Source organism: Anabrus simplex, chromosome X, assembly GCF_040414725.1.
Source record: "Anabrus simplex isolate iqAnaSimp1 chromosome X, ASM4041472v1, whole genome shotgun sequence".
Taxonomy (NCBI): Eukaryota; Metazoa; Arthropoda; class Insecta; order Orthoptera; family Tettigoniidae; genus Anabrus; species Anabrus simplex.
Genome location: NC_090279.1, coordinates 144,722,358 through 145,875,790, shown reverse-complemented (window position 1 = coordinate 145,875,790; position 1,153,433 = coordinate 144,722,358). Strand labels below are relative to the sequence as shown.

Genomic DNA, 1,153,433 nt, shown 5'->3' with positions numbered 1-1,153,433 from the left:
TAGCGTTCAGTCTACACGCCTCTGTGAATTTAATGAACACCTTCACAGTCCTCTATTTTTTATTTAAAAAATACAATTGGATTTACGTCGCACCTACACAGATAGGTCTTATGGCAACGATGGAGTAGGAAAGGACTAGGAGTGGGAAGGAAACTGCAGAGGCCTTAATTAAGGTATAACCCCAGCATTATCCTGGTGTGAAAATGAAAAACCTCTGGTTTAGATATACCAGCAATTCTTAACTGGGCCTAATAGCTTAACACTCGTATGTGATGCGGATTGCCATATTGGAATATATATACGATTTTCCACGATTTTACGCTAAGCTTTTAACATTCAAAGACCGAACATTACTGCCTACTGGCCATGGGTACGTATTTGCAGGGCGCAAGTATACCGTAGGTCGGTAATGTCTTTGAGGTTGAGCCAGAGGTACTCCTGAAGCCTGTGGTAATATGATGGGGAGGGCCCACGTAAAATAAACGGTGGTTGGTTCGCGTGGATGTTGACGGGGTGGAAGGAGTACCTTTGGTTGTAGGGCTGTTTTGTCTTATGTTATGTAAAAAAAAAAAAAAAAACAAGGCATCACTGGGGTATGTGTTTAATTGACTGTACAGTTGAAGGTGTGCCGTAAAACTACCTCTGTCTATAATATTTATCCATTTACACTATAATATTTATCCATTTACACAGGTGAAAAGTTATTTGTTGCCTAATGGCAACAGTATGCAGTAGAGGTTAAGGCCACGGCCGATTCCTTCCCACTCCTAGATCTTCCCTGTGACATCGTTGTTAAAAAATAACTCGAATGTGGGCACTAGGAAATAAAAGTTTAAAGACGCTTTTATTGTTTGGTTAGAAGCGTGTATCACCGAGAAGATTTAACAGCTAAATGAGGAGACTACCTGTTAGAAGATGGCGCTGTGTTGACTCGCGTGCTCAGTTGGAGGTTAGTTGTCGTTTTATTATTTATTTAAATTATAATCGACATATTTGCTTTTTATTTCTAATAACTGAGACTACAAAACCCTCAAAACTTTGCATCCGTTACAATAGTGACATTCTACCGTCAATTAATTGTTTTTCAATACAAACCCTTGCCTGCAGTGCCGCTCCATGTGCACATATTAGGAGACACTCTCGACCACAGCACCACTGTGCATTAACAGGTTGTTTCATACTGAAACCTGACTTTTCAAATTCCCTTGTAATAGCACGGAGTAGTGATGCAGTGAAGGTCACTTGGATCACTACAACGAGCCGCTCACATGTGAGAAGAGAACTGGAGACATGTGTACGTGCCTACGAACCAGGTGGAAGGTACAAATTGCCTGCCGCTTTTATCAGCACATCTGTGACTTTGCCTCTATCTCTCTCATACCTTAGCGCACGCTGGCGTTACAGTCCACAGCCTTCTCGATCATCTCCACTACCTACTGCTCCTGCAAAAGCAGTCCCAGAAACAGTACACTATCGTTCCAGGGGAACATTGTATAAGTGTAACAATTTAAGCCTATATCTCGTCCGCCACACAGCCCTGAAAATTTTTGAGATACCCTCATTTAGTCTGACATTATTTAATGATGATAAGCCATAACACCCATAAATTTATGTGACTACGTACCCTATCGAGATCATAGTCACATGACCTCCGGTTTTATGTGACTGATGATATCGTGATCATAGTCACAGGACTGCCAGTTTTATGTGACTGTTGATATCGTGATCATAGTCACAGGACTGCCAGTTTTATGTGACTGTTGATATCGTGATCATAGTCACAGGACTTCCAGTTTTATGTGACTCTTGATATCGTGATCATAGTCACAGGACTTCCAGTTTTATGTGACTCTTGATATCGTGATCATAGTCACAGGACTTCCAGTTTTATGTGACTCTTGATATCGTGATCATAGTCACAGGACTTCCAGTTTTATGTGACTGTTGATATCGTGATCATAGTCACAGGACTTCCAGTTTTATGTGACTGTTGATATCGTGATCATAGTCACAGGACTGCCAGTTTTATGTGACTGTTGATATCGTGATCATAGTCACAGGACTTCCAGTTTTATGTGACTCTTGATATCGTGATCATAGTCACAAGATCTCCAGTTTTATGTGACTGTTGATATCGTGATCATAGTCACACGACTTCCAGTTTTACGTGACTGTTGATATCGTGATCATAGTCACAATACTACCAGTTTTATGTGGCTGTTGATATCGTGATCATAGTCACATGACTTCCAGTTTTATGTGACTCTTGATATCGTGATCATAGTCACAGGACTTCCAGTTTTATGTGACTCTTGATATCGTGATCATAGTCACAGGACTTCCAGTTTTATGTGACACTTGATATCGTGATCATAGTCACAGGACCTCCAGTTTTATGTGACTCTTGATATCGTGATCATAGTCACAGGACTTCCAGTTTTATGTGACTCTTGATATCGTGATCATAGCCACAGGACTTCCAGTTTTATGTGACTCTTGATATCGTGATCATAGTCACAGCACTTCCAGTTTTATGTGACTGTTGATATCGTGATCATAGTCACAGGACTGCCAGTTTTATGTGACTGTTGATATCGTGATCATAGTCACAGGACTTCCAGTTTCATGTGACTCTTGATATCGTGATCATAGTCACAAGACCTCCAGTTTTATGTGACTGTTGATATCGTGATCATAGTCACAGGACTTCCAGTTTTATGTGACTGTTGATATCGTTATCATAGTCACAAGGCTACCAGTTTTATGTGGCTGTTGATATCGTGATCATAGTCACATGACTTCCAGTTTTATGTGACTCTTGATATCGTGATCATAGTCACAGGACTTCCAGTTTTATGTGACTCTTGATATCGTGATCATAGTCACAGGACTTCCAGTTTTATGTGACTGTTGATATCGTGATCATAGTCACAGGACTTCCAGTTTTATGTGACTGTTGATATCGTGATCATAGTCACAGGACTGCCAGTTTTATGTGACTGTTGATATCGTGATCATAGTCACATGACTTCCAGTTTTATGTGACTCTTGATATCGTGATCATAGTCACAGGACTTCCAGTTTTATGTGACTCTTGATATCGTGATCATAGTCACAGGACTTCCAGTTTTATGTGACTGTTGATATCGTGATCATAGTCACATGACTTCCAGTTTTATGTGACCTTTGATATCGTGATCATAGTCACAGGACTTCCAGTTTTATGTGACTCTTGATATCGTGATCATAGTCACAGGACTTCCAGTTTTATGTGACTGTTGATATCGTGATCATAGTCACAGGACCTCCAGGTTTATGTGACTCTTGATATCGTGATCATAGTCACGGAACTTCCAGTTTTATGTGACTGTTGATATCGTGATCATAGCCACAGGACTTCCAGTTTTATGTGACTCTTCATATCGTGATCATAGTCACAGCACTTCCAGTTTTATGTGACTGTTGATATCGTGATCATAGTCACAGGACCTCAAGTTTCATGTGAATTGATATCGTGATCATAGTCACAGGACCTCAAGTTTCATGTGAATTGATATCGTGATCATAGTCACATGACTTCCAGTTTTATGTGCCTGTTGATATCGTGATCATAGTCACGGGACTTCCAGTTTTATGTGACTCTTGATATCGTGATCATAGTCACGGGACTTCCAGTTTTATGTGACTTTTGATATCGTGATCATAGTCACAGGACCTCCAGTTTTATGTGACTCTTGATATCGTGATCAAAGTCACAGGACTTCCAGTTTTATGTGACTGTTGATATCATGATCAATGCAGCGAGACTTTCTGTTCAAATGAAATCCGAATCATTATTTTTTTTAAAAATTAACATGGATATTTTTTTGAAGTGAAGTGTGTCTAGAATAAAAGTGTCGTCAATTTCCCCTCACCATTATAACCATGACCACCACTGTTGGTCTATGTACACTAGGGCAGTAGTGTCAACTTCTCACTGTGGGCTTTCTTCCTGTAACTAAGGGCTTGAGAAAATCTCGCATCAAGTGAATCCCAGGACTAAAATTCTTGAACTGGCGGAAAAACGAACCCAGTGTCCGGGCGCGCTATCTCTACCCCACAGGGCTGGCTAATACTAATAATAATAATAATAATAATAATAATAATAATAATAATAATAATAATAATAATAATAATAATAATAATAATATAATAATAATAATAATAATAATAATAATAATAATAATAATAATAATAATAATAATAGGAGTATTATATTTAGGAGGCCTAGAATGTCTTTCGTTTCTCACAATTCATGAACTTTACCATTTTTTTTTTTGTAAATATGCTCTTCTTTCTTTCGATTTTTGGTACTCTTTATCTCGCCTATGGGTGGAGTCGAAGCATGTTGCATGTCATAAAATCCTACTAAGACGAAAACAGCCAAAGAAGCTCTACTTGTTCTCTCGTCTTCCAAGTCCAAAGAGAAATACGTGATTGTATAATTTTAGGTGTAATGGAAAAAATGCACGAAGTTTTTCTAAAATATTCCTGATGCATTGGGACAAATTCGATGGAATTATGGTCGCCAAAGTCTATGTCACTCGGCTGCCATGCTTTCCATTTAAAACCGTACATCTTTTATTCACAATAACGTTCGTACATTAACTAAACGAGAAATATTTACGTCCGGCTCCAAGGCTAAATGGTTAGCGTGCTGGCCTTTGGTCACAGGAGTCCCGGGTTCGATTCCCGGCAGGGTCAGCACTGGGGCTGGGTGTATGTGTTGTCCTCATCATCATTTCATCCTCATCACGACGCGCAGGTCGCCTACGGGTGCCAAATCGAAAGACCTGCACCTGGCGAGCCGAAAATGTCCTCGGACACTCCCGGCACTCAAAGCCATGCGCAATTTCATTTCAGTTTTACCTTGCACTCTTTCTCCAAGACTGTGCCCATATCTTCAGCAATTTCTTCAGAACTATTCAGCTCTGTTAATAGCTAACGCCTGAAAATCCTTACATCTGATATGTTTTTGACAAGCTCTATTGGTGAAAAATATCTAATTCCCTCCATGGGAACTTAGAATTTCCCATTCGGAATTGCAAGGCGGGCAATAATTCCATTGTGGAGATTTATCTCCCGCATGCAGTTATCAGACTGTGCCTCTTATAATGGGCTTCTGATATGTTCACCTGCATACACCCCAGCGTCAGTGGGTAGCGTCTGACACATTCCACTCTGATGAGTCTAGTGTCAGACGTAAGACGAAACGCTGGTTAATAGAGCTAACGCCTGAAAAGCCTTACATCTGATCTATAATAAATAGGTAAAAAATCTAGCAAAACAACATATTTTAACATTACACCTTAATAAAGAAGAATGTCACAATTAATTCTGTCCCACTCACTGGCTGAATGGTCAGCGTTGAGCTCTTCGGTTCAGAGGGTCCCGGGTTCGCTTCCCCGCCGGGTCGGTGATTTTAATCGCCCCTGATTGATTCTTCTGGCCCGGGACTGGGTGTTTGTGTTTCCTCTTCATATTCACACAACACACTACACTGCCAACCACTATAGAAACACGCAATAGTGATTACATCCCTCCATATAGGGTTGGTGTTACGAAGGGCATCCGGCCGTAAAACAGGTCCAAATCCACATGTGCTGCACATTTCGCACCCGCGACCAAACAGGTGTGGGAAAAGTGGTAGAAAAAGAAGAATAATAATGTCACAATCAATTCTATGGACATATACTTTACAACTTTCATTAGGTTGAAGTAAAAATATGAAATGAAACCTACAACCTGTTTTCCAGTCAGTGACCGCGGCAGGGATGCAATGAATGAAGCTGCCATCTTGTGGCGAGGATAGGAATTGTGCCGGCTGCCGAGGCCTGTCGCACTCTTCTGGGGCAATGATGAATGACTGACAGATGAAATGAAATGATATTGGAGAGTGTTGCTGGAATGAAAGATGACAGGGAAAATCGGAGTACCTGCCCCGCCTCCGCTTTGTCCAGCACAAATCTCACATGGAGTGACTGGGATTCGAACCACGGAAACCAGTACTGAGAGACCGACGCGCTGTCACCTGAGCCATGGAGGGTTTCTAGGTTAGAGCAAAAATATATATTATTTTGAAAATATATCTTTTTTTTCAAATGTTTGTAAAAATAGTCATGAAATATTCAGACGAATGTATTTATATGTCATGCAATCTATACCTAATGAAGTCAAATAATGTGTTTCATGTTCATTTTAAAGGAAATTAACCGATATCGTACTAGGCAGTAAAAAGTAATAAGACTATAATTGACACACTAGTCGGAAAAGGTTTGCAGTTCCTGTGGAGCAATCAACAGTAAGAATGTTTCACTACATCGCTAGATAACTTTTCCTTCTATAACGTTTAGGATTTTTTAGTAAACTTACGAAAAAAGAGGACACATATGCAAAGTTTCAGCTGTTAGCTAAGCAGGAAGTTAATAAAAATTCTAAGAAAAAGAAATAGGCGGACACCGCTGGGATTATGCTAACCCCAATATTATGCTATATATTCATAAGCAAGTGACAGGAAACAGGAAATGACACATTACCTCGCACTAACTGCAATTACACCCACATGGAGGCACTGCAGTTCTTTCACGCTATAGTCTAGTGTGAAAATTAGGTTTCGATTGAAACTCCTTAACGGAACGCCGCAGGTAAGTATCCACTACCATACAATTTTTTGTTTCTGTAATGAATAAGTATGACACTTTACTGCAGTGGCAAGTAATTTTCAGAGGGTTGAAGATAATTACCTTTAGAAATGACAGCCATCCTTGTGACGATACCAATAATAATAATAATAATAATAATAATAATAATAATAATAATAATAATAATCATCATCATCATCATCATCTGTTTACCCTCCAGGTTCGGCTTTTCCCTCGGACTCAGCGAGGGATCCCACCTCTACCGCCTCAAGGGCAGTGTCCTAGAGCTTCAGACTCGTGGTCGGGGATACAACTAGGCAGAATGACCAGTACCTCGCCCAGGCGGCCTCACCTGCTATGCTGAACAGGAGCCTTGTGAAGGGATGGGAAGATTGGAAGGGATAGGCAAGGAAGAGGGAAGGAAGCGGCCGTGGCCTTAAGTTAAGTACCATCCCGGCATTCGCCTGGAGGAGAAGTGGGAAACCACGGAAAACCACTTCCAGGATGGCTGAGGTGGGAATCGAACCCACCTCTACTCAGTTGACCTCCCGAGGCTGAGTGGACCCCGTTCCAGCCCTCGTACCACTTTTCAAATTTCGTGGCAGAGCCGGGAATCGAACCCGGACCTCCGGGGGTGGCAGCTAATCACACTAACCACTACACCACAGAGGCGGACATAATAATAATAATAATAATAATAATAATAATAATAATAATAATAATAATAGTCAAACCAGAGGCATTTTATGCATCTGAAACACTGATCATTGGCGGCAGGTCACAAATGAAAAACATTGAGAAACAAGAGAGGAAAATTCTCAAAAAATTCCTAGGACCAAAGTTGGAAAATGGAATTTGGATGAAAAAGAAAGCACACGCAATTTTTCAACTCACACAAAAAAAATCTCAGATACCATCAGCAAGAGACGACTCAAATTCGACGGACACCTACACAGAGTGGATAACAACAGGCTGACAAAAAAAATTCTAAATCTAGCTCTAACCCTGAAAATCCGCAACAATTGTTTAGCAGAAATTCATGAAGATCTACAAGAAATGGGTATTGAGGACGAAACCATTCAAAATAGAATGACATTTAGAAATTTAGTAAACAAACATAAATTTGCAGAGAAACCAACAAGAAAAAATAAAGGCTGGACAGAAACACACAGAAAGGAACACAGTGAAAAAATGAAGAGATATTGGGAAGAAAAGAAGAAGAAACATTGTGCAAAATAAGTTCAAACGCGCTCCACAGTTGGGCACAACGAATCAAATAATAATAATAATAATAATAATAATAATAATAATAATAATAATAATAATAATAGCCACAAAGATATCTAAATACACAGAACTGGGAATAGAAATACAACGCCTGTGGAAACTAGAATCAGCGAGCACAGTTCCAGTACTAATATCCTGTACTGGTGTTGTTCCAAAAAGCTCGTACAGCCCTCTGGCCGCATTAAAGCTGCATCATCACAGTACAGAAACCCACCCTCCTGAGCACCTTCCACATTGTGAGGAAATTTCTAGGAATGACTTTGCATCTGAGTTACACCAAACAGCAAGAAGATCCAGGCCGCAGTACCGATGATAATGAAGGGCAATTGCCATAAAAGGTAGATAAAAAAGGGTTTAGGGGCCCCATTTGTGCATATTTGTTGTATATATGTATGTTGAAATTATTTATGTTGTAGATTTCTGTATAACTTCATAATCAAAAGGGTGACTCCTTACTTAGGCCGAGTCAGCCCATTATGTTACCGGGACAAGCAGAGACTTCCTAAATAATAATAATTAATAATAATAATAATAATAATAATAATAATAATAATAATAATAATAATAATAATAATAATAATAATAATCTGTTTACCCTCCAGGTTCGGTTTTTCCCTCGGACTCAGCGAGGGATCCCACCTCTACCGCTTCAAGGGCAGGGTCCTGGAGCTTCAGACCCTAGGTCGGGGATACAACTGGGGAGTATGACCAGTACCTCGCCCAGGCGGCCTCACTTGCTATGCTGAACAGGGACATTGTGGAGGGATAGGCAAGGAAGAGGGAAGGAAGCGGCCGTGGCCTTAAGTTAGGTACCATCCCGGCATTCGCCTGGAGGAGAAGTGGGAAACCACGGAAAACCACTTCCAGGATGGCTGAGGTGAGAATCGAACCCACCTCTACTCAATTGATCACCCGAGGCTGAGTGGACCCCGTTCCAGCCCTCGTACCTCTTTTCAAATTTCGTGGCAGAGCCGGGAATCGAGCCTGGGCCTCCGGGGGTGGCAGCTAATCACACTAACCACTACACCACAGAGGCGGACAATAATAATAATAATAATAATAATAATAATAATAATAATAATAATAATAATAATAATAATAATAATAATAATAATAATAATAATAATAATACTTAATCGATTTACGTTCCACTAACTTCTTAAGGTGGCCAGTATCCGGTATTCGGGAGATCGTGTGTTCGAACCCCACTGTCGGCAGCCCTGAAGATGAATATTGAATTTTCACGACCGCATTGTAATCGAAACCAACGATTTACGTACATTTAGTACGTGTTGAATTGATGTTAAATACAGAACAAAAATGTCCAACCAGACACCAGTGGGATCCGAACCCACAACCTGTCGATTTCGCGTCGGTTGCTCTACCAATTCAGCTATGGTGGCCTAGGCCATCTCTGTTCTGTTGGAAAGGATCTAAGCTACAGGTCTGGCACTACTACCATCACAGTGTAGAGTGCGGTTAAGTTGCCCGTTGAGGGCCAAGTCAATGAATATTGAATTTTCACGACCGCATTGTAATCGAAACCGAATTTCAACCTATTAGGTCGTGTTACGTACATTTAGTACGTGTTGAAATGACGTTAAGTACAGAACAAAAATGGCCAACCAGACACCAGTGGGATGTATGTATGTATGTATGTATGTATGTATGTATGTATGTATGTTTGTTGGGTATTCAAACCGAAGGCTGGTTTGATCCTCCACAGCTCCATCAACAGCTGTCATAGATCGCCTAGGTGGCACCGAAGAGGCATACTAGGGAAATGAGGAGTGAGATAGCTTCCCGTTGCTTTCCTCACCCGGTCTGTAGTCGCTATTACATATCAGTCTGCAAAGCCCACTGAAATGCATGCACCAATCGAACCAAACCGAACCCCACGGCACTTAACGCCGTTGAAAGGACCTTGGCCTGCTCAGCCCGAAGGCCGGCAGGTTACGAGGGGTCGTGTGGTCAGCATGACAAATCCTCTCGGCCGTTATTCTGGGCTTTCGAGACCGGGCCTCCATCTCACCTCAATTCTAATCACGTAGGCTGAGTGGACCTCGAACCAGCCCTCAGGTCGAGAGAAAAATCCATGACCCGGCCGGGAATCGAACCCGGGGCCACCGGGTGACAGACGACCGCGTTGCCCCCTACACCGCGGGGCAGGACCGGTGCGACGTAAAGCCAATTGTCAAAGAAGAAAACTTACCGTGATCACCTTTAGGTACTTTCACCCCATCAACACAGTAATTAAAACTGAGAGGAACGTTAGTGCTGACCTAAGGTAACTGGGGGAAAGGTCAGGCAAGAAGAAGAAGGTCCTCCTCCGTGGTGTAGTGGTTAGTGTGATTAGCTGTCACCCTCGGAGGCCCGAGTTCGATTCCCGGCTCTGCCACGAAATTGGAAAAGCGTTACGAGGGCTGGAACGGGGTCCACTCAGCCTCGGGAGGTCAAATGAGTAGAGGTGGGTTCGATTCCCACCTCAGCCATTCTAGAAGTGGTTTTCTGTGGTTTCCCACTTCTCCTCCAGGCAAATGCCGGGATGGTACCTAACTTAAGGCTACGGCCGCTTCCTTCCCTCTTCCTTGTCTATCCCTTCCAATCTTCCCATCCCCCACAAGGCCCCTGTTCAGCATAGCAGGTGTGGCCGCCTGGGCGAGGTACTGGCCATCCTCCCCAGTTGTATCCCCGACCTAGGGTCTGAAGCTGCATGACACTGCCCTTGAGGAGGTAGAGATGGGATCCCTCGTTGAGTCCGATGGAAAAACCGTCCCTGGAGGATAAAGAGATAACGAACGAACGAAGAGGAAGAAGGTATTTTTACAAGCGAATAGGTCCACTCCACCGAAACGAGGCTGTCGTATTTGAGCACTGAGGAGGCATCGAACCCGTGAACGTGAGCTGAGAAAGACAACACTGCGGTGTCTGGCCGGCGGTTAATGAACCAGCATTAAGACAGAGTCTTCTCAGTCTGGTTTGTGCAAGCGATCTGCAGTATGCTAAATGCGGTGGAGGACAAAGCGATGTCGCGCGGCTTTGGAACATTGACGTATCGCTGTTGGTGTGTTTCAGCCGGCCATGACGGAGACGCAATCAAATTACTATCTTGATCCTTTACGAAGGGAAGAGGGTGACGACGGGGTGAAAAGGATTAATCTGCTGTCTACCCGATGGGATAAGACGCACGTCATTTAGCGCCTCTCAGCAAACACACGGAGCGGTAAACACCAGCGTTACTGCGGAGAATCAAAACATCTAAAAATATTAATTTAATTATTATTTAGGTTAATTATTGCAGAATACAATAGAATAGAATAGCATAATCCCATCCCCCCACCTAATAAGCCTCCGTGGCTCAGGCGGCAGCTCATCGGCCTCTCACCGCTAGGTCCCGTGGTTCAAATCCTGTCACTCCATGTGAGATTTGTGCTGGACAAAGCGGAGGCGGGACAGGTTTTTCTCCGGGTAGTCCGGTTTTCCCTGTCACTTTTAATTCCAGCAACACTCTCCAATATAATTTCATTTCATCTGTCAGTCATTCATCATTGCCCCAGAAGAGTGCGACAGGCCTCGGCAGCCGGCACAATTTCTATCCTCGCCGCAAGATGGGGGCTTCATTCATTCCATCCCTGACCCGCTCACTGACTGGAAAACAAGTTGTAGGTTTCCATTCGTTTTCCATCCCATCCCCTAGTTCCGTATCGCCAGAAACTTGGGAGAGAGGATTTATTTATTGTTATACATTTGCTCTATCTCTCTCATCGTTCCCTCAATTCTGAGGATCGTGGTCTCCGAAGAGGCTATTGGCCAGTTCGTCGCTGTTTGGGCTCTTCCTATTCATTATTGTCCTTGAGACTGGTCACGCCTCCCAGGCACATATTGACATGCAGTCCAGTAGAACAATATTCATTTTCATGTACTTAACGAGTAAATGAAAATGAACCTTATCGTACCGCACTCTAGGAATGTATGTTTGCAAGACTTATTTACGCACTCCTATAGTATAATATACTTAAGGTTTATTTTCCTTTACACGTAACCGAACGAAAATGAGCGCAACGAAAATTGTTCTGATGGACTGTATATGTGGCTGAGAGGCGTGACCGGTCTTAAGGTCAGGTAGAGCATTGTCACGTTCGTGGTTTTGGCATACAGCGCACATGTTTGAAAGGCTTTCTCCCTTGAGACTGTTCTTAATCGCCTGCCAGAGCATTCCAAATTATCATCCATTTGTTTCTTTCCTTTTAACTTCCTTTGTTGTCCTAGGTGTAGTACAATGCTACATTTTCCAGGACAAACATTCTTTTATTTAGTGCTTTTATTTTTTCATTTCCTTTTGCTATATATATTTTTAAAATACAAAGAAGTTTGCTTTTCTTCTCAATGTAAAGGTCGATTCACACATCTCCGGAAAGTGACGCAGCTCCCCGTATCCGTTCTTTTCGACATGAATATTTCAAGTCTGTTCTCACACTTCTTTACCGTGCAGTACCGTGCAAAATTCGGCAATCAAGTGTTCCATGAAGTGTTTTTTTAGTGATGATGAACTGTTAATGATAGCTTGGATGAAGGGGAGAAAGAGAGGTAGAAACAATGGGTTCATCCTATATGGAAACGCAGGGGTAAGGAAAGAGAATTTTCTACTCTATATAAGAGCTTGAAGGACGACGAAGTAAAATTTCACAGATACACTATATTTGCTTTTAATTACTTGAAAAATTAAATAAATGAAATTGTTGATTAATTTTTAATACACCTGACTTTGTAGGTGGGGGCAGAAAGTGCCTTGTCGCGCCAAAGTCGGTGCCTTTGTACAGACAGACCAATTTTCTTAATCATAAAAGCAAAAAATATATGTTACCTTCCTTCAGCTTCCATTTTCTTGCCAATTTCGTCCCATACACTCTTCTTCAAACCACTATCCATATATTTATAATAATCTGCTAAATTATATAGAAAAGAGTGTGCCTTCACTAATTCAATCAGCACTTCGGCCTTCATTTTGTCAGGTAAAGAACAGTTCAAACGTACACGGATAACCTCAGTACTCGAAGAAAGCCGAGAAGCAGGGAGGCGGGAAGAGAGAAATTACGTCTGTGAAAACAAGAAAATATCATTGGCGAGCGAATACTTATTGCCGGCACGGATCACGGAGAAGCACGGAAGGTCACGGTGAATGACGTGAACGGAAGTGTTGGAACTCATACGTTCGTTTACATGGCGACGATATTTTATTTTCACGGAAGATGCCATCACGTCCCGGAGATGTGTGAATCGACCTTAAACCTCTCCTTTTCTTTCTAATTTAACAATTAAATAGAACTATTTCTCTCTTTCTATGTTTGTTTTATATTCACCACCCAAATAAAATCTAATTGCGTCATATTTTCAATAGATGTGTCTATTCCATAATTTCTCCACAAAACAAACAAATGATTTTCGTTATGTTTCTCTCTCTGACCCTTACTTTTATATTTCCCTGTTAGTTACAACAGCCTACCTCTTATTTCTAGGTTTGAAAGCCTTTCCTTCATTATTGACATATGTTGTATAATTTAACATAATTCCGATAATGTTCTTTTAGTCTCACATTCTGTCATAATCATCTGCTTCCCAATATCCTTCACTCTAATCGTTAGTTCCTTGCTGAATTTCTTGCCTTTGCTCGGAATCTCTTTGCCGCAGTAGTCTCCCATTCCTATCCTGTCAAGCATCCATTCTACTTTCATTAGCCAATAATCTTCATTTAAACCAGGGCCTCTCAGAGTGCATGCGCCTGGTGCAAGCACTGTGCACGGTGTAAAAGACGACTTGGCTTGGTTGACCAGAGTGCAGACCCCCCATTCCTCGATTTGGAGCAATAGCACTTACTCTCTCTTTCTTCACGCCTATCTCGCTCGCACCCCCTGTCTCCCTCTTCCACACTTGCTACGTCGCGCTCCAAATCCGAGCTGAGTTGCGCCGAGTAGAGCCGAGTAGCCCAGAGACGAAGCGTTGGTCGAGTCCAGCCGAGCGGGAACGATGCACAGTGCACGGAGCTCTTGCGCCTCGATTTGCACGCGTGAGATTTTGGGCGTTTGAGAGGCCCTCATTTAAACGTTTCATCTGGTGTTGGTATGCTAAATTCAATATTTCTCTCCCATCTCCGCTTCTTAATCTCAACAATTAAATTATTACTTTTCTAGTTATATCTGCTTGAATGCTTATATCTTCACATAATTTTCCAACTCCACTATTGGCTGTTCATCCTGGAAGATCCATTATTATTTTTGCAGAATTTATTACTTCTTCTTTTCTAGCCTATTTCAATCCACTGCTGGATATAGGCCTCTTCCATATGCTTCCATCGTCTTCGGTCTTGAGCCACTTGGAACCAGCGTGTTCCAGCCAACAGCTTTATGTCGTCGAGCGATCTCTTCTGGGGTCTTCCAATGCCTCTCGTATGTTCCCATGGTCTCCAGTGAACAATCCTAGAGGTCCACCTGTTGTAATCTTGTCGAGCTACGTGTCCTACCCATTGCCATTCTAGTCTTGCTACTCTTTCTAGGATGTTTGTTACATTAGTTCTTCTCCTGATGACCTCTGAACGGATCTTATCCCTAAGGCTGATCCCTAGCATCTGTCGCTCCATGGAACCCTATTTTTATCAAAGGTATATTACAATCATAGTTTAAAATCAAGACAAAGAGATGTTTTTATAAATTTAGTTTACAAAAGTTTTGTTTATGAATGTGAGAAACTGCATATAACAACATCTCTTGAGTACATGATACAGTGGTTTAGAGAGTTCCAGGTTACAACCATTCAGGTGGCATTGCAAAAAATATCTTCTCATTTTGTAACGTTCCAGACGTTACAGTGTAATTATGTTAATTTTATTATGTGTAATTAATTCAGGAATTTAACGTCATGATATTTATTTTGGTATGTAATTGTATTATAATTCATGTTTAATCATTTGCTCACTATCATTTCATTACTTTGTAACTACGACTTGTAAACGAGGGCTGAATATCCTAATATTCACTTAGATTCTTGCGACATTCGTTTAAAATTAACTTGCAGTAGATTTCCTCTATCTTGCCACATCACCGAGGAAGAAGGAAGGACAAATTTAGACACCAAGTTCTGGGAAAAGCGAGCACGTGTTCAAGCGTTCTAACGTAAGCTACCGTATTTCGACCAGAATTATTCAAACTGATCACCGCCTATATTTTCAAAGGAGCGTCATGTTGCCATGGATACTGAGTGAAAGGACTAATAGAAGAACAGTTGATATCAGGGTTAAGACCCGTCAACTCTAATATCTGGAGCGGGGAGAGACGTGTCATCTGATTGGACCACGTGTAGCGACCTGTAATTAGCGCCAGAGAAGGTTATAAAAGGGCGTGTTGGAGCTCTTGGCTTCATCTTCTACGTGATTCTTATTGAGTTTCTACAATCTTCTACTTGACTCTACTTGATTCTTCTACTTGATTCTTCGGATTCTTCGTTTGATTCTGCATTAGTATTCTACATTAATTACTTCATTACCACGACGTGGTACTTAGAAATTCTGAATGAGGGGTGTATAGCCACTCTCATCAGGAAGTACGTACAGCTCGGCTACAAGACCGGTTTGAACCAGTCTAAGTCAATAGGTAGTATTAATCTAGATAGAAATGAAACTTCAGAGCACATTTTCAGTAAAGTTGGAAGGATTCTTAATTGAGTATCCTCTCCATAAAACCCAAGGTGGTTCTTCTAACTATGACTTAGGGCTTATCTCCAATATATGGGATAGAGCATAATAGGGAGTGTTAGTTTTGAAGTCATCTTCCAATTAGTGGGAGGTGCAATTTGCAAGGTAGGAATGGTACTTAGCTGCAGATGAAGAGATCTCAAAGACGACCGGTGATGTTCCAGCTACAAGGATGGAAGCTTTCCAAGGACCAGCAGAACAAGACTACATGGTGAGCAAGCGAGTTAAAGATATTGCAAGTTTTCGCGAAGTAGAGTCATTCAATTTTTTGTTAAATTCATTTTCTATTTTAAATTCAGTTCTCGTTAAACCGTCGTCATTTATATTAAATATAATAAATAGTATTTTTCTAGTTCACTTTAATCAATCTGCCTTAATTAGCCTTTTGATTTCTAATTCTCCTGCTTAATGATTAGTGCACTATCACCCCACCCCTGTGATAAGAGTCCGTCCAAGCTTGATTATAAATTTTTATCTTTAAGTCCTCAACTTAAAGATTGGCGCCCTTAGCTTGAATGGTTGCATTTCTCGTTCGATGATTGTTCTCCGAGAGGGGAAGTCACAATTTCAAACACTGGACACTCAAATAACAAACGATGCTCTGTCTGAACTGATCCACAAAAGCATAAGTAGCCATCTGTAACAGTCAGTTTAAAGTGTTCTAAATACGATTTAAATTTTCTATGACCAGTTAGAAATTGAGTTAAAACAAACTTCGCCACTAATGCTTTACACAGCCGATTTTGAACTTCCTGAAAATCTATTTCTCGCTTAACACATCCTTTCAAACTACATGACCATAAAATACTCCAGTGATGTAAAATGTGTTGCCTGATTTGTGTGAATATAACATATTGGAGATTTATGGTATACAATATCCAAAAGAGACGTAGCAGCTGATTTAGGTACGGAGTCTGATTTTTCATTACCAGTAAACCCAGTGTGACCTATAATCCAAGAAGAACAGATGTGAGAACACTCCTGAGCTATTTCTCTGATATTGACAGCTATATTGATTATAATACATACATATTCATTATAGACTGTTACGCCTTTCAGCGTTCAGTCTGCAAGACACTGAGAATTTAATAACAGCCGCCACAATCCTCTCTACTTGTAACTAGTTCTGTGGCATCTTTTAGTTCTTTACCTCTTATCTTTAAATCATTATATACTGAGTCTAAACATCGTCGAAACAAACAGACAGACGCCGTATAATTTTTATTAATAGTACACATCACCGTCATACAATAAAGGCTCTCAATCCTGTTGTTCTTTTCACATTCTTGTAGTTTTTATATCTCATCAAGTATGTCTTCCTAAGTAGCTGCCTCTGTGGATCAGTGGTAGAGTGTCGGCCTCCGGATCCCAAGATAGCGGGCTCAAACCCGGCAGAGGTAGTCGGATTTTTTGAAGGGCGGAAAAAAGTCCATTCGACACTCCATGTCGTACGATGTCGGCATGTAAAAGATCTCTGGTGACACATTTGGTGTTTACCCGACAAAATTCATTAAATCTCAGCCATAGACGCCCAAGAGAATTTCGGTTTACTCGGTCTGCCATTTAGTGGGCCTAGAGTGAAACGGAACGTCGAAATTGACGAGCGGACAGCCAGATGGCGTCAAATTGAAATGTCTGCACACGGTGGCTGAGGCCATACGATTATTATTATTATTATTATTATTATTATTATTATTATTATTATCATCATCATCATCATCATCATCAACATCATCATCTGTTTACCCTCCAGGTTCGGCTTTTCCCTCGGACTCAGCGAGGGATCTCACCTCTACCGCCTCAAGGGCAGTGTCCTGGTGCTTCAGACTCTTGGCCGGGGGATACAACTGGGGAGTATGACCAGTACCTCGCCCAGGCGGCCTCACCTGCTATGGTGAACAGGAGCCTTGTAGGGGGATGGGAAGATTGGAAGGGATAGACAAGGAAGAGGGAAGGAAGCGGCCGTGGCCTTAAGTTAGGTACCATCCCGGCATTCGCCTGGAGGAGAAGTGGGAAACCACGGAAAACCACTTCGAGGATGGCTGAGGTGGGAATCGAACCCACCTCTACTCAGTTGACCTCCCGAGGCTGAGTGGACCCCGTTCCAGCCCTCGTACCACTTTTCAAATTTCGTGGCAGAGCCGGGAATCGAACCCGGACCTCCGGGGGTGGCAGCTAATCACGCTAACCACTACACCACAGAGGCGGACATCATTATTATTATTATTATTATTATTATTATTATTATTATTATTATTGTCTTTTTAGGTCTTCCTCTTCATTTATTTCCTAGAATTTTCCCTTCAAGGACGTGTACTAGGAAGTCATTATGTCTCAGGATATGACCTATAAACTTTATATTCCTTCTTTCCATATTCTTTAACAGTCTCCGTTGTTCATTGATTTCCTTTAGAACATCTCGATTCGTCCTTTTTTCTGTCCAGCATGTCGTCGTCATTTTGCTCCAAAAATACATTTCAGTTGCTTCCAATGAAACTCCTTTCTCTTTTTCAATAGTCCAGCTCACACAACCATAAAGTTGTACACTCTAGACAAAGGATTTTACAAAAGCCTTTCTTGTTTCTAAATTTATACGGGTATTTCTTAAAAGACTCCTTTTATTACGAAAGGCCTGTTTAGCAAGAGCTATTCTTCTTCCATGGTGCATCTATTGTCTTCACTTATAATGCTTCCTTAGTAACAAAAACGATGCACTTGTTCTATTTTGCAATTTCCTACTCTTATATTTGTATTAACTTCCCTGTCATCTTTGCTCACAACTAAAATGTTGGTTTTATTACTATTGATTTTAAGTTTGCAATGTTTCGATGTATCACACAGAACAGTCAACTTTCTGTGTAATTCCTTCTCGAAGTTTGCTACTATGGAAATATCATCAGCAAATCTAATACAGTGGATTCTTTCCCCATTTATCTTTATTCCTTTAATACTTTCCTTTAAAACACATATTTATTCCTCAATAAACAAATTGAAAAGTTATGGCATGAGTGTAGATGTTCTGCTAAAATCGATTATACCAACAAAAAATTATAATTTTAAATTATACAAAGAAATGTTTATGTTACTATTTATAGTAAAATTATCCCTGTGATTGGTAACCTTAGTAGATTGAGATATTAATTCTCTCGTGGGTTGTTGGGGGGTATTTACTATGCTCTTATTGAAAACCACATCTCTTATATGATATATACGTATATCTGGGGATGCTGTAATAAAGGTAGAGGTCCTTAGGAAGAAAGTACTAAAAATAATTTTCAAACTGCCCATTCTGACACCGTAACGATTTGTATATGCATTGTAATATATTATCACTTCAACAGAATTGAATGTCACATTGGTGATACAAAGCTAGAACAGGTCGATAATTTCAAGTATTTAGGTTGTGTGTTCTCCCAGGATGGTAATATAGTAACTGAGATTGAATCAAGTTGTAGTAAAGCTAATGCAGTGAGCTCGCAGTTGCGATCAGATGTATTCTGTAAGAAGGAAGTCAGCTCTCAGACGAAACTATCTTTACATCGGTCTGTTTTCAGACCAACTTTGCTTTACGGGAGCGAAAGTTGGGTGGACCCAGGATATCTTATTCATAAGTTAGAAGTAACAGACATGAATGTAGCAAGAACGATTGCTGGTAGAAATAGGTGGGAACAATGGCAAGAGGGTACTCGGAATGAGGAGATAAAGGCTAATTTAGGAACGAACTCCATGGATGAAGCTGTAGGCATAAACCGGCTTCGTTGGTGGGGTCATGTTTGTCGCATGGAGGAGGGTAGGTTACCTAGGAGAATAATGGACTCTGCTATGGAGGGTAAGAGAAGTAGCGGAAGACCAAGACGACGATGGTTAGACTCGGTTTCTAACGATTTAGAGATAAGAGGTATCGAACTAAATGAGGCCACAACACTAGTTGCAAATCGAGGATTGTGGCGACGTTTAGTAAATTCTCAGAGGCTTGCAGACTGAACGCTGAAAGGCATAACAGTCTATAATGATAATGTACGCATGTATGTTCCAAATCTCCGCATTAAGGCTTTTATAACTATGATCGTTAAAATTCAAAATAATTTAGTCCACTCAAACACATCAATAATTACCAATTCACAGATTCATAATTATGAAACAAGAATTATTTTTTAAACATTCACTACAGTCAGATTCATTCAACTAGTTATGGTCAAAATTCACCTTGGCATTTTTCTATAACTATGTACAACTCATTTCCAAAAAATATAAAAATTCGACCAACTTTATCTATTTTTCAAGAGCAATGTAACTAAATACTTAAAATGGGGTATTGTATTTATGAAGCTTTGTCCTATCTTATCTAATACATCATGTAACATTAATGATTTTCTCTATTTTATTTTGTAATTACATTGTGAATATAGCCGCCATTGTAATTGTAATTGATCTACAATGCCCCAAGACTCAGGTGCCTATATTGAAATGGATTTTTTTTTAAGTAACCAGGCTCGCTGATATGGTCCATTTTCAACAGAACTATGGATATTGTATGAATTGAAATGGCGCGTAACACCATCGAGCAGGGCGCATTGCATATAACGTCATTAAATCACGGCCTCCTGAAGCAGGCGAGTGTGAGATGGCTTTGGCAATAATTCATCAGTCGCGCTGGCGTGAGTTTCGAAGGGGGATGTGCAAATTTCACTTCCTTGCTAATAGATACGACCAATTTCCAGTTGTAATCAATAGATATTTAAGAAAAATCTAACGTATTCATCGTAGCCCATTCCGTGGCTCGTTCATAATACAGCTAATGATGGAGTGGAGTTCGCCTAACAACAGGCACGTGTGATTATCATTAGAATAACAGAGCGCCATAAACTAGCTTTTCGCATTATTTCCTGCGTGTCTGTTTATTTATGCGACAGATCTTCCTCTGCTGGAAATAGTACAGACCTTCCCCCTCACTCCATTCTTTTCCGAGCGGCAAAGTGAACTATTGTTGGAATTATTGTCCATTGTTTTAACCAGGAAAGTGAGGGGAGCTTCGCATTGTGACATGAAATACTGTGACAGTCATTTAAGCACACAAAATATGGAACCGTAATTGATGATATCCTGGTAGCGAGAAAGCTGCAATTTCGTCGCAGTTCAAAATTAGAAACCGGATTTCCAAGAATGTGAACCTTTCTTTTTTCTGACAATGGTAATACACTACCGTGTGTCATTCCTAGGAAGCGGGAAATTTTAAGTAATTTAGGCCCGGTTTCATTAACGTGGGTTAAATCTTAACCCCGTGTTACCCAATTTCGACTATTCATTCTGTGTCATCAAGAAAAGTTCGTTTTAATTGAGTTGCCCATTTGCAAAAGGGGCCAAGTCCATTTTGACAGAATGATTTCTGCTATCACAGTTAATCTAAAATCATAATTTCCTTTTGCACCATAACTAACAAATAGGCGGTTTAGTTTGTAGATGTTGTGAAATCTATGGATAAAGGTTAGCTGAATATTCTTATCTGAAATTTGCATTTACCCGTTTTGCAGGTGAAGAATGGAGGTAGTCCATTTTGCAAACGCCTAGGTGGTCTGAGAATCGATCTGCTTTAAAAAATAATTAAAGTGTTTACAAAAGGAAGTAGCCTCAAACAACATTGTGTGTATCGTTATGATTCATAAGTTCAAAATCGTCGTATTCTTCATTTGGTGCTGCGTCTAACTGCAAGCTTTCTTGCTGCAGAAACACTTCATCATTGAAGAAATCCAACTTCTCCAGTTAAGGCCATGATTCCCCAAAATGAAAAGAGCTTCTTGATGACTTTTATTTTGGCTGGCTTCAGTTTGAACCCCTACGGAATCAGATGTGGAATGGCATCTATTTGGAAACGTTTTCCTATTTCGGTAAGAGTTTTTGGCCCTCCACAATTAAAACTGTAGAATGGCTCTCCCTGCACAACGCATTCCTTCTTGTTTCCTGTTTTGGTGTTGATGAATTTCTTAGCGCTTTGAAATTGAAAATGCCAGCTTACCGGACTCTTGGCGACGACGTTGGAGAGTTACTTCCAATGTCTTACTACACAATCTTCCAGGCCCAACGAAACTACTGTACCTTCGGATATTTTTCATCGTGTTGATGTAGACCTTTGTGTTTTCAGTCACGTTTATGTTCTTAAAATTCCTCTCCACATTTCCGAAGGTTCTATAGTGGGAGATGAAAATGAATGGGCGACGATCGGAAATCACATTTGTATCCTTTGGATGCATCAGCATTCCAACCATAGACATATATTTTTCCGACCGCCACATCCATCTGAAAACAATCGTATTTTGATAATACCTTCAAAATACACATGCACTGCTTGGTGATGATGTACAGCAGACACAATTTCGTTGGAGCTTTTAGCGAACCCATTCCATAGCCAAACGTAGGACGTGACGTTTTCTGGGTCCTGAGTGCTTGTGGAAGAGCCCTGGCAAACGCTAAAGTTGTACAAGTAATAGTAAGAGGCTTGGTCGGGAACCTTTTGAAGCACTAAAATATTTTGACTGTCGTAGCTGAGCGTAAGTTCTTCAAAAATTTCTTCCTTGTGATTTACTGCGCCGGCGTGGCGGGAGAAACAAATGCAGACCTCTGGTTCCGCCAACTTAAACATCTATAATCACAGCATTCACATTTACATCTTATTCCTGTAAAGAGGACCTTGACTACATGATGGAAAGGTAGCCTGTTTTGTACACGCATCCCTTTCCTGTGGCCATGTTTTCGTACGAACACAGCCCGTATTGTAACCGCTGTGCAGTTGTCCCCTTTTGCACCCTGAGCCAGTAGTCACTTGTCCCACTTTGCAGACGCATACTTCTTTTAAAACGCACTTTAGAGAGGTTTAAGACGAATTTTCTGCCTGACAAATAACCCCCTTCACAGGCAATAAGAAACTCTGCCTAATAGTGCCAACAACCCTTTGTTTTGGGCATTTGGGCCGCTTTGCAAACGGACTACTTAATTCTACGTTAAGGTCGGAGTTAACTTACCCCTCCTTTCACCTGGGTTAAACTGTTAACTGGAGGCTTAAGGCAAAATGGCCACTGTAAATTATGCGTTTAATGAAGAGCTGCTTTATTTAGATACGTTAAATGGTGTTCCTAAAAGAAATTGACCTACTGGGGGAAATTATCTTTAAAATCTATCCGAGGAACAATTTCTGAAAACCGTGTCAGTACGGTCGTCGATGAAATTCGCGAGAAGTTTGAGTACATAGTGGACAGAAACAGCCTCCCTTTTCTTTACTACAGGTAACGATTGCATTAAGATTTTACACCACAGGGTCGTTTCTTACATGATAATGGTCGGTGACAACGTTGGAGTATCAAAAGCTACAGTCAGCAGAATGGTCTCTAAAGTGTCTGCAGGTATAGCATTAATACAACCTGTGTCTGAAAAGTTCGATGACTGGTCGCCTAGGTTGTACACCGTGCTAGTTCGGACGATGCGCCCGCGCTTACGCATTGCGAGACATGACACCAAGTGCCCCCTATCGGTCAACTAAACACAGTGAAACGGAGTTGAACGCTGCAACACATCGCACGGAGTCCGTGTGAGGACTCGTGTCATTGCACAATGGAGTGCAAAACGAAGCAACACGTTAACATGAAGTTTTGCTTCCACCTAGACAAAACGGCAACGGAAACACACGCAATGCTAGTGCCAGTTTACCACGCTCAAGCAGTGAGTAAAAATTGCGTTTTGACTGGTTTAAACTCTTTCGAGATGGAAAGGAAGGTATTGAGGACGAGGCACTTTCGGGTCGACCAACCACAAGCACATCTCCAGACAACATCGAACGAGTGCGGCAGATGCTTGCGAATGATCGGCGACTCTCTTTAGGAATGATAGCAGGTGAAGTGGGTGAAGGCAAGGACAGTGTAAGGACCATTGTTCACGAACATTTGAAAAAGCGGAAGATTTGTGCCCGGTTTGTATCGCACAACCTGACAGACGAGCAGAAGCAAACTCGGATGGAATCGTCGGGAGATTTCATTGTCGTTTGTGACCAAAATCCAGAGGTGTTGAAAACCATCATTACAGGAGACGAGTCGTGGTGCTACCAGTTTGATTCGGAGACCAAGAGACAGTCAATGGCGTGGTGTTCAGCGTCTCCTCCACCTCCCAAGAAAAGTCGTCGCACAAAGTCCAAGATTAAGACAATGCTGATCCCCTTTTTCGACAGCAATGTTGTCATTCATCATGATTTTGTACCCTAGGGTACAACTGTCAACGCGTAATTCTACGAGGGAGTTTTAAAACGGCTACTGCAACGCATCAGATGGGTTCGACCTGAACTGTACCGGAGTGGACAGTGGAAGCTACTGCACGACAATGCCCGTCCGCACATCGCAATCCGCGTGACCCACTTTCTCCCTGAACGCCAGGTGACTGTTCTACCACACCCTCCGTATTCTGCGGATTTGGCGCCGGCAGATTTTTTTTTTGTTCCCCTGTCTTAAATTAGCCCTGAAAGGCCACCGGTTCGACAGTGTAGCAGGTATCTAACAAGGCGTGACAAGGGTTCTCCGGGAGATTCCAAACGAAGCGTTTGCTGCCAGCTTTCAGCAGTTTTACAATCGATGTCAAAAGTGTGTTGTAGCTAACGGAGATTACTTTGAAGGCCAGTAAAGGAGTTGTGTGTGTAACTTACGTTGTCTTTATTTCACGAGACCATTCACTGAACTTTTCAGACACAGGTTGTATTTTTGAAGAAATGTTTAAGAGGAGAGTCGTAATGCTGTATCCCGTTAATGTTAAAATAGCTTAATAAATGAACCCATTTTCTCAGTAGCCACTGAATGTAGAAAGATGATTATTAACATCAAGTTAACGTATGTCTTTTGCATATACTGATGTAGAACAGCTCTAAAATATGTGCTAGGAAAAACGTTACGATTTTTAAAAATATTGCCTAATTATTAATTTTGCTGCAGATATTTTATCATAAAAAGTAAACTATTCAAGTAATTATTACAAGATATTAGAATCATTCCGTATTGACGGTTTTCACTTTACAAAGGTGAAAAATGAGATTATCCTCCTAATTCAATACAATAAATATTCCGTCATTGGACGGAGTAAACAAATTCAAACATGTTTCGGCTCGTTTGAGCCATCTTCAGTGAAAAATGAGGGGAGTTTGAAATAATTTACATAATATAAGTTGTAAAAATGCTAAAAAACATAATGAAGGAGCAAACGAAAAAACAAACAAAAAAGCCTAGACGGAAACAAAATTAGCACAAATATACAATATTTACATCATATGCGGAGCAAAAAACAACTCACTGCGACAAAATTCAGCGAAAAGGTGTTAATTTAAAATAATAACTGAAACTAAAAACCGTGTTAAATATTGTATATTTGTGCTAATTTTGTTTCCGTCTATGCTCTTTTTTGTTTGTTTTTTCATTTGCTCCTTCATTATGTTTTTCAGCATTTTTACAACTTATATTATGTAAATTATTTCAAACTCCCCTCATTTTTCACTGAAGATGGCTCAAACGAGCCGAAACATGTTTGAATTTGTTTACTCCGTCTAATGACGGAATATTTATTGTATTGAATTAGGAGGATAATCTCATTTTTCACCTTTGTAAAGTATTCAAGTAGTGTCAAGCAAAGTATATCCATACTACTACAACAGTATCACAAACGTTTGGTAAACGTTTCTTGGAAATGCACTCAGTAGTTTCTGAGAATTTGTTTTGGTAAAGTGATTTTGCATTTAAATGTTTCAGTAAAGCTCACCCACTGCAGAATATCAGCTATAAAACCCTCACGACTTTTAGTCTTCATCTCCTTCTACACCCAGCTCCTCCAGTACTGACCTCTTTCTCCGTGTCCTTGTTTCCTTGGCCACTTTTGCAACGGCTATCTCAGCCTTCATAACTCGTAATTTGTCTAACACTCTCATATTTCTCATAGTATTTATTCCAATTTGATTTCCCAGGTCCCTCAAAACTTTTATTCTTGCTGAATAACCACCGTTAAATGTCAGAACACCGTCAAGAATACCAGATTCTAAGGTTGGGAAGCCAACGAACACATTCCTAGGTACCTTAGACCACACAATATTGTTGAATGATTCTTCTGAATTTTGTGTTTTGCCTTTGGGACATCTTTTCAGAAAGTCTGAGTGGGCGAGATCTTGAAAGATTGGTTTTATAGAACTCAAAACAGCCTATGGTATGGTATTCTAATGTGTAAAACAATCTAGAGTACTTCTTCTTTTTCTTCCAAATACTTACACCATTCATTACAACAGAAAAAATGACATGGCTCTGCATTGGTTGAAACGTTAAAAAAATAAATGGCCCAGACTGCTTTACTCATGCCCTCTAAATTACCTGTGTTACTTCGAACAATCATACCATAGTACTGTGTTATGTGGTCTATAAACTTGTTTATCAGTTGACGCTTTTTTGTCAGATCAGCCGATAATTTGGTGCTAGCGAGAGTCACTCTCATTCCCCTAAGTCTCCTAATTCTCCTGGCCAAAACAACTTTGCATCTTGCGATTGCAGCTCAAGCAGGGTGAGCTACTGATAAGATAAATATATTTATCTTCAAAATACGCCAAACTACAGCTTTCTAGAGTGAATAGTTCCTAAGATATATGTAAATCAAGTGGGAAATACTATGAAATTACCCTGCAATTTCTTTCCGTGTAGCTGTCTTTTTCTTTTAATCTCACACCATCAGTCTTCTTGCATTCTACGAACAATGATTTGATACTTAGTGACTAACTCCAGGAGTAATGTTTTATTTGTGCTTCATTTCCTCTTCCCAATCTCTTCCACTCTTTGATCATTGTTCTCAGCCCTATTACGAAAGAATAATTCAGGCTACCACGGAACTGTGGAACAAAACAAAATCAATTACTGCGCAAAAAATAAACAAAAGAATAGCACAAGGAGTGTGTTCATAACCTCTAATTCTCCGTCACAGCCTCCTTGATTGATACGATAGCTGTTTCGGGCGAAGGTTACTACGGTGTTAGTTAACCCTCTGCCACTGCCTTCGTGATATACAGGCCGTACTGTAGCTCTGATGACGTCACGCTTTGGGTGGGACTTGGAAGCGATACGCATCCGCTCCGCTTGAATAACACACTCATTTAAATTAGTTAAGAAACTGTTAACACCTTATAAAATCAAAAACTATTCAGAAATATTTGTTAGTTCTATTTCCAGCGTATATCCGTTCCTTTCGGTGAGTACGGGCTAACACTTTGAGACATATTCTTATGATTTCTATTCGTTTTCTAGTCAACTGGAACGTTCACATCATAGACACTGATAGAAAACAAGCAATCAATTACCAATACTATATACTACAAATGTAAATTCTTTCAGTACCACCATTCAGTACCTACAGGAGAGATTACGAGTAAGCTAACCTCCAACAATAACAAAATATTTACGGTACTGTTACTGTCATGAAACTCAGTTATTGTTAGAAAAATGTAGATTTTTAAACAGCAAATAATGCCTATAAAATTATTTTCATTGAACAACCCTGTTCCATTGCCTATGATATGAAATTTGATAGGAAAAAAATCACAATACATTTCTACCTAAATTGGTAAAATGCATACATTGGACCTGAATTTTCAAATACACCGAATTCAAATAAGTCGTAAGTCTGATTACATAAAAGTATATCTAATGTTACCCATGTTTTTCTACATAATAAGAAAATTTAACTCACTATCTGGACAAGACACTCACTTCCCTCAGAATTTCGTCTTCAGGAAAGTGGTTGCTAAACACAACTGTGTGGTGATTAACTATTAATTTCTCCCTAGGAATGGCCTTCTTCCATAACCTAACTCTTTCTTCATCAGAAGGAAACACAAATACTGGAGATACTGGAGTGTCCTCTCCCCGTTTAACTTTGGCTTTGCAGCCAGGCACACAGGATGGTGATTTCTCTCACTGATGACCTTAATTCAATTATATACACACCGTGGTTGATAATGAAACGCAGAATGTATTAAATGAATTCATTTTACACAATGGATATAACAATACACAAATAAACTAGAAAATTAAAACACTGCAGAGCGAAATTCTTAACCCACAGCTTCTCATGAATACATGCTAACACTAACTTTCCTTCACTAATTGAGGACTCTACACTTAATAATGCAGTCGATAACGACTCAGTCTGAATCTGAGTAAGTATGCGTCCAACGTTAAAAATTTAATTAGAACAGCGAAGAATTCACATGTAACTCAACTAACTCACGGGCTGAAGTTCCCCCCTAACGATCAGCTGATTGCTTCCCTGCGCTTGCTACAGTACGGCCTGTACTTCAAGAAGGCAGTGCCTCCGCTACAGTACGGCCTGCACTTCACGAAGGCAGTGTCTCTGCTACAGTACAGCCTGCACTTCACGAAGGCAGTGCCTCCACTGCAGTACGGCCCGTACTTCAAGAAGGCAGTGCCTCCGCTACAGTACGGCCCGTACTTCAAGAAGGCAGTGCCTCCGCTGCAGTACGGCCCGTACTTCAAGAAGGCAGTGTCTCTGCTACAGTACGGCCCGTACTTCAAGAAGGCAGTGCCTCCGCTACAGTACGGCCGGTACATCAAGAAGGCAGTGTCTCTGCTACAGTACGGCCTGCACTTCACGAAGGCAGTGTCTCTGCTACAGTACGGCCTGCACCTCACGAAGGCAGTGCCTCTGCTACAGTACGGCCTGCACCTCACGAAGGCAGTGCCTCTGCTACAGTACGGCCTGTACTTCACGAAGGCAGTGCCTCTGCTACAGTACGGCCTGCACCTCACGAAGGCAGTGTCTCTGCTACAGTACGGCCCGTACTTCAAGAAGGCAGTGTCTCTGCTACAGTACGGCCTGCACTTCACGAAGGCAGTGTCTCTGCTACAGTACGGCCTGCACTTCACGAAGGCAGTGTCTCCGCTACAGGACGGCCTGTACTTCACGAAGGCAGTGTCTCCGCTACAGTACGGCCTGCACTTCACGAAGGCAGTGTCTCTGCTACAGTACGGCCTGCATTTCACGAAGGCAGTGTCTCTGCTACAGTACGGCCTGCACTTCACAAAGGCAGTGTCTCCGCTACAGGACGGCCTGTACTTCACGAAGGCAGTGTCTCCGCTTCAGGACGGTCTGTACTTCACGCCGGCAGTGTCTCCGCTACAGTACGGCCTGCACTTCAAGAAGGCAGTGTCTCTGCTACAGTACGGCCTGCACTTCACGAAGGCAGTGTCTCTGCTGCAGTACGGCCTGCACTTCACGAAGGCAGTGTCTCCGCTACAGTACGGCCTGCACTTCACGAAGGCAGTGTCTCTGCTACAGTACGGTCTACACTTCACGAAGGCAGTGTCTCCGCTACAGTACGGCCTGCACTTCAAGAAGGCAGTGTCTCTGCTACAGTACGGCCTGCACTTCACGAAGGCAGTGTCTCTGCTACAGTACGGCCTGCACTTCACGAAGGCAGTGTCTCCGCTACAGGACGGCCTGTACTTCACGAAGGCAGTGTCTCTGCTACAGTACAGCCTGCACTTCACGAAGGCAGTGCCTCCGCTGCAGTACGGCCCGTACTTCAAGAAGGCAGTGCCTCCGCTACAGTACGGCCCGTACTTCAAGAAGGCAGTGCCTCCGCTGCAGTACGGCCCGTACTTCAAGAAGGCAGTGTCTCTGCTACAGTACGGCCCGTACTTCAAGAAGGCAGTGCCTCCGCTACAGTACGGCCGGTACATCAAGAAGGCAGTGTCTCTGCTACAGTACGGCCTGCACCTCACGAAGGCAGTGTCTCTGCTACAGTACGGCCCGTACTTCAAGAAGGCAGTGTCTCTGCTACAGTACGGCCTGCACTTCACGAAGGCAGTGTCTCCGCTACAGTACGGCCTGCACTTCAAGAAGGCAGTGTCTCTGCTACAGTACGGCTCGGTGAAACACGTGATTCCGGGAATGAATTAAAATTTTAACCTGGAGTTAATAAACTCTCCTTGATGAAACTATTGTTGTTTGGGCCATTAGTCTATGGACGGATATAATGCAGTCCTCCATGCTACACTATCCTTTTCATAACTACTGCATAGGTTATCACAGGTATGGTTCTCTTTCGCAAGGTCCACTATGCGAAAATGTCCACCGATGGAATTCGTCCACATTCTTAACCTTCGTCCGCCCGCTCAGCCTGGCGTCACTTTCGCACTCGCACGGACAGCAACTTGGCTGTCCATCATGTTTGATCATTTTCATAGAATTTTATCCACTTCAGCCGCACCGCTTCAAAATAATCAGGACTGCAATTCTGACAAGCACACTTTTACTGCAATTCTGACAAGAATTCTCAAGCACACTTTTACCAAAAATATTTATTTCACAGAAACATTTATTACGTACATCACAAATCTTCGAAGTGAATGTCTTTCGTCGTATCTTTTGCTTAGTAAAATGATAACACATTTTCAGTCCTTAAATTTTATTTTTTTCCTTACTCTTTCACCCAAACATAGGTTTTTATAGAAAAACATAAATTAAAAAAAAAAGAAGTTTAAGTCTATATATTTACATTTTGTGCATTTTTCTTTTAATAACACAAATCTAGAACTGTTACTTCCCCTTCTTTCTTCCCCAAACTAAACCCCATTGCAAATCAGCCCCGAAGAGCCATGACCTACCAAGCGACTGCTGCTCAGCCCGAAGGCCTGCAGATTACGACGTGTCGTGTAGTCATTTCGACGGATCTTCTCGGCCGTTATTCTTGGCTTTCTAGAGCGTGGCCGCTATCTTACCGTCAGATATCTCCTCAATTGTAGATACGTAGGCTGAGTTGACCTAGAACCAGCCCTCAGGCGCAGGTAAGAATCCCTGACATGGCCGAGAATGGAACCCGGGGCCTCCGGATAACAGGCAGGCACGCTACCCCTACCGAACACTGCGTTCTTCCTTCCTCACTCCCTACAAAATTGGAATATTATCTTCAGAATCACTGTATCGTTGAGCCCTGAACGAAAGAGTACGTAATCAGGTCGGTAAACTCATCGTTAGTAGTTTCTGAAAGAAAAAAAAGCAGGTATATTTCAACGCAAAAAATAACAGGGAAAACTTTATGCCACAGTAGTTTACCGAAAGATAAATATAATTTCGGAGTACTAGCAAAAATAAGTAAATATTTACTTGCATCTTCTATTGAGGGATGGAAAAACTAATTGTTGCTTCCTCTTGCCAGACGGTAGCTCGGCCATCACCGTCAGCTTTCGAACTGTACTGAGATGGTAGTAAGTAGTGAACGGGCTGAAGTCGAACTCCGGCTAGCGACGAGATGTCTGAATGATGAATACCTGGCCCTCCCTGGCCTCTCCCAACTCTCTGGCGAGAAATGTGTGACAATATAAAAATGTGATCAATCTGCCGTCTGCGCAAGCGGATGAAGGTTAACCCTGGAACCGTACACCTATGTTTCAGGGACGCAAACCATATACCGGGGCAGTGGGTACTTCATAAAAGAAAGACGTATTTTACACATTCCGACTTAAGATTTATTTTAAAATCCTATGAAATCAGTAAAATTGATTTTCAATACGTGAATATAGTAGCATTATTTGATGGTTCGGGCGCCACCGCCACCGCAGGCTCCCAGAGGCCACCTCCACCACCACCACAGCCAGAGGCCTCCTAGAGGCCTCCTCCACCACCACCACAGCCAGAGGCCTCCCAGAGGTCTCCTCCACCACCCGCGGGAAATTTGAATTTGTAAACAAAGCCACGTGCTTTTTGACAGCTATCATCGACAACAACGCATCGCTAACCTCAGTACTGCCATCTTGACGGGCCTAAACCTCAGTGGTACCAACTTAACCTAACTAGCGCGAGATAAACAAATCCACGAGTTTTTTGACAGCCACGTGCTTTTTGACAGACAACAACGCATCGCTAACCTCAGTACTGCCATCTTGACGGGCCTAAACCTCAGTAGTACCAACTTAACCTAACTAGCGTGAGATAAACAAATCCACGTGCTTTTTTGACAGCTGTCATCCGCCATCTTTAAACTACAGAGCACCGTGCTGCCCTCTTTATCGCAGTAGCTGCAAATTCGTCACCTGTCATCGGCAGTGCTGCCATCTTGGCGGGCCTAAACCTTAGTGCTACCAACTTAACCTCACTAGCGTGAGATAAACAAATCCACGTGCTTTTTGACAGCTGTCATCCGCCATCTTTAATCTATAGAGCACAGTGCTGCCCTCTTTAGCTACTTACCTTTGAAATGTGGTGGCGGATAATTTGAAAAAAGCTTTTTGACAGCAGCCATCTTTAATCTAGAGAGCACCGTGCTGCCCTCTTTAGCTAGATACCTTTGAAATGTGGTGGCAGGCAATTCTACATGACAGCAGCCATCTTTAATCAAGAGAGCACCGTGCTGCCCTCTATGTGGTGGCGGCAATTTGAAAAATTCTACATGCTCTTGTTTGGAAACAAACTCACGCGCTTTTTTGACAGCCGTCATCCGCCATCTTTAATCAACAGAGCACAGTGCTGCCCTCTTTAGCTAGATACCTTTGAAATGCGGTGGCGGCAAATTCCACGTGCTCTTGTTTGGAAACAAAGCCATGTGCTTTTTTGACAGTTGTCATCCGCCATCTTTAATCAACAGAGCACCGTGCTACTATCATGCCGGCAATTTCGTCAGCTGTCATCCGCCATCTTTAATCCACAGAACACCGTGCTGCCCTCTGTAGTAGCGGACAATTTGAAGAGTTCTGTTAGCTATCATCCGCCATCTTTAATCAAGAGAGCACCGTACTGCCATCTTTAGCTAGATACCTTCTTTGAAATGTGATGGCGGCAAATTGAAAAATTCCACGTGCTCTTGTTTGGAAACAAACTCACGTGCTTTTTTGACAGCTACCATCCGCCATCTTTAATCAACAGAGCACAGTGCTGCCCTCTTTAGTTAGATACCTTTGAAATGAGGTGGCGGCAAATTCCACGTGCTCTTGTTTGGAAACAAAGCCATGTGCTTTTTTGACAGTTGTCATCCGCCATCTTTAATCAGCAGAGCACCGTGCTGCTATCATGCGGGTAATTTCGTCAGCTGTCAACCGCCATCTTTAATCTACAGAGCACCGTGCTGCCCTCTGTAGTAGCGGGCAATTTGAAAAGTTCTGTTAGCTGTCATCCGCCATCTTTAATCAAGAGAGCACATGCCGCCATCTTTAGCTAGATACCTTTGAAATGTGGTGGTGGATAATTTAAAAAGAAAAATTCTACAGCAGCCATCTCTCGACGCTAATTGCATAAGATGGTGGCTATACATGACTCCTTAAGGGTGCTTACGCAAGATGGCTGCTATACATATGTTCTTATGAGACGCCCTTGGGATGCTTGCGCAAGATGGCGGTTATACATGACTCCTTATGAGATGCCCTAGGGATGCTTGCTCAAGATAGCGGCTGCTCGTATAGGACGGCTTAAGGGTCCTTGCACAAGATGGCTTGAGACGCCCTAAGGATGCTTGCGCAAGATGGCGGACACAAGATGGCGGCTATACACAACTCCTTATGAGACGCTTTAAGGGTGCTTGCGCAAGATGGCTGCCACTCTTATGAAGAAAGCTAGCTTAGAGGCTAACTTGTCGTGGTAGTTCGATTCATTAAATTTAGTACTTAAATGCAAAATGTTAAATATCTCGCAAACGGTGCACCGTAGAGCAAAACGGACAAAATTTTTCTGCCTAATACCCAGGTTCGCAGAATGAGGAACAAGAAAACCATAGTCTAATGATGGGATCAACGGTTCGGTTCCTACTTAGGCCCTTCGGCATTTGCTCTGTTTTAGCTTGTATTGAAGTGAGTCTTCGTAACATGATCAGGTCTAGCTATGGTAGAGAGTATAACGTACCGTGCTGGTTCGATATATTAAATTTGGGGGTTTAAATGCAAAATGTTAAATATCTCGAAAACGGTGCATCGTAGAGCATAACGGACAAATTCTTTCCGCCTAATATGTAGGTTCGTAGGATCAGGAACAAGAAAAAACATAGTCTAATGATGAGATCAACGGTTCGATTCCTACTTAAGACCTTTGGCATTGGCAGCTATCTATTTCTACAAGATGGTGGCTTGAGACGTCCTAGGGATGCTTACGCAAGATGGCGGACACAAAATGGTGACTATACATAGCCCCTTATGAGACAGCCTAGGGGTGCTCGCACAAGATGGCGGCTACTCTTATGAAGAAAGCTAGCTTAGAGGCTACTGCGCAAGATAACAGCTGCTGTTATGCATGCGGTGGAGGGCAATTTGAAATTCTATGTGCTTAATCAACAGAGCACCCTGCTGCCCTCTTTAGCTGAAATGTGGTGGCGGATAATTTGAAAAATTCTTTTAACAGCTGTCATCTTTAAACAATGGCGACTATACATAGGCTGTTAAGGCCTTATCATTCTCCTCCTCCTCCTCCTTCTCTACCTCCTCCTCCTCCTCCTCCTCCGCCTCTTATGTCAAGGCATAGTTTTATATCGAACAAGTTTAAACCTGCATCGCGAAGGCAAGCGTGTGCAGCGATAACATTATTGTGCATGTTTAGACTTTCGAAACATAAGAAGAGTAGAATCAAACGCTGTACTCGATACAACATGAGATCAGAACATTGATTGATGTGTTCAGAAAACAAAATAAGTGATCAAGACTAGAATCGAACACTGTACTCAATACATCATGTGTTTAGAATATGTCAGGGGATACCCTTGTTCTAAGAAGATCAGATTGAAACATAACAAGACTAGAATAGAACACTGTAATCGATGTTGTTAACTTCAACATGTGATCAGAACATTGATTGATGTGTTCAGAACACAAAATAAGTGATCATGACTAGAATCGAACACTGTACTCGATACATGTGATCAGAATACTGATCGATGTGTTCAGAACACAAAATAAGTGATCGAGACTAGAATCGAACACTGTACTCAATACAACATGTGTTTAGAACATGTTAGGGGGTACCCTTGTTCTAAGAAGATCAGAATGAAACATAACAAGACTAGAATCGACAACTGTAATCGATGTTGTTAACTTCAACATATGATCAGAACATTGTTTGATGTGTTCAGAGCAAAAGTACAATTTTGATGATTTGCTTAGTGTAAAATCAAAAACTATGGAAACACACTGTGCACATATCGCGTAGCTAACTCGCTCAGTAAGCAATATTGCAAAACTACAACTTCAATGATTTGCCTAGTGTAGAAATGAAAAACACACTGTACCCATACTGCGCAGCTAACTCGCTCGGTAAACGATATAGCAAAAGTACAACTTCAAATTATTTACCTTCCATCATTCGTCTTGTGTGAAAATCAGTCGAACAAGTTATCGCATAAACATGTAACATGAAATATCAGTCAATCTGTTAGCATGGGTTACAAGCATGTAGCTTATGCGGGAAGTAAAATTAAACAGAACGCTAGTGCTATAAGAAATACTCTGCTTACATGTAAGTCCCTAGCTGTTGAACAAGTTATTACATAAATATGTAACATGAAATATCGGTTCGGAAACATATTGTTTCAATCTGTTGACATGGATTACAAGCATGTAGCTTGTGCAGACGAGGGCTACTATGCAAAATGCTGAGCCGAAAAAAAAATCGTGATAGGGTATGGAACCCAGGGGTTACATCTTATCAGAAGGGTAAAAAGGATGAAAGGACCCTTCCTCCTCCTTACCGCACATTCCTTGTAGGGCTAATTAGCTAAAGGGCTAATGAGCTAAAGGGCTAATGGGCTAAAGTGCTAATGGGCAAAAGGGTTAATGGGCTAAAGGGCTAATGGGCTAAAGGGCTAAAGGGCTAAAGGGGCAACAACCTCATCGATCGCTATCAGCAAGAACGCTTGTACTTTGTTAAGTGTAGAAAATTAATCTTTATTGGTAAATGGTTTTATGTTCAGAACAAGGAATGGAACCTAGGGGTTACGTCTTACCTAATAAAATCCCCGAGGTGCGATGAGTTACGTTTTTCTAACTAGTGTTTGGAACACTGAACTTTTCAAGATGATAGCAGAGAGGTTAGCAATGTTCTGTTGTTGGATTTTAAATTCTACGCTATAACATGCATAAGGTGGCAGCCTTGAGGTTTACCGCCATAAAGATGGCAAGAGTGAGGTTAGCAATGTTCTGTTGTTGGATTTTAAATTCCGCGCTATAACATGCATAGGGTGGTATCCTTGAGGTTTACCGCCGTAAAGATGGCAGCAGTGAGGTTAGCGACGCTCTATTGTCCTCCAAAGTGAGGTTAGGGTTCGTCAAGGAGACAGCTGTCAAAAAAGCACGTGGCTATGTTTACCAAACAAGAGCACGTGGCTGTGACGTCACGGTCACGTAGTATGCTGCTTCAGCATGCAAAGTTCAATGTCTACACCTTCGTAGTTAACACTCTGCTATGTTCACAAGATTTTTACACATAACTATTCTTTATGTTTTAAGTTCGTGCACATAGGTTATGTTAAGATAGCAGCACACGTGCAAGCGATGGTCGCACGCTCGCGTAGAAGTTGTTTAGTACGATAGTTGATGTATGCATGTTCGAAAGGTGATATGTACACGCTTTTAAACCTTGCTATTCTTACTGCTACTATGTTCGCAAGATTTTTAAACATCGCTATTCTTTGTGCTTTAGTTCGTGCGCATAGGTCATGCTAAAGTAGCAGCGCAAACACATGTGAACGTTGTACATTCTAGCGGAATGTGTTTGGTATAATAGCTGATGCATGCAAAATCGATAGGTGATGTGTACACGCTTTGAAACTCAACTATTCTTCGTGCTTTATGTTCGTGCACATAGGTTATGCTATGATAGCAGCACACTCTAGCGGGAGAAGTTTAGTACTCTAGTTGATGCATGTATAATCGATAGGCAATGCGGACACGCTTTTAAAACATTGCTATTCCTACTACTGCTGCTATGTTCACAAGATTTTTATACATCGCTATTATTTATGCTTTAAGTTCATGCGTATAAGTTATACTAAGTGAGCAGCATAGTTATAAGGTTGTCGCACGCTCTTGTGGAACAAGTTTAATACGAAAGTCGATGCATGCATAATCGATAGGTGATGTGTACACGCTTTGAACTTGGCTATTCTTTGTGCTTTAAGTTCGTGCACATAGGTTATGTTAAGATTGCAGCACACACAAGCGATGATCGCACGCTGTTGTAGAAGAAGTTTAGTACGATAGTCGATGCATACATCATCGATAGGTGATGTGTACACGCTTTAGAACATAGCTCTTCCTTGTGCTTCAAGTTCGTGCACATAGTTTAGGGATACACAAAAGCAATTGCTACATGCTCTAGCGGAAGAAGCCTAGTACGATAGTCGGCGCATGCATCATCGATACGTGATGTGTACACGCTATTCTTTATGCTTTAAATTCACGCACATAGGTAGTAGCACACAATTGTGATCGTTGTACACTCTAGCGGGAGAAGTTTAACTTTATACACATACGTTAGCAATACACATATGCGATCGTTGTACGAAAGTCGATGCATGCAAAATCGATAGGTGATGTGTACACGCTTTGAAACATGGCTATTCTTTGTCGTTTAAGTTCATGCGTATAAAATTATGCTAAGATAGCAGCACAATCTAGCAGAAAAAGTTTAGTACGACAGTCGATGCATGCAAAATCGATGGGTAATGTGTACACGCTTTGAAACATGGCTATTCCTTGTACTTTAAGTTCATACGTATCGGTTATGCTAAGATAGCAGCACAATCTAGTGGAAGAAGTTTAGTATGATATTCGATGCATGCAAAATCGATAGGTAATGTGTACACGCTGTGAAACATGACTATTCTTTGTACTTTAAGTTCATGCGTATAGGTTATGCTAAGATAGCAGTACAATCTAGTGAAAAAAGTTTACTATGATAGTCGATTCGTGTAAAATCAATAGGTAATGTGTGCACGCTTTGAAACATGGTTATTCTCTGTACCTTAAGTACATACGTATAGGTTATGCTAAGATAGCAGTACAATCTAGTGAAAAAAGTTTAGTATGACATTCGATCCTTGCGAAATCAATAGATAATACGTACACGCTTTGAAACATGGCTATTCTTTGTACTTTAAGTTCATGCGTATAGGTTATGCAAAGATAGCGGTACAATCTAGCGGAAGAAGTTTGGTACGAGAGTCGGTGTATGCAAAATCGATAGGTAATGTGTACACGCTTTGAAACATGGCTATTCTTTGTACTTTAAGTTTATGGGTATAGGTTATGCTAAGATAGCAGCACAATCTAGCGGAAGAATATTAGTACGATAGTCGATGCATGTAAAATCGATAGGTGATGTATACACGCTTTAAAACATGGCTATTCATACTGCTGCTCTGTTCCCAAGTTTTATAAACATAGCTAATGCTAATGCTGCTCTTAACGACGTAGAGCTAAGGATTGATTACGAGACCGTGACGTCACAGCCACGTGCTCTTGTTTGGTAAACATAGCCACGTACTTTTTTGACAGCTGTCTCCTTGACGAACCCTAACCTCACTTTGGAGGACAATAGAGCGTCGCTAACCTCACTGCTGCAATCTTTACGGCGGTAAACCTCAAGGATACCACCCTATGCATGTTATAGCACGGAATTTAAAATCCAACAACAGAACATTGCTAACCTCACTCTTGCCATCTTTACGGCGGTAAACCTCAAGGCTGCCACCTTATGCATGTTATAGCGTAGAATTTAAAATCCAACAACAGAACATTGCTAACCTCTCTGCTATCATCTTGAAAAGTTCAGTGTTCCAAACACTAGTTAGAAAAACGTAACTCATCGCACCTCGGGGATTTTATTAGGTAAGACGTAACCCCTAGGTTCCATTCCTTGTTCTGAACATAAAACCATTTACCAATAAAGATTAATTTTCTACACTTAACAAAGTACAAGCGTTCTTGCTGATAGCGATCGATGAGGTTGTTGCCCCTTTAGCCCTTTAGCCCTTTAGCCCTTTAGCCCATTAGCCCATTAGCCCTTTAGCCCATTAGCCCTTTTGCCCATTAGCCCTTTAGCCCATTAGCCCTTTAGCCAATTAGCCCTACAAGGAATGTGCGGTAAGGAGGAAGAAGGGTCCTTTCATCCGCTATTAAAGATGGCTGCTGTCATGTAGAATTGCCTGCCACCACATTTCAAAAGTATCTAGCTAAAGAGGGCAGCACGGTGCTCTCTAGATTAAAGATGGCTGCTGTCAAAAAGCTTTTTTCAAATTATCCGCCACCACATTTCAAAGGTAAGTAGCTAAAGAGGGCAGCACTGTGCTCTATAGATTAAAGATGGCGGATGACAGCTGTCAAAAAGCACGTGGATTTGTTTATCTCACGCTAGTGAGGTTAAGTTGGTAGCACTAAGGTTTAGGCCCGCCAAGATGGCAGCACTGCCGATGACAGGTGACGAATTTGCAGCTACTGCGATAAAGAGGGCAGCACGGTGCTGTGTAGTTTAAAGATGGCGGATGACAGCTGTCAAAAAAGCACGTGGATTTGTTTATCTCACGCTAGTTAGGTTAAGTTGGTACTACTGAGGTTTAGGCCCGTCAAGATGGCAGTACTGAGGTTAGCGATGCGTTGTTGTCTGTCAAAAAGCACGTGGCTGTCAAAAAACTCGTGGATTTGTTTATCTCGCGCTAGTTAGGTTAAGTTGGTACCACTGAGGTTTAGGCCCGTCAAGATGGCAGTACTGAGGTTAGCGATGCGTTGTTGTCGATGATAGCTGTCAAAAAGCACGTGGCTTTGTTTACAAATTCAAATTTCCCGCGGGTGGTGGAGGAGGCCTCTGGGAGGCCTCTGGCTGTGGTGGTGGTGGAGGAGGCCTCTGGGAGGCCTCTGGCTGTGGTGGTGGTGGAGGTGGTGGTGGCCTCTGGGAGCCTGCGGTGGCGGTGGCGCCCGAACCATCCAAATATACTACTGAATATATACTTGCAAATTGAAACAGCACTCTAATCGCGGAGAAAAGTCGAAAGGAAGAACTCAGGTAACTGATGTCCTGGAGGGAATAACTAAACTGAAATGGGAATAGGAATGGGTAAGACATGTTGTAGACATGATCGCAGCAGGTGGCTTCTAACATTGTCCATTTGAGCCCGTGGGAACAGAGAAGGCGTGAAGGGAGACGAGGCTGGAAAATAATGGAAGAGGCTTACATTCAGCAGTAGACGGATAAAAGCTAAGGAGGAAGAGGAGGAGAAGAATAAGAAGCAAAAGAAGAAGAGATTAAATATGAAAACATATTCGTTAAAAACAGGAGGAAGTTGAAAATAGCCATCTTTAATCCATAAAGGTTAATAAATAATCTTACTGGCCAGGTTATTTATTTATTTATTTATTTATTTATTTATTTATTTATTTATTTATTTATTTATTTATTTATTTATTTATTTATTTATTTACGCAAGTAATCCCCGCACCCTAACTTTAGGAAAGCTCATTTTGAAAAAAATTAAATGCCAACATTGACGCAAATAAAACCCGTAACCCCAATTTCGTGCTTCAAATTTTTAAAAAATCTATGCGGGGATTATTCGCGTAAATGCGGTATTTATTTATTTGCTAATCGGTCAACTAGACAACACGATAGGTTTCATTATACATTCTTGTGTTTACTAAGTAGGTTTTCATTAGCTCGCTCTGTCCAGCACGGCGTTCAACCGACTACTTTGCACCAGTTGTCTGTTTCACATCCCGGAAGGTCCTAAAAGTCACGTTTGTGTGCGTCATCTGGTTGTAGGCCCATCCTCCACAGTCCTTCGTGACGTTAATGTAGCAGGGAATTGTTGTTTTTGGTTTTGAGTCGAAATGGTTAAAAATGTGTATTGTCCATCGAGTAACGTCCATGCGTCGTAGGTGACCGTTGAAGTGAGCCCTGCGTTTGCGCATTGTGTCCGTGATCTCTTCTTACAGTAGATTTCTTGTCTGCATTTTCTTATGTACATACTGTTTTTCTGGTTTGGACTAAGAATGATGTGGAGAATCTTTCTCTCCTTGCTCTAACTTAGCGAGTGTCCATTTCTCAGAGAGGATAACACATTCTGACGCCTAGGCAGATACCGGCTTGACGACAGTGTTGTAATGATGAATTTTGGTATTTAAAGAAAAGCATCTTTTGTTATATTATGTTCCGAGTGGTTCATTATTGTCATTAATATCATATTAAAGAATTTGGCAAATTATAGATAGCGTAGATCCTAAGACTGTAGTACAGTACTTTTATTTTTCTTCGCAGAACTTCATACCTCAGCTGATCACCTGCCGCTATTCCTCCGATAAAACTCGCCGAGGTTGATGTCAAAATTGCAAAAGCGAAAAATCCCCAGAAGTGATCTGTTGCCGGAAAGTCGCCCTGTTATAGTTCAGTCCTTATGAGTTTCCACTTGACATTTGAGTGCTGCTTTTTGACGGAGGCTAAGTGAATTACTAAACAGCTGATCGCCCTGATAGAGCGCGTTAGACTCTAGTTCCGCTCACCAGTGTTGTCGATCTGTTGTTTTCTGTAACCGCGTGCTATCAGCTGTGCATTGTATTGTGCTCAGTTCTTCCCGCGGTGTTTGTCAGTTCACTCGGTCATTCTTGACAAAACACCAACACTAGCGGCCAGAAATAGTGAGTTAATTGAGCGGTTGAAGGAGTACAATATTTGGGTTCGCGATAACATAAAGAAAGGGGGAACTCGTGCACCTTGTGAAACAAAACGCCCTAGTACCCAGTTTACGTGGTGGATGAAACAGCCAGGAGAGTGAAACCTCAACAGACGATGACAATACCGATAGTGACTCAAACATGAGTGGTGTATTCCCCTTGTAGGATTTTCTTCCTTCCTTAGGAGAAATTGAATCTAACAGCAACGCGAGATCTTCTAGATGGTGAGTAGAAATTTCACTTCATTTTCTCACGTTTTATCTGTTCGAGCATTGATCTATTTTTATCTTACAGCCTTATCCTGAATATGTGATGTGTTATTGTTCACCTTATGTGAGTTATGCATGTTACTACCGAGAATAATTGATTCTGGAATTATTTTCGAGTATATACATTTCCGTTCGTGTAGAGTGTTGCGAATCAGCTGTTTGCACTCGTAACAATTTGGCGCCAATATCTGACTTCCGGTAAACTGTCAAGTCGAAACTCATAGAAACGGAACTAGATGTCATCTCTGATCTTTTGTCTTTGTAGATACCATCGTCTCTCACCCAGCCAACCGGTGGTGTGTTTTAATTTGGAGATGTATTCAAAAATATTCTTCGTTAGCCTGTCGTTGTTCATTCTCTGAAGGTGACTATAAAATGTTTTTATGTCCCGCTAACTAATTTTACAGTTTTCGAGACGCCGAGGTGTCGGAATTTAGCCCCGCATAAGTTGTTTTACGTGTCAGTAAATCTACCGACACGAGGCTGACGTATTTGAGCCCCTTCAAATACCACCAGAATGAGCCAGGACCGAACCTGTCAAGTGGGGAGTCAGAAGGCCAGGGCCTCAACCGTCTGAGCCACTTAGCCCGGGTATTTGTCTTTTAATTGCACCTGCAATTGTTTCTTCATTTTTTCTCCTTAACCATCTTTATTCCGTTGAGGTCCCAACAATTTTCAAATTATTTTCCTTTCTTTTTCTTCCCAGTTCCTCTTGTTCACCTCTTTTTTTTCAACGTGAAACATTCTGGTACATATAATAAATACCTCTGGTTTATTATAGTTTTGTAGTGCCAGATTTTTTCCTGGAACGATGTCGATCGTTTGTTGTAATGGTGTTGAATTTATTATTATTATTACTATTATTAACAATAAATGACTTGAAAATAGAGCAATTTAAGTAATAATATCTTATATGTATTTTCGATGGCACCTTTCTTTCACTAGCTTCATTTAACCGTACAGCTCGCGTGCTTTCAGTTGGATGCTCAACATTTTTTTTTACACCCTCAGGAAAACGAAACGACTTTCCATATTTAAAAACAACATATCCCACTCCTATAAATCATCGATAGTCCATATTTGTGATGCGATCTCCGATATCAGCTGTCATTTCTCGCAATCTGTATGACTCCAGGGAATGACCATTGTGACATCACATCTTTTTACTCTCTTTTTTATCAGGAAATAAATGTATATATATATATATAACCATGCTGATAGATAATAAACAAAGCTTCCTACGTTATGCAGCACTTCGTCGGAAACGGATTCAGCAGCAGCAGCAGCAACAACAATGAAACAAAACACAAATGATGCGCGCACAGGGAACCTGCCATATGTGAGTGTTGAGTTATTTATTCATTTAGCAGAATCTCTATCTCTGTCTGGTTTATAGAGATATGAAGAGTCAACGTATGTATGTAAATTGATTCAGGACGGGATGAGAGAGAGAGCGAGAGAGACAGATACAGGAAGGATGGTGGAAGAGAGGAAAAGCCCCCTGTTATATGCACGTTAGTTTATAATACACGACGTAGCCTATCGGAAACAAAGCAGTCAGGAGGCCATGCAATATTGATGAGACATCTTTATTAGACACGTTTTAACAAATCGGATGTTTTAAATTATTCGTTGCTAAAAGGCATTGGTGCAGTATTTGAGGTTCAGTTTCAGGAAAAACGTCAGAACGATCATAGTGGGTGTGATTTTGTCGTAATATACATGCGCTCAGCGTTTCCAAGATGGAAATGAGCATATTCTTCTTCTCCTTCTTTGGTTACGGCCTCTGCAGGACAACGGGCAGCTTTGTCACGGTTTTGGGTTTTCTTCTTCTCCTCCCAGAACCTCTTCATCTTCTCTCTCCCGCTCTTCAGCTGATTTTTTCAGCATCATCTTCTCTTGCCTACCCCACTGGTACTTCTCTATTCTTCTCCTGTAGCTTTCTCTGCCATTGAGCTCTGGCATATTGGTTGGTGTATATTTATTTCTCCAGCTCTCTGTCCCTTCCACCTTGTTCGCCATCTAAGTCTAGTCCTTCGGAAGTTCCACAACCCACTTGGTTCTCGTCTTTCCCCTCATCCGCAGGAGGTCAGAGGGATATCAAACCACGGAAGATTTAAAAGTAGGTGCTCAACATATCTCTCTGAAATGAGCTCGTAGGGCGACAGTTTTCTTCTTCTTCTTCTTCTTCTTCTTCTTCTTCTTTTTCTTCTTCTTTTTCTTCTTCTTCTTCTTCTCTTCTTCTTCTTTTCTTCTTCTTCTTCTTCTTCTTCTTCTTCTTCTTCTATCATTCATCAATAGTGTTAGAGATTACCCAGCTGTGGTTCCCTGCATAGTTATCCATATCCCGATGCCCATTATGTAATATTTTTCGCCCACAGTAATAACACGACAAACGTAACATTCGTCTTTATGATCTATTTCTGGAATTCAACAAATTAATTGCAAATATTAGTAGGTTTATCTATACTATTACTATGATTATTATTCTTTGTTTCAGTATCTTTTTCATTTATTCAGCATTTTAATATATTTATTTTATGTTGTTTATGTATTTCACTGATTAAGTGTAAAGCAGGGACACGTGCCAGTTAAAATAAACCATATCTATCTATCTATCTGTCCTACCTGTTGTCTCCCGTTCTATCCATGTCCATCCTTATCACATGCCCAGCAAATCTTACTCTTTAGAGTCTTCTTTCTTCGGAGATCGTCTTCGTGTTGCGATATATTTCGTCCCATGATCTTCGTTCCCACCATTCTCCTCCTCGTTTTGGTCCCAGTAACTTTCTCAGGAAAGAAGAACTTGAAGAAGAGGAGGAAGAGGAAGGACAATTTTAAGACCATCCTGTACATTTTCTCTTCTTGTTCTCCAATATTCCTCAAGTAGAATAAGATGAAGAAGAAGAAGATAACATTAATAATAAGGAAATGTTAACGAAAAAGACAAGGAGGAAGGACAATTTTTGGACCCTCCTCTATATTATCTCTTCATGTTCTTCAAACTTCTTTAAGAAGAAGGTAACGAAGGAGGAGAAAAAGACAAGGAGGAAACAGAATTTTAAGACCGACCTGTATATTTTTCTCCAATCTTTCTTAAGAAGAATACGTTAACAAGAAAGTAAAAGAAGAAGAAGGTAAAATACAAGGAGGAAGGAAAATTTTAAGACCCACATGTATATTTGCTCCACTCGTTCAATATTCCTTAAGAAGACGAAGAAGAATAAAATAAGCACACGCGTCTACCCTCAGTCCTGTTTCCTGACACGAATTCAGGAGGAAAATGAGCATATAATATGGATTTTTTAAAATAATTTCTGAACCTAAATATTATCCTTTTACTGTGCATTCTGCCTTTTCTTTCTTTCTTTCCTTCTTAATCTGTTTACCCTCCAGGGTTGGCTTTTTCCCTCGGACTAAGCGAGGGATCTCACCTCTACCGCCTCAAGGGCAGTGTCTTGGAGCTTCAGACTCTGGGTTGGGGGATACAACTGGGGAGAATGACCAGTACCTCGCCCAGGCGGCCTCACCTGCTATGCTGAACAGGGGCCTTGGTGGGGGATGGGAAGATTGGAAGGGATAGGCAAGAATGAGGGAAGGAAGCGGCCGTGGCCTTAAGTTAGGTACCATCCCAGCATTTGCCTGGAGGAGAAGTGGGGAACCACGGAAAACCACTTCCAGGATGGCTGAGGTGAGAATCGAACCCACCTCTACTCAGTTGACCTCCCGAGGCTGAGTGGACGCCGTTCCAGCCCTCGTACCACTTTTCAAATTTCGTGGCAGAGCCGGGAATCGAACCCGGGCCTCCGGGGGTGGCAACTAATCACACTAACCCATACACCACAGAGGCGGACTTATGCCTTTTCACCTGTTAAAATACAATTTCAGAGAATGCACTGAAGACGAATGGAGCTGTCATCCACGGTTGATGTACCTCCAGGATTTTCCGTTGAAATAATAAATACATTTCTCGTGTTTTCCTGGAAAGCACATTTTCTCCATTTTTTAAAACATTCATATGGGTTTGAGCTGGGTATCTGTTTGGAATTACCATCATCAAATTCCGACACCAGTGTAACCATGGAAAACAGTGTTCGTCATCCACAGGGTGTATCAGATCTATAACGAGAAAAAAAAATTAAAACTTAAAAATACAGGGATGCTGCAATCGGATTGGTGGAGAAAACTTTTCTCTTCCAGAAAATGAGGTTATTTTGTTCCTTCATTGGGGGGGGGGGGGGATTCAAATTGACGAAATCGCCGTATTTGCTCATAATTTGTTATATTTTGAATGAAAATCCACAGCCTGTTTCCAGTCATTCGGCCGGGTCAGGAACGGAATGAATGAAGTTCCCATCTAGCGGCGAGGATAGGAATTGTGCCGGCTGCCGAAGCCTGTCGCACTCCTCTGGAGCAATGATCGCAAATGAAATGAAATGATATTGGAGAGTGTTACTGGAATGGAATATGACAGGGAAAACCGGAGTACCCGCAGAAAAACCTGTCCCGCCTCCGCTTTGTCCAGCACAAACCTCACATGCATTGACCGGGATTTGAAGAACGGAATCCAGCGGTGAGAGGCTGGCGTACTACCGCCTGAGCCACGGAGGCTCTACACTTTATCATATTTTGTTTATCTAAAATTCGTAGTCCATATCCCTAGGAAGTTTTCAAAACTGAGTTGAAGGTTTAGAACTGTGATTTTTTTAATTTAGACGTTTTCTCGCCCGTAAAATTAACGGCAATGCCATCTTCCGTCGTTTTGTTTTGTGTTTGGTAAAAGTTTTTAAAAGTATATGTACACAACAGAATAGTCTTGTACACTGCCGGGCTGAGTGGCTCAGTCGGTTGAGGTGCTGGCATTCTGACCCTCACTTAGCAGGTTCGATCCTGGTATCTGAAAGTGCTCGAATACGTCAGCCTCTGTCGATAGATTTACTGCCACATAAAAAAACTTCTGAGGGAATAAATTCCGGTACCTCGGCGTCTCTGAAAACCATAAAAGTAGTTAGTGGGACGTAAACCTAATAACATTATTATATTAACTTGTGCAACTGCCATACGAAATAATGCCATCTTCCTTCTTGAATGAAAATATACAACCTGTTTTCCAGTCAGTGACCGGTTCAGGAATGAAGCCCCATCTTGCGGCGAGGATAGGAATTGTGCCGGCCGCTGGAGCCTGTCGCACTCCTCTGGGGCGATGATTAATGACTGACAGATGAAATTGGAGAATGTTGCTGGAAAAGAAGATAGAGAAAACCGGAGTACCCGGAGAAAAACCTGCCCCACCTCCGCTTGGTCCAGCACAAATTTCACATGGAGTGACCTCAGTTTTAATTACTGCGTTGATGGGGGTGAAAGTTTCTTTTGGGGATCATTGTAAGTACCTAGGTCTTAATAAAAGGAAAGATCTTCATTGGGGTAATCTCATAAATATGATTATAAATGAAGGGTACAGATCTCCTCACATGGTTATGAGGGTATTTAGGGGTTGTAGTAAGGAAGCAAAGAAGAGGGCATATAAGTCTCTGGTAAGACCCCAACTAGAGTATGGTTCCAATGTTGGGGACCCTTACTTTATTCAATAACTGGGAAAAAATCCAAAGAAAAGCAACTTGATTTGTTCTGGGTGATTTCCGACAAAAGAGTAGCGTTACAAAAATGTTGCAAAGTTTGGGCTGGGAAGACTTGGGAGAAAGGAGACGAGCTGCTCGACTAAGTGGTATGTTCTATGCTGTCAGTGGAGAAATGGCATGGAATGGCATCCGTTGACGAAAAAGTTTGAGTTGTGTCTTTAAAAGTAGGAAAGATCACAATATGAAGATGGAATTCAAGAGGACAAATTGGGGCAAATATTCGTTTATAGGAACGGAAATTAGGGATTGGAATAACTTACCAAGGGAAATGTTCTATAAATTTCCAATTTCTTTGCAGTCATTTAATAAAAGGATAGGAAGACTCAGATAGAGAATCTGCCACCTGGGCGACTGCCCTAAATGCAGATCAGTAGTGATTGATTGACACTGATCGGGATTTGAACCAAAAAACCCAGCGGTGAGAAGCCGACGCGCTGCCACCTGACCTTCGGAGGCTTCTCTTACGTTATACTCAAAACCTACAACCTGTTTTCCAGTCTTAGACCGGGTCAGGGATGTAATGAAGGAATCAGATATAGGCTGTTATTACGATGGGGTCGCCACTCCCAAAGTTATTTATATTAATGAGTGATAGATGCTATGAAATGAGTACGGAGAGTGTTGCTGGAATGAAAGATTTCAGGGAAAACCGGAGTACCCGGAGAAAAACCTGCCCCGCCTCCGCTTTGTCCAGCACAAATCTCACATGGAGTGACCGGGATTTGAACCACGGTATCCAGGGGTGAGAGGCCGACGCGCTGCCGTCTGAGCCACGGAGGCCCTTACGTCATACTATTGATCGTAATTAATTTGCATTAGATTTGCAGCCCCTTGATTCGTTTTCGTTTACTATAGTACCATCCTGGGAGCCGCCTCCGTGGTGTAGTGGTTAGCGTGATTAGCTGCCACCCCCGGAGGCCCGGGTTCGATTCCCGGCTCTGCCACGAAATTTGAAAAGTGGTATGAGGGCTGGAACGGGGTCTACTCACCCTCGGGAGGTCAACTGAGTAGAGGTGGGTTCGATTCCCACCTCAGCCATCCTGGAAGTGGTTTTCCGTGGTTTCCCACTTCTCCTCCAGGCGAATGCCGGGATGGTACCTAACTTAAGGCCACGGCCGCTTCCTTCCCTCTTCCTTGCCTATCCCTTCCAATCTTCCCATCCCTTCATTCCATCTTCCTTGTGTATCACCTCCAATCTTCCCATCCCTCGCAAGTCCCCTGTTCAGCATAGCAGGTGAGGCCGCCTGGGCGAGGTACTGGTCATACTCCCCAGTTGTATCCCCCGACCAAGAGTCTGAAGCTCCAGGACACTGCCCTTGAGGCGGTAGAGGTGGGATCCCTCGCTAGGTCCGAGGGAAAAACCGAACCTGGAGGGTAAACAGATGATGATGATGATGACCATCCTGGGAAATGCTGAACATGATAATGTGTTAGGGAAACTAATTTTTCTTCGTGCCGGGGGCCCAACGGTTCGGTCTTCTAAATGCACTAAATCCACAGAACTGGTGTTCTCTTGTAATAAGCCGTATATGCGCTAGTATAATCAGATCATCATTTCTAGATCGACAGCTGTGGCCTGTAACAGAGAATGTACCGAAGTCCAATTATACGCGGAGCAGTAGGAGTTATGTTTACTCCGTTGACAGTTGGTGTTTCTCAAGCGAGCGCGGCGACACATCTGAGAGGAAACTGGTGTCCTTCAAGCGATCACATGAACCTACACTAAAATATCATCGCAGGTGTGAGTGACACCGCCTGCCTAGGCTGACTTTCCGGATTCCTAACGCGCTATTCGTGTTTGTGGTGGCAGCTGGTCATGACCACGCTATCGGGTCCAGTTCTAATAGCAGAAGGCCATGTTTAATACGAACAATCATTAGTCGTTGCTTTGTACTGCGATTTCAGGAGGGTTTGGTAAACGTTCAGGCCTTGACTCGAAGATTGTATGAAGATATGACTATTAGTTATGGTTGAACGTTTTTACCGTAATTCATCTTCGATACTAAGTGATTTTAACGTAACTTACGCTCCTCGACAACGGGTACATGGAATTTTTTTTTTTTTGCTAGTTGCTTTACGTCGCACCGACACAGATAGGTCTTATGACGACGATAGGACAGGGAAGGGCTAGGAGTGGGAAGGAAGCGACCGTGGCCTTAATTAAGGAACAGCCCCAACATTTACCTGGTGTGAAAATGGAAAACCACGGAAAACCATCCTGAGGGCTGCCGAGAGTGGGGTTCGAACCTATTATCTCCCGAATACTGGATACTGACCGCACTTAAGCGACTGCAGCTATCGAGCTCGGTGGGAAACATTTTAAGACGCTTTTAGTGTTTGGGTAGAGCGCGTATATCACTGAGAGTATTCAACTTACTATTATGTTTAATGTCTCTATTGACGTCCGCCTCTGTGGTCTAGTGGTTAGCGTGATTAGCTGCCACCCCCGGTGGTTCGGGTTCGATTCCCCGCTCTGCCACGAAATTTGAAAAGTGGTACGAGGGCTGGAACGGGGCCCACTCAGCCTCGGGAGGTCAACTGAGTAGAGGTTGGTTCGATTCCCACCTCAGCCATCCTGGAAGTGGTTTTCCGTTGTTTCCCACTTCTCCTCCAGGCAAATGCCGGGATGGTACCTAACTTAATGGCACGGCCGCTTCCTTCCCCCTTCCTTGCCTGTCCCATCCAATCTTCCCTTCCCTCCACAAGGCCCCTGTTCAGCATAGCGGGTGAGGTCGCCTGGGCGAGGTACTGGTCGTTCTTCCCAGTTGTATCCCCCGACCCGAAGTCTGAAGCTCCAGGACACTGCCCTTGAGGCGGTAGAGGTGTGATCCCTCGCTGAGTCCGAGGGAAAACCGAACCTGGAGGGTAAACAAATTAAGAAGAATAAGAAGAAGTGTCTTGACAGATGAAGGTAAGATAAGGGTGTATTCTGCCCGAAGGCAGGTCCGAACCTCCCCAGAAGTGTTCCTGAGCCGGAGTTTACGTACGGTAGGGTGGCCAGTTCCTTTCCGCTCCTCCATTCTCTTACCCCCCTCCGAATCAGCGCGTGGCAACCCATCCAACTCCTGACCACGCCCGATGTTGCTAACTTCGGAGATTTCACGGGATCCGGTGTTTCAACACGGCTACGGCCGTTGGCGACAGATAAAAGTGACGGCATAAAAAATGAAAATGTATTAATAATAATAATAATAATAATAATAATAATAATAATAATGTTATTTGTTTTACGTCCCACTAACTTCTTTGACGGTTTTCGGAGACGCCGAGGTGCCGGAATGTAGTCCAGCAGGAGTTCTTTTACGTGCTAGTAAATTTACCGACACGAGGCTGACGTATTTGAGTACCTTCAAATACCACCGGACTGAGCCAGGGTCGAACCTGCCAAGTTGGGGTCAGAAGGCCAGCGCCTCAACCGTCTGAGCCACTCAGCCTGGCAAATGAAAATGTGAAACGTAGTTTTCATAAAATAGCGCTTCAAATTACGGCAAAATATGTGCTAAATATGTGACGTCACACGCACACACTGTTACAAGATGGCGCTGTGTTGACTCGCGCGCTAGTTGGAGGTTAGCTGTCATTGTGAATACATCGTGATCAGTTGTATACTGTAGAATAATAAATTTAATAATGGAAAAGAAAGACTTGATTAGGATTCGGCAAAAACGTGCAGAAGAAAGAGTTGAAATATCACTTTAATTTGAGTGTTGTGCCGGGGAACTATCCCCGCACATTAGGCAATTCATTTATTGAGCTTACTTTTACTCGTAATATTACCCTCGAACTCTTAAATTATGTCTCTCATTACTCACATCACAGACCCATACCACACCGAGTTATTACCCACATTCTATTGAATACAGTTTGTTATTCACATAATATTTATCTTTTATTTCTAATAAGTAAGTCGTCCGGCTCCATGGCTAAGTGGTTTGCGTGCTGGCCTTTGGTCACAGGGGTCCCGGGTTTGATCACCAGCAGGGTCGGGAATTTTAACCATAATTGGTTCATTCCCCTGACACGGAGACTGGGTGTATGTGCCGTTTTCATCATAATTCCATCCTTATTACGACGCGCAGGTGTCCTACGGGAGTCAAATAAAAATACCTGCACCAGGCCTCTCTGGAGGCCATACGACATTTCATTTCAATAAACTGAGCTCGATAGCTGCAGTCGCTTAAGAACGGCCAGTATCCGGTATTCGGGAGATAGTGGATTCGAACCCCACTGTCGGCAGCCCTGAAGATGGTTTTCCATGGTTTCCCATTTTCACACCAGGAAAATGCTGGGGCTGTACCTTAATTAAGGCCGCGGACACTTCCTTCCCACTCCTAGCCCTTACCTGTCCCATCGTCGCCATAATACCTATCTGTGTCGGTGCAACGTAAAGCAACTTGCAATCATTTCAATAAGTAGGCCTAAGTCTTGGAAACCCCCGGAACCCTGCGGTCCTTACAATAGTGACCGCCTGTGGGTGGAGGCGGTAGAAAAACACCCACGGTATCCCCTGCCTGTCGTAAGAGGCGACTAAAAGGAGCCTCAGGGGCTCTGGTCTTTGGAGTGTGGGTTGGCGACCAAGGGGCCCTCAGCTGCGTCCTGGCATTGCTTCCACTTACTTGTTCCAGGCTCCTCACTTTCATCTATCCTAATCGACCTTCCTTGGTCAACTCTTATTCTTTTCAGACCCCGACGGTATTACGTATGGAGTCCTAGGGAGTCTTCCATTTTCATGCCCTTCGTGGCCCTTGTCTTCCGTTGGCCGATATCTTCATTTTTCGAAGTGTCAGATCCCTTTCATTTTCCCCTCTGATTAGTGTTATATAGAGAATGGTTGCCCAGTTGTGCTTCCTCTTAAAACAATAATCACCACCACCTTACAATAGTGATTATTTTAGCTACTGCCAATTTTTTTATAAGTAGGCTACCTGGGCACAATGCAAATGTCGATCTGAGCACAATGGACTCATAATGTTATTATTATTATTATTATTATTATTATTATTATTATTATTATTATTATTATTATTATTATTATTATTATTATTATTATTATTATTATTATTATTATTATTATTATTGTACCGGGCGGTACACCTCCACACCGCTAATTTAAAATTTTGCGCCAGTTGAAACTCCTCTGCTGGAGAAAGTCTGAACTTTATTAAAGGTGTTAATTTTCAAGTTTCTCAGAAGATGTCACTACTTGGAAATTTTGAAGTTTCCGAACTGTGTTGTTTTCGATGTATTTTTGTTTTGCTTGTAGTAAGAAGTGTGAACATTCTCTTCTAGAGGACACTACTGAAGAACTACAACGGTGCACCCTAGTGCGAAGTGAAAGAACTGTTTTTGTTGAGAAAATTTAATTTCAAAAGTTTGTTCTTTGCTAAATTTCTTTCAGTCATTGTTTAAGTTGGCAATATTAACCCTTTCTTTCCCCTTGTTTTGAATTTAGCCAATCCCGAATTTCTCGAATTAATTTTCAACCAATAATATGTTTCTTCTTCGTATTGTGTAGGGGGTTTCTTGGTGAACCAATAAAATCCTTGTGGGAGGGTGTTCTCATTCCAAAAACGCCTCGAACTTTCCGCGAGAGTATATAAACTGCTGATTTTCGGGTCTCGGTGCCACTTCAGTACCATCTTTCAGTGTGTAAAGTACATAGCAGGGGGCGGGAAGCGCCTCTTTCTTCGGGGAGCAGTTCAACACCAAGGTAATGGCCTTTTAATAACTCCTTTTCTTGCTAGCTCAGCAGTTTAACTCTCGGGGCAGGTCCGAAGCGTCTCTACCATGTAACTTTCCCTAAAATGTAAAGACTCTTAGCCTCTATTCTCTTTCAAAACTACATATTGGGATAGAGAGTGCTTAACCCTCTCGAGCTCCCACTCATATTGTTCTGAGGTGAACTTATTTTTCTCAACCGATTCTTCCGTAACAGTAATGTAAATTGTTTCTTTCTTAAGTCACCGCTTTAGTATGGGATTAGCCCTTGCATTTGCGGCCTAGTGCTAGATTAGGGTTTTAAACAAGTGTATTAGGAGTGCAGATCGCCTCCTCTCAATTGTTATTTTAGAGGTCAGGTAATTAACCTTTTTCTCCCTTAATAGACCTCAGTAGGTTGGGTATGTTACCCCTGTGCATATGTCCTTAGAGGACAACTTGAAGGTGGAGTTTGGTGTGGCCTGTGAGAGGCTTAAAGTTGAGAGCGAGTGGCTCTTTTTCGAAAATTGAGTGTTGTATGCCTCGAGGAGGCTTTACTGTGTAATTTGGAGCAAGTACTCCTGGGCTTGATTGGGGTCTTCTGCCCCTTTGTTGAATTCTGTATATCGTAAAGTTGGGCTAATTGCTCAGAATTGTGTGTCTGGCTCTCGGAGCCCAAATCCTGTAATTGTACATTCTCGATTAGTGGTTTTGCTACTCTGTACCTGCCATTATTGTTATTTCTTGTTTTTTGCTAAGAAAATATAACCTTGTTAAATTTTAAATTCACTTTAATTTCGTAGTTTGAGACCCGTTCACACCCCGCACCTTCTTTTACCTCTAACTACCACGGAAAACTCCGTAACAATTATTATTGTCATTATTCACAAATACATCTCAATTGGAATATATCCCGGTGGCAATGGTCACTTAAACAGTAGTGTGATAATAAGGTAAAGTTAAAACATAATTACACAACAACAACAACATCAAGAACAACAGCAGCAGCAAGAGTACAATAAGCAATTCCATGGAAAGAAAATATTGCAAGAAATACTACGTGTTTAACATTGTAAATCCAGCATCATCATCATATACAAATTCACACCCAACTGAAATATTACTGTTTCAAAGTAGAATCTGTGAAAAGCCTCTTAATGGTTCAGTAATCTAATCTGCCTGCTGCCATTTCTTGATGGATACAGTACTTTTGCATCCATCTCTTGGCACAGGCCAGAGTAAAGTGTAGCTTCCACCGAAGTCCCAGTCAGCATCCATGGCTGTGACAATATGGAAGTTGCTGGGGTATGGGTAGTGCCGAGTAATGACATTCAGAGCACGACTAGTGCATCTGAGTGTTATGAAAGGTGCTGCTCATAGGGTCAGTCGTGCTGCAATAGTACTTTCTGACCCAGTGAGGAAAGCAATGGCAAACTACCTCACTCCTCATCTTGCCTAGTACGCCTCATTTTGGTGCTGCCATTGGTTTTTGGGATTTCCTTATTACCGCATAACCTTTGGTGGTGCTATTTGAGGATCCAACCAGCCTCTGGGCTGATGACCTAACAGACAGACATAATCTAACATCTTTTTATGCTCGACGATGCCGAAATATAAGCATTATATGCCAGAATACTGAATCTTCATGATGCTCATTATAGTTCAAGTTTCAGTATGATACAGGTTCTCCACCAATCAGAGTTCATATTTTCACTGTGATACAACTGTTCGACCAATTAGGTAAGGATAGTAAAATCAAATATGTCGGACACACATATTAATATCAGTGCACTTCCAATATTCCACAACCACACGGCACATTCCCGAAAATTCACTTCATCAACTGTACAGTAAACAATTTGTATTCGAAATAAAGCTAGGATATGATAAACTTGTATCAAAGCTTTGAAAACATATGACATTGTCAAGGTCTCTGATTTGCCGAATACTGCCCTTCAACTTGGCTGAACAGTGCTCATACTGCGAAGATTGATACTCAACTAAATCAAGCAATGCGCATTATAACTGGTTGTATTCGCTCTACAAACGTGGCCTGGCTGCCTACACTCAGTAATATTCCACCGCGTTGCATAAGAAGGTCTGAAGCTCTTCTAAAACTGTGGAAGAAGACCAACCTGGACTCCAACCTCCCCGTTCACCAGGATATTACTCTACCTGCCCCTCCACGACTTAAGTCTAGATCTCCACCCTGGCGCACTGCACTTACACTGGAAGAATCTGGGTTCTCCATCACAAACGCCTGGTTACACCAATGGCAGCAGTCTTCTGTTCCCAATCAACATCTTGTGACTCTACCTCATGTTCAACCTCCCGGATTGCATCTACCCAGACGTCAATGGAGGACTCTAAACAGGATAAGAGTCAATCAAGGAAGATGCGGCTATACTCTTTATAAATGGGGCTGGCAGAAGTCTTCTGGGTGTGATTGTGGAGCTACCGCACAGACCATCCACCACGTAATTGCCGAGTGTCCACAGAAAGCATTTCAAGGTCCTTTGGAGAACATACACAACGCAACTGAGGAGGCCTTGAAATGGATCAATGGACTTGATTTGGAACTATAGGCTTCTGCTTGTATATATTGTGTATATATTGTATACTTATTTATATAATCTATCTGTGCACATCATACGGTAAATAAATAAATAAGGTCTCTGATCCACTTATGGAAAATCTATAACCCAGCGCATGGGCTCTGCGCTCTGTTCAGTAAATTGAACTGTAAAGCGACATCTTCGCTCGTTTTATAAACATACTGGTGTCTTCATTATTGCCATTATAGGCTTGTTACATAATGTACTATTATATGTTAGACAATCTCCTAAAGGCAACTGAATCTTCAGAAAAGTAGCAGCAAGGAGTGTAAATTAGCTTCAATGTTGAAATTTTGTGAGAATTTACTATATAATATGGAAATGGATAAATTTTGTTATGTATGTGACAGTTATATAAGTCTAAATTCAGACTCTCACGATGTGAATAACGACATAAGATCAAGGAAAATAAGGCAAATCAGCGGTGTCATGCAGGGTGATCCTATCAGTCCTGCTATGTTTTACATACTAACGACAGATGTCAAACCAGTTTATTATAAACGATAATTCGAAGGCTACTTTGATCATGTATGCAGATAACATGATGATTGGATCATCAAACAAATAAGAAGTGCAAACAGCAACAGCTGCACTAGAGAAATTGTCTGAGGTGAATCATCTTAATATAAATAAGTAGAGAACTGTCCAATTGGTATTCATAAAAGGAGGGAAACAAGCAGCAAAAGACAACATAATGTTAGATGGTGTACTGCTTCAACTTGTTAAGAAGGACGAGTACTTAGGAAACACCATGCAATCTACAGGAAGTTCCTTCAGGATACATATTCAGGAAAACTCCGCAGCACCCATCAGAGCCACTTATAAAATAAAATAAGAAATATAACTCAGTTGTCAACTGATACGGCGACGAAACTCTTTCACAGTGTAATAGAGCCAATGGTCACCTGTGGTATTGAAATAATATGGGATAAGCTGTCATTTAGCTACTTAACAGAAATTGAAAAGGTGAAGGCGTATTTCATGAAGAGAGTTATGGGTGTGAGCAAGGCATCCCCTTCAAGGCTAGGTTATGTTCTTATGAAGGAAACCTTCTTCATAGAAGGCATACGATTAAAATACTCTTTGCCAGATCAAGCCAGAAGCTTCAACGACTGAGAGAGGTGAAGAGAGAAGAGATAGAAGATGAGTTGTACAGCACAAGTGCTATATGTGACAGAAACTGGTCTAAAGGATGTCAAGAACAAAGGCATGTTGTTACCAGGTAAGCCATACATGGCTTTCACCACTATGTTTGCAGGAATTCCATCTTCCATAAACCAAACAATGAGTGCGTTTGCTCCAGCTGTGATCAAAAGTGCAGTCTATATCATATAACGGAATGTCCAAAAAGAGTGAAATAAATTAGCGAATATAGTGGGGAATACTCGAAAGTTATGAACTGAAAACATAAAAAATTGCAAATTTGTACAACTTTTTGCCGGCCCCGTGGTGTAGGGGTAGCGTGCCTGCCTCTTACTCGGAGGCCCCGGGTTCGATTCCCGGCCAGGTCAGGGATTTTTACCTGAACCTGAGGGCTGGTTCGAGGTCCACTCAGCCTACGTGATTAGAATTGAGGAGCTCTCTGACAGTGAGATAGCGGCCCCGGTCTAGGAAACCAAGAATAACGGCCGAGAGGATTCGTCGTGCTGACCACACGACACCTCGTAATCTGCAGGCCTTCGGGCTGAGCAGCAGTCGCTTGGTAGGCCAAGGCCCTTCAAGGGCTGTAGTGCCATGGGGTTTGGTTTGGTTTGGTACAACTTTTTCCTAGGTTAATAAATTATTAAAATCAGACTCTCAATGGAGTAGTTTTGTGTCCCCTTGTTTTCGTCAATGTCCTCCTTTTCAAATAGTTTTGTCCTATTTTATATTTATTTGCATCTGGTCAGCCTATACCTACCTAGTTTGTATGTTGGAGCCAATAATGTGATCGCGTTCATCTTACTGAACTTTTCACTCACCACCTGTCCCTCCTAGGGATGGAATGCTGGACTTCCTAACAGGGGAACGCCCTTCACAACGCAGTAGTACTGTCTCTATACCAGTGTAAGCATGCTTGCTCTGTAGCGCGAGTGTTGTTTAGCTGTAATTGTTATTCTTCAGTTTGGTTGTGAATACGGTAGAGAAGAAACATAAAACTCTATCCCTTGATGGAAAAGTTTAGCTCAGAGAAGGAAATGAAAATCAGAAGCATTCAGGGAAGTATCCTCCAAGTGTTATTTCAATGAGGGAAAACACTGGTCTATGATACACTTAAAAGAAAGGAAGAAGGTGGAGAAAGATATCAAAATAGAACTTAACAGTAGTACAGTACTTGCATGCAGTCTAACACTTGTTCCTTTCAAAGAAAGTTCTTCAAATTCTCTTTTCCGGTACATTAACTGATATAGGAACACAGTAATCATCAAATGTTGGTTGACCTTGTAAAAAACGGGAACCTCCCTAAAGCGGAATATTTTCTGGTCCTAGTGATTCACACTTAGACATGTTTACTGTAATTTGACGGAACCTCCATAAAAAGGAATTTTGTCTGGCCTATAACATTCCGGTTGAGACAGGTTTCACTGCATTTTGGACAGATTTTGATGTAACTTGACGGAAACCTCCCTAGAACGGTATATTTTCTAGTCCCAAGCAATTCCGGTTTAGACAAGTTTTGCTGTAATTTGATGGAAACCTCCCTAGAACGGTATATTTTCTAGTCCCAAGCAATTCCGGTTTAGACAGGTTTTGCTGCAATTTGATGGAAGCCTCCCTAGGAAGATATATTTTCTAGTCCCAATCAATTCCGGGTTAGACAGGTTTTTGCTGTACATAATTTGATGGAATCCTCCCTAGAAAGGTTTATTTTCTAAATCCATAGCATTTCCGGTTTAGACAGGTTTTGCTGTAATTTGTTGAAAACCTCCCTAGGACGGTGTATTTTCTAGTCCCAAGCAATTCCGGGTTAGACAGGTTTTTGCTGTACATAATTTGATGGAAACCTCCCTAGAACGGTATATTTTCTAGTCCCAAGCAATTCCGTTTTAGACAGGTTTTGCTGTAATTTGATGGAAACCTCCCTAGAACGGTATATTTTCTAGTCCCGTGCAATTCCGGTTTAGACAGGTTCTACTGTAATTTGCTTGCAATATGTAAGCAATTTGAACGATAATTTTGTACCATTTATCTGGAATGCTTAGTCTTATTTTCCTAAACCTAATTTTTCCAACATTAATATTTTAAATTATTAGGCCGATGGCGAGAGGGCACCGAGGACGCCCCTGACCTTCACCCTAACATGGCTAAGTGCGGCCTTGTTGAAACTGTAGCTATCCAGGAAGCAAATTTATTATTAAATCACGAGGACATAATTGAATATTAGAGAATGGGCTCTGTGATATTCTGAATGGAGAACATCAGTTAGGAATTCAAAGAAAGACCATGAAGATTTTGACATTTTTTTCTTCCAAAAGTTAAATAGTTCACGATTCTGAATATATAGCCTTTCTCAGTAGAACAGAATACTTCCATTCCTTAGTTTCGGATCGCCTGGAACTGTAGAGAGAGAGATAGCATTCATTTACTGCAATCCATTTGTTCGATAAATGCACAGCATTGCATATGTGCAAAAAGGAGGATGTATTTGCTTCTTATATAGGCTATCTGCTTTACGATTTTACAATTGTGCATTTACTTGTACCTTGCAGACGAACTCGCTAGGGGTAGGTAGTTTATTAAACAATGAATAATCTCCTATTTTATTATTTTTCTTGCTTATCAGCTGGAGTGAAGTGTAAACTTGTAACAGTTGAGGCAAAGCAAATAAAATGTTGTTTACTACAGAGAATGAGTGAGCAAGGACATCCCTAAGACTGAAGTGTGGCAGTGTAGCTTTGCATGTACCGATATGTAAAACACTCAAAACTCTTAATATATTGACTGATTTAAATAAATAAAATATATTTATTTTGAAAAAATAGTTTTTCTGATAATAATATTACTTCTGGAATGAAAAACCATCATATTTAAAAGAAATAACAAACTGCGCATTTAAGGGTTAAACTATCCTTCTTAGAATTATTTAGCTATCAGTACGTTAAATATTATACTTAAAGCTAATAACAATCAAATGATCACTTTTCTTTTAACTTCCTTTTTGTCCTAGATGTGGTACAATGGTACAAATATGTACTGTATCTTCTCTTTGTACCATATCCTCATAGGATGTCAGCAACTCGGAAAGGAGTGGGGGTAAGGAGCCCACAGCATTCTCGTACATTCCATAGCCAATATATTCTTCTTATTTCCCTACTTCTCCTTCCTTTAGTTTTACGTTTAACACTCAAACACACGCGTATGGGGTGGAATCCACCCCAGGTCATTTTATTTCCTAGTGAAATGTACAAATAACTTATCTCTGCTCTCCCCACTATGGTACCTTTCTGGCTGGATCGCCGCAGAAAGAGTCATTCTTACATAATCTATCTTAAAATCTACAATTAATACAGTAATTCATATTTTTCAGTACAATGATACGTGGGGTGGAAAGCACCCCCACGCGTGTGTCTGCGTCCTAAGATCTGGCGCGTGTGCTTGAGGGTTAAGATAACCTGAAAGAGCCTATATTTATCATTTCGGATGATATGGCCAAAGTACTCATGTTTCTTCTTTTTTTTTGTCCGACTCCTTGGCTGAGTGGTCAGCGTACTGGTCTTCGGTTCAGAGGATCCCGGGCTAGATTCCCGGCCGGGTCGGGAGTTTTAATCGCTTCTGATTAATTCTTCTGGCTCGGGGACTTGGTATTTGTGTCCGTCCCAACACTTTCCTCTTTATATTCAGACAACATACCACCACAGAAACACGCAATAGAGATTAATCCCTCCATATTTGGTTGGCGTCAGGAAGGGCAGCCGGCCTTAAAATAGGGTCAAATCCACATGTGCGTAAAAATTGTAGGAGAAGAAGAAGATAACTATTCTTCTTTTTGATGTTGTGCATGACCTCTAGGTCTTCGTTCAGGCGTTGGACTTCTTCGGTGTTACTCTACGTTTTCTGTGTAGCCCATGATATTCTGAGCAGGCGTCGGTAGCACCACATCTCAAAGGATCGAAGTTTTTTATTGGTGTTCTTTGTTAGAGTCCAAGTCTCGGCACCATAAAGCAGGGCCTCTCAGGGTGCATGCGCGTGGTGCATGCACTGTGCACGGTGCAAGAGACGACTTGGCTTGGTTCACCAGAGTGCAGACCCCCCACTCCTCGATTTGGAGCAATAGCGCTTACTCTCTCTTTCCTCACGCCTGTCTCGCTCGCTCCGCCTGTCTCCCTCTGCCCCACCTGCGCCGTAGCGCTCCAAATCCAAGCTGACTTGAGCCGAGCATCGGCGAGTTGAGCCGAGCTTAGCCGAGTAGCCCAGAGACGAAGCGTTGATCCGAGCCATGCCGAGCGGCAGCGATGCACAGTGCACGGAGCTCTTCCGCCTCTATCTGCACGCGTGAGATTTTGGGCGTTTGAGAGGCCCTGCCATAAAGTAAGGCATAAAATACATAACACCGAAGTAAACTGAGACGGAGATTGAACTGTTACAGAGAAGTTTGCTCATTCTCGTGAATGCAGTCCTTGCCTGTTCAATCCGGAACCTAATTTTAACAGCGTTGTTTCGGCTGTGATCAAGTCCGCTGCCTAGATACTTACAGCGTTGGGCTACTGTCAACTTAACAGGTTCAATGACATGTTTACATATGAGCATTACATACAGGATTTCAGGAGGACTGGTGAAGATATATTTCTAAATAAACAAGCACAAGGAAGAAAGATGCTGGAAATTACCTCATCTAAAGAAATGAAAAACTGAGGATCCAAAAGTCCTGACTTTACTTTACTCAGAAATCACCGGCAGAACTCAACACTTGAAGGTGAGTCTGGACGCTTTAACACATCCACAAAAGTGAATTTGTAACGATATCTGAGAGAGAAAGGAAGATCAGAAGTCAAAGGATGAAGAGGTTCTGGGAGGAGGAGAAGAAGAAGAAAACCTTAAGTTCAATGCGGTCCATAGGCGGCCAAATTCGGAAACAATAGGAAGATACAGATGCTGGTCCTTTTTGATAATATTCCGACACGACGATCTCCTAACTCCCACTTGCACAGATAAATGGCGCTGAGATGCCGTCGGACTTCGTTCCAGGCTTCTGGTGTTGGAACTCCCTTTCGGATAGTTGAGGCAAGAAACCCTTTCTTGTCTCTTATAAATACCTACATGTTACCTATTGACTGATAACCTTCACAATTCCTTAATATGGTGATCCCAATAGATGTCAGTGATATCGTTCTTGTGATCTCCGTCGTCCCTTTTATGTGCACCTTTGACCTCTTGTATGACTGAACTACTCTGTTCCGTGATATTTTTGTAACCGGATTTTTTTGTCAACGCTTTGAAATCTCGCCTGGGGATCCTTTACTGAACATTAAGCATGAAGTTACTTACCTTTATTATGACGAACGCACTAAAGAATTCTGCATTGGAGGAGTATGTAATCAATCGCTGTTGATGGTGATTCGTTTTGGACAGCTGTATGTAGCTTTCTCAAGCGTACGCAGATCCATGGACGTCAAAGTCAAAGAGGATATAATAGGATAGAGATGAACGTCAATAATTAATTTCGGTTACAAAATAGATGGCCCGTTATAGTTTCAGTCCGCAATCTGAGATTTCGCCGCAATGTCAAATAGCTTAATATGCAATGTTCATTGTGTACAATAGCTTACTATAATTATCAACAGATAGCGCAGAGAAGTGACTTCCGCCTTAGTGACGCACATCCGGTTATGCTCACCAGAACCCCTCCCTCCCTCCTCCATCTATCCTATCCACCCCCACCCCCTCGTTCACCACACCCCCTCACCTACTATGACGATTATAACGCAATTCTACTATTTCCATACCCAATTAATTATAATTAATGTATTTTTATTTTCAAGTACTTGCTACGTCCTATGTCGTGAACGGCGGCTCACGACGTGCCTTCCGCGTATTAACGAGAGAGCGAACGGGTTCGAATGGGATTCGAATCCGCGAACTCCAGGGTGGAAAGCCTGTGATTTAAAAGTAGCAGGCATATGAACGCATGTATATATGAAGGGAAATGATAGGAGAGTTTGTGTATATTCATAACTCATAATTCATAAATGACAGTAATAATAATAAGAGAAATAACAGAATATTTCAAAGAAGGATTTAGAATATTCGATGTTGCTTTGGGAGCTCGTAAGCCAAGAGCTTTGTGTCTCAATATTGTGAAACATTGTGTAAGTCAAATGCGCACTTCCTTTGGGTTAGAAATATACAGAGTCACGTGTAAGAGACGTAGAAACAGCTTCCAAATGTTCTAGAACAATGTGTGTAATACAACGTGACAGGGTGGTTTCGTGCGCAACAACCAATCGGAGAACAGTGCAGTTGTGACGTGAACTAGTGACTTGTGGTGGTGGTATATGAATCAGTAGGATTATTCGAGAAAGAATAAAAGAAACTATATAACTGGGTAACTTGAAAACAACAGGGCTTTCTTGACTCACGACACTCGAAGAAGGCTTTTTGACTGTGATCCCTCGAAGAAGACTTTTGGACTAGTAGACCTCAAAGGAGGCTTTTCGACGGTAGGCAGTATCGCGCAGAAGAGTGAATAGTTAATTAGGGAGAACTGTTGGAGTACCCGTAGACTTAGCATTCAGTCGCAGACGCAGTAAAGTGATAGTAAGGTAGAGGGGTATCAGGCTCTTGAACTGAGTGTGACTTGTTGCTGAACAATCACAAAGATTCTCCACACCGATTGTCAAAGTAGGTGTTGGAATATAAGCTTATAGACTAGCAGCTCAATTGTAATTGGGAGAATTCACGTAGCCGTGAAGATTAACGAGTTCCAGGGATACCTACGCAGAAGAGGAGAAGACAAGAAGAGAAGAGTGAAGACGTCGGCTGTACAAGAATCAGCTATACTCCGTAGTTAAGTATTCAACAATAAATATATGCATTATAAGTATTCTTGTGTGTACTAGGAGCAAGACTTAAAGACATTCTCATAGATCTGAAATTGAGAAGGGATTGAGAGTAAATGGTGTCAGAGATTTTATATTGTATGTATTATTGTATAAATTGATGTGTGAATATCCTGGGTGTAAAATATAATTAGTGTTTAAACTTTGCCAATCTGACTATACGCTCCCAGAACTCCGAACCCAAGTCCTCAGCCTGTTGTACATCCCTTAGGGTCACGACACCTAAATAATGATAATGATCTGATACCCCTAGTTCGTACGGCATACTATGTTATTGAGAGCAGAACCTCACACAAAAAAGTAGCTTTACCTTGAAATGATTGATTGAAACATTACCACAAAGCTGATGTTATGATAAATAATAAATTCCTTCAAAAGCAAGACAGCAGTGCGTAGCATACGCAAGATATGGGTATCACTTCAGTATCCAATTACCACAAGAAAATAAAAATAACATAATTATTTGCACTAAGACAGGAAATATATATAAATGCATTAATAGAACCATTCAGCTTTCAGCCCCTGAGGTGTACTCAAACAGGAAATACAGGATTTCAGAAGAACTGGCGAAGATATATTTCTAAATAAACAAGCACAAGGGACAAAGATTTACAACACAGGCATATGGGCACTTGGAATTCAAACAACACAAATACTGTAGCATCATGGGAACTATCGCTTAAAATCGATATTACCGGTAGTTCAAACAAGGTTAATCGATTGGGTAAAGTCGGATTCAATGCAATCCAGCAATATTATCCCCATAATAATTGACGTTATACGACTGATTCTTTGTCAGAAGGGCTCACTGATTGACGTTAGACTTGAAATACTTCACTTCGAGACAAACGACCTTTAATTACAAAAGTCGCTCTTTTCATGCCCACTTGCCTGCCATCTACAGAACCTTCCTACAGCTATCTACACGTTGTGAATAACCTCCAGCACCATCTAAAAATTAGGACTGGAACTATCTGAAGCTACCTACAGTTTGGAACCATAAGCCCCTTTAGACTTTCACAGGGGTGGTCAAAGTACAATTCTTAGCTATAACTGCACTCAATATGGTTTGTAAGGAAATGTTACAATACCTGTTTTGCTATTTGCTTTACGTCGCACCGACACAGATAGGTCTTATGGCGACGATGGGATATGAAAGGCCTAGGAATTGGAAGGAAGCGTCCGTGGCCTTAATTTAGGTACAGCCCCGGCATTTGCCTGGTGTGAAAATGGGAAACCACGGAAAACCATCTTCAGGGCTGCCGACAGTGGGGCTCGAACCCACTATCTCCCGATTACTGGATACTGGCCGCACGTAAGCGACTGCAGCTATCGAGCTCGGTAATACCTGTTTTGATTCCATTCGTATGCCATATTAAACATGGAACGTGAAACTTGTATTAATATATAATAGTCAATTTCCAATATCCAATTAATTTATAGATAGTAATTTCGACTGTCGGAGGCTATTATTGTATACTAGCTGATGTACCCGTGCTTCGCTACGGGATTCTCCGAAAGACTGTCTTTGTAGTTTTCCTAACTGAAGTCAACTTAGGCCATTACAAAAACGTCGGTAGGAATGTAGCAATTAAAAGCAATGTTACCATATAAAATACTCGATCAAATGAAAGAAAAACCGCACATTTTCTCACTTTTAACGAAAAGTACTATGGTGCCGATCTAACAGTCCAAAGTTGCGTGCTGGAATGACCAGACCTCAGACAGCCGTGAACACTCCTCTGCCATTATTCCGTTAAATATGCACACTGCTCATTCCAGTCAGTGCCTCAGAGTAGGGACTGAATAGCTCGAATGCTATGATGAACCAGTTTGTTACGTACCACTAGTATCAGAAAATTTATGAACGAGAGGAACAGCATTCTAAAGAAGAAAGTTATCTAACTCCCCTGCTACTTCCCGCCAATATTCAGGAAGGCTGTTATACTCTGTACAACAGGGCGATTTGGCCGTGCAGTTAGGGGCGCGGAGCTGTGAGCTTGCATCCGGGAGGTAGTGGGTTCGAACCCCACTGTCGACAGCCCTGGAGATGGTTTTTTGCGTGGTCCTATCTGTGCCGGTGCGACGTAAAGCAAATTCAAACAAAAAAACACTCGGTATACAGCAGTAATTCCATCTATCGGAGATGAGTGGCAACAGAGACACAAAGCACATCACAACAAATAATGGTCAATGTAATGTTATTGTTGATCAATGTTATGAGCTTTTTGTACTGTAGGCCTTCACGTTTAGTTTTCTTCCGACTCTGTAATATTCGGGCGTCTTACAAAATTAATTATAGCGTAAACTGTAGTTACTTATTCCCCGACTTTACATAGCGATTTTCATTCAATTCTGTTTACCCATTTTCTCGTGACTCGGCCATGATATGGACTTAGCAACAAAAATCCAAATTCATGAATATCTCTGTTATCATAGCCGGTGAGGTAAAAATGTATAAATGATCGGAAATTTAATACTATATCACTTCAGTTATGTAGTATTTGTCGATAGGACCACTAATAACACAAATATTTGAGAATAGAATGTTAGGCCTTCCCCTAAACTACCATTTAACTTAGCGTGAATAAAATTATTTAATGCCTAGATTGTAGCACTTATTTCTCGACTTTGCATACCAATTTTCTTTAAGATAGGAAAACTAATAACGTAAATATTTGAGAATTAAACTTTAGGCCTTCCCCTAAACTACCATTTCTCGCAGCGTGAATAAGATTATTTGTGGCCTAGATTATAGCAACTTATTCCAGGAATTTACATAGGCTACCGATTTTCAATACGATAGGACCACTAATAACGTAAATATTTGAGAATTAAATGTTAAGCCTTCCCCCAAATTGCCATTTCTCTCAGCGTGAATAAGTTGATTTACAGCCTAGATTGTAGCGACTTATTCCCGGAATTTATATACCGATTTTTATTAAATTCTCTTCAGCCGTTTTATCGTGATGCGTGTACATACATACATACATACATACAGACAGACAGACAGACAGACAGACAGAAATTACGGAAAATTAAAAAGTGCATTTCCTTGTTACTATGGACACGCCCGATACAGAAATATCATCTTTTTTTAAAAATATTCTGAGCAATGTACAGACAAAACTGTTATTTTATATATATAGATTTATGAACAGTGGAGTTAGTTGGTCCGGTATGGTTATATGATACATCGGTAAGGTTTTCTGTATGTTTGTAAATAATAGCCTTTTATACCAAGTAAGTTACAATAATTCCTTAATTTTTGTATATTACTACGATACCTTAGATTTGAATGTAAATTTGTATGTGACATTTAGTTATTATTTTTTTTTTTTGCTAGGGGTTTTACGTCGCGCCGACACAGATAGGTCTTATGGCGACGATGGGATAGGAAAGGCCTAGGAGTTGGAAGGAAGCGGCCGTGGCCTTAATTAAGGTACAGCCCCAGCATTTGCCTGGTGCGAAAATGGGAAACCACGGAAAACCATTTTCAGGGCTGCCGATAGTGGGATTCGAACCTACTATCTCCCGGATGCAAGCTCACAGCCGCGCGCCTCTACGCGCACGGCCAACTCGCCCGGTGACATTTAGTTAATACAGTAGTTAACGAAACCGGTGCCTTCACATAAACTTGAAGACAGACATAGTAAAAGGAACACTATTTTATTTTTTGTTAATTTCTTCTATTCCTCATTGTTTTCAAATCATTTGTCGTGTATTTCCTGTATTTTCTAATTCACACCGTTTTGTTTTTCTTATTGTCCTTGAAATTAAAGAAATAGGGTTTGGGAATTAGTCTGGCTAGTTATCTATAAGCAGGGTCTTAGGTAAGGGAATTCATTTTGATGGCGGTGGGTTGTAAGAGAATGTGTGTGAGTGTGTAGCGGGGAGAGGAAGATGAACAACGCCTGCGCAGTTGTCACTCTGAGTGACAGTTGAAAGGCGTGCAGCGCAAAGCGGCCGGAGAGAAAACCGGACTGGACCGCGAGCTGGTCGAGAATGTGGGAGAAGTGTGTGGCGGGCGGACTAAGTGCAGAGCAGGCAGGATGAGCCGGCTGGGTAATTCAGGGGAACAAGTTTTCTGCTGTGTTTTAGCGTTTAGCCTGATTATTATCATCATCATCATCATCATCATCATCTGTTTACCCTCTAGGTTCGGTTTTTCCCTCGGACTGAGCGAGGGATCCCACCTCTACCGCCTCAAGGGCAGTGTCCTGGAGCTTCAGACTCTTGGTCGGGGGATACAACTGGGGAGTATGACCAGTACCTCGCCCAGGCGGCCTCACCTGCTATGCTGAACAGGGGCCTTGTGGAGGGATGGGAAGAATGGAAGGGATAGGCAAGGAAGAGGGAAGGAAGCGGCCGTGGCCTTAAGTTAGGTACCATCCCGGCATTCGCCTGGAGGAGAAGTGGGAAACCACGGAAAACCACTTCCAGGATGGCTGAGGTGGGAATCGAACCCACCTCTACTCAGTTGACCTCCCGAGGCTGAGTGGACCCCGTTCCAGCCCTCGGACCACTTTTCAAATTTCGTGGCAGAGCCGGGAATCGAACCCGGGCCTCCGGGGGTGGCAGCTAATCACGCTAACCACTACACCACAGAGGCGGACCTGATTATTATTATTATTATTATTATTATTATTATTATTATTATTATTATTATTATTATTATTATTATTATTATCTTTGCCCAGTGCTCCTTAATTCGCTGCCGGTGCTGCTATTTTCTTTCCTCCCTCGACGTCTTTGGCCTTTCTTGAAAACTCTGGTGGTCATTTAGTTTCCTCCTGAATAGGTTACGTTCTACAGGGCGAGTTGGCCGTGCGCGTAGAAGCGTGCGGCTGTGAGCTTGCATCCGGGAGATAGTAGGTTCGAATCCCACTATCGGCAGCACTGAAGATGGTTTTCCGTGGTTTCCCATTTTCACACCAGGAAAATGCTGGGGCTGTGCCTTAATTAAGGCCACGGCCGCTTCCTTCCAACTCCTAGGCCTTTCCCATCCCATCGTCGCCATAAGACCTATCTGTGTCGGTGCGACGTAAAGCCCCTAGCAAAAAAAAAAGGGGGGTTACGTTCTTATATATCTTCATTAGTGATTCCCATCCCCTGTAGGTCCTTTCCACCTACTTGAACCAACTTGGTTGGGTCTTCTTATCTTGAAAATAGGTAAAGATCTGGTTCGATAATCGTGTGGGTTCCATTCTCAGCAAGTGGCCATAAAATGTAATTCTCCTTCTCCGCATGACATCAGAAATCTTCTGGACATGAGTACACAGCTCATGGTAATTCCGATGTCTATATTCATCTTTGTCTTTATTTGGGCCAAGAATTTTCCATAAGGTCTTTCTTTCTTTCTTACTTTCTTTCTTTCTTTCTTTCTTTCTTTCTTTCTTTTTTTTTAATTTCAAGTTTTTCTATCAGGCCTTTCTTGTTCATAGCAAGGCATTCCGCTGCATACAAAACCTCTCGTCTTATGCCAGTGCAATAATGTCTGAGTTTTGCGTTCAAGGATATGTTTTTGTTGTAAACGCCCTTGCTTAGTTGATAAACCATTTCCATTTTATTCATGTGCGAAGCGAAAGATTTTCAGGGCAGTTTGGTCTCCCATCTACTTACCAAGATATTTATTATTATTATTATTATTATTATTATTATTATTATTATTAGTAGTAGTAGTAGTAGTAGTAGTAGTAGTAGCAGTAGTAGCATCTGGGTCAGTCGACAGAGTGCAACCGTTTTATTTCTAATTACTACATCCTATGTCTACTCTGTGCCTTTGCTGGCAGGACCTAGTGTTTACAGTACACTATGTCTTCTGGTATGGGCTAGAGCAATTTTGTTACTTTCATTGATCTGTCTCTGTCTTATCCTTGGCTTTGACAATATGAAAGTGACTGAGGTATGAGGGATGCTAGTAATGCCATTCCTTCTGCAGCCTGTCCCTGCTATGAATGGTGTGAAAATGTTGCTCATAGGGTCGGTTGGTGCATGCATTTCAGTGGGCTTGGCAGACTGATATGTAATAGCAACTTCTGGCTCGATGAGGAAAGCAACGAGAAACTACCTCACTCCTCATTTCCCTAGTACGCCTCTTCAGTGATGCCTAGGCGATCTATGGCAGCTGATGGCAGAGCTGTTGAGGATCCAACCAGCCTTAGGGCTGAAGACTGAACATACATACATACATACATACATACATACATACATACATACATACATACATACATACATACATACATACATACATACATACATACATGTCTACTCTAAACTCTTTGTCATCTCTTTGTAAATCTCTTGGTCTAACTCCACCGTTCTTACCACCTACACTTCCTTCAAAAACTATGTGAACAAGTCCTGAGTGTATTGTCCTATCATACTATCTCTTCATCTGGTCAAATTAACATGGATGTGTTTCTTAGTGTAACTGGAATTTCCCGCTGTGTGTCAGGTCTGCAAAATAACACACACGGTATCGCTTGCCTATCGTAAGAGGCGACTAAAAGGGGCCCAAGGGGCACTCGACCTGGGAGTGTGGGCTGTCAACCACATGGCCTTAGATGAGTCGTGTTATTGCTTTCACTTAGTTGTGTCAGGCTCCTCACTTTCACCTATCCCATCCGACCTTTCTTGGTCAATTCTTGTTCTTTTCCGACTCCGACTGTATTAGAGCACTCGAGGCCTAAGGAGTCGTTCATTTTCACGCCCTTCGTAGCCCTTGTCTTTCTTTGGCCGATAACTTCATTTTTCGAAGTGTCGGTCGCCTTCGAGTTCTTCCCTCTGATTAGTGTTAATATAGAATGACTGACCAGTTATACTTTCTCTTAAGACAATAATACTGAGCAAGTGGTCACGCAGTTTGGGTCACGTAGCTATTAGTTTGCATTCGGAAGACAGTGGGTTTGAACCTCATTGTCGGCAGGTGGTTTTCCGTGGTTTCCCTTTTTCACACCGCTTCCTTCCCACTCCTAGCCCTTTCAACTCCCACCGTAGTTATAAAACCTGTCTGCGTCGGTGTGATGTAAAGTCAGTTGTAAAAAAACAAAACAAACAAACACCAGTAATCTCTATCTAACTTGGAAAATGCTAGGAAGACGAATTTCGTACTTGTACACTTTGTGCGCAGCACGGAAAATAATAGAATCATGAGTATGTGTTTGGGCTTAGAAGATGAGACTGCGAGTACAGATTATTTAATTGTTTCCCTCTTAGTAGCCTCTTACGACATACAGGGGGAGATAAAAGTTTCGATAAATCGAAAGAAAAATTATTGTATCCATAAAAGAATGGTAAGGCTCATGAATTATGAGAAAATGAAGGACAATCTAGACCTCGTCAATATAATACCCTTTTATTATTATTATTATTGTTATTATTATTATTATTATTATTATTATTATTATTATTATTATTATTATTATTATTATTATTATTATTATTATTATTATTATTATTGACTGTCTAGCATTCACAGATGATATGGCAATTGTGGCAGAAGACGCAGAAGCTGCTAAGGTACAGATTGAAACGTTTGAAGAGATTGCTGTAAAGACAAGACTTCAGATATCGTTTGAAAAAACAGAACTAATGATTCAGAACAAAATTGGCCCGACAAAGACTAGTGTCACTAAGTATGGAACAGTTACAAGAGTGCAGAAGTTTAAATAACTTAGGAGAGTGGATAACCCCAACAGGACTACCGGGAACAGCGTTACAGAACAGGGCAAGAAAGATGGAAACAACATACCATTTGTGTCGAAATGTCTACTTTTAAAAAAATTCTCATTCACTGCGAAACACAGACATGACAACACTGTGATAAAGACAGAAAGTTTGTGTGCAATCGAATGCATTCTAGTGAACAGGAATGGATTACTAGAGAACATTGAGGAAGAAGAGTATGATACTAGGGCGTAGAAAAGTGAGACAACTGCGACCAAATGAGGAACTATACAAAAGGACCGAGAAAATCACAACATCCTTTAAAAAGAGAAGAATTTGCTTTATGGACACATTAAAAGAATACCAACAGAGAGAACAGCCAAGAGAATTCTGAAGTACATGGAAAGCATGAAGACGCAAACTAACTGGCTTAAAGGAGTCAAGGAGGACCTGGAAGAAAAGAACATAACACAGGAGGCAGTATACAATAGACAAGAACACAGAATGGTCATCAACAAAATTAAGGGATTCCAAGATCGAATGTGCAGAAAACGGACCGGCAACACCTGGTCATTAGAACGCAAAGTAGTCCATTCCGAAAGGATGGAAAAGTACTGGACTGATCGGAGGAAGAAGAACCGGAAATGAAGAAGAATTATTATCAGTCAGCCCTTTGGTGTATAGGTGGCGTGCCTGTCTGGGCTCCTGGGCTCGTTTTTCGGTCAGTTTAAGTGTTTTAATTCTTGACTGTGGAGTAGAACGAGGTTCACTTGATACGAGATGTTCTCAAGCTCTTAGTTACATGAAGAAAGCGCACAGTGAGAAGATGGCGCTACTGACCTAGTGTACATAGACAACACTGGTAGCAGAACGTGGTTCACTTGATACGATATTTTCTCAAGCTCTTAGTTACATGAAGAAAGCGCACAGTGAGAAGATGGCGCTACTGACCTAATGTTTATAGACAACACTAGTAGCAGAACGTGGTTAACTTGATACGAGATATTCTCAAGCTCTTAGTTACATGAAGAAAGCGCACAATGAGAAGATGGCGCTACTGACCTAGTGTACATAGACAACACTGGTAGCAGAACGTGGTTAACTTGATACGAGATATTCTCAAGCTCTTAGTTACAGGAAGAAAGCGCACAATGAGAAGATGACGCTACTGACCTAGTTTACATAGACAACACTGGCAGCAGAACGTGGTTAACTTGATACGAGATATTCTCAAGCTCTTAGTTACATGAAGAAAGCGCACAGTGAGAAGATGGCGCTACTGACCTAGTGTACATAGACAACACTGGTAGCAGAACGTGGTTCATTTGATACGATATTTTCTCAAGCTCTTAGTTACAGGAAGAAAGCGCACAGTGAGAAGATGGCGCTACTGACCTAGTGTACATAGACAACACTGGTAGCAGAACGTAGTTAACTTGATACGAGATTTTCTCAAGCTCTTAGTTAGAGGAAGAAAACGCACAGTGAGAAGATGTCGCTACTGGACATATTGTACACTGGTTGCTATGGTTACGATGGTGTCGGGAAATTGATGACGATAATTCCAGTTAGACGCCGGCACAAAAGCATATCCATGTTTTAAAGGGAACTTCCAGGATTTCGCTATAGTCACCTGAATCCAATGCAGAACTGTTATCTAATTTATTGCCTTACCTATAAATTGACGGAGGACAACACCGTTCACTTTTAAGGAGAGAAAAGTTCTGAAATAATATATTTTTGATTTCGTAATACCTTTTATTCCTTATTTCACCATACATTAATATTTTACTTATTTCTATATACATTTATTTACGTATTAACTTACATTATTTTGTGCCAACGGCCGTAGCCGTGTTGAAACACCAGATCCCGTGAGATCTCCGAAGTTAAGCAACATTGGGCGTGGTCAGAAGTTGGATGGGTTGCCACGCGCTGTTGGTGGGGGGTAAGGGAATGGAGGAGCGGAAAGGAACTGGCCACCCTACCGCACGTAAACTCCGGCTCAGGAACACCTCTGCGGAGGTTCCGACCTGCCTTCGGGCAGAACAACCCTTCCCTTTACATTATTTTAACGAACATTTTATTAAAGACGGGGTAATAGGGAATGATGTGAGAAGTATAAGATATAAGGTTTTTAGTGATTACATGAATGTTTCTATCAAGTGTTAAATATATACTTCTTCAGAACGCTGCGCATTCGATTTCGATCCTGGACAGTTGTTTCTAGTCTCATTTTTTCGGAATTTAGTGTTCTTATCAATGGTGGATTAATCAGATGTTTACCTTTTCTTGGACAATGTTATGAGATGGACAGTACGCAAAGGTATAATGATAAACGGGGTTAAAAGTCAGTTTGTGAGTTTCATTAATAGGAATAGTCCTCTCCATTTTAATTACTACGTTGATGGGGTGAAAGTTTCTGATGGGGATCATTGTAAGTACCTAGATATTAAGATAATGAAAGATCTTCCTTGGGGCAATAACATAAATGGGATTGTAAATCAAAACAGATCACTTCATATGGTTATGAGGGTATTGAGGGGTTGTATTAATAATGTAAAGGAGACGGCGTATACGTCTCTAGTAAGACCCCAGTCATGGTATGGTTCCAGTGTATGGGACCTTCACTAGGATTATTTGGGGTTCGAGAACTGGAAAAGCCCAAAGAAAAGCAACTCGATTTGTTCTGGGTGATTACCGACATAATAGTAGCGTTAAGAAAACGTTGAAAAATTTGGGCTCGGAATACGTAGAAGTAAGGAGACCATCTGCTTGACTACGCGGTAGGTTCCGAGCTGTCAGTGGGTGATGGGATGGAATGATATTAGCAGACAAATAAGCTTGGGTGGTGTTTTTAAACATAGGAAAGGTCACAGTATGAAGATAAAGTTGGAAATTAAGAGGGAAAATGCGGACAAATATTCGTTTGTAGAAAGAGGAGTTAGGGATGGGAATAATTTACCAAAGGAGATGTTCAATAAAATTTTCAAATTGTTTGCTGTCATTTAAGAAAAGGCTAAGAAAACAGTAGATACGGAATATGCCACCTGAGCGACTGCCCTAAATGCAGATCAGTCGTGATTGATTGATTGATTGATTGATTGATTGATTGGATGATTGATTGATTGATTGATTGATTGATTGATTGATTGATTGATTGATTGATTGATTGATTGATTGATTGATTGATTGATTGATTGATTGATTGATTGATTGATTGATTGATTGATTGATTGATTGATTGATTGATTGATTGATTGCGTACATGTAAAAGTATTACAACCTTAAATATAACTTTAAGTATAAATTGTATGTCAAAATACAATTCAAGACAATGTACACCGGTTAATGCTTTGCCTTCACCCAATCATATTTATCAGATGGTCAATTTTACCGAACAATGTGTGCATTCGTTTTAAATATTGATAAAACTGTTTACAAGTTGTACTAAAGAATTACTGTAAAATGTTCTTGCCAGAATCAAGTGTTACCTAATTTCTTTCTTTGGACCGGTGTGCCTGTATTAAAGAAACTACCATTTCAAAGTTGGGTATTATCAGCTGGAACGGCAAAACAAAATCAAGTAAATTTTAGTAAATCAGGGTGATTGTCATCTGTTGTTGTAATCTTAGAGAGTCCGGAATTTTCAATCCGAAAATCTGAAAAGAAAATCTGGATTGACGTCCTTTTTATTAAAGAAAAATCGAGATTTCAGAATACCAGAATGATTGTCAATCATCAGAATAATAATAATAATAATAATAATAATAATAATAATAATAATAATAATAATAATAATACGGACAAGAAGAAAAAGAAACAATTAACAGATGCATTTAAATGTCCTCTAACCAAGCCCTGAGATGACGTATAAATGTTGACATAAATATGTCTTTATGGCTGAGGGGCATGTGTGACACGATGTTACCTAGCAACCGTGCAGGCTGTCACGTGAAGTATCGATGGATGTCCAGAGAGACATATTGTCAAAGAGGGGCGTTAGAGTACAGATGGTTGATGTGATCTTGCAGGTTGTGATGTGAGGTATTGATGGATGTCCAGAGAAACATATTGTCAAAAAGAGGCGTTAGAGTACAGATGGTTGAAGTGATCTTGCAGGTTGTGATGTGAAGTATTGATGGATGTCCAGAGAGACATATTGTCAAAGAGAGGCGTTAGAGTACAGATGGTTGATATGATCTTGCAGGTTGTGATCTGAGTATTGATGTATGTCCAGAGAGACATATTGTCAAAGCGAGGCGTTAGAGTACAGATGATTGATGTGATCTTGCAGGTTGTGATGTGAAGTATTGATGGATGGCCATGACAGAGACATATTGTCAAATAGGGACGTTAGAGTACAGATGGTTGGTGTGATCTTGCAGGTTGTGATGTGAAGTATTGATGGATGGCCATGACTGAGATACATATTATCAAAGAGGGATGTTAGAGTACAGATGGTCGATGTGATCTTGCAGGTTGTGATGTGAAGTATTGATGGATGGCCATGACTGAGAAATATATTATCAGAGAGGGGCGTTAGAGTACAGAAGGTAGATGTGATCTTGCAGGTTGTGATGTGAAGTATTGATGGATGGCCATGACTGAGAGACATATTATCAAAGAGGGTCGTTAGAGTATAGAAGGTAGATGTGATCTTGCAGGTTGTGATGTGAAGTATTGATGGATGGCCACGACAGAGACTTATAAAAGGCCTCACGTCACCATAATTCGTGGTAGTTTCATTGGCCGCCAAACAGTTTTCCCCTTTCGATACACTGAATAATATACGTACTTCTGGACTCTAGATTCCGTACAGCTCTGGGAAATGATTCGTTAAATGGAAATGAATTAATCGTTATCAATTTGAATTTAATTTATTGAAAGATATGTTGATGATCATTTGATTTTCCGTAAATAACTATGGACACAATTAACATTTGTCTTACCGAGCTCGAGAGCTGCAGTCGCTTAAGTGCGGCCAATATCCAGTATTCAGGAGATAGTAGGATCGAACCCCACTGTCGGCAGCCCTGAAAATGGTTTTCCGTGGTTTCCCATTTTCACACCACGCAAATGCTGGGGCTGTACCTTAATTAAGGCCACGGCCGCTTCCTTCGCACACCTAGCCCTTCCCTGTCCCATCGTCACCGTAAGACCTATCTGTGTCGGTGCGACGTAATACAACTAGCAAAAAAATAGCAACTTTTGTCTTGTCATCTTCCCTCTCTTTTACTCTCTATAGATGCCTAGAATAGGCAGTGCCCCCTTGAGACCAAGCGTGGTCACTAGGGCTCGGAAGTTTAGGAAAAAAAAAAATTTTCTCGAGTGTCCGAACACGAAAGCAAAGCAAAGTCACCTCCGTACTGGCCTTGAAGACCCTTGGAGGAGTGGAAGGTAAAGGCTTCCACAATTGTTAACCTCGGCACGTGATGGGGGTAGAGTGGTTAGCTCTACGCCCGGCCGCCTTTGCCCCCAGGAATTAACCTGGTACTCATTTTTGGTGTAGGCTGAGTGAACCTCAGGGCCATATGCACCTCCGGAAGTGGAAATCTCATTTCTTAAATTTTACGACTTCCTGACGGGGATTCGATCCGACGTACTTCCGGGCGAACCGAGCACGCCTTTACCGCCTCGGCCAGGCAGCCCCTGTCCGAACACGAGTTCAACATAATATATGTTCATTCTGTGACATTGTAGGCCAGAAAATCATGGGTTTTACTTGTCCCTTTTTGCTTTTTTCGGCGTGTTTTGGCTTATTAGTCCCTTTTAGATCTTTTTAGCGTCTAAACGGCCTTTTTTTTTCTTGCAACTTGACCTTTTTCGACTACATTTTCCCTACCGATTCTCAATTCGAATCATCATTATTCATCCACCGCCTCTTAAAACATCTTTCCTCTAGAAAATACATATTTTTGAACCATATCTGAAAACAGAGGAAATGAAATAAGATGAAAACTGAACCTGGTGCTTGAAAAACCACAACGGTTTCAAATTATGTGCAAGATAAGTGAAACATTGTTGAAAGGAGACAATTTTTATGCGAGTGATTTTGAAGAGGAAAATCTCACTTGCTTGACATCTGTTGATGTGGAGAGAATTTTCTCGATGTTTCTCAAGGTGCTGTCTGAAAACCGAGGATCCTTTACACCTAACAACCTGGAGCTTAAACCAAATATGATTCCAGTTATACAAATTCCAATTTCTCTCTCCACGATGTCCATTACGCGTTGGCTGAATTCATTCTAGGTGGTAAAAATATTTCATTCTAAATTCTGCAAGTACTTTTTTTAACAAACACGGAATTCCCTTTTCTTAAATCATGTTAATCTAATATATATATGAATCGTTTCTTTTTGAAACAGCACATGTCAATAAATTTAGTTTGGAGATATCCAATTAAAACGTGCAGTGTCAGTGACAAGTGCTGTTTCTCCAACAAACTATTATTACCAGGCAGAGCTACCGGATAAAGCAATGCAGTGACGTGTGTAGTTTCTGCAGAAAACGATAGATCTATACTTAAAGACTGTATTACTTGCCTTAACTCAACTGTGACAAAATCTTGACATGTGTCGTTTCAAAAAAATACGATTCATATATATATATACTGTCTGAAAGAAGCAGTAGTTCACTCATATATCTTTTGCGCTCTATGTTGCATACCACCAGAATTTTGCATTTTTAGGTATATATTATAGAGGACTCGTCCTGCTTCACAGCATTCGCTATAAATAGGTCTTGATATGCCTGTCATAGTCATATTCATATTGTTTATGAACATTTAATAAGAAGCGCCTAACAGTATGCCGCTGTTCGTAGTCAGAATTCATCCATTCTGACGTCATCATTTCGTCTGTTTTGGTAAAAATCAATCCATATATTCGCTTTTTTATTCTGCAGTTATTGATGTAAAGGTTGACATTGTGTCGAAGAAGGCAATGGTACAGGTAGACCTCGTTATACGCGATAGTTACGTTCCGCGGAATAGCCGCGGATACCGAATTCGCGTAAATCGAGAGTAATTTTATATGTAAAATATAGGGTTAGGTTTCCGTTACTCACATATTAAGTTTAAAATAGCAGAGATTTTTTGTAATTTTACAAAATATAACCATTATCATGTTTCTGAAACGCATTAGTTTAACACTGAAAAACACAGGCTTTAGCTTGAAAAGCAGCTCCAGTGAGAGGCATGTGTTGTTGGTTGTGATGTTCAATCCAATCCATTCTTTCCATCGCTTTCGAGCGAGATTTGGTCACTCTAGTCACACTTAAGTTAGTAGATGATTGAGCAGTTTTTCGAATTAATTCCGCATTGTCGCGAATAGTTCTCACAGTGGACTCACCAAGTTCCAAAACATGCTAAATGTCAACAATACGCTCACCTTTCTCCCAGCGATCCAAAACTTCTAACTTTGTTTCTAACGAATGCGACTTTGGTACACGCTTCTTTCCTTCTCCCATACTGTTAAAAGATGGCAGCACTAGACTTAAAACCAACATCGCGTATATGCGAAATCGCGGATAACGATTCCGCGTATAACGGGGTTTACCTGTATTTTTAATCATAGTTCTTCTACATAGAACGGTTGTTTTGTGTGCTCATAGGTTAGTCCCGAAGGAACGTTTTTATCGAGGTAGAGAACTTTTTTATGGTACATGTGCTTCACTCTTTCCAGTGTAGCTAGTTTATCCTTCGATAGGTGTTCCCAGATAATGTCTGAGGTGTATGTCATGATGGCGTCTGTTTGTACGTAGACTTTTTTTCTTTTGGCAATATGAAAGTCATTAGCAACGCTCTGCCATCTGTTGAATATATTAGGAAGCTGGGAAAAGTTAGAGAATCAAAGAGTGTCTAACAGGGAATAGTATTCTTCCGTGTTCAGAGGACGTGTATACTCTCTGGCTTGACAGGTAGTAATCAACCATGGCTGAATGCAATGACGTTACTAAGGATGAAAAAACCGAGCGCAACAGCTGCACTCGCTTAAGCGCGGCCAGTATCCAGTATTCGGGAGATAGTGGGTTTGAACCCCACTGTCAGCAGCCCTGAAGATGGTTATCCGTGGTTTCCCATTTTCACATTAGGCAAATGCTGGGGCTGTACCTTAATTAAGGCCACGGCTGCTTCCTTCCCACTCCGAGCCCATTCCTGTCTCGTCGTCGCCATAAGACCTATCTGTGTCGGTGCGACGTAAAGCAACTTGTGAAAAAAAAAGAAAAAAAAAAAGGCTGAAAAATCATTTAATGTACATCAGAATTTTTTAATATTCTTTTATACTGCCCGAAGGAGGTCCGAACCTCCGCAGAGGTGCTCCTGAGCCGGCGTTTACGTACGGTAGGGTGGCCAGTTCCTTTCCGCTCCTCCATTCCCTTACCCCCACCAACAGCGCGTTGCAACCCATCCAACTCCTGACCACGCCCAATGTTGCTTAACTTCGGAGATCTCACGGGATCCGTGGTTTCCCATTTTCACATCAGGCAAATGCTGGGGCTGTACCTTAATTAAGGCGACGGCTGCTTCCTTCCCACTCCGAGCCCATTCCTGTCTCGTCGTCGCCATAAGACCTATCTGTGTCGGTGCGACGTAAAGCAACTTGAAATAAAAAAAAGGATAAAAAATCATTTATTGTACATCAGAATTTTTTAATATTTTTTTATACTGCCCTAAGGCAGGTCCGAACCTCCGCAGAGGCTACGCCTACGGCCGTTGGCATCAGAATATTAATGATCATTGATAATTTGTTTTTACGATTACTAAAAGTTGGCCGAAAATGAAAATCCACAGCCTGTTTCCAGTTATTCGACCAGGTCAGGAATGGAATGAATGAAGCCCCTATCGAGCGACGAGGATAGGAATTGTGCCGGCTGCCGAAACCTGTCGCACTCCTCTGGGACAATGATTAATGAATGACAGATGAAATGAAATGATACAGAAGAGTGTCGCTGGACTGAAATATGACATGCAAAACCGGAGTACCCGGAAAAAACATGTCTCGCTTCCGCTTTTTCCAGCACAAATCTCACAGGGAGTGACCGGGATTTGAAGCACGGAACCCAGTGGTGAGAGGCCGGCACACTGCCGCCTGACTCAAAGTTGGCTGAACTTAATTTCCGTTGAATTTATAAAAATGCGAGAATTCTCCTATACTATTGACACGATTTAGAAGATTTTGGTACAAACCACACTGTTAAACTCCCTCTGCTTTAAGAGCTGGAGTTTTATTAAACATACACGTTAGCGTTTTATGTGTATAGGAAGATATTCCTTCATGAAATATGTAATTAAATCTAAAATTATGAATGAATTTGGATCATATTTTTACGTCCTTTTTGGATATTTTTGGGAAGTTTTATATGTCATTTTTAGGGAATTTTTACGTCTTCAACTTCCTAGCCGTAGTGATGACAATAAGAAGTGGAATCAATTTGAATCAAGGCCTCCTGCTGCCGGGAAAACAACGGAAGGGCCAGCACGTTAAAACAAGTGACGGTGCTGGCCGATGAAACAATTGCCGCGTGAAAGCACTTCTGTGTTTCGTTCGCAGCAGAGTCAACAGCGCAGCGCCTTGCCGTAAGGCGGTACATCCCTACACACGGACTGTTTGTTTACACTCCAAATACGAGATTCCAAGAATTGATCGAGTGTGAGAAAATGGAGGTGGCGCGAAGGATATTAGGAATAAGAAAAAGAAATTTATTTAAACGATAGCAGCGAAGTAATATAAGGACAGGAAGAGGCAGACAAGTAGTCAATATGAGAAAAGTCAACAGACTTAATTACTTTGAATACAGAAGACATAGACATGTTTTCCCCTTCAAGTCCTTTTCCACGCATCATTTACAACAAAGATGTCGGTTCTTCAGAAGTTTTCAAGAGCAGTCAAGTGCAGATTCTCACGCGAATTTTAGCTGTGTTTTGAGAGAAACTGCTCTTACATTTGCTCCCACGATGGCTTTCAATAGGTATCATTGAGGACAACCTGTTCACTAGTGTACAATAATCATAACAAAATACCACTTACATGTCCTCCTTAAGAGGATTAGTCACTCCCTACGCTTACGAGAGTCTGTTCACGATCTGCAACGAAACCGTATCACTGATGTTATTGTTGGAAGTTCCACGACTGCAGTAAGTACAGGATGAAAAACATTTATTGCCTGCAAATTTCAAGTCCTGTGTACAGACACGACTGGTGAGGAGGGGATTGGAGGAGGGGGCGGGAGGAGGAGGGCGTAAATCCAAATGAATAGCTAATTGCAGAAACCACCGAAGTGCTCTTTTTCAAACTGTTGGGAAAATGAAAAAAAAAAACTGTGTGGGGTATAAGTTGAAGTCAGATTTCCTCCTAATTTTTGTTTTAAATTACACTTTAATATGCTACAAAAGTGTAGTAAGCATGAAATAAGTTTAAAAAACCAAACCAAACCCCATGGCACTACAGCCCTTGAAGGGCCTTGGCCTACCAAGCGACCGCTGCTCAGCCCGAAGGCCTGCAGATTACGAAGTGTCGTGTGGTCAGCACGACGAATCCTCTCGGCCGTTCTTCTTGGCTTTATAGACCGGGGCCGCCATCTCACCGTCAGATAGCTACTCAATTCTAATCACGTAGGCTGAGTGGACCTCAAACCAGCCCTTAGGTCCAGGTAAAAATCCCTGACCTAGCCGGGAATCGAACCCCTGGTAAGAGGCAGGCACGCTACCCCTACACCACGGTGAAATAAGTTTAAACAAGTTTTAAATGCCATAAACAATATTTTTTTTAAACATTGTACTTAGGTTGTTTCAGAAATAAACAATTTTTCCTGTTAATTTTTGTAGCAATTATTTAAAAAACCAGCTACTTGATTAATCTATGCAAGTTTTAAGATGAAAGATTACGTAAATAACACCGTTGTATTCGTCCAGATTTAATATACATCAGTTAATGAACCACAAAATACAAATTAGGGCAGTAAAACCCTTTCTGGATTTATTCTGCCTCTGGCATATCCTCAGCAGATTCTCTCTCGATTGTTGGCCATTTAATGATGCTGTCATAAAAGTCTTCATAACCAACGGTGTAGTCCATTAAATTTTTCAATTCTTCTACTTTCATTTTGTTGATTGGAACCTAAAATCAAAAATTGCGTTGTGCTGAACCCAGTAAAAGTTTATAAAGTTATTATCGGCTACAAAATGTTTTTATTTGCTCAATAATTTGATATCCCTTTAATAATATTATTGTAATCAACATACCTTTACCAAAGGATAGGTCTTCTTAGAAGGTACCTCAGGTGGGATGTCAGTTTTCAGTAGTGCGAAAGTAGATGAAAATCCTCCAATAAACGCCTTTGCCACAACTTGCCCTGGAGTATCTTTATAGTACAGAAACTGTTTGTAACTAGAAACCTTGAATATCTCCTTACGTTCTCTTGGTACTTCCCTGCCTGATGTTTCATTAGAGTTTGTTATTCTCCTGTACGATATAGGCCACCAATGTTTAAGACATCGTCCGAGGTAAGATGATAAACGGTAAAACGTCCAGACGCACTTGCCTTTTTAACATAAGCTCAGCATACTCTTCTACAGTATAAATTCTGACTACCTTCCTCAAGAGCCGTTTAATACTTCCAAAATCTCTTTCACAAGGCGAAAAAGAGTGCCCACGGACAGGGAAGTTATGCGTAATCGTCTCAAACCGACTTCTGCCACAGAGATTCAATAAGAAACGCAAAACTGTATGATTCTGTGTAAGTCACAAAACAGGTTATCCTAACAGGGCCACCCATCGTCATGAGTGGAGGAATGAATTTACCGACGGCGCTTAGGCTCTTTCTGAAATAAACACATTATTTACACGGTTGCCTAACAGCATTGCTTATATGGAACATGGATTGTTTCTGCTAAAATCAATGTATTTATCTCCGAATAGTACAATCCCGTCAAAAACTCAATTTTGATAAAAGTGTCACTTACGTGGTTTCTGAAATAAACTATTCAATTGGCCTTGTCACTGGTTCTTCATCCAGGTAGCCTCGGTTTAAATATGAGCACGCGCAAATATTATTGTATTTTTACGTACATATTTAGAGTTGAACCTCCATTACTAGAATTTTCAGTATCTGGAAGTAACTTGAATTTCCCGACCGCTTGTCCTATTCTTCAGTTGCATTTATTTCTCCATTACTCAAAATTTGGTTACACGAATTTCTCGATTCCTCGAAGCAAACATTTCCTCTTTTGAAGTAAAAGAAATGAATTCCGTAACTCGAATTTTGTGCAAAATTAACTGTGCAATACGGCATTTGTGGTTTGTGAGGAACAGTTAACAAGTAAAGAAAGGGTTACAATGATGCTGGGAGCTAATATGACGGGAACTAAAACTTTTAGTGATCGAAAAATCGGCGAAGTCTCTCTGTTTCTCGGGTGTGAATTAATTACCGATCACTTACGAAAGCAAGCCCCGAAGTCGCGGTTGATAAGCTCCATTTACGAAACTCGGTTGTGTGGTATTGACGAGAAGTTTCAACGTGAAGGGAGGAAAGGTTAACAGTAACAAACAGAAGAGACTAATGCCTAGTGCTCACGGTAAAATGTTTAGTAAAATTTGTTGTACAATTAATTTTATAAAAATTTGGTGAAAACAAGTTGTGTTTCTCACGGCAAAATTATTTTATAAAATCTGTGGGAGCATCAGGATGGCCATCTATGAATCACTTCTGAACTAAGATGTGTATGTGCTGCCATCTATCGATAAACTTTTAAACCAAGAATCAGTTGTTCAACGTACAGTGTGCTTGAGAGTATTGCTACAACAAACAAAGAAAAACTTGCTGTTTTAGCTGCAATTTTATGTTGTGCAGTGCTAAAAATGAAGGAAAGAAATGCCAGGAAATGCTGGACCCGGGATTAGATCAAAAGTGGAGAAAAGGTAGAGGATTACTGTCCTTGGTCGAAAATTAGCTGAGGTTAAAAGACCAGCATTCATAAAGGAATTCAGCGATTGTGTTTTCTGCCTCTCTTCTTGCATTTCTGTTGTGGTAAAGTGGTGTTTTAATTTCGTACAAACAAATACCCTCGCTGAGTCCGAGGGGAAAACCAGTCCTGGAGGGTAAGCAGATTAAGAAGAAGAAGATACATATGATTCAATTATGTGCTATACATGCTCAAAAACGGCATTCAATATATCTCGAAATTTCGATAACTCGATAACTCACCCGAGGTGGTTCGAGATATCGAGGTTCCACTGTATTTGTTTATTCATTTATGTATTTAATTTAACGATGTAATTGTACAGTAGTTATAGGACAAAGGAGGTGTGAATGGAATTTCTTTTCTTTAATTTTAAGTGATAGATCACCTGTGATTATTAGAATATATATATATATATATATACTAGTAAATAAGCCTGTCTTAGACAGTCGAAATTGCTGTCTATAAAGTAATTAATTGGAAACTGACTATTAATACAGTCGGAAACAAATGTCTCCATACGACCACTTATTCCATAAATGTTTTGGACGACCCTTCCTGCATGTTGATGGTTTTGACTTGCGCTTGCGACGTTCTTCCAAACAGGAAATATTTCTGTTCCTTATTTCAGTGTGATTAGAAAGCATAAAATATGGAGGAAACCTAATTAAAGCCTCCAAAAGGAAAATTTTGTTCCATTACTGGGATCATTCTTGTTTGGGCTTGCGAGTCTGGTGTTGGGCTACGCAATTTAGTGATTGTTGAAAATAAAATGGATAAATGGAAGTATGTTTATATTAGAGGAAAATCTTTGTTGAAAAACTGGGTCTGAGAAATGACAGTGTCAAGCGGCAACACAACGATCCTAAACATACCCTTGCAATAGTGAAGAAATGGCTGTTTTAAAATGTTTCCAAGCAACTTCATTCATCCTGCCGACCCCAACATTAACCCTATTGAACACCTTTGAGAAGAAATCCATAGGTAGATTAGGAAATATCCCATTAAGACGAAGGACGATGTGAAACTTGCCATAAGAACAGATTAGAACAAAATTTCACCAGAATTCAACAAAAACCTAGTAGAATCGATGATTATTCGGTCATTAGGAATTTAAAACAATCAGTGGATCTAATTCATAATGCTTTATTTTATTATTTAAAATAATAATGTCGTGTGGCTATTTCTAGCCGGGTGCAGCCCTTGTAAGGCAGACCCTCCGATGAGGGTGGGTGGCATCTGCCATGTATATATAACTGCGTGTTGTTGTGGTGGAGCATAGTGTTATGTGTGGTGTGTGAGTTGCAGGCGTGTTGGGGGACAACACAAACACCCAGCCCCTGAGCTATTGGAATTAAGCAATGAAGGTTAAAATCCCCGACCCGGCCGGGAACCGAACCCGGGACCCTCTGAAACGAAGACCAGTACGCTGACCATTCAGCCAACGAGTCGGACATTTAAAATATAGGTAAGGTAAGGGTTATTCTGCCCGAAGGCAGGTCCGAACCTCCGCAGAGGTGTTCCTGAGCCGGAGTTTACGTGCGGTAGGGTGGCCAGTTCCTTTCTGCTCCTCCATTCCCTCACCCCCACCAACAGCACGTGGCAACCCATCCAACTCCTGACCACGCCCAGTGTTGCTTAACTTCGGAGATCTCACGGGATCCGGTGTTTCAACACGGCTATGGCCATTGGCATTTAAAATATAAAATAGATTAAAATAGAATAGGGCATAGCCTTTGAAGTGAAATGAGGTAAATCCTTCAAATAAAAAGGGGAGGGGGAACGGACCGCCCCTCCTTCTTCCCTTCATTTTGTGGAGAAAACATTAACAATCAAATTGAAAAAAAAGACCGCGCGAGCTGGTCGTGCGGTTAGGGACGCGCAGGTGTGAGTTTGCATCTAAGATATAGTGGGTTCGAACCCCACTGTTGGCAGCCTTGAAGATGGTTTTCCGTGCTTTCCTATTTTCACACCAGGCAAATGCTGGGGCTGTACCTTAATTAGGGCCACGGTCACTTCCTTCCCACTCCTAGGCTTTTCCTATCTCATCGTCGCCATAACATCTAACTGTGTCAGCGCTACGTAAAGAATTGTAAAAAGGAAATTAAAAAAATCACTTTTATGCACGACAAAACAGGCCGCTATCCCTCATAAAACGGATGACGAGTTCTGCCGACCGCTCGTTATCTCGTAGGATGAGGGAGATGGTACTAGGAAGTTTTAGACTACGGTGCAGATCGGCCAAGTCCACGCATTTCGTAAGGATGTACAACGGGAAGGAGAGGGGGGCTTCATTTGGTTTTTAAATCCCTTTCACTCCCGACATATATGCTATGAGAATACGGGTGCGAAATTTCTGTTTCCTAAGTTATTAAGGTCTACATAATATCGAAAATGAAATTTTTCGAATTTACAAACGGCACTACGGGTATTTTTTGACCCCTCACAATTGTGGGGGTCAGTAGTAAACCATAACCCTCACAATTGTGAGTATCAGATTCATTAAGGCGATGAGGGTAGTTGAAATCTGGCATTTGTCATTCTAAAAAGTGTTTCACTAATGATAAACCAATTCTTGCCATCATATCCATAATTGAAGTAAATGTTTATTAGCTTGTAACCAGAAATTAAACAAATTATAACAACATAAATACTGATTACAGCAGGCTAAATATCACTTTACGATCTGTCTTCATCACGGAATTTCTACATTGCATTAGTGTCTCTTTTTTACTGTGAGGAACAAATAGATACAATTATTGCATTTATTAAAACAGTGGTAAACATTGCATTTCATGCATCGTGTACCAGATCTCCGTTAGCAGCCGTGAAGTCTGCAACATAGTGGCATTTTCAAATTATCTACAACTGGATAATGTTCTAAACCATCAAGTCGTTTGGCTTGTCTGGGCATACCTGCTGGTTTTTTGTGAGATATGTTCCCATTCTCCTCACTGAAATCGTCATTCCTTTTTTTCTTGGGTCCACCTAGAAAGTACTCTCCACTGGTCAACCGGAAAGCTAGTAGGTCCATCAAATCTCTTGGTGCCCTCCCATTCAACTTGAAATCCGTAAATTTGACTCACCGAAACTGGATTTTCTTCTTTTACAGAAATAACTTCAGGACCAGGTTTACACTTAAATGCTTTGTTAGACCATGAGACACTTGTCGAAACAAGTGGGTTCACTGGCACTTCTATTCCAGATTCTGAAATAGAACCATCTGCACAAGGTTCCGGTTCCCATGCTGACTAATCATTACCGTCATGAATTTGATGTGTCTAATAACTCATGAATTGCCTCTGGAACATCTAGGAGGTTTTCTATTGCCCGTAGTTTATCTGAAAAGTTATAGAAACCTAGGACTACAATTTTCTCAAAATTTGGCACAGATAATACAGAGTGTAATGCACATTTAAAAAAATTACATCTGTGTGAAAATATACTGCCAGTAAGTAAATATACGATTCGACACTCTAATTAGTAATATGAACAATAGATAAGTAACTAAAGCTATTTTAATAGAAACAAATCCATGCCTGACGAACTTAACCTCAAACCTGAGAGGTATACGTACACTCCCAACACTCACAAAGGTGAGTGCATAATTCACAGGTGAATTGAATACCCCAAATACTTTTAGATTGGAAATAAACATATATAATTTAAATGTAGAGGATATTATGTTAATAATTTATTGCTATATAATAGTTAAAAGTACAAATTGACTAAAACAGAAACATAATTACCTCTTTTGCCATCTTCTCACGGGGCATGCTATGAGACTCTTTTGTTTTCAACTTTGATACTGAGGTATACCGCCAGACTTCACTGGTTTCGCATAAGCCAGAACCCCCACTTTCATGTTATAGCGGAGTGAACGAAGTCAACAATAATAATTCGTATCTAGGCCATGTTAAATCTACACTCGCTATTGTGAGTGCAGGGAGCGAAAGGGGTATTATAGAGATATTTTGCGTATTGTCTTGCATTCTAACCCTCGGCTTCTCGTTGAGAAGCCAGTGGCGATGTACTCTGCAATCACACCCTACTCACTCCTCCTTAAGAAGCTATCTGATCGTGTGAAATAGTAGTTTGTCTCCGACTCTGAAGTATTTGTGGCTTTCTCTATACCCAATATGACAAATTTCTACCCCGCACATGGCTGTGAGACTGGGAGACCAATGTATTCTGTCCAGCCAATAGCAGGTGAAATCAAAGGCAGCCGCGTGACATGACCGCAATTCCTCTTACTGTCCTCTGGCCAACACGCAGTCGGTTTACGTTTCAATACCAGCTCCAGCGAGGTCATGGGATCGTATCCCAGGGACATGTTTCTCTCAGACGGTTGCGAAGTGTGAATTGCCACACTAGTCGCTGGACACAGTTCAACAAACAGCGTGACGAAGTGAGTCCCAGCTGCTGTGCTTCTAGTTCGCGGAAGAATAATTTAACATGTGTATGATTACAGTCGTGGTGAATTGGGGGGGGGGGGGGAGGGGATAGTCCTCCTCTCCCACACGTTGTGGAGAAAAAATTAAATTTGTGTTTGTTTTAAAAATCAATTTGTACAAGCCCTGTTGCCTTATCAGCTAGCCGGTCTGAGTGGCTTAGATGGTTGAGACGCTGGCCTACTGACCCGAACTTGGCACATTCTATTCTGGCTCAGTCCAGTGGTATTTGAAGGTGCTTAAGTATGTCAGCCTCATGTCGGCACCTCCGCGTCTCCAAAAACCGCAAACGTAGTTAGTGGGACGTAGAACCAATAACAATCTTATTATCTTACCGGCTAATTCTTTCCTTTATGTTCTTTAATTATTGTTCTTTCTTTCTTAATCCTTTTACCTTCCAGGATTGCTTTTTCCCTTGAATTCAACGAAGGATCCCACCTCTACCGCCTCAAGGGCAGTGTCCTGGAGAGTCTTTGGGTATGGATATACAACTGGGAAGGAGAAGCAGTACCTCGCCCAGGCATCTTCACCCGCTATGCTGAACAGGGGCCTTGTGGGGAGAGGGGATTGGAAGGGATAGGCAAGGAAGTGGGAGGGAAGTAGCCGTGACATTAAATCAGGTACCATCCTGTCATTTACCTGGATGAGAAGTAGGAAACCACGGAAAACCACTTCGAGGATGACTGAGGTGGGAATCGAATCCCTCTACTCAGTTGACCTCCCGAGGCTGAGTGGACCCCGTTCCAGCCCTCGTACCACTTTTCAAATTTCGTGGCAGAGCCGAGAATCGAAGCAAGGCCTCCTGGGGTTGCAGCTAATCTCACTAACCACTACACCACATAGGTGGACTATATCGGTACTACAACACCTAAATACCCTCACAATCGTATGAAAAGATGTATAACATTTAAAAAAAATTTATTGATGTGATTTCCTCAATGAAAATGGACCTAATCTTATTGTGGACGAATATAACATGGGATAAAATATTCTGTGGATGTAAAAAGGAGGACGAAATTTCAGTGAACGAGGAAGTGTAGACAAAGAGTCCTGGAAACATGATGTTTTCATGAAAACAGTTTTTATTTATTTACGAGGAAATGGGCACATCCAGTGACAGATGACAATACTCAAGGTGCATATATCTGTCGCAATGTGCAGGTTTCTTTACACAAATACCTTTACCGAGACGTGTGCGTGATGTATGAAGAAATACGTCACATGACATTACTACGTGACATTATCCACACATCATTTAAGGACATCAGGTAGATTGAACGTCTGTCTGACTCATGCTAAGTCGCCTGTAGTACAGAATAATAATAAACTCATATTTGCGTAAGTTACATTGTACTGTGAGTCATGATGTAGAACTACACGCTATGGCGTTGTCATTTCTACGTGATGACCTGGGTGTGTGTATCGAATCCAGACATCGACTGTTTGAGGTTGTTGTTGTTCTTCAAGTGTCATATTGTGTCCCCCATGCGTCGGCGATCATCCTAGAGAAAGCACCGCTTCCTTTAGCTAACTTGAAGAGTTGTTCAGTATTGTTGATGCCAGTCCAGTCTTTTATGTTCTGGAGCCATGGCATCGGTGGTCTACCAGTCCTCTTTCCTTGTAATATTAGTTGCAGAAGCCCGCACCGTGGCCTAAATAAGCTTATTTCCTGGATTTGACGATATGTGAAGCTTACGTTCAGCTCCAGCTCTACTTAACAGTTCATTATTGGTAACAAAATCTGTCCAGGCTCTTCTGAGCATTCTCCTATGTAACCACATTTCAAAGGTCTCCATTCTGTTCATGGAAGAAGCTTTGACTGTCCAGGTTTTTTTGATCAGACGTAACAACTCAGGTTTAGTTTATCATCAGAAAAGAATGATCTCATCTTTTGGAAAGATGGACTTCTCTTATGGTGCTCCCGAGGTATGTGAACTGATTTACTCGTTCAATGTTTAGATTAATAATGAAATGGAGTTAACGTCATGGTTGCTTCTGCTAAATACCGTGAATTTGGTTTTGGGATTATTGATGTTTAGACCATATCCTAACCTATTGAGATGAATTCTACCGAGCAGTTCGTGAAGACCTTCAGTGATGTCGCATATAATTAGAGTGTCATCTACATATCTAATACTGTTAATGCTCGTCGATGTCGAAATATAAATATTATATGCCAGAAAACTGAATCTTAATGAGGCTCATTATAGTTCAAGTTACAGGTTCTCCACCAATCAGAGGTCAGATTTTTGTTATGATACAGGTTCTCCGCCAATCAGAGTTCAGATTTTCATTATTATACAACTGTTTGACCAATTAGGTAATGATAGCATCGCTCCTACGCTCAACTCACTACCTTCGCACTTGTTTCCAAAATCGAACATGTCGGACACACATATTAACATCAATGCACCTTCTACTTCCAATATTCCACTACCACACGGCACATTCCCACAAATTCACTTGACCAACTGTACAATAAACGATTTGTATTTGAATTAAAGCTAGGTTATGATAACCTTCTATCAAAGCTTTGAAAACATATGACATTATCAAGGTCTCTGATCCACTCACACAAAATCAATAACCCAGCGAATGCGCTCTGCGCTTTGTTCAGTAAACTCAACTGTCAAGCGACATCTCGACAGAAATGTATGAATATTTAAAGAATAGAGTTATAATTATCGTCGAGCATAAACAGTCGTATGCAACTCGCCTATAATTGTAATTAAGACACCCGTATGGAAATTATAAAACTCGCTTCGTTCGTTTTATAAACATAATCGTGTCTTAATTACTGCCATTATAGGCTTTTTACGTAATGTACTATTATGACGACTCCAATCATTTTTCAAACCCAGCTCAGTATCATGCAAGACTTCTTTCAATATTGCACCCATAAGCGAATTTGGCCTAATTTAGTTCACAATTAAATTGAATATTTCACATATGAGATACCACAGTGAGGCTGTGAAACTAGCAGTCACAAAGGAACTTTCTGGCGCCAGTCAGGCGGCGAGAGAATCCATGAAACTCTTCTCTAGGCACGACCAAAATTGTAAACCATCCTTGGGGTCCCTTCCAATAAATTTTATGACACCGCCTGGGAGCGGCGACTTGCTGGTCGTTCTCACGAGGAAAGCACGCGTTGAAGCCTGACCTACTTTGCTAGGACAATAGGGAACCAACGACTATAACCGCCAATTCTTGGGAGGAAGCGGATGCACCCACGTTTGGAAGGGCGCGAAAGTCTCAGCCAATCAGAATATTCTAAATTTGAATGAGCTGTCAGACCAGGAAATCTACAGTCAGTTTCTCGCGATCTGAAGCCCGATGTGGTAGTGAAAAACAGTGTCCTGACTTCTTTATAATATTTGGTGAATTATCAGTGCCAATCTGTGGATAATTAGTGCCTAATTATTAAAATTCAACTGCACACGGAGGAGTAATTGGATTTAGAAGAAGGAGCTGTCATGGCAGGATGAGGCCATCCACCGGAAGAAAATAACACCAGTGACGCGCACAGTCGTGTGGATTATCCTATGATCATTTCCCGCGGCGCAATATCACATGTGAGTCGGACAAAATTTAGGAAGTTTTGCATATAAATTTTGAAAACCATAACCTACGGATGTACGAGAAAGCGCTCCTGAGGACCAGATTATTACGCCACATCCCTTCCACGGAACTATTTTCCAGGTGGTGGGAGGAATTTCTACAAAACCCAGCGACCACAGGGTCGAACTCTCAGTGTTTTTGAGTTGTCAACTCAATCGTTGTGAATTCTCAGTCAAGTCAGTCGTTGTGAACTCTCAGTCAGTCTCAGTGTTTGAGTCAACTCTCAGTCGTTCTGAATTTTCAGTGTTTTGAGTCTTTCTCAGTTATTGTCTTGAGTACTTTTAGTGTTACTTCAGTATTCTCAGTGAATTTACGTTCGACAGAGTGACAGAGTGTATCAGCAAATGCATTTAGCCAGCTGTATTTTGACTGGTAAGAGAGCGGTCAGACACTTGTAGGCATTTTAGAAAGCCTTGTATTATTTACTTGGGAGAATCGCATGTCAGAAAATGAACATTTTCACAGACTTTTACTGTAAATTCAGGGAGAGTAGGCAAGAATTACACTTTCAACCCAAATGAACTCACATTACTAGTCGAGGGAAACAAGTCCATGTTTTTCAGCATATTCACATAAAAACATTTCTAACCAGCGGGGAGTGTTACATGTGAGATCAGTATAAAATTTTCTCCACAACATAAATTGTATTTAGCTTGTTTCTACCATTCTACAAACTGTTTGGCAAGCGAGATGTTTACGGGGAGAAACCAGTAAAGACAGACAGGAAGGTGATTGACTTTCTTCAATGGAGACCGCAATAGTCAACCTTGAGGAGACAGTAGGGTTAATGTACTGTAAGCTGTAGTGTAAACAGAGCTGAGGGATCGACGAGCAGGCCACCAGGTGTTGTTTTTGCAGGTAGATAGCGAGGCGATCATCCTTCTACAACAGGCAGGAGTCTGCAGTGGCATGTTCTAACTTTCACTGGAGTGAGAGAAATACGAGTGTTTTATGCTAATATAAACGTGTGTCACGGCATGGCAAGAATGTGTCAAATTTGCGTGTGTAAAAATCTGGAATACCACATCAGCTTGAAGATGGAATTCTAATTTCAACCATGACAGGGACCGGTGGGTGAACCGACCTGCCTCCACCATCAAAGGTAATGAGCATCATTTTATAATGTAAATAAATATGTAGGACCGTGGCAAAAATCGATGATCAATGTAGTTTAGAGTACTAGGTAGGGTTGTAAATAATTCACAGTTTTATAATACTGCATATAATAATAATAATAATAATAATAATAATAATAATAATAATAATAATAATAATAATAATAATAATAATAATAATAATAATAATAATAATAATAATAATTATGTTTATGTTGCACTTTCAGATAGGCTTATTTTGTGCACTTTGTTTAGGAGATGTTTGTTTGCGTGTTTTATGGTTGATTTTTGTGGTATGTCATTTTGACAGTTAGACAGTTTTGATATTTTGATCTACGGGTGTTATGTCAGTTTATTATTATTATTCATCATGATTTTAGATCGTTGTGTTTTGAGTCGATTTTGTTGGAGTTTTGATCTTATACACGCCGTCGCGATGTTTTCAATGTTTATTTTTGCTATTTTTGCGCATTTCAGTTTGTTTTATGTTGCGGAATCATCCTTCTGATGTCCGGTTTTGATTGTACTTAGCCCGCGTATTGTGCGACGATTTTGGTAGACGCGAATATTTTATTTCAACATTTGTGTTTTGAGAGGCAATCTCGTCATTCTTTGTTTTGATAGAAACGGTGAGCGCCATTGATGAGTCAGCTCTGCGATTTTTGTGATTGTTAACAGTGAATGATCGAGAGATCGAGCTAGATGATTAATATCCCTGATGATCTACGTTGATGATGGAAATATGATATTGGGACCATGTCTTGAATTTTTGTAAGAAGCCGTTATGTGCACGACGGATATTTGCCCGCCGGATACGAGCGAGGCTGTATTGTGAGAATAATGAATAATAATGACGTCGAGAATTAATGAGAAAATAAGAATTGTGAAATGAAGAGTTCAACCACGTGTGTTAAATGTGTTACGACATGGGTTATGATATTACAGGCAGGAGCCTGTATTTGTTTAATTAATTCCAGGGAAAGTAGATGCTCGATAATTATGCTAGCTATTGTACAATGTGAACAGAGTGACAAGTCAATGTGTTTTGAATATTTATGTAGAGTCACGGATGACGTGAAGTAACAGTAATTTGTCCATCAAGGTTAAATAATATCATGTCCAGACATTGATCGTCTGAAATTTGAGATTGCCGTCAAATTCGCAATATTTCATTTTTCTACTCGCAGCGGGGCATATTTATTTTTTTTCTGGAGACTCCGAGTTTGTTTTGCGCATTTTCTATCCTTTTAATTTCCAGTAGGCCGCGATGGTGGGATATAGTTTGCTTATTTGTTTTCCTTTCTGTTTGGATCTTTGACCGTTTATTTGTAGGACGCATGCGTATGTGAATTATTTATATTTGTTTTGTTGTAAATAGATAAGTGTAGCTAGGCTAGTTTTTTTATCTCTGTATTTTTTTGTGTCGGAGCAGTGTTTCTCCGTTAATTAACGTAATGATGTAAATACCATTCCAGATGTTAGGTTTATTGGATCATCGATTAATGTCACAGTCGAAATGTTAGTGGTATGCTCATACCAGGCATCTAAGTAATTACCAAACTTTCTTTTAAAATCCACTACATTTTTATTTTGAAATGAAGCGATCTTTAAATAAACCAATTGTATAAAACTGCCGCAATGAATGGTAAATAAGAGGGTATCTGCCTCCATCTAGTGGTGATACCACAAATATGAATTTATAATAAAATGCAGTTAGCGGCAAAGTCAATAGAAATTTTAATGTACAAGGATCGCTATCATTTGATAATGTTAACATCAGGCGTTTGGCCTAAATTTCTGTTTTATTTTAACAAGTCCAGTCTATCACAGACATGCAAATGAAGTTAAAATTTAGATGAGTGGTTGGATACACTCAGAGTGATGTTTGAATAATTTATTTAGTTTAATCATGAGGTTTTGTATAAGACAACAGTTATGTAGGAATGAAGTGTGAGGTTCATGGTTGTTCTGTTTTCTTCGATTTATTCCTTAAGTGATACACTTGCTTAGTGCAGTCCATGATTATTTAAATTTTGGGTATTTTCCCAAATGAGCAACAGGTGTTGAACATTTAATAACTCCTATACGTCAGTGGTTTGGTGGCATAACAGAATTTAATTTACTTTATTATGAGTCAACTATTTTAAAAGTATATTTGAGAGATATTGTTTCTCCGTAATATAATTTGTGTATTTCAAGAAGGTGGTCTTCCTGACCAGAGAATTAAAGTGAGTCATTTTATTAACTTGAAGACAGTGTCAAGATAGTCTGGTAATTTTTTTAATTAAGGTGTTTGACCTTCACTCAGTTTATTTAGGCAGTTTATCTTTTGCTTTGTAAGATAGATCCTTACTCTTTAATATTTTATTAGTCACTGTTATTTCATTTGTTTACATTTTTCACTAGTTCAGTTTACGTTCAATTTTCGCACTTTGCATTTTATTTAATAAATTAGTCTTTTATTTAAAATTTAATTCAGTCTTGGGTACCGTCATTTTAGTTAGTTTACCCCTTCTTTTCATTCCCTCACTCCTCAATCAGCGGGTGGCCTCTCCGGGGATAACGGACGGGCACGTCTGAGAAAGAAGAGTCTACATGCAGCGGTGAGTATGATGTATATGTCACTTATTACAGGAGCAGCCGGCGCACAGAAGATAGAAGAGATCACCGCAGTTGTTGCCTGTAAAAGGGCACAGGGGCCGGAGTGAGGAGTGAAAAGCGTGCCGCCCAACTTTAGGGGCTAGATTTGCTTATCCCCGGGACTTGGTACTTTACGTTTAATTTATTTTGTACCCAGACTAACAGCCATGAACATAGATTTACTGAGTGTTAGTAAATATGAATGCTGTGATAGTACTGTTTGACAAGTAGTGGTATTAATTATAAATGATATGTTTTGTATAATTTTATCCAAGTTTAGGATAAAATTGTTTTGTATTGGTGATTACTATGTCTTGCATGTGTTGGAAGTAGGTTGGGGAGCCTGATGGTCTCAGTCGTATTCTCTCAGCACATAAAATGTCGATTAGCCAGGAGCAGTGGGACAGGTTGATTAAAACCATTAACGATTTAAGTGTAACAACCAGTGAGTTGAAATAGAGTCAGGCCGAACTATCGAATAAGATCGAAAGTAGCCAAACAGAATTAGCTGACGAACTGAAATCCAGTCAGGCTGAACTTGTAAACAAAGTAGAAAGTAGCCAAGCCGAATTAGCTAACGAATTTAAAACCACACAAGGCGAATTAAAATCCAGCCAGGTAGAATTAGCTAACGAGTTAAAAACCACACAAGGCGAATTAAAATCCAGCCAGGTAGAGTTAGCCAATGAGTTAAAAGCCACACAAAGTGAATTGAAATCTAGTCAAGCTGAGCTTGCAAATAAGATTGAAAGTAGCCAAGCCGAGCTTGCGAATAAAGTAGAGGCAGTACACGGACAGGTCTTAGAAGAATTCAAGCAGTGTGAGATAAAGCTCGAGGAGAAATTCATAAAGAGCCAGGTTGAACTGAAGAAAGAGTTACGGGAAAACCAGGATAAACTAATGCAGGCGTGCAATGCAAACAAGCAGGAGACGATGGAAGAAATTAAAAAGTTAGCCGATGCACAAGCACAAATACAAGAGCAGTTAGACAGCCACAGCGCGACTGTTGAGGAAAGCATGAGGGAAACTAGGGTAATGGTGCAAGATCAAGGCACGGATTTAGCTCGAGGTATCATACTCTTGGAAGAGCGTATAGATAAAATTGAGGATGAGACTAGAAAAGAGGTGAATAAAGTATGCGTACAGATTGGAGAGACTCAGGAGAAAACGAGCCACGAAATCATGACCTTAAAGTCGGAAACCCAGGATATTACAAAGAGGTTAACCGAACTGTCAGAAAAGATCGCGGAAACTGAGGGTGCGATTACACTCAGTGAGCAGTCAGTAAGACAGGAAGTTAACGAGGTCATAGAGGGAAAAATCCAGGCAATTAAGACCCAGGGTGAAAACCTCTCGACCTTGGTCAAGATGCTAGTAGATAAACAAGCTGAGTCCCAGGTAGCCAGAGAAATTAGGATACAGCCGCAGCATGAGCCGACACAGACCGAGCCGATAACACAAATATTTAACATGGAAAGGACAATGCCGGAAAGTACGCAGAGAACTGAAGCTTCCACGCAGATCATAAACATCGTACGTACGAGTGACGATCAGCCGAAGAAATTTAGTGGAACGTCACAAATAACCCCAAAAGTATATCTTAGGGAATTGAAACAATATTTCCAAGATATTAAAGCCCCAGAAGACAAGAAACTACGCATAGTAGAAAAATATCTGGAAGGACAGGCGAAGACCTGGTACTACGGTTTCGTAGATACTTTTAAGACGTTCGCAGATTTCGAGAAGGCTTTCCTCGAAAGGTACTGGTCCTTATCCACGCAACAAGCACTCAGGATGGACTTGTACACTCGCAAGTACATGTCGACACAGCCCACACGATACTTAGATTTCTTCTTAACACAGCTCGTCAAACTTAGACAGTTAGATTCTCCGGTGTCTGACGAAGAGATCGTGCAGACAATAATCAAACAATTTCCGTCGGACGTGCAGAGAATGCTCATTACAGCGAGGGTAGATCATCCAGCTCAAGTTGAGGCTATTTTAAGGGAGCTAGACGCTACATCCACTAATAATGTACCGCAGAGAGTGACCAGGCAAACGCAGGAACATAGGGCTTACCTAGCTAATGCCACCAGTGACAATGCACGAGGCAATGCGCAGGCAAATGGCCCGAATTCAGGCGCTGTATCGCGGCGAGATACGAACACGAGACGCCAGGAGGAAGAAATCCAACGTCCGTGGTTTAGGAAACCTAACTACACAGACAGGCGACCGCGCTACCACGACAGGCAGCCGTACCAAAGGAGGTACCTCTCACGTGACAGAAGGCGATGGGAAGATCGAGGGAGAGACAGGCCTTACTATCGCGACCCTGAAAGGAGATGGAACGAGAGAAGGAATTACCAGCGAGATAGGAACTCGGACCCGAGGTATCAAGAGGGGCGCCGATACATCAATGAACTGAGTAACAAACAGCAGCGCGATCCGTGGAAACAGGCGATCGAATCCCAAGACATGAACCCGGATATCACAGGAGCCGAAAGCCTCGAGTTCCAGCAAACAAGAAGGAGAGGAAGCGAGGACCGCAGACCGCTCAATCCGAATGCACCGACGTACGAGGGGACCGGTGCTAGGAAAAAAAAACTTCAATTTCGAATTAATAGCTCCATTGGACACTGACTCAGCCACACATTTAACCATTGAGAATGAAGAGTGGGAAGTAGCAAAAGTAGATTCATGGATAGCGCAGCCTGAGGACTTGTTAAATGATGAATTCAAGCAGGAGAGCCCACAAATTTTACCTCTACCTGTGATTAAAATCAAAATTTACGGAACAAGCATTTTAGGACTATTAGATACTGGTGCGAGTATCAGCATTATTTCGAGGACTCTGTTTAATGATTTGAAAGAGAGAATGAGCCTACCTGAGATCCCGGTCTCGACAGTAAAAATAAAAGGGATTGTGCCAGACAAGGTGACTACCTGTAAGTCCCAGACATACCTGGAGATGACAATAGGGAGCTCAACCTACAGTCATACATTCATCATAATGGCCAGGGTTAACTACAACGTAATTCTTGGAGCTGATTTTCTAAGGGAAACACATGCCGTCATTGACCTTGCAGGGGGCGTTGTGAGATTCCGAAGGAATGGAGGTCACGACAAGGTGGCAATAAATCCGGAAACTGATGAGGACGAAGCAGATAACAGTACTGACGGAGACTTCCAAGATATCGTAGGAGCCGAGCATGCGGACGAACAGTTAAATATTTTGGACCATGAGGGGATTTTTACAGACATTTTTATGGTTGATACTGCAGAAGATATTGAAAATCTAATCAATGACAAGGTTGCAGAGTTTAAAGGGACGAAAGAACACAAAGATCAATTAAGAGCCTTCTTAATTGAACATCAGGCCGTATTCGATTCCAAAGTAGGCCTCATCCCTAATTTTACATACGTTTTTAATGTTTTGGACTGGGAACCATACAAACGTAAGCCGTATCCAGTGCCAGAGAAATACCAAGGAGCTCAAACGCAGGAGAAGACGCAAGTTCCGACACGGAAGAAGAAGATGATGATGATGACCCGTGTACCGAAGCAGAAGAAGAAGATGATGATGATAACCCGTGTACCGTAGCAGAAGAAGAAGATGACCAGGAAACCCTATCAACGAACCCAGGAGACGACAGTCAGTTCGAGATTGAGAAAGGTCAACAGGCAGAAGAGAATTGTCCGGAATGCGAACAGAACTCAGCCGAGATACTAGCAGTCATGAAACAGATTGCAGATGACCTCGAGAAAGAGAACAAACTTTTAGAGAGAGAAATCAGAGAAAAAACTCAGACATAAGCAGAGGTATACTTCATAGTCAGGAGTATACATTCGCTTATGGCTGCAAGTATGTCTAGAATATCAGTGGTTGAATTGAGAAATCTTCCACTATCGCGTAAGATTTCTAACGGCGTAAGGGGGCATTGCACCCATAAGCGAATTTGGCCTAATTTAGTTCACAATTAAATTGAATATTTCACATATGAGATACCACAGTGAGGCTGTGAAACTAGCAGTCACAAAGGAACTTTCTGGCGCCAGTCAGGCGGCGAGAGAATCCATGAAACTCTTCTCTAGGCACGACCAAAATTGTAAACCATCCTTGGGGTCCCTTCCAATAAATTTTATGACACCGCCTGGGAGCGGCGACTTGCTGGTCGTTCTCACGAGGAAAGCACGCGTTGAAGCCTGACCTACTTTGCTAGGACAATAGGGAACCAACGACTATAACCGCCAATTCTTGGGAGGAAGCGGATGCACCCACGTTTGGAAGGGCGCGAAAGTCTCAGCCAATCAGAATATTCTAAATTTGAATGAGCTGTCAGACCAGGAAATCTACAGTCAGTTTCTCGCGATCTGAAGCCCGATGTGGTAGTGAAAAACAGTGTCCTGACTTCTTTATAATATTTGGTGAATTATCAGTGCCAATCTGTGGATAATTAGTGCCTAATTATTAAAATTCAACTGCACACGGAGGAGTAATTGGATTTAGAAGAAGGAGCTGTCATGGCAGGATGAGGCCATCCACCGGAAGAAAATAACACCAGTGACGCGCACAGTCGTGTGGATTATCCTATGATCATTTCCCGCGGCGCAATATCACATGTGAGTCGGACAAAATTTAGGAAGTTTTGCATATAAATTTTGAAAACCATAACCTACGGATGTACGAGAAAGCGCTCCTGAGGACCAGATTATTACGCCACATCCCTTCCACGGAACTATTTTCCAGGTGGTGGGAGGAATTTCTACAAAACCCAGCGACCACAGGGTCGAACTCTCAGTGTTTTTGAGTTGTCAACTCAATCGTTGTGAATTCTCAGTCAAGTCAGTCGTTGTGAACTCTCAGTCAGTCTCAGTGTTTGAGTCAACTCTCAGTCGTTCTGAATTTTCAGTGTTTTGAGTCTTTCTCAGTTATTGTCTTGAGTACTTTTAGTGTTACTTCAGTATTCTCAGTGAATTTACGTTCGACAGAGTGACAGAGTGTATCAGCAAATGCATTTAGCCAGCTGTATTTTGACTGGTAAGAGAGCGGTCAGACACTTGTAGGCATTTTAGAAAGCCTTGTATTATTTACTTGGGAGAATCGCATGTCAGAAAATGAACATTTTCACAGACTTTTACTGTAAATTCAGGGAGAGTAGGCAAGAATTACACTTTCAACCCAAATGAACTCACATTACTAGTCGAGGGAAACAAGTCCATGTTTTTCAGCATATTCACATAAAAACATTTCTAACCAGCGGGGAGTGTTACATGTGAGATCAGTATAAAATTTTCTCCACAACATAAATTGTATTTAGCTTGTTTCTACCATTCTACAAACTGTTTGGCAAGCGAGATGTTTACGGGGAGAAACCAGTAAAGACAGACAGGAAGGTGATTGACTTTCTTCAATGGAGACCGCAATAGTCAACCTTGAGGAGACAGTAGGGTTAATGTACTGTAAGCTGTAGTGTAAACAGAGCTGAGGGATCGACGAGCAGGCCACCAGGTGTTGTTTTTGCAGGTAGATAGCGAGGCGATCATCCTTCTACAACAGGCAGGAGTCTGCAGTGGCATGTTCTAACTTTCACTGGAGTGAGAGAAATACGAGTGTTTTATGCTAATATAAACGTGTGTCACGGCATGGCAAGAATGTGTCAAATTTGCGTGTGTAAAAATCTGGAATACCACATCAGCTTGAAGATGGAATTCTAATTTCAACCATGACAGGGACCGGTGGGTGAACCGACCTGCCTCCACCATCAAAGGTAATGAGCATCATTTTATAATGTAAATAAATATGTAGGACCGTGGCAAAAATCGATGATCAATGTAGTTTAGAGTACTAGGTAGGGTTGTAAATAATTCACAGTTTTATAATACTGCATATAATAATAATAATAATAATAATAATAATAATAATAATAATAATAATAATAATAATAATAATAATTATGTTTATGTTGCACTTTCAGATAGGCTTATTTTGTGCACTTTGTTTAGGAGATGTTTGTTTGCGTGTTTTATGGTTGATTTTTGTGGTATGTCATTTTGACAGTTAGACAGTTTTGATATTTTGATCTACGGGTGTTATGTCAGTTTATTATTATTATTCATCATGATTTTAGATCGTTGTGTTTTGAGTCGATTTTGTTGGAGTTTTGATCTTATACACGCCGTCGCGATGTTTTCAATGTTTATTTTTGCTATTTTTGCGCATTTCAGTTTGTTTTATGTTGCGGAATCATCCTTCTGATGTCCGGTTTTGATTGTACTTAGCCCGCGTATTGTGCGACGATTTTGGTAGACGCGAATATTTTATTTCAACATTTGTGTTTTGAGAGGCAATCTCGTCATTCTTTGTTTTGATAGAAACGGTGAGCGCCATTGATGAGTCAGCTCTGCGATTTTTGTGATTGTTAACAGTGAATGATCGAGAGATCGAGCTAGATGATTAATATCCCTGATGATCTACGTTGATGATGGAAATATGATATTGGGACCATGTCTTGAATTTTTGTAAGAAGCCGTTATGTGCACGACGGATATTTGCCCGCCGGATACGAGCGAGGCTGTATTGTGAGAATAATGAATAATAATGACGTCGAGAATTAATGAGAAAATAAGAATTGTGAAATGAAGAGTTTAACCACGTGTGTTAAATGTGTTACGACATGGGTTATGATATTACAGGCAGGAGCCTGTATTTGTTTAATTAATTCCAGGGAAAGTAGATGCTCGATAATTATGCTAGCTATTGTACAATGTGAACAGAGTGACAAGTCAATGTGTTTTGAATATTTATGTAGAGTCACGGATGACGTGAAGTAACAGTAATTTGTCCATCAAGGTTAAATAATATCATGTCCAGACATTGATCGTCTGAAATTTGAGATTGCCGTCAAATTCGCAATATTTCATTTTTCTACTCGCAGCGGGGCATATTTATTTTTTTTCTGGAGACTCCGAGTTTGTTTTGCGCATTTTCTATCCTTTTAATTTCCAGTAGGCCGCGATGGTGGGATATAGTTTGCTTATTTGTTTTCCTTTCTGTTTGGATCTTTGACCGTTTATTTGTAGGACGCATGCGTATGTGAATTATTTATATTTGTTTTGTTGTAAATAGATAAGTGTAGCTAGGCTAGTTTTTTTTATCTCTGTATTTTTTTGTGTCGGAGCAGTGTTTCTCCGTTAATTAACGTAATGATGTAAATACCATTCCAGATGTTAGGTTTATTGGATCATCGATTAATGTCACAGTCGAAATGTTAGTGGTATGCTCATACCAGGCATCTAAGTAATTACCAAACTTTCTTTTAAAATCCACTACATTTTTATTTTGAAATGAAGCGATCTTTAAATAAACCAATTGTATAAAACTGCCGCAATGAATGGTAAATAAGAGGGTATCTGCCTCCATCTAGTGGTGATACCACAAATATGAATTTATAATAAAATGCAGTTAGCGGCAAAGTCAATAGAAATTTTAATGTACAAGGATCGCTATCATTTGATAATGTTAACATCAGGCGTTTGGCCTAAATTTCTGTTTTATTTTAACAAGTCCAGTCTATCACAGACATGCAAATGAAGTTAAAATTTAGATGAGTGGTTGGATACACTCAGAGTGATGTTTGAATAATTTATTTGGTTTAATCATGAGGTTTTGTATAAGACAACAGTTATGTAGGAATGAAGTGTGAGGTTCATGGTTGTTCTGTTTTCTTCGATTTATTCCTTAAGTGATACACTTGCTTAGTGCAGTCCATGATTATTTAAATTTTGGGTATTTTCCCAAATGAGCAACAGGTGTTGAACATTTAATAACTCCTATAAGTCAGTGGTTTGGTGGCATAACAGAATTTAATTTACTTTATTATGAGTCAACTATTTTAAAAGTATATTTGAGAGATATTGTTTCTCCGTAATATAATTTGTGTATTTCAAGAAGGTGGTCTTCCTGACCAGAGAATTAAAGTGAGTCATTTTATTAACTTGAAGACAGTGTCAAGATAGTCTGGTAATTTTTTTAATTAAGGTGTTTGACCTTCACTCAGTTTATTTAGGCAGTTTATCTTTTGCTTTGTAAGATAGATCCTTACTCTTTAATATTTTATTAGTCACTGTTATTTCATTTGTTTACATTTTTCACTAGTTCAGTTTACGTTCAATTTTCGCACTTTGCATTTTATTTAATAAATTAGTCTTTTATTTAAAATTTAATTCAGTCTTGGGTACCGTCATTTTAGTTAGTTTACCCCTTCTTTTCATTCCCTCACTCCTCAATCAGCGGGTGGCCTCTCCGGGGATAACGGACGGGCACGTCTGAGAAAGAAGAGTCTACATGCAGCGGTGAGTATGATGTATATGTCACTTATTACAGGAGCAGCCGGCGCACAGAAGATAGAAGAGATCACCGCAGTTGTTGCCTGTAAAAGGGCACAATATATGATCGACATAGAGGTTGAATAGGAGCGATGAAAGTATGCAGCCTTGGTGTACTCTTCTTTTGATACTTACCTCTGAAGTTTTTGTTCGTCCAGTGTGGACTGGGGCTTGCTGCTTCCGGTAAGAGATTTTGTATGATGCGGTTATATTTTAGAGAGGAATCGGGTAATATGGAATACCACAATATCTTGCCTGTAAGGTACTCCTCTCAGGTGAAAACTCGTCGAATTACGGTAAATGTTCTCATGATGCTTTGTATTCAGTTTCGACATGCTCGTGAGTGAGGTTAGTGCGTGGAGCAAGAATATTTGTTTTTCACATTTGAAAAGCTTTTGCAGGTAATTCTTTTAAAGCTTGTATTAATTACCAACACTGAGTTTAGTCCTGGGAAATCCAATGTTACATATTGTACAAGAGTTGCTTATATTGCTACACCAGTGTAACTTCCTTGTTGTGCAAAGTTTATGGCATGACGAATCCTTTAATTCAAACATGGTATGTCGGGATATATGGAATACTGTTTTAGTTTCAAAGTAAAATGACCTTTAAAATTAACTAAAGTTAATTGCATTAATCCTGGTATATTATAACATTTAATTACCTATAGATCTCAGTTTCTGCATCTGTGACTTTTGTCACTGAATGAACAAGTGACTGTAAAAAAGAAAACTCTAAATAAGTGTATACAGATTATTATTTAAGTTAATTACCAATTTTATTCTTTCGATATTTCAAAATTTCTGTACGTCCACCTGTAAGAACGTTCCTTAAATATAACTAAAAGAATTTATTGAAGCTGTATTTTAATTTACATATTATTTACCCTACTATTCCATATTAGCCGACTATTCCGTATTACCCACCAAGTGCAACATTTTGAAAGAAATAATTTTGACTTGAAGACATTAAAAATTTACAATTTAAAAATATAGAGAATCATGGCTAATTATTTGAATTTTCAAACCATATTTATTTATATTTCATAACTGATTTCGGTAAGAAGTTATACTGCCAAAAGTAAATGGTATTCCATATTATACGACCCTCCTCTATGTCTAACTGTTTCTGCTGAAAAATCTCGATCACATGTTTGATTGTGTCGAATGTCTCCTCATGGTCAATGCAATATGCAAATACATCTTTGCGTTATTTTCTGCGTCTTTGAAAGAGAACATTGACATGGCTGTGGACGTAGGACGACGTCATTTCAAATGTAATAATTAGTAGAAGATAATTAATAATAATTAATTTAAAATCCATTTTGTCCAGCTATGGGTTATGTCCGGAAATTTTTACCAACCTTCCGATGAGCTAGGAAGTTAAAAGTTTAAAAACACATTAAAAGTGGTTTACAGCTTTTGAAAGATTACAGTAAAAAAGTACAACCCCTTATAAGCAATTCGCGCAATATTGTCATTGTGAAAAATCAAAACCTCTAGTTATGAGCAATAAAAACAGAAAACTTCCCTTTGAACTCAAATTTTAAACATAAACTCTGAAATTACTTATTTATATACTCAAACATTATTCTGATAATTTCTTCAAAAAACGTTAGTTTCAGAGAAACATTAGCTAAAAAATCACACTGATACATTTTCTTCGCTAGATAGTAAGGCATAGGATAATCGATATGTGTTTGAGATTAGAAGATGAGACAGTGAATACAGGTTCTTTGTAGATTCCCCTCTTAGTAGCCTCTTTAAGACATGCAGGGATACACAAAATGCATAATTTCATTCCACTCACAGGGGAGATAAAGAGTTCCGATAAACTGAAAGAAAATGAGCTTATCCATAAATGAACTGTGAGTAAATAAAACACATTCTAGACCTCGAAAATATATTATTATTATTATTATTATTATTATTATTATTATTATTATTATTATTATTATTATTATTATTATTATTATTATTATTATTATTATTAGCTTGCCCTGTGGTCTAGAGGTGGCACGCCGGTCTCTTATTCCAAGGCCCTGGGTTAGTTTTCCGACCACTTCAAGGATTTTAATTCTGGGCTGAGAAGTAGAACAGGGTTCACTTGATACGAAATTTTCTCAGGCTCTTAGTTACAGGAAGAAGGCGCACAGTGAGAAGATGACGCTACTGACCGAGTGTACTTAGAGCAACAGTGGTTGTTATGGTTACAATAGTGTGGGGAAATAGATGACGCACATTCTAGAGAGAACACAGCCCAAAAACATATCCATCTTAAAAAAACGTAAATAACCAGAAGTAAAACATATTTCACTTCATCCACTGCAAAATTCAAAAATACTCAAGTGACCATTAGCTAATTATTAAAATCCCATTAAAATCGCTTTAGAGACCTAATGCCACATTAAAATCATGTCCCTCTGTAACTTGTCCTCTTAACGAACTGAGCGCGGCGATGGGAAGGCTGTGATATCGGCGCGCTAACGAAGCCATAATTCCCGATTGGTCGGCACGTCCTTGGCCGTCTAGGCTCTTGATAATTAGCAGGACCAGCTAATCGTTATTAGTGTTAGTACGATCTACCGCTAGATGGCCAAGACCAGACCCCATAATGTCTTATTTCTAGACACTCGCTTGTTTTTAAAATATAAATAAGGCTCTGTAAAGAGATGCCTTCGTAATTTACCCACTGCTAAGACTTCCATGGTTTAAACAATTAATTATGTCCTTTACCATAATATGAGAGTGTGATATTTAGTTAACATACCACTAAGTGAGATGGAGTGGTCAGCTCTATGTCATGGAGTAGTGGAAGGTAAAGACTTCTACTGTACTTAACGCAGCACTAAGTGAGATAAGTCAGCTCTATGTCCTCATGGAGTAGTGGAAGGTAAAGACTTCTACTGTACTTAACGCAGCACTAAGTGAGATAAGTCAGCTCTATGTCCTCATGGAGTAGTGGAAGGTAAAGACTTCTACTGTACTTAACGCAGCACTAAGTGAGATAAGTCAGCTCTATGTCCTCATGGAGTAGTGGAAGGTAAAGACTTCTACTGTACTTAACGCAGCACTAAGTGAGATAAGTCAGCTCTATGTCCTCATGGAGTAGTGGAAGGTAAAGACTTCCACTGTACTTAACGCAGCACTAAGTGAGATAAGTCAGCTCTATGTCCTCATGGAGTAGTGGAAGGCAAAGACTTCTACTGTACTTAACGCAGCACTAAGTGAGATAAGTCAGCTCTATGTCCTCATGGAGTAGTGGAAGGTAAAGACTTCTACTGTACTTAACGCAGCACTAAGTGAGATAAGTCAGCTCTATGTCCTCATGGAGTAGTGGAAGGTAAAGACTTCTACTGTACTTAACGCAGCACTAAGTGAGATAAGTCAGCTCTATGTCCTCATGGAGTAGTGGAAGGTAAAGACTTCTACTGTACTTAACGTAGCACTAAGTGAGATAAGTCAGCTCTATGTCCTCATGGAGTAGTGGAAGGTAAAGACTTCTACTGTACTTAACGCAGCACTAAGTGAGATAAGTCAGCTCTATGTCATCATGGAGTAGTGGAAGGTAAAGACTTCTACTGTACTTAACGTAGCACTAAGTGAGATAAGTCAGCTCTATGTCCTCATGGAGTAGTGGAAGGTAAAGACTTCTACTGTACTTAACGCAGTATTAAGTGAGATAGAGTGGTCAGCTCTATGTCCTCATGGAGTAGTGGAAGGTAAAGACTTCTACTGGACTTAACGCAGCACTAAGTGAGATAAGTCAGCTCTATGTCCTCGTGGAGTAGTGGAAGGTAAAGTCTTATACTGTACTTAACCTAGCACTGAATGAGATAGAGTGATTAGTTCTGTGCTCATTTGTCTTTTGCAGCTAGGAATTAACTTCCGTTGAGATGGTGAAATCTATATGAGATGAATGGAGCAGGATAGTTTACCTACGAGAATAATGAACTATGATGTGGAGGACTAGAGAAGTAACGAAAATCTCCAAACACAGTTTGCAATCATTTATAGAGAAGGAATGTAAAACTAAAAAAAAAAAAAAAAAAACAAGGAGGTAGTAGCAAGTATAGGGATGTGGTGGCGAGTTGTTTATTCACAGAACTTACAAACTGAATGCTGAAAGGCATAACAGTCTTATGACGAAGAAAGTTCAACATGTTGTTACTTTGTGTGAATTGTTCAGAAATTTTAGTTTTAAGGGCCTTAATTGTCATGTTGATGACGGTCTTGTCATTATACTAATGTGTAAAAGAAGTGCGTGTATCGTGTATGCTTACAGAGCCACCTTTCAGTAAAACGAAGAACGTGTTGAAGGGGATCATAATAGAAGGCTGGTTTCCATGGCAATGCGGGCGATAGCATTTCCTTATCCCTTGGAGCTCACGCTAAAAGCATGGCCTCCTTAGACAAGTCTTCACACCTGTGTCCAAAACGAATGAAAGACGTGGCGAGTGAACCCGCTCATGTCCACTGCCTTATCGACCTTCATTTAATGACATCCGTTTTGTGTTACACTCGTTTACTGGTCGGTTCTTCAGCCCTCTCTTGCTTTTTCCGACCGCTATTATTCCTTTAGTACAATAATTAATTACATCAAACCATGTAGACTTTAAATACATATATGCCTTTAATACTAATGAAGATTAATTGGTTTTCGTATGTATGTAGTTTTCTTTGTACTCTATCTTGTCGGACAAGTTTCATTTTAGCGCATCTTATTAATATTTTAAATTGGAAGGCTGCAACTGTTTAAGATAAAGACTTTCCGCTAGCTGTTCTGTTCATGTGTGAAGTGTTCGTGTGACACTAGACACCAGGTGCATTTCAACGTTGACATCACCGGCTGAATTAATGAACGTTTTAATAGGATATTACAAGTTCAGGGTTAACCAAACTGCGGATGCCGTATCCACAGTGTTTCAAACTTCGCAAGTTTTCTCGTCGGTGGTTTAGGCCGGCGGTATTCAAACTTTTTGTTTCGCGTACCCCCAAAATCCAGTTATTTTACCTTCGTATCTCGGAAGTACCAGTATATGTCAGAAAATGCTGTATGTCAAATAATATTGACTACATTCATCATCATTATCATCACTAGGTCCCGGATGTTTATGACCTAAAAATGTTAGAAGTATGAAAGCATTTATGACCAAAAAAGTATTAAAATATGACAATAAATATGACTTTAAAATTTTTTGGTCACATTTTCGAAATCCTCAAAACTTGCCGTTGTTTAAATTCGCATGATACTGAAATTATAATTTTAAAATCTAGAACATTCAATAATAAATAAGAAATAAAAATATTAATACTATTATTATATTTTGAATGTATTTAATTGTTCATTCCGGAAGTAACTCTCGACCCTGCACAGAATGAAAAATGTGTCACATTTCAATGGGCGATCAGAAAGAATTACAATAGCAAATTACATATATTATAAATTTCTCAAATAGGAACGATCTTCTATTTTTACACAACATTGACTTCTAATGTCCGCCTATGTGGTGTAGTGGTTAGAGTGATTAGCTGCCATCCCCGGAGGCCCGGGTTCGATTCCCGGCTCTGCCACGAAATTTGAAAAGTGGTACGAGGGCTGGAACGGGGTCCACTCAGCCTCGGGAGGTCAACTGAGTAGAGGTGGGTTCGATTCCCACCTCAGCTATCCTGGAAGTGGTTTTCCGTGGTTTCCCACTTCTCCTCCAGGCGAACGCCGGGATGGTACCTAACTCAAGGCCACGGCCGCTTCCTTCCCTCTTCCTTGTCTATCCCTTCCAATCTTCCCATCCCTCCACAAGGCCCCTGTTCAGCATAGCAGGTGAGGGCGCCTGGGCGAGGTACTTATCATACGCCCCAGTTGTATCCCCCGGCCAAGAGTCTGAAGCTCCAGGGCACTGCCCTTGAGGCGGTAGAGGTGGGATCCCTCGCTAAGTCCGAGGGAAAAACCGAACCTGGAGGGTAAACAGATGATGATGATGATGATGATGAAGATTGACTTCTAACGGGAAAAAGACCGCACAACATCGCAGGATGTTATTGGGCCATATTTCAAACACGTCAAGTCATTAGAGTTCAATTGACGCTTACTATTCTGTCGTTTTATACGTCGTTCTATACAGCTTACCCTCCTAATTCATATAAACGTATATTTCTAAGAAGGATAATGTAAGAAATTACAGCCAACAATTAGAAGATGTAAAAAACCCGCCTTTGAGACGACAGAAAACAGGTATGCGAATATGGAATTAAAAATATAAAAATATGGCAAAAACACGAAAATTCGCTGGGGAATATGACGATAATATGAAAAATTTACGGAAAATTACAAAAATGTCAGAAGAGCCAAAATATGACTTCATATTATTATTATTATTATTATTATTATTATTATTATTATTATTATTATTATTATTATTATTATTATTATTATTATTATTATTATTGATTTAAGCCTCTCAGTAGCGCTGATGACTAGTTCTTCCTCGATGCTATTATTCGTTCCCAATATCTCTTGAGCCCTGCTGATAATTTCTCCTTTCTCTCCTTTGAAAGGGGCTTCCGACTTCTAGGGACTCTAGGTGGTGGGACCCAAGACTGTACCATAGCACAAAATTTGGAACGATCTTCTACATCAATGTCTGAAATCCCAGCCGAATCCAAGTCCTTCTGTACTTCATTAAGCCACAAGCTTCCAGTCTTGTACAAGAGAAGATCTTCTTGGCAAGCCTGTTGCTGTCCATTCGTTGTAGGTGTCCGTAGAAGTTAAGCCTCCTACGTCGCATGCTGGTATTGGCAGATTCTAACTGTCGATACAGCTCAGAGTTCGATTTAACCCTGTAAGCTCCATCTGGGAGCAATCTCGGTCCATGAATTTTCCTGAGGATTCGTCTTTCGGCTTTCTATAAATCATCCATGGTGCCTTTTTTGTTCATCAGGAGGGTCACTGAGGCGTACAAAATCTGTGGTCTGATAACAGTGTTTTAATGACAGATCTTAACATTTTTCGAAATGCACCTCTTATTATAATGGTTGTGGGATAGTTGGTACGCTGCATTGAGTTTGTTACATATTTCTAAGATGGATGTACCGTCTCTACCATTGGGGTGAACTCATTCACCAATATAGCGGAAGCGATTGACTCTCCCAATCGTTCCATGTATGGTCGTCAAAGGGGGGTTTCCGGGATGCCGAGTCTCAAAGTACTTGGTTTTGTCGTACGACATCTGTAATCCTGCCTTCACCGCTATCTCGTGTAGAGCTTCGATAGCAATGACAGCACCCTTACAGTTGTCGGTTAGGATTCCAATGTCCTCTGCGAATGCTAGGCACCTGATCTCAATCTTTCGGGCCCCGGCTCCAATGGCAACTGGTTTGATTTCTAGACTCCTCAGTGTACATTCCCAGGTTTTTATGACTTTATCAAGCACTAGATTAAATAGAATCGGTCAGAGGCCATCACCCTGTCGTACTCCAATTTTATCTTGAAGCTCCGAGATAGTTCTTCCCTGAACTTCACCTTAGATGTTGTATCCGTAAGAGTCTATTGGGTGAGGGTGCGTGTGTTGTAATCGACACCTCGTTCTTGCAATACGGAGAATAGTGTCTGGCGGTCGATGGAATCAGAAGCTTTTTTAAAGTCCACGAAAACCACAGCGATGTTCAAGTTCCTTAATTGTTTTAGTTGGAGAATGGTTTTAGGTTGAAGATCTGCTCGGTACAGGACCGTCCCCGCCGAAATCCTCCTTGATATTCACCAATCGTTCGATCACATTGGCTTTCTACATTGTCCAGTAAAATCCTTGACAGCACTTTGTATGCTACTGACAGCAGAGATATCCCTCGGTAGTTGTTGACATCACTGCGGTCACCTTTCTTATGTAAAGGGTGTATGATAGCTGATTTCTAGTCATCAGGGATCCTGCCAGTCTCCTAGCAGTCGACCATGATCTGGTGTATGGCCTCTGTGATCTTATTTCCACCTGCTTTTAGAGCTTCCGCAATGATGCCATCTTCCCCGGGTGCCTTGCAGTTCTTATGATGTCTGATGGCATTAGCAACTTGCTGCATTATTGGTGGGTTAGATGGGAGGTGTATCTCTGGATGATCTTCAACAGGTAATCTTTCCGTGGGCAATTCGCAATTGAGCAACTGCTCAAAGTCGTTTGCCAAAAGTTCCACGTTCCTGCGTTTACAGGTGATCAACTTCCCGTCCGTATTCTTAAAGCGAAGGCATTGTGGTTTATACCCCGGGAGGTCCTCTTTGAAGGCCCGATAAAAGTTTCTGGTGTTGTACATTTTGAATTCTTCATCTAACTTCTCCAGTCTTGACCGATCGTAAGATCTTTTCACACGTCTGATGGTCTTACTCGACTTTTTCCGCATCATTCTGAAATTCTCCCAGTCTTCCTTTCGTTTAGTCGAATACCACTTCGTCCAGGCTGCGGCGCGCTCATCAACTGCAAGATCGCATTCAGTATTCCACAATCTATGTCATCTCTCCCTTCGAGGTTGTCCGAGGTTATGTCGCTTCGCATATGGTGGCCTTCAATTGGTTCCAGTCTTTCATATATTTTTGCAAGATGTCAGTTTCAAAACGTTCTTTATTCTTCTACAGGAATTGGGGATCAATCCTTGGTGGAATTGTGGTAGAAGGTATCTTTCGTTTGGCAGTAATATGGTCTTTATTTGTGTGAAAAAATGGTCAGAATCAACATTGCAACTTTTACGAACTCTGACATTCATGATCTCTTTCCTGCATTTTACATTCATGACTTTATATGTCCCGTGAAATTTGCATCATTTTAGTCACCGTAGATAAAATCATGTTTAACTTGTATTTTCCATGAAAATAATATAAAGAAATAAATTATGACATGTCATGAACATCCCGGCCCTAGTCATCATCATCCACAGATTATCCCATTCTTTCAGGGTCGCTGCTCGCACTGAGGCATGCTAGTGTTGTGACCGGGGATTTAAGGTCGCATGCCGTTCTTGATACTACGAGATTATCAACTAAACATCCCACCCCATTAATATCAGGTATCAAACCACTGTCTCCAGGATGACAGACATCAACTAAGCCACTACACCACTTTATTCCCCAATAATAACAATAATGCATCGTATATGTTATAACGGAAGTTTCAGTTATGGTGCACCTTCACTGAAACCTTTAGTGAAAGTGGATTATTGATACCAGTTTTGCCAAGCAATACACATTCACTAGAGTTAGTGCACCATCGCCTAGTGAAGGTACACCTTCACTGCCAAGAGGTAAGGAATGTGAACCATGGTGCTTCAATGACCGAACAGAGTCATATTTCGAAAGTTGAGCTGCAATTTGAAAACATAGTCATGGTATATAAAATGGAATGAATAGTATAAATTATGAACAGAAAAATTAATTTGCTGCCTTGGAAGTTGCATTTTAGTTTATGAAAAAAAGAACAGAACTGAACATTTATTTATTACAGCAATTAATCTTGCCTTCTTCAGTAAGAGGTTGTATTAATTTCGTTATTCCATTCGCCTCGAGCACTTCATATCTCTTAGTCGTTACCGCCCCTCTTTCCTCCAGATTTCAATGATTTAGCCTTCCTGATACGTTTTCCCGTTCCACTCTAAGATGTTCGTAGTACATCACTAATTCGACCACAGCAGCACTGCTGTACAACATAACAATAACCAACTGCTCGTAACTCCTCCGGAGTAAAATTTACAGAAGAAGCCCAACAATGAGCGATCAGCAATGGCCGAAGAACTGTTCCTGGCATTTTCATTGCTTAATAATAGCCCATTGGAGTCGTCTGCTCCCTTCTCAGGCAACGTGGCAAGCCTTCAAAAGACAGATGGAGAAATGTGGCTTTTGGGGAATGGAATTACGAGGTTTTCATTGCCTAACAACGATATACTATATATATTATTAATGCAACAATTACTATATACACTGTTAGTAAAAACTGGTTACTCAAAATGAGCAGGCTAGACTCTTTTCTGAAGTGCTCACCGAAAAACAGTAAGAAGCTACGATAAATTTGCGTACCACTTGACACTACCCTGCGTACCCCTAGTGGTAACACACTTTGAATACCAGTGGTTTAGACAGACTGGGGAGGTGAAAATAGATTGATTTCCCCCAAAACGATTTTCAACCTACCTTATGCGATACTTAGAGGATGATTCCCTTGAACTGACTTCTTCACTTCCCAGCCCCAGTTTTACGACTCAATGTCTTCCCTGATGTCAACCCTATGTGCAGGAATGTACAGAGTGTAAAGATAAGGTAAGCCAAATTTTCAAGACACATGCCTCACACGAAGAAGAAGTGGGAAATTTACAAAGAACCGGTGTACAAATGTAGTGGTGAATGGATATACAAGAATGGCAAGAATTAAGGAAGGAGTGAGGCAGGATTGTTTACTGAAGGAGAAATATCTGTTTTAAAAGAAAAGACTAAAAGGAATAAAGATAAAAGGGAAAAGAATCAACAGCATTAAATTTGCTGATGATATTTCCATAGTAGCAGACTTTGAGAATGAATTAAATAGAATATTGACTGTTTTCTGTGATACATTGAACATTACAAACTTAAAATCAATAGCAAGGAAACCAAAATGTTAGTTATGAGCAAAGGTGACAGAGAATTTAATACCAATATAAGAGTAGGAAATTCCAAAATAGAACAAGTGCAACATTTCAGTTACTTAGGGAGCTGTATATTTGAAGACAATAGACGCATCCAGGAAATCAAAAGAAGAATAGTTCTTGCTAAACAGATCTTTCAAAATAAAAGAAATCTTTTTTCAAATACCCATACAAATTTAGAAACAAGAAAGACTTTTGTAAAATCCTTTGTCTGGAGCCCACTACTTTATGGTTCTGAAAGCTGGACTATTGGAAAAAGGAAAGAGAATTCTAGTAAACGTCTTTGAAGGAAAAATACTAGGAAAGATAGGAAGAGGAAGACCAAAGAAGACATACTTGAGAGGTTGTAAAAACTACAAGGAAGTGAAGAGAAAAGCAAAACTGAGAGGAGAATGTTTGAAGCCTTTAGTGTATGATGATGATGATGATGATGATGATGATGATGGACATATAATGGTGGCGGGAGTGTGTTGCGTACCTTGTGAAGAAACCTCCACAAGTGCAACAAGAGTATCGCATCGCGCATTGAATTACAAACGTGTTTCGAATTGTCGACCTCCAACTTGATTACAGAGCCTACATCGGTGATTCAGACATTGGCGCCCATGGCCAGAGAGGTTATTGTTTGTGGTACTATGATGGGTATGGGGTATAAAACTCCTGTGTCATCAACACACAGTGACTGAAATGATGATGATGGTGGTGGTGCTTCTTGCTTAAAGGGGTGTAACATCTAGGTCATGGGCTTCCGTAACTGAAATTCTGGGGACAACTGTTTCCTTGCGTACTGTCAATGTGTTGAATGTAGAGGTTCTATAGTAGCCTCAGTGTACAAAGGTAAGTGTGATAAGCATAAAGCGGATAATTACAGGCCAATCAGCTTGACAAGTGTTACACGTAAACTGTGGGAAAGCATACTTTCCGTTCATTTATTTATTTCATACCATCAACAAAGATATTTCTCCAATTACGGGTGGCTTAGTCACTATAAATGAATTATTAATTATTTATCTAAAAATATAGTTAAGGTGTTAAGGAACAATCTCAATTTACAGTGGGTACTTATATTAATACTTTTTCAAATTTCGAAGTGGATATATTATGACGTACCCACTCTTGCCCACAGATGTGCGACAATATGTGACGTGCCGTTTCACCTTAATCTATATATATATAAAATAACTTGTCCTGACTGACTGACTGACTGACTGACTGACTGACTGACTGACTGACTGACTGACTGACTGACTGACTGACTGACTGACTGACTGACTGATTCATCATCGCAGAGCCAAAACTACTGGACGTAACGAAATGAAATTTTGGGGATATATTCATATTAAGATGTAGGTGCTCGCTAAGAGAGGATTTTTGGATATTCCTTCGCTAAGGGGGTGAAAAGAGGGGTGAAATTTTAAAATGAGTGTGTCTATATCTCGAAAGTTTAAAAGTTTACAGATGTAAAAATTGGTATTTAAAATCTTCTTTAAAAATAAGGAAACACGTATTTTTTTTGTTTTCAGAAAATCCCAATAGGAGGGGTGAAAAGGGGTAAAAATGGGGAAAATGGGTTGAATGCCCTTAATCAGTATACCAGTACTTATATCTCAGAAACTGAAGATATTACAGACCTGAAAATTGGTACTTTTGATCTCTTTTAAAAATAAAGAAACACGTATTTTTTTGTTTTTGAAAAATCCAATTAATGGGAGGGTGAAAATGGGGTGAAATTTTAAAATGAGTGAATCTATATCTCCAAACTTTTAAAGTTTGCAGATGTAAAAATTGGTATTTAGAATCTTCATTAAACATAAAGAAACACGTATTTTTTTGTTTTCGGAAAATCGCAATAGGAGGGGTGAAAAGGGGTGAAAAAGGGGTCGAAAGCCTTTGATGAGGCTACATATATTTCAGAAACTGAAGATATTACAGACCTGAAAATTGGTGTTTGGGATCTCCTTTAAAAATAAAGAAACACGTATTTTTTTGTTTTTGGAAAATCCAATTAATGGGGGGGGGGTGAAAAGGGGGTGATTTTTTAAAGTGAGTGTATCTATATCTCAAAACTGTTACAGTTTATAGATGTAAAAATTGGTATTTAGAATCTCCTTTAAAAATAAAGAAACACGTATTCTTTTGTTTTCGGAAAATCCCAATAGGAAGGGTGTAAAAGGGTGAATAATGGGTTGAATGCCTTTAATGAGGCTACTTATATTTCAGAAACCGAAGATATTACAGACCTGAAAATTGGTATTTGGGATCTACTTTAAATGTAAAGAAACACGTATTTTTTCGTTTTTGGAAAATCCAAATATTGAGGGGTGAAAAGGGGGGTGAATTTTTTAAAATGAATGTGTCTACATCTTAAAACTTTAAAATTTACAGATATAAAAATTGGTAGTTAGAATCTCCTCTAAAAATAAAGGAACACGTATTTTTTTGTTTCCTGTAAATCCCAATAGGAGGGGTGTAAAAGGGTAAAAAATGGGTTGAATTCCTTTAATGAGGATACATATATCTCAGAAACGGAAGATATTACAGAACTGAAAATTTGTATATGGAATCTCCTTTAAAAATAAAGAAACACGTATTTTTTTTATTAATCCTATTAATGGCGGTTAAACAGAAGTGACAAATTGGGGTGAATTTTTTGAAAGATTATCTTGGGAACGTAAAATGTTACAGACGTAAAAAGTGGGTGTTTGGAATCTCCTGTAAATGTAAAGAAACATAGGTGATTTGTTTTTGGAAACTCCACTTAAGGGGAACCCAAAAGGGGTGAAATTTTAAAATGAGAATTTTTACAGTATATCTAAAAAACTTAACATGTTACAGAAGTCAAAAATGGTATTTTTATCTCTATTAAACATAAAGAAACGTGTATTTTTAATTTTCGGAAATACCACTTGGGTGGAGGGGGGGGGTGAAAGTTACTGAAAATGGTGTTGAATTCTTTTAATTAGGCTACTGATATCTTAAAAATGAAGATGTTACAGACGTGAAATTTGATATTTGCAATCTGCTTTAAAAGTAAAGAAACACGTATTCTCGGAAAATCCAATGAAGCGGGGGGAGGGGGTTGAAAGAATTTAAAAATTAATTGACTTTAATTGTATGAGAATATATACATCGAATAAAAACTAAAGTTGTTACAGACGTGAAAATTCGTATTTGGATCTCCTTTAAAAACAAAGAAAAACGCGTTTTGGGGCGGAAGGCATCTTGGGGGGCGGGAGTGTAAAGGAGTTGAATTCCTTTCATGAGGACACATAAATCAAAAACTGAAGAAGTTAGAGTCGTGATAATTGGTATTTAGAAGATCCTTCACTATTAAAGAAACAAGTATTTTTTGCGGGAAAATTCACTTAGGGGGGGGGGGAGTAGTTTGAAATGAAGTGACAAAAGTAAATTATATTTATGGGGATACTTATATCTCAAAACTGAAGGTAATAGACGTGAACATTGGTGTTTGTAATCTCCCTTAAACATAAAGAAACACGCCTTCTTTTAATTTTTTTTGGGGGGGGGGTGGCAGTAAAAACTAACGGCGGTGGGGTGTAAAAGGAGGTGAGGCCAATTGATTTTACTGTTCTTAATGTACTTATAAGGATCCTCCGTTGCTCAGGCGGCAGCGCACCGGCCTCTCACAGCTGGGTTCCGTGGTTCAAATCCCGGTCACTCCATGTGACATTCGTGCTGGACAAAACGGAGGCGGAACAGGTTTTTCTCCGGATACTCCGGTTTTCCCTGTCATCATTCATCCCAGCAACACATAATACTAATAATAATAATAATAAAAATAATAATAATAAGAAGAAGAAGAAGAACATTAATAATAATAATAATAATAATAATAATAATAATAATAATAATAATAATGTTCCGGACCGTCGTCAAATGTGCGGACCGCGCTGGAAACGGCTCCTGGACGGGTAATGACTAAGAATGCAGCCGGCCGCGGGTTCAGTGCAGCCAAGGCTCCCAATAAGACACCACGCCGGATCTCCTGAAGGATTTTATCCAGATTAAAAATGATTATAGGAATATACGGTATGTCAAAGATTTACGGACCCAACTGACCGGGAAGAATACCTGAGCCTAGTCCGGGAAGTACGAAATCGATTGCTGGAAAGGAAGATTGAAAAATGGGAGGAAACGTGCCGTAATCTAATAGAAAACGAGTCAGATCGGGAATTTTGGTGGATTCTCGCTGAAAACGTGTCAGATCGCGAATTTCGGCGGATTATATATCTAAAACAATAAGCATTCAATTATAAATTTCAGTATAATACCGTAGCGAAGCACGGGTACCATGCTAGTTTTAATATAAATACGTACTTGCTCATATATTCCTCCATAAGCAATATCCAATGGGCGCCAGCCTTCAAACTTATGACTTGAAGACGATAGTTGACAATTAATAATAGGACTAATAATAAAAGGTAATGAGACTCTAAATACTCCCAGAGGGGGTGACGGAACATTAATCATTAAGTACACATTAACTCGGAAATTAAGGGTCGTTAATAAGAATTTCTGCATTAACTTATTAAATAACTACTTATTAGGATGAAAAACGTGACGGCCTATTTACGAACTCTGAACTCACGGAATCAAAAGAAAAACTCAATGAAATAAAATGTAATAAACTGAAGTGTTGCGCGGAGACTTGCAGTAATTTATGGCATTAGCTCACCATTTGTGGACTCTGTTATGTGGACAAAGTAGCAGCTGATGTTTGATGGACCTCTCGTACTGATGTCGTCATCTCTCATTGTAGATACCAGTCCTATTCCTGATTCGTGCATAGCTCACTAATTGAACCATGACTTTCCTGACTTTAACACTTTCTACAGTATTCTTTACATAAAGTTTTAATGAGTCCTAATTTCAATATCAAAACCACCTTGGGTTACGTTTATGGAGAGAATACACGTGTATTCTTCCGTATTACAGAACTATAGCGTAACTAAATACATAACAAAATTTCTCCTGTCCTATTCCAGTCTCTTCAATGAGATAATCAGGTCTCATTGAGAGTAATTTTGAGTAGTGCCCTACTCAGATGCGAGGTGAACTAAGTTCAGATCTTCAGCAGTTAAGACCTTCTCCGATGTCAAAACGTACAGCCCTCCTCCGATGTGATGATAGAATAGATTTGAATTGCCCGATAGAATTGGCCTATCCAGCTCTTGTCATGGATGCATATAGGCTCCAAAATCTCCCTCCATATACCATATCACATGGTCCAGTAAGATCTGATGTACTATACCTTCTCCTACCCATCGTTTCATACCCACCATCTTGTTCGATAACGCCCATTCACATAGGTTGAACTTTCCCGGGCAATCAAAGCGTCATGTAGCGAACTTCGAAAAGTAGGCGTTAACAAGGCTTTAACGGTTTCTTCAGAATATAGAAGGGGTAAGGACTCTTGCAAGCTTGATGACGTCTTTTTCCTGGTAATGGGCTAAAATTAGCACGGTGAGTCCGGTCACCTGACCTCAGCTACTGGAAATTTACTCCAAGCTGTTTATACGAGTGATGTTGTATTAGCTAACTCCAGAAGTCGTTCGTTGAGAATGCGTTATAACCGTGATACGAAGAAATGAAAAGATGATGTGAAATGGATGACTAAAAACCCTATACATAAACATAGTAATTTGGGGCTGATGACCTAGATGTTATTCCCCTTTAAACAACAAGCATCATTATCAAACATAATAATTAAAAATGACCTACCACTAATTAAATATATACATCTTTCCAATTAATTACACAGTTCGATAACCTTGTACATGCTGTGATGTTCCAAACATCACATTATCACCTGAAATACTTAATATCTAAAACGAAAGTATAAAAACGAAAGGAGAAATACAGAAGCATCAAAGGAATTAAGAATTAGTATTTGCAGCACAAAAGAAATATATCTAGTCTTAAACTGACACCACTTACAAAAGCAATGGACATATAAAAATAAAATCCACAGTTCTAGTCCTTCAGGCAAGCAACTCAATGTTGAAAACATCCTACTGATATGAGCTACGAATTTTCGGCAAAGAAAATATAATAAATTATGATAATATATTCTATATTTATTCTTTAAAAGTACACACCTTCTCTTAATCATCGTTATCCGGTCGATTATGTTAATAGTTTGCCTTTTTCTACCACTACGAGTGCTAATGTCAGTCAATGTATTGTTTCAGTTAAGCACCACTACGAGAGCTTATGTGATTCAATGCAGAGTTTCACTCACGCGTTTATAACAACGATCGTTGTGGACATTTTTCAAAAAAATAAAAAGCCCCTGAGGGTACTGAACCAAAGGAACACATTATATAAAAAGTTATGTAAATAAGTTTATTTGGCTAGGATTAGAATAAAAGGAATAGGAGTAGAGAAACAAGTCATTTTAGGCTGCTTTTCCGGAACTACATTTAGACCGGAAGTGATTTTTCGAAATTTGTTCTTTTAGTTTGATAGAACTATCCAAGACTCGAAACTTGAAACATTTCCTGGCTCTTTAGATCTTGTTCGGAAAACTGAAGAAATTGCTTAATTTTCGTTTTTAGTAGTACGGGGACCCCTATTGTATCTGCTTAGAAACGTAAAGTAGGAAATACATATGCTTGATAACAGATTAAGTATGACAATCAGTATCGACAGGAAATTAAATCTTAACTACAAATAGACTCTAATGATGAATTGCTTGCACTTTTCCTTATATTTTGTTTATAGTATCTAAGTAAAAGTTCTGGCTTTACATTTTTAAGTGTATAAAGTTTACATTAAAATGCGTTACAGAAACGTGATAATCAGTCAATCAATCAATACTGATATGCATTTAGGGCAGTCGCCCAGGTGGCATATACCCTATCTGTTGTTTTCCTAGCCTTTTCTTAAATGATTTCAAAGAAATTGGAAATTTATTGAACATCTCACTTGGTAAGTTATTCCAATCCCTAACTCCCATTCCAACTTTATCTTCATATTGTGATCTTTCCTACTTTTATAAACGCCACTCAAACTTATTCGTCTAATAATGTCATCCCATGCCATCCCTCCGCTAACAGCTCCGAACATACCACTCAGTCGTGCAGCTCGTCTCCTTTCTCCCAGTTCTTCCCAGCCCAAACTTTCAACATTTTTGTAACGCTACTTTTTTGTAGCAAATGAACCAGAACAAATCGAGCTGCTTTTCTTTATGGATTTTTTCCAGTTCTTGAATCAGGTAATCCTGGTGAGGGTCCCATACACTGGAACCATACTCTAGTTGAGGGTCTTACCAGAGACTTATATGACCTCTCCTTTACTTCCTTACTACAACCGCTAAACACCCTCATAACCATGTGCAGAGATCGGTACCCTTTATTTACAATCATATTTATGTGATTACCCCAATGAAGATCTTTCCTTATATTAGCACCTAGATACTTACAAAGATCCCCAAAAGGAACTTTCACCCCATCAACGCAGTAATTAAAAATCAGAGGGCTTTTCCTATTTGTGAAACTCACAACCTGACTTTTAACCCCGTTTATCAACACACCATTGCCTGCTGTCCATCTCACAGCATTTTCGAGGTCACGTTGCAGTTGCTCACAATCTTGTAACTTACTTATTACTCTATACAGAATAACATCATCCGCAAAAATTCTTACCTCTGATTCCACTTCTTTACTCATATCATTTATATATATAAGAAAACATAAAGGTCCGATAATACTGCCTTGAGGAATTCCCCTCTTAATTATTACAGGGTCAGATAAAGCTTCACCTATCTAATTCTCTGAGATCTATTTTCTAGAAATATAGCAACCCATTCAGTCACTCTTTTGTCTAGTCCAATTGCACTCATTTTTGCCAGTAGTCTCCCATGATCCACCCTATCAAATGCTTTAGACAGATCAATCGGGATAAAATCCATTTGACCTCCTGAATCCAAGATATCTGCTATATCTTGCTGGAATCCTACAAGTTGAGCTTCAGTGGAATAACCTTTCCTAAAACTTAACTGGCTTCTATCGAACCAGTTATTGATTTTGCAAACATGTCTAATATAATCAGAAAGAATGCCTTCCCAAAGCTTATATACAATGCACGTCAAACTTACTGGCATGTAATTTTCAGTTTTGTGTCTATCACCCTCTCCTTCATACACAGGGGCTACTATAGCAACTCTCCATTCATCTGGTATCGCTCCTTCGACCAAACAATAATCAAATAAGTACTTCAGATATGGTACTATATCCCAACCCATTGTCTTTAGTATATCCCCAGAAATCTTATCAATTCCAGCTGCTTTTCTAGTTTTCAACTTTGGTATCTTATTGTAAATGTCATTGTTATCATATATAAATGTTAATACTTCTTTAGCATTAGTCTCCTCCTCTATCTGGACATTATCCTTGTAACCAACAATCTTTACATACTGCTGACTGAATACTTCTGCGCCGGGCTGAGTGGCTCAGACGGTTAAGGCGCTGGCCTTCTAACCCCAACTTGGCAGGTTCGATCCTGGCTCAGTCCGGTGGTATTTGAAGGTGCTCAAATACGACAGCCCCGTGTCGGTAGATTTACTGACACGTAAAAGAACTCCTGAGGGACTAAATTCCGGCACCTCGGCGTCTCCGAAGACGTTAAAAAGTAGTTAGTGGGACGTAAAACAAATATTATTATTATTATTATTATTATTATTATTGTTATTATTATTATTATTATTATTATGATTATTATTATTATTATTATTATTATTATTAATACTTCTGCCTTTTGAATACCCTCACATACGCACTCCCCTTGCTCATTAATTATTCCTGGAATGCCCTTCTTGTAACTTGTTTCTGCCTTGAAATACTTATGCATACACTTCCATTTTTCACTAAAACTTGTACGACTGCCAATTATGCTTGCCATCATGTTATCCTTAGCTGTCTTCTTTGCTAGATTCAATTTTCTAGTAAGTTCCTTCAATTTCTCCTTACTTCCACAGCAACTCTATTTCTTTCCAGTCTGCACCTCCTTCTTAGTCTCTTTATTTCTCTATTATAATAAGGTGGGTCTTTACCATTCCTTACCACCCTTAAAGGTAGAAACCTGTTTTCACATTCCTCAACAATTGATTTAAACCCATCCCAGAGTCTGTTTACGTTTCTATTTACCGTTTTCCACCTATCATAGTTACTTTTTAGAAACTGCCTCATGCCTGCTTTATCAGCCATATGGTACTGCCTAATAGTCCTACTTTTAAGACCTTCCTTTCTATCACATTTATTTTTAACTACGACAAAAACAGCTTCACGGTCACTAGTACCATCTATTACTTCGGTTTCCCTATAGAGCTCATCTGGTTTTACCAGCACCACACCCAGGATATTTTTCCCTCTCGTTGGTTCCATCACTTTCTGAATCACCTCTCCTTCTCATATTAACTTATTTGCCATTTGTTGGCCATGCTTCCTGTCTTTCGCATTTCCTTCCCAATTGGCATGTGGTAAATTCAGATTTCCCGCTACAAACACATTCCTTTCATGTCGTTTCCTACATAGCTCATTATCTTATCAAATAATTCCGAATCCGTGTCAGCGCTACCCTTTCCCGGTCTGTACACTCCCAATATATCCAGTTGCCTATTATCTTTAGAAATGAGCCTTACACCTAGAATTTCATGTTTCTCATCTCTTACTTTTTCGTAGCTTACAAATTCGTCTTTCACGAGAATGAATACCCCACTCCCACAATCCCTATCCTATCTCTACGATACACACTCCAGTTCCGTGAGAAAATTTCTGCATCCATTATATCATCTCTCAGCCATGATTCAACTCTATTACAATATCTGGTAAATATATATCTATTAAATTACTTAATTCTATTCCTTTCTTTACAATACTTCTACAGTTCAACACTAACATTTTTATGTCATCCCTACTTGATTTCCAGTTCCCTGTTCCCTTATCACCGCTCCCTAGGCAACCCTGTTTCCCTGAATGTACCTCCCTATTGTGATAGTACATATATCACACCCTCACACTATATGTAGAAGTGAGAGATATTATTGTCAGTATTCGATTTACTATGATTATTATTATTATTATTATTATTATTATTATTATCAGTATTTCATTTGTATATTTTGTCATTTATATTTGTAAGCTGGGAGATATCCACATATGTAGGTATGAGTAATTTGTTTTGAACAACGAGTGGGAAAACATTGCTATATTGGACCCAGGTAATTTGTCTGACTCATGCGGGCATCCCAGCGTTTGTTGAGATGTACTTGTTGTCACGAAGTTCTATGAGTAATGTATATATCCCAGTGTCTGATGAGATGAGCTTGTTGTGGTAGTAGGAAAGTTCTATGACTCATGTGGAACACCAAAGCGTTTGTTTATGTCCTGGCACCAAGGAGAAGTTCAGGGCATGGTCTTGAGAAGAGGATCACTCATGATTGGCTGGCAAGGACCAATCCAGACGTATTATCTGAGAGGAAGGGAGAAGCGAATGTTTATATAAACTTCGACATCACTACGGAAGGGAACCACAACTGACACACTGTACGGGAAGGAAGTGGTGCTGATACACGGTACTGGAGTGACACGACTGCAATGGAATGGACTTCAAACGTTCGTGAAGCGTAGTCTTGTTATGTTCGTGGAAAGGGGAGTGCTTGCGCATTAAGTATTGTAGCACTTGTGGCGGCCTGGCATTATATGTTGGTGAAAGCTATCTCAGACTTTCCATAATTTATGTTCAGGGTCGACAAGCGTGTGTTACTTAAATGTATATATCTTTACAACAAGTGTTAAAGTCTGTGAACACAGTATTACGAGGTACAGTATCTGTGTGATGTTAGAAGTGCTGATTATGAGAATTGGCAAGTAGTATTGATACAGAGACAGTGAAGGGTATTTATCTACATATATGTACATTGTTCATCGGACTATCTACAAATGGTAGTTTAGTTCTCGCTTTCGTTTTCCCACTGTTTTCTTTGTTGTTGTTGTTGTAAATATGGAGTCTTCCAGCAATGATTTTTGTGTGTATTATTTGTATAATTTTGTGTGTTGATGAGGTGCTCATGCACGGATTTTGTTAAGAATATAGTTAGCTATTTTAGAATCAGTGGAGTTATTGATGAACCTGCGTGCAGTTCCTACCTATTTAGTCGTTTTCAGGAGGTTAGGTAAGGCCTGCAGCAGATGTACCAGTACGCAGCATTATGTACACGCCCTGGGATATAAAGTTTATCATGCTCTAGCAAAATTCGAGGGATCCATTCTGGTGAACTCTGGCGCCCATACTACGGACATTTCGATTAACTATTTTTATTAATTTAATTCAATTATTTTATGAAGTTTTTGAGTAATGTTATTTATTTACATATTTTTATTTATCTTTTTTCATGATTTTATTTATCAGTAATCGTGTAATTATTACACTATTACCCTTCCAAACAAATTTCCTAACTTGTACGTACCACTGCCATCTGAACACAGATTCCTGTCTCATACCCACCCATTAGAATCTAGAAATTTCACTCCCAGTATCCCACATATCCACTTCATGGTCTCATTTAAAACCCCAATCACCCTCCAGTCAGTATCCCTCCTACACAGTATTCCGCTGATAACAATCTCCGCTTTCTTAAACTTCAACCTTGCTGCATTTACCAGATCCCACACATCTCCAACCATGTTGGTACTTATATCAGCTTGTCTTACGTTGTTGGTACCAACGTGAAACACTGCCACCTTCTCCTTCTCTCCTCCCTCTCTTTTATTTTCCTCAACATCTGCCTCAACCTAATTCCTGGATAACACTATACCCTGGTTCCCTTTCCTCCACACACTTTCCCCACATGTCTAACGATGGAATCCCCGATGACCAGAGCCTCAACCCTACCCACCTCATTTGATCCCCTCTCCTCCTGGTCAGCCCTATCTTTCCTGATAGCTGGTTATTGTTTAGTAAAAACACTAAGAATCTCTACTATATTAAACTTAATATGTGAGTAAACGGAAACCTAACCCTATAATTTACGTATAAACTGACTCTCGATTTACGCGAATTCGAAATGCGTGGCAATTCGGTGGAACGTAACTATCGCGTATAACGAGGTCTACCTGTAACATATTCAGAGAGACCCCTCAAAGTTGGACAGCTAAAGTTCATTAAAAATGTGTCCAATGCAGTGGGATGTCAAATCTACAGAGTGAGTGTAGACCTATTGTATTTCAAAAGTACACTTACAGTGAAGGGAAGGAAAAACTCTGAGTTATTGTGTGATGTACATACATAATAATAACACTGGTTCTCTGTATTTACCATATTTACGCGAATAATCCCCGCACCCTAATTTTAGGAAGGCTCATTTTGAAAAAAATTAATCCCAATATTGACGCAAATAAAACTCGCACCCCAATTTCGTGCCTCAAATTAAAAAAAAAAACTATGCGGAGATTATTCGCGCCACAGTACACTGAATGTCATGCCTATTAAAACTAGAAAGGAGCACTAGAGTATTGTCTTGTGCATTATTTTACATATTGTACTGCACAGTACTCAACCCTTTACTGCTTAGCGGAAAAAACAATCAAAAGACTGTTTTATTTTTCGACTTTGATACGTCCTCATTCTGATTCAGTTTTACCACGTAATCCAAATAGAGTTTCAATCATTTCTGATTGGTTAACAAAAAACGCATAACGCTTCAACTCATTAATGCATTTGCACAGCTTTTTGATGAGTAGGTGGTTCCTTGGGGGAAGGAAACTATTCCTTTTATCACTTGTACAGTAACAATTCATGAATTATTCAAGGAATATCATCGTTAACTTCGAACACAGTACGGAAATAAACTAAAAACAGCAATGTCTCATAGTTCACTGCGAAGGACTTCACAGAGACATCTCAATTCCTGAGTTAACACATTTCACAATGGTTTCTTTAGACAAGTCTGTTCATGCACCATGGATCTAACAAATTGCATCGAAGACCGTCAAACTCTGTGTAAATTCGATTGCATTGTTACACTTATCAGCCAAATTACAGCAAGACTCTCTGTCCTAACATAATTGTTTTTAAATGATCTTGGACACACAGCATTTCCGATGACAAAGTTAAAATTGCTTTCACTAAACCATTACTAAATAGCAAAACAAAATTATTTTGAACCTGTCCAAACTGCCATTTAATGGCTGTCCAATGCCCGGAGTTGAGGGGAGTGCATTGTATAGAGGATTTACTTACTTACTTACCTACTTACTTACTTAGAAGTAACAGATATGAATGTAGCGAGAATGATTGCAGGAATGATGGAAGGAGGGTACTCGGAATGAGGAGATTAAGGCTAAATTACGATTCATTCAATCAATCAATCAATCAATCAATCAATCAATCAATCAATCAATGATCTGCTTTAGGACTGTCGCTCAGGTGACAGGACCAGGGACTCTCCTGTCGGGGTTACCATACCTTAGCCGAGGGACTCAGTTTTAAGGCGCCAGGTACTCGCCCTCACCCATCCCCATGAGTGGTAGGATTTTCTGGTTACATTTAGAGATGGACTGTCAAAGAAAACATTTCTTGAGTTTTAGTGGCAGCACTTACTCGACATCAGTGCAACCCCCAAGGCTCAACAACCAGCCATTGACCCTCCTCCTTTACCGGGCTTGGGACCGGCATTAGGAAATCCGAGTCATTCCTAGTGGCGGAATTGGGTTTCACTGTAAATATGTAAGAAGACATTGAACTCGATTAATGAAGCTGTACACGTAAACTGGCTTCGGTGGTGGAGTCATGTAAGGCGAATGGAGGAAGAAAGGTTACTTAGGAGAGTAATCGACACGGTCATGGAGGGTAAGAAAAGTAGAGGGAGACAAAGACGACGACGATAAAAGGTATGGAACTGAACGAAGCCTCAGAGCTAGTTACAAATAGAGGATTGTGGAGGTATTAAGCTAATTCACAGAGACTTACAGGCTGCACGCTGAAAGGCATAACAGTCCATAAAGAGTGTATATTTTTATTTTCTAAATTCGAAATGATCCGTCTCTTCTTATCACCGCTAGATGGCATTACAGTTGCACTGGTACAAAATGTATCCAACAATATTGATTATTCCCCAACTCGAAGGGGATGCGTTTTCGTGGACCTATGTTTCCCTGCGAACACAGTATGTTATTCAACCGCGCCTCTTAACATGCTTTGTCAAGCAAGCATTACCAACTCAAAAACTATGACATAGTCGCTTGCTTAATGCCAATCAGGTTTTATGTAACGTTCAGTTAAAACTTATTCTCTTAACTTTGAAGGTGGCTGTAACAACGTCTTTGTCATTTCCTTGATCATTTCTCAAGCTCTATTACAAATCCTGCCGCCACTTTCATCATTCGCAATAAGAAACGATCAATTAAAGGCTTGTGTCAAGTCAATAAATCCATCAGCGGTTTGGAAGACAAACAAGCTTACTCTCTCCAGTATGACGTAAGCACCTTCATTTGTTTAAGGTGAGGACTTCGCCTTATTCGCGCTCACTCTAGCCTTTTTACATCACCATCACATGTTTCTTTATTGTGTCAAAGTAGGATGCTTCCGTGATGACACATTCATTGTCTTCTCTAGACTTCATCTTCCGTACAAATGTATTATCTGTGATCTTATGTAAATGGTCTCCTGGAACAGTGTCTAGATCCACGGCCTTCTAAATAGTACTTACTCCCTCCTGTAACACTGTCTCGAACCACGGCCTTGTAAAAACTACTTACGTTTTTCTATAACAATGTCTAGCTGTACGGCCTTCGAAATAGCACTTACTTCCCTCTGTAATATTGTCTAGCTCCACAGCCTTCTAAATAGCACTTACTCCCGCTTGTAATATTGTCTATATCCGCGGCTTTGTAAATAGTACTTACGTTTTCTATAATAATGTCTAGCTCCACGGCCTTCTAAATAGCACTTACTTCCTCCCGTAACATTGTCTCGATCTACAGCCTTGTAAATAGAACTTACGTTTTCCTATAACAATCTCTAGCTCCACGGCCTTCTAAATAACACTTACGTCCTCCTGTAATACTGTGTAGCTCCACAGCCTTCTAAATACTACTTACTCCCTGCAGTAAAATCGTCTCGATCCACGGCCTTCAAAATAGCACTTACTTCCTCCTGTAATACCGTGCAGGTCCACAGCCTTCTAAATAGCACTTACTTCCTCCTGTAAGTCGTCTAGCTCTACAGCCCTTTAAATAGCACTTACTCCCTCCTGTAACATTGTCTCAATCCACGGCCTTCTAAATAGCACTTACTTCCTCCTGTAATATCGTGCAGGTCCACAGCCTTCTAAATAGCACTTACTTCCTCCTGCAATATCGTCTAGCTCCACAGCCTTCTAAATAGCACTTACTTCCTCCTGTAATATCGTCTAGCTCCACAGCCTTCAAAAAAGCACTTACTCCCGCTTGTAACAGTGTCTAGATCCACGACCTTCTAAATAGCACTTACTCGCTCCTGTAACATTGTCTCCATCCACGGCCTTCTAAATAGCACTTACCTTTTCCTATAACAATATCTCGATCCACAGCCTTGTAAATAGGACTTACTTTTTCCTATAACATTGTCCACCAGGCGAGTTGGCCGTGCGGTTAGGGGCGCGCAGCTATGAGCTTGCATCCGGGTGATAGTGGGTTCGAACCCCGCTGTTGGTAGCCCTTAAGATGGTTTTCCGTGGTTTCCCATTTTTACACCAGGCAAATGCTGGGGCTGTACCTTAATTAAGGCCACGGCCGCTTCCTTCCCATTACTAAACCTTTCCTATCTCATCGTCGCATTAAGACATATCTGTGTCGGTGCAACGTAAAGCAAATAGGAAAAAAACATTGTCTAGATCCACGGCCTTGTAAATAGCACTTACGTTTTCCTATAATAATGCCTAGCTCAACGGCAACCATGTAAAAGAAGATCTTAGGTAGTTCCATGCTTTGCTCCGGGTCTAGAAAGCCAAGAATACCGGCCGTGACAACACGACACTTCGTAACCTGCAGGCCGTCTGGCTCAGCAACGGTCGCTTAGAAGGCTAAGACCCTCGGGACTGTTGCGCCATGGGCTTTTTATTGCTGTTGCTTTTAATTTGAACTACGCATTTGCCAACAATGTGTTGATTTTTCCTTCTTTCTTTCTTAATGTGTTTACCTTCCAGGGTCGGCTTTTCCCTCGGGCTCACCGAGGGATCCCACCTCTACCGCCTCAAGGGCAGTGTCCTGGAGCGCGAGACTTTGGGTCGTGGAATAGAACTGGGAAGGAGGACCAGTACACCACCCAGGCGGCCTCACCTGCTATGCGGAACAGGGGCCTTGTGGAGGGATGGGAAGATTGGAAGGGATAGAGAAGGAAGAGGGAAGGAGGCGGCCGTGGCCTTAAGTCAGGTACCATCCCGGCATTTGCCTGTAGGAGAAGTGGGAAACCATGATGATGACTGAGGTGGGAATCGAACCCACCTCTACTCAGTTGACCTCCCGAGGCTGAGTGGACCCCGTTCCAGCCCTCACACCATTTTTTCAAATTTCGTGGCAGAGCCGGGAATCGAATCCGGGCCTCCGGGGGGGGGGGGCAGCTAATCGCGCAAACCAGTACACCACAGAGCCGGACGTTGAATTTTCCTTTTATAAATATACATAAATATAAGCCCACCATGTGATTCAGCCGCCCCTTCCAATGTAGTTTCCTGCATCCCAACTAACGTGCGACATGGTTATAATGTGGCTATTCCCCTGCAGGTATACTGCACGCTACTAATGTCCAGTGGGCACATTTTGCACACAATTTAAACCCTATCGACTGGTTATACCGTCCGCTCGCAAAACATGACGCCTTGAAATCATGTAGCGACGTCCTTTGACCATGTAACTATGTTAATATATCTTGGCTCATGACCGGGTGTAACGAAGAGGGGAATCAATGCATGAGACTAGGTAAGAGTGCAGTAATTAATGTCTTAAACACCGAACCGGATGGAGTATGTACTCTATTCGTATCGTACTGCCAGTGCGTTCCCAGCAGTGTAGCGTAGTGGACGTGGTGGGGCGTTAGCCTGGGAATCGGCGGAATGTGCCATGGGCGGTTCGAGTCCTGTAACGTTCAGATAATTTTGCATCTGTGTGATGTTTGAATATGTAAACACAACCCCACGCTTTCCATATTCAAACAGTTGACGACACTGTTATTCATCTTGTGCCCTGCGCATACTCTGCTGGTTAGGGCCTGAATGTAATCTCTGCTGTCATTCGACATGTTTTCCACAGAGGAATACGTTGGCATGCTCCTCATTTATTGGGATGCAAGACAAAACCCGTGTGAGGCACTATTTCTGTACCAGGAATGGTATCCCGACAGGCGACAGCCGGCTGCTACGACATAGCGCCGAGTTGAACGATGCCTTAGGACAGCAGGCATCTTTTCGAAGCAACCACCAGCCCGCGGTAGGCCCATTTTATCGGGTGAATCAGAAGACGCCGTTCTGGAGGCAGTTCGTAATAATCCACACACTAGTACAAGGGCGATTGCACAACAGGTGAACACCAGCCAGCCAGCGTCCGTCTGGCGAATACTGCATGAACATAAATTTCACCCATACCATCTTGAGGTACACTAAGAGCTCCATGGCTGGGTGCCCTTGCACGATCGTTTGACGATTTGGTTGCAACAGGATGGAGCTCCACCACATTCGACTTTACCGCTTGTAACCACCTGAACGAGGAACTGCAAGGTAAATGGATAGGACGAGGAGGCCCTGTTTCTTGGCCCGCCAGATCACCGGGTTTCTTCTTGTGAGGGCGTTTGAAGAACGTCGTTTACAATCAAGCGTCGGAACACCCCAACCAGCTCCGACTACTCATCACGGACGCCTGCGCAGCAATTACACCTGGAATGCTTCAGCGCGCAAGACGATCTATTTGACAGGAAAGCCCGAATGTGCATAAACCAAAAGGGTCATCACATCAAGCATTGCCAGGGAAGTTGTGTTCTTATTATTTCCGGTTCGTATGTGTCTGGCCTGCGAACTTATTGGTCCTTCTTAGGGCCAAAAATACATTCATTCACACACAATTTGCATGAAAGCGGACACTGAACTTACATTATGTGCGGTATATATTACATAGTCCGCCTCTGTGGTCTAGTGTTTAGTGTAATTAGCTGCCACCCCCCGGAGGCCCGGGTCCGATTCCCGGCTCTGCCACGAAATTTTTTGAAAAGTGGTACGAGGGCTGGAACGCGGTCCACTCAGCCTCGGGAGGTCAAATGAGTAGAGGTGGGTTCGATTTCCACCTCAGCCATCCTGGAAGTGGTTTTCCGTGGTTTCCCACTTCTCCTCCAGGCAAATGTCGGGATGGTACCTAACTTAAGGACAAGGCCGCTAACTTCCCTCTTCCTTGTCTATCCCTTCCAATCTTCCCTTCCTCCACCAAGGCCCCTGTTCAGCATATGAGGTGAGGACGCCTGGGCGAGGTACTGGTCATCCTCCCCAGTTGTATCCCCAACCCAGAGTCTGAAGCTCCAGGACACTGCCCTTGTGGCGGTAGAGGTGGGATCCCTCGCTGAGTCCGAGGGAAAAACCAACCCTGGAGGGTAAACAGAAAGGAAGAAGAAATATACAAAAGGTTATTTGCAGAATCCCGTGGTGTAGGGGTAGCGTGCCTGCCTCTTACCTGGAGACCCGGGTTCGATTCTCGGCCAGGCCAGGGATTTATACCTGGACCTGAGGGCTCGTTTGAGGTCCACTCAGCCTACGTGATTAGAAACGGTGAGGTAGCGGCCTCGGTCTAGAAAACCAAGAATAACGGCCGAGGGGATTCGTCGTGCTGACCACACGACACCTCATAATCTGAAGGCCTCCGGGCTGAGAAACGGTCGCTAGGTAGGCCCAGACCATTCAAGAGCTGTAGTGCCATAGGTGGGGGGGGGGGGCGCAATTGCAGAATGTGACTGTACAGGAAAGATTTATAAAGAGTTAGCACTTTTGTATAATATACTTTCTTTCTTTCCCCCCTTAAACTGTTTACCCTCCAGCGTTGGTTTCTCCCTCGGACTCAGCGAGGGATCCCGTCTCTACTGCCTCAAGAGCAGTGTTCTGGAGCGTGAGACATTGGATCGGGTGATACAACTGAGGTGGAGGACGAGAACCATGCCCAGGTGGCCTCGCCTGCTATGCTGAACAGATTCCTTGTGGGGGATAGAAAGATCGGAAGGGATAGACAAAGAAGAGCGAAGGAAGCGGCCGTGGCCTTCAGTTAGATACCATCCCACCATTTGCCTGGAGAAGAAGTGGGAAACCACGGAAAACCACTTCCAAGATGGCTGAAGAGGGAACTGAACCCCCACAACTTAGTTGATCTCCCGAGGTTGAGTGAACCCGGTTCCAGCCCTCGAACCATTTTTCAAATTTCGTGGCAGAGCCGGGAATCGAACCCGGATCGTGGCAGCTAATCACACTAACCACTACACCACACAGGAGGACGTTGTATGTAAATAATTATGTTATTTTGAGTGTTTTAATTGAATGTTTCTAATTTCACAATATGCACCCAACACTATTTTACGGTAGTCATAAAATGTTAATATTTAAAATCAAACGAGCCCTCCCCCCGTCCCACTCAAAAATAATTTCTGCGTACGGTCCTGCATTTAGACACGTCACATCTCGTGTAGGCAACTGACTCTTCGGAAGACTACCAGCAAGGCGAATAAATTAGTTTCATTGCTTACATTTTGTAAGAATTTACTGTACAATATGCGAATAGATACATTTTGTTTATGTTGGTGAAAATTAGACTATATGTCTAAATTCAGACTCACGATGGAAGATTTTCGTGTCCTCTTTTTTCCGGCATTGCCCTCCTTTTTAAATAGTTTTGTCCCCTTTTTATCTATTTGCATCTGGTCATGCTACGTGTAGGAACCCGTGTTTGTTTGTCCAACCCTTGTCCCGTTTTTCTACGAGGTCGGGCTTAAGTGAAACTCTGCATTGACTCTCATTAACGCTAGTAATGGTGCTTCAGCGAAACAATGCATTGACTAACATTAGCTCTCGTAGTGGTATAAAAAAAAAAAAAAAAAAAAAAAAGACAAACTGCTAATCTAATCGACCGGATAACGATGATTAAGGAATTGTAATTTTTAGAAATAAATAAAACCTCTCTTAATTTATGATATTTTTTAACCCTAATTTCGTAGCTCATATCCCTAGGATGTTTTCAACATTGAGTTGCTCACCTGAAAGGCTACAACTGTGGATTTTTATATAGGATTTAGACGGAAGCGTTAGATTTCGCCGTTATATCCAAGATGTCGTTATAAGCGATGTGGAAAATTCTAAATTCCCATGAAAGGAATTAGATATTTTTCACCAATAGGGCATGTCAAAAATGTCAAAACAGATCAGATGTAAGGCTTTTTCAGGCGTTTGCTCTATTAACCAGCGTTTCGTCTTAGGTCTGACACTAGACTCATCAGAGTGGGATGTGTCAGACCCTACCCACTGACGCTGGGGTGTATGCAGGTGAACAATCAATCAATCAATCAATCAATCAATCAATCAATCAATCAATCAATCAATCAATCAATCAATCAATCAATCAATGAATCAATCAATCAATCAATCAAAGTGGTAATTTCATTCCCTCCCCTCAGACGAGGAGAGGGCTGGCCGACAGCTGTACTAGTAGCTCTTTGGCCATAGAGAAAAGAAAAGATCGTTGTAGAAAAACCAAAGAAGACAGAGGGGGTATGTCTTTTACATACCGTGAGAGGACGAAAAATAGTGGGCTGGCGCAGAGGTATTGCGACAACAAGCCGGGTCCCAGCGGGGACCCGCAAAGCACCCCGAGCAAGCGGACCCCTACAAAGATCAGAGGAAAAGGGACGAAATTTTATTTACGTATCTCGGGCGCGCAAATCGGAAAAGCATTACAGAAAAGAACGAGTATTTACATATAGTGAACTGGTATTACAGCAAGTGACAAGTATTTACAGATATTAAGCTGGTATTATAGGTGGGTGTGGTGTGAAGTTTGAATAAGGAGTAAGGTAGTGTTGGGACAGGAGGTAATAAAGAGTGGTAGTTATATTGGTGATGGAGGTGGCAAGTATTCGGAGAAGGTCCAATATCGGAAGGGGCGGTAGGAAGAAGTTAGGTTGTGGAGCGGGTTGGTAGATTGCTTGTGGGGGAGGGGTGGGTGGCGGGGCAGGTGGGAGGTTAGGAGGAGAGGAACGGCCAGTACGTGGGGGGGGGGGAGCGAGAGGGCTCCACGCGATAAGTTCTTCTGCAGAGACTGGCGCCAGTGTTGATTAAATGTTCTACATCGGCTTCAGATGAGAGTTGGAGACGGATCATAAATGTTGGGCCGTGAGCGTTGAAAATACGAATCGCCCGACGAGCTGAGATGCCTGCCAGTTGGAGTTCCTTCAGGATTTCCTGATCGGTGATCGTAGGGTCAATCCCACGGATGACACAACTCGGCGGCGGATGCCGCTGTGTAGTTGTGACGGCGGTTGCTGGTCCTTGGTTGACTGTTTGAGGTGTGGAGGTGGCATCCGTGGGGTGAAGAGGGGATTGCTGGTAACTGGGTAGGGTATCGGAGAGGGTGGAAGTGGACATGACAGGAGACGGATGGCTAGTCGTGGGAGTAAGTATAGAAGTGTACGAACAAGTCTGGGCAGAAGTGGTGAGGGTGGTAAGAGTGGTAGTTGTTGTTGTAGACGTAAGGATGGTGAGGGGCAGTGGGGACTGTTGTGGTGTACAAGATGGATGGACATTAACAGTGCGAATAGGGGTAGGATAATGGCGCGTTTGCTGAATGAGAGACTCGGGAGTAGGAATCACTTCATGAGATCTTCCGTTGATGGTCGTGCCGCTGGTTATGAGGTTTATAGCGGTATCAGCATCGTGTAGATAGACGAGGATGTCCGTGAAAGGTTGAGAAGTAGCAGTGGGTCCATCCCGGAGCCGGACAACATCGATAGTTGGAACGCTGGACAGGGCAAGTTCGTAGCGGAGGAAGGATTCTGAGAAAACAGTGCCCACGCCCTTGATGACACAGGTGTACATTATAAGAACGGGGAGGCGACAGCCAAAGAGGCGTCTGCCTACAGGTTTATTCTTGGGCCGACTGAGTATGCGATGAGAAGAGGGAATTAGACTGTGCCTTTTATAAGGGCTTCTGATAAGTTCACCTGCAAACACCCCAGCGTCAGTGGGTAGGGTCTGACACATCCCACTCTGAAGAGTCTAGTGTCAGACCTAAGACGAAACGCTGGTTAATAGAGCAAACGCCTGAAAAAGCCTTACATATGATCTGTTTTGACATAACGGATGTCGCAATAAACGTTTTCGACTGTATACCGGTAACTGAAAAGTGTGCTCAATTTAAAGAAAAATTATTTAGAGTCTAAATAAAGAAGAGGTGTGATTTTAAAATCACTTCACTGAAGCAACGTTTTTGGACTCTTCAAAGGTCATATGTACACAGCTCTGACATTCGGATGACATTGCAATGGTCTTTCGTTTCAAACTAAGAAGATACGAGGGCCATCCGGAAAGTAGTACCCGTTAGCGATGCATGAAGCGCTGACGACTCGGGTAGCCGCTGAGCAAGGTCAGACCGCGTCAGTGGCTTGTCTGTCTGCTCTGTGCGAGGTTGCGTGATGCTAGCATTGCCTGTGTTGTGCCTGTGATCGTTTAAAATGTTTAAACAAATTGAGAACCCCGCCAGTTGTGAAGTGAGGGCCGTGATTAAATTTCTTAATGCACGAAACGTTCGACCTTGTGATATTCATCGCCAATTAACGGAGGTGTATGGAGACAATGTGATGGACGAGTCGTCTGTTCGGCGCTGGTGTCGCAACTTCAACCTGGGGACGGGGAATACACACGACGAGGGCCCTTCAGGGAGACCAACTGCTGAGCGCAGTAGAAGAATGCGCGAGGAACGATCGGCGCGTCACAATTGATGAACTCTGTGAACATTTTCCTAATGTATCTCGAACAATTGTTCATGAAATCGTCAAAGACCATCTGCATTATTAAAAAATCTGTGCAAGGTGGGTCCCTCGCATGCTTACAGAGGAGCACAAAACCAAGCGTATGGCTGCAGCACTGACGTTTCTGGGACGTTATTCCGATGAAGGAGACTCTTTCCTGACTCGCATCATTACTGGGGACGAAACATGGGTTTGTTATGCATCACCTGAGAGTAAACGACAGTCAATGGAGTGGCATCATGTTCATTCACCAACCAAACCAAAAAAAATTCAAGACAGTTCTGTCCTCCAGGAAACTCATGGCAACCGTTTTCTGGGATCGCCGAGGTGGACTGCTCATTGATTTTATGGCCCGTGGAGACACAATTAATGCTAATGCGTATTGTGAAACATGAAAGAAATTACGGCGGGCAATACAAAATCGACGGCGAGGTCTATTGTCTACAGGCGTCATTCTCTTTCATGACCTTGCCAGGCCTCATGCAGCTGCGATAACACAACAATTTTTGCAGCAATTCAAGTGGGAAACCTTCTACCATCCCCCGTATATCCTGGACTTGGCCCCTTTGGATTTTTATCTCTTTACGAAGCTTAAAGACTTTCTGGCGGGGAAAAGATTTGACAGTGATGAAGAACTTAAACGAGCCGTGACTACGTATCTCAATACGCTGGCGGCGGAGGACTATGATGCTGGAATACAAAAAATCGTCCCACGTTATGACAAATGCCTAAATTTGCTTGGAGATTATGTGGAGAAGTAGTGTAAAGTATGTTCTTTCCAATAAAAATGTGTGCAATTAAGAATGCGAATGATTCGGTGCTATGTATTCTCCGTTTTTCTCTTTGGATATGAAAGCTGGACCCTTGACCAAAATCTAGAAAAAAGAATTGATGCTTTTGAAATGTATCTATATCGCCGCCTACTCCGAATACCGTGGGTGCTGAAAATTTCAAATGAGGAAGTCCTTCATCGCATGAAGAAACAAAAAGAACTATTACTTACTGTTAAAAAAAGAAAAAACCCAATATCTAGGGCACATTATGAGAGGCGAGAAGTACCAGCTATTACAACTCATCATTGAAGGTAAAATACAGGGGAAAAGGTCTGTTGGCAGGAGGAAGAATTCATGGCTGAAGGACATCCGAAGATGGCACAACTGCACTTCAGGGGATTTTTTCCATGCTGCAACATCACGTCCAGAGCTGGCTATGTGGACCGCCAACCTCCGCTAGGAGAAGGCGCCTCAAGAAGAAGAATATTTGTTAATATTTACTCCTGTGTCTTTATTGCGGAAACGGGTACCACTTTCCGGATGGCCTTCGTAGAATCCATGATCACCACTTTGTAAAAAAATGTTTAAATTCAAACGCATCCTTTTATTGGTGGAGCGAACTCTTCAAGATCAAGATTGGGAAGTGGAGCAAGAAGTTAAGCAACCGGTTGTATTTACACAAACGGCCACATTTTTACTGCACTTCGCAACTCCTCAAGTTTAGCGAATGCGTATAAATATTGTTTCGTCAGAAGAAACCTCTTCTTATGTGCAATTATCGAGCACAATTCCTTTCCCTCGGTCTGAGTATTTCATTTTGAAATACCTGCTGTTCAAGGTGGTAGAAAACTTGTTCTGTATCAAAATGTTCCTTTGTAAAGTGAGGTTGTCATTCCGAGACAATGTGCTCGTCCGTCTTTATTAAATCAGCCTGGTACATTGTGTTTTGTCATTATACCACAATTGATAATGTAGCCCGCGTGGTGTGTGTCAGCGCGTGGGCTCGAATACTAACAGCGCTCCCACAAAGTAGATTACCAAAGAAATTACAAAGGAGAAGGTGGCTTCATAGCAGTTCCAGGAACACACCAGGGCTGGACAAATAACACTGAACAAACTATGGAAAGCAGAGGAACCACAATGTTTTAATATTATTATGATTATTATTATTATTATTATTATTATTATTATTATTATTATTAATAATAATAATAATAATAATCTTCTTTTTATTCTTCTAAATTTGTTTACCCTCCAGGGTTGGCTTTTCCCTCGGACTCAGCGAGGAATCCCACCTCTACAGCCTCAAGGGCAGTGTCCTGGAGCTTCAGACTCTGGGTCGGGGGATACAAGTGGGGAGGATGACCAATACCTCACCCAGGCGGCCTTATCTGCTATGCTGAACAGGGGCCTTGCGGGGGGATGGGAAGTTTGGAAGGGATAGACAAGGAAGAGGGAAGAAAGCGGCCGTGGTCTTATGTTAGGTACCATCCCGGCATTTGCCTGGAGGAGAAGTGGGAAACCACGGAAAACCACTTCCAGGACGGCTGAGGTGGGAATCGAACCCACCTCTACTAAGTTGACCTCCCGAGGCTGAGTGGACCCCGTTCCAGCCCTCGTTCCACTTTTTCAAATTTCGTTGCAGAGCCGGGAATCAAACCCGGGCCTCCGGAGGTGGCAGCTAACCACACTAACCACGACACCACAGAGGCGGACTCATTATTATTATTATTATTATTATTATTATTATTATTATTATTATTATTATTATTATTATTATTATTATTATTTTACAAGCGAATGGACAACTAAGGATCAACTTCATTTCTTTCTCTTCGTGCGGAGTTTTCTCTGTGTCCAATTCTCCTTCATGCGTTCGCTGGCCTGCTTCCGTTCTTCATCTGTCCAGGCTCTTCCGGTCTTCTTAGTTCTTCCTGCTGCTTGAATACTTTCCAAATTCTTCAGTGTATTCCTAAACGTATTCCTTTCTAACAGGTGGACTTCCGAGATGCTTACCCTTTCCATATCCTTCTTCGTTTCCTTAATCCATGCTGTAATGGTCTTTTTTCTCCGGAAGTAATCAAATATCTGTTTGGTAAGTCTGTTTGCGTTCATTCTGTATAGATGTCCAAGAAACGTCAGCCTCCTTTTCTTCATGGTCTCTGAGATTCTTTCCACCTTCTGGTAAACTTACTTGTTGCTCCGAAATTTCCATCCGCTTTCAGTTTGGACAGCTCCCATAATTTTTCTGAGGATTCTTCCTTCAAGGACCTCTAGCTTCTCCAGCTTGTAGTTCATGGACAGGCATTCTGTTTTGACCACGGTGTTGTAATGTTTTAATTTGGAATTCCAGGATAAGCACTTCTTTTTATAGATTTTTTTTGTCAAGCTATATGCTCTCTCCATTTTTAAGATCCGATCTTCCACTGCAGCTTTTTCTAGTCCATTCTCCTGTATCGTCTCAGCAAGGTAATTGCACTTCTTGACCCTTTCTATCCGTCCTATCTCTGTTTCCATGAATTTTGGTCCGTTTTTTATGTTTTTTATGAATTTGGTCTTTTCTGCTGAGATCCTCAAACCTGTTTCGTTGGCGATTATTTCCAAGAGGTTAATCTGGATGGTTGCGACCTCTGGACTTCATAATAATAATAATAATAATAATAATAATAATAATAATAATAATAATAATAATAATAATAATAATAATAATAATAATAATAATAAAAATTCGTTGCCGTAAGACCTATCTGTGTCGGTGCGACGTAAAGCCCCTAGCAAGAAGAAGAAAATAAAAATTAAAATAATAATAATAATAATAATAATAATAAATTTTGTTTGCCATTCATCGAGAAGTTTGGACATTCTCCCATAGATGACACTACAAATTATAATTTATTATTATTATTATTATTATTATTATTATTGTTGTTGTTGTTGTTGTTTTACCGGGAGGTACACCCCAAAGCCGCGCATTCAAATTCAGCGCCTAAATGAACTCCTCTATTAGTAAAAGAGTGAAACTGAAACTACACCAACTTAGAACTTTACTCAGAAGATGTCACCACGGGAATATGATGTAATTTTATTATTGTACAGTTTCCTAAACTGAGTGAATTTCTCCTTGCTTTGTTTGCCATTCATCAAGAAGTTTGGACATTCTCCCATATATGACACAACAAAAACTTTATGATCATGCCCCCTGGTGCAAAGTGAAAGAACCTGTAATTTAAAGAAGTTTTGTATTTCTAGGTTTTTGTAACTGATTGATGTTCATTTATTTTTGGGTTGGCAATATTTCCTTTTTATTTCCGCCAGTTTTGAGTCTAGCCAATCCCTAATTTCTGCAACAAATTTTCAGCCTATCACAGCCTTCTTGTTCGATTCTGAGTGTTACTATTGAAATCTACCAATAAAATTGAGAGGATGTGGCCTGTTTAGTCTTGAATGATCTCGAACCTTCCCTGAGTGTTTATAAATTGCGGCTTTTCACGTTTCTTGGTCAATTCATTGCACCTTTCTGAGTGTGTGTGTTAAGCAGGAGGCGGGCGGCCTCTTTCATCGGCAGCTAGAACATCTGCAAGGTAATGGTCACATAACTTTATTCTTTCTTGCTACCTCCGCAGTTTAATCCGAGGGATAGGTCCTAATCTTTAACTATGTAACCTACATTTCAAAAATGTAAATCTTCTTCCGGCTAATGTAAAAATTTTATAAAATCTTTAACTGTAAATCGGGGATAGAGAGTGATGTACTCTCTCGAGCTCCCCTTCATCTTGGTTTGAGGTGACTACGTTTGGAAACTGTTTTTCCTTCTGTAATGCGTTAAAGTAAATTCTGTACGAGTCACCTCAGTAGTTTGGGAATAGCCCCTGTTTCATCGGCCTAGAGCCCCTTAGGGATTTTAAGTTCTCACTATCTTGGAGCGCAGCGTATGCCTCCATTCAGTTTGTATTTCGGGCCATTTAATTAACCTGTTCGTTTCCGTATAGGCCCTATAGGTTGGGTACGAGATACCCCTGTTTCAAATTGTAAGTTGGGCCATGGAAGGCCAGAGAGTGTAAGATTTTTGAGGTTGCCTCGAGGAGGCTGAAAGGAACGCAGAGCCGGTTAGCTCTTTTTCAAGTTTTGTAATTGTAAAGAGCTCCTCTGGAAGGCTTGATATTGTATTTTGGAGAGCAAGTGCTCTTGAATTAGGGGATTTCTGCCCTTGAATTTTGAGCTGGGAGTTCAAGAATTGTAAAGTGAGGGGCTTGAAGCCCAGGACCTGGAGAATTCCCTATTATTGTATTTTCCTTGACTAGTTTCAAAATTGTTAATTGTACCTGTTATGTTGTTATTTGTTGATTTTCGAAATTCTAAAGAACTGTAACCTTTGTTAAAGTTTAAATTGATTTTGAGACTGTAGACAGACCCATTCACCCCGGCACCTTCTTTAACCTCTTTCTGCTCCACGGGTATCCCCGGAACAATTATTATTAATGAATTAATGTTATTTTCTTTACGTCCCACTAACTACTTTTACGGTTTTCGGAGACGCCGAGATGCCGGAATTTTGTCCCGCAGGACCAGTAAATCTACTGACACGAGGCTGTCGTATATGAACATCTTCAAATACCACCGGACTGAGCCAGGATCGAACCTGCCAAGTTGGAGTCAGAAGGCTAGCGCCTTAACCGTCTGAGCCACTCAGCCCGGCACAATTATTATTATTATTATTATTATTATTATTATTATTATTATTATTATTATTATTATTATTATTATTATTACCGAGCTCGATAGCTGCAGTCGCTTAAGTGTGGCAGGTATCCAGTATTCGGGAGATAGGTTCGAACCCCACTGTCGGCAGCCCTGAAAATGGTTTTCCGTGGTTTCCCATTTCCACACCAGGTAAATGCTGGGGCTGTACCTTAGTTCCTTCGCACTCCTAGCCCTTCCCTGTCCCATCGTCGCCATAAGACCTATCTGTGTCAACTAGTAATATATATATATATATATATATATATATATATATATTATTATTATTATTATTATTATTATTATTATTATTATTATTATTATTATTATTATTATTATTATTTGATACGTTATGCCCAACTACGGAGCGCGTGTGAATTTATTTAGCACAACGTTTCTTCTTGTCTTCCCAAAATCTCTTCATCCTTTCGCTGTGCTTCATTATTTGTGTTTGTTTATGAGATTTCTGATTTTTTTCTGTCTTGCAAGATTTCATCATTTATACTAATTTCCTGAAGGTCTTTGTTTACTTCTGTAAGCCAGTTGTGATTTTTAGAGATTCTGCAAGGTTTAGTATTTTCTTTGCTAACCTACAATTATCCTTTTTATTTCCGTCAGTTTTGAATCTAGCCAATCCCTAATTTCTGTAACTAATTTTCAGCCTATCACAGCCTTCTTGTTCGATTCTGAATGTTACTATTGAAATCTACGAATAAAATTGAGAGGGTGTGGCTAGCATGCTGGCCTTTGGTCACAGGGGTTCCGGGTTCGATTTCCGGCAGTGTCTGAAGTTTTAACCATCATTGGTTAATTCCGCTGACACGGGGGCTGGGTGTATGTGTTGTCTTCATCATCATTTCATCCTCATCACGACGCGCAGGTCACCTACGGGCGTCACCTGGCGAGCCGAAGTCCTCGGACACATCGCAGCACTAAAAGCCATACGCCATTATTATTAATATTATTATCCATCCTGATCAGGTGACCAGAGACTTTGAATCTTCTTTTTCTAATGGTGTCTGTGAATTTTTTTTTCTGTTACTTGATAGATTTCCTGTGATTTCCTTTTCATCCAAATACCATTTTCGCATTCAGGTCCTAGAATTTTCCTGAGAATTTTACTCTCTTGTTTTTCGGTGTTTTGATTTGTGATCTCTCATCAATTATCAGAGTTTCTGATGCATAAAGGGCTTCTGGTTTGACAACTGTGTTGTAATGTCATAAATTGGCGTTTTCTCATATATATTTTTTGATTGTATTTATTCCAGACAATTTTGTGTGCTTTTTGTAATTTTGTAATTCTTTCTTTGTTTGCTTGCTGGTTTACCCCGTTTGGTTGTATAATTTCGCCCAGGTATTTGAATTTATCTACTTGGGAGATTTTCGATTATTAGAAGATGGTTGTTGAATCCTGATATTTTACCTTCCATATACTATGTCTTTTCATATGAAATTTGCAGACCTGCTCTTGCCGTTATTTCATGAAGTTTTCCTACGGACTGGAGTATTTCTTTCTGAAATTATCATTATTATTACTGTAATTCTTCTTCTTCTTTATCTGTTTACCCTCCAGGGTCGGTTTTTCCTCGGACTCAGCGAGGGATCCCACCTCTACCGCCTCAAGGGCAGTGTCCTGGAACTTCAGACTCTGGATACAACTGGGGAGAATGACCAGTACCTCGCCCAGGCGGCCTCACCTGCTATGCTGAACAGGGGCATTGTGGGGGGATGGGAAGATTGTAAGGCATAGACAAGGGAGAGGGAAGGAAGCGGCCGTGGCCTTAAATTAGGTACCATCCCGGCATTTGCCTGGAGGAGAAGTGGGAAACCACGGAAAACCACTTCCAAGATGGCTGAGGTGGAAATCGAACCCACCTCTACTCAGTTGACCTCCCGAGGCTGAGTGGACCCCGTTCCAGCCCTCGTACCACTTTTGAAATTTCGTGGCAGAGCCGAGAATCGAACCCGGGCCTTCGAGGGTGGCAGATAATCACACTGACTATTACACCACAAAGGCGGACTATTACTGTAATCCGTTCAGTGTTATTGGAGTCCACTTTAAGGAACGTATGCATTTTTGGAAGCCTAATTTGCAGCCTATAATCTCCGCATGTTTTACATAGAAAATCCCATCAGACTTTTATCAAAATTTCCCCCGTGTTAAATATCCCTGCCTTCATAGTAATGCTGGGAGAATGTTAGCTAGGTACTTATATGATCAGCTCTTCTCACTAATGAACAGGGCCCTCGTTCTGATGGCATATCTTTTCATTTGTGCATCGTAAACATTGCTAACTTTTAAATATTGATCGGTTACGTGCCAGATGCGACCGTGCCGGATGCGACCAGCCCATTATCGTGCCAATAGCGACCGAGTGGATAAGCATCGTGCCGCATGCGACCAGGCCATTATCGTGCCAATAGCGACCGAGTGGATAAGCATCATGCCGGATGCGACCAGCCCATTATCGTGCCAATAGCGACCGAGTGGATAAGCATCGTGCCTCATGCGACCCATCAATCACTTACAATTGATCTGCATCACTGTCACCAAGTGGCAGATTGCTTATAAGTAGCTAACTTGGTCTTTTCTAAAATAAAGGTCTGACACCGTGGTTAGCAGGTTCGAAAAATATAACAATGTTGCTGGCTTTACGTCCCAGTAACTACTTTTATTGTTTAAGGAGACGCCGAGGTGCCGGAATTTAGTCCCGCAGGACTTATTTTACGGGCCAGTAAATCCACCGACACAAAGCTGACGTATTCGCGAACGTTCAAATACCACCGGACTGAGCCAGGATCGAACCTGCCAAGTTGGAGTTGGAAGACCAGCATCTCAACCGTCTGAGCCGTCTGAGTCACTTAGCCTGTATGAAAAAGAAATCACCATCAGAATGTTGGCCGGCAGGGTAGGAAAGTTGGTGGTAGACAGTTTCTTATCACTAGATTGCATGCCAAAAGACTGGATTCAAATCCAAAACTTTTCGCAGTGTTCAAATGAGGTGACGGGATTTGATGCTGTTGATGGTGATTCGGCCGTCGGATGGCGACGTAAAGCATTGAGCAGACCCCTTGGTATTATTCGAGAGGAGTAGGCTACGTGCCGAAACCGGGTTTCATCTCTCCCTACTTCATTATCATAATCCCACATCCAGAAGCGCAGGCCGCCCACAGGCGTCAAGTAGAAAGACCTGCACCAGGCAAGCCGAACACGTCCTCGGACACTCCTGGTACTAATAGGACACGGTAAGCAAGTAGGCCTAAGTCGTAAATAATTTCAGAGAATTAGGATCTTTTTTTTTTTTGCTAGTGGCATTACGTCGCACCGACACAGACAGGTCTTAAGGCGACGATGGGATAGGAAAGGGCTAGGAATGGGAAGGAAGCGGCCCTGGTCTTAATTAAAGTACAGCCCCAGCATTTGCCTGGTGTGAAAATGGGAAACCACGGAAAACTATCTTCAGGGCTGCCGACAGTGGGATTCGAACCCACTATCTGCCGGATGCAAGCTCAGGGACGCGCGCCTCTAACCGCATGGCCAACTCGCCCGGTGGGAAAAGACGTAAACGCATCTCCATGTTTCGTGTAGTAAAACTAGTTTCCCCCAGAAGTGTTATGTAAAGTAGGGGCAGTAGCTGCTTACTGAAATGGCATTGCACTTCGTTTAGCTTACCTTATCTGGGTGATAACACAACTTATCAAATCACAATTTGCTTGTCAACGCCGGTCGCATCCGGCACGGTTACAGATTATGCGGTCGCTAGTGGCACGGGTCGCATGCGGCACGGTCGCATCTGGCACGCCACCGATTGATCATGGCCACCTGATTACAGACATTCATTAAGTAGCATTTCATCAATGTCGACTCATTTTCCTTTTGGTTCAATTTTTTCCATATTGCCTCATTATTTTATTATAGTTAACAATTCGTATTATTAAGTGATTTTCTTTGTTCTGCGATATTTTCTAGTCATTTGTATATATTTACGTTGGGTGACCGTAGAAGAATAGTTGGACCAAGTACGTTGGGGAAAATCTTTCTCGCTTTTTTCTAAGTTTTTTTTTAACATCGTTATGCCCTACTCAGGAGCACGGTTGAACTTGCTTAGCTGATGTGTTGGCCTTCTTTTCCTCCTAAAATCTCTTCATCCTCTCGCTGAGCTTCTTCCGTCGTTCTTCTGTCCAGGTTATAGTAGCTCTGGTGTTGGGTTTGTCTTCTAAATTATTATTATTATTATTATTATTATTATTATTATTATTATTATTATTATTATTATTATTATTATTATTATTATTATTTCTTAATCTGTGTACCCTCCAGGGAAGGCTTTTCCCTCAGATTCAGTGAGGGATCCCACTTCTACCGCCTCAAGGGCAGAGTCCTGGAGCGTGATACTTTGGGTCGGGGGATACATCTGGGAAGGAGGACAATTACCTCGCCCAGGTGGCCACACCTGCTATGCTGAACAGGGGCCTTGTTGGGGAATGGGAAGATTGGAAGGGATAGACAAGGAAGAGGGAAGCAAGCCGCCGTGGTCAGGCATTTGCCAGGAGAAGAAGTGGGAAAAACGGAAAGCCACTTCGAGAATGGCTGAGGATGGAATCGAGCAGCCCTCTATTCAGTTGACCTCCCGAGGCTGAGTGGAACCCGTTCCAGCCGTCGTACAAAATTTTCAAATTTCGTGACAGGGCCGGGAAACGAACCAGGTCCTCCAGGGGTGGCAGTTAATCACAATAACCACTACACCACAGAGGCACATTATATTATTATTATTATTATTATTATTATTATTATTATTATTATTATTTGATAGTACTTATTAATTGTGTATCCACTTCATTCCGAGTTTAAGATAATGAGCACATATTTCTTTTATAAATATCATGTTTTCCTTCACATTTTACATTTTTTTTAGCTCACTTCAAGATTATTTCAAGATATATTTAGGTCATTTTGCGGTATTTATTTCGTTCTTGAAATCCGCGCTCTGCCAATGGAAGTCCGTAAGCCTGGCACAGAAGCAGTCTCTCAGATATTGCCAAATATTGTTTTAAAATACATTCAATATTGTTAACTGTTGATTAAGGTGCATCTTACAATAGCGCACTTCATGTAATTAATATGTTTTCCTTTATAAAATTAAACTGATGGAATTAATTCATACGATGGCTATTTATAATAGCAGCAGAATGGTATATTGACCGCGAGAATTCCCGTAGCAGTATGCAGCTCTTTCTTTAACGTCATATTAGCGACAACCCGGTAGTGCTGTGTTGGAATGCATTAAAAGGTAACAGAATTACAGATTTTAATAAACATGTAGCTGATAATCCCGGTGACGGTTTTCATTATGTAATTGAATTAATGTGTGTGCATTACATTAAGCACAAATGGTTCAGCAAAGCTAATGCAGTGATCTCGCATTTGCTATCAACAGAATTTCTCAAGTATATACTAGACTGCATAACAGTGGTGCAATGAGATATTCATAAATATTAGGAGAAGGGTCTCAAGCATACTCTAGCCTGCACAACAGTTCTGCTATGAGATATTCATGAATATTAGGAGTAGGGTCTCAAGTATACTCTAGCCTGCACAACAGTTCTGCTATGAGATATTCATAAATATTAGGAGTAGGGTCTCAAGCATACTCTAGCCTGCACAACAGTTCTGCTATGAGATTTACATAAACATTAGGGATACGGTCTCAGATATACTCTAGCCTGCACAACAGTTCTGCTATGAGATTTACATAAACATTAGGGATACGGTCTCAGGTATACTCTAGCCTGCAGGACAGTTCTGCTCTGAGATTTACATAAACATTAGGGATACGGTCTCAGATATACTCTAGCCTGCACAACAGTTCTGCTATGAGATTTACATAAACATTAGGGATACGGTCTCAGATATACTCTAGCCTGCAGGACAGTTCTGCTCTGAGATTTACATAAACATTAGGGATACGGTCTCAGATATACTCTAGCCTGCACAACAGTTCTGCTATGAGATTTACATAAACATTAGGGATACGGTCTCAGGTATACTCTAGCCTGCACAACAGTTCTGCTATGAGATTTACATAAACATTAGGGATACGGTCTCAGGTATACTCTAGCCTGCACGACAGTTCTGCTATGAGATTTACATAAACATTAGGGATACGGTCTCAGGTATACTCTAGCCTGCACGACAGTTCTGCTATGAGATTTGCGTAAACATTAGGGATACGGTCTCAGGTATACTCTAGCCAGCACGACAGTTCTGCTATGAGATTTGCGTAAACATTAGGGATACGGTCTCAGGTATACTCTAGCCAGCACGACAGTTCTGCTATGAGATTTACATAAACATTAGAGATACGGTCTCAGGTATACTGTCGCCTGCACGACAGTTCTGCTATGAGATTTGCGTAAACATTAGGGATAAAGAATTAAGTATACTATAGCCCACACAACAGTTCTGTCTATGAGATTTGCGTAAACATTAGGGATACGGTCTCAGGTATACTCTAGCCTGCACGACAGTTCTGCTATGAGATTTGCGTAAACATTAGGGATAAAGAATTAAGTATACTCTAGCCCGCACAACAGCTCTGCTATGAGATTTGCGTAGACATTAGGAGCAAAGTCTTAAGAATACTCTAGTCTGCACGACAGTTCTGCTATGAGATTTACATAAACATTAGGGGAAGGTCTCAAATATACCCTAGCCTGCACAACAGTTCTGCTATGAGATTTGCGTAGATATTAGGGGTAGGGTCTCAAGTAAACTCTAGCCTGCACAACAGTTCTGCTATGCTATTTGCTTTACGTCGCACCGACACATATATGTCTCATGGCGACGATGGGATAGGAAAGGCCTAGGAATTGGAAGGAAGCGGCCGTGGCCTTAATTAAGGTACAGCCACGGCATTTGCCTGGTGTGAAAATGGGAAACCACGGAAAACAATCTTCAGGGCTGCCGACAGTGGGGCTCGAACCCACAATCTCCCGATTACTCGATACTGGCCGCACTTAAGTTCTGCTATGAGATTTACACAAACATTAGTGATAGGTCTCAAATATACCCTAGCCTGCGCAACAGTTCTGCTATGAGATTTGCGTGAACATTAGGGGCAAAATCTTAAGTACACTCTAGCCTGGACGACAGTTCTTCTATGTGATTTGCATAAACATTAGGGATATGGTCTCAAATATATTCTAGCCTGCACGACAGTTCTGCTATGAGATTTGCATAAATATTAGGGGTACGGTCTCAAGTATACTGTAGCCTGCACAACAGTTCTGCTATGAGATTTGCGTGAACATTAGGGGCAAAATCTTAAGTACACTCTAGCCTGGATGACAGTTCTTCTATGTGATTTGCATAAACATTAGGGATATGGTCTCAAAGATATTCTAGCCTGCACGACAGTTCTGCAATGAGATATCCATAAAGAATAGGTAAACCGGTAAGGTTGTTATACCATACAAGGAATACACACCAGGCAATCAGTGGCTAAGAAAATCCGAAGGTCTAACCAGCAGCGACTGGAGAAATGCCACAAAACTGACAGAAAATGTAGTTCCAGTTCCTGCATTACCTGGCAGATCCATAGTTGCCATAATGAGATTGAAACACTTGGTCACGTCTTCTGTTCGTGTCTGTTTAATGACAGACTAAGAAATTCACGACATCATCGTAACTTATAAGATCTATGAATTCTGAAGCACTAAGAAGAAAACAGTATACGGTCTACGAGGAGGTACATGGATTATCTCAGGCAGGGTCAATTCGCCGGACTGACATGATTGCTATACCACCAGGCTCAAGTAATGGGTTCATAACAGATCCCACAATTAGAACGTACTCAAGGAGAAATGTGATATACAGCCGAATCTTGCTATATTGAATCTCCATTACTCAAATTTTCAGTATCTCGAAGTAACTCCAGTTTCCCAGCCATTTGTCCTATCCTTCACGTGCATTTATTTCTATATTACTCTAAATTCGAGTGTAGGCCTATTCTAAATTCAGTTAGCCGAATTTCTCGATTTTTAGAAGTAAACCTTTCCTCCATTGAAAATCAATCAATCACTACTGACCTGCATTTAGGGCAGTCGCCCAGGTGGCAGATTCCCTATCTGTTGTTTCCCTAGCCTTTTCTTAAATGACTGCAAAAAATTGGAAATTTATTGAACATCTCGCTTGGTAAGTTATTCCAATCCCTAACTCCCCTTCCTATAAACGAATATTTGTCCCAATTTGTCCTCTTTAATTCCAACTTTATCTTCATATTGTGAATTTTCCTACTTTTAAAGACACCATCCAAACTTATTCGTCTACTGATGTCCTCCCACGCCATCTCTCCACTGACAGCTTGGAACATACCACTTAGTCGAGCACTTAGTCCTTTCTCCCAAGTCTTCCCAACCCAAACTTTGCAACATTTTCGTAACACTACTCTTTTGTCGGAAATCTCCCAGAACAAATCGAGCTGCTTTTCTTTGGATTTTTTCCAGTTCCTGAATCAAGTAATCCTGGTAAGGATCCCATACACTGGAACCATACTCTAGTTGGGGTCTTACCAGAGACTTATATGCCCTCTCCTTTACATCCTTACTACAACCCCTAAATACTCTCATAACCATGTGCAGAGATCTGTACCCTTTATTTACAATCATATTTATGTGATTACCCCAATGAAGATCTTTCCTTATATTAATACCTAGGTATTTACAATCATCCCTAAAGGGAACTTTCACCCCATCAACGCAGTAATTAAAACTGAGAGGACTTTTCCTATTTGTGAAACTCACAACCTGACTTTTATTCCCGTTTATCATCATACCATTGCCTACTGTCCATCTCACAACATTATCGAGGTCATTTTGCAGTTGCTCACAATCTTGTAACTTATTTTTTACTCTGTAGAGAATAACATCATCTGCAAAAAGCTTTATCTCTGATTCCACTCTTTACTCATATCGTTTATATATATATAAGAAAACATAAAGGTCCAATAATACTGCCTTGAGGAATTCCCCTCTTAATTTTTACAGGGACAGATAAAGCATCACCTACTCTAATTCTCTGAGTTCTATTTTCTAGAAACAGAGCCACCCATTGAAGCAAGAAATACACTATAACTCGAATTTTGTACAACATTACCAGCTGACCAATAGAGTTTTTGTGTATTCTACACTGCTTATTCCAAGGTGTTTGGATTTTTTCCGCCAGCGTATTTTGCAATCTAACCTATTACTGTTTAAACATCCCGCTCCTATACATCACAAATTGGACACATGTTTATATGATCATTTTTACTCAAAATAATCCACACTCCTCCGTCCCGAAATATTAACCAACCCTGCCGATAGACTCTATATCGTTGTTTACGTGTTATGTCTCTCAATAACAATAGTAGGCTCCTAATATGATTGAACGAAGATGGCAGATGGATGTAAGGGCAGTAGGCAGAGAAGTGGATATAGGAGAGCTGCGATTAAGGCTATCAAAGGGAAGTGAAGTCTGAGCTGTTACAACCACCAACAGGCTGGTCGACTCGCTTCTGTTGCAGCCTTTCACTCTTTGTAGCAATTAAAACTGCTTCTTTTGCACGAGCGATTGATTAACTAACTTGCCGTACAGCAGTGGACTTGAACATAACATTCTAAAGAGACGTCTTCGATACCGAGTAATCTGATACAAGAAATATACAACTTCCCCAGGGAAGGGATACACTGACTTTCATTCACCGAACATGTCAGTTATATCTCTTCTGTTAACCAACACAGGACTTGGTCATCATTAGGGACTGTAATACTTTTTCCAGAGGTTTAATATCGAAGTAACACATACAGGGATAGGAAAGGGCTAGGAAATGAAAATTAACTTTAATTGAAGTACGATCCAGACATTTGCCTAATGCGAAAATAAAAAAAAACACGGAAAGACATAATCAGGGAAGCTAACGTTGCGGTTCGCACTCGGCCTCGTCCAAATGCAAGTTAACTGCCGGACGACGCGTACCGTGAAGCCAGTTCTTTCGATGGAATAATAATAAAAGTAATAATAATAATAATAAGAAGAATGAAAATCCACAGTCTGTTTCTATTCATTTGACCGGGTGAGGAATAGAATAAATGAAGCCCCATCTAGCGGCGAGGTTAGGAATTTTGCCGGCTGCTGAAGCCTGTAGCACTCTTCTGGGGCAATGATTAATGTTGTTGCTATGGGCTTTACGTCGCACCGACACAGATAGGTCTTATGGCGACGATGGGATAGGAAAGGCCTAGGAGTTGGAAGGAAGCGGCCGTGGCCTTAATTAAGGTACAGCCCCTGAATTTCCCTGGTGTGAAAATGGGAAACCACGGAAAAGCATCTTCAGGGCTGCCGATAGTGGGATTCGAACCTACTATCTCCCGGATGCAAGCTCACGGCCGCGTGCCCCTACGCACACGGCCAACTCGCCCGGTAATGATTAATGAATGACAGGTGAAATAAAATGATATTGGAGAGTGTTGCTGGAATGAAAGATGACAAGGAAAACCGGAGTACCCGTAGAAAAACCTATCCCGTCTCGGCTTTGTCCAGCACAAATCTCACCGGGATTCGAACCACGGAACCCAGCGGTGAGAGGCCGGCGCGCTGCCACCTGAGCCACAAAGGCTTCCAATAACAACAACAACAACAACAACAACAATAATAATAATAATAATAATAATAATAATAATAATAATAATAATAATAAGTCCGCATCTGTGGTGTAGTGCTTAGTGTGATTAACTGCCACCGCTGAAGACCTGGGTTCGAATCCCGGCTCTGCCACGAAATTTGAAAAGCGGTACGCGGACTGGAACGAGATCCAAGCAGCCTCTAGAGTCAACTGAGTAACGGTGGAGGAGGGAGAGGGTGCGGTGTTCGATTTCCACCTCATCCAACCTCGAAGGGGTTTTCCCTGGTTTCACGCTTCTCCTCCAGGTAAATGCCCGGAATGGTACCTAACTTAAGGCCACGGCCGCTTCCTCCCTCTTCCTTGTCAATCCCTTCCGATCTTCCCATCCACCCACAAGGCCCCTGTTCGGCATAGAAGGTGAGGCCGCCTTGGAGAGGTACCGGTCTTCTTTCCCAGTTGTATCCCCAACCAAATGTCTCACGTTCCACGACACAGCCCTTAAAACATAAATTTCATACCGTAACAACTATAATCAACTATTGCAAGATATATATCGAAATGAGAAATTCCATAACACTAATTCAAAATTAGCAGTACATTAAAACAGAAACAAAAATATAAGACATTTAAGAATGACATACGAGTAGTTTAGCATAATCAGTTCAAGCAACAGTATAGAAATTAACACGAAATTTGTAGAAAATAACTTAATAATTCCCTTCTATATAGCGCGACATAATTACAAAGGAGACGCTGATAAATTCACTCATAAATAGAATAAACCATTACAATATTATTACAAGGCAATCACATACTAATAACTTACATATTTATAGTCCTCCATGATCAGAATTACCTTAGAAAATACCGGTTTTGGGTATTAATTAGTAATTATTAATATTTTATACAAGAAAAGAATATTAAAGCATTTTCAACCTTAACAAAATTCGCAGAATCACTTACTTTCCGAATCCAGCCAAGTCAAGTATGCTAATTAATATTTTACACAATTTAATGAACCTTACTGTGCTGTACTGTAGGAATTAGAGATGGCTGAAAAATAACGTAGCAGTTACTTTGTCACAGTTACATGCCTGTCACTGTTACAAATGTAACGAGGACAAAAAAACAGGTTACCGGGTAACGATAACAGAAAAACGTACTAGTGAAAACAGTAACTGGGAACTAGGAACTGTCACTACTAGCAGCTTACAGACAGAATGTGACCTTCCGAGTCCTGATTGTACGCCTGTCTTCCAAGTGAGAGTGCTTTCATAGGAGATTGCTTTAAGTGAAATACACTATAGTGTATAATATACTCTATAGTGTATTTGTTTAAGTTGCTGCTGTCATCTGGTAACTAAAGTGTAAACTGTTATGACATATTCAACTGTTCAGGGGTAATCGTTGACTCAGACCTCGCGCAGAGCTACCTACGTTATAATATTATTATAAGTTTCACCCGTATAATTTTTCTTGTACCATAAATAAATTAGCATGCTAACTTTCCATACTGATACTATAGGAAACATAGCCTATTATAGATAACATAACATTACTTCATTTTACTTAAAATCGACCCTCATATACCGGTTTGTGTCGAGGTTTGGCAGACAGATCATCATGTTTTCTTGTCTTCTATCCTTGATCGGGGCATTGTCAAACTCACTCCTCTAGATTTCAGAAAAGACATTATTGTCTTCTCATTTCATCCGTTGTCTGTCTCTCGTTAACTTTATAGCAAATAGGAATGCGTGTTTTGCTGCACCGACTTTCAACAGTGTAATGATGCGTGCGCGCATGTGCGAGTGAATGAATGGGACTTCGCAACACAGCTGTAAGGAGACAAGCTTGAAGCCGTGACCAGGCTGTGACCAATAAAAGGCGAGTAACGTTGGACGTTATTTTTAACTGTTACTTTTCACAGTTACGTTATTGTAGCAGTGACATCTGTGGCAGTTACAGAAAAATGACCGTTTGTCACACTTGTAGTAGGAATGTATGTTTGCATGACGTATGCACCAACTCCTAGAGTGTTATGTATTTAAGGTTCATTTTCCTTTACAATAAAAGGCTCCGTGGCTCAGGCGGCAGCGCGCCGGCCTCTCATCGCTGGGTTCCGTGGTTCAAATCCCGGTCACTCCATGTGAGATTTGTGCTGGACAAAGCAGAGGCGGGACAGGTTTTTCTCCGGGTACTCCGGTTTTCCCTGTCATATTTCATTCCAGCAATACTCTCCAGTATCATTTCATTTCATCTGTCAGGCAGTAATCATTGCCCCAGAGGAGTGTGACAGGCACAGTTCCTATCCTCCTGCAAGATGGTGACCAAATTCATTACATCCCTGACCTGGTTACTGACTGGAAAACTGGTTTTAGGATTTATTGTTTCCTTTACATGTGCGCATAGGAAAATGAACTCATATTGGACTGCGTGTCAGTATGTGGCTGGGAGACGTGACCATCTTAGGAAAATAATGGGAATGTCACATTCGTGGTTTTGGCATAGGGGCGAATATATAGTTGTGAAGTGCATTTTTCCATCAGACATCCGCCTACACCTGTTATCATTGTCAATTGTTGATAGCTAATCATTTAATTAAAAATCCTTCTTATAGTACATACAAAGGCATATGGATACCTTCGTTAACAAACCTGAATTAATTAAATAAACGCCTCCAAAATGCTCTATTTGTAACTGATTTTACTGTCTCATTTACTTCTGCACCTCTTATCACTAAATCATGAAACACCCGAGTCTAACCATCGTCCTAATCCAGTATTCATTTATTTATTTATTTATTTATTTATTTATTTATTTATTTATTTATTTATTTATTTATTTATTTATTTATTTATTTATTTACGTTAACCTATGATGATGATGATGGTGATGATGATGATAAGTAATAAACTTATAAAATATTTAAAATATAAATATGATTCAGAAACAAAGACTGGAAACAACAGGAATAAGACCACTTAATATTATATTGAAATGTCTTATGTCAATATTTGTATAACTATTAGTTAAGACACATCAGAAATTAAGAAAAGATTTGCCATGGGAAAAGAAGTCTTTAGGAGAAAATCGAAATTACTTTGTGACCCACTAAACAAAGATTTGAGGAAAAGACTTGGTAAGTGTTATATTTGGAGCATGGCGCTTTATGGCACAGAGATTGGACATTGCGAAATGAAGATGAGAGAAGATTGGAGGCACTAGAGATGTGGGTATGGAGGAGAATAGAACAAGTGAAATGGGAAGATCGAGTAGGGAATGAGGAGGTATTACGAAGAGTTGGAGAAGAACGAAGTATGTTGCAAATAATTTTAAGAAAAAATTAACTGGATCGGACATTCTTTGCGCAGGGACTGTTTACTGAAAGAAGGAATAGAAGGAATGATAAAAGGCAAACGAGGAATAGGAAGGAAAATATATCAAGTGTAGGACAATATCAAAGGAAAGAAATATTCGGACATGAAAAACTTGGCGCAGGACAGGCGAAAGTGGAAGAGGTTTATCCCATGACAAGACGTGCCATAAGGCAGAATGCGTGGATGATGACTGGTAAAGGCTTTAGAATGTAATTTCATAAAATGATATGGTAACATGGCAAAAGGGACAAAATGACTTAAAGACACCGGCTATCAATTAAGTAATACCTGGTTACATGCCATTAAGAATTTACGTAAGTAGTTCCCTTCCCTGTCCTTTCACTATTGTTATTTCGTCTCGGTGTTTTCCAAATTCGTACGCTCCTTGTCGTCAGATGTTTCATTCCAGACGTGTGTCTACGTCATACACCTGTCAATGTCATATGTTACGTACACACGTCATGTGAACCGCTTAGACTGATTTTTGATGGTTCGGTCAGCTTCCGCTTCGAACGTTAGCGTTGTGCCACGTCCTGGGAGCCATCTGGTGGCGAATGAACGTACCACTTCCATTTCCATTATAACGTCTAAACTTTAAAGAGTCTTTGTTTAAGAAGCCTTTTTCGTGGACAGTCGAGATTTCTTCTGAGGACGCAGAGCACAGTTTTCTGCGAAACGTAAAGAATTTCACCTCATTTTCTTGACACGGCATAAGCCCAAAAGCCTTGAGTATCATGTCTAAAATTTGTGTATATTGGAGCATTGCACCTGCCCACTCAGTAAAATGATGACATATCAATAACATTCGACCCCTATTTATCAGTATCACCAACCCTCCAACTCTCATACGAGGGGGAATCAAATATAAATAGGATTTTATTTTTTTATTTAAATTCATTTATTGAAAACGCAAGGCAATTACAATTTATTTTCCCCACACAGTTTCCTGCTTTGGAAATGCAGTTGTCCCAGCGCATGGACAGCTTTTTGATGCCCTCATTGTAAAAGGAACAGGGTCGTGTCACCAGCCAGTTGCGCACGAAATCTTCCACACTCCCGTCATCTTCAAATCGTTGCCCTCCTAGAGCTTCTTTAAGCGGTCCGAACAAATGGAAAGGGCAGGGCGATAACTCCGGGCTGTAAGGCTGTAAGTGTAGACCAGTGCATTTCCTACAGCTTAGAGACAGTTAGAGCTGCAGTATGGGGCCGCGCAATGTCGTGGAGGAGGATGACCTGTCGAATTGGTTGGTCTCGTCTTTTGCTGCGATACGAAGTATGCAACCCTCGCCTTGTTCAACAGCTCGCACTAGTAAGCAGCACTAATTGTGTGTCGCTCATGGCCGTCGATCATCGGGAATAAGTCTTTAGCTCCACGAATGTTTTCGTCTGTAATGCTGGCCCGGGGATGGCGATCGTGTTGTTGAATTTCCACATGTTCTCGTCCTTCCTTGAAGGTTTTATGGCAGGTTAACACAAGCTTCCTTGACAATGTTTCATCACCGAACTGTGCAGTCAATTACTGCCGCTGTAACACCTTCACGAGCAGGAAATTTTATAATTATGCGTTGCGCAGTGGAGGGGTGCACCTGTTGCTCCGACATCGTGAGCGTTAGTGACAAAACGACGGGAAATATCTAACAGCACGCTCTCCCCACACCTAACGGTCTCGTCTAAGCATTGCAGAAGCGCGGGGCCAGTCCTACCAACTGCTGATGTTCAGGACCAAAAATACCGTTTATAATTTTTTACTTGATCGACCTTCGTATATCTGGTTCACGTTATTTCCGATCACCCTGTTTACGTTATGTTTTAAAATACAAAAAACGAAACATTTTTCAAGCATCCAGCTATTTCTTCTACAGTAAGACTTAAGAAACAAGATATTGACTCATAATAATGATTTTACGACTTTGCGTTTTCTATTAACCAAACAAGTGCAAGCTTACTGACCACCAGCAGTGGAGTTCCACAGGGATGCGTGCTCGCTCCCCTACTTTGAACAATATACTCAATAGGCTGGGAGTAGCCAGCTCATCAGTCACAAACAACGACCCGTCAGCGAAGTAATCACAACCATTAGATTTAATTTAGTGAGATGAATTAGTGTCGTCCTTAATTATTGCCCGAGCCGACCGCTGAGAAAGGTGCAGCTGTGGAGGTGAGGTGCGTGATAGGAGTGAGGGGAAGTCGCTGGATCGATGACGAAGAACGCACTAATTCACTTACTGATTGAGAAAACCCAGGCTGATGAAAGTATCCAAGTTCAGCCAGATACATGCAACTGACATCAAAATAATACCTACATTTCTTTGCTATAGAACAATGGATATGTTTGTGTGCGAAGAAGACGAGGGAGCGAGTACAGATTTTTTCGTTGTTCCCCTCCTAGTAGCCTCTTACGACATCCAGGAGGTACAGATACATCCTTTCACTCCACCCACAAAGGTGAAAAATTGTTCAGGAGAATCGAAAGGAAAATGAGTGTTTCCACAAATGAATGGTAAGGCTCAAGACTTGCGAGAAAATGAAAGATATTCTAGATTAATAAATATATTATTATTTTAAAAGTTTGTTCAGTCCATCCGTCCGTTCTACTGGACCGATATGCTTCATTTTTGTTTTGTTCTCTCCGGAATTACCTGCGAGTGAATCATGAGACATTGATAGGTCTCTAACTTCAGTTAACTTTGAATAATTCTAAAAACAAATCACTAAATGACCACTAAATAATTGCAGGCGAAGGCATACCCTAGCCCGCAATACATCCTGTACTTGCTGAGCGATAGAAACTTCCATTAATATTCTGATATGTGATTTCTGTCCTTAGTAATGCCACTGCATGCAGTGATGTTCGATTACTACCTGTCAAGCCAGAGGGTATACACTTCCTCTGATCACGGAAGAATACTATTCTCTGCTATACTGAGAGTCACCTCAAGACCTTAGCGGTCCCTTTGATGTTAGTCAGACTTCTGGTCGGTGAAAAGGCTTCCGCAGCGCCAAATAGTTCTCTAGGTTTGTTACTTGTTTCTGAAGTCAGGAGCTTTCTTCAGTTTGGTTAGATATTCTGGTGAACTGACTTGACGAATTAAAATTTTTTGCCCTGTATAAACATGGAAAATATATCACTGGTTGTATGTTATTTGGGTTCGTTACCAACTCTTGTATTTCATACGTAGATGGCTATGAATAGTTATTGTTCTCAGTGGTGTATGTAGCAAAATAATAATTATTTAATATGATATTGATATCTTATTGCACTGTGTACTTAGTAAGCTTTGTTCGAGTTCATTCCATTGCTGATAAGTTCGCATAATATGTGCTACGTTGAAGATGGATCCAAGAAAACTGTTGGCAATACTGGCTGCAACAGCGTGTTCAGTATTCATAAAGGCTACCAGCTGTGAGCAAGCCGTGTGTGATGCTGCGACGCTTGAGTCCCCTGTGAAATACTTTAAAGCTAACAAAAGTGGAGACAAATTAAGTAGGAAATCTAAACCACATTGTTTTAAACTTTAACAGTAGCCTACGAGATGAGAATCCGCTGTGGACTGTGGAAGACGTGATGAAAAACACCGCGCAGCTGACCAGCGTTTCTGTGTACAGTGTTTACGCCGCTCGCGTGGAATTTAAACTCCACGGAAAATCCAAGTCTCCAGCGAAAGGTCGATGTGTCACTCGCCGTAAATGAAAGACGAAGGGCCTTAACACGGTATGGGAATAGGATCCATGGCGTATTCTATAATAATAATAATAATAATAATAATAATAATAATAATAATAGTTTTTACCGCCCTCTACCTGCAGAAATGTTGTCATGAGGGGATCATGGGTTCGTCTTTACCTTCCGAATGACGAGACTACAATATTTACATGCCTGGTGTAACCCCTTTATGGGTGTATATGCATATATATATTTATTCATAAATCCAGCCAAGGGAAATCCAAAGTATCGGTGACACCGAGTGCTTTCAAACGGTAGGGAATAAAGTTACGCAATGAGAAAAATGCCAAGTTGAGGCCGTGGTAAACAGGGTTCTCCAAATAAACATTGCAGAATAAACACAGATAGCGCAGTGGAAACTATGCTAGATAATATTCAAAAAAAAAAACTAAAAGAAAATGGCAGGAGAAATAAGGGACATGACAGGTGAAAATAGATGAGAAACCAAGATAAAATTTGGAAATATACATATATTAGAAGAATTAATCAAGGTCTTACAAAATTAGAAGAATAGAAGTCTGTACAAATACGGAATTTTCCCAACCACAAGTAATACAAATAGTTACATCAAGAGTAAAATATCGAAGAAAATGAAAGCAAATAAGAGAATGGGCCAGGAGAGGAAAGGGATGGACAAGAAAGGGATGAATACAGTTTAAAGAAAAATGTTGAACAACGAGAATAAGAAAAGAATGTTCGCAGTTACCAGATTGAAGTATACCAACATGAAGTCACTAAGCAAAGTCTAATGTCATATGAAAGTTGCCACCTCTTCAATTATCACCCGAATAGACACAAACAAACGTTGTCATACTGGCGTAAGTCACTGTATACTATAATGAAACAGTCTCAAAGTATACCAAAACATAAATGGAGAAGCACTAATTAACCACAAGTGTGTATAGGAGTCGCAGAGTTGCGGATATACCACACGCACATTTGGAAAGCAAATAGTCACTAGATAGTCAATAGAGGCATAGAAATTGAAAATCCAAGCAAAATCTCGGCCTGGAAATGCACTGCTCCCAGTTAGAATTTGCAAAGAAAATAGCTCCAAATGCAACACAGCATTATTTACAATAAGGACATTTTTAGTTTGTCATACCTCATCTTGAACCAAGTAGTTCTGCCCAAAAAATGGAGAGTCCAGGGCACATGTCGCTAAAGACGGAGATGACGTTAAAGGTTCTTCCCTCCACACAGGCCAAAGTCCATCTCAACACATTCAGAGGAAGGCCGGGAATTTATAGTGTGGAATAATGAGAGATATGTCTGGAATATTCCAGAAGTTAGTGGAGCATGCGTGACATAGCGGGCGATGTCACATGACGTCAGGCAGCGAAAAGGAGGTTAGTTTATCGTCGGTCGTAAAGGTGGATAGAGCAAAGTTCGTGCAAGGTATGATGTGTGCAAATCCAGCTAAGTATGCAAGTTCCAGTTGAAGAGAAAATGCGGTGTGTATCCAGATGAAGGTAAGTCCATATTAATTGTAGAAAAAGGTTATGTGCGTGGCGAGGTTGATAACAGTAGTTGCCGGTGAAGTGAAGAGTCCGTTACACTGGAAACGTTGTATTTTGCAATCCCACTCACGGGTGGGGTTTTCAGCTTTTTGAACTGTGAGTAACTGCCACTGACAGTCGTTGCACGAGAGCGGAATCATATACTTATGTTGTAAGTCTCCATGTGCCTCAAACAAATTGCTTTATGAAATAAAAATAAACCTTGCTTCTCTTGCCTCTGTATTCGACAGTAATCTGTAGGTTTTACATGATCAATAGAGGAATAGATAGGTATGGTACGTAATCAAAGTACAGCTTATGTGAAAGGAAGTGATTTCGTTTGATGCTTCACTATTTCAGAATGAAGTACTTGTTAGACAGACGCACGGCGTTAATGATACTCTGGTTGTTGGAAGATGGAGAACGCAGACGGGAAGGGGGAACAGGGGACGTGCGGAAGGATACTTTTCCTAAGCTCTTGAGTTGAATTTCAGACTCTTTGGTTCTCTGACCTTCCCGAGCTTCTGAATATACTCAACAGATGGCAGAGCGCTCCTAATAACTTACATTCTGCTAAGAAAAACGTCCACGTACAAACAGACCCCATCATGACATACGCGTTACACATTATCTGGGAACAACTATCGCAGGATAACCTAGCTACACTAGAAAGAATGAAGGCCATCAACTTCTCTGCCTGGCAAAAACGCTCCTAAGAGAATAACCGTGAGCTCACAAGACAACCGTTCTATATAGAAGAACTGCCTTCTACGACACAATACCAAGCTTTACATCAAGAACTGCAGGATAAAAATAAAGGCTCCATGGCATGTGCTGGCCTTTGGTTACTGGGGTCCCTGGTCGGGATTTTAACTTCGTCTAGTTAATTTCTCCGGCTCGGGGGCTGGGTGTTTGTGTTCGTCTTAAATGCATAAGTTCAGTTCATCAAAATCCATTCATAATTAATAATTAGAAATATACAAAAAATGTATCAATGGTCGTTCAGACCGAAACCAAAATTTATAAAAAGTAAATAAAAAAGATTACTACCTGTCATGCCAGAGAGTATACACTTGCTTTGGTCATAGAAGAGTACTATTATTTGCTAGACACTCTTTGATTCTCGGACCTTCCTTAGTTTTTAAATATACGCAACACATTGCAGAACGTTTCTAGTAACTTACATGTTGCTAAGAGAAACTACTCGACGTACGTACAGACGGGAAGGTAAAGTCGATTAGCCTTGTGCTAAGCGATTGGAACTTCCATTAATATTCTGATACGTGATTTTCATCTTTAATAAAGCGCAGGGACAAACACTTCTTGAAAAAGTGAGTGTCTACTTATCCGAACCAGTATTCGCTTGCAGCTAATTGTACGTTGCACTATCTCGGGCAAGATCGTTTGAAAATGTTAAGATCCAGAGACTCCCGAATGGTCAAAGCACGGTGAATACTGTGTAGACAGAGGTGTTAAAAACTGCATTACGAATGATTCAATTATTATGTACCGGTATTAAATGTACACAAAACTAATTAAAAGGGCACGCAAAGCAATGTGACTACGACAAGAATATCAAGACGAGTTATCTGACCTATTTATAAAGAATGCCGCGGAGCAACACGAGTAGTCTAACTATTATTATTATTATTATTATTATTATTATTATTATTATTATTATTATTATTATTATTATTTGCGAATGAGCTCATTAGGACTACGCAAAGTACTAGAGACAGGCATTTGCCTTTCTTTGTGCCCACACTTCTTTCATTCGTTTGCTGTGTGCTTCTTTTCTCTCTTGAGATCATGTTGTTCCGGTCTTCTTCCTCGGTTCCTCCTCTTGGTCAACTTGCCACTTATGAACTTTGGCTCTGAAGATAACCCGGCTTTGGATGTCTTCAGGTGTAATTCCTGCCAGTTTGAGATCTGTTTTAATTTCGCCAATCCATTTTATTGTGTCCGTTTTGCCTTTACTTCGGTTTTCATAAAATTCAACTATTTGCTTGGTAAGTCTATCTGGGTTCATCCTTTTTATATGTCCAAAGAATCTTTATCTGCGTTTTCTGATGTCGCTGTGAATGTTAGAAAATTGTTTGATTTCCTGTTTCCCTCTAAGGCGGTACTGTTCATCTACGAGTTTTGGGCCTAACATTTTTCTAATGATCTTGCGTTCCTTTTTCTGAATATTTTCTAGATCAGTTTTCCTGTTCAAAATTAGTGTCTCTGATCCATAGAGGCATTCTGGTTTTATTACTGTATTATAGTGTCTTAGTTTTGCATGCTTGGAGAGACACTTTTTGTTATAGATATTTTGGGTGAGTCTATATGCAGTTTCCATTTTTTGGCATCTAACTTCGTTGGCTTTTGTTTCTGTTCCATTCTCCTGAATTATTTCACCGAGATACTTGAATTGCTGGACCCGATTTATTTTGACATATTTTGTCTCCATGAATTTAGGGGCTTCTTTGCTGCAGGCCATGTATTATTATTACTATTATTATTATTATTATTAGTATTATTATTATTATTATTATTATTATTATTATTATTATTATTATTATTATTATTATTATTATTATTATTTTCGTTTCAGCCATCTATGGGCTGCGATTACGCAACTCCCATTGCTTTCTCAAGTTCTTTCTCCTTCCTCTTTCGCCAGTATTCCTTCATCCGTTGCCTTGCTCGTGCTTGTTCTTCTGCCGAGAGTACTCTATTCTTCCTTGTTTTCTCATCAGTTAGGTCCTTCACCTACTCAACTCTCTGCCTGAAGATTTTTCTGTTTGTTATATCTTCTGCCGTGAACCCACATTTTTCTAAATCTACGTGGACTTCTTTTACCCACGGGACTTGTGTCTTCCAGTTCTAATGGAAGGTGAGGATCCTGTTGGCGAGTCCCTGTGATCCCATCCTTTTAATATTCAGTAGAACGTCAATCTCCTCTTTTTCTTTGTCGTGATGTTTTCAAATTGTTGGTATAGTTCTTGGTTTGGTCTCATGCGAATCGTAAACTTGTCTGATGATTTTCTGGGTCCATAAATCTTTCTAAGGAACCTGCTTCCTTTCTTTTCCAAATCTGAGACTCCCTTCGTGGTTATTGTCTCAGCTGCGTATAAACATTCAGGTTTAACTATCATGCTGTACTGCTTGAATTTGGCCTGGTAGGAGAGTGACTTAAATTTGTAGGTGTTTGGAGTGGAAATAGATTGCTTAGCGTTCGCTGATGATATAGCCCTTATGGCAGAAAATTTCGAAAGTGCAACAGAACAGATCAATGTGTTGAAGGAAGTAGCAGAACAAACAGGTTTACAAATTTCCTTTCAAAAGACAGAAGTAATGTCAAATATCAAAGATGATACGGCACAACTAAACACCAAATATGGAATGATAAACCGTGTTAGTAAATTTAAATACCTTGGGGAATGGATTCAGCAAAATGGACTTGACAAAGAGGCCATAGCAGCAAGAATCAAGAAAATGGAAGTCACTTTCCAAACCACCCGCAACATTTACAACAAAAAGTGCTTTTCCGTGAACACAAAAATTCGTCACTACAACACTGTCATCAAACCAGTATCACTGTATGCATCTGAATGCCTTATCCTGTCCGAGAAATGTTTGCTTGCGGATTTAGAGAGGAAAGAAAGAAAGATCTTACACACCATACTTGGTCCAAACTACAAAAATGGCATCTACATTAGAAAATCCAGGCAAGAAATATACTCTAAGATAGAGAAGATCACGGACACAATGCGTAAAGGCAGAGTTCGCTTCTACGGTCATATACGACGGATGATCGACTCTCGATGGACGAAACGTTTCTTCAGTATATTTGACGCAAAACCAAAAACGGCAATGCCATGGTACGTTAATGTCAAGAAAGATCTTAAAGAACTGGGCCTACAAGCAGAAGATGCACAAGACCGAAATCTTTTCAGAGCAGCCATCAAGACTTTTGGGACTTTCCGGGACGAAAAACGGGCAACTGGTGCTAAATGGACAGAAGAACGTCGTGCTAAACACAGTGAGCTAATGAAGACGATGTGGATCAAGCGAAAGACGAACAAATGCCAGAATGTAAAGTGAGGCTTATCGTGGTCCCTAGTTGGCCGATTAGCGAAGTTGAATGAATGAATTATTATTATTATTATTATTATTATTATTATTATTATTATTATTATTATTATTATTATTATTATTATTATTATTCAGTGAATCAATCACCACTGATATGTATTAGGGCAGTCGCCCAGGTGGCAGATTCCCTTTCTGTGATTTACCTTGCCTTTTCTTAAATAACTTCAAAAAGTTTGGGAATTTATTGAACATCTCCCTTGGTAAATTATTCCCATCCTTAACTCCTCTTCCTATAAACGAATATTTACCTTGATTTGTCCTCTTAAGTTCCAACTTTATCTTCATATTGTGAACTTTCCTACTTTTAAAAACACCACTCAAATGTATTCATCTACTAATATCATTCCACGCCATCTCTCCACTGACAGGTTGGAACATACCACTTAGTCGAGCAGCTCGTCACCTTACTCCCAGGTCTTCCCAGCCCAAACTTTGCAACATTTTCGTAACGCAACTCTCTTGTCGGCAATCACCCAGAACAAATCGAGAGGCTTTTCTTTGAATATTTTCCAGTTCCTGAATCAAGTAATCCTGGTGACGGTCTCATACTCATACCAGCGACTTATAGGCCCTCTCCTTTACATCCGTATTAGAACCCCTAAATAACCTCCTAACCATGTGCAGAGATCTGTACCCTTTATCTACAATCCTATTTATACGCTTCCTGCCGAGCGAGATGGCCGTGCGGTTTGAGTCGGGCAGCTGTGAGCTTGCATTCGGGAGATAGTGGGTTCGAACCCCACTTTCGGCAGAGCTGAAACTGGTTTTCCGTAGTTTTCTACTTCCACACTACGCACATGCTTAGAATGTACCTTTATTGAGGTCACTGCCTCCTCCTTCCCTCTCCCAGCCCTTTCCTCTCCCATCGTCGACGTAAGACTTATCTGTGTCGGTGCGACGTAGCCGTTTGAAGAAAAATAGTTTCCTTATATTAACATCTAGGTATTTACAGTGATCCCCCACAAGTAACTTTCACACCATTCTTCTTATTCTTCTGCTTCGAATAACCCTTTGGAGGGTACGATAAATCAACTTTGGTTACTTTTCTTAGTATTTAACTTTCTTCGTTTACAAACTTTCTACCGAGCTCGGTAGCTGCAGTCGCTTAAGTGCGGCCAGTATCCAGTATTCGGGAGATAATAGGATCGAACCCCACTGTCGGCATCCCTGAAAATGGTTTTCCGTGGTTTCCCATTTTCACACCAGGCAAATGCTGGGGCTCTACCTTAATTAAGGCCACGGCCGCTTCCTTCCCACTCCTAGCCCTTCCTTGTCCCATCGTCGCCATAAGACCTATCTGTGTCGGTGCGACGTAAAGCAACTAGCCAAATAATAATAATAATAATAATAATAATAATAATAATAATAATAATAATAATAATAATAATAATAATAATAATAATAATAATAATAATAATAATACAAACTTCCTTCATTTGCTGAGAATGTTGTTCCTTTTCCTCTTGTGTCCATTTTCTTTCAGTTGTTAGTTTCTTTCTCTTCTGAAATCCTGCCTTTCATGTTACTTCTCTGACACGTGTTCTCTTTTATATCGTATCTATTTCAATACTAGAGTTTTTCGTATCTTTTTGAATTTCATTGAACTACGTTGGACTGTATTAGTAAGTGTCCAATAAGTTCAAGATTTGTTTAGTTAGTATATTGTTATTCATTCTATAAATGTGTCCAAAAAATTGCAGTATTCTTTTCCTCATTAAAGTTGTCAGTTTTTTACTTTTAAATATGGCTCTTTGTTCGATCGTAGTCTAAATTCGGCGTTGTTGTCTCTTAAAGGTCCCAGTATTTTTCTCAAAATTCTTCTTTCAACATTTTCTAATTTTTTAAGATCCCCAATTCTTGCAAGTTTGAGAGTTTCTGCTGCATTTAAATTTCTGGCCGGGCCACTGTTTGATATTGTCTTAATTTCAAGTTCCAGGATAGAGATTTCTTATTGTATATATGCTTTGTCATATGAAACATCCTTCCCAATTTGTTTACTCTTATATCAATAGCTACCTTTCCTTTTGTGTTCTTTATTATTATTATTATTATTATTATTATTATTATTATTGTTAATCGATACGGCCACCTGTGGGCCACGTTTACACAATCTTCCTTCTGTCACGCAGACTGATACCCTTCTCTTTACACTCTCGCCAAAGATTCTTGAGTCTTTGACTTCTTCTTGCTCGTTCTTCCACCGAGATGTTCCGTGGCTTCGCATGTTGCTCTTCAGACGCATCCCTCAATCCCGCAACCTTCTTCCTAAATGATGTCCTTTCTTTTATATCCTCCTCCTTGATACCTATTTCTGCCAAGTCATTGTGCACGTGTGTAAGCCATCCCGGTTGTTTTTTCCACCTTTCCTGCAGAAGAAGTATCCTGTTGGTCAATCTCTCAGGGTTCATTCTTGTATCCTCATCCCGAGGTGGTGCAGCTCTTTTCAGGCACACCCCCACTGGAGGTGAGCTGCGTGTACCATTTGAACCGCATACCAGCCCTCCTGCCATTCTTAAATTTCTGGCAGTACCGAGAATCGAACCCGGGCCCCCGAGGACGGCAGCTAATAACACTAACCATTACGCTACGGAGGACATTTTTGTTATTAATCTTCATACATGTCATATCGGTCAACTTCGGACCACGTCATTTCAACTGGCTACTTCTGACTTTGACGACCGCCCAGTACTTCTGAATGAGTTCTCGGTATCGTTCTTTCCTCTCCTGCGTTTATGGCTTTCCAGTTGTACATTCGTATCGCATGCGCATAAAAGTAACTCTTCTTTTTGCGGATGATATCTGTAATCTTCTCTGCGTGGCTATATAGTTCGTCGTTATGCCGTCTTCTGTACTCACCATTGTGTTTGACGGTACCTAAGATCTTTCTCAAAATCTTCCTTTCTTTTGCATCCAGTTCCTTGATCAGGCTCTTTTTGTTCTATTAATAATTTCGTGTGGCTTTTTCTAGCCGGGTGCAGCCCTTGTAAGGCAGACCCTCCGATGAGGGTGGGCGGCATCTGCCATGTAACTGCGTGTTATTGTGGTGCAGGATAGTGTTATGTGTGATGCGTGAGTTGCAGGGATGTTGGGGACAGCAAAAACACCCAGCCCCCGAGTCACTGGAATTAACCAATGAAAGTTAAAGTCCATGACCCAGCCGGGAATCGAACCCGGGACCCTCTGAACCAAAGGTCGGTACGCTGATCATTCAGCTAACAAATTGGGCATATTATTATTATTATTATTATTATTATTATTATTATTATTAATTCGTTTACCATCCAGGGTTGGCTTTTTCCTCGGATTCTGCGAGGAATCCCACCTCTTTCGCCTCAAGGGCAGTGTCCTGGAGCGTGAGGGTTTATAACTGGGGATGAGGACCAGTACCTCGCCCAGGCGTCCTCACTTCCTATGCTGAACACGGACCTTGAGGAGGGATGGAAAGATTGGAAGGGATAGACAAGGGAAGAGTGAAGGAAACGACCGTGGCCTTAAGTTAGGTACCATCCCGGCATTTGCCTGGAAGAGAAGTCCACTTCGAGGATGGCTGAGGTGGGAATCGAACCCCCATCTACTCAGTTGACCTCTTGAGGCCGAGTGGACCCTCATACCACGTTTCAAATTTCTTAACTTTGTTTAACAGGGCCGCGAAATGAACCCGGGCCTCCGGGAGTGGCAGCTAATCATACTAGCTTCTACACTATAGAGGCGAATTATTATTATTATTATTATTATTATTATTATTATTATTATTATTATTATTATTATTATTATTATTATTATTAATTCGTTTACCATCCAGGGTTGGCTTTTTCCTCGGATTCTGCGAGGAATCCCACCTCTTTCGCCTCAAGGGCAGTGTCCTGGAGCGTGAGGGTTTATAACTGGGGATGAGGACCAGTACCTCGCCCAGGCGTCCTCACTTCCTATGCTGAACACGGACCTTGAGGAGGGATGGAAAGATTGGAAGGGATAGACAAGGGAAGAGTGAAGGAAACGACCGTGGCCTTAAGTTAGGTACCATCCCGGCATTTGCCTGGAAGAGAAGTCCACTTCGAGGATGGCTGAGGTGGGAATCGAACCCCCATCTACTCAGTTGACCTCTTGAGGCCGAGTGGACCCTCATACCACGTTTCAAATTTCTTAACTTTGTTTAACAGGGCCGCGAAATGAACCCGGGCCTCCGGGAGTGGCAGCTAATCATACTAGCTTCTACACTATAGAGGCGAATTATTATTATTATTATTATTATTATTATTATTATTATTATTATTATTGTTGTTGTTGTTGTTGTTGTTGTTGTTGTTGTTGTTGTTGTTGTTGTTGTTGTTGTAACATAATATGGTTCGTATATAGTATCAAAACTGACGTCCAGCTTTACAACTTGAGACGAGTCGCAGTAGTCAAATGATGAGCAAACTTCCTGTGGTGGAAGACAGATTTGAAAATTGAATTCCTTGTCGTCTATTTTACTGATAACATCTGACTCGACATCATTACAACTAATCATACCAACAATACAAAAAAAGGAAAGGAGAAGCGAAAAAGAATTTTAAATTATCTGAGTAACTGTTGGTGATTGTTACGGAGTAGGAGAGAGCTTTTGGTGACATTATGTGCTCGGAAGTGGGGGAAGACTTTGACTGCGGCTTGCGTGATCGCATTTCGTTATACTTCACGATCGAGGAGGCTTTGGATAGATGTGTCTCTCTCTGTATATATAGCATTTGGCTCTGCATAACTCAGTTTGAAAATTATAGAGCAAGGGTTGACGAAGTGAGGCACCTGGGGGGTGGGGGGTGGGAAATCGAAGACAAAGAGAGTGGCGGCGTATATCTATTGGAAGTTTATATAGCAAAGGGTTTTTAAACAAAGAATATTTTTCTCATGAACCATAATGAATAACGGAAAGAAGATATACTCAGTGTAATAAAAGGTTAGGTGGGCAAATGAAACGTGATTTGTTATACAACTTAAAAGAGATAAGAAGAAAATGAATGTATGGGCCCAAGCTGTAATGGATATATTTTTAAAGATCTGAAATACACTTTGATTTATTAAAATGACTAAAGCGAAGTCTGCTGGCTCCTGGTCGTACCTAACCAAGGTTAGGCCGCCATTTCGTGTTCCAGATTATACGTCTGTTAAATTTAACGTCCGTGTGCATTTAACATCAAGATAAGAAGACTAATAAAGGTCATTTACGATCGTCAAATGAAATATCGCAATCCGGAGGTCTTAACATTCTCTAACAAAGAACATTACTTTGTGTTGAAAAATAGCAGACTAAAATATTAGCCTGTTCGATATACAATGAAACATAATAAGCTTCCTGACATTCACGACGATATACATTCCCTTGCTCGTAATTTTAATCTCTCTCTCTCTCTCTCTCTCTCTCTCTCTCTCTCTCTCTGCTGTGCTACCGTAAATAGCCAGTAAATGTAGATGTCAATGTAGGTTCAAAATCTGATTCCCATAGACTCGAAATAAGCGGCTTTGGATGCGAATATATGAATATGACAGTGATAAGAGTAGACGAGGATATGGATGTAACAATGGTAGAGTTATGAATATAACAATGGTTGAGGAGACCAAGTTAGCAATATAACAATAGTGGATGAGGTGAAAGACCGCCTCTGTGGTGTAGTGGTTAGTATGATTAGCTGCCACCCCCGGAGGCCCGGGTTCAATTCCCGGCTCTGCCACGAAATTTGAAAAGTGGTACGAGGGCTAGAACGGGGTCCACACAGCCTTGGGAGGTCAGCCGAGTAGAGGTGGTTTAGATTCCCACCTTAGCCATCCTGGAAGTGGCTTTCCGTGGTTTTCCACTTCTCCTCAAGGAAAATGCCGGGATGGTACTTAACTTAAGGCCACGGCCGCTTCTTTCCCTCTTCCTTATCCATCCCTTCCAATCTTTCCATCCACCCGCAAGGCCCTGTTCAGCATGCGCCTCGGCCAGGTACTGGATATCCTCCCCAGTTGTATCTCCCGACCCAGACTCTGAAGCTCCAGGACACTGCACTTGAGACGGTAGAGTTGGGATCCCTCGCTGAGTCCGAGGGAAAAACCAACCCTGGAGGGTAAACAGATTAAGAAAGAAAGAAGGATGAGGTGAAGATATGAATATGATAATAATAATAATAATAATAATAATAATAATAATCATAATAATAATAATAAATATAATATTGTTATTTAATTTATGTCCCACGAACTACTTTTACGGTTTTCGGAGACGCAGATGAACCGAAATTTTGTCTCTCAGGACTTCGTTTACGTGTCAGTAAACCTACCGACACGAGGCTGACGTATTTGAGCACCTTCAAATACCACTGGACTTAGCTAGGATGGAACCTGCCAACTTGGGGTCAGAAGGCCAGAGATCAAGATATGAATATAACAATGGTAGATGAGTTCATGATATGAATATAACAATGGTAGATGAGATCAAGATATGAATATAACAATGGTAGATGAGTTCATGATATGAATATAACAATGGTAGAGGAGATCAAGATATGAATATAACAATGGTAGAGGAGTTCATGATATGAATATAACAATGGTAGATGAGATCAAGATATGAATATAACAATGGTAGATGACTTCAAGATATGAATATAACAGCGGTAGAGGAGATCAAGATATGAATATAACAATGGTAGAGGAGATCAAGATATGAATATAACAATGGTAGATGACTTCAAGATATGAATATAACAATGGTAGATGACTTCAAGATATGAATATAACAATGGTAGATGAGATCAAGATATGAATATAACAATGGTAGATGACTTCAAGATATGAATATAACAATGGTAGAGGAGATCAAGATATGAATATAACAATGGTAGAGGAGATCAAGATATGAATATAACAATGGTAGAGGAGATCAAGATATGAATATAACAATGGTAGAGGAGATCAAGATATGAATATAACAATGGTAGAGGAGATCGAGATATGAATATAACAATGGTAGAGGAGATCAAGGTACGAATATAACAATGGTAGAGAAGATCAAGATATGAATATAACAATGGTAGAGGAGATCAAGATATGAATATAACAGCGGTAGAGGAGATCAAGATATGAATATAACAATGGTAGAGGAGATCAAGATATGAATATAACAATGGTAGATGAGATCAAGATATGAATATAACAATGGTAGATGACTTCAAGATATGAATATAACAGCGGTAGAGGAGATCAAGATATGAATATAACAATGGTAGAGGAGATCAAGATATGAATATAACAATGGTAGAGGAGATCAAGATATGAATATAACAATGGTAGATGACTTCAAGATATGAATATAACAGCGGTAGAGGAGATCAAGATATGAATATAACAATGGTAGAGGAGATCAAGATATGAATATAACAATGGTAGATGACTTCAAGATATGAATATAACAATGGTAGATGACTTCAAGATATGAATATAACAATGGTAGATGAGATCAAGATATGAATATAACAATGGTAGATGACTTCAAGATATGAATATAACAATGGTAGAGGAGATCAAGATATGAATATAACAATGGTAGAGGAGATCAAGATATGAATATAACAATGGTAGAGGAGATCAAGATATGAATATAACAATGGTAGAGGAGATCAAGATATGAATATAACAATGGTAGAGGAGATCGAGATATGAATATAACAATGGTAGAGGAGATCAAGGTACGAATATAACAATGGTAGAGAAGATCAAGATATGAATATAACAATGGTAGAGGAGATCAAGATATGAATATAACAGCGGTAGAGGAGATCAAGATATGAATATAACAATGGTAGAGGAGATCAAGATATGAATATAACAATGGTAGATGAGATCAGGATATGAATATAACAATGGTAGATGACTTCAAGATATGAATATAACAGCGGTAGAGGAGATCAAGATATGAATATAACAATGGTAGAGGAGATCAAGATATGAATATAACAATGGTAGATGAGTTCATGATATGAATATAACAATGGTAGATGAGATCAAGATATGAATATAACAATGGTAGATGACTTCAAGATATGAATATAACAGCGGTAGAGGAGATCAAGATATGAATATAACAATGGTAGAGGAGATCAAGATATGAATATAACAATGGTAGAGGAGATCAAGATATGAATATAACAATGGTAGATGAGTTCAAGATATGAATATAACAATGGTAGAGGAGATCAAGATATGAATATAACAATGGTAGAGGAGATCGAGATATGAATATAACAATGGTAGAGGAGATCAAGGTACGAATATAACAATGGTAGAGAAGATCAAGATATGAATATAACAATGGTAGAGGAGATCAAGATATGAATATAACAATGGTAGAGGAGATCAAGATATGAATATAACAATGGTAGAGGAGATCGAGATATGAATATAACAATGGTAGAGGAGATCAAGGTACGAATATAACAATGGTAGAGAAGATCAAGATATGAATATAACAATGGTAGAGGAGATCAAGATATGAATATAACAGCGGTAGAGGAGATCAAGATATGAATATAACAATGGTAGAGGAGATCAAGATATGAATATAACAATGGTAGAGGAGATCAAGATATGAATATAACAATGGTAGAGGAGATCAAGATATGAATATAACAATGGTAGATGAGATCAAGATATGAATATAACAATGGTAGAGGAGATCAAGATATGAATATAACAATGGTAGAGGAGATCAAGATATGAATATAACAATGGTAGATGACTTCAAGATATGAATATAACAATGGTAGATGACTTCAAGATATGAATATAACAATGGTAGATGAGATCAAGATATGAATATAACAATGGTAGATGACTTCAAGATATGAATATAACAATGGTAGAGGAGATCAAGATATGAATATAACAATGGTAGAGGAGATCAAGATATGAATATAACAATGGTAGAGGAGATCAAGATATGAATATAACAATGGTAGAGGAGATCAAGATATGAATATAACAATGGTAGAGGAGATCGAGATATGAATATAACAATGGTAGAGGAGATCAAGGTACGAATATAACAATGGTAGAGAAGATCAAGATATGAATATAACAATGGTAGAGGAGATCAAGATATGAATATAACAGCGGTAGAGGAGATCAAGATATGAATATAACAATGGTAGAGGAGATCAAGATATGAATATAACAATGGTAGATGAGATCAAGATATGAATATAACAATGGTAGATGACTTCAAGATATGAATATAACAGCGGTAGAGGAGATCAAGATATGAATATAACAATGGTAGAGGAGATCAAGATATGAATATAACAATGGTAGAGGAGATCAAGATATGAATATAACAATGGTAGATGACTTCAAGATATGAATATAACAGCGGTAGAGGAGATCAAGATATGAATATAACAATGGTAGAGGAGATCAAGATATGAATATAACAATGGTAGATGACTTCAAGATATGAATATAACAATGGTAGATGACTTCAAGATATGAATATAACAATGGTAGATGAGATCAAGATATGAATATAACAATGGTAGATGACTTCAAGATATGAATATAACAATGGTAGAGGAGATCAAGATATGAATATAACAATGGTAGAGGAGATCAAGATATGAATATAACAATGGTAGAGGAGATCAAGATATGAATATAACAATGGTAGAGGAGATCAAGATATGAATATAACAATGGTAGAGGAGATCGAGATATGAATATAACAATGGTAGAGGAGATCAAGGTACGAATATAACAATGGTAGAGAAGATCAAGATATGAATATAACAATGGTAGAGGAGATCAAGATATGAATATAACAGCGGTAGAGGAGATCAAGATATGAATATAACAATGGTAGAGGAGATCAAGGTACGAATATAACAAAGGTAAAGGAGATCAAGATATGAATATAACAAAGGTAGAGGAGATCAAGATATGAATATAACAATGGTAGAGGAGATCAAGATATGAATATAACAGCGGTAGAGGAGTTCAAGATATGAATATAACAATGGTAGAGGAGATCAAGATATGAATATAACAGCGGTAGAGGAGATCAAGATATGAATATAACAGCGGTAGAGGAGATCAAGATATGAATATAACAATGATAGATGAGTTCAAGGTACGAATATAACAATGGTAGAGGAGATCAAGATATGAATATAACAAGGGTAGAGGAGATCAAGATATGAATATAACAATGGTAGAGGAGTTCATGATATGAATATAACAATGGTAGATGAGATCAAGATATGAATATAACAATGGTAGATGACTTCAAGATATGAATATAACAGCGGTAGAGGAGATCAAGATATGAATATAACAATGGTAGAGGAGATCAAGATATGAATATAACAATGGTAGATGACTTCAAGATATGAATATAACAATGGTAGATGACTTCAAGATATGAATATAACAATGGTAGATGAGATCAAGATATGAATATAACAATGGTAGATGACTTCAAGATATGAATATAACAATGGTAGAGGAGATCAAGATATGAATATAACAATGGTAGAGGAGATCAAGGTATGAATATCACCGCGGTAGAGGAGATCAAGATATGAATATAACAGCGGTAGAGGAGATCAAGATATGAATATAACAATGGTAGAGGAGATCAAGATATGAATATAACAGCGGTAGAGGAGATCAAGATAGGAATGTAACAGCGGTAGGGAAGACCAAGATATGAATGTGACGATGTTAGAGGAGCCACGGTATGAACTTTTCAATGGTATAGGAGAAAATATATGAATATGACAGTGGTAAATGAGGCCAAGAGGTTTATATGATAGTGTTAAAGGTTGTAAGATTATGAACATGATGATGATGGAGGGGCCAATCTATGAATATTCCTATGCCATTCATTGCGGCTAACCAAGGGAAATGTCTCCAATAATATTTCGCGGGAAGTTATCCCAATGCCTTTCCTTGGCTACCGTGTTACGGCAGCTGTGAAATGTCTCTCTCCTCTTCTTAAGAATGGAGCCAGTGAAGATGTTGAATGGAATTTTAATTCCTTAAACGTTTGGAGAAGTTGTGTTGTCGGCCAGCAGCAAACGCTCCTATTTCTCACTCCTCCATTGTTTGGAGAGAACGGTGGCCTTGGGGGTTGTCAGTGACCGGTGTTCGAGTGGAGGACGCATCAGTTACCATCACACGGCAGATCCACCGCGCAAGTGGCAGACGTGCCTTGAAGACGCGAGCCCCGCTGATGTATTGGTGAGAACAGTGACGATTCGTGGCTCAAAATAAGCATGTACCTACTGCATCTGTAATATGCATTTCTAGTATAGGACTCTATGCAAGTGCAAGGTGAAGAAAAGGAAATATCCCGAGAGTAGTAGCCGAGTTACATAGTCACTCACTTTGCAGTAAGACGGTCATTTTTGGAATTAAGGTTTCGATCTTGGCTCAGTCCGGTGGTATTTGAAGGTTAACCAAATACGTCAGCCTCGTGTAAATGGATTTACTGACACCTAAAAGAACACCTAGGGGACTAAATTCCGGCACCCCGGCGTTTCGGAAAACCGAAATAATACTTAGTGGTACGTAAAACGAATAACGTTTCTATTTTTATTGGAATTAAGGCCACTGCATGTGGAATTTCGTTTCAAAATAAGATCATAAGTCTGTAGAAATGTGCGTGTCACAGCAGCGACAACGAATTCAGCAGCTAGGCCTGTTGGTTTTCCCTAGTTTCTCAATTTCACACCAAGGAAATGCTGGAGCTGTACCTTAATGACGACCACGGACGGTTTCTTCTCACTCCCAGTCCTTTCTTATCCCATCGTCACCGTAAGACCTATCTGTATCGTTGCGACGTAAAGGAAATTGAAGGAAAGAAAATCAGTAACTCCAGATTACTTTTATTAAATTTCCGATAATATTACTTCCATGTAAATATCATTCGTAACAAAATAAGACAGAAGTCATCTGAAAATCTTTATATCTTAGAAAACTGGGAGGCCGCGCTGAGTGGCTCAGATGGTTGAGCCGCTGGCCTTCTGACCCCAACTTGGCAGGTTCGATCCTGACTCAGTCCGATGGTATTTGAAGCTGCTCATATAGGTCAGCCTCGTGTCGGTGGATTTACTGGCACCTAAAAGATCTCATGTGGGAAAAAAATTTCGACACCTCGACGTCTCCGAAACACCTTGAAAAATTGTTAGTGGGACGTTAAAAAGGTAACTCGATTCCGTCACGATTCTTCGACATCATTTATATGGAGTTCATGCCATTTAAGATGGTTAATTACAACCTATATTCTTTCTTAAGATTAATCTGATTTATCAGCTTTCATGAAAATGTTTTCTGTATATTATTCTGTCATTTGCCGAACCTAGAATGTCCTGGATCAGATTGAATAAATAAATAAATAAATAAATAAATAAATAAATAAATAAATAGATAAATAAATAAATAAATAAATAAATAAATAAATAAATAAATAAATAAATAAACCCTCATTGGAGTACGTTGAATCAATCATTTCTCTGTGTGTTGTTCTTTTCTTAGTGGCCGGTATTTCTTCATTCTTTCTGATCTTCGTTTTGTCTCGTCTTCCGAGATAATAGGTTTGGCTTTTAATGGAGATTTCTCTTGGAACTTTAGCTGTTGGAATGAATAGCGAATTTTCTGAATTGTTTAATTCTACTAGGTCTTTTTGAATTTCTTTAAACCAGTTGGGTTTTGTTTTGCGGTTACGGAAGAAGTCAAAGATTTGTTCGGTTTATCTATTAGAGTTCATTCTGAGAACATGACCGTAAAAATGTATCTTTCTTCTTCGCATAGTATCTAAGATTTTTCACTTTTCTTTTAGATCTTTTAATTCTTGATGTATATTATCCTGGAATTTTGGTTCTATGATCTTTCGTAAAAATTTCTTTTTTTAGCTCGAGTTTCTCCATCTGGCCTTTTAAATTAATTATTATTATTATGATATATTATTATATATAATCGCGGTAACCAGTGTTCATCTATATATACAGAGGGTTCCAGAAAATGTATACACTCGTTGATAATACCAATATAGTTGGTCTGTTATTGGACATTATACATTTTCCAGCTAACTCATTCCTGGTTGCCAGCGTTTCGCCCCCGTGTGCTAAGTTAGGCTCATCAGTTGGTACCTAGCACAGCCACCAAGACGCATGGCTAGTACATTACTTGGAGGCCACAGCGTAGGCTACTTGCAGCCACCGGCAGTGATAGTGCACTATGAGAGACTTTGTCTCATTACTAAAAATGGATGCCTGCTTGGCCAAAAGATGATATATCCTGAAACTGGTGAAGTCTCTCTTCATATGCTACGGTTAATCGGCTTTCCTCGATGGTTTCTCGTAGCTCGTTCGGTGTAGCTGGCTTCTGTCGATAAACTTCATTTTTCTAGGTCTCCCATAGGTGGGAGTCAAGAGGTGCAAGGTCTGGAGACTGTGGTGGGTACTCAACCGCTCCTCTTCGACCTATCCATCATCGAGATAGGTTTTCATCCAAGTAGGCTGTGACATCTCTGTGGAAGTGAGGCAGCCTGATTCAAAGATATTTGAGGTGACCTAGTAAAATGTTGCAAGACAGCAGTGCTGGAAGCTGGATTTGTTGTTTTTGGTTAGCCAGACCTTTCCTTATGCACATCCTGATCAGTACCGTCGGCTTCAAATGTATCCCGAATACGACAAATTGTTGTGCCTACGTGTTGGTGGATGAGTTCCGTACACATTACGCCATTACCGTTATACCTCCATCATGTTTTCGTTCCTCCAGTACCACTTCAATACGGGGTTGCGTTGCTCAATGGCAATCTTACTTCATTCATCGCTGCACTATCATCTGCTGGAAAACGCGCCAAGATTGTCGCGCCAACCACGTGGCCTACACCATCTGTTGAGAAAGCAATGCTGTACGCTACCGTGCAAGAATTGCAACGATATGTCATTTTGTTCCAAATATGTTAACTATCAAAGACTGTCTATATTTTTCTGGACCCCTCTGTGTATAGTTGGTCAGTAGCGTCATCTGTAAGTTGCTATAAGAACACATGCTTCGTGAGGAAGAGTACCATGTACTACCTATCTTACTTGGTGGTGATTTGAACATCGATCTGAAGTCGGCACCTGGTCATTCAAGCGTGATACGTTCTCCCTAGAACGACCCAGCCGCTTCCACTACAAGGAGTAATACATGTACCGATGACATGTAAACCACGTAACAACCCAACAGTACGTTTCCTATCACCGTCCTTTACTGGGTGTAACTGATGTACCCAAACCTATGTCTGTACATTAATATGTAAATACATTTCTGTTTCATTTCATCAGTATTGTACTTTTTCTTCGCGAAAAATACTTAATTGAACCTCTACACTCCTGTACTCTATTGCAGATACTCGAACACTTTTTCTTCGCGAAAAATACTTGTTTGAACCTCTACACTCCTGTACTCTATTACAGACACTCGAACACGTTTTCTTCGCGAAAAATACTTAATTGAACCTCTACACTCCTGTACTCTATTACGGACACTCGAACACTTTTTCTTCGCGAAAAATACTTAATTGAACCTCTACACTCCTGTACTCTATTACAGACACTCGAACACTTTTTCTTCGCGAAAAATACTTGTTTGAACCTCTACACTCCTGTACTCTATTACGGACATTCGAACACTTTTTCTTCGCGAAAAATACTTAATTGAACCTCTACACTCCTGTACTCTATTACAGCCACTCGAACACTTTTTCTTCGCGAAAAATACTTAATTGAACCTCTACACTCCTGTACTCTATTACGGACACTCGAACACTTTTTCTTCGCGAAAAATACTTAATTGAACCTCTACACTCCTGTACTCTATTACGGACACTCGAACACTTTTTCTTCGCGAAAAATACTTAATTGAACCTCTACACTCCTGTACTCTATTGCGGACACTCCAACACTTTTTCTTCGCGAAAAATACTTAATTGAACCTCTACACTCCTGTACTCTCTTACAGACACTCGAATATTTTCTCTGCTACACGGAAAACCATAGAATTATGGTTATGAACTCCCTCTCTCATCTTATAATCGCAAAACCCTGTGCATGATTCTATGCTGTCTCGTGTACCGAACAACATGTACCATTCCGAAGTTTTTATTTTAATGTTGAAACCAAGAAACACATTAAAGAAAGAATTATGTAAATAAGTGAATTTGGCTAGGATCTGAATCAAAAAGGAAAGGAGTAAAAGAACAAAGCGATGTTAGACTGTTCTTCCGGAACCTTAATATTTGTTTAATGCGTGTTTAAATACCCTCAAGCGTTTTTTGATTTCTTGAAAAATGTCCATACTACGAAAAACATAAAATGAAGCATTTTTCTCAATTATGCAGTAAGTTGAAGGGATAAAAGGCCCGGGAAGGTTTCAAATTTTGAGTAATGGTTAGCTCCATCAAACTAGAAAAACTAATTTCGAAAATCACTTCCGGCCTAAATGCTTTTCCATAAAAACCGCTTGTTTCTTTACTCGTTTAATTTTGTATTCAAATCCCAGAAAAATTCACTTATTTTCATAATTCTTTCTTTAATGTGTTCCTTGGTTCAATGCCCTCGGGTATTTTTTATTTTTTTAAAAATGGCCACACTGAATGTAGTTATAACGGCTTAAGGGAAACTCTGCACTGACTCACATTAGCGCTCGTTGTTCACGACCAACAGGTCGCCTACGGACGTCAAATCAAAAGACCTGCATATGGCGAGCCGAACTTGTCCTCGGATACTCCCGGCAATAAAAGCCATACGCCGTTTCCATTTAGCGATCGTTGTGTTATAAAAAGGCAAACTGCTAATCTAATTGACCAAATAAAGAAGATTAAGAAAAGGAATGTAACTTTTAGGAATAAATAAAGAATATATTATCATATTTTATTATATTGTATTTACCTAAAATTCGTAGCTCATATCCCTAGGATGTTTTAGATTTTAAAATATGACACTTGAATGTTGACTGATATTAGACATCAGGTCAAATCGCTTTTGATCATCTCCTTTTTGACATAGTTGGGATTAAAAAAACATGAACGAATATTCATAAAAATATAACATGTCAGAATTACGTTCTCTGTTTCGACAAAGGATGTTGAGATTGATGAAACAAATCAGGCTGACATGATGGAGTAACGACAATGACAACGTCATGCTCCTGTAGCGGTACTCCTCATATCGACATGTGTCTCGGCCATGACAGACTAAGCCCCCTGCACTCGTCATGTCCCTAACGACTGTCAACTTGTGACAGTTGACGGATGAAAAGCGACAGATCACCGAATTTCGGACAGTTGTAGCTTACATTTGTTTTCTCGCACTAATACACTTATTTAATTCCATGGCCTTCTGAAAGTACACTTGTTGGTCGAAGGTGAAAGAGTTTTAGAAGCAGCTCAAGAAGAATTAGGGCAAGATACATCCAAAGGCGTTTTAATAAGAGTATCATCAAATGATAGTTGTATATGTACACTTCAAATTATCTAGGAGTATCTTTCAAGCGCGACTCAGCCTACGTCAACCGAGTTTTGCGAATCCAAGCGGTTTTGTCGTTTGATGTTCGTACAGAAACGTCCCTAAATGGAATACAAATACGTGCTATTTTTAATTATTGCAGTGAAATGGATTTGAATAAACTTTGGGTAAAACTTGAATTTGAAACGCGTCCACCTCTCCAATAGTATTAAACGTATTGTCATAAAGGAGAAAAAAAATTACATCCCTAACAGTACTAAAGGACGAAACATGTGTAATGAGGGTTGTAACTTGTATTTTCTCTTATGACAATATACTGATTCTTATGCATTTAAAACACGGCAGAATATTCGTTCATATATGCACTTGAAAAACACTTGTCTTTCCTTCTATGTATAAAGTTGGTTTTCCAAATATCCACTGCTGAAGTAGAATAGTTGTATCTGCTTGTTTTTCTTTTGTCATCGTTTCTAATGCTTCTTGATCTTCATACAACAAAGAAATGAAAGCATATGTTACACATTCAACATAGCGGTGGCTCCCACGAGCTCACAATACAGGCTTGCCAACGTCGATACATTATCCACAGATACTGACCAACATGAAATATGAAAGACACGTTTGAACTACAAACTATTGGTTTATTAATAATAATTCATTAAACACATTGTATACAAGTTATTAATTAATTAAACGAAAATAGCATAATTTGCATAGTGTGACAAAGTCAATCTCCTGTCTTTTCACTCAATGATATGATACGTGTCGCATGGTCTTCCACATATGATGCACTGACATCTGTCGGTGGGGCTGTGGTATCCCTTGGTTGAACATATTCGGTGATGTAGTCCGTGGGCTGCCACTCTCGTATATAAATGGCGCAGTTGGTAGTTGGCATTTTTCCATTCGTTGCTTGTCTTCGCTGGGGTGGTGAGGAGTCCGGGATTGATGTCCCTCGCTTTCTGTCGCCCCTCATCTAGGAATCGGGTGCTTTGTGGTGTTGATATCAGATTATGAGCTTTCATCAGGTCTTCTATTGGTCTGGACGGGTTAGGATCTGCTAGAGACAAGACCATAGGAACAAAGAAAATGGTGGCATTATTTAGTGTCAGACTGTTTCTGTTTTAATTCTACTACATAAGTAAGAATACCTTTTGGGGGCCGATAGGTTGATCCCTGACAAGCACCGTGGAATGATCTCCCCTCTCTGCTACTTCAGGTACAGTAAAACATTTTTCTATGATTCTAACATCCGAACCGAACGCCAAAACACCGGGCGAGTTGGCCGTGCGGTTAAGGGCGCGCAGCTGTGAGCTGGCATCTGGAAGACAGTAGGTTCGAATTTCACTGTCAGCAGCCCTGAAGATGGTTTTCCGTGGTTTCTCATTTTCGCGCCAGACAAATGCTGGGCTGTGTTTTAATTAAGGCTACGGCCGCTTCCTTCCCACTCCTAGGCCTCTGCCATCCCATCGTCATCATAAGACCTGTCTGTGTCGGTGTGACGTAAAACAAATTGTAAAGAATGAACACCAAAACGCGACTGAAAAAATGACCTATTGTCATGCTCTTGTTAATATTATCGACTGTCAACAACAATGCGCAGTAAAGGTTTCCGACGGCGAGTGCGATTTTTTGCCAGGTGTATGCATAAGTTTTTGTTGGTTTTTGCGGTAAAGAATACACGTAACTTTCAAGGGAAATACATGTTGTTTTTTTTGTTTTTTGTTTTTTTCAAAATGTTGGACATAGCTTCTACACACTTTACCCATCTTTCAGGCAAGTTATCAATATCATGCCAGAAAAACTGCTTGTCTTTCGCGGCAAAAGTGGTACGAAGGCTGGAACGGGGTCCACTCAGCCTCGGGAGGTCAACTGAGTAGAGATGGGTTCGATTCCCACCTCAGCTATCCTGGAAGTGATTTTCCGTGGTTTCCCACTTCTCCTCCAGGCAAATTCCGGGCCAATCGTGAACTGAAGGTTCAGTTTGAGAACACTTGTCTTTCCCACAACAGATATCCACAGTATCTAGGTATTACTTTTGACAGAACTCTGTCCTTTAAGAAACATCTTCAGAATATGGCTGCTAAGTTACTATCAAGGAACAACATCGTACAGAAGCTGTGTGGAACCACCTGGGGATCATCAGCACCTACCCTACGGTCTTCAGCTCTTGGTCTTGTGTACTCTGCTGCAGAATAATGCTCATCAGTATGGCTGAATAGCAGTCACACCAAATTAATTGACACTCAGCTGAATCACACTACGCGTATGATATCAGGGACAATTAGATCTACTCCCACTTTCTGGCTACCTATTCTATCCCATATTCCACCACCTCACCTCCGCCGAGAAAATGCTCTCCTACGGGTTTATAAGAAAATAACTAACAACAGTCAGTTGCCAATCCATGGTGACATGAATGATGCTCTTATTAACAGGCTAAAATCTAGATACCCACCTGTTAGAAGAGCCAGAAACCTAGCAGACGCTAACTTTAATCTGCTGCAGGCCTGGAAGCAAGTATGGATATCCAGTGCTTCATCAGAATATCACAATCTACCATGGCTGAAAAACAAACCAGAGGGTTTTGATCTTCCACGGAAGACCTAGACAACTATGAACAGGATTCGAAGATGTGCTGACTCCCTCCATAAATGGGGAATACTGAATTCGGCAGCGTGCAGTTGTGGTGGTGTGAAGTAAACAGTTCGGCGCCTTGTGGAGGAGTGTCCTCTAACTGCCTACCAGGGAAACCCTAGAGACTTTTTTCTGCTGTCACCCTTGTATGTTGACTGTGTAAATAATTTGAACCTGTAAATACTTCATATTGTAAATATTATTACTACTCTATTTATCTGTAATGTGATGTGTTAGCCATAGGCTAAATAAATAAATAAAACAACCATTATTAGTGGTAGTGGTAGTAGTAGTTGTATTTATTTACCATAAGTCATAGAGAATTTATGGATGACCTAGTACACACAGATATTCTCTGACGCTTGGATAAGAAAGTGTGAGTTGTAGGGGCGTAGAAAACCACCTTCAACGCTACCGTCGTCATATTTCTGCCTACCATCTGCTGAATACAAGCTTAGAGCCCTATGGCCGGAACCGTGACGACAACTCGCTGAGTAACAACAACTCAATTTCCAGGAACTACCACGTACAATGCAGGTATCCGGAAGCGAACCGGTTCTAGGACATAACTTTTGGTGTAAGCGAAAGAAAGTAATTAATTTCATCGTAAATCCTGAGCACAATACGTTCAGTACGGGTGTGTGTACCTGCCATTCAGCGATGCATGGGAAACATTTGAAGTTTATAATTGTATTCCTAAGGCGCGTGCAATTGGCTGTTGTTTGATCAAACGGTTTGGCTAAACTGATCATGTTCAAATATGGTAAACATTTCGAACCTAATACGTGATGGTGGGATTGAAAGAGGGGAGGGGGTATCTTCTTCCACCCCGTCATGTTGTTTATTACGAAAAGGCTCTAAACAATACGTCTTCACGATTGTAGATGGTAAGAAATTACGTAAGAAAAACTAATAAAAAGCAATGGGATAAGATTCGATAAAAGAAGCTATTCAGGCTCCTATTCCACATCTGCTGTATTGTAAACAAGCAGGTGATACTTGTGTATAGACAGTGATGCTACACACGTCCTACGACATACCGTGCTTAAGCCCACAATGGCACCAATTTGAACCAAATTTTGTATACTTACCTTTTAGGACCCTACAAGAAATGTTAACGTCCCTCTCCATTCCCTAGATTTAAGCCCTTTGGCACATTAACATAGGCTAACATAGGCGAAATATTCAATTTGCCGTGCAAGGACGAGAGAAAGCTCATTTTGAGCCTCACGACGTGTAGGAAAAAACTCGGTAAGAACCTGCGAGCCCGGAAAACCATGTTTTAAGGGCCTAAAACCAACCGTTTCTGAGATATTGGCATCACACTTCCCCGCTCTAGGAAATGGATGAAGAAATGTCCAGCAGTAATCATGGCAACGTCAGCTGAAGGATTCTGCAGTTGGTGTTTGAAGTAGGCACGTGCGCAAATGTAGGCTAAGCCAAGGAGAGATTCTGCTACACATATGACTGTCTCTGATAAAGCACTGTGGGGTATGCCACCCCTAGGCTTGTGGTTGGGAGGGGTGGCATACATAAAAATAATCGAAAATAGTTCGAAAGGCATGGATTTCGGGATTGTTGAGATGATCAGTTCCAGGTGTCGTTTAAGTCCAAGTTCACCCGCATCGGCATGGGGGTGAAAATGGGTGAAAAAGAAAATATCCAAAATAACCAAGATTATGGGTGAATGTATGTTCCAGCATAGCTTTCAAACAAACAATCAAACAAAAAAAGACTATAGGTACAGGTCTCCTCCAACACCGTGACATTTAAGTCATAGTTCAGGCCCAGTCGGAATGGAGGTTGAGAAGGGTTGAAAAAAAGGTATGTCCAAAATGACCGAGACTATGAATGTATGTGTTATATTCCAGCATAGCTCTCAACTAAAATTGGTGCACACATGACTTACTATACTATCCGGAAAAAAATAAGTGGGGTAAGACACCCCTAACACCACTGGCTGAGGGGAAGATACTAAGAGATAATGTAAAATGGCGAGTGTTACTGCCGAATCCATAGTTTTCGGGGTCGCTTAGATAAATACTGACACTCCGGATGCCGTTAAGCTGAAGATCAAACCGCATCACAGCTCTCAATCAAACTCGGTACGGATGTGAGTTACTATCTCGAAAAGATACCGTAGGGGTTAGACACTCCTGGGGGAGGGGGTCATATGTAAAATAATCGAAAACAGCCGATATTAGTGTCGAATCCATAGTTTCTGGAGTCACTGAGATGAACAGTGGCACTCCGGATGTCGTTTAAGTCCAAGTTCAGCACCCATCAGCATGGTGATTCAGAAAGGGTGATTAAAAAAATCCAAATTTATCGAGATTAAAGTTTTTTACACAATTTTCGGTGTCGATCAGCTGATTCGTGACAGTCACAGTGACAGTTGGAATCGTGTACATAATATTTATAATGCAATGCGTAAATACATTCCATTATAACTTACTTTTATTATTTGTTTGAAAGGATCAACTACTTCCCAGATTACCTGGGCTGCCACAGGGAAATACTTTGAGGCGAAGCAAAATAATCTTAAGCAAGAACGTACAATTATACACATAACAATATTTCTGAAGTTACAAATTTCCAAAAGAGTTTATAAACAATCAATCAACATCACAATTAAGGAGACTTAAAAAAACACACTTGAAACAGGTAATACAAATTCTAAAAGTAAAAGGTGTGAAATAGGAAATTGCCAAAATTGTAGATGTACGTGTGTATAGTACCTCCCAGAATAGTTCTCAACCAAACTTCGTACAAATACGAATTACTATCCTAAAAAGTTATTGGAGGAGTAAAACACCTTTAGCAAATCTAGGGGAGGGAATGACGTACAAGAATAATCGAAAACGACTAATAGTAGCGTCAAATCCGTAGTCTCCGCGGTGCGGTCGCTGAGTTGTATTGTGGCACTCTGGATGCCGTTTAAGTGCCAGTTAAGCTGCGTAGGCATGGCGAAAAGTGGTGATGAAGAAAATGTCCAAGCTTACCGACATTAGTTCAATGAACGAGAAACAAAACAATCTATAAGACTTGAAATTAAACACATAATAACGTCACAATAACGAAAACTATCAAAAATTATCTCCACACTTAATTAACAGGTAATAAAATGCCTAAAAGTAAGCGCCGGGTAATACAGTGCAGCTAGTATTCCAATATCTCTTTTACGTATTCGGTCAAGCTATTTGATATTCTGGGATACCGATAAAGGAGAATTATTTACAATGTGTATAAAATCAGCCTATACTGATAAGAATCGAGGGCTATGAAAATAGAGCAATCCATAAAGGAGTGAGGCAAGGCTGCGGTTTGCCCCCATTTCCTTTTCAATTCTTCTATAGAACAGGCAGTAAGAGGAATTTAGATATGTAGGCCCTAATCATAATCCAAGGAGAGGAAATCAGAACCCTGAGATTTGCCGATGTCATAATTATTTTATCTCGATTTGCAGAAGATCTGGAGAAATTACTGAAGAAGTCTTGAAGAAGCAGTACAAGATGAAAATAAATAAACACAGGTACAGGTTGTTATGCTGAAAGAGCAAGCAGTAAAAATAGGAATTATAATCTAATATGAAATTAGTAAATTCTTGACAGATATCAAAAATGCTCCACCTGAACTTACCACTGAAAGGAATAAACTTGCAAGAGTAAAGGATTTTAAGTAGTTAGGTGAATGGATCTCTGAAAATGGAAAATAAAATAAATCGGTAGCTTCAAGAATTCAGAACTTCGAAATTGCTTATCAACACACAAGGAATGTTTATAATAAAAATCCTTGTTCTGGAACAGTGAAATTTGACATTTCTTAACAGTAATCAAACCTGAAGCTTTTTATGCTTCAGAAACACTCAATTTACATCATAAAAACGTTAAGGAACAATTAAAGATTGAAGGAAGGAAAATCATGAGAAAAATCTTAAGAGGCAGAATTAAAAATTGGAATACATTACCCCAAACCCAACTCGGAAATATATTTCAAAATATCTAAACTTACCGATACAATGAGACTGCAACGAATTCTTAACGGTCCCATTGGTGTCGTTATAATCGATTTGTGTGACTATCGGCCATAAAGACTGTTGATTAACGGTCCCATCGGTGTCATTATAATCGATTTGTGCGACTATAGGCTATAACGACTGTTGATTAATGGTCCCTTCGGTGTCGTTATAATCGATTTGTGCGACTATAGGCTATAACGACTGTTGATTAATGGTCCCTTCGGTGTCGTTATAACCGGCTTGTGTGACTGTTGATTAACGGTCCCATCGGTATCGTTATAATCGATTTGTGCGACTATAGGCTATAACGACTGTTGATTAATGGTCCCTTCGGTGTCGTTATAACCGGCTTGTGTGACTGTTGATTAACGGTCCCTTCGGTGTCATTATAATCGACTTGTGCGACTGTCGACTATAACGAATGTTGATTGGCGGTCCCTTCGGTGTCGTTATAACCGGTTTGTGTGACTGCCGACTATAACGACTGTTGATTGACGGTCCCTTTGGTGTCGTTATAACCAGCTTGTATGACCATCGGATATAACGACTGTTGGTTAACGGTCCCTTCGGTGTCGTTATAACTGGCTTGTGTGACTGTTGATTAACGGTCCCTGCGGTGTCATTATAATCGATTTGTGCAACTGTCGACTGTAACGACTGTTGATTGAGGTCCCTTCAGTGTCGTTATAACCGGTTTGTGCGACTGTTGATTAACGGTCCCATCGGTGTCGTTATAATCGATTTGTGCAACTGTCGACTGTAACGACTTTTGATTGACGGTCCCCTCGGTGTCGTTATAACCGGTTTGTGCGACTGTTGATTAACGGTCCCGTCGGTGTCATTATAATCGATTTGTGCGACTATCGGTTATAACCACTGTTGATTGACGGTCCCTTTGGTGTCATTATGACCGGTTTCGACTGTATTTCCTGCATCATCTGACTTCGTTCGACTGTATTCCATTATTTTTGTTTTAGACTTAGTCATTCATTATGTTTCTAAAACTCAACAATTGAAATGTACTAAATCTACGAGATATTGATGAACATATAATACCCTATATCCATGATTTTTTCTTGAGTACTTTGATCACATGTTGCTCTTAAATGTTTACTTTTAACATTGTGTAATAGAGAACGTTCATTACCTACAGCGTTCCTTTAAGCGGGGGCTGAGAAAGTACAGTATAAACCAGGTGATATCCTGTAGTTTCGAACATGAAGACTTTGACCTGGACACGAACTATGGTAGAGGATTACGGTTGAGTTAACTTCATTCTTACAAGTGCCTCTTTTTCCGATCTCCAGTTGTCTTTATTTGGAGTGATCTTGTGCTTACAGCTCTATGAATGACTTCTAACAGGAAGTAAAAACAGTTCGGCACTTCTTCAAACTGTCTTCCATCTTTAGCTAGTCATGGCGATACCCTTTTGTTAGATAGAAAACCCCTCATAAAGGCGGGCTAGAACATTCGTGTCGAACCGTTAAGTTACCTTCTTCTGTCAAACGTTCACTTGTTTGAGTTGTTGAAAACAATTGCCACTCACCATTACCTAGTGTTGACTTTCATCTCAGATGGCCATGTCAGGAGGCTCTGCCAATTGTTATGTCGGATTGACCGACGTCATCTCTTTGAACAAGCGAGCACAGAGCACACAACTCACACACACCCAAGGATATACAGGCCGGCAATGAAGCCCAGTACAACGCTTCGCTTCCAGAATTAACAGCTACGTGAAATATATATATTTTTTGGTCAATATTCTGCCTATATTCTATTACTATTATTATTATTATTATTATTATTATTATTATTATTATTATTATTCATAATAATAATTCAAAACTTTACAATTGGGTTTAAGTGCTTCATCGGTACAATGTACATATATGGAAGAAGTAGTATTTGGTACATACATACCGGTATATATTTATAATGTTGACAAGTAAATTTGACAGATATTTATAGAATATTTACTATACATAAATTGTCAAAATTATTAGTAGACGATTTACATTAGTCCTCTGTATATGATGGATGGTTCATACCAATAAACTTCCTCAGTAGCCTATATGGCAAGTGGCCAGGATTGCTGCTTTTTGTAATTCTCTGTAAGTGAGAGGGTGGAAATGTAGTGCTTCAGTGCTCCTGTATAGTGTCCTTGGTATAATACCATTAAATCCAAACACTACTGGAGTTATGATAACATTGTTGAGTTTCCATATGGTTTTGTTTCTGTGACCAGATATGTCTACTTGGATATCTTGGAGATTGTCTGGATTAGGGCAGGCTTTTTCAATTATGAAGCAGATTTTCTTGTTTTTATCTAAAAAAAAAGTCATATCTGGTCTATTGCACGTAATAATTTTATAAGTCGTGATATATCTATCCCAGTAAAGTTCGTAATGTTCACTTTCCGAGACTGATTTCGGTTTGTACTTCCAATATGCTAATTTCTGATGAATAATTTTTGCAATTTGGTCATGTCTGTACTTGTAATCTGTATTGGCCATTAATCGACAACCTGGGGTTATGTGCTGGATGGTTTCTGGAGATATTATTATTATTATTATTATTATTATTATTATTATTATTATTATTATTATTATTATTTTCTTTGAGTTTAGACCATCAGATTGTGTTCTTAGCGGCCTCTTGAGCCTTTCTGTTGGCCCAGTATTAATTCATTTTCTCGCTGAATTATTTCCTGCGCTCCTCTGACCAATCCCCGGCTCCTTTGTGGCTAGCTGATGTAAGGGATGTTAGGAAAGGTTTAGTTTTGACCATTAAATGGTATGCATTATTATTATTATTATTATTATTATTATTATTATTATTATTATTATTATTATTATTATTATTATTATTATTATTATTATTATGCATTTCTCCGTTAGGGCCCACGCGACAATTTCTGTGCTGCATCCATCGTTGTTTCGTCTTCTTCCTCCAATATCCCTTCATCTCACTATGTCTCCTTTTCCACACCTCGGACCATTTTGAGCCTGTTTTCTTTCGCTTCCATTTTTAACACTTCATTTTTAAAACTCTCTCTCTCACTCTCTCTCTCTCTCTCTCTCTCTCTCTCTCTCTCTCTCTCTCTCTCTCTCTCTGTGTGTGTGTTGCTTCTTGTTCCCTTATTTGTTTCTTTCCAAATCTTTCTTGACTTCATGAATCCAAGAAGTAGTTGACTTCTTATTCCAAATATATTTGAAGATTTGTTCGGTTAACCTGTTTTCATCTATTCTGTACAAATGTCCAAAAATAATCAATCGCCTCTTCCATATTTTTTAATGTTATGTGTTCTGCGTTCCGGTATTGTTCATCATTACTTCTTGATTTACAGAGTTCTGTAGTTCTTACCGGATCGAGTATTTTCGTATACATTTTCAATGTGACAAATGGAGTAAGGCAAGGTTTTATATTATCATCTCAACTCTACAACATCTATGCAGAGTGTGTCATCAAAAGAGCTCTCAGTGGATGGAATGATGGAATTTCGATTGGTGGCAGAAAAATTAATAACCTGCGCTTTGCAGATGGCACTTCCCTCATCACTGGTAGTGAAGAGGAACTGCACGACCTGCTTACAAGGGTGAAGAACACTAGTCTTCAGTATGGTATAGAGATAAATATCAGAAAGACCAAACTAATGGTAGTTGATCGGCAAGGTCAAATCCAACTTACGGGATATCTAAAGGACCTGGATATAGTTAAGGAATTTGTATACTTGGGGTCTGTCATCAATGACACGGGAAGCTGTGATAGAGAGGTAAAAAGACGTATTGTCTTAGGTCGTGCTGCAATGCTTAAACTGACTAAGATCTGGCAGAACCGGGCAATATCAAAAGCCACGAAGGTGCGCTTGGTAGAATCACTAGTGTTCTCCGTCTTCTTTTTGTACGGCTGTGAGACCTGGACCGTGAATGCTAAAGACAAAAAGCGCATTGATGCCTTTGTGATGTGGTGTTGGCGGAGAATGCTACGTGTACCCTGGACAGAAAGAAGAACTAATGTTTCCATTCTGGACGAACTCTGCATCAAGAAACGCCTATCTTTCCGTGTGAGTTCCAGTTCCTTGGCCATATTTTAAGACGAGATGGAGAGAACTTGGAAAAGGTAATTTTACAAGGCAAAATTGAAGGCAGTAGACCACGAGGAAGAACAGCAAGCAGATGGATAGATCAGGCAAAGACGATCACTGGGCTACCACTTCAGGTCATATTAACGAAATGTGAAAACCGCTCGGGATGGGGACATCTTGTCAAGGTTGCAACACGGAAATGATAGGGTTATGAGGTCACGACGCTCAGTAATGAGCACAACGACTAATGATGATGATGATTTCTTTCCAGTACTTCTAGTTTATTCGGCTTGTCATTCAGTACTATACATTCACTCGCGTATAGGCATTCCGGTTTGACTACTGTGTTGTAGTGTTGTATCTTGGGTTTTTTAGATAAACACATTCTGTTGTAGATATTCCTACTTATACCGTATGCTCTTTCTATCTTGTGTGTCCTTTCTTCTACAGCGGAATTTCCCAAACCATTTTCTGGAATTGTTTCACCCAAATAATCTGAATTTCATTACCTTCCTCATTCCACCAATTTCTGTTATTAGAAATTCTGCAGCATTTTTTTAATATTTGTCATACATTTGGCTTTTTTTCTACAGAAATTCTCGAACCTGTTCTGTTAACTATCTCTTCTAAGAGACTGACTTATGTTGCTCCATTTTTCAGGTATCCTGAAAGTATGGCAAAAGCATCTGCAACTGTTAGACTGTTTATATCAACACCTCTGTTCTTTCTTCACATTATTATTATTATTATTATTATTATTATTATTATTATTATTATTATTATTATTATTATTATTATTATTATTATTTGCCTTCCCTTGTGCCCATATTTTTTTTCATTCATTTACCGTGGGGTTCATTTCTGTCTTCAGATCGGGTTGTTCCAGACTTATTCCTTGGTCTTTCCTCTTGGTCAACGTGACATTTGCGACTTTTGGATCTGAATATCACTCTGTTTTAGACACCTGCTGGTGTAATTCCTGCCTGTTTCTTATCGGTTTTGATTTCAGCAATCGATCCCATTTTGTCCATTTTGGCTTTACTTCTGTTTTCATTGAATTCAACTATTTGTTTTGTAAATTTGTCTGAGTGCATTATTTTAATAATTTTATAATGTCATTGTGAATATTTGTGTATTGTTTGATTTCCTGTCTACCTCTGAGTTGGTATTGTACGTCGCCGAGTTTTGGGCCTGTACTTTTTCTGATGATTTTGCGTTCCATTTTCTCAAAATGTTCAATGTCTCCTTTCCTGTTAAAAAGCAGCTTTTCTGATCCATAAATACATTCCGATTTGATGACTGTATTATAATATCTTAGTTTTGTGTTCTTGGGGATAAATTTTTGTTGTAGATATTTTGGGTTTGTCGATATGCAGTTTCCTTCTTTCGGCTTCTCATTTCGTTAGCTTTGGTTTCGAGTCCATTTTCCTGAATTGTTTCACCAAGATATTTAAATTGTGATACTCGTTTAATTTTTCCATATTTTGTCTCCATGAATTTTAGTGGTCGTTTGTTGCAGGTCGTGTATTCTGTCTTCTCAGAAGATATCTTAAGTCTGAACTTTCTTTCAGGAGTTCGATCTGATTTTGGGCTATTGGAATATCTCGGATTAAGATTGCTAGCTCTTCTTCAAATGCTAGGAAATCCACCGCTAATTTTCCTCTGCCTGATGTGATTCGCTGGTGAATATTGAGGACTAATTTCTGTTTGTACCACATTTTCAAGGACGCAGTTATTATTAATTCGTTATACCCAACGAAGAAGCGCGTTTGAAGTTATTGAGCACAATGTCTCCTTTTATTTTCAATTATTCTTCATTCGTTCACTCAGCCCCTTTCTGAGTTCTTCTGTTCATCCTTTATATTTTTGTTGCTTTTTTTGCTTTACGTCGCACCGACACAGATAGGTCTTATAGCGACGATGGGACAGGAAAGGCATAGGAATGGGAAGGAAGCGGCTGTTGCCTTAATTAAGGTACAGCCCCAGCATTTGTCTGGTGTGAAAATGGGAAACCACGGAAAACCATCTTCAGGGCTGCCGACAGTGGGATTCGAACCCACTATCTCCCGGATGCGAGCTCATAGCTGCGCGCCCCTAACCGCACGTCCAACTCTCCCGGTCCTCTATATTTTAATTTACGTTTCTCTGCAAATGTATGTTTGCTTACTAAGCCTCTAAATTTAGCTCTATCTTGAATGGTTTGCTCGATAACAACCATATTCTTGTAGATGTTTGTTTATTCCCAGGGATTAGGTTTAGAAGTATAGAAGTTTCTTGGTCAGCTTGCTGTTCTCCATACTCTAATTGTATCTGTGTTTTTTTTTCTGTGACTTCATAAAGTCTTTGTGGTTTCTTTTTCATCCGAATTCATTTTTCATATTTTAGTCGTAAGATTTTCTCAGAAATTTCACGTCTTGTTTTTCGATGGATTTTATTTGTGACATGCCGCCAGTTATCAGGCCATTGGTTTGATGACTGCGTTGTAGTGTCGCGAGCTTGCATGGTTTGATATTGATTTTTGTCAGGCCAGATATACGGTGTTTTGCATCCTCTTTCCAATAGTTTCATGAACATTTAATACCGATACATAATAACTGATTCATTCGTAAAGTAGTTTATAGTACTTCTTTCCATTCGTATTCACAGCGCTTCGACCATTGTAGCGTTTCTAAATCATAACATTTTCAAACGATCTTGCCAGAGATAGTACAACATACAATTGGTCGTGACTGATTACTGGTTCGGGTAAGTAAACACCCACTTTTTCAAGATGTTCTCCCTGCGCTTTGTTACTGGCAATGATCATACAGAAGGCTTGACTTATCTTACCATCTGTACGTACGTCCATGTTTACTATTAGCAGCATGTAAATATGTCTTTCAATAAATGAAGCTCAAATGTATAACAATTTATTTATTTGCCACTAAGGAATCGTTCTCAAGAGACCTCTGCATAGAATTCGAGGTCATGCATCGAAAGTGGGGCCTCCGTGGCTCAGGCGGCAGCGCACCGGCCTCTCACCGCTGGGTTCCGTGGTTCAAATCCCGATCACTCCATGTGAGATTTGTGCTGCATAGGGAGGCGGGACAGGTGTTTCTCCGGGTACTCCGGTTTTCCCTGTCATATTTCATTCCTGCAACACTCTCCAATATTATTCCATTTCATCTATCATTCATTAATCATTGCACCAGAGGAGTGCGGAGGCTTCGGCAGCCGGCACAATTCCTCCCCTCGCAACTAGATGGGGCTTCATTCAGTCCATCCCTGACACGGTCGAATGACTGGAAACAAGCTGTGGATTTTTTTTTCATCGAAAGGGGAAAACTTACTCAGACACTTTAAAACTACCACGAATGAGATAATCAGTATTCTAGAGTATTGTAGAGTAGAGTATTCTAGAGTATTTCTAGGGTATTGTTAACTCATTATATCACTCAGTCGTGGCCATCCATCAATACTTCACATCACAGCCTGCACGGTTGCTAGGCAACATCGCGTCACTCACTTTGTATCGCTGATTTCAAATCCCCCTTTCTGCCGTAAGACATCCAAAAAGAAGTGAGTGAATTCCTTACGCCTGGCGTTATGAGAATTGCAATTGTAATTTTATCGACAATTCATTGAAAAAGTAATTCGTAACATGTAAGTGTAATTCAGCCCGATTACTTTCTTCCTTGTACCTTTCCCATCATTGCACATTACTTTCAATTCAATCAATCAATCAATCAATCAATCAATCAATCAATCAATCAATCAATCAATCAATCAATCAATCAATCAATCAATCAATACTGATCTGCATTTAGGGCAGTCGCCCAGGTGGCAGATTACCTATCTGTTGTTTTTCTAGGCTTTTCTTAAATGATTGAAAAGAAATTGGAAATTTATTGAACATCTCCCTTAGTAAATTATTCCAAACCCTAACTCCCCTTCCTATAAACGATATTTGCCCCAATTGGTCCTCTCGAATTCCAACTTTATCTTCATATTGTGATCTTTCCTACTTTTAAAGACACCATCCAAACTTATTCGTCTACTGATTTTCTTCCACGTTATCTCTCCACTGACAGCTCGGAACATACCACTTAGTCGAGCAGCTCGTCTCCTTTCCCCCAAGTCTTTCCAGCCCAAACTTTGCAACATTTTTGTAACGTTACTCTTTTGTCGGAAATCACCCAGAACAAATCGAGCTGCTTTTCTTTGGATTTTTTCCCGTTCCTGAATCAAGTAATCCTGGTAAGGGTCCCATACACTGGAACCATACTCAAGTTGAGGTCTCACGAGAGACAAATATGCTCTCTCCTTTACATCCTTACTACAACCCCTAAATACTCTCATAACCATGTGCATTTACAATCATACTTATGTGATTACCCCAATTGCACAATTATTACTTGGTGTTCTACCATACGATAAATGAAATCCATGTTTTACCACAATTGAAATCTTAAACTCAACCTTTCTTTCTTCGTGTGGTGTCTCAAATGTATCTTACTCCTGAGCTGAAGCTCGGCTCATAAACTTCAGCCCCCGCTGCATAATCCGTACACGCCAAAGCTCTCAGAATCTAGTTTACTTATCTGAACAATTAGACCCCGCTCCGCGGCCGGGATCACAACAAGATGGAATTAAGCACTCAAGAAAACAACTTCAAAAGACTACACGTTAATACGCGTTGATTGTGAGATACGTCTCTCATTACCTGGCTAAAATACGAAACAATCAACAACAAATAGTAAACCGCACAGTACAACTGTATGGAACTAAGAAGCAAACAAGAGTAAAAATAAAAAAATAATAATAATAATAATAATAATAATAATAATAATAATAATAATAATAATAATAATAATAATAATAATAATAATAATAATAATAATAATCGTATGGCCTCAGCTACCGTGTGCAGACATTTCAATTTGACGCCATCTGGCTGTCTGCTCGTCAATTTCGACGTTCCGTTTTACTCTAGGCCCACTAGATGGCAGACCGAGTAAACCGAAACTCTCTTGGGCGTCTATGGCTGAGATTTAATGAATTTTGTCGGGAAAGCACCAAATATGTCACCAGAGATCTTTTACATGCCGACATCGTACAACATGGAGTGTCGAATGGACTTTTTTCCGCCCTTCAAAAATCCGACTACCTCTGCCGGGTTTGAACCCGCTATCTTGGGATCCGGAGGCCGACACTCTACCACTGGTCCACAGAGGCAGCTGTAAAAATAAATTACCAGACCGTAATCACTGAAGTATCATTGTCACATTCTTCGCTCATTATTAATCATTGTCCAAAATTCAAAACTGTCTTAATGACCCGATAAACAACTCATTAAAATTTATGATGTGTAAAAGAAGCAGCATTCGCGATTATAGAAGAGACAAAAGATGATAATACATTACTCAATTACTGTATAAAAGTCAGTCTTCAGTGATAAGAATGGAGGGCTAATAAAAAGGAAGCACTAATACTTTTAAAAAATATATACATATATTTGTTCGTGGCGTCGACTTCTGCAGATCTAAGTGTAATAAGGCGCCGCTCACACTAAGGCGATATAAGATAAGGCGATATAAGATAAGTGATATATAGTAAGGAATATACTGCGACGATATATCGCCAGGAAGGTTCATGACACTGGGCGATAAAAATTTGGTGGAAACACAATTCTCACTACATCAGTTACAAATATGAGTTCAAGTGGGGGAGACGTTGTAATGGCTTATTGTTTCAGGGGTAGGATGTGAAGAAAAAGGAAATACTGGGTACATCCCTACAATCTTACCAACCTGCACCATAGCTCGGCTGTTGTTTCTCGAAAGCTGTCTCAACATGAATCAAAATTCAGGGAGTTTTTTTCGAATGAGGCCTGAAAACTTTCATTTTCCGGAAAGCCTAGTGTCTCGAACTCTTGAAAATATAGGTACACACTTCAGGAAGGTCATTTCTTCAGATAAAAGAACTTCTGATTACTATAAGGTAAGTAGATATGAATATAAAAAGCAGTATTAATAAAATTTAGCAGTTATAATTTGATAATTTTTTACATACTTTGTTTTACAAATTGTACCAATCAGTTCCACTAAATTAATGAAAGATATTACAGAATAGTCTTCTCTTCTTCCCGTCATGTTCAGAGCTCGAAATATCGTACGATACTAATCGCTGAAGAGACTAGCAAGCGGAACTTCGAGAGACATGTCACTTGCGATATGTTGTGCAATCGCGCAGCTGTGAACCTTTTTTTATCGCTTCCTCTTAGATTTCAAGTATCTGTCCGTGCGTGTCGCGTATAGTAAATCGCTTACGATATATCACTTATCTTATATCGCCTTAGTGTGAACGCGGTCTAAGTGTAATTGCGCAAGTGTAGAGTGTTGAATGTGAGGAAAGGAACGTTAAGGAAGACACAAACACCCAGCCCCCAGGCCAGGGATATTAATAATTTACAATTAAATACCCCTGATATGCCCGGCTCCATGGCTGAATGGTTAGCTTGCTGGCCTTTGGTCCAGAGGGTCCTGGGTTCGATTCCCGGCTGGATCGGGGATTTTAACCTTAATTGGTTAATTCCAATGGCTCGAGGGCAGGGTGTATGTGGCATGTTCAGCATTAGAAATTATCCTAGGTAGAGCCCTCATCTTCACAGACATGCACGTCGCCTAATAGGCCGTCTACGAGGAAAAGACCTGCACCAGGCCTCTCCGGAGGCCATACGCCATTATTAGAGCCCGAAGTTTTATGCATTAATAGGTTAGAATGCAAACTTACTGAAGCAAGTAGCAAGTATAGTCTATCTTCACAACGATTATGCTATGGGGTTTGCATAAACATGAGGGGTGCGGCCTATCAGAACCCCTATAATTTATGTTACTCTTGCTACATTATGGAAGAGCGGGTGACCAACATTTCCTACTAACCAAATTAGTTTGCAATCCAACCTGCTACTGCATAAAAATCCGAGCTTTAGCTATTATCATTATACCCCTGGCCTGGCCTAGAATTGAACCCGAGGCCGCCAGATGACAGGCGGACGCGTTGCCCCCTACACCGCGGGGCCGGACAGCACTAATACTACTAAAATATTTTCATTCCTCGCCTGAAGGGGGAGGAGGGCCTCTTAGAGAGAAACGTCGTCTCTCAGGCCGGGAGATTTGTTACGGTGAAGGAGATGCTCGGAGAAGGTGAGGAGGTTGGCGGCCATGGCCTATATTAAGAACTGCCCCGGCATTCGCCTTAGTGCAGGAGAATGGAAAACCAGCGAAAACCATTCTCAGGATAGCCAACGGTTGGGGCCAGTCGTGAGGTCCAGCTCTGTCCCGTCTCCCGAATGTAGAGACGTAGAGCCACGGTAGAGCCGTGGCCACCCCTCCTTTGCTCGGTTGGCCGGTCAGAGTGCAGAGCTGTTGGACCACGGACCAGCCGAGCCACTTAGCCTCCGAGACATACTCTGTATCTACCGATGAAAAGGAGCGGAATCCAGAAAGAAGAGTGGCCAGGCTGCAGTTTGTCCCCTCATTTCTTTTCAATGTGAACTGGTAAATTTGTGGTCTTTTCTACCGCAGGTAGGTAAATGTCGCAAACCTCTTTCACAGGAAATAAAAGAAAAACCAATGGCAGGACTCAAGAGGTACCGGTAACGAAAGCAAGCACCCAAAAAGAACGAGCCATAAGTGCTCCTTAGTGGGCTTAAATCACTAATAAAAGAGAGACGGTAAAGGAAATCAAAGAGGAATTTTGAAAGCTAATCACAAATCAAGGAGAGGAAATCAAAACACCGATATTAGCCTATGACATTCTTTTTCTGAGACTACACGAGATCTGGGTAAATTACTGATTCGTGTGGACAGTGTCTTGGGGAAGGAGTACAAGATGAAAATACAGTGGAATCTCGATAAATCGAATCACCTCGGGAGCTAAATTTGATTTCGAGTTATCGAAATTTCGAGATATAGATAATACCGTTTTTGAGCAAATATAGCCCGTAATTGAATCATACTTATCTACGGTTTTATACTGAATACATTATTTTCAACAGTATTTAATATATTTATTTATTTATTTATTTATTTATTTATTATTAATTAATGTATTTATTTATTTATTTATTTATTTATTTATTTATTTATTTATTTATTTATCGATACGGCCACCTGTTGGCCACGTTTACACAATCTTCCTTCTATCACGCAGACTTTACACTCTCGCCAAAGATTCTTGAGTCTTTGACTTCTTCTTGCTCGCTCTTCCACCGAGATGTTCCGTGGCTTCGCATGTTGCTCTTCAAACGCATCCCTCATTCCCGCAACCTTCTTCCTAAATGGTGTCCTTTCTTTTATATCCTCCTCCCTGATACCTATTTCTGCCAAGTCATTGTGCACCTGTGTAAGCCATCCCGGTTGTTTTTTCCACTTTTCCTGCAGAAGAAGTATCCTGTTGGCCAATCTCTCAGGGTTCATTCTCTTGATATGCCTATAAAACGTCAGTATCCTTTTCCTTATTACAGTCGTGATTCTTTCTACAGTCTTGTAGAGCTCCAAATTCGATCTTAACCGGAATGTGTTTCGGTCACTCGTCGACTTTCTTGGGCCTAAGAATTTTCATAAGAATATTCTTTCTCTTTTTTCAAGGACTGGGTCAGCCATCCTCGTCAAGGTTTCTGCTCCATAAAGGCACTCTGTTCTAACCACTGTGCAGTAATGTTTTAACTTGGCCTGAATTGAGAGAGACTTGGACTTATAGGTGTCATGACATAGTCTGAATGCCAACTCCATCCTTCTCACCCTCTCCTTTAATCTCTCCTTTTCATCTCCATTGGGGGTGAGTATTTCTCCCAGGTATTTAAATTTTTGCACACGCTTGCTATCCCCATACAGTGTAACAAGTCTGTCCGTGTCACTTTTTCTTATAGAATCCATGTATGCTGCTTTTTCGAAAGAGATTCTTAAGCCTGTTTTGACTGCAATAATTTTTAGTTCTTCGACTTGTGTCTTGGCTGTTTGACGGTTGTCTGTAATAAGAACGACGTCGTCTGCGAAGGCAAGGCAGTCCAACGTCATCGCATTTTTTTCACAACCTATCTTTACCCCATTCTTCAATCCAATTTCAGTCATTCTCAACCTCCATTCCCTATTTAAAATTATACAAACAAACTCTATTTTACGGCATCACTTTAATTATAACCCTTATTATAGTAACTTTTTAGACTACAGGATACAGTACATACAGAAGTGAAATAAGAAACATACTTCCGTTAACACCATTGGAAAAAATTGGTTAGCCTCTTCTGTTTGTTACTGTTAAACTTTCCTCCCTTCACGTTGTAACTTCTCGCCAATAACACGCAGCCGAGATTCGTAAATGGAACTTGTCATCCGCGACTTCCGGGGTTACCTTCGTACGTGACCGTTAATTAATTCACACCTGAGAAACAGCGAGGCTTCGCCGATTTTCCGATAATTAGAAGTTTTAGTTTTTCTGTTCCGGTTATATTAGCTCCCATCATCATTGTAAACCTTTCTTTACTTGTTAACTGTTCCTCACAAACCACAAATGCCGTATTACACAGTTAATGTTGCATAAAATTCGAGTTAGAGAGTACTTTTTCCTTCAAGGGAGGAAATATTTGCTTTGAGAAATCGAGAAATTCGTGTAACCGAATTTCGAGTAGGCCTAATAAAGAAATAAATACACATGAAGAATAGGACAAACGGACGGGAAATTTAAGTCATGGCAGTTCGAGATATCGAGGTTCGACTGTAAATGTCCAAAACAAAAGTAATGGAGTGCAGTCGAACGAAGTCAGGTGAAGCAGGAAATATTAGATTAAGAAATGAAGTTTTAAAGGAAGTAGATGAATATTGTTAATAGGGTAGTAAAATAAAAGGACATAAAATTCAGATTAGCACAAGAAAGGAAGGCCTTTTTCTTTCTTTCTTTCTTTCTTTCTTTCTTTCTTTCTTTCTTTCTTTCTTAATCTGTTTACCCTCCAGGGTTGGTTTTCCCACGGACTCAGCCAGAGATCCCACGTCTATCGCCTCAAGGGCAGTATGCCGGAGCATGAGGCTTTGGGTCGGGGATACAACTGGAGAGAAGGATCATTACATCGCCCAGGCGGCCATGTTTGCTATGGTGATTAGATGCCTTGTGGAGGGATGTTAAGAGTGGAAGGGATGAGCAAGGAACAAGAAAGGAAGCGGGCGTGGTCTTAAGGTAGGTAACATCCCGACATTTGCCTGGAGGAGAAGCGGGAAAAAACGGAAAATCACTTCGAGGATGGCTGAGGTAGGAATCGAGGCCTCCGCTACTCAGTCCACCTCCCGAGGCTGAATAGACTGCGTTCCATCCCTCGCACCACTTTTCAAATTCCGTGGCGGAGCCGGGAATCGAACACGGGCCTCCACTCATGGCAGCTAATCACACTAACCACTACACCACAGAGGCGGGCTGAATTCTTTTCTTAAGAAAATAAATTTGCTCACTCCGAATGTTGATTTTCAAGTTACTTTACGTCGCACCGACACAGATAAGTCTTATGGCGACGATGGGATAGGAAAAGGCAAGGAGTGAGAAGGAAGCGGCCGTGGCCTTAATTAAGGTGGAGCCCCAGCATTTGCCTGGTGTGAGAATGGGAAAGCGCGGCAAACCATCTTCAAAGCTGTCGACAGTGGGGTTCGAACTCACTATCTCCAGAATGCAAACGGTCGTTCGCTCTGTCGGCACAGGGCATCACAAAAGACTACCTGCATGCAACACCCGCTCTGCCGTTTCCAAGCAGATTTCCTATGGAAGTTTTAGGTCTCGCTGTATTTCTTTATTCTCTTTGATGTTTTTCGATTAAGTTTCGTTATGTCGACTCCGTCCAGTTTTCTCTCTAATATGTCAGCACGAGATGAATATGATCATTTTTATTATCCATCGTTACATGCATATATTTTTGTCATCTATATATATAAAGTAGCTTGTCCTGACTGACTGACTGACTGACTGACTGATTCATCATCGCCGAGCCAAAACTACTGGACATAAAGAAATGAAATTTTGGAGATATATTCATATTAAGATGTAGGTGCTCGCTAAGAGAGGATTTTTGGATATTCCGTCGCTAAGGGGGTGAAAAGGGGGGTGAAATTTTAAAATGAGTGTGTCTATATCTCAAAACTTTAAAAGTTTACAGATGTAAAAATTGGTATTTAGAATCTTTTTTAAAAATAAGGAAACACGTATTTTTTTGTTTTGAGACAATCCCAATAGGAGGGGCGAAAAAGGGTGAAAAAGTGGTTGAATGCCTTTAATCGGGATACCGGTACTTATATCTCAGAAACTGAAGATATTACAGACATGAAAATTGGTACTTTTGATCTCTTTTAAAAATAAAGAAACACGTATTTTTTTGTTTTGGGGAAATCCAATTAATGGGAGGGTGAAAAGGGGGTGAATTTTTAAAATGGGTGCATCTTTATCTCAAAACTTTTAAAGTTTACAGATGTAAAAATTGGTACTTAGAATCTTCATTAAAAGCAAAGAAACACGTATTTTTTTGTTTTCGGAAAATCCCAATAGGAGGGGTGAAAAGGGGTGAAAACGTGGTTGAATGACTTTAATGAGGATACTTATATCTCAGAAATTGAAGATATTACAGACCTGAAAATTGGTGTTTAGGATCTCCTTTAAAAATAAAGAAATACATATTTTTTGTTTTTGGAAAATCCAATTAATGGGGGGTGTGAAAAGGGGGTGAATTTCTAAAATGAGTCTATCTATATCTCAAAACTTTTAAAGTTTAAAGGTGTAAAAATTGGCATTTAGAATCTCCTTTAAAAATAAAGAAACACGTATTTTTTGTTTTCGGAAAATCCCAATTGGAAGGGTGGAAAAGGGTGAAAAAGCGGTTGAATGCCTTTAATGAGGCTACTTATATTTAAGAACCTGAAGATATTACAGACCTGAAAATTGATATTTGGGATTTACTTCAAAAATAAAGAAACAGGTATTTTTTTGATTTTGGAAAATCCAAATAATGGAGGGTGAAAAGGGGGGTGAATTTTTAAAATGAGTGTGTCTACATCTTAAAACTTTAAAAGTTTACAGATGTAAAAAAATGGTATTTAGAATCTTCTTTAAAAATACAAGAACACGTATTTTTTGCTTTCTTTAAATCCCAATAGGAGGGGTGTAAATGGGTGAATAATGGGATGAATGCCTTTAATGAGGATACATATATCTCAGAAACTGAAAATATTACAGAACTGAAAATTTGTATATGGGAGCTCCTTTAAAAATAAGGAAACACGTATTTTTTTGTTTTTGGAAAATCCAATTAATGGCGGTTAAACACGAGTGACAAACTGGGGTGAATTTTTTGAAAGACTATATCTACAGAATATCTGAGAAACGTAAAATATTACAGACGTAAAAAGTGGGTATTTGGAATCTCCTGTAAATGTAAAGAAAGATAGGTGATTTGTTTTTGGAAACTCCACTTAAGGGGAAATAAAAAGGGGTGAAATTTTAAAAAGCGAATTTCTACAGTATATCTCAAAAACTTAACATGTTACAGAAGTGAAAAATGGTATTTTTATCTCTATTAAAAATAAAGAAACGTGTATTTTCAGCTTTCGGAAATACCACTTGGGTGGAAGGTGGGGGGGGGGGGGTAAAAGTGACTGAAAATGGTGTTGAATTCTTTTAATTAGGCTACTGATATCTCAAAAATGAAGATATTACAGACGTGAAATTAGACATTTGGAATCTGCTTTAAAAGTAAAGAAACATGTATTCTCGGAAAATCCAATGAAGGGGGGGGGGGGGTGAAAGAATTGAAAAATTAATTGAATTAATTGTATGAGAATACATACATCTAATAGAAACTAAAGTTGTTACGGACGTGAAAATTGGTATTTGAATTTCCTTAAACAAAGAAAAACGCGTTTGGGGGGCGGGAGTGAAAAGGAGTTGAATTCCTTTCATGAAGACACATAAATCAAAAACTGAAGAAGTTAGAGTCGTGATAATTACTATTTAGAAGATCCTTTACTATTAAGGAAACAAGTATATTTTGCCGGAAAATTCACTTACGGGGCGTGGGGGGGAGGGGAGTGTGAAAGGAAGTGAAAATAAAGTGAATTATTTTTATGGGGATACTTATATCTCAAAACTGAATGTAACAGATGTGAACATTGGTGTTTGGAATATCCTTTAAACATAAAGAAACACGTCTTCTATTTTTTTGGGGGGGGAGGTGTAAATAAACTTAACGGCGGTGGGGTGTAAAAGGAGGTGAGATCAATTGATTTTACTGTTCATAATGTACTTAAGGAGCCTCCGTTGCTCAGGCGGCAGCGCGCCGGCCTCTCGCAGCTGGGTTCCGTGGTTCAAATCCCGGTCACTCCATGTGACATTCGTGCTGGACAAAACGGAGGCGGGACAGGTTTTTCTCCGGATACTTCGATTTTCTCTCTCATCATTCATTCCAGCAACACTATCCAATATTTCATTTCATTTGTCATTCAACGATCATTGCCCCAGAGGTGTGCTTCGGCAGCCGGCACAATTCCTATTGAGCCGCTAGATGGGTCTTTATTCATTCCATTCCTGACCCTGTCGAATGACTGGAAACAGGCTATATATATAGTTTCGATGTACTTATTCTGATCATAAACCGATCATTTTTAATCTTTCCTGGGTTCGTTTTCAACAGCCATCTTTTCCTTCGGAGAACGTTCTTAGATTACAGTAGATTCTCCTGGCATGTAAATAAAAATTTAAACACATTTGAAATAAACGATAGGAATGAGATGGACCGTCAAATTGTTCACCTCTATAATAAGGTCAACAATGCACGGAAGTATGTCATTGGTATCGCCAGAAATCCCGCACACTTGCCTACGCGCGACGATGGTGCTGGTCACATTGTAACAATGACACTGGCAGCAGATGTAATTTACCGCCAAGTAGCGATCTTGCATCTTGCTGTGGGGTTCAGAACATCTTTTAATAATAATAATAATAATAATAATAATAATAATAATAATAATAATAATAATAATAATAATAATAATAATAATAATAATAATAATAATAATAATAATAATAATAATAATAATGTTCTGGACCGTTGTCAAATGTGCAGACCCCCCTGGAAACGGGTCCTGGACGGGTAATGACTAAGAATGCAGTCCGGCCGCGGGTTCAGTACCGCCAAGGCACCTAAGACGACACCACGCCGGATCTCCTGAAGGATTTGATCCATATTAAAAACGCTTATAGGAAAAGATGGCAAAGATTTAGGGACCCAACTGACGGGGTGGAATATCTGGACCTAGCCCGGGAAGTACGAAATCGATTGCTGGAAAGAAAGATTGAAAATGTGAGGAAACATACCGTAATCTATTAGAAAACGAGTCAGATCGCGAATTTTGGCGGATTCTCGCAGAAAACGAGTCTGATCGCGAATTTCAATTATAAATTTCAGTATAATACCGTAGCGAAGCACGGGTATCTTGCTAGTATATTTATATAGAAGAGGCTGTAAAGGATATCAAAGAAAAATTTGGAAAAGGTTATCACAATCTAAGGAGAAGAAATCAAAACTCTGAGATTTGTCAATGATATTGTTATTTTATCTGAGTTTGCAAATGTTCTGGAGAAATTGCTGAATGGTATGGACAGAGACTTGGGGAAGGAGTACAAGACGAAAATAAACAAATCGAAAACAAGAGTAATGGAGAACAGTCGAACGAAATCACGGGATGCAGGAATTATTAGATTAGGATATAAAGTCTTAAAGGAAGTAGATGAATATTGTTACTTGAGTAGTGAATTAACTAACGATGACAGAAGTAAGGAGGACATAAAATGCAGACTAGTACAAGCAGAGAAGTTCTTTCTAAGAAAAGAAATTTGCTCACCTCGGACATAGGTATAGGAATTAGAAAGATATTTTTGAAGATTTTTATCTGGAGCGTGGCGTGTACGGAAGTGAAACATGGACGGTAGCTATCACAGATTGAAGGTTTTGAAATATGGTGATACAGAAAAATGCTGAAAGTGAGATGTGTAGATAGAATCACGAACAGTTGGTTTTTTAAGGAAGTGTAGGTGTAGGAATGGTAGGGTTAGACCAAGGTATGAATATAACAAACGGATTACAGCAGATGTAGGATGAAGTAGTTATGTACAAATTAAAAGCTTGCACAGGATAGGGTGGAACGGAGAGCTGCATCGAACGATTGTATAGACTAACAACCCAAACAACAACAAAAGTACACTTTGTGATTTTACCAGTCTTCTTTTCTCCTCTGTTCACTTTCCATGTCCAAGCCGTCTTGGCTTCCCCATGGCACAACAGCCCTGGAAGGGCCTTCGCCTACCAAGCTACCGCTGCTCAGCTCGAAGGCCTGCAGTTTACTAGGTGTCGTGTGGTCAGCACGACGAATCCTCTCAAGCGTTATTCTTGGTTCTCGAGACCGGGACCGACATCTCACCGTCAGATAGCTCCTCAATTGTAATCATCTAGGCTGAGTGGACCTCGAACCAGCCCTCAGATCCAGGTAAAAGGTCCCTGGCCTGGCCGGGAATCGAACCCGGGGCCTCCGGGTAAGAGGCAGGCACACTACCCCTACACTACGGAGCCGAGCGTCTTGGCTTACCCCTAGCACTCCTCTCACTTACCTTTTCCATTCCAACCTCCTTTATCACATCTTCGTTTTTCACGCTGTCTTTCCTATCATACTTCTTATGTATTTCATTTCACTGGCTTAAAACGGGAGACTATACCCAAAAAAGTTTCAACCTCAGTTATAGTACTTTCATGCCACAGAAGGATTTGGTCCGATTTTTATTAGAAATGGATCAAATAACACTTTATAATTATGTCTGCAGGGGGCGCGGCCAACAGTCAGCTGTCAGAATGCTTCGTCTTACTTTATATTCAGCTAGGAGAAGGAAATCCTTCTCCCCATCTTGGTAAATGTATGTTTCGTAGTTGGCTATTCTTTTGATGTTCTTCTATTTACATGCAGAGGCACTTAGTGGGAGATTTAGGAACTAAAACCGCAAACAAAATATGTGATACGTGATTCTCCTTTTGTAAAGATGTCTAAAACTAGTGGGAAAATTTACAGGCGAGCAAAAGCTAAATTATTGGCTTCAAGAAGATGGAAGAATTCTGGACATCTCCAAGACAAAGCAGGTGAACAGTGTCTATCCACTAGTTCCACTTAACCTCCAAACTCGTGAGGAAACAGCCGGTGGTTATATTTTTGTACATACGTCTTCACTAAATGTAATATTGTCTAATTTAATCTGCAAGGTGTGCATGAAAGCTACACTTCTAGTCCAGAAGGAAGAACACAATGGATTTGCTGTGAAACTTGTGGTGAAGTGTCAAAACTGTGGAGTCGTTGTAAGTGAGAGTTTTTCTTGTCCAACAGCAACATGTGATAATGTTGGTTCCAGGAGCAAAGGAGCATTTGATGTAAATAAGCGCCTTGTACAGTTATTTGCCAGATTTGGGAAAGGACATGCTGAAATGGAACAATTGTGTTTGGCCATGGATATGAATGTCAAGATCCAACAAAATGGTCGCTGGTTTAGCACACAACATACACATGCCATGTCACAAGATAGCTCCACCTATCAAGATGGACAGCAGACAATGGTATGATGACAAACGGGATTAGAAGTCAGGTTGTGAGATTCGCAAATAGAAAAAGTCCTCTCAGTTTTAATTCCTGCGTTGATGGGATGAAAGTTCCTAATGGGAATCATTTAAATGTTAGTATAAGGAAAGGTCTTCATTGGGGTAATCACAAAAACGGGGTTGTAAATAAAGGGTAAAGATCCCTGCACATGGTTATGAGGGTATTTAGGAGACGGCATATAAAGTCTTTGGTAAGACACCAACTAGAGTATGGTTCCAGTGTATGGGAACCTCACCAGAATTACTTGATTCAAGAACTGGAAAAAATCCAAAGAAAAGCAGCGGGATTTATTCTGGGTGATTTCCGACAAAAGAGTAGCGTTACAAAACTTTTGCAAGGTTTGGGCTGCGAAGACTAGGGAGAAAGGAGACGAGTTGCTCGACTAAGTGGTATGTTCCGAGCTATCAGTGGAGAGATGGCGTGGAATGTCATTAGTAGACGAATACGTTTGAGTGGTGTCTTTAAAAGTAGGAAGGATCACAGTATGAAGATAAAGTTGGAATTCAAGGGGACAAATTGGGGCAAATATTCGTTTATAGGAAGGGGAGTTAGGGATCGATATAACTTACCAAGGGAGATGTTCAATAAATTTCCAATTTCTTTGGAATCATTTAGAAAAGGCTAGGAAAACAACAGATAGAGAATCTGCCACCTGGACAACTGCCTTAAATGCAGATCAAAACTATTAATTTCAACTAATTATATCAGCATAGAACTAGAAACCCTGTGGCTATGATCACGAAATCAACAAACTCGGTTTCCTTGCTCTGGAAATCAATATCAGTTTAGTCATGCTGTGTAAACATGTTGTAAGTGTTCTTATCAAACCACAATTACCTTAGTCGCACTTAGCTTATCCCATCGAGTGACCAGTGTATAATCCTACTTTTGTTCAAACTATAGATTAGATATTTCCTTTGTTTTTATGTTATCAGTAACCAGTTTACCTTTCCTCAGAAGCACGTGTTTCAGGTGTATGTGTGGTGAGGTCTACCATCGAATGGAATTCTAGAATCACTTAAGGTGACCTAAAAAGCCTACGCTGATTATGATGTATTTAAATAAATGCACTGACTGACAGAGCAAATGCAACACCAAGAAGGAGTGGTCAGAACTTTATGCCAATTGCAGGGTAGACTGACGTCACTGAGGTATGCTCATGATGTGAAATGCGCCGCTGTGCTGCGCACGTAGCGAACGATAAATGGGACACGGCGTTGACGAATGGCCCACTTCGTACCGTGATTTCTCAGCCGACAGTCATTGTAGAACGTCTTGTCGTGTGCCACAGGACACGTGTATAGCTAAGAATGCCAGGCCGCCGTCAACGGAGGCATTTCCAGCAGACAGACGACTTTACGAGGGGTATGGTGATCGGGCTAAGAAGGGCAGGTTGGTCGCTTCGTCAAATCGCAGCCGATACCCATAAGGATGTGTCCACGGTGCAGCGCCTGTGGCGAAGATGGTTGGCGCAGGGACATGTGGCACGTGCGAGGGGTCCAGGCGCAGCCCGAGTGACGTCAGCACGCGAGGATCGGCGCATCCGCCGCCAAGCGGTGGCAGCCCCGCACGTCACGTCAACCGCCATTCTTCATCATGTGCAAGACACCCTGGCTGTTCCAATATCGACCAGAACAATTTCCCGTCGATTGGTTGAAGGAGGCCTGCACTCCCGGCGTCCGCTCAGAAGACTACCATTGACTCCACAGCATAGACGTGCACGCCTGGCATGGTGCCGGGCTAGAGCGACTTGGATGAGGGAATGGCGGAACGTCGTGTTCTCCGATGAGTCACGCTTCTGTTCTGTCAGTGATAATCACCGCAGACGAGTGTGGCGTCGGCGTGGAGAAAGGTCAAATCCGGCAGTAACTGTGGAGCGCCCTACCGCTAGACAACGCGGCATCATGGTTTGGGGCGCTATTTCGTATGATTCCACGTCACCTCTAGTGCGTATTCAAGGCACGTTAAATGCCCACCGCTACGTGCAGCATGTGCTGCGGCCGGTGGCACTCCCGTACCTTCAGGGGCTGCCCAATTCTCTGTTTCAGCAGGATAATGCCCGCCCACACACTGCTCGCATCTCCCAACAGGCTCTACGAGGTGTACAGATGCTTCCGTGGCCAGCGTACTCTCCGGATCTCTCACCAATCGAACAGGTGTGGGATCTCATTGGACGCCGTTTGCAAACTCTGCCCCAGCCTCGTACGGACGACCAACTGTGGCAAATGGTTGACAGAGAATGGAGAACCATCCCTCAGGACACCATCCGCACTCTTATTGACTCTGTACCTCGACGTATTTCTGCGTGCATCGCCGCTCGCGGTGGTCCTGCATCCTACTGAGTCGATGCCGTGCGCATTGTGTAACCTGCATATCGGTTTGAAATAAACATCAATTATTCGTCCGTGCCGTCTCTGTTTTTTCCCCAACTTTCATCCCTTTCGAACCACTCCTCCTTGGTGTTGCATTGTCACTGTCAGTCAGTGTATATTTTTCAGTTTCAGCATTTTACCTTAGAGGTGTTCTTTTCGCAGAATCTGACCTAGAGAGCGAGCAACTAACTTCATATTTATGATTTATAGACGTAGATTTACATACTAGGTGACATATTTATTTTATTCATTTCGACCCTTAGGACCTCGAGTGACTTGTTCAGCACTTCTTTGCTCTTCCCAATACCCCTTCAATCTTTCATTCCTCCTCTTTCTCTCCACTTCGTCCTTCAAATATACTTTTTCAATCTTTCACTTCTCCTCTTTCTCTCCGCTTCGTCCTTCCCAATACCTCTTCAATATATCACTTCTCTTTCTCTCCGCTTCGTTCTTCCCAATACCTCTTCATTATTTCATTTCTCCTCTTTCTCTCCGCTTCGTCCTTCCCAATACCTCTTCAATCTTTCACTCCTCCTCTTTCTCTCCGCTTCGTTCTTCCCAATACCTCTTCAGTCTTTCACTCGCCCTCTTTCTCTTCGTTTCGTTCTTCCCAATACCTCTTCATTATTCCATTTCTCCTCTTTCTCTCCACTTCGTCCTTCCCAATACTTTTTCAATCTTTCACTTCTCCTCTTTCTCTCCGCTTCGTCCTTCCCAATACCTCTTCAATATATCACTTCTCTTTCTCTCCGCTTCGTTCTTCCCAATACCTCTTCATGATTTCACTTCTCCTCTTTCTCTCCGCTTCGTTCTTCCCAATACCTCTTCATTATTTCATTTCTCCTCTTTCTCTCCACTTCGTCCTTCCCAATACTCTTTCAATCTTTCACTCCTCCTCTTTCTCTCCACTTCGTCCTTCAAATATACTTTTTCAATCTTTCACTTCTCCTCTTTCTCTCCGCTTCGTCCTTCCCAATACCTCTTCAATATATCACTTCTCTTTCTCTCCGCTTCGTTCTTCCCAATACCTCTTCATGATTTCACTTCTCCTCTTTCTCTCCGCTTCGTTCTTCCCAATACCTCTTCATTATTTCATTTCTCCTCTTTCTCTCCACTTCGTCCTTCCCAATACTCTTTCAATCTTTCACTTCTCCTCTTTCTCTCCGCTTCGTCCTTCCCAATACCTCTTCAATATATCACTTCTCTTTCTCTCCGCTTCGTTCTTCCCAATACCTCTTCATGATTTCACTTCTCCTCTTTCTCTCCGCTTCGTTCTTCCCAATACCTCTTCATTATTCCATTTCTCCTCTTTCTCTCCACTTCGTCCTTCCCAATACTTTTTCAATCTTTCACTTCTCCTCTTTCTCTCCGCTTTGTCCTTCCCAATACCTTTTCATGATTTCACTTCTCCTCTTTCCGATTCGTTCTTTCCAGTCCCTCTTCATACTTTCAATCCTCCTCTTTCTCTCCGCTTCGTCCTTCCCAATACCTCTTCGGTCTTTCACTCTTCCTCTTTCTCTCCGCATCGTTCTTCCCAATACCTCTTCATTCTTTCACTCCTCCTCTTCCTCTCCGCTTCGTTCTTCCCAATACCTCTTCATTCTTTCACTCCTCCTCTTTCTCTCCGCTTCGTTCTTCCCAATACCCCTTCAATCTTTCACTGCTCCTCTTTCTCTCCGCTTCGTCCTTCCCAATACCTCTTCATGATTTCACTTCTCCTCTTTCTCTACGCTTCATCATTCCCAATACCTCTTCATTATTTCACTTCTCCTCTTTCTCTCCGCTTCGTTCTTCCCAATACCTCTTCATTCTTTCACTCCTCCTCTTTCCGCTTCGTTCTTCCTATTACCTCTTCAGTCACTCCTCCTCTTTCTCTCCGCTTCGTTCTTCTCAATACCTCTTCAGTCTTTCACTCCTCCTCTTTCTCTCCGCTTCGTTCTTCCCAATACCTCTTCAGTCTTTCACTCGCCCTCTTTCTCTTCGTTTCGTTCTTCCCAATACCTCTTCATTCTTTCACTCCTCCTCTTTCTCTTCGTTTCGTTCTTCCCAATACCTCTTCAGACTTTCACTCCTCCTCTTTCTCTCCGCTTCGTTCTTCCCAATACCTCTTCAATCTTTCACTTCTCCTCTTTCTCTCCGCTTCGTTCTTCCCAATACCTCTTCATTCTTTCACACCTCCTCTTTCTCTCCGCTTCGTTCTTCCCAATACCTCTTCAGTCTTTCACTCCTCCTCTTTCTCTCCGCTTCGTTCTTCTCAATACCTCTTCATTCTTTCACTCCTCCTCTTTCTCTCCTCTTGTGTGATTTAGACCTTAATACCGGTTCATTTGTGACTCTCGACGAGCTTTCTGTAAACTGCCCTATCCTTTACAGTCGTTAGTGGATATTTATCTACTATGGAAATAGCCTTCCAATCTTCCCTAACTTCCTTCATCCAGTTATTTCCCGTTAAGCATGTCGCATTCCATGTCCTTTTTATTAAAATATTTTCATCCATCCTCATAAAATATTCCACGAAACCCAACCTTCTCTCCCGTAATATCTAGGTGATATATTATATTAAGGCGAAACTCCGGAGATAAAAATATATTTTTACCTCTTACAGGGGTTTTCACGATAACTTGTGGGAATGTCATCTGCATAAATGTAGAGATATCACGAACACTTCTCTCATATACAATTAATAGTTTTTCCAAGAATGCTTATGGAACTTTTAATTCCATTTTTTCATGACATTTAATTAACATGTTAATGTAAATTCGTAATTAGGTTGATAATACTTCTTTTAAAAGCACTACGTACCGATTTTTCTGTACATACTCGTAATTTATATAAGAAGATACTGTATATCATACTAAAGTTCGTGTAATTTTTACGTTCTAAAATTTTGGACTTAAAAATCTCCACTTCTTGAAAGAAATCTGCAATCTAAAATTCCATACGCAGGCTTCTTAATATAGCTGTGATACATATTGAAACCATGACATTTGTGTCATAAGAAGTCAGAGTCCTAAAGTTATCGCATGAGGCCCCATATTAATCGCAATGAGAAGCTCAGATACATTTTCTTTCTCACCGCAACGACACGTGGCATGGGGAAGAATGGCTCTCTTTCTCACGTCAAAGAAAAATGACGTCACTAGCACGTGTAACTGGAGCATGGATACAATGAAAGTGTTGGTTTGATAAATATATTTTTAAAAGGAATTAACAGAGAAACTAATATAATTAGTGTCCTGTAATTATTTGTGAGATAATTGGTCTTTAGTAATACAGATTTTAGATTGCTAAGCAGTTTCCGAGAGAAACTGGTGAAAGACGCGCGTGCCTGTTCAAACTACGTCACGTCGTCGGAATATAGTGCCTATCAAACGAGGACATTTAACCAGTCAGTTTGTTACGAGATATATTTAAATGTTCATGAACAATGTCACTATTAATTTAGCAGGTACTTGGTTACAGTAAAACCTGCCTTCAATACATTTCCACAAGGTCAGAAAAAATATATGTAAATTTTCTTGGTGGCAAAGAAAAATGCCTAAAAGAGGGGGTAGAGGCTATAAAAAGGGATGCGCCATTTTGAAGTCACCCTGCATTGAGTCATTTTTAACACGAGGGAGAACCTCATAGTGTTGGGTAATTTATCGGCGATTGTTAGGCTAAGTCCAACAGAGAACTTAGATTTTAGCCGATGTGGCCGGAGTATCGTCTCCAAGTGGAGATAGTTTTGCCAAGTAAAGTGTATTTAATAAGCATATGAAAGACGGTAGTATAAGTGAAGTTTAAATAACATCGTGTTTCAAAAAGTATTTCGTGTGCGATCGTCAGTACAAACAGTCGTGTTCGCTCCGCGAAAATATCCACCAAAGAGTATTTTTTGTGCCTTTATTTTCAGGGAAAGCTATAATGAATAAAATGATCTGTGAAGCCAGAAGTGTTAAAATGGCTAAATAAAATACTGGGGAGTTGCTGGTGAATTAACGTGATAGAAGCTGGTGTAAATTTAAGGTAGGTGAATTATCACCATCACAACTTATGTATTTGTTTCATGATGTCACAACTTATATTTTGTAATGGGTATTTGTGACGCAGTTTGGTCACCCATTTATTTGGTTAAATGTCAGAAAATATGAAGAAAGGTCATTATTTAACGCTTGGACTGAGAGAAAGAAGGAGAGCTGCTCGACTAAGTGGTATGTTCCGAGCTGTCAGCGGAGAGATGGCGTGGAATGACATTAGTAGACGAATAAGTTTGGGTGGCATTTATAAAAGTAGGAAAGATCACAATATGAAGATAAAGTTGGAATTCAAGAGGACAAACTGGGGCAAATATTAATTTAAAGAAGAGGAGTTAGGGATTGGAATAACTTACCAAGGGGGATGTTCAATAAATTTCTAATTTCTTTGAAATCATTTAGGAAAAGGCTGCAAAAACAACAGATAGGGAATCTGCCACCTCGGCGACTGCCCTAAATGCAGATCAGTATTGATTGATTGATTGATTGATTGATTGATTGATTGATTGATTGATTGATTGATTGATTGATTGATTGATTGATTGATTGATTGATTGATTGATTGATTGATTGATTGATTGATTGATTGATTGATTGATTGATTGAAATTAGGAAATTTTACAACGTACCGTGTGAAGTGTTGTAAAATAGTCAATTTGATGGTTATGAAACGATATAATGTCTGTAGTAGATTGTCATTTCCGTGCGTTTATTTTTACTGTATTTGGTGGTGTCAAGTTAAGATTTTTAATCTGATGCGAAAATTTTTTGTTTGAAATTATGATAAAGTTGTGAAAGAAATCCGCGGTTACTCATTTTTAATCGAATGTAGGCGGGGTGTCGTGTTGAGCAATGTAGATCGGTAGATGTCTGTTACGAATGGATTGCTATTTCTATGTCCGTTTAAACTGTGTATAACTGACAATAAATAACAGTAAATTTTGTCAGTCATTTTGTGAAGTCCAGTTCAGAAACACGAGGTCACGTTATGAGAAGATATTTCATTATCAGAGTATTGGTGTGTGTACAACGTCGTGGATCCTAAGAATTATATTCAATTTTTATGTCGTCAAGATTTTTGTCGTGTTAAGCAAGTGATTAAGTCTTGTTAAATGTGAGTTGAAGGAGGATTTTTGTGAATCAGGTAATTGTAAGCCTATAATATTGATGCCGGAAGATTCTTGTGTTAACCCGAGGAAATTATTTGTATAATGATTAGAGATGGAAATTGTGATGAATTCCACGTAAAAGTGTAGGTTCATGGTGTATGTCATTACTGAATGACATCTTAAAGTAAATCTCTGCGTATAATGTTGGGCCAGGAATGTCGCATTTGTAAATTTATCCACGAGATCGTAGGTATCATTTCGTTATAGACCAGTTTAAACGCGAGTGAAACCTATGTTTCCAATCAAAAGCGATGACAGAGAGGGGTAAGTCGCTCGGCTACACAGCTGACTAGGGGAATCACCAGTTGAGAGTAACGGTCTTTTAGCGTGGTGAAAATCAGATTGTATTCTTTAGAATGGAGTTCGTAACTTTGCAAGAAACTAATTGAAATTCTTATCTTTGAGTAATGTGTATGTTATTAGATCGCATTCTTTAATATTAACTTGTTTAACGGAGATTTGAAGGTATATTGGAAGCGACAGAAATGAGACAATAATGAGCGAATTTAACCATTTCCAGGGTGTCCAAAATGGAGTATTGGTGGTAGTTATTAAATTTATTTTTGAGGGATGCACAAAGCCTTATTTAAAATGTCATGTTGGGATGTGACAAAGTGTTGGCTTATTTTAGGGTGAGTTCACTTGTGCCGATTTGAGTACTTAATAATTAGGGTTATCCAAGCGAGTGTTAATAATTGTTAGTTTTAAATTAAACTTGTGGTGTGACGTCATGAAACAAATAATATTGGAAGTATAATGTATGTTTCCAGCCTCCACGAAGTAACGATTAAACATTATAATAAACGTAAATAAATTTGAGTAGGGTCTTGTTAAAGAAACCATTCGTCCGCGGAGATAGAATTTGTTGTTAATTAGGATTTTAAAAATCATTTCAATTTATTAACTTATTAAACTCAGTGGAAACCGTATTTGAGAAATAACTTAAACCCAAGTGATTAACTTAAAAATGTATTCTGGAAATCTCAGTTTATTTTGCTGGCAAAATTCAATTATTAACGTAACGATTAAGGGGAAGTGTCCGAATGTAAAGGATTTTACTGCCACAACGATTGTGAGCATTGTTGTTGTTGTTGTTGTATTATTTGACTTTGATTGATTGAGCATTAAATGTGCTGGGATTGGTTAAGTGGAAACCTTGGTCATCAACTACTGTAACTGTAACTACTGTAACTGTGTTTAGCGTTCAGCTTAGAAAATTGGATGGCCGTGGGGTCATCAAAATCAGTGATTTAGATTAAGGCCATATGCCATTATAGCATCATTTTCCTTGCGGTCATCATCCACAATGACTTTAAAGTAAATTGCAAAGTTAGATGTCGGGCCATGACATAGTCGCAGGTCACATCGATTCAATGGAGGGCCCACGCCGCACAACCACTGTGTGGCACATACCGATTGGACTGCGTTAATTATACCAATAGTCCAGAGTTCATGTTACGAGGGCTGGGTCATCGCGAATCATTATGATGGTACATGTACATGTAGTCTCACATGGAAGCCGAATTTAAGGATTTCCGTACTTACTTTTCTTCACTCTTAACTTGTGACAATGGTTTCTAGTAAGGATGCCCATCAGCCACTTAAGTTAAAAGTTCTAAAACCGGTATATCTCTCTTCTGCGTTGTAATTATTGTTAATTTTGTTGATCGAACAAGATAAGTTAGAGTTATAATGTTTTTCTTAATTTCCAACTTAAATAATTTCTAAAATAAATCACGATATTTTTATAGATTTCATTTTCATTTCGTAGATAGATAAAATTTACTGAAACTCGCCTCTTACCAAAGCAAGTGATTAAGAACCCGTTAACGACCCAAGAGACAGATCTCATGCAGATTGCTAATAGGTAAGGAAGGTGTTTGTGAATGAGTGTGTATACAGGGGTATGAGTCAGGGTATAAATGACTGGTTCTTCTTACTCTAATATGTATAGCATAAATCAAAGAGTACAGTGTTTTGAATCTAAATATGTAAACATAGCCTACGTGTGGGGATGGAGGCACTTTCGTGTGAGTGGGGCTTGCCATTTCTCCATTTACCGCCGTTAGATTAAACATGTACAATTTAAGGAAAATAAATCAATAATAATAAGAAGAACAACAATAATAATTGCTGTCGTTAAACAAACTTTATAGCCTAATATGTTTCGAAATATATTCTTAGAACATAAGGATTCTTAAAATTAGTCCTATATTTTGCTGGATAGGCCGTTTATGTTACTATAATCAAATAAAATGGAAGCGTAATCATTTATTGTAATCCAAAATGTGTTTTGATACATGCATTATTTTCTCCATTCCTTTCTTTCTTTCTTCGTCTCTTTCTTTCTTAAATCGTTTACCCTCCAGGGTTGGTTTTTCTCTCGGACTCGGCGAGGGATTCCACCTCCACCACCTCAAGGGCAGTGTCCTGGAGTGAGAGACTTTTGGGCCGGGGGAGGACCAGTACCTCGCCCAGGTGGCCTCATCTGCTATACTGAACAGGGGCCTTGTAGGGGATGGGAACATTGGAAGGCATAGACCAGAAAGAGGGAAGGAAGCAACCGTGGCCTTCTCCTGGAGAAGTGAGAAACCTCAGAAAACCACTTCGAGGATGACTTAGGTGGGAATCGAACACCATCTACTCAGTTGACATTCCGAGGCTGAATGGACACCGTTCCAGCCCTCGTACCACTTTTCAAATTTCGTGGCAGAGCCGGGAATGGAACCCTACCCTCCAGGGGTGAGAGCTAATCACACTAACCACAAAGGCGGACCATTTATTTATTTATTTATTTATTTATTTATTTATTTATTTATTTATTTATTTTGTCCTTGACGTTAACTGAGTTGTATAGTCTCGGACAAACATGTATCTTACCCTCCCTATGTTGTATTAGTGCTTTCTTTTGGTCACAAGTCTTAATAGAGTTACCCTACAATTCCAACAGACATTTTGAATGAACTGAATGACTGAGTGCCTATATGAATTGGGAGGGAAAAAATTAATGATTGAATTGTGCGTGTGAATAAATGAATGAGTAAACACTCCTCTCTTCCAGTCACGGATAACCACCGACTTGGGAGGGAGTTTCATGAATGACTGAATGAATTAATTTAATTTAATGAATGAGTGAATGAGTGAATTGAATTGTATGAATGATTTCAATCGTGTTCGTGTATAAATTAATATAACAATTTCGTGTGGCTATTTGTAGCCGAGTGCTACCCTTGTAAGGCAGACCCTCCGATGAGGGCGGACGGCATCTGTCATGTGTAGAACTGTGTGTTATTGTGGCGGAGGATAGTGTTATGTGTGGTGTATGAGTTGCAGGGCTGTTGGGGACAGCACAAGGACCCATCCCCCGAGCCATTGGAATTAACCAATGAAGGTTAAAAACCCAGACTCGGCCGGGAATCGAACCCGGGATCCTCTGGATCAAATGTCAGCACGCTAACCATACTGTCGGTTTAACCGGTCAATTGTCCGGTCCTAAATAGGTACATCCACATTATCCATGTATTACATAACTTACGTCCGGCTCCATGGCCAAATGGTTAGCGTGTTGATATTTAGTTCGATTCTTGACAGGTTCGGGGATTTTAACCTTCATTGCTTAATTCCTATGGTTCGGAGACTGGCTTTGTGTGCCCTCTTCATTATTAGAATTTATCATAGATATGGCCCTACACTCAAAGACGTATTAATATATAATTATAATACATAATAATATATTATTATTATTATTATTATTATTATTATTATTATTATTATTATTACTAGACATTTGGGAAGAAGCCCATTAGGATCACGAAAAGTTCTTAGAGGCGTTCATTTGCCTCCCTCCGTGCCCATATTTCTTTGAGCCATTTGTGAGTTTTGGATCTGAAGATTACCCGTTTTTGGAAAACTGTTGATGTAATTCCTTTCTGTTTAAGATCGGTTTTGATTTTTCCAATCCATTGCATTGTGTCTGTATAGGCTTTACTCCTGTTTTCATAGAATTCGCCTATTCTTTTTGTAAGTCTGAAAGCATTCTTTTAATATGTCCATGGAATATTACCATGAGTTTTCTAACATCACTATGAATATTTGCGTATTGTTTGATTTCCTGTCTGCCACTGAGTCGGTATTGTACGTCGGCAAGTTTTGGGCATAGAATTTTTGATTTTTCGCTGCTTTCTCTTACGGTTTTCTAATATTATTATCGTCATTATTATTATTCACTAATCCGCCGAGTAAGGACCACGATAAGTTTTATCATACATTCTGACGTTTACTCAGTTTTCGCTGTGTCGAACAGGCGTTCCTCCGACTACTTTGCATCACTTGACCATTTGACATCTCGTAAAGTCCCAAAAGTCACCGTACTCGTTCTGGTAGTCATCTGCTCGTAGACCCACTTCTTCGAGGTCTTTCTTGCTGTTAATGTGCCAGGGAATTGTTGATTTGGTTTTGAGTCGAAACTGTCAAAAGTACGTTTTGTTCATCCGTCGTAGGTGACCTTAGAAGCGATCCGTGTGTCCGCGATCTTCTCTGTTCTTGAGCACACTTCTTGTCTCGATTTTCTTGTGTAGATCCCGTTTTTGTAGTTCGGGCCAAGAATGTTGTGGAGAATATTTCACTGTTTTTGCTAGAACATAGCGAGCACACATTCCTGAGAGAGGATAAGGCATTCTGATGCTAGTATTGTTATTATTATTATTATTATTATTATTATTATTATTATTATTATTATTATTATATTTTTTATTTGCGAATTGATCTCTTAGGATCACGCTACAATTTCATTTTTTCTTTGTCTGAAGTTTCCTCCTCCTCTAGTACGCCTTCACATGTTAGCTATGCTGTTTCTTCTGTTCATCCATCCAGGCTCTTCCCGTCTCTGCAGTTCCTCCGACTTGAAACCCTTTCAAATTTTCAATCATAGTTCGAAATGTTTTCTTGTGCAACATCTGAACTTCCTGGATGTTGGACTTCTCTAAATCTTTACGAACTTCCTTAATCCATGCCGGCGTTGAATTCTTGTTCCACAGGTAGGTGAATAACTTTTTGGTTAGTCTGGTTTTGTCCATTTTGTAGAAAAGACCGAGAAATGATAATATCGAAACCGACTTTCAACCTATTAGGTCGTGTTACGTACATTTAGTACGTGTTGAAGAGATGTTAGGTACAGAACAAAAATGGCCAACCAGACACCAGTGGGATCCGAACCCACAACCTCCCAGACCTGTAGCTTAGATCCTTTCCAACAGAACAAACATGGCCTAGGCCACCATAGCTCAATTGGTAGAGCAACCGACGCGAAATCGGGAGGTTGTGGGTTCGGATCCCACTGGTGTCTGGTTGGCCATTTTTGTTCTGTACCTAACATCTCTTCAACACGTACTAAATGTACGTAACACGACCTAATAGGTTGAAAGTCGGTTTCGAATACAATGTGGTCGTGAGAATTCAATATTCAATGATAATGTCCTTTTGCTCATGGTCTCTGAAATGTTCTCCACATTTTTGGCATTGTTGTTCCGACGTTTCCATCTGGTTTCAGTCTGGATTGGGCCCAAGATTTTCCAATAGGATCTCCAGCTTCTCCAACTAGTAAGTCATCGAGAGGCATTCGCTGGCATACAGACATTCTGTTTTCACTACGGTGTTGTAACGTCTTATTTTAGCATTCCATGAAATGCATTTCTTGTTGTATATGTTTTAGTTAGTGTATAAGCTCTCTCCGTTTTTGAGATACGATCATCTACAGCAGCTTTCTCTAGTCCGTTCTCTTGTTTGATTTCACCGAAGTTCCGTATAATCTGTTTCAAGAAATTGTGGTACATGTTTGTCATTCATCATGAACTTAGTCTTCTCCTTCGAGATCCTAAGTCTTGCTAGCGATCTTTTCTAGGAGGTTTGTCGATATTGTCGCTTCCTCTAGGTTTTCTGAAAGTATCGCAAAATCATCAATGAAAGCCAAGCAGTTAGCTTTCATTCCTCACGATTTTCTCCCTAAGCAGATCTGGCTTATCCCTTGATTTTCAAGATCGGAATTCCAAATTCTAATCTTCCCCAGGACACAGTTAAATAGTGGTGATGATAATCCATCACCCTGTCGCACACCTGTTTTAATTTCAAATGGCTTAAACAATTCTCCCATGATTTTCACCTTGGAAGTTGTGCCTCGTAGGTTTCTCTGATTATGTTTGCCGATTTGGTTTTCACCCCCAAATATTATCTACATATTAAAAGAGTTTACTAAGAACAGCTTTGGCAACTCCGTTCTGTTGGACCGATTTGCTTCATTTCTGTTTTATTCTCTCCGGAATTACCTGCCGGTGAATCATGAGACATTGGTAGGTCTCTAAGTTCAACCAGCTTTGAGTAATCATAAAATCAAATCAGTAAATGATCACTCCAACAATTGCAGGCGAAGGCTTACCCTAACCCGCAATACATTCTGTACTTAGCAGGTTGCTAAGCGACTAACACTTTCATTAATATTCTGATAAATATGATTTTCATCCTTAGTAATGTCATTGCATGCAGCCATGATTGATTACTACCTGTCAAGCCAGAGGGTATACACTTCCTCTGATCACGGAAGAATTCTATTTCCTGTCAGATATTCTTTTTTTTCTAACCTTTTCCATCATTTACAATAACTTACATGCTGGTTAGAGGAAAAAGTCTACGTACAAACAGACCTCATCGTGACATACGCCTTGGACATTATCTGGGAACACCTATCGAAGGATTGCTACACTAGAAAGAGTCAAACCCATGTATCTTAAAAATACGTTCTTTGTCTGGTAAAAAATGCTTCTTCGAGTCTAACCTACGAGCTCACAAGACAACCATTCTATATCGAAGAACTGCGATAAAAATACCATCGCTTTCTACGACACAATACCAACCTTTACTTCAAGAACTGCAGGATAAAAAGCGAATATATATGGATAGGTTTTTGCCAAATAGTCGGCACGATGACGTCAGCATGAATGAATTCTGGCTACGAACTGCGCACATCATAACGCGGTTCTCATTAAATGTTCATAAAACCATTGAAAAAGGGAAGGCAAAATAATACGACTACTACAGTGATATTGAGACGAGTTATCTGACCTCTTTATAACGAATGATGCAGAGCAGCGCATAGTTTATTATTATTGTATATTGTTATTTTTATTATTATAGGCTTAATATTCCATGCTTCTGTCTGTCAAAAATTGTGCACATAAGTTTATAATTCATATTCCATTTTGTATCATAAACCACATTAATCGTTGTTCATAAATCTGTACGAAGGATGGGTAGTTTGGATAGTAGCGTATAGGTCTAGTGAAGGCATACAGTATGTGAGTGTATGACAATAACAACATGTAAATGCGTATCTATGAGGAATATCCCCCTGTCTCCTTCAGACCGCAGTGTGTGTGCCGATAAGTGGCGAGTGCAGAAATACACGAAAACATGACCATTACTCAGAGTCAACGATACTGATAGTGCAATATCACAGGCAAATGTCACATTGCATTATGCTGGGCATTCAGTCTTGCATTTGACAAACTGCAGCCCCTCCCTGTATTATAAACTAAGTGTTAAGTGGTTAAGTACGTAATTAAATAAGCTGTTTAATTCAGATGTCATCGCTAGAGGTTTGCCTGTGACGGAGCTTGTGCTTTTATCATTGGTTGTTTATTCCTGTTTCTAACAAACTAACAGTCTGATATAAGTCTTATGGTCTTATGGTGACGATGGAACAGGAAAGGGCTAGGAGTGGGAAGGAAGTGGCCCTGGCCTCAATTAAGGTACATCCGCATCATTTTCCTGGTGTGAAAATAGGAAACCATGGGAAACCATTTTCAGGACTGCCGAGAGTATGGTCTGAATCCTGATTGACTCATAAACGCTCAGCCGAGACAATTAATGCTAGAGATATGAAATGATAATAATGTTATTGGCTTTACGTACTACTAACTTCATTTTCACGGTTTTCGGAGAAACTGAGAGCCGAAATTTTGTAACGCAGTTCTTTTGCGTGCCAGTAAATCTAGAGACAAAATGGTGACGTATTTGAGCACCTTGAAATACCATTGGACTGAACCAGGATCGAACCGGCCAAGTTGAGGCCAGAAGGCCAGAGCCTCAACAGTCTGAACCACAGCCCGGCAGAGAGAGATGTGAAATGTTTAGGATATGTGCATGTAATTGTGTAAGGGAGTCCAAAGAAAGGGTTGTAAAAATGTTTATGTTAAAGGGTTAAAATTTGGATATAATCGAAATTTAACTTTTTTATTTTTGCAGAATAAAATACAAATTTGTCGTTGCACAAAAACATGTCTTACATATATTGAAAAAAAAATAACATAATTTGTGCATTTCTTGAAATTCGACTTACAAGGGGTGCGAAGGGTTGAACAAGGTTTTATCTTTATTATAATTTATTGTTGTCGATAGTAAATTGTGCAATGTTTCAATACAAAAATGACTTTAATTTATACATTAACCTATAAATAATTCTTGGCATTGATTTTTTCTGGGCGATTTCCGACAAACGAGTAGTGTTACGAAAATGTTACAAACTTCGCGCTGAGAAGTCTTGGGAGTAAGGAGACGAGCTGCTGGACTACGTGGTATGTTCCCTGGCTATCAGTGGGGAGATGACGTGGAATGACATTAGTAGACGAATAAGCTTGAGGGGGGGGCGTTAAGAAGTGGGAAAGATCACAGTATGAAGATAAAGCTGAAGTACAGGAGAAAAATTAGAGATAAATAATAGTTTGTAGAAAGAGGAATTAGGGACTGGAATAATTTATCAAGGAATATGTTCAATAAATTTACACCTACTTTGAAATCATTTAAGGGGAGGTATGGCTGAAATTTGAAGGATTTGGCAAAAAAATTATTGTCATTTGCAAAACAAAATAGCCCACTCCTTGCTGTTCCAGAAAATAAAAAATGAGTTAATATCCATCCGACATCGATAATGCTATTAACAGTCACATCAGAACAGTTGTAAGGTTAGGAAATGGTTGGGATTTTTAGTGTTGTTTTCTCAGTTTCACGTTTTAGTAGTTGTTGCTGTGTACAAAATGCTCCTCGTGACAGATTTTACTCCATAACCTGTACACAATTTATTTACAAGCTCTGTTATATGTCAGGATTAACACTTGCTATTGATTTTTTATATCCAGTATGTATAACAGCCTTATTTTTCAAATTAAATGAAGGTCATGCCATTAAAAATAATAAAAATTCTAATCTTAAGAAATAAAAATCTATTAACTGCAATAATCCTTACAGAATTATAAAATGTATAGCAAACTTGATTTTTAAATCCATAAAGTACATTGTTAATAAATTTGGTTTCATTTCTCACAAAATTGTAACACGAGGAGCGTTTTCTATTGCGCGTGAAAAAATTGTATAAACAGATTAATAACTTCAAAACCAAATGACTTAAGTAAATGAAATTTGGCAAACAGCTTTCTAGTCAGGGTCTATGTGTGTGACATAAATTTAATTACAATGGGTTGAAAACTGTAGAAACTTGACATTTCAGCTATACCTCTCCATAAGAAAATAATAGGTAAACAACAGATAGGGAATTCGCCACTTGGGTGACTGCGCAAAATGGAGATCAATAGTGATTTATTGTTTGATTGATTGAAACGGCAATTTTAGTACCTCAAGGTGCCGGCATCGTTGTATCATTCAATAACGTTATACCGATGTCGGACTATGTTTCCTATATACAATGTTACCTCTTCTTTGCCACGAGATTTAGAACACAGTCCTCTCACGTGGGGTATAGAGATTATTTGTAATTTAAGGCTTTCTTGTTTTAGTAACACCCACTTTACAGTTCTAAAACTATAGTCGTGTTCCACGTGAAGAGGATATACTCGGCGGCACTCTTTCAAACATTGAGAATCGATGATATGTAGAACATGAAATTGTGCGATAAACATACCTTAATCACTGTCGGTCCCGGATTTTTGCTAGAATGCAAACTGATTTGATTTGTAAGAAATATTGACTGGCCCGCTCTTCCATAACGTAGCAAGAGTAACATAAATTCTAGGGGTTCTGATAGACCGTATCCCTTAATGTTTATGCAAACCTCATAGCATAACAATTATGCAGGCTAGTGTATACAGTACTGGTTACACGCTTCAGCAAATTTGCATTCTAATCTGGAAGTCCTGGCTCTGTTAATCAGTGACAATTCCTCACTTTCTTAATTTTTGGCCCATCCTTTTTAAAGTAGTGTATGTATAGAAGGATATATATGGACTGATATATAGGTGTCTGTTAGGTTATCAGCCCAGAGGCTGGTTGGATCCTCAGATAGCACCACCAAAGGCTATGCAGTTATAGGAAAACCACAAAAACCAATGGCAGAGCCCAAATGAGGCGTACCAGGCAAGATGAGGAGTGAGGTAGTTTGCCATTGCTTTCCTCACTGGATCAGAAGCTGCCACTGCAGCACGACTGATCCTATGAGCAACACCTTTCATAACACTCGGACCCTATTTGTGCTCCAAATGTCATTACTCAGCACCACTCATACCCCAGCAGCTTCCATATTGTCACAGCCATGGATGAGACTGGGACTTCGGTGGAAGCTACACTTTGCTCTGGCCTATATAGGTAGGCACTTAAATAACAACACAAAACTAAACAGACAGTTATAAAAGTACATAGATATAGATTTGATATCAGTGTTTTAAGATATATGATTTTCACATTCACTCATTTCTATCCCCGAATAAAACAACATTTTGCCAGTGAATTGCAACAGTTATGGCTTGAGCATTGACAGCCATAAGTTCTTCTTTTCAACATTTGTTCTCTCTTGAGATACCGTGGTCACAGAGCTCATCAATGTTGTTGAACATATCCCGCTTCTTCAGATTGGTCTCGCAATATGAAACTCCCCTCCTCAGCCCATACAGTGATTTCCAAATTCTATGGTATGATGTGACCTGGTGCCATTTTCTTGAGAGAGGAATGATTAGACTCTTCGGTTCTGTCTTCCATATCTTCACAGTGGCAGATTTTTGTGAACCTTTGAGGGCTGCTACTCCCATCAAAAAGCTGCTTCAGAATTTCAGTCCCTGTCTAGCTTGTTGGTGCTCGAAACGTGGATGTCTTGAGTCAGTTTCTTGCCGTTTCTCTTCAGATGCCGCATCTTCGGATATGAGAGGGAGACATTCCAATAAGACAGTAGATCTTCTGAAGTGATGTTGGTCTAAGACACCCAGACACAATCCAGGAAGTTTAATTCAGTGCTATGTCCAACTTTTTGGAAGATATGTGTGAAATTGTATATGAATGTGCTGTATTTACAAAGCTAAGATAATTGTTATTAATTGGATCACTCAATCTATTGTAAGTCACACTGTAAAATTTTGAAATACTTAAGGTACGTGTGAATTTGTATATGACAGTGTTGTAATGTTAAGCTAGTAGTAAGCTCAACCTATAGTACTGTAAGCCGTAGGGTTAAGCACTGGAAATACTTAAGTTGTGTGTGAGTTTCTATATGATGATGCTGGATTTAGAATGTTAAACTAGTAGTATTTCTTGTAATACTTTCATTTCCATGGAATTCCTTGTTGTTGCTGGGTAATTATATTTTATCATCATCAACATCATCCTTTCATGTATTAGTCCTATAGAAGAACTGTTACAGTCTATAAAAAAGATTTGCATTTTCATGCCGTCTCTTCCAGGGGCGTCCCAGAGATCTCTTCCCACCGGGACTGTAGTTTATGATTACTTTGTGGATCCTTCTTCTGTCCATCCTGTTTATGTGTTCTAGCCAATTTCTATGGTATTCATAGATGGATTCCAATACTGGTCTGCTTTTAAGATCATTCCGCACTTCTGTATTTCTTTTGTGTTCCCACTTAGTGACACCTGCTGTTCGCCGCATGCATTTCATTTCATCTGTAGTTATTCTTCTCTCATCGCATTTCCTCAGGGTCGACGCTTCACTTACATAGCAAAGTACAGGTCTTGCCATGGCTTTTTAGATTCTTGTACGGGAGTGTTTTTGAACTAATGATGGTCTAAAAAATTTATTGATGATTCCAAAAATCTGTTGAATTTAGAGATTTTCTCAGGTGTGCCCAGTTCTTCAAAGAAAGGCAGTTTGTAGCCGAGATATTTAAAATCATTTACTCTTTCCAAAATGTTGTTATTTAAGCAATCTTGCTTCTTACTGGTTCCTTGCTACAGAAAGCAATTATTATGTTTTATGTTTATTTTTACTTGTGATATTAAGCTAGTAGTAAACTCAACCTACAATATTGTAAGTCGTAGTGTTAATCACTGGAAATACTTAAGCTGCATGTGAATTTGTATATGATGATGGTGGATTTAAAATGTTAAACTACTAGTATTTCCTGTAATATTTTCTTTCCATGGAATTGCTTGTTGTACTCTTGTTGTTTTTGTGCATTTATGTTTTAACTTTACTTTATTATCATACTACTATAAGGGATCATTGCCACCAGAATATTTCCCAGTTGCGATGTATTTCTTGATATATAATATATATTCAAACTGCAGCAGGCCTGAAGCTCTCAGAGTGGTGTGGTGGCACCCTCCAACCCCAACTATGTTCATCCTATTAAAGATCTCAATATATTATTGTGGGAAGAATTTTCCAATAATAGGATAGGTAAAGGTGTCAGTAATAAAACAAATTTACAGTAGTTTCTTTTTTTTCATAGCTTTTATTTCACAATAATATGTATTATCCTAAGAATGTCATTTTATTGCTAAGACTTTCGAAAACTCCTTTAGTATTTACTTAGATTCTTATTTTTTCTTTCGATTTGCAAACTAACAGTTGACAGAATTTCAGTCACATCACGACTCAACAAACATCACTATAAACACACTCGTGCGCTGTCTGAGGAGGGTAAAACATTTGACAAGTAATTCGTTGATAGAAATTAGGACTCCAAGAAAGATATGGAAATTATATTCAATTTCAGTGCACAAATGCAACCATGTCTAAGAAAACGAAAACTTAACACATTTATGCAAAGAATGTTCCCAGTATTGTGGAAAGTAATGAATCAAATGTACACATGAGCGTACGTTATGGCCTGGAATGAAGGGGATAATTTGCATTAATCTTAGAGTCAGAAATTCTGCCTAAAGGTCTCCTATCCTTTAATTTCTCATATCATTTTTAGGATTTCGATGATGTATTTTCTTCCTTCCTGGCCAAAATAACCAAAGATTCCCCTCATCGATAAGGTTATTCACGATCCAGACAAAATAGTCGAAAATACTCTTATTCAGTAGCCGAAAATCTTTCAGAGTTGTGGCATATTTTGAGTACTTGTTATACAGAAATATGGCTACTCAAAGTGGGATGTGCCAGGTAGGACTATTACCAGTCATTCCTGTACAACAACTTGGGAATGTCTGTAACCCGTAAACGATCGACCGTAGGATGAATGTTTATAGGCACATTTTGTGTTGCTTTGCAGTGTAATATCCTCGCCCCTATCAGTTCCCACATTCTTGGGAACATCCTGTATATACAGGGTGATCAGAAACAACGTGAACCGTGTAGAATCTATGAGTTTTAGAGGGATAGGCGTACTGATAAATAAGTTAAAAGAAATAATTCAATGTCTCACGCCATTTTAATTTTATCAGCTGCTGAAGTCAGTCAATCACATTCCTATGTGGGCGAATTCAAATGAGCTTTGCGGGACGAAGTTGCTAAATATGTACGTGGATTAAGATCGGCTTTAGGGCACCAATCGAAAAGAGACTACGTTTCCATGGAAGAGATTCGAATATGCACCTCTGAGCTGATAGGATCGTGCCAAAGCAAGTACGAAGTGTGTGTGTGTGTGTGCTGATTTCACTAATTTAGATTTTTTGCAATGTATATTAACTGCCAGCATCAATGGACATGGAAATAGCTTCTCCTGCTAACCCTACGATTACAAGGGGTAGTATATAAAATAAACATGACTATTTTGGAATGTTATTAGAGTTATATAAAGTGAAAAAATGAAAACCCACAGCCTGTTTCCAGTCATTCGACCGGGTCAGGAAAGGAATGAATAAAGCCCCCATCTAGCGGCGAGGATAAGAAATGTGCCGGCTGCCGAAGACTGTCGCACTCCTCTGGGGCAATGATAAATGACTCACACATGAAATGAAATGTTAATGGAGAGTAGGGAAAACCGGAGTACCCGGAAAAAATCTGCCCCTTCCCTCTGCTTTGTCCAGCACAAATCTCACATGGAATGGCCGGGATTTGAAGCACGGTATCCAGCGGGGAGAGGCCGGTGCGCTGTAAATTTAATTTAAATTTACATTTTATTTAATTTGATGTTTTCGTTGTGAATCTCGTCGTTAATCTTGTTATTTGCAGCCGGTGATAAATTTTTAATATTAGCCCATTAAGCAGATACATTCCAGCGGCAGCAAATTTCGGCTTTTTGTTGTTGTTATTAATATCAACAGTAATGTGTTTAAACAAATTCAGGTTGCTCAGTTTTAGTTTCGTATCCATGTTTCCGATTTCTATATACTGTACTATATAAAACTATTTGTAATTTTATTTGTTAATTTCCATTCCTCATTTTCATAATTAATCCAGCATACTGTTGGTATGGTTCTTGGGCTTCTTTTAAACTTTGAGTTGAGAGTTGTGAACTTATTATATCACACTTATTGTTATGATTTAGTTCGCCAAGTGATTCTTTTCACATATTTTCCAACACACAGTTCTAAACCATGAAATTAGAATTGTATGAAGTGTCTGGTATGGTAAGTCTATATCTTAACATAAAGGCACCTTTGAAAGAAAAATAACACATCGTATTTTGAATGTTAAGAACTGAAGGTCTGAGTTTTAGGCCAGAAATAAGTAATAATTTTAACATTTTGTTTGCACTGCGACGTTATAATCATAGTGAATGTGCACCTTGTACGATCAGTCAGAAAAAAAGAGACCCGTTTTCTTTGCTTTTACTATGGAAATAGAACCAGTGAATTATCAATATTAAGTCCATGTCATAAAATGTGTTGTTCATTTAAACAATAAATTAATTCCGTACATTAATTTATTATTCAATTTTTAAACCTTATTCATCTGATGTTGAAGGATGAAGAAATGGTTATCATTTGTTTATGATGTGTTTGAATGTTACATTTCAGACATATCTTTCTTTGAAGATTAAGACGGTACGGTCTTCCTATAGTCCTAAACTGCATGAAACAAACAAACTCAAAGATCAACTTATATAGCGAAATTATTCTTACAGGAAACAATTTGGGAATAGCATTTTTCAAAGTTATAATATTGTTTTCATTTTGGAGACCTTTATAAGCTGAACAAAATTTAAGATAAATACGGCTGCCCTATATAGATAAAATTCATGAAAATCCATGAATATGAAGAACATATGTTACTTGTAAATTACAAGACAAATTTTGAAATTTAGAGTAAAGCAAAATTTACTAAAGAGATTTTTAAATTATAATTTTAAATATCACCATTGTGGCGACAATGTAAAGCTGTTTATTTAATTTTTAGAATATTATTCAAAAGATACCCTCAAAAATAATATTCAACAAGCTTAAAACAAAAAGAACTCAATGACAAAAATGTCTTTAAACACTTTGTATGAGTAACAACAACAACAACAAATATGTTTTATTGCAAACTGTTCTGTTGATCTGACTTCAAATCTGTCAACTGGTAGCGCTAGTGACAAGGAGAGCGATACAAGAACACACAAAGTCAGGCGGATTGATTTTTTACTTTGTACAACATTCTTGGAAAACTGTAATTATATTTATATATAGCACGTTTTTAATTATAATCATTATCATCATAATAATCATCTATTAGCTCTTTTCGTTATTTATACATTTCATTTTTTTATCATTTAATGTGATAATCCATCTACACAGACAGTTTTTGTATATTCTCCAGTGCAAAGTGATGTAAGAATGGTGGTGTGACCTCGCTTCTGTTTCGTAAAATGTATGCTCTTACATATTTATACCTTATTTACACAATATTGAACTATATAATACAAAAAGAAACGTAAAACTTCCACAGCAATTCGCTTGACAAAATTATTGGGTCATGAGTTGTTGACAAACTTTGTTAAAGGCAGAGGAAATGTATTGTTTCAAATAGAATTAAATCTCTCACAAACGAACATCTTCAGTAACAATGAGATAAATAGAGGAGGCTTGTGTATCCGCAGTACGACTAATTCCACAGTAACTGAAATTTTAGTGCGGTTTTACTCCAGCGTGGGGAGAAGGTGTGATCCGGCTTCTTACGTCCTGTAATTATTTTGTACGCTGATGGTAAAGGTCGTAAATTGTGCTTCGGTGGTAGCATCAACAAACTTCAGTTTGTGTTTAGTGTATTCGGAAGCCAGGCATCTTTATCGTGAGTACTTTTAGAGTCCCGATTAATCGACATTCTTTTGTCTGACATACCGTTTCAACAGACACAGCCTGCAAATGATGTTAAGTGAGGAGTCAGAGAAACATTCTGGCATTGAAGAAGTTAGCACAGAAAACATGGATAGAACATTGCCTTTACTGAAACAAATCCATGGATGTACAAATGGGTCTGATGCAGACTTTAACGAGTCGTTTGCCCTTGATGACCAGTTTGAAGTGAGGGATGAAGCTTTCAGTGAGTCGTTCACTGTTGGTGACCAGTTCGAAGTGACTAATAAACACCTCAATGAGTCGTTCACTCTTGGTGACCAGTTTGAAGTGACTGATAAAGATTTCGAGGAGTCGTTCACTCTTGGTGACCAGTTTGAAGTGACTGATGAAGATCTCAGTGAGTCGTTCACTTTTGATGACCAATTCGAAGTGACTGATAAAGATTTCGAGGAATCGTTCACTCTTGGTGACCAGTTTGAAGTGACTGATGAAGATCTCAATGAGTCGATCACTCTTGGTGACCAGTTGGAAGTGACTGATAAAGATTTCGAGTCGTTTACTTAATGGCTTGACTGATGAAGAATTCAATTAATCAATTAGAGACCAGTTTGAACTGACCGAGGAAGACATCGTCGGCATTGTTACTACGGCGAAAAAACAAACAGAATGGTACGAAAGCGTAGTTGATGATGGTAGTGTCAAACAATACACGCAATGAAAGAAACATAGCTTTTGAACCAGCATTTAAATACGTGGAACAACAAGAAGAAAACTCCAGCACTGATGTGTTACTTCTAAGACAATATGTGACATGACGGAGTGAAAAAAGTAGTCAGCAGGCAAGCAAAAGTTTATTACAAATTTTGTATACAAATTTAAACTGTAGCAAAGTCCTTTCCTGCTCAAGTGTTTAGTTATATTCTTCAACCATGGTAAATATTAATATTAATAATAATACATCTCTAAGCAATCCATGATATTGCAATTTTCTCTCTTCCCTTTTAACCGACATTCCCGCATATCCGTTTACGTCGGATAATCGGGACTCTACTGTACTATTTTCAAGTAATGTTACTTGCAGTATTATTCGCTGAATCCAGACTTTTAGGCAATAATAGGTTAGAATGCAAACTAATTTGATTAGTAGGAAGTGTGGTCCTACCCGCTCTTCTACAATGTAGCAAGAGTAACATAAATTCATATACCGTTCCCCAGATGTTTATGCAAATCTCGTTGCATAATCGTTGTGCAGGCTAGAGTATACTTGTTACCCGTTTCAGTAAGTTTGCTTTCCATCCTGTTGTTGCTAAAGTCCAGGCTCCAGTTACTGTGGAATTAGCCGAAATGTTACAATTAAAAGTAATTAAATTAATTCAAAAAAGTAAATTACAGTATTGTTTTGAGGTATTAAATAAATATAGTGCAAGTAACAGCTGTTCCAGGAAACAAATATTATTTTAAAAATCATTCTCAAAATACGTCACGTTTCCAATTTAGCCTTAATACTGCGGATTTAGACAAGTCTCTCATATCATAATGTAGTTAGAAATTGAAAGATACGAACAAACAGAAGGAACAATGTGCATAAGAAATATTCATGTGAGGGAAAACATGTTTCCGGATGTTCGATTCTTTGTTAAGAGAAAGCAAATTTTAATTCACATTCATCTGCCTAGTAGAGTATGAAAATAATGTCTTCAAGCAGTTAATGAATTGAAAGCAATGCTTAATATTTTTTTGCATGTTATGAATAAGTCACCCAGCTAATTATAAATTTTGATACAAGAAACATTGAAATATTTGAATATTTGTACATGAAGTCACAAAAAATCTGTGTGCAATATTATACCAAAGTTTAGTTACTAAATTCGGGGGCATTTGATCATTATACAACAAAAATTACAGACCGCACAATAAGCTGGAAACTTTCGCTTTTGTATAATTAATTATTGCATTACATATTTATTGTAAACGATAATTATTTGTTAAAAACTTATCATTAATTTGTGACATCTTAAAGAATTCAACGCACTTCTCTATTATGTTTCAGCGAATTACCAGAGCCTGACGTAAGGCAATACTCGGAGAACTTCAAAACAACAATGGTATTACATAATTCTCTATGAGTAACAATGTTAGTAAATGACGACGGGAAGTGATGAGTCTTTTCCCATATGGCACATGTGTTATCACGTTCCAAAACTTACAAATTTCCTCTATTTCGACACACAAACAGAAAAACATTCAAATATTTCAATAACAAAATTTCCATTTCCGATTCGTTTTAAAACGTAAATGTCCTATTTACAGAAGGGTTTTGCATAACTCTGTAAGATTGTAGCTTCGTAAGAGCAATTAGTGACGTAAAGAATTAATGAATACCAGAGTCTCACAACAGGTAATAGGGAGGTGAAAGAAATCTGTATCTCTATGGATTAGAAGGTAATTCCTTCAGATGAAAACTATCTCCATTTTCGTCCTTAAGGAATGAGACGAAGAAGGATCCTAGAATTGAATATACTTCACTGTATATTTGCTAATTTTTTTAATACGTTCGATTTTGTTTGAGTTTTTTTATACAAACGAACTCACATATTTTTTCTCTTTGGTATAAATAAAAAACACTATTTACTCCTTTCTTAAGTGAAATCGAACTTTAAATGTCTATAATATACATAACGCATACTTGTTCGATTTATTTACTCATTTATTTATATATTTACTTGAGGATGCAATATATTTACAAATACTGTACACAGAACTTTCTGCTCTGTCATTATTATTTTTACATAATAATTATTTTATATATAATATTTTCGTAACAGTAAGATTACTTACTTATTACTCAGTTTAAAATTTGTCGTGATTTAAAATATCTGTCAATTTTTCCAATAAGTTTCTTTTACTCTTATTTATCTGTGTATTTCTTTTTGTCTATTCTATGATTGTATAATGACACACTCCTTTTTTGCTTGTTATATAATTATAGTCCAATCAATATTAGTAAATAAAGGTCTGATATTGATGAGTTTACACAACTTATAAATGTCCACAAAGTTTTGAAAAACTAACGAAAACTTAAAAGAAAATATATGGGTTCAGAAAATCATATATAACTTTGCATGATTGTCTAATAAATTTGTCTCTCTGCAGGAGAAAACAGAATCAGATAGATAAGCTATATTTCTAGGCATTAAAACAATTTGTTAAACTTGGAACAAAGTTAAAAACACTTTTATGGAGCAACTGTTGAAATATGTTTTCAAGTAATAAAAAATGTTTATGATTGTCTAACGCTAGACACAAATATAACCCCCAGTAATAAATATTAGGATCCGCCGTGACTATACAATGAGTGTCACGAACGTATATTTACTGTTGTGTGTGTTTGTTTAACTTTCTTTAATGTCCTGCCGTATTTATTTACATTTGCTTCAAAATGAAACAAACCTCAGACGTGGATATCATATCTGAGCCGTAATTCACACTTAATAATAATGCAGATCTATGAAAAGAACTATTGCAAGTAATTGGCAAAAATATTATATGAACGTACCAATACAAATACATTTTGTGGCTGAAATTTTCCTTTTTTATGTTAACAAACAATGACCTAATGCTCTTTGATGATTTTTTTGTATTTCCAAAAAATCAGTGCTGTACTCTATATGTTGTGTTATTAATGTTTGATTTTTTATAGATTTTTATCAGGTGATGTTAATGTTCAAATTTAATTTCGTTATATTTTTATGTACTTAAACTTTGTCCTTGTGGTAATGTGGATAGCTGAATTGTCAGATAAGAAATATCACACTGCTTATTTAGTACTGTGTGTGGGAGTTCACCGATGCTATTTACTGGCTATTATTTCTTTAAAACTTGAAGTGCTTGAAATATATATTAATGTTTCAAAGTTGTAAGTAAAATCTATCAATTTTTGAACAGATTCACTTTACAAAATTCCAACATCAATATTTTGTCCGTCGCCACTTTACGAGGGTCTTTGTCTATTTTAAAATCACATCTGTATTCACAGGAGTACTTTTTATCATCCGTTTATGTCCTAATGACCCAATGTTCTTTAATGACTCTTTGTATTTCCAAACAAATCAGTGCTATACTCTATATGTTGTGTTATTAATGTTTGATTTTTTTGTAGATTTTTACCAGATGTGGAAAGTTGTTGAGTTTCTCAATATAAATACATATATAGTCTAAAATATAGAAGAGAAAGTAATATATCATTTCATATGGCCTAACTGACTTGAAACACTATGAATAAAGGAAAGTATTTAAATAAACACAATGTACTCAAAAATTTACAGATTAAATGGTGTATTTTCGTTTATATTCTAGACTGTCGCTTTGTTTCTTATCGTTGGTCATCTTGCATCTGCTTCCGAATGGATTATAATACAGTTTTTGTGAATATGGTGGATAGCTGAATTGTCAGATAAGAAATTGTCAGATAAGAAATATCACACTGATTACTTAGTACTGTGTGTGAGAGTTCAATGATGATATTTACTGCCTATTATTTCTGCTGAATAGACTTACGCTGTTCATGTTGGTTTTTCCTTTTACTCTTCACAAATCCACGCAATGTGCGTATATATTTTAAATTTCATCCACATATGAATAACGAATGTATGAATAAATTTATTCCATTTCTCCGTACAAAATCTATGCAACAAAATTTAATTTTGTTTAGATTTTCCGCACGAAATATTTATTTGTTTGTTCAGATATTTACGCAAAATTTATGTTCATTTTTGTTATGTTTCCCCTTATAAATCCACACGAAATGTATGTTCATTTTGTTTTGTGTATCTATAAATAAACATAGAATGTAAGCATGTTTACCTTCAGTTCGGTTTTCTTCCCATAAATTTAAATAATTTGTCGCCTAGTTTGAGTATCCAAGCGCCGTGAAGGAAAATTATTCAAGAGGAGGATATGTGTGTGAATGTATTGTGATATATAAGGATTTCAAATTCTTCCTTCGGTCTTTTTAGGCTGTCATATTACCATGCAAATGTTGATTAGGAATTAATCTACTCATTTTCGACATTGAATAATCAAACAAAAAACTAACAATTGATCATTGTTAAGGTCCATATTCATGGTTCCTAAAAGTTGATAATGAGCCCTTTAATGTTCTGATGCAAATGGTAGTGATGAAGGTCTTTGGGTTGTCTAATTGGACGTGATTAATAACCTAGGTGCTTCCATTCATGGTTCACAGCAGCCTAAGTAGCATAGGAAATTTAATACGTTTGAATAATTTAGAAAGAAATGTATTTGATGTCCCACCAATGTTATTTGTGCAGGGAAACTTACATCGACGTAAGCAACAGCATTTAGTACGACCTCACAGTGCAAAGCGAATGTTTTAAATCCTTGTGTGTATCATGTAATTGCAGCAGAAAACTCACAGCCCAAGAAGTTGATATTCAGTGTGTGTGTGTGTGTGTGTGTGTGTATGTGTGTGTGTGTGTGTGTGTGTGTGTGTGTGTGTGTGTGTGTGTGTGTGTGTGTGTGTGTGTGGATGAGTTATATAAAGGTAAGGGTATGCTAATGTAAGTCTTCTTACATGTCGAGGTTCGTAATTAAATTAGTGTAATTGCAGTATAAGTACTTGATGTGTGCGCCTCAACTCTGCCTGTGCACTATTTGATTGTAGAATACATCTCTGGTCTTAAATATAACATAATCGGACACTGACTTTGAATTCTTGAAACCATAAAAAAATTAAAAACTCTGGATGACTTTAACTTGTTAAAGTTTGTAAAATAATGAAATCTAAATCTAGGTTGATGACCTACAGGTTTATGCCCTCCACGTTCAATCGTAATGAATTGAAACGTACGTGTATTTACAATGAATGGAAGTGATATTTTAAAATGTTTAATAAAATTCTTCATTTTTTTGTTTGTTTCATCACAAGATCTCGACCCTTCGAATGGTACATGGATATTTTGTGCTCTTCTGGGTCACATTTTCAAGATTTCGTCACAACGAAAGATATATCTAAATAGTCATTTCTCAATTTTATAGTCGCATTCCGGAAATCGAACCTGGGACCCTCTGAACCGAGGACCGCAGTGGTGATCGTTCAGTAAATGAGATGGACGGAGAAATCACAAAATGATGAAATACAAAATGTTTCAAATGAAAATTAATAATTTTGCACAAATTGTCTGACAATTTTTCGATATTTAATGGAATATGTAATCATTATATGGAAAAGAACTAGTTTCGTTGTCTTTGTTAAAAACGATTATAGAGAGCTTACATGTAATTTTTGTTTAAATTTTGGATGATTTGAAATCCAAACATGAGTATATTTTTCCTGAATGTTATCAGCTGGGAAAGAGATTTTATAAGCTTCTCTTTCGACCTACATGTTCGCTTTGCAAAGCTTTATAATCATCTGAACCCATTATGATTTACTTACTTTTAATTTATTTTCTTATATTCTTTTGTACAGAAACTCATCAATATTTGGCTCACATTTCTTAAACCATATTCCCCCATTAGAATATAAGGTCACCAATTATTTTTACCATTTACGTATTCAATGTGATTTAGTACAATTTGAAAACCTCAGGTTCCTTCTTTGCAGATATAAAACATCTGACTTTACAAAATTATGAACAAAATTATGTCACTGCATTAATGTTATACTGTACATATGGAAATTATAGCTCATTTTGTTTTTCAAAAGCCAAGTGAAAACCAAAACATCCAAGTATGATTTGCACAATCCTTCATCTGAATTATTTCCATGGAAATAAAATTAATGAATAGTCATGGAGAAGAAAATTGAATTTAAAATATGGTACAAATTGTATGACATTGCATGGATATATTTCAAGTTTGGAGTGTATTTTATGACACTAATCATTTTCTACAAAACAATTTCTCTTTGTCTTTATTACAAGACAAATAGAGTGTTATTTATTTACCGCAAACCATACTGATTTTGTAGATGGTCTAGTACATTACCTGCTTCACAGACCCATATTCTTACAAAACAACACTTACATTCTTAGTTTGTGATTCTTAGCAGATTTTTGTTTTGTTTTAAGGACTTTAATGGTAACACAAGGATGAAAGAATGACTATTCTATAATATACACAATGAAAGCGATACTTTATGAATTGTTGCTCTACAGATTGCTTTAAACATTTGTAACCAGCATTCCTGTAAATAAACCGTAACAAATTATATTATCAATTTAGTAGGCCTTTATAATTTATTTTTATTTTCTATGCAAGTCATGTAGAAAGTTCCTTCTGATAAGAAACAAACGTTATTAAACATTATTAAACTATTTATAATGGTTTTTAGATCTAAATAATATATGAGTGAAATAATATTTTCTAGTGTGTTCATTTCACTCATTTGATAGTAATGTTGGTATACTGAATGCTTCAGTGCAAAATTTTTCCAGTTTGAACAATAAACAATTTTTGAAGTTTATCTGCGTCAACTGACATTTGTTTCATTTCTCAGATGTAGACTTTGTGATTATTTTGAAACTGAAAGTACTATTAAGCAATTTGATTTAAATTTCAAGAAAGAATTCCAGGACCTACTATACACCTCTGTATTAATTTTCCTTAAACAGAAACAAACAAACAAACAAACAAAAAAACAAACAAACAAAAATGAGGCTTTAATGCAGTCATTCATCATCCAGTAAAACTTGTTAAACCATGAGGCATAACTTATTTTATTTTATAGTAGTTCACTTTTGATGCTCAATATTGTACAACAAAATGCTCTGAGTCATTCCTTGTTTGTTTGTTTAAATATTTGTTCGTTTACTGTTTAGATATTTTTTAGTTTCTTTGTTTGAACAATTATTTTTTCGTGTGTTTGTTTTAATATTTGTTCGTTTGTTAGGAGACAATCCACTGCAAATTTTATCATCAACAAATTACAGTAACGAATTGTTCTTAATATGATTTATGCAAGTAACGTAAATTTCTACAAATTAAAGAATTATCTGAAGGAACAACATTTCACCGAACTGATGAAGAGACTCTCTTCTCATTGCACAATTTGTTTCGGATGTGTTAGTTTCCACTGCTCTTTGACACATATTCTCACTGCTTTGTGTCCACCTTTAATAACCAATGGTTTTGTTTTTCCAACTGGGGGAAAATGTGTGTTGTATTGTGTTTTATTAGACATTGTTCATGTGAATAAACATACTTTATTTATGGTAATTCCAATAAAATTGACGTTTCGATTCATGCTGATACTGAGAGACAATGTTTTATTGAACAAATGAAATTTGTGTAATCGTTGATGAACGGGAAGGTAGAGACTTGTAACTCATTTCTCGTCACACTTGGGCGAAGTCACACGAATGTCACTGTGCTGTTTCACCTCCAGGCCGTTCACCATCTTCTCAATGTTCTTCAGTTCACTCGCCGTGCTGTTACTACTGCTATTTACACCGCACTGTTCTGTTGCCGTGGTTGTAGACGAAGTTGTCGACGTGGTGGGTGCAGGAGGGGTAACGGAGCGGGACCTCTGTGAGGGAGACACTGATCCGAGTGGCACTTTGCTATTGCTGCACGGACTGTTACTGTGACTACGACTGCTGTTGCTATGGTTGTTGTGCAGGGAACCTGGCATTACAGTCTCGAAAGCTGAACCTAGCGAAGACGCACCGAGCGACGAGTTTGCTGACGACGTCACCGGGAGAGTGTACGGCGTGAACCTATGGGCTGCCGCTGCAGCCTTCAGTTGGTGGTGTAAAGGTCCTGTAGGTGATCCCGACGCCGAAATGTGGTGGTGGTGGTGAGGATGTGTTAAACCCGCAGCGGAGTATGCGGCATGTCCAAAGAGTGCGGGGTGTTGCGCTGCCAATGCGAGTTGTGCGTTGAACAGAAGGCTGGGGTTCATATGACCCCCGGGACCTGCCCCTGTGAACAGAGAGAGTGGCGGTCCAGGAGCTAGGAGGGGGTGGGCACCTGCTGAACCTGGGTACAACCCGTGAGGGTAAAGGTACGGAAGTAAATGTGGGGGAGGGTGAATTGGAGGACCCACTGAGATGTTCGGTGAAGGGTAGTCGGCTGACGAGTGCTGCTGGCCAGAAGGACCCGCCCCCAGTCCGCTGCTCGGTGTGTTGTTGTTGTCCTTTGGAGAGCCAGACGTCGCCGGCCGGAAGGCGGTTGTGCTGCCACCTCCACCTGACTCCGAACAGCTGCTGTCACTGCCATCCCTTTCGCTGTCCTCCTGAGCTGCGTGCAGACGTCTTCTCATCGCATCCTCCGCGGCCAACGAGTCCGCTGCTGCCGACAAAGGAAACCAGCCTAGCGTCAGAAGACGGATCCGTGAGATCCGTCCATGGATGTTACAGAAATATGCTCAGAATAATCAAATTCACAAGAACAACCATTGCCAAAAAATGTAAAAATTCACCAAAAATTTGATTATGTCTTAAGCATAATCATTTCATCATTTGACCACCTGACGATGGAAACTAGTCTCTGAAACGCTTTGTTGAGTAAAACATGAAATAAAAACTGTGACTGCCAACAGTTTTCATCATTCATAAATATTGATAATGTATTTTCGTTTTAAAGCTTTTGAGATACATTTCTGAAAATACAAGCGAAAGTAAAATTTTCTGGATTTCATAGCTCTGAAATTAGCTGTTACTACAGATGTAATACCGAAATATGCATTCTGACAGTTCTTAAAGGGAGGTCCGTTTACTGCCTGCCTGGGTGGGGTGTAGGAGGTATGGTTGCTATGGAAACGTGGGCGGCTCCACTGTGGTTGCCATGGAGATAAGTCTGCTGGTCGGTTCGTGTTGCTTGGAGTTGCCAAACCTCTCACTACTGAGTTACGTACAACAGAACACAGCGGTCTGAACGAACGAACAAGTGAGGCCGAAGCGAAGGGAAGGAGAAAGGAATGTGACAGCACCGTGCCATGCTCCTCCCTCCAGCCCAATCTGTCGAAACGTTCCTTTCAATATTACGGATATAAAGTAATAAATATGGGGCCACTGAAAACTATACAAAAGTGTCACATAATGAACGACGAAAATAGTTTTCATCGGTGCAGAACAAGCAGCATCCCAGTGGTGGAAACTGGAAGAAAACTTCTGCAGGTTCTACATATGATAATTTTGCCGAGTTCAAAACTATCTAACCTTTTCGTGAGGGAAATGAAATTTCATGGCGTATGGCTTTTAGTGCTGGGAGTGTGCGAGGACATATCTGGCTCTCTAGGTGCACATCTTTCGAATTGACGTCCGTAGGCGACCTGCACGTCGTGATGAGGAGGAAATGATGATGAAGACAACACATACACCCAGCCCTCGTGCCAGAGCAATGAACCAATGATGGTTAAAATTCCCGAGCCTGCCGGGAATCGAACTCGGGATCCCTGTAGCCGAAGGCCAGCATGCTAACCATTTAGCCATGAAGCCGGACTTGGACAGGGAAAACTTATTTTATAATTTCAAATGCTCATTGTGAATGTAATATCAAGAAAGCAGCTAAATCTTGACCAACTGCTCTTTGTTGATATATTCTGCTACTGCTGATCAAATATAGACAGAATTATATGAAAACTCCATAGTTCTGAGCATTTTTTGGCTTTCTTAGTTTGCACTTCCTACAATGGAAAGCTAGGAAAGATATTAGATTCTAATTCAGAATGTTACCTAACTAAACACATTTGAAAACTATCATTTTAGCAATTAATTATTTCCAAAATTGACTCATCTAGCCAGGGAGGTAAAAAGCACCAAGGCAAGGCAAGTATACTTCCAGAACAAAACAAAAGAAAGAAATAATGAGAATTTGAGTAGCGGTTTTTTTAAATATTTGCAATTGTTATGTATGCAAAAAAAGTTTACGAAGCTTTTCACTGAGAAAACGACCTAATGGAAGAAACACTGAAAAACATTATTTCAGCTCTGTTGTAAAATTTCATATTTGTGACATAGGGTCCTTTATCTCAAGGAAATAAAATTAGTTCGAGAGCCTGAGATTACAACCCGCCGAACAATCAGGATAAAGGGGTTGCCATCTCAACATGGCCAGACTTTACACGGGCATGCATAATTTCATACAGAATTTCATGAAATTGGGTGCAATAAATAGCCAATAATAACACCACCAATCACCACTACCGATACCATCATCGGATGAAAGTTTATTTTCAGTAGATCATAATATCAGGTGATGTGCTATTCGGAATGAACTTAAACTGCACACAAGTATATTTTAAATCATCATATAGGTTACTTTATTTTGGTGAGATTTGGCAATATTTGTTCTTGTTTTGAATCACATGCAAATACACAGTTTGTCTAAAAATTAGCATACACATGCAAATCCTGGACGAAAATCAAAACAAAGACATGAAAGAACTCTCATATGGGATTTTAGGTTCAGAATGACACACCACTACATTATGGAGGTAATGAAGTTGATTTGTGTCGCTGTTTGTGACATCAGAGCGTAATAAGTTTGAATCTCAGTTAGTTCAATAATTATGCTAGTATGTATTAGATTACATATATTGTAATCATATTTACTTAGTTGAATTTAATTGTATGATTCCTGCCTGTCTTGCTGACTCTAATCATGGTAGTACAGGATGACCCAAAAGTGCGTTAACATTTGACGTGGTGATACTTCATGGAATGTTGGAGGTAGAGAGGTAATAATTGACACACATGATTGGCTCACGTGGGATTTTATTGACACAAATGTAAAGTAAATAAAGCTTCAGTAACAGTGCCTTTTCTAGTAACGTCAACATGGCGCGAGTGCGGGCGCATCTGACGCCCACTCTCACGACAGCTCCTTTTATACCGCACACGAGTCTCATACCGCATCACTGACGTGTTGCTGTCCAGCGCCATCTGTTGGCCTGTTTGTGCACTCTTTACTAGTTCCAATAAAACCCCATGTCATGTCAAGCATGTGTAACCATTTGTACCTGACGTGTTGCTGTCCAGCGCCATCTGTTGGCCTGTTTGTGCACTCTTTGCTGGTGTCAATAAAACCCCATGTCTTGTCAAGCATGTGTGTCCATTTGTATCTGACGTGTTGCTGTCTAGCGCCATCTATTGTCCTGTTTGTGCACTCTTTGTAGATGTCAACAAAACCCCATGTCATGTAAAGCATGTGTGGCCATTTGTACCTGGCGTGTTGCTGTCCAGCGCCATCTGTTGGCCTGTTTGTGCACTCTTTGTTGGTGTCAATAAAACCCCGCGTCAAGTCAAACATTTGTGGCCATTTGTACCTGGCGTATTGCTGTCCACCGCCATCTGTTGATCATTTTGTGTACAAACAACTGAGTCACGGCACCCGCTGACAAGCAAGTCACACACAACTCAACACTAAAATTGTGTTAGGCCTGTTGCTGTGTTTCAGTTACCACATGTGTGTTCTGCACTAAGCTATTTACTTTTGTAACATGCCGTACAGCAATGTAGCAACGATTCTATTTCCTAGCTGTCATAATGTAGAATAGAATTGAACAGAATACTCCCAAGGCGTAGTTCCCGATCAGTTGAAACTGGGGGGAGAGAGCATTCATTTTTTCAATCCCCTTAGTTGATACATACTTTAAATTATTCTTCTTACAACTATTTGTCTAATACTAATATAAATATTATATTTAAGCCTAATAACGTTTGTATGTGTACAAAAAAATATGGGAAGTAAAGAGACAAAGTAATATGGGGAGAAGATTGAATGGACGTTCAAAAACAAGTTACTATATGGAATTAGTATAAAGAGCAATATGGAATGACAATAAGAGTGGAGAAGAATAAGACAATAGTGATGACGAAAGGGAATATTAAAGTAAATGGAAGACCATTAGAAGTTGTGAAAAGCTTAAAACTGGCAGAAGTTGGGAGAGTAAATGAAGATATTGAAAAAAGAGAATCCAACAAGCTAATGGGTTCTACCAGTGTATTAGAGGTATAGTGTGGACCCGGGACGTCCCAGAGAAATGCAAGAAAATTCTGTACTCAATGTATTTACACACCAATGTTTACATACGGAGCGGACACGTGGCCAACAACAAAACGTGATGAAAACAGAATCCAAGCAGCCGAAATTAAATTCCTTAGAGGAATAATTGGGAAGACACGAAGGAAAAGATCAGAAACGTAGGAATCAGACAGAGAATTGGATTCTTTAAACTGCAAGACAAGATAGAGACCAGTAAGCTGTAATGGTATGGACACACGATGAAAATGGAAGAGGACAGAGTTCCAAAATAAGTGTTTACAGAGATAGTTGGAAGAAAAGGGGGAAGGCCCAGAAAGAGTTGAATGGATACGGTGAAGGAAGGTATAGAAAAAAGAGGAGTAAAAGTAGAAGACATACTGGAGGAAGGAGGGGGAGGTGGAGAGATAGAGACAACTGTGGAGGTCACTGATTCGGAACACGGCCCAGAATACTGTAATCGGGAAATGAAGAAAAGAAGAAAAAGAAATGTGCATATCCTAGTATGATGTTCCAAGAGAAAGAATTGTTATTGAATTTGGTGGCAGAAAGTATTAACATCGTGATGAAATAGAAAACAAATTATAGGTTACACACTGTATATTTCGTTGTTTCTTCATTAAAAAATGTTTCAGCCGTGTACCGTACAAGATATAAGCTATAATCGAGAATTCATCTTAGGCCTGTCTATGTGCTGGGAATTCCAGGTTACGTTCAGTCATTGATAACACATTGATTAACCTAAAATCAGTGTCATCGTAGCCCTCAAAGTATGTAGCACGTTCATTTTATCCACCTGGGACGTTTTATTGCATAATCTTGGTCACATTCCTCATCGCTGTGATTTTCTTTTTCAGTGAAATATTCCAGCCGTCTACGGGCTGTCATCTTTTTAAAAGGCTACTTTTACGGGCCAACCTTTCTCCGGTAAGTGTTTAAACCGAGATAATACCCATTACCCGAGATTATGTTGTTGATGAATAAAAATTTAACTCTTATCTCGGCTTTCTTAGCGTTAAACCAAAACAAAAGCTTGCACTTGCTTTGCTGAATACGGGCCTTACATTTAACCTGCCTTAGTTATGATGCTGTTGTGTTTGAGTCATCAGCCCATAGACTGGTTTGATGCAGGCCACCCTATCCTGTGCTAACCTTTTCATTTCGACGTAACTATTACATCCTACATCTGCTCTAATCTGCTTGCCATATTCATACCTTGGTCTACCCCTGCCATTCTTACCGCATACACTTCCTTCAAAAACCAATTGAACAAGGCCTGAGTGTCTTAAGATGTATCCTATCATTCTATCACTCCTTCTCGTCAAATTTAGCGAAATCGATCTCCTCTCACCAATTCCATTTAAGTATCTCTTCATTCGTGATTCGGTCTATCCATCTCACCTTCAGCATTCTTCTGTAACACCACATTTCAAAAGCTTCTATTCTCTTTCTTTCTCAGCTAGCTATCGTCCATGTTTCGCTTCCATAGAATGCCACACTCCAGATGAAAGTCTTCAGAAACATCTAATTCCTATATCAATGATGTTATGATGCTACCGAACGTAAGGAAGTAGGAAGATGTGAAGTATTTGTAGAACTTCATTTAAGATACAAACTTCTACTGAAGAGAGCATTTTCAAATCACTTGATGTAACTTGGCCTAGAATGGGTTAATTCCTAATTGTAATGATCTAAAGAGGTACCTCGCTGTCGAGTGTTTCTCCCACAGCAGTTCTACAACCTCCAGGTAGTGATGGGACAATCGAATACTTTTAATAATCGAATAACTTCAAACCGATTATTTAAATAATCGCATAAATCATCGAATAAATTATCGAATGAGTTTCGAATATCATTGAGTTGCATCGCATAGAATATTCGGATGCGTGATGAATCAATTTTTCGGTTTAAGTGTGTCGGATATTTCGAAAGGATTCACTATTCAAGTGCATATTCATTCGAATAGTGTTCTGAATGAATAATCGAAAAAATAATCGGATGGAAAAATTATTCACTATTCGATTGCCTCATTCATTCAAATGAAAAATCGAGTGGGACATATAATCGATTACTCGAATAAACGATTATTTTGTATTCCATTTTCCCATCACTAACTCCAGGAAGACGCCAATACGCAGCGTCGCTATTTAATACTCTCAAATATCTGTGATCTCAGCCAGGATGGAACTAATGATCTTAAGGATGAGAGATAAATGCCGAGCTGACAGCATCGCTGTGGTTGGGAAGTATGGGAACAAACCAAAGTTTAGGTCTATCTATTGACTAGACTAAGTGAGAAGGGTAGCCTATATTCAGTGTGTTCATAACTAGTTTTATAAACTCACTCGAGTGATGGTGATGGTGAAGGTGCGGGAGCGCTGGGTGAAGAGCCGGCTCTCCAGTGCCCACGACGTCCAGCAGCTTGTCGTCGTCGTCCCTGTCTCCCCTGGTAGTGTCCGGCGCCACTGACGGGTGCCTCGCCGCCTTACTCCCATGATGCTCGGCAAGGCGCTGTTCATCTTGCCTCTGCGCCTGTAGGAGTGCCTGCCTTCTGCAAACAGGATTCGTCTTGCAATACCAGACACAAAAATTTGCATGCCAACATTATCACAGAATTTCCTCTTAGCAATGAAACACAAAAGGAAGGGCATGCAAATGACGGAAACATTTGTCTTCATCAAACTTTATATCTATTAACTCCCTCTTAAAGAATTTTAAAAATTCAGGCAGCCATCAATCGACATCGCTTTACACGAAAGAAGTATTGCACAAACTTTGTGTCAGAGAATGTCAAGCACAAGAAACAAGAGACTGAATATTATATAAACTTAAAGAAAGCGAACAACATTATAGAAACTGTCATGAAATATAACTATATATAACTATCGGGATCTTGAGTTTATCCCCGTTAACTAAAGCTTGTATTTCTACAGGATCGACAGAAGTGATTATGCCCGTAATTATTTCCCAGAATATACGGTTTGTTGTGAGCTTTCTCTTGGAGTAGTGCACGGTAACCAAGGAGAAAAACTCACTCAGCCAAGCAAGCAACATTGTTTTACAGATGAAAGCATGATCAGAGCCATAGGACGTCCATTTTTCTGTGACTGTTGATATCGCTAAAAAAAGCTACAGGACTTCCAGTTTTATATGACTGTTGATATCGTGGTCATAGCCATGCAATATCCAGTTTTCTCTGACTTGATATCGTGATCAAAGCCACAGAATATCCAGTTTTATTATACTGTTGATAACTTGATAAAAGCCATAGAATATCCTGTTTTCTATTACTGCTGATATCATGATCAAAGCCACAGGATATCAATTTTTATGTGACTGTTTATATCATGATCAAAGCCACTGGATATCAATTTCTATGTGACTGTAGATAGCGTGATCAAAGCCACTGGATATCAACTTTTATGTGACTGTTGATAGCGTGATCAAAGCCACTGGATATCAATTTTTATGTGACCGTTGATAGCGTGATCAAAGCCACTGGATATCAATTTCTATGTGACTGTTGAAGGCATGACCAAAGCTACAGGATATCCATTTTAATGTGACTGTTGAAGGCATGATCAAAGCCACTGGATATCCATTTTATGTGACTGTTGAAGGCATGATCAAAGCCACAGGATATTCATTTTTATGTGACTGTTGAAGGCATGATCAAAGCCACTGGATATCCATTTTTATGTGACTGTTGAAGGCATGATCAAAGCCACTGGATATCCATTTTTATATGATTGGTGAAGGTATGATCAAAGCCACTGAATATCCATTTTTATGTGACTGTTGAAGGCATGATCAAAGCCACTGGATATCCATTTTTATGTCACTGCTGAAGGCATGATCAAAGCCACTGGATATCCATTTTTATGTGACTGCTGAAGGGGTGATCAATGCCACTGGATATCCATTCTAATGTGACTGTTGAAGGTATGATCAAAGCCACAGGATATCCAGTTTGATGCGGCTATTATCTCGTTTCTTGAGGATTACTGTTCTATAGTTTTACGGGAACATTTCGTAACTAATGAACCAGGTTGCCAGTGATACGGAAGCAGCGCTCTCTCGAGCACGCCACTACCGCTGGAAGGTGGTTCTCGTGTTATTGGAAGGGAGAAAGACAAACAAATGTTTTTAAAAACTAAACACAGGCGTCACACGGGCCGCGATGCTCAAGTGTCTCTCCGCAGTACCGCAGCTCAAACAGCAGCTTTAAATCTCCGGTGTTGTTTGTTGCCCTAACAGAGGAGTGTCCTCCGACCAAGAACTTTTTGGGAAGTTTGTATTGTCCTACCAACAAGCCTGGCGACAGCAGAGCGTCTCCTGTCAAGAGCCTGACTACTCAGACATGAGAATCTCTTCCTATCCCGTGGAAGTTATCAAAATTAACCGATATAAACCTTCGTAGCGGCTTCACCATAGGTCATACACAAGTAGCACATTTCTTAGCATACAAGGTAGGGGTCCCCATATTACGAAAAACGTAAAATTAAGAAATTTTGTCATCTGCGCCGAACATTGAAAGGCTAAAGTGCAAGGAAAGGTTTCAAATTGTGAGTCTTGGATAGATCTATCAAACTAAGGAAAAAATTCGAAATTCACTTCCGGTCTTAATGCAGTTCCGGTAAAACAGCCTAAAATCGCTTGTTTGTTTAGTAGTCTTCTTTTCTTATTCAGATCATAGCGAACTTAACTTATTTATATTAATTCTTTCTACAATGTGCTTCTTGGTTCAATACCCCCAGAAGTGTCCGACTCGTTGGCTGAATGGTCAGCGTACTGGCCTCCGGTTCAGAGGGTCCCGGGTTCGATTCCCGGCCGGGTCGGGGATTTTAACCTTAATTGGTTAATTCCAGTGGCTCGGGGGCTGGGTGTTTGTGCTGTCCCCAACATCCCTGCAACTCACACACCACACACCACACTATCCTCCACCACAATAACACGCAGTTACCTACACATGGCAGATGCAGCCCACCCTCATCGGAGGGTCTGCCTTGCAAGGGCTGCACTCGGCTAGAAATAGCTACAGGAAATTATATTATACCCTCAGAAGATTTTGATTTTTGAAAAATGACCGCACCGAATGTAATTATAAAGGCTTAAGTGTATGTAAACACTCCACTGGTGGGAATTTTTAAAATGTTCGGAATTAGAGTGTTAATCGTTACTAATATGCACTATATTGCCTTCATGAATAAATAAATCAATAAATAAATAAATAAATAAATAAATAAATAAATAAATAAATAAATAAAAAGGCGCCTGTGGTACCTGTACATACCGTCACTGAATTTAAAGTATCTCTGTTCGGAAGTAGCATCCTGTACGTGTTCGACCCGACAAGTAACAGTCACCGGTCTGAATCTCAGCTGTTGACATGGTGGAACAGTTATCATTACGACACCGTATTTTCGTACGTAAAAATACTGGTTTCATCTTAATGGGCATGTGAACAGTCTGAGTCATAACTCTTGATATTGGCGTGCAGAAAATCCTAATGGTGTTTATGAAGTCCCTCATTATGATGGGAAGATTGATGTTTGGGGTGCTGTTAGTGCAAGACGAATAATTGGGCCTATCTTTTTCGAGACGACAGTAAATGCAGAGAGGTACCAAGATAACATTTTGACTCTGTTCCTCCACCAGTTAACGGAAGAAGAAATATCGCGTGGGTGGTTTCAACAAGATCCAGCCCCTGCTCTTACCGCAGAAGAGTGCCTTCTTAAATTCTCGGAAGTGTTTGTAGAGAGAGTGATCGGTGCTCGTCTCGTTCTCCCGATCTAACATTGTGTGATTTCTACTTGTGGGTTAAGCTGAAAGAAAAAAATGTGTAGAACAACTCCTCGTACATTGGAGAAACTGAAAGAAAATATTACGAATGAAAGGAGAAACATCACAGTGGCAGAACTTACCCGCGTCAGCCAAAATGTGGTTAACCCAGGAAGGAAGCCACTTCCAGCATCTTTTATAAGGTAAGATGTCATATAATATTGTATACACGCTTAAGGCAGGGCGGCCGCGCGCGGCTGAGGCAGCTGCCGTAGCGCAGAGTACCAACACCGTGCGTTCGGTCTGAGTTTATATGAGAGATCCTGTATATATCTCTCAGTCATGGCCATCCATCAGTACTTCACATCACAGCCTGCACGGTTGCTAGGTAATATCGGTCACATATTTTTTATCGCTAATTTCGTGATGAAAATTTTCAGATGCCCCTCAACCATGAGATATAATGAAAATCCTCAGCCTGTTTCCAGTCATTCGACCGGGTCAGGAATGGAATGAATGAAGCCCCCATCTAGCAGCAAGGAGAGGAATTGTGCCGGCTGCCGAAGCCTGTCGCACTCCTCTAGGGCAATGATTAATGAATGACAGATGAAATGAAATGATATTGGAGAGTGTTGCTGGAATGAAATATGACAGGAAAAACCGAAGTACCCGGAGAAAAACCTGTCCCGCCTCCGCTATATCCAGCACAAATCTCACATGGAGTAAACGGGATTGGACCCACGGAACCCTGACTTGAGAGGCCGGCGCGCTGCCGCCTGAGCCACGGAAGCTCAACCATAAGATATAATTGTCAAAATTTTGCTGGCTATTTCCACAGAAAGGTCTAGAAATAAACACCTAGTTTAGGCATATGTGGAATAGGGAATTGTTATTGGTTGTCATCAAAGTTTCAAGGTAGTTAATAATAATAATAATAATAATAATAATAATAATAATAATAATAATAATAATAATATGCCAGTCATTTATCATTGCCCCAGAGGAATGCGACAGACCTCGGCAGCCGGCACATCTCCTATCCTCGCTGCTAGATGGGGGCTTCACTCATTCCATTCCTGACAAATTCCGGTCAAATGACTGGAAACAGGCTGAGGATTTTCAACAATAACAACAACAACAACAGCAATAATAATAATAATAATAATAATAATAATAATAATAATAATAATAATCGTATGGTCTCAGCTACCTTGTGCAGACATTTCAATTTGACGCCATCTGGCTGTCTGCTCGTCAATTTCGACGTTCAGTTTTACTCTAGGCCCACTAGATGGCAGACCGAGTAAACCGAAACTCTCTTGGGCATCTATGGCTGAGATTTAATGAATTTTGTCGGCTAAACACCAAATGTGTCAGCAGAGATATTTTACATGCCGACACCGTACGACATAGAGTATCCAAATGACTTTTTCCCGGCCTTCAAAATCCAACTACCTCTGCCGGGTTTGAACCCGCTATCTTGGGATCCGGGGGCTGACACTCTACGACTGATCCACACAGGCAGCTAATAATAATAATTGTATTCGCTTTATATCGCAATAACTACTTTTACGGTTTTCGGAGACGCCGAGGTGCCGGAATTTAGAAGTTATTTACGTGACAGTAAATCTACCGACGCGAGCCTGTCGTATTTTAGCACCATCAAATACCACCGGACTGAGCCAGGATAGAAACTGCCAAGTTCGGGTCAGAAGGCCAGCGCTTCAACCGTGCGAGTCACTCAGCGCTGCTGTTTCAAGGTAGATTTTGGCATGTAGAGTGTAACACTTCCCTTATGAGCAAGACTAGCAACCTGCTTCATAAGTGACAAACAAAACTGCGTTTAACAGATCCCCCCCACCTACGCTCCGTATGACGTCACAAAAGAGTGAATAAATAGAGTGACAATGACGGTTAATTTGCACACGATGGACCGAGTGACGTCTTGATGCCGGCCGGCATATTTAACATGCTAGGGGAGAGTTGATAGGGAAGACAGATAGAAGACTAATTCCCGAGCCCCAGTCACCCTCCCCCTAGCTTCCACCGAGCTACACTTTCTACTTAACGTTCCAAATTATTACATTTAGACAAGGGCAGGCAGGCAGGCAGGGCAGTGGGGTGCTTTCAAATAGGGTGATGAGGTTAAAAGGTGAACGAGGGATGCTAGAGACAATGAAGACAGAGGTTAGGTTTAAATTCTATTTAGTGAGAACCGGGAGCAATGAATGTGCAAATGTTATTAAATTTTCTTGTTCTTGTTAAGGTGGAGGTTAAAAGACTTAAATTCCCTGCCCTTCCCACCCCTCCTCTTTCCTCCCACCGCAAATGGAACTCACAAATTTACATGGAAACGAAGTCGAGTTCCCGGCTCAGCCTAGCTTTGCGATACATCGCCAGCATACTAAAGTCGGCGGAGGGAGTAGGTGCTGGGTTCGAGTGTGGACCGGGTCCTGGACCAATTATATACCCCTATGACTTTCCGTATTTCCGCCTTCATACCAAGGGTAAATTAATAATAATAATAATAATAATAATAATAATAATAATAATAATAATAATAATAATATTAATAATGATAATAGTAATAATAATGGAATCCAGGAAAAATAACAACTAGTAGCCCCTTCCGTTTGTGTCCCAGGTATATACCATTTTATTCTTCCAGTTCTTTCCGCCACTCTCTGATGACCTTGTCCAATGAACAGTTGAAGAGGGGGGGCAAAGTCTGTCTCCCTGTCTAACTCCTGTTTCTAGTTCAAAACTTTCCGAAAGTGTTCCTCTGAGATGAACCTGTTCATTTAATTAAAGTTTCATTTTGATTTAGTGCTTTTCTCTACCACTACACAACCTCGCCTTTCCAAACTATTCATTCTAAAATATGTGTCAGTTTGTCCCTTTGCCTAGCCATGATATATAGCCTATGCATTATTGTTAATATTGGGGAACAGTATGGTGTACCGGCTAGCTGCTTGCCTGTCATCCCGGAGACCGTGGTTTGAATCCTGGTGTTGCTGGGGTGGGATTTTCAGTTTAAAATTCCGTGGTGTCAGGAAGGGTATGCCACCTTAAATCCCCGCATACAACACTTTTATGTCTCAGTGCGTGTAAAGAGCCCTGAGCAAACGGGATGGTGATGATGATGATTATAGTTAATATTATTTTACATCCAGCAACAATCATTTGTTATTTCTACTATAATCGCAATATACTCACACTTTGGGGGCACGAAGTTAAAACAATTGTATTTGGGGGTACGCCAAGCAGAAATTTTGAATAATCAGCATTAACTAGCATCACTGGTATCTCACTGAAGCTAAGACTACGACAGGTCATTATTGCACTACATATTCCACAGAAGCTGGATCAGGATTTACATCCACGAGTTCGCTCTCTGACCAGACAGGTTGTTCCAGCGCGTGCGCTAACAGATGTTGGCTCGTCAGCCAGCGTCCTGTAGTTGTGTTACTGGAATTACCTCAGTGCGTGAGCTTCTGTATGTGCAACTGATAAACTAACAGCTTCGCCCTGTTAAGTATATCCCTTTTAAGGGCAACGCAACGTGAGGGTTACGTATTATTTATATCTCAAGGATTAAATGGAAATAATGTTTCCTTTCCAACACAAATCCTAAGAACTATGTTTAACAGTCCATCACTTAAAAATCCACAGTTCTAGCCCTTCAGGCAAGCAACTCAATGCAGAAAACATTCTAGAGATATGAGCTACGAATTTTAAGTAAATAAATTCACCGAGCTCGATAGCTGCAGTCGCTTAAGTGCGGCCAGTATCCAGTATTCGGGAGATAGTAGGTTCGAACCCCACTGCCGGCAGCCCTGAAAATGGTTTTCCGTGGTTTCTCATTTTCACACCAGGCAAATGCTGGGGCTGTACCTTAATTAAGGCCACGGCCGCTTCCTTCCCACTCCTAGCCCTTTCCTGTCCCATCGTCGCCATAAGACCTATCTGTGTCGGTGCGACGTAAAGCAACTAGCAAAAAAAAAAAAAAAAAATTATAATCAAGTATGAGAATATATTCTTTATTCATTCCTTAAACTGACAATTATTACCTTATGCGGTCGATTAATATAAGGAGCGCAGCGAGGGATCCAGTCGGCCGTGATTAGTTTAGCATTTTGCCTTTTTCTACCACTACGGGCGTTAATGTGAGTCAATGCATTGTTTCACTTAAGCACCGCTTCAAGCGCTAATGTGTGTCAATTCACTGTTTCACTTAAGCACCACTACGAGGGCTAATGTGAGTCAATGCACAGTTTCACTTAAGCACCACTACAAGCGCTAATGTGAGTCAATGCACAGCCTCACTTGGGCACCATTACGAGCGCTAATGTGAGTCAATGTATTGTTTCACTTAAGCACCACTACGAGCGCTAATGTGAGTCAATGCACAGCTTCACTTGGGCACCACTACGAGCGCTAATGTGAGTCAATGCATTGTTTCACTTAAGCACCACTACGAGCGCCAATGTGAGTCAATGCACAGCTTCACTTAAGCACCACTACGAGCGCTAATGTGAGTCAAACACAGCTTCACTTAAACACCACTACGAGCGCTAATGTGAGTCAATGCACAGCTTCACTTAAACACCACTACGAGCGCTAATGTGAGTCAATGCACAGCTTCACTTAAGCACCACTACGAGCGCTAATGTAAGTCAATGCAGAGTTTGACTTGAAATGGCGTATGGCTTTTATAGTGCCGGGAGTGTCCAAGGACAAGTTCGGCTCGCCAGATGCAGGTCTTTTGAGTTGACTCCCGTAGGCGACCTGCGCGTCGTGTTGAGGATGAAATGATGATGAAGACGACACATACACCCAGCCCCCGTGCCAGCGAAATTAACCAATTATGGTTAAAATTCCAGACCCTGCCGGGAATCGTACCCGGGTCCCCTGTGACCAGAGGCCAGCACGCTAACCATTTAGTCATAGAGCCGGACAGAGTTTCACTTAAGCCCTTATAACTACATTCAGTGTGGACATTTTTCAAAAAATCAAAAATCGCCTGAGGTTACTGAACCAAGGGACACATTACAGAAATAATTATTTAAATAAGTTAATTTGGCTAGGATTTGAATCAAAAAGAAAACGAGTAAGGAAAGAAGCGATATTGGGCTGGTTTTCCACAACTGCATTTATGCCGGTACTGATTTTAGAATTTCTTTTTTAGTTTGAGAGAGCTATGCAAGACTCACAATTTGAAACCTTTTGGGGCCCTCTAACCCTTCACATTTTGGTACAATTGAGGAAATTTCTTAATTTTACGTTTTTCGTGGTATGGGAACCACTACTTTGTCTACTAAGAAATGTTTTCAAGATTAAAACGCAAAGAAACGTATAATAAAGAAGCACATTTAACGTACTCATGAACGCGTATGGCACTACCTTTACAGTATTACATCTTCCTGGTCTGGATTGCTCATGACATTCCATAGTATTCAACTATGCGTGTGGACGAATTCCTAGAAGTGATAACAGCACATTTTGAAAACATACTCCACAAATTTTTCACCCAAGACACTTTAGTTCAGCTTTGCTGTGGAACGTCCATTGCCCACTTTAGGGCAAAAACTTCGGTGATTCCAGTGCTTCAAGGGGCTGAACGACTGCAGCCCGCTTAACTTTAACCAGGAGAGGGCTAGTATCAGGCCGAAGAATGAAAACATAGGAAAGAAGACGAACAGGAAAATTAAAACTTCCCTAAATAGCTCAAGTTCAATTTCCTCCTTTTCGAAGGAGGAAATTTATCAACAGAGGTCGATAAATGAGGAGCCCACAAGTTTCGAGCAACATTTGAATGAAAGCACTTCTCAGGAAGCGAGGAGACCAAGTTTGCGGTTTCCACTACATCAAGACTAAACAGAGCACCTAACACGATCATATTGTGTTATACATTGTCCGGCACTTGAAGAAACTGCCCTCAGGGCCTCGGCAACCCCCCTGCAGATCAATTCTCCGCCCTTACAGGCTGCGGCGACAAAACCGATTTAATGACACAGAATATTTTGAAAATAAACGTCTCCCACACAGCAGGGGGGGTTGAGGGAAGGAATTGATGGCTACAATTCCCCCTTTATCTGGGCGTCTCCCCCACCTCCTTCCCCGTTAACCCTTAAAGTGAAACAGTCGCTAGTAACAATAAAACCCCTTTTAGTGGTCAAATCTGTGGCTTCATCGTGTTACCCCTCAGAATGTCGGGTCCCATATACTGCCCTAAGGGAACACTCTACAATGACGTCACTAGTTCCGTTATGACGTCTTTAAAGTCGAGATAATATGTCACTTTTGTATCAGTTTCCTTCCGTTGACGTCGTTTCTTCCTTCTCATAAAGGGACCACAAGGGAATGTTATGTTGTGACATTTATATCCTCCCTTCAAGACAGATTAAGAAATAACACACAGCTCTCCGTTCAGCGACTGACAATTTTGTGACACTTTATTGCGACAACGGCACCCTAGTTGAATTTGACATTGCATCTACTAATCGTTTCTTCCTTCCTTTCCGACTTCTCTTGATAAACGCTCGTTCTCTTCCTACGTTGATGGAATTAGGTTGTGGACCCCATTTCCCAGACTGTTTTCTATTGTTACTACATAGCAAAGGTCTAATGATGACGATTGAATAGGGCAGCGCTAGGACTGGCCTCAATAAAGGTACAGCCCCAGTATTCGTCCCGTGTGAAAACGGGAAACCACGTAAAACCACTGACTGCTGACAGTGGGTTCGAGTCCACCATCTTCCAAATGCAAGTTTGTAGCTACGCGGACCAAACCACTCGCTCGGTGTTTCCACTCTTCAAAGGTCTTACTCATTATTTACACGATAATGATGATAATAGTGGTTTGTGGGAGTTCAGGAATGTTCGGGTCGCCACAAATATCCAGTCCCCAAGCCAAGGAAATTAAAATTGTACGATCCATCCGGGAATCAAAACCAGGGTACGAAAGCTGAGGCTATTCTTGTAAAATTACTTACAAATAATCTGTTAAAAATGTGAAATAAAGACTACTAAGTAGGATGAACATTAAAAAGGTTTTTTAAAATCTCATTTAAATACTGCTATGAATAACTCCATACTGAGTGCTGGCTGGTCCAAAGAGAGCCGCACTTAACGATTGACACTACAAATACAAAGAGTGAGCATGTACAGTCCAGAAGAAAGCTGTAGTCGCAGCTGGTGTTCCTCAAGGTTCTGTCGTGGGTCCGCCTCTCTCCTAACACCTGCCACCCGGCCGCCCGCTCGTGTTTGTTTCTGTGATATTATCGGCCCGCTTAATAGCAGGGGTATTGGGTCCCATAAACACCTCCTGACCTATATTTCTGCACCGCAGGGCCTCCCAAGTGCACCCTCCTTCAGTACTTCCAATACTACAGGAAGGATAAAATAAATAACAGTGTGACTCCTAAGCACCTTAACATGAAGGTTATTGGCTCCATTAAGTCACAGTAGATTCTAAAGTGAAGGAAAGAACTGTAGTGACGCTGTTTCATTCAGAGGATCTAGGGATACAGAAGTTAATCCTCCCGCACACTTGCTGCGAGTGAATATTTGCAGCTGTGGCGTGAATGCCAGTATTTTAAAGACTGTATTCGGCAATAAGGCGTTAAGACAAATACAATAAAAGGAAGTTATTCGAATTTTCGGTAAGAAGCGAAATGCATAGATTATTAGAAACATTCTGAGGATAGCTATCCCCTCAAAAAATCAAGACTTTTTTTTTACAAGTTGCTTTGCGTCGCACCGAAACAAATACGTCTTATGGCGACGATGGGATAGGAGTGGAAAGGAAGTGCCGCAGCTCCAGCACTTCACTGGTGTAAAAATGGGAAACAACGGAAAACCATCTTCAAGGCTGCCGACAGTGGGGTTCGAACCCACTATCTCCCGGATTCAAGCTCACGGCTGCGTGCCCCAAACCACACGGCAAGATTTTCTAACTAAACGTGGTTTATCTACGATTTGTTTGTAAGGACTTAACTAAAACTATACTAAAAAAAGATTTAGTCCCGCTCTGCTATAGTAACTCTGATTTACTCTGCATGATCTAACATAAAGTTTTTTATTACTTTACTAATTAATAAGACCACGAAGAAGAATATGGTCCACACAACACAAGATTTGGTTCCTCGAGAATCACCCTTAATATTTCGATAATAATAATTAAATGTTTAACTTAGTTAACAAGTTGCTTTGCGTCGCACCGACGTAAATAGGTCATATGGCGACGACGGGATAGAAAAGGCCTAGGAGTGGGAAGGAAGCGGCCGAGGCCTTAAGTAAAGTATGGAAAACCATCTTCAGGGCTGCCGGCAGTGGAGTTCGAACCCACTATCTCCCAGATGCAAGCTCACAGTTGCGCGGCCCTAACCACACGGCCAACTCGCCCGGTTAACTTCGTTCTAGACAAGGTTATAAGAGAATGGGAAGGGGGCGTAAAAGGTGCGATCGTGAAAACTCGGGAAGCAAAGTCAAGGTGAAATATTTAGCCTTTGGTGTTGATCCATTATTATTATTATTATTATTATTATTATTATTATTATTATTGAGGTAAGATCAACGTGTTTTATTTGAAGCTATTTAACATAAAAGGTCAGAGCACATTTAATACCGGAAACTGTTGTGTGTTTCCATGCCCATTAGGACGAGAGGGTTGTCCCGCCAGCTGGCCGCAGCTATTCCTTTCCACAAACAAGTTGAATATTCTCATTATTGGATTGTTCTCTTGTCGATGAGCCTCTAAGATAAGAAAGAAGTTTATTTTGATCACCTTCTGTCTTGTTAGTTAGCTTTCTAATGGTTTATCCATCACCTTTATTGTATCCGTTTCCTTGTTTCTTATAAAATAACATCGTAAAGGTGGTCTGCACAGAGCAGCCGGCCGCGAGACTCACGATCTTCAGATCTGCCTCCAGAAATTTTCTTTTATATCTAGTCATGAAGGACAATTATTTTTTATATTTATGACTATGAAGTCTTTTATATCGGCCAAGGGGAGAAGACTGTGAATACGAGAATGTAACTTTTATTAAGTTTTTCAGGTTGTCGAAACACCAAATAAGTTATATTTTAACTGTAAAACAACACTTGGTCACTGGAAATAACAGAGGTGAGGAATCAGAGCTATATTTTAGTTCAGAATCAATTCTATTCTATTCTGTTAAAGCATGGATTCTTGACCCATTGGTCGCCAGCAAACAACGCCCGAAAAAAATACCATTCAAAACTCCGCAGTTCAATTCAATGTTGAAAACATCCTAGGGATATGAGCTACAAATTTTAGGTCAAGAAAATATATTCATGATAATATATTCATTAGTTATTCCTAAAAATTGCAATCCTTTTCTTAATCATCCTTATCCGGTCAATTAGATTAGCAGTTTGCCTTTTTCTACCATTACGAGCGCTAATGTGAGTCAATGCAGAGTTTCACTTAAGCCCTTATAACTACATTCGGTGTAGACATTTTTCAAAAAAAATAATTAAAAAACCGCCGGAAGGTACTGAACCAAGGAGCGCATTACAGAAGAATTATGTAAATAAGTTAATTTGGCTAGGATTTGAATAAAAAAGAAAATTAGTAAAGAAACAAGCTGTTTTTCCGGAACTGCAATTAGGCCGGAAGTGAAATTTGTTTTTATAGAGTTTGATAGCGTTATTCAAGATTCATAATCTGAAACAATGCCTTTTCAGGCAGGACCTAGTGTTTACAGTGCACTATGTCTTCTGGTATGGGCTAGAGCAATCTTGTTACTTTCATAGATCTCTCTCAGCTTTATCCTTGGCTTTGACAAAATGATAGTGACTGAGGTATGAGCGATGCTAATAATGCCATTTCTTCTGCAGCCAGTCCCTGCTATGAATGGTGTGAAAATATTGCTCATACGGTCGGTTGGTGCCTGCATTTCAGTGGGCTTGGCAGACTGATATGTAATAGCAACTTCTGGCTCGGTGAGGAAAGCAACGGGAAACTACTTCACTCCTCATTTCCCTAGTACGCCTCTTCAGTGATGCCTAGGCCATCTATGACAGCTGATGGCGGATCTGTCGAGGATCCAACCAGCCTTCGGGCTGAGGATTAAACATACATACATACAATCTGAAACATTTCCGAGCCCTTTAGACCTTCAGCTTTCGGCACAAGTGAATAAATTGCTTAATTGTACGTATTTATTAGTACTGGGACCCCTGGGTTTATTTTTTTGCTAAGAATTGTTTTCAACATTAAAAGTTAATTAAATTATTTTTGAAATTATAATATATTTCACAATATTCCCTTCACTTCCCAGTTCTCTAATCAAAAGTGGATGTTGAATTTAGCTTATCTGCGGAATGAAAGAATGCGGATGAACAGTTCAATGCAAAGTGATTATCACATTGTGATTGGCCTAAAAGAAAAATAGATGAATTATTTTCCGAACCTGCTTCTGGAAGACGAAAAGAAGCTTTCAAATGTGGTAATAGGTTAGACTAAAAATGAAAAACCCACAGCCTTGTTCCAGTTTCAACCTGTTCAGGAATGGAATTAATGAAGCCCCCATCGAGCGGCGAGGATAGGAAGCCTGTCGCACTCCTCTAGGACAATGATTAATGACTGACAGATATATTGGAGAATGTTACTGGAAGGAAAGATGACAGGGAAAACGGAAGTACCCCGATAAAAATCTGCCGCACCTCTGCTTTGTCAAACAAAAATCACACGTGGAATGACTGCGATTTGAACCACGGAACCAAGCGGTGAGAGGTTGGCGCATTCCCAACTGAGCCACGAATGCTAATGGGTTGGAACGCAAACTTAATTAAGTATACTTTAACTTACATAACGGTTGTGCTATGAAATTCGCCTAAACATCAGGACCCCCCAAGAATTGCTTATCCCAGGTATTTCTGGGGTCACTGAAGGCTTAAGGTTGCTCTTTCTGACCCCACGTGATTTTAACATGAGTATATTTTTGTACTGGGTCCTATCTGGAATTAGCCACACCTTTATAACCATAGCCACCAGTGTTGTCTATGTACACTAGGTCAGTAGTATCATCTTCTGTGCGCTTTCTTCCTGTAACCAAGAGCTTGAGAAAATCTCGTATTAAGTGAACCCCATTTTGCTCCTCAGTACAGAATTAAAATCCTTGAACTGGTCGGAAAACGAACCCAGGACCTAGGAATAAGAGACAAGCACTCTACCTCTACACCACAGAGCTGGCTATTAAAAAATATATATAGAGTGAGTTGGCCGCGCGGTTAGAGGCCCGCAGCTGTGAACTTGCATTCGGGAGATACTGGTTTCGAACTCCACTGTTGGTATCCCTGAAGATAGTTTTGCGTGGTCTCCCATTTTCACATCAGGCAAATGCTGGGGCTGTGTAAGGCCAATGTCGCTTCCTTTCCTATCCCATCGTCGCCATAAGACCTATTTGTGTCGATGCGGCAATTATTATTATTATTATTATTATTATTATTATTATTATTATTATTATTATTATTATTATTATTATTATTATTATCATCATCATCATCATCTGTTTACCCTCCAGGTTCGGTTTTTCCCTCGGACTTAGCGAGGGATCCCACCTCTACCGCCTCAAGGGCAGTGTCCTGGAGCTTCAGACTCTTGGTCGGGGATACAACTGGGGAGTATGACCAGTACCTCGCCCAGGCGGCCTCACCTGCTAAGCTGAACAGGGGCCTTGTGGAGGGATGGGAAGATTGGAAGGGATAGGCAAGGAAGAGGGAAGGAAGCGGCCGTGGCCTTAAGTGAGGTACCATCCCGGCATTCGCCTGGAGGAGAAGTGGGAAACCACGGAAAACCACTTCCAGGATGGCTGAGATGGGAATCGAACCCACCTCTACTCAGTTGACCTCCCGAGGCTGAGTGGACCCCGTTCCAGCCCTCGTACCACTTTTCAAATTTCGTGGCAGAGCCGGGAATCGAACCCGGACCTCCGGGGGTGGCAGCTAATCACGCTAACCACTACACCACGGAGGCGGACATTATTATTATTATTATTATTATTATTATTATTATTATTATTATTATTATTATTATTATAAGAGCAATATCGCGTAATTCATAATTACGACATTACAAGACAGTTGCTTTGCTGAAAACTTTACACGCCTCAGAAAACATATCCGTTGGAGGTAACTAAAAAATTATACAATTTGAAAAGCAAGAAAGGAAAATTCTCCGGAAAATATATGGGCCCACGAGAAAAAATGGAATGTGGATTAAGAGGAGAACAGCGGACCTCTAGTCATTAACTGACAGGTTCACTGATGCCGTACGCAAGAGACGCCTGAAATTCTATGCCATATCTACAGAATGGACAGCGACAGACTCGCCAAAAGATTATTTAAAATAATCAACTCGAAGAAGGTCAAAATAAACTGGCTAGAACAAACTAAGGCGGACCTCCAAAAAATGATATCACGGAAGACATCGTAAATGATTTTGGAACCTTTAGTGCAATAGTAGCCATGCACAAATTCGTCAAGAAACCTAAAAGGAAAACTGACTGGAAGTGGTCCACAGAACGCAAAATGCAACAGAGTGCTTTCATGAAAAGATTTTGAGAGAATAAGAAGGCGAAAACCTTCAGGCCAACGATCAAGTTCAAACACGGTCTCTGAATGGGCATAACGATATTATTATTATTATTATTATTATTATTATTATTATTATTATTATTATTATTATTATTTAGTTTAGTTTTAGTTCTATACCTCTTACCCTTAAATCGTTAGAAACTGAGTCTAACCATCGTCGTCTTGGTCTACCTCTACTTCTCTTACCCTCCATAACAGAGTCCATTATTCTCCTAGGTAACCTATCCTCCTCCATTCGCCTCACATGACCCCGCCAACGAAGCCGGTTTAGGCGTACAGTTTCATCCATCGAGTTCATTCCTAAATTAGCCTTTATCTCCTCATTCCGAGTACCCTCTTGCCATTGCTCCCACCAGTTTGTACAAGCAATCATTCTTGCTACTTTCATGTCTGTTTCTTCTAACTTATGAACAAGATATCCTGAGTCCACCCAGCTTTCGCTCCCGTAAAGGAAGGTTGGTCTGAAAACAGACCGATGTAAAGATAGTTTCGTCTGGGAGCTGACTTCCTTCTTGCTGAATACTGTTGATCGCAACTGCGAGCTCACTACATTAGCTTTACTGCACCTTGATTCAATCTCACTTACTATATTACCATCCTGGGAGTACACACAACCTAAATACTTGATATTATCGACCTGTTCTAGCTTTGTGCCACCAATCTGACATTCAACTCTGTTGAATTTCTTACCTACTGACATCAATTTAGTCTTCGAGAGACTAATTTTCATACCATACTCATTGCACCTATTTTCAAGTTCCAAGATATTAGACTGCAAGCTTTTGGCACAATCTACCATTAAGACCAAGTCGTCAGCATAGGCCAGACTGCTTACTACATTTCCACCTAACTGAATCCCTCCCTGCCATTTTGTATCTTTCAGCAGATGATCCATGTAAATTACGAACAGCAAAGGTGAACAGTGTATTGTCTAACCCCTGTAAGTACCCTGAACCAAGAACTCATTCTACCATCAATTCTCACTGAAGCCCAATTGTCAACATAAATGCCTTTAATTGATTTTAATAATCTACCTTTAATTCCATAGTCCCCCAGTATAGCGAACATCTTTTCTCTCGATACCCTGTCATATGTTTTCTCTAGATCTACTAAACATAAACACAGCTGCCTATTCCTCTCGTAGCATTTTTCAATTACCTGGCGCATACTGAAAATCTGATACTGACAGCCTCACTGTGGTCTGAAACCACACTGGTTTTCATCCAACTTCCTCTCAACGACTGATCGCACCATCCCTTCCAAGATGCCAGTGAATACTTTGCCTGGTATACTAATCAATGCGGGCCGATGACCTTCGATGTTAGGCCCCTTAAAACAACAAGCAAGCAACTAATCAATGAGATACCTCGATAGTTGTTGCAATCCTTCCCGTTCCCTTTGCTTATAGATAGGTGCACTTACTGCTTCTGTCCAATCTGAAGGTACCTTACCAACACTCCATGCTAATCTTTCTATATTTCTTGCATTGAATCGAGCCCACGTCGTATCGGGTGTACCAAACACGCCCCCACCACATCATCTAGACAGAATTTTGAAACGAAAGTCATATTCCTATGGCTAATAGTTCGAAGACTTACAGCCACGTGAAACTAAAAGCTTGTATTTTTATAATGAAGTATTTTTTCCTGAATCAATGTAGTTACCCTATGCTTATGGGCTGTACGGTATATCTGATATATGATGTGGGTCTATAAAGTTAGGAATATCTATAATCATATGGGGGGAATGATTTTTATCAACGTTGAGTATCCAGCTCACCGCAGGCCATGTGCAGTACTTGTGAACCACACAAATCATCTGGCTTCTTGAATATTAAACGATCTTCATCTCGTCGAATGACTTCATTTGAATTTAATCAGATGATTCTCAATTCTTAAAGACTTTCACCACAGAAGATTTCACGGACGAACGCGTCCAAAGCGTCTCATGGTCTCTGCAGGTGGCCAAGTTCACATCTCACGCTATATTATTGTCGCCATGGTTTAGGGGGCCGTGCTGAGAACAGTTGAATGCCTACATAGCGCACCTCCTTTATCAACAATCGTCTAGTTGACACTTTTGTCAGCAGGGGCGAAGAAATATTGTTAACCCCTTTTCCGTGTTGTATCTTACAACCCCTTTTAGTCGGAGTGTAATATATAGGAAACAGTTTGCTGAGGGCAAATAACTGGTGGTGACATAACCTTAAGTTCACCCTCTAACTCACTTCCAGTTGATGAAACCTAAATCCAATGCAACCCCTCGCCAACCCTTCTGCTACTGCTGTCATACGCAAGGGGTTGCTCTGGAAATGTCATGTTGTATCGCTCCGCTTTCTAAATACAATCATTTTCTGAATTATTTCATTCAGTGTTTCTTGTTATACTGCGAATTTAAATTACTTATTAACGACAAAATTTAATAGCTTTCGAACCTAAAATTAAACCTAATATTGATAGGAATGGTTGGTCTATTCAGACAGTTTTAAGTGTCTAAGTCTACTGAACACTGTGATAAAATTACTGACTCTGTAGATCAGTGGTAGAGTGTCTGCCGCCGGGTCTCCAGATACTGGGCTCAAGGGATCGCGGATGCGAACTGTGTAGCACATGTGGACTTGGCCCTGTTTTACGGCCGCATGCCCCTCCTGACGCCAACCCTATATGGAGGGATGTGATCACTAATGCCTGTTTCTGTGGTGGTTGGCAGTGTAGCGGGTTATGTGAATATGAAGAGGAGAGTATTGGGACAAACAAAATACCCAGTCCCCGAGCCATAAGAATTAATCAGAATCAATTAAAATCCCCGACTAGGCCAGGATTATTATTATTATTATTATTATTATTATTATTATCATCATTATTATTATTATTATTATTATTATTATTATTATTATTATTATTATTATTATTATTTTGCTAGGGGCTTTACGTCGCACCGACACAGATAGGTCTTATGGCGACGATGGGAGAGGAAAGGCCTAGGAGTTGGAAGGAAGCGGCCGTGGTCTTAATTAAGGTACAGCCCCAGCATTTGCCTGGTGTGAAAATGGGAAACCACGGAAAACCATTTTAGGGCTGCCGATAGTGGGATTCGAACCTACTATCTCCCGGATGCAAGCTCACAGCCGCGTGCCTCTACGCGCACGGCCAACTCGCCCGGTTTTATTATTATTATTATTATTATTATTATTATTATTATTATTATTATTATTATTATTATTATTATTATTATTATTATTATTATTAAATTGTATGTGATCACACTCTTTGCCATTTCCTCCGCTGTATGATCAATGTAGTGGTATTGGGTTTGGAGGGACCCGGGTTCGAGTCCTGCCAAGGTTGGCAATTTTGCCGCGTCTGGGTAATTCCGTTTTCGTTCGTCTTAGTACACACCTTTGAAACATTCCTCTTAAGTGTATGCTTCATCTGTAAGTTATAGAAGGCCATGGATAAAAGTATACCATTCCTCGAATGAATGCTTCATCTGCAAGTTATAGAAGGCCATGCTTAAGGGTATTCCATTCCTCAAGTGTATGTTTCACCTGTAAATTATAAAAGGCCATGGATAAGAGTATCCCATTCCTCGAATGTATGCTTCAAATGTAAGTTATGGAAGGCTATGGATAGGAGTATTCCATTTCTCGGATGTATGATTCATCTATAAGTTAGCGAAGGCCGTGGATAAAAGTATAACATTCCTCGAAAGTAGGATTCATCTGTAAGTTATAGAAGGCCGTGGCTGAATCTATAACATTCCTCAAGTGTATGCATCATCTGTAATTTTTAGAAGGTCATGGATAAAAGTATTCCATTCCTCGAATATATGCTTCTTCTGCAAGTTAAAGAAGGCCATGGATAAAAGTATACTATCAATCAAATGTATACTTCTTCTGCAAATTAAAGAAGGCCATGGATAAAAGTATACTATCACTCAAATGTATACTTCTTCTGCAAGTTAAAGAAGGCCATGGATAAAAGTATACTATCACTCAAATGTATACTTCATCTGCAAGTTAAAGATGGTCATTGATAAGAGTATGTATGCTTCATCTGTATGTTTTAGAAGGCAATGGTTAAATGAATAACATTTCTATAGTGTAAGTGTCCCATTGTAGACTCAAAATTTTGATGCCAAGTTCAGAGAATCAAGATTTCAGATTATTTATATGTGACAATACAATATTAAAAATATCTAAAGGAACCCCTTCTCAGGACACTTCGGCACTGAGGCGTCTCTTTAAAACAGACAGCCTAGGAAATCTTTTCAAGTTGCTTTACGTCGCACCGACACAGATAGGTCTTATGGCGACGATGGGACAGGAAAGGGCTAGGAGTGGGAAGGAAGCGGCCGTGGCCTTAATTAAGGTACAGCCCCAGAATTTTCCTGGTGTGAAAATAGGAAACCACGGAAAACCATTTTCAGGGCTGCCGACAGTGGGGTTCGAACTTACTATCTCCCGAATACTGGATACTGGCCGCACTTAAGCGACTGCAGCTATCGAGCCCTAGGAAATCTAGCAGTAGAGATATTTACTCTTATACTCTTTCGTAAAAAGGTGGCAGCTGGAGAAAGGGTACACCTATTTAATCCCTTTTATTGCCGGGGCTCGAAGCTCAGCCCTCTCACTTAAGATGTCCACAAAAGGGCTCGCAAGTCAGCTTTTCTGAAACGCTCACACCTGTGCCAGGCTTTCGGTGCTGAATGCAGTTGCATTCGGCTTACCAGCTTATCGCGTGGTGAAACCTCTAAGTGAGAAAAGTACCTGGCAAATTGCATTAAGTCGAGCAGCCCGGCTGAGTTGAACATGCACTCTCTCTGCATTTCCTGCCCAGAGTTACCACAACACCATGATCGGGCTCCTTGTCTTTAAGGGTGTCTGATCAAATTCCAGCACAAATTGTTGGCTTTATGGTTGAAATATGTGTTTTCGGGGGAGAAGAAATTTAACTAACGTAAACGGCTTCCCCCCCCCCCCCCCCTGTTTGGATTCATTTATTACCACCGACGTGCCCAAGCTTCGCACAGGTGCAATTTCGAATTTATTGTGATAGATCTTATGAGAATTTCTTGTAGACGACATGAACTGTTTTCCTGCTAATATAGCACTGTGCGGTGTTCTTCCAAGGTCCTTCGCTCCTTTCTCCCAATGTGTGATTTTTAGGGCTTGGATATTTATGAAAAGTCATATTTTGTTCCCTAACTTTATTTGTATATCTAACTGTTTTGTTAATGGCTGAATGGTTATAGTGCTGGCCTTTGGTCACAGAGGTCCCGGGTTCGATTCCCGCCAGGGTCGGGAATTTTAACCATCATTGGTTAATTTCGGTGCCATTTCATCCTCATCACGACGCGCAGGTCGCCTACGGGAGTCAAATGAAAAGACCTGCACCTGGCGAGCCGAACATGTCCTCGGACACTCCCGGCACTAAAATCCATACGCCATTTCATTTTTTCATTTTATTACTATTTTTAATACAAGTCTGGTGATTCTCATTAGAAATAAGTCATGGGCCTAATAAAGCATTTTTCGGTCTTGTTTTGATATCAGGTCATATTCTGAGCATTTGCTGTTAAAGTGGCACCACGTAGGGAGCCCATATTTCGCCCGCTTAGCAGATTTGGACTTGTAGAAATTCAGGAATATTAGGGATAAGGCTAGAAATTTGAATATATATTACTGAATATATTCTCCACTTACGGGGAGGTTACAATGAAACTGTTATAACGTAAGGTAGTCTAACACTGCAAAAACCAACCTACCAAAAATGTGTTCGTAATTTCGTCCCCCGTCAAATTTTCATGAAACGTGCAGTTGATTTTAATATATCTTTCCTTTATAACCTTGACAAACACTTTCCCTATAATGAATCACTTGAAGGCTATTTATGAAAAATATTTTCTCGGTATTATTTTTAACAGAGTCTTTCAGCGTTGTACGGGTTACGGAGACGCCGAGGTGTCGGAATTTAGTCCCTCGGGAGATCTTTTATGTTCCAGTAAATCTACCGACACGAGGATGATGTATCTGAGCAACTTCAAGTACCACCGGTCTGAGCCAAAATCTAACCTGCCAATTGGTGATGATGATTATGATGCTTGTTGCTTAAAGGGGTGTAACATCTAGGTCATCGGCCCTAGTGTCAAGTTGGACTCAGAAGGCCAACGTGAGCTTCGTGCCGGTAGATTTACTGGCACGTAAAATAACTCCTGTGGGACAAAATTCCGGCACATCGGAGTCTCCGAAAATTAGTTAGTGGGACACAAAAACAATAACACTTATTAATTACTAAAATCCGCCTATGTTTATGACATTACGTACCTGTCGAATTTAATCTCTCGCTGAAAGTAATTCGCTGTTTTACGATGGCTTAAAAGCTCATGAGGGTATTTTAATACTGGTTATTTCACAACTGAAAAAGAAAAAAACCTGAATTCTTTCAATTTTTACTGATACGATATTCTCAATCAGCGAAATAAAATTATGGTTCTCCACTGAGAACGTTTTATTTTATTTCTTCTCATAATTATGGTTTTAAAATTACAGTGTTTGGGCTATAATTTGAAACCACAATTATACTATAACCGTGAGCAATGTTTTAGAAAAATGACTTTAATATGTTATGATGATTATAGCTTATCTTTAGTATTAGCCCATGAACACTGTTTCTCTCATGAGGCAGTGTTCCTCCAGTGTTAAATTCGTGGTGTTTTCTACCCATAGGCTCCAGCTTGTTTTCCCGGCTCGACCGAGGATTTCAGTTCTAGTGCGAAGGTTGAAGCAGAGTGCACCGTGAGATCATTTGAGGAACTGTCTGCTAAGACAGGCGGTGAATCTGGTTGAGAAACTCATGCAATTTCGTTCAGGTGGTCATCAAACTGACTCAGTTAGTACGTTTTCATGGGGATTGAGATCGATTTGAGTACACTTGCCGTAATGAATACGATCCTCGTTTACATGTAGTATTTGAGTACCGTATCGTATTGAATCCGCCAGGTAACATCGACGTATACAGACGATGCAGAATTGTAGTAAAATCGATATCACCTCTTAGAATTCAAAAACGCCAAATGAAGTAGAAGCCTAGGAGATAACTTTCAGTTTTGAAAGTATGTGTGGTATTCCAAATGTAATTGGTGCAATAGATAGAACGCACATTCCAATTTTACCCCAAAGAGAAGGATATCGTGATTTTCTTAATCGCCAGGGCTGGCCGTCTTATAACCCTTTCTAACCTGAAAGAAAACTGGAGGTGTGAATTTTTGTTTGTACGTCAAGAACGGACTAAAATGCTCCTCAATACACATATTAATAGTTTATTTTACAAAATAAAAACTAACATCCGAAAAACAGGACCCACACAATTGTGCGTATCAAAATTCAAAACCTCGTTGTATCACGTACGATGGTGTAGCTTCAAAATTTACGTTCACTAACCAATGTACACACTTCATTGAATATATTCCGGTATTCAGTAAAGCTTCTAGATTAATATAAACGCAGTAAATAAATACTTACTTTCGGCACTTCTGCTTCCTGCCATCTCGCCGATCAACTGTGCTTTTTAAACTCTTCTTCCTTCGCCCTGGCGGTCAAGCGCATACTAAAATCAATTGAAATACACGCCACGTGTCCTGCACAATCACTGCAGTCCGGTGTAGCGCCGAAAAAACATCAAATACGGTCAGGGATAACTAAAATACGAACCCGCACAATTGTGCGTACTCGATCTGAAAGGGCTAATATGATTGCAGTTGCTGATCATCTATACAGGTAAATATATTTACTGGCTTATTGTGTTTGTTATTTCGACAGAACTTTAATGATGACGATTTTGTGAGAACAAACATGGAGTGTGTGCCCAGTCGTTTTCAATACGATCTCAGTACGATCCGCGTTTACATGGAACTCAATTCGAACTGAGTACGATACGATCGCAGATTTTACCGAACTGAGTCCCCGTTTACATGGCGTTTTCAATACGGAAAGTGTACTCAGATCGATCTGAATCCTGCATGTAAACGTGCTAAGTGACACTCCAATATATACTGAGTGGCCAAAAGTCACGGGAAGGGGTGTCCCATTAGAAAAATGTACCATGTATGTTTCCTGAGCGTTGCGGCTAGCTGCGGCATAGCTGAGGAGTCTGTCACAGAAACCAGTGTTGTGAAGATGGCAACATGTCTCGAGTTAACCGACTTTGAAGATGGGATGATCATGGGTCATAGCATTGCGGAGATTACACTCGAATTCGTGTTTCCGAGGTCGACAGTGCCGAGGGTGGATCTTCAATATCACAGAAAGTGTTACCATCCGCATAATCCGCCGTACGGAAAGACCACTGGTGTTTAACGAACGGACATCGCGTCGCCTCCACAGAACCATACTGGGAGCTCGACGGGCTACTGTGAGTCAGATCACCACCCAGTTGAATGTTGGGAGTCAGGAGCCCATTTCTACCAGGACTGTAAGGAGGCAACTGCGCCGCATAGGCTTGAACAGTCGACTACCGACTCGTGTCCCTTTAATGACACCTTGTCACAGAGCTCAACGAGATGCATGGGCCCACGAACATCGGCGATGGGCCATGGTATGGTCAGATGAATCCCAGTTCCAGTTGTATCGAGCTGATGGGCGCGTGAGAGTGTGGCGTGTGCACCGTGAAGCTACGGATCCTGCGAGTCTACAAAGTTGTGTCCAGGTGGGAGGTGGCTCAGTTCTGGTCTGAGCGGCGTTCTCATTGTTGTATTTAGGCCCCATTGTTCAGCTGCAGGCAGCGCTGACAGATGCACGTTATGTGGACATTCTTTCAGACATCTACATCCCTTCCTGGCCTAAAGTACCCTAATGGAGATGCCGTGTTTCAACGAGACAACGCGCGGTGACACGTAGCTGGTTGGAGGAGCACTCCAGTCAAGTTACGGCCATGGATTGGCCCTCCAGATCGCCCGATCTTAATCCAATCGAACATTTATGGAATGCTGTCAATGCTGGTAGTACGCTCCATGAACCCCGCACCAACTACGCAAGGTAATCTGTTGGTAGCAATGCAAGATGCGTCGGTCAAGATCCCTCCAGAACGATCCCAACACCTTGTACAGTTGATGCCTCGCCGTATTGCTGGAGCATGACTTTTGGCCGCTCAGTGTACATACAACAGTCATGCTAATGGGCTGCCACTCCTCTAGGCAAAACCAAGGCCCTTATGAACTCTTTTTTTTTATGTTTCTCCTTCCCCGCTCTATGGCTGAACGGTCTGCGTGCTGGCCTTTGTTCCATTCACTCGCGCGTTCGATTCCGGGTCTGTATGGAGATGCTAACCTTCATAGGTTAATTCCAAAGGTATGTCATCTTCGGCAGGGCCCCATTCTCACATTGTCCTACTATTCTTTGCGCTGAGTAACTGAATGCTCTATGGATTGCTACACTTGACAGGCAAAGAACAATTAACGAAAAAGAGGATCGAAATTTTCGAACACAAAAATTGTTCGAAGGAAAATAACGTATTTTGTAGCAACCAACAAACAATCTTGTGTTAAAAAGATTATCATGAAAGGCAACGAAAAGAGAACCTATAACAAGTCTCACAATGTTAGCAGTTACTATACCCTGCGCTTGAGGTAATCAACAAGCACACCCAAAAGTACACATTATTTCAAACAAAATAATTAAATATCCAATGGCTTAATGTTAGAATAAAAATGGAATAAAATGAAACAGAAAGCATAGAATCTAGATACACTTTTAGGCTTAGAAGACGAGAGAGCAAGTACAAATTATTTCGTTGTACCCCTCTTAGTAGCCTCTTACGACATGCAAGGGGTTCAGGCAAATGCTTCGTTTGACTCCGAAAGAAAAATGAGTGTAACAACAAAACAGTGGTAAGGCGCATGAATTGTGAGAAAATGAAGGACTTTATAGACCTCGGAAATATATTATTATTTTGTGTGTTTGTTTGTCCAACCTTTTTCATGTTTCTCTACGGGGTCGGGTATGAGGTGAGATGAATCTGTCGTGGCGGGTTTTTATGACCGGATGCCCTTCCTGACGTCAACCTCATCAGAGGAGTTAATGAAATGAAATGAATGATGTGATATCTGATAGTAGGAAGGGAGAGGGCGAAACCCGGTGCCGGCACATAGCCTACTCCTGTCGAATAGCACCAAGGGGTCTGTTCAAGGCTTAACATCTCCATCCGACGGATGAGTCACCATCAACAGCGCCATATGCCCTCACTTCCTATGAGCACTGTGGAAAGAATTGGAATTTAATTCAGCCTTTTGGCACGCAATCTATTGATTAGAAATTATTTATTTATTTATTTATTTATTCATTTATTTATTTATTTATTTATTTATTTATTTATTTATTTATTTATTTACGTCGCACAGCCACAGATAGGTCTTATGGCGACGATGGAATAGTAAAGGGGGCTAGGAGTGGGAAGGAAGCGCCGTGACATTAATTAATGTCCCTGGTGTGGAAGTGGGAAACTACCGAAAACCATTTGCAGCGCTGCGGACACTGGGTTTCGAACCCACTCTCAAACTCGCTCAGTGTATATTATTATTATTATTATTATTATTATTATTATTATTATTATTATTATTATTATTATTATTATTATTATTATTATTATTATTATTATTATTATTATTATCAACCAATCCTGTGGTGTAAAGGTAGCGTGCCTTTCTTTTATTCCAAAGCCCTGGGTTCGTTTCCAGCCAGTTCAAGTGTTTCAATTCTTGACAGGAGTAGAACGAGTTCACTTGATACGAGATTTTCTCAAGCTCTTAGTTACAGGAAGAAAGCGCACAGTGAGAAGATGACTCTACTGACCTAATGTACATAGACAACACTGGTAGCAGAACGTGGTTCACTTGATACGAGATTTTCTCAAGCTCTTAGTTACATGAAGAAAGAACACAGTGAGAAGATGACTCTACTGACCTAATGTACATAGACAACACTGGTAGCAGAACGTGGTTCACTTGATACGAGATTTTCTCAAGCTCTTAGTTACATGAAGAAAGAGCACAGGAGAAGATGACGCTACTGACCTAGTATGCATAGAACAACAATGGTCGTCATGGTTACAATAGTATTGGGTAACTGATGACTAATTTCAGAGTGAACCCAGCCCAAAAACATACCCATGTGATCTCGAACATTTTATACATAGTGTAGGTTCTGAATGTAATTTTCAGAATCTTATAATGAATTTAAGTGTTATAGAATTCTTAATGTCCATAAATTCGACCTTCTTTCTTAAACAGATATATTCCTACATCAATCCAAGGCAGATTTTTAGTTGTAAGTCACACCACGATACTCACTTTTTCTCCCGCTTCCCAGCTCCAGTGTCGCGGAAACCCTTAGCGAACGGGTTATTGTCGATCTTCAGCTGCGTGATCTGTAAAAAAGAACATCGCACTTTACATTCCATTCCATTGATAGTTTACTAAGGTGTCCTGGATCTCGGTTGCATAGCAACGCCACTTGCAGGACAGCCTCTTAGCAACTACACAAAGTAACAAGACAGAGCGTGAAGACATGGGCTCATCTGGTCATCAGTAATCCCCGGATTTTAAGGTACAAATAAGTTGAAATGCAAACTTATTTTGTTATTAAGAAGTGTCGTCTTGTTCGTTCTTGCGCTTTGTAGCGAGAGTAACATAAACTCTAGGGGAACTAGCAGGTCGCACGCCTACAGTTTAAGTAAAATTCATAGCTAGGGCTCGGAGATTGAAGACCTATTAAGTGCCTAAAAATGATCTACAAAAAAATCTAAAATATAAAAAGAGCAAAAGGAACATAAAAAGTGCTATGCAAATTCATTCATAATTTTGGTTCTAATGACTTATTTTATGAAGGGATATAATGTTTGAAAATAAAAATTTCTGGGGGTATGCAACGTACAGTTCAAAAACATATGAGTGAAATACATCTCCCTTCATTTCTGCATTAACATAACTAAAAATCCACAGTTGTAGCCCTTCAAGGTAAGCAACTCAATGTTGAAAACATCCTAGGGATGTGAACTAGGAATTTAAGGTAAATAAAATATAGTCTAATAAAATATGAGAATATCATATGCTTTAATTGTTCCTAAAATTACACAAAATTACATTCCTAAAGAGCTACAAAATGATGGCTGTAGCTGTACATTAACTGTCCAAAATAATTTTCAATATTCTTAAAGAGCTAAAAAATTAACACAATTCCTAAAAATTACAAAACACGCCTGAGGGTATTGAACTAGGGAACAAGTTACAGAAAGAATTATGTAAATAAGTTAATTTGACTGTGATTTGAATTAAAAAGAAAAGGCCATCATTTTGTAGTTCTTTACGAATAATGAAAATTATTTTGCGCACTTAATGTACAGCTACAGCCATCATTCTGTAGATCTCGATTAGATTAGCAGTTTGCTTTTCTCTGCCACTACGAGCGCCAATGTCAGTCAATTCAGAGTTCCACTTAAGCCCTTATAACTACATTCGGTGTAGACATTTTTCAAAAAATCATAACTCGCCTGAGGGTATTGAACTAAGGAACAAGTTACAGAAAGAACTATGTAAATAATTTAATTTGACTGGGATTTGAATCAAAAAGAAACGGAGTAAAGAAACAAGCGATTTTACGATGCATTTACGCCGGAAGTGATTTCCGAAATTAGTTTTCTTAGTTTGATAGAGCTTCAGCCCTTCAAATTTCGGCACAATTGATGAAATCGCTGAATTGTACGTTTTTCGTAGCAGTCTGCTAAGAAATGTGTTCAACATTAAAAAGGAATTCCTTGTTTGTTACAAAAGTACTTGCAGAATTTAGAATGAAATATTTTTTCCACCTAGAATGAATTCAGTGAACCAGCAATGGACATCCTGGAGAAAGATATTGAAATTAGTATAGTTGGAATAAAATTTGGCTTAACCACACTAGGGTTACGGAAATTGGAATTCGGGAACCTCACCTCAGTTGGATTTGCAGTATATCACAATAGTAATCTTCACGTTCTTGGGTGTACAGGATCTTCGATTTTCAAACAGCACATTACAAAACATCAAGAAACTTCTCTCCAGATCAACGGGTGTTAAGCAAGTGACATCTTCTTTTTCAAAAGCACTCGCATCCATATTTCACTTATTTTGTACATAATTTGATACCTCTGGTTTTTTCAAGCAGTAGTTTCATTTTTCATTTCGTTTCAAATCATTTTCTCTCTTGTCAGATATGCTTCAAATGTTATGTATTTACGAGAGGGAAGATGTTTAAGAATTGATGGTTGAAATAATGATGATTCGAATTAAGAAGGGAGTAAAAATTTAGTCGAAAGAAGTTAGAGTGCAAAAAAATCCGTTAAGACCCAAAGAAAGGCTAGGAAAACGACCAATAAGTTATAAATCGCCGGAAAAGAAGAAAAAAGGCAAATATATCCCACCATTTTTTAGCCTAAAATGTCCCAGAATTAACATATGTTGGGACTCGTATTCGGACACTCGAGAAAAAAAAGGATTTTTCCTCAACTTTCGAGCCCCGCTCACAGCAGGATAGACTACCGCTTTGCTTGTTAAACGCTTCAGTAAATTTGCATTCTAGCCTATTACTGCCTTAAAAAGTCTTGATGGAATTATAGAGGAGGTTGATATAATTATATCAAAGACAGGAAGCACTGGTCTATCTCCAAGTTTTCGTAACGTTCAAATGAGGCAACTGATGTTCCCAAGGATTTTCCAGTGCCTAATGACTTTTGACCATGGAACAACACACTTCTGAAACTCGTACATGGATACCACAATAGAGAATAACTAGCTTTTGCTCGTTGAGAGCTCCGCCCCCCAACTCGGGCCACTCTTCTTTGTGAGGGGTTATAAACTACTGTCACTCCAAAGTTGATTTATACCTCTTTAAATAGTGAAAATTATTTTTCACACTTAATATACAGCCACAATCTTCATTTTGTTGCTCTTTACGAATATTGAAAATTATTTTTCACGTTTATGTATAGCTACAGTCTTCATTTTGTAGCTCTTTGCGAATATTGATAAATATTTTTGCACACTTAATGTACAGCTACAGTCTTCATTTTGTAGCTCTTTACGAATATATTAATTATTTTGCACACCTAATGTACAGCTACAGTCTTCATTTTGTAGCTCTTTACGAATATTGATAAATATTTTTGCACACTTAATGTACAGCTACAGTCTTTATTTTGTAGCTCTTTACGAATATATTAATTATTTTGCACACCCAATGTACAGCTACAGTCTTCATTTTGTAGCTCTTTACGAATATTGATAGATATTTTTGCACACTTAATGTCCAGCTACAGTCTTCATTTTGTAGCTCTTTACGAATATTGATAATTATTTTGCACACCTAATGTAGAGCTACAGTCTTCATTTTGTAGCTCTTTACGAATATATTAATTATTTTGCACACCTAATGTACAGCTACAGTCTTCATTTTGTAGCTCTTTACGAATATTGATAAATATTTTTGCACACTTAATGTACAACTATAGTCTTCATTTTATAGCTCTTTACGAATATATTAATTATTTTGCACACCGAATGTACAGCTACAGTCTTTATTTTGTAGCTCTTTACGAATATTGATAGATATTTTTGCACACTTAATGTACTGCTACAGTCTTCATTTTGTAGCTCTTTACGAATATTGAAAATTATTTTGCACATTTATATACAGCTACAGACTTAAAAATTAACAATTGTATCGAGTATAAAGCGATCTGCATTTTTTTTTCCTTCACGTCTTATCGTATCTTTATCGGCTACACCTTACAGTGAGATAGAAACTTGGATAGGCTCAAATATGAGTACAAATTCCACATACTCCTTTCCCTTGACCGTAAATACAGTACGTGGAACTAGAATCATGCAATTTGTATCCTCTTTTCAGCTTCCTCAGTAGATCAGTGGTAGAATTTCAGCCTCAGGTTCCTATGATCGTAGGTTCAAACCTGACAGAGGCAGTTGGATGTTCGGAGGGCGGAAAATAGTCCATTCGACGCTCCATGTCGTAGGATAACGGTGCCTGAGAGATCTCTGCTGATGTATTTCATATTTATTCATTAAAGATTTAATCCGTTTACTCTCCAAGGTTTGTTTTTCCCTCGGATTCAGCGAGAGATCCCACCTCAACCGTCCGGGCTGACTGCCTCAGACGGTTGAGGCGCTGGTCTTCTGACTCCAACTTGGCAGTTTCGATCTGGCTCAGTCCGGTGGTATTTGAAGGTGCTCAAATAAATCAGTCTCGTTTCGGTAGATTTACTGGCACTTAAAAGAACACCTGCGTCTCCGAAAACCGTAAAAGTAGTTATTGGGACGTAAAGCCATTATTATTATTATTATTATTATTATTATTATTATTATTATTATTATTATTATTATCTCTACATCCTCAAGGGCACAGTCCTGAAGCATGAGACATTTGACCGGGGATACAATTGGGCAGGAAGACCAGTACTTCGCCCAATCTGCCTTTATGCTGAACAGGGGCCTTGTTGGGGATGGGAGGATCAGAAGGAAGCGGCCTTGGCCTTAAGTTAGGTCCCATCCCGCCATTTGCCTGGACGAGAAGTGGGATACCACAGAAAAGCACTTCGATGTTGACTCAGGTGGGAATCGAACCCTTCTCCACTCAGCTGACCTCCCAAGGCTGAGTGGACCCGGTCCCAGCCCTCGTACGAATTTTCAAATTTCGTGGCAGAACGGGCAATCGAACCCGGCCCTCTGGGGCTGGCAGGTAATCACACTAACCACTACACCACAGAGTCGGTATTTGGTATTTACCCGACAAAATTCATTAAAAATCTGTCATAGATCGTCCAGCACGGATCCGGTTTAGTGCGCTATCTGGTAGAGTGAAACAGAACGTCGAAATTGAAGAGCAGGCATCCATCAAATCAAAATTCACTACACACGGTAACTGAGATCAAAAGATACTTCTGTCCCACATAAGGACGAACAACTGGCCGAAAACTCGAAATGTAGGTTATAGACTGAAAGGAAATTTAAATACAGATAAATATAAGTATTTTATGTAGAACTTAGAGTAGGCCTATATGATGTTCCTAAGGCACATAAACTTGAAGACTAAAGAAACGATGTTCAGTTCCGATTTCTTTTAGCGATTTCAAGATAAGGATACATAGAAAGCCACAGTGCTAGTTCTAACAGAGGTTTACAGACTAGACGCTTTAAGGAATGACAGTCTAGGACAAAAAGTGCAGTCACTGGATAATGATTAAAATACAGGCAGAAAATATGCATACCTTTTCGTTCTGGTAAGCGGTGACTGCGATGAATTCGGTCTCCTTGAACACGTAAGTACGAAACGTGCTGTAGGGAAGCTTGAGGATGTCGTTCGCTCGGACCAGGTGAAACCTCGGTTGGTACTTGTGCATCGAGTTCAGGATCGTCTGCAAACACAATAAAGAAAAACCCATACATATTAACTAGTTGGTCAAAACTCAACAATTTGAAAGTGTTTGTGGTGGGATACATGTAAAGAAAATGGGGAGGTGATGGGGAGTTACAGGGAAATGTACTGAGGTGTACAAAATAAAGTCCACATTGAAGAGGTCATAAAAGGAGATAAACAGATCTGATTAGCTAATGTATGGATTAATCATGAAGTTTTCTGGAATGTCTTCTAAGAGATAGGAAAGGAGTTCTCAAAACATTTTTGATATACCATTTGAAAGATACCATGGAAAAAATAGTTATAATATAAATTTCAAACTTATTAGAAAATGTGTGTTGAAAATTTACTATGTATTGATTTTGCTGTATATGACTTATATTCAGAAGTATATTGTACTTAAAAGAAAATTATTCTTTTTTTCCAAACTGCCTGAAAATAAAATGATATGATCAAACATTCTATGCATAGTTTTTTAAATATCACTCTTCTCAGGGAATAACAAGATAAGTAAAAATAGTTTGAGTTCTCAAGGGAAACATTTTTATTTTTAAACAACACAAAATCACAAATTCATCAAATGTTGTCAAACCATTCTGCATTATATTAGACAGCTTTTTAAAATAATGGTTTTGTTGGATTTTGTTTAATTCTAAATATTAGTGAAATATCTGTTTGGATCTTCAATGAAAGTGACTTGTCCATTATTTTCTGATATGGACCAGTCAAAAACAAAGTGGTGTAAGTGAGATTTGTGTATTGTTAGCTAGTAACAATTAGTCTTTCTCTTTAACAAAGGCAGCTGTATAAATTCACTGCCAATAATTCATTTACAAGACAATATTTTCCACGTCCACAACAACAACAACAGAAAACATAACTTACTACACACAAGACAAACTGATTTATCTGGTTGAAGACACTGTTGTTAACAATATTAAGAATATTAACAAGATAACTGTCTTGTATATTTTAATATTTTGAAAGTAAATTTTGGCTATCTCTTCAATATTATGACCAAATTACTTATCTTGTTAGTGTCCAAAGATGGAGAGCATTGGCCTTAGTAGGTTACTGCAAAAATTAAAAACTGAAAAAATGTATTATCTGCTTTCTTTACCAGGGTTTTTTTACTGATATAACAATGATACATATATCATAAAAGTCTTGTAAAATTAAACGGAATATTACATGAACAAACTGAAACGCCAGATCATGTAGTAGTTTCCCACAGGGAGGGGGGGTTTGTGTGTGGAGGCTGAATGGAAAGCGTTTTTTTATAATCAGAAGAACTGAACTCAACACTCCACCGCTAGAACGAAGTCAGTAATGACAGGTTCCAATCATCAAACTGAGAGTAACCTATCTGCTATGAATGACGGAAAAATCAAAGCCTCCTATAACCATCACAACTTACACCCTCGATATCAAAAGACAACAAGTATTGAGCAAGAATGTTCGGACATCTAAGAGGCAGAGAAATAGAAGTCCAGTGTAAGTCAACGCAAGACTCAGAGAAGACAGAGAAGTAAGTTTTAAACCTGGGTAGAAAGTCGAGAGAGAACAAAACAACACTGAGTGAAGGAGCCATAGATTACGATGTCATTACAATCAAAATTAGAGAAACGTGAAAGTTTATTTCTCAAAAATGTACACAGCAATATAACATATTCAAATATAGACTGGAATGGGAATAGGTTAACATAGGTTAATGCAAACAAAGGTCAACTGAACCCGCCACTTCAAAACGTTTAGAGAACTGTTACAAAATTTGGTTTAGTGAGTAATATTGGCTTGATTTTGGTAATCTAAGAAATATGTAAATATTATTATCCTTAATCAATCGGACCACCAATTTAATGAAAAATTTAATCCATCAACATACATTCGCTTTCAATTTCGGTTCACAAAAATTTTAATTTTTGTAATTTTTAAATTTAATTACAAATTTATTTCTTTAATGCAAAGGTCTATTTCAATACACCCATGTGTCTTAATTGTCTCGTTTCTAGTTCTATTTAAGGCATGTGATGAAACACAACCCGAAGTCTGTCACTGTACAGTCTCTTCTTCTTTTTATTCTTCTTCTTTTGCCCGAATGGGACCACGCGGAATCAATATTTATTGAGCTTTCCTCCTTCCCCAATTGTTCTTTATTTTTGTTCCTCCGACGAAGTACGTCGTGTTAATTTCTTCACATTCTTCCTGAATTTCCCTGTGTGAACAATTTTCCTGATTACATTTCTATCCTGCAGATATGCCGATCCCAATTCAGTGAGGTCTTTCTCTACTTGCGTATAGCCTCACATTATGCTTTCGTAAGTTTGATTTGCAGGAATGTACCTATTCGATAAGTAAGTCTGGTGTTATTCTTTCCAAGTGGCCTTAAAAATTGAATTCGTCGAAGTCTCATTGTATCAGTTAGTTTAGAAATGTTTTAATATATTTCCGAGTTGGGTTTGGGGTAATGTACAGTACTCCGTTTTTAATTCTTGGCCCTAAGATGTTTCTCGTGATTTTCATTTCTTTAATCTCTAATAGTTCAAAATATTTTTATGATGTAAATTGAGCGTTTCTGAAGCATCTTCAGGTCTAATTTTACTACTCCAGGGCAATAAATTTTGGTTATAAACCTTCTTTATGCGTTGAAATACAATTTACATTTTGTGAATTCTTGTAGCTACGGATTAACTTTCATTGCCATTTTCCAGTGAACCATTCACCTAAGTAATTGAAGTCTTTTACTATTGTAATTTTATTCATATCAATGGTAAGTTCAGGTGGAGTACATTTTTATACTTTTCATAAGGCTATTTCTTCATATGAGATTTTATGTGCAGAGTGTATAAATTAATTCAAAGCAACAATGTATTTCATAATGGGGACACGGTCCCAGTGCAGTAAAATATCAGATTTGTAGGAAAGAAAGCTTCTACTAGAGTGCCGATGACGAGCTTTTAGTATGAATACAACAATTGCCTCATGGCCAATACCATTTACTTTTCCAGTTGTAATTATTTCCTTGTGGATGGTAGATGGTACACTTCATTACTCCAACATTTTGGTTATACTTAATAACTGCTGTTAATAGACGAAGTATCAAAAAATTCGATGATCTGTTGGTCTCGTTAGCAGCAAGAAAAAATAGAGCCGTTTTTGTGCTGTTATAAGCCAAGTGACAAGTGATCTTCGGAATATTCGCAATGCCAAAGTGGCCTAATACCTCAAAATGACTATCGCTTACCAGGGACATTTTCCTTGAGGAAAACTTATTTACATGACGGATTCAGTTGGAGAGCACAGTGATTTAAACATAACAGGCAAATAATACTTATGAATTAACAACATTTAAACCACAAATTTAGCACTAAAACAAACAAACAAAAATTGCCTAATACTCACAAAAATTAAGTTTTTAAAGAAGTTCAATTACTCTGTATAAATTGTCTTCAATATTTTGCTAAAAATGTAATTAATTTTTCTACAAACTTCCTATTCTCCAATTCAGTTTTGTTTCCATAAAACGATTACACTAAGGTTAACTCCACAGGAACGTCAGCAGATCTGAATTTGAGGTAACAGGTTACATAAAATGTGCCGGTCCGGCGTTGTAGGGCAACAGTGCCTGCCTCTTACCCGGAGGCACCGGGTTCGATTCCAAGCTCCTGGGTCATCACTGTGGGTCAGTGTTTCAGTGCAAGCCCAGGATCCTTATGATCGCTTGTTCAAAGCAAGGGGAGGTAATCGGATATTTTAGGATGGAAAAAAAAATCCACTGAACACTCCCATGTCGTACAAGTCTGCAAGTAAAATATCTCTGTTGGTGGATTTGGGATAATAATAACTACTTGTACGTATTCCGGAGACACCGAAGTGCCGGAATTTAGCCCCTCATGAGTTATTTTACGGGCCAGTAAATCTACCGACACAAGACTGACGTATTTGAGGAGCTATCTGAAGGTGAGATGGTGGCCCCGGTCTAGAAAGCCAAGAATAACGGCCGAGAGGATCCGTCGTGCTGACCACACGACACCTCGAAGTCTGCAGGCCTTTCGGCTGAGCAGCGGTTGCTTGCTAGGCCATGGCCCATCGGCGCTATTGCGCCATGGGGGGGGGGAGGTATTACATAAAATGGATATAAGTTATGTTGTAATTTCCTTTCCTTTTTCTTAATCCGGTTGGTTTTCGCTCAGATTCAGTGAGGGATCCCATCTCTGCCGCCTCAAGGGCAGTGTTCTGGAGCGAGAGACATTTCATTGGGGATAGAACTGGGAAGGAGGACCTGTACCTCACCCAGGCGGCCTCACCTGCTAAGCTGAACAGGGGCATTGGGAGGGGTGGGAGGAGATTGGGAGCGATAGGTAAGGAAGAGGGAAGAAAACGTCCTTGGCCTTAAGTGAGGTACCAACCTGGCATTTGCCTGGAGAAGAACTGGTAAACCACAGAAAAACACGTCGAGGATGGCTGAGGTGGGAATCGAAGCCCTTCTAATCATCTGACCTCCCGAGGCTCCCGACCTCCCAGCTCTCGTACCACTTTTCGAATTTCGTGGCAGGGCCGGAAATCGAACCCGGGCCTCCGAGGGTTGCAGCTGTGATTGCCTTATCAACGTATATTCCAAAGTGTAAACATAGCACCCAGGCATTGCAAAACTAGTCAATATACCACATCTAATTATTTAAAAGATTTAGCTAAGGCATATTTTTTCATGCTGGTACTCTATAAATTATGATAATGTATAGAATTTTGTTAAAATGTACTTTCGACCATGATTAATCGCTCAAGCTGGTTACTGGCCCTGCAGGTAATATAGTCTGGGCGCCCCTGCTCTAAATCATCTCGTCAATGAAACCAGAACCTTATAAGAACAACATTTTTTCCTGTAGTATGCCTTTTATTTAATTTGATAGTGTGTAGTCTACTGTAGACTCCATTTCCATGGCCTCATACATTCCACGTACACGCAATTCATAGAAGCAAGCGTGCGCGCGGAAACACATACATGCGCCCTTAGAGGGGACCGTGCTTTCTTATCTGAGCGAGCGTCGCGTCACGTTACTCGATTGTCATAATCAACTTCACCCATCTGCTGACAGACAGCGCTGGCTACTCACGGGATAGACCGTTCATTTGTGGACGATGAATTGCTAATGTGGAAAATCGGTCAGCGATTTCTGGTGTGGCTGAGTGGAAGTTCACATGCTTCAAAGGTCTTCCACAAAATAATAATAACAGATTCATACCAAGCTCGTGGGTTCTCGCCGTGGGTCAGTGGTCGAGTGCTAGCCCAGGATCCTTATGATTGTTCAAAGCAAGCAGAGGTAATCGGATTTCTTTTAGGATGGAAAAATGTCCATTGAAGACTCCCTTTCTGTACAATGCCTGCAAGTAAAATATCTCTGTTGGTGCATTTGAAAGTAATAATAACTACTTGTACGTATTCCATAGACGCCGAGGCTCCGGAATTTAGCCCCGCAGGAGTTATTTTACGGGTCAGTAAATCTAGCGTATTTGAGCCCCTTCAAATACACCAGACTGAGACAGGATCGAACCTGGCAACCTACCTCAACCGTCTGAGCCACTCAGCCCGGCACGCACTTGGTGTTTACCCGACAAAATCAATTAAAATTCTATAATAGATTGCCAAAAATATATGCGGTTTACTCTGCGATCACTTGTACCACACAGCATGAGAATTAAACTTATCCAGACTCTAATATTTACTATACTTAATTATTGTGAAGTAATAAAGATCGGTGCCACCATGGAACAAACACTGTAGTTATAGAAGGCAATGAAATCGTGTGTTAGGATTTTATTTTCAAGTCACATCTCGCCCTCTTATGGAATACTCTGCTGGTTGATAATTCGACAAACAACGACGTCTTCACATTTCAACTGACGTATGATTTGAAACCCCAGAATCTTAACTCCTCCTCCTCTTATGAACATAACACGAGATCAGCTTCTACAATGGCAATATCTGTCCATCATTCAGCAAAATAAAACTACTCCTTACAGGTGTCCGGTACAAGGCTAAGGAATTCCTTTCCAGTTAGTGTTAGGAATTTCACCTCTTTAGCATCTTTTAAATGGTCTTGTCGAGATTACCAATAAAATATATAACCAGCTTGTGAGAATGTTAGTATGAATGCAAGAATGAATGTATGTAATATTTTCGGCACCGAGCTCGATAGCTGCAGTCGCTTAAGTGCGGCCAGTATCCAGTATTCGGGAGATAGTAGGTTCGAACCCCACTGTCGGCAGCCCTGAAGATGGTTTTCCGTGGTTTCCCATTTTCACACCAGGCAAATGCTGGGGCTGTACCTTAATTAAGGCCACGGCCGCTTCCTTCCAACTCCTAGCTCTTCCCTGTCCCATCGTCGCCATAAGACCTATCCGTGTCGGTGAGACGTAAAACAACTAGCAAAAAATATATATATATTTTTTCGGCTATTTGCTTAACATGTTTTCTGAATTATATACTCATTATTATGTGGTTAAGTGTAAGAGAATGCCTTGAGCTCTAAGTTCGCCACTAACAAAGACATGAAATAAATAAATAAATAAATAAATAAATAAATAAATAAATAAATAAATAAATAAATAAATAAATAAATACTCTTATTTTTTATTCGTTTAAACAATTTTCTTTACGTCACACCGATAAAGATAGGCTTTATGGTGACGATGGGATATGAGAGGGCTAGGAGTGGTGAGTAAAAGGCCATGGTCTTAATTAAGGTACAGCCTCATGATTTTCGTGGTGTGAAGATGAGAAACCATGAAAACCATCTTCAGGGCTGACGGCAGTGGGGTTCGAACCCACTATCACCAGAAATGCACGGTGATAGCTACGAGATTCAAACTACACAGACACTTTCTCGGTGTAACGAGAGAGTATATAAATCTGGGGTAGGACCCCAAGTAGGGTATGGTTCTCTCACCAGGATTACTTGACTCGAGAACTGGAAAAAAATCTATACAAAAGCAGATCGATTTGTTTTGGGTGATTCCCGGCAAAAGGAGTAGCGTTACGAAAAGGTTGCAAAGTCTGGGCTGGGAAGACTTAGGAGAAAGGAGACTAGATGCTCAATTAACGGTATGTTCCCAGCTGTCAGTAGAGAGATGGCATGGAATGACGTTAATAGACAAATAAATCTGAGTGGTGTTTTTAAAAGTAGGAAAGATTACAATGTGAAGATAAAGTTGAAATTCAAGAGAACAAATTGGGGCAAATATTCGTTTATATGAAGAGGAGTTAGGGTTTGGAGTAATTTTCCAAGGGAGTTGTTCAATAAATTTCCAAATGCTTTGCAATTATTTTAGAAAAATCATGGTAAACAACGGATAGCGTATCTGCCACCTGGGTGGCTGCCCTAAACACAGATCACTGATTGATTGATGGATTGATTGATTGATTAATTGATTGATTGACTGATTGATTGATTGATTGATTGATTGATTGATTGATTGATTGATTGATTGATTGATTGATTGATTTATTTATTTATTTATTTATTTATTTATTTATTTATTTATTTATTTATTTATTTATTTATTTATTTATTTATTTATTTATTTATTTATTTATTTATTTATTTATTTATTTATTTATTGAATTCAGACGTATATTACCAAGATTCAATCCTAATGCTCTAAACACCCGGCCATCTGAGTTACTCCGTCAATCTCACGTCTTACTAGCTATAAAATTTCACACTTTTTCGCAGCGTTGTTTTTCATCTGAGAACTACACTTCCAAGTCCAGTGTGCTCCACTGTGCGGTGTGCTGAGTAGCGTGTCAAGGTGTTGGAGGTCAATGTTTAGTGGCGCCGTGTGTACATTCCCGTGCAGCGGCAGGGTCAATGCGACATGTTATCGGGACGACATCTGAAGGCAAGCCCAGCAGCGGAGCAATTAGCAGATGCCGACACAACCCTTTCAGCAAGTTCGGACAGACCAGTACATCTCAACAGTGAGGGGACAAGGTTCGAACTTCGACCTCGTTAGAAAAGTGCTCCTACTTTCTGACCAGTAACTCCTCAGTAATTAAAATATCCATATAGACATCAGTTTTATAAGTATGTCTCCGTGATTGACTGCAGTTGTAATCATAGGGTCTTGTAGTTATTTGTTGTTGTTGTTTTGTTGTTGTCTGGGTTATCTGTCCATAGACTGGTTTGATGTAGTTGTCCATACCACCCTATACTCTGCTAACTTTTTCATTTCTATGCACCTACTACATCCTACATCTACTCTGATTAACTGAACAATTCCTGCGTGTCTTATTCTGTCATTCTATCTCTTCTTCCGGTCAAATTTCCCCAAATCGATCTCCTCTCACCACTTTGATTAAGTAATCTCTTCATTCGTGATTCGATCTAGTCATCTCACCTTCATGATTTATGTAACACCACATTTCAAAAGCTCCCATTCCATTTCTTTCTGAGCTACTTATTACCCATGTCTCATTTCCATACAGTGCCACGATCCAGACGAATTTCTTCAAAAACAATCTTTCTAATTCCTATATCAATGTTCGAATTGAGCAAATTTCTGTTCTTAAGAAAGGCCTTCATTGCTTGTACTAGTCTGCATTTTATATCCTCCTTATGCCAGGCTGAGTGGCTCAGACAGTTGAGGCGCTGGCCTCCTGACCCCATCTTGGCAGGTTCGATCCTGGCTCAGTCCTGTGTTATCTGAAGATGCTCAAATGTGTAAGGCTCGTGTCAGTAGATATACTGGTACGTAAAAGAATTCCTGCGAGACTAAATTCCGGCATCTCGGCGTCTCCGAAAACCGTAAAAGTAGTTAGTGGGACGTAAAGCCAATAACATTATTATTATTATTAGACTATTATTATTATTATTATTATTATTATTATTATTATTATTATTATTATTATTATTATTATTATTATTATTATTATTATTATTATTATTATCCTTACTTCTGCCACCCTTAGTTACTCCAAAAACGTTGGTCGAAGAATAGGATTATAATAATGTTTGAGGGAGTACATGAAGTTTCCGCTCAGAATTTTTATAACTTCACATAGTTATGAGGGTATTTAAGGGTTGTAGTAAGAATGTAAAGAAGAGGGCATGTAAGTCTCGCGTAAGACCCCAACTAGAGTATGGTTCCAGTGTATAGGACGCTCATCAGGATTACTTCATTCGAGAACTGAAAACATCCAAAGAAAAGCAGCTCGATAAAAGAGTAGAGATACAAAAAAGCTGCAAATTTTAGGCTGGAAAAACTTCGAAGAAGTTCCAAATTCTTTTAAATTATTTAAGAAAAGACTAGGTAAAAAACTGATAGAGAATCTGCCACGTGGATGATTGCCCTAAATTCATTTCAATTGTGATTGATTAAAGGATTTTAAGAATCTCAAATTAGAAAGGAAAAATCAGATAATTTCCCATGACTATGAATGCAATAATAATAATAATAATAATAATAATAATAATAATAATAATAATAATAATAATAATAATAATAATAATAATAATAATGTAGTTCGGATTATCTCAAGGCAAATTTTGAATTTGAGAAAGAAATCTTTTCTGTTTCTTCTGGGAGGAGCTCGTTAAAATTCTTGTAATCACATTTAAGCTTTGCTTGGCTAAGCAGGACTCGAACTCGGAATCACTGGACTGTCCTCGTAGCGGATGTTTGTACTACGAGTGTTACGGCCACTGGACGATAACCAGTGTTTGTCCAGTGACTCACAAGGTGTTGTAACACCTTGATAAGCGAGTGAATCAACTCCTTATTCACTTGTAAGACTCATTCACTACCCACTGGGCGCACCTCAGGAAAACGTTAAGAGTGGAATGTCACTGCACGGCTCAAAATAGGGGCACCCAAAAGTTGGTCCACTAAATTAGCATAAGTGAGAGTTCTTCAGTTGCCGCCTATACTTCAAGGTGGCGGGCTGACAAGAGTAGTCTTTTTAGTGGTACTACACGGCGATTCCATTCAAATTTTGCATGCGAACAGCTGAGTTAATGTACATTTCAAAACTGAAAAACACATGTGTGTCCAGGTTAATGTTTAATACTGTTTACCTAATCCGAGCGAGTTGTTCGTGTGGTTAGGAGCACGCAGCTGTAAACTAGCATTCGGAAAAACCCCGCCTTCTTTGGTTTCCCATTTTCACACCAGGCAAATGCTGGCCCTATATCTTAATTAAGGTCAGGCCACAACCTTCAATGGTGATTGATAAATGGATTTTTAAACTCTCAAATTAGAAAGTTTACATCAGATAATTTCCCATGACTATCAAAGCAATAATAACAATAATAATATCAATAATAATAATAATAATAATAATAATATAGTTCGGATTATTTCAAGGCAAATTTTGAGTTTGAGAAAGAAATCTTTTCTCCAACGCAGTACACACACACAGTACTCCAAAGCAGTACACACACACAGTACTCCAAGGCAGTACACACACAGTACTCCAAGGCAGTACACACACACAGTGCTCCAAGAACTATCTCAAGCGGTGGGACATAAAGCAGATTATAAAATATAAAATCATTAAAATTATTTATTTAACGTTGAAGTTTATACATACTGCGACGTAAAATTTATATTTTTTACTTTTAAAATAAATTTGTGCATTTTATTCTTAACTGTCATATTAAATTAGTCCTCGTGCCAATTCTGTTATCGGATAATTACTGGTAATTAAGTAATAAAATCCATTTGGGTAATGTACAAATTATAAACTACTAGGGTGTAAAAGGAGGAATATCCAAGCTTGGCGTAAAATAATTTCGAGTCCGGGTGGTTAAGTAGTAATAGGTTGGTAGGAACTGTCGTCTACCCGTTCTTCCTTAGTGTACTGAGAGTAACATAAGTTTTAGGGGTTCTAACAGGGTCCCTACTGTTTATGCAAATCTCATAGCCGGACTGTTGTCCGGCTAGATTATACTTGTCATTTACTTTAGAATGTGTTCATTCTAACCTGTTACAGCCTAAATATTCAAGCTCTATAAATAATATTATGCAGTTAAGGCAAGGGAATCCCTATGAGTTGTCGTAGAAACAAAGAAAATCCAATCACTACCAGGCATGTCATCACGTGGTTTGGTGCTATTCCATCAATCCGACACTGACTGTCCCCGCTCATATCCGTGTTGACACAGGGCATTTTCAATGTATGAAATAATATTCAATGACAGATATACAGTAGAACCGATAGACTTACACAAGAAAATCTCAGGACAATTAAGGTTTCCCATATAATAAAAAGATTGTTTATTTGATATTTTTTTGTATACGTGGTGCATTCTACATTTTCTGTGTATATCTGCATACATTATTTTCCTGTTTGATTGTGCAGAGAAGTTTGGGATCCAATTATTACGTACGGATTATGATATTTTTTAAATTAATGCATTTCTTTCTTTCTTTCTTTCTTTCTTTCTTTCTTTCTTTCTTTCTTTCTTTCTTTCTTTCTTTCTTTTTTTCTTTTTTTCTTTCTTAATCCGTTTACCCTCCAGGGTTGGTTTTTCCCTCGGACGCACCTCTACCGCTTCAAGGGCAGCGTCATGGAGCGTGAGACTTTGGGTCGGTGGGATACAAAAGGGAAGGAGTACCAGTACCTCGCCCAGACGTCCTCACCTACTATGCTGAACAGGGGCCTTTTGGGGGATGGGAAGATTGGAAGGGGTAGACAAGGAAGAGGGAAGGAAGCGGCCGTGGCCTTAACTTAGATACCATCCCACCATTTGCCTTGAGAATAAGTGGGAATCCGCGGAAAACCACTTCAAGGATGGCTGAGGTGGGAATTAAATCCTCTTCTACTCATTTGAGCTCCCGAGGCTGAGAGGACCCCGTTCCAGCACTCGTACAACTATTCAAATGAATCGAACTCGGGTCTCCATGGGTGGCAGCTAATCACACTAACCACTACACCTCAGATGCGGATAGATTAGCAGAGTAATTCGGGTAGTATGGATAGCTACATATAACTAGTCTTCGGACTGGCAACTCAAGTAAAACCAACAAAATTTAATTTAATTTAATGGACTGGTGCAGGTCTTTCGGGTTGACGTATTATGGGCGATCTGCACGTCTGTGAGGATGGGATCCTGTCTATGATAAGTTCTAATGATGAAGACGGCACACACACAGCCTTCCAACCATCGGACCAATTATTGTTAAAATCCTCGATCCGGCTATGAATCGAACCCGGGATCTCTTCAACTAAAGGCCAGTACACTGAACATTTAGCCATGGAGCTGGAGATGAAATTAAATGCCTCCCTCCCACGTAACATAAAAACAGCTCCTTCAAGAAATGTCCTAATAAAGCATTCTATTCCTGACACGAGGGAGATGCACCTCTATCAGGGGATATCCTCAGACTTAATTAGTTGAATCTGTCAGGGTCCCTATACGTGATGAAAGGTGCCGGAGACAAGTCCGAAATTCTTAATCACCCTCACGACTTCTACTATTGTTTAGGATCGTGTGCAGTCCTATTGGGGGAGGTCCTATATATAGCGAGCGTATCCGGCGGCCCGCTAGACCTCACACTTGTGACGTGCCGACATAACGCGACAATGTCGCCCTCTGGACGTGGCTTCCGGCCGAGAACACCTGCCGCCGGCCCGCAACTATTCGCAGGTTACCATGGAAATGCACACACCGCCAAATAAGGTGCTGCCGAAAACCTGACCTGCGCTCTTATGGCTCTCCTTATGTGGGGAAAACTATGCCAAAGTAACGAGCAGGATCAATCCTTGGTAACAACAATCTCAGACTAATACTTCCAAAGGATTTCAAAGGATATTATCGCCGTTTCGGTAATGAGTCAATGTACCGGCTTGATGCAGCTTTCTGTGTCACACTGTTCTTTGTACATATTGCATCTTACAATTTCTCTTTTCTCATGTTCACTTCAACGGCCGCGGTCCGAATCTCTACAAAAGCACGTAGGATGTGTTAAGTGAATAGTCGCGCCTCTATGGATCTTCCATGACCAGCCTACCAGGAGTAACGTACACTCCAGCTCATGTGGCCACGAACACTTTATCAACACTCACATAAAACTTGAAATCCTGTGGTTATGATAATGATATCAACAGTCACATAAAACTGGAGGTCTTGTGGCTATGATCATGATATCAACAGTCACATAAAACTGGAGGTCCTGTAGCTATGGTCATGATATCAACAGTCATATACAACTGGAGGTCTTGTGGCTATGAGCATGATATCAACAGTCACATAAAACTGGAGGTCCTGTAGCTATGATCATGATATCAACAGTCACATAAAACTGGAGGTCCTGTAGCTATGATCATGATATCAACAGTCATATACAACTGGAGGTCTTGTGGCAATGATCATGATATCAACAGTCACATAAAACTGGAGGTCCTGTAGCTATGATCATGATATCAACAGTCACATAAAACTGGAGGTCCTGTGGCTATGATCATGATATCAACACTCACATAAAACTGGAAGTCCTGTAGCTATGATCATGATATCAATAGTCACATAAAACTGGAGGTCTTGTAGCTATGATCATGAAATCAACAGTCACATAAAACTAGAGGTCTTGTGGCTATGATCATGATATCAACAGTCATATACAACTGGAGGTCTTGTGGCTATGATCATGATATCAACAGTCACATAAAACTGGAGGTCTTGTGGCTATGATCATAATATCAACAGTCACATAAAACTGGAGGTCCTGTAGCTATGATCATGATATCAACAGTCATATACAACTGGAGGTCTTGTGGCTATGATCATGATATCAACAGTCACATAAAACTGGTAGTCTCCTAGCTATAATCACACTATCAACAGTCACACAAAATTCGAGAACCGCCGGGCTGCGTGGCTCAGACGGTTGAGGCGCTGGCCTTCTGACCCCAGTCTCAAATACGTCAGCCTCGTGTCGGTAGATTTACTGGCACGTAAAAGAACTCCCGCGGGACTAACTTGAGGCACCTCGGGGTTTCCGAAAACCGAAAAAGTAGTTAGTGGGACGTAAAGCAAATAGCATTATTATTATTATTATTATTATTATTATTATTATTATTATTATTATTATTATTATTATTATTATTATTATTATTATTATTAAAATTCGAGAACCCATCGCCATGATCAAGACATCAACCAAACCAAATCCCATGGCACTACAGCCCTTGAAGGGCCTTGGCCTACCAAGCGACCGCTGTTCAGCCCGAAGGCCTGCAGATTACGAGGTGTCGTGTAGTCAGCACGACGAATCCTCCCGGCCGTTATTCTTGGCTTTCTAGACCGGGGCTCCTCAATTCTAATCACATAGGCTGAGTGGTCCTCGAACCAGCCCTCAGGTTCAGGGAAAAATCCCTGACCTGGCCGGGAATCGAACCCGGTGTCACCGGGTAGGAGGAAGGCACGCTACCCATACACCACGGGGCCGGCTAAGACATCAACAGTCACATAAAACTGGAGAATCTGTGGCTAAAGATTACGATATTAACAGTCACATAAGCCTGGAGTTCCTGTGGTTTTGATCACCATACCATTCAATCAGTCACTACTGATCTGCATTTAGGGCAGTCTCCAAGGTGGCAGATTACCTATCTGTTGTTTACTTAGTTTTTCTTAAATAATTGCAAACAATTTGGAAATTTATTGAACATCTTCCTTAGTAAATTACTTCAATCCCTAAATCCTATTCCTATAAACGAATATTTGCCTTAATTTTCCTCTTGAATTCCAACTATTTCTTCATATTGTGATCTCTTCTACTTTTAAAAACACCACTCAGACTTATTCGTCTACACCATCTCACATCTGACAGCTCGGAACATACCACTTAGTCGAGCAGCTCGACTCCTTTCTCCCAAGTCTTCCCAGCCTAAACTTTGCAACATTTTCGTAACGCTATTCTTTTGTCGGAAATCACACAGACCAAATCGAGCTGCTTTTCATTGGAATTTTTCACAAATCAAGTAACCCTGGTGAATGTCCCATATGGGAACCATACCATAAGTCACGTAAAAATGTCAGCTGCCGGGCTGAGTGGCTCAGACGGTTAAGGCGCTGGCCTTCTAACCCCAACTTGGCAGGTTCGATCCTGGCTCAGTCCGGTGGTATTTGAAGGTGCTCAAATACGACAGCCCCGTGTCGGTAGATTTACTGGCACGTAAAAGAACTCCTGCGGGACTAAATTCCGGCACCTCGGCGTCTCCGAAGACCTTAAAAAGTAGTTAGTGGGACGTAAAGCAAATAACATTATTATTAAAATGTCAGCATGCACTTTCTTTATACTTGAATTCGAACCCTGATACATCGTAGCACCAGAAGAAGCCATTTGCCTCTGTAAATGATGGCCCCTCGCTGCGGTGGGCGGGTAGAACAATTAGCAGGCACAAGACAGCAGAACTATGTGATAAGAGCACAACACATGGTGATGTCCCTGTCGGACTTCTAATTGCACTCTCTTCCAGAAATGGACCAACATTCCTTTAGCTTGGCTCGATCTAGGGAGCGCACCTAACAGATAAAGGAACGTGCACAGACGGTTGTCCTTCTGAATAACTGATCACTCGGGGAATGATTCATCAGGACTACAATAATCACAGACTTAACTTATGCAGAAAAAATAGATATGAGTTCTATCATATTCGTGTCAATGGGCAACAGGATTCCTGAATGTCATTACATTTTAGTAGGAGAGATTGCATAACATTCAAGGGCGTTGTGTTTTTAACCGAGTGCTGTTTATGCAGATTTACCTTGCAACGAGTACGTTATAGTTGGTTGTTTTTGTGAATGTTATCGTTAGACTACTTCTATATCCTACCATCAATTTCTGCCGTTTTCGAAGACGCCGAAAAGCCAGGATTTTGCCATGCAGCACTTCTTTATCGATCTGAAAAATCTACATTCTCTAGGCTTGCGTAGGCCTACATCAAAACCTGACAAATGTGTGATCCAACCCGCTAACTAGGACTTTAAAAACCAATGTTCTGCCGTCATTTCGACTAAGGTCCTGCCGTTGTTCCCATCTATTTGTACCAGCTTTCACTCTCGGAGAGAACTTACCGATGTAAAGGTACTTTCATCTCAGAACTCGCTTCTTTCTTATTAGAAAATGCCATTGATCGCTGCTTGTGTCCAATTTAAGATTGAAATAATAATAGCTAATAACAATTAGAAGGAGAAGAAGAAGAATTTGGCTAATCATTTAACGGCGCACTATTTTAAATAGGCTAACGGCCGTAGCCGTATTGAAACACAGAATCCCGTGAGATCTCCGAAGTTAAGCAGCATTGGGCGTGGTCAAGATTGGGATGGGTTACCACGCGCTGTTGGTGGGGATAAGCAAATGGAGGAGCGGAATGGAACTGGCCACCCTATCGTATGTAAACTCCGGCTCAGGCAAACCTCTGCGGAGGTTCGGACCTGCCTTAGGGCAGAATACACCCTTACCTTTTAATTTAAATTTAGGATAAGATAGGAAAGGACAACAATTCGAACGATAACGGCCGTGGTCTTAATCAAGGTACAGTCCCTGCATTTGCTGCTGTGGACACTGAAAACACTCTTCAGGGCAGATCACGCGATGGTGCGATTCAAATACACTGTCGAATGCAGGCTCACAGGTACGCGATACGAAATGAATGCCAAAGTCGCTTCGTGATAATAATAATAATAATAATAATAATAATAATAATAATAATAATAATAATAATAATAATAATAATAATAATAATAATAGTTTACGTTTTCGTCAATTGCTGTTGATTTTAACACACGCGGCATACCAGAATTTACTTCTTCAGGAGTTCTTGAAGGTGCTAGAAGTCACCGACACGGAACTCTAGGATTTATACACCCTGAAATGCCACTGACCTTTAGTGAGGTTCGAATCCACTCTGTTTGATACAGGAAGACGATAAGAAACCGACTCTGCTTCTCTGGTCGGCAGTTTCGTGTTGCTAGAAGGGTTGCTCACCTTATAAGTGTGTTGCTATTGGGCAGGAAGTCTTACAGACCCGCATGACATATCGGTCACGTCTATCTGTCACGAGATGACTCGTGTCATAATTACAGCCCTCGGTGCGAAATGAAGGCTGACGTGCACACGCTTCCTTTCCGGTGTAAACTTGTTACTGCTACTCTCTGGAAAGACCAAAGAGAATAAGTAGGGAAAGACTGGCTACCAGTTCTCAACAAACCACACCGGCCTTCTTTACAGAAAACAGAGCAGCTGGTAAGGACGTCCTGTTCAACTGAACTGCCTGTCTAGTAACCTGTATACAAGAGTGTTTCAAATACATAACATCTAGCGCCGCCTATACCGGTTCTCGTCTGATCACCGCAGTTCAGCAACATTTGTCGTGGTCAATACTTGGATGGGTGGCCGTATGCGAACGCGTGCCGTGGGCTTGATTCCAGCCTGGTGGTCGTGATCGTAAAGTCGTCTGACACCGTGATTGGCAGGTTCGAGCCTAGTTAGAAGACATCATTTTCACCATCGGAATGTTGCCCGGTAGGGTACGGGAGGTGTTGCTTTACAATTTCTAATCACTAGATGGGCGCCAAAACTCTGGGTTTAATTCCAGACCTATGGAGTGAAGGCATACGACGCCGTTAATGGTGATTTGTCCGTCGGATGGGGTCGTTAAGCCTCGAGCGGACACCACGGTGTAATTCGACAGGAGTAGGCTAACTTCCAGCACCTCCCCTACCTCATCATCATAATCATCTCACAACCAGATACGCAGGTCGTCCATGTGCGTCAAACAGAAGGACATGCACCAAACGAATCGAACATGTCCTCGGGCATGCGCTAATTAAATAATGAGTAATCAGACTGCTGAAATAATAATGATTATAATAATGATTATACACGATTTATTAATTCTAATATATCCTCCTATTCAATACAACTATAATTTACTTGTAGTCTATACAAGTTTACGCTCTATATAATAATAACAATAACAATAACAATAATATTAATATTAATTGTATCGGCGGGGGGGGGGGGAGTACACCTCAACTCCGCACATTTAAAAGAAGCGCCTTAAGGAACGTTATCTCTAATACAAAAAGTGAAACAACTAATGCATAAAGTTGGGACATTGACCAGAAGATGTCACCATTAAATTATTGAGTAATGTGTTATTTTGAAGTTGCCTAAACTGACTGGATTTGTTTGTTTTGTGTTTGTTTACTTCAAGAAGTTTAAACTTTTCTCCATAGATGTCATTACAAACAAAACCAAGGTAATGCACTCTGGTGCAAGGTAAATGAATTAGCGATTTAAGGAAGTTTTGTGTTCTTATGTTTTCTCAACTAAATTAATGTTCATTTATTTTGTTATTTCAAGGTTTGCAAAACTTCTTTCTCATTCAGCCAGTTTTTGAATCTCGCCAATCATGAATTTTCTGTAATTATTTTTCAGCCAATAAAAGGTTTGAATTCGGCCAATAAAAATTAGAGGGTGTGTCCGGATTTAGCCAGAACCTTCTCGAACCGTCCTCTCGGGTATATAAGCTGAGGATTTTCTGACCACCTTGTCATTGATCGTCGTCTTTCTGAGTGTATGTGTTGAGACAGGAGGCGGGGCACCTCATTCTTCGCCAGGCAGTTCAACAGCCAAGGTAATGGCCACCAGTCCTATTTTTCTGTAGCTACCTCAGCAGACAAACACGAGGGGAAGTTTCTAATTTCTAACTATGTAACCTCCTGTTTTCTAAAATGTAAATCTTCTTTCGGCTAATGCAAAAATTTCATACTTTAATTGTAAATCGGGGATAGAGAGTGCTTTACCCTCTCGAGTTCCCCTTCAATTTATTTTGAGGTGACTACGATTTTGAAACTGTTTCTCTTTTCTGTAAAGCGTTCATTCCAGTCACCTCAGTAGTTTGGGATTAGCCTCTGCAACATCGGGCCGCGAGCCCAATTAGGGTTTTATATTTGGTTTTCTAGGAGCGCAAGTGTACGCCTCCATACATTTTGTGTTTGGGCCAGTAATTTAACCTGTTCTTCTTTCCACGAAGACCCAGTAGTTTGGGTAATAGGTACCCCTGTGTACAAATTGTAAATGTTAGGTAGGCTGTAAGAAATTTGGAGCGCAGTCTCCTTGTTTAAAGTTGAAAGGCATGTAAGCTCTTTTTTGAAATTACTAAATTTTCTATAATATTGAGAGGTGCCTCTGGAAGGCTGTAAAGTTTATATCGGTTGGAGCAAGGTGCTCTGTTTTGGGAGATTTCTTTCCTTGTCTATGTAAATACTAATTGGCGATATTGTAAAGTTGGAAATTTGGGGCTTAAAGCCTGAAACTGTTTAATTCCCTATTCTTGGGTTTTCCAATTCTTGTATGAAGATTGTTATTGTACCAGACCTTTCTTTTCTTCACCTAGAGTTGTTGGAATTAAAGATGACAGTGAAAATCGGAGTACGCGGAGAAAAGTCCACAGTTCTATCCCTTGAGGCAAACAACTCAACGTTGAAAACATCCTAGAGATATGAGCTACCAATTGTAAGTAAATAAAACATGACACAGTATGGGAATATATTCTTTATTTGTTCCTAAGATTTACAATCCTTTCCTTTCGAATCATTATCTGGTCGATCAGATTATCATTTTGCCTTTTTCTACCTCTACGAGCGCTAATGTGTGTGAATGCATTCACTTAAGCGCCATTACTAGCGCTAATGTGCGTCAATTTAGAGTTTGACTTAGGTCTAAGTCCTTATAAGTTTATTTGGTGTGGACATTTAAAAAATATAAAAACGTCCGATGGCATTGACACATTACAGGAGGAATTATGTAAATACGTTTATGTAAATAAGTTTATTGGCTATGTTAGGTTATTTTTTCCGCGACTGCATTTAGGCCGGAACTGATTTTCGATTTTTTAGTATGATAGAGATATCCAAGATTCACATTTTCAAATCTTTCCGGGCCCCTTATCCCTTCAACTTTCGGTACAACTGAGGAAATTGCTTTATTTTAAATTTTATCGTAGTATGTCTGTTAAGAAATGCTATCAACATTATAAAACTGTCCTGCCTGCGCTTTGTGCAGCACAAATTTCACACGTAGTGACCGTGGTTTGAATCTTGGAACCCAGCGGTCAGAGACCGGCGTGCTACAGCCTGAGCCACGGGGGCTCCTATGTAAATTCATTCGCAAGTTGATTTTCGGGTACGTAAATCTGATCAGTGGACATTATAATATTTCCGTTCCACTTTTCAGCCATTAGGACGGGGAGATAGAGCGTATCGCAGAAAACAGGGCTACCGGTTGATAAGGTGAACATGGCCCTCTGTGCGGTCCGCTCTGGGAGGCAAAGCCCCCTTCACGCGACACCACATTCACATTAGCAGGACACTCACAGTGCCTAGCAAGTAGCGACTCGCATCCTTCCGGTCACACACTCCCAGTTCGAGTTTCACCTTAGAGGAAAACACAGCCAATAAATTGCAACGTATGTCGGGGCTAATATTATGCCAAGGAAGAGGCAAAACAGATATAAATGTGGTCTGTGAAGAGCCATTTCATCTGTACGTTTTTCTGTATCTATTCCATACAAATAAAATCTGTAAAGTTCACATTGTTCCCCAATACGGTACTTAGCTTTTATCTCAACAGTTAGCTAAACCATACAAATGCCGAGAAGTGTTCAGTTCAATTTTTTTCTGTCCGTCTATCTGTCCGTCCGTTACCGGGTGAGTAACCTGTGCGGTTAGGGGCGCGCATCTGTGAGCTTGCATCCGGGAGATAGTGGGTTCGAATCCCACTGTCGGCAGCTCTGAAGATGGTTTTCCTTGGTTTCCCATTTTCACACCAGGCAAATGCTGGGGCTGTACCTTAATTAAGGTCACGGCCGATTCCTACCAACTCCTAGCCCTTTCCTCCACCATCGTCGCCAGAAGACCTATCTGTCTTCGTGGGACGTAAAGCCCCTAGCAAATAAAAAATGTCTGCCTGTTGCTTGTTACGGTCAGTAATGGGAAAAGCACAAAATAAAAGTTAAATGGACCTGGCTGAGTAGCTCAGACGGTTGAGGCGCTGGCCTTCTGACCCCAATATTTTAGTTTCGATCCTGGCTAAAATACGTTAGCCTCGTGTCGGTAGATTTAATGGTACGTTAAAAGAACTCCTGTGGGACTAAATTCCGGCATCTCAACGTCTCCAAAATCGTAAAATTAGTTAGTGGGACGTTAAAAACAATAATATTAAAACATTATTATTAAAAGTAACAGAAATATTTTAATGAATTACGATTGCAAATTAATTTTTCAACAAGTAAGTTAATAAATAATATGACAACTATAATTACTTCATAAAAGGCTCACATTTTTCCACATGGTGCTGGAATTACACCACAGTTTACAAAGAAAAAAATGGTACTGTATTTTCTGTTGGTTTCTTTTGCCGTAGAAACATTAAGTAACTATTATTACTTAGTCCCTTATTCACTAGCATAAGTTACTTCTACTGTTATCTTAGATTTCCAAAACTCTGATAACGCTCACTTCTGAATTCACCGCAGCATTTATTATCTCGGTTCACCAAAACTAGGTTTCCATTTCAAACTCAATTTGAACCTTCAGTTTTTCATAGACTACTGGCGCACGGTAAACAAATGACTACGTGGTGCCGCCACTATCGAAATATAAACAAGTTTTTAATTACGTTCGGTGTTTGCAAATATTAATTTATGATAAATTATGCCCACTAGTGACTAGAAACAAAGCCTGATAATACATTCCCAGGGAAGGAATTGTTATTGAATTAGGTGGCAGAAAGCATTAACTTCATAGAGAATAAGAAAACAAAGTTTAGCCTACACATTGTGTAGTTCACTCAAAAATGAAGGCAATATTTCTTAGTTCTTCATTTTTAAAAATAATCCAGTCGTCTGCGATACAATATAAACGCTATAGGCCTGATAGAGATTTCATCTTAGGCCTGCCAATGTCTTGGGAATTCCATGTTATGCTCGATCACCGACAGTGTCGAATCTTTCGATGGTATCGTCCTAATTGCGAACAGTGCAGATTGCCGACAAGTGGGTACCTGAAGGGGGTGATTTGGGTTACCACACATTAATGAGTCCAGATTGTGGGCAGGCATAAATATAATATAATAGAATATAATGAGCAAGAATATATCATTGTATATATGTCACGCTACTTACCTAGGTGGACTGTACCGGCAGCAAAAAAGTTAAAAGCTTGAAAGAAAAATCCCACTTGTTACCAAATAAACTGAATCTTTCACTTCGTATGTATTATTTTGAATAATAATAACCTATTAATACTACAACTCTCTCTAATCTACCATAAATAACTACCCCTCTTGTTATGTTATGCAATAAAAAAGATAATCTTCTTAATGGTAAGAATACCTCAAACTAAATTATTAAACATTATCAATAAGAAAAATATTTTTAGAAATATAGTTAGCTTATCAAAAACATCCCAATGTACCATTTAATGTTAATATTGAAAAATGTAAACCTACAACCTGTTTACCATTTATTGACCGGGTCAGGGATGTAATAAATGAAGTAAATATAGGCTATTAGTACGATGGAGTTGCCACTCCCAAAGTGATTCATTAATGACTGATAGATGCTATGAAATGGAGAATGGAGAGTGTTGCTGGAATGAAAGATGACAGGGAAATCCGGAGTGCCCGGAGAAAAACCTGTCCCGCCTCTGCTTTGTCCAGCACAAATCTCACATGGAGTGACCGGGATATGAACAACGGTATCCAGCGGTGAGAGGCCGACGCGCTGCCATCAGAGCCACGAAGGCACCAATGTTAATAATACTAGAACAAAAATTAAATATGAGACTGTTTTGAAAATTAAATCTGTTTTATGTATATCAGGTCAACACTAATCTCTTGTCTGCAATCTGGACAGGGTGTATTTAGTTGTTCGGAATCTGGACGGTTTTTGTCTTGTCCGTAATCTGGACTGTTCTCAATCAGTGTCGTGTAGTCCTCAAAGTACGTAGCGCGTTCTTTTTATCCACCTAGAACGTCATATTCCCGGTCGCTGGGATTTTCTCTGTGTCTTTATCACGCACGGTATTCATGATATTCCCATCACAATGTAACCATGTATGCATAACCTACAAAAAAATGTTAATGCATATAATAATTTGAAAATGAAATGACAACTGGGATACACTTGTACCCCGCTTGGTATAAGGAAGATTATAGGGGTTGTAGTACAGTTGTAAAGGAGAAGAATTGCGACAAGCGGTTCGCACAATGTTGTATACCATACCAGAAGAAGTTTCAAAATCAAAACAATATCTGGCACATCAGGAACTGAAAAAAAAAAAGACTTTTAATTTAAAAAATAATTGTTAACATCAAGAAACAAAGTTTTGTCGTGGTAGAAACGATCTCTCGGAACAGAGCCGTTGACCTTTATCTAATATCCGGCCAGCGAGGGATGCCTCAACATCCAGCTCGTTTCCCATCACGTCCGCCACATCGGTAGTTCCGAGAATCCGTCCCCAGGTAGCAGCACGTCCGGAAGTAAGCCAGAACCAACAAGAGAAGACACTTTTCGCGTGAACTTTAATTAGTAACTACACGGCTTAATGGAATGAGATCGTGTGTTTTATGAAAGTTCAGTCAGAATGGGCTCAGAGGTGGCCAAAGAAATGTGTATAGAATGGGACAGTGGTTTTCAAAATGTGGTTCACATACCAGTAGGAGTACGCGGGCTCGTCTCAAGGGGTACGCAAATTTATCGTAGATTCTGTTTTCAGTGAGAAATTCAGAAAAGGGTCGAGCCCGATTTTCAAATAAACGCTGAAAGGCATAGCAGTTTATATTGAATATGCATGTATACTATGTCTGACAATAATGATGTAGGGGTAGCATGCCTGCCTTTTCACCCGTAGGTGTCTACCTCCGTAGCGTAATGGTTAGTGTTATTAGCTGGCGTCCTCGGGGGTCCGCGTTCGATTACCGGTACTGCCAGAAATTTAAGAATGGCAGGAGGGCTAGTATGTGGTTGAAATGGTACATGTATCTCACCTCCATTGGGGGTGTGCCTGACAAGAGCTGCACCACCTCAGAATTAGGACACCGAGTTTATTTTTAGTGTCCTACTCGTTGGCTGAATGGTCAGCGTACTGGCCTTCGGTTCAGAGGGTCCCGGGTTCGATTCCCGGCCGGATCGGGGATTTTAACCTTAATTGGTTTGTGTTTGTGGGTGTTTGTACGGCCTCAACATCCCTGCAACTCACACACCACACATAACACTATCCTCCACCACAATAACACGCAGTTACCTATACATGGCAAATGCCGCCCACCCTCATCGGAGGGTCTGCCTTACAAGGGCTGTACTCGGCTAGAAATAGCCACAGGAAATTATCAAACGTAAGTTTCTCGAGTAAATCAGGGATTTTTATATAGACGTGACGGCTGGTTCGAAGTTCACTTAACCTACGCGATTAAAGTTTAGGAGTTACCTGACAGTAAGAGGATTCGTCGCACTGACAACGCTTCCTCCAAAATCTGCAGGTACTCAGGCTGAGCGGGCCAGGGGACCTGCAGCATCAGCGGTAGAAGCAGAATTTTGTCCCACGAGAGTTCTTTTGCGTGCCAGGGACCTACCGACACGAAGCTGTCATTGAGCACCATCAAATACCACCGCAGTGAAACGGGATCGAACCCGGTAACTTAAATTTAGTGCTCTATTGCCTGAGCAACTCAACCCAGTGGAAAGAGAAAGAAGAAGCAGATAACTACATCCTAAAGATCCAACAAATCTGCGAGATGATGACACAAAAAGCACGTACATCTGGAAATGACGACTGAAGATGTCCTTAAGAAAAAAACCGAAACATCTAAATCCTCTAGTGAAAAGCCTGCAGCCAATTACATTTTGTAGTACTTAATGTGCTGCTTGTACCGGGAGGCAAAGAGATTTTTGACACTTTTTGTATCAGCTTGTAATCTCGAGTGCAATTTCTTCCCTCTTTTTTTTTGTAGTAGTTTTTTGGACAGAACGGTAAGTGTGTCTTGTGTAACAAGAAGTTTTATTTTTAGACATTGAGTGAGAGAGAAAGAGAGAGGGAGAAGTGTGTAAAATGGTGTCTGGAAGGAGCAAGCTCTTGAGCGCTCAAGGAGACCGTGAGGTGTTGTAAGTTGGCTCTAGTCGGCAATGCTCAGGGCCTGCTCGATCAATACGGCCAGCTTCCCGACACCGCCGGTAGAGGGACAGATGTGAGCTGCACAGCGGAATTTAATAAGGAAACAATCGAATGTGTCTTTATTAGACCGTTAAGAGAAGCCGGAGCATTCGCTGAGGAGGCAGAGAAGAAATCTCCTACCAAATGGAAATAGCAAACACAACATTGCTCATCTGTCCGATCGAGATTAAACCATTGTTGTTCGTTGCATACGATTCTAAACCTCTTTTGAAATAACAATATTACTGCCACTACTGACAAGTATCATTAACACCGGTTTAATCTCCTGCAACGTAAAAATATTTCCTTAGAATAATGTAAAAAAAAAAAGCCTTAACACTTGAAAGTTGACATAAATATGTTTTAAGGCTGGGGATAATCTGCACGAAATTAGCGATACACAATGTGTGAGGCAATATTACCTAGCAAACGTGCAGGCAGTGATGTGGAGTATTGATGGATGGTCAAGACTGAGACACATATTATCTAAGAGGGGCGTTAGAGTACAGATGATAGATGTGATCTTGTAGGCTGTGATGTGAAGTATTGATTGATGACCATGGCTGAGGGACATATTATCAAAGAGGGGCGGTAGAGTACAGATGGTCGATGTAATCTTGTAGGCTGTGATGTGAAGTATTGATTGATGGACATGACTCAGAGACATATTATCAAAAGAGTGGCGTTACAGTACAGATGGTCGATGTGATTTTGTAGGCTGTGATGTGAAGTTTTGATTGATGGCTATGACTGAGAGACATATCAAAGAGGGGCGTAGGAGTACAGATGGTCGATGTGATCTTGTAGGCTGTGATGTGAAGTTTTGATTGATGGCCATGACTGAGAGACTTATCAAAGAGGGGCGTTACCGTACAGATGGTCGATGTGATCTTGTAGACTGTGATGTGAAGTATTGATAGATGGCCATGACTGAGAGACATATTATCAAAGAGGGGCGTTACCGTACAGATGGTCGATGTGATCTTGTAGGCTGTGATGTGAAGTATTGAATGATGGCCATGACTGAGACACATTTTATCAAAGAGGGGCGGTAGAGTACAGATGGTCGATGTTATCTTGTAGGCTGTGATGTGAAGTATTGATAGATGGCCATGGCTGAGAGACATATTATCAAAGAGGGGCGTTAGAGTACAAATGGTCGATGTGATCTTGTAGGCTGTGATGTGAAGTTTTGATTGATGGCCATGACTGAGAGACATATTATCAAAGAGGGGCGTTACCGTACAGATGGTCGATGTGATCTTGTAGGCTGTGATGTGAAGTATTGAATGATGGCCATGACTGAGACACATTTTATCAAAGAGGGGCGGTAGAGTACAGATGGTCGATGTTATCTTGTAGGCTGTGATGTGAAGTATTGATAGATGGCCATGACTGAGAGACTTATCAAAGAGGGGCGTTAGAGTACAGATGGTCGATGTTATCTTGTAGGCTGTGATGTGAAGTTTTGATTGATGACCATGGCTGAGAGACATTTTATCAAAAAGGGGCGGTAGAGTACAGATGGTCGATGTGATCTTGTAGGCTGTGATGTGAAGTTTTGATTGATGACCATGGCTGAGAGACATATTATCAAAGAGGGGCGGTAGAGTACAGATGGTCGATGTTATCTTGTAGGCTGTGATGTGAAGTTTTGATTGATGGCCATGGCTGAGAGACATATTATCAAAGAGGGGCGGTAGAGTACAGATGGTCGATGTTATCTTGCAGGCTGCGATGTGAAGTATTGATAGATGGCCATGGCTGAGAGACATATTATCAAAGAGGGGCGTTAGAGTACAAATGGTCGATGTGATCTTGTAGGCTGTGATGTGAAGTTTTGATTGATGGCCATGGCTGAGAGACATATTATCAAAGAGGGGCGGTAGAGTACAGATGGTCGATGTGATCTTGCAGGCTGTGATGTGAAGTATTGATGGATGGCCATGACTGAGAAACTTTTGTCGTAGAGACCTCATCTCATCACACACTAGAGAACTCATTATTTAAATCGTGACAGTTTCATAGACCCTGACTCAGTTTCCCTCTCTCGAAAACGATTCGTTGGGTGCAAATAAATTAATCGATATCAATGTGAGTTTCAATTATTGAAAGATATATTTATGATCATTTGATTTAGAAGATCGAATTAAGAAAAACAAGCCAATGTCATGGCTTTTGTATATCTAGAAAAGGTATTTCGCAATGCTGATTGGATTAAGCTATTTCGGATTCTGAAGGTGTTCGGAATCGGATACGGAAAAAGAAGAATTATGTGCAATCCGTACAAAAATCAGTCTGCAGTGGTAAGAATCAAAGGCTATGAAAAATAAGCTGCAATTCACAAAGGAGAGAGTTTCCTACTGGACCTACTTCCAGCTATTAATTAAATAAACAATCCAAGGTGTCTCTTTTGATTTGCGATCACACTTTACACTGAAATAAACTCTGCAATTGGTGTATGTTGCAGATCGGGAGTTGTGCAGCTACATCTTCATATATTCCTCAGGCTTAAATCGGTCAACTGGTGAGGCATTTGTATGTATTGTAACTTACCCTTAATTACTAGCTCTGAAATTAAGGTTTTATGACGATATTTCCTGAACACGTTGGGCGCCAATTTTATAACCACGTTCTCTCTGTGCGCTAAACAGGATTAGGAGTAACAGTAAGCATGAGGTCTTGGGGCGTACCGGGCAAGTATCGATAAAAAAGCGACCATAGTACAGGCTAGACTCACACAGAGAAAGTCACAGTTATAACATCTACACACATTTATTCACAAGACAAACACATTATATGTGTAGACATATCATTGAATAATAGTTTTGAGATCATTCAAAGAATGTAATCTGAAACTCTCCAAACACGTGCTCAGGAAATATTGTTATGGAACTTTAATATCAGGGCTAATTAAAGGTACAGTATGAACTTAAGATTGGAGACGTAAGCAACGAACAGTCATGACCTTAAATAAATTTACGTTTACTAGCGTACGGCTGAATACATGAATTAAAAAGAAAAGGAACCAAAGTGGAAGGTATACGTAAGAAATTCGAAGGCATTCTGGAACGAGTGAGGTTTAGCAGATGGCAAATAGTACAGGACACAGAGTATTAATTTATTTTATAAATGTTTGATTCGTTTATAGGTCTAGTGATAAGTATCGGAAGGAAGAAACCAACACTAAACCAAGGCAGGTCAGACGATAATGATGAAAGAAAGGATAAACGGAAACTACCGAAGGCTCAGCCTGGAATCCCGTAATCGCCACACTTCATCTCACGAGTTATTTTCTCAGCTGACTGCTCTACTACAAGATTTCTATTATAACAGATGTGAGCCACAAGCAATATTTTCATTATTATGCATATGTGACATGGTGTCTTTGCGTGAACTGAAAGTGTATTATGTTTCTTGGTGTCTGCCCTATCGTCTTTAAAAGGTAAAATACTGGGGGGTAGAGGGAGGGAAGTCGCTAGGATAGGGTACAAATGTGCTGATATCGACAGTTGATTAGAGAGGCTGACTTCACAGAAGAAAGGTGGGAGTGGGGGGATCCCAATCAGGAACACGCCCACCTTCCCTCTGCGTGGTATCGTCTGTTCCTTGTATGCCTTTCCAGCTATAGTGAGGCTAAGACAATGCGGCAATAGCAAACGTGAATATAACAATGGTAGAGGAGGTCAAGATATGAATATAACAATGGTAGAGGAGGTCAAGATATGAATATAACAATGGTAGAGGAGGTCAAGACATGAATATGACAGCGGTAGAGGAGGTCAAGACACGAATATAACAATGGCGGAGGAGGTCAAGACATGAATATAACAATGGTAGAGGAGGTCAAGATATGAATATAACAACGGTAGAGGAGGTCAAGACACGAATATAACAATGGCGGAGGAGGTCAAGACATGAATATAACAATGGCGGAGGAGGTCAAGACATGAATATAACAATGGTAGAGGAGGTCAAGATATGAATATAACAACGGTAGAGGAGGTCAAGACACGAATATAACAATGGCGGAGGAGGTCAAGACATGAATATAACAATGCAGAGGAGGTTATGAATATAACAATGGCAGAGGAGTTCAAGAAATGAACATGGCAATAGTAGAAGAGATCAAGATATGAATATGACAATAGTAGAAGAGACCAAAATATCAATATCAAATGGTAGAGGAGGTCAAGACATGAATTTAACAATGGTGGAGGAGGTCAACGGATGAATATAAAAATGGAGAGGAGGCCAAGATATGAATATAACAATGGTAGAGGAGATCAAGATACGAATATAACAATGGTAGATGAGGTCAAGATACGAATATAACAATGGTAGAGGAGGTCAAGATACGAATATAACAATGGTAGATGAGGTCAAGATACGAATATAACAATGGTAGAGGAGGCCAAGATACGAATATGACAATGGTAGAGGAGGTCAAGATACGAATATGACAATGGTAGAGGAGGTCAAGATACGAATATGACAATGGTAGAGGAGGTCAAGATATGAATATAACAATGGTAGAGGAGGTCAAGATATGAATATGACAATGGTAGAGGAGGTCAAGATACGAATATAACAATGGTAAAGGAGGTCAAGATATGAATATAACAATGGTAAAGGAGGTCAAGATATGAATATAACAATGGTAGAGGAGGTCAAGATACGAATATGACAATGGTAGAGGAGGTCAAGATACGAATATAACAATGGTAAAGGAGGTCAAGATATGAATATAACAATGGTAGAGGAGGTCAAGATACGAATATGACAATGGTAGAGGAGGTCAAGATACGAATTAAACAATGGTAGAGGAGGTCAGGATATGAATATAACAATGGTAGAGGAGGTCAAGATATGAATATGACAATGGTAGAGGAGGTCAAGATATGAATATAAAAATCGATTAGAAAAGGCGTAAGCCGCCGCTGTGGTTACGTATGACCACTGTTAGGGCTAGCAAAGAGTATTGCATAAATGCAAGGAAAAGGATACTGCATGATTCTTTAAATAATACAAGCTACGTTTCAGATAAAATTAAAGAATCTTCCGCCTACATCGGCACGTGTTAGTATCAGTGAAACAGTGCGATGTGACTGGGGGTGCACCTTGTTTAGTTAATGCCATGTTACACTCTTCTCGTCGTCAGACTGCTCCACAGCCGCTATCCAGAATGAACTCCAATTCCTCGCTCCTCCTCCCCCTCTCACTCTATAAACCGAAAGCTTTTTCTTTCTTTTTTTTCTTGACAGGAAAGATGGAGTGAAGAAAGGAAACACTAGACAGAAGAGATGATCTTTTAAAAGTTTTTGCAAGGCCCCCACCCCCCGAACTGACTATTCTTTAACGGAGGCTATCGATATTCTGCGAGATACAGCTACAAGGATATATCATTCCTTTCGCCTCCTGTGATAGCAAGGTGGGAAAAGTAAGCTGAAATACATAATGTGGCAGTATGGAGTGCTTCTTCTCTTGTGCTCAAGTTTCTGATCTTTTGCTCATTGGGGTTGGCACTAAGTGTGAATAGGGCTAGTTTTACGACCGGATGCCCTTCCCTTTGTGGAGTTATTTTTCTGTGAACTGTATGCAGATGAAGAGGAGAGTATTAAGACGATCCGAAACAATCAGTAGCCAAACCACGACGCTGAGAAACGTTGGCCGGCCTACCAACTCTTTAATTGGGATTCTACCAAAAATTTGGACCAAAATGGCTAATAGACAAAGAGAGAGTTTCTTAGGGGAACGTGGCCGGTTTCTTATTTATTTATTTATTTATTTATTTATTTATTTATTTATTTATTTATTTATTTATTTATTTATTTATTTATTTATTTTATTTATTTCGTTTATTTATTTATTTATTTATTTATTTATTTATTTATTTATTTATTTATTTAATTTAATTATTTTTTCTTTCTGTGTTTCTTTATTTTTTAATTAATTTACCCACCAGGGTTAGTTTTCCCCTCGGATTCTGCGAGGGATCCCACCTCTACCGCCTCAAGGGTAGTGTCCTGGAGCGTGAGACTTTGGGTCAGGGAGTATAACTGGAGAGGAGGACCAGTACCCCGCCCAGGCTGCTTTGTGGGGGATGGGAAGATCGGAAGGGAGAGAAAAGGAAGAGGGAAGGAAGTGGCCGTGCCCTTAAGTTAGATACCGTCCCGAGATTTGCCTGCGGGAGAAGTGCGAAACCATGGAAAATCACTTCAAGGATGGCTGAGCCCTCGTACCGCTTTTCAAATTTTGTGGCAGAGCTGGGGATCGAAGCAGGGGGCTACGGAGCGGCAGCTTATTATACTAACGACTATTTATTTATTTATTTATTTATTTATTTATTTATTTATTTATTTATTTATTTATTTATTTACTTATTTATTGATCTGCCAGTTTGAAAGGTTCTGACGAGACATTTAAATCACAACGCACGCGTTTCAAACTTCGAACTCCTACTCCAGCTAGACTTCAAAATGCTTCGGACAATTCAATTTTAATCTGGTTAGCTTCAAACTTTGTATAATGTGTGCCAATATGTTGTTCATAATTTGTAGATCCGTTTTTAAAAAGAAGGTTGAAATCCTTCAAGAAAATAGTGATACTACTTACCAACAATTAAATTAATTAAGAACAAAGACAAAAAAAATTAAAAATATGATGCACGTGGAAGAGTTTTAACGATCACATTTTTCGAAGGAAGGAGCTATAATTCTATAATTAATTGTTCAATTTTAACAAATTTTTCAATCTTTCTTAAATTAAATTGTGTTAACTGTGTCTCCAAATATATAATAAATCAGGAGGAAATTAAGCGAGACAGACAATTCAGACAATTTAGTAAAGACCCCGCAAAGAAGTTCCATTCAGTACTAGAAGTAGGCCGAGCAGGCCGTACGGTTTGAAGTGCGCTTGTATTTGGTAGATAGTTTGTTCGAACCCCACTTTCGGCAGATCTGCAGGTGGTTTTCCGCGGTTCCCCATTTTCACATCAGGCAAATGCTGGGGCTCTACCACCGCTTCCTTCTCACTCGTAGACCTTTCTTATCCCATCGGTCGTCGTAAAAGCTATCTGTGTCTGTGCGACATTTAAAAAAAATCATGTAAGAATACGAGTATTAGCAGCCCTAGTAGCTAACTATGGACTACATAGAATCCGCAGCTCTCTGGTCAATCCCTTCTTCTCTCCCCAGAACCTTTTAATTCTTTCACTTCTGATCTTTCTCTGCTCCTCGGATATTATCAATTTTTGTCTATTTTGGTGGTTTCTCGTTGAATGTCTTTGTGTAGTCAATTCAGCTTCTGAATTTCTTTCTGTTATTGATCACTTCTGATCTAAGTCCAATTCCCTCTGCACTTCTTCTATTCACTTCGATGTATTATTATTACGGTCGAACCTCGATATCTCGAACCTCCATTTCTCGAATTTTCAGTATCGCGTAGTAACTTAAATTTCCCGGCCGTCTGTTCTATTCTTCACGTGTATTTATTTGTCTATTACACGAAATTATGTTACTCGAATTTTAATTCTTCTGTGGACAATTATTGATAGTGTCTCGAAGTTCGGATCCGAAAATCGTGATGTCATGCCCAGCAGAAGGTAGTAGGATTCTTTAAAAAAAGTGGAAGATTTGTAAATACAGCATTCCATGTATCTGTGACTGATTCTGTCGATGTAACGGTACAGGTGACTGTAGTACCAGTACAGTGACACCATCTTACTATGAATTTGACATCAATGAGTGCCGAAAGCTAGTAATTACTATAATCTATGGATAGCCAAAAGTGCAAAGCCTTCTAGATCTACAAAGCAGGAGTAGGCAATACTAAGCCAACTACATGTAAACTTCAAAGCGGGAGTACGCTGAACAGTAGCTAACAATACCAAGCCTTCTAAGTCTGAACTTCAAAACGGGAGTATGCTGAAACAGTAGTCTCCGTTCTAAATCTGCTAGACCTTATTACAAAGCGGGAGTACGCTTAACAGTTGCTAACAACACCAAGCCTTCTAAGTCTGAACTTCAAAGCGGGAGTACGCTGAACCGTAGCTAAAAATACCAAGCCTTCTAAGTCTGAACTTCAAAGCGGGAGTATGCTGAAACAGTAGTCTCCGTTCTAAATCTCCTAGACCTTATTACAAAGCAGGAGTACGCTGTAACAGTAGCTAATAATACTAAGCCTTCTAGATGTGAACTTCAAACCGGGAGTACGCTGTAACAGTAGTTAACAATACCAAGCCTTCTAAGCCTGAACTTCAAAGCGGGAGTATGCTGAACCAGTAGTCTCCGTTCTAAATCTCGTAGACCTTATTACAAAGCGGGAGTACGCTGTAACAGTAGCTAATAATACGAAGCCTTCTAGATGTGAACATCTACCCGGAAGTACGCTGTAACAGTAGTTAACAATACCAAGCCTTCTAAGCCTGAACTTCAAAGCGGGAGTATGCTGAACCAGTAGTCTCCGTTCTAAATCTCGTAGACCTTATTACAAAGCGGGAGTACGCTGTAACAGTAGCTAATAATACGAAGCCTTCTAGATGTGAACTTCTACCCGGAAGTACGCTGTAACAGCAGCTAACAATACCAAGCCTTCTAAGTCTGAACTTCAAAGCGGGAGTATGCTGAACCAGTAGTCTCCGTTCTAAATCTCCTAGACCGTATTACAAAGCGGGAGTACGCTGTAACAGTAGCTAATAATACGAAGCCTTCTAGATGTGAACTTCTACCCGGAAGTACGCTGTAACAGTAGCTAACAATACCAAGCCTTCTAAGCCTGAACTTCAAAGCGGGAGTATGCTGAACAAGTAGTCTCCGTTCTAAATCTCCTAGACCTTATTACAAAGCAGGAGTACGCTGTAACAGTAGCTTATAATACTAAGCCTTCTAGATGTGAACTTCAAACCGGGAGTACGCTGTAACAGTAGGTAACAATACTAAGCCTTGTAAGTCTGAACTTCAAAACGGGAGTATGCTGAACCAGTAGTCTCCGTTCTAAATCTCCTAGACCTTATTACAAAGCAGGAGTACGCTGTAACAGTAGCTAATAATACTAAGCCTTCTAGATGTGAACTTCAAACCGGGAGTACGCTGTAACAGTAGCTAACAATACTAAGCATTGTAAGTCTGAACTTCAAAGCGGGAGTATGCTGAAACAGTAGCCTCCGTACTAAATCTCCTAGACCTGAACTTCGCTGTAACAGTAGCTAATAATACTAAGCCTTCTAGATGTGAACTTCAAAGTGGCCATAGGCTATAACAGTCGAACAACAGCTAACACTATTTAGCCTTCTAGACCAGAACTTCAAAGTGGCAGTGCGCGGTAACAGTAGAGCGATCATGACGCTAGCGAACAACTAACGGTGTGTTAGGGGTGTTATCAAACGTGCTGAAAAGAATGGACACTATAGCAGACAGTTAAATATCGCCTAGTTCCGCGACATTAATAAAAATAACTGTTCACTTTGTACAGGCCGACTGTGGAGGTAATTAGTGATCCCTATGCGAGGTGTTGGCATCCTTGTGTCGTAATTGGCGCTTCACGGAACATCAAAGTGTACAAGACAGAAGACAAGGGTGGGGGGATGGGTTTTGACGCACAAGTGGAGACGAGAGAAGGAGAAATACTTTTATTCTTTTTTTTTCCTTCTTCGCGCGCCAAAGAGTAAAGTTGTGGAATAACTCCCGAAAATAGTTGGCGAAGAAAGGCGATGCTGATATACATATAAAGACTGAACGAGAAGTGGGGAAGAGCAAAGAAAGTGATATGATTAAAAAATGGAAGGAAAGAAAGAAAGAAGAAGAAAAAGAAAGAAGTCGGGAGTTGAAGGAGTCTGGAGGAGGGAAGTCTTGTATTGATCTACTGAAAACTGAGATCTAAGGGGTGTACAGGAATGTATATAGCACTATCTAATCTAAAGTATCTTCACACCTCAATGATACTATCCTCTTACGTCAATTATGGCAAACTTAAATGTCACCAGAACGTAATAGTAATAATAATTACAACAATAAGAAGTAGAAGTAGTCATTCTAGAATAGGAGATACTGAAAAACAAGAACGTAAAATACTTAGGAAAATTTTTTACCCCACACAAGAAAATGGAATTTGGATCAAAAGTAACACAGATCGTTTGATCAATACTGTACGGAAGAGACGTTTGACATTTTTGGACACACCATATACTCACAAGAAGGTTATTCAATGTAATAAATTCCCAAGTTAGCAGAATAAATTGGATGGAAGAAACTAGAGGGAACCTGAATGATTCGAACATCGGGGAAGACATAATGGGAAATCACGAAGTCTTTACATCCTCAGTAAATAAAAACATTTATGGTGAAAACTAGCAGTAGGACTGGAATACAAAGTGGTCAGAAAGACGGAAGAGGCAACACTGTGAGTTCATGAAGAGATTTTGGAAGAACAGGAAGGTGAAAGTCATCAAGCTAATGAACAAGTTCAAGCATACTCTATGAATAGGCATAACGAAAGAAGGAGGAGAAGTATTTGGAAGGAATTATATGAAGATTCAACAATCAGACATTAATCACGAAATTCGGAAAATATCTTCCAAGTAGATAAACTGAAGTGAAAATGAAAATCCACAGCGTGTTTCCAGTCGTTTGAGCGGGTCAAGAATGGAATGAATGAAACCCCCATCTAGCGGCGAGTATAGGAATTGTGCCTTTTGCCGAAGCGTGTCGCACTCCTCTAGGTCAATGACTAATGACTGACAGATGAAATTATACTGGAGAGTGTTGTTGGAATGAAAGATGACAGGAAAAACGTAGTACCCGGAAAAAACCTGTCTCAACTCCGCTTTGTCCAGCACAAACCTCACATGGATTGGCCGGGATTTGAACCACGGAACCCAGGAGTGAGAGGCCGCCGCTCTGTCGTCAGAGCCACGGAGGCTAGTATCAATTCAAGAAACTATGCGAAATTATTTAATCAGCAAGGATAAATAAGGAAGCAAGGAAAGAAAGAAAGAAAGAAAGAAAGAAAGAAAAGAAAGACCTGCTAAACTACAACAAGCTTACAAACTCGCCAGGATAGATAGGACAAAGAATCTGTATCAAAAAACTTCAAAATTACGACAGTACAAAACAGTCATCAAATCAAGGGACACTTTATGCATCCGAAAGCTTGATAACTGGTAGCAGGTTACACAAACAAGAGAAAAAAATTCTCAGAAAAAATCTAGGAGCAAAATACGAAAATGGGCTCTGCAACTCCCGATTAAAACTCCACCAGTAGACTATGATTCGTACTTATTCTATCACCGTCCCTTACTAAATATATTGTCCGGCTGCGTGGCTAAATGGTTAGAGTGAGTCACAGGTTCGATTCCCGACCCGGTCGGGGATTTCAACCGTTATTAGTTAATTCCGATGGCTTGGGGCTGGGTGTGTGCCTTCATAAGTAGAATTTGTCATAAGTATGGTCCCATCTTCACACGCGCAGGTCGCCCATACGACATGCATCAGGCCTCTTTGTAAGCCACATACATTTGTATATCTGAATATAACTAATGTGCCCAAACCTATGTCTGCACATTAATGTGTAAATACATTTTTCTTCATTCCTTCAGTATTTTTTTTCAAGAAAAGTACTGTACACTCATGTATCCTATTACAAATATCCGTACATTTTCTCTGCTAAACAGTAAAACATACAATTGTAGATATGAACTCGCATTTACCCCCAGTTCCACTTCGTTATAAGTGGTAAATTAGAAAATTATTGTCGCGAAACGGTACGACGTATCGATAAACGCATTGCGCCACCAGACGACTCTTTTAGTTGCCTTGATGTTGATCCTATGAATTTTCCCTTATTTTGGTGATTTATAGTAGAGATAGAGATAAACGTTCCGATCTGGAGCAAATTTCGTACGTTTTTCACTTCTTCTTTATCTGTTTAACCTCCAGGGTCGGTTCTTCCCTCAAACTCAGCGAGGGATGCCACCTCTACCGCCTCAAGGGCAGTGTTCTGGAGCTTCAGACTCTGGGTCGGAGAATACAACTGGGGAGGATGCTCAGTACGCCCAGGTGACCTCACCTGCTATGCTAAACACGGACCTTGCGAGGGATGGGAAGACTGGAAGGGATGGACAAGGAAGAGGGAAGGAAGCGGCCGTGGCCTTAAGTTAGGTACCATCCCGGCATTTGCCTGAAGGAGAAGTAGGAAACCACGGAAAACCACTTCCAGGATGGCTGAGTGGGAATCGAACCCACCTCTACTTGGTTGACCTAGCGAGGCTGAGTGTATCCCGTTCCAGCCTTCGTACCAATTTTCAAATTTCGTGACAGAGCCGGGAATCGAACCCGGGCCTCCGGGGGTGGCAGCTAATCACTCTAACCAGTACACCACAGAGGCGGACTACGTTTTTCACAAGCTGAGAAATTATTTTTCTCGCCTAATGGACAACTACAGTCTTGGATCTTGGGAGGCGTATCGAGGATGAAACGATCTACAATTCTGGTTCGTAGATATTTTCTCGTCTCTCCATCGGCACACCTTCTATTGGTTAAACTCTTAGTTTCCGCATATTCCTTTCGTTTTGTCATACTTGATCGGCAGCTGGTATCGTGCAAATTGCCTTGCATATGGCCCACGGACGTGCCAATGAGCCTGCCGAATTTCATGATACTATCAGTCATATAAGTGTGCCTAACAGTAAAGTCACTTACGATAAGTGTACGAAATTGACGCAAAATCGGAAAATCCAACTCTATCCAAGGCATAAGGGATCGAGATACGACTACAAGTCATAGGACAGAAGTTGTAGATCTTTTCATGACGGGTGGCGAATATGTTGTCCGCTTTGCAATACCACTTACCGTTTAGCCACAAAATACCTCGAAACAATGGTCTGCACCGTCATGAAAATTGCTTCAACATTTCGATATTTTTGATGTGAACTTTTTGGGACTTTTCCACAGGTTCCAGCCTAATATCTATCAGTTTGCCGAATTTCAAGTTTCTAGCTCATCTGGAAGTGGGTAAACATTAATGTCAGTGAGTGAGTGAGTCAGTCAAACAGTTAGCATTCTGGCTTCATATAATAGAGTCTTGCTTTCTCGTCTTCTACGCCCAAAATCATATCCGTGACACTATGCTTTTCCTTGTTATGAAGAATGTTTTTTTAACATCGCGTCCGAGTTTTCCTAAGCTCGTTTGCCCTGAAATTCAAATCACTTCCCACAACTTATAATGGGGCTGAAAAATTGAAGTTGTGAAATTGAGATTTCAGTGCAGATTTCGTGATTTGACAGTCTTCTGGTCTTTACGAAATGGTACATTCATCGTAATATAACCCAGAAAGAAACAGTGTTAGGGGGAGAAACGATATGTATTGTAGAGGGAGTTCCAGTAGGCCATGGAATGGACGGACCCCAAAAAAGCGCAGGGGTGGAGGTAACAGATGATTGTGGTAAGGAAGAACAATTGATCGACAATTGAAAGAAAATAGCCCTGTAATTTTCTTTTAACGTTTACAGAAGGGGAGAGGGAGGGAGTGGATGAGAAAGAAGTGGTGTGAATAAAAAATACAGCACACGAGGGACACTGTGAAGACAGAGGGCTTTGGCGAGGAATGTTTAAGGCAGATAGAGAGGGCCATAACACGGATACGCAACTTCCTGGTCACTTCTGGCACTGCGCGGCGGAAACAAGTGGCACGCGCCTCGCGAAACAAAAGGCAGGCGACAACACTTAATTGTTTACACAGAATGTCTGTGCTTCGAGGAACAGACGCGGAAATTTTTACGGAATAGGATGGTGGTGTGACTTAAGGGAACATTATTTTCTTGAAATAGTACTGTCCTGGCGAAATACCACTGTAGACGAAGAGAAACCAAACCAAACCCCCATGCCGCAACAACCCCAGAAGGGCCATAACCTACCACGTGACCAGTGATCAGCCCGAAGGCCTGCAGATTATGAGGTGTCGTGTGATCAGCACGACGAATCATCTCGGCCGTAATTCTTGGCTTTCTAGACCGTCAGATAGCTCCTCAATTCTAATCACGTAGGCAGAGTGGACCTCGAACCAGCCCTCAGGTCCAGTTAAAAAACCCTGGCCTGGCCGGGAATCGAACCCGGGGCCTCCGGGTAAGAGGCAGACACGCTACCCCTACACCACGGGGCCGGCTTATTTTACTACCCAAGTAACTATATTCATATACTTCCTTTAATCTTATATTTCCTGCACCACCTGCCTTCTTTCCATTGCACTGTATTATTTTTGTTTTGGATGTATTTATTGTCATCTTGTATTCCTTTTCCAGGGTTGTGTTCATACCATTCAGCAATTTCTTTAGATAATTTGCAGACTCAGATAAAATAACAATAGCATCGTTAAATCTCAGAGTTTTGATTTCCTCTTCTTGGATTGTGATTCCTTTATTTCCGAGTTCCTCTTTGATTTCCATCACCGCCTGTTCTATGCAAACATATCCCAAAAACATATCCAATATCGATAATAAAATGATAATATTCATCTCGTGCTGAGAATACAGAGCAATACATTAGAGAGAAAATTGAATGGAATAAACACAACGAAATGTTAATCGATAAACATCAAAGAGAATAAAGAAATACAGCAAGAGCTGAAACTTCCATAGGAAATCTGCTCGGAAACGGCAGAGCGGGTGTTGCATGCAGGTAGTCTTTTGTGATGCCCTCTGCCGACAGAGCGAATGACCGTAAGTCCACACGGCTGGAATAACAAATGAAACGCACATTACGCGCGCGTACCACGCATTCTGTATTCCAGGCGCCCAGACATTTAGAATTAACAAAACAAAAGGGTAGACAGATGCAACGGTGATAACCGTTAAGACACAGGTAGATTTATTATAATATTTGTTTCCCCTGCTCTGTCTGTCCCACTCGCAGACCGATGATGTTATCTAATTTTTTTTAGTCAACAGATTATGATATTTGTATTCCAAGCCGAACAAGTAATAAAATCTCCTAATGACAAGTACGACAGCCGAATGTCACAGTTACGACAGCTATCAAAGACAGCTGCCGAACAATAAAATTAATGTGTCAGTAGCCCTCCTCGGTGATTAACGTAACTAATACAAGAGATACAAAAGTCTACCGCTCCTCAACAATGCATTACCAAACGTCAATAATTGTTCAAAAAGTAGTTCCCGTTTTAAATTGTTGATATCGTGATCATAGCAACAGGATCTGAAATTTTATATCATGATCAGAGCCAGGAGTTTAATGATTTAAAATATTTAAAAATGATCTAAAATGAATGCAAATATCCAGTCAAGTGATCCGAAAAATAAAATTAAAAAGACAAATTGTAAATGCATTTTTTCCGTCTATTTACTAATCGACTTGGTATAGCGTATAGGGGCTGCCTGGTCAAGGCGGTAAACGGCGTGCTCGGTTCGCTCAGAAGGACGTGGGTTCGAATTCCCGTCAGGAGGTCGTAAAATTTAAGAAACGAGACTTCCACTTGCGGAGGTGCACAAGGCCCTGAGGTTCACTTAGCCTACACAAGAAATGAGTACGAGGTTAATTTCTCGGGGCAAAGGCGGCTGGGCGTAGAGCTAACCACTCTACCCCATCAAGTGCCGAGGTTACGGATAGTCGAAGCTTTTACCGTCCACCCCTCCAAGGGCCTTCAAGGCCTGTACGGAGGTGAATTTGCTTTGCTTTTTTTTTTTTTTGGTGCAAACTATATTTACCTTATAGACATTATAATTAGCTTTCTGCCTTTTATGTTGGGTATTCAGCCCAAAGGCTGGTTTGATCCTCCACAGTTCCGCCAAACAGCTGTCACAGATGGCCTAGACATCACTGAAGAGGCGTACAAGGGAAATGAGGAGTGAGGTAGTTTCCCGTTGCTTTCCTCACCAAGCCAGAAGTTGCTGTAACATATCAGTCTGCCAAGCCCGCTGAAATGCATGCACCAACCGACCCTATGAGTGACATTTTCACACCATTCATAACAGGGACTGGCTGCATAAGGAGTGGTATTACTAGCATCACACATACCTCGGTCACTTTCATATTGTCAAAGCCAAGGATGAGACTGAGACAGGTCAATGAAAATAACAAATACAGTGTCAAAGAAAAAGGTGAAATTTTTCACGTAACGCAGAGAACTTTGCCCCTCGTCTTCAGAAGAAATTCTCGACTGTTCTGGAGGAAGACTTCACCAATTGGTGGTGTCTCTCCTGGAATGTGGACATTGCCAAGAAGTAAGTGATGAGCAAACTCTCTTTAGTCCCCAGATTGACGAAACGTTGTGAAGATTCTCAAGTATCCGTACTTCTCCTCACTTAAAATTGCGGAAATATCCAATACAACATGCCAAAATGCTTCAAAATCCTTAAGCGTGTAACAAAATGACTCAAAGAGTATAAAATAGTCTAACAAATGCCACAAAATTACCAAATAATGACGTATAATTTTCTTTTTTTTTTGCTAGGGGCTTTACGTCGCACCGACACAATTAGGTCTTATGGCGACGATGGGATAGGAAAGGCCTAGGAGTTGGAAGGAAGCGGCCGTGGCCTTAATTAAGTTACAGCCCCAGCATTTGCCTGGTGTGAAAATGGGAAACCACGGAAAACCATCTTCAAGGCTGCCGATAGTGGGATTCGAACCTACTATCTCCCTGATGCAAGCTCACAGCCGCGCGCCTCTACGCGCACGGCCAACTCGCCCGGTGTATAATTTTCTAAAATTAACTAAAAATACACAATGACAAAAATGACCTACACAAATTAGCATTTCTAAAATGAGGGAACTATGATTAGGTTTTCTGTACAAGTTAGCAATGTCTGTTTTGAACCAGATACGTCATCAAAATCCTGGGCTTGATCAGGATCATTGCCATACAATGTGACTGTTGATATAGTGAGTATAGTTACGGAAATTACAATGTTACAACGATTCTATTCTCAGCGATGTGATATGTCTTCAAGAATTCGACTGATATTGACTGGGATTCGAATCGCCAACCTGGTGAAACTCAGCCGGGATAAGACGCTGGATCTTCGAACAGGAGGGTATGCGCTCTTCTGTCGCCCATAACTCAAACTGTTTACCTTAAATATTTTTTCCTCTTTATTAACAGACATTGTTTGAGATGTTCTTGGTGAAGGGTAGGTTCTAGTTTCTTGGCGCCACTTAAAAGGAGTAGAGGGGAAAGGGGTGGCGTCCCGTCCCATCCCATCTCCTTCCTTACCCTCATCTTCTTTTCATACCACCCCCATGTGATGTACTCGTGTTACGAGTTCGATTTTGTTCCGCAATCAGCGTGTAACAATGGCGCTCCTTGTGGAGGGGGAAAGCTTTCATAAAGAGAAGTCCACCAGGAGTTATTAAGATAGAAGAACGTGTGTAGGGGAACTTCGTCCACAATCGCTAATATAAAACACGTTACGGGATACCACTGTACTGGATCTTGAGGCGGACCCATCTAGCTGCAGGGGGTTTTATCTCTCCACCACTCTTCAGAGCCTTCCTCAAACTTCATAAGAAACAATAGTAATCAAAGCAAAAACAAAATTGTATTTTCCTTCCTTAAAAACAACAGTGGTTTTGTTTATAGGCAAAAGTAATAATTATATAATAATAATAGTGGAATCAAGACAGGACAGAAAACACTAGACTTAAATTTAAATGTACCGAGCTCAATAGCTGCAGTCGCTTAAGTGCGGCCAGTATCCAGTAATCGGGAGATAGTGGGTTCGAGCCCCACTGTCGGCAGCCCTGAAGATGGTTTTCCGTGGTTTCCCATTTTCACACCAGGCAAATGCTGGGGCTGTACCTTAATTAAGGCCACGGCCGCTTCCTTCCAATTCCTGGGCCTTTCCTATCCCTTCGTCGCCATAAGACCTGCCTGCGTCGGTGCGACGTAAAGCAAATAGAAAAAAAAAAATTAAATGTCTTGCATTTGCAGACGACTTAGTGTTCAAACCAAACCCCATGGCACTACAGCCCTTGAAGGGCCTTGGCCTACCAAGCGACCGCTGCTCATCAGCCCGAAGGCCTGCAGATTACGAGGTGTCGTGTGGTCAGCACGACGAATCCTCCCGGCCGTTATTCTTGGCTTTCTAGACCGGGGCCGCCATCTCACCGTCAGATAGCTCCTCAATTCTAATCACGTAGGCTGAGTGGACCTCGAACCAGCCATCAGGTCCAGGTAAAAATCCCTGACCTGGCCGGGAATCGAACCCGGAGCCTCCGAGAAAGAGGCAGGTACGCTACCCCTACGCCACGGGGCCGGCCGACTTAGTGTTCTTCGCTGAAAATCTAGAGACTGCTACTACACAGATAGAGGTTTTGCAAGAAACAGCAGAAAAGGCAGGACTTCAAATATCCTTTGAAAAACTGAGTACATGAACATAGATCCCAAAGAACTAACATAGGCAATGAAATGAAATGGCGTATGGCTTTTAGTGCCGGGAGTGTCCATGGACAAGTTCGGCTCGCCAGATGCAGGTCTTTGGATTTGACACCCTAGGTGACCTGCGCGTCGTGATGAGGATGAAATGATGATGAAGACGGCACATGAACCCAGCCCCCATGCCAATGAAATTAACCAATCATGGTTAAAATTCCCGACCCTGCCGGGAATTGAACCCGGGACCCCTGTGACTAATGGTCAGCACGCTAACCATTTAGCCATGGCGCCGGACAATGAAGACCAAGTATGGCGACGTAAAGAGAGTCCACAAATACAAATATCTAGGTGAGATTCTGACTCCTAACAACGAGAAGCCAGCTATCGAAGAAAGAGCAAAGAAGATGGAGATTGCATTCAGACTATGCCAGGAAACTTATAAGTCCAAATCCCCCACCTGTCAAGCCAAACTCAGACGCTATAATAGCGTGGTGAAACCTGAATGCCTCCATGCAGCAGAGACAATTGCCAGAAAGGGGATTACCGAAATAGAAAAGAAAGAGCGTAAACTTCTGAGGAAAATTCTGGAACCCAAGAAACCTCCCGTTTAAGATCAAATCAAGAGCTGTATGAAAACTGCGAAAACATTTCAACCTCGATGAGGAAAAGGCGATTAACTTTCTATGGACACCTGAAAAGAATGGGACAGGAACGCATAGCAAATAAAATCCTCATCTTCCGAGAAAGAAGAAAGACCTAGAACTATGGCCGAAAGGAGTTCATCAGGATCTTAAAGAATGTGGCATTGAGGATGAAGATATAACAAACAGAACAGTGTTCAGAAGGAAAATTGCGCAGGTGACGGATCTGTTTCGTAGAGAAACCCAGGAGAACAAGAACGGTATTCTCGGATGAGGAACGAGCAAAAACGAGACAGAGAATGAAGGAGTATTGACGTAAAAAGAAAGAACATCAATAGTCGAGGTATTTGTGTAATCGTAACCCATAGGAGACTGAAATGGTCCTAAATAAATAAATAAATAAATAATCATAGTTTCAACAGTCAACCATTAATTAACAAATATGGAAATGTCGCTCAAAGAGATATATTTAAATATCTAGGTGAAATTATTGAACTAACAGGGTTAAATCAGCAAGCTAACAAAGAAAGAGTTGCAACATTTCAAGGAGCATACAAAATAACTTGGAACAGATACAATAAAATAACAATTCCAAAGAGGCAAAATTACGGCATTATATCACAGAAGTTTAAACACAAGCACCTTATGCATCTGAAACTATGATAGTTGATGGCATATCTCGAATAAAGATAATCGAAAAACAAGAAATATAAATCATCAGGAAAATCTTAGGACCAAAATGCGAAAATGGAATTTGGATGGAAAAGATATCATATGAAATCTATCAAGTTACAGAAAAAATCACAGGTACAATCAGGAAACGGCGATTACAGTGGTATGGTTACTTATATAGAATGGATATGTTATAAAATGCATTGGTAAGATCAAGAACGGCTTTAAATTGGCAGGAAAACAAACAAGAAGGTATACAAACCATCACCAGATTCAGAAATGGTAAGTTGAATAAGATGAGTGTAAAACAGCAGGTGTGTTAGATCCTCTTTATCAACCGTACCCGTCTTATGCCACTGTTTTCTCCTTCATAAACGAGGCAATGGAAATATTTGCCTTCTTCCTACACCATGTTACAGTTAATAGCGTTCACTGATTAGTACGCTTCATGTATTAAAGAGATTAATTTTCGAGCTTGGCAAAACTGTTTCGCTGGAAATGTGTGAATACCGACGCCTGACTATCTTCAGCACTTCCTGTGCAACAAGGACCTTATTGTTTTATAAATAAGGCAGTCCCCATGATAACAACATGAACACTTACAGCCTTCATAATTTCGTACTGTTCTTCAGAGTCATTGGCAGGTTCGCCACTGGAATTAGCCCTTTTGCACCAGTAATATCAAGGCTAAAACCACAACGTATGAAGAGTGCTGTCATTATCTAGCCCTTTATGTCTAAACACGGGTTGCAGTGTTAGAGGAAGGTAAAAGCCAGTTCTTGTTTCTAAGTTGTAACAGGGGTCACGCAAGGCTCTAACCTATCACCTATAATGTTCATAGTTTACAAGGACCATTCAATGAAAGGTATAAAATGACAAGGTAAAATTCAGGTAAGAGGGAGTAGTTTTCTTAATCGTTACAAGTAAACTTTCGGCTGATTAAATCGTGTCATGTACAACCGAACTAAATAATAATAATAATAATAATAATAATAATAATAATAATAATAATAATAATAATAATAAGTACATTTGGGTCATCAGTCCACAGACTGGCTTGATGCAGCTCTCCAGGTCATCCTATCCTGTGCTAATCTTTTCATTTCTACATAATTGCTACATCCTACATCTGTTCTAATCTGCTTGTAATATTCATACCATGGTCTCCCCCTACCATTTATACCGCCTACACTTCCTTCAAAAACTACAGAACAAGTCCTGGGTGACTTAAAAGGTGTCCCACATTCTGTTCCTTCTGTGGGTCAAATTTTACCAAATCGTCCTACTGCTGTGACCAATTCGATTCAGTATCTCTTCATCCTTAATTCTATCTACCCACCTCACCTTAAGCATTCTTTTGTAACACCACATTTCAAAGGCTTCTTTTCTCTTTCTTTCTGAGCTAGTTATCGTCCATGTTTCACTTCCACACAATAGCACGCTCCATACAAAAGTCTTCAAAAACATCTTTCTAATTGCTATATCAATGTTCAAAGAGAGCGATTTTTTTTTCTTTTTTTTTTTTTTTTTTTTCAGAAAGCTCTTCCTTGCTTGTGCCAGTCTGCATTTTACGTCCTCCTTGCTTCTGCCACCGTTAATTATTCTATTACCCAAGTAACAATATTCATCTACTTCATTTTAAGACCTCATTTTGAAATCTAATATTCCCTGCATCACCTTACTTCTTTCTACTTGACTCCATTACTTTTGATTTGGATTTATTTATTTTCATCTTGTACTCCTTCCCCAAGATTCTATCCATACCTTTCAGCAATTCCTCCAGATCTTCTGCAGGCTCAGACAGAATAACAGGATCACTGACAAATATCAGAGTTTTGATTTCGTCTCCTTGGATTTTTATTATCTTTCTAAATTCCTCTTTGATTTCTGTTCTTTGCAAACATTGAAAAGGAGTGAGGACAAACTGCAGCCTTGCCTCACTCCTTTCTGGATAGCTGCTCATTTTTCATAGCCTTCGATTCTTATCATTGCAGACTGATTTTTGTATAGATTATACAATAATTATAAGAAGAAGAAACTCATATTACTGTAGAATTATTAAAGAGAAGAACATAAATAAGGATCCTGAGGAACAAGGGTTCTTAATATCTGGTCTCGCAAACAACTTCATTCCAAAGCGCCCCGATGAGTTTCTCGGACACGTTAGGCTGAAACATGCTGGCGAGGTTAAATTCCTTCCGCTAAGTGATGCACACATTCCAAGAATTATTCAGAGAAGACATCTAAGGCGAGAAGCTTTAAGAATTTTGCGATTAAAAACAAATTCTTCGTATGCTTTTTCCTTTCTTTTTTTAACTTCCAAAGCCTGCTGTATTTACATGAATCGTCTCTCATGAAGTGGTATCTGAAAAGAAAACAGAAGAAGAGCGCGAAAACGGAAGCAAGAAAGGGTAGAAGGGGGCCTTGCTTAATGGAATGTTTTGTATTTGCAAAAGAGACGATAAGAAATGAAGAAAGTTCTTGTTGAAATGTGCTGTGAGGGTTGGCCAAAGATGGGAGAGCCAAAGAGAGTTTACTAACTCATAAAATAGTGATGCATCATGTTAATGTTTCCTTGTTTGTAGGTTGAATTATAAGTGGCTGATCAGACTTTTGTTAAGAGGACACTGAGTTCGATTCTCGGCCGGACGAGAAATATTAAACGCGTCTAGTTTGGGGACTAGATGTTTGTGTTCATCTTCAGTTACACACAATACTACACACTACCAACCAACACAGAAACATACCAGATGTACGCATAAGTTTTTCCCGGTTTTTGTCGTAAAGAAAACACGTAACTGTCAAGATATTTTTTAAAATTCAAATTATTGGCGATCGGCTTCTATACACTTCGCCCATCTTTCAGGTAAGTTATGAATGCCATGCCAGAAAAACTGCTTGTGCTTTGCGGCAAACCATTCATCGAGCCGTTTTCCAACTTCCTCGAAATTGCTGAAGCGCATGCCCCATTGATGCGAAGAGGTGATAGTCAGGTGGCACCAGGTCGGGCAAGTACGGCAGGTGCGGAAGGATGTCCCATCCAAGCGATTTCAAGGTGTCTTTCACTGGTTTTGCTGTGTGAGACGGCCAATTGTCGTGTAACAAAACCACTTTGCCATGTCTTCTGGCCCTTTCTGGTCGTCTTTCGATCAGTACGTGATTTAAATTAATCATTTATTGGCGATAGAGTTGTGCATTAAATGTTTCGCCGGGCTTCAAGAGTTCATAATACACACTACCGCTCTGGACCCACCAGACACAAAGCATGGTTTTCTTGCCAAAATTAAATTCTCGAAACCATGTCTCACATGTTCTAATCGATCGAGCTTGTTCGCCATATGTTTCTACCAGCAAACGATGACTTTTCACAGCCTTTTTCTTTTGATTAAATAAGAACAGCAATGCGTTCTACAAATGTTCTTTTTCAGGCACAAACGTCGACAATATCACTGAACGATACAACACAGACGCTAGTGTTTGGCGGAATAAACTTGTGTGTGTTGGTAGGTTAATGTCAGACGAACAAACTGGCGTATGGGTCAAATTCATACGCTGCGTACTATTCGCTGGCGCCATCTCTTCGTGAAACCGGAAAAGACTTATGCTTACACCTCGTATGATAATGAATACATCTCTCCACATCAGTAAGGGCATCGGACCGTAAAACTGGAATAAGTGTTCTGTCCACATTGTTAGGAAAAGGGCAGGGAGAAGTTATAAGTGAAGGTATTCTCCAAGGATCTGCTCTTAGCTTGCAAACGGTTTCGACTCCTGGTTGAGCTAGGAATAGTTTCAGTAATCAGAATGGTAGTTTTTATTTTTTATTGTTTTATATACAGTCGAAATCAGTTATAACGACACAGAAGGGACCGCCCATCAACGTCGTTATAGCCGATAGTCGCACAAATCAGTTATAACGACACAGAAGGGACCGCCCGCCAACGGTCGTTATAGCCGATAGTCGCAAAAATCGGTTATAACGACATAGAAGGGACCGCCCATCAACGGTCGTTATAGCCGATAGTCGCACAAACCGGTTTTATTTGTTCTGTGGCTAAAAATGTCATGTCTGTAAGTTTTTGGCTGCACACTTTCATGATTAATTAACAAAATTAAGTTAAAACTTAAAAAAAAAAACGTAAATGAAAGAAGTACAGTATTTACAGTACAGTATTCGTTGAGTAGGACTGCGAGGAATTTCATTGACTTTCACTTGAAGAACAGGTCTATTGATAGGCACACTATTTGTTCTTTGCTGCTTAGATCATCTACAGTAAGTTAAGATTCTTCAATATCTTTGTGCTCAGATATTGTGGTACGCTTGATTTTTGAATAATTTTCTTCGAAAAGAGAATGGATTTTCTCTCTGACCGTCGAAATTGTAGAAATCTTTCAGTGTGATTCACTCAAATCCTTCGCGATGATGACGTTTCTTCCTCGGTTTTCTAATCGTAGTATAATGTGTAAATTTTCTACAATATGAAACACTTTCCTTTTACTTGGTGACGTCTTCACAGCGATGCTTTCCTTGACTATTTAACAGCGTTATTTGAAATTTACAATAATAAGCGTTACATTGTTGTCGGCGATCCCTAAATACATATCAAACAAAAATCAAAATTGGACGTTACAGCCGATACAACAAACTACGTCGTTTTATACGATATGTCGTTATAAGCGATATCGTAATAAGCGATTTTTAAATACAGTGTTTATATTAGATTCAGACGGGAGCGTTAGATTTCGCCGTTATATCCAGTACGTCGTTAAAAGCGAGGTCGCTATAAACGGTTTCGCCTGTAAATATTTTGTACTGTAGTAGCCCCTAACAAGTGGCAGACAGCACGAAACACAGCACCGTCCTTTAAGAACGGTAACCACTAGTTACTAGTCCAAAAACAATTTATGAGAACAAACCAAACCAAACCATACCATACCATACCCGATGGCGCAACAGCCCCAAAGGGCCATGGCCTACCAAGCGACCGCTGCTCAGCCCAAAGGCCTGGAGATTATGAGGTGCCATGTGGTCAACACGACGAATCCTCTCGGCTGTTATTCTTGGCTTACCGGGCGAGTTGGCCGTGCGGTCAGGGGCTCACGGCTGTGAGCTTGCACCCGGGAGATAGTGTGTTCGAATCCTACTGTTGGCAGCCCTGAAGATGGTTTCCGTGTTTTCCAATGTTCACGCCAGGAAAATGCTGGGGCTGTACCTTAATTAAGGCCACGGCAGCTTCCTTCCAACTCCTATGCCTTTCCTATCCCATCGTCGCCTAAGACCTTTCTGTCTCAGTGCGACAACTAGCCAAAAAAAAAAAAAAAAAAAAAAAGATCTTGGCTTAAGGTGACTGATAGATTGGACCATGAACGAAGAGATAGTGAATCGAATTGGTGAGTGGAGAACAACTCGTTCGATAGACCCGCTTAAGTATGAATATGAAAAACAGATTAGAGTAGATAGAGGCTGGAGTAATTACGTAGACATGAAAAAGGTTAGCTCAGAATAGGGTGGCATGGACAGCAGCATCAAATGTTGATGATAAATAAACAAATCAAATCAAATCAAATCAATCTATTGACTGCTAATAAAAACAACATTCTTATTATTATTATTATTATTATTATTATTATTATTATTATTATTATTATTATTATTATTATTATTATTATTATTATTATTATTCCGTTATCATTCACAGAATTTTAGAGAAACACGGCTACAGTAACTAGCCAGACAGTAGGAGAAAGGATAACAGTTTACATACAATATGCCAAGGCAGTGATATGCAAAATGAGGTGGAATGTCTGTTTTGTTTGTATCGGCTTGTCTTTGAAGTGCAGCGGCGAGGAGGTCAGTCGTGCAATTAGCTGCGGACCACCACTGATGTCGGCATTTCGCTAAAGAAAACTAAGCGTTTGTTTATGCTCGGAAGGAAAAAAGAAGATGACAATCCTCTGGGAATAATTGTGAAGCATGATCAGTAGGTTCACAAATAAAGTCGATCACTTGCTACTATCAACAGACTTGATAGGAAAGGAGGCACTTTTCTATACTTTATGTCAACTCAAAGAGATCCGCTATTTTTAATTTTTTTTAAACTGGCTTTACGTCACACCGACACAGGTTTTATGGCGACGATGGGATAGGAAAGGACTAGGAATGGGAAGGCAGCGTCCGTGGCCTTGATTAAGGTACAACCCCGGCATTTGCCATCTTCAGGGCTGCCGGCAGTGGGGTTCGAACCCAGTATTCTACCGAATGCAAGCTCACAGCTGTGCGCCCCTAACCGCACGCCTAACTCGTTCGATAGACCCGCTTAAGTTCACTCTTGTAAGGGAAGATGAGTCTGTCTTAGTTACTCCGGCATTTTCATTCGATGACCGTCTTAAGCGTTCCCTTAACGAGCAGGTTGGTTTCGCAGTTCGCCGTCATATAGCTTGAGCTTACATTAGGTTCAAGTTCCACAGTCGGGCGGAGGTGATTATTCTTTTAAGAGGAAGTACAACTATGTAACCATTTGAAAAATTAAGATATTAGCCAAAGAAAGACAAGGGCACGAAGGGTGTGAAAATAAGACTCCCTAGCCCTCGAATGCTCTCATACCATCGGGGTCGGAAAAGAAGACGAGTCTTTCTATTAGACACCCGTAGGCAATCTGCGCGTCGTGATGAGGATGAAATGATGCTGAAGACAATACATACACCCAGCCCCCGTGTCAGTGGAATTAACCAATTAAGGTTAAAATCCCCGGCCCGGCCGGGAATCGAATCCGGGACCCTCTGAACCAAAGGCCAGTTCAGCCAACGAGTCGGACACCTTGTTAATGCGATTACCCTAATGAAGATCATTCCTTATATTAGCACCAAAGTATTTAAATTGTTTCTCATGAGATCACCCCATCCACACAGTGACTTTTCCTCTTGGGTGAAACTTACACAACTGAGGTAGCATCTTTCGTAAAATCCAGACACGCAAATGTCATTTGTCAGCACCACTCAAAACTGAGCAGCCATAAATGAGACGGATTCTTCATTGGAAAATGCAGTTCGTTATTACCTACGCCTAAAGGTAGCCTACATGCAAAAATAATGCATCCACGCAGATAGATCAACAGGCGGCTTAAATCAGAAGCAAGTAAATACATTGGACAACCCTCATTCGTGAGGAATTCTAAGTGAACCAGAAATTAACGGCATTAGCGAAATCGTTCGGCAAGTTAGGCTTCTTTTTTTTTTCTTTCCCAAGAATACACTTAATGGATGATAATAAATTAACAAACTCATGCCATCACTAATTAGAGAAATTTATTGGCAGTTCTGAGATACACACACATAATAACAATAATATAAACTACAGTATATTTTGTTCGGTGTGCGACAGCTCAAAGGCACCGCCTTCTAAACAGTGGCGGTCCTGTTGTCCGCTAAGCTCAGTCTCCCAGGAACACCGGAAATGCTGGCGACGAACAAGAAGACTCCACTGAAAGGAAGGACCACTTTGACCTTTTTCGGGTCTTCTATTCCGCTTAACTAGAACCACTTCTGCATGCTCTCGCCTGACCTTATGAGGAGATGAATGGAAAATCCGAGAAGCGCAAGTCTCAGAATTTAGTCTTGTATATTTCTTTTATTTAAAGAACACCATTCATTCAACTTTGATGTTATAATTCTCTGAAACTGGTCCACAAACTAATTCACAAAGCTTCCCGTTTTGAATGTTCGAAAGCATCATAATTCTAAATTGCCACGTGTATGGTTTATCAATATGTACAGAAACAAAAGAAATATTTTACCCGCATAATTTTAGATTCTGAAGGTGATCGGTATTTGATCATCATCATCAGTTTACCCTCCAGGTTCGGTTTTTCCCTCGGACTGAGCGAGGGATCCCACCTCTACCGCCTCAAGGGCAGTGTCCTGGAGCTTCAGACTCTTGATCGGTGGATACAACTGGGGAGTATGACCAGTACCTCGCCCAGGCGGCCTCACCTGCTATGCTGAACAGGGACCTTGTGGAGGGATGGGAAGATTGGAAGGGATAGACAAGGAAGAGGGAAGGAAGCGGCCGTGGCCTTAAGTTAGGTACCATCCCGGCATTCGCCTGGAGGAGAAGTGGGAAACCACGGAAAACCACTTCCAGGATGGCTGAGGTGCAAATCGAACCCACCTCTACTCAGTTGACCTCGCGAGGTTGAGTGGACCCCGTTCCAGCCCTCGTACCACTTTTCAAATTTCGTGGCAGAGCCGGGAATCGAACCCGGGCCTCCGGGGGTGGCAGCTAATCACGCTAACCACTACACCACAGAGGCGGACATCGGTATTTGATACCGAGAAAGAAGAGATTTGTACAATTTGTGTATATATATATATGTCTGCAGTGATAAGAATCTAGGACTCTGAAAAACGAAGCAGCAATCCAGAAAGGGGTGAGGCAAGGCTTCAGTTTGTCCCCCATACATTTCAATGTTTATATAGAATACGCGGTAAAGGATATCAAAAAAGGGAAGGAAATCACAGTAAGGAGAAGGAATTCAAAATTCTGCGATTTGGCTGTGATATTATTTTATCTGATTCTGCAGAAGATGAGCGTCCGTGGCTCAGGCGGCAGCACGCCGGCCTCTCATTACTGGGTTGCGTGGTTCAAATCCCGGTCACTCCATGTGAGATTTGTGCTGGACAAAGCGGAGGCGGGACAGGTTTTTCTCCGGGTACTGCGGTTTTGCCTGTCATATTTCATTCCAGCAACACTCTCTAATATCATTTAATTTCATCTGTCAGTCATTAATCATTGCCCCAGATGAGTGAGACAGGCTTCGGCAGCCGGCATAATTCCTATCCTCGTCACCAGATGGAGGCTTCGTTCATTCCATTCCTGACCCGGTCAAATGAATGGAAACAGAGTGAATTTTTCAAATAGTCATACTTCTCCTTCTGGTACTTTTACCTGCCATCAGACGTTGCGATCATTTTGGTTGTCTTATGTAGTTTTGTTGGTGGCTCCACGGAATAACGAAAATAGCTGTTTGACCGGACCACTGTCGCAGGTTCTCCAGTTAATACGTGTGGGGTCTCGCAGAACCTCTCTTCGCATGTATAATTATTTAGAAGAGGGTGTAAGTTTTTGGGTGCTTCATGATATGGCCAAAATAGGAGAGCTTCTTGATCTTAACAGCCCCACACAGACTTTTGTTTGGTCAATATCTCCTCATCGCGTATTCTGTCTGCTCAGCTGATACGGAGCATGTGACGGTAAACCCACATTTCAAATGCTTTTAATCTTATCAATGCGGCTTTCGGCATATTCCAGGACTAGTAGCGGCTGGTGGACTCTCAGGTCGCGAGGGCGGCTACAGTACATTTTCCCACAACTCTTTCTTTGCTACTAACCAGTACCACCGCATCATTCAAGTCTTCCGCGCGAAAAAAGGTACAGGAATTCACTACTGCCAACTCTCTCATAATGCGGGATGCAAGCCAGAGACCCAATGTGAATAAAAATTCCTGGTCTCAAATGTTACGTTTCAGAACAATTATTTACTATTTTTTCGAAGTGAAAGCCTCTTCCCGCACCCTTCCTACCCCCAAAGCCGTCCTCGGCGCGCTCCCCCCTTACATCTCAAACCCCTCACCCTCACTATATCCTCGGACGGAAGCTCGCTAGTCCGTGCCTTATCTGGAGGGTAAAAAGTCAGTCACCTAAGTTTGACATTGCTGTACAGATCTGTTGGTTCTACAATTCTTCTTCCTCTTCTTAATCTGTTTACCCTCCAGTGTTGATTTTTCCCTCGGATTCAGCGAGGGATCCCACCTCTACCGCCTCAAGGGCAGTGTCCTGGAGCGTGAGACCTTGGGTCGGGGATACAACTGGGGAGAATGACCAGTACCTCGCCCAGGCGGCCTCAGCTGCTATGTTGAACAGAGGCCTTTGCCATGGGGCGGGGAGAAGATTGGAAGGGATAAGGAAGAGGGAAGGAAGCGACCTTGGCCTTAACTTAGGTACCATCGCGGCATTTGCCTGGAGGAGAGGTGGGAAACCACGAAAAACCACTTTCAAATGGCTGAGGTGGGAATCAAACCCACCGCTACTCATTTGACCTCCCGAGGCAGAGTGGACCCCGTTCCAGCCCTCGTACCACTTTTCAAATTTCGTAGCAGAGCCGGGAATCAAACCGGGCCTCCGGGGATGGCAGCTAATCACACTAACCACTACACCACAGAGGCGGACTGGTTCTACAATTATGTCTCTAAATATTTATTTAGTTTATTGTCAGTTTGTATTCGTATTTGCTACATCACTGTCGTGGACAGAAATGAATTTAGACGATTCGCATTTTCCAGGAGACTGAGAAATTTCTAGTGAGAAAAGGATGGTCCTATACAGAAGAACAGAAGGAAGTCAGAAAAAGAATGAAAAGATACCGGCGGAGAGTGAAGGCAGAGAAGTCTAAAAATACTGCAAAGATTGTCAAACGTGGTCCAAAGACGGCCGAAACGAAATTTTAAAAAATACACGCCATTAAAAGGTATGCTATTACAAACTTGAAAACTATGCAGAACTACTGAACTATAGTTAACAGTAGCTACTGGGGTCCGGGTGTTTATGACAAGTCATATTTTTTCATTTTATTATTTCCATGGAAAATACAAGTTAAACACGATTTTATCTACAGTGACTAAAATTGTCAGGAGTTATATAAAGTAACACTTTTTAATCTTTTTTGTCATTCTTAGGTTCGTTCGTTCGTAATCTGTTTTCCCTCCAGGGTCGGTTTTTCCTTCGGACTCAGCGAGGATCCCACCTCTACCGCCTCAAGGGAAGTGTCCTGGAGCTTCAGACTCTGGGTCTGGGGATACAACTGGGGAGGATGACCAGTACCTCGCCCAGGCGGTCTCACCTGCTATGCCTTGTGGAGGGATGGGAAGTGTGGAAGGGATAGACAAGGAAGAGGGAAGGAAGCGGCCTTGGCCTTAAGTTAGGTACCATCCCGGCATTTGCCTGGAAGAGAAATGGGAAACCACGGAAAACCACTTCCAGGATGGCTGAGGAGGGAATCGAACCCCCTCTACTCAGTTGTCCTCCCGAGGCTGAGTGGACCCCGTTCCAGCCCTCGTACCACTTTTCAAATTTTTCGTGGCAGAGCCGGGAATCGAACCCGGGCCTCTCGGGGTGGCAGCTAATCACACTAATCACTGCACCACAGAGGCGGACTGTCATTCTTAGGTAATTTTTCATATTATGGACGTAATTTCCCTTGAAGTTTTGGTATTTTTACTAATTTATTATTGAACGTGCTAGATTTTAAAAGTATATTTTCTATATAAATGTTAATTTCAACAGTGGCAAGACTTTGAAGATTTCGATAATGTAACCAAAAAAATGTAAGTCATATTTTTTTGGTCATATTTTAATATTTTGTATGTCATAAATACTTGCATATTTCTAATATTTTTAGGTCATAAACATCTAGTAACTACTTGTACATTAAAATTTATAATAAAAGTCAAGGGCAAAGAGCACAATATTACAGAAAAGGAGTAGAGTTTTGAGGATATACATAAAGATATAAAAATCTCTAATGAGACTGAAATGAATTTTTCTTTAAGTCTAACCATAATGTTCTCCAACAATTTCTTAGAAAACAGTAACAAAGACAAAATTGTGGCGTGAACATTTCTGTGTGAGTATCTTCTTTGTTCAAGATTCACGCGGTATACTGTATGTGTTCGTTCTTTTTTTTTTTTTCCGACGTGTATACCACCTCACTCGTCTCAGAATGAGTTGTGTTGCACCCTCTAAAGGGGACGAGAGGGTAGGAAGAAGGATGTAACAGACGTAAAAAAGTGTCGACGGCAGATTAAGTGAGGTTCTGAAGGAAGTTGTGATATAATATGTTGTCTGCATCAGGCCACTAATTAAGGGAAAACCTTATGACCCAGAACACAGACACACTCACACTATCGCCTAGTAGTTCATGACGTCTTTATGGGCCAGAGCCTCCTTGAACAATGGCAGCGAGCGGGAAGATCGTTATAGGATCCAAAAATATCACACGCATTCTCTATTGTCAATTAATTGTGGCATTGGATCAGGGGTAGACTGCCAGCCTGGGGACCCGAAGATCAGCAAGGAAGTCGAATTTTTGAATGGCGAAAAGAAATCCATTCGACACTCTGTTGTGCAAGTAAAATATCTCTGGTGACATATTTGAGAATAACTAATGATGGCAGAAGTAAGGAGGGCATAAAATGCAGACCAGCACAAGCAAGGAAGGCCCTTCTTATGAAAAGAGATTTGTTCACTTGGAACACTGATATAGGAATTCGAGAGATGTTTCTGAATACATTTTTCTGAAGCGTGGAAGTGAAACAGCACGATAACTAGTTCAGAAAGAAAGAGTAGAAATTTTGAAATGTGGCTTTACAGAAGAATGCTGAAAGTAAGATGGGTAGATCGAATCATGAATGATGAGATACTGAATCGAATAGGTGAGAAGAGATCGAGTTGGCTAAATTTGACTAGAAGAAGAGATAGAATGATACGACACATCTTAAGACACCCAGGACTTGTTCAGTTGGTTTTCGAGGGAGGTGTAGGTGGCAAGAACAGTAGGGGTAGACCAAGGTATGAACATGATAAACAGTAGTTACGAAAAATGAAAAGGGTTGTGGCATAGAGAGCTGCATTAAACCAGTCTATGGGCTGAAGGTACATTATTATTATTATTATTATTATTATTATTATTATTATTATTATTATTATTATTATTATTATTATTATGAAAATGACATGGCGTGTGGATTTTAGTGCCGGGAGATCCCAGGACGGGTTCGGCTCGCCATGTGCAGGTATTTTTATCTGACTCCCGTAGGCGACCTGCGCGTCGTGATGAGGATGAAATGATGATGAAGACAATACATACACCCAGCCCCCTTGCCAGGGAAATTAACCAATGATGGTTAAAATTCTCGACCCTGCCAGAAATCGAACCCGAGACCCCTGTACCCAAAGGCCAGTACGCTAACCATTTAGCCATGGAGCCAGACATTATTATTATTATTATTATTATTATTATTATTATTATTATTATTATTATTATTATTATTATTATTATTATTATTATTAACCATCAACTGGTATCTTGGTGTTTGTCACATCTCAGATATTGGCTATGAAATTAAACAATGTTTTCCTAGTTTTTATTGTTATTTATTGAATTCAATTCAATTCCTTTAAAAATTGTTGTCATTAACACAGCAAAACTCTTAAAAAAAGAAAAGATGCCGAGCTGTGTAATTTAGGCGGTGCCGAAATAGTCTTCCCTTATATTTGACTCTCACAGTATTTTATCTCTATGACAGCTAATAAACTTAAAAAGTAAAAGAAAATTTAATAGATGGTTTATGTCCAAGGCAACGCCATTATGAAAAAGACTAGCGCCATGCATCACGTGAAATCAACTCCGTTCCGGGGTTAAGGGAAGCTAATTCACAGGAAACACGCCAACATTTCTCGCATCGTCACCAGAAGAATGTCAACATGTGAAGAAGTTTTTCTTCTTCCATGTCAAATTCCTTGCTATGACGACTAATGAGAACCAAGAGGTGACCTTTGGGAAGACGTGTGCATGGCCCCCTGGCTCACATTAACACTAACGCGTGTGTGTAAAGGGAGCCGTGTCTGATTCTAATTACCTAAGCCTTATAGAAACCACATGTACAGTGCAGTACGTAACCATGGAGAACACAGTGAATGGGGCAAGAAAAACTTGGTAAATAAGTGTAAAATTATGTTACAAGGCTGTTACTAATTAAATATAATGAGGAGAATGTTATATAATATTCATAATAGTAATTATTAAGTCTCTGATGTTTTTTCATAGCAGAATGACATCTCAGATGGGAGAAGATTGGGTTGTCACCTTTACTTAAAAGAGATGCGTACCTAACGATGTTTCTTTTCAGATTCGATACGTCTCAAGGAGAGGCTATGAGAACACAAGGGAATCTGCCGAACTTTGTTGGGAGGTAGCTTCAAAAGAAGCAAGCAAGTACTGTAGTTTACGCGCAAGTGACCGCGCAATCTGACTCATATAGCTGTGAGCTTGCAGTCGGGAGATAGTGCGTTCAAATCCCCACTGTCGCCAGCCCTGAAGATGGTTTTACGTAGTTTTCCATTTTCACACCAGGCAATTACTAGGGGCTGCGCCTTAATTAAGGCCACCACAACCGATCGGCGGGTCCGTGGTCCGACAGCTCTGCACTCCGACCGGCCAACCGAGCAGAGGAGGGGTGGCCACGGCTCTACCGTGACTCTATGCCTCTATATTTGGGAGACACAGAGGAACTAGTCCCCACCGTAGGCTCTCCTGAGAATGGTTTTCCGTGGTTTTGCATTCTCCTGCACTAAGGCTAATGCCGGGACTGTTCCTAATATAGGCCATGGCCATTAACCGGCTCACCTTCTCCGCACATCTCCGATACAAATCTCCCGGCCTGAGAGACGGCGTCACCGTCTAGGAGGCCCGCCTTCCCCTTCAGGGAAGGAAATGACAACACTTTAGTAGCAGTAGTTCTTCCCACTGTTAGCCTTTTCCTGTCCCATCGTCTCCTTAAGACCTATGTGTGTCGGCGCGACGTAAAGAAAATTGAAAAAATATATGTAATTAAACAAATTAAATTTTGTGATCATTAGCAGAACATGAACAACAAGAAAATTACTTTTTATTTTAGCATTCATAGAAGAAACTCGTTCCTATCTTTCTCTAATCTTGCAAAGGCCAAATTGATTTATGCTGGCTACGCTTGCTACTTTTCCTTCTTTTTTCTGTATTTCTTCGTTTGTTAAGTAATAAGCTTGGGAACGCGTCGTATCGGCAAATGATGATGATGATGATACAGCAGTTAGAATTCAAGATGACAGACTGGAGCATATATTCGGTTATATTAAGATGAATTAAGGATTGGAATAACCGAGGATAAATTTCCAATTTCTCTGAAACCATTTAAGAAAAGGCTATAAACAATTTGATAGGAATCTCTCACCGGGCGATACATCTAGATCCTATGTTTTTTTGTTTTTTTGCTATTTGCTTCACGTCACACCGACACAGATAGGTCTTATGGCGACGATGGGACAGGAAAGGTCTAGGAATGGGAAGGAAGCAGTCGTGGCCTTAATTAAGGTACAGCCACAACATTTGCCTGGTGTGAAAATGGGAAACCACGGAAAACCATATTAAGGGCTGCCGACAGTGGGGATCGAACCCACTATCTCCCGATTACTGTATAGTGGTACTAATCTGCACTCTGGTCAACCAAGCGAAGTCCTCTTTTGCACCGTGCACAGTGCATGCACGAGGTTCATGCACTCTGAGAGGCCCTGCATTACGTCAATAAAAGTTAATTTAGCTACGATTTGAATAAAAAAGAAAACAAGTAAAGAAACAAGCGATTTTAGGCTTTTTTTCCGAAACCCCATTTAGGCCAGGAGTGATTTTCGAAATGTATTTTCTTTAGTTTGATAGAGCTATCCAAGACTCACAATTTGAAATTGAGGAAATTGCTTAATATTACGTTTTTCGTAATATGGGGTTTGTTTGCTAAGAAATGATTTCCCCGTCTGTCGAGCAAGACTTGCGCACTATTCCTTTCAGTTGTTTTTAACGAGCGCGCTGCAATGCTCTGGCCTGCCAAAGCCGCCAGTGTGGACAGCACGCCATAAATCAAAGCCCCCCGCAGACGCCACCAGTCAGCTTCCTATAGCCTAATACCAGTCTTCCCTTCCTTGGCCTGTCCGTCAGTCAATTCGATCCGGATACACCATTGCGTCATCTCGAAATGCTCTGACGCATTTCTTAAGACTTTTTAAATGCACAGCCCTCCCTTATCTTTTCCGTCTCTCCCCGCTTGTAAAAGGTCTTGATCTGCCCGCCGCAATAAGAAATAATAAGGAGAGGGTAATTATAATTAGATATATATAGTACATCATTTCACCGAGTATATTCATCTTCAATTTAATTAAGCAAGTAATAAGATAGACTAGCTTGGTAGCTTCTGTGCACTCCGTATGAATGGGGGGTTCTCACTGCAAGGCCATCTGCTTGGCCCTCGACAGCGTGAGCTGACTTTCTTTCCGAATCGAATTCGAATCAAATTAAACAAAAAATCTTCACATACGATGTGCAGGAAGTAATGCAATTTTGCTGTACGGCAGCAGTGTTGCCAACTTATATTTTCAAGATCCGCTACATACTACTAAAAATCCGCTAAAATTCCGCCAAGAAATCCGATCTCAAACAATGAGCAATAAAAATGAGCAATAATCATAAAATCATAATTTATTATTATTATAAAAGTAAATGTCTGCACTCACTTGATCTGTGAGTTTTACTGCCTGCCTGCGAGCCGGCGAGCTAAAACTTGTAGGCGTTTTGGTGCCGGGTGCCGGGTGCCGGGTGCAAACTAGGTTAATCCCTTACCACAAGGGCCACACGCAGAACAGGCCAGTTCATTAAACGGTCGTCCTACATAGCATAAGAATATAAATGCTACTCTTTCTCACAGTTTCATTATCTGTCGTCATTCGTCAACTAAGAGATAAGTAACCTTTCCCCACGCATTACAAATTTATGATACCATGATCTCATAACATCAAATCCAAATAGCACGTTTTACTCATGTGACTGCTAGCTCCTGACAAGAAATATGGAATAGCTCGGAGACAGACTAGAGTACAAATTTTTAAAAAAAACGTAAAATGGATAAAGATGAAACACAAAATTCCGCTATAATAAATCTAGAATTTCGCCAAACATTCCGCTGTCCGCTAAATGATATATTTCTCCGCCGACAGTCTTCTAATTCCGCCAAATTTAGCGGAAAATCCGCTAAGTTGGCAACACTGTACGGCAGTGTCGTAATACTTTTTGCTTATTTCTTCATAAGTACAGTATTTTGTACATCAGTATATCCGCATGTTTCCAAAGTGTCAACGCGTATTATTTACGGCAGAATGGAGAGACAAGTTGAAGTTGAGTTGGGAGAAGTTCAGTTTGTCTTCAGAAGAAATGCAGGAGCACGTGAAACAATCCTGACTTTACCTTTGGTCTTAAGAGGATCGAATTAAGAAGGAGAAGTCCACATACATGGCATTCGTGGAAAAAACATTCGATATTGCTTATAGGAATGGATCCAAGCTACAGTACTTGAGTCTCTGAGGATAATCGGGATCAGAATCCGAGAAAGAAGTATTATCTGTACAAAAATCCGTTTGCAGTGATAAGAAACGATGACTATGGAAAACAGGAGGAAGAGACAGGAGTGAGGCAAGGCTGCAGTTTGTCCCCTCTCCTTTTTAATGTTTGTATAGAATAGGGGGCCGGCCCCGTGATGTAGAGGTAGCGTGCCTGCCTCTTAGCCGGAGGCCCCGGGTTCGATTCCCGGCCAGGTCAGGGATTTTTACCTGGACCTGAGGGCTGGTTCGAGGTCCACTCAGCCTACGTAATTAGAATTGAGGAGCTATCTGACGGTGAGATAGCGGCCCCGCTCTAGAAAGCCAAGAATAACCGCCGAGAGGATTCGTCGTGCTGACCACACCACACCTCGTAATCTGCAGGCCTTCGGCTGAGCAGCAGTCGCTTGGTGGCCCAAGGTCCTTCAAGGGCTGTAGTGCCATGGGGTTTGGTTTGGTTTGGTTTGGTTTTATATATAATAGGAGGTAAAGGAAATCAAACTGGAATTTCGAAAGGGAATCACAATCCCAGGAGAGGAAATCAAAACTACGAGATGACGATTATATAGTTATTTTATCTGAGACTGCAGAAGATCCGGAGAAATTCCTGATTGGTATAGACACAGTCTTGGAGTACAAGATGAAAATAAAGTGCAAAATCAAGGTAATGGAGTCCAGTGAAACGAAGTCTGGTGATGCAGGAAATATTACATTAGGGAAATATTGTTAACCGCCTAGTAAAATAACTAATAATGGTAGAAGTAAGGAGGACATAAAATTCAGACTAGCGCAAGCAAGGAAGAGCTTTCTTAAGAAAAAAAATTCTAATTTCAAACACTGATATAGGAACTAGAAAGATGTTCCTGAAGACTTTCATCTGGAGCGTTTCATTGTATGAAAGTGAAACATGGATGATAACAACCAAAGAAGGAAAAAGTGTAGAAGCTTCTGAAATGTGGTGTTACAGAAGAACGCAGAAGGTGATATGGATAGATGGAATCGCGAATGAAGAGATACTGAACTGAGTTGGTGGGAGGAAAACTTTTTGGATTAATCTGACCAGGAGAAGAGATAAAATGACATGACACATCATAAGACAATCAGGACTTGTTCATTTAGTTTTTGAGAGAAGTGTAGGTGGCAAGAACGGTAGAAGTATGAATATGGCAAATAGATTAGAGTGGATGTAGTAGTTAGGTACAAATAAAACAGATTATTTCAGGATAGAGTAACACAGAGAACTGCATCAGTCTATCAGTTGATGACTCGCAGATATCTTCTTTACTACGGGGTGTAAAAGACGCATGGATGTTGGAATTTTGCCCTGACGAGGGTATTTCTTTAAAAAGGCAGTGATTTTACTGACACACATTTCTGGCATTGTAATACCTCTAAAGGCCAAAGGAATGCGTCGGTATTTTTCGCTATTTTGAGCCCACAAACCTTTCCAAGAAGCCAGCCAAAGATAAGACAAGAGACACAACTGTTGAAATTAAGAAACTCGTCGATATTTTTTGTGAGATTGAAGGGAATCTTCCTCTTCACTCACTTTTCCCTGGAGAGGTCGCGGTGTGAGCTGTGTCGCACATGGGGATTTGGCACCTTTCCATCGCCGGATGCCCTTCCTGACGGCAACCGAATGGCAACTACTGTATCTTTATGTGGTAATCATTAGGTAGGTGTGTTCGATTTACGCGAGGCTATATATATTCAGACATACATGAACATTCAATCTCTGTGTAGGAAGGATTATTTAGATGCAGCTAAAATCCCCGTCCAAGCCTGGAATCGAACCCGATGCCCTCTTAACCGATGAACATGAGGCTGACCACAAACCAAAGAACTGGACAAATGAGTGAATGGAATATATCTGTTAAAGTAGCTTTCTGCTTCTCTGTTTTAACTGTTTTGATTTTACTCAAAATACGAGTTCAATTTGAGGATCACTAAAACTGCACATAACATCATAACGCGAGCAGACGGTCATCAATCCAATAGTGACCACATGCAATATTTCTTGATTCATCAGATCCACCGCAGTGAGCAACATAAGAAAATTTATTTACAAGCCCATCGTGCTGTCTTAATTTTCTAAATCATTTCAGTAAAAATTAATTCGTTTAGACGACTTCGATAAATCTTGGCAGTCTGTTTCTCTTTAATCTCTTTGACAGCTAACCATGGTTATACTTAGCGACGGGAAACAAATGGCCACACAAGACCACGCTGTTCCTTTCTTTCTTTTTTATTTTCTGCCCTTATCAAACTCATTTTTGTCATATAAAACAGACGGAGAGTCTGGCTTCTCTATCTTATTTGATATAAGTACCATTGCATCAGTTTCCTTCTTTGGCAATAATAATTAATACTTACGGAGAAAAAAGGAGAATTGCTACTATTTAATACTTACTGATCAAAGTTTAATGTGCTGACAGAACTTTGAGAAATGAGAAGATGCCATTCGTGACCCGCGGTTTCTAAGATAACATTTTAAATGAGAAGGCCGCGCAGTTCTAAATGATGCTGTTGTTAAAGATGCTTCACTGGTACCACCACTTCATAGACTAACTACTTGGTGCCGGAAAACGGCAGACAGATCGCTGTGAACTTGACCTCCCTCCTCTGATAACCTCGTCTAGTTTTCTTGCCTACCTAAAGGCAGACGAAGCAAGGCCCGCTGGCACTGTCCTAACAAGCGGACTGTCGTATCCATGGATAAGAATGATCACTGCAGAATTATCAAGGTTGCACCGCAAGGCGGCAACATGTAGGGATTTATATGTCTATGGAAGGAGATTTTCGTCATTTTAGTCTCAACATGAATGTTGCAGAACCTGCACGCCGGAATATATTCATGTTGAAAACATTTCTTACCAGATAAAGTAAGGGTCTCCATACTAAGGTAAGGGAAGGGTGTATTCTGCCCGAAGGCAGGTTCGAACCTCCGCAGAGGTGTGTCTGAGCCGGAGTTTACGTACGGTACGGTGGTCAGTTCCTTTCTGCTCCTCATTCTCTTACCCCCCAGCAACAGCGAGTGGCAACCCACCCAAATCTTGACCACGCCCAATGTTGCTTAACTTCGGAGATCTCGCGGGATCCGGTGTTTCAACACGGCTACGGCCATTGGCTTCCTACTAAAAAAACGTAAAATTAAGCAATTACTCAATTGTGCCGAAAGCCGAGGGTCTAAAGGGCCCGGACAAGTATCAAATTTTGAGTCTTAGTTTCCTATATCGTCCGCCTCCGTGGTGTAGTGGTTAGTGTGATAAGCTGCCACCCCCGAAGGCCCGGGTTCGATTCCAGGCTCTGCCTCGAAATTTGAAAAGTGGTACGAGGGCTGGAACGGGGTCCACTCAGCCTCGGGAGGTCAACTGAGTAGGGATGGGTTCGATTCCCATCTCAACCATATTGGAAGTGGTTTTCTGTGGTTTCCCACTTCTCATCCAGACAAATGCCGGGATGGTACCTAACGTAAGGCCACGGCCGCTTCCTTCCCTCTCCCTTGTCTATCCCTTCCAATCTCCCCATCCCCCACTAAGGTCCCTGTTCAGCATAACGGGTGAGGCCGCCTGGGTGAGGTACTGGTCATCCTCCCCAGTTGTATCCCCCGATCCAATGTCTCACTCTTTAGGACACTGCCCTTGAGGCGGTAGAGATGGAATCCCTCGCTGAGTCCGAGGGAGAAACCAACCCTGGAGGGAAAACAGATTAAAAAGAAGAAGAAGTAGTTTGCTAATTTCAAAAATTACTTCCGGTCTAAATGCAGTTCCGGGGAAACAGCCTAAAATCGCTCGTTTTCTTTTCTTTTTTTAAAATGTCCACACCGAATGTAGTTATAAGGACTTAAGTGAAACTCTGAATTGACTCACATTAGCGGTCATGGTGGTAGAAAAAGGCAAACTGCTAATCTAATCGACCAGATGACGATGATTAAGAAAAGGATTGTAATTTTTAGGAATAAATAAGGAATAGCCTATATTCTTAAAATTTATTATATTTTATTATTTACCTAAAATTCGTAGCTCATATCCCTAGGATGTTTTCAACATCGAGTTACTTGCTTGAAAGACTAGAACTGTGGATTTTTTCTCCTTGCTGTTAAAACCAATATTTCTGTCCAGCCGAGCCTAATAGCTCAGACGTTATAGACTAGCATTGGTTATCAGAGCTCAACTTAGCATGTTCGATTCTGGCTCAGTCCGGTGGTATTTGCAGGTGCTCTAATACGTCGGTCTCGTGCCGGTAGATTTAACAGCGCGCAATGGGAACTGGTGCATTCTAAATTCCAGCACCTCGGCATTTCCCAAAATCCATAACGGTAGTTAATAAGGCATGAAAACAATTACATTATGTAAGATAAGGGGTTTATATTTCGTCCCCTTTGCAGATTTGGACGTGTAGAAATTCAGGAATATTATTAACAAGGCTAGAAATTGGTATATACAGTATATTACTGAATATATTCTGCACTTACGGGCACGTTAAAATGAAACTTTTATAACGTAAGGTAGTCAATGTTTGACGTAAACATAAACTCTACAAACACTAAATTACCAAAGATGTGTTCGTAATTTCGTCCCCCACCAAATTTATGAAAAGTACAATTAATTTTAATCTATTCTTTCCTTTCTAACCTTACCAAACAGTTTCTTTCTCTATAATGAATTACTTGAAGGCCATTTATGAAAAAAAAATACCGGGGCTGTACTTCAATTAAGGCCACGGCCACTTCCTCCAGTTCCTAGGCCTTTTCTATCCGTCGTCTCCATAAGGCTCGTGGGATGTTAGACGCTTTACTTCCACGTTTGCAACTCATTATCTTGTCCCTCAGTGCCTTAATAGCCTTTTTCCTAGCCTCCTTAACGCACTGCTTGCGTTCTCCCATCCGAAAATAATAATAAACTTCATAAAAAACAAATGAAATGAAGGGGGACGAAATTACGAACATTCCCTGATTTATTATAGTGGCCGCTACAGTAACTCACGCCGACCACCTCACTGTAGCGATTACACGCCAGGAACTACACTACACGTCTGAAATGCTGTCCAGTATTTCATACACTCACTCTAGGAATAACAGGCTCTTAATTTGAATGCTGCACTAACTCAGCTCAGTATGAAAAATGAATCCTCCTTGTACACGAAAACTATATAGACATGGTTCACACAATCAACTCTAACAAGACAACGGGATGAGGCTACCCGTGTACGCGCAGCTAAACATTAGGTACCAACCATGTAAACTTGAAATCCCTAGGGGGGCAAAATTAGGTGCATGGACAGCATTTGGCCCCTACCTTTCTATTGGCGTACAGGCCACGAAGGCCGTGGGAGGAATACAACGTAAAATCTTCCACTATTCCTAACCTCGGCACTAAGCTCGATAGGGGTTAGCTCTATGCCCGACCATCTTTACCCCCAGAAATTAACGTGGTACTCATTTTTGTAGTAGGCTGAATGAACCTCAGGACTCTCTGTTGTAGGATAAATATTCCTTTTTGCGTGCTAGTGAAAATGAAATGGCGTATGGCTTTTACTGCCGGGAGTGTCCGAGGACAAGTTCGGCTCGCCATATGCAGGTCTTCCGATTTGACTCCCGTAGGCGACCTGCACGTCGTGATGAGGATGAAATGATGATGAAGACAACACATACACCGAGCCCCCCGTGCCAGCGAAATGAACCAATTGTGGTTAAAATTCCCGACACTGCCAGGAATCGAACCCGGGACCCCTGTGACCAGAGGCCAGCCTTGAAACTGGACAGCGTGCTAGTAAATCAATTACATGAGGCTGCCGTATTTTTTAGCACCTTCGATCACGTCCACCAATAATTTTGCTTCACTAACATCCAAGAACCAAAACAAAAGAACCAAGGTTGTTCATGACTTCAGTATGTTTCTCTGCCTTTTGTTTGTAGTTCCTTCTTCTCTTCTTTCTTCAGAATGTCAGGAAGGGAGAAGCCTCCTTGTATTTCACAGCCCCCTGCGGAAGTGTTAAAGTGGCAGTTGCCGTGTGCTTTGGCTGTCCTGTTCCTCGGTTGTTATAGCAACGAGCTATCCATCTGAAGACGAGGAGGGCGTAACGGGGTGGAGACACCTTGCCAGGGCATAAATCTTCACCCCCTCGACACGGAGACACACCCTGCCTTATCCGCCAACTGATTACAGGGGAGGGGATGACTTGTGTCCTTCCAAATGATCCACTTATATAATGATAAGTGTTAACATGTCGTACTCTTAGCTCGTTGGACGTAGTATTTTTAGATTTATTCATGCGTAAATATCTAAGCAAACAACAGTTCTCAAGTATGTATCAATTCTATAATACTGTAGTTTGAAAGTATTCAGTGTCCGTAGATGTTGTGAATGGTGTTACTCATAATATAAGGTCAGTTGTACCGATTAATGATATCCATTGTCTGTGGATGTTGTGAAAAGTATTACTTATAAGCTAAATGATACTAAGGAATGATATTCAGTTCCTGTATGTGTTTTGGAACGTGTTACTGACGATGATGATGATGATGATGATGATGATGATGATGTTTGTTGTTTAAAGGGCCTAACATCTAGGTCATCCACCCTTAATGATACGAAATGTAATTACTATTTAAAAGTCCAAACCTTATCCACTGACCAGAATTCAAAACGTAATGACGAAAAATGAATGGATGAATACGAATTTAAAATAATCAGCGGATCCAATTCATAATATTTAAAGTTAAAAATAATTCCAAAATCAATCCACTGACTAATTTAAAAAGACGATGAACCATCATTATGAACTTAAAACAATCTGTGGATCCGACCCGTAATGCTCTACCTTAACAGAAACTACCTTAAAACAATAGTATAGCCTATATTGACCAACGAGCTGCTTCCAAAGCACAATCCTAAAGGGGTCCTAAATCCAGGTCAACGCTCCCCTCATAATGATACTTATCGCTAGTAAAGTAGAACCATGGTAGTTCTAATCAAAAGTAATGTAGACACATGGTGTTCCACACATTAAGGTACTACTCGCAATTAATGTACGTCGCACATGTAACGCAGACCTATGGTGTTTCTCACATAATGGCGCCACTCATTGGCAACGCAAACCCACTGCGTTCCTCAGATAGGTGTACTAATCACGGGGACCCGTACTATCCCGTGGTGTTCCTCACATATTGGGTACTAATCACAGGCAACGCAGACCCGTGGTGTTTCTCATATAATAGTACTAATCACAGGCAATGCAAGCCCGTAGTGTTCCGCATATAGTGGTACTAATCACGGGTACTATAAACCCGTAATGACCCACTCACTGCTGCTATTAATCACAAACCTATTGCACACCGAACATAGTGGTACTACTCGCAAGTAAGGGCGGCCCATTGTGTTCGCCGCGTGATGGTACCAATCACAAGTAGTATCATGGTTCTAATTCAACCATCCCTTGGTCGCCCCTTTTAGTCGCCCTTTACGACAGGCAAAGGATACCGTGGGTTTATTCTTCGTCTGTGTCCCCCACCCACAGGCGGTAGAGCGTGTTACTCTTAATGTCAATGGTACTGAGTCAACCTGTCATTACACAGGAGTTAAAATTAAATTTGAATTCAGCGAGACGACAAGATCTACTTCCACCGTAGCCGAAGGCAATGCAGCCGAAAATATTCGGACTATGTTCGAACAAGGGAATTAAAAAGAAAATTATTCGCGGCATGCCTAGTCCTGCATTAGTTAATATATTACAGAAGGCCATGAGCTAGGCCTAATGGACCATGCATGTGAAGTTCTTGTTGCTACTGGTAACAAGCTCCAAGTGTTAGCAAGCATTCGTAGATTATTTGTTTTCATTTGATGTAACAATATTCTAAGTCTGTATTTTAACGTAGACTTACGTTCCTCGACAACGCGTGCATGGAAAGAAAAATTTTAAGTCGCTTTTAGTGTTTGGATAGAACGCGTGTATCACCGAGAGTATTTCACTTATGACTTGTTCAAGGCGACACTCCGGAGATAAAAAGATATTTTTAGCTAATGTATGGATTTTCACGAAACTTTGTGGGAATGTCGCCTAGATAGAGATATCACGAACAGTTCTTTCATATACAATTAATAGTTTTTCCAAAATATTTCTTGGGAATTTTTAATTCCATTTTTTCATGAAATTTAATTAACATATTAATGTAAATTCGTAATTAGGTAGATAATACTTCTTTTAAAAGCAATATGTATCGATTTTTCTGTGCATAATTTATATAAGGAGGTATATCGTACTAAAGTTTGTGTAATTTTTACGTTCAAAAATTTTGGACTTAAAAATCCCTACTACTTGAAGAAATTCTGCAATCAAAAATTCCATACGCAGTTTTCTTAATATAAGTTAGCTGTTATACATATAACATACACCGAGCTCGATAGCTGCAGTCGCTTAAGTGCGGCCAGTATCCAGTAATCGGGAGATTGTGGGTTCAAGCCCCACTGTCGGCAGCCCTGAAGATGGCTTTCCGTGGTTTCACATTTTCACACCAGGCAAATGCCGGGGCTGTACCTTACTTAAGGCCACGGCCACTTCCTTCCAATTCCTAGGCCTTTCCTATCCCATCGTCGCCGTAAGACATATCTGGGTCGGTGCGACGTAAAGCAAATAGAAAAAAAAAGAAATAGCATATAACATACAAATTCTGTTACATTTGGCAGAATATTATGGGAGAAAAATGGGATTTAAACGTAAAATTACAATTGGCGAACAAAACATTATTACAGTGATAAATTGTTTGAATTCAGCGGAATAACTCCATGACAAAAAAAAAAAAAAAAAACTCAATCCTTCAATTTCAGTCATAGAAAGAATTTCACCAAAATGACCAACATCTCTATTTTTATTTCAGGAGTGTCGCCTTAATGCCTGCTACCTGTTGCAAGAAAAAAAAAAAAAAAAAAAAAAAAAGAAAATCTGAAACGTAGTTTTCATGACAGCACTAAATATGTGACGTCACACTCATACTCCGTTATAAGATGGCGCTGTGTTGACTCACACTCTTAGTTAGAGGTTAGCTATCTTTGTAATTACATCGTGATCAATTGTATAGAATAAAGTCTTTAATAATGGAAGTGAATAAAATTTAATATCCACATAATACGTGTATTTTATATCTAATAAGTAAGTCTACGGAACCATCGGAACCTTGCGGCCTACCGCCATCTTTTTTTTTTGTTTCCAAATAAAACAGTACTTTTTTTAGAAAGCGCCCAATTTCACGACCTTATTCTTCTTTATGAATTTCTAGGTCGTCCGTCCTCTCTTCCACTTGTGAAACGAAGGTGTCAATAGTTCCACTACCCTCTGGCTATCTGCTTATCCTAACGGTGTTATTTCGCCAAGGTAGATAAACACACACCTTGCTTGTTATATCGAACACCTTCCACACATAGCAGTAATAGGTACTTTGAGATAATGCTACTCTAAAATACATTACATGTAGAACAAGTGCGTCTATGTTTTTATTAACCTACTTCTGACAAATGTAACGTCCCTGTCAACAAGCTGTAAAAACAGGTATTTCGTACACATTAGCTTGTGTGGTATTTTTTAGTCCTTTTTTCCTGGAAAGGAGTAATGATACGTTATTGAAGGTGCTGGTGCAATTTTGAGTCAGTGTTATGTTAGCCAGAAGGATGTGAGGAAGACTTGGTGAGGATTAAGAAACAAAAAAACAGAAGAAAGAACAGGCAGTCGTCGCTGTTTTATCGCGCCTGCTATCAGGGGGCCGTGCTTGCGGGCTTAACGTGGTAATTACTGTTAGGGGGCCTTGGCCAGCGAGGTGTGAGGCCAACCTCTCCACACGACACTTGTGTCTGCCGTGGGCTTTGCTTGTTAAAAACGATACCACGTTTAGTGGCTAACTAGAGAGCAACACACTGTCATTGTCAAGCTTTCGGATTAAAGTCCTTTGTTTCATGTGTGGAGTACTCCAGAAATAAAAATTCTTGCATCAATATGCGTTTCATCAAATTAACTAACTGTGTGTCTCTCTCTCTAAGTGTGCGTCATGTAACAATGTTTTACAGCAGGCTTAGTAGAGCCTGTAGAACTCTGGCCTTCTGAACTTCGATCCCAGCTCAAACGTTGGGATTTGAAAGTCCTCAAATACGCCAGTCTCGCGTCGATGTATTTGTTGCCAAGTAAAAGAACGCCAGAGGGACAACCATTCCCACACCCTGACGTCTCCGTAAAACTTAAAAGTATTTAGCAAAGCAAAGTCATCTTCGAACAGGCCATGAAGGCCCTGGGAGTGGTGGAAGGTAAAGGCTTCCACTATTCGTAACCTCGGCTCTTGATGGGATAGAGTGGTTAGCTCTACGCCCGGCCGTCTCTGCCCCCAGGAATTAACCTGGTACACATTTTTGGTGTAGGCTGAGTGAACCTCAGGGCCATATGCACCTCCGGAAGTGGAAATCTCATTTCTTAAATTGTACGACTTCCTGGCGGGGATCCGAACACACGTCCTTCCGGGCGAATCGAGTACGCCTTTACCGCCTCGGCCAGGCAGCCCCTTGAAAGTATTTAGTGGGACCTAAAACCAATAATAATAACAACAATAATATACGCATCAGAAACCATATCCCTTGGAGGTCACTCTAAAATTATTATAGAAATTTAAAAGCAAGAAAGGAAAATTCTTCGGAAAATTTATGGTCATGAGAGGAAAACAGCGGACTTCTATTCACTAACTGACAGGTTCACTGATACCGTACGCAAGAGACGCATGGAATTCTATGGTCGTGTCTATAGAATAGACAGCGACAGATTCACCAAAAGATGATTTAAATTAATCAACTCAAAGAAGGTCACAATAAACTGGCTATAAGAACCTAAGATGGACTTCCAAGAAATTAATTTCACGGACGACATCATAGAAGATCGTGGAGCCTTAAATATAATAGTAGCCAAAACAAATTAGTGAAGAAACTAAAAAAAAAAAAAAATGGTAGGAAGTGGTCCGCAGAACGCAAGATGCAACACAGTGCTTTCATGAAGAGATTTTGGGAGGACAAGAAGGTGAAAAACTTCAGGCCATCGAACAAATTCAAACGCACCCTTTCAATAGTCATAACGAAAAAAATATTATAATAATAATAATAATAATAATAATAATAATAATAATAATAATAATAATAATAATAATAATCACTATGAACAAGGAGGAAACTAGATATGCTATCGGCACATTGCACAGAACAAGCCGTCAGATATCATTCGAGAAAAACAAGTACATGCACAATTTTCAGCAAAAGAGTAAGGAAAATAAAAAAGAGACGGCACATGGGACAATCTAACTGGTATACTTTTTTAAATACCTTGGAGTAATAATTCTTCCCGCGGGATTAGACAGTTTGGCCAATACAGAAAGGAGCTCAAAACTTTAGAGGGCATTTAGACTGGCATGGGATCACTGCTATAAACGAGTAATGTCACGTAATGCTAAACTGAAACATTACAAAACGGTTATTCTGCCGGAAGGGGGTCATTTAGGGGGTCATTCTAATATTGCAGATATTGAAACACAAGAACGTAAAATTCTTAGGAAAAAGTTCGGCCCCAAGCAAGAAAGTAGAATTTAGATCAGACTTCTGTAATCACACTTATAGTTTCATCAATGCTGTACGGAGGAGACGCTGGAACATTTTTGGTCACATTTTTAGGAGGATAACAACAGACTCACAAGAAGGTTATTCAATGTACTAAATTCCCAAAATAGCATAATAAATTGGGTGAAGTCCGCCTCTGTGGTGTAGTGGTTAGCGTGATTAGCTGCCACCCCCGGAGGCCCGGGTTCGATTCCCGGCTCTGCCACGAAATTTGAAAAGTGGTACGAGGGCTGGAACGGGGTCCACTCAGCCTCGGGAGGTCAACTGAGTAGAGGTGGGTTCGATTCCCCCCTCAGCCATCCTGGAAGTGGTTTTCCGTGGTTTCCCACTTCTCCTCCAGGCGAATGCCGGGATGGTACCTAACTTAAGGCCACGGCCGCTTCCTTCCCTCTTCCTTGCCTATCCCTTCCAACCTTCCTCTCCCTCCACAAGGCCCCTGTTCAGCATAGCAGGTGAGGCCGCCTGGGCGAGGTACTGGTCATACTCCCCAGTTGTATCCCCCGACCGAGAGTCTGAAGCTCCAGGACACTGCCCTTGCGGCGGTAGAGGTGGGATCCCTCGCTTAGTCCGAGGGAAAAACCGAACCTGGAGGGTAAACAGATGATGATGATGATGATGAAATTGGGTGAAGGAAACAAGAGGGGATCTGAATGAATTGAACATCAGGGAAGACATCATGGAAAATTATGAAGTCTTCAGGACCTCAGTAAATAAACACACATTTGTGATGAAAACTAGCGAGAGGACTGGTACAAAGTGGTCAGAAGAACGTAAGAGGCAACACAGAGAGTTCATGAAGAGATTTTGGAAGAACAGGAAGGTGAAAGTCATCAAGCCAATGAACAAAATAATAATAATAATAATAATAATAATAATAACAATAATAAAATCAGACTTAGAGGAAGTGCAGATCCCGTTAGAGACCACAGAGAACCGACCTCAGTACCGACAAGCCATCCTACATGGAGTCTTCCCACTGTCCCTCACAAGCAAAAAGGGTACAGAGACCACCAGACCTAAGTGGACAGATGGGAGAAAGGAGGTACACGGCCAGAAAATGAAAACGTTCTGGGCCAAGAAAAAGCAGAAGACCCTTGCTAAGAATTATGACGAGCCTCAGCCCGTAGTCTCTAGTAGGCGAAAACGAACCGAAAATATAAATATATAAATAAATAAATAAATAAATAAATAAATAAATAAATAAATAAATAAATAAATAAATAAATAAATAAATAATAGTAATAATAATAGGCTACCTGCATGTTTATGAGGATGGGGCTCACCAAAGATGACTTCTTATATTGAAGGTATCACAAACACCCATCCTCCGAGCCAGCTGAATTAACTAAATTAATGTTAAAATCACCGACCTACCGGGAATCGAATCCGGGGCCCGTTAGAGCAAAATCCATCTTGCTAACCATTTAGTCATGAAGCAGGGCAATGTTGGATGAAACGCGGTTACAGATATGAAATACACAAACAAGAGTCTAATCTGTCTACATCGTCATATTTATCAGTGCTAGTTACCCAGCGCGGCTGTCGGATGTTATCGAGCACAGTGGAAATATCACAGAAGGCTTTGTTTTCTCGACTGTCCAGGAAAAGTTGAAGAGAAGACGAACAGTTAGTTAACTGGCAGCGGAAGGTCGGGAAGTGCTGAACTTTGACCTCTCCCAAAGCCCCCTGGATCACAAGAAGAAGGCGTACTCAAGCTGTCAAAACCTGGCCGAGTTAATTTATTGGAGAAGCTACCTGAAGAAGGTGCACCAAAGCACAACTTCTAGTTTTCTTTTTAAAAAATGTGTTTATTATTTCCTGTTAACGTTCGCTTTTACCTGCTTTGATGGTTTTTTCAGCAACGTAGACTTCAAGCGTAAAAAATAAAGGGAACATTCTTCGTCGTTTTGAAGGTAACGAAATTGGAAGAGCCATTTCTACGAGGAGGGGAACTTAAACCAACCAGCAATTTTGAAGAAGAAAATAACATGGTGAGGTGTTGATGAGTCTCATTCATCACAGCGTGCTATAAACAAGCCTACAGTCCTTATGTCATTGTGTTCCTTTCTCAAGACAATAAGAATCCACGTTAGGCAGTCATGGCCTCCGTGTTAATGACGAGAAACCGATCCACCTCGACATAGTACAACTTGTTTTGGAACTATTAAATCATTCTCAGGAGGCCATGATTACTAGTGTGCATGGTATTTCCTTCCAAGCAAATAAGGTTCGTGTGAAAAAGAATGCCACCCAGGTACACTCTGGGAAAGACAAAAAATTGACCAGTACAAAAAGAGTTAGGCTACCTGAAGCTAAGTTTCAAATCGGCCTTCATGAAGTTGATAAAGATCGCCACTCACTGAACTAGTACTATTACTACTACTACTGCTAAAGCCCCTTACGGGGATCACCGCTCATTGTACTACTACTACTACTACTACTACTACTACTACTACTAAAGTCCCTTACGGGGATCATCGCTCACTGTACTACTACTACTAAAGTTCCTCACGGGGATCACTGTAAGTACCTAAGTATTAGTATAAGGAATGATCTTCATTGGGGTAATCACATAAACGGTATTGTAAATAAAGGGTACAGATCTCTGTACATGGTTATGAGGGTATTTAGGGTTGTAGTAAGGAGAGGGCATGTAAGTCTCTGGTAAGTCCTCAACTAGAGTATGGTTCCATTCTATGGGACCCTCACCAGGAATAATTGATCCGAGAACTAGAAAAAATCCAAATAAAAACAGCTCGATTTGTTCTGGGTGATTTCCGACAAAAGAGTAGCGTTGCGAAAATGTTGCAAGGTTTCGTCTGGGAAGACTTGGGAGAAAGGAGACGAGCTGCTCGACTCCGTGGTATGTTCCGAGCTGTCAGTGGAGAGATGGCGTGGAATGACGTTATTCGATGAATAAGTTTGAGTGGTGTTTTTAAAAGTAGGAAAGATTACAACATGAAGATAAAGATGGAATTCAAGAGGACAAATTGGGGCAAATATTCGTTTATAGGAAAGAGAGTTAGAGATTGGAACAGTTTACCAAGGGAGATGTTGAATAAATTTCCAAATTGTTTGCAATTATTTAAGAAAAGTCTAGGTAATCTGCCCTAAAAGCAGAATAAATAAATAAATAAATTAATTAATTAATTAAATAAATAAATGCATTAATAAATGACAGCAAATACCAGAGTGGAAGTTCCTCAAGAACACGGGGATAATAAGAATGAATTACGATGCACGAGTGAAATATCTGCGACGGAATTCGTATTTCATTTGTCTCGCGACGGTTGTAATTTAAACAAATGAAAGGCAACCTTCCGTGTTGTTGGTTAGAGTTTGCTACGGGAAGAGGAAGGAAGGAAAATAGAGGTGGCGGTTCGGGAGAGAATTTAATCTCTCCTACGAGATGTTAACAGAGTGAAGCTGATACTGACAGCCGACATAAGTAGGAAACATCATACTGCCACACAACTTGTGAGACAAACACGGGTGTTTCAGTAAAAGCGTGGAATAATTAAACAGCTAATTTTTATATCTATTTAGTCACCTTTGATGTGATTCGAAACACGCCAGGGTGCGACAGAATCTCGTACGACCATGACATGCTTGTACTAAGGCTAGAGGCCCTGTTGTGAATTACAAAATAGTTTGTCTAAGCGGAATGTTCCGAGCAGTCAGTGAAGAGATGGCTTCCAATGATCTTAGTACACGAATACAGTTGGCTTGAGGGGATTTTTAAAAGTAGGAAAGATAAATATAAAATTCGGGAGGACAAATTGGGGAAAATTGTCGTTTATAGGAAGAGGAGTTAAGGACTGGAATAATTTGTTCAGGAGGGATGTTTGATAAATGCAAACTTCCTTGATACCATTCAAGAAAAGTTAGGTAAACAAAAGATAGGAAATCTGTCTCGTGGGCAACGCTCCTAAATACATATGAGTGGTGATTTATTTATTTATTTATTTATTTATTTATTTATTTATTTATTTATTTATTTATTTATTTATTTATTTATTTATTTATTTATTTATACGGTATTCTACAGTAGGCTAATAACAGAGGCTGTCTGGCCGAAGCGGTAAAGGCGTACTCGGTTCGCCCGGAAGGTTGTGGGTTCGAATCCCCGTCAGGAAGTCGTAAAATTTAAGAAACGAAATTTCCGCTTCCGGAGGTGCATATGGCACTGAGGTTCACTCGGACTACACTAAAAATGAGTACCAGGTTAATTCCTGGGGCAAAGGCGGCCGGGCGTAGAGCTAACCACTCTACCTCATCACGTCGTGCCGAGGTTACGAATAGTTGAAGCCTTTACCTTCCACCCCTCCATGGGCCTTCATGGCTTATACGGAGATGACTTTGCTTTTTTTGTACAGTAATAACTTTGAACAATGTAAAAACTGAATGTAAATAAATACGTGTAAACTTAGCCTGAATGCAGTAATAGTTATAGACATAAAGGCTACATCTCCTTAAGCTGGCTTTCCAGACCTTAATTTTCGTATCTCAAAATGTTTAGTTTTGTAGCCAGTCAACAAGTCCTCACACAACACTGCCTTCTATATACAGTAGGTAGTCTACAAATGGCGCCGTGTTTTAAACGAGTGTCCACTGTCTTTGCCTGGCGCTTCTTCTACGTCACAGCAAAGCCCCTTACACACGGTAATGTCAGTGAAGGGAGCAGAATGTTTCTCATAAAACGTACCTTGAGATAAAAAATAGAAATGGCGTATGCCGGGAGATCCCAGGACGGGTTCGGCTCGCCAGGTGCAGGTCTTTTGATTTGACACTTGTAGGTGACCTGCGCGTCGTGATGAGGATGAAATGATGATGAAGACAACACATACACCCAGCCCTCGAGCGAGGGAAATTAACCAATGATGGTTAAAATTCCCGACCCTCCCGGGAATCGAACCCGGGACCCCTGTGACCAAAGGCCAGCACGCTAACCATTTAGCCATGGAGCCGGACTACCTTGCGATTATTTATGGCCTTATAACTGTGTGCTAAATCAGCGATCATTTTGTTGAACGTAGATCTTGATGCTACACATTTCTTTCGAATTATGGGAACTTTTTATCTCCCCTGTGGGCGCAGTGACAACCAAAGAATCCGTATTCTCTCTCTCGTCTTCTGAGCCCCAAAACGTACATCCATGTTTTTATACATTTCCGTGTAGATCGTTAATTTACAAATATCTTTTTTTTTTCTTTTTTTTTTTTATGAGGAAAAGGAAATTTCTCTCTGATATGTTGCTATATGTTAAACATCATACTAGCACAGGCTTTCAGCTGTGACTGGAACGGAACGAGTTAGGACTCGTACAGCCCTTGTTTGGTGTAATAATAATAATAATAATAATAATAATAATAATAATAATAATAATGGTATTTTATTTACGTCCCACTAACTGCTTTTAAATTTTTGGAGGCGCAGAGGTATCGGAATTTAGTACCGCAGGTGTTTTTCTTTACGTGCCAGAAAATCTACCGACACAAGACTGACGTATTTGAGCACCTTCAAATACCACCGGATTGAGCCAGGCTCGAACTTGCCAAGTTAGGTGCAGAAGGCCAGCGCCTCAACCGCCAGAGCCACTCAGCCCGACTTGTTTTGGAGTGAACATGAGAAACCACAGAAATGCATTTTCAGCAGAGCCGACGGAAAATTTAATCCCACCATCTCCAGATTTTTAAGTTCAAATATTCACGACCCATACCACGTAGATTTATTTATTTATTTATTTATTTATTTATTTATTTATTTATTTATTTATTTATTTATTTATTTATTTATTTACTTTGTTTTTCAAAATATGATTTAGTTCTCGCGAGTAAAGCTTACTTGACTTACGTTAGCGATGTATATGTTCTTACTTCAAGGACTCCGCTAGCTCATCTCATCGGAAATACAAAACAAACAATCGGGAGCCAAATTTCGAGAATTCTCTTTACAAGGCTGTGCCCAGAGTCATAGCCTCCTGAAACAAGGCCACCACGCGGGACCGCAGATATGGAGATTGTCACGCCAGGAAATTCAGTGACCTCCCAATTGTCTCGCCTGCTATTATAACTCGCCAGCTTTTGGTGTTAGCGTTCGTGAAACGTGTGTGTAATAAACAGCGCGGTGGAAAAAAAAATAAAGGAAGAAGATGAGAGAGATTTGACGTCACTGACAATATCATTTAGTCATGAAACTCGCCCATTCATCATGTGGTTAGGAAGTGCTGCACATGCTATGCCCAGAAAGTATTGACATAATGAAATAATAAAAGAACGCATTTAATCCTATGATGGTGTTTCAATTCTGGATATTCATATCTTTTACTTTTCGATACACACTCATCTGCAGGGGCCGATGACCTAGATGTTAGGCCCTTAAAACAACAAGCATCATCATCATCATCACACTTATCTGCCCTCCACAGTCACTGTGAGAGGCTCTAACAAGGATAATGTATGAAGTGCCTGGCGGTTACATATCTTATGTTTTGTAAATAGGCACGAACGATCCATCAGATGGTAGTAACGCCAGTTTTAACTGCCCATACTGACAAGTTAAACAACAAAATATGTTCAAAATTACGGATAAACACAGACGAAATAACGGCTCCGGTCTAGAAAGTCACGAATAACGGTCGAGAGGATTCATTGAGCTGACCACGCCTTATCTCGTAACCTGCAGGCCAACGGGCTGAGCAATGGTCACTTGATGGGGTTAAGGCCATGGGGGCTGTAATGCTATGGGAGGGGGGCGGGGCGGGGAATCTTCTTCTTCTGCGTCTAATACTTCTACTACTACTGCCACTTTTCCCACATGATATGTGGGGACGCAGGTGCGAACTGTGTAGAACATGTAGATCTCGTCCTGTTTTACGGCCGGATGCCCTTCCTGCCCTATATGGAGGGATGTAATCGTTTGTTGTTCCCTCTTCCTCCAATACTCCTTCACCTGCTCACTATGTCTCCTTTACCTCCCCTCGGACCATTTTGAGCCGGTTTTCTTTCCTTTCCGACCTTGGAATCCTTTCATTTTTAACACTTTCTTTTTAAAAATCTCTCTCGGTTGCTGCTTCTTCTCTTATACTGTTTCTTTCTAAATACTTCTTGACTTCATGTATCCATATTAATCTCGACTTCTTGTTCCAAAGATATCTGAAGATCTCTTTGTTAACCTGTTGTCATCCATTCTGTCTGAAGGTCTAAAATATATCAATCGCCCCCTCGGCATTGTTTATCTTATGTTTTCTATGCTCCGTTTTGTTTCATCATTACTTCTTGATTTCCAGAGTTCTGTAGTTCTTAGCGAACCGAGTATTTTCCACATTTTCTTCCCAGTTCTTCTAATCTATTTAGCTTATAATTCAATACTAGACATTCACTCGCGTATATGCATTACGGTTTGACTTCTGTGTTGTAGTGTTGTATTTTGAAGTTTTCAGATAAGCACCATATGCTCTTTCCATCGAGTGTATCCTTTCTTCCATTATTATTAGTGTTATTATTATTATCATTATTATTATAAAAGATTGCGGCCTAACACTGTTGTCTCGACTCATGGTCACCGATGCTAATCTCTTCTGTGGCCCGGAACGAAGTGTCGGTTGAAATTAAAACATAATTTCATCATACCTTTTTATATTTAATACGAGACTGGAACAGTTGACGTCTGCATGTACTCGTTATGTAACTCAGTCAACTGTGTGAATTTATAAAACTGAGCCAGGAGTTAGAAGATCTCCGCATTCCTAAATCGTTGACAATTAGAGTTGTTTTTCATGGGATATATCCGAAAAATGGCTTTTCGATAAGGTCCAATTTGCCATTTTTATGTACAAACTTCCGAAGTATATATTCGTACAGAGCCTCCGTGGTTCAGGTGGCAGTGAGCTGGCCTTTTCCCGCTGGGTTCCGTGGTTCAAATCCCGGTCACTCCATGTGAGATTTGTGCTGGACAAAGCGGAGGCGAGACCGGTGTTTCTCCGGGTACAATCACCAATATCATTTCATCTGTCACTCATTATTCACTGCCCCAGAAGAGTGCGACAAACTTCGGCAGCCGGCACAGTTCCTAGCCTCGCCGCAAAATGGGGGTTTCATTTGTTCCATTCCTGACAGGGTCGAATGACTGGAAACAGGCCGTGGGGACTTCCTGTGTATCCTGGGTACTATGTAACATGGAGTGGTCAGCTGCCAGCTGCAGGCCCGGCCGGTTTTCGCCTCGCAGGAATGGACATAGACCTCAATACTAAACGAACCCTAGGCTTAGTACTCCATCAGAAATTGTTCGTTGGTCAGCTGATGCAGAGTGGGTCTCGGCCCACATTTCGCCACGGCTGGTCCGTGGTCCGACAGTTCTGCTCTCAGATCGACCAACCGAGCAGATAGTCCAGTCAAGATGTACATCCGTGTTTGCAAAAGGTCTGGTCGTTCTGAATTTTTTATATGTTGTTAGGACCTAAACCAATACTAAAAAAAACAGATTTGCAATTTCCAAAGTGCTGTGCGAGTGACGGTGTACCCAGAAAAAAAACCATGAAATTTTCGGACATTTTTCCAGATTTTTTCTCAATATCTCAGTGAAGGAAGGGTCTGACCGGTATAGTCACCCTACATATTTTTTATGTAGACTAAATTCGCTACAATTTGAGACCAGGGCGAGCTCTATATAGCCATTAGTTTCCAGGATACAATTCTTCGAAAACAGGTCATTTTTCCAAAAAGTGAAATCTTTTCGAAGTGGTCACTTATTTTGTGAAATATCTTCTAAACTACTCATCCCACGTCAAATATTGTATGAAATTAAGTTGTAGTAAATTTAATTAGCTTTCGACAAGACTAGTACCTGTGGGCGCAGCAGTTCTCTCAAAAATGGCAGATAACCAAAGTCATAAGTGGATTTTTGGGGGAAATGCAAATGAACTGTTCTCACGTCATTTTATGGTTTTATTTATCAAACAATTCTACGCCTCTGTAATCGGGAGACGGGGAGGGATTGCTCCGTACCGTCGGCTGTATTGGGAATAGTTTTCCGTAGTTTTCCATTCTCCTGCACTAAGGCGAGTGCCGGTACAGTTCCCAGTATAAACCACGGCCACCAACCTCCTCACCTTCTCCGAGAATCTCCTTCTCCGATACAAATCTCCTGGCCTGAGAGATTGCGTCGCCGTCTGAGAGGTCCACCCTCGCCCTTCAAGAGAGGAAGGACATTTAGTATATTTGTAGTTTCACTTCTATATCTTCCTTGACCAGGAATCCAACCCACACTCTTTACAGGAGTCCTCTAGTAGGTCGTCGCTTTTCATTACGAGTCTCTCAATTACTGATTAGTTTCAAAATGTAACAAGCTTACTGGAAAGTTTATAATAGTTCGAATGAAATATTACCCTGACGGAATTCCCTATCGTGTACTGAGTTATTATATCTAATCTATGTATAGTTAAAGTAGCTGTACAGTAGGCCATACCCGTCTTTGGCGGGGCAAGCATACAGAATGTGCTAAGTTATCTAAATCCCCAGCTACTTTCCGCCACTATTCAGGCATGCGTTTTACTCGGGACGCAGCAGTAATCTCATCTATCGGAGATGAGTGGCAGAAGAAGAGAGAAGTCACATCACAGCAGTGGTCAATATAATGTTAATGTTGATCAATTTTATGAGCTTTCGATATTGTAGGCCTTCATATTTAGTTTCCTTCCGACTCTGTGATATTAGGACATGAAATATAAAGGGAGCCCTTCCTTCTTCCATGACTCCCTCTTGACTTACTCTCCAAGCGACCGTTGCTTTATGTTTTTTTTACTCATCTTTTATAAACATCTTCACGATTTTCCTTGTCGTTACGGACCGATGAACACGTGGGGCAAAAACCTTAAATCACTAGCAAAGAAATCTCCCTTGGTAAATTATTCAAATCTCTAATTCCAAAGGAGTATTTGTTCCAATTTTTCAGTTTGAATTCCAACATTACCGAACTCGATAGCTGCAGTCGCTTAAGTGCGGCCAGTATCCAGTATTAGGAAGATAGTGGGTTCGAATCCCACTGTCGGCAGCCCTGAAGATAGTTTTCCGTGGTTTCTCTTTTTCACACCAGGCAAATGCTGAGGCTGTACCTTAATTAAGGTCGCGACTACTTCCTTCCCACTGGTAGCCCTTTCCTTTTCCATCGTCGCGATAAGATCTATCTGTGTCGGTGCGACATAAAGCAACAAAGTAAAAAAAGAATTCTAACATTATCTTCATTTTACGATCCCTAATACTTTTAAAAACACCATTCGAGAGTATTTGTCTCCCTCTATCCGTTACACTCATTCAAGCAAGGTTCATTGGGTTCTGACTGAATTGAGACTACCTTTAAAAAACAGCAATCGTTCATGCTACATAGAACGAGTCCATCTTTCTCAATTCGTCAAGTCTATACTGGTCATATTGGACAATTCCCTCTACGCCATTGTGGAACTCGCTTTTAGAACCTTCCAGAAACATAAGAACTTACATAAGATTTCACTCGAATTTAAGTGTGCAACACAAGTTCAACCGTCAACCTAAGACTTTGTCATCAAGTGATTTTATACAACATCACAATGCTTTTATTAATCTGTTAATTTTAACATATTCTGGTCATATTTATTGTAACATATGTATAAGGTTTTTACTTTTGTATGTCATTCCATCACCATCCCATCCCCTTGTTCATCACATCACTTCATTTTTAGATTATGTCTTTTGCTTGTAATTTTTGGCTAGGCTGATGATGGTCCAAAAAACGGACGGAAACTAGTACCTGTTATTATTATATTGTAATGTTTTGATAAACGTTAAATGATTTTAAGTATTGAGAAGGTGGAACAATAAAATGTTGTACTCATTTTGAAGTTTAAGTCTTAACTCAATACGGAACCCAACCATGAAGTTTATTACTTTAAATCCCTAATCTCTCCAATGACGGCTCGATACATACTGTTTAGTCGAGTAGCTCTTCTCCTCACTCCCAAGTCATCCTAGCTCAAAGACTGCATAATTGTCAATTATTCACCACTGATCTGCATTTAGGGCAGTCGCCCAGGTGGCGGATTACCTATCTGTTGCTTACCTAGTCTTTTCTTAAATGATTGCAAACATTTTGGAAATGTATTGAACAACTTCCTTGGTGTATTATTCCAATCACTAGCTCCTCTTCCTATAAAGGAATATTTCCCCAGTTTGTCCTCTTGAATTCCACCTTTATCTTCATACTGTGATCTTTCTCAATTATAAAAAAACCACTCAAACGAATTGCTCTACTAATATCATTCCACGCCATCTCTCCATTGACAGCTCGGAACATGTCCCTTAGTCGAGCAGCTCGTCTCCTTTCTCCCAAGTCATCCCAGCCCAAACTTCGCAACACTTTCGTAACGCTTCCTTTTTTGTCGGAAACTATCCAGAACAAATCAAGCTGATTTTGTGTGTGGATTTTTTCCAGTTCTTGAATCAAGTAATCCTGGTGAGTGTCCAATATACTGGAACCATACTCACTGGGGTCTTACCAGCAACTTATACGATTTATACCAACACCTTTGGTTTATTGACCCCACGTCCCGACAACGTGCCACAATACTACACAGAATGGTTAGTAAATCTTACTTCTAGATCCGGTAATCTGAAGGAAAGCAGGGACTTATTTTCTTAATGGTTGCCCAAACACTTTACAGATTGATGTAGTCATTTCCCTTATTAGGCTGGTGTTATTTCCACGTCTGCTGTCGAAACATCTGGGACCCGCTGACAGACAGACAGACGGACACAGTGACCTTTTAGCTCCCTATTTCTCCCTCTCTGCGACTCTTTTTATCGCCCTTCCCTGAGGAATACAGTGACACACGAGATGTCGTGTTAAAGGGCGATCACAAATTGTGTGTGAAAGATGTTCGTCCGTCCACATACAGTCGGGACGTAAATCTACCGACAGAAACAACACACAGTGGTGTTCCTTTAATTCTTCAAAACAGTCTCATTCTAGGCCTATATTATGTTCGCATTCTCCATCATCCCAGTACCTTCTGAAGAATTTAGGATAATATTGAAAATGGAATAATTATGACTCGGAAGTTGAAGACCTAAAGAAAACCAAAAAAACATGAAAAGACGACCTAAAAATAGGCAAAGGGGCGTAAAATGTGATCCAAATTCATTCATAATTTCAATTTCAATTACATATTTAATTAAAGATTATAATGTTTTAAAATGCTAAATACCGAGCTCGATAGCTGCAGTCGCTTAAGTGAGGCCAGTATCCAGTATTCGGGAGTTAGTGGGTTCGAACCCCACTGTCGGCAGCCCTGAAAATGGTTTTCCGTGGTTTCCCATTTTCACACCAGGCTGTACCTTAATTAAGGCCACGGACGCTTCCTTCCCACTCCTAGCCCTTCCCTGTCCCATCGTCGCCATAAGACCTGTCTGTGTCGGTGCGACGTAAAGCAACTAGCAAAATAAAATAAAAATGCTAAATTCTGGTGGTATGCAACATGCAGTGCAAAAAAGTATGAGTGAAATATTTCTCCTTTCAGAAATGATATATTTTTATATTAACATAATTTAAATAAGGAATTCCGTGTTTGTTAATAAAAATACTTGCAGAATTTATAATGGAATGTGTTTGCCATCAAGAATGAATTTAGCGGGCCAGCAATGGACATCCTGGAGAAAGGTGATGAAATTAGTATAACTGGAATCATATTTGGCTTAACCCACTAGGGTTACCGAAAATTGGAATTCGGAAATTTTACCTCAGTTGGCTTCGCAGTACATCATAAGAGTCATCATCAGGTTCTTAGGTGTGAATGATCGTCGGTTTTTATACAGCACGTTGTGAAACGTCGAGAAAATTTTCTCGACATCAACGGATATGAAGGGTTCATACTGGAAGCAAGTGAGAACATCCTCTTCAAAAACACTCGCATCAAAATGTTCTCCTATCAGCTTCTCACTTATATTGCACATAATTTGTTGCCGCTGGTTTTTTGAAGCAATCTTCTCATCTTCTCTCTTTTCAGACACGGTTCAAATATATGTATTTACCACAGGAAAGATATTTAAGAGGCAATGTATGAACAAATGATGATTCGAATTGAGAATCGGCAATACAAATGTAGGCCTACTCGAAAGAAGGTGAAGTTGAAAAAAAGCCGACGACTTGAAAAAAAGAACTAGTAAGCCAAAAAACACCGAAAAAGACAAATAAAACCCACCATTTCCTGGTCTGCAATGACCCAGAATGAACATATATTATGTTGGCCTCTTCTTTGGAGACTCGGGAATAAAAGGATTTTTTCTCAGCTTCCCTGGCCTGGTAATATTACTTTACACATTATGTGAAGAATGTAACATTTTTGTGTATAACTACGTAATTATTCAAATAAAAGAGAAAAATGGTGTCGGTTTGTTTAATTTTCAGACCATAGTAAAATATATTGGCGAATTTAATCTCATATAGAATATATTTCACTTGCTAAAATTGGCTTTAAAATTCCTTTAAAATTGAGATTACCAACACTTTTTCTGTGAAATACAGTACTTTATACGATCGAGTGCCTCAACTGCATACAACAGCACTAATCATTCCTGTGGCTTGGTTCTAAAAGGGCCAATGTCAAAAAACCTGTTTTTGAGCTATGAGCATTTGAAGTTTTGCTTATAGTTTTCCAATTATTTTGTTTCAACAACTAAATTTAAATAAATTTATACTTCTTTGTGGAAGTCACCTTATTCTATCGTATTCATTAAAAATTGCCAGGTCTCTAATCTTTATTGGTAATCTAACATTATTGGCAAGGGCTTATTTAATTAAACTTTAACTGTTCGTTTAGTACTTAACAGAGACATTGGCCCTTTTAACATGTTGCAAGCCAGGATAAAACGCGTTCGTATCAGTTAATATCTCAATTTCGATAAAATAAAATGACTTTGGCCCTTTTAGAACCAAACCACAGATTTCTCAGAATCTGGGATGGCAGGTGCCTTTCATTGTTCAGAGTTTATAACAAACTCTATTGTAGGTTATTCAAGCTCTGTATCTGTTTGTAAGATCACTAGTGGCGAACAAGAAGATCCCCGGAAGATATTACACCCAGCTAGTTTTATCTTTTAAAATACGTACCTGCGATGTGGAACGGTCCTTCTCAGCCTACATGAGAATTTTATCGGATCAACGCCTAACACCCTAATGCAAGACATAGAAAAATACTTAGTGACACAGTGCGCATCATGATAAATTCAAGTTACTGTACTCCACCCTCCATCACTCGACGTTTCAGTATCTCGAAGTATCTTAAATTTCCCGGACGGCCTTTGTCCTATTCTTCACGTGTATTTATTTCTCTATTAGTCGAAATACGGTTACACGATTTTCTCGATATCTCGAAGCAAACATTTCCTCCCTTGAAGCAAAAAATACTCTATAACTCGAATTTTGTACAATACGGTATTTGTGGTTTGTAAGGAAGAGTTAACTAGTAAAGAAAGGTTTACAGTGGTGCAGGGAGCTAATAAGACGGGAACCGAAAAATTAAAACTTCTAGTGATCGGAAAATCGACGAATCCTTGCTGTTTATCGGGTGTGAATTAATTACCGGTCACGGACGAAAACAACCCCCGAAGTCGCGGATCATAAGCTCCATTTACGAATCTCGGCTGCGTGGTATTGATGAGAAGTTTCAACTTGAAGGGAGGGAAGGTTAGCCGTAACAAATACACAAGCAGAAGAGACTAACGGATTTATTCCAAAGGTGTAACCAGAATTTTGTTTCTTGTTTCACTGCTCTATGTACTGTATCCTGTCTTCTAAAAAGTTTCTGTAATCATCATCATCATCATCTGTTTACCCTCCAGGTTCGGTTTTTCCCTCGGACTCAGCGAGGGATCCCACCTCTACCGCCCCAAAGGCAGTGTCCTGGAGCTTCAGACTCTTGGTCGGGGGATACAACTGGGGAGAACGACCAGTACCTCGCCCAGGCGGCCTCACCTGCTATGCTGAACAGGGGCTTGCGGGGGATGGGGAAGATTGGAAGGGATAGACGAGGAAGAGGGAAGGAAGCGGCCGTGGCCTTAAGTTAGGTATCATCCCGGCACTTGCCTGGAGAAGAAGTGGGAAACCACAGAAAACCACTTCCAGGATGGCTGAGGTGGGAATCGAACCCACCTCTACGCAGTTGACCTCCCGAGGCTGAGTGGACCCCATTCCAGCCCTCGTACCACTTTTCAAATTTCGTGGCAGAGCCGGGAATCGAACCCGGACCTCCGGGGGTGGCAGCTAATCACGCTAACCACTACACCACAGAGGCGGACAATTACGGGCTATACATGCTCAAAAGCGGTATTCTCTGTATTTCGAAATTTTGATAACTCGAAATAAAATTTAGCTCTCGAGGTGATTCGAGATTCCACTGTATTTATGTTACCTAATTGGGGTTTAAGGACAGATTTTATATTAACTTCATTTAGTAACAAAATATTTCTTTCATTTTCAGGTCATGATGGCAACAGGAAATTATCTACAACAATACACTGTGTGATATACTCCGTCACTTACAGTGAATAACATTATTTTCAAATTGTTTTGATTGTGTGTTTAATTTGATTATTTAATAATGTAAAAATTATTGGCTCATATCACAACCATAATTCATCATACGAACGTTTTCATAAATTTGGCGTATTAATTCTATTACTTTATGAATATTAGACTACTTAATAATGTCCGCCTCTACGGTGTAGTGGTTAGTATGATTAGCTGCTACAGCCGGGAGGCTCGGGTTCGATTCCCGGCTCTGCCACGAAATTTGAAAAGTGGTACGAGGGCTGGAACGGGGTCCACTCAGCCTCGGGAGGTTGACTGAGTAGAGGGGAGGAGGGATTCGATTCCCACCTCAGGGTGCTTTTCCGCGGTTTCCCACTGCTCCTCCAGGCAATTGTCGGGATGGTACCTAACTTAATGCCACGGCCGCTTCCTTCCCTCTTTTTTGTCTATCCCTTCCAATCTCTCCATCCTCCCCAGTTGTATCCCGACCCAGAGTCTGAAGCTCCAGGACACTGCCCTTGAGGCGGTAGAGGTGGGATCTCTCCGTGAGTCCGAGGGAAAAGCCAACCCTGGTCAGTAAACGGAGTAAGAAGAAGCAGAAGAAGAAGAAGAAGAAGAAGAAGATTAATCATTGTTAATACAATTAAATTACAATGTACTCTATTAATAATAAAGACAGCAATTTCATTTTCATTTCTTCTTTCTTTCTTTCTTTCTTTCTTTCTTTCTTTCTTTCTTTCTTTCTTTCTTTCTTTCTTTCTTAAACTGTTTACCCTCCAGGTTTGGATTTTCCCTCAGACTCAGCGAGGGATCCCATCTCTACCGCCTCAAGGGCAGTGTCCTGGAGCGTGAGACCTTAGCTCGGGGAATACAACAGGGAAGGAGGACCAGTCCCTCGCCTAGGCGGCCTCACCTGCTATGCTGAACAGGGGACTTGTGGGGGAATGGGAAAATCGGAAGGGATAGACAAGGAAGAGGGAAGGAAGCGGCCGTGGCCTTACGTTGGGTACCACCCCGGCATTTGCCTGGTGGAGAAGTGGGAAATCACGGAAAACCACTTCGAGGATGGCTGAGGAGGGAATCGAACCTCCCTCTACTCGGATGACCTCCCAAGGCTGAGTTAACCCCGTTTCAGCCCTCGTATCACTTTTCAAATTTCTGGCAGAGCCGGGAATCGAACCCAGGCCTCCGGGGGTGGCAGCTAATCACATAATCACTACACCACAGAGGCGGCTTTCATTTTAATTTAATAGATAAATATTAACATTTATACAAACGATATTTTTCGTATTTCACAAATTTCTACTTAAAATTCCACTCCACAAATGAAATGGTTAGACGGGTTGCCTGCTGTGTAGGATTAAGTTTTAAAATGTGGTTCAGATGTGTATTAAGCAGCTTACATTAAACCATTTCTGTTATTTTAGTGTCGTTTTTAAATGCTAAATTACATGAAGTAGTTTTACTGCCTATTCCCTAAATTTTAAGTGCTTATTTGCCTGGCTATTTTAGCCAAAATAAATGTCTGAATGTTCGCGCTCTTTTTATTAGACATTTATTCATATATTTCAAGCAGGCGTGTACTGAGGCCTGTTCACAACTACATACTGTATAACATAACAACAATAATAACAAACGCTTAACACTAGACAATTATCATGAGGTAGCTGGCCGTCCTAAAAGATTAAAATACTTCTACCTGTTCTTTTGTTTAAAACTTCTGCCTGGAAACAGAGAATACCTCTGACTTTTGTTTCCCCTCCTCTCCTCTTACCCTCCGCCGACACTTCTCGGCCAGGAGATATATTCCGCAGATGGAAAGTGTCACATCCAACAAACTTTTGTGTTAACAGCTTATAAAACTACCTGCTTTTGTTTAGCATGGCCTCATAGAACGTTTCGTAGTTGGCGTGAGTCTACAGACCGTCCTGCTGACATCTACTGTACTCCGTGTCAAACGTACTTAAACCTAATGAACGAATATCGATGATTTCAGAGGCGTAATCACTTGGTCGTTAAAGCAGATTCGATCCTGGGTGAGACTAGTAACATTTAAGGATGTTTAAATTATCATTAGACCCTGGATGTTTAGGAAGTAGGCCTAACAGTTTAGAATGCAAACTAATGTGGTTAACAGCACGTGTTGTCCAACCCTCTTTTTTTTTTTTTTTTTTTTTTGCTAGGGGCTTTACGTCGCACCGACACAGATAGGTCTTATGGTGACGATGGGATAGGAAAGGCCTAGGAGTTGGAAGGAAGCGGCCGTGGCCTTAATTAAGGTACAGCCCCAGCATTTGCCTGGTGTGAAAATGGGAAACCACGGAAAACCATTTTCAGGGCTGCCGATAGTGGGATTCGAACCTACTATCTCCTGGATGCAAGCTCACAGCCGCGCGCCTCTACGCGCACGGCCAACTCGCCCGCCAATCCTCTCTTCCATAATGTACCGGTAGTAAGAAGGGCCCACATATCTATGACATGTCCTATTTTTTTCTTTATAGTATTTCCATTGAAAATACAAGTTAGGCGTGATTTTATCTACGGTGACTAAAATTATTGAAAATGAAAACCTACAACCTGTTTTGAAGTCATTGACCGGGTCAGGGATGTAATAATAATAATAATAATAATAATAATAATAATAATAATAATAATAATCGTATGGCCTCAGCTACCGTTTGCAGACATTTCGATTTGACGCCATCTGGCTGTCTGCTCGTCAATTTCGACGTTCCGGTTTACTCTGTCTGCCATCTAGCGGACCTAGAGTAAACCGGATCTCTCTTGGGCGTCTATGGCTGAGATTTAATTAATTTTGTCGGGTAAATACCAAATGTATCACCAGAGATCTTTTACATGCCGACATCGTACGACATGGAGTGTCGAATGGACTTTTTTCCGCCCTTCAAAAATCCGACTACCTCTGCCGGGTTTGAACCCGCTATCTTGGGATCCGGAGGCCGACACTCTACCACGGACCCACAGAGGCAGCTAGGGATGTAATGAATGAAGCAGATGATGATGATGATGATGATGCTTGTTGTTTTAAGGGGCCTAACATCGAAGGTCATCGGCCCCTAATGAAGCAGATATAGGCTATTAGTACGATGGGGTCGCCACTCCCAAGGTGATTTATTAATGACTGATAGATGCTATGAAATTAGAATGGAGAGTGTTGCTGGAATGAAAGATGACGGGGAAAACCGGAGTACCCGGAGAAAAACCTGTCCCGCCTCCGCTTTGTCTAGCACAAATCTCACATGGAGTGACCGGGATTTGAAGCACGGTATCCAGAGGTGAGAGGCCGACGCGCTGCCGTCTGAGACACGGGGGCTACTGACAAAAATTATTACACGTTATAATTCTCATGTTAGGTCAGTATTGAAATGTACGTAAAGAGCAAGTATGTTACAGGTGTTATTTTTTTAATATCCACCTATTCAATACAAAGAGATCTTTTTAAGAATTAAATATTATTATAAAATGTTAAGGGACATGTTTCGCCCATATTAAGGGCATCATCAGCCTCAAACTCAAACCTGTATGGTGAAAAATCAGGATCCTGATTGTTCTTACAAGTCGTAAAAACAGGATATCAATATAGGTGTTAGTCTAAACATAAAAAAAATTATTACAATGTCCTTCGTTAAAATCGTAGTAACAAGCTGCATGTCACAAGTTCACAAGATTATACTTTCCGGAGCGTTGAATCAATGTGCCCAAAAACCTGTTGAGGGTAGAACAACAAACAGCTCAATCTTTATAATGAAATAGAAATGTGTTTTCTTGATAACTCCTGTTGGAGGATAAGAAAGAGTAAAGCTGTTAAAGATGTTAAATTCGTACGTTAAGATAAGACAATGGTCTTCATAAGTAGCTATATTGATATCCTCTTTTTACGACTTGTAAGAACAATCAGGATGCTGATTTTTCACCATAGAGGTTTGAGTTTGAGGCTGATGATGCCCTTAATATGGGCGAAACATGTCCCTTAACATTTTATAATAATATTTAATTTTTAGAAAAGATATCTTTGTATTAACTAAAATTATGCTATTTTCACGGGTCCTATTTTGGATCTTTTAACATTTTTTGTCATTTTCCGATAATTTTTCATATTACAGTCAAATTTTCCCGTGAATTTTGGTATTTGTGTCATATGTTTATCTCTTTTTCCATTTTCGAATTACTACTTGCAGTCTCAAAGGCAGATTTTTCACATGTTCTAATTTTTGTCCGTAATTTCTTACAATTGTCTTCCTTAGAAGTATATATTTATGTGAATTACGAGAGTAAGCTGTATAGAAAGAGACAGATGGAAGAAAGCGACAGAAAGGTGAGCATCAATTGAACTCGAATAATTTGACGTATTTCAAATATGCCCCAAAATATCCTGCGATGTTGAGCGGTCTTTTCCCCGTTACACGTCAATGTTGTGTGAAAATAGAAGATCGTTCCCATTTGAAAACTTTAAAATATATGTGATTTGCTCTTGTAATTCTTTCTGATCGCCAAACAAATGTGACATTTATTTCTTTCTGTGCAGAGTCGACAGTTACCTCCTGGATTGAGTAATTAAATAAATTCAAAATATAATAAGAAAAAATATTATTAAATCTGATCGAATATAAAATTATTTTTTCAATATAATGTTAATATTTAAACAGCGGCAAGATTTGAAAATGTGACCAAATTTTTAAGTGATATTTTAATACTAATTTAGGTCTAAATGCTTGTATATTTCTTAACATTTTAGGTCATAAACATCCGGGTCCTAGTAGTAGGAGTAACTTAAATTACATAAATTCCAGGGGTTCTAATAGACGGAACCCCTAATGTTTATGCAAAACTCATAACATAAGCGTCGGCGTGCTAACCTACACATTACATTAAATTCGCGTTCTAACCATCATCATAGACGAATTGAGCTTGCTCTGTGGAATAGTGACAGATATCCGAATCGGAGTTCAAATCCTGCAGAAGTAATCGGAATTTTAAGGGTGGGAAGAATTGAGCAGGTGTGCCCAAATCTATATCATTCTTTTTTCTAAAGAGAGGAAAAAGAATGAAATATCATCCGGTTCCTTGGTTGAATTGTTAGAGTACTGGACTTCGGTTCACAAGTCCCCAGGTAACTTTCTTGGCCTCCATGATCACCGGATCTGAACACGCTGGACTTCTTAGTCACGCAGTCTTTGGTGTACTCGGCTACTGCGGAGGATGAAGCAACACTTTATGGCGGAATTCTAAGGTCCTTCCAAACAATACTAGCAAGTTCTAGCATATCCGAGCGTGTTCATAACTCCATGCGACGACGAGCACAAGCCTGCAGTATGGCAGGAGGTGGGCAATTTGAAAACGTCCTGTAAGGTAATAACCGGAATACATCGGTACATGCATTCTGTCCCAGAACACCTGTGGTTCTAGCCCACGACAGGGTCAGATATGTCGGAAAGTAGGCCTTTCCGGACCCTGTTTATATACAAAAAAATCCTTCGCCGTACATGGTGAATCCAACCCTGAAATTACGCCATGTATTTTAAAGGCCCATTTTTACGGCGAGAGGCGTTTCCTGATATCAATCCTATGTGGCAAGTTTATGTGGCGGTGTGCAGTGTGATTTATTGTATGCAAATGAAGATGATAAGACAAACCAAAAACACCCAGCCCCCGAGCTAAAGGAATTAACAAGACAAAGTTAAAATCCTCGACCCGGCCGGGAATCGAACGCGGGTCCCTCTGCACCGACGGCCACTACACTGAGCATTCGGGCAAGGAGCCGAATAGTAATTATTATTATTATTATTATTATTATTATTATTATTATTATTATTATTATTATTATTATTATTATTATTATGTTACCTTCGCTTATCAGTCTTTAGTGACACTATTCCGAAAGAATAACCTAATGAAGATCCACTCTGTGGGTGCATTGCGCACCAGAACCAGGACAGAGGCGAGTGAGTTGTGCGCGAGAGTTTGTGTGTATTCTTTTGTTTTCTCGGAAAGGGGAAGGATCTGGGTCCTGTTGTCATGGTAGCAACACAGACCGTCGGTTTCATGGCCCTCTGAGACGTGCACGAAATATTAAGCGAATTTTAAATTATGGAGCATCCACGGCTCGAGATATGCGTGCTAGAAATGAAACAACCCCCACAACTACCATCCCGGCAAACATGTGAAGTTAGTATTAAGGAAAATAACTTCAGTTTGGTTAACACAGGAAAATATGGGAATTAATCTAACATGTCTTCAATATTGTGGGAGTTGGGGGAAGGGGGAATGTTAGGAGGATTGAACGACAAGTAGGGAATACGAAACAGGATCATTTAAACTCCCAATGAAATCAATTTAAGACATAAATCGGAATGTTCTGGGTTCAGACCCCACTGTTTCCCGGTCCACCATTTTTATTTTGTACTTAACATCTCTTCTCTGGCCTTTGATCAAAGAGGTTCCGGGTTCCTCTCCCGGCAAGAGATTTACAGACCGGGGTAGCAATCTCATCGTCAGATAGCTACCCAATTGTTTTTACGTAGACTTAGTGCGAATCAACCCTCAGATCCAGGTAAAAGAAATACTCCCTGGACTGCCTTAACGGAGCGGGTATCGAACGCTGGACTTCCATCAAATAAGCAGGCTTGCTACCCCTAGACCACTGGAAGAGAACAAGTTAACATGTACCTAAGCTCTACTTTAATAATAATAATAATAATAATAATAATAATAATAATAATAATAATTCTGGTTGAAATCACAGATTCATGGGAAAAACTAAAAAGACCCCTGGAAAATAGTGAGCAGAAGAATAGAAAAAATACCACAGCGGATTCAGAAAGAGATTTTGGGTGGAAGGAGAAGAAAAAGGATAAGCCGTCAGACCAATCCAACAAGGCCAAACGCGGTCGTTAGTCTAAATTGGGCATAACGAAGAAATAATAATAATAATAATAATAATAATAATAATAATAATAATAATAATAATAATAATAATAATAATAATAAAAACAGAAGATGGATATAGACTGAGGTCACGCAAAGTGACAGAAGAGCTTTCCAACATTGCAGCAGACATCCGCAAAAGACGTCTGAAATTTTATGGGCACGTTCGCAGACTGCCGGCAAGTAGACTGACACACAAGATTCTTACCTACATAGAACATCTAAAAAATATTCCATGGGTACTGGAAGTGAAGAAGGATCTGGAAAAAGCCCATATGGACTCAACTGACACCGCGGACAGAAACCTCTACAGGAAAAAAATTAATGGATGGAAAGTGCAACCAGAGAACGAAGTGAAAAAGAAGACTGGAGCAAAGTGGACAGAAGAACGAAAAAGGATCCACGAAGAAAGGATGAGAGCTGTTTGGCTACTCAGAAAACAGAATCGTTATAGCTTTGCGTGATCCATTGGGTCCATACGCACATAATAATAATAATAATAATAATAATAATAATAATAATAATAATAATACCGCCTCTGTGTGTAGTGGTTAGTGTGGTTAGCTGCCACCTCCGGAGGCCCGGATTCGATTCCCGGCTCTGCCATGAAATTTGAAAAGTGGTACGAGCGCTGGAACGGGGTCCACTCAACCTCGTGAGGTCAAAGGAGTAGGAGGGAGGGGGGTTCGATTCCCACCTCAGCCTCAGCCATACTCGAAGTGGTTTTCCGTAGTTTCCCACTTCTCCAGGCAAATCTCGGGATCGTGCCTAACTTAAGGCCACGGCACAGCTTCCTTCCCTTTTCCTTCCGATCTTCCCGCCCCACCATAAGGCCCCTGTTCAGCATAGCAGGTAAGACAGCCTGGGTGAGATACTGGTCCTCCTCTCCAGTTTCATCCCCCTACCCAAAGTTTCAAGCTCCAGGATACTGCCCTTAATGCGTTAGAGGTGGGATCCCTCGCTGAGTCCGAGGGGAAAACGAACCCTGGAGGGTAAAGGGATTAAGAAAGAAATAATCATAATAACTAGATAAGCCACACTATGGAACGGTTCTGAGCCAGTACTTACGTATGGATCCGAAACCCTGTCCCTAAATGTCAATAAAAGACTCCTCGAAGAACTGGAGGGAAAGGAGTGCAGAATAATTAGGGGAATCATGGGATCGAACTACAAGAATGGTATTCACAAAAAAAAATCCAATAAGGAAGTTTGTAATAAAATAAAGAAAATTAGAGACACGAGACCGGCACAATCTTACGAACATCTCAAATGAATGTACGGGAACAGATTGACCAAACAGATCTTTCACCTATTTGATTCAAAACCTAAAACCACGAAGGCGTGGTTGAGAAACACTAAAGATCTTCACGGCGCCTTTGACAGTGGTCTTTTCCGAAAAAAACCCACACGGTGTCCTTTGGACAGCGAAACGCAAGCAGGACCACTCAGAAAAAACGAGGAAATTCTGGGCTCAAAGGAAAGCAAAGTTCACTGCCAAATGTAACAAGTCTTAACGTGGTCCTCGATGGCTCTAGCGAATAAATAAATAAATAAATAAATAAATAAATAAATAAATAAATAAATAAATAAATAAATAAATAAATAAATAAATAAATAAATAAAATAAATAAATAAATAAATAATGGTTTTAAGTCCCAATAACTACTTTTTCGGTTTGCGAAGACGCCGAGGTGCCAGAATTTTGCCCCACAGGAATTCTTTTACGTGCCACTCAGCCCGGCAAGATGTAGTTTCCCCATCCACTCACCAAAAGTGATTTCTGTATTCACCCTTCCTTTCTTTCAGTTTTATTCAGTATATTTTATTGCCTCTCTGTCGTGACGACTGATAACGGCTCGCAGGCGCAGTATTAGAACGTCATCCACAACGAGCTGCTCTGAAGGAATATAGCCATATATCCAGCGACTACTCGCCTTAACCGTTTGTTTTCTCATATAATTAGATGTTTGTTTATTTGAGTGGGGAGGTTTGCCCCTCCGTGCCCCCTGCTGACATCTGGCGGCAGACGAGGGACTCCGTGATTGATGACTTTACCGGGAGACTCCGGCAAGGCCCCCGCACACTCCCGCTTGGACCTCGCTCAGCAGGCTTTGGAACCACTACGAAAGCGAGAAGACGAGCTTTGCAATACTCAGCGTCGAATTTAAATAACAGAGGATGCACACTTGGAGCCTCTATCATCAATTTCAGGAGTAACTTTCACCAACAATTGCTTCCTGCGTGCGACTATATTTTGGTGTGGGTGCGAAATGATGCTTCTGTTCGCATGTTGCATAACCTCTAAAAGCGCCTTCGTTCAGAAGTCAAAATTCATCATCATCATCATCATCATCGAAAGCCTCCGGGGCTCAGGCGGCAGCGCGCCGGCCTCTCATCACTGGGTTCCGTGGTTCAAATCCAGGTCACTCCATGAGAAATTTCTGCTGGACAAAGCGGAGGCGCGGCAGGTTTTTCCGGGTAATCCGGTTTTCTCTGCCACCTTTTATTCCAGTATCACTGTCCAGTATCATTTCATTTCATCTGTCAATCATTAATCATTACCCCAGAGGAGTGAGACAGGCTTTGGCAGCCGGCACACTTCTTATCCTCGCCGCTAGGTGGGGACGTCATTCATTCCATCCCTGACCCGGTCGAATGACTCGAAACAGGCTGCGGATTTTCATTCCATCATCATCATCACTATAATCGGTCCTACACCAAGCCTATTGTCCATGAGGGTAGGGGCGCGTAGCTGTGAGCTTGTATTCGGGTGATAGAGGGTTCGAGCCCCACTGTCGGCAGCCCTGAAGATGGTTTTATGTGGCTCCGCATTTTCACACCAAGCAAAGGCTGGGGCAGTGCTTTAATAAGGTCACGACTGTTTCCTTGCCGCTCATAGCCCTTTCCTATCCCATCGTAGCCTTAAAGAACTATCTATGTCGGTGCGACGTAAAGCAAATTGCAAAAATAATAATTATAAATAGGGCTTAATAATAATAATAATTCTTAATTATTAACTAACGAGCGAGTTTGCAATGCGGTAAGGTCACGTAGCTGTGAGTTTGCATTCGGGAGATGGTGGGTTCGAATTCCATCGTTGTTTCCCATTTTCAGACAATACAAATGCTGGGGCTGTACCTTAATTAAAGCCACGACTGCTACCTTCGCAAATCCTAACCCTTTCCCACCCCTCAGTCGGCTAGAACGTTCGATGTGTTAGTGCGACGTCGAAAAAGCAAGCTTGTTTTTATTTTTGTTTAGCGTACAGTAGTATATTATTGCAGACGCAGTGATCAATGCTTAGGAGTTTTAAAATTACGCTCAATCCTGGTACAGTCCAGTAGCATATGAAGGTGCTCAAATACGTCAGATTCATAAATAAACACCTGAGGAACAAAATACCGGAGTGTCAGCGTCTTCGAAAACCGAACAAGCAGTTCTAGGATGTAAAACCAATAAGATTTTGTAATAATAATAATAATAATAATAATAATAATAATAATAATAATAATAATAATAATAATAATAATAAATAATAATAATAATAATAATAATAATAATAATAATAATAATAATAATAATAATAATGTGATTACACTTGAGGAGCTATTTGACGGTGAGATGGCGGCCCCGGTATAGAAAGCCAAGAATATTGGCCGAGAGGTTTCGTCGTGCTGACCACATGACACCTCATAATCTGCAGGCCTTCGGGCTGAACAGCGGTCGCTTGGTAGGCAATGGCTCTTCGGGGCCATTGAGCTATGAGATTTTTTAACTTTTTTATTTTTGCTAGTTGCTTTAGGTTGCACCGACACAGATAGGTCTCATGGGGACGATTGGAGAGGAAAGGCCTAGGAATGGGAAGGAAGCGGCCATGGCTTAATTAAGGTACAGCCCCAGCATTTGCCTGGTGTGAAAATGGGAAACTACGGAAAACCATCTTCAGGGCTGCCGACAGTGGGGAGCTATGAGATTTGGTATGATTTTAAAATGTAGAGGGAATTTTTAAAAAACAGCGAAGATTTTACATTCACGCTGTCTGTCAAAAGTCTTCTCACTCTGGGACCAAATAACTGTTTTTATTTTGCTATTTTGCTTTACATCACACCGACACAAATAGGTCTTATGGAAACGATGGGATAGGAAAGGGCTAGGAGTGGGAAGGAAGCGGTCGCGACCTTAATTAAGGCACAGCCCCAGCATTTGCTTGGTGTGAAAATGGGGAAACAATGGAAAACCATCTTCAGGGCTGCCGACAGTGGGGTTCAAAACCGTTATATCCCGTATGCAAGCTCACAGCTGCGCGCCCCTAACCGTACGGCCAACTCGCCCGGTCCAAATAGATTTGATTCCTATTCACGTATTTTTCGCAAATTTCCGCTATTGCCTACGTGAATTTGGGCCATCTGATTCTTCCTTTTAGTCAACCCTACCGGTATATAATTTCTTTTATTTTTTTAAGCTACCGACACAGATATGTCTTATGGCGACGATGGGATAGGAAAGGCCTGAGTGGGAAGAAAGCGGCCGCGACCTTAATTAAGGTACATTCCCCAACATTTGCCTCGTAAGAAAATGGGAAATCACGGAAAACAGGCCTGCTGACAGTGGGGTTCGAACTCACTATATCCCGAATGCAAGCTGACAGCTATGTGACTCAAACCACTTGCACTGTATATGCAGAATGTGTTCAACGATTAGGTATTCTTGTGTACAAATAAAGAAGTTACGCATTATAACAAACACGACCACTCATTCCCCAGTCTGCAGAAATTAACTAAATGCGGCTAAAAGTAAAAGACCAAAAACTTATCGAACCTGAACTGAAGGCACCATTCATCCAACGAGCCGAAAAAAGTGGGAATGTAAATACTGTAATGTTTAAACAGTTCCAAGATCTATCAAACGTTGTTCATGTGGTGTTAATATACTAGAGCTTTGGGTGTAAATATAGGAGGCTTAGAAATGTCACTACGGAATTTAAATAAAGGTTACAGGGGGCCAAGTATTGTCATTATGGAATGTAAGTAGGGTTACAGAGGGCCAAGTATTGCTAACAAGGAGCGTAAATAGGAGACAGTATATTGCCACTTAAACCTAAACAAGCCATTGAAGGGTGAGGAGACTGGGATTCCCGTTATATTTATAGGGTTCCTGGAAGGTCTCAGAGTGGCGGACGAAAACAAGCTTATAGCACCTTCTAGGCAAGACATATTTATGACGTCAAAAAGTTTCAGCACATAACAACACAAGGATATCCATTCCAAAATAAGGGTGTAGATTATCGGAGGCTGTTGTAGAAGATATACAGTAACTTGCGACGAAACTCTTGATTATTTCCCATTTTCATGGATTTCTCCTTTGAAACGAATTATTTGAAATTCTAATAATACGGTCCTTTCCAATAATTTCCATTGGCTCTGCATTTTTTCGTTACGAATATTCGTAATATTTTCCAACAGGAAATCCTGTTTTGCTGAAGGAAGTTTTTTCGTAAAACCTTATACAGAAATCAACACTCAACAATTTTAGTTATTACGAATGAACTGTTCCAGAGTCGCACAGGTATTGAAGTCTGTCATGTAAAATATCTCCCGGTGTTTACCCGACACAATAATCTAAAAGCCAGCAATAAGACGCCCGATAATGCGTTTCCGTTTCTCCCATTTGGTAAATTAACATGCCTGGCCATGTGAAGACTATGATGTTGGACGTGATTATTGTTTAAATGGAAATTACGACTTGGTATCCACCCTCTCTTAATACTAATGTTACTTGCTTTACGTCCCACTAACTATTTTGGGGGGGTTTTCGGAGACGACGAAGTGCCGGAATTTTGTCCCGCAGGAGTACTTTTAGGTGCCCGTAAATATACCGAGACGAGGTTGACGTATTTGAGCACCTCCAAATACCACCGGACTGAGCCGTGTTGTTATTATTATTATTATTATTATTATTATTATTATTATTATTAATATTATTATTATTATTATTATTATTATTCCGGAGATGACAAGAAAAATTAATAACCCTAAAGATTTTTTCTGGAGTTGGACTGATTGACTCAGAAGCTAGATTGTGGCTTTCTGAGTCCAAGCTCGCAGGTTCGATTCTGGTTCGTGCCGATGATAAGCTCGCCGGACAAAAAAGCCTGTACAGATGGCGCAGCGAACGAGTCCCGTGCTGAACCGCAGGCGCACTGCCTCTGCGTGAACATAAGACAGTAGCGGCCAGTGAGACATTGATGTTTCAAGCGGAAAGTGTACCTCAACGTGGGTAGATGTAACCTAAGGATATGACAGAATGGCAGAAAGGGGCAATCGAGTTTGGCCGTGCTCATGGCCATACGTAGGGTGAAGTTACTGTATGTATTGGTGTTTCGCAGTGGACTGTTCAACTTGTCTAGAAACAGTGGTGTACAGTACTAAGCGTGGCCACGAAACACAACGTCAGAATTATGGTCAGGAAAAATTCCGACTGAGAGGGACCGGAGACGAGTTTCACGGTTTGTGAATCAAAATCGCTTCCAAGTCCGACAGGAATTGCTGCAGCCAGTGAATGAAGGTCCATCTCAACCTGTTAGCGAGAGAACATTGCGACGTGTATTGTATGCAGTGAACATTTGGAGTAGGTCACCTCTCAAGAGGCCATTAATCACGCAGGCACATCAAGGTACGCGTTTTCAATGTCGAATCACGTGTTTGCCTGTATTCGAATGGCACACGTCGTCGAGTGCATCGAAGGTCATTTCATCCTGGAGGTGTGCAAGGTCAGGTTCAATCCGGAGGTGTGTCTGTGATGTTTTGGAGGGGTGTTTTTCGTACCATGGATTGGGCCCACTCACTGAAGTGTTCTCTAACATGAACCAGCATTTAAACATTCTGGATGATCAGGTGTTGCCTTTCAATCAACATCTGCATGAAGCTACTGAAACCCCGATTTTTCAAGGTGACAACTGCAAAGTACATCGGGCTGGACGCATATGTGACTGGTTTTACCCTTTTACATGTCGATTGGCCTTCAAAATCACCTGACTTGAACCCTATTGAAAATCTGCGGGTCGTCTTGGAACAGCAGGTAAAACGTATCAATAGCCCCGCAATTTGGTGGAATTACGCGATCAAATCCTCAGCGAGAGACTACCCTGGATGCGGCGTACCTGCACAACCTTGTGGACTCACTTCCTAACCGAATCTATGCAGTTATCAAGTCCAGAAGCAGAGTTACTCGGTATTAAATAATGAGTGACTAAATTTTTTGTCGCGTGAGTTTATGCAGAAATGCTCAAATACGTCAGCCTCGTGTCGGGATTTTTACCGGCACATAAGAGAATTCCTGCGGGACAGAATTCAGTGCACCTGAAAGCCGAAAAATTAATGAGTGGGGCGCAAAATCATAATCAATAACGTTAAAATTGTAAACCTGAGGCTCATTGTACCTGGAGCTAATCCATGCGTCTACTTAACTACATATTCTTTTTAAAAATTCGAATGGTCTGTATCGGAGTCACTGTCACAAATTTTGACCTAGAATGGGTGCTACTTTATAAGGTGCCGTTGAAATTGAATGCATAATCAGGAATGGTTTGAAATGTTGCTGTTAAAATTCTACTTCTTAATTCAAGACGTCTAAAATTAGTAACATGCTTTACAAGCCACAACATCAATCTATTAATCTTATAACAACCTAATTTTAGATTTCTCTGTCCATCACAAATTTTCACATTTGATGTTAGTCAAAGCCCCCTTTGGCTGTGTCTATTAATGCCTCCAGGTTCACTGCACTTTGGAGTTCGGAGGGGGCCTTGGCGAGGACGTGGACAGACAGACAGCGTTGCTCATTTGTTTCAAGAGGGAAGTTCTGTCCACGGGAGGTCAGGAAAACGATACAGGGTGAATGCAATAACAATTAAAGCAAAGAGCAGCCCTTATATCAAAGACAAAGAGAAGTGAACTTTATCGTGGTCAATTGTGACAATGAAGAAATTACAATGAACTAAGTAATTATAAGTGTCTTCATACCAATTATCGCAACACTCAAGTGTGACCTTTTTTTTTGTCATGTCCTGCTGTTACACAGATTGAGCTATTATATTAATTAAGCTTCAGAACACTCGCTGGGTGCCGTAATAATAAGACGCAATTAAGTATAGTGGATAATTCCGGTATTGCTTTCATTCTCTTATCATGTTCTCAGATTTTAAGATATATTAGTAGGGGGTGGAGGGGGGAGGGGAGTGACAAGAACACCCTCTCTCTCACTCTATCTATATCGTTCTCTCTTTCACTCTCATTTTTTCAGGTTATAATGATGAAAGGGTCACGCTAGAGTGATACGAGGGGCTTTGAAATACGTTCGCAAGAGCGAAGCAGATGGCTTAGAATAACTGCTGATATCCCACAGAGATATAAGCTGTTATACACGGGCTAAAATGATCGGTACAGCATACGGCTTACAACAGTGTTGTCAACCGTTGTAATATGTTGTTTTCTTGCACATAAATGATATGAGTAGAGGCATGATTTTTTCGCATTAATTTATGTTCGATTTCGCTAAAAGGATACAATTTTTCGTATCCTTTCGGAAATAGGGTTGCCCCCATCGCTTTAATTTAGCATTAATCCTTTCCTAAAGTTATTCATAAAAAGTTTAATTCGTGAGATTTGTGAATTATTTATGTGAAAGATAGATAAATAAAGAAAAGCAATATTGATAATCATTCATTATTCCATATGTGATCTTGATTAGAACTATAATATAGTCTTAATCAAGATTACATAACAAATTACAGTTTTACCCTACATGGCCGTAGCTTTCACCATAGGATGGTCATACCGTTAAGGGATTTTATAGAATATTAATACGAAGAGATACTTCTGTCGAAATGAGAAGTCCTTATTCTGTCTTCTGTTTCCTTTTACACACATGATATTGGAATACAATTTCAAGATCGTTATTTTCCGCGAATTTCGCTGCGTTTTCGCACTTATCGCAAAATAAGTACACTTCGCTTTAAACTGCCCTTGTCGTTTTTTTTTTTTTTTTTGCTAGTTGTTTTACGTCGCACGACACAGATAGGTCTTACGGCGACGATGAGACAGGAAAGGGCTAGGAGTGGAAAGGAAGCGGCCGTGGCCTTAATTAAGGTACAGCCCCGGCATTTGCCTGGTGTGAAAATGGGAAACCACGGAAAACCATTTTCAGGGCTGCCGACAGTGGGGTACGAACCTACTAAATCCCGAATGCTGGATACTGGCCGCACTTAAGCGACTGCAGTTATCGAGTTCGGTCCTTGTCGTTTTAATTCGCTGTAATTCGCGAAAACTAAAATCACTCATATCTTAACCAGAATCATATGATTCGTTAAGATATTTCAAAATCGCTTCAAAATATTTTTTGTCGCGCTTATCGTTAATGCGAAAAAATTATGCCTCTAATATCTAAAGGGCTGGAATCACGGATAAGGTTCTTTGGAGATGATGTTATACTGTATAGAGTAATAAACAAATGATTTGTCAGCAAAAAAGACCTCAACAATGTTGTGAGATGGACAGCAGGCAATGGTATGATGGTGAACAAGATGGAAAGTTAAGCTGTAAGATTCACTAAGAGGAAAAGTGTGCTGATGAGGTGATACTAACTCGTGGGGGATCACTATAAGTACCCAGGTGTTAATATGAAGAATGATCTTCGTTTGCGTAATCATACTAACGAGATTTTAAAGAAAGGTTACAGATATCTTCACATAGTTATGAGAGTATTTAGGGGTTGTAGTAAGGATGTAAAGGAGAGGGCGTATAAGTCTCTGGTAAGACCTATACGAGGACAAGTTGATACAAGAGCTGGAAATTATCCAAAGAAAAGCAGCACGATTTGTTCTGGGTGATTTTCGACAATGTTACAAATTTTGGGTTGGAAAGACTTGGGAGTAAGGAGACGAGCTGCTCGACTAAGTGCTATGTTCCAAGCCGTCATGGCATGGAATGGCATTAGTAGACTAATAAGCTTGAGGGAAACTTTTAAAAGTAGGAAAGATGATAATATGAAGATAAGGTTTGAATTCAAAAGAACAAATTGGGACAAATATTCAGGCGCCGACCTCTCACCGCTGGGTTCCGTGGTTCAAATCCCGGTCATTCTATGTGAGATTTGTGCCGGACAAAGCGGAGGAGTACTCCGGGTACTCCGGTTTTCCCTGCCATATTTCATTCCAGCAACACTCTCCAGTATCATTTCATTTCATCTGTCATCCATTATTCATTGAGCCGGAGGAGTGCGACAGGCTTCGGCAGCCGACAGAATTCCTCTCCTCGCCGCTAGATGGGGCTTCATTCTCCACATTTCTGACCCGGTCGAATGTCTGGAAACAGGCTGTGGATATCGAATCAGTTATAGGACGAGGAGTAAGGGATTGGAATACATTATCAGGGGAAATGTTTGATACATTTCCAAGTTCTTCAAAAATGTTTAAGAAGAAGCTAATAGATAGAAGATCTGCCAACTGGGCGACAGTCCTAAACGCAGATCATTGATTGATTGATTGATTGAGCGATTTATTTATTTATTTTTTTATTTATTTATTTATTTATTTATTTATTTATTTATTTATTTATTGGTTGATTGATTGACTGATTTATTTATTTATTTATTTATTTATTTATTTATTTATTTATTTATTTATTTATTTATTTATTTATTTATTTATTTATTTTTTAGATATTGATTGATTGATTGATTGATTGACTTATTTATTTATTTATTTATTTATTTATTTATTTATTTATTTATTTATTTATTTATTTATTATTTATTTATTTATTTATTTATTTATTTATTTATTTATTTATTTATTTATTTATTTATTTATTTATTTATTTACTGGTTGATTGATTGATTGGTTGGTTGATTTATTTATTTATTTATTGGTTGATTGATTGATGGATTGATTGATTGACTGATTTATGTATTGATTGATTGATTGATTGATTGATTGATTGATTGATTGATTGATTGATTGAAAGCGTGAATTTCGACTTGAAAAATCTGTACCGTCTGAGCAATTCAATACGACAACAATAATAATAATAAACAAAACAAACAAACCCCATGGCACTGCAGCCTTTGAAGGGCCTTGGCCTACCAAGCGACCGCTGCTCAGCCCGAAGGCCTGCAGATTGCGAGGTGTCGTGTGGTCAGCACGACGATTCCTCGGCCGTTATTCTTGGCTTTCGAGACCGGGGCCGCTATCTCACCGTCAGATAGCTCCTCAGTTCTAATCACGTAGGGTGAGTGGACCTCGAACCAGCCCTTTGGTTCAGGTAAAAATACCCGTCCTGGCCGGGAATCGAACCCGGGGACTCCGGGTAAGAGGCAGGCACGCTACCCCTACACCACGGGACCGGCAATAATAATAATAATAATAATAATAATAATAATAATAATAATAATAATAATAATAATAATAATAATAATAATCTCAGTAATGTGCGCTCGCTAATTACAAAAACGGTATGTACACAAAAATATCCAGACAAGAAATCTACTCTAAGATAGAGAAGATCACGGACACAAAGCGGAAACGCAGAGCTCGCTTCTACGGTCACCTACGACGGATGGACGACTCTCGATGGGCAAAACGCATTTTTAACAATTTTGACTCAAAACCAAAAACATCAATTCCCTGGCACGTTAACGCAAGAATGACCTTGAAGAAATGGGCCTACGACCAGATGACGCGCACAAACGAGAACTTTTCAGAATAAGCACTGTGACTTTTTGCAGTTGTGAAGTGGGCAAGTTTTACAACAAAGTAGTCGGATGAACACCCCTTTAAACAACAAGCATCACCATCATTATTAATTAATAATAAAATAATAATATAATAGCGTAATAATAGTAATGTACGCCTCTGTGGTGTAGTGGTTAGCGTGATTAGCTGCCACCCCCGGGGGCCCGGGTTCGATTCCCGGCTCTGCCACGAAATTTGAAAAGTGGTACGAGGGCTGGAACGGGGTCCACTCAGCCTCGGGAGGTCAACTGAGTAGAGGTGGGTTCGATTCCCACCTCAGCCATCCTGGAAGTGGTTTTCCGTGGTTTCCCACTTCTCCTCCAGGCGAATGTCGGGATGGTACCTAACTTAAGGCCACGGCCGCTTCCTTCCCTCTTCCTTGCCTATCCCTTCCAATCTTCCCATCCCTCCACAAGGCCCCTGTTCAGCATAGCAGGTGAGGCCGCGTGGGCGAGGTACTGGTCTTACTCCCCAGTTGTATCCCCGACCAAGAGTCTGAAGCTCCAGGACACTGCCCTTGAGGCGGTAGAGGTGGAATCCCTCGCTAAGTCCGAGGGAAAAACCGAACCTGGAGGGTAAACAGATGATGATGATGATGATAATAATAATAATCACAATATGAAAAGTAAAATTTATGGGTGAAATATCTAAACTATTCAGAATAAATACAGGTAGCCTATAAGGCAAGGTGATGGTTTACCTCCAATCCTATTCAACTGCGTCATGGAGAAATTAGTAAGAATTTGGGATAAAGCACTGAAAGAACACAAGCTGTCGCCAATAATACTAGGAGGTGTTGAAATAAACTATCAAAGGCAGATGATTTCACTGTACTTTCAGAAAACCTGAAAAATGCACCAATACAAGTCAACCTCTTGAAAGAAATATCCAATAGAAGAATTTCGGTAGAGAAAAAAGACCAAATTGATGACAAATTACGACAAAAATGCTCCAGAATTTCGATTAACAAATATTGGCCGAATAAGAAAGGTAAAGACATTCAGATATTTGGTAGAAACAATTCAAGAAAATAGAAGAAAGGATACACAAGATGGAAAATGCATAGTGTACAATTACGAATATCTACAACAAAAAGTGTTTATCTAAAAATCTCAAAATACAACACCACAACACAGTAGTAAAATCGGAAAGTGAATGTCTAGTACTGAATTACAAGCTGAATAAATTAGAGGTAAAGGAATGAAAATGTATATGGAAAATACTCGGTCCGCTAGGAACTACAGTACAGAAATCTGGAAACCAAGAACACATAACTGAAATAATGCGGAAGAGACGACTGATATTTTCTGGACATTTCTACATAATGGATGACAACAAGTTAACCAAACGGATATTCAATTATCCTCGGAACAACAACCTAGATTCATGAAGCCAAGAAAGATTTAGAAAAAAACAATATAAGAGAAGAAGCAGCAACAGAGAAACAGAGATTTTTAGAAATAAAGTGTTAAGAATTGTAGGATTCCAAGGTCGGGAGTGAAAGAAAACAGCTTCAAAATGATCGAGGAGAGGAAAAGGAGACAGTAATCGGGAGATAGTGGGTTCGAACCCTACTGTCGGCAGCCCTAAATATGGTTTTCCGTGGTTTCCCAATTTCACACCAGGCAAATGCTGGGCTGTAGCTTAATTAAGGCCACGGTCGCTTCCTTCCCATTCCTAGGCCTTTCCTATCCCATCGTCGCCATAAGACCTATCTGTGTCGGTGCGACGTAGTTCTAAAGCAAACTAGCAAAAAAAACAGGAAAAGGAGGAATAGTGAGCAGATGTAGGAGTATTGGAGGAAGAAGGAACAACAAAGTATAAAGTGTTGAAATTGTCACGTGTTCCCTGGAAGATCCTAACGGAGAAATAATAATAATAATAATAATAATAATAATAATAATAATAATAATAATAAAGTCACAGCTATAAACAAAGTTGATATTCTCCAAGAATGTGCCAGAAAGGTCGGACTTCATATCTCCTTCCAGAAAACTGAATTTTTCTGTTCAAGACTAGACATCCATAGTCTCAATACAAAATACGCACAAATCTACGCACTTCAAATACCTGGGCAAAATCCTCGAACCAACCAGACAAGAAGAAATAGCCCAAAACAAACGTGTCCAAAAACTCAGAAGAGCATATGGGAGAACAAGAGAAATCTACAACAAAAAATGTATGTCTCTCCACGTTAAGATTAAACATTACAATATTGTAATCAAACCTGAGGCTTTATATGCAGGGGAAACTCTAACGTTTCATAAAAAGGGAGAGCTGGAAAATATCCTAAAAGAAGAGCGAAAAATCATGAGGAAAATTTTAGGACCAAGACACACGGAAGAAGGGTACCGCCTCCAAACCCGGAAATCCACAGAAAATTTATCTAATATTGCGGCAGACCTCAGGAAAAGAAGGCTAAAATTTGATGGACATGTTAGGAGGCTTCCAGAAACCAAACTAACCCACCAAGTTCTTGAAAGAATTGCTAAACTGAAGAATTTCCCTTGGATACAACGAACAAATTTCTTCAACCTGAAGAAATTCTGAATCGCAATATATATACACTAGAAAGAAAATTGACAAGTGGGAAGTTACTCCAGAGAATGTAGTACCAAAAAGAGCAGGTACCAAGTGGACGGAAGAATGGAAGAGGATCTTTAGTCAACAGATCAAAACATCCTGGATCCTCCGCAAACGAAATCATAAATAAAGCTTCGTGTGTTCCGAAAGGGACACTTCACGCATAATAATAATAATAATAATAATAATAATAATAATAATAATAATAATAATAATAATAATAATAATATTTAGTGATGTGGGAGCACTGTGCTAACCAGCACCAAGCCGGACCTGTCCTGTGCCAAGCGGACGAAAGGCAGTCCTAATTGTGGTACCGCGGCCCTAGGGCGGGTTAGGCGCCAGGCTGGGAGGAGCAGGGTGAACCGTCATGGATATTCATGGCGCAGCAGGTAGAGGGAACGCAAGTTATGACAGGCGAGCAACGGAACATTACCACCATTATTGATATTAGATCTTCCACTGTCCATCTTCATCCAAACAAGGTGCATCATTACTTATAGAATTCTACGTCGATTTAACTCAAAATATCTTAATACAAATTATTTTACGAGATGGACAAGTAGGGAATATTAGACGATGACTTCCATTAACCTTCAAATAGTGAGGTGAAACTTTATGTACGTAAATGGTGAGGTAGGGTCAGAACTGGCAACAGCATAAAAAATACTCATACGGGAAAAGTGCGAAATAAAAGTAATTGGGCCCTTGTCTTTCTTTGGCTGATACCTTCTTTTTTCGGAGTGTCGGACCGCTTCCACGTTTTCCTCTGATTAATGTTAATAGAGGATTGACCAGTTGTACTTCCACTTAAAGCATTAATCACCCCTACCTTACCCCCTACACTTCCTTGAAAAACCAACAAACAAGTCCTGCTGTCTTAAGATGTGTTCTATCGGTCTATCTCTTCTTCTGATCAAATTACGCCGAAACGCTCTTGCATAGTCCATGATAATTCAGAACCATCCCAAAACACTTCCAGCCGGGCTGAGTGGCTCAGACGAAGCACTGGCCTTCTGACTGCAATCTGGCAGGTTCAGGAGTATTTGCCTCGTCAGTCTCGTGTTGGTAGATTTACTGACACGTAAAAGAACTCCTGCGGGTCTAAATTCCGGCGCCTCGGCGTCTCCGAAAACCGGAAAAGTAGTTAGTGGGACGTAAAGGGAATAACATTATTATTATTATTATTATTATTATTATTATTATTATTATTATTATTATTATTATTATTATCATAAACATCATCATCATCATCATCATCATCATCATCTGTTTACCCACCAGGGTCGGCTTTTCCCTCGGACACAGCGAGGGATCCCACCTCTACCGCCTCAAGGGCAGTGTCCCGGAGCTTCAGACTCTTGGTCGGGGATACAACTGGGGAGAATGACCAGTACTTCGCTCAGGCGGTCTCACCTGCTATGCTGAACAGGGGCCTTGTGGAGGGATGGGAAGATTGGAAGGGATAGGCAAGGAAGAGGGAAGGAGGCGGCCGTGGCCTTATGTTAGGTACCATCCCGGCATTCGCCTGGAAGAGAAGTGGGAAACCACGGAAAACCACTTCCAGGATGGCTGAGGTGGGAATCGAACCCACCTCTACTCAGTTGACCTCCCGAGGCTGAGTGGACCCCGTTCCAGCCCTCATACCACTTTTCAAATTTCGTGGCAGAGCCGGGAATCGAACCCGGGCCTCCGGGGGTGGCAGCTTATCACGCTAACCACTACACCACAGAGGCGGACATTATTATTATTATTTTGTTATTTGCTTTACGTCGCACCGACACAGATATGTCTTATGGCGACGATGAGGCAGGATGGGGCTAGGAGTGGGAAGGAAGTGACCGTGGCCTTAATTAAGGTACAGCCCCAGCATTTGCCTGGTGTGAAAATAGGAAACCACGGAAAACCATCTTTAGGGCTGCCGAAAGTGGGGCTCGAACCTACGATCTCCCGAATACTGGATACTGGCCGCACTTAAGCGACTGCAGCTATCGAGCTCGGTATTACTATTATTATTATTATTATTATTATTATTATTATTATTATTATTATTATATATTGCGAATGAGCCCATTAGGACTACGCAAAGTACTTAGAGGCAGGCATTTGCCTTTCTTTGTGCCCACACTTCCTTCATTCGTTTGCTGTGTGCTTCTTTTCTCTCTTGAGACCATGTTGTTCCGGTCTTCTTCTTTGGTTTTCCCTCTTGGTCAACTTGCCACTTATGAACTTTGGTTCTGAAGATAACCCGGCTTTGGATGTCTTCAGGTGTAATTCCTGCCAGTTTGAGATCTGTTTTAATTTCGCCAATCCATTTTATTGTGTCCGTTTTAGCTTTACTTCGGTTTTCATAAAATTCAACTATTTGCTTGGTAAGTCTATCTGGGTTCATCCTTTTTATATGTCCAAAGAATCTTAATCTGCGTTTTCTGATGTCGCTGTGAATGTTAGAAAATTGTTTGATTTCCTGTTTCCCTCTAAGGCGGTACTGTTCATCTACGAGTTTTGGGCCTAAAATTTTTCTAATGATCTTGCGTTCCTTTTTCTGAATATTTTCTAGATCAGTTTTCCTGTTCAAAATTAGTATTTCTGATCCATAGAGGCATTCTGGTTTTATAACTGTATTATAGTGTCTTAGTTTAGCATGCTTGGAGAGACACTTTTTGTTATAGATATTTTGGGTGAGTCTATACGCAGTTTCCATTTTTTGGCATCTAACTTCATTGGCTTTTGTTTCCATTCCATTCTCCTGAATTATTTCACCGAGATATTTGAATTGCTGGACCCGTTTTATTTTGCCATATTTTGTCTCCATGAATTTAGGGGCTTCTTTGCTGCAGGTCATGTATTCAGTTTTTTCAAACGATATTCGGAGGCCGACTTTTTCCGCTGTTTCTTTCAGGAGTTCGATCTGGTTTATGGCTGTTGAAACGTCACGAGTTAAGATTGCCAGATCGTCCGCAAATGCCAGGCAGTCTACTGCTAATTTGCCCCTACCAAGAGTGATTGGTTGGTCAATCTTGAGGGCAGACTTCTGTTTGCGCCATTCCTGTATTACCTTTTCAAGGACGCAGTTGAAGAGTAGTGGAGAGAGCCCATCTCCCTGTCTTACTCCTGTTTTGATCGGAAAAGTGTCTGAGATTTCCCCCATGAATTTAACCTTAGATTTTGTGTCTGTCAATGTCTCTTTTACAATTGCGAGTGTTTTCCGGTCTAGACCCTGTTCTTTTAATATCTGAAACAGTGATTGACGATCAACTGAATCATAGGCCTTTTTGAAATCAACAAAAGTACAAACTACATTTTTGCTACAAATTCTCTGATGCCTTAGGATTAACTTTAGGTTCAAAATTTGCTCTGGACATGAACGGCCTGGTCTGAAACCTGCTTGATATTCTCCAATTTTTGGTTCTAGTTGCTGTTGGGCTCTATCGAGAAGGCACTGAGATAAAATTTTGTAGGCAACAGATACCAATGAGATTCCTCTGTAGTTATTTACGTCTGTTCTGTCTCCTTTCTTATGTAAAGGATGAATTAGTGCACTTTTCCAATCTTCTGGAATTTGTTCTGTTTCCCAAATCTCTTGGATGATACCGGTGAATTCTTTTATAGTATTTGGGCCTGCTGATTTGAGAATTTCTGCTATGATCCCATCCTCACCTGCAGCTTTATTCATTTTAAGTCGTTTTATCTGTCTGGTAATTTCTTCTTCATCCGGTGGTACTGAATTTGGGTTTGTGAAGTCAGGTTCCTGCGGTGGAAATCTTTGTGTTGGCTCTGGGCAGTTAAGCAGTTCTTCAAAATACCTTGAATATCTACTGGTGTAATTCCTGCTTGTTTCAAATCGGTTTTAATTTCGCCAATCCATTTCATTGTGTCTGTTTTAGCTTTACCCCTGTTTTCACAGAATTGGACTATTTGTTTGGTAAGTCTGTCTGGATGCAGTCTTTTAATCTGACCATAGAATCCTAGCCTGTGTTTTCTAATGTCGCTGTGAATATTTGTGTATTGTTTGATTTTCTGTCTGTCTCTAAGTTGGTACTGTCCGTTGGTGAGTTTCGGGCCTAGAATTTTTCTTATGATTTTCCGTTCCTTTTTCTCAATATTTTCAATGTCTGCTTTCCAGTTCAAAATTATTATTATTATTATTATTATTATTATTATTATTATTATTATTATTAAAACAATTCAAGTTATTGTCCACAGAAATAACAGAGAGACAGGGGTAAAAAAAGAAATAATACTTAAGGGGGAGACCCAGCTTAACAAAGGAAAAAAGAAGGTTAATATTCATTCGATGTTAAAAATGCTTCAATTGTTGTGACAATTCCTGCACATATCCCAGTGTTGGCATGCTTCCTGGCAACCGGAAGCAACTTCAATTATGTAAGAATTTTAATAATTTTAAATATTTTAAAAGAAAATGTTCAAAATTTCCCGCCTTTTTAACAATATATCACTGTTTCCCTTATAAATTCCAAGTTTATAAGATTTTTCGTACTTTTCCTTTTTTTAAAGTGTGTATCAAACCTCCAGCTACAAAATGAACCTCAATCATTAACATAGACTGTAATTCGGATTTTTGGTTGGGTTTTCATTCCGAGCACCAGAAAATATTAATATTTTTGTAAATAAATATGTTATATAAAATCTAATTTCAATCCCATTGATCTGAATGAGGTACAGACTGTAGTACAACACTATGGGAGGAAATTCTGAAAAATTCATAATTATCCGTGAAACAGTAAGGAAGTTATGAAGGAAACACTTAAAACGGCGGGAAATTTTGAACATTTTATTTTGAAATGTTGTAATTAGAATTTTGACATTATTGAAGTTGCTTCTGATTGCTCTGAAGCATGCCAATGCTGGGTTATGTGCAGCATTTGTCAACTACGTTTGTAGCATATATAACAATCGAATGAATATTGGCCTATTTTTCCTGCGTTAAGCTAGGTCTCCCCATTAACAAATATCCCCCTGTGGGTGGGGGCGGTAGAATAACACCCACGGTATCCCCTGCCTGTCGTAAGAGGCGACTAAAAGGGGCCCCAGCGGCTCTGAACTTTGGAGCGTGGGTTGGCAACCACGGGGCCCTTAGCTGAGTCCTGGCATTGCTTCCACTTACTTGTGCCAGGCTCTTCACTTTCAACTATCCTATCCGACCTCTCTTGGTCAACTCTTGTTCTTTTCCGACCCCGACGCTATTAGGTTTGCGAGGGCTAGGGAGTCTTTCATTTTCACGCCCTTCGTGGCCCTTGTCTTCCTTTGGCCGATATCTTCATTTTTCGAAGTGTCGGACCCCTTCCATTTTTTCTCTCTGATTAGTGTTATATAGAGGATGGTTGCCCAGTTGTACTTCCTCTTAAAACAATAATCACCACCACCACCACCTTAACAAATACAAACAACAGGAAAACAGTGACCAAAAACAGATGATTTTATCAATAGTAAACAAAACGAAAACTCGGTAAAAAAGAATCCTCCGTACGAAATAACATTGAGCGTCAATATATCACACAAATTCTCACCGAATAAACAAACAATTCGATCTGTCTATCATGCATACTATGACGCCAAAATAAGAAAAAAAGGAAAAGCTACAATTGGATCATGACATCACGAGAGGTAAAAAAAAAAATGAGTGTACAATGTGCGGGGTGAAAAGAAAAAAACACACTGAGTTAATAAACCACTTACGTAATGGGGAACTTACTTAAAGGAATGAAGTGTTCGTGGAACGCAAATCCCTTTACACGTCCAAAAGGAAGAAGTAAAAGAGAAGAGAAATTAAAAACAATAAACATATACGTGATAAAAAAGAGAATTCCGTGCAATGTAAACTTTTAAACTGTTGACTCATGGCCTTCTGTTCTTTTTATCTCTCAAGATATCTTTACATAGGAGGGCTTTGATTTCTTCTTCCCTTTTATTTTTTAATGTAAAGAAAACTCTTCTGTTCTTCTTTAATCCATCCTCTCTCCTCTTTTTAACTACAGATTCCCCTTTCTTCGTCTAATATGACCGGAACTGAGAGGATCAACTTCTAGACATTAATCACTTAGAAAGTCACTCGCTGCTTAAAACGAAGGTGCTTGGGAAACATAATCGGCCATAATTACATCCTAATGACTGACGCGCCCTCTAGTGTTTAGAACATGAAACTGTTCGTGCCTCTTTTCTTTTGTTTTTTCTTCTCTTTATTTTTGTTTTTGTATATTATTATTATTTTAAACCAAAGCCTTCCTATGAGTGTACACACACACACACACACACAATATCTTTAAAACAAACACACATACATAGGCGCAACAATGGCCTATAATTTGTAGTGAATATTAAGTAATGGGTGTGGGTAGAGAAAGAGATGGTAGAATAGAGAGGAAAAGGGAGGAAAATAAAAGTATTTGATTATGCTAGTTAATATAATAATAAAAAAGAAGGCCCGTCTATTCTATACGATAAATGATTTATAGCGTAGGACACATTAGACTACAGTGTGTCGTAACGGATTAGCATTAAATCAAGAAAATGAGAAAGGAATTCGAAAGGAAGTAGAAGACAGGTGTAATTATAGAAAATTCTCGGGAATTTTTTTCTTAACAAATATAATCAAGATCGTAGATTTATTGCCTATTGTGCGTAGTTATGAACCTACCAGTGAACAGGACATTAATATGATTATAATAACAATTATTATTATTATTATACTGTTGGTATCCTAATACCAGATCAATATTGTGGCAAACATACTAAATGAGTCCTTTCTAATAATAATAGTAATAATAATACCGGGCGAGTTGGACGTGCGGCTAGAGGCGCGCAGCTGTGAGTTTGCATCCGGAAGATAGTGGGTTCGAACCCCACTGTCGCCAGCACTGAAGATGGTTTTCCGTGGTTTCCCATTTTCACACCAAGAAAATGCTGGGGCTGTACCTTAATAGAGGCCACGGCCGCTTCCTTCCCACTCCTAGCCCTTTCCTAGTCCATCGTCGCGATGAGACCTATCTGTGTCGGTGCGACATAAAGCAGCTTACTAAAAAGATATCGAAAAACCAGACAAACAGCAGTCACATTTATCGACTTCAAAAAGGCGTGCGACTTCGTAGACCGAGAGACCGTGCTTAGCGTGCTAGAGGAATTCCAATTTGACAAGAAAACAACAGAATTGATCAAGCAAACACTGACCGACACAACATCGAAAGTAAACTTTTTGGATAAATTTCTGAACCATTTGAAATCAAAACATAAGTCAGACAAGGAGATGTATTATCTCCCTTACTATTTAATTTAGTTCTGGAAAAAGTGATCAGGGTATGGCAAAATGAAACTAAAGATACAAATATTGGTAGATGTAGGCTATCCAAAATAAAATTCACCTTAATTGCCTAGAATTTGCTGATGACATTGCCATCCTATCTAACAAGAGACAGGAAGTAATTCAATCTGTAGGAAAACTCAATAGCAGTCAAAACAGGACTACAAATTTCTTATGAAAAGACAAAACATATGGAAGGGACTAGATCTGGTTTCAACAGTCAACTATTAATCACCAAACATGGAAATATCGCTAAAGTAGTCCGGCTGCATGGCTAAATGGTTAGCGTGCTAGCCTTTGGTCACAGGGGTCCTGGGTTAGATTCCCGACAGGGTCGGGAATTTTAACCATAATTGGTTAGTTCCCCTGGCACGGGTAGGCTACTGGGTGCATGTGCCGGCTTCATAATCATTTCATCCTCATCACGAAGCGCAGGTCGCCTACGGGAGTCAAATAAAGAGACCTGCACGTGGCCTCTCCGGAGGCCACACGCCATTATTATTATAAGAATTATTATTATTATTATTATTATTATTATTATTATTATTATTATTATTATTATTGAAAAACTCCGAAGTGCATGCAAAATTACTTGGAACAGATACAATAAAAGAACTAGAGAAGCACTGTATTCATCTGAGATATTATAACTGGTGGCAAATCTCGAATAAAGTTGATCGGAAAACAAGAAAGAAAAATTCTCAGGAAAATCTTAAGCCCAAAATATCAAAATGGAATTTGGGTGAAAAAGGAATCACATTAAATTAAGTTACAGAAAAAAAATCACAGATACAATCAGAAACGGCGATTACAATTTTATGGTCACTTATAAAGCACAAGCAAAGTAGAGCTATCTTAAGAAAATAAACTTGCTCACTTCAAACATTGATATAGGTATTAGAAAAATGTTTTCGAAGGCTTTCGTGTGGAGCGTGGCATTGTATGGAACTGAAACATGGACGATAACTAGCTCAGAAAGAGAATAGAAGCTTTTGAAATGTGCTGTTACAGAAGAATGCTGAAGGTGAGATGGATAGATCGAATCACGAATGAAGAGATACTGAATCGAACTGGTGAGAGGAGATCGATTTGGCTAAATATGACTAGAAGAAGAGATAGAATAATAAGACACATCTGAAGACACCCAGGACTTGTTCACTTGGTGTTTGAGGGAAGTGGAGGCGGTAAGAACGGTAAGGCTAGACCAAGGTATGACTATGGCAAGCAGATTAGAGCGGATATAGAATTCAATAGTTACGCAAAAATGAAAAGGTTAGCACAGGATAGGGTAGCATGGATTGCTGCATCAAACTAGTCTATGAACTGATGACTCAAACAACAACATAGAATGGACAATAACAGGCTCATAAGGAAAATATTAAATTTAGCCTAAATAATTGCCTAAATGAAATCAGTGAAGACCTAAATGATATTGGCATTAATGAAGAAGCCATTCAAGATAGAATAAAATTCAGAACTTTAATTCACAAACACAGCGTGAGGATTACGAGATATTGGAAAAAGAAGGAAAAACCTACAAAAAGTGATAATAACTACAAACTCGCTCCTTATTTGACATAAAGATTCAAAATAATAATAATAATAATAACAATAATAATATATTGTGAGGTGAAGAAAAAGAATAGGAAGAAGAACTTCCTCGTGACATGTCCCTCCATGCTTTTTATCCATACAGACTTTCAACTCTCTTCCATTTCACTTCTAAATACATTCTTCAGGTGAGAGATGGAACACGTGGAGAAGCTGAAATCATTATCGTATCGAGCTGAGGATCTTGCTATCATGCCCGCCCTCTCATTTCCAACAGTTCCAGCATGACGATTTACCCAAATAAAACAGATATGCAAGGTGGATAAGATTAAATACGTAATGTATGAGGCCAGTGGGTGTAGGTTAGGCCTATATTGTCTTGTAAAGTCATAATTTTGCATTACGCTATGATTCTCTTGTTGTAGTAATTGCACGTTAGTCTGTACACCTTATGGAGTTTAGTGTGGCTCTTTCTGTGTTGGCCCTACTGTATAATCCTGATGGTAGTATGATTTGACCAAGGTATTTGAAGGAGAACACCTGTGAAATCGGGCCGTTTTCCATCTCTAGCGGTTTATGTTTGTCTATATTGATGTAGATTTTCCATGAACCGGGTTTTTTCGTGCGATATCTGAAGGCCTGCCTCTGATGCTATATTGTGTAATCTCTGTAGGGCGTATCTGATTTAATATTATTATTATTATTATTATTATTATTATTATTATTATTAATATTGTCCGCTTCAGTGGCGTAGTGGTTAGTGTGATTAGCTGCCACCCCGGAGAACCGGGTTCGATTTCCGACTCTGCCAGGAAAATTGAAAAAGTGACACGAGTGCTGGAACGGGGCCCACTCAGCCTCGGGGGTCAACTGAGTAGAGGGGGGTTCGATTTCCACCTCAGTCATTCTTGAAGTGGTTTTCCGTGGTTTCCCACTTCTCCTCCAGGCAAATGCCGGGATGGTACCTAATTTAAGGCCACGGCCGTTTCCTTCCCTCTTCCTTGCCTGTCCTTTCCAGTCTTCCCACCCCCCTACAAGGGCCCTGTTCAGCATAGCAGGTGAGGCCACCTGGGCGAGGTACTTGTCATCCTCCCCAGCTGTATCCCCCCGACCCAAAGTCTCGAGCTCCAGGACACTGCCTTTGAGGCGGTAGAGGTGGGATCCCTCCTGAGACCGAGGGAAAAACCAACCCTAGAGGGTAAACAGACTAAGAAAGAAAGAAAGAAAGAAAGAAAGAAAGAAAGAAAGAAAGAAAGAAAGAAAGATAATAATAATAATGTTATTTGATTTACGTCCCACTAACTACTTTTACGGTCTTCGGAGACGCCGAGGTGCCGGAATTTCGTCCCGCAGGAGTTCTTTTACGTGCCAGTAAATCTACCGACACGAGGCTGTCGTATTTGAGCACCTTCAAATACCACCAGGATCGAACCTGCCAAGTTGGGGTTAGAAGGCCAGCGCCTTAACCGTCTGAGCCACTCAGCCAGGCAAGAAAGAAAGAAAGAAAGAAAGAAAGAAAAAAGAGTTATTATTATTATTATTATTATTATTATTATTATTATTATTATTATTATTATTATTATTAGCCCGCCTAATAGCCATGATCGTTAAGGCGTTTATGTCTAAACAGTCTGACACCGTGGTTAGCCGGTTCGAGTCCCGTTGGTCCAAAAATGTTCACCATCAGAATGTTACCGGCAGGGTAGGTGAAGTGGTGGTATATAATTTCTAATCACTAGATTGTGTGCCATAAGCCTGGATTAAATTCCAAACCTCTCCGCAGTGCTCATATGGAGTGAGGGCATATGACGCTGTTGATTGTGATTCGTCCGTCGGATGGGGACGTTAAGCCTTAAGCAGAGCCCTTGCTGCTATTTGACAGGAGTAGGCTATGTGCCGGCACCGAGTTGCACCCTCTCCCTTCCTTCTATCATATGCCACGCCATTCATTTCATCTCATTAACCCCTCTGATGAGGTAGACGTCAGGAAGGGCATCCGGTCATAAAAACCCGCCACGACAGATTCATCTCACCTCATACCCGACCCCGTAGGGAAATGGGATAAGGGTTGGACAAACATTATTACTATTATTATTATTATTATTATTATTATTATTATTATTATTATTATTATTATTGAAGGCCAGTATATTCGCGGCATAGACAATCAGTAAGAAGAAAGACCGTGCTAGTTCATTATAATGTTGTTATGAATGATAAGAAACTAAACACGGGCCCGTCTTCCCTTCATATCTCCTCATTTGCTTATTGATATCATATTCTGTCCTCCTTTCTCCGTACTTCCTTCCTCCTTCCTCAGCCGGGAGCCACTTTGTCGAGCAAACACCGCCTGTCGTCCTTCTTTTGTTTTAATGCCTCGCCCCGCTTCTTAATGGGTAACGACGGTCGGCGACTCCAGGACAGACAGAGAGACGAAGCGGGTAAAGCCCGACCGCCATGTTTGCTCAAGGAAGTGCGCAGGCCAATGAGCGACCTCTAATGGATGGACGAGCTATTAAGGAGAAAACAAGTGAAGACTGAAGGAACTATACCAGTGGTATTAATTAGCACACTGACGTCAACGTGTGTTATTCCTCAAGGTAACACAGACTGTCGAAATTTTTAGATTTTATTTCGGGTTAATTTATTAAGAAATTAAATTTCCGGTGAGTACGCTCATCGTAAGGTGAACATATTTCCAGAGTCGGAATTCAGGACAGATGAATGGTTCAGATTGGACACTTAACAACACCACAACCACCCCCATCAATCAATTAATCCCCACTGATCTTCATTTAGGGTAGTCGCCCAGGTGGCAGATTTCCTATCGGTTGTTTTCTTAGCCTTTTTCTAAATAATTGCAAAGAATTTGGAAATTTATTGAACACCTCCCTTGGTAAATTATTCCAATCCTTACTCCTCTTCCTATAAATGAATATTTGCCCCATTTTGTCCTCTTGAATTCCAAATTTATCTTCATATTTTGATCTTTCCTACTTTTAAAAACCCACAGTTCCAGTCCTTCAGGTAAGCAACTCATTGTTGAAAACATCCTAGGGATATGAGCTACGAATGTTAGGTAAGTAAAATATAATAAAGTATGATAATATATTCTTTATTTGTCCGACTCATTGGCTGAATGGTCAGCGTTTAGGCCTTCGGTTTAGAGGGTCCCGGGTTCGATTCCCGGCCGGTTCGGGAATTTTAATCGCCTCTGATTAATTCTTCTGGCTCGGGGACTGGGTCTTTGTGTTTGTCCCTACACTTTTCTCTTCATATTCACACAACACACTACACTACGAACCACCACAGAAACACGCAATAGCGATTACATCCCTCGATATAGGGTTGGCGTCAGGAAGGACATCCGGCCGCAGAACAAGGCTAAGTCCACATGTGTGACACAGTTCGCACCCGTGACCCCACAGGTGAAGGAAAAGCGGTATAAAAAGAAGAATAATAATATATTTTTTATTCATTTCTCTAAAAATTACAATCCTTTTCTTAATCACCGTTATCCGATCAATTAGATTAGCAGTTTGGCTTTTTCTACCACTACGAGCGCTAATGTGAGTCAATGCAGAGTTTTACTTAAGCCCTTATAACTACATTCGATATGGACATTTTTCAAAAAAAAAATTAAAAAACGCCTGAGGGTTTTAAAACAAGGAACATATTACAGAAAGAATTATGTAAATAAGTTAATTTGGCTAGGATTTGAATAAAAAACGAATAAAAAACAAGCGATTGTAGATGGTTTTTTCGGAACTGCATTTAGGCAGGAAGGGTTTTTTTTTTTTTTTTTTTTTTTTTTAAGCTATCGAGAACTCACAATTTGAAACCTTTACGGGTTCTTTAGATCTTCAACTTTCGGCACAATTGAGGAACTTGCCTAATTTTACGTTTTTGGCAATATCCCTACTTTTTTTTTCTAAGAAGTGTTTTCAACATTAAACATGTTCGACTCGTTGGCTGAATGGTCAGCGTAATGGCCTTCGGTTCAGAGGATCCCGGGTTCGATTCCCGGCCGGGTCGGGGATTTTAACCTTAATTGGTTAATTCCAATGACCCGGGGGCTGAGTGTTTGTGCTGTCCCCAACATCCCTGCAACTCACGCACCACACATAACACTATCCTCTACCACAATAACACGCAGTTACCTACAAATAGGAGGGTCTGCCGTACAAGGGCTGCACTCGGCTAGAAATAGCCACACGACATATTTTTTTTAACATTAAACATCACTCAAACTTGTTCCTCTACTAATATAATTTTATACTAGCTCTCCATTGACAGCTCGGAACATAACCACTGTGTCGAGCAGCTCGTCTGCTTTCACCCAAGTCTTCCCAGCCCGAACTTTGAAACATTTTCGTAACGCTACTCTTTAGTCGAAAATCACCGGGAACAAATCGAGATGCTTTCCATTGGATTGCTTCCCTCTCCTCAGCTGTTGTCATAAAATGTAGGTACCGATTGATATAAAGCAGACCCTGACTTTGGCTTGTTAACTAGTTTTTTCTAAATATTTAATAATTAAAAATAATTCTAGGTAGAATTAATTAATATTATAAGAAATAAAGCCAACGGCCGTAGCCGTGTTGAAACACCGGATCCCGTGAGATCTCCCGAAGTTAAGCAACATTGGGCGTGGTCAGGAGTTGGATGGCTTGCCACGCGCTGTTGGTGGGGGTAAGGGAATGGAGGAGCGGAAGGGAACTGACCACCCTACCGTACGTAAACTCCGGCTCAAGAACACCTCTGCGGAGGTTCGGACCTGCCTTCGGGCAGAATAACCCTTACCTTACCAAGAAATAAAGAATCATTAATAGAAGATTGTGTAACATTCGTGGACCACTCACTCAAGGTTTGCAAGTGAAGCTGCCGATGGCGCCGACGAGTTCCTTATGAACACTCTGCCTTTTCCATATTCATTTATACATTTCTAAACGAGGTTCCCAATGATTCATTTGGATTATAAACATGGCTTTGACACATTCAGTTGTCTTTGGTGTCTTCTCTGATCCCCAGGATTTATAAACTATTGACAACACTCTTTCTACGGACCAAGGATGCAACTGAAGATGGTTGTGTACGGACCTGTTAGTTCTAGGAAGTGACAAAAAGAATCAACCTGGGAACGGTTATGTCTCGTTTCAGTTCCTTTAGAACGGACATCAATCGCTGTTCTGAAGTTGTGCCGGCCTCGTGACGTAAGGGTAGCGTGTTTGCCTCTTTTCCGAATGTCCTGGCTTCGATTCTCGGCCAAGTCAGTGATTTCTAAGTGAATCTGAGAACTGGATCGAAGTCCACTCAGTCTACGAGATTACAATTATTGAGGAGCTAACTGATTTTGAGATAGTGGCCCCGGTCTAGAAAGCCAAGAATAATAGCCGTGAGGATTTGTTGCACTCACCATACGTCACCTGGTAGTCTGTAGGCCTTCGAGCTGAGCAGCAGTCGCTTGGTAGGCCAAGAGCCATCAGGGCTGTGGTTCCACAAGGATTGGTTTGGTTTAGATTCCTTATTCTGTTTCCAAGGCAGATTTATTGAAAATGAAGATCCACAACCTGTTTCCAGTCATTTAACGGGTTCAGGAATGAAATGAATAACACTCCCGTCTAGCGGCCAATATAGAAATTATGCCGGCTGCCGAAACCTGCCGGACTCCTCTGGGGCAATGATTAATGACTGACAGTTGAAATGAAATGATATTGGAGAGTGTTCCTGCAATGAAAGATGGCAGGGAAAATCGGAGCACCCGAAGAAAAACCTGTCCCGCGTCCGCTTTATCCAGCACATATCTCACATGGAGTGACCGGGATTTGAACCACGGAACCCAGAGGCGAAAGGCCGGCGCGCTTCCGCCTGAGACACGAAGGCTCAGGTACATTTATTACCTATCATATATATTCCTGTAAAGGAGTCATTAGCATTTTTTTTTTGTTTTGTTTTGGCATCACCGCGCTGTCGATGTCAGTATGCGGAGGATGGAGATCTCAACCACATTTTGTTTAAATGTGGCCTTTATGAAGCTACTCGAAACCGCTTTTCATCTGAACTAACTGATCTACCAGTGCCGTTCCCGACCGGCGCTGCATTGGTGTTGCACGGTGAAAACAATTCAGTTCTCAATGTTGTGACGGACATTTTGAGAACCGTGGAAATAAGAATTTGACTTTGTGCTCTTCGCATTGTTACCAGTGTTTTGTGTTGTGTTTTGTTTGTTCTCCCCCTCTTCTTCCTGAGAAGAGATTCAGTGTAGTGTTCTCTACTTGAGGACTGTGGCAATCTGATATTAATTCTTTTATGTCCTTTGCACTGACAATTTTTTTTTGTATGTGTGCTGGGAGTGTTCCTTGTACATGGAGGATGACCAAATGTTGTACGGGTACCAACAAAGGTCGATTAAATAATTTCTTTTAATTACCGGTAGCATTTTTTTTCAACTCGTCATAAGTTGGGGACAGTGCAATCTGTGGTCCACATTTGGGAAGACTGACTCGAGGTCTGTTAAGCTTTCTTTTAACCTTTATCGATAATCAGTGGGAAAGACCAAGTATGTAATCATCCAAGTGTCTAAGTGTATGCCCATTAGTGTTTACAAGGCTTCTTTCCTTTAACTTTCGCGTATTTCACAGATAATCATTGCTAATTGTAGTGTATGCCAGGCTTTGGATAGGGTTCACAAAGGTTTGATATTTTTCCTCTAACTTGTGTGAAATTAACCAAATGTGGGTGAACATGGTTCAGTTATTTTAGGCTATTTTATAAAGGCATCCGGCGAGTTGGTTACGTCCTGCGGATCGTCCAGTTGAGAACTTCGGAACCCCCGCATTCATCCCCAGGCAAATACTGGTGGTGTACCTTTACTAAGGGTACGGCAGGTAACTTCGCTGTCCTAGGTTTACTTACACCAAGCTCAAACCACAGCCTTCTGAGAGCAGTCCGATGATATTTGAAGGTTCCCGATTACGTCAGCCTCGTGTTGGTAAAAATACCGGCTTCTAAATGAAATGGTACAAAATTTTATCAAAATTTATGAAACATACTGTATATAGTGGTTCGTAAAATCTTATTATTATTATTCCGGAGAGAATGCAACAAAAATGAAGCAAGTCGGTTCAGTAGAAAGGACGGACGGATTTGTCAAAGCTGTGTTTAGTAAACTCTTATATAGATGAGAATATATTCTTTATTTCTAAAAATTACAATCCTTTTCTTAATTATCGTTATCCTGTCGATTAGATTACCAGTTTGCCTGCATGTACCACAACGAGTGCTAATGTGAGTCAATGCAGAGTTTCACTTCAGCACCACAACGAGCGTTAATGTGAGTCAGAGTTTCACTTAAGCACTACTACGAACGGTAATGTGAGTCAATGCACTGTTTCACTTAAGCACCACAACGAGCGTTAATATGAGTCAATGCAGAGTTTAACTTCAGCACCACAACGAGCGTTCATGTGAGTCAATGCGGAGTTTAACTTCAGCACAACAACGAGCGTTAATATGAGTCAATGCAGAGTTTAACTTCAGCACCACAACGAGCGTTAATGTGAGTCAATGCACTGTTTCACTTCAGCACCACAACGAGCGTTAATATGAGTCAATGCAGAGTTTAACTTCAGCACCACAACCAGCGTTAATATGAGTCAATGCAGAGTTTAACTTCAGCACCACAACCAGCGTTAATGTGAGTCAATGCACTGTTTCACTTCAGCACCACAACGAGCGTTAATGTGAGTCAATGCAGAGTTTAACTTCAGCACCACAACGAGCGTTAATGTGAGTCAATGCACTGTTTCACTTCAGCACCACAACGAGCGTTAATGTGACTCAATGCAGAGTTTCACTTCAGCACCACTACAAGCGTTAATGTGAGTCAATGCAGAGTTTCACTTCAGCACCACAACGAGCGTTAATGTGAGTCAATGCACTGTTTCACTTCAGCACCACTACAAGCGTTAATGTGAGTCAATGCACTGTTTCACTTCAGCACCACAACGAGCGTTAATGTGAGTCAATGCAGAGCTTCACTTGAGCACCACAACGAGCGTTAATGTGAGTCAATGCAGAGTTTCACTTCAGCACCACTACAAGCGTTAATGTGAGTCAATGCAGAGTTTCACTTCAGCACCACTACGAGCGTTAATGTGAGTCAATGCAGAGTTTCACTTAAGCACCACAACGAGCGTTAATGTGAGTCAGAGTTTCACTTGAGCACCACAACGAGCGTTAATGTGAGTCAATGCACTGTTTCACTTCAGCTCCACAACGAGCGTTAATGTGAGTCAATGCACTGTTTCACTTCAGCACCACAACGAGCGTTAATGTGAGTCAATGCAGAGTTTAACTTCAGCACCACAACGAGCGTTAATGTGAGTCAATGCAGAGCTTCACTTGAGCACCACAACGAGCGTTAATGTGAGTCAATGCAGAGCTTCACTTGAGCACCACTACGAGCGTTAATGTGAGTCAATGCACTGTTTCACTTGAGCACCACAACGAGCGTTAATGTGAGTCAATGCAGAGTTTCACTTCAGCACCACAACGAGCGTTAATGTGAGTCAATGCACTGTTTCACTTCAGCACCACAACGAGCGTTAATGTGAGTCAATGCACTGTTTCACTTCAGCACCACAACGAGCGTTAATGTGAGTCAATGCACTGTTTCACTTAAGCACCACAACGAGCGTTAATGTGAGTCAATGCACTGTTTAACTTCAGCACCACAACGAGCGTTAATGTGAGTCAATGCAGAGTTTCACTTAAGCACCACAACGAGCGTTAATGTGAGTCAGAGTTTCACTTGAGCACCACAACGAGCGTTAATGTGAGTCAATGCACTGTTTCACTTCAGCTCCACAACGAGCGTTAATGTGAGTCAATGCACTGTTTCACTTCAGCACCACAACGAGCGTTAATGTGAGTCAATGCAGAGCTTCACTTCAGCACCACAACGAGCGTTAATGTGAGTCAATGCAGAGTTTAACTTCAGCACCACAACGAGCGTTAATGTGAGTCAATGCAGAGTTTAACTTCAGCACCACAACGAGCGTTAATGTGAGTCAATGCAGAGCTTCACTTCAGCTCCACAACGAGCGTTAATGTGAGTCAATGCACTGTTTCACTTGAGCACCACAACGAGCGTTAATGTGAGTCAATGCACTGTTTAACTTCAGCACCACAACGAGCGTTAATGTGAGTCAATGCAGAGCTTCACTTCAGCACCACAACGAGCGTTAATGTGAGTCAATGCAGAGTTTAACTTCAGCACCACAACGAGCGTTAATGTGAGTCAATGCAGAGTTTAACTTCAGCACCACAACGAGCGTTAATGTGAGTCAATGCAGAGTTTCACTTCAGCACCACAACGAGCGTTAATGTGAGTCAATGCAGAGTTTCACTTAACCACCACAACGAGTGTTAATGTGAGTCAATGCACTGTTTCACTTGAGCACCACAACGAGCGTTAATGTGAGTCAATGCACTGTTTAACTTCAGCACCACAACGAGCGTTAATGTGAGTCAATGCAGAGTTTAACTTCAGCACCACAACGAGCGTTAATGTGAGTCAATGCAGAGTTTCACTTCAGCTCCACAACGAGCGTTAATGTGAGTCAATGCAGAGTTTCACTTCAGCACCACAACGAGTGTTAATGTGAGTCAATGCAGAGTTTCACTTCAGCACCACAACGAGTGTTAATGTGAGTCAATGCACTGTTTCACTGCAGCTCCACAACGAGCGTTAATGTGAGACAATGCAGAGTTTCACTTGAGCACCACAACGAGCGTTAATGTGAGTCAATGCAGAGTTTCACTTCAGCACCACTACGAGCGTTAATGTGAGTCAATGCAGAGTTTCACTTCAGCACCACAACGAGCGTTAATGTGAGTCAATGCACTGTTTCACTTCAGCACCACAACGAGCGTTAATGTGAGTCAATGCACTGTTTCACTTCAGCACCACAACGAGTGTTAATGTGAGTCAATGCAGAGTTTCACTTCAGCACCACAACGAGCGTTAATGTGAGTCAATGCAGAGTTTCACTTCAGCACCACAACGAGCGTTAATGTGAGTCAATGCAGAGTTTCACTTAACCACCACTACGAGCGTTAATGTGAGTCAATGCAGAGTTTCACTTCAGCACCACAACGAGCGTTAATGTGAGTCAATGCACTGTTTCACTTCAGCACCACAACGAGCGTTAATGTGAGTCAATGCAGAGTTTCACTTCAGCTCCACAACGAGCGTTAATGTGAGTCAATGCAGAGTTTCACTTCAGCACCACAACGAGTGTTAATGTGAGTCAATGCAGAGTTTCACTTCAGCACCACAACGAGCGTTAATGTGAGTCAATGCACTGTTTCACTTGAGCACCATAACGAGCGTTAATGTGAGTCAATGCAGAGTTTCACTTCAGCACCACAACGAGTGTTAATGTGAGTCAATGCACTGTTTCACTGCAGCTCCACAACGAGCGTTAATGTGAGACAATGCAGAGTTTCACTTGAGCACCATAACGAGCGTTAATGTGAGTCAATGCAGAGTTTCACTTGAGCACCATAACGAGCGTTAATGTGAGTCAATGCAGAGTTTCACTTCAGCTCCACAACGAGCGTTAATATGAGTCAATGCACTGTTTCACTTCAGCTCCACAACGAGCGTTAATGTGAGTCAATGCAGAGTTTCACTTCAGCTCCACAACGAGCGTTAATGTGAGTCAATGCAGAGTTTCACTGCAGCTCCACAACGAGCGTTAATGTGAGTCAATGCAGAGTTTCACTTCAGCACCACAACGAGCGTTAATGTGAGTCAATGCAGAGTTTAACTTCAGCACCACAACGAGCGTTAATGTGAGTCAATGCAGAGTTTCACTGCAGCTCCACAACGAGCGTTAATGTGAGTCAATGCAGAGTTTCACTGCAGCACCACAACGAGCGTTAATGTGAGTCAATGCAGAGTTTCACTGCAGCTCCACAACGAGCGTTAATGTGAGTCAATGCAGAGTTTCACTGCAGCTCCACAACGAGCGTTAATGTGAGTCAATGCAGAGCTTCACTTAAGCCTTTATAACTACATTCGGTGTGGACATTTACTAAAAATTTAAAGAAACCCTGAGGGTATTGAACCAAGGAACACATTACAGAAAGAATTATGTAAATAAGTTAATTTGGCTAGGATTTGAATAAAAAAGAATACGAGTAAAGAAACATGTGTATTTTTGTTTTGTTTGATAGAGCCATTCAAGACTCACAATTTGAAACCATTCCGGGTCCTTTAGCCCTTCAACTTTCGGCACAATTGAGGAAATTGCTTAATTTTACGCTTTTCGTGCTAGGGAACCCCTACCTTGTCGGCTAAGAAAGGTTTTCAATATTAAAAAAATATTTTATGACCTGCCGACATTCATCCTTACCCTATACAACTGTACACGAAATCAATATAATATTTTATTAGCACAAACTAGGAGACTGCCTTATGAACACATCATTTTATGTAGCAATGGCGGATGTGCAGTGATGTTCTGACCTTAATTAATTACCTGCAATCGGTCTAGTTCAAGACAATCGTTCTGGTATGAAATGGCGTATGGCTTTTAGTGCCGGGAGTGTCCGAGGACAAGTTCGGCTTGCCAGATGGAGGTCTTTTGTTTTGACACCCGTAAGCGACCTGCGCGTCCTGATGAGGATGAAAATGATGATGAAGATGGCACATACAGCCACCCCGTGCCAGCGAAATTAACCAATTAAGGTTAAAATTCCCAACCCTGACGGGAATCGAACCCGGGACCCCTGTGACCAAAGACCAGCACGCTAACCACTTAGCCATAGAGTCGAACAATCGCTATGGTATTAGTGACTTTATCGCGCAGTGACAAAGTCTGAACGGCGAATGAAAATGGTTGAAAAAATTAATAGAAAAGCGTAGATTTCCTACTAAGTGATAATTTCTTATCACAAGTAAAACACACACTCATACGTTATATCAACAGGATGTGTGAGAGTTTCTGAGAAAATAGTTAGCGAAGAAAAAAATTAACAGAAAAGGAACGCTTTCAATACGTGAGTATGATATTGTTCGCCCTTGTATGCCTGAGGAACTCGATAAACCTGTTCCACCTACGGCATGAGATTACAACGTGTCGCAGTTCCGGAAGTTTCGTTTTTTTTTCTTTCTTTCTTTTTTCTTAATAAGTTTCCGCCATGCAGTGTTTGAATCTCTTCCTACGCAAGCAATTTACGATGTGGAATGCTCAAGGTAGGTCTGTACGGATACTGACTGCTCCGTCAGCTTGTTAAAGTTGACAGACGGAAATTTGTGTCAACCTTAATCGTGTCGATTGTGAATTACAAGATGATGATCATTATTATTATTATTATTATTATTATTATTGTCCGCCTCTGTGGTGTAGTGGTTAGCGTGATTAGCTGCCACCCCGGGAGGACCGGGTTCGATTCCCGGCTCTGCCACGAAATTTGAAAAGTGGTATGAGGGCTGGAACGGGGTCCACTCAGCCTCGGGAGGTCAACTGAGTAGAGGTGGGTTCGATTCCCACCTCAGCCATCCTGGAAGTGGTTTTCCGTGGTTTCCCACTTCTCCTCCAGGCGAATGCCGGGATGGTACCTAACATAATGCCACGGTCGCTTCCTTCCCTCTTCCTTGCCTATCCCTTCCAATATTCTCATCCCTCCACAAAGCCCCTGTTCAGCATAGCAGGTGAGGCCGCCTGGGCGAGGTACTGGTCATTCTCCCCAGTTGTATCCCCGACCAAGAGTCTGAAGCTCCAGGACACTGCCCTTGAGGCGGTAGAGGTGGGATCCCTCGCTGTGCCCGAGGGAAAAGCCGACCCTGGAGGGTAAACAGATGATGATGATGATGATGATGATGATGATGATGATTGTTATTACCGGCCAAGTGGCTACGCGGTATGAGTCGCATAGCTTTCAGGTAGCAGGGAGAGTGTGAATTTGAACTCCACTGTCGGAAATCCTGAAGATATTTTTCCGTACTTTCCCATTTTCACACCAGGCAAATGCTGGGGCTGTAATAATAATAATAATAATAATAATAATAATAATAATAATAATAATAATAATAATAATAATAATAGCCGGCCCCGTGGTGTAGGGGTAGCGTGCCTGATTCTTACCCGGGGGCCCCGGGTTCGATTCCCGGCCAGGTCAGGGATTTTTACCTGGACCTGAGGGCTGGTTCGAGGTCCACTCAGCCTACGTGATTAGAATTGAGGAATATCTGACGGTGAGATAGCGGTCCCGGTCTAGAAAGCCAAGAATAACGGCCGAGAGGATTCGTTGTGCTGACCACACAACACCTCGTAATATGCAGGCCTTCGGGCTGAGCAGCGGTCGCTTGGTAGGCCAAGGCCCTTCGAGGGCTGTGCCATGGGGTTTGGTTTGGTTTTAATAATAATAATGATGATGATGATAATAATAATAATAATAATAATAATAATAATAATAATAATAATAATAATAATAATAATAATGTTGGATTCCCGATCGAATCCGGATTAATTTTTTTTGGCTCTGGGAGTGGGTATTTGTGCTGTGCTATCCTCAGCAGTCCTGTAATAGGGTCTATACACAATATGCAGAACACACTCGTCCATCACAACAACACATACGTTCCCATACACGACGGATGCCGACCATCTCGTCTGATTACACGGATTGTTCCAGACTAGCAAGAACAGCTTCGTGAAATTAAAAATTACTATCATCCATGGCCGTTTCCTTCCTTTGATGGGTATCTTCTGTCTTCGAAATATAGAAACTTTTCCTTTTTTTTCTGATTAGCGTGAAAAAGAGATAATCATATAGTTCGTTTCACTATCGATCACGATTGTTTTACAAATTCACACTGCTAATTCTTCTTATCAAGGTATAAAGAATCTGCGTAGTACTGAAAAATTATTTGCGGTAGGTTGTCACTACTGTAACGACTGCAGGGTTCTGAGGATTCCATAGACTTCTTTATCAGAAATAAAAGACAAATATTATGTGGATAATACATTTCATTCAATGTAACGTGGTACATTTGGAATGTGGGTAATAACTCGATGTAGTATGGGTCTGTGATGTGGGAAATATGAAACACAATTTAAGAGTGTGCGAGTAACATTACGACTAAAAGTAAGATCAATAAATTAACTGTCCAATGTGCTGGGACAGTTGCTCGGCACAACATTCAAATAGAGAAATTTACACTCAAGTTTCAGCATTAAATAAATTTCACATTTCAGTCTTTGCTATAGTCTGTAATTGTCCTGCTTCTTTTCGTGCAAGTTATGATGTGGTATCTACTACACTTCTGTCCACACAAAGTGCACTTACAATCTTCGTCTGGTTCATGGAACTTCTGGTTTACGCATATCTTGTGGTGAAACCCATGTTTGGAGAGTCGTGTTATCATGTGGCGCTGTGTGTTGCACTCTCTAGTCCATCTATCGTCCGTCATCGCTGGTGAGGTGTAGAAGTCTAGGTCAATTTCATTTTTCTTCCTTTCCCTGATGTTTATTAGTGCCCTGCTTGCTTCCGTTGATTGTAGGTAGAATTGTGATCGTATGTCTTCTATGAAATACGTCTCCCGCATCATTTCGTATACCATCCGGGATGGCGCTGTCTTTCCGACTCGGGTAATCCTCTTCATGAACAATGCTTTTATTCTTTCTATTCTCATCAGGTCTCCGATCTTCAGCTTTTCCCACACGATCTCAATTCCATATGTTATCACTGGCGCTACTGCCGTCTTGAAAAGTCTCATCGCCGTGCTGATTGATAGGTTTGATAGAATCAACCTCCAACTGAGAGAGCGAGTCAACACAGCGCCATCTTATAACAGAGTATGCGTGTGACGTCACACATTTAGCACAAACCTTGCCTTACAGTGTTCCCAAAAAGTTTAGGGACACCCGCATATTTCAGACTTGAACAGAGTGCCCATATACTTTTAAACTTATGATTTATGTGAAGTACAACTGGTATAAAGTACTCTAATATAAGGTTTGGTTGAAAATTTGAATGAGTTATGGTTTTTTTGTCTTTTATGGCCACCCAAAATTGACCTTGATACTGAAGAAACAAATGATACAATTAAAAACCTATCCAACAATGCATACTGATTGTTACATGGTTAGTAGGCAATAACAACACCTTTAAAATGACCCCTGTTAGAAGGTGTTAAAGGAGTTCTTACTCATTTTGCCATCAATTTAGTAAAGTTTCAAATCGGATATAGCTGAGCGAACAGTTAGGTTCCAATCTTCACAAAGGTACGAACACCTGTGAGCTGATGATTGTGCGCGCAGTGAGCTCCCCCAAGGGCGCCCATACTCGGGGGCAAGGTGGGGCCGCGGCCCCCCTCTAGCTCTCAGGGAAAGGCAAAAATGTAGTGTAGTCACGTGTTTTCCTTTCAAGAAAATGATTTAAAAATCTGTATTAAGTAAAAGCGGTAGTACCGTCCACCACCAACAGGCAGGGGGTACCGTGGGTTATTCTACCGCAGAATATAAATCGCCATATATCTTCCAAAATATTAAAATTACTACGTACCCTCAGATCTGGGCCCCCCTCTAGAAATTGTCATATGGGCGCCCATGACCTCCACCAACCACTCCAACACAAGGAATTCATCCGTGAAAACGTCATCGCGTTAACTGCCTCCGTTCAAAAGTTGCAGCAATTCAAAAGTCAGTGCTTTTAGGCCTAAAATTTACAGGAATTCAAATAAAGGGTACAGATCTCTGCACATGATTATGAGCGTGTTTAGGGGTTGTAGTAAGGATGTAAAGGAGAGGGCATATAAGTCTCTGGTAAGACCCCAACTAGAGTACGGTTCCAGTGTATGGGACCCTCAAGAACTGAAAAAAAAATCCAATGAAAAGCAGCTCGATTTGTTCTGGGTGATTTCCGACAAAAGAGTAGCGTTACAAAAATGTTGCAAAGTTTGGGTTGGGAAGAATTGAGAGAAAGAAGAAAAGCTGCTCGACTCAGTGCTATGTTCCGAGCTGTCAGCGGAGAGATGGCGTACATTAGTAGACGAATAAGTTTGAGTGGCGTTTATAAAAGTAGTAAAGATCACAATATGAAGATAAAGTTGGAATTCAAGAGGACAAACTGGGGCAAATATTCATTTATAGGAAGGGGAGTTAGCGATTGGAATAACTTACCAAGGGAGACGTTCAAAAAATTTCCAATTTCTTTGAAATCATTTAGGAAAAGGCTAGGAAAGCAAGAGATAGGGAATCTGCCACCTGGGCGGCTGCCCTAAATGCAGATCAATATTGATTGATTGATTGATTGATTGACTGATTGATTGATTGATTGATTGATTGATTGATTGATTGATTGATTGATTGATTGATTGATTGATTGATTGATTGATTGATAGTAGGTCCGAACCCCACTGTCGGCAGCCCTGAAAATGGTTTTCCGTGGTTTCCCATTTTCACACCAGGCAAATGCTGGGGCTGTACCTTAATTAAGGCCACGGCCGCTTCCTTCCCACCCCTAGCCCTTTCCTGTACCATCATCGCCATAAGACCTATCTGTACCGGGCGAGTTGGCCGTGCATGTAGAGGCGCGCGGCTGTGAGCTTGGATCCGGGAGATAGTAGGTTCGAATCCCACTATCGGCAGCCCTGAAAATGGTTTTCTGTGGTTTCCCATTTTCACACCAGGCAAATGCTGGGACTGTACCTTAATTAAGGCCACGGCCGCTTCCTTCCCACCCCTAGCCCTTTCCTGTCCCATCATCGCCATAAGACCTATCTGTACCGGGCGAGTTGGCCGTGCATGTAGAGGCGCGCGGCTGTGAGCTTGGATCCGGGAGATAGTAGGTTCGAATCCCACTATCGGCAGCCCTGAAAATGGTTTTCTGTGGTTTCCCATTTTCACACCAGGCAAATGCTGGGACTGTACCTTAATTAAGGCCACGGCCGCTTCCTTCCAACTCCTAGGCCTTTCCTATCCCATCGTCGCCATAAGACCTATCTGTGTCGGTGTGACGTAAAGGTAAGGTAAGGGTTGTTTTGCCCAAAAGCAGGTCCGAACCTCCGCAGAGGTGTGCCTGAGCCGGAGTTTTACGTACGGTAGGGTGGCCAGTTCCTTTCCGCTCCTCCATTCCCTTACCCGCCACCAACAGCGCGTGGCAACCTATCCAACTCCTGACCATGCCCAATGTTGCTTAACTTCGGAGATCTCACGGGATCCGGTGTTTCAACACGGCTACGGCCGTTGGCGTGCGACGTAAAGCAACTAGCAAAAATATACATATGATTCACTTATGCATGCTCAAAAACGATATTCTCTATATCTCGAAATTTCGATAACTCGAAATAAAATTTAGATCCCGACGTGATTCGAGATATCGAGGTTCCACTGTATAATCGACCGGATAATGATGATTAAGAAAACGATTGCAATTTTTATGAATAAATAAGAATAACTTATATTTTTTAACTTAAAATTTTAACTCATATCCCCACGATTTTTTCAACATTGAGTTGCTTGCTTCGCGTTCCACCCAAACAATAAAAGCGTCTTAAATTTTTCTTTCCATGAACCCGTTGTCGACGAATGTAAGTTTACGTTGAAACGGTAGAGAAATAATACTCTCCAGTGAATGTACTCCTGAACCGGCTCAATATCCCACCTATTCCTCGCCCATCCACTTTAGATAACATGCAGCAATTACAATGTATCCGCCACAGCCATCTAAATCCATCCAATCTTCTCGTAAGTGGTCTCAACCCACTGTAAATGCAGCTAGATTATAAAAGGCGCACTCGAAATCCAGCTCTGGTATCGATGCTACTTTGCAAAGCCTCCTCCTGGGGGAATCATATGGCGTGGTATGTTGCTGTTTAGAAGGCCGTGCTCCCGCTCAGCCCTGTAAGCCTATTATAACCCCTCCAAAACCTCTCCACGCCACGCGATTCTGCTTTTGCTGTTACCGCCGGCCTGCACAAAACTCACTTCCCGAGTTCACCCAATATTTGTTAGTAACCTCAATTTCAACGACGAAGCTACAAGTAAATTTTAGACTAAGAAATATTAGAACTCTACACCAAATGCGTGGTACTGATATTGATGGACAACCCCGTTTCGATTCCCGGCCTGGTCGGGGATTTTAATCGCCTCTGATTAAATCTTCTGGCCCGGTGACTGGGTTTTTGTGTTTGTCCCAGCACTTTCCTCTTCATATTCACAAAACACACTTCACTACCAACCAGCACAGAAACGCGCAATAGTGATTACATCCCTCCATATAGGGTTGGCATCACAAAGGGCATCCGACCGTAAAACATGGCCAAATCCACATGTGCGGCACAGTTCGCACCCGCGACCCCACAGAGGTGGGAAAAGTGGTAGAAGAAGAACAAGAATTGATAGACAACCCCGTCACTTGGTTTGTGTGATGTCTATCTATTATAGTACCTGGTCTAATGGGTGTCCATCATCTGCCTGGAGTTGAAGTAAGGGGAAAGGCCAAATCCTGGACGACTTCACAGAGTCAATAACGGTATTCGGGCGAGCGAGTTGGTTATGCGGTTAGAGGCGCGCAGCTGTGAGCTTGCATTCGGGAGACAGTGGGTTCGAACTCCACTGTCGGCAGCCTTGAAGATGGTTCTCCGTGGTTTCACCACTTTTAAAACCAGGCAGATGCTGGGTTTGTACCTTAATTGAGGTAACGGTCACTTCCTTCTCACTCCTAGTTCTATCCTATCCCATCCTACCGTCGCCATAAAATCTCTCTGTGTCGGTGCGACGTAAAGCAAAAAAAAAAAAAAAAAAAAAATCTAATCCACCGTTCCATAGATACCAGCCAGGGACAAAATTACATCCACGACTGGCCGTTATAAATCACTTCCTTCGGAAATATGCAAACAATATTAAATATAAATACATAAGCTGACAATAATAAAAGGTAAGGGTGTTTTCTACTCGAAGACAGGTTTGAACCTCCGCAGATGTGTGCCTGGGCCGGAGTTTACGTGCGATAGGGTGGCCAGTTCCTTTCTGCTCCTCCATTCCCTTACCCCCCACCAACAGCGCGTGGCAACCCATCCAAATCTCGACCACGCCCAATGTTGCTTAACTTCGGAGATCTCCCACGGTACCCGGTGTTTCAATACGACTGCGGCCGTTGGCTGTCAACAATAGATTTACTAAAAACCTATTAGCTGGAATCAATTCAAAGAACGTCAAGGTCAACTGGTTGGAAGAAATTAAGCAGGATTTACAGGAAATAAACGGAACAGACGATAACGTAAACATTTTTAATGTTTTTGGAATTCTGGTTGGAAATCACAATTTTTTGAAAAAAAGCTAAAACAAAGACCACTCATGAACAGCGAACAGAAGGAAACACAGTGGTGAGAGGTCGCGTGAGCCACGGAGACTCAGGATCAAGTATTTATAGGGGTCAGACAAGGCAAGTAGTGGCGACTGGGAATTAAAAGTGGAAGTGGGGGGGGGGGGGGAGGCACAAAAATATATGGACAACAAAAAGACCCAGAAATAAAATGGTTTTTTTTTGCTAGTTGCTTTACGTCGCACCGACACAGATAGGTCTTATGGCGACGATGGGACAGGAAAGGGCTAGAAGTGGGAAGGAAGCGGCCGTGGCCTTAATTAAGGTACACCCCAGCATTTGCCTGGTGTGAAAATGGGAAACCACGGAAAACCACTTTCAGGGCTGCCGACAGTGGGGTTCGAACCTACCATCTCCCGAATACTGGATACTGGCCGCACTTAAGCGACTGCAGCTATCGAGCTCGGTAAAAAATGGTTTTTGATGCTCTCTGAGCGAATTTTGTTAGAGGCGTAAAGGTTGACAGTCTAGCAACTTAAGTGCTGTATTAAAAGTACTATGTCCGCCTCTGTGGTGTAGTGGTTAGTGTGATTAGCTGCCAGCCCCGGAGGCCCGAGTTCGTTTCCCGACCTGAGGGCTGTTTCGAGGTCCACTCAGCCTACGTGATTAGAATTGAGGAGCTATCTGACGGTGAGATAGCGGTCCCGGTCTAGAAAGCCAAGAATAACGGCCGAGAGGATTCGTCGTGCTGACCACACGACAACTCGTAATCTGCAGGCCTTCAGCCTGAGCAGTGGTCGCTTGGTAGGCCAAGGCCCTTTAAGGGCTGTTGTGCCATGAGGTTTGTTTGTTTTGTTTTAGAGACGTTTAGTAAATTCACAGAGCCTTGCAGACTGAAAGGTATACGAGTTTATAATATGTTATATTTATTTAAACCCTCTAGGGCAGGGGTTTCCAATTTATAAGGGCTCGAGGGCCATTTTGGAAACCGTAGTCATGTTCGCGGGCCACACTTGAATAGGCCAATTTTCGTAAAATTCTGCAAATAGTACAAGAGCACCATTATGAAATAATATGCATAGTTCAATTGAAAGGGGGGTTTGATAATTTTAATTGCTTAAAACACTATTTTAAAATTGCATGAAAGAGTGAAATTTGGAGCCGGGCTGAGTGGCTGAGACGGTTCAGGCGCCGGCCTTCTGACCCCAGCTTGGCAGGTTCGATCCTGGCTCAGTTTGGTGGTACTTGAAGGTGCTCAAGTACGTCAGCCTCGTGCCGGCAGATTTATTGGCACGCAAAAGAACTCCTGCGGGACAAAATTTCGACACCTCGGCGTCTCCGAAAACCATAAAAAGTAGTCAGTGGGACGCAAAAATAACAACATTATTACTTTAAATTTGGATTTTAAATGTTTTAAAATTAAAATATTCTGTTGAGAACAAGTGAATACTTGAAAATAGGGGCTAGTATTAAAGAATAATTAGTTTTGACTTGGGTCTATAAGCTGTAGAAAAATTAATACGTTTTTGAACGAGCTATTAAATATTTTGTGACTTTTCTTCACTTTATTTCTTACAGTGCTCTCGCGGGCCGCAAAAATGGCATCGCGGGCCACATGCGGCCCGCGGGCCGCCTTTTGGAAACCCCTGCTCTAGGGAGTGCTTATGACTAAAGTAGTTCTTTCTGGACGCTCGTTTTCATTCCTAATACCTATTGAGCCCTGCTATTAATTTATCCTTCCCACTTGTGACAGGTTTGCGAGATTTGACAACCTTTGGTAGAGGAGTTCACAAGTTACCGTGGTTCGAGACATCAGTATCAGAAATCCCAGGGGAAGCTAAAGAATGTTTTTTTTAAATTATTATTATTATTATTATTATTATTTCATTGAGCACCGGGCGAGTTGGCCATGCGTGTAGAGGCGCGCGGCTGTGAGCTTGCATCCGGGAGATAGTAGGTTCGAATCCCACTATCGGCAGCCCTGAAAATGGTTTTCCGTGGTTTCCCATTTTCACACCAGGCAAATGCTGGGGCTGTACCTTAATTAAGGCCACGGCCGCTTCCTTCCAACTCCTAGGCCTTTCCTATCCCATCGTCGCCATAAGACCTATCTGTGTCGGTGCGACGTAAAGCCCCTAGCAAAAAAAAAAAAAAAATTCATTGAGCCATATTCTTTCTTTCTTGTAGCTTTTGATGAGTGAGAAGATATTCTTCGTAAGCCTGCCGTTTTCCATTCTTAGAAGGTGCCCGTAAAACTCTGCTCATAGTACTACTGAGTGGACTGAATAGCTTAGTAGTGCTGCAGCCGGTCCCAAGCCCGGATAAAGTAGGAGGGCCGGAGCGAATGGCTCTGTAAGAATCACCAACACTCCTGAATAAGATTATTATCTTTTCTTATTATTAAGCCAATAAAGGAAATGTAGTATAGCATTTGCCTCCTTGAGACGCGAAATGGCTGCTCTGAAATAAACAAAAGTTTTAAGTATCCATCATTGCAAGTATGCACAACTTTTGTACAGCCGTAACGAGCGAGAGAGAGGTTCTCTTTGACGGCAGCGCAGGACAGCTAAGTGGTGGTGAAAGGAACGTGGCAGTATATGAAGACAGACGCAGGTAATCTGCTGGCGACAACACACCAGGGGGCCATGGTCACAGCCCACAACAATTACCACCATTTCCAAAGCCCCGTGAAATCATTTACTTTTGTCTTATTAGCAGGTCTGGTGTCTCCTCACCATTCCCAACATTAAAGGCCAGGGAGACCGCACATTGTCCTAACGGAAAACACGGTCAGAATATAACCTAAGTGAAAAGAAAATGTTATCTCCATTTCATTTCCACTTCACGTAACTGCACAAACCACCGTCTTTCACAGTTGACAGACTCAGCACCAAGGTTGGTTTCGCATTCGTTTCTTTGTTTCCAGGAATGGGATCAGTATCACGCGCGCTTGTTTCTTCACTGTGACTTTGTAAAATCGAAAGCTATTGGGATGACGTTTCAATTTTGTGTTTGTTTTAGGAATCAAAAGTCATGGCATATCAGCAGTTAGGCTGGACTGAGCTGTTCCGGCGGTATATTGCAGGCCTTCCAAACTCAAGTTCACGATTTCGATTCTAGCCCAGGTCGTTGGTATTGCAAAGTGGTCAAATACCTCAGCATCGTGTCGGCTGATGTACTGGCACGTACAGAAACTCCTTTCTTTCTTTCTTTCTTTCTTTCTTTCTTTCTTTCTTTCTTAATCCGTTTACCCTCCAGGGTTGGTTTTTCTCTCGGACCCAGCGAAGGATCCCACCTCTACAGGCTCAAGGGCAGTGTCCTGGAGCGTGAGACTTTGACTCGGGGGGTACAACTGGGAAGGAGGGCCAGTAGGCTACCTCGCCCAGACGGCTTCACCTGCTATGTTGAACAGGAGAGTTGTGAGGGGTTGGGAAGTTTGGAAGGGATAGACAAGGAAGAGGGAAGGAGTCCTGCCTGCGGTGTAGGGGGCAACGCGTCCGCCTGTCACTCCGCGGCCCAGCTTCAATTCCCGGCCGGGTCAGGGTTTTTTGATTGTAAATAATTAATATCCCTGGCCTGGGGACTGGGTGTTAGTGTCATCCTTAACGTTCACTTCCTCACATTCAACACTCTACACTTCCTTCATTCCAATTACACGCAGGTTCATATCACATGGTGCAAGTAGGGGCAAAAGAACTCTATAGGCCGACGCCCCAAACAAATAGCATTAATAAAAGAGGGAAGAAAGCGGCGTGGTCTTAAGGTAGGTACCATCCTGGCATTTTCCTGCAGGAGAAGTGGAAAACCATGAAAAACCACTTCGAGTATAGCTGAGGTGGGAATCGAACCTCCCTCTATTCAGCTGACTTCCCGAAGCTTAGTGGATCCCGTTCTAGCCCTCGTAACACGCTTCAAATTTCGTAGCAGAGCCGGGAATCGAACCCGGGCCTCCGTGGGTTGGTACCTAATCACAGTAATCACTACACCACATACGTGGACACAGGAACTCCTGCGGCATAAATTTCCGGTATATCGTTGTCTCTGAGAACCGCAAAATTTGTTACCGATATGTATCATTATTATTAATGGAGGGGGACATGTTACATAGGAAAGTAATGGACTCTGTTATGGAGGGTAAGGAAAGTAGAGGTTGACCAAGACGACAATGGTTAGACTCTGTTTCTAAAGATTTATAGATAAGAGGTATAGAACTAAACGAGGCCATAGAACTAGTTCCAAATTGAGGGCTGTGGTGGCCGTTAGTAAATTCCACGCTGAATGCTGAAAGGCATAACTGTCTGTAATGAAGATGTATGAATATATAATAGTATTATAATTACCGAGCTCGATAGCTGCAGTCGCTTAAAGTGCGGCCAGTATCCAGTAATCGGGAGATAGTGGGTTCGAGCCCCACTGTCGGCAGCCCTGAAGATGGTTTTCCGTGGTTTCCCATTCTCACACCAGGCAAATGCCGGGGCTGAACCTTAATTAAGGCCACGGTCGCTTCCTTCCAATTCCTAGGCCTTTCCTATACCATCGTCGCCATAAGACATATCTGTGTCGGTGCGACGTAAAGCAAAAAAAAAAAAAAAAAAAGTATTATAATTGTTAGTTTCGTTTCAACCACATATGGGTTGCGATTACATAACTTCCATCATTTTCTCAAGTTCTCTCTCTCTTTCCTTTTTTGCCAGTTCTCCATCATCCGTTGACTGACTCGCACTTGTTGTTATCCCCAGAATACCCTGTTCTTTCTCGTCGGACAGATCCTTCACCTCGACAATCTTTCTTCTGAAGACTTCTTTGTTTCGCACCTTTTCTGCTCTGATTCCACACTTTTCTAGACACCGATAGGAATTGCGTTTCCCTGTTCTCCTTGAAAGTGAGAATCCTGTTGGCGAGCAATGGGTTAGAATGTAATTTTACTGAAGGGAGTAACAAGTATACGTTAACCTGCACAGCAGTAATGATGTGAGTTTTGCATAAATATAAAGGCGCGGCTCAGGCCAGGGATACTAATAATGTACAACTAATAACCACTTGACCCGGCCGGGAATCGAACCAGTGGCTGCCGCTTGTCAGGCGGACGCGTTGCCCTCTACACCGCGGGGCCGGACAAGAATGTATGTTACTCTCGCTACGTTTCAAAAGAGCAGGATATACCACACTTCATGAAAACCAAATTAGTTTACATTCTGACCTATTACTGTCTGAAACTCCGGGATCTAAACATGTCCATTGAAAGCCAGTCTCCTTTTCTTCATCGTGCTTGTGATGTTTTCAAATATTTAGTATAGTTCTTTGTTTGATCTTAAGCGGAATGTAAAGCCATCTGTTGGTTTCCTGAATCTAAGAATCTTTCTTTCAGTCCTTACTTATCCAGGTCTGAGAGTCTAACTATTGTCTCAGCTGCATATAATTATGCAAGTGCAAAAAAAAAATAAAAAATAATGAAATGGCGTATGGCTTTTAGTGCCGGGAGTGTCCGAGGACATGTTTGGCTCGCCAGGTGCAGGTCTTTTGATTTGACGCCAGTAGGCGACCTGCACGTCGTGATGAGGATGAAATGATGTTGAATACGACACATACACCCAGTCTCCATGCCAGCGAAATTAATCAATGGTGGTTAAAATTCCCGACCCTGCCGGGAATCGAACCCGGGACTCTTCTGATCAAAGGCCGGCACGCCAACCATTTAGTCAAAGAACCGGACATGATGCAGGTTTGACTAAAGTACTGTAATGTCTGAATTTGGCCTGACAGGAGAGCGATTTCGATTTGTAAGTGTTCTGACACAGTCTGAATTGCGTCTCCAACTGTTTTTCGTCCGTTCTTCAAAGTTTCAGTGTTGTTTGGAGTCAGAATCTCACCTAGGTACTTGAATTTCGTAGCTCTTTTGACTTGAAGTCCGCTTCCGTAGCATAATGGTTAGCAATATCACCTGCCATCCTCGGATTCGATTCGGGTACTGTCAGAAATTTAAGAGTGGCAGAAGGGCTGTTATTTGGGGTAGGCCTGAAAAGAGCTGCACCATCTCAGGAAGAGGACACGAGTTAAGTTCTTTTTAAACCATATTTGGTCTTTATTTTCCAGGATGGATCTGCGGCATACATGTTCATATGCTCCGTCTTTTCAAAAGATATTTGCAATCCTGTTTTAATCTTCTTTCTGCTGTTTCCATCAGGACTTCAATATTTTTAGTTACAGTTTGTACGTTCTCTGCAAGAAGAACTGCATGATCAGCAAATGCGAGGCATTCAGATTTAAGCCCGTTTCTTCTGGGACTTTTCTATTTATTTATTTATTTATTTATTTATTTTGCCATTTGTTTTACGTCGCACCGACATAAATAGGTCTTCAGGGCTGCCGACAGTGGGGCTCGAGCCCACTATCTTCCGATTACTGGATACTGGTCGCACTTACGCGACTGCAGCTATCGAGCTCGGTCTTTTGGGACTTTACTGAATATTCTATATAAGAAGGAGTTTCATGTGATACGCTGGTACGTTCACTTCCTGTGTGTTTGCCATGATTAATGTACTATGTAGAGTTGTAGAAAATAAGTTCAAACACGGAAATAAAGCGTTTCCGGAACCATGTGCATATACCATATTTTATTATTCTATGTGTGAGAAATGTGTCCTGTGAAAGTTTGGCCATATATTATTGTTACACCCTATCTTTATCTAGTATACACTCTGTAATCCTGGAAGGAAATCAGGAAATTCTACGCAGACGGGTTAGAATACGGAGATAATATTGGCAAATGAGGCAGGAAATTCCACAGAACTCGGCAAGGAGGAAGGTCGTTGCGATGTTGTGTGCAAGATGACCCTAGTGAGTAGTTTTCTCTTCTAGGCCTCGCATATGTGAAGCATTAACAGGCTTATTTTTGGGGAAAATAATTTCCTGTTGGGAAATTTGGATGCCTGTCCTCCACAGATTCAGAAAGGACGGTTGTTGAGGTCAGCTTGTCCCACCCCTGGCGCCAGGGTGTCCACCTAATAAAGCTATCAGATGACATGGAAAGCCACTCGGCTCCTGGTATGCTAGTTGTGTCCTGTCTTTGAGCTGCCTACACGCCGCCTGGCTACTGTCGGTCTTATTACAACAGATTCTCTAACTGTCCTCCCTATTGCCAAATGCTCACTTACCAATTTCCTGTAGAACAAGGAACGGACACCTTTTAATTCTCCGTTCCAGACATTTCCAGCGACCTGTCTCGACGTGGGTCTCCACAGGTGATTCCCTGAGCTGATATTATGACTGACAACTGTTTATATACAGTAACTTTACCATGAGCTTCAAATATCAGCCTCATACTGCGTAGCTATCTGTCTGCAGCAAGAAGAACCGAGGGCTATGAAAAGAAATAAGTTTTTTCCCTTTTGGAATAACAGTGATCATAAATATACATCTCGGTCATGCAGTCATGACCAACCATTAACGGCTGCTAAATTCAGATGGCAACCAGCCATAAGACACAGCCTGCACGGTTGCTAGGAAACACTGTCTGACCATCCATCCATACCTTACTTTACAGCCTGCACGGTTGCTAGGTAACACTGTCTGACCATCCATCCATACCTTACATCACAGCCTGGACGGTTGCTAGGTAACATTGTCTGACTATCACCCATACCTCACATCACAGCCTGCACGGTTGGTAGGTAACATTGTCTGACCATCCATCTATACTTTACATCACAGCCTGCACAATTGCTAGATAACATTGTCTGACCATCCATCTATACTTTACATCACAGCCTGCACGGTTGCTAGGTAACATTTTCTGACCATCCATCTATACTTTACATCACAGCCTGCACGGTTGCTAGGTAACATTTTCTGACCATCCATCTATACCTTACATCACAGCCTGCACGGTTGCTAGGTAACATTTTCTGACCATCCATCTATACCTTACATCACAACCTGCACGGTTGCTAGGTAACATTTTCTGACCATCCATCTATACTTTACATCACAGCCTGCACGGTTGCTAGGTAACATTTTCTGACCATCCATCTATACTTTACATCACAGCCTGCACGGTTGCTAGGTAACATTTTCTGACCATCCATCTATACTTTACATCACAGCCTGCACGGTTGCTAGGTAACATTTTCTGACCATCCATTCATAGCTTACATCACAGCCTGCACGGTTGCTAGGTAACAATTTCTGACCATCCATCTATACCTCACATCACAGCCTGCACGGTTGCTAGGTAACATTTTCTGACCATCCATCTATACTTTACATCACAGCCTGCACGGTTGCTAGGTAACATTTTCAGACCATCCATTCATAGCTTACATCACAGCCTGCACGGTTGGTAGGTAACATTTTCTGACCATCCATTCATAGCTTACATCACAGCCTGCACGGTTGCTAGGTAACATTTTCTGACCATCCATCTATACCTTACATCACAGCCTGCACGGTTGCTAGGTAACATTTTCTGACCATCCATCTATACTTTACATCACAGCCTGCACGGTTGCTAGGTAACATTTTCTGACCATCCATCTATACCTTACATCACAGCCTGCACGGTTGCTAGGTAACATTTTCTGACCATCCATTCAAAGCTTACATCACAGCCTGCACGGTTGGTAGGTAACATTGTCTGACCATCCATCTATACCTTACATCACAGCCTGCACGGTTGCTATGGTTACACTTCCGTCACACATTTTGTGACGCTAACTTCCGTAACGCACATTTTTTTTGCTAGTTGCTTTACGTCGCACCGACACAGATAGGTCTTATGGCGACGATAACGCACATTTTCAGTTGGCCCCTAGCCATAAGACATATTTATGTCAAAAGAAGCAGTAATCCAGAAAAGAGTGAGGCAAAGCTGCAATTTGCTCCCTCTCCTTTACAATGTTTATATACAGTAGAACAGGCGGTCAAGAAAATCAAGGAGGAAATGTAAAGGGAATTATAATCCAAGGGGAGAGACTGAAAACTCTGAAATCTGCCGAGTTTGCAAAAGATCTGGAGAATTTCCCAAAATGGTATGGAAACAGTCTTGTAGAAGGAGTGCAAGATGCAAGTAAATAAATCCGAAACGAAAGTAATGGAATGCAGTCGAACGAAGTCATGTGATGCAGGAAATATTAGATTAGGAAATGAAGTTTTAAAGGAAGTAGATGAATATTGTTACTTGGATAGTAAAATAGTTAACGATGGCAGAAGTAAAGAGGACACGAAATGCAGACTAGCACAAGCAAGGGAGGACTTTAGGAACACAAAGTTTGCTTACTTCGAGTGCTGATGTAGGAATCAGAAGGATGTTTCTGAACCCTTTCGTCTGAAGTGTGGCATTTTATGGAAGTGAAACATGGAAATTAACTTGCTCAAAAGGAAATATGATAGAAGATTTTGAAATGTTGTGTTACGGAAGAATGCTGAAAGTGAGATGGATAGAAGGAATCACGAATGAAGAGATACTGAATCGAACTGGTGAGAGGAGATTGATTTGGCGACCTTTGACCGAAAGGAGATTTAAAGTACACTCGTGTCCTCATCCCCAGGTGATGCAGCTCTTTTCAGCCCCCCCCCCCCCCCCCCCCCGCAATGGAGGTGAGCTGCGTGTACAATTTGAACCACATGGTTTTTGAGGGAAATGTAGGTGGTAAAATCGGTAGGGGTAGACCAAGGTATGAATATGACAAGCAGATTAGAGTAGACCACCTCTGTGGTACAGTGGTTAGTGTGATTAGCTGCCACCCCCGGAGGCCCGGGTTCGTTTCCCGACTCTGCCACGAAATTTGAAAAGTGGTACGAGGGCTGGAACGGGGTTCACTCAGTCTCGGGAGGTCAAATGAGTAGAGGTGTGTTCGATTCCCACCTCAGTCATCCTTGAAGTGGTTTTCCGTGGTTTCCCACTTCTCCTTCAGGCAAATGCTGGGTTGGTATCTAACTTAAGGCCACGGCCGCTTCCTTCCCTCTTCCTTGTCTATCCCTTCCAATCTTCCCATCCCCCTACAAGGCCCCTGTTCATATAGCAGGTGAGGCCGCCTGGGCGAGGTACTGGTCATACTCCCCAGTTGTATCCCCCGACCCAGAGTCTGAAGCTCCAGGACACTGCCCTTGAGGCGGTCGAGGTCTGATCCCTCGCTGAGTCCGAGGGAAAAGCCGACCTTGGAGGGTACACTGATAAAGAAGAAGAAGAAAGATTAGAGTAGATGTAAGGCGAACTAATTACGTAGAAATTAAAAGGTTAGCATAGAATAGGGTGGCATGGAGGATGCATCAAACCAGTCTACGGACTGATGACCTTTTATTTCCAGTCTATTTTCCTGAATTGTTTCGCCAAGATATTTAAATTGTGATACTCGTTTAATTTTGCCTTATTTTGTCTCCAGGTGTTTTGGTGATTGTTTGTTGCGTGTCATGTATTCTGTCTTTTGAAAAGATTTCTAGGCATATTATTATTATTATTATTATTATTATTATTATTATTATTATTATTATTATTATTATTATTATTATTATTATTATTATTATTATAAAGGACTCGTTTTGTAATTGGAGTGGATGTGAACGCTGTAATATGGTAGGCGTTTTTAGAACAATGCGCTTCCTTCCCTAGAGCCAGTTAAAGCTCTGTTAATTTCTCTGTCCGCTGTTAGTTCAGGAAATGACGGCTACAAATGATGTTGGTAGCAACACAGATAGACTGAGTCAATTGTGTGTGCGGGGTTCTCTAATATATTAGGTAGGTACCTCGCTAGTTGGTGTATTTAACTCAGATACAATTGTAGAGACGAACCAGCATCACAATGACCTCCACAAACATCCCTCTTCAGCCGGCGAGGGAAAGGGGTGATATAGCAAATCAAATAGCGGTAGTGGGGCGGGTAGGGTGGGGGGAGGTGAGGTTACAAACACAACATAACCGGTCAGCAGCGAATTGGCAACACAGGCTTCGCGTTAAGTAAATAGCAATTAAAGCCCCCAGTTTGTGTGCGTGTTTGGGAAGGCCATGATGTGATAGAAACAGGCGGCTTTGGAAATTAACTTTTAAAAGCCAATGACCAGAGTTGGTGTGATCCGCAAGTTTAAATAAAAAATAACAGAAAAGAAGAACGCTTGTGAGATCCGATTTAAAAACATCTTTCTGTATAGGCAGTAAGTGTTATACCAATACATTGAGAGAAAAGGAGACTGTAATAGAAGTTCCCTACTACAGAAATTGTAATCAGTCACTACTTAGGGCTGTCATCAAGTGGGATATACTCTAGCGTTTACCTTGTCCATCTTAGGGCCGGTATTATAACAGTGGTTTAAACTGTTGGTTCAGTTTAAACTTCGGTTTATCTGTTAGTCGCGTATTATAAAACTTAATCTTAAGTTTAACTAGAGATTAATTTTACTGCCAATCATCTACCGTAGGACACCACGTACTCTTACACGATGAAAAAGTATATTTTTTGGCATCACTTTAATAAGTATTTTCTGGGTTTTGTGCTAAAGGTACAGCTATGATTCTTGTAACATATAAAAAGCAGTATATTCTGAGCTGTTTATATCCATGTAGTACTACTTTGCTTTTATAGGATGTGTTAAATGAATAAAAATTTGGACAGATACGTTTTCCAAAACAATTTGTATAAGTGACTTCAGGCACACATTTCTCAGTTGTTTTTGATTCAAATACTCTCAAATTTTATTCACATACTGGGAATAGACGTTGGCAGATGAGTAACGACTTTGTTTCTTTATTATTGGGACAGAATGCAAGAAAAAAATTCCGAACCCTTTCTTTTCAAATTTATTCAAAAACATGTATCAATTTTTCTCTTCCCAATTCAGGCCTACTATTTTTTGGAAATGAAAATAGGTTAACATTCAAGTACTCCATTAGGAAAGTTAATGTACAAAAAATTAGCCCTCTATCTTAAATGGTTTCCTAGTTATTGGTACCTAAACATGAAAAATGAGTATTAACGGGAAACAGCTGGCAAAGACATTTAAAGTAGGCGTGACGCTTGGGACGCTTATAATAAAACACGAATTTAAGGTACTTTTAGACGTCTAAACCCCAACAAACTATATATATTTGGATTCAGAAAAGAATGAAGAATTTTATGGTGTCAAAATAAAAAAAATCGATTTTTTTTCATCATGCAAGAGTACGTGGTGTCCTTAAACTGAAATTTAAGAATACATAACCTTACAACATAGCAGAACGAATGGATCTCGAAGATATTTGTGAGGTGTTTGAAGAAATACTAAGCGATGATGAAGTGGTTCAAATTATCGAACGACCACGGGAACCATGAGTTTTTCGAGCAAGGCCACGTCACTTTCATACATAGAACAAAATAGAGTTTTTAAATAGTTTTAGGCTTACAAACCAGACTGTCATAACTCTATTTCAGCAAATAGGTGCTAGGATAAAATGTGCAACGAAAAGGTAAGAATGTAAAAATGACTTTTTGAACTGTTTGAATGTCAAAAGTGTAAAAAGTAAAGTAACTTCCTTTATATAGTGAATATTTCTGTACTAATTGCACAAGCAATTCTATTTCCTTACAAGTAAAATTAGGACAACGTTTATTGTTTTTATCCGCCATTTTACCTACAAGAAGTAAACAAAACATTATCGATAGTCATCTTTTCTCGCAAGTCACTGCTACCAAGACGGTATATTTCCTTCTTCACCTCAGTTTAACTTAGGCCGGCCATTATAAAACTGAACATCGGTTTAAACTCAAGTTACAGTTTAACTCAATCTTCAGTTTAAACCCTCATTATAATACCGGCCCTTAAAATGAATTCCAAGGAATTGGAAATTGAACGTCACCCTTGGCCAGTTATTCTATTCCATATTTCCTCTTCTAATAGAATAATATATGCCCCAATGTGTCTTCTTGCTGCCTGCTATCATTTCTTGATGGATACAGTACTTTTGCATCCATCTCTTGGCACAGGCCAGAGTAAAGTGTAACTGCCACCGAAGTCCCAGTCAACATCCATGGCTGTGACAATATGGAAGTTGCTGGGGTATGGGTAGTGCAGAGTAATGACATTCGGAGCATGACTAGTGCATCTGAGTGTTATGACAGGTGCTCCTCATAGGGTCAGTCGTGTTGCAATAGTACTTTCTGACCCAGTGAGGAAAGCAATGGCAAACTACCTCACTCCTCATCTTGCCTAGTACGCCTCATTTTGGTGCTACCATTGGTTTTTGGGGTTTCCTTATAATCGCATAACCTTTTGGTGGTGCTATTTGAGGATCCAACCAGCTTCTGGGCTGATGACCTAACAGACAGACATGTCTTCTTGATGTCCAACTTTATCTTCATATTATGCTCGTTTCTACCTTAAAAACTCCACTCTAGCTTGTCTTTATTTATTCATTTACCCTCCAGGGTTGGTTTTTTCCTCGGACTCAGCGAGGGATCCCACCTCTACCGCCCCAAGGGCAGTGTCATGGAGCATGTGAATTTGGGCCGGGGGATACAACTGGAGAGAAGCATCAGTACCTCACCCAGGCGGCCACACCTGCTATACTGAACAGGGGCCTAGTAGGGGATGGGAAGATTGGAAGGGCTAGGCAAGGAGTAGGGAGGAAGCGGCTGTGGCCTTAAGTTAGGTACCATCCCGGCATTTGCTTGGAGGGGACGTGGGAAACCACGGAAAACCACTTGGAGGATGGCTGAGGAGGGAATCGAAACCCCCTCTACTCAGCTGACCTCCTAGACTGAGTGGACACCGTTCCATTACCACTTTTCAAATTTCGTGGCAGAGCCGGGAAGAGAACCCGGGCTTTCGGGGTTGGCAGCTAATCACACTAACCACTACACCATAGAAGCGGACCACTCTAGCTTATTCTTCTTTCAATCCGTCTCTCCACTGACAACCCGGAACATACCACTTAGTCGAACAGCTCGTCTGTTTCCTCTTCCCAGCCGAATGTTTACAACATTTTCGTAATACAGTAACTTACTACTCGTTTGTCAGAAATCTCTCGTACTCTGGTATTCGGGAGATAGTAGGTTCGAACCCCATTGTCGGCAGCCCTGAAGATGGTTTTTGCGTGGTTTCCCATTTTCACACCAAGCAAATGCTGGGGTTGTACCTTAATTAAGCCTACGGCCGCTTCCTTCCCACTCCCAGCCCTTCCCTGTCCCATCGTCGCCGTAAGACCTATCTGTGTCGGTGAGACGTAAAGCAACTAGAAAAAAAACACAAAAAAAAATCTCTCAGAACAAATCGTGCTCCTTTCCAGTTTTCTAATGAGGTAATCATGGTAAGAGTCCCATACAGTGGAACCGTACTCTTAATTGAAATCTTACGAGCGACCTTTTCATTCGTTTTCTTAACAGTTTGTTTTACGCCGCGCCGACACAGATGGGATAGGGGTGGGTCTAGGCGTGCGAAGGAAGCGGCCGTGGTCTTCATTAATATACAGCCCCAGTATTTGTCTGGTGTGAAAATGGGAAACCACAGAAAACCATTTTCGGGGCTGCCAACAGTGAGTTTCAAAACCACTATCTTCCGAATGCAAGCTCACAGCTGCGCGCCCCTAACCGCACGGCCAACTCGCTCGGTCAATGTTAGATAGCAAACCGTACTCATTCATACTTCATTTCCTAACCTAATATTTTCTGCATCACCTGACTTCGTTCGAGTTGCACACCATTACTTTTCTTTTCGATGTATTTATATTCACCTTGTACTCCTGCCCCAAGACCATTCAGCAATTTTTCCAGAGCTTCTACAGACTCAGATAAAATAATATCATCGGTAAATCTCACAGTTTCAATTTCCTCTCCTTGGATTGTGATTATTTTTCCAAATTCCTCTTTGTTTTTCTTTACCACCTGTTCTATATAAACGTAGAGATGAAGAGGGGATAAACTGCAGCTCTGCCTCGCTCCTTTCCGGATTGCTGGTTCTCGTTTCTTATCACTGGGGACTGATTTTTGTGCAGAATGTATGTACGCCTTCTTTTTCGGTATCTGATCCCGATCCCTCAGAGACTGCGACGATCGTGCACACCAAACCATGACAACTCCCCGTAATAAGGTGAAATTTGAGAATAATATCGCAGCTTAAATATAAATCTAATAGGACAAGGTGTTTGAACTCCGTTCGAACACCTTATTACTGTATTGAGATATGTAAGTACAGTGTCGCAATATTCTAGAACAGGTAAGATTAGAGATTGTACCAGTTCTACTCGTAACGCGAAGCCAATTAAACTTAACTCTTTAACATCCTCCCCATATGGGTCGGCGGATGCAAAGGCCCGCAAGTGGCCATTTTTGGTCCGTGGTCCGACAGCTCTGCACTCCGGTCGACCAACTGAGTAGAAGAGTGATGTCCACGGCTCTACCGTGGCTCTACGCCTCTGTATTCGGGAGCCGGTGAAGACTGATCTTCACAGTCGGCTGTCCTGAGTACGGTTTTCCGTGCTTTTTCATTCTCCTGCGCTAAGGCGAATGCCGGGACAGCTCCTAGTATAGACCAGGACCGCCAACCCTCTCATCTTCTCCGATACAAATCTCCTAGCCTGAGAGACGCCGTCACTTTCTAGGAGGCCTGCCTAGCACTTCAAGGGAGCAATTAAAACATTTTTTTTTTTTTTTTTGCTACTTGCTTTACGTCGCACCGACACAGATGGGTCTTATGGCGACGATGGGACAGGAAAGGCCTAGGAATGGAAAGGAAACGGCCGTGGCCTTAATTAAGGTACAGCCCCAGCATTTGCCTGGTGTGAACGTGGCAAATCATGGAAAACCATCTTCAGAGCTGCCGACAGTGGAGTTCGAACCCACTATCTCCCGGATGCGAGCTCACAGCTGCGCGCTCCCAACCGCACGGCCAACTCACCCGATATTAAAACATTTAGTAGTAGTAGTGGTCCACATATACATTCCGCGAGTTTTTTTCTTTTAATCGTTGCTTCTCTGAGATCTTTGCATGTAATCTCCTAACGACCGTACCTACGGTAATTAGCGCCACACGTTATGTTAGGAGACTTCACTTGTAGCTGTGCACAATTTCGAGGCGCCAGTAATGTCAGGCCGCGGGCAACATGAGCGTTGTGTTGACGGACGTTTCAATGCACGTCAGTGCTAGTGATGACCTACTATCTCATTCTCATGTAACCGTTACCTCTGTCTCAGTTACCAGAAAATAACTATTATAAATAACAGGTTAAAATAACCATTCATTTCACTTCTTACAATGTTATGAGTACCTGAGACGGTAGAGCGCAACTTGGCAGGTTCGATCCTGGCTCAGTTTGGTCGTATTTGAAGGTGCTCAAATACACCAGCCTCGTGTGTCGGTACATTTATTCTCACGTAAAAGAACTCTCGCGGAACAAAATTCCGGCACCTCGGCATCTCCGAAAACCGTAAAATTAGTTAGTGGGACGTAAAATCAATGAAAATGAAAATCCACAGCCTGTTTCCAGTTATTCGAGTGGGTCAGGAATGGAATGAATGAACCTCCATCTAGCGGCGAGGACAGGAACTGTGCCGGCTGCCGAAGCCTGCCGCACTCCTCTGGGTCAATGACGGATGAATGAGAGATGAAATGAAATGATATTGGAGAGTGTTGCTGGAATGAATGATGACAGGGAAAACCGGAGTACCGGAAGAAAAACCTGTCCCTCCTCCGCTTTGTCCAGCACAAATCTCACATGGAGTGACCGGGATTTGAACCACGGCGCGCTGCCGCCTGAGCCCTGGAGGCTACGTAAAATAAATAACAGTATTTAAAGAACTGTTATGAGCTATATAACGAACACGTGTTACAAGCGAGGACAAAGAAGCACGAATACTGTTAAATACCGAATTGCTTTGTATTCTTCTTCCTTCGATTTCGGACCACGGCAAACAATTCACTTGTTGGTTAGTCCTATTTTCTTCTCCTAGAATTTCTTCATCATTCCGCTGTGGTTTCTCTTCCTTTCCTCTGACGAAATGCTCTTTTACTTTTCATTTTGCCTTTCCTGCAACCCCTTGAATTTATCAATTTTAGCTCGAAACATATCTCTATTTAAAGATTTCCTTTGGACTGATACCAACTTCCTCCATGTCCTTTCTTGTTTCTTCTACCCATTTAGTAGCTGCTTTTAATTTCTTGTGAGGTACCCGTAAAACTTCAGTCTCCTCTTGCGTATGGTGTCTGTGATATTCTCTATGCGTTATTATTACTATTACTAGAGTAGAATCCTGCTAACTTGACTCTCTACAACACGACATCAATTCCCTTTCTTCATGTTTTAATCCATACATTATTTTTCTAGGTCAAGATATAAAATCCATGTTTCTCATACCTAACGTCACTTCGGTGTGTCATCCAATCGACCAGAGCATTTTGGAAGCACTGAAGAAGAGATACAGACATACACTTCTTTCTTCTCTTGTCTTAGCCATGAAGGAAGGCAGTGACATGATCGATAAACTAAAGAAAGTAGACATGTTGGACGTAGTAAAGTGGATATCTGAGCCATAGAATGAAATCGATCATATAAGCCTCGTTTGTTCCTGGAGAAATTAGCTGGACTATTCAGGAAACGAGTTTGAAGAAAGCAGGGAAGAGACATAAAATTGTGAAATAGTGGACTTATTGAAGAAAATTCCAGGCTGCGAAGATGTTACTGGTGGTGATTTTGAAGAATGGATAGAGCAGGACAAAAACTGTTAAATAATTAAATAGATTCACTAGTGAAAGAGAACGAAGATAAGAATGAAGATGAATCAGAAGCTGAATAGATGGAAGGAAAGTGAAAAGTAAAAATAGATGACTCACAATGAAGGACTACAGGCCTCTGAAGGTGCATCTGTTATGGACGTTTTGTTTTACCGTCGCCTACCTGACGAGGCTGCGCGAAGACGAAATGAGTGCGAGAGACAATCACGGATCACATTTTTTCCTACAAAGAACTACTCATTTCTTCAATTACGCACGTGAGTTTTCTTTATTTTTTTTATTTTAACAATGTTGTACTTTTCTTTGTCTGTATTGTGCTAGAAGTTTCATTAGATGAATTATTATGAGTTGTGAATAATTCACCCGTTATTCCGTAAAATTCGACATTTCTCTGAGACCGGGATATAGTGCGTAGAACTGGCCATGAATATATATAGATCTCTCCTATTTGGGTTATAACTTTCCCTTTCTAACTAATTCGCAATATAAGGTAAGGCATGACATCAGATTTGAAACTATTAAATACACCTAAAGCAACATTCTTCTGAATAGAAAAAAATATAAAAATATAAATATAAATCAGATGATCATAAATATGTCCCTCGGTCATGGGCATCCATCAACGGCTGCTAATTTCTAATGACCACCAGCCATAAGGCATAGCCTGTACGGTCGCTAGGTAACATTGGCTATCCATCCATTACCTTACCTCACAGCCACCACGGTTGCTATGGTTACGCTTCCGTCACACATGTTGTGACGCTAACCTCTGTAACGCAAATTTTCAGACGACCCGAGCCATGAGACATATTTATGTCAAAAGACGTGTGGCCCCATTCACACTTGCTGTGTGGAATCCGAAGTCATCAGAAGTATCTAATTCTATCAATACAATACAATCAGCCATTTCAATCATTAAAATGATGTGGCCTCTTTAAGTCGTGGGTATAGGTAGGCCTTCAACAGTCTTCTCCAAGTAGAACGGTCTTGGGCAGATCTCATCCAAGTGGTACCAGCGATCTTCTTGATATCTTTGTCCCATCTGTCCGGTGGTCTTCCTCTAGGCCTTCGATGTTCTCTCGGACTCCACTCCAGCACTAGTTTTGTCCATCTATCATCATTTCTTCGTGCAACATGGCCAGCCCACTGCCATTTTAAGGAGCGTACTCTCTCTAAGATGTCTTTAACCTTTGTAACAGACCGGATGTCATCAGCTCTTTTCCTATCTTTCTTTGTATAGCCTAGCATTGACCTTTCCATGGCTCTCTGCGCGGTCCGAAGTTTCCCTTTTGTGAATTCGTTCAGAGTCCAAGTCTCACAGCCATAAGTCAGCACAGGAAGGATGCATTGGTCAAATACTGTTTTCTTCAGATTTGCTGGCATTTTTGATCTTAATACTGAAGAATTCCTTCCAAATGCTTGCCATCCGAGCTTGATGCGCCTATAGATTTCTGGTCTTATATCACCTGTCATATTTATAATCTGGCCAAGGTAGATGTAATCACTGACCTCTTCTAATGGCATGTTCTTAATATTCACATTTCCAGCTTGAACCCATTCACCCGTTATTCCGTACTATATGACCAATCTCACCGATGTTATATGGTTGATTTCATTGGTGTAGGCCTATTTAAATAGTTGACATCTCAACAGTCAACTTCTAACCAGTGGAAAATATAAGTTTATACGTTTTCACTTCCATAAATGACAACGAAGTTAATTTCCATGCGTGCGGGCCAAAGCTAGTTTCCCTACAAATTTACAAAACATGGCATTCCAAGGCCTTCCGATTCACCGCCTTTCCGCGGGAAAACGCGTTTGCGCAGTGTGAAGTAATCATGGTATCAAGACGTCAGATGGGCCCGAGGCCAAGTAACTACCATCATTCGGATTCAACCATGCTCACCTCAACAGGATTGGAGTTCTCCAATCAGCACAATGTCCGCGTAGCGCAAGAAACACGGGAGATGTGAACCACATTATCTTCGAGTGCAGTAGAACTGTATCCTTTCGCAGAGAATTGTTCGCTACCCTTGTGCACCTTCGGGTTCCCTTACCCACACATATTCAGCTATTACTGGCAACTGGATACTTACGTGTGTACAGTTCAATTGCAACATACCTCACAAAAACTGGTGTTAATATCTAAAGAATAAGTGCCTTTATTTCGAGTGTGTTTTGCTTCCTTTTTTGCTCTGTTCTAGGTCATTTCTGTTATTTTGTATGTCTTTTAACTTATTGTCCCTTTTTCTTTCTCTTTTCTGTAACAATTTTTATCATTGCACATTATTGATGGCCAAATGTTCTATGGACGAAGGTCATAATAAGGAAAAAAAGAAGTAATCATGGGCCTCTGTACGTTTTACGACACATTGCAGTTCATTATCTCCTGACTACCGTTTGGAGTTGTGCGAGGATTAGAATAAACTGTTCAAAAAGAACACCACAAGAGTTTGGGACTCACGAAAGTACATCAGTTCGATAATTTGTCAGTCTATAAAGTATTTAATATTCTATTCTCATACCCCTTAACAAGCAGAGTTTCAGGTCCTTTTAATCTATTCGAGCTGCATGTTAAAAAGAACGTCCAATATGTAGAACAAATTGATAGGCTATTAATGAACTTATACCTCCTTTAAAGCCAGCGTTATATTAAAAATTTCCATCTAATCGAGGAGTAAAGAAAGCAGCCAATAACCTATTATCGCAACATGTCAGTCTTTTCTTGATAATTTAAAACCCAAATGCGATTTCGATATTGTGGTTGGTAGTAGCAACGCTGTCACTTTGATGATGCGGATTTCTTTTCGGTGGTAGAGTGTCAGGGGAGAGGAGATCATACAGCGAGAGCGGTTAGATAAGTAGATTTGGGGTGGAGTGAAGTAAAGGGGGTTATAAAACCTCTATATCCATTACCACAAGGAGAGGGGGGTGGACGAGATCGAAATGAGAGGTCAGTGGATGGCTTCTCTTGTGGGAGAGATGATTGTGATAGAGATAAAACTCTGAGGGTGAGAGATACAGAGCGGGTAGTGTAAAATGTATCGGAGATAGATACGCATCTGCCTCAGATGTACATCAAACAGATAACTTCTTACGATAAATTTTCACGAAATATGTTCGTTATATTCACATTCAAAGGTTACATTTGGAGGAATTACTTATTTAATAATAATAATAATAATAATAATAATAATAATAATAATAATAATAATAATAATAGTAATAATAATAATAATAATAATAATAATAATAATAATAATAATAATATAACTTAGGGGGAGGTATGGCTGAAACTTCATACTTCTGCAGTTTTCAAGGCATTGTAATGAAAATTATGCCACACACGTAGACCCTTACTAGTAAGCTGTTTACTAAATTTCATTTACTTAAGTCATTTGCGTTTTGAAGTCCGACTCGTTGGCTGAATGGTCAACGTACTGGCCTTCAGTTCAGAGGTCCCCAGGTTCGATTCCAGGCCGGGACGGGGATTTAACCTTTATTGGTTAATTCCAATGGCCCGGGGGCTGGGTGTTTGTGCTGTCCCCAACATCCCTGAAACTCACACATCACGCATAACACTATCCTCCACCGCATTAACACGCAATTACCTACACATGGCATATGCTGCCCACCCTCATCGGAGGGTCTGCCTTACAAGGGCTGCACTCGGCTAGAAATAGCCACACGAAAAAGTTTTTTTCGAAGTTATTCTTTTTATACAATTTTTGACGCGCAATAAAAAACGCTCCTCGTGTCACAATTTTGTGAGAAATGAAACTAAATTTAGTAAAAATGTACCCTTTGGATGTACAAATAAAGTTTGCTATACATTTCATAATTCTGTAAAGATTATTGCAGCCAATAGATTTTTTAATTGTTAAGATACTTGAATTTTATCATTTTAAAGGGCATGGCTCTAATTAAATGAGAAAAATAAGGTTGTATGCGTACTGGATATAAAAAATCAATAGCAACTGTTAATCATGACAGCTTGTAAATAAACTGTGTACAGCTTATAAGGAAAACTCTGTCATGAGGCGCATTTTGTAAACAGCAACAAGTACTAAAATTTGAAACTTAAAAAAAAAAAAAAAAACACTTAAAAGAAGAGACAACCACGTTCTCACCTCAGAACTCTCCTGTTGTGGCTGGCTTTTTTTTTTACTAGTGGCTTTACATCGCACCAACACAGATAGGTATTATGGCGACGATGGGATAGGAAAGGCTAGGAGTTGGAAGGAAGCGGCCGTGGCTTTAATTAAGGTACAGCCTCAGCATTTGTTTGGTGTGAAAATGGGAAACCACGGAAAACCATCTTCAGGGCTGCCGACAGTGGGATTCGACCCACTGTCTCCTGGATGCAAGCTCACAGCCGTGCGCGCCTAACCGCACGGCCAACTCGCCCGGTATGGCTGTTATTAACATTATCGATGTCAGAATGGGCACTAATTTATAATTATCTTGTACAGTATGGACTGGGCTATTTAATTTTTATTATTGCAAAAACAGAAAAATCATGTTTTGCGGCAAACATCCTTCGAATTTCAGTCACACCTCCTTTCAAGCCATGGATGTATTCCTTAGACTCAATTAAATACCGAGAGCCAGAGCCAGCACTAGTACATTGCAATAACTTACGGAGTCTAAGTGAAGCCCATGTCCATTGCCTTTAAAATCAAACAACAAGCTGAGCTTAGTGGAACTTTCTGTAAACTTTGATAGTGATCAATTGTCAATACGGACCATAATGAAGTTCATAACTTAAGAGCAGAGTTTGTGATGCAGACAAGTTACTGTTCTTCATATTTCACATATTAGCAGTCACTGCCTTCTGGACCAACTGTTAGGCACACAGCGTGAGAGTTTAGTGGGCTCTGACATCTCACGGCGGTATTCACAAATGCTGTAACAATAGACAAATGAATAGCCTAGGAACAGCCACGGCCGACTTGATGCGTCGCTCTAGCTAACTTAAGGAGCGCAGCGAGGGATCCAGTCGGCCGTGGAACAGCATTTTTCACGTCGTATTCTACGCGATAGGTGGCTTCGTAATTCGGTTCGAAGGTTGAGGTACGAAAGCACTTCGTGAAAAGTTTTGTATGCTGTGTTGTTGTAACTTTTGAAACAGAAACATGGACCCTGTGAGAAGCGGAAGTATTGCAAATCAGGACATTCGAGAAGTGGTGCTGGCGTCGAATCTTAAGAATACCTTGGACTCAGATGAGACACGCAAGTTGGTTTAAACCTTAAACAAGAGAAGAAATAGTTTCACCGAGCGATTTGGCCGGGCGTTTAGGGTCGCACAGCTGTGAGCTTGCATTCCGGAGATAGTTGGTTCGAACCCCGCTGTCGGCAGCCCTGAAGATAGTTTTCACCAGGTGAGTTGGCCGTTAGGTTAGGGGCGCGCGGGTGTGAGCTTTCATCCGGGAGATAATGGATTCGAATCCCACTGTCGGTAGCCCTGAAGATGGTTTTCCGTCGTTTCCCATTTTCACACCAGGCAAATGCTGCGGCTGTACCTTAATTAAAGCCACGGTGGCTTCCTGCCAACTCCCGGGCCATTCCTATCCCATCGTCGCCGTAAGACCTATCTGTGCTATGCTTAATGAAACGCCAAATTAATAATAATAATAATAATAATAATAATAATAATAATAATAATAATAATAATAATAATAATAATAGCCTAATAATAATAATAATAATAATAATAATAATAATAATAATAATAATAATAATAATAACTAGCTGAAACCCGCCAAGACATGGCGATGAATGGGGTAAATATTTATTGAAGGATTTCCACATTCCTTGAAGCAGTACTTTATTTCTTTACAATTTGCTTTACATAGCACCGACACAGATAGGTCTTACGGCGACGATGGGATAGGAAATGCCTAGAAGCGGGGGGAAGCGACCGTGGCCTTAATTAAGGTACAATCCCAGCATTTGCCTGGCGTGAAAATGGGGAAACCACGAAAAATCCACCTTCAGAGCTGTCGACAGTGGGGTTCAAACCCACTATCTCCCGAATGCAACGTAAAACAAATAATAATAATAATAATAATAATAATAATAATAATAATAATAATAATAATAATAATAATAATAATAATATATTAACTTATTAATATATTTCGTAACGTTTTAATGCCTCCATCCCAAACACACTGTTTTCCAAGTGCTTGTGTTTCCATGTTGGAGACATTTTTATTTCAAGCCGATGTGTCAATTTTGACGTTACCGGATGGCAGCCAAACCGATCACTGCTGGGTGATGCACAAGTGAGTTTTCACTCAATTTTGTCCGGTATACACCAAATGTGTCACCAAACATAACTTACATGCCGACATCTTACTGCATGGAGTGTCAGATGCGGTTATGAACCCGCGATCATGACATCCGGAGTTCGATCAGATACACACCGAGGAGTATTAGCGGCAATTGAAGTACATTTAGCACGACGTCCTTTAAATATAACGTTACCGACTTCACTTGAGTTGCCCCGGAAACGCTAATTCATTTCACCCTCGTTTTCGTTCTTACGGCTTACACAGGAGGCTTAGAACAGCCCGTTCACACACACACATACGCACTTTAGCGCATGGTCAAGAGGTGCAAAGCAAGAAACAGATCGCATTTCTGATTGGCTGGCCAGGCCGCTATCGAACCAATCCTATCTCACAGTTTCACACCTCCAGATTGCCGAGTCACACGCGCAGGGATTTGGCGAACTCACCGAGGATATTGGTCGTAGGCCGCAAAGGACACTGGGAAATTTTACCACCAGTTACATTTACAGTTAAATGGCGAAAATGAATGAACAGATAGACTAAGGGAGGCTACTATAAATGATAACTACATTTAATCTCTCAGATTTTCTGGTCAAAAAATAAATTAACTAGTGTACCACAAAGGAAAGGGAGCCTCCGTGGTCCAAGCGGCAGCGCGCCGGCTTCTCACCGCTCGATTCCGCGGTTCAAATCCCGGGCATTCCATGAAAGATTTTTGCTGGACAAAGCGGAGACGGGCCAGTTTTTTCTCCGGATACTCCGCTTTTCCCTGTCATCTTTCATTCCAGCAACGCTTTCCAATATCATTTCATCTGTCAGTCATTAATAATTGGGCCAGAGGTGTGCGACTGGCTTCCGCAGCCGGCAAAATTAATTTCCCCGCCGCGAGATGGGGCTTCATTATTCCCATTCCTGACCCGGTCAAATGACCGGAAACAGAAGGATTTTTATTTTCAGCACTGAAGAAAAATCTTTAAAGAACTACGGTAATTATTATGACAAGTCGCTCTTTTCTTTTTGCTTTTAAAACTGAAGACCGACGGAGCTCGATAGCTGCAGTCGCTTAAGGGCGACCAGTATCCACTAATCGGGAGATAGTGGGTTCGAGTCCCACTGTCGGCAGCCCCGAAGATGGTTTTCCGTGGTTTCCCATTTTCACACCAGGCAAATGCCGGGGCTGTACCTTAATTAAGGCCACGGCCAATTCCTTCCACTTCTTAGGCCTTTCCTATCCCATCGTCGCCATAAGACCTATCTGTGTCGGTGCGACGTAAAGCAAATAGCAAATAAAAAAACTGAAGACCTCCCCGGTATACGGATGTAGGCCTAAACAACAAATCAGTAATTTTTCGCGAGAAAAAAAAATATTTTTGGGGTTTATTTGATGGTATACAGTACCCCTATCCTGCGGTGTGGGGGTACCTACCCCGCGGTGTAGGGGTAGAGTGCCTGCCTCTTAGTCGGAGGTCCAAGGATCGATTCCCAGCCAGGTCAGGGATTTTTACCTGCATCTGAGGGCTGGTTCGAGGTCCACTCAGCCTACGGGATTACAAATTGAGGAGCTATCTAGAAAGTCAAGAATAACGGCCGAGAGGATTCGTCGTGCTGACCACACGACACCTCACAATGTGCAGGCCTTCGGGCTGAGCAGCGGTTGCTTGGTAGGCCATAGCCCTTCTGGGCTGTTGCGCCATGGGGTTTGGTTTTTTTATACACTACTTGAATCGATTGCATATGGAAGTATACAAATTAGTTCATCTATTAAAAACAGTATTTTATTGTTATAACTTAAGGTTTAAAAATAATAATGTATGCTGGCAGTGATACATTAGAAAATAATCTGCAAGTATGCCTCACGTTTGTATATAACAGAAAAGAAACTACTACTAAAACGTTTCCATTCTTCCCCTGAAGGGGGGAGGCGGGTCTCTTAGACGGTAACGCCGTCGCTCAGACCGGCAGATTTGTTACGGCGAAGGAGGTGCACTGTGAAGGTGAGGGATTTGGCGACCGTGGCCTATACTAGGAACTGTCCCGGTATTCGTCTTAGTGCAGGAGAATGGAAAACAACGGAAAACCATTCTCAGGACAGCCGACGGTTGGGGCCAGCCGTGGCCACCCCTCCTGTGCTCGGCTGGCCGTTCAGGGTGCAGAGCTGTTGGACGATGGACGAGCAGTGGCCACTTGTGGGCCGAGACCCACTCTGCACCCACCGACGTGAAGAGAAATTCTGTACAAGCACTTGGAACACAAATTGCAGCAAATAGGATAATAATAAAAGCTAGGGGACCCGGGCGAGAAATCTCGCATGTTCATAAAGTATGTGGTGGAGTATCCCCCTAGTGAACTACTGGTGAACTAAGGAATACACAAATCAGTATGATATTAGACAGTCTTACTTACCACTTAATGTAATCTTTAATGTTTAACATTTATGGTATCCACTTGAACGGAAGGAAATGCAAGTGCATTACTATACTGACGAATGTTTGGAAGCAATTTTTGGTTTTACTATCATTATTTTCTTAACTGATAATTACAGCATATTATAATGACATAAAACAGGCGTCCTAGCGGCGAAAATATGAAGTCGACAGCAATGATGGCGCGTATTTTCCTACAGCAAGACTATTTGCAAATCGCACACTTCGTACAATTTTTCTAAACTCATTTTTAAAGAAATTATCGATATTTATGAAATGAGTGTGCAATTCGTTACTGCTGATGTCTATTCTCTTTCTTTTGAATGCTCATTTGTTACGATCGATTACTCGTGAGCGCCGCAAAAGGGATGTAACCTATACTACTCAAATAATATATATGATGATAACAACAGTAACATTGAAAATGTTAAGAAACAGTAGATGGGATTCCGTCTATGGCGTTTATTTAAATGGTCTATTACACCTGGTAATGAACCAACACAAGGACTGACTCATGTTCCATCTTTACACGACCGAGGACCAAGTTCTGCTGGCTGTAAACTAGCTTGAAGTTCAAATGTAAGACATAAGATGACACCACAGCATAGATGTGTGATGATACACACTATGTCCAGTGAAATCTCACTTTTTAAAAATTTGTTGGTTACATCTTAATTCCGTGGAGGTCTTCAATTTGTTTTGCCTCGCACCGGCATGGATAGATCTTATAGCGGCGATGGGATAGGAAAGGGCTAGGAGTGGGAAGGAAGTGACCATGGCATTAATTAAGGTACAGCCCCCAGCATTTACGTGGTGTGAAAATGGGAAACAATGGAAAACCATCCTTAGGTTTGTCGACGGTGTGAATCAAGAGTATCTTGGGCGGAAAAACATGGATAGGGGCTCAACATCCACGATGTAACTCTGATAGCTTACATGATGTCGTTAACATTCTGTGGGAAGAAGGCACCAAAAGAAGAAGAAGGATTCACAGAAGAAAAGTTCTAAATTTCCCTTTCGAAAATCAAATGATCATAAATGTGTCTTTCAATAAATGGAACTCAAATTGATAACGAATAATTCCTTTGCATCTATAAAGAATCCTTTCTGAGAGGTATTCATATGGAATGGGGAGTGGACAAGTGTAGATTCAATGCGTCGAAAGAGGAAACTGACTCATGGCCTATGATACTACCTCGAATGAAATAATCACTTCTCTAGAGTGTGATGAGATGAGGCCTCTTTGATAAAAGAGCCTTCTATATTATGTCTCTCAGTCATGGCCATCCGTCACTACTTTACATCACAGCCTGCACGGTTGCTAGGTAACATCGCGTCACACATTCTGTATAATTAATTTCTTGACGCAATGTTTTAGATGACCGCCAGTCATAAGATGTTACCAGTAGCGGTGATCAGGAGCTAGTTGCTCAACCCCCCGCCCCCTACCTTCCTCTCACACTTTACGCGCAGAAACTACGAATTAAGTTATAGGAATTATTTAAAAAAAAGCTATTTGTACAAGCCCTCTTGTCTTATCAGCTAATTGTTTCTTTCAATTATGAACAAAAATAAAATAAAATATGTCGTTCGTCGCGACGAACTGATTTGTATGGCACCACAGCAAGTAGTGGAGACTTTGCATGTGCTGTGAGGAAGGCTAGCAGGGGTTTAGTTTTTCGCCCGCTTGTCACACGTATTCGCCAGTCTCTTTAGTGTTTGTTAGTGTGTAGTAAAATATCAAATGATATTTACTTGTATAATTACCCCATACTTCTATTTAATTTTATGCATGTGTAAGATGGTTCCTTTGGTGAAAGTTCTATTTTATTTTATTTTTCTTCATCTTTTTCTACCGCTTTTCCCAAACATGTGGGTTCGCGGGTGCGAACTGTGTCGTACATGTGGATTTGGTCCTGTTTTTCGGCCGGATGCCCTTCCTGACGCCAACGCTATATGGAGGGATGTAATCACTATATTGCGTGTTTCTGTGGTGGATGATAGTGTAATGTGTTGTCTGAATATGAAGAGGAAAGTGTTGAGACAAACACAAACACCCAGTCCCCAGGCAAGAAGAATTAATCAGAGGCGATTAAAATCCCCGACCCAGCCGGGGATCGAACCCTCTGAACCGAAGGCCTCAACGCTGACCATTCAGCCAATGAGTCGGACTTCTATTGCAGTACTGAATCAAAATATTAAAAAAAAAAAAAACTATTACCTGTATTACCCCACTTCATCTGGTTACCTGTCAGCCTTTACCACTCTGTCGAAATTCGTTCAGAGAGCATAGAGTAAATACGATATTATAGCTATTTTTTCAGTTTTGATGTTTGTATGTCCCCCTCCCCGGCAATCACAAACGCGGGTACTTTTTGTTGTCTATACATTTTGCCCCCCCCCCCCCACTCGCCAATGGCCTTAGCCGTGTTGAAACACCGGATCCCGTGAGATCTCCGAAGTTAAGCAACATTGTGCGTGGTCAAGATTTGGATGGGTTGCCACGAGCTGTTGGTAGGGGGTAAGGGAATGGAGGAGCGGAAAGGAACTGGCCCCTCTACCGTACGTAAACTCCGGCTCAGGCACACCTCTACGGAGGTTCGGACCTGCCTTCGGTTAGAATACACCCTTACCTTACGCCCCCTCCTCCCCCCCTTCCCTCAATGACTTCGAATTCCTAATCGCCGCTGCTGACAGTTACCACTCCCATTGAGGCCGACATTCAGCAGGTGCTTAAATAACACCTAAACCACCTGATTACGATCATTTCCAAAGCCACCTGTAAGACAATCACTTTCCAATTATATCCAAGACTTTCGACGCCGTTACCAGGCCAACGGGCTCAGCCTGGCCTCCTATATATCGACTTCTGCAGCGCCGTCAAGGAGCAGAGCAGAGAGGGATTGTGGTGGCATAAAGGTAGACTATAGTTTACTGTGCTGGCGTGGGTGGGAAGGCAAGGGAAGGGGGAGTAATTGGCGCCGACCACGCCTATCCACCACAAGGCGTGGCACTTCTCTCCGGCTGTTTCTCGACCGCTAAACAAACAAGATGAAGATAACATGCTACTCGCCTTCCACACGCCACCTAACACTGCATCACATTCACAAAGTTAACTATTTGTTACCACTGCGGATAGATGAGGAGCTCACTTTTAAATGTGCCCCAAATAGACTAGAATCCGATTGCATTGATGTGAAGCTTAAAACATCTAACAATGCAGACGAGTATTTACTCGTACTTGGCAAAGGGGTATGAACTCTGAATATCTTAATTAATTCACTATATTCTAAAAATACAATAGGACAACTGTACAATTTTCCGCCAATCTTCTATTTTCTTCTTGTGATAATACGAACGGGGGGAAATAAATGTTCTGAAGTTCAAAATCTTCCAAAACCAACCAAACCCCATGGCGCAATAGCCCCGAAGGGTCAGGGCCTACTAAGCGGCCGCTGCTCAGCCCGAAGGGCTGCAGATTACGAGGTGTCGTGTGGTCAGCACGACGGATCCTCTCGGCTGTTATTCTTGGCTTTCTAGATCGGGGCCGCTATCTCACCATCAGATAGCTCCTCAATTGTAATCACCTACGCCGAGTGGACCTCAAACCAGCCCTCGGATGCAGGTAAAAATTCGTGACCTGGCCGGGAATCGAACCCGTGGCCTCCGGGTAAGAGGCAAGCACGCTAACCCTACAACGCGGGGCCGGTAAAATCATCTTCCATCATCGTTAAATCGACTCAATGATAAAAATACTCCAACCTTAAGCAAATTATTCCACAGTGTTTTTTTAAATATTCGGGAAGTATAAGAATTTCGATATACAAAGTTTCATATTTCGACCTATCAGACGATCTTTTTATTGTGCACTTGTCAAAGAGGGAGGTCATTAGCTATTAATAAGCAAATAAAATTCATAAAAACCAACAAATAATATTTTTAGTATCTATAAGTTTCTTTTCTTCTTCTTCTTTTAGGCCTACGATGAACCACATGGTTCTTAACGCTGGTGAGCTTTTTTCTACCTCTTAGCTCAGTATTCCTTCATTCTAGCGCTATGGATGTCTTTTTTTTTTGGTTCAATTTCACTCCTACTCCTAGACGCAGTGATTTAGTTGTTAGTGACTGAAGAGAGTCTTGATTAACTTTCTGAACTTATCTCGATTGTATATGTCAATGTGATCAATGTTTAGGTATTGTAAGTCTTTCCGAACTAAATTTGTCCATTTGGCATTTGTTGCTTTCCCTCTAGATACAGTGTTGAAGATCCTTGAAGTGAGTCTCTGGCTGTCCATCCTGACTACGTGACCATAGAACATTAGTCTTCTCTTCCTCATAGCTGTTGTAATGCTCTCTATTTTGCTGTACAGTTCCTTGTTGTGCCTGATTCTGTAATCTCCTTCTTCAATGGGACCTATAATCCTTCTGAGGATCTTTCGCTCTTTCAGTTCCAGTCTTCTGAGTTGTCTTTCCGAGTCATGTTTAGGCATTCTGAGGCGAACAGTACAGATGGTCTTACTACGGTGTTGCAGTGTCTAAGTTTAAGATTCAAGGAGAGGGATTTAGACTTGTTTATGTTCTTACAAAGATGATAGGCTCTTTCTAATTTAGTGCATCTACTCTTCATTGCTAGGTCCTCATTAACATTTATCATTAACAGTTATCCATTCTCCAAGATATTTCAATGAGTTGGCCTTGTGTATTATTTGGTCCCCAAAGAAATGAAGTTGGGTGCTTCTCTGATGTTGGTCAAAAATTCTGTTTTGTTGACAGCGATCTTCAGCCCTACTTTAGCTGCTATGCGTTCGAGGGAGGATAGCTGGTACGTAGCATCTTCCATACTTTTAACTCGAAAAGCGTTCGGGAAAATAAATATTTTCAAGTCTACAAAGACAACAAAGTGGACACATGAAAGTCAAGTCTACAAACGTAGGACTAAATATGTGTTTTTAAGGATTTTCGCCTTGGCTACACCACAGGTACCGTGGTTTTGTGCGAAATATTCTCCTTTTCTAGTTTCGATTACTACATATTTTAGTGAAAGACGTGTATTCGGTGTCTAGCTCATTATCCGAAAACAGTCACTGTCCTCTCTGGGGTCAAATACCGTGATATCCTCGACGACTGTACCATGCCATTTTCATTTTCAGATCTGGAAAGCGATATCCAGACGCTTCACAGCATTGGAACACGTTCCCAAATTCGTCCATTCGTGATATTTGGGCTACGTAAAATGGGGTAGCGATGAGAGGTACAACCGCATTTTACCATAAATATCTTAAATTTTGTGTATTTTAAAATACATTGCACTTATTTTAGTAGTATGTTCCTATTTCTTTCGTTACGACTTGTCATACCTGAATATGCGTAATAAAGAAGCCATTAATTTGTGTTCCTCAAGGTTCGTATGAAGGACCATTTTTATTTTAGATTTCGAACTATTCTTTCCTACATATTCACACTGCTAAGTATAGAGTGTGCTATCCATACCAAAGTAAAGCTATGTAGTTTCTTTATGGCCTTAATTTCCTTTCATGAACATTCCTGCGGAAGAAGCTCTTCGTACAGATGTGTTTCACACACGTGGCTAAGGCAGTAGTTGGAGTCGCGCGTAAGCCGTTTGGAAATAAGAGGGGGAAAACACATCGATCCACTATTACTGCCAGTTATTTCATCCATATTTCAGACGAATACTGTAACACGCAGATACAACGTTTCCTCCATTAAAATTACATTTTCAATTTCGAGAGAATGATACGTATGATATGGCATTTACGGTGAACCCGCGTTTTTATTCCAAACACAAAGTATGGGCAAAATAAAATAATTCCCTATTATTTTTTATTCACCCCATTTCTTCTTTGAAGTGAATACTCAGGTTGGGTTAAGGGCAGTTATTACCACGTCCACTGAGGAAAAAATAATGCATTTTTTCAAAATAGTAATTTCTATGTATAATATACTATAATTCACATGAAGATACACTACAATTCAAAACTTGGGGAATATAATATGGCGAAGAGAGGTTAGACGATTTTCTACGTAGGAGCAATACGCCTACTACTGGATTCGGTTTTTGATTCATTTAAAGGATAACGATTTCTTGGACCTACCCTCAAGTAATTCTGTAGAGATGAACTGCACGATATTGTATCTTCCTGTAGTGACTCAATGACAGTGATTATTTTTGGAACTATGTCAGCATTCGCAAGATAGAACAGAGGAATTGAAGTATTTGAGTGTCCACCAGCTCACTCTCTAACCAGTAATATTACATTTTTCCTTCATGGACACTGCATAGGGAACTACAGGATATTATAGCAGGATCTAGAACATCAAATTATTGCCTGTTTTGTTCTTGTCATAACCACTGTCGTTCCCCGAACCACCTTTGGAACTCTCTTTCACAAACAGGAGCTTCGTATTGCTATTGATGCTTTCACGGCCCGTACTTATAGATATGATACTGTAAAGGCTTTTGAGCTTATGCTGTGTCAAAATTCGTATGTTCTTCATCGCCAGATGTTTCATTCCAGGCTCGTGTCAATGTCATACACCTGTCAATATCATATGTTACGTACACATGTTATGTGACCCTCCTAGACTGAGTCTGATGGTTCGGACAGCTTCCGCTTCGAACGCTACCGCTGTGCCACGTCCGGGGAGCCATCTGGTGGCGAATGAACGTACCATTTCCACTTCTATTATAACGTCTAAATTTCAGAAAATCATTGTTTAAGAAGCCTTTCTCGTATACAGTCGAGAATTTCTTCTGACGACGCAGAGCACAGTTCTCTGAGAAACGTAAAGAATTTGACCATATTTTCTTGACACGGCATAAGCCCAAAAGCCTATACAGTATCATGTCTAGGAGTTTCGTAATTTCTGCTCTTTTGACAACAAAAGAGGTACAGCTATTTCGGGACATATTTTTCTGAATTTCTTAAGATTTATGTAGACGTCTACGATTCACTTTCCTTACACGCACAGGATCTTTGTTTCACCGTATTATGTCGAATCTGCTCAAGGAATTAATTAGGTTTCTTTAGGGGTTACAGTCCAGGACTAGTTTTATGTTATATTTGGAAGTATGCTTCAGGATTTACGCAAAATTACAGAACGGACACTAGTTTTCTAAAACCCTAGAAAATTGGATTTCTGTATACGTCTATGATTGTTTTTTAAACTGGCACGAGACCTTTCTCTTTTTTTTGCATAATTGCAACATAAAATGTATGAATGATATAATTACAAACCTAATTCGTTGCACTTTCAAAGATGACGTGTTTGACTTCAGTAGATTCCAGCTATTGCTCTGCATCTATTTAATAATAATAATCATCATAATAATGGGGTGTGGCCTGTTGAGAGCCCTGGTGCTGGTCTTTCGAGTTGACGCCTGATGGGTGGCCTGCACGTTTGTGAGAATGGGGCCCTGCCTGTGATGAAGATTCTAATGCTGAAGATGGCACACACACCCAGCTCCCGAACCATCGGAATTAACCAATGATGCTTAAAATCCCCGATCCGTCCGGGAATCGAATCCGGGACCCCTTGGACCAAAGACCAGCATGCTAACCATTTAGCCATGGACATTTCTTGAAATTATACACTACTAAAGGAAAGATGCTGAATTTATCAAGACGAATGACAAAATTATAGGGTCTATTCATTTATGAACTGCAGTTACCAGAATTACTTGATTCAAGAACTGGAAAAAATCCAGAGTATAGTAGCTCGATTTGTTCTGGGTGATTTCAGACACAAGAGTAATGTTACGAAAATGTTCCAAAGTTTGGACCGGGAAGACTTGGGAAAAAGGAGACTATGTGATATGTTCCGAGCTGTCAGTGGAGAGATGGCGTGGAATGACATTAGTAGCGAATACGTTTCTGTGGTGTCTTTAAAAGTATGAATGATCACAATATGAAGATAAATTTGGAATCAAGGGGACAAATTAGGGCAAATATTCATTTGTAGGAAGGGGAGTTAGGGATTGGAATAGGCCTATGTTGCCAAGGGAGATGTTCAATAAATTTCCAGTTTCTTTGCAATAATTTAAGAGAAGGCTAAGAAAACAACAGATAGGAAATCTGCCACCTGGGCGACTTCCCTAAATGCAGACCAATAGCGATTGATTGATTGATTGATTGATTGATTGATTGATTGATTGATTGATTGATTGATTGAAAGGAATCTTTAAAATTTGGTCTGTGCTGGACGTACATATTAAGTCGAATCGGATCAAGACATTAATTAGGTTTCCTCAAGGGTCCGGTCTGGGACCAGTTTTATGTTATATTTGGATTTATCCTTCAGTATTTACGTACAACTGAACAACTGTGTGATATGCAATGGAAAGAAGCTCCCTAAAACCGTAGAAAATTGTCGTATGGTAAATAATTCTGCCAGATGTTTTTGGAACTACAATGAAAGCATGGATGAAGACATGTTTGACTCTTTCTGGCGTACACATATAATTGCTTATTTTGGTTTAAAAGACTTATCTGCCTAGTCAAATGCAATATACAACAGAAAAAATTACCTTAAACAGTTGCAGGCTGAATGAATCCTGAAAAATCTCATTCTTATCAACTATTTGGAACTTTAAATAATTATGCGTAGTAGATGTCCGTTGATCGTTGAATTACTATGTCTGTTACGTCTTCAAAGCTGCTACATGTAATTTAGGGATATTTTAAATAAAATCCTCTCTGTGATTTGCTTCCTGCTGAGTGGTGAAACTTAGAGGCTGCAGTCTCGAAGTCTCATATAAGGCCCATATCTTTTTTTTATATACGGTTCTCGGTTAAATCCTCGCTCCAGAGAGTTTGGGGACGATGCAGAGGCCATCTTCAAAAGAACTTGACTCAAGAGAACCAATATCTGGCGTGATTTCCCTTCGGACACGCGACTTCCTCCCTCCTCGAAGCTCGTGATCAAGTGGCGACGCAAGAAAGAGAAATGGAGTGAAGATGAAAGCCTGAAGAAAGGGAAGGGAAAGGAGAGGAGAAAAAAATATGCGTGGAAGAAGAAATGTTATGAGGGTGTTATATCTTTTAGTGAGGGGTGACGTTTTATTCTGGATGAGGGCCGGAAGTAGGAGAACGCAAAATAGTTCGTAAAAGAGAGGGTGACATCACTATCTGCTACTCACCAAGGCGATCACTGTTTAAACTCCGTTCAAGAAAAGTGAATTTCTGAAATAATTTATGAATTACAGTTAGCTTGAAATTTGGGCTATGCTGAACTTATATATTGCGTCAAATAGACTCGAGGAATTAACTAGGTTTCTCCAAGGGTCTACTCTGGGACCCGTTTTATTTTATATTTGTAGTTCTGTAGTTCAAATTTCAATTTAAACCATAAACGTGCATGAATTTTCATTACTTTGGGAAGATACAGGGAAATGTTGATGATTTCTCATTTTTTGTTCCCTTTGTCGAAGAAATGTCAATTTATCTCGGCATCCTCACTAGGACCTTAGCCACACTGTTTAGAGGCAAATAAATCATAAGTAAAAACAGACCAGCTGCGTAACATAATTGATCGTCTGCTAGCCTTTTTTTTTCAATTTGCTTTTCGTCGCGCCGACACAGATTGGAACGTATGACGACGATGGGATAGAAAACGACTAGGAGTGGGAAGGAAGTGGCCACGACCTTAATTAAGGTACAGCCCCAGTATTTGACTGGTGTGAAAATGGGAAACCATCCTCAGGGCTGTCGACAGTGGGGTTCGAACCCACTATCTCTCGAATGTAACCTGATAGCTGAGGCGCAGCCACTTACTCGGTCTGCCAGTCTTCAACGCTCAAATCTGTGAAATGGAATACTCGAGTAATCGATTAATAATAATAATAATAATAATAATAATAATAATAATAATAATAATAATAATAATAATAATAATAATAATAATAATAATAATATAATAATACAGGAAAACCTATCTTCAAGGGAATCGCAAAGGACAGAGAAATGTTTTTGATAAAACAAGTTACCGCTTAATGAAGGTACTAGAAACTGATGTACATTCTCTATTTATTCGCAATACACACTCGAAAGTACGTCAAACATTAATGTAATTATTTCGTTTCTGGATTTTAAGGCTCTAATACAGGGCCTCTCAAACGCCCAAAATCTCACGCGTGCAAGTTGAGGAGCAGAGTTCCTGTGCCCAGTGCATCGGTCCTCACTCGGCTCGGCTCGGACCAGCGCGACGTCACGGGGCGACTCGGCTAAGCTCGACTCAACTCGGCTCGGATTTGGAGCGCTACGGAGCAAGTGAGGAAGAGGGAGACAGCGCTATTGCTCCAAATCGAGGAGTGGGTATCTGCACTCCGGTCAACCAAGAGAAGTCGTCTTTTGCACGTTGCACCGCGCAATGCACTGGTGCGTGCATCCTGAGAAGCCCTGTTCTAATACGTTTGAATAGAAACTTACTGAAGCGCGTAGCAAGTTTTCTCCAACCCACTTTACGGTGTTGTAGGGGGAACTGAATAACATTTAGGGTGACTCCTCATGTTTATGCTAATCTTAAAACACACCCATTGAGCGAGCTAGACGATATTTCCTACTCACTTAAGTGGCACTGCATTCTAACCTATAAAAGCCTAAAACGCGATCTCTAGTAATTATACATTAAACTGTTCATTTTCCCCGCTACAGCAGACACTTGAAAATACATCTAACATTAAACGAAATAATACATTAAATAGATCATTTTCCTTAAACGCTACAGCACTGTACTCTCCATCACTCAAATACGGTATGCGCCATAATATACAGTACTCATTTTCGCGCAGTGCGCATGTGCGTTTGCGTGTTGTTACATCGCCATGATGAATTGTTAGTTGTGTAAAGAACGTTGTGCTCTGTGATTGGAAGTGACAATGGGTCTCGCGACGGAGGAAAACGTGTTTATAGTGGAGTATTATTTTCGCTCGTACGGAAACGGTTATCAAGGTGGGTCGAGTTTAAAGTTAGTGGCGGAACAATATCGTGAACCCTTCAATAAGCCAGCACCTAGCAACACAGTTATGCTATCTATTGTTAAAAAATGTCGTCGTACGGGTAGTGTATTGTGTCAACGCAAGGGAAGGTCTGGTAGGCCAGTAACTGTGTCCACAAATGAAAATCATGGACGTGTCCTCAGTCAGGTGTTGCAGTCTCCAAAGCGAAGTCTTCGGCGAACAGCCCTGAAATTAAACATCAACCCTACGTCAATTCGACGATTGTTTAAAGACATAAGTGGATTTCCGTACCGAATACAGGTTGGGCAACGATTGACCGAGCACGATAGGCATGTCAGGGTGGAATATTGTGCACGATTTTTGGCCATGATGTACGAGGATTCAGATTTCTTGTTCAACGTGTGGTTCTCCAACGAAAGTCACATTCACTTGGGCGGTTTTATCAAACGCCAAACAACTCGCTTTCTTGGTTTTGAGAGGCCAGACACTGTACATTGTTACGAATTACACTGGTCTGACTCATGACTGCTTGACTTTCCACCAAAACTTTAGCCTAAGAAATTAGACCAAATGTATCTGAATCTTTCCACCGTATGATGAATTGCTGTAGATTCTTTAAAATCTGACGTCATCTTGACAAGGTGGTGAATGCCAAATATGTTCGACAGCTTTGTGTACTCTAGATACTGTACGGAAAGTGAAATGTCCAGGAGGTCCAGTCGGTCGAAGGAAATACTTAGCAGTTCATTCTCAAAACAAAGAGACTAGGGTTATAGATGCACTTGCATCACACTCCGTTTAGGATGTAGCCTATTGGACCGTTCCAGAATTTTCCGTTGAAAGGTAGCCTATATTTTGGTGTCCGTTTCCACGTTGGACAGTTTCCGCTCAATCCAGGGTGGTTTGCATTTTACACCCAACTCAAGGAACTGGCACAAAATTTACGTTAACGGTAGGTTTAAAGGTCTCGTTTAAGAGAGGTTTTGCTGTAATAAATAATAATAATGATGATGATCCCACCTCTACCGCCTCAAGGGCAGTGTCCTGAAGCGTGAGACATTGGGTTGAGAGGACAAAACTAGGAAGGAGGACCAGTACCTGGCATAGCCGGCCTCACCTGCTAAGCTGAGCAGGGGCCTTGTGGGAGATGGAAGATTGCAAGGGATATACAAGGAAGAGGGAAGGAAGCGGCCGTGGCCTTAAGTTAGGTACTATCCCGGCATTTGCCTGGAAGAGAAGTGGGAAACCACTTTCAGGATCGCTGAGGTGGGAATCGAACCCCACTGTACTCAGCAGACCCCCCCCCCCGAGGCTGAGTGGTCCCCGTTCCAGTCCTGGTACTACTTTTCAAATTTCGTGGCAGAGCATGGAAGCGAACTCGGGCCTCCTTAGATGGCAGGTAATCCCACTAATCATTACACCACAGAGTAATAATCATAATAATACTAATCATCATCATAATCATTAATGCCATCATGATCCGGTTCTTTGGTTGAATGGTCTGTATCAAGATGGTTACCGGATCGATTCCCGGCCTACTGGGAATTTTAGCCGTGTCCGGATGTTTGTGACTGCCCCAATGCTCACTCCTTCATTATATGCAGAACACATCACACAACGGACAAGCATCACAGAAACACACAGCTGTGTATGCATGCCTCCACACAGGCTTGACGGTGAGCAAGGGCATTCAACAAGACCAAGTGTACTGTATATGTGCGACACAGTTCGAACCACAAGTAGGGTGGGGGAGAAAGCAGCAGAAGAATTTGGTCCTTATGGCAGGGTGTTTTTAAGTATAGTGAGAAGGATATGAAAATCAGAATAGTAACGATTTAAGTTGTGTTAGAATGGAACAAACCTACAAGAACTGAATATTAGACTGTGAATAGAAAATTCGAACATACTGATCATGTCAAATACTGTTGTAAATTCTCAGAGACGTCGTGATGTAATCTAACCCACTATCTAGCCGACTGAGCCCTGGAGATAGGACTAGTGGTGTGTAGTGGCCGGATATGGGACGTTGACAGACCAAAGTGCGTGCACCCCGCTACCGCGTTATCTGAGACGTGCATTCGCGTGCTCCAGTGAAAGTGAGGTTATGTTCGACCACATGAGAACTAATCGATAGTCGTAGCGCAGAGAAAAATAATGACAACAATATATTTGGTAACATGGTATTTCTTTCTCCACGGACGAAAATACATTTTCTAATTATTATTATTATCTTACTGGTAATTTTGAATTAAAGTTCGGCTCTGTGGTGCTGAGGTTAGTGTGATTAGCTGGCACCCCCGGAGGCACGCGTTCGATTCCCGACTCTGCCACGAAATTTGAGAACTGGTACGGGGACTCGAACCGGGGTCCATGCAGCCTCGGGAGGTCAACTAAGTAGATGGGGGTCAGCCATCCTCGAAGTGTTTTTTCGTGGTTTCCCACTTCTTCTCCAGGCAAATGCGGAGATGGTACCTAACTGCAGGCCAGGGCCACTTCTTTTCCTCTTCCTTGTCTATCCCTTCCCATCTTCCCACCCCCCCCCCCTCACAAGGCCACTGTTCGGCATAGCAGGTAAGGCCGCTTAGGCGAGGTACTGGTCCTTCTCCAGAATTGTATCCCCACGATCCACAATCTCACGTTCCAGGACGCTGCCCTTGAGGCGGTAGAGGTGGGATCTATCGCTGAGTCCGAGAGAAAAGCCAACACTGAAGGGTAAACGGATTAAGAAATAAAGAAAGGAAGGAAGGAAGAAATGAAGAAAGAAGCCAATAATATTAATAATGATATTGGTTTTACGTCCCACTAAATCTTTAATGGTTTTCGGAGACGCCGAGGTGCTGGAATTTAATCCCGCACGAGTTCTATTACGTGCTAGTAAATCTACCGACACGAAGATGACGTATTTGAGCACCTTCAAATACCAGCAGGCTCAGCCAGGATCGAACCCGCCAAGCTGGGGTAACATGGCTAGTGCCTCAATCGTCTGAGCACTTCATGTCTCGAAGCGAACTCCGAAACACCAACTTTTCTAGCCAACACCCCTACTGGTAGACCGAATTTATGATGTTATCACTTCAAAATGACGAGGGCATGATAACTTTGAACAGTGTTCCGGGCAGTCCTACCTCAATTTCACCGAGCATACAAATCTCGAAATTGTAATGATCGTACCCCAACGGTAAGTTACTTAGTCTTAAAGCAATTACCACCATCACTGCTGAGACAGAGAGACAGTTTAGGGTGATATCAGGCTTAACGGGGAATGGGGAATGCAAATGTCATAGGCATGAATTGTAATACTAGCAGCAATAACTTAAAGCAATACAGTAGAAGTCCGATAGTCCGGCACGTTCGGGACCGGCCCGGTGCCGGATTACCGAAAATGCCGGACTATCGGGCGGTACTTCTTACTACAATATAGGTTAAGATGTACAGCGAAAACAGCTGTAACAAGGCGTTTTGCAGCAAAATGGTGATCAGCAGAATCATTGGTTCAATAACACACTCCTCTTTCCAAACATGTTTCTTATTGCCATTCCATAATAATGCCGGAGTTCATCGATGTTTTTATCTGTAAGTCTTCCTTTAACATTTAGTCTTTCCATCTACAATTTCTCTTTTCGTTCTTTCCGCTTCAATTTTTGAAGGCATGTTCCCATCCGTTTTTTAACGTGGCCCATACATTCAATTTTTGAAATCTGTTTTTTATCACATGGTAGGCTTTCCAGTACTCAGTATAGCACACAGCCTTCTAGGCTGAATATTTCCAGAGATACTGTAGAGATATTTAAGTAAGTCAATGCATAACAACTGGACTGTATCAGATACATTTGCACTATTAACTTTGAAATAATAAAAAATACACTTCGATTGGTTTCGACAAATAATGCATCAAAGTGTTCACGAGAGATAATTATTAAGAGATAATAACATTTAAAAAATCCTGGAATGGTGCCGGACTATCGGGCGTTCCGGGCTGTTGGATGCCGGACTAATGGAATTCTAATGTACTATTACATTGTTAACAAGATCTGGCCTGCAAGCTAACACAGAACAGGTATAACAAACGGGCCAATATCCTACATTGCAACTCAATAATAAAAGTGCAAGGATTGTACAAGATGGAACTTGGAAGAAAAGGAGAAATGAGGTGCTCTACAAGTACATTGGAAAGATCCCGCCTACAATGTGGAAACGAAGGTTGAAATTCTACGGACACCTGGTAAGAGAAAAGAAGAAAGGCCAAAAAGCGTGAAGTTCTATGGAGTCCATAGTAGGCCAAATTCGAAAAAAAAGAAAGAATTAGAGTCATCAATTTCCCGACGCTATTATAACCGTGGCTTATTTTAAATACAAAAATGGACCTGCAAGAACTCGAGAAAAAGGAAAGGGAGATTCTAAGGTAACTTCTGGGACCGCAAAAGATGGAACTTGGAAGAAAAGGAGAAATGAGGTGCTCTACAAGTACATCGGAAAGATCCCGCCTACAATGTGGAAACGAAGGTTGAAATTCTACGGACACCTGGTAAGAATGGTTGACAAACGACTGATCATAAAGATCTTCAACTAAATCATGGGGTTAAAGGCCACTTCCAAGTGGGTAAAAGAGGGCAAGAAGGATGCAGAAGAAGTTGGAATTACACTGCAGATGATCCAGTTCAGGAGAAGAGAATCGGCAGTCTAAAATCATTTGAAGAATAACTACTAAAACGGAGGCCCAGACGGATCATTCCTAAGAGAAGAAAGATAAGGAGCGAAAGAATGAAGCGGTTTTGGGAAGAGAAAAGAAGAAAGGCCAAAACGCGTTTTAAGTTCTATGGAGTCCATAGTAGGCCAAATTCGAAAAAAAAGAAAGAATTTCCCGACGCTATTTTAACCGTGGAATATAAATCGATGACGAAGCAAGGAAGAAGAAGAAGAAGATCATGATTTGCTATGGGGTACTTTGAAAGCCTCGGGGGGTACACGTACAGAAAATGTTGGGAAATACCAGCCTAATACAGTAGTTGTACAAAGCAGCGGTGACACCCACCTGGACGTTGGAAATCTAAGCCCTCTGTAGCAATAACGCTGTCAGTGACTGACTGTTTAGACAAGTTGCTAGCTCTGACCTTCTGGACACAGATAAACCGGCTGACAAGTTATCACAACACAGACTAGCTCGACACTAAACAGGTTTCTGTTTACGAGATAAGGTAGAATTTGAGTTAATTTTCATCACACCAAAAGTAGGCCCACTGCTATCCAAACCTGATGGGCATTTGCCTACCAAGCCAACTCCGCTCAGCCCGAAGTCCTGAAGATTGCGAGGTGCCGTGTGGTCGTCATGACGAATGCTCTTGGCTTTCTAGATCGGGGCCACTATCCCACCGTCAAATAGCTCCTCCACTGTAATAACGTAGGCTGAGTGGAACTCGAATCAGCCATTAGATCCATATAAAAATAGCTGTTCTGGGTGAGAATCGAACCCGGAGCCTCCGGGTAAGATGCAGGCACTTACCCCAGCACCGCGAGGCCGGTATTAAATATTTATTTATTTATTTATTTAATTATTTTCTTTCTTTCTTAATCTGTTTACCCTCCAGGGTTGGCTTTTCCCTCGGACTCAGCGAGGGATATCACCTTTACCGCCTCAAGGGCAATGTCCAGGAGCTTCAGACTCTGGGTCGGCAGATACAACTGGGGAGGATGACCAGTGCCTCGCCCAGGCGGCCTCACCTGCTATGCTGAACAGGGGCCTTGCGGGGGGATGGGAAGACTGGAAGGGATAGACAAGGAAGAAGGAAGGAAGCGGCTGTGGCTCTACAGCACTGGTGACTACAAGGTGACCTGTAACGGTTGTTCTCTTAATGGTGGAAAGGGAACCTCATTACCATTTCTGTAGACACTAGCTGAAATAATGATTTCTACGCCAAGGAGTATGTTCCTAAACTGAGATAATAATAATAATGATAAGGAGAAGAAGAAGAATGAAATGTGGATTAAGAGGAGAACAGCGGACCTCTACTCATTAACTGAGTTCTGTTCCTGATTCTTTCGATTCTTTGACGAGCAATGGAATCTACACCACCTCGCTTAAGCAGTATCCATTAGAAGCCTAGATAATGAGCGGTTGACAGTATAAATAGGCCTTCATAACGTAGAAACTGACAATCTTATCGTACCTCAGAGCTGGTAAGGAAAAGGCTTTAAAAGTGTTCATAATTTAATCACTCAGCAAGGCCAAAAGAGATAGGGCATAAACAGGTTTTACTCTGTGTATTCACGACACCATTTCCAACACCCTTTCCGTATCAGCGATCTCTACAAAATGTGCAGAATTAAAGATCGTAATCAGCTCCACTCATCTCAAGATGAATACCCCCACCAAGCAATATTTTTTATTTAAAAAGGAGTTTTTTTATCACCCAAGTGCGAACATTGTCGCAGTATTTTAAAATGGTAAGTGATACTTCTATTATCATAACTGTATTCAACACTTTCTCTAGTACAATACAAAGCAGAGCCCAGGGTACATTAGCGGAAGATGACGACACCGTTCGCAGCTTTTAACACCCTCCTGTGTTCAGCAGGCCATGGTTATGTATCTCTCAGCATTCTAAAGAGGAACAAGAAGCGTTAGGGAAGGTTTATAATATTTATCCACTGCCTTCTTCAGAATACGTGGTGGGAAAGCATGGCCTCCCCCAAGCTCACGTCAAGCGAAGCAGATTCTGGCAGGTAGCGAGGAAAGCAGTTTGTGGGTGTTTAAGACCATGATATTCTGGTGAGCCTCTTCTTAAGCAATTTTCGCTTGTTTACCGAGAAGAAAGGAGGGAAGCTAAAGACAGAAAAAAGAAGTTTCTTTCTCTTCCTTCTTCATGTCCACTGAGCGTAAGATGAAAAGGTCTACACCGCCTCTCTGCTACCCTTTCCACTTCCTCTAGGAGGCCAACCATCTCGTGACGTCACCATTGGCGCCTGCACTAATTGCCCAGATAAGAAGAACGGCCACGATTAGGGAAGGGAATTAGTAGGGCGCCATGCGGATATTTCCGGTCTGTAACAACTGAACCTTTTCTTCTACTGCTTCCCCGTATTTTTGTCTTTTAAAAATTTTTGTGAGAAGCTTTCCCTGTCCTTTGTGGAGAGCACAAGACAGTCTCTCACTCTGGGTGGTACAAGTGCGGCTCAACATCAAACAGATCTTTGTCGGGTGGCACTTGAAGCGCGGCTAACACCCATATCATCACCGGATCAAAACTCATCTCCGCCGTTTTCGTGACAACCACACTTGCCACAGAAAGGGTTGCTCTGTTTTTGAAACGCCAACAACAAGCCAATGTGCCCCTTCGCAGATAAAAGTGCGATTTTTACATAAATAATAGTGTCATGTAACAAAATGTGGAATTGAAGTGTAACCTAGCAACCGTGAAAGCTGTGATGTAAGGTATGGGTGGATAGCCAATGTTACCTAGCAACCGTGCAGGCTGTGATTTAAGGTGTGGATGGATAGCCAATGTTACCTAGCAACCGTACAGGCTGTGATGTAAGGTATGGGTGGATGGCCAGACAATGTTACCTACCAACCGTGCAGGCTGTGATGTAAGGTATGGGTGGATGGCCAGACAATGTTACCTAGCAACCGTGTAGGCTGTGATGTAAGGTATGGGTGGATGGCCAGACAATGTTACCTAGCAACCGTGTAGGCTGTGATGTAAGGTATGGGTGGATGGCCAGACAATGTTGCCCAGCAACCGTACAGGCTGTGATTTAAGGTATGGCTGGACGGCCACACAATATTACCTAGCAACCGTGTAGGCTGTCATGTGAAGTATTGATGGATGGCCTCGACTGAGAGAGACATTATGAAACAGGGGGCTTAGAGTAGAGATGGTCGATTTGATCTTTTAGTCTTCGATGTGAAGTACTGATGGATGGCCTTGACTGAGAGACATATCAAAGAGGCCTCATCATATCATACTCTAGAGGATTGATTATTTCATTGGTGGTAATTTCATAGGCTCTAAGCTAATTTCCCCACTTTCGATCCACTGAATCCTACGCTTGTCGACTCCAAATTCCATATAGATGACTCTCGAAAACGATTCGTTAGATGCAAATTCATGAATCATTATCAATTTGTGTTCCAATTATTAAAAGACTTATTTATATTATTTGATTTAACAAAGGGAAATTTGACACTTTGGAGGGGGAAGGCGTTGATTGAAAGAGGAAAAACTGTAGAAAACCTTAATATTTCACGAAGACTTTGCTACACATCCTCAGAGGCGAGACCCATCGATCACAACTACGGCGAACTCGCTCAGTCTTAGGAAAGTAATTTTCGAGATTTAGGTTTAGAATTGTGTGATTCGTTTATTTATAAATATTTTTATGTGTAAAACGACATGCACGTGACAGGTGTTGCCATCCTTCAGATTCTCCTCCTACTCTACTGACTTCTGTGGTGAAGTACAGAGCAAAATAATTTTCCCCAGCAAGATTCCTTTTTCAAACTAACGTCATTACGTATTTTTTTACAATTGGCTTAACGTCGCACCGACACGGATAGGTCTTATGACGACGATGGAATAGGAAAGGCCTAGGAGTGGGAAGGAAGTGGCCGTGGCCTTAATTAAGGTACAGCCCCTGCAATTGCCAGGTGTGAAAATGGGAAACCAAGGAAAGCCATCTTAATAATGTTAATTGCTTTACGTCCCACTAATTACTCTTTTACTGTTTTCGGAGACGCCGAGGTGTCGGAATTTAGTCCCGCAGGAGTTCTTTTACGTGCCAGTAAATCTACCGACACGAGGCTGTCGTATTTGAGCACCTTCAAATACCACCGGACTGAGCCAGGATCGAACCTGCCAAGTTGGGGTCAGAAGGCCAGCGCCTCAACCGTTTGAGCCACTCAGCCCGGCAGAAGCCATGTTCAGGGCTGCCGACAGTGAGGTTGGAACCCACTATCTCCCGGATGCAAGCTCACAGCTGCGCGCCCCTAACCACACGGCCAACTCGCCCGATATAATTAAAATCAACGTTATAAAACCATTTTACTTTTATACATTTTATAAAAAAAATGGTGGTCAGAAAAGGGTAGTATTTAAATAAAAATGGCGTAAATTAATAAATGTGTGGCTGCATGGCTGAATGGTTAGCGTACTGGCCATTGATTCAAGGGGCCTTGGGTTCGATTCCCGGCCGGGTCGGGGATTCTAACTTTCATTAGTTAATTCCTATGGCTCGAGGACTGGGAGTTTATGACGTTTTCAGCATAAGATTTCATCTTAGGTAGGGCCGCATACTTACAGGCAAGCAGGTCCCATATACGGCGTCATTTCGAAAGACCTGCACCAGAACTCTGCGGAGGCCACAAGCCATTATTATTTAATAAAGGATGCTGGCTTGAACTACAGTTGCATGTCTACCCTTTAGCGCCGTTTCATGATATGGGGTCGGTAAAAAATGAAATGCCGAGTGGCATTTAGTGCCGGGATATCACAGGACGGGTTCGGCTCGCCAGGTGCAGGTCTTTCTATTTGACACCTGTAGGCGACCTGCGCGTCGTGATGAGGATGAAATGATGATGAAGACAACACATACACCCAGCCCCCGTGCCACTGGAATTAACCAATTAAGGTTAAAATCCCCGACCTGGCCGGGAATCGAACCCGGGACCCTCTGAACCGAAGGCCAGTAAGCTGACCGTTCAGCCAACGGGGTCGGTGATGAGGTGCGATGATATTTTATGGCATGTTTTCTTCTTCTTCCTTTTTATCTGTTTAGCCGCTAGGGTAGGTTTTTCCCTCGAACTTAGCGAGGGATCCCACCTCTACCGCCTCAAGGGCAGTGTCCTTGAGCTTCAGACTCTGGGTCGGGGATACAACTGGGGAGGATGACCAGTACCTCGCCCAGGCGTGTTCACCTGCTATGCTGAACAGGGTCGTTACGGGGAGATGGGAACATTGGAAGGGATAGACAAGGAAGAGGGAAGGAAGCGGCCGTGGCCTTAAATTAGGTACCATCCGGGCATTTACCTGGAGGAGAAGTAGGAAACCAAGGAAAACCATTTCCACGATGGCTGAGGTCGGAATCGAACCCACCTCTACTCAGTTGACCTCCCGAGGCCGAGTGGACCCCGTCCCAGCCCTCGTACCACTTTTCAAATTTCGTGGCAGAGCCGGGAATCGAACCCGGCTCTCCGGGGGTGGCAGCTAATCACACTAACCACTACACCACAGAGGCGGACTGGCATGTTTTTAAGGCCGGATACCCTTCCTAACGCCAACCTCACTTCAAAAGCTACGGCCTCTACGCTTGGTCTTGAAGAAGCTACAATGTGCTAGTAAATGTTATTCAACCAGTAAACAATTCAGTAGTTAATGTTCTTGTCAACTTCCCACATCGTACTCATGGGGTTAATTTTAACATCAAGCAATATTTAATTATTAATACCTGTTGTTGTTGTTGTTGTGTGAGTCATCAGTCCATTGACTGGTTTGATGCAGCCTTCCATACCACCCTATTCGCTGCTAACCTTTTCATTTCCACGTAACTAATACATCTTACATGTAGTCTCATCTGCTTATCATATTCGTACCTTGGTCTACCCCCAACGCTCTTACCGCCTACTCTTTCTTCAAAAACCAACTGAACAAGTCGTGGGTTTCTTAGGATGTGTTCTATCATTCTATCTCTTCTTCTCGTCAAATTCAGTCAAATCGATCTCCTCTCACCAATTCGATTCAGTATCTCTTCATTCGTGATTCGATCTATCCGTTTCGCCTTCACCATATTTCTGTAACACGATATTTCAAAAGCTTCTATTCTTTCTCTTTCTGAGCTCGTTATCGTCCATGTTTCATATCAATACAATGCCCAGTGTTGCCAATTCAGCGGATTTTCCGCCAAATTTGGCGGATTTTTAAATGGAACAGGAGATAAATTTTCTGTTTAGCGGACAGCGGATTTTTCGACGGATTTTCAAACCTTTTTTTAGCGATTTTCAGCGGTAACAATATCAGCGTTCATCACCAGGAGAAAAAATATATAGAAATTAGTACGGCATAACAGTCTACTTGTTCCCGTTGTATTGAACTTATGCTGCATACTACCACTCGTTTCCTAGACCAGCTCTGGCCCACAGCCTCAGTCAGAATTTGTTACAATCATTACTGTACTCTTGATGAGCCGGGTAGTGTCGTGTTTGATAACGTGTTTTTTTTTTTTTGACATCAGGTTCTTTTTGGTACGTCAATATGTTGAAGGTAAGGTAAGGGTTACTCTGCCCGAAGGCAGGTCCGAACCTCCGCAGATGTGTTCCTGAGCCGGAGTTTACGTGCGGTAGGGTGGCCAGTTACTTTACGCTCCTCCATTCCCTTACCCCCCACCAACAGCGCGTGACAACCCTTCCAACTCCTGACCACGCCCAATGTTGCTTAACGTCGGAGATCTCACGGGATCCGGTGTTTCAACACGGCTACGACCGTTGGCTCAATATGTTGAAAGAATAGGTTAAAAAAGAGGTCAGATATTTCGTAAAGAGTAGTTAAATAATTAAACTTTAAAATACTCGTTGGTTGAGCTTCCAACTGATCCCAAGTACGGACGGTGCGTCAATAGGCAGTGCAATATATATGCAAAATTGTTTGACATTATTTCTTTCCGGACTTATCAAAAACAATGAAAAGAGTAATGAAATTGAAAATAACTTTCGAAATAGATTTGAAAATTTCCGTGTGTGCTTTGCTGCTGTGAACTGGCAGCATATTCTTTGAAAAAGAATGGTACCATGTGGCTTTATGAAACCGCAGGACCTCAACCCTCCACATCTGCTTCAGAGCATATAGTACGGCGAGGAGAAGATGATGAACTCCTGTTCTGTAACTGGTAGAGTGTTGAGTTATAATCTCTTTTATTAAACCAGCTGGTGTATCTTATTTTGCTTCAGTTCGAAATTTAGCGGAATTTAGCTGATTTTCAACTAACATTTGGCGGAGAAAAGATTTATGGGTACCGGGCGAGTTCGCCGTGCGCGTAGAGGCGCGCGGCTGTGAGTTTGCATCCGGGAGATAGTAGGTTCGAATCCCACTATCGGCAGCCCTGAAGATGGTTTTCCGTGGTTTCCCATTTTCACACCTGGCAAATGCTGGGGCTGTACCTTAATTAAGGCCACGGCCGCTTCCTTCCAACTCCTAGGCCTTTCCTATCCCATCGTCGCCATAAGACCTATCTGTGTCGGTGCGACGTGAAGCCCCTAGCAAAAAAAAAAAAAAACAGATTTATGGGTTGGCAACACTGACAATGCCACGCTCCAGACGAAAGTTTTCAAAAGCATATTTCTAATTCCTATACAATGTTCAAAGTGAGCAAATTTCTTTCCTAAAAAAAGTCCTTCCTTGCTTGTGCTAGTGTGCATGGTATGCCCTCCTTACTTCTACCATCGTTAGTTATTTTACTACCTAAGTAACAAGACCATTTCCTAATCTAATATTTCCTGCATCACCGGGCGAGTTGGCCGTGCGCGTAGAGGCGCGCGGCTGTGAAGCTTGCATCCGGGAGATAGTAGGTTCGAATCCCACTATCGGCAGCCCTGAAAATGGTTTTCCGTGGTTTCCCATTTTCACACCAGGCAAATGCTGGGGCTGTACCTTAATTAAGGCCACGGCCGCTTCCTTCCAACTCCTAGGCCTTTCCTATCCCATCGTCGCCATAAGACCTATCTGTGTCGGTGCGACGTAAAGCCCATAGCAAAAAAAAAAAAAATTTCCTGCATCACTTTACTTCGTTGGACCAAACTTTTGTTTTGGATTTATTTATTTTGATCTTGTACTCCTTATGCAAGACAGTGCCCGTGCCATTCATCAAAATCTCCAGATTTTCTGCAGTTATAGATAAAATAATATCATCGGCAAATCTCAGGGTTCCTCTTCTTGGATTGAAATTCCCGTTCCAAATTCCATTTTGATTCACTTTACCATCTGTTCTATATAAACAGTGAAAAGGTGGCGAAGGGGACAAACTGCAGCCTTGTCGCACTCCTTTCCGGATTGCTACTTCTTTTTCATAGCACTAGATGCTTATCATTGCAGAGTGATTTTTATACTTATGTTAGTTAAATGTTACATTAAAGAAATTGAGAATGTATCTGCGAGATAATTGGTTGCGTTCTGACCGTTGACTTATAGAAAAAGGTTTTACAGGGCCGTGTTCTTTGGAACGTTGAGAACTGCTGATGCAATTGATCATGGCTGAAGGAAGTATATTACAGATCCATTTTAAAACGTGAGCTGCATGGATGGTTTCAACAAGGCCTCCTATAAACTGAACTGCCTTCTTTACGGCACGGTACAAATGATCATGGCCTCAGGGAAGGATATTACAGATCCATTTTGAAGCGTGAGGGGGCAGACGAGAGGTCAGCTACCTGGCGCCAAGGACTCCCTCGTCAGGCGGCGAGAAGAAGGGCCAAGGGGATTAGTAAGTTTGAGGCCTGTTAGTGCTGTCCCAGTATCATCCCTCTGTTCCTTTAACCCGGCTTAGCGGGGGCAAACACAGGAGCCGACAGCCAGGCAGCCTTTAACTGGAGCAGGCCGGCCAGGTAGGGAGAGCTGCACACCTACAATATTATTATATATCTTGATAGATGTATTTTAACGTAGTGTGACTCGTTGGCTGAATGGTCAGCGTAATGGACCTCGGTTCAGAGGGTGCCATTTTAATCGCTTCTGATTAATTCTTCTGGCTCGGGGACTGGGGGTGTATGTGTCCGTCCCAACACTCTCCTCATCATATTCATACAACATACCACACTACCAACCCACACAGAAACAGGCAATAGTGATTACATCCCTCCACGTAGGGTTGGCGTCAGGAAGAGCATCCGGCCGTGAACAGGGCCATATCCACTTGTGCGACACAGTTCACACCCGCGACTTCACAGGTGTGAGAAAAAGAGGTAGCAAAAGAAGAATAAGAAGATGTATTTTAACGAAGACTTACGTTCCTCGACAATGGGTACACGGAAAGGAAAAAATTAAGACATTTTTAGTATTTGGGTACAACGCGTATTTCGCCGAGAGCATTTGACTTATGACTTCCTTTAACCTCTCAATTGACAGATAAAAGAGTAGGCTACTTGTTGTAAGAACAAAACTGAAAATATGAAACGTATACTCTGTTATAACATGGCGCTGTGTTGACTCGCGCGTTCAGTACGAGATTAGCCACCGTTGTGAATACATTGTAGTCAGTTGTATAGGTAGGTAAGGGTTTTTCTGCCCGAAGGCAGGTCCGAACCTCCGCAGAGGTGTTCCTGAGCCGGAGTTTACGTGCGATAGGGTGGCCAGTTCCTTTCCGCTCCTCCACTCCCTTGCCCCTCACCAACAGCGCGTGGCAACCCATCCAACTCCTGACCAGGCCCAATGTTGCTTAACTTCGGAGATCTCACGGGATCCGGTGTTTCAACACGGCTACGTCCGTTGGCAGTTGTATAGAATAACAAATTTAAAAATGCGAAAATAAGATTGACGACAAAGGAATTTTATTTTCTCAAACATCACTTTAATATGAATGTTGTGTCGAACAACTATCCCAGCACATTGGGCAATTCATTTATCGATTGTATTTTTACTCGTGTGTTAAATTCGTATCATGTTGTCCTCTATGACTGTCATATCTTGGTTTCGTCAAAACATAACTAAACAACCCCCATGGCGAAACAGCTCCGATGGGCCTTGGCCTACCAAGCGACCGCTTCTCGGTTCGAAAGCCTGCAGATTACGAGGTGTCGTGTGGTCAGCAGGACAAATCCTCACAGTCGTTATTCTTGGCTCTCTAGACCGGGGCCGCAATCTCACCGTCAGATATCTCCTCTATTGTAATCACGTAGGCTTAGTAGACTTCGAGCCTGCCCTTAGATGCAGGTCAAAAACCTGACCTGGCCGGATATCGAACCCGGAGCCTCCGAGTAAGAGGCAGACCCGTTACCCCTACACCACGGGACCGACATTGGTTTCGTCTACCACTGTCATATTCATACCTTGGTCACCTCTACCAGTGTTATGTTGATATCTTTGTGTCCTCTACCATTGTCCCTATCGCTATTTGTTTTACGTCGCACCGACACAGATAGGTCTTATGGCGACGATGGGATAGGAAAGGCCTAGGAAGTAGAAGGAAGCGGCCGTGGCCTTAATTAAGGTACAGCCCCGGCATTTGCCTGGTGTGAAAATGGGAAACCACGGAAAACCATCTTCAGGGCTGCCGACAGTGGGGCTCGAACCCACTATCTCCCGATTACTGGATACTGGCCGCACTTAAGTGACTGCAGCTATCGAGCTCGGTATCTACCATTGTTATATTGTACTGGGGCTGTACTTTAATCAAGACCACGGACGCTTCCTTTCTACTCCTACCCCTTTCCTATCCAGTCATCGCCATAATACCTAAATTATCTGAGTCGGTGCGACGTAAAGCAAATAGTAAAAACAACTCTCTTAACGATAGAAGTACGTAATTCCAGAGAAGCGAACTTCAGGATTCGCTCCAGAAGGCAACACCGGAGTGTGTGTAGAAATTTTCCCACAGACTGTCGCGGCGTGTCAGGAAGGAGATCAAATATGAGGCAGGAGACCTTGTCTTTACCTTGGAATAAAAACATTACCGAGTGGCACCGGGGCCAAGATCTGCAAACAGTACGGGTGCCCCTCGAAAACATCCCACACTGGCTTCTCCACTCACCTCAGCTCAGACCGCCACATTCAACACACTGTACACAGAAACTCCAGAAAGTGTAAAAGAAAACTTGTAAAACCATCCACATTTTTCCGTCCTGCATTACAATCCACAAAACAATAACCCCAATAGGTTGTCGAGTAGAAATGAATGACCCTACAATAATTTGAAAGGATATTCCATAATATATTCATTTTATTTTTCCTAAAGTGAACTTGCGATTTAAACGAGGAAAACTTCTAACTAGTTTCCACTAACTCAACACCACGACATGAATGTAATATTGGTAGAGGAGACAGGAAAGATACGAATATAACAGTGATGGAAGAGGTCAACATATGAATCTAACAATGGTAGCAGAGGTCAAGACATGAATATGACAATGGTACACGAGGACAATGACAATGGTAGAAGAGACAAAAATATGAATATACCAGTGATAGAAGAGGTCAAGATAAGAATATGACAATGGTAGAGGAGATCAAGGGATGAATATAACAATAGTACAGCAGACCAAATTATGAACATAACAGTGGTAGAGGAGACCAAGATATGAATATAACAGTGATAGAAGAGGTCAACATACGAACATGACAATGACAGAGGAGGTCAAAACATGAATATGACAATGCTAGAGGAGACAAAGGTATGGATATAACAGTGATAGAAGAGGTCAATATATGAATATGACAATGGTAGAGGTGGTCAAGATAAGGCCCGACTCACTGGCTGAATGGTCAGCATTGACTTCTTCGGTTCAGAGTGTCCCGGGTTCGATTCCCGGTCGGGTCGGGGTTTTTAATCGCGTGTGGTTGATTCTTCTGTCTCTGGGACTGGATTTTTGTGCTTGTCCCAACACTTTCATCTTCATATTCAGACAACGTACTACACTACCAACCACCACAGAAGCATGCAATAGTGATTACATCCCTCCATATAGGGTGGGTGTCAGGAAGGGCATCCGGTCTTAAAACATGGCCAAATCCACATGTGCGACATAGTTCGTACCCGCGACCCCACAGATGGGGAAAAGCGGTAGAAGGAGAAGAAGAAAACGAAAAAGAAGAGAAGAGCTCAAGATAAGAATATGACAATGGTAGCGGAGGTCAAGATATGAATATGACAATGGTAGATGAGGTCAAGATACGAATGTGTCAATGGTAGAGGAGGTCAATATATGAATATGGCAATGGTAGACGAGGCCAAGCTTTGAATATAACGATGGTAGAGGAGGTCAAGATATGAATATGACAATGTTAGAGGAGGTCATGATATGAATATGGCAATGGCAGAGGAGACCAAGACATGAATAGGGCAATCGCAGAAGAGGTCAAGATGTGAATGTGTTAATGGTAGAGGAGACCAAGATATGAATATGATAACGGTAGAGGCGATCAAAATATGAATATAACAGTGATAGAAGAGGTCAGGAGAAGAATATGATAATGGTAGCGGAAGTCAAGATATGAATATTACAATGGTAGAAGAGGTCAAGATTTCAATATAACAACGGTACAGTAGACCAAGATATGAATATGAGAATGGCAGAAGAGGTCAAGATATGAATATAACAATGGTAGATATGACCAAGATATGAATATGACAATGGCAACGGATGTTATTGTTGAATATGACTATGGTAGAAGAGGCCAAGATATGAATATAACAATGGTATAGTAGACCAAGGTAAGAATATGATAACTGTAGAAGAGGTCAGATATGAATGTAACAATGATAGAGGAGACCAAGATATGGATATGGCAATGGCAACGGATGTTATTATTGAATATGACAATGGTAGAAGAGGCCAAGATATGAATATAACAATGGTAGAGGAGACCAAGATATGAATATGACAATGGTAGAGGAGATCAAATGAGTGTAACAATGGCATGGGAAGTATATGGATCTGATCTAGTGTAATATTCTTAACTATCAGGAGAGCGGTTGAGAAAATGCTGAAGGGCATATCTGCTGTCATTGTCCTCTGCGCTCCCTGTTTATGAACAATGTTCTTTCTACATAAAGCTATAAGAGAATGATGGAGCAAGTTATTTACATCTTTATCACTTGTTACCTCGTAAAGTGTCAAATTTATTGAGCAGTATCAGCTATCGGACTGGACAGCACAAGGTGAACCTTTGTTGTGTCAAGATGAGCGAGTCCAGCATACCAGCACAATATTGCCATAAAACAATGGATTATTTACGTTTCTGCATAAAGAAGAGCTGCTAAACATTATGGCATATGGCTTCATAGAAACAGGTCTACTGACACACAGTGTCGATTCATATCGAATAATTGACGCTAGAACATAATTGTCTCGAGGAATAAATGACACGGCCGTTGTTACATTTAGAGTCTCTAATGATATCCACCTCAGGTAGGTCTATATCAACGATTAACTGGCATTGGCGCAGAGTTTGATGGGTGGACATTCTTCCAGATGCTTTTCCTCTTACATAATGTGGGTAGATGCAGATCGGAGTATTATACTACTGAGCTTCGTAGTTCTTTCAGCGTTTAGATTTTTCAGCTAATTTGATTTTTATTTATTTCATTTTGTATAAGTGTTAGTGTCTTCAGTCTGCCGAAACTAATTCTGAAATAAATACATTTACGAACTATCTGAAAAATAAAAACATTTATGGCAACAGAATTATACCTGGTCCACCTCTGTGGTGTAGTTGTTAGTGTGATTTGTTGCCACCCCCGGAGGCCCGGGTTCGATTCCCGGCTCTGCCATGAAATTCGGAAGGTAGTACGAGGGTTGGAACGGGGTCCACTCAGCCTCGGGAGGTCAACTGAATAGAGGTGGGTTCGATTCCCACCTCAGCCATCCTGGAAGTGGTTTTCCGTGGTGTCCCAATTCTCCTCCAGGCAAATGCCGGGATGGTACCTAATTTCAGGCTACGGCCGCTTCCTTCCCTCTTCCTTGTCTATCCCTTCCAATCTTCCCATCCACTCGCAAGGCCCCTGTTCAACATAGCAAGTGAGGCCGCCTGGGCGAGGTACTGGTCATCCTCCCCAGTTGTATCCCCGACACAGATTCTCACGCTCCAGGACTTTGCCCTTGAGGCGGTAGAGGAGGGATCCCTCGCTGAGTCCGACGGAAAAACCGACCCTGCAGGGTAAAGAGAAGAAGAAGAATACCTGGAAAAAAATGACTTATTTCGTTCTTGAAAGAACATCATCAGATTCTATCAAGTTGTTTCATTTTCAGGCATAATTTTGTTTTTTTGTCCGATGATTTATAAGTGTATTTATCTCAAATGGTTTTCGGTTGATTGAAGAACCTAACAGTTATAAATTAACTGAGTCGGAACTTCAAAAATGGCTTCAGATATTACAAGAAAAAAAATATTTTTTTCTTTTTTTTTTCTTACAATCTACTTTACGCCGCTCCGACACAGATAGGTTTTATGGCGAAGATTGAATAAGAAAGGCCTAGGAGTTGTCATAAACTTTTTTCTTCTCTCTATGTGAGGAATTCTTTCCTAAATTTTTGCCATCGAGTTTTGGTACACCCTTATATATATATCTGGAGAGAGAGAGAATTGAATTGAATTGAATTTATTGATAATGATGATATACATGCCACTGAGGCTGAAAAGCCCCTTTATGTAGCGTCTACTTATAACACAATACAAGTTTATGAATATACTAACTACATTTTATAATATTAAAATATCAAATTAAACATTAAACTTAAAATTAAACTTAAAATTAAAATACAGATACCAATTCCAATAAAGTTAAAACATAAATCATATAAGAAGTAATAAAGCATATCATTCGTTATTTTAATATTTTAGGCTACAAGAATCTCAGGAATATAAAAAACAGAAACAATTTTCTTAGAAATATACATATTTCTTATTATTGGACACAAGAATACCTGATCTCAGCCCCTTGCGTACTCCTCCAGGTAGATAGATGTTAAGGACTGCTTTAGTTGGGTGCAGTTCCTGTCATTTGCGAAACGGTGAAGGTTAAAGACATTGAAGATACGGGATGCAGTGCAAACAAAAGATTTGTTAAATTTAGTGGTACGATGAAGGGGAATTTGAAGGGTAGTTTTTGTAAACCTATTATCTCTGTTATGTACTGACTCCATAGATTTAAATGCATTATATAGGTAGGGTGGGGTCTTCAGTTTGAGTATTTTGTGCGTAGCAACGGCTACTGAGATTTCCCGTCGTTCATGGAGTTTCAACCATTGCAGCTGAATGTAATAGGGTGTTATGTGTTCATCACGCCTGGCATTTGTCACGTAACGAACACATGCGTTTTGCACCCTCTGTAGTTGTATGTTCAAAGTTTCGGACTGATCCATAGTCAATTATGGGGAATATAAGACTTTGAACAAGTAGTTTCCGCATAAAAGGTGGTGTACATGACACGTTACGTTTCAAAATATGCATGGATGACACAACTTTTCTGATCACATTTGACGTATGATCAGACCAGGATAGGGTTCTGTCGAAAATGAGTCCTAGATTGTTAACGGTGTCACTATAATGGATATCTGAATCTAGAATTTTTATTGGTGGGAGGGATTTGAGGTCAACAGTTTTCAGGAGTTTTGAGTAACCTATGCAAATAAGCTGGGTCTTAGCCACATTTAATTGGAGGTTATGATTTGCGCTCCATTCGATCAATCGAGAGATATCATGGTTGAAATGCATTATACAAGAAGGTGCGTTAGTGGGACTGAAGTGGAAGTAAGCTTGTAAGTCATCAGCATACATATGAAAAGTACTACTTTTAAAGACTTCAGAAATGTCATTGATATAAATAGAAAAGCATAAAGGACCGAGGACTGATCCTTGTGGTACGCCACAGTTTACTGATTCCCAGATAGAGGATCGTCCGTCAACAAATGTAACTCTTTGTGATCTACTTGATAGATATGATTCAAACCAAGATAGAGCACTCTGCGAGAAACCAATTGACTTCAACTTTGCAAGAAACAACTCATGATTAACAGAGAGAGAGAGAGAGAGAGAGAGAGAGAGAGAGAGAGAGAGAGAGAGAGAGAGAGAGAGAGACTATATGCGAATAAGCGCTTTAAGACTATGCAAAATACTTAGAGGCATACATATATTTATGGATATATCTTTATTCATAGCCGGGCCGAGTGGCTCAGACGGTTAAGGCGCTGGCCTTCTAACCCCAACTTGGCAGGTTCGATCCTGGCTCAGTCCGGTGGTATTTGAAGGTGCTCAAATACGACAGCCCCGTGTCGGTAGATTTACTGGCACGTTAAAGAACTGCTGCGGGACTACATTCCGGCACCTCGGCGTCCCCGAAGACCTTAAAAAGTAGTTAGTGGGACGTAAAACAGATAACATTATTATTCTTTATTCATAAGAAAGAGTCAGACAGGAAATCGACACTACACACAAATTTACAGTGACCTAGAAAACGCTGATTAAGATTGAATGGATATAGTAAAAGTGTGTATCAAGAAAGACTTACAAAACAAATAGTTGAATTCTACGAAAAGAGGAGGGTACCCATATTTCTTACATTTTTTACTGTGGACTTCCTTTGTGTCTTCTGACCAAGCTGTTTCGGTCTTCTTCTTCTTTGGGCTTTCCTCTTGTTCACCTTGCTGTTTCTGAATTTTGGATCTGAAAGTTACCCTGGTTTGAACATCTGCTGGTATACTTTCTGCCCGTTTGAAATCAATTTTGGTTTCACCAATCCATTTAAATGTGTCTCTTTTAAATTTACTCCTCTTTTCCTAGAATTCAACTATTTGTTTTATAAGTCTCCCTTGATACACACATTTACTATATCAATTCAATCTTAATCCGCGTTTTCTAGGTCACTGTAAATTTGTGTGTAAGTTATTGTCGATTTCCTGTCTGACTCTGGGTCGGTAATAATAATAATAATAATAATAATAATAATAATAATTGTATGGCCTCAGCTACCGTGTGCAGACATTTCGATTTGACGCCATCTGGCTGTCTGCTCGTCAATTTCGACGTTCCGTTTTACTCTAGGCCCACTAGATGGCAGACAGAGTAAACCGGATCTCTCTTGGGCGTCTATGGCTGAGATTTAATTAATTTTGTCGGGTAAATACCAAATGTATCACCAGAGATCTTTTACATGCCGACATCGTACGACATGGAGTGTCGAGTGGACTTTTTTCCGCCCTTCAAAAATCCGACTACCTCTGCCGGGTTTGAACCCGCTATCTTGGGATTCGGAGGCCGACACTCTACCACGGATCAACAGAGGCAGCTCTGGGTCGGTAGTGTCCGTCGGGGAGTTTTGAGCCTAGAATTTTTCTTATGGATATGCGTTCCCTTTTCTGAATATTTTCAATGTCTGATTTCCTGTTGAAAATGATCCATAAAGATATTATGGTTTAATGACTGTATTGTATTGTCTTATTTTTGTGTGCTTGGAGAAACATATTACGTTGGAGATATTTTAGGTTAGTCAGTATGAAGTATCCATCTTTTGGCATCTAATTTCGTTGGCTTTTTTTTTTTTTTTTTTTTTTCTGAATTGCTTCACCAAGTCACTTACATTGTTATACTCGTTCAATTTCGCCATGTTTTGTCTCCATGAATTCTGGTACTTGTTTGTTGCAGATCCTTTCAAAAGATATCCGAAGGCCGACTTACCGCAGTTCCTTTCCGGAGTTCAATCTGATTTTGGGCCGTTGAAATGTCTCGAGTTAAGATTGTTTGGTCGTCTGCAAATGCTGGGCAATTTATCGCTAATTTTCCTCTGCCATAAATGATTGGTTGGTGAAATTTGACGACTAATTTCTGTTTGCGCAATTCTTGTATCACTTTCCCAAAGACACATTTGAAGAGTGTAGGTGAGATTCGTGTCCTTGTGTTACTCCCGTTTTGATTTCAAAGGGATCTGAGATTTCCCCCATGAATTTACCTTGGGCTTCCTGTCTGTCATGTCTGTATTATTATTATTGTTATTATTAACTTATTATTATTATTAGTATTATTATTATTATTATTATTATTATTATTATTATTATTATTATTATCAGCACTATGTATCTCAGTCTTAAGAAGTATTAGTCTTGTTTTGGGAATACGACAGCTGCCTTTGTTCTACTCTGTGTACAAGTTAACCCAAGCCGGGTTATGGATTGTTTGATCTCTAAGCCTCCTGAAGCGGCGGGTCTTTTGGGTGTAATTTTAGAAGCTCGGGCTGTGTTGTCGCTTAGATACACAGATGACCTCCCCCCTCCCTCCTCCGTCCCTTTTCCCTACTGCCGTGTGTGTATGTAATTCCCTCTCCCGAACTTCTTCACGCAGAGACAGGCCACGTAACTCTTCAGGTCTTGGTGGTCAACTTTGGCTTGTAATCTATTGGAATGTCATCATAAGAAATTGAACCAAATTATGGTTCATTTACGGTGGTTTTGAGGCGGGAGAGAACACCTTTCACTACCTTAAGTGTTGATGGCTGAATGGTTAGCGTACTGGCATTTGGTTCAAAGGTTTGGGTTCGATAGACACCAGACAAGAGAGTACGAACCTGAAATATTTCTCTGACATATCCAAGCGGCACACTCCTGGTATTTGTGAGGTTATCTTTCCTTGCAGCACATAGTACGGTATGCCATTTAGGGCCTTTATTTCACACATCATCGCTGTGGTGGCACGCCGCAAATATAACAATGCTCTTTCTATCCATTATTTTATGCCTGCTGTCATTTCTTGATGGATACAGTACTTTCGCATCCATCTCTTAGCACAGGCCAGAGTAAAGTGTAGCTTCCACCGAAGTCCCAGTCTCATCCATGGCTGTGACAATATGGTAGCTGCTGGGGTATGGGTGGTGCTGAGTAATGACATTCATTGTGTATGAGTGTCATGAAAGGTGTTGCTCATATGGTCAGTCGTGCTGCAATAGTACTTTCTGACCCAGTGAGGAAGGCAATGGCAAACTACCTCACTCCTCATCTTGCCTAGTATGCCTCATTTTGGTGCTGCCATTGGTTTTTGGGGTTTCCTTATAACCGCATTATCCTTGGTGGTACTATTTGAGGATCCAACCAGCCTCTGGGCTGATGACCTAACAGACAGACATCCATTATTTCCCTTTAGACTGGTCACGACTACCAGCAATTTATGGTATGTTTCTAGCTGTTAGTGGAGAGATGGCCTGAAATGACATTTAGTACGTTTACATGGGGGATTGAGATCGATTTGAGTACACTTACCGTACTGAATACGATCCCCGTTTACATGTAGTATTTGAGTATCGTACTGAACCCGCCAGGCAACATCGAAGTATACGAACGATGCAGAATTGTAGTAAAATCGATATCACCTACATTCTTTGATCGATATAACTAATCGCGACGTGATTTATATTTTCATACGTACTGAAGTTATGATGTATAAAATTCAGGTTAAATATTACGAATGGATGTAAAAAAAAAAAAAAAGAGACAGACTTCTGTGGATTTCAGCAATTGCATATTCAGAATTGTGTTTACCTACAATCAACTCTGAAAACTAAATCACGTAAAAAGAAATGCTGTTGGGTTAAAGAGAGGAGTCGTGAGGGTTGAGAACGCGTTGTGAAATACACCTTCACAGAACAGGACTGGCTAGAAAACTTTAGAATGAGTTTTGGAACATTTGAGTACATACGTCAACGTCTTCAATCATACCTTAAATCCAGTGAATTTTATGTAAGACAACCCATTTCTGTTGAAAAGAAAGTTGCCATTGCTTTACACAAACTACCATCAGGTGCAGAATATCACGTGGTTGCAAACCAGTTTGGGACACATAAGTCAGTTGTACACAAATGTGTGTGCGATGTATGCAAAGCATTATACACAAGAACCTCGCTTATCCGACCCTCATTAATCCGGATCTCCGGTTTATCCGGATGGAAAATAATAAACATTTATTTTTCCTTGTACAGTATTTCTTTCACGGAGTCGACTCTTCTTTCTTTTTTTTCTTTCTTTTTTGCTAGTTGCTTTACGTCGCACCGACACAGGTAGGTCTTATGGCGACGATGGGACAGGAAAGGGCTAGGAGTGGGAAGGAAGCGATTGTGGCCTTAATTAAGGTACAGCTATCGAGCTCGGTTCGATTCTTCTTGAATGTCTTTTCCGCCAAGGATAGTTAAGGACAGGAATCGAAAGTAATTCGACCACGGTCTATGAAAGGTACCGTCCAGGGGTTCCACTGGAATTGAGAATGGAAATCCGTGGAAAACCATTTCCAGGACGGCCGAGGTAGGATTCGAACCCACGCTATTCTGAATGCAATGCACCATTAATTCACTGATGGTGAATTCGAAAATGAACCCAGCGCACCATCAGAAGAAACAATGGCTCACGGAGAGGCAACAACACAACTGGACAAACTGATGGCCTATTTAGAATCCTTGACTGAAACCACACCGCCAGAACTGTCGTTGGTAAAACGTCTTCGTGATCGTGCTGTCCGCTCTTCAAATGTAAAACAGAAAAACTCACACATTACTTTAGTGCATAGAACAGAGTCGAAAATGTAAGAAAAGTGTTCTTGTATTTTTTGTACAATTGAAAAAAGGTATTACTGCTCTAAATATAGATCATTGGTGACTGATTGTTGGGAGGAGAAATACTGACCGGCAACACATGCATCACAATGAACGAAATTTCGTTGGTCTACTTCATGCAGTACTGAACCTTAGATGACAGAACGTTTCTCGCCAGAATTATACCCTGAAATATTATCACACCGAGCTTGATAGCTGCAGTCGCTTAAGTGCAGCCAGTATCCAGTAATCGGGAGATAGTGGATTCGAGCCCACTGTCGGCAGCCCTGAAGATGGTCTTCCGTGGTTTCTCATTTTCACACCAGGCAAATGCCGCGGCTGTACCTTAAGTAAGGCCACGGCCGCTTCCTTCCACTTCCTAGACCTTTCATATCCCATCGTCGCCATAAGACATATCTGTGTCGGTGCGACGTTAAGCAAATAGCAATATATATATATATAATAATCACATAGCGGTTCTTTTAGACGCAAAGACGGTTAACAGGATCTTGAAACAAAGATATCTCCAGATGTTTGAAAAATTTATATATTTTTAAACAGAAAAGGTGTTCCTCAAAACTCTCTTCTTCTTTACTAACTTGCAACGACGTTGAGAGGGTTTTGAAATTACGAGTTTTTCAACATTTAGTATATGCATGAACTCGGAATTAGTGATGGGATAATCGAAAACAAAATAATCGCTTATTCGATGATATTTCCCATTCGATTATTTTTCGATTATTCATTCAAATGAATGAGGCAATCGAATAGTGAATATTTTTTTCCATCCGATTATGTTTTTCAATTATTCATTCGAAACTCCATTCGAATGAATGAGGCAATCGATAATGAATATTTCCATTCGATTATTTTATTCGATTATTTAAATAATCGGATGGAGGTTATTCGAATATTAAAAGTATTCGATTATCCCATCACTACTCAGAATACATCTTTTATCCAGCTACGTTGCTGCTCCTGTTGGACCTCTGTGGCAGAATCAGTGCCTCAGACAAATCGAACCCCAACTTCAAAAAATATTTTCTGGTTATAAACATAAGCCTGCCATCCAACTGATGTTAGCCATCAATTGCTCCTCATAAGTGCTGATAAATTATTTTTTTAAATATATCTAATGTTTGTGAAATTTGAATTTCTCGTCCATTATTCATGTCTGCAAATCTGTTCTGCAAAATATTCTGCGGAAAGCAAAAAAAATTGTACTTGCTTCCCTGACACTCATTTATTTAAATTCAAATTGGCTGCAGGCTGTCAGTTTTGTGACGACCGCAGGGTTTTGAGGGTTTTGTAGACTTGCTTATTGAATTGTTTTCGCTGTTTCAACTAACCTCCAACAGAGCGCGCGAGTCAACACCGCACCATCTTATAACAGAGTATGCGCGTGACGTCACACATTTAGCACAAATTTTTCCTTAATTTTAAGCGCTGTTTCATGAAAACTGCTTTTCAAATTTTCAATTTTTGTTTGCAGCAGGTAACCTCTTCTTTTACCTGTACATTGAGTCATTAAATATAATCGTAAGTTAAATACTCTCTGAGATATACACGTTCTACCCAAACACTAAAAGCGTCTTAAATTTTTCTTTCCGTGTACCCGTTGTCGAGGAACATAAATCTAAGTTAAGAACAGGGAAAGAAACAGGAAATTCTGGCAGTAAGTCAGTAGATTAGAAACTGGGAGTTACGACGTTACACTGAAAATAATACAGAGACGGCGACCTATTACGTTAAGTGCGAAATGAGTAAATAAAGTGTTCAGCCTCTTCTAATGGATGTTGGTTAGTACTCGCTAATATTGACTGATGTTTGTCTTCAAGAAGACGACGGTCCACGGCCCCCTACAGTCGGTCGGTCATGGCCTCCTATGTTCGCGGTTTACTCAACTGTATGCAGCTCCATTATGAGAGTGTGCACATACCCATAAGCATTTCAAGAGGACTCCCCCCTCCTCACATGTCCCTCCTCTCCCACTCCTAGTCTCGAAAACTCTCGCTTCGATCTCTTTCCTTCCTCCCCTCCATTTTGTCCTCCCTTTCAAAGCCGCCTTCTATTTCACAAGCATGCTTTTTGTATTCACAGTGACTTATTATTGTATTTAGCCTACTCTCTTCGTTATTTTTCCCACTAATTGTGAAAAGTCTTCCAATAATTCCCGACAAACATCGATATCAAACCACTGGAAGAGTTGTGAAACTTTAGAGAATCGACTTGTACGAACAATTTAGTTCGTTCTTGAAATGTACTCTATTAGGTTGGGCCGTAGACAACACATAATAGTACTCTATATGGCGAAGAGATGTTAAGTACAGAACAACAACCACTACTTTTTATGAAGCTATTTCCCAGTTAAAGAAACTGTTACTCTGTTACATCGGAGCTTACTGACGAAGTTAAGGTTTACTGGATTAAACAAAAGAGTGGTTGAATGGGTGGCTACATTTCTAGAAAATAGAACTCGGATATAGAGTAGGTGAAGTGTTATGTGATCCTGCTATGATTTCACTACGGGGCGGGTCCCACAGGGCTCTGTTATTGGACCTTTTATGTTTTCTTATATACATAAGTTAAATGATATGAGTAAAGAACTGGAATCACAGATAAGGCTATTTGCGGATAATGTTATACTGTATAGAGTAGTAAATCAGTTACAGACCTAAACAATGTTGCGAGATGGACAGCGGACAATGGAATGATGGTAAATGGGATTGAAAGTCATGTTGTATGTTTCACCAACAGTAAAGTCCTTTCAGTCCTAATCACTCTGTTCATGGAATTATAGTGCCACATGGGGATCACTGTAAGTAACTAAGTGTTAATATAATCATATTATGGATGTTATAAAAAAAAAGGTTACAGATCACTTGACATGGATATGATGGTATTTAGGGGTTGCAGTAAGGATGTAAGGTATATATAAGTTATATCCTGCTACGGTAATTGAGTAGGCCGTACAGCCAGCGTCTCAACGCCGAGTGTTGAGCTGCGGGATATAACCCAGCCAACTGAGGTGACCAACCACTTCGGGTGGAGGAGTCCTCTTAGTAGGGCGATTGTGTGCAGTGTCTGTTCTCCAGGTTAGGGGCAGCTGTTAACCTGATGTGCAGAAGGCAACGGGTAACCACTGCACAAGCAAAATCCCAAGATTAGCACTCACGGATAGATAGACATCTATGGCTGCAGCGACAAGGCTTAGCCTTCAGAATATGATGATGATTATGAGTAAGAATGTAAAGATGAGCCGGCTCCGTGGTGCAGGGGTAGCTTGCCTGCCTCTTACTCGGAGGCCCCGGGTTCAATTCCCGGCCAGGTCAGGGATATGTACCCACTCAGCCTACGTGATTAGAATTAAGGAGCTACCTGACGGTGAGATAGCGGCCCCGGTCTAGAAAGCCAAGAATAACGGCCGAGAGGATTCGTCGTGATGACCACACGATACCTCGTAATCTGCAGGCCTTCGGGCTGAGCAGCGGTCGCTTGGTAGGCCAAGGCGCTTCAAGGGCTGTAGTGCCATGGGGTTTGGTTTGGTTTTATATAATGGAAAGGGTGTATTAGGTGTCTGGTAAGACGCCAACTAGAGTATGGTTCTAGTGTATGGGACCCACACCAGGATTACTTGATATGAGAACTGGAAAAGATCCAAAGGAAAGCGGCAGAATTTGTTCTGGGTGATTTCCGACAGAAGAGTAGTGTTACGAAAATGTTGCGACATCTGGGCTGGGAAGACTTGAGAGAAAGGAGAAGAGCTGCTCGACTAAGTGGTATGTTTCGAGCTGTCAGTGGAGAGATGGCGTGGAATGATATTAGTAGACGAACAAGCTTGAGCGGAGCTTTTAAAAGTAGGAAATGTCATAATACGAAGATAAAGTTGGAATTCAAGAGGACAGATTGGGGCAAGTATTCATTTATCAAGGGAAATGTTCGATATATTTTCCAAGTTTTTTGAAAATATTTATAAGGCTTGATAAACAACCGATAGGGAATCTGAACCTGGGCGATAGCCTTAAATGCAGATCGTAGACTTATTTGTTGAAATAATATAGACGGTTATCTATAACGTTAAGTGTGAAATAAAGTCTTCAGCCTCTTCATAATGGATGTTGATTTGTACTCTGACAGATTTACAGCTCGTAGATTGTCTAAAGTTAGTCAGGTATTCAGTTTGCTATTAAGTAATGTTTGGGAACTTCTCCAACTGTAGTCTAAGTAATACATGGATATCACTTATGCTGTCCTGTGTTCAAGACAGTTGCTAATTATGAAAGATAATGAAAACATTGATCAGATGGATCGCCTGGATGATCTTATAAATATATATGTATAAAGTTTATTTATTTTGGATTTTTCCTATATTCCATATTAAATGCAGGCTGCCAGGGAGACAAAGACTACCACGAGGAGCAGTGTGGCCGGTGGACTCTCAGGTCGGTGGGGGGGGGGGGGCACAGTACATTTTTTTCACAACTCTTTCTTTGCTGCCGACCAGCACCACCACACTCATTCACGTCTTACGCGCGAAAACAAACTAATTCACTGCTGCCAACCCTCACAAAATGCGGGATACAAGCCGAGGCCCAATTTGAATCAGAATTACTGGTCTCAAATATTACATACCATTATAATTATTTATTATTTTTCTTCTTAAAATATAAATAACAGGGCAAGCATGGTCATAATTGTTATTTAATTTTATTGCATGCGACCATGAAGATTTGGCTGCCGCATGCTCGTGAGGACACCTCTACTGCTACACTGCTATGGACTCTGCCAAAGTGAAAGCCTCTTTCCGCACCCTTCCTCCCCCCGAAACCGGCCATTAGCGCGCTTCCCCCTAACATCTCAACCCCCTCACCCACACTATATCCTCGGACAGAAGCTGAAGAGTCCGTGCCTTATCTTCAACCTGAAAATATTTACTAGTGAACTGCGCGCTGAAAGTCGCTCATATAAGTTTGATATTTCCGAACAGTCTTCTGAAGTTATCGGTCATATAAACAGTTACTAGATAGTTGTATTTATAATATGGACAGTGAATAAAATTATAGTACACAGATGCGATGACTCAATGTTCCAATGGAGTGCCTCAATAGAGTGGTTGCAATATCGATCATGAGGACCTTCGATAACCCAAATTCTTTACAGACTTGGGATTGTCCCTCTGGAACCAATTATCAAACTACAATATATCTATCAAATATAAAATGATAAAAAATTCTGTCCGGCTACATGGCTAAATGGTTAGTGTGCTGGCCTTTGGTCACTGGGGCCCCGGGTTCGATTGCCGGCAGGTTCGGGAATTTCGACCATAATTGGTTAATTCCGCTGGAACCCGACTGGTTGTATATGTCGTCCTCATCACCATTTTCATCCTCATCACGATGCGCAGGTCGCCTACGGGACTCAACTCGAAAGACCTGCAACTGGCGAGCCGAACTTGTCCTCGGATACTCTCGGCACTAAAAGCCATACGCCATTTCATTTTACTAGAAATTCTGAAGTTATTTTTATATACAGTATAGAGCTAATGGATACTCTAAAGTTGTCTGTTAGATAAATAACCACTAGACATTTTAAGTTATCTGCCAGATATCGTCGTTACGCCTTGAAATACCTTTCTTTTTTCTGGTTGCTTTGCGTCGCACCGACACAGATAGGTCTTATGGCGACGATGGGAAAGGAAAGGCCTAGGAATGGGAAGGAAGCGGCCGTGGCCTTAATTAAGGTACAGCCCCAGCATTTGCCTGGTGTGAAAATGGGAAAACACGAAAACCATCTTCAGCACTGTCAACAATGGGGTTCGAACCCACTATCTCCCGGATGCGAGCTCACAGCTGCGCGCTCCTATCCGCACGGCCAACTCGCCCGGTCCTTGAAATACCGCACCGTTATGTTAAAATGTCGAGGGGAGAAATACTGACCCGCAGCATATGTATCACTTAGAAGGACAGTTCGTTGATATACAGTAGTTCATGCAGTTCTGAACGTTTTATGATATATTATCACACAGCAGTTTTTCTAGGCGCAATGATGATACAGGCCTACAGATACTGTATATTCTAATGATATCTGTGCGATATATACATAACAGATATTCTGAACTTATAGGAAAACAGCTGCTAAAGTTCTGAACTTATCTGTCAGATATACTGCAACTAATCATTTTGAAAGTGTCTTCTAGACAGCTGTCTGCTAAAATACAGCCATCAGGTTTTCTGAAGTTTTTATCAGGTTAATAACCACTAGATATTCTAAAGTTATCTTTAAGATATGCAGCTATCGAATATTCTTACGTTATCGGTCAGATGAACTGTTCCTAAGTACTCAGAAGTTACCTAACAGATACATAGGCACTTGGTATTCTGAACTTATCGGTCAGACGAACAGTTACTAGATATTATGAAGCTACTTATCAGGTTACTAGGTAGCCAGAAGTTATCTGGCAGATATAGCGCTACAAACTACCTACCTAGAATATATCTGTCAATTAGATTACGCTGAAGAATAAACACAGGTAAATCCTTATCGTAACTGTTTACAATGGATGAAACTTATCCCAAGAAAAGACAAGAGTTCTGTTGAAGGATATCTTGTAGAAAAATCCGTGACATTCTAGCAGATTATAAACAATTCACTCCACATTAACAAATATTAATCTCAAATGCTATAGAGAACAATACCAGCTAATATCTACTTCAACATAATATGCTACAACGTACACGTTGGTGCATTATAAAAATCAATAAAACTAAACAGTTCATAAAAGCTAATAAATAATTCTAAAATTATTATAAAACTTAAATAAAAACACATTCACTCCAATAATTGCAAGCCTTCAGTCAATACCAGCAGCAAGGCATAACATTGTACATAACAAAATATTCCAGGAAATTTTAAAAAAATCTTACATGTTGTGAATAATAAAATAAATATTTTTTTCTAAGTTTTGTTGGACATTTGGTACGGATGCGCTATCAGAAGGTTAGAATTGTTGTTTAAGTAAATCAAGCAAAAACCAAGCAGGTGTAAACAAATCCCCCTGTTGAAAGAAAGAAGATTAATAAATAGCCATGCCCTCCTGAAGGTTCATTAACTGCCGCTGTAGTATAAGATTTAGATTTGCATCCTTGATAAAAAAGCATTCATCATAAGGCAAATCTCAAAATGATACATCAATGAGAGTAGACTCTATAAAGAGGATATTGATGAAGAGTGAGGGATACCAGTTTTAACGAAAACCACCATTTGATATGGATTTGTTAACGTAGAATTACGTTCCTCGACAACGAAACATTTTAAGACGCTTTTAGTATTTGGGTAGAACGCTCATATAGCCGAGAGTATTTAACTTCCGATTATGTTTAATGTCTCAATTGACAGATGAAAGGCGTGGCTTTCTGTTGAATAAATAAATAAATAAATAAATAAATAAATAAATAAATAAATAAATAAATAAATAAATAAATAAATAAATAAATAAATAAATAAATAAATCGAATATTTGAAACGTATTTTTTATGAAATTGCTCTTCAAATTAAGGCAAAGTTTCCGCCAAATAGGTGACGTCACACGCATACTCTGTTATAAGATGGCGCTGTGTTGACTCGCGCGCTTAGCTGGAGGGTACCTGTCGTTGTGAATACATCGTGGTCAGTTTTACAGAATACCAAATTTAACAATGAAAAAAAAGGTCTCGATTAGGACTCGGCAAAAAAGTGCAAAAGTAAGAGCTGAAACAAGAAAAGTGAATGATTAAGGACTAAAAGGAATGAAACGAAAAGAGCATAATAGGCGTTACTATGAGAAATTGAAACAGCGAAACCAATTTTATAGGTACAAGCTGTACAACTTTGCTTCCGCCGTTTGCCGATGGATGGCGACAACGGTACGTAGTGGTCGAACGAAACAGATCGCAGACGTCAGGCATTTAGCTTGGACCTCGGTCAACAGAACCCCATTCAAACTTAGTCGATGTGTGTCTGCATCATAAAGTTGTTCTCGATTGAGCATGGCAGTGTACGAGCCAAATTCTCGGCATTTGCGGAAGGTGTTACTGTTTTGTTTCAATATGAAGAAAACAGCGGCTGAGTCTCATCGAATGCTCTCACGTACGTATGGTGAGGACGCTGTTAGTGGAAGAACGTGTCGTGAGTGGTTTCAATGCTTCAAGAACGGTGATTTTAACGTCGAAGACCGGCATAGTGGTGGAAGAGAGAAAGTTTTCAAAGATGCAGAATTGGAGACATTGCTGAGTGAAGACTCGCGTCAAACTCAAGAAGAATTGGCACGATCAGTGGGAGTGACACAGCAAGCCATTTCAAAACGTCTCGAGACCATGTGCATGATTCAGAAAGAAGGGACTTGGGTCCCGTATGAGTTGAAACCAAGAGATGTTGAACGGGGACGAAAAATGGGTTCATTACGATAACCCTAAACGCAAAAAATCATGGGGATATCCCGGCCATGCTTCAACATCGACTGCAAAACCGAATATTCACGGCTCCAAGATCAGGCTCTGCATTTGGTGGGACCAGCTCGGCGTCGTGTACTATGAGGTGTTAAAACCCGGTGAAACAATCACAGGTGCTCGTTATCGAACGCAATTAATGCGTTTGAGCATAGCATTGAAAGACAAACGGCCGCAATACAGCGAGAGGCACGATAAAGTGATTTTGCAACACGACAACGCTTGACCCCACATTGCAAAAGAGGTCAAAACATACCTGGGAATGTTAAAATGGGACGTCCTACCCCACCCGCCGTATTCTCCAGACATTGCTCCATCTGATTATCACCTGTTTAGATCAATGGCGCATGGCCTGGCTGACCGACACTTCCAATCTCATGAAGAAGTCACAAATTGGATCGATTCGTGGATCGCTTCAAAAGATGAACAATTTTTTCGACACTACTTTGAATGATACGTGTGTAAGTAATCTGTTTCATTAAAGCCTCCAATGTTGGGGACAAAATGGCGGAAGCAAAGTTGTACAGCTTGTAATTGTGCGAAATCCTGAAAACCCTGCGGTCGTTACAATAATGACAGCCTACCGCCAATTTCTTTTTTTGGGGGGGGAGGGGGGGAGAAGGCTGGGGTTCTAAATGGAATTAGTGTCGTCAATTTCCCGACACCACAGTAACCATTGAAAGAGCTTGAGAAAATCTCGTATCAAGTGAACCGCGTTCTACTCCTCAGTACAGAATTAAAACCCTTGAACAGGCCGGAAATCAAACCTAGGACCTTGGAATAATAGATAGGCACGCTACCTCTACACCACATGGCTGGATAATAATAATAATAATAATAATAATAATAATAATAATAATAATAATAATAATAATAATAATAATAATAATAATAATAATAATAATAATCTTTTCTGCCGTGGAATGGATCATTAAAACAGTGGCTACTGGAGCCAGTGAATTTGGCAGCTATGTTTAAATCTTATGTTAACGAGACGAAACAATTTGTAATCACCTCCATTACAAGGGACCACTTACACTCCAGCCTATACTTAGATGGTGTGTGGTATTATCTTTGCTTAAACTTCTTTGCATTCTTAAAGACCTGTAGCCTTTGGGATAGAAAGAAAGAACGAATCATGTTCCTATTTAATGATACACCTGAAAGAGCAGTCCAGTAGGCTTTGACTTCAAAGTTGTTACAGGAGACTTTGGAAACAGTTGAATGATAGCTGACGTGGAGGTGGGAGTATTTTCTAATTTGAGGGATTAGTTACCTTGGCAACAACCTGATGATTTATCGGTTACAATAGGTGGTCTCGGAGTAAAGAATTGAACCAATTACAGCCAGTCTTCTAAAAAGGCGTGCTTGCTTGATATCCGGCCTGAATAGCTAGGAAAGCATAGCCTTATTATAGGTTTGTAACTTCATTCGATTAAGACGTATATTTTTATGGTTCGTGATATTTAAAAGAAATAAGAAAGGATAGAATGGTTTCCTCCATATAAATCTTTCTCCATCACACACACTCTAGTATCCAAACAAACAAACTGAAGTTGATTGTCGTTTATGTAATGCGTTCCATAAAGAAGTATACGAGATTTTAGAACAATCTTTCAGAGGGATTAGCTCATTTAACCCTTCCCAAGCTTAATTAACAAAGGAACGAACAAGTTGAAGAGTAGCTTAATCATCACCTTCTTCTTCTTCTTGTTCTTCTGTTGAAGCCGTCTTCTCACGGAACTTTGACGTCATCGCACAGAATTTTTTCATCTCGCCACGTTTAAACCCATGATTTTGGATATCGGAGGACAGTACCATACCACAGCAAGTAAGAACAATTCTACCGCTTTTCCCCAAGCCCAAGTGAAGTCGCGGGTGTGAATTGTGTGTACTTGGCCAAATTTTATAGACGGATGCCCTATCTGACATTAGCCCAATTTGGAGGGATGTAATCATTACTGTTATGTAGCAAAAGTAATACCGTACTTGATTATTTTCACAATTAATTGTATTAAATATTATTATACTGCACAAATTTCTCCTGAAGGTTTAAAACACAAACGTTTCTTTTTTCCTGGTACTGAGTTCAATAAAATATTCACTTAGGTGAATGGATCACTGAAAATGCCAATAGAAATAAATCAGTAGTTTCAAGAAATCAGAAAATGGAAACTACTTTTCAACACACACAAAAAAGGCTTGTCCTGAACAGTAAAATTTGTTATTACTCAACAGGGATCAAACCTGAAGCTCTTTTTGCTTCAGAAACGGCCAATTTACATCATAAAAGATTAAAGAAACAATTAAAGATTACAGAAAGGAAAACCATGAAAAAAATCTTACGGCCAAGAATTAAAAATGGCATACCTTACTCCAAACCCAACTCGGAAATAGATATATTTTAAAACATCTAAACTTGCTGATAAAATGAGACTGAGAGGAATCCAATTTATAAGCCATGTGTAAAGAATTAATAACCACGGACTTAGTTATCGAATACATAATTTTGTTGCAAATCAAACGTACGAAATCAAAATGATATAAGCAAGTACAGAAATACCTCACTGAATTAGGATCACCAAATCTGTAGGATGTACTTGGTCGTAGGAACAGAAATTACAACAATTGACGAAAATAAAGAACAATTGGACATGGAGGAAAGCTCAACAAATGTTGATACCGCGTGGTCCTAAGTGACCCATTCGCGCAGAAGAAGAAAATATGAAAAGTCTTGTGGTATAATCTCGATTGAGCTCATCAAAGGAGTTGGAGAAAATTTCACAGAAGTTCGGTAGGTTTCTAAATTATGTTGTATATTTTAAAATCTCTAATGAACATAAAGCTGTGTACAACATAAATAAAATGTCGTAAGGTGTCATTCTATTATCATTTTGTTTCAATGTAGTGAAAAGAATACGTGGTGGTAGTTTTATAATTTAATTAAGTAATTCTCACATATTACACGTTTGAAACTCCCTAGATAGAAATGAAGAAATATTATTTAAAAAAATAATGATACAAGGGTCAGTAATATGGGAAACAGAGGAAGGGTTATGGTAAAACGTTGAAGCAAATAAAAGAACACTGCTATTTTTTTTAAAGAAAAAACAGTAGCCAATGTTATACTGCTGCGAGTATCGGCGGAAGGCGCACTCATTCCAAGTTTAAACTAAAAGAATGTGAGGTGTTGATACGAACGTACAGTACTTACAAAGCCGTGCTTGTCTGAAATGTTGTTGGTAAGTTTGAGCTTATGGAAGGAGACCACTTTTTGCATCCACTGCTCGCCGGTCGACGGGGAGTCCGGGTGGATGTACATCCGCTTAGGCATCTCGGGGTCAGCCTTCCCCGCTACCATCCAGCGGCTGTAACAGGCACAACACACATCCAGCGTCTCCTAAACGTAGAGCTTACAAACACGTATACAACGTAACTATTGTAAATCTAAAGCTTATGCTAAAATAACAGCAAATACTAGCAAAAATACTTAAAATTAATCGATTAATATTTTGCACTTTGTACTTAATATTTGCGCAAAAACAAACAAAAACGGAAAGTACGAAATGGATATAATTTAGAATTTTTCTGAATTAATGCAAAAATAAAGAACTTACAAAAATCAATACAAATGTAAATAAATTTTAATTAATCATTTCCCCGAAATTAATGCAAAAACGTTCAAGAATACTGTATAAATAATTAACGAATTTTAATTTACGTATTTTGTCAAAATTAATGCAAAAGCAAAAAATCCGGATCTAATTTAGATCTTTTTTTCCGAAATGAATACCGAGACAAGAAATCATAATCAAAATAAAAGTAAAGCGTTCTTAATTTAGAGACTATGGCGAAATTAAAATATTGCAAAGTCAAACTCAAATAAAATTAAGTCATTTTGAATGTAGAGCTTATTACGAAGTTAGTGCACAAACAAATACAAAATAAACTTTTAATTTATAGCTTATCCCGAAATAGTGCAAAATGAAACAAAAAAGTAAATGAATGCACACAGAAATATAAAACTATACAGAATAACTGGTAATAAATATTCTTAAGGAATTACTGTCCCTAACTAAATTCATTTTCTGAAGACATTTTGAATTTTTAAAGTGCTATTAAAAACTTGTATCACCGAGCTCGATAGCTGCAGTCGCTTAAGTGCGGCCAGTATCCGGTATTCGGGAGAGAGTAGGTTCGAATCTCACTGTCGGCAGCCCTGAAAATGGTTTTCCGTGGTTTCCCATTTTCACACCAGGCAAATGCTGGGGCTGTACCTTAATTAAGGCCACGGCCGCTTCTTTCCCACTCCTAGCCCTTCCCTGTCCCATCGTCGCCATAAGACCTATCTGTGTCGGTGGGACGTACAGCAACTAGAAAAAAAACTTGTATCCTGTTTACAATCATTTACATGACAAAATCTATCTGGAAATTCATTTTCCGTTCAGTTAAAACGTTCTTATTTTCCAAACTAAAGATTTTGCAAAACAGTCTTAACTAGAAAATTAATGTGAACAAAACTGACATTTATATATTATTTGTTCTCTGTCGTTTGGCTTCTTGGCAAATATTATTTCTTTTCGTGAAAACCATCTGCCTCTAGCGTAAACACTACACAAAGGTTTAGTCAAAATCCAACAAGAAGAAATGTAAGATAAATTAGTAATACGGGCAAAGAGTATTTTCTTATCTTTCTTTCAAAATATACTTCAACTGACTTCTTCTGAAAGTCATGAAGGTACCAAGCAACTAATTGCCCATTTTTTTCAAACTCAACGCAGAATGTAGAACTAATTTACCATTAGCATTTTGAATACAAACTAAATGTGTAAATTTTGAAAACAGAACCCTCGTTTTTAAAAAATTTTCTTTTTATTTTATTTTTTTTATTTTTTTATTTTATTTTTTTTATTTAATAAAAAAAAAAAATTTTCTACCGGGCGAGTTGGTCGTGCGCGTAGAGGCGCGCGGCTGTGAGCTTGCATCCGGGAGATAGTAGGTTCGAATCCCACTATCGGCAGCCCTGAAAATGGTTTTCCGTGGTTTCCCATTTTCACACCAGGCAAATGCTGGGGCTGTGCCTTAATTAAGGCCACGGCCGCTTCCTTCCAACTCCTAGGCCTTTCCTATCCCATCGTCGCCATAAGACCTATCTGTGTCGGTGCGACGTAAAGCCCCTAGCAAAAAAAAAAAAAAAAAAAAAATTTTCTTTGTTCAAAATGTCTTTAGAAGTAAACTTGCGTGATTCAGTAACTAATATAATATTAGAGGTTGCTTTCATTCGGAGTACAAATATAATGTAGTCCTTTATTCCACTGTTTTGTTTCGTGTTTGTGTACTGAAAACACTAATGACATTTTCTTGTTAGTGTGTCTAGAAGCGATGGTGATATTTTTCACCGTCCACTCATTACATTAACTATTATAATGAGGTATTATAATGTTGTTTTCTACCATATTTCGATTTTCGGTAATACTTTAATCGTAATCTGAACGGTTGTTTATTCATGTTCAGGAGTTGCATGATAAGCAAATAGTGAACTCGGTCGAGAAATCAAAGTAATACGCCTGTGGACGACACGCTAACTTCGCGACATTGTAGACCATTGTCTTTCTGACTATTTTTTTTTAAATTTGAAAATTGTGACATTCGTGCACAAAAATGTTTACTTTCGTCTTCTACTGTTGTTTTGTGTTTGTTATTTCGTAAAGTCCTATAAACAAACGTTCTGTATTTCCAATTAGTGTATTTATATTACTTTATTTATTTAATTAAAATGACAGGTTAACTAAAAAAATCTCGAAATTATTTTGTAAGTGAAATAGCAATTCGTAAAAAAGCACCTGTGATTTCACTCAGGTTCAAACATCTGTCAAAGGTGATTGGTATTTTCGTTTTATATTAGTTCCAGTTTTACTGACTTAAAATCCGTGACAAAATACACTATTGATTCAAAGCAAGAAAAATACGTTTGAGCAATTAAACAGTAGGTTAATGAAGCCATTGATAACAAGAATGTTGTTATTTTGACATAAATATTATTATTATTATTATGGCTCGGGGCATCTGAAAATTTGGGTGACGGAAGTGTAACCTAGCAACCGTGCAAGTTGTAATGTAAGGTATGTTACCTAGCAACCATACAGGTTGTGATGTAAAGTGTGGATAGATGGCCAGACAATGTTACCTAGCAACCGTACTGGCTATGTCTTACGGCTGGCGCTGATGGATGGTTGTGAACGAGAATGATCATATGATTTTTCCCATAGGGAAATTCGACAGCATCTTTTTATACATAAGTAATGTTCTTGAATATTAGTACGTATTGCCATCTTGTGACGCGACTTAGAAACAGCTTGAAACCAGGCTGTGTTCCTATACTGGGCAGAGTTGGTATTACTGACTGATTTGGTGCATGTGTGGTTAGTAACATATCTATGTTAGGAGTTTTCTTCGTTCATGTATTACTTAATTCTAAAGAAAATTAAATTTTGCTTCTAACATTGTGTTTCTTAGCTTGACTGACATAACAGTTGGCCTTAACATTTATCTAACACGGTAACAACCAATATATACTTACTTTACGTTTGTCTTGAAATCATGTTCTATTCTTGATATGAATTTTAGGAATTTTAGATAACTCCCCCCTTCAACAAATCAGTTATGGTATAAATAAGGTCAAGAATGGAACATAATTCCCTATGAATACACCAGCAAGGAGATCATTCCAGAAAAATGGAAATTGTCAGCTTAGTTGAGGTCAAAAGGACCTGTACCTTGCGCTTGTTCAGTCGCTCCAGAGGAATACACCAGAAATGAAATACGCCTCTCTTAGGTTCCTGAGCACACTAATCACTGGTAATCGTGCCGAACCTGAACTGTTGAGGAAAACGCTTAGATATTAGAGAACAAAGGATCAAATCTCCCGCTAGCAATGCATTTAACTTAAACATTATCAACATACAGGTTCGAAGAAACAATTGAACAAACTTGACTTCACCTTTACGCAAACAATTGTTTCTGAAATCTCTTGAATTCTAAAGTAAATAAAGAACATCTGGCTCGAAATTCTCTACCACTGAAGTGTTCCTAGTAGTGAAGGTGCCAAGTGCAAGTCAAGCACTGCAACGTACAATAGCATTCACTGCCATTATTTATGCTCTCCATGCGTAATTCAAAATAGTTTTTACTGGCCTTCATTCCATATTTCTGACGTGATCTCCTTCCAAGATGTAAACGGACAATGACAATCAAACTACAGCCACAAATGATGTAACAATTAGTCATTCCCCGATTACTTTTTGTAAAAATATTCTTCTAACAACAGTGTGACATAACAAGGCAACATCATACATAGTACATTCAAAGGGATATTTTTAATGTTTTGTTTTATTTGTTTGCTTATGTTTTCAGCCTTGATAATAGTGTGCTACATGAGAAACTTCTTGTACTTTCGTCTTCCTAAGAACAAAATACAACTGTTTATATTCTCTTCCTAATCTCGAAACACGTAGACATCTAAGAGTGAATGAACAAATTAAACATGGATACTGAATGCTAAGCAGTTGGTCTTGCTAAGATGCTCTGCGTTCATCCCTGAACTTTCTTATTCAAGACCTATTTTAATCAGGTTTTTTCTGCGTAAAACAACTCTTTCCGTACTCTGGGTCAAATTCACTGAATTTATCTCTTCGTATCAGTGTTTTATGTGCAACTAAAATTTCGATTCATTAGAGCTGTTTTATTGTTTAAAGTAACAACATTTATGATTTGAAATTAATATTGATTTCCTTTTAATTGTTAGCATACATGTGTATAATTGATACGATAAGAAATTTTTTGTTATTATTTTAGTTCAATTCATATTAATTATCATGATCCATTGATGAAAATTTAATTATTATATTCTGAATCCCCAAGAAAGCAAATATTGAATTGCAAACCAAGAATTTCACTCTGTGTGGCCATATTTGATATAACAGTGTTTCCAATATAAATAATCAAGCTGTCTTTACAAATTAGTGGATACTACAGTATTCTGTTTCAGGTCATTTCGGCAATTCAAAGGTTTCAAGAGACCATATAAAGAATGTTGTAATTTTGGATTGAAACTTAATAAAAATAAAAAAACTTATATTTGTGAAACAATGATACACAAAATTAAAGGGGAAATCGTAAATTATTCTTTGAGTTAGAATGTAAAGAAAGATGTTTTTTTTTTGTATGTTTGTTAGAACTCTTGTTAACACTTATATTCGTTTGTTCTTGATTTACAATTCAACACACTTTCAACCTCAGCAGGAGGTCCATCCTAAAAGTTTCAGTGAATATGGATTTCCTCTGGCGGTTGTTTGAGAAATATACACACGTGTCCTACCCATCCTGCCAACCCTCTAAACTGATTTTATAGCTTCCTTTTATTAGACCACAACAACATATTTTGTATTGCATTTTTTGACGGTGCAAGTGATTTTATCTCAGGCACAACACAACGGGATTGCTACCCGTTTCAAACACTTTGAAAGCAAAGAAAAGCTATGATTAATTTTTATTCAATCAAAGAAATTACGAAGAAAAATATTACTATTTAAATATGAAAGGATTTAGTTCCATAGCAAAAGAAATGACTCATACACGATAATCCAGTAGTATTGACGTTATTGGGTGATGGAATTTACTGAATTATTTATTAATTTACGGGAATTTACGACCCCAGCAGTACATTCATAGAGACAAATCTTAATGTACAGATTCTTTCTCGGCCACATGGGAATCAAATAATTTTTGACAGTAAAATAATTCATAAGAATTAACTGCGAACTTCTTTCGGACACTTTTTATGCTGTACTTCGAGATGTCTAATTCATTACAGTCATTTTTGCTCGTTCTTGAAGATATCCTGCAAGTTATAATTCCTCTGTCTCCAAAGACAAAAACTAGCACAGAAAACGATGATTGGAAACTATTTCTAAGTTTTCTGTTGTTTGCACAACACATTTAGATCCTGCAAAACACAACACAATGTGTCTTTCTTTTCTCCTTTCTGTCAACAGTAAAGGAATGTATGTACACAATTGAGGGAATTATTTGTTTTGCAACTGAAGCATTTTATAATAATGAAAGGTGAACAAATTTGTTACATTATACAGTGTTTGTTCCCAGCTAGAATTATAATTAGTTTTAATTTTTAACAGAACATTCCTGCTTCAAGCAAACTTGTTTAACATAATACAATGTTGCCTTAGCTACGTCACATCACAAACACATCCACAACAATACAACATCTATACAAACAAACAACTGAAACACTTCTAAGCGCATGCTTTCTGACACCTACACAGTTCGAGTAACAAAAAGGCCCGGTAAAACGTTTCACCAAAATAGTTTCTGATCATCTCCGAAAGTTAACAAAGATTTTCTGCCCCTTTCCCAAATGAGCACCAACCCCCTGTAACAGAAGGCTCGGTGTCAAATTTCTTGTCAATACAGTCCATCAAACATTGAGTTTTCTTTTTTGTCAGCCAGCAAGAAATTAAGTATGCAAAGTCAATTTCAAACAACTAGTACCCATGTTCCATTTCAGCCAACCAAAAAACTACACAACCTCACACTTTTCTCATTAAATTTTCAAGTTATAAAATGAACATTTGTTCATTTTATAACATATTGCTTTCAAAAAATTCCCCGGTTTATTTGATGGACTGAAGAAGTTAATTTGTAAAATCACCAAAAATATGGGCAAAAAATCCCAAGTACACACTGGGCACCGCATAAATCATGCAGTTTTGAAAATAAACTGAACAAAAATCCCACGACAACAATTTTAGCGGACTTTTTTTCGTTCTTTTTGTCTCGATCTATTCTGTTGGTATTTTTTTGGTTGTACCTGTTATGGAATTTATATCTGCAGTCGTCTGCCGCTACGATGTCCATAAGAAGGATGTACTTTGCTTTTTTGTCAAGGCCTGTTACCCGGACTTTATAGGCAGGAAACATGCGCCTGTGAAACAAAAAAACAAAATTTCTCTGCTCTAAGTTTCTGTTAAGCAAATCTCTCTCTTTGTTAAGTACCTGTTATGAAATTTATATCTGTAGTCGTCGGCCGCGACTATATCCAACAGGAGAATGTATTTCGCTTTCGAATCCAAGCCCGAAACACGAAACTTCATCTGAGGAAACATTTGCCTGAAATAAAAAATAACATCACAACTAAGGCGAAGTAAAAGAAGAATTATTTTTTTACCAACTTCAACAATGTTAATAAAAACAAGCATGTTCTTCGATTTTCGTTCTTTGCTGTTGACCTTTTTTTCTTGCAGCAAACCTGTTGAAAGAACATTTACAACAGTTTACAACAATCATATCAAAAAGAGAAGATAGATGTTCTTCGAAACAATTCAATGTAGTTTGCAAAGTGTTTCTATATTGTGTGAGTGAGTACACGTTTCATTTAATAACTCTGTTTCTCCACTAAATAAAATACTCAAAATTCTACTGTGATTTTAAGTTTTGAATATTTTCTCTGTACCTTAATTAAGGCCATGACTGCTTCCTTCTCACTCGTAGGTCTTTCCTATCCCATCGTCGCCATAAGACCTATCTGTGTCGGTGCGTTGTATAACCAATTGTAAAAAAAAAATAGATTAATGAAATATCGTAGGCCTATCTGATCTAACTTCACTAAGTTTATACATTTCTTATATAGCCGTAGATAGACAATTTAATGAAGGCAGTTCTGGATTTTTAGTAATGAATGCAAGTGACAAAAATATGTGTTGAAAGAACTTTTTGTTTTGTTTATGATTTTGTGCAAAACACAAACATTCAGATATGATTTTATTTGCAAAATTTGTTCGCTAATGACATTTCAGAAACAAAATGTCTCTCATTGTTCCTCGGATCTATTGAAAAATCAAGAAACACTCCTTAAGACAAGTAAGGTATATTTTTTAAAACGTGTGTTGCGTTCTAAATACAATTGGTCTTCATGAACATTGGAATTATTTAAGATGGCTAAAAATTTGATCAAAGAAAGAGTACTCAGTGAATATAAGATCATCATTCAGATATTAAACACAGATCGAACAGTTCCAAACACGAACAAACACAAATTCACACAAATCTCGTAATTGACAGAACACATCATATTTCATTACAAGCAAAGAGAAAATGAGCAAATACCATGAACTAGAAAACACATCACGTTGGAGAGTCTGGACTACTTGAGGTGATCCCTTTCACCACCACCGAGATCGGGAACTATAATCGTAGTGAAGGTACCTGAGTTCGTGTCCAAGCCGAGTGGTGCCGGGTTTCTGGAAAGGGAGACAGTCTGGTCTGTAAGGCAGATGTCCCACCCCTCTACTTCCCCTTCTCAGCGGCCCTACCACGGGGTTCATTAAACAGACACCAAAACTCAGTGAAGCAGCATAACAGGTTGGCGGCAGCTGGAGGTCCGACAATAGGAAGACGAGCGATCAGCCACTGTGTAGTCTCCAGTCACACACTCTGTACTGATAAGGCGTCAGTCATTCCATGTTAAGAAAACAGTATTGCTCTTACGACAACACAGCTCTGCGCCACAGCATCACGGGAAAACGGTGACACATTAATTTGTGAAACTCAGTATTTACTTTCAAGATAAAAAAAGAGGAAGAATCTAAGCTAGGAATTTTTTTTATGAAATCTAAAGTAGAGGAAGTTTATTTAGGTTTTTACAGCAACAAGCCCCACTCATAAAAGCCTGTTGCTTCAGCAGTTTCCTTTAATCACACAACTGAAACTTTTACCTGATTCTTGGATTGCATTAAGGTTTAAACTGGAGATTGAGTTAAACTCTAACTTGAGTTTAAACCGATGTTGAGTCTTATAATGGCCGGCCTAAGTTAAACTGAGGTGAAGAAGGAAATATACGATCTTGGTAGCAGTGACTTGCAAGGAGGGATGACTATCGATAATGTTTTGTTTACTTCTTGTAGGTAAAATGGCGGACAGAAACAATAAACGTTGTCTTAATTTTACTTGTAAGGAAATAGAATTGCTTGTGCAATTAGTACAGAAATATTTATATAGTCCGTGAAACAGTGGCCTTATGAATTCATCCGAAATGTCCCGTTGTAATAAACGTACTGCCGGAGGCATAAAACCGCAATGCTATTACAGTAGTAGCTGACTGAGAGGTTCTACAGCATGATTTCTGAAATACAAGGAAGTTACTTTATTTTCTAAAATTTACACTTTTGACATGCAAATAGTTCAAAATGTCATTTCTAGATTCTTACATTTTCGTTGCATGTTTTATTCCATTTCACGTTATAAATTTCATATTAGAGCCCGTATTGTCAAAGTATCAACTTGTGAAAATTTAGATTTTATATTTCCACCTTTACAATACTGTAATTATCTTTATTAAAAAGACTACAAATTAATAAAGACAATTACAATATTGTAAAGGTGGAATTATAAAATCTAAATTTTCACAAGTTGATGTTTTATTCCAGCACCAATTTGGTGAAATAGGGTTATGACAGTCTGTTTTGTAAGCCTAAACCTATTTAAAAACTCTTATTTCGTTCAATAATTTGGACCACTTCTTCATCATCGCTTAGTATTTCTTCAAACAACTCAAAAATATCTTCGAGATCCATTCATTCTGTCATGTTGTAAGGTTGTGTATTCTTAAACTTCAGTTTAAACGGTAGATGAGTGGCAGTAAAATTAATCTCTAGGTAAACTTAAGATTAAGTTTTATAATAAGCGAATAACAGACAAACCGAAGTTTAAACTGAACCAACAGTTTAAACCTCTACTATAATACCGGCCCTAAGCGCAGTTTGATTTTGTTCCTTCCGAAGTACCTGGCCCTGCTTGTTTTTATAAACTGTCTCAGCCACAACACAAATAGCCTACATTACTATGTTATTTTCTGTTTCCTAATTTGACCGATAATCGTACGCGTAGAACTTAAGACTTCTTGGTCTTTCTTCTCTTCGCTTCCCAAAATGTCTTCATTTTTCGCTTCATTTTACGTTCGGGCCTCCGTATTAGGGGTTTCTCTTCAAATGATTTTACTTTCATCTTTCCTTCAGAACTCTCTTCTGTTGTGGATAATCTCTAGTGTAATTTCAGCTTCTTCCGCATCCCTCTTGAACTCTTCTACCCACTTGGAGGGGACCTTTAACTCCATGATGTATTTGGTCAGTCGTTTGTCATCCATTCTTAGCAGGTGTCCGTAGAATTTCAGCTTTCGTTTCCACATTATGCCCATGATCTTTTCCGTGAACTTGTAGAGCTCCTAATTTCTCCTTTTCTTCCAAGTCCGATCAGTAGTCTTCTGCTGTCCCAAAATTTTCCTCCGAATCTTCCTTTCCTTCTCGAGATCTTGCAGCTCCCCATTTTAAAAACAAAAATTAAAATAAGACACACTGAAGCGTACAATCCTTCCTGTTTTATTACTAATAATGTTGGATTTCGGGCTTGTGAGATACTGCCGTTTGTTACTCCTGTTTTGTGTTAGCTTGCAGGCCAGATCCTATTTTTTGATTATTGCCTTGTTTGCCTCTTTATCCAGTCCGTTGAGCTGAATCCATTCACCCGGATATTTAAACTTATCTCTCCTTTTAATCTTGCCATTTTTTACCTCCAAATACCTTGGTACTTGTACTCCATACATTCAGTCTTCTCATAAGAGACTTGAAGACCCACTTTTTCGGCGATTTCATGCAGGCCCTCCAGCATATTTTGAGCGGTTTCTCGGTTTTTTGTTAAGATGGCAAGGTCATCTGCAAAAGCTAACCACTTGACTTCTAGGTTCTGTTCTTTCTACCCCAGGTGTATTCCACTTATTCTTTCCAATGTCAGAGCTTAAGAGGATTGGGGATAATCCGTCTCCTTGTCTTACCCCTGTTGTTATTTCAAACGGAGCAGAGATTTCTCCTAAGAAATTTACTTTCTAGATGGTGTCCGCCAGTGTTAGTCTGATGAATTCTCTCGTTTTCTTGTCAGTTTCAAACTGTGAATTTTTAACGTTGAAAACCTTTCCTAGCAGACAATGTACCTAAACTAAGAAAAACGTAAAATTAAGCAGTTTCTCCAATTGTGCCGAAATTTGAAGGGCTAAAGGGCCCAGAAACTTTTCAAATTGTGAGTCTTGGACAGCTCTGTCAAGCTTAAATGTAGTTCCGGAAAAACAGCCTAAAATAGCTTGTTTTTTACTCGTTTTCTTTTTATTAATATCCTAGCCAAATTAACTCATTTACATAATTCCTTCTTAATGCTTTCCTTGGTTCAATACCCTCACGTGTTTTTGATTTTTGAAAAATGTCCACATTGTATGTACTTATGGGGCTCAAGTGAAACTCTGCATTGACTCACATTAGCGCTCGTAGCGGTGCTTAAGTGAAATAATCTATTGACTCACATTAGCGCTCGTAGTGGTGCTTAAGTGAAACTCTGCATTGACTCACATTAGCGCTCGTAGCGGTGCTTAAGTGAAATAATGCATTGACTCACATTAGCGCTCGTAGTGGTGCTTAAGTGAAATAATGCATTGACTCACATTAGCGCTCGTAGCAGTGCTTAAGTGGAACTCTGCATTGACTCACATTAGCGCTCGTAGTGGCAGAAAAATGATAACCGGATAATGATGATTAAGAAAAGGATTGTAATTTTTAGGAATGCATAAAGAATGTGTTCTCATACCTTAATATATTTTATTTACCTAAAATTCGTAGCTCATATCCCTAGAATGTTTTCAATATTGAGTTGCTTGACTGAATTGTGGATTTCTTTTTTTTTTCACCAACGGGGCTTGAAGCCGCTAAGCACGGTGAAGTTTTACGCCATAACAATCATGGCCACCATGTGGGATTAATCATTATTTAATAATTATGAATATATTAATACTATATCAATACTGAAGGTATTCAACTAGGAAGAAATCCAAATAAAATCATTATAGATTGTTTAGCTTTCGCAGATGACACGGCGCTAATTACAGACACATTAGATAATGCTCAAGAGCAAATTGCAGAATTACAGAAACAAGCGGCCAAAATAGGATTGCAAATATAATTTGCAAAATCAAAAGTTCATGAAAAACATCATTTTTGCCCCTCAAAATATCACAGTTAACAATAACATAATATATCGGACAGATTGCTTTAAATATCTGGGAGAATGGATAACGAACAACACAAAAGGAAAGGTGGCTATTGATATAAGAGTAAACAAAATGGAAAGGATGTTTTATATGGCAGAAATATATATACAATAAGAAATCTCTATCCTGGACCTTGAAATTAAGACATTATCAAACATTGGCCCGGCCAGAAATTTTTTATGTGGCAGAAACTCTCAAAGTTACAAGAATTGGGGATCATGAAAACTTAGAAAAATTTGAAAGAAGAATTTTGAGAAAAATACTGGGACCTATAAGAAACAACAATGCTGAATTTAGACTGCGATCAAACAGAGAGCTATATTTAAAAGCTGAAAAACTGACAACTGTAATGAGGAAAAGAGGACTGCAGTTTTTTGGACACATTTATAGAATGAATAACAATAGACTAACTAAACAAATCTTCAACTTATTGAACAGCTACAAATCCAAGCCAACGTGGTTCATTGAAATTGAAACGGATATGAAAAACGCTGGAATTAAAATAGATACAACAGAAAACAGAACACATTTCAGAGGAGTAACACGAAAGGCAGGATTACAGGAGAGAAAGAAATTAACAACTGGTAGAAAATTGACTCAAGAGGAAAAGGAACAACATTCTCAGAAAATGAAGGAAGTTTGGAAACGAAGAAAGTTAAGTGCAAAGAAAAGTAATCAAAGTTGATGTATTGTACCCTAAAAAGGGTTATTCGAATAATAATATATTAATTAACTAAATATGTGTTAATGATGCTTACACATTGTGATTGTCATGTGAGCCGCAGTAAAGTAAGTAAGCTCGTGTCCTCATCCCGAAGTGATGCAGCTCTTTTCAGGCAAAACCCCAATGGAGGTGAGCTGCATGTACCATTTCAACCACAGTACTGGGAATCGAACCCGCCACCCCGAGGACTGCTGGTATTAACCTAGCCGTTAGGCTACGGTGGCAGACTGCAGTGATGTTTTGTCAGTGTTCAGCTTTTTCCCTACTCATACAGGTTTTGTGGACATGACCAACTCTCTCTGTTCAGTATGGTGTGTAAGGTCTAGTACAGTAATCACTCCCTCTTTTATCAACCAAGTAACTGGGGCACGTGATAGCGAACTATTTCTCAGAAAATTGGAAGCGATAAGATCCTTTTGTCGCTGCGAAATCTACTTGTTGCACACCGACTGTCGGAAGTTGAATGAACCCAAATTATAGACCGCTTCACAAAGATCAGATCGACAAGAAGCGGAAAATTATTTCGCACTGCCCGGTTTTCTATTGACATTGATTCATGTTTCGGTTTATGAAGGTTTGCGGATTATGGAGGAGAAGGATTACAAGATGAAAATAAATAAATCCAAAATAGAACTAACGAAATGTAGTTGAACGAAATTAGGTGATACAGGAAGTATTAGGTTAGGAAATCTATATATTAAAGAACAGCTTTGGAAAATCTGTCCGTCCGTTCTACTGAACCGATTTGCTTCAATGCCGGTGAATCATGGGACATTGATAGGTCTCTAAGTTCAGCTAACTTTGAGTAATCATTAAATCAAATCATTAACAATGATCACTCCAATAATTGCAGGGGAATGCTTACCCTAACCTGCAATACATTCTGTACGTAGTGGGTTGCTAAGCGACGAACACTTTCATTATGGCGTGTGGCCTCCGAAGAGGCGACCTGCGCGTCTATGAGGATGATGACTCTAATGATGAATACGTCACACACATCAAGCCCCCGAGCCATCGGAATTAACCAATTACGGTTGAAATTCCCGACTCGACTGTGAATCGAACCCTGAACTCTTTTGACCAGAGGCCAGCACGCTAACCATTTAGCTACAGAGCCAGACAACATTTTCATTAATATTCTGATATATGAGATTTTCATCCGTATTTATGCTATTACATCAGCCATTTTTAATACTACCTGTCAAGCCACCGAGTATACACTTCATCTGATCACGGAAGAATACTATTCTCTGCTAGATACTCTTTGATTCTCTAACCTTTCACAGCTTCCAAATATATTCAACAGATGGCAGAGCGTTCCTAATAGCTTTAATGCTGCTAAGAGATAAAGTTTAACATCTACTCTTCAGGTTGCTCCATAGCATTTCTTTGGGTCAAAGGACATAGAGGATTTTTTTGGCAATGCAACAGCTGACGTACTAGCCAAACGTGGTGCATCGGAAGGGCTACTACAAGCGCTGTAATTCCCATGGATGGATTTTATTCCCACTATTTGACAACAAATTCGTCACAAATGGTCTACGGCATGGGAAACATCTCAACTGGATAAAGGCAGAGCTTATGCTGTCGTACGACCCAACATTCCTCATCGGTCACGAGGTCTAATGGCTCAATCATGGATCATTCCCTTCACATCTCTATCGCATAGGAGTGTTGGCTTCACCGCGCTGTCGATGTCAGTATGCGGAGGATGGAGATCTCAACCATATTTTGTTTAAGTGTGGTCTTTATGATGCTTCTCGAAGCCGCTTTTCATCTGAACTATCTGATCTACAAGTGCTGCATTGGTGTTGTAGGGTGAAAACAATTCAGTTCTCAATGCTGTCATGGACTTTTTGAGAACCGCAGAAAAAAAGAACCTTCTGCCCTTCGTACCGTTGACAGTTTTTTGTGTTTTGTGTTTTATTTGTTCTTCCCCTCTTTTCCCAGAAGAGAGATTTTGTGCAGTGTTCACTATATGAGGACTGTGGACGATTTGGTTTTCATTCTTATACGTACTTTGCACTGACAATTTATATTTTTGTATGTGTGCTATAAGTGTTCCTTGTATATGGAGGATGACCAAATGCTGTTCCAATAAAAGTCAAATAAATGTATTAAAAATGTATAAAGAGAAAAAGTCTAAGTGCAAACACACCCAATCATGACATATGCCTTAGACATTATCTGGGAACACCCATCGTAGGATAACCTAGCTACACTAGAAAGCGTGAAGGCGATGTATTTTAAAATAGTTCTCTGCCTAACAGGAAACGCTCCTTTGAGACTAACCTATGAGCTCACAAGACAACCGTTCTATATAGAAGAAATGCGATTAAAATACCATTGCTTTCTACGACACAATACCAAGCTTTACATCAAGAAGTACAGGATAAAAAACCGAATATATGGACTGATTTTACCAAACAGGCGGCATGATGACGTCAGAATGGATGAATTCTGACTACGAACTGCGCTTCTTATTAAATGTTCATAAAACCATTGAAAAGGGCAGGGAAAAAAAATGACTACGACAGGTATATCAAGACGAGTTATATGACCTATATTGTTACTTGGCTGGTAGAATAACTAATTATGTCAGAATTCAGGAGGACGTCCAATACAGACTAGCACAAGCAGGCAAGATCTTTTGTAAGAAAATAAATTTATTTGCTATTTTTATTTTTGCTATTTGCTTTACGTCGCACAGACACAGATAGGTCTCATGGCGACGATGGGAAAGGGAAGGGCTAGGAGTGAGAAGGAAGCGGCCGTGGCCTTAATGAAGGTACAGCCCCAGCATTTGCCTGGTGTGAAAATGGGAAACCACAGAAAACCATCTTCAGGAATTAGGAAGATTATTTTTTATGGTGTGGGTCACTGTAGTCACGTCCTAGTTCGTGAACCATTGACAACAGCTGAGCGGCCTAGTAAGTAGTCCTGAGAGTCGGGATACCACCGGTTGCTACGGAATGGGAGTGGGTATATCGGACATATGCTGAGTCATGGCCCTCCTTGTGCTCAGGCGGCTAGGACTATACAATCCACCCGTTAGAGGAGAGATCCTCACTTGGACTATGCGCAAGTATGGTAGCACCCTGCTTCACGAATTTACCGAGCTCAGAATATTTTAAGCAAGCCTCGGATCTATGGGAGTAACGGAGTCTCACTCCCATTTGACAGGCGAGTGACTCCTTGGAAAGGATTGTGGGGACGTTTAGTAAATTCACAGAGGCTTGCAGACTGAACGCCGAAAGGCTTAACGATCTATAATGATGATGTATGTATGTATGTATGTATGTATGTATGTATGTATGTATGTTTCGTTTCAAGCCTAGCATTGTATGGAAGTGAAACATGGAGCATAACTAGCTCGGAAAGAAAGAGAAGAGAAGCTTTAGAAATGTGGTGTTACAAAAGTATGCTGACGGTGAGATGGGTAGATAGATTTCCGAATGGAGAGATATTTAATCGGATTGTTGAGAGGAGAATCCTCTGGCGAAATTTGACCCGAAGAAGAGACAAAATGATAGGACAAATAAACAAATAAGAGTGCGGTTGTAAGGCAGACCCTCCAATCAGGGTGGGCAGTATCCGCCGTGTATGGGAAAACCAAGCAAATAGCTCCGCGGTTTGGTTCACCGAGTTATTGGCTTGAATTCGGGGGACAGGGGATTCGAGCCCCACTGTAGACAGCCCTAAAATGCTGTTCCATGTTTTCCCATTTCCATACCAGGTAAATGCTAGGTCTGTACCATAACGAAGGCCACGGCCGCGTGGTGGTGGTGGTGGTGGTGGTGGTGGTGGTGGTGGTGGTGGTGGTGGTGGTGGTGGTGGTTGCTGTTTAGGTGATTATTTTTTTAAGAGGAAGTACAACTGGCCAACCTATGATATGAGTTACGAATTTTAGGCAAACAAAATATAATAAAGTATGATAATACATTCTTTATTTATTCCTAAAAACTACAATCCTTTTCTTAATGATCGTTATCCGGTCGATTAGATTAGCACTTTGTCTTTTTCTATCACTACGAGCGCTAATGCGAGTCAATGCAGAGTTTCACTTAAGCCCTTATAACTACATTCCGTGTAGACATTTTTCAAAAAATCAGAACACCTTAGGGTATTGAACCAAGAGGAACATCACAGAAAGTACGATGTAAATAAGTTAATTTGGCTATGATTTGAATCAAATTCAAAAAGAAAACGAGTAAAGAACCAAGCGATTTTAGCCTGATTTTCCGGAACTGCACTTCATCTGGAAGTGATCTTCCAATTTTTCTTTTTTAGTTTGATAGAGCTATCCAAGACTCACAACTTGAAACCTTTCAACGTTCGACACAATTGAGGAAATTCTTTAATTTTACGTTTTTCGTAATATGGATTACTTTGTCGGCTAAGAAATATTTTCAACATTAAAATGAAGGAATCGGCTAAAGGAAAACAAGGGCCAAGAAGGGCGTGAAAATAAAAGACTCGATAGGCCTCGGAAACCTAATACCGTCGGGTTCGGAAAAGAACAAGACTTGACCAACGGAGGTCAGATAGGGTAGCTGAAATTGAGGAGCCTGGCACAAAAAAGTGGGAACAATGCCAGGACTCAGCTAAGCGCCCCGTGGTCACAAACCCACGGTGGTTTCGTTCCCACTCCTATCCCTTTCATGTGACGTAAAGCAAATTGAAAAATTAACTGTGAGAGTTGCAACGCAAACATTTCGTCGTCTAACCAAGGGAATTTAATTCGCACCCCATGACCCGGTCCAGAATCGAATCCGCGTCCTCAAAGTCCAGTCTGCAACTGAGTCGGATAGTTATTATAAAAACAATTTAAAGTAAATAGAACGTTTAAATAATTTGAACTACTCAGCAACATAAATCCTCTTCAAATTTTATGACTGCATAAACACCAAAGAAATAAATTTCAATGCTAGACCTTTTCAACTTCAATATCGGAAAGAGGAAACTTGAATTCGTAAAATCTTACATTAATTTCCGAAAAGGTAATTAATTCGGTTGAAGTTAAGTCAATTTCAGAACAAAATAAATTCAATTTCGGAAAAAATAATCAATTCCATTTCGGAAATTAGTGTAAAACATAATGATTAACGGATAACGGAGTGCTATATGAAATATATTTCAGAGTCTAAGGCCTTAATAGTACTTTGGGTTGCTAGTTTATGAGCATAATAAACATTTTATTGGAGCCATTTTCTACTAAAGCTAATTACATATTATATCTGCTTATGGAAATAAATACGGTGATATAATTCTTCTGGTCTGAGGTAATTATGGAAAACAGGCCACAAATCAACAGCAAAAGAAGAGGCATCTACAATGCCGTAAGCGTATCCTGAGACAAGCACCAAAGAGGAGAGACTGCAAGTTGATGGCTGCAGCTAATGGAGTCAATTATAAAACTGTACATGACTGGTTAAGAAAAGGTAGTGTCCCTTAAAGGAACGCGGAGGAAAACGCCGTTCTGTTTTGTAAGAGGAAGAAGTAGACTGTAGGCCGATTGCGGAAACGATGACTGGTTTTAAGCCTTAGACAATGTCTAAGTTACATTCGGTGTTCCATTGCATAAAAGATGTTCAGCCGATTCGAAAATGGAAACAGAAGTATCTTCTATGCAACTCTTTGCTTGTAGCAACCAATGAAATTCGTCGGTGCGCACTTCAAACTTTTGTCAGCTGTCATCTTCTTATATATTACACAAATATGGCTGAGCATGAACATGACTTGCCCACAGACAGGAATACCGCTTTCGGTAGTGTTGTTACGGTGAGTGTAAACTAAATAGCTTCGGCGAAGGGAAGATGAAACTATAGTACCGTGTAACCGAATGAGTTGTACGGGCCATAAAGATGTAGCTTGCATTCTGCAGATCATAGATTCGAAACGCACCATCGGTAACCCTGAAGATTGATTTTCCGTAGTTTTCCCATTTGTACAGCAGGCAAATACTGGGGCTGTTATTATGGCCACGGATCTTCCTTCTCAGTCCTCGCCTTTACCTATCTCATATTTGCCGAAAACTTACCTGAATTAGCACGACGAGTAACAGAGAGAAAAAAACGAACACACTCAACATACTTTTTAGTGTCACTATTATGAGTGCTTACTTGATAGTAAATGTAATAACTGAATCCGTCCTGGTTGATGTATGTGACAGCCCTCTGACGATCGGGACAAGTCATTCTGATATGGATGTAGTAGAAGCAACCTATGCCTCTGTGGTGTAGTGGTTAGCGTGATTAGCTGCCACCCCCCGGAGGTCCGGGTTCGATTCCCGGCTCTGCCACGAAATTTGAAAAGTGGTACGAGGGCTGGAACGGGGTCCACTCAGCCTCGGGAGGTCAACTGAGTAGCGGTGGGTTCGATTCCCTCCTCAGCCATCCTGGAAGTGGTTTTCCGTGGTTTCCCACTTATCCTCCAGGCAAATGCCGGGATGGTACCGAACTTAAGGCCACGGCCGCTTCCTTCCCTCTTCCTTGGCTATCCCATCCAATCTTCCCATCCCTGCACAAGGCATAGCAGGTGAGGCCGCCTGGGCGAGGTACTGGTCATTCTCCCCAGTTGTATCTCCTGACCCAAAGTCTGAAGCTCCAGGACACTGCACTTGAGGCGGTAGAGGTGGGATCCCTCGCTGCGTCCGAGGGAAAAACCGAACCTGGAGGATAAACAGATTAAGAAGAAGAAGAAGCAACCTATAATTCCAGGAAAATTATCCCAAATATAATCAAATATATCGGTTGCCAAGGACTGTAGTCAAGTTGACAGTTACTGGACTGTCCCTGTGTCAAATGTTTCATTGTACATAACCTCTGATTGTGATTCACTCCTAAAATTTGAGATTAAACAGTATTCTCGGCAGTGTTTAAACATGGCTGGTTGAACATCGGTTTTAGACAATGTCTAAGTGATAAATGACGTCTTTGCAATGCGGCAGCCATACTTAAACATTGTTTAACCGAAAATATTGTCTACATAGCGTTTCTGCAGTCGGCCCTGTATGATTGTATGAGCTGAAGAAAACTGTCAGATTACATTAAAAATTATTTGTAAAAATCTGAGGCAGGAGAAAAGAGTATCATCGCTTCGTAACAGACCATGCACAAATTCTTGGACGAACGGTTAATAACTTACAAGAAAGTCCTCAATCCTCCCGACGGAGTAAAAAATCTTATGAGAATAAAATCCGAATAAGAGCTTATGTATAATTTCTCCGATTTGTTGCTGAAAAGAAACGTATACTTTATGTCGATAAAACAGACTTCAATCTCTATTGCAGGTGGCAAGGTAAGGGTGTATTCTGCCCGAAGGCAGGTCCGAACCTCCGCAGATGTGTGTCTGAGCCGGAGTTTCGTACGGTAGGGTGGCCAGTTACTTTCCGCTCCTCCATTCCCTTACCCACACCAACAGCGGGTGACAACCCATCCAAATCTTGACCACGCCCAATGTTGCTTAACATCAGGGATCTTACGGGATTCGGTGTTTCAACACAGCAACGGCCTTTGGCTATTGCAGGTGAAAGGGCTGTTATTAAGGTAGCAAACAATAAGGGTCTAAACATCCATACTGTAGGCTGTATCTCTTGGAATTAGCGTATATGTAACGGTAGAGAAAACTGTTTCTAAAAATAGAAACACTATCGGTCCGCCTCTGTGGTGTAGTTGTTAGTGTGATTAGCTGCCACCTCCGGAGGCCCGGGTTCGATTCCCGGCTCTGCCACGAAATTTGAAAAGTGGTATGAGGGCTGGAATGGGGCAGCCTCGGGAGGTCAACTGAGTAGAGGTGGGTTCGATTCCCACCTCAGCCATCCTGGAAGTGCTTTTCCGTGGTTTCCCACTTCTCCTCCAGGCAAATACCGGGATGTTACCTAACTTAAGGCCACGGCCTCTTCCTTGTCTATCCCTTCCAATCTTCCCATACCCCCTCAAGGTCCCTGTTCAGCATAGCAGGTGAGGCCGCCTGGGAGAGGTACTGGTCATTCTCCCCAGTTGTATCCCCGACCAAATGTCTCACGCTCCAGGACACTGCCCTTGAGGCATTACAGGTGGGATCCCTCGCTGAGTCCGAGGGAAAAACCGACCCTGGAGGGTAAACAGATAAAGAAGAAGAAGAAGATAAGCCTTGCACGGAATTCCACAATAATAATTCGAACTATGGCTGTCTACACCCCTTCAAAAAGGAAAACAAATTCTAGGCGGCGCAATACAATGATCTCTCCTCGTTTTTGGGTTCTCACTGATCTAAGTTATCTGCCAGAAAATCACTCGATCGTAACTAAAAACAAAACAAAATAAATAATATACAGTGTAATAGTTTCCGGCAGAAGTAGTTATCTAACAATATAAAAATCCTCATAAAAGCGAAGCCTCCTTAATGGAATGTGAGAAGCGTAAGACCAGTGAGGTGTTTCAATTCGGCTTTATAATTTACTCAGTCAGAACGGGAGATGCGGTGGCTGTAACATGCATCGCCTTCTAAATGTGTTTATCTTTACGGCCAGGTCTGCGTTATCATACGTGAAGAAAAGGAATAGGTGATATATAAAACAAAGGAACAGCGAAAGAATCTTCGCCACAGCCTTCTAAAGGTGGCATTACTTTTAACAGCAGGTAGTAAACAGGAATTTTAACGCTTTCAAGACGTGGAGATAAGGTTCTTCTCCAGACACAGTAATGGATCGATGTTCATAAAGCTCTGAAGAATGCGGTGTGGTTCGTCTGCACAGTGGTGTTGCCAAGATACAAGGAAGAGCTTCCAACGAGAGATATCGCAGGATTATATAAGGTCGTGATCAAATGCTCCATAAACTGTGTCCGAAATTAGGATGGATCCTTTCTAAATAATATTTTAACTCAGAATATGTGTTTTACGAGGACCTAATGATTATTAACAGTCGTATAATAAATGTGGATACTCTGATATTATCATAGTTACTATAAATCATTGTTAAGTATAACATCAAAGAAAGCAATTTTATTTTTATTTATTTTATTTAATTGAAGGAAGTAAAACCGTAAAAAAAAAAAAATCTTTCTTAATCTGCTTACCCTCCAGGGTTGGTTTTTTCCTCGGACTCAGCGAGGGATCCCACCTCTACCGCCTGAAGGGCAGTGTCCTGGAGCTTCAGACTCTGGGTCGGGGGTACAACTGGGGAGGATGTACAGTACCTCGCCCAGACGGCTTCACCTGCTATGCTGAACAGGGGCCTTGCGGGAGGATGGGAAGCTTGGAATGGATAGACAAGGAATAGGGAAGGAAGCGGCCGTGGTCTTTGCATTTGCCTGGAGGAGAAGTGGGAAACCAAGGGAAACCACTTCCATGATGGCTGAGGTGGGAATCGAACCCATCTCTACTCAGTTGACCTCCCGAGGCTCAGTGGACCCCGTTCCAGTACCACTTATCAAATTTCGTGGCAGATCCGGGAATCGAACCCGGGCCTCCGGGGGGTGGCAGCTAATCACACTAACCGCTACACCACAGAGGCGGACTAAATATAAAATAAAAGCGAATATAAACGCGGATAGCTTCTACACTTTGCAAAGGATTTAGCTGGAAATTTATATACACATTTTCAGCACTATGTCTGCTGACGTGGTGCATTTTTAAGACATAATTTTTGAAAAATGTCTACCTCTGTGGTGTAGTGGTTAGTGTGATTAGCTGGTACCCCCGGAGGCCTGTGTTCGATTCCCGGTTCTGCCACGAAATTTGAAAATTGGCACGAGGACTGGAACAGAGTCCACTCAGCCTCGGGAGGTCAACTGAGTAGAGGGAGGTTCGATTCCCACCTCGGTCATCCTTGAAGTGGTTTTCCGTGGTTTCGCACCTTTTCTCCAATCAAATCCCGAGAGAGTACCTAACTTAACGCTTCCTTTCTTCTTTCTTGTCTATCCATTCCAATCTTTGCATCCCTCACAAGGCCCCTGTTTAGCATATTAGGTAAGGCAGCTTGGGCGAGGTACTAGTTCTCCTCCCCAGCTGTAAAGGCACTTGAGAAGTGGAAGATAAAGGCTTCCACTATCCATAACCTTGGCACTTGGTGGGGAGAGTGGTTAGTTCTATGTCTGGCTGCCTTTGCCCTCAGGAATTAGCCTGGTACTTAGTGAACCTTCGGAAGTGAAAATCTCGTTTCGTACATTTTTTACTTCCTGACGGGAATTCGAACCCACATTCCTCTGGGTGAACCGAGCACGCCTTTACTGCCTCTTACCGTAATTTTTGTCAGTGTTTTCCTGACGATGAATTTTTAAAAATGGTTCTTCTTTATTGCACTTTTTGCATTTTGTTTGAGTCTTACTGAAACACGATCAGAAATCTATTTTTATCAAGTAAGTACAATGCTGTTGATTTTCTGAGTAAAGTGATATGAAATGTGTAATGATTATCTTTGGTTTCCATGTGTTAATTGTTTTTTTTTCAATACATGACTGTAACATAACAGGAAAATGCCCATCAATTAAGAGAAAAATTCCTATTAGTTGTAAGGTTATCAGATTTTTGCTCCTCCTTGAAAGTTCCATTTCTGGACATGTGCACTTTCTTAAATGACTGATTCAATTTGAACTCAAACTGGACAACACTCCTGGTGCCACAGAAAGACTGGAAAACACTTCTCCCTTCCATGACCTCCTAAAACTCTCTCATTACTCATGTGCTCAACTGAAATTGTAAAGCCCATATTTTAATTCAATCCATTCGTCACTGCTTATCGTAATAAGACAGTTGACTGTCGTTGCCAGGTAACACAAACACTGCTGCTCACGCTATTATTTGCTCTCTTAGCCGGCCTTGCACAATAAATCGTTGGCTCTCCACAGGGATGCGTGTTTGCACCTATTATAAATCCCACTACTTAGCAGCCATTTTTATCTCCAACTCAGCGCCATTGTTTATGTAAATACTCGCTCAGCACGCGTTCCCAATTGCCGCCGAAAAGTCGCACCCAATCTCGACATTCAATCTCTGGAAACTATCGCGCCCTGCACAGTAATTTCCACTTTCATAAAATACGCCATTAATCACTCTATTCTGTTAATTACATTATGGATTAAGCTGCTCAAAATTCAGAATTCGTTTTCCTGAATTCTGATACATTTTCCTGAAACAAAGAGATAAGACCAAATGGCTCTATAGTCCACTATTGAACTTCAGTGCAGGCTGATGCACCAAACTTAACTATATTGACTGTGCCAGTTATAAATTTCATATTGCGATCTGTGTTGAACTGCGTATATAAGCCGATGAAAGAATTATCTCGTAGAAGTCCATCTTTTCAATACAATTTGTGATATTTTTAGAAATCAAATCTATGTTACATAATGGAATAACGGAACATATTTCGCCCAAATATATCAGGCATCTTAAGCCATATTGTCTTAATACTAAAATTGTTAACTATTCCTTAGGTTATGCTTAAAACTCCATACAAGAATGGCTTGTGACATTAAAAGAACTATCGCAAAAAAATACGCAACATTTGCATAAAATGAACACTTCGGTGCACTTGAGATTTGTCTTATTCTCTTAACACTTCAATTGTAAATAATTTCACAAACTTATAACTTCGTTGGAATAAAAATGATACTCTTGATCAAGTTTGTGATTGTAGCACTTTAAACTGCGGAACTGTGATGTCATAGTACCTGGGTAATTATTAAGGCCAGGATTTTTATACAGTAACAAGTTAGATTGCAAACTAATTTGGTTAGTAGGCAGTGTCGGCCACCCGCTCTTCCATACTGTAGCAAGGGTAACATAAATTATAGGGGTTCTGATGGGCCGTACCCCTAATGTTTATGCAAACCCCATAGTACAGTCGTTGTGAAGGTAATCTGCACTTGTTACTCGCTTCAGGAAATTTGCATTCTAACCTATTAATGCGTAAAAATCCGGGCTGTAGTAATTATTTATATACGTCGTGAATATGAAGCAGGCCTATGTGGTGAGAGTAGAAGAGGAAACTTCCAGAGAAGTTTATTTCTGTGGCTAGATATATTTTAATGAAAAAGAGAGTCCCGTTATGGTGGAAGAATTGTTCGCTTGACGTCCTCAGTTTGCTGCTCACTACTCAGTTGCTACAGAAGTTAAGTTTTAGGATAATAACACAAATGTTAAGTGTACCTAAGTGTTCATATTATGTAAATGTTGTGTATTTTTGTGATGGTTCCTTCAATGTCACAGCTATTTTTATATAGTGTTTTAAGCATAACCTAAGGACTAGTTAACCATTTCAATTTTAGTATTGAGACAATACGGCTAATAAAGCCTAATGTATTCTATTATGTTATTCTATTATGTAACATCGATTTGATTTCTAATAAATCACAAATTGTATTGGAAAGATGGACTTATACGATATAATTATTTCATCAGCCTACCTTGAATGTTGTCTAAATAATGTTATAATTGTTCCAATGTGCAAAGGATGGCTAAACTTTCCACGTCGTTTAGGCCAACTGTGGACTTCTTCGCTTTTACGGCCTCAGTACCCTTTCATTGCTTCCCTCATTTGGCTTGTTGGTCGTGCTGCTGTCAGTTCTTCAGGTTTAGAGAAGTTGTTGTTCTTACAAGGTTTATACTTCAGTCTCTGCTAAGTATTTCAGTCGGACCGGTCTTTGTTTGGTCCAGATACTTTTGGCCTGTTTTTCTTTCTTTATTAGTGGGTTTACTGTCCACGGTTGGTTATTGCCTCGAACTCAGCGAGGGATCACACATCTACCGCCTCAAGGGCAGACATTTGATCGGGGATACAACTGGAGAGGAGGACCAGTACCTCGCTCAGGCGGCCTCACCTGCTATGCTGAATATGGGCCTTGTGGGAGGTGGAAACAATTGAAGGAATAAGCGAGGAAGAGGGAAGGAAGCGGTCGTAATCTTAAGTTAGTTACCATCTAGGCATTTGCCTGGAGAAAACTACGGGAAAGAACTTCGAGGATGGCTGAGGTGGGAATCGAACCCCCGTCTACTGAATGGATCATGTTCCAGTCCTCGTACACTTCTCAAATTTCGTGGCAAAACCGGGAATCGAGCCCGGATGGCAGCTAATCACAATAACCACTACACTACAGAGGCGGATCCATTTGATATTTACCCGACAAGATTCATTAAAACTCGGCTACAGACACCCAAGGGAGATCCGGTAAAACTCACATTATAAGTAAGGAGGACCCGCGCTAGAACTTATATATACTTCACAGTTTAGAATGCACAGCTAACACATGAAACTTTTATGAGAGGATAGTCCAGTCCGTTCTTAGCTTCGGAATATTGGCATGGGAGGGGCTAAAACATACCCCTAAGGTGATAAAGAAAGTTGTAAATTTTATGTGTGTTTGACGACCATTCAACAATCAAGACATGCTGGAGTGCCGAGAGTTTGCCCTTAATAGAGGTCCTTCAAGGTGCCAGGTAATCTATGGACATGAGTCCATCAGCCTTAAGCGTACTCACACAGTGGCTTCTACGCCATGCAGTTAGTTCTTTGTGACATTCTTACAAAAATAATTACATCGATATCTGAATTGTCACGAAGGTATTGAACTCAGACTGACAGAGAAACGCAGCTAACTAGAAGTGCGATACATATTCAGAGAACTTCAAAAGAAACTGTTCGTTAATTAGTAGGCTAATTCTCATTCGTTTCTCCAGCGGACATTTCTTTTGTAAAGAATATATGCAAATGCTGTTTCTTTTAAAGAATGAAGTGATCCCACGTGCATGATATTCATGCCATCTCTGTTCCAGTACTCGGAATTGTGAGTGTCTTGCATGTTCTAACAACATTTGAAATTATTCTAAAATTGAAATATTTCGTTTTAATTTCCTCCTTCCGACCATTAAAATAGCACGTCTTTCGTCAGGGAGAGACAAGAACCACTGTGAGCTTCGTAAATTAATGTGAACCCCCTCCCCCGAAAAAGTGGGCAGGGGAGTTTTCAACGTAGCTGCAATGCGCACGGAGAAAGTTAAGTTATTCCACGAATTTTCACTGAATTGGAGTTTGCATGTTTTCTATTTTTCGTGCATGTTCTCCTCTTCACTAGCCGCAATATCCGAGAATTAACTGTATTCACGATTTTAAAATTTAGTGGTAAGTTCATCAAAGGTAAGCATCGCTATCAAGCAAATGTATTTCAGTCGTCATTGTAAGGAACAAGTGATGATGATGGTGGTTGCTGTGGTGCCTTCTTTTATACCTCCAAACTGGATGGTAATTTGGCCCTATTGGTCGAAGAAAACTAAACAGATTGTGGTACAGTCAGTTACGGGAGAATGGTGGGAACGAATCGACCGTCGATCATTCTCGGTTTCTCATTTTCAACTCCAGACAAATGTCCGGTTCCATGGCTAAATGGTTAGCGTGCTTGCCTTTGGACACCGGGTCCCAGGTTCGATTATCGACAGGGCCGGTAATTTTAACCATGGTTGGTTTATTTTGCTGGCACGGGGGCTGGGTGTATGTGTCGTCTTCATCATCATTTCACCCTCAAAACGACACGAAGGTCACCTACGGGTGTCAAAACAAGAGACTTGCACCTGGTGAGTCGAACATGTCCTCGGACACTCCCGGCACTAAAAGCCACACGCACCGAGCTCGATGGCTGCAGTCGCTTAAGTGCGGCCAGTATCCAGTATTCGGGATGTAGTAGATTCGAACCCCACTGTCGGCAGCCCTGAAAATGGTTTTCCGTGGTTTCCTATTTTTACACCAGGAAAATGCTGGGGCTGTACCTTAATTAAGGCCACGGCCGCTTCCTTCCAACTCGTCGCCATAAGACCTATCTGTGTCGGTGCGATGTAAAGCCACTAGCAAGAGCTTTATTTAATACACTTAGAGATTTGATTCACATTCCAAACTTTGGAAATATAATCTATAAAGGCTAAGCAACGAAATGCGAGAATTAAAAAAAAGTCGATATTTTGGTGCATTTCATTGACGTCCCCGCTTAAAACTGGTCGACAATCAGTACACTGACAGATTATTGTTTGTATTAGAGGCGCGTTTTGTCCCTCCTGTGACCCCTTATCTCCTTCAAGAACGGGTACACTATGGCTAGTATCATATATTTAATTAATTCTCCAGGTAATTCCACTCCTGTCTGGTGTGAACACAACTCATGTAGTCCAGGAGGCATTGACACAGCCTCATACAGCGTGTGATTTAGAAGGCAGTGCATGATCGCAGCCGTCGATACGCAACTGCTACCATAATTACATACACACTTTATTAATTGCTTCACTAGAAGTTCAGGGCCCTGCACACAGCATGACTTAAAGCGGAGCAAACACATTTAACAGTAAGCAGTGGACTGACGGGTACATATACTAATAGGATTTGAGTTTTGTAATAACCGTGACCGCTAAATTAATACGATAACGTGAATAACGATCATCGCTGCTTTAAGTGTTCTTAGTGATGATTTAGAGTAATTTTGTTGCTTTCATTGATCTGTCCCAGTCATACCTTTGTCTCTGATAACATGAAAGTTAAGTATGGTTCGTCCATTATTGGAATATGCAAACAGTGTTTGGGATCCTCACCAAGAATACCTAATAAAAGAAATAGATAGTGTGCAGAGGAAAGCAGCAAGATTTGTAACAGGGGATTTCAGGAGAAGGAGTAGTGTATCAGAAATGTTAAAGGAACTTGGGTGGCAAACTTTAAATAAGAGAAGGGAGAAAACTATACTTATAGGATTATATAGAGCCTATACAGGAGAAGAAGCATGGGGAGATATCCGTGAGAGGCTTCAGTTGGAAAATAATTATATCGGCAGGACTGACCACAAATATAAAATTAGAAGGAATTTTAGCAGAAGCGATTGGGGTAAATTTTCATTTATTGGGAAGGGTGTGAAGGTGTGGAACAGTTTACCAGGGGTAGTGTTTGATCCTTTTCCAAAATATGTACAGATATTCAAGAAGAGAATAAACAGCAACAGAGGAAATAAATGAAATGTTAGAGGGCATTCAACCAGTCCCGGTTAATGTAAATAAAAATGTGTGTGAATAAATTAATTCCATCCCCTGGTCTAAGGAAATTGGACAGCCAAGGTAGGGGACTGTCTGTAGGGGTGAAGTACAGCGGGCCTGGAGACCGCTACGGTAGCTGTGAAGGTCCTTCAGGAACTCTGAAAAGTGGTGGCAAAAGGGGCTCTGGTTAAGACGCAGCAGGTCGTTATGCTACTTAGGTTCCAGAATGGGTAAAAAAAAAGTAAATAAATGCAATGTAAATTTTAATCTTATACCAGTTGTATAGTATCATTTGAAGTAATTCCACATACTGTATATCAGTTGACTATATTTGTAAGTAGTACAGGAGATATTATAAGTAGAATTTTGTAAACAATATACATTTATTAAGGATGAGTTGTGTGTTTAATAGAAAAAATTGTTAGCGTAAATTGTATAATATTGTATTTTGGGAAAATTTTCTTCTCTTGTTAATTTAATATTTAGTGCTTGACAATAATGTATTTTAGTGTACCATTTGCCACCGAGGTAGACACCTCATTTGCAAATAAAGATATTTTGATTTGATTTGAAGTGACTGAGGTATTAGCGATGCTAGTAACGCCATTCCTTAAGCAGCCAATCACTTTTATGAATTATGTGAAAATGTTGCTCATAGGGTCATCTAGTGCATGCATTTCAGTGGGCTTGGCTGGACGTACAGTATACGAAGTAGGTCTATATTGACCCAGAATTGAATACCAGCATGCGTCTTATATCTGGCACCATCAGATCAACTCCAGTCCACTAGCTCCCACTGTTGTCTGGAATATTGCCACCTGACTTACGAAGATCCAGTGATCTTGTTCGAGAGTACACACATGCACAGAAATGGTATCCCAACAAAAACAATCAACACTGCTCAAATCTAGTACTGAAAAGGAGGGGAGGGAGCGAAGGGGTAGTGTTGAAGCCCATTCCAGTGGTGAGCCGAACATGTCCTCGGACACTCCCGGCACTAAAAGCCATACGCCATTTCGTTTCATCGAGAACAAATCGAGCTGCTCTGCTCTAATCGGCCAATTAGGGACCACGATAAGTTTCATTATACATTATGGCGTTTACTTAGTTTTCGATTGATCCAATAAGTTTTCATTAGCTCGTTGTGTCGAGAACGGCGTTCATCCGACCACTTTGCAAAGGTTACCCATTCCTCATCTCCGAAAGTCCTGAAAATTCCAAAAGTCACTATACTTGTTCTGAAGAGCTACCTCATTAGGTCGTAGGCCCATACTACGAGGTCTTTCTTGACGTTAACGTACCAGGAAATTATTGTTTTGGTTTTAAGTCAAAACTGTTAAAAATGTGTTTTGTCCACCAAGAGTCGTCCATTCGTCGTAAGTGACCGTAGAAACGAGACTTGCGTTTGCGCATTGTGTCCGTGATCTTCTCGATCTTGGAGTAGATTTCTTGTCTGGATTTTCTAACGTATATCCCGTTTTTGTAGTTTGGGCCAAGAATGTTGTGGAGATTTTTTCTCTTCCTTTGCTCTAAGTTAGCGAGCGCACATTTCTGTGAGCGGATAGGACATTTTGATGCATAGAGAGATAGCGGCTTGAGGATAGTGCTGTAATGATGAATTTTGATAATTCTACAAAAGAACCTTTTGTTGTATATGATCTAGGAGGTCTGAAAAGCTATCTCCATTCTTTTTTCTCTGGCCGCTAAGGCATATGTACCTAGTCCATTTGACTGGATCCACTCATCAAGGTAGATGCACACAGTTTACTGTACCATATTTCGTGTTCAGTTGAGTCGTGTTCTCTTTGATGTTTGCCATTATTATTATTATTATTATTATTATTATTATTATTATTATTATTATTAGACTATTAGTAGCATATTCTCCCAATACTGGAAGATGTTAAGCAAATAACTCATTCAATTCTTTTGTGGGTTCTCCATGTTTTTCCGATATGTTTTAATTCTTTCCGAGAAGGCTTGTTTACGTTCTGCAGACCACTTCGGTCTGTACTGTTTTTGTTGTGGTTGCTTTGATGTAGCTTCCCAATATTTTACTTTGTGCCTAAAGACTTCTCTTTCTAGGATGTCTGTTGAACTTATATTTGCGTTTTTGAGGTCCTTCCGAAGTTCGTTAAGCCGGAGTGTTGAGTTCTTAAGCGAGGTTACATACGGTAATTTATTATCCTTTTCGGTCAATCAATTTTCTGGTAATCTAGTGAGATGGTCGAAGAATTTCATTCCTCTTTTTCTAATGTCAATTTTGAGTTTTGAGAACTTTTCTGTTGTTTTGATTGATTGTAACCTGTAACCGTCTTGGGTGTATCTTGCTCCTAGATTTTCCTAATGATCTTCCGCTCTTCTTTTCTGATTTCTTCAAGTTCTTGTTTTCTGCTGAGTCATTATTGTTATTATTGTTGTTAACCGACTTGAAGACGAGAGGATACGTGTATTGCCAGGTAAATGACTTGACAAGCACACGAAATTTTTAAAAAAGAGTGTTCATATCTGCACAGAAACTTAGTAACATATAATATGTTTTTTTGGAAATTCCGTTCATATAATTACGGGTATAACGCATTATATATGAGAGAATTCCCCACATACACCCACTCCTTTACCAACGCATCGGAGCGGACGCGAGGGAACAAACAAGGGAAAGAAAGAAAGAAAGAAAGAAAGAAAGAAAGAAAGAAAGAAAGAAAGAAAGAAAGAAAGAAAGAAAGAATAAAAGAAAGGTTTTTCACCACAGAATAAATGCTTAAATATGAAGTGCATATTGTGTGTACGGCGGCACAGTAGTTTGATCCCAAGGAGCTCTGGGCTACCCGCAAACAGCTGCCTGCCGTGGCGAACACCTTGTCTCTGTCCAAAGTCTACTCGAACGCGCAACTCACAGGGGGACGTGAATTTAATAGTTCTTCATAAAGTACGACCACAACCGCTATTCTTCTTCTTCTTCTTATTCTTATTATTATTATTATTATGCTCCACCTCTGTGGTGTAGTGGTTGTCGTTTAGCTGACACTCCCGAAGTCCCGGGTTCGATTCCCGGCTTTGTCACGAAATTCGAAAAGTGTTACGAAGACTGGAACGGGGTTCACTCAGCCTCGGGAGGTCAACTGAGTAGAGGTGGGTTCGATTTCCACCTCAGCCATCCTCGAAGTGGTTTTCCGTGGTTTCTTACTTCTCCCCCAGGCAAATGCCGGGATGGTACCTAAGTTAAGGTCACGGCTGCTTCCTTCCCTCTTCCTTGTTTATCCCTTCCAATCTTCCCATCCCCCTACAAGACCCCTGTTCAGCATAGCAGGTGAGGTACTGTTTCTCCTCCGCAGCTGTATCCCCGACCAAATGTCTCAAGCTCTAGGACACTGTCGTTGAGGCGGTAGAGGTGGGATTCCTCGCTGTGTCCGAAGGAAAAACCTCTTCTACTCTTACCATCCATGACCGAGTGCATTATTCTCCAAGCAACGTATCCTCCTGCATTATTTATTTATTTATTTATTTATTTATTTATTTATTTATTTATTTATTTATTTATTTATTTATTCTTATTACAGAATTTGGCCAAACTATAGTGCAGTATTTTTCTTTTCTTCTTCTTCATACATCGAGTGATCGCTTGCCTCTGTTACTCTGGTAAGACTCTCCACGGTTGACGTCAAATTTGCGAAAAATCCGCAGGAGTGATCTGGCGCCGGAAGTCTACCCTGTTAGTTTTGATGTCATCTGTGATCTTTAGTCTTTATAGATCCCATCGTATCTCTTACAGCAAACCGATTGGGTGTTTTAATTTGGAGATGTATTCAAGAAATTTCTTAGCCTGCCCTTGTTCATTTTGTGAAGGTGACCGTAAAATTCTAGTCTGCGACTTTTGATTGTGTCTGTAATTTTCTCTGTACTGTGAGTCGGGTCTTCATTTTTCTCTTCATCCAAATAATTTTATTCTTTTAGCGTTCCAACATTTTCGTAAGTAGGCTATCCTTCCTTCCTTCCTTTCTTCCTTTCTTTCTTTCTTTCTTTCTTTCTTTCTTTCTTTCTTTCTTTCTTTCTTTCCAGCTCCTTTTGTTCAACGTTGAACATTTTGATACATTCATGTATTTTTTTATTTATGTATTTATTTATTTACAGTATTATTATTTTCAGGGCTTCCGACAGTGGTGTTCGAACCCACTATCCCCCGAATGTAAGCTCACAGCTACGCATCCCTAACCGCGCACCAACTTGCTGGGTAATTTCTTTTCCACGCCATACCAGACCTCCTACAATATTACTAACATCATGCTTCAATGAAAAACAGGAGGGCGGGCCGATGACCTTAGATGTCAGGCCCCTTTAAACAACAAGCATCATCATCAAAACAGGAGGGCAAAGTTTGGATTCAAGTGGGGCAAGAGTAAGTGTGGCAAAATGAGTGGCTAGGACGGGTTGAAGCACTGTCCTCCTGACTCCAACGTGGCAGGTTCGATTCTGGCTCAGTCCGTTGGTATTTGAAGGTGCTGAAATACGTCATCCTCGTGTCGGTAGATTTACTGGCATGTAAAAAGATCTTCTATGGGACTAAATTCCGGCACTTCGGCATCTCCGAAAACCGTAAAAGAGTAATTATTGGGACGTAAAGCCAATAATATTATTATTAAGAGTAACTGTAGTTATAATGTATAATTAGCTTCTTATTTCCTGGGTTGCTACTACTATTTGCTTTACGTCGCACCGACACAGATAGGTCTTATGGCGACAATGGGATAGGAAAGGCCTAGGAAGTGGAAGGAAGCGGCCGTGGCCTTAATTAAGGTACATTTCCGGCATTTGCCTGGTGTGAAAATGGGAAACCACGGAAAACCATCTTCAGGGCTGCCGACAGTGGGGCTCGAACCCACTATCTCCCGATTACTGGATACTGGCCGCACTTAAGCGACTGCAGCTATCGAGCACGGTTCTTCCTGGGTTGTATTTGCCAGATATATTGCTGTTTTATTTGGAATATAGTTTACTATGTAACGATAATAGAGTTTCTTTTTATTTCTGTAAGCTATAAAAATGTGACATTGAAAATTTTGGTGCAACACCCAGCTTCATCTACCAGCAGCCGCCACTGAAAATTGGTATTGTACAGTAGGAATAAATTGTGCGGGCAGTGGCCATCTTGATACACCATTCAGAAGACAGCAATTTTTTTTTCCTCTTTCAAAGCCACCTGTGACCTTTCTCATTTACGTCCGTGGTCATTCAATGCAACATAGTTATTTCGAGAGAAGGAAGGGAGAAATACAGGGGGCATACGGGAAGAAATGAATTCGGAAACAGGAACAAGCATAGAGAACAATCCCCAGTGGACAGGGCAGCGCGCGGGAGTACTGGTTCCCGTAATTCCCGCACGGGGCAGCACTGTTGCTAATTAACGCTCGTGTTCCATTCCTCCTCTCGCCCGAGGCTGTTATCCCCCCCCCCCCCCTCTACTCATACTCCTCAACAACCCCTGGCACGGACAAACGAGATTTTGATTTATATCAAGCAGTCTGTCAGTACGTCACGGATACATCAGCCGTCAAATACGTGGACAGTCCGACAATGACCCTTAATAACAATATTAGCATGTGACGCAGAGAGAGAAATACATACAGTTATTGAAAGGGGTAATATCTTCTGATATGCACTGAATTATTTCGATGAATAGTCTAGGATACGAGCCTCCGTGGCTCAGGCGGAAGAGCGCTAGCCTCTCACTACTGAGTTCATATCCCGGTCACTTCATGTGAAATTTGTGCTGGACAATGCGGAAGCAGGACAGGTTCTTTTCCGGGCACTCCGGGTTTTCCTGCCTTTCATTCCAGCGACACTTTCCAATACCATTTCATTTGTCAGACATTAAACATTGCTACAGAAGAGTGTGACAGGCTTCGTCAACCGGCACAGCTCCTATCCTCGCCGCTAAATGGGGGCTTCATTCATTCCAATTCTGACGCGGTCGAATATCTGGAAACAAGCTGAGGATTTTCAATTTTATTTTTTCTTCTTTCACGATAAGATGAGGTCGTAGAGTTTAGTTCAACCAGTCGGGCTAGCAGACTTAACACACTGACGGTCGGTACAAGAACAGTACAACTTGTCTATTTAGCTTATCACTCCAATGGCCACTCCGGTATTAGAATATCAGTAACTTCAACCAATCACAAGTATCTATTTTCATCGTTTGATCGTTTACGTATTATCGCATTTTAAAAATAAAACTGTTTCTTTTCTTTCCTTTGTCAACGGCCGTAGCCGTGTTGAAACATTATCCCGTGAGATCTCCGAAGTTAAGCAACATTGGGCGTGGTCAGGAGTTGGATGGGTTGCCACGCGCTTTTGGTGGGGGGTAAGGGAATGGAGGAGCGGAAAGGAACTGGCCACCCTACTTGCACGTAAACTCGGCTCAGGAGCACCTCTTCGGAGGTTCGGACCTGCCTTCGGGAAGAATAACCCTTACCTTTTTCCTTTCGGCCATATATAGACCACGTTTGACAACCTTTGTGTTTTTTTAGCTTTCGCTGCCTTCACTTTTTGCCAGTATCTTTCCATCCCTCTTTAATCTGATCTTCTGTATAGGATGTCCCTTTTCTCACCAGTGTCTTCCGAGTCTCCGAGAAACCACAGAAAGTTTTGACGTGTTGTCTAAATCGATTTCTGTCCATTATATCATTTCCTTTACCCGCAGTCTTAGTCAAGTTCAACCTCACTTCTTGAAACCATTTCAGTTCTGTCTTCTTCTCCGTGAAGAATTCAAAGATTCCCCTCGTTAGTCCGTTATCGTCCATCCTCAACAAGTGTCCATAGAACTGTAGCCTTCCCTTCCTCATTATTGTAACCACTTCTTCTGTTCTTGGATACAATTCTTTGTTAGATTTGAGACTCCTCTCTATCCTATATATTCAATCCCATCTTTCCAGTCACATCCAATGTTTCCGCTGCACACAGACATTCAGTCGAGGTGCCTTAGTCTAGCCTCCGAATTTTGATTTAGTTCCTTCCATATACAGCGTTTTATATTTGTTTTCTTATATCGTTATGCCCTACTTAGGAGCTCGATTGAACCAGCTTAGCTGATGTGTTGACCTTCTTCTCCTCCCAAAATCTCTTCATCCTCTCGCTGAGATTCTTCCTTCGTTCTTCTGTCTAAGTAATAGTAGCTCTGGTTTTGGATTTGTCTTCAAACTGGTGATTGTCGATTTTGGTTCTCAATTTACACCTGTCCTGTATAATGTCTTCTGAGATGTTGATTTCCCGGAGATTTGTTTCAATTTCACGAAGCCAGCTGTTCTTGGTTTCAGATGAAAGGGCCAGGTTGAGAATTCTTTTAGTTAGTCTGCAATGGTTAATTCTGGGCCAAAAATTTTTCTTAAAATTTTCCTTTCCTGTTTCTCTATGTCTTTGGTTAGATACCCGCTACCAATTATTAAGGTTTCTGAAGCATATAACGCTCCAGGTTTGATTACTGTTTTATTGTGTCTGTAATTATTATTATTTGCGTATGAACCCTGTTGGACCAGGCAGTGCTTTTATGATTCGCCTTTCTGGTGTTCGATAAGGCTTTTATTTTTCTCAGTGGCCTCTCTTCCTTTCTTCAGTCTACTTGGTCCCTGGTCTCCATAGAACTTCATTCTCTGGCTGTACCACCCATCTGTTTACTGTTTTATGGAACAAATTTCTGTCTAATATTTCTGATATATCTATCTGGGCTTTCTCCAGGTCCTCTTTGACTTCTTGAATGCATGGTAGACTCTTCAATTTACTGTTGTATGTCATGATCTTGTGTGTAAGCCTTATTGTTGGGAGTCTTTGAACGTGACCATAAAATTTCAATCTTCATTTTCTAATATCTGCTGCCAGGTTGGAGAATTTCCCTGTTGATTCACGGGATTTGAGTATGTATCCGTCTTCAGTATTTTTCTGGATCAAGAATTTTCCTCAGGACCTTTCGTTCTTCTTTGAGAATGTTTTCTAGATCCCCTTTTCTGCTGAGTTTCAGCACATAGCTCGTGTATAGGTTTGATCACAGTATTGTAGTGCCTGATCTCTGTGTACATGCACTTTTGTTGTAAACGTCGCATGTTCTCCAGTACGCTCTCTTCAGTTTCTGTAGGCGAACCTTCTGTGCTTCCTTTTCTAACCCTGTTGGTTCTACAATTTCACCAAGGTATTTGAATTGTGAAATCCGTTTTATCTGTCTGTATTTTGTATTTAGTTTATGAATGTTGAATCAAGTACAAAGGAACTTAGTTTTCTCAAATGAAATTTGCAGCCCAAATTTTTCAGCACATTCCTCGAGGACTTCTATCTGTTTGATTGCTGTGATTTCACTGCCCGCTAGTATTGCTAGGTCGTATTCTTCTTGATTCGTTATGTCCAACTAAGGAGCGAGTTTGAACTTATTAACTTTTTTTGGTTTTTCTTTTTCTCTTCTTGATATTTCTTCATTCTCTCGCTATGTTCCCTTTTACGTTGTTCTGTCCAACCTGTATTTAGTCGGATGGGCTTTACAGAAAATTTGTGTTTGTGAACTAAGATTCTGAATTGCATTCTATCTTAAATGGTTTCTCCATTAAGATCTTCTCTGATTTCTTTTAGCCAATTATTGTGATTCTTCATTGATAACCCCCCCCCCATGGCACCACAGCCCTTGAAGGGCCTTGGCGTACCAAGCGACCGATGCTCAGCCCGAAGGCCTGCAGATTACGAGGTGTCGTGTGGTCAGCACGACGAATCCACTCGGCCGTTATTCTTGGCTTCTTAGACCGGGGCCGCTATCTCACCGTCAGATAGCTCCTCAATTCTAATCACGTAGGCTGAGTGGACCTCGAACCAGCCCTCAGGTCCAGGTAAAAATCCCTGACCTGGCCGGGAATCGAACCCGGGGCCTCCGGGTAAGAGGCAGGCACGCTACCCCTACACCACGGGGCCGGCATTCATTGATAAGCCTTAACATTTTCTTTGTGAGCCTCTTGTTATCCATTCTATGCAACTGACCATAAAATTGTAATCGTCCTTTCCTGATTGTGTCTGTGATTTTTTTCTAACTTGATAGAATTCCTTTCCATCCAAATTCCATTTTCGCACTTTGGTCCTAAGATTTTCCTGAGGAACAAACAGCCAGGTCATATTATTATTATTATTATTATTATTATTATTATTATTATTATTATTATTATTATTATTATTATTAGTATTATTATTAGACAGGACTTCGGGCAGGACTAGGACTGTTAAATGTCACATCCTACTACTTTGGAAACAACAAAATAACAAAAAAGGGAAGTATTCCGTCTGCGGAGGAGGCTGTCACTGTCCCCAGCGCATTGCGGCACACACCTTGGGAACAATTGCACTAAGTTACTATTTAAACTATCAAACCACAACACAAGCAGTACTTCTTTGAAGGAGAAGAAAAAGAAAAGATAAACGACAAGAGCGTATAAGGAGGCAAAACCACAGAAAAACAATCAACTACATTGCACGAACGCAAACAAATGAAGCCAAAACATTTACATCGCCAACTGGCAAAGAGAAATAATAAAAACAAAGGAATAAACAAAATATTAAAAAAACTACGAACACTGTGGTGAAATCAAATAGTGTCTAAAGCAAAGCCCTCTGTATGAGTGTGTGTTATTTAAAGCATATACAGGCCTCCCTGTTAAAACTTCTCTATCTCTTTCCACATGAAGATGCTAAGCCAGTCTTTTAAACACATACCCAGCCTTACTCTTAGCTGGAACCTATAATCTTTAGAAACCTGATACTACAAGATGCATGCTTTCGCTAACAACTGCAGCCCACAGCTAGGAAAAGGCTAAAAAAACGAATGCAATACATCAAATAACAAGACCAAAAATGTCAGAAAAAAAAGGAAGAAAGGAGACGATAAATAACATGCTACAGTTATCTATTATCAATTTCAAAAACATTGTCTAGATAATCACAGGTATTTTATGGTTTTAAAACTCATCTATTTTTTCTAAAAGATGTGTAAAAGAACTGCAGGGGGATTTAGGGACTGAACAAAAGGAAAAAAAAGTCTTGAAAACTCAAAACAAACAAGGTATGATGGATGACATAATCATTACGTTGAGTTATAATAATGCGCCTAAGAGTGTCCTGTTTGTTTCTGAAATCATTATTCCAGGTATGACGAATTAATGCAGCGTCTTCCCTTCCAGAGAAGACGATTTCAATATAATGCCAGGTTTCTGTGTTAACACCATCCTTGCTATAATGTGATTACTTAACACCAGACAAGTTAAAGTAGGGGGGCCGTGGAGCATGGCCTCCGGGATAAAGTAGTTCGGGTGATTATCACCTACACTCTCAACGGCCTTAAGGGGGGCTTTGGAAACAAAAGAAAAACATCTTCCAGTCGTGTATCGTGTTGAAAGGCAAGGCAACTTCATGTGTGATCCTACCAACACCGTTATGTCGTAAGGGAAGACGAATTCTTTCTTTCCAATTCGTGCAAGGAATGTTCGTGTACTAATCTAGGTTATGAAACCCTCATTTTAACGTATATTTGCAGAGAAATGTATTTAATATTTGTTCAGTTATTATTTATTCCCAAGTACACGAATTAAACTTGTGGAACCTCACATATTATATATATACATATATATATATATTCGTTTAGCCCCTTAAGGAGCACGTGGAACCATTAAGTAGCACTGGTATTCTTCATCTTCTTGTTCTTCTTATCTTCCCAAAGCTTCCTCATCATTTCTCTATGGACCTGCCTTATTTTTATTATTTTTATTATTATTATTATTATTATTATTATTATTATTATTATTATTATTATTATTATTATTATTATTATTATTATTAGCCCGCCTGGTGGCCATGATCGTTACGGCGTTGATGGTTTTGTTGGGTTTCACCCTCTCCCTTCCTACTTTCATATATGATGTAATTAATCTCATTAACTCGTCTAATGAGGTTGACGTCAGGAAGGGCATCCGTACATAAAAACCCGCCACGACAAATTCATCTCACCTCATGCCCGATCCCGTAGAAAAATGAGGCAAGGGTTGGAGAAAGAAGCATTGTTGTTATTGTTGTTATTATTATTATTATTACTATTATTATTATTATTATTATTATTATTATTATTATTATTATTATTATTATTATTATTATTATTCCTTCGTTATGCCCATTTAAAGAGTGCGTTTGAATTTGTTCGATGGCCTGATGGTTTTCGCCTTCTTATCCTCCCAAAATCTCTTCATGAAAGCACTGTGTTGCACCTTGAGTTCTGTGGACCACTTCCTACCAGTTTTCTTTTCAGGTTTCTCCACGAATTTGTGCTTGGCTACTATTGTGCTAAAATCTCCACGATCTTGTATGATGTCGTCCTTGATATTCATTTGTCGGAGGTGGGCCTTAGTTTCTTCTAGTCAGTTTATTTACACCTTTGATTACTTTAAATAACTATTTGGTGAGTCTGTTGCTGTCCATTCTATAGATATGGCCATAGAATTCCAGTCGTCTCTTGCGTACGGCATCAGTGAACCGGTCAGTTAATGAGTAGAAGTCCGCTGTTCTCCTCTTAATCCACATTCCATTTTATCTCGTGGGACCATACATTTTCCGGAGAATTTTCTTTTCTTGTTTTTCAATTTCTATAACTTTTAGAGTGACCTCCAAGGGATACGGTTTCTGAGGCGTGCAAAACTTCCGGCAAAACAACTGTCTTTTAATGTCGTAATTTTGCATTAAGCAATATGGCTCTCTTGTTCTAGTAATTCCACGTTAGTCTGTACGCCTTTTTGGAGTTTAGTGGCTCTTTCTATGTTTATTCGTACAGTACACGTCTCCACCTTCTACTACTGCATAAGAATATGAAGCTGACGATAGAGGAAATCTTGGATATTCTTTTCTGAACTGATGAGTCCAACAGGAAACTGCTGTATTTAAATTCCATAAACTCAACGTGAAATTTAAATTAAATTCTTGTGATATGAAGTCCCCCACCAGCCCCCATCTTACTCCTAATTTATATATGGAAATGCTAACAATGAACTACAGATCGTAAAAGAACACAGTCGATGTTACTTGCACTACGTGTTGTTTCTTGTATTGAACCTGCTGTCAAAGCCCCCTGCGATGGCTGTTTCAATTACGGGTCATAACAGACCGATATTATCATCTCACGGCTCCAACGATCATTACTTGCTAATCGCTGGTTAGCTTTGGCGAAGCGAATCTTGCCCATTCTTTAACGATGTGTCTCGCAACAATTTCACTCCCTTTGGAAAATTAATAATAACTAACATTAATATACATAAAACATTTATAACTTATTTTTACGACAGGTAGGTTTCCACCAATATCGCGTTAATAACACGTTGGGCCTTGGACGAAAAAAAATAAAGAAACTAAAAGATAGCACATCTGAAATGCTATCATTAATTCGTGGGAGAATAGCAACAGCTCTGTTTACGAGCCATTATCTGGTATTGTAAAAGGGGATAATGCGGTTAGTATCCTACATCCATCTCTCTTGGAGTTTGTAGGATCTCGTTTAGAGCCATTACATCGTTAGAGGAAAGCGTTCCCACCATAGTGCTATTTGCGTAGCGAGAAGATTTCGAATTAGAGGCCTTCTTCTTCTTCTTCCTCTAACTTTTATTTCCTCATTTGGAACCCAATCACCCCAAGGAACATCAATCTTCTTGAGAGTGCTGAAAACAAGTTTTACAATTCATGACTTATAAAATCGCAGGATATCACCCAACTTTCATAAATTATTCAAGTATACTGAAGGAACACGGTGTTAATAGTTTGCACCATAGAATAAATTGAAAAGATTTGACTTTCCTGTATAAACTAATTAATTATAAAAACCAAGCCCAAACCAAACCCCATGGCGCTACAGCCCTTGAAGAGCCTTGGCCTGCCAAGCGACCGCTGTTCAGCCCGAAGGCCTACAGATTACAAGGTGTCGTGTGGTCAGCACGACGAATCCTCTCGGCCGTTATTCTTGGCTTTCTAGACCGGTAATTAATTATAAAATTGCTGACCTAAATATGTTGCAGTCAGTCTCTTTCTTTGCACTACAGAAACTGAGTCGTCCTAGAAATATCTTCTTTATTTCAAAGGCATATTACAGGCTTTGCATTACTCTGTGTTTTGTGTTGCACGTTTTGGTTATTGCATATCACACACTTTGTATTACTCTGTGTTTTGTGTTGCACGTTTTGCTTATTGCATACCACACACTTTGTATTACTCTGTGTTTTGTGTTGCACGTTTTAGTTATTGCATATTACAGGCTTTGCATTACTCTGTGTTTTGTGTTGTACGTTTTGATTATTGCATATCACACACTTTGTATTACTCTGTGTTTTGTGTTGTACGTTTTGGTTATTGCATATCACACACTTTGTATTACTCTGTGCTTTGTGTTGTACGTTTTGGTTATTGCATATCACACACTTTGTATTACTCTGCGTTTTGTGTTGCACGTTTTGATTATTGCATATTACAGGCTTTGCATTACTCTGTGTTTCGTGTTGCTCGTTTTATTTACTGCATATTACAGGCTTTTTCTCCATTGTGAAGGTATTTTCATAGAAACAAGGAGTAACAAACCGTATAAATCATAATTACATTCTTACTCTGCAACGAGCCATCGGAGACCACAGATCCGTTACATCAATATACTCAGAATGTGTCCCTGAACGACCTCCGAAAGTTTTGTGAGTGGAGTTCGGCCTATGTCAATTTATATTAATACCAGAATTACCCGGCTCCATGGCTATATGGTTAGTGTGCTGGCCTTTAGTCACAGGGGTCCCGGGTTCGATTCCCGGCAGGGTCGGAAATTTTAACCATAATTGGTTAATTTCGTTGCCACGGCGGCTGGGTGTATGTGTCGTCTTCATCATCATATCATCCTAATCACGACGCGCCTACGATCGTCAACTCAAAAGACCTGCATCTGGCGAGCTGAACTTGTCCTCGGACACTCCCAGCACTAAAAACCATACGCCATTTCATTTCATAGTACCAGAATTCATGTTTCGTTCTACAAGAACATCCTCAGATGATATCAAATCACTTTTCAGTATGCGTATATACAGCATGGACAATATCGTTTACGTTGTGTAAACTTGCCAATGATTGACTGTGAATGGGTGAATAACAAGCGACGAGCTCGATAGCTGCAGTCGCTTAAGTGCGGCCAGTATCCAGTATTCGGGAGATAGTGGGTTCGAACCCCACTGTCGGCAGCCCTGAAGATGGTTTTCCGTGGTTTCCCATTTTCACACCAGGCAAATGCTGGGGCTGTACCTTAATTAAGGCCACGGCCGCTTCCTTTCCTGTCCCGTCGTCGCCGTAAGACACATCTGTGTCGGTGCGACGTAAAGCCAATAGCAAAAAAAAAAAAAAAAAGAATAACAAGTGTGACAAACTATATTCACAATCATTGACAAGTAGCATCAAGAATAGTGCGGAGACAGACTTGAACCAGGTCTCGATGCATTTATTCCTCGAAAGAAATATAGAATATAGCCATAGTTATTAAAGTCGCTGTAAGATCATTTCGTGTCCGAATAGGCATGACTTACGGAGCAGCCTGTACTGCTCAATTATCTATAAGTAGTGGTTGCTATGGTTCTGTTTGTTTAACCTCCCCTCCACCTCCACCCCACTCCACCTCCTTCTCCCGCTGAAGATTATAATCTGAGAGAGTTCGCTGCTGGCAATAATCTTTCTTAAAAGTCCAAGAACAGTTTAGGTGAAGGTCTGGAAGAACTGAGATGTTTTCTTTTTGGCGCGCCTGCCACCGAGAAATTGAACGTGTGTGGTCAGGCAAAAAGGAGAAAACGAGCTGTACTTGGCAACCTCTTAACTGGGAGATAGAGTGAGTTAACTACAGGATAAAGAGAGAGAGAGAATACAGGGAGTTAACTACAGGATATACACAATACAGTAAGTTACCTACTTGGCTTAGGGAAAATATAAGAAAAATAATCAGATATCCCTTCCCTACCTGAAAACAATCGTGCAAGTTAGGTGTTTACTGAGCAAGTGTTCCCATTGATTAACACAAAGGGATGATAACATTAAAATACTTCAAATAGCTCGTAATTAAATCTTTGGGTAAGGAACACCGAATAATGACAAAGAATTATACTACTGATACGTTTGAACATAACTGGAGAAATTTCTTCGAAAAAGATTCAGTCAGATAGTACATTTAATTATTTTTTCTAGCAGCCTTTATTATTCGTGAGGTGGGTATTTTTCTTCACACGTCTGATGCGAAGAGGTGATGAATTCGGTATTTTTCCCTTCCTTTCTGAAGATACCTCCGCGTGTAAGCGACAGAGAATTTACTTTATTCATAGGAATACTTTAACGTGAAAACATTCGTCTTCTTTTTATTTTTCTAAGTTTCGTTCCAGCAGAATAAGTGTACATTCATCATCATTTAAATAACAATACAGAATATTATGCTATACTAAGGATGTAAGCGGATGCATAAATAATAATACTATACTTTTGTTTTCCGTATGTCTGTGGTCCCTCACGCTTTCATATCCTCCAAAGCCTCCTACTCATGCAAGGCCTGCTGATGTTGTCGCCGCCAGGAGGGAGAGAAGCACGTATTTAAGGTAATTAGCCCAAGAAGACACGCTAGGCTGGGGCCAAACAAACGACAAGCGAATTGCGAGAGGAGTTTAGCACTTCAAAAAAACTCCACTACTACTACGACTGACTGTCCCTCTCTCTTTCTTCCACTGATCTGTGACAAAAGAGAAAAAGAGACACCCTATCCCCACCCCCTATTCTTCATTACACTCGGTTTCAGGTTTTTAAAACCCTCCCCTTTTCCACTCACCACTCTTTTTTATTATGACTTTTTTCTTTCTTCTCCTCCTGCTTTTCTCCTTGTCACCACTCTCAAAAATAAGAAGCCATTTTCTCATCCTCATCCTTTAACTCTCTTTCTTTCTCTTTTTGTGTCGTCCATCGCCTCAATGACTTTTGCATGAGTGGGACAGGAATACAACAGTTTTCGAGCCAACTGGAGGAGTGACATCCTGGAAAGAACACCAGGAAGAGAATTAGCATCACAGACGATTGGAAAAGCCAAGTACTTGACGAACGGACGTGTGAAAGCTCTCACCTCTTAGAATTTGCTCTTTTCTGGAGACTTCTGGTTCGAATTCCGAGAAACTCATCTAGGTGTATACCTGGTTAGCCCCTGGTGTAGGGGTAGAGTGCTTGTCTCTGTATCCTGGGTTCGATTCCCGGACAGTACAGGGATTTCAATTCAGTATTGAAGGTAGGGGCTCCTGAGGCCAGCTGACAAGCTGCTTGATACGAGAGACAGACGACCCGGTCATAAAATGATTAAGAATATCATCTCGCTGACCAGTATCTGCAGGTCATTTGGCTGGGCAACATTCGCCTTGGCAGGCTAAGACAATACCAGGCCGTTTTGTAAGTGAGGGCCTCAAAATAGCTGCTTCATAAAAACTCCACTTCTCTTGCCCTCTGTGACAGAGTCCATTATTATTTTAAGTACCCTATCCTCATCCATTCGTCTCACATGGCCCTATCACCCAATCCGGTTCGCGTGTACAGCTTCAAATAATAATAATAATAATAATAATAATAATAATAATAATAATAATAATAATAATAATAATAAGCGGCTAACGAAGAAAATCTGGAATTTTCTGAATCCGTAGGCATCCAAGTTAAGGCGGTTTCAAGAGTGTGAGAAAGATCTGTGAGAGAATAAAATCAATCTTCTTTTCTTCTTCTGCTACTGCTTTTCCTGAGGGTGCGAACTGTGTCCTGCATGTGGATTTGACCCTGTTTTAAGGCCGGATGCCCTTCCTGACGCCAACCCTATGTGGAGGGATATAATTGCTATTCCATGTTTCTGTGGTGGTTGGTAGTGTTGTGTGTTGTATGAATAAGAAGAGAAAAGTGTTGGGACAAATACAAACACCCAGTGCCCACGCCAGAAGAATTAATCAGATGCGATTAAAATCCCCAAACTGGCCGGGAATAGAACTCAGAACCCTCTGAATTGAAGGCCTGAACGCTGACCATTCAGCTGATGAGTTGGCGAGAGTATAGAATCAATGATCGGGATAATTTCAGAAAGGTTGTTAAGGCGACATTCCGGTGATAAAGATATATTTTTACCTAATGCATGGAATTTCACGAAACTTTATGGGAATATTACGTACTTTACATAAAAGTAGAGATATCACGAACATTTCTTTCATATACACTTAATAGTTTTCCAAAATATATTTTTGAAATTTTTAATTCAATTTTTTCATGAAATATAATTAAAATGTTAATGTAAATTCGTAATTAGGTAGATAATTTAAAAGCACTACGTATCGATTTTTCTGTACATAATTTATATAGGAGATATATCGTACTAAAGTGTGTGTAATTTTTACGTTCTAAAATTTTGGACTTAAAAATCCCTACTATTTGAAAAAATTCTGCAATAAAAAATTCCATAAGCAGGTTCCTTAATATACCTGTGATAAATATACCATACAAATTTTGTTACATTTGACAGAGTATTATGGGAGAAAAATGGGATTTAAATGTAAAATTACAATTGACAAACAAAGCATTATTCCAGTAATAAATTGTTTGAATTCAGCGGAATAACTTCGTGACAAGGAAAAATAAACTCAATCATTTCAATTTCTGAAATTAAAAAATCGATTTTTATCTCCGGAGTGTCGGCTTAAGTCATTTTGGCTTTATGGCGGAGTCAGAATCCAGAAGGCGGAGAGGGCCTTTACCAGAAAAGCGAAAGAAAGCGCTCGTAGATGGGCTCAAGAGATACTGACAAGACGTCAGAGCTGACAGACGAACAAAATCTATTATTTAAAAAAAAACTCCAGTTGATTTTTAGAGTTTTCTTGTCCGATTTAGCATAGCCCGGATATTTAGGCTGTAATAGGTTAGAATGCAAACGTACAAAAGCAAATAAACATTTACTCTACCCGGACAACAGTTCTGCTATGAGATTTGCATAAATAGTAGGGTCCCGGCCTATTAGAACCCCAAAATTTATGTTACTCTCGCTACACTACGGACGAGCTGGTAGACGACAACTTCTTAGTTGGTTTGCATTCCGAACTATTACTACATGACCATCCGGACTCTAACTACAAACATGTGCAAGAAAAGCAGGAAGTTTATCATCGGAATTCCGAAGGGTGCGTCCTCCCAGTCCTATGGTTGAAATACTGAGCAGAGTTTGTACTTTTGTGGAGGACTGTTACTCACGTATGGGATGTCGGCCCACCCCGGTGGATAATCTCTCAACAAGTCCTAGAACCGCCCCTCCGTATAACAAGTCACTTAAATTAGAAATGCTTCATGAATATGGAGAACACATGAGGATGATGATGATATTATTATCTTCCAGCACGATGGAGGGACTCCTTCCTAAAGCAGCTCACAATATGGGACGCCACCTACAATGTGGACCATCACAATGAACCACAGCTTTCGAAATTCCTAGCGCTTCTCATTCAATATCGCTTGAAACGATTTCCAAATTTAAAAAAGAATGATTAACCCGTTAAAGCCTCCATGGCTCAGGCGTCAGCGCGTCGGTCTCTCACCACTGGGTTCCGTGGTTCAAATCCCGGTCACTCCATGTGAGATTTGTGCTGGACAAAGCTGAGGCGGGACAGGTTTTTCTCCGGGTACTCCGGTTTTCCCTGTCATCTTTCATTCCAGCAACACTCTCCACTATCATTTGATTTCATCTGTCATTCATTAATCATTGCCCCAGAAGATTGCAACAAGCTTCGGCAGCCGGCACAATTCCTATCCTCGCCGCAACATGGGGGCTTCGTTCAATCCTTCACCCGGTCATTAACTGCAAAACAGGTTGTAGGTTTTCATTAACCCGTTAAAGCCGAGAGTCCTATTTCGAAGATACCTTAATCTTACTTCAAAAATAATATCAACATCTCGATAGCATTTCTCTTACGACCAAACGATTTTGTTCTGAAGTTTGAACCATGTAATTATTAGCTTACACTCCGGAGATGGTTGGTTCACAGTATTCTTTTAATAATGAGTATAAATTCCACGTAACCATCATTCATTAATAGCTCTCATCAGCCTACAATCACACAACATATTTCCCACATCCTCCAGACTCGAAATCGCCTTCTCTCCCTACTCTTATAGAGCACTAAATCATTCTACAGCGCAATTGGCTTTAAACAGAAGTATAACATTATTGCTAACACGTATGGCAATCATTAACATTTATTGTTTCCGATACTAACGGTAATTTATAATAAAATATACTTCTAGTCCTACATAATTTACTGCTTTATCCGCTAATCTCTATTTTTTCCACTCTGGCTATTATTATTGTTTATTACAATTTCCTTAATGTCGCACAGATATGTCTTATGGCGACGATGGGACAGGAAAGGACTGGGAGTGGGAACGTAGCGACCGTAGCCCTCATTTAAGGTAGAGCCCAAGCATTTGCCTGGTGTGAAAATGAGAAAACACGGAAAACGATCTTCAGGGTTGCCGACAGTTGGATATGAACAGCATGGTCATCTCGCTCGGTGTCAATATTAATAATAATGTTACTGACTTTACGTTCCACTAACTACTCTCTTACGGTTTTCGGAGACGCCGAGGTGCCGGAATTTTGTCGCGCAGGAGTTCTTTCACTTGACAGTAAATCTACGGGCACGAGCACCTTCAAGTACCACTGGACTGAGCCAGGATCGATCCTGCCAAGTTGGGGTCAGAAGGCTAGCGTCTGAGCCACTCAGCCCGGCTCGCTAGGTGTCAGCAGGTTAGTCGCATGTAAAACAGTCTCGTGGAAAAATATTCCGGCACCTCGGCATCTCCGAAAACCCTAGAAGTGCTTGGTGGGACATAATGACATTATTATACCCTTTACATGCTATCTCCACATAATAAAATTTATGACATTCGACGCGTTCTTTCAGCTCGAACCGTCGAGATATTCCAGTACAGTCTGCTCAAATAAGAGCAAGTTACAAATCGAGCAGATGGCTGCGTCGTTTGAGTCACGTAGATAGTGGGTTCGAACTCCACTGTCGGCAGCCCTGAAGATGGTTTTCCGTGGTTTCCCATTTTCAGACCAGGCAAATGCTGGGGCTGTACCTTAATTAAGGCCACGGCCGCTTCCTTCCCACTCCTAGCCCTTCCCTGTCCCATCGTCGCCATACGTCCTATCTGTGTCGGTGCGACGTAAAGCAACTAGCAAAAAAAAAAAATATATATATATAATTTAAGCCACGGTTGTTTCCTTCGCAATCCTGGCCATTTCAGTCCCATCGGCACCATAAGACCAATCTGAGTCGGTGCGACCTAAAGCAAATTATTTAAAAAATGGCGATAGGCTGTCACATTCATTCGTAGACTTACTTGATGTATTATCGGCACACTTTATCTGGATGCAGACTCGTTGGCTGAACGGTCAGTGTACTGGCCTTCGGTTCGATTCCCGGCCGGGTCGGGGATTTTAACCTTAATTGGTTAATTCCAGTGGCACGGGGGCTGGGTGTATGTGTTGTCTTCATCATCATTTCATCCTCATCATGACGTGCAGGTCGCCTACGGGAGTCAAATAGAAAGACCTGCACCTGGCGAGCCGAACGCGTTCTGGGATATCCCGGCACTAAAAGCCATACGACATTTCATTTCATTTCATCTGGATGCATTTGTGTACGGGGGTGAGGAACGAGGAAGGAGCTGTCCCGGTTCCGGTAGTGCTGCCAACTGAATGAAAATGAAAATTGAATCGAGAATATGATCGATCGATATGAAGTTTCTAAACTGTTATCATCTTAAGCCAACAACTGTGTCACATACACATTATATAACATATTATAACATTTTTCGATGCGAATCTTGTTCCTAGCATGAATTCTATAGTTTGGCTTTGCTGTGTAAACAACAACAGTACTAGTACGTAAAGTGTACGCCAGATGTCGCACAACGATGCTTAAGCGATTCATAGTTTGTGTTTATCTGGATGCCGATAATAGATGCACCTTCATTTACTTCAAAGTAGTTACTTATTGCACATTGTTTCCTCTGTTTCAAATTCTTATATTAACACCCATCACGCCCTCTTCGTTTTTTTTTTTTTTTCCTTCATCATTCAATTTTCTCGTTTCAACTCTTTCTTTCGCTCGGCTTTGCCGAATCATAATCAATTTTTTCTCGTCCATTATTAAATTTGTTACTCTACACAACTGACCACGACGTATTCACAACGACAGCTAGCCTCCACCTGAGTGCGCGAGTCAACACAGCGCCATGTTATAACAGAGTATGCTTGTGACGTCACATATTTAGCACAAATGCTGCCTTATTCTGAAGCGCTATTTCATTAAAACTACGTTCTAGATTTACTTTTTTTCTGCATCAAGTAGCCCCCTCTTGTACCTGTCAATTGAGACATTAGTCATACATTAAATACCCTCTGTGATATACGCGTTCCACCGAAACACTAAACGTGTTTTTAAAATCCATGTACCCGTGTTCGAGAAACGTAAGCCTTTATAGAATGGATGACAACAGACTAACTAAACGAATCTTCAAGTATCTTTGGGAAAAGAAATCAACTACCACCTGCATTCAAGAAGTCAAGAAAGACCTGGAAAGGAACAACATACGAGAAGAAGAATTATTGGAAAGAAATATTTTTAGGAAGAAAGCCTTACAAATGGAAGGATTCCAAGGGAGGAAGGAAAAGAAAACAGGCACAAAGTGGACTGAAGACAGGAAAAAGAAGCACAGTGAAACAATGAAAGAATACTGGAAGAAAAGGAAATAACAACTAAGGAGGAAGAATTGAAATTGTAACGTGGTCCTTAGAAGGCCGGGACGCAAGAACAATAAGAAGAATAAGAAAAATAAGAAATGTATAGAATACTGTTCATATCTAGAATCTATTAAAAGATGATTTTAAAGGCTGTAACCTCAGAATGTATCCGGTTTAACTTGTAATTCTTCATCTTCCCTAAGAGAATGGTTGCCTAATTGCCTGATTGCTCTTAAAACAATAATCACAGCTTTCAGCACCACATTTCATATTTTATCATAGTATGAAGGCCTAGTCATATAGAATTCTTTTTTTTTTTTTTTTTGCTAGTTGCTTTACGTCGCAGCGACACAGATAGGTCTTATGGCGACGATGGGACAGGGAAGGGCTAGGAGTTGGAAGGAAGCGGCCGTGGCCTTAATTAAGGTACAGTCCCAGCATTTGCCTGGTGTGAAAATGGGAAACCACGGAGAACCATTTTCAGGGCTGCCGACAGTGGGGTTCGAACCTACTATATCCCGAATACTGGATACTGGCCGCACTTAAGCGACTGCAGCTATCGAGCTCGGTATATAGAAATCTAATGTACTTGTTTAAATAACTTCAGATAATCCGAAATTCATCTCATCCACTACCTCAGCAAAGTACTGACAAGGTGGAATTCTCCCTCTTTTTTTAAAAAAAGAACTATATTCGTGACCTGCTAAAAAAAGTAATATTTCCCCCCCTCACCCTCTCGCTTCTTTTATTTCCCTTTCGTCTACCGTCACAAATCTGATTGCGGTGTAAAACCCCACGCCACTCGTCAGAACATTAGGAAACAAAAGCGAAGCGTTTCGTTAATATGACTTAAAACAATTGAAGTAAGGTGACGGAAGGAGTAAGGCTGGCTGACTTCAAATAATATCAGGGGGCCGTGCTCCAAATAACGTGCGGATGACAGAACGCAGTCGGCTTGCTTCGTAGCTTCCAGAATGATGGATGCTCGCCATGATTCCAAGTCAGTGTTGCTAGGTGCAGGGTAGGGATTGAGGATTTACTTCTTTTTAAAGTAGGGATTCTCTCAATTTGCTATTGTATGAATGAGTATCGCCTCTAGGAACCAGAATTTTAGGAGACCATGTATCAGTAAGTATCCATGGTAACATCGTCTTTAGTTACACATTAACACACGCTGTCCGACATAATTATGTAGAAACACATCTCAGTTAATATTCACAGCTATGGTGATTGTGGTGGTGATTATTCTTTTAAGAGGAAGTACAACTGGGTAACCATCTTCTATATATCACTTATCAGAAAGAAAAAAATGAAGGGATCCGACACTTCGAAAAACGAAGACATCAGCCACGAAGGGCGTGAAAATGAGACTCCCTAGGATTCGCAAACTTAATACCGTCGGGGTTGAAAAAGAAGAAGAGTTGACCAAGGAAGATCGGATAGGATAGTTGAAGAGCTTGACACAAGTAAGTGGAAGCAAATGGCATGACTCAGCTGAGGACCCCGTGGTTGCAAACTTCCGCTCCCAACTTAAGAGCCCCTGTGGTCCCTTTTAGTCGCCTCTTTCGACAGACAGCGGATACCGTGGGTGTTATTCTATGCCTCCACCCACAGGGGAATGAAATAGTAGGCTATTTTCATATATTAATATTATACTTGAAATAATCTACGCGGTTTGGGTCACGTACCTATGAACTTGCTTCCGGGAGGTAGTGGGATCGAATGTCGTTGTCGATAGACCTGAAGATGATTTTCTCTAGTTTCCAATTTGTGATGCGATCTACCTATCTCACCTTTAGCCTTTTCCTGTAACACCACATTTCTAATGCTTTTATTATTTTATTTCTGAGCTACCTATCTCACCTTTAGCCTTTTTCTGTAACACCACATTTCTAATGCTTTTATTATTTTATTTCTGAGCTAGTTATCGTCCATGTTTCACTTCCATACAATGGCACACTCCATACGAAAATCCTCAAAAACATCTTTCTAATTTCTATATCTTTAAGACTTCGTTTCCTAATCTAATCACTTGCATCTCTTCATCTTCTGGCTGTGGCTTTTTTGCGATCTTCTGACGAGGTTTTGTTGGTGGTAGTGTTTGGATGGTCTGCAAAGCGGTGATTGTCGACTAATTTTGTGAACTTTTGTCTGTCTAATAGAATGTCGTCCCACTACATGGAAGGATCTCTTAGGTACCTAGATGGACAACCAATGAAAACCCATTTTTTTTTTTGCTATGGGCTTTACGTCGCACCGACACAGATAGGTCTTATGGCGACGATGGGATAGGAAAGGGCTAGGAATGGGAAGGAAGCAGCCGTGGCCTTCATTAAGGTACAGCCCCAGCATTTGCCTGGTGTGAAAATGGGAAACCACGGAAAAATCATCTTCAGGGCTGCCGACAGTGGGGTTTGAACCCACTATCTCCCGGATGCAAGCTCACAGCTGCGCGCTACTAACTGCACGGTCAACTCGCCCGGTATGTCTAAACTATACTCTAGATATATCTATTATTATTATTACTTTACATACGTCATTATTATAGACCTTATGTCTTTCAACATCCAGTCTGCAAGCCTCTGTGAATCTACTAAACGTCGCTGCAATCGTTTATATGCAACTAGTGCTGTGTCCTCATTTAGTTCTACACCTCTTTTATTATTATTATTATTATTATTATTATTATTATTATTATTATTATTATTATTATTATTATTATTATTTATTCGCTGGGGCCACTGAGGAGCACGTTAAGCCTTGTTACACTTGGAAGTGAACACTGCTTTCTTTTGAGCCCAGGATTTCCTCATTCTTTCTGAGAGGGCCTGCGTGCGTTTCTCTGTCCAAGGCACACCATGTTTCTTTTCGGTCGGTCATTTCGGTTTAGCCCGTTCGTCACTATCCTCTTTCGGAATTATTAAGAAATTACCGCAGTCTGTTACATGAAGCAATGATAATAATATGATCATCCTTTTCGTCATCGAAATCATAATCATCGTCACTTCCCTTGAAAAATCGGTGATATTTATTGGTTACTTTGCTGTGTGTTATAGGGGCTGAGTTGTTGAAAATATTACTATTGGCACAGGAACTGTACACGACTACAACAAGTACTGGAAGTTCGTTGAATGTTAAACTCTGTCGGGGCTTAGAAAGGGAACTATTTTCCGCTACAATTAGGATAGTCATTGGAATGCTATTTCAGTCGCTATAATGTCGTCATGGAAACGGCACCGCGGTGGGGATTTAGATAACAGTGAACAGGCGGTTCCACAGTATTGGGGTGGCAGTGGTTTACGTTGTTTTGTTTTTCGATTCGTTTTCTCTTTTTTATTTGGTTGTTGTTTTGTTTCGTATTCCGAACGAGGCTTTCGCCGGGTGATTGTCGCTTGTCTAACAGGCCATTTCGAACGCGTGTTGGGACTCTGTTTGGAATAATTGAGATTCTGTCCGCTACCCGCTCATAACAAGCCTAGAGGAAAAAAAAGAGAATTGTTTTTTCTCCACCCCCTCTCCTCTAAATGTATGTTTAGTAGCGATGTGGGTGTCGGAACATTCGTAGAGAACACGCCAAATGTTAGCACTCACACTTAACAAGTACTGAACTAATTGAACTTGTACTTTTAAAAGAGTTAATGCTTGTGAAAACAAAACAAAAATACTGTTTCGTAAGTGACCGGCGTTAATCTGATGTTCGATGAACAATTCGATAAGGCGCTAAATTTTCACCTCACTTCAGCGAAGTTTATCACCCCTTAGTGCATTGAAATCTCCACATTCACAAAAACTGATTACCATATATTTTAATAGATTATATAATACCTAACTAATAATAATAATAACAATAAAAATCCACAACCTCTTTCCAGTCACTCGATCGGGTCAGGAATGGAATTAATGAAGCTCCCATCTAGCGGCGACGATATGAATTGTGCCGGCTGGCAAAGCCTGTCACACTCCTGTGTTGAAATTAATGATTAATGACTAACAGATGAAATGAAATGATACAGCAGATTGTTTCTAGAATGAAAGACGACAAGGAAAGCCGGACTACCCGGAGAAAAACCCGTCTCACCTCCGCTTTGTCTAGCACAAATCTCACATAGAGTGACCGGGATTTGAACCACGGAACCCAGCAGTGAGAGGCCGGTGCGCTGCCGCTTGAGCCATGGATTCTCTAATAATAATAATAATAATAACTAGCAAATGTACCCGTGCTTCGCTACGGTATTCTACATTGTATACGGATATCGAAGTAAATTAGTGCACATTAAGTGAATAAGATTTTTAAATTGGGTTTGTCTTGGCTTTATCCGAGAATCAGTATTGTGAAAACCACAGACGTTGTTTCCAATGAAAGTGTGATTTGCGGAATTGCGATGATAACGGCAAGTCCACTTGTTTACTGCAATTCACAACGAAGAAAGTAATTTTCATTTAACGGCAGACCCCATTGCCTAGTGCGCGGCCAAAATCGATTTGGGGAGGTTTCATTACAATGGCAGACCCCATTTCCTACTTCCAGATAGATTACAGTTGAGGAACTTTTATTATATTTGCAAGGACCTTCCTTACTGCCAGTCAAAAGTCAGTTGCGTTCTTATCTTTATAATGGCAGACGCATTTTCTAATGCCAGTCAGCTTCCTGCCAGTCACACCGAGTGGGTGAGATTCCATTATAATAGCAGGCCACTATGCCTATCGTCAGTCACATTTTAGATGGGTCAATTTATTTATAATGGAAGACACGCTCCCTAGAGTTCTGCTAGTCGAATCGAGAAGGGAATTATGCATTAAAATAATGCACAAGAGATGGAGGACGACCCCATTCTTATTGCCTGTCAAAGTCGATGTGGGGAGGACTGAAAATAATAGCAGAAGTCCTCCTTCTGACAGTCACTATCGATTTGCAATGTATTTAATACCAATGACAGACAAACCCTTTCTAGATTGCTACAAATCGACGTCAATGAAAGAATATAGTCGTCATACGGAAGTATAAGGATGTTAACCATCATTTACAGAATAACTCCTGCTAAACGGTACATCAAATCGAAAAACGGATTGTACGATAAAACGAACTTTCTGGCCATATCTTGGGGTCATCAGTTTCCCCCGTACCAAGTTTCAAATTTCTGAGATTTCTTGAAGTGCCTCATTAATTCACGTCTTTTTTCATTTTTAAATATTTATATATACATCGGTCCAGCCCGACTTGCTTTTATATATATAGATGACGGATAAGCATGAGCACGTTGAAAAGTGCAGGCTTCCACTTCGAATTTCATATCTCCTAAACGGTTTATGATATTAGGAAACGGTTTGCGCCATCAGACGCCCCATTTATCGCTCTATATGTTTGTTTCTAAACCATATCCTCGTATCTCCCATATTAAGGGGGTAAATTGAGTTCAAATTTTGAATAGGGTGAAATTTGGGTGCATTTTTAACATTTTACATTACTTTTTGCCTACTTATGTATAAGATAGAATCATGCAATTTGGTACACATATGTCTCTTAATAGTAAAAATGTGCGCACCCAACGTGATGATCCTATCATTATTATAAGTGTGTCAAACAATGAAATATACTAGGAAAAATCACCAAATTTACGAACAATCCAGAAATACGGCCAAATTTAGCGTATAAGGGAGAGAGATACGACAAAATGTCACAGGACCAAAGTTGTAGATCACTCCGAATTGAAGCGACATTGTGCCATCCGTTTTGTGATACGACTTACCGTTTAGCCAAAAAATAGCTCAAAAGGAATGTCTGCACAGTCATTAAAATTGCCTCCATATTTCGATATCCTTGGGGGTAAAAAGTGAAAAATTTGAACATCTTGGAATTTTCCCGTCGGTTAGAGACCAAAAGCTATAATTTCACCAAATTTCAATTGTCTACCTCGTCTCGCAGGTTGTGCCGCCATCTTGATTTGGGGGGATGGGGGATAAAAATGAGGAAATTCCCGAAAATTTTTAAGCCCACGAAACCTATAGGTTATCGTTTTGGATATACTATACGACTGTGTTCTTATACTGAGCCCAAAATTTGAGCCCCCCCAGCGTGCCCCCTTCAGGGAATTTTGTGAAATTCCGATTTTTTTAGGGATCCTGGGGTCATCAGTTTCCCTCGTACCAAGTTTCAAATTTCTGAGATTTTTGGAAGTGCCTCATTAATTCACGTCTTTTTTCATTTTTAAATATTTATATATACATCGCTCCAGCCCGACTTGCTTTTATATATATAGTGACGCGGATAAGCATGAGCACGTTGAAAAGTGCAGACTTCCACTTCGAGATTCATATCTCCTAAACGGTTTATGATATTAAGAAACGGTTTGCGCCATCAGACGCCTCATTTATCGCTCTACATATTTGTATCTAAACCATTTCCTCGTATCTCCCATATTAAGGTGGTAAATTGAGTTCAAATTTTGAATAGGGTGAAATTTGGGTGCATTTTTAACATTTTACATTACATTTTGCCTACTTATGTATAAGCTAGAATCATGAAATTTGGTACACATATGTCCCTTAATCGTGCCAATGTGCGCACACAACGTGATGATCCTATCATTCTTATAAGTGTGTCAAACAATAAAATATACTTGTAAAAATCACCAAATTTACGAACAATCCAGAAATACGGCCAAATTTAACGTATAAAGGAGAGAGATACGACAAAATGTCACAGGACCAAAGTTGTAGATCACTCCGAATTGAAGCGACATTGTGCCATCCGTTTTGTGATACGACTTACCGTTTAGCCAAAAAATAGCTCAAAAGGAATGTCTGCACAGTCATTAAAATTGCCTCCATATTTCGATATCCTTGGGGGTAAAAAGTGAAAAATTTGAGCATCTTGGAATTTTCCCGTCGGTTAGAGACCAAAAGCTATAATTTCACCAAATTTCAATTGTCTACCTCGTCTCGCAGGTTGTGCCGCCATCTTGATTTGGGGGGATGGGGGATAAAAATGAGGAAATTCCCGAAAATTTTTAAGCCCACGAAACCTATATGTTATCGTTTTGGATATACTATACGACTGTGTTCTTATACTGAGCCCAAAATTTGAGCCCCCCCAGCGTGCCCCCTTCAGGGAATTTTGTGAAATTCCGATTTTTTTAGGGATCCTGGGGTCATCAGTTTCCCTCGTACCAAGTTTCAAATTTCTGACAATTCTGGAAGTGCCTCATTAATTCACGTCTTTTTTCATTTTTAAATATTTATATATACATCGCTCCAGCCCGACTTGCTTTTATATATATAGATAATAATAATAATAATAATAATAATAATAATAATAATAATAATAATGCCTGTAAGATTTTCATGAATAACAAATGACCTAAAGAAACGAAAAATTAAGAATTTTACCGTAAATTGGCTCTTTTGTCTTGCCAGAAAATCTACTAGCAAAAGCCTATCACTTTTATATACTGTTGTATGTCACAATTCGATCCCACAACGTTACCGGCTATACCTTACAGTCAACCTATCTCGCAGAGATAAACAATAACATTCCATTTAGGAATTCAAAATCATTCACCTTTTGGTAGTTTTTGAATACAGATCTTTACAATCACCGAAGTAGCGTACTCTATATATTTGAAGCGATCAACTGGTTGATAAATGCCGACCCACACGAACAGACATAAAACATTCTCAGATAAAGAGATCCGATATCCATGTAAGAGTCCTACTGAAACAGTCGTGTTGAGTTGCCCGAGTAATGAATGTGTCTTGGAACGCTCTTTTACACCACCGAGCTCAGGGCAGATAAGGAACGAGCGAGACATGGCCTCCTATTCGTAGCGTTAGCCGCGTTAACTAATGACGTCTCGAGAGTACCGCAGGAGGCCGTGAATTATGGACTGCTATAGCTTGTAGTACAGACGGTGTTCACAACTACATACTGATACTTCGATATTTTCTTTGGAATTTCTATCGCCCCTTCTTTAACCAGGAACTTATCTCGATCGCATTTGAAGTTTCACTTGTTGATGTTAGGGTCATCGGTCCATAGACTATTTTGACGCACCCTGCGCTAACATTTTCATTTCTTTACAACTATAGAAATAATAATAATAATAATAATAATAATAATAATAATAATAATAATAATAATAATAATATCAGGAGTTTATAACAGACATTATTTTTAGTAATAGAAAGGAACACATAATAGGGCGGAAGTGGTGATTATTGTTTCAAGAGGAAGTAGAACTGGGCAACTAACCTCTAATAACCATAATGAGAGGAAAAATATGGAAGGGGTCCGAAAATTCGAAAAATGAAGGTATCGGACAAAGAAATATGAGGGCTACGAAGGGCGTGAAAATGAAAGATTCCCTAGGCCTCGTGACCTAATACCCGTGGGGTCGAAAACGAACAAGAATTGACGAAGAGATCGGACAGGATTGATGAAAGAGAGGAGCCTGGCACAAGTAAATGGAAACCATTCCAGGACTTAGCTAAGGGTCCCGTAGTCATGATAGGATAGACACAATGAAATGCCAGTGTGGGAAGCGGGCGTAATCTGAAGAGACGACAAGGACAAACTTGAAAACACTGAAGTACAAGGACTGTTTCCTCATCAATCCTTGATCTTCAACATATATTTCCAGTCAACTCCTGACGAGATCGTTTTTACTTCCAAGCTTCATCGGGAGAATGTTCCTAGTTTGTAGCGATTCGTCCGTGTGCATTTATAGGGGGTGTTCCTCCTCTCCTATCCACGTAGTTCGTACTATTCTGTGTTTCTATTTATACGGTGCTGAACCTTCTATGAACCTTGTTCGTACTATTCTGTGTTTCCATTTATAGAGTGTTGAACGTTCTATGAACGTAGTTCGTAGTTACAGAGGCCTTAGTCTCCTACTGCATTTTGAGAGTTCGTAGCGGATTGTGTTTGTACTTACAGAGGCCTTAGTCTCTGACTATACCTTCATAGTTCGAAGTGGTCTGTGTTTTTATTTACATAGGCCTTAGTCTCTTTTTGTATGTTCATAGTTCGTAGCGGTCTGTGTTTTTAGTTACAGAGGCCTTAGTCTCCTACTACATGTTTATAGTTAGTAGTGGTCTGTGTCTCTAGCTACAGAGGCCATAACCTTCTATACCCTTAGTTCGTAGCGGACTCTGTTGCTAGTTATAGAGGCCACAGCCTCCTAAACCTACAATTTGTAGCGGTCTGCTTTTCTAGCTACAGCGGCCACAGCCTTCTATAGCCTATCCAAGGCTCGTAGCGGCCTTTGTTTGGAGGTATAGAGACCTTAGTCTCATGCTGTAATTAACTTCATAGTTCGTGGCGGTCTGTGTTTCTAGTTACAGAGGCCTTAGTCTCCTACTGCATTTTGAGAGTTCGTAGCGGTCTGTGTTTGTACTTACAGAGGCCTTAGTCTCTGACTATACCTTCATAGTTCGTAGTGGTCTGTGTTTTTATTTACATAGGCCTTAGTCTCCTTTTGTATGTTCATAGTTCGTAGCGGTCTGTGTTTTTAGTTACAGAGGCCTTAGTCTCCTACTACATGTTTATAGTTAGTAGTGGTCTGTGTCTCTAGCTACAGAGGCCATAGCCTTCTATACCCTTAGTTCGTAGCGGACTCTGTTGCTAGTTATAGAGGCCACAGCCTCCTAAACCTACAATTTGTAGCGGTCTGCTTTTCTAGCTACAGCGGCCACAGCCTTCTATAGCCTATCCAAGGCTCGTAGCGGCCTTTGTTTGAAGGTATAGAGACCTTAGTCTCATGCTGTAATTAACTTCATAGTTCGTAGCGGTCTGTGTTTCTAGTTACAGAGGCCTTAGTCTCCTACTGCATTTTGAGAGTTCGTAGCGGTCTGTGTTTGTACTTACAGAGGCCTTAGTCTCTGACTATACCTTCATAGTTCGTAGTGGTCTGTGTTTTTATTTACATAGGCCTTAGTCTCCTTTTGTATGTTCATAGTTCGTAGCGGTCTGTGTTTTTAGTTACAGAGGCCTTAGTCTCCTACTACATGTTTATAGTTCGTAGTGCTCTGTGTTTGCAGCTACAGAGGTCAAAGCCTCCTATATCCATAGTTCGTAGCGATCTCTGTTTGCAGGCACAGAGGCTTTAGTCTCCTACTATATATTCATAGTTCGTAACGGTCTGTGTCTGTAATTACAGAGGCCTTAGTCTCGTACTATACGTTGACAGTTCGTAGTGGAATGTGTTTGTAGTTACATCGAGGATTGTGCTTCCTACTGTATGTTCATAGTTCGTAGCGGTCTGTGTTTCTAGTTACAGAGGCCTTAGTCTCCTACTGTATGTTCATAGTTCGTAGCGGTCTGTGTTTCTAGTTACAGAGGCCTTAGTCTCCTACTGTATGTTCATAGTTCGTAGCGGTCTGTGTTTCTAGTTACAGAGGCCTTAGTCTCCTACTGTTTGTTCATAGTTCGTAGTGCTCTGTGTTTGTAGCTACAAAGGCCACAGCCTCCTATATCTATAGTTCGTAGCTGCCTCTGTTTGCAGGCACAGAGGCTTTAGTCTCCTACTATATATTCATAGTTCGTAGCGGTCTGTGTTTGTAGTTACAGAGGCCTTAGTCTCCTACTGTATGTTGATAGTTCCTAGCGGCCTGTGTGTCTAGTTACAGAAGCCACAGCCTCGTATACCCATACCCTTAGTTCGTAGCGGCCAGTGTGTCTAGTTACAGAGGCCTTACTCTCCTACTGTATGTTCATGAGTTCGTAGCGGTCTGGTTTCCTTATTCCAGTGAGCCGTGGTGTGGCTGGCATGTTAAAGAGATGCTCACGTGAGGTCTGTCGGCTGCTACCTGTAGGGATTACAGCTTACAAGAACACGGAAAGCTAGTAACAGCAGAATTTAAATAATAAACAAAGTGGATTCAAGTCGACCATAAACTGCCCGAGGGCTGGCTACGGTAAAATCGGCAAGCAGCTGGCCCTAATACTTAACTAGGTCTCGTTTTGACTGTATTTATCACGTTCTCCAGATATACAATTCTTGTTTTCATCATGAGATATGGATGTCATATGTGTCTGAATGCCCTCAGCAGGTGTTTCTCAACAGAGGTCCTAATGGGGTACTTGAAGGACTGGAGGAAAGAAACATTCTGGATGTAAGGAAGCCTTGTAACTTCGTCTAGTAGCAACTCACCAAGGCCTCTGTGGTTCCAGTCTCACTCAGTGTGTAGAATTAAACTGAAATTAAAATTTCAGTGACTGTGGTTTGGATTTCATGAAAAACTGGACACCGATATATCATAATATCAATAATTCATAAAACAATGAGCGTGTTTGATATTTTGTTTTATGGAGCACCTTAACAAATTTGTATCGTAATTCACAAATTTCCAGTTCTTCATCTTCTACCGCTCTTCTCCACACCTGGGGGGTCGCGGGTGAGAATTGCGGCGCAAACGGCGATTTGTCCCTGTTTTACGACCGGATGCCCTTCCTGACGCCAACCCTATGTGGACGGATGTAATCACTATTGCGTGTTTCTGTGGTGCTTGACAGTGTGGTGTATTGTCTGAATATGAAGAGGTGAGTAATTCACAAATTCCCAATATTAAGGATTTTTTTTCTGTCCTCCAATAAATTTAAATTAATCAGGAAGTGAATGCTTCCCACTATATTTAGGTATATTACATAGGGCCTAAATTGTTTTGGTCACAGATCGTTTTAAAATGATACGCAAGAGAACTCAGCCACAATTGTATGGAAATTTGGTAGCAATCCAGAGTCCGGCTCCATGGCTAAATAGTTAGCGTGTTGGCCTTTGGTCACAGGGGCCCCAGGTTCGATTCCCGGCAGGGTCTGGAATTTTAAGTATGTGTCGTCATCATCACCATTTCGACCTCATCACAACGTGCAGGTCGCCTACAGACGTCAAATCAAAAGACCTGCAGCTAGCGAGCCGAACATGTCCTCCGACACTCCCGGCACTAAACGTCATACGCCGTTTCATTTACTAATCCAGAATATACGAAACATTCCTTATTTCACCAAAGGCTTCCTTAAAAAGGACTTTCACAAACTACATAATGAGGATTTTTCCGACGTAATGCGATACTCTACTAGCTCTTTACATGTCCGGCCACGTGGTGTAGGGGGCAATGCGTCCGCATGTCATCCGGTGGCCCCGGGTTCGATTCCAGGCCGGGTCAGGAGGTTTTAATTGTAAATGATTAATATCACTGGCCTGGGTACTGGGTGTTTGTGTCGTCCTTAACGTTCCTATCCTCACATTCAACACTTTACACTTCCGCCATTTACAAATTACACGCAGGTTCCTCACATATGGTGCAAGATCTTTCTAGGTCGACGCCCCGAACAAATAGAGGAAAAACTCCTTACATGGCAGAAAATTTGTAACTCCAGACAACGACCACTAGCTAGGTTTCGACGTAATGTATTACGAAAGATTTTGTCCGCCCGGGTTCGATTCCCGGTATTGACACAGATTTAAGAATGGCAGGAGGGCTGGTAAGTGATTGAAATGGTACATGCCTCTCACCTCCGTTGGGGGGGATGTACCTGAAAAGAGCTGTTCGTCCTCGCGAGCAAGACACGAATTTATTTTACCAAAGATTTTCACATGCGAACATCGTACGCCATGGAGTTTACTTTACTTCAGCCTCTAATATTACTGCTAGTGTTATAGTGAAAATGCTCATGATATTTAGCTGTCAGCTCATGTATATCAACGATCACAGTTTATTGCCGCCTTTGTTTTTCTGTTACTTTATTATGTACAGGGTGGCATAAAAGTCACTGAACAGTTCGTTAAAAGAGAAGGAAAGTAACAACAAGACGTAGTAAAATAGGAAGTTTTCGACCGTTAAGTTGTTATTCGCAAATGGCGATGATTACGCTTTGACAAGTTGGTGAGAGGAGATAAGTATTTGTATATGCTTCAGAATTACGTGGTACCAGAACTCATGACGTGTGCTGAAAACTTTCAAGAAATTTACTTTCAGCACGATGGGGCACTACCACAGTATGTCACTGCCGTCCGCAATTATTTAAAGGAAACTTTCCATAGAAAAGTGATTAGTCGAAGGGCGGATATTGACATGCCTCCACATTCACCAGATATCACGCCCATGGATTCTTTTCTATGGGGTGTCGTCAAGGACTCTATTTATTATAAAAAGCCTCGGACCGTTGCTGAAGTAAAAGGCTACATACACGACGCATTTCATGATTTGGACAGTGATACCACACTATGCCATAGAGTATGTAACAGTGTTCCAAAAAACTTGAAATATATATTCGTGTAGACGGGAAAAAAATTGAACATAAAATATAATTGTAAGCATTATTTGTATTCGTAATGAAACATAAATTCAATCTTTTGTTTGAATCAGTGCCCAGTGACTTCTGTGCCACCCTGTATATATTATCGGGAAATGCCTGGGTGGAAGAAAAGGAATACGTATTGGTGACAGGAGACTGTCAGCTGTCAGTGGAGAGATGGCGTGGAATGACATGAGTAGACGAATATGTTTGAGTGATGTCTTTATGGTAGGAAAGATCACAATACGAAGATAAAGCTGGAATTCAAGAGGAAAAATTGGGGCAAATATTCGTTTATAGGAAGGGGAGTTAGAGATTGAATAACTTAGCAAGGGAGATGTTCAATGAATTTCCAATTTCTTTGCGATCATTTAAGAAAAGCCTAGGAAAACAACAGATAGGGAATCTGCCACCTGGGCGACTGCCCTAAGTGCAGATCAGTAGTGATTGATTGATTGACTACAGTGTATTCGATTTGCGGATGACATGGTATTGATAGCAGAGATTGAAAGGGTTCTAAATTGAATGCTAGAAGACCTGAATGCAACCTAGCAACAGGGAATGAAAATGAATAAGAACCCTAACTTCGCCACTACTAAAGTCAACTAAATAAATAAATAAATAAATAAATAAATAAATAAATAAATAAATAAATAAATAAATCGGTTATAATCTCACAATTCCGACATTTGGCCTTTAAACCACAGAGGGTGCTACAGTAAAGTGAACGTTCAAAGCAAATCGGTAGCCTACAATTTAGGGGCCAATCAATTTTCGTGTCCAAAGTTGCAAGGTGTGGCGCAGTCTGGAGTGTTGCCTACATCAAGGAGAACGAATTAATATTCAAATTAGAAGTGAATGGAAGGGGCGTCAGGAGCCGTGATGATGTATTACACGACTGTTGGGTGCTGAAGTGTTCTGTTTTATCAACATATAGCTCGCGACACTATCAAGAGATGTCTCCCTCAGCAACTCAATCCACTCCCAGACATATTAACACACAAGAAATTCGCACGGCTTTTAAAGAAAATTCTACATGGAAATTTTCTGTCTGATATGGAATAAATTTTCACGTTGCCGCAATAACGCTGACTTAATGGGAACACCTTTAGAGTTACCAAATAATTAATATGGAAAGAATTAGGTATATTTTTAATTAGAAAAGTATTGAATTCTCCCATCCCCTAGTAAGGGATCGTCTAAAACTTTATTTATTGCAATTCGTTTATTTTGTACATGCATTAAATTAACAGTTTTCAATGATTTGACTGTTACTACATTACACGTTATACTTAAAGCTAACGTTTTTTATATTCATCCTACAAATTATCACCTTTTTTAACGTTCTTTTTGTCCTAGAATGCCGCATATTCTAGGACACAAATGTACTGTGTTCTTTCCTTCACTCTTTTAGTTAGTACTTTATCTTTTCATTTCCTTTTGTCACAAACTATTTAAATTCCAAAAATGCTGTTCTTCGCAGTGTAATCAATTCTTTGTTTAAAAATTTAACGAGTGTACAGAATTCTTTCTCTATTTCTATTTTTGTTTTAGATTCACTACCGAAATATTTAAGTGCGCGAAAATCCCCCTGCATACAGGGGTGTTAAATTTATTAGACTCAACAATATTTTTTAAAATATTTACATTGTCATATTACCTATTACTTGCCTGCCCATAAAAACCTTTTTTTATGTAGCAATAGAGCTATTTTCCTTGATACTTATTGTCAGTTTAAAATTAAATTATAGAACACTACTTACATTTTCTTACAATTATATCAGTGACAATATTTAAGTCAATAGACTTATGTATAGAAGAACAAAGTTAATAATGGGAAAGAAAAAAATTGATAAGGATTCGGCAAAACCTTGCAAAAGAAAGTGTTGAAAGGAGAAAAGTGAATGATGAAGGAATAAAAGAAAGGAAACTAAAAGAGCGTAATAGGCATTACTATGATAAATTGAAACAGCGAAAATAATGTAACTTACAATAAGTAACTACTTTGAAGTAAATGAACGTGCATCTACATCAAGTAAATCTACGAAAATTCTGAACTCCCATGTTATTTAAATTTCTCTTTTGAGTGTAACACATAAAATTGAATTACATGAAGTTGTTATGTAATATTTCGCTTTACATGAGCACTGGTGTGATTCGCTGTGCTTTGTACTATTTATCATCCAAACCCTTGGAAACTGATGTAGGATTAACAAAAAAATAGAAATATTTAATCTCAACATAATATTTCAAAAATTACGAATAAAACAGTATTTCACAAAGTTTACTAAGTGGAATGAATATTTGACAGAAAGATAGGGAGTCCCATGGAAAAAATTAGAAAGACAAGTGAGGGCAAAATTAGAAATCTAAGGCAATTTATTTTTTGTCTTCTCCTTTGAGCCTAATAATTTGCACACCTCTGTGCTCTGAACAGATGCGTCTCTTCCATTATTTCTCCACAAAATAAACAATAATTTCGTTATGTTTCTCTCTCTGACCTTTACTTTTTTATTACCCCATTAGCCACCACAATATACCTTTTAATTCTCTGCTTGAAAGCCTTACACACCTTTCATTGCAGGGACCCCGAGCAAGCGGAATGAACTGTGGATGATTATGATATAGTTATTATTTTTATTAATATTATTATTGTTTGGTATCCAGCAACAATCATTTGTTATTTCTGGTATAATCGCAATATAATCGTACTTCGGGGGGTACCAAGGTAAGGAAATTGGATTTTGGGGGTACGCCAACCAAAAATTTGGGGCCGATGACCTACATGTTAGGCCCCTTTAAAAACAAGCATCATCATCTTCATCATCGACCAAACATGTTTATTACCACTGCATTATCGTGTGCATTCTTATACCAGTTATACCAATTTTCCGTCCAAAAAAACTTCGTCTCTTCTAGGGATATCACACTGGATTAAATAACTGCCCTATACAAAGAAATGAGACGCAAAGAGATCCAAAATTAGTTTCCATGACAGAAGCGTCAGCTAGCCCGCGTAACCAAAGCGACAATGTATATCATAATTACGAACATCATATATAGAGTACTGTATATCAGAGTTGTGTTGAAGGTTCAGAGGGCCATGATTAGCAAGGCCTGCTGGGAATAGCACGCTTCGCAGCTCAAAGCGAGCAAGGTGTCGGGGGGCTTTGGTTGGATCGGAGGCGTCAGTGTGCGGTGTTCGCTGTGTGCCTTATTTAATTCCCACCTATATTATGTGTTGAGCTTTGGCTTCGGAGAAGAGAAGGCAAATGCTAGAACAACTCAACTCTACCCATCAATGTTCCTCGTAAATTAACATCTAGCTACCACTTACGGAGTTGAGGGAATCACACGGTAAATATCTCTCCTATTATTTCTCTAAAAATTAAATGACGCGACTATAGAAGTTAAAAGCAGTAAAATTAAATCTCCTATTTGAAATAATAATAATAATAATAATAATAATAATAATAATAATAATAATAATAATAATAATAATAATAATAATAATGCCGGGCTAAGTGACTCAGACGGTTGAGACGCTGGCCTTCTGACTCCAACTTGGCAGGTTCGATCCTGGCTCAGTCCGGTGGTATTTGAAGGTGCTCATATACGTCAGCCTCGTGTGGGTAGATTTACTGGCACGTAAAGGAACTCCTGCGGGACTAAATTCCGGCACCTCGGCGTCTCTGAAAACCTTAAAAAGTAGTTAGTGGGACGTAAAACAAATAACATTATTAATAATAATAATAATAATAATAATAATAATAATAATAATAATAATAATAATAATAATAATAATAATAACAATGTTACTTTTACGTACCGCGAACCAATTTTATATTTTTGGAGTTGCCGATGTGCCGGAATATGCTCAGCAGAATTTCCTTCTCGTGCCCATAGTCCTGATTCCTAAATTGATTTCTGTTTACGTAGAATCCAAACCATCTTTTTTAATTTTTTTATTTTTTTTATTTCAAAAGAGGCACCTAAGCCAAGGCTCATAATGGTGCAGTACAATTAATTACATTTGGCAACAGAGATGAGATTTGAGAACATCAGCTTCTAGGACAAAAATATAATACACTGTACAATGAATTATAATATAAAGGTAATCACAGCGATAGAAACGAAATATGACTGCAGTAATATGGTATACTAAATCAGTACTCTATAGGCTTGACATTTTTACTTTTAGAAAATGAAGAAGCTTGGTTTTAAAGATTGGTAATTTAGTGGCTTCTCGAATATGCTCAGAAAGGCCATTGAAAAACTTTATAGAGTAATGCCATAAAGAATTAGTGCCATACTTAGAAGACTTTGATGTTTTACAGTGAATTTTAGTAGATCCTCTTGTACTGTATGAATGTATATTAATGCATTACTCGATATTCGAAGAATGAAACCTTTGGAAGAAAATACATCAGTAGTTACGGAGAGCGTGTTGAGTCGTTAAATGGAAGAACTGATGGGGCATCAACAAGGATTATGACATTATGCGAAAATTGCAAAAATAGGTTAATGCTAAAGAGGCGTACTAAGCCAGCAGGTAAATGTGGCAGCATACACGAAATAGCATGAAATACATGCAATAATTAACCGAGCAGAGTGGCTGCACTCTGCATTCGGGAGAGGCCCGGCTTCGAACCCCGCCGTCGGCTGTCCTGAGAATGGTTTTATGTGGTTTCCCATTTTCAATTCCTGGAAAATGCCGGGACAGGTCCTATTCATAACCCACAGCCGATTCCTTCCCCTTTATTACCCAGTTTCGTTCACCATCATTTATTTCACCTTGAATAGCTCCTCTACTGAGGTTGGCATCAGGAAAGACATCCGGCCACATAAATAAATAAATAAATAAATAAATAAATAAATAAATAAATAAATAAATAAATAAATAAATAAATAAATAAATAAATAAATCTCACTTCATCCCCGATCTCGTATTATGAAATGTGACTAAGGGGTAGAATTACACTTAGACTATAATATTTTACCACTGTGGGTGGCAGAGTGCCGGGGCCTAGATACCGAGATAGCGGGTTCAAACATGGCAGAGGGAATCGGATTCTTGAAGGGCGGAAAAAAGTTCATCACTCCATGCTGTAGGGTGTCGGCATCTAAAATATCTCTGATAACACATTTGATGTGCTATCAGCTTTCATTAGGGAGATTGTAGGTTCGAATCCCAATGACGGTAGCCCTGAAGATGGTTTACTGCGGTTTCACATTTTCACACCAGGCAAATGCCGGGGCTGTAACTCAATTAACGCCACGGTCACTTTCTTCCCACTTCTAGCCCTTTCATACCCCAATTTTTCTACCATCTTGTAGAGTGAAAGGGAACGTCAAAATTGACACGCAAGCTACATACAGTAAACAGCGTGAGATCGACATGTCTCCAATTGGTAGATGACATCATATAATAATTATTATTATTGTTTTAATTTTAATAATATATAAATTCGTACGGAGCGATTTGGCCTTGCGATTAGAGTCGCGTAGCTGTGAGGTTGCATTCGGGAGACAGTGAGCCGGAACCTCACTGTCGGGCAGCCTGAAGGTGGTTTTCTGTGGTTTCCCATTTTGTCACCAGGCAAATACTGGGATTGTACCTCAATGAATGATATGGCAGTTACCTTCCCAATCCTGGCCTCTTCCCATCCCTCCGTCGCCGAAAATTTTCGATGTGTTAGCACGACGTTAAAACAGGTAGCAAAAATAAATAAATGAATAAAATAAATAAATAAATAAATAAATAAATAAATAAATAAATAAATAAATAAATAAATAAAAGAAAATTAATGAGACTTTCTCTTGGAAGACAAGCATCATCAGAGTCTGGTTACAACTTTCTTCCTACTGTTAAATACTGAACTAGTCAAGTCGATATCTCGAACCTCCATTACCCGAATTTTCAGTATCTCGAAGTAACTTAAATTTCCAGGCCTTTGTCATATTCTTCACGGGTGTTTATTTCTCTATTACTAGAAATTCGGTTACGCGAACTTCTCAATTTCTCGAAGGAAACATTTCCTCCCTTGAAGCAAAAAATAGGCTGTAATTTGAATTTTCTGCAACACTAACTGGGCAATACGGTACTTGTGCTTCGTGAGGAAGTGTTAACAAGTAAAGAAAGGGTTACAATGATGCTGGGAGCTAGTATGATGGGAAACGAAAAACTAAAACTTCTAATGATCGGAAAATCGGCGAAGCCTCGCTGTTTCTCGGGTGTGAATTAATTACCGGTCACGTACGAAAGTAATCCCCGAAGTCACCGATGACAAGTTCCATTTACAAACTTCGGCTGTGTGGTGTTGACGAGAAGTTTCAACGTGAGGGGAGAAAAGGAGCCTAAAGGCCCGCTCACACCTAGCGGAAGGGAGACGCGGAGCGAAGGCAGAAAAATATTCTTTCGCTGCGTAATAGACGTGATGGCTCACACTTGCACCTACTGGAGAGGAAACTCGCCGCGCCGAAGAAGAGGAAGTTGCTTGGCGAGAATATTTCTTCCGCTTCTTCCCCCGGAATTTTATTTCGGTAACGTTCGTATAGTGTTTGGGTGTTTCTCAATCGCGTTGAGTCCACCCCGTACATACAGATAGCGTTTGCTTCATCTGCACTGTGTTGAAAATGGACTCCGAAAAACGTATTCAGTTATGTATTTGAAAAGTACACTTTTCTATACGATAAATGCTGTAAGTTATATAGCAATCATCATCATCATCATCATCATCTGTTTACCCTCCAGGTTCGGTTTTTCCCTCGGACTTAGCGAGGGATCCCACCTCTACCGCCTCAAGGGCAGTGTCCTGGAGCTTCAGACTCTTGGTCGGGGGATACAACTGGGGAGTATGACCAGTACCTCGCCCAGGCGGCCTCACCTTCTATGGTGAACAGGGGCCTTGTAGGGGGATGGGAAGATTGGAAGGGATAGGCAAGGAAGAGGGAAGGAAGAGGCCGTGGCCTTAAGTTAGGTACCATCCCGGCATTCGCCTGGAGAAGAAGTGGGAAACCACGGAAAACCACTTCGAGGATGGCTGAGGTGGGAATCGAACCCACCTCTACTCAGTTGACCTCCCGAGGCTGAGTGGACCCCGTTCCAGCCCTCGTACCACTTTTCAAATTTCGTGGCAGAGCCGGGAATCGAACCCGGGCCTCCGGGGGTGGCAGCTAATCACGCTAACCACTACACCACAGAGGCGGACTATATAGCAATACCATTGAATTAGCAGTTGTAAATTCACATTGCTCATTCGAAAATGCACTTTGAATTTATCTTGAGGGCGTAACAACAGTTGAAACAAATTAGACAATTCACCATTTAAATTTGTAGGTAAATTAATGGCATCCGTTGTTCTTCCCTTGCAGGATCTTCAACCAAGAGAGTGTTCGGCTCCATGGCTAAATGGTCAGCGTGCTGGTCTTAGGTCACAGGGGTCCCAGGTTCGATTCCCGGCAGGGTCGGAAATTTTAACCATCATTGGTTAATTTCGCAGGCACAGGGACTGGGTGTATGGATCGTCTCCATCATCATTTCATCCTCATCACGATACGCAAGTCGCCTACGGGAGTCAAATCAAAAGACCTGCTCTTGGCGACCCGAAGTCCTCGGACACAAACGCCATTTCATTACCAAGAGAGCAAAAGCTAACACGTGATCCATTAGTTACGTTCGGCTGGACCAACGCTTCACACATAGCTAAGAAAGATTTGACGATTAGCTGTCCAAATGACGAGGCGCGCTTCCGATAGGTATGAGCGCACACAGGAAAAATGTTTCCTCTCTCCGCGTCTCCCTTCCAGTAAGTGTGAGCGGGCCCTAAAACGGAGGTATGTTTCTTTCACCACTGTATGTACTGTATCTTGTCTTCTAAAAAGTTACTATAATAAGGGTTATAATTCAAGAGTTGTTATTTTCATTGATCTGTCTCAGTCGTATCCTTGGCTTTGACAAAATGAAAGTGACTGAGGTATGAGCGATGCTGGTAATGCCATTCCTTCTGCAGCCAGTCCCTGCTATGAATGGTGTGAAAATATTGCTCATAGGGTCGGTTGGTGCATGCATTTCAGTGGGCTTGGCAGACTGACATGTAATAGCAACTTCAGGCTCGGTGAGGAAAGCAACGAGAAACTACCTCACTCCTCATTTCCCCAGTACGCCTCTTCAGTGATGCCTAGGCCATCTATGACAGCTGATGGCGGAGCTGTTGAGGATCCAACCAGCCTTCGGCTGAGGACTAAACATACATATAATTCAAGAGTTTGTATGTATATTGATAAATACTGTCAAAAGTAATGTATTCGGTATAAGCTCCTCGATACATACGATTCAATTATGCGCTACACATGCTCAAAACCTGAATTCTCTATATCTCGAAATTTCGATAACTCGAAATAAAATTTAGCTCCCGAGGTGGTTCGAGATATCGAGGTTCCACTGAAACAGTCGTGTATTTAGCACAACGAAGTCACTTGAATCTCAGTTTTCCCTTGATGCAGAACGTGTGTGGCCTGGCATGGCCTGGCCATCTAGAGTGTATAGCGGGAGGTCGCTTATCTGTGGCTCAAATCAGCCGCACATTCCTCACGCACTTCGACACGACACGTTCGCAACGTCTGCTGTCTCCAATCCACGGCCTTCTAAACTACCGCCTTCATCTGGTTCGATAAACTCAACACTTATTAGCAACTTCAGATGTTCCGTGTAAGACATACGGTCGTGCGGGTAGGGGCACGCGGCTGTGAGCTTGCATCCGGGAAATAGTGGGTTCGAATTCCACTATCAGCAGCCTTGAAGATGGTTTTCCGTGGTTTCCCATTTTCACACCAGACAAATGCTGGGGATGTACCTTAATTAAGGCCACGGCCGCTTCCTTCCAACTTCTAGGCCTTCCCTATCCCATCGTCGGTGCGACGTAAAGCCAATAGAAAACTAGACATACGACAGAAATAAAGTGCGGGTAATAGAGTTGAAATAACAATTAAATTTCCTCCATCAGTCTATGTACTCTTACTTAATTTGAATTGTTCTTGGTATTTCGGGTTGATGCTCTTTATGGCAGGCTACACTTCGCGTTCGAGGGTTGCTGGGTTCGAACTCCGCTGTCGGCAGCCCTAAAGACGTTTCTCCGTGGTTTCCCATTTCCAATCCAGGCAAATGTTTGGGCTGTAACTTAATTAAGTGTACGGCCGCTTTCTTCTCAGTTCTAGCTCTTTCGTATCCCATCGTCGCCAAAATACCTAAGTGAGCAGGTGCGACGATAAAACACTTGCTATAAAAGCTATATTACCTTGTGTTTCAATTCAAAGCACGCTAAAATATACATCCAAACTCTCTAACTCTTACTCTAGCAAAAAAAAAAAAAAATACTGCGTACGTGAGCGTAGAAATAGCTAATAACCTTCCCTTCCCCGCCCCCACCAAATGTGTTCAATTTGATACTAGTAAGAGTATGTGTTGATTTCCCGAATATTTAAAGACGTACTACAAATGCTCCGGTCTCCAAACGTTGTCAGTAAAGAACCAGAAAACGTCTTCTCAGATTCAAAAGAAATGCTTAGAAAATAGAAGCAAGGGAAAACAAGGTCGAAGTCGGGGCTGTATGTTCAGACACTTACAACCAAAAGAGAAAAATGCTCCAAGGTTCTTCCCTCGGTCCGTTACTGTTTGCAATATCTTCGATGCAGGGAAGAAATTTCAATCGTTCGGTTTGCCATCGGAGTAGCAGGAATTAAGAAAATAAGAAATAAGACGGGAGAAAAGTACAGTAGGTATCATCTTCGATGCAGGGAAGAAATTTCAATCGTTCGGTTTGCCATCGGAGTAGCAGGAATTAAGAAAATAATAAATAAGACGGGAGAAAAGTACAGTAGGTCTCAGATGATATGGACACGTTAAATTTAGGGAATAAAGCTATGTTGGAGACTGGAATTTCCCGGAAAATTGAACAGAGGAAACCCAAGGGGATGGATGACAACGATCCAAGAATACGAAAATAAGAAAAGAAGGAGGTCATGCAGATGAAGTGCCCAGTGACTGAGAAGGGAAAAAAGGAATATTCTGACCTAATTAAGAGAAGGATTGCGACGTTTTCTTTATTAGGAAATAATTTCTCGTACACTTTATTTCCAGACGAGAGTACCTACATTTAATATGCGCTAGTAGTGTCGACAGGGGGCTACCTGGTCGAGGCGGTAAAGGCGTGCTCGGTTCGCCCGGAAGGACGTGGGTTCGAATCCCCGTCAGGAAATCGTAAAATTTAAGAAACGAGATTTCCACTTCCGGAGGTGCATATGGCCCTGAAGTTCACTCAGCCTACACCAAAAATGAGTACCAGGTTAATTCTTGGGGGCAAAGGCGGCCGGGCGTAGAGCTAACCACTCTACCCCATCAAGTGCCGAGGTTAACAATGGTGGAAGCCTTTACCTTCCACTCCTCCAACGGCCTTCATGGCCTGTAAGGAGGTGACTTTGCTTTGCTTTGCTTTAGTGGTGTCGAGCAAAATACTAATATAAACGTTAGTGCGAGGAAGCGACACAAACCATTGTATGATACAAAAAGTCGTTGTAGAATAGAGATGAAATAGTCTAACTTGAAAACAGACACTGGTAATATTTGCAAGAATCTAGAGTATCTTCTGCATATGAAATTACTTCCAATTAAAAACATTTTTCGGGAGTTAAACTCTAAAGAAATGCAGAATGCGTTTTTATATTAACAGGGCATATTAGCAAAAATTAATGTAAAAAGAATTGAGGTCATATAATATCCACCATTAGCAGAAATTGAAATTCTCTGTGGACTGGACAATGAAAGATACCGAGCGAGTTCGGAGTGCGGTTAAGGGCGCGCAGCTGTAAGCTTGCAGTCGGGAGACAGTGGGTTCGAACCCCACTGTCGGCAGCCCTGAAGGTAGTTTTCCGTGGTTTCCCATATTCACACCAGGTAATTGCTGGGGCTGTGCCTTAATTAAGGCCCCGGCCGATTACTTCCCACTCCTAGCTCTTTCCTATCCCATCGTCGCCATAAGATCTATCTGTGTCGGTGTGACGTAAAGCAATATGTAAACAAAACAAAAAGCGTATTGATGCTCTGATTGTCACTGGTACCTGTAAATTTAAACAAAGAGTTCGCGAAGAGAATAACATAATTCTTTGAGCTTTACTATTTATTGTGCAAACTTCATTTTGCAAAAAATTAATATGCATATATGATAAAATTCTTACAGAAATTTCCTGTGCTTTTAAAATTGAACAAGGTAATGAATGTCTAGATCCTGCAGCATTTCTTTACAGTATGATTTGTAGTTGTTGAGAAAAAAATATGAAATTTCATTTAGCGAAACCCACTGGATATTATAATCTGAATTAGGACATGTGGGTCATATTTGAACAAAGAAAGTTATTAAAGCTGACTGCGAGGCGAATTCTCGGTGCTTGTTCGTGACATCCGCAGTATCACCATCACCTCACCACCTACACGCAGGTGTAATTTGACGGCGCCTAGAACAATCAGCGGAGAATTATGTGAGTGTAGCAACTTGCGACTTGAAACGTATTTCATTTCCGCCCAGGGGGTCATGACTTGCAAGGCCTGCTGTAAACCTCACACTTGCGTGGTCGGGGTTAAGAGATCATTCCGGATGAATGTTGGCTAATTGAATCTCGCACTAAGCAGACTTTACAACTCTTATAGAAATTCTCACTGGGCGAGTTGGCCATGCGGGAGATAGTGGGTTCGAACCCTACTGTCAGCAGCCCTGAAAATGGTTTTCCGTGGTTTCCTACTTTCACACCTTAGTTGAATCGATTATTTCAGAAACCAGTCAAGCGCCAAGTCTGTAATTTTTGGGAAAATGAAAAGAACTGTCTAGCAACAGACAAAATGTTATGGTAGGGGATTTAATATTTTATCTTGAAAGTATTATACCATTTAATACTTTCTATCTAAGGAAAACTATTTTGTGCTTATTAACTTTGCTGTAAAACAATCCGAAACATTTTCCACTTAACTGGTTTCTGAAATAAACGAGTGTTGCAAACATATTTTTGTGGGATAATTTTTGAATTTCGAAAGGATTTTGTCATAAACTCCACATTTATGTAAACGGAAAATATTTGAATAGGTTTCTTCTTCTTCTTGCTAGTTGCTTTATGTCGCACCGACACAGATAGGTCTTATGGCGACGATGGGATAGGGAAGGCCTGGGAGTGGGAAGGAAGCGGCCGTGGCCTTAATTAAGGTACAGCCCCAGCATTTGCCTGGTGTGAAAATGGGAAACCACGGAAAACCATCTTCAGGGCTGCCGACAGTGGGTTTCGAACCTACTATCTCCCGAATTCTGGATACTGGCCGCACTTAAGCGACTGCAGCTATCGAGCTCGATTTGAATAGGTTTATTCTACAAATATAATTATTAAAAGGATGAAATCAGCAATGCCTGCTTATTATGACAGGAGGTAATTAATCCTCATTAACAAACTCCACACCATATTCTGTCCCCTGTAGTAGGCCATTGTAAAATGCTGTCCTAAAACTGTTCATATCCTATCATGTAAGGTTTTAAGGCATTTAGGTCACGTATCTTCTTGATATTGACGGGCACATAAAACAAACAATAACAAAGAATAATGTAGGGCTTAGACCAGGTATTTCCTTTCCTGAGTAAGAAAGATAACCTTCTCCTTTTAACCTTGCATTCCGAATGATATTACGCGTCTGAGTTTGTGTGACTACTACTCCTCGTTTCCTTTTTGATACAGGTTCGTCTTCTGAATATTCAGACATATCACTACTATTATAAAAACACTGCACTAAACAAAAGAAACACTTATTGAATCAGTTGTTCAGAAAACTACGAACATGCGATTCGAGAAACACAACAATGACAATATAAACAGCTGAACAGCAGAGCCAACCGGCAAGGTGCGGCACATCCCAAAATGTACCAGCAGTTTACTGCAGAAACCAGCCAAGTGATGTCACTTAACTGGTTTCTGAACTAAATACGAAATTCAACGTAATGCCTGGCCATTATAGGAGGACGTTTCTTGACTGGTTTCGGCACCAAAATGTGCGTACACCCTCCTAATAACATATCGTCGTTGCCGGGACAAAACCTCCTATGTGATAATATTTTTGGAGATATACTGACCCGCAGCACACACATTATGAAGAGTGAGAATGCCTTGACAATATTCACACAATATTGCACCTTAGATGACAGAACCTTACCGGCCAAAGTTCTAAGCTAAAATATTTCACATAGGAGGTTTTGTCCCGGCAGCGACGATATTCTGCAATTAACTCATTTTTTTTCATTTTTTTGGCACTTGACTGCTTTCTGAAATAATCGATTCAATTAAGGCCACGACCACTTCCTTCCCACGCCTAGGCCTTTCCTATCCCATCGTCGCCATAAGACCTATCTGTGTCGGTGCGACGTAAAGTCAATTGTAAAAAAATTGTGTAAATTGTCGAAAATGAAAAACATGCTGTCACTATTGTAACGACTGCAGGGTTCTGAAGGTTCCGTACACTTACTTATGTTTCCGCTGTTTCAATTTCTCATAGTAACGCCTATTGCGCTCTTTTCGTTCCATTTCTTGTATTCCTTCATCATTCACTGTCCTGCTCCATGGCTAAATGGTTAGCGTGCTGGTCTTTGGTCACAGGGGCCCGGGTTTTATTCCCGCTAGGGTCGGGAAATTTAACCATCATTGGTTAATTTCACTGGCACGCAGACTGGGTGTGTGTGTTGTCTTCATCATAATTTCATTCTCATCACTACGCGCAGGTTACCTACGGGAGTCAAAACAAAAGACCTGCACCTGGCGAGCCGAACCCTTCCTGGAAAATCCCGGTACTAAAAGCCATTCGCAATTTTTTTCATCATTCACTTTTCTCGTTTGAACTCCTACTTTTGCAGGTTTTCACCGAATCTTAGTCAATTCTTTATTTTCTATTATTAAATTTGTTATTCTATACAACTGACCACGATGTATTCACAACGACAGCTAACCTCTAACTGAGCGCGCGAGTCAACACAGCGCCATTTTGCAACATAGTATGCATGTGACGTCACATATTTAGCACAAATTTTGCCTTATTTCGAAGTGATATTTAATAATAATAATAATAATAATAATAATAATAATAATAATAATAATAATAATAATAATAATAATGTTACCGGCTTTGCGTCCCAATAACTAAGTTTACGGTTTTCGGAGACGCCAAGGTGCCGTAATTTAGTCCCGATGGAGTTATTTTACGTGCCAGTGAATCGACACGAGACTGACGTTTCTGAGCACCTTCAAATACGACCGGACTTATCCAGGATCGAACCTCAACCGTCCATTGTACACACTAAGTAGGCTACAAGCTTCTAGTGACCGAGGTGTCCCAGGCCATTTATCGGCAGCAAAGCCAACTATGGTATTTTCTAACAGATCTTATACGTACCTTAGTATTATCCAATTGTTTTCTTAGTTGTTTCTAAAATCCATAAGAATTTGATCTTGATTTTTACTTCTTTCTTATCTGTCCTCCCCTGGAATGGTTTTCCTCAGACAAGTCTATAATGGTACGTGATTTGAAAATGATAATACATCTCATTAAGTATAGTTCCGCCTTGTCATGCGGTCACGTCCACAAACCTTGTTAAAACTTTATAGAAGTATCTTTCTCCGTCTTGCTCCCTTTGTCTTCCCTCCTGTAACATGGATGATTCTCCACCTATTTCTGAGGAATACAAGAAGAGTGGTCGTTAGGACAAGCCTGCATAAAAGGCAATAGAGATGCAAGACGTGCATGGCCTTCTTAATCCTCCACTGCAAGCGTATTGCAGTTTACTTCTCCTGTTTTGCGGAAATAACATTTCTTGTGTCAGGGCTTTGTTTTTTCCTTTTACCTTACTCACGCTTTTAAAAATTCTGTTGAGTGGTCGTCTGTCATCTGTTTGTCATTCTTTCTTTATTTGTTTCAAACTTGTAGAAATTCTTCTCCGATTGAAGTGAATTCTTATTGGACATCACGGTATATCTTAAGCTTAATAACAACCTTATTATAACTCCTAATATTTGTCTCAAACTGGGATTTTATCTCGGATTAGGGCAGTCTAAAGTAGGTTTACTTCATTTATGTCTATCTGTTCACTAAGCAAGTGGCCGTGAGGTCTGAGTCACGTAGCTATGGCCTTGCATTAGGGAGATGGTGGTTTGAATTCGACTGTCGTCAGCCCTGAAAATGTTTTTACGTGGTTTTCCATTTTCACACCAGGAAAATGTTAATACTCATAATAATATTTTAACAATGACCTTGCTCTCTCAATGAAAGTCAAGAACAACTCGCTTAGTGAAATAGAAAAAAGACCTTCAAGAAATTGGCATCCCACAGGAAATTATTCAAGATCGATTCCAGTTCAAAACAGGCAATCAACAACTATCATTTTGCTGAGAAAATTAATATTAGGACCAATAAATCATGGATTGAAGAACGGAGGAAAATGTTCAGTGCCCAGATGAAGAAATTTTGGGAAAAAGAAAAATTAATATCAGACAAATAAGTTCTATAGCGTATCACAGATGGGCATAACGCTGTAAAATAATAATAATAATAATAATAATAATAATAATAATAATAATAATAATAATAATAATAATAATAATAATAATAATAAGAAAACAAGAGTAAAGTAAACACAGTCACAATGAAATGGATTGGCGAAATCAAAACTGATCTCTAATAATAATGGCGTATGGCCTCCGGAGAGGCCTGGTGCAGGTCTTTTTCTAGTAGACGGCCTATTAGGTGACCTGCATGTCTCTGAAGATGAGGGCCCTGCCTAGGATGATTTCTAATGTTGAATACGCCACACACACCCAGCCCCCGAGCCATTGGAATTAACCAATTAAGGTTAAAATCCCCGACCCTGCCGGCAATCAAACCCGGGACCCTCTGAACCGAAGGCCAGTACGCTGACCATTCAGCCAACGAGTCGGACAAACTGATCTCTAAAAGGCAGGAATTACACCAGCAGATGTCCAAAGCCGGGTAATCTTCAAATCCAAAATCCACAAATGGCAAGCTGATCAAGAGGAAAGACAAAAGATGAAGACTCGAGCAACCTGGTCTGAAGACAGAAAAGAAGCCTCAGTAAAAGAATGAACGAAATATGTGCGCAAAGGCAGGCAAAAGCACGCGTCTAAGTACTATGAAAAGTAGCAGTAGATTTTTTCGCTAATAATAATAATAATAATAATAATAATAATAATAATAATAATAATAATAATAATAATAATAATAATAATAATAATAATAATAATAATAATAATAATAATAGCCTCTGTGGCTAAGGCGGCTGTGTGCCAGCCTCTCACCGCTGTGTTCCGTGGTTCAAATCCCGGTCACTCCATGTGAGATTTGTGCTGGACAAAGGGGAGGCGGCACAGGTTTTTCTCTGGGTATTTCGGTTTTCCCTATGACCCTTCATTCCAGCAACACTCTCCAATAACATTTCATTTTATGTGTCAGTCATTAATCATTGGCCCAGAGGAGTGCGACAGGCTTCGGCACAATTTATATCCTCGCCGCTAGATGGGGGCTTCATTCATTCAATTCCTGACCCGGTCTAATGACTGGAAACAGGCTGTGGATTTTCATTTTCAATACCTCCTGAAGTGAAGTGATGTGTACAGTTGCAGTGTAGTGATGTACTTAAAATTGCTTCTTAAACATTACGCATGCATAGTACGGCGGGTGGTAGGAGCCGAGGGGCAAACGAAGCTACTACCTGCCTCACAAACATCACATTCTACTTCAAGCCCCTCCCTCGGAAAAACCATCGCTATTTTAATAAATATTTATTTTTCGAACTGTGGACATTCATCCCTGCCTTAAGTAAGATTATTTGTATTTTCCGCGACGCCACAGGTGTGGGAAAAGCGGTAGAGGAAGAAGTTTGAGGATATCTGAGGTGTGCACTATTATTAAATTAATATACCACCATAGTCACAAGCAGCTATCAATCCTCTGCTGGGTGAATACCTCTGGTAACTTCTTCTGCAGTTCACGAGCTTTGGCCAGCTGTAACTATTAAGTCCCCGCGAAAGATCTCATCTTCTCCTCCAATCTCATGAAGCCTGCCTCTAGGTTGTTTGTGGTCTCGAAGAATCTTTTGTAGTGTCTCATTTGTCCACCTTCCACGTGCCCAGTTCCACTTCCTCTTCTTCACAGTAGCGATGGCGTCTTTCGCAGAGGTCTGAGACCTATTTATCCTGTATTAATTGGCTCTTTGTCTAATGACCGCACAGGCAGCTAAACTGCGCACAGGACAGACAAACTACACACTGCACTCAAGATATCTTGCTCTAAAGATTCAAATTACGTTAGTTTTCCCGGATTTTCCATAAGGAATTTCTGCTCACTCATTAAAGTTAGTTTATTTTCATAAAATAATTCGGTGTGCACAACGTAACTTGTATTTGAATTGTGATGAGATTTGCATAAACACTAAGGGCACGGTCTATCAGAACTCCTGTAATGTATGTTATTCTTGCTGCATGGTGGAAGCACTAGTTGGAAGACACTTCCTAATAACCAAATTACTTTGCATTCTAACATATTATTGCTTATACTTAATTAGATCTGGCCTACAAGCGAACACTAAACAGTTATAACAAACCTTGTTTCTGGTCTCGAAGAATCCTTTGTAGTACCTTATGTGTCCACCTTCAGTCTGCTAGACATGCTTAGTTGTAAAGTCATCGCTACTCTGAAGAAGAGGAAGTGGAACTAAAGTCATCGCTACTGTGAAGAAGAGGAAGTGGAACTAAGCATGTCTAGCAAACGGAAGATAGACACATAAGGTACTACAAAGTACAATACAATGTTGTCACTTTTTATTTATACCCTGTTCAATAGCTTTAGGGTTAAAATTTTGTTCTGCAAGAAATATTTATTTTACATTCTTACTTACAATAATTTGTTAATGAAAATAACTTTCTCTCGTCATTATCGTGCAGTATTGTCTCTCGAAGCACAAAGGGGACCAAGAACTGGAAATATGCCGTATCAGCTTTTTATTGTTCTTGGAAAAGACATTACCATACAAATACAAGAGTTTGCGAGGATTTATGACATCGCTACCGACTGTCAAAACACATGTTTTCAACGTATCGGGAGAAATATACTGCTACATGAGTTGCAACAAACGTGTTTCTAATTAATTGCCATGCGGGTGTTCTTTTTCCTTTTCTTCATCGGTTTTTGAAAAATGCTGCCACTTATACAGATAAATAATACCACCATCGTTTGCTCAGTTGTCACAGAGTTTCTTAATAAGCCGGTACCGTATCCGTTTCTTGTAAGAGCCCGCTTACTGCAATTTATGGTATTTTCGAAGTTACTGTTTCTTGTTCTTTTTCTCAGAGTTTGACCTACTGTGGACCACGATAAACAATAGGTTTGCCGGTTACTCTAGCCAACACAATGATTATGTAATGAGATTTGCATAAACGTTAGGAGTAACGTCTATCGGAACCCCTAGAATTTATGTTATTCTTGCTATATTATGGAAGTGGTAGTGGTGGTGATTATTGTTTTAAGAGGAAGTACAACTAGGCAACCATCCTCTATATAACACTAATCAGAGAGAAAAATGGAAGGGATCCGACACTTCGTAAAATGTAGGTATCGGCCAAGAAAGACAAGAGCCATGAAGGGCGTGAAACCTAATACCTTCGGAGTCGGAAAAGAACAAGTGTTGACTAAGGGAGGTCGGATAGGATAGATGAAAGTGAGGAGTCTGGCACAAGTGAAGGGAAGCACCACCCCTGATTCCAAGTTGAGAGACCCTTGGGCCCCTTTTAGTCGCCTCTTACGGCAGGCAGGGGAGAACAGTTCCTACTAATTACATTAGTTTGCATTCGTTTTTGATAGAGATTTCACGTTTCACATCCGTACAATAAAACCATAGATACACAGCTCCCTAAGACTTCCGTTTTCATGTTAAGATTCTAGATTGTGTCCATTATGATGAGTTTTAGGCTCCAAAATTTACTCCAAGCTAGTCAAATCCCATTTTTGATTTCCTTGTCAGTGCTATTTGAGGTACTGTAGATACATTCTGAGCCAAATATCCACAAAATGAGACATATTCCAAGGTGACTCTTCTATATTTGTCTTCAATTTCGTTTTCTCCAGAGGCAAAACGTAGTTTTGTTAGCCTTCTTCTGTTGATATTACGACCACATATTTTGGGGTTCCATTTCACAGTTTTAAATATTTCTGCTATGGCCGTAGTAGTGAAAGATACGTTCTGACATTTCTTAGAGGGGGTATGGTTACCACGGAAACGTGGGCGGCCTCTCTGCCGTTGCCATGGAGATAAGGCTGCTGGTCGGCTCGTGTTGCTTGGAATTGCCAAACCTCTCACTTCTGAGTTACGTACAACAGAACACATCGGTATGAAAGAATGAGCGAAGAGAAGGATAAAGGAATGTTGGAATGTGGCAACACCGTGCAACGGCACATGCAATACTCCGGCTGTCAAAACACTTATTTTAATATTACGGGTACAGATCACATGTGAATAGTTTTGGAGATAGAGGATCGTTTGTCTTACTCCTCTCTCTAGTAGTAAATTTGGTCCTTCAACTAGCTCGTAGAGTCCTTCGGTTATAATAAAACACAAGATGACACAACGCTCGGTTAATGTAACAATAAATGTATTTAAAATCACCTTTAGCTTCCAACATTAACCCCGGCAGGACCAAGCCAGAATCAGTAACATCATGGACCAATTAGGAGGGGTTGGTCTAAAGTGTCCACTACAAATAAATATAAGTGAAGGGATTATTTAATATTTATTATTCATGATGATGCTTGTTGTTTTAAGGGACCTAACATCGCAGGTCATCGGCCCTATATTTATTATTATTAAAGCGACTTTATTGTAACGAAGTCAGGGATCCCGGCCCTTTCTTACACTTAACTACTTCGTGTATATAAATAAGTAGAAATTTACATTATTTCAGATTTTACAAAATAAGGATATAAGTGTCCGCCTCTGTGGTGAAGTGGTTAGTGTGATTAGCTGCCACCGCCGAAGGCCCGGGGTCGATTCCCGGCTCGCCCACTAAATTTGAAGAGCGGTACGAGGGCTGGAACGGGGTCCACTCTGCTTCGGGTGGTCAACTGAGTAGAGGGGTATTCGATTCCCACCATAGTCATCCTCGAAATGGTTTTCCGTGTTTTCCCATTTCTCCTCCAGGCAAATGCCAGGATGGCACCTAACTTCAGGCCAGGGCCGCTTCCTTCCCTCTTCCTTGTATATCACTTCCTTTCTTCCCATCTCCGCACTAGGCCCCCGTTCAGCATAGCAGGTGAGGCAGCGTGGGCGAAGTACTGGTCCTCCTTCCCAGCTGTATCCCCCGACCCAAAGTCACACGCTCCATGACACTGCGCTTGGGGCGGTAGAGGTGGGATGCCTCGGCGAGTCCGAGGGAAAAACCAGCCCTGGATGGGAAACGGATTAAGAAGGAAATAAGGAAAAATTACAAAATGATTTGCATTTAACTGAAGTAATATAGGCTATGACATATTCGATGATAAAATGCTTTAAAAACACCTCAACCTGACCTAGATTTTTAAAAATGTCCACTCTCCGCAGACCGATCGGAAACGCACCCTCTCTCAAGTTCTTCTGCCACCGCCCATGATTTTCGATATCTTTTACAGTCAACGAGTTATCTCAGCTGAGTTATCTTAACTTAGTCTTCTTAATTTGATTGCCTGATCTCTTCCTCTATATTCATAACTTATACTATATTTCGAACAACGTTTAACAGAAGTGATTCAGCACCAATCAGACGAGTAACACTCTCTTTTCTTCATCGTGGCGCTCCAGACACAATGCCATGTTTCAGCACGGTGCGCTGTTGTTATCTCCGAGAAACATCTCCCACCACCCGGCGCCATTCGGCAAATTCTCAGACGAATTTCTCTGGTTGAAAGAAAATCCCTCTCAACAATTAACGGGCAGAAGTGCTAAATATAATCAATAAGTTCACTTTTAGTGGGCCAAGTTCATTGTTTTCCTTGTTGTGTTCCATGGCCCCCTGCGAGCGGCAGCGGCCTTGCCTTGCGGTGGTTCACAAGACAATGACAAGCCATAAAACTGGCCGAGACAAGAAGAGACACGGCCCCATGTTACAATAATTACCGTGGCGTAGGGGACGGCCGGCCGCCATCTTGTCTGCATTGCCCGCCTGCCAGCCACGGCGCTTCTACAGTGTCCTTCCTAGATGCTGCAAACTTACACCACCTCACAGAATATTTCATTTATTTACCAACTATTATCTGTCATTTATTACATGATTTAAGGCATGTTTATAACATATAATATTTTTCTTTATATTCTTTCCATGCAAAGTACAAATGAAGCATGATTTTGTCCACGGTGACTAAAATTATACAATTTTCACGGGTCATATAAAGTCATATTTTGGCTTTTTTTAAACGTTTTCATCATTTTCCGGTAATCTTTAATGTTATCGTCATATTTCCTCGTGAATTTTCGTATTTTTAACATATTTTTATCCCAATTTCGTATACATGCTTGCAATCTTCTCAAGGACGGATTTTTCACATCTCTTAATTGTTTTCTGTAATTTTATACAATTATCTTAGAAATATTAGGAGGGTAAGCTTTATAGAAAGAGACAGAAATATGAATCTCAATTGAACTGTAATGATTTGACGCATTTCAAATATGCCCCAATAACAACCTTGCGATGTTGAGCGGTCTTTTCCCCGATGCAAGTCAATGTTGCGTGAAAATAGAAGATCGTTTCTATTTGAAAACTTTAACATTTATGTAATTTGCTATTGTGTGCGGCTCCATGGCTAAATGGTTAGCGTGCTGGCCTTTGGTCACGGGGTCCCGGTTTCGATTCCCGGCAGGTTCGAGAATTTTAACCATAATTGGTTAATTACTCTGGGTGTATGTGTCGTCGTCATGATCATTTCACCCTCGTCACGACGCGCAGGTCGCCTACGGGAGTCAAATCAAAAGACCTCCACCTGGCTAGCCGAACTCCTCGGACACATCGCGGCACTAAAAGCCATACGCCATTTCATTTCATTTGCTATTGTAATTCTTTAGGATCACCCATCAAAATGTGACATTTAGGCTATTTCATTCTGAGCAGACCCGAGGGTTAGCTCTAAATTAAATACCGTAATTAAATAAATTCAAAATATAATAATAATAATAATTGATATTATTAGTCGACTTATTTATTATTATTATTATTATTATTGAATGTGCTAGATTTTTAAAAGCATATTTTCAATATAATGTTAATTTAAACAGCGGCAAGGTTTAGAAGATTTCGAAAAAGTTACCAAAAATGTTGAAGTTATATTTATTGTCATCTTCTTCATTCGAATAATCCATTTGGAGGGTACGATGAATCAACTTTGGTTACTTTTCATTGTGTTCGCTTTTCAATGCTTGCAAATTTCCTTCATCCTTCGAGAGTGTCGTTCCTTCTCTGCTTGAGTCCACTTTCTTCTAGTTGTTGGTTTCTTCCGCTCCTGGAACGCTGCCTTTTGAACTGCTTCTCTAAAAAGTGTTCTGTTTTTGATTGTATCTGTTTTTAATTCCAGCATTTTTCATGTCTTTCTCAGTTTCAATGAACCATGTGGGTTTAGAGAACGACTCATGAGTTTCAACAGCAGGAAGAAAGTCACGCTGTAGATTTTTGAATCAAGGTGGCATTTCCTTCCAAAGACCCCCCCCCCCCTCATACAGGAAATCTAATAAGCTCAATAACGTAAATATCCTTGAATATGATTATAATTACGTTACTACAGAGAACTATATACCATTAGAAATTTAAATATCTCTACGATTTGAGTCGTACGGAAATATAGGAAATTATTCCAGAAATATCCCTGTTTTTCGTGCAGAAGCCGTTACCTCCACCTGTTCCCTCATGTTTGCATGACGTCCACCAGACACAACAGAATGGAGTAGCTAACGTTATATTGAGCCTATAAAAGATTACAGCTTTCTTCTACCTCCGGCGCCGTTTAAGACCACTCAAATTCGTTTCGGTTCAATCCGGGGTGAGCATAAAAATTACAGCTCAAGTGAAGCGAGCATCATAAACAGAGTCAGAAAATTTAAATTGAAACTAGCCTACTACTGCTATTCAACAATCAAGATCTCGTGTCATCTTGTTGAAGAGTTCTTAGCACCTGTTCTGTTGCACTCATAAAAAGGACTCTTGTTTTCGAGCATCACAGCGGCGTGGTTTGACCAGAGCTGGCAACCCGCTTGAACCAAACACAGCTGAAAACTATTTTCCTAGAAATCTCACATTAATTTGTTTAGGAACAAATATATTTGTTTGTATGCTTGTGTTCGCTGCTCTTATTAGAGTAAAGAGTACTTCAAGACTGTTATTTAAATATATTTTCCAACACTTGGTCGGAATGAGGGACGTCAAAGCTGCAATTAGACGGTTTCTTAGATTATAAAAGAAGAAATCTTTAATCGCCATCATTTCAAGGGAAACAATCTGTGCATCTGAAATGAATAGTTCCACCATTTGGTAGACTCTCGGTACCAGATGGTACAGCGAAAGATTCGTTCTTAACGACAGTAGCAGCGATTGGGAATTAGAAGTGGGTGGGGGGGCAAACAATTTTTTTGTGTTTTGTTATTTGCTTTACGTCGCACCAACACAGATAGGTCTTATGGCGACAATGAGATGGGGAAAGCCACGGAAAGCTACTATGAAATAGCAGCGCTCGTCATGCTACTGTTTTTGGGGATGGTTACGGAGTTGTGCTTGATCTTAAAACAAAAATCAGCACCATCCCTTATCTCCTGGGACACCAGGAATGGTGCATTTTCTATTTCAATTTGAGTTGTTCAATAAAAACGAAACCTAATATTTTGCTCCTCATTTGAGAGACGAATGAAGTTTCTGTAGCAATAAGTATGCGTGTATAGTAGTTACGCCCGTACTAGTCCTCCGGCCGTGGCCTTAATTAAGGTCAGCCCCAGCATTTACCTGGTGTGAAAATGGGATACCACGGAAAACCATCTTTAGGGCTGCCAACATTGGGATTCGAACCCACTATCTCCCGGATGCAAGCTCACGGCTGCGCAACTTAACCGCACGGCCAACTCGCCCAGTGCAAACAATGTACAGACAAAATAAGTATCCGCGTTTGTGGGCTATAGCGGGTGGTGTATGTACATAAAAACTGATTAAAAAAGCTACAAAATGGTACATTCCTTGATTCTCCCTGAGTGAATTTGTACATAGAGATAAAATTTGACAGTGTCCGACTCGTTGGCTGAATGGTCAGCGTCCTGACCTTCGGTTCAGAGGGTCCCGGGTTCGATTCTCGGCCGGGTCGGGGATTTTAATCGCCTCTGATTAATTCTTCTGGCTCGGGGACTGGGTGTTTGTGTCCGTCCCAACACTTTCCCCTTCATATTCACACAACACACTACACTACCAACCTCCACAGAAACACGCAATAGTGATAACATCCCTCCATATAGGGTTGGCGTCAGGAAGGGCATCCAGCCGTAAAACAGGGCCAAATCCACATGTGCGACACAGATCGCACCCGCGACCCCACAGGTGTGGGAAAAGCGGTAGGAAAAGAAGAAAGAAGAAGAAGATAAAGTTTGACAGTCTATCAACTTAGGTGCGGTAATAATAGTTTTTTGAGATTTTGATTCAACACTATACAATAAAACGTTCACCAAAGGAACAGTATTACACATGTATTACAATTAAATAGAAGTGCGGTGTGAATATACAATTAATTACTCTTACGTTTTTCGTAGTCTGGTAAGAAATGTTTTCAACATTAAAAATACTACAATGTATTCGAAAAGTCAGCAAACTGTACGAAATGTATAAAAAAAGGCCACGGTTCAACCCGGAAGAAGATCTAAATAATCCCCTCAATTTATCGGAGATGTCCGTTCCTATTCCACAGTAACTGGTATCTGAGGACCACAGGATATGCCAAAGATGCTATCCCTTTCTGACCGGAGCACATGTCAAAGATCACACCTGAAATTTACGATTTCCAAGCCCGATATCTACCGTGTCACGATGGAGAAAGATTACTGAATTTTCTTCTTCGTTGTAGGAATTCTGATTTCTCAATTTTGTATTTATTTTTCCCCCTTTCTCCAAAATCTTCGTTAATACCAACATTTACTATTTAGTGGACTCTTCAGCCTTCGATTATGGTAATGGTAAAGAATATTCAAATGGTAGTTGGAAATCATCATCATCATCATCATCTGTTTACCCTCCAGGTTCGGTTTTTCCCTCGGACTTAGCGAGGGATCCCACCTCTACCGCCTCAAGGGCAGTGTCCTGGAGCTTCAGACTCTTGGTCGGGGGATACAACTGGGGAGTATGACCAGTACCTCGCCCAGGCGGCCTCACCGGCTATGCTGAACAGGGGCCTTGTAGAGGGATGGGAAGATTGGAAGGGATAGGCAAGGAAGAGGGAAGGAAGCGGCCGTGGCCTTAAGTTAGGTACCATCCCGGCATTCGCCTGGAGGAGAAGTGGGAAACCACGGAAAACCACTTCGAGGATGGCTGAGGTGGGAATCGAACCCACCTCTACTCAGTTGACCTCCCGAGGCTGAGTGGACCCCGTTCCAGCCCTCGTACCACTTTTCAAATTTCGTGGCAGAGCCGGGAATCGAACCCGGGCCTCCGGGGGTGGCAGCTAATCACGCTAACCACTATACCACGGAGGCGGCGTAGTTGGAAATATTCAACCAAATTACCAGGAACGTTCATTTTCTGCTTCCTCTTCAATTCAATTTATATTCAGATAGCAACCTCTCTTTTCAACGGTATAGAACGCACACCTCTCAATTTGAACGGACCCATAAAACAAGAGAGAAACGAAATAAGAAGACTGCGATCAAGTCTTCATACACAGCCCTCCAGAACCCGTCCTTCGTGCGTGCATGTTTCAAGCGCGTGTCTGCCGTAGAGGAGAGAACTTTTTAACATGAATAATATTTAACGAAACCGTTACTTAATACCTGAAAAAAAAAGTGAAACAGGAAAGGAAGACGAAATAGATTAAGTTATCATCAAAAATTATGAACTTCCGATTCTAGTTATTATTACTAACCCATTTTTCTATCACCGAAGTTGGGTAGTATTTTTCGTGTTTCAATATTTCTCCTGAAAATGATTACAGAACTGTTGGTACACTTTTAATAATTATTGACTCATTTAATAACGCTTCACTCGTGGATGACAGTTGGCCAGGGATAACTCCCCGTCATGCGGCGAGGTACAATAACAGATCAGCCAAGTAAAAATTATGCTGTTGTACCTCTGAAATGGTAATAGAAAGCTATTAAGATAACAATCAAATGTTTGCAACAGAACTACATTTCTTTCCAAGGAACAGGAAATGCATTACTATCCTTTTCTGACCAAAGAAAAAAACCGCATTCGCTTCCTACCTAATATAGGAAAAAAAAGCAACTCTTCCACACACACTTATAAATGCATGTCAAAGCTATAATCGGTTCAGCAACCGGTAGATAATTGCGATAATTTTGAGTGAAGATATATTAAGAGATTAGTTCAAAGTGATAACAGGCTAAGAGCAGTGTCAATTGAGTTTCAAAAAGAATAATCACACAGTTAGAAAACGAAGACACATGAGAGGTTGGCAATTATTCAAATACATTCCGTTTACCTCATTGTATTCCAATGCTAAGTGGTCACGACAATATGCAGCCTGGCTTATTGAATATGTACATTTCTCTAAATACAGGTTTATTACGACAAAATGAACCAAAAGAGTAAGCTGATTATATGACGTATACAGTCTAGGTATGTAATAAACCAATTAATATGGTTAGTAATTAACAGTCAATTAGCTACCGGTTCTCCAGTCACACAGCCGAAGTTTGAATCCCAGTCATCTTTATGTGGAGTTTTCATCTTCAATATTATATCACATATGCATTCTTGCCGGTCCCTGGTCAGCGAGGCTATCTCTGACCCGGAGGCTCCGGGTTCGATTACCGGAATCTGGGGTTGGTTCGGGGTTCACTCAATGTAGGTACGTGATTACAACTGAGGAGCTACCATGGTGGTGAGATAGCGGCCCCGGTCTAGAAAGTCCACAATAACGGTCGAGAGGATTCGACCCGCTGACCCGTCACTATGTATTTATTTTATTTATTCATTTTATTGTATTTCAGACAGATACACATCCAATAATTAGAAATGCATACATAACATACATACAGCGATACATAATTACATTTACTATACGGAGCGAATTAGCCGGGCGGTTAGGGTCGCGAAGCTGTGAGCTTGCATTCAGGAGATAGTGGGGTCGAACTCTACTCTCGGTAGCCATGACGATGGCTTTCCGCGGTTCCCCAATTTCACATAAGGCGAATGCCACGGCCGCTTCCTTCCCACTCCTAGCCCTTTCCTATGCCATCGTCCACATAAGACCTATCTGTGTCGGTGCGACGTAAAGTAAATAATAATAATAATAATAATAATAATAATAATAATAATAATAATAATAATAATAATAATAATAATAATAATAATGTGGCTTCGGCTACTGTAAGCTGCATTTTAATTTGACATCATTCATATATTCGTGTGTCAGAGCACCGATTACCGTACTTCAGTCCTACTGCTATCATTTCTTGACCGGGTTCACTGTCTCTCATACTAAGCAGCTCCTGAGTTAACCTTAGTAGGTAAAATGAACTCCTGTTATAGCACTGAGACCAGGATTCATACCCTTAGACGAGTCGGGAACCGAATGGATGGCCTTCTAAAAGAGGCAGATGTAGGACTCCTAAACCAGTACTGACATTATTTTTCTTCCCCATGATCCGCTCTTTAATTTTTAAAACATTTCCCTTCTGCGGTGGGCTCTGTCCTCATCTCAACAAAAATTCTACTTGCAGGTAATTTATACAAATTATTTCAACAATATTAAAGTAAATGTCTATTTGTGAACTATCGTTTAGATAAAGTGGTAGTGCTAGAAAGAAGAATCATGAGAAAAATCTTAGGATCAATGAAAACAACAGAACAATTAAGTATTAAGTAATAAGTAAAGCCCGGACTTTTATGCAGTGACAGGTTAGACTGCAAACTAATTTGGTTAGTAGGAAGTGTCGGCCACCCGCTCTTCCGTAATGTAGCAAGAGTAACAGAAATTATAGGGGTTCTGAAGGGCCGTACCCCTAATGTTTATGCAAACCCTATAGCATAATGGTTGTGAAGGTAGACTATACTTGTTACTCGCTTCAGTAAGTTTGCATTCTAACCTTTTAATACACAAAAATCCGGGCTCTAGTAATAAGAAAATATACCACAAGATAGAAAATATAAGAGAAACAATAAGAAAAAAAGATGTTACTATTTTTTTGACATATATGTAGAATGGATGACAACAGAGTGACAGGACAAATATTCATTATCTTTAGGAGAAAAAGTCAACAGCGAGCTGAATACAAGAGGTCAAGAAAGAATTAGAGAGAAATAAAGTAATAGAAGAGAAAACTATAGAAAGAGAAATTTCTATAAAGAAAGTTTTAAGAATGGAAGAATTCCAGGGAAGAATGAAAAGGATGAAAAGGAAACCCGGTCCAGAGTGGTCTTAGGAGAGAATAATAAAGCATAGTGCAATGATGAAAGAAGGATTAATTGAAATTGACGCGTTGTATCCAGCAGGCCTCAGCGTAATGAAGAAGAAAGTTGTACAGCTTACACTGTTCCCTGTATCCAAATGCTAAGCGCTTTTCTGGTCATCAAAAACAGAGGGCTGTACATTTTCAAATACTAGGAGGCTGTATCCAACTACATTCATGCCTGTTATGGTGTGATGTAACTCTGCGCGTTAACAGATTGTGAAACATTCTTTCTATATCATTTTCATCATAATCATACTCCAACGGATATCTCTCTGTTTCCACATCTATTGTATTAAACCAGTAAAAATATCAGATTTGTCCTGCGCGAATGAAAATAAAATAAAAACATATAGAGATCCACCACAAGTATCACATATAAAAGGATTTCTGATTAAAAATGAAATTTTAAAAAAAGGAAAAATAGTGACACCATGAGTGCGCGTTTACGTCATATCCGGCCGCTCCTCCCCCTAATAGCACTATATCTGCCGAGGTGTCACAATCTGGTGACACGGAAGCCAACCAGACACATGCACTGATACAAAATGTTGTTAAAATCTCATGCATAAATGAGCAGGATCTGAAAAGCGACTTCCATTTATTACAGTGGCACTAGATATGGCCATTCAGTTGTTTTATACATCAGGATTGGCCAAACCAGAACAGCATTCAATAAAATGCTAGTTGCTTTACGTCGCACCGACACAGATAGGTCTTATGGCGACGATGGAACAGAAAACGGCTAGGAAGGGGAAGGAAGTGGCCGTGGCCTTAATTAAGATATAGCCCCAGCATTTGCTTGGTGTGAAAATGGGAAAGCACGGAAAACCATCTTCAGGGCTGCCGACAGTGCGGTTCGAACCCACTATCTCCCGAATACTGGATACTGGCCGCACTTAAGCGACTGCAGCTATCGAGCTAGGTCATTCGATAAAATGAGGAGATTACATCTAAAAATTAGACTTCTGAGATGTTACGTCTTCTCCACCTTGTTCTATGGAGTTCAGACATGGACCATAAAGAAAAGGGCAACGGACAGATTAGAGGCATTTAAGCTTATGGATGTAGAGAAGGATACTGCGGTTGAGTTGGACAGATAACGTCACAAACGATGAGGTAATGAGGCAAATGAGAAAGAGAAAAGAAATAGTGAATATTGTCAAAATCAGAAAGCTTCAATATGAAGAAGAAGAAGACCATGAAAGTGCTGAGTGCTGAATGTGTGAACGTCTAAAGAGGGCAAATAGTTAGGCCCTTGTCACCTATACGCAAGGCCGTATTGCCTAGGATTTTCTTCTTAAGGGGTTACATTACCTGACGAACATTGACATGTTCCCTGCGGCAGTGAATTGTGATGACTTATTTTTACGTCGTATCGGCCCACCGGTGACCCGATACTGCCTTTAGTTATTATTTATCGGTTCGGGTCACCGGTGTCCTGACGAATTTGACTTTGGTTAGACCCTATTATGAAATCCGAAACAATGCTGGAGCACTTCTTGCGTGCCTTATTTTTGAAGAGATATTCTGATGTATTTACATCTGCGACAGTTTTACGATTCAACAAGTGCGTGACCCAGAAATGTCCCCGAACATTTTCTCGTTAATTAATCTGCTTGTGGGAATATGATTGGTCTATGTTAATTATTTTCATATTATGCTTAGTAACAAAAATAATATCCCAAAAGACGAGGCTGTGTGTAGGATCATCATCAGATACTGAAGAGAAATCACCGTTACTGTCATAATTTTGTTCCAAATAAGGAGTAATTTGTTCTGAATCAAGTGCCGTCCTAAACCTCTTTCTTTTCCGTGCCACCGGTGTGTCAGAATGTGAAGGCTCTCACCTAAAATAAGTACGTGAACTTGCTTGTAAATATTATCTACGGATGATAATAAACATGTCAATAATTACTTCAGTAAATAAAAATCTGAAATGTTATATTCGTTTATCAGAGAGTAATCTAGAAAGAAATAGGTTACACGAGATGTCAGAAGGGTGGTACTCCTCGTATTAAACAACAATCTGCCATCTGAAGCCAGTAACATTGTAGGATTCATTCACCGTAACTGCGCAAGCGATTCCTGCGTAAAAATATAGGTTAGACAACAATCCGAACACCGAAGCGATATGAATCGAAGATGTAAAAAAATTCCTTCGTGTCACCGGTGGACCGATCGAAACTAGCAGTGTGCCTCGATCCTTTACTTCAATAGCAACACTATGTTGCCATTAGTTATCGGAAATTTGTAACGAAGACGTAGTTACTTAGTCCGCAATTTAGGGAAGTTCGCACCGACGGATAAGAGTAACATGCTTCGGGTGACCTGCACCGCAAGGAACGTGTTAATTTAAGAAAATGTTGTGTTACAGAAGAGCGCTGAAGACGAGATGGGTAGATCGAATCACGAGTGAAGTGAAGGATTCGGTGAAGTCTGACCAGAAGAAGGGAATTCACCGAGGACTTGTTCAGTTAGTTTTAGAGTCAAGTATAGCAGGTAAGGAATGAACAGGTACATAAAAAGATGAATATGACACGCATATGAGAGTAAATGTAGAATATGGAAATAACGTAGAAATCTCCACAACTATTTGGGGAATTGATTTGAAATCTAGCCAGTTTTGTTGTTGTTTTAATGTTAAGAACATTTCCTAGCAGACAAAGTAGTGGTCCCAATACTATGACAAAAACTAAAAACTAAAAATGCAAATTTCGAAAATCACGTCCAGCCTAAATGCAGTTTCGAAAAGGCAGCCTTGTTTCTTTACTCGTTTTATTTTGTATTCAAACCCTAGCCAAATTAAGTTATTTACACAATTCTTTCTGTAATATGTTCCTTCGTTCAATACCCTGTGGCGTGTCTGATTTTTTGAAAAATGTCCACATTGAATGTAGTTATAAAGACTTTAGTGAAATTCTGCATTGACTCACATTAGCGCTCGTAGTGGTGCTTAAGTGAAACCCGGGGTTGACTCACATTAGCGCTCGTAGTGGTGCTTAAGTGAAACCCTGGGTTGACTTACATTAGCGCTCGTAGTGGTGCTTAAGTGAAACCCTGGGTTGACTTACATTAGCGCTCGTAGTGGTGATAAAGTCAAACAATGCATTGACTCACAATAGCGGTCGTAGTGGTGCTTAAGTGAAACAATGCACTGACTCACATTAGCGCTCGTAGTGGTGTTTAACTGAAACAATGCATTGACTCACATTAGCGCTCGTAGTGGTGCTTAAGTGAAACAATGCATTGACGTACATTAGCGCTCGTAGTGGTGCTTAAGTGAAACAATGCATTGACTCACATTAGCGCTCGTAGTGGTGCTTATTTGAAACAATGCATTGACTTACATTAGTGCTCGTAGTGGTGCGTATGTGAAACAATGCATTGACTTACATCAGCGCTCCTAGTGGTGATTAAGTAAAACAATGCACTGACTCACAATAGCGGTCGTAGTGGTGCTTAAGTGAAACAATGCATTGACGTAAATTAACGCTCGTAGTGGTGCTTAAGTGAAACAATGCATTGACTCACATTAGCGCTAGCAGTGGTAGAAAAAGGCAAACTGCTCATCTAATCGACCGGGTAACGATGATTAAGAAAAGACTTGTAATTTTTAGGAATATATAAAGAATATATTCTCATACTTTATTATGTTTTATTTATTTAAAATTCGTAGTTCATATCCCTGGGATGTTTTCAACACTGAGTTGCTTGCCTGAAGGACTAGAACTGTGGATTTTTGTATGGTTCGTCAGTGCGTAGACTTATTTGATGCAGTTCTCCATGCCTTCCCTATCCTAGGCTAAAATTTTCCATTTCTTGGAGTTAAGCTACTCGTCCACGATGCAACTAAAATGGCATGCAACTTCGATTTGAGCAAGAAAAGTTGAGTGGCTTCGTGTAAACAGTCATGCAATTCGAAAAGTTGCACGCGCCACTCGAATTCTGCGCAACTTCCAAGTTGCGTGCAAAGTCAAAAGTGGCATCGTGTACACAGCGGAAGAGAGGAAGTTGCGCCATCTGAAAGTGGCGTGAAAAGTTTAGATCATTTTTGTGGCGCAACTTTCTCACGTGGCCGTCTGCTGTGACATACTGATGTTTGAGAGGTTCACACTCGGGAATAAATTAACGTAAATACGTACCTGTATATCCTTTTTGTAAATGAAATATAACATGCCTCAAAATAGATACCCATCTTAGTAATAATTGAATAAGTTACGTAAGTTCATTTTACAGGTTACAATGTCTCAGAACACGAAATGAACGAGGGAGATGACGAGAAAGCTGATATATTTAGTTGAAACACAAGAATGTTTATGGAAGTTTGAGGCAACGGACTACAGAAATAAACAAAAACGGCAGAGAGCGTTCATCACGATGTAAATAGCATCACAAACTTCAGATATTACACGTGAAATAGTGCATGTCGGTATCAATGACTGATAACTGTCACCTGTAACAAAACAAAATGTAGGAAATTACAATAAGCTAAAAGAAATGATTCCTTATGTGTACTGTATAAAATCCATATTTTTAAAAAATCGGCTTACCTGTTGCTAAATATCTCAATGTCAACACAAGGCGTTTCGTTGGTGATATTCATTTTCTCATTAGCGTGTCTTTCTTTTGTATCAACCGCGCTGCTCTTCTCAGCAGATATTCAAAATCAGTCGCTGACTTTCGCAGGATATTCTTGCAGAAGACTTGGTCTCCCATGTACAATTCCTGTAGCAAGTTATTAACAACACCACAGTGTTCACGACCTAAAATCCGTTTCCTCATCTAACATTTCCGTTTCGCTCTTTCTCGTCTTTATTTTCGTCGCCATAATAAAATTAGCGATAAGCATGCCGCCGATAACACCTCGCCAGAAGACTTGCTTGCTACTATCAACACTCTCATCCGCTAGAACAGCTGACTATTTTATAGGAAAGTTGCGGGCGAGAAAACTTGCGCCATTTAAATAGCGAGGTGTAAACACTCGGTGCAACATTTCCTTGGGCGTGCAAGTTTTCGTGTTGCGCAACAAGAAAAGAGGCAAACTTGCGTGCTGTGTGTAAACAGTGCATGCCATTTTTCTTGCGCAATACAAAAGTGGCATGCAAGTTTTGTTGCATCGTGGACGAGTACCTTAATTGCAAACATAGTCAGCATCGATTTGTCTCACAAAGCCCATTTGAATTCGGGCCCGAAGTGACCTGATTGGCTAATTTCAGCTGCTGCTGAAACGACAAGGTACGAGATACTTAATTATCTTTCTTTTTCAACTTATTTAACAGTATGACCAACCCTCTAACGCACATATACACGGTTCACGCTGTTTCCGACCATTCTGTATATGGCCTGCTCGAGGCTTGCTTGATTTCAGAACCGCAAACGATCCAAAGTAAAGCAGCACGATCTATTCCGGGCGATTTCCGACAAAAGACCGGTGTTAAGATTTTTTTGAATACTTGGGGGGCAAGGAGACGAGCTGTTCGACTACGCGGTATGTTCCGAGATTGGGAATGACATTTAGTTGACGAATAAGTTTGAGTGGGGTTTCTAAACGCACGAAAGATTGGAACTGAAGAGGGGAAATTGGGGCAAATGTTAGGGATTGGAATAATTTACCGAGGGTAAATTCGGTAAAATTTCCAACTTTTAAAATTATTTAAGAGAGGACTAGGGAAAACAAGCTAGTAGGGAATCTGCCATCCGTTAGCAGATCAGTGCTGACAGATGTTTTTAAGGTGTTTTCTGTGACCCTTTACCCACTGAACAACACAAGAAGGCAATGTTGAGATAATTTATACAATGAATTAAACTCGAATTCATTCTCAGACCTAAACCAGAAGGTATTATTTATGCCACCCACTGGCGTTAAAACAGAATAACAATTCACAAACACATAAAAAAGGTTAAGACAATGTAAGAGCAGTAACATGTAGCTACTGGGTGACGTGAGGCAGGCTGACTGACGTATTGCTAGTGACAAAACCTAGCACGCAGGTTCATTATCGTAATTATTTTCATTTCGCTAGCTGAAGTCTCGTGGTTATGTAATTATAGAGTGGAAGGGGAGAGGCAGACAACACTTGTCACATCAACAGACTCGTCAGGGTTTCGTCACCACACTCCCCACTGATTGCCGCTGGGAGCTGTGTATTACGGCGTTATTTTCTAGAGGGGCCATGGAGAGGGGTACTGGCGTTAGTTTTTCTGCAGAGGCTACCTTGTGTTATGGCGTTAGTTTCTACAGGGGCCATGGAGAGGTTACTGGCGTTAGTTTTTCTGCAGAGGCTACCTTGTGTTATGGCGTTAGTTTCTAGAGGGGCCATGGGTAAGCTCCCTTGCGTTATGTCGTTAGTTTCGAGAGGGGTATAGAGAGGCTACCTTGTGTTATGGCGTTAGATTCCAGAGGGTCATAGAGAGGCTACCTTCTGTTATGGCGTTAGATTCCAGAGGGTCATAGAGAGGCTACCTTCTGTTATGGCGTTAGATTCCAGAGGGTCATAGAGAGGCTACCTTGTGTTATGGCGTTAGATTCCAGAGGGTCATAGAAAGGCTACCTTGTGTTACGGCGTTAGATTCCAGAGGGTCATAGAGAGGCTACCTTGTGTTATGGCGTTAGATTCCAGAGGGTCATAGAGAGGCTACCTTGTGTTATGGCGTTAGATTCCAGAGGGTCATAGAAAGGCTACCTTGTGTTATGGCGCTAGTTTCTAGAGGGGTCATGTGAAAACTCCATTCTGTTATGGCGTTAAATTCTAGAGGAGTCACAGAAAGGCTACCTTGTGTTAGACTCTAGAAAGATAATAAACGGGCTCCCTTGTGTTATGGTTTAGTTTCTAGGAGGCCATGGTAAATCGGCAGGAATCATACATCTTGCGCCTTGGTTATCAACCGCCACAGACCGATCAGAAAATGAAGTCTTGTAAGATAATTATGACGGCACGGAAAGTCTTTTGTAATTCTTGCAACGTTGTGCCGAACTACGCTACGCTAGGATTTATCTGTAGCACCTCGGAACGGCTACTTTAATACCACGCCTTGTATCACGGTAGATTAATATCTATTGTACGTAGTTCGGATCTTTGTAATTCGGCGTTTTACTGTTGCTAATCCTGAATTAATAAATAAATAAATAAATAAACAAAGAATAAATCACAGATACACCTAATGTTATTGCAGAACACGTGGCAATGGAAGGTCCGCAGTAATCCCACACTTTGCGCCTCGGTTCTCAACCATGGTGGAGTAAATCACTAAATATCCGTTGGAAGAAAATGAGGAACAACGGATATGGTGATTACAGTTTTAAGAGGAAGTACAACTCGGCAAACACCCCCTATTAACAGTAATGAAAGAGGAAAAAGGAAGAGGTCCAATCAGTCGAAAAATGTGGGTATCAGTAGAAGAAGGACAAGAACCACGAAGGGCGTGAAAATGAAAAAAAAAAGTTCCCCAGGCCTCGTAAACTTAATACCGGCGGGGTCGGAAAAGAACAAGAGTTGAACCAAGGAAGGTCGGACAGAAAATATTCGATTGAGGACATTGGCATAAATAAGCGGAAGGAATACCACCCACGCTCCCATGTTAAGAGACACTGGGGCCCCTTTCAGTCACCTCTTACGACAGGCTGGGGATACTACGCCCACCCACAGGGGAGAAAGTCTATAGAATGACTTCACTTTGTATCAAGGTCGTGGTATCAGCAACACACCAAGAAATGAGTTCTTCCATGGGAATCCCCGTCGTTTACATTCTATTAGATCATGATCATTTTGAGTTATTAAACAGAGGAACGAAAAAACCAGGGAGAACAGCAAAAGTAATATAGCATTAACAAAGAAATATAAGATCCTCCCTGGCTCAGGCAGCAGCGCGCCGGCCTCTCATCAATGGGCTGCGTGGTTCAAATCCGGTCACTCCATGTGGGATTTCTGCTGGACAAAGTGGAGGCGGGACAGGAATTTCTCCGGGTACTCCAGTTTTCCCTGTCATCTTTCATTCAAGCAACACTCTCCAATACCATTCCATTTCAGCTGCTAGTCATTAATCATTGCCCCGGAGGAGTGCGACAGGCTTCGGCAGCCGGCACAGTTCCTATTTTCATTTTCATCAAAGAAATATCGGAAAATTTATATAACGAAAGTGCAAAGAGAGAATGTGCATATAGCTAGTAGAAAAGATATGTATTAGCAGGTATCATAGAGTTTATGGCCTCTATCAAATTATATTTTAATTAATTTTTGCAGTACTCTGGAAGTAAGAAATCAGCTCTCCAATGAAACTATATTTATATCATCAGAGCAACATTGCTGTACGAGAGTGAAAGATGGCTTTCTTATTCATTTATAAATACAGTAATTAGACAAGAAAGTGGTGAACATTATTGTTAATAATAATAATGGCGCATGGCCTACGGAGAGGCCTGGTGCGGGACTTTTTCTCGTAGGCGGCCTGTTAGGCGACCTGCATGTCTGTGAAGACGAGGGCCCTACCTAGGATGATTTCTAATGCTAAATACGTCACACACACCCCCAGCCCCTGAGCCATTGAAATTAACCAATTACGGTTAAAATCTCCGACCCGACCAGGAATCGAACCCGGGACCCTCTGGACCAAAGGCCAGCAAGCTAACCATTTAGCCATGGAGCCGGACAACATTATTGTTGGTAAACATGCACAAATATGTAGGGAGAGTGGCAAAAGGGTGCTCGGAAAGAGCAGATAAAGGCTATGAACACAACGGAACTTTATGAATAAAGATTGAATTATAATGTGAGGCAAATGGAGGAAGGCAGGTTATCTAGGCGAGCAGTGGATTCGGCCATGGAGGGTAAGAGAAGTAGAGGGAGAACAAAGTGGGGATGCTTAGAGTCAGTGTTTCATCATTAAACGTAATAGATGTGGAACTTAAATAAGTTCCAGAGCTCGTGGAGACGTTAAATTAATTCACACGGGCTTGTAGACTGTACGGTGAAAGCCATTGCTAACCCTTTCATTTCTACTTCCTACATCTTCTCTAAGCTGTTCGTCATATTCATGCCTTTGTCTACCGCAAACACATCCCTCAGAAAACGAAGTGAACAAGTCCTGAGTGCCTTAAGACGTGCCACTGAGTGCAGTTTAGGGTCGCTCAGCTGTGAGCTTACATTCGGGAGGTAGTGGGTTCGAACGCCACCATCGGTAGTCCTGAAGATAGTTTTTCGTGCTTTTCCATGTTCACACCAGACAAATAATTTAATGTTATTGAATTTGCGTCCCATTATAACTACTTTTTCGATTTTCGGAGACGGTGAGGTGCCAGAATTTTGTCCCGCAGGAGTTCCTTTACTTGTCACTAAATCTACCAACACGAGGCCCTGTACTTGAGCACCTTCAAATACCAGCGGACTGAGCCAGGATCGAACCTGCCAAGTTGGGATCAGAAGGTCAGTACCTCAACCGTCTGAGCCACTCAGCCCGGCTCACACCTGGAAAATGCTGGGACTGTGCCTTAATTACGACCACGGACACTTCCTTATCACTCCTAGGCCTTTCCTATCCCATCGTCGCCAGAAGACCTATCTGCGTAAACAAAATATTGTACTTTCAAATAGCTAACTGCATATATTTATTTTTGTTGTTGTTGTTGTTGTTGTTGCAGTTTGGGTCATCAGTCCTTAGGCTGGTTTGATGCAACCCTCCATGCCACCCTATCTTGTGCTAACCTTTACATTTCTACGTAATTACTACATAGCCTACTAAATCTACTCTAATAACCAACTGAAGAAGTTCCGAATGTCTTAAGATAATTATGTCCTATCATTTTATCTCTTCTTCTGGTCAAATTTCCTCAAATCGTTCTCAGCATCTCCTCATTCGTGATTCGATCTACAAATTTAACCTCCAGAATTCTTCTGTAAAATCATATACAGTATTTGTTATAATTACAATAACTTAATACTCCATCCTTAGTTGTTGATGACGGTGAGTGGAAAAGAAGGGTATTCTATCATTCATTCATCCATTATTTAATTAATGAATGAATTAATTATTCTATCATTCATCCATCCATTAATTAATTAATTAATTCATTCATTCATTCATTCCTAATTCATGGTCATGAAGTTATCAACATCTCTCTCTCTCAACGCTAGACATATAGAAGACTCACTCCAGAGCTCAATATCAGCCGGCGCCACATTCTAACAGTATATCTTTTGAAAATAGCACTTCACGTTCTTGTGATCGGATACCTTTGGTGGAAACCGATTTTCCTAGAACTCCATAATTAGCCCCAACTGCTACTCACACCAGACAAAATTCTTCCGTCAATGAAGCTGCTAACGGTAATCTAACAAGTTTGAGTGAGATTTCTCAATTGCTATGTTCATTGATACTTGAAATGCCTCTAGGTTACAGAACGATGGAATTATTTATGGACACGACTACGTAGTAAGAGGACAAAGTTCTGTGGTTAGACCCTCATTAAACGACGGATATATAAGGTACTCTAGTCACCTCTAGAGTCATCGTTGCTAACGTCAGATAATACCAAGATTGTACCATACCAAAATGATTTATTACAATTTATCACGTACAACACTTCACCTTCACACCTTTTTACGTAAATAAATGACTGTATTATATATTAAGTAAACATTTCTGGTAAATGTGCGGCAAGGAGATGATGATGATGATGATAATAATAATAATAATAATAATAATAATAATAATAATAATAATAATAATAATAATAATAATAATAATCCTTCGTGGCTCTCTGCGCCGGCCTCTCACCGCTGGGTTCCGTGGTTCAAAACCCGGTTACTCCATGTGAGATTTGTGCAAGAACAAAGCTTAGGCGGGACAGGTTTTTCTCAGGATACTCCGCTTTTCCCTGTTATCTTTCATTCCAGCAACACTCTCCAATATCATTTAATTTCATCTGTCCGTCAATAATCTCTGCCCTATAGGAGTGCGACAGGCTTCGGCAGCCGGCACAATTCCAATCCACGCCGCTAGATCGAGCTTCATTCATTTCATCCTCGACACGATCGAATGACTGGAAACATCTGATATTAGATAATGGTTAACCTGAAATGATTTAGATTTAGTATGAATTGAAATTTAAACTAGTAATTATGGAGTACTTGTTCATGTTGTACAAACAATTGAAAATTAAGTTGGGGAACTTCTCCTGTTCGGGCGATAAGCACTCATTTAATAGAATGAAATTAGCTGCAATAATAATAATAATAATAATAATAATAATAATAATAATAATAATAATAATAATAATAATAATAATAATAATAACTTTCTGCAGTAGAGCACTGGCCTTCTGAGTCCAAATCCGTGGGTTCGTAAATATAGTTTATGGGACAGCAAAGTTATTATTGTTATTATTATTATTATTATTATTATTATTATTATTATTATTATTATTATTATTATCATTATTATAATTATCATTATTGTCCGACTCTTTGGCTGAACGGTCAGTCTCTGATTTAGAGGGTCCCGGGTTCGATTTCTGCCTGGGTCGGGATTTTAATCACGTCAGATAAATTATTTTGTCTCGCGGACTGGATGCTTGTCCCAACACTCTCCTCTTCATATCCAGACACCTTCAGCCACCACAGAAAGACACAATAGTAATTACATCCCTCCACATAGGGTTGCGTCAGGAAGGGCATCTGACCGTAAAATAGGGTCAAATCCACATGTGCGACGCAGTTCGCACCCGCGATCCACCGGTGAGGGAAAAGCGGTAGAATATTATTATTATTATTATTATTATTATTATTATTATTATTATTATTATTATTATTATTATTATTATTATTATTACATAACTACGGAATAAATCTAATGGCACAGGTTTCCGGTCTTGAATGTCAATGAACCACTCCGGTATTCGATCACACAACCTTGAGAAATTAAATCACGTACTTAATCAAGTGCGTTACTCGCTCTATGAGAATGTTGCGTAGTATATTTTTATACTACTGTGATACTTCTGAGAGGAAAGCAATGTTATGTCCAGCATCAAATTAGTGTCAACGCTCAAGAAAATATCAGCACTGGCAGCTCTGTTGATATCCAAAAGGAATTCATTCTTCTTCTTAATAAAATCCACAGTTCTAGACTTTCAGCAAGCAAGTCCGTGTTGCAAACATCCTAGGGAAATGAGCTACGAATTTTAGGAAAACAAATATAATAAAGCATCAGAATATATTATTTATTTATTCCTAAAAATCACAATCATTTTCTTAATCATCGTTATCCAGTCGATTACATTAGCAATTTGACTTTTTCTACCACCACAAGAGCTAATGTGAGTCAATGCAATGTTTTACTTAAGCACCGATAAGATCGCTAACGTGAGTCAATGCAGAGTTTCACTTAAACACCACTACGATCGCTAACGTGAGTCAATACAGTTTCACTTAAGCACCACTACGAGCGCTAACGTGAGTCAGTGCATTATTTTACTTAAGCACCACTAAGAGCGCTAATGTGAGTCAATGCAGAGTTTCACTTAAGCACCACTACAGGCGCTAATGTAAGTCAATGCAGAGTTTCACTTAAGCCCTTTACTACATTCGGTGTGGACATTTTTCAAAGAAAATTCGTGAGGGTACTTAAACAAGGATCACATTACAGAAAAAATATGTAAATAAATTAATTTGGCTAGGATATTAATAAGAAAGAAAACAAGTAAAGGAACAACCGATTTTAGGCTGTTTTTGCGGAACTGCATTTAGACCGGAAGTGATTTTCGAAGTGCTTTATTTTTAGTTTGATAGTGCTACCCAAGATTCACAATTTGTAATCATTCCGGGCCCTTTAGCCCTTGAACTTTCGGCACAATTGAGGTAATTGTTTAATTTTACGTTGTTCCTAATACTTTGTCTGCTAAGAAATATTTTCAACATTTAAAATATTTGGGTTGCTGTTGCAGGATCTCTACCTGGAACAGGTCTACATCTAGACCAAACAATATTAAACGACAGTCAGCTTATCCGAGAGTTACAACACTTGGGAAGCCATCCCAAGATCCAATTTGTAGCCGCTAACAAATGCCTTTACTCGTATAGGGTCTGGGAGAAATCGATACGCTCAAAAGTTGGACTTAACTTGGAGTATTCAGGACAGTTTTAAAGTTGGATGTCAAACACTGTAGACAAAGAATCACTGTTTTCATTTGTTTATGCAGACATATTTTCTTACATGGCCTCCTGCATGATATAACGTGAGCACGGCCTGCTGTACTGCAAGAGCCACCCGTACCATTATTGAGAATGGAATAAACTGTAGCAACAGTAAACTTTGTAGCACATATTCCATAATAAACTTGCAGCTAATTTCATTCTATTAAATGAGTGCTTATCGTCCGAACAGGAGAAGTTCCCCAACTTAATTTTCAATTCTTTGTACAACATGAACAAGTGCTCCATAATTACAAGCTTAAATTTCAATTCATACTAAATTTAAATCATTTCAAGTTAACCATTATCTAATATCAGATGTTGTGAATCAAGGAAGGAGAAGTTACTTTTACAATATAATATTGCAATCAAATTAAAGTTTGATTCAGAAATGTATATACAATCACTTCTAAAGTTTGCTACCAAAATATTTAATAAGATTATATCGAAATATCTTATTGTAGAGATTAGATTTGTATCGCGGAATGAGATTTGAATATGTGAGTTTCTTGAGAGTGGATTATTAGACATAAGAGATAAAAACTCAACAAGTAGGCTAATTAAACATGTACAATTTTAGATAGTGGATTGGGAGAAAAGTTTTGGCAAATCTAAGTAAGTATAAGATAAACGCGCAAAACGGTACGACAAACTAATTTAACAATTAATGAACATGCAAATTTAGAGATATTTTATTCACTATGGTATGGACATAATCTTGTTAACTTACATAAGTGGAGATTCTATAATAAGAACATAACTAAAAAGCAGAAACTAAGAGGCGAGACGAATAGGAAGTATAAACATGATAATGTCAAAATGGGGTTAAATAGGAGGACAAGAAGAGTAATCTACCAAATAATAATTATTATTGTTTCTTTCTTTGTTATGCCCATTCAAAGAACGCGTTTGAACTTGTATGTTGGCCTGTAAGTTTTCTCCTTCTTATCCTCCCAAAATCTCTTCATGAATGCACTGTGTTTTATCTTGCGTTGAGTGGATCACTTCCTACCAGTTTTGTTTTCAGGTTTCTCCACGAATTTGTGTTTGGATACTATTGTGCAAAAAGCTCCACGATCTTCTATGATGTCGGCCGTGATGTTCCTTTCTTAGAGGTCGGTCTTAATTTCTCCTAGTCAGTTTATTTTAGCCTTCTTTAAGTTCATTACGTTAAATTCTATTTCGGTGAGTCTTTCGCTGTCCTTTCTATAGATATGGCCATAGAATTTCAGGCGTATCTTGCGTACGGCATCAGTGAACCTGTCAGTTAATGAGTAGAAGTCCGATGTTCTCCTCTTAATTCACATTCAATTTCCTCACGTGGGACCATAAATTTCGGCAGAATTTTCTTTTCTTCTTTATCAATTTTTATAATTTTAGAGTGACCTCCAAAAGCTTATAATAATACTAATAATAATAATAATAATAATAATAATAATAATAATAATAATAATAATAATAATAATAATAATAATAATTCCCGATTTTCAGACTTAAATGGCGCCCAGATTTTTCTTAGAACTATTCTTTCCTTTCTCTCTAGCTCTTCTATTTCTCCGGTTTTCATGTGGAACATACACTGTGTAGCATAGAAACATTCCTGTTGAATTACTATGTAGTAGTGCCTGATTTTAGTTTTTATGTATTTTGTTAAGTGCGCAAAAAATGTTGCATTACAAACTCGAACATTGACAGATACTTTTTGATCGTAATTTATAACTTAGAATGTGTAGCGTTCTATGAAGTTCACGCACACAATCACTGCTGGGGATGTGATACTTCTTATTTATGCACAATTTGGTATGAAACCCTTGCACCGCCATCCTGGTCACCACATGTCGTAATTTCTGGTTTGCTTGTCTAGATTTACTAGTCATCACTGCTTCTGTTGTATAGAAGTCTTCCCATATTTCATCTTCCTTCTCCCATCTGTTCCGCAGAGCAGTCTTCACTGCAGGTGTCTTGGTAACAAGCGGCTTAAAGTTAGATCTTCCAGCAAAAATATTTCTTTTGCCTTAACATAAACTAGTCGAGACGGCGTGTATTTTGATAAGCTCATAGTTCTTTTCAAGAATCTGGCTTTTAGAGCCTCGATATCTTCCAGTTGTTTTACAGTCAAGTGTTTCCAGATGATTCCGTATGTTAACGTGGCTAGTATTTTGGTATCGAACAACTTCAAGGCAGTTTCCAGGGAGAGAAGCTGTAGATTTTTAATTTCGTTAATTGCTTTAACTGATGCGACCAGTCATTCTCTGAGGTTTACTGAGAAAGATTTTGCAGTCATCTGTACTGTGAATCCTAAATATCTGTACATGTTCTTCTTTTTAAGCGGTGAACCTTTGCAGAAGATTTCATCGTTCGAGGCTAGTCTTCCTGCTTTTCTGAAAATTACTAGCTCCGTTTTGTCTCGATTCATCTGTAGTTCGTTCGTTTCTATCCATTCAACTAAGGAGTCTATTCTCTTTTAAGCTCTTCCCTGTTGTTCGACGCTATTGCCATATCGTCTGCATATATGTATGATGATAGAGCTCGTCATCCCTTATTTTAGTTCGGTTTGATGGAAAGCTTCTTCTTCTCCTTCTTCTTCTTCTTCTTCTTCTTCTTCTTCTTCTTCTTCTTCTTCTTCTTCTTCGTGTTGTTATTATTATTATTATTATTATTATTATTATTATTATTATTATTATTATTATTATTATTATTTCCCATTTGCTTTACGTCGCAACTACACAGCTAGGTGTTACAGCGACGATGGGTTGAGAAACGGCTAGGAGGGCGAAGGAAGTGACCGAGGCCTTGTCCCAGCACTTGTCCGGTGCGCAAATGGGAAACCACGGATAACCATCTTCCGGGCTGTCGACAGTGGGTTCGAACCCACTATCTCCCGAATGCAAGCTCACAGCTACGTGGTTCAAACCGCACAGCCACTCGGTCGGTGAGACAGGATGATGCAGATCCACATTTCCAATGCGAGCTAACTTCTTACCTCACTCGCAGTGTGACGTGGATTGGACGTGGTGGAACGGTAGCCAGTGGTACAGTCCGAATTTCGTTTTCACGTGATTTTCGAACAATCATACATACCTGCACAGACAGACAGAAACTGAACCGGTGGTTTTCAAGGACTTCATATGTCATGAAAAGTTTTCTGAGTCAAACAAACCGGTCATTGTCATAATGTACAGTAAATTCTGTGTATTAAGTTACAGCTTGCTAACATGTTTCCGTGTTCGACTTGCAAAGTAATTCCATAATTCAGTAATTCAAGCCCTCACTTGTCAAAATTTTATCCCGCATAATAGGCAGTCTGCTGGTATACATTTAACAAGAGCGAGCACATTTCCGGCCAAATTAATTCCACAATTGTCTTCACTAAATAAAATAAAAAAAAGGTGCTTGGACATAGGCGAATGTAGTCACATAAGAGCAGAAAAACCTGTCGAAACCTCGTCAGCTTTTTAGATTCCAGGAGACATGCAAGGCGATGGCTCCTAGAGATAACACGTGAAAAAATATTAAGAATGTGAAAATGCTACAGAGAAAGAGAGAGAGAGAGAGAGAGAGAGAGAGAGAGAGAGAGAGAGAGAGAGAGAGTACAAGGACAATTTAATTGTCTTTTCAGTTTCCTTGACAAGTCCTCAGAGTCGCACAGCAGCGATTGACACATCCGGTATGAAACATAATCATTGAGAATAGCTGGAATTAAGAGTTCCTTCTGATAGTCCACACCGCAGAACTAGACGTTATTATTACTGGCATTATTACTATTATTTTTATACAGTGTGTGGTTAGTTCAACTCAAAGAACGTACGTACGATTCCTTGTCAGAAAGTTTAGAAATAGAAACGCTTACCCACAATTTCTCAAAAGGCACATTGACTTACATTTCACTCAACCTACATTGGAATTCAGTATATTACTAGTGTCAAAGATGGCTGGACAAAGAGCTGACCACTCTATCTCACTTAGTGCTAGGTTAAGTACAGTACAAGTCCTTAACTCCCACTACTCCATAGAGCTGACCACTCTATCTCACCTAGTGCTAGGTTAAGCACAGCAGAGGTCTTTACCTTCCACTACTCCATGAGAACATAGAGCTGACCACCCTATCTCACCTAGTCCTACGTTAAGTACAGTTCAAAGTCTTTACCTTCCACTACTCCATGAAGACATAGAGCTGACCACAATATCTCACTTAGTGCTAGGTTAAGTACAGTTCAAAGTCTATACCTTCCACTACTCCATGAAGACATAGAGCTGACCACTCTATCTCACTTAGTGCTACGTTAAGTACAGTTCAAAGTCTTTGCCTTCCACTACTCCATGAGGACAAAGAACTCCAAAAAGAGAAAACGAACTTAAAATATAACGTCCATTATTCATAATCAAATAATCAGCAAATCCACATCATGTTGGATATTTAAAGGTAAAATTGTGTATTTTACGTTAACACAAAATAATAATAATAATAATAATAATAATAATAATAATAATAATAATAATAATAATAATAATAATAATAATAATAATAATAAACATACAACTTCATTACAGACTATTATGCCTATCAGCGTTCAGTTTGAAAGGCACTGTGTATTTACTAATCGCCGCCACAATCGTCTATTCGTAACCATTTATGTGGCCTCTTTAAGCTCTATATCTCTCATCTTTAAATCATTAGAATCTGATTCCAGCCATTGCCGTCTTCGTCTCCCTCAACTTCTCTTAACATCCATGGCCGAGTCCATTATTCTCCTAGGTAACATATTCTCCTCATTTCCCTCACATGACCCACCTACTAAAGCCTGTATCTACTCATTCCGAGTACTCTCCTTCCATTGTTCCCACCTGTTTGTACCAACGATTATTCTCACTACTTTCAAGTCTGTTACATCTAACTTATGAATAAAATATCCTGAGTCCACCCAGCTTTCACTCCCGTAAAACAAAGTTGCTCTGAAAACAGACCGGCGTAAAGATAGTTTCGTTCAGGAGCTGATTTATCTCTCACAAAATACTGAGAGCTCACTGCATTAGCTTTATGCACCTTGATTCAATCTCACTTACTATGCTACCATCCTAGGAGAACAACACACATTCTAAATACTTGAAATTATCTTCCAGTTTTGCATACCCAAGCTGAGATTCAATTCTCTAAGGTTTTTCACCCAATGACATCACTTTAGTCTTAATAATAATAATAATAATAATAATAATAATAATAATAATAATAATAATAATACGTTTACATACACACAAAAATAGGACATTGCAAATGTATCTCTGAATCGCATGCACGAATTTTGTATGCAAAACCAGAAGGAAAATTACAGGCCCAAAACTCTCAGGCGAACAATACAGACCCAGAAACAGACAGAAAATCAAAGAAAACACAGACATTGACAAGGAAAAGGAAACAGCATATGAACCGACCATCCCATTCTATCAACAAGAATACCGACTGGATGATATTGAAGTCATAGGAATAATGGTTGGCGTAAATCATTTAACCTCAATCAATCAGGCATTAATAAAAGAAATTGCGGCGACTGTCTTGAGATATTCCATCGAAATCCTGAAGAACCTTACCTCCCAAACTTTTTAATGCAACAGCGTACAGTATGTTGAATGTGCTAACCAACTCACAATTACTTTTAATATTCATGTTGTCTTTTTCTATACTTTTTTCATCAGGGGCAATCTCCAGTTGGGGAAAGTCGATAAAAAATAAATAAATAAATAAATAAATAAATAAATAAATAAATAAATAAATAAATAAATAAATAAATAAATAAATAAATAAATAAATAAATTAAACCACATTGAAAATTCTGATTAAAATATTATCGGCACGTCACTAGTTCGAACCCTGGCAGACTTACGAAATGTAGAATTCTATGAAAACAGGAAAGGCTGTATGAAATGAATCGGTAAAATAAACAAGAGCTTAAATTGGCAAAATTAAGAGAATAGTTTATCTAAAACAGGGTGATAAAAGGAGAAATCTGTGTCATCACTTTCCTAATCACGTTGTAGGCTAATAAGAAGAGAAAGATTTATAAGCTATACAGTATATACCAGTGAAGAAATGTTTGTACAATACATTATGCGTTAGTATCGATTTGAGAGGTTTTTGTTTTTACGAACAGTTTGACAACAGGAAATCTTATCTGTAGGAGGTGGGGAGGAAGATGCCGCTCGAATAGTTCCTTGAAGCGGGGAATTTCGGTCACGAGTTTGACGGCTGAACTAGTCTCACCGGCCGTTACTCACATGGCCTGGTCTCGACGAGCAAGCTGCCGTAGAGGAGGCCTTGGAACTCCTAAACTAAATCATGACGTCCCGACTGACTGTCACACTTTTAACTACATCGAACTTTTACAGTAGGTCATGAATCGTTACCTGCGCATATTACAGGAGGCTTTGAAACGTAAACCGATCCTGTTTATTACTCTGTCAAATTACGCTGTAGAATTCTTGGGAAAAAATGATTTGTCGTCAGGATAATTATGAAAGAGGGAAGCGTTACTGATTTCAATAAAATTTAGACAATAATTGGATAGAATCACGTTTTAATCAACAACCACGCATGAAATGAATGATGAATAATTTATAACCTTAACCTTTTTTTTTTTACTATCTTCAGACAACGAATATTTTCACCAGAAACAAAACGAAGTTTACTTCTTCTGTTCCCTCCCTGCTTAAAGAGTCCATCACAGGAGGCAGTGCTTATTCATTTTAATACAACCTAAAGACAATTAACTAAAAAAATATATAATTAAGCTTTATTTTCACTCTAAACTTTGAGGACTTTATTGAGGTACAGAACTCATACATTGCCGTAAAGATCTGAGGAAGAGATCCCATATCGACTAGTATTGATCTCAGAAGCGCATGTTATGATTCATTTCAACTTGAAGTTGGGAATAAATAAATGAGTCACTGTTTCACGGTTTTAGTAGAAGATGGATAAATAATTACAAAATCGAATGACAAAGAAGAGCTGAGAATTATTTGGCACTTCACATTCCAGACATGGAAGTATATTACAATAAGCAGACGATGTGGACAGACTTTGTTTTTACTTATTTAATATAAGAGGTTTGAACTAAACGAGGCCACGGAATTAGCTGCAAAGAGAGGATTATAGAGGCATTTTACAAGAGGTTTGTAAACTATACGCTGAAAGGCATAAGAGTTTATATGTAAGTTTATGTATGTAATGTATATATGTATGTCACACTCTCACGCAACCGTTAAGGAATATCGAGCATTCAGTCTGTGTAAAACACTGATCTGCTAGGTTAACGGAACGAGGAATTAATAATAATAATAATAATAATAATAATAATAATAATAATAATAATAATAATAATAATCTGGGGCCGACGACCTTCGATGTTAGGCCCCTTAAAACAACAAGCATCATCATCAATAATAATCTCACTCAAAATATTTTAAATAAAAAGTTTATCTCTCGAAATGCAAAAATTAGACATTATCAAACCATAATTTGACCTGAAGCATCATATGCAGCAGAATATTCAACACTTCCAAAGGATAGCCTGTTAGAAAAAATGGCAATTAACGAAAGGAGGATTATCCAAAAAATTCTTGGCCCCAATCTCAAAGATGATATTAACAGACTTTGGAGCAACTTAGAAATATACTCCCACACAGAAAAGTTATCAAGCGTAATCTGGAAAAGGAGGATAACTTTTTACGCTCACCTCTTCAGATTGCCAGCTGAAGGAATTTTTAAACGTTTGATATCCTACTTCAGAAGTCTCCTTGGTTGGTGGAGATCGATAAGGATATTTTAAAGCATGGAATATCAGAAACAGACATTCAACTCCGAGCACCAATCAAACACAAACTTAGACATTCCCAACTCGACTGAAGCATTCTGATGCATGGATGAAAACCTGGTGAGGCCCCAAGAAGACAAACAGTTGAGATCTCGCGGTCCTTAGACTCCCTAACGATGAATAATAATAATAATAATAATAATAATAATAATAATAATAATAATAATAATAATAATAATAATAATAATAATAATAATAAATTATCAAGTCGGTCCCTGCGCTTGTATCTCCACTTCTAGCCCTCGTAAAACCCGAAGATGTCTTTGGAACATCTCGAAAGATATCTTGGGCAGCTTCGCAGTTGATTTTAGCTCTCTACGCAGACTAATTTACCCGAGTGGGAGTAACGGTATATAAATAACAATAAATAACGCTGTAATGTATTCGAAATGTCGTCATCCTGTATACGATGTTCCTAAAATAACGACAGGGTTCAAAAGGACAAAAACATTAATAATAATAATAATAATAATAATAATAATAATAATAATAATAATAATAATAATAATAATAATAATAATAATAATAATAATAACAGAGTTATGCAATATGCAAATGATACCAGTAGTTACTGGGCTGTCGGAATTTTTCCGTCATACTTAAAGCATTCTCATCTAACCAACAGAACAACAAAAACCGGGAATCGAACTCAAATTAACTGGAGGGTCAATGTCACAGGAGACTAGATCAGTCTCTTAACCTAAACGCTGTTGAACATTTTAATACACAGGGCTTCGTCATACAATTAAAATGTAAGAATCTAGGGATAAAGTGTTTCTTTAAATGCTGCATGGTATGTGACAAATAACCAGATTCCTGCGTGGCTCAGGCGGCAGCGCACCGGCCTCTCACCGTTGGGTTCCGTGGTTCAAATCCCGATCACTCCATGTGAGATTTGTGCTGGACAAAGCGGAGGCGGGATACGTTGTTCTCCGGGTACTCCGGCTTTCCTTGTCATGTTTCATTCCAGAACCACTCTCCAATATCATTTCATTTCATCTGTCAGTCATTATTATTGCCCCAGAAGAGTGCGATAGGCTTCGGCAGCCGACACAGTTTCTATTCCCGCCGCTAGATGGAGGCTTCATTTATTCCTGACCCGGTCGAATGATTGGAGACAGGCTGTGGATTTTTTAAATCACTGAACACGTTCGTAAACCTGCTCAATTTTTTTTCTCAACACTGATAATTGTTTCTGGTGCAACATATTATGAACTTGCGACTTAAAAACCAAAACCTCCCGCCGACTGAAACGTCGTCTCCTCAAGACATATTACTCCCAGCAACTGATTTTGAAGGTGTACAAGGAGGATTAATTTTAATTAGTATCTGTGTCTTAGTTTTAGTGTATCCTCAATCTTGAAAACCTGTTGAAGTGCTTTCTCTTTCAATATAAAGGAAATCAGTGCAAACAAATTGTAGATTTACGTAATCAAAGGTGTGGTATTTAGTGTCACGGCTTCACCGATTTCCTGTTAGCAACTAAACAGATAAATGGGAACAATTCGACTTGATACTAACTAACAATATGTTATAAATTGCACTCTAACTGACATCCATGCAGGGTCCTCTGGGAAAGACCTCCCTCTAGCAATATCCTTAGATGGTTGTATTTTTTTTTTCACTCTGTGTTCACTACTATATTTCGGTGAGCGATGAAGTATATCTTACAAAAAGGGTTAAACTGCAACATCATTAAAAAATGATAGAAGTAACATTTGAATAATTAAACAAGGAATGTTTATGACACAGAAAGTAACATTTATACTGGAATGGACGCGAATAAAGCATGAAGAGATTCGCAGGTGGAAAACTTTTAATCGGCTTCAAGAGAGTGAAAGCTACTGTACACTGGAAAACTTGGAGTGCGAGAACATAATTTCGCCCCGAGAAGGATTTAACACTTCACTGTGTTGTATTTAGATCAGAACACTCATTTTCAGATTCATATGAAAGGATAAACAGAGTTACAAAAGAGATACTGATAATATTCTGTGTTTCTTGCCTTAAAACATGCTAACCAAAACACCTAGCTGATGAAGGAACGGACAACTTTTAAAAGCTGCCTTCGAGATCAACTTCATTATTAACTTTACTGAATTAAAAGTTGAGTTAAAAAGTGCGAAACAATGTTCTCAAAATAACGCCAGTCAAGCAAATTGTTTCTGCTGGCGGCGCGTGAGGGAATTCAGCGTAGGCCATGGTAGAAACAGTTGACTGTACTTAAACACTGACGAGGAAAGCAGGGGGCTTAGAAAGATGCCACCAAAGAAGACCAGTCCTGGAATTTTTATTATGAAATGTTATTCCATTAAAACTGCAAAGAACTTAAGTGATAGATTCAAGAAATTCAATATCATTTCTTTAAAACATATAATAACATCCTCTTCATTGAAAGAAAGTAGGATTTTAAGAATGATTCTCGGACCAGAAAGATGTGCTGTTACATACCGATTACGCAGCAATAAAGAAGTATATAAAAATACAGCAGGGCTCCAGATACAGTAAGAAAACGAAGGGTTAGATTCTTTGGACATATTTCAAGAATGCCTGACGACAGACTCACTAAGATTATTTTTTAACCATTTCAACAAACCCATGATTTGTTAACACCAAGAATGATCTGCAAGAAATGAACGTCATGGATCAAGACATCCTTAACAGAACCACTTTCAGGTATACATTTGAGGGGTTCCTGGTGCCAGAAACAGCAACCAAGAAGAAACAACATTGGACGGCTGAAAAGCAAGAAAATGAAGGAAAACTGGTGCCAAAGAAAAGTAAAATCATGAGGAGTTACTTACTTGGTCTATAGTTGGCCAAAATCGAGCATGAATGAACATCAAAATAAATTTATATAATTTTTATGAAATTAACAGTGTTCTGACTACTCCTGGAACTTCTTATCTTTCTTTCGGAAAGTTATTTAATTCAATATTCTAAGAATGTAAAGGTTAGATTAATAAAACTTGTTAATTTACTGCTTGAAGATAAACTCAAAACAAATGAATTTAAATTTTAAAATGAACAGTATTCTATTACCTCCCTTCTACTTGTTTCGATTGCTGGTGCGTGGTAGATCATCCTAGACCGAACATACGCCATGACAAGTAGATGACTGCCCTTTCACGTCGGCAAGAAGATCAGGGGAGGCTTACAGAGTTGCCACCAAAACCGATCTATCATGGTTTTTTTGAACATTACGATGAACTGTTCCGTAAACAATATAAGGGTTAGATTAAAGAAACTTGAATATTGACTGATTTCAGGGAAATCAATGGATTTACATTTTTAAAACTGCCAGACAAAATGAAATGAAATGTCATGTGGTCTCTGGAGAGGCCAGGTGCAGGTTTTTTATTTTACTCTCGTAGGCGACTTGCGCGTCGTGATGAGGATGAAATGTTGATGAAGACGGCACATACACCCAGTTCCCGTGCCAGGGTACTTAACCAATTATGATTAAAATTCCCGACCCTGCCGGGAATCGAACCCGGGACCCCTGTGACCAAAGGCCAGCAAGCTAACCATTTAGCCATGAAGCCGGACAACTGCCAGACTTTTTTTAAGTAATGTATGCCAGATAATTGTTTCTGATTTTGGTGTAAGGTATATATCGTAGCCCGAAGTGATGCCAAGGCAATTACAGTCGACTGTTCTTTCATACTGAAGAGGAATGCAGGGGCTTAAAGGGATGCCACCTAAGACAAATCTTGAAATTTCGTAGCATAACGACGAGATGATATTCTATTTGATATACAATAAATGTAAGAGTTAGATTATAAAGGAAGCCAAGTATTAAAAACGCTAGTAATTTCACGATTGAAAAAACCTAAGACTTAAAGAACTTAGAGCCTCTGTTTTCAGCTAACAATATCGCAGTAAAATACACTCAAATTTAAAAAAAGCTTGCTTTTGGTGGGAGGTAGTTCATTGCAAGCGAAACTGACGTCAGGGCAATCAGATGACTATGGTTCCACATGCAGGAGGCTTAGAGAGACGAAACTGAACACTACTCCTGGAAATTGTCATAGAATGACTTGCTATTCATTCATTTTCAGATACACGTTTTTAAAAATAAAAAAATTGGATCAATATTCATGTTTCTGTTCTACAAATGATTATTGTAAGTAGTTCGCTATGCTTGCACACTGGAGGTGCTTAATTACATAATCTGAAAAAAATGACAAAACCGACTAAACATATATAATTTTATCCCTACGGGATCACACTCTGAATATATAACCTGTTCGAGGTCATTCAAAATCCGGTCGGAACTCGTTCATTATCAGCTAAAATATAATCTTTGATAGTGCAACATTTTTCAAGGATTGCACGCCCCAGAAATTCTGATTTAAATTTGAGATATTCACGTATTCCCAACCGGGTATGGAGCCAGGATCTATGTTATTGTACATAAATTAATGTGTATAATGGTTTACACTTTATAACGGTGGCTAAATTAATTTCTTCACGGACAAACGAGAGTATTAGTTCATCAACAGAGTAATTATCAATTGATTTCAAACCTTTCGACATTGTTAGAATAGAATCATGGTCGGTCAAGTTAATCTTGGCAGGATATTGAGGAAAATCTTGGCGAAATGTCCGGATATCCTGCAGTTTGCAATTCATCACACGTAAAATATCCCATTAAATAAATTAATATGGCTCGTGTGAATATCAATCCAAACAGAAATGAAATGGCGTATGGCTTTTACTGCCGGGAGTGTCCGAGGACATGTTCGGCTCGCCAGATGCAGGTCTTTTGATTTGACACCCGTAGGTGACCTGCGCGTCGTGATGAGGATGAAATGATGATGAAGACGACACATACACCCAGCCCCCGTGCCAGCGAAATTAACCAATTAAGGTTAAAATTCCCAACCCTGCCGGGAATCGAACCCGGGACCCCTGTGACCAAAGGCCAGCACGCTAACCATTTAGCCATGGAGCCGGACAATCCAAACAGAAATTCATATCATATCTATGTCAATGCTATCCATCCTTCTTCTTCTTTTAACGTTGAAAATATTTCTTACCAGACAAAGTAGAGGTCCCCATACATCGAAATACGTAAAATTAAGTAATTACCTCAATTGTGCGGAACGTTGAAGGGCTACAGGGCCCGGAAAAGTTTCAAATTGTGAGTCTTGGATAGAGCTATCAACTAGGAAAGTAAATTTCAAAATTCACTCCCGGCCTAAATGCAGTTCCGGAAAAACACCATCAAATCGCTTGTTTCTTTACTCGTTTTCTTTTCTTATTCAAACCCTAGCCAAATTAACTTGTTTACATAATTCTTTCTGTAATGAGTTCCTTGGTTCAATACCCTCAGGTGTAGTTTGCTTTTTTTGACAAATGTCCGTACCGAATGTAATTATAAGGGCTTAAGTGAATCTCTGCATTTACCCACATTAGCGCTCGTAGTGGTGCTTAAGTGAAACAATGCATTTACTCACATTAGCGCTCGTAGTGGTGCTTAAGTGAAACAATGCATTTACTCACATTAGTGCTCGTAGTGGTGCTTAAGTGAAACAATGCATTTACTCACATTAGTGTTCGTAGTGGTGCTTAAGTGAAACAATGCATTTACTCACATTAGCGCTGGTAGTGGTGCTTAAGGGAAACAATGCATTTACTCACATTAGCGCTGGTAGTGGTGCTTGAGTGAAACAATGCATTTACTCACATTAGTGCTCGTAGTGGTGCTTAAGTGAAACAATGCATTTACTCACATTGGCGCTGGTAGTGGTACTTAAGGGAAACAATGCATTTACTCACATTAGCGCTGGTAGTGGTGCTTAAGTGAAACAATGCATTTACTCACATTAGCGCTCGTAGTGGTGCTTAAGTGAAACAATGCATTTACTCACATTGGCGCTGGTAGTGGTACTTAAGGGAAACAATGCATTTACTCACATTAGCGCTGGTAGTGGTGCTTAAGTGAAACAATGCATTTAGTCACATTAGTGCTCGTAGTGGTGCTTAAGTGAAACAATGCATTTACTCACATTAGCGCTCGTAGTGGTGCTTAAGTGAAACAATGTATTTACTCACATTAGCGCTGGTAGTGGTGCTTAAGTGAAACAATGCATTTACTCACATTAGCGCTCGTAGTGGTGCTTGAGTGAAACAATGCATTTACTCACATTAGCGCTGGTAGTGGTGCTTAAGTGAAACAATGCATTTACTCACATTAGTGCTGGTAGTGGTGCTTAAGTGAAACAATGCATTTACTCACATTAGCGCTCGTAGTGGTGCTTAAGTGAAACAATGCATTTACTCACATTAGCGCTGGTAGTGGTGTTTAAGTGAAACAATGCATTTACTCACATTAGCGCTCGTAGTGGTGCTTAAGTGAAACAATGCATTTACTCACATTAGCGCTGGTAGTGGTGCTTAAGTGAAACAATGCATTTACTCACATTAGCGCTCGTAGTGGTGCTTAAGTGAAACTTTGCATTGACTCACATTAGCGCTCGTAGTGGTGCTTAAGTGAAACAATGCATTTACTCACATTAGCGCTCATAGTGGTGCTTAAGTGAAACAATGCATTTACTCACATTAGCGCTCGTAGTGGTGCTTAAGTGAAACAATGCATTTACTCACATTAGCGCTGGTAGTGGTAGACAAAAGGCAAACTGCTAATCTAATCGACCGGATAACGATGATTAAGGAAAGGCTTGCAATTTTTAGGAATAAAGAAAGAATATATTCTCATATTTTTTAATATTTAATTTAAGTTACCTAAAATTCGTAGTTAGGATGTTCTCAACATTGACTTGCTTTCCTTTTTTGAGACGTCACAGTGCCGGAATTTTTCCCTGTCTATTTTAACGTGCTAATAAATTTATAGAAATGGTTCTCCTATACTCATGGATTACGGGAGGCTAGCCCACAACGGGCTGAGCTACACCCTGTATATAGAACGTATCGTGTTTCCCAAGTCTACTGGCTCCAGAAGACATAATCTCGTCCTTCTCCTTCCATTTCCCCGGGAGGCATCTTAAGTGTTCTCCACGCTGCTCCGTCTCTCTCTGAATTAGCTGCATCGAGAAATTTTTAATCGTAATTTCGTAATTAGTAAAAAAGAAGGTGGACCCTATCGCATTACATCATTATGGAAAACAAACAGACACGAGAGTTTTGTTGCTCTTTCAGGAGAGCTGCAAGAATGAGAGAAGGAGCATAATAATAATAAGTGAAGCATGAAGAGAGACAGAGAGAGTCCAGAAATTATAGGTTCTAGATGTTTGAGAATACAAATTATAGGCTGCATGATCATGCACTGGAGCCTGGGCGATACTTTAGCGAGATTACGTGTTAAACAAGGTTCCCCTCTCTTCTACCTCACCCTACACTCTAGATGTATTAATTCAAAAACCTTACCTCAACACTCATCTGCTTTAAATGTTTGTTGATTTTACAGATAACAACTTATACCCAATATCAATACAGCAATCAATATGACGCGCATCAATTATGGTGTTTTTTTACGTTTCTACTTTTTTGAATTGATAATTAGATCAACAACTATCATTAAGTGAAGGCAAGGTGCAATAGAATATTTGGTCAAGATAAATTAAATATAAAACAAAAAAGCAATGATAAGTTCCTTTTAGGAAACTATCATAACAGGTTTCAAAGAAGTCTAAGCCCCCTGTACTCACGAAACAGTCAAGGTTTCTTTATATCCGGTTGACCTGATGTGATGTCACTGCAATGCGGAACAATATAGGTGTATGTGTGGGAGGGGGGGGGGAGGGGTTAAACTTACTTTCTAGGCTACATCAGCCACTAAGGGAAAAATAATTTTGCCATAAGCATTTTTAAATTCAAGTAGTTTAAAAGATGGAACCTATTTTTGTGTTTTGCATACTACCAAATATTTTTCACTTATAAATATTTCTTGAAAACATGTCTTATTATTGAAAGTGAAAATCCACAGCCTGTTTCCAGTCATTCGACCAGGTCAGGAATGGAATGAATAAAGCCCCCATCTAGCGGCGAGGATAGGAATTGTGCCGGCTGTCGAAGCCTGTCGCACTCCTCCGGGGCAATGATCAATGACTGACAGACGGAATGAAGTTATAGAGTATTTCTGGAATGGAATATGACAGGGAAAACCGGAGTACCCGGAGAAAAACCTGTCTCGCCTCCGCTTTGTTCAGCACAAATTATTATTATTATTATTATTATTATTATTATTATTATTATTATTATTATTATTATTATTATTTGCTAGCTGTTTTACGTCGCACCGACACAGATAGGTCTCATGGCGACGATGGGACAGGAAAGGGCTAGGAGTGGGAAGGAAGCGGCCGTGGCCTTAAGTAAGGCACAGCCCCAGCATTTGCCTGGTGTGAAAATGGGAAACCACAGAAAAACATTTTCAGGGCTGCCGACAGTGGGGTTCGAACCTACTATCTCCCGAATACTGGATACTGGCCGCACTTAAGCGACTGCAGCTATCGAGCTCGGTATTATTATTATTATTATTATTATTATTATTATTATTATTATTATTATTATTATTATTATTATTATCATCATCATATGGTAAACTGTACGTGAAACAGGAAAACGTGAAAAAACATAAATACTTCACAACAGACTGGTATGCCTTTCAGCGTTCAGTCTGCAAGTCTTCGCGAATTTACTAAATGCCTCCACAATGCTCTGTTTGTAACTTTTTTTTTTCAATTTGCTTTACGTCGCAAAGACAAAGATAGGTCTTATGGCGACAATGGAATAGGTGAGCCTAGGAGTGGGAAGGAAGCGGCTATGGCCTTAATTAAGGTACTGCCCCTGGTGTGAAAATGGGAAAAAACGGAGAACCATCTTCAGGTCTGCCGACAGTGGGGTTCGAACTCACTATCTCCGGAATGGAAGCTCACAGCTGCGCAGCCCTAACCGTACAGCGAACTCGCCCGGTGTGTAACTAGTTCTGTGGCTTCGTTTAGTTGTATACCTCTTGTCTCTAAATAATTAGAAACAGTCTAAACATCGTCGTTTTGATCTCCCTCTACTTCTCTTACCCTCCATGACCGAGTCCATTATTCTCGTAAGCAGCCCCAACACCGAAGCCGGTTTTTGTGTACAGCTTCATTTCAAGTACCCTCCTGCCATTATTTCTATCAATTTATAGAAGCAATCATCTCGCTACTTTCATGTCTGAAAACACGAACACTGAGCTAAAGTATGTTACTCACTTTTAAAAATAGAAGGATAATGTATAATATATAATGTTCACCGTCCGCTCCACTAACTATTTTGACAGTTTTCAGGGACGCCGAGGTGCGGGAATTTTGTCTCGCAGGAATTCTTTCACGAACCCGAAAATCTACCATCTCGAGGTCAGTGTGTCTGACCATCTTAAGATACCACTGGACTGACCCGGGATCGAATCCGCGAACTTACGCCCAGAAGGCCAGCGCTTCTACCGTCTGAACCACAGAACCTGGCGAAGAGAAGAATGTCATATTCGAATAATGCATTTAATAACCTCGTTGGTGTTTAATAAAAAAATATGCCAGTATTTAGATAAGTGATCTCCATTGCATTGTCATACTTCATGTCTGCATAGGTGTATGGTCAGTGTAGCAGCCTTCGCTTCAGAGAGTTCTCGGTTCCATTCCCGTTCAGGTCGGGGATTTTAGCAGTGTTTGACTGATTCTTTTCGCTCTGGGACTGGGTGTTTGTGTTTGTTTTCAAACACACGAGTTCATATATACAGCACACTTCAAACCACCACCGAGTGACGCAATAAGGAATATATCCTTCCATATGAGGTTGGCATCAGGAAGGCCACACGGCCGTAAATCTGGGCCAAATTCACAAGTAGTGCTCACACCAAAATAATTATGAAAAAGACAAGATAATAATAATAAGAATAATAATAATTTTGGCTTTACGTCCCACTAACTCACTTTTACGGTTTTCGTAGACGCCGAGGTGCCGGAATTTAGTCCCGCAGGAGTACTTTTACGTGCTAGTAAATCTACCGGCACGAGGCTGACGTATCTGAGCACCTTCAAATTCCTTCGGACTGAGCCAGGATCGAACCTGCCAAGTTTAGGTCAAAAAAAGGCCTACGCCTCAACCATCTGAGCCACTCAGTCCGGCAAGCCAGGAAGAAGAAGAAGACTGATATATATCATGCAGGATCACTAAACTGCGTGATGACATGATATTATGATGAAGAAAATGAGGAATAGAATGGCTCATATCATTGGAAGAATGACAATCGCGATGTAGAATATTACGGCGTACTTCATCGTCAAGGATACCAACCAAACGACGCGGAAGAATTTGGCCAGATTTATGATTACAACATGGATATGCTGTATGGTTTTACCGTACTCAGTTTCTCGGCACCATTGTAAACATGACAACCAGTGTTCGTCTACATATACCAGGATGCTAAAAGAACTCCGCTACATGGAAAAGCTTAGAATTGTGAATATGAACGCGCACTCTCGTCCTTTGAGCTCAAAAACATATCCATGATTCTGTACTTTTTTGTGTACCGGAGAAAATGTACAAGTTAAAAGTATTTTCGGTGAAGAAGAAGTATCAAGTATCTTCGTATCATGGAGAATATCAAAGTATTGTAGATGCTATAGCAAATAAAAAAATACATTATCTACATACAGTTTGTAGTTGTGTTCTTTGCAGCTCTTCTCCCAACAATACAACGGACTCTTGTTACCATGGAAACGGACCTTCGTAAAATCTGGGAGTCTAAGCCTCCTATCGTAAGAGTATGAAGCTTGAGTCTCGAATGTACGTTATATTCTAAGGGGCTTAGTGGTCACAGAGAGGCATGCTGTAAAGAATGCTTTGATTCATTGATGACGGAAGTGATCAAATTATCGTATGCCAGCGGCAGGCGACATGATATTCCCTCCCCTCTTACCCATTTCTGATCGCCACGACCTACGATTCTTGGTGCAAGGACACGCACCTCTGATTGGACAACAATTCGTTAACATGAAAGAACTTTTAAAAATTACATTTTAATTTAACATAGGCCTATTTTTTTTGAAAAATGTCTGTAAGAACGTAAGAAATATTTCTTTGTACTGAGGGGTAAATATAAAAATCTCATCTGTCTTATAAATTATTTCAAAGCCGACGTTACATACAATCCATCTTCAGATTCACACCAGACTTGTACAGTTGAAAAAAAATACCTAAATTTGATTATTTTGTAATTGTTCCTCTGTGTCCCAGTTTCTTTGAAAGAATGAACAACTATAACTTATATTCTTAATGATATGCCACTCTAGTGCGTTGACCATTGCATATCTAAACAATTACAGCGCTGTGAACTCACATTCGGTAGACAGTGGGTTCGAACCACACCATCGGCAGCCCTGAAGATGGTTTCCCGCGGTTTCCTCATTTTCACACCAGGCAAATGCTGGGGCTGTACCTTACTTAAGGACACGACCGCTTCCTTCCCACTCCCACCCCTTTCCCTTCCATCGTCGGCATAAGAGTTATCTCTGTTGGCGGAACGTAAAAAAAATGTAAAAAAACAAACAAAAAATTAATGGTATTTTATTTACATTCCAATAACTACTTTTACGGTTTTTCGGAGACGCCGAGGTGCCTGAATTTAGTTTAGCATGAGTTCTTTTACACGCCAGTAGAACTACCGACATGAGGCTGACGTATTTGAACACCTTCCCGGACTGAGCCAGGATCGAGCCAGAAGGCCAGCGCCCCAACCCTTTGAGCTACTCATCCAGACAACAACAACAACAACAACAACAACAACAAAAATTACCGTATTCAAAGACAGGGTTTTCTTTTCAATATCCTCCATTACGCATGAATCCCAGTTTTCCAAAGAATACCAGAAACTACAATAGATACAAGGTAATTTCCGGCAGTCCAAGGAATCTACTATTATTTCATTCATTCCGTGGAATAACACGTCAAAAAATTAAAGTTCTAAAGGGAAGAATTTTGTGTTTAAACAATGCAACATCACCGATTCACCAAATGTCAAACCATTCTCCGTTTTATAAATAATGGTTTTGGTTGGATTTTATTTAATTCAAAAAATGAATGAATTATCTGCTTCGGATCTTGAATGAAACTGACTTGTCATACACTGACCAGGCATTATTTTCTGATGTGGATCAGTAAAAACCAAAGTGTGTTAATCACATTTGTGTATTGTTAGCTCGTAAGATTTAATAGTTCTCTTTAACAGAACCAGCTGAGTAAATTCACTGCCAATAATTCATGTACAAGCTAATAATGTACACGTCTATAATAATCACAGAAAATACACTACACATAATAGAAACTGACTTATTTGGCTGAAGCCACTTTTATTAACTATTCAGAATATTAACAATGTAACTCAACTTATCTGGTTCTTACCGTGGACTGGTGTTCTTGAATAATCTGGATATTTTTTGAGTATTTATTCAATGTTTTGACGAAATGATTTATCTTGTCAGTGTCAAGGGAGAGCGAACAAAAATGTAAAAACTGAAAAAACTGACTTATATGGTTTGTCCTCGGGATGAGGGATTTTTCAAAGTCCGCGAGAAGTCAGTCAACACGAGAAACTACAGTGGAACTTCGATACCTCGAATCACCTTGGGAGCTAAACTTTATTTCGAGTTATCGAAATATCGAGATATAGTGAATACCGTTTTTGAGCATGTATAGCACATAATTGAATCATACGTATCTACGGGCTTATATTGGATACATTATTTTTAACAGTATTTAAAAATATACAAACACTTTTTTACGGCATCACTTTAATTGTAACCCTTATAACAGTAACTTTTTAGAAGACAGGATACAATTCATACAGTAGTGAAACAAGATATATACCTCGGTTAATATCTTTGGAAAAAATCCGTTAGTCTCTTCTGTTTTTTACAGTTAACCTTTCCTCCCTTCACGTAGAAACATCTCGTCAATACCACGCAGCCCAGATTTGTAAACGGAACATGTCATCGGCGACTTCGGGGGTTGCTTTCGTACGTGACTGGTAATGAATTCACACCCGAGAAACAGCGAGGCTTTGCTGCCGAATTTCCGATCATTAGAAGTTTCAGTTTTTCGGTTCCCGTGATATTAGCTCCCAGCATCACTATAACCCTTTCTTTACTTGTTAACTGTTCCTCACAAAACCACAAATGCCGTATTGCACAGTTAATGTTGCAAGGGCACCCATACCTGGGGCCAAGGTAGGACCGTCCCCCCGCCCACTCTCCCCCCCCCCCCCCCCCCCAGCTCTCAGAGCTCTCAGTCTGGTCAGGTGTTTTCCTTTCAAGAAAATTATTTAAAAGTCAGTATTACGTAGAAGCGGTAGTACCGTTCCCCACCAACAGGCAGGGGATACCGTGGGTTTTTCTAGTACAGAATACAAGTCGCCATTTATCTACCAAAATATTAAAAATACTCCGTACCTCCAAGTCCCCCCCCCCCCCCCTACAAACTGCCATATGGGCGCTGATGTAATGTTGCACAAAATTCGAGTTACAGAGTGTTTTTTGCTTAAATGGAGGAAATGTTTGCTTCGAGGAATCGAGAAACTCGTGTAGCCAATTTCGACTAATAGACAAATAAATAAATAAATACACATGAAGAATAGGACAAAGGGCCGGGAAATTTAAGTTACTTCGAGATAATGAAAATTCGAGTAATGACCGAGCTCAATAGCTGCAGTCGCTTCAGTGAGGCCAGTATCCAGTAATCGGGAGATAGTGGGTTTGAACCCCATTGTCGGTAGCCCTGAAGATGGTTTTCCGTAGTTTCCCATTTTCACACCAGGCAAATGCTGGGGCTGTACCTTAATTAAGGCCACGGCCGTTTCCTTCCAATTCCTAGGCCTTTCCCATCCCATCGTCGCCATAAGACATATCTCTGTCAGTGTGACGTAAAGCAAATAGAAAATTCGACTAATGGAAGTTCGAGATATCGAGGTTCGACTGTAATTGTAGTTGCAAGTATTTTAAGGAACTCCCTGGAAGTTAAGTCACTGTTGGAATAAAGCTGAGTGTGCTTAGCACACCATTCTCCTTACCAGTTTTGAGCTATCAGTCTCACTTAAGTGGAGAAGTTCGCACGTGATATATTCAATAAAATCTTCAGTCTCTTCTCATGAATTACTCCTTTCTGTACCAGCGTTACATAAAAAGTTCCACATTTAACTAACTGACACTGTTTTAAGGAAAAATTCCACCATCTGATTAAATTATTAGTAGGCTAAAGATATTCGCGAATAACGCTGAGTTAATGGAAGATAAAAGCAACGAGACAGGTGTGTGACGTTCGGAATGGCAATCAGGAGAAACCGCTCCACATGCTCTGGTTAAGATTCTAAGTCTGTGATTTGCTCTTTCCTTAACATCTCCTGAACTGTTGTCCGCCACAGGTGAGTTAATAACGATCAAAAGATTCCCCAGCGGGCACTCGTAAAGAACGTTTTACTGCATACTGACGTTTCGCCACGAAATACGGCTGGCATCTTCGGAGTAGGTAAAGCGAAAAACGCCTATGGTTTTACGAGACTGTTGACATCTTGACCATAGCCAAGAGACCTCCAAATCATAGATACGTGACTTGCCATTTCAAAAATCCTACATGCACTGAAGGAGATTCGAACTGTGTCCATGCAAGAGAGGATTCAATAACGATATTAATGGGGTATACGAATAATAATAATAAGAAGATCAAGCCGAACTGGTTTAAGCAAACTGAGAAGGACCTACGAGAGTTCTAAATTATAGAAGAGATGCTTGCTGATGGACCCGCGAAGAAAATCACCAATAAAGAGGTTTGAGGACAGAGTAAAGCTCAAACGATTATACAGAATCTCTGAAGAAGAGAGGGAGGCAAGACCTGAAAGGATGAAAAAGTATTGGGGGGACAGGAAAACACGACTCACTAACCACTCATTGATCTATCGTACCCCAAAGTGGGTGAAGCGGACAATAATAATAATAATAATAATAATAATAATAATAATAATAATAATAATGGAAATAAATCAGGAGCTTCAAGAATTCAGAAAACAGAAATTGCTTTTCAACATACAAATAATGTTTATAACATAACAGAAAATGCTTGTCCTGGAACAGTAAAATTCGTAATCAAGCCTGAAGATCTTTATGCTTCAGAAACGCTCAATTTACATCATAAAAATTTAAAGGAACAATTAGAGATCAAAGAAAGGAAAATCATGAGAAAATCTCAGGACTAAGAATAAAATACGGAATACATTACCCCAAATCCAACATATTTTAAAATGTCTAAACTTACTGATACAATGACACTGCGACGAAGTCAATTTATAAGTCATTCGGAAAGAGTGAATAACAACAGGCTTACTTATCAAATACACACATTTTTGCAAATCAGAAGTACGAGCTCAAAATGGTATAAGCAAATCGAGAAAGACCTCACTGAAACAGGATCACCAAAGCTGCAGGATAGAAATATAATCAGAAAAATTGTTCATGCCCAATGAAGAACTATTGGGCATGGAGGAAAGCTCAACAAATGTAGATCACGCGTGGTTCTAAGTGACCCAATCGCGCAGGAGAAGAAGAAACATAATCCTAAGTTAAATATTCTAGGCGATATATGCGTTCTACCCAAACAGTAAAACCGTCTTCAAATTTTCCTTTCCATGTACTCATTGACGAGAAACGATTCTGTTAGCAGTTGTTTTATTTGCGATATCATTCTAAATATTAACTTCCTTTACCTTATATTCAGCATGTAAAATGTACACTTATTCAAAATAAACTGAGAGTACCTATAAATTATACGACTAACCGCCGCTGGTGGCTGTATATTAACTCTTCCTGCAGAGCGCCGGGAAGTATACCTAAGAGAGATGTACCCGAGCGAACGGGGCTCTCAAAAAGTTTGGATCATGTCGGTCGGTAATCGGTGGAGAGCAAAAGCTTTACAACCAATCTTTTGTTTAATCTTTGTTCAGCTGTTGCTGAAGTAAGCAGGACTGCACCGCGCTGTGCCGCAAACATCTGCCTGTTCGGGAGAGCGAGAGAGAGAGAGAGGTAGACTCGCCGCCACTCCACACACACACAATCTCTCTCTGTCTCACTCCTCTTTATTCCATTCATGGCCTCCTAATCGGAACGAATGAATCGAAACCAGTATTCAACTGTTTCCGATTGTCGTCATCGTTGTTGTTGAATTAGTAGTAGTTCTGTGCTTGAACTTACAGAGAGCGCGGTTGTGTAGAACAGAATACTGCTGATAGACATTATTGTTATTATTACTGAAGATGAAAGGAATATATTTCCGCCATTACAAGTATCCAATAAAATTAACACAAGTATATTTCAGCTATTTAAACTTCGTGTTTGAAAAGAAATGTGTCATAAATTCATTTTGATAGGTTCCTCACCAACCAGGTGTGCAACAAACTTTCTTGTGTCTAAAGAGATAAGGGAAGGTGCAGAAAAATTCACAGTTCTAACCTTTTAGGCAAGCAACTCAATGTTCAAAACATCCTAGGGATATGAGCTATGGATTCTAGGCAAATAAAATATAATAAAGTATGAGAATATATTGTTTATTTATTCCTAAAAATTACAATTCTTTTCTTATCTTCTTATCTTCTTATCTTAATCTGTTTACCCTCCAGGATTGGTTTTTCCCTCGGACTCAGCGAGGGATCCCACCTCTACAGCCTCAAGGGCAGTGTCCTGGAGCCTGAGTCATTGGGTCGGGGGATACAACTGGGGAGGATGACCAGTACCTCGCCCAGGCGGCCTCACCTGCTATGCTGAACAGGGGCCTTGTGGGGGGGGGGGGGATGGGAAGATTGGAAGGGCTAGACAAGGAAGAGGGAAGGAAGCGGCCGTGGCCTTAAGTTAGGTACCATCCCGGCTTTTGCCTGGAGGAGAAGTGGGAAACCACGGAAAACCACTTCCAGGATGGCTGAGGTGGGAATCGAACCCACTTCTACTCAGTTGACCTTCCGAGGCTGAGTGGATCCCGTTCCAGCCCCTGTACCACTTTTGAAATTTCGTGGCAGAGCCGGTAATCGAACCCGGGCCTCCGAGGGTGACAGCTAATCACACTAACCACTACACCACAGAGGCGGACACAATTCTTTTCTTAATCATCGTTATCCGGTCGATTAAATTAGCAGTTTGCCTTTTTCTACCACTACGAGCGCTAATGTGAGTCAATGCAGAGTATCACTTATGCCCTTATAACTATATTTCGTGTGAACATTTTTCAAAAAATCAGAAAACGCCTGAGGGTATTGAACCAAGGGACACATTACGCAAAGAATTATGTAAATAAGATAATCTGGCTAGGACGGCCATAGCCGTGTTGAAACAACCGATCCCGTGAAATCTCCGAAGTTAAGCAACATTGGGTGTGGTCATGATTTGGATGGGTTGCCACGCGCTGTTGGTGGGGGTAAGGGAATGGAGGAGCGGAAAAGAACTGGCCACCCCACCGTACACAAACTCCGGCTCAGGCACACTTCTGCGGAGGTTCGGACCCGCCTTCGGGCAGAGTACACCCTTACGTTGAATAAAAACGAAAACATGTAAAGAACAAGCGATTTCAGGCTGTCTTTTCCGGAATTGCTTTTTTAGGCTGAAAGTGATTTTCAAAATTTGCTTTGATAGAGTTTGGTAGAGCTGTCCAAGACTCACAATGTGAAACCTTTGCGGGCCGTTTAGCCCTGCAAATTTGGCCACAATTGAGGAAATTGCTTAATTTTATGTTTCTCCTAGTACGGGGCCCCCAAGTTTGTCTGTTAATAAATGCTTTCAACAATAAAAATGAATACTGGTTCGGAAAGTTAACATTAGCAAGAACAAATGAATTCCATCGTCAATAATTGATCATCCTTTTCATGCTCTATCTACATACATTATCAGCTGGCTACACAGACGTCACTTTAAAGGGAGAGAGCGGAATATTACTGCACATAAAACACCAAGGTTTATGTACCAATACAAACCTATAAAAGATTATGCAATCACTTTGTTGTAGGCAGCAATTCCTGTTGTTACTGAAATTAAGATCCTCCTGTCTAGAAAATTACATCAACCATCAAGTAAGTTCGTTTACAAGCAACTGGTTCACCTCATACATCAACAAACGCTCAATATTATTCTGTCGTAACAGGCTTGAGTAGACTTGAGCAGTCGACAATAATAATTAAACTTCTCTATCATAAAACGACATATTCATTTGTAGTCTGGGTTTTAAGTGTCGTTTCCATGGATACGACACTTTGCGCCGCAGTGTACAGTGTTGAAACAGATAGCTGTGAGGCGTCTTGCTACCACCTGTATACTGCCTACTTTTAAAAGCTTAGTTCAGGTAGACGAATTAAGTAACGGATCTATACAGAGAAGTAGCGAAGAGCGAAAATAACGTAGCAGATATTTTAGTCGCGAACTTCCCATATGAGATCGTCTTAGATAACTGGAACCAATAGCCACACGTGAAAAGAATAGTCTTTCTGAGATTTGATTGTAGCCGTTACCTGTACGATTAGGCAAACACCATGTTCAAAACGATTTCTTCCTTCCTTCCTTCCTTCCTTCCTTCCTTCCTTCCTTTCTTTCTTTCTTTCTTTCTTTCTTTCTTTCTTTCTTTCTTTCTTTCTTTCTTTCTTAATTCTTTTACAGTCCAGAGTTGGTTTTTACCTCGGACTCAGCGAGGGATCCCACCTCTACCACCTCAGGGCAGTGTCATGGAGCATGAGACTTTGTGTCGGGGGATAAAACTGGGAAGGATGACCGTTACCTCACCCAGGCGGCCTCACCTTCTAAGCTGAACAGGGGCCTTGTGGGGAAATGGGAAGATCGGAAGGGATAAACAAGGAAGAGCGAAGGAAGCGGCCGTGGCCTTAAGTTAGGTACCATCCCGGCATTTGCCTGGAGAAGAAGTGGAACACCACGGAAAACCATTTCGAGGATGACGGAGGTGGGAATCGAAACCCCTCTATTCAGCTGATCTCCCGAGCTTGAGTGGACCCTGTTCCAGCCCTTGTACCACTTTTCAAATTTCGTGGTAGAGCCGGGAATCGAACCCGGGCTTACGGGCGTGGCAGCTAATCGCACTAACCACTACACCACAGAGGCGGACACGAAATGTAAATAATCATTAAAATTTAAAATATAACTACTGACTAGAATTTAAAGGATGATGATGATGATGATGATGAAAATGCCGGGCTGAGTGGCTCAGACGGTTGAGGGGCTGGCCTTCTGGCCCCAACTTGGCAGGTTATATCCTGGCTCAGTCCGGTGATATTTGAAGGTGCTCATATATGTCAGCCTCGTGTCGGTAGATTTACTGGCACGCAAAAGAACTCCTGCGGGACAAAATTCCGGCACCTCGGCGTCTCCGAAAACCGTAAAAGTAGTTAGTGGGACGTAAAGCAAGTAGCATTATTATTATTATTATGATGAAAATGGTTATGAATTTAAAATAGTCAGTGGATCTAATTCGCAATGCCTTCCTACAACATGATTTAATGTAATATGTACTAAAATAGAATAAGGCCTTGCCTTTGAAATAATGCATTAAAAATACACAAAGTTAGAAAAAAAAAACAAAGTTAACAGCATGAAAATATCGTTAGCATAATTAAGAACAAATAGAAACTTCATGTGTAGACGCGATAAAACAGGCCACTAGCCTTCACAAAACGGATGACGAAGTCTACAGACTGCTCGTCATCTCGTAGGATGAAGGAGGTGTTACTAGGAAGTTTTAGACTACAGAGGAGATCGGCCAGGTCCACGCACTCTGTAAAGGATGTGTTCCACGGTAAAGTGTGTGTGTGCTGTTCTTAGTAGTAAAACTGTGTCCATTTCAATATAAGTTTCATTTCATTGCGTTGTTTTATGCATATAATAACAATTAAAAGAATGACTTATTACAAATATAGGCTCGTTAAATGGTGAGAAACGGACGCTAAAATTGAATGCCATGGCAACTTTTTTTAACATTCAATAATTCTAATTTTTATTACAAAGTCCATCCAGAGCGAGATTTTCGTACATGGAAATACTGTCTTTTTAACCCACCGCGGGATAGTGGCGATTGTAGCCGTGATTTTCTTTGTAAGGTACATAACCCTGTGATCATTAATCTCTTTTAATCAACAAAATAATGAAGGTGACTTTCGAAATGAGAAGAAACAAGTGTGGAACAATCATTCCAAAGGAATCATAAAGTCAGAGGGATGAGGTTGGTTTCGGATGTTCAGATATCGTCGAAGTAGAAGAAAGCAATATGATGGTCTACAATGTCCTATGCCCCCTAAAACTTATGAACAATGCCATTGCATTGACTTAATACTCTTATGCTTTCTCCTGTATTGCAACTCATCTCTTCTAGATGGCATTACCGCTGCAAGTTAAAAAAACCCTAACCCGTCAATATATAAAAATAAAAGGGAGATGCTTTTTATGAAGTTAAATCTAATAATGTTTGGGTTCCAACTGGAACCTTGTGGTCACCCACCACACGTTTTGCTGACGAAAGCCTCAAGTCAAGAAAGCATTCAACAGTGTGAGATGTGTTTGTCTCGCATGCTGACAGTGTCAAAAGCAGTATGTAATGAAGAGATCAAACATGTTTAGTTCGCTCTCAGATAACCTCCAAGGAGATATCCACAGTATTACGTCAGAGACAGGAAAGAAAAATATATATAAAACGACCTCACACACCTCCACTGCTTTTTTCAAAGACAGAAATATCAGTAGATGATTTTTTTTTACTACTCCAGAGAAATGTCACCGGCTTATTACAACTTCATACGTAAATGTCAGGCCTCTGAGAAGTGCTATTTTTAGAAAAAGAGAAAACATTTGAGGACCAGGTGTCCGCAAGATCACGCGCAACATTCTTTTTTTTTAGCAGTGAAAAGTCAAACCGCACACTGCCTTCTAGATCTTGAAGCCTATTACGAACAAAGGGAAGTCTACATGGCCCCATGTAGAGTGTAAAGCTGATGGGAGAGAAAACGCAAAGGAATCTTCTTCTATAAACGATGGGCCAGAGGTCAGTTTACCAAATATTATATCAACACTTGCATTGCTAAAGAACAAAGTACAGCAGTCAAGATATATATCACTTGCTCACCTGAAATACTAATATCTCAGACCGTAAACTTTACATATTAAATCCCCCCGCCAAGTTCCCTTGAAAATCCAACGTCCTTCTCTAATCTCGGGGTTGAAGACCACAGACACCTAAATTACATGCATGAGCGTGCCAAATAAATTGTATTACTGTACTTCAACAATCAATGCCAACGGCCGTAGCCGTGTTGAAACACCGGACCCCGTGAGATCTCCGAAGTTAAGCAACATTGGGCGTGGTCAGGAGTTGGGTGGGAGGAGCGGAAACGAACTGACCACCCTACCGCACGTAAACGCCGGCTCAGGAACACCTCTGCGGAGGTTTGGACCTGCCTTCGGGCAGAATAACCCTTACCTTACCTAACAATCAGTCTACAGAGTTTCCGACATAGTAGTTGGGGGACAGCACCGTCTTGCCGCCAGATAAACGTTACATTGAAGTTAAATCTGCACAGTAGCTGTCAGGACAGCATCATATGTACTTTGTAAGTACTTCTCACATATAAAAGTTTCCTTAAAGGCTTGTGATTTAATTATTCCCTTCTTCCACATAACTGCGATGCATTTTCAAATGTATAATACAGCTGTAAGTATGAGTTTTGTTTATGTCTATGTTTGTTCCACCATAACTTGGAAATTGCTCGGGATATTTCAGTGAAATATGAAGTACGTTCAGGTGCATTTTTATCTTAAATACTGTCCGACTCGCTGGCTGAATGGTCAGCGTATTGGCCTTCAGTTTCAGAGGGTCCCGGGTTCGATTCCCGGCCGGGTCGGGGATTTTAACCTTCATTGGTTAATTCCAACGGCCCGGGGGCTGGGTGTTTGTGCTGTCCCCAACATCCCTGCAACTCACACACCACACATAACACTATCCTCCACCACAATAACACGCAGTTACCTACACATGGCAGATGCCGCCCACCCTAATCGGAGGGTCTGTCTTACAAGGGCTGCATTTGGCTAGAAATAGCCACACGAAATTAAATTAAAAATCTTAAATACTGGGCTATACATTATTGAGATATATCAAACGAGGCACATGCAGTAATAGAACATGAAATGTAGGCAAAAATCGTTTTACTTTGACAGTTGAAAGTTCTGACATTCCCAAACGATTGTAGATAGAGGAAAAACGGTAATTTTTTTTTTTTTTTACGATCTCTAACGAAAATATCCAAAAACATTTTATACATATTAATGGAAAATTTATCATTTTGAATAGACTTGCTATTCTTGTAGGATAACTTCTAAATAATGTAGTGTCTGCTCTGTACGAGATGCTATGTGTTGGTGTGGTAAAAAAAAAATTGTTGTGTGTGAGTAACAGTGAATATTGGGGACAGTACAAACACACAGTCCCTGGATCAAGGGAATTAAACGTTTAAGATCAAAATACATCGACCTGACCGAGAATCGAACCCGAGGACCGAAGTCTAAAACACCGAAACACAGCCAAGGCACCAGACATCTCCAGTAGATAGCTCATAATAAGTGGTTTTATGGTTTCCATCATTACTATTTAACGACTTTTTTTTTACGATTTTCTCTATGTTGCACCAACACAGACACGTTTTATGGCGACGATGGGATAGGAAAGGGCTAGGAGTGAGAAGGAAGCGGTACAGCCCCAGCATTTGCCTGGTGTTAAAATGGAAAACCACAGAAAATCATCTTCAGGGCTGTCGAGAGTGGGATTCGAATCCACTGTCTCCCGAATGCAAGCTAGTTGCTACGTGACCTAAACAGTGCGGCCACGTCCTCGGTCAACAGTGAAATGTTCGAGTGATTAGACTGTTGCGAAAACCTGACACACTTCATGAAAAAAACCGTACCCCATAGCTGAGCAAATTTAATGACGACGAAGAGACTTCTTACAGGAAGTATGTCGAATTAATAATTTTCGAGAGATCACGTCTGATATAAAATAGTAAATAAATCCACCCAACAATGTGAAGGGTGGGAGCGTGTCCATTCTTCAGCACAGCTGGCCGTTGCGAAGGTAAGACGCACAGCTCCAGCTCATTCAAAGGGTTAACTTAATTTTTGTGACGTTATTTACTAAACAAATCCTGAAAATATACGAGCTAAGCCGCGAGAAATACCAAGTATAAATATATTTGTCTTGAAACAGACAAATAATTATGTCAGACAAAGGAGGACTTTCATTTATTTATTTATTTATTTATTTATTTATTTATTTATTTATTTATTTAGTTAGTTAGTTAGTTAGTTATTCGTTCATAGTATCGGCTTCGGGGTATGTTCTTTGTCAAAGTAGTGTTCATGGCCGTCTGTATGAGTGCAACCTAGGGTACGAATCGATCATCATCAGCCCGCAATTACCAGATAGTTAGGAAGGCCTTACTCCCATCGCAACTAATGCTGATATGATCCAAAATGTGCCGCTTCTGTTGCACTTCTCAGAAAGCCAGCGAATTCAAATGAATGCAAAGACCACAAATGTATGTCTCACTGGATGAGGACCTCACCCAAGCTCTTCCACAGTGGACCAGCTGTAACCACTTGCTCCCTGCGAACGTTCTGATCCTATTGACCCATATCGTGTGGGGTCTGCTTCTACGCTGTTCGCTGTCGAAACTCAGCCGGTGACAACGTCATCTGTCAATCAGTCCAACCCGTCTGGTCCTCAAACTAATAGGTTCAACAGTCTCCTAGCTAAGGTCATGCGCATATGTTATTTTTTTTTAAAGTTTAGAAGTTTATAGTCACTTTATCTCGGTGGTCATATCGCGACTTACATTAAATGTAAAAATATCAAAACCATTTACAAAGACTTACATAGAACACGTATATTATTATTACGTGTACCTTACACGTTTATTTGATTCCTAATACAAAACGTGATGGGCTGAACAATTCTAAGCCCCCTAGAACAATCACGACGAAAATGAGGGAACGCATTATGATACACCATATATTTCTTGAACTGTTAATACACGGAAATTTATCTATACTTCAGCAATGATAGGGTCACTTCTACTTTTTTTGAATAATAATAATGTTACTATATCGTCACTATTAGCAATAATAACGGAGAGTGAAGAGCAATTAACGACAATGCTGGACAGTACTTTAACATATGGATACACCATGGAAATAAATTCAGATAAAACAAAAGGAATGGTGATAAGTAAGCAACAAAGAAAAATAAAGATAAATGCGTGGAAACCAGCTCAGTAACGTTGATGAGTTTTTCTTTACTTAAGAAGCAAAATAACAGTTGACAACCGAAGTAAGAGTGATCTGGTCAGCAGAATTAACAAGGCAAAGATAGCCTTCAATAAACAAAAAGGAAAGTTCTTCACATCTAAAAATACCAGCTTAACGCTGAGGAAACAATTACTTAAGACATATGTATGGGGCGTATTTCCGTACGGAGGTGAGACCTGGACACTAGGGGGTGGCAGAGAGGAAGAGGGTAGAAGCCTTTGAACAATAGTGCTATAGACGAATACTGAAAATTCTTTGGACAGATAGAATTACTGCCGGGCTGAGTGGCTCAGACGGTTGAGGCGCTGGCCTTCTGACCCCAACCTGGCAGGTTCGATCCCGGCTCAGTCCGATGGTATTTGAAGGTGCTCAAATACGACAGCCTCGTGTCGGTAGATTTACTGGCACGTAAAAGAACTCCTGCGGGACTAAATTCCGGCACATCGGCGTCTCCGAAAACCGTGAAAGAGTAGTTAGTTGGACGTAAGGCAATTAACATTATTATTATTATTAGATATAATTACTAAAGAGGAAGTAATGGAAAGAGTTAGAAATACTGCTTGTCAATGAATATGGAAGAAAAGAAGAAATTACATAGACTGGACATTTAATCAGACGTGAGAGTTTACTAGCCTTCATACTGGACGGTTCTGTGGAAGGAAGAAATTATAGGGGAAGACCTAGGCTGGAATATATTGGTGAACTAGAGGAGGAGCTGGGATACCAATCTTATGTAGAACTGAAAATAATGGTCAAAAACCGGAACCTTTGGAGTACTGCTGCGAACCAAATTTAGGATTGTAAAATTTAGTAGTAGTCGTCACACGAACTACTTTTACTGTTTTCGGAGATGCCGACGTGCCGGAATTTTGTCCCGCAAGAATTCTTTTACGTGCCAGTAAATCTGCCAACACGAGGCTGACGTATTTGAGCACCTTCAAATACCACCGAACTGACCCAGGATCGAACCTGCCAAGCTGGGGTCAGAAGGCCAGCGCCTCAACCATCGGAGCTACTCTTTTAGAACAAGTTTAAATGATAACATTTAGTGAAAATTCAGGCCCAGGATTATTAAAACTAAAGACTATAACAGAGTACAGAGTATATATTTGATGTACAATACATTCAATGTATTGTACATCAAATATATACTCTGTATATATTTGATGTACAATAGTCCACTCAGTTTGTGTCCTTCAAAATATTATGAACTTATCCCAATACAAGTTATTTCACAGACGATGAAGAGTGAATTGGAAACTGATACCATTTACTTCTATCGTTCTGCTTCGCGATGTAAACTGCGTTCTGCACACAGCATTCTCATTCGAATGTTGGAATCACACACGTTTAATAGGGAAGGAAAACAAGAACAAAGACGTCAAGTTGGAGACAGACAACACGCTCCGCGTTTTACGCCAAAGATTCCGCGGTTCGATTATACATTTCCAAACGAGAAGTATTACAACGAAAAGACATGAACTAATGACAAACTCAAAGCAAGATACAACTTCCTTTTTATATCCTGAAATGGCATTGAAATTTCTTGTTCATGTCAAGTGAAGGGGAGGAAATAGAATTGTAAGATCCCCAATACCAAGAAATCGAAGATAAGGATCAGGAAAAATATGTTTTAATAACCGTGGCACATTTTGTGTACCGTAGTCAGGAATAAACACAGATGCAAGTCGAGATCAGGAGGCCAAGATACTATAAGAGATGTGAAATTTCCAAAATAAACAAAGAAAGGATTCTTTTTGCTAGGGGGCTTTACGTCGCACCGACACAGATAGGTCTTATGGCGACGATGGGATAGGAAAGGCCTAGGAGTTGGAAGGAAGCGGCCGTGGCCTTAATTAAGGTACAGCCCCAGCATTTGCCTGGTGTGAAAATGGGAAACCACGGAAAACCATCTTCAGGGCTGCCGATAGTGGGATTCGAACCTACTATCTCCCGGATGCAAGCTCACAGCCGCGCGCCTCTACGCGCACGGCCAACTCGCCCGGTAGAGAAGAGATTCTAGGTATATCCACGACTATATTCAGATTCTAAGGAAGAGTTATCTACCATCTTTACAGAAATCGTACAGTAAATTTGTTAAAGAGAATGGAACGAGTAGCCTGTCTCTCTTTTTCTTTGTGCGTGTCAAAAAAATGCATTCTAAACGAAATCAAAGAGAAACTTGGAAAAGGAATCAGTGGTCGAGGAGGCGAAATGAAAACTCTCAGATTTTCCAATAATGTTTTATCTGAGTCCACAAAACATGTGGAGAAACTGCTGAATGACGGAGTAAAGCAAAGTCACCTCCGTACAGGCCATGAAGGCCCTTGGAGAAGTGGAAGGTAAAGGCTTTCACCATTGTTAACCTCGGCACGTGATGGGGTAGAGTGGTTAGCTCTACGCCCGGCCGCCTTAACCTGGTACTAATTTTTGGTGTAGGCTGAGTGAACCTCAGAGCCATATGCACCTCCGGAAGTGGAAATCTCGTTTCTTAAATTTTACGACTTCCTGACGGGGATTCGAACCCACGTCCTTCCGGGCGAACCGAGCACGCCTTCGCCGCCTCGGCCAGCCAGCTCAAGATGGAGTACAAGGTGAAAATAAATAAATCCAAAACAAAGGCAATGGGATATAGTCGAATAAAGGCAGCTAATGTAAATCATACTCTACGGTAAAGTGAAGTCTGAATATTCTTACCTGGCTAGAAGAATAACTAACGGTAGCAGAAGTAAGGTGAGACGATGAAGGCCTTCCTCAAGGAAATACATTTTCTCACTTCCAATGTAAATATGCATATTAGAAAGATATTTGTGAAGAATTTCGTATGCAGTACGGCATTTTATGGCATTGAACCATCGAAAAGGAGAATAGGAGTTTTTGAAATGTGGCGCTGAAGAAGAATTCTGAAGGTGAGCTGGGTGGCTTGGATCAAAAATGAAAACATAACGAATCGAACTGGTGAGAGGAGAAGAAATTGACGAAAATTGACCAGAAGAAGAGATAGAATGATATGATCTTAAGACACCCAGGACTTTTTCAGTTATTTCGTGAAGGGAGGTAAGAAAGATAGCCCAGTCAGTAGACCAAGATATGAGCATGACAAACATTCTTCTTCTACCGCCTGTCCCACATCTGTGGGGTCGCGGGTGCGAACTGCGTCACACATATGTGGGTTTGGCCCTGTCTTACGGCCGGATGCCCTTCCTGACGCCAACCCTATATGGAGGGATTTAATCAATATTGCGTGTTCCTGTGGTGGCTGGTAGTGTGGTGTGTTGCCTGAATATGAAGAGAAAAGTGTTGGGACAAAGACAAACACCCAGTCCCCGAGCCAGAAGAATTAATAAGACGCGATTAAAATCCCCGGCCCGGGATCCTCTGAACTGAAGGCCTCAACACTGACCATTCAGCCAATGAGTCGGACGAACATGACGAACATTATACTAAAGTAAATGTAGGACGTAGTAGTTACAAGAAGGTCCCGGGTTCGATTCCAGGCCAGGTCAGGGATTTTAACGTGGATCTGAGGGCTGGTTCGAGGTGTACTCAGCCTACGTGATTACAATTGAGGGGATATCTGACGGTGAGATAGCGGCCCCTGTCTAGAAAGCCAAGGATAATGCACGACCACATGATACCTCGTAATTTTCAGGCATTCGGGCTGAGCAGCGGTCGCCTGGTAGGCCATGGTCTTTCAGGGCTGTTGCGTCATGGTGTTTGGTTTTTGGTTAAGTAGAAATTAAGAGGTTAGCACAGGATAATGTGTCATGGACAGCCGTATGAAACCAGTCTATGGACTGATAAACAGGCAACAACAACAAAATGGCATAATAGAAGAGTTATAGCCTCACCGCTCTTACTCAACATGGCTCAGGTTAGGAAGCATTCTTCTTCTTATTCTTCTTCTTCTTTCTCTACTGCTTTTCCCACACCTGTGGGGCCGCGGGTGCGAACTGCGGCGCACATAAGGATTTGGCCCTATTTTACGGCTGGACCACCTGCGTTTTGCCGATGACATTGTGCTCATAAGTGAAAATCTAGATGAGCTAGAAAGCATGATCCAAGAATTAAAAACTGCTTCTGCTAAGATTGGTTTGGAAATGAACATTAATGAAACGAAAATTCTAAGCCCAGAGAGTCGACCACTTAAAATGGGAAACCAATATATAGAAGCTGTCGATGAATACATCTATCTTGGACACAAGATAAAACTTGGAAAAGACAACCAACGTGCAGAAATTCCTCGCAGAATAGGTATGAGTTGGACTGCATTCCGAAAACTAAGGTTCATCCTCACCAACAAGGATGTTCCAATTAACCTGAAGACCAAGGTTTATAATACGTGCGTGCTGCCAGTTACAACTTACGGTCTGGAAACGATGACTCTGACGAAGGAAAGTGCTCGTAAGCTTCAACGAACACAACGAGCCATGGAGCGACAGAAGCTAGGGATCAGCCTTAGGGATAAGATCCGTTCAGAGGACATCAGGAGAAGAACTAATGTAACAGACATCCTAGAGAGAGTAGCAAGACTAAAATGGCAATGGGTAGGACACGTAGCTCGACAAGACTACAACAGGTGGACCTCTAGGATTGTTCACTGGAGACCATGGGGACACAAGAGAGGCATTGGAAGACCCCTGAAGAGATGGCTCGACGACATAAAGCTGTTGGCTGGAACACGCTGGTTCCAAGTGGCTCAAGACCGAAGACGATGGAAGCACATGGAAGAGGCCTATATCCAGCAGTGGAGTGAAATAGGCTCATCCCTATATGGACGCATGTAATCATGACTGCGTGCTTCTCTGGTGGTTGGTAGTGTGATGTGTTGTATGAATATGAAGAGGAGAGTGTTGGGATAAACACAAACACCCAGCCCCAAGCCAGAAGAATTAATCAGAAGCGCTTATATCCCCGACCCGGCCGGGAATAGAACCCGGGATCCTCTGAACCGAAGGGCAGTACGCTGTAAGGGAGCATTATAGAGCGAAAAAAATTACCATAAAAATAATGTATATCGGCTGCACTTCAAAGGCGCTATTTCCTGTCAGCTAGTGGAGTGACATGCTTTTTAAGTTCGCGTGCACCGCGAGCCGGACCTGTCTGTCCGCTGTAAAACAACTCCGATACGATATCCGCCAAGCGCAGGACACGGGTAAAGTCAAATTGCTACCGACAAACCTTCATCTTCTTTTTTGTTTTGGTTTGGTTTAGACTGAAAGGTGAATTCTCATGATGTCGGCATGGTATAGTTTGGAGGCTAGGGATCTCATTAGCCATCAGTAATGCATGTTTTACTCTTTACTCATTCCCAACTCAAGTACTAAATAATAATAATAATAATAATAATAATAATAATAATAATAATAATAATAATAATAATACATTGGCGGGAAAGAAAGATAATGAGGAAGATACTGGGGCCATTCAAGGAAGGGGACAGTTATAAAAGACGGCCTAACAATGAGCTCTACAAGTACTGTAAAAGAATAACGAATGTAGCAAGGAAGAGACGCCTAACATTCTATGGGCACGTCTACAGGAGCATCCTCCCAGGTTGACCAACCGGATTCTCAGCTACTGGCAAAATAGGAAGACCAAGTCAGCATCGTTGATCGAAGTGGATAAAGATCTATAGGAGCTGGGAATAACAGAAGGAATCTTGAAGGATCGGACAGCACTCAGGAAAATGCTTAAACATAAGAAGTTCCAGTACAGACTACCAACAAAGAAGACTTTGGACAAAGGAAAGGAAGGAGCAACACAGCCTGAGGATGCGCAACTACTGGGCAAACATCAAAGCCCATTCCAAAATGCAATAGTTGAATCTCTTGGTCCTTAGCTGGCCTATACGAAACAAGAAGAAGAATAAGAAGAATACATTGGAGCTTCAAGGAACGGTGTCAAGATCAACTACCTAGCTTTTGCTGATTAGTTAGCGATCTTTCTAGGAACACAGATACAGCTGTAGAACAGATAAATATTTTGAAACAATAAGCTGGAAAGGCTGGACTTAGGGTCTCCTTTGAAAAAACAAACTACTTGACTAATATCCTCACAGCTCCCCAACAATTAAAGACAAGGTATGGTAAGACTGAAAGAGTTAACAGCTTCAGATATCTCGGTGAGACTGTGCAGATGGGATCTAATGAACGAGAAGCTAACAACAGTAGGTGAGATAAGATAGCCGCAGCGTTTCGCAGCAGAACACACGACCTGTACAAGGAAAAGGCAATTTCAATGCAAGCTAAACTCAGACATTACAACATTAACCTGTCTCTATGGAAGTGAATGCCTCCGAGTTAGTGGAAAGGCTGGTCTAAGAGGAGCTGAGAAGTTTGAGAGGAAGATCCTTCGATAGATAATGGGCCCAAAGATCGTGGCTGGACAATACAGGTTGCGAGGACGAACGGAACTATATCAGTAAACCGAACGACTGATGGAATCCATCAAGAAGCTATGACTCAAGTTGTATGTATGTCCACTTATTTAGAATGGAAGACAAGTGCTTGACTAAGAACATTGTTACCATTCTCGATAGTAGACCTAACACATGTGATAAGTGGTTCAGGGTGTTCAGGAAGGCTCTAAAAAATAAGAAAAAGACGGATTAAATCATGAAGACATTGCTAACAGAACCAAGTACCGACACCAGATCAATAACTTCAATGGCTTTCGTGAAGAAGAACAGCAGAACAGCGGATTGACAGCACAACGGAAACTACAACGATACTGGGCTGCAAACCATTTCAAAAGTTCAAAACTAGCTGACAGCCCTTAGTTTCCAAATCCATCTGGATCACGTTTAAACCTAACCTGTTCCAGAGCCTCTACTTCGAGGCTGTTCCATACTATGTTAATAGCATTTTGTTCTCTATACACACACTATTCGGATTACCTGACAATAATTTCCCAAGCTTCCAAATAAAGAGCATCTCATACATCTCCAAAACCGTCTGGATTATATCGAAATCTAGGTAACCTATTCCAGACCCTTCAATTCTACTACTACGGAAACATATTTGTAATTAAAGGGTAAATGAACGCTGGTTTGTGATATTATTGCTCCTATATTTCGTATGAGGGTGTCTGTGGGGTGGGATCATTTATTTTTATATTACTCTTTGTAATGTATGACAGCCCCGCCGTGTAGCGGCAGCGTGCCTGCCTCTTACCTGGAGGCCCCGAGTTCGATTACTGGCAACGTCAGGAATTTTTACCTGCATCTGAGGGCTGATTCGAGGTCCACTCAGCCTACGTGATTACAATTGAGGAGATATCTGACGGCGAGATGGCGGCCCCGGTGTAGGAAGCCGGCCGAGAGGATTCGTCGTGCTAACCACACGACACCTCATAATCTGCAGGCCTTCGGGCTGAGCAGCGGTCGCTTGGTAGGCCATGGACCTTCGGGGCTCTTGCTCTATGGGGTTTGGTTTGGTTTGGTTGTGTAATGTATATTAGGGAAATCAACTAGAGTATGCAGGCCTACACGTCATTAGGATGACCGTAGACTGTCATTGCCAAAGCCCGTAAATAAAGTACATTTAACGTGTAAATTCATAGCGTACTATGCAGCCCTCTATTCCACTACTACGCAGCAACATTGTCCCATACTATAGTCCAAAGCCTTCTGTATCAGCATTTCATTATCAGGATTGCTTGACTGTAATTTCCAAAGCTTGCAAGTAAGAGGCACATCTTGCGTGTCCATGGCCATCATGATAACGTCTAAATCTATATACCATAATCTAGAGCCTTCTATCAGTACTGCTGTAGTGGCACTCAGTTAAAACAACAACTAAACATTTGGCCGCATGGTCTTCCGCGGCCCACCGCGCCATTTATATCAAATTAACAAAACAAAAAGCAAAGAAAAAACAAAACAGATGGACTGGCAGGCGATTAAGAAGAATCTTAAGGGTGAAAGCCTTTTATATATGGGCTTCTCTCTCCTTGAGAGGAAGGGGCGTCTCAGTATACGCTGACTTACCCAAAGCTAACTTTTGGGTGGATTATCTTCTTCGGAGTGGACGAACGCCCTTGAAATGTTGTCCAACATCTCGGCTGTTCGAGCAGTCCCTCACGAGTACACGCGCTTGGTATCTGTCCCAAGCGAGCACTGCAAAGAAATAATCGCCTTCACAGGGTTAGATCAGCACCAGCTTCAGCATTAGGAGAACTGAACTGGCAAGTTTACGAAGAAGTTCACTGTGTTACTTCTACGGGATCGAATAGAGGAGCCAACTCATTGCCAATCATCCATTGCATTCCACTATACGTTTTGAAAGACACAGAGCAGGCGATTGAGTATGACACAGAAAAGGGAGATATTTATGAACCAAAGAAAAACAACATGGCTCTACAACCCTTGAAGGGCCTTGGCCTACCAAGCGACCGCTGCTCAGCCCGAAGGCCTGCAGATTGCGAGGTGTCGTATGGTAAGCACGACGAATCCTCTCGGTCGTTAGTCTTGTCTTTCTTGACCGGGGCCGCTATCTCACCGTCAGACAGCTCCTCAATTCTAATCACGTAGGCTGAGTAGACCTCGAACCAGCCCTCAGGTCCAGGTAAAAATCCCTGACCTGGCCGGGAATCGTACCCGGGGCCCCCGGGTAAGAAGCAGGCACACTACACCTACACCACGCGACCGGCTTATTTATGAACCATGCCTCCCATATTTTAGCGAATACTAAAACATCCAACTTGAACATTGGTCAGGTAAATGATTTTTTTGGTAGCGGGGAAGGTATTAAAAAATACACCTGGGATATTTTGAAAGGGTTAGAGATAAATATCCTCACCAAAAGGATTCAATCTTTTTCACATTATTCGCCCCGCCCCCAATCCTTTAAGTGGATTTTCTCGAAGAATAAAGTGTTTCTTTATTTTTAAAAGAGATCCCAAATACCTGCTTTCACGTCTATAACAGCTAAGTATGCCTTTTCTGGCGGGACCTACTATTTACAGTGCACTATGTCTTCTGGTATGGGCTAGGGCAAGTTTGTTACTTTCATTTGTCTGTCTCAGTCGTATCCTTGGCTTTGACAATGTGAAAGTGACTGAGGTATGAGCGATGCCAGTAATGCCATTCCTTTTGCAGCCAGTCCCTGCTATGAATGGTGTGAAAATGTTACTCATAGGGTCGGTTTGATGCATGCATTTCAGTGGGCTCGGCAGACTGATATGTAATAGCAAGTTTTGGCTCGGTGAGGAAAGCAACGGGAAACTACCTCACTCCTCATTTCCCTAGTACGCCTCTTCAGCGATGCCTAGGCCATCTATGACAACTGATGGCAAACCTGTTGAGGATCCAACGAGCCTTAGGGCTGAGGACTGATCATATATACATACAACAGTTACGCTTTTGAGATATTCTGTAGATATACTCGTTTAAAAAAATTACCTCCTTTTTCATTTCTTTTCATCCCTCCTGTAAGTGGATTTTTCGGAAACAAAATTATCCGTGTTTTTTTATACTTAAAGCAGATTTTAAATACCAATTTTCACGTCTATAACGTCCGGCTTCATGGCTAAATGGTTAGCGTGCTGGCCTTTGGTCACGGAGGTCCCGCGTTCGATTCCCGGCAGGGTCAGGAATTTTAACCATCATTGGTTAATTTCTCTGGCACAGGGACTGGGTGTATGTGTCGTCTTCATCATATTTTTATCCTCATCATGACGCTCAGGCCACCTAGGGCGTCTAATCGAAAGACCTGTAACATCTTCAGTTTTTGAGATATATGTGTCATAAAAAAATTCAACCCTTCTTTTTTACCTCTTTTCGCCCACCTTTAGCGGATTTTCAAATAAATGTGTTCCTTTATATTTAAAGGTGACTCCAAGTACCAATTTTCACGCCTGTAATCTGTTAAGTTTTTGAGGTATACTCATTTAAACCATTCACCCCTCTTTTCACCCCTTTGGAGATGGAATATCCAAAAATCCTTCCTTAGCGAGCACTTACGCTGTAATATAAATGTAACCAAAAAATTTCATTTCTTTTTATCCAGTAGTTTTGGCTCGGCGATGATAATAATAATAATAATAATCGTATGGCCTCAACTACCGTGTGCAAACATTTCAATTTGACGCCATCTGGCTGTCTGCTCGTCAATTTCGACGTTCCATTTTACTCTAGGCCACCACTAGATGGCAGACCGAGAAACCGAAACTCTCTTGGGCGTCTATGGCTGAGATTTAATGAATTTTGTCGGATAAACACCAAATGTGTCACCAGAGATCTTTTACATGCCAACATCGTACGACATGGAGTGTCGAATGTACTTTTTTCCGCCCTTCAAAAATCCGACTACCTCTGCCGGGTTTAAACCCGCTATCTTGGGATCCGGAGGTCGACACTCAAGATGATGAATCAGTCTGACAGGACATGTTATTATATATATGTGTAACAATATAAATAAGTAATGGACATAGGCCTGTGATATTACGTTATACTGTTTCCACAATAGAGTAGTTTATCAGGGACCAGTTCCATTTATAATGTAACTTGCAATATATCACTCTGAAGAAAGAAATGGTTTTCATTTATACATAAATGTGTTGGCTATAATGTGCAACTCTTTCAACTCCAAAGTCATTTAGATCACGTGTACATTTACAGCGTACTCCAAAGCCTTCTATTCCACTGCCACGAAAGAAACAATATTTCCCAATACTGCACTCAAACGCCTCCTGTATCAGCACTCCGTTAAAGTTCATTTCCCAGTCTAACCAAAGCCCCCTTGAAGACGCTCGCTCTGGCCTCCTGCTCTTTTATACTACCCCTCCCCCCTTCCCTCTCCCACCGCCAACCAACTGAACGCTGTTTAAATCGCTTTAATACATTCTGGAACAAGACCTTTTATTGCTAGATTTCGTGCGTTGGTCGTTTGTTGATATATTACAATGCAATAAACCCAACACGTGGATAAGGCTAGCGGGTTGGTTGTATATCTTGGCTATAATTTGAACCACCATACCTACCCTCGTGTCTTGTCAGCGCCTCGCTTCGCCTCAAGTGAAACGCGGATCCATTACGGTGCCGGAAAGATACAGAGCTATGAATACGTCGAACAACCTGTCATGGGCACTTCTATAACACTGGTAGCATAAATGACCGCATGCGAATTATAAACTCACGTACGTCTGTTCATTATTTCGATAACTTCTCACACACTTTTAACAGGTCGTCATTAATAAATTATTAACTAGCTGTAAAGGAACGTTGTGTCGTGGTTTCTCTACCGACATCTCTCCGTCCGAAAGGAATTGTTTATAGGCGAGGATAAGAAATAATTTAATTAACGGCAAATTCTACATCAAAAATAAGGAAAATTACAGCAATTTAAGGGAAGATTATTAAATCAATCACCGAGAGAGTTGGCCGTGCGGTTAGGGGCGTGCAGCTGTGAGCTTTAATTCGGGTGATAGTGGGTTCGAACCCCATTGTCGGTAGCCTTGAATATGGTTTTCTGTTGTTTCTCCACGTTCACACCAAGCAAATGTTGGGGCTGTACCTTAATTAAGGCCACGGACGCTTTCTTCCTACTCCTAACCCTTTCCTATCCCGTCGTCGACATACGATCTGTCTGTGTCGGTCGGACGTAAAGCAAATTGCAAATTGCAAATTGCAAAAAAAAAAAAAAAAAAAAAAAGAAAAAAGAAAAATGTATATCAATCAGAGGTAATTATGTTGACAATTGGGCTGCAGTGAGAACTGATGGTGGAATGAATTCTTGGTTCATGTTATTTACGGGGGTTAGAAAAGGCTGTAGCCTTTCAAATTTGTTGTTCATAGTTCACATGGATCACCTACTAAACCTATGAGACGTTTCTAAAGCCATTAGTTATGTATGCATCTGAAACGCTAACCCTAAATGCCAATAAAGGACTCCTCGAAGAACTGAAATAGGAGCGAAGAATAATTAGGGGAATCATCCGATCCAACTGAAAGAATGGCATAAAAACAGATCTAATAAGGAAGTCTACAACAAAAGAGAGAAAATCACAGACACGGTCCGCAGAAGACGAGCATGATTTTATGGCCACCTCTAACGAATTGACGGAGACAGGTTGACCAAACAGATCTTTCACCGATTTGATTCGAAACCTAAAAACCCGATGCCTTGGTTTAGAAACACCAAAAGTATTGATGGGCGGATGGTCAGGCAATGTCATCTAGCAGCCGTGCAGGTTGTGATGTAAGGTATGGATGGATGGTCAGACAATGTTACCTAGCAACAGTGCAGGCTATGTCTTATGGCTGGTGATTGTCGGAAATTAGCAAGCATTGATGAATGGCCATGATCGACAGACATATTTATGATAATTTATTTTCGCAAAGGGGAAAGTGGTTTCTTTTCTCTCCACTTTCTTCTTGTTCTAATCTACCAGCACAATATCATCAGCGAAGAACATAGACCAAGGGGTTGGATCTATCATACCTTCGGTCAGCACATCTATTACAAGGTTGAATATGTATGGACCTATGGCTGAACCTTGGTGCAGGCGTGCTGTCATGGAAGCTCCATGTGCGCCCTACACTTATTCTTATTTTGGACCGCATACTCTTCTGGCACACCTTTCTTTCTCATGCATCGCCATAGCTCATTTCATGGTACACTTTCTCTAGATCTATGAAAATTAGCTACAGATTTAATCGTCAAAAGAACTACTAGATCTGAAATTTTTCTTATGTTGGATGGCTCCGAAGAAGGCACCGGTTACTTTTCAAGACCGACGGATGGCAGAAGAACACAACACGTCCTGCATTGGATTTCTTCAGACAATCAAATTAGAAGTTCTAATGGAACAATAATTGCACCGAGTAAGTCATTAGAGACGTAGGGGTATCAATAACAGGCTATGAATTTCTCTACAATATAGCCTACCAACAATATTGTTATTAAACATATCTATCTGCATTTCAGATGTAAACAAGACGTGGTGGGAGTCAACATAATGGGGTACCATTTCTAGGAAGACAATAATAAAGGCATATTTAATGGTAAAACTGGGAGATATTTCGCCTGGTGAGCAATCAAACTATAAAGTGGGCTCCCTCTACCTCTAGCACATAAAACTAACCTGTCACGCCACGCATACAGAAATCGATCCAATAATATGTCGGCCGCTTCAAGAGTTCATATAGCACGTCCAATTTCTGTCTATTTTACTTCATGTTTATCAAGTGCATCACCATGGAAACCCAGGCAACCTGTTAAATACGTTATGATTAGCGACACGGTGGGCCTTGAGCCACACACTGCAACTTAAAATTACTCACTCATCAATTAGCTCACCAATAAACGCTTGGAGATTTGATAGTGTCTGAAACTATCAATCGCGATGATCATGATGAAGATGATTGGATTTTTAGACAATAATATGTTAGAATGCAAACTTACTGAAGCGATTAACAAGAGTATACTCTAGCCCAGGGCCTCTCAAACGCTCAAAATTTCACGCGTGCATATCGAGGCGCAGAGACTCCATGCACTGTGCATCGTTCCGAACTCGGTTCAACTCGGCTTGACTCGGATGGTGTAGTGCGCTGAGAGCAACGAAGTGTTCGGTGATAGATGGCTTGTTTATCAGTGAAATAGATAAGCGCAAGACAACAACACAATAATGGAGCAACCTGTTTCAAAGAAAGCAAAGATTTCCGAAAGTCCATTTCAATCGAACTGGGAACTTCCGTATTTCTTTGTCAGTCGTGACGATAAAGCCAAATGCTTAATCCGTGGGACAATAATTATGTGATAAGTTAATAAAAAAAAATCCAATACAAAGGCTTAGCTCAAATTCTACGAGAATTTGTCGAAGAAAGATTTTCCTAAGCTGCATTGAGAAGCAGCTAAAATTATTTCTATATTTGGTACCACATGCATATGTGAAAGGTATTTTTTCCTGCTTTGACTTGTACGAAAACTAGATTGCGTGCGAGTAGGCCTATTTCTGATTGTGATTTAAAGAAGGCTCTCAAATTGCTGTCAGCCGGTCCCTTGTTTCAGGCATAACTGGTATCATTGCAAAGATAAAGGAAAAGAAGAGCTGGAGAAGATAAATCGTCTGCTCAAACCAAATTGAAAGAAGAGTGTTTTAACACCGGTAACGTCGCCCCATACAACAGTGTCACCGCTCACCGCACATAAACATTTCGCAGGGAGGGGAGAATCAGCGGGGAAGGTGGAGAAGGCGAAGACAGGCCGAACGGGTGAGACAGGTGTAGGGGAAGTGGAGTGGGAGTTTGCACTCTGGTCAACCTAGTGAAGTCGTCTCCTGCATCTTGCGCCCGTGCACTGCACGGCGCATGCACCCTGAGTGGCCCTGCTCTAGCCTGACCAAAGACTGTGCTATAAGATACTCATAAATATAATACTATCAGAACCCCTACAATTTATGTTACATTATGGAACACGAGGTGGACGATATTTCCTAATAACCAAATAAGTCTGCATTGTAAACCTATAACTGCCCAGAATTCCAGAGTCTAATGAATATGAATTGGAGGATTTCAAGTGTTCTAGGTTCTATCCTGAGGCATTCTTCTTGAGAAACAGAGGACAATATGGAGTATTTGAAGTACTCTAGGTTGAATCCTGAGGCATTCTTCCTGAGAAACAGAGAACAATTTCGAGGATTTGTAGCATTCTAGTTTGAATTCTGAGACATTCTTCCTAAGAAACAGAGAACAATTTGGAGGATTTGAAGTACTCTAGTGTGAATCTTGAGGCATTCTTCCTGAGAAATAGAGAACAATTTGGAGGATCTGAAGTACTCTAGTTTGAATCCTGAGGCATTCTTCCTGAGAAAAGAAACAGAGAACAATTTCGAGGATTTGTTGTATTCTAGTTTGAAATCTGAGGAATTCTTCCTGAGAAACAAAGAACAATTCGGAGGATTTGAAGTACTCTACTTTGAACCCTGAGGCACTCTTCCTGAGAAACAGAGAACAATTTGAAGCATATGAAGTATTATAGGCTGAATCCTGGGACATTCTTCCTGAGAAAAAGAGAACAACGTGGGGGATTTGACGTTTTCCAAGTTGAATCCTGAGTCATTCTTCCCGAGCAATAGTGAACAATGTGGAGAATCTTCTAGGTTGAAACCTGAGACATTTTTCTGGTCAGCAGAGAACAATGTGAAGGATTTGAAGTACTCTTAGTTTGAATTCTGAGGCATTCCTTCTGAGCAATAGAGAACAATGTGGAGGATTTGAAATATTCTAGGTTGAATCCTGAGACGTTCTCCTGAGAAATAGATAACAATGTGGGGGATTTTAAATATTCTAGGTTGAATCCTGAGACATTCTTCTTGAGAAACCAAGAACGAATTGGAGGATTTGAAGTATTCTATACTAAGTTCAAACATAAGACGTTCTTCCCGAAGTACAGCAGATAATCTACAATTTTTGAATTGATGAATGAATGAATGAATGAATGAATGAATGAATGAATAAATGAATTAACTTACTCTATCACCACAAAGGAAAAATATCACATTTATAATTTCAAAAAGTATTTGCACCACCTGGGGATGAAGACACGAATTTCTCTTACTTACAACTTCACAATAATTTGATTTATATCCACAATTTAAGTCAGGTGGGACCACCCGATATTTGTAAGAGAACTTCAATGTGTTGGACAATTCGCCTTCGAGTTACAAAAGCACATTCTGCAGACGAAAGTTTTTCCCAGGAGGTCAGAGAGTTCGAGCAGGTCTTTCGAAGATGATCAAAGTCCTCTGGTTTATCAGTGAGCCGTGGTAGGTTGTGAGAATGAAAGAATTACTGAAAGTTGAAGATGACAAACACATTGTAGCTAATCAAGAGTGGACACTGTTAGAGACAACTGATAGCGATGAAATTCAGGTCAGCTCTTTATCTGAGCAGTGCGATGATTTAAGGGGCCATGGTGCGCACAGTAGCCGATACCATATTTCATTGACCGCAGCAAGAAGAAGTGTTTCATTGTGGAGCGCCACACCCCATCAACTCTCTTCATTTAGTGCTGGTAACGCGTGGACAAATTGAGAACAGACGCTGCTATTTAGGCAGCCTGGTGTGACATGAATGATGTAGTGGCGACGTATAAATCAGGATCTGTGTGAGGCCCGTCCTTGTTCGAGCCTGACTTCCGGCAAGGGCATCTGATCAATTCTATGTTGTAAGGGGCATTCTGCAAATAACCTGTGTGTCCCTGGAACAGATTTAAGGGTCCACCTCATGATTAAACGGTCGTGGGGAATAGCTGTGAACTTGCATTCGGCAGATAGTTGCTTCGAATCCCGCGGTCATCAACCCTGATGATTGTTTTCCTTAGTTTCCTGTTTCATACCAGTTAAATGTCCTACCTTAATTAAGGCCATGGCCACTATATTCCAAATCCTACCCCTTTCACATACTTGCATCACTGTCCGGCTCACTGGCTAAATTGTAAGCGTGCTGGCCTTTGATCACAGGGGTCCCGGGCTCGATTCCCTGCCGGGTCGGAGATTTTAACCTTAAATGGTAAATTCCCTTGGCTTAGAGACTGGGTGTTTGTGTTGTTCCCAACATCCCTGCAACTCACACACCACACATAACACTACCCTCCACCATAATAACACGCAGTTACCAACACATGGCAGATGCCGCCAAAACACATCGTAGGGTCTGCCTTACAAGGGTAAGAAATATACACACGAAATTATATTATCCTTGCATTATGAAAACATTCAATGTGTTAGAGCGACATTAAAACACTACAAAAATAAATACATAAAAATCCACAGTTCTAGCCCTTCAGACAAGCAACTCAATGTTGAAAACATCCTAGGGATATGAGCTACGAATTTTAGGTAAATAAAAATAATACAGTATGAGAATATATTATTTATTCATTCCTAAAGATTCGTAATGTGAATCAATGCATTGTTTCACTTAAGCACCACTACGAGCACTAATGTAAGTCAATGCATTGTTTCACTTAAGCACCACTACGAGCGCTAATGTGAGTCAAAGCATTGTTTCACTTAAGCACCACTACGAGCACTAATGTAAGTCAATGCATTGTTTCACTTAAGCACCACTACGAGCGCTAATTTAAGTCAATGCATTGTTTCACTTAAGCACCACTACGAGCGCTAATGTGAGTCAATGCATTGTTTCACTTAAGCACCACTACGAGCGCTAATGTGAGTCAATGCATTGTTTCACTTAAGCAACACTATGAGCGCTAATGTGAGTCAATGCATTGTTTCACTAAAGCACCACTACGAGCGCTAATGTAAGTCAATGCAGTCTTTCAAAAAATCAGAAAAACGCCTGAGGGTATTGAACCAAGGAACATATAACAGAAATAATTATGTAAATAAGTTTATTTGGCTAGGATATGAATAAAAATGAAATGAGTAAAGAAGCAAGCGATTTTTGGCTGTTTTTTCCGAAACTGCATTGAGGCCGGAAGTGAATGCCGAATGTTTTTTTAAAAATTTGATATAGGTATCCAAGAATCACAATTTGAAACCTTTCTTGGCCCTTCAGCCCTTCAACTTTCGGCACAATTGAGGAAATTGCTTTATTTTACGTTTAACGTGGTATGGGGACCCTTACTTTGTCTGCTAAGAAGCTCAATAGATCAAGAAAGATTTAGAAATAAATGCAGTAAGATAAAAGGAAACTGTGGAATGAGAGACCTTCAAAAATATTTTTTTCAGAATGGAAGGATTGCAAGGAAGAATGAATAGGAAATCCGCTCCAACATGGTCTGAGGAAAGAAGAATCAAGCACAGTCCAATGATGAGGGACTACTGGAAGGAACGGAGCAACAAGGTAGGAAAAGGAAGGACCATTTTAGGTCGGGTTTCCTGTTCTTTCTTCCTTGGAATCACTCCATTCTTAAAACCCTACTTTTAAAGACTTTTTTATTATTTCCAATTCCCTTATTTTCTTTCTTTCTTGACCTCTTGTTGACTTCTTCCTACAAAGGTACTTGAATATCTGTTTTGTCAATCTGTTATCATCCATTCCACAAATTATTATTATTAATAAAACAAAAATTCTTAAAAATAAGGCAGGTTTTAAACAAGAGAACAAGAATAGAAATGTATACACTCTTTCATCCTCTGGGGCGGTCACAACACTAATATTACAAGTTCAGAGTTTAATACAATATTACAACATTTAAAAACATTTAATATAAAAATATAATACGTTTACGCAATTCGTAGCCTGAGGTTATTTCAATGTTTTGCCCTGGAAGTAACTTTTGTTGGCCTGATTAAATTCTGGGCGTTAAACAACCTGACACTAGAAGTAAATGGTTTGTACTAACATTCACTCACGTGAAATTTATACAGCTCAGTTTATTTTACCGTAAATTATTTCTACAATAAAGAGATATGAGTGTGTGTGTGTATTCTGTCCGTAGAAAACGTAACACCTAGACAACACAACATTATGCTCATCGTTTTAGATATATAAAGAGAAGAGTGTAGAAACGCTATTAAACTCAAGTGAAGTGTGAGGATTTAACTTTTTAAAAAGTGAGGTACCAATTCGTGACTAAAGTTAAAGCTTATAATACGCGAAAGTAATAGAATATCTTCACACAAAAGTATCAAGATGGCTGTGCAATAACACAGCTCGACGAAAGACAATAAGAGTCAAAGCCACCTGAAAACTTGAATAAGACACGCTTTTCAGTACAGTAGCTGCAGGCGTCATAGATTACTGTACAACTGCCGATGTCCAAGTCACGTTATGATATAAAATAATAATAATAATAATAATAATAATAATAAGAAGAAGAAGAAGAAGAAGAAGAAGAAGAAGAAGAAGAATACAACCTGTTTTCCAGTCTTTGACACGGTCAGGGATGTAATGAAAGAACCATATAGGCTATTATTACAATGGGGTCGCCACTCTCAAGGTGATATTAATGAGTGTTAAATGCTATGAAATGATAATGGAGAGTGTTGCTGGAATGAAAGATGAGAGGGAAAACCGGAGTACCCGTAGAAAATCCTGTCCCACCTCCACCTTGTCCAGCACAAATCTCACATGGAGTGACCGGGATTTGAACCACGGTATCCGGCGGTGAGAGGCCGACACGCTGCCGTCTGAGCCACGGAGGCTCTAATAATAATAATAATAATAATAATAATAATAATAATAATAATAATAATAAACCCCATGTTACTACAGCCCTTGAAGGGCCTTGGCCTGGCCAGCAACCGCTGCTCAGCCCGAAGGCCTGCAGATTACGAGGTGTCGTGTGGTCAGCACGACGAATCCTCTCGGTCGTTACTCTTGGCTTTCTAGACCGGGCCCGCTATCTCAAGGTCAGATAGCTCCTCAATTCTAATCACATAGGCTGAGTAGACCGCGAACCAGCCCTCAGGTCCAGGTAAAAATCCCTGACCTGGCCGTGAATCGAACCCGGGTTCGCCGGGTAGGAGGAAAACACGCTACCCCTACACCACGGGGCCGGCATAGTGATAATAAAGGTTCGGATATTAAGGAAAATTCATATTTCTTTCCTGAGTTTATTTGACCAGAAATCTGAAAAATAAGTGTGAATGTGAGTCAATGCAGAGTTCCACTTAAGCCCTTTTAACTACATTCGGTGTGGGAATTTTACAAAGCATAAAAGAATGCCTGAAAGCAAGGAACATATGACACGACGAATTGTGTAAATAAGTTAATTTCGCTAGGATTTGCATAAAAAATAAAACGAGTAAGGAATTAAGCGATTTTAGGCTGTTTTTCAGTAACTGCATTTAGGGCGGAAGTGATATTCGAAATTTATTTTTTAGTTCCATAGAGCTATAAAAGACTTCCAATCTGAAACCTTTCCGGGCCCATTATCCCTTCAACTTTCGGCACAATTGAGGAAATTATTTAATTTTACGTTTTTCGTAGTGTGGTGTCCCCTGCTTTAACTGCTAATAAATGATTCAAACATTAAAAAACTGAGATAGGAGGAAGGAGGTACAGTGCATCCATGTTTGCAAATTTTGTCCGTCTGGAAAAGTGAATACCAGTTCGTCACGTGATTACTCTTTAATGTGCCCGATAAAAGTCGAGTGTTAAACTACGCCGTCAATGTGTCAAAATGCAGTATGCAAAGTCATAACTCCTGCTTATGTGCTGCAATCAGTTAACCAGACTTAGCAGACGATAACATCTAGAACAAGATGTGAACCTGGTACTTCTCCTGGCGGTTGATTTCTGAAAGCGCCGCCGAAAGGTGCGCAACAAAAGGAATACAGGGGAAACAGTTTAATGCGCGATGACTTTTATGATTCGTTTTAGTATTATAATTATGATTCGTTTGCTTTAATCGCCTGCGTGCCCGCTCTAAGACACGACCGACGTAACAAAATAAAGGACGAACGATATCGCGGCTGCTTTATTTATTTTAACAAAAAACAAGTAGGTACGCCTAATGAGAGAAGTTAAAACATATGATCCAGTTCCCGCGTGTTGCAGCGGGCTTTGATATTCTGTGTGGTGTTGATTGTTGCTAGGCGCTGTCTAGTCCAGGCTCGATTCTCCCGCGTTCACCGTGAAGAAGTCGAGAAGATTAAAAGCACGATTTGCGCTTGTTTTATGGCACATGGCCCTGATTAAATTTGCGCAATTATACCTAGGTATATATAAAAAAGGTTTTCTATGAGATAAGTAAAATGCGTAAAATGAAATACTAAAAATAATAAAGGTCCTGTTGAGTCAGCTTGGGAAGAGACAACTTACTTGGATGGGACGTTGTCTTCGACATAGGAATGTGTTGATGGAAATTTTGGAAATTAAAAAACCATGGGAACGCCCTCGTGCAAGACCAAGAAAGGCATTCATTACGACATTTTTTGTGAACTTAGGATGTAGCAGTTATGCAGACGTAAAACGTACCGGTACTGCACAGGATCGACCCAGTTGGAGAAGACTCATCGCAGGGGCGAACCAGTCATTAGACTCAATTACTCTAAGAAGAAGTATAAAGGTCCACCTCTGTGGTGTAGAGGTTAGTGTGATTAGCCACCACCCCAGGAGGCCCGAGTTCGATTCCCGGCTCTGCCAAGAAATCTGAAAAGTGGTACGAGAACTGGAACGGGGTCCGCGCAGCCTCGGGAGGGTAAGTGATTAAAGGGGGGGGGGGGGGGGGTGATTCCTATCTGATCCATCCTCGAAGTGGTTTCCCACTTCTCCTCCAGGCAAATGCCGGGATGTTACCTACAGTAAGTTAAGGCCACAGCCGCTTCCTCCCCTCCGCCTTGCCTATCCCTTTCAGTCTTCCCATCTTCCACAAGGAACCTGTTCAGCATAGCAGGTAAGGCCGCCTGGGCGAGGTATTGGCCGTCGTTCCCAGTTGTATCCCCGACCCAAAATCTTACGCCCCGGGACACTTCCCATGAAGCGGAAGAATTGGGGTCCTTCGCTGAGACCGAGGGAAAAACAAACCCTGGAGAGTAAAAGGACTAAAAAAGGAATACAAATAACAAATTACCGGTACGTAGAAACGTAGAGTGCGCAAAAATGCCTAAAGTACGTAAAATGTAGTGTGTGTAAAAAAACCTGCCCAAATTGTGAAATACGTAAAATGTGAATTCGTTAAAAAGCCCTCAAATGCGTAAAAATCAGAATCTATGCCTTCCACCCTCACAAACGTTTCACTATAAGGACTCGGGGTGAGGTAAGATGAATTTATATGGCATGTTTTTTACGGCCGGATGCCCTTCCCGAAGCCAAACTCAGTCGATGAGCTAATGGAGCTGCAATTAATGATGAAGATTGAAATTTGGTAAGGCGGTGTTAAGAAACGGGCGTGGCTTATGAATAGGAACTGTCGCGGCATTTGCCGACCACTCGCCGCTGGGTACCGTAGTTCAAATCCCGGTCATTCCATGTGAGAATTGTGCTGGGCAAAGCGGAGGTGGGACAGGATTTTATGCAGATATTCCAGTTTTCCCCGCTGTCTTTCATTCCAGCAAAACTCTTCAATATCATTTCTTTTCATCTGTCAGTCATTAGCCATTGCCCCAGAGGTGTGAGACAGGCTTCGGCAGCCAGCACAATTCATATTTTCCCCGCTAGATAGGGGTTTCGTTCATTTCATTCCTGGCCCGATCGAATGACTGGGAATAGGCTATGTATTTTCATCATCATTATTAATTGCTGTGAAGACGACTCCCGCCCAAATAGATGATATGTATGCAGATATTGAAGCGTAACGTGGTCAACTTCACGGGGCTGAACGAAGCCCGTTCTCGCCTTCAATCCTGGGCTGAAATCTTAAGGAATCGAATCCGAATCCTGCAGATAAAAGGCAGAAAGTATGGATCTGTTACGAGCAGTAGTTTTGCTGACACCTGCATAACGGGAAGACTGAGATCAGAATCTTGAATAAACGGCTCAATATCGTCGAACTTTATTCATGCGTCGTGCCAGATGAAGCTGATCGATAGCAAACAGCAATGTACTTGGAGCAATCAATCTGAAATATGGCGCATTGTTCCCCGATAATATGCGAAAAGTATCGACATCTGTCGAGGCTGTCTCTATCTTAATTGCCATTTAATGGTAAATAATTGGCCATTTCAAAACAGCTCCTGCACTGTGTCGTCGCGAGGCGATTCTCTACCGCGTCCTGAAGGATTCAACACAGCTACCGACCGCTGGAGTCTGAAGAAGCTTCCACTGTTGACGACAGAAGAAGACGACATCACAGAGGAGATTCTCCATTCAGGACCTACAACCCATGGAGGGCATTAGAATGCCAAGATAACCGCTGCCCATCTAAGTAATGAAGTACCCAGCGAAGATGTATAGACTTTAGTGAATGCGTCTGTGGTAACATCCCAATTAGAGTATGTTTCTAGTGTATGGGACATACACAAGGAGTACTTACTTCATATGTGAGCTGAAAAAAAAAAAAAGATCCAGTGGAAAGAAGTATGATTTGTTCTTGGTAATTTCCGGGCAAAGAAAAGCTCCCTGTGTGGATTAGTGGTAGGTTATCGGTATTCGGATTCCAAGGTAGTGGGTTCAAAGCCGACAGAGGTAGTCGGAAATTTGAAGCGCGGAAAAAAGTCCATTCGACACTCCATGTCGTACGATGTTAGCATGTAAAAGATCTATGGTGATACATTTGGTGTTCACCTGACAAAATTCATTAAAACTCAGACACAGCCTTCTAAGAGAGATTAAGTTTACTGTGCCATCTAGTGGGCCTGGAATAAAACGAACATTGAAATTGACAAGCAAGCAGACAGGTGGCGTGAAATTAAAATTCTTGCACACGGTAGCTGAGGACAAAAGATTATTATTATTATTATTATTATTATATTTGTTTACTGCCATTTGAGACCACGTTAAGCAGCCATCACACGTTACTGGAAGTCTCCTTTGTAGCTCAAAATCTTTAAATTCTTTCCTCTGCCTATCAGTTTCTGTTCATCATGGAAGCCTCTGAAACTGTCGCTCACTGATCTGCACTTTGTTCGATTTAGGATGTCTTCCCGACTAATCCAGACTGTTCAAGACCTCCCTAAACCATTTTTTCGGAAACTTTATGTGTCCTGTCAGGTGTAAAAAAAAAAGAAAGAAACACATCCTGTTTTGTCAGCATCATCTCGTCAATTCTGAACAGATGTCCATAAAATTTGATTCTTCTTTCCTTCACTCACTTTGGCTTTTCTTGTGTGTAATTCACCCCTTCCTCGCAACCTATACTGGTCATCCACGTTTTTTTGACACATTATCTTGCGGAGGATCGTTCCCTGAAATTTCTCTGCTTCACTTAGTCCCGACATTCCTGCCATTCGAAGGCACTCACTGGCATACAGACACTCTGTTTTGATTGCTGTATCGTAGTGTCTTAGTTTAGCTGGATTATTATTCCAGAGAGAGAGTAGTGTTACGGAAATGTTGTAAACCTGGTCTGGGAAGACTCCGGAGTAAGGAGACGAGCTGCTTGTCTAAGTGGTATGTTTCGAGCTGTCATTGTTGAGATGGCGTGGAATGTCGTTAGTAAACGAATAAGCTTGATTTGTGCTTTTGAAAGTTGGAAAGATCATAATATGAAGATAAAGTCGGAATTCAAGAGGAAAAACTGAGGTAAATATTCATTTATAGGACGAGGAACTGGGGATTCGAATAATTTATCAAAGGTAAAGATCGAAAAAATGTCCATTCTGACTCCTTGGAAGACTGTTCACAGGGTAACGGGTTCGATTCCCAGCCGGGTCAAATTAATTCTTCTGGCTTGGGAATTGGGTGTTCAACCACCACACAAACATGTGACAATGATTACATCCCTGTACGTAAAATAGGGTTGGCTTTGTTTATGTAGCTGTAAGCCTTCTTCCGAGAACAGGTGAATTTGAACCTGAAGAGGTTTTTCGTGTTTTCGAATCACCACAACACGAAAATCTTGAAGGTGTAGCTTAGTCAATGTCTTGCCTGTTATATTCCCAGTCCATTTCCGGTCCCAAAGTCGCCTGAATCCTACTTGGGTTAGGACAAAATTAACCTCCCATCCTTATTGTAAACCTAATAATTATCCATGTGACTTAGATCGAGAAATGATGAAAGTACCGGGAAACATGGCACACTGATCTTGATAGAAGATAACTTGTTGAATGTTTTGAAGTTCACATATCTGAAATATCCTCCATAAAAATACATGCCTCATGCTACTATAGATATACTGAATCAATTTTAGAGAAATTAAAATGTTACTATTTAATTAATGTCCGCTCAATTGCCATAGCTTCTAATACACGCTAAGCTGCCGTAATGTCCTTACATGTATAGCGTCAGTAATTAAGAATAGTCTACTTACTTTTTCAGCTTGTTGGTGAATTACTTAACACGTGAACATTTCATCAGTACTCATCTTCAACTATGATCCTGGAATATCGTTCCACGAGAGCCATGTCACAGAAGAAAGTTTGAATCTTTAGTATTTGTGATGAGAAAGAAAAAACGGAATTAATTTTCGATATTTAAATAGTAGCAGTTTTCTAGCCTATAATGTGTAAAACAGCCAGGAAACAAACTACTTTTTTACCTTATTTTAGAATGTGGATTTGTTTCAGAATGTAGAAGTACGTAAAACAAGTTTGATGTACATAGTGTTTACAACTGGACACAAAACCGAACCCTGGGGAATGCCATTGATAACGTTCACAGTACTTCATTCGAGGGTTTAGGAATGCAATAGTGAATGTTCAAGTACAACGGGATCCTTAGTACTAATGGTCATTATAAGTGAACGAGTCATTTCACCCTTGGCTCCACCTACTGTCAACAGTATCCATTCTTCAGACGTAATGAGCTTCGAAATGTACGGAGCTACCGTCCACCCACGTAAGTAAACAAGAGTATAATCGACTCACGCCGGGTGTGAACACGATTGTAATATATCACCTTGTCTCCACTGTCATCGTCGAGAAGTTATGGGTTCAAATTCCTGGAGTTAAGCAGGTGAACGCAGAGCATGCAGTGACCCCCTACCATTCACAGCCACTAGTGCATAGAGAACCAGCCCGAACAAGTCATAGCAATACTATTCCGTTCACGATTCTTCGCAAACCTCACAGCAGAGATAAATTGGAAAGTGGGATAATAAATAGTAAAATGCAGCAAAATGGTAAAAAAGTTTTGAACTATTTTACAGTTTCGGAATGGTAGCCGATGTTTCGAAGACATATTTTGCACTGCGTCAAAATATCGTCGCTTAAGGTAAGACCGAACGCCAAAATCTGAAAAAAAAAGAGACTTTTTTCGTTTAATGACTTATGTTACAATTTAATCGTTTTCGAACATTTTCGTGTAACATTTATACAGAAATTCGTCCTAGAAGTATTTTTAATTATTTTTTAAATTTAAATCTACACTACATAGATTTTTGTTCCATGTTGTACCGATTGGAATAGTCATTGATATATCAGGAACTTCTTGATCTAGAAGGCTGTGGTTTGGCTCATTTTAAAGTTACGGAAGTTGGCTATACTGTTACGCTCTAAAATGTCTACCTACTGTTGTTTACAAACAAATAAGTGGCGGTAAATTTATATATTTATTGAATCCTGGTTGTGGTTTCACATTTCTTACAGTTTTTTTTTATAATATCACCTGGACCAGGGCTTGTGCGATATAATACATTAAAGTTAGGGGTCTCACATGCTGTAATAACCTTAAATCATGGGAATTCAGGCAGACTTAAGGTTTTTGAAGAACTGGGAGTAGAAATAGGAAAGCATACAGCATCTGTATTGAAAGTGCTTGACAGGTTAAGGGTGAAAAAAGCAGAATTTGTGGCAAATCTGGCAACAAAAGAAGCAAGGAAGAAGACAAAAAGAAGCAGATTAGCCAGTAACGAGTCAGATTATGGTACTGGATGCTTCTAATTGGTCTAGGGAAACGTATAGGGTAACTTTTAAGATACTTTTTTCACTCTTAAATTTTGGAGTTGATTTTTTTGAAACTTAAAATATCTCAATAAATGTTCCGTTTTCTTCAAAACTGTAGGCCTACAATGTATAACCATACAATTTTGACAGATACCTGATGTATATACAATACAGCAGGGGATCTATAATCAGGTTATTGCGACTAATACCTTGGGAGTTATGCCTTATTGTTCATGATTTTTTAAATTGGAATGCATCTTTTCAATAAAAAATCATTACTCCCATATCTATTTAACAACAGTTCCGATTGTAGATCCCAGCACCTAGTAAGAGTTGAGGAACATACTGTAAAAATTTCATGCATTTATCTTTAGCAGTTTCTGAGAAAAAGAACATAAATAATACAAAATTAACATTGGCGAGATAGGGCATTCGGTCTTACCTTAAGGAACAATACCGGCTCTTTGAAAATAGTCGTCCTATCCATTATTTTCCTTAAGGATGATCACGCCCCCCAGCTACATATGGATATGCAGTCCATCAGAACAATTTTCGTTGTGTTCATTTCCGTGTGCTTGTCTATAAAGAAAAATGAACCTTATATTCAGTAATCTCTAGGAGTTCATAAATATGTCATGTAAACAAACATTCCTCCAGTGCGGCACAGTAAGATTCATTTTCCTTTACACGCACCTCCACTTTCATTTCATCCCGATAAGAAAGAAAAGAGTGTTCCATTTTTAATAGTATTTTACAATATTCTTTACGTCGCAGCATTTTTCTGGTGTGTAAATGGGAAACCATGGAAAACAATTTCCAGGTTTGCCGAAAATGCGGTTCGAACCGTCTGAGACACTCATCCCAGCAATGTTTTAACTTAACTACCGCTACGGACAGACGCGTAAGAAAATAACAGTAGTTGACACCGAGTTCGGAATGCTAATTCCCTTTCACAAGTAATTCCATCGCATTAACCGACTAATTGTGTGTTTAAAATATGCTCGTTTTGCAAGTTAATTCAGATACATTTGTTCAGTTCTGCGCATTAATGAGACTTTATTGTGTGCGTAATGGGAACAATATAGAACAAAAGCCTCCAGTGAATCCCTCCATAAACCGGTACTGAATTACCGGCAAAGAGAATATATACTTTTTATATACGCAAATATGATTTAACAAGTCATTGTGTTTTTACAACGCTCACGAAATATTGCAATATAAATATATACTTTTTATTATTTTATTTTGGGGGAAATAGAAAAGGTAATCTACGCGATGAGCACAAAAGCAGCGAATTAGAAGACTTCATTATCTTTCATAATATAGTTATAAACAATTTATTTCAAACATTACAACCCTCTATTTTTTTTTTGTCGAGAAATGCGCTATTTTTGTTGTTGCAAAGTGTAATTCAATTCAAGATGTTATCGTAATGGATGTATTTATGCAAACCTGATTTATCCGCTAAATTGCGGAACAAATATAGAATTGAAAGTTTGCAGGTGAAATCGTTTGAGTATTTTCATGCAAAATAGAATCTAATTCTGTGGTGATTGTACTTTCAAGAGAGGAAAACCAGGAGATTAACGTTAAAAGTAACAGAGTCGACCCTTCGAGGCCTGAAACTATTGGGACAAGAAACGAATATGTCATGAAGGGAATAATAATAATTTCGTGTGGCTATTTCTAGCCGAGTGCAGCCCTTGTAAAGCAGACACTCCGATGAGAGTGGGCGGCACCTGCCATGTGTAGGCACCTGCGTGTTATTGTGGTGGAAGATAGTGTTATGTGTGGTGTGTGAGTTGCAGGGATGTTGGGGACAGCACAAACACCCAGCCCCCGAGCCACTGGAATTAACCACTGAAGGTTAAAATCCCCGACCCGGCCGGGAATCGAACCCGGGACCCTCTGAACCGAAAGCCAGTACGCTGACCATTCAGCCAACCAGTCGGACATGAAGGGAATGAAAATAAAAGACACTGAAGGTTTCAGAATCCTGATATCTTGGAGGTGGTAAGAGAGAAATTCTCTCCTAAGAATTTTGTATAATATGTATTAACAAATGACGAAAAGTTTTTATATTAATTAAAAATGTCATAAATAAATAAATAAATGAATAAATAAATAAATAAATAAATAAATAAATAAATAAATAAATAAATAAATAAATAAATAAATAAATCCATTTAATTTTCGCAGGTGATTTTATTTAGAACGACTGCTACCTTAGTAACGCCTTCATAGACATTTTCATGAGAATTTAAGCACCTTCTGTGGATCAGTGTTAGTGGGTCTGCCTTCGAACTCCATATTCGTGTGTTCAAACCCAGCAGAGATATTCCGATTTCTGTAAGACTGTATCAGATTCTATCTGTTCAAACTAGGCCGAAGATTTTTTCCGTAGAATTTCCCGTTCTTGCCTTGTTAATATGTCTCTCAGTCATGACTATCCATCAACACTTCACATCACAGCCTGAAAAATCACATCAGCCATCTGTACTCTAACGCCCCTCTTTGATAATATGCCTCTCAGCCATGGCCATCTATACAAGTCCCAGCCTACACGGTTGCTAGGTAACATCACGTCACACATTTTGTATCGTTAATTACAGATGACCCCCCCACCTCCATTGGTGGTGTGCCTGAAAATACCTGCACCACCTCCGGACGAGGATGGTAATTTACTTTTACCGAAAAATGGGTGATTTAAGACGCCGTGAAGGTTTCTTTTGGGGCACTTGTCTCGCGGAGACTTAGAGTAAGCACTGTACTACTAGCCCCTGCTATTAAGGGACGCTTTTTAATGTTAAAATTAATTCTTAACAGACAAAGTAGGGTTCCCTATACTACGAAATACGTAAAATTAAGCAATTTCCTCAATTGTGCCGAAAGTTGAATAGCTAAAGGATCCCGAAAGATTTCTAATTGGGAGTCTTGGGTAGCTCTATCAAACTAGAGAAACAAATTTGGAAAATCACTTCCGACCTAAATGCAGTTCCAGAAAAACAACCTAAAATCGCTGGTTTCTTTTTTTATTCAAATCCTAGCCAATTAACTTATTTACATAATTATTTATGTAATGTGTTCGTTGGTTCAAAACCCTCAGGGGTTTTTGGTTTTTCGAAATTTCCACACTGAATGTAGTTATAAGGGCTTAAGTGAAACTCTGCATTGATGTAGTGGTAGAAAAAGGCAAATTGCTAATCTAATCGACCGGATAACGATGATTAAGAAAAGGATTGTAAATTTTTAGCAATAAATAAAGGATATATTCTCACACCTTATTACATTTTATTTACCTAAAATTTTGTAGCTCATATCCCTAGGATGTTTTCAACATTGAGTTGATTGCCTGAATGGCTAGAACTGTGGATTTTTCCACTGCACCCCGTATAAGCGACCGCTTCTGAGCGTCAGATTTTAAGCACACCCTGACATTGAAGGACTGCTTGTCCCGCCGACTAACTGAACTATCGCCGACACACAGATGATATTATAAGGCATTCATAAAAATAACAGACTAGCGAAAAAAAGACTTTGAGACGTAGCTTTTCCAACTAAAGAAGATAAAAATTCAATGTTATAATCCGCCAACATTGACCCGCTTCAGAGCCTTCTCTTAAGCGATAGAAAAGTTAATGAATGCACTCCATTATACTCCTTCGAACTTTGTACCTCTTTCATCACTATTTTATTAAACATACGGCTCCAATTTATCATCCGCAAATCTTGGCCGGCTGATAGCGCTTGTCAAATTCACACTTGTTAAAACTAAAACTAACAAGAAGAATATAATTCATATAGGAGCTTATCGAGAATGACGTAATTTTATAATGGGTTAGTATACAGGAGGCCATTCATCTACCATTATCGGCTGCCTAATATGCCTATCATTTAGGATGAGAAATAGACTGGCAAAAATTAGTTTCCTTTCCAACACATTTGAGGATTTCAACACAAGACGGCGTTTTGTGCCTCAGTGCAGCGATGGTAGCGGCGCGGAACATTTTAAATTCTCTTTACGCAGAATATTTCATACCCAGTGGGTGAATCAGACTGTTTACAACAAGCGCCTTGGAGAAATGGTGAGCACCGCAAATGGTGGGGCTGTACCTTAATTAAGGCCAAAGTAACTTCCTTCCCACTCCTAACCCTTACCTATAACTCGTCGCCATAAGACCTATCTGTGTAGGGGCGACGCAAAACAACTTCTTGTATTAATAATAATAATAATAATAATAATAATAATAATAATAATAATAGTAATAATAATAATAATAATAATAAAACATTATTATTATTATCATTATTATCATTATTATTTATGGGTGAGATATCAAAACCTATTAAGATAAATATAGGTGTACTGGAAGCTGGCGGTTTTCACCCCTTCAATTCAACTGTGTTCTAGAGAAAATTTTAAGAATTTGGAATGTAAAGCTTAAAGAACATAACATTTTGCCGGTAAATTTGGGGAGAAAAAACAAAAGCATTGAAATAAATTCCCTAGCATTTGCAGACGATTTTGCTATATTGTCAGAAATCTTAACAAGTGCATCAACTCAAATCAATTTCTTGGAAGAAATAGCCAACAAGGCAGGTTTGAGAATCTCCGTAGAAAAAACAAAATTGATTAGAAATATCAAGAACGCTCCAAAATTTTTGGCAACATGTATTGGTCCAGTGGAAAAAGTAACGAAATTCAAATATCTGGGAGAAATAATTCAAGAAAATAGTTTAGACAAATCTGCAGTAGAAGAAAGGGTACACAAGACGGAAAGAGCATATGGTACTACAAAGATTTTTTACAACAAAACGTGTGTATCTAAAAATCTTAAAATAAGGCACCACACTACAGTGGTGAAACCGGAATGCCTATATGCAAGTGAATGCCTGGTAGTAAACTTATTTTTTTCCTAGTTGATATACGTCGCAACGACACAGATAGGTCTTGTGGCAAGGATGGGATAGGAAAGGGCTAGGAGTGGGAAGGACTCTGCCCTGGCCTTAATTAAGGTACAGCCCCAGCATTTGCCTGGTATGAAAATGGGAAATCACGGATAACCATCTTCAGGGATGTCGACAGTGGGGTTCGAACCCAATATCCCCCAGATGCAAGCTCACAGCTGCGCGTCCCTAATCGCACGGCCAACTCGCCCGGTGATACTAAACTACATATTAGATAAACTTCAAATACTAGAATGGAGAATCATGAAAAAAGTCTTATGCTCTGTGAAAACAACAGATGTATGGAAATTAAGATCTTATGATGAAAAATACACAGGAACATAGAAAACCATAAGAAAAAGGAGACTGCAATTTTTTGTACACATTTACATAATGGATGATTCCAGATTAACAAAAAAGGATTTTCAAGTACCTCTGGGACTAAAAGGTAACAACTAGCTGGATTTAAGAAGTAAAGAAAGATTTAGAAAGGAATAATATAAGAGAAGAAGAAACCATGGACAGAAAGGTATTTAGAAAGAGGGTTGTAAGTATGGTAGGATTCCGAGGAAGATTGAACAAGAAACCTGGTGCGATGTGGTCCGAGGAGAGAAAGAAACAGCATAGTGAAAGAAAGAATATTGGAAGAAAGAATATTGGAAGGAACGGAAGAAAAAGCAAAAAAGTATGAACAATTGAATTGAAATTGGCACTTGGTCCTTAGCAGGCCTCATCGGAAAAATTATTATTATTATTATTATTATTATTATTATTATTATTATTATTATTATTATTATTATTGAGGCCTTGTGACCCCAACTTGGCAGGTTCCATCCTGGTTCAGTTCGCTGGTATTTGAAAGTGCTCAAATACGCCAGTATCGTGTGTATCGTGTCCGTAGATTTACTGGCACTTAAAGAACTCCTGAGGGTCTAAATTGCTGCACCTCGGCGTCTCCAAAAACCGTAAAAGTAGTTAGTGTGACGTAAAGCCAATAACATTATTAAAAATTTCACCAATGAGAGAATATTACAATTTGTTTAATTGAATGGAAGTACGGCGTGATTATACAATTAAAATCATTTAGTATTTGACTACGCACTAAGTAACTAACAGACTGAGGAATGCGCGCGGCAAGCGTGTCTATGACCTTGGCAAAAAATACCCCTGCTACCCTTTCTCACAGTGTTGTAGTCACAATGACGCACACACGAAATGCTATCAATTGCGTACAGTTTTATTTATAAATTATATACACATTAACTAATAAACTGCCACCTTGACAAAGCAATGCTACGAAGAAGTAGAAGAAGACGACGGCAACACTTGCATGTCAACCAACTACCAACCCTACAAAATCACATCATTAATTCACATAACTCAATTAACGACTTGCACTCACAACCCTCGCTAAAGCAACTCAACTCTACTCCCAAGACTGCCTCTTTATATACATTCCTGGCCAGTCTTCTAGAAGAATATGACGCATGCTTTCTCGTAATTTCGAGAGTCTCCAATAACCTATTTACAATGAATGGAATTTTCTGTAACTCTCTAGTGCCAAAGATACGTTGTTCTGTCCCACTGTCGGCAGCCCTGAAGATGGTTTTCCGTGGTTTGCCATTTTCACACCAGGCAAATGCTGGGGCTGTACCTTATTTTGGGCCACGGCCGCTTTCTCTATCTGTGTAAGTGCGACGTAAAGCAACTTGCAAAAAAAAAAAAAAAAGTTGTTCTGATCTATTACCGTGTGTTGCACAACATGACGCTGGATTTATATATCATATTTACAGTTAATCATAAATTATATACCATTAATTACGTGTTTTTACAATAAATAAATTAATATACGTACAGCGACGTGTCGTGACATAACCTCACATGTTTTGTTTCGACCACGATTTATATCAAATAAAGTCCGTACATAACTACGTTAATAATAATAATAATAATAATAATAATAATAATAATAATAATAATAATAATGATCGAGCTCAACATTTTCATTATTTACCCATGGGTTAGAGAATTGTTTCCATGTTATACTAATCCATTACACTTGTATCAACAGCACATGCGAAGTCTCCACTACTTACTATTGCGGTATACAAATCGGTTAGCTGGGACGAACGACATTTTGTGCGTATTTCCGCAAATAATTTTGTTAATAATAAATAAAGGGAAGAATTAGATGTTAAGACAATAGGGTTTATGCAAATTGCTTTTTTTTTTTAATAATTCCTATAATTCCTAGTTTCAGCTGGCTAAAGTGGAGTAAAAATGTAATGTTTTCTCCACAAAGTTGAGGGGCGGGGCGACTACCCCCTCCCCCAATCGCCGCTACTGGCTGTTCCTGTATGTGTCTCATTATTAGGTACTATGCAGAGTTGCAGAAAATGAGTTCTAACAGGAAAATGAAGTGTTTCTGGACCAATGTCCATATAACATATTTTACTCATGGAAGTGTGAGATATCTGTCCTGAAACTTTGGCCATATTTATTTTTACAACCTGTATATCGTGTCCAGGTGTTAATTTTTCTACATTGTAATTCTTTTTCCTTTTCAGTGTTCGTATTCTTGTATACATTGATTATTTATATTCTTCACTGCAGCAGGGACTTTGAGAGTGAAAACAGGGACATTTTGCGTGGTCTGAAAGGAAATAATTAGGAAATCAGTTGGCAATACCGGCTTAAGAATATAATCTTGCGGCGCAAGATACCATCTTAATCTTCTAAACGCTGATATTCCAGCAATTACCTTACTTACTTCAAGATTTCATTTACATAAAAAAAAAACTGTGATGTCGTAAAGTATAAATGAACAGATATAATGTGTAATAAATGTTGATTGCTTTCTATTCATTACATTCGCCGTAAATTAATTACATTATATCAGACTCAATCGCATTATATTATTAATAAATGTACGTTAATATCAGTTTCCGCCTCACACTAGGTGGGAAACGCAGCCAGATCATCAGAATATTACGACATCATAAAAATGTTCTCTTCTAATTCTTTGTTAGAAGGCTGTGAACTTCACGCGTCAAGTATTTTCACACACAGACGCTCTCTCGCTCAGTTTAGATGGCCATGAAATGATATGTTTCATTTAATCTTTATAAGATATAGATGCTCCTGGCCTGATACTGATGATTAATAGAATAGTTCACAGTGACACATCAACTTCCTAATAACATTAAAAGAATGCGCTGATCTTCACTACAAAATTCAGCACTTTCAATAGTACGCATAAACCGGCTTCAGTGGTGGATGTCACGTGAAGCGATTGGAGGAGGATAGGTTACCCATGAGAATAATAGTTTCGTTTATCGAGGGTAATAAAACTCAATCGTAATAACATCTCTACGGTATGTAATTATATACTCACCATGATTTAATAAACTAAAAGTTTATTTCAAACACGATTCGGTCCTGAAAATTAAATATTCATAGCATTAGCCCTCTGCGAGCGACAAGCGGGCACTCCAAAGATATGCTGGCAGTAGTAGCTCACATCATTTCCAATAGAACGAAATAAAATGCCTAGAACACCGTAGCTTAACTGGCAGAGCATCCGATATTAAACAGAAAGCTTGTGAGTTTCCGATGTTATCCGGTTGACCAGTTTGTTCTGCATATAACATCTCTCCGGCAAGTATTCCTACTCTAGATGGTCAGTGTTTTTTGTACGAATTTTGGCAACAATGGCAAGAGGCTACACGGAATAAGGAGATAAAGACCATGCTAGGAATTAAACTGATTGATGAAGCTGTACGCATAAACCGGCTTCAGTGGTGGATGTCACGTGAAGCGATTGGAGGAGGATAGGTTACCCATGAGAATAATAGTTTCGTTTATCGAGGGTAAGATAAGTGGAGGATGATGGCGACGATGGTACATACACTATTTTATTATATTAATGATGACCTTGATAATAAGAATGGGTTGATGGTAATGAGAAACGAACATAATGGTGGCAAGGATGGTGAAAACTTCATGTATAATAACTACTAATTTGATTACTACGTAATGGGTCATATTATTAACTTCTGTTAGTGTCTACAGTGCCTAAATCACGAACTTAAGCTGATTGAGTAAATTTTGCTTGCTGCAGCGTCACACTCTTCATGGCCATTCTCATCTCATCCAAATTATTATTATTATTATTATTATTATTATTATTATTATTATTATTATTATAATTATTATTATTATTATTATTATTATTATTATTATTATTATTATTATTATTATTATTATTATTGGCCAGCTCTGCTATGTAGAGGACACATGCATGTCCAAGGAGCTGGGTTCGTTTACCGGTCAGCTCAAGGATTCTAATTATTAACTAAGGAGTAGGACGGGGTTCACTTGATTTGATATTTTCTCAAGGTCTTAGTTACATGAAGAAAGCGCACAGTGAGATTATGACGCTACTGACCTAGTGTACATAGACGATCAGCAGTTGTCATGGTTACAGTGGTACAGGGAAATTGATGACGCTAATTCCAGATAGAACCACAGACCAAACACATCCCCATGTTAAAAAAAACTCAGCAAGTGAAGGTGACCATGAAAAAAACACTGTCCTGGAGCTGGCATTGAGCAGTCAAAGAAATGGAAATCCTCCTTCTATAGTTCTTTAACACATGGGCACGGGTTGACGGCTACCTGAAGGATGGAAGCCAAGCCAATTCTGCATCTCGAACGTAGCCATGCATTCCTCCTTACCTCTCAGCAATACCAAGATATAAACAGGTTTCATTTTGTACACCGATTGTTGACTATCGAAGCGTGTTAAATTATTACCTGGATTGAAAGTAGTTTTCAAATTATTTTAGAGTACATCTCCCGTCTCAGGAAGATAGAAAATTAATTTAACATAAGCAATTATTCACAGAGTTAAAAAATAATTATATTAATATCTAACAGAGAAATCCTTCTAAGTTGCAATAAACAGTACAGACCATGGACTGGAAGACTAAGCAACCAGGTGTCCCACAGGGTTCCGTGATAGGGCCTCTTCTATTTACTCTATATATATCAATGACATTTCTTCTCAGTTCAGCAACTATAGCTACCATATGTATATATACTTACAGATTATCTACAAATCTATTACAGTACAAGTGTAAAACTGTTGACAAAGAGTTTGGAATCCATCATTATTAGGTGGTTAAGTATAAGGAAGGGCCGTGAGCCCTAACATCACCACAAATTAAGTTATGAAATAAATAAATAAATAAATAAATAAATAAATAAATAAATAAATATATAAATAAATAAATAAATAAATAAATAAATAAATAAATAAATAAATAAATAAATAAATAAATAAATAATACACGAAATAAAGTTGTGGTATAATTTTCGAGACCATCTTTCCCGTGTATCAGTGTTCCTAGTTTCGATACTGGCTATGGTAATATATTTTTGAAGTGCGGAATAAATGTTGGCACTCCATGTCATTGTTTTTGTTGTGTTAAAGATCTCTGGACACCTCACAAAATTAAATTAACTCAGCCCTAAGAATCGTCCAGTAGAATTTCGCTTTCGTTCTTAGATAGCAGCAGAGTTAGAGTTTTGAAACTGTCAGGTGTGAAATTCGGCCAGAGGCCATTAGATTCTTCTTCTTCTTAGACCGTCCTGTGGTGTAGAGGTTTTAAACCGAAGAAAATCATTTTTAAACCAACAGGATTCGAACCGATATCTGTTCTCAGCTGTTGTCCAATCTGGAAGCCCAGACCAACCAGGTACGAAGAACCTGGTTTGTTAACCCCTCACCCAGGGACTTTATAACTTGTGTGAAACTGGAAGTCTGCAGATTTATAAATCTTCGCTCGGCAGTTTTACAGAGTTAAGTAATTATTTTTTTATTCTACAACAAGTTGTTATCAGCAGTGAAATTGTTTCCACACGCTCATGTCACCTCGAAAATTATGGCTTGCTTTCACAGCGCCGCGACCCAGCGTTTGGTTAGCAATGAAACAAGCCACAAGTAACGTTATGCTGACGGCTCTAGTAATCTAGAACTAATTACTCAGGAAGAAAGTAGGTTTTAATTCAAGGATTCGCGATCTAGTGATGATGATGATGTTCAAGATGATGATGATTTGTGACTGAATTCATTTATCTGATGTTCTTTGTTTTCTTCTTCCCCCAAAATCTCTTCAACCTTTCACTGATAATGTGTGTTTCCTGCCCAGGTTCTTGTGTTGGTTTCATCTGAAAATTGGTGATTTTCGATTAGCTTTTGGAATTTATATCTAACCCATATAATTTCCTGGAGGTCTGTTTTTACTTCACTAAGTCAGTCGTTTTTTGGATCTTAACAAAAGGTCAAGGTTGAACATTATTTTTGATCATTCTACACTCACTTCAGTCACCTTTTTCTGAAGGTGTGCGAGATTTTTTCCGCATGACAATATATTTCCTGAGGTTTCCTTCTCATCCAGATTCCATCTCAACAAACTGGGCCAAAGATTGTCCGTATAATTTTCCTTCGTTGATTAATGATCTACGACCCATTATTAAGGTTTCCGATGCATATAATGCTTCGGGTTTGATTACAATATTATAATGCCTTTCTTTCGCTTTCCCAGAGATTAATTTCGTCGTTGTATGAATTCCAGTTGATTAGGTAGGCTTTTTTAAATATTTAGAGATACTTTATTTGTCTCACGATTTAAGGTTGAATGACTTCTAGGTATTTAAACTTGTTACTTGAGAAATTTTGCCGAATTTAGTAATTATTATTATTTCTTAATTTACGCCCAATTAAAGAGCACTTTTTTTGCTATTTGCTTTACGTCGCAGCGACACAGATAGGTCTTATGGCGACGATGGGACAGGAAAGGCCTAGGAATAGGAAGGGAGCGGCCGTGGCCTTAATTAAGGTACAGCCCCAGCATTTGCCTGGTGTGAAAATGGGAAACCACGGAAAACCATCTTCAGGGCTGTCGACAGTGGGATTCGAACCTACTATCTTCCGGATGCGAGCTCACAGCTGCGCGTTCCTAACCGCACGGCCAACTTGCCTGGTGAGCACTTTTGTACTTGTTAGCTTGGTCGCACGGCTTTCCCTTCTTCTTCTCCCAAAATCTCTTCATGAATTCGCTGTGTTGTTTATTCTGTTCTTCTGTCCACTGTTTCCCAGTGGTCTTTTTAGCCTTTTTCCACGAATCTGTGATTTGCAACCAGAATTACAAACACTTCGATATATTATGGAATCTTCGATAGCGGTTCTGTTTTTTTTTGTTGTTGTTTTGTATTTGTAAATCCTGTTAATTGTATTCCAACCAGATTATCCTGACCTTCCCTATTTCAAGTTTCTAAGCATTAAACAGAAAGAAACATAAATATTCTAAATATTTGAGTGTGATTTGATAGAATCTGATGAAACATGTGTCATTCTCTGTTTTTAATATATTTTTATTCCTTGTTTTATACTGTGTTCTTTACAGGTATGTTATAATGCAAGATTTATATTTAACTTGAGTGTTCGACAGACTGGAAATTTTTAAAGTTACGTTTAGAAATTGGGTTGAAATAGTTAATCAGTTTAACTGTAATATTTAATGTAGTAATAAGGAAAAGTATGATTGTATCAAAAGATATTTTGGATTAGAACGAATTATTACTCCCTCCCCAGTTCCAGCTGATCCGAAACTGGGGGATGGGAGTATTCTGTTCTACTACTACTAAAAAGTTTCCATTCCTCCCCTAAGGGGGGAGGCGGGCCACTCAGACGGTGACACCGTCTCTCAGGCCGGCGGATGTGTGACGGTGAAGGAGATGCTCGGAGAAGGTGAGGGGTTTGGCGGCCGTGGCCTATACTAGGAACTTTTCCGGTATTCGCCTTAGTGCAGGAGAATGGAAAACCACGGGAAACCATTCTCAGGACAGCCGACGGTTGGGGCCAGCCGTGAGGTCCAGGCCTGCCCGTCTCCCGAGTGCAGTGGCGTAGAGTTACGGTACCGTGGCCACCCCTACTCTGCTTGGTTGGCCGGTCAGAGTGCAGAGCTGTTGGACCACTTACGGACCGACACCCACTCTGCCGGGGAGTATTCTCTTCTATTCTGAATACAAGCTACATAGTTTGATAGTAACACATTAAAGAACGGTCTCATACAACCATCCACCACAGTAGTAATTCTAATCGTGCAACACAGATCAATGGCGGGGAGGAAATATCTTTGAAAGGCTAATAATCTTTGAGGTCATACTCTGTGTATTCACCATCCGATTGTGTCCTATGATGACGTGAGTGTGCAAAATCTACATAATTGTCAGGCTGGGAGTGAATGGCCTTGGAGCCTTCTCTAAATCCCGACAGATGGCTGATGAGTAACTCCCGACACTGCAGCGGGACTGGTGAGGAAGATCGACAAGGCGGACCGCAATGAAAACACATTCTAGGATGAAAGAAATTCGCTTAACAAAGAAGGTTAGGTACAAAATTAAGGAAAACTGAGGTAATCGTCTTTAAACTGCGACCAGAAACACTTTTGTTTCCAGAATCTTCTTCTACCGCTTTTCCCTCACCTGTGGGGGGTTGCACATGTGTATATGGCCCTGTTTTACGCCAGTTGCTCGTCCTGCAACCCTATATTGAGGGATGTAATCACTATTACGTATTTCTGTGGTTTATTTATTTCGTGTGGCTGTTTCTAGCCGGGTGCAGCCCTTGTAAGGCAGACCCTCCGATGAGGGTGGGCGGCATCTGCCATGTGTAGGTAACTGCGTGTTATTGTGGTGGAGGATAGTGTTATGTGTGGTGTGTGAGTTGCAGGGATGTTGGGGACAGCACAGACACCCAGCCCCCGGGCCATTGGAATTAACCAATGAAAGTTAAAATCCCCGACCCGGCCGGGAATCGAACCCGGGACCCTCTGAACAGAAGGCCAGTACGCTGACCATTCAGCCAACGAGTCGGACTAAACTCGTGTCCTCATCCCGAGGTGGTGCAGCACTTTTTAGGTACACCCCCATTGGAGGTGAGCTGCATGTACCATTTCAACCTCCTGCCATTCTTAAATTTCTGGCAGTACCGGGAATCGAACCCGGGCCCCCGAGGACGGCAGCTAATAACACTAACCGTTATGCTAGCGAGGCGGACATTGCTGTGGTGGTTGGTGGTGTTGTGTGATTATGAAAAGGAGAGTGTTGGGACAACCACAAACAGCCAGTCCCTGAGCCAAAATAATTAATCAGACGCGATGAAAATATCTGATCCGGCCGGGAATGGAACCCGGGACACTCTAAACCGAAGGTATCAATACTGACCATTCGGCCAAGGAGTAGGGAAGTTTTGCTTTCAGAGTGTTCGCTAAAAATGTCTGCAATTTTATGGCAGTATATCGTGTCTATAAGTCAAATAAGTTGTAATATGTATCTTTGTACATTTGTTTAGATTCTAATGTATCAATGATGTCCATCTCTGTGGTGTAGTGGTAGAGTGATTAGCTGTCATCCCGAGGCCCGGGTACGATTCCCCAATCTGCCACGAAATTTGAAAAGTGAGACGAGGGCTGGAACGGGGTCCACTCAGCCTCAGGAGGTCAATCGCGTGCAGGGGGTTCAATTCCCACCTCAGCTATCCTCGAAGTATTTCTACGTGGTTTCCACTTCTCCTTCAGGCAAATGCCAGCCAGGATGGTACCTAACTTAAGGACTTGGTCACTTCCTTCCCTCTTCCTTGTCTATCCCTCCCAATCTTCCCACTCCCCCAAACAAAGCCCCTGTTTGACATAGCAGGTGAGATTGCCTAGGCGAGGTACTGGTCCTCATCTCCTGTTGTATCCCCGACCGAATGTCTCACGCTCCAAGACACTGGAGGTGGGATCTCTCGCTGAGTCCGAGGGTAAACGGATTAAGAAATAGGGATTTGAATGATAATTATTATAAATATAAAGACCACCGCCTTATTGGCTGAATGGTGAGTGTCCCGCCTTTAGATTCAGAGAGCGTCAAGTTTGATTCCCGGTCAGGTCATGGATTTTAGCGGCGTTCGTTTAATTCGCCAGAATTGCGGACTAGGTATTTGTGACTGTTCCAACACACTCGGGTTGGCGTCAGGAAGGGCAACTGGCCGTAAAAACAGGCCCAAGCCCACATGCATTACACAGATCGCTTCTGCGATCTCATCGGGGTGGAAGAAAAGTAACAGTAATATGATAACCTATTCCATTGAATGTTTTCCGAGCTAAACTATTATTATTATTATTATTATTATTATTATTATTATTATTATTATTATTATTATTATTTTGCCATTGCTGGCATGATGTAGTGTTTACAGAGCACTATGTCTTCTGGCATGGGCTAGTATAAATTTGTTACTTTCATTGACCTGTCTCAGCTTTATCCTTGGCTTTGACAATATGAAAGTGACTGAGGTATGAGTGATGCTAGTAATGGCATTCCTTATGCAGCCAGTCCCTGCTATGAATGGTGTGAAAATGTAGCTCATAGGGTCGGTTGGTGCATGTATTTCAGTGGGCTTGGCAGACTGATATGCAATAGCAAATTTTGGCTCTGTGAGGAAAGCAACGGGAAACGACCTCACTCCTCATATCCCTAGTACGCCTCTTCAGTGACACCTAGGGAATCTATGACAGCTAATGATGGACCTGTTGCGGATCCAACCAGCCTTCGGGCTGAATACCCAACAAACATACATACATACACACACACATTATTATTATTATTATTATTATTATTATTATTATTATTATTATTATTATTATTATTATTATTATTGTTGCGGTCTAGGGATTGCGACTTTGCTTCTTACCTGGAGACTGCGGGTTGGATTCCCGGCCAGGACAGGAATTTTTATATGGATCTAAGGGCTGATTCTATGCTCACTCAGCCTACTTGGGAATCATTGAGGAGCTATGTGACGGTGAGATAGCGGCCCCGGTCTAGAAAGCCAAGAAACACGGCCGAGAGGATTCGTCGTACTGGGAATTAGCGGTCGGTTGCTAGGAAGAAGTCCATCAGGCATTTCGCTCCATGGGGTTTCTTCTTATTATTATTATTCTTCTATGCCTATATGATGTGTTATACAACAGCAATGCGAAATTACATTTGTAGCATTTAATTCTTCTACTTCTATTTCTTTTATTTTTGGCCATCTGAGGATCAAGTTAATTCTTGTCATCTTCGTTTCTTCTGGTCTTTCTCCTTGTCCAATATTGTTTCACTTTCATACTTTGCAACCTTCTTTTCTCTCCTGTCCATGATGATTTTGTTCTTGGCCTAGTTCTGTCCTGATAGCCTGTGCAAGCCTGAATTTTTGGTTTAAAAATCACTCTGTTGTGTATCTCTAGTTCCTGTATTCCCATTTCATCCAGATCTCTTTATACCCCTTGGATCTTGCGTTATCTCGTTATTTGAGGTGTTATCCTCCCCTGCTCCATTCTCAGGATGTGTCCGAATAACACGCTCCGTCTTTTCCGGATGACGTCCGAGATTTTCTCTTTCTTGGTACACAGTTCTTGTTTCGCTCATCTTCTAAATTGACCGCCTCACTTTCACCATCCAATGGATATGTCCTATAATATCTATTTTCCTTGTTCTTCCTATTCTTTGTTTTAGTCATGATAAATAAATATTAACACAAGACAGAAACTATCAATACAACTCTCAAAAAATACTCGAAATCACGTTTGTTTACAAATACATAAACATTCACCGCCAAAACAACACTGAATCTTGCAACTGCAGCTCAAGCAAGGTGACCAACTAATGAAACATACATTTCTCTTCAAAACACGCCAAACCACAGCCTTCTAGAGCAAATAGCTCCTGAGATATATGTAAATAAGTGATGTATTGCACAAAACGTATCTTGAAATAGAAGTACACCAATATCTTAAATAAATTATTTAAAATAGTAAATATTCGAATATTAGAATGAAACAAATGCCACATTAAGCAGAATGATTCACACGTAAATAGAATTTTTAAAAAGTGAAAATTTGCCGATTTGGACCTTTACGACTCTCCTTATGCAAGGCAGTTCAGTACATGCTGTTCTTAAGATGGTATTCCATACTTCAGTGGAGATGGAGGCTATTTCAGGTTTGCTTTTCTTGAATATTCTTCCTGTATTGTCGGTCTTTCCAAAGCTCCAATGAAAAATGTTTCGCCAAAGGCTCACGCGATGTGGGGCAAGGAAATTATGGATGTGAAATATGTGTCATGGCCTCACCAATCGCACAACACCCACAATCATCCAAGGATGGCATCACTTCAGTCCAGAGTAAATCAACGTCTTCACGTGGATACGCTCCCTCTTAGCGCACTTTACGGCTCTGTGAACATTTGAATGTTTTAGAAGACCGCGGCTAGCCCTTGTTTAAAAATATGAAAGAAATTGAATTATTTACGTGATTTAGATGGCAGTGAATATGGCCAGATGTGTAACTTGAATTCGTTAAGAATTCATAAGGCTTTGGATATCTTCTCAATACTATGAAGCCTATTACTTAGAAACAGGCTACATAAATGAAATATTTATATCTTGGAAATGGTTTGACGACATATTATTAACTAAATATATATACAAAGTAGGAGATTAATAATTAATTAATGTAAGTCACAGTATTAGAAGGTACCAACGCTCTTGAAGTCTAACACACAACTCAAGAAATTTAGTGTAGAATATCGCTAATCAATAGGTCAAAGATTTATTTATTTATTTATTTATTTATTTATTTATTTATTTATTTATTTATTTATTTATTGCTAAGAGGGACGCAAGGAGGGGACAGGGCTAGGTTTGGAATGTAGCGCCTATGGCCTTAATTAAAGGTACTAGAATTTGCCTAGTATAAACATGGGAAACCACGGAAAATCATTTTAGGGTGGGATTCGAACCCACCATCACCCGATTGCAAGCTCACAGCTACGCCACCCTAACCACAAAGCCAACTCACTTGGTAATGGGCCAGGGAATCGAATCGAAGTGACAAAGCTCAATTTAATTTTTTTAGAGTTGTAAAATCCTTGTCGATGTTATACCTTCTTCGAATGAAAATCCACAGCTTGTTTCCAGTCATTCAGTTAATGGAATAAATGAAGCTGCATCTAGCGGCGAGGATAGGAACTATGCCGGCTACCGAAGCCTGTCTCACTCCTCTGGGACAATGAATAATGACTGACGGATGAAATGAAATTATATTTGGGAGTGTTGCTGGAATGGAAGATGACAGGGAAAACCGGAGTACCCGGAGAAAAGTCTGTCCCACCTCCGATTTGTCCATCACAAATTCCCACATGGAGTAACCAGAATTTGAATCACGGAACCCAGTGGCGAGACGCTGGCGCGCTGCCGCCTGAGCCACGGAGGCCTCCTTCGAATAAAAAAGAAAAACTAAACCAAAGCCGAAGTAAGGTCACAGTTATTATTTTGAATAGCTACAAAACTGATGTTATAATAATGTTATTGGTTTTACGCTCCACTAACTATTTTTACGGTTTTCGGAGAGGTCGGGGTGCCGGAACTTAGTACCACATGAGTTCTTTTACATGGCACTAAATCTACCAACACGACGCGGACGTATTTAAGCATATACGACCGGACTGAGCCAGGAACGAACCTGCCAAGTTGGGGTCAGAAGGCCACTCAGAGAGGCTTACAGTACTGAAAGGGTGATGTTGAAAAGCCAGACCAAGACGATGTTCAGCTAACAACAATTTTGCACGGTTTCCTAAGAAACTCTAAATCACATTAGTGGGAGACCAGCTGCTTCTCTCATAAATAAATTCATCAAACCGTTATAAACATAAAACATGTACTGTATCTTCTTCAGCCAAACTTTTGAAACTCACCGATAAAAAAAACACCATCGTTTAACATAAGTCGGTCATTTTAACATTTTTTTTTTGGGTGGTTAACTTGCAATATGCATTTCTAATTAATATGAACATTTTGTTTTCACGCTTCAAATGTTGGTCTTGGACTCCGTTTTCTTCTTCGATTAGGGATATAAGAGTCGAAAGTCGGTTTATAATTTATCGAAATTTCTATATTAAAATAATAATTTCGTGTGGCTATTTCTAGCCGAGTGCAGCCCTTGTAGGCAGACCCTCCGATGAGGGTGGGCGGCATCTGCCATGTGTAGGTAACTGCGTGTTATTCTGGTGGAGGATAGTGTGGTGTGTGAGTTGCAGTGATGTTGGGGACAGTACAAACACCCAGCCCCCAGGCCATTGGAATTAACCAATGAAGGTTAAAATCCCTGACCCGGCCGGGAATCGAACCCGGGACCCTCTGAACCGAAGGCCAGTACGCTGACCATTCAGCCAACGAGTCGGACTATATTAAAATAATGTACTAGAACAGATTTGTCCAGTCCGTCTCTCCGTTCTACTGGACCGATTTGCTTAATTCTTTTTTTATTTTCTCCGGAATTATCTGCCCGTCAATCAAGGTTCGTCTCGAAGTTCAGTGAACTTTAAGTACTAAAAAAATTAAATGACTGAATGATCACTCCAATAAAATTGTACTCGAAGGGGTATCCTAGCCCGCAATACATAATATACTTAGCGGGTTGCATATATATTTACGGAAAAGTAACGGCGAAGCTAAACGATTAAAAATGACTGCCACTACAGGCAAGCCTATCAACGAAACTTGGTACACATATGACTTAATACTATGTAGAGAGAAATACCGTGGGAGTTAGACGCTCCTAGCACTCCTAGGGGTACAGTGGGAAGGGAGTGGCATGTCAAAATAATCGAAAAACGACGAATGTTATTGTTGAATCGATAATTTTCGGGGTCGCTGAGATGATTAGTGATAATCCGGATGGTATTTACGGGGATAGAAGATTGTCCAAAATTTCCTCATATTCATGGTACTCTTGCTACTGAAGTTTGGAATGTTTGGAATGTTTGGAATTTTACCATACATTTAGACAGTTTAAACCCATAAAACATGTGCCTTCCCCCAAATTATTTTTGTTATAATTTTTGAATGAGTTTTGTAACGTTCAATACATTTTTTCACTTCATGGGTTAGTACATGTATCTCAGAAACTATTGAAGATAGAGAGCTGAAATTTTGTACAGAACTCTTACGCAGATATTAGATTAATGCAGATCATCTTTAGGATTCTAGGTTAAATACTTCCCATATTTAGTTAGAACCAATCACTAAAAATATACAATATTTTTTTGTTTATACTGGAAACCATTCAATAGTGAAGGAAGAAATTTTTAGGTCACTATTTACTAAGGAAATGTTTATTAATACAGGAACTGCAAGGAAACGTTTCAGGGGGGAAGGTTAAGAGGAAGAAAGAGATATCAGATGATGGACAGTGTGAACATTAATGAAAGATACTGGAATACTAAAAATTTGGCAGGAGAAAGAATCCAGACCGATTTTCAACCGCCAGTCCAGTAAACAGAGATTTTTCCGACTGATCGGGTATTCTCGGAAACAGACGATTAAAAGCGCATAGTTTTCGCCCTTGGACTCCCACTTACATGCCCTTAAAAATAATTCACAACCTGGAAGTACTGGGGTTGTGTTCACTTCCTCTGGACCCCCGACCACCCTCATAGCGGATTTCACAAATATCAATTATCCCATTTAATAGAGTTCGTTATTATTGTTTTAGTAATCATATAAACTTAATAATATACTCATTTCCATTTAAACCCATTACGGCGGTGTCAAATGACAATTAAAAACGTTTAATGACAATTATAAATGTTTAAACTGTTAATAACTGCTTCTAAAGATAGGTCAAAAATAATGGGGAATGAATGTAATAAACCGCCACGAGTATATTGCAAGCAAAACCATTGCCTGTTCTATTTGAAGCAGTGTCTTCAGATTCAGCCCATAGAGGAGTGATTTGTTCACTCTTCTTCCCCGAACATCTGATCGAAACACAGATCTGGTATATCCTAATATAATTATGTTATCTTGTTTTACTAAATACTAGTAAGTTTATCGAAACATATTTCTAATTCCTATATCAATGTTCAAACTAAGCAAAATTATTTTCTTAAGAAAGGCCCGCCTTGCTTTTTCTAGTCTGTATTTTATGTCCCCAGTTATTCTACTACGCAAATAATAATATTTTTCTACGACCTTTAAGACTTCATTTCCTAATCTAATATATCCTGCATCACCTGACATCGTTCGATTGCACTCTATTACTTTTGTTTTGAATTTGTTTATTATCATCTTTTGCACACTCAGATAAAGTAACAATATCATCGGCAAATCTCAGAGTTGTGATTTACTCTCCTTGGATTGTGATTCCCTTTCCAAATTCATCTTTAATTTCCTTTATCACCTGTTATATATAAACATAGATAACGGATTCGGGACAAACTTCCGCCATGCCTTGCTGCTCTCTGGATTGCTGCTTCTTTTTCATATCCTTCGATTCTTATCACTGTAGAGATTGTAGATAATTCTTCTTTCTCGTTATGTGATCACCGATCACAACAATATTTCCTTCAAAGATTCTTAAAATCTTTTAAAGCGAGCGGGGTAAAGCCAGAAAAACAAACATCTACTTATAGTACCTAACAAAAGTTGAAGACTACCAGCGAAAATCGGTAAATAAGAACTCCTATTCCTACATTTATGATAAGAATTGGTCTGAATTTTTGTTCTTTTTCGTATTGATATACAACTTATGAAATAAAAACCGTTGAAACATCGAATGAAGTTTATGAGTTATAATGTTTTAAACATTTTGAGAACAAATAAAACTACCCCACTTTTGGGTTTAAAAGTCACTCTGTTCATTAAACTACAGCAGGTGTTACGGATACTTCATTTTATTTCTAAATACCTATCTAATAGAGTGTATATTTCCGTAAAAGTCGAAAGATAAAAGTACCACAGGGACTCTTTTTCTGCATTTTTCACTACGCTCACTTTCTACTTTGTATGGTGAATGTAACCTCAAAGACAAGACGCCAGTCAACGATAGTTCTCCGCCTGAAACATGTGTCAAAGCCTGCGATCTGTAGAGTAAAGCGTGTACTGCGTGTGGAGTGCGAGGTCGGTGACGGTAGCTCATTCCAAAGATTTTTCAAGAATACGATGTTACAGTAGTTTTTATAATTTAAGTGCGAAATTTCAGAAAGAACATCCCCAGAAATACGACATCGTATATGATAAAAAATTAAAGCAACAATTAGAGATTAAAGAAAGGAAAATCTTAGGGCCGAGATTTAAAAATGGAATACATTCCCCCAAACCCAACTCAGAAAAATATTAAAACCATCTGAACTTCCAGATACAATGAGATAACGACGAATTCAATTTTTAAGCCATTTTGAAAGAATGAATAACAACAGACTTACTTATCAGATAAACAAATTTATACAAATCAAACGTACGAGATCAAAATGGTAAAAGCAAGTAGAGAAAGACCTCACTGAATTATAATCACCAAATCTGCAGGATAGAAATGTAATCAGGAAAATATTGTTCTCACAAGTGGACATGAGGAAGATGAGAAGTAACCAACACGACGTACTTAGTCAGATAAATAGAAATTACAACAATCTATAATATGAAGAGGAGAAAAGCTCAACAAAAGTTGATTCCGAGTGGTCCTAAGTAACCCATTAGCGCAGAATAATTATAATAATAAAATACTCTATTGAATAGTTATTTAGGAAAAAATATGGTAGCCCTATACTTTCTGTACTTTAGTGAACAGAATGGTCTTTACACAAAAAAGTGGCGTATTTTTATTGGTTCTCAAAGTGTATGAAGATTTATAACTTTTAAACTTCATTCCATATTTCAATGGTTGTTTTTCATAATGTGGATATTGACACGAGTAAGCCACAACATATTTTGCAGCTCAGTGTACGACCAGGACTACATGAAACTTTTGTTAGATACTGTACGTATGCCAGTGGAAGAAGTTCACATTTTTTTGTATTACCTTAAGATACGACATTACTAAGACTGACTTCAGCAGCAATTCCCACAGAGTGAGCGCCTGCCATGAGCACCTTAACTCGAACAGTTATCATACATCAACCACGGTAATTGCTGCCATCGTACGGCTCATTAATTGAAGCAAATTTATTCGCCAATGCAACTGTGTAGGTCCTGTACAGCGAGGTGACCTAACAACAGAAGGTTTATGGCCCATAAATTTCAAATAATCAATTTGTACTTGTGATCACGGAACGTTCACTTTTCCGTAGTATGACTTTATTAAAAAATAAAGACCTGTTATATAAGCTAATTTTCAGTTCCAAGGGACTATAGCGGAAATCAATAAAATTGCTATCTGTTGGTATCATCCACTTCGTCTGCGAGCAGGGAGAATGCTTTTACAAGGTCTGCTCACAGACGGCTTATGTTAATTTCCAGCGCCGTAGCCGGTCATAACGCAGAGAGCCATAGACAGCAGACGAGACAAGATGGGAGGTTAGAACACAGAAACAGCAGCGCCTCGCTATAATGCAATATTATTCTTTGGATTACGTACTTCAACTGCTTTGCACACTGATTGATCTGGCCGTAAGGTTTCTTATCTTTGCGCTTTATATCTGGATTATCTTGCACTACAGGCAGCAATACGTCTAACATTATGACCACGGAGATCTAAGGAGCATTCCCCAACTGTACCACAGCCTGCTCGATAAGGGCAGTTTCAAGGCCTATTGTTTGAAACGCTGAACAAGAAAACGGTTTAATTTATACACAAATATGTTTTAGAGCTTGGGTCATCCAAAATTTTGAGTTACAAAATAGTGCCATGTAACAAAATATGTAACATGATGTTACCTAGCAACAGTACCTTGAAAGCTGCACAGGTCATGGGTCTGTATAAAGAGAGCTTCACAGACTGAGGAACTGTATAAAGATAGATGCAAAGATCATGGATCTGTACAAAGAGAGATACATGGACCATAGATCTGTATAAAGTGAACAGCGAAGGCCATGGATCTGTACAAAGAGAGATGCATGGACCATGGATCTGTATAAAGAGAACTGCAAAGGCCATGGATCTGTACAAAGAGAGCTGCACAGGCCATGGATCTGTATGAAGAGAGCTTCACTGGCCATGGATCTCTATAAAGAGAGCTCCACAGGCAGTGGATCTGTATAAAGAGAGCTGCAAAGGCCATGGATCTGTATAAAGAGAACTTCATAGGCCTTGGATCTGTATGCCATGGCCATCTATCAGTACTTCACATCACAGCCTGCACGGCTGGTAACATCGTGGCGAACAATTTGCTCAAAGACATATCTCATCGCTGTTACAGCAAAACCTTGCATCTCCCAATGCTCTTACTATCCATTACTTTCGTTATGAGTGGTCACGCCTCCCAGGCATTTAGGATATGTTGTCCATCAGAACAATTTTCGATGGGTTTCTTGTTTTCTGTGCTAATGTGTAAAGGAAAAATGAACCTTACCGTACCGGGCTGTAGGCAGAACGCCCAAAGGCGTCAAATAAAAATACTTGCAACAGGCGAGCTGAACATATCCTCGGACACTCCCGGCACTAAAAGCTATACGATAAAAACATATTTTCATTATAGACTGTTATGTCTTTCAGCGTTCAGTCTGCAAGCCTCTGTGAATTTACTGAACTCAACCACAACCCCTATTTGTAACTAGCTCTGTGGCAGCGTTTAGATTCCTTAACTCTTTTCTTTAAATAATTAGAAACTGAGCCTTGGTGTACCTATACTTCTCTTACCATCTATAACACAGTCCTTCATTCTTCTAGGTAACCTATCCTCCTCCATTTGGTAGATTTACTGCTAAGTAAAAAGAACTCCTACGGGACAAAATTCCGGCAACTCGGCTGTCTTCGAAAACCGGAAAAGGTGGATAGTGGGAGGTAAAGCCAATAACATTATTATTTATTAGTCTTGGAAAGACTAATTTTCATATCGTACTCATTTATAAATAAATAAATAAATAAATAAATAAATAAATAAATAAATAAATAAATAAATAAATAAATAAATAAATATTTTACAATTTGTTTTACGTCGCACCGACACAGATACGTCTCATGGCGACAATATGGATAGGAAAGCGCTGGGAGTGGGAAGGAAGTGGCCGTGGCCTTCATTAAGTTACAGCTCCAGAATTTACCTCGTGTGAAAATGGGAAACCACGGATAACCATGTTCAGGGATGCCGACAGTGGGGTTTGAACCTAATGTCCCCCGAATTAATTAATTAAATAGCAGTGGAAAAGTGGCCAAAATGTTCTTCACGCAGAAAATGATCGAATATGTTGCCTTTTAGGAAGGCTGTCGGCGCACGCAATGACATACCGCAGCTTACAAACAACATTCATTATCAGATGTTAATAGGCGAAGTGATTTGAAACTATGCAGACCTGTCAAAGAAATAAGATAAATCTCGTGAAGCAAACGCGACATGAAAGTCTGCTCTAACTAATCACTTGGCTAACAACAACAATTGGAATGTTTATAATTCAGGCTCTCCATCTGCTGGCAAGAAGTAGCACTGTAACTTGCGTTTTTCACTTTCATGGTCTGCGATCATAAACGGCCTCACGGCAGGCATTAATACGCACTTCCATACAAGGCCTCCTGCACCGCCGCTTGAAACGTTTCATTTGATATGAGTCTAGAGTGGACTATCAAGGAAATTACATATAAAGTATCAATTCTTATGTTGCCACACTGCCTAATGATACAAACTTTATAATCAATAAATCTCTTGTGAGCTCAATTAGCTCCCTCTGATGTAAGGACAGTATTACACAGACTGTAATACAAAATAATGGATTAAACTGATTAAATCGTTACAAACCGTCTGTGCAGGTCAGAAAATTTTCTAAAATAGTGAGTTTTTTCTTAACAAATGTCAGAAAAAATCCAAGCAACTCAATGTTGGTAAAATCCTAGGGATATTAGTTACGAATTGTAGGTAAATAAAATATTAAAAAATATGGAAAGATATTCTTTATTCCTAAAAATTACAATCCCTTTCTTAATCATCGTTATACGGTCGACTAGATTAGTAGTTTGATTTGTTCTACTACTACGAGCGCTAATGTGAGTAAATGCATTGTTTCACTTAAGCACCACTACGAGCGGTAATGTGAGTCAATGCATTGTTTCACTTAAGCACCACTACGAGTGCTAATGTGACTCAATGCATTGTTTCACTTAAGCACCACTACGAGCGCTAATGTGAGTCAATGCATTGTTTCACTTAAGCACCACTACGAGCGCTAATGTGAGTCAATGCATTGTTTCACTTAAGCACCACTACGAGCGCTAATGTGAGTCAATGCATAGTTTCACTTAAGTACCACGACGAACGCTAATGTGAGTCAATGCATTATTTCACTTAAGTACCACTATGAGCGCTAATGTGAGTCAATGCATTGTTTCACTTAAGTACCACTACGAACGCTAATGTGAGTCAATGCATTGTTTCACTTAAGCACCACTACGAGCGCTAATGTGAGTCAATGCATTGTTTCACTTAAGTACCACTAGGAGCGCTTTGAATCAATGCAGATTTTCACTTAAGCCCTTATAACTACAAACGGTGCGGATATTTCAGAAAAGATCAAAATGCCTGCGGGGTTTTGAACCAAGGGACACATTACAGAAAGAATTATGTAAATAAGTTAATTTGGCTAGGATTGTAATAAAAAAGAAAAGGACTAAAGAAACAAGCGATTTTAGGCTCTATTCCGGAAATGCACTTAGTTCGGAAGAGATTTTTGAAACTAATTTTTTATTTTGATATAGCTACCCAAGACTCAGAATTTGAAACCTTTCCCTTTTAGCCCTTCAACGTTTGGCACAATTGAGGAAATTGCTTAATTTTACGTTTTTCGTAGTATGGGCAGCCCTGAAGGAGGTTTTCTCGTGGTTATCCATTTACCACGAGACAAATGATGGGGCTGTACCTTAATTAAGACCACGGCCTCTTACCTCCCATCCCTAGGCCTTTCCTATCCCATCGTCGCCATAAGACCTATCTGTGTCGGTGCGACGTAACGCAAATACCAATAATTATAATAATAACAATAAGATGGAAAGAGCATACGGTATAACTAGGAATATCTACAACAAAAATTGTTTATCTATAAACCTCAAAATACTACACTACAACACTGTAGTCAAACCGGAATGCCTATACGCGAGTGAATGTCTTGTACTGAATTACAAGCAGAATAAATTAGAAGTACTGGAAAGAAGTATTATGCAGAAAATATTCGGCCCGCTAAGAACTACAGAAATATGGAATTCAAGAAGTAATGATGAAATATATCGGAACATAGTAAACGTAACAGAAACGTAGACTATGGAAGATGCGATTCATATATTTTGGACATTGATATGGAATGGATGACAACAGGTTAACCAAACAGGTCTTCAAATATCGTTGGAACAAGAAGTTAACAACAACCTGGATTCATCAAATCAAGAAAGATTTTGAAGACAATATAGGAGAAGAAAGAATGCAACTGAGTGAGAGAGAGCGAGAGCGAGAGAGAGAGAGATTTAGAAAGAAAGTGTTTTAAATGAAAGGATTCCAAGTTCGAAAAGTGACATAATGAGAAGATGAAGGAGTATTGGAGGAAGAGTAAGGAACAACAAAGAATGAAGCATTCAAACTGTCACGTGGTCCCTATCGGAGAAATGCATAATAATAATAATAATAATAATAATAATAATAATAATAATAATAATAATAATAATAATAATAATAATAATAACTTTGAAATTCAAATGCCTAGGCGAGTGAATAGAACAGAATATTTCTGAGAAAGGGGTATTCAAATAAAAAAATGACAAGATGGACATGGCCCCAATCCAATAAACGGCCAATATCTTTCAAATCCAAGCTTAGACATTGCTGTACAGTAATTCGACCTGAAGCTGTATAATGCAGCCGAATGCCTCTCATTGAATAAATAAGAAAGGTCTGGCAGAGCAACAAGAAAAAAAAAGGAAGATTGTAAGGAATAACTTGGGCCCAGTAAAGGAAGTAGACATAATCACGAACTATATCTGCATATGGAGAAAATAACAGACACGATTAGGAACAGGATAATTTCTTCCTATGCTCACCTAACACGAGTGATACCAGAAAGAATTTGCACTCGAATCTTTGCCTATCTTCTGAATAAGAAAACTAAAGGGTCTTGGTTCACCGAGGTGGAAATGGGTTTACTAGATTGGAGATCTTACGTGATAACATTTTAAGGAAGAAATTTGAAGGTCTACAGAGTTTTCGAACAAAACCTAAAATGAAGACAGGCAAGACATGGATAGGAGAACGGAAGGAAGCTCACCGAAGAAGGATACGGGGTTAAAGGAAACAGTTGATATTACGTGGTCCATAGCTGCCCGAAACGAAAAAAAATGAATACATTTCTTGTCAAATTTACACCGAATTTCTACGAAGGTAAATGACCTCGTTTGTTATAAAAATTGTATTTCGTTTGCTGAGTTTTAAGCGACAGGAAATGAAGCTTCTTATCTTCCACAATTGAGAGCTCGCGCTAGCTGCAACAAGACAGTGATCAGCCGAGGACAGAAACACATTAGTGACAATGGACTTCTCCTGGCTGCAGAGATAATGCTAACAATGGCAAGATTAGACAACTTAATTTCACATCTCTCGTGCTAAGATTCTAAATTACCGCGCAAGGTGCTTCTAACTTGATAGATGTAAAGTTAACGATGTTAAAATTTTTGGAGGTGTCCTGAACCAACACAAAATTAAGCCGCATAATTACCATCTTTATTATTTTTAGATCTAGGATAAGACGTGCCAAAATTGAGGAATTTGCAGTGTACATATTAATTTTAATATCACCTTAATTAGTGAAAAAATTAGATGAGCTAGAGTACCAGGGAACAATCTAGTGTGGAATCTTAACGGCAAACAGTGTTTCAGACAGGACTTTGTGAAGTTCATACATCTTCACACAAAAACGATGCGACGGTAGATCTTACCCAGACCGGAAAGCATTTAAAAATCTGTAGTTCTAGACCTTCAGGCGAGCAACGCAATGTTGAAAACATCCTAGGGATATGAGCTACGAATTTCAGGTAAATAAAATGTAATACAATATGAGAATACATTCTTTATTAATTCCTAAAAATTACAATGTTTTTCTTAATCATCGTTATCCGGTCGATTAGATTAGCAGTTTGCCTTTTTCTAGCACTACAAGCGCTAATGCGAGTCAAAGCAGAGTTTCACTTAAGCACCACTATGAGCGCTAATGTGAGTCAATGCAGACTTTCACTTAAGCACCACTACGAACGCTAATGTGAGTCAATGCAGACTTTCACTTAATCACCACTACGAGCGCTAATGTGAGTCAATGCAGACTTTCACTTAAGCACCACTACGGGCGCTAACGTGAGTCAATACATTCACTTAAGCACCACTAAGAGCGCTAATGCGAGTCAATGCAGAGTTTCACTTAGCACCACTACGAGCGCTAATGCGAGTCAATGCAGAGTTTCACTTAAGCACCACTACGAACACTAATGCGAGTCAATGCAGAGTTTCACTTAAGCACCACTACGAGCGCTAATGCGAGTCAATACAGAGTTTCACTTAAGCACCACTAAGAGTGCTAATGCGAGTCAATGCAGAGTTTCACTTAAGCACCACTATGAGCGCTAATGCGAGTCAGTGCAGAGTTTCACTTAAGCCCTTATAATTACATTCAGTGTGGACATTTTTCAAAAAATCAAAACACGCTTGAGGGTATTCAATCAAGCAACATATTACAGAAATAATTATCTAAATAAGTTAACTTGGCTAGGATTTAAATAAAAAAGAAAATGAGTAAAGAAACAAGCCACTTTAGGCTGTTTTTCCGGAAATGCATTTAGGCCGGAAGTGATTTTCAAAATTTGTTCCTTTAGTTTGATAGACTCACAATTTGAAAGCTGTCTAGGCCCTTTAGCCTTTCAACTTTCGGCACAATTGAGGAATTTGCTTACTTTTACGTTTTTCTTAGTGTGAAGACCCCTACTTTGTCTGCTAAGAAGATTTTTCACCATCTAAAAAATGAGAATAGGTTAAACCGGTGACTTATAAAATAAAGCTCAAATAGTAGAGAGCTGGCCTTCTGTCTCCAAGGTTTCCGGTTTGATCCCTGCTCAGTCTGGTGGTATTTGAATTTGCTCGAATAGGCCTACGCTAGTCTCGTGTTGGTGAATTTACTAGCCTGCAAAAAATCTATTGTAGGACAAAATTCTATCAGAATGACGTCTCCGAAAGCCGTACAAGGAGGAAAAAACCAGCAACATTATTATTATTATTATTATTATTATTATTATTATTATTATTATTATTATTATTATTATTATTATTATCCTAAGTGGCTCCGGCAGCAGCGCGTCAGCCTCTCACCGCTGGGTTCCGTGGTTCAAATCCCGGGCATTCCATCTGAGATTTGTCCTGGACAAAGCAGAGGCGGGACAGGTTTTTCTCCGGGTACTCCGGTTTTTCCTGTCATATTTCATTCCAGCAACACTCTCCAATATCATTTCACTTCATCTGTTATTTATTAATCATCGCCCCAGAGGAGTGCGACAGGCTTCGGCAGCCGGCACAATTCCCATCCTCGCCGCATTCCATTCCTGACCCGGTCGAATGACTGGAAACAGGCTGTGGATTTTCATTATTATTCATGTCGTTTCGTACAGCTATGGATCACATTTATCCACCTGTTTTCTTCCTCGATCTTTTAACATTATGTCTATTAGAGTCTCATTCATTCTCGATGTTGCTGCCTCCTTTCTTCAGTTCACGTCTTGGTTGCTTTAAGCTTAGACTTTTCTTGGAAACTCTGGTGCTCTTTGAGTTTCACCTTAAGCGGGTTACGCTCCCGGATGTCGTCACATGTGTTCCCCACTCCTTTCACCTCCGCGAACCATGGTCCTTTGGTTTTTTCCCCCCAGAAAGTAGGTAAAGATCTTACTTGTCAATCACATCGGGCTGACTTACGTTATGCGACCACAAAATATAATTCTTCTTTTCCGCATCACCTCAGTTATTTTGTCCACGTTCGATGGTTATTTCGTCGTCTACATTCGTCGTTTTCATTTACTGGGTCCCAAGGTTTTTCTAAGAACTTTTTCTTTCTTTGACTTTGAGTTTCTCAAGAAGTTGAAGGTTAGGTCAAATGTTCCACCTTTACAATACCAAGATTCTTCAATAACTAAATATTTACATGATTTTTAATTATATCGGGACATGTTTCGTCTGCCTTATAGACATCATCAGCCATAAAAACTTTTGAGAAAAAGCTACAAGGACAAGGACAAAGTAACACATTAAAATAATTCGGATAACCGAATATGTCATTTAAAATGGTGAAGAATTCAGAACTGTTTTGAGCACAGCACTTAAGAATACCGTTGACATTAAAATTAAAACTGTCCACATGGGATGATTCAGTAAAAACTTTGCGTTAAAATTCTTCCTTTTTGTGTGATGTGTTAATATATAATATTCCGTTATGTCGTGAAGGCTTGATAATGAATTGCACAATGTTCATTCCAATAGGATAATAACGATGTATAAGAAATCCAGCGAGCAGATGTTCAAGCCGTCTTATTGGTGTAGTGTTGGCATTTCTTGTTGAGAAGTTAGGTGGAAAATTTGAACGTGATAACGTAATGTGGAATGTGCATAGAGGGCCCTAGAATAAGAAAGATAGCTGTTGTTAGTGTTAAAATAGGCAAGTTATTGTGTCTTGAGATGTAAAGTAATGAAAAAATGAAAAGTAAGAAGTGCGGCACATCTGATTACTTACGTTCTCGCCTGTCTGAATCATCCCATGTGGACAATTTTAATTTTAATGTCAACGGTATTCTTAAGTGCTGTGCTCAAAACAGTTCTGAATTCTTCACCATTTTAAATGACATATTCGGTTATCCGAATTATTTTAATGTGTTACTTTGTCCTTGTCCTTGTAGCTTTTTCTCAAAAGTTTTTATGGCTGATGATGTGTACAAGGTAGACGAAACATGTCCCGATATAATTAAAAATCATGTAAATATTTAGTTATTAAAGAATCTTGGTATTGTAAAGGTGGAACATTTGACCTAACCTTCAACGTATACTCACGACAATACGGGCTTTATAATGAAGTTTATTTTATGTAATTTCTCAAGAAGGTACAGTATTATTATTATTTCTTTTTCCGTTAAGGTCTAATAGGAACCACGCGCCAATTTCAATGTTTCGTACTTTGTTGTTCCTTCTTCTTCTTCCTCCAATACGCCATCATCATACTCTGTCTCTTTTTCCTCCCCTCGGACCATTTTCAGCCTCTTTTCTTTCCCTCCCGACCTTGGAATTTTTCCATTTTTTAACACTTTCTTTCGCAAGATCTCGGTCTCTGTTTTTTTTTCTCCTTTGTTGTTACTTTCTGAATCTTTCCTGACTTCATGAATCCAGGCTGTTGTTGACTTCTTGTTCCAAAGATATTCGAAAATCTGTTTGCTCAACCTGTTGTCAGCCATTCTATGTAAATGTCCAAAAAATATCAACTGCCTCTACGGTATTGTTTCTTTCATGTTCTCTATGTTCCGATATATCATCATAACTTCTTGATTTCCAGAGTATTTTCCGTATAATTCTTGTTTCCAGTATTTCTAATTTTTTAGCTTGTAATTCAGTGCTATACATTCGCTGTCCGGCTTTCCGGTTTGACTATTGCGCTGTAATGTTGTATTTTGAGTTTTATAGATAAACACGTGTTGTTGTAGATATTCCTAGTTATATCGTATGTCCTTTCCATCTTATGTATGCTTTCTTCTACAGCGAATTTTTCTAAACCGTTTTTTTGAATTGTTTCTCTCCACCTTTTTCGACCAATACCTGTTATTAGAAACTGTGAATAATTTTTGTCATAATTTTTCGTAAATTTGTTTTTTTCTCCACACAGAAATTCTTAAACCTGTTATGTTGGCTATTTGTTCGAAGAGATTTTCTTTTTTTTAATTTGTTTGTCAGGTTTTCTGAAAGTAGGGCAAAATGATCTGCAAATGATGGGCAATGTATTTTAACACCTCTGTTATTTCTTCCCAGTGCTATTGGCGATATCTTTTGAGATGTTAACTTCTTCAGTCTTTTCATTTAAAAATGCAATTTAACTTTTAAAGAAGTGAATAATTTGAGTTTACTTGAGTGTTTAAAAATTTAAAGTGATTTAGAAAATGTATGGTATGAAAATTAGCCTCTCGAAGACTAAATTGATGTCAGTAGGTAAGAAATTCAACAGTAATGAATATCAGATTGGTGATACAAAGCTAGAACAGGTCGATAATTTCAAGTATTTAGGTTGTGTGTTCTCCCAGGATGGTAATATAGTAAATGAGATTGAATCAAGGTGTCGTAAAGCTAATGCAGTGAGCTCGCAGCTGCGATCAACAGTATTCTGTAAGAAGGAAGTCAGCTCCCAGACGAAACTATCTTTACATCGGTCTGTTTTCAGACCAACTTTGCTTTACGGGAGCGAAAGCTGGGTGGACTCAGGATATCTTATTCATAAATTAGAAGTAACAGACATGAAAGTAGCAAGAATGATTGCTGGTACAAACAGGTGGGAACAATGGCAGGAGGGTACTCGGAATGAGGAGATAAAGGCTAATTTAGGAATGAACTCGATGGATGAAGCTGTACGCATAAACCGGCTTCGGTGGTGGGGTCATGTGAGGCGAATGGAGGAGGATAGGTTACCTAGGAGAATAATGGACTCTGCTATGGAGGGTAAGAGGAGTAGAGGTAGACCAAGACGACGATGGTTAGACTCGGTTTCTAACGATTTAAAGATAAGAGGTATAGAACTAAATGAGGCCACAACACTAGTTGCAAATCGAGGATTGTGGCGACGTTTAGTAAATTCACAGAGGCTTGCAGACTGAACGCTGAAAGGCATAACCGTCTATAATGATAATGTATGTATGTATGTATGTATGTTATTAGAAAATGATGAAGTGAATTTGTGTGTCATTCTTGTTACTGAAGAGCTTATGCAATTTGTCATTTAACTGCTAACATTTTGCATGATCACTAGGCTTTATATTTACAAATATAATAATGTTGTGTCTCTGTCCCTATTATGGGACGCAAAGGGTTTCAGACAAGTTCATGAAAATCATTGTAATTGTCCGACTCGTTGGCTGAACGGTCAACGTCCTGGCCTTCGGTTCAGAGGGTCCCGGGTTCGATTCCCGGGCGGGTCGGGGATTTTAACCTTAATTGGTTAATTCCAATGGCACGGGGGCTGGGTGTATGTGTTGTCTTCATCATCATTATTTCATCCTCATCAAGACGCGCAGGTCGCCTACGGGAGTCAAATAGAAAAACCTGCACCTGGCGAGCCGAACACGTCCTGGGATATCCCGGCACTAAAAGCCATACGACATTTCATTTCATTGTCATTTAACTGTTAGAAAAATATGTTCAATTAGAATGCCTCTGAGCTTTTAACAGGATGCGAACTGATTTGTGAAATCTTAGGAAAGAAGTGATGTCACTTATAAAACTGAATTACTTGGTGTTCGTATGTAAGGCTATTACTTAACTATTAACATTTTGTGTAATTCCTAGAGATCAAATATCCGGCAAAATCCCTCACATTTATTTTTAACAAACGATATAATTTAGGTTAATTTCGGGTTGTTGGGCTTGTTTACAGCAAAGGAAACTTTGCCAATGTTTGTCTATTTTAATAGATAATGCTTATAAACACCTCATGTTTTACTCATGTAACATTGCAGTGCATTGAAATCAGCTCAAGTACGCTTTTTAATTATTGAAATGACTAGACCCGCCCTCACTGTAGACAATGAGGCACGTGTTGCATCGTTCAGGCGACAACGAATTTTATTGTTAAAAATTTATATTCATACTTTAGATTATGACATTTCATTTATAATGATATTATTGGTTTTTGTGTCCCACTAACTAATTTCACGGTTTTCGGAGACGTAGAGGTAATGGAATTTAATCTCGCAGTAGTTCTTTAACGTGCCAAGTAAATCTATAACACGAGGCTGACGAATTTGAGCACCTTCAAATACCACCGAACTGAGCCAGGATCGAACCTGTCAAGCCGCGATCAGAAGGCCAGTGCCTCAACCGTCTGAGTCACTCAGCCCGACAAATTTTATTTCTTTTTCTATTTTGTAAATTTTATTTATTACGTGAATATTCTTAGCTATAGTTTATGTTCAAACCAAAACTAAATTTTTAATATTCATGAAAGTATCTATTTTCAAAGGTGTAGCATTCCAACTGAAGAGCCCACTGCTACACTGGGGCGAAACGCTGGTAATTTCATGATTGTAAAGACCCGAAGAGCAAAAACAATTTTAAAGTCTGCTATCGATGAAATTAAATTATTAATTCCTCCTGAAAATCTAATTTTTGATATTTTCAAGATGTTCAGTGTCTTTTTGTATACCTATTTTACAATTTTTAGTGTCTTACACATGGTCTCTAGAAATTATTTTCAATCCTCGTGTGAAGACATGGAAATTGAGAAAAATTTTTGTTAAGAGATGTAATTTTTAATATACAGTATTTCCCTGTGATTTGCCATTCTTTTTCAACACGAAAGCCAACGGCCGTAGCCGTGTTGAAACACCGGATTACGTGACATCTCCGAAGTTAAGCAACATTGGGCGTGGTCAGGTGTTGGATGGGTTGCCACGCGCTGTTGGTGGGGGTTAAGGGAATGGAGGTGCGGAAAGGAACTGGCCACCCTACCGCACGTAAACTCCGGCTCAGGAACACCTCTGTGGAGGTTCGGACCTGCCTTCGGGAGCAAAAACCCTTACCTACCTTCAACACGAAACATTTAGAACTCATATTTTTTTGTAAAAAATTGTACCTTCGTGTCGTAAACGTTCTGTAATTAAAAAGCTTCAGTGGGGGAGAAGCGAACTGAAGAATTTCTCGTAGAATGACATTCATTTTCTCTAGAGCAGCGTCAATCTTTACTCTGATATAGCAACACAGTACTTCTTCTCTTCCGTGCAGTAGGCTGCTCTGCATCTAGAGTGGCTGTAGGACCCTTCCTGTAACCCTCCCCTCCAAAACGAGCTAATATGAATGCGACGTAGCCATTTCCCGACCCTACGGAAGAAGTCGGGGAGTAAATGGGCACGCTGACGTCAGATTGTCCACAAGTTCTCAAGACAAACTATTTGTTTTGTTCACAGACATGGTCATTCAGGAGAATACTTGAGATAGCATGTGCATGTGATTTGCAGTAATTCTCAATCTTAGAAGTCATTGCCACTTACATACAACACGTTAGCAATTTCGACTGCATTAATGATGAAGCAATATCGGAGTTTCAATTGCTTCAATCATTGTAATGGCTGTACTTTGGGAAGGCATGTTAAAATTCGATGGCGGGGCAACGATCTCATGCGATACAGAGGGCATTGGATGATGACGCTACAGTCTCTCGCGAAGAAGGCCTTGACGTATGCAATTTATATTCGACCTAGAAGGCTGCGATCGCTATGCATAGGGAAAACCGAACAACTCTAACGTTATACATTCACGGCAGCTTAGCGTAATCGCGCCAATACTATGTATAGTATTTGTGATCGACGTTAGATACTCAATAACACACTCAAGACTGTGGTTAACTTGTATGAACTTCAAGAGACGGCCAGCTAACAGAACTAGTCATTCTGAGCCTTGTAAATTCCTCTCTGAGGACTGTGTATTTCTACTGGGCGATATTTACAACATAGTTGCAGTTTTCTCAAGGAATATTCCATTGCAAATCAGTAGAAATATCTTGACTTCCTTTGCCCACACTCATAGGTATCAATCAACCTTCGGGTGATGCAATCTGTCACACATTACAACTTAAGAATTTCATAACTGATTCCGTATTGACATTAACAATATGCCAAAATTAATTCATAAAAATGTCCGATCAGCGTACTGGCCTTCGGTTCCGAGGGTCCCGGGTTCGATTCCCGGCCGGGTCGGGGATTTTAACCTTCATTGGTTAATTCCAGTGGCCCGGGGGCTGTGTATTTGTGATGTCCCCAACATCCTTGCAACTCACACACCACACATAACACTATCCCCCACCACAATAACACGCAGTTACCTACACATGTCAGATGCCGCACACCCTCATCGGGGCGTCTGCCTTACAAGGGCTGCACTCGGCTAGAAATAGCCACAGGAAATTTAAAAAAAAATTAAATTCATGAAATAATTTAATTCGAAGGTTTCACCTATTGAATACTTAAAATAAGCCATTTAACCTATAACAAGTCATACCTAAATCTGGAACATCTTTCGGCCTTCATGTGGGCCATCTTCAGTTAGATTCTAATATTTAATAGAATGTGGGAAATATGTTCCTGACCTTCACATACAGTATGTATGGGCAATTCCTTAAACGAATATTATTATTATTAATAATAATAATAATAATACCAATAACAACAAGAAAAAATACAGGCTGGACAGAAACACGCAGAAAGGAACACAGTGAAAAAATGAAGAGATATTGGGAAGAAAAGAAGAAGAAACATTGTGCAAAATAAGTTCAAACGCGCTCCACAGCTGGGCACAACGAATCAAAAAAAAAATAATACCAATCGGAATAAATTTAGGTGTAAGGTAAGGTATTGGTTTATCTTCACTCGTCTTCAACTGCTTCCTGGAGAAAATGATAAGAATTTGGAATAAAAAACTGAAAGAACATAAGCTATCACCAATAACACTGGGAAGAAAGAACAGAGGTACTGAAATAAACTGCCCAGCATTTGCAGATGATTTCAGCATACTTTCAGAAAGACTGACAAATGTAGCAATAAAAGTTAGTCTCTTGGAAAAGATGGCCAAAATAACAGGTTTGAGAATTTCTGTAGGAAAACCCCCACAAAAAATGACAAATTATGACAAAAATGCTCCGGAATTAATTTCTGCATATCACTCTCTTAAACAGGTAAAAAGTACTGTAATATTTAGTAAAGAATATAAGGTATTTTCTTATTTATATTCTTAGGTTGCTTCATACACGAAAATAATTTCGTAGACAAGTAGATTTCTTCCAAAATAATTATGAACTTCATTAACCTTCATTGGTTAATTCCAATGACCCGGGGGCTGGGTGTCTGTGCTGTCCCCAACATCCCTGCAACTCACACACCACACATAACACTATCCTCCACCACAATAACACGCAGTTACCTACACATGGCAGATGCCGCCCACCCTCATCGGAGGGTCTGCCTTACAAGGGATGCACTCGGCTAGAAATAGCCACATGAAATTATTATCAGCAAAATAACTTAATTTGAGTACTGACTCACTTCTGAATGTTGTAAATCACAGACTTGAGAAATAAGTTGAACTAAGTTTACCTTTCAGAGGAACTGTAAAAAATATTAAATATATTCATTTGAAGGTCTAACTCGTTTCCTAAAAATCCTAAAAACACATCAGCAAAGAAACGTTGATTGTCCGTGAACAATAACGTTAACAATTTTTTACATGTAAAATTATTATGACTAGGAAAAAATCCTAACATCCTATACTCCATTTTTTCAAAATTTGTCAAAAGAGAGGATGAATCACATTGAAAATTATGTCTAAATTTGTTTGTACGCAACTTCACAAATATTGATAAGGACGATAATCTGCAAAGCCAGTCCTGTGAACTAGGAGTAGCGTGCCAGCCTCTTAAGCGGGGGCCCCGGGTTTTGATTCTCGTCTAGTGGAGATTTTTAAAACCTGGATCTGGTTTTAGGTCGACTCATCCTACATAAGAGCATCTGAGGAACTGTTTTATGGTGAGATAGCTCTCCCGGTTCAAAAAAACCCAAGAATTTCGTCCGAGAGGATTTGTCGCGGAGGTGGAAATCTTCGGGATTTGTTATTATGTGCCAGGTTGTTGAGGAAGAAGGTCTTAAATCTATGGACACATTCGTATTTTGAAAAATAATATTTTTTATTTTTGGCTGGTTTTTATTCATTTCTTGGTTATTAGTTCTTTTGTTTGTTTCTTCGTGTTTATTTTTTATTTGCTTATTTATCTTCGCTTTGTTATTTCTGTTATTTTTTATTTTCTGTTTACAAATTACAACATACGAATTAGAAAATAACATTATAGTATTAATAAAATAATAACGAACAGCGACAAGTGCAATGATGAAAATGATGAGAAAATGAAAATAATACAAATTAAGAGAAAAAATAGAGATAGTAATAATAGAAATAATAATAATAATGCACTACGAATATAATGTAAAAAATTGGCAATAGTAAAATAAAAACAAGTAAGTAGCAAATACATTTATAATTTGTTAAGAAGTGTACTTTTTTATAATAACTCGTTATTATGTCAACTATTTTGGTTTTAATATTATTCTTGCTTTTTAAACTCGATCATAATGGAAGAGTATCTCAAAATAAGTGAAATTAAATATCACTGGAAAAATGTAGGGTACAGTTCAAGTTTTGTTCAACCTGTAGAATTACGCAAACTGATGTTCCACGGGAAGTTCGTCAGATAAATTAGATCTTAATGGCATCAACGTTTTTTCGCTATTATTTACAACTTTGTGTAAAAAATATATATCATGGAAACAGATTCATCACACGAGAAAGAGAGATGATATAGATAAATTTCACACCACAGTCTCTTTGAAGCAGTATTTTTCAATTAAAGTAGACTTTACTGTATATGTATTTACTGGCACGTAAAAGAATTTCTGCGGGACTAAATTCCGGCACCTCGGTGTCTCCGAAAACCGTAAAAGTAGTTAGCTGGACTTGAAGCTAATAACATTATTGTTATTATTAAATTAAATATTAGTTAGAATATTAATTTAAAAGTAAGTGTTAATTGTTACGTGAATGGAATTTTTCTTTTCTTTTCGAGCAGAGAGACAAAATGTCGGCAGAGTTGGTTAATAATTTCCTACCCACTTCTGTGTACACACGCAACTAATTTCTCACGTGAGCTGCTAACGGATGTTATAAGAACTAGATGGTAAATACACGATAAGATGTAATGATTCTTCCACTTAGAGCTTTAACCTAGTCACTGTAGTCTCTGTAAATTCCCTGTGCTACACTGAAATAGAATTCATTTCATGCAGTCCACAAGCAAAAGATGTTCGCTGATCTGGCCATGACCGACAGATGTATGAGACTTAGGATGCTTATCAGGCGATCAAGAAAAGTACTACTTGAAGGTTTAGCAATTATATTCCCTTTCCTCCTAGCAGATCCTTGTAGCGAATGGACGCATAAAGCCAACGCCTGTTCGAGCGTACTGAATTTGTAACACAATGTCAATCACTGTTACAACACCCCCACCGCCGGCGCGTCTGATTACAATTGCAATCGAGAATCCGATGACCTCTGGCTTCCATAGCAATTCAGTGTACATATGAAAGTATAATTCCTATTCTTTGTAAAAGGATAACGCACGGATGATATTAATTTTTCCAAGAAATTGTAGCCTCTAATATTATTTGTTCAACATACGGAAAAATCTTATTCAGACGTGGTTTCAAGGAGACAACGTCTTTAGTAGGAAAATGAATATCACCTCCTGGAGTTAGGCAACTGTGCCAACTTCTTCTCCACTTTGCTTTACCAAAGCAGCGTTTGAGGGAAAGTATTGTGTCTACACATAATTACAATGGATACCGAGTAATATGTTGTGAATTTGATACAGAATTTTTACAGGTTTCGGCGCTCACAATCCAAGCCCTTTATTATTATGACTAGCAAAAATCCTAAAATCCTATAGTCCATTTTTTCAAAATTTGTCAAAAGAGAGGATGAATCACATTGAAAATTAGGTCTAAATTTGTTTGTACGCAACTGCACAAATATTGGTGAGGACGATAATCTGACAATCCAGTCTGTGAGCATGTACAGGAGTGGGTAAATATGTAATGAAAACATACTTTCCTTCAATCGACGACCGAAAACATTGCGAATGGAAACATTCATTTACAATCTAGTGGTCAGCCTAGGAGACTGATATTAACTAGCAGGGAGTCTGACCTGGATATAAATAAAGGTGGTGATTTTCGACAGACACATAACCAACCAACCAACCAACCAACCAACCAACCAACCAACCAACCAACCAACCAACCAACCAACCAACCAACCAACCAACCAACCAACCAACCAACCAACCAACCAACCAACCAACCAACCAACCAACCAACCAACCAACCCAATGTGAGGGAGATTAGCTGGTTTCGAGGTCCTACAGAAACAAATGAGGTGGCAAAATCAAGAGTATATACAGGAGCAGTAAATAATTGTTCTTTCACTTTCTAATTTTATTAACGATTTTTAAAAACAATCAGCGACTCATTTTCGCTAATGTTAGTTCCAATTCTTCTGCGGAAAATGTAGGTTCTTGGTGACATAACATGACGACCTCGCCTCACACCACTACTCTCCGGCGGCAGTCCAGTGTCTGTTAGCGACGTATAGGATATACTACGTCTACTGTAACCGGAGTTGCCAAATCGTCTACCTCATTAGCACCAAAAGAGCCAGAGCAAAGATAAAAACATTTCTATGGACATTATTTGTCACTTCGATATATTATTGCGGTATTTTATATTACTACTGTATTAATATTGCTAAAAGGATCACTACACTGCAGTTGGCACGAAGGAAGGGTAAAGACTGGAGAGAGTGTGGAAGAAAGTGGTCTGGCAATCTCCCCACACCAAAGAAGGATCACTTAGAACTCGTTATCTCAGCAGGGTGTGACTGACAGGTGGCTTCCAGTTCGCTTCCAGGAACTGAGTGCGTCATGTTTTGTCACCAGGTATACGTAGTTGTGCCTTCTGCCGCTTGCCATGGAACTATTTCTGACTTATTTTTCATAAAAGGACATTCCAGACCTTCTTCTAGTATAAAATTTTCCCTTCTTTGTTCGTAACTGGTATGTTTTTCGTTCCATTATAAATGTCTATGCAAAGAGCAGAGTTGTACTTGCCAACATTTTTTGTTTATTCAAAATACTGCCATCGGCTTCTACACACTTCGCCCATCTTTCAGGTAAGTTATGAATACCATGCCGGATAAACTGCTTGTCTTTTGTGGCAAACCATTCGTGGAGTTATTTTCCAACTTCCTCGAAATTGCTGAAATGTTGCTCTGTGAACACGTGCCCCATTGATGCGAAGAGGTGATAGCGCCAGATCGGGAGAGTACGGCGGATGCGGAAGGATGTCGCATCCAAGCGATTTCAAGGTGCCTTTCACTGGTTTTGCTCTGTAAGACGGCCCATTGTTATGTAAGAAATTCACTTTGCCATGTCTTCTGGCCCATTCCGGTCGTCTTGCGATTTAAATTAATAATTTTTTGGCGACAGCGTTGTGCATTAACGGTTTCACCGGGGACCGCTCTGGTCTCACCAAACACATTTCACATTGAAATCACCACGTGTAAAATGTCGAAACCATATCTAACATTTTCTAATCGATGGAACGTGCTCACCATATGTTTCTACCAGCAAACGATGACTTTTCACAGCCTTTTTCTTTTGATTAAATAAGAAAAGCAATGCGTGCCGCAAATGTTCTTTTTCAGGCACAAACGTCGACATGATCACTGAATGATACAACACAGACGCTAGTGTTTGGCGGACTCAACTTGTGTGTGTGTTGGTAGGTTAATGTCAGACGAACAAACTGGCGTCTGTGTCAAATTCATACGCTGCGTACTGTTCGCTGGCGCCATCTCTTAGTGAAACCGGAAAAGATTTATGCATACACCTGGTAGTCTGCCCATGACCGAGAGACATATGAAACACATTTATGGTCATTTGATCTTTCCAGAGGGAAATTTGACACTTTTTGTCTTAATCATTCGTCATATTCCTAGCGTTCCTTGAGCATTAGTTCAGCGTATGATACACTGCTCACACTCCAGTTCGTTCTGACCAGAATGTACAATCAACAGCACAAATATGATTTTCTTTCAAAATCCTCTTATATGAAATAGGACTCCAGTGATGTTGAAGATGATCGTTGTTTAAAGGGACCTAACATCTAGGTCATCGTCCCCTGATGAGATGAAAAGAAATTAAATAATAGATTAAAATGTACCTACTGACCAGGATAAAACGTAATAAAATATTGGGTTTACATCCCGCTCACAAATTTTACGGTTTTTTGACACGCCGAAGTGCCAGAATTTAGTCCCGCAAGAGTTCTTTTTTACGTGTCAGTAAATATACCGACACGAGTCTGACGTATTTGAGCACCTTCAAATACCACCAGACTGAGCGAGGATGGAACCTGCCAAGTTAGGGTGAGAAAGCTTTCTATATATAATAATGATGGGGAAAATTATTATGAATTTAAAATAATAAGTGGATCTAATTCGCAATGCCTTATTTGCCCATAAAATTATTTAAAATGGAGTAAAACGTAATAAAATTGAATATGGCACTATTTTATTCAAATTGAAATCCATAAGACAGATAGAAACGTAATCAATAGAATAAAACCGTAGATAACAATAAGTCCGGAGGAGGCAGAGTGTGGCTCGGCCGACAAGTGGCCACGGCTCTACCGTGGCTCTACGCCTCTGTATTCGGGATTCGGACAGTGGCTGGTCCCCACTGTCGGCTGTGGTTTTCCATACTCCTGCACTAAGGCAAATGCCGGGACCGTTCCGTCGCCAACCCCATCAGCTTCTCCGAGCATCTCCTTCACTGTTGCTAATGACCTGGCCTGAGAGATGGCGTTACCGTCTCGGAGACCCGCTTTACCTCTTCAGGGACGAAATAAAATGTTGAATAGATAGATAACAATCAAACATATAACAATCTTCACTTTTTATAAAGGCTAAAACAGGCCACCATACCTCATAAAACTGCTGACTGCTCGTCATCGCATAGGACAAGGGAGGTGGTACTATGACACAATTCGGCTAGGTACGCGCACTCCGTAAGGAGGTGTAATGCGATCAGATGACCGTCGCAAGTAGCCTACTCACCCTGGAGAGAGCGAGGTCTTCTCCCTTCAATACGTAGGAGTGCGTTGCTATACCGCGGCCGGTAGGATTCCAAGTATCTCTCGGACGTATGCCAGGTTGTGTGATTGTGGTAGGCCGGCTATTAACATTGCCATTTTACTATACAGTGTAAATGCACATAATATTTAGCTTTTAACTCATGTACATACATCACATTTTATGGCCATACTTGTGTTTCCGTTACTTTATTATGTACTGTGTTTTGTTTATGCATTGCGTATATTTTTCAGTTTATAAGACCCATTATTCATTTCTTCTCCCAAAATCTCTTCATCTTCTCGCTGTGGCTTTTCTTGCAATCTTCTGGTCAGTTTTTGTAGGTGGTAGTGCTCGGATGGTCTGCAAAGCGCTGACTGTCGACTAATTTTGTGAACTTAGGTCTCAACAAATTAATCTAAAAAGCCACCTAATCGATACTTTATTTCTTTTGCCTCTGGCAAACTTAAAAATACATTAACAAACACAGTACATGTTTCGACCACTTAGTGGTCATCTTCAGCTGTATATAAAAAATCTTAAATATGTTTTTCATCATTTAAGTTTTTTAAACACAATTGTAAACGATACTGTAATTTAAGTATCATTCACATAAATCTCCTTACCCCCCCCCCCCCATCTTCCAATTCATTTAAAGCATCTAGAACAATAGTTTTTGGATTCCCATGGGATACAGTTTTAAGATCCAATGTGCTTGCTTTTAAATGTTATCATCTAAGATTTTTTATATACAGCTGAAGATGACCACTAAGTGGTCGAAACATGTACTGTGTTTGTTAATGTATTTTTAAGTTTGCCAAAGGCAAAAGAAATAAAGTATCGATTAGGTGGCTTTTTAGATTAATTTGTTGATTAAACTCATCGATACGGCCATGAAGTGGACAGCTTGCAACTTAGGTCTGTCAAATACAATCTCGTCTGTGATGCCTATTTCATTACGATTTTTTCTTTCTCTTTTACTTTTATGCTCCGGATTTATTTTTATTTTATTCGTTGAGCTTTGTTTTCTTTCTTAATTATAAATTTTCTAAATCTGCTATTTAGCCAGCAAATTTGTGTGAACATCATCGGGATGTAAATGAGTTCAGTCCACAACTTACTGTATCCGATCTAGCCAGCGAGGTGGATTTCCAAATGGGGTGAGTAGTCCTACTGTATTCGCTACAGATGTAAGTCGTGGCCATACCACCTGATGGAGGCTGCATGCATTTTGTTCACAAAGCACTATTTTGAGGATATTTACGTTCGTGATAGTGTCCAGTCGGTGAAGACCAAGTGATCACAATAAATTATGAATATTACTTGACATTCTGTGACAATGAGCGATTGCCTTGCCAACTGAAATGTTCTTCTAGGAATGCGACATGTCACCGCCTACGATGTGTCTGGAGAGTTCTGTAGAAAGAGTAAGTTAAAGACTGGAGGATGTAAGGAGGGATAAAGATACAACCCACATCTACAAAGTTATATCTCGTATATCAGAATAGAGTGTTGGCCTCTGGATCTCAAGACCTCGGGTTGAAAGCTCGGAGAGGTAGTCGGTTGTTTGAGGGCGGAAAAAAGTCCATTCAATACTCCAAGTCTTAGGATGCCGTTATGTAAAAGATCTCAGGCGACACAGTTGATTTAGCTGGCAAAATTTAGCCATGGATCGACCAGCATAAACCCGTTTCTCCACCACCTGATAACGCAAAATAGAACGCCGAATTTGAGAAGCAGGCTGCTTAAATGGCGTCAGATCAAAATTCCTGTGCATGCTAGCTGAGGTCATGGATTCTTCTTCTTCTTCTTCTTCTTCTTCTTCTTCTTCTTCTTCTTCTTCTTCTTCTTCTTCTTCTTCTTCATATTATTATTATTCGTTACGCCCGACTAACGAGCGCCAATGACTTCTTTAGCTGATGTCTTACCTTTTTCTTCTCATAAAATCTCTTCATCTTCTCGCTGTGCCTTTTCTTGCATTCTTCTGATCAGGTTTTGTTGGTGGTAGTGCTGGAATGGTCTTTAAAGCGGCGATTGTCGACTAATTTTCTGAACTTCGATCTGTCTAATACAATGTCATTCCTGATGCCTATTTCCTGAAGATATTTTACAATTTCGAGCAGCCAGTTTTTAGTTTTTATTTTTACTTTCATTGATAGGGCAGGATTCAGAATTCTTTTGGTAAATTTCTGATTACTCATTCTGGCAATATGACCGTAAACTTTCAAATGTATTTTCCAAAATGTGTCTGATATTTTCTCTGAGGGTTGGTACCAGTCACTAGACTTCCTTATCATCAAGATTCCCCCTGTACTGAAAAAAACCTACAACTTGTTTTCCAGTCTTTGACCGGGTCAGGGATATAATAGAATGAACTATATATAGGTTATTGGTAAAATGGGGTCACCACTCTCAAGGTGATTTATTAATGTCTAATAGATGGTATGAAATGAGAATGGAGAGTGTTGCTGGAATGAAAGATGACAGGGAAAACCGGAGTACCCGGAGAAAAACCTGTCCCGCCTCCACTTTGTCCAGCATAAATCTCACATGGAGTGACCGGAATTTGAACCAAGGTATCCAGCGGTGAGAGGCCGACGCGCTGCCGTCTAATCCACGGAGGCTCCCCAGTACATACTGCTTCAAAAATTGTCCTTACGATGTTACTTTCTTGCTTTTCTACATCTCTCATCAATGATCTGCCCTGATTATCAGTGTTTCAGACGCATATAGTGCTTCAGGCTTGATTGTAGTGTTGTAATATTCAAACTTAATTCTCCATTTCGGGATATGGATATTTTAATTATATATCTTCTAAGCACTGTAAGTCTGTGCACTCTTTGTAGTTTAGAGATCCTTTTTTATGTTCGCTTCACGATTCAGTCCAGAAGTTTGGATGACGTGAGATACTCGTATTTTGCCAAAATGGGTTTCGTTGGTTGTCCATCTAGGTACTGGAAAGATCCTTCCATGTAGTGGGTTTTCTGGTATGAGATCTGGAGTCCTGTTCTGGATGCAACTTCATGAAATTTTTCAATGCATGCAATCGCTTCCTGCATTATTATTATTATTATTATTATTATTATTATTATTATTATTATTATTATTATTATTTACAGTTTTGCTTTAAGTTGCACCGACACAGATATAACTTATGGTGACGATGGGATAGGAAAGGCCTAGGAGCGGAAGAGAAGTGACCGTGGTCTTAATTAAGTTCATTTGCCTGGTGTCAAAATGGGAAACCAATGAAAACCATATTCAGGGCTGCCGACAGTAGGGTTCGAACCCACTATCTCCCGAATGCAAGCTCACAGTTACGCGACCCTAATCACACGGCCAACTCGCTCGGTACATTATTATTATTATTATTATTATTATTATTATTATTATTATTATTATTATTATTATTATTATTATTATTATTATTATTATTATTACGACTGAAGGGGAAGATTTGCAAGTAAAATACACAATAAATGGTTCTTCGAATAATCATTATCATCATAATTGGAAATGTTTGTTAGCATGGAGATTAACTGAATATTTGAGAATGCTGATTTCCTTCTCTGTATCGTAAGAAACATTTCTTCTGTACAATCGTATGTGGGAGTGTTACACTTACTTTATTAATAAGAATTCATTCGAGATGTCTCCAGTCGCATAGAAGATGGAAAAAAAATTCTCGGCATGTTTCCAGTTACAACCTGGTCAGCAATGGAGTGAATGAAGCCCCCATCTAGCGGCGAGGATAGGAAATGTGCCGGCTGCCGAAGCCTGTCGCACTCCTCTGGGGCAATGTTTAATGACTCGCGGATGAGATGAAACCGAAGAGTGTTGCTTGAATTAAATATAACAAGGAAAAACGGAGTAAACCTGTCCCGCCTCCAATTTGTCCACCTCGAATCTCACATGGAGAGACCGAGATTTGAACCACGGAACCCAGCGGTGAGAGGCCGATGCGCTGCCGTCTGAGCCAAGGGGGCTTGCATAGAAAATCAAGATAGTCGAAATAAATATTTCTTAGCAATTATTTCTGATGATTAACTCTCCTGTCTTGATTCCAGTTAAATAAATTGTAAACTAAGATCTCATAATAAAGTGTTGTATAACTCAATTACTTCATATTATGTAGCGTACAGTTAGTTCCATTGTTGCGTAATCTCTTCCTGCTCGATTGTAATTGCCGCCTTCATAAATTATTCAATTATTTATTTCAAATCGTGACATTTTCCATATGAATTGAATATTATCATATGACAACAGTGTGGAGGTAAATTTACATAGGTTAAACTTTGATCCGTTAACCTTAGTTTTATTCATTGTAATTGGATATTTCATACGCTGTTGTATGTGTGTGTGTGTGTGTGTGTGTGTGTGTGTGTGTGTGTGTGTGTGTGTGTGTGTGTGTGTGTGTGTGTGTGTTGGAATGAAATGTAATTATGGAATGCTGTTAATACGATGCTCATAAAATTTATTGCTGATGCGCTTTGGTTGTAGGCAACAGGAGGCCTTGGACGGGATACGTTTAACAGTTCAGTGCGGGGATATTTGCTTTCTTCGGCCGTATGGACTTAACAAGGGACATTACCCAAACTGTACAGTCTGATTTTTATTAAACTAATGCCACCGAAAACACTTTCGAAATGATGAACAGTGGCATCTGTATTGATTCATAATCATCAACTCTTAGTTGATTACAAAAATAGTTCGTTTTCTAAGGTTTCTCATCAATGAATGTACATTACCTGATTAGTATTCTCTTAAAAAAATTTATGTTTCTAGTTTGTTTGTTGCATCTGTATTGTGATCCAAACTTCTAACTTCATCCTTTAACAGGCGAAGATTGGAACTGTGAAGATGGTTAAAATAAATCCAATTAAGGGATAAATCATGCTCCTTCACGCTTACAAGACAACTAAAAATCACAGATATATCTACGTATTAATGTACCTAAAATTGAAACGAAATGCGATGAGCGTGAAAGTTTTCAATATTTAATTTGCTGATGCAGTCAAAAATCTTCTCACAACTCACATGTCTATAATTATACTTTACTCCTGCAAAGTTCTGCATCTTCTACATATTCTTCATATCAACGCTCTTTCGTACACCACCCACTGACTGATTTTTAGGCTTTCCCCGTTTCCTGTTACCCTCAGTTTACTAGTTTGGCAATTAAGTGTTCAACGAATTCTTTCCCACCCCCAACAACACATTCTTTCCCAACCCCAAAATGTCTCTGATTTTGGTGTGTTTTTATTTTATTCAACCTTGATGTTCTAAATATCTTCAAAACGTATTCACCTGTGTGGCTAACAATATGTTCGGCTTTTCACTGTTTATCATCCACTAGCAAATAATTAATCAAATTACACCTGTTTCTTAACATCATTTATAATTTTAAAATTTTTACATTTCTAGTTTCAGTGAAATAGCTTAAATACAAAGGAAAGGATTTTTGAAAAAATCAAATGATCATAAATATGACTCTCGGTCATCGTCATCAATCAACGCTTGCTAATTTCGGATGACCGCCACCCATTAGACATAGCCAGCACAATTGCTAGGTAACACTGCCTGACCATCCACCCATACCTTACATCACAGCCTGCACGGTTGCTAGGTAACACTCCCGACACACACTGTGTTACATACACTATTTCCTGTAAACAAATTTTCGGATGACCAAGCTCTCCAAGACATATTTATGTCAATAGTTTTGTTCACATATTATAAGCCACTCCAAGAAAATATCTAAGACATGCAAACATTAAAATAAAATCGGAATGGCGTATGGTTTTAGTGCCGGGTGTGTCCGAGGACTTCGGCTCGCCAGGTGCAGGTCTCTTGATTTGATTCCCGTGGGCGACCTGCGCGTCGTGATGAGGATGAAATGATGATGAAGACGAAACATACACGCAGACCCGTGCCAGGGGGATTAACCAATTTTTTGGTTACAATTCCCGACGCTGCCGGGAATCGAACCCGGGACCCCTGTGATCAAAGGACAGCACGCTAACCATTTAGCCATGGAGCCGGATATTAGAAAGATACCGTATATTCAGATCACTTGAGAACAAATTCCGCAACTGAAACGTATTCACGATCCTAAAAAATATGTTTATATTTCTTTTCGTGGAAGAAAGAAGTAGTCATAGGAGTAACACAAAAATTTGCGAAATAATCTGAAAATACTGATTCGTGACTATGCATCCTCCTCTCGGAAGATATTAAGGAATCTCTGATGAATACAATGTAACCTAGAATAAACGCTGGAATACCTTGAAGTTTATTTACAAATATTAACAGGAATTACTCGGTACTTGAATCGCATCTGTCACAAACAGTAGTTAAGGAGTCACTATGAATATTCAGTTTAAAATACCTATTCTTCACCATAAAGTGTTAGTATATTTCACCGTCCATTGGAAGAAATTTGATCGCAAATTCTTTCCTCTCCGTTTGCGATGATGCAGGCACGGGTTTCAGCACAAACTGTGCAGCATTAGATCAACCACCATCTTCCGTTACGTACGGAAGAAGAAACTCACAGGTTAGCTTTCAAAAATTGCGTGCCTGTATCAAATTGTACCCGTAATTATGTACATTTCTTACATGAAAGTGTGTGTTATGTTTATGCGAGAAGCAATTAAAATAATTTACAAGTACACCTCTAATTTATGTCATGAACGAAACGAACATGCGATCCATTTCATTTACAGGTGACTTAACCTCATCATTTTGGCTGGGGGCTAACGTGTGAAAAAAATGGACATGAGCTTGTAAAGTTAAAAACAAATCTATCCTCCATCCTCGGGCATAAGATCGATTAAGCATCTATTTCTGTTGATGCAACTAGGCTTGTGCGAATGGGTGGATGTAATAGAGAGAAATGAGTGTATCTTAAAGAAAATACGGTTTTTCTCTACATTCTGTAACAATTTAAAATATTTCATTCCAAGAAATCGAATGTTTTGTATCCTTCACACGCATTTAACATGCATTATACCTAGTGTAGGGGAATCTTACGTGCGATAGTACGATTCCCAAATAAATAATATTGAAAAGATCCAAAGTCATAAACCGTATCTGAAATATTGAAAATGTACGAAACATGGTTGGTCAATTTATTCCTATGCTAGAACAATGCGCTTCCAATTCATTGGTCATCTGAAATATTGAAAGTGAGGGAAATTATGGCGAAAATAACGCTTTTTCGATTCGAAATTAGAACAACGTGCTTCCAAAGTCATTGTCATCTGAAATATCAAAATATAATTATTATTAATATTAATAATAATAATAATAATAATTTCATGTGGCTATTTCTAGCCGGGAGCAGCCCTTGTAAGGCAGATCCTCCGATGAGGGCGGGCGGCTTCTACCATGTGTAGGTAACTGCGTGTTATTGTGGTGGAGGATAGTGTTATGTGTTGTGTGTGAGTTGCAGGGATGTTGGGGACAGCACAAACACCCAGCCCCCGAGCCACTGGAATTAACTAATGAAGGTTAAAATCCCCGGGACCCTCTTAACCGAAGGCCAGTACGCTGACCATTCAGCCAACGAGTCGGACAAAATATAATTAAATAACTGAAACAATAACGTTTTCTCAATTTAAAATTAGAACAATGTGCTTCGAAAGCAACGGGTCATCTAAAATATTGCCAATGAACAAAATTGTGTAGTTTTATGTTAGCGCATCATGCTTCCAAAGTCAAGGCCATCCTAAATATTTAAGGAGGTTGTGGTGGTAAGGGATCCTAATTAACGTGTTTCTTTTTTGTTGTTGCTATTTTGCTTTACGTCGCACCGACACAGACAGGTCTTATGGCCACAATGGGAGAGGAAAGGCCTATGAATGGGAAGGAAGCGGCCGTGGCCTTAATTAAGGTACAGCCTGGTGTGAAAATGGGAAACCACGGAAAACCATCTTCAGGGCTGCTGACGGTGGGATTCGAACCCACTATCTCCCGGATGCAAGCTCACCGCACGGCCAACTCGCCCGGTAATCAACGTGTTTCGGTTTAAGCTGACCAAACAGTACTTCCATAACTACATCCATTACAAACCCTGGAAATAACATTCCTAATAAGTTATATTCGATATGAATTTGTTAAACATCCATACATAATCAAATCATTCCTGTCCAGGTGGATTCGTAAATATCGCTTGTTATCCGAGATTGCCCTTCCTTCAACACTGGATTCTAATATTCGTAGAAAATTAACTCGGACTCAGAAAAGTATTTTTGGTTTAACGTAGGCTACTAAATGCCATCTGCAACCGCTTTTTTTTTAAATTAAAACTTAAAACCTGAAGATAGTTTAGGGATGTATTTAGCATACTACAACAGTTTTTGATAGAAGTTATTCCGCTAGGATTGTCTCTGATGCTGAAAACGAAATGTCGGTGGCGGTTCTAGAAGGGACTGAGGACGCATGCGTGATGGCGTTGGAGACGCTAACTCGAAAGTTGAATTTCATATACCATCACTGAAAAACTGTCACATGGGGTGAGGTTCCAAGGAACAGACGGAAAAGAATAATAAACGTTCAAATAGTTGATTCAACTGGAAAATCATTTTACAGTCACTGCAAAAGGGTGCGAATTTTTCTTAATGCTATACAATAAATAGTATATTACAAATAACATAAGATCTCTAGGGACAAATTCAGTGGTTTATTTCAGTCATCATCATACTGTAGGTTGGTCTGCCATCAGGCAAGTCCAATCATGGCTGTGACCTCCGTATCTCTCGATCTTGTGCCATTTTCTTCACTTCTGCATAATCTTCATTTCTTTTTCTAATGCTGTCTAATAACTGATATCGTCTCCTTCCCCTTCCTCGTTTTCCTTTTATCATCCCTTCCATTTCTTTCAGTAAAAGTGTTAATTTTAAATTTTAAAGTATATTTTAAAAAATCAGCCGTAAGTCGTCGAAGAATTCTCTGCCAACTGGCTTTATTAAAACGTTAAAATTACCCACAGGAACTGTCAAATCGAAATGCATGCATGTGGTATCTGAGGTCGTACAATTTTTATCGTTATTAACTAAAATATAAGTTATAAAATGTCTCAAGATGCAGTCAATTTAAACAATACATCATAAAATAATGCCCTCATATAAGAGCGATACATTCGGCGTTCATATGACAAAATTAAGAAACCCCTCAAAAATAGGTTCCCAATAGAGTTCAGGTTCGCCTGCCATCTGGTAGAGTAAAACAGAACCTCGAAATTGACATTCAGGTAGCCTAAACTGTGGCGAAGCGAAATGCATGCAACAATAACATGGGATATACGGTTATCATTATTATTGCTCTTTAGCCTAAGAATCTAAATACTTAAATATTCGTAACTGCCGAAATTAAATTATGGCTTCCTTCTGGGACCTTAATAAAAATAATAAATAATTTTTATTATTATTGATTCGTTAAGCCCAACTAAAGAGCGCTTTTGAACTTATTTAGTACAATGTCTCTTCCTTTCTTCACAATATCTCTTAATTTGTTTTGTGAGTTCCTTTCTATGTTATTTTGTTCTTCCTGTATATTTTCTTTGAGGTTCTTCTGCAAATTTATGCTTGCTTAATTACATTATGAATTTTCTTTCATCTTGAATGGTTTCGTCGGTAATACCATTTTCTTCCAGACTGTTTATTTCCACTAAACAATTGTTGCCGTTTTCCAGGGAAAGTACTAGGTTTCGAAGTTTCTCTACCAGCCTGTTGTTAACCATTCTGTGTAGGTGTTCGTAGAATTTCAATCACCTTTTTCTAATTGTATCTCTGATTTTTTTTCTGTGACTTTATGCTTTTCTTGTTGTTTCTTTTTCATTCAAATTCCATGTTCGTATTTTGGTCCTAGATTTTTTCTAAGAATTTTTCTCTCTTGTTTTTAGACGTTTTTATTTGTGAACTGTCGTTAGTTGTCAGGGTTTCCGGCACATAAGGTGTTTTTGGTTTGAAGACTGTGTTGTAGTGTCGTAATGCTGCATTTTTTTTATATAGATGAGTTGTTGTATCTATTCCAGTTTAGCAGCTCCTTTTTTGCGTCGTGATTTATCCCTGCTGTTTGACTAATTTTGTCTAGATACTTGAATATACCTACGTGGAAGATTTTTCGAATCTGCTGATTAATGGTTGTTTGTCGAATTTTGATTTAATTCCTTCCATATATTGTGACTTTGGAAATGGAATTTAGAGTTCAGATTTGGCCGCTGCTTTATGAAGTTTTTCTATGGACTGGATTGCTTCTTGTTTGTTGTTGTTATTGTTACAGCTAAAATGGAAGTTATATAATGTCTTTTATAGCACCGTCTTTCTAAAAGGAATTGAAACGGAGGCTTAGTATAAAACTAACGTAACTACTGTACATCATACAGTTTTCAGGAAAGACAAAATAACATAGGAAATAGCTGATATAGTGTCTATGAGTGAATTATTTCTTTAAGAATTAAAATTTCATATAACCTATAAAAGAAATGTTCTTCTTTATGAAATATGTTTTCTTTAAATACAAGCAAAACTATTAACATTGTTAATAACTAATTAGACAACAAGCTGAATAGAAAAATGAAGTTACATTAAGTTTTGTTAGTATTTACAGAGAAATACAACTTTTTCTTCACTATTTTCTTCACTGCAATCAATACACATATCCACTTTATCATCTGTTTGATTCTGTTTAAAGAATGAATTGATAGTATTGATTCCACTGTTATATAATTCCACCAAATCTTTATGTTTCCCAGCTAATGCTTCCATTGAATCATTGGAGTAAGCTGGGATTAGTTCATATGCAGCTTTTCTTCTTCTTGAACGTTGCACAAAATCCAATTTCTGTATTTTTCGCTTTGAATCTGATTAAAATATAAAATATCTGGTTTTTTAGTACCGGAAACTGTCAATCTTCATGTAGTGAACAGAATCACTGTTGGTATCAAATTTTCTACTTTCTGACTGTGTGTAAAGTTTAGAAAATCTTGTCGATTCATTTCGTTCACAGAATACACAATATTTACCTTTGGAAAGCATGCGCACGAACGCGTACATACATTTGTTACACATTAAATTGTCGACCTTTCACTCACAACAAAATTCTCAACATAAAATACCTTCATTTGACATGAAATATTCCCCCGTATTTTGTAGTTGCAAACTATATTACATACAAGACCGTTTGGAACTGAGTTACGGTATTTTGTCACCAAGTAAAATATCAAAATTACGATCGACTGGGATAAGAACTTAAAAATTGCAATTCTTATATTTATCACTAAGACCTCGATTTAAACCATGCCTGTCAAAGCCACCTGTAAAACTATCAGAACATTTTGTAACTGAAATTAATATTTTGTTCCAAGAGTAGAAGGCCTTGGTTTCAAGAGGCAATGGAACCAAAGTATGCTGGACGATATTGTTGATTTGACATCAGCAGTGTTAGGATTTTGATGACATGTCATCTTTTGATTGTTTCACAACAATGGACATTGCTAACTTGTACAGAAATCATGATCATATGTCCCACATTGTAGAAATGCTAATTTATTAGGTCATTTGTTGCCACTTTGCCATTTGGTCATTTTATGGACTTTATTAGACTACTGTATACTTTTTAAGACATTTTCTTACATGTTTGAGGATTTTGAAGAATTTACCCCTGTGATATTGGATATTATCGCAACTTTAAGTAGGGATGAATACGGAGACTTGAGAATCTTCACAACGCTTTGTCAATCTGGGGACTAAAGAAACTTTGCTCACTACTTCCTTCTTGGAAATGTCGACATTCCGGGAGAGAAAACTCGAACTGAAGAAAAGTCGAGATTTTCTTCTGAAGACGCAGAACAAAGTTTTCTGAGAAACGTCAGGAATTTCACCTTCTTTTCTTGAGATGGCAAAAGCCCAAAATCTTATTATAATGTCTATAAAATAATTATAGGTTATACCAACTCGATTAGTAAATTGATTGTAAATTTTCATTAGACATTTACGTGGATTTTTAGGTTTTCGGATAACTTTTACTGGATTTTTCCGTCATATTACAGGCCTAGATCATATTTTAAACATGTTCAGGTCATCAAAATCCTGGTCCCCGTTGACGAGAATCCAAATGTGTCGCTCTGAATACTTAGCGTATATTATTTCTAAATCTATAGCGAATGTTATGTCCACATAACGTCTGCTACCTCTCATGCTATATCTGTTTTAATGAAATGTAGTCATTCATAATTAACCGACCGGACTTTTTAATGTATCTCGCATACAAATCTTATAAATTAACTGCAGTTGAACAGTTTGAAGGTTAATATTAACAATATTTAACAAAAGGAGCGTGTCACATGAATCCTAATGAAGTACATAAGCGTGGTTTTTCACATTCGATGTTTCATGAATGAATTCGCTATAAACGTTCACAGCGGAATTAATTTCCATATCGCTGCAATAACTTGAGTGAGTTCATTTTCGCATTGGATGCCGGTAAAATTCAACGAACTTAACGAAAATTGTTGTGATGGACTCCATATCAATAGGCTATGTGGTTGGGAGGCATGTGAGCATTCTTAAGGAAAATAATGGATAGGAAAAGCATTGTCACATGCGCGGGTTTTTCATATCAGTGTCGAATGTCTCGTGACACATTCGGTGTTTATCCGACAAAATTCATGAAAACTCAGCCTTAGACGCCGAAGAGAGATTCAATTCACTTTGCCATCTAGTAGACCTAGAGTGAATTGAAACGTTGAAATTGACGCGCAGGCAGCCAGTCGGCGTCAAACTAAAATGACTGCTCAAGGTACGATAAGATGAATATTATTATTATTACCGGGCAAGTTGGCCGTGCGGTTACGGCGCGCGGCTGTGAGCTTGCATCCGGGAGATAGTGGGCTCGAATCCCAATGTCGGCAGCCCTGAAGATGGTTTTTCGTGGTTTCCCATTTTCACGCGAGGCAAATGCCGGGGCTGTACCTTAATTAAGACCACGGCCGCTTCCTTCCCATTCCTAGGCCTTTCCTGTCCCATCGTCGCCATAAGATCTATCTGTGTCGGTGCGACGTAAAGCAACTAGGAAAAAAGAAATTTAAGGCCACGGCCGCTTCCCTCCCACTCCTAGGCCTTTCCTATCCCTTCCTCGCCATAAGACCTATCTGTATCGGTGCGACGTAAAGCCACTAGCAAAAAGTTATTATTATTATTATTATTATTATTATTATTATTATTATTATTATTATTATTATTATTATTATTATTATTATTACCTATTAACTATATCGTCATTGTAATGATAGACTACCATTGCATAGAACTCTTAAACTACAATTTGACAAAAACACAGTTATGTGACGTCAGCTATAGAAACAAGATGGCCGCCAATTGAGATCTCACTTTGGCGGTACCGCGGTCGAAGTCAATTTTTATAATATTGTAACCGACAGTCTGATTTCAAAATTCAATGAGTAATTTGGAAGCCCATATAATACCCTATAAACATGTTTAAAAATAATTTCAGTTGGTAAAGCCGTTAGCAGTCCGCCTCTGTGGTGTAGTGGTTAGCGTGATTAGCTGCCACCCCCGGAGGTCCGGGTTCGATTCCCACCTCAGCTATCCTGGAAGTGGTTTTCCGTGGTTTCCCACTTCTCCTCCAGGCGAATGCCGAGATGGTACCTAACTTAAGGCCACGGCCACTTCCTTCCCTCTTCCTTGCCTATACCTTGCAATCTTCCCATCCCTCCACTAGGCCCCTGTTCAGCATAGCAGGTGAGGCCGCCTGGGCGAAGTACTGGTCATACTCCCCAGTTGTATCCCCCGACCAAGAGAGTGAAGCTCCAGGACACTGCCCTTGAGACGGGAGAGGTGGGATCCCTCGCTAAGTCCGAGGGTAAAACCGAACCTGGAGGGTAAACAGATGATGATGATGATGAAAGCCGTTAGCAACGGACGTCTCTTGACTTTGAAAAAAATATTTTGTGAAATTTTGGACAAATGTTCATTATGTCCAATTTTAAGCCACAACAAATGAACTGAAAACGTTTGATTATTCCACCATTAATAAGAGAACTGTATTAGTAATACAATGAGACCAAAGTCAGTTCTCCAGAACCAAGATCGAGCGCGCAGCTGTCAAAATAATAGGCCTATGGTAAGCGCAGGCGTCACTGGGCGTCTTGGAGCGCCGGAGCGTCGAGGGAGCCCGTGGAATTGGACAATACCATCAATACTACTGTGCAGGCTGTCGGAGAGGCATCTCCTGTGCGTATAAACACCAGCACCACCAGAACAAACGTTTGCATGACTTCAAGTGGATCGTCTGACATTGTCTCCACTGACGTTGTTTATGTCAGACAGCTTTTATGGCGACGATGGCATAGGAAAGGACAAGAAATGGAAGGGAGGAGATAGTGGTCTTAATTAAGGTGTGAAAATGAGATACCATGGAAAGCCACATTCGGGGATGCCGACATACGTGTTCCAACCCATCACCTTAATAAAAGCCAAAAGCTGCATGGGCCGAACCGCGAATTCTGTAAAATATTTTTACGGTATCGAAATCTAAAATAACTGAACACAAACTAATTCATTTGGATAAACCATTCGAATAATACTCGGAGAATTACTAAAAGAATATGACCAAAAATAAGCTTACATGCCGTTTCCTTGATCAAATATGAATTAATTATAAAATGAAGTAAAATGTGCAATCATATGAGTAATAAAAAGCTAGAAATATTAATTTAGCGTGAGTTTGTAACAACAAATCAGGATCAAATTATGTCAAGATATTGAAATCTGTGTCCTAGTGATGGGTATATCATGGAAAACACTATAGACAACTAAAACAGCGAGCGATATCGCGCAACGAAGTGATATTACAAAAAACGACCCTAAATTCCTACAAAAGTTATTCTAGAAATCTACGTTTAATTCAAAAATGTGGACAAATTTCTGCATAGTGGCGTTGCGATTGGTGAGTGGCTTCCAAATCATGTTTGAACCTGCAAAAATATTGCTAATACATGAGAGAAACAGAGTGAGACCAATTATTCGACGACGGTTACACTAAGTTTGTAATGTTTTAGAAGGTGTGGACTTAACGAAACCGCAGCACTAGTTGAATACAGAGGTTTGTGGGGAAGCATACTTAATTCACGGAGGCTTGCAAACTAAACGCTAAAAGGCTTAACAGACTATAGAAATGTTTGTATGTTTGTATGTTGAATATGTAATGAATTAATTAGTAAACATACTAACTTTTGTCGTTTTGGCGTGTTTCCTTTCAAAATAACCCAGCACAGTAGTTTTACAACCCTAATTCCAAAACACTCATGATTATATCATCAAACTATACAAAACTCATTTTTATTTCTCAGATTTTATCCAAAAATATTATAGTCTACTAGATAAATACTTCTTCGAGGAGATTTTGTTTCTATGTTTCTTTATATGAGAAAAAACTAAACAATATTTCCTTTTTTTTAATTTTAAAAGCACCATTTTTATTTACAAAACTTCCCTCAGATGGAGGTTGCCACAAGGGACAAAAAATAAAGAAACAAATGAAATTATAATTTTGGTTTACAAAAAGTTTGTTGATTACATTATTCTAATAATGTCTTTAAATTATAAGCAATGATTTCTCAGTAATGAAATGGAACCTCGTAAAGCTAGTAAAGACATATTTTGTAGTTCCGGAACCTCTAAATTAAAGTGGTTCCCAAAATTCACAATGAATTGAGGAATAGTCCCTCAGGCTCCTAACATTAATCCTAACACTTTAATGTCCTTCAATCCAAATTTATCTTTATAATAAATTATGATCGGGTCATAGATCAGCTTCTTTTTCCTATCTTATAGTAACAATGAATGCCCTGAGAATGAAGACCATATATTCAAATTCAGATCATCCATTGCAATGAAACGCATCTAAGTTAAATGTCTGTTTGCTTTCATTGTCTGATTCTACGGTAGCCATTTGTGATACAAGGAAGAAGTTATTTGTAAACGACTGTAGTATAAATAACAGTTTCCCTATTACATGCAACCTTTTGGAGATATTTAATTGGAAAAGGAAGAGATTCTCACTCAACCCTATAACATAGGTGGGCGTTTTAATGCTGAATATGCCTCCAAAGCAATCTGAAATAGGCCAACCTAGCACTGTATCATACGACGAAACACGTCCAATGCCTTTTGCAAGTGCAAAGCACCGGATCTCAGGATATAACGCGTATCCAAAGCCTTCTATAATTCAGAACTCAGCAATGAAGGATATTACACGCATGAAGCAACCAAAGCCTTCTGCAATCCAGAACAGAGTAATACAGGATATAACATACATGGAGCAAATCAATGCCTTCTACAATACAGAACATTGTACCGCACGTATGACGAATCACAGCGCTACGATTTACGATCACAGTCCAAGAAGAAGAATTATGACCGAAGCTTCAGAAATGTTTCCAAGTCCAATAAAAATCCCTTTCGTTGCAGCGGAAACGAATTGCACAGTAATTGTAAGTGCAGCGATTACGAAGTCTAACGTAAGGGGAAAGGAAAAACATCAGAAACAGACGGAAGATTTATTTCTTCCCGTAGAAGGAATACTGTTGTTAATTACAAGCAATTTGAGAGGAAAACATATTTGATTATTTTTCTTTGATTAGGAACAACCTGCATAATAGCGATTAAAATCGTTACAAGTAATCAACAGCTGTATAGAAACACAGGTGGAAAACTGCTGAATAAGTTCTAAGAGCCATCTGCAGTACCGAGTACCGTACAACGCCTTCTGCCATTTCAAAGCGCCATGCTGCAAGATATAACACAATATGAAGCGTCCAAAGCATTCTGCAATACAGAATACTGTATTTATTCAGAAATTAATAAAATGAGAAATGGAGATAATTTTTACGAAGCAGTAATGAGAGAAATTTTCGAACTACGGACAGGAGTGCTGACTTAGAACTAATTAAGATAAACAGGAACAAAACACTTAAAGTTTAACTTAGTAGGCAGAGAATCAGTGGAATAGTTTTGGGACAGGTCTTCTTGGGAAGTAATCCACGTTTGAGTGTATAAATGTTGTAGATGCGAGCAGTTCTGATGCATTTCACATTATAGAAGAGAATTGGCTATAACATCACACTTACTAGCTCATAATGTTAGATTAATAACCGACAAGGAACTTTTGTTCCTTACCGCACTTAATATTCTAATGTAAATTACTGTGCACATTACATCACGGCGCAAATCTACCTTTGAAGATATCGGCGGAAATGGAACAATAGGAAAGAAAAGAAAAATATTGCATGTGTGAAAAGCATGTAGCATTACTGACGAGAACTCCGACAATGCTTCGACGTCGGGGATGCAGCAACTTCGATACGGGAAGAACAAAGTAGGAAAAAGTTACACCACGATTTTCGCCAACTTTCAGTGAGGAAACACTCAGAGGAGAAGAAGAAGAAGAAGAAGAAGAAGAAGAAGAAGAAGAGTTCTCACGCGTTTCCGGTAGAGTTTCTGGACTGACTCAGCCCTAGTAGAGAGTCGTCACGTCACCCATCGTACATTTAGACTACATATAATAACGCAGATACAACACGTTTATACACATAGGTTATAGGTTACACTTGCCTAGGGTTAGATTCATTGTTGTCTCCAAAGGAGACGCTGAACTTCCTAAGAATAAAAAATATCCCGTTCACTATCATCCAGACCATAGCGGACTCAGTGCCGAAAAATTCGTTGGCGACTATTGGACCGTACTCCCTGACCTGAAGCACCATGAACTGAATTTTCTTTTCCAATAAAATCCGAAAGAGAAAATCCGCCTGATGGTTGACAATTTTATTTCTGAATTTTAACTGAAACCCCGCTTACGCCCAGACAACAGATAAAAGAAATATTGTTCACATGAACTGATCAGCAGGTCATATATTTCGATTCCCTAATAGGGATAGCTATCAGGTAGATCCTATCTCTTAGATCTTCACACAGGAAAGGCGTCTAAATTTACTCACAATATGGCAGGTATTCAGGAGAACAGTCTTTTGAACCATGAAATTGGATGAATGTAAATGTAAATGTAAGTGATGCTAAGAACTATGCAAAATTTTGGGAATGACTCCAGTACCATTGCAAGGTTGATTCTAGAGTGACGTTTATTCAAGCTTTGTAGGCTATTTATACTGAAGGTTCCACGTACTTAGCCTATATAATTTTGTTGCTATTGCTGTCTGCAGATCACGTGTTTTTTGGGCCGACATTCTCTACGAAAAATGCACTGTTCCTAGGTTAATCTGCAAAGATGGCATCTGGATTATTATTATTATTATTATTTGTTAGTTATGCCCATACAAAGAGCGTGTTTGAACTTCTTCGTTGGCCTGATGGTTTTTGCCTTCTTATCCTCCCAAAATCTCTTCATGAATGCACTGTGCTTCATCTTGCGTTCTGTGGAATATTCCCGATTTGAGTAAATAAAAGTCGGAGATGCGAACATTTCTGATTCAGTTCCCATTGTAGAAGAAAACTGGCCATAACATCACACTTAATAGCCTATAATGTGAGATTAATAACCAACAAGGAACTTTTATCCCTGTATAGGTTGTTACAGAACGAAACGTGTAAGATTTTCTTCCCGCTGAAGTCGAGAAACTTATTTTGAGACTGACACCAAATCTATTTTGGAAAATAATCCTGTTGTGCTTGCTTTACATTTAAAACAATCATTACTGGCTGGAAGTAATTCATTTATTCACTTAGTACAAATTACCACAGCCATGGGTTGCCACAAGAAGATCTTTTTGGAAAACATTTATTTTTTCCATTTAAGGAAGTTCCTTAAGGTCATGTCCATAAGAACGGTTCATCAAAATATCTATATATTGACCCTTTTAGGCGATCTTGCATAAGTACTCTTTATTTAAACGTAAGGAGGAACTTCGAACACAGAGGAGGAACGGTGACTTCACACAGATTGTCATAAGAAACTGCAGAAGAGTAGATCTGTTTCTTCTCGCAGTCGACTTCAGTTGGAAATGAGGGTGAGTAATGCCAAAACTCAGTACTTATTTTCATCTAAGAGGACCATAGTTACGGCAGATAAACTCATAAAATTAAATGGGATAAAATAAGCAAGGTGTGAAAAGTTTTAAGTATTTAGAAGTGCTAGTGATGAAAGATGATGAGATGAAGGAGGAAATAAAAGCGAGGATTGCTGCAAGTAACAGGACTTACTTAGCTTTACTAAAAGTGTTCAGATCTCGCAGCCTTAGCAGAAGACTGAAGTTTATCGAACGGTAATACGACCAGTGATAACTGATGGTTCTGACCGGAGCAGATGAAGAACTGTTGAACAGATGGGAGAGAAAAATGTTTGGTCCAGTGAATGAAGGGAACAGTGGAGAATAAGGAAAAACATAGAACTGGAAGAGTTCTATAGACATCCAAATATTGTATCTGAAATAAAAAGTAACAGATTAAGGTGGTTGGGACATGTAGAGAGAACGCCAGATGATAGGAAATACAGGTGACAAAAGATGGAAAGGAAGACCTCGATAAAGATAGATGGATGATGTGGAGGAGGATTTAAGAAAGATGGGAATAAGAAGATGGAGGAAGCGTGCTAAAGATCATGAAGATTGGGATACAATTGTCAGAAAGACAAGGCCCGAGGAGTAGGTAATTAAATTAAAATTTTATACATTCATTATCACTGTCCTAGGTGCAGTTTTCATTTTGTTTTCCTTAAAAAAATGAAGTACCGGTATTAGCTTGGTTTTGGTACTTGTAGGCGTACGTTAGTAGAACGTTTCTTTCTCGGAATCCTGTCGTCTAAACCTGCTACCTATCTGTATTAGCGAAACAAAGAAAAATCGATCTACTACAGTATTTTGAAATCCTATGTTTGAAAATCGACACGGATAACATGTAACTTAAAAAAACGCCTAAATTTGAACAAACATGCTCATAATATAATCAAATATGACCTTTTATCACTAAAATAACATCCCCCCAAAATATATATATTTTAACCCTCCCGTGCATAATAGGTCGTTGGAGTTCTCATACAGTACATATTTATTTTTAATCTCAACAGTACATTTTTCTATCACCTATTCAGTTTCACAGTCAAACACATATATCAGTGCCTTGTTTTTTATATAACAGACGGCAAAACAGTCCTACATCCGAAGGTTCTCCTAGTAGTTGTTGTTGTCGTTGTTAGGTAATTATGTATAAACCTTACTTTATTAGTCTATAACTTGTAATGTTAAGCTAGTAGTAAGTTCAACCTATAGAATTATAAGCCGTAGTGTTAAATACTGGAAATACTTAAATTGTGTGTGAATTTGTATATGATGATGCTAGATTTATAAAGTTAAACTAGCAATATTTCTTGTAATATTTTCTTTCTATGGAATTGCTCGTTGTTCTCTTTGTTTGTTTGTTTGTTTGTTTGTTTGTTTGTTTGTTCGTTCGTTTGTTGTTGGATAATTATGTTAACTTTACTTTATTATTACGCTATTGAAAGTGACCATTCACATCGGGATATTTTCCATTTGCGATGTATTTGTTAATAATAATTTTACTAACAATAATAATTATTATTATTATTATTATTATTACTTCCTCTGTCCGACTCGTTGGCTGAATGGTCAGCGTACTGGCCTTCGGTTCAGAGGGTTCCGGGTTCGATTCCCGGCCGGGTCGGGGATTTTAATCGCTTCTGATTAATTCTTCTGGCTCGGGGACTGGGTGTCTATGTCCGTCCCAACACTCTCCTCATCATATTCAGACAACATACTACACTACCAACCACCACAGAAACACGCAATAGTGCTTACATCCCTCCGTAGAGGGTTGGCGTCAGGAAGGGCATCCGGCCGTAAAACAGGGCCAAATCCACATGTGCGACGCAGTTCGCACCCGCGACCCCACAGGTGTGGGAAAAGCGGTAGGAAAAGAAGAAGAAGAAGAAGATTATTATTACTTCCTCTCCTTCAAAATCCATGCATGCCAACCATCGTCCATTTTCCGTGGACGCTCCCCATCTAGTTAGCACAGAGCAGGAGTACCTCTCCTGTCAACTACACAGAAATTACAGATCTACGGTCTTACAAGTATACTTGCGCTTTGCAATACGTAAGCATGGTCAGAAGGCAGTAATGATCGGTCTTTGCATGTTAAAAACTTAGAGTAGTATTCACTTAAATTCGATTATATATTACATTACGGTAAACAACATCGTGTAGGAGTGTTTTTTGTCACCAAACGCAAACGAACAGTAATTCATGTATGAGAGGGCTAATGTCATTTAACGGTCGTGAAAGTCGGAGTCTTAAAATTTCCAAATCTTCCCGAGGGAACCAAGATAGATTAAAAATTAGGGTTTTGAAGGAAAGCAGATTAGGCTAAGCACAGAAAGGTAAGCATTATTTCATGGAGTAAGAAAGTTTTCTTCCCAAGGTATAAAATAAAAATGTTTAGAAAAAACATATTGCACCCATATCCTAACAAACAAAGGGTAACTTACAATATGTACTGATAACTTACTTAAAGTAATATAGAAGTTAATGAAACATGGGCGCCCGCAAGATCTTTTCCAGGGGGGGGGGGGGCACATTAACAATTATCTTGAATATAAAAACCAATATAACGTCAGCAACATTAAACTGTTTACAGAAATTTCCGGTTATAACAGATGCTAGATGACTGCCAGTAAGTTTAGTTTATAAAATAATCAGGTATGATATTAAACAATTGAACATCAACCTTTTTAGAATTCCAGGGAGGGGGGGAGGGCAAGCGCCCCTCATTGCGGGCGCCATGTAATGAAATGATGTTATTGGACCCTTTAATTTCAAGAACGCATTTTAAAAATATTGTTATGTAGCACGCCAAATTACGCGGATAGTACATAATTCTCGTTGAAATGTTCTCTTAAGCGAGTTTTACGTGTAGCGAAACGCATGGGTACCACTAGTGAAAAATAGACTATCAGTTGATAAAACACTTGAGCTTGGATAATGCAAAGAGAGATTTCCCGTGTCGTTTAAGAAAACGACAATATCTTCAGCCAGTAATGTTTGTGTTCTTGAACGTTTCAAAGTGTCTACGCAGAAAATAAAACATGAAATCAACAGCAAATCATGTCATTTGAACTATTTTGCTGGTAGAGAACTGTGCCAAATCTTGGGAATGACACCAGTCCTATTAGAAGGGCGGTTATAGAGTGGCGTCAGTGCGGAGGTTGGTTAGCTCCCTGTAAAATCACCATGAAAGTTTATGCGGTTATTTTTTTTTTTTTTTTGCTAGGGGCTTTACGTCGCACCGACACAGATAGGTCTTATGGCGACGATGGGATAGGAAAGGCCTAGGAGTTGGAAGGAAGCGGCCGTGGCCTTAATTAAGGTACAGCCCCAGCATTTGCCTGGTGTGAAAATGGGAAACCACGGAAAACCATTTTCAGGGCTGCCGATAGTGGGATTCGATATGCGGTTATAGGGAACGCACACGAACCTATGGCGGCGCCTAATGCGGCGTACAAGGCTTCATGTCGTGTGAGCTACTTTGCCGTAGCTTTCCTCAATGGACCAGCTTGCGTATTGTCAGACAGGAGACTAAGACTTGGGTGGGAACTGCATTTTGTTCTGATCTGTATCAAGAGGCAAATTAAAAAATATACTATCCTTCAAGAAATAGGAAGAGGCTAAGGCTAAATTGCGGGTTAAGAAACAATACCACGTATCTGACAATGCTCTTCCTATGCATTATTTTCCTTAAGACTAGTCAAGGCTCCCAGCCGCATATGGATATTCGATGCAGTCCACTAGAACAATTTTCATAGTGTTCATTTTCCTATGCTAATGTGTAAAGGAAAATGAACCTTAAATGCATTATACTTTAGGAGTGCGTAAATACGTCATTCAAACACACATAGGAGTGCGTAAATACGTTATGCAAACACACATCCCTATAGTATGTACGACAAGCTTAATTTTTCTTTACACACGCGCTGTTAGGCGTAAACATTCTTAAGGAAATAATGGACAGGAAAAGCATTGTCAGATACGTGGTATTGTTTCTTAACACGCGATATATTATTTGTTTAGTATCCAGGGGCGTAGCAGGAAAGTAAAATAGGAAATGCCAAAGTTCCCGGTTTCTTTTCTGTACGTCGCACCGGCACAAATAGGTCTTATGGTGGCGATGGGATACGAAAGGTATAGAAGTGGGAAGGAAGCGACCGTGAACTTCATTAAGAAGCCTGGTTTGAAAACGGGAGATCACGAAAAAAACCATCTTCAGGGCTGCCAACGACCGGGTTCGAACCCATCTTCGGAATGCAAGACCCCGCAGACCCCGTTAATATTAGCTTCTACTTTATCGTAAAATAAACACACACTTAGCAAAAGTTGTGCAAATTTAATTTCAGATCTTTTAACTCTCATGCGTTTTTATCGTACGAGGAATAATACCGGAGATGAGTTCTATCAAAAAAAAAAAAAAAAGGGAATTTAATATATTTTATTTTCACTGTGCGAGCTATTATAATGGAGTTATTCACGTTGATGTAGCCCTAAGTCCATGAAAGGTTACTGTTTTTTGACGTTATTAATTGACCGGAAATGTGCCATTTGGGTATACGACAAGGTCTTTCATGTCAACACAGCGGTGTCCAATTAACTTCTCCTGCCAACGCTATGGTTATGAGCTGTTCAATAAGGGTTAGTACGGCTATTATTATATTAATTTACTAATAATACTAAAGATTCAATTTTGTGGTCGCATTCTTTCCTCATGCTCAAATTTACGTGACTTGCAATGTGAACTGTAAATATATATATATTTGCTCTAAGTACCTCCTGCAGGAAATAATAATAACAGCATTGTATGTAGAGAAAATTTGATTTAGTGATAATGGACTACCGATGACGGTAAAACAAAGAAGTCGGCTGTGACAAATAAATCTTCCCATAAGAAATGACGCTCAACGCGTTATTTTTCGGCACGATAAAGCAGTGAACCATGGAATTTCATGTTCTACATTCGTTCATTTACACTATAAATTTTCGAGTTGAGAACGGGTAAAACTGCCAATATAATATAAAAATATGTAACTTTCACCTTAAGCACCACTGGTCTATATGTAAGGCTGTCATCGACTTAGCAGTTTCCCTATCATTTGTTCACCTCTTAAATGATATCCAAGAAGTTGTAAATTTATCAAACAACTCCCTCGGTAAATTATCATCCTATAAACGAGTATTTTTTCCAATTTATCGTCTGGAATTCGTCATATCGTAGGTGAAAAAACAAAACCTCGTGTTCCACAATGCTTTTCATATTCACTATTTTCCTTAAGACTGATCACGCCTCCTAGCCGCACATTTATATGCAGTCGAACAGAACAATATTCATTGTGTTCATTTTGCCATGCGGAAGTGTAAAGGAAAACTAACCTTAAATGCATCATACGGCAGGAGTGCGTAAATACGTCCTACAGTACGGTAAGGTTCATTTTCCTCCAATGTCCGGCTTTTCTGTTTGCCTTTAACGCCCAACCTGGGTCGATTTGACCCAAGCTATAAAATGTTGGTGTATCATTTTTAAATTAAAGAACTATTATTTACGAACAGCAATATTCATTGGTGATCTAGCCATAATAAAAGCAACAATGAGTAGCTTCTTCATAAACTACAACAATACAAGTATATTAGAAATACTAACCAAAAGTCAGCAAATACTCAATTTACATCCATGAATTGGGGAGAAAAAAAGAAAATTACTATGAAGAGAGTGAGAAAGAGAGATTTACTCATGTTTTTTTAAAAATTTCGTTATGTTACTGTATCGTTCGTGATAGTCTTACATACACATTTATATTCATTTGTTGTGCATACCATTTCGTCGCATTCAGAGTCACTGGATGCTTCATCTGCTGGAAGTCTCATCTGATTCATCCGAACTTACATTTCCTCCATCAGATTCTCCCTCCATAATATTTTGTAATTCTTCCAGAATTTCATCTTCACGCAAACGTTTTACATCTTTACAAAAAGCTCTCAAGAGAAGCATACAATGATCAAATCATGGCAAACAACAACAAATAAGTAGAAGCATTGTTGCTTTTCTAATGCCATTGTTGACTGAGTAAATGCGTGACGCGTAGTATTTCACAATCACAGATGCCAACAGCAAAACTTAAATCACTTACAAAGATGTGGGTCAAAATGACCCTTGTTGGGCGTTATAAGTAAACTGCTATTTTTTCCTTTCGAAAAGTTCGGTATTTATAAACTTTAGATTTTGTAATAATGAAATATTTGCAAAGTGAGTAAAAGTCAAGAAATTAAGTACTCCTAGATCAACTTCAAAAGTTAAAATAAACTTTTCAACTTCAGCTCGGTCAAACTGACCTAGGTTGAGCGTTCTTGTGTTAACACACCTGCCTAAGAAAATGAACACAACGAAAATTGGTCTGATGGACTAAATATGCGTATGTGGCTTATGGAAAATAATGGTTAGGAAAAGCATTGGAAGATACGAAGTTTGGTTTCTTCAAATACGATATTATGATCCTTCCTACTTTTAAAAACACCACTCAAACTTATTCGTCTACTAACATAATTCCAAGCCATCTCTCCGATGACAGCTCAGAATACTCTGCTTAGCCGAGCTGTCCGACGCCTTACCCTCAGGTTTCCCCAGCCAACATTCTCGTTTATCGGAAATCACGCAGAACAACCCTCAATACAGAGACAGTGATAAACTAATAGAACACCTCAAAAATATAATGTACACCTTTATATCGTCACTTAGGAATCAATTCTTCGTATCTGCAATTTTTCCGAAATATTGTTTTATTATTATTTCGTTGCGGCTATACGAATTCTCCGGATCGTTCTATGGAGACCACCCAACAAAATGTACAACAGAACTCGAAAATGAACCAGCACCTCCCTCTCATATGTTGTATAGTAAGACACTTTTCCACAAATACCTCGTAAGCGTAAAATAACAATCTTAAGAGAACAAAATTTCTGTTTTGTTCTAATCAATATATTTATTATCTAACTTAATTCATAAATTATAATTAGCACATTTTTTTCCATTTTCAACCCTAGGTTAGTTTCTCAGCTCTGCTGTAAAATCAGGTTTCTGTTTCATACGAGATCTCTTGATGAAATTCTTAGTTATTCTACAAAAGGGGACCAAGATGGCGATGGTAAGACTCAGTTCTTAATGGTTTAAACACAAGAAGGTGTGTTAACTAAACAATGCTGCAGTGCTAGAGATGCAAACAGAGGCTTGTAGAATCGCTTAGTTAATTCGTAGAGATTTGCAGATTGAAAGCTGAAAAACCATAGCAGTACGTAATAAATATCAAATTTTAAGAGAGGACTCAATTTTATCACTCGCGGATCATGAAATGTTTTCACTATTTCTCGAGGCTATGAAGTCCTTCACGAAAGTTTCATTTAGCGACCTGAAATATAATGAGTCACGATGAAGATTATAATTATCAGAAGTTGTAACATTCTCGATTTGATGTTTTATATTTATTCCGAAATTGACATTCTAACGTGAAATAGCAAGATTTATTTTTGTTAGGATTGAAGCAATGCTTTTGAGTGTTAAAATATCTAGAACATACCTGAAAAGAAAACAGTTCATTAATACGCAACATAAACGTATGTACATACACTACGCACGATGTTAAAGTAGATAATTTGACAGAATCAGAGAATATTCTTATAGAACAAAACATGTCTAATTAACTGTTTTCCTATTTTTCATAGTGTTTCCAAAATTGTGTATGAGAAATAAATTTTCAACGAATGAGATTCTTGTTCAGTACGTATAGTAACGGCCGAAGGTATGTCAAGAGCGGAACAAACGTGGGTTCGACGTTGAAAGTATAGGCCTATCTCGAGTACAAGGCAGTCTTGAAATTTCAATATTCTTTGTGTCTTGGGTTCGACAGCCTGAAAAGGGTGTCGGGAATCAGAATTATCATTTCCATGTACTAACTGAAATCTGAAGAACAATTCAATGGCCTCGTTGGCGCTTCTTTGAAATTTAGCAGGAATTCGTAATATGGTATCACTGGTCAGTATATTCCTACCCTTTCTTATGAACTGTGAAACTGTTACGAATCGCTTCTGCTTCTAAGTTATAAGGTGTGTATTGCTTCGGTTAACAAACTGACTTATGAGAAGAACGAGTTATTAATGCGTGAGTAAACTTATGTGATCGAAAATTATTGCTCTTAGATTGTAAATAAATGAGCGTTAAGTTTAGTTTCATTATGAAGAACTATTCCTTTAACTGATAGCCTGAACATCGAGACAGAACCAACCAACCTACCATTAATTGCGTTATCCATTCACTGAAAACTTCTATATCTATCTTACGACATCTCCTGTATTCCATCAGTTAGAAACCTTTTAACATTACAGGCGTACATTTTATCTTTAAGCATCAATATGTATATTCTTGTAACAAAATCAAGTATTTATTTATTGCTCTGTCAGGACAATTATTATTATTATTATTATTATTATTATTATTATTATTATTATTATTATTATTATTATTATTATTATATCTCCGTTAGGATTTTCCAGAGACTACGTGATAATTTCGATGCTTCATCCTTCGTTGTTATTTTTTCTTCCTCCATTACTCCATCATCTCACTATGTCTCCTTTTCCTATCTTTGGACCATTTTGAGCCTATTTTTTCCCTTCCTACCTTGGAATCCTTCCAATTTTTTACTATTATTGTTATTGTTAATCGAAAATGATGAATGAAAGTTGCAAGAAAACTTCCAAATGTAGTTTGTTTTGGACGAAGGAAGTAAAGAAATACGCAGCCAAATGAATGAATACTGGTGGAACATCAAAGGCAATGGATGAAGAAGAAGATGAATGCATATCCAATATGCTGAAGTAGTTATTCAGCTGAACATAGTGACCCAAATTGAAATAAAGAGCAAAAATGAGAAGAAATTGTGATAGAATTTAAGGAAGGAATTTGAAGAAAGGAAGAGTCCCTTTTACAAATTTTTTGTTTCTCCATCTTATTCTTTGTAATTTCCTGCAACCTCGTGAGATTTTGACAGGAGGCCACAAAAAATAATTATACCTGTAATATTGGCATAAAATACTGCATGTAGAGGGGAATCGGGTAATATGGAATAGTCGGCCAATATGGAATACCACAATATCTTGCCTGTAAGGTACTGCTCTCAGGTGGAAACTCGTCGAATTATGGTAAATGTTCTCATGATGCTTTGTATTCAGTTTAGACATGCTCGTGAGTGAGGTTAGTGCGTGGAGCATATTTTCATATTTGAAAAGCTTTTGCAAGTAATTCCTTTAAAGCTTGTATTAATTACCAAAACTGAGTTTAGTCCTGGGAAATCCAATGCTACATATTGTACAAGAGTTGCTTATATTGCTACACCAGTGTAACTTCCTTGTTGTGCAAAGTTTAGGGTATGACGAATTATTCAATTCAAACACGGTATGTCGGGATATATGGAATACTGTTTTAGTTTCAAAGTAAAATGACGTTTAAAATTAATTAAAATTAATTGCATTAATCCTGGTATATTATAACATTTAATTACCTATAGATCTCAGTTTCTGCATCTGTGACTTTTGTCACTGAATGAACAAGTGACTGTAAAAAAGAAAACTCTGAATAATTAGTTTATACAGATTATCATTTAAGTTAATTACCAATTTTATTCTTTCGATTTTTAAAATTTCTGTACGTCCACCTGTAAGAACGTTCCTTAAATATAACTGAATTAATTTATTGAAGTTGTATTTTAATTTACATATTATTTACCCTACTATTCCGTATTAGCCGACTATTCCGTATTACCCACCAAGTGCAACTTCTTGAAAGAAATAATTTTGACGTGAGGACATTAACAATTTACAATTTAAAAATATAGAGAATCTTGGCTAATTATTTGAATTTTCAAACCATATTTATTTATATTTCATAACTGATTTCGGTAAGAAGTTATACTGCCAAAAGTAAATGGTATTCCATATTATACGACTCTCCTCTACTGTAATAGTGGTTACGTGTAAGAAGACGATTTACATTTGAAAGGTGGAACTTCATACATCGCTTGCATTATTTCGAACTTCGGACTCACAAGGGCACTGCACATGCAAATGCACTTATGTACCTCTTTATATGATTTTATGTTCTCAAATACAAACACCAGGATCTTGTGAGAATCATTAAGTAGGCCTATTATATTTATCTGAGGAATAGATGTTAGTTCTCCTCAAATAATATTGCAAGATAAATATCTTAGCGTATTGTTTACATCGCCCATTGCTGACAGCCTCTAAATCTTGCAAGACTGTTTCCTCCATTACACATTCGCCTATAAACTAACTAAATTGTAATATGAACAAATAGACGGACGTAATTCAGAGTAATATCGCATGAGAATTTAAAAAACCAACAGCTTTTCCCTTTCTTCTCATTATTGAAGTTAGACTTTCTGATACATCAGAATTGAGCTATTATGAGGTGCTAAGTCAAAAATCAGACGATTTATTGTAAGTTTAGTATAGAACATAGTCAATGTAAGTAGAAATTCTAATTAATTTCAGACTGCTTTATTTAAATAGGGAAAGACCATCCATCTGAAATTTCTCTCAAGTTGGTCGGTGGATTGTGGGTGGGGTGCGGAATCCGCAAGAGATAGCTGGCTAGAACAAAGTGTACCGTCCGCTAAGAGAATCAGTGTGATAGAAATGTATTTTAATGCCATTAAAATATTTCATACAGAACGAATAGGAATAAATGAGCTTACCTATGCATTTGTAATTCTCAAATTCCCCTGCTGTACTCAAAGAGGAATACTTAATTTTTCCTCGCAAATATCGTATAAACGGTTATTTAAAATTGACAGTGAATTACGTAAAACATCTTAGTTCCAACTCCCTGAGGGAAGAATGAGAGGCAACAATAACTTCACTCATACTTAATCGCCCCACATTTCTTTAATAAGAATAGGCCTATGAGGTAGCAGACTAATCCTCTTTAGGAAATTATTTTGCAACAACAAGGTTGTATCTAATAATGGAATTTCAACAGCATCACTAAAAACCACAAGCGTATTTTATTGTAAGACTCAAATACTTGAATTTTGAATATGGAAGCGGCGTGTTAATTACTCACAAATATAAAGTGATAAGTGGTGGATGAATTCCATTCTACGAAAAGTTGATTTAAAAACAAATGCAAGTACGTTTTTCTAAAATGAGATCAAGAAAGCCAGTGAATGTGTTTATTTGCTCAAGCTTTATTAAAGTGCTAAATATTGTTTTATCATCAAGTACAATGATAGAAATTATCCGGCTTCCAATGACATTGAAATGGAAAAAGGATGTTCATTTTCCCAAGAAAACCATGAGAATCGTTGATGATCTGATTTCGACAACAATTTTGTAATCTATGCGGAAAACACTGTGGCATAAAGTTATCATATCATAAGGAGTGAAGGAGAATCCACGCCGGAAATTTAAGTATAACTATAACTTAAGGCAAAATAGCTCAGTATGACAGCGGGAAGACCAGGCCATAATTAGCCATATAAGAGCGTGATTTTGATGACAGCAATGTCTTTCACTTACAAAACAAGAACCCTCAGATTGCATACTCAAAACGATCTCTAGTTCAGCAAAGAGGCGCTGCTTTTTCATGTGAAATTCAATCTAAGAATAGCTTAAAAGGCGAGAATTTCGGGCTGGATTTGGTAAGCGTTCAACGGCGAGTTCACTGATAAGAAATTCGTTACCGATCATTTAAGATACCATTGTTTCCATCGAAATAAAATAAAATATCATAGTCCAAGAAGATTTACAAACATACCTTAACAGGCTACAATGTATTCATGGCCTACTGTATAACTCGTACAGTTCATGAACACGCTAGCATATAGAAGTCGCTTTATTTCCATGGCCCTCTGTAAATCTTTTAGTGATATTGTTTGTTACCGATTGCTAATATAAATTTTATTTTCACTACAGTTTCTTTCAGTTTCATGCAGTGGAAATATTAAAAGTAGACATATTATCTCAGAATCTGGTATTCAGGAACTTATTCTGAGTCAACAATAATTACTCATATCAAAAACATTGTAATATTCCAACGTGAAATTTTAAAGGTAACAATCTATTTATCGACGTAAAAGTCATGTCAAATTGCATATTCTATCATTATTTTCTATGTCAATTTATTAGAGATACTGATATCAACGTTCTTTAGTTTGTTTCCACAACAATGATACTTTAGACATCGCACCTTGAAAATAATAGTAACGAAAAAGCGGACAGATCATTTGAGAATCTTGGATTCTGGAAATATTTTTCATGCTTGTCATTCTTACCTAATAGAAATTCATCTTTTCAAAAATATTTCACCATGCAAGCTAAGCACCGTATTCGAAAGAAAGTCATCAATGTTAAGTCAGTAATAACCCAATCCTGTCCTATAATACAGTTTATTATTATATCGACATTTCTTTAAAAAATAATTCAACGTGATTTGAAATTCAAAGTATAAGTTTGAATTGCCTTTCTGAAGTACTTTTCTTCTTGAAATGAAATCTGCATTTTTCTCTCACAAAGTAAGATTTTTAATATATACTGTCCTCTCCACATGCTGAAAATCAGAAGAAAATTAATGGTTCGCCAGGAGAAGGTACGAACAACCAGTAAGAAATGAACAAATAGGAGATAAAGATCTACATCTACATTCGTATTTTGTCACTGTTACACTCAGGAAAGCACGCAATTAAATTTAACCTCGAAGGTCAGACGATGAAAAATTTAGCGCATACAGTAGGCAAAAGTAAGTGAGCGGCAAAATCAATTTTGTTGTTGTAATTTGACCACATTCACGTCAGAAGCAAAACATCAGACATCGTTAACGTTGTATACTAAAAATTACAAGCTGACTAGCGAATTTCACTTCCCAATGGAAATATTCTAAGACTGCAAACGAAGAATCAATATGGAATTAGAAATTTTGCTAAGTGAAGGAAAACGAATTAGTTAATGATCAAAGAAGGCCATGAGATTTAACGCTTAACCAAACCGAAGCTTCAATGGCGATTTATCACAGCCCTCTGAAATCAATGATAGGCTTATACTGTTTTTAAAATAGCTCTACTCTTTCTAGTATTTAAAAATTTGTTTCCAAATCTACTGCATCGTTTCCTACCTATTATTAATATTGCACTACAAATATTGGGGCAATAACTTGAAGCAGTGTTCCTCACAGCCTTCTGAATTCATTAACGTATCATTTTTAGAACAGCAATGAGAAGGGCTCAAAGCCTTCTACTAAAACAAATTACAGTATTTCCAATACTAATGTGTTATTTCTCACTCATTAGTAATAGGCTACTTTGTTTCAAATATCGGCCATAAACTTGAAACAATGTCTCTCAGAGTCTTCTTTCCTCTAACGATTTAGAGTGTATTTCTTTATGACTCAAGTGAACGAAATTCCTACTTGCAATACATTCCGTAAAACGCCTATTTTTCAAGAACACCACAGACTTTGTAAGATTATTTATGAATTCTAAGCCTAGTTCCTTTAAACGAAGCATGTCTACCTCCATTTCTAAACCAGCCACTCGGATCGAATATCGAACAGGCACTGTATTTTCTAAGCAAAGGAAACACAAACTACTCATGATCTAAACAAGGCCATGATATTTAACGTGTAATCAAAACTTAGCTTCAACTGAAATTTGTCACAGCCTTCTGAAGTCACTGATGCGTTGTTTTTAAACCAGCGTGAAAGAGCCTTAGAGCCATCTAATAAACCAAAATGTTTCCAATCCTACTGCGTCATTTCCCGCTTATTGGTACTGCGCTACAAATATTGGGCAAGAACTTGCGACAGTGTCACTCACAACCTTCTATTCTCTAATAATTCCGGGTTTATTTCTTTATGACTGAAATAACACAATTCCTACGTGCAACACATACCGTAAAAGGCTTATTTTTAAACCACAACACAGCCATCGTAAGATTATTATGAATTCTAAGCACAATCCCATAGGACCAGGCACATCGTTCCCCCACTTGTAAATTACCCACTCAGACTTCTGTCGATAAATAAACCAAACCAAAGATATAAAGTAAATCAGAAAACATGCATGCCTATAATAAAGTAGGCTATATAAGAACGGCAATTAATTTTGTCTAGACGACTGTCATATCATAAACGTACTTCATTACAGTGATGCGAATTCATATCGCCCTTAAAAATTCACGAACGCTTAAGAAATAATAATAATAATAATAATAATAATAATAATAATAATAATAATAATAATAATAATAATAATGAAACAAAGGTACACAATTTAGTTTAAGGGACAGGATTTAAAAAAAATAGTTTACGTCATTCCATCGTTCAAACCAGTGAGATATTAAGCTATTAAAAATAAAATAGTTCTCTTGTTAGACGGATTTCTAATACCAATAATTTCTGTTATAAACAATTGTTACAAATTTAACTCAGTAGCTAACTATTCTTGAAGGAAGGATTATTCGAATTATATCGGCTTTGTTTTGAGTATAACAGTAGGAATGACAGAATATCTTACTGAACAAGACTATCACTTTACTGGAAATAAAACGGCATTTTATACCATAAATAATTTCACCATAGAAGGAATAAAAGTTAGGGCCTACCTCATATGAAATAAAATAGAAATGTTTTCCTTTTCCACCACCTATCAAGATTTCTTTCACTTTCAGACAGCAAAAGCGGCTAAGTATGATTCTTATTACACCAATAGATTATCGGACGGAATATTTCGAAGGATGTGCAGAAAGGGACATTCAGAAGCAGAATAAAACAATTTCTTTTTAAGGTAATCATTGTGAAACAGGTTAATAGGGCACATAAATTGGTGCATATTAACTTAAATTTTGAAGGAATATTCTTTGCCATATTAGGTACAGTCAACAATTCAGTGTTTGATAAAATACCGTATTTAAAATACAAAATTTCAAACCGTATTTTTCTCTGAACTGATAAAAATGAAAGTTAGGACCACTTAGATTTTGGAGCTGTGCAAAAGTGGATGCTTAGCTAAATCGAATGTGGATTACACATCGAAGAAGGGACTACACAATAAAGTGATGCATAACAGAAGCTTTGCACATTACAAACGAGACTTCGTTTTTGACAAGCAATCAGCGGACAATTCTTTGATTCTATTTAATTCTACGAGATGTGAAACTTTAGAAACTTGTTTCCGAATACGCTAACAAACCATGACAATAGTTTTGCAAGTCAAAATCAAAGGAAGCCGTGAATTATACTTTTTAAGATTACACTATCCACTTCACATGACGTGGGGAACAAAAATCATGGTTACGAGAAAGTCAAATCGAAGATCAAGGGAGAAATATTATTCCATCGATATGAAATATATGTTAAAAAAATAAAGGTGTATTCCTACAGCCGGCTTTTAAACATCTCTGAGAACACTTAATGCCACTGTATCTTAATAGTAATGATTGTGCTAGTCCAGGTTTTTAAAGAGAATTATAATTGTATATTTAACACGTAATTTGGATTACAAAATATCAACTACTGTATGTATCATCTAGATTACGATTCTCCAGTTTGAGTACTGAAGTTCTGAATTTGCTTGTGATGTCACATCAGTCTTTTTGAAATTGTACCTGGGTGAATTACCGAATAATCACACCACCTGTAGTAAGAAGAAGCAGAAGAAACCCGAGAATTTATTACAAGAGTTAAAAGAAAAGAGATATTTTAGGCCTTATTAAGGAGAGACATTAAATTGCTCTGTGATAAAATCTATATTGACAGAGAATACACGACAGTCACTGAGGATGTATCTTAAATATCTGACGTATCCATATAGAATTCATTGAGGTTTCTAATATAAAAAGTACTGTCAGACATGCAGAAAAATGACCTGATATTTGAATGTCTGTTATCATAATATGAGGTAGTCTATTAAGAACTACACAGCAGTTTATCGAGTGAAAATCTAGCCTACATCTTTCAAGATAACCTTCTGTTCACTGACGTCCAACAAACTTTGTAGACTTTATGGATATATTCCTCAGGATTCGTTCAACGAACTGAATTGAAACAAAGGTATTTACAACAAAGACACAAAGACTGTTTAATCGTTATGATTGCCATGCAAATTACGTGAAGACTTTAAAACTCCTGCCGAAGTACTTCGCAAGGTTTCGCCGCACCGGACTTCTAAAGCAAATTTGTAGAAATTAATCTTTAAGATTTCCTATACCACACAGTTTTCTTTGCTGTGCACTGCTAGAGCTGACGGTTAAATTAAATGCTTTAACAGTTAATTACTGAAGAAATGTAAATTAAGTATAATGAACGATATAAAAACCACTGAATTTTCACGTCACAATTTGAATTAAAAATAACCAATAAATGCTAAATGTTTGTTCTCTCAACTCACGTATATTTAGAAAAGTTCAACTACGAAAAAAGTAATGGAAAATCAAATCACATTTCCCTTTGCGCCTGACGAATATCTACGAGATATTGCACGTTAATTTTGTTATCCTAAAAACATATTCTCTATGAACTTCACAATACAAATGGTCTAATTATATTCTACAGTACACTAAACCCTGGAAATGTTCACAGTTGGAATTTAGAATATTTAGAATATTTTCTTTTTCAATAACTTAAGTAAGGGGAATCTACAACTTTGCAGCAATTCTTTCGGAGTTTTTTTATACAAGAACATCAGAGCATCTACTGACAGTTTCACATGGAATTCAGCGAGTGTAAAAGGAATTTCACTGAAATCTCTAAAGCCTGATTAAAAGAATTTCTCTGAGAGTTAAACATACAATTCTTGAATTTTCACATCAGCTTAAAGAAATGAATTTTCAAGTTATAAGACATGCTAGTCCGCTAGATACATTTATTTCTTAATTCAAAATTTTTAATTTAATAATTTCCCACCTATTAACTGTTACCATAAAAGTATATTGTTTACTACTGGCTACTGTGCCACTTTTAAGTATTTCGTACTGTCTACAGTCCTATTTCGTTCCGAAGATATTACACAAAACTGTAGTAATTTTTAGTAATTGGAACGGTGATGGTTAAGAGGTTTCCTAGACGGGCATTTTATAATTTATGCGATTTATCCAGACTCTCCAATGTTCGCTAATTTTTCACTAAATATTTGTACGTTGATATTTGTACATGGGATGCACAGAATGCCAAAATATCACGAAAATAAGCAATGTTTTACACAGAAACATAAATACTCTAAGATGCGGACTTACCTCCCGGATTTTGTGATGACCATTTCCGTGCCGAGCTTGTGAAATTTTTCCCACAAATCTTTTCCTTCTAACGTCACTTTGGGGTCGTCGACGACCCCGTCGTCTTCGGGTTGGATGGCCCTCAAGGGTCGCACCATCGCAGGGTGGTGGTGGTGGGCAGCTGCGGCGGCCGCTGCAGCTAGGACGACGTCTTCGGCGGTGGTGTAGGGGTGTCCTGGGGGCAGCGCGCCGGGGTGATGATGAGGGGGTGGCGGGGGATGATGTGCATGATGCGGTAGCTTGGGTATTAAAGTCCCTGGATAACAAGCGCCGGGGCCGGCACCGGCCGCTCCGAAACTTGCAGCTGCCGCCGCTAGAGCCGCCGCCGGGAAATACTGGTGGTGAGGGGCGGCTGCACTGCCGGGAGATATGGGATCAGCCGTAGAGTTTGCACCTCCAGTGCCGCCAGCACTTCCTGGAGTACCACCTGCTGTAGGGCTTGAAGAAGGATTTGCACCGCCTCCGCCACCCCCACCCCCGCCCCCACTAGCGGTAAGTAACGAACTGACACTAAAATCTGTTGGGCGCTGCAACAGAAATGGGTGATAAGCCATGGAGGCTGCTTGAACACTGTCCGAAGTTGCACGGCAAAGTACGCTAGACTGCTCGAATCTCATGGAGAAAAGAGTTTGGCTGTTGCTAGTAAATTAATTCTTCCAAGAAAAATCCTAGTTTTTGTTTCAAAAATCCTTTCTTTTCTTTCTTTGTTTTGCCCCACTTCTTTTATTTTTTAACCACGCACAATTCACACAGAATCAAGACAAGGGAAGATGAACTTAATAGCGTCACACTCTCTTGTTTCAATTAGTTTCCACACGAACTCATAAATATTGCATTGGACTAGTTTATTTTATAAATTATGTCTTTTATAGGCCTAATAATTTTACTATACTCTTCTTAAAGTTACTTTGAAAAAAGGGAGTTCGCTGTGAAATAAATAATGTCTCAAATAAAACTCACCCGATATTTGTATCACATGTTTAACCTCCAAAGCCACCTGAAACTGTTCACTTATTCGTCTTGGCGGTAATATTATCCCATGGCCACTTTCACTGTTCACTATAGCATCACTCCATGGCCATATAAATCGTTCACTGCTTCTCTATTGCCTCAGTCTATGAAAAGTTAAAAAAAAGGACGAACAAGCACCGTTACTACAACAACCTAGGTAATCTCAATGGATTGCGATCAGGAAAATTACTCTTTCCTCGTTCAGTCACACGGAAAATACGACAACAGTAACAGTCACACTTCAGAACCAACAACATCTTCTGACGGACCATTTTCTTCTTCTCCTTCCAACATTGATCATCACACTGATCGAAAACAAAAGCACTGATTCACACTTGATACTATCTTGCAGGAGCAAGATGAAGTTACTTTTAGGCCTAAAGTAGCACTGGGGGTACAATGATGTTCAGTTTTTGTTTTCAACAACAACAGAAAAAAAGAAGCGTCGTTTTGTTTTGGAAGTTCAAATAAGTTAGGTGGTAATAATAGATGATCTATTTTCTGGTGAATATTAGAATATAAAAGCACTGTGCACTGGTAGATGACGCCCCGTTACGTAACAATGAAGCTAGATTCACTTTGTGGAGTCCTCTTGTTGTGGTTACACTAGGTTTTGAGGGATGCAAGTCTACGTGCTAAGACCATCACCTCACCAACACGTACTAAAAGCGATGAGCTAGCCGTGGACTTTAACACCACGAAAGCCAAGCCTCCGTCCTCCGCCGTACAGTTCGTCCCTTCGCTCTCTCGCACACTCCGTGTTAATGAGGTAGGGGAAGACAAGGGATAGAGATGGCGCTATAGGAGTCGGGGCGTGAGTGTGAGCGAGATGGCGAGACGTTGTTTGGTGATTGGGTCGCCTCGTCACCGGCTTGGACCAATGGCGAGGCGCTGCTGGGCTAGAGTGCTAGCCGGTTTCACACCATGTGTGTCAGTGTGATAGGGGGAGGCAAGAGGGGTGGGAACGCGTCAAGTGGGAGGTGTTTGTGGCTGGGTCTGAGGAAAGGAGGGGGAAGACTCGGAGCGTAGGAGAGGGGTCGGCGCGGGAAGGTAGGGGAAGTGACTGGCCAGAGGGGTACACAAGGGGAAGAGAGCAAGCAAGACAAAAGATCGTACGAGAGGCACAGAATAGCAAAATAAATAAGATAAATTTGAAATAAATAAATCCAATAATTTATTGCCCATAGAAACAAACCGAGATACCTGAAGGAGTTAAGACCGATAACAAGGCAAAATGCACAGGAAACCAATGGACAAATTAATGATTCCCATTTGGGAGAAGCAAATTTATAAAAGAGAGAAGATTTCTTAATTCAACGAACAAATAATTAAATTATTATGAGTATTTACTAATTTGGAGAAAATGACGTTGTCTTTAAAAAATAATCTCAAACTAAACCGGTTAACATTCATTAGAAAGAAGCAATTAGTATAGGCTAAAGTTATCAAAGTTTTACATGAATCCGAAGATAAATAACAGTGCATATAATTACGTAGACAATGAAATATGAATATGAAGATAAATAGGGCAGTGTGAGGAAGAAATGTATGGAAGCATAAAATTATGGATAGAATGTACGAAGCAGGAATCTGAACAAAGCATTAGGCTAATAAGTCAGAATAACAGAATAGGCTAAATAAGATAGCAAGGCAAGCAAGCAAAGTCATATCCGTACAGGTCATGAAGGCCCTTGGAGGGGTGGAAGGTAAAGGCTTCCACTAGATTGGAAATAAATCCAATAATAAGATAATAATTTAACACCCATACAAGCAAACTGGGATACCCGGGGGTTAAGATGAATAATAAGGCAAAAGGGAGGAAAATTAGGGGCAGGAAACTAATAAAAAAATGAGCCCCATTTGGGAGAAACAATATTTTGAAATGGGGAAGATTTCTTAATTTAAATAATTAAATTATTATGAGTACAAACTAATTTAGAAATTCAATCCGAAACTAAATCAGTAAACTTCATTACTAAGAAGGAATGAGTTGTTGTTGTTTGAGTCATCAGTCAGTAGACTGGTACGATGCAGCTCTCCATGCCACCCTATCCTGTGCTAACCTTTTCATTTCTTCGTAACTACTGCATCCTACATCTACTCTAATCTGCTTGTCATAGGCTATTCATACCTTGGTCTACCCCTACCGTTCTTACCACCTACACTTCCTTCAAAAATCATCTGAACAAGTCCTGGTTGTCTTAAGATGTATCCTATCATTATATCTCTTCTTCTCATCAAATTTAGGCAAATCGATCTCCTCTCGCCAATTCGATTCAGCATCTTTTCATTTGTGATTCGATCTATCCATCTCACCTTCTGTATTCTTCTGTAACACCACATTTCAAAAGCTTCTATTCTCTTTCTTTCTGACCTAGTTATCGTCCATGTTTCACTTCCATACAATGCCACGCTCCACACGAAAGTCTTCAAAAACACCTTTCTAATTCCTATATCAATGTTTGAAGTGAGCAAATTTCTCTTCTTAAGAAAGCTCTTCCTTGCTCGTGCTAATCTGCATTTTATATCCTCCTTACTTCTGCCATCGTTTGTTATTTTACTACCCAACAATATTCATCTACTTCCTTTGAGAGTTCATTTCCTAATTTAATATTTCCTGCATCACCTGCCTTCGTTCGACTGCACTCCATTACTTTTGTTTCGGACTTATTTATTTTCATCTTGTACTCCTTGCCCAAGACTTCGTCCATACCATTCAGCAGCTCCTCTAGATGTTCTGCAGTGTCAGGTAAAATAACAATAGCCTATCAAAGGAATGAGTAGCCTAAAATATTAACGAAGTGTTTACTTGAATCCGAAGATAATTAATAGTGCATAAAATTAAGTAGACTATGAAATATAATATGAATATGAAGATAAATAAGGCAGTGTGAGGAAGAAATGTACAGAGCACAAAATTAAGGATAGACTTCAAGAAAAAAGCTCAGAAACTTAAAATAAATGAGAAATTTGAAGTAAATAAATAAACCCAATAATTACCCATGAAAGCAAGATGAGATACCTGGACGTGTTAAAACGGATAATAAGGAAAAGGGAAGCAAAGAAACCAATGAAAGAATTAATTATTCCTATTTGGGAGAAGTGAAATTTATATATAAAAAAAGTAAGGAATAGGCTACTTAATTTAATAAACAAGTGGTTAATTTATTTTTGTAAAAAGAAATACAAAACTGAACCACCAGTAGACTTACGAATTCACTACAACAAGATATTCAAATTGTGGTGCGCGAACCGCAGGCGGCACGCCAGAATATTGCATAGAATTAATATTAAATTGTGGTCTGAAGAGCGCCATTCTAGAACACTAATGTCGAGAGTGTTCTGTGTATTAAAACCGATATGAAGTAATGAGAGCTGTTTTAGTTAGGACCAACATAAGATCACAGGTAACTGGAACTGGACCTTCATCCTCACTCCCCATTGTTCACCGTTGAGATCAGATTTTTGTATCCAATAGTCGGGAGTGGTGAAATTTATTTTGCTTTTTTACAACAATTTGTGTGAAAGTGGATTCTCATTTTTTGAGTATTTGTGAATGTAAAAACTGTCTTAACGTTTACCCTGAACCTCAGACTGAAAATTTCAGTGACCCGTCCAGATATCAGCAGACTAACCCTTGTCATCATCATTATGAGTCGTATAATTCATTGCTGAACGTCGTGACCCCATTTGACTTCACACAATATTCTTTGACGATGATCAGCTTCTCTTAAAGCCTGCTGAAGAGTCAGACCCGTGGTACGCAGAACTTGATCAATCCACCTACTCAATGTCCTTCCTCGTGGTCTTCTGCCGACAACTTTGCCTTCCACTTCTCTAGATTTTCACTATCCCGTCTTACAATATGCCCGAAGAATTGGACTATTCTTTTTGTGACGCGAGAAGAGAGACGTTCTGAGATATTCTGTTTTTGAACAATAGATGTATTTGTTCTTTTTTTCGTCCAAGGTACGCGGAGCATCCTTCCTCAACACCACATCTGAAAGGTGTCGATTTTCTTGTCCAATCTTTTGGCCATTTCCTCGTCGTCCATATTCTACTACACAATGAGTGCATCACGTTCAAACCTTCGTCACCAATTACTTTAAACATCTCTCCAGAAATACCATCCAGTCCAGGGGATTTAAAAAAAAATGTTTAATGGTGTTCTTGATTTTGCTTTGTAGAATGGAAGGTTCCAATGCAGAAGGCCCTCTTGGTTGCTGGACTGCTACATCAACATTTCTTTTCACAGTACTTAATGTTTCCACCTGTCTAGCGCTTCTTTTCTATTCTCAATTAGGCGTCCATTCTCGTCTTCTATAACCCATGTGAGTGGTTTAAATTGACGAGCAATGCTATTGATTTTGTTGAAGAGATCCTTTGTTTGATTTCAGTTCTGGTTTTGTTCTATTTCCTCCCAAACGCTGTGGATGAACTGTGAATTATCACTTCTACAATTACACACTATCTTTCTACACAGGACCCTGTACCTATTCTTCACCCGTCTCACTAGTTCTAAAATATTTGAACATTGTAAACAAAGATTGTTTAATTTAAATGTTATAATTTTATGACTTCAAATTAGTTTCGGAAGAATGAAGAACCGAACAATTATAAGAAATACTGAGTGGAAACTGAAAAGAGATAGGCCTACTTTCAGATATTACAAAAAACAAGTACAAAAATTATTTTAAACTTTTTTTGCTAGTGGTTTTACGTCGCACCGACACAGATAGGTCTTATGGCGACGATGGGGTAGGAAAGGCGTAGGAGTTGGAAGGAAACGGCCGTGATCTTAATTAAGGTACAGCCCCAGCATTTGCCTGGTGTGAAAATGGGAAACCACGGGAAACCATCTTCAGGGCTGCCGACAGTGGGATTTGAACCCACTATCTCCCGGATGCAAGCTCAGAGCCGCGCGCCTCTAACCGCACGCCCAACTCGCCCGGTAAAAATATTATAAATCAGTAGGCTAAATGAGGAAGTCAGAAATAAAAACGTGGTTTGAAATATTTACTTTTTTTCATTTTTATTGTAAAGTGTCCAGCTCCATGGCTAAATGGTTAGCGTGCTGGCCTTTGGTCACAGGGGTCCCAGGTTCGATTCCCGGCAGTCCTGGAAATTTTAACCATCATTGGTTAATTTCGCTAGCACGGGGACTGGATGTATGCGTCGTCTTCCTCATCCATCCTCATCACTACGCGCAGGTCGCCAGCGGGTATCAAATCAAAGGACCTGCACCTGCCCAGCCGAACATGTCCTCGGACACTCCCGGCACTAAAAAGCCATACGCCAATTCATTTTTTAAATTTTGTTGTAAAGTAATGTTCTGACCTCAGCGCACTTCCTCATCGGAACTCGAGAATAAAGTTTGGAAAAGGGTGCACTGGAAGTCAGAATGCAGGTTATAGGAATAGTATGAGGCATGCATAGGAAGAAAAGTCTTCTCAAAATCTGGAAGAACACTTTCATCAGTCATTTTTGCCAACAGTCGAATATTTTTCAGCCAGATATAATTTTTTATGAATTTCATTTTCACACACAGGTGTTCTTATTATTAAATGTCACAATGGCTTGGATAATTCTATAGGCCTATATCAGTCTTGAAACGTCCATCTGCAATAATAATGATAATAATAGTCTAATAATAATAATAATAATAATAATAATAATAATAATAATAATAATAATAATGTTATTTGATTTAGTCGCAGAAAGATAAATCATAAGATAAATAGGGTGGTGTAGAAGTGGTGATGGGAATTTAGAGGCAGATGGGTAGTAAATAAAGTGCAATAGAGGAAATGTTTCGTAGAAAGAAAGATGATTAAAAGAACCTATTAAGATTACAAAATTAAAGAAAGGTAATACGGAACAAAATAGTAAGAGGGTTAAACCTAGACCACCGAAATGGAGAATAAAAGGAATCAGAAAATAGGCTACATAAAGTTTCATTACAGACTGTTACACCTGTCAGCGTTCAATCTGCAAGTCCGTATGGATAATTATTCTCCCCCACAATCCTCGGTTTTTAACCAACTCGATGGCCTTGTTTACATAAATCATTAAAAAACTGAGTCTAACAATCGACGTCTTTATCTCCCTCCAGTTCTCCCACGAACCCATTATTCTTCTAGGTAATCTATCCTTCTCCATTCGCCTCATAAGACTCCCAAAATTAGTTTCACCCGTCGAGTTATTCTAACTTAGCCTTTATCCCCTCATTCGGAGTACGTACCCTCCTGCCAAGAAGGTCAACTGGGACAACACAAGATGTACACATCAAACATTAAATTATTTGCAGCTACTAAGTTGTAAGAATTCAGAGAGCCTCCGTGGTTCTGGAGGCAGCGCGCCGGCCCCTCATCGCTGGGTTCCGTGGTTCAAATCCCGGTCGCTCCATGTGAGAATTGTGCTGGATCAAGCGGAGGCGGGGTAGGTTTTTCTCAGGATACTCCGGTTTTTCTTGTCATCTTTCATTCCGGTAACACTCTCCAATATCATTTAATTTCGTCTGTCAGTCATTAATCATAGCCCCAGAGGAATGCGACAGGCTTAGACAGCCGGCACAATTCCCAACCTCGCCGCTAGATGGGGGCTTCATTCATTCCATTCCTGACTCGGTCGAATGACTGGAAACAGGCAGTGGATTTTCTTTTTCAAATAGTAAGGATTTAGATGCATAAGTTTATATTTTTGTAATTATATTTCCTGCTTCGTGATCATCATCATCATCATCATCATCATCATCATCATGATCTATCACTGTATGGGTATTCCATGAAGTTAATAGTTGTAAGTAATTTGTAGTCCTAATTATTGTTATTGTACTGTATATGCTTACACTGTACATTGTATCTCATAATCTGGTCAGATGGAAGAGAACAACTGGCTCTAATCTTGGCGAAAGAAATAAATGTAATCTAATTTAAATAAATTCAACCGGGCGAGTTGGCCGTGCGCGTAGAGGCGCGCGGCTGTGAGCTTGCATCCGGGAGATAGTAGGTTCGAATCCCACTATCGGCAGCCCTGAAGATGGTTTTCCGTGGTTTCCCATTTTCACACCAGGCAAATGCTGGGGCTGTACCTTAATCAAGGCCACGGCCGCTTCCTTCCAACTCCTAGGCTTTTCCTATCCCATCGTCGCCATAAGACCTATCTGTGTCGGCCCGACGTAAAGCCCCTAGCAAAATAAATAAAAAAATAAATAAATTCAGGTAGCAACCTGCATTTAATTTATGAACTCAGTCCGAAACAATACATTAGCGTTTCCTTATGGGAACTTAATTATGAACATGGAAACCAAGGAAGGAATATATCGTCGTTATGCCTAGAAACATGGAAACCCCTTCTCCCTTTGCGAAAGCCAAATGATCATTAAATACATCCCCCGATCATGGCCATCCATAAACGGCTGCTAATTTCAGATAGCAACCAGCCATAAGACATAGCCTGCACCGTTGCTAGGTAACATTACCTGACCATACATCGATACCTTACATCACTGCCTGCACGGTTGCTATGGTATCACTTCCGTCACACATTTTGTCGCGTTACGTTGTTCGGATGAACCCCAGCCATAAGACATACAGCCCAACTTCGATATCTCGAATCACCTCCGGAGCTAAATTTTATTTCGAGTTATCGAAATTTCGAGATATAGAGAATACAGTTTTTGAGCATATAGCACATAATTGAATCATATGTATCTACGGGCTTATACTGAATACCTACGATTTTTTAACAGTGTTTAAAAAATATACGGACTAACTCTACTTTACGGCATCATTGTAATTAACCCTTTCGTGGCCAAATTATTTTAGAAATGAATTTTTGGGAACTAAACATATTTTTGTAGTGATGGAATGTCAAATAATGAGAGGCTATTTTTTTAAAAAAAATTCAAACACTGAAACTGTGAAAAAAACATGTGGGAACTATATATCCCAATGGCTATATAGACATAGAATGTGAATATGTGCATTCATATTGTACCACACAGAAGTATAACTAATTTTCACTGAATACAGCTGTAACCATAATTTCAGGTAGAATAAGGGGTGTACAAAGTGAAAGCCAAACGATTAATAGATCCACAATTATATATTGGAAAGTTAATCTAAACACATTTATTTGTCATGAAACAAGCTAATAATACATTACCTTTTACTTTTCAAGGAATTTCTGGAACTCAGTAACATAGTAAAATGAAATCAAATAACAAAATAATTCTGGAGATGAGTAATCATGGCAAAATGAAGAACTTATGTTCCTGTGTTTCACCTTCACATAAATACTATTTATTTACCCATACTTTGACAAAAAATGCTCAATCTATGTCTGAAGCACTACAGAATAATTTATGATAACGTAAATAGCTTAGAATTACTAATATCCATCCTTCTGGTGCAGAAAATTTACTTCACTTCCCCAAAATGCGCGCTCCTGGCAGTCATTTCACTACACACATGTAAACAAACACGTCCACCAACCTAGAAACTGCAAATATACCCGAGCAGAATTTTTTCCTAGATTTTCTGATGTCCACACCAGGTAGCAGCACAAATCAAATGTGGGAATCAGGTCACCCAATGACTCAATAGCGGAAGAATGTTAGTGGGAATTATATCACCCATTGGCCACGAAAGGGTTTTAACACTTATTATAGTAACCTTTTTTGAAGACAGGATACAGTACTCTAGTGAAACAAGAAACATACCTCCGTTAACACCTTTGGAAGAAATCCGTGAGTCTCTTATGTTTGTTACAGTTAACCTTTCCTCACTTCACTTTGAAACTTCTCGTCAAAACCACGCAGTCGAGATTCATAAATTTGAGCTTGTCATCCGCGACTTCGGGGTTTGCTTTCCTGCGTGACCGGTAATTAATTCACACCCGAGAAACAGAGCGAGATTCACCGATTTTCCGATCACTAGAAAATTTTGTTTTTTGGCTCCCGTCATATTAGCTCCCAGCATCACTTTAACCACTTCTTGTTATCTGTTCCTCACAAACCTCAAATGGCGTATTACACAGTTAATGTTGCACAAAGTAGTTTTTGCTTCAAGGGAGGAAATGTTTGCTTCTAGAAACCGAGGGTGAATAGAGAAATAAATACACGTAATCCGACTCGTTAGCTGAATGGTCAGTGTACTGGCCTTCGGTTCAGAGAGTCCCGGGTTCGATTCCCAACCGGGTCGGGGATTTTAATCGCTTCTGTTTAATTCTTCTCGTTGGGGGACTGGGTGTATGTGTCCGTCCCAACACTCTCCTCTTCATATTCACACAACACACTACACTACCTCCATATAGGGTTGGCGTCAGGAAGGGCATCGGGCCGTAAAACAGGGCCAAATTCACATGTGCCACGCAGTTCGCACCCGCGACCCCAGAGGTGTGGGAAAAGCGGGAGGTAAAGAAGAAGAAGAAGAAGAGAAATAAATACACGTGAAGAATTGGACAAACGGCCGGTAAATTTAAGTTACTTCGAGATACAGAAAATTCGAGTAGGCCTAATGGAGGTTCGAGATATCGAAGTTCGACTGTATTTCATCTTAGAACACTGACCAGAAAGATTCTGTCGTCTATGGTTCAATAATGCATGAAATATATCAACGAATTTTCGTTCTGAGTAGGCCTAATACATGTATTTCTCCCCTCAACATTGTCACATTGACAACCCTGACTTGTTATGCCTCTTGAACTTGCACGTGCCCCGCTTTAATACAAGGACAAATGTAACTGTTCATAATAAAAAGGTTAGAACAACCGCTCACAAAAATGCCCCACTCTACAGGCTATGCAATGTCTACAACAGTGCAGTTCAGAAAAATAATTATTTAGACTTCTGTGTACCTCTAGGCCTGATTTTACAACAATTCACCTTCTCCGTGAAAACTCTCTAATTTGCAATGCTGAGTTGAACCACAAAATGTATTATAAACATTCATCATTAGGCCCTATCCCATAAATATAATTACAAGTGTTAGAACTAGATGAAAATAATAGTTTAGATATGAAATTACGATTTTTATTTTTTTAAATTTATATTTTACTCTTTCTCATAAAGATTAAATTACATTAGATGTGAAATTCTGTTCCTTTCTCATTGTAAATATAATATTAGAATAGTTCAGATATTAGGTTATTAGACTAAGTCGAAACATTAAAAGAAAACCACATATAAACATTTGCCGTTGTAATTGGGATTAGAGATCCTGTAGTATGCAATAAATAAATAAATAAATAAATAAATAAATAAATAAATAAATAAATAAATAAATAAATAAATAAATAAATAAATAAATTAAATAAATAAATAAATAAATAAATAAATAAATGCAGTGAGCTCGCAGTTGCGATCAACAGTATTCTGTAAGAAGGAAGTCAGCTCCCAGACGAAACTATCATTACATCGGTCTGTTTTCAGACCAACTTTGCTTTACGGGAGCGAAAGCTGGGTGGACTCAGGATATCTTATTCATAAGTTAGAAGTAACAGACATGAAAGTAGCAAGAATGATTGCTGGTACGAACAGGTGGGAACAATGGCAGGATGGTACTCGGAATGAGGACATAAAGGCTAATTTAGGAATGAACTCGATGGATGAAGCTGTACGCATAAATCGGCTTCGGTGGTGCGGTCATGTGAGGCGAATGGAGGAGGATAGGTTACCTAGGAGAATAATGGACTCTGCTATGGAGGGTAAGAGAAGTAGAGGTAGACCAAGACGACGATGGTTAGACTCGGTTTCTAACGATTTAAAGGTAAGAGGTGTAGAACTAAATGAGGCCACAACACTAGCTGAAAATCGAGGATTTTGGCGACGTTTAGTAAATTCACAGAGGCTTGCAGACTGAACGCTGAAAGGCATAACAGTCTATAATGATAATGTATGTATGTATGTATGTATGTATGTATGTATGTATAAATAAATAAATAAATAAATAAATAAATGTAGGCCTATAATTTCGTGGTGCACGACAATATAGTAAGTGGAAAGACGTATCTCCCGTACAATATAATTTCGTGTGGCTATTTCTAGCCGGGTGCAGCCAGTGTAAGGCAAACCCTCCGATGAGGGTGGGCGGCATCTGGCATGTGTAGGTAACTGCGTGTTATTGTGGTGGAGGATAGTGTTATCTGTGGTGTGTGAGTTGCAGGGATGTTGGGGACAATACAAACACCCAGTCCCCAAGCCAAGCGAATTAACCATTTAAGGTTAAAATCTCCAACCCGGCCGGGAATCGAACCCGAGACCCTCTGGAACAAACGATAGCGCGGTAACCATTTAGCCATGGAGCCGGACGTATCTCCGGTACTGAATTGTGTCACAATAATGTGGTCGGCGGGTGGAGAGTAGCTTTCGACCTGGTCCGTGGTCCCACAACTCTGCACTCCGTCCGAAAAAAACCGAGTAGAGGAGGGGTGGTGACGGCTCTACCGTGGCTGTACGCCTCCATATTCGGGAGACGGAGAGGGGTTGGTACCCACCGTTGGCTGTCCTGAGAATGGCTTTCCGTGGTTTCCCATTCTCCTGCACCAAGACGAATGCCGCGATAGTTCCTAGTATAGGCCGCGGCCACCAATCCACTCACCTTCCCCGCAAATCTCCTGGCGTTGAGACGGCGTCGCCATTTAAGAAATCCGCTTCACCCTTCAGGGAAGGAATGAGAACACTTTAGCAAGAGTCACAATTAGTGATGGAATAATCGAATACAAAATAATCGCTTATTCGATTATTTCATTTTTTTCGATCATTCCATCATTCGATTATTTTACGATTATTCATTCGAATGCATGAGGCAATAGAATAGTGAATATTTTTCCATCCGATTATTTATTCGATTATTCATTCGAAACTCCATTCGAATCAACGAAGCAATCGAACAGTGAATTTTACATTCGATTATGTTTTCGATTATTCATTCGGAACTGCATTCGAATGAATGAGGCAATTGAATAGTGAATGCTTTCGAAATAATCGATTGAAAAGTGATGGTATTAAGACAGTTAATTAACTCATTTATTTTCAACATTTGGGGATATGTTTGGAAAAAGGCGTATTTCTATTTTTCATTAGAGTTCATCTATTCGACTATTTATTCGATTATCTAAATAATCGGATGGAGGTTATTCGAATATTAAAAATAATCGATTATGCTATCACAAGAACTGGATGATATTTGAAAGTCATTCGATTATTTTATTCGATTATCGGATGGAGGTGTCCGACTCCTTGGCTGAACGGTCAGCGTACTGGCCTTCGGTTCAGAGGGTCCTGGGTTCGATTCCCGGCCGGGTCGGGGATTTTCACCTTCATTGGTTAATTCCAGTGGCCCGGGTGTTTGTGCTGTCTCCAACATACCTGCAACTCACACACCACACGTAACACTATCCTCCACCACAATAACACGCAGTTACCTACACATGGCAGATGCCGCCCACCCTCATCGGAGGGTCTGCCTTACAAGGGCTGCACTCGGCTAGAAATAGCCACACGAAATTATTATCGGATGGAGGTTATTCGACTATTTACAATATTCGATTATCCCATCACTAGTCACAATGGTTTCCAAGTGATAAGACCAAATATTGCCGGGAATACACACAAGTAGTCTACATTTACGATTGAGCTACATTAATGTATTAACGATTTCATATTACTTAATTCCAGTGAGTGGGTCTACTTGGTATTTTGCTCGTAAAGTTAATATATTAATATATTAACATCAGGAGATATTTTTGGTATAAAATGAGAAAATTATTACATTCAATTATATCCTACAAAATGTTCTTCTCCTACCACTTTTCCCACACCTGTTGGGCCGCGGGTGCAAACTGTCTCTCGCATGTAGATTTGGCTCTTTTTACGGCCAGATGCCCTTCCTGACGCCAACACTGCATGTTTCTGTGGTGGTTGGTAGTGTGAAGTATTGCCTGAATATGAAGAGGACAGTCCTGGGACAGACACAAAGAGCCAGTCCCCGAGCCAGAAAGAAAGACAAGGGGCACGGAGAACCTAATAGCGTCGGAGTCGGTTAAGAACAAAAGTTGACCAAGGAAGGTCGGATAGAACAGACGAAAGTGAGAATCCTGGCACAAGTAAGTTAAGTGGAAGCAATGCCAGGAGTCAGCTAAAGGGCCGCGTGGTCGCGAACCCAATCCACGGACCATAAGGTGAGTCAACCTTCTCTCTTTTCGAAATTTGAAGTCAATACCTACATTCACAACAACTAGCTTTTCTCCTCCTTAGAGGGCCTAGATTCCATTCCACGGAACCACGATTTTTTAGCTCTTAGAAGATTAATATCCACATCAACCTCGGGTCGATTTAACTATACTAAAACCAACAGGCACATAAAATTAAACTAAATTCCATTATTTATCTAAAAAAACAACTTTATAATTTATTTATTTATTTATTTATTTATTTATTTATTTATTTATTTATTTATTTATTTATTTATTTATTTATTTATTTATTTATTTTATGCCTTTGTATGTGGCGAAGTTAGGGCTCACGGCCCTCTCTTACACTTAACCATATAATGATGAGAAACACGCAAGAACTTTTCCACAAAAGAAGATTGCAATGAGATGACATAAAATAAAATTTTAACACAAATGTCTTTAATTATATTTTAAATGTTTTATAACATTTTTACGTATTGATGATGATCCAAAGGATCAAAACATGTCTGTTTCAAACTACCCATATGTTCATTTTGAGTTTTAAAAATTTGTGTATTAATAAGGTTGATAATAATTTTATATTTTAATTTAAATGTCTAGTTATTAGTGCTCGAGCACCCCCTTCTCTCAACATTTTGTGTAGGTGTTCAGCCCCTTCACAAACAGGGAGAAGAAAGATAAAAAAAGAGATAATAACAGAAGATAAAGAAAGAATGCGAAAATAAAGAAAAAGGTGGAATCTTTATTTTTTTGTCCCGAGCGTTACCAACAGGGGGGGGTGGGGGGGGGGGGGGGGAGGGAAGGGGATGAGGAACCTGCTGAGAAATTTTTGTTTACACAAGTGAGTTATATGGATATTAAATATAATTCTGATTCATCCAAACCTTCATCAAGATTAATTGTTTCCGGAAGTAGTTCGGTTGCTGAAGACCGCTTTAAGTATCCCCGTTTTTATATAATCGTTTTCAGTTTTGTGAGATTAAAAACTTACCGTATAGTACCATGACGTAAGGAACAATTGAATGACAAGGCAGTCATGCATGTCCAAAATCAAGATATAAAAATTAAATTTAATCTCGAAACTGTGGTCAATATTTTGATCAAACGATCGACTGTTCGTAGGAAAGCTCTCTTTAACAGTGAGAATTACAAATTCCGCACATATTTTAAATTTTGTACTAAAGACTTTGGACATTCAGTTTCTCTTTTAATATTATACTAACAATAATCGCCAAATTTGAGGCAATTTTCTTTTTAAGTCAGTCTTGTATTATTCCAAGAGAAAACTAGACTTGTGTATATTTACCTTAAGATTATACTTAGAAAAGATTAAACTTAATATAAAGAAAATAAAATTCATGATAGTAGACAAAAAGAAGCCTACAGCTAGAAAAAAAGTTAAAATTAAATAACACACCGATAGAACATGTCATAGAATTCTCCTATTTGCCTAGTGTAATTACTCTGATAACAGGACCCTTTCGGAAATGAAGAAGAGAATAGTGGGGGAAAAAAACAAGCCTCCCGATATAAGAAAAACTTATTGCTAAACAACCATCTCAGTTTGGAGACCAGAAAATCATTTCTCAGGGCCTTTGTTTGGAGTGTGCTACAGTCGATAACCTGGACATTAGGGAAACAGGAATAAACAAAACTTGAGGTTGCAGAAACGTGGTTTTGGAGAATTACAAAAACAAATTGCATGGATAAAAAACAAATGACTTGCTTTAAAAAAAGGAAAGCAGAATAGATGTTTTTAAATACTATAAAGAAGAGGAAAACAAAGTTCCTTAGACACGTACTGAGACTTGACTCTCTTCTCCAAACCATCATTGAAGAAGAAGTACTGGTAAAGTGACCCAGGGGACGGCCAAGGGTGTCATACATCAGAAACTCCGTCGATGAACTGACATGTGGTTCATATAGCAACATGAAGAGGATAACAGAAGATCGTCAGATGTGGCTACAGCGACAAGGCATTGCCATTAGTAGGTGATGATCTTAAGATTTTGGAGACATAATCTGTAAATCTTTAGCTTCGATCCTTTAGATTCACATATATTTAAAATGAACAGCATCTCACTTTTTCATTATTAAAACACACCTTTGCCTTTTATGCTGATTTACATGGACTAATATTTGCACTCATTCATTATTGTTGAAAAAGCGCCCCATAAATATAGTGTATGTTTTCCAAAAAGTATTTATTGTTCATTCAAAAACACCTAAAAATTCATTTTTTGGCTGTCAGTTAGAGCACCCCACCGTAATTTTCAAAACCCGGCGCCCCTGATAACCACTGTCATTTGATAACATGTCTCCTCTTGTAGTTCTGTGCAGGACTAGTTGTGTGTTAAGGAGAATACTTTGTTAAGAAGAAGGCCTTATACAGCTTAAGGGAGTATAGGCTATCTTTGAAGCACACTGTCAATAGATTGCAGGATAGCCGAGTTATTCACGGCTGTAAGTGGCTATTATCGCATACAAATGAGATGTGTATATTGTTAAAATTAATTTGTAACTGGTATTACTAGAATTTAATCGATAACCGGAGAAGTATTTAATGTGTTTAATGAATTTTATCAGAATAATTAATCAAATATTACGTCACCGTCGCTTGTACCCGTCAAGCGTGATATGAGAAAGTGCGCGCGGTCTAGACAGTCCTCAGCGAAACCTTACGCTATCGTTTGCAATGCTTTGCTCGTACATTATTGTTGATTTTTTTTTAACGGCCTGCACTCGAGGTCACCTGCTTCATAAATACTTACTTAGTTAATATAGACCAATAGCAGAGGTAACCAATTAGTTTTCAAGAAAATCCATGTTCAAAGTGGGTAATGAGTTAAATAGAGGTTCGGAAAATACGTTTTATTATAGAAACATGGTTTAATTTTATGTAATATGGATCACTAAAGTAGGCCCAAGTGCCGGGCTGAGTGGCTCAGACGGCTGAGGCGCTGGCCTTCTGACTCCAACTTGACAGGCTCGATCCTGGCTCAGTCCGACGGTATTTGAAGGTGCTCAAATACGTCAGCCTCGAATTGGAAGAATGGAAGAACTCCTGCCGGACTAAATTCCGGCACCTCGGCGTCTCCGAAAACCGTAAAAGTAGTTAGTGGGACGCAAAGCCAATAAAATTGTTAATATTATTATCACTAAAATAAAGTAAAGAGTTTCATCTTAAAACAAACATTCAAAAATTAACTTTTATTATTTTATTTTTTAGTTCATTTAGGCAGCCTGAAAACCACGGTGCTTCTGCTTTATCCGTGTTGCTGTTGATGTTTGCCGCTTCTGGTGTTCTTGATTGTGGATCTGGCTGCCGATTTATTCTTGCTACCTTGAGCTTTTCTGTTGGCCCAGTAATCCTTCATTTTCTTGCTGAATCCTAGCCTACTTTCCTCGAAGCATTTCCTGGTCTCATCGTGGGTTGTTTGTATAAGAGATGTTAGGACGGCTCTGGTTTTATTAGTTGAATGGTAGTTACAGTACTTCTGCATTTATTCATTTATTTAAATTAATTATTTATCGTATGAGTTTCAGTGCCAACAGTGTCCGAGGACATGTTCGGCTCGTCTGGTGCAAGTATTTCTATTTGACGCCAATCGGGGACTGCGGATGTGGGTGCTGGCACATAGCCTACTCCTGTCGAATAGCACCATTAACAGCGTCACCTGAAGTCGCTCCATATGAGCACTGTGCAGAGGTTTGGAATTTAATCCAGGCTTTTGGTACGTAATCTAGTGATAAGAAATTGTATACCTCTTGGCAAACATTCTGATGGTAAACATTATTTCCAAGAACGAGACTCGAACCGGCTAACCTTGGTGTCCAGACCATACAGGATGTAACTATAAGGTACACGTAGAATACGCCTAGAAAAAGAGCTTTTGTTTTTGCTAGTGGCTTTACGTCGCACCGACACAGATAGGTCTTATGGCGACGATGGGATAGGAAAGGCGTGGGAGTTGGAAGGAAGAGGCCGTGGCGTTAATTAAGGTACAGCCCAAGCATTTGCCTGGTGTGAAAATGGGAAACCACGGAAAACCATCTTCAGGGCTGCCGACAGTGGGATTCGAACAGAAAAAGAGCTATGTGGTAATATTTCAGATTAGAACACTGACCAGGAAGATTCTGTCATCTAAGGTTCGGTATTGCATGAACTGTACCGGTAATATTAAAAGAAGCGTTTTGACAGACAGGGCAGGAGGGCGGAGCAATGCACGATGTTCCCACAGTCCTTTCTACTTCTCTTCGCTTCCGGCTCACTTGTTGGCCCGTTCAAACCATGTGTTCTGTTGTACGTAGCCTACATGCGCGCCGACTTCGGGTAATGAATGATTAACATGAAGACAGGCCTGTGAAATGAGGAACAACTATCAATGCAACCCCCCCCCACCACCACGGCACTTACGCCCTTGAAATGGCTTTGGCCTGTCCTGCGACCGCTGCTCAGCCCGAAGGCCTGCAGATTACGAGGGGCCGTGTGGTAAGCATGACACATCCTCTCAGTCGTTATTCTGGGCTTTCAAGACCGGGGCCGTTATCTCACAGTCAGATAGCTCCTCAATTCTAATCACGTAGGCCGAGTGGACCTCGAACCAGCCCTACGGTCGAGAGAAAAATCCTTGACCTGGCCGGTAATCGAACCCAGGGCCTCCAGGCAAAATACAGGCACGCTACCCCTACACCACAGGGCCGGCATTAATGCAAACATTCCTATATAATAACAATATTCGCAAACAAACAGAAAAGAAATCAGAACTATAATAGAGCTTGTTTCTCAAATACATTTTTGAACGAGTCTTATGTGCGGAGTTTTCAATAATGTTCAAAAGTGAACAGAAAAATAGATCTTGATTCATAAATACAGTAAATATTTTGTAGGAATATTTTATAAAAAATAATCACTAGTAAAATAATTAGAACTAGCTTCACAAATACATTTTCTTAATAAATATCTTCTTCTTCTTCTTTTGCTACCGCTTTTCCCACACGTGTGGGATCGCGGGTGCGAATTGAGTGCCACATGTGGATTTGGCCCTGTTTTACGGCCGGATGTCCTTCCTGACGCCAACTCCATATGGAGGGCTGTAATCACTATTGCGTCTTTGTGTGGTGGTTGGTAGTGTGGTATGTTGTCTCAATATGATGAGAAGAGTGTTTTGGACGGACACATACACCCAGTCCTCGAGCTAGAAGAATTTATCAGAAGCGATGAAATGAAATGGCGGATGGCTTTTAGTGCCAGGAGTGTCCGAGGACAAGTTCGGCTCGCCAGGTGCAAGTCTTTTGATCTGACACCCGTAGGCGACCTGCGCGTCATGATGAGGATGAAATGATGATGAAGACGACATTTACACCCAGCCCCCGTGCCAGGGAAATTAACCAATGATGGTTAAAATTCCCGACCCTGCCGGGAATCGAACCCGGGACCCCTGTGACCAAAGGCCAGCACGCTAACCATTTAGCTATGGAGCCGGGCATCAGAAGCGATTAAAATCCCGACCCGACTGGGAATCGAACCGGGGACCCTTTGAACCGAAGGCCTCAACGCTGACCATTCAGCCAACGAGTCGGACCATAATAAATATAATATTACTATACATTATGCATTTCATGGTACGAAAGTACGAAATGTGAAAAGCTCTACCACCGGATGTAGCACCTGAACGGTCTCCATTGGGAAATGTAGTTCTCTGAAGGAATGCCAGCTTTATATTCTGATTCCTTGATATAGAACTATCTACCACATTCTCCAGATTTAACGCCTTATCAACCCCCGAAGACTTCCAAACTCCATGTTTTAAGGTGACTTAACTTCTGTGAGGAGAATTTTTTTGGGGGAAGGCAGAAAACGCTATGTCCGCCCCCCCCCCCCCACCGCCCACCGCCACGACCAAAGTGTACGTAACTCAGTAATGAGAGGTTTGGCTACTCCAAGCAACACGAGTCGACCAGCAGGCTTATCTCCAGGGTAACTGCAGTAAAGCCGACCACGTTTCCATGGAAACCATATCCCCTACTCGCTACTCTCCACTCAGGCAGGAAGTAAACGGACCTCCCTCCAAGAACTGTCAGAACGCATCTTTCAATATTACGATTATAGATCAACGAACTTTCGTTCTAAGTAATGCATGTGCTAGGGTCAGTAATTATCCCCTCAACATTGCCACATAACGATATTTCGAGGTTCAACGACGATATGTTATGAGGACATGGGTTCGGAAACGCTTTGTTTTCCAAGTTAGAACTCATTTTCTTCATAGCAGAGCCTACATTAATCATAGGAAACACACAGGAACAAAACGTACTAGCATACCTCATAAAATCTTCAAAAAGCCCTCCGTTATCCTTGATACGGCATCCCATTGAAGTGGTGATAGTGGTGATTATTATTTTAAGAGAAAGTACAACCGGGCAACTATACTCTATTAATCGGAGAGAAAAAATGGAAGGCATCCAACACTTCGATAAATTAAGACAAGGGCCACGAAGGGAGTTTAAAATGAAAGACTCCTTAGGCCTCGAGACCTAATAGCGTCGGGATCGAAAAAAACAAGAGTTGACCAAGGGAGGTCGGATATGATAGATGAAAGTGAGGAGCCTAGCACAAGTCAGTGGAAGCAATACCAGGACACAGCTAAAGGGCCCCGTGATCACCAATCCCTGGGACCACTTAAAGTCACGTCTTACGATAAGCTTCGGATACCGTCGGTGTTATTCTACCGCCCCCCCCCCCTGCCAACACAGTGGGACATTGCATTCAATCCCGCATGCCCTGACATATACGTGGAGTGTTGCGTATGGTTTCGCATTCTTCTCCAATACGGGCATCTTGTACCGGGGTTCGATACACAAGAGCTTTCAAATGCCCGCACAAATAAAAATCTAGTAGTTTAGGTCCGGAGAACGTGCAGGCCAGGGGAGCGTTTCTGGACCCATGCCCATATAACAAGATCAATCAAAATGTTAAAGTTCTCAGGGGAAGAATTCTTTGGTTTTTAAACAGTACGAAATCACCGATTCACTAAATATTGTCAAAGGATTCTGGATTATACTATGAAATAGCTTTTTAAATGAATGTTTTGATTGGATTTTGTCTAAATAAAAAAATGAATGAAGTATCTGCTTTGGATGGTGAATGAAACTGACGTCCTATATTCACCAGGTATTATTTTCTGATGTGGACTACTCAAAACCAAAGTGGTGCAAGTCAAATATTTGTATTGTTAGCTAAAAACTGTAACATTTCTCTTTAAGAAGGGCAGCAGTGTGAATATACTACCAATAATTCATTTACAAGACTACAACAATCACAACAGAAAATATAGGCCTACTATACACAAGACAAAGTGACATCTGCTTGAAGCCACTTTTATTAACAATATTCAGAATATTAACAAGATAACTCAACTTTTCTGGTTCTTACCGGTGGGTGGTTTGTATTCTTGAATAATTCGGAAGTAAAAATTGGCTATTTTTTCAGTATTATGACGAAATAACTTATTAGTATCAAAAGATAGAGTAATCGATTTGTCACAGTTTGCTGTGTCACCCTGGTGTGAACTGAAACTGTATTGGCTGCTGCAGATGTAGTACGATCCACCACAGCCGTGCAGCAAATATGGCGGTCTTCCCTCTCCGTAGTAGCCAGTGTGCGGCCGGACTCCAGTCTTCTTGAGACAGTGTCGTCCCGTAATCATCTGTGCCAATACCCATGCACTCTGGATACATCCTTAGGATAACGACAAGAGTTCTCTTGCTGTCCAAGGAAATCACTCCTTAGACTATAACTCCTGGTGTAGGTCTAGTGTGTCAATACCGCAGACAGCTTGGTTACAAGTGCTCACCAAACACCTTCTTACCAGTCTGCAGCCATCACTGGCGCTAGTACATAAGCGCCTCTCACCTGAAAACACACTCTGCCCTCCAGCGAGATGTAGCTTGACCCCACTGAAGTCACATATGGCAGTGATTCGGAGTTGGTGGCATGTACGCTACAGGATAGGAAGTGCCTTTGCATCTGCGGGTACGTCTGTAACATATACAGATGAAGATTAGTAAATAAAATTCAACTTACGTTGCAAAATATAGTAAATTTACCTTCACTGTTAGATTGCTATTTCACATTTCATAAATTTCTAGGGACATATTTGTTTCGTTTCCGAATTTGGCCAAGTTTGGACCTCATAGAACTTAAGGCATCTTGACCTCTTTCCTCTTCTCTTCCCAGAACCTCTTCATTCTTTCAATTCTCATCTTTCTCTCATCTACTGAAATGATCCGTTTGAGTCGTCTTTTTTGTGGTTTCTCTTCAAATGATTTTAGACTGACGACACTTCTTCTGAACGCTCTTTTTCTGTGCACCATCTGTAGTGTAATTCCAATTTCTTCTGCATCCCTCTTAACCTCTTCTACCCACTTGGAGGTGACCTTTAACCCCATGATGGGTCTGAAGATCTTTTTGGTGAGTCGTTTGTCATCCATTCTTACCGGGTGAAATGAAATGGCATATGGCATTTTTGTGCCGGGAGTGTCCGAGGACATGTTCGGCTCGCCAGGTGCAGGTCTTTTGATTTGACTCCCGTAGGCGACCTGTGCGTCGTGATGAAGAGGGAATTATGATGAAGATGACACAAACACGGAGCCCCCGTTCCTGCGAAATTAACCAATGATCGTTAAAATTCCCGACCCTGCACGGAATCGTAGAATTTCAGCCTTCTTTTCCACATTGTATCCGTGACCTTTCAGTGTAGGCCTACTCGTAGAGCTCCTTATTTCTCCTTTTCTTCCAAGTCTCATAAGTAGTCTTCTGCGGTCCCAGAATTTTTCTCAGACTCTTCCTTTCCTTCTTATCGAGTTCTTGCAGCTCCCCTTTTTTAAACATTTAAAATAAGGCACTCTGGAGCGTACAATCCTTCCGCTCTTATTACTGAGTGATAATGTCGAATTTTGGCCCTGTAGGATATTGGCCATTTTTTATACGTACTAGCTTGCAGGCCAGATCTAATTTTCTGGCTCTTGCCTTGTTTGCCTCTTTATCCAGTCCGTTGGGTTGGATGCAATCTCCCAGGTATGTGAACTCTTCAGTCATTTTAATCATCTTATGTTTTACGTCTCATTTCTCACTTTGGGCCTTATACTCCATATATTCAGTCTTTTCATAAGATACTTCAAGACCCGCTTTTTCGGCGATTTCATGCTGGCTCTCAAGTACCTTTCGGGCGTCTTCTCGGTTTTTGGGTAAGACGGCAAGATCATCGGCAAAATCTAAACACTTGATTTCTAGTCTCTAGACATTTTATATTCCTGTATATTTAATAAGTGTGGCCATTTTTCATAATGGCCATTTAATGATAGTGGAAATTTCTGATAATATTCATTTTATGATTTTTTTTTTTTTGCTAGGGGCTTTACGTCTCACCGACACAGATAGGTCTTATGGCGACGATGGGATAGGAAAGGACAAGGAGTTGGAAGGAAGCGGCCGTGGCCTTAGTTAAGGTACAGCCCCAGCATTTGCCTGGTGTGAAAATGGGAAACCACGGAAAACCATTTTCAGGGCTGCCGATAGTGGGATTCGAACCTACTATCTCCCGGATGCAAGCTCACAGCCGCGCGCCTCTACGCGCACGACCAACTCGCCCGGTCATTTAATGATTGTGGAAATTTCTGATAATATTCATTTAATGATAGTGAAATTTTCTGCTAATGGCTATTTAATGTCTGTGGACATATCTGTTATTCTACTGGACATGCGCGTTAGTGGACATTTCGCTATGGACTTAAGTGAGATGTAATCCCCCTAGATTTCGGGTTTAAGACCTAACAAATATGCAGTGGAGTTGTCAGCTTCTGTTGAAAGTAGACTCGTGAAGTCGTCTATAAGCGATGTGATTCACATCTCCATTATATATTGTGTATGCATATTTTCGAATAATAATAATAATAATAATAATAATAATAATAATAATAATAATAATAATAATAATAATAATAATAATAATAACTGGGTCGTGGAGAAAATAGAATGAATTTTTGGAATGAAAAACCCAATGAACATAAGCTATTACCAATAACACTGGGAAGGAAGAACAGAGGTGTTGAAATAAATGGTCTAGCATTTGCAGGTTATTTCACCATACTTTCAGAAAACCTGACAAACGCAGAAATGCAAGCCAGTCTCTTGGAAGAGATGGCCAACAGAACAGGTTTAAGAATGCTGTAGAAAAACGAAAACAAATATATGACAAAGAGATGGTCCACAATTTCTAAATCAGAAATTGGTCGATTAGGAAAGGTATAGAAATGAAAATATTTGGGTGAAAGAATTCAAGAAAACGGATGTAGAAGAAATGATACACAAATTGGAAAGAGCATACAGTATAACTAGGAATATCTACAACAAAAAGTGTTTATCTAAAAGCTTCAAAATATAACACTACAACACAGTAGTCAAACCGGAATGCCCATAAGCGAGTGAATGTCTAGTACTGAATTACAAGCTCAATAAATTAGAATACTGGAGAGAAGAATTGTACGGAAAATGACAGAAATCCAGAATTCAAGAAGAAATGATCATAAACTGTACAACGGAACATAGAAAACATATCAGAAACAATACGGAAGAGGCGATTGATATTTTTTGGAGATATATACAGAATGGATGACAACAGGTTAACCAAACACATCTTCGGATATCTTTGGAACAAGAAGGCATTGAAAATGAAATGTCGTATGGCTTTTAGTGCCGGGATATCCCAGGACGAATTCGGCTCGCCAGATGCAGGTCTTTCTATTTGACTCCCGTAGGCGACCTGCGCGTCGTGATGAGGATGAAATGATGATGAAGACAACACATACACCCAGCCCCCGTGCCATTGGAATTAACCAATTAAGGTTAAAAACCCCGACCCGGCCAGGAATCGAACCCGGGCCCTCTGAACCGAAGACCAGTACGCTGACCGTTCAGCGAACGAGTCGGACAAGAAGGCATTAACAACTTGGATCCATGAAGTCAAGAAAGATTTGAAAAAAAAAATATAGGAGAAGAAGAAGAAGAAACAGAGAGATATATTTTTAGAAAAAAGGGTTAAAAATGGAAGGATTGCAAGGTCAGAAGGGAAAAAAGTAGAATCAAAATTGTCCGAGTATAGGAAAAAAGAGACATGGTGAGAAGATGGAGTATTGGAGGAAGCACTGAAATTAGTACGTGATCTCTAGAAGACCCTAACGGAGAAATAAGAAGTAATGATAATGCAGCGGAATGCCTTTGTATGAACAAGAAAGGTTTGATAGAAAAATTGCAAATTAAAGAAAGAAAGAAAGAAAGAAAGAAAGAAAGAAAGAAAGAAAGAAAGAAAGATCTCCAGAAGATCTCTGATGTCATGCAGAGAAGGAGAATTGCATTTTATGGCCACTTGCTAAGAATGAAACCAACAAGATTATCGAACCAGATTTTTACATTTTTTTAAAGATGAGAAGGCCCAGCTAACTTGGTTCAAGGAGGTGTAAAGGGACACCTACAGGAGATGAGAATCACTTATGTAGATATACAAGAAAGCAACCCACTCAGGAAGAAACTAAAACACCACCAGGATTTTCAAGAAAGGCCAAAGTTGAAGACGGGAAAGACGTGGACAGATGAAATAAAAGAACAACACCGAGAACAAATGAAGGAGCACTGGGCAGAGATTAAAGCCCAGAGAAGACAGCTGAAATAACGTAGTCCTTAGTAGGCCGATACGACCAAATATAATAATAATAATAATAATAATAATAATAATAATAATAATAATAATAATAATAATAATAATAATAATAATAATAATAATAATAATACCGTATTTACGCGAATGATCCCCGCACTCTACCTTTAGGTAGGCTCATTTTGAAAAAATGTCAACTTTGACGCAAAAAACCGCATCCCAATTTCGTGCCTGAATTTTTTTTAAAAAATGTGCGGGTATTATTCGCGTAAATACGGTAATAATAATAATAATAATAATAATTTTAGAAAACAGAAGCAGTTTCTAACATTGCATCAAGTTCCCTTTACAGCGGCACCCACCCCCACTCCTCCACTGCCAATAATTGGATCACTTGTGACGCGCCACGGGACGGTTGGCACCACTGCCTGAAGTGGAATTCAGTAACTTAGGAACACACAAGAAGCCTTACAAGAGTGCGCTGGGGCGTTATGGTTCACTGGCTTAACTGACACCCTTTCACTAAGGCGGCCACAGTTCGATTTCTGGTTAGAGTTGTCGTAGATAGTGACAGGTCGTTCTCTCTCTAGTTCACTTCTGGGGAGATTTAGACTTTTCCTTTTATTGATATCGATCTTAAATTAGATGCAGGAACAGTTTCCTATCATTACAGGATATTTCTGAAACATTTTTCCTCTGAGAAAAGTCTCAAGAAAAGATTCTCTCACACCTCCCTTTGTTCTTTATCAAAATCAAAGTCATCGTTTCAAATTTGTTCATTTTGCTTTCTGATCTTGTTCGTATTACTGTACATAGCAGCTTTCCTTCAGTCAAGATGATGCATTTTAATGCAATTATTTACGCAGTGAAACCAGCAGCAAGGACTGTCCCATCTAAGGCATTTGATAGGCTAGATCATGGGAGACTACTGGCAAAAATGAGTGCAACTGGACTAGACAAAAGAGTGACTATATTTCTAGGAAATATAACTCTTATTCTCTTATTCTCTTATTCTCTTATTCTCTTATTCTCTTATTCTCTTATTCTCTAAGAGTATGCGAAGCATTATCTCATCCTGTAATCATTAAGAGGGGAGTTCCTCAAGGCACTGTTATTGGACCTTTCTTTTCTTATATATACAAATTATATGAGTAAAGAACTGGAATATGGCCTTTTGCGGATGGTGTTATACTGTATAGAGTATGGATGGCGAGCCAAAACAATAAGAATTAAAAAATAAAACTAAAAACTAAAAATAAAACCAAAACCATAAATAAAAAATAAAGAATAAACAAAAAAATTGAAATAAAAATGAAAACAAAAAACAAAAAATAAAAAACTACGATACGTATGCCACTAGGTATGAAATGGCGTATGGCTTTTAGTGCCGGGAGATCCCAGGACGGGTTCGGCTCGCCAGGTGCAGGTCTTTTGATTTGACTCACGTAGGCGACCTGCGCGTCGTGATGAGGATGAAATGATGATGAAGAAAACACATACACCGAGCCCCCGTGCCAGGGAAATTAACCAATGATGGTTGAAATTCCCGACCCTGCCGGGAATCGAACCCGGGACTCCTGTGACCAAAGGCCAGCACGCTAACCATTCAGCCATGGAGACGGACATGCCACTAGGTGATACGCGAAGACGACATCTATGGCGCACTGCGCAACATACTAACGTTCTTTAATGTTTTAACATGTAATAAATAGGTTGAAAATCTATGAACACAGCATATTTTAACATAACGCTTTAATAAGGAAGTATGTCACAATAATTGTATGGCCGTATGTTTTACAAATTTTACTAGGTTAAAGCAAAAGCATACCTTATTCTTAAAATTTACCTGTTTTTAAAATGTAATTTTCTGTATTGATTGCAAAATAAAATCATGACACTTTCAGTCGAATTGATCTGTATGTAATCGAGCTCGATAGCTGCAGTCGCTTAAGTGCGGCCAGTATCCAGTATTCGTGAGATAGTGGCTTCGAACCCCAGTGACGGGAGCCCTGAAGATGATTTTCCGTGGTTTCCCATTTTCACACAAGGCAAATGCTGGGGCTATACATTAATTCAAGCCACGGCCACTTTCTTCCCACTTCTAGCCCTTTCCTAGCCCATCGTCCCCATAAGACCTATCTGTGTCGGTGCGACATAAAGTAACTTGTAAAAAAAAAAAGATCTAATGTAATCTAATACCTAAATGAAGTCAGATAAGGACCGTTTCATGATTATTTTAAAGGAAAATAACCGATGGGACACTCGATGGTGAAATGTAATAAACAAAACCTTAAGTGACACGCTAGATGGTGTAGGTTTGCATCGCTGTTACAGAGAAATGAATGAATTACAAGATTGTTAGCAACTGCAAAGAAAGACCTCAACATTGTTGAAATATGGAGAGCAGGCAGTGGTATGATGATAATAATAATAATGGAGTATGGCCTCCGGGGAGGCCTCATGAGGGTCTTTTTCTCGTAGACGGCCTATTTTAGGCGACCTGTATGTCTGTGAAGATGAGGACCCCACCTAGGATTTTTTCTAATGCTGAATACGCCACACACATCCAGCCCCCGAGCCATTGGAATTAACCAATTAAGGTTAAAATCCCCGACCCGGCAGGGAATCGAACCCGGGACCCTCTGGACCAAATGCCAGCACGCTAACCATTTAGCCATTCAACAATGGCATTATGAAAAAAAATCAGGTTGTGAGTTTCACTAGTAGGGAAAAACCTCTCATTTTTAATCACTGCCTTGATGGAGTGTATGTTCCTTAAGGGGATAACTGTAAGGTGTTAATACACTGACTGACAGAGCAAATGCAACACCAAGAAGGAGTGGTTCGAAAGGGATGAAAGTTGGGGAAAAAACAGAGACGGCACGGACGAATAATTGATGTTTATTTCAAACCGATATGGAGGTTACACAATGCGCACGGCATCGACTCAGTAGGATGTAGGACCACCGCGAGCGGCGATGCACGCAGAAACACGTCGAGGTACAGAGTCAATAAGAGTGCGGATGGTGTCCTGAGGGATGGTTCTCCATTCTCTGTCAACCATTTGCCACAGTTGGTCGTCCGTACGAGGCTGGGGCAGAGTTTGCAAACGGCGTCCAATGAGATCCCACACGTGTTCGATTGGTGAGAGATCCGGAGAGTACGCTGGCCACGGAAGCATCTGTACACCTCGTACAGCCTGTTGGGAGATGCGAGCAGTGTGTGGGCGGGCATTATCCTGCTGAAACAGAGCATTGGGCAGCCCCTGAAGGTACGGGAGTGCCACCGGCCGCAGCACATGCTGCACGTAGCGGTGGGCATTTAACGTGCCTTGAATACGCACTAGAGGTGACGTGGAATCATACGCAATAGCGCCCCAAACCATGATGCCGCGTTGTCTAGCGGTAGGGCGCTCCACAGTTACTGCCGGATTTGACCTTTCTCCACGCCGACGCCACACTCGTCTGCGGTGACTATCACTGACAGAACAGAAGCGTGACTCATCGGAGAACACGACGTTCCTCCATTCCCTCATCCAAGTCGCTCTAGCCCGGCACCATGCCAGGCGTGCACGTCTATGCCGTGGAGTCAATGGTAGTCTTCTGAGCGGACGCCGGGAGTGCAGGCCTCCTTCAACCAATCGACGGGAAATTGTTCTGGTCGATATTGGAACAGCCAGGGTGTTTTGCACATGCTGAAGAATGGCGGTTGACGTGGCGTGCGGGGCTGCCACCGCTTGGCGGCGGATGCGCCGATCCTCGCGTGCTGACGTCACTCGGGCTGCGCCTGGACCCCTCGCACGTGCCACATGTCCCTGCGCCAACCATCTTCGCCACAGGCGCTGCACCGTGGACACATCCCTATGGGTATCGGCTGCGATTTGACGAAGCGACCAACCTGCCCTTCTCAGCCCGATCACCATACCCCTCGTAAAGTCGTCTGTCTGCTGGAAATGCCTCCGTTGACGGTGGCCTGGCATTCTTAGCTATACACGTGTCCTGTGGCACACGACAACACGTTCTACAATGACTGTCGGCTGAGAAATCACGGTACGAAGTGGGCCATTCGCCAACGCCGTGTCCCATTTATCGTTCGCTACGTGCGCAGCACAGCGGCGCATTTCACATCATGAGCATACCTCAGTGACGTCAGTCTACCCTGCAATTGGCATAAAGTTCTGACCACTCCTTCTTGGTGTGGCATTTGCTCTGTCAGTCAGTGTATAAGAAAAGATATTCATTGGGGTAATCATATAAAGAGTACAGATCTCTGCACATGGTTAAGAGGGTATTTAGGGCCTGTAATAAGGATGTAAGCAGGCCCCGTGGTGTAGCGGTAGCGTGCCTACTTCTTACCTGGAGGCCCCGGGTTCGATTCCCGGCCAGATCAGGGATTTTTGCCTGGACCTGAGGGCTGGTTCGAGGTCCACTCAGCCTACGTGATTAGAATTGAGGAGCTATCTGACGATGAGATAGCGGCCCCGGTCTAGAAAGCCAAGATCAATAGCTGATCACACGACACCTCGTAATCTGCAGGGCTTCGGGCTGAGCAGCGGTCGCTTGGTAGGCCAAGGCCCTTCAAGGGCTGTAGTGCCATGGGGTTTGGTTTAGTAAGGATGTAAACACCCGACTCATTGGCTGAATGGTCAGCGTTGAGGCCTTCGGTTCAGAGGGTCCCGAATTCGATTCCCGGCCGAGTCTTGGATTTTAATAGCGTTTGATTAATACTTCTGGCCCGGGGACTGGGCTTTTGTGTTGGTTCCAACACTTTCCTCTACATATTCAGACAATACATTACACTACTAACCACCACAGAAACACACAATAATGATTACAACCTTCCATATAACGTTGGCGTCAGGAAGGGCATCCGTCCGTAAAACAGGGCCAAATCCACAGGTGTGGGAAGAGCGGTAGAATAATAATAAGACTCAGGATGTAAACGAGAGGGCATATAAATCTCTTGTAAGACCTCAACTAGAATATGGTTCCGTGTATGGGATTGCTTGATTCGAGTCCGGGAAAAAATGCAAAGAAAATCAGCTCGACTTGTTTCCGGTGATTTCCAACAAAAGAGTAGCGTTACAAAAATGTTGCAAAGTTTGGGCTGGGCAGACTTGGGAGAAAGGAGACGAGCTTCTCGACTACGTGGTATGTTCAGTGATGTGATGGTGTGGAATGACATTAGTAGACGAATAAGTTTGGGTGGTGTCTTTAAAAGTGGGAAATATCACAATAGGAAGATGAAATTGGAATTCAAAAGGAAAAATTGAGGCAAATATTTATTTATAAGAAGGGAAGTAAGGGATTCTCCGGACGATATTGAAGAATGGACGAGCATCAAGAACGCCCAATGGCTTTATCTATTTGCCGCAAGATTTTTCAACACAGTGACATCCAACCTCAAGGGAAACCCGGTTATGGCACTTTACTATGAAGAAGAAGAAGAAGAAAAATAGGAAAATAGTACTGAAAAATATGGCTGCTAAAGAAACATTTAAGAAACATGTTCGAAACTCAGAGACCTTGTTGTCGATACCATGGCCTCCTGTGAAGACACGCTACACTTACCGCTACATTAACCTGTGATGACTATCATGGCCTTCTGCTACCAAACGTACTCACGCTTTTTTATTTATTCTGCTATCAAGAGACTGCTGCCGTTTCTTTTCGGAATTAATTTTCGTCTATTATGAGATATTTCCCCGGACTCTTCATGGCTGATTAATTCCTTTTAAAACGTAAACACCTCTGTCAGGCCTTATCTTGGACAAAGCCACACGGAGGTGACTGAAATATTGATACATCCTCGCGTTCTTCCGTGCTAGCATGTTAGTTTAGTGGTTTACCGTGCGTGTCCCTTCTTCAAGTGGCTTGTATTTTTCTCCCCCTTCTTGATTGTACAGGCACACAGAAAGAACGCTACAGATTTCTATAACAGAGAAAAGAAATCAGCTTGTATTCGTTGAACACTATCATTTTGCAGTGTTAGGACACTTTTGTTCGGAGATTTAAAAAAATATTATTTTGAATAATGGTTTGCTTATTTATTTAGAATATTGGTCTGCGGGTCACGAAAACAGTGTGAAAGTGAATGGAAAAAATGTTATTCTCATGCTTAATACTATATAATCTAAAACTACTTGCCTCTGATAGCTACTACACTAAAGCCCATAATTTTCTTTTCATCTCCCTGACTACCTGTGTGATGTAGTCTATTATTTTGTTAAGCTCCAGGTCGGATGGTAATAGTAGGGTCATCGCAACCGTACACATCCTGCAAAATGCTTACATTATTACACTCTGTTATGCCTTTCACCGTTCAGTCTGCAAGTCTGTGTGAATTGACTAACCATCTCAAAATTATCTGTTTATAACTACCTTTGTGGCCTTGTTTGGTTATTATCATTAAATAATTAACCCCCTTGTGCAAGAGGGCATCATATGAAGTCGTTGTAGTTCTCACGTATTTTAATGCACTATTTATTGTTTTATATATTTAAAATTTTATTTTTAATCTCTTACTCGAAGCCTCCATGGCTCAGGTGGCAGCGCGTCGGCCTCTCACTGCTGGGTTCCGTGGTTCAAATCTCGGTCACACCATGTGAGATTTGTGCTGGACAAAGCGGAGGCGAGACAGTTTATCTCCGGGTACTCCGGTTTTCCCCGTCACCTTTCATTCCTGCAACACTCTCCAATATCATTTCATTTCATCTGTCAGTCTTTAATCATTGCCCCAGAGGAGTGCGACAGGCTTCGGCAACCGGCACAATTCCTATCCTCGCCGCTAGATGGGGGCTTCATTCATTCCATCCCTGACCCGGTCACTGACTGGAAAACAGGTTGTAGATTTTCAATCTCTTACTACAGTCTATTTTATCCTTCGCATGTACCTTTATCAATTTGGGTGGAAACTCACAGAACAGGAGAAAATTTTATTTCACAGACAATTTTTCTTTAGTAATTCTCTTCTTGATTTTACAACTTCATTGTTTAGGTATATCTTAAAGACTGTAGTCTTTTTCTGTATTATTATGCTCTTTCGCTTTGACTTTTGTAATTTTAATGTGCAATTAGTTACTGTTAGCTGTAGTTCTACATAGTTTAAGTTTATGATAGGTTACTTTTTAATAATATGTAATTAGTTATCAACCTACTTTTGATACTGGCTGAATGTAACACAGCGACGGCTGTCCCTAACTTTGCCAGGATAAATAAACTGTCTATCCATATCCTTATTATTTTTTTACATATCATACTGAACCCTTGAACTTACCATTCCATCGTTGGTCGGCCACGGCTGCTACAGTAGAACAATTTAGAACTCTTAAATCCTGGGTCGTTGCGGGAATAAATTCGGTCACGATCTTAACCAAACGATGGGGTTCAGAAGAGAGCCTAACTACTTGAAATGAGGAGCAAAAATGTGCTTACTAACTTTTATTAAATTGAAAGAGCACGATAACATCATTAATTTAATATGCATTCTTGCAAAATAAAAAAATATAAATTATTGGTTTTTGAATGTTCCAAACACAGTCACATTACATACCGTCACTTTGTTTCTTACAATGTCGAAGAGTTGCTTCGGAGAAGCTAATATGTTAGTGGACAGCGAAACTGAAAAAAAAACTGAAAAAGGGAAGACCTGAAAAGCGGGCACCTATTATTCCAAACGAGAACTGAGAGTTAATCCACACGATCCGTGGAAAATCTGACTTTCAACAAGTAGAACGCCTGATTTTCTCTCAATTAAGGTTATCCACCAGTCGAATACCCTTAACGGATACGGAACACCCGCCGAATGGACCCTTAATCGAACCAAACTGACTATCAGTTGCTTTGGATAGGTTGCGAAATATTATGGGAAAGCATGGTGTTCACTACAAGTTAACAGCATCATTCACAATTGAAATAAAATTCCACCATGTATTTGTCATTCATGACACCCTTAAGTGATAAGGTAATCCCGATGCTAAATGTGCATCACCCCAAACAGCTGTTCGGATGGAACCAACAACAACAGGATCCGAGAGGATCTTACGTTATGTCGTTCTAAAGGAACAAAACTGCGAAATGCAGGAAACAATTACTAATCATGCATTTAGAAGAAATGCCAAACACTGAAGATAATTAAAAAGTGGAAAGTCACTTGAAAAATATTATTATCGAACCGATTTTCAGGTTAGAAATGGGTTTGTTATGCTTAATAAAATTACCAGTCCACGCTAAAATTTACTACAACTTTAAGGAATTCTTTCCCTTGAAAAACAATGCTACCAGTACAGATCTCTCTATTTACTGTCTGTCCCAACACACTACTTGTAACGTGATTACTTACTTACTTTAACTATGAATAAAATGAAAATACGACAAGATTGAAAATAAAATAAAATACTGGCTGACGAATCGAAACCGCATTCGCACCTCAAGTCTCACACTAATACACTGAGTGTCAATATGTACACTATCAAACGAAAACGGACGTTAGAACGGGAAACAATAAAGTCCGTAAATTAAATTAACATCTCGAAGTTATTAAAGCTTAACACGCACGGAGAATCACAGTAAAAACATTTAATCTATATCGAGCCGATATCCAACGCTTGGACAACCCTCACTTGTCAACAGCTGTCCCGTTATCTCAATGGAGAGCTACGCATTGACCCTCTTCATAAATCATATCGTACTGTAACTGCTACCTTCCTCCAGGCCGCTTCAACAAAAAAAAAAAAACAAAAAAAAAAAGAAACATCTAAACTGAGACTTGAGGGTGTACAGCTACCATCCCAGACCTATCGTCGGGCTCACTTGAAATCTGTACACCCTAACACTAATCATTATGTACATGATGCCTTCCAAATTCTATCGTCGGGCGTGAACTAGGACGTCTCATCATCAATGACTCCAAGAATAACATGTGACGTCCTAAATCTATCGTCGGGCGTCAAAGTGGGTCGTACTACGCCTCCCTTAATATATCAGGCGAACAGCAATTTCAAACATCTCCGACATTTAACACTAAGTCTGGTCAGACAAAATACGCACGACGGTACCACGTCTCTTACTATCAAATGAATGCAAGTCGAAAAATACAGTAAGTCTCTACCATTACAATACATGAACTCAAAAATAAATATACGTGACGAACGATTCTCCACCTCGAACACACTCTCAGCCTGTGCCCTGAAGTGTTAGGGAAGCAAATGAAAATTCCCAACACATATTTGCCATTTAGTGGATGCCTTCAAAAATAATAATCATCACTACCGCATTCGAAATTCTCAAATCGCCTATCATCAATTCCAACTATATTATCAATGACCTCTCCAGTGAACAAATTCGATACAACCCAACCATGGGTCCAAAGTGCTCTTTGATCCTTGAGGTCGCTCATTATCTTATTATCCATACGGGCTTTACGGAACAAAAATCACTGGATGTTTACTACCAAGACTTTAACATTTTACTAGGGTCGTTTTCACTTGGAATCTTTCTATAAATTTACGATGCTTCACACCATAGTCGTCCCAAATTCGGATTGATTGCGGAAAACAATACAGCCTGCCTCAACACAGCCTGTTTCCTAAATACTTCCTCTATAAAAATATAGCTTGTCTCAAACTCCTTCTCCTCGCTTTATTCCAGCGGTATCTCTCTCATCTCCACATACATATAAATCCATCGCTCTCAATCCCTTTTCCTTCAAGACCCTTTTTCATACTTCGATCCCCTGGTGAAAACGACAACCATTATTAAACACATCTCTTACTTTACTATTATTACGACTTTCGAACCTCGAGAGTCCAAGAGCACCCAACGACTTTTCGTATCATTGATATACACGATGTCTCAAAATTTCCTTCCCATTAATGACTGTGACTCTAACAAATTTCACCGAAATCATCTAAATATGCCTGCGATCCTTGTAAAAATATACTGGTTAAATGCACTTTAACATAGAAAAATTTCCTTATCCCGCGGTAGACATTATTATTATTATTATTATTATTATTATTATTATTATCGACCAACATTTCTAAATTCAACTGACATCTGAGATTAAGATATTCGCCACGACAAAATTTACACTTATAACTTTCCAAAAATCCACGCTTTGGACACTATCTCATCGAACATTCAACACAAGATTTTAAGCGTCGCATTTTACCGTTCTTAACATGAACTTTACACACTGAAAATTTCACACGCTGACCAAAAATTACAACACCTTTCGCCTGATAATTACGAATATCAACCCGACAATCATCTGAAAGGGTTGGTTGGGACAGACAATAACTAACTAACTACAACATAATATAAAATAGACAAACCTGCACAATGGTGACATTCCCAGCATTCTGATTACATCGTCACCAGCTGACCTCGGGCTTAGCCGCTCATTTTCACAGATAACATTTTCATTTCCAAAATCTCACTCATACCAACACTACCCTTCACACACACGAGATTAAAATTACCATATAAATCAGGCACTTTCTCTGTAACTTGCACCACGAACTTCCCTCGTCCTGCAGTCGACTACAACTGTCCGATGCGTTCCCAGAGTGGTTTCTCCCTCCGTTACCTCAATAAAACAGGTGTTCGGCCGATAAGGGAGCAGAACTACTCTGAATAGCTTCCCCCAAGACTCTGCTTCACTTTCAAGTGTACATGAGATGATATAAATAAAACCTGCTGCGTATATTTCAACCAGCCTACGCTTTTCCTAGTTCGTCGGCAAACGTTCAGAACTTTTCCAATCACTTTCTTCTTAACCAGGTATATGGACCTTAGCCACGGACATGTATTTAATTATTGGTCGGTCAATCTGGCGCGAATTTCCAATGGCGACGGGCGCAAGCTCCCGCGGCTTCAAGTTCCAGATCGACACTGAAAAATCTACGGTGGGGGGTTTCTTTTATAATCTCAGGAGGGACGCTATCCCCTCTATGAGGCTGGGTTGTGTAATCTGCCAAATTTGCGTCTAATAGACCGATTTTGATAAGACTTGTCCCAGAACTCCGGACAGACTTGCACTTATGTTAGATGTTAATTTTATAATTTTTCTACACTCACAACAGGGGAAATAAATTGTTTCTGCCCGTGCGTTTCGCGCGTTTTCTTCCTCCCCTGACCTTGGCACGTGTAGCTGGTTCGCTGATCTCACGCTAACATGTACTTAGGCTTAACTGCATTTAAGTTTTTTCCCTGGTGTCTCTGTCTTCACGTAGGGTGTACGAATAATTTTGCTTATTTATTGCTTTATTTGCTATATTGCCAAAATCCCTCGTTGTGCAGACTTCCATGAATTTAAAGAATTGTCGGGCACTCGAGTCCCACCGAGGTGTCCTGGCAATTCACGAGCTTGCCGTGAGTAAGAACCTTCCCACGCGACATCGGGGCTCGTAGGAGCGCAACATGGCTGCCTTCAAACATAAAAGTACTTTCTTAATACCAAATAAATATTGGAGAAAAAAATATTTTTCTCACCGTAGAATTATGGGTTCAATACAGCCCTACATCCAAGGGAACTCCTTATACCCCGTCAACATCCACGTGTACCAACCACCGTTTATTTTCCTTGGACCCTCCACATCTAGTTAGCACCGGCTTAAGGAATACCTCTGGCGTCAACATCAAAGACATTACCGACCTAAGGTCTTGCAAGTATACTTGCGCTTTACATAGGTACACATGACAGTAGGCAGTGATGATCGATCTTTGAATGTTAAAGGTTGGAATAGTAGGGGAAGTCCGTGTAATTTGGACAACTAAACTTTAAATATCCGTAACTCTATTGGACATAATGAAAATTTCTCAAATTTTATATACGATAGTTAGTACATTGTATCAAATGATTTGGTAAAAATAAATCTTAATATTAACTTTAGAATTTGTTTAAAAGTACGTATAATATTTAATATAAAATTTGTTATCGTGTAATTTGGACCGATGGAGTGTAACTTGGACCAGGTGTAATTTGGACTGGTAAATATAAACACAAGTTATTCAATGAATTTATTATGGAATACTGAAGAATAAAACACGACACTATGAATTGTGGTCGTCAATTCTGGTATGTAGGAGAGTGATAAAAAAGTTCATCCTGAATTTTGGCGCACTTTTCATGAGCCCTTTTCTTGCAACTATTGCACTGAATCCAATCGTCATCATAATACTTGTCACATACAATGTCGTCAGATAGCTCCTCAATTGTAATCACGTAGGGTGACTTGTCCTAGAACCAGTCCTGAGATTTAGGTAAAAATACCTGGCCTGGTCAGGAATCGAACCCGGGGCTTCCACGTAAGAGAGGGGTACGCTACCCCTACACCTCGCGGCCGGAGCTCTTAACTTGGGAGCGTGGGTTGGCGATCACAGGGCTCTTATCTGAGTCCTGACTTTGCTTCCACTTACTTATGGCAGGCTCCTCACTTTCATCTATCCTATCCGACCTCCCTTGGTCAACTGTTGTCCTTTTCCAACCCTAACGGTGTCAGGTTTGCGAATCCAAGGGTGAATTTCATATGCATGCCCTTTATGGATCTTGTCCTTTTTTCTGGTCGATACCTTCATATTTCGAAGTTTTGGTCCCTTTTCATTTCCTTCCCCTCTTATTAGTGTTAATAGAGGATGGTTGCTCAGTTGTAGCTTACATCGTCTCACAAGAATAACCACCACCATCCTAAAGAACTAATCGTATGGCAGACATATTGCAAATTTCTATGTCGTTCCTATGGCTCTACACTGTCTTCGAGACAATACACAAGCTAACATCTGGAGTAAACTTATTGTGAACTTCCATGCAAAAAGGGGATGTTGTGTTATTTTGATATCGCTACGTAATTTTATATTTTTCTCTTACCGTTCACTCCCTATTTATCCTATTTTTTTTCAATAATCACCGGATCCCGTGAGATTTCCGAAGTTAAGCAACATTGGGCGTGGCCAGAAGTTGGATGGGTTCCCACGCGCTGTTGGTGGGGGTAAGGGAATGGAGGAGCGGAAAGGCCACCTTACCTCACGTAAACTCCGGCTCAGGAACACCTCTGCGGAGGTTCGGACCTGCCTTCTGGCAGAATAACCCTTACCCTTTTTCAATAATCACAAATAATTGTTACTCCTTATTGACTTAATTTTCTTTGTCATTATAGATCTAGAAAAGGCATGCTATAATGTTGACTGGACCAAGCTATTTGAGATTCAGAGGGTGATCGCGATCAGACACCCCGAAAGAAGAATTATCTACAATCTGTACAAAAATCAATCTGCAGTGATAATAATCGAAGAATTTGAAAAATAAACAGCAAACCAGAGAGGAGTGAGTCAAGGCTTCAGTTTGTCTCCCCCACCTTTTCAATGCTAGCATTGAGCATGCGATAAAGGAAATCAAAGTAGAATGTGGAAGGGGAAACACAGTTCAACGAGATTTGGGATTCGCCGAGTCTACTGAAGATCTGGAGAAATTCCTGATTGACATGGGCACAGTCTTGATGAAGGAGTACAAGATGCAAATAAATAAATCAATCCAAAGCAAAAGTAATGGAGTGCTGTCGAACGAAGTCAGGTGGTGCGGGAAAAGCTCGTTGCCAGGACAAAACCTCCCATGTGATAATATTTTTGGAGATATACTGACCCGCAGCACATACTTTATGAAGAGCGAGAATGCCTTGACAACATTCACACAATATTACACCTTAGATAACAGAACCTTACCGGCCAAAGTTCTAAGCTAAAATATTTCACGTAGAAGGTTTGTCCCGGCAGGACGAAATATTATATTAGGAAATTAAGTCTTAAAGGAAGTAGACGAATATTTTGGGTACTAAAATAACTAATGATCGCACAAGTATGGAGGCCATAAAATGCTGACTAGCACAAGCAAGAAAGGCCTTTCTTAAGAAAATAAATTTGCTCACATAGAACATTGATATAAGAATAAACAATTTAAGAGACGGAGTGACCGATTTCTCCTAGATGACGGAAGTTTTAAAATGAAATATACTGTATTTTATATTTACGAAAGAGTATGCACGAATTGTCATTACCACAGACAGACTTGCCTCTTTATCTTGCGAAATTCATGTTCTCACAGCACTACGGACATGAGCGTGGAAAGAGGTTAGTAATTATTACCAGTGACATAATTATTACTAGTGTGAATAATATAGCCTACCGCTGAAATATGTCTATTACTGTTCTATTCTTGTTTGTTCGAGCATTCTTCTTCTTCTACTTATGCGTGTCTGGCCGTATGTGTGCCCACAATGGACACTTCCAAGTATCACTCTTCTGATACTTAGAGAGTACTCCCTGTGGTTGGATGTCTTCGCCACTGGAATGCCGTTCCTACTGGACCACCATGTTGCTCTCTCCTCGGTTCATCGATTGCAAGAACTTCCTTAACAGGATGATCTTCATCTCAACGTTGTACTGTCCATACCAGCCCAACTGCCACTCCTCCAATTTCTCGCTGATAGGGGCCGTATTAAATGATCTTCATATAGAATATGCTCATTGCGCATTCGGTCCAAGAGGGTGACTCCCGCTGAGCATTGCAGCACCCCATTTCTGTTACATGCATTTGCTGATCATGCTTCCTTTGCCTTGCCCAACACTCGGAGCCGTCAGTGAGAGCAGACCTAATAACGTTCTTGTATATCTTACCTTTCCGCTTTATAGGCATCCGCCTATCAGCAAACGCCATTTGGTCCATCCAAAGTTGATGCGAGGCTTCACGTCATCATCAATCACCGTTCCGGTAATAATTATTGAGTCTAGCTACTTGAATATATTCGTAATTGCCAGAGGTTCATCAGCTCAGAAAATTGTATCAAGTAGACCTTGAACTTCTGGCTTGGCGAAGTTGCGGAACATAATATACTTCGTCTTCTTACGGCTTATTCTGAGTCCATTAGTCTCCAAAGCTTTTCTCCAAAGTTCTAAGGGTGCCTCGACCTCTTCATGTGCTTCACCGACAAGGACAATGTCGTCTGCGTATAGAATGGTCCATGGTAGTTGTGTCATCAGTTGTTCTGTGAGATAGTTAATAACTATATTGAGTAAGATCGGGCCCAAATCTGAACCTTGATGAACACCTACCTCAACAGCGAAACTCCCAGAGTACCAAAACTAGACTTCGAGTATTCTATTCTATTCTTACTACTACGCGGCTTCTTGAAAGATTTTACTCCTGGATAACCCAGCAAAAGCGATTATGAAGGCGATGAATGTGAAGAAATACGCCAATAAACTGTAGGAAAAGATTCCTACGGCTTTGAATGAGTGTATAGGCCTACGTGCAGTGCACAAATACAACGTGTTTAGTGATGAAAAAATGAAAAACTACAACCTGCTTTCCAGTGAATGACCGGGTCAGGCATGGGATGAATGAAGTCCCCGTCTAGCGGGGAGGATAGGAATTGTGCCGGCTGCCGAGGCCTGTCGCACTCCTCTGGGGAAATGATTAATGACTGACAGATGAAATGAAATGATAGTGGAGAGTGTTTCTGGAATGAAAGATGACAGCGAAAACCGTGGTACGCGGAGAAAAGCCTGTCCCAACTCCGCTTTGTCCAGCACAAATCTCACATGGAGTGACCGGGATTTGAACCACGGTATCCAGCGGTGAGAGGCCGGCGCGTTTCCGCCTGAGCCACGGAGGCTCTACCGCGTTTAGTAATAAGAAAAATATGCAACGCTTATACGAGGTTTATTCAATGTATAACTAAACAAGTCCGCCTCTGTGGTGTAGTGGTTAGTGTGATGAGCTGCCACCTCCGAGGCCCGGGTTCGATTCCCGGCTCTGTCACAAAATTTTAAAAGTCGTATGAGGGCTGGAACGGGGTCCACTCAGCCTCGGGGGGGGGGGGGGTGGAACTGAGTAGAGGTGGGTTCGATTCCCACCTCAGCCATCCTCGAAGTGGTTTTTCGTGGTTTTCCACTTAACCTCCAGGCAAATGCCGGACTGGTACCTAACGTAGGGCCACGGCAGTTTCCTTCCCTCTTCCTTGTCTATCCCTCCAAATCTTACCATCCACTCACAAGGTCCCTGTTCAGGATTGCAGGCGAGGCCGCCTGGGCGAGGTACTGGCCCTCCATCCTAGTTTCATCCTCTACCCAAAGTCTCACGCTCCAGGACACTGCTCTTGAGGTAGAGATGAGATCCCTCGCTGAATTCGAGGGAAAAACCATAAACAGATTAAGAAAGAAAAAAGAAAGAAAGAAAGAAAGAAAGAGGGAGAGACGAACATAGACGAACACCGGTTGCCATGGTTACGATGACGCTAATTCCCGATAGCAGCCCCAAAACATAGTCTATTAATATTAAACCGTATTCCTATAATGATCTAACTTCTATTCCATACACACCAAATATGGCCAATATATCTTCCTTAAAGCCTCAAGAGCGACATACTTCAAATACTTAAGAGTCACTTTCTAAATATAGAGGATGCCTGTGTTATTCCTAAATGTATACAGATTTATGAACGTGAATCTCTCGCGCCCAAACCACACACGACGAGAGAGAGAATACCGCCAGCGCGCTGTGGTTACAGGGGGCTTTGCGCTGGGTGGGTGAGGAGGGGAGGGCAGGCGGGCAGAGTCACGCGGACGCTATCTGAGGAGAGATATCGAGGCGCCTCAAAGCTGACGCCACGGCCGAACTTTCAACTGTTCAGGAATCTTTAGTGTCCGTCCTGACCGGTAACTCCGGGGTTGAGGGAGGGAGGTGGTGTCCGCCTGGCCCCGTAATAGGCATGAGAGTCTGGAAGGAACACAAGCGCACAAAGAGGATCGCATAATAAGCCATTGTTAATAGCATTTACCGGGGGCCGTGCAAGCATGCTCTCGTTTTTAAACAAAAGAAAGCGGAAACTCAAAACGAAATATATGAATGATTAACATGAAAATTTTGTCGTGATTTAGCCAGTTGTATTAACAATTTTCTTCCTAAATTTGCTACATAAAATTAAATTGGGAATACAATATTAAAGCAACATTTGAGTATGATACATTTCATGTTATTTAACTGTAATTTTATTTATTATGATCTAGTTGTTGTTTGAGTGTCCGGCTCCATGGCTAAATGGTTAGGGTGTTGGCCTTTGGTCACATGGATCCAGGGTTCGATTCCAGGCAGGATCGGGAATTTTAACCATAACTGGCTAATTTCGCTAGCACGGGGGCTGAGTGTATTTCATCCTCATCATGACGCGCAGGTCGCCTACGAGTGTTAAATCAAAAGACCTGCATCTGGCGAGCCGAACTTGTCCTCGGGCACTCCCGGCACTAAAAGCCATACGCCATTTCATTTCATTTCATTATTATTATTATTATTATTATTATTATTATTATTATTATTATTATGTGCGTATGGACCCAATGGATCACACAAAGCTCTAACGATTCTGTTTTCTGAGTTGCAAAACAGCTCTCATCCTTTCTCCTTGTTTCCGTTTTCGTTCTTCTGTCCACTTTGCTCCAGTCTTCTTTTTCACTTCGTTCTCTGGTTGCACTTTCCATCCGTTATTTTTTTCCTATAGAGGTTTCTGTCCACGGTGTCATTTGAGTTCATCTGGGATTTTTCCAGATCCTTCTTCACTTCCAGTACTATGGAATATTTTTTAGATGTTCCATGTTCTTGTGTGTCAGTCTACTTGCCGGCAGTCTGCGGACGTGCCATAAAATTTCAGACGTCTTTTGCGGATGTCTGCTACAATGTTGGAAAGTTCTTCTGTCACTTTGCGTGACCTCAGTCAATATCCATCTTCTGTTTTCCGGGGGCCGAGAATTTTCCTTAGAATTCTTCTTTCTTCTTTTAAAATGTTTTCTAGGTCACCTTTCCCATTTGGTGTAAGGGTCTCGCTGGCATATACGACTTCGGGCTTGATTACTGTATTATAGTGTCTGTTCTTTGCATAGCGGGATAAGCACATTTTATTGTATATGTTGTGAACCCTACCGTAGGCTTTCCGAAATTTTTGTAGACGAATTTTCTGGGCAGCCTTCTCGCCTCCAGTTGGTTCAAGTATTTCTCCCAAGTACTTGAAGTGTGGTACTCGGTTGATTTGTCCATATGTCGTGTTCAAATTTTGGATGTCAAGTTTTGAGCAGAGGAACTTGGTATTTTCAAAGGAAATTTGTAGGCCAACCTTTCCAGCACATTCGCTAAGGGTTTCAATTGGTTTGACGGCTGTGACTACATCATCTGTCAGTATGGCCAGGTCATCTGCAAACGCGAGGCATGATATCTCAATGCCGTCTTTGGATCGTCCTAGTCGTATGGGGCGCCAGTATCCCATGTCTTTCAATGCCTTCTCCCACTCGCGGATGACTTTGTCTAGGACGAGGTTGAAAAGAAGCGGAGATAAGCCGTCACCTTGTCGGACGCCAGTTTTAATCGGGAATGGTTCAGAGATCTCCCCCATGAATTTAACTTTGGAGATAGTGTCAGTGAGTGTTGCTTTGATGAGGTTGAGAGTCTTGGAATCAAGGCCCAGTTCCTCAAGAATAACGAAGAGAAACGGTCGATCAACCGAGTCGTACGCTTTCATGAAGTCAACAAAAATGCAGATGACCGGCTTGTTCGTCAATGCTTTGTATTTAAGTGCTGTCTTGAAGTTGAATATTTGTTCTGCACATGAGCGACCAGGGCGGAAGTCTGCTTGATATTCGCCAATACCTTGTTCAAGTTGTTCCTGCGTTCTCTTCAAAGGGCAAGCTGAAAGAATTTTGTATGCCACTTGGATAAGAGAAATGCCCCTGTAATTGTTCACGTCAGTCTTATCTCCCTTTTTGTGTAATGGATGGATGAGGGCGCGCTTCCAGTCCTGAGGTAATTCTTCTGATTGTCAGATATCTATAATGATTTGAGTGAGTTCCTTGGGGGAGTTAGGTCCAAGATTTTTCAGAAGTTCCGCAATGATGCCATCTTCTCCGGAGGTCCTATTGATTTTAAGTTTGAGTATGTGGATTTCTTCCTCTGTCGGTGGTGGAGATTCTGGGGTTCTTGAGGGAATCTTTTGAGGGGCTCTGGACGAGGAGATCAGCGAAGTAAAGTGCTAGTTCCTGACAATTTTCCTGGTTAATGAGTGAGAGTTTTCCATCTGATCTTTTGAAAGCCAGATTTTGAGGAGCATACCCACGGACTTGTCCTCCGAATTCCCTGTAGAAATCTCGTATGTTGTAGTTACGACAGTTATCTTCAGTCGAGTCCAGTTGTTGCTTCAAGTGTTTTCTCTTGACCTGCCTGATGATTTTGGCTACTCGTTTTCTAGTTTCATTAAAATATGTTTGGTTTTCTGGTAATTTCTTGCTGTTGTATTTCTGGAATGCTTCTTTTCGTTCCTCCAAGGCACGTTGACATTCAGAATTCCACCAAGAGTGTTTAGTATTCTTTTTCAGGGGAATTTGCTCTCGAGCTTTCTGGATGATTTTCTTGCGGAATTTCTCCCGGGTGCCTGTATGTTCCTTTCCCACACTTGCAGATTAGTGTTTCCAATCTGTGTCGTGTCAAACTTCGGTATGTGTGACCTCTTATGATGAATTTTCTTCGGGGTGAATTTTACTTTTATTCTCACTAGGTAGTGATCGGAATCGACGTTTGCTCCTCGGCGTACCTGTACATCGTGTACCTCTCTCTGCATGGGATGAGAGATGGCAATGTGATCGATTTGAAATTCACCGATCCCTGGACCGGGAGACCTCCAGTTCTTCTGTTTCCGTGGAGATTTTCTCAGAGAAGTTGACATGATTTTAAGATTGTTTTGTTGACACAGTTCAATGAGTCTCAACCCGTTTTTGTTAGTGAATTTGTGAGCAGGGAATTTGCCAACAGTTTTCTGGTGTTCTTTTTCTTTACCGATTTGTGCGTTAAAGTCACCCAGCAAAATTTTTGTGTCCTCTTTTGGAAGCTTCGCCATGATTTTCTCACGTTTAGCCCAGAATGCATCAATTTTTTGCTGTTCTTTTTTATTGTCCGCGTTGGTGGATGCATGTACATTCACAATTGTATATTATTATTATTATTATTATTATTATTATTATTATTATTATTATTATTATTATTATTATTATTATTATTATTATTATTATTATTATTATTATTATGTGCGGCTCCATGGCTAAATGGTTAGCGTGCTGGCCTTTGGTCACAGGGGTCCCGGGTTCGATTTCCGGCAGGGTTGGGAATTTTAAACACAATTGGTTAATTTCACTGGCACGGGGGCTGGGTGTATGTGTCGTCTTCAACATCATTTCATCCTCATCATGACGCGCAGGTCGCCCACGGGAGTCAAATCAAAAAAGACCTGCATTTGGGGAACCGAACTTGTCCTCCGACACTCCCGGCACTAAAAGCCATACGCCATTTCATTTCATTGTTGTTTGAGTCGTCAGTCCATGACTACTGCATCCAACATCTTTTTTTTTTGGTTTTTGCTATTTTGCTTTACGTCGCACCGACACAGATATGTCTTATGGCGACGATGGGATAGGAAAGGCCTAGGAATTGGAAGGAAGCGACCGTGGCCTTAATTAAGGTACAGCTCCGCCATTTGCCTGGTGTGAAAATGGGAAACCACGGAAAACCATCTTCAGGGCTGCCGACAGTGGGGCTCGAACCCACTATCTCCCGATTAGTGGATACTGGCAGCCATCCAACATCTGATACAGTCTGCTTCTTATATTCGTACTTTGATCTACACCTACCGTTCTTACCGGCTACACTTCCCTCAAAAAACCAACTGAACAAGTCCTGGGTGTCTTAAGATGTGACATATCATTCTATCTCTTCTTCTCTTCAAATTTAGTTAAATCGATCTTCTCCTACCAATTCGATTCAGTAGGCCTATCTCTTCGATCTACCCATCTCACCTTCAGCATTCTTCTGTAACACACATTTCAAAGCTTCTACTCGCTTTATTTCTGAGCTTGTTATCATCCATGTTTCACTTCCATACAAATCCACGCTCCACACGAAAGTCTTCAAAAACATCTTTCCAATTCCAATATCAATATTCGAAGCGAGTAAATTTCTTTTCTTAAGAAAGAGCGTCCTTGCTTGTGCTAGTCTACATTTTATGTCCTGCTTACTTAGTTATTTTACTACCCAAGTAATAATGTTCATCTACTTACTTTAAGACTTCATTTCCTAATTTAATATTTCCTGCATCACATTTCTTCGTTCGACTGTCCTCCATTACTTTCGTTTTGGACTTATTCTTATCTTCATCTTGTACTCCTTCCCCAAGTCTCTGTCCGTAATTTCTCCAGATCTCCTGCAGTCTCATATAAAATAACAATTTCATCGGCAAATCTGAGGGTTTTGATCTCCTCTCCTTGTATTGTGATTCCCTTCCCTTTGATTTCTTTTACTGCCTGTTGCATATAAACATTGAAAAGGAGGGGTTCAAACTGCACCCTTGCCTCACTCTTTTCTGGATTGCTGCTTCTTTTTCAAAGCCCTCTATTATTATCACTGCAGACTGATTTTTATACAGATTGCAGATAATTCTTTGTTCTCGGTATCTGATCCTGATCACCTTCAGAATCTCAAATAGTTGGTCCAATAAAGGTTATCGAATGCCTTTTCTAGATCTACGAACGCAATGTATGTGGTTCCTGTAAGATCAGACTTAAGGTCAAGATTACTGTATGTGTTCCTACATTTCTTATGAAGCCAAATTGACACTCTTTCTATTCTTCTGTAAATAATACGTGTTAACATTTTGCAGGCGTGAGATACCAAACTGATGGTGAGATTGTTTTCATCCTTCATTTTGAATTTACCAGTGGTGAAGTTAGGGCTTGTGGCCATCTCTTACACTTTACCAAGTAAATTACAGAATCATGGACATGTGAGAGAAATATACTATTTCACTATAAAATCAAGGATAACTAAGCTAAATAACAGATTTGAAGAACATATAATAAAGAAAGAATGCAAATGTCAACAAAGTTAGGGGCATAAAAGTAAAAAGAAAGAGAAAAATCATAATGAAAAATAAAATAAAATACAAACCGAAAAATAGAACTTAGGCCTACATAATATTAACTTCATGTTATCTCCGTATTGTCACTTAATAGGTTTGTAAGGTAGTAACAAACTTCCCACCTATAGGCCTACAATACAAGTTTCTTCAATTTATTTATTGATGAGTAGGCTACACGTTTCGTCCTAGAATATTGGACATCATCAACTAAAACTTGAATCATCATCTGCAGTTTCCAGCTGTTGGCCGGGTCTACTTGGAACATAAGCCTCTCCATCTCCTCTTATCTTCCCACCACTTCTCCCTTGTCACTCTTGCCCAGTCCTCTCCTCTTCCCTGTGTAGAGATGAGAAGAATGCAAGAATGAGGAATGTGGCCTGCAAGCACGAACTTCCTGTTCTGCCCAGACAGATCGGCTCTTATCTGCTCTATCTGCCACACGAAAACATTGACTCACACTTTGCAGTTAGCTGGATTACATCCGACAAGAACGAAGAGCTGTCAGTAGAAGATAATATAAAGCAGCCTGGGTAGTAGCGGAGTTCCTATGACAACCATTGCGTCACTGGCTCTGCTGGTGAAAACCCCTTCGCCCCGTACCTCACCGGGCATGTGCATTCTTCTGATCTCCCAACAGTACACACTCTTCCACTCCTTTTATCCACCTGTCTCTTGGTCTTCCTCTTGGTCTTTACCTGTTATCTCCATTTCGTGCATCCTCCTTGGTATCCTTTCCTCTGTCATTCTCTTCATGTGTTCATACCATCTAAGTCTAGACTCCTCTATCCTATTCCGTAGTGGCTCTTCTTGTACTATATCTCGTACCTTCTCATTTCTCAACTTATCCCAACTTGTCACTCCTATCCTGCTTCTCAGAAATTACATTTCACTTGCCTGTATTCTATTCACGGCTCTCTGTTTCATTACCCAAGTCAGAATAGGTATATAGTACATACTGTATTTCACCCTTTTTCTTCTCTGAGGGACATCCTTTCTCCAAACCAGGCTTCTGACACTTTTCAGGAATGCTCTTGCTTGTCTTCCACGCTTGATTATTTCCTTATCATTTCTTCCACTTTCCTCTATGATACTTCCTAAGTACTTGAAACTCTCTACACCGAGCTCGATAGCTGCAGTCGCTTAAGTGCGCCCAGTATCCAGTATTCGGGAGATAGTAGGTTCGAACCCCACTGTCGGCAGCCCTGAAAATGGTTTTCCGTGGTTTCCCATTTTCACACCAGGCAAATGCTGGGGCTGTACCTTAATTAAGGCCACGGCCGCTTCTTTTCCATTCCTAGCCCCTTCCTGTCCCATCGTCGCCATAAGACATATATGTGTCGGCGCGACGTAAAGCAACTAGCAAAAAAAAAAAAAAAAAAAAAATAAATTTCTCTCTACCTTCCTAAACTGTTCCCTTCCAAGCATTATCTCTCTCGTAGGTCTCTCCTTCTTTATAGTTGTGATCACTATCTCGCTCATTTGGGCATTCGACTAAAACTTGAATAAGATTTAAAACTGAAAAGAAAAGTTATCAAAACGTTAAGCTAAAATTATGTTGAGCCTAAAATGACAAGTTTATGTAAGTTGCGGCGTTGACCTAAATTCTCCTTGAAGTGAATCAGATTTGTTGTTGACATTAAAATGCAGCCTTTGGCATTTGAAGATGTAAATATTAAGTCTTGGCTTAAGTTATGCGGTACCGGGCTGAGTGCCTCAGACGGTTGAGTCCCTGGCCTTTTGTCTCCAACTTGGCAGGTTCGATTCTGGCTCAGTCCGGTGGTACTTGAAGGTGATCAAATACATCAGCCTCGTGTCGGAAGATTTACTGGCACGTGAAAGAACTTTCAGGGGCTGCCTGGCCGAGGCGGTAAAGGCGTACTCGGTTCGCCCGGAAGGACGTGGGTTCGAATCCCCGTCAGGAAGTGGTAAAATTTAAGAAATGAGATTTCCACTTCCGGAGGTGCATATGGCCCTGATGTTCACACAGCCTACACCAAAAATGAGTACCAGATTAATTCCTGGGGGCAAAGACGGCCGGGCGTAGAGCTAACCACTCTACCCCATCAAGTACCGAGGTTACCAATCGTGGAAGCCTTTACCTTCCACCACTCCCAGGGCCTTCATGGCCTGTACGGAGATTGCTTTGCTTTGCTTAAGTTATGAGGTACGGTTTTTGAACTCGTAATAAAGCGTGACTAGTAATTGTTAAGGCGTAGACAAGAATTTGGTAAGTGGTGCGATCTCCCGAAGAAAGGGAAAGGATTATCCTTTTTCGTCTACATCCTCCAGCCAATCAGTTGGTTAGTCGCCGTCAAGGATTATCTTGTAGCGAATGGCGTGATGCCTTGAAAATGACAGGTAATGTAGCAGCTGTACGAGCTATTCCAAGCAGGACCATGGACACTGACCTTTCTCGCCACTGCCACAACGAGGTAGATACTCTCGCTCACACTCCGCATGGAGAAGCTCAACGAAATACTAGACACCATAAAATACGATCTGCCATTGCTCAAGCGTTGAGGGATTCAGGATTTAGTCTTCGAGGAGGTTCACGGCCCCTCTATTAGAGGCAGCACCCGTCGAATTGACAAAGAATACCGAAAGAGCTTTATAATAAATTCAACAATCAGATTAAAGACATCCGAAACACAACCCAATGAGGTACATGAAGAAAAGAAAACAACATATGAACCAAACATACCATTGTATCAGCAAGAATGCCGGCCAGACGATATCGAAGTCATAGGATTAAACATAATGGTTGGCGCTAGAGGATCCATTCGTCTCGTCTTCATCCAGTTCTGCAAATCATTTAACCTCAATTAGGCATTAATAAAAGACATTGCAATGACTGCCTTGAAATATTCTGTCCAAATCCTGGATAATCATATCTCCCAAACTTTTTAATGCACCAACATAATGTACCCTGATGAGATAGGCCCTAGTTTCATGATTTGATTTTGATATGAGAAATACAGATATATTGGAATATTAAATAAATACAGTGTCAGTTTTGTGTGGACGGGAGAATTTCAACATGATCGCGACAGTCCGGCGCCACGGTAAGCTTGTCATTAAGGGGAAGAAGGTTTCCTGGTCAAAAGATAAGAGGATTAAAATCTAGAGCTCACAACAACAGAATAATTACTACAAGGAAGTGAAAGAGTATATATTTCGGACCAAGGCCGAGCAGGTGTATCGCCAATACCGAGAATATGACGTACCGGGTATTTTCACGCCCGAGGCATTTGGTGTGGCCACGTTTCACAGGGAGAGATTTCAAACTAACCAAAGCGGTGTTGACCAATGAGAAAATTTATCGTAGGCCGCAGATGAACCAACATAAGAAAAACTCAGAGTGAACTCCAGTTAGCTTCTCCGATAACAATAATTAAATTATTCCAACCACATGAGTGAATAGAGGGGATTTTTGTGATATCGTTCCCATGTTGAATAATGGTAATCGTAATAAATTAAAGTAATGAATTCGTGGAAATGACCCACGCTATCTCGCCATTGGTCGAGATGAGCACGCCATCAGGGACGCCGAGTTAGCGCGCGAAAGGTGGAGGACAGAAATTAAGTGATATTTCCATGATCACCGAACGATATGAGTTCAGAATACGACACATGAATGTGTATCACCAGTGTATTAAGTAGGATGAAGCAAGAGATCCAACTCCGCCTGCATATGCCGATTTAGGATAACCAACCCCCCTCTCCAGAAGTTGACCGCGGATGACCCCGGCGGGAAATCATATCGTCCATAAAAGTCCAGTAGCAGACCTCACATCACTCAGTTCTTACCAGTCACCAGTCGTTATCGGTTACCAGTCGTGTCAGTCGTAATGAAGTAGTTGAGACTCTGACACGTTGACTCTGTAAGTCAGTACCTCGGGACGTATTCGAAGTCAGTTAAGAGCTGAAAGTACGTGAATTATTAGGAGAATGAATACGAACAGTGAAATTATCCATAGTACCGAGTGTGTATAATCAGTACAATTGTATGTTGAAATTAATGAATGTCATGTGTTTAAATAATAACTAACTAACGGAACGCCGATAGTACCTTTGGAAGGCAGTGTGCGGAGCCTGAAGTAAACACCCCAAGATAGACGGTGAATAACTATCCGAGCAGGGAATTATATGGAGCTAGGCGATGATCAAGACGGCTTGAAAATAAACCAGGAAGTGCCGGTTGAAGACGCGATACGCGCCGGTTCAAATGAACGACATTTCGTCGTAATGTGTCACGACGTGTGTTTCGGGCGTATATGAAGAGTATATTGTGCGAGTGTCAGGGGTCTAGGAGCACCTATAAGTGTTTTTTTTTGTTCTCAGTATTCTTGTGTAAAATAGTGTAATAAGGTATTAATCATGGGTAGTCACCCAGAAGTGTTTTATTGTGTAAAATTTGTATTGTGCGACATGATGGACGTGTAAATCACCATGGGGCCGTAAAGCCTATATCTCCTCCGCTACGAGACAATGGAATTCTACACAGGAATGAGTACACAATTTTGATATTTAGGGGATGTTATCGCGACTAAACGGGGTTCAGTGTAAATTAATTATGGTTACTTAACATGGTCCGCTTCCCGAGTCCATGATTTTATTTTTTTGTTAGACGGACGAACTAATTTATATTAACGTAATAATGGGTTAGATTAATTAATTTGAGCATTTGTTTGTTGTATATAATGTAAATATGGGATATATTTCTTTCAATTAATGCATGCTGTTTGTAATACTTTGAATTAAGTTCATTTCAAGTGTTAAATTCTTTTTTTGTGCTAACCCATTTATTTGAATTTCATTCACTGCGGTGATCATTTGTATTTTAATTAGGAATAATTTTTATTAGACAGCCAGATTATGAAAGAGCCAGAGTATGGAAGATTTGTGTTGCGTACGGAAGGTCATTAAAATACTAATAATAATCATGTTTGTGAGTCGACAAAGGAAAGTAAAATAATAATAATAATATTTGGGCGTGTGCAAGTTAAAGTATAATAATAATAATGACAGTGCTTCGTGAGTTAGCCAGTGCAAATATAATAATCAATGTGGAGATGACATGTAGCGTTAAAGACTTTCATTCGCGTAATCAGTTTAATTTTACGTTTTTGGACTTTAATTTAACCATTAAAATTTTGTTTAAAAGCGATATAGGCACGTGAATTAGAATGGTCACGATATGTTAAAAGCCCAGAATGATTTGAGCCCATATTTAGAGTTGGAAGTCATGAGGGACGAATATCCGGCGTGAAATAAATTGAGCCGTATTGTTTGTAATGATGAAATAGATGAATCTCAAGGCCTAAGATGATATAAATGCATATGCCGGTGTTATTAGTGGTAGAATCCACGCACCGAGGATTATTTTATGAATTAAATGTTTGAAGAGTTCCGATGAAAGGAAATGGACTTCAAATTTGAAGGAATAGTTTAGCAATCGCCGGCATTGGAGGTATTTGCCCAGCCGCGATGTGCCATAGGTTGTGAGAGGTGTCTTGGGAGGACAGGTGTCCCCATATAAAATTAACGGCAGTACGAAGTTGAAGGTACGGTCCCGAATACCATGTTGTCCCGACTAATATAAAGCAAATCTTAGTGGTTCATAACGGGATTTAACATATGTGACTAAATTCTAAAGAGTGGATATTAAAATATCATCTTTCCATTTTTAATAATAATAATAACAATAATCATACTCCAAGTGAATCTTGTCTTAAATCGAGTGCTTAGTGCCAAGATAAATCGGAATTGTAAAAGGGGTTATGCGTTAAACATATTAAGAGTGAACTACCGTGTAACAGGCGAATTTAAGTTTTTTTTAAAAATAATAATAATAATAAAAACTAAGCTACCTTTTTTTTTGAAGAATAAATTTTTTTTATATATTTTGGACATAATAATGATGTTGGGAGATGAAATGAAAGATTTGAGATTTTTAACTAATAATAATAATAAATAACATATTTGAAGAAGGAGAAGAAGAATAACCAATGAAGGTACTTTTTTTTAAACTTATTTTTTTTGATGAATTTAATAAGAGCGAGAAGTTGAAGTATTATAGCGAGGTTGATTACGGGTTACGATAATCACGATTTCCATTAATAATAATAATAATAATAATAATAATAATAATAATAATAATAATAAATATTAAGAAAAGTACTTTTTTTTTGAAGAATAATTTTTTTATATTTTGGACATAATAATGATGTTGGGAGATGAAATGAAAGATTTGAGATTTTTAACTAATAATAATAATAAATAACATATTTGAAGAAGGAGAAGAAGAATAACCAATGAAGGTACTTTTTTTTAAACTTATTTTTTTTGATGAATTTAATAAGAGCGAGAAGTTGAAGTATTATAGCGAGGTTGATTACGGGTTACGATAATCACGATTTCCACTATTATTAATAATAATAATAATAATAATAATAATAATAATAATAATAAAAATATTTATGAGGAAGCTGATCATTATATTGTGCGGATAAATTAGGAGTAAGAACGACCCTCGTTTGAAACGTCGGCAAGGGTTGGCATATAATCATCCCGGATGACAAATGATAATAATCAAATACCGGATTATAATTGAAATTAATGATAATAATAAAATTAATTGATGGTAGTCAAAGTATATGCTAATGATCAGACAGAGAATGGTAATGATATTATTTGATAATCATAGGAGGGTATGCTAGGGACAGTCATCCTGTGTCGAACTGCTCCGAACCACATGTTGGGTTTTCACGGGGAGATAGCGGTAGATACGTAAATAACCCACGGACGGCACATGTTTGCGGGGTCAGAGCAGAGTAATGAACCTTTCCGTACGTCTTGTCGTATTGACAAGTGTAAATATTAAAGTAGCTTTTGAGTTAATGAACTCTACCTGGTGTGTTTGTGAATCTGGAAATAATAGGCTAGAGTTTGTCCGTATTATAAATTCCCGTTTTTTCGAGGCGATAACATTTTCTACGGTGGGTGTCCGGCTCACCAGAATGTACATACCGGAAGTGTCTCATGTCCAAACGGAACGAGGAGACGACAGTAAAAAGTTACTGTCGTGCCTTCGTCGCCGAAAGAAGATCTCCAGCGGTGAAACGTCCAATCATACGGATGTGAATTCGATCCCCAGTAACCAATTGGGACGAATTCACCAGATGTTTTACACTACCAGAGTAGTGAGGTAAAATCCAAATATTATGTCATTTATTTTTCAGGATTAAAAGTGTCCCAATGTAAATTTGTCATCATGTGTAGTATGCAAAATAAGTGAATAAATTGCTCCTCATTGCAATTTCAATAGGAAACAGCTTCCATATCTTTTCATTGTAGTTAGTCCAGTATGCCCATGGAATTTAAGTTGTCACTTCCCAGTCCTATTGTGGAGTCAGAATTTTGTATCCATGAATGAGTCGTCCCCCGTAACCTTAAATTTTCATGCCCCGTTCATCCCCGTGTTCATTTGATGCGCCGATATATATATTTTTTTGATATAAAATTTTTTTTTATTCGTTTTCGAACTGATCACCCCTGAGATAAATGCTAGTCTGGGACTCAGGAGGTGGGCGGGTGCAATACAGTATGTCAAATGTGCTAACCAACTCACAATTGCTTTTAATATTCTCGGATGATGCAGTAAGCAAAATTTACAAACTGAATGATGGACTTCCACAAGGATCTGTTCTGGCACCCTTACTTTTCAACCTCTATACTGCTGACTTACCAGCAACTAAGTCCAGGAAATGTATTTACGCAGATGATATACTACTGGTTAGTCAAACACCAAGCTTTCCAGAAGCTGAACAATTACTTACAGCAGATCTAAAAAAGCTAGACACATATTTCCAAAAATGGTGTCTTCGTCCAAACCTCCAAAAGACTGTTGTATCTGTGTTCCATCTCAGAAATAAATTTGCCAACTACAAGCCTTCAATAACAATCAGAAATCAATCCTTACAGCATTGTCCCTTCCCAAAATATTTAGGAGTCACATTAGACAGATCCCTAACATATAAGCATCATATTAACAACACAGCCGCCAAGATTAAAAGTCGGAATAATATCCTTCAAAAATTAGCCGGCACCTCTTGGGGCGCAAACAACCAAGTGTTGAGATCTACTGCTCTAGCCCTTTGCTATTCAGTTGCCGAATACTGCGCTTCAACTTGGCTGAACAGTGCTCATACTGCGAAGATAGATGCTCAACTAAATCAAGCAATGCGCATTATAACTGGTTGCATTCGCTCTACAAACGTGGCCTGGCTGCCTACACTCAGCAATATTCCACCGCCTTGCTTAAGAAGGTCTGAAGCTCTTCTAAAATTGTGGAAGAAGATCAACCAGGACTCCAACCTCCCCGTTCATCAAGATATTAATCAATTTGCCCCTCCACGACTTAAGTCTAGATCTCCATCCTGGCGTGCTGCACTTACACTGGAAGAATCTGGGTTCTCCATCACGAACGCCTGGTTACATCAATGGCAACAGTCTTCTGTTCCCAATCAACATCTTGTGACCCTACCTCATGTTCAACCTCCCGGATTCCATCTACCCAGACGTCAATGGAGGACTATAAACAGGATTAGAGTCAATCAAGGAAGATGCGGCTATACTCTTTATAAATGGGGCTGGCAGAAGTCTCCTGGGTGTGATTGTGGAGCTACCTCACAGACCATCTACCATGTAATTGTCGAGTGTCCACAGAGAGCATTTCAAGGTCCTTTGGAGGACATTCATAACGCAACTGAGGAGGCCTTAAAATGGATCAATGGACTTGATTTGGAACTATAGGCTTCTGTTTGTATACATTGTGTACTTATTTGCATACTTATTTATATAATCTTTCTGTGTACATCATACGATAAATAATAATAAATTGCATTTTTGTATACTTTGTCATCAGGGGTAATCTCCAGTTGGGGAAAGTCGAAATTTAAAAAATATCCTCGCCGGCCTTAAGTCGAATCGTCCAAGTCCTGCTGTGCTTTGTAAAACACACAGTCAGTTGCAGCAGGCTCTTCACAGGAACAACAGTGGTCTTCAGTTGTGCAATATAAAGGTTAAGTTATACCTTACATACCACAACCTATCATACGTAACCAATCACAAGAATTTTGAGACCTTTGATAAAAATAATATTATTTATACGCTGCAGCAACTGGGAGTTTTATTAGGCTATACTTAGTATATCAATACAATATTATACTTTACTTGTCAATTAATTAACTTAATTCTATAATAACTAAATGTTGTACAAAAGATTACTTTGAGATATGGTTTTCTCCCACAAATTACTCGAATTCAGAAATTTATGTTTTGACTTTATTCTAAGTCATCCTCAGTCTACAAATATAACAGAAAAACGTGATAAGTTTTCTTTACAGATCATATGTACACACTCCATATATATATTGTATTACAAAGAAAGAAACATTTAAATATTTACAAAACAAGATATATTTAAAATCAGTACGAAGGTTTGACGTCACCACACAGTACCGACTAAGGAAAATCGGGCAGCGGAAATAGATCTAAGCTAAGGCCAATAATTTTTACTCATATTTTGCTATATTACCTTCTTGGTCCTGTTCACTGTATTTTGAATGGAAAATTGGAAATATTTTGGATTCTTGACGCTACAGAATGAAACGTTATTTTCCCTGAGTAGGCTTCACACAAGCTTAAGAAGGTAAATGCCAAATCTTTACATAATCTACCCCTGCTTGCCCATTGGATGATAGTTTAAAAATTGTAATACATTAATTAGACCAAAAAACATGGAGAAATATACAATTATGGAACATAATACCTTTTAGCTATGTCACTGAAGGCAGAAATTGATTCAAAGACAAAACTGCTTGAATGACATACGGAAATCATACCCATCCTAACCGAAATTATCCACAAAACTCAAGCACATCTGTGTCAATATCCTATATAATAACGGAAGGCGACCAAATTCCGTCCCCGCTCCTAATTTCATCCCCCTAGGGATTTCCAGTTTGCATGATTGGTAGCCTACATAATGTTTAGACGCGCACCCACGCATAGCCTCATCCCGTTGTCTTGTTGTGAAAGTTGGTTATGTACATCACGTTTAGTTTCCGTGTGCAAGGAGGATTCATTTTTCATGCTCAGCTGAGTTAGTGGAGCATTCAAATTAAGAGCATGTTATTCCTAGAGTGAGCACTGATATGTGTGTGAAATACACGACTGCATTTCAGTCGTGTGGTGTAGTTGCTGGCGAGTAATCGCTACAGTGAGGTGGTTGGCGTGAGTTACTGAAGCGGCGATTACAATACATCAGGAAATGTTCGTAATTTCGTCCCCCTTAATTTCATTTGTTATTTATGAATTTTATTATTACTTTCAGATGGGAAAATGCAAGCATGTGATAAGGAGGCTGTTAAGGCAGTGAGGGACAAGATAATGTGTTACGAACGTGCAGGTAAAGCGTTTAACATCCAAGGGGCAACGCTGATTGACTATGTTAAAAAGAATGCCAAGAAAACATTTTTCATAAATGGCCCTCAAGTAATTCATTACAGGGAAAGTGTTTGGTAAGGCTAGAAAGGAAAAATATATTTAAATTAATAGTACTTTTTATAAATTTGGCGGAGGACGAAATTACCAACATATTTTTTATATAAAAAATAAGGTTCCTAAAAGGAAGTGATGGGCGATATTTCACGAACTGTGATTTTTTTTCCCTGATATCTAAAAATCACGAATAATGATTGTTACTTCCTACGCTGTCCGCCTCTGTGGTGTAGTGGTTAGCGTGATTAGCTGCCACCCCCGGAGGCCCGGGTTCGATTCCCGGCTCTGCCACGAAATTTGAAAAGTGGTACGAGGGCTGGAACGGGGTCCACTCAGCCTCGGGAGGTCAACTGAGTAGAGGTGGGTTCGATTCCCACCTCAGCCATCCTGGAAGTGGTTTTCCGTGGTTTCCCACTTCTCCTCCAGGCGAATGCCGGGATGGTACCTAACTTAAGGCCACGGCCGCTTCCTTCCCTCCTCCTTGCCTATCCCTTCCAATCTTCCCATCTCTTCACAAGGCCCCTGTTCAGCATAGCAGGTGAGGCCGCCTGGGCGAGGTAGTGGTCATACTCCCCAGTTGTATCCCCCGACCAAGAGTCTGAAGCTCCAGGACACTGCCCTTGAGGCGGTAGAGGTGGGATCCCTCGCTAAGTCCGAGGGAAAAACCAAACCTGGAGGGTAAACAGATGATGATGATGACTTCCTACGCTGTCACTGTGATCAGCCGTGATTTCAAAGCTCCGCTCCAATTTGATTATTGCGCTGCCATAGGCCTACACCGACCTCGTGAATGTTACCACACAAACTGTGACTGTGATCAGCCGTGATATCACAAGTGCTGACGTAACGATGTGATCAAGGAAGGAGCATCACCAAGTTTGCCAGCCGTATGGACTTTTATAATTCAATTGTCCAAAGATAATCAACTTATTGTAAGTATAAAGTATTTAGAAAATAATGAGCATATTCCTTTCTAACATACAAATAACTTAAACCTCGTCACCGCTAGTAATATTAGTTTCAGGAAATTGTCACGTTGATTCGTAGTGTGGTATTATTTTTTAAGTGCGCATTCAAATTGCATCTTGATTCACTGGATTCACCTAGAATGCAAACAAACATGTGTAAATAATTGTTTCATTGGCATATTTAGTGGTGATTTATGTATCTTATTCGCTCTGTTGTAGATTAATTAAGTTTCTTTTAATAAGTAAGTTTTTACTTTCAGATAATATGATGCTCCTATACTTGCTGAAGTGTCCGGCTAAATCGTTAGCGTGCTGGCCTTTGGTCATAGGGGTCCCGGGTTCGATTCCCGGCAGGGTCGGGAATTTTAACCATCATTGGTTAATTTCACTGGCACGGGGGCTGGGTGTATGTGTCGTCCTCATCATCATTTCATCCTCATAATAATAATGAATTCTTTTATTTTCAATATAATGGCCATGTAGCCATCTTCCTAACATCTATCCTTGGGTCACTGCAGTGTGCTAGAAAGTCTTTGGCTACATGGCCATCATAAGGAGGGAAATTCAAAATTATTTTTCTTCTTCCCACATTTTATCTCTTTTTTCATAAAATTCAGCAAACATTCAACACCCGTAAAATTTTAATACACATTTTTTAAAATGACTTTTAGTAATAACTAGTTGATTTCTACCTGGTACACCTGCTTGTATAACAAAATTCAGAAAACTGGCTCAAACCGTTTTCAAGTTATTATTTATTTTGTTATAAATATGTGGCTTTTTTAAAGCATGCCTTAACTTACAAAACTACCTTAAATTGGGAATGGGTGGAGCTAGAGACCTCTGGTTTTCATTAGTGGGTGGCATTTCTGCTGTACTTTCAGCTCCAGTGCCAAAAAATGTATGTTAGCACAATGTTTAAGGTCTGTAGATGATTATCTGCTTTTGACAGGTGTCCTTAAACTTTTTGCCAGCACTGTATATCAATTTCTAGCTTTGTTCATAATACTCTTGAATTTCGACAAGTCCAAATCTGATAAGGGAACGAAAGAGGGAGCCCATACCTTCAGTATTCTAAAATCAATTCTTGTTTGCCAAAAGACACACAGTAGTTCACATGTTATTTTGAAATACTTGACTCATAAAAAATTGCCAGTGAACTTAGCTGGTTGTGTTCCAGTATGCAATTTTGAAACACACTGCAGCTCAGCGGAGTATTAGAACTCACTGAATGAATGGCAAAATTAAAAGGAAAGAAAGCAAAGCAGAAGGTACTGTGTAGAGATGAGAAGAATGCAAGAATAAGGAATGTGGCCTGCAAGCACGAACTTCCTGTTCTGCTCAGGCAGATCGGCTCTTATCTGCTACACGAAACCATTGACTCACACTTTGCAGTTTGCTGGATTACAACTGACAAGAGCGAAGAGCTGCCAGTAGAAGATAATATAAAGTCGCCTGGGTAGTAGCGGAGTTGCTATGGTAACCATTGCGTCACTGGCTCTGCTGGTGAAAACCCCTTCGCCCCGTGCCTCACCGGGCATGTGCTTTCTTCTGATCTCCCAACATTAACGGTAAACGTCAGAATGCAATGAGTGGAGTTATCCAGAGGGCATACGCGTAAACCCCCGTCCACAGCCCTGAATGTACGTTGCAAAGGCTGGGTTTAGACTGAGACGATGCCACGTGTTTTGAAATGTGTGGGGTCGATAATGTTTTGAGAACGCACGTGTTCCAAGAAACTGTAACAATCCAGCAGGGTAACACATAAAACAATATTCGGAACTGCGATTGCAAATCACTCTGGCGGTTGTGCATGTTAGGTATGTAGATAACAGGCAAGCAACTCAATGTTGAAAACATCCCAGGGATATGAGCTGCGAAATTTCGGTGAGTAAAGTATTTCGTACGAGAATATATTCCTTATTTGTTACTAACAATTACAGCACTTTTTTAAATCACCATTATCCGGTCGATTCGATTAGCAGTTTGCATTTTCGTAACAATACGAGTGCTAATCTGGGTCAATGTATTGTTTCACTTAAGCTCCACCACGTGCGCTAATGTGAGTCAATGCAGAGTTTCTCCTAAGCGCTTATAACTAAATTCGGTGTGGATATTTTTCAAAAAATAAAAAAAACACGCCTGAGGTATTGAACCAAGGAACGCATTAAGGACAGAATTATGTAAATAAGTTAATTAGGCTACGATTTGAATAAAAATAAAACGAGTAAAGAAACAAGCGCTTTTAGTCTTTTTTTTCCGAAACTGCATTTGGGTAGGAGGTGATTTTCCAGGGCTCTTTGGACCTTCCGCTTTCGGCACCAGTTAGAATATTCCTAAATTTTATGAGGAGCTCTACTTTGTCTGCTAAGAAATATTTTCGACAATAAAACATTTTTAAACCCCCACATTTTTAGGAAGTAACACACAGTTCAAAAAATTAGGGGAACATGTTTTGTAACGTCTGGTATAAGAACGTTAATTTGGTAGATGGGGTTCCAATGGTTGTTCAGCATAACTTGAGACTTTAGCTACTCAGGGTATGTCAAATCGACGTTATACTCCATCTGTAGGCGTAGCCATGCATTAAACTGTCAGCTGACCCCTCAAAACAAAGTGAATAGATGTGCGTCCGTGTGTCGTTGTGAGGTGTACAGACTTCTGCAGTTATTTGAGCACATTGTGCGCCAACCAGCACATCCCATGAGACATTTTAATGACGTTCAAGTCGCAAGAGCCGTCACTTTGATCCAGGAAGGATAGACATTTCGTCGTGTTGCTGTGGATCTCAATGTATCTCCGTCTTTTATTCACCGCTTGTGGAATCGCTACAATGAGACAGGCCAGTTCACAGGGAGGGTTGGACAAGATCGTGGACGCATGACAACCCCACAGGATGACCGACATCTGACTATCTGTGCGTTTCGGCGTCGTTAAGCAACTGCCAGAGAACTGCAACAAATCATCAGGGGGATCACTGGAGTCGCGGTGTCTGACCAGAAAGTAAAGAACAGGTTAAGAGAAGTGTCCTTACGACCCCGACGTCCTGTTCGAGTGCCCCGTTTAACGCAGCAACATCGCGCAGCTCGCCTTCTGTTTGCCCGTACCCACGTCAACTGGCAACTTCGCCAATGGAGACCTGTGTTGTTCACAGACGAGTCCAGACTTCTCCTGACACAGCGTGATGGACGTCAACGTGTATGGAGACGCCGCGCCGTGGTGAGCATTACATGCCAAATATTGTTTAGGAAGGCGACCGATTCGGACAAGGTTCTGTGATGGTATGGGGTGTCATCAGTATATATGGCCGTACGGAGCTTGTTGTCGACAGTGATAATCTTACCGCTGCGGGGCACATCGATCAGATACTGCTACAGCATGCGTTGGTTGCTGCATACGGTGTTGGTCCTGAATTCGTACTCGTGCACGACAATGCCAGGGCTCATGTGGCGCACATCACCAGAGCTGTCTTGCGAGAACTGGACATTCAAGAGATGGAATGGCCAACCTTAATCCTATCGAGCACGTGAGGGATAAGCTTGACAGGAATGTTCGCGGGCGTCCTTTTCCACCACAGACGCTCCAATACCTCGAACAGGCTCTCAATGAAGATTGGGACCTGATACCGCAACGTGACCGCCGTCGACTTATACGGAGCATGTCACGTAGGTGCCAAGCTGTGATAAATGCTCGTGGAGGACATGCACCATACTGAAGCTCTCCAACTGTGATAAAAATCCTCCCTGAAGGACTGTTATCACTTTGTTTTCGCTTCTATTTGGACATTTCCGTTTGTGTTCTGAAAATGAACGCGATCCATCGATGTTCTTTTGTATACTTCAAGGGTAAAGAATAAAAGTTTGGTTGGTAATATGTGAGATATTTTTTGTGGAGCATGGCATGCGTTCAAAAAACATGTTCTCCCCTGTTTTCTTTGAACTGTGTAGGTTAGAAGGCAAAGTAACTGGTGCGGACAAAAGTCTTCGATATAATCGCCATTTAGAATGCCTAGAAAGTATGCATAACCGCTTAGCTCCTAGCCATTCCAGTCCCAGAACACCTGTGTTTTCGCTGCTGTAGAGCGGGTTGTCGTCCCCCCAGGCGGAATATTCCTCCTGTATGACTTAATGTCCTAACCAGATAATTTTCCACAGTGTACTGTAGTAGGAGTAACATCAATTCTAGGAGTTCCGATAGATCATACCCACTGATATTTATGCATATCTAATAAGATAACTGTTGTGCACGCTGGAATATACTTCTTATTCGCTTCATTAAGTTCACATTCTACTCTACAATGTTAAAATGCGAGATCTGCATAGATATAGTCTCACTGACAATCGTTGCCTTCAGTGATAATATGTAATCCAGTATAATGTGTAACTGTTGTTTTTTACGTTTGAAAGGCAAGTCAGGAAGCCATGGGAACTCATTCCTTCTACAACTTTATTTCTCGGAGAACTCCTTTTGTAGGGACTCCCGTGAGAATTCTTGGTCACAAGATATTATTGAACCATTGGGGAGTAGGAGTTACCTGCAAGCATACTTGCAGCTTGCTAACCCATGTATCTATTGAAAATTTCCTTATTAATATTTTTAGAATAAGAAATTTAATCCTCAGCCACTCCTGGTCAATTCTTGATGTCATACTGTCAATCATTATTAAAATATGAAGTATTTATGTATAAAGAGATTTATTAAAGAAGTAAATAAATCGTGCGTCCTCCAATGATAGTGAAAATTCTGATAGGGAGCACAATAGGGTTACAGTTAAATGAGTATCTCAGAATTTGCATTACTATTTTTTCTATTTCACAGAATGGAATTTTTAATTTTGTTTAGCAATATTTATATCTAACTAGGGAGGATGCCTCTTGCCTCGAATAGCAGGACTCTGACAGTGTTTTTTTATTTAGGTGACAGGTAAGACACAGCTTGCTTTTCTAGGTCCACATCCTGAGCCTGATTATAGTATCTTTCAAAGCGAATGTTGCAATAACGGAAATCAACCCCTTTTAGAATTTTAGATCTTTTTAAACCATCCATTTATACACCCCTCTCTCCCCCCGGCTATTTAAGGTAAGGAAGTATTCCCGTGCCCTTGTCCAATGACTTACCTGAATGGAAATTTTCAGCTTCTTATGCCTTATAGTCTTTGGGATGTTACTGTCTGCACAGAGAACAGAAAATATTCTATTTTATATATGTTAGTATCTGATGAGTGCATAAGTCGATACATAAGGAATATTCAGCCTGGAGATGTCACAACCCGCTCTACAGCAGCGATAACACAGGTGTCCTTGCACTGGAATAGCCAGGAGTTAAGTCGGCAACTTGTCAGTCCAGCCATTAAGTGGCTATGCCTACTTTCGAAGCGTTCTGAATGGCGATACGAACGGACATTCGTCCTCATCAGATAGTAACAATCCATGCGTTGCCATTTCTTGATGGGTATAAAATGTAGCTTCCACCCAAGTCTCAGCCTTATGTATGGCTGTGATAGTGTGGAAAGTGCTGAGGTACAGGTGGTGCTGAGTCATGACATTCAGAGTAGGTCTAGTGTGCCTGACTGTTACGAAAAATGTTAATCCTTCGACGTTCCGTTGTTTACTGCCAGACTGCAAAGTAAAGCGGATCTCTACTGCTATTTTCACTTCAGTTTCAACCACCTATGGATTACGATTATATAACTTCCATAATTTTTTCAAGTTCTCTTTCCTCTTTCGCCAATACTCCTTCATGCGTCAGCTTACTCATGCTCGTTTTTCAGCCGAGAAGTCCGGCTTCGTGGCTGAATGGTCAGCGTAGTGCTCTTCGGTTCAGAGGGACCCGGGCTCGATTCCGCGCCGGGTTAGAGACTTTAACTTTACATGGCTACTTCCCCTGGCTATGGATCTGGGTGTCTGTACTGTGTCCAATATTCCTGCAACTCACTCAACACTATCCTCCACTACAGTAACACGTAGTTCACATACACGTCATATCCCTTCCACCCACGTCGGAGTGTCTGCCTTACAAGGGTTGCACCAGACTAGTAATAGCTACACGAAATTATTATTATTCCGAGAATAAGTCTACTCTGTTCTGTCTCATTTTCTCTTCGGAAATACCCTCTACCTACGCAAATTTTTTCTGAAGACTTCTCTGTTTCGTTTGTCTTCTGCCCTGATTCGACACATTTTTAGATTCCGATGGCTTTCATTCACCCAAGGGACTGGCGTTTTCCTGTTCTCCTAGAAAGTGAGAAACCTGTTGGTGAGCCTTTCTGGTTCCATCCTTCTAAAATATTCATAGAAATATCAAATACTGTCAAAATAGAAATTTGCAGTGTCTGTCATGTGATGTGAGGAGAAAAATATCAGCTGGTCATTCAAGGGAAGATACAGGGCCAAAGAAGACACATTTCTTGGATTGATAATCTGCAAACTTGGTTTAACTGTTCCACTATTAAGTTGTTTTGCGCTGCTTGATCTAAACCAAGAATTTGTAAGTTGGTAGCCGACCTTTTGAGAGGACATGGCACTTGAAGTAGAATAAGAAATCCACTATCCCTTTTTTTTCGTTGTAGTAGTAATATTTTCACATCTTTGGTATTGTCGCTAGTTTGACCTTAAGTGGAAAGTACATTCACATTTTGGTTTCCTGGGTCCAACAATCATTCTAAGTAACTTCCTTTCTTTTCAAGGTCTTAGAGTCCCTTCCTGGCTATTGTCTCCGCTGCTTATAAGCATACGTATTTTACTACAGTACTGCAATACCAGAATTTGGCCTGATAGGAGATTGATTTCGATATGTAACTGTTCTGACAATCTGAATGACATCTCCAACTTTCTCACCCGTTCTTCAATCGTAATTGTACTGTCAGTAAGATCTATCCCTATTGGTGGGCAGACTTTAAACGCCTGATGGCAGTGAAGTCTCACGTCGTAACTTCAGGGAAACCACATACCATACTAGTTTATTAAGAAATGTCACGACTTTTGATTTTGGAGTGGTATGTAGGGGCTTGGAATATGTATGGTTTACTGGAGTCTGCCATAGCTCGAAATACGATGGAAAGAAAGAAAGAAAGAAAGAAAGAAAGAAAGAAAGAAAGAAAGAAAGAAAGAAAGAAAACCTAAGAAGGTGGATCTGCCTTCAGTAACATAGCTGAAATATATGCTGTTCCATAACAGTCTATTTCTCTTTGGTCTAGGTGATGCGTTACAATTTTTAAACTATCATCCAATAGGCAAGCAGGGGCAGACCCTTTAAAAACCTGGCACCTACCGTCTTATACTTGCGTGTAGTCATAGGAGATTTTAGGTTTCATTCTGTAGCGTCAAGAATCAAAACGATTAGCGAGTTTCCATTCAAAATACAAGTGAACAAGACCAAGAAGGTGATATAACAAAATTCGAATAAAATACATTGCCCACAGCTTATTTCCGCTGCCCAATTTTCCTTTACCTTAACATGTGTTGACGTCAAACCATCACAATGTTTTTAAATTTTGCTTTAATTTGTAAATGTTTTAATGTTCCTGAATTTTCAATACTGCGATACTACATATATCACACCCTCGCACTCTATTCAGAAGTAAGAGATATCATTGTCATCATTCGTATTATTATTTTGATGTGTATATTTATTCTTAATATTTTAAGCTGGAAGGTCCACATATGGGATATGAGTAATTTGCTTTGTACAAACGGATGGGAAAACAGTGCTATTTACAGCTCGGAAACTTTGCGTGAGTCATATGGAACTGCTCAGATTCCGCATTGTCTTGGGACCCGGAAGAGGTTCGGGGCCTGGTCTTGGTACGGCAATATGATCTTTTACTCGTGATAGAATAGCCAGGGCCAATCTAGACGTATCATATGAAAGCAGGAGGAAGCTGAGGTCTATAAAGGCATGTGGGAAAACAGCGAAGGAAGGACTGAAAACTTTGGTAGTGAAAGGAGATGTAATTTTTGTGGAACATGGTCTTGTTATGTTTGTGGAACGTGGTTGACCTACAAACTGTGGAGTGTTTAGGCACTTGGTATTGTATCGCTTGTGGCGGCTTGGTGTCTTATATTTTGGTGAAAGCTATGGGGTACTGTATCTCAGACTTTTCATAATTTGTGTTCTGGAGCAGCAAGCGTGTGTTGCTCGAGTGAATGTATCCTTAAACCAAGTGTTAGAGTCAGTGAACACACTATTGTAAAGGTACAGTATCTACGTGATATAGCAAGTGCCAATAATGAGGATATGCAAGTTGCGTTGATACACGGAGACAGTGAAGATTATTCATCCTCATATATATGCTTTGTAATTAACTTCAATCGGGCTAACTGCAAATAGTACCTTGTTTCTCGCTTTTGGTTTCCCACTATTGTTGTTGTTGTAAGTAAGGAGTCTTCTAGCAGTATTTTATGAGTGTATTTTATGTATAAGTTGGTGTGTTGATGAGTTCGTTATTTCAGAATCAGTGGTGTTATTGATGAACCTAGAAGCAGTTCCTACCTATTTAGTCGTTTTCAGAAGGTTAGGTAAGGCCTGAAACAGATGTACCAGTACGCAGTTTTATGTACACGCCTTGGGAGAGAGAATTATCATGCTTTATCAAAATTCGAGGTATCCTTTCTGGTTAACTCTATCGCTCATACTAATGACATTTCGATTAATAATTTGTATAAATTTATTTCATTTTAATGATTTCATTAATTATTGCAGTTACTTATTCATATATTTTAATTAGATTACAATTGACGCCCAAGCGCGAGGCGATTAAGTATTTTATTTTATTCATATTTGATTATTATAATCATATTGCAATAGTTATTAAATATTATAATTATTTTTATTAATTTAATTTACTTCAATTGTTATTATTATTTCCATAGGTGACAATACATGATAGCTGAAGTATAAACTTATGATTTGTAATGAAAACTTAGCATGTTCTTCTGTTGAGGATGAGTTTTAATTAGGTCGAAAGTTAAGTTACTTAATTCGAGTAATTAGTGGTAAAAACGAAAATTATTTATATAACTGTTAGGTTCATCAGTTTGCCGAGATTAATTTTGAATAAATACATTTGTAAACTATCTAGCTCAATTAATTTGTTTTTATGTTGCCACTACTGTGATTTCAAATTAAGCCCACCAATCATCACCCAGCTCGCATCTATAAATAGCATCTAACTGTATCTGGTTGTGAATAGTGCTACTGGCTGTCAGGTTTTCCCTCACATGAGGGTACAGACATGCTGAGGCAGTTCTAAGGTAGGCGGCTATATTTTATTCCGCTTACCTGCGTGTGGCGACGGGAAGAGTTCCCCTTCAACATGTAACGGATAGGACTAGGCCGCATTTAATTTTCATTTCCGTCTTCGGACGGAATGTAACCATCCTAGTGGGTGTCATGTAATTTTGTAAGGATGTAAGAGTGTGGACCCTCGTTACCCTGGGTCGCCTTGTCTTTTAGTGACTAAGCTTTTATAATATTCTTAATGTTTCATCTCATATTTCGGTCAGTAATTTTCTTTCTTGTCTTAGTCACCAACGTACTATGGCTTATTTTCTGTGTCACCAAGCCTTCTGTCCCAGTAGGCTTTATGGCAAGTAATGTCACGGGATTGCTTGAGTGTGTAAAGCATCCCATTCTGTTTTGTTTTCGGCCTTTGTATTAACCTTTTATGTTCCCATTCTCTGCCTTGTAGTATCAGCTTCTGCTCCTGCTTCTTCTGGATCCTTCTGATCTGTATGTGGTGTGTTGATTCCCTCTGAATTAAGGGCAGGGAGTGTCAAATAGATGTATAAGCTGCCGAGCTGTCAGGCGTATTAAAGATACAGTAGGTTTCCCTCCTCGGTTGGCCGTCAGGCGCGTCCAGCTTATCTGCCTCCCGTTGACTCATCACTTCCCGTTACACAGCGCAGCGACAGTAGGGGAATGCCCGCACTTCGCAGTTCAGGTCCGTGCTTAGAACGTGTATTCATTGTTGATCTGTCGCTCCAACTGTTCTCGAATTGTGTAGAGTTACTTTGGGGTGTAATTCTCATAATGCCTCCACAAGTGTACACGGTAGAGGAAAGGGTATTTATGTACGATAATTATGTGAAAAAAGAGTCTTGCAGGGAAGTCGTTAGGCGATTTGTAACACAACTTCCTGGAGATCTGCCCTTCCAATAGCTAAGTTATACAAAACAAGAGGTAGAACTCCCTTGTAACACAACTTCCTGGAGATCTGCCCTTCCAATAGCTAAGTTATACAAAACAAGGGGTAGAACTCCCTGATCAAAGGCTGAACGAGCCTAGTCTTCAGTCCAAGTACAGTGAGTTCCTCTCATCGGTTGGCCGGCAGGTGAGCTCAACTTATCTGCCTCCCGTTGACTCATCACTCCCCGCTCCGCGGCATACCAACAAGGACTGCACCTCGCTCACTTTATCCGTGCATGACATGAGATATCTCCTGCCCTCTACATAGGGAGCCCATCCGGAAACTCGCAAACAAATTGAGAGGAAGTGGTTCTTATCACACTAAACAGCGAAGAGTTAAAAAACGTGACTTAAAGTGGAAAAAGTAAATGAAATCACAGAAATATTAGAACATACGCCTACAAAATCCCTACGACGACTTGGACAAGAAGCTGGTGTTTCGAAGGCTACGAAAATGTTAATATTGAAATAAAATGTATGCAATAAACCCTCATACGTTGGACAAACTGAAAGAACATATCAGGAGAGAAATAGTCTCAATTACGGAAGACGAACTTATGCGTGTGAGTCGAAGTTTTATAAAACGAGCCAGAAATGTGTGGATGCTGGAGGAGAACATTTCAAATATCTCCTGTCATAAGGTACGAGCTTATTTTCTTGATTTTAATTGTTATCTCATGTCATGCACGGATAAAGTAAGCGAGGTGCTGTCCTTGCTGCTATGCCGCGGAGCGGGGAGTGATGAGTCAACGGGCGGCAGATAAGTTGAGCTCACCTGCCGGCCAACCGATGAGAGGAACTCACTGTACTTGGACGTGAAGACTAGGCTCGTTTAGCCTTTGAACAGGGAGTTCTACCCCTTAACTTAGCTATTGGAAGCCTCAGCTTCTTGTGCTAAATCCCAAGGATTCTCTTACCAAACACGTGTGAAGACTAGCATGTCTTGTGAAATGGGAGCTCCTTCTTTCCAGTCATTTATGAAACTCTAAAGCCCATCTTGTCAAAATTGCTGCTAATATCATCTTATAAATCCTTATTATTATAATAAATTAATTGTATTGTTGTTTGAAAAGATAATAGAAGCAGGAAAGGAAGAATAAAATATCATTTAGAAAATACGAGGGATGTAAATAAAATAGTGGTAATATTGATAGAACGTAATATTTAATGGACTAACAAGTACAAATGCATTGCATTCCTTCAATGTAGTCACTCGCAAAGTATATTACCTTTTGACAAATGTCGGAAAGCCGTTGGGAAGTGTTGGAAAAGCGCTCTCTGTTGATGAAATTGACTCAGCGCCCGATTGCGCGGAGTGCAGATGCTGCATCAGGAAATCAGCTGGCTCGGAGGGGTTCCGTCAACTTCGGAAACAGGCCGAAGTTAATAGGACTCATGTCTGGTGAGTACGGAGGGTGTTCTAAGACTTGCCAATGCCACGGTTGCATTACGAGCTTGACATTGTTTGCGACGTGCGTTGTCATGCATCATGACAGAGCGATCATCTCTCAATAAACGTGGACATTCTGGCCGCAGAGCCTGACGCACATTTCGCTGCAGAAATCGGCAATAGTAATCAGTCGCACTCGTATGTTACAATCAGCATAAGCTTTACCCGACTGGGTTCCTGTCGAAATTTCTGTGGACGTGGCGAACCTGGGTGACACCATTCCTTCGACTGACGCTTTAATATAGCATCGAAGGCTCGTGCCCACTTCACATCAATGGCGACAATACGCTGCCGAATGCGGTATCTGTCCAGGTGGTTGCCAGCCAGTGCATACCAGTGCCATTTCTGTACGTCGGTGAGTCGATGTGGAACCCAACGGGGGGCAGTTTTCCTGATGTTAAGACATTTTGTTAGTATGTGCCATAAGTCAATCAATGGCATAGTCAGCTTTGGGCTTCTTTATTTCAAGTTGCATTACATCGCACCGACACAGACAGGTCTTATGGCGACGGCGGGATACGAAAGGGCTGGGAGTGGGAAGGAAGCAGCCGTGGCTTTAATTAAGGTACATCCCTAGCATTTGTGTGGTGTGAATATGGGAAGCCACGGAAAACCATCTTCAATTCCGCCGGCAGTGGTGTTCGAACCCATTATCTCCCGAATATAAGTTCACAGCTGCGTGACCCTAACCGCAAGGCCAACTCGCCCGGTAGAGGCTTCATAATAATCAAGTTGGTACACTGTGAAATCTTCCCTTTCAGTTCACTCTTACATCAGGCAAAAGGTACTCCACTAAGGTACCATAAACCTCCGGAAAGTGTTCATCCTCACTCAGCCGTTGACCACTTTAGGGTGTCCCGTTATTTTCCAGCGTTGAGTCGTTGACTGTATGGAGTACTCTATTCCGTAGCAAGAAAATTCTGACCAGACAAAATAATAATAATAATAATAATAATAATAATAATAATAATAATAATAATAATAATAATAATAATAATAATAATAATAATAATAATAATAATAATAATAATAATAAATCTCTCGGAAAAAATAGCCACGAAGCAGGTTTGAGAATCTCTGCAGAAGAAACCAAATTGATTACAAACATTTTTCACGACAGATATTGGTCGAAAAGAGAAAGTAAAGAAATTCAAATATCTGGGAGAAATACTGAAGAAAATGGTTTAGAAAAATCTGCTGTAGGAAGAAGTTTACTCAAGATGGAAAAAGAGTATGGAATCAAAATAATTCTTACAACAAAAAAATGCTTATCTAAACATCTTAAAATAAGGCTCTACAATACAGTTGTGAAACCAGAACGTTTTTGTGCAAGTTAATGTCTAGTTTTCAACTATACATAAGCTGGGACTGCTAGGAAGAAGAATCATGAGAAAAATCTTAGATCCAATGATAGCAACTGTACCGGGAACTCCGCACATTCAAAAGATGCGCCTTAAAGAACTCTATCTATCTAACCAAATGTGAAATTGCTACTACATAAAGTTGAGACTTTAATCAGAAGATGTCACTACCGAAGTATTAAGTAATTGTGTTATTCTGAAGTTGCCTTAATTGACTGGTTTAATTTGCTGTGTGTTTGTTTACTTCAAGAAGTTTGAACGTTTTTCCACAGATATCACTACCAAAAACTATAGTAATGCACTTTGCTGCAAGGTAAAGGAAGTGTTATTGAAAGAAATTTTGTGTTTATAGGTTTTCTCAACTTTCATTTGTTTTTTAATGTAATTCTAGGTTTGCAACACTTCTACCTCATTCCGCCAGTTTTGAACCTGGCCAATGAAAATTTTCTGTAATTAATTTCTGTAATTATTAGTGTAACTTTAGGGTTCAACCAATAAAAATGAGCGGGTGTGTACGGATTAGCCCAGAATCCTCTCAAATCTTCCCTGAGGGTATATAAGTTGCGGCTTTTCGAGTTTCCTTGCCCATTGATCGTCATCTTTCTGAGTGTGTGTGTTAAGGCAGGAGGCGAGGCGCCTCTTTCTTCAGCCGGCAGAACATCAGCCAGGTAATGGCCACGTAAATTCAATCTTTCTTGCTGTTTCCGCATACTTATTCGAGGGGAAGGTCCGAATTTCTAACTAAGTGACCGTTTTAATGTAAACTTCTTCCTTTTCATGTAAAATTTCATAAAGTCTTTAACTGTAAATCGGGGATAGAGAGTGAGTTACCCTCTCGAGCTCCCCTTCATCTTGGATTGAGCTGACTACGATTTCGTAATTTTCCTTTCCTGTAATATATTAACGTTATTTCCACGCGAGCCACCTCAGTAGTTTGGAACTATCCCCAGTTTCATCGGCCGAAAGCCCTGTAGGTTTTAAATATTTCATTGTCTGGGAGCGCAATGTACGCCTCCATTCAGGTTCTGTTCGGGCCATTTATTTAACCTGTTCTTTTTCCACGAAGGCCCAATAGGTTGGGTACTAGATACCCCTGTGTAAAACTATTTACATTGTAAATCGTGCCTTGAGAGACCAGAAATCTTAAAATTTGGTGTAATGTTGCCTTGAGGAGTCTGTAAGAAATGGAGAGCATGTATGCTCTTTTCTAAGTTTTTGTTATAGTGAGGGGTGCCTCTGGAAGGCTAAAAATTGTAACTTTTGGAGCAAGTTCTCTTAAATTGGGATATTTCCTCCCTTGTCTAAACATTGAGAGTTTGCAAGTTTTGTAAACTGGATTCGGTATCTCTGAAATCGTAAACTTAGGGCTTGAAGCCCCAAATCTGTAAAATTTCATTAATCTTGGATTTTTCTAGTCTTGTTTCAAGATTGGCATTGTACCTGATATTTCATTTTTATTTCACATTGTGGAAATTTGTTAAGTTTGTTTTTTATTGAAAGAAATATAACCTTTGTTAAAGTTTTAATTCAAATTTTGATATCGTAGTTAGACCCATTCAAACCCAGCACCTTCTTTCACCTCTCTGCGATCCACCAAAACACGGTAACAGCAACAAAACGATGGAAATTAAGAAGTAAGCCTAATAAGGAAATACACCAGAACATAGACAATATAACAGAATAAGAAAAAAGGAGATTGTTATTTTTTTGCACATATCTATAAAACGGATGATAAAGATTGACAAGAACAGATATCGAAGTAGCTTAGGGAGAAAAACTCAACAACGAGTTGGATACAGGAAGATTTAGAAATAAATAAAATAGAAGAAAAGGAAACTATAGAACGATATATTTTAAAAAAAATAAGGTTCTAATAATGTCGGGATTGCGTGTAAGAATGAGAAGAAAACCCTGTCCAAAGTGGTCTGAGGAGAGAAGAATATAGCGCAGTTCAATGATGAAGGAAAGAACGGAAGAGGAAACTAGAAGGAAGGATGAACTGAGGTTGACACGTGATCCCTAGCAGGAATCATCGTAAAGTATGCTCGTGTCATCCCGACGTGGTGCAGTTCATTCCAGCCACATCCCTAATGGAGGTTCGTTGCATGTGCCATTTTAACCACATATCAGACCACCTGCCATTGTTAAATCTCTGGCATCACCGGGAATCCAACCCGGAACGAAAGCTGATAATGCTAACATTTACGCTATGAAAACAGAGATAAGTTAATAATAAAGTCTAAATTTGTAGTTCAGACACAAAATATCCAACAATCTCTTAAAAAAAATAACAGTACTTTCCTCCTTTACCTTAACTCTATTCGTTGTTCTCGCACTTGTCTGCTAGGTGAATCACGAATCTATCTTGTTGCTATCCGTTTCGTGTCAAGTACTTGCCTTCTATCTGGAAGGTGTATCAAATACAAGAGAAGACTAGCACTAAGGAGTAATCCTTCGTGGCTCAGGCGGCTTTGCACCGAATTGTTATCGTTAGGTTCCTTGGTTCAAATCCCGCTCACTTCTTGTAAAAATTGTGCTGGGCGAAACGGAGGCGGGTTAGGTTTTTCTCCGGGTTTTTCCTGCCATCTTTCAATCCAGCAACACTCACTAATATTTTTTCATTTCATCTGTCAGTCATTAATCATTGCCCCAGCGGAGTGCGACAGGCTCCGGCAGCCGGCACAGCCGGCTTGATTCATTCCATTGCTGACCCGGTAGAATTTTTCTTTTTTGCTATTTGCTTTACGTCCGATTGAAATTTAAAACAGGCTGTGGATTTTCACCAGTTCAAAAGACTGATTGCTCTACGTCCTTCATACTGAAGTTGACAAACACTACACTCTAAGTCGGTGTAATAATTTTTCCTAACATACGCATTCAGTTGAGGCCAAGTCTCATTTATATAGGGGTTTAAAACACAATGATATGGAGGGAGTCGCAACACTTTATGGCCGTATGAGGCTGCGATCTCTTCTACAGTGCACCTTTTACTGATATTGGCTGATTAGATTTCCTGCAACATAACTGCCTTGATGGGTATGGGTTTTAGCACGGGAATGTTATTGTACTCCACATAATTATTAATATCTCTAATGTATTCCATAGCCCCAATCCAATTTTGGGTTCCGCCCTGATGGTTGCTAACAGTTGAAGTGAGAAATTCTAGGCTACTTCATCCCCTCGGTGCCAATACAGAGTGGGAGAGGCGTTGTTACAAGAGAATTATCCGCTAGGTAATTATCAACATGAAGTATCGTATCAATCATTTGTTTTTAATCAGCTGGATGTTTCCCTAATATCGTAATGAGTGGGAGATCTCCATTACCCAGCTGGTACAGTAGGTACTTGTTTAAAATGAGATAGACCGAGCGGGCTGCGTCTTAAAGGAGCACGGAGTGTCTCTACCGCATTACTATGCGTCTCAGATACATCGACCACTATTGAAGGAAATATCTACCCTTTCCTAGTGCCTCTGTGGCTCAGGCGGCACTCACCGCTGGGTCCCGTGGTTCAAATCTCCATGTGAGATTTGTGCTTGACAAAGCGGAATCGGGGCAAGGTTTTTCTCCAGGCACTCCGGTTTTCCCTGACAACACTCTCCAAAATCATTTCACATGTCAGTCACCAATCATTGATTCAGAGGAGTGCGACAGGCTTCGGTAGCTGGCACAGTTCCCATTCTTGCCGCTGGATGGGGGCGGGGTTCTTCAATCATTCCATTCCTGACCGAGTCGAATGGCTCGAAACAGGCCGTGGATTTTCATTATTACCAATAAAAAGTAGATGGTGTCCAATTGTTTTTCATACAACCACGTATGATAACGTTTAGGGCTTGGACATTCGTGAAAAGTCATATTTTGCCCCGTTCCTCTATTTGCATGCTTATCTGGCTTTTGTTGTACATCCAGTGATTTTCGTCAGAAATAAGTGCTTTCCATTTCTTATATCTTTCAATATAGGGGCTGCCTGGTCGAGGCGGTAAAGGCGTGCTCGGTTCGCCCGGAAGGACGTGGGTTCGAATCCCCGTCAGGAAGCCTACATCAAAAATGAATACCAGGTTAATTCCTGGGGGCAAAGGCGGCCAGGCGTAGAGCTAACCACTCTGCCCCATCACGTGCTGCGGTTATCAATGGTGGAAGCCTTTACCTTCCACTCCTCCAAGGGCCTTCATGGCCTGTACGGAGGTGTCTTTGTCTATATCTTTCAATATTTCGATCTTATTTTGACATTAGATTAGACATTTTATTATACACACTTTTTTTGGTAAAAACATAATATTTTAGTCATTTCTGAACGGTTACCTACTTTAGTAAGATGGATGATAAAAAAGTCCTTGAGATGTTTGCTTTGTCATGAACAGTTGTTATGTAACATTATATTGTTCCACACTGTGACGAATTTTACTTCTTTCCACATTCAAAAGTATGCATAAAATGACACTGTATACTTCAGTAGCGTCTCTGACTGGTTGAACTCCGGTTCAGTTACCAATAGCTTCTCTGTTTGGTTCAAATTTCCCTCCATGTTTATAATTTATTCACGCAATTTTGTTTGGATTGTGTTTGCCACGGCTGTCTTGATCGTGCATTATTTGGGTGATGCCATGTCGAAATTATTTATAATAAAATATTGAACTCAAAATAGGTAAATTCGCAATAGTGTGGAATCAATTACTGTTGCACATAACAGCCACGAAAGTATTAGGCGGTAATAGGTTAGAATGCAAACTTACTCAAGCGAGTAATAAGTATACACTGCCTGCACAACGGTTGTGGTATGAGATTTGCATAAACATCAGGAGTATAGCCTACTAGAACTCGTAGAATTTATATTACTCTCACTGCACTGGACTGGACCACACTTCCTAAAAACAATATCAGTATGCATTCTGACATATTCCTTCCTAAAACTCCGTGGTCGAGTGGTAAATTTATCTTGGTCGTTTGGAATTCCCACTCGGAAGGTGTGAGGTCAAGGAACTTGGTTTTCTTTTCTGTATTGGTTATTTATTTATTTATTTATTTATTTATTTATTTATTTATTTATTTATTTATTTATATCGTGAAGGAAGCAGGTAAAGGTGTGCAAAAATGTCTATAGAAAATAAAAAATTGTGCACCAAAGGTTCATATTGCACCCGTCCACCTCCCGAGTCCCAGACTAGCATTTATCTCAGGGGTGTCGGTTCATTATTTAAATCATCAAATATAAATATAACGGCATAATAGAACACGGGGATGAACGGAGCAACTTAAAATTAAAAGGGGGAAGGCTCGATTGTAACTTGAATTTAAGGACTCCATGATAGGACTAGGAAGTGACTGTTACTTTAAAAAGGGCATTATCTAACTACAATAAAAAGATTATGAGAGTGGTTTCCTTTGAAATAATTTGCCAGAAGGAGCGGTTTATTACGCCATTTGACGTATAAAACTTTGATACACGTGGCAACAATATTTGAATTTACACACATGTTACATATATAAATCACTTGCCATACCGCAAGTGGTATCAATATCTTGCTGCGTTGCTTCTGAAATAAAATGACATTTTGGAGGTATAATTTACGGATCGATTCCATTTGAATCGAACCGTTACTCAAGGATATAGCTTCCTTCTATCGGGAGCCCGAGCATAACCCATGTTACGGTCGGCTTCCCGATTTAACTAAGATGATGTACTCCGGCTATATACATTTTTCCGAGACCGGTACTCGGACTGGGTAATGTTTCTCGTGAAGTGCGAAAACTGGATTCCACGGACAGTTCCTATCTTACGATATCCAGCTGATGCCATACCAATGAATTAGCATATACATATTATTTACATGTGATCTGAATTGTTTCCAGTTAGCCTCAGTAGACTACTGACACAGATGAGATAACGAGAAGCGGTGGAAAATACCGTGGCCAGTGACCCCCTCGCATCGCGAGCGAAGTAAACAAACACGCAAGTATGACTGTCACATCGTCCCATACGAAACCGTACAAAAACGAGGCAACCAAATGATTCTAATATTATCACTCTCATTATTCAACATACGAATAGAGGGATATCGTCACCAAATAATTTAATCCACAAAATTATCATCCTCGAAATTATTATTATTATTATTATTATTATTATTATTATTCAACGGTTCCTGGCACTGTCACGTTTGATTAATATCATCATTATTATGCGGGATGCAAACACAAATGGTTATTACTGTTATTATTATTATTATATCCCTCTCGTGATTATTATTATTATTAATGAATAGGTGACTCAAGATATTATTATTATTCACGTCACTTAAGAGGTTATTATTATTAATGGACCGGTCACTTCCGCCAAATTATATATTAAGATATCGGTCGCAATTACAAATTAATTCACTGATCAACCAACGACATCATTACAGTTATTATTATGACAATTATTATTAATCCGACCGCGGTGATTTAACATCGTCCTTACATTGTTATTATTATTATCGGTTGCATATTATCATTTAGATTCCCGTTTAACATCGTTATCAACGCTCAATTAATTAAGGCGGTCCAATCCTTTATCTGCAATATTTATTATTATTATTATCACGACATCATGATTGTCCTCACTCGTCATTACAATGAATACAATATACGACCATTTATGTGGAATCTGAACTCTCATTATCCTTAGATCCGTTGTATCTCAACGAATAACTGTGCAGTCTATTTATTTCGTACATGCTGTCACGGGTTCGAATTCTACCCGCTGCGTAACTCAGTATTTCTCTGTGACACTGCCCGTACATTTTACACTCATATCAATATCCTAAGTGTCTCTCGTACGGAATTTATTTTCATCTCTATCTCAATATTCCTCGATTCATTTATTTATTCCTCACAGAATTATCAACTGACTTATTTATTCATTTCGGACATCGTACGACCTTTTATTATCTGACTGCAAATTCTTTCACATTTTCTATCTCATTTGGATCTATGCCTTAGTTCATTCTCCACAAATAATCGTAACATCTTGAAATTATATTTACCAAAATTTGACAATCATGGTCTCGTAATATTAGCACTACATGTTCCGGCTAATGAATCGCAACTTCAAAACGCGACATTTATACGTAAAAAAAATATTGGACCGTAATTTAAACCACACGTTCATTAACATGTACGGATTATTAACACCGATCTACATTTCAATATTATTATTCGATCAAATTAAATTACCACGCACTTCAATTCCGAATAAAAAACAAACGACCTCCCGTCATTAAATAATTCCCAATAAACTCAACACTTGATCACATAAATTATTATTATCTCCAAATCATATTTAAAAAAGAAATAATATCTTCACAAAAAAAAGTAGTTATATTATTTATTTATTATTATTATTAATATTTAAAAAATAATAAATTCGCCTGTAATACGGTAGTCCACTCTTATTATGTTTAACGCATAACCCCTTGTACAAAGTCGATTTATTCTGGCACTAAACACTCCAGATATGATTTACTTGGAAATATTATATTAATCGCATCTCACAAATTTAACAACTTCACTTTGAAAATATGACCATATTAATTTCAACAAAACACTCTTGGTATGGCGAAGCTGGATTTTCCTTCCATGTCATTAAATGGCTCGTTAAAATGACAAAACATAAAAGCACATATCGGGTCTTATTTAACTAGCATAATCAAAATCAAATGTAAAGAAATTATCGACTACAAAGAAAATATGAATGCATGCATGACTTAACGTACTACACTATATATACAAATTTACATCTCCAACAAACTGAATACATAAAAGACCCGATTATTTACATTATTATGATTTACTACTGTCCGTGCTACAAATTTAGGATGGGGTCGTTAAGCGACCCATCTTGTTACAGAAGGTAACCAAGTATGACCAAATTATTCCCATTTTTCCCATCACGATAACATTTCCCAAATATATTTTACAGTTTAGTACTCATCTTAGTTATCGGTATTCCATTGCAGCTTTGCAGACGAGAGGCTTCATCCAGCCCCTCTCTGCGTTTTACTCCTCCATCCTTGATGGCGTAGTTTCACAAAAGATTTCCTGGCACATTATTATTATTTTACACTCATATCTTGATTACCACAAACCTTCACCATTTACTACGTTAACACTGTATACTTTAATTTGGATACAACAAATTTCTATCCTAGACCCAAGAATTTAATATATTTACACTATTTAATCTTCGTCCACCTACCGCACAATGGACCTGGACACGTACGACGAGGTGTCAACTATTTCGCCCGTCGCGATACGCCCGATTTATACGGCATTCTTGACGTGTTCATTACATCGGTTCGGTATAGCTAAGTACAGGCTACTACTTCCTTAAAGTACTGTTCGTCACACAGTCTATTATGTACGTACTTATGGTGATATATTTTATACTACTCTCTTGCAGGATAATTACTTTACATCACTGATATTCACAAAGGACAAACACTGTCCTACGTTAACATTTTCTAATTCCTGATGCTTGAGCGCGATCACATTTTACAAACACCGGCGGATGCTCGCGCCATTAAATGACTGTACGTCCGTAGAATTCTAAGTTACCGGCGACCAACAGTTCAACTCCCGATATTCAATTCACGTGTGCTGGCGACCGTCAATTCAGCTCCAACGATTCAAGACTAGTGGCTGGCGACCGTCAATTCAGCTCCGTATATATGGATGAAGCCTTTTTCCCGCGGATTCGTTGACGTCATGCCCCTTAGGGAGGGGGTGGATTTTTAATATCGGTACTTGCACTCCGAATTGGAAGTTAAAATTTACATCAAATTAATCCACTCCGCTAGCATATCTGCTGGATAAAATATGAACTCCAGGTGATCACAGATTTAGGAGATATGGATGGATTTCGCTCCTCACATTTCGCGCCTTCGTAAGCGTCTCTGACAACGTGGTCTTCTTTCAGCCAATGAGATTCAAGCTGTCCGGTTTCCAAGAAATCCAGCCTTCAATTTATTTAATTTGCCATTAAGTATTGATTATTTTTCCATGCGTGACATCTAATAAATTCAGTACATTCATCCGCGTACCCATATTAATTTATTACTGAATACTTTTGTAGTTACGAAAATATCTCATCCATCATTCCTTAAGATGGTATCACTGAGTCTCCCATCAAATTTTTACTATTGGCCGGCAAGCGGTCACGTGATTTAAATCTCCACCTGCTCGAACTTAGGCTAGCGAACGTACACTCAGCCGCTGTAATTTTCCATGAGGTCATGGAATTTCCGTCCTACCAAAAATATCCCAAGGTCTTACTCATGTGGTGGGTTTTCTTTGTATGACTCTCCCCCTTCCTCTTTCTGACCAAGACTTATTTGTGGACTCTGTATTTCCTTGTACGCCAACTAATGATATTCCCTGCTGTGAAGTAGCTAAAAGTTGTCGTGTTGAGCTAATCCGTCAGGCTCCAGTCTGTCGTCCTTCCTTCGCTCTGATTTCAACATTACATAAACGAAATATTTTCAAATACACTCCTCTGTATTTCAATAAATGTATCATATTATTTTACCGATCAAATCATGATTGATTATGGGCCTAAGTCACTCGGGTTCATCTTCCTCTTGCCCAGGTAAAAAAAATCTAGTGAGCATCATGAGATTTTTTTTTTTTATGTGTCCATATCATCACTATCATGATTTGACATTGGATCCTCTGTTCTGCGACGGCTATTGATTTCGTCTCTCAACATCTGGTTCCTGACCCTTAACTCCTCGTTCTGTCTTTCGATATCATGGATCGCATTGACAAATTCCTGCACGTCTCTGTCTATCTCTCCACACTCTGGACATGGCCTTGCTTCAATTGGTGTATGGATTACTTGGACTTCTTCTTCCCTTCCGTCATCTTCTTCATCCTCTTCTTCGACCTCATCTTCTTCCGGCTCGTCATCTGCTTCCTCTCGTTCATCCTCTGCTTCCAGTCACATCCTTTTGTCTCCTTGTCCCGAATCGAACGTCGGTGCATTCGGGTTCAAGTCGCTGCCCCCTTTCCTTGCTCTTTGGAACTGCAAGCTCTCCGCTCCTGTCGCTTCCTCATCACGGCCTCGATCATGGATCGCCTCCTTCCATTTTCTCTTGTTCAGCTCTTCTATGTACCGCCTAGACTCTTGGTATCTGTCATCCTTCTCTTGACGAGATCCTCCCTGGTAATATCTCGGGTTCCCTTGATTCCTAGCTGGATACGGCCTGTAATTACTTCTCTGGCATCCACGGTATCCCCTGTCAGCTCGAAAGTTCCCTTGGTTGGTTTGCCGGTTGCCTTCCGCAAAATTCCTTGGTCTCGTCCATTGTCGCGGCTTCCACTCCGTATTATATGCTCGACGAGGTTCTGGATCAGTACTAGTTCCCTGGTTCTTCGTACTAGTGGTCTTCGGTTCGATTGTCCGTTCGATATTATTCACCTGTTGGTCCCTGCTCCTAATTTGTCTTGGGTTCGAATGATGCGTTGTGAGGTCTAATTGACGTAATAAAGCCTCCGCATCGACAGCTGTCTGGACATTTGACGCTATCATCATTCGTTGGACCTCGAATGGCAATTGCTTTCCAATGGCGCTAATCAATTCTGTTTCGCTCATTGGATTATCAAGCTCCCGTAGCTTGTGAAATTGTGCCACAAAGTAATCAGAGAATTTCGTTGGTGAAGATGTTGCATATCGTCTGGAGTATACTTCCAGCCTTAACTCCTGCTGTTCCTGAATACTCCAGAACTTTTGGAGAAAAGCCCGCCGAAATCCTTCAAAATCTTCAAAAGTATACAAGAAAGCCCTGAACCATACAGCTGGTGCTCCGTCTAGGAATTTCTCGACCGTTCGCAGTTGTCGCTCTACTGGTATTTTATTCTCACTTATATAACTGGCGATTTCCCGGATGAAACCTTTCGGGGTGACATGCCCACGGGCATCGAACTTTGGTGGCTTGTCATCAGACATCTTAATGACGTGTACCACCGATGTCGGGATAGCACTTGATGACGTAGACGACCCATCTCTGTTTTCAAACTTGAAACCGTGTGTATCAGCATGGGATAGGCCTCCTTTCTTATGAGTCCCCTGGTTATCATGGGGTTCGTATTCGCGATATTGGAGGTGAAAATCTTGGCTAGACGCTGATGGTTCCAACCTAGCCTTCAACATCTCCAAGTCTTTTCGGATGTCATCCATTCCGTCGGGATTACAACTGGCTATTCCTTTTGTGCCGGAATTTTGCCCATTATACGCCTTGCGTTGTTCTAATAGGCGAACTTCCGTGTCGGCAAATGATTGGCCCTGTTCGATTAGATCTTCCGTCCGCTGGAATAACGCTAAGTTTGCGTCTTCGCACTTAGTTATTCTCTGGCTACGGTCTTCTAAATTTATAGTTAGTTCTTCGACTTTGTTTTTCAGTCCTGCTACGATGACAAGTGTACGTGCGGCTTCCCCACGTAACTCGTTCATGCCCTTGTCATGCTTGTCCAAGGTGCCAGCTATCTGCGCGCATTTTTCTTCTACTTGTCCCCGGACGATGTCATTCTCCTTCCGACATTCATCCCGAATTTCCTCTATGTGTGATTCTATGTCTTTTCTGTCTGTTAATCGTAGAGCGGCGAGTTCCTTGACACTAGCGTTCAATTTTTCCTTAATTTCTGCGCGTTCCATTTGAGCCTCATCTCTAACGCGGTCAACCTTTTCATTAACGATGGTAATGTACGCATCCATGTGCACTTTTAATTCGTCTTTCGCGAAGTGACATGCTTCCTGGACTTGAGTTAATTGGTCCCTAAGTTCCTGTCCCATCGCTACGCTCGCGGCCTGAACTGCATCTATTTGCGCCTTGAGTTCTGATTTATTTATTTCACACGCAGCCTGTACTCGGTCGATCTTATTCTCTAGTGAAACACTCGCAGCCTGTACTTGATCAACTTTATTTATGATTTTGTCATTTGTCTGCTTAACTGACACGCTATCGGCCTGTAATTGATCTAACCTACGTTCCATGTTCAGAGTTAAGTTCCGCATTAAATCCTCTAACGTGAGAGCTTTCATCTCTCCTTGTCCTTCTACCACTATGTCCTGGGATCGCTCCCCACCGTCGTCAGACATTATAACTTTTCTTGAGAAAGCAAAAGGGCCGATCGGCCTCTCACCTTGCTGCACACGAAGGAATACGCTATTGGGTCTAGGCCCTATCCTATAACATTATACCCCTACGCTAACTTTCATTTAACAAAAAAAATTTGACTATAAAACTTGTTTACATTTGCCGGTCATTCAACTTGAATGCTGGCTTGCGCCTAAGATTTCACAATAAACCGCTCCAATATAACAACAACAACAACATTAAAAACAACGATGAAGTTGGAAATCTCCTGCCCTGAAATACGTTAATTTTAAATTTATACCATCTCAACCTCTTTTTAAATAATAACTTGAACTGGTGCTCAGTAAAATTTTTACCATCTCAAGCCTTCCTAAACACCTGTTTATAATATTCATCTCATGTCCAATGACATTTAAATGGAGTCCTGAATTACCAAAATAATATTAAATTTCATATGGGAAAAAGAGAAACATCAAATCTTCGAGCTTATTGAATTTTGAATCATTGCCAAACTTGAAGAGATTAGCAATGGATTATATTAATACACTAGTCAAATCTAGCTCCGTTCGAAACTAACCTTACTCTAGCATGATATTACGTTACAAGTGAACACACACTTGACCGTGATGCGGTCATCAATTAATAAAAATCAAAAATTTAAAAATATAAAATTTTGAAAAAAAGTATAAAAATATAAAAATTGATTAGCAATAAAATTGGCCTCTCTGCCGTTCTTAAAGCAACACTTTGCCGTTCTTAAAGCCCCACTTTGGGCCAGCCATTTTGCACCCGTCCACCTCCCGAGTCCCAGACTAGCATTTATCTCAGGGGTGTCGGTTCATTATTTAAATCATCAAATATAAATATAACGGCATAATAGAACACGGGGATGAACGGAGCAACTTAAAATTAAAAGGGGGAAGGCTCGATTGTAACTTGAATTTAAGGACTCCATGATAGGACTAGGAAGTGACTGTTACTTTAAAAAGGGCATTATCTAACTACAATAAAAAGATTATGAGAGTGGTTTCCTTTGAAATAATTTGCCAGAAGGAGCGGTTTATTACGCCATTTGACGTATAAAACTTTGATACACGTGGCAACAATATTTGAATTTACACACATGTTACATATATAAATCACTTGCCATACCGCAAGTGGTATCAATATCTTGCTGCGTTGCTTCTGAAATAAAATGACATTTTGGAGGTATAATTTACGGATCGATTCCATTTGAATCGAACCGTTACTCAAGGATATAGCTTCCTTCTATCGGGAGCCCGAGCATAACCCATGTTACGGTCGGCTTCCCGATTTAACTAAGATGATGTACTCCGGCTATATACATTTTTCCGAGACCGGTACTCGGACTGGGTAATGTTTCTCGTGAAGTGCGAAAACTGGATTCCACGGACAGTTCCTATCTTACGATATCCAGCTGATGCCATACCAATGAATTAGCATATACATATTATTTACATGTGATCTGAATTGTTTCCAGTTAGCCTCAGTAGACTACTGACACAGATGAGATAACGAGAAGCGGTGGGAAATACCGTGGCCAGTGACCCCCCTCGCATCGCGAGCGAAGTAAACAAACACGCAAGTATGACTGTCACATCGTCCCATACGAAACCGTACAAAAACGAGGCAACCAAATGATTCTAATATTATCACTCTCATTATTCAACATACGAATAGAGGGATATCGTCACCAAATAATTTAATCCACAAAATTATCATCCTCGAAATTATTATTATTATTATTATTATTATTATTATTATTATTCAACGGTTCCTGGCACTGTCACGTTTGATTAATATCATCATTATTATGCGGGATGCAAACACAAATGGTTATTACTGTTATTATTATTATTATATCCCTCTCGTGATTATTATTATTATTAATGAATAGGTGACTCAAGATATTATTATTATTCACGTCACTTAAGAGGTTATTATTATTAATGGACCGGTCACTTCCGCCAAATTATATATTAAGATATCGGTCGCAATTACAAATTAATTCACTGATCAACCAACGACATCATTACAGTTATTATTATGACAATTATTATTAATCCGACCGCGGTGATTTAACATCGTCCTTACATTGTTATTATTATTATCGGTTGCATATTATCATTTAGATTCCCGTTTAACATCGTTATCAACGCTCAATTAATTAAGGCGGTCCAATCCTTTATCTGCAATATTTATTATTATTATTATCACGACATCATGATTGTCCTCACTCGTCATTACAATGAATACAATATACGACCATTTATGTGGAATCTGAACTCTCATTATCCTTAGATCCGTTGTATCTCAACGAATAACTGTGCAGTCTATTTATTTCGTACATGCTGTCACGGGTTCGAATTCTACCCGCTGCGTAACTCAGTATTTCTCTGTGACACTGCCCGTACATTTTACACTCATATCAATATCCTAAGTGTCTCTCGTACGGAATTTATTTTCATCTCTATCTCAATATTCCTCGATTCATTTATTTATTCCTCACAGAATTATCAACTGACTTATTTATTCATTTCGGACATCGTACGACCTTTTATTATCTGACTGCAAATTCTTTCACATTTTCTATCTCATTTGGATCTATGCCTTAGTTCATTCTCCACAAATAATCGTAACATCTTGAAATTATATTTACCAAAATTTGACAATCATGGTCTCGTAATATTAGCACTACATGTTCCGGCTAATGAATCGCAACTTCAAAACGCGACATTTATACGTAAAAAAAATATTGGACCGTAATTTAAACCACACGTTCATTAACATGTACGGATTATTAACACCGATCTACATTTCAATATTATTATTCGATCAAATTAAATTACCACGCACTTCAATTCCGAATAAAAAACAAACGACCTCCCGTCATTAAATAATTCCCAATAAACTCAACACTTGATCACATAAATTATTATTATCTCCAAATCATATTTAAAAAAGAAATAATATCTTCACAAAAAAAAGTAGTTATATTATTTATTTATTATTATTATTAATATTTAAAAAATAATAAATTCGCCTGTAATACGGTAGTCCACTCTTATTATGTTTAACGCATAACCCCTTGTACAAAGTCGATTTATTCTGGCACTAAACACTCCAGATATGATTTACTTGGAAATATTATATTAATCGCATCTCACAAATTTAACAACTTCACTTTGAAAATATGACCATATTAATTTCAACAAAACACTCTTGGTATGGCGAAGCTGGATTTTCCTTCCATGTCATTAAATGGCTCGTTAAAATGACAAAACATAAAAGCACATATCGGGTCTTATTTAACTAGCATAATCAAAATCAAATGTAAAGAAATTATCGACTACAAAGAAAATATGAATGCATGCATGACTTAACGTACTACACTATATATACAAATTTACATCTCCAACAAACTGAATACATAAAAGACCCGATTATTTACATTATTATGATTTACTACTGTCCGTGCTACAAATTTAGGATGGGGTCGTTAAGCGACCCATCTTGTTACAGAAGGTAACCAAGTATGACCAAATTATTCCCATTTTTCCCATCACGATAACATTTCCCAAATATATTTTACAGTTTAGTACTCATCTTAGTTATCGGTATTCCATTGCAGCTTTGCAGACGAGAGGCTTCATCCAGCCCCTCTCTGCGTTTTACTCCTCCATCCTTGATGGCGTAGTTTCACAAAAGATTTCCTGGCACATTATTATTATTTTACACTCATATCTTGATTACCACAAACCTTCACCATTTACTACGTTAACACTGTATACTTTAATTTGGATACAACAAATTTCTATCCTAGACCCAAGAATTTAATATATTTACACTATTTAATCTTCGTCCACCTACCGCACAATGGACCTGGACACGTACGACGAGGTGTCAACTATTTCGCCCGTCGCGATACGCCCGATTTATACGGCATTCTTGACGTGTTCATTACATCGGTTCGGTATAGCTAAGTACAGGCTACTACTTCCTTAAAGTACTGTTCGTCACACAGTCTATTATGTACGTACTTATGGTGATATATTTTATACTACTCTCTTGCAGGATAATTACTTTACATCACTGATATTCACAAAGGACAAACACTGTCCTACGTTAACATTTTCTAATTCCTGATGCTTGAGCGCGATCACATTTTACAAACACCGGCGGATGCTCGCGCCATTAAATGACTGTACGTCCGTAGAATTCTAAGTTACCGGCGACCAACAGTTCAACTCCCGATATTCAATTCACGTGTGCTGGCGACCGTCAATTCAGCTCCAACGATTCAAGACTAGTGGCTGGCGACCGTCAATTCAGCTCCGTATATATGGATGAAGCCTTTTTCCCGCGGATTCGTTGACGTCATGCCCCTTAGGGAGGGGGTGGATTTTTAATATCGGTACTTGCACTCCGAATTGGAAGTTAAAATTTACATCAAATTAATCCACTCCGCTAGCATATCTGCTGGATAAAATATGAACTCCAGGTGATCACAGATTTAGGAGATATGGATGGATTTCGCTCCTCACATTTCGCGCCTTCGTAAGCGTCTCTGACAACGTGGTCTTCTTTCAGCCAATGAGATTCAAGCTGTCCGGTTTCCAAGAAATCCAGCCTTCAATTTATTTAATTTGCCATTAAGTATTGATTATTTTTCCATGCGTGACATCTAATAAATTCAGTACATTCATCCGCGTACCCATATTAATTTATTACTGAATACTTTTGTAGTTACGAAAATATCTCATCCATCATTCCTTAAGATGGTATCACTGAGTCTCCCATCAAATTTTTACTATTGGCCGGCAAGCGGTCACGTGATTTAAATCTCCACCTGCTCGAACTTAGGCTAGCGAACGTACACTCAGCCGCTGTAATTTTCCATGAGGTCATGGAATTTCCGTCCTACCAAAAATATCCCAAGGTCTTACTCATGTGGTGGGTTTTCTTTGTATGACTCTCCCCCTTCCTCTTTCTGACCAAGACTTATTTGTGGACTCTGTATTTCCTTGTACGCCAACTAATGATATTCCCTGCTGTGAAGTAGCTAAAAGTTGTCGTGTTGAGCTAATCCGTCAGGCTCCAGTCTGTCGTCCTTCCTTCGCTCTGATTTCAACATTACATAAACGAAATATTTTCAAATACACTCCTCTGTATTTCAATAAATGTATCATATTATTTTACCGATCAAATCATGATTGATTATGGGCCTAAGTCACTCGGGTTCAATATTGTGGTGCACCAGAAATGAGCAACGTCGAGTACATTCCTTGTCACTTCAAGCAGCTCTTTGTCAGTACTTGTGGCAGGAGAAGTATGAGCTGTAGTCTGCACTTCACCACGGCCACACAAAACGGAATGCACAGAATGTCTCCACTTGTGCAGATTGGTCTTGCACCTAGTAACACTCGAGCGCAGCCTATTTAGAGATCTCCAAGTCGTCCCGTACTCCATATGTCCAGCTGGTAATTCTTCTCAAGTTTGCGACAAAGTGAGTCTTGCTTGCTGTTGTGTTCCTTCAAGTTTCTGTGTGGTCTTCAAGAAATTTAAGCGTGATGTTGCTGGTTGAGTTCCATAGAGTGGATTAGGTGGTCCTCTCCTTGCGAATCGCTACATCACGTCGGATATCAGGAGGAGCGATGCCAGCAAGTATAGTCCAATTTTTCTCAAGGTGTAGGTCTTACACAGCCTCTGACCATGCGACACTTTTCACTGATTGCCACGTCTACTTCTTTAGTATGGCAAGATTTGTACCATACTGGGAAAGTCTACTCTGCTATCGAGTAACATATGCTAGTGCTGAGGTTCTATGTCTGTCCATAGTGGTGATCAACTGCCTTGTTTCATCCACTTCCTAATGAACCCTTCCGTTTGACTTTTTCACTGTCCAGTTCATTTTCAGCATCCCCCTCCATATCCACATTTCCACTGACTCCACGCTTTTTATATTCCGTTTTGCTACGACCCAGTCATTCAACATAACACTCCACACACAAAAAATGACAAATTCTTTCCTGATGTTAATGTTTATGTTCTTGCTGTTTCTTGTTCTTGAAGGCTTGTTTAGCTCCTGATATCTGTGGTGCACCTCCTGTCCTTCCCAAGTAACAAAACTGACCGACTTTGTCTGGAATGAGTGTCATCAATTTCTCGATACCATTGTAACCATGGCAACCAGTGTTCGCCTATGCATACTTATTTTCCCTTGGATTTATCTCAACTGTGAGTAATATCAAAGGATGTATCTGTATCCCCTGCATGTAGTAAGAGGCTAATAAGAGGGGAACGACCAAAGAATCTGTACTCACACACTCGCCTCCTGAGCCCCAAAACCTATCCATGATTCTATGTTTTAATGTTGAAACCATTTCTTAGCAGACAAAGTAGGGGGTTCCCATACTACGAAAAGTGTAAAATTAAGCACTTTCCTCAATTATGCCGAAAGCTGAAGGGCTACATGGCCCGGAAAGGTTACAAACTGTGAGTCATGAATATCTCTATCGAACTGAAAAAAAAACAAATTTCTAAAATAAAAATAATAATAATAATAATAATAATAATAAAAAATAATAATAATAATAATAATAATAATAATAATAATAATAATAATAATAATAATAATAATAATAATAATAATGCCGGGCTGAGTGGCTCAGACGGTTAAGGCGCTGGCCTTCTAACTCCAACTTGGCAGGTTTGATCCTGGCTCAGTCCGGTGGTATTTGAAGGTGCTCAAATACGACAGCCTCGTGTCGGCAGATTTGCTGGCACGTAAAAGAACTCCTGCGGGACTAAATTCCGGCACCTCGGCGTCTCCGAAGACCGTAAAAGTAGTTAGTGGGACGTAAATCAAATAACATTATTATTATTATTATTAATAATAATAATAATAATAATAATAATAATAATAATAATAATAATAATAATAATCGTATGGCCACAGCTACTGTGTGCAGACATTTCAATTTGATGCCATCTGGCTGACTGCTCTTCACTTTCGACGTTCCGTTTTACTCTAGGCACACTAAATGGAGACAGAGTAAACCGAAACTCACTTGGGCGTCTACTGTATGGCTGAGATTTAATGAATTTCGTCGGGTAAACATCAAATGTGTCACCAGGGATCTTTTACATGCCGACATCGTACGACATGGAGTGTCGAATGGACTTTGTTCCGCCCTTCATAAATCCGACTACCTCTGCTGGGTTTGAATCCGCTATCTTGGGATCCGGATACCGACACATGGAGTGTCGAATGGACTTTTTCCGCCCTTCAAAAATCTGACTACCTGTGCTGGGTTTGAACCCGCTATCTTGGGATCCGGAGACCGACAGTCTACCACTGATCCACAGAGGCAGCTATTTCAAAAATCACTCCGGCTGAAATGCAGTTCCAAAAAACTGCTGACAATCGCTTGTTTATTTTCTCGTTTTATTTTTGATTCAAATTCCAGCCAAATTAACTTTTTTACGTAATTCTCTCTGTAATGTGTTCCTTGGTTCAATACTCTCAGGCGATCTTTGAGTTTTTTGGAAAATGTCAACATCGAATGTAGTTAGAAAGGCTTAAGTGTAACTCTGCATTGACTCACATTAGCGCTCGTAGTGGTGCAGAAGTGTAACTCTGCATTGACTCACATTAGTGCTCGTAGTAGTCCATAAGTGAAACAATGCATTGACTTACATTAGCGCTCGTAGTGGTGCATAAGTGAAACAATGCATTGACTTACATTACCGCTCGTAGTGGTGCTTGAGTGAAACAATGCATTGACTCACATTAGCGCTCGTAGTGTTGCATAAGTGAAACAATGCATTGACTTACATTAGCGCTCGTAGTGGTCCATAAGTGAAACAATGCGTTGACTCACATTAGCTCTCGTAGTGGTGCTTGAGTGAAACAATGCATTGACTCACATTAGCGCTCGTAGTGGTGCATAAGTGAAACAATGCATTGACTTACATTACCGCTCGTAGTGGTGCTTGAGTGAAACAATGCATTGACTCACATTAGCGCTCGTAGTGGTCTATAAGTGAAACAATGCATTGGCTTACATTAGCGCTCGTAGTGGTCCATAAGTGAAACAATGCATTGACTCACATTAGCTCTCGTAGTGGTGCTTGAGTGAAACAATGCATTGACTCACATTAGCGCTCGTAGTGGTGCATAAGTGAAACAATGCATTGACTCACATTAGCACTCGTAGTGGTGCATAAGTGAAACAATGCATTGACTTACATTAGCGCTCGTAGTGGTCCATAAGTGAAACAATGCGTTGACTCACATTAGCTCTCGTAGTGGTGCTTGAGTGAAACAATGCATTGACTCACATTAGCGCTCGTAGTGGTGCATAAGTGAAACAATGCATTGACTTACATTACCGCTCGTAGTGGTGCTTGAGTGAAACAATGCATTGACTCACATTAGCGCTCGTAGTGGTCTATAAGTGAAACAATGCATTGGCTTACATTAGCGCTCGTAGTGGTCCATAAGTGAAACAATGCATTGACTCACATTAGCTCTCGTAGTGGTGCTTGAGTGAAACAATGCATTGACTCACATTAGCGCTCGTAGTGGTGCATAAGTGAAACAATGCATTGACTCACATTAGCACTCGTAGTGGTGCATAAGTGAAACAATGCATTGACTTACATTAGCGCTCGTAGTGGTCCATAAGCGAAACAATGCATTCACTTACATTAGCGCTCGTAGTGGTCCATAAGTGAAACAATACATTGACTCACATTAGCTCTCGTAGTGGTATAAAAAGGCAAACTGCTATTCTAATCGACCGAATACAGATGATAAAGGGAAGGATCGTAATTTTTAGGAATAAATAAAGAACATATTCTCGTACTTTATTATATTTTATTTACCTAAAATTCGTAGCTCATATCCTTAGGATGTTTTCAACTTTGAGTTGCTTGCCTGAAGGGCTAGAACTGTATATTACTTTTTCCGTATGGAGGAGAATATCAACTTTTTTAAAGTCATGTAATGTCTTTTTAAGCCCGTATTTGCTTATATACTTGGACGATGTTTATGTCTTAAACATAGGAATCCTTATTATGATGTTGTATGGGTCTACACATACATACGACGATAACATGGTAAATGATTTGGAGACGGTAAGTCGCAGTCTGGGATTTAAGGCACCATCCCAGTACTTTTCTAATGTAAAAATGGAAAAACCATTCAAAATTATTTTCAGTGCTTTTGGCAGTGGTTTTCAAACCTACAATCTCCTGAATATAAACTCACAGCAACACACCCAAACTGTGTAGCCCACACGTTTGAAACAAACCCAGCCAACGTGGAGTAACACAGCGAACTAATCATTCTTCCACCCAAAAAACAATGAATAGAAATATTCTGCGCTATATACCTAGCTTAGTTCGTGTGAGATATTTAAAAAGAATGAGAAAGCATTTCATAACACAGAGAGAAAAGGGAAGTAGGACTGCTCTTCTCCGTAATAGAATATAAAGAAAAACGTGGAGAGATGAAGAATGTGTGAGAACGAACGCGTGTTGGAAACAAAAGAAACGCGCCTCTCGCACGCAAGACAAGACAGAGCAGAGCCGCCTGTAACTACTACTTCTAGCATTAGCTGGCGATCAATATTTCATAACCAAACGAATGGCACGAAGGAGATAACTACAAGAAGAGAATATGTTATTCCATCGATCACTGGAGTTATCAGCCGTTCAAACTTTGTGATTAGCGCGCGATGGCGTTAAATATTGTAAAGTCTATCCCATAATTAGTGAAGTGTCGTAGTTCATACTGAACTTGGTATGTTTAGAGGAAGGGGATCACTTTGTCCTCTGCAGGGTGTAATAATAGAATAAGTTACGGCCAAACTTTAATATTTCGTCCCCTTAGCAGATTTAGACTTGCAGAAATTCAGGAATATTATGGATGAGGATAGAAATTGGTATATATATTACTGAATACAGTACATTTTCCACTTACGGGCAAGGTAAAATGAAACTGCTCTACCTTAAGGTAGCCAGTATTTGACATAAACACTACAAAAACTGAACTACCAAACATGTGTTCGTAATTTCGTCCCCCACCAAATTTGTGAAAAATACAATTAATTTGAATATAGTTTTCCTTTCTAAACTTACCAAATATTTTCCATTTAATGAATTACTTGAAGACCATTTATGAGAAAGGTTTCTTGGTATTCTTTTTAATATAGTCCTTCAGTGTTGCTGGTTGGATGTTAAACGCTTTACCTGCACGTTTGTAACCCTTTATGTTGTCCCTCGCTGCCTCTATAGCCTTTATCGTAGCCTCCTTATCCCACTGCTTGCGTTTTCCCACCTGAAAATAAAAACAAACTTCATAAAATAAATATAATGAAGGGGAACGAAATTACGAACATTCCCCGATTTATTATAACGGCCGCTATAGTAACTCACTCCAACCACCTCACTGCAGCGATTACACGCCAGGAACTACACCACACGACTGAGTATTTCATACACATATCAGTGCTCACTCTAGGAATAACAGCCTCTTAATTTGAACGCTGCACTAACTCAGCTCAGTATGAAATAATAAATCTTCCTTGTACAGGAACACTAAACGTGGTGCACACAAGCAACTCTCACAACAAGACAACAGGACGAGGCTACGCTTGTCAGCGCTGCTGAACATTAGGTACCAACCATGCAAACTGGAAATACCTAGGGGGACGAAATTAGGGGCGGGGATGGAATTTGGCCTCCCTATCTTACATGACATGCTCTTCCTATCCATTATTTTCCTTAAGAATTTTCACGTCTCCCAGCCACATATGGATATGCACTCCATGAGAGTAATTTTCGTTGTAAAAATTGTCTTATGCGTATATGTAAAGAAAAAAAGAGATTTACCGTCCCGTCCTCCAGGAATGTACGTTTCGGTATTTAAGCACTCCTCCAGTATAAAATAAACTTTACTGGGTGACTGAGTTGACGATAAGAAGACTACTTCTTGGCTTACTAGCCTGATACCGATAAATATTAGAGTGCGTTTGCCGAGAAGGCAGACTCTTCCCACTTTTCTTCTGAAGGATAGTAAGCCAAGAAAAATGGCCCAAACAGTGGGAAGCATGCGGTTAGAGGCGCGCAGCTGTGAGCTTGTATTCGGTATATAGTGGGCTCAAACGCCCCATTGTCGGCAGTCCGGAAGATGGTTTCCCGAGGTTTCCCATTTTCACACGAGCCAATTTTTTTTGGCTGTACCTTAATGAAGGCTAGGGTCCCTTCCTTCTCACTCCTAACCCTTTCTTACCCCATGGTCGCCATAAGACCTATCTGTGTCGGCCCGACTTAAAGCAGATCGTTAATAAGTGTGGCTCACAACAATACTACTGTCAGTAATTGCAATTTATGGAAGCTGGAGAAGAACACTCATCGTGTTGCGTCCGAACTAGCGAGCCAAACAGCGCCACTTTGCTTGACTTGTTTCTCGCCTGCCCTAGCGATGGCTTTGATACACGAAGTGCTCTCGTCAACAGTCTGCCACATACATCCACTATTCGTGTTACATATGAGAGTCACTAAGAAATGACATCTGTTCTAGCATCATCAGATGCAGTGTACAGTAGTAGAACATTCAATGGCAATGTATCGGACAATATAACTTATCGGGGCAGTAGTATAATTGGACAGTTCGGCGGCCACCTCCACCTCGGGCTCCCAGAGGCCACCTCCACCTCCACCTCAGCCAGAGGCCTCCCAGTGGCCACCTCCACCTCCACCTCAGCCAGAGGCCTCCCAGATGCCTCCTCCACCTCCACCTCAGCCAGAGGCCTCCCAGAGGTCTCCTCCACCTCCCGCGGGAAATTTGAATTTGTAAACAAAGCCACGTGCTTTTTGACAGCTGTCATCGACAACAACGCATCGCTAACCTCAGTACTGCCATCTTGACGGGCCTAAACCTCAGTAGTGCCAACTTAACCTAACTAGCGCGTGGTAAACAAAGCCACGTGCTTTTTGACAGACACGTGCTTTTTGACAGATTTGTAAACAAAGCCACGTGCTTTTTGACAGCTCTCATCAACAACAACGCATCGCAAACCTCAGTACTACCATCTTGACGGGCCTAAACCTTAGTGGTGCCAACTTAACCTAACTAGCATGAGGTAAACAAAGCCACGTGTTTTTTTTGACAGCCACGTGCTTTTTGACAGATTTGTAAACAAAGCCACGTGCTTTTTGACAGCTCTCATCAACAACAACGCATCGCAAACCTCAGTACTACCATCTTGACGGGCCTAAACCTTAGTGGTACCAACTTAACCTAACTAGCATGAGGTAAACAAAGCCACGTGTTTTTTTGACAGCCACGTGCTTTTCGACAGATTTGTAAACAAAGCCACGTGCTTTTTGACAGCTGTCATCGACAACAACGCATCGCTAACCCCAGTACTGCCATCTTGACGGGCCTAAACCTCAGTAGTACCAACTTAACCTAACTAGCGCGAGATAAACAAAGCCACGTGCTTTTTGACAGCCACGTGCTTTTTTGACAGCTGTCATCCGCCATCTTTAAACTACAGAGCACCGTGCTGCCCTCTTTCGTCACCTGTCATCAGCAGTGCTGCCATCTTGACGGGCCTAAACCTTAGTGCTACCAACTTAACCTCACTAGCTCGAGATAAACAAATCCACGTGCTTTTTGACAACCACGTGCTTTTTTGATAGCTGTCATCCGCCATCTTTAATCTATAGAGCACAGTGCTGCCCTCTTTAGCTACTTACCTTTGAAATGTGGTGGCGGATAATTTGAAAAATGCTTTTCGACAAGCAGCCATCTTTAATCCAGAGAGAACCGTGCTGCCCTCTAAGTGGTGGCGGCAAATTGAAAAATTCCACGTGCTCTTGTTTGAAAACAAACTCACGTGCTTTTTTTGACAGCTGTCATCTGCCATCTTTGAGCACAGTGCTGCCCTCTTTAGTTTGAAATGTGGTGGCGGTAAATTCCACGTGCTCTTGTTTGGAAACAAAGCCATGTGCTTTTTGACAGCTGTCATCCGCCATCTTTAATCAACAGAGCACCGTGCTACTATCATGCGGGCAATTTCATCACCTGTCATCCGCCATCTTTAATCCACAGAACACCGTGCTGCCCTCTTTATGACTACTACCTTAAGCATGTAGTAGCGGGCAATTTGAAAAGTTCTGTTAGCTATCATCCGCCATCTTTAATCAAGAGAGCACTGTGCTGCCATCTTTAGCTAGATACCTTTGAAATGTGGTGGCGGCAAATTGAAAAATTCCACGTGCTCTTGTTTGGAAACAAACTCACGTGCTTTTTCGACAGCTACCATCCGCCATCTTTAATCAACAGAGCATAGTGCTGCCCTCTTTAGTTTGAAATGTGATGGCGGCAAATTCCACGTGCTCTTGTTTGGTAAACATAGCCATGTGCTTTTTTTGACAGCTGTCATCCGCCATCTTTAATACAGAGAGCACCGTGCTGCCCTCTTTATCGTAGTAGATGTAAATTCGTCACCTGTCATCCGCGGTGCTGCCATCTTTAGCTAGATACCTTTGAAAAGTGGTGGCGGATAATTTAAAAAGAAAAATTCTACAGCAGCCCTCTCTCGACGCTAATTGCATAAGATGGTGGCTATACATGACTCCTTAAGGGTGCTTACGCAAGATGGCTGCTATACACAGGTTCTTATGAGACGCCCTTGGGATGCTTGCGCAAGATGACAGTTATAGATGGCTCCTTATGAGATACCCTAGGGATGCTTGCGCAAGATAGCGGCTGATCTTATGGGACGGCTTAAGGGTCCTTGGACAAGATGGCTTGAGACGCCCTAAGGATGCTTGCGCAAGATGGCGGACACAAGATGGCAGCTATACATAACTCCTTATGAGACGCTTTAAGGGTGCTTGCGCAAGATAGTTGCTACTCTTAGCTTAGAGGCTAACGTGTCGTGATAGTTCGATTCATTAAATTTAGGGCTTAAATGCAAAATGTTAAATATATCGAAAACGGTGCACCGTAGAGCAAAACGGACAAAATTTTTCTGCCTAATACCTAGGTTCGCAGTATGAGGAACAAGAAAATCATAGTCTAATGATGGGATCAACGGTTCGGTTCCTACTTAGGCCCTTTGGCATTTGCTCTGTTTTAGCTTGTATTGAAGCGAGTCTTCGTAACATGATCAGGTCTAGCTATGGTAGAGAGTATAACGTACCGTGCAGGTTCGATTCATTAAATTTGGAGGCTTAAATGCAAAATGTTAAATATCTCGAAAACGATGCATCGTAGAGCAAAACGGACAAAATTTTTCCGCCTAATACGTAGGTTCGTAGTATCAGGAACAAGAAAAAACATAGTCTAATGATGAGATCAACGGTTCGATTCCTACTTAAGCCCTTTGGCATTCGCAGCTATCTATTTCTACAAGATGGTGGCTGCTCTTATGAGAAACAAGATGCCTTGAGACGTCCTAGGGATGCTTACGCAAGATGGCAGACACACAATGGTGACTATACATAGCTCCTTATGAGACGGCCTAGGGGTGCTCGCACAAGATGGCGGCTACTCTTATGAAGAAAGCTAGCTTAGAGGCTACTGCGCAAGATAACAGCTGCTGTTATGCATGTGGTGGAGGGCAATTTGAAATTCTATGTGCTTAATCAACAGAGCACCCTGCTGCCCTCTTTAGCTGAAATGTGGTGGTGGATAATTTGAAAAATTCTTATGACAGCTATCATCTTTAAAAACAATGGCGACTATACATAGGCTGTTAAGGTCTTATCATTCTCCTCCTCCTCCTCCTCCTCCTCCTCCCCCCTCCTCCTTCTCTACCTCCTCCTCCGCCTCTTATGTCAAGGCATAGCTTTATATCGAACAAGTTTAAACCTGCATCGCGAAGGCAAGCGTATGCAGCGATAACATTATTGTGCATGTTTAGACTTTCGAAACATAAGAAGAGTAGAATCAAACGCTGTACTCGATACGACATGTAATCAGAACATTGATTGATGCGTTTAGAAAAACAAAATAAGTGATCAAGACTAGAATCGAACAATGTACTCAATACATCATGTGTTTAGAATATGTCAGGGGATACGCTTGTTCTAAGAAGATCAGATTGAAACATAACAAGACTAGAATAGAACACTGTAATCGATGTTGTTAACTTCAACATGTGATCAGAACATTGATTGATGTGTTCAGAACACAAAATAAGTGATCATGACTAGAATCGAACACTGTACTCGATACAACATGTGATCAGAACATTGATCGATGTGTTCAGAACACGAAATAAGTGATCAAGACTAGAATCGAACACTGTACTCAATACAAAATGTGTTTAGAACATGTTAGGGGGGTACCCTTGTTCTAAGAAGATCAGAATGAAACATAACAAGACTAGAATCGAACACTGTAATCGATGTTGTTAACCTCAACATATGATCAGAACATTGTTTGATGTGTTCAGAGCAAAAGTACAATTTTGATGATTTGCTTAGTGTAAAATCAAAAACTATGGAAACACACTGTGCACATATCGCGTAGCTAACTCGCTCAGTAAGCAATATTGCAAAACTACAACTTCAATGATTTGCATAGTGTAAAAATCAAAAACACACTGTACCCATACTGCGCAGCTAACTCGCTCGGTAAACGATATAGCCAAAGTATATCTTCAAATTATTTACCTTCCATCATTCGTCTTGTGTATAAAAATCAGTCGAACAAGTTATCGCATAAACATGGCTGAAAAAAAATCGTGATAGGGTATGGAACCCAGGGGTTACATCTTATCAGAAGGGCAAAAAGGATGAAAGGACTCTTCCTCCCCCTTACCGCACATTCCTTGGCTAAAGGGCTAATGGGCTAATGGGCTAAAGGGCTAAAGGTGCAACAACCTCATCGATCGCTATCAGCAAGAACGCTTGTACTTTGTTAAGTGTAGAAAATTAATCTTTATTGGTAAATGGTTTTATGTTCAGAACAAGGAATGGAAAATCCCCGAGGTGCGATGAGTTACGTTTTTCGAACTAGTGTTTGGAACACTGAACTTTTCAAGATGATAGCAGAGAGTTTAGCAATGTTCTGTTGTTGGATTTTAAATTCCGCGCTACAACATGCATAAGGTGGTAGCCTTGAGGTTTACCGCCGTAAAGATGGCAAGAGTGAGGTTAACAATGTTCTGTTGTTGGATTTTAAATTCCACGCTACAACATGCATAAGGTGGCAGCCTTGAGGTTTACCGCCGTAAAGATGGCAAGAGTGAGGTTAGCAATGTTCTGCTGTTGGATTTTTAAAATTCCGCGCTATAACATGCATAAGGTGGCAGCCTTGAGGTTTACCGCCGTAAAGATGGCAGCAGTGAGGTTAGCGACGCTCCATTGTCCTTCAAAGTGAGGTTAGGGTTCGTCAAGAAGACAGCTGTCAAAAAAGCACGTGGCTATGTTTACCAAACAAGAGCACGTGGTCGTGACGTCACGGTCACGTAATCAATCCTTAGCTCGACGTCGTTAAGAGCAGTATTAGGGTTAGCTATGCTTAAAAGTCTTGAGAACAGAGCAGCAGTATGAATTGCTATGTTTCAAAGCGTGTACACATGACCTATCGATTTTACATGCATCGACCATCGAACTAAACTTCATCCGCTAGATCGTGCTGCTATCTTAGCATAACCTATACGCGTGACCTTAAGGTACAAAGAATAGCCATGTTTCAAAGCGTGTACACATTACCTATCGACTTTGCATGCAACAAATAACGTACTAAACTTCTTCCGCTAGGTTGTGCTATCTTAGCATAACTTATACACATGAACTGAAAGTACAAAGAATAGCCATGTTTCAAAGCGTGTACACATTACTTATTGATTTTGCATGCATCAAATATCGTACTAAATTTCTTCCGCTAGATTGTGCTGCTATCTTAGCATAACCTATACCCATGAACTTAAAGTATAATGAATAGTCATGTTTCAAAGCGTGTACACATCAACTATCGAATTTGCATGTATCGACTCTCGTACGAAACTTCTGCAGGTAGATTGTGCTGCTATCTCAGCATAACTAAGACGCATGAACTTAAAGAACAAAGAAGAGCTATGTCTCAAAACGTGTACACATTACCTATCGATTTTGCAAGCATCGACTCTCGTACTAAACTTCTTCCGCTAGATTGTGCTGCTATCTTAGCGTAACCTATACGCATGACCTTAAGGTACAAAGAATAGCCATGTTTCAAAGCGTGTACACATTACCTATCGACTTTGCATGCAACAAATATCGTACTAAACTTCTTCCGCTAGGTTGTGCTGCTATCTTAGCATAACTTATACACACGAACTTAAAGTACGAAGAATAGCCATGTTTCAAAGCGTGTACACATTACTTATTGATTTTGCATTCATCGAATCTCGTACTAAATTTCTTCCGCTAGATTGTGCTGCTATCTTAGCATAACCTATACCCATGAACTTAAAGTACAATGAATAGTCATGTTTTAAAGCGTGTACGCATCAACTATCGATTTTGCATGTATCGACTCTCGTGCAAAACTTCTTCAGGTAGATTGTGCTGCTATCTTAGCATAACTAAGACGCATGAACTTAAAGTACAAAGAATAGCCTTGTTTCAAAGCGTGTACACATTACCTAATGATTTTGCAAGCATCGACTCTCGTACTAAACTTCTTCCACTAGATTGTGCTAAAATCGTGTAAGTGTGCTGCTATCTTAGCATAACCTATCGATTTTACATGCATCGACTATCGCAAGCATAACTAAGACGCATGAACTTAAAGTACAAAGAATAGCCTTGTTTCAAAGCGTGTACAGATCACCCTGAACTTCTTCCGCCAGATTGTGCTGCTATCTTAGCATAACCTATACGTATGACTCTAAGGTACAAAGAATAGCCATGTTTCAAAGCGTGTACACATCACCTATCGACTTTGCATGTATCGTACAAACCTTCTTCCGCTAGGTTGTGCTGCTATCTTAGCATAACTCATACACATGAACTTAAAGTACAAAGAATAGCCTTGTTTCAAAGCGTTTACACATTACCTAATGATTTTGCACGAAACGACTATCATACTAAACTTTTTCCACTAGATTGTGCTAAAATCATGTAAGTGTGCTGCTATCTTAGCATAACCTATCGATTTTACATGCATCGACTATCGTACTAGACTTCTTCCGCTAGAGCATGTAGCAATCGCTTTTGTGTATCCTAAACCCTGTGCACGAACTTAAAGCATAAAGATGAGCTATGTTCTAAAGCGTGTACACATCACCTATCGATAATGTATGTATAGAATATCGTACTAAACTTCTCCTGCTAGAGCGTACGAGTATCGCTTGTGCGTGCACGAACTTAAAGCATAAAGAATAGCAATGTATAAAAATCTTGTAAACAAAGCAGCAGCATTACGTATAGTCAAGATTAAATGCGTGCACACATCATGTATCCATGATGCACACAGTACTAAACTTATTCCATTAGAATGTACAACGTTCGCATGTGTTTGTACTGCTATCTTAGCATAGCCTATGTGCATGAACTTAAAGCATAAAGAATAGTTATGTGTAAAAAATCTTGTGAACATAGCAGAGTGTTAACTACGTAGGTGTAGACATTGAACTTTACATGCTGAGGCAACATACTACGTGACCGTGACGTCACGACCACGTGCTCTTGTTTGGTAAACATAGCCACGTGCTTTTTTGACAGCTGTCTTCTTGACGAACCCTAACCTCACTTTGAAGGACAATGGAGCGTCGCTAACCTCACTGCTGCCATCTTTACGGCGGTAAACCTCAAGGCTGCCACCTTATGCATGTTATAGCGCGGAATTTTAAAAATCCAACAGCAGAACATTGCTAACCTCACTCTTGCCATCTTTACGGCGGTAAACCTCAAGGCTGCCACCTTATGCATGTTGTAGCGTGGAATTTAAAATCCAACAACAGAACATTGTTAACCTCACTCTTGCCATCTTTACGGCGGTAAACCTCAAGGCTACCACCTTATGCATGTTGTAGCGCGGAATTTAAAATCCAACAACAGAACATTGCTAAACTCTCTGCTATCATCTTGAAAAGTTCAGTGTTCCAAACACTAGTTCGAAAAACGTAACTCATCGCACCTCGGGGATTTTCCATTCCTTGTTCTGAACATAAAACCATTTACCAATAAAGATTAATTTTCTACACTTAACAAAGTACAAGCGTTCTTGCTGATAGCGATCGATGAGGTTGTTGCACCTTTAGCCCTTTAGCCCATTAGCCCATTAGCCCTTTAGCCAAGGAATGTGCGGTAAGGGGGAGGAAGAGTCCTTTCATCCTTTTTGCCCTTCTGATAAGATGTAACCCCTGGGTTCCATACCCTATCACGATTTTTTTTCAGCCATGTTTATGCGATAACTTGTTCGACTGATTTTTATACACAAGACGAATGATGGAAGGTAAATAATTTGAAGATATACTTTGGCTATATCGTTTACCGAGCGAGTTAGCTGCGCAGTATGGGTACAGTGTGTTTTTGATTTTTACACTATGCAAATCATTGAAGTTGTAGTTTTGCAATATTGCTTACTGAGCGAGTTAGCTACGCGATATGTGCACAGTGTGTTTCCATAGTTTTTGATTTTACACTAAGCAAATCATCAAAATTGTACTTTTGCTCTGAACACATCAAACAATGTTCTGATCATATGTTGAGGTTAACAACATCGATTACAGTGTTCGATTCTAGTCTTGTTATGTTTCATTCTGATCTTCTTAGAACAAGGGTACCCCCCTAACATGTTCTAAACACATGTTGTATTGAGTACAGTGTTCGATTCTAGTCTTGATCACTTATTTCGTGTTCTGAACACATCGATCAATGTTCTGATCACATGTTGTATCGAGTACAGTGTTCGATTCTAGTCATGATCACTTATTTTGTGTTCTGAACACATCAATCAATGTTCTGATCACATGTTGAAGTTAACAACATCGATTACAGTGTTCTATTCTAGTCTTGTTATGTTTCAATCTGATCTTCTTAGAACAAGCGTATCCCCTGACATATTCTAAACACATGATGTATTGAGTACATTGTTCGATTCTAGTCTTGATCACTTATTTTGTTTTTCTGAACGCATCAATCAATGTTCTGATTACATGTCGTATCGAGTACAGCGTTTGATTCTACTCTTCTTATGTTTCGAAAGTCTAAACATGCACAATAATGTTATCGCTGCACACGCTTGCCTTCGCGATGCAGGTTTAAACTTGTTCGATATAAAGCTATGCCTTGACATAAGAGGCGGAGGAGGAGGTAGAGAAGGAGGAGGGGGGAGGAGGAGGAGGAGGAGGAGGAGGAGGAGAATGATAAGACCTTAACAGCCTATGTATAGTCGCCATTGTTTTTAAAGATGATAGCTGTCATAAGAATTTTTCAAATTATCCACCACCACATTTCAGCTAAAGAGGGCAGCAGGGTGCTCTGTTGATTAAGCACATAGAATTTCAAATTGCCCTCCACCACATGCATAACAGCAGCTGTTATCTTGCGCAGTAGCCTCTAAGCTAGCTTTCTTCATAAGAGTAGCCGCCATCTTGTGCGAGCACCCCTAGGCCGTCTCATAAGGAGCTATGTATAGTCACCATTGTGTGTCTGCCATCTTGCGTAAGCATCCCTAGGACGTCTCAAGGCATCTTGTTTCTCATAAGAGCAGCCACCATCTTGTAGAAATAGATAGCTGCGAATGCCAAAGGGCTTAAGTAGGAATCGAACCGTTGATCTCATCATTAGACTATGTTTTTTCTTGTTCCTGATACTACGAACCTACGTATTAGGCGGAAAAATTTTGTCCGTTTTGCTCTACGATGCATCGTTTTCGAGATATTTAACATTTTGCATTTAAGCCTCCAAATTTAATGAATCGAACCTGCACGGTACGTTATACTCTCTACCATAGCTAGACCTGATCATGTTACGAAGACTCGCTTCAATACAAGCTAAAACAGAGCAAATGCCAAAGGGCCTAAGTAGGAACCGAACCGTTGATCCCATCATTAGACTATGATTTTCTTGTTCCTCATACTGCGAACCTAGGTATTAGGCAGAAAAATTTTGTCCGTTTTGCTCTACGGTGCACCGTTTTCGATATATTTAACATTTTGCATTTAAGCCCTAAATTTAATGAATCGAACTATCACGACACGTTAGCCTCTAAGCTAAGAGTAGCAACTATCTTGCGCAAGCACCCTTAAAGCGTCTCATAAGGAGTTATGTATAGCTGCCATCTTGTGTCCGCCATCTTGCGCAAGCATCCTTAGGGCGTCTCAAGCCATCTTGTCCAAGGACCCTTAAGCCGTCCCATAAGATCAGCCGCTATCTTGCGCAAGCATCCCTAGGGTATCTCATAAGGAGCCATCTATAACTGTCATCTTGCGCAAGCATCCCAAGGGCGTCTCATAAGAACCTGTGTATAGCAGCCATCTTGCGTAAGCACCCTTAAGGAGTCATGTATAGCCACCATCTTATGCAATTAGCGTCGAGAGAGGGCTGCTGTAGAATTTTTCTTTTTAAATTATCCGCCACCACTTTTCAAAGGTATCTAGCTAAAGATGGCAGCACCGCGGATGACAGGTGACGAATTTACATCTACTACGATAAAGAGGGCAGCACGGTGCTCTCTGTATTAAAGATGGCGGATGACAGCTGTCAAAAAAAGCACATGGCTATGTTTACCAAACAAGAGCACGTAGAATTTGCCGCCATCACATTTCAAACTAAAGAGGGCAGCACTATGCTCTGTTGATTAAAGATGGCGGATGGTAGCTGTCGAAAAAGCACGTGAGTTTGTTTCCAAACAAGAGCACGTGGAATTTTTCAATTTGCCGCCACCACATTTCAAAGGTATCTAGCTAAAGATGGCAGCACAGTGCTCTCTTGATTAAAGATGGCGGATGATAGCTAACAGAACTTTTCAAATTGCCCGCTACTACATGCTTAAGGTAGTAGTCATAAAGAGGGCAGCACGGTGTTCTGTGGATTAAAGATGGCGGATGACAGGTGATGAAATTGCCCGCATGATAGTAGCACGGTGCTCTGTTGATTAAAGATGGCGGATGACAGCTGTCAAAAAGCACATGGCTTTGTTTCCAAACAAGAGCACGTGGAATTTACCGCCACCACATTTCAAACTAAAGAGGGCAGCACTGTGCTCAAAGATGGCAGATGACAGCTGTCAAAAAAAGCATGTGAGTTTGTTTTCAAACAAGAGCACGTGGAATTTTTCAATTTGCCGCCACCACTTAGAGGGCAGCACGGTTCTCTCTGGATTAAAGATGGCTGCTTGTCGAAAAGCATTTTTCAAATTATCCGCCACCACATTTCAAAGGTAAGTAGCTAAAGAGGGCAGCACTGTGCTCTATAGATTAAAGATGGCGGATGACAGCTATCAAAAAAGCACGTGGTTGTCAAAAAGCACGTGGATTTGTTTATCTCGAGCTAGTGAGGTTAAGTTGGTAGCACTAAGGTTTAGGCCCGTCAAGATGGCAGCACTGCTGATGACAGGTGACGAAAGAGGGCAGCACGGTGCTCTGTAGTTTAAAGATGGCGGATGACAGCTGTCAAAAAAGCACGTGGCTGTCAAAAAGCACGTGGCTTTGTTTATCTCGCGCTAGTTAGGTTAAGTTGGTACTACTGAGATTTAGGCCCGTCAAGATGGCAGTACTGGGGTTAGCGATGCGTTGTTGTCGATGACAGCTGTCAAAAAGCACGTGGCTTTGTTTACAAATCTGTCGAAAAGCACGTGGCTGTCAAAAAAACACGTGGCTTTGTTTACCTCATGCTAGTTAGGTTAAGTTGGTACCACTAAGGTTTAGGCCCGTCAAGATGGTAGTACTGAGGTTTGCGATGCGTTGTTGTTGATGAGAGCTGTCAAAAAGCACGTGGCTTTGTTTACAAATCTGTCAAAAAGCACGTGGCTGTCAAAAAAAGCACGTGGCTTTGTTTACCTCATGCTAGTTAGGTTAAGTTGGTACCACTAAGGTTTAGGCCCGTCAAGATGGTAGTACTGAGGTTTGCGATGCGTTGTTGTTGATGAGAGCTGTCAAAAAGCACGTGGCTTTGTTTACAAATCTGTCAAAAAGCACGTGGCTGTCAAAAAAAGCACGTGGCTTTGTTTACCTCATGCTAGTTAGGTTAAGTTGGCACCACTAAGGTTTAGGCCCGTCAAGATGGTAGTACTGAGGTTTGCGATGCGTTGTTGTTGATGAGAGCTGTCAAAAAGCACGTGGCTTTGTTTACAAATCTGTCAAAAAGCACGTGGCTGTCAAAAAGCACGTGGCTTTGTTTACCACGCGCTAGTTAGGTTAAGTTGGCACTACTGAGGTTTAGGCCCGTCAAGATGGCAGTACTGAGGTTAGCGATGCGTTGTTGTCGATGACAGCTGTCAAAAAGCACGTGGCTTTGTTTACAAATTCAAATTTCCCGCGGGAGGTGGAGGAGACCTCTGGGAGGCCTCTGGCTGAGGTGGAGGTGGAGGAGGCATCTGGGAGGCCTCTGGCTGAGGTGGAGGTGGAGGTGGCCACTCGGAGGCCTCTGGCTGAGGTGGAGGTGGAGGTGGCCTCTGGGAGCCCGAGGTGGAGGTGGCCGCCGAACTGTCCAATTATACTACTCGGGGCCCTGCTATCTACCTTATCACCTCCCGGCCTTTTGCTACAGAGGAGCGGCCCGCGCTGAATTCTGCAACTTTCGTCAGGGGCCATAATCAGAGCGAAGAATAGCAGTGTAGGGAGTTATTTAGTGGGCCATGACCACGCCGAAGAATAGCAGTGTAGAGTTATTTAGTGGGCCATGACCACGCCGAAGAATAGCAGTGTAGAGAGTTATTTAGTGGGCCATGACCAGGACGAAGAATAGCAGTATAGAACTTTATTTAGTGGGCCATGACCAGGACGAAGGATAGCAGTATAGAACTTTATTTAGTGGGCCATGGCGAGGACGAAGAATAGCAGTGTAGAGTTATTTAGTGGGCCATGACCAGGACGAAGAATAGCAGTATAAAACTTTATTTAGTGGGACATGACGAGGACGAAGAATAACATTATAGAACTTTATTTAGTTGGCCATGACCAGGCCGAATAATATCAATATAGAACATTATTTTGTAGGCCATTACCACGCCGAAGGATACCAGTAGGTTATAGAACTTTTGTTAGTGGGCCATGACCAGGACGACGAACAACAGTATAGAAATTTAATTAGTTGCCCATGACCAGGAAGAAGAATAGCAGTATAGAACTTTATTTCGTGGGCCATGACCAGAACGACGAACAACAGTATAGAACTTTATTTAGTTGGCCATGACCAGGCCGAAGAATAGCAGTATAGAACTTTATTTCGTGGGCCATGGCCAGGAAGAAGAATAACATTATAGAACCTCATTTAGTGGGTCATGATCCGGACGAATAATAGGAGTATAGAACCTTATTTACTGAGCCATGATCAGGGTGAAGAATAGCAATATAGAACTGTATGTATTTGGCCATGATGAGGACGAAGAATAACAGTATAGAACTTTATTTAGTAGGCTATGACCAGGATGAAGAGTAACAGTATAGAACTTCATTTAGTGGGCCATGGCCAGGACGTAGAAGAAAACTATAGAACTTATATAGAGGGCTATGACCGAGACGAAGAATAACAGTATGGAAGTTTCTTTAGAAGGCCATGACTTGGGCGTGTTGTAGCAGTAAAAACATTTATATAGAGGGCACTGACCTGGACGTCGAATAACAGTATAGAACTTTTATTTAGATGGCCATGACATGGACGTAAAATAACAGTGTAGAACTTCGCCTAGATGGCCATGACGTGGGCGTAGGATAGCAGTAGGGAGCTTCATTTAGAAGGCCATGACCTGGGCGTAGAATAACAGTAAAAAACTTTATTTACAGGGCCAAGACCTGGGAGTAGAAGAGCAGTATAGAACTTTATACAGAGGGTCATGACCTGTACGTAGAATAGCAGTATAGAACTTCATTTAATGTGCTATGACTTGGGCGTAGAATAGCAGTATAGAACTTCACTTAGAGGGGCATGACCTGGGCGTAGGATAACAGTATACAGTAAAACTTTATTTAGAGGGCCATGACCTGGGAGTAGAAGAGCAGTATAGAACTTTATTTAGTGCGCTATGACCTGGGAGTAGAATAGCAGTATAGAATAGCGTAGGATAACAGTATAAAACTTTATTTAGAGGGCCATGAGCTGTACGTAGAATAGCAATATAGAACTTCGTTTAGAGGGCCACGACTTGGACGTAGAATAGCGGTATGGAACTTTATTTTAAAGGACATGACCTGGGCAAAGAATAACAGTATAGAACATTATTTAATGGGTCTTGGGCTGGACATAGGATAGCATTATAGAATTTTAATTAGAGTTTTATGTGACTTCATTCTGTGAAAAATAGACCCTGTATATACATTGCCTTCATAATTAAAGTTTATATCTGATGATGATTTCAAATCTTCCTGTGGAATGTGATAAGACTGCAAGGAAAGCAATTATTCTGCAGTAAATGTCGAAAGACATAGCCGAATACCACAGGAATAAAGACAAATCTCTCTCTGAGGCTCATGTCTCAGCACGCTGGCTAACGAGGCAGGTGTCCAGGAATCAAATTTAAAATTGCACCCCAGCTAATTTTCAATTCCGGAAGAGTTGGTGGTCAACTTGGCAGTGGTTTGCGGGAAAGTCCAAGACGGGTGAAATATATATCTAGTGAGAGCGAGGAGGAGAAAAAGACGAAGAGCGCCCCTACAACACAAATAGTGAGGCGCTCTCGCACATTGATCGTCTTTTGTCATCTCCCTGCCCCGCGCGCTCTTCTCCCCCTCCTCCCCCCTGTGCAAGCAGCATTGATCTTCATTTGTTTACAAGTCACGGGAGTCGGCTTGGCCACCACATTTCCTGACTTTTAATTAACGGGGAACTTCCGCGATCAATTGGGCTTCTTCTCGAGACAGTCACAGATATAGTGTAAATGTCAAAGTTAAACAATATCCAGAGTGGTCAGTACTTGGATGAATGAGGCTAGTGGGAGGCACGCACGTTAGTATCGGTATGATTTCATTCATATGTCTGTCTAAAATCTGTTTTAGCCCCTTTTTCCTGATAGGGGTCCGGAATGAGGCAAGCTGAAGTTATATGGTATGTTTTACGGCCGGATGCCCTTCCTGGCGCCAACCTGACTTGAGGAGCTAATGAAGATGAAATGAATGGTAAGGTAAGGTAAGGGTGTATTCTGCCCGAAGGCAGGTCCGAACCTCCGCAGAGGTGTGTCTGAGCCAGAGTTTACGTACGGTAGGGTGGCCAGTTCCTTTCCGCTCCTCCATTCCCTTACCCCCACCAACAGCGCGTGGACACCCATCCAAATCTTGAGCACGCCCAATGTTACTTAACTTCGGAGATCTCAACACGGCTACGGATGTTAAATGAATGGTGAAGAATGAAATTGTGTAAGGAGATGGAAGTAATCGACAGTCCCGGCATTTGTGTGGGAGTGAAAATAGGGAACCACAGGAAACAATTCTCAGGACAGGGGACAATGGGATTCGAACAAACTCGTCTCCGAATGTGGAACTTGGCTCCATAGCTGTAGAGCGTTTAAAACACGCGGCATCTCCGCTCGGATTACTGTCCGCGTTAAATAAAAAGTAATAATTGTTTGAAGCTAAAACAAGTGTAAACTTGGGGTATTTTGCAAACCAAAATAAACCAAATTCCCTGGCGCAACAGGCGCGAAATGCCATGGCCGACCTGAAATAATCCTGCAACTCCGGTTGCTGGAGTAAGGAGAGATTGAAAGAATTTACTGGGAAATTGAATTTAGCGAAAAAATCAACTAAGAATAGCATAACGGCAAATACAATTGGCGGTGATATGAATTTCAGGGAGCAATGGAAGGATATGTAGGGCCTCCGTCGCTCAGACGGCAGTGCGCCGGCTTCTCACCGCTGGGTTTCTTGGTTGAAATCCCGGCCAATACATGTGAGATTTGTGCTGGACAAAGCGGAGGCTGGACAGGTTTTCTCCGGGTACTCCGTTTTTCACTGTCAAATTTAATTCCAGCAAAACTCTCCAATATCATTTCATTTCATCTATCATTCATTAATCATTGCCCCAGAGGAGTGCGACAGGCTTCGGCAGCCGGCACAATTCCTATCCTCGCCGCTAAATGGGGGCTTCCTTCATTTCATTCCTAACCCGCTCGAATGACTGGAAACAGGCTGTGGATATTCATAATGGAAGGATATGTATAGATAGTTCAAGGCAGAAACAGGTTGAAGGAACGAGACACTTTAAAAAAGATACAATATTTGAAAGCTAAAAACCACTGATACGGTCTTGAGTTGACTTAAAACGGATGGATATCTGAAAAATTGGCAAAACAAGGGAAATTACATACTGCGGACCCCTGCAACTTTATCTATGAATGAAAATGAAAATCCATAGCCTGTTTTCAGTCATGGGTCAGGAATGGAATGAATGAAGCCCCATCCAGCGGCCAGGACGGGAATTGTACCGGCTGCCGAAGCCTCTCAGACTCCTCTGGGGCAATGATTAATGAATGACAGATAGAATGAAATGATAGTAGAGAGTGTTGATGGAATGAAAGATGACAGGGAAAACCGGAGTACCCGGAGAAAAACCTGTCCCGCCTCCGCTTTGTCCAGCACAAATCGCACATGGAGTGGCAGGGATTTAAACCACGGAACCCAGCCGTGAGAGACCGGTGCACTGCCACCTGAGTCACGGAGGCTCTAACTTTTTTGTTCATTTTTTCCCTGAAGGATGCTCGCAAACCACAGTCTGAGAACTACTTCTCTGAGTGACTTATCGAATATTTCAAATTTACTAACTTTTCGTTGTAGATGACCTCAGTGTTACCAGTGACTTTTTTTCTTCTTCAAATTTTCCCTTTGTATCATTGCAACAGAGTTAATACATTACTCGAAGACCTCATTCTAATGTTCTCAAGTCTGAAACACTCTGGCGCCGAATGGATTGTGTGACCAAAACGCTACGATTCTCTCATCAAGAACACAACTAATGGAGGCGAAAAGCGTGATTTGACTGGTTAACTCTAGCCGTGACCCTAAAAATGAACTGCCGACATCACAGGAGACATGTTTTAACGCGTCGTTTACTGCGACTATCAGAACTACGTTTTATCACGATGCTCTGCTAATCAGAACGATTAACTTTTAATGATACTCTGACTTGAACTTTCTTGGCACCACACACACAAAACTGCGACAGAAAGGTTCACATATTTAACAAAACAGGACTGTCTTAGAGATCTTGGCAAAATCGTTTTTTTTTTCGGAAGATTATAGTTCACCAATAATAATAATAATAATAATAATAATAATAATAATAATAATAATAATAATAATAATAATAATAATAATAATAATATAGGAAAGAAAGAAAGATCCTACACACCATACCTGACCCAAACTACAAAAATGGCATCTACATTAGAAAATTCAGGCAAGAGGAATACTCTGAGATAGAGAAGATCACGGACACAATGCGTAAAGGCAGAGTTCGCTTCTACGATCATATACGACGGATGATCGACTCTCGATGGACCAAACGTATTTTCAGTATATTTGACTCAAAACAAAAAACGGCAATGCCATGGTACGTTAATGTCAAGAAAGATCTTAAAGAAGTGGGCCTACAAGCAGAAGATGCACAAGACCGAAATCTTTTCAGAGCAGCCATCAAGACTTTTGGGACTTCCCGGGACGAAAAATGGGCAACTGGTGCTAAATGGACAGAAGAACGTCGTGCTAAACACAGTGAGCTAATGAAGACGACGTGGATCAAGCGAAAAGTGAACAAATGCCAGAATGTAAAGTGAGGCTTATCGTCGTCCCTAGTTGGCCGATTAGCGAAGTTGAATAATAAATAAAATAATAATAATAATAATAATAATAATAATAATAATAATAATAATAATAATAATAATAATAATAATAATAATAATAGTAATAAAGTAATAATAATAATAATAATAATAATAATAATAATAATAATAATAATAATAATAATAATAATAATAATATAGAGGACCCGAGCTACTCCGCAACATTCGTTATAAATAGGTCATACAACTCGTCTTGATATTCCCTGCCGTAGTCATATTGATTTGCCTGTCCTTTTCAATAGTTTTATAAACATTCGATAAGAAGCGTGTTATAGTATTCCGCAGTTCAACCATTCTGACGTTATCATGCCGTCTGTTTGGTAAAAATGTATCCATATATTCCTTTTTTTTCTCCTGCTGTTCTTGATGTAAAGCTTGGTGTTGTATCGTAGAAAGCAATGGTACTTTTAATCGCAGTCTTCCGCTCATAGGTTAGTCTCGAAGGAGCTTTTTCTTCCCAGGCAGGCCACTAACGGCTTAGCAGAACGACATGTTCAAATATTGAAGAATCGTCTCCGTACTGCCTCTGATGATAATGTCCCAATATACGAGAAAATACAAAAGATTCTGTTTCGATACCGTGCTACACCCCTTGCATGTGGAAAGTCACCAGCAGAGCTATACCTGAACCGAAAAATGAGGATTCGCCTTGATGCTTTCTTCCCTACCCGACCTCAACCTTCATTATCGGTAGCCAAACCAGGACGATCGTTTCATGTGGGGGAGAGAGTCCAGGTGCGCTTCTTTTGCAATAACAAGTACACTTGGAAATTTGGAAAGGTTGTAAAGAAGTATGGTCAGCGACACTACCTAGTTGTTTTGGACGAATCAGGAAGGACACTGAAACGCCATATTGACCAAATGCGTGGGACACTCATTCAACCTAAATCAGTTACATTTGAACCAGCCCAGTCATACGACGTACCTAGAGCTCCAGAATGCCATGTCTCGGTTAATTCTGATTTAACAGTATCACCACGCCAAGATCCAGCTGTTCCAGTAGAAAATCCATCAACCCCAGATACGACAGAGACACTACGACAGAATACCGATGTTCCAACAAATGTACGTGTCCGTAGATCATCAAGACATACTGCCTGTGCGGTTCCGTGATTTTGTTTTGTGAACCAACTCAGCTCAACTGTTCTGTGAGAAGTGAAGCACCTTTTTCAAAATTCAATAGATTATCTGGTTTTCCCTTTTTTTTAATTCGTCTATATTCCTTATCTGATAAGTTCACAGCTTCAAAGTGTTTATTTAAAATTCAGTGTATAACACATTTCTAAGTGGGGGAGACTCTAGTGTCTCTCTCTCTCTTTCTTAGCATTAATCCCGACTTGCAGGGTCTGCTGCTTTGCTACATCTCCTCCATTTCTGTCTGTCGTTGACATCTTCTGGTGTTAAGCCAACACTGTGCATGTCTGCCCTGATGTTGTCAGTCCATCTCTTTGCCGGTCTTCCTCGTGGTCTTGTTCCCTCTGGGTTGATGTGGAGCGCTGTTTTGGCAACTGAGTCGTCCTGTTTTCTCATGACGTGGCCGTACCAGCGGAGACGGGCTTCCCTCACTTTGTCTATGATGGGCGCGACACCAAACCTTTGCCGGACGTCCGTGTTCCTTATGTGGTCACATCGGGTCAGCCCCATGGACCATCGAAGCATCTTCATCTCCATGGTTGTCAACATTTGCTCCTGTTGTTTCGTCATGGGGCGACATTCAGTCCCATAGATCGCTGCTGGCCGTACCACACTCTTATAAACTTTTGCCTTTAGATATTGAGGCATCTTTTTATCACAGAGGACTCCAGTGACCTGTCTCCACTTGAGCCAAGCTGCATTTACCCTCATCCGAGTATCAGGAGTGGTGTCACAGTTTGAGGTGACGACGGATCCTAAGTACTTAAATTGCATGGTCTTCTGCAGGTCTTCTTCACTGATACTTATGGTACCTCTGGTTTGGGGGCCACATTCCAGGTATTCTGTCTTCTGGATATTGAGGTGCAGTCCATTTTCAGCCAGTCTGTCCTTCCACGTTTGAACCTGATGCTGGAGTTCAGGACGGGTTTCTTGTGCAAGTACCACATCATCGGCATAAAGAAGGGTCCAGGGATGTGAAGTCTGTATGTCAGCTGTTGCCGTATCCATGCAGAGGATGAATAGCAATGGTGAAAGGGCAGAACCTTGATGAACACCCACAGTGATATCGAAAGGCGGAGAGATTCCAGCAGGACTCCGGACAACACTAGTGGAATTGCGATACAGAAGTTGCACCCAGCTTACATACTCTTCAGGGACGCCATGACAGCGAAGAGCTCGCCAAATAAGTTCGTGTGGGATACGGTCAAAAGCCTTTTCTAGGTCTAGAAATGCCATGTGTACACTCTTCTGTCTCTCTCTGTGCTTTTCCATCAAGAGGCGTGTGGCATGGATTGCATCGATGGTACTACATCCCTTAACAAATCCACACTGGTTTGGTGTTAGAGAGACAATACATCTGAGTCTGCTGTCAAGTACACGTTCAAAGATCTTGAAAGTATGACAGAGGAGTCGTATAGGGCGATAGGTCGAGCAATCACATCTCCTTTTCCCTTCCAGATTGGAACTGTTGTGCTAGTTGTCCATGTGTGTGGAAGCTGTTTCTCGGCGATGATTTGGTTGAAGAGTGAGACAAGGAACTCTGAAGCAGGCTTTCCGAGCATTTTCCAGATTTCCGCTGGTAAGTCATCTGGACCAGTTGCTTTTCCATTTTTCATTTTGCTAATGGCAAGCATTACTTCCTCGGATGTAATTGAGGGAACAGGGCCTACGATAGGATCAGGACTAGAAACTGGTGGATGCGTAAATTCTTTGTTGCTGATGTTATTAAAGTAATCTGCCCAACGCTGGAGAATGGATTGTTGATCTCGTAGCAGTTTGGCGTCTGCTCCCTTGATGTGCATTACGTGTCCAATGTCCTGAGTTGAACGGTGACGGGACTTAGCAAGACGATATATATTGTTTTCTCCTGATGGTGTGTCAAGCTGGTCGTATAGTGACTGGTAATAATGGTCCTTTGCTGCAGCTACAGCTCTTTTTGCTGCAGATTTCAGGTCGCGATATTGCTGAAGATCAGTATCAAGACGTGAGTTCCACCAAGTCTTGTAGGCTATCTTTTTCTCCTTGATTGCTTGCATGACTTCGTCTGTCCACCACCAGGTTTGTTTATCAATATATTTTCGTCCGGGTATGGTTTTTCCCAACGTTTTTGTCGCCGCCTGATGTATTTGTTCCACAGCATCTTTCCACATGTCTTGAACCGATTGATCGGACTTCACGGAGAAGTTTGCCAAGGCTGTCATCAACTCGTTTCGTTGGGCATTCATCCGCCACCACTTAATTCGGTCAGGCCCAGTCTTAGGTTTAGGTTTGGGTTGTGTAACATTGCTACGAATATCGAGGACAAGCAATCGGTGTTGAGGGGCAATGCTGTCATACGGAATTACTTTAGTGTCCGTTACCAGCTTAAAATCTTGTTGACGGATTAGCCAATAGTCAATCTGAGTAGCATGACCACCGCTTGTATAAGTAGCCAGATGTGTTGGCCTCTTTTTAAAATATGTGTTGGTAACAATCAGATCATGAGCCTCTGCGCAATCGAGTATCCGACATCCGTCATTGTTTCGCACACCAAACCCATGTCCTCCATGGCATCGCATATATCCTTCTTTGTGAGACCCGACATGTCCATTTAAATCTCCTCCAAGAATAATGGACTCATCCTGGGGAATTGCTCGAAGGAGGGCATCCAGACTGTTCCAAAATTCATCCTTCTCATCCTCAGTGCATCCAGTTTGAGGTGCATAGCAAGATACAATGTGGGCAGTGATGGAAGTTGAGTCAATCTTGATAGACATAAGCCTATCTGACACCCTGTTGACACTGGTGACATTGTTGCAGTAGTTCTGGTCGACGACTATTGCTACACCATTTCGTGTACTGGTACCATGATAGATGAGTTTGTAGCCATCTCCGATTTCTTTTGCCTTTGAACCTTTCCACTTGGTTTCCTGGATGCAGGCAATGTTGACACGTCTGTTTTTAAGCATTTCTGCTAGTTCACGATGTCGGCCTGTCAACGTACCAATATTGAGAGTAGCAAACCTCAGTAGTTGTTTGGGTTGAACTAGCTTCTTTAGCCTACCCCGTCCATGAGTAGGTAACCCTTGCTCATTTATCACGTCACTCGGGCGTAAGTGGCGCGCGTCGCTTTGAGGGGACGCCCTAGTATGTTCCGAATTTAGAAGAGACGTAGCCATAGATGCGACAAATGATTCCTCAACCGACGGGTCGCTTCGTCTGTCGTTGAGGGCATTTTATAGCTACTGCCAGCATATAATTAGGCCGCCCCTAACCTGGAGAACAGACGCCTTTTGCAGCCGCCCCTCTGGGGTACAGACGCTGCAGCTCAATGGTATTTCAGCAGCATTTCCTCTGCTGAGGGCCCATTACCCTCCCACAAGAGCTCATCCGCCCGAAGCCGTTGGCTCTTGTGGGGAGTCAGGTTATTTTCCGCCGCCCAACACTCGGCGTCGAGTCCCTGGCTGTACGGTCTACTCGGTTACCGTAGCATGGCAAGCATGGCCAGACATTAGGGAGAGACTATAGTGTATTTAAAAATAATACAGTGAGTGCGCTAGTAACAACAGCGTAACAACACAGAGATGTATACTCTCTGGAGAGAACAGCTGTTCTTCTCATTGGAACATTCTTTGTAGTGAATAGTTACGCAATGCTGTGACAAATGCATTTTTCTAATAAAATAATGTTAAGTACTGGATACGTATATTTTGTAGAGTGTTCAGAACATAACACATGGCCTTTACTATTTCTAGTGTACAAGGTTATCCGTCGATGGGTAGTCTCAGATAATGTCTAAGGCGTATGTCATAATGGGATCTGATTGTACGTAAACTTTTTTCTCTTATAGCTAGTAACTTATTAGGAACGCTCTGCCACCTGTTGAATATATTTGGAAGCTGGGAAAGGTTAGAGAATCAAAGAGTATCTAGCAGGGAATAGTACTCTTCCGTAGTGAGAGGAAGTGTATACCCTCTGGCTTGTCAGGTAGTAATCAAACATGGCTGCATGCAAAGACATTACTAAGGAATAAAATCAAAATATTTTTTATTTATTTATTTATTCAGGATCAGCAACAGCAAAACGCCGAATTACAACAATCCGAGCTATGTACAATAGATATGAATCTAAAATTAAAGATATATAAATATTTACAAAGGACACAAATATACACAATGAAAACTGTACAATCCTATATAATACATATTTAAATAAACAACGATATCAACAAAAAAAATACATTTACAGTAAATACAGGAGCAGAACGGGAAAGAAAAAGAAGTAAAATTAAGTTATATTAGAAATATCATGACAGAAGGAAGGAATCGTTACGAAGATATCTAGGTTCTTGTTGACAGATAATGTATTAAACATTGCTGGAATACGTACAGAAAGGGACCTTTGGGTGAGAGAAAGCCGGGAGTAAGGAATATGGAATAGGGTCTTCATTCTGGCACTACGGGAAGGGACGTGGAGGGGGAATAAGGAATAAGGAAGCTAAATCTGGAGACCTAAATAGACCATTAGCTGCTTTGTATAGAAGCTTTAGGTCGGCTACTTTCCTCCGAGCAGAAAGAGTCTTGAGGTTCAGTTTCCCAAGCACTTGGATAGTGTTTAGGTTCCGACATGCAGGGATCCTGGCTCTGACGAAAGCACAGAAAAAAGATTGTACACGGTCAAGGTGGCAGAGGTTTGAAGAAGCAGAAATGGACCAGACTGGAGAGGCGTATTCAACAATAGGTAAGATACAGGAAACGTAGAATACTCTGAGGGCATTTACATCTGTGATGTCAGAAAACCTGTACAGTAAACCAAGGAGTGACATAGCACATGAGGTAACCCTGTTTATGTGCGAGACAAACAACAATTTACTGTCAAAATGCACTCCTAAGTCTTTTTGATTGTCAACAAGAGCAATCGGTTGGTTCAGTAGGTGATATTCTTGTAGAGCAGGGGATTTACGAAGAAAGTGTTCGTCGCTTAGCAACCTAAGTACAGAATGTATTGCGGGTTAGCGTAAGCTTTCGCCTGCAATTATTGGGGTGGTCATTCAATGATTTGATTTTGTGATTACTCAAATTTGGCTGAACTTAGAGACCTATCAATGTCTCATGATTCACCGGCAGGTAATTTCGAAGAGAATAAAATAACAATGAAGCAACGATAAAAATTGCCACCCAGTGTTGCAAATATTACCCATTTTCACTCAAAATACTCTCTTAAAAACACTAGATTTTGTTACCTCTTTTGAAACGAGTGACAAGGCTAGTATGTTCACCAGTAAAAGTAAAATACATTTAATTTGAAAATAACTTTACCTCATTAATAAGAAGGCGGCCCCGTGGTGTAGTGGTAGCATGCCTGCCTCTCGCCCGGAGGCCCCGGGTTCGATTCCCGACGAGGTCAGGGATTTTTCTCTGGACGTGAGGGCTGGTTCGAGGTCCACTCAGCCTACGTGATGGCGGTGAGATGGCGGCCCCGGTCTCGAAAGTCAAGAATAACGGCCGAGAGGATGCGTCGTACTGACAACACGACCCCTCGTAATCTGCAGGCCTTCGGGCTGAGCAGCGGTAGCTTGACAGGCCAAGGCCCTTTCAAGGGCGTTAAGTGCTGTGGGTTTTTAAAAATATAATAAGATGTGAAAATTGAAATATGCCTTACTACTGTGTATTCACTCACCAAAATTAAACTTAACTTCTTCCACAAACTGTTCTTCATCGTTGTTATTGTTGGTTAAAAATTAATGCAGTCCTTATTTTCGTCAATCCCTGCATGCAATTATCCACGCAACAACAGGACAATGTATCTTATTTCTTTTGCAGTTTTCGAGAGCCCTGAAGACCCATTCAACAGATTAAATCTACAGCATAGCCCATGTGGCAAGGAATACGTTTCCAATCAGATTCCCGCAAGGAAACAGCTTTCACATTATTATGTACTAAAGACTTTCCATGATTTCAAATCAATGGAAATTATATTCCATTTATATTTCTCTGATTGCCGAAAAAAAAAACCTCTCGTTTTCCATACTATCCTCTAAAATGCCCTGTACTCATAATATTACCCAAAATCGGGTAATACCCACCAATTGGCTACCCTGTTTGTCAGTTTCTTGAAAATACCCAGAGCACATCATCATCATCATTTATGGCACTTCTCAACTTCCTCTCTCCTTCCACCATTCCTCTTCCATCATTCTTTCCAAGTACAGGTTTCTTCTCCATGCATTCCTCTTTATTGAATCGATCCACCTTCTTCTAAGCCCCCCCCCCCCTCGGTCTCTCTCTCTTTCCCACGACCTTCATCTCCATCATCTGTTTTGGTATTCTTTCCTCTCTCCTTCCACCATTCCTCTTCCATCATTCCTTCCAAGTACAGGTTTCTTCTCCATGCACTCCTCTTTATTGAATCGATCCACCTTCTTCTAAGCCCCCTCCCCCCCGTCTCTCTCTCTTTCCCTCGACCTTCATCTCCATCATCTGTTTTGGTATTCTTTCCTCTCTCCTTTCACCATTCCTCTTCCATCATTCTTTCCAAGTACAGGTTTCTTCTCCATGCACTCCTCTTTATTGAATCGATCCACCTTCTTCTAAGCCCCCCCCCTCTCTCTCTTTCCCGCGACCTTCATCTCCATCATCTGTTTTGGTATTCTTTTCTCCTCCATCGTCTTTACACCTCCTAACTAAGTTTATTCCTATCAATTCTCTCATTCACTTTGTCTATTCAAGACTTCCTTTTTAACATCGTTTCACACTCTGTCTTTGCTTGCTTGTCTTTCTAATAATAATTATATTGCGTTTACGTCCCACTAACTTCTTTTGAAGGTTTTTGCAGACGACGAGGTGCCGTAATTTTGTCCTGCAGGAGTTCTTTTAAATCTACAGACACGAAGCTCACGTATTTGAGCACCTTCAAATACCACCGGACTGAGCCAGGATCGAACCTGCCAAGTTGCGGTCAGAAGGCCAGAGCGTCAACCGCCTGTGCCACTCAGCTGGGCGCTTGTCTCTCTTGTCATACTTGTTACGTATTTCATTTAGCTGGCTATTCTCCTTCATACTTCTCATTTTCAAAATCTCGGCCAATATATGTGCATACTTACAATCACACTTCCTTGGTACTTTCTTATTCCTTATTCTTACCTGTTGCACCCTCTTGCTAATCTCCATGCCGAGCCTTGTGTTCTGCATTAATTGACTCCCTAGGTGTTTGAAACTGTCCACAATTTCAAGGCTTTGGCCACCAATTTGCACAATACCTTTCCTTGTCTTCCTCCTCATGATCTTATATTTCTCTGGGCTAGTTTTAATACAATACTTTTCAATTTCTCCGTTCTGTGCATCAACTTGTTCTTGTACTTATTTGCTGTTCGTTCCCTAGACCTCAATATCGTCTGAATTTTTTTAAAAATGCTATTTGTTCGGGGCGTCGACCTATGAAGATCCTTTGCCCCTACTTACACCATATGTGAGGAACCTGCGTGTATTAACTTATGTAAATGGCGGAAGCGTAAAGTATTGGATGTGAGGAAAGGAACGTTAAGGACGACACAAAAACCCAGTCCCCAGGCCACGGATATTAAAAAACCCCTGACCCGGCCGGGAATCGAACCCGGAGCCGCCGGGTAACAGGCGGACACGTTGCCCCCTGCACCGCGGGGCTGGACATCGTCTGAAAATAGTAATAACTTCGTCTTCCTGTTCCCATACGCTTCCTTTGCCTCCTTTACAATTGTGCCCATAACCATGAGAAACAAAAGAGGTGATAGCACGCTTCCTTGTCTTAGTCCAGCTTCATTTTAAAACCATTCCTTGGTTTTACTCTGAAACTTGACAAATGTGTTTTCAGTAGACGAGAGGTGACTTTTTTGGGGCACCGTGTATCGGCAATGGGAGTGACGCCTGAGAGCACAAGAATTAAAAAAATATTGAATACTACGACACCTAGAAATATTAAGGAGCTCAGATCGTATATTGGTCTATGTAATTTTTTCAGACGATTTGTAGTGAGATTTGGTAACTTACTAGAGCCATTTAGAGAACTATAGAAAGCTGGCAGTAAGTGGGAATGGACACAAGATCATGATAGAGCTTTCCTAAAATTAAAAGAAGGATTCAGGCAGGCGGTTGTTTTGAGATACCCCATGCCCGATAGGAAGTATGTGTTGCTGACGGACGCATCTCACTGTGGTATCGCTGGTGCATTATGTCAAGTAGATGATGATGGTAATTTAGGGATTGTGTCTTTAGCTTCCAGAGGTTTAAGTGCTGCTGAAAAGCGTTATACCATAACGGAACTTGAATTCCTAGCTATCGTATACTCCCTGAGTAAATTTAGGATGTATGTTTTAGGTACCGAATTTGAAATTAGGACGGATCATCATGCTCTTTCTTTTGTATCCAAGTGTAAATTATCGTCTAACAGAGTTAGTAGATGGATACTCGCCCTACAAGAGTATGATTTTAAGGTAACTCACATTAAGGGAAAGAATAATGTCCTTGCTGATTTATTGTCACGTGATCCGAAGTTGAGCGAAGAAGGTAGCCTAGCCACGTGAGGGCATTATTATATGTACATGTCTGTATAAGGAAAATGAAACTGCTCTAAATAGACTACGTAACCTATTGGTTGAACAGTCGGTAGACGAAGAATGTCGGGAACCTTTGTCTGTACTTCAGGGAGGAGAGCAGCTCACTGTGTCGCATGGTAGGCACACGTACAAACTGGTTAACGGGTTTCTAGCCAGGAAATGTGGCGAGGATCTCTGGGGGATTTGTGTACCCAAAGCGCTACGTGTGGAATTGATTTGGTTTATCCACAAGGAATTAGGACATTTTGGAGCTAATAAAGTTCTGTATGAGATCCGACAGAATTTTATATGGGACAAGATGGGAAGAGATATAAGAAAAATTCTTTCCACTTGCGATCTGTGTCAGCGTAGCAAAGTTAAATAACCGTTATTTAGAAGGACCTCGTCAGGCAGTAATCTCAGAAAGACCTGGTGACTTGGTGTGTACTGATTTATTTGGACCTGTGGTAAAGGGACAGTTCGGCTTTCAATATATTTTAGTCATTATTGATGCCTTCTCGAAATTGGTCAGATTATACGGTATGAGAAAAGCCACTGGAAAATCTTGTAGTCGTATAATCAAAGAGAAGTATGTCCCTGAATTAGGTACTCCTCTTAGAATATTATCAGACAGTGGACCGCAATTTATTTCGAGAAAATGGAAGTCCATAATTAGAGAGCTAGGTATTACACAGGTTCATTCATCTATTAGATACCCTCAGGGCAATATGTGTGAGCGCGTTATGAAAGAGTTATCTCGCATGTTTAGATGCTTAGTGTTCGATAAGCATACAGCCTGGGTGGCTCATTTATCCCGCATAGAGACATGGATCAATGCAGTTCAACATGAAAGCACTAGATTGACGCCGTCACAAGTTCATTTTGGTTGTAAGCCTCAGAATGAACTAGTGAGAGTGTTAGGTTTGCCTGAGGAACCACCTCGCAATGCTGAATTTTACGTCCGACTGGCACGGGAGAACCTGATTAAATCTGGAGAGAAACGTAAAAGACAACAGAAACGTAAGGTACTGGATAACTTTGAGGTAGGTGATATGGTTTTGGTGAGAGTTCCCATGTTGTCAAATAGTGAGGATAAGGTGACTAAGAAATTTTTTCTGTTATATCAAGGCCCTTATAAAGTACATCGTAAACTAGGACCATGTGCTTACAAGTTAGCGGATGGCGAGAGCGTAATGAATGGTTCATATAACATTAGTAGTTTACGGAGATACCTGTTGTGTGAGGTGGCTGAACCGGATTGTGAGATATAGGTCAGTAACTCGGGGAAGTTGCTACTTGTTATGTCAGACTTCGAGTGGATGAGTTTACGTCTCAATTGTGGTGGTATTTCCTTGTTGTGTTTGTAAACAAGGGAGGTGTTTGTGTGACGGTAGTGTTACGCTCGTTCATTGACGATAGATCATCTGTTTTCCGTATGTGAGGCCATGAAATTTGATATATTTGTTTTCTGAGATGTTACAGAAGGCTAATTAAAGCTGACGACGGCAAATAATTAATTTTCCCGTATGTGCATTTTTAACTTGCAATAATTTTACCGTGAGCTTAAATCACGTGTGTATTCGAGTGAAGTGTATTGCATCCTGCTTCAAGATAAGGTTAAAACATTCGAAAGAGTGATAAAAGTGTAAATTGTTTGTATCATTTGTTTTCCATGTTTCTAATGTAAAAGATTGGAAGAGAACGTGTTATTGCTATCTAGCAAAGAATGTCGGAGAGATGTGGGGAGTAAAAGGACAGATAGACACTCGGCAGAGTCTGTAATCTGAATTGTATATATATTATGTTATATTTTCTAGGATAATCTTGTTTTTTTACAAAAATGGAAAGTTGCTTATGATGGGCATAATTTAGCATCTAAACCTCAAGATGAACTGAAATAACAGACATTCGCAATGGTAAGCAGTCTAAGCGAGATATGGAAACAGAGAGATATAATTAATTGTATGAAAATAATGTCGCTCGTTATGGGCAGGTAATAGAGGTATTTCAAGTCAATGTGGGAGTAAGTGTGTGAGTTCTCAACTCATGTGATATTTGTTAAGAACTCATGGGGGCGTATGTAACGTTCCAGACGTTACAGTGTAATTATGTTAATTTTATTATGTGTAATTAATTCGGGAATTTAACGTCATGATATTTATCTTGGTATGTAATTGTATTATAATTCATGTTTAATCATTTGCTCACTATCATTTCATTACTTTGTAACTACGACTTATAAACGAGGGCTGAATATCCTAATATTCACTTAGATTCTTGCGACAGTCGGTTAAAATTAACTTGCAGTAGATTTCCTCTATCTTGCCACATCACCGAGGAGGAAGGAAGGACAAATTTAGACATCAAGTTCTGAGAAAAGCGAGCACGTGTTCAAGCGTGGTAACGTAAGCTACCGTATTTCGACCAGAATTATTCGAACTGATCACCGCCTATATTTTAAAAGGAGCGTCATGTTGCCATGGATACTGAGTGAAAGGACCAATAGAAGAACAGTTGATATCTTGGTTATGGCCCGTCAACTCTAATATCTGGAGTGGGGAGAGACGTATCATCTGATTGGACCACGTGTAGCGACCTGTAATTAGCGCGAGAGAAGGTTATAAAAGGGCGTGCTGGAGCTCTTGGCTGGATCTTCTCTCTACATTATTCTGATTGATATTATTCTACGAGACCTTCTACTTGATTTTCTACTTGATTCTTCGTCTCGATACTTAGAAATTCTGAATGAGGGGTGTAGAGCCACTCTCATCAGGAATTACGTACAGCACGGCTACAAGACCGGTTTGAACCAGTCTAAGTCAATAGATAGTTTTAATCTAGATAGAAATGAAACTTGAGAGAACATTTTCAGTAAAGTTGGAAGGATTCTTAATTGTGTATCCTCTCCACATAACCCAAGGTGGTTCTTCTAACTATGACTTAGGGCTTATCTCCAATATATGGGATAGAGCATAATAGGGAGTGTTAGTTTTGAAGTCATCTTCCAATTAGTGGTGGGTGCAATTGGCAAGGCAGGAATGGTACTTAGCTGCAGATGAAGAGATCTCAAAGACGACCGATGATGTTCCCGCTACGAGGATGGAAACTTTCCCAGGACCAGCAGAACAAGACTACATGGTGAGCAAGCGAGTTAAAGATATTGCAAGTTTTCGCGAAGTAGAGTCATTCAATTTTTTGTTAAATTCATTTTCTATTTTAAATTCAGTTCTCGTTAAACCGTCGTCATTTATATTAAATATAATAAATAGTATTTTTCTAGTTCATTTTAATCAATCTGCCTTAATTAGCCTTTTGATTTCTAATTCTCCTGCTTAATGATTAGTGCACTATCACCCCACCCCTGTGATAAGAGTCCGTCCAAGCTTGATTATAAATTTTTATCTTTAAGTCCTCAACTTAAATATTGGCGCCCTTTGCTTGCTTGGTTGCATTTCTCGTTTGATGATTGTTCTCCGAGAGGGGAAGTCACAATATTACCCGAAAATCGGAAAATTACCTGCTAATTGGCAACCCTGGATTCCACATTTTTCCCAAGAGCAGCGGCTAGACTGCAGTTGCGACACTCTCTGCGAGTCTTCTTTGTAAGAGAGAGCATTGACGGTGCACTAGGGGAGATATGTACCTCTGCTTCTATAAAAGCTTGCCTTTGTCTTTTATATCAAGGACTAAGTTCCCAGAAGGAAATATTTCCATATATTAGATTATTCGATCTCTGTCAGACTTTTCAATCGTGAAATTATCAGCGTTTCGCCCCAATGTCGCAGCGGAATCACCAGTTGGTTTCGCACGGACTGGTGCATTACTATCAAATTCTTCTTTTTTCAAACTGAACATTTTTTTAATATAACATATGTATTGCACCCATATCCCTTGCCTTACAAGGGTACATGGTACGTTATAAAACAATAATCTTTATCAACGTGACTGATGAATCCTTACTCAATTCGACGTAATCAGGCTCCTCAGGCAGCTAAAATCAACAAGGAATTGGTCACTGTGCCTTACTCAATACTCAGAGGATTGCTTTGAGGGCAAGTACTTTACTGATGTAGCGTTCATAGATCTGACTGCTGTCTGCGACACTGTTAATTATAAACTAAAAATTTATGAAGTTATTAAAGACTTCAGGCTGACCTCACTGACAAGAATATAGAATAGAAGGAAAAACAGTCGTTGGTGCCTCCAGAATAATGGAATACCACAAGGCACTGTCTTAGAACCATTGCTTTACAATATATATACCAATGACCAGCGCAGAACAGAAGTTGCTCGGAGTTTCATCTCTGCAGGAGTCGCACAATAGTAGCTTTGCAGAAGTTAAGCTCTTTGAAAAAACATGGCACACACTTTCTCAGAAATAATTTGAAGACAAATCCAAACAAAACGTAAGTTTGTGTTTTCCATCTGCGTAAGAAGAATCCAAGAGGATGCTGAACATTAAGTGACAAGGTGAAACACTCTCTCACTGCTTTCCACTAAAATATCTTCGAGTCACCCCGGACCGGACTCTGTCTTTCAAGCGGCATTTTTAGTCTCTTCATAAAATAACATACTAAGGTGTCTAACAGGAAGGACACGGGTGGCTCAAAACCCTCCACTCTCAGAACCTGAGCCCTTGGGCTGTGTTTCTCAGCTGATGAATATGCAGTACTAGTTTGGCTTTCTTCTTTACATTCCAATTAGGTGGATATTGCTCTGAATCTGACTTCCAGGATTGTGTCTGGATGTCAAAGAGCAACATCACTTCAGAAAATCCACCATCTTATTGTAATTTCTCCACCTCACATCCGAAGAATGGTATCTGAGAAGAAACGCGAAGAAACTGGCTCAGATCATCAACATTCTGGACGTCGAGTAACCCGAAAGAAATGTAAGTCCCGAAGCACGAAGTTTCTCAAAAAGCTACCCGCGTGAAGACATGGACCCAATCATTTCTCTTTCAGATAAAATAGCACCAAGTCACAGTTTGTCATATAGAATTTGGACATCGTTAAACAGGTTGAGGAGGGTAGTTTCGCGTTGCAAGACGAAATTGAACAATTGGAACAGCGATCATCTCTGAGACTGCGGAATCTCACAGGAGCCAGATCACTTGCAGGTCTGTCCCTTGATGAAGAACAAATGTTCAAAGGATCTTGTGGCTGCTAGTACTATATCCGTAACTACTGCTACTCACTGGCTAAATGTTATTTGATTCGGACACGGAAATAAATTAATCTCTCCACCTCCAGGCAGCGATGAGCCCCGAGAGCACCTTTGGAACTCCCAGAACATACTCATACCTCACCCGACGGTCAGAGGGGTAATTTGCTGACTGATCTAGTAGGCTATAACTTCATCTGTTTTAATATTCTGACCCGGATACTGCGTACAGCTTCGCCTTGCCCTCGCCCTACCTCCCTTACCCTCCGTGACCAAGTCCTCCTTCTCCTACGTAACCTATCCTTCTCCATTCGCCTCACTATGACAATATGTTGTAGACAAAAATTCAGACAAATTGTCTAAATTCCTTCCTTAGACATCCTTTTACTGCCTTAACAAAAAAAACGTACCAACTCACTGAAATTGTCAATACATAGGCCTAGTTTTTCGGATTTAAGTGTACTTGTTCATGTTTTTATATTAATGTTGAACACATTTCTTAGCAGAAAAAGTAGGGGTCCCCATACTTTGTACTACGAAAAACGTAAACTTAAGCAATTTCCTTAATTGTGCTGAAAGTTGAAGGACTGACGGCCCCGGAAAGGTTTCAAATGGTGAGTCTTAGACACTTCTATCGAAATAAGAAAGAAATTTCGAAAACCACTTCCAGCCTAAACGCATTTCCTACTCGTTTTCTTTTTGATTCAAATCCTAGCCAAATTAACTTATTTACGTAATTCTTTCTGTAATATGCTCCTTGGTTCAATAACCACAGGAACTTTTGATTTTTGAAAAATGTCCACACGTAATGTAGTTATAAGGGCTTAAGTGAAAATCAGCATTGACTCACACTAGCGCTCGTAGTGGCGCTTAAGAGAAACAATGCATTGACTCACACTAACGCTCGTAGTGGCGCTTAAGAGAAACAATGCATTGACTCACACTAACGCTCGTAGTAGTGCTTAAAAGAAACAATGCATTGACTCACACTAACGCTCGTAGTAGTGCTTAAGAGAAACAATGCATTGACTCACACTAACGCTCGTAGTGGCGCTTAAGAGAAACAATGCATTGACTCACATTAGCGCTCGTAGTTGTGCTTAAGAGAAACAATGCATTGACTCACATTAGCGCTCGTAGTGGTGCTTAAGTAAAATTCTGCATTGACTCACATTAGCACTCGTAGTTGTGCTTAAGAGAAACAATGCATTGACACACATTAGCGCTCGTAGTGGTGCTTAAGTAAAATTCTGCATTGACTCACATTAGCACTCGTAGTTGTGCTTAAGAGAAACAATGCATTGACTCACATTAGCGCTCGTAGTGGTGCTTAAGTAAAATTCTGCATTGACTCACATTAGCACTCGTAGTTGTGCTTAAGAGAAACAATGCATTGACTCACACTAACGCTCGTAGTTGTGCTTAAGAGAAACAATGCATTGGCTCACACTAACGCTCGTAGTTGTGCTTAAAAGAAACAATGCATTGACTCATATTAGCGCTCGTAGTTGTGCTTAAGAGAAACAATGCATTGAGTCACATTAGCGCTCGTAGTGGTAGAAAAAGGAAAACTGCTAATCTAATCGACCGGAAATGGCACCATGCCGGGACATCGTAAGAAACGTTTAGTGTGTCCTCTGCGTTTGTAAAATTGGAGAAAACAACGACAATTAATTACAAATGCACCATCAAGAAGACTCAGTGATGAACCGGGTTCCAGTCGACAATCAGACGAAAATGTAATAGTGATCGACAGACAACGAAGCACACATAGAGCCACTCCTTTTTCTGTTCTAAAACGGAAGTTGGCATCACATTAACGGACGATAAAGAAATGCAAGAGGCTTTTATTAGATATTGCACCAACGCCGGATAGAGATGATGATAAGTAGAATTGGTCAATATTTAATCATTATTAACTGTTCTGCCGCTGCTCGAGATGGAACGTTCTTCTAAAACGAGGTGGTGTTTTATCAACGTGAAGATCGTGGATGCACATACTGTATACTTTGCATTCGATGATTAAGAAAAGGATTGTAATTTTTAGGAATAAATAAAGAACATATACTAATAAGTTATTTTATTATATTTTATTTACCTAACATTCGTATCTCATATCCTTAGGATGTTTCCAACACTGAGTAGCTTGGCTAAAGGGCTAGAACTGTGGCACGGCCGACTGGATCCCTCACTGCGCTCCTTTGCTAGCTAGAAAGAAGCATCAAGTTGGCCGTGACTGTGGATTATTAATAATTATTTAACCCGTGAGAGGGCGCGTAGAATGTTCGAACGTCAGAGGTCGCTCACGAAAGACGAATAAAACTTCAACAGCTGACATTGGTACGAGTTATAGTTTATTTTTGTCTTCTTTCAACGAAAAGTACCGTGAACCTCTCACGACCACGAGTCTTGTACATTTTTCAAAGAAAAATACGTTTCTTTCAGCTAAATTATTGTCAAAAATTCGCCATGATGACGTAGCTAGACAGCTATATCTGTCGGTAGGATTTCGAACTAAGTACATCTGTTGCCTTCCGCAGACATATCGAGAAAACGGGAACGATTGAGTGACTTAAACTGGTACCAGTTATTGGTTACAAGAACAATGAAATGATGACCATCTTACCCGAAATGTTCAGTGAAAAATACTCTTTTTCAGTGAAATAAATGGAGTTTCTTTTTTCATTCTGGGGTTTATCTGTATCGATAAGCACGATATATAGAAACCCACCCGCTTGCCATAGTCGTTAACGCGTTTTATGTATATATGGTCGGACCTAATGATGTGATAATCGAATACAAAATAACCGCTTGTCCGATTATTTGATTATTTTCCCGCTTATTCGATTACAATCAATCAATTACTATCGATCTGCATTTAGGGCAGTCACCCAGGTGGAAGATTCCCTGTCTGTTGTTTTCCTAGCATTTTCTTAAAAGATTGCAAAAAAAATTGGAAATTTCTTGAACATCTCCCTTGGCAAATTATTCCAATCCCTAACTCCCCTTCCTATAAACGAATATTTGCCCCAATTTGTCCTCTTGAATTCCAACTTTATCTTCATATTGTGATCTTTCCTACTTTTATAAACACCACTCAAACTTATTCGTCTACTGATGTCATTCCACGCCATCTCTCCACGGACAGCTCGGAACGTACCACTTAGACGAGCAGCTCGTCTCCTTTCTCCCAAGTCTTCCCAGTCCAAACTTTGCAACATATTTGTAACGCTACTCTTTTGTCAGAAATCACCCAGTACAAATCGAGCTGCTTTCCTTCGGATTCTTTCCAGTTCTTGAATCAAGCAATCCTGGTGAGGTTCCCATACACTGGAACCATACTCTGGTTGGGGTCTTACCAGGGACTTAAATGCCCTCTCCTTTACATCCTTACTACAACCCATAAATACCCCGATAACTATGTGCAGAGATCTGTACCCTTTATTTACAATCATATTTATGTGACTACCCCAATGAAGATATCTCCTTATATTAAGACCCCAAAATGTACTTTCACCCCATCAACGCAGTAATTAGAACTGAGAGGATCTTTCCTATTTTTGAAACTCACAACCTGACGTTTAACCCCGTTTATCATCATACCATTGCTTACTGTCCATCTCACAGCATTATCGAGGTCATTTTACAGTTGCTCACAATCTTGTAACTTATTTATTACTCTGTGTAGAATAACATCATCTGCAAAAAGGCTTATTTCTGATTCCACTTCTTTACACATATCACTGATATATATAAGAAAACGTAAAGGTACAATAATACTGCCCTGAAGAAATCCCCTCTTAATTATTACAGGGACTTATACAGCTTCGCCTACTCTAATTCTCTGAGTTGTATTTTCTAGAAACTTAGCCACCCATTCAGTCATTCTTTTGTCAAGTCCAATTGCACTCATTTTTGCTAGTAGTCTTCCAAGATCTACCCTATCAAATGCCTTAGATAGGTCAATCGCGATACAGTCCAATTGACCTCCTGAATCCAAGATATCTGCTATATCTTGCTGGAGTCCTACAAGTTGAGCGTCAGTGGAATAACCTTTCCTGAACCCAAACTGCCTTCTGTCGAACTAGTTATTAATTATTAGTTATTAATTACTATTCACCAGTTATTAATTACTATTTCATTGGATTATATTTTCGATTATTCATTTGAATAACTGGGGCAATTGAATAGTGAATGCTTTCGAAATAATCCAATGCAACTCGTTTTTTTAAATTTTGTGTGACTATTCTAGCCGAGTGCAGCCCTTGTAAGGCAGACCCTCCGATGAGGGTGGGCGGCATCTGCCATGTGTAGGTATCTGGGTGTTACTGTGGTGGAGGATAGTGTTATGTGTGGTGAGTGAGTTGCAAGGATGTTGGGGAAAGCAGGAACACCCAGCCCCCGAGCCATTGGAATTAACCAATGAAGGTTTAAATCCCTGACCCAGCCGGGAATCGAACCCGGGACCCTCTGAACCGAAGGCCAGTATGCTGACCATTCAGCCAACGAGTCGGACATCAACTCGTTAATCTCATCACAAGGAAATTAAAATTAGCAATATCTATTCCCTAACAGGAAGTGTGTGAGTAGGTCTCTGATAAGCCCTCAGAAAATAATAATAAGGGTTAATGGTCTACACGTAAGAATGAGTCATGCATTGAGGTGCCATTAGTTAAACTACACACATTAATATACTGTATCACGCACCCACGCGCCCATATTTGAAAAGAAAAGTGGTTTTGTATTTTTCGTAAGAGTTTGTCACTTACTTCAATTGATTATCCATCCGACACACTTAACCGGAAAACTTTATTCATGACACATCCGATTATTGTAGTCTATGCGATACAACTGAATGATATTTGAAACATTCGATTATTTTATTCGAATATTTAAATAATCGGATTGAGGTTATTCGAATATTAAAATTAGGACTATTCGACTATATCATCACTACAACTGAATGATATTTGAAACATTCGATTATTTATTCGAATATTTAAATAATCGGTTTGAGCTTATTCGATTATTAAAAGTACGACTCTTCTACTATACCATCACTAAAACTGAATGATATTTGAAACATTCGATTATTTATTCGAATCTTTAAATAATCGGATTGAGGTTATTCGAATAGGCCTATTAAAAGTAGGACTATTCGACTATACCATCACTACAACTGAATGATGTTTGAAGCATTCGATTATTTATTCGAATATTTAAATAATCGGATTGAGGTTATTCGAATACCCCTATTAAAAGTAGGATTATTCGACTATACCATCACTACAAATGAATGATATTTGAAACATTCTGTTATTTTACTCGATTATTTATATCATTATTTTAACAATTGGATGGAAGTTATTCGAATATTTCAAATTATTAGATTTACCCATCACTAGCTGAACACTGTGGCCAGCCGGTTTGAGTCCTATTCATTGAGAATATTTTTACTATCAAATGTTGGCCGGTAGGATAGGAGAGTGAGGAAAGCAACGGGAAACTACCTCATTCCTCATTTCCCTAGTACGCCTCTTCAGTGATGCCTAGGCCATCTATGACAGCTGATGGCAGAGCTGTTGAGGATTCCACCAGCGGCATCACTGACGGACTGAACATACATACAGGATAGGGGAGGCGGTGCTATACAATTTCTTATCACTAGAATGCGTGCCAGAAGCCTGGATTAAATTCCAAACCTCTCCCAAGTGCTCATATGGAGTGAGGACATAGGTAGGCCTATATGTGTGACGCTGGTGATGGTGATTCGTTTTGGACAGTTGTATGAAGCTTTCTCAAGAGTATGCAGATCAATAGACGTCAAACTACAACTCCTAGCTAGGCTACAACTGCACTCAATATGGCTTGTAATGAGATACTGCAATACCCGTTTTGATTCCATTCGAATGCCGTATAAACCCTGGAGAGTGTAACTTTTATTCATGAGATAGGCTATATTAGCCTAATAGTCAATTTAGAATTCCCAATTACTTTATAGATAGTAATTTTGATTGTTGAAGACAGGCTCATGCACTAGCAATAAATAAATAAATAAATAAATAAATAAATAAATAAATAAATAAATAAATAAATAAATAAATAAATAAATAAATAAATAAATAAATGTTCAAATACAAATATCAAGAACCTAAGAACAAAATATGGTACAATTAGCAGGGTCTCTTAGTTTTAATTCCTCGGAAAATTTATCGAACACCGAGCTCGATAGCTGCAGTCGCTTAAGTGCGGCCAATATCCAGTATTCGGGAGATAGTGGGTTCGAGTCCCACTGCCGCCAGCCCTCGAGATGGTTTTCCGTGGTTTCTCACTTTCACACCTGGAAAATGCTGGGGCAGTACTTTAAATAAGGCCACTGCCGCTTCCTTCCCACTTCTAGTCCTTTCCTGTCCCATCGTCGCCATAAGACCTAACTGTGTCGGTGCGACGTAAAGCAACTTGCAAAAATATATATATATATATATAATTATATCGAACCGACAGACCTTGGAAAGTTCTCACAACAAACTCGTCTCCAAATAATTAAAAAAAGCATTAGGGTTAGTCCAAAACATCTACAACAATAAATCCATGTCAAGACATACAAAAATTCGGCATTACAACACAGTCATAAAACCAGCAGTTCTTTAGTCAAATAAAACATTGGCACTCAAACAAAAAACAAGAACTTGAAGAAATCAAAACAGAAGAGGGAAAGATCATTAGGAAAATCTTAGGAGCAAGATACACCCAAGACAGTTACAGGTTACAATCAATCAAAACAACAGAAAAGTTCTCAAACATCAAAACTGACATTAGGATAGGACGAATGAAATTCTTCGGTCATCTCATTAGATTACGAGAAAATCGATTGACAAAAAGGATAATAGATTATGTAACCTCAGTTATGAACTCAATAGCCTGGCTTCGAAAGGATCTCAAAAACACAAACATAAGTTCAACAGACATTCTAGAAAGAGACATATTTAGACACAAAGTAAAAATTGGGAAACTACATCAGAGCAACCACAACAGAAACAGTGCAGACCAATTAGTCGGAAGAACGTAGCCTAAATAAGCCTTCTCGGAACAACAAGAAGAACCCACAGAAGAATTGATTGAGTTATTTGCTTAAGGTCTTTCCTTATTGGAAGAATACGCTACTATTACTAATAATAATAGCCTAGTAATAGACTAATAATAAATGTCAATTATTATTTAATAATAATAACGATAATAATATTAATAACGGTAATAGTAGACTAATAATAATAATAATAATAATAATAATAATAATAATAATAATAATAATAATAATAATAATTTAAGGCAAAGGTAATACCGGTGCTGACATATGGTCTCGAACTCATAGGAGAGTACCTTACTTATAAACAACTGGAGGAACTGGAGAAAATCAAAGCTCGCTACCTCAAAAGGGTCCTGGGAGTATCAAAGTCAACCCGATCGCGGTTGGTATATGAGCTAACGAGGGAAACGTACCTGATAGAGGACCTTCGGAACGAGCTGATACTGCCAGTTAATGCGGCATACGAGAAGCTTCTACAAGATCTGAAAGCCAAGAAAATGGAAATTTGGGATTCCTTCTACACTAGCGAAGCCATGATGGACAGAAGGTGGATGGGCACAAATTACCAGCTGCGCCACATCCCTACAAGAATGGCGGTCCATGGTTTCCATTTTAAATTGTGCTCAGAGAAGAAATTCCATGACCCAAGTGATCAGTGTGTGTGCAAGCTCTGTGGTCAAATCTGCGGGCGATATCATATACAGGAATGCTCCGAGAGAAAGTGCTCAATTAGTGAATTTGTGAAAGCCTGATAGTGATAGTGATTTCCGCCCGAACTAAGCAGATATGGATGTATATATATATGATTGTATTCTTGTTTTATGGCCAGTGGCTGCATTAAAACATTATTATTATTATTATTATTATTATTATTATTATTATTATTATTATTATTATTATTAATATTAATATTAATTATTATTATTATTAATTATAATATTAATATTAATTATAATATTATAATATTAATTATAATATTAATATTAATTATATTATTATATTATATATTATATTATATTATATTAATTATAATATTATTATTAATATTAATAATAATAATAATAATAATAATAATAATAATAATAATAATAATAATAATTTATCGTTCGTTAACTTGAATGACTGTGACAGAAATCACCTTTCTGTAACTATATTTATGCTCTTCTCTTGTGTCCAGGTTATAATTTCAAGAATCTACGAAGCTGTGGCTTGAATCCAAGTATAAATGCGAACTCTTTGCCTCTGTGTTGTTCACACTAGTCAGCAAACAAAGTGTATTATTTTTATCTTCAAAATCACTGCCTGCTAGATCTATATATCAGTCTGGACGCCGACGAAGAAAGAGAGAAATATTTCCACCACAAGTCAAAGCCGCCTGAAGCAATGTGTGTGTAATTACTTATAATCTTGATAACGTGTTAAATGCTTCCTTTCCTTAACAGAGCAAAGAGAATAAAAAGGAAGATAAAAGAGGAGCAACAGTAAGTAGTAGGAGACGAAGAAGAAGAAGCAGGGTCTTAGAAACATTAGCTCCGTGTTCCTCCTGGCGCCAGATTTACTCGAGAAAAATTAGGGAAACAAGACAAAAAGTCCAGGCGTATTCCCTAATTCTTACTCCTTTCTTTTTGTAAGTTGAGAAAACCGTATCTGTTTTTCTTTGTTGCTAAAAATAAAAATAAAATCCTCACACACAAAAATGAGAGGAGGGGTATTCGTCCGTAATTGTCGTAATATACTTAGGAATAAGAATAAGAAGAAGCATGGAGGATGAAGAGAATGTTGAAGAAGGAAAAAACGAGTTATGTATATAGGATGTTCTGTATGAGCGCCCTGAACTGAGGATAAAAATCTGAACTTCTTTTTTCCGCTTTATCCGCCTTCCCTTTTAGATTTCCCATTCTGTCTCGCACTCACACACTAACAGCGGAGTCTCGCGGACGTAAGCTCCGCCCTGTAGGGGTAGAAGGGGTAAGTTGCGTGCTTGGAAAGGGGGAGGGGAGATACCCTCCCCTCCAGGATAACACAGACTTACCCCCACCACGACTGCCAACCGTCTTCTGGTGCGACAGACACCGCTCGCTGCGAAAAAAAGAAATGTGAAGCGAGCTACCTGAATGCGCTCTGACGGCAAATCATTGTAACTAAATCTCCTTTTCCCCGCTGTTGTGTTGTGCATGTGATGGTGCTTCGATTTCGCTGTTCCGGGAGATCTTACACGGCAAACTAAACTACCATCTTCCACACAACAAGATTGCCTCTATTCAAAATATATAATAATATCTCTTCCAATGCAAGATTTTTCTCTGAATAGCGACTGTCGTGACAAGCATGTAGAGGACACCACACACATATCGGACACACACACACACACATGCATACACTGACAAGCACAGGGTGAAGAAGAAAAGGCGAAGAGAAACAGGGGAGGGAGAAAAAAAAAAGAAAAAGACAAGAACACACAAGTTCACCACAATTTCCACCAGAAGAAGAATGGATGGTACAGAAGAATGGAAACAACGAGACCAATCCAACAAACCTGCCGAAAAACAAATGAAGGCGACGCGGCGAGGAAGTGGTCACTTTTCCAAGGTAAGTCACCTGATAATTTATTATTATTAATAATTATTTATTATTATTATTATTATTATTATTATTATTATTATTATTATTATTATTATTATTATTATTATTGTTGTACCATTCATTTAAGCACTATGGCTTCGTTCTATTATGACGATCAATGTCAGAAGACAATAATTAATTGTTAAAATTATTTCCGGCTCTTCAAGGAACTTGGGGAACTTCCATATTATTTCCTGAACACAATTTTCTGAAATTTTTTGCTGCTGACTATGTGCTTGAAGAGCAACATGCGTGCCAGATTTCATTTTAGTTGAAAAATAAGTTCTTGAGATATAGGGTGTTATTTATTAATCTGATTATTAAAAATAAAAACCCCGCAATCAAAACTCCTCAAGCGCAGTGGACATTTAATTTTCAAACGTAGCCTATATTTTAGATTACATACCTCAAACCGCTCAACAACTTTACACAGAGACATTTCAGATAACTTAAGAAATTCATAATAATGTTATTATTTTTATGTCTTACTAACTACTTTTTTGACGGATTTTGAAGACGCCGAGGTGAAAAATGTAATTGAATTATTGAGCTTTTTTAAATTGTCTATCGAAATGCCGCGTTAAACGACTGTGCCTCACCTGAAGTATTCGAGATATGTAAGTCTTGCCCTTCCTTAACAGCTTCAATTTCTTTGATCTAAGGCCACGTGGTCCCACTGACAAAGAGAAAATATACAGTTTTTGATCGACTTTTTCTAAAAAGTAAAAAAAAAAAAAAAATATCTCAGACTCAGTGTCCCTTTCGGTAAAAATGAATGTTATAACAATGATATAACTTATTTGAAGTCTTTCAAAGTCCTGTAGATTTTAACACATGCTGCAGTACCGCAAATTTGTTCTGTTGATTTTAGATGCCAATAAATGCACTGGCGCAGATTAATTATTTATCCGCTGGTCTGAGTGGCTCAGATGATTGAGGCCCTGGCCTTCCGACCCCAACTTGGCAGGTTCGATCCTGGCTCAGTCCGGTGGTATTTGAAGGTGCTCAAATACGTCAGCCTTGTGTCGATCGATTTACTAGCACGTAAAAGAACTCCTACGGCACAAAATTCCGGCACCTTGGCGTCTGCCAAAACAGTCAAAAGTAGTTAGATGTAAAACAATAACACTATTATTAATTATTTGTCATAGGCTAAGGCTGTCTACATCACTGACTTATACGAAACAAAACATATTTTACTACGGAGTGCAAAATAACTCATAATCAAGTAGAAAAATAATAATATAAAAATTAAAAATGGTAGCTTCTAAAACATAACTAAAACCGTACAAAATGAAGATATTAAAATCATAACTACCTGAAGACTAAATATTTACGAACTTAAGGGAAAATATTTGTGTAGTTTCAACAAAATTAGAGTTTTACAGGTTTCTTGCCGTTAGTATGCTACACAGTATTTCTTCCCAATCTTTAATGGGGACAGTCCGTAACGATGTGGTGGTTTATAGTTCCAAAGTCACACTCTGGAGAGAAATTCCCCACTTTTATTCGTACATTTTCCAACACCAGATCTATTACGGTTTAGTTGGCAGCAGACATTTCTTGGAAGTAGACCTACTGTCATAAAACGTTCTCATAACTCTTCTGAAGTCCAACTCATTGGCTGAATGGTCAGCGTCCTGGCCTTCGGTTCACAGGGTCCCGGGTTCGTTTGCCGGCCGGGTCGGGAATTTTAACTTTAATTGGTTAATTCCAATGGCCTGGGGGCTGGGTGTTTGTGCTCTCCCCAACATCCCTGCAACTCACACACCACACATAACACTATCCTCCACCACAATAACTCAAAGTTACCTACACATGGCAGATGCCGCCCACCCTCATCGGAGGGTCTCCCTTACAAGGGCTGCACTGGGCTAGAAATAGCCACACGAAATTATTATTACTAATTCTTCTGAAATGCCAACGGGCGATACTGGGGTTCGAACCTGCAACCTTGAACATAGAAAGCCAAAGCTTAACACTTTAAAATTATTCCTGTACTTTCATAAAAATATACTCCATCAATTATTAATTATTAAATAAAATAACCGAAACTAATTTGATATGCAGTTATTTAATACTTGTAAAACTTCCCATCAGAGTTTACTAAATAACGAAGTATAGTGGCAGTATTTAAAAGTACAGTACTGTACATTTTCTCCTGTAGCCTATATTATGAAAATCATGTTGTTGGCCTACAAACCTCAGAGACTAGCGGTTCTGTTTCTTTGTAAGCGTATGTATGCAACGTGTCTACAGTCTCTATGTTCTTAAAACAGTTTATTCCCAGCATGTCCCATTACACCACAGTAATATTGCACGCTTTGAGTAGCCTCAACATGTTACAAAATTGAACTTTATTTCCTGATTACACTAGAGACACACTCATAATTCGATAGCTTTCATACTTTTTCTTCTGCTACCGCTTTTCCCACACCTGTGGGGTCCCGGGTGCGAACTGTGTTGCACATGTGGATATGGCCCTTTTTTTATGGACGGATGCCATTCGTGACGCCAATTTTATGTGGAGGGATGCAATCACTATTGCGTGTTTCTGTGATGGTTGGCAGGGAGGTGTGTTGTCTGAATATGAGAGTGTTGGGAAAAACACAAACACCCAGTCTGCGAGCCAGAAGAATTAATCAGATGCCATTAAAACCGGCGACCCGGCCGGGAATCGAATTCGGGACCCTGTCAACAGAAGGCCTCAGCGCTGACCATTCAGCCAATAAGACGTACAATCCAATAGCTCTCATTTAAATGTGTAAATTCAACTTTTTTTTTTTTCACAGTTGTTCAAATAATATTGAGTTCATGAAACGTTAAGAATTGATTTAAATGTTTCTTGACTATCCTGCTTTTGGTCACTGGTCATGACTCTGTACGTAAAATACTTTTAAGTGAAACGTTTCTATCTGTCTCAAGTAATTCGCACTGGAAAATAAATGGCCCACTGTTTGATCACTGACATTGAATAGACATAAATAGGAGTAAGTAAAACTTCGAAACTTTGAAAATAAGCTCTGAATTTCCCCCAACGCGCTACCAATGCGGTGAAATTTTGTATTTATGTAATCTGTGTATTGCAATAGTTCACAGGCCTAAGAAGTTGCAGAAGAGACACTATGGACCGTGTTTTAAATACTTGAAAAAGTATCACATACCCGCCAGTTGCTGGGAGGAAATTTGGTTGCTCTTCGCTGTGCGGAGATCTGTCACAAAATTTTGAGATAATTTCTTCCTTCGTTTTAGTATTCCTGGTTCATTCTTAAAATACAGCCTAAATCGATTATAGGCGATCGTAGCACAAACCGATTTTTTAATATTTTGCAAAAAATATCCTATCTGTACATTTTAGGGTGCACACTTACATAGAACAGAATTAAGTTAAAACTTGAGCCTCTGTGGCTCAGGCGGCTGGCCTCTCACCGCTGGGTTCCGTGGTTCAAATCCCGGTCACTCCATGTGAGATTTATGCTGGACAAGGAGGCGGGACAGGTTTTTCTCCGTGTACTGCCGTTTTCCTTGTCATCTTTCATTCCAGCAACACTCTCCATTAACATTTCATCTCATCTGTCAGTCATTTATCATTGCCCCAGAGGAGTGCGACAGACTTCGGCAGCAGGCACATTTCCTATCCTCGCCGCTAGATGGGGGCTTCATTCATTCAATTCCTGACCCGGTCGAATGACTGGAAACAGGCTGTGGATTTTCAAGTTGAAAAACCGTACCGGTAATCGAAATAAGTATTGTATTTTACAGCACAGTATTAGAGGAGTGGGACTGGAAGAAATTGAATTGGCTTTCGCTTGAAGATCAGGTCCATTGATCAGCACACTATTTGTTCTTTGCTGCTTAAAATATCTAAGTAAAGATTCTTCAATACCTCTGTCCTGAGATGATATCGTCCCTGTTCTGCCAAAACGGCGAATGTTACAATGCTCTTCCTATGCATTATTTCCCTTAAGACTGGTCACGGTTTCAAGCCGTATATTGATATGCAGTACATCAGAAAAATTTTCGTTGAGTTCAGTTTCTTTTGTGCATGGAAAATGAACTTTACTGTAGCAAACTGAAGGAATGTATGTTTGCAAGGCATTTACCTACTCCTAGAGTGTGGTGTACTTAAAGTTCATTTTCCTTTACACACTTGCATAGGAAAATGAACTCAACGAAAATTGTTCTGATGGAATGCATGTCCATATCTGGCTGGAAGGCGTGACCAGTCGTAAGGGAAATAATGGATAGGAAGAGCATTGTCACATTCGCCGTTTTGGCAGAACAGGGACGATATGGTCCGCTTGCTTTTTAGAGAATTTTCTTCCAAAAGAGACTGAATTTGCTCTCTGTCCTTCCAAATTGTAGAAATCATCCAGTGTGATAAACCGAATTCCTTCCCGATTGTTTCCCAGTTTTCTATTCGCCATATATGTGTGACTTTTCTTCAATATCACACACTTTCCTTTTCTTTTCTGACATTTTCACAGCGATGCCTGCCTTGACTATTTAACAGACTCATTTGAAATCTACAATAACAAGCCTTACATTGTTGTCTGCAATTTCCAAAGCGTAACAAAAAAAAAAAAAAAAAAAAAAAAAATCAACATTGGACGTTATAGCCGGTACATTCACCCCAAAATGTGATCAAAATGCGTCGTTTTATACGATATGTCGTAATAAGCGAGTTTTTATATAGAATTTAGACGGGAGCGTTAGATTTCGCCGTTATATCCGATACGTCGCTAAAAGCGATGTCGCAATGAACGGTTTTGACTACAAATTTGTTTAGGTGTTTTACGTAAATTCACTGTCAATTGTAAATCAACATTTATGCGGCATTCGCAAGGAGAAATGAAGTAGCCCATTCCTCATACGGGATAGCTGTACAACAACGGAATTTCAGAATGGTAAATATTTAAACTCAGTTTATCCTGTAAATACTGTATGATTTACATGAATGGCATTGCAGTACATTACTGTCACTTTGATGTTTTTCCCGTACGGTGCTCCTTGTTCCAGGATGTACGATTATAACGTGAACAAGGCCGGGACAAAACCTCTTAGGTGAAATATTTTAGCTTAGAACTTTGGCCGGTAAGGTTCTGTCATCTAAGGTGCAATATTGTGTGAACATTGTCAAGGCATTCTCGCTCTTCATAATTTATATGCTGTGGGTCAGTATATCTCCAAGAATATTATCACATAGGAGGTTCTATCCCGGCAACGACGATAAATATTGTATTTTACTGCTGTTTTTGTCCCAGATGAAATGGAAATGGCGTATGGCTTTTAGTATCGGGAGATCCCAGGGCGAGTTCGGCTCGCTAGGTGCAGGTTTTTTTGCGCGTCGTGATTAGGATGACATGATGATGAAGACAATACATACACCCAAGCCCCGTGCCAAGGAAATTAACTAAAGATGGATAAAATTCCAAACCATGCCGGGAATCGAACCCGGGACCCCTGTGACCAACAGCCAGCACGCTAACCTTTTAGCCAGGGAGGCAGACTTTGTCCCAATTGACGAGTAAGAACTGAAATGTTAATAAAAAGGGGAAAGAGGGGGATAATTTGGTGGCTGATTGGAGTATATCGATGGCCTAGTTCTAATACCATGTATCTGGCAATTCTCTTCCTAAATTTCTCTCTGATATTTGTTGCTTCATCACGGTCAGTTAAACCTTAAATATATTATACTGTAGGAATGTGTAAACACGTCGTGCAAACATACATTCCTATTGTACGGTACAGCAAAGTTAATTTTCCTTTACAGGTTCGCATAGGAAAATGAACTCAACGATAATTGTTCTGTGGACAGCATATCAGTATGTGGCTGGGAGGCGTGACCAGTCTTAAGGAAAATAATAGATACGAAACCCATTTTTATACACGTGATATTAGAACTAGGCCATCGATATAAAACTATAAGACAAAACAGGTAGGCCTACATTTTACGTAATAAAGATATTGAAGACGCACAGCTATTAAAAGACTGAAATGAAGCAGGAAAGTCAAAGAAAAGTATATAGATCGGAAGGAGATAGGATGCACGATTGATTTTGCGATCATCATGTGAAAAAAAAGGCAAGAAATACACTTGATGAAACGTAATACAGCTGGTACATATTTCACAAATGTGTTTATCTCAGATAGTGAGTAAAAATTTAGAAGTTAACAAAAAGGGATAATTTTTCGTCTGACTGGAGTATATCAGTAGATCTATGATTAAATAACGAACAGTCCAGCCCCGCGGTGTGGGGGGCAACACGTCCGCCTGTCATCCGGCGACTGCGGGTTCGATTCCCGGCCGGGTCAGGGGTTTTTAATTGTAATGATTAATATACCTTGCCTGGAGACTGGGTGTTTGTGACGTCCTTAATCTTCCTTTCCTCACACTACCGCCATTCCAATTACACGTACGTTCATACCATACGGTGCCAGTAGGGGCAAAAGATCCACATGAGTCGACGCCCCGAACAAATAGCATTAAATAAATAAAAACAGGAATACTATCGATGCATTCTATACAATAAAGATAGTGATGTGAAACACCAACTAACTGAGTGTGATGAAACAACAAGTATCAAAGAGAAATTCATAATCTCAGATAGATAAAGTCGAAAATGAACCTGTACTTTAGACTCTTCCTAAGTAATTAATCGGAGAATGGAAGACTCTAAGGAGAAGAGCAACACTATGTAATATTTAAGAGGAATGTAGGGAAAAAGTCTAAAGAAGATAATAAGAGAGAAGATGCATGGGCCTATAGTTCGTTGTAAGGACAAGAGTATGGAGGAGACTATGACTTACTTGAAGTCTAGGAAATAATAATAATAATGTTATTTTTTACTCCCCATTAACTACATTTTGAGGATTTTCGGAGACGCCGAGGTGCCTGCATTTTGTACCACAGCAGTTGTTTCACGTGCCTGTAAAACTACCGACACGAGGCTGACGCGATTTGAACACCTTCAAATACACCGGACTTGCCAGGATCGAACCTGACACATTGGGTAGTCTAGGGAGTATCTCAAATGCAAAGTTTATCTAATTAATTAAATATACGTACAAGAAGTATTTATAAGTTATAGACCAAATATTTTTAAAACTTTTTTCAGCTGAATTATCTTTAATATTGTGTATTACAATATAAAACTCTAACTGCGTGTATTATTATTAAACTGAGCGAATGGTTCACTTAGGACCACGTGGAATCAACACTTGTTGAGCTTTTCTCTTTGCCGAATAGTGCTTCATTTTCATCGATTGTTGTTATTTCTGTCCTGTTTCTCCGACCAAGTACGTCATGTTGGTTTCTTCTTGTCTTCCTCAAATCCCCTTGTGTGAACAATTTTCCTAATTAAATTTCTGTCATGCTGATTTGGTGATCCTTTCAGTGAGGTCTTTCTCTACTTGCTTATACCACTTTGGTCTCGTACGTTTGATTTGCAAAAATTTGTGAATTTGATAAGCTAGTCTGCTGTTATTCATTCTTTCCAAATGGCTTATAAATTGAAATCATCGCAGCCTCATTGTATCAGTGAGTATAGATATTTTTAAATATATTTCCAAGTTGGGTTTGGGGTTATGTATTTCTTTTTTAATTCTTGGCCTTATGAATGTTCTCATGATTTTCCTTTCTTTAGTCTCTGATGTAAACTGAGCGTTTCTGAAGCATAAAGTCATGACGGATTTTACTGTTCCAGGATAAGCAATTTTTGTTATAAACATTCTTCTTCTTCTTCTTCTACTTCTAAAAGTTGCTTTACGTCGCACCGACACAGATAGTTCTTATGGCGACGATGGGATAGGAAAGGGCTAGAAGTGCGAAGAAACCCTCACCATTTGCCTTGTGTGAAAATGGGGAAAGCACGGAAAACCATCTTCAGGACTCCCGAATACTGGATACTGGCCGCTCTTACTGTAAGCGACTGCAGCAATCGAGCTCGGTGCGGGTATTATCCATTATTAGTGTAAATGAATACGTATTCTCTCCTCGGTTCGTGGTCATCCGTGACTAGGAGAGAAGAGTATTAATTCATTATTTCATACAATTGGCATTGCGATATTCAAACCGGAATGTGTACTAAGAGAGGAGGTGGAATGGTTTCTCGTTGATATTAAAGAAACTGTCTGTTTTATCTAGAAACTTTTCAAACGAAACTTAGGCCTACTTTAAATTTATTTTATGCTCTGACAGCTTTCTTTTTAAAGAATGCACATACTTACTAATTCAAGTTGTTATTGCCAAGTTCGTGAAATATTGTGAAGTGGTCATGAAGATATTGAGCGATTACAGCCGTAATTGTCTTTGTAAGGTACATAATCGCGTGATCATCGGCCCCTTTTAATCAGAAAGGTAATGAAAAAGACTACCAAAATGAGGTAAAACACGTGAAAGAACGAGCAGTCGAGGAGTGACAGGGAAAGGTAACAGAAATAACGTATAAGTTATTGTATATTTCCTCAGTAATTCTACAAATGATCTGCTACTATGAACCTTGTATCGCAAGTTATATCACACACCTGTCAGCTTCGTGGGGCACGAGAATCTGTCACGAAAAACATTCCTGTTAATTTCTCTCCCCCTCTTCATATTCCTGTTTCAGGTTTAAATGACATCTGGTACAAATATTTTAAGAAATTCACTGTAAATTACCATTTGTAAAGAGAAAGAGTAGGTAATAAAAGTACCCGTGTTAGGGAATAGCTGCACAGCTAGAGATAGTAATGATGAAAGTAAATTGATAGTCAAAATAATATTTTTTAAAAATAGACCAGATTAATTTTCAGTGACAATAATGCGGAACCCGTTTGTATGGAAAACATAACATTTAATTTCATCCCGGCAGAGAACTTGTGAGCTATTCTGTGTCCTCTGACAAACACATGTTGTTTCAGAATGAACACAAAAATAAAATAAATAAATTTCTTCGCTACAATGCCAAAACCGCGAATGTGACAATCCTATTCCTATCCGTTATTTTCCTTAAGGCTGGTCACGCCTCCCAACCACATAATGATTCGCAGTCCAACATAACAATTTTCGTTGAGTTCATCTTCCTATGCCCGTGTGTAAAGGAAAATGAACTTCACTGTAGCATACTGTAGGAATGTATGTTTGCATGACGGATTTAAGCAGTCTTAGAGCATGATGTATGTGTTCTGTGCGAGAAAACTTGCGACTTATATCATGTGATGACGTGTACTAAAAGACAGATGGGACTAACCAAATTCTGTTTGATGTAATTCGTCATGTAAACATATTTTAATGGCCATTGGCTGCAGTATAATCTTTATTTAGATCATGATGTAGTTAAGTTTCATTTTCCATTACACACGCACATAGGAAAATTAACTCAACGAAAATTGTTCTGATGGGCTGCATGTCAATATGTGTTTGGGAGGTGTGACCAGTCTTAAGGAATATAATGAGCAGGAAAAGCATTGTCACATTCACGGTTTTGGCACTGTAGCGAAGATTTGAAAACTATAGGCTATCTAGAATTAATATAGACTATATATTATTCATTTATGTATTAATTTTAACATAAGGGGGCGATAACATAAATAACGATCATATTATTGGTTTTACACCTCCCTTAACTGCTTTATTTTTACTGTACACGGAGTTGTCGAGGAACCGAAACTTTTTTCGCGCAAGAGTTCCAAGCTAAGCTTGGTTTAAAAGTACCAAATTGGGCTGAAAAGACCAGCGCAGTACAATTATCATCAGGGCGATTATCATCTATTTTCAATAAATCTATGTGACCATGTAACCACCCAGTAAAAATCATCATCATAATCATCATCATCATCACCATGTCGGGCTCCATGGCTAAATGGTTAGCGTGCTGGCGTTTGGTCCAGAGGGTCCCCAGTTCGATTCCCGGCTGGGTCTGGGATTTTAAGCATCATTGGTTAATTCCGATGACTCGGGGGCTGGGTGTGTGCGCCGTCTTCATCATTAGAATTCATCATAAGTAAGACTCCATCCTCATAGACGCGCAGGTCGCCCATACGGCGTCAACTCGAAGGACCTGCACTGGACATTTCCGGAGGCCTCACGACATTATCATCATCATCATCATCATCATCATCAAGTTTTTCACATCCCCCTTGCTCTTCCCCTCCCTTTATTTCCTTTTCTTCTTCTTCTTCTTCTTCTTCTCCTCCTTTCTCTTCTTTTTCTCCTTCAAAAACGTTTCCTGGGATGTCATTATGTCTCAGGATATGAATACAAGATTTATTTTCCTTGTTTCCATATTCCTTATCAATTCCATTGCTCACTGACTTCCTTTAGAACATCTCGAATCGTCTTTTTCAGCCCAGCACGTCTTCGTCATTTTCCTCCACAACCACATTTCAGTTGCTTCCAATCAATCTGTTTCCTTTTTTCCAATAGTCCAGCTCTCACACCCGTAAAACAGTACACTCCAGACAAAGGTATTTTACAAAAGCCCTTCTTGTTTCTAAACTTATAAGGGTATTTGTGAAAAGATTTCTTTAATTTTGAAAGGCCTGTTTACCAAGAGCTATTCTTCTTCTAATTTCCTTTGTGCATCTATTATCTCCAGTTCCTAAGTAAAGAAATGTTGCACTTGTTCTACTTTGGAGTTTCCTATTCTTATGTTTGTATTAGTTCCCCTACCATCTTTGCTCACAACTAACATTTTAGTTTTCTTTCTATTGATATTAAGTTTGTAATGTTACATTGTATCGCACGGAACATTCAACATTCTATTTAACTCCTTCTCATGTGCATTTTTTATCCTTATTGTACGATATTAAAGTACGGTTAGTTTTGTATAATTTCAAAGTGAGCACAAAGAAGAATTTAGATAGTTTCCTCTGACGCTTGTCATCACTTCTCCAACTTCAATATTCCTTCGCAGAAAATTATGCAATGGAATTATTCAAAATTAGAGATCGATTATAATGGTTAACAGAAAGCAGGCTAAATGTCTAAACATGCATCGACCTTTCTTAGGTTAAAATCGGAACAGTGATTATAATATCCCTCTGACTCCACAAACATGGGCTGAGTAACTTCGAATCCAATTTTACGGATTCGAACCTGGCTCATTCAGGTGATATTTTAAGCTGCTCAAATATGACAGCCTAATTTCGATAGGCCTAGATTTACTGGCACGTAAAAGAATTCTTGCGAGACAAAATTCCCGCACATCGGCGTCTCGAAAAACTGCATTGGTGATCAACCTTCTCTTGTGGACGATGAAAAGATCATTTATAACCTCACCAGTTCATACTTCCAAGCGATGTTATAATTTGCATGTGTCAGGTATCCTAGTGGGTGTTGCTGGGAACTCTTTGAAAATACTTTGAGGAATTTAGCAAGTCTTCCGACTTTAATGTAACAGATGAAATTATACCATCAGTAATGAACATGTCATGCCAAATTTTAGTCCGATATTTTAGGCTAAATTAACTGTAGCGTAGGTAGAAACTGACTTCCTTCTTCTTCTTTCTTGTTTTGGCCATTTGAGGACCACATTAATTCGTGTCAGCTTCGATTCTTCTGGTCTTTCTCCTTGTCCAATCTTGTTTCTTTCTCCTACCTTGCAACCTTCTTCGCCCTTCTGTCCATGATGATTTTGTTTTGGGCTTAGTTATGTTCTGAAAACCTGTGCACACTTGGATTTTTGATTTAAAAATCACTTTGTTGTGTATCTCTGGTTCCTGTATCCTCATTTCTTCTGGATCCCTCAGTAGGTAGGCCTACCTCTTAGATTACTTGTTTACAAGAAACTGTATTTCTTGCAGTGTTAACCTCCCCTCATCCATTCTCAGGATGTGTCCGAAGAAAGCGCTCCTTTTTTTCCGTATGAGGTCCGAGATTTTTTTCTCTATCTTGGTATACAGTGATAAAACCTCCATCTCTTTATGATTCAGAAACGCTCAATGTACATCATAAACATTTAAAGGAGCAGTTAGAGATTAAAGAAATTGAAAATCGTGACAAAAAATCTTAGATTTAAAGTTAAAAATGTCATGATTGTTCCATACTGAATAGAGATGTCTGTCTGTTAGGTCATCAGCCCAGAGGCTGGTTGGATCCTCAAATAGCACCACCAAAGGTTATGCGGTTATAAGGAAACCTCAAAAACCAATGGCAGCACCAAAATGAGGCCTACTAGGCAAGATGAGGAGTGAGGTAGTTTGCCATTGCTTTCCTCACTGGGACAGAAAGTACTATTGCAGCACGACTGACCCTATGAGCAGCACCTTTCATAACACTCAGGTGCACTAGTCATGCTCTGAATGTCATTACTCAGCACTACCCATACCCCAGCAACTTGCATATTGTCACAGCCATAGATGTTGATAGAGACTTCGGTGGAAGCTACACTTTACTTTGGCCTGTGCCAAGAGATGGATGCAAAAGTACTGTATCCATCAAGAAATGACAGCAGGCAGACTGAATAGAGATATATACAATATTAAATAGAAGGAAAGATCTACCGTTTCAATACTCTGTTATTGGGCCGATGACCTTCGATGTTAGGCCCCTTTAAACAACAAGCATCATCATCATCAATACTCTGTTATTAAGTTGAACCAAATAGAAGTTACAACCTGTTCATTTGGGACCTATTTCAACCGATTTGAAGTGTCATCATCAGCCAATTAGCAAGGCAGAGCAAAATTTAAATCATAAAGTTCTAAAAACACATAACACAATGATGACAGTCAAAAAGAGTACGTAGAATAATTAATTATTAATTAATAATTAGCAAGTATTCCGACATACCCATTAATGTAAGTCTTTCTTAAATAATTGCAAAGAATTTGGAAATTTACTGAACATATCACTTCCAATCCCTAACTCCACTTCCTACTTAAACAAAATATTTGTCCCCATTTTCCCTCGTAAATTCCAACTTTATTGTGATACTTCCTACTTTAAAAAACACCACTCAAACTTATTACTAATTAATAATTAATTATCCTACGTATTCTTTTTGACTGTGATCATTGTGTTATGTATTTTTAGAACTTTATGATTTAATTTTTGCTCTGTCTTGCGAATTGGCTGACGATGACACTTGAAATGTGTTGAAACCGGTCCTGAATGAAGAGGTTGTAACTTCTATTTGGTTCAACTTAATAACAGAGTATTGAAAAGGTGGATCCTTCCTTCTATTTAATATTGTATAAAAATCTTAGATTCAAGAATAAAAAAAATGAATACATTACCCCAAATCCAACTCGGAAATATATTTCAAAATATCTAATCTTACAGATGCATTTAGACTGCGACGAATTCAGTTTATAAGCCATTTGGAAAGAGTGAATAACAACAGACTTACTTATAGAATAGGCCCTACACAATTTTGTTCAGATCAACCGTACAAGATCAAAATGGTACCTATGAAATGAAATGGCGTATAGCTTTTATTGCCGGGAGTGTCCGAGGACATGTTCGACTCACCAGGTGCAGGTCTTTCGATTTGACGCCCGTAGGCGACCAGCGTGTCATGATGAGGATGACATGATGATGAAGACGACACATACACCCAGCCCCCGTGCCAGAGAAATTAACCAATGGTGGTTAAAATTCCCGACCCCGCCGGAAATCGAACCCGGGATCCCTGTGACCAAAGGCCAGCACGCTAACCATTTAGCCATGGAGTCGGACAATGGTACCTATAAGCAAGTAGAGAAAAACCTCACTGAATTTAGATCACCAAATCTGCAGGATAGAAATGCAATCAGTAAAATTGTTTACACAAGTGGATTTGAGGAAGACGAGAAGAAACCAACAGGATGCACTTGGTCAGCGGAACAGAAATTATACAACAATAGATGAAAATGAAGACCTATTGGGTAAGGAGGAAAACTAAAAACAAATGCTGATCCCGCGTGGTCCTAATTGACCCATTTGAACAGAAGAATAAGAAGAAGAAGAAGAAGAAGAAGAAAAAAGTTAATAGAACATACGATCAGTAACATTGTGTGGACTCTAACCACAAAGACTATTTGAACAGGCACTTTATTGACTACAGGAGAGAAAATCCACTAAGAATAGCAGCCTTCAAACAATGCTTATACATCAGACCGATGCAGTCTCATTAATATTTATTTTTGAAAATAAATAAATAAATAAATAAATAAATAAATAAATAAATAAATAAATAAATAAATAAATAAATAAATAAATAAATAAAGTTACGGTCTCAGCTACCATGTGTAGGCGTTTCATTCCGACATCCTTTAGGCTGTCTGCTCGTCAACTCAGTGTTCCGTTTCACACCACCAGATGGAACACCGAACAGTTCGTACCAGGGACATTCCGTACCATCGGACATTACGTACCAGTTGACTGACTGACACCTGTAGAGTCTCAAGTAAGACTTTAAAATATTTCCGACAGAACAATCCGTACCACTTAAAAGAATGAGAAGTATTCCGCTTGCATTACTGCCGTTTTTACGTCTTAAATATGCGTTTACAGAGTATTAATTTAGTTATTTATACGAGGAAATAGCGAAACTCTTTGGTGTTACCGTTATATTTTTGTTGAAATCTTCTGGTGGCATCAATAGTGTTACAATAATTTTCTACGTGGAAACAGCTGAAGACAATGTTGTTAACTTCAATCAATCAATCAATCACGAATCACGATTGGTCTGCACAAGGCAGATTCCCTATCTGTTTTACCTAGTCTTTCTTAAATAATTGCAAAGAATTTGGAAATTTATTGAACATCTCACTTCCAATTAGTGATGGCAAAACTTCTCAAAACATCGATATATCGGTTTTTCGATACATCGGTATTAAAATATCGATGTCATTGAAATATCGGTCTTCAAAATATCGATATATCGCCGATATATATGTTTTAAAAATGTTGGTGCTCTTGTTCATTATTGTAAGTCTAGTTTTACATTTAACACAATGATGAAAGGATTCATTAGGTTTAATAAGTCTTGACACAGATCAGAAAACAAGTTTAAAACAATGACCAAGTAACATGACATTTTTCACTACAATGACATATTATAAATACATTTGAGTTACAGCCGAAAGATGTCATGATACATAGAAAAAAATATGCACGGTGTCTAGTAACGAGCTAATAACTTACACCGAAAAACCAGATAAAAAAACTACAAACGTATAATTTGAGTACGAAGAACCTCTGATAATTATCAGAGCTCTATGAAATAAAAAAACATTTTCTTCCCAACTTCTTCCTCAGCACTGCAATTTCATTTGTTCGTGAAAAAAGAAAAACATGATGATGATCTTATCCAAAAAAACAAAACAAAAAAAAAAGCTCGATTTGTTGTGGGCGATTTCCGAAAAAAGAGTAGCGTTACAAAAATGTTGCAAAGTTTGGGCTGGGAAGACTTGGTAGAAAGGAGACGAGCTGCTCGACTAAGTGGTATGTTCCGAGTTGTCAGTGGAGAGATGGCGTGGGAGGACATCAGTAGACGAATAAGTTTGGATGGTGTCTTTAAAAGTAGGAAAGATCACAATATGAAGATAAAGTTGGAATTCAAGAGGACGAATTGGGGCAAATATTCGTTTATAGGAAGGGGAGTTAGGGATTGAAATAACTTACCAAGGGAGATGTTCAATAATTTCCAATTTCTTTGCAATCATTTAAATAAAGGCTAGGAAAACAACAGATAGGGAATTTGCCACCTGGCCGACTGCCCTAAATGCAGATCAGTAGTGATTGATTGATTGATTAGGTCAGTTTCCAATACCTCTTAGGTAAGCCATTTAGAAAAAACAGCTTGGATAATACTTTGCCATTCAATCGGTTCCTCTTTTCCCTGATGGTGTTACCGACCTTTGAAAACAGTCTTTCTGCTGGGACAGAGATCGCTATAATGCTCAAGTATATTGCATAGCTAACGTGTAAAGCTACGCATACAAGATATGCACGATGAATTAGTTGTGATATTATCACTGTATTTACCGAGTGATTTGAGAAATGAGTATTCAAATTTCGTAACTGTAGCATGCACATATTAAAATGGTCTGAAAGAGAATCAAATCATAGCCAAAAGTATTAAATTACACAGAAATATCGATATCTTGGGCACAAAATATCGATATCGACAATATATCGGACCTCAAAATATCGATGTCGATATATCGATATTTCCATCTCAAAATATCGATATTCGTTTGCCATCTCCACTGCCAATCCCTAACTCCACTTCCTATAAACGAATATTTTTTTCCCATTTTCTCTCTTGAATTCCAACTTTATTGTGATATTTCCTACTTTTAAAAACGCCACTCAAACTTATTCGTCTACTAATTTCATTCCACTCCATCTCTCCACAGACAGCTCGGAATATACCACTTAGCCGAGCCGCTCGTCTCCTTTCTCCCAAGTCTCCCCAGCCCAGACAAACTTTGCAACATTTTCGTAACGCTACTCTTTTGTCGGAAATCACCCAGAACAAGCAGAGCTGCGTTTCTTTTGATTTTTTCCTGTTCTCGAATTTATTAATGCTGGAACACTGGAACCATACTCTAGTTGGAGTCTTACCAGAGACTTATACGCCGCCTCCTTTACATCCTTACTACAACTCCTAAATACCCTCATAACCATGTGCAGAGATCTTTACCCTTTATTTAAAATACTGTTTGTGTGATTACTCCAATGAAGATCTGTCCTTTCCTTATATTAACACCTAGGTACTTACAAAGTCCACCATAAGGAATTTTCGCCCCATCAACACAGTAATCAAACCTGAGAGGACTTTTCCTATTAGTGAAACTCAAAACATAACTTTTAACCCCGTTTATCATCATACCATTGCGTACTGTCCATCTCACGACATTGTCTAGGTCTTTTTGCAGTTGCTCACAATCTTGTAACTTATTTATTACTCAATACAGAATAACATAATTCGCAAAAAGCCTCACTTATGATACCAGTTCTTTGCTCAAATCAATAAGAAAACATAAAGGTCCAATAATACTGCCTTGAGAAATTACCTTCTTAATTGTTACAAGATCAGATAATGCTTCAGCTACTTTAATTCTCTGAGTTCTATTATCTAGAACAGAGGTTTACAGCTGGCGGCCCAACTGCTGCATGCGGCCAGCAAGTGCTTTCAAAAGAACTATTTTAAGAAATGTGAAGAAAATTTACGAAACGTATCTCGTAGTTCGTTCAAAAAGATGATTTTTATACCTGTTTTAGAACTAATACATTCTTTAAAATTATTTCCTGTTTTTAAGTATTCATTTGGTCTGAATAAATTATTTTTGATTTAAAAAATAGAAATCAAAATTCGGCGGATAATGAGTCCTCACAATACTGTCAACGCTGTGTTGAAATCTTATTATGAACATTTTATGAAAAGTAGAATGCCATGAATACCAAGAAATACTTTAATTGCCGTTGGTGTAAGAAGCGGTTTCAATTCTTTGCTCTTCTCTCACTTGTAGTACTGGCTGATACTGCACACTCGTAAACATTTTCAGGGAAGTACTCTTTGAAGTACATTGCTGCGATTTTAAGTTCTTAAAACGCTTATTTAATTGTTTCCTTCACACTACTCCTACGAAATTGTCTCTCTTTAAGTGTTGTTTTGATCAAAATTTCAGTTTGTCTTTGGCATTTTTTCATTTTTCTAACTTGTCAAATTTTCATTCAAATGAACTGATATTGTTGGGTGCTCTTCTTCCAAATTCAATTGTTCTGGGTATAATAGTCTTTATACCGAGCTCGATAGCTGCAGTCGCTTAAGTGAGGCCAGTATCCAGTATTCGGAAGATGGGCAAATGCTGGGGCTGTGCCTTAATTAAGGCCACGGCCGCTTCCTTCCCAGTTCTAGCCCGTTCCTGTCCCATCGTCGCCATAAGACCTATCTGTGTCGGTGCGACGTAAAGCAACTAGCAAAAAAAAAAAAAAAGTTTTCATTTTAAAATTCACTCTTTTATTACAATTGTAAAATAGTGTTTTATAAGCAGTTAAAATTATAAAACCTTCGTTTGAATTGAACCGTGCATATTATTCCATACTGATAATTCTAGTTGCAGAATTGTACGAAAACTTGTCTATTATTAAAGTCCACCCGCGATCATGCCTGAGGTTTCCATTGTGGCCTTCGAGCTCTTACAAATTGGAAACCCCTGATCTCTTCTGCATAGTTCATATCGATTAAATTTAATAGTTAACTTGTTAAAAAATAATGATGAAATATCTGGACGCGACACTAAAGAACATTGCTTATAACGAATTGAACATGGAAGAATAATTACAGATTACAGAATTGTAATAAACTCCTGTACACCAAGTATTGTGACGCGAATACATGACGCTTACAGTTGGCTAACACGGGGAGGAATTACTTCTTGATTTTAATATTAATCACTTGAGGCCCCGGGTTCGATTCACTTCCAGGTCAGCAATTTTTTTACCTGAATATGAGATTGGTTCGCGGTCCACTCAGCCTGCGTGATTACAATTAAGGAGCTCTCTGACGGTGAGATAGCGGCCACAGTCTAGAAAGCCAAGAATAACGGTCGAGAGGATTCGTTGTGCAATCTGTAGGTCTTCAGGCTTAGCACCGGTCGCTTGGTAAGCCATGGCCCTTCATGGCTGTTGCACCATGCGGTTTGCTTTGGTTTTGGTTGCATCAGTAATGGCAAAATTAGTCACATAATCAAGTAGGTTTAGTTCTAAAAGAAGATTACAGATTTTGCTAATTCAGTGTTCCTTTTGCAAATGCGAACGTTATATATCTTACATTTAAAGAAAAAAACAGAATTGTTAATGAAGTATTCATGCAACAAACGTGTTTTTTAAGTACGGAAGAGAATTTGTCATTGCTGCTATTCTAAAATTAAGTCCACCATACTAACGAACATTTGGTTCAAGAATTTGAAACTAACTCTCAGGCACCTTTGATCTTTAATAAGAATGCGCCTTGGTCATGGATGCTATCCGAGTCGTCTACACACGATCAAGGTCTTAGACCTTGGCTACTCACTGGCCAGAAGACCGTGGAGAAATAGCCGACTTGAACCACATCCTACTGTCATGTAACAACTATTCCCAACAGCAGAGCCATATGTACTCTTCTTTAGTGAAATACCCTACTGCCAACTTCAATTCTCAAACGTAACTTCACATATTTGCCAATATTTATCACATTGTAGTATTAATTTATAAGTTATGACCATTTTTTTTCAACCACGAAATGTACGCACCATAACGTATGCTCTCTCAATCTGCAAATGCTGGCCGCATTCTCTTCCGAGGCCTAACGCCATTAGTAGTATTAAAAATTTATCATTGCTTGACTTTTGTTAGAGATACAGCATTATCAATGTAATGCACTGTATTTGGATTCTATTCTGCTAAATGAAAGTACGCATTATAATTAAATCCTTTCTCCAGAACCATCAAATCAAAGGGATTGAAATTTAGTACACAAGTTCTTCATAGGCCATAGGTAAAAGCTAAAAAAAGTTTTTAAAAAGAAAATTCTACTCCTAATGGAGTGAAAATAAAGGGGCAAAAATTGGCAAAGTTTGGAGCAAAAATGTCACAGGCTGCTATCAAGCAATATTCTAGAAGACCGAGTGGCAATTCCTATACGAGTAAGATCAAGTACTTGGTTGAGATAACAAGGGAGGCCTGAAGTTAAAGATAACGAAATGTTAGACAGTGTGTCTATGAACATCGGAATAACGAACGAGAATTAGCAGGTTATTATTTAAAAACGGAAATTAGACATTTATCCTATTCAAGATATGAAATGCACTTTTCATTTATGCATTGCTTTTTATTTTTTTTTGGTCTTTAGCATTCCTGCCTGAACGTTTACGAGTAGATTTGGCTTTTCCATCGGATTAAGACACTTGTCAATAAAGAGATCGGCACATTCCTGCCTTTTTCTCTTGGAAGGACTACCCCTTTGGAAGGGGCGGTAGCAATTGATGTTTTATATTTTGGGAAATTCTGTGTTGGCTTTAGTCTAGGACGGAGGTTTTAAACTTAAACAGTTATTTTGCTTGACTCAGAGTAGTTGTATTGTCTCCAGCATCCCTGCAAGTCACACAACACCTAACACTAAAAGAAAAGAAAAAATTACGTGGTTCTTTTACAAGGCAGTTGCCGCGTACCCTCCTTGGATTCTTTGCCATACAACGGCTACCCCGGCCGCGCCGAACATGTCCTCGGACACTCCCGGCACTAAAAGCCATGCGATAAATGCATACATACATACATACAGTATCATTATAGACTGTTATGCCTTTCAGTTTTCAGTCTGCAAGCCTCCGTGAATTTACTAAACGTCGCCACAATCCTTGATTTGCAACTAGTGCTGTGGCCTCATTTAGTTCTATACCTGTTATCTTTAAATCTTTAGAAACCGAGTATAACCATCGTCGTCTTGGTCTACCTCTACTTCTCTTACCCTCAATAGCAGAGTCCATTATTCTCCTAGGTAACCTATCCTCCTCCATTCGCCTCACATGACCCCACCACCGAAGCCGGTTTATGCGTACAGCTTCATCCATGGAGTTCATTCCTAAATTAGCCTTTATCTCCTCATTGCGAGTACCATCCTGCCAAGATAAATAAATAAATTAAAATTTGAAAAATAGTCATTTTTATTTTCTTGAATTACTCACCACTAGGATCTCTTTCAACGTACTGTCACAAGGACATAGCGAAGGATTAAAAACATTAAGTAGAAATGTAAACTCAATAACAAAATCTATAGATGTGCGTACTTCATTCAATACTATGCAACTGCATTACATTGGAAATTTCCTTTATGGCTAAGTGAAATGTCAGAACCCATATTACTGTGAACTAAATTACACCTTTCTTGATCATTGCAAGCACTTTATATCAACCCGGTCCGATCTGTAAGACGTTCAACAACTTGTACCTCGTAACCATTTGGCTGATCGTAGCTGCGTTCCAGAGCAAGTTTATTTAAATTCTCTCCCTGAATGAGTACATGGCCGATTGAGGCCGTATTAACGAACGGAGAGGAGTTTTAGGGTGAAAGAGCTTTCTCGTGCTCTGAAAGGACGTGGCTGGTAAAGGGTTAAAGTTGTTAAGCTGAAGCAGGTCGGGCAAGGAGGATTTCAGCACTTCAGGTATTCCGGAAAGGTTTAATGAACCATTTAGATAAACACTGTCTATTTTTATAGGAGAGAATAAGCTGAATTCGCAACACTAAATCAAAATTACAAGTATGACATTTTGAGAATGATATCAAAATAAGATTTATTCACTGGAAATAATGCTACTTAATCCATTTTTATTTAGGTTCAAAAGAATAGTTTTTTGTTAATCCACATAATTGTTATATTCATTCGGCAAAATACACAGTAGTCCGTAAACACTACAAATTATACTACAAGAAATAACGGCGCGCGGCCTCCGAAGAGGCTGGGAGCAGGATTCTTTGAGATGACGCCACATGGGTGACTTGCGTGATTGTGAGGATGGACCTCTGCCTATGAATAATTCTAATGATAAAGACGACACACACCCGGCCCCCAAGCCATCCGAATTAATCAATGAAGGTTAAAATCACCGACCCGACCGGGAATCGAACTTTGTACCCTTTCGGCCAAAGGCCAGCACGATAACCATTTACCCATGGAGTCGGACATTGTACTACTTGAACAGCAATCAAGTAAAGTCTCCATACAACAACACCGGGTGGACCAGATAAAATATTGTTGTAAAGGGAGTTACCGTTATATCGAGGGCGTATTGATAGTTCATTCTCATTTCAACAGGTGTAGAGGTAACATCCTACTAGACATTTGAAGTTACCTGAAATACCCTCTGTGAAGTTGTTGAGCATGCACTGGGGTATGATACGTAAGAGACACATTTTCAAATTGCATGCGGAATGTTTAGAATGCAGAGTATTTTTAATAGTTTTTTTTTTTGCTAGTTGCTTTACGTCGCACCGACACAGATAGGTCTTATGGCGACGATGGGACAGGACAGGGCTAGGAGTGGGAAGGAAGCGGCCGTGGCCTTAGGTAAGGTACAGCCCCAGCATTTGTCTGGTGTGAAAATGGGAAACCACGGAAAACCATCTTCAGGGCTGCCGACAGTGGGGTTCGAACCTACTATCTTCCAAATACTGGATACTGGCCGCACTTAAGCGACTGCAGCTATCGAGCTCGGTATTTTTAATGGTCACATTAAACAAACCATGTTTCAAAACTTAATTGTGCAGTTGAAATTAAATTTTGCATGGGCCTACATACGACTGCACAGTTGGAGAAGACTCATAGCAGGGCCAAAACAGTCATTAGACCGAATTACTCAATGAAGAAGAAGGCCTACTATTCGCCAGGGATTTAGTTTGCAGAAAAAATATTCAGAAAATTCAGTTCAGAAATGTGGAATGTTATAAATTCATTCTCATAGCTGCAAAACATTACTTACATATAAGAACAGAGTCCATAGCACATAGCACAAGATAGTTTATTTTTCCTTATGTAAATATTAACCGTCGCAACTGTATTTTACGCTTTTAAAATCAGTTTATGTTACCGCATTTTAGTATAGGCCTATTTTTGAATGTAAAATAAATTGAAAATGTGTAATATGGTATGGCATAATAGCAAGCTCTATAGTTTGAGCCACGACATACAAAGCAAGGCGTTGATAAATACATAAATTAATAAAATAAATAAGTTAATAAAATAAATAAATAAATAAAATCAACCACCAAGTCAAGAAAGACCTGGAAAGGAACAACATACGAGAAGAAGAATTATTGGATAATTTATAATTTTGTGTGGCTATTTCTAGCCGAGTGCAACCCTTGGGAGGCAGACCCTCCGATGAGGGTGGGCGGCATCTGCCATATGTAGGTAACTGCGTGTTATTGTGGTGGAGGATAGTGTTATGTGTGTTGTGTGAGTTGCAGGGATGTTGGGGACAGCACGAACATCCAGCCCCCGGGCCTTTGGAATTAACCAATGAAGGTTAAAATCCCCGACCCGGCCGGGAATCGAACCTGGGACACTCTGAACCGAAGGTCAGTACGCTGACCATTCAGCCAACGAGTCGGACAGAATTATTGGAAAGAAAGGTTTTTAGGAAGAAAGTCTTACAAATGGAAGGATTCCAAGGGAGGAAGGAAAAGAAAACTGGCACAAAGTGGACTGAAGACAGGAAAAAGAAGCACAGTGAAACAATGAAAGAATACTGGAAGAAAAGGAAAGAACAACTTAGGAGGAAAAATTGAAATTGTAACGTGGTCCTTAGAAGGCCGGAATGCAAGAGGAAGAATAAATAAATAAATAAATAAATGAATAAATAAATAAATAAATAAATAAATAAATAAATAAATAAATAAATAAATAAATAAATAAATAAATAAATAAATGTTATCTATAGCCTAGTGTCACGAATAACATTTCAAGGAGATCCATTTACAAAGTACTACAATAAAGTTGAATCAAAAACAATATAGACAATACAGGACACTTCCGGATTTAACCTTGTTAAAATGGGAGATCCGCCTTTGCTGGCAGGACCTGGTGTTTACAGTGCCCTATGTCTTCTGGTATGGGCTAGAGCAATTTTGTTACTTCCATAGATCTGTCTCTGTCTTATCCTTGACTTTGACAATGTGAAAGTGACTGAGGTATGAGCGATGCTAATAATGCCAATCCTTATGCAGCCAGTCCCTGCTGTGAATGGTGTGAAAATGTTGCTCATAGGGTGGGTTGGTGTATGTATTTCAGTGGGCTTGGCAGACTGATATGTAATAGCAACTCTGGCTCGGTGAGGAAAGCAACGGGAAACTACCTCACTCCTCATTTCCCTAATAAGCCTCTTCAGTGATGCCTAGGCCATCTATGACAGCTGATGGCATCGCTGACGGTCTGAACATACAAAATGGGAGACATTTTACAGGTGGCGCTCGTAGTGGCATGACCTGGAAATTCGCGCTAAATTCAAATATCAATGGAAATTCATAGAGATAGATAAGTAAATTATGTCCTGAAAGAAAGCGTTATTAAAGTATTAACTTCAAAGTTGCTAAAGCAATTCTGGAGAAATGTAAGTGTAGATCAACGCTCCGTATTCGCTAGAACTCAGCACCGAGCCACTGAACTCCCCCTTTGCGGTCCTTTGCTTCCGAGCATCTCACAGAATTTAATAGTCCAACATACGCTGCATTAATGCTTTAGAAATAATGTTCAAAATCATTATTATTTCGTAAAAATCACGCTGTGTTCCCGTCGCGACTGAAAGAGCCGCACGGAGCGTCGAGTTGCCTTTCTCAAGCGCAATCTCACGAGGTATGATGCTGCTTCAGATGGATGGCCACACAGCCTGCTGATATATTCACATCGGCGGAGGAAAGAGAGAAACTAGTCCCTCAACAGGCACTCTAACATTCAATTACGTATGACGATGATATTATTATTAAATAAACTCAGTTAACGTCAGTTATTAATGTTTTCAAACTAAGAGGTGTGATACCAAACGACGCAAATAATAATAATAATAATAATAATAATAATAATAATAATAATAATAATAATAATAATATGGCCTCAGATACTGCAAGCAGGGATTTTGATTTGATGTTATCCAGGCAGCCAGCTTGTCAATTTCGGTTTACGCTGGCAGAGTAAAGCAGATCTGTCTTGGGCGTCTATGGCTGAGTATTAGACCTAATTAATTTTTCAAGATAAACACCTAATGTGTTACCTGAGATCTTTTACATGCCGAGATTGTACGACATGGAGTGTCCAATAGACTTTAGTGTGCCCTTCAGAAATTCTCTGCCGGGTTTGAAATTGCGGTCTTTATATCTGGGTGTGTACCATTGATTCGTTAGGGGTCCACAAAGGTAATAACCCATTTATCACAATGTTTTTTCTTAAAACTCACTGTGATTTCTACGTGAAGCGCGCCGAGGATAACTTTAGTTATTTTTTTAAAAATTATATCACTTGTTCCGTTTAAATATTCAGCATGTACCTCCACGTAGTGATGGGATAATCGAATATGATATTTCAAATATCATTCACTTCTATTGCAATGAATATTCGGATGCGTCACAAATCAATTTTTCGTTTTAAGTGCGTCGGATGGATGATCGATTGAAATAAGCGTATATAATAATAATAATAATAATAATAATAATAATAATAATAATAATAATAATAATAATAATAATAATAATAATTTGGTGGGGCTATTTCTAGCCGAGTGCAGCCCTTGTAAGGCAGACCCTCCGATGAGGGTGGGCGGCATCTGCCATGTAGAGATAACTGCGTGTTATTGTGGTGGAAGATAGTGTTTTGTTTGGTGTGTGAGTTGGACGGATGTTGCGGCCCATTGGAATTAACCAATGAAGATTAATATCCCCGACCCAAACGGGAATCGAACTCGGATCCTCTGAACCGAAGGCCAGTACACTGACCATTCAGCCAACGAGTCGGACAAAGTAAACTCGAGGTGGCGCAGCTCTTTTCAGGCACCCCCAATGGAGGTGAGCTGCACGTACCATTTCAACCACATACCAGTGCTCCAGCCATTCTGAAATTTCTCTCAGTACCGGGAATCGAACCGGGGCCCCCGAGGACGGCAGCTAACAACACTAATCGTTACACTATGGAAGGGGACAGCTTACAGATGAACTCTTATGAAAACTAACAATACGTCTTTTTCCAAATGTATCTCCAAATATTGAAAATAAATGAGTGAAATTAACTGTCTTAATAACATCACTTTAGATTCGATTATTTCGAAAGCATTCACTATTCAATTGCCTCATTCATTCGAATGCAGTTCCGAATGAATAATCGAATGGAAAAATTCACTATTCGAGTGTGTCGTTGATTCGAATGGAGTTTCGAATGAATAATCAAAAAATAATCGGATGGAACAAATATTCATAATTCGATTGCCTCATTCATTCGGATGAATAATAATCCAATGGGAAATATAATCGAATACGCGATTATTTTGTATTCGATTATCCCATCACTACCTCCACGGTACGGCGTTAATATCACTTGGCCACTACATGAATGCACCATAAAAATAATGCGGTATATATTGAAACTACACTCTTTTCCTATCTCTCGCATCTTTTTTCTTTTATGAATGGGCGCTGAAGAATCATAATATGCTTTCTCCGAATGACAATGGAAATACTCGTATGTCAGCCGTAGCCGATTCACTGGTAAAACCCATATGAGTCAAAGCCTGATGGCGTTTTAAAGCGTTCCGACAGAATGCACATAAAACACTGCGACGCATGTTGTTTTTTTTTTTAAATCAGGAAGTCAATGAAGCTCTTACTCCTTGTGACCGATCAGTATCATCAACTAATTTTTGGTTTATGTGTGGACTCACGTGGTTCTACTAGTGACCGATTGAAATGGTACACAATTTAACCCTTACTTTTCACTGCTTTCATGTCCGACTCGTTGGCTGAACGGTCAGCGTACTGGCCTTCGGTTCAGAGGCTCCCGGGTTCGATTCCCGGCCGGGTCGGGGATTTTAACCTTAATTGGTTAATTCCAATGGCACGGGGGCTGGGTGTATGTGTTGTCTTCATCATCATGTCATCCTCATCACGACGCGCAGGTCGCCTACAGGTGTCAAATAGAAAGACCTGCACCTGGCGAGCCGAACCCGTCCTGGGATATCCCGGCACTAAAAGCCATACGACATTTCATTTACTGCTTTCATATCGCGTTAACACATGGTTTTGGAGACACTGGGAGATGAAATTACTAAGATTAGTAAATACTAGCCATGACTTTATTTACTTATCCTGTTTACCCTCAAGGATTGGGTTTTCTCTCGGTCTCAGGGAGGGATCCCACCTCTACCGCAGGGCAGGGGGTCGGGGTACAACTGAGGAACGGCCTCACGTGCTATGCCGAACAGGGGCTTGTGGAGGATGGGAAGATGGGAAGGAATAGGGAAGGAAGCGGCCGTGGTCTTAAGTTAGGTACCATCCCGGCATGTGCCTGGAGGAGAAGTGGGGAAACCACGTAAAACCACTTCGAGGATGGCACCAGTGGGAATCGAGCCGCCTCTACTCAGTTCCAGTCCTCATACCACTTTTCAAATTTCGTGGCAGAGCCGGGAATGGAACCCGGGCCTCCAGGAATGACAGCTAATCACACTAACCACTACACCACAGAGAAGGCGTGACTTTAACTAAGATACAATAAATAAATAAATAAATAAATAAATAAATAAATAAATAAATAAATAAATAAATAAATAAATAAATAAATAAATAAAAATAAGTGGAAATTTCAAACACCACAAAATAAATTGAATTTCTTCTCATAGATCAAAATATAGTCCGCCTCTGTGGTGTAGTGGTTAGCGTGATTAGCTGCCACCCCCAGAGGCCCGAGTTCGACTCCCGGCTCTGTCACGAAATTTGAAAAGTGGTACGAGGGCTGGAACGGGGTCCACCCAGCCTCGGGAGGTCAACTGAGTAGAGGTGGGTTCGATTCCCACCTCAGCCATCCTCGAAGTGGTTTTCCGTGGTTTCCCACTTCTTCTCCAGTCAAATGCCGGGATGGCACCTAACTTAAGACCACGGCCGCTTCCTTCCCTATTCCTTACCTATCCCTTGCAATTCCCCCACAAGGCCTCTGCTCAAAAGGGCAGGCGAGGTCGACCGGACGAGGTACTGGTCCTCCTCCCCAGTTGTATCCTCTGAGCCAATGTCTCACGGTCCAGGACACTGCCCTTGAGTCGGTAGAGGTGAAATCCCTCGATGAGTTCGAAGGAAAAACCAACCCCGGAGTTTAAACGGATTAAGAAAGAAGAAAGAAAGATCAAAATATAAAAATTGTTATAACATCAAGAAAACACGCCAACAATTTCCTTCCTTCCTGGAACTTGTACAGACATTGATGTTTAATTTCTTTACTCTTGTCGCATCGTCTCAGGCAGGTCTTATGGCGACTGTAGATAGGTGAAGGTGACCGTAACCTGAAGGTACAGTTACAGCATTTGAGTGATACGAAAATGGAAAACCACGGAAACCAATCTTCATCGCTACTGACTGTGGGGATGGAACCCTCGATCTCCGGAAGACAAGCAAACAGCTATACACATCGAACCGCGTAGCCAACTTGCTCGGTAAAATATTGAAGATAGAGGATAGCTTATTTTCGTCGTTCTGAATCTCTTAGCCCCAGTAGTCTGCCATTCCTATTCTATCTAGTATCGTTTTTCACCTCTGTTATCCAATAATCGTCATGTAGGGTTCCATCTGGTGTTGGTATGCTAAATTTAATATTTCCTTCTCGGTTTTTCCTCATTAGTTTTAACCAATTTTTTTAACCTTTTTAACTATAACTGCTTGTATACAGTGAAATAGCTCTAAGTTAGACACCTCAGGTTCGTTAAAAATGTGCCCAATGTAGCAGGTGGCCAATCTACAGGGCGAGTGTACAGTATTTTAAAAGTACCCTGACAGTGCAGGAAAGGAAAAACTCTGAGCTTGTGCGTACTGTATGTACATAATCAGAACAGTGTTTTTAAAATTTTATTTTTCGACTTTTGTACGTAGGTCCGCCTCTGTGGTGTAGTGGTTAGCGTGATTAGCTGCCACCCCCGGAGGTCCGGGTTCGATTCCCGGCTCTGCCACGAAATTTGAAAAGTGGTACGAGGGCTGGAACGGGTTTCACTCAGCCTCGTGAGGTCAACTGAGTAGAGGTGGGTTCGATTCCCATCTCAGCCATCCTGGAAGTGGTTTTCCGTGGTTTCCCACTTCACCTCCAGGCAAATGCCGGGGTGGTACCTCACTTAAGGCCACGGTCGCTTCCTTCCCTCTTCCTTGCCTGTCCCTTCCAATCTTCCCATCCCTCCACAAGGCCCCTGTTCAGCATAGCAGGTGAGGCCGAACCAGCCTTAGGGCTCAGGACTGAACACATATAGCCTACACTTGCATCCAAGCACCACGAATTCGGAAAATAGCGTCGAGGATCGTCACACTTCGTCTAAATTCGGTTGCATTGTTGACACTTCTCAGCCAAATTACATGAGGTTTCTCTATCTTAACATCATTGTGTTTAAATGCTCATTTCCAATAACAATGCTAAAACTGCTCGCACTAAACCATCACAAAGCAGCAAAATAAAATAAAGTTTTGAACGTGTTCAAACTGTCATTTAATGGCTGTCCAAAGGTTCAGAGCTGAGTGGTATCCAATGTACAGAGGATTATTAACATGTAAATGTATAGGGAAGTATTCGGTGCATTTAATATATGTGCCATCAAAAGGGGTGCCCAGACTATAGGGATGGCCAAAGTGAGAGGTTTCACTGTACTTATATAATCACCCAGAGTTCTAACTCTACTATTAGCTGTACATTCTGGTAGCCACATTAATTCTTTACTGCCTTCTTCCACGCCCCCACATTTCTGCTCCGTACTATGCTCTAGATTTTACATGCAAGTTACAATTTCCCGCCGAAGTTTTAAGAGGCTACTTCAACATAAAAATGAATAGAAATAGCGTACGCGATATAATTAACACAAAGCTTGCCTTTAAACCATTATCACTAATTTAGCACCATTGTTAGAGAATTCAGAATCTATTTTTTTTTATTACAAACTGGCTGCAGTTGACGGGACGGTAATACAGAATGTTCAAAGTTATCCAACTCCCAAGCTACTTTCCGGCAATATTCAGGTAGGCTGTTTTACTCGGTACGTAGCAGTAATCCCATCTATCGGAGATGAGTGGCAGCAGGAGAAACAAATCAAATCACAACAATGGTCAATATAATCTTACTGTTTGTCAGTTTAATGACCTTTCGATATTGTAGACCTTCATATTTAGTTTCCTTCCGATTCTGGTATATTAGAGCATCTAATGTAAAGCAGTCCTTCATTCCTTCCTTCGTGATTCCCTCTTGTTTTATTCGTCGAGAGATCGTTCCTTTATGACTTTTCTGACATTTTACAATATTCTTCACATTTTTCCTTGTCGGTAAGGACCGATGACCGCGCGGTTTTACACCCTAAAACAATCATAACAAAAACCATCGCCAGTCAACGTGATTAAACAATATTTTCTAAATTAATTATTCTATTCTCATAGTCGGTACGGTAAAACTGTATAAGACATAAATGATTGGAACTTGTATTCTCTATAACTTTTATTACGGTATGTAATGCTTTTCGATAGGACCAATAACAAAGGTATTTATTTTTAAACTAAATTTTAGGCAACTTTCCCTAAACTAGCATTTCATCCACCGTGAATAACAATGATTTACAATCTAGACTGTATCACATTATTCCCAGACTTTACATACCGATTTTCATTAAATTCTGTTGACCCATGTTATCGTGGTTCGGCGTTCGTATGGACTTAGCAACAAAAATCGAAATTTATGAATTTCTCGGTAAAAATGTACAAGGCATAGGGCCTACACGATCGGAAATTTAATTCTATATAACATTCGTTATGTAGTACATATCGATAGGACGACTAACAACATAACTTAGATATAAGCATATGAGAATTAAATTTTAGGCCATTCCCTAAACTACCATTTCACTCGGTGTGAACAAAATTATTTATAGCCTAGGTTGTAGTGCATCATTCCCCGATATTATATACTGATTTTCATTAAATTCTCTTCAGCCGTTTTCTCGTGATACAGACAGACATACCGAGCTCGATAGCTGCAGTCGCTTAAGTGCGGCCAGTATCCAGTAATCGGGAGATAGTGGGTTCGAGCCCCACTGTCGGCAGCCCTGAAGATGGTTTTCCGTGGTTTCCCATTTTCACACCCGGCAAATGCCGGGGCTGTACCTTAATTAAGGCCACGGTCGCTTCCTTCCAATTCCTAGGCATTTCCTGTCCCATCGTCGCCATAAGACATATCTGTGTCGGTGCGACGTAAAGCAAATAGCAAATAGCAAAAAAGACAGACATGACGGAACATTACAAAAGTACATATCCTTGTTACTGTGGACACGACTGATACAAAGATACCATTACTTTTAAATTCTGAGGAATGTACAGACAAAAACTCTTATTATATATATAAGCTTATAGATTTGCCTGGTGATGTAATGTCTTTTAACCATGGCGCCTTTATTTTCTACTAAAATAACAGCTGTATTTCAGTATTTTACAGTAGTCTTTAACCAATACAGTTGTCATATCTGTGTAAAAACGTAGCAATACAAATTAAGTATAAGCAGGTGTTACTGATGCATTATACATTACACAAGAATGTACTAACAAAATCAATGTTCGAAAACAATACGGCTTGTGGAAAGTATACAAATGAAGGAGTACAAACAGACATTCATAAGGAAATAAAATAAAAGGAAGGGGAGAGTGAAGAATAGATAGTCTGTGACACGAGTTCGCAATGAACTTGAGCCTTGCAGTGACGGGTGGTCAAAACAGCAATGAAACCGTCTCCAAACTCAACACAAATATTTTAACGAAGACTAAATTCTACATCTTTTTACAAGTTGTTTTGCCTAGCATCGACACATATAGGTCTTATTGCATGCTAACAATTTACGATCAATTCTACCGAAGGAGTTGGCCATGCGGTTAGGGACACGCAGTCGTGAGCTTGCATTCGGGAGATAGTGGATTCGAGTCAAACCGAAGATGGTTTTTCGCGGTTTCTCATTTTCACATCTGGCAAATGTTCCTTAATTGAGGCCATGGCCGCTTCCTTCCCACTTCTAGCCCTTTTCTATCCCATCGTCTCCATAAGACCTATGTGTATCGGTGCGACGTAAAGCCAATTGAAAAAAAAAAACCCGATTAGTTCATCGGTTCGTCTTCAATTCCGACCCAAGCATTATTTTTTGTGGTTGGGAAATGGAATGCGTATTTCACAATGTGGAATTACTGAAGGGTTACTGGTGGAAATACAAATTAGCCTATATATGGCACTGTAGTTGGTATTTCTTGATCGCCCACAACACAAGTTTCGATTTCATTTCTAAAATTGAGAATATAATTTCTAACAGAACATTATCATTATTATTGACATGATACTGTATAGGCTTTTGGGCTTATGCCGTTTTAAGAAAATAAGGTGAAATTCTTTACGTTTCGTAGAGAGCTGTGCTCTGCGTCATTAGAAGAAATTCTCGACTGCCCACGAGAAAGGCTTCTTAAGAAACCCATAATCGTAAAGGATACAGTATCATATCTATAAGTACGGGCCGTGAAAGCATCAATGGCAACATTATTATTATTATTATTATTATTATTATTATTATTATTATTATTATTATTATTATTATTATTATTATTATTATTATTATTGAAAACCTACAACCTGTTTTCCAGTCATTGACCGGGTCAGGGAAGGAATGAATGAAGCAGATAAAGGCTATTAGTACGATGGGGTCACCACTCCCAAAGTGATTTATTAATGACTGATATATGCTATGAAATGAGAATGGAGAGTGTTGCTGGAATGAAAGATGACAGAGAAAACCGGAGTACCCGGAGAAAAACCTGTCCCGCCTCCACTTTTTCCAGAACAAATCTCACATGGAACGACCGGGATTTGAACCACGGTATCCAGCGGTGAGAGGCCGACGTGCTGCCGTCTGAGCCACGGAGGCTATTATTATTATTATTATTATTATTATTATTATTATTATTATTATTATTATTATTATTATTATTATTATTATTATTGAGGAAGCTATTCAGATCATAAAGGAGAAGACAAAGGGAATAAAAGTCAATGGTGAAAGGATACATTATATCAGATTTGTAGATGACATCGTATCAATTGCAGACTCAGAAAAAGAAATGAATAGAATGCTGAAAGTCTTTTTATGCACTCTTAAACTATGGAAATTAAAAGTAAACAAACGGAAAACGAAAGTAATGGTAGTACGGAAAAATATGGAAGAAATTAAAATCAATATAAAAGTTGATGACATCAGAATTGATCAGGTGAAACAATTCTGTTATCTTGGTAGTATGATAACAGAGGATAATAGGTGCTTCCTGGAAGTAAAGAGAAGAATAGCATTGGCAAAACAGGCATCTATGAGTAACAAAAACATTTTAACCAGCACACACATGAATATAGATGTCAGAAAATCCTTTGCTAAATCATTTGTATGGAGTACACTTCAGTATGGAAGTGAGAATTGGACTCTGGGTTAATTAGAAAGGAAACGACTTGAAGCCGCTGAAATGTGGATATGGCGGAAAATGACCAGAACGAGCTGGACAGAAAAAAAAAACCCAACCTGGAAGTCTTAAGGGAAGGTAAAGAAGATAGAAGATTTTTAAACGAAATGGAAAACAGGAAATTAAAATTTATTGGACATGTCATCAGACACAATACTACCATCACTAACATACTTGAAGGGAAAGTGCTGTGAAAGAAAGGAAGAGGAAGACCTGGGATGAAGTATTTGGACGACATCGAGGTTAGGTTGTGTTAATTACATGGAACTGAAACGAACAGCCAATGAAAGAAGAGAGTGGTTGCATCGACAAGGCATTAGCCTTTAGAATATTGATTATTATTATTATTATTATTATTATTATTATTATTATTGCGGTAGAGGTGGGATCCCTCGCCGAGTCCGAGGGAAGAACCGACCCTGGAGGGTAAGCGGATTAAGAAAGAAAGAAAGAAAGAAAGAAAGAAAGAAAGAAAGAAAGAAAGAAAGAAAGAAAGAAATAAAGAAAGAAAGAAAGAAAGAAAGAAAGAAATTATTATTATTATTATTATTATTATTATTATTATTATTATTATTATTATTATTATTATTATTATTATTATTATTGCGGTAGAGGTGGGATCCCTCGCCGACTCTGAGGGAAGTACCGACCCTGGAGGGTAAACGAATTAAGAAAGAAAGAAAGAAAGAAAGAAAGAAAGAAAGAAATTATTATTATTATTATTATTATTATTATTATTAGTGTTATTTAGCATTTGCGTTATTTAAATCCCGCTTCTTTTCTTGCTCGCTATTATTTCTCCATTCTCTGAATTTATTGTTTCCTCTGCTCTTCCGTCCAGACGAAAATTTTTCTTTCTTTCTTTCTTTCTTTCTTTCTTTCTTTCTTTCTTTCTTTCTCCTAAACCCTTGTATGTTGTATTAACCTTCTATCCTCCTCTAAACATGTTAAAAAATTAGTTTGATGATTATGTTGTCATTCATCTTGATTATGTGGCCAAAAAAATTAACTCCGCCCTTTCTGATTATATCCGACTTCTTTCCTCTTTCTTCGCTCTTCTGTAGATCTTCGTTGTTCTTGTACTTAAGCTCTCCTCTTTCTGTTTTCAGTGGTCCCCAACTTTTTCTCCGAATCTCCCTTTCCTTTTTCCTGTGTCTATGCCATTTCTCCTGGTTTTATTGTGAACTTGCATTGCACAGTGTATAAAATTTCCGGATGTGTTACTGTATTGTGATGTCTCGTTTGATTTGAAAGATTCTCCCTACTATAGGTATTCTTGACCAGTTGGTACGCTAGTTCCCTATTTTCGGTCTTGTTTTGTCAGTGTGTTTGTCTAGTCTATTTACTTGAATTTCTTCGCCTAAGTATTTGAATTATTATTATTATCAATCCGCCTGGTGGTTGAAGTCAAAACGGTCTGACACCGTGGTTAGCCGGTTCGAGTCCTGTTCCATATTTTACCATTTGCACACCAGGCAAATGCTGGGGCTGTACCTTAATTAAGGCCACGGCCCTACCTTCCCACTCCGAACCCTTTTCTATTCCATCGTCGTCATAAGACCTACAGTATCTGTGTCGGTGCGACAAAAATAAATTGTCAAAAAAGTATTTTCTCTCATGGACGAGTCGATGCCTTCTCTGGAATTTTAATTTCTCTAACGATTATGCATAGTAATCGAGTCATATATTTCTTTTGTAAGAAATATATATATATACAGTACTGGTCAAAAGTTTAGGACCGCATTAAAAAGTCACGAAGTTCCATCTAGAACCAACAATTGTGCTGCTAGACCTGTATATTTTTTTTTCGTGAGCTCTTGCATCTAATATGATATACATCGCCTGATTTCAGTGATTTACGCTAAGTTTTGTATAAGTTATACAATTTTAACGGTTGGAAGGTCACATCAGAAAGTCAACATTTTTGGAAATATTATGTACTGTATCCTCTAATTGGTTTCAAGTATCACCACCAAGATTATTTTATAGACTCAGCGATCGTTATGGGTCATTTTATTATAAATATAAAAATTCCGAAAAAATGCGGCACCCATTTTTGTGCGTTTATTTCTTTCAAACCAGCACAAAAAATTATAAGTTTTTCCTTGTTCTTGCCATAGGTCTCAGTGTGAGCTATCAGCATCAGAAATGTGTTCTTGGATGCCATCCGCAGAGTACAAATGAAACTATCAGGACAGATAAGTTTGAGGCCGATAGGTCGTCCTGAGACCTTGGGCCATACATCACAAAGGTAAAGAAATATCAACAATTTTGGCTCTGGTTCAACAAAATAAAACACACAAAAAAAGCAGTGTCGCATATTTTCGGAATTTTTATATATATACTAAAACGGCCCCCTCCTATTCCTAAGTCTACAAAATAATCTTGGTGGTGATACTTGCAACTAATTAGAGTACCCAGTACATTATATTATCAAACTTTGTGAATTTTTAGTGTGACCTTCCAAGAGTTAAAAATTCATAACTTCCACAGTATTTGGACTAACTCAATGAAATAAGGCGACATATATTCTGTTAGATGGGAGAGCTCAGAAAGAAAATTACAGAAGTCTAGTGGCACAATCTTAGGTTCTAAGATTACATTTCGTGATTTCCTTATGTGGTCCTAAACTTTTCACCGGTACTGTAACCAAGTAATTAAAAATATGCAGTTCATCGGTTATTACCAGGAAGCCCTCAGCCCCTAGAATACAGTTTTACGCAATGTTCGTGATCCGACGACACCCACAGCAACCGCATTGGCTTCGTCGATGTTAAAACTCGTCAAACTGTTGGCAAAAGGAATGAACAAGAATAATAATAATAATAATAATAATAATAAGAAGAATATTATTAAAGGGCAGTTTCTGTCAGCCATATAGCCCAAAGTATATTAATGGTTGAATATTTTCTTAAATCTCATTGTGATTTTTCTTACAACGCTGCTAAGATAACCCAGAGTGAATCCCATTAAACTTTGCAGTGTGTCGCTGAAACAACTGAATCACGATGGTGCAGTGGTTGCTTAGCAATGAGATGCTCCGCTGGCGATACGCCTCAAGACTTTCAAATTGAACAGATTGGCCGCCCGTACTAAAGATCGCATGTTTTCTTGCTGTTCTTATGATACTTCTATACGGATAGTCTGCTCTTGCGTTTGAGCCAATTTACCTTTTATCATGTAACGTTAGGTTAAACTTCTCTGGTAACGGTGGATACCGTAAACAAACAGTTATACCGTGCATGCCAGCTCAGATGCTTGCCGTCATTTATAAAGTATTGCATAAACATATCAAACAATAGATTAGCTAAAAAAAATTAACTAGGATCAATTCATTGAAGGTCAAGATCAACTGGTTGGAAGAAATTAAGCAGGATTTACAAGAAATAAACGCTACAGGTAATACCATAAAAAATGCGAAGTCTTTGGAATTATGTTTGAAAATCACAGATTCCTGGAAAAAGTAAAAGAGACCACTGAAGAACAGTGGACAGAAGAACGAAAGAACAAACCCCACCACAGCGAGATTTTGGGACGAGAAGGATAATAAGAAGAAGGGGAAGCCCTCAGACCAAGCTAACACGAACAAACGCGTTCTTTAATTGGCAGAACGAAGAAATAATAATAATAATAATAATTTTATTGTATTGTTATTATTTATGGGTGAATATCTCGACCTTTCAAAATAAATACAGGTGTCAGGCAGGGCGATGGTTTATCCCAACTCCTTTTCAGTTATGTCATGGAGAAAATTGTAAGAATTTGGAATGAAAAATTGAAATAATCCAAAATATTGCCACTCATGCTCGGGGAAAAGAACAAATGTGTTGCAATAAATTGCCTAGTATTTGCAGATGACTTTGCCATACTTCTAGAAAGCCTTACAGATGCAGCAACGCAAGTCAATCTCCTTGAAAAGACAGCTAACATGACAGGCTTGAGAATCTCTGCCAAGAAAACAAAATTTTGACGAATATAAAAAGTGCCCGGAAGTTTTTAGTAACAGATATTGGTCAAAAAGGAAAGGTAAAGAAATTCAAATATTTGGGTGAGGCAATTCAAGAAAATGGTTTAGAAAATTCTGCTATAGAGGAGAGTATACAAAAGATGGAAAGAGCTTATGGTATAATACTTACAACAAAAAGTGCGTATCAACAAACCTTAAAATAAAGCACTACAAACAGTAGTGAAACCAGAATGCCTATATGCCAGCGAATGTCTAGCACTGAACTACAAGCTTGATAAATTAGAAATATTAGAAAGAAGAATTATAAGGAAAATATTAGGTCCTCTAAGAATTGCAGAGTTTTGAAACTTAAAAAGTAACAATGAAATTTACCAGAATATAGAAAACATATCAGTAACAATAAGAAAAAGAGACCGCTATTTCTTGGACACATTTACAGAATGGATGACAACAGACTAACTAAACGAATCTTGGAGTACCTGTGGGTAAAGAAATCAACCACCACCTGGATTCAAGAAGTCAAGAAAGACCTGGAAAGGAACAACATACGAGAAGAAGAATTATTGGAAAGAAAGATTTTTAGGAAGAAAGTCTTACAAATGGAAGGATTCCAAGGGAGGAAGGAAAAGAAAACAGGCACAAAGTGGACTGAAGACAGAAAAAAGAAGCACAGTGAAACAATGAAAGGATACTGGAAGAAAAGGAAAGAACAACTAAGGAGGAAGAATTGAAATTGTAACGTGGTCCTTAGAAGGCCGAAACGCATGAATAATAATAATAATAATAATAATAATAATAATAATAATAATAATAATAATAATAATAATAATAATAATGTTATTTGCTTTACGTCCCTCTAACTACTTCAATTGTTTTCGGAGACGCCGAGGTGCCGGAATTTTGTCTCACAGGAGATCTTTTACGTGCCAGTAAATCTAACGACACAAGGCTGACGTATTTGAGCACAATGAAATACCACCGGACTGAGCCATGATCGAACCTGCCAAGTTGGGGTAAAATGGCTAGCGCCTCAACCGTATGTCTTGATGCGGTCTGTTTGTACGTAGACTTTTTTTCTCTTAGCAGCAAGTAAGTTGTTAGGAACGCTCTGCCACCTGTTGAACATGTTTGGAAGCTGGGAAAGGTTAGAAAATCAACGAGTATCCAGCAGGGAATAGTATTCTTCCGTGATCAGAGAAAGTGTATACTCTCTGGCTTGACAGGTAGTAATCAAACATGGCTGTTTGCAATCACATTACTAAGGATGAAAATCACATATCAAAATATTAATGAAAGTGTTAGTCACTAGGCAACCTGCTAAGTACAGAATGTATTCCCTATTGGGGTAAGCTTTCACCTGCAATTATTGGAGTGATCGTTTAATGATTTTTTTTATGATTACTCAAATTTGACTGAACTTCGAGAACTATTAATGTCTCATGATTCACCGTTAAGTAATTCCGGAGAGAATGAAACTAAAATGAAGCAAATAGGTCCAAAACTGTTTTAATAAACTCTTTGCATACATAGATATCGGTCTAGGAAGCCAAGAATAACGGCCGAGAGGATTCGTCGTGCTGACCACACGACACCTCGTAATCTGCAGGCCTTCGGGCTGAGCAGTGGTCGCTTGGTAGGCCAAGGACCTTCAAGGGCTGTAGTGTCATGGGGCTTGTTTTGGTTTAATATATAAGTTTGATATACTAATTAAATACTCAGAAAGGGGCGTAAGTCATAGTAACTACTTTTAATTTTTTTCATAATTACGGGGTGCTACCATGCAATGGTCATCATTCCTGGAAAGCATGACACTTATACTACATGGACACTATCTCTAGGACACGTATCTTTTTATTTTTTTAACGAAGGTCAGCCTTCCAAAGTATGAACGAAATCGGTAATTTGTGTCCTTCCCTTGTAAGTCTTTTGTGCTACTGCCACTGGAGACTACGGGTCCCTGATACCAATATACTTAGAATGTATCCCTGGACAACCTACGAAAGTTTGTCTGTGGAGTTTGGCTTCATCCTGTAGAGAATGTATTGCGAAATTATGACATTAAGAATTTACGGATGTATTTGTATTGTATATATTAAACATAACAGGAGAATTCGCCCCAATACATGTTCACAAGGACAGCTGACAACAAAATAAGAAAAACAGAAATACAAAATTCCTGGGCAAGCCATGAGGTTCATTGGATACCCCGGAAACGTGACACTCCCAATGGAGGGTCACCACAGCAGTCATCCTCAGTCCCTACATGTCACGCCCCTCGTCTACACTTGATATTAAGAAACAAATTAAATGAACAATAAGGGATAATAAAATAAAAGCAAGAACTAATATTAAGGACAATCTACCGCTACTGCCCGGCCGTGTCATCACCCCTGGTGTGAAGAAGCCGTCCTACCGATGATGACACGACCGGCCCTATCCGTGAGGCCCTAAGGAAGACCCCAACAACTTTACCAGATGACAGTGCGTTTCTCTCACCATTCCATTGTGGCCGGCCACGTAAAGCTGGAGCCGTTCTCCTCCTTTATCCCACCTCTACATTTCTCCCTTCTTTTACATATTAAGGGTGGGCCCGTCCCATCCGTTCTCTTACGGTTATGTCCTGTTCTCCTTTGCCCATCACTCCTTACCACCCCCTACTATGCGTGAATAGTGAGAAAAACGCACTTGCATAAATGTATACAACTGAGTATCATGCTGCTAGCTTCCTGCAAATACGGAAGTAGAACTTGTCATTTTATAAGGTTGTCTCAAAAAATCTGACCGATACTGCAGTACAGTTGTTATTTCCTTTCAATGCCCTTTCTAAATAGTAATAAAACACGCCATTCTCTCTCCTGCATAGTAGAGTATTATTTTTAAATTCTAACTCCACGGCCGACCTTTTCTCACGCACCAGTGCTCTCATTGTTCTGTTATCACTTTAGATAAAATCCGTTCTGGAGCGCAAGTTAGCTTCAACTGCTGTGTATAAATTTGTTTACCTCCATTGTCTTTTTAAAATAAATAAGGTGAAGAATAAAAAACAAATGAAGGTGATGATCATTTTCTCGCCAACTTTAATTAATGGCATGGCCTCCCGTATCACGTAATTAAACGGTAGTGAACTGCCTAATTGATTCTGTCATTAGAGATGATTATCGGGCAGTAAGGTATTGTTCCGCTTGGACGTGGCACTCAAGGTGGCTTAGTCTGGCCCTGACACAGCGCGGCTCCCCTGCATGTAAAATAACACTAGCTTCTTGTAGGATGGCTGCAATGATTCTGTTTCATAGCATCAGCACCGGCTGAATATCAGTAGAAGGTGATTAAGAATATGTTAGCACAACTCACTTATTTTGACAGTCGTAACCGCTCTACAATCCCCAAGAAACTCTGGCTCACTAATATCAAGCTCAGCCGACGACATCAATCAATCCGTCATCACTGATCTGAATCCAGGGCAGTCGCCCAGGTGGCAGATTCCCCAGGCTTTTCTTAAATAATTGCAAAGAATTTGCAAATTTATTGAACATCTCCCTTGGTAAATTATTCCAATCAATCCCTACCTCCTCTTCCTCATCCTCATCCTCATCATCTACCAAAGGTAATGCCCTGTCGCTGTAGGCACATTGACGTTCTTCTGCTAGCCTCTTCATATTGCTATATGAACTACATGCCAGTTCACCGAAGGAGTTCCTGATGTATGACATCCTTGTTCGTCCCCTCAGTCTCTTTCCCAATACTTTGTGACGTACCCACTTGGCCCACAGATGTTTGACAAAATTATAACGTGGCGGGTCACTTTAATATTTATATAAATAAATAATATTTCATTGTTTCTCCATAAACAATATCCCATGGGCACCAGTCTTCAAGCTTATGGCTTGAAAACGAAAGTTGATAATTAATAATAATAATAATAATAATAATAATAATAATAATAATAATAATAATAATAATACGTAATGAGACTCAAAACCTCCCAGGGGTGAGGTGAACGGAACACAAATCATTAAGTACACTAACTTGGAATTTAAAGATCATTAATAATAATTCCAGAACATTCAAATTAAAACAGCTATTTATTAGGATAAAAAACGTGACGTAACGGCGTATTAACGAAATCTGAAATTACGGAAGCAAAATAAAAATTGTATGAAATTAACTCTAAGAAAATGAACTGTTGCGCGAAGACTTGCAGTAACTTATGCCATAAGCTCACCAAATGTAGACTCTGTTGTCTTGAAGCTGAAGATGGGTGGATCTCTCGTACCGGCTGCCTCATCTGTTGTTGGATTCCAGTCCTACTTATGTTTTTCCTGCCTTTAACACTTCCTACTTTACTCCTTACATAAAGACGTAATGAGTCCTACTTTTAAGTGCAAAACCACCATGGGTTATGTTCATGGAGAGAATACACTTATATTCTTCCGTATTACGGAACAGTAGCGTAGCTAAATTCATAATAAAAGCTCTCCTTCCCTGTACTAGTCAAAACCGGTCTCCCGTTGACTACCTCTCGTCATTGAGATAACAAGTCCCAATGAGAGTAACTTTTGAGTAGTATCCTACGGTACTACTCAGATGCGAAGTGAACTAAGTTAAAAACTTCTCCGATGTGCAGATGTAGAATCGTAGTAAGAGTGTCCTCCAAGAGTGAGAAATGAATGATAAAAACCCTATATATATATATATATATATATATATATATATATATATATATATATATATATATATATATATATACATTTTAATTTAAACATGACCTATCAGTGATTAAATATATACATATTATCAATTAATGATATAGTTCAATAATCGAAAACATGCAGTGATGTCCCAAACATCACAACTTTACCTTAAATGTTGATTTGGAGAAGAGAGTTATTTCTCAGTAAGTGTTCAAGGAACATTGTTTTACTCTTCTTTATCGTATTTACTAAACATAGATCCTCTTTTACGTAATTTAAAACAAGACCATTTGTTTTATATCCATCCAACTTGTTTTTTTAATTCTTCTCCAAAACCACATTGCTGCAGCCTCAAGTTTTGTTCATCCCTGTTTCCCTAATGTCCAGGTTTAGCATCCATACTGTAGCACACTCAAAAAAAAAAGTTTTTAAATGATTTTCTGGTCTCCAAACTGAGAAGGTTGTTTAGCAATAAGTTTTTCTTATTTTGGAAGGCTTGTTTTCCTACCACTCTTCTTTTCTTGATTTCGAAAGGGACCTGTTATCAGAAGTAATTAAACTACCCAAGTAGGAGAATTCTGTGACTTGATTTTACGTCTTTAATACCTGTACGCTTCTATTTTGTCTACTATCATGAATTTTGTTTTCTTCATATTAATGTTTACTTTAAATTTTTTCTAAGGATTTGTTGAATGTTCCTAGCATCTTATTCGTATCCTTGTCAGAATTATCTAGGATAGTAGCAGTATCATCTGCAAAGCGTTTACTGTGCGCCTTAATACCATTAAAATTCACCCCTTTAGTATGCTCCTTCATTTCTATAACTGCATTTTCTATGAACAGGTTAAAGAGATATGGTGACAGTAGCCAGCCGTGTTGTATTCATCTTCTAATTTTTGCTTCTCCTGTAGTACCAGTAATATTAACTTCCGTGGTTTCAGCTTTATATAGATTAAGATTAAGGTGCCTGTATTTCCAGTCAAGTCCCATATTCCCCATTACTTAAAAAAGCAATTTTTACTCAATTCCTCTTCCTATAAACGAATATTTTTCCCAATTAGTTCTCTTTAATTCCAACTTTATCTTCATATTGTGATCTTTCCTCCTATTAAAAACACCACTGAAACGTATTCGTCTACTAATGTCATTCCACGCCACGACACTTGAGAACCATCCTCCATATGAGACTAGAACGGGGTTGTTACCCCAGTCATCTCTATAGAATTAAAGTGTTGGACTCACCCCTCTGTAATTATGAACCCCCATGTGTCGCACGGTCACTCCATGTGAGATTTATGCTGGACAAGCGGAGGCGGGACAGGTTTTTCTCCGGGTACTCCGGTTTTCCCTGTCATCTTCCATTCCAGCAACACTCTCAGTACCATTTCATTTCATCTGCCATCCATTAATCATTGCTCCAGAGGAGTGCGACAGGCTTTGGCAGCCGGCACGATTTCTTATCTTCGCTGCTAGATAGGGTCTTCATTCATTACATTCCTGACCCGGTCGAATGACTGGAAACAGGATGTGGATTTTCATTTTTGATGTGTCGCAGATTTAAACCACTTCATTTCAGAATGTAGAAAGTACGGTACAGGGCAGACAGATTCACAACTCATTCGATAAAACGCCATTTACTCAATCATCGCACAGTTTCTATATGATTCAGACATTAAAGGATGAGTTCTCAGTGTTCACATCCAATACAGCACAAAGTGATATCTAATAATAATAATAATAATAATAATAATAATAATAATAATAATAATAATAATAATAATAATAATAATAATAATATGGCCTCAGCTACCGTGTGCAGACATTTCGATTTGACGCCATCTGGCTGTCTGCTCGTCAATTTCGACGTTCCGTTTTACTCTAGGTCCGCTAGATGGCAGACAGAGTGAACCGGATCTCTCTTGGGCGTCTATGGCTGAGATTTAATTAATTTTGTCGGGTAAATACCAAATGTATCACCAGGGATCTTTTACATGCCGACATCGTACAACATGGAGTGTCGAATGGACTTTTCTCCGCCCTTCAAAAATCCAACTACCTCTGCCGTGTTTGAACCCGCCATCTTGGGATTCGGAGGCCGACACTCTACCACGGATCCACAGAGGCAGCCAGTGATATACAAATAATGCGTGACAATGCCTTCTTACAACGGCTTGATTATTCATTTCAACAAGTGGTGTCTTCCCACAGTGTATATAGTTACAGTTAAAGATGAATCAGTGGCATACATGTTGATGTAGTAGAGTGTGTTATAAGCTAGCTGTATGGTCGGTTGACAAAAAGCCAAAATACACTGCCTGACAAAAAACTTGAAGCGCCCAGAAGAAATGGTCGGATATCAATGTAACATCGTTCACATACACACCATCGGCGGGTATGTAAATGGTAATTCTAAATTCCCATGGAGGGAATTAGATATTTTTCCACCAATAGAGCATATCAAAAATCAGATCAAAAAATTAGATGTATGGCTTTTCAGGCGTTTGCTCTATTAACCAGCATTTCGTCTTAGGTCTGACACTAGACTCGTCAGAGTGGGATGTGTCAGACCCTACCCACTTATGCTGGGGTGTATGCAGGTGACCAAGGACCAAGGGGGATGTTTTCATTCCCCTCCCCGAAGGGGAGGGGCGGGCCACCTAGAAGGTAACGCCTTCTCTCTGGCCAGGAGATTTGGCGGGGTTCGGGGATTTGGAGTGGTTTGAAGTTAGAGAGGGGCGGTGTTAGGTTTTTGTGAGGTGGGGGTGTTTGGCCTCCTGGCTAAGGGTGCAGTACCTGCTCTTGTGCTTTTTATTGAGTTTTTACTAGAGATACATTTTGTTACAATACATGTTTGGTTTACAATACAAATGAGATTACAAATACATATAGAGATTACAATGAGGTTTTACATAAAGTGGTGGTATGGTTGCGGGTTGGACGTGGTGTTAAGGTAGGTTTGGGATGTTAGGAAGTGGAGGGTTGTTGTGATGTTGGTGATGGAGGTGGCTAATAGTCGAAGAAGGTCTAGTATTGGGAGGGGTGGTATAAAGTAGTTGGTTTGAGGAATGGGTGGATGGATGACTGGTGGTGGGGTTGGGGGTGGCGGTGGGCGTGGGCGGCGGTGGGAGTTGTTAGAAGGTATACGGGTGGGTGGGGGTGGGGAGCGGGACTGCTCTACTCGGTGGTACTGAGAGTTGACTCGGACGCCGGTGGTGACGAGGTGGTGTACATCTTCTTCAGCAGGGAGATGGATGCGGACCATGTATGTCGGGCCGTTCCTGTTGAATATTCTGAATGCTCTGAGGGCTGGGATGCCTGCTGTTTTGAGTTGCTCGAGGATGTCGCTTGTGGTTATTGAAGGGTCAATGCCCCGGATGACACAACTCGGTGCTGTCTGCTGGGGTGCTGGTGGAGTGGCAGTTGCTTCTTCTTGTTGTATGGCTGGCTGAGCTGTGCTGGTTGGTTCTACTTGGTTGGGCGTTGCTTCTTCTTGAGGTGTGATGGTTGCGTCTGCTCTGTTGACAGGGGATTGCTGGGTGCTAGGTTGTGAGGGACTGAGGGGGGTGATGGGTATTGACATTATGGGAGAGGGGTGCATGGAAGTGGTGGTAGTAATGATAGAGGTGTGGGTAGGAGTGATGGCCGAGGTAGTGATGGTAGTAGTGGTAGTGGTTATTGATATGGACGAAATGGCGGAGGGAGGTGGTGGGGGTTCCTGGGTTGCGGGTTGATTTTCTATGACCGTGGGAAGAGTGTTGGGGTTTTCATCCAGTTGCTGCATTATATAGTCCGGTGTTGGTACCACTGTGTATATCCTGTTGTTTATTCTTGCTCCGTCGACTTCCATAACTGATGCGTCAACGTCATTTCTAAGGTAGACCAGGACTTGCGTAGACGGTTGAGAAGTAGCGCTGTCCAGGAGTCTGCGGACATCGTGGACTCGGAGGCCGGCTTTCCGTAGTTGGGTCCTGATGACATGTTCTGATAGGCTGGTTTCTACACCTGTGATGAGGGAGAGATAATACATGATTTTATGGGGAGGCGACAACCAACTAGGTGTCTGCCTATTTCTGCTTGTGTGGGCCGACTGGGTTGCGATTTTAAAGTTGAGGGCACCCCAGCCGAAAAAATACAGGTGTTGTGTTGATCTCGAGTATGGAGAGGAGATGATGCAGGTGAACTTATCAGAAGCCTCTTATGTGGCACAGTCTGATAACTGCATACGGGAGATAAAACTCCGCAATGGAATCAATGCCCGCCTAGCAATTCCAAATGGTAATTCTAAATTCCCATGGAGGGAATTAGATATTTTTCCACCAATAGAGCATATCAAAAATCAGATCAAAAAATTAGATGTATGGCTTTTCAGGCGTTTGCTCTATTAACCAGCATTTCGTCTTAGGTCTGACACTAGACTCGTCAGAGTGGGATGTGTCAGACCCTACCCACTTATGCTGGGGTGTATGCAGGTGAACATGGTTAGAGTAGCAATTCCCTGTGACAGGTATAACGGCCACCAGAGTGCATTAGTGTTGTTCGTGATAGGGTGTGTAAGAGGCATGAACAACGTCAGATGTTAAGTGATCACTATGAAGAATACGGAGATGCCAAGTACTCGTGAGAGACAACGTTATCAGAACCTGATAGAGTTTGAAAGGGGTCTCATTGTTGGTCTCCATTTGGTCGGCTTGTCGAATCGTGCAATATCCTGATTTGTGGGGCATTGGAATGTGACAGTGGCCCGATGGGAACGTGAGGGCAGGCATACTCGTCTTCAAGATTCCGTCAATCACGTCTGATCACTAGAGCCCGGATTTTTATGCATTAATAGGTTAGAATGCAAAGTTTCTGAAGCGAGCAGCAAGTATAGTCTACCTTTACAACGATTATGCTATGGGGTTTGCATAAACATTTGGGGTACGGCCCATCAGAACTCCTGTAATTTATGTTACTCTTGCTACGTTATCGAAGAGCGGGTGGCCGACACTTCCTATTAACCGAATTTAGTTTGCAATCTAACCTGTTACGGCATGAAAATCCGGGCTTAACTGATCGCCACAAGGGAGGATCACCGTGTTGTGCATCAAGCACACCGTAACCGCTTCAAATCTGCGCCTGCCATCGGAGAACAAGTAATGGTCTCCCTGCAACATTCTGTGTTATCCCGCACTAGCAGGAGCTGGACTAGGGAAGTACCGTCCCTTGCGTAGACTACTTTTGGAGACATGGACTGCTGATGAATGGCGTCTCATTGTGTTGAGCGATGAATCGCAATACTGTACTACCACGGATGACCATCGTCTGCGAGTATGGCAATGACCTGGGGAGACGTCCTAATGTTTTGGATAGGCACATGGTGTGGGGGAGAGTCATCGGATAACACGGCTGGCAGTGATTGAGGGAACTCTGACGGCGCAATGGTACGTCACGGACATCCTGCGACCTCATTTGTTATCTCTCATGTGCCAGTATCGTTTTACCATTATTCAACAGGACAATGCTCGTCCACACACGGCACGTGTTTCTATGAACTGTCTGTGCGATGTTGAGTTACTCTCGTGGCCAGCAAGATCCCCAGATCTGTCCCCGATAGAACATGTGTGGGACAGCTTGGACATCAACTCCGCCCCAGAGCCAGTACCTAGGATATCACGCTCCAGTTGTGAACCAGCTTGCCTCAGGAGAGGATTCAACGGCTTTATGACACATTTTCCAACAGAATGAGTGCAAAGTCATACTGATAAGCGGACTCGTACTGTCAATTTCTTTGTAAATATGACTTGAATTTTTAATCACTGAAATAATATCGCAAACTCTCTCAGCACATGAAGTTAATTTCCTTTCCTTCTCCCCTCCTGGGCGCACCAATCTTTTTGTCAGTCAGTGTTAGTCTTTAATTGATTCAAAACCTATCACAGCAGTTTTAAGAGTTGTATCTGCATCAGCCCAGGACGTTTATGAAACACTGGATGTTGCACTCAATATGAAACAATAACTAATAATATCATGAAAAATTAATTCATGACTGAATGGAACCGATGAACAACCAAACCTCATGGTGCTTTTCTAGATTTCTAGATCGGGGCCGGTATCTCATCGTCCGATAGACCCTCAATTATTGTCACGTAGGCTAAACGAACCTCGAACCAGTCCTCAAATACAGATAAAAAAATCTCTGATCTAGACGTGAATCGAACGCGGAACCTTCCCGCTAATACGCGGAATATCTACCCTCTGGACTACGGGACCAGCGGAAGGAAAATATAAAATGATAATAAAGAATGTTATTTGCTTTACGTCCCACTAACTGCTTTTGCGGTTTGCGGAGACGCCGTGGTGCCGGAATTTAGCCCCGCAGGTGTTCTTCTACGTGCCAGTAAATCTACCGTTACGGAGATGACGTATTTGAGCACCTTCATATACTACCGCACTGACCGGCAAGGATAAAATAATTAAAAATTATATCACACATACATGGAAGCCTCCGTGGCTCAGACGGCAGCGTACAGGCCTCTCACCGCTGGATACCGTGGTTCAAATCCCGGTCACTCTACGTGAGATTTGTGCTGGACAAAGCGGAGGCGGGACAGGTTTTTCCCCGGGTACTCGGTTTTCCCTGTCATATTCCATCCAGCAACACCCTCCATGAACTTTCATTTCATTTATCAGTCATTTATCATTGCCCCAGAAGAGTGCGACAGGCTTCGGCAGCCGGTACATTTCCTATCCTCGCCGCTGGATGGGGGCTTCATTCATTCCATTCCTGACACGGTCGAAAGACTGGACACAGGCTGTGGATTTTCATTTTCATCACACGTACATGCATCTTCACTATAGACCGTTATATCTTTCAGTGTTCAATCCGCAAGCCTCTGTGAATTTACTAAACGTCGCCGTAATCCTCTATTTGCTACTAGTGCTGTGGCCTCGTTTAGTTATATACCTCTTATCTTTAAATCGTCAGAAAATGAGTCTAAACATCGTCGTCTTGGTCTCCCTCTATTTCTCTTACCCTCCATTATTCTCCTAGGTAGGCCCCTAACCTATCCTCCTCCGTTCGCCTCACAAAACCCCACCACCGAAGCCGGTTTATTCGTACAGTTTCATCGATCCAGTTCATTCCTAACTTATCCTTTATCTCCTCATTCCGAGTACCCTCCTGCCATTGTTTCCATCTATTTTCACCAGCAATCACTTTTGATACTTTCATATCTGTTCCTTCTTAGTTATGAATAATATATTCTGAGTCCAACCAGCTTTCACTGCCGTAAGGCAAAGTTGGTCTGAAAACAGACCGATGTAAGATAGGCGCTGAAATCCTTCTTAAAGAATACTGTTGATCGCAATGCGAGCACACTGCATTAGCTTTACTGCACCTTGATTCCATCTCATTTACTTAAAAAAAATCTACTTACGAAGATGGTAAGAAAGAAGGAGAATAACAGGATGTTACAGGAGAATGTTGAAGGCGAGATGAGAGCGATTTGGCTAAAGTTGACGAGAAGAAGAGAGAGAATGAGGGAAGTGTAGATTGTAAGAATGGTAGAGGAAGACCAAGGTGTGACGAGCAGATGAGAGTAGATGTAGGATGAAGTATTCGTAGTTACGTAGAGATGAAAAATTAACACAGGATAGGGTGGCATGGAGGGCTGCAAAACACCAGTCTATAGACTGATGACTAAAACAACAACAACAACAACAACAACAACAACAAGAAGATAAACTTAGAGTGAATTTTAGTGTGAACGGAACTTGTATCACATGCAAAAGTCGGCCATATTTCTCTCTAAACAAAGCAATTCTTGTAAGTTCCAATCCCATTTTTGTTTATTGAAAGTCGGGGAAAATCTTCTTTCTTAGTTTATTTACTCTCCAGGGTTGGTTTTTTCTCCCAGACTCATAGAGGGATCCCACCTCTACCGCCTCAAGGGACAGTGTCCTTAAACGCGAGACTTTCGGTCGGGGGATACAACTGGAAAAGAGGACTAGTACATCGCCAGGTGGCCTCACCTGCTATGTTGAACAGGGGCCTTGTGGGGATGGACAGATTGGAAGGGATAGACAAGGAGGAGGGAAGGAAGCGGTCTTGGCCTTAAGTTAGATACCATCCCGACATTTGGTAGGAGAAAAGTGGGAAACCACGGAAAACCACTTCGAGTATGGCTGAGGTGAGAATCGAACCCTCCTCTGCTCAGGTGACCTCCCTAGGCTAAATGGAGCCCGTTCGAGCCCTCGTATCACTTTTCAAATTTCATGGCAAAGCCGGGAATCGAACCCGGTCCGAGGGTGGCAACTAATCACACACAGAGGCGAACTTCGGGGAGAATTAGGGCATAATTTCATCTGTGGCCTTTTGGTTTCTTTCATTTCTGATACTGGCAGGCTCCACCGTTGTATCTCAATCACGGAACAACCCGAGGATATGTAGTTTTATAGCCACTGTGTGTTTCTCCAGGTAGTCGATAATGACTTCATCTCGGGAGTAAATTAGACTTCAGACTACGCTAATGCTGATGTTACCAGCAAACTGTTTAACATTTTACAAGGGTGGTAAAAAGTACGCCTGTCTGTTTGAAGCAGCCCACGGCGTTATATTGGTAACCAGATGTTACTCAGCGGAGGTCCAGTGGTGCACTAAGTAAAAGGATATTTGGGAGGTTTCTTGATTGGCTTTGTGTATTCGCAGCATCTGTTCCATTTATTACACTCTGTTTGGAGAAATTTAGACACGAATATGGGTTTGTTTTGAGGAAATAAGTGGTGCTTTATTTATGATATTTTCTTACAGTGGCATCAATTTTAAAAGATGTTGCAGTGCAGGAATTTAGTCCTCGAAAAAAAAGATCCTTAACGTTTCAGAAAAACAAATAATACATATTCTCTCAGGATGGTAAACAGTTGCGATCAGCAGTATTTTGCAAGAAAAATGAGCTCTCCGATGAAGCTATCAGTACATACATTCTCGCGCATCATCTGGCCAAGGAAGCAGTGCACGACGGTGAAATTCCTAAAAGTGTTTTGTTTCAGGGATTGAGAGATGCGAACTTAGAGAAAATGCCAGAGTGAATGGGATCAAACGACGAAGGGTTCAGGAACAAAATAATTTTTTCCCAATGTAACAGACAGACTTTCCCAACATATTTATTCAACGCCAAATTCCACCGCAATGCTAAATATTAAGAGCCTATTTTCATGGTTTTAAAATTTTAAATCGTTCCATATGTCTACGCAATGCCAGTGATCAACCTGTTGACCATTTATTATGTCATTGTGAATTACTTGAGAGAGATAGAAGCGTTTTAATTAAAGATATTTTAGGTACAGAGTCATGGCCAATGAGCAAAAGCAGGTTAGTCAAAAATTATTGTAAACAGTTCTTACGTTTCACGAACTCAATTGTATTTGAACAACTCTGATAAAAGGATGTAGTTTTGTTTACATTATTTATTTTAACTTATGCACATCATAACAGCGATCGAATTAACAATGTATCTCACATGTAATTATGTAATTAGAAAATTAAGTTCAACATCGTAAGTGTCTAAATGATATGCAACCATTGCTCTCTGTCCTCAGCCAAGTCTTGAAGCAATATTTTCCTCAGTCACCCTCGGCCTTTCTTTCCCGTGATTTTCTCTTCCAGCGGATTGGTAAGAAAGGTATTATGTCGCAAGATGTGCCCAGTGAATTTAGTTCTTCTTTTTTATATTGTTAACATCAGTTCTCTCTTCCCTTGAATTTCTAGAAGAAGGCTTTTGTTTGTTCTCTTTTCAATCCATTTAATCCGTAGCATTCGTCACCAGATCCACATCTCAAACGCTTCCAGTCGTTTCCAATCCTCATTGTTTAAGATTCACAGCCATACAATAGCACACTCCATACAAAGGAAATCGCACATTTCTTCCTAAATCCAAAATATAAATTTGCACTAATTAAAAGATTTATCTTTTTACTAAACGCCTGTTTGTCAAATGCTATTCGCCTTTTGATATCTCTGTTGCACTTGTCATTGGTGATCAGAATTTCTAGATAAGGGAAACTGGTGACTTGTTCCACTATCTTGTCAATAAGCTTGGTGTTGGTGTGAATTCGTTCAGGATGTTTGGACTCACAACTAATAAACAAATAATACAATGTACATAATGTAAATAATCTCCACTTCTTCCAAATCCTTGTGAATTGAGTATACAATCGAATGAGTTGTAACGCATAGAATATTCGGATGCCTCCTAAATCAGTTTTTTGGTTTAAGTGTTTCGGATGGATAATCGATTGAAATACACGAATAGATGAACTCTTACGAAAAATTGAAATACGCCTTTTTCGAAACGTATCTCCAAATGTTGAAACTAAATGAGCGAATTAACTGTCTTAATAACATCACTTTTCATTCGAATATTTTGCAAGCATTCACTATTCAATTGATTCATTCACTCGAATGCAGTTTCGAATGAATAATGGAAAAAACAATCGAATGGAAAATTTCACTATTCGATTGCCCCATTGATTCGAATGGAGTTTCGAATGAATAATCGAAAAATTGTCGGATGGAAAAATAATTCACTTTTAGATTGCCTCATTCATTCGAATGCAGTTCCGAATGAATAATCGAAAAAAATACTCGAATGAAAAATTTCACTATTCGATTGCCTCATTGATTCGAATGAAGTTTCGAATGAATAATCGAAAAACAATCCAATGAAAAATTTCACTATTCGATCGCTTCATTGATTCGAATGGAGTTTCGAATGAATAATCGAAAAATATTCGAATGAAGAATTTCACTATTCGATTGCCTCATTGATTCGAATGGAGTTTGGAATGAATAATCGAAAAATAATCGAATGAAAAATTTCACTATTCGATTGCCTCATTGATTCGAATGGAGTTTCGAATGAATAATCGAAAAATAATCGAATGAAAAATTTCACTATTCGATTGCCTCATTCATTCGAATGCAGTTCCGAATGAATAATCGAAAAAAATATTCGAATGAAAAATTTCACTATTCGATTGCCTCGAAAAAGTAACCGGATGGAAAAAGTATTCACTATTCGATCGCTTCATTCATTCGAATGAATAATCGAAAAATAATCGAGTGAGAAATATAATCGAATAATCGAACAAAATGAAATAATCGAATAACGATTATTTTGTATTCGATTATCCCATCACTACCTTTCAGTAGGTGATTCGTGTAAACTATGAACAACGAAGGTGACAGATTACAGCATTTTCTAACCCCTGTAAGAAAACTTCGGAAATACTCTGAAACGCGAACACAACTTAATAAAAATTGTGACTTCATTCTTCATAAAGAATAACTGATAGATTCAGCTTGGCACCATGGGAACCCTGACGGCTAAATCAAGGTTACCCAGCCTTTTCACAGCCCGTTCAAGACATTCACAAAGTCTTTCATCGATCCAGAGAAGAACTCATTTGATCTCACCCCATTAAAAAAAATTAAGACACAGTTTTACCTTCATCTCAGTTTCTAATTTGACCGTTTTCTCTTCATGATGAATATCTTCTGTGATTATTCTCACCAATCTGAAATGGCGTACACTTTGTATCGGGATACATTACAAGTAACTACTGATAGCCAGTGGCCGAGAGGTTCATTAATACTCTTCACGATTACACGTGGCGACAGAGCCATTCTTATTTCAAACAAATGACAGCGTGTCAAACATGACAGTTAAATTTTAGTGCTCGTAACATTGTGACGTCAGCACACCTGTCAGCGTCACGTCGCACTTGTGGAAGTGTGAGTAATGAAGTGGTTTGTTTTCGCAGTGGACGATGCGAGTTGTCACTGGCTATGTGAGCAAGGACTCTTTCTGGAAACATTAATTACTGCTCTTAATATTACGCAGACTTCACTTGACAAGTTTAAAGGAAGATAAGAACATTCATTGATTATCTAAATTCTTTGTAATTTGGACACTATTTGCTTTTGAATCACGAAACTTTGCACACTAATTTAAAATGCATTGTTCTTAGCTGTAATCATCAATAAGTTAATTTAGATAAACAGGTTTCGAAAATAATTCTTTTTCAAGTTTGAATTTTGTTCGTATTGACGTACCTTTTCCTCAGCAACGGTGAGATCTTGGACGTTGTAATTTCTTTTAGTCATTTCTAAGACCTTGCTGATTGAATGTCTGCAGGGGTTTTTAATTTCATGCGTGTTTCGATTTTTAAAAACAAATTAACTTTTCAATTTGAAAAGTACATAAAATTAGTTACATACTCTGCTGTCCATGAAATTACATATTTTGTCATTTTTTCACAGGAGAATTTGCCTGCCTGTCCATCAAGTTTTATATTTATATCAGCAGTAGTTCAAGAGAATAAGGTATATTTGTCATGGAGAAAGAAAGTCCAAGAAATAATCGTTGAATGAATAACAATTAATTTGGGGATATTAGGTCACGTAATGTTTATAATCTTCTGACGGGTTTCCATCCTGAGACCAGAGCAATGGCATATAATGTATTGGCAACTGTCACTCCATAGTAACTAGGCTCAAGCTAGAGAGACTCTGTTAGAAACATAGCTCATTCCAGGGCCTCCAGAGTCGAGGAGAAAGATGTTGAAGAGTTAACTATGGAGGGTAGCCATGATCTACTCAGTATATGGTCGTCACCTTTGTTAAAGTTATTTGGATGTTTAGCAATTTCTAGCGCCTCACGAATGATTTTAGGTATAAAATGTTTCTCTATACAAATCACAGAAGTTGCATCAAAAACGGTCTGATGGTCATTATGTGTGGCATATTCTGCCACAGCAGACTTCTCTGGCTGACAAAGACGTAAGTGCTTGCGATGTTCCTTAATCCTCGTTGCTATCTTGGCCAACATAAACCGACCCACAGGAGGTAAACCGATAGGATCTTTAACATATCGCAAGCAGTTGCCTATGATGATATTAGGTTTAAAGATGGGCTTGATATTGTGCCTACCGAGCTCGATAGCTGCAGTCGCTTAAATGCGGCCAGTATCCAGTAATCGGGAGATAGTGGGTTCGAGCCCCACTGTCGGAAGCCCTGAAGATGGTTTTCCGTGGTTTCCCATTTTCACACCAGGCAAATGCCGGGGCTGTACCTTAATTAAGGCCACGGTCGCTTCCTTCCAATTCCTAGGGCTTTCCTCTCCCGTCGTCGCCAAAAGACCTATCTGTGTCGGTGCGACGTAAAGCAAAGAGATATTGTGCCTTGTGAGAATATTGCCAATCCTATCCGTGACAGATTGTGCGTATGGCAAGAAGGTCACACTCAAAGGACGAGAATCATGCGACAATCTATGTTTTGACTTAGGATGTAGCACTTCTTCTTCTACTTCCTTTCTTCATGGGGCCTCTAAATATTAGTTCCTAATTAGCGTCGATATTCTAAGATATTTTGCTACCACGTTTTTCCTTCATTCCCACTTAGATATACCTGCTCCCTTCACAAAGCTGCAGGTTGTTCTTATTGGGTCCTCTTGGAATTTTTCTCTCTCTTCACCTGGTATTCCTAGAGTGGAGAGTCTGATTCTAACCAGCGCCTCACATTCGAAAATTATGTGTTCAGCTGAATCCTTTGCTTCATTGCATTTCCTACATATATTGTCTTCTATTATTCTATGTAGGTGTTTTTTCAGATAGCAGTGTCCTGTCAACAATCCTACTACCCATCTTATATTTTCTCTGCTGAGTTTTAACAGTTCTTTAGTATGCTTCTTGTTTGGTCCTTTTATCAGTTGCTTTGCAAGCCTGCATCCTGTAGTATTTTTCCAGTTCTCCATTTGTTTCTTTTGTACACATTTTCGTATGTAGCATCGGGAGATGAAGCACTTTGTCAATCTTTTTTCTTGAGTCGCCATTGTTCAGGAATGTTCTAGTTAGGAACTCAAGTTCACCGTTTAATTTATCCTCGTGACAAACCTCCCTTGCGCGGCTGATAAGAGCGTTAAGCACAGCACGCTTTTGGCAAGGATGGTGATGAGAAGACCCATAAAAATATCTATTAGTATGACCTAAATCTGATATCCTAGAAAGCAAAACACCCAAGAACGGCAAACATCCTCCAAGTTCATTCTCCATGGTAAATTTAATGTTTGGATTATGCTGTTCTACTGGAAATGATGCTTCACACCCTTCTTCAATACTCCTAGACCTGTGGCCACTGAATTAGGCGGGTGAGGAAAACTGTGCTATGGGAACGGCGAAGCGACAGATGGTCGAAAGTCGCTTACCTACGAGAACACATTGGCAACGCTGATTGTGCAGTGCTGTCTAGTCGAAGCCGGTCCGCTCCAAGTCCACGTATTCTTTAAAGCAATTCTCTTTTCGATTTTGCACAGTGGGTGGTTGGAGACGACGTAAACCGGTATGTGTGCGTAATGGCCTGTTTACACGCGGACAGTAATTTAGTGGTAACTAAATTTTTAACTTAATTTTAAGTGACTTGCAGCGTGTGAACTGTGACTTTAGTGGTAAGTGCTAAGTAAACGATTAAGTAACAATTTAGTCAAGTGGAATAGAATCTAGTCTATTTTTCCTTTCAAGTAGACTTCTCACCAGCTGCGCGCCCACCCATCGGAGTAGTGGGGGAGCACTGTACTTGCAACTTACCACGTGCGAACAGGCGCAATTTAGTCAAGTTCATACGTTGTGGGTAAAGCTACGGAGCTGATCATCGTTGTGAGTTCCTGTTTTCTTTTGATCGTTCATTCTAATTGCCGACAACAATGGCTAGATGGACAGAAGCTTTTAAGTCACTGCAGAATGGAAACAATACTAATTATTGTGATAGGTTTTTGATGTGTATTCACTGAAATATAAAAGCAATAAACCTTTGATAATAGTCGTTTTGCTAAACAATTGCTTATATATAATATTGTAACCAATATGTGTTTGTATTTTTCCTTACCTGTATGAAATCTTTCAGAGCAGCTTCATATACTTCCGGAAACACTAGATATACTGGCTTTGGAAACTCTGAAGAAAGATGAAGGCTTCGGACATTATTTTCCGTCGCGAGCATGTACAGCACGATATGCAGTTTCAGCTTTGCTGATAATGCACTACGCATGATGGTATCTGTCTTTTGTATCATTGGTTCAACTTTATGCAGTAACTCATTAAATGTTACTTGTGACATTCGCAAGGATAACATAAATATTCCTGTCGATCCTCCTCGGCTAATTCTTAAAAGAGAATTGTACTTGCCCCGAGATTATTCCTTCTGGTAATCCATTTTCGCTCCCATTCTCTTTTTCTCCTAACTTTCGTCACCTCATCCTCAACTTCCTCTAAAATGTTATCTAACACGTTGTTGATGACCGTCCATCTTATCTCTGATCTAGTTGACGACACAGGAACGACTGAATCACGTGGCTTGAGTGACAAACTGCCATGTACCACTGTACTAAACACTGTCCACGTGTAAACCAGCCATTAGGGAGTTGGTCATACTGATAAGTAATTTGAAAAAAAAAACCTCGATATCTCGCTGCGTTGATATTTTATCAGCTGCTGAAGGTTGCCAATCAGATCGTTCCGCGGGCGAGTTCAAATGGGCGGTGTTGTCAAATCTCCACGTGGCTTGGTTGGGCTGGAGAGTTATGCCGAGAAATGAGCATTAGTGGGTTTCAGTCAATGCCACTGTAGTGTGCTTGCTGTGGGGCGAGCCTATCAGCAGGGAGGTCCTTCTTCAAGTCTCTCCCCTGGAGAAGTTTATTTCTTCCATTGGCGCTCTCGATTTTCTCTGTAGTTACGTTCGTAACATCTAAAAGATAAGAGGCAATTTTGATCCTCCATGAGAGGTGAAAGAATAAAGGACATTCTCTTTCTTTAGTCTCGATTTTACAACCTGTGACAATAAAGTTCGGTGAATGAAGTCAGAACCGTCGATCCGGCAACACTGGCGACACGCAACGCTGCACCTGCGTAGCAGCAGGTTTTGACCACCTGCTCCCAACTTTGTTCAGTTGAGCATCGTGTGTGTGCCGTGTAAGACCTGTTTGACAAAGTGCGTGTTTGGTGCGTTGGTTCTGAACTGCTCACAGGAACATGAACGACCAAAAAATCAATGTACACTTTTGTTTTAAGCTTGGCAAGACACCGGAAGAAACGCATGCGATGCTGGTGCGTATTTATGAAGATCATGCACTGTCCTTGAAATGTGTGTACGAGTGGTTCGCTCGTTTTCGAGGAGGCCGGGAAAGTGTTTCTGACAACCCCCGTACCGGAAGACCGGCGACCGCCGTCAGTGACGAAAACATTGAGAAGGTGATGACATTAATCACGAACGGTCGGCGATTAACTGTGCGCATGATAGCGGATGAACTGCAGATTAACCGTGAATCCGTGCGGCAAATCGTTACCCAGAATTTAGGGAAGAGTAATACGTGTTCTCGTCTTGTGCCACATCACTTGACTGACGATCAGAAGCAGGCACGTTTAGAGGCTTCACAGGATTTTGTCGAAACGGCGGATGCGACACCAAATTTCTTGAACTGAGGATGAGGATGAAACCTGCTGTCTCAGGTACGACCCTGAAACGAAACGGCAAAGCATGGAATGGCGTTCTGCGGGATCCCCTCGTCGGAAAAAGGTCAGAGCCGAAAAGTCATGCATCAAACTCGCTTTGAAAGGAAAGAGATTTGGCGATATTCCTGACATCCACCGAAACGTGACGAGGCTTTTGAACACCATTCCAAAGGAAGCCTTCTTGCAAAGTTTCCAGGACATGTATCGCCGATCTCGGCAGTGCATAGTCATGGGAGGGGACTATTTCGAATGACAGTAAGGTCACTGTCGTGCATTATTCGTCTATGTTGATAGTACAGGACTGTTAAAGTTAAAAACTTTTTATCACCACCTATTCAATACAAAAATAATGCACTCAGTTATTTATAAAATATTCATAAGGTACATTGGTTAATAGGACATGTTTCATTCGTCTTTGCGAACATCATCAGCTATAAATATACAAAGATTAAGGTCAGGTCCCTGAGTTTATTTAATTGGTTAAAATGTCGTTATGTTAGTTCTGTGGTTCTGTCTTGCCTTCTTCGAAGATGTATGTATTTTTTGTATTGAATAGGTGGTAATAAAAAGTTTTTAACTTTAATACATTATCTTCAATAGATCTAATTATGAGATTTATCACATGTAGTACAGGACTATTCACCGAACTTTATTGTCACAGGTTGTATTTGCTGTCTGGCAACTTTGTTTTCTGAGGCGCAGACAAAGGACTCTTTTGAAACCAAGTTCAGTTTTCAAGCATGTTTTATTTCTGGAATGGGGACCATTTTATAACATAAATGTTTCCCTTCATAAGCTGCTGCGAACACAACAACTCAGATTCGAGTGTCGGATTTTTAAGTAAGTAGGGCCTACTTCAAATAAGATGTGTATGTTAACTCACTCTTCTTCTCTTCTTGCAGGTTCGTCACCATGGTAACAGAGGCCGACCACGTGGTTCTGTCTTGCCTTCTTCGAAGATGTAACTGCTTATGATGGTAAGTCAGTTCACTAACCCATTGATATACTACATGGTGAGCAAAATAAAACTGGCGTGGAAAATATGTATTTATAAGACTGACACGGCATCAGCCCTTGTTAATGAGCAGGAGAACTGCCCATCACTAGAAACCGTGATTTGGATGCACCAACCGGTTTCTGCCACATGCCTGCACGTGCGCAGATGACGAGTACGTCGCTGTGTCATTATATGTGCGTGAGAGAAGATATGTTTGGTGACCAGTTGAATGCAACACAAAATGGTGCTCACAATAAAACAACGCGTGTCCACTGTCGAGTGTTAGGCGAAGCACGATTTGTGAAAAAACCGGTGGGGCACTGTTTGAGCAAGAGTTTAAGACTGGAAGTGTTTAGGCAAAGTCTGAAATGCAAAACTTAGTGGCATAATGATGTCGAACGGGCTCTGAAGCGAATAAAAACCGTAACTATCCGAAAACCGTGACCTTCATTGGCGTGTCGTGAACTGTCATGCCTTACAGAGTTGGAGGATGGACACTTCAGGCCTTGACAATGAACCCACTGCATACCAACAAGCGAGTACTGCGTCGTACTGGGAAGTCATGTGAACTCATAACCCTCACAAGAACAAGTAGAAAACAGGCTTCGCGGTAACATCTTTTCGAAACGATAAGTACAGCTGATCATAAAAGGGAAACAAGGACATTGGTGGAAAATAAAAAAATCTAAGTTCCCAATGAGCGACTTAGACATTTTTCACCAACATAGCATTTCAAAAATTGGATGTAGGAGTGTACACACCCCAGGGTCAGTGGGTAGGTCCTGACACATCTCATTCTGATGAGTCAAATGTGAGGACTGAGACGAAACGCTGTTTTATAGAGCAAACGCCTGAAAAGCCATACACATATTTTTTGAAATACTCTATTGGTGAAAATAAAAATCTAAGTCCCTCATCAGAAACTCAGACTTTCCCTTAGGAATTCCTAGGCGGGCAATAATTCCATTGTGGAGATTTATCACAATCAGTTATCAGATTGTGCCTCTACTTATGGGCTTCTGAAAATTCACCTAGTAGTAGATCTCGTCTCTTGTGTTGTGTCTTACAATAAAAAATAAAATAAAATAAATAAATAAATAAATAAATAAATAAATAAATAAATAAATAAATAAATAAATAAATAAATAAATCTTATAAATAAAGTTGTAGGGGGTCCGCTGTCTGTAGTTTCGTTTGTTTTGCCAATTTTTCAGATATTTATCCGTTTTAGGTCAACTCAAGACCGAATCGGTGGTTTTTACTTTTCGTGTCTGTTTGTCTGTTTGTTTGTTTGTTCCACCATCACGGCAAAACGGCTGGATAGATTTCAACCAAACTTCATATTTGGAATATACTCACCCCGAGGAAGGTTTCTAAATGCACTTCATTTTAAAATCTTTGATTAGACGGGGATTTATAGGAAAACCAGAACGGTTTTCCTCCATTTTCTCTTATACTATTGATTTCCTGTAAACTCCGTGGACCGTATGTGAAACGTCTCTTCATTATAAACAACTTTCTTTATGTTCATAATTTACCTTACTATTCAAATGACGGAGAAATTTACTATTTTCTGCGGGTATCATGGTCTGCGTGAGTGACCGACAGACCGACAACAAACGTACAGGTTGCCATGGCAACGTCTCTGACTGCTTGCCAGCAGGGAAGTAACGTATTGCCATTTTCCTCATCATACCTTTAAATTCATGGTTGTTCCTTGGGTAGAAGGCAAGAGAGGGCGTCAATCGGCCATTCTGAGGGATATTGGCGGAATATCGTTGGAGTTTATAACCGTCCTCGAATAGCTTAAGTAATAACACCATTAGTCATCTTATCTGTTGACCTAAGAATGCCTGCGCCTAAATTTCTCCTCTGTTACCTCTTTCTTATATCCATAACTCACACCAGCATATTTTATTGAGGGGCATTTGATTTTCCAATACATTCACTTGTTATTTACGTATTTGTCGTCATCCGGCTGTCCTCAGTTTTAAACCATTTTCTATTAATTTCAACTTTCTTTACTGAATTATTTCTTCCGTAATTACACCGTATGTATGCGAGTGCTAATCTCGAAAGCTTGACACTCTTTCCTTTGAGGAAATATTCTAAGCTATGCAAATGTATAACTTTCGGCCCCGGAAAATATCGAAATATAGATGCAATTTTAACGACAGTGCACACCTTCGTTTCGGGATAATTGGTGGCTAATCTGTAAGTCTTATCACAAATCAGAAAGCACAATCGCCTTTCATTTTGGAGAGATCTACAACTTTGGTCCTATGACTTTTTATCGTATTTCTATTCCTTATACGTTAAATAGTGCTGTATTTCTCGATTTCAAGTTAATTTTGTACTTTCACACGTATATGTTAACATTAATTTGGCACCCTTATAGGAAAGATAGAATCATGACATTCGGCACGCACATTGGCATGACCAGTGGCAATGTGATAGCCAAATTTTATGATTCTATCTGTCACATGAGTATCACAAATATAAAGTAGTATGCGAAAACTGTACAAAATTTCACACCCAATGATTCTAACTCAATCTAACCCATAAATATAGGAGATACGAGAAGATGTCATGGGACCAACCATGTAGAACACTGAAATAGGCGTCTGATGGTGAGGTCCGTTTGCAGATATGTCGCAGAGTTTCAAAGCAGTAACTCTCGAAATAAAGGTCTGCACTTCTAGAGTGTGTCTGTACATTGACTGTTTTGGCGACATTTCTGTACAGTTATCCGTTTCAGGTGTAATAATGACCATCTGCATACTTTTAGCTTTGGTGTCTGTTTTTCTGTTTGTCTGTCTGTTTGTCTATAACTTGGAAACTACTGGATATATTTTCACCAAAATTAATATTTAGAATCCACCTGTCCTTGGGTAGGTTTCAGGGCAAATGCTGTTTCTAAATCCATGAAATGACTGGGGGGTTTATACGAAACGGAAACCGTGATTTTGCACTCCCACAAAATGTACACAACCAAACTTAATAGAAATCTACCTGCCTTAATGGAAATTAATTTTTAAACCTTTTTTCTCATGTGCATCATTTCGGTAAGAGGATTTATAAGGGAGATATCATTAACCGGACTTAACTTAAGAACGGGCGCGTGTTGAGCGTATTTCTTACAACTTGAAAACTATTGAAGATATTTGAACCAAACTTTACATTTAGCATTCACCTTTCCAAAGGTAGATTTTAAAGGTCAATAACATTTCCTGTTCCTGGAATGGACTGGCGGTTTATAGGGAACCGAAATGGTGAATTTACTCTTCCACAATATATACAGTACATGACCAACCTGACTGGAAATCGACCAAATTTGTTGGAAATCCATTTCTAAAACATTTTTTCATGTGTATTTTCTCTACAGAAAGATTAATAAGGGAGATATCATGAATGGTCGGTTTTGCAGGGTAATTCCAGCAGACATAGACCAAAAGGTGTTGTACTTGGAGCAGATTCTTTATTTATCTATATAAGTAAAATCCTCACGACTGTGTGCCTGTACATTGACTATTTTGGCGAAATGTTCGCATAGCTACGCGTTTAAGGGGTAATAATAACAACCATCTGCTTAATTTTTTGGTTTAGTTTCCTGAAAGTCCTAATTTTAACCATCCTCGCCCAAAATCCACATTGCGGCATAATCTGCCAGACGAACAAGAAAACAGAAATTTGGCCAAATTATACGTTTTAGCCTGTAACGGACAGAACATTTCCAAGTGCTTTAAATTTTTCAATTTTTTCCCCGAAGAATATAGAAATATGGAGGCAATTTTAATGATGGTGCAGATCTTCGCGAAGTTCTATCACATAAGGGAAGGCACAATCTCCGTTCAATTTGGAGTGATCTACAACCTTGGTCTTATGACTTTTTGTTGTATCTGTATCCCTTTTACGTTTGATTTTTGTCTATTTCTCGATGTTAAGTAAATTTGGACTTTTCTCATGCATAATTCATACTTTCAGTCACTTATAAGAAAGATAGAATCATCAAACCCTACACGAAAATTGGCCCACCCAGTAGCCATATGTGAGCCAAATGCTATGTATGTAGCTGTCACATAATTATCTGAAAAGTAATGCAATGTGAGATAATCTTACAAAAATTTTACCCTATTCAACGTTTCTAACTAAATCTGACCCATAAATAGATCAGATATCATACGACCAGCCATTTAGGCCGCTAAATCTGATGTCTTATGGTATAATCCTTTGTCGATATGACGTACCGTTTTGCAGCAGTCAATCTGTAAATGAAGGTCTGCAATATTTTAAGCATGCATATACTTTCGTATGTCGAGCTATATATATTCACTGATGTCGTGTTGTAGCGATCGAGAAAGGGTGTGTCTGCTATTGTAATCAGTACTCCCCATACCGACTTTGACTGGCAATAGGAATGGGGTCCTTCTCCAACACCTGTGTAACTGGCATTAGTAAGGAAGGCCTACCATTGTAGTGAATAATTCACTTCTCGATTTGACTTGCAGAAGGCAAGGGAGCATGCAATGTTGTTTAAAAGTCCCCTACCCGATTGTGTTTGGCTGTAGGCAAGGGTACCCGCCCTTATAAACACATGTATCCATCTAAAATGTGACTGGTATTAGGCATAGTGGCCTGCTATTTTGATGGAAACTCACCAACTTGGTGTGACTGGTAGTAAGCTGGCTGGCTGTAGGAAAAGGGGCCTGTCATTATAATTATAACTGCACAACTCAATTTCGACTGGTAGTAGGGAAGTTGCCAAACATTCTAATGAAAACTGTAATCTGTCTGTAAGTAGGAAAGGGAGCCTGCCATTGTAACGAAAACTCCCAAATCGATTGTGACAGCGCAGTAGGTGATGGGGCCTGCAATTATAATGAAAACTTCCACACTCGATTGTGAATAGCAGTAGGCAAGTGAACCTGCCGTTATCATCACAAGTCCGTAACAAGCACTTTATTTTGGAAACACCGTATTGGGAACCTCCTTATGCTGTTTCTCGGATAACGCTAAGAGACATGCCATTTTAAAACAATCTTATTTACTGTATGTACGGTATTTACTTCGATATTCGAATACAATGTAGAACACCGTAACGAAGCACGGGTACATTTGCTAGTAAATAAATAAAACTATCTAAGGGGCTCAATCCGTCCTCCCCCTCTCCTTCATTCTTTTACATCCTTCTTCCCATCTCCCTCCTCTATCACATCTCAACCCGCTCGCATCTCTTGGCCAGAGAGAGCGTTTGGCCTTTTAGGTGGCCCGCCCTACCCCATCACGGTGGGGCATGAAAACTTAATTAAAACATTTGTGCGTACATCCCACCGTCAGTGGTTAGGGCCTGTCATATCGCACTGTGATGCGTCTAGGTCAGGCCCAAGACAAAACATTACTTTTTAGAGCAAACACCTGAAAAGTCTCACATCAGATAACTGATGAAAACAATATCCTCGGCCCGGAACATCGACCTGTGTCTTGACATTCACAATACGGCAAATGTGACACAGAAACAGAAAGTAGGAAAAATCCACAGTTCTAGCCCTTCAGGCAAGCAACTCAATGTTGAAAACACCCTAGGGATATGAGCTATGAATTTTAGGTAAATAAAATATAATGAAGTATGAGAATGTATACTTTATTTATTCCTAAAAATTTGAGTTGGCCGTACGGTTAAGGGCGCGCAGCTGTGAGCTTGCATCCGGGAGATAGTGGGTTCGAACCCCACTGTCGGCAGCCCTGAACATGGTTTTCCGTGGTTTCCCATTTTCACTACAACAGATGCTGGGGCTGTACCTTAATTAAGGCCACAGCCGCTTCCTTCCCACTCATAGCCCTTTCCTATCCCATCGTCGCCTATCTGCGTCGGTGCGACGTAAAACCAATAGCAAAAAAAATTCCAAAAAATTACAATTTTTTTCTTAATCATCGTTATCCGGTTGATTAGATTAGCAGTTTGCCTTTTTCTACCACTACGAGCGCTAATGCGAGTCATTGAATTGTTTCACTTAAGCGCCACCACGAGTGCTAGTGTGAGTCAATGCAGAGTTCCACTTAATCCCTTATAACTACTTTCGGTGTGGACATTTTTCAAAAATCAATAAAGCCCGAGGATATTGAACCAAGGAACACATTAGAGAAATAATAATGTACATATGTTAATTTGGCTACTATTTTAATAAAAAAGAAAACGAGTAAAGAAACAAGAGATTTTAGGCAGTTTTACCGGAACTGCAGTTAGGCTGAATGAGATTTTCGAAATTTGATTTTTTAAACGTTTGATACAGATATCCAAGACTCACAATCTGAAACCTTTTCGGGACATTTAGCGCCCTACTTTGTCTGCTGAGAAATGTTTCCAACGTTAAAAGAAGGTGACGAAAACATACAAAGTTAGCTTTTCAAGCACTATCAAACCTTTCAGATAATCAAGCTGAATCGTTAAATATTCGACCATCTTGGAGAGATAAGTAGAATCAATGCCTTCTGTGACCAAGGTGATAAGCGCTTCCACGAGTTTCTTTGTTTTCCCACCTTGAGGTCAAAAAGCCCACTCACTTAAAGCGTTGCCTTTTTTTAAAATAACACAGCCTCCTGTACCCGAGACACGTTTCCAGTTGTCAGAAACAAATGACTGATAGACGCTGCACACGTTTATAATAACTGACTATTGGATAGGGAAACTAACATAAATAGTTGTTTAATTACATAATTGTCAATTAAATGTTCTACATGGAATAACAACAATCTTTAAATGTTACATTCTTAACTAACAACTAATTGAAGATATATATTACGCTAAAATAACGATGTAGCTTCTAATTACAGTCAAAAGCTTTTAACTCCAATGCGCAGGATTCGTTTTTTTTTTGTTCTCTTAACCTTTCAACAGAGAGCGAAGAAAATGGTGCCGCCTTCTACAGTAAATTCTTCGAATATATAAATATAATTATGTTTAAAAACATCTGTGCTGTGACAGATATTGTACACAGAATATCACAAATTGTATTATATGTCACTAAATGAATCAAGTCTTATAACATCTTATCCATTATAATATATTCCCGCACAGAAACGACCAAGTGAAGTAGTAACACAGCTATTTACACATAGATTTGACAATTATTTACAGTTTCTGATGGCATTAAAAATAGAATAGTCATTTTAGAATGTAGTTAATTTTACACTTCCTAGAAATGCGGCTTTCGTATTTCATTTTTAAAATCAACTCAATATGAAAGTCTCTTAAGAACAAAAGTGTCATTTTGCTGAGGCAAGCAAAATTAGAGAGGAGGTTTTCCACTGCCATTAATTAAATCAGACGTTAAACAAATCTCAATTATTGCACCGTACTCCTCAGAAATTACTTCAAAATGAATTAGCAAAATCTTGGTAGAACTATAGAACAGTATAGGAGACATAATTGTGATAGAAAGCTTCAAATTACTGCAGTGGATAAAAAAATCTGATAATAACAATAATAACTGGTTGAATATCTTTTGAAAAAAATGCACGTATGGACTTAGCGAAAACAGATCTCACATGCAGAATCAAAACCAGATTTGGAGAAATCCACCGTGTTTAGACATTCCAGTATGGGAGAAATTCTCAACCCGAATGATTTGATTGATTGCTGTTTGCTTTACGTCACACCGACATAGATAGGTCTTATGGTGACGATGGGACAGGAAAGGCCTAGGAATGGGGAGGAAGCGGCCGTGGTCTTAATTAAGGTACAGCCTGGTGTTAAAATGGGAAACCACAGAAAAACATCTGCAGGGCTGCCGACGGTGGGGTTCGAACTAATCCCGAATGGAATTGGAAAGAAACAGAATATCACCTGCAGGATGTCCCAATTACATTATGATGTAATAAAAATAAAATATGAAGTTAAAAACAATATACGTATATACATAAACATACAGATATACATTTTCACATGTTTTCTACAGACTATTCACATAATAATTCACGTGATTTACAAAATTATGACGTTCCACCCTTGAGAAGAGCTTTCCGAATTGCAGTGGAAGGGTGGTGAAATATGTCGAGTGACCCATCCAGCTGATTTTTTATCTTGTAAAATAACTATACTCATCAGAAACACTAAACATGAATTTCAGACGCCAGATGGAGAAACTCGAGCTAAAAGAGACGAAATGTTTAAGAAAAAGCATAGGACCAAAATTACAGCTAATTAAGATATTATACATCAAGAAAGGAACATTCTACAAAAAAACTGAAATACTCTCAGATACTTTGAGAAAAAGAAGGATACATTTTTACGGTCATCTTCTCAGAATGAACTCCAATAGAAATCTAATCTTTGAGCTCTTCCGTAACTGCAAAACAAGATCCGACTGGTTTAAAGAAACTGAAAAATCCTGGTGGAATTTAAAATTACAGAAAAATTCCCTATTCTATCGAACAGCTGAAGTAACAACTAAAGACGAAAATATAAAGTTCCAAGACAAATCTAAATCAAAAGTCAAATTATTATCTCGGAAGACGAGAGGAAACGATCAGAATAATGAAGAAATACTGGGCATTAAGGAAAGAACAACACACATTGAAATGATTGATTCAACGTGCTACAAAGAAGGTGAAACGAGGGAATAATAATAATAATAATAATAATAATAATAATAATAATAATAATAATAATAATGGTGGGAAAGATGGGGAATGGCTTTCAGATTATCTCATGGAACTTATAAATCCATGTCCATAATTATCCATCAAAGCAAAATGAAAACATTATTGTACTGTGGTAAGAGCACAGTGTCTATATGCGGCGGAAACCATGACGAGAGTAACGGACCGAGTCAGTGAGAACAGAGAAAGTAGATTCCTTAGGAAAATCGTAGCTCCAAAGAAATCACTAGATTCACAACCCATGTTTCGATTGAGACCGAATCGAGAACCTAATGAAGAAGTTGAGAAGATAACAACTACTATGAGGGAAAGAAGACCACCATTTGATGGGCACATTAAGAGGATTAATCCGAATAGACTGGCACACAGGATACTAAGTCTACAAGGAAAAGTGAAAGTCACAACCTTTTTGCCTTAAGGAGGTTCACAAGTACTTGGAAGAAGTAGAGATCCAGGAGGGATATATACAGGAAAGAACAACCTTTATGGCGTAAGGAGGTTCACAAGGACTTGGAAGAAGTGGAGATCCAGGAGGGAGATATACAGGAAAGAACAACCTTTATGGCTTAAGGAGGTTCACAAGAAGTGGAGGTCCAGGAGGGAGATATACAGGAAAGAACAACCTTTATGGCTTAAGGAGATTGACAAGGACTTGGAAGAAGTGAAGATCCAGGATTGAGATATACAGGAAAGAACGGCCTTTGGAAAGAAATTTGCGGGAATGAGGGATGCACTGGAGAAATTCGTCAAGTCACACAAAATCTCGGTTGAAGAGCGACAAAGGAAAAGTGAAATACTTAAGAACAACTGAAAGGAGTGTTTGAGAGATAGATGATCTGGTGGTTTGTGTAAACGTGGTACATAGAAGACTGTAAATAAATAAATAAATAAATAAATAAATAAATAAATAAATAATAATGGCGCATGGCATCCGGCGAGGCCTGTACAGGTCTTTTTCTAGTAGACCTCTTATAGGCGACCTGCATGTCGGTGATGATGGGGCCTTACCTGAAATGATTTCTAATGCTGAAGACGACAGAAACACCTATCCCCTGAGCCAGGAGAATTAAATAATTAAGTTTAACGTCTCCAACAGGCAGAGAATCGATCCCTCGGCCCAATGGATCAAACGCCTGAACGCTAACCATTTATCCATGTAGCCGGATATCGATGTTACAAGCTGTTGATGGATCCAGGTCCGAATTTAACGTCGTGTGCGTTTATCCATGTGAGTTTGTGGCGTCCACATGTTATGAACTCCGTAATAAATGAGGTGTCTTATTACAAAAGGGTATGCAATCTTGGCTAACGCTAACAATGGACCTTTTAAAATCCAGATGTCAAGTCAACCTGACCTTCACTAATTGAGCAATAGGTGAACTATCCTTAACACGTTGGGCGCTAATCTTTCTTTTTTTAAACTTTGCTCTGTGGGCTGACACTTCGATGGTATAGAACCACGTTGTTCCAAGTCCCATTTATCTCCTTTTACAGTAGAAGCTATTTCATTTTAGGGCAGTAATTTTATAACTGATTTATTATCAGAGGCTTACGTTGAGACTTTGTTAGGTTCCTATATAATTTTAAGATGTGTGAATGAACAAAGCATTCCAAACGTTGGAAATTAATAGGCCACAGGGAGGTGATGGTGATGGACATAGAACAAAATGGCTTACAGAAATAGATTTATTTCAGAGATGAAGGACGTATTACATTCGTACTAATTATACCATTCATTTCAACAAATATTTGTAATACACTGTTATTCTCCGTTTGTGACATCAGTGATACAATTTCACTTCAAGAAACAGTTCCATACCTCTTGGTCTTCTATTGAGAAATACTTATAAAGTGACTTAAAATCCTTTATTGTTTCTGCACCAATTTTACGACCTGCATTTGCTTGTGGTAAACTTACAGTAGAATTATACCTCGTCTTAGTCTGCACTAATCTTCCTTGAAATCTTTATCTGAAAACGAGCATTTGTATTTCACTGAACTACTACCTTCTTCATATTGTATATGCTTTAATTTTGAGTACGGCAGTTTGTTTAGGTTTCATTTAAGAGCAACTGATTTAAAATCAAAATCAAACGCATATTTTGGCACATTTCGCTAACTTTGAATGGACACTGGGCTATGGATTTTAATATTTCTGATGTGTCATTCTATAACTGCATGCATTGAATCGGCTCTTGAACTATGAATAGGTTCTTGGTATTGATGTTCTATAATGTTTATGTTATGGTTGACGCTTTTCAAAAAAATGGTTAAGGCAATGGACATGTTGTATCTGATGTTACGTTGGTGCTGTGATTCTTGGATACGGAACATTCGCTGATCTTCATAACTAATATTTTAATATAAATGGACTTATAACAGTATGTTTCTAGACTATCGACTTTATATTCATTTTGTGCAAGCGGATACCTGTGTCTGGTTCACGAACTGATCGGTAGTTGGAAAACATCCCAGTTTCTATTTGGTATCTTAATGAACTACCTCTATTTATCATCTAAAAGCTCATAGTACTCAATAAATAAACAGAACATTTCTATTTTTTTCGTAACTAATATCTGAATTGCAATTGAAGAGCAAAATTATAAAGCTATATTTCACTGCTCTTTTTCTAAACATCATATTTCGATATATGAAAATAAGTTAGAGTATATTATTTGTATTATATTAAATTACAGGCAATTTCGACTGATATTACTAATTTAATAAATCATTCCTATTTAAATATAATCAATGTGAAATATTCCTACAGATATCAACTTTATATTAATAGGTATTAAAAAGCCCTGTATCATTGTTTGAACATTGAAATTCTCTGGGGTTCTAGCAGTAAACGTTTGTTATGCTTTAGATATATTTCACATCATAAGAGGTGGAACATAGCCTACGCGTTTAAGGATGAAGTACTGCAGTTTTAAATATGGTTTTCTTTGTAGAATATACATTCCTGTTTAATTTTTGACGATAATTAATTCCATTACTTCAAACGGCAACTTAAGTTTGTAAATGTCCTATCTCACATCATACCTTAATTAAAAAATATTGAACATAGCTTATTTATTAGCGAGTCATTTTGTACGGTAATGTACTTTGTTTATATGAACAATATACTCTAGGAACTTTAGTTTTGATATTAGTGACGACATTAGATAAATGAAAAAAGATACCACTTTTCCCTTTGCGGAAATTAAATGATCATAAATATATCACCAGATCATGGATATCCATCAACGGCTGCTAATTTCAGATAGCAACCAGCCATAAGGCATAGCCTGCACGGTTGCTAGGTAACATTATCTGACCATCCATCCAAACCTTACATCACTCCCTGCACGGTTGCTAGGTAACATTATCTGATCATCCATCCATACCTTACATCACTCCCTGCACGGTTGCTAGGTAACATTATCAGACCATCCATCCATACCTTACATAACAGCCTACATGGTTGCTAGGTAACATTATCTGACCATCCATCCATACCTTACATCACTCCCTGCACGGTTGCTAGGTAACATTATCTGACCTACCATCCATACCTTACATCACAGCCTACACGGTTGCTAGGTAACATTGTCTGATCATCCATCCATACCTTACATCACTGCCTGTACGGTTGCTATGGTTGCACTTCCGTCACACGTATTGTAGAGTCGGACGAAAATGTCAAAAATGTCAGGAAATGCCGGTAAATATATTTTAACTTTCATGATATTTACTCTGAAGTGGGTCTGTCTCCCAAAAGATTCTTTACAGATGTGCCTCTTTCATTGTTTCTCCGTACAACAAACAAACATTCGCATTTAGTTTTGTTCTTTATTCTTGTATCTTACGTCTCTATTTGTAAGTAAGTACGGTATTCATTTCTTTATTCTCATCTTTCTAATAATATCACAGAACTCTAGTAGTTTTTGTTTCGTGTTACATTCTCTGTTTCTCGATATTTTTCACTCCTGCAGTTAACTTCTTACTGAACATCTTTCATTAATTCTGAATATCTATATCCCAGTAGCCTCCCAGTCCTATTCTATTGAGAGTCCTTTTTACCTTGCTCGCCCAATAATCTTCGCGTAGATTTCTACTAATCCCCGTGTTCAATGAAAAATAAATGCTGTAGTGTACTGTCCATCAGTTACATAAATAAATCGTACATTAAAACCTCACAGTATATTATTGTTCTTAGCAGGCAATGGAAAGCGAATACAAGACCCATGAATTACACAATTATGTCACAGTAGAGTAGCACTGCAGGTGGCCATGAAAACTACTTATGCTAATCTCGAAAATCTTGAGTGATCCCGCACGAAAACAGGTTGTTGTTCGCTAGATGCGTGCTTAATACGCCATTCATTACGAACTAGTGAAAGTAACATCTTACATTAATGAACAGAGAGGAAAATGGTATGCGATATTATTTTGATGGCATGTCTAGTCATCCAGACATATAAAAACCTCCTTGTGGATATTAATCTGATACTACTATTGGAATTTATAATATCGAAGACTTCATACTTTCTTCTTCTTCTTCTTCAAGTCATATTATTGTTATATTTCTGTAATTACAGTACAGATTATTCAGTCACCATCTGTTCTTATTCAGTTTCATATACCACGTCCTTGCAGAACGTTGGCAATCAGTAGTATGATCTGTTGTTTGTTCACAAATGTTCTGAAGAGAGTATGCTTCGTCACCCCAAACCACTGACTAAAGTCGCCGAGCTACGACATTTCACTTCGTCCCGGAGCACGTTTACCCTTAATTTTCCCTTGGAGTTTTACCCATATTTGCTGTTCCGCATCATATGACTAAAGTATTCTAGCTTTTTTCTCTTGATGGTAATGAGAATTTTTGGTTCTTTGTTCATACGTTGCAAAACTTCTGTACTGGTCAGTTTAGCTGTCCAAGGTATCTTCAGCATCCTTCGGGACGACCACGTTTCAAATGCTTGCAATCTCTTGCACGTGGTCTCAGTTATTGTGCATGTCTCAATGAAAGGTCACGACTTGTCAGAAGTTTCTGAAAAGAAGTTCAGGCCTGATCAATTCCCCAACAGATCTCAGGAGCAGTATCCCAGTCATAATTAACGTGACCTCCCAGGTATTTAAATGTTTCAATTTCTGCTTTGACACTACCCCGAAGACCATCTTCTCTCCTTCTTACAACCATCCACTTCTTGGACATGCTATATGATTGTCCCGCCAACGACGGGTATTGCAGCTAGTAAATAAATAATAGAAAGAACATAATTTTTAAATCTTACAAACGTACGAAAAGATACATGTTCCAACAAACGAACGAAACGATTCATTTTCCGACAAGCAAGCAAGCAAGCAAGCAAGCAAACAAACAAACAAACAGACAAACAAACAAACAAACAAACAAACAAACAAACAAACAAACAAACAAACAAACAAACAAACAAACAAACAAACAAACAAACAAACAAACAAACAAACAAACAAACAAACAAACAAACAAACAAACAAACAAACACACAAACAAACAAACAAAAAAACAAACAAACAAACAAACAAAAAACAAAAACGAGCAAAACCAAACAAAAACAAACAAAAACAAGCAAACAAACAAAAACAAATAAACAAACAAACAAAAAACAAATCTAAAACGAAACGAAAACACACAAACAAACTCGAATATATGGCCAGTTTAATCCAGTTAACTTTCATTCAGGCCGGCTTGTGGCCGTCAGCGTCAAACCGGAATGGAAAGGGCAAATAATGAAAAATTATATTTATTTGGAACAATGAAGTATTTACGACAGGAAAAAGTGTCGTACTGAGTCCATTGGTACAAACAGACGGTTATAATCGCAGGGAAATAAGGATAATCAAATAGCTGTGGAGTGGGTCATTATGAATGTTTCGACTTTCGGTAAATAATTGGATATCGGTGGATGGAACATAATAAAACACATTTAAAAATGCAGAACATATTTGAAGTGAAATTGGTTTAACATTTGAGCATGCGAAAGCTGATTATACAGTAATTTATTCTTTTATCACATCACTGTATCACTATATGTTTGGATCATTCAGTTCATCACAATCGTCAACAATTTTTTGTGGCTTTATGAACAAAATTTCAGAAGATAAATGTGAGTTATCTGATACATTGAAGGGTGTATGGAATGAAATTTCCTCTGAATATTTGGCATCCTTCCGGGCTTTCATCTCGGAAATGATTAAAGTAAGCAGTGTGTAATGAAATAAGTTAGGTACCACAGGAGTTAACGTTGCACCAATAACAATCGATTACAGTCTTGAGGCATCACCAACACAGTCTGCACACATTAAATTTAATAAGATTCATTTGAGTAGGTACACTAAAATATAGTTCACAAGGAAATAAGCAAACTTTTCCGACTGAAGCGTTCTTTTGTCCAGGGATGAATTTAACAAAGAAAGGTAAACAAGACAAAAGAATGGGATCCAAGTATTTTAAATCGGCATTTTATTCATCATCGTCATCATCATCATAGTTCAGAAGAACAATGTGCTTTTTCGATGGGGAGATCACCATTCATCGATCGTATTTTGATATTAAGGGTCCTTTCGAAAGAATGCAAATAGAGATCTAACGAAGTAATAATCGTTTTTGTTGATCTAAAAAAAGCTTATGGCAGTGTTCTCAGAAAAGTGCTGTAGTAAGAATTACGAAAAGGATCAGAGAGTGAAGATACAATCGATATCTTTCAATCTACAGCAAGGTTGTCCAACCTTTTTATGTATTTTGGCGCACCTGATTCCTGGATGTGTAGGCTGAGCGCCGTTCGATAATAATAATAATAATAATAATAATAATAATAATAATAATAATAATAATAATAATAATAATAATACAGAAACATGAACGCTTGGGGATAATATTATGATACTGATTCCTGTCATGTCACAATCCGAATTCAACTGTGGACTCTGCGAAATCATCTGTTCCACAGCGAATGTTTTGTAAGAATGTTGAGAAGGAGGGACTGATAAAATATTCATAATGTGATCGTTTTCTGGAGGGTGTTGTAACTGGTAAATACCATCAATATATTCCCCTCATCTCTCAGCCTTTCTCTATAACGCCTGGCACTCAACACGAGGCAGGGATTAAAATGTACAGAGCTGTCACAGTTACACGGTGTACTGTACTTCTAAATCACGTAACACTTGAGAGAATATTCTGAAATATTAGAGGGTGTGGTCTGAGGAATGAGTATACAGCCGAGAAGAGAACCACAATTGTTGGTTGCCAGGGAAAATTTAACGTTAAAAAATAATCTTAAATTTTAAATTTTTATAGTTGATGGATTTAAACCTGCATTTGGAGGGCGCCAAATATATATAACCTGAGGACACAGCGTTGGACAGGCCAGATCTACAGTATATAACCCTCGTCACCATAAGACCTGTCTGTGTCGGTGTGACGTGGAAAAAATGGTAAAAAATAAAATATCTACTCAAATAATAAGTGGTGGATTAAAATTATAATGGCATTCTCCAGAGATTGGTACACAAATAAAGGTTTAATCACAGTTTTTATACCATCACCACTATTCAAAATTTACTTAGATGAGTGTTTATGGAAACAGTTCAGGAAGCATTGTTCCAAAGAAATTTCACTGAACTAAAGCTTCTTTCAACATCACTTAGAATTTTGCAGACGACCAACTGGTAGCGATCCGGAGATACTGAAGCCGAGGAAATTAATTGAGGAATACAACTGCCAATAGTTGAGGAAGTAGATGTAATCCAAGAATAGAATTATGAATGTAAATCAAATGTCGAACAGGGTGGTCGGTGCAGGTTGTGATAAGGAATATCGAAGGAAGTAAATTGGGGATAGACATCAGATAGGCATGACCAACACCTAGACCTCCTCAGATATTGCAAAGTGCGGGGCGCATTTCTAGGACATGCATTTACGTGATATAAACTGACATGATCACAAATGGAAACGGCCTTATGTGTAGAATGGACGTGAGGAAACGAAGCATACACCGCGCTTTTATTTGATATGACTTAAATATTAAATAAGTCCAATTTAATCGAATTGAGAAAAGTGGTGATAGAGTATAGAATCCTTCCTTAATTATACTTATTTTGATTCAGGATTTTACATTTCGATGAGTTTGCTCTATTAATTCCAAACGCCGCATAGAACAAGGAATTCTAAGTATTGTTATTATATGTCGACAATTTTACTTAAAAAAGAGATAAGATTAGAAGTTTTAGTGCAAAACTAAAAACTGCCAAATAATCTTAAAAATCTAAATTCAAGAACAGGATTTGAAAAATTGCTCAAGTAATATATTATAGGAAACTTGTAAGGGACGTAGTAATTTTTAGGGACTTAATTTTAATCATTTAAATCTCAATACATTAAAATTAATTAAACTGTAAATAATTATGTACACATTTGAATATTTTAATTATTAAATACACATACGTTAATGCCAAGTAATTTGATGTTACATTTAGTATAATTACTACCATCTAATGACAAGTTGATAGACGCCTAGCAGGTGTAAATTATAGCAAAGGAAAATATAATATGATAATTGAGACTGTTTATATATTTACTGAACGAATCAACGACTTCCCGCAATTCCATTGCCACAATGGACAAAGTAAAGCGTATCACGATACTCTCAGTCTCTGCTTTCGCTTTCTGCCAGTACCTTTTCTTTTAATTCTTGTTCTGATTTTCTGTGCAGGATATTTTCTTCTTTGCTAGCTAAAATCTCTCAACCTCCTTGATTTCATGTCTAAATCTATCTGCGCCCGCTGTGTCTACTTGTTTCACTCAAATCCTGGCAAAGTTATTTCTCACCTCCCTAATAATAATAATAATAATAATAATAATAATAATAATAATAATAATAATAATAATAATAATAATAATAATAATAATAATAATAATAATAATAATAATAATAATTATTATTATTATTATTATTAAAATGAAATGAAATGAAGAACTGTTTCCTTATATAGTCTAGTGACGACTATACATTGCCTGAACATATTTATATAAATAATAATAAACTAGACTATGTGGAACATAAGCGGCCAGCGTGCTATTCTATTTTCTATATTTATGACTACTTAAATGTTTTCCGCAGTTTATCAGCCATTCTAGCTAATGCACACTTACTTAAATAGGCTTTAAATATAATTCACGCTGAGTTTAAATATGGCAAAAAATAATTTTCTTCAACTTATTTATGACAGGAATAAAACCGTTTATAGCCCGTTGAAAGTTTACTTATCTTCTCGTCAGTAATTAATATACTGCAAATTAATAGTAAGATTATCTGTGCCATTTCAACACGCATCAAATTGACTTGAAGTGACAGTAGTTTTAGGCCTAAACTTTACCGCAACTGCATGCTATCAATTAGGCCTAAAATATTACCAGAAGTCACCGTCTTTTATCGACCATATTAACGAAGTCAACAGACATATTAAGAGTAATTTGTTGTGGGAAAAACGCAGTAAACCATTTCATCATTATTATAATAATGAGTTTTATGCTCTTTCATGGTCTGCTGTGAATGCGGCGCCTTTCCACTAATTAATCATGGCCTCATTAAACATTATCGATGATAACGCAGCAAAGAGTCATTAGTTTCATGTATGTACGTGTGTGGCGGACGCTTTCGTTTTCAGACTTCCTAACACAGCAGGCCATAGAACATGAACTACTGTAGGAGACAATGGCGCTAAGACACGGAACGGATGGTTATCTAGCAACACGCCTTCCTGATTTTCTGAATACAATACATTTTTCTAATAAATTCTAATTTTCTTGCATGAAAAATCTACAAGATTTGTCAATGAGTCTCGTCCTTTGGTGTTACTTAGGGTCAATAAAACGCATTTCTTTATAGAACATACTTTAAATATTATAAAAAAATTATATTTCTGATACTTTAATAAATATGTTTGTAAATTTGCAATTTTGTTTCTTGTTAAGTCACTCATTATCATGTGTTTGTTGCTTGTTTTCCGAAATTTTCAATTTTAATATTGGAAACCTTTCTTATCAGACAAAGTACCCCACACGACGAAAAAAGGAAAATTTAGCAATTTACCCAATTGTGCCGAAAGTTGAAGGGCCCGGAAAGGTTTCAGTTTGTGGGTCTTGTACAGCTTTATCAAACTAAAAAACAAAAAACAAAAAACAAATCGAAAATCACTTCCGGCCTAAATGCACTTCCGGAATAACAGCCTTAAATCGCTTGTTTCTTTATTCGGATTCTTTTTTTAAAAATTCATATCTAACCAAATTAACTTATTTACATAATTATTTCTGTAATGCGCTCAATTTTCGTTGTGTTCATTTTCTTATGCTGGACTGTAAAGAAAAATGAACCTTACTGTATAGGTCTACTGTAGTACTGTTGGAATGTATGTTTGTATGACGTATTTACGCACTCCTACAGACTAATATATTTAAGGTTCATTTTCCACTGTTATGATGGACTATATAATGTGACTGGGAGGCGTGACCAGTCTTAAGGAAAATATAATGGATAGGAAGAGCATTGTCGTGGAATTAGAACTAGGCAACCGATATTTTTGTAAACGTTAATGATTGATTCTTGTTACCTCTCTGTTTTGAGTTTGTTGCTTATTGTCCATAATTCCAAGGTTTCTTTATTTTACATTTGGTCATATACAAAATTCAAAAGTTACTGAAGTTATCTTCATATAATTTTGTAAGGTGTCGTATTTTATTCATATGAACAATATACTTTAGACCCCTTCCTTTGATACAAATAATTTAAGTTTCAAAAAGCAATTCATAGAAGAAATATGAAAAATATTTATAAGTGAAAGTAAATGATTAAGTAGTATATTTCTGAAGGAATATCTTGTAAATTATAGAGTATGGTATTGATATAGAAATTTAAACCATTTAAACAAAAAGATAATGTATTTACTGAATAAATTTTAGTATTTATGGCGCAAACCCTATTTAGATGTAATAGATTAATATGTTTATGTATTTAAAATATTTATAGGTAATTAAGAAACCTTTCAAACATATGAATATTATTTAATGAATAGTATTGATGATAATATTGATAATACGAATCATTACATGGCATTACCTAGTATGTAGTGGTATTATAAAGTTAATGCAATTTAGGCAGTTCACGTATCAATTTGGACGTTCAGTTTTACTCTCCCAGATAGCACAGTAAACTAGATTGCCGTAGGGGGATTTAACACCAAAAGTGTCACCAGAAATCTTTTACTTGCCAATATCGTAAGACATGGAGTCATTCAAAAATCCGATTACTTCTGCCAGGTTTGAACTTATGATCTTGGAAACTAGAGGCCAACATTCTACCACAGAGAGGAAGTTTTAGCTGAATGATGAGCAGCCATTTGTAAAAACAAAAAAAAGAAACAAACAATGCAAGGAAGAATAAACAAACAAAGGTACGAACTAGAGCACTATGAAATAAAATATAAATGGAAACCTCTGATGAAATAAACTTGTTTTAAAACTGAACCTGTTTTTGTAGTGAATGAACGTTTTAAAACACATTTCTAGTATACTTTTACATTTAAATGTTAAATATTGCATGGCCGATGGTTATATTAAACATACTCTTTGTACATGTAGGCCTACCTGACAAGACCATACTGGAGTTACGAGTTATTTGCAAAATACCGGACATGTCGTAAAATTTAACCCTTCCTGTCCGGCGTCCGGGTGGAATTCGTTAAAAATCCTAAATATATTGCTTTCTTAGAAATTCAAAACAGTGAGTAATTTATTGAACAAAAAGGGTTGAGGCCTTGAAAGGTTGTCATCTGATGATTATGTGGAGAGATATTTAAGTGCTAGCCGTTTTGAGCTGTTGAAAACTGCAGTATATATCTTTTCTGACATAAATATGTCTTACAGGTGGGGGTCATCCGATAATTTGCCTAACGTGACACGACAAAATGTGTGACGGAAGCGTAACCATAACAACCATGAGGTGTGGATGGATGGTCAGTGATTGTTACTTAGCAACCGTGCAAGCTGTGATGTAAGTTATGGATGGATGGTCAGGGATTGTTATCTAGCAACCGTGCAAGCTGTGATGTAATGTATGGATGGATGGTTAGGGATTGTTACTTAGCAACCGTGCAAGCTGTGATGTAAGGTATGGATGGATGGCCAGTGATTGTTACCTAGCAACCGTCAAGCTGTGATGTAAGGTATGGATAGATGGTCAGTGATTGTTACCTAGCAACCGTGCAAGCTGTGATGTAAGGTATGGATGGGTGGTCAGTGATTGTTACCTAGCAACCGTGTATGCTGTGATGTAAGTTATGAATGGATGGTCAGTGCTTGTTACCTAGCAACCGTCAAGCTGTGATGTAAGGTATGGATGGATGGTCAGTGATTATTACCTAGCAACCGTGCAAGCTGTGATGTAAGGTATGGGTAGATGGTCAGAGATTGTTACCTAGCAACCGTGCAAGCTGTGATGTAAGGTATGGGTAGATGGTCAGTGATTGTTACCTAGCAACTGTGCAAGCTGTGATGTAAGGTATGGATGGATGGTCAGTGATTGTTACCTAGCAACCGTGCAAGCTGTGATGTAAGGTATGGGTAGATGGTCAGAGATTGTTACCTAGCAAGCGTGCAAGCTGTGATGTAAGGTATGGATGGATGGTCATGGATGGTTAGTGATTGTTATTTAGCAACCGTGCAAGCTGTGATGTAATGTATGGATGGATGATCAGGGATTGTTGCCTAGCAACCGTGCAAGCTGTGATGTAAGGTATGGGTAGATGGTCAGTGGTTGTTACCTAGCAACCGTGCAAGCTGTGATGTAAGGTATGGATGGATGGTCAGTGATTGTTACCTAGCAACCGTGCAAGCTGTGATGTAAGGTATGGATGGATGGTCAGTGATTGTTACCTAGCAACCGTGCAAGCTGTGATGTAAGGTATGGGTAGATGGTCAGAGATTGTTACCTAGCAACCGTGCAAGCTGTGATGTAAGGTATGGGTAGATGGTCAGTGATTGTTACCTAGCAACTGTGCAAGCTGTGATGTAAGGTATGGGTATATGGTCAGTGATTGTTACCTAGCAACCGTGCAAGCTGTGATGTAAGGTATGGGTATATGGTCAGTGATTGTTACGTAGCAACCATGCAGGTTATATCTTATGGCTGGAGGTCATCCGAAATTTTCAGCCGTTGATGTGGATGGCTATGACCAAGAGATATATCTATAATCATTTGATTTTGGTAAAGGAAAAATTGGTTTCTTTTTTATAATTCCTATTCCTCAACATAATGCAAATCTAGAACGCGTTTTTCGCATCACATCCGCTCAGTGGACATGTAAGAGAAATAGTCTATTAGACTCTGTAAAGGGTTATACTTTAAGTGAAATATAACTTCAGAGAAACTGCCCTGATTTATTATTATGTAATAAACAGACCAGGTATTTTCCAACAAATCAGTACGTCTCTTAAATATGGAAGCTGTTTTAGAGTGAAAGTACAACTGATTTTGTTCTTGGTATATTTAATGTTAGAAAGACATGCTTATTCGAGGAGTGTGTGGTCAAAAAGAGCTTTTTCCACCCTAAGAAATTTATGGAAAACCCAAGGAAACGTATTATAAAAGGCATATGAGACGTTCCCATGATCGGGTATGCCATTACTTTGAAGGTATTACATATTTTTGGTCTGAATTTTCATGGCATTCGATAGTATTCTATTACTGTAATGCCTTTGGACGAAATGCAAATATATCGTCGCTCTTCGGGAAAAAGGTCGTATATCCCAGTAGGCTACTCTTCCTATCTATTATTTTCCTTCAGCCTGGTCACGTCTCCCGCTCACATATGGCTATACAGTCCATCAGAACAAATTTCGTTGTGTTCATTTTCGTATGCTAGTGGCTTTATCGACACAAATAGGTCTCATGCTGACGATGGGATAGGAAAGGCCTGGGAGTTGGAATGAAGAGGCCGTATCCTTAATTAAGGCGAAGTGCCAGCATTTTCCTGATGTGAAAATGGGAAAGCACGGAAAACCATCTTCAGAGCTGACGACAGTGGGATTCGAACCCACTACCTCCACGATCAAGCTCGCAGCCGCGCATGGCCAACTTGCCCGGTCATTTTCGTATGCTAACATGTAAAGGAAAATGAACCTTAAGTACATCATACTGTAGGAGTGCGTAAATACGTCGTGCAAACATACATGCGGTAGAGTAAGGTTTATTTTCCTTTGCACGTATGCACAGAAAAATGAACACAACGAATATTGTTCTGACATATGTGGCTGGGAGGCGTGACCAGTCTTCAGAAAAATAATGTATAGGAGGAGCATTGAGAGATATGACCTTTTTGCCCGAACAGCCACGATATATTTTTGAAGTGCAAATAGCACTGTTTAACCGAAACTGTTCATTTATATGTTTTCCCGATTTATCCCACATTTTAGATCATTAAAACCTGCATTTGGTTCACAGCATCTGGTAACCCTACCCAATGTTGTGTGTTCAGAGCTACATACTGTATTTTAATCTTAGACTACAGTAAGCCTGTAGGATACAAAAATGTACGCAAATTCAATACAGAAATTAGCAAGAGTCCGCCTTTGTAGTGTAGTGGTTAGTGTGATTAGTTGCCACTCCCGAAGGTCCGGGTTCGATTCCCGGCTCTGGCACGAAATTTGAAAAGTGGTACGAAGGCTAGAACGGAGTCCACTCAGACTGGGGAGGTTCGATTCCCACCTGCCGGGCTGAGTGGCTCAGACGGTTGAGACGCTGGCCTTCTGACCCCAACTTGGCAGGTTCGATCCTGCCTCAGTACGATGGTATTTGAAGGTGCTCAAATACGCCAGCCTCGTGTTGGTAGTTTTACTGGCACGTAAAAGAACTCCTGCGGGACTAAATTCCGCCACCTCGGCCTCTCCGAAAACCTTAAAAAGTAGTTAGTGGGACGTAAAACAAATAACAATATTGTGATTTCCACCTCAGCCATCCTGGAAGTGATTTTCTGTGGTTTCCCACTTCTCCTCCAGGCAAATGCCGGGATGGTACCTAACTTACGGACACAGCCGTTTCCTTCCCTCTTCCTTGTCTATCCCTTTCGATCTTCCCATTCCCCCGCAAGGCCCCTGTTCAGCATAGCAGGTGAGGCCGCCTGGGCGAGGTACTGATCATCCTCCCCAGAGTCTGAAGCTCCAGGACACTGCCCTTCAAGCGGTAGAGGTGGGAACCCTCGCTGAGTCCGAGGGGAAAACCGACCCTGGAGAGTAAACAGATCAAGAGGAAGAAGAAGAAGATTAGCAAGAACTACATAACTCTTGGATAAAAAATTAATGAAAATAATATTGTTGTAAAACTTCTATTTCCTTAGATATCAAGTTATTCTTGGATCGCACTAACGCTAAAATTAATATTATCATACATATTTCAGAGGTAATTTCCACACTTCAGTGCCCATTTTAAGTTTATAAGAGTATGTTTTAAGAACTGAAGGAGGGCTTGCGCAATGCAAGAAATCCAGAAGGCTGTGAGAAAAATAATTCAGGATCCTTCATGCGTTAGAACCACTGCCGCCATTTTTTGTTTCGTTTGTTGTTGCCGCTCCATGGCCCACGATGTCAGCAAATTAAAGCGTGTGTAAGGAAAGGGAGATTATCATTCAGTTACGGATTTAGCCGCTGGATATCTTGTTTATGTCGGCGAAGCCCTTCAGAAATGACCTACGTGAACAGACGTTTTCTTTTATGAAAAAACGTTGTGAGACACAAAGGGTGAATGTGGTTAAACAACTTACGTATTCTCCAATACTTCTTACTTCGGGATGGATATATTTGTAAAGAATCTATTTGTTAAAGTAGTCTATATCATATCGTCGTTGCCGGGACAAAACCTCCTATGTGAAATATTTTAGCTTAGAACTTTGGCCGGTAAGGTTCTATTATCTAAGGTGCAATATTGTGTGACAGTTGTCAAGGCATTCTCGCTCTTCGTAACGTATGTGCTGCGGGCCAGTATATCTCCAAAATTATTAACACATAGGAGGTTTCGTCCCGGCATCGACGATATGTTATAATTATAGACGTCCGCCTCCGTAGCGTAATGGTTAGAGTTATTAGGTGCCATCCTCGGGGGCCCGGGTTCGATTCCCGGTACTGCCAGAAATTTAAGAACGGCAGAAGGGTTGGTATGTGGTTGAAATGATACATGCAGCTCACCTGCAGTGGAGATGTGCCTGAAAAGAACTACACCACCTCGGGAAAAGAACAAGAGTTTACTTAATAAAGATTAAATAAATGATATGCTAATCGTTTTATTGACTCAACATTTCGGGAATACTGAACAGAGAATCTGATGAATGATGCCACATTTTGGTGAATGCAATAAACTTCGAGAAATTAAAAAATGTTCCTTTGATATTCAGATTGCAGATTTGATATATTTCTCATGAGCAATTATTATCCTCATCACTCCAGATATACCTTTTTTTGTGTAACTTTTGTTTTTAAAATCATATTTGGTTTAATAATTAATTACAATCTATTTCTATAATTGTGTAGTTGTTTTGTGATCAAATTGTAATAACACTACATTTAATTGTTATTGTTGTGTTTTATATCAAATCCCATATAAAATATATTGTACATATTTCAAGCAATTAATAAATGAAACACCGTAGGACACATAAATAATCGAAAATGTACCGTGTTTATTTATAGCGACTTTTTAGGGCTTTCAGTTATATATATACCACATTAGGAATTATTATTATTATTATTATTATTATTATTATTATTATTATTATTATTATTATACTCTGCCTCTGTGAATCAGAGGTAGAATGTCGGCCTCCGAATCCCAAGATAGCGGGTTGAAACCCGGCAGGAGTAGTCAGATTTTTGAAGTCCATTGGACACTCCATGTCCTACAATGTCGGTATGTAAAAGATTTCTGCTGAAACATTTGGTGTACACCCGACAAAATTCATTTAAAAATCAGCCATAGACGCCCAAGAGAGATACGATTTACTCCGCCATTATTATTATTATTATTATTATTATTATTAATAATGCTGAAAACATTCCTTAGCAGACAAAGTAGGGGTCTCCATGCTACGAAAAACATAAAATTAAATCAATTTCCTCAATTGTGCGGAAAGTTGGAGGGCTAAAGGGCCCGGAAATTCTTCAGGTTGTGAGTCTTGGATAGCTCTATAAAATTAAAAAAGAAACTTCGAAAATCACTTCTGGCCTAAATGAAATTTCGAAAAACTGCCTAAAATCGCTTGTTTCCTTACTCTTTTTCTTTTTTATTCTAATCCTAGCTAAATTAACTTATTTGCATAATTATTTCTGTAATGTGTTCCATGGCTCATTACACTCAGGTGTTCTTGATTTTTTTAAATGTCCACACCGAATGCATTTATAAGGGCTTAAGTGAAACTCAGCATTTGACTCACATTAGCGCTCGTAGTGGTGCTTAAGTGAAACTCTGCATTGCCTCACATTAGCGCTCGTAGTGGTAGAAAAAGGCCAACTGCTAATATAATCGACCGGATAACGATGATTAGGAAAATGATTCTAAGTTGTATGTATGTTTAGTCCTCAGGCCGAAGGCATCACTGGAGAGGCGAACTAGGAAAATGAGGAGTGAGCTAGTTTCTCGTTGCTTTCTTCACCGAACCAGAAGTTGCTATTACATATCAGTCTGCCAAGCCCACGATGTATGTGCTGCGGGTCAGTATATCTCGAAAACATATTATCACATAGGAGGTTTTGTCCCGGCAACGACGAAATATTCTATCATGGCCTCCTGAATCAAAAATGGTATAACTGTAGAAGGCTCGTTGAAATTATTCAGCATCGCCATTCGAAGGTTCCGCTCGTAAACGGTTTCTCTTTACAAATGACAGAATGATGCTTATATCATGAAGAATTTGACAATAGTGAAGACAGAATCTGTCTCATACATTTTGTACTGGTTTGTCGCTGTAATTGCTCGCACGTCGCACTGGCCGCGAGGTTCTGAGCGGTGAGGGTCACGCTGTTGTATAGCGAGAAATCGTTGTAAATGGACAGTTTAGTGAATCACAGAGTGACATACGAGTAACGAAACATAATATTTAAGGGAAATCACAAATAAATTAATAAGATATTTGCGGAAAATAATTAAACTCTTCAGTTAGAATATAATACAACGTAATTAAAATGCAGTCAATTGGAAATTCACCCAACATTTACAAACATTCCGTAACAGGCAGTGGACCTCAGAAATAGTTACAACACAAACACATATTAACTCACACACAACTTAATATATATTCAGTGCCTTAGCACTGCGACTTGCATTGAATTGAGAGGCAAAAGTGACTTACTACCAGCTTCACCAGCACATACCGGATTCACACATAACTTACAAATGATCTTTATTATTCTTTATTCAGAACTTTATAGTTGGTAATATAGCTTGTATTTCGGCATTTTACAAATAAGAAATAGAACCTGATTATCGGGCTGAAAAGGAGCACGTTATTTCAGCTGTCTCCTCTGGGCTTTGATCTTTGCCCAGTGCTCCTCCATTCGATGCCGGTACTGCTCTTTTCTTTCGTCCTTCCACGTCTTTCCCATCTTCAACTTCGGCCTTTCTTGAAAACCCTGGTGGTCTTTTAGTTTCCACCTGAGTGGGTTGCGTTCTCGTATATCTTCATAAGTGATTCCCATCTCCTGTAGGTCCCTTTCCACCTCTTTGAACCAAGTTGTCTGGGTCTTCTTATCTTTAAAATAGCTAAAAGATCCGGGTTGATAATCGTGTGAGTTTCATTCTTAGCAAGTGGCCATAAAAGGCAAATCTCCTTCGCATGACATCAGAGATCTGCAGGACACGAGTATACAGCTCATCGTTATGCCGTCGACTACATTCATCTTTGTCTTTAATTAGGCCAAGAATTTTCATTAAGAATTTTCTTTCTTTCTTTCTTTCTTTTTTCGTTCTTTCTTTTCTTTTCTTTCTTTAATAGCATTTTTTATCAGGCCTTTCTTGTTCATAGTAAGGCATTCCACCGCATACAAAGCCTCTCTTCTTATGACAGTACAATAATGCCTGAGTTTTGTGTTCAAGTATATGAGCATTTTGTTGTAAACGCCTTTGGTTAGTTGATAAGCCATTTCCATTCAATTCATTATTATTTTTTTATAATTTGTTTTACGTCGCACCGACACAGATAGGTCTTATGGCGACGATAGGATAGAAACGGTCTAGGAGTGGGAAGGAAGCGGTCAAGGCCTTAATTAAGTTATAGCCCCAGCAATTACGTGGTGTGATAATGGGAAAAGACGGAAAACCATCTTCAGCGCTGCCGACAGATTATTATTATTATTATTATTATTATTATTATTATTATTATTATTATTATTATTATTATTATTATTATTGTTATTTCCGAATGTTGGTCGCCGATGTAATGTTTCCTGGTGTATAGCCTACAGGTTTACGACGCGCCTAAGCTGTTCTCCAGACTTCCTAATTGTCATCAACGATCAACAGCACACTTCAACACCTGAGTTATCTCTTCTTCCATACAAGTGTGTGTGATTTTCTTTATTTATAATGAGGCCGGTTCTTTGTTACAAAAATTTATAGATTGTAACTGAAGCAAGTAGCTGGCGTGTTGAAATGTACCGAGCGTTCAGGTGGCCAGTCAGTGGAGCGCAGGTCACCAGAGGCACATCACAACCACAGGTCCTCCAGTTTAATTTGACTGTTTATATCGTGATCATATCCTCGGGAACTTCAGTTTTATTTGACTGTTAATATCGTGATCATATCTTCAATATCTCTAGTTTTATGTGACTGTGAATATCAAAATCATATCCTCAATACCTCCTGTTTTATGTGACTGTTAATATCGTGATCATATCCTCGGGACCTTCGGTTTTATTTAACTGTTAATATCGTGATCATATCCTCAATACATCTAGTTTTATTTGACTGTGAATATCAAGATCATATGCTCGGGACCTCCAGTTTTATGTGACTGTTGATATCGTGATCATATCCTTGGGACCTCCAGTTTTATTTGACTGTTAATATCGTGATCATATCCTCAGGCCCTCCAGTTTTATTTGACTGTTAATATCGTGATCATATCCTCAGGATCTCCAGTTTTATTTGACTGTTAATATCGTGATCATATCCTCGGGACCTCCAGTTTTATTTGACTGTTAATATCGTGATCATATCCTCGGGACCTCCAGTTTTATGTGACTGTTGATATCGTGATCATATCCTCAGGACCTCTAATTTTATGTGACTGTTAATATCGTGATCATATCCTCAGGTCCTCCAGTTTTATTTGACTGTTAATATCGTGATCATATCCTAAGGTCCTCCAGTTTTATTTGACTGTGAATATCAAGATCATATCCTCAGGTCCTCCAGTTTTATTTGACTGTTAATATCGTGATCATATCCTCAGGTCCTCCGTTCTATTTGACTGTTAATGTCGTGATCATATCCTAAGGTCCTCCAGTTTTATTTGACTGTGAATATCAAGATCATATCCTCAGGACCTCCAGTTTTATGTGACTGTTAATATCGTGATCATATCCTAAGGTCCTCCAGTTTTATTTGACTGTTAATATCGTGATCATATCCTCAGGTCCTCCAGTTTTATTTGACTGTTAATATCGTGATCATATCCTCAGGACCTCCAGTTTTATTTGACTGTTAATATCGTGATCATATCCTCGGGACCTCCAGTTTTATTTGACTGTTAATATCGTGATCATATCCTCGGGACCTCCAGTTTTATGTGACTGTTGATATCGTGATCATATCCTCAGGACCTCCAGTTTTATGTGACTGTTAATATCGTGATCATATCCTCAGGTCCTCCAGTTTTATTTGACTGTTAATACAGTGATCATATCCTCAGGACCTCCAGTTTTATTTGACTGTGAATATCAAGATCATATCCTCGGGACCTCCAGTTTTATGTGACTGTTAATATCGTGATTATATTCTTGGGACCTCCAGTTTTACTGTCGTTTCCTTTCGATTCCCGGCCCGGTCGGGGATTTCACCTTTATTGGTTAATTCTGATGGCTCGAGGCCTGGGTGTTTGTGCCATCTTCATCCTCACAGACGCTCAGGTCGCCTATAAGGCGCCAGCTCGAAGGACCTGCATCAGGCCTCTCCGGAGGCCACACGCCAGGAACAAGTGGTAGCTTTTCAGTGCGAAATTCAACTTAATAAGTGCAAATTGTGCTCGATTTATACACCATTAGATTGCAACTGATTTTGTCCACTTCTCATTACTTTCTGCCGATTTTCTACCGATTCATATAGAATAAAGGTATCATCTGTGAATCGCCGACTTTTCTTTATTGTCATTCAATTAGGATCCTTATCTCAAATTTCTCTTTGATTTTCCTTTCTGTCTGTTCTATATTATTATTAGGTGCTTTACCTCTTGTTAACGGAACTAACATTTAACGATAGCATGATTGCATTTCTGCCCACCTCTGATGTTGCTGGTGACATTCTGACGCACGTAGGTGGACAGCCCTTCCTTGTCAGCGACTTGTCGTGACATACTCTTTCCCTGGCTCTCTCTGGCAGTATGTGGTTTCATCTTAATATCGATATGTTTCAGGGACTGGTGTTCTATCTGTCATTAGCCTCATGTCCGACTCGTTGGCTGAATGGTCAGCGTACTGGCCTTCGGTTCAGACGGTCCTGGGTTCGATTCCCGGCCGGGTCGGGGATTTTAACCTTAATTAGTTAATTCCAATGGCCCGGGCGCTGGGTGTTTCTGCTGTCCCCAACATCCCTGCAAGTCACACACCACACACAACACTATTCTCCACCACAATAACATGCAGTTACCTACACATGGCAGATGCCGCCCACCCTCATCGGAGGGTCTGCCTTGCAAGGGCTGCACCCGGCTAGAAATAGCCACACGAAATTATTATATTATTAGCCTCATCTTCTCACTGTGCGCTAAGAGACTGAGAACAAGTGAACCCTGTTCTACTCCTTAGCACAGAATTAAAATCCTTGAACTGGCCCGAAAACGAACTCAGGGCTGGCTAATAATATATAGGTTAGTATTATATTTACGAGGTCTAGAACGTTTTCATATTACCATTGTTTTCCAGATACACTCATTTTCCTTCCGATTTATCGGAACTTTTTGATCTTTGCTGTGGGTGCAACAAAGGGTGCAATATTTGTTTATTATTATAGCGGCATTTAGCGTTTTATCCAATTTACTTTAAAAAAAAATTGTACTCCAGTCTGTCTCTGAGCTATTCCGTATTTCTTGTCAGGAACTAGCAGTCACATGAGGAAAACACGTTATTTGATGTTATGAGATCGTGGTATCATAAATTTGTAATGCGTGTGGAAAGGATACTTATCTCCTAGTTGACGAATGACGACAGATAATGTAACTGTGAGAGAGTAGCATTTATATTTATGCTATGAAGGAAGACCGTTTAATTAAGTGGCCTGTTCTGTGTATGGCCCTTGAGGTAGGGGATTCACATAGTTTGCACCCGGCACTAAAACGCCTACAAGTTTTAGCTCGCCGGCTCGCAGGCAGGTGGTTAATCACAGTGAAACTCACAGATCAGGTGAGTGCAGACATTTACTTTTGTTATTATTATAATTATTATTATTATTATTGCTCATGATTTGAGATCGGGTTTCTTGGCGGAATTTTAGCGGATTTTTAGTAGTATTTAGCGGATCTTGAAAATATAAGTTGGCAACACTGATCTGTACTCTCTCTCTTCTTCATCTAAGCCCCATAAACATACACCAGGTGTATGCATAAGTCTCTTCCGGTTTCACTAGGAGATAGCGCCAGGGAACAGTACGCAGCGTATGAATTTGACACATACGTCAGTTTGTTCGTCTGACATTGACCTACCAACAAACTCAAGTTGAGTTCGACAAACACTAGCGACTGTGTTGTGTCGTTCAGTGATCGTGTCGACGTTTGTGCCTGAAAAAGAACATTTGCGGCACGCATTGCTTTCCTTATTTAATCAAAAGGAAAAGGCTATGTAAAGTCATCGTTTGCTGGTAGATATGGTGAACATGCCCCATCAATTAGAACGTGTGAGGCAATTTAAACGTGGTTATTTCACTGTGAAGAACATTGCGCGCTCTGAGCGGTATTGTGTATTATGAGCTCTTGAAGCCTGGCGAAACCGTTAACGCACAACGCTATCGCCAACGAATGATTAATGAAAATCACGCATTGATCGAAAGACGACCGGAATGGGCCAGAAGACACGGCAAAGTGATTTTATTACATGACAACGCACCGTCTCACACAGCAAAATCAGTGAAAGACACCTTGAAAGTGCTTGGATGGGACATCCTTCCGCACCCGCCGTACTGTCCCGACCTGGAGTCATCCGACTATCACCTCTTCGCATCAATGGGCCACGCGCTCGCAGAGCAGCAGCAGCACTTCAGCAATTTCGAGGAAGTTGGAAAATGGCTCGACGAATGGTTTGCCGGAAATGGGCGAAGTGTGTAAAAGCCGATAGCCAATATTTTGAACAAACAAAAAATGAATTTCCCTCGAAAAGTATGTGTTTTCTTTAAAAAAAAACCCAAAAGACTTATGCATACACCTGCTAGTATATATATAACGGGCGAATTGGACGTGCGGTGAGGGTCGTGGAGCTGTGAGCTTGCATCCGGGAGATCGTGTGTTTGAACCCCACTGTAGACAGCCCTGAAGATGGTTTTCCGTAGTTTCCCGTCTTCACACCAGGCAAATGCTAGGCTGTATCTTAATTAACGGCACGACCGCTTCCTTCCCAGTCCTAGATCTTTCCTATAGCATCGTCGCCATAAGACCTCTCTGTTTCGGTGTGACTTAAAACAAATTTTAACAAATTTAAGTGTCATGAAGGTCTCTCCATCCGTTTCCCGTGATGCTGGAACAAACAAACAAACAAACAAACAAACAAACAAACAAACAAACAAACAAACAAACAAACAAACAAACAAACAAACAAACAAACAAACAAACAAACAAACAAAAACAAGAAAGAGTTAAAATGAGCCTGGCATAGGCTACTATTGTCCTGTATGGTCTACAAATAAAGTATGAGGTCAATATTAAAAAAGTACAGAGAGGAAGACCATTTTATAATATATTACAATGTCGAGGACTGGTGTACTGTATGCTCTGAGTCTTTATAACACTGTGTTCTAATATCATTGAAAATGAGCAGATATGTCATAAACCTGATCGGGGCCAGCCTGACATCTCTTGACAATGCGACATTTAACGAAATATATTTGAACTGGCCGGAGACAAGCAGGAAATTGTCATTTTATTCCCTCTTAGCAAACTCGTATTGAATTCCGAAAAAAGGGCAAGAGATTATTTGAACTGGGACGGCATTTTTTGAAGTACCAATCAGAGAGACACACTGTAGCTTGAGTTCGATGATTGTATCGGTAAGTATCAATAGAGGAAAGTGATTAAATCTGTAGAGGAATGGCTGACAATTTTCCAATCTGAACGGACTGGATTGTAAAGAGCTCTCCCCTTTTGTCCGTGTGTGTGTCCCCTGTCCCAAGATGAATACTTATCGGTGAAGAAGCAAATCGCAATGTCGAATGTAATTGGAAAATGTGTACACGCCTGTAACAGAACAACTGTTTGCATGCAAAGTGTAATTAGGCCAGATTATTACTGTATCTTACTGCATTTTTGTAGTTGTGATAATTTCAAAATTATTTTCCGATACGAAACACACCGGTGATATTTGGAAATTCCGTCAGAGGTAAGTTTGTACACCCATGTTCATAAAAACAGTACATCTTGAAATACTAGAGATATAAATTTCATATTCGCAGGACATGCGTGTTAGTATGTTCTGAAGAAATGATTAGCAATTGAACCATGTCGGCCCTCAGGTTCAAGGTACACATTGATATCTCGGCGCTCTACCACCGACTGGTAAAATGTGCCTGCGGGTCTCGTTGTCGCTATAAATTGAAGGTAATTGATCAGTGTGACTTGAGCAGACGTGCAGGATGCTTCGCAGACATATGCGAGAACCGTACCGTCAAATGAGTGACTTTGAAAGAGAGCACATTATTAGCAAGAAAGAACGTGATGCATCCATCCGAGAAATTGCTGCTCGTGTGGGACGAAGTGTATCGTCAGTGTAACGGGTGTTTGCAGAATGGCTCACAGAAGGCAGTAGAACACGACCAGATGGGTCTGGTCGCACCACCGAGACCACCGCCCTAGAAGATCAACACCGTATCGGAATGGCATTGCAGGCCAGACCTGCGTCCTCCTCGGCTCTGGCGTAACAGTGGAACAGTGTAACACATCGTACACTATCAGAAGCGCGACAGTCCGTCGCCGTTTCTTACGATCTGTGTTACCGGCGCATCGTCCACTTCTTCGCCTACCGTTAACTAAAGAGCATAAACATGCTAGACTGCAATGGTGAATGGATTGACGTCACTGGGGACAAGAATGGCAGCAGATGGTGTTTTCGGACGAATCCAGGTTCTGTTTGTTTGAAAATGATGGCCGCATTTTGGTTCGCCGCAAACTGGGGGAGAGGCATCACATTGACTGCATTCCCACAAGACATACAGCGAAAACTCAAGGCCTTATTGTATGAGATGCTATTGGGTACAACCACAAATCACAGTTGGTGCATGTCCAGGGCACTGTGACAGTTTACGTGAATGACATCCTGCGACCCATAGCCATACCCTGTCTGCACGACACCTCAGACACCACATTTCATCAGGACAAGGCGCGACCACATGTTACTGCACGAACACGCGCCTTCTTCTTGTCACAAGATGTCAGACTGTTGCACTGCACTTGTTGCCAATCGAAAATGTGTGGGATATGGTGAAACGACGGGCGCGGTGCTGTGACGTAATGCCAACCACCAAGATGAACTGTCGAACGAAGTGATTGCAGCATGGATGGCTTTACTCAAAGACGCCATTGTTGTCATACATTGCGTCGATGCCATCGTGTATTCAACAAGTTATCAGTGCCCATGGAGGAACCGGTGCCTATTACGCAATTGGACATATGCTGAACCTAGGTGACTGAAATGCTAATCGTTTCTGCAGATCATACTAATGAACATGTTCTGTGTATATGAAGTTCCTATCTCTAGTCTTTAAAGTTGTTCTATTTTTTATGAACATGAGTGTATTAACAAAGATTCATTCTGTACATGCATCCTCGTTAGAGACCACTTTGTTCAGTCTGAAAGCCTCTGTAGTTAAGTAATCACCTTCAAAATCCTCTTTTACTGCACGAATTATGTAAGAAGTTTGCCCTCAAAGAAAAGTACCTAGCAATGATTAGCGAACTCACATTTCTGAGAGAGGATAAGGCATTCTGACGCATAGAAATATACCGTATTATTATTATTATTATTATTATTATTATTATTATTATTATTAATTATCCAATGACCGTAGATCTATTTTGCCTAAAAGTAAAAGTATACTGTGTAATCTGTTGCTATTGTTCACTAAACAGTTTAGAAATCAAAGAAGACTATTCAAAATCGAATGATTTTGATAGATTTAAAAAAAAACACCTGTTTGTACACAATGTTTGTGAGACTGTTGATGTCGTAATCATAGCATCTGAACCTCTAATTTTATGTGGCTGTTTAGGAAATTGTGGCTGCTATTTAATATGAGAAGGCATTAATTTTACAGAATGTCAGGAGATACATTGGGACCTCCTTCAAGATGAGACGCTCACCAGAACACAAACCGCACATACTGGAGGGATGACTCAGAGGCCGATACTATCGATCTGTTCCCGACCGCAGCATCTGGAGAACGCGACCCACTCTTCGCACACATACACATAGCAGAGTTGTGTTTTGGACTAGTGCTCTAATATGTTTGACACGACATCATGAACTCGTGTATTATCGAAAGCTTTTATCGAATCTGAGTCCATAATAACAATTAAAATACTACACACACAAGTCAACAAAAACTTAAAAATAGTGTCGTACCGGTTCTTTAAATCAAATCCCGATGTTCTATCCCTGAAGTACACTTCATTTAAGTACTTAATGACGAACGTAGATTGCGTTGGCAACGTAGCTTGCAGTTTTGTGTGACTGTTGATATCGTGATTATAGTCACACGACCTCCAGTTTTATGTGACTGCTGATATCGTTATTATAGTCACAGGACCTCCAGTTTTATGTGACTGTTTATATCGTGATCATAGTCACAGGACCTCCAGTTTTATGTGACTGTTTATATCGTGATCATAGTCACAGGACCTCCAGTTTTATGTGACTGTTGATATTGTGATCATAGTCACAGGACCTCCAGTTTTATGTGACTGTTGATATCGTGATCATAGTCACGGGACCTCTAGTTTTATGTGACTGTTGATATCGTGTTCATAGTAACAGGACCTCCAGTTTTATGTGACTGTTGATATCGTGATCACAGCCATAAGACCTCCAGTTTTATGTGACTGTTGACATCGTGATCATAGTCACAGGACCTCTAGTTTTATGTGACTGTTGGTACTGTGATCATAGTCTCAGGACCTCCAGTTTTATGTGACTGTTGATATCGTGATCATAGTCACAGGACCTCTAGTTTTATGTGACTGTTGACATCGTGATCATAGTCACAGGACCTCCAGTTTTATGTGACTGTTGATATCGTGATCACAGCCACAAGACCTCCAGTTTAATGTGACTGTTGACATCGTGATCATAGTCACAGGACCTCCAGTTATATGTGACTGTTGATATCATGATCATAATTGCGGCATCTCCTGGTTTATGTGATCGTTACGAATACGATTCTTAACGAAAATAAATCTAAAGAAGTTTCCCGTAAAATATATTCCTATAATTAGGAAAAACTAATTTTTTTGTTAATGACCAGGTTGCTAAGGAATATTCACTACCAGGTTGTGACTGGCAACTTATCAAATATGTCTGGAGTCAGTGTATCCACTTTGTATGGTGCAGTTTTCCTATTTATTTTGTTGCCTTTTCCATTAATGAAGGTTGCTCAGAATCTTGGTGAAGTCTGTTCGATCCTAGTCCGGCCTTGGAAGATAATGGGAATTCAGTCCTGACCATTTTACATCCCTTGTCTATATTGATCAGTTCTCGACAGTTCTGGATACTACTTAGCATTTCGTTATTCATGGTATGGTGAAACAATAAACATTCTTCTGAATATCCACATTTCGAACACTTTTGCTCTGCTCAACACGTTGCCGTTCACTGCCAAATTTTCTGCCCCATAAACGAGTATCGAGTATATTCTTACAGCAAGAAATAAGAAATGGAAGTCCTAGTGGGAGGTGATGAAATCTGGTTTGAAGTACATAAATAAATAAATAAATAAATAAATAAATAAATAAATAAATAAATAAATAAATAAATAAATAAATAAATACGTAATTAGATGTGGATAATATTAAACACACTTTAGGTAAAGAGGTCAAATAGTTTTAAAAAGTATTTAAACAAAAAATCGGTAGTAAATATTGGACTCTAAAATAAATAAAATATTATTTGCATAAAACTAAACTATTAAATAAAGAGCAGAGCAATTAATTAAAAGCGTACACAGATTAGTAATTAACATTCGTATAAAAATGCGTTATTGTGTGAGAGACCAATTAAATGTGTCAACTATTGGAGGATGTTTGGAAGTGACTCGTGCTAGGGAACACGGTATTACAGGGAATAAATCCACTGTACGGGCTGGCTGTCATAAAATTCAGGAGTTATAAACTTCGGAGAATATTTTATGAGACTAAGGGGCACCTAGCTGATTCTGGCGGTTTTAAATGCTATTTGTTCGGGGTGTCCACCCATGTGGATCTTTTGCCCTTACTGGCACCATATTGTATGAACCTGCGTGTAATTGGAATGGCGGTAGTGTGGAATGTTGTGTGTTAGGAAAGGAAGATGAAGGACTTCACAAAAACCCAGTCCCCCGGTCAGGGATATTAATCATTACAATTGACAACCCCTGACCCGGCCGGGAATCGAACCCGGGGCCGCCGGGTGACAGGCGGATAAGTTGCCCCTACACCGCGGGGGATTCGGGCGTTACTGCGACTTTCAAGTATTTGCCCGCTCGTTAATATGGATATCTTTCTGGTTCTGTCTGTATTATCGTCATCAGTTTCTCGACTACATTGTAACCACGACAACCAGTGTTAGTCTATCTATACGAGGTGTTTGCGAACGTTTTCGCCGGTTTTTTTGTGGTAAAAAGCACGTAATTTTCAAGGAAAGTTTATTTTTTATTTATTCAAAATATTGGCCATCGGCTTTTACACACGTCACATGTATTTCAGGTAAGTTATGAATACCATGCCAGAAGAACTGTTTGTCTTTTGCGCAAACCATTCGTCGAGCCATTTTCCAACTTCCTCGAAATTGCTGAAGTGCTGCTCTCCGATCGCGTGTCCCACTGATGCGAAGAGGTGATAGATGACACCAGGTCGGGGCAGTACGGCGGGTGCGGAAGGATGTCCCATCCAAGCGGTTTCAAGGTATCTTTCTCTGGTTTTGCTGTGTGAGACGGCGCATTGTCGTGTAACAGAATAACCAACTCTTCTGGCCCATTTCGGTCGTCTTTCGATCAATGCGTGGTTTAAAGTAATCATTTCTTGGCAATAGCGTTGTGCGTTAAGGGTTTTGCTAGGCTTCAAGTGTTAATAATACACAATACTGCTCTGGTCGCACCAGACACAAAGCATGGTATTCTTGCCGAAGCGATTTGGCCTTCGTGTTGTCTCACATGTTCTAATCGATGGAGCGCGTTCACCATATGTTTCTACCAGCAAACGATGACTTTTCACACCCTTTTTATTTCGATTAAGTAAGGAAAGCCATGCGTGCCGCAAATGTTCTTTTTCAGCCAAAATCTTCGACATGATCACGGAACGATACAACACAGACGCTAGTGTTTGGCGGACTCAACTTATGTGTGTTGGTAGGTTAATGTTAGACGAACAAACTGACGTATGTGTCAAATTCATATGTTGCATACTGTTCACTGGCGCCATCTCTTAGTGAAAAAGACTTATGCATACACCTGGTACTAGGTCAGTAGCGTCATCTTCTCACTGTGCTCTTTATTCATGTAAGTAAGAGCTTGAGAAAATCTCGTATCAAGTGAACCACGCTCTGCTACCAAGTCCAGAATTAAAATCCTTCAACTGGTGGAAAACGAGGCCAGGGTCTCGGAATAAGAGACAGGCATGCTACCTCTGCACAACAGGACTGAATAATAATAATAATAATAATAATAATAATAATAATAATAATAATAATAATAATAATAATAATAATAATAATAATAATAATAATTTTAATTGCATGGTCTGAGTATTAATGAATTTTGTAGGGTAAACAAATGTTGCTCCTTGGGAAGAAGGGGGCCACAAATATAAAATGATACTTCTGAGATAAATGCAAGGTAAGATTTAAAAGGTTCGGGTAAGTTAAGATTTTTATATATTTTTATATATATTTTAATTCTTACATTTCAATAATCTCAGAAGTATTATTTTTGCACTTACGGCTCTCTTCTTCCCGAGGTGCGATGTGTCACGAGAGATCTTTTACATGTCGACATCGTACGACATGGAGTGACGAATGGACTTTTATTCGCACTTCAAAAATATCACTACCTCTGCCGGGTTTGAACCCGCTATCTTGGGACACTGAGGCTGACCTTCTACCACTAATCCAAGAGGCGGCTTTACAGGTTGTATATTTTCAACACGAATACGCCACAAACTATTTGAAGACCATTTCGCACCATAAATGCAGGACGAGGAGCTCATTATATGATTTTCGCTTGTTTGTTAAGTATTTTACATCCTCGGTAAGGCCTGGCTGTAAAAGTCGTGGGCTCTCAACTGCGGAGCACGCAATAGTGACCAAAGGATTCTTAGCTATTCCGATATTACTTCCAGTTTCAAGTGTCTGCCTGCCTCCCTGGCCAACTTCTGTTCTCAACCCTGTCCAAGAGTATTAGATTTATAAGACCAAGCCAGTCTCATTTACACCCTTTTTCGGCACTCCTTTTTTCCTTTTCAAGACTGTCGTACTTCGAAATGTTGGACCTCGACTATTATTTTTTATCATTAGTGTTAAGAGGTGTACTTCCTCTTAAGGCGGGACCAACACCTTCGCGGGTCGGAAAAATATAATTTCTCAATGTGCTACGAAAAATCTTTTATGAATCTGGTTTGAAATTTCGTCGGTATCTATAATACTTCCCACGTTATACCCTAAAGAGTGGGGGGGGGGGTTCGTTCCTCACCTTGAAATTCCTCACCTTGTTTCCAGTCATTTGACCGGGTGAGGAATGGAATGAATAAAGCTCCCATCTAGCCACGTGGATAGGAACTATACCGGCTGCCGAAGCATGTCGCACTCACCTGGGGCAATGAATGACTGACAGATGAAATGAAACGATATTGGAGAGTGTCGTTGGAATGTAAGGTGACAGGGAAAATCGGAGAACTTCGAGAAAAGCACAAATCTTACATGGACTGACCGGGATTTGAACCACAGAACACAGCGGTGAGAGGCCGACGTGCTGCCACCTGAGTCACGGAGGCTTAGCCGTAGCTCACCTTAGCCTTTTAAATTCAAGAAGCTCTCCAACATTAGTGTAAATTTGTCGCTAGTTTTCTGTAAAACCTGTTTTCCTGATAACTCCCGGAGTTTTCAAGATACTCAGTTAAAACTTTGTACTCTTCTGCAGTGTATAGAGAACGACAACACTTAGTAGAACTGGAGCTTTGCCTTTTATAGCTTAATTTTAAAAACACGTCGAAACTTGAACAAAATTTCTGTGCGTAAAAACAAGAAGAATATTGATACTTTAAATAATTCACTTATTCCACTAGGGTTTAGGGGTTGCCTGGCCGAGGCGGTAAAAGCCTGCTCAGTTCGCCCAGAAGGAAGTGAGTTCGAATCCCCGTCAGGAAGTCGTAAAATTTAAGAAACGAGATTTCCACTTCCGAAGGTGCATATGACCCTGAGGTTCACTCAGTCTACACTAAAAATGTTTACCAGGTTAATTCCTGGGGGCAAAGGCAGCCGGGAGTAGAGCTAACCACTCTACCCCATCAACTGCCGAGCTTAAGGATAGTGGAAGCCTTTACCTTCCACCCCTCCAAGGGCCTTCATGGCCTGTACGGACATGACTTTGCTTTTGCTTTGCTACTAGGGCTTGTAGAGACAACAATTATAAGTAAATTTAAAAAAGAATTATTGAAATTATTGATATTCGTAAATGTTATAATGAAAAATGCCGGCCCCCTGGTGTAGGGGTAGCGTGCCTTCCTCTTACCCGGAGGCCCCGGGTTCGATTCCCGGCCAGGACAGGGATTTTTTCCTGGACCTGCGGGCTGGTTCGAGGTCCACTCAGCCTACGTGATTAGAATTGAGGAGCTATCTGACGGTGAGGCAGCGGCCCCGGTCTAGAAAGCCAAGAATAACGGCCGAGAGGATTCGTCGTGCTGACCACACGACATCTCATAATCTGCAGGCCTTCGAGCTGTGCAGCGGTCGCTTGGTAGGCCATGGCCCTTCAAGGGATGTAGTGCCATGGGGTTTGGTTTGGTTTTATAATGAAAAATGGCAAATGTGTATACCAGGGCCTCTCAGGGTGCATGCGCGTGGTGCATGCACTGTGCACGGTGCAAAAGACAACTTGGCTTGGTTGACCAGAGTGCAGACCCCCCACTCCTCGATTTGGAGAAATAGCGCTTACTCTCTCTTTCCTCACGCCTGTCTCGCTCGCTCCGCCTGTCTCCCTCTGCCCCACTTGCGCCGTAGCGCTCAAAATCCGGGCTGACTTGAGCCGAGTATAGGCGAGTTGAGCCGAGCTTAGCCGAGTAGCCCAGAGACGAAGCGTTGATGCGAGTCATGCCGAGCGGCAGCGATGCACAGTGCACGGAGCTCTTGCGCCTCTATCTGCACCCGTGAGATTTTGGGCGTTTGAGAGGCCCTAGTGTATACATTATACAGCCACCATTTTGCATACGTGGCTAAGGCGATGTTGGGAAAGAATTGTATATTTTTCTGTATCAAATTTCATTTTAGTCATCCATTATGCTGCTGAGAAAGAAAATGTGCCATTAAGTTGCATTATAGCTGTTAAAGGTGTCGGTTCTGTGTAAACCAATCAATCAATATTGTCGATGAAACCACTCTCTTCTTTCATTGGCTGTTCATTTCAGTTCCATGTAATTGACACAACCTAACCTTGATGTCGTCCAAATACTTCACTCTAGGTCTTCCTCTGCCTTTCTTTCACAGCACTTTCCCTTCAAGTATGTTAGTGATGGTAGTATTGTGTCTGATGACATGTCCAATAAATTATAATTTCCTGTTTTCCATATCGTTTAAAAATTTTCTCTCTTCCTTAACTTCCCTTAAGACTTCCAGGTTGGTTTTTTTTCTGTCCAGCTCGTTCTGGTCATTTTCCGCCATATCCACATTTCAGCGGCTTCAAGTCGATTCCTTTCTAATTTACCCAGAGTCTAACTCTCACTTCCATACTGAAGTGTACTCCATACAAATGATTTTGCAAAGGATTTTCTGACATCCATATTCATGTGTGGGCTGGTTAAAATGTTCTTTTTGCTGATAAATGCCTGTTTTGCCAATGCTATTCTTCTCTTTACTTCCAGGAAGCATCTATTATCCCCTGTTATCATACTACCATGATGACAGAATTGTTTCACCTGATCAATTCTTCCGTCATCAATTTTTATATTGGTTTTAATTTCTGTGTAAAGCAATACAGAAAAAAGTCCTTCAGTACCTATTAGTGATATCGGGCCTTGAAAAAGTTCTTTGTTGTTTTTATTACTTAACATCTATGTTTAGATTCTGAAAATCATTGGACTAGGTCGACTAATGTAATGGTAATCGGCGTAATTCAAACCTGCCCAAAACTAACCACAGGTACAATTTAAATCGTCTGCAAAGTGCCTAGCTGGGACCGTCGTTGAAACTTAATAACTACGACATCTTCAGTGCCGCTAAGTCACAGGATGTCTTGATGTATCTCATCGAATAAATAAGGCCAAGTTTGCTCCTCTTGCAGTCCTATCACCTTCCTATACCATCGTAATGGAAAGTCCAAGTTTCGGATGAGGGACTGAGGGACTTAGTTACAGTATTTTTCCCACCATCAGAGCATTTAAAAAATCAGATGCATGACTTTCCAGCGTTGTTCTATAAAGCGGCGTTTTGTCTTAAGCCTGCCACTAAAGCAAACGCCTCAAAAGCCTTATATCTAATAATGTACCATCATCGTCATAATCACTGTAATGTTAAAATGTTGCAAAAACTCTAGCAAAAAAGGTATTTTTCCTCAAATAAAATAAAATAAGACTCATTGAGACAATAAACTGTGCTACGCCCGCCTATAGAGCGTGCGCGAGATTTTTAAATTTTTTGAGTTTCCCGGTTCGCTCTCGAGTGCGAATTTGATCTCTGACATGTTCTGCCATATGTTGGGCATTATGTAAAACTATCTGATCAGAGATTATAGCTTCTGGAAGTAACTTACAGAGCTTTTTGTAGACGTCTGTGGAGTTCATCTGTGATGTAAACAAACATGGCGGAACAACAATCTATTTGATCTTGTGACGATGTTATTTCGGTTCGCAGAATCTTTCAATTATTAACCGGAGCGGAACGTGATGATGGAGATGATCATTTTAAGGAATTTTTAAGCGATTTTGGAAGTGAGAGTGATAGACAGAGTGCCGAAAATACTGTATGTGAGAGAAAAACACAGCCTCCTCCTCAACGAAAGAAGAAAAACACGGAGAGTACAAAAGCAATTTTATCACTAATTTCGTGGCGTACGGATTACTTTTCTTCACCAGAGTTTCAGGTAACTGTTACAGGCTCTGAGGGCCAAGTAGTGTTTGGTGACAACTCGAAAATGATTGAGTTTTTAGAAATTTTGTGCCAGTGGAGTTGGTGCAGATAGTTGAACAAATCGGCATCACAAACAACCAGTAGACAATATTTAGCTATCACCACATTCCAGGTTTGGAAAGTATTTTAAAATTTATACTTCTAAGAAGTTGCATGTATTAGTTGCCTACTGATTATAGGAAATAATATTATTTTAGGTTATTTACTTTATATAAAGATAATGCACGCATGGGCACATACAGCTGTCTGTCCAATTATTATACTCACAGAGTGAATAAGATTTTTCTTAATTTTTTGGGATATATGCTGGTAGTATATATGGACTGGTGATTGATTACACTCCCTGTATTGTGTGAATATTTTACATGTTTTACAATACATTTCTTATACAAAACGATTTGATAATCAACAATTTTCTTCACACTGAACTAACTAAAATATTAATAGGTACTTTATGAAGTAAGACCTAGCTGCAGTCACTTGAAATGCATTTTCTTGCCAGTTCCTAGGAATCTCCAAGCTTCATTTATTCTTTCTATGCGCATATTATTGTTGTTAATAACTCCTTCAGGATTGATTTCTTTCCTCTGTGTTAAACAAATGATTTCTATTGGGTTCAAGTCAAGAGAATTTGTTGGCCAGTCCCAGATATTAATTTCCTGATTCTCTGGGCTAGCTGTAACAGATTTTGGCTCATGTCTCGGTGCAGTATCCAGCGTGGCTGTATAATCTTTGTTTGAGATAGAAGTTAGTAGCTTTAAACTAGCTCGTGTTGATCCCTCTCCATTGTTCCGTAAACGACACACAGACGTCTTTAAAAATACAGTACCTACCATTGAGTATAATAAACTGGCAGACCACTGTAAGTGTAACTTTGTTTTCTCTCAAAATAACGTTGAACATAAGTGTAGGATTTACAATTTGCATTTAGATTTATAAACAACCAACATTTATAAATATTTTAAGCTAATCACCCCACTGAGAAGTTAAAAATTGGGGCTTCTACAATTTTTTTTACATACGAACGAAAAGACTCAGCACTGAGGTACCAAACAGTCAACTGGTAACTCAGCACTTAAAAGGTTAAAAAGAGTGTACATAATGTGAGCTAATGGCAGAGCAAGCGACCAGGCCAACACCAGTAGGAGGCCATGACCGGCCCGCCTGCCGTTCTGCTTGCAGGAGGCCGTGCTCAGCCAACATGGAGACAAAACCAACCTCTATTACGTCATGATATTAACTTACCAGCCATACTTCATTACTAATGGAATCTAGAGCTTGATAATGACCTTGAATGCAGCGTTCATAGCAAATTTTATGTCCAACGTGATGAATTTTTATCTGCGTTTTATCCAAATAAACATCGTGACCATCCTACGATCATCTCATAGATTCGAAAACGAAGAAGGTGATTGCTGTATTCTGCATTAAGGGCAAAAATTCGAGGTCATATTGATCATTATCTTTAGCAGACTTGTACATAATAATTCTGAAATAGGCCAACTGCATTACGCTTCCGAAATCATTCCATGACTAGAAGGAATTAACCAGTAAATAAAATACCCGTTAAGAATTCACGACAACGGTTCAGTCTTGGCGTGGAGTTGTAATTCTCGGAAGATCTGTGCGATCATTTTTATTACTAGCGTTTTTTGTAGTTTATTGTTTTTTCTAACACGTGATTTATTGTGTTATTCTTCTATGTGTCTATTGTACTTCTTGATTCCGGGAATGATTTGACACTTGACTGAGACACACTCCTTTTTTCCTTCCTGACGCCACGTGAGATGAAAATCTAAACCCATGACCGACCGGGACTCGAAACAGACCCTTCCGCGTTGGAAGCCAGCAGCTGAGCCACTGAGCTAATTACTCCCCCAATAATAATAATAATAATAATAATAATAATAATAATAATAATAATAATAATAATAATAATAATAATAATAATATTGTTGCTTCACCGGTAAAACTTTGTATCCCACAATACTCATCCTATCCATTATTCTCCTTAAGACTGGTCACGCCTCCCAGCCACATGTGGACACGCAGTCCATCAGAACAATGTCCGTTGTGTTCGTTTTCCTACGTCGACGATTAAACGCAAATGAACCTTACATGCATTGTACACTAGGAGTGCGTAAATACGTAATGCAAACGTACATTCCTACAGTACGGTATTGTAAGGTTCATTTTCCTTTACACATGGGCATAGGAAAATGAACACAACAAAATTTGTTCTGATGGACTGCATATCCATACGTGGCTGGGAGGTGTGACCAGTCTTAAGGAGAATAATCGATAGGAAGAGCTTTGTGGAATACAACCTTTTACCGGTCGAGTGACGATATAATACAACGGAAGTATGGAAATTAAGATCTAATGATGAGATATTCAGGAACATAGAAAACATAACAGAAACCATAAGAAAAAGGAGATTGCAATTTTTTGGACATATGTACTGAATGGATGATTCCAGATTAACAAAAAGGATTTTCAATTATCTTTGGGATTAAACGGCAACACCTAGCTGGATTCAAGAAAGATTCAGAAAAAAATAATATAAGAGAAGAAGAAACTATGGACAGAGAGATTTTTAGAAAGAGGGTAGTAAGTATGGAAGGATTCCAAGGAAGATTGAACAGGCACGGCCGACTTGATGCGTCGCTCTAGCTAGGAGCGCAGCGAGGGATCCAGTTGGCCGTGGAACAAGAAACCTGGTGCGAAGTGGTCGAGGACAGAAAGAAACAGCATAGTGAAAAGATGAAAGAATATTGGAAGGAACCGAAGAGAAAACAACAAAGTATGAGGAGTTGGATTGAAATTGGCACGTGGTCGTTAGCAGGCCTCATCGGAAGTAATAATAATAATAATAATAATAATAATAATAATAATAATAATAGAGCGGAGTGGCCATGCATATTGGCGCGCCGAGCTTTAAAGTCGGGAGATGCGTGGGTTTGAACCCAGAATGGTTTATCGTGGTTTTCTATTTTCCCTTCCAGGCAAATGCCGGGTCAGGTGCTATTCATCGGCAACAGCTGATCCCTTCCTCCTCCGTACCTAATTTCATTCACCATCGGTCGTATCATCTTCACTAGCTCGTCAACTGAAGTTGGCGTCAGGAAGGGCACCCAGCCGTGAAACATGTCATATAAATTCATTTCATCTCACCTCATTCCCGATCACGTATCAAGAAACGGGAGTGAGGGGCAGACGTATAATAATAATTATTATTTCTGAACGAAATGTAACACAAGAGAAGAGAAGAGAAGAGAAGAGAAGAGAAGAGAAGAGAAGAGAAGAGAAGAGAAGAGAAGAGAAGAGAAGAAGGATATTTTTAGAAATTAAGTGTTAAATTCGGAAGGATTAAAAGGCAAAGAGGAAACGAAAAGTGGCACAAAATGATCTGAGGAAAGAAAGGAGAAACACAGCGAAATGATTAAGGAATATTGGAAGGAAAGGAAAGGAAAGGAATCATCGAAGGCTGACGAATTGAAATTGCCATGTTGGCCCTAGCGGACCATAACTTGAAGAAAAGAGATGAAAAAAGTTCTGTAACATCATAGCCGAGGGTGTAAATGTTTACAACGACACTTTAAGAATATTTTACTCTGTAAGACAAAATCAGAATTCCAACCTCGTACGATGTGCTTAACGAAAACAGTGCCACAAGGTCCGTCACTTTACACTCAGATAAATCACTGTGCCGTCCCCCGTCCCAATGTCCATTTCTCTATAAAATAAAATCCCTATTACAGAATTTGAGGGCTTGAAGGAGGGGCCGAGTAGGTAATATTTTATGTAAGAATCGTACCGTTTTCCGGCCACAAGCAAAACACCTGCACGCGTTTACATATCCCGCGTCTGAACTGTTTCCCTTAGGTGAAGTGAAGAGTCGGATTTTCAAGAGCATGATGGAGTCAGGGTTATGGTAGCGGTGGGTGTTCGACTGTATGGTGTTTCTGAGTGTACAGGATTATGATATGCATCGAAGAGAATAGTCACCCGTGTCGAGCTGTTCTTGTAAGTGGACGAAGAAACAACGTACTGCACCCATCATGTTGACTCTCCAAGGGTGCAGTACGTACCGCACTACGCTCATTGACGCAGCACACTTGGAGGTGATTTGGTTGTACCGGGCAAACAGTGCGTTTCTGGTCATGACTTCGTATTCAAAATGTTATTTACTTGGTCCCTTGTAAGTATGTAATAGGAATTTAGGCAGACCCACTGGACCATAGCCGTGTTGAAACACCGGATCCCGTGAGATCTCCGAAGTTAAGCAACATTGGGCGTGGTCAGGAGTTGGATGGGTTGCCACGCGCTGTTGGTGGGGGTTAAGAGAATGGAGGAGCGGAAAGGAACTGGCCACCCTACCGCACGTAAACTCCGGTTCGGGAACACCTCTGCGGAGGTTCGGACCTGCCTTCGGGCAGAATAACCCTTACCTACTGGGTGACAGTAGTGGTGGTGACCATCGGGAACATTCCATGACGATGGTATAGGAAAGCGCCAGGACTAGAAATGGAGCAAACTTGGCATTAAGTAATGCACAACTTATTTATTCTATGATGTACATCAATACATTATGTGTAAGAAAAATGAACCCCAAACAACTTATACTTTGGGATTGCGTAAATACGCATTCAAAAATATATTCGTACAGTACGGCACGGTAAGTTTCATTTTCCTTTACACATTAGCATAGGAAAATGAATTCAGCAACAATTGTTCTGATAGACTGTATATCCATATGTGGCTCGGAGGCGTGACCAGACTTAGGGAAAATAATGGATAGAAAGAGCGTTGTAAGGTATGAGGTTTTGTTCCGCAAGGGTTACATTGCAAGTACAGATAATAATGCGTTTTTTTAAACAATATTTCAGTAGCATTTTGAGGTAATGTGTCTATTAATTACTGACTTAATGTTTTTTCAAGATTCCCCTAAAGTGGCAGCACAAAATTTGCTTATTAATCTTATATCGCAGGCATTTATCGACTATAAACAAACTAGAAATTTGAAGAATTATCCTGAAAACGAAAAGATTCAAATAGTGACAGAGCGCAAACTTGCGAATATTTTTACTTTAGTTTTGCGTTACCTATGGCTATCTTTGAAATTATATCAGACATATTTTAGAAAATCTACGGCGGGAATGCCCTGAATATTGAAATTCAAGCTTGAAATCTTACCTTCATAAACCAGAGAAAGATACAAGCATTCCGCATACCGCCTGTCACCACTGCTGCTATTGAAGCACCTTGGAGTACTCCATTGCGTCACTGAACTGCCTGACCAATGCATGTATCGATACTTTAGGGCCCTTTAGACCAGTGTTTCTCAATTACCAGCGCGCGGCTCTGTACTGGGCCCTTGCATGAATTACGCCTGGCCGCGAGATATGTTTCTAGAGGGATTTTTTTCCTTTTCCAAGCATTTTCACGAATAAATGTTGTGGAGTAGAAGTATTGTTAGAAGAGTAATATCATTTATAGCTCAAGGATTCGTACATCTCTATACCATAAAGCCACGTGGCTAACTCTCTGACATTCATGTTTACCAACTCTCAGATTTAAACATTCCCAAAAGTCCAAATGCTTAATTTTTTTACCCCCGAAAATTCAAAATGGCGGGACGCACTATTCCAAATGAGTTAGAAGTTTGAACTTTGGAAAAATTACAGGTTTTAGTCTGTAACCGACGGAAAAATTACAAACAGTTCAAATGCTTAAAAAGTTTTACTCCTGAAAAATTAAAATGGTGGACAAAATATTGCAGGTGACGGATCGAAAAACGGATTGCGCAATCGGTACCGAAACAGTTGTCACATAATCATTTGGCGTTTAATACATTCACAGAGGGTTGCAGACTAAACGCTCAAAGATACAACAGTACATAACCAAAATGTATAAGATAATAACAATAATAATAAAAATAATAATAATTTATGAGGAAAAAGCTCCAGAATTTGTAATAACTCAAATTGGTCGAATAAGGAAGGTAAAGAAATTCAAATATTTGGGAGAAACTATTCACGAAAATTGTTTGAAAAAATCCGCTGCAGAAGAAAGCATACACAAGATGGAAAGATCATACGGTATAACTAGGAGTATCTACAACAAAACGTGTTTATCTAAAAACCTCAAAATACCACACTACAACACAGTAGTCAAATCAAACCGGGACGCCTATTTTCAAGTGAATGTCTAGTACTGAATTACAAGTTGAATAAACTAGAAGTACTGGAAAGAAAAATTATACGGTAAATACTCTGCCTGCTAAAACTACAGAACTCTGGAAATCAAGAAGTAATGATGACATATACCGGAACATAGAAAACATAACAGATGCAATGCGGAAGAGGCGATTGATATTTTTTGGACATTTATACAGAATGGATGATAACAGGTTAACCAAACAGATCTTCAAATATCTTTGGAACAAGACGTCGACAAAAGCCTGGATTCATGATGTCAAGAAAGATTTGGGAAGAAACACCATGGGCTAAGGGAAGAAGAAGAAGCAACAGAGAGAGAGAGGGAGAGGGAGATTTTTAGAAGAAAAGTGTTAAAAATGGAAGAATTCCAGGGAGGAAGGGTTGGAAACAGGCTCAAAATTGTCCGAGGAGAAGAAAAGGAGGCATAGTGAGCAGATGAAGGAGTATTGGAGGAAGAAGAAGGAACAACAAAGAATGAAACATTGAAATTGTCTCGAGGTCCCCAGAGGACCCTAATGGAGAAAGGAATAATAATAATAATAATAATAATAATAATAATAATAATAATAATAATAATGACTGGCTGAGTGGCTCAGATGGTTGAGGCGTTGGCATTCTGACCCCAACTTGGCAGGTTCGATCCTGGCTCAGTCCGGTGGTATTTGAAGGTGCTCAAATACGTCAGCCTCGTGTCGGTAGATTTACTGACACGCAAAAGAAATCCTGCGGGACTAAATTCCGTCATCTCCGAAATCCATAAAAATTGTGGGATTTAAAGCCAATAACATTGTTATTTATTAACAATAATAATGATAGTAATTCTTGGAGTAGTGGCTGTCCTATACAAGCGATTAATGGAGTTGGATGTATTCAGGGAACGTAGAAGTGAAACACGCTGTTAAGATAAAATCAAGGTGGAATACTGATACCTTAGCTACCTGTTAGCGCTCGAATAGTGATTAAACTTATTGAGAAGATGGCACTTTTTATCTGTGGACAGAGAATTCCGTCATCTCCGCGACACTTGCTCCTGCAAGCGGACAGTAAACGCATTCAACTATGCGGTACGTGGTCAGAATCACAAGACCAAAAATTACACTTGAATACCAATGGAATCAAACTAATAATTTGAGTGACTTAACACGTCAAAGAATTACCACAGAAACAGAATTTCTTTCTCCTTCCTTATTTTATATGTTATATTTTGCATTTGTTTCCACTTGAACATCGATTTGTATCCCAACACGTTTGTTAAATGAGTCTATACGTAAGTAAATAACAAACAGGAAGGTGTATAAGAAAATCTCTAAAATGGCAGGCGCTGGAGGGGTAGCCTATAACAAGGCGGTACTTAGTCGATGTGCCGAATGCCCAATTTCAAACACATTCCCAACTCGTTTTGATCGTTACTGAACTTCTTCTTCGTCGCTGTTGGTTTTTTCTTTATGAGAAATAAAAAGGATGGCTGAGATTTGAGAACATGAGAAATGGAGGATGGAGATTAGCTTTATAAACAACATGCCTTATAAGACTCGCCGACTTAGCACAGACGAAATCTGTACAGCAGTTCGTAAAGAGCTAATTTTACAAGTTCGCGCCGCTGTGTTCTACCTTTCCAGAATTCCTCTTCTTTTAGTAAGACTTAGGAATCAATTTACGAGGAGATTATCACTTTCGTGATGATGTTTACAGTTCACTGAGTGTTTCGATCGACTGCTGAAGTTTGGTATTATATATATATATATATATATTTATTTATTTATTTATTTATTAGTAGAGCCTCCGTGGCTCAGGCGGCAGCGCGCCGGCCTCTCAGCGCTGGATTCCGTGGTTCAAATACCGGTCACTCTATGTGAGATTTTTGCTCGATAAAGCGGAGGCGGGACAGGTTTTTCTCCGTGTACTCCGGTTTTCAATGTCATCTTTCATTCCAGCAACACTCTCCATTATCATTTAATTTCATCTCTCAGTCATTAATCATTGTCTCAGAGGAATGCGACAGGCTTCGGCAGCCGGCACAATTCGTATGCTCGCCGCTAGATGGTGGATTCATTCATTTCATTCCTGACCCTGTCGCATGACTGGAAACAGGCTGTGGATTTTAATTTTCCTATATTAATTAGTGCCTTTTTTCTTACAGCCCAAAAGTTTGGGCTCGAGGCACTCTCTTACACTTAACCACACACTAAGTAATATATTAAAACGCTAAGATACTTAAAATAGATAAAACTACATACATTAATGAAATTAATATGAATTTAAATAAATTACTAGTTAAATTAATACCGAGCTCGATAGCTGCAGTCGCTTAAGTGCGGTCAGTATCCAGTATTCGGGAGATAGTAGGTTCGAACCCCACTGTCGGCAGCCCTGAAGATGGTTTTCCGTGGTGTCCCATTTTCACACCAGGCAAATGCTGGGGCTGTACCTTAATTAAGGCCACGGCCGCTTCGTTCCCACTCCTAGCCCCTTCCTATCCCATCGTCGCCATAAGACATATCTGTGTCGGTGCGCCGTAAAGCAACTTGCCAAAAAAAAGTTAAATTAATAGTAAAACTAATTTATATTAAACACTCTTAGAATTGACTAATCCTCAGGCACGCACACATTCACACTTCAGCCATTCAGTCACCTGTCCTCAGCAGGTAATCTCCGCAGGCGACCTTAAATGGTGATGAAAAGCTAGTTCCTCCGACCTGAGCTGGCAGGGAATTCCATAGTCTGGCGCAGGTCACCACTAATGATCTATTAATTTTATTTGTGCGTTGCACTGGAATAGAGAGAAATGATCTCAAACGTGTTTTTAAGTTGTGAAATGATGATAAAAAGGTAGATTTAGAAGAAATATACTGTGGCTGATTTTCAGCTACCACTCTAAACACCATCGTTAAAATGTGCACCTGCTGATGTTTATCAGACTTCAGTCATGAGGGATCCTGATATTATGGGGTGATATGAACAGCATACCCGGTATTTTAAATAAATCGTTGGTAGGAATCCAGTGGTCGTTGAAGTTTAATCATTTCGTGCTTTTCATCTCAACTAAAACAACGTTTTTATTTATTTATTTATTTATGTTGAAAATATTTCTTATCAGACAAAGTAAGGGTCCCCATACTACGAAAAACATAAAATGAAGCAATTTTCTCAATTTTGCCGAAATTTGAAGGGCTAAAGGACCCGGAAATATTTCCTTTTGTGAGCCAAAATAACAAAAAAGTTCCGAAAATCACTTCCGGCCTAAACGCAGTTCCGGAAATAGTGTTACTTGTAATTTGTTCCTTGGATCAATACTGAACCCGAGTGACTTAGGCCCATAGTCAGTCATGATTTGATTGATAAAGTAATATATGGTACATTTATTGAAATACAGAAGTGTAGTTGAAAATATTTCGTTTATGTAATGTCGAAATCGGAGCGAAGGAAGGACGACAGACTGGAGCCTGACGGATTAGCTCAACACGACAACTTTTAGCTACTTCACAGCAGGGAATCTCATTAGTTGCCGAACAAGAAAATACAGAGCCCACAAATAAGTCTTAGTCAGAAAGAGAAGGGGGAGAATCATACAAAGGAAACTCACAACATGAGTAATAACTTGGGATATTTTTGGCAGGACGGAAATTCCGGGAGCTCGTGGAAAATTACAGCGGCTGCGTGTACATTCGCTGGCCTAGGTTCGAGCAGGTGGAGATCTAAATCACGTGACCGCTTGCCGGCCAATCGTAAAAATTTAATGGAAGGCTCAGGGATACCATCTTAAGGAATGATGGACGAGATATTTTCGTAACTACAAAAGTAATCAGTAATAAATTATTGTGAGTACACGGATGGATGTAATGAATTTATTAGATGTCACGCATGGAAAAATAATCAATAATTATTGGCAAATTAAATAAATTGGAGGCTGGATTTCTTGGAAACCAGACAGCTTGAATGTCATTGGCTGAAAGAAGACCACGTTGTAAGGGACGCTACCGAAGGCGCGAAATGTGAGGAGCTAAATCCACCCGTATCTCCTAAATCTGTGATCACCAGGAGTTCATATTTAATCCAGCAGATATGCTAGCGGAGTGGATTGATTTGATGTAAATTTTAACCTCCAATTCGGAGTGCAAGTACCGATATGAAAAATCCACCCCTCCCTCAGGGGTATGACGTCAACGAATCCGCGGGAAAAGGGCTTCATCCATATATACGGGGCAAGGGATCCTCGCCAACACACTTGAAGTGAATCTCGGGAGCTGAATTGACGGTCGCAGCACACTTGAACGGAATCTCGGGAGCTGAACTGTTGGTCGCTGCTAACTTAGAATTCTACGGACGTACAGTCATTTAATGGCGCGAGCATCCACCAGTGTTTGTAAAATGTGATCGCGCTCAAGCAAAATGAACTAGAAATAGTTAACGTAGGACAGTGTTTGTCATTTATGAATATCAGTGATGTAAAGTAATTACACTGCAAGAGAGTAGTATAAAGTATATCACCATAAGTACGTACATAACAGACTGTGTGACGAACAGTACTTTCAGGGAATAGTAGCCTGTACTTTGCTATATCGAACCGATATCATGAACACGTCAAGAATGCCGTATGAATCGGGCATATCGCGACGGGCGTAAAAGTTGACACCTCGTCGTACGTGTCCAGGTCCATTGTGCGGTAGTTGGACGAAGATTAAATAGTGTAAATATTAAATTCTTGGTTCTAGGATAGTAATTTGTTGTATCCAAGTTAAAGTATTCAGTGTTAACGTTGTAAATGGTGAAGGTTTGTGGTAATCAAGATATCAGTGTAAAATGGTAACGTGCCAGGAAATCGTTTGTGGAACTACGCCATCAAGAATGGAGGAGTAAAACGCAGAGAGGGGCCGGAGGAGCCTCTCATCTGCAAAGCTGTAATGGAATACCGATAACTAAGATGAGTACTAAATTGTAAATAATATTTGGGAAATGTTATCGTGATGGGAAAAATGGGAATAATTTGATTATACTTGGTTACCTTCTGTAACAAGATGGGTCGCTTAACGACCCCATCCTAAATTTGTAGCACGGACAGTAGTAAATAATAATAATGTAAATAATCGGGTCTTTTATGTATTCAGTTTGTTGGAGATGTAAATTTGTATATATTGTGTAGTACGTTAAGTCATGCATGCATTCATATTTCTTTGTAGTCAATAATTTTCTTTACATTTGATTTGGTTATTATAGTTAAATAAGACCCGATATGTGTTTTTCTGTTTTGTCATTTTAACGAGCTATGTAATGACATTGAAGGAAAATCCAGCTTCGCCATACCAGTTGTGTTTTGTTGTAATTAATATGGTCATATTTTCAAAGTGATGTTGTTAAATTTGTGAGATGCGATTAATATAATATTCAAAGTAAATCATATCTGGAGTGTTTAGTGCCAGAATAAATCGAGTTTGTGAAAGGGGTTATGCGTTAAACATATTAAGAGTGAACTACCGTATTACAGGCGAAAATTATTTTTTTTATTAATAATAATAATGAATAAATAATATAACTACTTTTTTTTGAAGAAGATATTTTTTATATAATTTGGATATAATAATAATTCATGTGATATTGGAATATTTAGCGAGCAGTGCGTAATAATAAATTTATGTGATCAGGTGTTGAGTTTATTGGGAATCATTTAATGACGGGAGGTCGTTTTTAATTCGGAATTAAAGTGCGTGGTAATTTAATTTGATCAATTAATAATATTGAAATGTAGATCGGTGCTAATAATCCGTACATGTTATGAACGTGTGGTTTAAATTACGGTCCAATATATTTTTACGTATAAATGTCGTGTCTTAAAGTTGCGATTCATTAGCCGGAAAACGTAGGACTAATATTACGAAACCATGATTGTCTAATTTTGGTAAATATAATTTCAAGATGTTTCGATTATTTGTGGAAAATGAACTAAGGCGTAGGTCAAAATGAGATAGAAAAATGTTAAAGAATCTGCAGTCAGATAATAAAAGGTCGTACGATGTCAGAAGTGAATAAATAAGTCAGTTGATAATTCTGTGAGAAATAAACGAATCAAGGAATATTGAGATAGGAAGGAAAATAAATTCCGTACGAGAGACACTTAGGATATTGATATGAGTGTAAAATGTACGGGCAGTGTCACAGAGAAATACTGAGTTACGCAGCGGGTAGCATTCGAACCCGTGACAGCATGTACGAAATAAATAGACTGCACAGCTATTCGTTGAGATACAACGCATCTAAGGATAATGAGAGTTCAGATTCCACATAAATGGTCGTATATTGTATTCATTGTAATGACGAGCGAGGACAATCATGATGTCGTGATAATAATAATAATAAATATTGCAGATAAAGGATTGGACCGCTTTAATTAAATGAGCGTTGATAAAGATGTTAAACGGGAATCTAAATGATAATATGCAACCGATAATAATAATAATAATGTAAGGACGATGTTAAATCATCGCGGTCAGATTAATAATAATAATTGTCATAATAATAACAGTAATGAGGTCGTTGGTTGATCAGTGAAATATTTGTAATTGCGACCGATATCTGTATATATTTTGGCGGAAGTGACCGGTCCATTAATAATAATAACCTCTTAAGTGACGTGAATAATAATAATAAAATCTTGAGTCACCTATTCATTAATAATAATAATAACCACGAGAGGGATATACTAATAATAACAGTAATAACCATTGGTGTTTGCATCCCGCATAATAATGACGATATTAATCAAACGTGACAGTGCCAGGAACCGTTGAATAATAATAATAATAATAATAATAATAATAATAATAATAATAATAATAATTTCAAGGATGATAATTTCATGAATATTGTGACGATCGTGGATTAAATTGTTTGGTGACAACATCCCTCTATTCGTATGTGGAATAATGAGAATGAGAATTTAGAATCATTTTGTTTACCTCGTTATTGTACGGTTTCCGTATGGGACGATGTTACAGACATACTTGCGTGTTTGTTTACTTCGCTCGCGATGCGAGGGGGGCCATTGCCACGGTATTTCCCAACCGCTTCTCGTTATCTCATCTGTGTCAGTAGTCTGTTGAGGCTACTTTGCAACATTTCAAATCACATGTAAATAAAATATAAATGCTGATTCAGTGGTATGGCATCAGCTGGATATCGTAAGATAGGAACTGTCCGTGGAATCCAGTTTTCGCATTTCACGAGAAACATTACCCAGTCCGAGCACCGGTCTCGGAAAAATGTATATAGCCGGAGTACGTCATCTTAGTTAAATCGGGAAGCCGACCGTAACATGGGTTATGCTCGGGCTCCCGATAGAAGGAAGCTATATCTTTGAACAACGGTTCGATTCAAATGGAATCGATCCGTAAATTATACCTCCAAAATGTCATTTTATTTCAGAAGCAACCCAGCAAGATATTGATACCACTTGCGGTATGGCAAGTGATTTATGTATGTAACATGTGTGGAAATTCAAATATCGTTGCCAAATGTATCAAAGTTTCATACGTCAGATGGCATAATAAACCGCCCCTTCTGGCAAATGATTTCAAAGGAAACCACTCTCATAATCTTTTTATTGTAGTTAGATGATGCCCTTTTTAAAGTAACAGTCACTTCCTAGTCCTATCATGGAGTCCTTAAATTCAAGTTACAATCGAGCCTTCCCCATTTTAATTTTAAATTGCTCCGTTCATCCCCGTGTTCTATTATGCCGTTATATTTATATTTGATGACTTAAATAATGAACCGACACCCCTGAGATAAATGCTAGTCTGGGACTCGGGAGGTGGACGGGTGCAATACCCTCAGGCGTTATTTGATTTTTGAAAAATGTGCACTCCGTATATGCTTATAGGGGGTTAAGTGAAACTCTGCATTGACTCGCATTAGCGCTCATAGTGGTTGAAAAAAGCAAACTGCTCATCTAATCGACCAGATAACGATAATGAGGAAACGGATTGTATTTTTTAGGAATAAATAAAGAATGTATTCTCATACTTTATTATATGTTATTTACCTAAAATTTATAGCTCATTTCCCTGGGATGTTTTCAACATTGAGTTGTTTTTTATTTACTTAATTTATTTATTTGTTGACAAAATTGTGGCATATAATGATTAGGTCCTCCGATTCTTAGGTAATTCCTTCATTTGTACATAACTGAAAATTTCGGCGTATCGTTGTTCTGTGCTCGTGTTTTGTTTTACACATTAAGTTTACATATTATGTGAAGACTGTAACATTTTTGTGCATATCTTGTTAATTAGTTAAGAAGAGTTAAATATTTTCAGCTGGTTTTATTTTCAAAAATAATTGCCGAGTGTCGTGTCATATAAAATATCACTCAATTGCTAAAGTTGGATTTAAAATTCTTTAAAATTGGTTTTGCTAATTCTTTTTCTTTTAATTTTTGCAAATGGGTATTTATTACACATTTTTATTTTTTTAGGTCGACTATGGATCGCGATGTTCTTAACTCTGGCGGAATTTCTTCTTATCCTAGAACTGTCTAATTCTCGCGCACCGGGCGAGTTGGCCGTGCGCGTAGAGGCGCGCGGCTGTGAGCTTGCATCCGGGAGATAGTAGGTTCGAATCCCACTATCGGCAGCCCTGAAAATGGTTTTCCGTGGTTTCCCATTTTCAAAACAGGCAAATGCTGGGGCTGTACCTTAATTAAGGCCACGGCCGCTTCCTTCCAGCTCCTAAGCCTTTCCTATCCCATCGTCGCCATAAGACCTATCTGTGTCGGTGCGACGTAAAGCCCCTAGCAAAAAAAAATAAATCTCGCGCAGTGAGTGTCTTCTCATTCCTGTTTCCATTTCGCTCCCATTCCACGGCACAGTGGTTTGGCTGTTATTAATCAGACAGAGACTGGGGATTTTAATCGCGTCTGATTAATTCTTCTGGGTCGTAGACTGGGTGTTAATATTTGTCTCAACACTCTCCTCTTCATATTCGGACAACACACCACATTACGAATCATCACAGAAAAGCGCAATAAGAATTATGTCCCTCCAAATAGGGCTGGCGTCAGAAATGCATCCGACCGTAAAACAGGGCCAAATCCACAGTTCACACCCGCAACACCAAAGGTGTGAAAAATAGGAAAATATTATTATTATTATTATTGTCATTATTATTATTATTATAGTATTATTACGTTGGAATAGAGTACGAAGGTATTATACCGTATTTAGTTTACGAGCCATGCACTATGTATAGAATGTATGTAATGCCATTGTTTATCGTCATACTTATTTTCTCTTGCCATTATTATGATTGTATTGTACACTGTTTGTAAACTGACCTGCGTTTTAAAATTGCCTCTTAATTGTTTTCATTATGTTGTATTGTTCTTTTTTTACAATTGTTTTCCGTATTTCTGTTTGTTTGTAGAGCAATACTTTCTTTCCTTGCATTATTCAATCTGTTGTTAAGCGTAATTGTCTTTCTTCGTAATATTCTTTCAGCTTATTGGTCAGGGTATGAGAGGGTGTTGAGCCCTAACTTTGCCAGTGCTGGTAAAATGATTAAAAATAAATCATTAATAAATAACTAAGGCCCGGATTTTTATGCAGTAACAGGTTAGATTGCAAACTAATTTGGGTAGTAGGAAGTGTCCGCTACCCTCTCTTCCATAATGTAGCTAGAGTAACATAAATTATTGGGGTTCTGATGGGCCGTACCCCTAATGCTTATGCAAACCCCGTAGCATAATCGTTGCGAAGGTAGACTAAACTTGCTAATCGCTTCAGGAAGTTTGCATTCTAACCTATCAATGCATAAAAATCCGGGCTGTATAAATAACTAAAAACAAACAAGTACATGAAAATAATTAATAAATCACTAATCCCTTGGGAAAACCAGATCAGTCATTTTTATAAATTTTTGCAGTAACCTAGTAAGGTCAATGGTCTCTATCCTTTGACACTAACAGAGTAAGTTATTTCGTAATAATCCTGAAGAAATAGCCAAAATTTGCTTCCAGATTATTCAAGAATACAAAAACAGTCACCGTTAAGAACCAGATAAGTAGAGTTATCTCGTTAACATTCTGAATATTGTTAATAAAAATGACTTCAACCAGATGTCAGTTTGTCTGGTGTGTAGTTTATTTCATGTCAGTATTGCAGATGTGGACATTATTAGCTTGTAAATGAAGTATTGGTGATGAATTTACACAGCTTCCTTTGTTAAAGAGAACTATTAAATCTTGCTAGCTAACAATAAGCAAATATGACTTACAACACTTTGGTTTTGACTGGTGCACATCAGAAAATAATGCCTGTTCAATATAATACAAGTTACATTCATTCAAGATCCAAAGCAGATACTCCATTAATATTTTGAATTATACAAAATAAAACCAAAACCATTATTTAAAAATCTCTGTCATATAACTCAGAATGGTTTGACAACATTTGGTGAATCGGTGATTCCGTATTGTTTACAAACAATGCTCCCCCGAGAACTTTTTTTTTTTTGCTAGTTGTTTTACGTCGCACCGACACAGATAGGTCTTATGGCGACGATGGGATAGGAATGGCCTAGGAGTTGGAAGGAAGCGGCCGTGGCCTTAATTAAGGTACAGCCCCAGCATTTGCCTGGTGTGAAAATGGGAAACAACGGAAAACCATCTTCAGGGCTGCCGACAGTGGGATTCGAACCCCCTATCTCCCGGATGCAAGCTCACAGCCACGCGATTCTACGCGCACGGCCAACTGGCCCGGTCCCCCGAGAACTTAAACTTTTTTTGACTTATCTTGTTATTCCCCGGGATGTGTGCAAAAAGAAAATAAGTAGATAAAAGACGAAGCAAGGAAAAAAAGAAAGAAAGAAACAAAGAATAACCAAACTGCCAACAACTTAAAAAATCACCGAGAACAGCTAAAACAAAATATCCATATAAAAATGCAAAATTACGTCACTAGAAAATTGTCATCAATGTTCGTCTCGTTGGTTGAATGGTGAGCGTACTGGCCTTCGGTACAGAGGGTTCCGGGTTCTATTCCCAGCCGAGTCGGGATTTTAACCGCTTCTGATTGATTCTTCTGGCTCGGGGACTGGGTGTTTGTGTCCGTCCCAACACTCTCCTCTTCATAATCAGACAACATACCACGTTACCAACCACCACAGAAATGTGCAAGAGTGATTACATCCCTCCATATAGGGTTGGCGTTAGGAAGGGCATCCGGCCGTAAAACAGGGCCATATCAACATGTACCACACAGTTCGAACCCGTGACCCACAGGAGTGGGAAAAGGGGTAATGAAACTAGAAGACGAAGAACAAAAAAGAAGAAAACTGTCATCAAACGAACACATCTAAAACCCTGAATCTGGCGGCAGCTCACAAATAAAAATGTATCCGTAAACAAGAGAGGAAAATTTTCAGAAAAATTCTACGACGAAAGCAGGAAAATGGAATTTAGATGAAAAAAGAAACCACAGGAAATCAATCGTGTTGCGCCTATGAAAAGCGCTGTCTGATAATATTGTGCGAGAAATACTGACCCGCAGCATATATGAGAGCGACAATCTTTGAAACTACTCACACCATATTGAAACTGAGATGACTGAGCCATATCGGCAGAAGTTCTAGTTTGAAATATTTCACACAGCTTTTTTCACAGGCAGTACGACGTAATGAAGTCACAGAAAAATTCAGATTCGATTAAAAATATAAAGGCAGTTCAAATTATACGGACACTCACACAGAATGGATAAGAAGAGGCTGACAAAAACTACTAAACCTAGCACTATCCTTGAGGAACCTTAACAATTGCTTGGTGGAAATAAAACGAAGATCTAGAAGAAAGAAGTAATAGCGAGGAGTCCGTTCAAGATAGAACAACATTCAAAAGTTTAGTAAGCAAACATAAATTTGCAGATAAATGTTAAATAAAATATACAGGATGAACAGAAGAACGCAGAAAGGAATTCAGTAAACGAATGAAGAAATATTGGGAAGAAAACTTAATAAAACAATTAACAGGTTCACTCTATACTGCACAACAATTCTGCTATGAGGTCTGCATAAACATTAAGGCTACGGCCTATTAAAACCCCTGGAAATTATGTTACTCCCGCTATATTACTGAAAAGCGGGTTAGCCTACAAGCCAGGTTAGTTTGCATTCTAACTTATTACTGCCTAAACGTCCGACTCGTTGGCTGAATGGTCAGCGTACTGGCCTTCGGTTCAGAGGGTCCCGGGTTCGATTCCCGGCCGGGTCGGGGATTTTAACCTTCATTGGTTAATTCAAATGGCCGGGGGCTGGGTGTTTGTGCTGTCCCCAACATCCCTGCAACTCACACACCACACATAACACTATCCTCCACCACAATAACACGCAGTTACCTACACACGGCAGATGCCGCCCACCCTCAACGGAGGGTCTGCCTTACAAGGGCTGCACTCGGCTAGAAATAGCCACACGAAATTATTATTACTGCCTAAACATCTGGACTCTAGGCATAACGAATGAAGAAAAAATACATAAAAGCTAAATTAAAAATCTATCAAACAAAGAGATAAATTAATGTCACTAAAAATGGAATAAACAATCGAGCGTGTGTGTGTAGTGATCATGGGCGCAAATTTTGACATACTGTATTTCTTTTTTTGCTAGTTGCGTTGCGTCGCACCGACACAGATAGGTCTTATGGCGACGATGGGACAGGGAAGGGCTAGGAGTGAGAAGGAAGCGGCCGTGGCCTTAATTAAGGTACAGCCCCAGCATTTACCTGGTGTGAAAATGGGAAACCACGGAAAACCATTTTCAGGGCTGCCGACAGTGGGGTTCGAACCTACTATCTCCCGAATACTGGATACTGGCCGCACTTAAGCGACTGCAGCTATCGAGCTCGGTACATACTGTATTATACGTATGCCGTCCGCAAGACAAAATCGATGTGCACTCAATCAAATGTTTATGTTTAGTTCCCTGAAGGTACACTTTTCCCAGAAACAATTCAACTTATAGATACAATGTTTATTGTGGATATCTATAATAATAATAATAATAATAATAATAATAATAATAATAATAATAATAATAATAATAATAATAATAATAATAATAATAATGTTATTTGCTTTACGTCCCACTAACTACTTTTTCGGTGTTCGGAGACGTCGAGGTGCCGGAATTTAGTCCCGCGGGAGTTCTTTTACGTGCCAGTAAATCTACCGACACGAGGCTGACGTATTTGAGCACCTTCAAATACCACCGGACTGAGCCAGGATCGAACCTGCCACTTTGGGGTCAGAAGGCCAGCGTCTCAACCGTCTGAGCCACTCAGCCCGGTGGTTGTTGTGGGTATCAACAGGGTTTGTATCTACATGAGAGGAGAATTATATTTTGATAAATACAACTAATTTTCGGATATATTAAGTGCGACGCTCATTCTTGACATGAAAACGTCTGTTTTCGGTCCGGTGTTTGGGGTGTGATTCCACGCCATCTTTCCATTGACACTTCGCAACAATTCGCTTAGTCGAAAAGGTCATCTCTTTTCTTCCCAGCCAAAGCTTTGCAACATTTTTGTAATGTTACTCTTTTGTCGGAAATCACCCAGAACAAATCGAGCTAATTTTCTTTGGATTTTTCCAGTTCTCGAATCAATTAATCCTGATGAGGGTCCCATACAGTGGAACCATACTCTAATTAGCATCTTATCAGAGACTTACACGCCCTCTCCGTTACATTCTTACTACAAACCCTAAATACCCTCATAACCATGCGCAGAGATCTGTAAATTTTATTTACAATTCCATTTATGTAACTACCCCAATGATAGATCTGACAATGGTAATTATTGAATGAGTGAGAGTAAAAAGGAAAAGATTCCACTCGCAGTAGTTTTCGGTATACTAGAAAAATCTGTTTTACTACAGAAATATTCCTCAGATTGAGAGAAGTACCATTACCTATTTGTATGCATATTAGTCACCATACTGTAATATATTGTCGCTGGTTGGGGAAAAAGGTCATATCTCATAATTTCTTTCCTATCCATTATTTTCCTTAAGAATGGTGACGCCTCCCAGCCACATGCGAATATCTGATGCAGTCCATCAGAAAATTATTCGTTTTGTTCATTTTCCTTTGTGTGCGTATATAGGAATATGAACCTTACAGTACCGCACACGAGGAATGCATGTTTGCATGACTTCTTTACGCACCACTACCGTATAATGTACTTACAGTTCATATTCTTTCACACGCTAGCATACGAAAATGAACACAACGAAAATTGTTCTGATGGATCGCATATGTGGCTGGGAGGCGTGACCAGTCTTAAGGAAAATAATGGAGAGGAAGAGCACTGGGAGATATGACATTTTTCCCGAATAGCGGAGATATATTACCAAGTAGTATTAATACTCTGCCTCCTGGCTCAGTTTAAAGTCAATGGAATATTTTCCTTCACACGGTTTGGAAATGCAAAGGTGTCTACATAAAATTTAATCTAATTTAGAAATTTATTTTTTAAAATCAATATTATCATTAATTTTACACCCATCAATATGTCGTAAAGTATTCATAACGTAAACCATATTTTTAAGTAGTCTAAAATATTTAATACAAATAATATTTAATAAATATTTTGTAACACTAATCACTGTTCATCATCGCCAGGAGCAGTTGTTGGTGGAGAAGTTAAAATGTTCTCGTAAAACTGTTTGTGCCAATCAGACATCATATGATTTTTTCTTAATGGAAGGTTTTCCAACTTAAGTATTTTGCGGAGGAAGGTTCAGATTTCCTCTTCTAAACAGTCTAAATCTTTCTGTAAGAATGAACTCTTCAGCTGCAATATACACTGGATCCTCTATTTTCAAAGTCAGATGTTTGGACTTACTTATTTTGAATGATGCTTTCGAGCTTTGACGTCTTCTTAAAATGAGGAGGCCACTTTATATTTTGTGGTCCTTAATTTCCTTATTTAGCACTGTATGATCACAAAATAAATGGGCTATCTTTTTTGACTCTATGATAATTTTATCATTTGCCCATAGCATTACAAAAGCACATTGGTTCCAAGCTGTGTTTAAAAAGGAAAATATTCCTCTAATGTTTTTCTTTTAAAACTCACTCTGAACTTCAAATTGAATACGCTAGTTATTACATATATTCTTCAGGTATAAATTTTATATAGTTCTGTAAGTATCCACTCTCTATTTATCCCATAACTCTTTCATCAATTGCAATCTTAATGAATTGTACTAGCAGTTTCCCGCTGCCTCCGCCCACAATGTACAAATTATGGTGTTGTTTGTTACTATCCTCACGGATGTATTTGCAAAGTTTAGAGTTAATGAAATAAAGCACATTATCTGATGTGTAATATTATGTAATATTATGTCAACAAAAGACTTGAAAATACATCACACAAAGAAAATGAATTAAACGTTCCTTGGAACAACACTACGCACCGAATTGTTAAAAAGTCCTTCAAAGATCTTCGTCATGGAGACAAATGTACTGATAACTTTTCTCAGAATCTTTTAAGTAGTTATTACCTCAAAAGAAATCGCTTGATTTTTAGACCAAAAAGAAGTGCGTACCTCAATTATAACGAAAGTTATGATTGCTTCAATGAGAAAAAATGTTGAAAAAAAGAGACATCAAATTGAATGTGCACTCATAACCTTCTTCAGAATCAACCAATTTGAATAGTTAAGAGCTCAAATGAAAGAGCTTGATCCACTGAATTTTCTTAGGTAAAAACGAACTCCTTACCACTATTAGAACCAAAGATATGATTACATAAAGGAGACAAAAAAATGAAAAAATAAAATAATTTGAGGAAGACGGAAGTTAAGTGATTTATAGTACCTGATGACAAATCTGTGCATGAATACCTTTCAGATTAAAACATGAAGGAAATCGACCGGATAGAATGGCCGGAATGACTCACTTTAGTTTTATTAATTTTTTTAAATATATATACATTATTGTTGTTCCTTATCTGACTTACTCATCTTATCTCATAAACTGTAATTGATTACCATGAAAATGAAAATCCACAGCCTGTCTCCTGTCATTTGACCGTGTCAGGAATAGGATGAAGGAAGCCCCCACCTTGCGGCAAGGATAGGAATTGTTCCGGCTGCCGACGCCTGTCGCACTCCGCTGGGGGAATGATTAACGACTGACAGATGAAGTGAAATTGGAAAGTGTGGTTGGAATGAAAGATGATAGGAAGTATCGAAGTATCCTGAGAAAAACCCGTCCAGCCTACACTTTGTCCAGCACAAATCTCACATGGCGTGACCGGGATTAGAACCACGGAAACCAGCGTTGAGAGGCCGGAGTGCTGCCGCCTGAGCCACGGAGGCTCCTCTAATTAATTATCATGATATTTTAAATTGATGCTGCAACTACTAAAAATTCTATGTGGTTAAGTGTAAGAGAGCCAAGAGTCCTAACTTCGCCACCTTATAAATAAATAAATAAATAAATAAATAAATAAATAAATAAATAAATAAATAAATATTGTTGTCATACAAATTTGTTGATTATTTTCCTTCTTTCCACGTTTTGAAGCGTGTAAGCTACATAAAGCCTACTCTATCTCAGTTCAATTTGACCATAAAAGTGGAATCTTTTCCTTATTAATCTCACCCATTCAATCAAATGCCGGGGCTGCACCTGAATTAAGACAACAGCCACTACCTTCCCAATCCTAGCCTTTTCCCACCCTTCCATCGCCGAAAACCTCTGGCGTGTTAGGGCGACTTTAAAAACAAGTAGAAAAAATGTTGATAGTAAATTTAAAAAATCATGAATAAACAAAAATTGCCAACTAACTAGATATTTATTACTACTGTATTCTCATATTTTCTTAATATTTCCCTGCAGGTGTTTCTCGCCGTGGCTGCTCGCCGGCAGTCTGTTAGTCCGCATCGCATGAAACACGTAAGTATATTTATTACTAATGTCTTCCCTTATACAGTTTCTTCTCGCCGTACTGACCTCCTAGTACTCTCTATATACGGCTGAAGAATATTACTTTTGTAATTTACGCAATGAATCACTGAGAAAAAGATTATGGTTCGGTAGCGCAGTGGCTCACATGCTGGCTTTGTTTCTTGATGTTTCATTGGTCAAGGTTTATGGAGACTTTTCTTGTTTCACACTTCACAAAAACACCAAATTCTTATTCTGTCCCTGTAGGACCACGCGTAGTTTTGTCATGGTTTGGGTTTCCTTTTTATCCTCCTCCCAGAACATCTTCATTCTCTCTCTCCTCTGCCATTCTCCAAGTAATATTTCCAGTATCGTCTTCTCTTGTCTCGCCAGTTGGTGCTTCTCTATCATGTTGCTGTAATTTTCTTTGTCGGTGAGCTCCTGCAAATTGGTTTCTGCGGTTCTATGTCCCTTTTGCCTTGATCCCCATTTCAGTCCAGACAGCACACTTAGTTCCCGTCTTTCCTCTCGTCCTAACCGTTGTCTCCCATACTCTTATCCATATCCATATCGATCCTGATAAAATGTCCAGCAAATCTTGCTCTTTTGAGTCTTATTTCTTCTGAGATCGTCCTCATGTTCCGGTAGAGTTCGTCTCTTGATCTTCGTTCCCATCTTTCATCTCCTCTCTATGGTCCCAGTATCCTCCTCACTTCGTTCCCATCTTTCATCTCCTCTCTTTGGCCCCAGTGTCCTCCTCACTTCGTTCCCATCTTTCATCTCCTCTCTTTGGGCCCCAGTGTCCTCCTCACTTCGTTCCCGTCTTTCACCTCCTCTCTTTGGCCCCAGTGTCCTCCTCACTTCGTTCCCATCTTTCATCTCCTTTGTTTGGTACCAGTGTCCTCCTCACTTCGTTCCCATCTTTCATCTCCTCTCTTTGGGCCCCAGTGTCCTCCTCACTTCGTTCCCATCTTTCATCTCCTCTCTTTGGGCCCAGTGTCCTCCTCATTTCGTTCCCATCTTTCATCCTCTCTTTGGCCCCAGTGTCCTCCTCACTTCGTTCCCATCTTTCATCTCCTTTGTTTGGTTCCAGTATCCTCCTCACTTCGTTCCCATCTTTCATCTCCTTTGTTTGGTCCCGGTATCTTCCTCACTTCGTTCCCATCTTTCATCTCCTTTGTTTGGTACCAGTGACCTCCTCATTTCGTTCCCATCTTTCATCTCCTCTCTTTGGGTCCCAGTATCCTCCTCACTTCGTTCCCATCTTTCATCTCCTCGCTTTGGGCCCCAGTGTTCTCCTCACTTCGTTCCCATCTTTCATCTCCTCTCTTTGGGCCCCAGTATCTGAAACTGTAAAAGTCTAAAAATTATATGTGAATGAGTGTAAGAGAGAGCCAAGAGCCTTAAGTTCGCAACTTTATAAATAAATAAATAAATAAATAAATAAATAAATAAATAAATAAATAAATAAATAAATAAATAAATAAATAAATAAATAAATAAATAAATAAATAAAATTATTGTCATAAAAATTCGTTGATTCTTTTCCTTCCTTCCACTTTTTGATGCGACTGCGTGCACTTCATTTCCATCTTTCACCTTTCACTTCCTCTTTTTGATTCCAGTGTCTTCCTCTCTTCCTTTTCCAGTTGCTCTTCCCCATGCCTTCCTAGCGTCATCGTCTCGGCCGCGTACAGTGTTGCATTCCTCACTGTTCCCTTGCCTTCGCATCCATCGATATGTTTCTTTCATTGTACATTTCGCTGTTCGCAAGGTAGGGCGCCCTCATATTTTTCACCTTCTTTGCTTTATCCCCTCACTGCTCCTGTTGCTTCCTGTTACATATTCTGCAAGGTACGTAAACATTTTTACTTTCAACAGGTGCCTTCTAGTGTTTTCCAATCACCAGTGGTGTTCAGAGTGGGCGATCCGTAGTCCTATCCTTCTGGATATCTTGCTCATATTGCCGAGTTATTTCCTTTTCTCTACTTCTGTATCGCTTACTATGGCTTGGAAGTCCACCTGTGCCTTGATATCATTTATTCTCTCCCCCGTTTGTCTTTGGTATGCCCATCTTATCATTTGTTGCCTCCATTGTCTGATAAATTCATCAGAGCTATGTTGAGTATCATCGGTGACAGTCCATCTCCCTGTTTGATCCCGGTTTTGATCTCAACCTCTTCTGAGAGCGAACTCCTGAATCTCTGCCCGTATCTGATTTATAACTTCTCGTGTGGTGCCATCCAGTGACCTGTTCTTCAGGATTCTTCGTATGTCTTCTTCAAGTGCACGAAAGTTACGACAGTCATCTTGGTCTTCAAGTGCCTGTATTCTATTAGTTGTTTCAGAGTAAGGACCTGATCTGTGCACCCTCGTCCTTTCCTAACACCCATTTGGTCGTCTTCTGTTTACACTTTATCGTACTTATTTCCTTCTCACACATTTGTATTAGAAATCGTCCCTGACTGGTTGAACTCCGCTTCACAGCAAAGTAAACACGGATAGTCAGAGAGATTATGAATCAAGGAACACCAAACTTAATCTTGTTGAATTGCTTCTCCACCTGATGGCAGCACCGTGGTTCCGTACTCATCTGCCACCATCACCATGTTGACTAATGTGTAGGTTAATCCATTTCTAACGGATAAATATCATATATATTACATATAGCATAAAGTTCGTATTACCTTCATTAATGTGCGGCTCCATGGCTAAATGGTTAGCGTACTGGCGTTTGGTCACAAAGGTCCCGGGTTCGATTCCCGGCAGGGTCGGGAATTTTAACCATCATTGGTTAATTTCTCTGGCATGGGGGCTGGGTGTGTGTGTGTGTCGTCTTCATCATCATTTCATTCTCATCACGACGCGCAGGTCGCCTACGGGAGTCAAATCAAAAGACCTGCACTTGGCGAGCCGAACATGTCCTTGGACACTCCCGGCACTAAAAGCCATACGCCATTTCATTTTTACCTTCATTAATTCTGGACCAGAGGACCATGTTTAGGACTCAGGTAGCCTAGTAGACTGTTGATTGCCTTAAATAACATTCATTTTTAACACTGAAAATGTTTATTAGGTCACATAGTAAAGGGCCTCGCTTCAGCAAAAATGTAAAGTTAATTAACTTATTTATTTGTTTATTTATTTATTTATTCGATTTATTGTTCAACAGTCATTTCAGCCCACTTACAGAGCATTTTCATTTCTTATTTTTAATATGATAAATAATAAAAAAACCAAACCAAACCCCATGGCACTACAGTCCTCGAAGGGCCTTGGCCTACCAAACAATCGCTGCTCAGCCCGAAGGCCTGCAGATTACGAGGTGTCGTGTGGTCAGCACGAAGGATCCTCTCGGCCGTTATTCTTGGCTTTCTAGACCGGGGCCGCTAACTCACCGTCAGATAGCTCCTCAATTCTAATCACGTAGGCTGAGTGGACCTCGAACCAGCCCTCAGGTCCAGGTAAAAAATCCCTTGCCTGGCCGGAAATCGAACCCGGGGCCTCCGGGTAAGAGGCAGGCACTCTAACCCTACAACACGGGGCCGGCGCTGATAAATAATATACAGTACAAATTAAAATATGAAACCTAATACTATACTTACACAGTGGTAAGTGTGTTATTCATCTTCATATTTTAATGCCTTCTAAAATATACATTACCGAGCTCGATAGCTGCAGTCACTTAAGTGCGGCCAGTATCCAGTATTCGGGAGATAGTAGGTTCGAACCCCACTGTCGGCAGCCCTAAAAATGGTTTTCCGTGGTTTCCAATTTTGACACCAGCCCTTTCCTGTCCCATCGTCGCCGTAAGACCTATCTGTGTCGATGCGACGTAAAACAACTAGCAAAAATATACATTGTTAATCTAAATTAATCTAAGGACTAAAACTATTCATGTTACACGAGTATGGTACTCTTATATCTTCTATCTGTGTGAGTTCCCTTCTGACTGTCCTTAAGAAGACACTCTCCTCATCAAATACGTCCATGTTTGGCATTTTATTAATAGACTGACATATTCTCTTTAACCGTGAATTCATATGGTGAATTGTGCTTGACCTTTGAATAAAGAAAGTTACATTATTTCTGTTACATCCAGGCGGTGCACACAGGTTTATATGCTGGAGTAACTCTCGGTTATCTCCTTTACCTTTTATAATTCAATGTAGGTATTATACACTTGTTAATCTTCTCCTAGTATGTAAATTATCTATCCCAAAATTTGTTATTAAGTCATTAGATGCAACAATTAAGATATTTAACTCAATTGCGTCTAAAGTATTGAAGGTAGAGATATGGTAAAGATGTCAAAACGCGTCTGTTTGATAGCTCTGTCAAATGGAAAAAGAAAAAAAATTCGGAATGATATCCGTTCCAAATGTTATTCAGAAAAACCCGTATAAAGTGCAATATTTAAAAATGAACGTTTCCCCAATTATTATCCGATGTTCATTTTAAATATTTCAATAAACAGAATGATTCTTTGTTAAACAATTTTTATGATAGATTTCTGAATTTCGCAAAACTAAGGTCACCAGTTCGATTTGAAGGGGGTCGTGTACTGTATGATGTGACAATAGCGTTACTATTGGTAGAGTTTCCGGTTTGAGGTTATGTTATCTAACAATGAATCACCGGAGTATGTCACGGGCCATTATGCCACCAACAAATACACGTCGTTTTGTTGCAAATAATAAGTTAGAAAAGTGGAAAAAATTTAAGTGATGAAATATATCGATTAACCAGTACCGAGTGGTCGTAAGGAAACTCAAATACATCTGACAAAAGATGTATTTATTTATATATAATTATAGTAATAAATATTATGTACATTGAAAGCAATCTCATGGTTTGTTTCTCCTTCAAGTCCTTTTCCACATTTCGTGAAGGAACATTTTCAATGTTCAGTTGCTTGTCCAGAGGACTAGAAAAGTTGATTTTTATGTTTCTTTACAACGAAACCTCATGTAGGCCTACACAACTCTTATATCTTTCATAGCAAGACACGGACAAGAAAACAAGAAAATGTCAATGGAAGGATCAAACATGGACGATTTGCGCCGTGAAGAATATAAAATATGTATAATTAAATTCATTTAATTAAATAAAAGTAAATTCACCACAGTGTGATATAAAATATTGTACACAACAGCCACTAAAAGCATAAGTTTATGTTCCTCGTTTCGAAATTCCGGACGTAAAGATCTTACTCATAATATAAAAGATCACCTTGTACGGTTGTTACGCAAAAAAATATTTCAACCAACCGGACTCGAACCAGCTGACCACGGCGTCAGACAATAGACGATCATGGTCATCAGGCGGGCATAAAATATTGTCGCTGCCGGAACAAAACCTCCTATGTGAAATATTGTAGCTTAGAACTTTGGCCGGTAAGGTTCTGTCATCTAAGGAGCAATATTGTGTGAATGTGGTCAAGGCAATCTCGGTCTTCATAATGTATGTGCTGCGGGTCAGTATATACACACAGGAGGTTTTGTCCGGGCAACGACGATATTTTAAACATGAGGGCCATGGAAATTTTCGTATCTTTTCACTATGTTTTCTACGCGTGATGATTACTATGTTTTAATTTTGAAAACATTTCTTAGCAGACAAAGTAGGGGTGCCCATAATAATATAAACGTAAAATCAAGCAATTTCCTCAATTGTGCCGAAATTTGAAGTGCTAAAGGGCCCGAAAAAATTTCAAGTTAATCTTGGACGGCCATATCAAACTAAAAAAACAAATATCGAAAATTACTTCCGGCCTAAATGCTGTTCCGAAAAAAACAGCCTAAATTGCTTGTTTCTTTACTCGTTTTCTTTTTGATTCAAATCCTAGCGAAATTAATTTATTTACATAATTCTTTCTGTAATGTGTCCCTTGGTTCAATACCTTCAGTTATTGTTTGATTTTTTGAAAAATGTCAACATCGAATGTAGTTATAAGTGCTTAAGTGAAACTCTGTATTGACTCACATTAACGCTCCTCGTGCTGCTTAAGTGAAACAATACATTGCCTAACATTAGCTCTCTTAATAGTAGAAAAGGGCAAACTGCTAATCTAATCGACCGGATAACGATGATTAAGAAAAGGGTAACTTTTAGGAATAAATAAAGATTATATGCTCATACTTCATTATATATTATTTACCCAAAATTCGCAGCTTATTCCCTAGGATGTTTTCACGATTAGACTGAAGGGCTAGAACTGTGGATATTGTTAATATAAATGCATTTGCATATTTAAAGATCACACAGTTGCCTTACACTTGTCGAAATTTGAGCAAACAGAATCGTGTTTCTTTATGGTCTTGAAAGAGACCGCAGCGCGTAAGAAGAGCGTCCTGCCTGCCACCCCCAGACCGTTGTCATGACAACGCTCGATTCGCGTGTTCCTGAGCCGCTACACGTGACCTAATTTATTTAACGTCCGTCAGTCAGGAGTGTCTGAGTGGGCCTTCATACAGCGGACGATAATCAGGTTAGGTTACACTTCTCTCCCACCAATGAGGTCCAATAACGTTCAAATATTTATACTGGGAAGACACCAAGATGTTCACAAAGGAAAACACACCCTTTGCGTGGAGTAAACAAAAGGTTATCACTGCGTTGTCTTTCTGCGTTTCTGCTTCAGGCTCAATCTTTGATGGGACCGTTTTGAAATAACTGTTGATATAAACATGCTCTATGGCTGTGTGTCATCTGAAATCAGCGATTTGTAAAATAGTAAAATAGTGATAGATGGCCACGACTGGGAGACATATTATCAAAGAGGGGCCTTAAAGTACCGATGGTAGATGTGATATTGCAGGCTGTGATGTGAAATATTGATGGATGGCCATGAATGAGAGACATAGAAAGCTATTTTATGAAAGGGGCCTCATCTCGTCACACTCTAGAGAACGGATTATTTCATTCGTGGTATTTTCCTAGGTCACTAAATCCTACACTCGTCCACTCCCCATTCCATATAGATATCTCTACAAAACGGTTCATTATATTAAATCAATCGTTATCAGTTTGAATTTCATTTGCAGAAAGACCGGGGCTGCCTGGCCGAGGTGGTAAAGGCGTGCTCGGTTCGCCCGGAAGGACGTGGGTTCGAACCCCCGTCAGGAAGTCGTAAAATTTAAGAAACGAGATTTCCACTTCCGGAGGTGCATATGGCCCTGAGATTCACTCAGCCTATACTAAAAATGAGTGCCAGGTTAATTCCTGGGGGCAAGGCGGCCGGGCGTAGAGCTAACCACTCTACCTCATCACGTGCCGAGGTTAACAATGGTGGAAGCCTTTACTTTCCACTCCTCCAAGGGCCTTCATGGCCTGTACGGAGGTGACTTTGCTTTGCTTTTGCTACAGAAAGACAATTTTATGATCGTATTATTTTCACAAGAAGAAATTTGATAACACTTTCTTTGTGAACGTATCATGCGTAGAATATTAATTATAATGTTTTATTATACCTTGCTCACTAATCCATTTTAGAGGAAATTTCTCGTATCCGAAGTATCAACAAACAAGAATTATGTTGGGAAGTTATTTATTATTATTTCAGCCTGCGGGAATCAAATAGCTTAGCCTACTAGAGCGTCTCTTCTTTCCCTCCCAGACTTCCTCATTTCGATGAAGTTTCTCCTTCCTTCTCTTGACCAAGTGGTATTGGCCTTAGTTTGTTGTTACTGGAACTCCCCGAATTTATCAACCTTGTGTTCAACACTGCTCGATTACAGATATAATTTTTCCTGTATCCTATAAACTTTACCCCATATCTGTTATTATTCTACAAGAGTAATATATAATTATCTATTAGAAAAGAACGAAACACAACCCCAGAACACGGAGAAATTTCAAAGATTCTCATTCACAAACTGACTGGAAAGTAGCAATATATAAAGCTATCAACGAAATTATTCCAACAGAAGATATAATGTTCCGTCACAACATCACTCAATCCACACTCTGTAAAACATGTCTGGAGATGGACACACTGAGGCATAAACTTACTACCTGTGGAAGTGTCAAAGTTGTCTGTAAAATTCTAGAACATTAGGATACGAGAGAAAATGTAATTTTTTTGTTTGTTTTGTTTTTCAAGGACAGAAGGACATGTGAACGTTATGCTGTAATAACAGATGGAGTGATTTGCTTGTTGTGCTACTTTTGTATGTTAATACTGTATCTTGTCATTTGTGAGAAATAAAATAATTACTTAAAAAAGACCTAATTCCGACCCGCACGAAACGCCTTGACCCATCGTGCAACCGTCGTATACAGTAATACATTCTTGCCACAGGCTTCGGGTAATCCTCGATAGCATTCTGATGCAATTTTGCAACGGGCAATCTCGCTGAGCGATGAAATCGACACTCTTCACTTCAACGCCACACAGCAACAACACCCCCAACTGGATGCCCATCGAATACACCCTACGCATCAACAGCAGCGCCACCTGACAGCTCCCATATCCTATTTGCACATGCCCGATCTCCTGCGAGTGTCTGGACTATGTTACGATTACTTTATTTACAACCCTCGAATTTAAGATACATATTCTCCGAAAAATATAACTTGTTACACAGTTCCCCCAATGATTTATTAAAAAGTAATGAAGCACTTTGTTCGTTGCGAAAATAAATCCCATTCTTGTTCTAATTGATTGCGAACAATCCTTGTCATATTACGGTGGCTTACCATCCCCCTTGACCAGCTGCACGCGTCTTAGAGGACTGACAGCAGCTGCTTTGTGCAACTTTGAACAGCTAAAGCTCGTATAATTAGAACAGTGGTTAAAAGAATTGAGGTCACTATGAGGTCCTGTCAAAGGGAATTATTCAGTCTCGTCAAGTGGCCAGTGTCACATCGAGGGAATTCGTGGGTGGCTCATGTGTTTATAAATAGCATCCCCCTTAATGTTTAACGTGAACCCAGTGTTGTGTCCTCAAGTCACGGAGAGGCTCCTTTTCGGGGTAGTAATTAGGACAATCCTCCATACTCTACAGCTTTATTGAAAACCGTGTAATGGCTTCTAAGTTGAACTTGAACTTGATTATTGGTATCACAAAAATAAGAATTCCCTAATTTTTAGCCTTAAAAGAGCAATTACCACTAATTTGTTAAATGACACTTAATTCGTTAAAAGCAGCTATCAACTTCCGATCAAATGGTCATATCCATTAATTGCTCAAAAGATAAATATAAATAGAATTACAGGGAATCTTACACGCTGTACATTCGTTTCTTTCATAGTTTTCAGGAATAGTTTTCCGTCTCAGACTGAATCAGTCGGTTTGTTTTATTTCTTCTTTGTACCTTCATCGTAGGTATGAAAACTGCAACCGTGAAGGAAGGTTCAAATACGTATGAAACATTAAATACAGAGCAGGCGTAGTAATTCTGCATTTATGGATCCAGCAGTGCCCTTTGGACTGGCATGTTAGATGTCCAAATAGAGGGCTATTTGAGAAGCCAAGCAGCATAGTGTATGACAGTCAACAGGCTGCAAACCTTTCTCCAAGTGCCAGTTTACTTCATCGTGCTGAAAGGACACATCATAAACAACAACGTTTTGATGGAGCTTGTGTAGAATCGTATTTTAGTATGACGACACAACTGCTGGTACGAGACACAGCACTAATGCGAGTATGAAAGCACTATAGCGAAGAGAACCTGGAGCATACAAAATCCGACAGTACATCAAGAACAGTGACAACACCGCGTGATGACAGATATGTCAACAGATTATAACTTCTGAATCGAAACTCTACAAGTTCAATACAGTCCGCAGCAGTAATCAATGTTAGTGTACATCAGGGATCAGCCATGTCCCCATTTCTCTTCATACTCTGCATAGACTCCCTCACTAATGTCATCCAAGCGAGGCATTCGTGGACTTTATCATACGCTGATGATTTCATGTTAACTAATGATACACGAAAGGGCCTCTAACAGCAAGTACAAGATGCGTCTCAAAGAATTTGGGATGAAATTGAACTTCAGGAAGTCGGTATACCTGGTGACCAAACTGATGGCACAATCACGGGGTCCTGCTCAATAAAGTGACCCAATTCATATACCTAGGGCCAGGGAGCACCTCGATTCCCCTAGACAGGAGTCAATGCCGCATCGATGAGCCAGAATACTGAAGTCTTCTGCGATAAGAAAATTCCATTGAATCCAAAATTTACTGCATAGTAGTCAGACCAGTGGACAATTTTGAGCTGAATTTTGAAGCTGAATGATGGTTCACAACATCGAAACATGCCAGGCAATTCATGCAATGGAGATGAAGATGCTGCGATGGTCCAGTGGCTTGATTCGACTAGTCCATATCAGGAATGACGATGTGCATAAGAAATTCGAAGTTGCCCCAATCAGAGAGAAACTAAGAAACTGCGATGGTATGAACATGTTCTCTGTAGCAGTGAAACATCAGCCGCAAAGACTGCCCTTCAACTGAACGTCGAGGACCGCCAACCTTGAGAACGACCTCAAACACGCTGGCTGCACCGAGTGAGAGACGACATGCGGCTCACCAAACTCAGCTCTCGAGACTCTACGGATCGATTGAAGTGGAGGAAATATTGCAAGAAGGCAGACTCCACATAAATGGGAAAACGCAAAGACGAAGATGATGCTGTCAGGGGAGGACCACACAACTTCATCACAAGTGTTAGGACAATGCATTGTCCGATGACATGCACGGATTCCTGGACCATCAGTGCCTCAGGTACAATGTGTTCGCGAACACACACAGTGCCACGCAGATCAGCAACACTCCATATTTTCGAACAAATGCTCCTTATACTTGGATTGCAGCGGCGGCCTTAAACGATATCGTAGAGAGCGGTATCATCCGCCATGCACTGTTCAGCGCCATACTGGGCGGATGCAATCACGTCAGCAATGACATTTTAGAGAATTTTTAGAGGCACTAATAACACTCTTTTCGGGGTACTTTTGGCGTTATACTACAGCAAGACAACGCCCGAGCTCATGTCGTCAGCAATGTTCAAGCTTTCTTCGAAATGCAGCAGATAAGGCTTGTTCCATGGCCAGATATGTCACACATTGAACACGTACAGGGCAAGGTCGGTCGACAATTAGCCTGTCAAAACAGGGGTTTTGCATACAACCATCCTGGCAGACAGTTCACCAAGAATCCCAAGGAATCCTTCCCAATGGACCACTCAGATATCGAGATGAGTCTCGGTGGACAAGAAGTTCAGTTTATTCAAATGTTCCATGCAAAATTTCTGCTGAGTATGAGCAATATTTTGGAGCTTTAATTGGAAAGACAACGAGTCAAATACCTAATTATATAACACAATTGTTTTATGATTTTTCGGTATTGAAACGCCAATCCCATGAAATAACTCAGAGTTTCCTCCTAACGTTGCTTTCCGGTGGACATCATTGGTTATTTGCGTTCGCCATCGATAGAATTCAAAGAGGTTCATTTTTTCGCTCCTAGGTTTTCAAAACAAGCAATGCGGTCGAAAAAATGGTAACGCAGACGTACCAGCTGATCATCATACTTCTTCAACATTTTCCGATCATGAGGACAATTTCGGGCTTCGTATGATCTACCACACACCCTCGGCTTCAAATCACAACTCCACAGAGGAGGCGCCATCGAACAGCAATTCATGTATGAGAAGAAAGCACTAACTTGAAGTTCATACAACAGTTACCCATCCAAGAAACTCTGTTGAATGCACAGGCACTTTCCATCAAATCAATCAATCAATCAATCAATCAATCAATCAATCAATCAATCAATCAATCAATCAATCAATCAATCAATCAATCAATCAATCAATCAATCAATCAATCAATCAATCAATCAATCAATCAATCAATCAATCAATCAATCAATCAATCAATCAATCAATCAATCAATCAATCAATCAATCAATCAATCAATCAATCAATCAATCAATCAATCAATCAATCAATCAATCAATCAATCAATCAATCAATCAATCAATCAATCAATTATCACTAACCTGCGTTTAGGGCTGTCGCCCAGGTGGCAGATTCCCTATTAGTTGTTTACCTAGCTTGTAAAAAGATACGAAGGTTGGAACTTAAATAGTGGCAACTATTTATTTACAACAGATACAAAAGAGTTACGTGATAGCAACCTTTACTGTCCTTCAATGTAGTCGCCAGCGTTGTGTATAATCCGTTGCCAGCGATGTGGAAGTCGTAGTATACCTTTAGCAGAGCCTGTGCTGGTGATTGTGCGAATGGAGCGGTCTACTGCCTGTCGAATCTCTGCAAGAGTTCTGAAGCGAATGTTCATGAATCGTCTGGTTTCGATCACTGTCCAGTAACGCGGCAAGAGCATGCACTTCTTCTTCACTCGCAGGACGACCTGCCCGATGAATGTCCGCCACAGTTTGCCGACCATCGTTGAAGGCGTTTACCCAACATGCCACTGTTCTGTAAGGCAATGCAGATTCCCCGCAAGCCTCTTGAACACCTTGATGACACTGTCGTCCTGTACGACCTCTGGCACATTCAATCTTGATCCAACTCCTTTGTTCCTGTTTGGAAAACATAGTGACAACGTTATGTTAGACCTCTAGCTCACAAGTGACTCTGTTTATCTCGCTTGTGCGAATGCAGGTGATGTGGGAAGGGTGAATCCATTTGCACTGAGGTAAGGTAGGTATGTAACCAACGTGTGCTATCAGTGACTATATTAGATTCCGTTTCCTAGCGTGTTGTCATTATTTAAGTTCCAACCTTCGTATTTTCAAAGAACTTAGAAATATATAGAATATTTCCCTTGATAATTTATTCCAATCCTTTAATTCTTATCCTATAATTAAATATTTGCCCCAATCCGTCCTCTTGAATTTAAACTCTATATATTCTTTTTCCTACTTTAAAATCTCAATTCAAGCTTATTCTTCTGCTTATGTCATTCCACGCCAACTCACTACTGACAACTCGAAACGTACCACATAGTCGAGCATCTAGTCTCCTTACTCTCAAGTCATCCCAGCTCAAAGTTTGCAACCTTCTCGTAACACTACTCCTTTTTCGGAAATCACCAAGGACAAACCGTGCTGCTTGCCGGTTCTCGTATCAAGTAGTCCTGGTGTGGGTCCCATACACTGGAGCCATACCCTAACTGCCGTCTTACAGGAGAGTTATATGCCCTATCCTTTACATCAAGTAGGCCTAAGCCATTCTGGACAATTAATCAGTGCGAAAGATTTAAAGTCGATGATGCACGCAAGGCAACGCTGGAAGAGCATTGAAAAATTCATCCACCATCAGTTTGACGGCCCCACATATCTACCAGGACTTGAGTTACTCCTAGAGAAAATCGCTGTTGATTTACCAATGTGAGGACTGCTCATGCCCAAACTCTGGCGGAATGGGAATAACCGGTTCCCTAATATGTGACTGTGGATTTTCACAACGAACCGTGCCCACAATGTTTAGGATTGACCCAGGAGACATTTTCAAAATAACCGGAATGAAGTGATGGATGCCACGCGAGGGGATCAAGTCACTGGACATCAAAGTTCGAGACAAGTGCAACTTATCTGTTCATTGCATTGTAAATATCTGTCATGTTCCATACGATTATTAACAATAATTAGATACGGAGAAAAAGAGCAATGATTAGAAATTCAATGACACGACTAAATCAAATCTGACAATTGTTTTCTAAAACACAGTTTGATCGTATTTTTGTTATTCTAAAGATCAACCAGAAAACGTGCGATATGGACACACTCCACATCTGGCATTCTGAGAAATTCTGAAAACCCACCGGTGACTCGGCGATGCCGATACTTTGCACGCCACTCATTACTGATGCTCCATCACATGTACAGGAAATGTAATTATCTGATTACGAGAACTGAATGAGTTCCACCTACTGCATGCCAGAAGTTCGAGGAAGAATATTTCTACAGATATCCCTGGATAACGCTGTTCTCAATTTGCCAACAATGTTTATTTCTGCTCCAGCTTATAAATAGGTCGCAAACTTTGTGGAATGCGCGGGCAGAGCTAACTTTAGAAGTTCCGGTTCTCGTACGGACCAATACTTTCACAGAGGTTGCCATAAAAAACCGACTCTAAATAGACCTTGACAAGAAAATTATCTGGCGATAAAACTAACTCCAAGAGTACTTCATTATTTTCATGCGCAATTTAAGGCATATTTCACGTTAAATAATAATAATATGAAATTATGTACTTCCAGGACTAAAGTGATATAAGTTGGGAAGAAACCTATGAAAATTAGATGCAAGAAAAAGGACTACAAAACTAGAAGAAGTGAATCATTTCCAGAACTTAGGATGGTGGTATAATGCGTGAAATTAATAGAGATTCAGCAATCTCAATTTTTAAGTGAGCAAATTTCTTTTCTTAAGAAAGACCTTGCTTGCTTGTACTAGTCTGCATTTTACGTCCTCATTACTTCCGCCATAGTTAACTTACTTGTTCTACTACCCAAGTAACAATATTCATTTACTTCATATCCTAAACTAATATTTTTCAGCAAAACCTGTCTTTGTTCGACTGCACTACGTTATTTTTGTTTTAGACTTATTTATTTTTATCTTCTACTCTTATCCAAAACTCTATCCATCCCAGTTAGAAATTTCTTCAGATCTTCTGCAGACTGAGATAAGTAACAATATCATCAGCAAATCTCAGGGTTTTGATTTTCTCTCCTTGGGTTGTGATTCCTTTTCCAAATTCACCTTTGATTTTCTTTATCAACTTTTCTACATAAACATTGAAAAGTATAGGGGACAAACTGCAGCAATGCCTCACTCTTTCTGTGTTACTTCCTATTTTTCTTAGTCTTTCATTCTTATCATTACAGACTGACTTTTGTACAGATTGTAGACATTTCTTGTTTCTCGGTTTCTAATCCCGATGACCTTCAGAATCTCAAATAGCTTGGTCCAATCAAAATTGCCGTATGCCTTTACTAGATCTACCAATGGCATGTATATGGCTTGCCTTTCTTAGTTCGATCTTCTAAAATTAGACGTAAAGTCGAGATTGCTTCACGTGTCCGTACATTTCTTATGAAGTCACCATACTAACGTTATATATCGTTAAATATCCGAACACTGTAATGATATGTATACGACCTATGTTGGTAAAATTTTATCGAAATTTGTACGTCTGGGTTGATTGCTTCAGATGTGGAGAAGTGCACACTTTTAAAATGCCTGCGCGGTACGTAATAAGGACGTATAATGATGAACGTAAGAAGTTACTGAGCGGTTAATTAAAATTCCTAAAACTGCTACTCAACGGAACAGGCCATAAAGGGAAAGACGTCCATTGAAGAAACTAACAAGTGAACATACTGGCTGACTTCTTACTTCTTCAGTTACAATTAATTCACGTAAACACAGCCTCCGATTTTTAAATTAAATAAGCTGCACAATTTCCTTTCTCAGTTAATCAAGTCATTGGTCATTGGTCTGCATTTAGCGCTGTCGCTCGAATTCCGTAACAATTGTTTACCTAGTCTTATATGAAATTATTTCTCAAAAATGTATCGAACATATCCCTTGGTAAATTATTCCTCTTCCTATAAATTTATATTTGCCCCAGTTTGACCTCTCGAGTTCCATATTTAAAGCTCCACGCAACCTTATTTGTCTAGTATCCATACTTCAACACCGTACAGTAGGATGTTGATAAAGTATCACCGGAGTAGTCGTGTTCGTAGTGTAATGGAAAGTTCAAGAGTCATCATTTTTGTGACATGTCTCGTGATCCTTACTATAACCTCCAATACCCTCATAACCATATGAAGAGTCTGAAACCTTATATTTCCAATACCGTTCCTTTTCTTCTTCTTTTCTTCATGGGACCTTTAAATATTAGTTCCTAATTAGCGTCGACTTCTAAGATCTTTTGCTACCATGTTTTTCCTTCATTCCCACCTAGATATACCTGCTCCCTTCACAAAGTTGCAGGTTGTCCTTATTGGGCCTTCTTGGATTTTTTCTTTCTCTTCACCTGGTAGTCCTACAATGGAGAGTCTGATACTACTCAGCGCCTCACATTCGAAAAGTATGTGTTCACCTGATTCCTCTGCTTCACTGCATTTCCTACATTACTCTAATTCTATGTAGGTGTTTTCTTTTCAGATGGCAGTGTCCTGTCAACAGTCCTACTACCCATATTATATTTTCTCTGCTGAGTTACAATAGTTCTTTAGTATGCTTCTGGTTTGGTCTTTTTATCAGTTCCTTTTCAAGCCTGCATCCTGGAGTATTTTTTCAGTTTTCCATTTGTTCCTTTTGTACCCATTTTCCTATGTAGTATCCCGCATACAGGTTCTGGGCCTACAAAATGTGTTTCTACCCCTTTCCTGGCCAGTTTAATTGCCTTTTCATTTCCTTCTATACCTGCATGCCCTGTTACCAGTATTACTTCGACAATGTTGTACTTTGAGAGCTTCAGGAGAAGTGACTGCAATAGCGTTAAAATCATTACTCCAATTATGACCTTTCCCCATATTAACGCCTAAGTTCTTACAGTCATTGCCATGGGGAACTATCAACCCATCAACGCAGTAATTAAACTTGAGATAATGTTTTTCTTTTTGTGAAAACCATAACCTGAATTTTCATCCCATTTATCATCATACCGTTGCCTGCTGTCCATCTCACAACACTGTCGACATTTTTTACAGTCACTCACAGTCCTGTATTTACTACTCTATGCAGTATATGTACTTTTTATTTATTCTCCAAGGAAAGTAGCCCTATTTTACCTAGGCCCGGTTTCATCAACGTGGGTTAAATATACTCTAAACCTAGGTTTGTAAACTTAGGGTTAATATTTTAACGCATTCTTACGAGTCACCCCTTTCACCACGCTATTTCGGCAGATGGTTAACTAACCCCGTATTAATCCTCGTCGGAAACAGCTTGCCGTACGGATTAAAAAGACAGTGACAAAAATCAGAGATTACGAACACACTTCTTGCGTGATTCTTTTGTTTATTTCTTCCTCAATTCAGTGGTAGATATTATTCTTTCTTGATCGTGATAGGACTAATTGTAGTGACCGAAAAATGGAAGAAGTTCAGAAGAGAAATAGGGGCACTATTTTTTTTGTTTTAGAAAAAAAAACATGACTTATTGAATTACCACCAATTGCCAAAGCATGATAGAATGCAAGAAGATTTACGGTGTAAAATTAAAAGAAAAGGAAAAAAATAACAGGGGAATTTAATAGCACTGCCCACGTTACAGGCCATATTGCAACTATATAATGAATTTTGAGGTTAGAATCACTGATTACATGAAAATTGACAGAAAAATAATCCTTGTCTCCGACCATTGTATGAAACCTTCATGCAATCAATACCTTTAGTATAGGAGAGAGGGTCCTGTTTCAGTCAGTTGTGTATTCTAAACCAAACCAAACTAAAGCAAACCCAATGGCACTACAGCCCTTGAAGGACCTTGGCCTACCAAGCGACCGCTGCTCAGCCCGAAGGGCTGCAAATTACGAGGTGTCGTGTGGTCAGCAGGACGAGTACTCTCGGCCGTTATTCTTGGCTTTCTACACCGGGGCCGCCATCTCACCGTAGATAGTTCCTCAATTCTAATCACGTAGGCTGAGTGGACCTCGAACCAGCCCTCAGGTCCAGGTAAAAATCCCTCGCCTGTCCAGGAATCGAACCCGGGGTCTCCGGGTAAGAGGCAGGGCACGCTACCTCTACACCATGGTGCCGGCTGTGTATTCTAACCTCTCGCGAATTTCATCGACAACTTTCCTGACGACGATTTTTGACAGAAACTATTCCTCAGATAGATTTTGAAAGTTATTCCTTCTTACTATTGCCCTATTTCTGTCAGGAACACCATTTAAAAAATCTAAATAAAACAGCTCTGCATCAAACGCATGATTACGCCAGTCATTTTGATTTAACCTCGAGTTAACAGTTTAACCCACGTGCAACTAGGGGTTAACTTAACACTGGCCTTAACCTACAGTTGAAAATAACCCTCCTTCATGAAACAGAATGTATAGTGAAATTCAGAGTTAAAACTCTATAACTCTGTGTTAAGGTTTAACCCACACCGAGGAAACCGGCCCCTAATACAATATTAAAAGTTAATGATACATTATTTGAACAAAATATTGCATAAGAATATTACAGAGAGTTTAAAACATTGTCTAAGAAACGGATAAAAGCTAAAGTGCAGCATTTTTTCAATTATATCTCAGAAACTGGCGGGAAAGTTTACATTGCAGTAACGGGGGGGGGGGGCGGGCTTAAAAATTGGTTACTTTGATAGTGTGTAGTGTACAATCAAAATTTAAATGAGCTACTGTTTGTTCTGATTAGCACTTAAAACAGTATCCTTATGTACTATTCCAGTTTTTTACTCGTATCCAGTAGGCATATATATATCAGAAGATATAAAGGTCCAATGACACACCCCTGCGGAACTCCTCCCCCGCTTAAACATTACAGAATCAGATAATGCTTCACCTACTCTAATTCTCAGACTTCTATTTTCTAGAAATATAGCCACCCATTCAACCACTCCTTTGTCTAGTCCAATGACCCTCATTTTCATCACTCGTATCCGAAGATCTACCCCCATCAAAGGCCTTGGAAAATTCAACAAATAAGTGTCCATTCAAATACAATTGAGCCGCTCTGTTTTAATAGCTAGAAAGAAGAAAACGATACCGAAGGAAGAAACTCCGAGAAACAGGTTTGGTTCTTGCGGGTAGCGCCACTATTGTCAAAGGCATTTTGACTTACACGGATTAATACCGCAGATAAGCCGGCGCAGAAGCAACACAAAACACCATTTCGCGTATATCGTTATGAGATTCCCATCTTGTCAACGGCTGTCGGACCAGGGTCCACCGCAATATAAATGACATGTACCGCCTCCAAAAACGAACAAAGGAACCATGGCTGCTCACACGTTTCGCAGTCATTTAGATGGCCTTGACTGAGCTGAGCGTTCTGCATGTCACAAGTGGAATATTCTCCATTTTTATAAGCTGCCAGCAGCAGTGCTTGGCGCAGCCCGGGTAATTTTTGAATGGCGCCTATGTGTGAAGCGAATTGTAGTATATTTCGTTATTGTGATGTTGATTGAAGTTTTACGAAGTATTTTGTAGAGTTATGACGTAGAGCCCGGATTTAGAATGCAAACTTACTGAAGCGAGTACCTTCACAACGGTTATGATACGGGGTTTGCATAAACATGAGGGGAACGGCCCCATCAGAACCCCTATAATTTATGTTACTCTTGCTACATTATTGAAGAGAGGGTGGCCGACACTTCCTACTAACCAAATTAGTTTGCAATCTAACCTGTTACTGCATAAAAATCCGGGCTTTAGTTATGAGTTTAATTTTAAATTGTATTTCTGGATTATTTTGGTTTTATTTAAACTTTTTCCTTGTGGCAGTCCAGATTGTCTGGGAAGTAGATGAGCCTTTCAAATAAATAATAAAATTTACATCTTTTTAAAAAAATGTTGCCTTACGGGACACCGACTCAGATAGGTCTTATGGCGATGATGGTACAGGGAAGGGCTTGGAATGGTACGGAAGCTGCCGTGGCCTTAATTAAGGCGCAGCCCCGGCAATTGGCTGGTGTGAAAGTGGGAAACAATTGGAAACCCTGTATCTCTCGAATACTGCACGTAAGTGTAGACATGATAATAAGCTTTTGCCGTGTCAAGAGAATAAGGTGAAATCCTTTACGTTTCGCAGAGAAATTTGTTCCACGTTTTCAGAAGAAAATCTCGACTGTTCCCGAACAAGACTTCTCTAATAATGAAGTATTGAATTTAAGAAATTTATTTCTATGTATATTTTCTACCATATACGTCCCTGATTCGTCTGATGGCATTGTTGTTTACTGCACAACGCACATATGATGGAATAAGTGCTAAGATGATGATGTCATCTCCCACTCGGAAGGGTAGCGAACAGTGAGCCATCTAGTGACAAACGAGATTACCACTTAATAACAATAAAGCATTCTTAAATTCAAACCCTCATTATTGTAGAAGTCTTCCTCGTGAAGAGGATAGATTTTCTTCTGAAGTTGCCGAGTAAAGTTCTCTGCAAAACCTAAAGAATTTCACCTTGTTTTCTTTACACGGCAAAGGTCCAAAGCTTATTATCATGTCCACAAGAAAAAAATGATAACTTTATGTATTTAAGCGTCACGCCATAGGCTAGATATGACGCACACAATTCCAGATTCCATTGGGACTATCGCCAGTCTGCCTAGCGATTCCGAAAACTGTGGATTCAACACCAATCCTGGTCATTTTGGACATGTTAATTCACAACCCTTCTCAAATCGTACACCAGTGGTGGGCGAACATGGACTTAGATGGCATTCAGAGTGTCACAATTTATGTTAGTGACCCTCAAACACTATGGAATCGACACTAATATCCGTCGTTTCCGATTTTTTTACCTGCCCCCCTCCCTATGTGTTAAAGGGTTTCTTATCCCCCGGAATATTTTCTTCCCGGTAGTAAAATATATTTGTACCAAGTTTGGTTTAAATAGCTCGAAGTGCTCCACAGCTGTATTGAAACATACACACGTTCATGCATTTTATTGAATTACAACGCGCTGACTCCTCAATCCTCCGACAGTGGGGTTTGGGGATATGTAACATACACAGTATTGTTGCTCAGAAACTAATACATGTCCCAAGTTCTATTGATATGTATAATGACCTTTATTTACATCAGGATGAAAGAGTTGTTGTATATAGAAGTTCCTTTTTGTTTGGGGAGAATCAGCCGGCCTAGCCGAATGTGCAGTTACAAATAGGCTACATTAACTTGATTATATAATAATGACCGAAAATTAGTTTCCTCTGTGCATCAGCGGCGATGTGTTGGCCCCTGGATATTAGACAGCGAGTTTTGAACAAGCAAAAGTAGTTGGATATCTCAAGGGTGAAGAAAACATTCTATTCGCACTTCATGTCGTCGCGTAAAAGATGTTCGGGGACGTAACTGAGGGGGAGGAATGGGGGCGGTGGATGCGGATCATCAGCCCCGAGCGACGTTTTGAAGAAGGATGCTGAAGTGGACAAGTATTTTTACTGTAGATATTTAGGAAAAAAAGGAAGGAAAGAAAAAATCTTAGACTACAAAGTACATAATTGGCCAGATTCTCACTGATACAAAGTCCAGGGTGAAATTTATGGCAGAGAGCTCAGGTGAATTTGAAATCAAAACAGGTGTCAGCATTAAAACTCTTCACTTTGGTGTCTATGATGCTACAGCTTTGTACAATAAAGGACATATAATACCTGGACAGAACAGAGGAGGAGATAGCAAAGTAAAAGAATGAAGAAATATTGGAAGTCAAGAAAAGACGGATCAAGAAGAATGCACAGGGTTACTTTCCGGGCTCCTTAAAAATTCCAAACTTGAAAAGAAGATCAGTAGAACTCGAACCTGGAAGGAACTCGGTGATAACATTTCAGAAGACTGACATGGAGAGATTTCGAGGTGCATAAAGAAATGCTAGGAAGAAGATGAAGAGTGCCGAAAGAAAAGTAGCTGATGACGTAGAAGAGGATCCAGATAATTCACCATACTGATCAGGAATGCTCTAAAATGCATTTGTGTTTAAATTAGTTTCCTGAAAGTTTGTGTCTGGAAAAGAATATCAGTGCATCTTTTCTCAGCAATTATTAGTGTTAGATTCATGAAGTCAGTGTTATTGGATCTTTAAGTTTTCCTATATATATTAATAATATGTGTAAAGGAGTTGAATCAGAAATAAGGCTGTTTGCAGATGATGTTATTCTGTACAGAGTAATAACTAAGTTACAAGATTGTGTGCAACTGCAAAATGACCTCGATAATGTCGTGAGATGGACAGCAGGCAATGGTATGGTGATAAACGGGGTTAAAAGTTAGGTTCTCAGTTTCACAAATGGGAAAAGTCTTCTCAGTTTTAATTACTGCGTTGATGGGGTGAAAGTTCCTTTTGGGGATCATTGTAAGTACGTAGGTGTTTATATAAGGTGTGATCACACAAATATGACTGTTAATAAAAGATTCAGATCTCTGCACATGGATATGAGGGTATTTAGGGGTTGTAGTAAGGATGTAAAGGAGAGGGCATATAAGTCTCTGGTAAAACTCAACTAGAGTATGGATGCAGTGTATGGGATCCTCACCAGGATTACTTGATTCAAGAACTGGAAAAATCCAAAGAAAAGCAGCTCGATTTGTGGTGGGTGATTTCCGACAAAAGTGTAGTGTTACCAAAATGTTGCAAAGTTTGGGCTGGGAAGACTTGGCAGAAAGGAGACGAGCTGCTCGACTAAGTAGTATGTTCCTAGCTGTCAGTGGAGAGATGGCGTGGAATGACATCAGTAGACGAATATATTTGAGTGATGTCTTTAAAAGTGGGAAAGATCACAATATGAAGATAAAGCTGGAATTCAAAAGGACAATTTGGGGCAAATATTCGTTTATAGGTAGGGGAGTTAGGGATTGGAATAACTTACCAAAGAAGATGTTCAATAAATTTCAAGTTTCTTTGCGATTATTTAAGAAAGGCTAGGAAAACAACAGATAGGGGATCTGTCACCTGGACGACTGCCCTAAATGCACATCAGTAGTGATTGATTGATTGTTGAAACTTTTATAACTTATTATCATGATAGCCAGCTGCATTTAAACAAGGGCTCTTAAATGTCATTATCTATTTATAAGTTATGCAGTCTATCAAAAAAGCGTGGAAAATGTCCAAAATTTTAGCTGTCGAAGTACTTTTACTCTATCAACACAGTAATTACAACTGAGAGGACTTTTCCCCTTGGTGAAACTTATAACCTGACTTTACAACCCCGTTTATAATCATACCATTATCTATTATCCATCATATTTAAAATATGGTTCCTCTTCTGTGCTACGACAATTATGTCCTGAATGATTGTTTCATTAATACACACAGAACATGAAAGTTTGAGTTCTTGCCGCTCGTTGAACTGAATAACTTGACTGTTAACATAGTATTGATGCTTATCTCTGCTAACAACGTTCTTTCCTTTAAATTAAGGACTGAATTGTGAAGAATTTTTTTCTCAGTATAATACAGTAAAACCTGCCTGCAGCGGAACCTTTATGAACAGGAAAACTGTCTATAACGAAAATGTTTTCCCGGTCCCGTGAATTAGGGTTTAATATTTGTGTAAGTTTACCTGCATTTAGGGGAACTGGTCAAAATGTAAATTTCCTTCCTATCTCTTTTCAGTAGATGTGTATTCTAGATGGATCTAAGATGACCGAGATCCTGATTGGTACAACAATCTCTCGAACAGTGCAGAAGATTACGTGGCCATTGATCTAGAAGTTAAAAGAGAGGTGGCGTACGAAAACATCGAACAGTTCGTCCCCTACCACCTCCATGAAAACATTCAGTTTATTTCGCTAACGAAAAATGACGCGGAAATGTTTGACATCATTTGCCGTGCCCGTATTTTAATTGAGAATCCTGCCATCAGAGGTAGTTCTAGATTACTGGAAGAAGTAAATGACACTACTGTACAGTATTTCTGTATACATGCAATATGTATTAAATAAGTGTATATACTGTACTTCTGTGCACTGTGGGAAAGTTCTCGTATCTAACGGAGGTATGCATTTATGATTTTTATTTTCCTTTTAACCACCTTTATGAAACGGAATCCTGCGTACAGAAGGACAAATTGCGGTCTGTAGGGCTTTCGCTAAGGGTAGGTAATACTGTATTATATTTTTAATATGATTAGCTGACATCTTCGGAGGCTCGGGTTCGATTCCCGGATCTGCCACGAGATTTTTAAAACGACTGGAACGTGGTCCACTCAGCCTCGGGAGGTCAACTGAGTAGAGGAGGGTTCGATTCCCACTTCAGCCATCCTCGGAGTGCTTTTCCGTAGTTTTCCTCTTCTCCTCCAGGCAAATGCCGGCATGGTATCTAAGGTGCCCACTTCCGCTTCCTTTCCTCTTCCTTGCTCATCTGCCGGGCTGAGTGGCTCTGACGGTTGAGGCGCTGGCCTTCTGACCCCAACTTGGCAGGTTCGATCCTGGCTCAGTCCGGTGGTATTTGAAGGTGCTCAAATACATCAGCCTCGTGTCGGTAGATTTACTGGCACGTAAAAGAAATCCTGCGGGACTAAATTCCGGCACCTCGGCGTCTCCAAAAACCGTAAAAGAGTAGTTAGTGGGACGTAAAACAAATAAAATTATTATTATTATTATTATTATTATTATTACTTGTTTATCTCTTCCAAACCTCACATTCCCCAACAAGGCCCCTGTTCGCATAGCAGGTGAGGCCGCCTAGGAGAGGTACTGGTCCTCCTATTCCGTTGTAAACCCGGCTCAATATTTCACGTTCCAGGACCCTGCCCTAGAGATGGTAGAAGTGAGATCCCTCACTGAGTCCGGGGGAAAACTCACCCTGCAGGGTAAACGGATTAAATAAATAAATAAATAAATAAATAAATAAATAAATAAATAAATAAATAAATAAATAAATAAATAAATAAATAAATAAATAAATAATATTTTAAATTTGATTGTGGAATTTTTACAAGTGGGTACCTCTCATTAAGGCGCAGCTACTACATTCAAAGTCTTAACCCATTTCCATCCTGTGTCGTTGAAAACCTAGAATGAGAGGCTTTGGGTCGGTGGATACAACTGGGAAGGACGACCAGTATCTTGCCCAGACAGCCTCACGTGCTATGCTGAACAGGGGAATTGTCGGGGGGGGGGGGTGTATGGTAAGATTGGAAGGGATAGACAAGGAAGAGAGAAGGAAGCGACCGTGGCCGTAAGTTACGTACCATTCCGGCATTTGCCTGGAGGAGAAGTGGGAAACCACGGAAAACAACTTTGAGGATGACTGAGGTGGGAATCGAACCTCCCTCTAGTCACTTGACCTCCAGAGACTGAGTGGACCCCGTTCCAGCCCTCGTACCACTTTTCAAATTTCATGGCAGAGCCGGGAATTGAACCCAGGCCTCCGGGGGTGGCAGCTAATCACACTAACCACTACACCACAGAGGCGGACTAGAATGCATTTTACGACGTTTAATAAATAAATCAATAAATATAATCGTCGTTCTGAAAGACAGATTATTATGACCTAATTCTCTCGACAACCGTAGGTCTGATAAGTGGGTCTCCGCTGAAAACAGAATGAGATGTGTCAGGGTAGAGAAATATCATGTTTGGTAGCGCCAGCTTGTTCGAGGACCTAATAGACAAGCTAATGACGATCTGTCTTGTAGATGGGAGGCGGAGATCAACAGAAATTGGTATTATATCCAACTAGGCGAGGACAAGGGCCTGATTTGTCAGCGGGGCAAATGAGTGGAAAATTGGGTCCTGGAGATGTGAGCTAATTAAGTGACTGGAGCGCTCCTTGTGGCTGGTCATGACAACACGCACCCCACGCTCCTTCATTAATTCTAGCATCTTTATAGTGTCAATTAGCAATATTGTGGAGGAGTTTTTTTGAATTTCACGGAGAAGTAGAATGTCTAGTATTCCGAAAGGGCTCTGTTGTACGCTGGCGAGAAAACATAGCACACGTAGTAATGTCTACATATCCGTACGCATCCAGAAACCCAGACGTGTAATACTAATACTAATACTAATACTAATACTAATACTAATACTAATACTAATACTAATACTAATACTAATACTAATACTAATACTAATACTAATACTAATATATCGGGCATTTGTATAGAATAGACAAAATCGACTACCTGTGGAACAAGAAGACAACGACGACATGGATTAAAGAAGTTTATAAAGATCTAAAGAAGTCTAACATCCAGGAAGTTCGGATGTAAGACAGGAAAACATTTCTGGCTGTTACGGAAATTTTGTGAGTCACAGAGGAGATAGAAGGTGCGAGCATGAATGGGTGGATATGAAACAGTCAGAAGATTAATTTAAAACTTCAAAATTGTCAGTTTTATTTCCTTTCTTAATCTTTACCTTTTTCTTTTAAAATCTTAATACTTTGCCAAGTAATTAACAATCCGTTACACTTTTAGAGAGGTCTAGAATAACCATATATCTAAAGCTCGGATTTTTATGCAGTAACAGGTTAGATTGCAAACTAATTTGGTTAGTAGAAAGTGTCGACCACCCGCTCTTCCATAATGTAGCAAGAGTAACATAAATTATAGGGGTTCTGATGGGCCGTACCCCTAATGTTTATGCAAACCCCATAACAAAATGGTTGTGTAGGTAGACTATACTTGCTACTCGCTTCAGTAAGTTTGCGTTCTAACCTATTAATGCATAAAAATCCGGGCTCTACAGATAACAACTTTACAGGCTGAGCTTGAAGCTCCCAATTACAATTTTTACCTTAGCAGTACGGCTCCTTTCAATCAATAGTCAAGGAGACGGATCTCCCAATTTATTTTACACCAATAGTATGAGCATCTTTGCTCTATCAATCTAGGAATCGATTTTTAAAAAATCACACTCTCCAGGCACACAACCTCTATTTAGGAAAATTAAACAGTATTTACTGTCTTAACTGCTTAACAGCCTGATATCTTTAACGTGAAATGAATGAAGTTGAGTTTAACAGGGGTAACAAGTACCCATTCTACAAGGCCTTTGGTAAAAACAAAAAGTTAAATTTGCATTTAATGTAAATTTTAAGGAGCGCAAGTGTTCGCTGGATCGCAGAGAACTGCCACAAATAGATCCTATTTGACGCCCATGGGCCATTTAAGCATTTTGATGTGGGATATTATAAAGATACAGGGAGAGGGTGAAATCCGGCGTTGCTTCATAGCCTGCTCCTGTCGAATAACACCAAGGATTGTGCTCAAGGCTTAAGAAATAATAATAATAATAATAATAATAATAATAATAATAATAATAATAATAATAATAATAATAATAATAATAATAATAATAATAATTTTACATTTCGAAGGAATTTGGACTTGATAATGAAGCAATTGAAATAATTAAAGCTACATTAACAAACACAACATCCACAGTAATTTTTTTTGGAGAACTCTCAAAACCATTTGAGATATCATCAGGTGTACGACAGGGAGATGGTCTGTCACTTCTACTCTTCAATTGTGCATTAGAGAATGGAAGACAGCCATCAATACCAAAGGTGTTCAACTAGGAAGAAATCCAAATAAAATCATTATAGATGGTTTAGAACAAATTCGAAAATGATATAAACAAGCGGCCAGAATAGGATTGCAAATATAATTTGTTAAACGAAGTTCATGACAAACATCATTAATGCTTCTGAAAATATCATAATTAACAATAACATAATATCTCGTACAGACTGCTTTAAATACCTGGGAGAATGGATAACAAACAACACAAAAGAAAAGGTAGCTATTGATATAAGAGTAAACAAAATGGAAAGCATGTTTCATATGACAAAACATATATACAATAAGAAATCTCTATCCTGGAACTTGAAATTAAGACATTATCAAACAGTGGCCCGACCAGAAAGTTTACATGTAGCAGAAACCCTTAAACGTACAAGAATTAGGGCTCCATAAAAATTAGAGAAAAGTTGAAAGAAGAATTTTGAGAAAAATACTAGGACCTATAAGAAACAACAATGCTGAATTTAGACTGCGATAAAACAGAGAGCTATACTTAAAAGTTGAAAAACTGACGAATGTAATGAGAAAAAGGAGACTCCAGCTTTTTGACATATTTACAGAATGAATAACAATAAACTAACTAAACAAATCTTTAACTTATTGAACAGTTTAAAAATCCAAGCCAAATTGGTTCACTGAAATTGAAAATGATGTGAAAAACGCTGGAATTAAAATAGATACTATAGAAAACAGAACACGTTACAGAGGCAGGATTTCAGGAGAGGAACAACTGGAAGAAAATGGACTCCAGCGGAAAAGGAACAACATTCTGAGAAAATGAAGGATGTTTAGAACCGAAGAAAGTTAAATGCAAAGAAAAGTAACCAAAGTTGATTTATCGTACCCTCAAAATGGTTATACTAAAATATAATAATCATAATAATAACAGTATAATAATAATAATAATAATAATAATAATAATAATAATAATAATAATAATAATAATAATAATAATAATAATAATAATAATTTTGGATTCACGTAACAGTAACTACTTTTGTGGTTTATGGAAACGCCAACGTGCCTGAATTTTATCCCGCAGGAGTTCGTTTACATGCCGGTAAATTTATTGACACGGAACTGAGATCTTTTAGCACCTTCTAATATTATCGGACTGAGCCAGAGTTGCACTGAGAACGCCAGCGGCATAACCGTCTGAGCCACTCAGCCCGGCAGACCAACAAGAGTGTCACATGCCCTTACTACGTAAAGGTTTGGAACTGAACCAAGCTTTTGGCATGCAATCTATTGATTAGAAATTGTATGCCACCACCTCTCCTACCCTGCCTGCCAACATTCTGACTTTGAAAATGGTTTCCACCAACGGGACTCGAACCCGCTAACCACGGTGTCAGACCGTATACAATTGACACTTTAACGATCATGCCCACCAAGCGGGCTTGTGATGATACCGATAAAATACAAAGCAGTACTACTACTACTTGACGCTGATATAGCAGACATACTGACCCGCAACACACGTCGCGTATAATGCGGGATTTCCCGCATTTAATGAAGAAGGGATACACAAATCCCGGACTGTATAATAATATTGTTAAGAATAAAAGCATTTAGACTATCATCCATACAAATTTTCTTACGCTGAGGGCACTATTAGTATTTTAAGTTTATTTATCCAGAATTGAATTTTGATAATTTTTATGAGAAATTTGTATATTTTGAGATAGCTTAAGACACCTGAATAATGAAAAGTTTGAATCACATTGGGGAAAATATGGTTACAATGTTTAGGTCAATAACTTTCACTGGATATACCCGCCATGAATACCGTTTATCCATTTCATATTTTTAAAGTATTCCAGGGTGGAATACCCGTGTAAGAAGGACCTTACTTTATAAAATAAACAAGGAAATAAATGCAAGTTTTTGAATCTGATACGAGTAAAATTTATCTCACATTGAATTACAATGTGACTTGACAGGGTTTATTTATTAAGAATAGTGATTTTTTTTTTACTAATGGAGAGAAGAATTGTAAATATGACAGTTCTGCAGAATTCACAGGTTGTTGGTGATTTCTGTAACAAACTAGATATCATCAAAAAGACTAACATTTTATTACAAACTTGCTGTTATTAATAATGATAAAACATTAATGTGCGCCTCTGTGATGTGGTGGTTAGTATGATTAGCTGCCCACCCCGGAGGCCCAGGTCCGATTCCGGCTCTGCCAAGAAATTTGAAAAAGTTGTAAGAGGACTGGAACGGGGTCCACTCAGCATCAGGAGGTCAACTGAGTAGAGAGGAGTTCGACTCCCACCTCAGCCATCCTCGAAGTGGTTTCCTACTTCTTATCCTGACAAAATGCCAGGGTGGTACCTGACTTAAGCCCACGTCCGCTTCTTTCCTTCTCCCTTGTCCATCCCTTCCAATCTTCCCATCCGCCTGAAAACCCCCCTTCAGCATAGCAGATGAGGCCGCCTACGTGAGGTCAAGGTCCACCTCCCCACTTGTATTCCCGACTAAATGTTTCACGCTCCAGGACACTACCTTGAGTGGTACAGGTGGGATCCCTCGCAAAGTACAGGCGAATAACCAACTTTGGTGGGTAAAGGGATTAAATAAATAAATAAATAAATAAATAAATAAATAAATAAATAAATAAATAAATAAATAAATAAATAAATAAATAAATACTAGAAATAATTATAAAAATAATGCATGATTCTACTACTACAAAGAAAGATAGTAAAAATGGCAGTTCTGCTCTTTGCTACAACGTACTAGGCCTATATATATTAATAAACTACTAACATTTCATTACAAACTTGCTATTATTAATAATGAAAAGGAAAAAAATTAATAAACGAAACAAGTTAGCTCTTAACTCAGATCGTGCAAGCGTTTAAAATTCGAGCAGACTTTCTAATTAAACTTCTACACCTAATCGTGTTCCTTAATCCAACATCGAGGTCACAATCTTTAAGGTAATTTACTTTGACTTGTTAATCTACTTATTTAATTGATTTAAAGGTAAAGAAGTCTATTTGCACACCAGTGCTTGCAACACTACCTCGGAAGAAATGGCGTCTCGTACAGACCTGAAAATCTGGTAAGTCTACGCATTATTACTGAAAGTTATAAGCTGAAATATCAAACTAGTCGATGTACCCGTGCTTCGCTAAGGGATTCTCAGAAATATTGACTCTGTGGTTTTTCTAACTGAAGTCAACACAGGTCATTACAAAAACGTCAGTAGAAATGTAGCGATTAAAAGCAATATTATCATATAAAATACTCGATCAAATGAAAAACCGCACATTTTCTCACTTTTGACGAACTGTACTACGATGCCGATCTAACAGTCCAAAGTTCCAGAGCTGGAGTGACCAGGCCGCAGACAGCCGTGAACACTATTCTGCCATTATCCCGTTAAATATGCACACTGATCATTCCAATCAGTGCCTCAGAGCAGGGATTGAATAGCTCGAATACTATGATGAACCAGTGTGTTACATACTAGAAGTATCAGAAAATTTTTCAACCAGAGGAATGGCATGCTAAAGAAGAAAGTTATCTAACTCCCCAGCTATTTCCCGCCAATATTCAGGCAGGCTGTTACACTCGGTACGACTGGGCGAGTTGGCCGTATGTTTAGGGGCGCGCATCTATGAGCTTGCATTCGGGAGATAGTGGATTCGAACCACACTGTCGGTAGCCCTGAAGGTGGTATTCCGTAGTTTCTCATTTTCGCGCCAGGCAAATGCTGAGGCTGTACTTTAATTAAGGCCAAGCCCGGTTCCTTCACGCCATAAGACCTATCTGCGTGGTGCGACGTAAGGCAATTAAAAAATACTCGGTACGCAGCAGTAATTCTATCTATCGGCAACAGAAGACACAAAGCACATCACAACAAACAATGGTCAATGTAATGTTATTATTGAGCATTTTTATGAGCTTTCTATATTGTAGGCCTTCGCATTTAGTTTTCTCTCCACTCTGTGATATTAGGGCGTCTTATAATTTTTTTATTTATATCTCCGACTTTACATACCGAATTTCATTAAATTTTGTTTACCCACTTTCTCGTGACTCGGCGCTGATATGGACTTAGTAACAAAAATCCAAATTAATGAATATCTCTGTGATCATAGCCGCTACGGTAACAATGTATAAAGACATAAATGATCGGAAATTTAACACTGTATAACTTTAGTTATGTAGTATTTATCGGTACGACCACTAATAACAAAAATTTGAGAATTGAATTTTATTCTCCGACTTCGCATACCGAATTTCATGAAATTCTCTTCAGTCGTTTTCTCATGATGTCTGTATAGACAGACAGACAGACAGACAGACAGACAGACAGACAGACAGACAGACAGACAGACAGACAGACAGACAGACAGACAGACAGACAGACAGACAGACAGACAATTATAAAGTGCATTTCCTTGTTACTATGGACACGACTGGTACAGAAATACCATCCTTTTTAAATTCAGATCAATGTACAGACAAAACTTATTTTATAAACGAGGGCATAATATTCAAAAGCCGCCAAGTCCTTAGGGCCATGGCAAGCAAGAACCGCCTAGTCCACAGGAGCCAATGAAACTGCTCATCCGTCTCCTGTGACATTGTACATAGGATTCATTTCACACATGTTTATCAGGTCGTAAGATCACATATATTTGTTTAAATCAGGGCCTCTCAAACGCCCAAAATATCACTCGTGCAAATCGTGGCGCAAGAGCTCCGTGCACTGTGCATCGGTTCTGCTCGGCTCAGCTCGGACCAACGCTTCGTCTCTGGGCTACTCAGCTACGCTCGGCTCTACTCGGCGCAACTCAGCTCGGATTTGGAGCACTACGGTGCAAGTGTGGAAGAGGGAGCCAGGGGGAGCGAGCGAGACAGGCGTGAGGAAAGAGAAAGGCAGCGCTATTGCTCCAAATCGACGAGTGGGGGGTCTGCACTCTGGTCAAACAAGGGAAGTCGTCTTTTGCACCGTGCACAGTGCTTGCACCAGGCGCATGCACTCTGAGAGGCCCTGGTTTAAATTATCAAGAAATATATTAACCTGGAAGATTGTTCTGCTAAAATAATGCCTGTCAAATCAAGAGAGTAATACTGAGAAAAAGCACGCAGTGGAGTTACATTTCAAGGTGAAACACATTACCGTACTGATCTATGAATCCCTATGGCTACTGCAAGACGTATGCTACACGTCGCTCAGGAAGGGAAAGAGATTAGGAAACACTATTAATATTCTTCCAAATTGTGTTCAAGTGACAGAAGAAAAGCTCTTAGACATAGACAACCTACTGAAAAAGCAATTGAATGGAATAGCAAGAAATGGTGAGCCTCAAATTCTACAAAGACCTCATCGATACTTCCAATGAAAATCTACCTGAATTAGTGGAAGATCAGCCTGGCTGTGAAGGGAATGGGCGTGAATGTGTGCCTGATCTGAGAATTTAAAACAATGTGAATGTTTTTTTTAATTTTCAAGATCTATTTGGTGAACCATATCTAATTCAATTAAACATTATTCTTGAATTTATCCAGTGGCGGCTCGTGATGATAAAATTAGGTGGGGCACGTTCAACATATTAGGAACACTACGAATCAAATCAATTAAATTAATCTTACCTTTTTATTTCTTTCATATAAAACTGTGATTGTAGGTTCTATTTTTATCTTTGAACACTTGATTTATGCTAAGCTCTGGTCTTGGTCGGCCTATTTCTTTAGCTAATAATCTGTTTTCGTAATTAAGCGAATTTGTTTGTAAGTAGCTCACTTGATTCATTTTAAAAACACTTATGCTCGCACAGGAATACACTCAGATACATCACACTAATCTTCACACACTTTTCAGACTTACAATGAACATCGACACCGATGGACACGATTAATCTAACAGACGTACAAAGTAAGCACAGGTTTGCTACAAACACTACTTTTGCGCGCGTTAATAATACATACACCGACAAGAAAGTAGCTGGGTGCTATCTAGTAGGCTGTAGGAGAAGTAAGTTCAAAATACGAACTAGCGCTGAAGTGTCACGTCGTAGAAATACTGTGACCGGGTCAATGGAATTTGCCATAACCCCCTTTACCCCTCACAGCTCGCAGAATGAGGGGATGATGTTCAGGTATAAGAACGAGTCGGTCCCATCCAGGATTAGACCTTTACTATGTTGCCTAGTTTAGTCCAGGGCTGCTAGAACAAGAACAACCATGGTGAATCATAGCCTCTTGAACTCACTGAAGATGGTCGTGACACTAATCGTGCATAATGTTGTTCTGATTTTTATAATAGTTTTAATCGGTGCAGGGGCACGTGACCATGTGACCTAAAGGCAGAACCGCGCCTGAATTTATCCCTGTAAAATGCTTTTCATTATTGAAATATTTCATTGTTAACGCAAAATACTTGATTGCAGAGACTTAGTTTCTCATTCATCTACATGACAGAATTTGGAATTTATGATTACTAACATGTTCCAACCAAAACCCTCCAAGTCCAAAATAAAATCCACATTTTCAGCAAAAATAATAGGTATATGCTTAATTTTCTTTGTTCATATTATTCCCAAAACTCTTACATATCGCTTGTCCAATGCACACGAACAAATTTTATAGCAGAGGCATGTTTTTCTCTATTTCTGAAAAATTTTGTCAATGTGGATTTGGCGGCTTTGCATGTTATGTCTTCATATAATAGATACATAGATGGCAGATTACGCAGGCATAATGCCGGTGTTTTCTGTAAATATTTATGGAGAGGGCTGTGAAAATATAACGCGCACAACACAGAGTACAAGCTGACAATGAAGCGTCACGACAGGCTGGTAGCAATGACGTCACTTTCTCCTAAGTCCGTCAGATAATGCGGTCGTTCTCTTGTGCATATCTAAGTTCTCAATGTACTCGGTCAGGTTGTAGGATAAAAATGTTCTTGTGTACTCCCTGAGTGAGTTAATCTGTGTTCATGTGGTGTCGGCGACTGAGAGAATTTAAAAATGAAAGGCACATGAATGTAAATTCGACTGTTGAGATAAGACGTCAGTCTATTCTGATTGGTTAGAAACCATGTTTTTCAGTGCAACGGTGGCTTGCTGGTCCTAATGGAGCAGGGAGGGATGGAAACAGATGTTTACGATGCTGAACTGTTGATAAAATGTATAGACCATCTCTTGCCTACATATGCCATTATAAAACCTCAGCCGATGTAATTAGATCTGTTGTACTCCAAGGTTTATGGCAAGCAACCAACTCTATTTGACCTCAGATTATTTTTCCAATCCGTTTACCGTCCAGGGTTGTTTTTTTTCCCTCGGATTCAGTGAGGGATCCCACCTCTACCTGGAGCGTGGGGCATTTGGTCGGGGATACAACTGGGCAGCAGGACCAGTACCTCGCCTAGGTGGCCTCACCTGCTATGCTGAACAGGGGTCTTGTGGTAGAGGGGGGATGAAAAGATCGGAAGGGATAGGCGTGGAAGAGGGAAGTAAGAAGCGTCCGTGGCCTTAATTAGGTACCATCCCGACATTCGCTTGGAGGAGAAACGGAAAACCACTTCGAGGATTGATGAGGTGGAAATTAAACCCCCTCTACTCAGTTGACTTTCCGAGGCTGAGTGGATCCCGCTCCAGCCCTCGTACCACTTTTCAAATTTCGTGGCAGAACCAGGAATCGAACCCGGGCCTCCGGGAAGGCAGCTAATCATACTAACCACTACACCACAGAGGCGGACATCATTAATCATATTAGCGTTAAATACGATAATTAACTACTTGTATCAAAGACACAGTCACAGTGATTTCCCCCACTTCTCTTGCAGGCAAATGCTGGGATGGTACCTAACTTAAGGCCACGGCCGCTTCCTTCCCCACAAGGCTACTGTTCAGCATAGCAGGTGAGGGCACCTGAGCGAGGTAATGGTCGTCGTCCTTAGTTATATTCCCCCGACCCAAAGTCTCACGCTCTATGACATTGCCCTTGAGGCGGTAGAGGTGGTTATCTCTCGCTCAGTCCGAGGGAAAAACCACCCCTGGAGGGTAAACGGGTTAAGAAGAAATACAGTATTCAGGAGATAGTGGATTCGAACCCCACTGTCTGCAGCCCTGAGGATGGTTGTCCGTCCTTTCCCATTTTCACACGAGGCAAATGCTGGGGCGGTATCTTAATTAAGACCACGGCCGCTTCCTTCCCGCTTATAGGCCTTTCCTGTCCCATCGTCACCATTAGACCTATCTGTGTCGGTGCGACGTAAAACACCTTGCAAAAAGTAGAAGAACGAAAGAAAGAAACAATCAAAGAATCAAAATAATCATACTGGAGACTTTTCAAAGAAGAAAGCCTTCACGTGATATTATCATTAAATTCTGCTACTTATTTTTCAGGGGCTGCCTGGCCGAGGCTGTAAAGGCGTGCTCGTTTCGCCCGGAAGGACGTGGGTTCGAATCCCCGTCAGGAAGTCGTAAAATTTAAGAAACGAGATTTCCACTTCCGGTGGTGCATATGCCCCTGAGGTTCACTTAGCCTACACCAAAAATGAGTACCAGGTTAATTCCTGGGTGCAAAGGCGGCAGGGCGTAGAGCTAACCACTCTACCCCATCACGTGCCGAGGTTAACAATGATGGAAGCCTTTACCTTCCACTCCTCCAAGGGCCTTCATGGGCTGTACGGAGGTGACTTTGCTTTGCTTTACTTACATTTTTCACTCACTGGCAATACCATCTCTGTAATACTGTAGAACCGTAGTGTTTCGACATGTTGGCAATTATAGTAGGACTCTAACGCATACAGCACACATCTCGATCGACCTTTACTTCCCTATTTCAGCTATTCTATTCGAACACCCCATACACTGCAAAAATATCTTGCAGGAAACCAGTTCCTATTAGTAGGGCCTTACTTGTCCGGCCCCGCGGTGTAGGGGGCAAAGCGTCCGCCTGTCACCCGACAGCCCCGGGTTCGATTCCCCGAACAAATAGCAAAAAAAAAAAAAAAAAAAAAAAAAAAAAAAAAAAAAAAAAAAAAAAGAAGCCTTGCTTAGCTGACAGCTGAAGATCGCCACATGAAGCCTGGTCGACAAGGCTTTGGAAATAATCCAGCATAGATATTGTTTATCTGGCTTGCATCCCTGTCAACTGCCCTGGATTGGAGAGTTAACTATACTAGACTTAACTAAAGTTGGCGTCTGACAGATAAGGTTGGAGGGAGGAGCACTGCACGTGCCATTTCACGATGTTGCCACATTCCAGCATTCCTTTCTACATGCTGTTACCCCTCGCTTCCGGCTCACTTGTTCCCTCCTTCATTCTGACCGCTGTGATCTGCTGTAGACTACCTGGCCAGGCGGTGTCGTCCCACTTGCGATCGCTCTTAACAAACAATCAGGTTCTTATCAGTGACAGTGACAGGTTTGCCAACTCCCAGAAAGACGAGCTGCCCTGACGTTTTATCTCCATGGCAACTGAAGTCGCCCCACCCTCGTTTCCATGGCAACCACACAGCCACTCCCTTTATCCCGCCTCGGCAGGCAGTAAACGGACCTCCCTCTAAGAAATGTCAGACGCTAACTCTTATTATTAGCAGTATAGAAGAGTCTATAGTGCTTCGCACACATATTTATCGAGTTTTGGCGAGGTTAATAGACTATGTGAGTACAAGATCAACACATACATGAAAAAAACCCAATCTTTCTCTTAACAACACTCTTTGTGAGTAACAGATAAGAAAACATTCCCTTGAGTTTTCTTTCTTCCTTCTTTCTTTATTTCTTAATCTGCTTACCCTCCAGGATTGGTTTTTCCCTTGAATTCAGCGAGGGATCCCACCTCTACAGCCTCAAGGGCAGTGTTCTGGAGCGTGAGACATTGGGTCGGGGGATACAATTGAGAAGAGGACCAGCACCTCGCCCAGGCGGCCTCACCTGTTGTGCTGAACAGGGACCTTATGGGGGAATGGAAAGATCGGAAGGGATATACAAGGAAGAGGGAAGGAAACGGCCGTGGCCTTAAGTTAGGTACCATCCCGGCATTTGCTAGAGGAGAAGTTGGAAACCACGGAAAACCACTTCGAGGATGGCTGAGGTGGGAATCGAACCCCCCTCATCAGATGACCTCACAAGGCCGAGTGGACGCCATTCCAGTCTTCGTACCATTTTTCAAATTTCGTGACAGAGCCGAGAATCGAACCTGTGCCACTGGGGGTGGCAGTTAATCACACTAACCATAAATCACGAAGGCGAACATTCCTCTATATAAGTAAGAATACTTTTAGATGTTAACTTTACATAGATGTAATGAAACAAAAACTTAATTTTCTGCAATATGAATGCATAGAAGTATATACCTCACGATTTCATACTGCAAAATTATCGCTAAAATTGGCTAAAAGTATAAGAAAGTTGGCATTGAAATTAGGAAGAAAAAAGTCTTCGAGAAAATGAATTTTAGTAAAGGAAGACACCCTTTGCGGAATGGTCAGTAGTGGGGCCTTGGGTTCAGACAGTCCCGAGTTGGATTCCCGGACGGGTAGGGGATTTTACTCGAGTCTGATTAATGCTTCGACAGCTGTCAATGTACGACGACCCCTCATGCATTCCACATTTAAAATATATTTTAGACATATCCTTAGTTCGAATAAAACCGAACCCTTTTGGGATCTAAGAGTAAGCATTCCTAAGACCTGAAATAGCCATAATAATAATAATCGTATGGCCTCAGCTACCGTGTGCAGACATTTCGATTTGACGCCATCTGGCTGTCTGCTCGTCAATTTCGACGTTCCGTTTTACTCTAGGCCCACTAGATGGCAGACCGAGTAAACCGGATCTCTCTTGGGCGTCTGTGGCTGAGATGTAATTACTTTTGTCGGGTAAATACCAAATGTATCACCAGAGATCTTTCACATGCCGACATCGTACGACATGGAGTATCGAATGGACTTTTTTCCGTCCTTCAAAAATCCGACTACCTCTGACAGGTTTGAACCCGCTACCTTGGGATCCGGCGGCCGACACTCTACCATGGATCCACAGAGGCCATTAAATTGCTTTTTGAAAAATAATTGAATTTTAAGGGTGGAGTCTCCACCTAAGTGCCTTTTCACTGAGATGTTCGTATCTAGAAAGTGATATATCCTTTTTTATTTGATTTATGAACTTCGACTTTTTTCTCACATTATTGTTTATTTTCCCGCGTCGTACCACCACTTGAGCGACGCTGCTTTATGTGAAAGGAAAAGCAGGATATATCGAAACATCTGAACTGTAGTGATAAGATTGATCGGAGATCTTGCAAATTGCTTGTTCAGTCGAATTTAAAATTTCAAAATGGTACAGTAATAGCGTTATTTTTAAAAGAGATTTAACTGAAGACGTAAACGTCTCCTCGACAGTGAGGTAATGTCAAACGAGATTTGAGTATTACCAGTTGTTGATGGTGGTGATTTAAGTAGCCTATCTGTCCCCCCACACAAGGCGAGTGTCGTCTGCCCCCCCCCCCCCCTGGTATTGCTGTCCTGGCATCTCTTTTCTGTATCCCCGCGCTCTCTGTAGTCATAAAGAGGAACTGAGCTCAGGCTGTCCATACCAATGAGGGAACACCGCCCACTTACAGAGTCTGCTAGGTACTCTGAACACAACTCATTAGGAGGAGGCCGGTAGCCTTACATCTCTTTAAATAATAATAATAATAATAATAATAATAATAATAGATGACACCCGCGCTGCTCCGCAACATTCGTTATAAATAGCTCGTCTTGATATGAATAGATTAGAACAGAATTTATTGCATATATTGTTACACGTATTTTAACGAAATCCTACAATTACAACATCCATTTTACTACCTTGAATGAATGAATGAATGAATGAATGAATTAATTAATTAATTAATTATTTAATGAACGTCTTGATATGCCTGCCGTAGTCATATTGTTTTACCTGCCATTTTCAATGGTTTTGTGAAGATTTAAAAAGAAACGTGTAATGGTATGCCGTAGTCAGAATTCAACCATTCACCGTCATCATGCCGTCTGTTTGGTAAAAATCATACCATATATACGCTTCTTTTGTCCTGCAGTTCTTGATGTGAAGCTTGGTTATTGGGTCGTAGAAGGTAATGGTATTAATAATTCCAGTTCTTTTATATAGAACGGCTGTCTTAAGAGCTCATAGGTTAGTCTCGAAGGAGCGTATATTGCCAGACAAAGAACTTTCCTTTTAAAATATATGGCGTTCACTCTTTCTAGTGTAGCTAGGTTATCCTTCGATAGGTGTTCCCAGATAATGTCTAAGGGGTCTGTTTGTATGTAGACTTTTTTTTCTCTTAGCAGCATCTAAGTTATTAGGAAAGCTCTCCAATCTGTTGAATATATCTGGAAGCTGGGAAATGTTAGAGAATCACAGATTATCTAGCAACGAACAGTATTCTTCCATGATCAGAGGAAGTGTATAATCTCTCTCCTGCCACGTAGTAATCAAACATGGCTGCATGCAATGGCATTACTAACATGAAAATTGAAAACTATATATCAGAATATTAGGAAATGTTCGATGCTTAGTCCCCTGCCAAGTACAGAATGTATTGCGGGTTAGAGTAAGCCTTCGCCTGCGATTACTGGAGGATCATTTAATTCTTCTTTTCCTCTTCTTTTCCTGCCGCTTTTTCCCACACCTGTGGGGTCGCGGGTGCGAACTGCGTCGCACATGTGGATTTGGCCCTGTTTTACGGCCGGATGCCCTTCCTGACGCCAACCCTCTATGGAGGGATGCAAGCACTATTGCGTGTTTCTGTGGTGGTTGGTAGTGTAGTGTGCTGTCTGAATATGATGAGGAGAGTGTTGGGACGGTCATATACACCCAGTCCCCGAGCCAGAAGAATTAATCAGAAGCGATTAAAATCCCCGACCCGGCCGGGAATCGAACCCGGGACCCTCTGAACCGAAGGCCAGTACGCTGACCATTCAGCCAACGAGTCGGACACTGGAGGATCATTTAATGACTTGATTTTATGATAACTCAAAGTTGGCTGAAATTAGAGACCCATCGATATCTCGTGTTTCCCCGGCAGAGATTCTGGAGGGAATAAAAATAAAAATGGAGCAAAAGTAGAACGGATAGACAGATTTTCCAAAGCTGTTTTAGTAAACTTTTGTAATATGATAATAATACTAATACTACTACTACTACTACTACTACTACTACTACTACTACTAATAATAATAATAATAATAATAATAATAATAATAATAATAATAATAATAAATGCTCATAACAATTCTAGGACCAAATGTAAGAAATGGGAGAGAGGAGACTCAAATCTAACAAATAATTGTATCAAAGGACAGAAGGAGTGGTTGAACTGGTGTGGAGGAGAAGGTTACAGTCTATGGACACGTGTTGAGGATGGACGATAACGGAATAAGGAGGAGAACCTTTGAATTCTTCAGGAAAAGGAGGACAGAGCTAAAATGGCTTGGTACCGGGCGAGGTGGCCGTGTGGTTAGAGGAGCGCGGCTGTGAGCTTGCATCCGGGAGATAGTGGGTTCAAATCCCACTGTCGGCAGCCCTGAAGATGGTTTTCCGTGGTTTCCCATTTTCACACCAGGCAAATGCTGGGGCTGTACCTTAATTAAGGCCACGACCGCTTCCTTCCAACTCCTAGGCCTTTCCTATCCCATCTTCGCCATAAGACCTAGCTGTGTCGGTGCGACGTAAAGCCCCTAGCAAAATAATAATAATAATAATAATAATAATAATAATAATAATAATAATAATAATAATAATAATAATAATAATGCCTTGGAGAAGTGAAGATGGACGTAACTCAGATGGGGGTTCCAGAAGGTTATATGATGGACGAAAATCGATCTAGACAACTCGTCAAAATATTCCGCGGTTTCCAGAATACTGGGAAAATACTAGTGAGAAAATGAGAATCCTATACAGAAGAACAGAAGAAGGAATTAAGAGGAAGGATGAAAAGAAACTGGCAGAGAAATCTAAAAATAATGCAAAGATTGTCAGTCTTTTTTCCATTGGCTTTACGTCGCACCGACACAGATAAGTCTTACGGCGACGATGGGACAGGAGAGGGCTAGGACTCGGAGGGAAGCGGCCGTGGCCTTAATTAAGGTACAGCCCCAGCAGTTTCCTGGTATGAAAATGGAAACCACCGAAAACCATCCTCAGGGCTGCCGACAGTGGGGTTCGAACCTACTATCTGCCGAATACTGGATACTGGCCGCACTTAAGCGACTACAGCTATCGAGCTGGGTGATTGTCAGTCTAACATGGTATGTGGAAGGACAAAGCAAAAGCATAATAATAATAATAATAATAATAATAATAATAATAATAATAATAATAATAATAATAATAATAATAATAATAATATTGATTTGTTGGTACTCGCTTAACGTCGCACTAAACAATCGAAGGTATTCGGCGATGGAAGGATGGGAAAAGGTTAGGAGTGGGAAGGAAGCGGTCGTGGCTTTAATTACGGCACAGCCCCAGCATTTGCCTGGTGTGAAAATAGGAAACCACGGAAAACCGTCATCAGAGCTGCCGACAGTGTGATTCGAACCCACTATCTTCCGGATGCAAGCTCACAGCTGCACGCCTCTAACCACACGGCCAACTCGCCCGGTTGTGTAGTTTTTGAAATTAAGTTAATGGTGGTGAATAATGTAATAATATGAACATCCGATACTGTGAATAAGTTCGGTTGGATTGGACTTCTTGTTAGGACGCCCTCTCCCTACGGAGGTTGGCGATCTAATTAGTTACGATAACTCAAGAAACATCGTCTCAAAAGATTTCAGTAGAAGTTTGTCCATACCAGCGGCATAGGTCCTTTAAGCCTAGAATTTCTCCGCCCCCCTTCAGATTGTTTTCCTTCAATTTTCGCCTTGCAGTGGGCCCCAAAATTCCTTCAACCAATCCATAATTGTTGAGCCTTGTTACTCTGTCACATGCCTTCTCTAGTTCTACGAATTTTAACATTCCATTGTACTAGAATGTACTTCGTCATTACTGGAGGAGGTAGAGAAGACAAGGCCTCCTGTCATTCCGTCCACGTCGCGCCGTCGTGTGGAGCAACACAGGCCGAGTATCAGGCGGCTCTTCTTTCTCATCACCCACATACACAAGTAGCAAGGTGTGGCCCAGTACTACACAACATAAATTAGCTGCATTTTAATTCCCACTCACACACGACAAGAATGTCACCATCTGTAATCCTAAACTTTCTGTGCAATCAACAAACTTCGCCGCCTTCATAAGTTATTTCTCAAGGTTATTGTCTAAAGCTACAAGATGGAAATAAATGTAAGAGAGTGGAGCCAAATGATATAGGTGATACGGCAACTGCAGGATTAAATGAGAGGAATAATCCCCCCGATAGTCTCTCCTATTAGGGAATCAAAATGACTGGTGTAATCAGTTCCTAACCAGTCCTTATCAATTCATATGAACAATATTTGTTTTACCTCAGGTGCCAACTGCCGTAGCCATCTTGAAACACCGGATCCCGTGAGATCTCCGAAGTTAAGCAACATTGGACGTGGTCATGATTTGGATGGAATGCCATGTTTGAGATAAGGGAATGGAGGACCGGAAAGGAATTGGCTATCCTACCGTCCGTAAACTCCGGCTCAGGCACACCTCTGCGGAGGTTCAGATCTCTGGGTTAGAGGTAAGCAGGGTTTGAATTAAAACCCAAAAATTTAATTTGTCAACCATCAACCTGTCCACCTCTGTGGTGTAGTGGTTAGTGTGATTAGCTGCCACCCCCTGAGGCCCGGGTTCATTCCTAGCTCTGCCACGAAATTTGAAAAGTGGTTCAAGGGCTGGAACGGGGTGCACTCAGGCTCGGGAGGTCAACTGAGTAGAGGTGAGTTCGATTGCCACCTCAGCCATTCTGGAAGTGGTTTTCCGTGGTTTCCCACTTTTCTCCTCCAGGCAAATGCCGGGATGGTACCTAACTTAAGGCCACGGTCGCTTCCTTCCCTCTTCTTCGTCTATCCCTTCCAATCTTCGCATCCCCCCGCAAGGCCCCTGTTCAGCATAGCAGGTGAGGCCGCCTGGGCGAGGTACTGGTCATCCTCCCAAGTTGTATCCCCTGACCTAGGTCTGAAGCTCCAGGACACTGCCCTTGAGGCGGTAGAGTTGGGATCCCTCGCTGAGTCCGAGGGAAAAAGCTACCCTGGAGGGTAAACAGATAAAGAAGAAGAACCATCAATTTTATTTTCTCTTTCTGATTTTATTGAAAAATATCCAGTTCATGGTATTTCAGGTCAGGGAGTGTCTAACAATCAACAGCGAGTTGTTCAACAGAGTCCGCTATGTTCTGTTTCATATTGCGAGTATTGGATGGATCTATCAAATTATAAGAGCAAATTTCGAAAATCACTTCGGCCTAAATGCGGTTCCGGAGAAACAGCCGAAAATTGCTTGTTTCCTTACTCGTTTCCTTATTTATTCAAATTCTAACCAAATTAACTTATTTACATAATTTTTTTCTGTAATGCGTTCCTTGGTTCAATACTCTCAGTCGCTTTTGAACTTTTGAAAAATGTACACACCGAATGTAGTTATAAGGGCTTGAGTGAAACTCTGCATTGACTCACTTCAGCGCTCTTAGTGGTGCTTAAGTGAAACAATGCATTGACTCACATTAGCGCTCATAGTGGTGCTTAAGTGAAACAATGCATTGACTCACATTAGCGCTCGTAGTGGTAGTAAAAGGCAAACTGCTAATCTAATCACGGCCGACTGGATCCCTCGCTGTCATCCTTATAAGGAGCGACGCATCAAGTCGGCCGTAATATAATCGACCGGATAACGATGATTAAAGAAGGGATTGTTATTATTAGGAATAAATAAAGAATATATTCTCATACTTGATTATATTTTATTTGCTTAAATTTCGTTAAATTTCGTAGCTCATATGCCTAAGATATTTTCAATATTGAGTTACTTGCCTGGATTTTTTAATTAGGAAGTTAGCATCTCCTTAGGAATTGTTCCTCTAGCGCCCATCAGAGGCCTAATGACTACGCGTTTATAATGTCACACTTCTTTCCGAGATAGACCCGCCATGACCCAGGCGGCAGCCCACCAGCCTCTCACCACTGGTTCAAATCCCGGTCACTCCATGTGAGACTTGTGCTGGGCAAATCGGAGGCGGGACAGGTTTTTCTCAGGGTGCTTCGATTTTTCCTGAAATCTTTCATTCCAACAACAGTCTCCAATTTGATTTCATCTGTCAGTCGTTAATCATTCCCACAGCGGAGTGCGGGCGCAGTTCCTATCGTCGCCGCTAGATGGGGGCTTCATTCATTCTATTCCTGACCCTGTCGAATTACTGGAGACAGGCTGAGGATTACTTCTTACTTCTTTCCGAGATCCTCAGTGCATGATTCATAAATAGCCGTTTCCTCCTCGCGCACCAATCGAAACTGCTGTTCATTTTTCTCGAATCTTAGAGAGAAATCGATCACCATACCCTATATTTTACCCAGTGAATGTCAAAAATATCAGCTCGTCTTGTGGATCAATTTGTGGAAAGACATCCTACTTGTCCTTATGACAGCAAATAAAGCTGTTTACGGAGGTTTCCAGTAATCGATGTCGGGAACTCGACCTGTATTGTGCCGATTGATTCTCATTAGAGGTGTGACAAACGGTTATTTTTGTGTAACTGCTATCCCTGTCACTGCTACAAGAAAGTAACTATGAAAAGTAACAGTTTAAAATAACGTCCAATGTTACTCAACTTTTATTGGTCACGGCTTCAAGCTGGTCTCCTTACAGCTGTGTTGCGAAGTCCTATTCATTCACTCGCACATGCGCGCACGCATCACTACAATGTTGAAAGTCGGTGCAGCAAAACACGAATTGTTGTTTGCTATAAAGTTAACGAGAGGCAAACAACGTGTGAAATGAGAAAACAACATTCTGATTTTTTTTTTTTTTTTTGCTAGTTGCTTTACGTCGCACCGACACAGATAGGTCTTATGGCGACGATGGGACAGGGAAGGGCTAGGAGTGGGAAGGAGGCGGCGTGGCCTTAATTAAGGTACAACCCCAGCATTTGCCTGGTGTGAAAATGGGAAACCACGAAAAACCATTTTCAGGGCTGCCGACAGTGGGGTTCGAACCTACTATCTCCCGAATACTGCATACTGTCCGCACTTAAGCGACTGCAGCTATCGAGCTCGGTATTCTCAAATCTAGAGGAGTGAGTTCGACAATGCCCCGATCAAGGATAGAGGACAAGAAAACAAGGTGATCTGTCTGTCAAATCTGGACACATGCCGGTACAAAAGGATCGATTAAGTGAAATAAAGTAAAGTTATGTTTTATATAATATCAATATGGAAAGTTAGCATAGTAATTTATTTATGGTACAATAAAAATTATACGGGTAATAATATTATAATGTAGGTAGCCATGCGCGATGTCTGAGTCAACAATTACCCCTCAACAGTTGAATATGTCATAACAGTTTACAATTTAGTTACCAGATGACAGCAGCAACTTAAACAAATACAATATAGAGTATATTATACACTACAGTGTATTTGACTTAAAACGATCTCCTACGAAAGCGCTCTCACTTGGAAGACATGCCTACTATCTGAACTCTGAAGGTCACATTCTGTATCTGTAAGCTGCTACTTGTAACAGTTCCCACTTCCCAGTTACTGTTTTCTCTAGTACGTTATTCTGTTGTCGTTACTCGGTAACCTATTATTTTTTTGTCCTCGTTACATTTGTAACAGTGACAGGCATGTAACTGTGCCAAAGTAACTGCGACGTTATTTTTCTGCCATCTCTAATGTTCAAGATATTTTTAGGAAGTGTCTTCTAAATAATAGAAAAAGTATTCCGAAAACCTACTGCAAATATAATTTCAAACAGTCCATGATTTGTAAGAACATCACCTTCTACATACGATAGCAGCGCAGATGGCTTTGACTTAGGGATTTTTTGGAAAAGGACAGTTGAAGTGGATTCCAAAGTCTTGGCTAGGAGAGATGAGTTCACTGTAAACAAATGCAAATACTTGGTGAACGGACAATACATTTAATCAGTAATAAAAGTATTGAAATTCCCGTACAGCCTGCAATTTATTTTTATTTGTGTAAAACAGACCTGGGATCATCAAAAAAAATATGGCAATTTGATTTAAAATTTTGTGGATCTTTTGATAAGAATTTTCAAAATTCGAACATTTCACATAAAAAATGTGAAAGAAAGCCTAGCCTTCATATTAAAAAATTAATATCAAAGCCACCTGAATTTGTCCCAGGAAATAAGAAGACAATAGCGTACAGGTATGGAATGAGCTACAAATAGCGGGGGCCTTGGGCTCTTGACGTACGTGTCACGACCCATTGCACTGCGGGCTATTTGAGGACCTCCACGTCATCTTCCTGGGGACCGCCAGATATTATTCTGAATTCCTTTCCTTTTATACCAGCGATAGTATAAATACATCCATTGCAAGAAAGTGTCATGGGAGTCTGTTCACTCGAAATGAAATAATTTCTGATTATATTTGTCAAAATATATATTATTTTCAAGACTAAAGTGCACACTCTTTTAACCTAACAGGGTTGAATTTCAAATAGGGAATAAAAAAGGGAAACAGATGGATCATTTTAAGTATTTAAGATCTGTATTAAGTGTTACTGAACCAGGGTGTAGCAAAGCTAATGCAGTGAACTCACAGCTACGGTCAACGGTAGTAGTAGTACTATTTTATTTTACCTGGAAACAATAAAGCATTCAGGTCTTCTCTTCAATCTAACCAGTCACTGAAATATACGTATATTACGCTGTATTACTTTATACTAATTAGATTAAATACAAATTACATTAATAATACAAAAACGATGCACGGAAACAGATTGCTATACTGGAAGAGCAAGCAGAAAAATACAGTAGGACTTAAAATATCATATGAAAAAAATTGATTTGTGAAAAATATCAAAACTGCTCCACCTGAAATTACCATTGACACAAATAAAATTGCACGAGTAAAATAATTTAAGTACCTAGGTGAATGGATCACAGGAAATAGCAATGAAAACAAATCAGTAACTTCAAGAATTCAGGAAATGGAAAATGCTTTTCAGCACACAAAGAATGCTTATCGTCGTTGCCGGGACAAAACCTCCTATGTGAAATATTTTAGCTTAGAAATTTGGCCGGTAAGGTTCTGTCATCTAAAGTGCAATATTGTGCGACAGATGACAAGGCATTCTCGCTCTTCATAATGTATGTACAAAAATATTAACACATAGAAGGTTTTATCCCGGAAACGACGTTATCTTGGAACAGTAGAATTCGCCATTAATTAACAGTGATCAAACCTGAAGCTCTTCATGCTTCAGAAACGCTCAATTTACATCATGAAAATTTAAAGGATCAATTAGAGATTAAAGAAAGAAAAATCATGAGATAAATCTTAGGGCCAAGAATTAAAAATGGAATACATTACCCCAAATCCAACTCGGAAATATATTTTAAAATGTCTAAACTTACTGACACAATGATACTGCAACGAATTCAGATTTTAAGCCATTTGGAAAGAGTGAATAACAATACAATACAATAGATTTATTTTGTCTGGCAAGATTAAGGCCATTAGGCCCTCTCTTCCATCTAACCAGAAAAGACAGTTTTTACATGTGCAAAATTGAAATAAGTACACTTACAATTAAAACATCTTGCAACTACTAAACAATACAATATTATGATTAAAAAAGGAAAAAAATAGGAGAATGAAGATGATGATGATGATTATTTACACAATTATGACATGATTAGCTAATTTCTATTATCCTTGGTAATAACAGTGGGATTATATAAAGTCTCTAGTTTGAGGGAGGCTAAATCTACAATATCTCCATAGCATTACTTAGTAGGTAGCGGTGACAAAGTTGCCTAAAACTAGCAGGCGAAGCTCCTCTGACAGAGACGGGCAGTGCATTCCATTGTCGTGCCGAAGAAATAACAAATGAGTTTGTGTATCGTGTGGTGCGGTGAGGTGGAATAGATAAGAGTGTATCAGATTTTGACCGTGTTCCAAAACTGTGATTGGATGAGAGGTGGTGAAATTGACTGTACAAGTAGGGAGGTGAGCATGAGGAGAGTATTCGACGAAGAAGGCATAAAGCATGAAGATTACGGCGCTGTTTGAGTTTTAGCCAACCGAGTTCATCGTAGGCAGGTGTAACATGGTCAAAGTAACGTAGGTTACATATATAGCGAACACAGGCGTTTTGCGCGCGTTGTAGTTTGTCGTTAAGAGTAGTAGTCAGGTCGTTGTACACGGCGTCACAGTAGTCGAAGTGAGGCAATACCAGAGTGCAAATAAGGCGTTCTTTTAATATTCGAGAAAATATGTTGCGGAATCTTCTAAGTGAGTTGAGTGTCGCAAATACTTTCCTGGAGATGCTGGTAACCTGCTGCTTCCAAGAAAGATGTTCGTCTATCATAACGCCGAGATCTTTGACAGATTCACTGAACTTAATGGGTGAATTTTGTAGGTAAAGTTTTGGTAAAGTGAATTTGCTTATAGTTTTTGAACAAAGCCGAGGATGTGAAATTATTATAGTTTGAGATTTTACGTTATTTAATCTAAGTCCATGCATGTCAGTCCAGTTACAGATTTCTTGTAAGTCCCTATTGAAATTTTTAATTTCGTTGGTTAGTCTTTCCGGTTCACAGTGCAAGTATAATTGTATATCGTCAGCGTACATGTGGTGTCTGCAGCTGTTTACCGACGACGTAATATCATTTATATAGACAGAAAATAGAAGCGGTCCTAGGACAGACCCCTGTGGAACACCAACCTCTACGGATCGCCAGGATGAATATTCATTGTTGTTGTTTCTTACACACTGCAGACGACCACGGAGTATGAATTCATCCACTGAAGACTGTTTGTCGAGAACTGGAGTTTAAATAGTTTGGAAAGTAGTATGTCTATGTCAACAGAGTCGAAAGCTTTAGAGCAATCAAGAAGAGCTAGTATGGTAACTTGTCTTTTGTCCATCGCATTGCGAATGTCGTCTGTAACCTTAAGTAGTGCAGTAGTAGTGCTGTGGTTACGTCGAAAACCAGACTGGTGTTCGTCAAGAATATCGTGTATTTGCAAGTAGTTGGAGACTTGTTGGTGTACAATGAATTCTAGGGCTTTTGAAAGGACCGATAATATGCTCACAGGTCTATAGTCAGTTACGTCTTCAGGCGGTGATTTTTTAGCGAGCGGGACGACAACGGCAGATTTCCATAAGGAGGGATACGTGCCTGTCATTAGTGAGTGGTTAAATATGTAAGTTATAGTAGGTAAAATTATGTCAACAGACTTACTTATCGAATAAACACGTTTTTACAAATCAAAAGTACGAGATCAAAATGGTATAAGCATACTTAGGACCACCTAGTCCGACTCATTGGCTGAATGGTCAGCGTTGAGGCCTTCGGTTCAGAGGGTCTCTGGTTCGATTCCCGGCAGGGTCGGTAATTTTAACCATAATTGATTAATTTCGCTGGCACGGGAGCTGGGTGTCTTCATCATAATTTTATTCTCATCACAACGCGCAGGTCGCCTGCGGGAGTCAAGTCAGAAGACCTCTGACATTCCCGGCACTAAAGGCCGTACGACATTTCATTTTTTTTCAATGAAACAACTTGTCTGTAAGTCATTACCAAAAGAGACGAGTAATAGCAGTTCTTCTAATTGTCTGTAAATTGCAGTATGAAACAATCTTATTGGTTACCCTAATTTTATCTCTCTGTTCAACGTTTCTGTCCCTACACGCCCGAAACATATTAACTTCTACTGTTCAATATCAAGAACCCAACAACATAGTAATTCACCAGTGTTGAGCTCCATGAAGGTACTTAATAAATATAGCATTGAGTACAGACTATGTATAGGCTATTCGCAACTACATACCCTTACATTGTAAAACAACATAAACGAACAACTTAATTGTATTCTGTTCACTTTTAATTTCATTTTCAATTTTCTAGTAATACCACTTACCTCATCATCACTATCATCTTCGGTAACACCACTAGCACAGTACCAATACAGGTTTAAAGCCGTTAGTAAATAATTTTAATGTTTTAATGCCTTGTTACATCAAGTGCATATATAGATGAATATTTGTTATGATATGCTACTGTAGAAAAATGTATTGTTATTTCATATAATATGACTTTATTTTACAAGGACATTAATAGCAGATAATATAATTTTAAGTTGCCATTTGTTTTTATTTAATGTAATAGTATACAGGGTGGCCCACTTAAACATTTCACCGCAGATATATCTGGAACAGCAAGAGATATTGAAAAATGACTTTCACGGGCATGAAGGCAGGGAAGGGGCTAATTAAAGTAAATACTATGAGCCAGTGAAAAACGTAGGGAAATAGTATTTTCAACATCAAATTACTTTTCTTAAATGGACACCCTGTATTATTTCGTGCGCAGTTTGTTTCATCGCAATAGGTCAATTACATCCCGAGATATTGCAACGTGAAGTTGACGCTTGAGATAAACGAAACGCGCAGCAGTTGCACATCCCGAGAGTCAAGCGCGAACCTCACGGTCCTCTTACTCGCGATATGATTGCCGTACTGCACTACGACAGGCGCTGTACTTAATGCTATTTGCACTGTTATCAAGAGGGATGATAATAAGAGAATTTCGTTACAGTATCTTTGCTGTACGAATTATGCACATTCTGAAGTAGTGTAAGACAGAGTACTGCACTGTACTGTGTAGGTAAATAAAACACGCAAGAGAGAAACAGTTATTTACATATCCTTTTGCTGTGGTAGGAAATCCTTCTCTTATTTTCATCCCTCTTAATAACATTGCAAATAACATTAAGTACAGCGCCTGTCGCATCGTAGTACGACAATCATATCGCGAGTAAGAGGACCGTGAGGTTCGCGCTTGACTCTCGGGATGTGCAACTTCTGCGCGTTTCGCTTATCTCAAGCGTCAACTTCACGTTGCAATATCTCGGGATATAATTGACCTATTGCAATGAAACAAACGCTATTAATTATGTGATTTTTCGTGTTAACGATTGCGCATGAAATAATACAGGGTGTCCATTTAAGAAACGTAAGTTGTTGTTGAAAATACTATTTTCCTACGTTTTTGACTGGCTCATAATATTTACTTTAATTAGCCCCTTCCCTGCCTTCATGCCCGTGGAAGTCATTTTTCAATATCTCTTGTTGTTCCAGATATATCTGCGGTGAAATGTTTAAGTGGGCCACCCTGTATGTATTTGAGTTTCACATCATTAGGTTTATACCTGTCTGAAGAACAATAAATAAATAAATAAATAAATAAATAAATAAATAAATAAATAAATAAATAAATAAATAAAAAATACTGTGGGTGAATTATAGCAAATGGCAGTTCTATCGGTAGGCAAAGCAAGGATGGAATTATAAGTAGATTTAGTGTTAAGGCTGTGATTAATATGAGAGGTATTTGAAGTATGAAGTAAGGTAAAATGGCAGTGAAGAATGAAGGAATTTATGCACAGTGCGACGGATTTCTAGTCGGGGCCAAGATAGATGGTTATATTAAGGAGTTACATGGTCATAGTACCATAGGTACGGTACTCTGGTATTCTGTAGTCAGTGGAGAAATGGCGTGGATTGACATTGGTGGACGAATAAGCTTGTTTGGATCTTTTAAAATGATGGAGGGTCATAATATGAAGATAAATTTGGAACTCAAGAGGAAAAATTAGGGCAAATGTTCATTCACGGGTAGAGATTTAGAGATTGGAATAAGTTATCAAGGAAAATGTTCGATGTTTCCAAGATCTATGAAGCCAAATTGAAGGAAAGGCTAGGTAAACAATTCATATTGATTGATTGTTTGATTGATTGATTGATTGATTGATTGATTGATTGATTGATTGATTGATTGATTGATTGATTGATTGATTGATTGATTGATTGGTGCTTTCAACGTTGTTAGGGTTGAGATTGTTCTGGATCCAACGCCAATTGATCTCTTTCTCGTCTGTGGAATCAGACAGCTCAATACAAGACGGAACAGACCAAGTACCTAATTTTAACAGCGCCATACTGTGTTGAATCCAAGGGAGGTAGTAGGTGGGAGGAGTAGGAGGAGGGGAAATTAACCTACCGGCAATGACAAAGGTCCTCCGACTAAAATGATTATGATTACGATTATTATTATTATTATTATTATTATTATTATTATTATTACTACTATTATTATTATTATTATCGAGCGAGTTGATTCCAACACCACAGTTGGTAGCCCTGAAGACGGTTTTCCGTGGTTTCCCATTTTCAAACAACCAAGCAAATAATGCAAAGGCCTTCTCCATCCTATCCCATCGACGCCATGGGACCTGTTTGTGTCAGTGCGACGTAATGAATAATTAATGCTATTTTGCTTTACTTCCCACTAATTACTTTTACGGTTTTTGGAGACGCCGAGGTGCCGGAATCTAGTTCTTCAGGAGTTTTTCAACGTGCCAGTAAATCTACCGATACGTGGCTGACGGATTTGAGTACCTTCAATTCCACCGGGCTGAGCCAGGATCGATCCTGCCAAGTTGGGATTAGAGGCCAGTGCCTCAACCCTCTGAGCTACTCACTCCTCCCACTTAAAATAAAAATCATTATTCATATTCTTCTTATTCTTATAATTTTTATGATTCTTCTTCTTCTTCTTCGTCTACTTCTTCAACTTCATCTTATTATTATTATTATTATTATTATTATTATTATTATTATTATTATTATTATTATTATTATTATTATACTTGTTATTCTTATTATTCTTGTTCTACTTATTATTATTATTATTATTATTATTATTATTATTATTATTATTATTATTATTATTATTATTATTATTATAGTGATTTAACACATAGAAGGTTTTCGACAGCGTAAGGAAGAGAAATTTGCCTGGGAAACCACGGAAAAGCATTTTCATTCCTACCGAATTCGAAGCCACCACCTCCCGAATGCAAGCTTACAGCTACGTGACCCTAACTGCAAGACCAAGTCGCTCGGTCCAAATTATTAATTTATTCCTGCCAAAATCCAATAATGTTTCTAATCTTAATCGATTTTACATTTTCCACAAGATTTAGTTAGAAAATAACCAGTGAGGCAACTGGACTTAGTATGTCGATGGCACAAACATTGTACGTCCATTTATGCCCAGTTTGGAGTTAATACCATATTTGGGTGTCGCTCCAACTTTTCTATTTAATTCACAATTATACAGTAGGGCCCAGTATATCCAAATAATAGGGAACATGCTCATTTCCAAGGTGCAAATATTGGATGTCCTAGTTAAATCAGCAACTCTACTTCACGAATGTTGTACGTCCCGTGTAATACCTTTAGATTAGGTATGTCCATTTGGTTTTCATTTCACTTGAAGGCGCATATATTGTATGTCGGAACATACTATTTTGCTGTTGAAAATTTCAAATTTTTACTGCTTTGTTGGAGCACAAATATTGTATGTCTTGGATACTGTCTTGAAGGATTTCAGACATATTTATAACTGAACAGTGATTATTCAACTTTATTTAATTACTTATTTTCTTAATAAAAACATTTAATACTAAATGATGAAAAGGAATGTTGAAACAATTCCTTTGAGAAATACAACGTTTGTGCTTTGAAGTTCTCTTTCACATTGTTAGTGCCAAATGTTGAATGTCCCAAACTTCCATTGAAATATAGTGAATAATTCCTTTACTGATGCACAAAAATGTGGTTCAGTTGTTGAAATACATTTACAAAGAAAAATCTACTGATCAGTAACACTGGCTACAGCTATATTATTTGCCGTAAGTAACTGCAACTTCATAACCGTTCAGTTTGAGTTTTCTCAGAATCATGATTTTTGGACATACTGTACAATGTTTGTGCATTAACCCATCGATGTGTCCATGGTAAGGGATTTTTAAAAATATTGGCATTGTTTTGTTTGTATTACAATTTGGGCCATTGGTGACTGTAGAACCAACTTCACGTGGAATGTGACAGGATTCAACACTGGTGTCATTTCTAGGGTCATAACATCTCATATTTTTTCTTTATGTTCCTTCCATGTAAAATACAACTTAAGCATGATTTTATCTACGGTGAGTAAAATCATGCAATTTTAATGGGTCATATTTTGGATTTTTAAACGTTTTTTTTCAATTCCAGATAATGTATCATATTATGGTCATATTTCCCTGTGAATTTTCGTATTTTTTATCATATTTTTATCTTCTTTTATTCCATTTTCGCATACCCGCTTGCAGTCGTCTCAAAGACGTTTTTTCTACTCTCCTAATTGTTGACTGAAATTTCTTACAATTATCTTTCTTAGAAAAGAAATATATGTATCTTATGTGAATTACGAGGGTGAGCTGTGTAGAAAGATACAGATACGTAGAAAGCGATAGAAAGATGACCCTATACTGAACTCTTAATGACCTCACGTGTTTCAATATGCCCCAGTAATACCCCAGTGATCTTTTCTCCGTTACAAGTCAATGTTGAGTGAAAACAGAAGATCGTTCGCATTTGAAAACTTTATTAAAGTGTATGTAATTTGCTATTGTAATTCTTTATGATCGCCCATCAAATTTTGACATTTATTTCATATTGTACAGAGTCCAGAGTTACCTCTGGATTGAGTAATTAAATAAATTCAAAATACCGTATTAAAATAGAAATTAATATTATTGTTTATGAATATTTATTATTATTGAATGTGCCAGATTTTAAAGGTATATTTTCAACATGATGTTAATTTAAACAGCGGCAAGATATTCGAAAATATTACCAAAATGTCTGAAATCATATTTATTGTCATATTTTTATACTTTTAGGTCATGAAGGCTTGCGTATTTCTAACATTTTTAGGTTATAAACATCCGGGCCCTACTCATTTCATTACGGGGCGCAACGGCTTTGGCTCGGCATCGAGGCTGTTGGTAATCCTAGCTCGAAACCAACGAAATTTGTTCGTTAGTAGAAGGTCGTTTATGGCAAGCCTGTTATTGGCGAGCTACCAGGAATAATGGCCGTTTGTGTACGTTACACGCCAAGGAGAATACATTAACGGAACATATCGACCGTGCAACTAGGGCTTTATGTTCCATAATTACACGTACACTTTTATGAGCCACTGCCTTCATTTCACTAATTTTAATCTTTAATGTGTTTTTCTCCCTCTGTCCCGCCTTCCCCTTGCCGTCATCATACACCCAGAAGATAATTGTATCTTGAGAACCATTTGTGACAGCCATTGTATTCCGCTAGAAACATATTTTGATGCTCTCTTGTTGGAGGTGATAACGTTTGGTTGCTGCCAACTGAGAGACTCGCTTCTGGATCTGAGCTAAGGAAGAACAAAGATCAAATTTCCGTACTTTTCGTCCTGGCATCAATGGCTCGAATATTGCTGGCAGTCTTGTTCTGTAACAGTTAAAAAGATATTTTTTCGAAAAACTGGAAATATAACTCACTTTAAAGAATGAAAGGTTTACTTCCTTTCATGTTAGAAAGCTGTTGGTTCAACAGCTAATAATGCCTCTGTTCGACTACAGTGACGTCGTGTATGGCAGACTAAGTGTGGCGCCCTCTCTTAGACTTCAGAGAGCTCAAAATGCATGTGTCCCCTTCACAATGAATAGAGCCGGATTTTTATGCGTTAATAGGTTAGAATGCAAATTTACTGAAGCGAGTAGCAAGTATAGTCTACCTTCACAACGATTATGCTATGGAGTTTGCATAAACATGAGGGGTACGGCCCATCAGAACCCCTATAATTTCTGTTACTCTTGCTACATTATGGAAGAGCGGGTGGCCGACACTTCCTACTAACCAAATTCGTTTGCAATCTAACCTGTTACTACATAAAAATTCGGGCTTTAATAATGAACATCCCAAAATTTCATCATATAACTCGTGCATTCCTTGAACTAAATTGGCTTAAACGAAACAAGAGCTGTAGCCATCATTCGTTACTTCTTCTCCGTTAACCGCATTGTATTTGAATGTGATAGTAGAGCATATCAGGAAAATCGGACCTATTTCCTATTGGTAACGTCTGCAGCCATATAACTGATAGGAAATTTAGAGTTAAATATGTTAACCTGCCTTATCGTTTGCCCTTGTAAATTTATAAATATTAATGTTTATGTTTATCTTGCATGCTTTTGCTTAACGATGACCTAGTTCAAATACCACGTATCTTACAATTCTCTTCATAACCATTATTTTCCACATATGAATTTGCTGCCCATCAGAACAAATTTCGTTGTGTTCACTTTCTTATGCTTATGTGTAAAGGAAAATGAACCTTAAATGCATTATGTTGTAAGAGTGTGTAAATACGTCATGCAAAGTTAGATTCCTATAGCACGGTACGGTGAGGTTCGTTTTTCATTTTTCATTATACGCAAGCATAGGAAAATGAACACAACGAAAATTGTTCTGATGGACCGTACGTCCATATGTGGGTGGGAAGTGTGTCCAGTCTTAAGTAGGATAATGGATACGAAGAACATTGTCAGATACGTGATATTAGAACTAGGTCATACGATAAATAAATAAATAAATAAATAAATAAATAAATAAATAAATAAATAAATAAATAAATAAATAAATAAATATTCTACTCAACAAAATACTATACAAGCAGATACCCTCTTATCTAACAGATTCATTCCAGTTGCTCTCAACTATTCATAACATCCCGACCAGAGGTGCGGCTAAACTAATCCATGAAATACCAAATCACAGATCCATCCTCTACAATAATTTTGTTTTCAGTACAATTCGAATATGGAATTCGTTTCCCAGTGACCTTAGAGAACCGGTATTAAAAAAGAAATGCTGGGAGTGCTACTTGGACGGATGAAGTTGAGTGTAAATACATGAATTCTGTTTTTCTATTTTGTTATTTCATTCCGAGTGTCCTAAATATGGTACTAACATTGATGCATTAGAACAACTTTATTTATTCTGTGTTATTTTATATAGCCTACGTTTCTTTTCTTCATTCCGTTAAGGGGAGTCGGAAAACCCCCCAAAAATTAAAAATGACATTTTCCAAATGTTGCGTCATTCAATTATTTGGACTCTGCTGATTCAAATGATGTATAATTTATTTTAATACGATACATGGAAGCATTTTAAAGAAAAAATTAAAAAATCAATGCCCAAGTTTCAAATTGGGCAACTTATACATGTTTCTTTTTGAAAATATAAATATGTGGAACCCTTTAATCTAGAAGACTGTGGTTTTCACTGTTCTATTTCTGAATGTTATGCGCAGAGGTTTCCGGCACTGTCATAACAAACATTTCAATAGTTCCGATTAAATAGAGTTGGATTTTAGGCACTGTTGTTGGTAAATGTGTGAGTGAATATTCTGTTTTACTTTGAAATCATATTCTGAAAAATGACTTTTTTCACATGTTTGACCCATTATCTCAGAAACTACAATGGATAGGCAATTGATTGTTTGCAGAGTCATCTTGTGCCATGATACAGCTACTGAACCAGATAAAAGCACTTAACATACATAGTTTCTGATTTACATATACCCTATATTTATAATGACATTTTTTGTAAAAAATTTGGAACTTATTAAACAAATTCATAACTTTGCATTTGTTTGCTCCAACCATTCCATCCTGGTTCAGTATTTATGGAAAGCGTGTAAATACAAGTAGTAAACATATCAAAGCTATAAACTTAATACTTCCTGAGATAACGGGGCAATTTTCTGTCAAATTAACATTATCAAGATAGGGCTTTCCGACTCCCCTTAATGTGAATTATGACAATGTGTATAGTGTGTGTGTATATATTGTTAAAGTGTAAGTACGTTATAAATCATGGTTTGACAGAATAACAGGCTTCATAGCCACTGTCACGCCATGTAAATAATAATAATAATAATAATAATAATAATAATAATAATAATAATAATAATAATAATAATAATAATAATAATAATAATAATAATAATAATAATAAGCCAACACTTAGTGAAAAAATGTGTTGAACTGCGTCGTCTATATGGTCGTAGGTGACTAAATTATTACTGGACCCTGCATGTTCAGACAATAAGTTAGAATGTTAACATATGAAGCGAATAACAAGTATACTCTAGTCTGCATAAGGGTTTTGCTATGAGTTTTGCATAAACTTTAGGGGTACGCTCTATTAGCACTCCTAGGTATTATGTTACCGTTGTCACATTACCGAACAGCGGACTAGTTGACACTTCCTAGTAGGTAAATTAGTTTACATTCTGACCTACAGTCCGACTCGTTGGCTGAACGGTCAGCGTACTGGCCTTCGGTTCAGAGGGTTCCGGGTTCGATTCCCGGCTGGGTCGGGGATTTTAACCTTAATTGGTTACTTCCAACGGCACGGGGACTGGGTATATGTGTTGTCTTCATCATCATCATCTCATCCTCATCATGGCGCGCAGGTCGCCTACGGGTGTCAAATAGAAAGACCTGCACCAGGCGAGCCGAACCCGTCCTGATATATCCCGGCACTAAAAGCCATACGACATTTCATTTCATTCTGACCTATTCCTGTCTAAAAATCTAGGGTGAGCTAATTACATAGTATTCCGTACTAGCCGGCGCGTGTAGCCTACCTATTGTGACTCTAGAACAATGTAAAGTCTAGCTTAATTGTCCGAAGTCTACCACTGTGCAGCCGTTACGTGGACCGAATGAACCTCTAATCATCGATATATACACCATGGGTCACTAGTAAGACCGCAATTGAACAGCATATGTTCAAAGGGTGCTTCAGTCGAAAACGTTTATAGTGACATCGCTTTTAACGACATCTTGGATATACAGTGGAAACCGTTCATAGCAACATCGCTTTTAACGATATCTTGGATATAAAGGTGAAACCGTTTATAGCGACATCGCTTTTAACGATATGTTGGATATACCGGAGGAACCGTTTATAGCGACCTCACTTTTAACGACATCTTGGATATACAGGTGAAACCGTTTATAGCGACCTCGCTTTTAACGATATGTTGCATATACCGGAGGAACCGTTTATAGCGACATCGCTTTTAACGACATACTGGATATACCGGAGGAACCGTTTATAGCGACATCGCTTTTAACGACATACTGGATATACAGGTGAAACCGTTTATAGCGACATCGCCTTTTAACGATATCTTGGATATACAGGTGAAACCGTTTAGAGCGACATCGCTTTTAACGATATCTTGGATATACCGGACGAACCGTTTATAGCGACATCGCTTTTAACGATATCTTGGATATACAGGTGAAACCGTTTATAGCGACCTCGCTTTTAACGACATCTTGGATATACAGGTGAAACCGTTTATAGCGACATAGCTTTTAACGACATCTTGGATGTACAGGGGAAACCGTTTATAGCGACCTCGCTTTTAACGACATCTTGGATGTACAGGGGAAATCGTTTATAGCGACCTCGCTTTTAACGACATCTTGGATGTACAGGGGAAACCATTTATAGCGACCTCGCTTTTAACGACATCTTGGATATATAGGGGAAACCATTTATAGCGATCTCGCTTTTAACGACATACTGGATATAGAGGGGAAACCGTTTATAACGTCCTCGCTTTTAACAACATCTTGGATATACAGGTGAAACCGTTTATAGCGATCTCGCTTTTAACGACATCTTGGATATATATGGGAAACCGTTTGTAGCGATCTCGCTTTTAACGACATACTGGATATAGAGGGGAAACCGTTTATAGCGATCTCGCTTTCAACGACATACTGGATATAGAGGGGAAACCGTTTATAGCGATCTCGCTTTTAACGACATACTGGATATAGAGGGGAAACCGTTTATAGCGATCTCGCTTTTAACGACATCTTGGATATATAGGGGAAACCGTTTATAGCGATCTCGCTTTTAACGACATACTGGATATTGAGGGGAAACCGTTCATAGCGATCTCGCTTTTAACGACATACTGGATATAGAGGGGAAACCGTTTATAGCGATCTCGCTTTTAACGACATACTGGATATAGAGGGGAAACCGTTTATAGCTATCTCGCTTTTAACGACATACTGGATATAACGGCGAAATCTAACGCTCACGTTTAAATCCTATATAAACACTGTATTTAGAAAATCGCTTATAACGACATATCGAATAAAGCGACACATTCTGATCACATTTTCGGATAAATGCATCGGTTATAACGTCCAAAGTTGCTTTTTGTTTGTTATGCATTAGGCGATTGCTGACAACAATGTAACGCTTATTATTGTAGATTTCAAATCGGTCTGTTAAATAGTTAAGGCAGGCATTGCTGTGAACATGAGGCAAAAGAAAAGGAAAATTTTTAATAAGGAAGGAGACTCACACATAATATGTCGATTAGAAAATGGGGATACAAGGAATTGGGTATTTCACAGTGAACGATGTCTAAAATTCGGAAGGACACAGAGAAATCCTTTTTGAAGAAAAATCTTTTAAATATCAAGCGTGCCAGATCATCTGAGCCCGAAGATATTCAAGAATCTTAACGTATATGGTTTAAGCAGTAAAGAAGAAATACTGTGTCTATCAATGGACCTATTCTTCAATCGAAAGCCAATTAAATTCCTCGCAGCCCCACTCCACTAATACTGTACTGTAAATACAGTAAGTTACTTATTTAAGTTACGTTTTTGAACAGTTTTCCTTAATTATTTTAATTAACCACGTAAGTGTGAAGCCTACAACTTGCTGATATAACATTTAGGAAGGAAAAAACGCGGCTTGTGCCACTATCGGCTATAACCATCTTGATTAGCGGTCCCTTCGGAGTTACTTGAACTGATTTCGACCCCATTTCCATCTAAAAGAAAGTATTTTGTCCACATGCATTGAAGAAGTTCAATATTGATTGAATGTCATGAGCAATCCAGATCAGAAAGATGTGAAAATCCACAGCCTGTTTCCAGTCATTCGACCGGGTCAGGAATGGAATGCATGAATGAAGCCCCCATCTGGCGGCAAGGATAGGAAATGTGCCGGCTGCCGAAGCCTGTCACACTCCTCTGGGGCAATGACTGGAGAGTGTTGCTGGAATGAAAGATGACAGGGAAAAGCGGTGTACCCAGAGAAAAAATTGTCCCGCCTCCGATTTGTCTAGCACAAATCTCCCACGAAGTGACCGGGATTTGAACCACGATACTCAGCGGAGAGAGGCCGGTGCGCTGCCACCTGAGCCACAGAGGCTTGACCAGAAAGATGTAATTCCTTAAAATTAGTATCATACCCGATCATTGGTAAGTTCCATGCACCTTTTTTTAATACTTTTCCATGCGTTTTTGCACAATTTCTTCGGGTGGAAATACCGCCTTTTGAACAGACTCTCCTCAATTATCGTTCCAGCCCCCTTAAAGTAAAATTATAAGTTTAATTAAGTATAAAGGATACATGCAAGTTTTTTGAAAAAATTGCTTTACGTCGCACCGACACAGAAAGTTCTTATGGCGACGATGAGATAGAAAAGGCCTAAGAAAGGGAAGGAAGGGGCCGTGGCCTTAACTAAGGTACAGCCCCGGCATTTGCCTGGCGAAAAAATGGGAAACCACGGAAAACCATCTTCAGGACTGCCGACAGTGGGGTTCGAACCCACTATCTCCTTGGTGCAAGCTCACAGCTACGCGCTCCTAACCACCGCAGGGATAAATTGGCCTGGTACATGTAATTACAGTAGGTATAAATAATACAAAATATCATCAAGGGGATTATTCATTATTATAAGGTTATTATTTAATAGTTTATAATAGTTTTTTTGACTGCCTCTGTGATGTAACCTCTAAGGTGCCAAACTACCAATCGTGAACCTCTTAGATGTTCGTACTTAATTGGTTTCATTTTTCAGTAACTACAAAACTATACTCTGTAACCGATACCAAAGTCTCGGTTATAATCATTTATTCCATTGCAACACAGAAAAATATACGAAGAAAATTAAATAAATAAAACTATTCAGAAAATTTTGAACAACATGAAACCGCACAACAAAAACTAATACTAATAAATATAATAGTCATAATAATAATAATAATAATAATAATAATGGCGTGTGGCCTTCAGAGAGGCCTGGTTCAGGTCTTTTGATTTGACTCCCGTAGGCGACGTGCGCATCGTGATGAGGATGAAATGATGATGAGGACAGCACGTACATCCAGTCGCCATGCCAGGGGAATTAACCAAACTCTTGACTCTGCCGCCAATCGAATCCGGGACCCTTGTGAGCACGCTAACCATTTAGCCATGGAACCGGACCCCGCACAACTGATGCGCCTATTATTAATGTCGCACAAAGAGCTTTCGATTGAAACTGATTCAAGAACTGGAAAACATCCAAAGAAAACCAGCTCGATTTGTTCTGGGTGATTTCCAACAAAATAGTAGCGTTACCAAAAAGTTGGAAAATTTGAGCTGGGGAGACTTAGAGTAGTATAATACAGGGATTCTGCGGCCACCGCCACCGCAGGCTCCGAGAGGCCACCTCCACAACCACCACAGCCAGAGGCCTCCCAGATGCCTCCTCCACCACCACCACAGCCAGAGGCCTCCCAGAGGTCTCCTCCACCACCCGCGGGAAATTTGAATTTGTAAACAAAGCCACGTGCTTTTTGACAGCTGTCATCGACAACAACGCATCGCTAACCTCAGTACTGCCATCTTGACGGGCCTAAACCTCAGTAGTACCAACTTAAACTAACTAGCGCGAGGTAAACAAAGCCACGTGTTTTTTGACAGCCACGTGCATTTTGACAGACAACAACGCATCGCTAACCTCAGTACTGCCATCTTGACGGGCCTAAACCTAAGTAGTACCAACTTAACCTAACTAGCGCTTGGAAAACAAAGCCACGTGCTTTTTGACAGCTGTCATCCGCCATCTTTAAACCACAGAGCAGTGTGCTGCCCTCTTTATCGCAGTAGATGTAAAATTCGTCACCTGTCATCGGCAGTGCTGCCATCTTGGCGGGCCTAAACCTTAGTGCTACCAACTTAACCTCACTAGCGTGAGATAAACAAATCCACGTGCACCTGTCATCCGCCATCTTTAAACTACAGAGCACTGTGCTGCGCTCTTTATCGCAGTAGCTGCAAATTCGTCACCTGTCATCCGCAGTGCTGCCATCTTGGCGGGCCTAAACCTTAGTGCTACCAACTTAACCTCACTAGCGCGAGATTAGAATCGGTAAACAAATCCACGTGCTTTTTTGACAGCTGTCATCCGCCATCTTTAATCTATAGAGCACAGTGCTGCCCTCTTTAGCTACTTACCTTTGAAATGTGGTGGCGGATAATTTGAAAAAATGCTTTTTGACAACAGCCATCTTTGAGCACCGTGCTGCCCTCTATGTGGTGACGGCAATTTGAAAAATTCTACATGCTCTTGTTTGGAAACAAACTCACGCGCTTTTTTGACAACCGTCATCCGCCATCTTTAATCAACAGAGCACAGTGCTGCCCTCTTTAGCTAGATACCTTTGAAATGTGGTGGCGGCAAATTCCACGTGCTCTTGTTTGGAAACAAAGCTATGTGCTTTTTTGACAACTGACATCTGCCATCTTTAATCTATAGAGCACAGTGCTGCCCTCTTTAGCTACTTACCTTTGAAATGTGGTACGTCACAGCTGTCATCCGCAGTGCTGCCATCTTAACGGGCCTAAACCTTAGTGCTACCAACTTAACCTTACTAGGGCGAGATTTGAATCGGTAAACAAATCCACGTGCTTTTTTGACAGCTGTCATCCACCATCTTTAATCCATAGAGCACAGTGGTGCCCTCTTTAGCTACTTACCTTTGAAATGTGGTGGCGGATAATTTGAAAAATGCTTTTTGATACCAGCCATCTTTAATCTAGAGAGCACCGTGCTGCCCTCTTTAGCTAGATACCTGTGGTGGCAGGCAATTCCACGTGACAGCAGCCATCTTTAATCAAGAGGGCACCGTGCTGCCCTCTTTGTGGCGGTGGTAAATTCCACGTGCTTTACAAACTCACGTGCTTTTTTTCTGACAGCTGTCATCCGCCATCTTGCATCACAAACCTCAGTTCTGCGCTCTTTAGCTAGTTACCTTTGAAATGTGGTGGCGGCAATTTGAAAAATTTTATGTGCTCTTGTTTAGTAAACAAAGCCACGTGCTTTTTTTGACAGCTATCATCCACCATCTTTAATCAATAGAGCACTGTGCTGCTATCATGCGGATAATTTCGTCAGCTGTCATCCTCCATCTTTAATCTACAGAGCACCGTGCTGCCCTCTATGTAGTAGCGGGCAATTTGAAAAGCTCTGTTAGCTGTCATCCGCCATCTTTAATCAAGAGAGCACCGTGCTGCCATCTTTAGCTAGATACCTATGAAATGTGGTGGCGGCAAATTGAAAAATTCCACGTGCTCTTGTTTAGTAAACAAACTCACGCGCTTTTTGTCAGCCGTCATCCGCCAACTTGCATCGCAAACCTCAGCGCTACACTCTTTAGGTACATACCTTTGAAATAAGGTGGCGGATAATTTAAAAAGAAAAATTCTACAGCAGCCATCTCTCGACGCTAATTGCACAAGATGGTGGCTATACATGACTCCTTAAAGGTGCTTATGCAAGATGGCCGCTATACATAGGTTCTTATGAGATGCCCTTGGGATGCTTGCGCAAGATGGCGGTTATACAAGGCTCCTTATGAGACTCCCTAGAGATGCTTGCGCAAGATGGCGGTTGCTCTTATGAGGCGGCTTAAGGGTCCTTGCACAAGATGGCTAGAGATTCCCTAAGGATGCTTGCGCAAGATGGCGGACGCAAGATGGCGGCTATACACGACTCCTTATGAGACGCCTTAAGGGTGCTTGCGCAAGATGGCTGCTGCTCTTATGAAGAAAGCTAGCTTAGAGGCTAACGTGTCGTGCTAGTTCGATTCATTAAATTTGGGGCTTAAATGCATAATGTTAAATATCTCGAAAACGGTGCATCGTAGAGCAAAACGGACAAAATTTTTCTACCCAATAGCTCGGTTCGCAGTATGGGGAACATGATATCATAAGAAAAACATAGTCTAATGATGAGATCAACGGTTCGGTTCTAACTTAGGCCCTTTGGCATTAGCTCTGTTTCAGCTTGTAATGAAGCAAGTCTTCGTAACATGATCAGGTCTAGCTATGGTAGAGAGTATAACGTATCGTGCAGGTTCGATTCATTACATTTGGGGCTTAAATGTAAATGTTAAATATCTTGAAAACGGACAAAATTTTTCTACCTGATACCTAGGTTTGCAGTATCAGGAACATGATAGCATAAGAAAAACATAGTCTAATGATGAGATCGACGATTCGATTCCTACTTAGGCCCTTTGGCATTGACACCTATCTATTTCTACAAGATGGCGGCTATACATAGCTTCTTATGAGACAGCTTAAGAGCGCTTGCATAAGATGACTGCTGCTCTTATGAGACGCCCTAGGGGTGCTTGCGGGAGGTAGCAGCGACAAGACGATGACTATACACAGCTGCTTATGATACGGCCTAGAGGTGCTTACACAAGATGGTGGCTGCTCTGATGAAGAAAGCTAGCTTTGCATCGTGCAGGTATTTTTACAGCACTAAACCTCATACCTTTGAAATGTGGTGGTGGGTAATTTGAAAAATTGACGTGCTTTTTCATAAGCTGTTAAGGCCTCCTCTTATGTCAAGGCATTGCTCTATCGAACAAGTTTAAACCTGCATCGGAACAGCTAGAGTAAGCACGTGCTGCAGTGATGACGTCATTAAGCATGTTTAGACTTGCAAATCACAGAAGAAACGTAACAAGGCTGGAATCGAAAACTGCACTCTTTGCCGTTAACTTTATCATGTGATCGGAACATTGATTGAAGTATTTAGAACACTAAATAAGTAGAACCGAACACTGTACTCGATACAACATGTGTTAAGAACATGTCAGGGGATACCTTTGTTCTAAGAAGATTAGTTTACCGCACATTCCTTGTAGGGCTAATAGGCTAAGGGGCTAATGGGCAAAAGGGCTAATGGGCAAAAGGGATAAAGGGATAAAGGGCTAATGGGCTAAAGTTCTAAAGGGCTAAAGGGCTAAAGGGCTAAAGGAGCAACAACCTCATCGATCGCTATCAGCAAGAACGCTTGTACTTTGTTAAGTGTAGAAAATTAATCTTTATTTGTAAATGGTTTCATGTTCAGAACAAGGAATGGAACCTAGGGGTTACGTTTTACCTAATAAAATCCCCGAGGTGCGACGAGTTACGTTTTTCGAACTAGTGTTTGGAACACTGAACTTTTCAAGATGATAGCAGAGAGTTTAGCAATGTTCTGTTGTTGGATTATAAATTCCGCGCTACAACATGCATAAGGTGGCAGCCTTGAGGTTTACTGCCGTAAAGATGACAAGAGTTAGGTTAACAATGTTCCGTTGTTGGATTTATAATTCCGCGCTATAACATGCATAAGGTGGCAGCCTTGAGGTTTACCGCCGTAAAGATGGCAGCAGTGAGGTTAGCGACGCTCTATTGTCCTTCAAAGTGAGGTTAGGGTTCGTCAAGAAGACAGCTGTCAAAAAAGCACGTTGCTATGTTTACCAAACAAGAGCACGTGGTCGTGACTTCACGGTCACGGTCCCGTAGTATGCTGCCTCAGCATGCAAAGTTCAATGTCTACACCAACGTAGTAAACATTCTGCTATGTTCACAAGATTTTTTACACATAAGTATTATTTATGCTTTAAGTTCATGCACATAGGCTATGCTAAGATAGCAGCACAAACACATGCGAACTTTGTACATTCTAATGGAATAAGTTTAGTACTGCGTGCATCATGGATACATGATGTGTACACGCATTTAAACATGGCTATACGTAATGCTGCTGCTTTGTTTACAAGATTTTTATACATTGCTATTCTTTATGCTTTAAGTTCGTGCACACACAAGCGATAGTCGTACGCTCTGGCAGGAGAAGTTTAGTACGATATTCGATACATACATTATCGATAGGTGATGTGTACACGCTTTGGAACATAGCTCTTCTTTGTGCTTTAAGTTCGTGCACATGGGTTAGGGATACAGAAAAGCGATTCCTACATGCTCTAGCGGAAGAAGTCTAGTACGATAGTCGATGCATGTAAAATCGATAGGTTATGCTAAGATAGCAGCACACTTACACGATTTTAGCACAATCTAGTGGAAAAAGTTTAGTATGATAGTCGTTTCATGCAAAATCATTAGGTAATGTGTACACGCTTTAAAACATGGTTATTCTTCGTACTTTAAGTTCATGCGTATAGGTTAGGCTAAGATAGCAGCACAGTCTAGCGTACGAAGTTTAGAACGAGAGTCGATGAATGCAAAATCGATAGGTGATGTGTACACGCTTTGAAACATAGCTATTCTTTGTACTTTAAGTTCACGCGTCTTAGTTATGCTAAGATAGCAGCACAATCTACCTGAAGAAGTTTTGTACGAGAGTCGATACATGCAAAATTGATAGTTGATGCGTACACGCTTTGAAACATGACTATTCATTGTACTTTAAGTTCATGAGTATAGGTTATGTTAAGATAGCAGCACAATCTAGCGGAAGAAGTTTAGTACGATATTTGATGCATGCAAAATCAATAAGTAATGTGTACACACTTTGAAACATGGCTATTCTTCGTACTTTAAGTTCATGTGTATAAGTTATGCTAAGATAGCAGCACAATCTAGCCGAAGAAGTTTAGTACGATATTTGTTGCATGCAAGATCGATTGGTGATGTGTACACACTTTGAAACATGGCTATTCTTTTTATTTTAAGGTCATGCGTACAGGTTATGCTAAGATAGCAGCACAATCTAGCGGAAGGAGTTTAGTACGAGAGTCAATGCATGCAAAATCGATAGGTAATGTGTACACGCTTTGAAACATGGCTATTCTATGTACTTTTAAGTTCATGTGTATAAGTTATGCTAAGATACCAGCACAATCTAGCGGAAGAAGTTCAGTACGAGATTCGATGAATGCAAAATCAATAAGTAATGTGTACACGCTTTGAAACATGGCTATTCTTTGTACTTTAATTTCATGTGTATAAGTTATGCTAAGATAGCAGCACAACCTAGCGGAAGAAGTTTAGTACGATATTTGTTGCATGCAAAGTCGATAGGTAATGTGTACACGTTTTGAAAGGTGGCTATTCTTTGTGCCTTAAAGTCATGCTTATAGGTTAGGCTAAGATAGCAGCACAATCTACCTGCAGAAGTTTAGTACGAGAGTCGATGCTTTTAAAATCGATAGATAATGTGTACACGCTTTGAGACATAGCTATTCTTTGTACTTTAAGTTCATGCGTCTTAGTTATGCTAAGATAGCAGCACAATCTACCTGCAGAAGTTTAGTACGAGAGTCGACACATGCAAATTCGATAGTTGATGTGTACACGCTTTGAAACATGACTATTCATTGTACTTTAAGTTCATGGGTATAGGTTATGCTAAGATAGCAGCACAATCTAGCGGAAGAAGTTCAGTACGATATTTGATGCATGCAAAATCAATAAGTAATGTGTACACGCTTTGAAACATGGCTATTCTTCGTACTTTAAATTCATGTGTATAAGTTATGCTAAGATAGCTGCACAATCTAGCCGAAGAAGTTTAGTACGATATTTGTTGCATGCAAAATCGATAGGTGATGTGTACACGCTTTGAAACATGGCTATTCTTTGTACTTTAAGGTCATGCGTATAGGTTATGCTAAGATAGCAGCACAATCTAGCGGAAGGAGTTTAGTACGAGATTCGATGCATGCAAAATCGATAGGTAATGTGTACACGCTTTGATACATGGCTATTCTTTGTACTTTAAGTTCATGTGTATAAGTTATGCTAAGATACCAGCACAATCTAGCGGAAGAATTTCAGTATGAGATTCGATGAATGCAAAATCAATAAGTAATGTGTACACGCTTTGAAACATGGCTATTCTTTGTACTTTAAGTTCATGTGTATAAGTTATGCTAAGATAGCAGCACAACCTAGCGGAAGAAGTTTAGTACGATATTTGTTGCATGCAAAGTCGATAGGTAATGTGTACACGCTTTGAAACATGGCTATTCTTTGTACTTTAATGTCATACGTACAGGTTATGCTAAGATAGCAGCACAATCTAGCGGAAGAAGTTTAGTACGAGAGTCGATGCATGCAAAATCGATAGGTAATGTGTACACGCTTTGAAACATGGCTATTCATTGTACTTTAATTTTATGGGTATAGGTTATGCTATGATAGCAGCAAATCTAGCGGAAGACGTTTAGTACGATGGTCGATGCATGTAAAATCGATAGGTGATGTGTACACGCTTTGAAACAGGCTATTCTTTGTACTTTAAGGTCATGCGTATAGTTTATGCTAAGATAGCAGCACAATCTAGCGTAAGGTGTTTAGTACGAGAGTCGATGCATTCAAAATCGATAGGTAATGTGTACACGCTTTGAAACATGGCTATTCTTCGTACTTTAAGTTCATGTGTATAAGTTATGCTAAGATACCAGCACAGTCTAGCGTAAGAAGTTTAGTACGAGAGTCGATGAATGCAAAATCAATAAGTAATGTGTACACGCTTTGAAACATGGCTATTCATTGTACTTTAATTTTTTGGGTATAGGTTATGCTAAGATAGCAGCACGATCTAGCGGAAGAAGTTTAGTACGAGGGTTGATGAGTGTAAAATCGATAGGTGATGTGTACACGCTTTGAAACATGGCAATTCATACTGCTGCTCTGTTCCCAAGATTTTTAATCATAGCTAATCCTAATGCTGCTCTTAACGATGTAGAGCTAAGGATTGATTACGTGACCGTGACGTCACTGCCACGTGCTCTTGTTTAGTAAACCAAGCCACGTGCTTTTTTGACAGCTGTCTTCTTGACGGACCCTAACCTCACATTGAAGGACAATAGAGCGTCGCTAACCTCACTGCTGCCATCTTTACGGCGGTAAACCTCAAGGCTGCCACCTTATGCATGTTATAGCGCGGAATTTAAAATCCAACAACAGAACGTCGCTAACCTCACTCTTGCCATCTTGATGGGCTTAAACCTTACTGTTGCTACCTTGGTTATACGCTTTTGTGTTAGTTTACTGTTAATCGCTAAGCTGTTCGCATCATCGAAGTAGAGAGTAACAAATGTCAAGTAGATTTAAAGAAGAATCTGTTAGCAGAAGGTAAAAGTCCGTCATGGGAAAACCTATTTCTAGGTATATTTGCGAAGAGTGTGGAAAAGCATTTTCCCGAAGCTATCACAGGAGACGTCATGAGATATCATGTAGGACAATTTTTTAATGCAAGCATTGTAGAAGAGAGTTCAAGAACGCATACAACGCTCAACGTCATGAAGCCGCGTGTAATGTAGCTTCATCGGGAACAAAATACAAAGAGCTCAACCATAATCCAGCGAACACTGATTTATGTTTAAAAAGTACACCTCTGCGAGAGATTTTTAATTATCCCTTGTTGTCTAGACCTGCTGCGAGTTCTGTTACTAAGCACAAACTTCAAGATAAAGAGAGGCAAGATCATGATTATGATAATAAGGATAATGATGTTGATCAAAACAGTAGTAAAGGGAAAGTAGAAGAAGAAAATCTGAATGTTTCATTGCCATTACAGCTTGATGTTTTTACTTCATTTCCTAAGCCTACTACACGTTCTGTCGCAGTGCAAACATCTCAAGAAGAGATGCAAGGTAAAGAAGAAGGAAATTTCAACGCTTCATCGCTATCGAAACAAGTTAAGTTTGTACCTAGAAACGCTACTGCTGAAGCACGTATTACATCAAAACAAGTCCCTACACCTGTCTGCATATAGACTCAAAGTTCACAACGAGCCTCTGTTACCCTATGTAGATATAAGCTACTGTAAAGACCCCAACGTACTGGTAAAACGTTTACAACTGCTAAGAGCCTATCATGATGCTGGTTACACACAGTACAAAGAAGATATTTTTGAAATAGAGCATGAATTACGTCGTGTAGGCGCTTACCCTCACCTAAGTCATCCATCTGTATTATATAGTCGATCGAGTAGCTATATTCGTATAGATTATTTCCCAACATTCTCCCTTCCTTAGGGTGTTAACTCCGCCTCTAGTTGTAGAGCCGGTCTCAAGCCCGGATAAAGAGAGGAGAGGCACCCTAGCCCTTTAGCCCTTTAGCCCATTAGCCCTTTAGCCCTTTAGCCCATTAGCCCTTTTGCCCATTAGCCCTTTAGCCTATTAGCCCTACAAGGAATGTGCGGTAATCTAATCTTCTTAGAACAAAGGTATCCCCTGACATGTTGTATTGAGTACAGTGTTCTGTTCTACTTATTTAGTGTTCTAAACACTTCAATCAATGTTCCGATCACATGATAAAGTTAACAGCATAGAGTGCAGTGTTCGATGATAGTCTTGTTATGTTTCTTTAGTGATTTGCAAGTCTAAACATGCATAATGACGTCATCACTGCAGCACGTGCTTACTCTAGCTATCCCGATGCAGGTTTAAACTTGTTCGATAGAGCTATGCCTTGACATAAGAGGAGGCCTTAACAGCTTATGTATAGCCGCTATTGTTTAAAGATAGCTGCTGTTAAGAAAAAGCACGTCGAATTTTTCAAATTACCTGCCAACACATTTCAAAGGTATGAGGTTTAGTGCTGTAAAGATACCTGCACGATGCAAAGCTAGCTTTCTTCATCAGAGCAGGCACCATTTTGTGTGAGCACCTCTAGGCCGTATCAGAAGGAGCTGTGTATAGTCGCCGTCTTGTCGCTGCTACCTTGTGCAAGCACCCCTAGGGCGTCTCATAAGAGCAGCAGCCATCTTGTGCAAGCGCTCTTAAGCTGCCTCATAAGAAGCTATGTATAGCCGCCATCTTGTAGAATTAGATAGCTGCCAATGCCAAAGGGCCTAAGTAGGTATCGAACCGTCGATCTCATCATTAGACTATGTTTTTTCTTGTTCCTGATACTGCAAACGTAGGGTCAGGTGGAAAAATTTTATCCGTTTTGCTCTACGATGCACCGTTTTCGAGATATTTAACATTTTGCATTTAAGCCCCAAATTTAATGAATCGAATCAGCACGGTACGTTATACTCTCTACCACAGCTAAACCTGATCATGTTACGAAGACTTGCTTCAATACAAGCTAAAACAGAGCGAATGCCAAAGGGCCTAAGTAGGAACCAAACCGTTGGTAGACAATGTTTTTCTTATGCTATCATGTTCCTCGTACTGCGAACCTGGGTGTTAGGCAGAAAAATTTTGTCCGTTTTGCTCTACGATGCACCGTTTTCGAGATATTTAACATTTTGCATTTAAGCCCCAAATTTAATGAATCGAACTAGCACGACGCGTTAGCCTCTAAGCTAGCTTTCTTCATAAGAGCAGCAGCCATCTTGCGCAAGCACCTTTAAGGCGTCTCATAAGGAGACGTGTATAGCCGCCATCTTGTGTCCGCCATATTGCGCAAGCATCCTTAGGGCGTCTCTAGCCATCTTGTGCAAGGACCCTTAAGCCGCCTCATAAGAGCAACCGCCATCTTGCGCAAGCATCCCTAGGGCATCTCATAAGGAGCCTTGTATAACCGCCATCTTGCGCAATCATCCCAAGGGCGTCTCATAAGAACCTATGTATAGCGGCCATCTTGCATAAGTACCTTTAAGGAGTCATGTATAGCCACCATCTTGTGCAATTAGCGTCGAGAGATGGCTGATGTAGAATTTTTCTTTTTAAATTATCCGCCACCATATTTCAAAGGTATGTACCTAAAGAGTGTAGCACTGAGGTTTGCGATGTAAGATGGCGGATGACAGCTGACAAGAAAGCGCGTGAGTTTGTTTACTAAACAGGAGCACGTGGAATTTTTCAATTTGCCGCCACCACATTTCAAAGAAATCTAGCTAAAGATGGCAGCACGGTGCGCTCTTGATTAAAGATGGCGGATGACAGCTAACGGAACTTTTCAAATTGCCCGCTACTACATGTCATAAAGAGGGCAGCACGGTGTTCTGTGGATTAAAGATGGCGGATGACAGCTGTCAAAAAAGCACGTGGCTTTGTTTCCAAACAAGAGCACATAGAATTTTTCAAATTGCCGCCACCACGTTTCAAAGGTATCTAGCTAAAGAGTGCAGCACTGTGCTCTGTTGATTAAGGATGGCGGATGACGGCTGTCAAAAAAGCGCGTGAGTTTGTTTCCAAACAAGAGCATGTAGAATTTTTCAAATTGCCGCCACCACATTTCAAAGGTATCTAGCTAAAGAGTGCAGCACTGAGGTTTATGATGCAAGATGGCGGATGATAGCTGTGAGAAAAAAGCACGTGAGTTTGTTTAAGAGGGCAGCACGGTGCTCTCTAGATTAAAGATGGCTGCTGTCAAAAAGCATTTTACAAATTCTCACCCACCACATTTCAAAGGTGAGTAGCTAAAGAGGGCATCACTGTGCTCTATAGATTAAAGCTGGCGGATGACAGCTGCACGTGGATTTGTTTATCTCGCGCTAGTGAGGTTAAGTTGGTAGCACTAAGGTTTAAGCCCGCCAAGATGGCAGCACTGCCGATGACAGGTGACGAATTTACATCTACTACGATAAAGAGGCCAGCACGGTGCTCTCTGGATTAAAGATGGCGGATGACAGCTGTCAAAAAAGCACGTGGCTGTCAAAAAACACGTGACTTTGTTTATCTCGCGCTAGTTAGGTTACGTTGGCACTACTGAGGTTTAGGCCCGTCAAGATGGCAGTACTGAGGTTAGCGATGCGTTGTTGTCTGTCAAAAAGCACGTGGCTGTCAAAAAACACGTGGCTTTGTTTACCTCGCGCTAGTTAGGTTAAGTTGGTACTACTGAGGTTTAGGCCCGTCAAGATGGCAGTACCGAGGTTAGCGATTCGTTGTTGTCTGTCAAAAAGCACGTGGCTGTCAAAAAACACGTGGCTTTGTTTACCTCGCGCTAGTTATGTTAAGTTGGTACTACTGAGGTTTAGGCCCGTCATGATGGCAGTACTGAGGTTAGCGATGCGTTGTTGTCTGTCAAAAAGCACGTGGCTTCAAAAAACACGTGGCTTTGTTTACCTCGCGCTAGTTAGTTTAAGTTGGTACTACTGAGGTTTAGGCCCGTCAAGATGGCAGTACTGAGGTTAGCGATGCGTTGTTGTCGATGACAGCTGTCAAAAAGCACGTGGCTTTGTTTACAAATTCAAATTTCCCGCGGGTGGTGGAGGAGACCTCTGGGTGGCCTCTGGCTGTGGTGGTGGTGGAGGAGGCATCTGGGAGGCCTCTGGCTGTGGTGGTGGTGGAGGTGGCCTCTGGGAGGCCTCTGGCTGTGGTGGTGGTGGAGGTGGCCTCTGGGAGCCGGAGGAGGTGGTGGCCGCCGAACCATCCAATTATACTACTACTACTTAGCAGAAAGGAGCCGAGCTTCTCGATTAAGTGGTATGTTCCGAGCTGTCACTGGAGGGATGGCGTGGAATGACATTAGTAGACGAATAAGTTTGAGTGGTGTCTTTAAAAGTAGGAAAGATCACAATATGATGATAAAGGTGGAATTCAAGGGGACAAGTGGGGCAAATATTTGTTTATAGGAAGAGGAGTTAGGGATTGGAATTACTTACCAAGGGAAATGTTCAATAAATTTCCAATTTCTTTGCAATCATTTAAGAAAAGGCTAGGGAAACAACAGATAGGGAATCTGCCACCTGGGCGACTGCCCTAAATGCAGATCAGTAGTGATTGATTGATTGATTGATTGATTGATTGATTGATTGATTGATAGATAGATAGATAGATAGATTGATTGATAGATAGATAGATAGATAGATAGATAGATAGATAGATAGATAGATAGATAGATAGATAGATAGATAGATAGATAGATAGATAGATAGATAGATAGATAGATTGATTGATTGATTGATTGATTGATTGATAGACAGATAGATAGATAGATAGATAGATAGATAGATAGATAGATAGATAGATAGATAGATAGATAGATTGATTGATTGATTGATTGATTGATTGATAGATGGATAGATAGATAGATAGATAGATAGATAGATAGATAGATAGATAGATAGATAGATAGATAGATAGATAGATAGATAGATTGATTGATTGATTGATTAATCGATTGATCGATCGATCGATCGATCGATCGATTGATTGATTGATTGATTGATTGATTGATTGATTGATTGATTGATTGATTGATTGATTGATTGATTGATTGATTGATTGATTGATTGATACTACACCAACGTACTGGCATTATACATGGTTGTGGAAGATATTTGTGACAATAGTTACATGTTCTGCAAAATTTGTGCACATTAAGACCTCAGGTGTGCTACAAGAAAGTATCATTTTCTAACTAAAATATGATATTTTGGTATAAATTTTCATCCCTGTAATTATTTTCCAATAATTCGGTGCTTGTGTTTTCTGAGGAGCATGTCGCGGTGTTGCGAGGGATAACAACCAAGTGCCAATTCCTCTACGAACAAATTGTCGAAAACAAACTGTTTCGATTGATTCTACAAAATAGGCCTGATCATTCGCGTGCAGTATTTTTATGAAGATTCAAGAGGACAAATTTGCGCAAATATTCGTTTATAGGAAGATAAATTAGGAACTGGAATTTCACCCTGTTTTCCTGACACGACAAAAGCTGAAAGGTTGTTACCTTGTTTACAATTACTGGCTTGAAAGCATCAATCTAAATATATCTTGGGCTGTTCTTACGAGTTTTTATGGTGTATGGCAGTACAGTGTCTAGTACGTAAATGAAAATGTGTTTCGGGACGAACACGAACATAAAATCCACTCCGCGAGTGACAGGAATTAATCAGATGCGGCTAAATCCTCGCAGTATCAAGGGAGTCCACAGCAAGGTTCGTAAAAGTAGAACATTATCAAAGTTAATGATGGCATGAGGAGAGGTAAAATAATGTTGACATATTATAAGTTTTATAGGTTTCTTTTATGGTGTTCTGCATGCATAATTACATTAACTGTGGTCTTGCGATGAGGGGGAGAGGGGTGATTAGCTCAGTTGCTGCCCTTCCAATCGGAAGGAAAAAGTTCGAATTATAGGCAATTTTGATTAGTCACAGCGCAAATCGTCCATGTTTCTTGTGTTGTTGTTAATATCTAGCTATGAAAATTTTAAGAGGGGTATACATGGGGATATCCTTTAATAAAACATAAATAAATTAATGTAATTGGAAGTAGCGGACAGTCCACTGAGCTACCAAAGTCCTAAACATGGATTAATACAGGTAATACGAACTTTATGATATATGTGATACTAGCAAGATACCCGTGCTTCGCTACGGTATTATACTGAAATTTATAATTGAATGCTTATCGTTTTATATATAATCCTTAAGGAGATCCGGCATGGTGTCGTCTTGTGTGCCTTGACGGTACTGAACCCGCGGCCGGACTGCATTCGTAGTCATTACCCGGCCAGGACTCGCTTCCAGCACGGTCCAAATATTTTGACGACGGTCCAAATTATTATTATTATTATTATTATTATTATTATTATTATTATTATTATTATTATTATTATTATTATTATTATTATTATTATTATTATTATTATTATTATTGTGGTTAAATTGTTAGCGTTCAGAGTCTAGAATTTCAACCATTTTAACGGTTACCCCTGTATATCCAGTATGTCGTTAAAAGCGATGTCGCTATAAACGGTTACTTCTGTATATCCAGTATGTCGTTAAAAGCGATGTCGTTATAAACGGTTTCCCCTGTATATCCAAGATGTCGTTAAAAGCGATGTCGTTATAAACGGTTTCTCCTGTATATCCAACATGTCACTATAAACGCTTTCGACTGAAGCACCCTTTGAACATACGCTGTTCGATTGCGATCTTACTAGTGACCCATGGTGTATGTATCGATGATTAGAGGTTCCTGCGCCCCACGAGGGCTGGGTGTATGTGTCGTCTTCATCATCATTTCATCCTTATCACGACGCGCAGCTCACCTACGGGAGTTAAACCAAAAGACCTGCATTTGGCGAGCCGAAATTGTCCTCGGACACTCCCGGCACTAAATTCCATAAGCTATTTCATTATTATTATTATTATTATTATTATTATTATTATTATTATTATTATTATTATTATTATTATTATTGTTGTTGTTGTTGTTGTTGTTGTTCTGGACTGCGCAGCAAGATGCAAGACCGCTACTTGGCTGTGAATTACATCTGCTGCCACTGTCAATGCTGACAATGTGACCAGCACCATTGTCGCGCGTAGGCAAGTGCGTGGAATTTCTGGCGATACGAATGATACATTTCCGTGCATTATTGACCTTGTTATAGAGGTGAACTATTGGACGGTCAATATAATTCCTACCGTTTATTTCAAATGTGTTAACATTTTTATTTATATGACAGGAGAAACTACGGTAATCTAACTTTAACTTCTCCAAAGATGGCTCTTGAAAACGAATCCCGGAAAGATTAAAAATGGTCGATTTATGATTAGAATAAGTAGATTATGAACAGTAAAATCAATTGGTCTCAACTCCTTTTTCACCCCACCGCCGATAAGTTGATTTACGCCTCCCCCCCACCCCCACCCGAAAAAATAGAAGGCGTGTTTATTTATGTTTAAAGGAGATTCAAAATACCAATGTTCAGGTCTGTTACTTTCAGTTTTGAGATATAAGTACCCCATAAAAGAATTCACTTTTGTCACTTCCTTTCACATCCCTCCACCATCCTAAGTGATATTTCCGGCAAAAATATATGTTTTTTTAATTGTGAAGAATTTTCTAAATACCAATTATCACGACTCTAACATCTTCAGTTTTTGAGATATGTATCCTCATAAAAGGAATTCAACTCTTTTCGCTCCCGCCCCCCAACGTGATTTCCCCCCAAAACGAGTTTTTCTTTGTTTTTAAAGGAGATTCAAATACCAATTTTCAACTCTGAATCTCCTTTAAAAACAAAGAAAAACGCGTTTTGGGGGAAGTAACGTTGGGGGGCGGGAGCAAAAAGATTTGAATGCAAGTATCCTCATACAATTAATTCAATTAATTTTTTAATTCATTCACCTCTTCCCCTTCTTTGGATTTTCCGAGAATCTGTGTTTCTTTACTTTTAAAGCAGATTCCAAATACTGATTTTCACGTCTGCAAAATCTTTCGTTTTTGAGATAATAGTACCTTCATACAAATAATTCAAATAAATTTTCAATTCCCCCCTTTAAGTGGATATCCGAAAACAAAAAAATACGTATTTCTTTATTTTTAAAGGAGATTCCAAATACCAAATTTCACGTCTGTAATATCCTCAGTTTTTGAGATATCAGTATCCTAATTAAAATAATTCAACTCCATTTTTGTCACTTTGATCCCACCCACCCAAGTGTTTTTTCCGAAAACAAAAAATACATGCTTCTTTATTTTTAATAGAGATAAAAATACCATTTTTCACTTCTGTAACATGTTAGGTTTTTTAGATATAGTGTAGAAATGCTCATTTTAAAAATTTACCTCCTTTTTAGTTCCCCTTAAGTGGAGTTTCCCAAAAAAGACCTATGTTTCTTTACCTTTACAGGAGATTCCAAATACCATTTTTACGTCTGCAACATTACATTTCCGAGATATACTGTAAATATATTCTTTCTAAAAATTCACCCCAATATGTCACTCCTGTTTAACCCCCATTAATTGGATTTTCCAAAAACAAAAAATACATATTTCTTTACTTTTAAAGGAGACCCCAAATTCCAATTTTCAGGTCTGTAATATCTTCAGTTTCTCAGATATAAGTATCCTCATTAAAGGAATTCAACCCCTCCTTTTTCACCCCTACTGTTGGGATTTTCTGAAAACAAAAAATACGTTTCTTTATTTTCAAAGGAGATTCTAAATACCAATTTTTACATCTGTAAACTTTTTAAAAGTTTTGAGATATAGGTAGACTCATTTTAAAAATTCATCTCCCTTTTCACCCCCATTAATTGGATTTTCCAAAAACAAAAGTAGCTTACATGTTTCTTTATTTTTAAAGGGAATACCAAATACCAATTTTTAGGTCTTTAATATCTTCTGTTTCTGAGATATAAGTATCCTCATTAAAGGCATTCAACACCTTTTACACCCCTCCTATTGGGATTTACCGATAATAAAATATACATGTTTCTTCATTTTTAAAGGAGATTCTAAATAACAATTTCTACATCTGTACATTTTAAACTTTTGAGATATAGATACACTCATTTTAAAAGTTCATACCCCTTTTCACCCCCTTAGCGGCAGAATATAAAAAAAAATCCTCCCTTAGCGAGCACCCACATTGCAATATAATTGTATCCTCAAAATTTCAATTCGTTATGTACAGTAGTTTTGGCTCGGCGATGATGAATCAGTCAGTCAGTCAGTCAGTCAGTCAGTCAGTCAGTCAGTCAGTCAGTCAGTCAGTCAGTCAGTCAGTCAGTCAGTCAGTCAGTCAGTCAGTCAGTCAGTCAGTCAGGACAAGTTATTTTATATATATAGGTTTATCTTTTGGAAATGGATTAATCTATACATTAATCGGTATTGTGATGGTGGCAGATTACTTGAGCTGGGGATGTAGAGACGCAATTTTTGTGTAGTGAGTACGGAACCACAGTGCTGTAATCTGGTGGAGAAACAATTAATCAAGGTGGTGTTCATTGATTCATAATCTTTGTGACTATCCGTGTTTACACTACTGTGAAGCGGAGTTCAACCAGAGACTAATTGAAATAAAACAGTGCGGAATTTAATTACAGTACCCTAAAGTGTCATTTTCTGTACTCATTTGAGTACGGGAAGAAGGTTATTACGTCAAAGTATGAAATAGAATAAACTTCTCTTATTATTATTATTATTATTATTGATTCGTTATGTTCAACTAAGGAGCGTGTTTGAACTTATTGGCACAATTTTGGTTTTTCTTCTTCTCTTTCCAATTTCTCTTCATCCGCTCATCGTGTTCCCTTTTACGTTGTTCAGTCCAGACTGTATTTAGTCGGGTGGGCTTTACAGAAAATTTGTGTTTGTAAAATAAGATTCTGAATTGAATGGTTTCTACGTTAATGCCAATTTCATTTATCTCTTCACTGATTTCTTTTTTGAAAATTATTGTGAATTTTCATTGATAAGCCTAAAATTTTCTTTGTGAGCCTATTATTATCCATTCTATATAAGTGACCATAAAATTGTAATCGCCGTTTCATGATCCTATCTGTGCTTTTTCTGTAACTTGATAGACTTCATGTGGTTTCTTTTTCATGCAAATTCCATTTTCGCATTTTGGTCTTTGATTTTCCTGAGGACTTTTCTTTCTTGTTTTTCGATGATCTTTATTCGAGATCTACCACCAATTATAATAGTTTCAGATGTATAAAGTGCTTCTGTTTTAACTACTGTGTAATGACGTCGTAATATTGCCTTTTTGATATCGTTCTTTTATTGTATCTGTTTCAAGTTATTATTATTATTAATTATTATTAGCATCTAACAGTTGTATCAGCACACAAATATTCACTTCATTTTAACAACAACAACAACAACAACAACAACAACAATAATAATAATAATAATAATAATAATAATAATAATAATAATAATACAACCTTCAGCACTGTTTTATGATAATGGCATTGATTATTGTTACTCAATATTTTCTTAGGTATAATTTCATAATATGGGTATTAACATTAATTACATGATCCTAGGTTTAAATAAAAAACCAAACCAAACCCCATGGCACTACAGCCCTTGAAGGGCCTTGGCCTACCAAGCGACCGCTGCTCAGCCCGAAGGCCTGCAGATTACGAGGTGTCGTGTGGTCAGCACGACGAATCCTCTCGGCCGTTATTCTTGGCTTTCTAGACCGGGGCCGCTATCTCACCGTCAGATAGCTCCTCAATTCTAATCACGTAGGCTGAGTGGACCTCGAACCAGCCCTCAGGTCCAGGTAAAAATCCCTGTCCTGGCCGGGAATCGAACCCGGGGCCTCCGGGTAAGAGGCAGGCACGCTACCCCTACACCACGGGGCCGGCATACCTAGGTTTAAATAAACTAAATTATTTGTTATGTGGGGAGAGAGGAATACTATGCCTTCATTTCTATAGTGGAGTGTGGCAACCCTGTTTGCGTGAGGGACTAGTTCAGAAAGACAAGCTCAGTACAAGACGATAATAATACTCTCCATCTCACGTATATCTTTGTTGACGTGTCAAAAGGTCTTCTTCACGTGAAGGCAAGCAATATCTGGTCTACATAAAGAGCAGATATACAATAAAACTCACTTTACCGCACGATACGGCGATGTACTCTTTTAAGAACAATGCCTCTTTTATTTACTCTCTGCACCATCAATATCGTCTAAATATCATGTTGAGTTTCTTTGACACATAAAACTTAAAGCCTTTAATGTCAGCAGGCCATGCATTCAAGCATAACATAACTAGCATTCTTTTGTTTTCTTCTTTATTTTCTCCTTTCTTTTTCTCTTCCAGAACTCACGAGGAGATGGTGCTGCTGCTGAAACAAGACTTCCGGAGGAGCTGAACGGCGTCCAGTTATCGGCGAGATCAATAATGGCCGGTTGCGTAAAAATTAATCCAAGATCAATCAACAAAATAACATTTCAGTCAAGTTGAATTTCGAATTTTGGTTGCATAAAAATTAATCCAAGATCAATCAACAAAACATTTCAGTCAAGTTGAACTTCAAATTTTGGTTGCATAAAAATTCATCAAAGGTCATTTCAGCTTGATCTAAGGTCAATTTTAACTGACGAATTTTGTCGGGTCAACCTTTATGTACTTAGATTAGCGGAAGCTACAGATTTACCCGTATTTACCTTTACAATAAAGATGAGGGGAGATATTTGTAATTTCAAGTGAAGAAGTAGGTGTATGGATGATATTTCACACTGTGATTGTTCGTTTATCTATTCTTGTATACCGATAATGAAGCGAAGAGTGTAATGCAGTGGCTCACAAATTGACTTATAGTAGGGTATGTGGGCAGCCTTCAGGGATAGAAATGATGAAAAAATATGGAAATAAATAAGAAGAATGTTAAATATGTAAATATTGCACCCATAACATTGCTGTACAAGGGTTCAATATGGAGTCTTGCTTCGTTTGAAAGTTTCACCTGGACTACATCAGAAAAGTGGGACACGCCATGCCGATACAACCATCCAATTGAAATAACGATGGTTCAGAATTTCTGAATCCAGAATTCTTCTTCTTCTCCTTTATCTGTTTACCCTCCAGGGTCGGTTTTACCCTCGGACTCAGGGAGGGATCCCACCTCTACCGCCAAAAGGGCAATGTCCTGGAGCTTCAGACTCTGGGTCTGGGGATACAACTGGGGAGGATGATCAGTACCTCGCCCAGGCGACCTCACTTGCTATGCTGAACAGGAGCCTTGCGGAGGGATGGGAAGATTGAAAGGGATAGACAAGGACGAGGGAAGAAAGCGGCCGCGGCCTTAAGGTAGGTACCACCTCGGCATTTTCCTGGAGGAAAGGTGGGAAACCACGGAAAACCACTTCCAGGATGGCTGAGGTGGGAATGGAACCCACCTCTGCTCAGTTAACCTTCCGAGACTGAGTAGACCCCTTTCCAGCCCTCGTACAACTTTCCAAATTTCATGGCAGAGCCGGGAATCGAACCCGGACCTCAAAGGGTGGCAGCTGATCACACTAACCACTACACCACAGAGGCAATTCCAGAATTAAGATATAAAGCGTTTCATCCTTTTTTATTAATGTTATATTGAGGCTAAAATCTGGAGTTTTGTGAAACTGTCGTACTTACATACTGTATTATCGCCGAGCTTAGCACCCGGCCTTCTGATCCCATGTTGGTAAGTTCGATCCTGACTCAGGCCGGTGGTAATTGAAGGTGCTCAAATACGCCAGCCTCGTGTCGGTAGATTTACTGGCACGTAAAAACTCCTGCGGGACTAAATTCCGGCACCTAGGCGTCTTCAAAAACCATCAACATAGTTAGTAGGACTTTATTATCATTGTATTATACTTGATACAGGCATAAACTTTCTTGTGATGTGTTATAAAAATATATCTAATTTTACAATCGTGTCTTATTTACGACGTGTATTTAAAATATTGGTTTATAATCAATTAGAAATGCCTCAGTTGTTAGCCAGGTACTCATATTTGTCAAACCTATAATTTAGGGATTTTTTCGTGGGGCGACATTTAACTTTTAGCCATGAGAGGGGGTACAATCCCATAATAGTTTGGGAACCTCTGGTTTGAAATATATATTTGTTACTGTTGGGTTTGTAGGTTAAATTATTTTCAGATTTCGGATCACTTTGATGTTTCGTCTGCAAAACCAAGATTTTAAATTTCGGCGGGCTCCTCGAATATTTCAACATACAAGGTATCTTCTGAAATTAAACTCCAGCAGTTATATTCAGCATCAATTTATTTCCAAGCATCTTCTTCCCTTTTGGCGGTGACGTTATCGGTTTCATTATTATCAATTACTGCTTTATGTTTGAGAACGAGGTCGAACAAGATCTCTCTCTTTCTCTTCATTCTTCAAATTTTCTCTGCGTAATCTTTTCTTCACCATTCATCATTGTTTTTGTTCATGCAACATTTCGTACTTTGCCCTCACATTTTGCTCCTGCTTGGTGCTGTTGTCAAGCGTCTTTTTGTGATCTCAGACCAGCTCTAAACTAAGTTCACATGATCTAAGAATAAAACAAAGTTCATTTATGAACTTCGATCAAAAGTGAACCAAAGTTAGCAACTTTCATGCAACGGGCCTTAAGAAAATCAAATGCAAAGGTTTTACCTTATTGGTGAATCAATTAGTTTTTGTTATTCTGTTTTCTTTCCCTAAACAATTACTGTGATATTTCATGTACTGAAATGAATAAATAAATGGATTTAAAACTTTAAGGATCTGTGTGTAATGAGTATTATTTCCTTCCCTTATCAGTGGATCCCCGATTTCTAGTCAGTAATGGCATATAATGCAAATAAATCTTATTATTAGGAAGTGTCATCCAGTATACTCTCCCATAAGGTAACGTGTGTAACATAAATTCTAGCAGTTATGATAGAGAGTACCCCTAACGTTTATGCAAATCTCACGGCATAACTGTTGTGAAGTGTAGACTATACTTGTTACTCGCTTCAGCTAGTTTTTATTCCAACCTGTTACTGCCTAAAAGTCTAGACTCTGCTTATGACTCATATTGCTTGCCTGCGCTACGAAGAAAGTAACACACTGTTAAAAGTATAAGCAGACAAAATCAGGCACGTGTGTTAAATATTTTATTAATGCTATTTACTAATCTTAGAGAAACACAAAGAAGTAATAGGAGTGGTGGTGGTGGTGGTGGTGGTGGTGGTGGTGGTGGTGGTGCTCATTATTCTTTTAAGAGGAAGTGCAACTAAGCAATTATCCTGTATATAACACTAATCAGAGAGAAAAGAATGGAAGGTATCCGACACTTCGAAAAATGAAGGTATCGGCTAAAGGAAGACAAGGGCCATGAAGGGCCTGAAAATGAAGGACTCCCTAGCCCTCGGGAAGCTAAGAGCGTCGGGGTCGGAAAAGAACAAGAGTTGACCAAAGGAGGTCGGATCGGATAGATGAAAGTGAGGAGCCTGGCACAAGTAAGTGGAGGTAACACCAGGACTCAGCTAAGGGTCCATGGTCGCCAACCCACGCTCCAAAGTTCAGAGCCCCTGGGGCCCCTTTTAGTCGCCTCTTACGACAGGCAGGAGATACCGTGGATGTTATTCTACTGCCCCCCCCCAACAGAAGGTGAAGTAATAGGAACGGACACATTAAATTTTCCTTTGGAAAGAATCAAATGATCACACATATGTCTTTCATTAAAATGTGTATCCGACTCCTTGGTTTAATGGTCAGCCTACCGCTCTTCGGTTGAGAGGGCCGGTCAGAGATTTTAATGTTAAATGGTTTATTCCATTGGCTCGGGAACTGGGTATTTGTACTGTCCCCAACATCCCTGAAACTCGTACATCACATCCTCCACTACAATAACACTCAGTTTATTATGCACTGTAAATGCCACCCACCTTCGTCGCAGGGTCTGCCTTACAAGGAATACACCAGGGTAGCAATATTAAAATGTGTGACGTCATGTTACATAGCTGCCATGCAGGCTGTGGTGTGAAATATTGATGGATGGCCACAATATACAGATCCACTGTCTGTGCAGCTCTAAAGGTACTGTTTCTAGGTAACACCGCGTTATGACAATTAGTTACATATATTTTGGGATTACCTACAGCTCTAAGACATATTTATGTCAAAATGAAAGACGTTTTTCAGTAATTATATTACTGTTTAATTTCAAGCGCTTTTTTATTTGTTTTTTATTTGAGTCAGAAACAAACAAAATGTGTAGATACACAAATGACAAAAACTAAGAGTCACCACGGTAGACGAGTGACGTGCAACCTGCAACGTGTCGCAAAGAGAAGATCTTCTACTGTACAGTACAAGATGAAGGACACAGCATGGTCTGGGATTGTCCGCAGTAGCAGTTAATATTATCGATAGGGAAGTTCCATTTCTGGATATTGCTTTTGGATCTTCCAGCTCCAGAACGAAGACGATAGAGTGATATCCACACAATCCAAGTTTGTCCACACCCAAGTGGGAGGCTCTTCGAAGGGCGAGGCCAGGTAGAGCAATTCTCAAGTCGAGGAAACCACATTTGATTCCTTGCTTTACCTGATGGAATTTGTGAGACTGCAGTGGTTTTCAGGAAGATTCTCCTGGACCACAATCTAGGGCTAGCTGGTACATAACCATACAGTGGGTGGGATTGCTGATGGACCTGTTTATTTCGCTCTGCACCTCACGAAAGGTGAAGTTGTATAGATGGGGTATGTGTGATCAACGTGTTTCTCGAGCATTCCTGTGATCTGGGTTCCTGAACTATCATGACTGGAATTCTTCTAAAGCAATCCGGAATTGCCACAATATTCCACAAGGTGAAAGAGTATGCTGCAGAACCAAACAAGAATAGTGTTACAATAACGTTTCAAACTTTGGGCTGGGAAGTCTTGGGAGGGGAGTGAAGAGAAGATCAGCTAGACTAAGCTGAATGAAGCGAGCTGTCAGTGGAGAGATGGCTTGGAATAATAAGGTTGTTAGCTTTACGTCGTACTAACTTCTTTTACGGTTTTCGGAGACGCGAGCTGCCAGAGTGTAGTAGCGCAGGAGTTCTTTAACGTGCCAGTAAATCTACCGACACGAGGCTGACGTATTTGAGCACCTCCTAAGACCACTGGACTGTGCCAGGCTCTAACCTGCCAAGTTGGGGTCAGAAGGCCAGCGCCTCAAATGTCTGGAAGATACAGTTGGAATTCAAGAGGACGCAAGTACTCGTTCATAGGAGGAGGAAACTGGAATAATTTACCAAGGGAGATGCTTGATAAACATGCAACTTCTTTGAAAACATTTAAGAAGAGTAGGTGAACAAAGGACAGGGAATTTGCCACATAGGTGACCAGCGGTGATTGATTGATTGATTGATTGATTGATTGATTGATTGATTGATTGATTGATTGATTGATTGATTGATTGATTGATTGATTGATTGATTGACATAAAGGGAAAGCCAAACAAATAATCCAAAGAATGATACTGATCCACGCAAGGGGCAACGACAATGATCCATTCTTTGTACACGCAGCACTCTCGGGATTCTTTCGACTGTGGCTATTTCCAAAATAATTTTTCTTCTTCTTTTTCAATGAATAAGAGAGAAATAAAAAGTAGGTAGAGAATGGTTACCTTCTTTTACATCTTAATAGGTTTACTATGATGATGTTTATTATTACATGAGTGTTGCGAAACATGTTGGACTTAGGGTATGATAGTGAGGCAGGATTTTGACTGACTTCTAATTAAAATAGCTGTGTTTTGAAATACGGCCAATGTATGTAGTTCGAATTCAATATAAAAGCAGACATACCATCCCGAAGGACACGATATCACCATTCAAGTTATACTGCTGACTTTCTTGATTGGTTCTCCGAAATTAATATAAAGATTATATCAAAAAGAGAACAGTGGTAGTTACTGGCAGGAAACCCCACCTGTATGGAATTTTCTGTAGTCTATTTTCTCAGGTTGCACACATTCTGGGTAGATGGGTCAATTTCAAGTATCTGCGGTATTCACATGTTGTTATTCGTTTCTTTTCTTTATCTATGATGATACACAAATTTCAAATGTCCACAATGCTATTTCTCATCTGTACACCAGAGAAGATGTTGATGAAGTTTCTAGCACGAGAGATTCTTGTAAGATTGGTTTGGGTTGCGTTCTCCCTAGGTTTGAATACACGTAGCTGGTTGCCACATTCAGACGACAGGAACAAAGATGATTTTGAAATTGTACGTACTTACAAGTGGTGAAAATGAAATGTCGTATGGCTCTTAGTGCCGGGATATCCCAGGACGCGTTCGGCTCGCCAGGTTCAGGTCTTTCTATTAGACGCCCGAAGGCGAGCTGCGCGTCGTGATGAGGATGAAGTGAGGATGAAGACAATACATAAACCCAGCCCCCTGTCATTGGAATTAACGAATTAAGGTTAAAATCCTCTGAACCCTCTGAGCCAAAGGCCAGTACGGTGACCGTTCAGCCAACGAGTAGGACCTTCAAGTGGTTTTACCTGCTTTCCCCGGCATCACTCCAACTCTACACATATTCTGGAATGGTGCAAGACACGCCAAACAAAAGAAAATACAAAAGTAAATTTAACAAAATTTAACAAACTTATCAATCCAAGGTGTGTGCTACCCCATGTTTGTCTGCCTTGTATTTTCTCTTCAAGGATCAACTATAGTAGGTGATACTCCTTTCCTCACATAAAGAGACCCTGATATTACAGTTTCTCGACTTCACGGAATTCGGAACTTCCTTTCCCTTCCGAATTTTACTGATGGCCTCTTTATTTCTTCTTCGGGCCATCCAGCTCAACCAATGAATCCTGCTGTACGTACTCGGTTACTTACATTGCTTTCCTTTCAGGGGTCCATATGTGCATTACATAGAAAAATGCTGAAAATACGTAGGACATGCAGAAGATGTTTCCCATTTAACTGAACACGTCTGTAGCTTTTCCTGCTCTTGCCTTTATTTCATCACCTTAAGCGGGGAGAGAGGGAGCTGAAATGTTACGGATTTTGACCAACAAACTTAAAAATTCCCCAATTCTCCATCTTTCAAAATACCGTTATCAGTTTTTCTCTCACGTTGTCAGACAAAATTAGCTTCAAATTTCTTTTGGATTACATTTCAATAAATCTCCTGGAATATATTTACCTTGTAGCAGGCCTACGCTATGCTTAACAGGAGAAGGACATCAGACGGAGTAATATACAGTCCAGGATAGTTTTAAAGCAAGTATATTTATTAAAACTTTCAGTTGCTTTTATCTACCTTGAAACCTTTTAAGCTCTTTGCTATAAGTGCCTTGTGTCAGAGTTCCTTTCGAATTCGCCTGAAACTTTCACAGAATGTTTTAAAATGTACAGGAATTAAAAGTAGATCTGAATTTTATTATAAATAGAATACTACCTTCATTTATTTACTCCTGAAATAGCACGAAACTAGACTTTTGGGTATTGAAGAAATATTGAAAAGTTGAAAAAATACACGTATATCTGCAATATTTTATACCTGACTGCAAAACCCAGAGGTGTTGTTAAATATATGACTATTTTTGACAAGTATGCAAAATTGTAGACCAGAAAAAAATAAAAACTCTGCCGCAAGGAAAATTTTCCATGCAGCATATAAAAATAATTTGTCAGTACCTTTACAGCCAATTAACTGATCAGTTTTGAGGGGTGCTATATCTTATTAACATGTGCTTGTGTTTTACATTTGGTGTTGATAGGTGGTGAGTTGTTGAAGTTCAAAATTTCAGTCGTGACCCCCTTAAATTCAGGTCCACTGTAGTCTTGTTCTCAGATCTTCTCGACCACTCAGCGGATGACAGTTCAAGCCAGTGATGGCTCCGGGTATTAAAAGTATGACTCACTTAAGTTAACTTCAATTTAGTAGAGTGTTCTAATATATAATGATTTATTCTTCCCAAGAGGACAGCTATAAACGCAGGTTCTTGGGAGACATTACTTGCAATGCAGTGTTGCATAATGGTATAAGTCGTTGTCGTCATTACATTCTCTATACTTACTGAAACATTTCATTGAATAGAGCCGGGAGATTCGACGCCGTCCAGCATCTATTTTCGCGAATATCTCATCCTACTTGATGAGTTGGAGTATTCCATATTTCTCCTGGTTGTGAAAGTCATGTTCGAAACATTCCAGTTTCCGCTCATTCACCATTTTCATCAGCTCCTTATCTTGGCCAATTCGCTGCAGGAAGGTGATACTCATCACGTGGTCCATTCAATATATTCTCAGGAGCCTTCTATAAATCCACATCTCGAACGCGTCTATTCTCCTCTTTGTTGCTTGTGTCTTAAAACAGAGCAGGGTGGACATAACACTTGGATTTCTGGAGCACAAGAAGTGTCTCAGTTTAGTGAAGGTCTGTGTGGCGATTATGGAATTGGGAAGGTACGTTTAGAATGGTCAAGTATCCAATTGCAGCACTGTCACACTCCAAAATACCTGGAGTGACCCTTGATAGAGTTCTTACATTCAAAACCCATTTTAAGAGTAATAAGATGAAACTCTCAACACGAAATAATCTTATCCGCAAATTGGCAGGGTCACATCCTCAAACAATCAGAACATCAGCAATGGAATTGTGTTTTTTCTGCAGCTGAATACGCTTCCCCAGTCTGGAAAAGTTCATCTCATACCAGACAGCTACATGCAGCTCACAATGAGGTTGATTATAGGTTGCTTGAAGTCTATTCCGAAAGACAGTTTCTATTACCTGGCTGTAATAGCGTAGAGAAGTAGATATCAACAGGGAGAGTCTTCAAGTACAACAGAACAGTATGGTCATAATCCTCCTCAACAACACCCGACATACATAAAGAGCTTATTGAGGACATCTCAGGTGCTTACTGTCTCACCAGAGAAGGCAAGGCTATGGTAGAAGAGGACCTCTCACCTCCGTGGATGGATGCCAGCAGCTGAGCAGTTACCTCATGGACATAACGAAACCTGGCTGGTGTGGAACTCCATGAGCAGCCTATGATCACAAGAGGGAAGAACCAGGGTGTTGCTCCAGCACAAGTGTTACAAGATGTGAATGTGGACAAGAAAATACCACGACCCACATGTTTCAGTGTCGTCTGTACCGAGCATCTTGATGATCTCCTACAAGCCCTATAGCGAGTGCATTGGACATTGTAAAATACTTGACATGTCTACGTTTTTGACTCGAGTGTAATACTAATAATAATAAGGTGGCGATTTTTGTTCGGCCTTTGATTTCTGCATCGGTGTCCCTTTGTGCTTTAAGATTGCTTCTCAGGTAGACGAACTTGCCGGCCCTTTATGAGGAACTCATCTCCAAGTCGTTGAGTACTTCGTCAATAGTAAAACTTCAAGACAGTTTTGTGTAAAGTTGTATTGTGGAAAAACAGAAAACTTATCACTCATTAAAGTGTCTGGAACTGGCATTCTGGCGTTTGGTTCATGTGATCCTGCGTTTGATTCCCGGGTTTTTGGTGATTTTAAACTTTATTTTTATTTCCTCTCGTTCTGTGATTGTGCCGACTTCTCCCTAGAAATTTCTCCTTCCTAATAGACGCGCAGATCACCCATTGACGTGAACTCGAATAACCAGTACCAAGTCTCACCGGAGACCATTAAAATATGACTCACTTAAGTTAACTTCAATTTACTCCAGTGTTCTCTATAAAACAATTTATTCTTCCCAGGAGGACCAGCTGTAAACGCAGTTTCTTCGGAGAGATTACTTGGAATGCAGTGTTACATAATGATACAAGGTAAGTTATTGTAGTCATTACATTCTCTAGCCTTAATGAAGCATTTCAGTCAGTAGGGAAATCAGCAAGAGTTTAGAGTACCGCAAGAAATGTCTGTTTAAATGAGCAATTTCTCTCAAAAGCTTTGTTCGGAAAATAACGTACTTTAACATGATTGATAGTCCGGCGAGTTTAAGTGATAGCATTCTCTAGCGCTGCATCTCAGTCTCCTGACCTAATACAAATACAAAAGCACAGATGTATATCAAAGTGTAAGATGATGGATATTTCATTACTCAATACCGGAGGAGGTGCACGAAGTTTGATGTATAAGGGCCAGTCAAATGAGATCTGAACACCCGCCATAACGCAAATTCCACGCGGAAGGTGGCAACAGTGTTGTTAAGTGTCGATATTGCCATCGCTGTGGTAGGAGAACTGACAACTTACAGGTACATGCAGTTGTTGGATTATGTCTTTGCTGGTGCGCGGACTGGTCTAGTGTGTTCGTCCTGCTGTAGAAATGGAGGCAAGCAAAGCAGAGCAGAGATGTGTGGTTCGTGCTCTGGTGGCTGAGGGTGCTGGCGTACGCAAAGCTATCGTCGCATGTCTGCTGTGTGTGGACAAGTGGCATAGGAGATTCCGAGAAGGCCGCATCACTGCCCAGGACAGCCCAATCGGGCCATTACTCTTGATGTGATAGCCTTACAGGGGAAAACCGACGAATCACGGAGGACGGTGGACGTTGGTTGGACGCTCGTCCAAAGGACGAGGAAGTGCAAGAGTGGGTGGGATTGTGGATCCTAAGCGAACTACCTCTTTCTAAATAACCGGAACTGATCACCTCGTCTCCCAGTGGGATAAATGTATTTAACGCTTTTGGTAGTTACTTTTAAATAAAACCATTCCATAGTCACGTTGTTGCAGGTGTTCGGTTTCCATTTGACATCCCTTTTACAACAGTCGACTCATTTATTGTCAGAAAGTGTACAGGCGTGGAATACTCAACTCAACTCTCTACAAACCTCTGTGAACAAACGAAACATATCTGCGGTGTTATTGATATAAATGCAGGGGGTCATCTAAAAATCTGTGTAACATGACGCTACAAAATGTATGAGGAAAGTGTAGCCATAGTAACCGCACAGGTAGTGATGTAAGGTATGGATGGTCAGACAATGTTACCTAGCAACCGTGCAGACTATGTCTTATGGCTGGTTTCCAACTGAAATTAGCAGCCGTTGATGGATGGCCATGACCGGGAGACATATTCATGATCATTTGGTTTCATCAACGGGAAAAGTAGTTCCATTTTTCTCCTAAGGTGGCGCCACATATTTGGTACTCTGCGAGTCACAAGCAGTCGCTTTACAAATCCCGAGTTGTGTGGAGCGACTGCTGGTAAGAAATATCGGATGCCCGATCTTTCCAGCTCCGAGTCGGTTTTTTCTGTATCGAGTGAAAGTGGAGAATATTTGACGAGCAAATTTTTTGATTAAATCCAGAGTGCTTGTAGAGTTCCTTAATAAGAGTGATCTAATGAGTCAGTGATTGAGTGTGGTCTGACATTGTTACTGTGTACGAAAAACAGTCCACAGTTTGGCAAGCTCTTCATCAAAACCCCAGCCGTAGAAATGAAGTTTTTGAGAGTGGAAGTGAGGTGAGAGGAAATTGGGACAGTTATACTCATTGTCGCTTTAATAAGGATACTATCAACTATTTTCATTGTCTAGGCTTTTGATTCTAAAATGTCTTCGATCTCAATAACTTACTGCCGATCACAATCGGAAAGCTGCATCAGCGAACATAATTTCAGTGTTATCTATCTGATGATAATGGTCAACCACTGTAGTTGGCTGCCACTTCTCGCTGTTCCCACACAAATCGATGCTTGGCACATAAACACACAAATGTATATCCGAAGTCGCTCTTTAACAAGCTCATCAGGTTCTATGTATCCTACGCTATTGCAAATATTCGGTACGCGGCATGTAACGAATGTGTGGCTCTTCCGAAATTTCTTGGTAATATACCATCAACCTTAGCATTTCAGAGTGCTAAATTCCAACATGTCCATCTCAGTACCATACAAAGAATTTTAAATTGTAACCCCCAACAGCCATGCACAAAGGGATCTCTTTGCGTGTTGTCAGACGATTGGAAGTTACACCAATATGTCTTTAGAAACATTCGAAAATCGGCAAAAAATATATGCGCCATGAATTCAGTCTGGGGTTGTACACACGTATGATCTTATATCCAGAAAACGGTATTCTAGAGTTACATATGCGGCGAGTGTGGAGGCCATTCTTTGAGACAACTGCGATACAGCCAGCACGAAAGATATTTGTCGAAATGATTTCGTTCGGGTTTGTTACGGCGACATTATGTTCCAATCATGCCGACCAATTTCAAAGGCTAGGTTCCTACTGCACCTTTCGACTATCAATGTTCCCGCGGTGACTTCCTCTATTACGCCGCGTTGGAGCATTAACTAAATATACACCTGTTTAAATATTGCTCCGGCTACAAAATTCAAAGCATCGGGTCATAAATCATACCTAGACTCTGAACTGGGATATAATTTATGAACACGAGCTACAACAACATGGTGCATATTCGTTTCTCAGCGTAAATTCGCTTCATTATATTCCCATACGCTTTAGACAAATCGTAGATTCCGTTGAAGAGTATCTGCCCGTTCAACCAGTCATTCCGTATCCATACGTCAAGGAAATTATCTGATCATCACCTAGTATCTAGCATAAATTAATTCAATAGATCCGTATATTATCATACTACTATGTACTACAAGTTACTTAAGGAATAGAAACGCAAAATCAAAACTATATCTAGTTTATTAGCATGCTAATGTGTTATAACATTGAATAATACGCATCCATTGGCAATAAAGAAAGGAAAATCGTGTGAGATTACAAATATCATTCTCAAATGCTTGACTTCCGAGATAAATATATTTGAAAAATCTTCAAATTATCCTCACATTTGCTTACATTTTCGTTAAGTTTCAAAAATTTACCATATCTTCTTTGTTTAAATTGGTGCAAGGGGAAGAATAGGGACCAAAACTTTATTAATCCAAGGAGGAGTGGAATATCTTCCTTTTAATATTGTTTGGGATTTTCTTTGGGACATCATTTAGGTTTCATCTTTCATTTCGGTCTGTTTGACCAAATTTACTTGGATACATGTTTGGATTGTTGTTTGGATTTTCACTTGTGACTCATCACGTTACGAGATAAGCATTACCATGTTTAAATCTGGGTTCAAAACACCCATGCAGTTATTAATCTTCCTATCATAACCCAAAATGAATAAATTAAAACTGTACATCACCGTATGTACAAAATAAATCAAATAATCCTATTACAGAGTGCCATATATATCGTAGTACGTTAGTCTAACCTGCGAAAATCGTGCCATGCATTCCTAATCATATGCCAATATATTTACTTATTCTCAAATATCTCTTCGCTGTGCCAAGATTTTGTCAAAGAAACCGTACTTCATATTAGTGTTGACGTGCTGACCTTCAAATATGTAAATATGCGAAACTCCATTCTATTCTTGAATATTTATATTATGTAATGTATAACAAACACGTAACATATCAATATCTTCCGCTGAAAGTTACTACGAGACACATTATGCTTTTCTCGATCCATTCATTCAACTTAACATGGCCTAAATCCTTCACTTGCAGTGCTAATCTATATATATAAAATAAGAGTTTTGTCTGTACATTGCTCAGAATTTGAAAATAATGGTATTTCTGTATCGGTCATGTCCATAGTAACATGAAAATGCACTTTTTACTTTTCCGTAATGTCTGTCTGTCTGTCTGTCTGTCTGTCTGTCTGTCTGTCTGTCTGTCTGTCTGTCTGTCTGTCTGTCTGTCTGTCTGTCTGTCTGTATGTATGTCTGTCTGTATGTATGTACACGCATCACAAGAAAACGGTTGAAGAGAATTTAATGAAAATCGGTATGTAAAGTCGGGGGATGAGCCTCTACAATCTAGGCTATAAACCATTTTGCTCACGCTGAGTGAAATGGTAGTTTAGGGGAAGGCCTAAAATTGAATTCTCAACTATTTATGTTATTAGTGGTCTAATGAAAATCGGTATGTGAAGTACGGGGATGAGCCTCTACAATCTAGGCTATAAATCATTTTACTCACGCTGAGTGAAATGGTAGTTTAGGGGAAGGCCTAAAATTGAATTCTCAACTATTTATGTTATTAGTGGTCGTATTTTAAAGAAAATGGGTATGCAAAGTTGGGGAATAAGTTGCTACAATCTAGGCTATCAATAATTGTATTCACGCTGAGAAAAATGGTAGTTTAGGGGACGGCGTAAAATTCAATTCTCAAATACTGTTGTCCTATCTTGATGAAAATCGGTATCCAAAGTTAGAAAATAAGTCGCTATAGTCTAGGCTGTAAATTATTTTATTCACGCTGAGTGAAATGGTAGTTTAGGGGAAGGCCTAAAATGTAATTCTCAAATATCTCTTATTAGAGGTGTAATCGATGAATGCTACATAACTAAGGTTATATAGTATTAAATTTCCTATTATTCATGTCTTATACATTCTTACCGTACTGGCTATGATCACAAAGATATTCATGAATTTGGATTTTTGTTACTAAGTCCATATCAGCGCCGAGTAACGAGAAAATGGGTAAACAGTATTTAATGAAAATCGGTATGTAAAGTCGGAGAATAAGAAACTACAGTGTATGGTATAAAATATTTTACAAATCACAGAGTCGAAAGAAAACTAAATGTGAAGGCCTACAATATAGAAAGCTCATAACATTGATCAACAATAACATTACATTGACCATTGTTTGTTGTGATGTGCTTTGTGTCTTCTGTTGCCCCTCATCTCCGGTAGATAGGATTACCGCTGCGTACAGATTTTTTATTTGATTTACGTTGCACCGACATAGATAGGTTTTATGGCGACGATGGGATAGGAAAGGGCTAGGAGTGCCTTAGGCCTTAATTAAGGTACAGGCCCAGCATTTGACTGGTGTGAAAGTGGGAAACCACGGAATACCATCTTCAGCGCTGTCAACAATGGGGTTCGAATCCACTATCTCTCGGATGGAAGCTCACAGCTGCGCACCGCTAACCACACGGTCAACTCGCCCAGTCGTACAGTGTGTAACAGCCTGTCTGAATATTGGTTGGAAGTAGCTGGGGAGTTAGATAACTTTCTTCTTTAGCATGCCATTCCCCTGGTTTATAAATTTTCTGATACTACTGGTACGTAACACACTGGATCATCATAACATTCGGGCTATTCAATCCCTACTCTGAGGCACTGATTGGAATGAACAGTGTGCATATTTAGCGGAATAATGGCAGATGAGTGTTCATGGCAATCTGCGGCCTGGTCATCCCAGCTCTGGAAGTTTTGACTATTAGATTGGCACCGCAATCTAACCGCAGCACTGTTCGTTAAAAGTGATAAAACGTGCGGCTTTCCATTTGATCGAGTATTTTATATGATAGCATTGCTTTTATTCGCTACATTCATACTTACGTTTTTGTAATGACCTATGTTGATTTCAGGTTAGGAAAACCACAAAGTCAGTCTTTCTGAGAATCCCGTAGCGAAGCACGGGTACGTCAACTAGTCCAAATATAAATATAATATGTAACACAGGAATTCGTAATTCAATCATCTATCCCATTCTCAAGCAACGAACAGAAACATCTCCTCACTCTAATTACAACTTGCCACATTAACATTCCATTTCCTTCATATATATATATATATATATATATATATATATATATATATATATATATATACCTCCATATTTAAAAATATCTTCATTCAATTCCACTTAAATAACCTCTGTGTTACGGTAGCAATACTTAATGGCCTGATTACTTTCTCATACACTGCAACTTCGTTAATATATCAAACATTTCCTTCAATACAATTATCGTACTGGCCATGATTGCAACACATATTGACCTGAAGTTTTAGGTTACGTCTCGTATCTCGCCTGCATTTTCTACAACCACAACTGGTTAAACGTTTCACGGTCTACTCGTATGGATTGGCACTAAACATGCACAAATGCTCAATCAGATCTAGTTTCCATTAACCTTACAATTATTACATTAGCACCATAGTTATACAGCATAAATTGGCACACATCATCGGCTAATAATTGGCATTTATACTCTAATATCCTTTCATTGGCACTAAATCTCTTACTTCTAGCACTCCTGCACACATATAAATATTTTTCATCAATTGATTTCAAATTCATTACGATGCAACTCATAATACTTATCTCGTAACGGGATTTTGCTGCTGGATCTCTCCTGGTCTAGGGCATCTTGGAGTAGGCAGCCCCTGCAGTCCAAAGATTACGTCATCTGCGGCTCCGGCTGGGAATCTTGGCTTGAGCTATTTCGTCTTGAGCGACCATTTCCATCTGTTTAAGCTGACTCCATCTTGTCACCAGTTCTCATGAAATCATAAAAGAACAAATGCATAGTAGAATTCATATTATACTGGTGAATAGTAGGCTACTCAATACGTAATATTTGTCTTCAGAATCTCGTATTGGTCGAAAATATTCTTTTTTAAATTTAGAGATTTCTCTAATTCGGCCTACTTTTTGCTATTTCTTTCGCTTAAACAGATATTGTCTCCCTCCTGGAAACAATAAATTATGCCTTCCTTAGCAGGGATTTGCCGCTATAATACTAATTTCGGCAATGTATGACTCGGCTGTAGTTTCCTTTCGCTTCTGAGTTTAGGTGTTACAGTAACAAATATTTTCCTTCAAATCTACGCCTTTTCTGCCGATATTTTTGCAAATGTAATCTTCACTGCTGTTTGTATATTAATACTTTAGTATTTAACGTTGCGTTGACCCTTTTATATCCTTCCGTAAGTCGTGCTGCTCCTCTTCAACTCGTAACTTTTTCTTCTCAAGGTAGTCAAGAATCGGTTTCATTCAAATTTTTTAGTCCATCATTATTTAATCTCGAGATTCCTTTTCCTTGCGGCCGGACGATATCGATTTACTAGATCTCTACTCTGTGTATTTGCACATTGCCTGAAGCTATTGTGCGCCATATTTGTCCACTGTTTCCATGACACTTACGGCCGCTAATGTAACGTAATGGTACACTACATTAACACATCGCTCGCCAGACCAAACGATAACAGTTTCAGACTGATTTCTGTAGTTGACAAAACGTAGCTCTGTGTGCTAATTTGCGTTTGATTTTACAAATTAGCTTCAGCAGAGAATATTCTCCATCTTATCAAGAAAGTAATTCTCCCCGGAGGTTAGTTGGGTCAATAACAGATAGGCTATCTTAAAACGCATGTGAATTTCACTGAATAGACGTACGATGGAAATGAGGAGGAAGATAAACTTTCCCATTGCTTTCCTTACAGAGACAGGAGAAACTATTACATGTATACAGCAACTCAACTTTTGAGTGGGCACTTTTCTTATCATCTTTTAAACACACTGGCTGTGTAAGGTATGATGTTATTAGCATCGATCAGACCTCGATCACTTTCAAATGACCAAAGCCTAGGTAAGAGTTAGACAATCAATGAAAGTAGGGCAGTGCACCAGAAGATATTGGGTAGTCGGGTTCTTGCCTGAATGGTCAGCTTAGGGAATTTAGACTTAGATGGCCCTGGGTTCGACTCATCTGCTGAGCCGGGGATTTTATCTACATCTCATTAATTCCTCTGGTGCTAGGACTGAATATTTTAAACACATCCTCCTGGATATAAAACACATCACACTACCAACCACCGCATAGGAAAGGCACTACAAAGTAAAAGTGTTAACTGTGAATAGGCCAAAAAGCATAAGAAGAGGGATGTTAATAAATATATGCATGTACCAAATTCAATGACCATTATTGCTGTAGTGAAAGAAGGAGAAGGAATGTCCAAAATAGTATAAGGAGTCGCGCAAGGCCCTGACCTCTTACCGTTGCTGTTTGCTGTCTACATGCACCATTTACTGGAAACACATAAATCGGCACGGTGGAACTCCGAATAGATATTTGTCAGTCAACCGTGATCTGGTATTTTCTTTCATTTGTGAAAACTGTTAGTCATTCAAATAAGTTGAAGTCAGCGTAGTGAAATATTTTCCTGCAAAGAATAATTCCTTAATTTTGCAATGTGAGAAATGTTTGGATACACCAGGGATGGCCAAAAATTAATTACAATTGCCTATTACATAGACCGCAATATTTATTTCTGTAAAATAAGTTCTACATGGAGACAACTACTCTCCTTTGAGTTCCACAGCTCTTCGTAACTGCTTCTACCCACCTTTACGAAGCAGATTTCTCTCAAATGAAAATGATGAGGTCAACGTATGGTACGTGTTTGACCTATGAATTCTCGCCTTTATTTGTGTTAACCAACTACAAAGCATCTTTCTCATACCTTTTGGAAGAAATGCACTTAGTGATAAATGTCCTTTCATAATGAAAATACCGTATTTAATTGAACTAAAATTTTGCGTACCTAATGATATATTGACTACCATATTACGAGGTTTACGTTGGGACAGAACATGACGACTTCGCCTCACACCACTACTCTCTAGCGGCAGCTCGCTGTCTATTAGCGGCTTATAGGATTTACTACGTCTACTGTAGCCGGAGCTGCCAAATCGTCTACTGCACTCGACACGAAGAACGAGTAAGACTAAAGAAAGTGGTTTGGCAACCTCTCCACACCAAACAAGGATCACTTAGAACTCAGCAAGGTGCAGGGTGTGATTGACAGCTGGCTTCCAGCTCGCTTCCAGGAACTGAAGTAGTCTTGTTTCGTCCCCAAGTGTATAATAATTGCAACGATTAATAAACAGCATGCATAATATTTTGCTACTTGAAATTCATGAGTAACATAAATACATTACTTTAACTAGTTATTTCTAAGTGCATAATAAGCATTCGTACGTCCATAGCATAGTCTATATGCTACTTACATATGCGCATGGGATGACAGTTGGTTTTAGTAATAAAATTAATAAAATTAATACTGCGGTATAACTAAATGAAATGTGGTAAATCGCTAAAAGATTAATACTGCCTCAGGTAGACCACTCATTAAAAATATTTGATAATCACTGATTACAGCTGTTGGCGTAGCTGCAGTGGATCAAACCAGCCTTCGGGCTGACTACCCAACATACATACAATCTCTGATTAGGGTTGCCATACGGTTCAGGATGAAATTCAGGACACCAACATCGACAGGTTCCAAACATAGGCACCGACTCCACGGGAGCACTTGCCCCCATACATATAGTGGTACTGGGACGCAATCGTGTTTTGCTCCCGTAAGAATATCTGATATTTTCATCCTTGCCCCATGCTCAAGACCAATAGTCGGTGCCTATGGTTCCAACGAGTGTATTTGGTTAATTCCGTTACCAAAAATCCACTCTCGTTATAAGATGTTAATGTTAAAAATCAAATAGAGACATAATAAGAAATCATAGGGTACTTTAAGCAAAACACCTACCGTACTTTCCAGACCACTCCAAAATTATATAATATTCAATGTTATTTGCATAGATTTTTATGTAAAGTGTAATTAATCCTTATTTACCTTTGATTAAAAATATTTATGACACAGAAGTGCCCTGATGCTGATGCCAATCATACTTTACTGAACTTGACTCACTTTTTAGCAACTCATCAATTTTTTAAATGTAATTGTTGTATGTCCGGCGCTCCCTTCTCGCTCCGCCAGCCAGCTACACGCGCGCCAAGTGTCATTCTTCTAGCCTCGACGCGCAGCCCTCAGTGCGCGTGCCAGAACAGTCGTGTGTGTACTATAAAGAGGAACCCCAGCCTGTCCAGATGCCCACTTGCCCCGGTGTCCAGCTCCAGAATACACCCTACGTCGAGCACGGAGGCTACTCCTCTTGAAAATGTGCTTCGACCAGGTGGACTGAATTTCTGGCAGTACGAGGTCTCACCTCTGGTCACCGCTCCTCTTCCGCTGCCCATATCCAGTCATACTATTACATACCGTTATATTTCCCTAATTAATGCAAGCTCCCTTGGTTTCGCCAAGTAAGAATTTTTCAACATTGAACTTGCCTTTATGAACTCAACAAGGAAGGACTTTCCAAAACATTTATGTCAGTACTTCGGGTAGTTTTCGACTATCGACTTTCTTATCACAAGGACTATCTTTTCGAGATAGAAGTGGATGTAAATACTGTAAACTTGTATATAGTGTACAAAAGATAGACTCTTTCTCAAGATTCCTAATTCATTTGCTTCAAGTTAAATTTCATTTTATTTGTGTAAATAGTGTATTTTGCATTTGAAGCGAATAATAAAGTTGTGTTTTGTAAATCTCAACCTTGGTTACAACACAACTCTATGGCGACGAGGTAAAAAAAAATAAGGAACGCAACAAACACTCCAATTCATCGGCCCCAGTCACCAACTCTGTGGCGACAGGATAATAACTTGCTATTCATCCACTCCTTCACAACGAGGTACAGCAAACTCAGTGCCCTCATACACTTAGACATTGGCGACGAAGTCAATCAGTGCCCAGTGTGTCGCCCACTTAACAGACATTCCACAGCTCTCTGTCGTGCGCTCCACCTGTGTGGCACGCTCCAGCGTGTTTGCTTGCTCTCTCTCTCACTCCCAGCATATACCGGTCAAGGTCGCGCCTACAACCAGTTCTGACACACAGCTCTCCTTGCTCTTTATTGCACGCATCTCGCAATGGCTACAGCTGAGCAACTCGCTACGGTATTCCAAGCCTTACAGCAGCAACAACAACAGTTTATGCAACAACAACAGACAGCATTAATTCAGGCTATTCAAGCTATTTCTGTCACTACACAGCCATCAGCTATTCCTCCGTTCTCTGCTTTTGATCCGGCTAAGGAAGAATGGTCAGTTTATTTAGCACGATTACAACAGCATTTCATATGCCATTCTGTCACAGATGATCAACGCCGCCGAGCACTATTTCTTAGTTCAGTTGGCAATGCTACGTGTGAATTACTACGTAAATTAGGTCCAGAAGAAAACCTTTCTGAGGTACCATTCGCACAGCTCCTGGCCCGTCTCACTGAACATTATGCCAAAGCTCCTCACATAGTGGCTGCTCGCTATAAATTTTTTCAGAGCAGAAAGCAACCCCATCAGACACATACTGAATGGATAACTGAATTGCGTGGTCTAGCTAAACCCTGCCAGTTCATATGCTCCAAGGACGGTTGTGGTTCACCCTACACTGATTCTCTCATTCGGGACATGGTAATTTTACATACTCCTGAAGACAAGATACGTTTTGACGCTGTCAAGCAGAGTAACCCTTCTTTAGAAGACGTCCAGCGTATTGCTACGGTTTATGAGCTTACTACCAAGACTGCCGCAGCCATAGCTTCTCCACACGAAGTTGCTCAAGTCTCGACTCAGGCCCGCAAGTCCTCTGCTACAGTGAACTGTCCAGATAAGGCGCTCTCTACCAAGCATTCTCACCAGGTTCCCTCTCGTAATGCTACAAGGAAGCCCAATGCTAAAAGCACCTCGAAACTCCTGCCTTCCTGCCGAGGCTGTTTCAAGCATCATGAACGTCGTGACTGTCGTTTTTTCAAAGCCACTTGTGAACGATGTAATAAACTTGGACACATTAAGACTGTATGTCGGAGTTCGCTCCGCCCTGCTAAGACTCCTGCAGCACGCCCGCAGCATATACCGCCCCGCCAAGACATGGAAGTTGATCAGATCAATCTTATTCTGCCCACAAGGAATTCTCACAAGATCATCGTTCCTCTCTCATTCTCTACTCGATCTGTCGATTTTCAATTAGACACTGGATCACCTGTCTCTCTTATTAATCTGGCTACCTACCATGACTTAGGTTCCCCTTTATGCTCTCCAGCTGACATCCAGCTTGTGACGTTTAACAGAAAGAAAATTGACATTAAAGGTCAAATCCAGCTTCAGGCTAGTTATAAAGGAATTCAGAAGGCCATTCCTCTTCTTGTAGTTAACAACTACACTGCATCCAACATTATGGACATGGATCTATTTAACTTATTTGGTTTCCAGATACATGACAACATTAACGTTGTATCTACATTGCATCCTACTTCTGACGTTACCGATCTCCTAAAACAGTTTCCTGAAGTCTTCGACTCTCAGCTCGGAACAGCAAAAGACTATACAGCTCACATACAGCTAAAATCCGGAGCTAAGCCTCGCTTCCTCAAAGCACGTCCAGTACCCCTAGCACTTCAAGCCCTGGTCACGAAAGAATTAGACAGATGGATACAAACTGGAATTGTGGTACCCGTTACTTCTAGTCAATGGGCTACTCCACTAGTGGTAATCAAGAAACCTGATGGTAATGTTCGACTTTGTGGCGATTTTAGATCTACAGTCAACGCACAACTCGACACAGATATCTTTCCTATTCCACGTCCGGAAGACTTATTCCGTCGTCTCGCTGGTGGACAATTCTTCTCTCGAGTTGATCTTAAAGAAGCATATCTCCAGCTACTTTTAGACGAAGACTCTAAGAAATTTCTAACACTCAACACTCCTCTCGGACTGCTCCAGCTCCAGCGGCTCCCATTCGGTGTTTCATCCTCAGCGGCTATTTTTCAGCGCTATTTAGCTCAACTCACTGCCTCCATTCCCGGTTGTGCTAACTACCTGGATGATATTATTGTTACGGGAAACGATCATCAGGACCATCTAAACAATCTACGCCTCCTTCTACAGAAATTGAAAGACAATGGCCTACGAGCGAATCTCGCTAAATGTACATTCTTTCAGCCTCAAGTTCACTACCTAGGACATATACTTGATAAGACTGGAATCCGCCCTAGTGCACAGAATGTCTCAGCTATCGTCAACATGCCAGCACCTCAGAACCTCAAGCAGCTCCAGTCCTTCATAGGCAAAGCGAACTACTATAATAAGTTCATTCCCCGCTTCGCTACAGTGGCAGCTCCATTAAACGCTCTACGTAAAAAAGGTGTTAAATTTCAATGGACTCCGCAATGCCAACAGGCATGGAAAACCATCCACAACGCCTTAATTCAAGCTATACAACTCACTCATTTTCAGCCCGACAAGCTCCTCACGTTAGCTACTGACGCTTCAGACTACGGTGTCGGTGCCGTTCTCTCCCAGAAGGATCGTCATGGACGGGAACGCCCCATCGCGTTCGCTTCGAAAACACTTAATGACCATCAACGTCGATACTCACAGATAGAGAAAGAAGCTTTAGCCATCATCTTTGGTATTCGCCGTTTCAATGAATATCTCTATGGCAACCATTTCCTGATCATTACTGATCATAAGCCTCTCGTACACTTATTCCATCCTGGTAATAAGATCCCTGAGAATTCCCTCAGAAAGCTTCAAAGATGGTCCATGTTCCTTTCTGATTATTCCTATAAGATTGTCTATCGAGCCACATCCCAGCATTGTAATGCTGATGCCCTCTCACGCTTACCAGTTGGTCCTGATACTGCCTTCGATTCCCAAGAATCTGAATGTCTTCAGTTGGACATAGAACTTGAAGATACTGTCTCCAGTTTTCCTATTGATGCTACCTGCATAGCTAAAGCTACGGATAAGGACAGTACACTTGCTACTGTGCGTACTTACATCCGCAACGGTTGGCCTCTTCAGAGCAATCTTCCCGCCCACCTTGCACCTTATCATCGTATGCAGCATCGTCTCACGACTCGTGCTGGAGTCGTACTCCTAGAAGCAGGCACCATCTTCCGAGTGGTTATCCCACTTAGCCTACAGAAACAAGTTCTCGAATTATTACACCAAAGCCATTGGGGTATATCCCGAACGAAGCAACTAGCACGTCAGCACTGCTACTGGCCCGGTATTGATGCCGCCATCGAAAAGCTCATCCGTCATTGTGAACAATGTCAACTGAATCAGAACGCCCCGTCTTCTGATCTAGCTTCATGGCCTCCTGCTACTACTCCATGGGAACGAGTTCACATCGATTTCGCAGGTCCTTTCCTCAATTCCATGTGGTTAATAGTCATCGACTCACTATCGCACTTTCCATATGTAGTGGATATGCGTTCGACTACTACAACCGAAGCTACCATTCGTGCTCTACAGAAGATATTTACTACAGAAGGCATACCTCAAGTCCTCATTTCGGACAACGGACCTCAATTTACAGCTACTGCTTTTAAGAAATTTTGTACATATAATGGCATTCGTCATATCCTAGCACCGCCTTTTCACCCTCAATCTAATGGTGAAGCTGAACGCTTTGTACAAACATTTAAGAGAAGTATGAAAAAAGCTGTCTCTTCAGGCTTAACTAAAGACCAAGCATTGCTCCAACTCTTAAGCAACTACAGAACTCTGCCCGGCGCTGATAATGTCACTCCTGCACAGAAGCTCCATGGACGACCTCACAGAACTTTGCTTTCTCTGTTGCAGCCTCTTCCGGCCCAGTCTCAGATCTCACCAACGAAGTTCTCAGTCAACGACAAGGTCTACACCCGGACATTCAGGTCAAACCCCCTCTGGATACCTGGAGTCATCTGCAGATCTTTGGGTCATCGTCTCTACGAAATACAGACTACGGAGAAACGTATCTGCCGCCATCAAGACCAGATACGTCTGCGCTACCGCCCATGTCCAGCGATTGATTCTATTGCTCAGCCACATAAATCTATTGCTGAACGAGCTTTAGACCATTTAATAACAATGGGTTCCTTTCAGGACGAGACAGCGCCACTCCGCCCGGTCCCAGCTCCGGACAATCCAACAGCGACATCAGCAGCTCCGGCCCAGCATCGCAGCCGCCGCCAGCGCCGCCGCCGTTTCACGCCGTACCGGCGTATTTAGGAGGGGAGGGTGTTGTATGTCCGGCGCTCCCTTCTCGCTCCGCCAGCCAGCTACACGCGCGCCAAATGTCATTCTTCTAGCCTCGACGCGCAGCCCTCAGTGCGCGTGCCTGAACAGTCGTGTGTGTACTATAAAGAGGAACCCCAGCCTGTCCAGATGCCCACTTGCCCCGGTGTCCAGCTCCAGAATACACCCTACGTCGAGCACGGAGGCTACTCCTCTTGAAAATGTGCTTCGACCAGGTGGACTGAATTTCTGGCAGTACGAGGTCTCACCTCTGGTCACCGCTCCTCTTCCGCTGCCCATATCCAGTCATACTATTACATACCGTTATATTTCCCTAATTAATGCAAGCTCCCTTGGTTTCGCCAAGTAAGAATTTTTCAACATTGAACTTGCCTTTATGAACTCAACAAGGAAGGACTTTCCAAAACATTTATGTCAGTACTTCGGGTAGTTTTCGACTATCGACTTTCTTATCACAAGGACTATCTTTTCGAGATAGAAGTGGATGTAAATACTGTAAACTTGTATATAGTGTACAAAAGATAGACTCTTTCTCAAGATTCCTAATTCATTTGCTTCAAGTTAAATTTCATTTTATTTGTGTAAATAGTGTATTTTGCATTTGAAGCGAATAATAAAGTTGTGTTTTGTAAATCTCAACCTTGGTTACAACAGTAATCATGAAATACCTGCCAAGATATTTCTTTAAAATTGTATTGCAGCAATAATATTGATTTGTGTCCAACTCGTTGGCTGAATGGTCAGCATACTGGCCTTCGGTTCAGAGGGTCCCGGGTTCGATTCCCGGCCGGGTTGGGGATTTTAACCTTCATTTGGTTAATTCCATTGGCCCGTGGGCTGGGTGTTTGTGCCGTCCCCAACATCCCTGCAACTCATACACCACACATAACACTATCCTCCACCACAATAACATGCAGTTACCTACATATGGCAGGGTCTGCCTTACAAGAGCTGCACTTGGCTAGAAATATCCACACGAAAAAAAATGATTTAACAGATTCTACTTTCAGTCTATTTCTGTCATCTTCCCATTGTGAATTCATTAAAGAAAACTTCTTTCCACCCATGCGTCATGGCTAGGTAAAGAGAAATAGGACTGAGCCAATTTAAGCAATTCAGAATATTGCTCACTGGATTTACATTGCTTTAAAAACTGAACCCATTCATTACTAGCTAACATGGATACAAAATAATTTTCATCATTATTCAACACGCTGCTTCCGGGTGGAAGTAGATAGCCTTAGCGTAGGTCAAGCCTGTTACAATGATGTCAGGTAATGACGTCAGACTCTGCTTCAGGATGACCAACCAAAAAATCCATTCCCTTTCAAAAACATTTGAACATAATTTTAAATATTTGCTCTGATTTTTAAAATTCAGGACATTTAGGGATGTTAAAAATTCAGTCAGGACGTCGGGATACATGCTAAAATTCAGGACAATCCCGCTTTTTCAGGACGTATGGCAACCCTATCTCTGATCTATTGTACACCGACCTTTCAGTGAAATTGAATCTGGTGTTATAAAAAGCACACAATTTTTTGACCCCTATGATGTGTGCGATTCGCGTATTCTTTTATTAGAATACAGCCATAATCATCCTGAATAGTATTGAGAGGATTATTATTATTATTATTATTATTATTATTATTATTATTATTATTAACAGATACATCACAATTGGGAAATATGCCATTGCCAATGATGACTGACAATAGTATGATAATTAAGTATACTGAAAACTAGCTAAATATTACAACTCCGTCACATACAAATTCATATGTAGGCTACCTTAAGTATTTAAAAAAATTTACACTATTACCTTACCGTTGTAAACACAACACATTCATATACAAATTCACACATAACTTAAATAATCCAGATGCCTTAATGCTACGATTTAAAGTGGATTGAGCTTTACATTAAAATATGATACCATCACATACGTAGGTCGATTCATAAGCCATGGCAACTGTTTTTTCTCGCGAAAAGGAGACAACACGGAAAATGTAAGATATGCATTTGGAAACGTACGGTATGTACTTGCGTATGATGCCACTAGATGGTGTATGTAAACAACAGTGTGGGTCTAAGCATGCCCCCAAGTTCCGTGTGTGAGTGAGAGCGTCACAAAATGGAAGTCAACAAGCAGGAGCAACGATCGTATATTAAAAAAGCTGTTCTCCGCGGCAGAAATGCACGCCAATGCCATGAAGAACTGTGGGAAGCAGTAGGTATGCATGCCATGCCCTATAGAACAGTGGCGAGGTGAGTGGAGACGTTCAAACGGGGTAGAGTATCAACTGCCTATTTGCCTCGCCCAGGCCGTCCAGTGTCCGTGGACAAAGATGTACGGATAATGATGATCGATGAGTGTTTACACGAGGACAGGCGCTGGACTCTAGCGTTCAGATCTTTTGGCAACGCCATAATCCCACACGATAACGCGACAGCTTACACAGCAGCCATCGTTCAGCGTCGCTTACAACGGTGAGGATGGGAGGTTCCTTCACATCCGCCTTATTCGCCTGATCTGAGCCCATGTGACTATGATCTAATCCCCAAAGTCAAGAAGCCATTGCGTGAACAACGGTTTGCTAACAAAGAGGACATCGTAACATCATTTCGATTTCGGAGAGAGGTGTCACACGTTAGCGATACACATGCAGCGAATGGTATTCAGCGCCTGCTTCACCGCTGACAACGCACAGTGGAAAACTTGGATGATTATTTTGAAGGTCTGTAACCAGTGGAGACCTGTCCTTTGTACGTAGTCTTGTGTATTTGCTGTCTATACCATAATAAAACAATGTTTACCAATGGCCTGCGTTCTATTACTTTCCCACGAGAATCTCCTGAAGTCAGAATTTGTCTTCAGGCACTGTGCATAAGTACATTCCCTGTGCTTCCAAGTGCATTTCTTAGATTTTCCGTGTTGTCTCCTGTACGCGAGAAAGATAAATAGTTGCCATGACTTATGACTCGACCCTCGTAGAAATTTACGCACCATTTATAGAAAATTTACAGAATGCTGGATATTCTTGAAACATCTTACTGAGAAGTGGGTCAAAGATACCAGCAGGAAATGTATTCCAATCAACAGTTCTCCGATTAATGAACGGTTAGTTTGTATTCTGAGATCTACCTTTTACTTTAAGCGAATGATCTGTTCTACTTATGTAACTGGGCTTTTCTAGTCGACTGTTCAACTCTCCGCAAGCTGGCTCATTCGTATGGGAATTATATATTGCTTATAACCGTGTTCATTTCTTTCAAGCCCCTAGCGTCTCCCACACAAGCTTTTCTATTATGCTTGTTGTTGTGTGTGTCCTTCGCATCGCAAGCTCTGCGCCTACAAGCTCCGCAACCCGCCATAGAACCGAAGTTTCTAGCAGCTACGAGGTATCTTTACTGCGCCTGGCAAGCTCACCGATGACGTCAGCCAGCGATATATAAGGAGCTTGGTTCGGAGCCTCTCCAGGACTACCCCATTGTTCGACGACCAGACCACACCGCAAGTCAGACACGGAGGCATTCCTCTTAAAAAAGTGTTTTGAACAGGTGGACAAATTGCTGGCCGTGAGGTTTCACTGAACATTGCCTCATTATCCTGATCCCCGTAGCCACGTCGAGCCCCGAGTATAGCATTCTGCTACTCCCTTTAGTCCTCACCAGTGCTCCGACATCCACCTTAGCATTCTGCTATTTGAATAAATTAATGCAAGTTCCTTGCAAGTATAAACCTAGTACTAGCATTCTGCCTCTCTCTACAAGTTACGCTTGTAATTTCACAGAAGATAGTTTTCGACTATCAGGACAATTCATTAGTGAAACAGACTATCTCCTCAAGATAGAATTAAGTGTATATAGAACTCTCGTATTGTATAATTGTACATATGCAACAGACATTCAATTTAAGAATGAATTTCAATATTAACTGCGTGCATTCAAACAAGTTTCAAGAAGAATTCAGTTTTATTTCTTATATATATTGTATCAAATCATTGAAACAATAAACTTTATGTTGTGTCACTGTATACTAAGTTCCTTGTATACAACACTTGTCACACTGTTTCTAGGATTCATGTCATTCAACATGAATCTTGCAGTATTTCGTTGTACCACCTTAAGTTCATTAACGAGTCCTATTTGGTATGGATCTTAAACGGCTGCTCCATATTCCAGGACTGGCCTATTGAGTGATACACAGCCTTCAAATGAGAACTGCTGCCCTTTATATTACGAAGTAATTAGGCGAATTCAAAATCGGTGAATAAATTACATATCATAAGCTGTGTCACAAGATAGGAAAAATAGAGGGCAAGAAAATTTAGTTTGCTCACTGACCGGAACTTAAATACCTCGTTCTTTGATCCTGCTGGTGGGGGAGATCCTATTCTTTATCAACACCTCTTTTGATTTTTTGGGCATCCTGAAGTTTATATTTTAATTCTCCCAGGATTTGGGATGATCTCACACTTTATCAGTCAGGAAAGAGGAAAAAAGGAAGCTTTAGATACCTTACGTATAATTTATGCAATAATAGCAATTGGTCTTCTCGGATTTGTCGTATGGGAGAGGCTGAGAAATGTACGTCTCCGTCTGTGTGTGTCTGTTTCGTTAATGACCGAACCACAGTGCACGTGATTTCCGGTTATAAGATACTTAATTCTTTGAAGTACCAATAATAATAATAATAATAATAATTGTTACCGTATTTTTGTGGAACACAGAGGTGAAAGAAGGTGCGAGCATGAATGGGTCTATCTACTACAATCAAAAGATTAATTAAAAGCCTTAAAAATCAAAGTTATGTTTATTTTGGACTGGTTTTATTTTCAAATGCAAAATATTAACAAAACCAGTCGCTCAGCGACAATACAAGATTTCAGATACAGAATTAGCTTGTTAGTTTAGTTACAAGTTTGGAGAAATCAGAAAAATCCACAAGTCAACAATCTGAGCCTAAAGCTCCCAAGTTTTATAAATGTTACTTGAGCATTATTGCTCCGTCCGCACAATAGTCCAGGAGACGGGTCTCCCAATTTCTTTTACAAGGTACCATTCTTCCAAGAGCACGTTTGCTCCACCACAACGTTACCGTCTTCTGAAAAGCATCATTTAACCATCAAAAGGTAAAGAGTGTTTGCTCTATTAACATTTTACAATAAGGCACCTAGTTTTAGAAAGGTCCAGGCCTATCAAAGGCACCACCTACATATTACAATTTAAACAGTACTTACTGTCTTAGACACACAACAATCTGACTGCTTAACCTAAAAGAAAGAAATTGAATGGTACAGGGGTATCGAATACGCATTCTACCGGGCCTTTGAGGAAAACAAAACACAGGTTGGAATTACTGGCCCAAACTTCAAATGATGTGGAGGCAAACACTCCTTGAAATTTCAATTAGAAGCTAAAACACTAATTGGGCTTCTGGCCCATCGTTACAGAGGCTAGTCCTATGCTACAGAGGTGACTAGGTGGAGAAAATTTAAGTTACAAAAGCTACAGACAGAAAAGGGTTATAAAAATCATAGTCACTTCGAAATCAAGTTGAAACTGAACACGAGAGGGTGTCACACTCTCTATTCCCGAATTTAAGCTAAGGGCTTGTTTGAAATTTACAGAAGGAATTTACATTCAGAAGATTGCATATTTAAAGTTACGTTATAAAGATAGGAGACCTTCCCCTCGAGCTAGCTTTCAGAGATTATCCCCTAGTTATTAAATGTCTGTCATTACCTTACTGCGCTGAACTGCTCGATGCAGGGCGAGACGCCCCCACCTCCACTATTAGCACACACTCAGAAAAAGGAGATCAAGAAGACGAGGTGGCTCGAAAAATTGCCAGCTTTTATACCCAAGAGGAAGGTTATAGAAAGATCTGGGCTAATTACCCCCCCATTTTTATTGGATAATTAAATGTCTACAAGAAAACGATGATTGGTTGAAATTTAAATACCAAACATTTTCGATTGGCTAGCACCACAAGTTGGCGGGAAGAGATAGAAGTATTGACAATTTTAACATACCAAAAACAAAAGATAATCAACTCAGTGTAGTAAACCTAGGAATACAAAATTACTTTATCACTTTAGTAGCGTCATCTGTTGACCAAAGTCCAAAATGTTTGCTCTAGTTGTTTCAAGTTTTTAGTGTAAGATGTCATTTTACAAGGCACTTAATTTAAATGAACGGGGCGGGTGTACCCTCGCGGTACAATAATAATACTAATAGCAATAGCAATAATAATAATAATAATAATAATAATAATAATAATAATAATAATAATAATAATAATAATAATAATAATAATAATAATAATAATAAGTGAACCAATTTAAATATTTGGGAGAAATTATTCAGCCCTCTGGTTTAAACCGCGGAGCAAATAAAGAAAGAATTTCCAAATTACAGAAAGCATACAGGATCACTTGGAACAGTTATAATAAAAAATCAATATCTCGGAAAGCAAAACTTAGACACTATAATACAGTGATCAAACCTGAAGCGTTATATGGCTCAGAAACCTTAATCAGTGGTAATGGATCTTTAACCAAAGACATTGAGAAACAAGAAAGGAAAATTTTACGAAACATTTTTGGCCCAGTTTGTATAGATGGAATATGGGGGGAAAATCATCCCAGGAGATATATTGTCATTCTGAAAAAAAATTCTCACACTTTTCGGAAAAGACGATTGAAATTTTATAGACACATCAGAATGAACACTAACAGGCTAACTAAAATAATTTTCAACCTGGCCCTTTCGTCTAAAACCAAGAACAGCTGGCTTCGTGAAACTGAAACAGATCTCCAGGAAATCAACCTCAGAAGACATTGTACAGGACAGATGTAAATTCAGAACCAAATCGACAATCACCACTTTAAAGGCAAACCCAAGACCAGAGCTACTGTAACTTGGACAGAAGAATGAAGGAAGAAGCTCAGCGAGAGGATGAAGAGATTTTTGGGAGGAAAAGAAGGCCAACACATCAGCTAAGCAAGTTCAACCGTGCTCCTGAGTAGGGCATAACGGTGTAAACAATAATAATAATAATAATAATAATAATAATAATAATAATAATAATAATAATAATAATAATATGTTCTGTTGTTTGCTGATGATGTATGGCACCAATTGCCAAAGACATCTCTGGTGAATAGAAACAGATTGCTACACTGGAAGAGCAAGCAGCAAAAATAGGACTTATCATTTTATATGAAGAAACTAAATTTATGAAAAATATAAAAACTGCTCCCTTTGAGCTTAACACTGATATGAATAAAATTGCAAGATAAAGGAATTGAAGTACATAGGTGAATGGATCACTGAAAATAAATCAGTTGCTTCAAGAAATCAGAAAATGGAAATTGCTTTTCAACACACAAAAAATGCTTGTCCTGGAACAGTAAAATTCGTCATTAATTAACAGTAATCAAACCTGAAGCTCTTCATGCTTCAGAAACTCTCAGTTTACATCATCAAAATTTAAAGTAACAATTAGAGTCTAAAGAAAGAGAAATCATGAGAAAAATCTTAGGGCCAAGAATTAAAAAGGGAATACATTACCTCAATCCCAACACGGAAATATTTTTAAAAATATCTAAACTTACTCACGCAGTGAGACTGCGTTGAATTCAATTTATGAACCATTTGGAAGGAATGAACAATAACAGACTTATTTACCGAATACACAAATACTTTCAAAGCAAACGTACGTGATCAAAATGGTAAAAGCAAGAAGAGAAAGACCTCACTGAATTAAGATCACCAAATCTGCAGGATTCGAACATAATCAGGAAAATTGTTCACACAAAGGGATTTGATGAAGACTAGAAGAAACGAACCCGACGTACTTGGTCGGAGGAGCAGACATTAGAACAGTAAATGAGAATGAAACAAAACAAAACAAAACAAAACAAAACAAAACAAAACAAAACAAAACAAAACAAAACAAAACAAAACAAAACAAAACAAAACAAAACAAAACAAAACAAAACAAAACAAAACAAAACAAAACAAAACAAAACAAAACAAAACAAAACAAAACAAAACAAAACAAAACAAAACAAAACAAAACAAAACAAAACAAAACAAAACAAAACAAAACAAAACAAAACAAAACAAAACAAAACAAAACAAAACAAAACAAAACAAAACAAAACAAAACAAAACAAAACAAAACAAAACAAAACAAAACAAAACAAAACAAAACAAAACAAAACAAAACAAAACAAAACAAAACAAAACAAAACAAAACAAAACAAAACAAAACAAAACAAAACAAAACAAAACAAAACAAAACAAAACAAAACAAAACAACTATTGGGCAAGGAGAAAAGCTCAACAAATGTTCATTCCGCTTGGTCCTAAGTGACTCACTCGAGCAGAATAATAATAATAACATTGATTTAATTCTTATGGAGATGGTTTGGTGGACATCACATCGCTTTAAGGGTTTGATATTAAATTTGTTCCCTCCTGGACTGGGAATTCAACAACCATGTAAGTCTGTAGTCTTAAAATTTAATTTATTATTGGTATTAAAGTTATATTTTTTTGTTCTCCTTGTTCTCTTAACCTTGTTTAGGTATTTTTCTAATTGAAACACTATGTGGATCTAACCAATGTTATCCCCCTATTTTACCAGCTTGATCTGTATATCACCTATGCAGTCCTGTGAACTTCTTGGAAATATCCCTTTGTTGAAGTATATCATAGTGTTTTATCTTGTCCTAATCTTACATTATGTTTCCCTAGCAACTGCCTGAATTATGTCGAGATGCTGTTACCTATTTAATTATTTATCATGCCATTTATTTCAGTATTTAGATCCCTGTTTATTTTGGGTTTTGGTAAATTATATTCCTTTTCTCTCCTTGTAAATGTTGTCCTTGAATCATAATACCTTATGTAAAATACTCCATTTACAGTGTCCTACAAGTTACGCCTTGTGTTATGAAGTTGTGATTTGAACCTACCCTTACCTTTAGCATCCATATGTTGGTTAATCTTGGTTTTAAACCTGTTAAGAGAATGTATCGTGGATTATTACTCCTTTTAAATGTGAATGGTTCAGTGTCATGTAGGTAAAGTACCTGCTACATTAGTTGCATGTATTGGTGTGTAATCTTGCAGTAACCTGAAATTAACCTTGTAAACTATTTCCTGAATTATTATCATCATTTTGGGTCTGGTTCTAGTGGTAAATTTGTTCCTGCCTGTCTGCAATTTTTGGTTGTGGTTTTTTCCCTTGGCCTGTTATCCTAAATTTTAATTTTAAACATTTATTATTGTTATCTATTACTGGTAGTTTGTGGTAATGTTATGGGTGATAGACCCAGCCTTATTTAGTGTTGTTCTTGCCTGAACATGGTCATGTGTTATAACAATCCTTGAAAATTTTTCCTGTAGCCCTTGTCTTGGTGGGAAGTAAATTCTATTGCTTATGGTGTCCTAAATTTTCTCCTCCTTATGTTCTGGTGCTCCTTAAGAGTACTACCTACCTAGTTTTCTGTTCTGGCCTCATATCCTGAGATCTAACCAATTCGTGTTGGGTTATTTTCATTTAATTTAACACCATGGTACGAGGTATGTTTCTTGAACAAGTTTAATTTTATCTGGTGTGTACCTTGGCGGTGAGGAGGATTCGGTTCATGTTAGTATTGTCGGTTAGGGGATCTTCATTACCGACTCTAATATTTTTGCTTGTCATCGTTTACCCATCTCATGGCTGGTATATTTTATTTAACCTTGATGCCTAGTGTTAGGTAAGGTTGTTACGGACGGTATGGGACGTCTCGTATGTGAGTTTATTCACCTTATTTTTAGTTCAAGGTTTCCCCTGTGTCCCTCTTAGGGAATCTGTCGTTCTTGGGTATGTATCGACCCCTGACTTACTTCGAATTCGGTGTGTTTCGGTATGGAACATTATGTTCTTTCTTAATTTGTATCGGATCACCTGGTTTCTTATGTAGTCACTTGGTTCTTTCAATTCAGTTTGGTGAACATCAACCCACCCATTGCCTTCATTCTCTATCTGTACCCTTGTATTATACCCTTCGCTGGTTCTGCTTGTCCTGTCTCTCCGTGGGTTAATAGTTACTGTATTCCTTAACCCTGGCCTGCCTGTGGTATCTTATTCAGGTAATAGGTTGTTGTTCATCATTATTCCTTGGATTGGTGATAGTTGTCGTAGATTTCGTGTGGATTAACCTTTGAGCTCTCTTGTACACCTATGGAATTCCAAATATCCCCACATAATCTCCTTCTGTTTTCCTTCCTGGACATAATCGGATGCACATTGCTTACCTGTGGATTTTAGATTGCTTTGTTCCTCATTTCTTCAAACCATTTACCGTTTTGAATTTTTTTCTTCTCGCACACCTTCTAATCTCCATTTGTACATACCAGTTACAATTATCTGTGAAAATATGCCATGGTAATGTGGTTTCTTGATAACCATGCCAATAGGTAAGAATTATCTCATGATCTAATCATCTCATTTACCCTGCGATACTAATTTCTCTCTGTGAAACTCGTGTTTGCTTGTTATTGTCTCTTGGATATTATACCAGTAAAATTTAATCAATTTTGGCATCCTGGTATTATTGCTTGTGGTATATCGTTGGGGTTTTTGTCCTACCTTGGGATCTGGCATGTTCCAATGAAGGTTATAACTGATATTTTTGGAAAACTACTACTGCTGGTCATCATTTCTGGGTTACATGAGGTTACCTAACATATGTTATCTGGTGATATTCTTCAAATTTTCCATGGTGTTAATTCTTGATGTACTACTTACTTCTTGATTACCCTAACCCTTATTAGGATTGTCCCAAACCTAGGGTTTTTCTTGTGTGTTCTTATGCGTGATTGGAGTTTTGGTGGTTTCCTTACCCTAGTTGATATTGAATGTAAAGGACAGAAGGCAGGTATTATCGGTCAAAAAATGCATTTTTTGGTTTATGTCTTAAATTATTCGTCATGCTTTTCTCTACAAGCCTATATAATTTTTTGGTTGTATTTATCCGTTTAAATGGCATACATTGGGTTTTTAAAAATGGCCGCCACTAGCTGACACGCCCATTTCCTCATTCCAGTGTCTTGTTCTCTTGGTATATTTTCTCTTTGAACATTTCACTTCTCACATAATATATGTATGGTAAATGAACATTTTCTATGTTGGTACTGGCCTTATGTACAGATGATAGTGAAGGCTGCATTTGTTTAGTTACATGCGGTTATTGTTTGTTTTGATTCCATAGAAACGTGTGCTGTAGGCTTATAGTTCTTTTATGCAAAACGTATACGTTTATCCGTACTCTGTGTTACTATTCTATTGTTTTTGTGATGGGTAGAACAAAGAGGTTTGGTAAACGAAAGTTTTACGGCAATTTATACATTAAAAAATCAGGCAGTACTACTGATAGAGATGTAAACAATAGCTCTAACCTCACTCCAGTAAGTTGTTCTTCTGAAACAGTGGATAGGCCTAATTCATCCAAGAGGAAACTTTCATATATACAGACTGAGAGTAAGGATGATACATTTGAAGGTGAAGCTAGTGAAGGATATGTTGTAGTTGATATTGGTTTGTTATCTGAACTTATGAAACAGTTTGTAAAGTGCAAATATTGTGAAGGTGTTGAATGTATTAATTTGTTTGAAGACACTACAAGTAGAAAGGGACTGGCCACTAAGTTAACTATAATCTGTAGTTCATGTAGGGCTTCAGCTTCATCTATGACATCAAAGAAAGTTGATAGAGGTTATAATGTGAACATTAGACTTTTCTACAGTATGAGGTGCATAGGAAAAGGTGGTAAGTCAGCTCAGACTCTTTGTGCTATGATGGATTTGCCACCTCCACCAAGATTCTCTCTTTTTACTGACATACTTCACAATGCACTAAAGGAGGTAGCAGAGGACTCTATGCTTAGAGCAGTGAATGAAGCAGTAACCCTGAATGATGACTGTAAAGATATGGCTGTTGCCTTGGATGGTTCTTGGCAAAAGCGTGGTCATACATCACTGAATGGTGTGGTCACTGCAACTGCTTTAGAGACTGGGAAAGTGATTGATGTTGAATGCTTGACCAAATATTGTCATAACTGTACAAGGGATAAGGAACATAATCACAACTGTGTCAAAAACTATGATGGGTACAGTGGGGGCATGGAGAGTGAGGGTGCAATGAGAATATTTCAGAGATCAGAGACCACACGTGGTGTCAGGTACATACACTATCTGGGGGATGGTGACTCCAAGGGCTTTGTAAGGGTGAGTGAGGCAAATATATATGGCCCAGAGGTGAAAATTACCAAACTTGAATGCTGTGGCCATGTTCAGAAACGAATGGGAGCAAGACTGTGAAAGCTGCGCAAAGACATGCAAGGGAAAAAATTATCGGATGGGAAATCACTGTCTGGACGGGGTCGACTAACTGATGTGCAGATTGATCTGCTGCAACAGTATTATGGAATGGCAATAAGGAGGCACACAGGGTGTACAGATGAACGTGAAATAAGGGAGGCAGTATGGGCTACTTATTTTCATAAGTTATCGACTGATAGTAACCCACAGCATTATCTTTGCCCAAAAGGTGCTAACTCTTGGTGTGGCTACCAAAAGTCAAAAGTAACAGGAATGGAATACCATCATGAACATTCTCTGCCATTAGCTGTGATGGAAGCAATCAAGCCAGTGTACAGGAATCTAAGTGATAGGGACCTTCTTCGAAAGTGCTTGCATGGGAATACCCAAAAACCAAATGAAAGTTTTAATCATTGTATCTGGGAAAGGGTACCCAAAACAGTATTTGTTGGACTGAATACTCTAAAAATAGGTGTACTGGATGCAGTTATTTGCTTTAATGATGGAACTGCAGCCAGGAAAACTGTGTTGAGGAAGTTAGGCATAAATCCTGGAGAAAACTTGACAACAGCTCTTCACGCCATTGATAAACAACGACTCATGAAGGCGGAAAAAGATGCTCAGGCCCTGACTAAAGAATCAAGGACCAGGAAGAGGATGGAGAGAAAGAAGAAAGAAGAAGAAGAAAGCCAAACACAAGCTGAATACATGGCGGGAATGTTCTAGATACTTGTCAGTGATCTTTTTTTTTATTTCTTCATTTACTCAAACATTGAGTTTTCAGACATTCAGGTGCACATTTCTCAGTAACTATTGAAGGTAAATATCTGATTTTTTCTATGGTGTACCTTGGAACCACCCTCAGAGAGGTGAACATAAAATTATGCTACTGCAATAAAAAATATTTGAAATATAAAAATAAAATGAGTAATTTTTTATGGTAAATTAAATTATGTACTTTAAAACATTTTTTTTTGATAAACATTTGGTCACTTTAAAAATAATTTTGTGTTTAGTATATCAAATTTCTTGTATTATATCCTATCAAAAAATTAGGTACCTGTAAGTGTTTTACTTTTAGAGAAAAGTGCACCTAAAGACAAGCATGCGTGAAACAAAATTAATTTCATATGTTTTCAAAATAAATCGATTATGAGTGATCAAATTAATTCAGGATTTTGAAATTGTACAATAACAGTCAGAAAGACACTACAAATATGTGGTATAAATTTAATTAGTATGTTATGACAAGGATCCTGGCTGTATTAGTTTAAAATTTGCCCAGAATGGACTGCCAAATGGTGGAGATTACCTGCCTTCTGTCCTTAAGGGAATTGTGCTGAGGGTTCGATGCCCTTTTAAACAATGGTGCAACGTCTCTTCTGATTGTTTTGGTTTCGGGGGTAAGGCATGGTAGACATGTAGGCTAGATATGCTTTAGGTATGTTATATGTGGGATGGTGCGGTTGCCATTTCTGATCTGTTTGGGGTTCTTGGGGTAAGCGTCGTGTTCATGATGTGAATTTGAATCTTGTTTTTTTTTTAAAAAATTGGTTTTTATGGTGGGAATTTTGTAGTTCTCTTAAAATTACATGCCTTGTTGAGGGGCTAACTGTCATGTCAGGTTGTTTGGTACGTGTGCATGCCTCTTTCTGTCATCGCCCATGTTTTCGTGTCCTATTTCCTCCTCGCATATTCCATTATTTTTATTGAGTGTGCCTTGGTTTGGTTCCCTTTTTCGGGTGTGGGCTGTCTGTCCTGCCTCATCCGTTTATGACTCGGTGAGATCCATACAGTGTGCACTTGCATGTAAAGTATTCCTAGATTGGTTGCGTTGTGCATTTGATGTTGCGAAGACACAGACAATTGGGTTGTTGAGTAATAATTAAAGACTTTTGGGCAATTGTTGGCCTTGTTATATGCCAGCCAAACCTACTCCATGTTGTTATGTAATTCATTTAAAATGTTACATATTAGGGTCACCCTTGGTGAATTATACTACAGAATGCAACCTTCTAAGGGGAATGTACTAATCATTCACTAACCCTTATGTATGTTAACCTCGGGGAATATAGTGTACCTTTAATTTTGAGACTGTTTGCTCCAAGGAGATGAAGTTAATGCGAATTAGTATTTCCTTGTGTCACTTAATAGGGCTTATTATTATGATGTAGTGTCACATGAGTTATTTTTGTTTTCATCCCTTGGAGAATTTCATTTAAATAACACAGTCTCGGGTGGAGGTTTTTATTCAATGTAAGCATTTAAGTCTACCTGATGTAACCTTGCTTGAAGTCTGTAAGATAAAGTTTTCTTTCCTCGGTGGTCATATTACCATTATGAAAATCTATTACTTGCCACTTCTAAATTACTCTTGCAAAAATTTTGTAACATGATACCTTCAGTTATGGCATATGACATTTCAATAATACTGCGTTTTAGTCGCATTATGGTTGTTCTGGTGGTGCTGTGGCCTTCCCCTCTTGTTTCAGAGCTGGTCTGGAGCTCTACGTTCGTGATATTCAAAAACCAGGACCATGGTACAACATACCCCTGATTTGATGGAAGTCTACATCTCCCTCGATTCTCCAAATGTATTGCTATCCACGTTTAAAAAAAAAAAAAGAAGGCCACATTGTGAAATCTCGAAAGCCTTTGGACTCTAGTATTCGTAAACGTATACTGGTGCCTGTGTATCCATGATCGCTACTCATGTTATATTAATTTTATTATTATTGGTTCATTTTCTACCCCCTGGGGGGGGTTGGGGGGGGGAGAGTTGTAAGGTTAATACTTTAAGTTTAATCTCCTTCAAACATGTCCTCCTTAAATTGTTAGCAGAGGTATACATATCTTTGTCTGTGTACCTCTGTATCACGCTGCTCTCATTGTGGCTATTTTCCTCCTTCCCCCTCCACTCGCTCCCTATTACTAGCGATAACGGCGGGGCCTTGATTAGTGTTGTGGTAGCCATTTTGCATTTTGTTTCCTGTCCTTGTACGGGACGGACGTGCCATGTGAGGGTTTATATTAATCCAGGGTTTTCCCTGGTTTTTTCCCCCTTTTGGGGTGTAATTTTGGTAGGTTCTGACCTTTTTTGACTATTCTTATTTTATTTACGTAAATTCAACTTGCGTTATATTTTTCTGTTCTGATTCTCCTTCGGAGCCGTCATTCTCGCTAGTCCATAACTGACCCCTTTTCAAAAACTCATTTTCTTCCGGTTCTCGGTTTTATTTTTCAGTGGTCAGCTATGCTAATTTAACCTTCCCATTATGCAAGGTATCAAAGTTGTTCTATTGAATGAATGTAATTCTGTATAGGGTTATACCCATTTCAAACTTGGCAAGCTAAATATGCCTGACAGATCTATAAGCTTAAACCTTTATCACCAACCACCCTGGGTGGTAAATTGTTATTTCTTAACGGAGCTGAGAAAAATGAATTCCAATCCCTTCAACGGTGTTTGGTTTCTCGTTGACCGTCTATTTTAATTTTAGTTCACGGTTGCCTTGGTGACTTTTATTGTGATTGAGATTGATTGACATTGTTCGATTGAATGAGTTGACTAATGTTTTTGCTGGAAACTGACACGGGTACGTTTACTGTTGGTTCTTGTGAACTTGACTTGCAATTTTGGGGAAATATTATTATTGATTTCTTTATTTCTCCCCGGTAACTGATTTCTTAGTGAGATCCGTGCGATCTCTATTGTGATTTGGGTACGTGAAGTGTTGAATTTGGGAGTAACTTCTCCGTTTCCTGTAAGGCTCTGGTTGAGTCGGTGTGGAATTTTATTGCAATTACCGGTACTACTCTGCGCTTGTGATGCCCTTCTGATTATGGGCATATGATCTAATCTATGAAATATTATATCGAGCAGTTATTCCTGCTCCCGCCGATACGCTCCTGTAGTATTGGTAAATATATTACCGTGTTTCCCATTTCTGGTCTCCACTGGCCCTGTGGTGTCACACATTGAATTTATTTCTTAAAACTGTATTCTGCTATTTCTCGAGTTTACCATTTTTTATTGTGCCCGTGCTGTACCTCTGGTTTGTGAGGTTTTTCATGTTTCGCGTTTTGGGGCTTTTCCTGTTTTCTGTGTCCTGTTAATTTATGCAGGTATTTCCAGATTAACATCGTGGTAAGGATAGAATTCATTTCTCTCCTTGTGATTGTGAATTCATGTAAATTATTATTAGCTCCACCCTTTGAATCTTTAATTTCGCAAACCTCTTGATTAATCTTCGTTTAGTTCAACCTGGTGTAGTATTTCATTTTGTGTTTAAATTAAATTTCTATATTCTTCCAAAAGCACCTTCTACATACCATCCTCGAGGTAAGTTTTTTTTTTTTTTTGTTTTTTTTTTTTTAAACTGGCATTTACTTATTGCTTTCGCTGTTTCTATGTGGTGACTCTGTGTGATAAGTTACTTGGATTTTCTGGGTGCATTATCTTCGGTAATTGCTGTGCACCGGAAAACTTACTGCCTTTGAACTGTCACTTGACAAACGCCTACTACATCACTGTGTCTCGTGACTTACCAGATACCTTGGTACCAAAGGATTATTAACTAGTGAGTCGCTCTGAGCTACTAGTGTTATGTTTGGTGTCCTAGCTCCTTAGTGTGCTAAAAGTGTTTTCATATCGATGTACCAAACTCTCTCTAGTTTATGTACTGACCTAACCCGTCCATCACTGCGTGTCTATAGTCAGGCTTAGTGTAGCAGTGCTACGGATACTGTCTGAGTTCTAATTGGACCTCACCGTATACTTGTAATCAACCTAACTGTAACTGAGTATATCTCTTGGAATTTTAACTAATTATCGTGACATCTCTAAGTGTAACCCAAACCTAACCTTTAAATAATTGCATCGTCACCGTTCTTATTATCGCAGGTCACAGTGTCATTGTATTTTAAGTGTGTCTCCCGCACGTTACAGTGTATTTTAAGTGTCCCGCCACGTTACAATAATAATAATAATAATAATAATAATAATAATAATAATAATAATAATAATAATAATAATAATAATAATAATAATAATGAGAAGAATCGTGAGTTCTCAGTTACTGGGTTACAGAACTTCTGAAGAGTTGTCATCTAGGCGGCCTGCCTGCCAATTTCGACATTCTGATCGTGCTGCTGTCTAGAAACAAAAGAGGAATTATACTGGACGGTTCTTACGGCTGAGTTAATTTACTTTCTTTCAGGTAACACTGCCCGCTCCACAAGTGATCTTTAATAGACAACAACAGTGACATGGAACACCAAGATTTTTGAAAAGTATTTTTAAAATCTTCGCTATCTCAGCCGGGGTCGACCCCATGAACTTAGGATCATGAGTTAACCATGAGTCAGGTACAGTGGGTGAAAAACCTAAAGTAACCTCCTTTGGTTCCCTATTTCTCAGCTGTGGCTAGTCATTTGCACTTATCCATATGCAACAGCACAGCCTACACTTTGCGACCGATACCTCCACCAGATATCACTGCTGCCCCGCTCCATCTTGGGCGGTAAGCACCTCAGCACTCCGCAAAAGGACTAACTTACTTCTCGCACTAATTGTAAATTCCTCCTTACTCATAATAATTATTTCCCGTTTCGCCATTTAAGGTTGACTATAATCGATCAATATAGCCATTACTATAAAACACAAATCCATAATAAAGTTTCTCACTCCGTTCCACCACCTGCGTTCGAACCAAGGGCTCTGAGAACTTGTCTCCTTCAGAATAATGATCCAGACACTCCTAGCGGCTCGCCAATCAGACATTTAGTCCCGACAACACACAATCACTTTACGAGGGAGCTGGGATGAGCTTAAGATATCAGCTTGATGTTCCCCGTATGGAAGTGAGCAGGAGTTTGGAGGCTCGGCATACATTAAACTGCCGTATAGGTTCCTTCAGAGTCGTCGAATCAAGCAAAGAGTTCTGTTGCATTCGCAAAAAAACTGAAATATATATAAGATGATCTGGAACACCTTGGACTCCTCCCTTCTGCCGTCTATCGTCATATGCATATCTCTGTCTCCTTTAGCATTACCATATTAATATCTTGACCTCGTCTACCATTATCACATTCATATCTTGACCTCATTTATTATCATCATATTCATATCTTGGTCCCCTCTAGTATTATAATATTCATATCTTTGCCCCCTCTAATATTATCATGTTCATATCTTGGCCCCCTCTAATATTATCATATTCATACCTTGGTCCCCTCTAATATTATCATATTTGGGCCGATGACCTTCGATGTTAGGCCACTTAAAGCAACAAGCAGCATCATCAATATTATCATATTCATAGTTTGGTCCCCTTTAATATTATCATATTCATATCTTGGCCCCCTCTAATATTATCATATTCAGATCTTGGCCCCCTGTGTGTGCTAGCCTTTCTGTCAACAAATATATGATATGTTGTGTCCTGAGAGAATCTTCGCTCTCAACTTCAAGTATGGCACAGAGTTCTAGCGTGTACGACGTTGGTGTACCTACGTATCTCGCCAAAAGATTGCAGTCAGCTGAAGAAGAAACTTCATTACCAGGTTCTGGTACCTAATAAGTTCAGAGATAGGTGAGTGACCTCCAGATGAATGCGGTCTTTTTACACTTGACTGACGAGGTTACACATTGACACGCTTCAGTTTTAGAGAGGAATGTTGGCAACGTTCACTAACATTCCGCCCGAAGGAGAAAGAGCTTTCGGTAACTAACCTTCTAGGAGTCAACATCCGGCAGAACCACCTTCTGATTAATGAAACTCAGGTCACTGCACTGACCATAAAACTACGCTCTTTCTAAATGGAAAGTGCACCCCTTGGGTTTGGTAAACATTCAGAACGATTAAAACTGTATATACTGGTGATTCATCGAGTTCTTCAAGAGTGGGTTACACATCTGAGTGATTTACCACAGAGAAGAAGTTCCTGTATGACTTTAACTGTCATGTTGTATATATTGTTATTATTCACCTGTCAATTTTGACGTTCTTTATTATTCCACCAGACGGCAGAGAAATCGGAATTCTATTGGGAAACCTATCACTAAGTTTTAAATTAACTTTATCCGGTAAATAGCCTAGCAAGTGTCTCACTAGAGATCCTTTACATTCCGACATCGTACGACATGGATCAGTATCCAAATGGCCTATAACATCCCTCTACCTCTGCCTCATTTGAAGCTGCGATGTTAATAATAATAACAACAAATAAATAATTATAATAATAATAATAATACGCTTTTGATCAAGCAAACCGTAACCAACACAATATCAAAAGTTAAATTTCTGAACCGTAAGAAATCACAACCGGTGTCCCACAAGGATATGGTTTATTCCCATTACTAATCAATCTAATTTTGTATAAAGTGATTCGTGAATGAAAAAGCAAAGAAAAGGGATATTGACAGACTTCTTAAACATAAAATTCACCCTTAGCTTTTGCATTTGCAGATAATATTGGAATCGTTTCCATCAACCGATAAGAAGCAATCCAGACCACAGAAAACTTCATGAAATAGCGGCCAAAACCGGAGTGCAAATTTCAAAATTAAAAAGTTGCAATATATGGAAGGAACTAAATCAAAATTCTACGATCAACCATTAATCACCAAGTTTGGAAAAAATCTTCTAAGTATCTAGGTGAAATTATTCAAACAGAAGGGATAAAATAAAGAATACTTAAGTGCAATGAGCTTTAAAAATCACTTGGAACAGATACAACAACAAAAATCTACATCAGAAAATGAAAAGTTACCTCACTACAGCAAAGTCAAACTTTATGCATCCAAACTCTTGATAACTGAGGGCAGGTCACAAATAAGAAAACGTCGAGAATAAAGAGAGGAAATTTCTCAGGAAAATCCTAGTACCCAACTACGAGAAGTCACAGAAAGAATCACAGATACAATTGGAAAATGACGATATAATGTCTACAGTCATCTGCACACAATGGTTAACAATAGGCTGATAAAGAAAAATCTAAACCTAGCACTGTCCTTGAAAAACCGCAATAATTGGTTAGTGGAAATAAACTATGATCTAGAAGAAATGAATATTATCGAGGAAACCAAACAAGATAGAAACTTAGTAAGCGAACATCCATGATTTTTCGGACGTTTTAGCAGCTTACCTCACTGTCTCTCAAAAATATACTTGTTACACATTTTTATGACAATTGCGTGTAGATAGCTCCTACGTGCTTTATTATAATCTGGAAGAGTTACAGGTCAAAATGTAACCCTTTCGAATCATGGAAAGCGACTAATGTCCGAACATCGAACACCGTTAGAAGTGCTTCCTGGCATGAATACACTAGATTTCGTGTTGAAACAATTTCGAAGTTGTAGAGGTCAAAATAAACTAAATATTGGTGGTAAAATACCAAAAATGTTCAAAATCATTAAGATAACTTCTTTCTTTCTTTCTTTCTTTCTTTCTTTCTTTCTTTCTTAATCCGTTTACCCTCCAGTGTTGGTTGTTCCCTCGGTGTCAGCGAGGGATCCCATCTCTACCACCTGAAGGGCAGTGTCCTGAAGCATGAGACATTTGGTCGGGAATACAAATGGGGAGGAGGACCAGTACCTCGCCCAGCCGTCCTCACCTGCTATGCTGAACAGCTGGTCATGGTGCGGGATGGGAAGATTGGAAGGGATAGACAGGGAAGAGGGAAAGATGCGGCCGTGGCATTTAATTAGGTACCATCCCGGCATTTGCCTGGTGGAGAAGTGGGAAACCACGGAAAAGTACTTCGTGGATGGCTGAGGTGGGAATCGAACACCCCTCTACTCAGTTGACCTCCAGAAACTGAGTGGACCCCGTTCTTATCCTCGTACCATTTTTCAAATTTTGTGGCAGAGCCGGGAATCGACCATGGGCCTCCGTGGGTGACAGCTAATCACACTAACCACTACACCACAGAGGCAGATTTTAACTCTTTATTTCTCAGCCATCGAAATATATTATGCGCAGCTTTTTCTTCTTACAGTCTTTTAAAAATGATTAACACTCTTTCGAGTTTATTTCTTTTACAAAACTCTGCTAAATAACGTGATTGTGCTAAATATTGACATATTTAACACTTCCAAGTCGGTGTAGCGGAAGTGTGTCTGCCTCTTACCCGCAGGCCTTGGGTTCGATGCCCAGGCAGTTAAGGATTTTCACCTGGATATGAGGGCTGGTTCGATGTCTACTCAGCCTATGCGATTACAATCGAGGAGCTATCTGACGGTGAAATGGCGGACCCGGTCTAGCAAGCCAAGAATAACGACCGAGACGACATGACACCTCGTAATCTGCAGCCTTCAGGATAAGTAGCGGTCATTTGGTAGGCCATGGCTCTTCGGGGCTTGGTTTTTAAGTTAAGATATTCTTCCCCTCCTCTCTCTGAAACTATTCTCCATTACCTGCTGAAAATTTGCACACAGCTTAGGAATTTAACGTCCTTCTTCTCCACCAACTCGCATCTCGATGTCGATTGTGTAGGATCGCTTATGAGGACAACACTCTGGATATGTGAACTTCTCGCAGAGAAAATTGCCTAGATTGCTCTGTGCAGCTTCAACATCTACCTGTCCAGTGAGACACTCAGTAAATCAAGGACTTCTCTTTACATCAAACCGAAGCTACACAGAAAAATGTGTTCGTCACTTCTTCGGAAGCCATAAAGAGCGTTGTGATTTTTATTGTTATCACCTGCGGTGACGTGATACATTGTTCCAGAGCTCGTACTAGTCCTCATTCCAGGTAGCTTAGTTTCCTTTTTTAAAAATATATATGTTGCCGTGTTATTGCAAGCGATGTACTCGATAAATTCTCAGTAGGACAGTTGTAGAACAACCAGAGTAATATAAAGATGAACCTATCCCGAACCATTATATCGCCACAACAGTTCTTGGAACATGCTCGAATGCGGCAGATCATCAAAGAGGGAAATACATCACAATAACAATTTGATTCTTCGACATCAAGAGAATATCGATAATTTTTCTTGCGAAATACGTTCGCAATTCTTTTGTTTCGTTTTTCTTAAATCCTCCGAGTTTAATTCTATTTGGGTGCAGAATACCCTCTTTTTATGACTGAATAATATGTTTCTTGGTAGTTATTAAACATTTAATTCAAAATGGATTAGTTTTATCCTATACAAAGGAAAAGAGATCAAATGATATAAATGTGACGTTTCCGACCCTGCGGTTCTTCTCTGTTCTTTTTTTTTTCATCCAAGAAGGACTTTCATTTGTTCCTTCTTGTTTTTTTCTCTTCGGAAGAGAATTGACTACATCTGATTTACCGATATCTGTTGGTGGTCCTTTCAGTATTCGGGGACTTAGTCATCTCCTCCTTGTGTTATTTACTTTCTCCGTGAACTATTTCTCCTTCATTTCATCCGTCTTCTTGTATATTTTATTCCACTCCGTGCGTACGGCTACTAGCACTCAACTGTTTGCAGACTTGGTGGCCGTACGCGTCACTTGGTGACAAGGTCCTTCTCCTCCTGCCTGCCCATGTTTAGGGACCAGGAATCCACTTGACCACGTACACTGTAGCATCGCGGTCATTATTATTATTATTATTATTATTATTATTATTATTATTATTATTATTATTATTATTATTATTATTATTATTATTATTATTATTATTATTTCGAACAACCCATTTGGAATCAACTTTGGTTACTTTTCATTGTGTCCGATTTCCTTTGCTTCCAAATTTTCTTCCTCCTTCGAGAATGTCGTTCCTTCTCTTCTTTAGTCCACTTTCTTCTAGTTGTTGCTTTCTTCCGCTCCTGAGACGCTACCTTTTGAACTTTTTCTGTAAAAAGTGTCTTGTTTTTATTGTATATGTTTTAATTCCAATATTTTTCATGTCTTTCTCAATTTCATTGAACCATGTGGGTTTAGATTTGTAACTATTCAGAAGGTTCAAGATGCTCTTGGTTAGTCTGTTGTCATCCATTCTGTAAACGCGTCCGAAAATTGTAGTTTTCTTTTCCTCATTACGTCAGTTAGTTTTTAATTTTAAAATATATCTCCCTGTTTGGTCTTAACCTGTATTTTGCATTATTATTTCGTTTAGCTCCCAGTATTTTTTTCAGAATTCTTCTTTCAGCCTTCTCTAGTTTTACGAGATCTCCAGTTCTTGTTAGTTTAAGTGTTTCTGCTGCATATAAATTTTTAGGTCTGACTACTGTTTGGCAGTGTCTCAATTTTGTGTTCCAGGACAAGGATTCCTCTTATTATTTTTTATATTATTATTATTATTATTATTATTATTATTATTATTATTATTATTATTATTATTATTATTATTATTATTATTATTATACCGCTTTTCCCACACCTGTGGGGACACGGGTGAGAAGTGTGTCATACATATGTGGATTTGACCCTGTTTTAAGGCCGCATGCCCTTCCTGACGCCAACCCTATATAGAGGGATGTAATCACTATTGCGTGTTTCTGTGGTGGTTGGCAGTGTAGTGTGTTGTCTGAATATGAAAATTTAGGTTTTGGGACAAACACAAACACCCAGTCTCCGGGCCAGAAGTATTAATCAGAGGCGATTAAAATCCATGACCGGGCCTGGAATCGAACCCGGGACCCTCTGCACCGAAGGCCTCAACGCTGACCATTCAGCCAATGAGTCGGACTATTATTATTATTATTATTATTATTATTATTATTATTATTATTATTATTATTATAGCGAATAATCCCATTAGGACTACGCGAACAACTTAAGAGGCATCCGTTTGCCTTCCTTTCTGTCTTCAGACCAAGTTGTTCAGGTCTTCTTCTTTGGTCTTTGCTCTTGGTCAACTTGCCATTTGTGAATTTTGGATCTGAAGGTTACCCGGTTCTGGAGAGTCAGATCAGTTTTAATTTCTCCAATCCATTTCATTGCGTCTGTTTTAGCTTTACTCCTGTTTTCATAGATTTCGACTGTTTGTTTTGTGAGTCCGTCTTGGTGTGTTCTTTTAATTTGTCCATAAAATCTTAGCCTGCATTTTCTAATGTCGCTGTGAATATTTGTGAATTGTTTGATTTCCTGTCTGGCTCTGAATCGGTATTGTCCATCGGCAAGTTTTGGGCCTAGATTTTTTCTTATGATTTAGCGTTCCATTTTCTCAGTGTTATTCAATGTCTGCTTTCCTGTTCAAATTTAGCGTTCCTTACCCATAAAGGCATTCTGATTTAATGACTGTATTGTAATGTCTTAGTTTCGTGTGCTTAGAGATGTATTTTTGTTGTAGATGTTTTGGGTTAGTAGATATGCAGTTTCCATCTTTTGGGCATTTAATTTCATTGGCTTTTGTTTCCAGTCTATTTTCCTGGTTTGTTTCACCAAGATTTTTAAATTGTGATACTCGTTTAATTTTGCCATAATTCGTCTCCATGTGCTTGTTTTTTGCAGGTCATGTTTTCTGTCTTTTTAAAAAATATCTGGATGCCGCCTTTTTCCGTAGTTCCTTTCAGGAGTTCAATCTGATTTTGGGCTATGAAATGTCCCGGGTTAAGACTGCTAGCTCGCTTACAAATGCTAAGTAATCTGTTGATACTTTTAATCCGCCTAAAGTATTTGGTTGGTGAATTTTGTGGATTTGTTTCTGTTTGCGCCATTCTTGTTATATTCGATGTTTTATGATAAATGGGAATTAGTACGCTATTAAACTTACATCATTTATAAATGAGTTACATAGCGCCTTTCAGCCATTATTTAAACCAACAACGGACACTAAATACCACGACTTCTTAACCCGAAAATTGGATAATCCTGAATCACAAACCGAAAAATCTCGATATAAGACATTTAGAAAGTCGCGTAAAATTACCTTTGGAAAATCAAACGATCTTAAGTATGTCTTTTAATAAAAGAAACTCAAACGATAACGATGAATTTAATTTCATTTAACGAGAGACACCTGTATGGAATTCGTAGTTGACAAGTGATTTCATCGAAAGGGGAAAGTGATTCAAGGCCTATGAAACTACCACCAATGAAACAATTAGATCTCTATAGTATGAAGAGATGATGCCTCTTTGATAAAAGAACTTTCCTTATGTTTCTCAGTCATGGCCATTCATTAATACTTTACATCACAGCCTGTATCTCTACTCTACCACCCAACGACCTATTACACCTCTTCCAGGCCAGACAGAATGATGAATATACAATTTTAGCTTCACAAATACGTATATAATCGGATGGAAATCTTATGGATGAAGAACTTCGGAAAGTCACACCCGGGCATCGAAGTCCCATCCTCCCTACTTTCAACTAGCACAACGGCTACGATCGAAAGCAGACGGGTCAATGGTTCTGATCGTTAAATTTAAAATGGGAATTTAATCTAAATATGTTGAAAGTAGGGCACTATATTAGGAGGAATACGCTAATCTACTAAATGATAAGAATGGATTGTTCCCAATTCAAAAGCACAATTTTAATTACTGAAAGAGTCATATGAAAATATTTACACACACGAGAAATACCATATTATTGCCTGCGTGGCAATTTTATAACATATTACACTGTCATATGGTTATCATATGGGTAATGCCGTTAAATGCCTTTATCAGTTCGTTGATCACTCCTGAATCTCATTCTGGCTTTTCAAATCAAATCATTAACACTGCATGTATACACTGTCATTATTAACTGACAGGGATCTGTCCCTTTACCTTAACACAGATGCCGAGTGGGTATCCCCTATATTATAACATAAGAACACAAAATTATATAAAAAAGGATGGCATCCTCGTGAGGAAACATTAATATCTTACATAATCGTCGTTGTGTTAAGATATAACGATACAGGATTATTCCAACATAATTATCCAGTCATAAAAATCATGTTGTCCCTTGTCGCTAATAAGGTCTACATTATCACATTAATTATTATCACACTATCGAATATGCGCATTTATCCGGGGTAATAACTAATTCTAACATTTACAAAGTGGACACACGACTTTGCTTAACCTGCAACTCCACAGAAATCAACATACACTGACACAATACACAAAAATTTAAGCACATATTACAATGAAGCATCATCCCAGTAAATTCCCGATATGCAATATATAATACACACACTTTGATTTTCTCCGAAAATATGTAACTCCTTTCAGGTCTCCTGGTATCGATCCAAGGACATCGGGTATCGAACCACGCTATCTATACTTCGAGGTGCTATCTGAAAATTCCTACTACGATCTTACTTAAACATATTAATTGGAGGAGTATATCACCTATCGACTCCATGAAAAACACACAGCATTGATGATAACAAATTATTAACAAGTGAACATTCAGTACAGTGTGAAATTGTAAAACATTTTATGCGGTTTGTGCAAGCGGTCGACATACATTTAACGGGACAAGCAGCTAAGGGTCGGGCACTCACCTCTCTTGTCATTTCTTTTGAGGTCATAAAACTCTCACTTCGAGGACAGCATGGGCTCCCAACTCTACTGAGTAGACACATATAGTTCCATCCGGGTACAAACGAGTAATTCTTAAATCAATGATCTCGCGTCCTCCGGGAATATGTCCATTTATGGACACTCTTCAAATATCATTTTATCCCAAACCTCAGCCAATTTCAATATTGGTTTCTCACATTATTATTATTATTATTATTATTATTATTATTATTATTATTATTATTATTATTATTATTATTGTCATCAAATATATCCCCTTGCACATTTTTGCATATATTGTTTCACCCTTCATTTTCACACACGTGTACCTAGTTTCCACGTTATGCACACATTGAGATGATCTTAACGACAGGGATTTTAACATGAACGTATCACTCACTCGCGCGCCTATCTAAGGTCATTGGTTCGCATCTCGAGTCAGCTCTCCGTTCTCCACTCGTCAGCATCCTTAGACTAAAAGGGACAGTAACTGTATTCATGCATTAAAGCTGTGAAGCCTCTAAACAATCTATATTCGAAAAATTGAGAAGATCCATATCAGCTGATTGAAATTAGAATGGATTATGTAGTCCGCTGAATTATCTAAGTCCACCCTTAACAAATTATTGGACCTTATACACTAGTTCACGCAAATTCACGGAATAACTCTGTGATTTAACCACTAATCACAGAGGACCACAAAATAAAGTAATAATGGAAACTTTACCCTATTGAGACTCGCATATTGCGTCACCTACATGTTCTACAAAAGTCAAAATGTATGCTGCTAGATTCTATTTACAAAGTTAAGTTTACATATTAATGCGACACGACTGATTTTCATGCCAAAAATATCATGGGAATGTACTTATCATCTTGATGTGTAACCTGCTGTCATCTTGTGGTACCCATGTGGATTTAGTTCTCCATAACTGCCGTCTCGCTAGCAGAAATTCTTAGGTCCATCATGTTCCATGTCGAATCCATGACGTCTTGGTCTGCTACTTCCAGCTGCCGGATGATCTGCGTTTGTCTTCATACAGGAATTTCGCTGGCACACATGCGCGTTCTCGGAGTGGTAAATCCTGGGTTCGAAGAGCACTCACATACATGCGAACAAATTAGGAATCGGTTACTTGAAGCACTGTTTATATGACTTCGAATAACATGACACTGATAGATCCACTCATAGTCTCGAAATGGACTACCCTAGTAGCGATTACTGTCCCTGAAGACCGGTACTGGATTCCCGTTCGTTATAGATATAAATATTAAATGATGTTTTTGTTCCTACGTGAACGTCACTATTCATTTATGGTGCAATTTCCTGGCTAATCAAACAACGTTTATTTGTTATTTTGGTTGCCTCTGACAACTGCACATACATTATTTACAGTACATTAACTACTGGTTTTCTATCTTCAGTAACTCACTACGTCAGGCCGTTTTTTAGCAGTGTTACCCGTTCTTTATACACATATTCATTTATCCTGCAATAACACTACTTGTCTGCATTCCCATATTGAATTAGTATTTCAAACATCCACACGCCACAACAATAACTTCAACGAAAGAGACTGTAACTGCACGATGAATGCGTACCGGACTGACGTAGAGTAGACCTCTGGGTGGCACAATGCCGAATATACTGAGTATTGAGAGTGGTCGGGGATGGCCTTATATGGAAGATACGGGTCGGGGCTATGGGGAGGGAATTATCTCGCTCCGCTAGTAATTGTCTCTCAGAGTCGAATAGATATTCATTTTGTAGATATTGACGTCATCTATTTACTGATCTGTTTTCGTTTGAATCGGATCACAGGTTTCCTGGTAATCTCAAAAGCGTCGTCTTACATTTTACCGATCGAAGGGGTGGGGTCTGGGGACTTCCCTATCTGCGTTGAGAAAAGTACTAAACCCATCCGGCTTCCAACACCCACATTTGCCTAAAGTGCGTCATTAAGAATGTGCTCATTAAGTAATTCATCTTCTTACATTATCCACTCCTACAAATTATAATGAGTTCATTGATTCCTTAGTTGTAAATTTCTTGAACTTGTTGCGAATTCTTCTTCTTCTTATTATTATTATTATTATTACTTGACGAGCGAAATTTGTGAGTCGGTATCGAAGAATATGCAGGGAAATCGGTGAGAATATCCAGTTCTCAAATTAAAACCCTGTAAATTTAACTCCGCCTCTTGACCTAGGCAGTAATTGAACGTAGCGTCCTACATCGCACTCGCTTCCACAAGAGAGAGCGCAATTCCAAACCCACGTTGTACTTAGAGCTCACCCTCTCTTTACACATACTTAGAGCTTTTGCCTTCGAACTCGGACAGCGTCGTTCGAATCCAGGACCGGGCATAAAATACTTGTTCAAACCAAGTATTTCATAGAATGATGCGGAGAACGGCACATATGTCTTTATGGGCATCATGACCTGTCTATTATCAAGGTATTGAACGGTTTCACTATATTGTACTACATAGACTGGTGGATGATCTGCCATATTTGAAGAAGGTTGAAAGCTGCTCCGCCATGTTTCCTGGGGGCAGAAAGAAAGAAGGTGGCGGGGCAACGTAATGAATACTTTAGGTCGTTGAATGGATCACCACTTGCATCGCTAACATCTACGCCTGGTATGACTGTTCTGTGTTTATATATGCTTATTTCTCGTATCTTTCTTTTTTGACAACTAACAACTGACGAATGCCACCAGGAAGCATGGTGGTCGTGTTGGAACTTTATTCACCTAAGAGCACTGTATGAGCCCGTCCAACCAGTCTATGTAGTATAATATAGGTCGTTGCTACCACCCCTGTTTGATAATATATCTTTCAGTTATGGCCATCTACCAATACTTCACATCACAGTCTGCACGGTTGCTAGGTAACATGACGTTGTACATTTTTTTGGGCTAATTTCATGACGAAAATTTTCAGATGAACCCCGGCCATGTTTATGTCAAAACATTTCTCAAAAATCCCACTGTACTTGTGCGTTATTAAAAACAGAGGATTTGCCTGAAGATCAGGTAGGTCCTGATATCTCCAGTGTTTACACACACGTAACCATGGAAACACACTTGCGTGATACCCGAAAGTGTAAATCAATTCCACTTATGAAACATATACAGGGTGTAACAATAAAGTAGGCCTAACTTTCAGGACACATTGCTCACACGTAGAAGAACATATTATTTTATATGGACATGGATCCTAAAACGCTTTATTTCCACGTTATAACTCATTTTCTTCAACTATACACAGTACATTAACACACAGGAACTGAACGTACCAGTATAACACATGAAACTCTTCCTTACATGAACTTTTCAAAATGGCGCCATCAGCGTATGCGGGATTCAGTGCAGGGCGGGTTGATACATCAGTCAGTATCAAAGGAGTATTTCAAATATGGCACTAAATCAAACCTATAGCCTATACTATATCCCCATAAATTGTATCAATCCCAGCTGCCTTCCTTTCTAGCTCTCAAATTTTGTATCTTTTTGTAAATGTCTTTATTATCATAGATATATTTCAGTACTTCGTCAGTATTAGCCCCCTCCACTGTCTGGATATTACCCTTATATAAAACTACATTTACATACTGCTGAAGGAATAGATCTAGCTTTCGTTATTCCTCCCACAAGGGGGATGATGATGATTTTATGCAAAAAAATACTAAATGATAGGCTTATATTAATTTACCGCTTATTGGAAATATGTTACCAAGTTTTTATGACTTCGTGACCATTATTTTCGCCACAATAAAATAATACATCAGCACCTGCACAGTTGAATGACGCTTCAACTTGCGTAACACACAACGTCCTTTCAATCCAGAGCTTGCATACTTCAGTATTGTTTTATTTTGACATGTGTATGCTCCAGTATTGCAATGTCTTTGTTGAAGTTATAGGAGTCATCCACAGATGGCAATACTGTCACTTATTCTATGAATAAACAATGTAAACATGACTTGGAGGTTAGTTTGTCTTTTTTGAAGTAGTACTTCATGTGAAAACGTTATTGCTGTTTATACAGGGTGAATGCGAAAATTTTCAACAAATTGTGCATGTATTATCCACAATTATGTCCCGTTTACAAAAGAAGAAACTCAAGTTATCCGGGAATCGATTGCTGAAGGAAATACAACCCAAGATACATGTGGAGGTTCTCTTGATGAGAATGCTTCTAGGGAGAAGATATTTTCTAATTTGCTGTCCCAATTTGATAATTCATGTGAACAAGATATATCTAAGCATTTCATGCTCCAAAATTAACTCATTTTTACAGTGTAGTGAGTGCGATGTTGGTGACAAAGTGGAAATTATAGAAAATGTAAATAACAGGTTTGGAATTGTAAGTAATTTGTACTTACATTGCAATAATTGTGATGCAGAGGATTCAATTTATACCTCAAAAACATGCAGTTGAAACTATGAGGCAAACCTAAGGTCTGTACTTTTAGGAAGTTACAGATCTTACTATGTCAGTAGACAGTTCATGGATGAAGAGAGGACATACTTCTCTTCATAGTATCGCACCTATAATCAGTGTTGACAATGGGAAAGTACTGGATGTGCAATGTATGTCAAAATATTGTCACTCCTGTTCAACAAGAACACCTTTAGATGATAAAAATTTAGAAGAAGAATGGCAGCAAAGTCACAAAGAATCATGCAATAAGAATTACAGTGGTGCAAGTGGAGGCATGAAAGTTGGAGCTATACTTTCAAAGATCTGTCACGAAACACAATGTACTGTATACCAGTTACTTGGGGGATGGTGATAGTAAAACTTTCAAAGCAGTATGTGAAGTAAACCCATATGGTACAGACTATGAGATAACAAATCTGGAGTGTGTGGGACACATTCAGAAACGTCTGGGTCGTAGATTGAGGGAAATTATAAAAAGAAAATGGAAAGGTGTTGGGTGGGAAAGGTAGGCTTTCAGGCAAGGATATAGACACTCTGCAAGTTCATTATGGAAAAACAATCTGAGAAAATGCAACGAGTGTTGATTCTTTGAAAACAGAACTTTAGGCCTCATATTTCCATATGCTATACACCAATGAGCATCCACAACATATATGTTGTGCCCCAACAGTAGTGACACACGGTGTGGATATTGGAAAGCTAAGTAGGCTGGTGAGATATATGATCACAAGCATAGCTTACGTTCTGAAGTTTTAAATGAAATAAAGCCCGTGTACAGAGATCTTGTACATCCAGAGTTTTTAGAAAAATGCTTGCATGGACGTACACAGAATTGCAATGAAAGTTTGAACAAACAAATTTGGCTGCGATGCCCCAAAACTACATTTTGTGGTGACAAAACTGTTCAGATAGCAACATATGATGCTGCTCTATATTATAATGATGGCAATGAAGGAAAAATGAAGGTCTTAGAACTTTTAGGGATCAATACAGGGATGCACACTTTAGAAACATTGAGAGTGATGGACAAGGAGCGGGCTGATCAGGCTGATGCAGCATTGACAAAAGCAGCCAAATTTCACAGGCAGTTGATAAGATCACATAAGAGAAGATGAGGAACACCATGATTGTGACGCAGGAAGGTTCAAATCATCCACTACATCTAAATTTTTAATTGAAAAGTTGAAAAATTTTACAATGTAAACTTTAAACCTATTTTCCTACAAATGTAATTTTTCAGTTTTTAGGAACATATTATAACTCCATGATGGTTTAAGATAGAACTTTAAAATTTTGTCAGATTGTGTGTATAGATAACCTGCGTAAAATGGACTACAATGAAATAAATCGGGTGTGTATTACAAGTGATATCTGACAAATAGATGAAAACGTGAGATACAAAAACAATCTGTACAAAAAGAATCATAAAACTTTAATTAGTGGAACAGCGATATTCATTTTAGTCGAGTCTTGCCTAAGCCACGTACGAGTGAGGTCGCATTGAGTGGAGGGTCCCGGGAGTGGGAGGTGTGGGTGAAAGTGCCGAGAGCTGGAAGGTTGTGGAGAAGTGTGCCGACAATGATTGGTGTAGATCAGTACAGGGCGACGGTAGGAAGATGGCAGGGAAGAATGAAGAAAGAAGAAATGAAATTAGGAGGGTGTAAACTGGATTTCGAGAGAAAATGTGAACTATTGCTATCAGCGGCGGTGATTATAATTTTGCTATGAATTGGGGGGGGGGTGTCGAGCTGAACCCAGGCCCGACCTCTAGTAGAAATGAGGAAAGGGAAAGTATGAACGCATTCAAAAGAGCCGTAAAAGAGGTGGTGGAAGAAGTTGGCCCTTTTGAGCAAATAAAAGTATGATTAAAGAACAAACCAGGGAGTTTGGAAAAATGGAGGTATGGTTAAGAGAAAAAATGGAAGATATAACAGCACTAGGGAGACATAACTCCGAAGAAGTTGTAACATTAAGGGAAAAAATAGGACTATTAGAAGATGAGAACTTGAAGCTGAAAATTGAAGTGGAAACCAATACTTTATATCGAAGACAGAAGTGCTTATTTATATATGGTGTGCCTGAGGAGTTGAGAGAAGACAAAGTACTTACAACTTATAAAGTAGTGGACTTAATACAGGGGAAATTGAAACTTAACTTTAGTGAAGTAGATATAGACGATGTGCAGAGGGTGGGAAAAATTAGGGGCAACAGGCCTATCAAACTAGAACTGTTTTCTACGTTGATGGCTGATGCTGTGATAAGAAATGCGGGTAATATGCAGAGAGAGAAAATATGGATCAAGAGAGACGGGGGATGGGAGGCGATTAGGAACGATAAAATACTCAGAAAACACAAGATTCGTGCAATAAATCAAGGGTTGAGAGCGACTATTAAAGGGCAAGAACTAGTGGTAGCAGGCAGAAATTGGAAGAGAATCTGGTCTGTAAATAGATTGATTGACTTAGACAGGAGGATAAAAGAAGACGAAGAAAAAATGAGTAGTGCAACGAAAGGTGGGGAAGTGAGGCGAGATATCAGTAACAGTGTGCAGTGTGACGAGGGGCAGGGAGAGGTGCCAAGTGAAAATGTGATCATAAACAGTGAAGAAGCCCAGGGAGAGGTGCCAAGTGAAAAGGTAACCATAAGCAGTGAAGAAGAATGGCAGGGGAGTGAAAGCAGCGAAGTAAGGGGAGCGCAGGGTAAAAAGGTGACGTCAGAGGCAACCAGGGGGTGTCTCAATCTGAGTTGGGATAGAGGCATGGGCAGAAGGCTGGCAAACGAACAGAGCTGGAGCAGAGGGAGAAATAGAGACTTAACGGTCATGTGGGGAGCTACGAAAAGTAATGAGGGTACTGTAACAAGAAACAAAAACAATAATAAAGTGAGTAAGTAAGTAATTAAGAGATGGAGGTGGTGTTTGTGGAGTTGGAAGTTATGATGGTATATTTGTGGAGGCTGAAATGTGGTGATGGAGAAGTGGTATGTAAGTTATGATGTGTTATATGAGGTGGAGTTGGTGTTATATTGCTGAAATGTGGGGTTGGAAGTTATTGAGGGCTTGGTATTTATGATTATGTGTTATGATTAAGTTAGGAGGTGTTATATTGTTGAAATTTGGTGTTGGAGAAGTGGTGATATAAGGTGGTGGATGGCAGAAGGTGAGTGTTATTGTTGAAGAAGTAGAGGTGGTATAAATGTGGTCTAGGAAAGGGCGGAGATGGATAAGTTATTTAGGGCTATTTCTGAAATGTGGTATTGGAGAAGTAGTGGTATAAGATGGTGGAAATGTGGTGATGGAGAAGTAATATGTAGAGTTATTGAGGGCTTGGAATTTATGATTATGTGTTATGATTAAGTTATGATGTGTCATATTGCTGAAATAAGGTGTTGGATAAGTGGTGGTATAAAATAGTTGAAGTTATTGAGGACTGTGTTATATTGCTGAAATGTGGTGTTGGAAGTTATTGAGAGCTTGGTATTTATGATTATGTGTTATGATTAAGTTAGGAGGTGTTATATTGTTGAAATGTGGTGTTGGAGAAGTGGTGAAATAAGATGGTGGATGGTAGAAGGTGAGTGTTATTGTTGAAGAAGTAGAGGTGGTATATGTTGAAATGTGGTGTTGGAGAAGTATGGAGAAGTGGTGGTTTACTCATGAGTAAGTTGTAAGTGAAGGCGGTTTGGTATTTAATCTGATTATTTATTACTGAATTTTTTTGTATATTGCTGAAATGTGGTCTTGGAAAGGGCGGAGATGGATAAGTTATTGAGGGTTATTGCTGAAATGTGGTATTGGAGAAGTGGTGGTATAAGATGGTTGAAATGTGGTGATGGAGAAGTGATAGGTAGAGTTATTGAGGGCTTGGTATTTATGTGTTATGATTAAAGTTATGAGGTGTCATATTGCTGAAATGAGGTGTTGGAGAAGTGGTGGTATGAAATGGTTGAAGTTATTGAGGACTATTGTTGAAATGTGGTGAGAAGTGGTGTTATTTTGCAAATTTTAGAGTTTGTAAATTTTGATTTGGTGAGGTATCTGAAATGGAAACTGTGTCGAGTACTTAGTTAAGTATGTGGAGTTGTGTAATGATTTGGGACTGCATGAAGGCAAGGTCTTTCTGTTTGTGTTAGAGTTGGTTGGAATGCAAGTGCTGAAATGCTGAGCGTTGTTGTTTGGAGTATTGATTAGGTGTAGGTCAGGAACAATAATGTGACGCAAGTGCAGTGCCCAATAAGGACACTTGATGAGTATATTTGAACATTGAGTAAGTGACTGCTACAGCTAATGACTACCATGAATAATGCTATCATATATATATTATTATTATTATCTTTATCATTATTTCTCACTTGATTCTGGGGTTTTAATTCAACGGAATGAGGGGCATGGCACGAGGTTCTGAGGATGACTGCTGAGGATGACTGCTGTGGATATTCATTTTAGTCCAAGTTGTGTACTGAACCATTAAGACTGTTTTAGCCAAGTTTCATGACAGTGTGTCTATTAGTTGAGAAATTGTGTGTTCCTAAATTGTTTAATGTTACTATATTGTTATTAAAAATTATATTGTTAAAACTCTTTGTATATCTTATTTTTCTATTAAACACTGTAGACTGACTTTCTTCAAATATCTGTGCCAGGTCACATTTAATTATGTTAATATTAAGCATTAGTTTTTAATTAAATTACGTACAACTGCATTTTCACCATCATCCCCCCCTCCCCTTGCTCATTAATGATCCCTGGAATGTCCTTCCTGGAGCCAGTTTTTTGTCTTGAGTCGCAGCAGTATTTCTTAACGTGTAACCAAAAACAACGATTAAGGAATTATTTTTCGGATACAGTTACTCTCAGTCCAAGTCTTTAGAAAACAAATTCCAGGTGTGAGATCGAGATTATGAACTATGTTTTTTATGTTTCCAAATTAAATCTGCAAATTATATAGTAATTAATAAGAATTTAGACTAGATCAAATATCAAGAAATATTATCAAGGAAGCGCTTACCGAAACTACAGCTAAAGTAAAGTTTATGGGTGAATATTGTCATGAATTTCAAATAAACACAGGAGTGCCACAAGGGGATGGGGTATCTCCATTACTTTTAAAGGTGTACATTCAAACCATTTAGGACCTAAGAATAAAGGTATAAAAATTGACTGTCTAGCCTTTGATGATGATATGGCACTTATAGCCAAAAACATAGCAGATGCACAAAAGCAACTTGATATTCTACAAGGACAAGCACCAAAAATCGGACTTCAAATATCATACGAAAAAACTAAATATATGACTGACATCAAAAGAACTTATCATTGGCACTAACAAAATCCCAAGGGTGAATGAATTCAAATACCTAGGTGAATGGATTACAGAAAATTATAATGAAAGGAAATCCATAACTTAGATAATTAAAAACATGGAAACTGCTTTCCAACTAACAAGAACCGTTTACAATAAACAATGTCTTTCATGGAACAATAAGATACGACATTACAATACAGTGGTTAAACCAGAAGCACTCTACGCTGCGGAAACTCTCAACCTACAACAAAAGGGATTAAAGGAACAATTAGAAATTAAAGAACGATAAATCATGAGAAAAATGTTAGGACCAAGAATCATAAACATAACTCATTACCCTAAACTTAATAGTGAAATATACAAGCACATTTCCAAAATTACAGATGCAATTCGAATGTGACGAATCCAATTTGCAAGGCATTTGGGACGAACGAAATCCTAACAGACTTTCACACCAAATTTACAAATTTCAGAAAACAAGGCCACTAGACCAAAGTGGTACAAATTATTAGAGAAAGTCCTCACTGAATTAGGATCGCCAAACCTACAAGATCGAAATGAAATACAAAACATCATTCAAACACGGGGATTTGAGGAACAAGAAAGGAAACCCACAAGATCGGCATGGTCGGAGGACCGGAGACTGCACAATCAGTGAAGATAAAGAACTATGTATGTATGTATGTATGTTTAGTCCTCAGCCCGAAGGCTGGTTGGATCCTCAACAGCTCCGCCATCAGCTGTCATAGATGGCCTAGGCATCACTGAAGAGGCGTACTAGGGAAATGAAGAGTGAGGTAGTTTCCGGTTGCTTTTTTCACTGAGCCAGAAGTTGCTATTACATATCAGTCTGCCAAGCCCACTGAAATGCATGCACCAACCGACCCTATGAGCAATATTTTCACACCATTGATAGCAGGGACTGGCTGCAGAAGGAATGGCATTACTAGAATCACTCATACCTCAGTCACTTTCATTTTGTCAAAGCCAAGGATAAAGCTGAGACAGATCAATGAAAGTAACAAGATTGCTCTAGCCCATACCAGAAGACATAGTGCACTGTAAACACTAGGTCCCGCCAGCAAATGCAATGATGAACTACTGGGCAATAAAGAAAGCCGAAAACTTTTGATTCCGCGTTGGCCTAGGTGTCCCATTAGCGAAGAAAAGGAAGAAGAAGAAGAAAAAAGAATTAATAAGACTTTAAGTGTTTTTATATAATTGACTAGCAAGATACCCGTGCTTCGCTACGGTATTTTACTGAAATTTATAATGGAATGCTTATTGTTTTAGATATATAATCCGCCGAAATTCGCGATCTGACTCGTTTTCTTCGAGAAGCCTCCAAAATTCCCGATCTGACTCGTTTTCTATTATTTTACAGCACGTTTCCTCCCATTTTTCAATATTCCTTTCCAACAATCGATTTCGTACTTCCCGGGCTAGGCTCAGGTATTCCTCCTGGTTAGTTGGGTCCTTAAATCTTTGCCATCTTTTCCGTTAATCATTTTTAATATGGATAAAATCCTTCAGGAGATCCGGCGTGGTGTCATATTGGGTGATTTGGCGGCACTGAACCCGCGGCCGGACTGCATTCTTAGTCATTACCCGTCCAGGAGCCGTTGCCAGAGCGGTCCGCACATTTGACGACGGTCCGGAACATTATTATTATTATTATTATTATTATTATTATTATTATTATTATTATTATTATTATTATTATTATGTGTTGCTGGAATGGCTGATGACAGGGAAAACCGCAGTATCCGGAGAAAAACCTATCCCGCCTCCGTTTTGTCCAGCACGAATGTCACATGGAGTGACCGGGATTTGAACCACGGAACCCAGCTTTGAGAGGCCGGAGCGGTGCCGCCTGAGCAACGGAGGATCCTTATAAGTACATTAATAACAGTAAAATCAATTGGTCTCACCTCCTTCTACACCCCACCGCCGTTAAGTTTGTTTACCGCCACCCCCCCCCCCCAAAAATTAAAAGAAGGCTTGTTTCTTTATGTTTAAGGGAGATTCCAAACACCAATTTTCACGTCTATTACCTTCAGTTTTGAGATATAAGTATCCCCATAAAAGTAATTTACTTTTTTCACTTCATTTCACACTACTCCCCTCCCCCCCCTAAGTGAACTTTCCCGAAAAAAATACGTGTTTCTTTAATAGTAAAGGATCTTCTAAATACCAATTATCACGACTCTAACTTCTTCAGTTTTTGATTTATGTGTCCTCATGAAAAGAATTCAACTCCTTTACACTCCCGCCCTCCAAGATGGTTTCCCGCCCAAAACGCGTTTTTCTTTATTTTTAAAGGAGATCCAAATACGAATTTTAACATCTGTAATAACTTTAGTTTTTATTAGATGTATGTATTCTCATACAATTAAGCCAATTAATTTTTCAATTCTTTCACACACAACCCCCCCCCCGCTTCATTGGATTTTTAGAGAATACGTGTATTTTTAATTTTAAAGCAGATTGAAAATATCAAATTTCACGTCTGTAAAATCTGCATTTTTGATATATCAGTAGCCTAATTAAAAGAATTCAACACCATTTTCAGTCACTTTCCCCCCCCCCTCCTCCACCCAGGTGATATTTCCGAAAACTAAAAATACACGTTTCTTTATGTTTAATAGAGATACAAAATACCATTTTTCACTTCTGTAACATGTTAAGTTTTTAGATATACTGTAAAAATTCTCATTTCAAAATTTCACCCCTTTTGAGTTTCCCTTAAGTGCAGTTTCCAAAAACAAATCACCTATGTTTCTTTACATTTACAGGAGATTCCAAACACCCACTTTTTACGTCTGTAACATTTTACGATTCCAAGATATTCTGTAGATATAGTCTTTCAAAAAATTCACCCCAATTTGTCACTCCTGTTTAACCGCCATTAATTGGATTTTCCAAAAACTAAAAAATACGTGTTTCTTTATTTTTAAAGATCCCATATACAAATTTTCAGTTCTGTAATATCTTTCGTTTCTGAGATATATGTATCCTCATTAAAGGCATTCAACCCATTTTCCCCCTTTTACACCCCTCCTATTGGGATTTACAGGAAACAAAAAATATGTGTTCCTTTATTTTTAGAGGAGATTCTAACTACCAATTTTTACATCTGTAAATTTTAAAGTTTTAAGATGTAGACACACTCATTTTAAAAAATTCACCCCCCTTTTCACCCCCAATATTTGGATTTTCCAAAAACGAAAAAATACGTGTTTCCTTACTTTTAAAGTAGATCCCAAATACCAATTTTCAAGTCTGTAATACCTTCAGGTTCTGAAATATAAGTAGCCTCATGAAAAGCATTCGACCCCTTCTTCAACCTTTTCTTCCCTTCTTATTAGGATTTTCCGAAAACAAAATATACATGTTTCTTTATTTTTAAAGGAGATTCTAAATACCAATTTTCACATCTATAACCTTTAAAAGTTTTGAAAATTTTAAAATATTACCCCCTTTTCACCCCCTCCCTTAATTGGATTTTCCAGAAACCAAAAATACGTGTTTCTTTATTTTTAAAGGAGATCCCAAACACCGATTTTCAGGTCTGTAATATCTTCAGTTTCTGAGATATAAGTAGCCTCATTAAAGGCATTCAACCCTTTTCCACCTCTTTTCACTCCTCCTATTGCGATTTTCCGAAAACAAAAAAATACGTGTTTCTTTATTTTTAATGAAGATTCTAAATACCAATTTTTACATCTGCAAACTTTAAAAGTTTGGAGATATAGATTCACTCATTTTAAGAATTCACCCCCTTTTCACCATCCCATTAATTGGATTTTCCAAAAACAAAAACATACGTGTTTCTTTATTTTTAAAAGAGATCAAAAGTACCAATTTTCACGTCTGTGATATCTTCAGTTTCTGAGATATAAGTACCGGTATCCTGATTGAAGGCATTCAACCCATTTTTCCCCATTTTCACCCTTTTTCACCCCTCCTATTGGGGTTTTCAGAAAACAAGAAAATACGTGTATCCTTATTTTAAAAGAAGATTCTAAATACCAATTTTTACATCTGTAAACTTTTAAAGTTTTGAGATATAGATACACTCTTTTTAAAATTTCACCCCCCTTTTCACCCCTTTAGCGACGGAATATCAAAAAATCCTCTCTTAGCGAGCACCTACATCTTAATATGAATATATCCCCAAAATTTCATTTCTTTATGTCCAGTAGTTTTGGCTCGGCGATGATGAATCAGTCAGTCAGTCAGGACAAGTTATTTTATATATATATATAGATTTTGGATTGTAAAATGTGTATTTGTATAATTGTGAACAATTTGCCGTTATTTTAAGACCTAGATCGGGACTCACACTCTACGGGTTGGCCAACGACGCCATATCTGCCTCCAACTTTGCAGTTCACTGTTTACCAAGGTTCAACAATGTGCTGATAGAACGAAAGAAAGTACAATCCGGGCTGTGATTGAACTTGTTTCTTTGCTCGGAGATTGGTGCAAAATCATCTATGTTTGATTTTTTGCCCGAAAAGTAGGCACTTAGAAGAAAAATAATCAATGTTCGGGTATTTTTGCCCGAAAAGCAGGCAGTGTTAGAAGAAAAATTATCGATGTTTGGGTATTTTTGCCCGAAAAGCAGACAGTGTTAGAAGAAAAATGATCGATGTTGGGGTATTTTCACCCAAAAAGCAGGAGGTGTTAGAAGAAAAATTATCGATTATCGGGCATTTTCGCCCAAAAAGCAGGTGGTGTTAGAAGAAAAAATATCGATATTTGGGTATTGTTGCCCGAGAAGCAGGCAGTGTTAGAGAAAAATTATCGATGTTCGGGTATTTTCGCCCGAAAAGCAGACGGTGTTAGAAGAATAAATAGCAAAGTTTGGGTATTTTTGCCCGAGAAGCAGGGAGTGTTTGAAGGAAAATTGTTGATGTTCAGGTATTTTCGCCCGAAAAGCAGGCAGTATTGGAAGAAAAATTGCAAGACCACAGCAGGAGCCAGATTAGTGATAGGGGTTGAAAGGAATCCCTTTCATAACATTGCTACTTTGGACGGGATTGTTAATTTTCGTGGAGACGACCAAACCATAAGAAATAACAGCCACCTATCTGAGATCTCCACGTGCAGGGAAGTTCTTAAGGAGGGGCATATAAACGACCGTTTAGTCTT

General features: G+C 39.9%; 1 protein-coding gene across 1 annotated transcript; it reads right to left on the bottom strand.

The window, feature by feature from the left end:
* Positions 1-243,435: 243,435 nt before the first annotated feature.
* bi (T-box transcription factor bifid) lies at positions 243,436-741,614 on the bottom strand. The gene is made up of 7 exons (XM_067159519.2): positions 740,959-741,614; positions 502,837-502,950; positions 496,156-496,318; positions 282,806-282,952; positions 277,842-277,918; positions 250,439-250,644; positions 243,436-244,421 (listed from the first exon to the last, which is right to left on the bottom strand). Exons 1-7 carry the CDS (start codon positions 741,612-741,614, stop codon positions 243,436-243,438), a joined length of 2,349 nt encoding a protein of 782 aa, XP_067015620.2.
* Positions 741,615-1,153,433: the final 411,819 nt, after the last annotated feature.

Coding starts and splice junctions, on each gene's coding strand:
- bi (XM_067159519.2), bottom strand. CDS start 741,614: ATGAGATTCGAGCAGTCTAGCGTACTTTGCCGTGCAACTTCGGACAGT. Junction 277,919..282,805: donor CCGCTTACCAGAACGAAAAG/GTATGCATATTT, acceptor TCTTTTTTACAG/ATCACGCAGCTGAAGATCGA. Junction 250,645..277,841: donor GCTGGGAAGCGGGAGAAAAA/GTGAGTATCGTG, acceptor TCCTGTTTGCAG/AAGGCAGGCACTCCTACAGG.